The sequence below is a fragment of the Ammospiza nelsoni genome, chromosome 4 (assembly GCF_027579445.1).
Source record: "Ammospiza nelsoni isolate bAmmNel1 chromosome 4, bAmmNel1.pri, whole genome shotgun sequence".
In the NCBI taxonomy this organism is placed as follows: Eukaryota; Metazoa; Chordata; class Aves; order Passeriformes; family Passerellidae; genus Ammospiza; species Ammospiza nelsoni.
The window spans coordinates 3,432,421-4,347,621 of record NC_080636.1 but is presented as its reverse complement, the minus strand read 5'-3'; the positions used below and the strand labels follow the sequence as shown (position 1 = coordinate 4,347,621).

Genomic DNA, 915,201 nt, shown 5'->3' with positions numbered 1-915,201 from the left:
TTCTTTAAGGTAGGTGCTCAAATGCCTATTTTTGCCAATTGAGCTGTTCCAATTATGTCTTGGAAATCATTGATTGCTGCTCCAAATTTGTCATCAAACACCCTGATACAGTAGCATGACTTAAAGGAAATATACAGCTTGATCTAAACTTGCTAAATTTGTAACATTTTAACATTTTAAAATGTTTAAACATCTATGTTTTGAATTTTTAACTTGAAAGTCCAGTGCAAATGCAAGTGAAGGGAGGCAATAATCTTGATACACCGAAGATTTGCTGTCTGCTCTCTTGGTTGTCTGTCTGTCTGCATGGGCAAACTCCCACATTGACAAATGGGAGTAAAAAAGGGTTTAGAAGATCAGGCTCTGCCTCTGCCCCTTGTGTGATCCAGTGCAGCTTGATTATCACCATGGAATCACAGAATATCTGCAGTTGGAAGGGAATCCTTTAGGTTCATCCAATCCTGCCCAGGACACCTCAACAAGCCCACCCTGTGCCTGAGAGCATTGAGGTTTTTGTAGGGTATCCTATTTAATCCTACATGAAACCCATTAATCTTTGTATTCATAAATGACAGCACAGTGAGGAACAACCTGTGGAATTTTGTTCCTGTGGTTGTAAAATGCTCCCCCTGTGCCCTGTGCAGTCCAGGACAGAACAACTGGAAAGCAGAACCTCTGCAGCAGATCTTTGTCAAGCTCAGTGTTTATAGAACCCAGATAATCATTGTAGCATTCACATTCCTGGAAAAAATCCCGTCACCCAGGATTTTTCTTCTGGGAAGCTGAAAAGCCTCAGAGAAAAGGAAAACAATTCTTATCTCATTTGCTTCTCTGTGTTGTGCTCACGTGGAATGGAGATTGTTCACCCACAAGTGATTGTTCCATTGGATTCTGCTGGGAGTTGTTTTCACTCTTGGCCAATCAGGGCCAAGCTGTGTCGGGACTCTGGAAAGAGTCACGAGTTTTCATTATTATCTTTTTAGCATTCAGGAAGTATCTTTACTGTATTCTTTAGTATAGCATAATATAGCATAATATAGCATAATATAGCATAATATAATACAATGTAATATAATATAATATAATATAATATAATATAATATAATATAATATAATATAATATATATAATATAGCCTTCTGAGAACATGGAGTCAGATGCATCATTCCTCCCTGCCACGGGGGTTTCTGAAAATACAATAAATCATGCTGCTTTTCTTGTCCCAGTTGCAAAAAGATAATGGGAAATGGTTTGTGTCTTTGGCATTTACAGACTCCTGAGCTATAATAACAGATATTTTGGAGACATAGTCCTGTGACAGACCTTGTTCTGTGGGCAAGGCTCCCAGCACGAGGCTGTGGATGGTCACATGCAAATACATCAGGGGAACCTGTGCTCGGCTCCCAGCTGCTGTGTGGGACAGGGTCTGCATCACTCACACTGCAGCACATGCCAGGGTTTGGATCCATGTGAAATGAGAGCTGTCCAAGAGCAAATCTGATGCTTTGTTATCCCTAAGACAAAATCAGCAGAATCTGCAGCTCCATGGGAAGAATTAGGCATGGTGGGGGGTAGATGTTTTTTTAATGAAGACTTAAGGCAGAATTTTGATCCAATTTAAAAGACCCCTCCATAAAATATTAAACCAAACCCTGTTATTATTACAAAGTCTGAGCACAAATGCTACAGCTCTCCTTGGGGAGATTTGTGAGATTTTTCCTCACACAGGGCTGGGATATCTCTGAGCCTCTTTTCCTCAGTCTTCCCCAACCTTATTTCTGAAAAAGACAATCAGGAAGAGACAGAATTTGCAATATATAGCTCTTTCCACGTTTGACAGACAAATGCAAAAGAAAATTAATACCATTAGCTGCAATTAATAGTGCTTAAAGAACAATGCCCAGGAGACAGCCACTTAGGGATCTCAACACAAGCTGCTGATTTTAAAAAAAGACCATTTTCTGGTATTAGGTAATTATGTGTTGCTCTAGGTACTTTCTTTCCTTGCAGTGCAACACATACCACAAGGAGGAGGAAAGCCTTTCATTTTTTTCCCCATCTGGAGCTCTAATATTAAGGCTCAACCACTACTAATAAGCTAATGTTAAACTTTGGCAGTTTTCAATTATCCTCCTATTGAAGCTGAAAATTTCCTGTGCATACATCTTATTGCCTGACCAACTGCTTTTCATAGTTCCATTTTTTAGTTCAACAAAATTCAGCAAAAACCCCTCTGGCTTTTTTCGTATTGTTTTTCCCTCTGTTATTTTCCAAGTAATGTGAATGTGGATGTGACTAAAAGCACTGAATTATCACTCACTGGCAGCTCCCTGACAGCCACCAGTTGGGTTCTCAGCCCATCTCAGTTGCACAATAAAACACACTGGTTTGAACAGCTTTTGGGGTGGCTTTGCTGCATAATTCTGTTTGGCTAAGAATATTCCAGCTATTCATAAGAGGCTGGGAATTAAACCAGCATGGTATGCTGCTTGTTCAGGATGACTTTGTAGGACACATCCCTCTGAAAAGACTGGACTGCTTCATTTCTCTAATATTTCATGGTGTAAAATCCTTGCTGTTGAATCCAAACAGTCAGTGCCCCAAACTTTCTACCCTAAGTTTCAGTTTATAACTTCCACTGTCCCAGGGTGCTCCAAGCCCTGTCCAGCCTGGCCTTGGGCACTGCCAGGGATCCAGGGGCAGCCACAGCTACTCTGGGGCACCTGTGCCAGGGCCTGCCCACCCTCACAGGAAAGAGCTTTTTGCATTTATTTAATTGCTCTAAAGCACCCTGCTTTACATCAGTCAAGGTTCAGCTTTTCCTTCTTTTTAATCAATCCCTTCACTTTGAACTGCTCCTTCCCCCAGAGGGTGGTTGGGCGCTTGTTGGAATTCAGGACATCCCTCTGGCAGTCCTGGTTAGCTCAAACCCCTGCCAGGGGGCTCAGAGACCTTAACACAGAGCCCAGACACCTGTGACTCTGATTTTGACCCATGGAGCAAATCATCACCTTTATATAAAGAATTACAAGTCAAGAGAGTTTAAGTAGAATGTTAGTGAATTTATCACAGGAGGAAAAAGTAAAATTTTGGGTTTTTTAAAATGAGGGTTCAGGAGGCAAGATGGAGGAATCTGGGTGTGTCCAGCCTTTCTCCTTCTTCTTCTTGGCCTCTATCTTCTGCTGTGATGGTGGCACTTTTGGATTGGGTTAAGGTAGAAGCTCACTGTCTAACATAGGTGATAGGTATTGGGAAGTTATTGTAAATAAAGTACATGTAGTTTTTAGCATAAAAAGATAACACTGCCCTGAGGGCAATCAATGTGCCTCAACTGCTGCACAGATCTCAGCAGGTCAGAGAAAGAATTTTACAGATAAGAAACAATTAACAACCTTGAGAAGGAAAACAGAAGAATCCTGACTCCTTCTTTGACTGCCAGGCTGGGAAAAGGGACTTTATAACACATCTTGGGGTCACTCTGACCAGCAGAGATTCTGAGAGGCGCTGAACAGGCTCCCCATGGCAGTGATCACAGCACCAAGCCTGACAGAGATCAAGGAGCTCATTTGGACAATGCTCTAAGGCACAGGGTGGGATTGCTGGGATTGTCCTTTGCAGGACCAGGAGTCAGACTCAAGATCTTTGTGAGATCCTTCCAACTATGATTCTATGATTAAAATCATTATTCAGGCTTGTTTCTGGGCATGACTTGTTCTACCTCTTCCTAAGACAGGATTATTTATCTCCCTTCATTGTCATTCTGAATAAACAAACTTAACAGCTTTAACAGTTATTGGCAGTTTAAATTTGCCTAAACACAATCAGATCTCTAAAAAGTAGCCAAATACTGGTTTTTTCATGTCCCCAAATGTGTTTCTTATCTCTCTTAATTGTTTAAGGCCAGTTTGAAATAAATGTGTGCTTTGCTGCTGACTCCGAGAGCCTTCAGTTTGGCTGTGACTGCATCACATTTTCCAAGTGTAATGACATACACATGCCTTTACCACAGGGCTTATCACCCTTCTCTCTCTGTGCTTGTTGTGTAATAGGTTCTGCACCACTTCCAAAACCTAAAGAAAGATAAAAAGAGCAGGACTCAATCAACACAAAGAGCAGCTTTGTGACCGTGTTCACAGGGGTCTTATGTTGAAGGAAGAGACAAGGATTTGACTCCATGTTTCAGAAGGCTTGATTTATTATTTTATAATATATGTTACATTAAAACTATACTAAAAGAATAGAAGAAAAGGTTTCATCTCAGAAGGCTAGCTAATAATAGAAAGAAATGAATAACAAAGGTTTGTGGCTCAGGCTGAGAGTCTGAGCCAGCTGGGCTGTGATTGGCCGTTAATTATAAACATCCAAGATGGGCCAATCACAGATGCACCTGTTGCATTCCACAGCAGCAAATAATCAATGTTTACATTTTGTTCCTGAGGCCTCACTGCTTCTCAGGAGGAAGAAATCCTAAGGAAAGGATTTTCATTAAAAGATGTCTGCGACACAGCTCCCCACGACAGTGAGCTCCCGGGGGATGCAGAACCTGCAGCTCTGGGGAGGTGACTTGGTCCTTCTGCTGGCACACCCAGAGATTTTCACCTTGCCTTTTCACTGCCTTACTCTGGCTCCCACCACACAGCTTTGCTGCCTTTTTGCCAGGAATCTGCCCAATGAGGGTCACCCTGTACCAAGGACCTTCTTTTTCACTCTATACCAAGGACCCTTTTATTCCCTAAAGGCTCTCCCTTCTCCTTTTCTGTCTGACCTTCCCTTCTCCCTGTCCAACAGAATGAAAACTTGAGCATTTCCTTGCTGTATTTACAGTGTCATAAAAGAAATCTTGCTGAGGGACATCCATCCCCTGGTAGGGTTCTGTTTAGGGTAATGGGAATCTATTGTGCAAGAATACAACCCCCTGATTTTTATCTTGTGCCCTTGTCTTCCCTTTGTGTCTCACAGCACTTTAATTAAGCTGCAATTTGGAAGCTCTGCTAAGACAGGGATATATCTGTCTTTTGTCCCATAAAGTAGTTTATAGAATGTCATAAAGAGAGAAATTTTGCAAATCAATCTGCTGGCGTGTCACCAATAAGCTTGAGGTGAGGTAACAGGGAGTTCAGGAAATGCAGAGCTCAGTGAAATCTGCTTGGGTTTATTGGGATATGTTAGCATCTCTTAAACCCAGTTCACGCCCATCTGAAGGACTTTCTAGGACAGTGCTGGGCAGACTTTGAAAGCATATTTTCATTCCTTCCTTATTAATTCCATCAGTGGCATTGTGCTATTCTCAACAGCAGCCATGATTTAGTTTATCCCACATTAATCCAGAAAGGGGAAACTAGACATTTAAAATGTACTAACTTGAGATGATAAGGAAGGAATTACATAAGGCATAAGGCAGCTGGAGAGGGGAAAAATATAGGAAGGGATATTTTAGCCTAAGGAAGAGCTTTAGGAAATATTTAAGATTACATGGGTATAGTGATCTACTGGAAAAGGATAAAAGCAGAAAAAAACCAATCTAAATTAAGGAATTTAATTCAGACTAATGGTTTTTACATGACATTTGACAGCAGAACAAACAATTCTGATATGCAGATTTTTCTGGCATTCTTATAGGAAAATCACCAGAACTGAGCTTGAGACAGTTCAAGGGTGCAGCAAATCCAACCAACACCACCTCCAAAAAGCTGCTGAGAGGGGACAAAATGTTCCTCAACCTCTTTGATTTCCACCGAGACACAACCCCAGCAGTGTGACATTTTGCTTTGGAAAAGAGAAACAGAAAACAAACGCAGGAGGCAGGGAAAATCTGTGCATAATCACCACTGCACTGGACATTTAATTTATCACCTGACATATCTCTGCATAAAAGCCACCATGCTTCAACTCAACCCTACATGCTCTGAGAACAAATAAATCCTGCAAGGACAGAGAGCAGACCCAAAGCTACTGATGTCCTGAAGGCAAGATTTAAGTTCTGTTACAGAAAAGGGAAGGAAAAGTTGATTTTCTGATCATCTTTGGCTCCATAATACTTTTATAGTTTCCTTGTCACACAGACCAAAACTGTGTCATAGGGTTTCTTTTGCCTTATCTGTTAATATTGATATATTCTATCTGTTATCTTAGCCTTGACTCACAATATATCAATGGCAGAACATTTCTTGGCCTTTCTTGAATGACATTTAGCACAGCAGAGAAATAACATGAATTTTTAAAATTATAGTCACCTCTGTGTCCTCTGTTTTTTTTTTGGGATACTTTTCTCCAAAACCCTCTCTTTTCTTTCCAAAGCTCCCTGCCCCATTGGGTGCTACTGAATAGGCACTGATAGCAATTATAAAAAGTTTTATTAACTTTGCTGGGAAGAGTCAGAGGCAATGGTAGTGTGGGCAAAAGGGAGGGGAAATTCAGGTTGCAGAAGTGAGATTGGAGCAATTAAAAAGGAGGAGAGAGCACGAAGAAATGAATCTCCAAAGAAAGGGAGGAAGGGACACCTTTAAAATGAATTAGTAATTTACAAGTGCCTCCAACCCCTCTGGCAGAATTAAACATGTTTACTCATTTCCTCAGCATGTGCGTGTTCTGGGGAGTGACAAATTAATTAATATTAAATATCTAGCCCATGGTCTGCCTCAGCTTTCAAGGCACATTATAAATATTGGCAAGAAAGATCATTAAAAACAACACAGATCGAATGTTCAGCTTAATTTGTAGAAATTGCCTGGTAGCAAAGGTACTGTGAAGATGAATGAGTTTGTTAAAAGGGGATAAAATTTCAAATATCAATTTGTAAGGAAACAAATAGATCCTTTCTCCCTCTGCAATGTGGCCACAAACACACACAGAGCAGAGGGAAAAAACCCAAAGTTTCTCTCATTATATGAGAGGCTCACAGATTACTGAAAAACAAATTGTGTTTAGCTTTGCCTCGTAATAGGAATTCTTGAAGGGCTGGACCACAATTACCAGCAATTTCTCAGACTCCTCTATCATCCTTCCTCACCTGCTGCTCTCTGCTCCACCACACGCTGACCTGCTTCTACCTCTTGCCCCTCTCTGATGGGCAGCACAAAATCCAACAGTAGGATGCAGAAAACCTGCAATTTTCCTTCCCTGGGGCAATGTGTAATTAGAATCCTTTTGGTTTAGGATATTTTAAACCAGGTGGAAAAAGCATTTGAAACTTTGAAAAGGGAATTTTCAGACCAACTGGTCTTAGAAGAACTTGTACTTCTGGCAGATGGGGGGAATCTGTAAAGCCAGATGTTTTTACATCTCTGATCTTATTTTGAAGATCTTCAGTTTCATAAGGCTGAAAGTTATTTAGAGTCACAGAATTACTGCATCACAGAATCAGAAAGATTGACTTTGAAAGGTCTGGAGGTCTTGTCCAACTTCCCTCCTCAGACAAGGTCGCCTAGAGCCAGTTGTCCATGACTGGTTGGAATGAGATGGTTTTTATGTTCCCTTCCAACACAAACTATTCCATGACTCTTTAATTTTATGATTCTTTAGTTGTATTAGTCTTTATTCTATGATTCTCTGGTCATAAACTGCGAGGAATTATTTTGGTTTTAATTATTGTTAGAGATTTTACATAACAGACTCTCTAACATCTTGTAAGGCAACACTGACCAAAAATCTTGTCATTTTAAGACAGACAAAACTCCTGTTTAAGAAAAATATGAAAACCTCCACTCCCTTTTTTTTTTTCATTTATGTGTCATTGCTTACAAACCTCCATTCTTTTCTCCATAACTCTCTTCCTATCTTTCCAATAGGTTTTATGAGATGACCATAGTATGTAAAATATGGATTTTAGTACCATTTCGATGATGTTTCTCTTCTCTTCCAATTTTGGGACAGATATTTTACCAAGACAACATTAAAATAACACAGATCTTCAGATGACAGTCTGGCAATAGCTCAAAATCTGGGAAGACAGAGAATCCTTTGGGGAAATTGATGAAAATGCCAAGGATACAGAAGGAAAAATATAACAGCTTTATTGCTGGAACACCCTCACCAATTTTGCTGTGGGTGGAAATGATTGCACAGATGTTGGACATCACAGAGAAAACGGATGTGCCCACTCTGGAATCTCACTGCTTTTAAAAATCACGGAAGTTTTATCACAAACCGATCCAGGTTTTTGACACCAGTGCTAAAAATGCTGTTACAAACCCCACAATCAATCGGCTGGGAGGTGAACCAATCCTTCAGAGCAGCTCCTGCTGTCACAGTCATCACTGAGTGGCCACATCCCTGCTGCTGCAGTGTCAGAATTCAGGACATCCCTCTGGCTCTCCTGGGTTGCCCAAACCCCTGCCAGGGGGCTCAGAGACCTTGGCACAGAGCTCAAGACACCTGTGATTTTGATTATGACCTGTGGAAAAAATTACCCAACCTTATATGAGGATCTGCAAGTCACGAAAGTCTAAGTATAATAATAATTAGTTTGTCATGGGGTGAAAAATAGATTTTTGGGGTTTTTAGAATGGGGTTCCAGAGGCAAGATGGAGGGATCTGGGCGTGTCCAGCCTTTCTCCTTGTTCTTCTTCTTGGCCTTCATCTTCTGCTGTGATGGTGGCACTTTTGGATTGGTTTAAGGTAGAAGCTCAATGTCTAACATAGGTGATGGGTATTGGGAACTTACTGTAAATAATATACAGGTAGTTTTTAGTATAAAAAGATAACACTGCCTCTGAGGGCGGCCAGAGTGCCTCTGTCTGACCTGATGAGCAGACCTCAGCAGGCCAGAGAAAGAATGTTATAGATAAGAAACAATAAACAACCTTGAGACTGAGAAATGAAGAGTTCTGACTCCTTCTTTGACAGCCAGGCTGGGAAATGAGATTTTCTAACACATCTTGGAGTCACTCTGAGCCACAGAAATCCCGAGACTGCAGCTGCCAGGGATCCGTGCAGGAAACCTCCCTTTTGGAACACTGAGAAGTTCTGCATGGATGCAGGAGCCAGAACAGAGTCACTTATTTCCCTTGTGACAACATTTTTCAGGCTCTGAAACATGGAGATTCAGCAGCAGTGAACAGGGCTGTTCTGGAAATCAAAGCCACCTTTACTTTTACAGAGCCTCTGGAAGCCTCTTCAAAGTGTGGTGTAAATCATAAGTGCAATTACATCCAAATATTTGGGAAGCATTGTACTACTAATAGTAATTTTATTTTCCAAAAAGGTTGCAGAATCAAGGCTTTCATTATGTGCAACCACTTAAGATTCCAAGTTCCTCTTGCTAAAGAGGCAATGATAGCTTTGGTGTCTGGGCTAAGATCCAAATGAGTAATTACATTCTGCAAGCCTACATTCCTCCTCAAGTTTTATATGAGATAAAGTTCTTTTCACTTAGCAATGTTTCTTTTTAAAGACTGACGTTTTCCAAGCCAGAGGCAGCTGCATTTCACTGGTGGGTGAAATAATCCCTATGTAAACATAATTTGAATAAATCAAGTGCTTTGTGGTTTTCAAAATGCCACGTCCACTCCAATTCGTGGTTTTCATTTGTTGCATGCATGGGATAAAAACCTGTGATGCAAAAAATACAAAAGTCCATCAAATCTTTGATTTCAGGGAACAGCCTAATCACAGGCAATGGGGAAAAATGCTTCGGGCAATTCACATTTGCTTTCAAGTGTTTTGTTCATAAACAGCTTTTAATGAAATGGCATTTAAAGTGCAATACAGTGCATGTAAAAATGAAAGAGCTCCTCACCTGCTGAAACTTCCATTAACAAAAACCCCAATAAGATGAGCTGAAATAAAAAAAAATCTCTGAACTTCCTCAAGATATATTTTAGCAGTCTCCAGCTCAGTAAATAACTAATGGGTATGAGGTTTTGCTTGTGTTCAGAAACATAAACTCAGAAGCATAGATCCAAAGTGCTTTACTTACTAATGATTCTCAATGCATCAAATCTGAGAGGTGCTGAGGCACAGGAGCTGAAATGAATAAGAAAAAGGCAGCAGTGAAATTTCCAGGCATTTTAAGGTGTTTGCAAATCAGAGCTTGAACTTAAAATATAGTTCTGTTCAGAACGCACAGTGCAGAGAGCTGCTGTCTGCAATCTGTGGATCATTACTCAGTGGATGTTGCCATGTCCAATGTTTTATTTCAGATGAATAGTTATAGCCAAAGACAAGGCAAGTAGTTTCCTTTGGATGTTTTTCCCCTTAATTATCCTCTTTTAAAGAATAAAAGGAAAGCTGCTGCTCATACAGAATTCACAGAATGACCAGGTTGGAAGAAACCTTCAAGATCATCGAGTCCAACCCAGCCCCAACAGCACAACTCAACCCTGGCACCCAGTGCCACATCCAGGCTTTGTTGAACACACCCAGGGATGGGGACTGCACCACCTCCCTGGGCAGCCATTCCAGAACTTTATCACCTTTCTGTGAAAAACTTTTCCCTGCTATCCAGCCTGTATTTCCCTTGGTGCAGCTCGAGGCTGTGTGCTCTGGGTGTGTCAGTGCTGCTGCAGACAGAGCCCAGCCCCAGCTGAGCACAGGCACCTTCCAGCAGCTGTGCAGAGGAACAGGAAACCCCACTGTTGTTTGGGGTAGGAGCCATGCATAGATCCCACAAGGAAGAAAAGTGAAAAAACAAAAAAAGAGGATGGCAAACTTGTGCAAAGGGAATAACTCCTTTCTCAATGTGTGTTGTCTGCACTTTCTCTGTGGTTATGGGGATCTTGTTTTATCCCTGCTTATCTTGGATGTGCTGTCACCCTCCTCATTCCCTTTCAACCTCCAGCCAGGCCAAGAGCACGTTCCTTCCTTGTGACAAAATCCACAAGACTCAGCCCACCAGCACTCTGTTTAGTTCAAATACACAGGTTTGTTGGACTGAAAACTTGGAAGCTAAGCAGAATAAATCATAAGCAATGTTATTACTGCACAACAGTTCTTACCAAGCTCAACCTTGTTATTGCAAGGTATTGATCAGACTGGTCGAATCTCTCATAGCTTAAAGGATTTTACATCATTTACAGTAATTACAGTGTCTACCTAAGTGCCAAAGGTATCTCTGAACTCCCTGAAGGACGTTCTGAACAGGCAGAATTAAGTGATAATTTCCCAGTTACTTCTGTCAAGCCAGAATTCTGTATTTTTGGAGAACATTTTATATTTATGTGTCTTTTTCTGAGGGTTGTCCTCTCCCAGAGCATCTCAGTGCCACGGGGAGCAGCAGGTCGGGACATTGGCTGGCTGTCCCCACATCCCACATTGCATAACCTGGCACCATCTGCTCCCCAGCTGCAGGGAAATCCCACATGTGGCTCCAGTCACATTAAATCTGAAGCTGGAAAAGTGGAGACACTTCATGTTCCCTCTGAGCTGCCACTGAGATAAAAATACCACAGCTCCCTTCTGCTGTGCTTGTGGGCTCGCTGCTCGGGAATTTTGCGCTGGAATTTTGCCTCCCCAAATGCTGCCCTGCTCTGACTGTGAGCCCCACTTAGGAAATGTGGTACCTCTCAGGAAATGTGCTCATTTTCCCTTCAGTAAATAGGTGTTTTTCATTATACAATCATTATATAATAATTACACCCTTTTTTACAGCCCAGCCAAAGGCTGGCACTCCGGTAGTAAATAAGTTTATCAAAGCAGCAATCACAGCCAGTCGTTTCCATCCATCTCAACGACAGGCAGTGACTTTACAATCTACCTTGGGACTTTGTTTCACTATTATCAAGGCAATTGAGAGAAAAATGCCTTTCAAACACGGGCTTTGCGCTGTGGATGGCATTAATGGTTTTGTGTTGGTACCTGCAAGCCTGGGTTAATCGTTAGTGACAGGTCCCCACTGGCATCTTTGTGTTGGATGAGGGGCTGCGGGTGCAGCACCTCAAAATCCTCTCAGTGAGCACCTTCTGATGTGGTGGGAGGCACAGCAACTCTTCGCAACAGAAAAAGTGTGCAATACTGCAAATAATAGGAAAATATTGACATATAGTAAAATATTGACAATAGTTTCAACTTTAAAAGTTTGTCTTCAGTCAGAGGCATAATCCAAGTCAAATAAATAACTACAGCAACCCTGGAGAAGGAATCCTTGAATTCATCTCCTCATCCTAGCAGCGATTTGAGATATGACCTTGGGCAAGGTCAAGTTCAGAATTTTCTGTACCTCAGCTTCCCCATTTGCAGAAGGGTAATAATAATTCTTACTCCACAAGAAGACCATGGGGCTTAATTACCATCCATAAACCACCTTGAAACCCTTATATAAAAGGTTCTGCAAAAGGGCAAATGTAATTACTGTTATTACAGTGGTGCAGCTATAAAATATTCATGGTAAAATGGCAAGTCCAGTGAACACTCAGGAGCTTGTAAGATCAATTACTGTGCATGAATGCACAAGCACATTAGCAGGTTGTACAAAATGCCAGGTAATTTCCTCCCAACTCTTAGGTCCTGTCCTGCAGGGGGTCAAGAGCCTCAGTTTCCCACTGAACTCCATGAGAGGCCCTTGAAAATTGCAGGAAAGTTGGGTTTGAGTACTTTGCAGGCTTAGAATCTTAAAAGAGAAGTAGAAATCCTTGTCATGGAAAAAAACAAAAAAAAACCAAAAAAGGTTGTTTTTTTTTTTTTTTTTTTAATTGATCAAAACCTTCTAGTAAAGTTCAGCGATGGGTTGTGCTGGTACCAAGCACCCAAGAATGGAGGGTTGTATCCACAGCTGCTACAAATCAAATAAATCATGGCAGCATTTTTAAAGTCAGTGCAGCTACCCTGATTTATGATGGTGATGCTCTTAAGAACACAATGCGTTCTTGAGGGTTTTTTTTAGACATGAATGAGAGTGATTACACCAAAATAAACTAGTGCTGCACTGATAAAATAAAAGAAATAAGCAAATAACTAAATCCACTTCTTTTTTCCCAGAATCAGTGGTTACATATTTAAACAGAAAAGGTGTCAGGATTGGTTTGTCATTGAAATATACATTAAAAGTTAATACCTTAGGATTTAGAACAGCAACTGGATATATTGTGGATTTGAATTATTGCTGTTCCTCCTGCTCTTGTATTTGTTGTTACCTAGAGGGTCACAGAGCCAGCTGTTTGGGTTTGAAGCAAATTGTCATTAATGGCTTCCTAACCAATTACAAGATACACTTAATAAATGATGGTGCTGTTATGCAACGCAGTTGTTCCAGGACTCCTCTCTCAAGGACAACACTGAAATTTTTATGGCGTCTAATCCCTGCTGTCACATTGTGTGGCTGCATTTCCTCAGATTTGACACTCCACACAGCACAGCTATCACACCCCAGCCCTCCTTCCCAGCGCACCTGAGCTCATGTCCATTTGGCATTTCCTCAGGTTGGAACTGGCGACAAAGCAAGAATTCTTAAAATACGAATCCCAGTATTTCAAAGGTAATATCAAAATTGGCTCCTGCAACGTGCTATGGGATTTTAATGTAATTTATTTTGGAAGAGGAAAACATTTCTCTGCAGGTCTGTGGGTGTATCTCAGTGATGTAGAAAGGGGAAATTTCCCAGTGAAAAATAAGAAGTCAACATTTCCCTTTTTTCCCTGTAATTCCGGTGCTGGAATTCTGGATGTTGAGAGTTTTGGGCTTTCTGTGCTGAAAGGCACTGACCCCCAGAAGAACACTATATTTTACTTGAGGCTGTGGAGAAGGCTCCTAAAATTGAATAATGGAACTGAGATTATAAATTTGTAATTTGAATAGAAATGTGTAATATCACGCAGTAGAAAACTTGGAGTTTCAAGTTTTAGAATATAGTAGTATATACGAAGCTAAGATAAAAGTTTTGAGGTAGTGGTTATTTTTTCTTCACTTTCTTCATAGGTTTAAGTAGTATTTTGTAATTAGACAGAAAAATCTACATTGTAGGATATGAGTAATTAGTTATTAAGTTAAAAGTAAAAATAATTTAAGTATCATTTCTTAATTAGATAGTTTTCCTTAAAAGACTTTGTATAGATTTGAGGCCATTTTGTAACTTGTTAGTAAAATACTATAAAACTCAGACCTTGTGAGACTGTAATATAGATAAGAAACAGTAAACATCTGAGTTTGAACGTGAAATACCATCTCAAGCACTTTCAATCCCAGCCCTAACAGAAACAGGAAAAAATTAAAGAACCAACAGCCCAGTGGAAAAGCTGTGCCTTGGTGAGCAGCCCTGAAGCCCTGGAGGAACTTTGACTAAAATTAGGAGTTCTCAGAACAAAATGCTTCTCCATTAGTAATTGCAGAGCTGAAACTTCAGTTAGAGGATCTATTTTCAGTGAACACCAAGAAAATTGTGCCTACAAATAGTCATGAACTCGGGCTCCTTGACTGCTGGGTGGTTTTTGAGGAAGCTCTGAGTGTGGATTCTTCAGGATCAGATGCTCCCAGGCTTCCCAACACCACGAAAGTTAATCTGGCCTTTTTTCATGGGGAAGGCACACCAGAACTGCAAGTCCTTTGACTAAAACCCAAATTTCCCAGCCCATTTGGCAGCACAGCTGTCCAGGTTACAAGATCCCAGCTCCTGTCCAACTCATTTCCACACAGGAGAATGTGCAGATTCCCTTTGTCCTGAGGGCCAGTGGGAAGCACATTTGGATTTTGGAGAAACACAGGTAGCCTTGGTGCGATCAGACTACCTCAGTGAATTTGGAATGAAAAGTTGGAATATTTAAGTTCTGCAGGACAAAAATGCAGTAAGGAAAAAACAAAGCAATGCATCCACTTTGCCATTCAAGATTTAAAATTTTTCATGGCTTCAGGATCATTTATGAAACTCAAATTTTCCTTTCCAGGTGGCTTTTGCCTAAGGCTTAACAAGTAAGTGGCCTTAACAAAGCTCTCTTGGATTACAGGAGCCCAAATTCTTGCTGTAATTTAGGGCGAATATCTTGAATTTCTGTTCACGTCCAGCACCCCTGTTTCTTCTTACATCCTGGTGTTTGTTCCATTCCCATTATTACATAAATATACTTCGCCCATGAGAGAACTGAGAGAGAACAAATGCACAAAGTGATGAAAAAAAGGTATTTAACTATTTAGTGAAAAAAATAATAATCATAGAGGGATATTCAAAATAAGAAAATGGCAAACACTGTGTACATTAGCAGCTGATAAAATGACTGGTGAGGAAGATCTTCCACTGTCTGAAATATTCAACATCCACAGATTTTGATATTGAGTTCATTCATTAAATTTCCCATTTAAAAAAATGCAACGCATTTTTTTAAAATGGGAAATTTTGATACAATATTTCTTTAATTTCATATTTTTTATAAAGATATTCAGGGAATGTATTTGTGCCTTTTTTTGCAGTGTTGGGCTCTTCATCTCTGTTTCAATAACAGTGCAAGGTCAGAAACCCCCAATACATTAAAACTGCTGCAACCTCAAGAAATTGAAAAAGCTAAGATTTAAAATAATAATAATCCTTTCAGCAGCCAAGATGAGGTGAGTTCACAGCTGATAAGTAGAATTACCTAAAATTCCTTCCCAAAGAAAGTCCAGCCCCTGCAATGGTTCAGGCCAGTCCTTTTCCTCCTGCACCTCCCAATATGTGGGAGCACTGGCAATATTCAGATTAGATGTGCATAAACCTTTGTAAAATACCAGGTCTGACCAAATGAATGAGTTCAACACCTCCAAATAGAATGAGTTTTGCAAGAAAATCTTGCCCATTGCACTTCAAAGCCTTCTCATCCTGCTTGTATTTTGCTGTGCTTCTCAAACACTGGGGAGATTTCCTCCTGCAGCAACAATTCACAGAACGAGTGTTTGAACAATCAGACTTTGGGAACAATAACTTTATGCATATGCATTAGCTGTCCTAAAACTTCTGTTTAATGAATAATCATAAAGATAATGCTGCTGATTCCCTGACTCAGGCAGGATGTCATTTTGGGTCTCATACTTAAAAGATGAGAAAAATTAGGACGTTTCAGGCATGAGAGTGACACCAAAAGTGAGGACAATGGAAACATCAAGGCTGGAATGAGTGATGTGATAGATGAGAACCCTGAAGAAATTTAAGAAGGGTGGGAAAGAATAAGAAAGATGAAACTTATGATGGATTTAATGCCCAAGATATAATATAAGTATACTGGATGTGATACAGAGGGGAAAAAACAGCTTGCCTGAGAAAAATAGAAGGGTGAAGATAAGTTAAAGCACATTTCCCACAGCAGGCTCCAGAAGGATCATTCAAAGCAGTAGGGAATCATTTGGGAGCTGTAGTTTGTGCCAGGCAGAGGCAAGGATGGATGCTGTGACACTGGGATGCAGAACTGGGTGTTTAGGTCACCAACAAGATTTTTATCTTGTCTGGAAAATCCTGGCTCCTGAAGATGTACTGGATGCAGAGCCAAGCAGCCTTGCAGCTAACCTGGGTGACAGCAGGAAACAACGCCCAGTGCATCCTAAAGGAAGGGGCTTGGTGATAGAGGACAGAAATTCAAAATCCAGCCAGCTTACAATGGGAAAATGAGGATTTAATAGGGCTTTATTAAGCCATCCCAGAAGAGCTGTCAGAGAGCCAGTCTGATGCATGAGAGGCAGGCTGAGGGAGATACATCACAGGCTGAGAGCTGTGAGGCTCAGACAGGAGCTAGTAGCTCTCCATCTTTCATGTAGGCTGGGCATGGACTGAAGTTCCCTGCAAAAAACACGTTCCCTACAAGGGGAATTTCATCCCCCATCAAAACATAGCCACCTCTCTGGTGGGTTGGCCAGTTTCATCTTCCCTGCTAACACTACCAAATAGCTTTGAAGAGCTAGCAGAGAGTAATTTCCCCTCTTTGAAACTAATATAGTAATTTATGTGAGCAAAATGTAATTATCCAAGCTGAAATCCAGCCAGAGGATTGGTTCCACATTTCTGCTGAAGCAAAACCAGCAGAAATAGGCAGAATTCCTTCTTAAGCTGGAGCATGAACTGAATCCTGGCTCAAGTGGAATGAGAGGGCCCTGAAAAATGGCTTCTGAAAGGTGCTGAGTTAACCACAGCCCTCCCTCTCCTCAGGGTGACAAAGGTGCTCAACACCTTTTCTCATGGCCTGGTGCAGTACAAGGATGAGGGTAATTTGAAAAGCTGACCTTTGTGAGGGCAAAGGGAGATTTACTCACATCTCCTTACTGCTACAGGAATTGGCCAATAAACATTTCCTTTGTGCTGCCAAAAATAAGCTTTGTGTTGATCAATTCTGACCCTGCAAGGGAATCAGATTTAACAACATCATAGTCCCCAATGGCCTGGCTGGAAGATGGCCAGGGCACAATTCAGGGTAGAAAATCTATCAGGCTGGGCTCACAGAGTGTGCCTGAGCCCCTTGACACAGGTGGGGGTGACGATAGCTGTGGCATTCACATTCTCTGAACATGATATTTTCACCCAAGGTTTTTCTCCTGGGAAGCTGGAAGGCAGTGAGAGACCTCAGAGAAAAGGAAAACAATTCTTATCTCATTTGCTTCTCCTGTGTTGTGCTCATGTGGAATGTGTTTGGAGATTGTTTACCCACAGGTGATTGTTCCATTGGATTCTGCTGAGATGTTTTCACTCTTTGGCCAATCAGGGCCAAGCTGTGTTGAGACTCTGGAAAGAGTCAGGAGTTTTCATTATTATCTTTTTAGCCTTCTCTAAGTATCGTTTCTGCGTTCTTTAGTATAGTTTATTATAGTATAGTATAGTATAGTATAGTATAGTATAGTATAGTATAGTATAGTACTCTTTAATTGTCAGAACCCAGGTCATTCCTCTGGCTGCCCTGGAGGACTCGAGACCCTGGCAGGGGCTCAGAGACCTTGGCATGGAGTCACAAACACCTGTGCCTTTGATCTTAACCTGTGGAAAAAGTTTCCAACTTCGTGTGAAGAGTTACAAGCCACAAGAGTTTGAGTAGAATGACAGCTAATTTGTCACAGAGTGAAAAAGTAGAATTTTGGGGTTTTTAGAATGGAGGTTCAAGAAGCAAGATGGACAAATCTGGGCATGTCCTGTCCTTCTTCTTCTTGTTCTCCATCTTCTGCTGGAATGGTAGCGCTTCTGGATTGGTTTAGAGTAGAGACAAACTGTCAAACATAGGTGATAGGAATTGGAAAATTCCTGTAAATAAAGTACACATAGTTTTTAGTATAAAAAGCTAACACCACCCCAAGGGCAGAGACTGTGCTTCAAACCAACCTGCTGGACAGATCTCATCAGGTCCGAGAAAGAATGTATTAGATAAGGAAAAATAAACAGTCTTGAAAGCAGAGCCAAGGAATCTCGACTTCTTCTTTGGTTACAGGGCTGGGAAAGAAAAGACTTTCTAATACCTTGGGGGTCATCTCAACCATAAAAACCAAAGATTTATTATAATTTAGTAAATTAAAATAATAAATTAACCTTTTACTAAGTTAGAGTCCTCCTCATCATTCCTTCCTTTGTCGGTAGCCCTGCATTTACCATAGAGAGCCAAAATCCAGCCTCATATTGCCCCGACAAGAATTCCCTGGTGGGTCTGAGTGCCAGGTCAGAGGCTTTGCACCTCAGCCTGGCCTGAGGGGTGAGTGGGTGGAAACAGGAGCAGAGGAACTCAGGGCTGGGAGGCTTTAATGTGGCTGTTCTCTGCCATGGCAGCCCCTCCTCTGGCACAGAAGGGACAGTCTTGCCTTTGTGGTTAGAGATAAAGCAAGAGTCCCCTGAGCATCTGTGTCACTGCACATTTTGCTGTTTCACTTGTTCTCTGCAATGTGCCACTGAAAGAGGTGATTTCTGCTCACAGTGTTACATCACCTCTAGGATTATTTTTTGAAAATGTGTCTTATCTACCACGTCACAGTTGTTTCCTCTTCTAACAAGCTGATACCAATAAACCCACCTGTGGAATTACTCCAAAAATACAGACCATGAGAAAAAAAAAGAAACCCCCCAAAAAAATAAAACCAAACAAACCAAAAGGAAGAAGACGAAACTAAATATTTACTGGCATGTCTGCCTTACTGTCCTTTCCAGCTGTCTGCTTTAAAGTTCTTTAAGGATTAATTAATTGATGCTCATGGAATTGTCTGAAAATAAAATGAGCTGCACAGTTGGAATTCACCCATGCAATTCTGCTATCCATTAAGAATTCTGTCTCATTTAGCCACATATTAGTGACCTCTAAACTGGGCTATCACAAAACCCTTGTCCATTTATCCAGAATAACAGGATGGTTGGGGTTGGAAAACCATCCAAGAACTTCCACTGCATCCAGCTGCTCCAAGCCCCATTCAACCTCTGTCATATTCACATTCTCTGAAAAAATCCCTTTGCTCAGGATTCTTCTCCTGGGAAGCTGAGATGCCTCAGAGAAAAGGAAAACAATTCTTATCTCATTTGCTTCTCCTGTGTTGTGCTCATGTGGAATGTTTGGAGATTGTTCACCCACAGGTGATTGTTCCATTGGATTCTGCTGTGAGTTGTTTTCACTCTTTGGCCAATCAGGGCCAAGCTGTGTTGGGACTCTGGAAAGAGTCAGGAGTTTTCATTATTATCTTTTTAGCCTTCTGTAAGTATCCTTGCTGTATTCTTTAGTATAGTAAAGTACAGTATTCTTTAATATAATATAGTATCATAATTAATAATAAATTAGCCTTCTGAGAACATGGAGTCAGATTCATTGTTCCTTCCTGCAAATACAATAAACCTCACCTTAAACACTTTAAAATCCTTGAAGATTCCACTTATGTAGATGCTGCCTTGCTTACTGAACCTGGATGAAAAAGGGATTAGTCCCTTCAAAGTCATTCAGAAGACTCCTACCTGCTGGTTTGTGCATCACACAAGCTACAAACATCTTTAAGGCTGTCTTTAATTTGTGAGGCAACTTCCCTTAATCTAGTTTGATGTGAAAAAAAATGGTACTTATGAAGAATAGTGGTGCTTTCTTCCAACTTCATTGTGTTCATGTTCCCTTTGGAGTACTATCCCATTAAAGCAGATTATTTGATAGCAATCTCAGCTTTCCTTTAAAGCATAGGCTGGATCCAGCACAGGTGGTGATGGGAGGTCTCTTTTTTTTTTTATATCAGTAACACTTAATCTCTTTACTTTAAAAACACTTTAATATCTCCTGAAATCTTCCTAATAGCCACAACAAACTATGAAATCCATGAGGCAGAATCCCATCTGTTCTCAGAGCTGGAAATTATTTATGGTCAGACAATAAGTCTGTGGACTTACAACAACACAAAAGAAATTTTCCTAAGAGTAGGATGTGGCAATGTCTTTCCAAAGCCTGGCACATCTTGGCTTGCTCTTGCTTTCCAAAATTACCTACTCAACCTGCACATCAGTGTTTGCCTAGGGCTGCCTCTGCAGCCAGTGCTTTAAGCCATAAAAAATATTTACATTTGAGTGTGGAGTTCAGAACTCACCCAGTCAGAACTGTGATCCTGAGAAATGCATTGATTCTAAAAGGACTCCACAACACAGATTTCACTGCCTTATAGCAGCTGACTTTGTGAAACTGTCTATAAATAAATGGAGATGCTTTAGAGCTTTTTAAATTTTCTAGGGAATCTGCATCCTTAGACATCTTTCCACAGGTCTTAAAATAGCCTGAGTTCTCTTCCAAGGGTGTTGAGTGCTCTAATTTTGCATGTGGGGATTGTTTTATCCCCAAGATAGCACAGCACACAGACGCTGTGATGGTTTCCCTGACTGGGCCCATCAATCTCAGTTCTTCATTTGCCACTGAACAGTAGCTGAAGCACAACAGCTGCCATGGAATCATGGCACAGACCCACAGGGCAGTTTGGATTGGAAGGGAACTTCAAGAACTTTGAGCTCCAACCCCCTGCCATGAGCAGGGACATCTTCCACTATCCCAGGTTCCTCCAAGCCCATCCAACCTGGTCTTGAATATCAACAGGCAACTCCTCTCCTCAATATCTCATTCCTGTGGTGGTGTTCACAGGAGTCCCAAGACGAGGGAAGAGGTGAGAATCTTGACTCCATGTTTCAGAAGGCTGATTCATTATTTTATGATATATATTCTACTAAAATAAAATATTAAAACTGTACTAAAAGTATAGAAGAAAATATTTCATCAGAAGGCTAGAAAGGAAAGGAATGATAATAAAATCTTGTGACTGACCAGATTCCCAACACAGATGGACCTGTGATTGGTCATTAAGTGGAAACAACTCACATGGACCAATCAAAGATGTATCTGTTTTATTCCACTGCAGCAAATAACTATTGTTTTTCTTTTCCTCTGAGGCTTCTCAGCTTCTCAGGAGAAAAAATCCTAGCAAAAGATTTTTCAGAAAATAGGTCTGTGACAGATTTCAACCATCCTCTAATGTTTTTATTTTATATCATTGCCTGTTACTAAGTTCTCCATTTCTTGAAACCCCCCAGACAGCCCCTGCATTCTCCTTGGGACACATCCTAATACTTCGTGTTTTCAGGAATGTTCCCTCAGCCTACACACAACGTGCTTAATTTCATGGAGCAGTGATCCCTGTCTCATTGAGCTTCTAATCTAAGAAACAAATTGCACTTGGGTTTCATTTTATGGATACAAGTACTAAGGAACAGAATTAAAGGCAGTTTTTCTTTCTGAAATTTTCAAGTTTCAAAGGATGATGCACAAAAAGGACTTGCTGGTAACAATTGAAAGACTTCTGCTGTGATATTTGCAGCTCAGCCATTGTTTTCATTCTCAGTTGCTTGAAATAGATTCCTTCTTTCTTTCTTTCTTTCTTTTATTTGTTTTATTTCACTGCAATATCCAGAAAGCAGATGGCTAAAGTACTGTTGGAATGATTTTCAGTGTTTAATTGGAAAAATTTGTTTTTTTGTTAATAATAACATTGATTTGTAACAGCGTTTCTCTTATATACCTCTATTTAATTTAATTTTCAATTCAAAAAACCAGAAACTTTGGGTGAAAAAATGAAAGAAGGAAAAGATTTTGAGAACTTTTAATGAAACCCAGTGACTTTTCAAGTCTTCTTTGATGGAAAACTTTTTTTTCTTGAGGTAAACCTTCAACCAGCTGTACAGGCAAGCTTAACAAAGCAGCAGAATCTTTGTAAATCCATCATTTAAATGCAAGATCCACTGGGATGAAATGTGGCAACTGTTTAATAATGCACAGCAGCACTGTACAATAATTTAAGATGGGAAGGCAAGGACAATGACACATGGAATTGAAAATGCAGCCTGAGTGTAAGCAGGCAAAGTGTAATCATCTGAATGTGAATTTTGCCAGGGCAACAGAGCAGGAATTCCTGCACTCACAGCTATTGCCATGAAATCTTTAATGACAACTTGTCAAGGTGTCTTTCATGTCTTCTTCTTGGGAAATGACATCCCCAAACACAGAGACCCCAAGCATTGGTTCTCAACAACCTGGAGGAATGAGCTCCTTGTGGGGAATCCTTATTGTAATTTCTTCTGAATATTCAATGTATTTTTGGAGTTGCCTTTAATTGGATGTCATAAACATTGTTTTAGACTTTGGGGCACCTGAAAAGGTCAAAATTGAACCACAGTGATTCCCATTTGAATGTGTGAGGGTAGGGATGAAAAGTCATATTTTCATATTTATTTAGAATGTGTTTGTGTTTTTAAAAGATTGTGTGATTCCCTCCCTCCATCATGCCTCTAATGCTTTGCTATCAAGTCTCATTGGTTTCTTCTGATATGTGTGGACTTATTTTGCTGCTGGAATGACAGTTTATTGCCAAAAAAGAATGAATGACATCAGGCATTCTTTAATTTCTTCCCTTTCAATTCTTTGCAGAAAAAAATGTCCCTTTGTCCAGCAAGGAGCATCCACTCAGGCGATCAAACAGTATTTCAACTCATCATGTCTGGACCAAAAATGCAGCACCTTTTAGGCCTTAAAAAGTCAAAAAGAAGCACCAATCCAAAGACAATTCATTAAATAAACAATCTGGTCTGGCAGAAGGTGTCCCTTTCCTTTTCCCTTTCCCTTTCCCTTTCCCTTTCCCCTTTCCCTTTTCCCCTTTCCCTTTCCCCTTTCTCTTTTCCCCTTTCCTTTCCCCTTTCCCCTTTCCCCTTTCCCCTTTCCCCTTTCCCCTTTCTCCTTTCCCCTTTTCCCCTTTCCCCTTTCCCTTCCCCTTTCCCCTTTCCCTTTTTCCTTTCCCTTTCCCCTTCCTTTCCCATTTGTGCAGAGCATTCCTGCCCCACAAAAACCAACTTATCACCAGGCAGGGAAATAAGAGTTGAAGGTGGATAACAAAAGAAACATTCCCCTTCAGGAAGTCACTCTCAGTCACAGAAGAAGAAAGAGTGAGCACATTATGGACCTATTTTTGTATAATAATTCCTTTTGCTATGTGATATTGCCCAGGGTTCTACGAGTGAAGAGGTAAATCTCTCTCCATCTTCATTAGCAGGGAGCTGGGAGTCAGGGGAGTTGTTCATTAGACAGAGAGATCAGACAGTCATGTAAAAAATAACAGAGCTGGGGTAGGAAATCAGCAGTGATCAGGGAAAGGAGTGGAGCAGGCAGAGTGAGGAGTGAGCAGGAGGAATAACTGTGGTAAAGGCAGGAGTTCTGTCTGAAAAAGTCACGGTGAGAGGGAGTGAAGCAGATCAGTGGGATGGTGGGATACTGTGGTCAGGCCAGGGGGATGAAAAATGGGTAAAATATAAGCAAAAGTATTGGTAACCTTGGCTAAGGTGAGAAGATAAATACCACCCAGAAAAAAAACAGAAATATGGATTAATGCTTCTGATTTCCCACCCTTTTCCCTCTTGTTTGTTTTGCTTCTCTTTTCATCTGCTTGACAGCTCACCCTGAAAAGGATCACAACTTTGGTTGTCCCTCTGATGAGCTGAACATCTTGTTCTTACTGAACAGAGATATAGTGGTGATAAGAAAGGAAACAAAACAAACCCCTGATTTTCCTGAAATTCACAGTGATTTTTCAGTGATTGCCGAAGATTTCAACCATGAATTTTGTGAGATCTTCACTGTGAGTCTGTAGCTCAGTGTAGATATCTGCACTCCCCTCATAGTTAATGACCAGAAATGAGGCTTTCAGGGCTGTCTTTTGCCTCTTCAAGAGGGAAATGTATAGAAGAGGTAAAACCCTAAATAAAGCCTATTTCTTGCATAAATTCTCAGCCTGGGAGGACCTGGCTCTTGTGTGGATGTCTATAATGCACCGAGATGAATCCTGCTGTCTGTGCCTGAAGAAGAGCAGCGTGTGATAAAGCCATGAAATCAGACTTGTGAAGGAAAGGAATGTGTCAGGCTGGGGGGTCATTCCCTTCTCACTTCTTCATCAGGCTCCATTGCTTCCCTCTCCGCTTTCCTTCCCCAGATAAGCCTCTCTCAGGAGAAAAAAATGAGAATCCTCCAATCTGTGACTCATTTGAGTGCATAATATTGCCTGCAATGAGGGGTGGTGGAGACGCCTGAGGCAAGCCTTTCCATCAGCTCTGCTGGGACTGGGGAGTGATGGAGGTGTTGGATGGAGGAACTGGCTCGAGCTGAGCTGGTGGAGGGAAGCAGACACTGAATTACTCATCTGTCGTGATGAGGAGTAGAAGCTGAGCAGGTAAGTTATGGGGAGAAAAAAAACCAGCATGTATCATCCTTCAGACTCTCATTTCCATTTCCTAATCAAAAATGAACAGGCAGGCAACTGAAAAGTTTCAAAAACTTTAAAAGGCCATTCAAAACCTGACAGGAAACGAAATATCTGCGGCTCTTCAGAAAGTGCTGGGATTTCTAAGCAGATGGCGTGCTTGCTTTCCTGAAGTATAAAAATTAAATTGATGCTTCTAAAGTGGCACCCAGGCCTTTAAAGATAATAACCAGACACGATGTCATTTGCACTGAAGTGCAGAAAACTCTGGTAATGAACTGAGGGAGCAGAGTGCGTCCAGTCTACCTCCTGTGAACCAAAAGATGTGCAGGGCTCGAGGTACAGATGGCACAGGCACACTCAGCTGCTCCTATATGTCTTTTGTTTAGTAAATACTATATTTAATGGCCTGCCATTAACTGCTGAACACACCAAGTTAATTTTGCTTTTAAATAGTAAAACTTCAAGGAACTTCATAATTGCATATCTTTTTAGCAAATGACAAGCCATATGCTAGGAAATTTCAAGCCACTAATTAAACAAAACATGCCCAAGCATGTTTTTTAACAAATACTGTACATCGTTATTTAAATTCAGGGCAAATACTGTTCTGAGCACTACAAATAGCTGAAATGGTGTTTAATAAGATACACCATCTGCATTTCAAATTGATGCCACCCACATTTAAATCTCTTGAATAATCTCACTGAGCAGTTAGTGGGGAACAGAAATGCACTCATGGCTCGTTCCATGAATCTGATCCCACTCTTCTGGGCAATTCTCGTTGGGTTATTAAACTCACTAGGGTAAAACTGCCAAAGTGCTGCCTGCCAGCTCCCAGCTCACACTCGTCCAGAAGTGCACCAACCAAACCAAACTGTCCTTTCAGAGCCCTGGAAAGGGAGTAATTAAAAATAAATCAAAATAAATGTGGAGGTTTTTTTTTCTCTTTCACCCCCTGCCCCCATTCTATTTAGCTACTCAGAGCTACCAATATATGGAATCCTAAAAATTGTGTCATCTCCAGACAACTGCTGGGGGCCATCCCTCCATCAGCACATTGGAAGAGAATGCTCAGAATAAACCTCAAAAAGGGAAAATTATGGCATCCCATCATACAGACATTTTTGCACCTCTCTCCCCCCAGCCCCCCCCAAGAGAACAAGCCTGAAATGCAACATCTGTTTGGTTTGAGCATTCAAACATCCACCATGGAATGGGTTTGCAGGTGTTCAGAGTCCAAAGCATGTTGTCTTGTCTATGCCAAGACAGCTGGTGCAAAGTCACAGGCTAATTGTGACAATTCTCCTACCAAGGAGCTACAGGGCGTAGTTATGACAATTAACATGGCACAAATGGAGCCAGGGAAGGGAGGGGCTTCAGCAAAGACATCTGCTGGGAAAATGAAGTCAATATGTCCCTTTTCTAAAAGTTTTTTGGTTTTTTCCTGTGTTTTTTTTTGTGTTTTTTTTTTTTTTTTTTTTTGTTTTTTTTTTTTTTTTTGTGCTTTTGGTTGTTTGAGGGTTTTTTTTAAATTTTAGGGGGGATTTTCTTTTCTGGTCTGCAGCTGATGTTTTCCTGTGGACAATTACACTCTCCCTGAGATTATTAATCAGTACACTGCAAAAACTACTTGCAGCAAAAGCTGTGGGATTGTCTTAAAACCTCTGAGAGCCTGGAAATACAGCCAAAGTCTTCTGTTCTACCTGGTTGGGTCAGAAATATATTGAATGACACCCAGAAGATTAAGCCAGAGCTGGTCCTGACACTATAAATAGCAAAGCAAAGCAGCAGTTCAGGGCTTCTGTCTTTCAGCATTAACTGAATTTACTTTTTAGTGATTTAGAAGGGTGGCATAAAGATGAAATGTATCATTTATATCTGTGCTATGAAAGGCTCTAAAACTTGTGTGCAGAGCCCCATTAAACTGCCTCTCCTGCAGCCTCTGTGGTGGCAAAGGGACCGTATGTTTTCACAGGCATTGGGCCAGTTAGAGACACAGCCACCAGGTCAGTTCTGTCACTTTATGTCCTGTTCTCCATCTGATCCCTTCAGAAATGAGCCTCTGTATCGCATTTTGACTTTCCACCTGACAAGGATAAACAAAATGGGCCTCAAAAGTAAAAAATTTCAAGCTTGGCTTGAAACTTTGCCACACCAGCCTGATGTTTTGAATAAAGGGAAATTTTGGAATTTTAAGATGTTTTAAGACTTTGGTTGAAGTGTTTAGATTTAGAGCGAGTGTTAGGAAAAAAAGTTGTTTCCTGGGAGTGTGGGGAGGTATTGTATTTGCTGGGAATGTTCTGACAAAGGAAGGAATGATGAATCTGACTTCATGTTCTCAGAAGGCTAATTTATTACTTTATTATACCATATTATATTAAAAAATACTGTACTATACTAAAGAATACAGAAAAGATACTTACTGAATGCTAAAAAGATAGTAATGAAAACTTGTGACTCTCTCCAGAGTCCTGACACAGCTTGGCCCTGATTGGCCAAAGAGTAAAAACAACTCCCAGCAGAGTCCAATGGAACAATCACCTGTGGGTAAACAATCTCCAAACACATTCCACATGAGCACAACACAGGAGAAGCAAATGAGATAATAATTGTTTTCCTTTTCTCTGAGGTTTCTCAGCTTCCCAGGAGAAGAATCCTGGGTGAAGGGATTTTATCAGAGAATGTGAATGCCACAGGGAGGCCCTGGCACAGGGTGCCCAGAGCAGCTGTGGCTGCCCCTGGATCCCTGGAAGTGTCCAAGGCCAGGCTGGACAGGGCTTGGAGCCACCTGGCACAGTGGAAGGTGTCCCTGCCCATGGCATGGGGAGGAATGGGATGTGTTGATGTGTTTGAAGGTCTCTTCCAACCTAAACCATTGTGTTCTAAACCCTGATGCTGCAGGGTGGTTCCTCTCTCCCAGCTCTGCACCAGGACTCATCTGTTGTGTCTGGTTCTTTTTTGCTTTCTGGTTTTCACCAGAGGACAGAGGTGTTAAAACTATGACTGACCTTCAGAACTTGTGTCAGTTGCAAGTAATAAACACATTGAGACTTTCAAAATCCATTTCTGCCCCATTTATTTGTCTCATTTCAACTTTCAAACACTGCTACTTATGGTGTCTCCCAAATACCTTATGTGTGTTTTTAATGCCCTTTTCTGCGAGCCACTCCAAATTTCTGAACCTAGCCACAGCATCTCAAGAGTTAAAGTCAAAAAAACCTATTTGGGATGTAGATTTTAAACAGCTCAAACCAGTTTTAAGACAAAAAAAAAATTGAATTTCATGGAAAACACAATGCTGAACCCCTGGCAATGCTCTCAGAAATGATCCCTCACCACACTTCACTCTGAAAGGGGTTTCAGACATGCTCAGCTCTGCTCTGCTCTGTTCTCAATAGATTCTGGGAGAATTTTCAGCACTGACTTCATGAAAGAAGAGTTTGGTCAGCATTGAGTACTTCTGAAAATCTCATCCCTCTTCTATCAATCCATCTGTTTTTAATTAAGAACAAAGAGGGCTATAGTTGGTGTTATGGATTAATGGTCTGAAAAATTTCAGTTAAATTTACATAAGCCAAAGAAATTATAATAAAAGCAATAAATCTAACAGTACTGGTACATTTTGTTTCCTTTCTTTATCCCCTTTTTTCCCTTCTCTAACATTAGTCTCCTTGAAAAGCAGACAAATAGATATTCTTAATTCCCTTTTTAAAAAAGAATTGCTGTGTTCAGTATGGAGTCCATTTGACTGCTAAGTTAAGAATCTGGGGTTAATTCTAACAAGATTTTAAATGCAACAGAGCCTTTTTAGGCTCTTTAGTAGTGTGAGCCAAGGCTCATAGCTAAGAAAAAAAAAGAATTAATTATCTGCAATAAATAGAAATACTTTGAAAGGCAGAAAGGAAGAAGGCTAGGACACAAAAATATTTAACTTTATCAGCCCATACAGCAATATTTCCTTTCATCATCTATTTGGGATCCTCAGTTATAGAACAGAATGGTTTGAGTTGGAAGAGACCTTAAAAACCTTCTAGTTACAGCCCCACGCTATGGGCAGGGACACCTTCCATTAGTACAGGTTGTGCAAACACAATCCAAACTGGCCCATCCAACCATCCTTTCCAAATTTTTTTTTCTGGAAACTTTCTGATTCAGGCTGGGTTTTTTTGGTGAGCTGCCTTCTGAAAGCCAGGCTGCTGTTTGAAACTGCTCTTCTAAGGACCAGAGGGATGGAGTATGTCTCCAGAAGGAAAGGCTGTGACAATTGGGATTGTTCAGCCTGGAGAAGACTCCAGGGAGAGCTTCCAGCACCTTCAGTGCCTAAAGGGTACAGGAGACCTGGAGACGGACATTTGGAAAGGGTGTGGAGTTATATGACAAAGGAGAACACTTTTAAACTGAAAGAAGGAGGTTTAGATGGGATGTTGGGAAGGAATTGTTCCCTATGAGGGTGGGGATGTATTTGCTGGGAAATGCCCCAACGAAGGCAAGAATGATGAATCTGACTCCATGTTCTCAGAAGGCTAATTTATTACTTTATTATACTATATTAATTATAGAGTATTAAACTATACTAAAGAATACAGAAAAGATACTTACAGAAGGCTAAAAAGATAATGAAAACTCGTGACTCTCTCCAGAGTCCTGACACAGCTTGGCCTGATTGGCCAAAGAGTGAAAACAACTCACAGCAGAATCCAATGGAACAATCACCTGTGGGTGAACAATCTCCAAACACATTCTACACATGGGCACAACACGGGAGAAGCAAATGAGATAAGAATTGTTTTCCTTTTTTTCAGGTTTCTCAGCTTCCCAGGAGAAAAACCCTGGGTAAGGGGATTTTATCAGAGAATGTGAATGCCACAGGGAGGCCCTGGCACAGGGTGCCCTGAGAAGCTGTGGCTGCCCCTGGATCCCTGAAAGTGTCCATGGCCAGGCTGGACAGGGCTTGGAGCAACCTGGGATAGTGGAATTTGTTCATTTCCTTAGCAGGTGCACTGAAGGAGACCAAGCAGCCCAGAATACACAATATCAGGCAAAACCCACAAATCTTTGCTGTTCCCTGCAGTGCTGCCCCTGGGAATCAAACATTGATTGCCACACTGTCCCTGACAGCAGCCAGCCACCCACCCCCCTGTGAGGACAGATGTCAATCCACACCAGGACATCAAAGACAGAACCCTGGAAAACTGCAAAACAGGTCACGAAACTTATCCCTAGTGAGAACCCATCCACCACTTCTGGATGAAGCATGCAAACAAATAGATATTCCTGAATGCTTGGAGGAGCCTGATTCAAGCTGATTTTTCACCATGCTATTTGCCAGCACAACTCACATTTAGCCACTTGTCCGTGACATGATGTATTGTCCTGTCATTACTTTTTTATGCCACGTTCCAGCCACATTCTGAATGTCACACATTTTAATTAGCTACAAGCCCATTAAAATGATACCTTTTCACTCCATGTGCCCTGGGAGGGCTGGGCTGGTTTAAAGGAGTGATTGAAGCTTGCAAACACAAGCCAGTGATATGACAAAATTAACTGGACTCATTGTAAAAAGCAAAACTAACAATCCGTGAATAATTATTTTTTCCCATTAAATGGTAAGCTGGGATATCCTTCTGACAAGCCCCTCTCAGGAATTGTGTGTGTAAGTATTTTATGGTGTCACTCTTCCTAGGTAGTGTGACATTTTTTTAATAAGTCATCAAGTCACACCTCATGGTTTTCCTATTTAAAGATGAAATGAACCCCTGACACATCCAATAAATCACAGCTATCCATGCATGCATCCACAGACTCACTAAACTTCAGGTTTTAATATGGTTTCTGTTTGGGGTTTCAAAAACGGTGAATGCCAGATTTCTCCATGTTTTCCCAGAGCTGGATTTTTTTGCACTGACCTTGGAATAGGGAAGAGATGGAATGAAGGGAAAAAAATGAAACAGAGGGAAAGAAAGAAAGAAAAGAAGGAAAAGAAAACAGAACAGAAAAGAACAGAGAAAAGAAGAAGGAAGGAAGTGGCGGAAGTGGCGGAAGTGGCGGAAGGAAGTGGCGGAAGTGGCGGAAGTGGCGGAAGGAAGTGGCGGAAGTGGCGGAAGGAAGTGGCGGAAGGAAGTGGCGGAAGGAAGTGGCGGAAGGAAGGAAGGAAGGAAGGAAGGAAGGAAGGAAGGAAGGAAGGAAGGAAGGAAGGAAGGAAGGAAGGAAGGAAGGAAGGAAGGAAGGAAGGAAGGAAGGAAGGAAGTGGCTGAAGGAAGGAAGTGGCGGAAGGAAGGAAGGAAGTGGCGGAAGGAAGGAAGGAAGTGGCGGAAGTGGCGGAAGGAAGTGGCGGAAGGAAGTGGCGGAAGGAAGTGGCGGAAGGAAGGAAGGAAGTGTCGGAAGGAAGGAAGTGTCGGAAGGAAGGAAGGAAGGAAGGAAGGAAGGAAGGAAGGAAGGAAGGAAGGAAGGAAGGAAGGAAGGAAGGAAGGAAGGAAGGAAGGAAGGAAGTGGCGGAAGGAAGGAAGGAAGGAAGGAAGGAAGGAAGGAAGGAAGGAAGGAAGGAAGGAAGGAAGGAAGGAAGGAAGGAAGGAAGGAAGTGGCGGAAGGAAGGAAGTGGCGGAAGGAAGGAAGTGGCGGAAGGAAGGAAGTGGCGGAAGGAAGGAAGGAAGGAAGTGGCGGAAGGAAGTGTTGGAAGGAAGTGTCGGAAGGAAGTGTCGGAAGGAAGTGGCGGAAGGAAGTGGCGGAAGGAAGTGGCGGAAGGAAGTGGCGGAAGGAAGGAAGGAAGTGGCGGAAGGAAGGAAGGAAGTGGCGGAAGGAAGGAAGTGGCGGAAGGAAGGAAGTGGCGGAAGGAAGGAAGGAAGTGGCGGAGGAAGTGTCGGAAGGAAGTGGCGGAAGGAAGTGGCGGACGAGGAAGTGGCGGAAGGAAGTGGCGGAAGGAAGGAAAGAAGGAAGGAAGGAAGGAAGGAAGGAAGGAAGGAAGGAAGGGGCGGAAGGACGGAAGTGGCGGAAGGAAGGAAGTGGCGGAAGGAAGGAAGTGGCGGAAGGACGGAAGTGACGGAGGAAGGAAGTGTCGGAAGGAAGTGTCGGGAAGGAAGTGTCGGAAGGAAGTGTCGGAAGGAAATGTCGGAAGGAAGTCGTCGGAAGGAAGTAAGGAAGGAAGGAAGGAAGTGTCGGAAGGAAGTGTCGGAAGGAAGTGTCGGAAGGAAGTGTCGGAAGGAAGTGTCGGAAGGAAGTGTCGGAAGGACGGACGGAAGGAAGGAAGAAAGAAGAGAAGAAAGAAGAAAGAAAGAAGAAAGAAAGAAAGAAAGAAAGAAAGAAAGAAGAAAGAAAGAAAGAAAGAAGAAAGAAAGAAAGAAAGAAAGAAAGAAAGAAAGAAAGAGAGAGAGAAAGAGAGAGAGAAAGAGAGAAAGAAAGAAAGAAAGAAAGAAAGAAAGAAAGAAGAAAGAAAGAAAGAAAGAAAGAAGAAAGAAGAAAGAAAGAAAGAAGAAAAGAAAGAAAGAAAGAAAGAAAAGAAGAAGAAAGAAAGAAAGAAAGAAAAGAAAGAAAGAAGAAAGAAAGAAGAGAAAGAAAGAAAGAAAGAAAGAAAGAAAGAAAGAAAGAAAGAAAGAAAGAAAGAAAGAAAGAAGAAAAGAAAGAAAGAAAGAAGAAAGAAAGAAAGAAAGAAAGAAAGAAAGAAAGAAAGAAAGAAAGAAAGAAGGAGAAAGACCGCACTGTGGGCTGATTGCAGGGACAAATGAGACATAACTGAAATTCTCAGGAGACAAGGAGGTTCGTAGAGAAGAAATAGGTTAGATTTGTTCAGCTACCCTCTGTACTTTGAATCACAGAATTATTTGGGTTGGAAGGGATCTTAAATATTATTCAACAACAGGGACCCCTTCCACTCTCCCAAGGTTGCTCCAAGCCCCATCCAGCCTGGCCTTGGGCACTTCCAGGGATCCAGGGGCAGCCACAGCTTCTCTGGGCACCCTGTGCCAGGGCTCACCACCCTCAGGGAACAATTTCTTCCTAATATCTAATCCATATGTATTTTCCTTCACGAAGTCTCATTGACTAGGGTAATGTTTTTATTCTTAAACAAGCAAACAAAAGAACTCCACCCCTATAGATTTTCTCATGCCATAAAATGAAAGATTTAAGATGAAAGTGTTTAAGTTTGGGGGTTTGTTTGGAGTTTTTTTAAGCAGACATTGTGAATTCCCTACAGGAAGGAAATGCTTTTCATGAAAAAAAAAATTAAGTTTGGTTGACAATACAATTTTCCATCAGATTAATTTCTCTGGAAGTCCCTAATATGATCTCAGGGGACAGAACTGCTGCCACCAATGTAACTCACAAAAGCAAGTAATGGAAGGGGTACAGTAGAGGGAAAAGAGACCAGAATTCCAGGTAAGTGTTGAGGATTTTTCTGTGCCACAGATCGCAATGGATATTGCTAACAGCAAAAAGCCCTGTAAATGTCACAAAGGATGGCAAACAGACCTTTAACCTCAGGGACCAATACTGTTGGGGTTTTATACTGGTGTGGAACTGATCTGAGTAGAGGGAACCATCTAAAAATTTCCTTTTTTCCCTTTTAATAATAAATTTCTCTTTAGTTACTGCTGTCACTAAGCCCCACTGTCACCTTTTACCCCCTCCCTTTCAGGCTGATCATCAGCACTGGATGTATGATCTTATCCAACAGCTTAGCTCCAGCAAAGTACATTGTTAGTATTTCAAATACAAAAGGGAAATTGATTTCCCCCTTTAAAGAGCTGTATTTCTGTGTCCTGGTGATTAGGTGTGAATATTCCAACACCTTTCCCAGATAAAGGGAGCCTCCTGGGGGTGTTTCAAGGGAAGCATTGTACTAGAATTATTATTACATGAGTTCCTCCTCCTCAGTATGGAAGTGAGCAGCCTGCAGTGAGGCAGCTTGTTTACTAAAGTGTTGTTTTAAAATAAAAGAAAATTACTTTTACAATAACTTGGATGTTTCCTCCATGGAAGAAACTTGAGAACTGGATAAGAAATGGAAGGGTGAGAGGCTAATTTACCAACAGATAGCACCATATAGGTTTTCCCCAGAACTACTCAGGATTTTAGACAACTCACTAATATCTGCAGCATAAATAGAAAACAGAGGGGGAGAGGAGCATAAGCATTACAAAATAATCACAGCAGGTCATGCTAAACAATTGCCGAGGGCTTGTGGTGTTAGTCAATGAATATAAACCTAAATGCAATTCCATCTTCTGCTTGAGGAGATTTCAGCCCCTGCTTTCCTGGAGGAGGACCTGGTGTGGCTGCAATGTGGAATATTCCAAGGGAGAGGGAGCTTTCCATGCCTCCTGTGGATGCACTTCCATCTGGCATTGCTAATTACACTTTCACCTGACATGAGGCTTGATTATTAATTGTCCTGCTTGCTAAAACTCATTCTTCTCCCCTGCCTTAGTGAAATGAAGCAGAGATTTAGTGAGCCCAGCTCAGACTTGTCTCTACCACCATGTCAGTGTTCCCTGGAGCCTGGAGCCTTTGCTTTACATGGATGAGCTGCTTGTTTCAGAGATTGCAGCCTCAGGTGAGTTCTGTAGTGGTATTTTCTCCCTGAAATCCTCTTAGCAGAGGGGTCACATTCTGTGTTCAATAGTCCCTGAACCCAAGCACCTGGAGGGGCACTCACACACAGGAGGGGGGACTCCTGTCCCCAAACAGCTGCACCCAGAATGGACAAGCAAGCTGGGAAAGCAAAAGCAGAAATAATTATACCCCTTACAGCCAATAAGAAAAGGATTAAAGGATGTGGAGATTTGGCTTTTCTACACACTAAAGCAAAATCAGGGGTGAAATCTGTGCCTCCTACCCAGGGTCAGTGTTTTGGCAGCTGGGACGATGAAATACCTCCTTTTCTCTAGTTAGGGAGTATGGTCCTTTATTTCTTATTTGCTTTTCTCCTGGTGCTCTGAATTGCAAATATTTAATTTTTTTTATTCAGCAAGTCTTTTTTTTTTTTTTTTCACTTGGCATGAAGTGGGGTTCCTGTGGTCTCATTTATTTCATTTATTTCATTTATTTATTTCTGCCATTCCTCTCTCCACTCTGGTGGCTGAATCTCAGATCCCTTTGTATTCAGTCAAACGTACTCAGAAGCAGCTCAGACTCAACCTCTTGTGAAAGTCCAGCCACAATTTACAGAAAAAAAATAATCCTTGCCTTGGATGCAGTGTCAGAGCAGCAAGGAAACCTCACTTGTGATACTACACATCCAACAGAGAGCAAGGATCAGGCTCCACAGGACATTCAGGTTGTGATTTCACCTGGCTCATGCCTGGCAAGGTAAGAGACGCATTGGCATCAGCTCCTCCAGGGGAGGAAAGGCTTGTTTTGGGTTTGTTCCACAGTCATTTCTGGCTTGCCCACTGAGTGAACAAGATGGCACTAAATAGTTGATATTCCACAAATATGTCCTGGAGGAGATGTGGCTGCCAGTGCCTGTCACACACAGAGACAGGCTCAGTCTCACACAGTGTGTGAATGTACAAAGAGCCCAAACTTCTGACTGAAGTGCTACAAATCATCACATAAAGGAGCCCAGCCCCTCACTAAATATCCTGCTTTAGAAGCCACACAGTCCAGAGGATTTTGCAGAACGTGGATTGTCAGTGTTTGCTGTTCCTTGGGGTTTTCCCCCTTTCTCAGTGACACTGGTGTCACCTGCTCAGGACCAGTCTGTGGGCACAGCCCAGGCTGAGCTGAGCCCCCTTAGGGAGCTCTAAAATCTCCATTCTTGGCAGTGGTGTCACTCTTTGAGGTCCCATGGTGGTGGCAGAGGACAACTGTGATGATGGGAGCTCTGTGCATGCTGTGCCACTGAAGTCAAGGCACACCCAGGTCCTGTCCCTGCAGATGCAGAGTTGGAGGCAGATCTCCTGGCTTTGTGTCCCTGAAGACTTCACCCTTCTGTGCAGACACAGGGGGTTTGGTCAGAATCCCTCTCACCAGCTTGGGGATGTCTTTTCCTATTTACCAAGACAAGTGTGAACTCTTGCCTGGGTAAAATTCAACTCAAGCGAGGAAATTTTCCTTCTGTCGAAAGCAGGAGGAATTTTGCCCTTCATTTAAATGCAACTTCAGACTAAAATCCAGCTCTAATTTAGAGGGAAATGAAGCTTATGTCCTTCAAGGTTCAAGGACACTGCATTGAACTACAGATTAATTTTAACTGTGGGGAAAGGAGAATTTTGATGGCCAGGGGAACTTCCTTCTGCCCTCTTGCACCAACAGGATAGAGACTTTTCAGCTGATTGATTATGGTGAAGGATATCTGGCTTTTTAAACATGTGCAATATGCCACATGCCTTTGGAAAGTGACTGGGACAGATGGAAATCTGCACAGGGACAGGGAGTCATTTCTTTGGGACTAAGAATCATAAAAACATAGAAATATTCTGGGTTGGAAAGGACCTGTCAGGATCATCGAGTCCAACTGCTGGCCCTGTACAGGACACCCCAAGAATCTCACCCTGTGCCAGAAAGCATTGTCCAAACCCCTCTTGAGCTGTGTCTGGCTTGATGCTGTCACCATTGCCCTGGGAAGTTGTTCCAGGCTTAATTGGTCTCAGTCTTAATTTGTCTTGGTCTTAATTGGTCTCAGCCTCCTCTCAAGGAGGTTTTAGGGCTGAAGGATAGGGCAGGCACAGGAGGACACAGGCAGAGAGCTTAGCAAGGATCTGGGAAACCACAGGCCAAGACTGGGAGACTGCTGGAGAGAGCAAAGCAGCCTTTTAGAACTTGCTGAAACCCAGAAAACCACTGAGCTGACTGAAATCAAAAGGAGAAGCAAGGACACAGTGTCTTCTCTTTCTTCCTCTGCTTCACCAAATTGCTTTGAGTTGTCCTAATTAAAAATGTAATTGTTCTACTCTGTGTAAAACCCAGAGTTTTGAATTTAAAGGGCACTGTGGTCTTCAAGGGGATATTACTGAATTATCCAGGCACATCCTTGGGAAAGTTGTGCTTGATTTGTGGTCCCATCACAGTAATGAACAAAACCCTACAGCAGTGCTCTCTAAACTGAATCTGTTCTGTGGCCACCAGTAGGATTCAACCTCATTAATCCTGGCTCCAGGCAGGACATCTTTTCTCTAAGCCTCTCTTCCAAGAGATTTCACAGGCTGGATTTTGAAGAACACCAGATGAACAATGACAGGTAATCGTTGTGTCACCCCTTCCATGAGCTGCAGGACAGAGTGCATGGTTGTTCCTGTCAGCTGCAGTCTGGGACGTGAAAACGTTCCCCCAAGCATTCACCTTTCCCTGGGAACACAAGGAATCACTGCATCCATGGTGAAAATATTGCCACAAACAGGTCACAGTAACATTGGCTCAGGGGCTCAAAGGTGAATGAGGATTGGAGTTTCTCTCAGTGAAGAAAGGCTGAGAGACTTGAGACTGATTTGATTTTATTTGATTTATCTTTGTGAGGGATCTTTTCAAGGTGTTTAAATACCTGAGGGCTGAGTAAAGGAGAAGGACCAGGTGATGTCTAGTAACAGGACAAAAGACAATGCTCGCAAATGGAAATACAAGAAACAATTTAAATACAAGGTAAAAAACTGTCATGGACATATTCTATGAAAATTCCTTTTGTTAGGATTTTTTCTCCTGAGAAGCTGAGAGGCCTCAGAAACTAAATGTAAACAATGATTATCTACTGCTGTGGAATGCAACAGGTGCATCTGTGATTGGTCTCATGTGGTTATTTCTAATTAATGGCCAATCACAGTCCAGCTGTCTCAGACTATCTGGTGAGACACAAGATTTTTTTATCATTCCATTCCTTTCATTGCCAGCCTTCTGATGAAATCCTTTTTTCTATTCTTTTAGTACAGTTTTAATATATCATTTTCTTTTAATATAATATATATCATAAAATAATAAATCAGCCTTCTGAAACATGGAGTCAAGATTCTCATCTCTTCCCTCGTCCTGGGACCCCTGTGAACACCACCACAAAAAAAATTTTTCCTGTCAGGGCGATTGAACTGTGGAGTTTTCATTCTCAGAGATTTTCAAACCCAGCTTTCCTGGATGCTTGCCTGAGTTTTTGCTGTAGTTGGTGTTTCTGTGGTCATGGGTTTTTGAGCAGACAATCTCCAGAAGTTCCTTCTGAGCTCAGCTGTTCTGTGCCTTTGTGACACTGTGCTCAGCCCCTCCATGTCCCACCCCCAAAGAAATCAGCTGCATTTTGCTAATTACTCTAAATCCCACCTTCCCCTTCCCCCTAAAAAAACCCCTCAAAACAAAGAGAGGGGCTGTGACCTTCTAAGTAATTAAAATTGCTTCCTTAATGGAAGCACTTAAGATACTAAACCAGGAAACCTTGACCTCTCTTTCCACTGATAAAGATATTATGGATCTAAAGACCAATCTTTTCTGTCTGATGTTCCACCCTCCCCCATCCCTTCTGCTCATGGAAGAAGATGAATCTTTCCATCTGTGAATTACCCAATATGCATTATTCATGGAGCACTTTTATCAGCCCTATTAGCTGCACATGAATCCAGGTAAATGTCAAGTCATCTTTGTTAATCCTTCATTCGGGCTCTTGGAAGTGATCCTGCCCTGAGTGGAAATGCATTTGACCTCCCAGAGCATTCACTTTGCCACAGTCATATTTTGATGAGAAGGTCTAAGAGGTTCTCTGTGGCACAATCTGGACTCTTACCTTTCTGAATAATTGGTAGCAGGAGATGGCCTTGCTGTTAGCATGTTTCCTTCTGGGTCCATGTATAAGATGGAGGATAAAAATGACCTTTTAGCTCATCTCATGTCCATTTGTGTAATGCCTTGCCTGGTGCAGGTGCCCTGCTCTCTGATGAGCTTTAAGCGTTGCATGCTTTGCATTTCTCCTCTGCTCTAGGAAGTGGTTCACTGTCTCACTTCCTGAAGATTTTTCCCAGGAAGCACATACCCAGGGAAAATACCTTTTCACTCTAACCCTCAGACAAATTCCATGACTTTAACATGTTCAGTGCAGTGGGTTTAAAACATGCCACTTGCTGTCACCTGACACAACAGCTTCACTTCCACAAAGACCCGAATTCTTTGGAAAGGGATTTCAGCCAAAAAAAGAGAGATAATTCACAAACATTAGTGGGGGTTTTTCTGATATCTGTGCTAACCTTCAAGACAATAACCCCACAATTCCAAAGATTTTATATTTTTCAGCAGGTTTAGTCAAAAAAACTTTCCCTCCATCCCCGTGGATATTGAATTTCTGCCTGGATGCTGACACAGTTTCCAGAGGTGGACTGGAAGATCCTAGTGGTGAGGACACTGGCTGCATATGTGGGACACTGGGGACTGGGTGGCATCAGATCTGGGCCATGGAATGTGTGACTGCTCCATTCTGCACAGGGCTGGGCTGTAGAACTAATTTTCGTGATCATAACTTATGATCTAGGAACCTGTTTTCCATCCTCTGCTCTGTCTTGTGCCTTGCAAGGGAGTCTGATGTGGAAATATCCATGTTAATTTAAAGTAGCCAACTTTGAGAAGTCCATACCAGCTTTCACCCTGCCCAGTCACAAGTTGTCTCTGTATTGGTTTGTAGTGTCTGTGGAGACATCAAAACTCACCTGGTGGTCCCTCTCACTGAGCTTCTGTGCTTGGTGTGTTCACACCTGATGCCTCAGGTTTTGACTTTTCTATTTTTCACATTCTGTGCTGCTTTAGTGTGTGGGTCTGAGCTTCATATCAGGGCATGGTGAGCTCTGTGCACAGAGCAGGGAGACAAAACAATCCCTGCTCCAGCTGGGCACCAAGGACAAATGATCCAAATCTCAGGCACAAGAGTGCAAACACCGTGGGCTGGAGAGAGAAAAACAAGAAGGATGGGACTGCATGGGCTGGGGCTGGAATTGGACAATGAACTCCAATATGCAAATGGGGCAGAACTGATCAAAGTGAGAGACCCCATGACAGGCTGGGCATTTTGTGATCATTTTGGTTCATCTTGGGTGCAGCCCTGGCTGGGCTCTTGTGCTGCCCAAGGTGCATCCAGTGAGGCCTCCTAATAAATCCCTGCTTTATTCTTTAACTCTGTCTATTCTCTGTTGTAGGTCACCCTTCACAAGGCTGACCTTTCTACTCCAGACTGGCCATTAATACCTTGCCTAATGCCATGGGGAGTCTGTGGTGGAGCAGAAACACAAAAGCTGGGCAGTGCCCAAATCCTCAATCCAGCCTTCCCATGTGTACTGCAGTTGTCTTCCAGACTCACACTACACTGAATATAAAAGAATAAAAAGTGCCAGAAAATTTGCCTTCTACTTCCAGGCTTTCCTGGATTCTCTCTGTGCATCTCCCTTGTTGATCCCACATGTAAAGCGTAGAGCAAATGGAGGCTGATGCCAGCTGGAGAGGATTGCTGCAGTACAGACATGGAATGATGATCCCCTTGGTGTCCTTCTCTTTCATAATCCTTCCCTAATCTGCTGGCAAGGAAGGCAGGACCACGTTAGAGCTGCAGCTGCCCATCTTGGGCGGATGCAGAGACACAAGTCTGGACATACCTCACCCTGCTTCTGCCAGATCCACAGCAATCACAAAATTTACCATTTGAAATAAAAGTGGTGGAAGCACAACCCTTGGGGAATGTGGCAGTGCAAAATCTTGCAGAAATACAGTGGGCAGCAAAAGTGTCTGGAGTGGGTTTGAACTGCCCCTAGCAAGGAGGTTATGAAGCAGGCAAACAATCCAAGTATGAGAAATGAAATCTACTCCTTTCTACACTCTTGTCAGCTGGCATTTAAAACTCACCATCTCAGCTTCCAGACTGCAGGAGTCTGGATTTGCTTCTCTGTAAAGAAGCAGGGCTTTCTCAGGATGAAACAAAGCCTTTTTTAACAAATCTATATCCCCTGCACAGCAGAAAATCTCTACACGTGTTTAAATAAACATTTAAAAAGTTCTTGTGAAGTAGCCAGCCTGAGTGAGCACAGGACATAATGGGCCAACCCTAATTTACATCAGTGCAGAGAAAAACCAAACCCTTGGAGCAGAGTGCGTGGAAAATGGCCTGGAAGAAAAGGACATGGTGGGCTGGTTGGAAGTGGCTCAACATTCACCAGCTGTGACCAGGTGGCCAATGGCATCTTATTGTATTTGTGGGGTGCCCAGAGGAAGGAAGGAATGATGAATCTGACTCCAGGTTCTCAGAAGGCTAATTAATATTTTTATGATACTGTATTATATTAAATAATACTAAACTATACTATACTAAAGAATAGAGAAAGGATAATTAAAGAGGGTTAAAAAGATAATAATGAACACTGCTGACTCACTCCAGAGTCTCGACATAGCTTGGCCCTGATTGGCCAATGAGTGAAAACAACTCACAGCAGAATCCAATGGAACAATCACCTGTGGGTAAACAATCTCCAAACACATTCCACATGAGCACAACACAGGAGAAGCAAATGAGATAAGAATTGTTTTCCTTTTCTCTGAGGTTTCTCAGCTTCCCAGGAGAAGAATCCTGGGCAAAGGGATTTTTCAGAGAATGTGAATGCCACATCACCTGGCCTGTGCCAGCAGTGGTGCAGCCCCAGGACCCGGGCAGTGCTCATCCCCTGTGCTGGGCACTGCTGAGGTCACACTTTGAGTGCTTTGTCCAGTTTTGGGGCCTTCAGAACAAGAAGGAAATTGAGGAACTGGAGCATGTCCAGAGAAGGGAACAGAGATGGAAAAGGGTTTGGAACAGCTGAGGGTGCTGGGTTTGTTTAGCCTGCAGAAAAGGAAGCTCAGGGGAGACTTTACCACTCTCTACAAGTGCCTGAAATAAAGCCAGGTGAGGATCAGCCTCTTCTCCAGGCAGCCAGTGAGAGGAAAAGAAGAAAAGGCCTCAATCTGTACCAGGAGAGGTTTGGGTTGAACAAGAGATAGAATTTTTTCGCTGAAAGGGTGGTCAGGGAATGGGCTGATCAGGGCAGTGCATCCCTGGAGGTGTTGCTATAGGACACAAAAGAACACACCGCTGTTCTCAAGGTGAAGAAAAAAGGGAATTTTATTTTCTGACTCCGTCATTTAGAATTTTCCAAGAGTGACAGTGGATTGGAGGGTGACAGTGGCACCTCTCCAATGACACTGGACAACCAACAGTCCATCAACTCTCTCCTCCTCCATAAAGGAATGCAAAACAATTAGTTATTTACAGAAAGTGTGTGAGAAAGTTCACTACAAGAATGTCAACATCAGAAGGCTTAGAAAATCTTAAAAAACCAGGGTGGTGACACAGGAGGTGCTCAAGAAATGGCTGCACATGCTCTCAATGCTCTGGTCTGGGTGACAAGGTCAAAAGCTCTGGTTCTGTCAAAAGTTGGACTCAATGGTCATGGAGATCCTTTCCAAAGGTTCTCAAGAGATTCATAGGAAAAAGTTGAGAGCTAAATGTGAGAACACCAGCTGTCATTTAGTACAGCTCTAAGCCACCAGCTCACAGACTGAATGAACCCTCTGAGGAAGCAGGATGACGTGCACACCTGCTCCCAAGCTCTTCACAGGCATCCAGAGCTGATTGCTGTCTGAAAAAGGATGCTGGGCAGGGAGGACTCTCCATCTGATGCAGCACAGTCATTCTCACAGCCTCCTGCCACTGGCAAATTGGGCAGAAATGGCCAAAGAGCTGGAAAACCTCGATGGCAAGTTTGAGTTTGAGCAGTTGTAGGAAAAAGCACCAAGAGCAAAACCTTGTGACTCTGCTGCTTTGCCAAGCATGTCACCGACATGGCACGGCCCGGAGCTGGGGCAGCTGGTGTGGAGATTGGTGTTGTGCTGGAAGGGGTCCCTGCCCACTGCTAGGGCTTGGAATTAATGATGTGTAAGGTCCCTTTCAGCCCAAACCATTCTGTGATTGTGCGTTTCATGCATGGTGGAAATAGAAAGTATTATTAAACCTCTCTCTTGGAGAGCCTGGAAGTTCTTTGGTGAGAGCTAAAGTTACCTTCTCTCAGGAAAGAGGATTTGAGGTAGATTTTCTTACAAGCTCTGACAACTGTGTGAAACCCCAGAAAAAAAAAAAAAAACTAACAAAAAAAACCAAACAAACAAAAAACAAACAAAGAAAACCACCAAAAAATCCCAAAAAACCAAAAACCCCACAACAACAACAACATAAAAACCCTACCAAAAACAACAACAACAAAACAACAACAAAATAACCAAACAAAAAAAAAAAAACCCAAAACACAGCACTGGAGTCTCTGTCCTTTGTCCACTTAGAAAGGAATGAACATTTCTCCTGGCTTACCACTGCTCTCCTGGTCTTTCCTTCCTTTTGCTGGTTAAAACAATTTTACATTAAACACTTTATGGCTGAAGCTTTCCTCTTCCTTAAAACACATGGACCAAAAGGAAGGTATTGTAACACCCCTCTCACCTTCAATGGCCCACCAGGAATGTCAGTGCTACAGTGTTTGTGTTTTGCTGCCAGGAGTTTCAATTTCACACTACAGACAGCCCTGTTTTATTATCCATGCTTTATGGATGGGGAAATGAGAATTCTGATAACCAAAAGCCATGCAGGGAGGGGAGAAGGCAGGAAACCAAATCTCCTTTCCAAGAAAAATAAAATCCCCCCAGAATGAAGCAGCTGACTGTGGCTGGTAGGATACACAGACCACAAGCCAAAGATACACACATGCAATTTTTTAGCTCTGTCAGAATCTAGATAAGCCTATCTGGTAATAGCAGCAGCTGATCCAATGACATGTGCAAAACTCAAATCCACCAAATGTGAGATTACATTTTACATTCAGAAAGCATCTTTCCCTGAGGATAGCATAACATTTTGGAAACTATTAAATATTAACTTGATATTAAACTAGCCCACTGCATGTGTGATGTGTAATGGGGAAGTAACTATATTTTTTATGAGACACCTAAAAGCAAGGATGGAGTGATCCATGGCAGTGGATTATGCTTCCTGTACCTACTGAAAAGGCTAAAAACTATCAAATGTGGTTCTATTCTGTGTGTCAGCACATACCTGGGGTGACAGAATGTGAATGAACCCAATTGGAAAGTTGCAGAAAAATAGCAAAGAAATTGGGAAGGCTTGAATATCTCCCACCTGTGACCTTGCACCCCATGGTGTTCTGGGCAGATTGCTCAGTCTCTCCATGCCTGTCTTCCATCCCTGAAATGGGAATAAAAGTCTTTATTTTATTTACCTGTCTCACCTATTCATGCTGCAATCCCCCAGGAAGGGAAGTGGTTATTATTTTGAGTTTGCAAAGCAGACAGTATGAAAAAGCCCCAGGCCCCAAATGCTACACTGGTGTGAGCAATAATGAGACTCAGTTTTTTGCTTCTCACTGCACAGCACTGGCCACAACACAGGAAATAATGTCCTTTTGCTACCTCTGACAGGTGGGAAAGTCTCCCTCCTTTCCCAGAAGAGTTTATCAGTAATCAGGGTGGAAAGCTTTCCTGATGGAAGCCTTGTGTGCCTGGCAGAAAGACCTGATTATATCCAATCCTGGAGCCAAACCATCAATACCTGATGGATGAGCCTGTGTCCCTCGGGTGTGGGCAGCTCCAGGAGCTCACACACAGGTCAGCCCATGGAGCAGCCAGGGGATTATCCCAGGACAGCAAATCAAGGGAAGGAAATGCTTGTTGCAGGCTGGTGTTTCACTGAGATAACGAACGCTCGCTGCCTCCAGATTGGGAGGGTTTCAACCTGCTCCACAGAGAGGGAAAAGTCCATCTTTCAGCCTGTCAGCAGCCTGGAGACAGATGGTCTTTTGTGCACTAATCTTTTCCTACACCCCTAGCAAATCAAGGGATTTTGTCAGTGAGAAACTACGTGGGCAAACTCGCTTAGAAGGACGCATTGCGAAACGATTTGGGTCATTATGGATTAGGCAAGGTTCCCACTTCTCTGGGAAACCAAACATCCCTTTAAAAAAGAGCTGTGTCAGGCACAATCCTCTTTGATATGCTCTGTCCTGCCTGGGCACCTCACAGGGGGCTGTGTACAGAGACCCTGATCCTCCTCTCTCCCCCATAAGTGACCAGCAGGGTAAAGTTGTCATTGGGAAGACACATTGGAATCAGAGATCTCTGGTGGGATTGCTCTTCAGGAGCAAATACTACTCAAGGGATGTATGTTATGCAAAAACCTGGCCAGCAACCTTGAATTTTCCCGTTTTTCTTCTGCCTCCTCTTCCCTGCTGGGCTCTAAAAGACATTGGAAGTCAAATCTCCAAAGGTGAAAAGCTAAAGCACAAGAGTGTGTTGGCCAACTTGTCTTATTTTCCTTTCCCAGGTGCTCCCTCTTGTAACAGTTTCATTCATTCCACTTAAAATCCCATTGTTGTTAACTACATTCATAAAAGGAAAGGAAATATTAGAGTTGAGCAAGTAATTTAATGGTGACTGATATTATCCTGTGGATTCACTATATTTAACAGCCACCTTTTCTGAAATCGGATGGTAGAATCATAGAATTATTAGGGTTGGGAGAGACCTCAAACCTGATTTAGTTCCACTAGACCAGGTTGATCTCAACCCCATCGAGCCCAACTTTGCCACGACTTCTCTAGGCAGTGTCAGGTGTCATACACTGATCAGGAATATTAAAATGTAATCTCAGTTGTGTATTTATCGCTGGCTCTAAAAGTTGCATGTCCTTGATTCACATCTGGATGAACATGGCCAGCCAAACAGTCCATTTCTACCATCCACTGCCACAGGCCACATAGGAATTCACTTTATTCATCCTTTTTGATCTGTGTATTTTTAACAGCTTCACAGAATTTAAAGCCAGAGGGTCTTCTGGAGTCATCTAATTTAAGTTTTCCAAATTTCACCCGGTTTCTCCTGAGTAAATTCAGTAATTTTTGTGGAATGAAATGGATGTGGTTCCTGGGAGTGTAATGAAGCAAGGATGAAGGAAGTCATTCTGTGAGCAGAGGAGGTTAAAAGCCAGCTTTGTTACAGGTTTGTGCCCTCACAGCATCAATTCCAGCTCTCCCTCTGAGACTCTCAGTGTCTTGCTGGATGAGAAACAAGGTGTGTTATCCCAGTTTCAGAGGTGCCTGCCAGCCAGTGGGGCACTGCCTGTGAGGCTGGCCAGCTGCCATCAGATAAACTGTCTAATGTCAGCTCTTCCTGGCTTTTCAATTCAGAGAGTGCTAATTCCCTTCACCACCCCATGGATATTGAATTCTCTCTCTGACTCTCCTACCTCCTCCCCTTCAAATCACTTTTGGGATTGACTGAGTTGCAAAAGCCAGGAGAGGATGGAGGGAGGAGCAGAGCTGGGTTTGTAGACATAAGATCAGGTAGCTTTGTCTTCTTTTGAAGCTAATAATAAATACAAACATGACTGAAGAAGTCATTCCCATTCTTCCAGTTAATGGGAGAATATTTTTTCATTAAGATCTAGGGGGGAGAAAAAAAATCACACAAAGAAATAAAGCCCATCTCTATTACATTAATTTCTATTCTCAAGCAAGGACTTTGGGACTGATCCTCAGCCAGGGTCAGCTCCTGGCACTCCCTATATTAGATTTATATTTGTGTCTCAATACAATAAACAAAGAGGGAATCCTTGCTGAACCACAGATCAAAAAGACCACAGGTAGATATTTTAAATCTGTTTTATTTCTTTCTAGGTAAGTATTTGGGAATTCTGATTGTCCTAGTTTAAAGCCTTAGGTATTTAGTTTTATGTATTTTTGAGAGCTCTACACTGGCACCAGCTGTTGGAACCCTGGATGCTGAGAATATTAAACTTTCTGTGCTGAAAGGCACAGACCCACAGGAGAACACTGCATTGATCTGAGGCTGTGGAGAAGATTTCCCAAATTGATTGATAGCACTGGGATTATGGGTGTGGAGTTGGTTAGAAGTGTGTAATATCACAGGGTGGAAAACTTAGAGTTTGGCGTTTTAGAATATAGAAATAAATATGAAGCAAGATGGAGGTTTTAGGGTGGAGGCAAGTTGTTCTTCATTACCTTCTTCTTCCTCCTTCTTCTGGGTGACAAGGTGGTGTTCTGTCAAAAGCTGGACTCAATAATCATGGAGGTCCTTTCCAAAGCTGGTGATTCTCAAGAGATTCATATGAAAAAGTTGAGTTGGACTTAGGTGATGCTTTGTAATTGGGCAGAAAATCTGCATTGCAGGCTCTTTGGGATCAGTTATTGGGTTAAAAGGGAAAATAATCCAGGTGTCAGTTCTTAATTGGATATTTTAGTCTTAAAAGACCTTGCAACAAGAGATTGTTGGCCATTTTGTGCCTTGCTTATGAAAAGGTGCAGAACTCATTGTTACACTGATAAGAAATAATAAACACCTGAGTCTGAGCATGAAGTACCCTCTCAAGTGCCTCCAATCCTGACCTTGAGAACCCACAACCAGCCACTCCACACTTTCAGTGTTTCTTACAAGCCCTCCTTTAAGAGTTCAATATTTGCTGTGAATTCAGTCCTGTTTTGCCTTCCCCTGTGAAACACCAGCTTTTCTTCCCTGCAATAGCGTTGTCAGAAGCACGTGCACTTCACTGAGATGGAGGAAAGAACAGTGATTATCAAATAATTAACAGAATGTAATCATATTTTGCTGGCAGACCAAAGTCAAAATCATGGCAAGCCTTGTAGAACAGGTAGGGAGAAAGTTGGAAGAAGACACAAAAGTGAGTCATTATGCAAGTGTGGAAAACCAGCTCCAACCTCTCCATAAAGTGCTCTTTCTAGAAAAGGGAATGTTGGTGTTGTCTGACAGCATTGCCCAATGCCTGCATGGGAAATGGGGTGTGAATTGGAGGCAGCCTCTCATCTGAAATGGAGGCCCAGAATTTGGGGTTGTCAGGAGCTGCTCTGTGGTCCAACACACTCAATAGGGCAGCACCATTAAGGTCACAGAAAATTAGAAACTCCAAAATTGGAAGGGAACCACCAGGATCATTGATCCAGCTCCTGTCCCTGCACAGATGCCCCAACAATCCCACCCTGGGCATCTCTGGGAGTGGTGTCCAAACTCTCCTGGAGCTCTGGCAGCCTCAGGGCCGTTTCCATCCCCTGTGGAGCCTGGGCAGTGCGAGCACCCTCTGGGGGAAGAACCTTTCCTGATATCCAGCATAAATCCCCCTGACCCAGCTCCAGCTGTTCCCTGGGCTCCTCTCACTGGCCACCAGAGAAAAGCCTATTGGTGTGAGAGAAAGCAAACAGACATTTTTTTCAGCTGTATTTGTGGTACCTTGTCACTGTGATATTTTCTGGAAAAATCCCTTCGCCAGGATTTCTTCTCCTGGGAAGCTGAGAAGCCTCAGAGAAAAATGAAAACAATATTATCTGATTGCCTCTCCTGTGTTTTGCTGCTTTGGAATGTGGTTGGAGATTGTTTATCCGACATGTGAATTGTTTTTACTTAATGACTAATCACAGTCCAGCTGTGTTGGGACTCTGGAACAGGTCATGAGTTTTTCATTAGTATCTTTTTAAGCCTTCTGTAAGATCCTGTCTGTAGTCTTTAGTATAGTTTTAGTATAGCATAATGTAATGTAATGTAATATAATATAATATAATATAATATAATAATAAATTTGCCTTCTAAGAACTTGGAGTCAGATTCTCAATTCCTCCTTCGTCCTGGGGACCCTGAAAATACCACAGTACCTCTTTTTTCAGGATGTTTCAAGAGGAGTTAAACTCTAACCAGCATTGATTCTAACTCAGGATGTGTTTTACAGCATCCCTCTCTCTGAGGAACAATGACTTGCAGAGGTAAAGAGCTTTTCCTCTGCATTAGGTTGCTGCTTTGAGGTAACTCTGTTCACTGCATCTGTGCTGCATAAAGCATAAACCCACATTATAGGTTTGTGCTGCAGCAATGAGAAAGTGCCTGGATATCCCCAAGAAATGAGGCTTCTACTGCAACAGCCACACAGGAGTAACTGCATTTTTCTTGAAAAGCCAAATTTTTGGTAACCACCAATTTTGATCTCTGAAGGACCAAAACCAACTCATATGAAAAGACTAACTGCAGCTGTAGCAGTTCAAGCAGTTCAAGCAGTTCAACCCCAAGATTATTTCAATAAAATGGCAAGAAATTCTTTCAGGATATGATGGTCTGTAAGCACAGGAGCATAGATCAATTCACAGTCACTTAGCAAGAGGAAATTATTTTTTTGGTAATATTTGTTTAAAGCAAGCAAATATGCAATGTGTGATTTATATAACATGCCACCTGTCCAAATTATTGGTTTAATTTTTAAAGAGTGAGAATACATATCTTAGTTTCCAGCTGAGACCTGTTTAAAACAAACAAAAAAACAAAAGAAAAAAAAGAAAAAAGGACAGATAAAACCTTAATTCCTGCTTTCAGTTCAGAAATGAACCAGGATTTGATTTTTCAATCAGATTTGCTGCAAAATCAGAATAGCAGCAAATGCCCCATTGTGTGGTGTGCATTGACAGGAAAATCCTAGAGATAAAATCCTGCTTTGTGACTTATTCACAAAAGGGCGAAACTGTGGAATCACATGATTTTTAATTTTAAAGTGCTGGAGAATTTGAACAATAAGTGTTGGATTATAATGCATCTGAAAAGGTGTTGCTATAAATGAAGGCACTGTGGGAAAATTTCCCCTTACTGCTGGGGAAGGGAATCAGCACAGAACAAGGTCCACAATCTGCTTTAACTCTCTGATTTTCACTTCAACTATTCATTTAATAATTTTTTCTGCCTTAACAGCACTGAAGTTTCTCTTTTACCTTCAAATTGCCCTAGAAACTTTAATCATTGCAGAGATTACAATAACCATTTCAAATTAATGATGTAATTCAAAGCATCCAGGTTTTGCAGGAAACATTATCACTTCTCCTGAAATGAAAACTGCACAGCCTTAAGTGTAATGTTGTTACCTATTTTCTGTAACTAACTGATGAAAATTTGACTTAAATTTACCAAGACATCGATCAAGTTAATTGTTTTGTTGCTTAGCAAGAGACAAGGAGAACTCAATAGGGTTACTGGAGCAGCAGCTACCTATGGTTAATAAAGATTTTGAAATCCTGCTTTGTTGAGACCCATGCAGCTTCAGAAATATGATTTCCCACAGACTGCAGAGCTGCGGGAACAATGACTTATTTCCAAAACTTCTGCACATGAACAATGAAGTCTTGGTAATTAAGTCCAAAGGTGGGTAAAAGCAACAAAAAAAGCAACACAAAAAGCTCTGTAGGATGAAGATTTTAAGTCTGTAACTCTTTTATTTACTCAGAACAAGGTGCATAAACACCAGAGGAAGTTTGGTTTTGGGTTGGTTTGTTTTTTTTTTTTTTTAATAAAAGAGGAAATCACATGTTTTAAAATATAAGCTTATTTTCCAAAGGGATCAAGAGACAATCCCTAAATGGAGCATTATGAGTCAGACATCTAGTTAGTTTTAAGGATTTGGTTCCTGCTGATACAGATATTTTACTTCTTATAGTAGTTTAGCAATGTCAGTAAAAGAAATTAGGGTTTTTGGCTTGGCCTTAGTTTGGTATGGGTTTTTGTTTGATTGCTTGTTTTGGTTTTTGGGGTTTTTTTAGTACCTCTTTTTCAGGTTAGGCAAATTACTTTCCCACTCAGGCAGGAACAAGGATGTCAGTGTCACTGTCTTGGAGTGAATTCACAGACGTGACTTGAAGGGTTTAAGTTACCCTTTGTCAGGAGGTCCTTGGGGGTTTAGAGTTCTGCTCCCTGTGTCAGTGGAATTGAGGTTGCTTCAAGACAGATTTGGCAACATCTGTGAGAAAACACCTGAGCTGAAAAATCCTTTTAAATAATCAATGTAAGGACGCTCCATAAATCTGCATCTTGTCAGTCATGCAAAAGTGTCATAGAATGTGTCACAGGAAAGTGTCTGGACTACAGAATCACGGGATGGTTTGAGGAGGAGAGGATCTTAAAGCTCATCCAGTGCCACCCCCTACCATGGGCAGGGACACCTTCCACTGTCCCAGGTGGCTCCAAGCCCTGTCCAACCTGGCCTTGGATATTTCCAGGGATCCAGGGGCAGCCGCAGCTGCTCTGGGCACCCTGTGCTAGGGCCTGCCCACCCTCACAGGGAACAATTCCTGCTCAATATCCCATCCATCCCTGCCCTGTGGCAGTGGGAGCCATTCCCTGTGTCCTGTCCCTCCATCCCTTGTCCCCAGTCCCTCTCCAGCTCTCCTGGAGCCCCTTTAGCCCCTGCAAGGGCTCTGAGCTCTCCCTGGATCCTTCTCCTCTCCAGGTGAGCACCCCCAGCTCTCCCAGCCTGGCTCCAGCCCTGCAGCAGCTCCATGGCCTCCTCTGGGCTCTCTGCAGCAGCTCCGGCTCCTCCTGCTGTTGGCCCCAGGGCTGGGGTGACTCTGCAGGTGGGGTCTCACCTGAGGGGGCAGAGAGGCAGAATCCCCCTCCCATGGTGCCCACACTGGGGGATCAGCCCAAGGCAGAAGAAGGTAATTAGAGACGTGCCAATTAGCACCCCTGATTTGCACTGATCATCTTTACTGACGTAAAGAACAAATAAATTTACCTCCACACACAGAAAAATAAAGGAGCCAACCAAAGCTGTGAAACCCATTGCCCTACCAGACAAGTTATTTCTATGAGATTGTAGAAGAAAAGGAAAGAGGAGGATGCTGCTTTAGAAGCCTTTAAAACTGAGGAGGTATATTACCGCGCAGCTGGTGAGAGAGAGACGGTGAATCTTGTTTCTTGAATCAGAAGGCTGAATTTATTAATATATGATATAATACATTATAGTTACACTAAAAAGAATAAGGAGAGAGGTTTTTGCAGAGCAGCTAGGCTAGCTAGACATAGATAGAAAAGAATCCACAACAAAGCTGTGGCCAAGGATTCAGTCCCCTGGCTTGCACTGGTGATTGGCCCTTAATTATAAACATAAAACATGAACCAATCACCAATCAAAATAGGTGCCCCTGTTGCATTCCCCAGCAGCTGATAATAATTGTTTACCTTGTCTTCGGAGGCCTCTGGCCTCCCGAAGACACAGAAATCCGAAAGAAAGGATTTCTGTGGAAAAATGTCTGCGACAGAGGTACCTGACAAGCCAGAGGGAAAAGTCTGGAAACACCTGGAGTCCTTCTAATTCCTGTAAGCTAAACTCCAAGTGGGCTTTTGGCCCTCCAATAGCTTCTTCATGGAAAATAATATTTAAGTTACTAAAGCTGAAGGAAAAACTGGCTGGAAATGAGAACTGTATGAGCTGGATCAATTTTTCTGAAGAAAAATTATCCTCCTATCACAGACCTCTGCCTTAGGATGAGCAGCAAATCCTCCAGATGTGTTCCTGTCCCCACACCAGCTTTTGAGGGTCCAAATAACCACTTTGAAAGGTGCCAAATTTTTGGAGAGCTGCAACAGAATAAATTTGATCCCCTGAGTGATCCATGCCAAGCTTTTAATTTTCAGTGTTTTCTGTAGCCCCTTTGGCCACTTAGAGTGAATAACCCCAAATATTGGGGTTATCTGATATATTCAGGAGGACCATTTATCCATAATTTCCTTCTCCTGTTCCTAGTTTTCATCATGTTTCTGGAATACACACTGATGGTGTAGTTTTATATTACTTCCCCCTACCAGAAACTGGTAGCAAACAGATTTTTCTCTCTGTAATATAAGCAAATAAATTAGCATCCAAAAGAAATTTCTATCAAAGACTGCAAGCCTAGAGGCACAGGAAAATTTGTATTCCTGCAGAGGACAATTATTTGGCTTAAGAAGGATAAAGATTCTGCAGGGATTTGATACTAGCTTAGAATTTGCAGGAGTGTTATAGCTATAAATCAGGAGGAAAGTAAAAAGCCTCAGATGGTCCAATTTGCTGACAATTTTACCTCCACATTTATTTTAGAAAATACATCTAATGGCAAACAAGGTTTGTTACTGCTGGGCTTCTCTGTACTGCAGCAGCATCTAAAACACTGCTGGAAGCTTTCCAAGCTCAGCATAAGCTCCACTCTCACTCTGAAAATCGTGCATTTCCTCTCTCTCATGCACCTCAGAAGAGTGTGACACAAGAAAGAAATTTCATCAATAGACCAAATATTGCTCTTCTGACCCAGAGCAATTCCTGGAATCTGGGTCCTCCTCCAGATTTTGGAAAAGCAATTAATTATTGCAGGCGCTTCAGGTGCTCAGCTAGAGACACCTTGAAGAAGGCTGAATTTCAGGACATGCTATGCTCTGAATATAATTAGTGGCTTCCAGAAATCCTGGCATTCCTTGTGCTCTTTGACGAGGAAAGAATTTTAAATTCCCATGGATGGATTTATTTTATCAGTGGTTTGGGTTTTGTTTATTTATTGGACTGCTGTTGTTTGGGGTGGGTTTTATGGGGACCAGGACTGAAATATCATTCCTAAAAGACGGCATTATATGTTTTGTTTTAAGCATTTATTCTACTGAACAGTAATATTTACAGCATCCAAACATAGAGCATTTTGGTTAAAATGAAAGCTGAAATGACACTGATCACTTGAAAGGTGTTTGAGTGTGTTCCCTTTCCCTTTAAACCATTCATTTTACAGTCAAAACCAAAATATCTCTCACACATCTGTGATCTGTTCCACCAGGCTGGATCCATATAATTCTCATGTTGACATTAGAATTATAGTCCTCCCATAGAATTAACCATTCAATCACCAAACAATGCAGTGCAACACAATATCTCTGACATTTTTAATACCTATCCCTTTTATTCCAGATAAGCCTAATTGCACTCTGCTCTACCCTTTTAAGACACACAGTAGGGTTTTATTCTCCTAAGCACAGTGCTCTGAAAGAAGCCTGACCTGAGATCTGTGAAATCTCACCAGAATTTCAAAAGGCACAAAACTGCCTGCATTCACCCCTGATACTAATCTTAATTTTCTTGTACCATTTGTCATCGTTTCCCAGCAGGAAAAAAGAAAGAGAAATCCACTTGGGAATTTATATTAAAAAAAACATGGATTTGTTAGTCTAAAATTAATTTTCAGGCTGATTTCTATGCACAGATGGATGAAGCCAATTGGTGTTTCCTGTTGACTGTTGAAGTCAGTCCCTCCTGGAAGGCACCAGTCTGGTCAAGCACAGTTTGGTGATGCCCTCCTGGCTGTCTCAAATCACTTGTTTGTCTTGCACATGCCCAATATGGCATCCATGAGGATCTGCTCCATGATTTTCCCTGCACACAGGTGAGGCTCACCGGTCTGTAGTTCCCTGAGTTTTCCTTTCTACCTTTTAAAATAATTTGATTGTCATCTCTGGTAGCTGGTTTTGATACTTTAGCCCTTAGTAGACAGATTGGAGATTATAAAAGAGCCCTCAACCCTGCCTTGAAAGCCTCTGAGTCCCTTTCAGGTTATCTCAGGATTGACAACGACCCCTATTCAGAAATCCATGATCCATGCCTCAAAAATTGACGCTGAACTCTGCAAACATGAATAAACTTCTGCTCTGAAAGCAGCAAAAGAAGAAAAGTGCCTCTTCTTTTACAAGTATCTCCCTGTCTTTTGGGCTGTGGGATGGTCTTGTTAGGAAAATTAATCCACAAACATCAGAGGTTTATGTCCAAAAAGGAGACAGAAGAGTCCTTTAACTTTATTTGAATAAAAGAGCGATCATGGGGCATTCCCCTGGGATCTCTCCAATTTTTGGAGGACACAGCCTCCTTTTTATCCTAATTTCCCATCTGCATTTCCCTTCTCTCTTTCCCCATTTCTGAGGTACTTGAGAGGTTCAGACTTCCCAATACACCTGATACCAAAGATTTCCCTCTATTGTATAACCCTCCCTTTTAACTTTTAATTCTTACCAAATTTAGGAGTTTTCTTTCCCATTGTTTCTTTCATCTTTCAATGTCTAATTTAATTTTTCAGGAAACCTAAAATTTATTAGTAAAAGCAAATATCTTCTTCCATTCATCAATCAGTGGAATCCTTCCCATTGTTTCTTTTATCTCCCAGTGCTGGTTTTATCTTCCAGCAGATCATTTGTAAAGACAAATCTGCCATTCCTCTCAGTCTCCACCAGTTATAGAGGGATCCTCCATTTGGGATTCCTTGTGAAGTCTGGGAAGCTGAATCTGGGTCTCCCTCTATCAGCTCAACAGCAGTTGAGGATCTGGCTGCTACCCTGCAGTGTTGCAGTCCTGGGAACGTGGAAAAGGTGGAAAAGGTCACCCCTCACCTCAGTCCTTCTCTGCTTTTTTTGTTTCATCCTTTCTTACCTGTCTTTTTATCTTGGTTTCTTTTTATTCCATTTCTACTGCAAGACTGAGCTGCTCTGTTGGCTGCAGTCGGGGAAAATCCTTAGGATGACAGAGTCAAAGAGATTTGACACTGCAACCTTAAAGGCAGAGTGAGGCAGCACAGATCCTGGATGTCAGATAAAACTCACTAAAGGTAAAGTTTGACATCATTTCAGTATGTTTTTTGTCTTTCAAAGCAAGCTTTGCCCTGCACTTCAGCCTGTGTTTCATATGGTGACCAATCAGATCTATCTCTGCTTTCAAAGTTTCTATTTAACAAACTCTTGTGACTTTCTCTTTTCATTTCACTCTGGCCCCTGCTTTATCACCGTCCTTTAGACTAAAAAAAGTAGAGACAAAACTGTTGCTCAACTCTTGAGAGCTGTTGCCCTCTTTTCTCATTTGTAGTCATATATTAACTCCTACATTAATTAAGATAAGGATTTTAAAACAGGCAGACCTAATTGCACCTTCTTTCACAGTGAAGTGTCCAAGCCAGTGCATTTTCAGAATGATGAGCCTCTGAGAGTTTAGATCAAGCAGCTCCTTATCTTTGTCATTAAACCCCATTGTTTGGGGTGGTTTTAATCTTGGATTGCATTTTGCATTAGCAATTATGACCCGAGGCCAAACTTTACAACAGCGATGCACCAAGATTGGCACCACTCCTTTATTTAGCACGCAGATAAAATGATCCCTTTTTTCCATGCTGTTGAAGACCCTTAAATTCCAGTGCTGTTTCTGGGATCTCCATATGCTAATTGCACCGAAAATTCGCGCAGTGTTTAGATACACAGACTAAGGTACCTCATTTCTGTTGCCTAAATCCAAACCCAAACATTCATTTTTAAAAAATCCCTTTTTATTTTTTAAGTACCTTGCTAGTACGTAGTGAATAATTTGATGAAAATGGAGGCTTTTATTCAATTACATTCATACAATTTGCCCAGTTTGTATCTTTTTCAAGCCTCTGTATAATTGTCTACACTTTATTCCTTCCCTGCAGGTGTGTTCCTGAATGTATTTCATGGATTGTTGAAGTGTACTCCCAAAATGTCCTCTAAGGATGTTCAATCTTACTTAAGCAATGAATTAAATTTTTTTCACTGAGTCATGGTTATATTGGACAAGCAGGTATCTATTTGTCAAGATGTCTTGATTTCTTACCACTTTTGAGATTTTGGGTCTTCTATTTCGTCAGCTGTTGACATCTGGACTATACTAAACCCCAGAAAAAGGAAATTACAGTGATATTCACATCTGCTTAGGCCTTGTTAATGCTCTTGAGTACAGTCCTTCTTGCAAAGAGTGCACTTCTGAGGCACTTATTTATAAAGAATAATCAGTCCAAAAGCCCTCTTACTGCCATGACTTTCAAGATACTTACAATGCAGCACATTTATTGTCGAGAATCACAGAACTGTGGAATGGTGTGGGGTGGGTCTTAAAGATCCAGTCCCACCCCTGCCATGGCAGGGACACCTTCCACTGTCCCAGGTTGCTGCAGGACTTGTCCAGCCTGGCCTTGGGCACTTCCAGGGATCCAGGGGCAGCCACAGCTGCTCTGGGTACCTTGTGCCAGGGCCCCAGCACCCTCAGAAGTGGAGAATTATTTTTTAATATCTCATCTAAACCTACTCTCTGTCAGTGTGAGGCCATTCCCCAATGTCCAGTCACTCCAGACCCTTGTCAATGGTGTCTCTCCAAATTTCCTGTGGGGTCCCTTCAGGCACTGGAGGCCACAATGAGGTCACTCCAGAGCCTTCTCTTCTCCATCGCTCTGATCATCCTGGTGTCTCCTCTGGACTTGCTCCAGCATCTTCAGGTCCCTCCTGTGCTGGGTGCCAGGGCTGGGCAGCTCTGCAGGTGGGGTCTCACCTGAGCAGGGCAGAGGGGCAGAATCCCCCCGTTCCTGCCGGGGGATCAGAATCTCCCTTTTCCTTCTGGGCATCAGAATCTCACCTTTCATTCTCAGGATCAGAATCCCCCCGTTCCTGCCGGGGGATCAGAATCTCCCTTTTCCTTCTGGGCATCAGAATCTCACCTTTCATTCTCAGGATCAGAATCCCCCCGTTCCTGCTGGGGATCAGAATCCCCCCGTTCCTGCTAGGGATCAGAATCCCCCTTTTCCTGCTGGAAATCGGAATCCCTCCTTAACTACTGGGGATCAGAATCCCCCTTTTCCTGCTGGGGATCAGAATCCCCCCTTTCCTGCTGGGGGACCAGCCCAGGGCATGTCCATCCCCTTGTCCTGCTGTGGCATTTTTTGCTTTAACACACAGGAAAAAAAAAATTACCAGTTGTGCCTTTTGAGTTTAATCTTATTCAGATTTCTTAGCCATGAATTACAGACAGATGAAAGGCATTTCCACTTTTTCAAGGTTCTAATGCACTTACGGACTTACCTATAGTAAAATCAGGGTGCCCCTGATGAAGGAAATTATTGGCATCTGATTCCATTGATTCAGAAGACTGAACAATTGCTTTATTAAACTATATTATATTGCATTATACTACATTATATTAAAGAAATACTATACTACAAAGAATATTAAAGAAAACTCGTGACTGTGTCCCTGACAACTAGAACAGTGATTGGCTAAGGAAATAAAATAATATTTAGCAGAATCTAATTGACAAATCACTTCAGGTAAACAGTCTTCCTAATACATTCCACATGTGCAAAACCAACAGGAGTAGCAAGTAGAGATAACAATTATTTTCTCTTTCTTCTTTCTGTGCTTCTCCAGGAAAAAAAAAATCCCTGAGGGAGAAAATTATGTCTCTGTGTTCAGAGAATGTGAATGCTACACTTACCCAACTCAGTACCTGTATATCTGTTACTGGCTGCAGTTAAAACATCACTGGCTGAGCTCAAATGAGTAGATAGAAGCCACAATGAATATATTTAGATATTTTATTTAAGGGAAGGTAAAGGAACACTTAGCAAGCATTTAAACCCCCAGCAGCTCATTTTTAGCCTGACCAGAGCAGTAAATTAAAATCCTAAACCCCCTAAAAGTGTAAACACTTTTATATCAAAGCCTTTCTGTGGGATGTTTTGTTCTGAAGGCACTTATGTCTGTGACTTTCATAAATGCTCTTTTCCCCTTGGGACCAGTGACTGATATCAGCCAGCAGAGATCCTCGAGGAAGCATTTATCCAGCGAGCTCTGCCTGTGACCTTCTTATCTCCCACGGCTTCATGCATCTTCCTGCCACATCCAGCAGTTGAGGGCCATACATCATCCAGTATTGCAGCCAGCCACCAGCAGCAGCAGCTTTGTATCAGATGGAGACACTGGGCCAATATCCAGGATATTTGCAATGCACCCTCAGAGCCAAGGGACTGTATCAGCAGGGGAATCAGAACATTGTTATTGTTTAAAACAACCTGTAAATATTAGGACAGCTTGTTCACCAGCAGCACTGTGCCCCCATTCCAGTGACAGGTTTTGATCTGTTATCTTCAGATCCCAGCTGAGTTTGCAGAGCTGAGTGTTGACAGCATATTAACTTTGTTATGCTTTTCAAGTTAACTGCAGAAAGTTGACAAGGAGAATTTGGGGAGGGTTAATACAACTTTCTTTGCATTGTTACACTCACATTTATTTTATTATCAGCCTTAAAGAAAGGTTATTTTAGTGTACAGCAGTGGAGAGCAGGCTGGCAGACATAAGAGAGGATCACAGAAAACAGAAAACAAGTGTACTGGTGGGACAAAGGGGCTCAGAGGTGACTTGGGCAGATCTGAGCCAGGTTTATACACTAAAAGCACCTTAAAAACCTTTCATCCACTATTCCAACCAACCAGGCTGCAAAAATATTTTCTTCTCCACTCAGCAGCCTGGAAAGGATCTGATTGCTTCTGAAATGAGGTGCTCAAGGGCTTCCTCACACCCACCCGAGGCAGTGGATAAGGCTCCTGCTCTCCACAGCAGTGGGACCCCAGTCAGATTATTTTCTGTGATGTGCTTACAACGCTTTGTCTGAGTTTTACCCACACTCAGGGGAACTGTGGAAATCCTACAGCTCTACTGACATTTTAGGCACTACTCCAGGTGAGCGTAAAAGAGCCAGACAGAAGTGAAATCCAACCCACAAATCACATTTTCTTATCACAATCCTAACTTATTTTTTGACCACTAATGCAGAAATAAAAATAAGATCATATTTTTGCTGTCTGTGAGAATAACCATGAGTCTCTGAGTTCACATTATGCACCTTAATCATTCCAACAGCCTGTGTGATTTAAGAATTACCTGGAGCAGCACAGCATTTGAAAATGATGTCCCTGGAAACAGGGATGTTCATCCATACCAGAACCTGACAAATTTTTATCTCCACCGGGGGGGAGAGTTTAACTTTTCATCCCTCCCACATGACATGACAGGACATTCTACTGAGTGTTCCTGAACTTCATTTCCTCTCTGCTAAGATCTCGCTGCCTTACCTATTGCTGCTCGAGGGGAAGAAAAGCAAAGAGGACAACACTTACAGCCCCTCCTGCTGAATGCAGGAAAAACATTTATCATTTTTGTCTGTGAAGCAGTATGCAGGTTGATTCACAGGCTGTCCTGCTGAGAGTATCAGAGGAGGGGAAAGCTCTCCTTTGACTACTGAAAGCAGCAGAAAGCCTTGAGAATTTACAGCAAAGACTACTCATTTATGTAGATGCATCTAAAAGCTCAGTGCCTGACCTAAGGTCATTGTCTGGGTTCTCAGCAGTCGATGGAAAAGAATTTTGGCACCTGTGGAAGCACCATTGATCCCAGCCTTAGATATTGATTTCAAATAGGTGGGATGTTTTCTCATTGGCTGCAGATACAAAAAGTTATACAAAAAGCTACAGAAACGCTATTTCAGTACCTGTATTTCAGTATCCATGCATCCCTGTGTAGATTACACACTGATGGCCTGGCAGGGCAGTCCTACATGGTCTGTGAAGGTGGATTAAAAGAAAAGGCTGAAAATATTTTCCCCTACTGAATGACTTCTGCTGGCTTTGAGTCAAGCCTTGAGCCTAAATTGAACTATTTCCTTTTGGGAACAAAATAATTGTATGATTCAATCAGTGAAGGTGGCAGAACAGACATAGAGGGAAAGAGCAGCAACAAATCCTCAGCAATTCCTTTTACCACACTTGAGACAGATGAACAGAACAACCTGTGAAAAGAGAATCTCAGTGTTTCTCCTGATTATATGAATTTTGAGCTGAGGATGGTCAAGCTTCGTGGGAGGTGTTTCCTTTCTATTTTTTTTTAAGCCTATTTAATTTGATTTTGTGTAGCTCTCCTATTTCTGTAGAAGATGCTTGTTTTTGTTGGTTGAAGGTACTTGTGCTTTGGCAGCAACTTCCTAAGGAAGAGAGAGCAAAATTCACAGAAAACTGACTCAGCGCTGCTCAGTACCTGGCAGGATGAGGAAAATGAAAAGGTGAGTTTGCGATATCTGCAATTACCTTTGTGTGTTTGTACCCACACTCCTGTTGGGAATTTATCACCTCAGGAATAGCTTCAGGCCACACTCATTGCTCCAGTGCCATCACAGGTTTCCTCATGCTGGTAAGAACAGGGAGTGATCCATGTCCACACCTTCCACACCTTATGAGCTGTGCCTCACCTGTCATCTCTTTCTGCGGCACCTAAAAACTTCTTATTTCTCACTTGAAGGAAGCAGGGCAGATGGTGAAGGACAAAAAACAAAAGGCAAAGAGAAGCAATGGTTTCAAAATTCCTCTGGAGCCGTTTTTCCCATTGTGAAGACGTCACTGTGATATTTTATGAAAATGCTTTCACCAGGGTTTTTCTCCTGAAAAGCTGAGAAGCCTCAGAAAAGAAATGTAAACAATAATTATCTGATTGCTTGGAATGTGGTCTGGAAGTTGCTTACCAACAGGTGCATCTTTGATTGGTCTCATGTGAATTGTTTTTAATTAATGACAAATCCCAGTCCAGCCGTGTCAGACTCTCTGGTCAGTCACAAGATTTTATTATTCATTCTTGTTTAGCTTTCTGATGTACCCTTTCTCTTTCTTTAGTATAGTTTTACTATATAATTTTCTTTTAATATAATATATATCATAAAATAATAAATCAGCCTTCTGAACCATGGAGTCAGATCCTCATCTCTCTCTCCCCTCATCCTGGGGACCCTCAAACACCACCACCTGAAGATACATTGGAACAGATGGTTTCATTAGGAGCCTGATCCAAAGATGATGGAAGACTAGAAGCACTGCCCTTGATTTTGATTAACTTTTCACTGGTTCTGGAAGGCTGGACCTCAACCAGAAGACACATAGTGTGGGTTTCCAGTATGATGCAACATTTTTCCTGGGGAGGGGAAAGGTTTTCATGGATCTAGATGAGTCCCTGTATCCCATAGCCCTAAAGTTAAGGGTTAAATGTGTGCTGAAGTGAGGGGGCTTATAAAACTTTGTAAATAACTCCCCTGAAAGTGTGACTGTGGCCACAGCACTGGTGGCATCTCTGAGCTGGAGGGCAGCCCTTCTCACTCACTGCTGTTTGAATAATTGGAAAATCCCTCACCCGTTGCTATTTCATGGCCACAGCCACAATCCTCCCCTGAGCTGCAGCCTGGGCTGTGGATGCCTCATTTCCATTTAATAGGATGAGAACCATGTGGCTGTGAATCATCTGCTGCTGTCTGTGCTGCCCTCACCCCAGCACGTTCGCTGTGTTCCATCAGCCACGGCTCAAATTGATGACAGGGCTCACACCTCATTTCCACATGTGAAATTTTTCACGTTGGGAACGTTTCCCTTGCCAACCTCCTCTGCTCCAGAGGCCTGCTAATCTTTTAATTTATATCTTTTTTTTTCTTTGGCTGCAAGACAGACAAGGTACAGTCATTCCCTGAAGATTTTATAAACAGCACTTTTTCTGTCTGTGCAAGGTTTTCTGCCACATTTTTTTCCACACGTGCTTTTGGCCATGTGTGTGTGTGAGGATTCCTGAAAATCACTGTACAACCCTAAATGCAGTCCTATTGTATTTGCAGGGACCCTCATGGCAGGGAGGAATGATGAATCTGACTCCATGTTCTCAGAAGGCTAATTTATTAATTTATGATACTATAATATATTAAAGAATACTATAGTATAATAAAGAATACAGAAAGGATACTTACTAAATGTTAAAAACATAATAATCAAAACTCCTGACTCTTTCCAGAGCCCTGACACAGCTTGGCCCTGATTGGCCAAAGAGTGAAAAAGTGAAAACAACCCCCAGCAGAATCCAATGGAACAATCACCTGTGGGTGAACAATCTCCAAACACATTCCACATGAGCAAAACACAGGAGAAGCAAATGAGATAAGAATTGTTTTCCTTTTCTCTGAGGCTCCTCAGGTTCACAGGAGAAAAATCCTGGGTGAAGGGATTTTATCAGAGAATGTGACACAGTCCCATGGGGTTTTAGCTCAGCCAAAACAGAGTTACTGCAGCCACTCTGTCTCCTTCACCCCCAGCCTCATGTTTCTGCCTTTATTTCCAACTGGCATTACCAGATTTGTCAGAAACATTGATATTTTATGCAATATCATGTAGGGACACAGCTCAGGATGCTGATGCAGTTAGAAACCAGGCAGATTTTGACCACCATCTAGATTTTGGCCGGTCCATTTTCCTGAGACATGTCATAAGGATATGATCAGAATTAAGGCTATAAAGCTATAAAACCCAAAGGAAGGCCACAAAAATGGTGAAGGGTCTAGAGGAGAGCCCATAGGAGGTTTGTTCAAACTGGAGAAAAAGGAAACTGAAGGGAGACTCATTGTGGTCCTCAGCATCCTCATGAGGGGCAGCACCAATCTCTGCTCTCTGTGAAGAATGGCAGGACTCAGGGAAATGGCATGAAAAGAAGATTTAGGATGGATATTAGGAAAAGGTTCTTCCCCCAGAGGGTGATTGGGCACTGAACAGGTTCCCCAGAGAGGCAAAGCTCAGGAAATGCTTGGACAGACACAGGGTGGGATTGTTGGGGTGTCCTGTGCAGGGCCAGGAGCTGGATTGCTGGTCCTTGTGGCTCCCTTCCATCCCAGGATATCCTCTCCTGTCCTATCCTATCCTATCCTATCCTATCCTATCCTATCCTATCCTATCCTATCCTATCCTATCCTATCCTATCCTATCCTATCCTATCTGTGATTGCTCTGTATTGATAAAACAAGCCAGGAAAAGACACCACATGGAAAAGGATGGGATTGATGGCGGCAAAGCAAATTTCCAGTGACCTAAAGTGCCCAATGCCTCTCACCTGCATACATGGGTGTGTGCTTGTGTTTGTGGATGTTTATTTCTAAGTACACACAAATAAAAATCCATAGATCAAGCATTCCTAGACTGATAAGACTGGGAATATTAAAAAACCATACTAAAAATATGAAAAATGCCATTTGAGAGGCTTTTACAGGAGCTGCAAGTTGACAGATCTGTTATTAACCCTGATCTCCCTGGAGGTGGTGTTGGGTAAACACCTCCAGGCATTAATTAATCATTCAGTGATTAAGACTGCCCAGCTCATCAGGAGCAAGGAGCTGCCCCTGGCACAGATTCCCATTCCTTCCATCACCCCTGGGATGGACACAAGTGGGGCCAGCAGCTGTGTGTCCTGATGAGGTGTAAGTGCAAGGTCTGGGGCGAGTACAAAAAGGGATGGCGAGGAGGCTGCAGCTGCTGTAGGGCTGGGTTCTGTGCCTGTAAACTCCAAAACCACAAACTTACCGCTGGCCCGTGGAAACTGGGCTGCTGCTGTTCTGATCTACTTTTGTGAAACAGGAGACACTGCCCTTGCTGCCAGGTGGAGAATGTGGAGATAATGCCTTCACTTCTGCTCACTGGAATACAAATCACCTCCTCCTGCCTACAGTGCCAGTGGTTCCCTCAAGAGGAAAGCAGCAGTGGGACCACCTGACCAGGTAGAACCTTTTCCTCATTCATTTGTTCCTCTTTTTTCTCTGTATTTGCTGGGATTTCATTTTCCCCTTTCTCAAGTTTCCTACAACAGTAAAATCCAGCTTCTCTGCAAACAATCGCTGCTAATATTGTTTTATCTTTTTTTATAAATGCATTAGTTGTGCTGGTATTGCCTTTACTTAAGTTTTCATTCCTATCCCATGACCTAGAACTAAATTAACATTTTTTTCCTCTCTGCATTGGATGCTTTTTCCCTTTTCTAGCATTTATCCAACACCTCCTATATAACGATTTTTTCTTTGCTTGTTCTTAGGTTAGCAGTGCTTGTGAATGTGAAAACCAACTTCTATTCCCTACTTCTGACAGACAGGAAGTTTTGCCTTATAGGTTGGTAGTTTTTTATCCCAACTTCTGAGTTATTTAGCAATCAGTGTTTTATAAGTGGTGTTGATTGACAGCTGGAGAACAGTAATCACTGGTGTAATAGGCAGAAATATCATTATTTTGCAATTATATATTGTATTACAGTTTGACTAAATACTTAACAAATATACAAATATTGGATAGAAAAAATGCTTCTTAAAGGGTGAATTTAAACTTTCTAAATAATTAATTTCTTTTGCTTCCTTCTTTTGACTATGGAGAAAACCTAAGATCACTTAAGTCTTAATATAGTCCTCTCACTTAAATGCCTTTAAGTGGGATGGATCAGAAGAAAGATGTGACTCTCACTGAAAAATTTGATTCACACAAATTCTGGGTTGTGGATTTTTTAAGTTTTCTGTGTGAGAGGATTTTGCTCTCATTGTTCCTCAGGGAATAAATGATAAGAGCAGACCAATGCCAGGGAGTGCCCCTCCAGCTTCTTGAGCTGTTTGACATCAAATGCAGCAGGGAATTTGGTTAAAGTGCTAATCCATGGCTGCCCAAGCTGTTTAATCACTGACATGTCCATGGTGCGCTTTTATCATTACTGGTTGTTTAGGAGTTGTCTGGGAATGGGGCTGCTCCTGGGACATTGTATGGAGAACGTGTGAACTTATTTCCAACTTGTACAGTTTTTCAAAGCTGCCTCAGCAGGCTTTGTGTTCCAGAATACATTTAGGTGACCTCATATCAAACCTCAAAAAGGCAGTTCAGGTCTGCAGAACTGAACTCTCCCTTTTTCCCCTCCCCTTTTAATTTGGCAGTAGAGAAGCAGCCTCCAAGAATGAAAGCAAACACTTCACTCAACAGATGAATGTGTTTTTAATCTGAGCACCTTCTGCTTTCAAAGAACAAGGATTACACCATTTGGAAACCACCTGGATTTCCAGGAAGATTTCTCAATATCTTCCTGCTGGAGCTGCATCAGAGCACCTCTGAACCCCTCTGCAATGACAAAAAGAGATTACACCAGAGCAAGTTTACCTGTAGCCATGGTGTCATCAAGCAAGCCCAGAATTAAAAAATAATGAATTCAGACTCTTGTTTCCACCCTACCTCCTCCTCCTCCCATCTGGTAAATATTTTCTGTGTTTTATAAGGCCATTTTCCTTGGTCTTTTTTGATCTTGATCTGTCAATCACCTGTAGGTAAATCTCAGGAAAAATGTTCATCCTTTCTAAGCAGGAAGCTCAGAGATTGATCTCTCTACTCCAGTCTCCCTCCAGGCAAACTCACATCATCTTCTTTGTGATTATGTACCAATTCAAGCTCAGCAAGGTCAGAACTGAGTTTATAATCCTTCCCTGCGATCCCTCTGGGCTATCTTCATTCTCTTTAGCCATTCTTGTGCTCATCCACAAATTCAGACAGCCTGTGTCATCCTTCAGGCAAGGGATCATGGTTGAGGGCAGGGAAAAGTTTTCTTAGCATACCTTAAAATAAAACCAAGCTTTTTCTACCTGACTTTGAGGCTCTCATTCAAACTCCCATCACTTGGGATTCACCTTTCCTAGCTTTTGCTGTCTTAAGTGTGTTTAGACATGCCCAGCATCTGGTTTAAGCTAAAAACCTAAGCTCCATGAGCAGCTGGAAAAGAAGAACAGGGATGCTCCACAGGTTATGTTTTCCTACCCTTTAGACAGACAGGAAGGCTCGATGCTGTCAGGGCAAATGTAACTGTGACAGGTACATGTGTTCCCAGATGTGTTTCTGTTCTCTGAAAACTCCTCCTGAGGCTGTGTCCTGTGATACTGAACAGTTCTATCCCTTTCTTTTCCTCTGTTTCCCAGGGTAATTGTGTTCATTTGTTTTTCATCTCTTTTTACATTTAAATTCTTCAGGGAAGATCTTCCCTTTTCAGTGTGATTATCCAACTTCTGGCACTGCAGCTTCATGGTGCTAAGACAAATAGTAAGGAATTAGAAGAATAGAATCATTTATATTGAAAAATACCTTCATGATCAAGCCCAACCATTCCCCCAGCACTGCCAAGGCCACCACTAACCTGTGTCCCCAGGTGTCACATCCACACAGCTCTTAAATTCCCTCAGGGATGGGGACACCACCACTGCCTTGGACAACCTGTGCCATGGATGGATGACCTTTGGGTGAAGAAATTGTCCCCAATATCCAGTCTAAACCTTTTCTGGCCCAACTTGAGGCCATTTCCCCTTGTCCTGTCCCTTGTTGTTTGGGATCAGAGCCTGACCCCCCATTTGTTCCTGTGAGGGAGCTGTAGAAATGGATAATATCTCCCTTCAGCCACTTTTTCTCCAGGCTGAGCCCCCTCAGCTGCTTCTCACCAGACTTTTACTTCAGACTCTTTCCAGCCCATCTCTGAACATGTAAATGTGTTGGGTATGACAGGAGGATCAAGCATATGCAATTCCATGTAAGAAACTTTCCTTGGAAAGCCATTGACCTCAACAGAGCCAAGATGAATCCAGCTCATTATTCACTCCTAATTCTCTTGTAGTTCTCTTTGGACTATCAGCAGTTTGTAATTTGGTTCACTATAAGAAACAACTGTTACAATATTTTTTTTTAATTAAACTTGAGATGAACAGGTTATTTTGCTGTAACAGTTTAAAAACTACATTTTAAAATTGAATATAGATAGGCTTAGCTTCAAAGTCACTTGTTCCACCATAGTCCTTATAGGTTGTTGCCCACATCTGATTTAGTGCTTGCCTTGACTAACCTGACATTTATAAATTATTGCAGTTATCTATGATGACTTTAAAATATATTGAACATATTTTAATACAAGTTCACAGAGACTGTTTTGTCTAACTAGCTTGTAAGTCAGAAAACCAAGTCTGTGTCCATCAAATGTATTTGAATCCAGAATTTGTTGGTATTTGAGTGCTCCTGAAAATGTTAAGCAAGCACTTACCTCAATATTGAATCTGTAGATGGGCTGCATACAAAAATACCAAATTGTGTCCTCCTGACAGTAATTGCCTTTGATGGGACTCAGAGTTAAGCACATGATTAAATGCTTTTTGGCAGAAGTAGAAATTAAACATAATTTTATATACAGAGGAATTTGAGACTGATTGTCAGGTTATTTGACTTATCAGATATATTCCTTCCACTTTGGGAACTGCTCTAGAACTAGGAATGGCTAGGAATGTGTTGTGCTTACAATTTAATAATAAAATTTTTGCAGAGCCCTGGCATGGGAGGCCTGGTAGGACCAGATCTGAGAGGGTTAAGATAAGGGTCATAACTTTTTATTGAGGTTTTTGTGCATTAATAGATTCCCATTTTTGAGGAATCAGTTTGTTTGCTCACGTGAGGTCAAAGCTTGGATGCAGTAACAAACTGGTTGGTTTACTTTAGGCCATGGAAAACCTTACTGAATTCTTTGCTCATTGTTCATATATTTTACATTCTCCTGCTTCAAAATTCACCATAGACATAATTGGATGCAGAGGACAGAAATGTGTTGTTCACTTGGAGACAATGTGAAGTGAGGGAGAGGAAGCTGAAGAGGAGGAGGGGGATTTAGAAGCAGGCAGAATTTGATTGCATCTCTAGGAAATTAAACACTCAATTTGTCAGCCTAGCACTGAAAAAAACCTTCCACAGGCTCTTTACAAGGAGAAAACATAAGGACTTGTTTATTCACTTATACATGCACACACACACACAGAGGAGAGTGGAGGTAATTTATGGCATTCAAATGATTCCCGTATTTGTGTCTGAGCTCACCTTGCAGGAAATGTTAAGGTCATTCCCAATTTTGAAGATTAGTGCAAAGGCTAATCCTGGGCTGAACTCGAGGCAATTGAGAAAGTTCAACACAAATGTGCTTTGCTGACATTGAGAGAAATTCAAGCAGGGAATTGGCAGGCTTGGGTCTATGCCCTTATTAAAGCCCATTTCTCCCACATGGCTTAGCAAATTCAGCTTTTTTTTATTTTTTTCCCATCATAAACTATGTGCTTGAGCTGTAACTTCTTCCATCTTGGTAACACTGGAAAAAGGCTAATTCCATCATACTCCTAAGTGAAATCACAAATTTCGAAAAAGGAAATTAAAAACCAAAATCCTGGGGTTAAGTGGATAAACACACACAGGATGGTCAAGGAGACTGGGGAACGACTCATGAGTGATACTGGAGTCTGAGAATTCTTTTTCCAGTGTTTTTTCTGTGACAGGTTGACCCTGGTTGGATGTCAGGTGCTCACCAAAGCCACTGTGTCACTTCTCTCCTCCTCTGGACAGGGGAGAGAAAATCTGACTGGGGAAAGAGGTTTGATTTATTGCCAATCAGATCAGAGTGGGGATAATAAGATGGAAAGCCAAATCTTAAAACACCTTCCCTCCAACCCTCCCTTCTTCCCACACTCAACTTTACTCCAAACTCTGCTTTTTGGGGAGGAACAGTGTCTTGGAAGGAAGAAGGGCTGGGCAGTGAGATCAGGTACTTTTAGCTCCTGCACCCACTGCTGTGTCCTTCAACTGCTTTGGTTGTTCTTCATCATCAGTAACTCAGCCCTACAGACTGAATGATTGCCCAATCCCTACACCATGGTCTGTACATATGGGAACTTGGGCTCTGATTTTTGGTATTCTGCACTACACTTCACATAAACAGCTAAAATAGCCCAAAGTAAAAAAGGGGTTCCCCCACAACCCCCAGACTGTTTGACTGAGGGCATTTGCTAAAGTGACAATATTAGGAACTTCATCACCTAGTCAAGAAAAAAGAAGGATTTCTGCCAAAAATGGGCCATCACCTGGAGCAGCTTATGTCTGAAAATTCACAATTTTTGTTAATTGTGAGTTAATTTGGCACCTTTTAGGAAGAGGTAAGAAAAGTATGAGCAGAGGTAACAAAGAAACAGTTGTCTGGTTCATCTTATACAAAACAATGCAGCACCAAAACAAAACAGCATCTTAGGTCTTCCCAACAACACAAAAATCAGTGTTGCAGCAGCTATAGAAGTCCTATTTTTCAGCTGAATTCTGATTTAGCCATATTTCTTCCAGTTCACTGGAGAGAGCAGCTTCTGCTGGATCAGACAGACATGTACTCCTCTCCAGTCTGAGAGAAGATAAAGAGCTGTAGGAAACCAAGAATTAAAAACTGCTGGTCTGTGACAAAAGGTAAATGGATTACTGAAAGGAAAAGAAATGTCTAATGAATTTTGTATCTGTAAGGGATGGAGATTTGTCATGTCCTTCTGGAGAAGACACCTGTTCAAATACCCTTATTAGGATGACAAAGAGGATAAGGATGACTCTCATGACTGGGATGCTAATGAGCAAAGCCACACTTTTTGCTGTAAAGTGTTCCCATGGATAGCAAGGATAACAAGTGAGCTATTACTTGTCACCATAGGAATCAGAGAGTCCCTGACCATGGGAAAACAAAACTGAAATCCAGATATTTGGGTGTTTTCCTGTAAGTGCAAAAAGTTTTGGGACACTTTGGATGAGATCTGTCTGTGGAGTTCTTTGTGCCACACACCTCAGCTGATGATCTGCAAATATTTTATTTCTTACCAAAACAATTTTAGCCTAATAATTTTTCTTAAGAGGAAATTCTTGTTCTTGTTCCTCTTAAGAGTTTCTTAAGAGGAAATTCTTGTTCATTCACCTGACACAATTCTGCACTGGTGAGAGTAGGCTGTGATCCATGTCAGGTCTTCAGTCAAAGCCTGGTGTTTTCCTGGAAGGTGCAGTCAGTGCCAGGGGCTGAGTCTGCCTTCAGTTCCATGAGAAGCGCTGACTATCCCCAACAAAGTCAGTTGGAAATGAGATTGTGTCAGATGGGACATGACAACCACATTTAATAGATCATGGGAGAAATACTGTGAAATCTCCCTGGCTGATCTTGCCCTACATTCATCATAGGCAAATCCCCAGCAGTTTCTTTTTCAGAGCTGCCTTTTCAAGTTAACACTTTCATGAGCATTGCTTCAAACACAAGATTTCTTGTGAAACTCTTTGCATCCTTAGATGGAAGATGTAAACCAAAATATGCTTGTGATTTATTATTACATACACTCAGACTTTGTAGTGAAGCTGCAGTCTAGTTTCTTGTTTTAAATTAACTGAATGCTCCTTTTAAAGAGGGAGAAAGTGATTGTCTGACAGGGGTGGTTGGAAACACACAACAGAAACTATCACCTAAGTATTCCCAGTCCTGAAGTAGTGGCCATCTGGCAAGGCCTGAAACATTCCCTGCCATACCTTGTGAAGGAGAAGGCAGCCCTGTGTGAAACACTCAGGTGAGGTGATGACAGGAAAATGATCTTCTGAAAAAAATTCTGATGCAAGGTCTGCACTGACAGATGTGCAGGAAGCTTTGACTGCAGTAATTATGATTTTACAGTGATAAAGTGACTCCTCCTGGGTCACACCATGCCCTGTGTAGGATCACACTGCTGAGGTGCTGACACTTGATACCAGCAGGTGAAACCAAGGCATGGTAAATGTGGCATTGAGGAAAGGAGAAAAATCTCTGATAAGCAGGAGAACTTGCAAATGTAACCCAAATGCATCTTCAGGGCAGGAAAGTAAATGTCCAGTTTTAAGGCATTATTTATCAGCCAGCTTTGCTATATCTTTGAGACTTGCTCATGGCTTTTAAACACCATTTGTTGTCAACATTAAAAGTGTGATCTTCTGATGCAGGGATAATTATTTGGACCACCTGGAGCTCTGCCTCTGGTCAGCCCCCAGTGTCTCATTCTTGTGACCATTGGCAGATCATTATCCCATTGATGCCTTAAGAAGCTGGAACAGAGGCTAGAGGGAGTTAAGAGCAATAAAATGGATATTTATTAATATTTATTGAAGTGCCTTCAAAGGCCTCACCCTGGCAGTACCAGAGCCATAGCTGTGGTTCTGCCTGGATGGCTCCAAGGTGGAAGCAAAAGAGGGCTTGGTCATGAGATCTCACATTTTTATAAGTTTTAGTCCATTTGCATATAAGAGTTAACTCTCCAATTAATAGCTTCAAATTATGAAGTTTCATCCTCCTTGCTTGCCCATCCTCCTCTTTTCATGTTGTTTAAGCTTTGGGCCTGAAGTTTGAAGAGCTTGTCTTTGAGTCTCCAGCTGGAACAGGATTGTTTTGTCTTCACCTCCCTGTGAAAAGATCCCAGTGACACTTTATATAAAGCTAAAAGCTGTACACCAAAGAACAGAAAAACTGAAAACCTAAAGGTATCGCCATCAAATCCCAGTTCAAGGTGGACTATATTACAAATTACTCTTGTGCCTGTAAAGCATAGATCCAGGTAAAGGAGTGTCCATTACCTCTCCAGTTTGTAGGTGGAGGTGGCCTTTGCTCTCCTTTTCCCTTGTGCTGCAGCCCAGATAATCCACACAATAGGTAGATTATTCCTTGTTTATTGGTTGCCTTCAGATATCCTGTGTTAGTCTCAGGTGTTGCAGCAGACCTCTCGTTAGGGGTAGAAATGAGCCAAGACAGGCTCTCAAAGGGTCCTGGTTTATTCTTCTTTACAGTTCAGCCATCCTGACTCTGACTACAGCAAGTTCTTACTGTTGGCTTCTCTGACAGACTGACTGCTGACTATTCCTGCTGGAATATGACTGTGAGTATTTCCTTGCTGCCTTTGACCACAGGTTTTTTACCTAGCTCAACTGTGAACTGCAGGCTCCAACTCCATCAGATCCAGACTGATCTCACAGCAGATGTTCTACAGCAGCAACTCTCTTCCTTGTTTTGTTCTTCTTTATGTCTCTCAGGATTGTTCCTTCTTCAGAGCTCCTTCACCTCTTCTAGGTCCCCTTCCTCCAGGCTCTCCCTAACTGCCCAACCCACCCCTCTTATCACACTAATCTTTATTAGTCACAGCTGTCTCCCATTAAGGGCAAGGCTGTTCTTTGGTAATTAGTACAGCTGTGACTTGTGATCAGGGCTGAGGTCACTTGTGATCCCTTCTTCTACACCTACAAGCTTTGACTTCACGTGCTCAGACCCTTCTCTTTTCACAAATTCTTTTCAGACACAATCCCATACCTGGGGGTTAGTGCACAGCTTTCAGTTCTTTACCCTGCAGAACAGCCAAATTTCCCCCGACTTTTTATCTCATTGAAAAGATCAGAAAAAAAAAAAATTCTCACCTGTACACTGCTGTTCTGAGAAATGGGCATCTTCAGCTGACAGCTCATCTTGTTCAACCCCTGCCATGGCAGGGACACCTCCCACTGTCCCAGGGTGCTCCAAGCCCCGTCCAGCCTGGCCTTGGGCCCTTCCAGGGATCCAGGGGCAGCCACAGCTGCTCTGGGCACCCTGTGCCAGGGCCTCAGCACCCTCACAGGGAAGAATTTATTCCTGAAAGATCTAAAATTGTTATAAATAACCATAAGAGGTGTGCTTGTGTGAGTCAAGCAAAACTTGAGATGGTTTTGAATGTGACAAGACATCTACCCAAATTTCAAATATTTACAGCATCCTGGAAGACACAGGTCTAGGGACATATTTGCTAGAAACCCAGGTCTGAACATGTCCAGAGGTTCTGCTTTTCAGGATGTTTGGAAAGACACCAACTCTAAAAAATTCTAAGCAAAACTGTTTTCAACACTTATTTGCAATCACCTTATGCAGCAGACAAAAAAAAAGGAACTCTGAAAGTTGTATTTTGAATTCCCGTGAGAGCTCATCTTCACCATGGAACAAAAAATAAAAGACTTTTTTTTTTTAGGTCAAAACAACAATATATGCTGAATTTTCACTGGCACTTTGGGTATGTGGGAAGCAGAGAATTTGGGAATATGCAGGAGAACCATTTGTATTATAACTCTGCTAGGAGACAATGTACTCTAATTAGATGGCAGCAGGCTTGCAATATCCACAACCCTACTCATATTATCAATATGTCATCCTAACTGGGACCCATCGTGCATTTTTTAACATTCATTTTCTGCACTTCACAGATTTCAGGCTGGTCTTCACTTTTCATGCCTACATGAGAGTAAATCAAAGTCTTTGGCCAACAGTTTACAAAAGAAAATTGGAGTTTTTTGTTTTTACTTTATTTTTTTGCCAAAGATTGGTAAGGATTATCATTTACCCACTACTGGGACGTTTACTCCTACTGTGAATGATAGCAGAGATAGAAAATTGCCTTGAAAATGGCTTTGAATTATATAATTCCTATATTTTTCTATGTGGAGAGGGGGGCTACAATGCATTTATTTTACCTCTAGGTTTCTATGCATTCTGTCACACACAGGTTTAGCTGGGAAGGTCACTGAGTAGGATTCCTCACTTTAAATTCAAAGAAAAAATGCACCCAGCTACCCCTGGCCTATATTTCAGGAGAGTGTGCCCAGCTTTCCTTCAGCTGCTCTTTCAAGCTGGCATTTTTAAATGGATTTCAGTCTATTGCCAAGCAGCTGCTTGTGTGGGGTCACCACTGAAATGAGCTCTGCTGTGAGAATGCATTTCCTGCACGGATGCTGCTGTCTGGATTTCCTTGGCCAGGAATGGACCATGAGGCTTCATCATTTTGGTGAAGAATGGGAGGGGGGAAGTGAGGACAAAGCATTGATGGGAAAGACAGCTTTGAGTTAAAATCACAGAGCAGATCTGTCAAAAAACACCTGAAATTTCCATACCAGGTACTCCCATCAAGCTTCAAGGAACTAGAGAAGTGTCCCTTGAAAATAACATTCTGCTGTGTGGCCTTCTGAGCCTACAAATGCTCTTCCTTTCCTGTTAGTTCCCACTTGCTTTACATTTCTGTTTCTTAGTTTTCTGTTGAGTTAAAATTCCCTCAATCTTTCTCTCCATCTTTTATATTAAGTCTTATTGTTTCTCCCCTTTACTACTTTAGAACAAAATCATCTTGGACTTCTGTTTGGGTAGTGCTTTTTGATGTTAAAGATCATTTGCCTTTCATCTTTCATCTCCTTGAAAGGGGAGAATTTTCTTTCAAATATGGTCTTTCTTCAGCTTCTTATTTATCTTTTGAATTTTCTTCCTTTGCAGATTGATATTTTTTTTTGCTCAGATTTCTTTTTTCACTGCTGCGCAGTTAAATTGCTCTTTCTCTCTTAGGCCTCTGACCTCATAAATCTGTATCTCCTTTATCTATCAAAAAGATCAGAGGAAAAAGGAGAAAAGAAAGGGGAAGCTCACTTAGTGGGGGAAAAAATCAATACATTATATGCACGATACTCATTTGTGGGAACTGAGGTGATTCTGCACTAACTGAATTATTGAAGAATCCATGAACTTTACCAGGATTAAGGTCCCATTGTGCTTCACCAAAGATCATCCTAAAGGAGTTTAAGCAAACAGAGTGTACAACAAGTAGAGGAAAAGATAATTCTCCATCTGTGTGATGGAAAATTGAGATTCAAGACCAGGTTTTCCAAAGACCTCAATGACCATGTAGGAAAGAAGTTCAAATTCCTCTTGTTAAGGTTTTGTTTTCATCCTGATGCATCCTTTGGGCAGGCTTGGGGTCTGCAGGGATCTCAAACATATGGACTGGAGTGAAAATCATCAAGGAAAATGGCTTCAAATGCTTTGATTTTCCTCGGGACATTGGGCACGAGGTAGTGAACTAAGCTGGAAAATCTGGTCATAAATGTCACGGGAAGAATGGAGCACTTCTGAATTTGTGCTTTGCTGCTCAGAACAGTGGTCCCAGAGCCTCTCTGGGTGCTTTCACCAGGGGCTCATCCTTCCTTGGATCCTGGCTTGACTGGGGAGGCTGTGCCTTCTTGGGGAAGTGTGTCCTGCAGGATTTGTGTTTCTGCTGCTTTCCTGGGAGAAGTTTGTTTCTTATGCATTTACAGGGTTTAAGGGTGAGGAAGGGAAGTAGGAGGAAAGGACTATTGTATTTGCAGGGAAGCCTTGACAAAGGTAGGAATGATGCATCTGACTCCATGTTCTCAGAAGGCTGATTTATTATTTTATAATACTATATTATATTAAAGAATACTAAACTATACTAAAGAATACAGAAAGGATACTTACAGAATGCTCAAGAGATAATAATGAAAACTCCTGACTCTCTCCAGAGTCCTGACACAGCTTGGCCCTGACTGGCCAAAGAGTGAAAACAACTCCCAGCAGAATCCAATGGAACAATCACCTGTGGGTGAACAATCTCCAAACACATTCCACATGAGCACAACACAGGAGAAGCAAATGAGATAAGAATTGTTTTCCTTTTCTCTGAGGCTTTTCAGCTTCCCAGGAGAAAATCCTGGGTGAAGGGATTTTATCAGAGAATGTGAATGCCACAAAGGACAGTGGGCAGGAAGGAAGGTAGGTTTGCCCAGAGGCCCAAACAATGAAATGCAGCAGTGTTGAAATGATTCTTCTAAATATTCACAGCAGCAATCAAGAAAAATATAAACAAGTCTTATACAAAGGCTTCTTTTCTTCACACTTCTCTGTGCTGGCATTCTCAATTCTTACTCAATGCAATTTCATTGCATAAATGAAATTGGAAAAAATTATGAAGAAAGTCATAAGGATGAGAGTTTATTGGAGACAGAAGTAAAAAAAACTCCAAAAGCCAAAATCAAACTCGGGTTTTTCGATTTGAATCTTCTTTAAATAATTTGCTTTTTACAAGTTATGTTATAGAAGCTTAAGGCTCATAAAGTAGGCTTTGATACATGCAGAGTTTGACTTACAAGGTTCCTTGAAGAAATTGGTTTTTGTTGTCTTTATTCAAACAATGAAAGAGTTTCAGTCAGGAGGGGGAAAAGCCAATTTAACACAGGGTTTTGCAGCACATCACAACATGCTTCTGATTCAGAGCATTTATCACCACGTTTCACTTGAGTAAACACTGTTGATTAGAACCCAAGCCAAAATATCAGACAACATGCTCCATGTCTGCTTTTATGTTGAATTCACACCATAGTTTATTTAAAAACAAAAGCAATGCTATGGGATTTACCAGCAGCCTCTTCTTGTTGAATAAGAACTCCAAGCCTCAGCTTCCTTGCAACACTACAAGATGTTGATTTGTTTGGCAAAGCCACCCTTTAACAAACCAGATCTGTGCATCTATGGCTGTAGCTAACAACTCTCTGATGTTGAATCATTCCAGTCAAAAAGCAATTTGTTAGTGCTGCTGTGCAGCTTCCAAACCTATTTGGAGGGAATCTCTCCCTCGTTCTACCACGCTGCATTTCATTATTGTAAGGAATGAACATAACAGCAGGAAAGTTCATATAAAAAAAAAAAAAGGCAACAAACATTTTCAAATCTCCTCAGAAGCAGATTTTCAAAGATCTCCAGGCTCCTCCAGATGCAAACAGGCACTTTCTGGGATGTGCTGAGCATGCCTACACACATTAGGTGTTTGAAGTACTGTGGGGAAAAAATAAGTTATAATTGGGCCATTAATTATTTTTATAACCCACATTAAAGATGATTTGTGAGTGATGATGTCTGCAAAGGAGGAAAAGTGGTCTGATTTATCCATGTCTTCCTGTCTATGTGAATATTCCCTGTGATGTGGTTTCAGCCTGGCTTTTCAAAATGTTCACTTTGGTAGGATTTATCCCACAGCCGGACGTCAAATACCAACTAATTAAGTCATACTTCATTAAGTAACTCTTTCATTGGAAACAGGTAGGATCCAGGCTCCTGCTTTGGTTATCTATCTTGAGGTAAGATGAATAGCCTTGTAAAACTATTCCTTAATTTCCTGCTCCTACAGACAGACCACCGGAATCAAACATTTAACTCTTATGTGGTTAAAGTCCCATTAAACATCCCCAATGTAATGGTTTCTATTCGAGGTTAAAGCAATTATTTTCCCTCCCCTTTCAGATAATACAACCTCACAACTATTATTTGAGACATAACTTAAACCCTGATAGAAATACTTTATATAATCTCATTTCTCAGGGAAGCCAAGCAGAGGATTGACAAAGGATTGGCAGATTCTCCCTCTATTCCATTAAAGAACAAAGAAACATTAATGGGCTTGGATGTTTATGTTTTAATGTTTGTTTTTATTTAAGCATGATGAGAATACCATTTTTTGAAAATAGAGCCATATAAAAATAGGTATTGCATCATATAACCAAATTACTCCTTCCTTGAACATGATTTTAGACAAAAATAAACATTTTTCTCATCATTGTCAGAAAGGATCATTGTTGTAGCTCCTAGAAATCCAAACATAGGTTAAGAATCATTGCTGCAGCTCCTAGAAATTCAGAGGTTAGAGCAGAGTTTTGCAGATTACCAACTTGGAGACACCAGCTTCTCAAAGTCATAGAGCAAGATAAAATGGAAATCATTTATTTCCTACTAAAACTGAAGAATAAAGTCAGTTGCCGCATAAGTGTTGGACATTAAAAAGGTTGGGTAAGGTCATCACTTAATGAAGTGGATGATGTAATAACTTTGTAGGAAAAAACATTCATTTCAGACACAAGTTGGAGGAGGAGGAGTACAAAGGAGGTACAAAGGATGAACCATCTTCCCTTCCTGGTCCTCAATCAGAATATAAAATCATCTGTATTGCAGAATGAAATCTTATCCAGGGACTGCTGCTATCCATTGATGGAATGCTTCAAGCATTCTATGAATATTTTGAAAGAGATCTCTAATCTTCAATCTCCTCCACACTGAGATAACTGCCCTTGATTCCTTATCTTGGCCAAAGACTCGAGGAGCAGGTCTCTCAAACGAAGCAGCCACTCAGTCATTTCCATCTCACAGTGCACTGCTTTGAAATGCAGCTCCAGCTCCTGTGTTTATAGATGAGAAGTCACTAAATCTAATTTTTCTCCCTCTCTAATTGCATTTTGTGCCATCAGCTATGAAAACGTGACCCCATGGAAACTTAATGCTCCTGCCTGCATTACCTCACCTCCCCTGTGGATACACACTGCCTGCCAGCAGTCCCCTTGTCACATCCAGTGATAAACTGCCCCTGCTTGGGAACAATCTGCTGCCATTCCTTGATTTTCCCAGTTTCATTTACCAGGAGCTCTGTTGTAACCTCCCAGAGCAGCATTTATTTATTTCCAGGAGGAACAATTTGGCAGTGAGGACCTGAGCATCCTTTTCAGCCTGGGGATTTTTTTGAGGTGGAGGGTGGATCATGTGGTTATGGCAAAGGATTTGGATAAAAATCTGTGAGCAGGTATGAAGTTTTTGGTGTAGGAGTTTGTGCTGCTGTCACTGTTGTTATCAGTGGTAAGATTGTTAAGCAATCACCCAAAAATGTTGTTTTAAGCATCAAACAGAGGAAATAGGCATTCAGCTATAAGCTGGTCTAGGGGGAGGTGTCCCTGACCACATCAGGGGTGTGGAATGAGATGTTCTTTAAGGCTCCTTCCAACCAAAATCAGTTTATTATTCCAATTTTATACAGGATTATTCACCATGTGGCTAAAGAGCCCCTTACACTCCCCACAGCAACCACAACCTGCCTTGAGCCCTCCAGGCAGCTGGCCTGTAATTGTCTCTGGCACTTTCTCTTCTATGAAACCAGAAAGAAAACTGAATGAATCAGCATATGAAGAAAAATCCCTATTGTTTTAATAAAAAACAGATCCATAACCTGCCCACAGCACTTAAATCTCAAAAGGAAATTTATGCATCATTCCACAGTGCACGAGGTTGATGTTGGAATACTGATACTTGTGGTGATCTAAAAAGAAATAAAATAAATCTGGTTTTGGAGAGCCCCAAGGAACTGTTCTTAGCTGCTTTTACTGCAGCCAGAGTATTTTTTCATATCCCTGCAGCTGTGTCACCTCATGGACATGCAGGATGGGTGTAAAGCTTTATCAAACAGCCTTGAGAGACAGAATTGGTTATCCAGTTGTGAAGGGGCTCACTGAGGGCAGGGTAGGCAGCAGCTTTGCATTAATACAGAACATTTTCTGTAGCACTAAGCAGTGCATTAACCCTTGAATTCCTCAGCTAGGATGGAGCTGCTTTGGCTCTGGCCATTTTGGGACCATATTACCCAAAGTTTCTGCCACTGGGTGGGCAGGCAAAGAGGCTGCAACCAAAATAATCTGAGCCTGGTGAGGCTGTTTGATGCCAGGTCTTCTGCCCAGCCACTCACATTTAAATGCCAGCTTGAAGCAGGTTTGCTAAACCCACCAGCACTGGACATTGTTGATTTGTGGGAAAACTCCTGGAAAAGTTGAGGTGTTTGGGTTTTTTTTCCCTCTGTAGCCACAGCAACCTCCTTTGCTCTGCTGTTGCCTGGGTTTGTCTGGATCAGAGGTGCTCTCCCAGCCCCTGGGCTGCTGCTCCTGATTTACACCAGCCTGGGGCTGTCTCCTCAGGAAAGCTCTAATTTACAGTGGCAACCTGGGCTGGAGTGCCAAACTGCCTTGTCTGAGCCCGGGTTTTATCTCAAAGTAATGATGTCGAGTCAATTCAAGTTAAGAACAAGCCTTTTTATGGTTTTTTGTTCTTTCTTTTCTGGGAGAGTGAAAAGGAAAGTCAGCTCACAAAGATTACTTTTAAAGCAGAATTGTTTTCAAAGCAAGCTGAAAGTGAACTGTAGCCATCCATCAGCCAGAGTGTACTGCACAGTAAACTAATTTCCCATTTCCACTTCATTTTGTGTTTAGCTCTGTAATTTGTACATCTCAGAGCAGCTACTGTAAAACCTCAGACAACCAAAAAGAAAAAAAAAAAAAAGAAAAAAGGAGAAAAGATAATCTAAAGTAAACCATGAATAAAAAGCCACAACAAAAAAAAACCCTAGAAGTGTCTGGACTTACCTAGAATATCAATGTGTGCCTGACAAAGGCTCTTTGTGAGGAAACCCAATCTGCACTGCCAGCACTCCTAATTCTGTAAACTTTTCACATCTTCTTAATTGTTCTCTCTGTTAAATCTCCCTTTTATATTTTCAACCAAATATATATGTAATAAATTAATTATCTGCCATGTCCCTTGAAAGTGATCCATCAACATGCAAAGATGATGGCTCTTTCACAGAGGTAAAGAATTTGCATACACAAGCTTAGGAGTCCCTGACATGTTGTTCAAAAATTAAATCCCATGCATTCATCAGACAATGGACTCATCTTATACAGTAAGAGAATATTCAATCAGCTGAAACAGATGCTTGGAGGAAATTTCATTCTTCAGGCAACATCATGATACTGACAGGTGCATAAAGGAGTCTCAACTGTAGAGCAAAGATGAAAAATCAAATGAAATTTTTTTTTTAAATGGCAGTGAAAAGCAATTACTTTTTAATGGGCAGCTGTAGCCACTTTAGCAGCTGATGCCAGTTTGAATTGTTTCCATGTGTTATCCAAAAATCTGCTGTGAGGCAGCACTGCTGAGGAACCACTCACAATCTGTGGAGTGAGGCATTCCCACTCTCAGGGTGTCCTCTACCCACTCACATCATGAAAGGGGACCTCAAACATAATCATATATGGGAAGAATAATTAAAAAGAAAAGAAAATTTCCTGTGTGCTAATCCATGTAGGAAAAGTGCTGCTCTGCTCCCCATATTGCATATAAAGCTCACTTGCTAAGTGCTGCAGAGGAAAGATTTTAAATCTACCTATATTTCATAAGCTAAGGCAAAGGTTTTTGTGGATATGGATATATCTCTTTTTTGGTAGCTTTTGGAGGCAGAGAAAAATATCTGAGGGCTGAGGTATCTCTCTCCTTGCTAAGAGAACTCCTGTTAGTTACTTCTGAATTTTCCAGCTGAGTAATAACCTCCCAGAAGCAATTGGGCAAAATGCATTACTGATTTAAGTTGTTACTTTTAAAATATTTTATTGCATTGTATTATAAACGTAAAATATTACTACAGATCTTCTGCCTGTGCTGGCCTTCCCAAGCACCACACATTTCCAGGCCCCTTTCCCAGCCACACAATTAATTTTGCTGTTGTCTATAAGGTAAAACTCCAGACATTAAGAAATATGAATAAATCAGACAGATAAGCCTTCAGAAAGGAGATAGAAAACTTCCAGAAAAATAATTATTAGCAGGCAAAAAGCATTTTCAAACAGGAGAGCATTCTGTCAGAAAATATCCTTTTGCCAAGGGGCAGGGATGGGGAGAAGGCTGTTAGTGAAGTTCACTCACTTTCAAACTTTTTTTTCCCTAATTCCCTCCAGAATATCAAAGACTTTTTTTCCAGGTCATGAGGAAAGAAAAAAAAATTCTCACTTGTGTGTTCTCTGATTGCAAGAACTTTCCGTTGCAGGGAGTCGACTTTACTGTCTGTCTTCAGAGGGCTCCTTTGGCTTCACAACTGCAGAGTTTGGGTTTGGGGGAGGTTAGTGGGCTTTCTTTTTTCTTTTCTTCTCTTTTTTTCCCCCCTCCTTTCACACTGTGTCTTACATTTTATGAATTTCTTGGGTTTAGTCAAAAATGCCTGCTGGTGCTTTCAGTGCCTCTCAGTGTCTCCAGCAACAATTATCCCAGACCAGCTTCTTTCCAGAACCTCATAAAAATACGCTTTGAGATACAGAGACAGTCTCTCTCTCTCTCTCTCACACACAAGGGTTGCAACTGCCATTCTCTGTCAATTATTCTCTGTGGGAAATGAACTTGCTGCAGGAGATGGGGAGAGTCTCATTGAAGTCATCTGTGCTGAATGGTTTCTTGGGGTGGTTTTTATTTTAAGGTTCTTTTTGGTAACAGATTCAACAGATCAGTAGCCAAGACTGTATTGTCTTGATTTTTGCATGCCATTGGTGAGCTTAACACTGTGCCCTGGCACTTGGAGATGTGTGCCTTTCATATCCTTGGGCTGAGGATGTTGATGCAGATGTCTTTGCCATCTGAGCAGCTCCGAGCTCTTTTCAGGCTCTCATTTAAATGCAGTGCAGCTCCCACCACTCTCCTGGCACAGCTTTGCTCAGAGCTGAGGGGAACTCGTGCCAAATGTAAACCATTGCATGACCACATCCAGGAGCCTTATCCTCAGCTCTGCTGGGGCTGCTCTGCAGCTCGCTGCCAGCAGGGACAGCCCCAGGGTCACTGTGGCCACTGTGGCCGCAATCCTAAAAACCTGCACGGCCACAGTGATGGCTACACCCTGACCAGCGCAAGGGATGAGGATCAAAGGTTTTTGGTGGAAATCCACGTGCCCAGATTTGGCTTGCTGGTCCCCAGCTGCCAGAACAGGTTTTGGGGCAGTTGGCACTGGAGACAAAAAGGAGGTGAAGGCTGTTTTCCTCTCTCTGCTAAACTGGGTTATTCTCCCCTCTTTTAAACCTCTTTCAGTGTTACTCTTGCTGTTGTACATTTGAAATCTCTGTGCTGAAAAACAGTTATTTGTAATGAAGGTAAAGAATACTCTTACTCAGTTACAAGAGGCGAGTATTTGTTCTTGCAAGGAAAAATCTTCCAAACTATTCTGTGTCCAAAAGACAGCTGGAGGAGCACCTCTTTCTTGGTACTCCCTAAATACTCACATTTAAACAAAAAAGTAAGTGGGAAAAAATATGTTCTGTTGATAAAAGGCATAGCTTTGCAGCCTCCACCTGCTTTTCCTTATTAAAAAGTAAAACTTTACTCTTTAGTGCAGATAAATACCGAACTCCGGGGAGGTCTTGGCCTCTGGGTGGTTAAAAAGAGAGATGAAAATTATCAATCCTCTGGGCAGAACAGATGCCTGGGGCTGGCAGCCTGTCCCCTCTGTGAGTGTGAGCTGGTCAGCAGGGCCAGGGCATTTTGTCTGCAGTTCCCAAGCGCCAGGACCAGGGGGTTGTCACAGAGCTGCAGCTTGATGCACTCAGCTGGGTGAAAGCATTGAATCCATGCTTCTTTCATCCCTATTCAGCACAGTTTTGTGCTTGTTGTCTCCAGTTCTTTGAATCTGCTGGCTAAAGGAGAGCTCCAAGCAGTTCAAAAGCACTTAGAAATTCTTTTTTTTTTTTCGTGCTCCATGTCAGTACATCAATGTTCCTGTCACCTTGTTGCCTGGCTGGCGATGGCATCTGGGCGCCCGCTCAGGACGTGGCAGCTGCATCCTGCAAAAATCTGTTGCTTTGCTCTTTGAAAATGCCACTGACCTTATGAAAAGCAATCTCCTGACACAGGCTGGAGGAGTAAATTACAGCACAAAGCCTCTGTGTGATATCAGGAGTGGAAAGCGAGTGGCAGAGTCACAGGGCTGCTCCCTGTGGGCACCACCATGGGGACAGGAGACAAATCCTTCACCAGTGAATGCACTGGTGTGGTGAGAGTGCCAAGCAAACTGGGCAAAATGCTGGTGAGGGGGCCATGTAATGCCTGGCTGTATAGAACATTATAAATAAATACCTTTCCCACCTGCAGGGCTCCATTCTCCTGTTGTGGCACAGCCAAGCCCATGGGTGAAGGGCACAAACACCTCCAAGTGGTTTTGCTCTCCTAATGACTAAGCTGCTCCTTTCATTCCTTTTGTCTTTTGCTGACTCTGTTCCTGCTGCCTCCTTGCTGGCTGCCTGTGCCTTATCTCCAGCAGCCTGTGTAATAGTGCCATAACCACTAAATCCTCTCTCAGCCTCCTTGGTATTAACTGCTGTTGTCACCAGCTACTTCTTGTCAACATTACTTGATCCCCTTTGTGCACAGCCCTGTCTTAACTCATTCTACCTGAAATTCATCAGTACATTCAAGGAAAGGATATGTAGGGAAAGAGAACTCTGCCTTTCAATCCTCCTTTATTTGGGGAAAAAAAAAAAAGAAAATCTCTCCCTTCATGCAGAGCTGAAAAAGGATTTGATTTATGTTACCACAACTCTACTGATTCCACCTGAAGTTTCTCTAATTTCAACTGGTGTAAGGCAGATTAAAATCCATCTCAGAGTACAGTACCTTGCTGCTGTGGAATTACTTTTGACTGGGGAAAAGATAGGAAGCTTTTTTCCAGTCTGAAATACATTTTCATCATTATCTCTTGCACAGGGCTCAGTGAGAGACTGTTACTGGAATTCTCTGCAAATCACCTGAATTAAGGATAATCCTTTAGCAGCCCAGCAGCAATAAAAGACTGTATGGCATGGGAGGGAATGTTTCTGCATGCCTTGAGTGCAGTGGAAGCACAAAAACTGGCTGCCAGCTGCACGTCCAGTCTAGGGGTGGAAAGAGCTGCCTTGCCTTGCCCAAGGAGGGGTGAAGGTGACCCCAGCATTTCTAACAGGCTGCTCTGTGGTTACCTCAGTGATTTGCAGCCAGTCTGGCTTTGGGTTATCTTCTTGAAATGTTTCTTTTAGCAAAAAAAAAAAGTTTTATTTAAGGCTGGGAATACATTTGCAAAGCATTCTGTGGTGTCCTGGTTTGTCTTGCTGCATATCCTCCACATGGAATATTTTCTCTCTAATCTCCCCTTATCTCTGCAGACACTTTGCTGTTCACACACCTGGGTAGGGGCAACACTGTTTTTTTGTCTGCACCACTTCATTTAGTGGAGAGATAGGAAAAGTCCAACAGGTCCAACCCTCAATTCAGTGCTCCATGAACTCCACTTTGCACCAGCTAAAGATTCAGCCCAAATCCTACCGGTTTCCTGGAATATTCATTTATATCTCTCTCATCACAGATTCTCCAGCACTTCCCTCTTTGAGAGGAGTCCTAGTTTGGGCAAAGTTGTCCATCTGTTTCACTGCCTTGCCAGGAGGCTCTGCACCCCTGTCTTTTAACCAATTCATGGCCAAATATATCACACCAATCTCAGCCTTCATCTTACCTGAAACCACTTTTTTCCCTTCCTTTCCTACCTTTTCTCACCATTAAGGCACCAGCTAACCAGCAGCAAGTAATACTTAGTTGGAATATTTTCCTCACAAATCAGGGGAAAAAATATATATAGCGACATTCACATTGCAAAATAAATGTATGATATCCTTATAAGTGCAAGGATTGGTCTGTAATTAAGACAGCAGGATGCTTCAAGCAATATGTCAGTGCAGAAGTAATCACACATCCCAGGTGAGTGAATATATTATATTATATTATATTATATTATATTATATTATATTATATTATATTATATTATATTATATTATATTATTCATGGTTTCAGACATGCTGGAGGTCTGCAATCTCCTTTAGGTAATGTGTTGTCCCAGCTTCTGAGGAGTTTAGGAAGAACTGAACTTCTGGAAACTTCTGTGATTCCTTGCTAGGAGAGAAATGAGCCAGCAAGGAGTCTGGTTTTTGTATAATTGATTTCATCATCTATATTTATGTGAAAGGCAGCAGGCAGGTGAGTTCAGCTCAGTCCTGAGCTGCAGTTCTTTGTGCCCTAATAGACACGGTGATGGGATTTAATAACAACCCAAATAAGGTTGCATCAGGCCCAGACTCCAGGCCATTATCTGATTTTGTTGTTCATGGCTGCATTTATAATTCTTTACTATATAAAGTAATGTGTTAGCATTCAATTCTCTCATCACAACATTGCTCGCAGGGCTTTCCTTTTACACTGTAAATATTTCAGTGTTAAATGGTCTTACCAAGCACTTCAGACATCCATCCCTTAGACAAGCAGTGGATATGTTTCTCCTGCAGCTTTGGCCATCAATATTTGATAATTAAACCATGACATTTCTGCAATACACACAGATTCTTAGACTGGGAAGCACAAGGAAACCAGGAGTCCATCAGAAGGGTTGGTCAAGGCTGTGGGGGCCTGTGAAAGTGCACAAGTGTTTTGTGCTGAATTCTGTGCAGATTTCCAATGAAGGAATGCAAAAAATAAAAGGGAAAAGTGCCCTATCCCCTTAAATGATGAACTACAGGAACAGTCATTTCAGCTCTATTTGAAAAGGATTTACATGGATGAAGAAGAGGCTGTCAGGGGAAAGAGCAAATGAGGGTGTGAGATGAGAATGACCTGACCAAGAGAGTTCCTCAATGCTGAAGTCATCGCATCACCCAAAATTAAATATAGCTCAGATCTGGCTGTGCCAGGAGTGCTCAGAGATGAGTCAGAGTCAAGCCAAAGCCACCCAGCAGAGAGAAGCACACAAATTGCCTGTGTCTGAAGAACTAAAGTGAGTGGATTTTGGTGGGGAAAGGAATAAAAATTCAGTTTTGACTGCCCTGATTTTAGGTCTGCTAGGAACTTTCAGGCACACACTGCCACAGATTAAGATAGGAAATATTGAAGATGATGCCAAGGCTGACCCTAATGCAACACAGAGTCCAAGAGACCCTAAAGCTGCAGCTCAGGCATCCCCTTGGTGTTCCTGAGCTTTTCAGGCGCTTAAGCAAACCAGACCAAATTAGATTTATGCAGTTAAGCAAAAAGCTGAGGTTTAAATCCTGGTAAAGCTGCTTCATTCCCTGCTACTCTGTATTTTAAAGGGCAGACTGTCAGGCAGTGAAGCACTGGCCCCATCCCTGTGCAGCCTCCCCTTCCCCTCACAAACCCTGCTTGTGTTTGGTTTGAAAACCTGCAGCAGTAAATGTACAGGACTACGTGACCTGCATTATCCTGCAGCACAGCAAACTCAGAACCCCATAACTCACTGTTTACAAACACATTTACAAGTCTTTTAGCTGGTGATGGGAGTAAATGAGCAAACAGGCTCAGCAGGCACTTACCTGATTTCCCGAGCACAGTAAAGCCATTTAGTTTATTCCAAAAAAGCTATAGGGGATGAGATGGGAAGAGAAAGTCTTCCTGATTCTAATTTCTAAATATATTAGGTGCAAACACTTCATTTTCATGAGAAAGTTTAACATTTGGCTCTATGAATATGAATCTTTGTTATCGGCTCAGATGAAGATTGTCATCTTTCAAACCCATCACTTGTGCCACATCTATTAGATAAGGTTCTTCCCTGTCATTTTCCCATCCAGCTCAGTGTCTGATAATAGGAAATTAGCACAGGGCTATAAATTCTCCCTGCTGTCTGATTTTGTCCTCAGCAGATATATTTTTCTCATTCAATTCCATTTCTTATTTTATCTCTGCATTGTATTTCAGAAATAGCTTTGCTGGGTTGGTTTTTTTTGGTTTTTTTTGGTTTTTTTTTTTTTTTTTTGTTTTTTGTTTTTTTTTTTTTTTTTTTTTTTTTTGTTTTTTTTTTGGGATTTTTGTTGCTGTTCTTCAAGCAATTACCATGCTACAGCTACAAAAAGTCATTTGCTTTCATTCAGGAAGGCTTCTAGCTCAGTGCCAATATAGAATATTGTAATATGCTGCAAATCCTTCATTTCTATTTAGGTTTGGAGTGTGCCTGTTAGTTTCTAGGGAATAAATCATCACTGTCTGATGACTGAAATGACCTTAAGTCTCTACAGCAATTTTAAATGAAGCTGATTCTCATTAAGCACACGTAATTTTGCCAAGCATTTTAGTTATTTACTTTCTTTCTTGATGCTCTGTATAATTTCAAATCCTTTTCTGCAGCTAATTATCAAACTATATTTCATTCTAAGTCTGACTGATACTTCCATGCCTGTTCAGGAGCTGTAGATATGATAGCAAAATGTGCTCTCGTCAAAGCACCAAGAATTTTCTGGGAATTGAATTTCACCTTGAATCACTCCAGCTTAGCCACATTATCTTTTATTAGCTTTACCTTAAAGCCTCTTTCTCCAGAATTTCCTATGTGGTCATCTCTCAAAACACTTTCTGATATCATTGCTTGTGATATTTAACCTCACCCTGCTATCCAGACAATACATTGATTTACCACCTTCCTGATAGTGATTTCCCATCATCAATGCCCATTCAGGCTACTTTGAGCACATTCAGCAATAAGACACCTGAAATACCCACACTGTGGAAATTTTATGGTTTGAGAGCCAAGATTTTTTTATAACTCTTAAGTGCACCTTCAGATTCTTTATTGCGCTGAGTATGAAGTTAAATTTACCAAGCAGCATAAATCTCTTCCACCTCTGAGCCCTGTGGAAAAGAAATCATTAAAGGGACATTGCTGTATCATATGTTAAAGGTGGTGAAGGGAAGGAGAAAGACTGAAGCAAAATGTTCACAGGATGGTGCCTGGATTTTAGCATCCAGGACAAGATGTAACTTCAAATTTCAGACATCTGTGGTGCCAACACCCATCCCACACTCCTGGGAGAGGAATGTGCCCTTGGAGGGGAAGATTCATGTGACCAGGCTTAGAAAACTGCTCCAGGATCAGATGATTCATCCCTTCTTCTTCTCTCCATTGCCTGGAGGCAAAGTGGACATCCAAATCCAACAGAAATATCCACACTGGAGGCTTGGAGTTCAACAAGATGGATCCCACAAGAACATCTATGTTTAACAAGATGGATCCCACAAGTACATCTGTATTTAAAGATTTGACATTGAAGCCAACTCAAAATGTCCCATCTTGTCCTTTTACACTTACATGATCAAAATCTCTAAAATTCCTGTTTTTCAGGAGGTCTGAATGCTCATTCAAAACACACAGGAGCATGGAGCCTCTTTAAAGTATTTTATGTTAAAATCAATCTAATTCTGCTTTCACTCAGGACAGTTTTAAAATATGGTTTTAGCAGGAATATTTCCCTGACTCTGACACTTTAAATAGTCACTTATGTATGCTTTCCTAAACCCGTATTTTTAGGCATCAGCCTTAAAATGTCCCCACTTTCAAAAATTGCTGTTGGCATTAGTCAGAAGCCTTTGTAACAACTGCCTTTGGTTATGATGATTATGCTTCTTTTTTGTTCCTTCTCTCATTTTTCTCTGTTAACGAAATTAAATAGACCTGCCTCAATTATAAGCCTTCCTGAATTACCAGCCTTGTGGGCTTCTTTGGGATTCTAATATTGCAAAGAATGCTGAAAGTAACAAGAAAATCACAAAACCAGATGTATGTATTATAAATTGGCAAAATCTATTTTTTTTTTTTCCAGGCTCCGTTTTGGCAAAGTTCTTCTAATAGCTGAGTTATTTTATCCTCAGAGGAATTTTGAATTTTAGTACATGTCCATACATTTTGGCCAAAATGAGCCTGCAAAATTAACACTATTTTGGATAGCAGGGGGGGAAAAAAGTGGAATCATCATCTAAAGGCATTTGAAAATGTTCCAGGAACATCATTACATATGTATTTTTAGTCTTCTTACTGGCAGCAAGAGCAGTGTAAGACAAATTTGCATTTCAAGGCTGGAACCAACTGCATTTTGCATGGATCTGATAAAAACATCAGAAGAACAAGGCGATACTTTGGCACACACATACATTTCCTAAAACTACAAAAAAAAAAAATAGAATTTTGAGGGTGCATTTCTACACCTCCCACTTGAAAGTTTTGTCTACTTTGTCTCCCTTGAATGAGGTGCAAATAGGCCTGACCTCTTAGAAACCTCATTCATCTCTATGGGGTTTTTCATGTACATCCCACAAAAGGAACGTCTCAGTGAGTTTACAGATATTGCTCAGGAAGAGCAGAGACACCTCTAAATTTATCCCAGTGGTAACAAGTGGGATTTTTCATGGAATCTGTTCTTTCTGGAGCCCCAGAGTGTCTCCTTCTAAAAACCTGAGCACCTGATCTTTTGCTGGCTCCCAAAAGTGAAGGCAGATCAAGAAGTTACAACCTGGCCTTGCAGAGTCATCTCCGGAGTTTGTTTCACTGTAGGCTTCAGGAGCACTAATGGAAAAGTGTTTGAGGCAAAACAGGAGATGCAGAGATCAAAATGTACCACTGAATATTTCCACCACTGCTCTCTGGCAGCAGCAACAGCAGGGTACAGATAAAATCTGGGCTATTTGCACAGGATGCTGCTCAAAAATTCTGCTTTTTATTGCACTTCCTGACTTTGAAGAATCTCTAGCTGCATGTGATGGCAGAAGGCATTTTATTTTCCAAACTATGTTTGTACAGAAGAGGTGTGTAGGGACAACGAAATGTCTCTTGGAGACCTTTTACTCCTGCACACAGTTTTGTTTGATGCCAGGTAGGTGATGTTGGGTTGGAAGTACTCACTCTTCACTCTCTTGAAGCAGCATCTGCTCTTTCAGTGCTGCAAGCTGAAAAAGGAGTATCAGAAACAAGACATCCTTATTTCTCAGGGAAAATGTCAGAGAAAACAAAAGGCTTATCTGAGTATAAAGTAAATATCCACAATTACTAGGGAATGTAGCTCTTGCAGCTAGGGAGGAAGTAAAAAGCCTTGCTTGACACACGACCTTTCCTGCAAACAGAAATAGATTGGCAAAGTTTCCTGATCAAGCTGCTCTGCAACTTTTTCAAGTTCTGCTGTGTCAAATTTGGGTTTCAGCCCTGGCTCTCCCCCAGCACAGCTCCTGCTCCCCTGCATGCAGCCCTGCCTCTCCCCAGCCCCATCCTGCCCCTGCTGCTGCCTTGGGAGCTGGGCAGGAGGAAGGGAAGAGCCACCCTCACCAGTGGCACATTCCTGGCTCCAACACTGCCCAGCCTCAGTGCTCAGCCAAGCCTGGGAACACTCACAGCATCCTTTGCAATTCCCCAGGCCTGGTGGCATTCTGGGATCAGGCTCCTTAGAAGCTGCTCCAGGATGAAAATTGAACTGCAGCCTAGAGCAAATTACATTTCTCTAGGGACAAGCAGGGCTCTTTTATCCTCATTTCTTTTGATCTGATAACCTTTCTATCTCTTTCCCTTTTGAACATCTTTCTCAGTTTCAACCAGAGGAGTCTCTGAGCTGTCAAGCTCCACCAGCCTTTAGGAAGAAAGAAGAAAGAGGGAACGTTTTAACATGTTAATCTCATTCCTCAAAGAAATACTATTAACTCATCAGTGTGTGTGTCCTGCCTGGGACACAGGCCACCTCCTTAGTCCAGCAGGTGGGAGAGGTGGCAATGAGGCCAGGAAAGAGGACACAAACCCCAGGAATCCCAGGGTTTTGCCTGCTATTGAACAGCATCTTTAAGCTTTTATGATCACTACAATACCATGCAGCAATGCAGTCCAAAGGCTAATTATTATTTTACTGCAAGAATTACTCCTCTTTCCTGTTTAAAAAAAAAAAAAAAAAAAAAAGTTGCCTTTCTATTTCAGCAAATAGTATTTGTTCTAAAAACTTAAGAAACTGCTAAACAGAGCTCTGCAGCTACATCATCTCTATAGCTCATTTGTTTATACACTTATAATGGTGTGGATAATTTTTTCCTCTCTAAGATGAATGATCTCATTTTTGAATAGTTGTTGCTACAAATCACAGAATCAATTCCATTTCTCCTGTGTCCATTTTTGAGTTTAGGTGCCTGGAATTGCACATGGCATTCAAGGTGAAAGAGAATTTTGATTTACACAGGTTTGCATCATTTTCTTTATTATTCCCCATTTGGTTTTCATTGCACACTTACAATTCTGTTCCACTGACCTTGCCTCCACAGTAAACACTTTCATTAAGTTATTTATAATGACTCACAGATCTACTAGAGCTGAAACAATGTAGAATTTCCATAGCCAGCTGTATAAAATAAACATTTGAGTATTTCAAGATACTATGCATTATTTTTGCATCTCAACATTGAATTCCCTCTGTTGTTCATACAGCTTGGAAGGCTCCTTTTGTCAGAATTTCTCCTGCCTTGGAAACCACAGGAGTTACCTGCAAATTCCCCTTTTCCCCTGCTCTCTGTCTCTTGTAGATTATTAAAGCATCCTATAAACACCACCAAGTTTGGAGGGCACCTCTCAGCTTCCCCACTGACAGCTTTTCCTTGAGGAAAAATGAGCTTGTCCCTCTCTTCACTGAAATACTGAAGGGTTTCAGCAAATTGACATCTTTATGCCAGCACTCCTCTACTTGCAGCAGCACACCTGGAAGCAGGAATGTGCTCCCAGAGCAGGAACCAGCATTCTGTGCCTGCTTGGCTTTGCTCTGCTGATGCAGAGCAGATGGAAGCTCAAGGCAGGGCAGGAGAACAGTGGGATTGCTGTAGAGCTCATGTCTTTGAGAATCCAAACCAGCCCAGGACTGAGCTATGCCACAGCATGCAGCACATTTGGAGGTTGGAGCTAGTTGATTTTTAAGATCTCTTACAACCCAAGCTAAACTACAGTTCTGTGATTTAGGTATTACTGTTGTAATGTAAACTCTGGGTTTAAGCTAAATATTCATCCTGGTGTCATGACCAATTCATGCCTAATATTCTGAGCTGAGGTTTTATGCCAGCAAGAGGCTCCAGTGGTGGCCTGGATGATTTCACAGCATTTTTAAAAACCAATCACCATGCTCCCTAACCAGGTCCACCAAAATCCCACCCACAAAATAGCACCTACAATTATGCAACACCCATCCTAAGCTCCAGGCAGGACTGTAATGTGTTTATTCCCACCCTCCCCTCCAAACTCTCTCTGTGTTTGGAGCAGAGGGCTCTGCTGAGCCCATGGTGATGCTGCAGTGATTCAAGGGCTGCCCAGAGCTGGATTCAGGATTCACAGGGTCTTAGGTTGCAAATGCAAGGTGTGGCATGGGGAGTGTATTCCATTCCCATCTGTCGGAGGTGGGGCAGTTATCTGCTGTTCATTGGGCAGTTTTCTTTATCTCTGCCACAACCAATCCTCCCTCCAGGAGATCTCTGCTGTTCATGGACCATTAATTATTAATTATCTTCTGTCCATGGCCAGTGAGTGTCCCTGCATGGCTGATCCAATTCCACCATCCCATGGGGAGATGCTCCGCCCAGGGGAGGAGCCAAGCATTCCTACCTGGATCCAATCTGAGCTTTGGGACACCCCAGCAGCCTTTGCCCCCTGCATTGCCAGAGGAGCAGCTTTCTGCTGCCCTGCATGGCCAGAGGGAGCCCAGGCCCATCTGCAGCAGCCCTGGAGCTGCAGAGGAAAACTCCCCCCTTGTGCAGGATCCCTGCTGCAGCAGAGCCACAGCTGGCACTGCAGGAGGGCTGAGCCCCCATGGCATGGGGCTGGGACACCCCCTGACACACAGGGGGCAGGGACTGCTCTCACTCTGGCTGTGTTGGTTTGTATTACTGCATTTTTATTTTTATTTTATTTTTCTTAATAAAGAACTGTTATTCCTATTCACATATCTTTGCCTGAGAGCCCCTTAACTTCAGAATTATAATAATTCAGAGGAAGGGGGTTTACATTTTCCATTTCAAGGAAGGATCCTGCCTTCCTTAGCAGTGACCTCTCTTTTCAAACCAAGACACACAGATTCATTTATTTCCAGTTTCAAACCTTGTAGTTGTTGTTTTTTTCTTTAAAATTACTATCCAAGATAACCAAAAACCAGAAGAATGCACTGGCTGTTAGTCTGTGTAAAATAATGTCAAATTCAGCTACAACTGTGTTGGTATTTTGGGGGTATTTACTTAACTTAATGAGGAATGTGATCAGCACTAATGGGGAAAGCACCGTGTTTTCATATGTGTATGCAAATGTAAGTAATTAGAATGTGCAAATGAGGAGTAGGTGTCCAGGGGAAGGTTGCTGTTTGCTTTCTATTGCCTGTGCATGATAATTATCAAAATAATATTTGAAAATGGTCCTCTCTTCTTTTACTCCAAGGTTAATAACACAATTCAGTGGGCTTCATAAAAGGCCAGGCTTGCATTACAGCTCTGGCATGCTTCCCAAAGTGTTATACAAATTCATAAACTGATCTGGAGCTTTTAAATTCTTCCCTTGACAAGACATTGTCCTTTCCATGACATGGGCAGCTGATCTGGACATGTGTATGACTGATACAAATGTTATTATTATTATTGTCAAAAATAAGTTTAAATTTAGGTGTGAGTCAAATCAGCCCTGGTTTTCAAACAAGGAAAAGAATTGCAGAGATTTTATTGATTAATCTGATATTAACTGCCCATAAATCAGCAGCTTGTGAGTGAGGGATTTGTAGGGCATTTTTAGAGAAACAGCCCACACAGAGTCGTTGCTCTTGAAATCATCTCCTTGAATATTTGCACATAATGGCTTAAATAAAAATGCTCGGATTAGAAATTCTCAGTTATGGGAAGTAGGGAAATTTTATCTTTGAACAAGCATTTGCCTCCTCTGAAGTCTGATTCCATCAGTCCTGAGCAGACAGAAATTGGAACTATTAGGCAGGATTCAGCTTTGAGCCTGCAGCCTGCCATACACACTGGAGATGCAAGGTGAGTGTCAGTCACATGGAGACAGTTCAAATAGTGCAGTAAAATGCAAAAAAAAAATCCCACAAAATTCTGTTATTTCCTCTCTACAGTCTCCCTGTTTTGGGTTTTTTTGGGTTCTTTTTGTCCCTTTCAATTTATTTGTTTTTTTCTATTTACACATTAGCCTGAAAAATTATGACTAGATACAGTAAAACTTTTAGCAAGTAAGACTGAAATCTGGTCAGTGCTTTTAATTTTGACAAAACTTTGTTTTAAATGACAAATAGACCAAAAGACAAATGAAAAACAAAAGGCTGAAGCTGGATAGGGAAACATTAATAAATCTCTACCTGTTGACCAGCCCCAAGGAGCTGTTCCAAACCAAACCCTCTGATGGATTTTGAGGTGTTCAGCACAAGTTTGACATTATTATACCCAACATGGTGAGCCACCTCTGAGAGCAGCCCCTCATTTCGCACCTCAGCAGGTTGCAGATCCCCACACCAAGGCAGGGAATATATCCCTGTGCCTCCCAGAAGGCAGTGGGCAGAGAGCCAGGTTTGCACCTGAGTGAGGGATCTGATTAATGCCAGTTTAAGTGACCCCTCTATTCAGCTGTCCTAGTGACCCAACACTTCAAAAACAAGTAATAAACAGATTTCTCTTCATTCAGATTGAAGCTGTTTAAACATTTGCATCTTGCTGCTCTCTAAGCAAACACTGGCTCTTGGCTGGAACGCTGGGATTAGTGAAGGACTTTGAGATGAGGAAGGCTCTTGCAGAGACAAAAAACCCTCAGGGAGGCATAAACTGGACTTGCAGCTCCACTGAGCACTGTGTCCAGTCATGGACACCACAGCTGAAAGAAAATATGGTCCAGTTGGAGGGAATCCAGAAAGGAGGAGGGAGAGTGATCAAATTGTTGAGTGAGTGAGCTGTGGAGCTGAAGGCAGTGGAGGCTGAGACCAAGAGTGTCACCATGATATTTTCTGGAAAAATCCCTTCACCAGGATTTCTTCTCCTGGGAAGTTGAGAAGCCTCAGAGAAAAATATAAATAATAATTATCTGATTTGCTTCTCCTGTGTTTGGCTGCTTTGGAATGTGGTCTGGAGATTGTTTACCAACAGGTGATTGTCTGATTGGTTTCCTGTGAATTGTTTTAACTTAATGATCAATCACGATCAGCTGTGCCTGACTCTGAGGAGTCAGTCACAAGTTTTTATTATTTATTATTGTTAAGCCTTCTGTCTGTATCCTTTCTCTTTATATAATATAATATAATATAATATAATATAATATAATATAATATAATATAATATAATATAATATAATATAATATAATATAATATAATATAATATATATCAGCCTTCTGAGAACATGGAGTCAGATTCCTCATCTCTCACCTCATCCTGGGAATGCACAAACACCACACAAGAGTGTCTGTAGGACACCAGCATTGAGGGATAGAGTGAAAACACCACTGCAGGGTACTTTTGTAGAATGAAGGAGATCAAATCTGCCTGAAATTGTACGTAAATAATTTGTCCTTTCCTGGGGAAAGAAGAACAAGCCCTCCTGTGGAGACCCCTTCCCTCAGTCCCACTCTTGTCACGTGTTCCTGTGACATCCTACAGCCAGGTAAGCATTTTGTCTGCATTTCAACCTGTCTCTTCCATGGCTGAGGACAAACCTCCATGGGCTGCATTGTTGTAGACCTAAACAGCAGCAAACCATTTCAGTCACTTAATTCATGACTTTCTCCAGAAATTTTGACAAAGATAATTAATAGGATAAAGAAAAAGAGAGGAAAAGCAGAATGAAAATCCACCTGCCTTCCTTACCCCTTTCTAAACATCCCAGCTGTTGGAACCCAGGATATTCCTCCGGCTGCCCTGGAGGACTCCAGGCCATTAGCCCATGGGAAAAGTTGCCAACTTTGTGTGAAGAGTTACAAGCCACGAGGGTTTGAATAGAATGACAGTGAATTTGTCACAGGGTGAAATGTGGAATTTTGGGGTTTTTAGAATGGGGGTTCAAGAGGCAAGATGGAGGAATCTGGTCATGTCCTGTCTTTCTTCTTCCTCTTCTTCTTCTTGTCCTCCATCTTCTGCTGTGATGGTGGCACTTTTGGATTGGTTTACAGTAAAGACAGACTGTCTAACATAGATGATAGGTATTGGGAAATTATTGTAAATGAAGTACACGTCGTTCTTAGTATAAAAAGTTAACACCACCCTGAGGGTGGTCAGTGTGCCTCAACCCAACCTGCTGGACAGATCTCAGCAGGTCAGAAAGAATGTATTAGATGAGAGAAAATAAACAACCTTGAAAAGCAGAACTGACAAATCTCAACATCTTCTTTGGTCACAGGGCTGGGAAAAAAGAATTTTTAATACCTCAGAAGCCCTGTCAACCACAGAAACCCAAGACCCAGCCTGCAGGCTGCAATCCACAGCTCCCTCCACAGGAATCCAGCAACCCTTGCTGGCTGCACGGGGGCTCTGCTTGAGGACACTTCTCACTGAGGTCATCTGTGCAAGAAGTGCACATCAGCAGCCTTCCAAAGGCAGCAGGGCTGTGATCAATACCCCAGGAGACAGCTAACATAACTTTAATTTCCACCTCAGTCCAAGAAAATAAAAAGCTGTGTCTTTCCACTGTCAGGCTCTAAGTGCCAGTTTATCAGATATTTTGCAAGGAAGCAATTTCCTGCTTCCTGCTTGTGTTCATGCCAAGAGGATAAAGGGAGAATCTTTGAAGAAAGACTTTTTTTTTTTCCTGCTGCTTAGCACAGGTAGAAGAAGGGAAGGAAAAGAACTTGCCTCTGGTGAAGCAGAAATATGTCCTAAAGGCTAAACAGGAATGTTTGATATTTAAAGAAAATGGGAATCACCCTTTCCAGCTCAAAATTAGAAGTGTTGCACTGCATTGCATTGCATCAATCAAAGGTAACATAGGTTTTCCAGGCCTTGTGTGGCACCTCTGTGTGCCTCAGCTCCAGTTTAGTCAGTAAAAAGTAAGAGAAGTTAGTTCTGTGAAGAAGAGCTGGGCTTGGCTTTCATCATGAACAATTTAGGCACGTAATGGAAGCATAAAATTTGCACATTGTACCTAAGAAGGGACATATCCTTAAGAAGAGATCCAAACTCTCTGCAAAACGGGGATCACATCCCAAGAAAGTGATGTTCAGGCAAAGGAACTTCAGCCAAACATCTTCACCAGTGCCAGATCTTATTCCCCTTGAAGTGAGCGGACTTCTGCCATTGCCTTCAACAGAAAAAGGATTCAGGCAAAAAGCCTCTTTCCAGGCTGTTTGAATTTAAAACTGCAGCAGGGCTCAAGCCAGCAGAGGAATGGCCTGAAAATAATGCATTACATATGTAGAAAATGGGCTTGCTTAACTAAATTGACTTTCAACAATTGTTTCAACAATTAATATGTTGAAAAGGAATTCCAAAGCTACAGGAGTTGGGCTCAATGATCCCTGTGGGTCCCTTCCAACTCAGGATATTCTATAATTCCTTGGTCCTATGATTATATGGACAAATTCACATATTTTTTTTTTATGGATCTAAAGGAAGTTAAGGAATGTGACCCTGGCCATGCCATTATCAAGTCACTTCATGTGTGCAATTGAATGGGTTATGTAAATCACACTCAGAATTATTTCAGATAATCTGGTTTTACCTCAAAATATAAGTGACGCTAAGACAAAGCATGTTCAGCCACTCTGTCTCAGATAATAGGTGGAGATTTCTCAATGAACATTAGTTCTGGTGCTTTCAATCTTTCACATAATCTTCCAACATATCTTGAGTTTGTTAAAGTCAGCATTTTGTAATTTCAGCCAGACCTATTGTGGACTGTATTCAAATATCTCAGGGCATAAAACTGCTAAATACACCCTAGAAATTACAATTGTGGTGTTGGATACACTGAAGACCTTTATGGAAAAAACTGGGGAACTCATGAATAGAATCAGTGCAGTGACCAACACCTTCTAAAATCATCAGAATTATTTCATGTGCCCATATGCTCAGTATGGAAATCCAGGAGCTCCAGCTTGCTGCCATATATCCACCAATTTTAACTATGAAGCAGCTCCAAATGTGGGACCTTGCACAAAGTTTCTGGTTTTATCTAATATTTTCCCCATACAAATGGCCAGCAGCTTGAAAAATAATTTTAGGACTGTTAAATTATCAAAAATTACAGCTAAATTTTAAATGGCTTCCCATGCTGACCAATTTTTTTTTTCCAAGGATACATACCAGAAGTATGTAAAGTAGTCCTAAAATTAAACTCTTAGGGCTTTTACCATCTCATTCATAAATCAGTGAAGCTTGGAAGCCAAGTAGGATCTGAGCCATTTCTTCTCTTGGACACACAGCTGTGGACTTCTTGAATTTGGAAACTTCATTTTGATTTCCATCCTGGATTTTTCACCAGGTTTGGGTGACTGGCTCTGGTTTCCAGCCCATGATCTACAGGCACTGGGTGGTCCTCAGGGAGTTTCCAGAGCCCTCTTGGCCTGCACAGAGTCACCAGATGTGCATTAACCTTACAGATCCACAATTCCACCTGGAGGGCATTGAGTTGTCTACCAATGAGGTAAAGATGAAAATTGTTAATTCCTGTACCAGGCACTAACTTTGCCACAGCTCAGATTGCTGTTTGCACAGCCCACAGACAAGTGGGGTGCTGTGCAGTCATTTTGGGGCTGTGAAGATGTTTTGGTTCCCTGTTCTATGTCCCACTCTCCTCAGAGCCATCCCCTGGGTAATTCTGAGGTGTCAAACACCTCCGTGGTGAGGAGTTTCACCCTGGCTGGGTGTGATCGGACTGGTTGGATGCATGGGCAGAATCAAATGGGATGAAGTTCAATAAGTCCAAGTGCCGAGTACTGCACTTCGGCCACAATAACCCCTGCACCGATATAAGCTGGGGACGGTGTGGCTGGACAGTGCTCAGGTGGAAAGGGACCTGGGGGTGCTGGTTGACAGTCGGCTGAACATGAGCCAGCAGTGTGCCCAGGTGGCCAAGAGGGCCAATGCCATCCTGGCCAGTATCAGAAATGGAGTGGCCAGCAGGAGCAGGGAGGTCATTCTTCCCCTGTACTCGGCACTGGTGAGGCCTCACTTGAAGTATTGTATCCAGTTCTGGGCCCCTCACTTTAGGAGGGACGTTGAGATGCTTGAGAGTGTCCAAAGGAGAGCAACGAGGTTGGTGAGGGGCTTGGAGTACAAGCCATATGAAGAACGACTGAGGGAGCTGGGGTTGTTCAGCCTGGAGAAAAGGAGACTCAGGGGCGACCTCATCGCTCTCTACAACTTCCTGAAGGGTGGCTGTGGTGAGCTGGGGGTCGGCCTCTTTCTCCGGGCGACAACAGACAGAACAAGAGGACACAGTCTCAAGCTGCGTCAAGGGAGATGCAAGTTAGAATTAAGAAGGAAGTATTTTACAGAAAGAGTGGTCAGATACTGGAATCATCTATCCAGTGAGGTGGTGGAGTCATCATCCCTTGAAGAGTTCAAAAAAAGACTGGATGTGGCACTTGCTGCCATGATCTAGTTGAATTGTTAGAACATGGGTTGGACTTGATGATCTTATAGGTCTCTTCCAGCCTTGAATTTCTGTGATTCTGTGATTCTGTGATCCCAGCACTTCCAGCCAGGAATGAACTTTCCCTGGGGAACACAAAGCACCACTTGGATTCTTCAATCTTCTTCATAAATGTTGTTTATAGGGCACGAGCTGCATCAGGATGCAGTGAAGCATTTCAGGTCATATTGATATTTGGCTGCATCTTTTAATAATTATTGCTTGGGTGCACAGCAACCATTGCACACAATACAGGCAGATAATACTCTTCTCTCTCTCTGCAAAAACAAAAGGCCATAAAATGGTCATGTCTACCCATTCATTACTTTGACTTTGCAATGGTTTAGGGCAAAAAAGCCCAGTAGTATTTAGAACAAAAGCAAACAGGCTTAAGCCAGTGTTGTCAACACCATGTTAAAGCTCTTCACTCTGCTCTAAATGCAACCAGCAAAGTGCCTGGCAGTGTCCACCCAAAACTCTCACAAAATGGTTTGAAATTCTGATGTGTTGAAGGGCTCTTTTTTTTTTTTCTTTTTTTGAAAGCAATTTAAGTTTGTACTCTTAAATAAGAAGCCAAATCCACATCAAGAAACATGTTCAAATGTTCATTTTTAGAAGAATGTTTTGTAGAACTGGTCTAAACCAATTTTTCTAATGAGAATTTCTGTTGAAAAAAAAAACAGTTGCTTGAGTTTTATGTGTACTATCAGGCTGTTCCTTAGAGAAAAAAAAATAAGCCTCTGAAGTAAAATTTAATTGCTCAGAAGAACAAGGCATTTCAGGTGGGTTGAACAGCTCCTTTTGTCTCTCAAGATTGTATTCAAATGCTGATCTTGATAATGGTAACCAGTTTCAAAATATGGTACATGTCAGTGAGGATCTTAGAGCAGGTTTGGTGGCGATTTCTCCTCATGGGAAAATAAGTTTTTAAAAACCTTAACAGTAAAACAAACCTTAACAGGGAATTGATATTCTTTAAGACTACTCTTGATTTTATGTAAAAGCAGGATTTTCAGAAGGAAAGCTCACTATCTCTGAAGATTAAATTCATGAACCTGACTACTTTCAATGCATTAAGTTAAGCAGGTGATAACATCTCACAGATAAAGTCCTGTGTTGATAAAGTGCATCTACCTTGGTCCTCTAAAAGATTGGACAGGGGCATTTTAACAAAGCCAAACCTGCTGAATCACAGCAGGGATTTGGATGTTCTCTTATTTGCCTCCACATTTAATCCAAGCCTTCAGAAATTGTTGTTATGGATCTACCTATTGAAAAATATTTTAAAAGAATGTCTGAGGAATGTTTAGAAAGATAAACACTTTCTGAAGGTATTACCAGCCCAAAGCTTGGCCCCTACTGCAGGAAGTTTCTAGAACAGATAAATTTGATATTCCTTCTATGTATGTCTGAGAATTGATGTAATTGCCAGCTTATTTCTTCAGGCTTCTCTTCAGTTACTATGAGAACAGCAGTTCCTTCCTAGGTGGGAGCAGAGATTATTTCAAAAACTTCGTTATGTTACACAATTTGGTGTTCTAAGAAAAAGCAATAACCTGGGGTGGGACTCAAAGAACAACTCATAACTTGGTCTCAGTAAACCCTTTGAACCAATAAAGAAACTCCCAAGGTACCTGTGCTCTGGAACAAGAGTCTCTTGTTAACACAGTGTGAGGAACAGGCAAACTGCCACTAACAATTAATTCCCAGCACTTCTGAGCTTCTCTTTTTATAGGGACTTTCTTTTTCCTGACATGCCTTCCCAGAGGTAGTCAGGTGTGTTGGACAAAGCTAAATGGCTTCAAAATTTAAAAAAACTCAAGAGATTTATGATTAGTTCTATGTCTTGTTACCTTACCTGGTTATTTAAATTGCGTTTTATCTTCCTGGCTATGTTTTTACCGGCCTTTTATTGGAAATAAATAAATTTTAAAGTAGGTTTTATTTCTGCTGTCTCCATCTCTCTGGGATTTCGAGGTCTAGCTGAGATCTGGCTTAGTCATTGCCTAGAGAGAAAACTGCTCCAGCAGCCTCAGGAGGTGGAATCTGTAAGGACTCACTGATTTCATGATTTCATTGACTGTGAGGAATCCCAGATTGAGCATCCCATGACATGGACCTGCTGGAGTGAGACCAGAGGAGACCATGGAGCTGCTCTGAAAGCTGGAGCCAGACTGGGAGAGTTGGGAATGTTCACCTGGAGAAGGGAAGGCCCCAGGGAGAGCTCAGAGCCCCTTCCAGAGCCTAAAGGGGTTCCAGGAGAGCTGGGGAGGGACTGGGGACAAGGAGCAGCTGTGGCTGCCCCATCCCTGGAGGTGTCCAAGGCCAGGTTGGAGAGGCTTGGAGCAACCTGGGATGGTGCAAGGTGTGCCTGCCCATGGCAAGGGGTGGAACTGGATGGTCTCGAAGGTCCCTTCCAACCCAAACCATCCTGTGATCCTGTGATATCAGGATTTCCATCTGCTCAGAAGGTTGAATCTCATCCTTAAATTTCTTTTTCCTGAGTGAAAACGGCGATTCCTCGATGATCACAAGAGTCCTGGAGCTGTGGCATTACCAATGCTCATCCCTGAAAATAAATTCAGGACACAAAACAACACAAGGAGGACTCACTGCTCTTTCCAAGGTAAAAAGAGGCTTTTTAATTTCCAACATTTCCAAAATTTCCAAGATTTCCAAAAGTGACAGTGGATTGGAGGGTGACAGTGCCACCTCTCCAATGACACTGGCCAACCAACAGTCCATCAAATTCCTCCTCCTCCTTCAGAAAAGGATGCAAAACAATGTCATTTACAGAAAGTGTGTGAGAAAGTTCATTACAAGAATGTAAGCATCAAAAGGCTTAGAAAATCTTAAAAAATCAGGGAGACAATTCAGTGTCACACCTGATGAATAAACTGCTTCTGTTTTCCAGCAGCAATAATGGGTTATGAAATGTGTGACCCTGGGCTCCATCCTGCTCCCAAAGCCAACATAAAGAGATGTGTTGCTTTATTTTATTTCAGGAATGCCCCAGCTGCTGACATTCATTATCCCATACAGCAGCAAGGACAGTTGCACATTTAGGGGTGGATGTGGAATCTCCCAGAAAAGATGCAGGATGAGGGTGAGGTGGATCAATAACTGGATGCATCCAGCCACAATTATTGCTGAAAATTGACCCTCCCCATCTCTACAGTCTCTCTCTCAACTGGGCATTCTTTTGTAGATTTATGTTCTTTCTTAAGCTTTTCAGAACAGACTTCCCCTCCCACAGGCTATAAATCTTAATTAATCAAACACATTTTTTCCAGGGCTGGAATTTATAAACCCAAAAATAAAGTGAGAACAGAATCTATAAACAACTGTGTAGAGTGAGATAGAAAATTCATCAAAGCTAATTCCTTACCTCTGATACTATCCAGTGGCAGATCTTCAGGGAAGGTGGATAACTAAGAAGACATTTATAGGGAAATCTTTTCCCTATTAAATCCTTCAGGCAGACAGTGGCATAAGGACTTGCCACTGCAGTTAATGGTTCCAAACTTGTATGTACTCCTTGCAAAAGTCTTATCAGGTTTTGAGCACAATCATTTAAATTTCCACAGCTTTCTGGGGTAATTTAATTAGGCTCCATATGAAATGCTGTTTCGCTTTGTTTGTTTTGAGCTGCTTGCCTGATAATTGAATTGGATGTCCCCTATTCTCTGTATTTCAAGAAAGGAAGAGTAATGATTCCCTGCTCACTTTTTCAATGTCTCTCATTGTTTTCTGTGTGTCTGGTCATGTCCATCCTGATTGTTTCTAAGCTAAAGGAACAATTTTATAGGATTTTTCCTTATTGCAGAAGTTGTTGCACACCTCTGGCCATCTTTGCCACCTTTGTGTGGCTTTCCCCTTCTTTTTGAGGTGCATTATCCATTCTGAGATAACATAAGTCTCGGGAGGCACAAGAGATGAGGATTCAAACAGGGTTGTGGTGGTGGTTTGGATCTCTATTCTCATCCTAATGATTCCTAAGACCCCTTCTGGCTCCAGCACTTCCTAATTACTGCCCCTGCAAGGTCTCCAAATCCCTGCTCTGAGTGGCAATAATTAATGTAGAGCCTTTCACTGGGAATGGATATTCATGGTGGAGTCTTTCCACTTGGGTCCCTTTGTGTTTAGCAAAATCCCATCTGCCTTTCCCATTTCCAGCCACCCATATCAAAACTGCAATGAAAAACAAAATAAAAGGAGTTACTTTTGTTTTTTACACTGCTTCTCCCTGTCCACTGAGGTCAGCAGAGAGAAATAGATGGGTGTTCAGCTGGTCTCCTATGAATTAAACTGCCACAGACTTTACAAAGTTTTCAAAGCAAAAAAACCCCACTTCTGAAATGGAAATGTTTTCCAACTGTGTTCAGCAGCTGAGCTGCACATTCTGGAGATTAGAAAGGGACTGCTTTACCCACAGAAAGACTTGATGGCAACACCACAAGAAAAGAAAGTGGTACCATAGCATAGTTACTCAGACACATTTTAATTCAAATTGGATGGGATGGTGGGGGAGGAAATGCTGAAAGCCACAGAAATAGAATTTGTCCTCTCTCGCTTCAGTGTAATTTAAAACATCAAACCATTTTTAATGAGTTTTAGTAAACCAAGTCTTGCCTGCGACCTTCTCTGCCAAAATTTAGCCTGGAGAAACTTTTCAAAGCTGATTTATAAACCCTATAAAACAGGGAGGTTGATGGTGGAAACAGTGAGCTCTGGACACCAGTACTTTTGCTGCCTTATTTTTAACTTTTAGTCTAAATAGGGGCTCTGTAAGGTGTACTTAACTTGTATCCCGTTGCTGAAATTCTGCTGAGAATTTGTCCTTATAAAACTGTTGGTTTGATCTGTTCCACTTTGTTGGAATCAAGGAGAAAACCACGTTAGCAAAATAAAACATGCAGAGGGAAACACAAAACACCAAGCTCCTACCTTCAACAGCAGACCCTCATTCACAGCAATAAACAGCAAAAAGGCCACAAAACTGCCTGTTTTGTGGTGAAAACCTGGTTTCTTCAGCCAATTCTCATTCTGGTATCAGACTGAATAAAGTTTTCAAGGTACAGACCTTGTTTTTATCAACATGGACAGGGCCTGGCCTGTGGGTCCAGTATAGGGTCTCTGGGAGATAACTGTCATGCAGATAATTGGTTAATTAGTTTTTTTTTTTTTCCTTGAGAGTCAGTAATTACAGGATTTTGCCATCGTCATCATCATTTGCACTCCTGTGCAGTGCTGCCTTACTGATTTCCATTTTATATGCTTTGGACCCTCTGCACCAAAAGGAATTTTGAAATACACCAAGGTCTGAGACTTTATCTGATTTTTGGGACTGTCCTGTGCAGGGCCAGGACTTGGACCAGATGATCTTTTTATGTTCAATCTAACCCTTTTCTCTCCTCAGCCTTTATTTCTTGTCATTGCTTCTCCATCCAAATGTAAAGATGTGTAGAAATTACATAAACTCAGAGAAAGGAATATAATTTTAGGAAACCAAGAAATAAATCAGAGAATCACAGAACCCTTAAGGTTGGAAAAGATCTCCAAAAGCATTGACTCCAACCTTTGATCAAACACCACCATAACAACTAAACCACATCACTGATTGCCACATCCAGCTGTGCAGATGAAATAATTTCACTTGGAATTCACTTTCCTTCTAAATTTTGAGTTTAGGCAGGGCCAGTGTCCACATGTGAGTTGGCAATTTGTATGGCTCTGACAGGAATTCACAATGCAGACAATCACAGTGTGGATTTTAGGTGTCTGAGGGTGGTGAGATGAGTGATTTGTTGTAGGAGCGTTTCTTCCTCTCTTAAGGGATGCTCTAGAATTAACTCAGAGCCCTGTAAACACCTCAAATCAGAGGAGCTCCTCTCATTTCCTCTCCCCACAAGAACAGGACCTGATGCTGTGACTCCATCCTGCACTGACCTCGATTCAGGCAGATTTCTTGATTAACAACTGAAGTATTTACTAATTAGTTAATAACCACTTGCATTGATCAGCTTTCTTTGAGAGAATTTCACACAGAGTTCAAGCAAATGCTGTGAGCAGAAACTTGCTGCAAAGCACAGATTTTAGCCCCTCAAATACAGTTTAGAGCCACCACCATTGTGACTAACACTGAGAAAAACAGGAGAAAAGTTCAGCAAGGCTGATGACAAACAGCACTCCAGGGAGCAATAAGAAAAAAATGGTTTTATTCTGCACTGAGCAGGGCTGGCAGATGGAGCTGGTGGTGGTGGCTGGGATATTTTATGATTCTATTGTTTTCTTGTGCATTTTATGTTTTTTTTTTTTTTTTTTTACTTCATTTCCAGAATAAGTGCATGGGAGCCTGGAGATGTGAATATTCACTCCTAACTCCATTAGTTACTGCCCTAAATTAAGTGGTTTCTTAACCTCCCTGCACCTCAGACATCCCAGCTGTGAGACAGAGCTTGCCCTTTTATATCCATAAAGCACCTTGGGACTTAGGGAAGAGTTATCACCATGCTCAACATAAAACCAACAGCTCAAAACACACATCCTGATCCTGGTGGCCACATTGTAAACTGTGGGGACCATCCCTGCTCAGAAATCAGTTACAGACTGAAAAAACCTAAGTTAGGTTTTCTCTGGTTTTCCTGCCCACAAAAAGGAAAAGAAAAAATAGAGACAGAGAAGAGGGAAAAGAGGGGAAAAAAAGAAGCACTTCAAAAGGCAAAGCCCATTGCCCAAGAGCATGAGATCTTAGAGTCTGCTGTTCAATATGTGTGTGGCTCCCAAACTAGGGAGAGATCAAAACTGCAGCTCCACCACCTCTTCTTTACAATACCACTAATCACATTTGTCATTTCACAAGAAGAACTCACTTTGATTTTGCCTTTTCATTTCTTATCTTTAATGGGTAAAGGTTTGAAATAAAAATTTCAGGTTCAAGGGGGAAGAGCTGGTTGTAAAAGGATGAGACTGCAAGGTGGAGGCTCAGGAAAGGGTCACCACCTGCAGGGAAGGTTTAAAATTTGACCCAAGGGTGACTTAAGGATATGTATCAGCTTCTACAGTGTTCTGGCTTGGAGGTTTGGTTTTTTTTCCTTTCAAAGCTTTATTCTTCTTTTAGAGGGAAAAACAAAAAGGGCAATAAAAACAAAGCACAAGCAGGAAAATATTTCATTTTTCACTTCTATGAGTTTTGTCATTGCAGAGGAAGAAGTCTGGTCTGACATTGCCTGAACCCCTCAGCAAAGAGACAACAAACCAAGAAGTCAAAGAACCTCAAGGTGATATTCCATCCTTAACACCTCAATTCAGTTTGCTGTGCCAGGTTACAGACTGAGGCCTCTGAAGTTCTCCAGGAGAACCCAAAGGAGTTCAAATGTCTCCAAAGCAAGATCATCCACTGTTGGGGAAGATGAAACAAGAAAGCCTTACAAATATGATTGCCTGGCAAAAGATTTTGAAATATAGAAACTATAAGTGAGATTGAAATGAAAGCAAGCTTTGAGATCTCAGTTACTGAACAGCTGGAAAACAATGGTGTGGCTGGCTGAAGGTTCCCCTTTTGATGGAACAACACCCTCTGCTTGCAGACAGGCCCAAGGGGCAGAGCAGACCCCACTGGCTTGGCAGAAGGGCCCAAAGAGGAGTTTTTAGGGTTTAAAATGTAACACAGTGTGGTAATGTAATGATTCTTATAGGTTCTGTGTAAATGCTACAGGATTTGTATCTTCGACTAGATTGGTTAGTGAGAATTAGAATATTCAACACAGAAGAAGATTTATTGTATTGTAACGGGAACCTCACTCTCTTAGCTCTTGCCCCTCTTACTCTCTTACCCCTTTTACTCTCTTTTACTCTCTTACCCTCTCATCCTCCCTACCCCTCTCTTCCCTCAGGCCTGCTCTGAGCTGTGGCTGGCAGTTCCCAGCAGGGCCCTGCTCCCACTCCCAGGCCCTTTGCAATGAACCCCAAGTTCCTGACCCGGCTGCAGAGATCTCTGCTCTCCGTCTGTCCTGACCATCCTACCCCCCAACAATCCGACAATCCACTGCCTGAGCCTCCCCCTTGGTCCCTGACACCTCATTTGCAGTGCTTTGCCTAACTGAGTGTTCCTTTCTTTGTCTGTTGTACAGAATCAAGCCCCTGATTTCTGGTCAACTGACTGTGAAGAACAGATAAGGATAAATAGAAATATGCAGAGATGTTCTTGGAAAGATTTTCTCCTTCACATCAAAAATTTAATCATAGAATGACAGAACGGTTTGGGTTGGAAGGGACCTTAAAGACCACGCAGGTCACCCCCTGCCATGCTCAGGGACACCTTCCACTGTCCCAGGTTTTTCCAAGCCCCATCCAACTTGGATTTTACAAATATTACAGCACAAATTGCTTCAGCAGGCAGCACCTCAGTTTCCAAACCCCTGGATGAACTTGATTTCCTGACTAGGGGTGGGGGAGAAGAAGGATATGAAAATCACTCCAGATAAAGCAGCAATTGAATTCCCAAGCTCCACAAATATTTCAGCTTCTGGTACACCCAGTACATCAACCCAGTTTGTTGTCCCCTGAAGGAAGCTATTTTGTCATGACAATATTAATCAGTTTTTCCTTTTGTTTTCTTATTTTTCCCCTCCCAAAATCCTTCTTTCACTACCTCCTTCATTTCAAAGGCATTAAACAGCATTCAGGCCCAAACAGCCAAATTATGCCATCATTTTCTTACTGTAATCTCCTACAACTGAATACCTGAGAAAAATGGCACTTGATTTAAGAGGACTCACTCACTCTATAATCATTTAGCATGGGTAGATGTCTAATAAGCCTGCATTGAAAAGACAATGGTCTTTATTTTTCCTTTCTTTCTGGTTTTGTTTTGGAGTTTTCTTTGTTGCTGCAATTGTTTCTGCATCTGCAATTCCAGTCCAGGGCCAGAAACTTGATGTTCATGAAGAATTAGAATGTGCAGCTTGTTGTGGAAGGAGCTGAATTTTGCAGAGATGTGAAGACCTTTGTTAGAAACAAAAAGGTTTGGGGAAGTGTGTTCTGTTTGGATCCCTGGAACAAAGGATTTACAAAGCCCTTGTCACTGCCAGAAGTCAAGAGGTGATTTCAACAGGGACCATTAGGCTGGAAAAACCTGACCAGCAGAGATTTCATGGCTTGAGGGGAGCAGAAGGGGCTCCCAGCTGCATTTCAGCTGCACTAATCAAGGAAATTAGAAATTTCCTGGGTAAAATCAGAAATTAGAAATTTTCTTCTGGGTAAAACTAAAACCAGAACTGGCAGTGCAGGAGGAGTGGGCTTGGCTCAGGGTGCTGAGCCCTTCCTGAATGGGGAGGGAAGGCTCTGTGCTCTCCACACCCACCTCCAAAGGATATTGAGCCACAGATGGGGTTACATGAGTCTCCTCTCCTGCTTAAATACAAATTTGGCCTTTGCTTGGATGTCTCCAAACCCCTGCCATTAATATTTGTACTCTGCAAATGAGGAAACTGAGGCACAAAGCACTTAAGTGCTTTGAATCACTTTTGAGAGACAGTCAGATTCTTCTCATCATTTGGGATCTGCTCCATTTCCACCCTGTTTCCATCAGGAAAAAAAAAGGTTATATTAAATATTATTTAAAATTTGAAATTCCTAGTAAAAAGGGTCCTGGCCCATTGCAGGGAGAGAGACTATATGGTATTTAAGGTCGCTCCCAGCCCAAACAAATCTGTGATTGTGATTTTGATTTTGGTCATATTCGAACAAAAAAAAACCAAAAAAACAAAACAAAACAAAACAACAACAAAAAATAAACTAAAAAAAAAAAAAACCAAACTAAAAAAAACCCGAAAAAAACCAACAAAAAAAAAAAAAGCTTTCTTTCTTTACTTATTTCTAAAAACTAATTGAAAAAAAGCAAATGCTCTTGCATTCAAGTGTCTGAAAACGACTGGTAGTCATTAATAGGAACAATTTAAATGGGTCTATGCTCAGCATGGAAATGGGTCCAAAATGACATAAAAAACTGCAGGTAGTTCAAATTCCTAAGCATGTCGGAGCATTACTGTGCTCTACAATGTGGTCACATGTGTCCAAAAGTGTAAGAATAATAACAATTCTGTCAGCCTGGAGAAATGTGTGACTCAGGCATCAGGCAAAGGTTTGTGCTATGATATGATAGATCAGTCACCTTTTAATATGTGATGCCAACAAAAAAAAAAAAAAAAAATCATAGCTTTTCTCAGTCAATTTTAATCAGATTGGGGGCAGAGAACATTTTGGAGGGTGAGCCACCATATGCTGGGGTTATATGAACATAAGCAGACAAATTACCATTGCTATTTCAGTGTCTGGGTCTGTCTGCTGCCCTTTTTCCTTTATAGGGTTAATTGGAGATCACTGAATAAAAATAATAAAAAAAAAAAAAAAGAGCAAACAGTATCTCTATGACAAGTTCTGGACCAGCTGTCTTAACTGGAAATCTTGGACTTTTATCCAAAACATGCATTATTTTTAGCTAAGAGGTCCCTGCTCCTGCAAATGCAGGCAGGTTTGTTTAGCCTCCCACACACAAATAATTTAATGGATTTCAGGGGGCTGCCTTGACTGTGAGCAGTGAACATCTGCTTAATGCTTGAAGGAGCAGCACCCTAATTTTCCAAATAAACCTCTTGACGCATAAAGTAGTAACTGACAGACAATAACTGTGTAAAATTAATTCCCTCCATATGGGTTTGCAAGGCCAAGAAAGAAAACTAATGGAGAGAGAAATGTTGTTTTCAAAAATCTAAGAGAGGTAGTTTCACAAGAGGTTCATAAACTGTCTGATGAGAAGGGTAAGATGATTTCTCAGTGCATTTGTATCATGCCCATCCCTGGGGTAATCCCAGTGTTTGATGTTTGTGGATTCCCCATCCCTGGAAGTGTCCAAGGCCAGGTTGGACAGAGCTCTGCAAAACCTGGGAGAGAGGAAGCCTGTGGCTGGGGTTGGAAGTGTACAGTTACAATATTTTATGAAAAATTCTTTTATTAGGATTTTTCTCTTGAGAAGCTGAGAGGCTTCAGAAGAAAAGAAAAAGAATGATTATCTGCTGCTGTGGAATGCAACTGGTGGATCTGTGATTGGTCTATGTGGTTGTTTTTAATTAATGGCCAAGTCCAGCTGTCTTGGACTCTCTGAGAGTCACAAGCTTTTTTTATGATTCCATTCTTTTTCTTTCAAGATTTTTGATGAAATCCTTTCTTCTATTCTTTTAGTATAGTTTAAATATTATATATATATATATAATAAAATAATAAATCAGTCTTCTGAAACATAGTCAAGATTCTCATCCTGAGACCCCTGTGAGCACCACCACAGAAGTGGATTTTCCTTCAGCTCCCATCCAATACAAACCATTCCATGACTTTATGTTTCTATCATTCCACGCAGGAATGAAGAAGGGAAAATTGGCAGAATGTTCCTCCAGTTAAGGAGCTGGGCTGTGACTCAGTGGCTTGGTCCATTCCTGTCTCTCCCAGTGTCAGAAAGCCTTTGCAACCTCAGGAGATTTTTACCACAGCCTCCAGAGCAGCACCCACTGCTGGAGCTCTGAATCCCTCCCAGCAGCACCAGAACCCAGGAATCCAATGGAGATCACTGAGTTTTTTCCATTGAAGAACACTGCTTTTTTTCCAATGGAAAACACTCATTTTTTCCAATGGAGATAGAGAACACTGCTTTTTTTTCCAATGGAGAACCCTGCTTTTTTCCAATGAAGAACACTGTTTTTTACCCAATGGAGAACACTGTTTTTTCCCAATGGAGAACATTGCTTTCTTCCAATGGAAAACACTGACTTTTTTCCAATTGAGAACACTGTTTTTTTCAATGAAGAACCCTGTTTTTTCCAAAGGAAAACACTGCTTTTTTTCCAATGGAAAACCCTGCTTTTTTCCAACAGAAAACACTGTGTTTGTTCCAATGGAGATGGAGAACACTACTTTTTTCAGTGGAAAACACTGCTTTTTTCCAATGGAGATCACTACTTCTTTTTTCCAGAGGACCTGTGTACTAATATAAAGATTTCTACTGCCACCTTCCACTTAATTCCACACAGAGCTTTCTCACACAAGGGCCACATTGAAATCAGCAACACCCCTGAGCTCTCCTCATTTCACAGCAAAAGTAAAAATGCAAGGGGCACTTTATCCCTACTTCCATTGGTTGGTTGATTGATTTATTTAATTTTATTTCATTTTTTGGGGAAGGACAGAAGTTGAGAACTAGAGGGACCAGAAGGCTTGAGGACTCCAAGTGAAAATAAGCAGAGCTTTCTTGGAAATGTGATACTTCTTAGTGGGGGTAGAGAGAAGCAGAATAAAACAGCCTAATTGCAACATGTGCCTTTGGAAAATAAAATGCAATAACTGCAACCCAGAGCCCAGCCACAACAAAGTCAAGGTCAAGTTGCATGAACAGCTTAAAACTGTGGCATTTCCTGAGTTTTACTTATTTGGCTTTACAGCCTAAGCATTTTGTTCTTCTAGTTATTTTCTACTCCATATATGAAACACATTCAACCTGCCCATTATTCATTAGTAGCTGGTGTTTAAAAGGAAATGGAATAACACCATGGGGGCTCTATGAGTTTGTGTGGCAAAAAAAAAAAAAATCACTGTGGGACTTGTTGTAATATTTCCTTGGCCTTTTGTTTTGAGGAGCTGCAGAGTGAAATATTGCCCTCAGGACAGAAGGAAAAAAAAGTTGTCTCAGCGTTTCATGAAGAAATTTCAGCCCTTAGCTCCAGGCAATCACAGCCTCAGCAACCCCCTGTCCCATGGTGATATTTTTCCATGTTTTCCCTCCATGTCAGAGTTTATGGGCTGGGAAGGAGTGCAGACACTGTGGTGTGTTATGAGCACACAGTGGTTTGTTCTGGGTGTCTGTGAGGAGCTTGAGGTTTGTTCCCAGCAATTCAGGCCACTTTACTTTATGCTCTCTGAACATGTACACGCAGAAAGCTTTTTCGTAACAATTCTAGGCAGAGTAGTGAAAGGAGCTTTTCATGTAAAATTATAGTGTGGAAAATAGAAAAAAAAATTTAAAACTATGAACAAACCTCCTGTAAAAACAACAGCAGGTACTCAGACACTTTTCCTTTCTATCACATTCTCAGGTCTGCAAATAAGAAAGCATTTCTATCCAAAAACCCCCAGTGGAGGTCAATGAATTTTAACTGAGTCTTTATGGAGGAAGCTTTGCCTTTGGAGAACTGCCTTTCTCTCTGCTGGTGCTGTGGATGCCCTGGAGATCAGATAACATTTTTAGAAAGATGGTGTAAAATGATGTGTGGGATCATAGGGTGCTATGAAAATTCAGGTTGGAAGGACTATCAGGAGCCTCTGCTCAAAGCAAGATCAACTCTGAGGTCAGACCAAGTCACACAAGGCTTTGTCCAGCCTGGAGAAAGGCTGGAGACTGTGCAGCCCTTCTGGAAATCTGTTCTCATAGCCACGAATTGGAGCCCTCCTCCTTTCCTTGTCTCTCAAGTCTGATTCTCTTTTATCATGGAAGAAGTTCCTTTTGAAGAACCTCAGAGATAAGACATGTGTCATCCAACCTCGTCCTCAAAGCTGCCTTTCCAAGGGGATGGAGCTCTGTGTGGCACATGTCACCAGTTAGGGATCTTGATATCACAAAGGGAAAAGCATTTCCTTCTTTGTCACTGATATGGAAACGAGCTCTTTGTTGTCACAGACACTCATCTCCTGGAAACTGCTGGTTCAGATGTTAGATTAGCTCATTTGAATGTGAGTGAAATTTTTAATAAGTTGTTCCAGAGAAAGCTCAGTGGAAGAACAAGGGAGGAACTGTAGCTGCAAGGTAAGTAACAGGATGAGAGGCAGTAAGAGGATGTCAGTGGACTGGGCTGAAGAAGAAAAGTGATTTTCTGAGGATAATTACAAGTATTGGGTGCTGACAATGGTCTTGATAATGCTTTCACTGATAAACTTGGCAAAACCGAGAGTACACTAATTAAACTGATGACAAGAGGCATCACGACACAGAGGCACTCAGTCTGCTGAAATAACTGAATGGGAACTGGAATAACAGAAAGGAGATGAGATTTAACACTTTGAAGTGATAAGGTCACACATTTGGAGATTAGAAACTATTAATCTAGTAAAGCTTCAAGTTCTCCAGTGCAAACAGCTGAGAGGAAAACATGACAGGATGTGTTGGTCAGTCAGGGGATGGCTGTGAGGCACTGACATGGCAAAGCCATCAAAAAGACAAATGTGCTTCTGGAGGCTTCAGGCTGAATGCTTCAAGGAGCCATCAGGAAATGTTAATTGTGCCTTCCAAAGCAGCTGTTGTCTCATCTGGAGCTGTGCACACTCTTCTAGCCAGCCCTGTTCAACAAAGATATTAAACAGAAAATATTACATTATTGTTTGCTAGAAGAAAGAAATTAAAATGAGATGTGAGTGAAGAAAGAGAGATTCTACCTTGATTTGTGATATAAGGAAGAGCCAGTGTGGGTCAAACAGGGAACAGAAAGTAATTTTTCCTAATAGGATGTCACCTAATGAGCCATTTCATAGGGCAAGGTCAAATGTTCTCAAGTTCTGCCAAGGAGGGGTTTATGTTGGATATTAGAAAAAATTTCTTAATTAAAAGAGTGGCCAAGCACTGGCACAGGCTGCCCAGGGCAGTGGTGGAGTCACCATCCCTGGGGGTGGCTAAAAAGTGAGTTAAAAGTGTGGCACTTCACAATATGGTTTAGTGGGATGGGTGGTACTTGGTCAAAGTTTGGACTTGATGATCCTGAGGGTCTTTTCCAGCCTTAAGGATTCTGTGATATACCAAAAACTTATTGGTTGTCTATGGGAGACACATCCCATTATGCTGAAAATCTTCAGATTATCACAGCAACACAAACCATAAACCAGCAACATAAACCTGCTGAGACTCCTGTCTTATTTCCCAGTCAAACCAATTTATATTATTTTATAAAAATAAATAATATTATTTTTTCCTAACAAGATGAAATGATTTGTGAAATCTTGGAAATCAGCTTCTATTCTGCTTTTCCACAGAGTTTTATGTCCTTTCTGTCCCCTCAGTTAAATGATAACTGACAATACAAAAAAAATTCAGGAAAAGACCCTTTCTAAATGCTGGAGATGTCACTGTGCTCAAGATGAGGGCTGGACTGGTAGAATGAGGGTAAAAGTGTCATAATCCTTCTGCCTGAAACTGCATATCTTTAAACCAAATTTTGCACACAGAAGACTCCAGGTAGATAATAAGAAAGCTGAAGATGAAGGCAGGGACTGAAAGCATGTAAGTAACCTGATAAATTAAAGAATTTACAGCTACTCAGGGTTTTATTAGGCTTTGTTTAAACAGGGCTAAGAGCTGTGAAAAAATTTCTATCAAAGTGAAAATAAAACCAACCAGTTCCATGGATGTGGATGAAAATAATACTTTAATTTGCTTGGCGGGGGAGAAGGGAAGATAAATTTCTACTGAATGCTGCAGCAATTATCAATATCAGGTCAAGAATACCTTCTCAACAGCTGGAATCTGTGCTGATACACTGGGACTTTTATAAGTCAGGTCTCTCCTTGATCATTATCCACCACATCAGGTCCCACAGTATAATTTCTACTTTTTAAAACAGCTCATTCCAATGGAAGAGATAATTTAATTTATCAATGAGCCATTTTTAAATCTACTTATCTTGTTTAAATTTTAAGACATATACCAAGAATGTATTAGCAGATATCCATCAGGCTCCTCAAGTGTAAGTTTCTTGAGAAAAAAATCTAGAAGAGAGCCCAGGAAAAAGAGCCAAGGCTGAAGAACTGCAATTCCCTCTTCACTGTGGTTTTACAGAGGAGAAAATCACTGAATTCCTGACTCTGACCCCAAATGAAAGCTGTCTCAGCAAGCAGGAATTGAATGGTGCTATAATGTTGATATGAAACCTTGAGCTAAGGGGAGAGAATAGAAAAATAATAATTAAATTATACTGGAGCTCATATTTAAGATGGAAAATCACCAGAACTGCTTGCTGCGTTGCATAGTCCATCCTACACATCTCCTCATTTTCCTCACTGCTAAATTTTAAATGTGTTGCACAAAGAGCTTGTGGCATTGCAAAGTGTCTGGAGACCAAAACAATATTCCTTCCTGTCTCTTGAGGAGCAAAGCCTGTGTACAGAGCAGCGTGCAAGGGAATGCACGCACTTCAGAAAAAGGACAGAGAACAAAATCCCCAAACTCGCTGCTCCTGCACGTCAGGAAGGATTTCCCTGAAATCACAACTAAGTGGAACTGAATGCTCTCCACAGCCATCCAGGCATAGAGAAGAACAGCAGGGAGAAAATAAAAAAGATAGGAGCAGGCAGAAAAGTAGAAAATTGAGGATAACAGCACATGGTGCAATAATTGTAATGAGAGAGATTGGATTGCAACTCGAAAGGTCACTATTTTTGGGCCCTGTGTGGTGCTGGGTGTGTGAATTTGCACAAAAAGGCAGCAGGGAGGAGCCAGCCCCTCCACACACCCCCATCTCCATCCAGGCACTTTCCAAGGGCACTGTCACCAGCGTTATCCCAGATTCCCAGGGGAATCCCACCCCCAGCTGCAGCGCACGCAGCCCTTCCTGATGGAGCTGTGCCTCCACACACTGCCCTGCCTTCCATGAAATATACACCTGAGCCCCAAATCCAGATGTTTCTCTACTTAGTAAATCAGGAATTGCGTGAGGATTTATTGATGGAACACTTTGCAGCCAACTGATGTGAATTGCTGATGGAAATTGTTCAGAAGAAATGCAGCATTAATCGAGTTATGCTGAGGTCTGGGATGGATCACTGCATGGAAGAAACACAGGCCTGACAGAGATCTCACTTAACCAATGTGTAAAACGGGTTTTACACAGCATTTTCCACAGTGGATGCTTCTCTGTCCCTGAAATTCATAGCAAAAACTCAGCACAAATAAACACAGGTTTAGAGTCATAGGAACAAAAAAAATATATTAAAAGATCATTGGATTTCCTCCTCATTTTGATGTATTTTTGGAACAACAGTATTTAATCAAATGTTAATGGTAATAAAAAAAACCTGAATTCAGTGGCACATCAGAGCGCTGTGTCACATCTGTGTCCAGCAGCAAAAGTCACAAATGCCTGCCAAAATCTAAAGCTCAAAGTCACTTCACAGATATTTAGGGCAGGTGTTTAGTGAAAGCCAAGTACCTGTGCCCCTTCTGTAGCCAATGGACAGCATGAGCTAATTCCAGAGGTGCATTCATTTTACACTTAAAAGCACACAGCTTCCTAACATAAGGTGGCAAGTTTTGCAAAGGCAAAGATAGGCAATGATTTCCATCAGGACAACCACTTACCCAGGGACAAGGTGGTCACCTGGGAGCAGGTTGTGGCCCAGATCCACAGCATCAATTGATTTTTTGTCTCTGGATTTATCAAAAAATGTTTTTTTAACTGATGTGTTACCCTGACAAGTGAAAAAAACATAGAAAACATTAATTTGTGGAAATTACAGCAGTCTGTGCTCCTTTAATATCCTGGAATTAGGAGAATTCTCTTAATGATGAGTCATTATTTCCATTTGCATTTGGCTTCCCATGAAAGGACCTCTGAATTTTCAGAGGAGCTGAGGATACCCCTAAAAAAATGAACATGCAGAGAATATGAACCAAGGCAAGGGGATTTCAATGTCAGTGGTTGGGAGTGGGATAAAAAACAGGAATTCAGATTTCTCAGACTGAAGCATCTCAGGAGCTTTCTGGAAACCCCAGACAAAGGGAAACATCAATGTGTGAACACTGGAGGAGAAACTGAGGTGATGTCAACACACACCAGGGCCTGAGCTCCTCTCACTGCTCCCCACCAGAAGTTGCATAACCACATTAGTGCATCTGCAGGAGAGCAGCCATGCATGGCCTGGAGCTCTGTGGTTCCTGACAGGGCTGGCTCATGTCCAGCCAGCTGAGAGCTTGGGCAGGGCGGGCTGGGGCTGGCTCTGTTTGAATCTGCAGTGAAACATCTGCCCCCTCAAAGGAGGGGCAATAGACAGCCCTGGTGTTTGGCCAGGTTGTCAGAACAGCTGTAATTTATCCTCTAAAGAGAGTGAGGAGCAGCTGAGGGAGCTGGGAAAGGAGCTGAGCCTGGAGGAAAGGAGGACTGGGGAGCCTCTCATGGCTCTCTGCAACTCCCTGAGATCGTAACAAGGAGTCTCTTCTCCCAAGTAACAAGGAACAGGACAAGGCCTCAGATTTTGCCAGGGAAAATATTTGGAAAATTTCTTCACAGAAAGGGTTGTCCAGCCCCAGCACAGCTGCCCAGGGCAGTGGTGGATTTCCTATCCTTGGAGGTATTTAAAAGCCATGTGGATGTGGCACTTGGGAACAGGGGTTAGTGGTGGCTTTGGCAGTGCTAGTGAAAATTGGACTTTATGTTCTTAAAAGTATTTTCCAGTCTAAGTGAATCTGTGATTCTAAGGGAGTTGGCCAAGTTCCTGCTGTCCAGCAAACAATAAAATTCCCATGTGGGCTTTAAGCACCAGCTCCAGACAGGGAGCGTAGCTCAGAATGCAGGTTCTGTACCCAGGCACAGATTAAGGAAGGTGCTCAGATATGGAAGTAGGGTCAAAAATCCCAGCTTCTATTACAGTTAATAAACATCTCAAAGCAAAATGCCAAGAGGAGCTGAGCTGTTCCAGGCTGCAGAGCTGCTGCACAAATGTCCAGGATTCACAGGCATGAGGGGAATGGAGGAGCTGACTGGGACAGTGGCAGAGACCATCACCAAAAAATCTAAGATTTGAATTGCAGTTAAGGGGGGATTTTAAAATGCACCATTAATATGTTCAAAACTCAGTTCCATCATCTTTAAAACTGAGTCAGACTCTTGGTAATCCCCACATTGGCCCTCTATAAAGCAGTTTGTACTGCTGCCTTGAGAGGCTGATCTGGAAAAAAACTAGGCAGAGTTAAAGAATAAAGTAGGGATTTATTAAAAGGCCTCAATGGATGCACCTTGGGCAGCACAAGAGCCCAGCCAGGGCTGCACCCAAGATGGACCCAAAATGTTCAAGAAAATGGACAACTGGTCACGGGATCTCTCACTTTTATAAGTTCTGGTCCATTTACATATTGGAGTTAATTGCCCAATTACAGCTTCAGGTTATGAAGTCCCCTCCTCCCTGTCTGCTCTCTTCCATTCACAGTTGTTTGTGCTTTCTGGGCCTGAGGCTGTAATGGCTGTCCTTGTTTCTCAAGTTTGAAAAGCATAGTTTTGTCTAACAACCCTGTGGAGAGAACTTGCTAACTCTTATTATGAAGCTCAGAGCTCCACAACAAGGTGGCATAGCATCTGAAAAATATGAAAGCTGAAACTTCAGGCATCACTACCCATGACACTGAATGGACCTTATGAGGAGGGCATTACCCTCCACACGCTCCTGGGGGACTGAAGGCACACAGGCATGGGCATCCTTGGTGGCAGAATTAGAAATGAAACAGGAATTTTAGCCTTGCCTGTTCCACTTGTCCTTACATTTCTGCCAGTCCAGATACCAAACCCTGGCTGTCACACCTGCTACAACCTGCACTGAAACCTCCCCTGTGGTTGATATGCTCATTTTCTGTGTGTTAACCATACCCATTTCTCCAATATTAATTATAATTTAAAAGTATCTTATTTCTCTTACTGGTTCTACCGGTCTGTTGTTACAAGGCAAAGCATTTCTTTTTATGTTTTCCAATTCAGACTATGATATCAAAGTAATCCCTTCTGGCCTGAGAAAATGCAAGCTCATCAATGTTTCAGACTGGAAGAAATGCTGTCACTAAATATCAGCCAACGTCTCATTTCCTCCTCCCATTTTTCTCAATGTTTTTGTCTATCTGGATCCAGTAAAAACCTGGAATCTCAACTACAGCAACCAGTCCCAGCAATGAGGCTGCATTTCTGCTTGGGGGATGGTTGTGTTTTTTATTTCCAACCATGTGTCCTGGCTGTCAAATTCCATGGCATTTTTATTTAATCTGATTCTCTATCAAGCTGATTCCCTGTCTCCCAAGCCTTCCTGTCTTCCAGCTGGACATTTTTTAAAGCAGTGATTTGCAAACCATTAAAGAAGGCATATAAATAAATTACTGTCTGGAGAGTGAGTCATCATTATTTAATAGGACTGTCTCATAAAAAGTGGCTGTTTGTTGGCAAAGCAGGCCCATGCTGCCCCCAAATTTATCCTGCAGCTCTCTATCCTCCTGAGGGTTTGTCCTGCTCTGTCACTTCCTGATATTGTCCTTCCTGGCAAACAAGGTTTTGATGTTGCAGGAATTCAGGGGAGGACAGCAAAGCCACGCCAAGATCTGAGACACAAGAGCTGCCCTGTTGTGGTGTGGCTGCAGCATCGTGGAGTCATGGATTAAGGTTGGAAAAGACCTTTGAGATCATCAAATCTGATTGTTAAATGACAAGACTCTCTGCAAATCATATTTACATCTTCATTTCTGTGAATTTGGGGCCTAAATTCGGGGAATTTTTCGTGAGGAAAACCTGAGTGTGCTTTTACAGAGTGCAAAGGAGGGGAGAAATACAACAGGGATGGATTTGACCAAGTCTGAGATCCGTCCCTCTTCTGCCACCCCCACTCACTTGGGTCTCCCAACATTTCTATAGAGACTGAGCTTTCAAGTCCAATATTCTGCTAAACAGGGAGGATCCAATTAAAATAAATCTCAGGCACCATTCCTTCTTCTTCTGTCTCACTGTCACACTCATATTTTCTGGAAAAATCCCTTTGCCCAGGATTTTTGTCCTGGGAAGCTGAAAAGCCTCAGAGAAAAAGGAAAACAATAATTATCTGATTTGCTTCTCCTGTGTTTTGCTGCTTTGGAATGTGTTTGGAGATTGTTTACCCACAGATGATTGTTTCACTGGTTTCCTGTGAATTGTTTTGACTCTTTGGCCAATCACGGCCAAGCTGTGTCAAGGCTCTGGAAAGAGTCACAAGTTTTCATTATTATCTTTCTAATAATCAGTAAGTATCCTTTCTGTATTCTTTAGTATAGTTTAGTATAGTATTCTTTAATATAATATAGTATCATAAAATGATAAATTAGCCTTCTGAGAACATGGAATCAGATTCATCATTCTCTCCTTCATCTGGGCACCTCACAAATACAATATCCCACCTTACACCTGCTATGGCCTGGTTCCCATTTATATTCCATATACTTAATCCCCACACAAGAGCCATGCAATGACCCCACCTGACGCATTGCTTTAAGCTCTCCCTTGTCCCCATTTTGCTGCTGGCTCCCAGTCACTCAGCAGTACTGGTTTCCAGGTGTAGTAATCACATATCCTCTGAACAGAGAGCGACAGCTCACTCCCAGGATTTTCCTGGGAAGCTGTGAGAAAGCTCAGAGAAAAGAATGAGAAACAGTTATTATCTCCACTTGCTGCACCTGTTGTTGTGCACATGTAGAATGTGTTATGGAGATTGTTTACCAAAGAGTTGTTTCTTAATTAGACACTACCTAGTGTTTAGATAGATTAACCAATTAGGGCAAAACTGTATCAGCCTATCTATGTAAGAGTTGTGAACTTCATAATATGATATGATTATATGAATATAATATAATACAATATAATATAATATAATATAATATAATATAATATAATATAATATAATATAATATAATATAATATAATATAATATAATATAATATAATATAATATAATATAATATAATATAATATAATATAATATAATATAATATAATATACCTCCTGTAATCATAGACACAATACTAATTAATCCCCTTTCAGCTGACCATTACTACGCTATCCAGGCACCATCCTGCCAGTGGAAAAGCTCCAGGCAAGTGGAGGAGCTGCACCTTGCTACCTTTTAAAAATTATGCAGCAAATCATTCCAAAAACTCCAGTGATGAAGCCAAAATGTTGCCATTGATAATTTCCACTTCTTCATCCATGACTCGTCTGTAAGGACATGGCTTAGATAAACCCACATATGGTGAGGGGGTTTTTGAGGATTTTTTTGATTGTGATGCCCTGCTGACAGGCAGAGTTCCCACTGGTAGCCACCACAATAATGAGAAATTCCTTTTCGTTCCCATTGCCTTGAAGTTCCCACCCATTCCTCTCTGTGTGCAGAACAGATGTGACCTTGGTGCTTCTATTTTAGGCTCTCAGTAGCATTTGGACAGGTGTGAGAGACTTTGTGATGAGAATTCCAGCTAGAAAAAGGACCAGGTCTGTGTCTGGTGCCAAACAGTGCAATTCTTATGAAGCAAAAACCCAAGAAAAATGGAATATTTCAATAACTTCCACTGAGGACCAGATGAGTCTTTGTGACTTTACACAAGATCTAACACACCTAAAGGGCCCCCATACTATTAATAAAAAAAGGAGTAATGAATAGTAATATTCCACTTTGTAAACGGAAATTTTATTTTTATTTTCTCCTAAGACTATTTCGGAGCAGGAGGGAAGAACACCTGAGCTAAGGATCAGCCTCTCTCCACCACTTACTTGTGGAATGGAAACTAAACACTACATTTCTAAATAAAGGGTCTAAGAATAAAAGTGCTTTTCTTCTTTAAAAAGTGACTAAGAAGCACTAGAAAACAACCTATGAATCCCAAGTTATGGCACTTTGAGTAACAAAAGGAAACTGGGAGAAGTTCCAACATATGGAAAATTAAATTAATTAGGTTTGGACAGGAATCTTGTAGTTATTAATGAGAGCCAGCTAACAGCAGTGGTTGTACTGGATCTCTGTCACCAGGTGTGGCAATCCTGTTTCTTAGGAATGATTATTTTTCTTACCTGAGGAATGCAGAACAAAGGAATACATAATTATTATGCCTTTATGCAATGAAGGCTACAAATCAATGAGTAAGGTTCTCTCCTTCTTTACCCTCCATCTTCTTCCTTTTGCTGGCTAAATGCCAGGATAGAAAATATGTTTATCCTCAACAAAACCCTGGTAAAGTAAGCAGAAGAAAATTAAATAATTAGCTGCCTTAAAAAAAAGGAAACAAACCTAATTTAAGCCTAATTCTTTTCTACTTACAAAGATAATCATCCTAATAGGTATTTTGTGTTTGGTTGTGGTTTATCTAGAAATGGCAATTATTAGCATGCCTTGACAATGGAACAAGCCAAGTTTCTAACGAGGTGTAATTATAACACAAGATATATATAATTAAACATTATACATTGACAAGCCCTTGACAGCCTGCAGTGAGTTAATCTCGTGGTATTGCTCACAAAGGTTGGGAGTATTCTGTTCCCCTTCTGAGCTAAATGCATATTTGGATAATATATTTTCCTTTCCTCAGCTCTTCCTGCAATTAGATCACACATCCCTCATTTCCTGGTAATGTTTAAAGTGGAATTTTAAAAGATCCATTCAGACCTATTTGCACAATAGCCCAGAGTAATGACCATCACTGCAGAATGTGAGGGTCTATATTTGATATATTGGGAAGTGCCAGTATCCTGGTGCACTGAGCTGCTGTGAAGGCTGATGATGTTTTGCTGAAAAAGATGAGGAATATATGCAAAAAACCCACCTGGTGTTGATGTTCATGTAACAAACCTCATAAGCAGGTGATAAATTGCATTTTCATGCCCTCCTCACCTACATTTTAACTTTTAGGGTTTTTCTTTCCTTCTGACTACTGAAATCTGTGACTGGCTTCAAGCAGCCACTGTATTATTTTACACAAAATCATGTCAGGTTTTTGAGGCTTTTTCTCTATTTGGCCTAAAGAAGGAATTTTTCTTGCCTGAGATCTTGTTTTATTTGGAAGCACCATGAGCAGTAGTGTTTCCATGCAAGCCGAAAATCAAGTATCTAATGACACAAAGAGTTTGTAAGCAAGTGGAGGAATTTTGTCATTGCGAAGCAAAGATCTCCAGCTCCATTACAGAGCCAGTTTTTGCCTCTTGATCCCAGTCTGTGGGATCTCAGCACCTCAGGATGGAGGTGCAGAGTGGCCGAGACCACCCTTAGGGGGCTCGGGAGTCCTGGAATATTGCCAGAAGTGTCTGGTGGCTGGACTTTGATCCAACACAGGAGATGAGACCTGTATGAGGACTGGGAAGGTTTCACTGGGTGAATGGTGAAGGGATAAGTTAATTAGAGTGTAAAACACAGGGTTTAGGATTTTGGTACAGGGGGGGTCTAAAGAAGTAAGATGGAGGAATTGGGGCGTGTCCTGTCCTTCTTCTTCTTCTTGGCCTCCATCTTCTGTGGTGATGGTGGCACTTTGGGATTGGTTATTACTAGAAGTGCACCGGTTAATAAGGGTAGAAGGTATTGGGGAAAAATGATAAATATTGTACACGTAACTTCGGGTATAAAGATAAGTGACCGCCCCGGGGGCTTGGAGTGTGCCCATGGCTGACTTGCTGTGCAGACCTCTGTCGGGCTGAAAGAAAATCTTTTAGATAAACAATTAATAAACACCGAGACCGAGACAAGATCAGAAGTCTCTCCTCGTCCTTTGAAGCGTCGGCTCTTCAAGGCCATCCCTGGGCCTTTCCAGGCCACCTAGACAGCACAGAAAACGTACAAGTGGCGTCCCTGAGCTATGTCCGGACATAAATCAGCAAAGAGAAACATGAAAATTTACACCAAACTATGACACATAACCTGTGTTGTCCAATTACAGAAAACACTGGTGTAGCTTATCCTACATTCAAGGGTTTTCAAACATTAGCTTGGATTTCTCCTCTCTCCACATCCTTTCCAGCTGGACTAAGGGTGAGTGAAGCACGAGTGCACATATGGAATGAAAAGTGAGTCACCAAAGGCTCTGAGCCATGCTCAAACTGTTTCCCCTAATCAGGAGAAATGCAGCGTGGACACTCCTGCCTCCCTGTGCCACACAGGCATCCAAAGTTAAGACATTCTATGAATAGGACAATGTAGCTTTTTCTTTTTCTCTCTTTTTCTTTTACTTTCTTTATTCCTCTTTTTCTTCTTTTTTTGTCTTTTTCTTTTTCTTTCTTTATTCTTTTTTTCTTCTTCTTCTTCTTCTTCTTTTTCTTTTTCTTTTTTCTTTTTCTTTCTTTATTATTTTTTCTTCTTCCTTTTCTTTTTCTTTTTTTCTTTTTCTTTCTTTATTCTTCTTTTTCTTCTTCCTTTTCTTCTTTTTTTCTTTTTTCTTTTTCTTTCTTTCTTTGTTCTTTTTTTATCTTTTTCTTTTATTTTTCTTCTTCTTTACGCTCCTTTTCTTCTTCTTCTTCTTTTTCCACTTTTTCTTCTTCTTTTTCTTTTTATTTCTTTATTCTTCTTTTTCATATTTTTCTTCTTTATTGTCTTTTTCTTTCTGTATTCTTTTTTCTTCTTCCTTTTCTTCTTCTTTTTCTTTTTCTTCTTTTTCTTGTTCTTTCTCTTCTTTTTCTTTTTCTTTTTCTTTTTTTTTCTTTTTCTTTTTTTTTCTTTTTCTTTTTCTTTTTTTTTCTTTTTCTTTTTCTTTTTCTTTTTCTTTTTCTTTTTCTTTTTCTTTTTCTTTTTCTTTTTCTTTTCTTCTTTTCTTCTTCTTCTTCTTCTTCTTCTTCTTCTTCTTCTTCTTCTTCTTCTTCTTCTTCTTCTTCTTCTTCCTTCTTCTTTTTCTTCTTCCTCTTTCTTCTTCTTTCCTTTTTCTTCTTTTTCATCTTTTTCTTCTTTCTTCTTCTTCTTCTCATGAATAATTGATAGAGAGCTGTTACTGCTCCACTTGAATGCTCATTTCCTACTCACTGCCAGGAAAACACATCTGTGGTCAGGAGCTCAGCTGGTGCAAAGAGGTGAGTAATGGACAATGGATGGCTTCTGCCAGCTGATGAGCTGAAAGAAGATATTTCAGCACTGAGAGTTTTCCATTTCTGATCAGACAGAGAAGAGGAGCTCTGTGTGATGTGAGCAGCAGCTCCAGAAATCAGTGTTTTAAAGTTAAAAAGGGGAACAAGTGTTATCTGTGCTTCGCAAGTAGACTTGAAATTTTGGGACTAGTCCAAGATCACTTTTCTTCTGCTTTGGAGTCTTTTATATCAATGTCAAGATCATCTCCACAGCATCTGAACACTTTCCACACAGAGCATCATATCATCATTATTTATCTCATTTCTTCCTCTCCTGTCTCTGCACCAAGACAAATATGTGCAGTGAAGTGCTTCCCTTTAAAAGGGCTGTGAGGTTGCTTTTGTTTCTGTTTACAAGGATATTATTAATTAGAGGACATAAAGTCTACCTGTCTTTTTGTACATTTATATATTTTTATGGAGGTGTGAAAAATAGAAAAATAAGGCAGGTATCTGGCCCTTTACAGGAGGGAGGCAAAATTTATGAGGATACTGTCCTGGCCTCAGTAAATCTGCTGCACATTTGACCTTTCACTATATGGCAGAAAGTCACAGCGTGGCAAAGAAATGAACTTTTTGACCATGATATTTACTCTGGAGATTTACAAGGGCTTTTAGATATTCTGAGCTTACATCCCTTTGGAGAAAACAAGTGAGTTCATGAGTGGCAAAATAATATGCTTTATATTGAATTTTTAAAAATAGTAAAGTTGTGATGAATCTTTGTAAAAAGCATGGAAACACAGAACCAAAGAATGGTTTCTGTTGGAGAGGACCTTAGAGATCATCTTGTTTCACCTCCTGTTATAGGCAGGACATCTCCCACTACCCCAGGGTGCTCCAAGCCCTGTCCAGCCTGGCCTTGGACACTGCCAGGGATCCAGGGGCAGCCACAGCTGCTCTGGACACCTGTGCCAGGGCCTGCCCACCCTCACAGGGGAGAATTTCTGCCCAATATCCCACCTAAATCTACTCTTTCAGTTTGAAGTCATTCCTTGTTGTCCTGTCACCCCATGCCCTTATAGAATGTCTTCCTCCAGCTTTCTTGTTTGTTTAAAAAGAAAGACAGAACATGTGATATTTTTAATGGTGAAAATTGGAAAAAGAAAACCCTACAGCTCTAATATACTCTTATTTTACTCTTTAAATCTTACTCAAAGAAATCAGTAAGAGGAGCTAAAATGTCTGCAGAAAAGCAAAATGATAAAGAGATAAATACATTGTTTGAGAGAGAGATCCAGAATGAGAGTGGAGAGGCAGATGCGGAAGGTGGGTGGCAGATGCAGAAGCTGAGTGTGAAACCCTCAGGGCCTGATTTTCATTCAGGGGTTTGTCCACTCAGACCACCTTCACAAGTATAAATATTTTGTTCCCTTAAACTCCTGAGGGGAGAGGTGACAACAATGTTTTTAAAGTGTTTTCTAATGGAAAAGAGCCTTGTTTTTCCCCTTGGGATGACAACACTGGATGGGCAATGAGTGATGGATCCCCTCTGTGGTTCCTGCAGTGTTATCCCATGGAAATCCCTCTTTTTGGTATAAAGCCAGAATCTGGGCTGGCACTAAGGGCGAGCCAGACTAAGCACCCACCTGAGATCCTGTTTAAAGCTCTGGCCCTTTGTCACACCTGGCTTCCTCATGACACTTCTTTAAAGCATTTTATTTTGCTTTCTGACTCTCAGAAATAAAGTCAAACAGGTGAAGAGTCTTCCTGTGGATTTCTAGGAAAGGATAGAAACACCTGGACAAGGATTTAAGTGCAGAGGAAGATCAGCAGGTGCAATAACTCCTTTCCACTTTGTTAAAAAGAGTCACCAAGGCAGCAGAAATAGTTGTATTTCACTTAGAGCTTGGGCAAGGGATCAGAATGTGTGGAAAAGAAGGATTTGGTTTTTTTTGCCTGTCTGTGGCTGTGTTCACAGGGATCCGAGGATGAGGGAAGAGACGAGGATCTGACTCCATGTTTCAGAAGGCTGATTTATTATTTTATGATATATATTATATTAAAACTATACTAAAAGAATAGAAGAAAGGATTTCATCAGAAGGCTAGCTGAAAATAGAAAAAGAAAGAATGATAACAAAGGTTTGTGGCTCAGACAGACAGTCCAAGTCAGCTGGACTGTGACTGGCCATTAATTAGAAACAACCACATGAGACCAATCACAGATGCACCTGTTTCATTCTGTGCATTCCACAGCAGCAGATAATCATTGTTTACATTTTGTTCCTGAGGCCTCTCAGCTTCTGAGGAGGAAAAATCCTAAGGAAAGGCTTTTTCATCAAAGATGCCTGTGACACCTGTCTGTGTGTCCTCACTGCAAGGAGCTGCCTCCTGGCTTCCCTCAGCAGCTCAGCAAAGCCTTGCTGCCTAATCCAGCATGGTTTTATTCCTTCCTCAGACTTCCCTCCAACACAATTCCCTCCTGAAATTCTCAGAGCCAATCCTTCAATGCCAAAACACATCCTGCCCACCCTACTTTGGAGCCTTGGGAAGTGACCCCGAGGTGGAGGAGTGACAACCTTGAACAACAATAAATAACAAAGGTAGCACTGAGGGCTCCTAAGTGCTGGAATAAAGTTTTTAACTCAATCTTCTTGAAACAGAGGAGGTGGGGTGGATTAATCCAGACAACTAATTTTCAATCCACTCTCAGCATGAGCTGACATAACTCACATTGACATCTTTGGGACCCAAAGAGCACCAGCCATGTTAAACCCAGTCAGAATAAAAATAAAGAATGTTGCTATTTTCTTTCCATCCATTGATTCATGTCACCTTGGTTGATTTTGGCTTTCCTCTTGTTTAGTTATCTGAATTCCAGAAAAATACATGAAAGCTGTATTTATAGCAGAAGTGGGTTTTTTGCTTGTGTGTGTAGGTGGCAATTCCTACCCCAGTAAACCCCAATAAGAGCAAATATTAATTTCATTTTACAAATTTGATTTGTGTATATAGCCAGCTCAAACTATTGTACAAGAGTCAAAAATATGCCAAGCACTTCCAAACTTACAGAACTGTGACTAAACTTGGTTAGGATTCAACAAGCTCTGCAGAGGTTAATTAAATTTGTATAGATTTATTCTTCATTCAGTGCTGTAAAAGGCTCCTCTCTTTGACTGTCATTGCCAAGTTGGTGATGGGGGAAACTGAGAAGCCTGATCTACATCAATCTTCTGTGCTGCCAGATACTGAAATACTTTGCAGAATATTGGTCTGGCATAAATTGAGCAAAGAAGGAAGAAAACAGAACTGCAGCTAAAAGCTGTTTGGGTGCTCTGTGGGCTGCCATGAATGTTAGATTGCAGGCACAAGTGACACATTGAAACCTCCTCTCGTTGGGAATTAGCTACAGAAAAATGAACAGTTTCCATCCTGCTTCGAGGCAAAATGGATGGTCACTTTTCCAGCAGAGCTATGCAAGGCTGGAATGTGGGAATCTCAGTTCCATGAGGATATTCACAGAATGCCAGACAAGGAGACATCAGAGATCATCAACTTACAGGTCCTGCGCTGAGCAGGGACACCTTCCATTATCCCAGGGTACTCCAAGCCCCAGTGTCCAACCCGGCCTTGGACACTTCCAGGGATCCAGGGGCAGCCACAGCTTCTCTGTGCACCCTGTGCCAGGATCTCAACACCCTCCCAGGGAACAATTCCTTCCCAATATCCCATCCATCCCTGCCCTCTGGCAGTGGGAACTATTCCCTGTGTCCTCTCTATCTCTCCATCTCCTGTCCAAAGTCCCTCTCCAGCTCTTTTGAAATCTTTTTAGGTCCTGGAAAATCTCCCTGGAATATTCTCTTCTCCAGGCTGAACAGCCCCATCCCTCCCAGTCTGCCAATATTTGCCTTCACAGACAGCACCCAAGCACTCAGGAAAGTTCTCTGACATTCCAAACTACTGGTGTCTTGGTTTGGAAAGACAGGAGTCTGCTAAGGAAGGCAGGAGCCTCCCCTGAAATGGAGAATGTAAACCCTCCCCACCCCTCCGAATTGCTATAGATTTTAAATTAAGGGGCTCTCAGGCAAAAATATGGGAGCAGGAAATAATAGTTCTTTAATAGGGAAAAGGAAAAAATATAAAAGGATAAAATAAACAGTGTAGTACACTCGAACAACACTGACAGAGTCAGAACCCAACCTAACACCCTGTGGGTCAGGGTGTTGGTGGCAGTGCCATTGGAATTGTGGCTGCAGCCCTCCTGCAGTGTCAGGGGTGGTTCTGTTGGAGCAAGGGGATCCTGTAGAGAAGGATGGATTCTTCCTCTGAAGATCCAGGGGAAGAAGAGGCAGCTGCTGTTCCTCTGGGGAATCCCGTGGAGAAGCCGTGCTGGTGTCTCAAAACCTCTGGATTATATCTGGGTAGCAATGCTTGGCTCCTCCCTCTGGGCTCACATCTCCCAATGGGATGCTGTAGTTCTTATCAGCCATGCAGTGACATTCAATAGCTGTTATCAGCAGATGTGCCCTCCTGAGGGAGGAGTGATTGTGGTCACTCAAAGAGAGAGATAAGGCAAACTGCCCACTTGACAAAAGATAATCTGCCATACAGATGGTAATGGAAAACATCTTGTATTGTAATCTTCAACAACTGGAAAGGCTACTACTACTACACACATCTACAGCATTTCTTTAGGAAAACAAGTGCGGGTGGGTGTTTCCTTTTGCAAAGGGGCAGGCAGGTTACAAAGTGCTCAGCATCCCAGGAGTATTCCAATCCATGGATTACACACACAGCAGGTGGCTGGGATGAAAAAAAAAGATGAAGGCAGAAGGCTGAGAGATTAAGATAACATAATAAAGAATACTTTGGATGTCCAAGTCCCTGCTCAGCTTAATCTGCTCTGCAAATCACCTGTTCAGCAAAGCTGGAAACATGGTGAAATCCAGCTCTCCTCTGTCACAGTCATATTTTCTGGAAAAATCCCTTTGCCCAGGATTCTTCTCCTGGGAAGTTGAGAAGCCTCAGATGAAAAGGAAAAAAATAATTATCTGATTTGTTTCTCCTGTGTTTTTCTGCTTTAGAATGTGTTTGGAGATTGTTTACCAAGAATTGATTGTTTGGGAGATTGTGTCATTGGTTTCATGTGAATTGTTTTGACTTATTGGCCAATCAGGGCCAAGCTGTGTGGGACTCTGGAAAGAGTCAGGAGTTTTCATTATTATCTTTTTAGCCTTCTGTAAGTATCCTTTCTGTATTCTTTAGTATAGTGTATATGGTATTCTTTAATATAATATAGTATCATAAGATAATAAATTACTCTTCTATGAACATGAAATCAAATTCATCATTCCTTCCTTTGTCTAGGACCCCCACAAATACAATACTCCCCCACCAAACTCTGGGATGTGTGTTTAGTTTTTAGCTCGCGACAAAATGTTCTGCTCAATAGGGATTGACTGCTGGGTCTGAGCCTGAGGATGTTGGAAAAGGAGTGGTGAGAGGAGAAGCAGTTAACATTATTTATTAAAAAGCTTTTAACGGCATTCCTTTCACAAAGCTGCTTAAGAAAGTCATCTATCATGGGGTAAGGTTCTGCCTGGGGTTAAAAACTGGTAAAAAGATAAAAAAGAGTGAGGCTTGATAGTCACATTTCATGGATAATTGTCAAAGGAACCCACAAAAGAATGAAGCTCTGTAATGTTCCTACAGGGACACTGAGTAACCTTAAGTGTAACTATCAACAGTTGGGGATTTATTACAAAATGTCATCAAAAATTATGTAGTTATGCTTTAAAAAACTATTTTATTTTAGCAAATTGTAGTTAATGATCACCTTGAATATTTCAGTTATATTGTGGATCCCTTGCCTCAAAACTCAACTCCTTGGAGGATGGCTTCTATTTTCTTTTTGATATGAAAAGTATCTTGCAAAATCCAGGCAGCAGCTGAGACAAGTATCAAAAAATATCATAAATAATCTGGAACAAGGCCTTAAGCAACAATTTCTTAATTTTTTTTTTTTGTTCCAGGAAAAATGAATTTTATGTGTCATAATTTAGATTGGCCAAGACTAAATAAGACTTTGGAGAATTCTAGATGGCCAGACTGAACTCGCTGCACAACATTCATGACAGATGAAATTCACTGCAGAAAAATTTGAGGAGACACATGCTGGAAAGGACAATTCAGCTGCTCATATGCATACCTGAGTTATAAATTAACTGTAATTATTCAAAAAAAAAGATCTTGCAGTCACTGAAGACCACTCCATGAAAACATCTGCTGAGTGCACAGCAGGGATCAAGAAGAAAACAAAATGCCAAGATTTATTCAGAAAGGGGAAAGGTTTTAAGGCTGGGAATAGTATAAAGCCATGGCCTAAGTCAGAGGTGTGCAGACATCTTGAGCACTGTCATCTAATGTGAATTAATTTATTGTGAAGAGAAAGGATTCAGGAAAAAACTGTGAGGGCAACACTGAAATAAGCAATGAAATAGAGATAAATATAAAATCTAATTTTTCCCTCTCCTGCTGCATAAGTTATGGTATTGGCCACTGTCCAAAAGATGAACTGATAGAAGTCAAATTCTGAAATTTTTAAAAAAGAATAATTAACATATGCAACATATTCCTGCAAACTCTCAGCTCAAGTGCTTAAACACTATCAAAATAATTGTCAACATTCAAACTTAGAGATAGATTGATGCCCTAAGAAGTGACATAACCAAGCAAGTGACAGAAAAGGATGTTTGGAGGAAGCATCCCCTCTGGCCAGGTTATTGAATCTATTTCATAGTCATTAAAGACTTCTGAGGGTTTTACACTGTGGGTTCTCCAGTTTGCCTGCAATATTCCATCTCATATTGCAATACTCTAAGGATTTCTGGAATATTGCCAGATTTCTTTAATGTGTGCTGGACTGCTCAGCCTGTCTGAATCAAGGATTCAAACTTCCTGAGAGAGAAAGAATCGAGCCAAAATGTTCAAATAAAATGTTGAAATAAATGTTAAAGTACAGCAAACTCAAAAAATAGAAGGAAAAGTAAAATTTAGACCAAAAGACTTGATAAATGAGATTCCAGTTCATATCCTTCAGCAAGCCAAAAGTGTAAGAAAATAGACAATTGAAGGAAGAGAAATATTAGCCAGAAATAGCTTGGGGAATTATTTCCCAACAAAAAAACATTTTAAGGATGTGAAACAGAAAAATCTATTTTATGCTTCTCTGTGCAGTTGATCATGCATTCCTTCAGGCAGGCAAATCCCATTGACTAAACAAGATTTATGTGCAGGGAGCAACAATGGGATCAAACCTGAGGAACCAAGCACTTAATATCAGAGCAGGGCACGGAGCAGCTCTTCTGTCTTGGCAAAAAAAAAAAAAAGTGGGATTTGAAAAATAATATGTCTGTGTGTGGAGAAAAACCCAAAACAAACATTAATTGTGAGATAAAGTGAGGGAAAGAAGGGAGGAAAGGGAGAAAGAGAGAGGGAAAAGGAAGGAAGTGGCGGAAGAGAGGGAGGGAGGGAGGGAGGGAGGGAGGGAGGGAGGGAGGGAGGGAGGGAGGGAGGAAGGAAGGAAGGAAGGAAGGAAGGAAGGAAGGAAGGAAGGAAGGAAGGAAGGAAGGAAGGAAGGAAGGAAGGAAGGAAGGAAGGAAGGAAGGAAGGAAGGAAGGAAGGAAGGAAGGAAGGAAGGAAGGAAGGAAGGAAGGAAGGAAGGAAGGAAGGAAGGAAGGAAGGAAGGAAGGAAGGAAGGAAGGAAGGAAGGAAGGAAGGAAGGAAGGAAGGAAGGAAGGAAGGAAGGAAGGAAGGAAGGAAGGAAGGAAGGAAGGAAGGAAGGAAGGAAGGAAGGAAGTGTAGGAAGGAAGGAAGGAAGGAAGGAAGGAAGGAAGGAAGGAAGGAAGGAAGGAAGGAAGGAAGGAAGGAAGGAAGGAAGGAAGGAAGGAAGGAAGGAAGGAAGGAAGGAAGGAAGGAAGGAAGGAAGGAAGGAAGGAAGGAAGGAAGGAAGGAAGGAAGGAAGGAAGGAAGGAAGGAAGGAAGGAAGGAAGGAAGGAAGGAAGGAAGGAAGGAAGGAAGGAAGGAAGGAAGGAAGGAAGGAAGGAAGGAAGGAAGGAAGGAAGGAAGGAAGGAAGGAAGGAAGGAAGGAAGGAAGGAAGGAAGGAAGGAAGGAAGGAAGGAAGGAAGGAAGGAAGGAAGGAAGGAAGGAAGGAAGGAAGGTTCTAACATGTTTTGAAAAAAAATAATCCAAGAAATTTCCAAAACATTTCAGAATCTCAGCCCCTGAATGGTTCAGCCACTTTCTCAAGGGGACATGGTTGGAGCTCAGGTGCCTCGAGCTCCCTTTGCAAGCTGGTTCCAACAAAAACTGTGGAGCAAGGAAAGCAAGTGGTGGCACATGTTGCTTCCTCGTGGCACCTAGACCACTCCAATTTAGTTGTTTGTGTTGGGAATACAAAATTCAGAGCCTCCTGTCTCTTTGAAATAGGGGATGGTGGCTCTGTGTCCCTTATTCCCATCTTTTTTCAATTCTACAAGAAATCCTGTCTGCACCCAAATGCCTTTTCTGAGAAAACTGATATCTAGTTTGCTTCAAGAAAAATAATAAAAAAAAATATGTTTTGATGAAACTGCATTTCATCAAAGAAAAGGCAATTTCTTAGAAATGTCCCAAACACCCCTGGGTAATACTTTGTTTTCTTTCTTCAGAGAGACCTATCTTGCCTTGAAAATGTGCACACCGCAGAAATACACTGCTGCCAGCTCTGCTTGCAGAAATTTAATCCCTCCATGTCCACAGATGTAGCTGAGCAGTAGAGTTGTCCTTTGGTGCATCCAATGGTTACTAGACCATCTCCCTGCAGAAAAGGGACTGTGGCACCAATAAAACCTATTTTATACTATTTATGTGGTGAAAAAAATTAAAGCTACTCTGCTGTCATACTAAAATAGGACAAAATTAATTTGCAGGGAATAAGAACACTGCAAGAACCTCATTCTAACCTGTAGGATGCTCAATTATTTACTTCAATTATTGTGGTGCTCGTTTCCTATTTTTTCCAGTAGCATCTAGAGGCTGCAATCTGGGTCAGCAGCCTCTTCATTTAAATATTGTTTGTACAGGTAGGTCCCTGTGGAAATATTGCAGGCACTGACACTGCTGTGATTAAAGCAGAGCCATTTATCAGCTAAACTGCACTCACTGGTCTTTTGCATGCTCTTATTGCAAATACAGGTAAAAAAAGTAAACTGAAAGCAATTTATATGAACACATTTATTGCATTGGCAGGGAATTCCCTGACAAAGGCAGGAATGATGTATCTGACTTTATGTTCTTAGAAGATTAATTTATTATTTTATAATACTTTATTATAATAAATAATACTACACTATACTAACTAAAGAATACAGAAAGGAAACTTACTTAATGCTAAAAAGATAATAATGAAAACTTGTGACTTTCCAGAGTCTTGACACAGCCTGGCCCTGATTGGCCAAAGAGTGAAAACAACTCCCAGCAGAATCCAATGGAACAATCACCTGTGGGTAAACAATCTCCAAACACATTCCACATGAGCAAAACACAGGAGAAGCAAATCAGATAATTATTGTTTTCATTTTTCTCTGAAGTATCTCAGCTTCCCAGGAGAAAATCCTGGGCAAAAGAATTTTTTCAAAGAATGTGAATACCACACATATTTTATTTTGTGCATGCAAGAAACACAGAGCCTGGTTCTGAGTGAATATCATCCTTGAAAAGCTGAGGGGGTCAATAAAGCCTTGAGCCCTCTGGGCTGCCCTCTCAACTGCCCTTGCTCTTAGCAGAAAATTTGGCTTAGAATCTCCTGAGGTCTCTTCCAACCAAGGTGACTTTAAGGCCAGTGAGTGCTGTGGAAAGGAATTTCCATAACTCAGAGGAAATCACCTACAGGTGGATGTTTACCCAGGCCTCCAGTTCGATTTTTAGGGTAATTTTGTTATGCACCACTGAAGACTGCTACAGATCAACTGTCTCCAGGGTGAACATTTGCCCAGACAGTTCAAGAAGCTGATTAATTCAAATAAACTTAATTGCATGACAGCCAAACATTACTTTCCAAGAGGCTTAGTAAGGCACCGCTTTCCCTGTGGGCCTGGGTTTGCTGTTCACTTGTCAGTACGTGGCGTAAAAAACAACATTTGGCAGCTGGTATCATGTAAAAATAATTTTTAAAATAGTTTTTCTGATTTTTTCTGCTGAAATTTTGCATATTTCTTTTGCCTAACTTCCATCCATCCATCCTGTGTGATATTTTTGAGCTCAAGTATGGGTGAAGAAGTCACCAGCAAAATCCTGCACTCCAAGCAGGGTTTGCCTTATCCCTACACACCGTGGGTCCTTGAGAGGGAATAATTAATGAATTAAAGAGCACCAGGACACAGGAAGTCAGGGCTTTGCTCTGTTAGGACAATTTCAAAGTTTTATGGCTGGAAAACTCCTCTCCTCCTCCTATTTTGATAATGTATGAGCCAAAAAAAATACATATTTTAACCTCTGCACCCTTTCTCCTCTGGTCTCTGATGTCCTGGAGATGTTTCTGTGCCCTCTGGTTTATTAATGTGACAAATCAGAAAACTGCCATTAATTCTTCACATAACATCCCTCAACGCTGGCTTAGTGGGACTCATTTCCCATTTCCTTTTGCCTCACAGAAGGGAAAGGGAAGAAAGAAGGAAGGAAATAAGGGAGGCTGCAAATCAGTTTATGGCTGGAGATTTCTTTATTGTAATCACTTTTTTCCCCCCTAAACTCTTGGAAATCCTGATTGCTGCTGTAAGTACTTAAAAAAAGGGAACAGTAAATGTGAATGACATCCTTATATATTGTCCTATCCAGCTGTGATGTTTGTGGGTGGGGAAAATTATTTACTTTTGTTCATTAATCACTATACCTTAGTACTGTAACCTTGTTGTGCTGCCAAAATATAGTAAAAAATATTATATGTATATATTAATATATATTAAATTATATAAATATACATATAAATATTTTATAAATATAGAAATATACAAATATAGAAATATATACAAATATAGAAATATATATAAATATATAGGTTATGCAGGTTATAGTAAGAGTAAACATGTTCCTTAAACTCCTCAATGTAACCTTTTTTTATCTTCCTTCCTGATCAAGTGACCAATATAAATCCCATTGCTTTTGAAAACAATCTTCACACCTTTGGCTTTGATTTCAAGATGACAAACTTGGCCATCCATTTGTACATGCCTCAGTTCTCGCTTTTGAGAGGTGACATCCACTGAGCTGCCACAGCCATGAAGGGGTTGGGTGTAAGAGCCGAAATAAGGGATGTGGGACTCCAGGGGCTCTCCAAAATGCAATTTATTGTATCCAAGGTGTCACAGCAGTCCTGTGGGTGACAGAGCTGTGCCCACAGCTGTCAGCTCCAGCTGCAGGCAGCCCTGCAGACCCTGAGTTTAGGTTACAATGCATTATAGACTTTTCTTTTGGTTACATTGCATTATAGACTTTGCTGAGCATCTTCATACAGTAGAACCAATCTAGACCTTAACTTTTATCTCTAGCCTATCATAACTACTGTCATTACCATATTCATGTTACTGTTCTCCAATCACTAAAAGTCAGTACATCACAGTTTAAGCTAGAAGGTGTTTTTCAGTTTTCTTGCAGTGGAAAATTCTGAGACCTTTTTTCTGCTTGCAACATTTGCTGACTTGTTTGCCTGTGCTCTCTTTCTGCTTGGTAAAAACGTCTTCTTGTTTGGGGTGGGTTTATCCTTTGCTCTAAGCCATAAAAACCCCTTCTAACTAACACAGCCTTTGCCTCCTTGGTTATCCAGTGAGACTGGCTCAGCGATTCTTTTCTTCTGTATCAAAACTTGCTTCCATCTCTATTCCTCCATCAGATTCTACCTTCAAAAATCTTTCTGCTAAGCACACATATCTGTGAGACTTTCTTGTCAAACTTCCATCCTTCCCAACAGTTAGGGAAGCATTCCCTGCTCCAGGAGGCATCCAGAGCTGACACCTCAAAAGGGAATTATCCTTCACTGCCTGTCTTGGTTCAGCTTGAAAGCTCTGCTCCCTTCTCCATCTGAATCCACCTGCACCTCCCATCTCCTGAAATCCTGTCTGGTAAACCATAGATGGTTCTCGTTGTAGGATCCATCATGGAGGCAGAGGACAACTTTGCTTTGAGGACAATTTGAGGAAAATTTGAGGACAAATGGAGTGTGTTTTAATTGTCTCTGAAAATGACTGATTTAACCATGTCCTTAAAGTATATAGTGAGGAAGTGTCATCTTCTTCCCTGCTCTCATTCCAAATTATCTTTAGTTGGCAGATTTTTCTACTTCTAGACCTATTTTCTTCAGAGAACAGAGCTGATGATTATTATTAGCTGGAACTAGATGATCTTTAAGGTCCCTTCCAACCCAAGCTATGATTCTATGTTTCTATCCATGGTCTATCTGCGTAGGATGTGTCACCATTCTCACATGACATCTTTCTAAAATAAAAAATCCTTTCCCCCCCCCCTCTATTTCCATCTAAGTGGTGACTCAGGCATTATTTGCAAACTGAGCCACCCTCCAGGCTTTAAATGTACCCAGCCTGCAGCATGAGGAGCACAAATGAGCAATTCTGTGAGATCCTCCTCAAAGCACCATGATATTTCCATATTTCCCTCTGACCACCCCGTGATGCAGGCAGGGGACAGCTTCCACGTGTCCCCAGATCATTTCCACTGACCCACTAAATCAAATCAAATCAAATCACATGCAAGGGTGAGGCACGGCCACAACATGACACAATGCACCAGCAAAGAGATTTTTTTGAAAAGAGAGCTTTCCAAAATGTTTGTGAGAGCAGTCCCATTGAGACTGTTCTGGCATGCTTACAGCAGCCCTTTTGTTTTGTGCCCACATTGTGATAAACATCAGTGCATCCACCTGAACATTCTTGAACAAAACACAGAGATTTCAGCAACAAACTGCTCAGCCTTCCATTTGCGGGAATGTCCAAATTCTTTCTCCCCAATTTGTCCAACTCTGCTGCACAATGCTGCAATTAATTCTGCTCATTTCAAAGGGCTCCAATGGAACCACTTTAGGAAGTGTATATGGTCATTGTTTATATGCATTGTATATGGTCAGAAGGGTATATGGTCGTTGTTTATTCTGTATGCTTCTTGGAACCATTTTTCTGAGGCAAAAATCTTCTTTCTTACCTTCTAATTCTGAAACAAGGCATTATGTTGACTTGTATTTTCAGGGCACTGTTAAATTGATATTTTTTGAGCCTCATATAGTTGGAAAACAAATGAGAAAATGGGAACCTTTGCCCCTTGAAAGATAGAACATGATTAAGGCAAAGCAGTTTGGTGTTACATTGCAATCTGAGATAATGATATGCCAGCAGTGCCCTGGTGAATCTGACACAGAACAGTGTCTAAGGCAATGTGAGTTTCTCTCAGCAGAGGAAATGTTAAACAAATGGGCAGCAAAATCTACCAATCACTCAAACATGGCAAATGGGCAAAGTGATTGTGCTCCACACACTGCACAGAAGAGGAGGTGTAACACAAAATTTAAAAAATGGCCATGCCCACTGAAAAACATCTGGGGGTTATTGTCACAGACACATTTTCTGAAAAATCCTTTCCTTAGAATTTTTCCTCCTGAGAAGCTGGGAGGCCTCAGGAACAAAATGTAAACATTGATTATCTGCTGCTGTGGAATGCAACAGGTGCATCTATGATTGGTCTCATGTGGTTGTTTCTAATTAATGGCCAATCACAGTCAGCTGGCTCGGACTGTCTCAGGCACAAGCCTTTGTTTCCATTCTTTCTCTATTCTTACCTAATTTTCTGATGAAATCCTTTCTTCTATTCTTTTAGTATAGTTTTAATATAATATATGTAATAAAATAATAAATCAGCCTTCTGAAACATGGAGTCAACATTCTCATCTCTTCCCTCATCCTAAGACCCCTGCGAACACTGTCACAGGTTATTCCACACTGTTGGGATTGTTATAGAGCCTGTTTTACCCATTTTAAATGGGAGTTTGGTTCTCTCTAAACCCCATTCCATTGGTTATCTCACTGTGATGTTCTGGCTCTTCTGGCCAGTTCAGCCTTAGGGCCTCAGGACTATTCATAAAAAGTCAGAACAACCCATCCAGCACACCCAGCCCTTGCATGGAGACTGTACAAACATTTAACTTGTCCTTGCATAAAAGGATGCTCTGAAATTGCTTCCTTCTCTTTGAAAGCTGTGATTGGAGTTCACTGCTGTCTATTCAAAGTGACACTCAGCACCTTTCATGTCATTTGGTGGTGGCTGGAGAGCTCAGCATGAAAGCAGGAGGCTCAGCTTCCCCTCCTTTTTCATTCTGAAAGGGTTTCAGCCCACTTATTTCACCTTGCAGAAGAGAAATTTGAACTTTTGCCACTGTGGGATATTCTGGGTACTTTCTACTTCAATTCTTAATGCTACTATTTGATGCATGTGTACAGGAGGGAAAAATGGCATAAATATGTCTCTCTGTAGCCTGGTGCTTCAGCACAGGGAGGTCTCTGGTTTTCAGTTGCTTCCTGGGACAGTTCCTGTAATTTAGCAGTCATAGAATGTGCTTGAGCTGTCCAGGTAAGATGGAGAGAATGCAGAATTACCTTTTTCTCTTATCTGTCAGCAAAAATTGGCAGTAAACTGATTTTTTTAATATATATTATGGGGTTTCTTGGTGCCCTGATTTGTTCTTTGGCTGGAAAGAGCAGCAGCTTCAAAACAGCCCCCTGGCAAATACCTCATCTAAACAATTCAAATACCTCACCTAAACTATTCCTTCATGACCCTATAAATGATGCCTGTGTGTCAGGGGCTGAATATTTTCTTGTTCTCTTGGAAGAGATGATTGGAAGGATGGATTTCGGAGCAGCACTCTCACCTCAAGGATGAATGTACCATTCCCTAAGTCACTGCATTTCAAGGTGGAGAGCACAGTCTATCCTTGGGTGTCCTGTGAAGATGCTTATATTTGGGACCCCTTCACATCCCTTCACTCTATTCCAGCTTAAATCAAAGCCAGGTGTTAAAATTCTTGTTGCAGGACAGGTGGATCTGTAGCAGGAGAAGCATTTTTGAGCTGCTTTTAGGCAATTAATAACTGTATGCATTGTATGAATCATAATTTATCAGCTGTGTTCTTTAGATCCTGAGCTTCTATCCTTTTTAAGGACCTTCTCTCCATCATCTGCATCAGGGATCAGCAGCAGCAGCATCTCAACTCCTGTGCCAGACACTGAATATTGGATGTGGGCTTTGCCACAGTGAGCAATTAGCTGGAATGCCTGGAGTGGAGAGAGCTTCAATGCCATCCCTGTGGTGTGTCTGTGATTTTCCTCCTCCTGTGCATATTTACGAATCACAGATTTTCTTTTTATCGGCAAGTCACATCAAGCTCCAACTGATGCTTGTGGCTTTAAATACCTGTAAAAAAAGCATTTTATTTTGCCTTTTGTGTTCTGACAGCTGCCATAGGGGGTTTATTATTTCTTCCTGAATACACTTGTTCTTTTAACTTGTATACCCCAGGACTGTTAAAAATTAGCAAATCAGAAGTGTTGTTTCTATTTGGATAATTTTAATATTGTTCAAGTATCAGATTTTGTCTGACCTCAATTCCTTCCCTTCCTGCATTACATAACCTGGCAGCTCAGACTTCTGATTAATTCTTTGTAATTCCTCAAATGTGTCAGAACATATATGTTACAATCATTTGACATATCTAAGTGTAACAGGTGAAACCACAGGAAAACTATTCTCCTGAAAATTGAAATGGTTTCCATTTTGCTATGTGGAATAAATACGCCCTTTTTTTTTTTGACTTCTCACCTCCTCCAGTGTTTGCAGTGCCATGAAATTTGATGTAATAAAATAGCCTTGTATTTGCACTAAAAATATTTGCATTAAAAATATAGGCCACATTGCAAAAGTCAATAATTTCAAGGTTTATTTTTAGCCCCTCAGAAGAGTTTGTGGGTTTGTTTTAAACCAACCATTTTTCAACAAAGATGTTATATCCACAAGGAAATATAAAGAGATACAAACCCAGTCTGGTTTAAAGCTTTTGGGACATCTGAGCTTCTCTTAACATTTCATAACATCATTTTTTAGGAAGGAGAGTCAGTCTGGGTTTTTTGCCGTTTTTCCTTTTTTCCCTATGCTTTATTTCAGCTGGTTTTGGTCTTATTTTTCAGAGAGGGCTCACCATGCTGGGCAGAAGTGATAACAGGCTGATGAACATTGGACAGGCTCAGGGGAAACTGAGAAAAAAGGAAGTTCTTGAAGTCTGTGAGGTTTTGCCCTGGCTTTTTTTTTTTTGGTTTTTTTTTTTTTTTTTTTTTTTTTTTTTTTCATTCCGTGGAGAAGAGCTTTCAGATGAGAAAAACCAGCAGCGATCCAGAAACATGTAGCTGTGTCCCTCTGGAAACTGGGAACTGCTGATTGCTAAAAATCTGTTGAAGGCTGGAAAATCTGCAGCTGGCAGAGGCAGAGCTGGGCTCCCAGGGCAGCCCACGAGGCTCAAGGGGACAAAGGGAGCACATCCAGGTGTCACTCAGCCCCTCTCCCTCCCTGTGCTTTAGCCTGGAAATCAACCCCCTAAAATCAGCCCCATATGGAGATATGGGAATGAGAGCCTGAAAAAAAACCCCAAAATTTCATATTGCATACAAAGGGAGCTTGACACAACATGAAGACAAATAAATAGGAGTTGACTCAAATTCGTTTGCACAACCACACAAAATCCCATTTTTCATGATGACTGCCCATCCCCCTATTGTATTTGTGATCCCCCCAGACGAAGGAAGGAATTATGAACCTGACTCCATGTTCTCAGAAAGCTAATTTATTATTTTATAATACTATATCATATTAAAGAATACTATACTAAGCTGTACTGAAGAATACAGAAAGGATACTTACAATACAGAAAGGATACTTACAGAATGCTAAAAAGATAATAATGAAAACTCCTGACTCTCTCCAGAGTCCTGACACAGCTTGGCCTGATTGGCCAAAGAGTGAAAACAACTCCCAGCAGAATCCAATGGAACAATCACCTGTGGGTGAACAATCTCCAAACACATTCCACAACACAGGAGAAGCAAATGAGATAAGAATTGTTTTCCTTTTTTTCTGAGGCTTCTTGGCTTCCCAGGAGAAAAATCCTGGGTGAGGGGATTTTTTAGAAAATGTGAATGCCATACCCCCCAGTTCTCCAAACACTGCAAGGCTGAAGCAGGGAGGGTTTGGGGGAGATGAACAGCTTTCAGCTGCTGGTGGGCTACTGTATTGCTGGCGACACCCATGGCAGGAAGGAATGATGAATCTGACTCCATGTTCTCAGAAGGCTAATTTATTATTTTATAATACTATATTATATTAAAGAATACTATACTAAGCTATACTAAAGAATATAGAAAGGATACTTAAAGAAGGCTAAAAAGATAATAATGAAAACTCCTGACTCTTTCCAGAGTCCCAACATAGCGTGGCCCTGATTGGCCAAAGAGTGAAAACAACTCACAGCAGAATCCAATGGAACAATCACCTGTGGGTGAACAATCTCCAAACACATTCCACATGAGCACAACACAGGAGAAGCAAATGAGATAAGAATTGTTTTCCTTTTTTTCCTGAGGCTTCTCAGCTTCCCAGGAGAAAAATCCTGGGTGAGGGGATTTTTTAGAAAATGTGAATGCCATACACCCCAGTTCTCCAAACACTGCAAGGTTGAAGCATGGAGGGTTTGGGGGAGATGAACAGCTTTCAGCTGCTGGTGGGCGAGCTGCAGCCCAGACCCTCCCATGAGGAGATGATGTGAGGATAAACCAAGGAGAGGATAATAAAGCAAAAGGCACTGACCACAGGATGCTAATGTGAGCTGCTGCCATGGTGAGTGCTCCACACGGCCTGTTCCTGGGGCTGTCCTCACCACTGACTCTGAAGCTTTGGTGAGAAAAAAGCACTTTTAAAAAATTATTGTGCTTGCTCTGTGCGTAAAATGTTTGGAGTTTCAATGAATCAAAGGCAAAGAATTCAGCTTATCCCAGACATGGAGATCTCAATCCTTCAGAGAGATGAAACAGCACTAATGCTGAGTGGCTGTGTGCACTTCCAGTAATTACTAAAGAATAAAGTCTGATATCAGTGGTATAGAAATGTTAGGTTATGTAAAGCTTGCCTTGAATGAAGGGAATTTCAGGGAGAGAAGGATGTGCATTCATGGCTTCATTTTCATTTGAAAAGTATTACTACTGGTAATGTAAATATGCTGTCTCTTCATTAAATAAAGTAAAAAAAGTGCCATTTCCCTGGAAAGCTTTAACAAACCCCTACTTTTCCCTGTCAAACCTGGCCATTCTCCAGTTCTATGATTCTGAGTTTAAATCAGGAGACTTGGACTCTGGATTCTTTTTCTTGCCTTATATAAAACCCCTTCTATGTTTCCTTGACTGAATCATTAAATCTGTAAAAATCTAGAAAAACCTCCTGGCTCTGGATGCCATGAAACGCTGACAAGTCTGCCAGTTTCCAAAGGTGCTCAGTGCCAACAGACTGATTGAAATCAGTAAAGCCTGAAGATATTCATAACCCAGTAAAGACAACGTGTGCCCAAAACCTGAGGCAGTCACAGATAGCAGGGAAATGTGAAAATGGATTCCTACACATCCAATGCACCCTTGAGTAGAAGTGAACCAGGAGAGGTTTTGATTGGGTACTGGGGAACATTTCTTCACAGAAAGTGTTTTTAAGCCCTGGCACAGAGAGTCCAAGGGAGTGGTGGAGTTCCCATCCCTGGAAGGGTTTAAAAGCCATGTGGATGTGGCACTTGGGTGTCACTGTCACATTTTCTGAAAAATCCTCTTTGCCCAGGATTCTTCTCCTGGGAAGCTGAGAAACCTCAGAGAAAAAGGAAAACAATTCTTATCTCATTTGCTTCTCTTGTGTTTTGGTGCTTTGGAATGTGGCTCGGAGATTGTTTACCCAACAGGTGGTTGTTTGATTGGCTTAATGTGAATTGTTTTTACTTAATGACCAATCACACTCAGCTGTGTTGGGACTCTGGAAAGAGTCACAAGTTTTTCATTATTATCTTGTTAAACCTTCTGTAAGTATCCTTTCTGTATGATTAATATAATATCATATCATATCATATATTAGCCTTCTAAGACAACGGAGTCAGATTCATCATTTCTTTCCCTCATCTGGGGACCCAAAAAATACCACCCATGGGGACAGGAGTTAGGGGTGGTCTTAGCAGTGCTGGGGTAATGGTTGAGCTGGATGATCCTAAAGTGTTTTTCCAACCTTAATGATTCTGTGATTCTACAGAGAAGAAAGGGCTGAATGGGAAGAGTAATTCAGTATCCACCCAAAATGTCACCAATATTGTAGGTACCTTTTCATTACTGCAAATATTTGTCACTCTAGCAAGCTCCTTCCAAGCACTTTTAATTCTCTTTGCATCCTCTGGATCTGAGGATCACCTCCACCTTCTGCATGGAGAATCAAGGTTTTAAAAGGTGAGACTGTGAGCCAGAAATAGATTTGGGCTGTCTGACATCTGCCTTCCTCATGGGACTGGAATAATAGATCAGCATCAGGGAGGGATTCCTTGCTGCTGCTTTGTTTGTGCTTCTGCAGAGGTTTTTCTGCTGTCACTCAGCAGTGCTCAGGCATAAATTCCTCACTCTGCCTTTGCCAAGAGAGGAGCCTCTCGACACTTGGAGGTGTGAGAGTGGTGAGTGCAGTTTATTTGAGTGCATGGCAGGGGGCCAGGCAGGTGGGTGGTTTGGCTGGAGCCAGGAGCTGCCAAACACACAGGGTGAGATGCCTTGGGAGGAAAATAGCTCTGAATCCTTCCTGTGCCAGGCTGATCCTCTTGGTTAAAGGTGGAAGACGTCCCTGCTATGAGCAGGGACATAAAATTATATTTTAGGTCCATTCCACTCAAGCCATTCTGTGATTAAAGAGGAAATTTTAAACCATCCTTCTCCACCCCAACACACAGATGCAGAAAAATTGAGAACTTTTCCACAATTTGTAACAAGAAAGAGAAATCCTGTAGCAGGATGGAGTTTCCTTCTTTCTTTAATTCCTCTGATAGTCAGATTTAGTCATTTCCTTAGTACACCAGTACACTATGGACACCTGAAGATGCCCACAGCAGTCATTAAAGAGTTTATTATTTTCTCTTCTTCACTTTGCAAGAAGTAGAGAAGATGTCAAGAACCCAATAAAATCTCAGTGGTTTGAATTTTTTAAAAAGTAATATAAGAAAAATAGTGATTAAGAAACCCTACAAAAAAAAGAAAACCTGCCACAAAAGAACAAAAAAAGCAGAAAGCAGGGCTCCTGAATGAGTTACAAATTCAAAATGCCCAAAAGTGAGAGGGGAAATGACTCACCCCAAGGTCACCCAACAGCTTGGGAGCAACAGCAGTGAAAAAAATGCAAAAATCCCAGTTCGTTGCCTTAGAGAGAGGGAGCCCCAGCATCCCTGGGAATCTCTGGAAGCAGCTGGGCTATGAAAGTGACTCTCCCTGCCTGTTTCCTTGGAGATGGAGAGCAATGTTTGCAGCAGCAAGCCTGAGAGAAGTTTCCTCCTTGCAAAGGGAGCCAGGTATCATCCTGCCCCCAGCCTGCTGGGATCCATGTGAGCCAAAAACCTGTAGTGCACAAAAAGATCTTCTTAAAAATCAATGTGTGGGACATGGGGATGGGGGGAGGTTATTTTAGAGCAGGATGTAGGAAATCCAAATCTATTCCCTCAAAGCCTGTGCTTCCAAGCTGCAGGGAGTGAGGTACATTGAATATGCAGGAGTCTGGAAAGGGAAGGAGTTTGCCAAGTTACATAATGCAGTTGGATGTTCTTGCTCTGACTGCTGACCTGGATCAAATCTGCCGCCAACTTGCTCGTGCAGAAGTCAGCAGCTGGTTCCTATACTGGCCTGGGACACACTCTGTTCATAACATGCATTTTCCAGGGCAAAACTATCACTGTCATATTTTCTGAAAAAATCCCTTCGCCAGGATTTCTTCTCCTGGGAAGCTGAGAAGCCTCAGAGAAAAAGAAAATTAACATTATCGCATTGCTTCTCCCTGTTTTGCTGCTTTGGAATGTGATTTTTGGAGATTGTTTATCCAACAGGTGGTTGTTGCATTGGTTTCATGTGAATTGTTTTTACTTAATGACCAATCATGGTCCAGCTGTGTCAGGACTCTGGAGAGAGTCACGAGTTTTTCATTAGTATCTTGTTAAGCCTTCTGTAAGTATCCATTCTCTATTCTTTAGTACAGTTTTAGTATAGCATTCTTTAATATAATATATATTATAAAATAATAAATGAGCCTTCTAAGAACATGGAGTCAGATTCTCAATTCCTCCTTCATCCTGGGAACCCAGCAAATACCACAGAAAACCTACCAGAGATCTCAGAGGAAAAACATCCTTCTACAGATTATATATGCAGAGCTATCCACTAGAGCTAAAAATACTCCTTCGCATGCACCTCCGTGTAGTTTTGTGACTTTTGGCATTTTGTGCAAGTGTCTGTGCTTGTTCCAGGGTGTTCTGTGGAGGAGTTTGTGTCTCCTGAGGTGCAGGAGTGGCAGTGAGACTTTGCTGCCAGATGCCCGCGCTGGGACAGGGGATGCAGGCACAGACCCCTGTGCCAGCACCCCCCTCTGCAGAGATTCCTCCCCAGCTCCAGGGGGCTGTGCCCATGCACTCAGAAAAGCTTTTGAAAAGCTTTTTATATTGCCTGACAGATTTGTGTTGTGTGCTGGTATCACTTTGCACTAAGCCAGCTCAGATTTATGGCTCAGCCCGAGAGCAGCCTCCCGGTTTATCTGAGATGTTGAGAAACAGGACCTGACTCTTTTACAGGCAGCACCTTTTTGCTCTTTCATTCTGATCTAATTTTTATTTGTTTATTTTCTTTACCATAGAATCTTATCATTTTAAGGAATTATAAAATTGTTTGGCTTGGAAGCAGACACAAAGCTCGTCTCATTCCAACTCCCTGCTTTGGGTAGGGACACTTTCCACTATCCCTGGTTTCTCCAAGCCCCATCCAACCTGACCTTGGACACTTCCAAGGATGCAGGGGCAGCCACAGCTTCTCTGGGTGCCCTGTGCCAGGGCCTCCCCACCTTCACAGGGAAAGAATTTTTTCTAATATCCCACCTAATTCTGCCCTCTGTTAATTGGAAGCCACTCCCCCTTTGCCCCATCCCTCCATCCCTTGTCCCAAGTCCCTCTCCAACTCCCTTGAACCCTGTTTAGATACTGAAAGGCCAAATTAATTATTTTCTAGTAATTTTCATTTGCAAGAATAGCTGTTTGAGAAGTCACTATTCTGGCAGGCTGGTCTAATTCTTCTCTGGTGTGAAATATTCATGCTTTGAAATGCGGAAATCTGTGATTTCTTCACCTTCCCACCATCTCCACAACTCAATTTCTTTCAGTCACCTCAGCTGCAGCAGCAACACTATTCTAACATCTTTGCATTGAAGTCAAAGTCATTACTCATGCTTGCAGCCAGTCATAACAACCCCAAAGAATCATTGTTGTAGATCAAAGGGCAAATGAATTTATGACAGCCAATTAAGGCACAATTAATAATTGAATGGTGATGTGAATTCTGAACATGAATATTGTGTTTTTTTTTCTAGCAAGAATGCTGGCATCTGACTCCACATCTCAGTGGAGTCTGTGGCTGAGTATTAAATAACACAGCACACCAACAGAGTGGTGTCACTCCAACAGAGTTAATGAAATATTACACTGGAATCTGCTCCATGTTGCTCAGCTTCCAAATAAAGTGCAGAGATTTTAAGAGAATACATTAGATGTGAAAAATAAGTAACATATTTATGCCTTGCTTTCAGTTTTGCTGCAGGCCCTGTCTCTGCAGAGATCTCTCTGCTGAACCTCTGCTGGATGGTTTGCCATAAACTTGCCAAGGGATCATAAATTAAACAAAGAAAGAAAAAAGAGGCAAAGTAAGAAGCTACAATATGGTTAGGCTTCCATTCCTCAAGCTTTTAAGTGAGGAAGGGAGATCTGCCCCATCCTGGGTTGGATCATCCTTGGCTTGGAGCAACCTGGGATAGTGGAAGGTGTCCCTGCCCATGGCAAAGGCTGGAAAAAATTGGTTTTAAAGTCCTTCCTACCCAAACTATTTCCGTGATACATTCAAGACAGAAATTGCAGGCGGATTTCTGGCTCTCACAGGAGAGGGAGGAAGGAGATAAGCTGGGTTATAAAGCACAGCAAAGCTCCTGCAGCCCCAAGGGAAATGTGAACATTCCTGTTGCTGTGTTGGGTCCCTGAACACTAATGAGTACAGAAGGGCCCAAAAAGGGATTTGGGCAACATCCTGAGCTTTTTATTTATGGGAGATTTGGTGGTTGACCAGGCACCCACCAAAGCCACTTTGCCACTGCCCTGCAGAGCTGCACAGGGGAGACAAAATCTAAGAAAGGGTTCATGGGTCAAGATAAGCACAGAGGGAGATCCCCCACCAAACTCCATCACAAAGAAAGCAAATTCAACTCCTGCACTGGCACTAACCTGGGGGCTGCAGGGCTGCTCCTCCTGGATTTGGCTCCATGGATATTGCAGCAGATTCCCACTGCAGCAACCCCTGTATCTTCCTCACCACCAAAACCTGGCCACACAAAGCCCATCCAGCAGGGAAACATCCACCAGGGACAGAGGATTGGTTGTTTATTCTTCCCCAAAGCCTCACAGTTTAGAGGATGTGCTGTTATTTTATTATTCCTCTACACCCCCTGTTATTTCTTTAACAGCTTCCTCTTTAAAATTTTTTAAAATAACAGTTTCGCTTCATGCAACCAGTATGAAAAAACAGTTTCCTACCTCAATCCATGTGGTTGGGAAACTCTTATTTAAAATGCTCTCTATCCCTACCTCCTTCCTGTACAAAAACAACCCAAACAAATAAAAAAGGGATTTTTTTTTTCTTTTTGAAAGTTGGCAGCAGTTTTCAGAGTTCCCACTGTCATTTCTTTAAGATCTTCAACTTGTTTGTTTAAATGTTCATGTCTTTAGGCTTTTCTTCCTTCTTTTATTGCTGGAAACCATGAGAACTGCTATTTGTTCCAGAAAATAGATTTATTATTTCTTCTCTACCCTAACTATGACTTTCCTTCCATTTAAAGCAAAAAACTCTTAAAGCAAAAATTTACTCTTCCAATATGCACTTTATCTCCTGTGACTTAGAGCCCCAAGCTGTGAAACAGCACATCTTTGGTGGGTTGTGACAATTGAAAATCAAGAGTAGAAGGCATTCTATAAAATTTAGGTGATGCATGCCCCAACCAGCTGCAATCTCATCAGTTCCAGGGTATGGCCTGATGATGGGAGGCAATAAAAAATATTATAAAAACAAGGATAAATATGCATTTTGCATTACACCATATCAAACCCTATCAGAAGGGAGCTGGCTGGGGAATTTACAGATGCTAGCAGTTATGTGGTGGATATTTGAAATTTTAATGAGGTTTCTGAGGTTTGGGGATGCATTTTCTGGAAGCACAGAGTGGGTGGGTGTAGTCTTATATATTACAACAGTTCTATTATCATTATATGCAAGGATTCTGTAGCCTCAGAGTTGTGTGCCTCTTCAATGCTTGTTGCAGGTAGCTCCTCTAAGCACCGACTGTTCTTGGTCCTTGCAGCAGCCATCCAGCTTCCCCGAATCCACAGGGTTATGTGGTTTAGTCCCAAATCCATGGGTCATCCCAAATCCACAGAGCAATAAAGTTTAGTCCTGAATCCACAGGGTCAATATAGTTTAGTATTCAAGTCTTTTTTTTTTTTTTCAAATCACAAGGTCATTTCCTGAATCATGTTCTGAATCACTTCAGTCACGTAGTTTAGTATTTAAATCCACAGGTCCCAAATCACATCAGATCAATATAGTTTAGTAGTCAAGTCCTTTATCCTCCCGAATCACGTCAGGGTCGCCATTTGTTGTCTTATATATTACAACAGTTCTATTATCATTATATGCAAGGATTCTGTAGCCTCAGAGTTACATACCACCTCGATGTTTGTCGCAGGCAGCTCCTCGAAGCAGTGACTGTTCTTAGTCCTTGCAGCAGCCATCTCACTCCAGTTCCCATCATCCACTCTTTTATACCACTTGTTCTTATTTGCCACAGGTGCTGCCTGTTATCATCTGGCCTGCTCCTAATCTTTAGTAACAGGGTCCATCTGCAACTCATTGGGGAATAAGACTACATTCTACATTACCTTCATTTATCCATACTGTGTCCCCCTACAATTCCCCCTTTTTCTTTTAACCACAGAGTTGCAGCATTTCCAGAAGTACATATTTAACATTATGACATATTTATACATTTCATTTAGAACTATGAGTTATAGAAAGGTTCAAACGGCATATTATTGTACAGATATATATTTCTAAATGTCAGTTCAGTTCTATAGCTTTATAAAGCACTTTTCTTTAAGGTCCTTTACACTCATATTCAACAAACACCAATACATTTTGCCAATCATGTTTCCCCAAATCCACAGGGTTATATGGTTTAGTCCCAAATGCACAGGTCATCCCAAATCCACAGGGCAATAGAGTTTAGTCCCAATTCTATGGGGTCAATACAGCACAGTATTCAAGTCCTTTTTTTTTTCAAATCACAAGGTCACTTCCTGAATGACATCCTGAAACACATCAGTAATATAGTTTAGTATTTAAATCCACAGGTCCCATATCACATCCCAAACCACATCAGTCATATAGCTTAGTATTTAAATCCACAGGTCCCAAATCACATCAGATCAATATAGTTTAGTAGTCAAGTTTTTTATCCTCCCAAATCACGTTGGGATCACCATTTGTTGTCCTATATTACAACAGTTCTATTATCATTATATGCAAGGATTTTGTGGCCTCAGAGTTACATACCCCCTCAGTGTTTGTCACAGACAGCTCCTCTAAGCACTAGCTATTCTTAGTCCTTGCAGCAGCCATCACACACCTCTAACTCCCATTCCCATCATCCACTCTTTTATGCCACTTGTTCTTATTTGCTACAGGTGTTGCCTGTTATCATCCAGCCTGCTCCTAGTCTTTAGTACTAGGGTCCAGCTGCAATTCATTTGGGGGGATAAGATTACATTCTACATTACCTTCCTTTATCCATACTGTGTCCCCCTACAGGTGGGGGTTTGGGAGGCTGGCTGGGGAGTGTGAGAGGGGTCAGCCCTGCCACTGGCTGAGGCTGGAGGTGTCACTGTGCCAGCACAAGCCCAAAGTGACACCTTGGGTGAGCAGAGAGCAGAGGCTGTGCACAAAGAGGTTGGGAAAAGAGGCACCTTCACTCACAGATGTGCACAAGACCCAGGATCATTTGTCCAAATGAAAACTATACCCAAGGAGTACATTTATTTAGTGAAAAAATACTCCCATCAAATGCAATTTTTCTCACTTTTCCCCAAGAAAAGGCTCAATAAAGAGTAATGACAGAAAAATCCAGGAGACTCTGAGAAGGTGAATACCCAGGATTACTTCTTTCTCTGTCATTTCAACAGAGAAGCAGGAGGAATTTGAATCCAGCCTCCCCACACCTCACAACAGGGCTCCAGACTCTGTGTGTGTTCTAAGGAACGCAAAAGGTTCTTTTGTATTTGTCACCAAAAAATGCATTTAGAAAACTTAATTTCTGTTCTACATCAGCCTGGAAAACACATTTTGAAACCTGAATTTTCCACTGTACACAATTCTGGACTTTCTTGCTATTCTGCATCAGAGATCAGCATCTAAAATGGAGCAATGGACTTTTGACTACCTTCAGAGACCTGGTTCATCTGTATGTGTAAAAAGGTAATTCAGGTCATTCAGTTGTAAATAGAAAGATGATTTCTGGCAGGCACTGCAATGCATGTGGGAATTTATTTATTTTCCACACTGAAAGAAGTTCTCCCTGCTAACCAGTCCTGCCCTGAACACAATCACAGCTAGTGGCTGCCAACCATGCTGTTCCTTTGAGATGCAATAAAGAAGAGTACAAAGAAGGATTGGTGATAAGAAAACTTGAGTAAAAGAAAGGCATCTGTGCTGATTGCATTTAAAGATTTCTAAATTCAAAGCAAAACTGTTAAAAACTCACAATAAAAGAAATTCTGCTTCTAATGAAAGCTTAGTGGTGCACAGCGACTTTGACAAGGAGCATATGGCAGATAATCTGAAATATTTCAAGATCCCTATGAGTGTGTAGTACTAAAGATTGTGATCTCAGAGTTTTGAAAGTTACACTGGCTCCTGATAGTTGCCATGATTTTTCTTCTCTTTCTTTTCCATGTGAATTATTTTAAGATAAAACCTCACCTTAGAGGAATAAATTTATCTTTTCCACCTGTTGGTTCTGGGGCAGCCTGGGCACTGTTATAATTTATAATTTTACAGCGCTGTGATTCTTTTCCATGGCTAGAGGGGATCAGAGTGAAATTGATAGAATATGAGGACAGTTAAATTGGGCCTCTGCAGGAGAGTTTCAGGGAAATATCCTGGTCTGCCAGCATTTTCTCCACACATTGAACAGCAAAAAGGATGAATCAAACATCTTTACTACCTGTCAGAGATGTAGATAACTAGACATGAGGCAGCAGGAACTGAAGCAGAGATGTGAACCAAAAAATAAAAAAGTTATTCAGTCCAATCCATGACTCCAGACTCACTAGGATCTTTTGCATAAATAACTATGAGGTTGTTTTCATTTCTTTTTCTGGAGTTTGACTCCACTCCCACAGGCCTACATGTGTATTTCCCACAGTGTCTCAGTGGAAAAAAATCTGCTCTTAATGGGGAGCAAACTGGTAGATCCTAGCAGCCCCAGCTGTAATCAATTCAAGCTACCCAGTGAGGAGACAGTGATGCAAGGAACAGAATTCAGCCACTCCCTCCAGGAGAGCAGTGATACCTCAGCAGGGTCTGAATAGGGTGAGGAAGAAGAAGATATGTGTCTGCTTCTTTCTTTTTGTCTATTCATTTTCACTAGAAAAATATTGTGTTAATATTCTGTTTGCTTTGCCTGTACTCAAAGCACACGTGGGTAAGAGGCTGTTTTCTGTCTCATATTTGCTGCTATAAAATTTATAAATGACTCTACTATTTCAGCATTTTCTCACTCTGCATTTTGATCCCTGAATCTGAGGAAATTAGGACCTTATGGCCATAAATATCAGCAACTGCTGTTGATTTTTCTCCCTCTAAAAGATGTCTTAAACCTCATAACAGGCCACATGCAGTAGGCAAATAGAGTTTCAAAAGAGCCTGGCTGAGACAACCATTCAGTACTATCCTATAAGTGAATCCCTATCTTAAAAGTAAATAAAGCTGCATTAAGGCTGGGGAGAAGGAAGAAAAACTTAAGTTAAGAAGGATTTTAAAGCTGTTTCTTCTTCGAAGTAGTTTTATTGCAAATCATCTCACGGTGTAAAACTCAGCATTAAAACTCATGTCTTCTTCCCAGATCACCAGTGTGGGGTTCACCCAGACTTTATGGAATCCAAAAGCAGATCATCACTTTGTACATCACTGAAGTATTGCCACGGGGTGGGAAACTTCATAACCCATGGGTGGTATCAGCTGATTCTCTCAGGTCAGGCTGCAGGAGAGGTTTGGAAAATTATTAAATTTGGAGTGAGATGTGTCATATTGGTTCCCATCATGGAACTGGCTTTGGAGAAGCTGCTGCACTGTGTTTTTGAAGGACTGGTATTACTCCACTATGAAAATACCTAAAAAACACACAAAGTGGGCCAAATGCTTCACTCCATAGAACTGTTCTTACATTACTTAGTGTTTTAGGCTGGAAATGGGGGTATGTATTCTATTCCCATCTGTCAGAGGTGAGGCAGTTATCTGCTGTTCATTGAGCAGTTTTCTTTATCACTTCCACAACCAATCCTCCCTCCAGGAGATCTCTGCTGTTCATGGACCATTAATTATTAATTATCTTCTGTCCATGGACAGTGAGTGTCCCTGCATGGCTGATCCAATTCCAGCATCCCATGGGGAGATGCTCCGCCCAGGGGAGGAGCCAAGCATTCCTACCTGGATCCAATCTGAGCTTTGGGACACCCCAGCAGCCTTTGCCCCCTGCATTGCCAGAGGAGCAGCTTTCTGCTGCCCTGCATGGCCAGAGGGAGCCCAGGCCCATCTGCAGCAGCCCTGGAGCTGCAGAGGAAAACTCCCCCCTTGTGCAGGATCCCTGCTGCAGCAGAGCCACAGCTGGCACTGCAGGAGGGCTGAGCCCCCATGGGATGGGGCTGGGACACCCCCTGACACACAGGGGGCAGGGACTGCTCTCACTCTGGCAGTGGTTTGTTTCTGTTTGTACTATTGCATTTGTATTTTTAATTTCCCTAATAAAGAACGGTTATTCCTATTTCCATATCTTTGCCTGAGTGCCCCTTAATTTAAAATTTATAATAATTCAGAGGGAGAGGGTTTACATTTTCCATTTCAGGGGAGGTTCCTGCCTTCCTTAGCACACACCTGTCTTTTCAAACCAAGACACTTAGTAATGAAGCAGTGACCACAGAGCATCCCAGAAATCCCCAGCTGCAGAGGAACCAGGGAAAAATGGTCTTTCCATGACAAGGCCACCTTTAGAGGGCTGGCGGCAGTGCCAGGACCTGGGTGCTGAAATCCTGAGTGCCACTTCCTTTTCATTGCAACTGCAATGAATCCTCACCAATTCTTCATCAAAAGTGGAGCTTTAATTGAATTTCTCTGCTCATTCCCAGCAGGATGATGGTTTGCAATTGTCCTGTAGCTGCATGCCTGACTGCAGCTCTGCTTTATCTCACACACTGTAATTATGAAAACTGGCTGTACAGTGAATCATGCTGTGATTTACTTTGAAGAGGTCAGCTTAAAAAAATTCCCTGAGAGGAATTTTATTAGATGCAAACAGCACCAGGACTGAATTAAAATGCAGTCTCAGTAGTCTTATATCCATTTCATCAATATCATTATATTCCTCCCTCTGTTCTACCGTTATAAACTGATTGGAGGTGTTTTTTTCTTTAAAGTGGACGGGTCAAAATAAGTTGTCTACAAACATAAGGTCAACTGTGCTCCACTGAAAATTATAATAAATAGCTGCAAAGCCTCAGTTACACTCTGTGATGAGTGGATAGAGGGTGTAATGGAAGGGCAGATGTGGAAAGTATAATTTAGTAATCACTCAGCCCAGAGGTTTGCTGCATTTTTACCAACAGGCATGAAATGATGAGGCCATTGGATAATGAAATAACCATTTCCCTCTTCATCTGAGCCAGATCTTCCTAAAGCCTTTGTCTGTGCATGTCCTTCTTGGCTAAATAGAATAAATCATAAGCACTGATGTAACACACAGGACAGAATTAGTGCTCAGTGCTCCACAGGCCCCTGATTTCATCAACCACCTTCTGCTGGAGGACAAGGCCCTGAACTAGAACCCTTGGATCAATCCTGTGGAGTCTGTGTGGGCTGTGAGATCTTGTAGAGAAAGAAAATCTTCCCTGTGAGGATGATGAGGCCCTGGCACAGGTGCCCAGAGCAGCTGTGGCTGCCCCTGGATCCCTGGCAGTGCCCAAGGCCAGGTTGGATGGGGCTTGGAGCAACGTGGGACAGTGAAAGGTCTCCCTGGGAGTGGGACTGGATGATCTTAGGGGTCTCTTCCAACGCCAAACCAATATTCTGTGAATATTTGTGTTTAATTTTAATGCAGTAGAGGAATCCCACTCTCATGTCCAGAGTAGCCAGGAAAGATGATTATTTTTTCCTAATAATGCTACCTAATAAAAAAGGAATTAAGAATGCAAAAAAAAAAAAACAGTTCAGCAGGTTTGCCAATAAATTTGTTTTTCTGTGCCAGGAATGGATGCCTTTTACCAACCCACACATGCTCTTAATAACACAATTTCCTTTATTATTACTAAGGACACTGCAGAGCTATTAAATGACAAAAACTTTGCTGCAGTTTTGCCTGGATTGCCATCTTTAATCACATCACTCCAAAATAGTTTGTGGAAATCCAAGATTAGCTTGGAGCATGCATTTATCTCTCCTTCCCAAGGTGGAGATGAGCAGTGGAAATGCAACATTTATGGTGTGGCAGAGCACTCTGACAACCTGCCCATGGTTCTGGTGGGATGGGCATGGTCACACCTGGCAAGAGGGCAGGATTGGGGAGTATTTTGAGGATTGCTGCATTTCTGCTCTGGAAGAAGTAGTAGTAATATTGTATTCAGTGAGTAAATGTTGGAATTCAGGACATCCCTCTGGCTGTCCTGGATGGCTCAAACCCCTGTCAGGGGGCTCAGAGATCTTGGCACAGTGCCCAGGACACCTGTGACTTTGATTTTGACCATTGGAAAAAATTACCCAACCTTATATGAGGATCTGCAAGCCATGAAAGTCTAATTAGAATAATAATTATGTTGTCATGGGTTGAAAAATAGATTTTTGGGGTTTTTTGTATGGGGGTTCAGGAGGCAAGATGGAGGAATCTGGGCGTGTCCAGCCGTTCTCCTTCTTCTTCTTGGCCTCCATCTTCTGCTGTGATGGTGGCACTTTTGGATTGGTTTAGAGTAGAGACAGACTGTCTAACATAGGTGATAGGTATTGGAAAATTATTGTAAATAAATTTAGTATAAAAAGATAACACCACCCTGAGAGTGGTCGGTGTGCCTCAACCCAACCTGCTGGACAGATCTTGGCAGGCCAGAGAAAGAATTTTATAGATAAGAAACAATGAACAACCTTGAAGAGCTCTGACTCCTTCTTTGACCACCAGGCTGGGAAAAGAGACTTTCTAACACATCTCAGGGTCACTCTGAGCAGCAGAAGTCCCAAAAAGTAAATATTTCACACACAGGAATTTGGGCATAGCTCTACACATACATGACAAGGATTGTACATAGTCCTGGGCCACCAACATGCAGAAAATACTTGGGTATTTTCTAAAATGATAAAAAGAAATAAAGAAGTTTAAAAGAATATAAAAATAATTGTATTTGTTTTTAGTTCTACCTGTTCCTGTTTCTTGAATTATCCATGTTACAAGCTCTTCAGGAAACTATTTGTATCTGTAGCTTAATATTTTCTATGGCTCATTAGCCAACTTTTGATTGTAATGATTCTTTATTCAAAGAGCCAGTGGTGCTCAAAGACATCATGTTATACTTTTTAGATGACTGTGAGTTGCAAAATTAAGCTTCTAATGAGGTTGTTATAAATTTCTAAGTTGATTTTCAAAATTCTGCTGCTACAGTTGTCTGTGAGAATGGGAATTGTTGAAAAGAAAATATCATAGTGATTTAAAAGCACTTAAAATTAAAATATTCATGCAATCTTTTCCTGATACTGGCCCAATTTAGAATGAAGAGGCCCCAGCTCTCAATTTTTTTTCTTTTATAATGCCTAAGCCGATGTAATTCAAGGTATATGATTAATTGATTTTAGCTTTGTTAAAACCTGTAGTAAACCACAGCTTTATGTCAGAAATGCAGCACTAAAAGTCAGGGAAACATTGTCATTTGAATCCCTCTGAAGATATAATTGTATATCATCTGCATAAAATTAAAAGCAGGTGCACTCTCAGGCAACAAAGAGGTAACACTGAAAAATTCAGTAAAACAGAAGTCTGAGATACACAGAGCACTTCCAGAAGATAATTAATCATCCTGGGACACCATAAAGACAAATTAAATGGAGTTTCTGATCTAGCATGTTGGGAAAGTTCATTTGTAAATTTTCCTGAATGACTTTAAAAAACTGTGAACTGCCAGGAATGGAAGTGATGGATCAAAAAAGATGCTACAGCAAACTGGAGATGAGGAGAGGAATTGCCCCTGTTAGAATGTAAACCCAAAGGTCTGTGCTTCATTCTCTGGAAAACATCCATGCACCTGTTCCAGCTGTGGGGAAAAATTTGGGATTAATGCCTAAACAAAAAGGGTCCAAGTCTTGCCATCACACTTGCCCTGACAGTTCCTTACCACTCTATTGCTTCTTTTCATTTTCCAACTCATTATTCCCTTTCTTGACCCAAAGTCCATTCACATCAAGGGGAATTTTTCCAGCAATAAGTTTGAGTTTACGTCCTAATTTATCCCTTCCCCAGAAAGTGAGTCAGGACCTCTCTGACTGCTGTAAAATCAGCATTCAGAAATGTTCATTTACACTCAGAATGGTTGTTCAGCTCTTGTTTTGTACTGAACTCTGTAGAATCAGGTATTTGCCCAGTGTTCAGTTCTGCACCTATATTCTTACATACATAATATTATACTATTGTTATTTTCCATCTCTTATTCAACATCCTCCTATGAGACATCATTGATTTTTTTATTTCATTTTTTTAAGGGAACCATCATTTCTCAAGAAATCTTATTTTTCTCTTTGCCCAGCATTTTGCAGTCATTGGTTTTTCAAACAGAACAAAAAGCACACCAGTATTTTTTACTATTGTCTTCTTTATTTTTCCCCATCTTTCTTTTCCCCATGGCTTTTACTGTATAATGGGGAAGGAAAATGAAAACCTGAACACATATTATTTGTTCAATAAACAAAATGAGAGTTCCAAAAAAATTGTGATCATTTCTTTTTGAATCATCCCCACTTTGGTATTTCAGACATCTATTCAGGGAAGAATACCATGTCTCATTCAGAAAAAGAAAAAATACTCCTTAAATCTAAATAAATAGTGCATGAACACGTCATGAGCTGAAATGGGTTCACTTAAATTAGTATTGAACAATTCCAGACAAGAAATAAGCATGCAAGAAATTCAGTGTGATTTGCAAATTATTTGAGAACAGGAAAAGAGCAGCCAAATACATGGGATAACTGATTAATTGTAATTAGAATGTGGGTCCCTGGTCATGCATAGCAAATTTCCCACTGATTTGATTTCACTGAAAATAGGGTTTGGTCCCTTTTAATGAAATCTCTCCTCAAGTCAATTGATTTTTACTTCTCCTAAGGAAAATATTTGGTTCAGTTCAGCAATAAAAACAGTCCCCATTACCTAAAAAGCTTCATAAAAATGGCACATTGTTTCTGTAAAAAGTGAGAAAAAGAGATGTTTCTACAGGACTTGTTGCTGTCTCACAAAAGTATTTGTGTTTTTGTTAGCATAACACAAATGGGCATGGCAGAAGCAAATGCCCCAAATAAATTAATATTGATGGGAAATAAAAGTTTTGCATCAACATACTCAAGGGTGTGTATTTACAACAATCTCTTTCTCCATTACAGCAGCAAACCAGCAGCAGAAGTGGATTTTTCAAGAAAATCTGTATTTTTTCTACATGGCTTGATAGATGGATCAGCTGTCAGAGCAGGTGATCTTCAGTCTGGTAATTGTAAAGGAGTAGTAAAGAAAAGAATCTAACCTGAATGTACCAAAATGGCTTCAAAATTCAGATGTTTCCCTACAAATTATCTAATTCAGAGAAATTTCCACCTTATTTGCCTCATTGCTGAATAAGTCATGCAAGAGTTTTGCCAGGAATTTTGGGTTGCACAAGGTCAAATGAGACTCACAGGTTAGAGAGAACAAATATTGGAAATTGCTCATGTTAAATCTGAGATTAAAAATTACTTGCTGCTTCCTAACTGTGAGCAAACGGAAATTAAATAAGCAGAAACAAACCAAAGGAAATGCTGCTGGGTTGAAAGCAGTAAGTTACTCATTTTCCAGCTTTAAAAAGAAAATATTTTTTTTTAACAAATTGGAGGCAGAATATTTCCTCAATTTTGGATCAAGGAACTAACAACCTGAAGATATCTTAATTGTCTAAATGTTATGAGATAATTGTTGCATTATTCAGAAATCACCAAGGAATCATCATTAGGAGGCTGACACAGTTTAACCTGATGATTTGCAGAGGCAAAGAGGCAGAACCCAGATCTGGAGCACTTTGAGTTCTCACAAGAAGCACAAAAGGGGAAAAGTGCATTAAAAACCCAAATTTTCTCAGAGAATTTAGGAGAGGCAAAAGATTGTGTGGCTAAAAGTGAAGTGCACTGGAGCAATATAGTGCAAAGAACAATATTGATGAGTGTCACAGACAGTCAGGCTTGTAGTAAATAAATGTTATTAGGCTGCCACAATTACAGCATCTTCCTGTTTTCAGGCTGGTTGAGCCATCTGGCATGGGCATCCAGATAAAAGTTATGCAATTATTAAAACAAGCTAAATTAAATTAACTTAAATTAATCACAGTGTAGGAAAATAACTGGCCAGAAGCATTGAATCACAGTTGTTTTGAACATTATGACCTATTTTTCTGTTTTTCCTGGGCTTTCTCTAATTATGAGATAACATGTTCTCTTTGAAACCAGTGGCAGAAGTCCAGCTGAGTGAAAAGAAAGATGTGCACAGGGTAATATCTCCCTTGTACTCTACCAGTGTGACATGCACAATGAACAACAAGCACCTAATGAGGGGCACAAATAAGGTTTTTTATTTCTCTATTAAGGATGTGAAGATATCACATTGCAGCAAATTGTTTGCCAAGCTTTTTTTGGAAAATCCAAAAGACTTTTTTGTTTCCCTAAAGTTCTTCAAAGGGTTCATAACAAGGTAGTTTTTACTTAGATTTTTCCAAGATGATTGTTTAAATGCTTTATTTGCCACAAATTTAGGGGGTTTGTTACAAATTCAGCCAATGTTTTGGTGACAGATGTGCTTAAAAAACAGTGTAAAATATGACTAAGTGAAAATGGCTTGGCTTAAAGTCCTGAAGAAATTGGGAAAGCGTTCAGCTAACAGGCTCCCAGAGCTGCTGGGAATAAGAGCAGTTGAGAAGGAGAATCCCAAGAAGGAGAATCCTGAAGAATTTCTGTATTTACCAAACCTGCTTGCTGGTACAAGGAGGGAGAAGCCAGCATCTTGCTGCTGCTTTCTCAGGGGCAGCCTGGCTCCAGGTTTAGGGAGATGCTCATTTCCTGCTGATCCAGGTTTATGGACATGCTTGTATCCTGGTTCCAGATTTAGGGACATGTTTGTGTCCTGGCTCCAGGTTTAGGAACATGCTCGTGTCCTGGCTCCAGATTAGGGAGATGCTCCTGTCCTGCTGATCCAGGTTTAGGGAGATGTTTGTGTCCTGGCTCCAGGTTTAGGGACGTGCTCATGTCTTGGCTCCAGGTTTAGGAAGATGCTCAGGTCCTGTTGATCTAGGTTTAGTGAGATATTCGTGTCCTGCTGATCCAGGTTTAGTGAGATGCTCATGTCCTGGCTCCAGATTCAGGGAGATATTCATGTCCTGCTGATCCAGGTTTAGGGACATGCTCATGTCCTGGCTCCAGGTTTAGGAACATGCTCATGTCCTACTGATCCACTTTTAGGGAGATGCTCATGTCCTACTGATCCAGGTTAGGGACATGTTTGTGTCCTGGCTCCAGGTTTAGGGACATGCTTGTGTCCTGGCTCCAGGTTTAGGGACATGTTTGTGTCCTGGCTCCAGGTTTAGGGACATGCTTGTGTCCTGGCTCCAGGTTTAGGGACATGTTTATGTCCTGGCTCCAGGTTTAGGGACATGCTCATTTCCTGCTGATCCAGGTTTAGGGATGTGCTTATGTCCTGGCTCCAGGTTTAGGGACATGTTTGTGTCCTGGCTCCAGGTTAGGGACATGCTCGTGTCCTGGCTCCAGGTTTAGGGAGATGCTCATGTGGAAAGTTCTGTTTAAAAATCAAGCCTAAACTTGGTGTTCATCACCTGCATAACAAAATTAAATTGCAGAGGTGTAACAGTTGCAGAGAAACCCAGCTGTGATACGCGTGACTTGGACCACTGTGAAGTAAAATGTTAGAGGGGATTCTAGAGCTGTAATTAGATTTCAAGCATAAGGAGCTGCAATTTTACGAATTTCCTCCCCTTCCAAATTGCAGAAAAACCCTTTGGAGTAAAGCTGATTATCAACATACCAGTCTACAGAAATGAAAATGAATAAATTACTTGCCCAAAATGACAGAAACCTTTACAATAGGAATCCTATCTGTAATAGCATTGTTATTACCATCATAATTGCTACAATAATTTTTCTTTTACAATCTCATAAGTCTGTTTCTCATATGGGCATTTAATTCAGATTCTCTTTCAATTAAATATCATTCTTCTTATGTCTAGGCCTCAGTAGATTTGCCTGAAATATTTTCTTTTGTAAGTTAAGTTCTCCCTTTCTGAGCATGTAATTCTGAGCATGGCTATCTGCTAGGGAGAGGGATTAGGAGTCTGGAGGTGTGATCTTGGCCTTCTTGTTTGGGATTTGTGAAATTAAGAAAAGCACCACAAAAAAACACACACACACACAAAAAAGCAGTACAGTGGCCTTCACATTTCTTCTTTGAGTCACTGAGTTTTGCAAAAGGCATGGACTAAATGTAAACCTAACTCATTTTTTTTTCCACAAACAAAGTTTCAGATCTTCAGCTAGAAGTCCCTAGAAGTGCTAATTATTTTTATTCCAGCATTTCTGTATAAACAATCCTGCTGAACAATCAAACACTGCAGCCTTTTATAAATTTTTTTTAATCTGGTTAGCTCCACTAGGATTAAAGTTATTTTAAAATATACATGAAAGACAGCAGTTATTAGGAAAAGCCTTAGAGATTCCTCTTGACAGTGAGGAGCAGAGGGTTAAAATCAGCTATTTGGAAATGCCTGCCTAAAAAAAACCCACCAGACACTCAAGTGCCTGGGTGTGTGTACCAGGGTCAGCCACCTGCATTTGTCAGCTAATAAACCCCTGCACAAATTCCTGATTTATGTACATACCTCGAGGTTTGGACACACAAAAAGTGGCAAGGGCAAATCCCTGGGAACAATTTCATTTGCCTCGCTTGGAAAATGTGGATCTCTCAGTATATTTTGAGAAAGAGCCCATCTTCCTCTTTCCTCCTGAGTGATTAATGCTGCAATGACCAAGTTAGACAGGAAGCACAGGGAAAACAGGTGAACATTTAAAAGGGGGCAAGAGAGAGAGAGGAGTTCCCATCAGATGATTAATCAGACAAATGGGTTATTTGGAGAGAACTGTTTGCATGCAGCTGAGTTTTCTAAGATGTAATGAAGTAATTGCATTATGAAAATAATCAGCTGCTCTGCATTCTGATCATTAGATGCTGATGATATAATTGTGGTATAATGAAAAGCAGTCTGGTGATTATTCCATAGAGAAGTTCTCTGTAGATAATATTCAAATTTACTTTATTTTGGCATCTTTTCAAAGGAGCTGGAAGTACAATATAAACAGCTGGATGGTGAGGTAATGTTGTTAGAACTTCTGAAATATGTCCCCTTTTTAAACTACAATCTTGAAAAAGTTCTTTGAGCTTATCTGCATAATGCCAACTGAACTTGTTTGTGTTTTATGGCAGCTCATTAAATAACTTTGTTCTCTATTTCCATTGGGAAGCAGCACTTGTTTTTTGGGGTTTTTTTTTCTTCTGAATAATAATTAGAAAACATCCTGAAGTCATACAGAATCAATTCTCTTATATCCTGAATTATATTTTACCACTTTTTCTCTTCTACTGATACCCTGTGATAAATCCCAACATCATGTGTGACAGGTGACTGACATTTCTGGCCCTTTGCAGGGTACAGCACAAGTCTGATCTTCCTCCAGATGTAATTTCACTGCTGTTTGAAAGCCAGGACAATGGATTTTCTCAAGTTAATCATTGATCTCCAAATCAGGCACCTGGTATCTAAATTGGGATTGCCTTCCCAATTTTTTGACACGAGTCAAGCCATTGGGCTTTGATGGCACAAACAGCTCTAAGCAGAAATCTGATTTCCTCCTGAATATCTGGCAAGTTGTGAGGAAATTAATCTCCTGGCCAAATAGGAAATCCAAGTTATTTTGCTGTCTTGTTAAAAGTTGTGTATTTTTCTGCTATCACCACTGTATTTGAATGCACCTTGAACAGTAAAATGTAGTTTTATGCTCTGCTGGCTATATTGCTTGCAGGGAAACGTCTGGGCTACAACATGGGCTAATCTTTGACTGGTAACAAGCTCTTTGTTTTCTACTCACAGTTTCTTCATTATCCTTCCCCAGACAAATGTGTAACTGCAGCCCTGTGTGATGGGGAATAGTGGTGAGAAAGCAGAGTTGAACATTGTGCTACTCAGTAAGACCCATTAGCTTCCCTTTGTTATAAACAAGCATTTCCAACCCCAGAACTTCCCAGCTGATTTAAATCCCCTCCCTGCCTTTCTATCCATGATACACATGGCTGTTTTTTGAATTTGTTCTCTAATGCAAAGAGGAAAAAATTGCCAATTCAGTGTGGTGTGAAGCCAGCCAAGTCTAGTAGCAGGAATGGGTAGAGGGGGTGGAAAGGGAAACAGTGAGTGTTGAACAGGAGATACTGAGACCTTAACCTCAAATATCCTCCTGCTGTATTGAAAATATGCTAAACACAATGTTCTTGAGTTGATGTTATCTTGAGTTCTTAAATAATATTTTTTGGTAATTACAGCCTTGCATAGCCAAGCCTGCACTGTTTGGGAGGTCACTGTGCTCTCTGGGTCAGTTTGTGCTTGTTCCACTTAGACCTGTTGTAAAACCAGAGTAATCAAATGATTGTAGCTCTTAATGCACAAGAACAGCTCCATCTTCTCTCCTTCTCAGGGCTTCAAAAAATATGTTCACAACTTCACTGCCACACCTGTGATGCGCTGAATCAAGTGAAAAGTCTGGAATAAAATGCTCTGTTTCATTTGATGATGTTTTAACAGGGGAAGTAGTAGCCCACACCTCTCATTGACTCTAATTAGAACAGCATATAATTGGCAGGGCTGAAAGTAAAGCATTAAAAAAGCCCACAGATGTTTCTTGTTGTCTCAGAAATCTAAAAGAAGGGGGGGAAAAAGGCAGGACTAGAACTTGAAAGGGATCTGTAAGCTTTTGAAAGATGCTTAGTTGCTTAATTCTAAATTGATTTAGTAAAACTTAAGCACCTTTACCTTAAAGCTGTACATATGTATTTATTTCTCATATCTATATTGAGACAATAACTCAATTTTAGACCTTTAGAGCCAGAATTCCATTTCCTGCTTTAACTACTAAGTGTCACTGCCAGGTGGAAAGAGGTAGAAAAAGCCAACAGGACAGAAAAATATTGTTGTGCTCCAGCCTTTGCATTTCAGCCAACACAGGGAACTTTAGAGTCCAAATGCACTAAAGTTGGAGTTGATATATCTTGGTCTATTGGCCTGTGGAGTTGATTGCTGACTTGCTCTTCCTGGCTTTCCTGCAGCAAGGGTCTCCAAATGGCATTGTTACTCCAAAGTGCTGTAACGAGGAGTAACGACCGTGACTCCCTCCTCATTACCTTTCCTTACAGGGAGCTGGATTTTTCATGTAACTGCAAGGTAAGGTTCTCAGATGCTGCTTTTTCAGTGCTTTTTATTTTACTGCAGTAATCAAAGAGAAAAATCATTTCTTTGACATGTTATGTGAATCCAACGGAAAAATGCCTGAGGGAGACTTTGGGAATTTGCTGGCTGTGTATTCTGCTGGCAGCGGACGGGAAGGATGGGGATGATTCCTGCACTTTTGATGGGTTGTGCTGTCTCCAGATATTGCAGAATCGTTGAGGCTGTAGAACTTCCACCTGGAACTCGTAAAAATGTTGGGGGCAAGCAGCATTTCTGTCTAAAATTTACCACATTGAAGCATGCACTGAATTAACTTCTTTTGTTTCCTCTTTAAATGCTGCCAAGGAGAAAATTGCTGGATATACCTACAGGGGTTTTTTTTCCTCACTACCACCCTCCAGTCTATCTAGGACACAAATGGAAGCTCTGGATATGTGGGTCTTGTGGGTAAAAAGAATAATTTTTTTGTAGCTTTTCGCTGGTGTATAAATGGATTTATTAAATAGTGTGAAGTAAAAGAGAATTTCATCACTTTTACTTTGTATTGAGCAAACAGAAGGAAATCTGTGAATGTCCAAGTGGCACAGTCAGATGAATCATGGATACAAATGTGGTAGGGGAAAAGTCCTGGGAAATGTCAGAGCTGCTGACAGGATGTGATCAAGACAGGTTGTACCTCTGTCACTGATTACACCTATGAGAAATCCTCAGAGAAACTATAGCAGAACATCTCTATTTAAGTATTTTAAGACCAGAGCTCTGCTAACAGCTATGCTTGGCTATATTATTATTACATTTACTCCTGGGGCAGCACAGCTGATAATATTAAAAATAATAGTCAAAAATATTAAAAATTCAAACTCTACACATCAGCCAAGCTATTTTCTGCTTCCTCCCATGCCCACTGTGTTAAGCAAATCACAGGTATAGTTAAATAAAGAAGTCTTACCCATTCTTACTCCTAATTCTCACAGTTTAAACATTCTGCAGAGCAGGGTGTTGGTAACAGATGGATTGTTACAGCATGTGCTATGAATACCTAGGAAGAATGGAAAGTATTTTGTATCAATATTGTGATTGGGAAGTAAAAATCCTTGTGAAGACTCATTCCTGTGAGTAAGCAGAATAGTCTGGTGGTGTAAACTGGTGGAGTGGTGGGGAACAGCAAAATAATCATCCCATGTAATGGAATAACTACCTCCAACAAATCCATATCCATAGGCAGGCGATTCTGATTTGTAAATAGCACACCAGCTAAATTAAGGGAAATATTAATGGCTCACAGATCAAAACTTTAGAGATGAAATTTTTAGCACTTGGTGTACTTTTGCAGCCACTCTAAATAAGGTGTTGGGGGAAGTTTTGAATGACCTTAAATTAGGATAGTTTAAGGGAAGCCCTTGCAGTTCAGACTAATCTTTCTCATAATGCATTATGCATGTCCTTGGTCTCTGCCATAATGTTATCATTTCCTCTGATAATTATAACCAACTTCTGTGTAGTGAGACTCCCTGTCTACAAAGCCTCATGTTTCACACCTCATTTTATGCTCTCCTGCTGAAAGCAGTTTTTCTACTGCAGTTGGATTGTCATTGCATGTCCCACCCATGGTGAGTTATGGCCCATTTCCTCCTTTCCCCTGTCCTAATTGAAAAGCAACCAATTTTTACTGCTTCTAACACACACATTGCTCAGAGCTGAAACATTTTGGTCTTTGCTGACCACTTTCATTGAGCCCAAGAGTTGTGACCAGTGGCAGAGTGTGACGGTGTTCACAGGGATCTTAGGATGAGGGAAGAGACGAGGATCTGACTCCATGTTTCACAAGGCTTGATTTATTATTTTATTACATATATTATATTAAAACTATACCAAAAGAATAGAAGAAAGGATTTCATCAGAAGGCTGGCTAAGAATAGAAAAAAAAGGAATGATAACAAAGGTTTGTGGCTCGGCTCTCTGTCCGAGCCAGCTGGCTGTGATCGGCCATTAATTAGAAACAACCACATGAGACCAATCCCAGATGCACCTGTTGCATTGCACAGCAGCAGATAACCATTGGTTACATTTTGTTCCTGAGGCCTCTCAGCTTCTCAGGAGGAAAAATCCTAAGGAAAGGATTTTCCATAGAGATGTCTACGACAGCAGAGTCCAGCTGGAGGCCTGTAGGCAGTGGTGTGCCCCAGGGGCCAGTGCTGGGTTCAGTCCTGTTCTTATTATTCAGCAGGGAGCTGGATGAAGGGACAGTGTCCCCTGAAAAGGTTTGCTCATGATACAGAGCTGGAAGGAGTGGCTGATCCACCTGGAGGTTGTGGGGCCATTCAGCGGGACCTTGGACAGGTTGGAGAGTTGGGTAAAGAGAAAACACATGAATCTCAAGAAAGGCAAATGCAGAGTCCTGCACCTGGGGAAGAATAACTCTGAGCACCAGAAATCCTTCCCTGTGAGGATGGTGAGCCCTGGCACAGGGTGCACAGAGAAGCTGTGGCTGCCCCTGGATCCCTGGAAGTGTCCAAGGCCAGGTCAGACAGGGCCTGGAGCAGTTTGGGATAGTGGAAGATATCCCTGCCCATGGCAGGGGGATTGGAAGATCTTCAAGGCCTCTTCCAAGCCAAACCATTCTAGAATTCTGTGATATTTCAAGAACTAAGAAAATATCCAACAAACATCTGGTACTTTTTCATTTTTATTGCCAGTGGAAAGTTACCTGAAAAGTAATTGGTGCTTGATTCCTTTGTTAGAACAAAAAAAATGTCCTGAATTTTAGCCAAGTTCTGAAATGCAAATGCAGGGTCCTGCACCTTGCAGGGGAACAACCTCAGGCACCAGATCAGGCTGGGGGTGACCTGATGGAGCATCTCTGAGGAGAAGGATGTGGGGCTGTGGTGGACAAGAAGTGTCCATGACAAGCAATGCCAATAAGGCCAACAGGATCCTGGGATTTCTTAGAGAATTTCCAGGAGGCTAAGGGAGATGATCCTGTCCCTCTGCTCATTCCAGATTCCACATCTGAAGTGCTATGTACAATTCTGGCCTCGTCAGGACAGGAGGGACTTGGAGCTCCTGGAGATGGTCCAGTGAAGGCTACAATGATGAAGAGGGGACTGGAGCATCTCCCTTGCAGTGGAAGGCTGAGGGAGCTGGGGCTGTTCAGCCACAAGAAGAGACAACTGAGAGGGGATTTATCCATGCAGACAAATATCTTAATGGTGGGTGTCAAGAGGAAGGGACCAGACTCTTTTCTGTGGTGCTCGGCAAGGGGACCATGGGCAGTGGGCACGTTCCACCTAAATATGAGGAAAATCATTTTATCCTGTGAGAGTGACAGCACTGGAGGAGACAGCCTGGAGAGGTTGTGGAGTCTTCTTCTTTGGAGATATTCAAAACCTGTTTGAGTGGAGTGATTGGACTGAATGATCTTAGAGGTTCCTTCCAACCCCAACCATTCTGCAATTCTCTGAAAAATTCCATTCCCATCAATGAAGCCAGGATTTGTCTGCAGCTGTTTATTTGGAAAAGTGAGCTAGGTTTGTGCTTGGAGGCTTTGCTGTGTCCTTCCAAGAAGCTGATAACCTTTCCACAAATGCCTTCCCTGAAAGGAAACAATCAGCAGAATGAGAATTTAAATGAGTCGAAGCAGAAAATTAATCAACCAGGAGGTGTTAATGGATTAACTCCTTTCCAGGCAGTGTCCCTTCCAGCATCCCTCCACCTTTCCAAGGACAGGGTGAGCAGGAGAATCGTCCCCTAGCCTGGAGATGTGCCTAGCAAAGCCTGGCTCAGCTGGTCAGGGAAGCATGCCCAGTCTTCTGCACCATTTGCTGAACAAACAATCATTTAATCTCCAATTAATCAGGTCTCTAGGCAAATGCTAAACTGACCCCTAATGCTTCTTTCTCTGACTTCTGCAACAAAGTGCTGAGAAGCCTGAGGTACTTGGGGCTTTTCTTTTTTTATTATGCATATTATTTTATTTCATAATTTTTTATTATTTGATTTTCAAAGAAGGCCCATGATTCCATTATACAATAGAATATCTGACTCATCCTTAAAACTATCTTTAATGTTTTTGCAAACCCCAGGATTGCTAATGTTTAAATCAACAAGAAACAAAATTAGTTCCATCACTCTTTTTATCAGGAACTCAGCAATAAAAAAGAAAATCTCACAGTAAAATTGCTTCCCACTCCTAAATCCTGTGCTGTGTCACAATTTAAATATTTCAAAATTCCCTCCCACAAAGTCCCTCTGTTCCTGAAGGAGGTAATCTATCAGCTTTTTTCATCATGTTTGCAGGTTAAATATTCACTAATGGTTTATTAGCACATATATTGTAGATGATCAACTTTGATTAATGTCTAAATGCCACAAAGTTTCTCATATTTAATAAATATTTTCAGTGCTCCCTTATTGCTTTATCAACATAAATTACAATAACTGTCTAATAATTGTAAATCAATACAAACCCTGCAGTAATTCATTCTGAAGCAGAGAGCTGTTAAAAAGGGAAATCACAGAATCAATTAGGTTGGAAAAGCATTCTAAGATCACCAAGTCCAACAGCACTGCCCAGGCCAACACCAAACCACATCCCAAGTGCCACATATGTGGTTTTTAACCACCCCCAGGGATGTCTCAGTGCTGCCATAATTTTCCTGTTCATTTACTATCTAATGCAATGCCAATCTGAACTTCTCTTTCATTCCTTTTTTATACTTTCATTGCTAATTTTTACTTCTTTTTTCCCTTGAACCCTCAGCAACTGGGACAATATATTGGTTAATTCATCTCATTTGAACAGAATTTTTTACCTTGCCTCAATTCACCGAGATTAGGAATGTGGGGCATTTGGGGGTTTGTTGCTATGGGCTGAAGATGCCAGGTGTGATTCTTGAGGTTTTGTGGTTAATTTTACTTTGCTTAACTCCTGATTTCTCTTCTGTTTAGTTATTTTAATACACCTTGTGTACGCACTGAAACCAACACTCCTTTGTGCATACACCTTGGAGAGAGTGAATTACAGAGCCTTGGTTCCAGCAGAGTGGGACTGCTGAGAATCACAGGATGGTTTGGGTTGTAAGAGAGACCTTAAAAATCATCTCATTCCAACCCCCAACACCTTCCACTATCCCAGGTTGCTCCAAGCCCCATCCAGCCTGGCCTTGGACACTTCCAGGGATGGTACAGCCACAGCTTCTCTTGGCAATTTAGAGATAGAGCGATCCTAGATTAAGGTTGGAAGATGTTTTCTGCTGGCTGCTCCCCTGGGTATCCTCCATGGCAGTGGAGAGAGGGAAGTCTTCCTAAATAGCAGTTCCCAAAGTAGTTCTCTGAAGCAGGCAGGATACATCTTCCTCCACAAGTGACAGAAAAGGAGTGACTAACTTTGATTCCACACCTACCTTTTGGATGGCTGAAGTTAAGGAGGATGAATCATGCTGCTGCTGCTGCTGCTGCACTGGTTTCCCTCCTCTTTACAGAACAAGGGTTTTATTGTTGCTTCTATCTTTATGCAGTCCTTGCCCCAAAATCTCTCCTAGTTTTACAGTCTTGGAAAGACCTATTTTACAGAGTCATGCTGTTGAGTTGAAATCACAGGCTGGAGTCTTGGTATGAGGAAAGCAAAACCCACTGGACTGAACTGCAGGATATGTTATTTGGTGAGCTGCCTTTCAATAAATTTTCCTATGATTATTTTCTCTGGATTGGACAATCTGTTTAATGTTTCCTGCTCTTTCAAAGTGGGCCATTATATCTGGGATGATTTCAGGCTCCTAATGTGAGTGTAAGTACTTTTAACAACAAAGTCTTTGCTGTGCTGCAGTGAGTCACTCCCAGCCAGCAGAACTGTTTGTTAAAATTACTGCCAGTTCCTGCATTATTTGTCAAAAATCACTTCTCACCAATTCTATTTGCCAGGAGTGGTATGCCCTCCCTGAACATTTCTGCTAAAAAACCTCTGCTCAAGTGTTCCAGTGCTTGATGAGCACAACTTACAACACCCTCCACACACCCCCTTTATAGCTTGGTATCTATATTTACTTTGCTGTGTTAAATCAGCCCATCTTAATATTTTTTTTACTGAACAAACCAACTATAATTTACAGGTATTAGAAAATGCTGTCAAATCATTCCCGCTTGCTCAATAAACTAATCTGCCAATATATATATTTAGCAATATCCTGTTATATTCCCACAGAGATTGGTCCCACTTGAAACTTTTAAAATCAAATCCAAAACTTCAGCTGCAGTAATAGATGCAGAGACAACCCAGCACATCACAGAAATTAAGATTATAACAGTATTTAGGTGCTGCTGCTGTCTAGGAAGTTTTCTGGATTTCTTAAAAAATATCAGGGACAACCAAAAAAAACCCAAAAATACCAAGTGATGTGTGTGGGAGAATGATGGACACAAGACATTAATTCTTGGAATCTGTGAGCTGTGGTGTACAAAATGTAGCCCAGAGCCATATGTTTTGGAAGTGTTAAATAGCACCAACTCTCCTTTCCAACAGGCACAAACCAGCCAGCTAGACTGGGAGATGTCATTAAATGAAAAGAAAATAATAGAATTTTTAACTATCAACTTTATTTTTCCTCAAAGGATGATACAACTTATCTCAGAAGCTACAGACATGCATAACTATGGCCTAATATTGAAGATTTACAGGTTATAAACTCAGAAGACACCAACATGTTCACTTAATTTGAATTTGGTGCAGTTCATGCACTTTCACAGAACACTTCTTGCATCAAGGCTGTAACTTTTGACAACATTAGGACTCTTCCAGAAAAACCCCAAAGACTCAAAATGATGGGGAATCAATAAACTGGTGTAGTAATTCGTTATACAGAACCCCCATGGTTTCAAAATGTGTGCTTCATTTCCAAAATGATTTAAGTGATTTTGTCCATTGGCTTTTGCCATGCTTGTCAGACAGATCAAAGAGCTTTCCATTATCAGAAGTCTTCTCTCCATGTTCCTACTTACAGATTAGGAGGTGACTTAATCATAATCTTTCCTCAGATAAGCTAAACAAATCAATACTGTTCAGTCTTTGGCTGTTAAAATGGTTTTCCAGACATCTAGAAATCCAGCATTCTTTTGGACTCACTACTTTGCAAGGCGTGGTTTCGTATCTGAAATATCTGACATATTTTCTGCTCCTATTTGTATGATTTCCCTGGTTTTATTGAAGTTTCTGCAGCTTAAATCAGGCCACCTCACCAAGGGGTTCAGAACATTTTGTGAAATCAGATTTTCATTGATATTATTTTTTATCAGTGAAAGCTCTTGTTGATGAATGATGTAGGGGTGCAGTCTGGTCACTTACCCCATTTATAATCCAGATTTTATTTAGGTTTTACAGAGTTATGATGGATTTTGTTCACATTTTGTTTATAGACTCCTCTCAGAAAACCACTAAAATAGTCTTCCTCTATTATCTTAGATGTCTTTTCCACAAAATGATTCTATAATTTATTTTAATCAGAGTCTCACATGCTGCTTCAGCTTTACACTTCTGGATGGCTTTTTGATAGACAACATCTGATGAAAAAGCTTGGAAAACATTATGAATTGATTTATTTATTTTCTTTTAACTGAACAGGTTTGGAGGTCCTGGTCTGGCTTTAGTGAGGCAATATTTTCCTCTGAAATTTGCCAAAATAACTCATAGAGTTTACATCCTGATTGGGCAAAGGCTGCAAATACCATGGGATATTCTCTTTATTTGCAGGTACAAGAAGTGCTGACAGTATTTGTGACAGCTTGTGGGCTTGTTTCACATCATTGCTAAAATATTTCCAAATTTACATCATATGGTGGAGTAGCCAGAGATATTTTCATGTGGTTCTCCTCAAAATTGTACACCAGCAAAGTCTTTTGTACCTCTAAGCCTAAAGGGGACAATGTAAGGAAGAGTCTCATTATACAGCCAAATATTTCTATATATATACTTTTAAAGTTCTCATTTACATGTGTTTCAACAGTCTTACAGAAGGTGGTAGCAGCTACCCTAAAGAAAGCTTTGAGCCTCTTGCATGACTTCCTTTTCCAGGAAATACATCTCCTTTTCTTTTTCAGCTGGAGACTTCTTTGCTCTTTCATCCTATATAGGTTTTACAGAGGAAGCAGCTGAATCACTCTTTTCAAGCCAAAATATGTAAGGGAATAAGAAAATTTCATGCGTTGTTCATGTGTTTACGACCAAAAAGTCAAATTTAAATCAGAATCTCAGCACCATAATCTTTTAGCAAATGTTACCAGCTGTTCAGCTCCACACTTTCTTCCTTCTTGAAGTAAGTAGGAAAGTGAAAATCCATCATATCAGTCAGCTAGAGGTTCTCAGTCCTCTTTACCTTGACAGATGATACATCAGAGTGCCTGTCTTTCTGGAAATTTTAGTTTTAATGGGCTGGGATCCATCTTCCTGCAGATACTAAAATAAAAATATGCATCAAGTCATTTAGATGACTTAAGCCTATATATATAGGCTCGCTTTTGGATGTTCTTCTGAGAAATAGGACTTAATTTTTCTTCTATGTCTATTTATTATGTCACACACAGCCTATTTTTCTTCATTGAAATGGCCAATGAAAACAGCATGGCTGCTCTGCTATTATGATATCCTTCCAAATGCTAACAAGTGTGAAGTTATTAATAAAAAAAAAGAAGTAGAGTTGTGTAATAGGCAGAAAAATTAATCTCAGTGAAATTCTGAGAAATTTGCCAACAAAATTAATGTAAGGGAGGAAAAAGAAATCATGGAAGGACAATTGGAAAAAACCACCCCACCCACCAGGAGAAATATTTTCTGAGTGTTTCACAGTAAATTGGATATCAGGAAAATTCCTTCTTCAGGCACATATAATTCTTTATTGCATATAAACCTAAATTACATGTGTGAAATAGAAATATATTGTTTCCTGTGCAGTATAATACCTACTCTGCATTCTTGCCTCATAGCTGTGCAGAGCTCTGCATGACAGAGTGTGGATGCTAAACATCCTGTTAGATGATACTGTAATAAAGATCAATATACAAATTTACTGCAGTAAAGACAAGCAAATTATCCAGGGGTGAGCGTGGCTTCTGAACACTATAATCTTTGTCCACGCAGCAGCAAAACAAGGTCAAATATTGTATATCTGAAATAGAGGAAGTAAAACAGCCTCTTCAATGAGGATTTTTCCACATAGGTGCGGTAATGGGAAATAACAGACAGATCACACTGTAGATTTCAGGTAGCACAGAACCAATCCTGGAATTAAGGGTTTTAAACTTCTTCTCTGCTCTGGAAAATAAGAACTACTTTGAAAAGTGAGCTGAGACTTTGTGCCTCATGTACCACCCAGGGTGGTTTAATGCTTCTGGGGCTTTGGACAGTAATAAGGGATGAGAAAATGAGGAAAACAAATGAGGCATCTTTATATGCATGATATTTTGTATTGGTACTTCTCATATAGAATCACTAAAGTTGGAAAATCCCTCTAAGATCATGGAATCCAACCATTCCCCCAGCACTGCCAAGGCCACCACTGACCATGTCCCCAGGTGCCACATCCACGTGGCTTTGGATCCCTCCAGGGATGGGGACTCCAAACTGCCCTGGGCAGCTGTGCCAGGGCTGGAAAACCCTTTGGGTGAAGAGATTTTTCCCCAATATCCAAACTAAACCTCCCCTGGCACAATCTGAGGCCATTCTGTCACACTCTGGTTTTGAGAGGAGCCCAACCCTAAATTTGGGGGAAGTTGCCCAAACCAGGATGGCTCAGCTGAGCCTCCAGTGCACCTCTCCAGCAAGGAGCGGCTTCTTGGCTTTGTGCTCACAGCCCAGCAGTTCTCAGCTCCAGATTTTTGATCCATTAACCCATTAGGACTCCAGCCTTTCCCATCATTCTCAAACAATTTATCCTGGATCTCCACACTGTCCCTAGGACTGCTCATCAAATGTAAAAGTATCATATTAAAATTCAAACAACTTCTACTTTATCTTTCTTGAAATCCTGGTTTGCAGCTCTTTTTTTCTCATGTAACCTACTCACATTTTCCATTTGCTACTTGTTTACTTCCAACCTCTCCCCTGCATTAACAGCAACAAAAATACTAGAAATGCCTAATTACCTCATTTCATTTTTGTTATTGTCCGTGGACTGAAATATTTTCTTGTGATAATTCATTTTACTTTCATTTCTAGTCAGCCTGGCAAAAAATGAAAGGAAAGATTAAATGATTTTGACTTGAAAGAGTATTTGTTTGACCTTAAACAAAGTAATTAGAATTTTTTCTTAAACTCTATCTTTTACTATAAAGAAACTGACTTTTTAAACACTGCTTTTAGTTTGAAATGATCCTTTTCAGCATTCTCCTTTTTTTTTGAAACATTATGCATATATTTTGCTTGATATGATTCAGTTTTTTATTTTCATCAAAAAGATTTGATAGAAAAATTTCCTACACTCAGAGGCATAAATGAACCACAAAATGTTTTAATACTTTACTATGTTCATTTATGTGCAAATTCAGACTTTATGTCCAATTTGATGTGTTTTTGTTTGTATCTATAAGTTTTCTGGCCAATGATGCCTCCCTTTAATGTTTGTGCAACACCTGCCACAACAATGTTTGGACCTTAATGTGGATTTTTTATTCATAGTCCAAACCAAATGCCAGGAAAGGATGGAAATTTTCTACTTTTCCTGTCCTTTCCAGATTTAAACTTGGGTCAGGTATCTCTCAACAAATATGCTGAACAGAAATATTCACATGAATAAAAACCTTATTTATACAGCCAAGTGGGAGCACTTAAGGGTTGTTTAATGTCTAAGTACAAAACTATTAACAAGGACATAAATTTTGCCAAGAATGTTGGCAAGAGAAGATGTATTCCTTCAAGGATTTATCTGTGCCCATTAGTTCAGACCTTTAGCAAGATGTTAAACATCAGAAAAATTAGTTAAGGTGTCACTTCAAGGGCCTGAAAAATGTTGGAGAGGGTTTGGACAGGAAAAATTACCTTTTGGTATGTTTGGTGTGTTTTGAATAGCTCCCAAACCCTCAGTGTGCAATTACTTGAGGAATATTGAGTTGGCTGCACGTGGCTGCTGTTGGGAGATGAGGGTGGGAGAGAAAACCAAACAGAACTGGTCGTGGTTGTGCCACCAGAACAGGCAACTACAAAGGGCCACTTAATTTTGGGAGTTTTCAGTCCTGCATCAACAAAATGACAAGGATCCTGAATTTTAAGCTATGATGGACTCAAAGAATGGTTTGGGTTGGAAGGGAACTGAAAAATCATCTTGTTCCACCCCCTGCCATGGGCAGGGACACCTTCCACCAGCCCAGGTTGCTCCAAGCCCTGTCCAGCCTGGCCTTGGGCACTTCCAGGGGTGTTTGGCTTCCTCATGCCATCAGAGCCAAATTATTGAAGAAGCAAAAGATAATGGCACAGCATTAGCTGTGTCTCCAGTGCTTCTCAAATGAATTATATGACAATTTTTGGAGACTTAGGGCTTCCAGCTGTATGGAAATGTCCCATTCAGTGGCAGAAATGCTGGTCTCAAATTTCTGGTCTATTTTCAGTTGGGATCTGCAATGTTCTTCTCTTGTACCACACAAAGCACAGTGAGTTTCAGTATATCCTTAGGATATCATATAAAATAACTGCACTAATTATTCCTAGCTGAATGATCCAGTCCATTTTTTAAAAATATTTTTATTATCCCTTCCCCCTCTGATCCTGCAGCACTTTGCAGGTTTGGGACTATAACCAGCAAATCTGTGTGAAAACTTATCACCTGATTAAACACTGTTGGTTCAAGCTGATAGGAAGAATTGCCTAAAAATGAGGAAACAATTTTAAGCCAAGGGTTGTACTTTTAAAACCACTACTTAAAAGCGACACTGTAATGTAATTAGCCAGGGATGTAATTAGAAACATTTCAGTGATGGCTTGAGTGAGTGACATTTCTTGCTTTGCTGTGCATTTTGGAAATGTTAGACCTTGACTCAAGCTCTCAAAAGAACTTTTGTATTGAAGTTTGAACACAGTAGAATTGGAAAAAACAGCTGGCAATTGCTTTGAGGGGATACTCTTCTGAGGCTCCCCAAAATGCCTTTGCTACAACCTTGCCCTGTATCGTGGCCTATTTTCAGATTGAAAGGGAATTGCAAGCAACAATGTCAGCCTGAGCAAAGAGCAATCAGGCTTTGGGTCTTGAAGAGATTTAAGGCAGCAGCTTCTAGAGACACAGTGATATTTGGGCTAGGACTGACTTTTGGCTCATGTTCAAAGATTTGGCTCTGGGATAACTTAAAAGTGACACAGGGCAGGGTTAGATGGGATATTGGGAAGAAATTTTTGGCTGTGAGGGTGGGCAGGCCCTGGCACAGAGTGCCCAGAGAAGCTGTGGCTGCCCCTGGATCCCTGGAAGCGTCAATGGCCAGGTTGGATGGGGCTTGGAGCACCCTGGGATGATGGAAGTTGTCCCTGCCATGGCATGGGGTTGAATTTAGCTGGTCTTTATGGTCCCTTCCAAACTAAACCATTCCACAATTCTATGACAGCCTAAAATTCAGGATTGTTGTTATTTTGTGGATGAGACTGAAAACTCCTCAAATTAGGTGGCCCTTTGTAGGCGCCTGTTCTAGCAGGGGTTTTGTGGCCAGATGTTATCCTCTAATTGCTTTGGTAGAAACCCAGTGAAGAAAGGTGCTTTTTGAAGGGTTAATAAACATGAACAGAGCAATATGAAATGTATCAAGATAGAAAAAATTCATTGAGGGTCAGTGCTATTTGTTCTGCATTAACTTCAGGAAGGCAAAATAGTTTGGAATTGAAGTTGAGACCACAGCTCTAAAAACAGGTTTGAGTTTGGCAATGTGAAATCTCAAGCCTTTCATATGTAGGATCTGAATCTGCATTTATGTGTTTAATTAAACAATTTTCTTTTTAAAATAAAACACATTTCCTTGGTATATTTGAAAGCTCTTCATGGTAGGAGAACAACTGATATTTTTAATGACTAGCTGTTGAGAAACAGCCTTGTACACGCAAAAGAGCTGTACATATATTTCCTTCTGTGTACACAAAAGAAAAATTGAATATTTCCAAGGCTGTATAACCTGTTCTTTTTTTTCCCCCTCTGTAAAAGCTGAAGGGTTAAGCCTCTCTGTAATTTGCCAAATCAAATGTTCTTTCCCATAATCAGTGATGGATGGAATGTACAGATGTTTCATCATCATTTAACACTGAGCAAACCCCTCCAGAGTTCCTCCAGACCTCCTTATCTGTTATGTAGTACCTGTTTGGAACTATGACTGGTATTTTTTTTTTATGCATTAAATCCTTTCTTTAACAGGATGTCATTGATGTTTTTCTGTTTGATTTTTTTTTAATGTCTGGCCTTCCAGGTGTCGCAGACATTTTTTCGTAGAAATCCTTTCTTTGGGATTTGTGCATCTTCTGGGAAGCAAAGGCCCCAGAAGAAGAATGTAAACAATTGTTATCAGCTGCTGTGAAATGCAATAGGATGCACCTGTGATTGGTTCATGTTCCATGTTTTTAATTAAGGGACAATCACAGGAGCAAGCTGGGGACAGAGTCCCTGGACTATAGATTCTTTTCTATTCTATTCTTAGCTTAGCAAGCCTCTGCAACTTCTCTCCTTATTCTTTTTAGTATAGTTATAATGTATTATATATCATATATCAATAAATCCAGCCTTCTGATCATCAAACACGATTCTCCACTTCTCTCACCCCAGTGACCTCCTCAGGTCGCTGTAATATCCAGGTTTGTTTTTTTTACTGTTTGGAGGGGGTATGGGGTATTTTGGGATGAATCCATCTTTCACTGGAGGCAGTATCATTTAAAACCCCTTCTCTCTGCCCCAGTTTGGTATTTCTGGTGGCTCAGATGAATCCAGGGAAGGGTTAAAGCTGTATTATGGCAACTGCTTGGCACAGGGCAGCGAGTCCCCAGCTCAGATGACACTGCAGCCACTGTGGGAGAGGGACTGGTTAACCACCAGTGCCTCAGAGGAAAGCTTTGCCTTGCACCCTGTGAGTTGTTTTTCTTGCTTGTGACATGGTGCAGGCTTTTGTTTAAAATGTGCATAATTTTGTAGCTACAGTAGTTACAGACTTTAATCAGCAGTAAGATAAAACAGTGTCGCTTTTGTTCCCTTGCTAAAGCTCTTTTCATGTGGTGTCACTGGCTGCTCAACAGCCACATTGAGCCTGGATGTTTTGTCCAGCCTGGCCAGTCCACGGGAGCAAGAACATTCCTCATTTTTTTTTATTCCTACAGCAAACATTTTCCACACTTTTCCCCCCCAAATTTATGAACCACAGAATTCACAGAGTTCACAGAACGACCAGGTTGGAAGAGACCTTTAAGATCATCCAGTCCAATCAAGCCCCAACACCTCAACTAAACCCTGGCACCCAGTGCCACATCCAGGCTTTGTTAAACACACCCAGGGATGGGGACTGCACCACCTCCCCAGGCAGAAAATTCCAGAACTTTATCACCTTTCTGTGAAAAACTTTTTCCTATTATCCAACCTGTATTTCCCTTGGTGCAGCTTGAGCCATGATGACTTTGGGAGTATCATCCATCCTGGCTCATCTCCCAGCTGTGCATGACCCCCCAGAAATGTCACAGCACAATTCCCCCACTATTCCACAACCCTCTCACTTTGCTGATGGACCTGATCTGGCTAAAAACTCCCAAATATGAATGGTGGAGGAGGAGGAGGTCAATTTGATCTCTAACAAGATACTCATGACAAAATCAGGTAGGAGGATTTATTTTCCCTTCATTCAAGCAGATATGCAGACCAGAACCAGCAAGTGCCAGTTATAAATCTTACTTGAATGGAGTAACCCAGCTCTCTCCCATCTGATGATCTGGCCCTTCATTTCTCATTGGTAAGAAATAAATAATTCTTTTATTGATAGAAGAAAAAAAAATTGCTCTTAATACAGTTCATCAGTTGTATAACACCACTTAGATTAAGATGGGAAAACTTAAATGAAAACTACAAAATTTAAATTTCTCATCAGAGATTAAAAGCAACATACTTCCTTCTTTCCCTCTATGTGCCTGACCCTTTTTTAGTTATTTTTTTTTACTGTACTGGAGATTATTGAAACAAAACTGAGTCAGTGGACTCTGTTGCTGTTGCACTGTGCTGTTCAGGGGTAGTTTTGTGCTCTCCTCATAGCAAGGGACAGGGAAGAACCTGACATTTACCTCTGCTGTTTGCCAGGAGCCAGCTGGTCTGACAGCATATGTGTATTAGCAGGACAACTGGCAAAGCCAAGCTTTGTGTATCATGTGCTCATTTCTTGCAGTGAGGGGGTCAAAAACCTGGCACAATAAAAGCTGGAGATACTTTAAGATTTTGAGGAGAATGTATAGAAAATATAGGACAGAAATGCACAGAAAGGTGAGTCTTTTAATGCTATTCATAGACGAGCTTATTCTGTGCATAACTGAATATGGAGGTCTATTAAAATGAGCTTTCCCAGAAAAGCTGCAATACCTTTTCTGTTTTAGTCTCTCATACTTAAATAATTTTGAGTCTATTCTTGTTAGTATGGAAAAGTCTATAGCTGAAAGGTTTTTCTTGCCTCTCTTTAAATTTGTGGCGCAAAACATGATGTCTCATTCTCATTAGTATAGGGTTTTGTCTGGGAAAGGGTTTTGACCTTATAGGACCAAGATGAATTTGGCAATAGAAGAGGTAATAAAGAATTTGGGTTGATACCTGATTGAAAGACAGAGTTCCTGACAGAGGGATATTGCTATAGACTAACTCAAAGAGTGGAAATTAGGAACCTAATTTTATGGCATTTGCTGGAACCTTCTTGTTTGCTGAGCAGGAGGAAAGGATAAGCAGTGCCCAGATCTCCTGTTTGGCATAAGAAATGAAGGGCTTGGAAACCATTTATTGCCTGAAAATGTACTCTGCTGGTCTGCAATCCACTTTTCCCTTCAGCACTGGAAGATGGCATCTCTAATTTCCATTTTCCTGACACTGAAGTGGTTCTGGGATGAAATGGAAAGGCACAGAAGGCTCGGAAGGCACATCTGAGCCAGCATGCAGGAGGTCTGTGTGGCAGCCAGAGCCAGCACCTCCTCTGCTGTGCTGCAGTCCCACATCTAAGCACACATAATTTTCCAAGTCTCTGTCATGATGGTCATTTACTTCAGCAATTTAGATTGACTCATTAAAATGCTTCCCCTTTGTCTCCCCAGGTGAGGCACATTTAATGGGTGTTTTACACAACCTCACACCTACCAGGGCTGCTCTGAACTCACATGAAGGGCGGTTCAGCTCTGTTCCACCACATTTATATATCTGAGCATCCAAGTCCCATTTTGAAGGTGCCAAGTCTTCTGTCAATTACTATTCTGGTCACTTTTTTGAGTTTCATTACAATTTCTAATGATACAGTTTTCAGAGGGAATCTGGAGATAAAACATGGAAGAGATTAGGCAATTTTTCAAGAGATAACCACTGTCACCTTACAGAGAAAAAAAATGTCCTCAGTGTATTAGAATGTCTTGGAATACCCGAATATTTGCCTACTGAGGAAACACTCCAGAAACTTTGTGTTTGGAAATAACATTGCAAAAAATGTCCAAGAAGGGAGATGTAAGATGCATAACAGGGTATTGTTTAAGCTTATTTGCTCAATATCTTACTTTTATAGTTTCAACCTATATCTGATGTCCATGCAAGTGTAACTCATCAAATTACCTTCTAATTTACAGTTTTATAATTCCCTGCAACTTATAACAGGCACAAGAATTAAAGTCTTAACTGAGCAAGTGGAGGATCCTGTGGCAACTTGTGCTCACTCCTTCCCCTTTCACCCCTGTTAATCCCATTAGGTGCTTTGTAATGTCACATTCAGAGAATGTTATTCCTTTATTCTTACACCACCCTGTGCTGTGGGCAGTAACCTGGAGCCTCCCTCCTCTCACCTCCTCTTGCTATTTTAATGGGAAACAGGGAGTTTTTATCAGGAGGCAAAAAAAAAAAAAGAGCCAGTACACAAAATCATCAAATTATTGCACTTCTGCAGCACCAAAGAAAAATATTTCAAGATAATTTGCCATTAATATGTATTAGACCACATCCTGTGGCTGTTGCTCTGAGTTTAGGCAGACCAAGGTCAAAGAATATCACAAAATATAAAATTTGGACCCTTTTGCTGTGTTAGCTCCTTCTGTACCTTTGGGATTTTCCTCTTAGGAGGGACCCACGTTGGAAATGCAGACTACGTAAGCCTTGACCCACTTTTGGGGAAGAGATGTTATTATACATTACCTTAAAAGGCTCTTAAGATATTTTTGGCCACTCAATACATAATGAAAAAATATATTCAATACTTTAATGCAGCATATTTCTTAATAGTCTAAATGGGTCAAGGCACCACACCCACACTGACTTTAGATAATGCTCATTTTTTCTTCTTGTTTCCATGTCTTTTTCTTAAATCATTAGCAAGATTTTAAAAGCATTTACAGTATCAAATAAATCACAGGTTTGAACTACTCTGACAGCATTTTACTGTTGGGTAAGTTGAGATATTATCAGTAACAGAGCTGAGCACCTTTTTGGATGCTCTGTATTGGCCACTCACCTTCAGAAAATCAGACAACAAATGGTAAATTTTGCTTTTTTTGTTGATTCTTTCCACATCTTCTGAAACATCTTTGTTTTGTCATTTGCTCTTATGATTTCTATGACCCTGCTCCCTCACATGTGATCACACCTGGTGCAGCAGTTACTGATATTTATAGCACTCATGTCTTTTTTCCTGGTACATTTACACCTGTTGGGCCTTGAAAGGAGTTGTGCTACACAAGCTGACTCCCAGTTTTAAATGTATTTTCCATGTCTAGAACCCAGCTCATTGTCTGATAGCGTAGTGACAGCAGAAATCTGGGCACAGAATCAGTCTGTATACTACCAGGACATGCTGGCATTTAGAGAAAATAATATATAAATATAATAAATATATTTAATAAATAATAGATATAATAAATAATATATATAATATATATACATTATATAGAATATATCTATAATAAACATGTTATATATATATATATATATATATATATATATATATATATATATATATATATAAAATTAAAAATATAATAAAAAACACTTGATACATGTTGTTTTTCCACTCCCAGCAGAAAGCAGTGCAGTAACAGCCACACCTAAATTTGTGCTCCAGCAAGTACCCTGTCCTCGAGCCAAATATCCTTTAAGAGAGTCAGGGCTCCCCATAAAACACTTGTTTTCTCATCAGCTTTATATAAATAAGCAATTTCCCAGAAGCACTTTCCACTTTGCTCCCTATTACTCCAAACTCTCCCAAACCCATATGCATTTATAATCTGCTAAGGGGAAAAAATAACTGAAGCATTAAAATAAAAGCATAAAATATGTGTATCTCGGTCCTTCAACTCAATTGCCAAAGTTGTATTAATGTCAGCGTGTGTGGGTGGAAGGGAAGAGTGAAGTTAGCTAGAGCTTGAATATATAAAAAACCAACAAACCGGGAGTTTTTCCTAAAATTTCATGATTAGAATCACTTTTCACAGGGCTCTGTGACATCTCACCACGGTTCTGCTGAGCACCTTTCTCTTCCATTCCCAGATGCTTTATGTAACTGAGGCAGCTCCATGGCTTGGGCTAGAAAAGACCAAGAGAAAAGTCTGTGTTCTATTTCTTTGAGCGTAAAGCCTTTCACCATGTGCTGAAAAAATGTAGGTACCACTGGCTCCTGCAGTTCCTCCTCTCCTTGATCTTAAATCAGCTCTTTTCCAGATGCTTTTTCAGAATATTTTACCCTCTGTTGCTTTTATTTCAGTGTGGTTTCTGCTTGTTTCTCGCTTTGGGATGTTCGCTTTTCCTTTTTTCTCAGCAACTTCACATCACCAGAAAATAAACTGCCACTAATCAAATGATTTCTACTTTCCTGACAAAATTCAAGTATTTATTGATGCCATGTTGTAGTTCTTGAATCACTTTTTGAGAGACTACAGCAAAAGGAACACATTTCAGCCCCTCTGAGGAGATGCCATCAGTTGATATTCTGTGATTAAACCATTAACTCATGTATAGGACACATCTGGGTTAATTTAAGGGAGGAATATATATGAATTTAAATTTAAGAAATTGCTTGAATTGTAATTCAGCAGCTGAATTGCCTCACACAAATAAATTCTATCTTTGCCAACTCCTTTTCCAACTTAAACATCTTTTTTCTTGATGTAAAAAATCCTAAATCTGAAGATTCCCAGTCCTTTCAATACCTCTGAAGGAAAAGACTGAACTGCCAACTTGGTAAATATCCCCCATAAAAAGACACTTTTCTTACTTACAGTGGTCCACCTGCAGAAAATGAAATAAGTTCCTTATGTGAGGTTTCATCAATGATGTCTGCATGATAAATCTGTGCTATTTTTATGTCTTTTAGATTTCACCTGATTCTTATTTACAAAGGACAGATGAAATTCCCTGTATCCACTTAGATTTCACTACTGAAACAAACCCCAAAATCAGTAACATTTTTGCCAATGGCTGGTGCTTGTGGACTTCCAGTTCAGAAACCACTAGAAAAGGTTTCACCAATGTTAAATGACTTTTATTTTTCAATCACTGTTATACAGAGTAGCAAACAGAGTCAATTAAAATAAGAATACTGTATCTAATGACATTACTTATTTATAAGACTAAAGCTATGTCCTTGTGGGTTTATGGTTATGCAGATCTAAGTTACAGCATTTGAAATCAGTCTTCATCTTAACTGTGGCAAATAAAAAATATTTTTTAAAAGCCTGGAAAATTTTTATTTGAACAGAAATGGCTTCATTTTGATATATTTATAATACAAAACAAAGCTAAAAGATTTGTAGGAACTGTCACAGCAAAATGTTTTGCTCTAAATTGCCAAAATTCTGTTATGGAAATCACTCAGGTTTTATAAAATATTTTATGTGGTTTGCATGAAGAAATCATGAAGTGGAATGGATCCTAGTTTCCTGTCAGAGAAATTCCCCAATTAGGATATTGGTAGTTTTTTCTCTCCACATTAGTGCAAGTCCTGTGACCACACTGGTTTGCTGTGTCCCTTCAGTATTTCTGAGCAGGTTCACCAACTCAATAAAAAAGCCTTTTCTGCTTTCTTTCTTTAGGTTTTATGGGGCTTTTTTAAGGGGCAGTTCATTCAGATGTTACTTAAATAGGAAGAATGATTTGAAAATCTCAATATTCCAGCAGTGTCATTCCTGTTTTAGGTGTGTGCTCCAGATTGCAAAGCAAGATGTATTCGGTTACCATCTCTATGGCAGATTATCTTTTGTCAAGTGGGCAGTTTGCCTTATCTCTCTCTTTGAGTGACCACAATCACTCCTCCCTCGGGAGGAGACATCTGCTGATAACAGCCATTGAATGTCACTGCATGGCTGATAAGAACTACAGCATCCCATTGGGAGATGTGAGCCAAGGGGGAGGAGCCAAGCATTGCTACCCAGATACAATCTGGAGATTCTGGAACACCAGCACGGCTTCTCCACTGGATTCCCCAGAGGAACAGCAGCTGCCTCTGCCCCTGGATCTTCAGAGGAAGAGACTGCACCTTTCTACAGGATCCCTGCTCCAGCAGAACCACCCCTGACACTGCAGGAGGGCTGAGCCACAATTTAAATGGCACTGCTGCCAACACCCTGACCCACAGGGTGTTAGGTTGGGTTCTGACTCTGTCAGTGTTGTTCTAGTGTGCTGCACTGTTTATTTTATCCTTTTATTTTCTTCCCTATTAAAGAACTGTTATTCCTACTCCTATAACTTTTGCTGCCTGAGAGTCCCTTAATTTAAAATTTACAGCAATCTGGGGGGTGAGGGGTTCCTTTTCTCCATTCCAGGGGAAGCTCCTGCCTTCCTTAGCACACACCTGGCTTTCCAAGCCAAGACAGTGCGCTTTATGTAAGGCCAGTGAGCCCTTAGGTACCACTTGGCCTGACCAAGAGGTACAACCACTTTCAGAAGCAATAAAGCTGCATAATTCAATGAACATTTCAATGAACTGAAATGCTTACAGCATTTCTGATACTGAAATTGAGGTTTTTATCTAAATGTGGCACCCTTGTTTTACAAGGAGCATTATTCTCACACTTCTCTCACAATTCTTAGGTCCGTGTGGGTTCCTGGAATGTCATTTTCCTTTTGTGTGGAATTACCTCCATCTCCAGGCTCCAGTGGATGAGCCGGCTGCTGAATAATTGTAAAACCCTGGGATCACCCACATACACAAACACAAAAAGGAATTATTTAATGAGGACAGGGCAAAGGGGTGCGAAATACTCCATGCATATTGCTCATGATCCATTGATATGTTCAGAATGAAAAACACCTGAATTTTGTGTTTCTGTATTGTTCTGTAAATGAGAAAAGATTTCTTAGTTGAAGTACATGACCTTTACTGGAAAAAAGGGTTTGACCTTTCTAAAAAAGTTAATTAACAAGGAAGACTCTGTAAATTAGGTCAAAACATCCATTAAGATTCATGAAAATTCCAGCTTACAACACACTGGTCACCACCAGTAGTAGCTCTTGTCACCAAATGTCTGTATTTTAGGTTTTTCCTTGATTTTTTCCTCTTCTTTTACTCACAGAACCTGCTCCATTAGAAAAATTAGCTTTCTATCAATTTCATGACTCATCAAGGCCTGAAGGAAGAAACCAGAACCATCCACAGTCTTCTCATATGTGACACAGACTATTAACAACTTCATTAACTTTCTTCAGGCCATGTTTCTATTCAAGGTCTCTTGTGCATTTTTACAGGAGTTACTGGAAGGATGCATTGTCTTGGGCTTCTGTCAAGAGAAAAAAAAAAAGGAATTAGAAAGGTCTTTACATTCATTAAGACATGGGAAATAATTCCTGTAAATGTTATTGTAAGTAAAAAAATCTTGGTCACTGCTTTGTGCTCAAAAGATAGAAAATACATTTGATTGCATTTCTTCTCATTAGGAAACAATACGTCACAACCATCTGCTTTAACCCTTGATTAAGCACAGAGAACCATTAATGTAGAGCAAACAGAAACTATAAACAAGAGGAAAAGTTTTTAAACCCAAGTTTCTTGTTCTAGACTACCAACATGCAACATTATAAAAATCTAATTTATAGAGATTTATATAAATCTGTTGCCTCTATAAATCTCCTAAAGGCAACAGGAGGTTGTATAATAAAGCCTGAGAAAGGATCAAAATTTAGCCCAATAATCAGGACATGGAAAAACAGTACTGGGACTCTGAGGAATCCAGCAATTTTCACTGTGATAAGCAAGTACTGGACAGCTTTCCTTCTCAATAATGTGTAGAAAGCACAACAAGATGTAATCGTGGAAAAAGCAGAAGGTTTGAGGGCAGTAACTTCCCTGAAGTGAAGCAAATCTATCGGCTGATTTCTTCAAGAGCAGAACTGGACATCCTGACCTGGACGTGCAGCCATGGCAGCACAGAAACCCCTCTGCCCCTCGTACCGACAGTTCTGAAGTCAATCTTAATTTGTGATCTTAAAAATTGATACCCAGATCTTAAATTAAGATCTGGGTATCAATCCTTCTCCCTATGCTTTTCTTTGGCTGGGAAAAGAAAGGGATTCTAGGGACAGGGAAGTTCCAGAAGACAACTTTTAACTAGTTCTGCAAAGGCATGAGCCAAAAATCCATCCTGTAGTTCTTAATCTGTTCACCTTCTGCCTCGTTCCTCTGCCACCTCCTGTCCCTTCTCTCTCACACTCAGCCCAGCTCCCTCCTCCTCTGGTGTCTCCCTCTCCTTGCTCTTCCTCCTGGCCAGGACTCCCAGAACACAAATTCTGTGCACAGATGAACCACACTGAATTACAGCTAAATCATCACTGTTTACCTCTGACAAGTTTCCTTAATTGAGATCCCCAGCAAGAAAAAAAACCGATCCTGGCGTTGCGTGGGCTCCCCAGGCATGGACAGATTTCCTGTTGTTTTGATGCAGTGTGCAAACATAAGAAAATAGAAGTTGTTTTCCAAGGAGCTAACAACATCAGCAGCACAAGGCATGAAGTGTTTACAAACAACAGATGGGAGACAAACAGCTCCAAGGTGGGGGTCAATGTGGGAAACAGAACTCTCTGCTTAAGAGATGCTTGTCTGAACAAGGGGTTTGGAGGAAAGAAAATGATTTTTTTCAGATATTTGTACAATTAAGAAAGTTTGAGGTAAGAGAAATGGAGGCAGCTTTTAAGAAGTCAAGTTAGTTGTTGAAGAAGAGCAGAGAAGATACATTTTCCTGAGTCTCAGTCTTTGAGACAGAAATATATTCATTTTATAAATGTGAGAAAAAGGAGTTATGGCATTTGAACTGAATATTTCAAATTTTATATCACATTCTCTGAATATATGCAAAACTTCTAAATCCCTCTTTCTCTATCCTCCTTTGAAATACAGAGACCCAATGAATCTACTGCAAAGTGTCCTTGCAATTAAAGGTGACAGATGATCTCCACTAACACACAACCCCCTGCTCTGATAATTGGTGGCATCAACTGAAGTTCAAAGGAAAATTTCAACAAAATTTAAAGCCTGTTCCTATGGTTTTCAGAAGAAACTATTTAAGGAAAAGGCCTTTTAACAGCCAGCTATGGTGGGCATTGATCTAAGTCCAACACCAGCAAACAGCAGGTGTACTCTCTGTGTTTCTTCTGAACTTTTAAATCCAGCTTTCTGAAAGCAGTGAAGGTATCTGCCCCATCCTCTCTGGCATTAACAGACAGACCCCCTGTGGGTTTTTTTCCAAACAAAGTGCATCTGCTGCTTGCCTGCAAGTCCCTTCAGGGGTCTGAGGCAGGCTAAGCCCCAGGATGCTCTGCCTGGCAGGTGCTTTTGAGCCAGAGCAAGGGGTGGCAGAGGCCTCTGTGTCACAGCCCAACTGCAAGAGACTGTGGTGTTTTTGGGGTCCCCCATCGTGGGGAGGAAAGATGAATTTGACTTCATGTTCTTAGAAGGCTAATTTATTATTATATTATATTATACTGAAGAATAGAGAATGGATACTTACAGAAGGCTTAACAAGATAATAATAAAAACTTGTGACTCTCGCCAGAGCCCCAACACAGCTGGACTGTGATTGGTCATTAAGTCAAAACAATGCACATGTTGGATAAACAACCACATTTCAAAGCAGCAAAACACAGGAGAAGCAAATGAGATAATATTGTTTTCCTTTTTTTTCTGAGGCTTCTCAGGAGAGAAATCCTGGTGAAGGGATTTTTCCAGAAAATGAGACAGTGAAAAGTGACTCTCCATAAAATACCCAATTTAAATATCGTGCAGGCTGGGAAGGCTTCACTGTGCTGCTCATGGAACACCCAGCACAGTAGGAAATATTCAGTGCAGGAAATATTTTTGACACATTTACTTGAGCAATACATTGTCAAAAATGACACACCCAAACTGAAATTCAGATACTCAAATGTATTCAGGGACAGGGAGTGATGTTAGTCAATCCCTGGTTATTTATGCCCACTCAGTCAAGTCCAAAACAAAATGTTTTATTATACAAGGCACTGAAAGACCTATTGGGAGCTGCTGACAACCTCCCTTCAGCACAGGTAGCCAATTATCTAAATTAAAGCAACAAGTGAGTTTGTCATTAAACATCACTGGGCCTAAAAGAAGCTTCAAGTATTCCAAGTTCCACCTTCAAGTATTCCAAGTTCAGACAGCTTTCAGTCTGTCTGAATTGCCTGTGAGATAGATCCTCCTTAATTTCTCTCACTTAGATATCATTTAAATGATTATTTTCCTTCAAAGCCCTCACTAGTCTTGGTTTCCCTGTTCTCCAAAATTCTCTTTTCCACTAAAGCACAAATGCTGTACAAATAGGAAAATGCATTCAGGATCAGGTGGTTTAAAAAGCCCATTTAGACAGAGGTATTGAGATAATAACAGAAGATGTAAGAACTCAAAAAAGTTCTTGAAGCAAGCAATCAAAATGGTTTTCAGCAATGGTCTCTCTTGGTGCAGAAGAAAGTTCTACAGCAGAAAAGATGAGTAAAACTGTGGAGGGTTTTTTTGTGTGTACACAGACACAATGCTGAGACTTTGTGCTGGGGAAAGGGGGAAAATTCCTGCTATGGTCTACAAGAGTGAAATGTAGAGATAAAACCAGTTTGTAATACTTCAAGAAGCAGACTAAGCTATTGTAAGACTGAGAACATGTCAAATATTTAGTCTAACTGAAGAAGATGTATTTTCCTTGCATCTAAGTATTGTACAATACCAAGAAAACAGAGGGAAAAAAGAGATAAATTATGTGACAGATATTACAGCAAAAGCTAAATGTCCAGGTAAACAAATTGTGAGGGAAAAAAAGATACAAACTATTTTTACATTAAAAAAAAAGACAAAAAGCTAGAATCAGCATGAAGAAATAGTATTGTGATTATATTTATAAACATGCTTTAATTTTAGATCTATCCTCAATGTAAATTCTTCTGGCATGCTGGAAAAGATAAAAGTTTTGGGCTGTTGTCCTCACTATCAAAGTAACTTTGTCAGAGAACACGTCACATGTAATTTTATGGAGAAAATTTGTATTTGCTGGATTTTAACGGTAGGCAGAAGAAAATTATTTACACTACACTACATCATGTCAAGGTCCCTCCTTTCTAATGATGTTATTCAAGAAAAAAAATGGGAAAAAAAAGAAGTTCAGATCTGTCTGACATCAGCAAACTACAGATTAACATTTGAAAACCAGACTGCTGTGTGCTGAAATTTGCTGTGTGACAGATACCCTTGGAGCCTGTAAAGCCACAATTACCAAAGCAGTTCCTTGAGCAGAGAAATTAACCTTTCCTTGACTTCCTTTCCTTGTTATCCCAAGGACCAAACAGCTTTGAGTTCTTCCAAGAGGAATGCACTTAGAGAACCCCAATGTTTATCCTGTGAAGTGTCCCCAGAGCTCACAAGACAACAGGAATTCTCCTGTGCATCCTCCTTCTGGTTGGTCCCTCTGTCCTTACAGAGTTCCATCCATGATCCCACTCCTTCCCTGATGGCCTTTTCCATAGCTAAGGACTGATTCACCTACAGGAGGTCAATGGGCACAAGCAGAGGGTTCATCTTGCACAAAACCCACCTAATAATGGGTTCCAGATCCTGACAGGAAGTTCCACAGTTGACACAGAACTAAAAAAAAGGCAAAAAAAAAGCATCCATGCATATTTCCCTTAAGCAGAACGGTCCTTTTGTCTGTCTTGCTAGTCCAAGTCCCCAATATCTCCAATGGTTTGGTGATGTTTCTTCTCTCTCTGTACCTGGATGTTGGCAGTGGGAGATGCCATGGAGTTAAAAGCATTTGTTTGGAGCTGTCAGCTGCCTCCCCTGGCTGGTGTGAGCTACATTCACTCACTAAGCAGCTTAGCAGCTTACCTCAGTTTTTAGTAAACAAAGTTTTTAGTGGTATCAAATTCAGTTTTCTTCTTTTTCTTTGAGACAGTGATAAAAAGAAAGGTGATTTTAAAAGTCACTTAATAACCTTAAGGAAAGAAAGAAATGACAGAGCTTCCTTCAGGACCATGAAACAAGTAAGTTCATAGAGCGCTTCCAGATCTTCAGATTTCTTCATGGAATTCTGTGATATCTCTTAGCAACAGTCCAGCAATCCATGTCTTCTGTCTCACATAAAAGCGATCTGGACTAGGTAAGTAACCTCATTTATTTCTGAAATTGGCACACTTTAAACAAAAACATACGAAACCGGCTGAATGAGTCCTTAGGTTCAAATTTACAAGAGATGCATTTGAAGCCTTGCTACTGGTGAAGGGGAGAAATGCTATTTTTCATTATCATGCTTATTTATTATTTGTGGTCTTACATGTACACTATAGCTCCTGCTCATTTCAGTCAGATGCCTGGAGGAACATTTCGCTGACATTCAATTAGCAAAGTAATGCAGGGTGATAAAGCAGTAGGTAATTTACCATGTTCTGTTTGGGAACTTTCCTTGCTGCCATTAATATTCACAATGCATCAGCCAGATCCAAAGGAAGGCACTGCCCCTACCTAGAGGAACCAGCAATCCAAAACATTTGGATTACAAAAATATAGGCAAGAAACAGAAGGTCTGTAGGTAACAAGTTTCCTAATATCACACACCTCCCATTAACGGGGTGGGAAGGAAAGTAACAGCACCTAGAAAAATAATTTGGTGCCACTTGCAAACCTAGTAAAGCACAAACTAAGCCCCCAATTTGCCTTGCACCAAGAATTTGCATCTCTTCATAAAGGGGAGGTCAGCCTAGCATGGTCTCTGTTCACACCTGATATTGTTATAATAATTATATTAATTATATTAATTATATTAATTATAATTATATATTATACATAATATATATTATATAAAATATAACTTTATAATTATATATTATAATATATAATATATATTATAGAATTATATTATATATTAATTAATTATGTTAACTATAATAATTCCAAGTATTTCTGTACACTACTGACTGTGACTACTTCCAGCTACACGGCTGCACCAAGTATGTGCCATGCAGCATCTGGTCACATTTCAATTCATATTTAAATGATCCTGACTGTATTTTTATATGGGAAAAGACAAGAAAAAGACTTGAAACTGCTGCCTCTACTTGAGGCCCATCAGGCACCTGTGCCACTAGCATCATTCCCATACAGGCTGAGGCAGGGAAATTGTTTTGGCAAGATCCCTGCAAGCCTAAAGCTGTCAAGCAAAGGTATAAAAGCATGGGAGGACTCCTCCCCCTCCCCTCCTTGTTGCCTGTGAGTTTCTCTGTAGAAGCCAGAGAAGCAGATGAATGCCACAAGAGGTGCAAAGGATGCCTGGAACGACAGAATGTCAGTGGGATTCATATGGGAATGGCAAAATCCCCTGGTGACACCCACGCTCCACAGGGATCTTCCTCCACCACAGGGGTTTGGAGCAGGATGGTGGCAGCACGTTCTGGCCAAGAGAGACAGCAGAAGGTGCTGCCAGCGTAGCGAAAAAGAAAAAATAAGGTTGGTAGGATGAGCAAGGGAGAAATGAAAGTGCAAGGCTCTGCAGAGAGGACCAAACACTGGTATTTGGTGCACGGAATCAGCAAAACACAGAATCAATTAGGCTGGAAAAGACCTCTGAGATTATAGAGTCCAACCAATGACCCAACATCACCGAGTGCCACGTCCAGTCTTTTCTTAAACATCCCCAGGGATGAATGACTCCATCACCTCCCTGGACAGCCCTGACCCAACATCACCGACTGCCATTTCCAGTCTTTCCTTAAACACCTCCAGGGATGAATGACTCCATCACCTCTCTGGATAACCCATCCCAATGTCCAACCACCCTTTCTGTGAAGAAATCCCTCCTAAAGTCCAACCTGAACGTCCCTGGAGCAGCTTAAGGCTGTGACCTGTCATCCTGTCGGTGGCTCCCTGGGACCCTACACCCTCCTGTCAGGTAGAGCTGCCGAACACCCAAGGAAGAAAGACACACACAGAGTTTCTGTAGCTGAAGGGAACAGGAGAACCGAGGCTCCTGCGATCAGTCCTGACAGTCCATCCACACCCCACCGCTCCTCCTTGCCCCTGCCTGAGGCAGCGCTCGGGCCCATGACGGGGGCGCTCCCAGAGAGCGCTCCCAGCTCCCCGTCCCAGCCCTGCTGCCACAGCTCCCGGGGCTGTTCCCGGGCCACCCGGCTGTGCCCGGAGAGCCCCCGCTGCCGGCACTGCCTGCAGAGAATCGCGGCGTGGTTTGGGCTGGAAGGGCACCCCGGAGCCCATCTCGATCCTTGGGCAGGGACAGCTCCCACAGCGCCAGCTCGCTCCGAGCCGCTCCAACCCGGCCTTGGGCGCTTCCAGGGATGGCGCAACCACAGCTACCCTGGGCATCCTGTGCCAGGGCCTCACCGCCCTAATACAGAGGGATTTCTCCCTATTATCTAATCCAAACGCACTCTCATTCACTGTGAACCCATTCCCTTCGTGCGGTCACAGCCCGCTCTCGTAAACAGCCTCTCCATCCCTCCCGTGCCTCCCGCCGCCCCTGCGCCTCCCGCTCCGCACCGCCCGCCCCGGGGCCGCGTCCCCCGCTCCCGCAGCGCCCGTGCCCCGCTCTCAGCCCCCCACCTGCCGCAGCCGTGCCCGCTCCGTACTCACGGCCGGCCCCGGAGCCGGGAAAGCGGCGGGTCCATCCCTCCCTCCCTCGTCGGCAGCGCCCGGCGGCGCAGGCGCGCTGCCGCCTCCTCCCCCCGTGGCTGTGGCGGGGCGGCCGCGGCGGCAGCGCCCGGCTCCGCTCAGAGCCGAGCGAGCGCGGCTCGGGCCGGCGGCGGGAGGAGGGAGCGAGGCGAGCGGGGAGGCGGGGACCGGGCGAGGGAGCCGCGCCCCACACCCGGCCCGTCAGTGACCGGCGCTGCTGGGGAGGAGGAGGAGGTGGCGGAGGAGGAGGCGGCGGCGGCGGCGGCGGCGGCGGCGGCGGCGAGAGATTCTCCCACCCCCACCCACCGAGCTGAGGTGAGGCCAGGGCAAAGCATCCTCCTTTCTTCCCCTCATCCCTTCCTCCCTTTCATCCTTCCTCCCGACCTCCTTCCTTTCATCCTTCTTTCCTTATCCTCCTTCCCCCTTATCTCGCCTTCCCCTCATCATTCCCTGCGCTTCCTGGTCCTCCTTTCCTTTCTTCTCTCCTTAGCCACCTTTCTCTACTCCTCCCCATCCCCCAGGCTCCCTCTTCCCGTGCCCACATTTCGCACCCTCCAGATATAATAATCTTGCCTTCCCCCCCACCCCCCCTCCGGTTTTTCTTTTTTTTTTTTTTTTTTTTTTTTTTTTTTTTTAATGCAATTTCAATTCTCGCGCAGTGAAAGACCCGGAGAGGGAAAGAGACAGAGTCGGTCACAGAGATAATCCCCCCCTCCTGTAAAGAATAGATTTGAATTAATGGTCATTTTGTGGTGCGTGTGTTATGGGAAGAGAGGGATTATATTTAGGGAAGAAAAGAGAGGGTCAAAGGTGTGTTGTTCCACTTATTCATCTATTTACCCGCCATCACTTCGAGGTGAAACCTGGCTCCGTATTATCTTGTCTCTTTTTTTTTTTTTTGATGGGCATTGTTTGAAATTATTCTCCTTTCTTCAGGCGTTGGAGGCTCCTTCCTCCCTTTTATCCATCGCCCTGTGCGTCCCTGCGCTCTGCGGTCGCCGCTGCTCCGATTGTGTGCGGGGAAGGGTCGCGGGCAGCGGGGAGGGGGCTGCGGGCACCTCCTCCATCCCCATCCCCATCTCCATCCCCATCCCTTCCCTCCACGCCTCTCCCTGGCTCTGAGACCTTCCCGAGCCCCCGCTGCACATCCCGAGAGGTGCCAGCTCCCGGCAGAGGATCCGCTCCGCTGGCGAACGGCGAAAGTTTAAAGCGTGGCTTTGTCTTTGCGAGGAGCCCCGGGGATGCTGGCTGAAAAGCGACGGCAGCCCGAGTGTCTCCTTGTGGGGCTCCTTGGGGTGGGAGAAGTTTTTCTCGGCCGTGGTGGCGGTGGTGATGGGGAGTGCCAGGCTTGCCTGGCTGCCGTGCCCATCTGGGAGGTGGCGTTGGGGATGCTCGGCGGGATATCCGAGTGCCAGGGCATTGGGAAAGAAACTTTTATACATATTTACCGCGGGTTTTAGCAGGCACTCCCTTCTCTGGAGGTTGGAGGGGTGAGTGCCGTCCCTGGTGTCTCGCTGGCTGTGTGTGATGCCTGGGTTGTTCTTCTAAGGTTCTTTTTTCTCTGTCACTTGGTGGTTGTGGCTCTCTCCTGTCGAGCGTTGATTTGGTTGCAGGCGGTGCTTTGGACAATTCCAGCCTTTTCAAACTTCTGCTTGCTGAATTTGAAGTTAGTTCATTCTTCACCAGGATAGAAACGTTTCAGCTCCCCTGTTGTTTTAGAAATTGACAGATAGCACAGCAGCTGATGCTACAGCACAACTCTGTGAGCCTGGATATCTAACGTGTGTGTTGTCCATTACCTTGGCATGTATTCCTGAAAAAGGTTGGATTTGTCAAGACTGCTGTGAGTGCTGGTGTGTTTTGGAGTGCCAGGTGGATGAGGAGCATAAACACGGGCAGGCTTAAAGGATGCTGCTGATGTGAACACCAGATTTTCCTGGCTTTGTGGCTATTACAATGCTGCTGGTTTTCCTTTCTTACCTGTGATTGATACAGTGCATTGTATCAGCCTTTTCATACTCCAGGTCAGACGGGATTCTTTCTAGAGCAGGAAAAGTACTGGCATGAAGGGTGAAGTTCTGCGCTCAATTGTGTAAATGCTTGTTTACAGAAACACCACCTCAGCTGGGTGCAAGGGAGCTGTAATTCCATTAATAGGCTCTGCTGGTGACAGAAGCCTCAACAGGAAAGCTCCAGTGTCACTCGAGCCCTTACATGGAAATACAACTGTAATTCATGCAGATTTGCTGAGAGCTCTTTTAATATTAATGTTGAGCATGCATGGTACTACTGAAATGCCTTTGAAGCACTGAAAACCAGGAGTATTTGTAGACTGAGGCTTGGAAGCCAAAGGAAGCAATTAGATCTCCTGCTCTGACCCCTGACTGCTGTAGTCAGTTGGATTTCACCCAGTTACTCTTGAATGCAGTAACGTGCATTTGGCTGAAGCATGTTTTCCAGAAAAATTGGAATTTTGATTGGAAGACAGTGAGAGGTAGAGGATCTGCTGTTTATTAAGTTATTTGGCTTCAGCTTCCAGTGACTGGTTAATGATGTGCCTTTCTCCACTGTGCTGAAGAACTCAAAGTATTTTCTTACCATGGAAGTATTTATCTGCTGTAACTCAGTATTCCCTCTCTTTTCTACTTGAAAAACCAAGTGAGCTGAAATTCTTCAAATTTTTCACTGCATGCATTTTCCTCACAACTCAGTTTCTGGGGATTGTTTTTTTTCAAATCCACTTTTTCAGCATTTTTATGAAAACGTGAGCTGGATGCAGCACGCCAGAGCTTTGTCTCAGGAATGTTTTGTGTGTTTAAATATTACCTCTCTGGTGTTACTCTCCTGCCTCTGCATCACATTTACATGTTAAACCTTCATTTGCAGCCCTGCATTTTGATCTCCTTTTCTCTGGGTACTCTCACTGTGGCAAACCCTTTGCAGGATTGTTTCTTTCCACAACGAGTTCATCATTCCTTAGACTGGCATGAGTTTTCCTGATTGCAGCTTTACAACTTTGTACGTGGCTTTTTTAAATAACATTTTGTTTCTAGCATTGATTGATTATACCCAACACTCCTGATGGCTTTTTGGAACTGATTTATCTCATTTATGTAGCACTCTATCAATTTATACTTGTGCAAATTATGTCATGATTTATGGTGTGGACTTACAAATAATTGAAAAGGTGTTTTGTGGTAGTGGCTCTCCTTTGTGGATCTCCATGATAATCTGAGTTATGTTGTGATGAGTTCTTCTCACAAGCTGCTCTTTTTTCTTTTTGAGGTGTCACTTAACCAGTTCTTCACCAGTTTAATTGGTTCTGTTTGGTTGTCAGGCTCCCACAGAACACTGCACTAATGCCTGAGAAGTTTATACAGGCAGACAGATATTTCTGCCAATTGGAAGTAGCAATCATTTTAGAAAGTCAGCTTTCATTATTTTACTTCCTACTATTTGTTACAGAGTTCTGAGGTATCAGTTGAGCCCCCTATAATTTCTCTTAAATTACTGTTTTATTCAGAACTGCCATTGTTCTAACCTTACTATGGTTACAGCCACAGCATATTTGTAACCTAAATGTTTATTCAGACTGCTGGAATTACCCCAGGATTTTCAAAATTCCTAAAAATGTGTGCTGGAAGGACAGAGAACTCCTTGGACACTTCTGGGAGTGCTTCTCCATGGTGATCTTTGGTCCTGCTGACCAATAATATTTACTGCAGAGTAACGCTGTTTTAACATGGTATTTACACTGAGATGGAAAAAGAATTAATGTTCTCATGAGGTACCAGGGAATCATCAACTTCTTTGCACATGCAGAATTACTTTTTGAGTGCATCTGCCCTTTTGCACTATTGGTGTAGCTCAGAGTCCCTGTTTAGCACCACACCTGTGTGACAGCTGAGATTTCTTTTGTTCCTGCAGTTCCCCTTTGCTTTTTTTTTTTCCTACTGCCAAGAAATGTCTTCATCCTCACCTATTAGTTTTTTACACCTACTCTTTCAAAAAGTATGATTTTTTTCGTCCCTTAACACTTTTCCTCTTGTTACATATGAATTATAACCACAGTATTTATTGAAATCTGTTTTGTGGCCAAATTGTAGTAGTTATGACAATGCCTTGCAGGTATTACATGCTGTCTGAACACACCAGCATGAGATTGTTTTTTTTTTTTTGCCTTTCTAGAACAACAGAAAGATGTTTTGTTACGTTTTAGGTGAGTGGGCTTTGCTTTTAATACAGTTTATTCTAAGGCTTGGCTACAGAAAGCTGAACTCTTTGTCCACTTGTTCCACAGTTTGTTCACAGGTGTATAAAGCAAAGGAATATTTTGGATTTAGATATAATATCAAATGGCCATGGAAAGATGAAGGGCAGCTATACAGAAATAATAAAAAAAATATCACAGAATGGTTTGGGTTGAAAGAGACCTTAAAGCTCATCCAGTCCAATCCCTTGCCGTGGGCAGGGACCTTCACTATCCCAGCTGCTCCAAGATCCAGTGTCCAGCCTGGCCTTGGACACTTCCAGGGATCCAGGGGCAGCCACAGCTTCTCTGTGCCTCACTCACAGGGAAGCAGAAGTAAATAAATAACACAATATGCAGTTGGAAATGAGAAGGGCAATGTGCAGAAATGAAGAGTAGCAGCACTAACCTGTTAGTCTTTAGAGTGGCATGCTTAGGACATAACTTGATGGGAGGTTTTGTGGCTCAGGTCTGTAGGAATTGCTCCCTTAGAGCTGCTTTAGGTGAGATGCAAGGTGGAGATGTGAAAAAGACCAGAATGGGAAGATGAAAGTTACCAAAAGAAAGTTGTATTTCACAGGAGGGTGAGAGCGACTCCTGACTAAGGTAAACTTGTTGATTTCGTATAAACACTGCATTTGTTACATTTGTTGGGATTGAGTGCTGTGAAAGCATTGCCGGGGCACAGCTTTCCAAGGGAGCAGGGGCAGCTGAGGCTCTCATTCCTCTCTGGAGCTCCAGTACTGATGGGGGAGATCCTCCAGCTGGATCCACAGCACCTGAACCTGGCTGGGAGCGAACTGAGTCCAGCCTGCCCTGAGCAGCGCTAGGAAGGATAAAAGACAGGATTTTTTAAAGACTGTTGTAAAAAGAAAGGTTGAAGTGACAACAAAAAACCAGAAACCAGTTTTTTTTATATAAAAAAGTGGTTGGTATTGTAACCACTGGAAGTTCTGTTAAGCGCTGTTAACACCACTCTTAAGTTCTGGTGCCCCCAGTATAAGAAGGACATGGAATTGTTGGAGCAAGCCCAGAGGAGAGCCAAGAAGTTGCTAAGGGGACCAGAGAGCATCTTCCCCATGCAGACAGGCTGGGAAAGCTGGGATTGTTCAGTCTGGAGAGGAGAAGGTTGTGTGGAGACCTCACAGCACCTCCCAGTGTCTGAAGGGGCTGCAGGAAATCCAGAGTGGGATTCTTCATCAGGAACTGCAGTGACGGGATGAGTGATGTGTTCAAACTGAAAGAGGGGAAATTTAAGTAAGAAATACAGAGAAATTCATCCCTGTGAGGATGATGAGGCCCTGGCACAGGGTGCCCAGAGCAGCTGTGGCTGCCCCTGGATCCCTGGAATGGTCCAAGGCCAGGTTGGACAGGGCTTGGAGCCACCTGGGACAGTGGAAGGTGTCCCTGCCCATGGCAGGAGGTGGAACAAAATAGTCTTTAAATAAGTCCCTTCCAACCCAAACCATTCCATGATTCTGTTCTGATTTTAAGTTATTGCATTGCTTCTTACTGTCTTAGAGGGATCCATGGTACATCTAAATATATCCCAGAGTGATAACACTGTTGTATCAAGTCTTTGGTTGGGCAGGCTCAGCACTCTGCAGCTGTAAATGAATTTTGTATCAGGTTTCTGGATAAGAGCTCCACATCTCAGTTTTCCCATGGTTTCCTCAGCATCACACATGGAGTGAGCACTGATATCTGGTTCCAAGCGCTGGTTGGTTACAGAAAGGCTTTCCTGAATGTTTCCAAACACTAAGCATAGGTTCAAGTCATATTTATCCAACAAAAGATCAGCTGCTCTGGGGAAATAAACTGCTGTGACCATCAGTTACCAGTACAGTTGGTTGCAAGGCAGGATTTTTGTGTTCCTTGTGTTTTGAATAATTTTTTGTTTTGGCAATAAACAAACAGGTGAATTTTAAAATTGCCAGCAAAAGGAACAATCTTTCCCCTAGCAGGACTCCCCCCACCCCCCTACGCATTTTATTGTTTCAGACGTCTTGTGCTGTCATCAGACAAAGCATTTTGACTTTTTAAGGGGCAAGAGGAAAGCTTTTCTCTAGTTTTTCTTTGGTTGTATGGGCAAAGCACACCTTTCCTTGGAGTACTTCAACTCTGCTGAATCAGCATTTTCTGATAGCCAGGCTTTTTTTTTTTTTCTTCTTTTTTTTTTTTCCTTTGGAATATTTTTTGTCTAGCTGTGCTTTTCAGCCACATCAGCCCCTGCATTAGTATTCTGCTACAGAGAACAGTGGAGAGACATTTTCAACGTTGCAGCAGAGACTGCCCAAGTTTTCAGGCTTCTTAAGTAATGAGAATTGCTCAGTTAAGGGAAGCTGAATCCTGTAACATTAAAACCATCTCTCAGGGGTTGCATTTGAGAGGTAAGAAAACCAGTACATTTTGTAGTTACACAAAAGAATTTCTGTGTTCAGAGTATTTTAAAGATGTTTTTGTAGATACTCCACTCTGCTGTTTTTACTGGTGTTACAGTCATTATTATGTGACATTTCTTTCTCCTGTGGACTTGTCCTTTTCATTGAAGCTTTGTATTAAAAAAGCAACAAGCATATGTTACAATGTGCTTAATGCAGACAGGAATATTCAAATGGAAGGCAGTTTGAGTGTAAGTGGAACTTAAATTCTGAACACAAAAAGTGGAAGTGGTTTTGGTCAGGGGAGGCTCCCAGTTGCCCAGGTGACTTCTGTAAATGGGGCTTAAGCTTTTAAGTTACTTAAAGCTTCTAAATGGATTGTTCACTTTGCCCTTTTCTACAACTAATCAAGCTTAATTTTTAATATGCTGTTATTTACTAACAAAACCCACTCACTCCTGCATATTTCATTTTTGTGGCATTTCTCCATTAAAGCCCATTCAGCACAGCAGGAGCAGCTGAATCTCTCAGTTCTCTCAGTTGTTCTTGTAAGGAAAGCATCAATTGGAAATATTCCTTATGCTTTAAACACAGAAGCTGTGTCCATCCTGTGCAGAGCTGACAAAACCACTTTTATCAGCTCTCTATGTCTTTTCAAGCATCAAAAGAAACTCCAAAAGGCTTTTTCCTAGAGACTGAACTTTTAAGTTAGACTGTGGAGTAAAGCACTTAAAAAATGTTGTAAAATGTTGGTCAGCACTGGTTTTAGTTCTGTTGCAGTGCCATCATGTCAGTGGCAATGGTTGTGTCCTTTCCAGAGGATCCACACAAAGAAAAATGAATAAACTCTTTCAAAAGGAAACATAAGAATTATTTGCAAACAGATAATGTGAGGGACTTGTTCTTATGTAATTAGGTATTTTTTTTCTCCTTTGCTATTTCTAGAAAAACATTTAGTTGTACTTCTTGGGATAGTGAAATTTCTTCTTCAACACTTTTCTGTAACTTTAATTCAGAGGGTTCTGTAATTGAATATTTTAATGTAAATGAATGAACATAAATCAACAGAAAATAGGTGTGATATCCTCTGTCATTAAATACTAACTTTCTTGAATGTTGTTATCAGGCTTCCTTCCAGATATAAAATTACCAGCTGTGATAAGTTACTCGTGGTTAATTCTTCATGATATTTGTGGAGACACTTTGAATATAGAACCCAAATACTATTTTTTCTTCTGCATATCTGTAAAACAATCATACTATGAAAATGGTTATTTTATTTTTACAAGAAGAGAACAAGATTGATTCTAACTTTTTTTTATTGTGACGGAATATTTAAGTAAAATTGTGTCATCTGTGCTTGTTTTGATAGAGAATTTGTCAAAGTGCTTTATAAATTGTTATCCCATGGTTTCAAATGTTGACTGTTCAGATAAGAGACTGTAGAGACTTGTAAGGAAAGGTATAAAATGGATAAGTTCTAAAATATGAAAGGAGAAAAATCCAGGGTAATCAGGAGAATAGTAAAATATAAGGAAAATATATTGTAAAATACAGGAAAGCTGATTACTTTAATTCTTGCAATTAAAATCCACGGGTGACTCTTTAAAATGAAGTTAGAGAATAGCAAAGAAACAACTTCCGTAAAAGTGCCGTTTGTTATCTTTTTTATTTTTCCCCCTTAATGGGGTCAAAGTGAAAGAGATTCACATATTTTTATTGCAGCACATGAACTCCTTCCTAATTCTTGTGCAGATAGTCTTCAGTGCGTACTATAATCAAGTCAGAAATGCAAATTCAGAGTTACAGCTGCTTAGTCTAATTTTAAACGTCTCTATTATCTCCGTCATCTCCATTCCCAGGGCTTGGATGCTCCCAGAAATACTTCTAAGAACAAGAAATCCTCAGGAAGGCTGTGAGTGGAGGAGGACGAGGTGGAGCAGGGGGAGAGTCAGGATGAAAATGCTCTGACAAATGTCCTGCTCAGCAGGAGCGCTGCTGGGAGGCTGCAGGGTCTGCTGAGCTCTTCCTTGCCTTGCATGGGTGGCCCATGCTGCCCCTAAAATCTAAGCTGAATTTTATTCCGTGTGTTTTGGACTCTTGGCCTCGCTAAAGTGTTGTTTCTGGGTCACATCTGATACCCAGCAAGAACAGGAAGGTGAAGAAAAGGAAAGAGGAGAGCTGTTTTTTCTGTCCTGTGATTTAATTTTCCTCGCGTAGCTCAGGGAGAATTCTGTGTGTGGCTGAGGCAGCAAACTGAATCCCTCCATGCTCTCACACACTTTTGCATCCTTGAACAAAGTTGTTGTTTTTTTTTTTTTATTTCACACTCAAATTCCAATCCTTGCATTCAGGCCTGAGCCCAGGGGATGCAGGTGAGACTGGAGGAAGTGCTCAGGTGCTAAAGAGCAGTGGGGACACAAATCCTGGGCAGGATTGTCTTCTACTGATGCAGGGTTTGGATGTAGACCAGCATCAAATCTTACACACATTTTATCATTCTCTGTATGTTTTCCTTACCTTCTGAATAATCTAAGTGCATTTCCAAAGTATTTTCTGCAAGTACTTTTTGGTTTGCTTTGTTCTAATTCTGTGCTTACTACCGATTTTGTTTACAAATTCAGCCCAAGAACTAGAGAATGTCTATGTTCAGATATTCACTTTCACTTGGCTGGGTAAGAAACAACGTTTCATTATTGTTTTAAATTATATTTAATATATTTGATAATAATTTCCTTAATGTGATCAGTGAAACTGTCACCTTGCTGCTTGTGGAGTCTTCTTGGAGCACCAGCCAAAGGTATTGAATGGTCCCAGGTGATCTCAAACGCTGCAGCACAGCCTAATTTACATGACAGAGTAGTATGGAAGCATACATTTTGTGCAAACATAGCCAAAAAGCCTTCAGAATTAATGTCTTGAAGAAGTTGAGAAAGCTGAGTGACTGTAGTAGCCATGGTAACTTTTTTTCCCTTTTGCTTTTAAGTAGAAACCTCAGTGATTACAAGGCTCTGTGTGAGCCTTAAGCTGGGGATCTGCTCAGCAAGCTACAAATGTGGTGGCAGCAAAAGAAAAATCCCAGCTAGCTGGACAGATTGAACACAGGGAGAGCAGTGTGGATTGGAGGCAAAAATAGTAGGCTTGCAAACACAATTAGGTTGAGAGCTCTAATTGTGGCAGAGATGCTTTTTTGGAGGCTCCACACTCCGTGCTCTCCTTTTTTGCTGCTAGTTTTAGAACTGTTTTGGCTTGACATGTGCTGAAGCTGCACATCCCCTTTAGCTCAGATGCTGCCAGACACTGACTTTGGACTGACAGATCCTTGCAAACTTGGTTGCATCCTAAGGGTGGAGTCAGCTTAACTTTATTTTAATTTTTTTTATTGCTTTTGGGTTCACAAGAGTGATGCTGAGATGCACTGACAACATGAGTGTGTTCAGGTCTCTTGTCAGCTTAATGAGTTTATTTTTGCTGGGTGGTTGACAGTCAGCCAAAAGAAACAAAAAATTACTTAGCCCAAGAACAGCTTCTTGGCTGGTTTTTCATAAAAAGATCAGTCAGGAGGAAGAGGAAACACTAGAGATGGGTATTTTTAATATCCATAGTTTTCCATCATGGTGTAAAAATTTTGCTCTTTATTTTGCTCTCTCTGAACCATAAACACATTAAAGGTGGGGTGAGAGTCTGTTCTGTTGCCACAATCTCCAGAAAAAAAGTTTTGTGCCACCCTCGGGGTGCTGCAGGATTTGTGATGTCTAAAGCTTTTCCTGGTTAACCCTTGGCAGATAATCCACAGTAATTAAATATTTCTTGCACCAGAGTGAGATGGGCTGTGGAATGATGAGGACATGGGTGGATGAGGGAAATCAGTGTTTGATTACACAAAAGGAACCTTTAAGGAAGGACTGAAAACCACATTGCCCAGAGAAATGCCATAGGAAGTGTATCAAGGCCAAATCTTGGATGTGTGGACACATTGGGGAATGATATCCAGCTCAGGATATTCTGTGATTCTATAAAATAAGACACTGGAGTTGAAACACTTCAGGTGTGCTTGAAATTACTGCTGAGAATTGCACAGACTGATTGTGCCTCCAAAATTTTTGAGTGGCTTTCTACACTCTCCCCTTGGCTGGGCTGGTTTGGATGTTTCTCTTTCATTGCTGTTTTTCGTTAATAACTTGGTTTTCATTGGGGTGAAAGCAAGATCATGTAAATGAGGAAAGAATTTTGAAATCACTCTTTAAAGAAACGTGGTTTTAATAATTTCCACCTTGATTTAATTGGAAATTGGAATGGAAGTGCTGCAATGCTCAGGTATGGGAAATACAGCAAAGCACAGCTGCTGTGGGACAGGTACAGCACAGCAGCACTTTAACAGCTTCAGGTACTTAGAGGTCCTTTTATTAAGAGGAAAATAAATAAATACAAAAAAAGAAAGTCCTGTGTCTGAGCAGGTAAAACTCCTTTATGTATTAAAATAAAACTAAAGCACCCATGTTGAATTTAAACTCTGGTCTTCACTTAATCCTCTTTTTGCAGTAAATTCAGTACCTTGAATCTGAAATCCATTTCTCCAATTTCAAGAAATGTGCAAAACATGAGGAACACTTAACAAGGACTGAGTAGAAAGATTTATTTTACCAGGAGCCTCTTCCAGTGTTGCAGATGTTTTCTGGCTGTCTTGTTTAAGGGACTACTTCGGGTATTCAGATTAGGCAAGATTAAATCCTTCATCCTCTGAAATTAATTACAGAATTTTCATCAGTGTTGCAAAGCTCTTACCCAACATTTCTGGAGCTGGTTCTGCCTTTGGCTGGGGATTGTTTCTGTGTGTTTTAAGTGGAGCTGGAGCCAGTTCTGTGTGCTGTTACAGTGATGCATAAATTGCTTCTATCTCTGGAAAACTCAAATGTTTTTCTGTGTTACCTTGTAGAGCAGTCATGAGCACTGATTGTGTCTGTTACATGCTTTAGAAAGCAAATGATTTATGTGAGCAGGAGGTTTTTTTTCTATTTTAACAATAAAAAACATTAGCAATAAGTGTCTGGTACATCAGCTCTTCTTTGCATCTGATTTCTGAGCTGCTGCAAATACACAATACATACTGCTCAACCTTTCATTTTAATGAGTTATTTTTTGTGTTGTTGTTGAATCCAAAGCCTGCTTTTCCTCTGAAGTAAGAAGCTTCTGTTGTCATGTTGGGCCAGTAGTAGAAAACATTACAGGTGGATTTAATTCCCTAAATATGACAGAGAGACCTGGCAGTGCTCAGCTTTGCTCTTCGCTTAGGGCATGGGGCTCCTGCAGCTCTGATTCTGTTCAACATTCTGGGTTATAACTCAGTGCCAGAAATAATCCAAGCCTTACCAAAGCACTGAGTTACTTGATAAATTTCACTGCATTTCTCCCCAGAGGTGCTGATGTGGGTGGAAAGATGCCCTGGGAGGAACCACAACTCAGGGTCAGTCTTTAGTGGGGCAGGGTACATGAAATAACGGGGAAATTTCATGAGAGAACCAGCATTTTGCCAAAGTGAAAACAGAATTTAAAATTTTTTAAATTCTGGGTATTACAGACATGTGTATCTTATGTTCTGTGTGATTAATCTGAATTAACTCTGGGCATGTTTCTAAACACAGAGTTCTGTGGAAAACATCACAAGGAGATGCAAGATCTGTCAAGGGCATGATCACAGTCAGCATGTTAGAAAGGTTTCATTATTTGTTTCTCCAAGGAAATTTTGGTGTCGGGGAGAAACTGTTGTGTTTTCATTTTTGGATCCCACTAAATAAAACAGATGGATTTGGTGGAGATGTGTAATCACTTGGATTTCTTCTGTCCCAGCAGTGATACCATACCACCCCTGACAGTCCTTGCACATGTTTAATCACCATTAAAGAAGGTATTGGGTTTTTAATCTTATTTATCAAGGTCCTCGCATGAAAATGCAAAGCAAAAACTCACTTTTACTGAAAGGTGTCCCTGCCCATGGCAGGAGGTCTGGAACTAAATGATCTTTAAAGGCTCCTTCCAACCCCAACCACTGTGTGATCCTATTATTTTATTATTTTAGGAAATATTTTATGAAACATTTTAAGAAATGATTTTATTATTTTAAAGAAATAATTTTGTTGAGAGTCATTCCTTAACTTCAGACCAAAAAAGTAGATGTTTATATATTTCTAAATAATGGAGAGAAAATTATGTGCCAGTAATATTTTTAAAGCTAAAACCATTTGAATGGGTTAAAATTGAGTTCTGCACAATATTGTGAAAAAGCTAAAAAATATGAAATGCTGTTTTTTATTATGATAAATTATTGTGCTTCGGTGATTCCCAGATATCTTATGTGTCAAAGTAATGAGCACTTCCCATGCTGAATTAGTTTTTGCTAAGTTAGGCTCTTAAGCCAGAGGAAAAAAATAATTTTTAAGAGCTGCATTTCTGTGAAGGTTGTTACAAAATATGAACCACTGTAGTGAGGCCTCAGTAAAATGCAATCTGTTATTCCTTGTGTTTTATTTCAAGCCAGCGGAATGTTGGGAGATGCTTTTATGCTCCACTGTGGCTCAGAGTTGCTGCGGTCCAATGTTTTCTGTCCTGGTGCTATTTTTGTTGCTGCTGTTTGTGTTGAAGGCTTGTGATTTCATTAACAGTTATTTTAGAACCTGAACAACCTGACAGAGGGCTAAATAGAGCATAATTCTGTTTCCCATGTAGATAAGCTCAGCAACACACGAATAAAAATCAGGTTGGCCTCTCCTCCACGCTTCACAAGTCTCCCGTGTGGCTTTGGGGGCCTTTGGGAAATGGGCCATGTTATCTTTAATTTTTTAAATAATTAGCATTGCTTTAATCCAAAGTGTATTTCTGGATGAATTTGCAAATAATAAAAGACGTGGTTGTTAAGATTCTTTTATTCCTGGCTGTTTTTGTCTGTGTTTCTGGTATGGGGGAGTGGGATGGGTAGCCATGCATTGAATGAAGGAGTTAAACAATTTTCCCAGACTTTGAACCCATTTAAGGTTGTGATAACCCTTGAAATAACCCCAAACTTGTGTCTTCCACGTTAACTGCACCTGTAAAGTCATCCTGAGGGAGTCCTTGTCACTCAGGGTGTCACAGCACAGGCTGGTGGCTGTCCTCAGAATGAAATGACTTTGATTAAATTACACAGCCCCTCCTGATCCTTGATTTTCTGGCCCTAAGGATGGTGTGGTGACCTTTGGCTGACACTACACAGAATGGGGGCTTTGTGGATGAATTTGAGATCTGCCCCTGAAGTGCCAACCAGAGGTGCTTGTACTACACAAGTTCTGCACAAGTTCTACCAGTGTGGTATTTGCTGGGTCCCCTGATGAAGGAGGAATTGATGAATCTGACTCCATGTTCTTAGAAGGCTCATATATTATATTATATTATATTATATTATATTATATTATATTATATTATATTATATTATATTATATTATATTATATTATATTATATTATATTATATTATATTATATTATATTATATTATATTATATTATACTATATTTTATTATACTATATTATACTATATTTTACTATATTATATTATACTATATTATGCTATACTAAAACTATACTAAACAATACAGAGAGGATACAGACAGAAGGTTACAAAGAATGATAATGAAAACTCATGACCCTTGCCAGAGTCCTGACACAGCTGGCTGTGATTGGTCATTAAGTAAAAATAAAAACAATTCACACGAAACCAATGAAATGTGCACCTGTTGGATAAAACAATCTCCAACCACATTCCAAAGCAGCAAAACAGGAGAGAAAAATGAGATAATTATTATTTTCATTCTTCTCTGAGGCTTATCAGCTTCCCAGGAGAAAAATCCTGGGCAAAGAGGATTTTTCAGAAAATATAATGATGACACTACCAACTTTGTTTTTTGAGGTTATCTCTGTGACATTTGTCCTTTCTCCACATTAGGTTCCATGTTTTGATATTTGTATTCATTTCATGTGATTTGCTCAATATAAGAAAACAAGCCTGTGCTACGTTTGTTTTTAAGTGAAGAGAAAAAAAATGCCTTTCTCTGGGATGGTGACAATGAGCTGTTTATTACCACAAGCTGTGCATTTTATTTTCTTTTACTTAGAAAGCAGTGATTTGTCTGAATTTTTGGAGTGGTTTTTAAGTGAATAATGATATAAGAGCCTTCTTACTTGAGGCTTCTTATAAATGTAGTTATTTATATGAGGAAAAATTGTTCAAGCGTGGATTATTTATGTGGAGGAGAAAACTGGCTCTGGATTGATATAATTTTTCTTTCCCATCTGCTCTGAAGGGAATTTGTTTTCTCTGTGAGCAATGAGTGCTTGCTTGCAACTTTGTTTTAGATACTTAGGAACTCCTTTTAGTACCTCCCTTAATGAAGTGATCCAATTCCAGCCTCACCTTTTGTTCTTCAAGGCAAACTTTGTTCTCCCGTGGCTTCAAAGAGGTGTTGTGGCCTTTCCCCTTTCATTTTTAGCAGACCTGGTGTCATCAGGTGGTTAAAAAGTAGAACCAATTTTTTTTTTCTTCCTTTGGCCTGGTGATATTTTCATGTTTTTTCCTTATTTTTTTTTTTCTAACAGCAACTAAGAAGATTAATTGCACTTTGCCCCCACCCCCTTTTGATCTCACTTTTGGTGCCAGTCCCATCCTAAGATGCTCCAGTCCATGTCTGGAGCCTGGGCTCAGCCTCCTGAGGGAACTCTGATGTCAATTTGCCCACCAGATTGTTTCCAAATGGGTAATTCTGTCACTGGGAGTGTGCAGTTGTTGGTTAAAAGAGCATCCAAGCAGCCTTCCTAAAGCATTGTTAATTATTGACAGTGAAGAGAGACGTGGAGGGGTTTATATCAATAAAATCTCTCCTACCTACACCCAAGAATGACCTAATTTATTTCTTTTTTTTTTAGGTACACCAGCAGGATTTGTCTGTAAACAGTTTCTAAGCAACAGCTCCCTGTCCTCTAGAAAGAATGTCACATTTTATCCCTGACTCCTGGGTTTTGCAGCCCTTCTGCCCAAATCTACCCTGGTTTTAGGGGGAGCTTGGAGGAGCCTCTTCTGCAAGGATGATTCTCCTCTTTTGTAGTACCAGCACCCACCCAGGGCTCGCTGAGGTGCTGGAAATTAAATCACTGTCTCCCTTCGTGCTGCTTTGCCAACAGCTTTGCTGTCACAGGCCAGCACTGTGAATTATTTCTGTGCAGCTTCATAAACATTCTGTAATGATCAAAGAGCCCGTATTTCTACTTCCATTTAAATCCAGGAGGTGACAAACCAGAAACACCTCGGTAATTTTTTTTTTTTTCCTTTAAATGATTACATGGTTTGAGCTGGTTTTAAGGGAAAAAAGTGAGTTTTCCCCACAGCACAACAGTTCTCTATTTTCACCAAGACTTGTGTGGCATCTGTCTCAGACTGGGGGAAATTCAGAGGTAAAGAAAAAGAGCCCTTTGTCGTCAGTTTTTGATTAACCCTGTCCCTGGAAGTAAATGTTTAGTTTGTTGAAGATCTGGGAGGAAGAAGAGTCACAACCTCATCAGTTAGCAGAGGATGGTGGGACCTACAGAATTATTTTGTTCATTTTACTTGGTTATTTTTAATTTGCTCTGTTTTCTTGCTACTGTTGCACAGTATTTCAGTTTGAAAAATTGTCTTGCTGCTTTTATTAACAGAGGAGGCCTGTGGATGTTGGAACAGTTTGGATTTGAGTAATGGCTATGATTGATAATATAGACCTGTAGCCTATGGCCTGATTTAAAGGAATTGTAGAGTTTATTTCTTCTCTAGATGAGGTAAAATGATAGGTCTTGTGTTTGAGAAAAACAGAGCTCTCTGTATGTTTCCTCTGCTATTGTGAGGAGCTGTCTAGTTTCTTACAACTCTCTTTGATTTCAAATCAAACAAAGGAAATAGAGATATCTGCCATGCACAGAATGGGGAGTGGAGAAAAGCAGTGGAAGCACTTTTCTGCCTTGCATTGAGAAATAAAAATGAGTAGAAGGAATTCTGTGAGAGAGGTTAGGTGTTATGATGTGCAAGTGGAAAGCACAACAAGAAAAGAAGTTGAAAATACCTGTCTGTTTAAAACTTACCATCAAAGTCAAAAAATCTGGGGTTAGAAGATTGATGAAACATGAGCTTTTGAAGAACTTTTTTTATTAAAAGGGCAGTAAAACTAAGATTTGTGATGTTCTTACTCTTTAGGGGCTGCTAGGGTGGCTTCCTGTCAAATACCATACAAACAGGCTGATGAAAGAGTGAGAGTAAATTCTGCTTTTTACTCTTTTCAGCGTTCTCGCCTTCTCCATTACATTTTGACCAAGAGTAGTGTATCATCATAAAATTCAGACTGAAAGTGAGCTTTTGGGGCTTTGTGCCTTTCTGCTCATTTCTTAGGTAAAGAAATGGTAATCTCAGGCAATCCCTACCAATATTTGGCTGATAATTCCCTCCAGCTTTGGGCCAAATTTACCTGATTATTTGTCTTCCATGTAGAATAGTTCCCCATTATTATCATTAGTTCTCTGTTATTTCATTATTTCTGTCTTATTATGCATAAATAATGGATAAATCTCACTGAAAGAATGTCTCTGTTACTTAAATATTCTGCTGTATACTAAATATTCTTTTCTGTACAAGGCAGATTCTTGCATCTTTGCAAACTCTAGGTTTATAGAAAAACCTCCCTTTTCATAAGCAAACCATTGCAGCTTTGTGTCCTGCATATATTAACAAAATGTTTGAAGATTGAAGGGAGTGAACATGCAGTGAGTCATCTTGTGTGGAGAATAAAACCTGATAGATTTGTGAATGAAATCCAGCTTTGGGAAGTGGAGCATGTAGTTTATTATTGCTGCTTTTTGGGCTTGTTTGGGTTTTTTTTTGAGTTTATTTTTGCTTTTAACGGATGTGTGAGGAAGGTTTTAATTAAAGTTGGGAAGTGCTGTCTTATACATTTGTAAATCAGCAAATACTGGGATGAATTGAATTAAATATGGGTGGGAATATCTGTCTGAGATGTTTTGAAAAATTTTTGGGAGTGCCTCCTTTGGCTCTGTTTCAGGAGCTTTGATTCCTAAACCTAAACACAAACACGTGGATGCCTAAAAAGTTTGAAAGTGAACTGAAAACTGAAAGTTTGATGAAGTTCCTTGGCTTTTATGTGTTAGAGCAAGTGTAGGATTTTAGCAGAATTGTGGGTTAGTCTGATGACATCTCTGGAATGCCAAACTCTGCCCCGTGTTGTACAAAGATTTCTCCAACTCAGAAAATACTAAACATGCTGATCACAGGGGAAGTGAATAATGAAACCTGTCCTTCTTTCTGTGGTGGTGGTTGGATACCAGAGGATGTGTGTGGTGTGATGGATCCCTGGATATTCCATCCAGCTCCAAGAACCAGCTGCTCATGGACTCCCTGAGTCTCAGGGCTGCAACTGGACCAGAGTTTTTAATTAAGGACAGAAATGTTATTGTTTCATGGATTCCCTCCTTCATGTTCCCTTCACTTCTGAAACATCCTGCTGCAATTGGTTCCACCGATCTGAGGGGACAAATGTTGCCTGTTGGGTGGTTTGGAATCTGATGGGTGAAGAATTTGAGGTGCATTTGAGTTCTTGTGCCATAGGAGATGTTGTGAGCTCTGTGCCATCTGTCTTCACACAGAATCATGGAATGGTTTGGGTTGGAAGGGACCTTAAAATCACCCAGTCCCACCCCCTGCCGTGGGCAGGGACACCTTCCACTGTCCCAGGTTGTTCCAAACCTTTCTCCAAGGTTCTCTCATCCCAGGGATGTGAATGTCCAAGGCCAGGTTTGATGAGAGAAACTTGGAGGTAATCATATTTCTTCTCTGGGATTTATTTGGAAATTGAATAATCAAGTGTGTTTAGGGTCTCTTCATATGGAAAGCATTCCTGACGTGGAGACTCTACAGATCCATCTTCTGGTTCTGCCAGACCTTTGTGGAGGTGCAGGGACATGAGGCATTAAGAATGTAGATGTATAATAGATAGTGACATACCAGTATTTTGCATTTTTTTCCTGAACAAAGCTGTGCAGAGCTTTACTTTTTCAGAGGGCTCTGGGATCAGTTGCTATCTTCAAGCCAACCATTTAACATGTAAGGTAGAATTACTTTTCCCCATGTTATTCCCATGTTGTTCTTCATTTTATGTGCTGGTGAAAAATGCATTTTCATTACCCATTTTTGCCCCTGGTCACTGAGCTTGATAATATCAGCAATCTGACCAGGGAGATTTATGATGGAGTGTTCTGCTTTATTTATTTATTTCTATTAATCATTAGAAATGATTTACTTTTCTCTTTCACTTCACTCTTGGCCTCCTTTTCTTTTCCTAGAGTGGTGGCAGGAATTCCTTCTGGGGGCTGGTGATAGAGGGAAGTTATAGAGGGGAGATGTGAGGTTGTGCTTTACTTTCCAGAAAGCTCAGAATCCAGTTAGATAAAGGAGTTAATTTAACAGGCAGTATAATTATACTGCATGGACTGAAGTTCTGCAACGAAGTAGGAAAAGCTCAGAGAGGATGAGGCAGAATTTGTCTGAAGACAACTTCACTGAAGTGTAGTCAGGGATCACAGGAGAGGAAAAACTTGGTTCTGAACGAGTTTGGGACTAAAACTGATACTGTGGAAAACATCTGAAACAGTGATCACAGAAATTTGGGTTCAAAGCCTTGTAGGAGGTGGGGGGAAAAAGGCAAATTCACTATGGTAGTGTTTAATCTCCAAAGAGAACTACACATGCAGGGAGATATGATTAAAAGGCAATTAAAAAGAGCACTTTGGGATTTTGTTCTTGAGAAACTTCACAGTCATAGAATCATTTAGGTTGGAAGAGACCTGGGAAATCATAGAGCCCAACCATTTCAAGGAAGTAAGGAAAATAAATAATGCTCATTAAAATAGAAAATGAGGGAAAGGCAATGAGGACTCAGGACAGCAGCAAAAGCTGCTTTTAGATAAGACAAGTTTTTAAAAAAAGTATCATAATGTGCAAGTATTCAAAGCCCAGAACGTTACATGGGAGGCCAAAAATATTTCTGCAGAAACGTTCAAGATGTGAAAAGCAATTATGAATCTTTTTCAAGTGCTTTGGAAGCAAGAAGTGTTGCAGAGAGTTGGCAGCCAGTAGCAAAAGGAGGTAGGAAAGGTAAAATGCAAAGAGGTTGAGGCCCAGAAGGAAAAATAGGGAGAGTCTGAGCATCCTTGTTCTCAGGGAAGCTTCCAGAAAAGATGGCTGAGACTGAAATGTTGGTTAAAGGTGTTTTACAGGAAACAGATACAATGAGAGATAACATGTCACTAAAATTGAATTATTTTCTAGCTCACCATGCATTGTTGCCCTGCCTCAGGGGTCAGGTTTCATAGCACAGAGAGCATTGATGAGATCCTGCATTGACATTGCCACTGCCTGCCTTTTGCCAATTTGTAGCACTACTTAATATATTACTTCCTTTGAGAAGGTGCCAGTTTCTTTTGTTTTTTTTTTTCCTTTTTTTCCCTTTTTCCCCTTTTTTTCCCCCTTTTCCCCCCTTTTTTTCCCTTTTTTCTTTTTTCCCTTTTCCCCTTTTATCCTCTTAAATTCCTTTTTCCCTTTTTCTTTTTTCTTCTTTCCTTTTTTCCCTTTTTTTCATTTTTTCCCCTTTTTTCCCCCTTTTTCCCATTTTTCCCTTTTTATCCTTTTAAATTCCTTTTTCCCTTTTTTCTTTTTTAATTTTTTTCCTTTTCTTCCCTTTTTTCCTTTTTTCCCTTTTTTTCTCCTTTTTTCCTCTTTTCCCCCCCTTTTTTCCCTTTTTTCCATTTTTTCCTTTTTTTCTTTATTCCCTTTTTCCCCTTTTTATCCTCTTAAATTCCTTTTCCCCTTTTTCTTTTTTCTTTTTTCTTTTTTCCTTTTTTTCCCTTTTTTTCCTTTTTCCCCTTTTTCCCTTTTTTTCCCCTTTTTTCCCTTTTTTCCCGTTTTTCCCTTTTTATCCTTTTAAATTCCTTTTCCCCTTTTTTCTTTTTTCCTTTTTTTCCCTGTTTTCCTTTTCTTCCCTTTTTTCCTTTTTTTCCTTTTCCCCCTTTTTTCTCCTTTTTTTCCCCTTTTTCCCCCTTTTTTTCCCCTTTTTTCCATTTTTTCCTTTTTTTCTTTTTTCCCTTTTTCCCCTTTTTATCTTCTTAAATTCCTTTTTCCCTTTTTCTTTTTTCCTTTTTTCCCTTTTTTCCCTTTTTTCCTTTTTTCCTTTTTTCCTTTTTTTCCCTTTTTCCCTTTTTTCCCCCTTTTTCCCTGTTTTTCCCTTTTTATCCTTTTAAATTCCTTTTCCCCTTTTTTCTTTTTTCCTTTTTTTCCCTTTTTTTTCCTTTTCTTCCCTTTTTTCCTTTTTTTCCTTTTTTCCCTTTTTCCCCTTTTTTCCCTTTTTTGCTCTGTTTTCCCTTTTGTCCCCTTTTTTTTCCTTTATCCCCTTTTTTTCCTTTTTTCCCCCATTTTTCCCTTTTTCCTCCTTTTTCCCCCCCTTTTTTCCCCTTCTTTTCCCCTTTCTTTTCCTTTCTTTTCCTTTTTTTTCCTTTTTTTGTTTTGTTTTGTTTTGTTTTTAAACCCTATCATTTTCCATCCTAATCCGATATGAAAACTTTTTGTGTTCCACCAAGGAGCCTGTAATAATTTATTTACCTGATAGCCTTAAAGTTTCATTGCCTCTTTCGAGTTTATCTGGATTCCTTTGTTTTTCTTAATCTTCACAGAGATTATTTTTATTTCAGAGACACTGATCAAAGATTCACTATCAAGATGAAAACTGTATATGAAAAGTTCCCCTGTGGAAAAATTAATCTGATGTTAGGAAAATTGCTTTTTTTGAAGGACTGGCATTTCATTGTCACCTATTTACTTCTCATATTTCCTTTAGCCTGCAAATACTAATCACTTGTTAATTAATCCCATCAGAATGCAGCTTTTTATGTATTTATGCAAGAAGTTACTGCTAGTTTTAATGTTGGTAAAGAAGAAAATGCATTTTCTGTCTTTCTCCTTGACTTGGGGGATTTTCAGTTCCAGTAAGAGTCAGAGTGGAGAGGTTTTGTGAAGACTGAAAACCAGATTAGATGTGTTGGTTTCCTCTGTGGTCAGAGCAGAGAGTGATGGTAATTGTTTGGACAGGTTGCAAACAATTCAAAATACAACTCTGCAGTTACTGTACCATTTTGTCTTGGATTTTCTGTTAAATATCTCTCTCTCTATGTTTTTTTCTCTGTGTTGGTACTATTCCCTTCTGTATTGCTTCTTCAGATTCTTCTCAGATCCATTAGTGGTGAAATCAGTTTCCTTCTAAGAATAACACCATAGCACCAGTGAAAAAAAATACTTTAAAAGCTTTAAAATGCCCTGCACTGAACCTCATGCAATAAGTTAGAATTTTATTTTTTTTTTTGTATTTAAAATTTCAGTTATTTTTAGAACAGGTAATCTTTAAAATTTCCATATTAATTTTAAAAAGGGCCACTTAGAGGATGTGGCAGTGCAGAACCAGAGGAATCTCAGATTTATGTCATCTCACCATATGGGTCTGGCTGCTGCTTTTCCAGATGAGTGAATTTTGAGGATTCCCAGTGAAATTCCTGACACAGGCTCTCTCTCACTGGATCTGGATAGCCTGTAAATGTGTGGTTATAGGTGAAAAAGTACAGTTCTAGAATGATGGATATTTAAAGGATCAAACACTGTTCTTCAGACCTCATTATTTAAGAGATATAGAAAAATTCCACATTTAAATGCTATTTTTTTTTCCTGGTGTAGGGATTGTTCTAAGTTTTAGAGGTCAGCCAGGTTTCTTTCCTCTGTGGAGTTAGGACTAAACCAAGTAAGCTGAGTAACTTCTGTGTATTTGTCTCACACCCCGCTGCTCTCTCCTTCCCAAGAGCAGAGATTTGTATCTTGAAATCCAAATATTTTCCCTCTGCCATTTCCTAGAGTGCTTTCCCAAGACAACTGCTGGCCTGCTTTGGGTACAAATGGATGGGGTCAGGGCAGTTTCTAATCCATGACAGCTCCAGGTTTCTTTGAAGTCCATGGGTGTCCTGAGCATCCTCTTCCAGGCTCAGCAGAGGGGATGTTTGAACAGCTTTTTCAGCGTAGCAGACTTCCCACCAACTCCACAAAGCCTCTCAGCTGTTTAAAATTCATGTGCTCCCAGCTTATTAAGGCTGTTTTTCCTCTCTTTTCTCTGCGTTTGTGATTCTTTCACCTTCAGTATGTCATAGGAAATCCTGTGCAGATTGAAAAGGCTGCAGAACCCAGCTGTCAGTCATAATGCCTCAGTCTTCCTTCAAATCAGTTGTTTTCAAAGGACAAGAAAATTGTTCATTATACATATATTTAATGAAATCACACTGCTCATTGAGTTTATGCAGGTTTGCCTGGGGGTGGGAATAAAACCATGATCATTTTAAACATAGCATCAGTTCCTGTTCAGCCTTACTGTAAAAAGGATAATAAGGTTTTCATTACAGTCTTTGCTTTTCCAGAGGTTTATATCACCTACTCATTTACTCATTATAAGAACATTACATGGAAGGTTCGTGTACTAATCAAATCCCATTTGCAGAAAAATGCTCTCCAAACAGCATTTCCACCTGCTCCAGAACACAGGTGGTTTGTAAAAATTGCACTGAAACTTCCAGACACTTTCAGAGAGGAGGAAATGTCACATCAGTGTTCTCTGTGTCATGGTGCAGGAGCTCCCTGGTTTTTATTCCTCTGTTTCATCTCATCCCAGGAGTTTTGCCATGTGAGAAAACGCTCTGAGGCTGGAGCCCTTCTGCTCTGGAGCCAGGCTGGGAGAGCTGGGGGAGCTCAGCTGGAGAAGAGAAGGCTCCAAGGAAAACTCACAGCTCCCTTCCAGTGCCTGAAGGGGCTCCAGGAGAGCTGGAGAGGGACTGGGGACAAGGGATGGAGGGACAGGACCCAGGGAATGGCTCCCACTGCCACAGGGCAGGGATGGATGGGATTTTGGGCTGGAATTCTTCCCTGTGAGGGTGGGGAGGCCGTGGAACAGGTTTCTCCGAGAATCTGTGGAAGTGTCCAAGGCCAGGTTGGACGGGGCTTGGAGCACCCTGGGACAGTGGAAGATGTCCCTGCCCATGGTGGGGGGGGAGCTGGATGATCTTTAGGGTTCTTTCCAACCCAAACCAGCCTGGGATTTGATGAACATTATATCAGCACTTCCAGACTGATTTTCTGTTTCAAGAAAAGAGGGAGATGGAAAACAAGAGAACTTCACCTTGCTGTTGTCATGTGGGTAGTGATGGTTTCTGTAGTGGTGTTTATGACTCTTGGAGAGAGAAGGGGAGGCTGGGGTGTCACTTACTGCAGTACCTTTGGGTCGGAGTCTTTGATTCTGAGCATTCCCATTCTGTTTGTGCCAGGTGCAGTGCAAACACCTGGCAAAACCAGACTCAGCCCTTCTGTTCCAGGTGAAAGCTGGATTTTTGCAGATGGAGTGCAAACACAGAGTTAGAATTGGTCACCAAGGCAAAGCTTTGTGATACCAACCCATCCCAATCCCAGCCACTGCTGGGTTTCCTTTCATGGTGCAGCCAAGCCAAGCCCTGGGAGGAGGCTGAGAGGAAGCAATAAGGGAAAGGATTTTTGGAAGAGGTTCCTTGAAGGTGTCTGTGCCATTCACATTCTCTGAAAAAATCCCTTCACCCAGGATTCTTCTCCTGGGAAGCTGAGAAGCCTCAGAGAAAAGGAAAACAATTCTTATCTCATTTGCTTCTCCTGTGTTGTGCTCATGTGGAATGTGTTTGGAGATTGTTCACCCACAGGTGATTGTTCCATTGGATTCTGCTGGGAGTTGTTTTCACTCTTTGGCCAATCAGGGCCAAGCTGTGTCAGGACTCTGGAGAGAGTCAGGAGTTTTCATTATTATCTTTTTAGCCTTCTGTAAGTATCCTTTCTGTATTCTTTAGTATAGTTTAGTATAGTATTCTTGAATATAATATAGTATAATAAAGTAATAAATTAGCCTTCAGAGAACATGGAGTCAGATTTATTCCTGCCTTCATCAGGGCATCCCTGTGAATACAATGGGTGTCAAGCCCAGCCCTTGAGAGGGTGCAGTGTTACCTGTTTAACAGTTTGGTCAGCTGCTTTTTGGGATGTTTGGAGCTGAACTCAATGTCCTGTTGCAGAAAGCTTATTTTGAGTAATTCCTTAGCTCCAGGGCTAAGTCAAGCAGCTCCTGTTGACGATTCTCATCTTGTTCCAGCTCCTGAGCTGTGCTCTGTCATATGTGCACAGCTGATGTGCCCTAAATTAACTTTCATTTTAGAAATACTTACTCCAAACCTGGATATTTTTTTTTTTCTTGGTTTCACTCAGTTTGTTCTGCACCTGAACAAGTCCTTGTGTGAGCAGAACTGGGAGCAGAGCATGTGGATGGGAAGAGGTGGTGAGGAGCAGGTGGATGCTGCTGAAACCATCAGTGCTGCAGCAGGGAAGGCTCATTAAACTGCAGCCCAGTGGGTGTCTGAGTGAAGTTTTGAAAAGCTTTAAAAGTGAAGGTGAGCAGAGTGATGCAGAGAGGTGATTTACTTCTTGGGAGAAGTTTGAGAAAGCACTGACTTTACAAAAAGCTGAAGTGCCTTTGTAGTAGTTTTCTGAGTGCATGTGCTGGAAGAAGATTGCTGTTAGCAGAGTGCAGACAGGGAGGTGCAGGGTGATAACATCAAGAAGAGGAGGGGGAAGCAAAGCATTGCTCCAGGTATAGGATGAGTCACAATGTCACAAGAGCAGTATCTTGGAAGATTTAAGTGTAGGTTGGATTGAAGAACATAAGAGGAAATCCAAAAATAATACCTGTGTAACGGGACAGAGATAATTTCATTTTTGACTGGGAGTGTGATTCTCTAGATAGAAAGTTTAGAGGCCACATGGCTTCCTTCTGTACCTCTTGTTTCTTGGTAGCTGCTCTAAAAGCTGAGTATCCAAACTGAATGCACCACGGCAGTTCCGTTGCTTTCCATATGACCTTTAAAACCTTTTTTCTCTCCTTTCCACACTATTCCCACTCCCTTCAGAAGGAGTTAGTTTTGTTCTTTCTGTTTTGTTTTACTTCAGGTTTTTTTTTATATTGCGTTGGTTTTCATGAATAATCTCAATTTACCAAATAATCAGATTTTGTGGCTGAACTATTTTTGTGCTCCCTTTATCCTTGTGGTAACTGCAATTTCCATCACGTTACCTCTTTTTTTCCTTCTTTGTTTTTTAATTCTTTCTTCTGTAGGAAACAGAAATGCTTGGGGAAAATATTTTATTTCAAGTAATGGACTGCCAGCTTGAACAGTATGAAAATCTTTCTTCTGAGAAGTCTTAGGAACATTTAAGCTGATTTTCTGCAGGCAGGTGGATAATGGATTGTATCAGGGAGATTTTTGTGCTCGTAGCAGGCAGTTAAAGCATTGGATTTGCTCAGTGCTTGTTAGTATTGGTGAAAGAAAGGTAAAGCAATTAAACATTATTTGGAGTGGTTATTTTGGTCACCTGAATGTTGATGTAAGTCTTGGGCAGTTGTTCCACATTTGATTTAGGGGTGCAGATACTCTTATATCTCACTTCTGTTTTTTTTTGTAGCAGTGAACATAGTTCTGTTGATTTTGGGAGGCAAATATTGGCTGAATAAGCTCTGTATTGATACTTTGGAACCAGTGAAAATTTACTGAAGAGTTTTCTACAAGTTACCTGCAAGGCTAAACAGTCTTTCTGTGTGGATTAAGGCTGACGTCACAATAAAATCACAGTTTGAATGGAGATGTATTCAAACAGTATTTGATAATTTCAGTATTTTACTTCAGTTTTTTATTGCTGCATTCATTGTTAATCAAAAGCTGGACAAAAATATCAATCATCATTAAATCTATTAATTTCTGCCCTCATGCATGCTTTTGAAGAAACTCTAAATTATACATGGAAATTGGCACAGAAAATCATGAGGTGGAACATATTACATTAACATTTGATATTAAACCCTCCCCTCCCTTAGGCTGGGATGCCCTCGGTATAATTTCAGGAAAGATTTCAAGTAGAACATTTTTGTATGATGGAATTTAGACTCATTGCAGGGATTAAACAAAGGTAGAAGAATTCAAATGTTAAGCAGGACTGAAAATGCCTCTGTAGGCATTTTTTGTGTTTCTTAAAACACAAAAAAATTTTGTGTTTTAAGAAATTATCATATTTTAGAATAATGATATGAATTAGCGAATTTAAAAGAGTTAGTTTTCCATTTATAGGGCAATAAAAGTATAGTCAAGCTCTTCCATGGTGCAGTTGTGCTATTAAAAACTTTTCTCAAACACTTTAAAAGTCAACAGTTTGCTCATGATTTACAAAAAAAAATAAGCAAATGACCAAAAAACTAGAGAGACAATTTGCATAATATTGTTGTGAACTTCTCTGTTTATAAAAGAAATAATTACTGGGTTGAAAAGAACTGCTGATTTGCCTAAATGCTGAATTTCCTGTTTGTACAGCAAACTTTATGTGGCATGAAATCTTAAATGATTGAGAAATCTCAGCTGGGACCTGCAAATGCAAAGCTGGAATAAAAAGACCATTCTAGAGACAGTGATTTCTTGATTTCCTTTGTGGAATTGTTGAACTGCTGAGGTTGGTCAAGACCTCTGAGATCACTGAGCCCAACCATGGATTTAATGGCAAATTTGTGGTGAATTTGAACTGTGGGATTGACAGAGGAAAAGCCTGGGCCTGTTATTCCATACAAGAAATAATTGCATCAGATGTATTAAATTTTTTAAATTTGGAATTTAAAAAAAGGCTGGTTTTTTTCCCACCCCTTAATTGTTATTATAGATCCCTCTAAGCCTTTAGAGTAATAGCACTTCATGTAGCCAGGAATTCAAACCAGCAAGTTCATTAGATAAGTTCCAGTTCAGTGGCACCTGAAATTTCCTCCCAGCTCTTCCTCCTCCAGTTCAGTTCTGACTGAGGCTAATAACAGTTTGTTAATTTGTTCACACCAGAATAAAATAAGAAACCAGAGGCTGGAGTTTGCAGTTAACCTGTTTGGTGCCTGTGTTTCATTGCCACAGCTCAGGCACCGTTTGTGGTTCACGTGCTGCTGTCCTTGAGGTGAGCAATGGGAGCAGCTCAGGACATGCAGCTTTTGGGGTACCTCTAGGGTGAAGGGGTGTTCAGGGAAGTGGGGCAGGAGCAGAAGGCCTCCCACATCTACAGAACAGCAAAGCACTGTTTTTTGGAGCATTTCTTAGATGCAGGAAACGGAGATGTTGGAGTAGCACAGCACTGCAGTGAAGGAAGAAATGTTGATGGGTCATGGAATCATGGAATGGAATTTGGGTTGGAATGGACATGGAATCATGGAATGGTTTGGGTTGGAGAGGACATGGAATCATGGAATGGTTTGGGTTGGAGAGGACCTTGCAGAACATCCAGTTCCACCTCCTGCCATGGACAGGGACACTTCCCACCAGCCCAGGTTGCTCCAAGCCCCATCCAGCCTGGCCTTGGACACTTCCAGGGATCCAGGGGCAGCCACAGCTTCTCTGGGCTCTCTGGTCTAATGCCTCATGACCCATTTAGAAATTTGTTCCTAAAATAAAATCTAAACCTTCCCTCTTCCAGTTTGAAGCCATTCCCTGTGTCCTGTCCCTCCATCCCTTGTCCCCAGTCCCTCTCCAGCTCTTCTGGAGCCCCTTTAGGCTCTGGAAGGAGCTCCCTGGAGCCTTTTCTTCTCCAGATGAGCACCCCCAGCTCTCCCAGCCTGGCTCCACCAGCCCTGGAGCATCTTCTCATATGGCAAAAGTCCTGGGAATGGAGGAAATGGGGGACAAGATGAGCAGACAGGTTTTTACCATGATGTTACTGCTCATCATGGGATGCCAGTGTGTAGTAAACTTGGACTATCAACTAGAATAAAAGAAAATAATTTCAGTTGCAACTCTAATTAGATTTCTGAGCAACACATCCAACTGGGTCTGCTCTAAGAAAAAGAAATGGCTTTCAATGTGTTTTTTGGTTTTATTTCTTTGGATTAAGTTTTGGGCTATAGCCAAAATTGGTTGTGTTAAATTTTGTTATTTGACTGGATATGAAGGTGATGCTCTTGGAGAGTGTAGATCAGAAATCTGGATGTCAGAAATTCTGTTCTCTAAGAGAAATGGATGATAATCACGTGATCTTTATAAAGCTATATCACCATTTCCTGTCTAAAAAATATACAAATTTAAAGTATGTATTTTCATGAGACAGCTTTTCTAAATAAATTGCCTAATCTGCTCCTTTTTTTCTGTGTGTATAATTATCATCATACCATTGCCAGCATTATTTAATTTCTGTAATTATCAGTATTAAAATGAAAAGCCTTGGTTTTTTGTCAGGCACTTTAAGTGATTTATCCTCTGACAGATCTCTCTTTCCTCCGTTGGTCTGTTTATTGAAAAGATTGGCAGTTCTATAGAATATAAAGTTTTTAGATGCACATTGGCTTTCATGTATTAAGGAAAAAAATAATTATCACTCTTTTAGTGCTGATTATTCCAGATTTTCAGAAATGGGATATTGGGCATGTGGTTTATGTTACTGTGGCAACATAATGGTTAACAACCCATGCTTGATGGCTGCTGGGTTCAGATGCTCTGGAGTGCAACCTGCTCCAGAAATCCATGCTCTTTTCCAGCACATATTTGGAAAATACAGGGCATTTGTCATTTCTACAACATAGAAATGTAGCTTTGAGATGTTTTATTAAATTAGGAGATAAGGAAAATGGAGGTTTTGAGAAATCATATGTTTGTTTAATAAGAAGTGCTGAGTTGACAATCTCTGTCCCAGGAAGTGAAGGTGCTTAGGCTGAAAGTTGGTTGGAGAATTTTTCCATGAGGCAGAAATTGCATTTCCAACCACATTTGTGTGGCAGCAGCTCTCTGCCCACAGAGAGAAACAGACAACTTTCCCAGCCATCATTCTGGGAAAGGATGGGAGAAGATCAGAGAAAAGGATGAGAAACAATTCTTGCCTTAACTTGCACCTGGTATTGTGAACATGTAGAATGTGTTATGGAGATTTGTTTACCACACAAATGATAAAACAAACAAGTAGTTTCTTAATTAGCCAATGGTGATGGTGTTTGATTGGAGGACCAATAAGGTCAAGCTGTATTGCAACTCTCTGTTAAAGTATGGGTTTCTTTATAAGAAAATCTTACACATGGAGTCTATGTCAATTATTACCCAGTGGGACCTGCCTGTGCTGACACATTTGTCCCTCAAGGCCAGCTCAGTTTTCATATCCCAAAAAATGACTTCCCCCCTATCTGAATCTACTGACAAAGCTGCCTGAAGGACATCATCCCCACCCCCACCATTTTAGGCCAGAGGGGTTTTTCTGCTTCAGCCCTGGAGTTGTTGAATCTCTTACTGTTGGGAGTTGGATTGATCAGTCCTTTTCTCCTTCCCCCACATTCTGCTTTAGGAATTCACTGAATTATTCCTGTTAAAATCTGTCCCCTCCTTGCTCTGAAACATCAGTGACCAGGGCAGGGATTGTCCCCCTGTGCTGGGCATTGGTGAGGCCATACCTTGAGTGCTGTGTCCAGTTCTGGTCCCTCATGGAAGGAGAGACCTGGAGGGGCTGGAGCTGTCCAGGGAAGGGAATGGACATGGGGAAGGAGCTGGAGCCCCAGGAGAGGCTGAGGGAGCTGGGCAGGGGCTCAGCCTGGAGCAAAGGGGGATCAGGGGGGCCCTTGTGGCTCTGGGGGGACAGCCGGGGGGTCGGGCTCTGCTCCCAGGAACAGGGACAGGAGGAGAGGGAACGGCCTCAGGCTGGGCCAGGGGAGGGGCAGGTTGGGCATCAGGAATAATTCCCTCATGGAAAAGTTGTTAAGCATTGGAAAGGACTTCCCAGAGAAGTGCTGACATCCCCATCCGTGGAGGTTTGCAAGGAAGGCCTGGATGTGGCACTCAGGGCTTTGCTGGGGACTGGTCACAGGTTGGACTCCATGATCGTGGAAGTCTTTCCAACCTAAATAATTCTGTGATTTTTGTGATTCCCGTGCAGAGCAACCACAATCCACGGGAGGCAAAGCACAAATGTCACCCCAAGGAGCTAAACTCAAATTTCCAAGGACTGAAAGGCCAGCAGGGAGATAATTTATCCCACCTTTCCTCTGGAGGCATTGTACATGACAAAGATGCTGAACTGCCCAGTTGGAATATTTTGTTCATCTTTGTCTCAGCTCCCTCTTCCAAGAAATTCTGTTCCATTTAAGCTTGTTTAAATCCAGAATGGCTTCAAGTTACTGCTTTACAGCTACATTTTAGTGTTGTAAAGTTGTTTTTTTTTTTGAAAGAAAAATAAAGTTTGAAAATAGCTATAGACACTAGACTGCTGAATAATTTTTGGACAGAACAGAAATAAATTGTAAACATAATTCTTTTCCTTGAAAATCTCAAAGCTGCATTTAATAGAGATACTCTTAGGTAGTTAAAGAATAATAAAGAAGCCTTGCCCTGTCACTGAGTGGTTATAGAGTCATTATTATTTCACTGTATCTTTCTTTCTCACCCTGTATTTCCAGATAACACACAGTGGATAAAACTTTTTAATTTCACTTTGTTTAGATTAGTAATATTCTTCCAAACACAGACTATTTGTTCTGTATTTGATAAGGAACATGATAACCCATTTGTATGGAAAGGGAAGTAACTGATACCTCTGTGCTTTTATTTTTGATTATTAGGTAGTGTAGAAGGGCACAGGCAAATCTGTGTAACATAAACACACACTGCTTGCAGCCACAGCCTAAATTTGAAAGGCCATCAGCATTTCTCTGGGGTTTTTTTGCTGATGTTTTAGGCAGTGGAGCTGTGTCTTAAACACTCCTTGCTCTGCTTTGCTGTGGGGCAATGTGTGATTCACAAGGCCCAAAATTGAAGGAATTAGAGGGGGAAAAGACCCATCAGGTTTTATGGCTTATTTTTTTGACAATGCAGGATTCTTACCCCTTAAACAATGTTTTTAAATGTGTGTCTGTTGTAATCACAAATGATCTTTCCAAGAGTTTTTTTCCACAGTTTCTAAATGCAGATCACCATAGGAAAGGCATCCTGTGTCTCAGTTTTTGTGGTTTCCTTGTTGCATTTCTCATTCATATTAAAGAATTGTGATTAGAAAAAAAAATAAATTGAAGTTTGTTCCATTTTTTCCTCATCAGTTACTTTTCTAAAGGCAAATCATTCCTCTTGATCAGTGACCTCTAAAACTAGTTGATTTACATTTAAATACAATCTGTCATTTACATTCCTAATAAAAGGGGAATAAAAGGGCCACAATATTCAGGTTGAAACATTACTTTTCATCTATCACTGTAAAAACAATTTATTGTAAGCATCATATCTGTGGAAAATACTAACATTAAAATTAAAATTAGAAGTCAATACTTGACAGATTGACATAACATTATAGTCTACATTTCCTTTGTCTTCCCCTTTGTCTGCCTGCTTATGAGCTGTTTAAATCCCTTTCCTTAATTTTTAAATTTTTAGAATAATTTGCATTTAAAGAGTCCTGGATAATATTATTTGATAGACTTGATTTTTTTTTATGTTTAACTTTTGGATGGAAAATTTAATTACCGTAGAGAAAATTGACATTTAAATAGTTATTATTTTAGGACCATATATATGCAGGGTGGATGCATTCTTTTTCTTACTGTTTAAATCTGTGTAACAAATGTTATCTGTAGCTGTAAATGATTTTATTTATTTTTTGGGTATGAATGTATATTATCATATCCATTCAATTTTAGAAATGGGAGATTTCTGGTTATTATGCTGATTTTTTTTTTCTTTAAATGCTCAAATGAATAAAAGAAACAGAACTTTCCAGGATTTTCAAATATCATTTAGAGCCTGAACCTTGAATGAAGGTGTTGAATTAGACATGGCATAGATGTGATATAAATTCTAAAACTGGAACATAAATCCAACTGTGATTTAGAGTATATGCATAGCACTAAAAAATGCAGATGGAGTTCTGACCTCGAGAGCTCCTGCGGAGAATAAAGGACATTTTTACCCTGCCTCTCTCTGTAATAAATAAACTGAGAATTGGCTTAAAATTTCATCTATTACTTATTAAAAAACCAACCAAACAATAAAACATGATTTTGAAAAGTGTTGCTCCATAAGATTTCCAAAAGCTTGCAAAAAGGAAATCATAAAGAGGTTTTCTCTTCAGCTTCATTATGAATTGATGAGCCTTGCAATTTAAATCATTTTTGCTCATTAATTTTCATGTTGGTGAGCTGAAGTTCATTGTATTGATCAGAAGTTCTAAACCTGATGAGATTAAAACCCATAAGTGCTATAAGAGAACAAACACTGCTGTTGATCTCTGATGTGATTTTTTCTTCAAATTAACAGGATCTGGTTAATTTGCCGCAGTGGAACAGATCTGGGCAGGTTTAATAATTCATTTTATAGAACAGGTGTCAAGGACACTGAGTGACACATCCTGTCTCACTGATTCTGATTTTTGAGGCTCAATTTGAGATCATATTAGTAACTTACTAACAGAAATAAATTACCAAGATGATCTTAAATATTATTTTATATTATTTTGAAATAGCGTCTGAGGAATGTAAAGCCAGGTTTCACTCCAGAGCTGTGTTGTGCAAAAATGAGGAAGGTGGAGCAAATGCTCTTGCAGCTGCCACTTGCCCATGGGCAGATTTTTGGTTTTTTTGTGTGTAGATGTCTGAGTGAAAATGACAAAACCAGCCATATTTCAGTTACCCCTGGAGAAGTTTTGGAAGCTGGAGAAAAGCCCATTTTTAGGCAGATTTTTCTTTGGTCCTGCCTTTCCTCCCCACTCCTTTCAGGAGTCAATGTTTATTCCTGTTTTGTGTTATTTTTAAGTGACCTCTCTCCCTAGAGTAATCAACTGACTGCTTGATTAAAATTGGATGTTTTGCATAATTAAATGAGCTTTTTGGCCTTTCCTGCTTTGAGGTTTGGTTTTAGTGGAGACCTCAGTGGTGCTGCTGCTGCTCCAGGTATTGGGAGGATTTGGAAGTTCTAGTGAGTAGAATTTTGTTCAGTTTTGATGGGTATTAACACCTTCCTGTAATTGATAATTTTTGAGAGGTTATATGATTAAAAAGAACCTGAGTTGTGTTTTCTCTACTTAGGCTTTTCACATTCTGATGTTCCTTTTTTTTCTTGATGTCACCATTATTTATAGACCTTTCAGTGTGAATAATTTACAGGTAAAGGCCTTTTGACTTCAATAAATTGGGATATATTTGGTTTTCCTGCTTCTGTGATATTTAATTCTTTAGTCAGGGGTTGAAGAAGCAGAGGGACACCTTGGAGAATCCTCTTCTCAATGCCCTGATTTTCTCTCTGCTTTTTCTAAAGCTTCTGTACTCCCTTCAGTCAGTAATTTTGATTTTTCAATGACTTTGTGATCCATCTTAGATGAACATATTGCACCCTCCTTTTCCCCTTTCCACCACACCTTTTCTCTTGAAGCTTACAATGAATTTTCTGTTGTTTTTAACACATCCCCTTTAAATGTGTGTGAGCTTTCATAAGGATGAGCTGACCTAAATCAAAGGTTGAGCTCTTTGCCACCTGTCTGTCCTACCCAGTACCTGTGAGGATTATTTCTGTACCAGTAAACAGACTTTTCCGTGTGCTTTTAATCACTTAACAGATTCTGTGGCCATTCAGTTATACAAACACTCTTTGTCTTGCTTTTGATTGAAGATTTTCCTTTTGCCATTAACTGTTTCTCAGATGTTGCTGAAACATTGGCTGCTTTGAAGTCTCTGCATTTGAGTGCCATTATCTATTAATGAATTTAATAAAAAAACCTCATCCATCAATAACCTTTAGTGCCTTAAACCCAAGAATTTCTTAGTCTGGCTGTTATGGAATTGGAGGTAGCTTCAGTCACATTGTTTACATATCCTTAATTATTATTTTTTCAGATCTATCATCTGAAATCTTACAGAATAATGAGAAAATGGGCTTAAGATAGTGTCTGTTCTGTTTCCAGCCACTATTTCATGCGGCATTCTGCTCTGAGTGGGGCTAATTTGGAGCTCTGTTGGTAACAGATAAAAACACTGATAAATACAGGATAAATACTGATAAATACTTTACTGTGGGCTGCTTCGGCAAAGTTCAGTATTGCAGCAAAGAATGAATTTACCCAGGAATAATTAAGTTTTTGACACGATTCTGTTGGCTTCAACAGGAGGAGAAGTAGGTTGTGTAAAAACAGGCAAACAAAAAAATTGCTTGTGAAGTGTCTGCATTCTTCTGGTTCTCATCTCCACCCTGGGTTACCAATTTAGCCTGAATTTTCTTGTGTAAGGAAAATTATTCTGGGAATGAGCCTTTGTTTCTATATGGGGGAGTTCCCTGGTAGGAAGAGGCAATGAGATTTTGCACTGTTGGATAGGAATTTTCTCTTGAGAAGAGAGAAAATTTTCCCTTTTTCCTGTCAAGAAAAGCAATACCAATATATTTTGTAATAAGCAGGAATATAGCCAGGTGTATCTTAAGTAAATAATCTCACTTAAATGGGTTTATTCTGGAATATCATGCATCTTGTCATCTCTGATGTTACAAGATTAAATATTCCATATTTTGAGACTAAGATTATAGTAAAGATTTGCACAATAGAATCAAAATCTCTTCTGAAATGTTTGGAGCTGATAGTTTGTACTTGTTCATCCAAAAGAGTGATTATACCCTACACAGTGCACTCATAGTAATATCTTGTCATGAGAGAGCAAAATGTGCAAATCCCCAAAGATTTTATAAAATTAATCTACTCCGAACCTTAAAAAAAATCTAAATGGAAAAAGAAATTAAAAAACCCCATTGCACTCAACTATTCTTTGATTCTGCATCTTTTTGCTCTGGAAAATAATTTTTTGATTTAAAAATCTATGTAAATTCTATTTTTATGTGATCTCGCTGTAGATGTTTCAAATATTAAAACAAATTCTTGCTTGTAATGTCTTTAGAATACAGTTCCTCTAGGGATCATTCATCTGGTGAAGTTTAGTTTTTAATAATAAGTTCCTATGAAATTCTTCCTGCCTGATATTAATATTTCCATTTGAACATAGATTAAGCCAGTTTTCTAAAAAAAATAGATAAAGAAAAGCCTTGGTCAAAGTCCATAAAATTTTATGGTACAAATGACTGAATTGTGTTCCTTGGAATAGTTGCTATGGAAATTCCTTTTTTCTTTTCCCTCTGGGTTTTTGTTGTGTATGCAATGAGGCATTTAAATAACAGAAGAGATTACAGAGAAAAGTCTGAAAAATAGGAGTCAAATTTTTTTTAGTGCAAATACTTGGAATAATCATCCCATCCTGGGTCACTTAGCACTGTCCCATCCCTTTTGGCTTTAGGGATTCTGCTCACGAATTGTCTCTGTGCTTCAGAGTTTGTGGTATAATAGAAAAATAGGAAAATAGGAAAATTTGGCTGAAGAGAATAAGCAGGCCAGGTCGGATGTTGGCTTTATGGCCAGTGGTTTTATTTCTGACTGAGGATAAAGTTCAGTTCTGCTAAGTCTGTTACACTTCATTGGCTTGATATTATAAAGGGAACCAAAAGGAATCCAAATTCGCCTTCCCATTTTTTTTTTATCATTAATTTTATTTCCAAACATTTAAATGCACCGGGCCTCACTGTATGTTTGACCAGCAAAAATGCAATTATGATCATCAGAAAGTGTCAAGAGAAAGCAAAATGTCTTTGAAATGCTGTGTTGATGGGAAAAGGTAGTTGTAGAAAAGTTTGTGAAAACTACTTAGAGAAGAAAGAATTGGGACAAGATATCTGCTGCACCAAATTGAGAAGTATTCTCCAGAGGTTGTTAATAAAGCAATAATGTGTGCCTATAATAAAAAGGAAATGGGAAACTGGAAAAAAAATAGCTGCCTTTCAAAAAGACTGGGGGCTAAATCACATTTGAGAATTTTTGGTGCTTTTAAGCACCACGAAGTCATCATCAATCTCATATAATAGGAAGTCAAATCTTTTAGCAATTGAAGGCAATAGAGAAAATTACAGCTGCTTTCAATAAAGCAGGTTTGGAGCCTGTATCATGGTCTGTAAGGGCAGACAGAAATCTCTGCTCTTGTGAGATCCTCTCGTGTCTGACACTCCTGAATTGCCAAGCTCCTTGTGAATCCTATCTCAATCTGCAGCACTCAGGGTCATAATTGTAACTTAAATGTGCTGGATTGACTGCAGTACCCGTAAGTATAGCTTAAAAAGAAAACTAAAGTTATTTCAAGTAATCTGAAGAATGAGAATGTATGAACCTCGAGTATCAGGTTTTTCATAGGTTCATGATAAAAAGTCTGAAAAGAATCCAATTAGAATCTAGTTTGGCTTTGAAATTCATATAATGTTCAAGTAGTTTTTGAAATTTATTTTGGCAAGGTTTTTAATGAATCTGCTGAGATCGCACGACTCAAACAAATAATAAATTGTGTGAATTGTTTCAGTTACTGTAAATAACTTGGGCATTGAAAAACTCATGAATTCAGCAATGCCAAATGTAGGGTGCTGCACCTGGGTCAGAGGCACAGCCTCCACTTTTTCTGTGGAATAGTGCTGGTTCTTTAAAAAATCTGATGTATAATGAAAAGCAATGATAATAGAGTTCTCCTTTATTTTTTTAATTAATGAGCTGCCAGTCACTTCAGCAACCAAGTCCTCTTTGAGTACACCAAATTTTTATTCTAAATAAAAATTTATGCTCTCCTTTCTTGCATAACACAGTACCTGTATAGCTGAAATCATAGCATCTAATGTCTCACGAACCAAATTTATTTATTCTGCCCTTTGACAAGCTGGAAATGCTGTTTGTCTGTTGCAAAGAAAGAGGATGGCACAGATGAGGTGGCATCTTGAAATTATTATTAAAAATTAAGGCTGAGGAGAGGATTTGAAAGAAAATTCAGTGTCTTCTACTCCAGTGTAACACACCCCAGAAAGAAGATTATCTGTGGTAGGGCTGGCTCTTAAAAGGTTCCTGAGGAGAAGAGAAGGTGAGTGTGGGCTGTAGGGGTTGTTCTGATATGAACAGCTCCCTGCTGTCAAAGACATCTTTTCATTAAAAATTCTTCTTTAGGAATTTTTCTCCTGAGAAGCTGAGAGGCCTCAGAAACAAAATGTAAACATTGATTATCTGCTGCTGTGGGATGCAACAGGTGCATCTGTGATTGGGCTCATGTGGATATTTGGAATTAATGGCCAGTCATGGCAGAGCTGGCTCTCTCTCTCTCTGTCCGAGCCACAAGCCTTTGTTGATTCATTCTTTTCTATTCTTAGCCAGCCTTCTGATGAGAATTTTTTCTTCTATTCTCTTAGTGTAGTTTTAATGTAATATATATATATATCATAAAATAATAAATCTAGCCTTCTGTAACATGGACTCAACATCCTTGTCTCTTCCCTCATCTGAAAACCGCTGTGAACACCGTCACACCCTGCAAGCTTCTGGCCTTGGCTAGGATGAGGAATCCTGGGCTGCATCTTTCCACGTGGGCACTGCAGAGTTGTAAACTCTGCAATCACCACAATTTATTTAATTTCTGGCTGCCATGACTTCCATCCACGAGTAGGTTGGAGCCACCTTGTATTAGCAGGCTAAGCTAATGTTCTTTTGGCTGAGAAATTTGGGCACCTTTGAGCTGAAGAGTCATCAAAAAGTGGAGCTGCTTCCTTGGAGCAGTCACCACCATGATTGCAAGATTTCCTGTTAATCAACACAATTTAGTGAATTGCATCACTGGCATCCAGAACTGTCACTTCCTGCAGACAGCCAGGCTCGCTGGTGTGATCTGTGGGATAGATAATTTATGGGATTTATGATCCCTGAAGGATTTTATAAATAACTCCAGCTTCACTGGGAGGTGCTATCTGTGACTGGCATTAGTGGTGGAATTAAAAGCTGTGTATTGGTGTGGAGGTTCTGCACTGAAATAAATGTTCCTGAAAGGTCAAATGGAATGTATGCAGTCAGGTCTGGCCCTGTTCCCAGATTTTATGAATGAAAACATAATATTGGGCTTGTAAAATCATATTCTTTCTCTTTTAGTGGAAAGTAGTCCTTTTAGCATACTTCCTTTACAATTTGTAGCTGCTTGTGTGATGTGGTGTGAAAAATGAGGCGCTTTGCTGTTCTGTTTCCTTGGGTACAAGGTTGATTTCTGTGTGGTCCCTTCTTCAGATGATTGCTCCTTTTGTGTTACAGAGGGAATGCCATTTTCACATTTTGGCATGAGTAAACATCTGTGTATTCATGGCAGATACCGAAACTCTTTCTGTCCAAAACCTTGTTCAGATGTGTCCTTAATACCCAAGTGTTAGGTTTCCATACATGGTAAAGGAAAACAACAGGAGCAAAAACAAAAACCAAACCAAAAAACCCAACAACTTGGAAAATAAACCAAAAAACCCAAACCAAAATTAACCCCCCAAAACCCCCAGACCAACAAGAAAAACAATAAAACCCAATAACAGCCCCTGCAAAAACCCCCAAACCAAACAAAAGCAACCTCAGAAAAAAAATAAAAAGGGACAAATTAATGCATTTTTCTGCAGTACAAGAAAATGACTTGGAAGTTTCTGTGGGAGTTACACAGCATGAAGCAAAGCTGAAGTGCTTAATAATACCAGAGTCCTAAATGAAGTATATATATTTTACCTTGATTTGTTCTGCTTATTATTTTGTGAAATTTAGCTTTTCTTTTTTTTTCTCCCTCAACATCTTTCATGAAAAATCTTGATCATAATGTGGCTGTCAATGGGAACTTTGCTTTTTTAGTTTTTTGAGAATTGCTGGTGTATTTTAACTTTTCCCTTCCCATTTTACCTTCCAAAGTAAATATTCATTTGAGAACCTGGCTCTGTATTTTGCTTATAATCTAGTTGAGTATTTTATCGTGTACCAACTGCCTTAATTACCTGTGGAGTTTCTACCTAGGTTACAGGAAAAATTGCTGCTTTAAAAATCAAAGTGTGGCACTGGTAGGAAAAATAAATGTGTATTCTGTGCCCAGATAATTTCACTGTGAATGGTGGTGGAGTCATTAATCAAATATATTTCCTTATTTTCCTGATAAAGGAGGAAAGAATGGGAGTTCAGTAAATGGAGATTTCAGTGATTTGAGTGGGAGAAAGCTCTGCCTTTTTTTCTTTTTTTTTTGTTTTAATGAAATTGAAAATGTCATTCAGCCTTATCTGGAAGTTCCATCCAGCACTCTCTCAGGTTCATGAGTTTTAGTGGTGCACTGAGCAGGAGTAATGTTACATTTGAAACAGAATTATTGAGCCCTTCAGTTACTGTGTGTGAGCCTGGCTCACACTGGGAAGTGTTTCAGCTGAAGGAGACCTTGGTGACGCAAATGACAATTTAAATACTCGGTTAAATATCAGGAAACACAGATCTCTTCAAAGAACTAATAAAACCTTCCACAACATAAATGCTGTTTTCTGGAGGAGGCTGTGCAGACCAGAAGATATGCAAATATTGGATTTAAAGGTAATTTGTGTAAGCTAACACTGCTAATAATTGGAATTTACGTATGTGCTGGCATATGGGAAAAACTAATTAACCACTCATGCCTAATGTTGCATAATAGGAAATGGTAACTTGCAGGCAAATAAATGCATGAAAAACTCATCAGGTTCTTGTAAGCAGGAGCCATGATTCAGATTTTGGGATTCAGGCTGGATGCTGCAGCCTGCTGTGGGATCAGCAGCGTGCAGTGCTGGGCTGCCTCTGAGCTGCATTAAAAAACAGCCCTGGGACAAATCCCATTTCAGCCCTGGACTGTGGGAGGGGAAAACTCTGAGGGATCCTTGAGGTGAGGTTGGACATGGGCTGGGCACTCTCAGTCCTGGCTGGGAATCCTGTGGGGCTGGAATGTTGGGAGTGGGCACTGGGAAAGGCAGGTAATGCCTGGAACGTCCCAAACTATGGATTGAAATAGACTTTGGAACAGAACTGAAATGGCTTTGGAATTTCCTCATCCAGCAGTCGTAGGGAGTTTCTGATTTTGCATGCAAAATGCAGGATTATGCATGAATATGTATATATTCATATAATATATATATTATTTCAAACCAGTTATGTGCAATTTATTTAAACACTTCAGCAATTATCACTTGAGAGAAGGAGGTAGAAGGTGTATAAATGCTGATATACAAGTTAGGCTTTATTCCTGTTTAACCGTGAAAGTTGAATTGTCTCCTATGTTAGAAAACTGGCTTCTACACTTTGGTGTTCCTAATAATATTTATCCATATATTACGTTCTTTTGTGATGGATATGGGAATTTAGAGTAACTTGCCAAATGGTTCTTTTTAATTTCACGAAGAACTATAAATGCTTTTCTGTTCCTTTTAAGTAGAAGGAATAACTCTAATTTCCTACTTCACTTAAAAGTACCTGTACTTCTTTATATGTTTATTTTGCATTTGGGGATAGTAAGAATAAAGAAAAAAATTCAAAATTCCTAAATCAACAACAATTTTTCAGCCATATAAATATATTTAAATTATCTTCCAAGAAGGCAAATTAAATATTTAGTATATAAGTGTGGATTTCCATACGTTTTCAGCTGTAATTTGAAGCTGCAGTTTACAACAACAGTACAAAATTATACCGTTGAGACAGTGTAATTTATTAGATGTGTTTGTAGTTTTGCAGCTGATAAGGACAGGATATGAAAAGGAAAAATCACAGCCACAGTGCAGCGAAGTGACAAAGGAGACAATATCTGTGATTCAGACAGGACAGTGCAGAAGATTGTTTCAGGGAGCAAGGTCAACTGTGTACAAAGCTGCTCCTGAAAATGTTACATTTAAATTAATTAAGTTTATTTTAATGGAACTCAGAGCGGCTGGGTCCACACCGGGTCTGGCTTCTATCTGCCCAGGATAACTGAGCTACTTTGCATTCCTCTGGCTGGTAAAATGAAATATTATCTTGAGGCATTCTGAGAGAATGGAACAGTGGATGATGGATGGATAACTCTGAATAAGAGTAAGGAACAGCAGTGGTGATTAGAACACTGATTGTATCAAGAACATTTAAGAAATCATCATTTTTCCCCTCCTCTTATCCACTTGTCTCACTGATGGCAGGACCAAAATTAATTCCACAAAATAATCTCTTCTGATTTCATGCTTTCTTCTCGTGAATACCATGTTTTGAGAGGGAGTGCAGAGCATCAAAAATATTAATGGGGAGAGACAAGTTTGTGGCTCCCCATCTGAAGAGAGTTGTGTAGGAGGTGCAGATGTGAGTGAAGATGAATGCTGAAGATCTGCTCCCTTTGGGTTATCCCATCCTCAGAGTGCTGCCTTTGTCTTGAGATGGTTCCAAACAAAAGGCCCAGGACGTGGCATAAATGATGCCAAATAAGTGCTGCCAATGTGTCTGATAACCAGAAATATTTACAATAATGGCATTATTTGGTCTACTTGAATGTAGGCTTTGAGCGTGATAGCTCAGTGGCAATCGAAATAAAAAATTCAGCCCTTTATAAATTTTAATTTTCATTGTGATTTTTGTAAGGAAAATAATAAGCTGTGTTGTCTTAGTTAAAAATAATGCACACACATATTGCTGTGATATTCCTGGCAAAAGCCTCTGACCCATAAATCTGATTTCCAGGATTGCAATTTTTAGCAAACACTACCTTAATTTAAATGACCCCATTTAGTTGTAGTCTTCAAACCTGTGTTTGTGCAAACAAATTTTGCCACAAGAAGTAGGCAAGATAACAGTGAAATTCTGGGATTAGCATTTTGTGTAATTCAGTTATGGACTGTATGACATGGCTTGGATTTGGCATATATTAATAGGTGAGATTCATTTATGGATTTGATTAAATGTGCTCATTGTTGTGAAACATTTTGTTGCAAGATTACCTCAGGTATTATTTTAATTCACTTTGCTTACTTGCAATAGACTGGTGGAATTGTGTAGAACTAGATTTTTCTTCCCAAATTTTGTCATTTATTACCAATCCTTGCTCAAAAGTTTCCTCATGAGGCCAGGCCTGTGGTGATGGTCCCAAATTTCTATCTAACAAGGAAAATCAAAGTAATGGAAGTTCAGTACCTGGGGTTTCATACTATGACCTCCTACATAATTAATTTTTTACCCACTGTGAGAGTTTAGGGATGGGTTTTTGTGATGGTAGAAATAGAATAGTTATATTTTATTGATATATTTTTGATTATAGTGTATTTTATATGTTTGGAATTAAAGTTTCAGAAGGCAAGTATTTTCTTATTAATATCTGGTTTCAGTTGAGTTTGCTCTGATTATACTAAAAAAAATAATTGCTGGTAGGAATGTTTGATTTCCTTTCTGTGATCTGAGGAAGTAATTAAGTGCTGTTAAATGGAATTCTATTTCTTGAAATGAGTTCACTTTCCTTTGAATTTCCTCATTAGCTTCTATCTTACAATTAAGTAATTGTGCAAGATCATCATTGATTAAAAGTAGTGTAGGGGATTTAAATGTGTATTTCTGCTTTTGGGAATGTGGGAACTGTTGAGGGGCTGGGGAAGTGAAAAGGTGCAGAAAAAAATTGGGAATGCTTGATTTAATGTGATTTTTTATTTTCCTGTGAAATTAAAATGACAGTAAGGAGCTGATCAAACTGAAAGGGACTTAAAGGTGGTTTTTACAAGGGCAGAGAAGGGGACAGTGGGAAACAGCCTCAAGTTACACCAGGGGAGGTTCAGGTTGGATAGCAGGAGAAAATCCTTCACTGAAAGAGTGGCCAAGCATTGGAGGGGCTGCCCAGGGTGGTGGTGGGGTCACCATCCCTGGAAGTGTTCAAAAAAATGAATATATGTGGTGCTTAATGTGGTTTAGTGGGTGTGGGAAATGGAAAGATAGAAACTTCCACAGGCACAGGAGGGTTTGATCTGCAGCCTTGGGAGAAGCTTTGATTGATGTAAAAATAAAAGACACAGACATTAAGTAGAAAAATTATAAACTTATGTTTCTATAGTTGTAAGTAAGAATATGCCTTAAATAAGTGAGAAACTGTATTGATAAGATAGAGAAGGGTTTATAATGTAGGGGTGTGGTTGTATAGAGTAAGCTGAGATCTTAGAAGTTACAATATATATAACATATATTTCATCTGTGCATGTGAGATAGCAGCTCATTGGATAAAATATCCACAGTGCATTAGGAGTGAGTAAAAGTGATAGATCAGAAAAGCAAAATAAACCCTGTAGCTGCTGTCCATTGGGTTAGAAAGTTCTATATTGCCTTGTAATGAAGAACTTGTGGCTACTTTGAGCTGTGGCAAACTGTTTGCTCCTCTAAAATCTCACAGCCTCTGGGGCTGATGTTTATCTGAGCAATAAATCATTCTTAGCCCAGTGGTGGTCCCATCCCTTCATTAATAGTGGAGATAAAAATAAGTGGGAATGGTGATACTCAGAGGTTGGACTTGCTGATCTTGGGGGTCTTCTCCAGCCTTATTGATTCTGTGTTAGAAGACAAAAAAGGCTTCTCTTTCTGCCTGATAAATAGATCATATATAGTGTTTAGAATCTGGTTTTTTGCTGTGTTTTCTATTCCTTTTGGCACCAGCAGCCCATGGAGAGCGGTCTGAGCCTCCCTCTTGTCAGGATGTGAGAACACTGACAGCAGAACCACTGTGCCACTGCCGTGTAGATAGTGAAGGAAATGTCACCACCAGTTCAACCCTTGAGGTTTTTTCCATGCCTGCCCTTCTCAGTGGTGATTCCTCACTTCCAGGAACATCGTGGGTCTATGATAAAAAGTAATTTTCATGAGTGCCTCTATGTGAAGCTGAATGGTTCCTCCGTGTGCCTCTTTTAGTAAATGAAGCTGCTGATGCTCGAAAGGCAAACTGGAGCTGTCATCTCTGTGTTTCCCCTCAGATCCACCGAATTCCTTGGTTCCTGATCCTCCCTGTCAGGGCAAAGCCATTCCTGCTCTTAGAGCCTGGCACCACGTGCCCTGCTTGCTTTATCACAGGGGAAGTGGAAAACGAGTAGATTTGTCTCACTCCTAAGAGCTGGCCCAATCCTTTGTACCCTGGAGGTTTCCTTATCTGCTGGAGATTGTCTCCAAGTGATTTGTCTTGCTCTCCATCCCAGAGCAGGCAGCAGGCTGGGGTGACAACAGCTTTACACTCTGTTTAATGAGGGGATGAAGTGGTTGATGCCTCTGAGTAAAAGTGTAGGAAAGCACTCCCTGATTGGTGTCCTGGCCCTCTCTCAAGCCTCAGGCAGCCTGCAGCTCAGCACCTTCAGGGCAGTCTGTTAGGGGTTTTTGTTCTGTCAGTTTTTCCCCTTTCTCTTCCTTTTCATGAATGAATTAAAGCATTTTATGAGCTGATGTGTAAATTTCTCACATCTGTAGTGCACTATGACAGGGAGTTCCCAAACCTTTCTGGATAACGCCAAAAGGGTTTTATTATTTTTCTTCCCATTGGGAAAGACTAAAGCAAAACATTGCATAATTTTATCCATTACACAAAAGAAGAAGATTATTATTATTATTATTGTTATTGTTTAGGAAAAGGTTCTTCCCCCAGAGGGTGCTGGGCACTGCCCAGGCTCCCCAGGGAATGGGCACAGCCCCAAGGCTGCCAAAGCTCCAGGAGAGTTTGGACGACACTCCAGGGATGCCCAGGGTGGGATTGTTGGGATTGACCTGTGCTACACCAGCATTTGGACTTTGATGATCCTTGTGTGTCCCTCCCAGCTCAGGATATTTAATGTTTCTATGATTTTAGGTATTCTTTTGTTCTGCACTGTGAAGACTTTTTTAATCTCTGTAGTTTTTCCTTGAAGTCCTTGAGTGCCCTTGTTGCCACTGTATTCCTCTGTTCTGCAATGTTCTTTGCAGGAAAGTGATGGCTAAATTATATTAATGATGTGGATTTATATTGGCATAATGGTGTTTTCTGGTTTGTTCTTGTTCCCTTTTAGAATAATTCCTCACCTTATTTTTGTTGCTGCTCAGTGTTAAGCTGGCATTTACAGAAAGCTATTATAATTCACAGATTGCATTCCTGGGTTTAATAACCAATTCAGAGTCCATCTTTATGTATGCAGGCAGGATCCTGGTTCTTCCTGGTTTTTATCACTTTGCATCTATCAAACTTAAATTTAATCTGTCTTTTTTCACTGCCATTGTAAGAACTTCAAAGCAATCCTGCTGCATGGTTCTTGTTTGTTTGGAAGGAAAGAAGGGAGGAACAGGTAAATGATCAAATTGTGAGGGCTGGCATTTTGCATTTCAGTAATGTGCTCAGTCCTGAGATCAGTTAATTTATTGTCAGTAACTAGGTTTCCTTGAAACCTAAGAGGAGAGGGAAATGACATCAAAGTAAATGAAAATAATAAATGTTGGGCTATCTGTAGTTTGAGTTCTTTCTGTATAGTTTGAATTCTTTTTGTGTTTCTTTTTCTGTATTGAGATACAGAAGTGAGAATGGAACCTGTAGCATTCCCATAACCTGATGCCTTCTGAAGAGCCATGAATAGGTACCCAAACAGGTGCCCTGCCAATGTTATAACAGGGTGGAAATGGAATTTCTGAGGCTGCCAAAGACATGGCAAAATGTGATGCTACCCAGCAAACCTCCCCAAAGTGCTGGAGCTGAGAGCAAAGCCAAAGGAAGAGCTCAACCCTGAAAGGAAATTACATTTGTTCATAAATCCCTTTCATTGTGATTCTCTCTTCCTAAATTTTCTTTATTGTAATGGGCAAGCTGTGTTCTAATAAATTCTGGTTTTACTAATTCAAAGCTCTTGTAGTGTTTTTGGTTCACCTAGGTGAAAGAAAAGCTGTGAGTAGATGTGGCTCAAATTAGGGGTTGACACAGGGCCCAATTAAAGTCTCAGTGATCAATCTGAGAAATTCTTTCAGGTACCAGTTGCAGATGTAGTCCAGGCTGACACTCATTTATTGAACTGTCTTGTCTTCACTTGTGGTCACACCAGAAGCATCAGCAGCTAAATTAAAAAAAGAAAATTCCCAAAATTTCTAGAACAGTGACCATAGAAGTTCTAGCTGGTAGAATTAACACATCTTTGTGTATGACAGTTGACTGATAAACACTAAAAAAATCCAAATTTGGTTTGTCAGTAAGTTTTTTTCCTTGGGATTTGTGTTTTGGTTTGGTTTGGTTTTTTGTTTTTCTGGTTGGTTCTTTGGTTTGGTATTGTTTTTTTTTTTTTTTTTTTTTTTTTTACCCTCTCCCTATTTCAGATGTTGATTAACACAAATCTGAGGCATCTAAACATATCTTTTATAAGATACAATGCTGGGCCTTTGTAAAGCACAACATTATTGAAAAGTTATTTATGTTCTGAAGGTGTTGCAAGTCATGGTGGCTTGGACAGCAAATTAAAGCTAAGAGGACAACACAATTATATCTGGGATAAAAAAACCTCTCCCATGTCCTTGGGATGATGGATTTCTTTATGGAATAGGTGGGGAAAAAACATGTTTAGTTCTAAGTACTACACAGAAATCAAAAAATACAGGCTGATGTTGATAAATTAGATTTTCGGTTGCAAAGTGGAGCATTAATGGAATAGAGTGGATGAGAAACAGCCCCGTCAGTCTGCTCTCAGACAGCAGAAAGCTGGAGCCACAGTGATAAGAATTATTTTTGAAGAAATAGGATGGCACAGAGGAATTAGCGAGGACAAATGGGGAATTTAAGGAGTGGGATGTAAACATGTGGTTAAAACCAAGTGAACAACAACAAAACAGCCACGAGGGATAAGCTTAGAGTGCTTTGTACGTGGCAGCAGAGGGAGTGATAGGATGCCATGGATTAGTGAGGGCAGCAGAATCACCTATTGACTGCCTGGTGGGATGCAGGGGACAAAACAAAAAAGAACTCAGGCTTAAAGGCTGAACATCCCTTGATCAGGGACAAATGGTGATTTTGGATACTTTCCATGCCTGTGCAATGAAGAGAAACTGTGATGACACTTGTCACTATTGAATTATCTGCTTGGTTTTCTTTCATTCTGCTGCAAATACCCCACTAAAGCCCAGGAACATTCATGCATCGTTGTGGTGGCTGGCAGCATGCTCTGGAGTTATTAAAGACAGGGATGTGAGCCAAATCAAAGAAACTTACTGCCTTGAAAACTGGGTTTGTTCATAGGAAAACGTAAAAGAGGAAACTTTAAAATATTGGTGGTTAGGAAATTAACGACCGTGATGGGGAGTTTTTATTCTACTGCTGTGTATGTGTAATGGAAATACCAGCTGCCACTAGATTGGGATTTTTCTGTCTGGAAAGGTGTTCAAGGCCAGGTTGGAGGGGATTTTGAGCAACCTGGGCTAGTGGGAATGTCCCTGCCCATGGCAGAGGGTGGAAATGAACTTTAAGGACCCTTCCAACCCAAACCATTTTGTGATTCTGTGATTATATCACCTCTAGCTCTGAAAGTAATCCCTTTATTTGGAGAAATATTGCTTAAAATTCTATCACCATTCTATGACCAAACATTTCTTTGTGTTTTATGGGTAGTTTTAAAAAAATAGTGGATTGTACCAGGCAGTTCCAGTGCCTTTCCTGCTCCATGAATTGTGTTGCCATGGAGCATAAATCTCCCCATGTCACTGGCCTGTCTGACCCATTCCAGCACATTTATAATTAGTGGGAGCTCTTAAATCTATATGCTCCTTATCTTAATGGAAGGTAGTGCTGTAGATTGTGGGGTGTTCACTGCTGGAGTTCAAGGGGTCTGGAATTCAGCTGGATAAAAGCAGTTTAGTTCCTGCTTGGAGTGTGTGAATTGACTTTTCTGGAAACCTGGTTCTTTTTTGGGACTGCAAAATGACCTTCAGGGTGTTTGTGTGGCTGTACAGGACTTTTTGAAATGAAGCCAGATCCCATCCTTTGCCTTTTTTTTTTTTTTTGTTTTTTGTTGACAGTGTCCTGCAGGAAGGAAGAGATGTGATTAGTGTAATCACCTCCATATCATGCACTGTATCTTCTAATGAAGTCAGTTCTGCTTGAAGTATTCCTTATCTTGGAGACAGTAAAGTCCTGAATTTAAAATGAGCAGGGATGAAAAATCCATCTCAGGTCCCTGTTCCTCATACATATTTTTTCCCTATTTAAAAATATTTTAAAAGCTGATTATTTCTACGAAAAACCAGTGAAATTTCAGCTTTCATTCACTTTTCCTTTACTGGGGAATCTGTTACAATAATTGGTTATATTTTGTTTTTATGGTATTTAAAATTCTCATAAATACAAATCTGTAAGTCTGTGATACCAAGTTTAATATTGTTACCCCCCATGTAATACTTTGTTACATGTTCAAGTGTTTTGTAAGAGTTTAATGTTGAATTATCAGCCTTGCTCTCACATAATTCTCCTTCTTTTCTGGATTGTCTTCAGTACTCTGCACACTCAGGAAAAATAAGAGAGAGGTCAGGTGTTAGAAGCCTTATCTCTCTCTTTCCATGACATTTTTCCAAAGTTGTGCATAAGTTTTGGGAAAAACTTTATTTTATTTTTTTTCTCCTTTGGAAGTTACATTCTTTAAAGATGGCATCTTTTACATTAGAAATTGTGCATGTCCCCTGATTGTCTGCATACCTTCCTTTTGAATAAAGGACTTTTCTGAATAGGAAACATTTATTATTTTTAATTCAATGAATTCAGTTGAGAATATAATGTGATGCAGTTCTTATACCACATTGTATTTCAGGTTTTCCCAACTAACAGAACTACAGCAAATCCTGTGAATGCACAACTGGGGAAGATAAAACTTTTTGGATATTATCATGCATTGTGCCTTATTTAAAACATCCATCAGCATGAAAATAACATCAGGAAAGTTTTCAATAACAAGTGACCAAGCAGAATTAAGCAGTTTCAGTTCTTATTCTTGACATTTAGTTCTATTGATGCAGATTTTTACTTTGTCCTTATTTTGGATTGGTGATAATTATGGAGTGGTACCTGTGCCTTGTCTCAGAATGAGGCCTATTCTGAACAGATTTTTCTAAGGATAGAGCAACTTTCTGTAAAATGTTTTAAGGAAGAGCAGATTTAATGAACACAGGGTTAGATGATAAATTTCTCTGAGAATTTTAGGAGTTTCTCAGAGGCAGTTGATGAGCAGCTGGACGGATCAGATACAGGATGATGTGACAGCTGGAAGTTGGTGGGAATGTTCAGAGAGGTGGTTAATGACCCCAGATATTAATTGCTGAGGAAAATGTCAGCTGTGCCTCCAGTGGGCCTTGTTTGAAGCCAGTCCTGTTTAATGTGTTAATGATGGAGTTGGAAAATGGCACAGCTCCTTCTCCATAGTGTGGAGGCTTGTGGACTTTCCAAGGGCAAGGGGAGACTGCTCTCATCCAGTGAAATTGTGCAATCTTTGGGCTGGTTATGTCTGTAGTTCACATAAGCAAAGATTCTGCTCAGTGCAGGAAAACAGTGTTGCACTTGTAGGAACAACAGAAGAAAAAAACCCCTTAATTAAAATGATGAATAATTGGATAATTTAAAACTTAATGAAAGGGAAATGTGTGTAGAGATGCTGCTACGGCCTTGCCATTCTAGCGAAACCAGCAGGGAAACAGCCTCCTGAAAAAGCCAAGCACACTAAAAAAAGCTGAAACCCCCCTGAAGCTTTGACTCTCCATAGGAAAATCTGTCAGTTGTTTCATTTGGAGGCTGCAGTGGTTGATCTGCCTGGAATAAAGAATTCTCTCTCAGAGAAGTGAAGAGCAGCTGCAGGGTAATACTGAGGTAAGGTTAATTGTAGTTTCCAAGGATGAGGAATTGTAAATAGGATTCTTTTGGTGAAAGGATGACCCCTACATGCAGGAACAGAAGCTTGCAAAGTCATGGTTAGGATTAAGTTCAAGAACTCTTTTTGAAGCACTGTTGGAACTTGAGAGGCTAATTCTATTGTTGTAAGGGGAGCAAATATGTTAATTTAAACCAAAGATTCTCAGTACTTCTCTGCCTTTGTAAAATGTGAGCGGGTGTTACCAATGCCAAGTTCATACAATGAAGAAAAGTAGGAAGTGAAATAGAAGAAGTGAAGAAATGTTTGTTTGGATTTTTTTTTCTGCAAGGTAATGTTACCTTAAGTGAAAGCAGAAAAAAAGTTTCCAAACTTACAGTTTGATTACTAAAAAGGAAGGTAATTTCTCTAAATTTAGCATATCTACAGTAATTTATGTGTCTTTTACAGATATTACTTTGCTGTATGTAGAAATTTGCATCATTTGGGGGGAAATGTGATGGATAGAGAGGAGAGTGCAGGATCTGCACCGAGGACCTGATTTAAAATGATTTGGTTTTCCTGGGCTTGCAGCATGACCTGACATGAACCGGCCTCTCAGCAGCACTGAGCTCAGGGGCTTTGATCACGTCCAGAGCTGTGAGAGAACTTTTATTAGGAGGTGTTGAGGAGCTGTGTGAATACAGAGCGATCTGGGGGAAAATCTGTGGTTGTACAGAACAGACAGGACAGCCTTTTGCTGGTGCCTGGCTGCCTTGTGGTACAGATTCCTTAAAATCTTCTATTTCACTGAGCTTTTAGGGAAACTCCCCTACTTTGACTGTAAAAGTTGCTCAGTGGAAAAAAACCATGCTTGTATAAATAATGCAAGATGAATTATTTGAATATAGGAATTTTATGTATGGCTGTTCGAAGCAGATTTCAAGCACTTTGATTGCTTACTCTTATTGGAGTAAATTACTTTTCACGTGGTTCTACTTGGAATATTTATTAAAGCAAAGAAATGCCAACAATCCTATTTTTCATCCTTCCTAGGAATAGCACTCCCTAAATCACCAGGCTTCTCATGGAGAACCAACCATTAGAAATTTAGGTGTTTTAAGGATTTGATATTGGATATAACATCCCCCTGGAGTGAAGATCTTCTAAATAATAAACTTCACCTGAGTGCTGAATGATGGGAGAACCCAAATAGACACTCAGACTCAGCTGTAGCTGTGTGAGCCCTTAAAGTAGAATTGTTTTCCTAGGACAAAGAGTAGATAAAAGCTGTTTGGACACTGCATGCAGTTAAGGTTTGCACAGAATTTTGAGGTCCATTCTCACTTTCTGGTCAAAGCAGAGGCAGCAGAGGGTCAGGCAGGTGGGTGGGGATAGGACACCTTTGTTACTCCAACTCTTACACTGATGTTTGCACCTTCCCTGGGAGATTTTCAGGACCTCTTTGATTTCTCAATGCCTCACACCTGATGCAGGTCTGTTGTCTCCAAGACTGAGTTGGTTAATGTGACTGAAAAATGTCAATCCCTCCATCATTGCCTTTTTTAGCTTTTTTAGCCAGTTCTTGTGTTGGGGCTCTGCATTGTCTCTGTCCCACTGGCTCTGTTACTACAGTAATCCTCCCCTTGAAAAGTGTAGGGGGATAGAACATAAGTAAATAAAGGTAGTGTAGAAAGTAATCTTAACCCTAAAGAGTTGCAGCTGAGCCAATTATTAAGGATTAGGAGCAGGTCTGATGTTAACAGGCCACAGCTGTAACCAGTAAGAAGAGTCTTATAAAAGAGTGGATTTGTTGGTTGAGAGGATCTGGAGTCAGTTGGCTGCTGTGAGGACAAGGGAGAGTCAATGCCTGGAGGAGATGCCTACAAGAAACATCAAGGGGGTACAAAACTCCAGCAATGTGAAACCCTTGCAATGTAATGACAATGGAACTCTTGCAGTGTAATGGCCACAAATGGTGACCCCGATGTGACTGGGGTAAAGGACTCAAATACTAAACTGTATGACCCTGTGGATTTGGGGAAGCAGGACTTGAATACTAAACTATTGGTAAAATATATCAATTGTAGCTATTAATGTTTTCTAACTATGAGTATAAAAGATCTTGAAGATAAGTACTTTGTAAACTGAGGAAGCTGCAAAACTGAGCTAACATTTAGAAATATATATACATGTACTATAATATGTTGTCTGAACATCTGTATAACTATTAGTTCTGAATGAAATATATGCAAGTGTCACAATGTTAATTTATTTGAACATGTCCTTCTAGAAATGCTGCAATTCTGTAATTAAAAGGAAAAGTGAGAATTGTAGGGGCATAGAACATAAGTAAATAAAGGCAGTGTAGAATGTAATCTTACCCCATTAAGGAGTTGCAGCTGAGCCAATTATTAAGGATCAGGAGCAGGCCTGATGTTAACAGGCCACACCTGTAGCCAATCAGAAGAGTGTTATAAAAGAGTGGATTGGTTGGCTGAGGGGAACTGGAGTCAGTTGGCTGCTGTGAGGACAAGGGAGAGTCAGTGCCTGGAGGAGCTGCCCACAAGAAACATCAAGGAGGTACAAAACTCCAGCAATATGGAACCCTTAAAATGTAATGACAATAGAACTTTTGCTCTATAATAACAGCAGGTAAAGCCCTTTTCCCTCCTTCCTTGGTGGTTTATTGCTTAGAAATCTGAGTTTGTATCATGGGCTGCTTCCATTTAAGAATGTGGTGTTGTTGAGGCCAAAGCAGAATCTCGCCCTGCTGTGGAGGGTTAGCAGAAGGGGAGAGGGTTGTGAATCCAAAGGGAAGCTGAGAGCTCAGAAAAGCTCCAATTAAAAAAATTCTGTGTGATTAGGCTTGGGAGTGGGGCCTAAAGGTTTAGTTTGGCTTGTTTCTTCCCCACCTAAGTTGTGAAAGAAGAGAGGAGTCACATTCTTTAAAAAAAATAAATGAGTATGCGAAGAAGTTGTTGTTCAAGTGTGGAGACAGACACTCCTTACACTCCTCCAAACCATCCTGCTCTGTTTATTAGTTTTTTCCTTTCTCCACTTTGTTAAGCAAGGTGATGGGAAGTTCCCACTTGAGTTGTGATTGTTTCAGCCAGATCTGCTGGAGGCTGTGCTGGGCTGTCATTGACTAATGATAAGACCTTTTTATCTGCTGAAAGGCATGTTCTCCATTCCCTTTCCCACTGCACTTTTACTCCTTGTAGTAAGTCTCTGTCCTCTTAGCATTTCTGCTTTATTTCCTTTCCCTGTAGTTGTTATGTGCTGCTGCTTTTTGTCCTTCTGTCTCTATTTGTATTCTTGTCTGAATGGAGGCAGAGAATGAGCAAATGGATTGGGAATTGTGCTGGAAACCAGGCTCCCTTGAGGATCAGAGCTCTTGCAGCTTCACTTTCTGCTGCTCAGGTCAGAGCAGAGGTGCAGCTGCATTGCTCAGCACTGCAGATAAATGTCAGGGAACAGGATCTTGGCTATGGATATATAGGTTTATGTATATAAATATATCAGTGCAGCTCTCTGCCAGCCAGGTCAGCCAGGGCTGGGCTCTCCAGGGCTGTGTGTGTTTGTAGGATTTCTGATTTCTGAGCTGGTTTGTCCTGTGCTCCTGCCTGCCCTGTGCCTGAGCTAATCCAGAGCCAGCTCGTGCATCTCTAAACGCTGTTATTCTCTGTAGGCAGACTCAAGGGTATAACCATTCATGTGTTTAGATTTCCACCTCCCAGTGAAGCAAATGTCTGTGAAATCAGTCAGTTGTTTTTTTTTTTTTTTTTTTTCCTCTCTGTCTGTCTCAAGGGCTTGTGTATCCTGCTGGAAGGAATTCCATATTCCTGGCAGAAGTCTGTCTCTGTGCAGAGAGGTGTTTGTTTTGACGTGGTTCTCAATCTTCAGATGAGAACCAAGGAAGTGCAGGCTGTGTTTTTAACTCATCTTAAACCAGTTTGTGTCTGGAGAGGCTGCCCTGCCCTCCTCCTGTGCTGCTCTTCTCAGGGCTTTGGTTGTTCTCTGTGCTGCTGTGAGCATGGCAGGGTGAATTACTGTCCAGGCAGGTTCTGCTCCTGGTGGAATTCACCAAGGGAGGAGGTTGGAAACCTGCAGGAGGAGCTGAGCTGGGGGATCAGACGGGTTTAAAGCATTTGTGGAATTGCCCCATTGATCTGGACATGGGGAGTGGTGACTGATGGAGAATCAGATGTAATGCAGATTTTCTTCACTCCTCCATGTAAATGCCTTAAGCATTAGGTATTAAATATTGAGTATTATTATTGAGTAAAAAATTAGTCTTTTAACTTTACTATTTGGACAGATTATTACTATTTTGCTAAATTATTTCTATTTAGCCTTTTGACTCCTCTCACCTTACTGCTTCTCAACCTTGCTGGACATCTTTCTTCCACTAATAAATATAATTTTTTGCCTTGCAGTAGCAAGTAGTGTGTTGGAAGTACAGACTTGATCTGCCAGCATTGCCAATTTACTCCTGCCAGCTGATTAATCCTACAGCTTTGCTATGAGTCAGGTGGAAGGGGTTTTTACTTTATTCTGGATGAAATGTTTACCATCTGTCTTTCGTGTCTGCATTGCAGATGTGAGCTGGACTAACAGCTGGAGGTCTGCTCAAGACTGGCAATGTTTATATTTCTAAAAAAATTATCACTTTGCTTCAGCAAACGTTGCTTTTGCCGATGTAGATTTTAAATATTTTTACTCTTAAGTTGGAGCTGCAGTCACTCGTGAGCAGCTTTGACCCTCAGAAATCTCTGTGTGAGTCACAGGGAGAGTGGCTCTGTTGTGGAGGAAAACCAGGGAGTTGTAGAGTGACAGACAAACAATTCCACATGCTGAACATTTTGCGTTCGTAGGATGTTCCAAAAAGTAAAATTATGCTGTGTGAAGAGGCTGGTGGCAAGGGTGGTGTGGGGTTACAATTCTGGGGACTGGTATATAATGGAGAATTCTGCTGCTGGGTCTTGTATTTGCGGGGTTCCCAGATAAGGGCAGGAATGGTGAATCTGACTGTGTGTTCTTAGAAGGGTAATTTATTATTTTATGATACTATGTTACATAAAAGAATGCTATACTAAACTACACTAAAGAATACAGAAAGGATACTTACAGAAGGCTAAAAAGATAATAATGAAAACTTGTGACTCCTTCCAGAGTCCTGACACAGCTTGGCCCTGATTGGTCATTAAATCAAAACAATTCACATGAAACCAATGAAAGTCAGCTGTGGGTAAACAATCTCCAAACACATTCCACATGTGAGCACAACACAGGAGAAGCAAATGAGATAAGAACTGTTTTCATTTTTTCTCTGAGGCTTCTCAGCTTCCCAGGAGAAAAATCCTGGGCAAAGGGATTTTTCCAGAAAATGTGACGGTGACAGATGTGGATTTTGGCTCCGCTTGTTCCACTTGTCCAAGTAAATACTTGTTAGTATTTGCTAAAGTAAATACTGATTTTCTTTACAGATAGGCTTTGGAGACAGACTGGCTAAACAAATGCTCACACTGAACATTACTGAGCTGGATAGCAACATTTCTGTGCTGCTGTATTTAGGAAAAGCTAAAAGCTTAGAACAAGAGAGACATTTTGGCATATGCTCAAGGAAGAAGAAACACAGGCAAAAGAATTCCGAAAATATATTCTTGAAGGAAGTCTGGAGCTAGTTTCAGGATTAAGACTGCAATGTCTGTATACTTCTATGGCAGTAGTATTACAACACTATTAAATTATATTTCCTTTCAGTGGAGTACTTAAAGCTACTTCTGGGGAATATTTGGTCAAATAGTCATAAAATACTCTGAGCATCCTGTCCTTTATCCAACTGAGCAGTCCCTGTTTGCCTGTTTGTTGTAGGAAGTTCAGTGCAGAAATTGCAAGGAAGAAACACTCCATCTATTCTTACATAAACACTTGGGCAGGTAACTTCTCTTTAGTCTTGTCATTTAAAATTGCTGTTGTGACAGCAACTGAAGGATTGTTGAGAAAAATACATTAATTTTACTTTTTTCTTATTTGCTGTTGTGGTGTAGATTTGACTGCAAATGAAAAACTGCCGCAAGTTTTTAATAAGATTTTTTCTTGCGTGTTCCCTTTTTATATTTGAAAGCCGCTGTGGTGGATTTAGTGTTCGCTAATTGTTAGTCTATCTATTTTTTGTTGAGAGGCAGGATTAGGAAAAATAAAGTAGGTTTAACATTTTAAAAGGGTATAAAGAAAAATTTATTAATAATAAGTAAAAGAAAAAGTAATAAAAATTAGAATAGGATCACCCTTTGAGTTCTGAGGGATATTTGTTTTATTTTTTAGTAAAGGTTATATTCTGGCTGTAACAAGTGATCACCCAGGTTATTTTTAGTATCACCTGCATGACTGCCATCCACTGAAGTGAATTTGCTTTTGTAGGCTCCGGACTATGGCACAGCTTTGAATTTGTTTTTGAATTATGACAAGTTTGAGTACTCCTGTTAATAGTTAGTGAGGAGAAGTGTGCTTAGTGAAAAGACTGTGACACATTTGAAAATATCCTAACTCATAATTAATCAATTAGAATAATTGTCTACTTCAAGTTTATTTTTTTAATTCCAGGGACCAACTGGAGTGGCAACCAACTTTATATAAAAAAGGAACAGGATCTGAAAGATAATTGAATATTATCTGTTGGAAAAACAATAGCTCCCCCATCACCCATGTTTACAGCAACTAGAAACTGTCTCACAATTTGCTGTAATCACGCCTGGGTGTTTTCAGCACTGTAAAACATGAAACCTAATGGGCTTCTGTGGAAGACTGGAAACTGAATAATAGTGATTTTAGCACTCACTAGATATTATCTGATAATTCTGTTACCAAATGTTTGCAAGTGAGAAGAGGCTAATGATGGTTTTATATGTGATTTATAAATATATTGATCAGGGAGTTCAGATATGCCTCTCTTTTTGAGCAAGTATTTAAACCCAGTGAGAATCTTCTGCAGAGACTCACCAGCCTGTTTATATTGATTGATAGTGATTCCTCCAGACACTCTCCTGAGTAGAGCAGTAAAATTTATTTTGTATGTACTGGATAATGCTGCTAAATCCTGAGTAAGTGCCTTGCTGAATTCATGAAGTGGATTGTGATTCAAGGAGCAATAGATGAGTTTCTTTTGATTTTGTTCCCTTTATTATGGTGGTGATTAATTCATTTATTTATTTGTAAGTTTTAGTACTGAAATTAGCTTATTGATTAAAAATGCTAAGATAAAATGCCAAAGTTGCCAAGTTAAAAGTACTAAAATTGCTTTCTGAAGAAAACAATTTAAGACTTTTGGGATATTGTATGCAGAGGAGCCTGACTTGAATCTCACATGATATCCAGTATGATATTACTGGTTTGTCTTTACCTGTTAAGAGTTCTCATGGTTTACAGGATTTCTAATTTTTCATTTTAATTTTGAAATAAATATTTAAATCGGAATTATTTGAAGTGAACATTTTTTTTCATTTGATTTTTCTGTCTTCTTGGGTTTGGTGGACAGGTTAATTTACATGTGGCTTTGCTTGTCACCAAATACTTAAATCCCTTTGCAGCTCAGTGAGGTGCACTGGATGTCTCTTACAGCCTGACAGCTGGACTTCTCTGTGTCTGGAATTTCTAAAATGAATTCAACTGTTAAGAAAATTACACGAAAACCTGAAATGGTGAATAAAATGACAGCAATTTGCTGTTGTCTTCATTTTGGGCTTTGTTTAAGCTTTTAAGCCTAAGGTGGTCTGGAGAATCTGTTTTGTCTTTAAATGAGTACTCCTCTTCTTGATGAAGAATTAAGAAATGCTGAATACGGGGGGGAAGTTTGATTCAAAAATCTGAACAGAGTTGTTGAATTTGTTTTATTCCACTTCTGACTCTTCCAGTTCCTTGCCTCTCATGCTGGGGTGGTGCAGGGGAATATGGGGGTTGTAGTAAGTTCATAAAACTTCCTCACTCTTTTCCCCTGCTCCATTTTGGGGTCTCTTTGTGGGATACAGTCCTTCAGGATAAACCTGCTCCTGCTTGTGCCCTCCATGGGATGTGGTCCCTTCAGGACATACCCATCTGCTGTGGTTCTGGAGATACAGGAATAATTTGGAATATAAACCTCTAATAACACCCATAGGATATGGCAGTGATGCTCCTGGGAGTTCTTGGGAGCACAGGAACACCAGCAATACTATGGAGAAGTATTTAATATGTGGCTATGTATATTTATTCTTTAAATAAATGCTCTGCAGTGTGTGGATATTTAAGTAATAATTCTCATGCTGTGTGATTTTATCTGTTCCAGGGAGTATGACTTCTGCAACATCACCTATCATTCTGAAATGGGACCCCAAAAGTTTGGAAATCAGGACTCTCACAGTAGAGAGGCTATTGGAGCCACTTGTTACCCAGGCAAGTGTCTTTGGTTTGTTTTGTTTCTTCCTTCAGCCTGATGCTGTATTTACTCTCTTTACATAATTATCTTAATAGTATTTGATAATAAAAACATGAGTGGTTTTTGTTCGTGATCTCTGTTGGAAAGCTTTGCTCAAACATGTTTAGAGGCTCTTGTTCTAAATAATTTATAGTCTCAAAATGTGAGCAGGAATACAGTAGCAACAGCTATTTGCTTATGTCTGTCTTATAAAGCAATTTAGAAATTTAACAAACAGTCTGAGATAGGGGTCTGACTGAGACATGCTTCTGGCTTGTTATTTCACCATGAAAGACAGCCTCAAAATGAAAACAAACCAAAACCAACCATCCAAATTACAGAAACTATTAAAACTGGTTTTTATGGAGTGTTTGTAGAGGCCTGGTGCCTTTTTGTTTCTGAGTTGCTGTTAATAAGGGAAAGCTGCTTCTTTAATTCCCCCCAAATGATGTCTCTCTATGGTTTCTGCTCTTTCAGTGAGTCACTTTCCACTTTCCAAAGCTGGTTGTTTTTCTTTGTTTTTGAAAAAAAGTTGTTACTTCTCTACAAATTATTCTGGACATGAAAGTTTCTAACTCTAATGACTTTACAGATTCAAGGCAGAGAGTTTGTTCTTTCGTTCCACATGGTGATAACATGGTATTTAACTTCCATTATAAACCCTGATAATTTTGTTCTTGGTATGAAAGACAGACTAAAATTCTGAATTCACTGTGAAACCATGTGAAAATGAGGCAGCCAGTTCTTTGTTATTCTGCTACTGATCAGCATCAGCAACCAAACCCTGTTGTGAAACCCAAGTTGTTGTGTCCTCTGTGAGGAATTTCCTGTTCTCCTTTTGCTTTATTTTCCCCTGCTTTACCCAGAGAAGAGAAAGCATCAGCCTGGGAGTTCCATTGTAGATTCACATTTTCACCAGGGGCTGGGTTAACTTTGGGCTCAGCTACACCTCTGTTTCATAGCACACTTGAGCAAATGCAAATCAAGAAATTACAAGCTGAGCTCCAGGACTTGAATTTCTTCAATGATAAAAACTCATGTTCCCAAGATTGTATTTTGATGAGCAACTATGTGTTTCTATTTTAGCAGTGTGTCAAGGAGACTAGGGAAAATAAAATGCTGTCAAGAGAGGGTAGACAAATGTTAGGCTATTGTTTTATTCAACTTATATGAATATTTCCATTCTGATTTCTTGTTTTCATAGGCTTCTAGATAAAATGAATAAATAAAATAAAAACCTCCTTTTTGAACATGTGATTTGATTTTTTGTATTAGGGAAATAAGTAGATTTGCTTTTTTTCCCTCTACATTGATTCCAGTGGAGTATGTTTGGCTAAAACCTGTTTTATATGAGCCACACAAATGTAATCACGAAAGCTCCAAGTGATGAAAAATGTGTTACCTTCAGATTGCCTTTATCTGTTGCATTTCTAGCTGAGGCTTGTTCAGCTGCTCTTTCTGTTTTTTCTCAGATAAGTTAAGGATCATCCCAGTTTTAAAGGTGCTTTTTTTTTTTTCTTTTTTTTTCCTTTGCCTGAAATAGCATTTGCAGTCTGCTCAGGTCATGAATAATCTCTGGTTTGCCTGTGCCGTGGCAGCCTCCACAAGATGGCACGTGCAAATAGATTGGGATCTCCTTAAAAAGTTTCAAAGCAATTTCCTTCCTGAGAGAGAGAGAGAACATCTAATTTGAAACTTTATCTTGGCAAATAAATAAATAGATAAATGCATAGGTATTTAATCTCATTCAGTTTGAGCTCTGAAGAGCACTTGTGGATTCAAATGAGCTGCTTAACAAGGAGGTCTTGGAGGTGGGAAGTTCTTCCATAAGTCATTGGAACATGTCACTGGATAGAAGAGAGAGGTTTGATGGCCACAAAATGCAGCAGAACTTTCACAAAAGTTCCTGGGCAGCCTTTGGAGGCAGTCCTACTTCCATGGAATAATTCAGCTTGGAAAAGCCCTCCAAGATCATGGAGTCCAACCTGTGCCCTGTCCCCACCTTGTCCCCAGCCCAGAGCACTGAGTGTCACGTCCAGCCATTCCTTGGACACCTCCAGGGATGGGGACTCCAGACCTCCCTGGGCAGTTCCAATGCCTGACCACCCTTTCAGTGAGGAAACTCCTCCTGATTTCCCACCTGGCCAGAACTCCAGGCCATGTCCTCTCATTCTTTTGCTGCTTGTCTGGAGGAAGAGGCCAATCCCCACCTTGGCACAACCTCCTTTCAGGGAGGTGTAGAGGAATTTTGAACAGCAGTTTGGAGCAGATTAAATCTTGAGCCCCCTACAGCCACAGTTTTTCTGATCCTGTGATTTCCAGCACCAGCAGGACAAATTCATGTTTCGTTTTTGCATTTGAATAATCAGAGTACCTTCTTGTTCTCCGTGCTGTGTATGATTTTGGACAATGCTAGAAAAACTGGAAATTGTTGTACACAAGTTTTAGGGCTCCAAAAGTGCTAATTTAGTCCTTTGTATCTGTGAACTTAGACCCTGAACTCAGTGTATGTGTAGGCACATGACTGACAGATTTGCAGATCATGCACATCCACTGGTCTCTGTCAACGTTATATTTTCTGAAAAATCCTCTTTGCCCAGGATTTTCTCCTGGGAAGCTGAGAGGAATAAAAACAATAATTATTTGATTGCTGTTCTGTGTTTGCTGCTTTGGAATGTGGCTTGGACATTGCTTACCAATGGGTGAATGTTTGGTTCCATGTGAATTGTTTTTTCTTAATGGCCAATCAGAGCCAGCTGTGTCAGACTCTGAGTCAGTCATGGGTTTTTATTCTTCATTCTTGTGAAGCCTTCTGATGTCTCCTTTCTCTTCCTTTTAGTATAGTTTAGTATAGCATTCTTTGATATAATATTGATATAATAGTATAATAAATCAGCCTTCTGAGAATATGGAGTCAGATTCTCATCTCTCCCCTCATCCTGGGGACCCTCACAAACACCACAGGTCTCTCCTGATAGTTTGGAGAGTAATGCAGGAATGTGATTTGTGGGTTTGACAAAGAACACCTCAGTGAGTCAGGGTAGGAGAATGGTGCATTAAAAGTGAATTTTAGACAAGCTCATTAGTGTTCCAGATGAGAAAATATGGATAACCTAGGAACTGATTTAGAAGAAATTAGAAGACAAGAAGGTTGTCTGAGCTGCAGGCAAAAAAAAAAAAAAAAAAAAAAAAGAAATGAAAAAATCCATTAACTGATCATGAGAATGCATTAAAAATGACAGAACTGCATTTATCCTAGGAAGCCCTGAACTAGCAAACTAATTAAAAGTTTGTGTGGCTGTCAGAGATGTGAGAGGATTGGAACTGGCTGGGGTACCCCGTTCCCAGTGCTTGTTGTCATGGTGGAAGAGGAGCAGGCAGGGCCTGTCATGTCATTTATTAACTTGCCATTACTGGGATTTTCTAAGAAATATGTGCTGGAAAGAAATCATTAGAATTTCTGTTCTCCTCTGGGTTGAAATTACTAATTGAAATGTGTTTATTTCCTTTGGCTTTAGTGTCACAATTAGCTAAAAGCATAAGGTAGTTGTCTTTATAGCTAGCTTTGTTTTCTGACCTTTTGTTTTACTATGAGTCTAATAATTTTTAATTCCATTACATGTTTATACGGAAATATACAACTAAAATGTATTCTAAAGGGTTGCTGCCTATTACTCTCACCTTCCTGCAGAGTTACCAAGTGGGTTGCAATTTTATTTGTTAGACTGTGGGTGGTTTTCCTAAGAGAAAAGAATTACATTTTTAGGAAGGTTTTAACTGCAGTTATGTGATATTTTATGTGTAGCTGAAAAATAAGATTTTTGGAGGTTATCCATAAGGAGTCAGGGGATTTTTTTTTTTTGTTGCTGTTGATTTTGAGTGGTATTTAAATATGAATATGAATGCAATATATATATGTTAAGAAGAGAAAAGAAATAATTGCCAACTGTAAACCACCAACATCCATGCAATTGTTTGTTGAAAAATACCAAAAAATAATCATGTATGTACAAGCAGATGAAAAGATGAAGGAGCTGTGTCATGTTTTTAAAGATGAGATGATGAGATTTTCTCTGTTGCTAAGATTTAAATTTTCTAATGTCAATCTGTGGTTCTTTTCATTAGTTTTGCCTAGGAATTTTAAATATTCAGCCTATGTGGCTGTTTACAACTGTGCCTTTATTACCAGAACCATGCAGCAGTTGTGCCTTTGAGGATCTTTACATTTTTGGGCTGTTAGTTATTATTCCAGAGTTTTAACAACAGCACAAATAATGGTGAGTGTTCCTGTTGCAGATTGTTTGTGACTGATTCTGTTTTCCTTCAGTGTGACACACTTTGGTCCTTCTAGATTTGCTGGAGAGAGACAGTTCTGATTGCAGTGCATGTTTTGTGGGTTTTTCCCAGTAAATTTAAATGCCAGTTACAGCATCTTAAAGGAAGCAACAGTCTGTCATAAGACAGACTAAAATAAGTGATTAATGATTTTCCATTTTTAAAAATAATAGTATCACTCAGTAACATTAATTGCCTATACCTATGAAATAAGTAAGTCATTGGATTAAATCACAACTAGTTTCATTTTGTGTTGTTTATGTAGGAGATCAAAATAATAATGGCTGATGTTATTATTCATGAACTTAGGACTAATCCAATCTCTTGTACTCTATGTTTGGGAAATAGGTAAATTTCTATATTGCCTAAATATATAAACATAACTCTATTCCCAACAATTCCAATTAATTGGATATTACTTACATTTGGTGAACCTTGGTTTTATTGTATTTGAACCCTAAATCTGGTGTGCTTTTTTCCATGAGAAAGACGTTATTTATTAATCTTGTCAGCTGCATTTGAACAACAGCTTTACTTTTGTAGGGTGAATGTCTTTGCATATTTCAAACAAGTTGGGGAGAAGGTGGGTCATGGAACACTTCATGCCTGATACCTGTTGCACTTGTTTCAGTAATTGCACTGAGTTCTCCAGCAATTTATTTGATAGCTGGATTCAGCTGAAGTTGCCTTCAAGACAGACCTAAGGAAAAGTGAATTATAAAGGGTTATTTTTTCATTATTCATGCTCAATTCAGTTGTATAATAAGGTTAATATTAGGTCAGTATTCTTTTTTTTTTTTTTTTACCTGAACTTGACTGTTCTCCCAGTAGTAGAAATTAATTCTTGTTTAGGCTCTTTCTGTCAGATCAGTCCCAAATCTGTGGTGTTTCAGGAGGTGTGGGAGATTGGACTGTGCATGGATTGGCTGATGGCTGATCCGTGTTGGGGAGACAAAGTCAAATCATACCACAAGAGGAATATGGAACGTTTTTCTCTCTGAAGCTGAATTTCAAACATTTTTATGAAGTTATTATCTTGACTAGGAAGAGAATCCTCCTTTCTTTCTCCAGCATTATAGAAGCATACGATTGTTTAAGTGGAAAAAACCCTCTAAGATAATTGAGTCCAACTGTTCCTCAGCACTGCCAAGGCCACCACTGACCCTGTCCCCAAGTGCCACATCCACACAATTTTAAAATCATGCCAGGGATGGAGACTCCATCACTGCCCTGGGCATCCTGTTCTTGTGCTTGACCAACCTTCCAGTGAAGAAAATTTCCTTGATATCCAATCTAAACCTCCCAGGGCACAACTTGTGCCGTTTGCTCTTGTCCTGAGTCTCTACTATGTATTGCTTGAAATAATTCCTGAGCTGAGAACTGCCAGCTGCCTTTTTACTTCAGGATGTTTTTTTAACCATTAGAGAGGCATCTACTGCACTCTTCACATGCCTGTTTCTTGTTTGCCATTGTTTCAGTAACATTCGTGCCAGCTCTAGTTGGGATCCTCTCAGCGTGGAGTCTTTTTGTGCTGTCTAGGAGAACCTTTAGCTAAATTTTGTCATTTCTATTTTTACTCTCCCGTTCTTGAAAGCTGCAGGGTATTTTTGGTCTGCAGTGTCCTGTAAGATCTGGACCTTGTCAGTCTGTGCCTCTCATTTTACTCGCTGTTCAGAGGTGTTTGTGTTTGTACTTTGGATTTTGTGCATCTTGGCATTTGCAAGGGGGAGAACGAGGACTCAGAGGGATTTAGGTCTCATCCATCACTCCCATGTTCTCCTTTATGGAATGATGGTTCTTAACTCAGAGCAAGGCAATATGATGGCTGCTTTTTCTCTTCTCCTGCTGCACAAGCCAGCGTGGAAAGATGGTGAGAAAATTTGTCACTGGTGTGTCGTAGCTGGAAATGCAGATTGTGCTGGGAGCATCTTGGGTGTGCAATTAGCTGTGACTGAAAAAGCTCATGGCAAGAATGAACCTGCTCTAATTTGTAATTCTTTGTGTGAAATGCTGGATTCTCCATGCATTTGATAACTCCTCAATTTTCTTCATCATTAGGCAATTATTAGCAGCTCGGGGTTATCGGAAAGTGTTTTTGTCTTTATTGTGATACGGACAAAATAATTTTATTTGCAGAATGGTTTGGTTGGAAGGGACATGAAAGATCATCTTGTTCCAACCCCCTGCCATGGGCAGGGACACCTTCCCCTGTCCCAGGTTGCTCTGAGCCCTGTCCAGCCTGGCTGACTCTTCCCTGTAGTTGTAGGGAATAATTAGTGTGAGCAGCTTCATTGCTGGAGCCCAGGGAGGTCCCTGATCCTGTCTCCATCCTCTATCCTGAAATAGCATCTTTGGAACTTGTCTAGACAGCTCTCTAACCCAGTTCTATTCCTGCAGATGGTTTTCTGGCAGCTTTCATGGGAGGCTTTTCAGAAAATGTTCTTGCCTGGGATTTCCAAACTCTAATCAAGAGGATCAATGTAATTATTGAAGTGTTCTTCTTCTGCTTGTGTCCTTGAAGATGCGTAGAGAGGTCTAGTGAAACAGGGCTGAGTCTTTTTCATGTCCCCAAATCCACAACTCAGCAGGTTCTTAACAATCCTGTTGATTTAATTTGTGTCATCCCTGCAGAAGGGGAGCATCTAAAGGTTTTGAGGGAAAATTGGCTTTGGTTGCATTTCTAGATGATTTTTCCCAGTTTGCTTGAAAAGCAGTTCTATGTTTTGGGGTTTTTTTTCAAAACATCTTGTGAACTGCCTGCCACTTCCAAAATTTCTCAGGGTTAACAAATATATTAGCAAATTATATTAGTTTTCTTTTATGTTGAAAAAGCTGATTAAAGCAGGACAGGTATATCACCTTATGTTTTAAAAGTTGGTTGCATAACTGAAAGGCAGTGGCATTGATACAAAATCAGAAATGGATTTTCATTTTGGCTGATAAAGAAATCCTTGTTGATAACATAAAATTTACTCAAAGTCTTTGACACATTTTTTTTTCCCTGTGGTTAAATTAAAGACTTCAGAGTTACTCCAGCAGATACAAGTGCTAATATAATAATTTATATAACTGGAATGGTTCTAAGTCAAGGATATTTTTGTCATACCAATGTAGTGGTTTAACACAGGGGGAACTTTAAAAACATGTTTTTATTATTACTAAATGGGAATTAAATGTATTTAAAGAAAAACTTTAGTCACGTACTGGATGAGCAGGGTCTTGGTATGGTTTGTTAAGCAGCAACTTCAAAATGGATTTTCAAATATCCAGCTGAATGTGAGCTCATCATAACATGATAAAATGATCCTCAAGTGCATCAGTGCTGGGTATGAAGTAAATTTTATTTAAGCATTTTTATTGTTGTAACATAGTATTTGTTAATGAGATTATTATTGGAAGGATTTCCCCTTCTCAAAAAAGCTGTTGACAAATTGGAATGAGATCAGAGAAGAATTATGTGAATTATTTTGGTTTTGTCTTTTAATGGAAGCCTAAAGACTTTGGATGCATTTCATCTATGCAAAAGCTTATCAATTAAAAAGAAATTGTCTTAAATTTGCTGCCAGTATAGATTTTGAGACTATTTCTGGTACCACTTACTGTGCAAATAACATTTTATGATTCTGATCTAAACTAAACTAGAATATGGGATTCACACCCTGAAAATAGAACATCCAAACACGAAACAGCCTCATCAGGGATTTTGGAGTAGGATTTGCAGGACAAGTAGTAACTTAGTAAGTTAAGGGGTATTATGGCTTTACCAGTGTATATTTGTGTATCAGCAAGATGTTGTCTTGCAGTGAAGGTTTTTTATTAATCCTACAAAATCCTCTCCCTTGAGAACAAAATGATTAGTGAATATAAAATGTAAACAAAGGGTAAATTACATACAAGCCGGAAAGATGGGAAAACACAGAATCACAGAAACACAGAAGTTCAAGACTGGAAGAGACCTATAAGATCATCAAGTCCAGTCGATGTTCTAACTGTTCACTAGATCATGGCAGCAAGTGCCACATCCAGTCTTTTTTTGAATTCTTCAAGGGATGATGACTCCACCACCTCACTGGGTAGATGATTCCAGTATCTGACCACTCTTTCTGTAAAATACTTCCTTCTTAATTCTAACTTGCATCTCCCTTGACGCAGCTTGAGACTGTGTCCTCTTGTTCTGTCTGTTGTCGCCCGGAGAAAGAGGCCGACCCCCAGCTCAGCACAGCCACCCTTCAGGAAGTTGTAGAGAGCGATGAGGTCGCCCCTGAGTCTCCTTTTCTCCAGGCTGAACAACCCCAGCTCCCTCAGTCGCTCTTCATATGGCTTGTGCTCCAAGCCCCTTATTAGTCTCGTTGCCCTCCTCTGGACACGCTCAAGTAACTCGATGTCCCAGCGCTACCTGAATCTTTGGTGGAGAATTGGATGGATTTTTGAAGTGTGGCACTCATGAGGCATTTTAGATCCTGGGGTCAGTTTGGGCCCCTCATGGCAAGAGAGACTTGGAGGGTCTGGAGAGAGTCCAGGGAAGGGAACAGAGCTGGGGAAGGGTCTGGAGCACCAGGAGGGGCTGAGGGAGCTGGGAAGGGGCTCAGCCTGGAGCAAAGGGGGATCAGGGGGGACCTTGTGGCTCTGCACAGCTCCATGACAGGAGGGGACAGCCAGGGAACGGGGACAGGAGGAGAGGGAATGGCCAATCTAAACCAGGGGGGATTTAGAATGAATATTTGGGGAAATCTCTGCATGGAAAGAGTTGTGAAGGGAATGGAGTCGCCATCTCTGGAAGTGGTCAAAAAATGTGGGTGTGGCACTTGAGGCTGTGGTTTAGCTGCCCTCAGTTAATGGCTGGGCTTGTTGATCTTAAAGGTCTTTTCCAACCTTAATAACTCTGTGAGGTGCTTTAGGTCCACCAGGAGTCATAAAACTGGGAAAATAATTACTGGAAGAACAAAACCCTGCAGTAATGGGTCTTCTCTCTTTCTGAATCACGGAGGGAGCAATCCCTCCCTCCCTTAGTTTCTGTCATCGATCAGATTTGCTAGGGAAAAGAGAAACTAGAGCAGCACCTCTGTGATTAAATATGTATATTTCTAATGACTTGGGGAGCAATTTGGATATTGAAGTTTGCAATCCATCTTAGCTTCATTCTTCAGTGATCTGAAAACCTTACTCACTTTCTTCTTTTTCATTAACTTCATTAGCTGCGTGTGTCATCAGTCTGCAAAAGTTAGAACAGCTAGAAAATAATCCTAATTACAAAAATAATACCCTAATTACAAGATTTTGCTTTGAGGTGTTAATTAACCTAATTCTAATGATCCATGTTCTGAGAAGCAGTGGCAGTTTCTGTTCCATTGCCCTTCAATGTGTATTTCTGAACACTGAGTGATTTATTTGCAGTTCAAAAGACTCAGGCCATGGGTACATGGATATTTTGGATTTGATTTCTGTTTGTTTCCTTTGTTAATTTCTTTGGAATATTGATTCCATTGAATGTGCAATCTTTATTGGATCCAAGTAGACTTTCTGATAATTTTGACTGTTTTATGAAAAATTTTTTTTTTTTTGGTAACTAGAGAGATCTGAGCTTTTGATGTATTTTAAAGATGACCTTGATTTTCAACCAAAGAAATTTAGATGAAGTTTTGCCTTAAGAAAATGGTGTAACTGTGCCTTAAGCACATGGTGTAAATTACCATATTTATTTTCCTCTTTGGTAAATTAATTTTCAGGATCTTTTATCATAAACTTATCAGAGGCTGGTGTTCTTGAATATTATGTGTATGAGCAGCAAATACTCAGATTGAGAAGAAATATCCTCTTCTACTTGTCTCTTTCAGTGGGATGATTAATATTTTCCCCTTTATATATTGGAGTTTCTCTCTTATTTAGTCTATTTCTCTGTACTCCTGTAGTGCTTTGGTCCTCATTGATGAAACTTCAAATCTTGTACTAATTTATTATGAGGGTATTAAGGATATATAACTCTTGCTTAGCTTATCCAACACAGATTAATTCAATAATGTGCAGATGATCTTTGATGAATACACAAGGAATATTTCTCTGCTGAGTAGAAATTTTCCTTTTTGTAGATATCTGTTTTTTAAAATAAGTCTCTTTAATATCCTAAATGAAGTCAGCGCGAGAATTTCAATTCTCATTCTGTTTCTTGGGTCAGTGTGGAACAAAGCACAAATTTCCTCTCTTCCTTCATGACTAAAATGAAGATGGAAGCCAAAAAAAAATGCATAATCATCACAAAGTAACCTTGACATTTAATTTGTGTGTTGTTCTTTATAAACCTGTTTTCAGGATGAAAATAGACAAAATTGAGTATACATAACATTTTAAACTTATTAATTTTCGCTTAAGAATTTTTACTTCAGCTTAATTTTCACTTAAGAAACTGGTGGTGTAGAAAAGGATAAACCAAAATATTGGGTTTTTATGCCAGGTTTTGGTAGGGAGGGCATTACAGAATGTATGAGCCTAAATGAGGGGTGCAGGACTCCAGGGGCTCTCCAAAATGCAGTTTATTGTATCCAAGGTGTCACAGCAGTCCAGGGTCGTGGGCGACAGAGCTGTGCCCACAGCTGTCAGCTCCAGCTGCAGGCAGCCCTGCAGACCCTGAGTTTAGGTTACAATGCATTATAGACTTTTCTTTTGGTCACAATGCATTATAGACTTTTCTTTGCTGAGCATCTTCATACAGTAGAACCAATCTAGACCTTAACTTTTATCTCTAGCCTATCATAACTACTGTCATTACCATATTCATGTTACTGTTCTCCAATCACTAAAAGTCAGTGCATTACAGTTTAAGCTAGAAGTTGTTTTTCAGTTTTCTTGCAGTGGAAAATTCTGAGACCTTTTTTCTGCTTGCACCCTTTGCTGACTTGTTTGCCTGTGCTCTCTTTCTGCTTGGCAAAAACATCTTCTTGTTTGGGGTGGGTTTATCCTTTGCTCTAAGCCATAAAACCCCTTCTAACTAACACAGCCTTTGCCTCCTTGGTTATCCAGTGAGACTGGCTCAGCAATTCTTTTCTTCTGTATCAAAACTTGCTTCCAGCTCTATTCCTCCATCAGACTCTACATTCAAAAATCTTCCTGCCAAGCACACATATCTGTGAGACTTTCTTGTCAAACTTTCATCCTTCCCAACAGTGGGTTCAGTGAGAAGCTGCTGGAAGCTTTCCCATGCCCATTTAGCCAATTCCATCCAGCTCCAGGCTGGACTCACCACTGGACAAAGCTGACACCTCTGCACTTTCTTCCTCTAAATCCTTATCTCCTTGTACCAACAATTAATCTGTAAATTTTCAGAGAAGGGTTTTGGAGAAAGGAGATTTGCAACAGGAATTAATTTTTCTGATTCATTTCATCTTGCTCCCTGGTAATGAAAATGTATTGTATCTGCTTATGCTAATAATAAATACTTCCTTTGGAAGGTGTTCATGTAAAAACATAATGAACCCAGTGTGCTGAATGGCTTCTGGATGTGGAGTTGTTTCCAGGGAAGATGTATTAAAGTATTCAGCTTTTTCCCAGGGAATTACACACATCTACACCCTTAGTGTGGAGTGATTGAGCTTTTACTACTCTGCTTGAAATACTTTAATTGGCAGGCACATTTATACTTTCCTGGCAAGGATGGAAAAATGTGAGGGAAATGCATGCATATAAGGCGTAAGAAAGAGAAGATAGATATCTATCTATATCTACTATAATATCTGTATCTATAGATATTAAAATAGATATAGACAGATATCTATCTACTTTTTCTTCCTTTTCTGTCTTTTTGTTATATATTGTTTAAATCTGCTTCATTCCCATGTTCCACCTCGTAAGACCTTTATGAATGCTTCCATAGCCTGTAATATTTATATTTTTTGTTTCTTTTTAGGCTGAGTGACTCTGTTTTCATGTATGTGCAGTGTGATGTTGTTGACTGTTGGAATGTGGTGGATGAACATTTTGTGGCAGTGGTTTTACCCTTCTTGGAAAAGTAAATGGTTTTTATTTGAGTAGTTCCTGTCTGACACAACTGAAATTCTGGTTAGAGTAGCTGGAAACAGGCAGGTGTATCCTTGGTGTTGTGCTCACTGTGATCAGTGAGTTGATTTTGTAATGGTCCGTGCCCTGTTAAAATGAGCATTTCTTTTTGAGCCACTGATATGAGGATGAAATCCACTGGCAAAGAGTTATATTCATTTTGGAGTTTCTGAATTCACATGAACCCAGCTCATGTGTTCAGGATGTATCAGGGTCACATCATTTATTTCCAGCCAGGAATCACTGCCATGACTTTACACATGACCCTTCTCATCCAAAGAATATTTTTTAATGCTGTTACTGCAACTCTCAAGAGCTCCTGAAAGTCAATTTAATTTTGTGTTGGAATCTAAAGCTTAGAATTAAACTCAAGATTTGATCTGAGACCTTGCAAAAGTCTGCCAAACTTAGGTGCTAGAAGCAAGAATGTAGGTTGGTAGTTCAAAGCAGAGACAAGTTTAGCTAATTAAAAGAAAGTTTAGAGTTTAAGATATTAAAAAAATTAATAAAATAGGTACAAAAGTAAACAAAGAGATTAGAATGCAGTACTGTAAGTTTGTGTGCCACAACACGATTAACTAAAAAAGCTGACACTGTACCATAAGTCCATAAGACAAAGTATTTAAAGATTAAGTCAAAAACATAAATATCCTTGTTAGCAGTGTTTTATTAGTCAGTAAATCCTTAAAAATCATGTAACTAAAAGTCTTGTAACCTTCCAAAGTATACTATAACAATTTGAGCCAAACTCATCCTTCCTACTTGTGTAAAAATTAAGAAAATGAACTCAATTATCAAAAACAACTCAAAAGTCCCATCTCAAATTCCTTCCAAAATTCCCCACAAGTGAATTATCACAATTGTGCTTGTGTTTGAGTAGAGAAGAAGAAAATCCAGGCTGTGAGCTGCATCTGTCCCCATCCCTGAGTGGCAGACAGCTCTGGAGACAGAAGTTTGTATTTCCTTGCTGGTTTGCTTGGCCAACAAGAAGGAAGTACGAACATTATTTTCTATTTTCATATTCTAGAGATTTCAGTGTCTTTGTAAGGGGCTTTCCTGTGTTTCCACCTTGGTTGTCTGTCAGGTTTTGTTTTACCCTCTCTAAGGGCATTCTGTGAGTCCATCTCTCTCTTTACATTTTAGTTGTTTTGAATATTGGGTAGAAAGTAGCATTAGGTTTTCATTAAAAAAAAAGGTGGGGAGGATGGTTTTTGACACTGGTGAAAATTTCAGCAGTTGTACTGGACTTTAGGGGATTTGGTCTCTTAAAAAATTAATTTTCTTCTAGCAGTAGACAAGCTGCAAGAGTGGAAATGATCATTGTGATCATCATCCTAGAGCTTTTTCAGGTGTTTAAATTTTACTGAACCGAAGTTACTAAGCACTTTAAAACTGAAGTCTGAAATTTTGAGCTCAGTGTAGCAGATCACTGCATAATATTTTCTACATCTTTAATGAGAGGTTAGTAATGCATTTGTTCTGCACATTTCTCAGCCTTTTTTATTGAACTTAAAGTGTCCAAGAGTAAAATTGATACAATCAAGTTACAAAATTGTGTTCTTTTTTCAAGTGATTGGCCCTGCAGTTTTTGCAGTTTTCTCAGAAGACTTTACAGTCTGTGAGGGATGCTGGCTGTGGGCATTTTGTGGTTTTTGTGGGGTTTTTTTTTTTTTTTTGGTCTTTGGTTGTTTGATTTCAGCACTTTTTGTTTATTTTCTTTCTTTTGTGACTGTTTAGGTTTTACAACCCAGCACCAGCCCTGGATGAGCCAGCAAAGACATTAAACATCCATAGATCTTTTATTTTCCATCTCTCATGGAAATGAGATGGAAAGCCTGGAATATCAGTTTGTACTGATCTGTGGGAGTTTTGTGTATAATCAAATAATGGCTTTATACATATTTTTGTCAGCAGAGAAATTAGAAACCAATTTTGTCAAAAACTAGGAATAAATGAAGACGTTTATGAGCATTCCTTTTCATTAACAGTAATTTTGCTAAAGGTGATTTGCCTGAAGTGAGATAAATCCTTCCAAAATCTTGTGCAACCTTTGCTACAAAACTGCTGGGACGGGGAACCCAAAGGATCTTTAAGTTCCATCTTTAAGTTTACTTCTTTAAGTAACATCCTCATCCTCCTGAGCTCCCTCCAGCCCTTTGCTCTCAACAATCACTTGGGTTTGTCCCCAGGCCCCATCCTGTTCCAAAATACCTATAAAACTTAGGAATTTTCAAGAAAGTGCAATTAAATATTTTTGATCTGGAAAGAAAACGACAGAAAATATTAAAGGTCTCATTCTTTATGGAATGGAATTTTGTGAAGGAAAGCAGTTTTGGAACACTGGAGGTGAGGGTGTGAGAAGTTCAAATTCAGATTTTAGCTTCCTGTAGTGACTTTATGAAAGATTGTCTTACTGCTGCCATTTGACCATTTTTGTCTATTCTTTCAAATACCTCCCTTGGTCTCCCCCCAAAAATTAAATAATTCTAGTTATTAGATCATCAGTCTAAGACCTGTAATTTCTAGTTATTAGATCATCAGTCTAAGACCTATAATTTCTTCTCTTTTTTTTTTTTTTTTCTTCCTCCTTATTTTTCCTGGATATAAGACTTGGGTATTCTTAAATTATTCTCAGAATCTTTGCTTTAAAAAAGAAATTTAAAAAATCACTGCCTTTTTAATGCAGAGGTTGTTGTGCCTTTCTTGAGGCCATGCTCTGTGGTGGTCCTGGATTTTCTCTGCCAAGCTCCTTAAGCAGGTCCTTGCATTCACAGTTCTTGTGTCAGTGCTCCTTAAGGCTCCCGTGGTAACATCTGCTTCCAGGTTTTTCCTTACACTTGACTCCGACACAGCTTTTGAATTTGTGTGTTTTTCTTGCAGGAAAGGGCAGAAATCAGCAGGGTTGCATTTATGAGTTTGGAATTACCTGTTTTAGGGAAAATCGTTTCGGGTTAACAGCCTGTTGGGCCTGCACTCGTTGGACGCTTGCATATTGAGTTTCATGAGGCCTGTTTAAAGAAGTCTTCCTTGGAAAATCAGTCATGTTACAATTGTTCTGGGGAGCTGGCAGTCTGGGCTGCAGGTTTGGTTGCAGATTTCACACTGAAGTGCTGGCAGATACAAAGGTAAAGCACACTGGGGATGAGTCAACTCGGCTGCTGTGAGTCAGGAGCTCTTCTAATGCGTCTGTTACTGATGTGGCCGTCAGAATGCTGAGCCGTCAAAGGAAGGTGTAAAATTGAATGTAATAAATCATTTTTATATCCCTTTTCTCCATCTCACTGCCCAGAGCTGTACAGAACGTTTTCCTATTGATTTCCCCGTTGGTGGCTGCTCTAAACTTGCAGGAGGCTGTGCTGGGGTGGGGCTGTGGGGCTGTCACCGTGCACTCTGTGGGGTGATGGATTTGTCACCACAGCTCCTGAGCACTCTGCAAGGAGCTTAGTGAGCCAGAAAATGAGGGTGTGCAATCAGCATCTCATTTCACTGAAGTCCAGCAGGGAAGCCTGTGCTTGGTTTCCAGAATTTCCATTTCTGTAGGGTGGAACTATCAAAAACTTAATTGTGGCATCAAAATGTGCATTTTGCTGGAGTCATTAAGCCCCACTTTTGTCCACTGAGAATATGTGGGAAATTTGATATTCATAAAGCCGTTATTAAAATTTGTAATTTCATTTTATACTCCTGCACAACTCATTTTTACTTTTCATGAGATTTTTATGATGTTGCTTATCCTTGTGGATGTATTTATTGCAGTCTTACTTTAGTAAATCTCATAGAGGTTACTGAAGAACTTTACATAAAAAACATGATCTGAGGCATTTTTATTGTGTTTTATTCTGGTTTGACACATTTTCTTTTGAAGTAACTAAATATCTGTATTTCAGTTGTTTCTGAGACTTATCCCAGATTTAGGTTTAATAGATTTTGGATTTGGTTGAGATTCTGTCTCAATACAAGGTGCATATATATATATATATATAAAATTAGCATTTTGCATTACATTCTCCATATTGATCAGGTCAACACATTCTGTTGACCATATTGATCAAGTCTGATTAACCACCTTAGACCTGAATGCTCAATTATTTTCTGGCAACATTCACACATTACTCAAATATTTTTCCTTGTACAGGAGGTGTTTCAGAGGAGGGTGATCCATCCACACACACACCAAAAAAAAGATGGGGAAGGACGAAGGGAAAACAAATTTTACTGAATCAGATTCTTTGATGCTGCTTCTAAATAAGTTTGGAAAATATGTTTTGAATATTTTTCCCCCATGTAAGACTTTTGATTTTATTGTATCCCCCAGCACAGTTAATATTGTAAAATTGCTTCTGCTTGGAGATGCAAATGATGGTTCAGTGTTGATTTCTGTTTGCTATTTATTTATTTAGAACACACTTTTATTTTTTATATGTAAGTTATTCCACAGAGGAAAGCAGAAGGCAGCTATTCCCATGGATAGGGAGGACAGGGAGCCCTTCTGCAGCTGGAGAGATGGGAACTGGGTGTACTGGGGAGAAAATGATGGAAATCTGGGAAATCACAACCTTCAGGGGCTGAAATGCTCATGGAATGAGTGCTCACAGAACAGCCTTGTCTGACTTAGTGTGAGCATTTCATCCAAAACAAAGAAACTGCTTGCAGACTTCTCCTCCCAAGGTAAATTTTTATGACAACAACTCTGTCCCTGAGTCTCTTACCAGATGTGTGTAAAAGATCAGCAAAATGTGCTCATGATGAGAACCTGACCTGCCTTTGCCTTGCTTCTCAAGCAGCTGATTGGAATAAAACATTGCTGGATGAGACAGCTGAGCAGCTGTCTGACTTGATGAAAGAGGGAAAATAACAAAAACCTCAAGTATTTGGAGAGCGCCGCAGGCAATTGGAAAGTTTTGGAGCTCAGAAGAGAGATTGCTGTTTTGTGACACTTGTTTGAGGTGCTGTGGTACTGCAGGGATGATGCACCAGGATGCTTTGAAAGAAAATGTCTGTAAAACATTTTTGTTTGCTCCATAGGTTTTTTGCTTGTGTTTGTTTTTTTTCCTGGCATGGTTGCCCTGCAGTGGGAAATGATAAAAATACATTCTTTTTACCCAGCTTTACTTTTACTTTATCAGCTCATTTTTTTACCCAACTTTTACGTTATCAACTCATCCAAAATAGGAATATTTGTAAACAGAACTAAAATTGGAAGGTTTGCAGGCATTGTGTTGTTGTTTTTAGTGAGGCCCTGGCACAGGGTGCCCAGAGCAGCTGTGGCTGCCCCTGGATCCCTGGAATGCCCAAGGCTGGGCTGGACTTGGGGCACCCTGGGCTGATGGAAGGCGTCCCTGCCATGGAATGGGGTTGGAATTGGATGCCCTGCAAGGTCCTGTCCAACTCAAACCATTCTGTGGTTCTCTGATTCTTTAGTTGTACAAACACCGCTGATTTAAAATCTGCATTACTCAAAGCAATGGGGTTTTTTTTATAGTCTGGCATAGGAGAGTGAAATTATGATTTTTTTAAAAAATATGGGGGGAAAACTGAGATGTTGAGGAAAGATCCTGTGAGCTTTTGACTTGTTCCTTTTGAGCTTTCTGAAGGAGCGAGGTGTGGAAATCACCTGGCCATGTTTTGGAAAGGTTCACGGAGGAATGAGAAGCCAAAGCAGCCGATGCCACCTTGGGCAGCCTCTTCTCCCTCTGGTGCCTTCCTGGGCTGCAGCTCTGCCATGCAGGACATGGGGACACTGGGTCTGCTCAGCAAACAGCCTGCAGAACGCTGGCAAAAAAAAACATTTTTCCATGACACTGGCTGTTAATGAGCCTCTTCACAAAAATGTGGTGTAATATCAACAGCCAGAGTGTGAAACTGGAGCAAGAGGGGAGATCTAATTTCATGCAAATCCATAAATACTTGAAAGCAGAGTATTAACAGCAGATTGTCTCAAGTCTAATATTCTCTACTTATTTGTTTATGAGCTGAGAGGAATTAATTTTTTTACTTTCTCATCCTTACAAGTTTGTGCTGTGAGAAACACTGTGGCATTTATAGCATGGTATCTTCTAATTCTGCTGCATGACTCTGGAATTTACTGGTGCATTTTTATTCACTTGATTTATGAAAACAATTCAAACTCCTGCTAATTTTACTGCAAGTACTTGTTTAGTGCTAAGGATATATTTAAATGCTGTGCTGGGTTTTCCTTGAAATTCCTCCTTGGTAAGAACTGGAACTTTCAGTCCTCTGTTTCTTTTTAGCTGGTGCTTGTTATGAACAAGTAGCAGTTAAAAGAGAAATAAATAAAAAAGAAAAAAGAAAAACAAAACAAACCCCAAAACAAAGAAAAACAAAAACCCAGAAAAAAAAAAATAGGATCTTTTTTTTTTAACCTGTGCAATCAATGGGACTGTCATGGACTGATTTTTGTAGCTCTACTAAAGAGACATTTTTTCTTAAGTGACGCAATCTTAATTCTTTTTTTAGTTGAGTAAAAATATTTTAAACATTTATGTTAACTTTGCTGTTAATGTGTGACAGGAAATTGCCTGTAAAATACATTTTTAAAAGGCATTAGGGCTGATAAAAGTTTTACATTGTAGATTCCACAAGTATCCCTAGATTTATTTTAAATCACGTATGCTTTTAGATACAGATTCCTGCACATAAATGTAAAATCAAATTGTTCAAAGATTGAATAAACAGAAGTGCTTTTCTTTGTGAAGGAGCATTATAGATAAAACCTTTAAAAAAAATCTGTATTTTTGCTAAAGGAGATACTCAACATCTAAAATTCTGGTGCTTTTTTAGATGTTAGAATAAAAATTACACATCATGGCCTTAACTATGAAGAAGCTGCAAAAAGAAAATTAAAATGATTTGTGCCATACCCTGGCAGCGCACATGAGGAATGTTTTCTGTCACTCACTCAGCTGCCCTAACACATCTCTGCTTTCAGCATGGGGAGATCTGGGCAGATTTTGGGCCATATCCATGGACTTGAACAACCCAGTTTCTAGGCAATTCTTACACAGATGTTTTCAGGTGGGACTGAATATGTTTTTTAGTACTTGGTTAGCCAAGAAATAATCTTTGCATGGCTTAAATGGAAATTTTAAAATTTTGAAATTTCTGTTGAAATTTTCTTCCAGCCTTCCAAGAGGATAACCCATTAGGAATTATCAGCTGCTGCATCCAGGCAGCAGAGGCAAAAGTCCTGTTAATTCCTTTGCTTTTCAGAGGCAGAGTGTGACCGTGTTCACAGGGGTCTCAGGTTGAGGGAAGAGATGGAGATCTGACTGTATATTTCAGAAGGCTTGATTTATTATTTTATGATATATATTACATTAAAAATATACTAAAAAAATAGAAGAAAGGATTTCATCAGAAGGCCGGCTAAGAATAGAATAGAAAAGAATGAGAACAAAGGCTTGTGTCTTGGACGCTCTGTCCAAGCTGGCTGGGCTGTGCTTGGCCATTAATTACAAACATCCAACATGAGACCAATCACAGATGCACCTGTTGCATTCCACAGCAGCAGATAATCAATGTTTACATTTTGTTCTTGAGGCCTCTCAGCTTCTCAGGAAGAAAAATTCCTAAGGAAAGGATTTTTTTAATAGAAGTTGTCTGCCACAGCAGAGTCCTGTTAAAAAGCAGCAAAACCCCTGAAGGATGGGTGCTTTGCTGGGATCTGATGCTGGGAAGGGCTGCCTGGCTGAGCTGGGCCTTGCTCTGTTGGCTGTCTTTAGCAGTGTCCAGCAGCAGCAGGTGGCTGTTGGGATCTCTGGCTGCTCAGAGTGACCCCAAGAAAAGTTGGGAAGTCTCTTTTCCCAGCCCGGCACTTGAAGAAAGAGTCAGGGCTCTTCATTTCTTGGTCTCAAGGTTGTTCATTGTTTCTTATCTATCAAATTCTTTCTCCTGCCCTGCCCTGCCAAGGTCCATTCAGCAGGTCAGACAGAGGCACTCTGCCTGCCCCGGGGTGGTGTTATGTCTTTATACTAAAAACTAAATGTACAATATTTACAATGACTTCCCAGTACCTATCACCTGTGTTAGACAGTGAGCTGCTACTCTAAACCAATCCAAAATTGCCAGCATCACAGCAGAAGATGGAGGCCAAGAAGAAGAAGGAGAGAGGCTGGACATGCCCAGATCCCTCCATCTTAACCCCTGAACCCCATTCTAAAAACCCCAAAATCTACTTTTTCACCCTGTGATAAATTCACTATCATTCTACTTAATTTGTCATGGCTTGCAGATCTTCGTCTAAGGTTGGTAACTTGCTCCATGGGTCATAATCAAACCCACAGGGGCATTTTTGGGCTCTGTGCCAGGGTCTCTGAGCCCCCTGGCAGGGTCTGGGCTGCTCAGGACAGACAGAGGGATGTCCTGGGTCCTGACAGGTGGCTGTGGGAGATGGCTTGGCTTGGTAAATTTTCAGAGATCACTCTCCTTGAATCACTGATTGGCAAGAGCCAAGACTTCCTCAGGCTCAGATTTGGGCAAAAAAGGAGGTAGAACACAAAATTGGTGAATATTTCACAAAGGGGGTGTGCAGGGAGGGAGGTTTGCTCTCTCCAATCACTCCTCTCTCAGTTTTATGTTTCAGTTCCACTGCCTGTTTTTGAGGCAGTGATTTTATTCTCAGCTAATTCTCATCAGCACTTTCTGTGGTGTTTGTACAGGTTGTAAGAAATGTGGATTTTTGCAGTCACCTCCTGTATCAGGGATGAAACTTGACTAAATAAGGAGAGCCTGGTGTTGTGTGCCTTGACTTGTTTAAAACTTTTAATACTGCCTGAAGTGACATTGTCAGGGGGAAGCCATGGTTTAGGTGCAGCTGCTATGGACTGAGATTTACTGGTTTCACTGTCAATAAAAGTGTTTCAGCTCAATGGAATTCTGATTTTTTTCAGTGTTTTATCCAAAGGTCCAGATGATGGAAAGGAGAAATGCCTTCAACACCAAGCTTGAGCTGGGGCTGGAAGCCTGCTGGGAAACAGAATTGAGGAGTCAACATAACCTTGGCAAAGTGCAAGTGATAATCTGAAAATATAGAATCTAATTTAGTGCAGACAATTAGAAAGCCCTGCCTTTGGCCAAGTGTAATTAACTGCATAAATACACATCAGTGACCTGCCATCACAGAGGGGACAAGGAATTGTAGAATGCCTCATGGATGAGCATGGCAAGAGTGTTGTGATTTACTGAACAAGTTGCACTGAATCAGCTGTGCATCAGAGCTAATCCATCCTGAAGAATATTCCTGCCATGCTTTTCAGCCCTGGTGGGGCTGTGCTGGTCAAGTAAGGGGAAAGATTCAGGGAATATCCTGAGCATGAAGGGACACACAAGGATCATCCAGTCCAGCTCCTGGCCCTGCACAGACACCCCAGCAATCCCACCCTATCCCTGGGAATGTTGTCCAGACTCTCCTGGAGCTCTGGCAGCCTCAGGGCTGTGCCCATTCCCTGGGGAAGAACCTTCCCTGTTATCCCACAGAAATCCCCCTGACCCAGCTCCAGCCCTTCCCTGCGTCCTGTCCCTGTCACAGAGAGCAGAGCTCAGTGTCTGTCCCTCCAGGATTTGGTACAATGCCCAGTTTAAACCCTGCATTGAGCAAAGATTTGAGTTACAGGGTGTCTAGAAAAGAGTGATAACTAAGATTAGAAACCTTGAAAACATGACTTTCTGTGAAAGATGGGACAGAATGGAGCAGTTATTCTAAGGAAAGGTGAGTGAAGTGGAAAGTAGCAGTTCTCAAATACGCAAGGAGGCACTGGGACAATTTGTTCTCTGGGGCAGGAGTGGGTAGGAAGAGAAATAATGGAGTTAATTTCCAACTCAGAAGATTGCAAATTGATATTGGGAGAAGCTCTCTTGCAGCAAGACTGGGGAGGGATTGAAATAGATTTCCCAAGGAGGTCGTGCAGTGGATGGTGTTCACAGAATCACAGAACCATTAAAGCTGGGAAAGACCTCTGAGACAATCAAGCCCAACCATCAGCACAGCACCACCAGGTTCCCCACTAAGCTGTGTCCCCAAGTGCCACATCCACAGGTTTTCTGAGCACTCCCCGGCATGACAACTCCATCCCTGCCCTGCACAGTGTGTTGCAATGCTGGACAGCCCTTTCTGTGAGAGACATTTTCCTGATCCCTGACCTAAACCTGCCCTGGTGCAGCTTGGGGTCATTTCAAGGTCTGAAAAACCAGAGTTCTGCTGTGCCAGGAGGGACAGGGAGGTGCAGCTGGTTCTGTTTTGGTGTGAGATAGATCAAATATTTTTTCACCCTTTCCGTGTATATGGTGCCAGAATGATTTGGGTTTGTTTTTTTTTTTTTTTTGTTTTTTTTTTTTTGCCAGAATGTTTTGTCTTTTTGTTTTGCTAAATTTCATTCTTTGCCTTTCTGAACAGTGGCAATCACATCGCAGCATCCCTTTGGAATAACAATATCTTTATGTATATCCTTGTTTTTTCCTCTCTGTGCTAACTTTAAATTTTAGCACTGAAGTTTGTCTCCCATTTTATCCCTAAGAGCAGCAAGTGTCCTCCGTGCTGCTTTGTGGTCAGCTTTAGTTTGATTAATTTCATTAGCATAATAGTGGATTTTATGCATACTGTGCCATCTGTTTCCTTTCCACTTTATTCATATATCAAATGCCAGAACTGTTCTTGAGGTCTTGGGTCTCTTTCCTCTGTCCTTTTATTCCTATGTCCTTTTATTTATTATCCTTCAGCTGAATTTGAAGGCTGAAGTGTTTCACTTCCAAGATCTCTATCACAGGCTCAAGAGAAAGTAAAGAAACTGATGGAGACCTTTGATGGGCAGAGGTACCCTATGTGAGATCTTGAGTCCAGGGATCTTAGCTGTTACATTTTAATTACATTTATTATTGAGTTATATTATTCTGGGCTTTGGGAAAGGTTATGATTACAGTCTGAGCAATTTCCTGAAAAAAAAAAAAAAAAAAGTGAACAAACACAAGGCATAATACTAAGATTTTTTTTCATAGAGCAAGCAGGAAAGGTTATGATGCTTTTTTTTGACCTTTCTCTCATTTCAGTTCTCAAGACATTTTTTGTTAATAAAAAGATTGTCAGATTGTGCTAGTCTAAAAAAGATTGTCAGATTTTTATTAAGTTGTGGGATTGAGATCAAGGCCTGGGTCAAGAGTAAACAACCACACTGTTTTCACACACAGACTGATAATCAGAAACAATGAGAAATGCAACTTTAAATAAGTATTGGGGGAGTCTTTGTGGTGTTTTGGATTTTTCTGGGAGTTTTTTCTGCTATCTCTGAAAGGATGATTTTTTCCTGTGTGTTAAACAGAATGAGGGAATGTGCTCCTCTGGAGTGTGTGTATGTGTAGGTTTTCCTTTTTATTATTTTTAGAGACTGCATAGTTTCAGGTCAGCACTCAGACTTCTTATTCTCCTAACAAATCATTCCTTTCCACTTAGCCGAAATATTCTTGGTGAGGAAGTTCTGGCTTCCCCCTGAGCTGGCTGCTCAACTTTTGAGACTAATAAGCAGCCTAACACCTTCTTAAAAATCAGGGGACTGATCAGCTGGAGAGAAATCAGCTGCTTTTTTTGTGGCAGCAGGGTTTTCCATGGGGACTTTATCTGTGAGTGCAAGCTGTGCCCCAGGTCAGAGCAGGGCAGAGCTGGGATTCATTCCTCAGGCAGGAGCATCATGAGCTTAATGAATAATGGATTCGTTATTGATGGATTCAAGCCCCTCTTGGTGCTTCGGTCCCTTCCCAGCCTCTGCTGGGGCTGAAAGTTTATCAGGGATGTTGGACCAGCAGGGGAACCACGGCCTTCAGAGCCTCTGTGGCTAAGCAGGAAATATTTGGGGCTTTCGGGAAGTAACAGGTGTGAGAACCTTTGCTTGGGCATAAAATGAAATCATTTTCCCATTTCTAACAGATTGTATTTAAGAGAGCATAAATACTTAATGACTTGAATTCATCTGCTGGCCAAAAATATTTAACAGATGTGAGTGGGTTTCTGTGGTAATTGTCTGAGGTTGTCTCACTTAATGTCCTTTCTGTGACTCCTGTTTCATTTCTGAATGAAAGGGAATATTGAGGCCTCATGAACATATTACATCCACCTGCACTTGCCTGTGTGGGAAAACATCAGGTTATTTAGATCTCAAGTTTGCTTGGTGGTGACACATATGGGGAATATTGAAGGTGTTCTGTGTGTGAATTGTGTTTGTAAAACAACATCTGTCACTTAAAGGCAGATCCTGCCTCATTTAGAGACAAGGTTTGTTGTTTGCCCCTTGTTTTCATGCTGTATTATGATTTATTACCATTTAATTTAGTTTTGTCTCACCTACTCAATAGTCAGCATTATTTAAAAAAAAATCTAGAACATTTTCTATGAAATCTGAATTCCCAAGAAAGCCTTTGGGGGAGAATAAACATATCAATGGTAATTCCAGTACTGACCAGCTCCTAATTCTTCTGGAAATCTGAATATATTAATTGAAGCAATTTCTGCTTGTCTAATTCTGCATTAAATCATTTGGTGCTGACCTGGGTTAATTTAGTTGCTTAGGAATGGAAGCTTTCCTCCTGATTTTATTTTAATTAATTTGTATTCACAGTCATAGGTACAAATGTTTGAAATTATTAAAATAAACAATAACAACAATACATAGAGGAAGATTAGAAAAGAGAAAATGAAATCTAAGAAATGTAAATATTTCTAATTATTCTTGTGTGGCACAGTGATCTGTTTGTGTTCCTGAAAACAAACATTTCCTGCTATTCAATATGTGCAATCCTATCCTTAATTTCATATAACTACATCCAAAAAAGTCACTTGTTCTTTTTAGACTCATCCTTCTTAATTGCTGATATTTTCAAGATGTTTGTTAAGATAGTTTTTTAAGCTTTAGAGAGTTTCTTGTCAGGTAAAAGCAATTCCTTCACAAATTAATAATTTTGTAATTCTGTGGATGTGGTTTTGGGCACTGCCCCTCTGTTGCAGACCTGTGTGACTGCTGGGATGAGTGCAGGGATTGTTCATCCAAGTTTCTCTTGAAGTTGTGGATTAACATTGAACAATTCAGCATAAATCAATATATTTTTTTTCTGGAGATGGTGTTTTCCTGTTTCAGAAACAATCTGACTAACCAAATTTAATAAAAATTTATTTAGCAGTTTATAGCAAAAATGCAGATTCTTGGTTTCCACAGATTTGAGGAATCTCAAAATTAAATTTCAGAGTGCTGATGATTTTATTTATCCGAAATGTGTGCACTGAGCAGTCTCTTCTCTTCCTTGTATCATGTAAAACTGATGAAACTTTTAAAAAGGGTTTTCCACAGGATGTATTTCTTATTTTTTCCTTCCAGTGCAATATTAAAAGCAATCCAAAAAAACCTCAAACACCCCAACAACCTTTGTCAGGCATGTGCTGTTCTATATCCCACTCCCACACCTTCCTCTAAAGCATCTTCTCACTTTTCCAAGTTTGTCAGCACAACAAATCACATTTATTTGGCCTAAGATTTATTGCAAAACCAGTTTACTTAACAAAGGCCTTCAAAACTTAAAAATAGGCATTTGAAATACTTACTTGTTTACTTAATAAATAGTAACAAAAAAGTGTAATTTGTAAGAGTGACATTTATTTTTCAGTTCGTAGGAAACTCCTTTTAGTTAGCACTCTGTCATCAAAACTTGTGTCTATAGGAAAGGTTTGGCTGTTTATTTTTTAATGAGAATTAAAACATTTAGTTTTTAATGAGAATTAGAACTTGATGCAAAAAGTATTAGGAGAAAGTAAATAACTGGAACAAGAGAGCAAAACCAGCTTGCAGTACAATCCTGATGGAATTTTTAAATGGAGTGTTTCAATAAATAGAAATAGAGTCTGAATGTGCTGTCCTGCATTAATTAAGAAAGTTCATTTGCTCCTTCTGCCATTGTTTTGTTTTAAATGTCAGGAGTCCCAAAGAGAATTGCCTTGAGGGAGTCCAATATTTACATATTGAGTGGAAAAAGTGCAAGATCATAATTTTGATAGCTAAATCCTAAACAGCATCTAAACACTGAGGTGATGCAAACAACCTTCGCATAATGGCTCTTAGTTTTCTGCTAGCACTGTATTATCATGTGTATGAAATCATTTGAGCAGCTTGGTCTTGGTTTTAAATTCACAGTTATTGGCCATGGTGGGCTGTGCACAAGTTTGACTCCATCAGTTGGGTGAATGAGACAATTTATTTGAGCCAAGTGGAAATCTGGTGTGGCTGTGGCTGCAGGTGGAGCAGAACCAGCAGCTGCAAATCATCGACTGCTGTTCATGATGGGCCAGTGCTGCTGCCTAAAAAAGATCCTTGTTGTGGCTGCAGATCAGAAAAAACCCTGTTCTTGTGGGAGAGGAGATGCAGGGAATCTTTCCAGTACAGTTTTGTAATAATCAAATAAATAACTTTATTTTGTATCTCTCTTATCCTGGTGGCGCCTCCAAAACTTCGTACGTTTGCATTAAAGAAAGTATTGGTTTCAATTACTCATCATTCTGTCATCCTGGTGGATAATCCCCATAAATAACAAATTATAGAATTTGATATATAAATCTTAGTGAAGGTTTTGTTCAGTGATGTAGAATTATCTTCTAAAGTGATTTAACAGCAAGCTTCCTTCTTTTAACTCACTCCAAAACATACCTAGCTTAATCTTTTACTCTATAGAAATATAATTCCCTTTAAAATTACAATGGAATGTTTTCTCTAAGGACTCAGAATTGTATTCTTTATAATAAAACAAAAACAAAACAAAATAATAACACCAAAAAAAAAAAAAACCACCCCAAAAAACCCAAAAAGAAAAAAGAAAGGATGAAAGAAAATCAGGTATTTTCTTCCTTCCTTGATAATTATATTCATATAATTTACAGCTAATAGCCAAAAAGAGAATTTATCTAGAAACAGTGCAGGAGATGCATTCGTATTTAAATGAAACTTTAATCAATTGGCACGGTTAATAAAAAGAGGTTCATTATATCTAAGATGAAAGAACACAAACAATACCCAACCCAAGTATAAACACACTCCTTGAAGCAGCAGTAGGAGCAGTTCTTAGCCTAATGTGCAAGTTTTCAAGTGGCAGACTGGAAGAATTTTTATGTTTAGTTTGACTAAATGCTTGTTCTTTTAATCCATTTTTTCCTGTTTTTACTGTGATACATAACAAACCACTCGTAGATACTAATCTTAATTTTCCTATTCCCAGTCTCTGGAGTCTCCTAGGTTATAGTATGGATGATATTTTTACCAGCTGTTACATTCCCTGAGGTAACTCCCTAAAACTTCTCATACTGTACATTCAGCTGGATTTCTTTGCAAATTTTTGGACTTTTTGTGAGTTAATCCTTGCAGGGTTTTTTTTTTTTTTTTTTGCTACTTAAGAGATGTACAGATTTCTACTGATTTTATGCATTGCTCTAAAGGCAAAAAAATTAAACTGCATCCCCAAAGACTTAATGTTGGGTGGTTTTCAACATTTCTAAGTAGAATTTGTGAAGAACAACCATTCTTTGCCTGAGCAGTATTTTGTGGGAAAGGAAATTTGTGTTACAGGGCTTTGTGTACTCTTAACAGTTGTGTGGGAGAATTTTGGCATTTTTTAAAGACTTTCCTTTTAATAATTAAAGAAAACAGTTTAGATGTGCTTGTTAAGAAGCTGACTGAAAAGATCTGTTCTTTTCCTTTTTAATTTTTAGCAGTAATAGCCTACTGAGATAATTGTTTTTAAAATGTAATATGGAATTATATGCTGTTAAGGATGACATCTCTGTTAAATAGCTTATTCTTGTAAATACAGCCTGAAGTCCATATATTTAGTGTTAATTAATGCGTTTGGGTTTTAGTAAAAAGCTTATTTTGTGTCTCTTTGCTTTAGTCAGAATGAGCTGAAAACCAATTTAATGTCACTTTGTGTTTCAGACACACCAACTTCTCCTTGGCATCTGCTGTTCTGTTCTGCCAATTGCCACTTAGTGCTGGGAATATATATCAGATTCTTTTCTTTTACATTTCTAAGACTTTTCCTGGCGGTCACTGCCAGTTGAGGTTATAGCCCTTCAAATTTTGTGATTTTGTTGTTTCCCTCCCCGCAGGGTTAAGTTTAATCCAGAGTTTCTGGGATTGTGCTGCTGTTCAGAATATCAGTGCTGATGGTGGCAATGGCAAGGGACAGTGGGTTAGAAGGAGTATTTAATTTGCAGCAGGAGGGGAAAAACAACCTGAACTTTGCCATGGAGGAGAAAACCACAATCCCAAATCCAGGGATCAGGTAGGCATCCAAATGCCTGGTGCTGGGGTGATCAGGAAGGTTTAGGTGCCATATGCAGTGGCATAATTTCGTGTATTGCTCATGGCTCTGTTGAAACAAACAAAGGGGGAAAAAAAGGAAAGTTGATGTCTCCTCAACCAGATCTGTCTGTGGAGTGTGTGGGACAGAAGTGGCTGTTAGTTCTGCGTGGGATGATGTTGCTGCTCTCTGTTCTTCTGACAAAATATCTAGAACAGCAGGAGGAGGACAGAGATGGATCAGTTCCTGGGGAAGCCTGGGAGAGAGCCAGTGCTTACTTCAAGTTTGACCAAAGGAGGTTTCTGGAAATGTTCTCTTTTGCCATGTCTGGAATTCTGTCTCTGAACAACAGGCTGTTTGAATTAGCATCTGTTCTGCCTTGGCAGGTCGCCAGTGATGAAATTCCAAAATAAATGTGCATCCAAAGGATTGTGGCCAGCAGGTCGAGGGAGGTGATTGTCCCCCTTTGCTCTGCTCTTGTGAGACCCCACTGGCTGTGCTGGGTACATTTTGGGTGCCCTCAGTATGGGAAGGGCATGGAACTGTTGGAACAAGTCCAGAGCAGGCCACCAAGTTGAGAAGAGGACAAGAGGACCTCCTCTGTGAGGACATGGTGAGAGAATTGGGGCTGGAGAGGAGAAGATGGTGTGGAGACCTCACAGTACCTTCCAGTATCCAAGGGACTACAGGGAAGCCAGAGTGGGATTCTTCATCAGGAACTGCAGTGCTAGGACAAGAAGTAATGGGTTGGGCTGAAAAAGGTGAAATTTAGGTTAGATATTGGGAAGACATTATTTCCTGTGAGATCCTGGCACAGATTTCCCAGAGAAGCCCCTGGATCCGTGGAAGTGTCCCAGGCCAGGCTGGACAGGGCTTGGAGCAAACTGGGATAGTGGGAGGTGTTCCCTGCCCATGACAGGGGACTTGGAACCAGATGGTCTTTAAAGTGCCTTCCATCCCAAACCATTCCATGATTCTGTGACTCTGTGTTTGTGTGCCAGCTTAGCACCATACCCTTGGAATTCATGAACTATGCCGTACTGGAAAGTGATGTAAAACCCCCCCAGCCTAAGTGGATGAGGTGGTTGATCTCCAATGGCAGATACACCCTGTGGTTGATCTCCAATGGCAGATACATCCTGTGCATGACCATCAAAAGACAGCTTGGAGTCTCATTTTAGCTGTATAGTAATGACTTGAAAGCTCAGTCTGTTGTTATTAAGGAAAAAAGAAAAACAAACAAAAAAGATCCTAAGGAGCCTTTCCACAGACTCCATCAAATCTCTCAAACAAGTTGTTTGTAACAACAAAATTCTGTTCTTTTTCTGGTGGTTTTTTTTAGGATAGCTTTTTTTTTTCCTGTATTGCTGTGAAAAGGTACACAATAGAGAGAAACATAGATGAAATATAGGCTTTGCTTTCTGACTGTAGATGAAATACAGGCTCTGTCTTCTCAGTCTCTCTACAATGTTCAGGGGATATGGGGACTACAGAGGAGGTCAAAAATTGGCTGGATTTCTGGACTTCAGTGATAGGGGTAGGAAATTGATGGCCACCAATTGCAAGGGAATTCTGCAGGGCTTGGGGTCAAGCTGACCTTGTTTGATGTCTTGTCATTGGACTGGGCACTGGGGTGAAATACACTCTCAATAAATTTCCAGACAACACCAGTTTGGGAGGAAGGTTGATACACTCAAGAAGTAGGGCTGGTATGAGGAGTATCTCAGCTTGCAGAACCAAGGGAAGCTCAGCAAAAGCCAGTGCAGAGTCCTGCAGGGGATGGAGGCACCTGGTGCTGTGGTGTGGGCTGGGTGGAGGGTGACTGAGCACTGCCCTGCAGGGAGAATGTCAGAGTCTGGGGAAAATTCAGAACGTGGGACTGGAGAGCCACATCAACATGGACCTGTTCTGGTGGGTTTAACATAGAAATAATAGAGAGTGAAGGGATGCAAGAATTCCCCTCTCAGCAATTGTTCTAAGACCACATCAGCAGTGCTGAGTCCTTTTTGGGGCTCATGTCTTGTATTCACAGGGTTCCCAGATGAAGGAATTGTGAATCTGACTCCATGTTCTCAGAAGGCTAATTTATTACTTTATGATAATATATTAAAGAATACTGTACTATACTATACAATACAGAAAGGATACTTACAGAAAGCTACAAAGATATTAAAGAAAAACTTGTGACTCTTTCCGGAGTCCCAGCACAGCTTGGCCCTGATTGGCCAATAAGCCAAAACAATCCACATGAAACCAATGAAACAATCACCTGTTGGATGAACAATCTCCAGACACATTCCAAAGCAGCAAAACACAGGAGAAGCAAATGAGATAAGAATTGTTTTCCTTTTCCTCTGAGGCTTCTCAGCTTCCCAGGAGAAGAGTCCTGGGCAAGAGGATTTTTCAGAAAATATGGCAGTGACACTTGTGAATAAACCAGACTTTGCGGTACTGGAACAAATCCTTATCCTACTTTGAATGTGGCCCTGCTTAGTGGAGGAGCTGGGCTTGGTATCCAGAGTCCCTTCCAGCCTAAATGGAGTTCTGATGATGAGTGTAACAGCTGTGAAGATGTTGAAGGCTCTAGGGGGGCCATATGAGGAGTGACTGAGGTCATTGGGCTTGTTATGCTGGAGAAGAGTCAGGGTCTGCAGCTCCGATCTCTGCTCCCTGTGACAGTGACACAGCCCGAGGGAGTGGCTGGAGCTGCCCCAGGGAGGGTTTAGGGTGGGTTTCAGGGCAAGGTTCTTCCCCCAGAGGGTGCTGGCACTGCCCAGGCTCCCCAGGGAATGGGCACAGCCCCAAATCTGCCAGAGCTCCACGAGAGTTTGGACACCACTCCCAAGGATGCCCAGGGTGGGATTGTTGGGGTGGCTGTGCAGAGCCAGGAGCTGGCCTGGATGATCCTTGTGGGTCCCTTCCAGCTGAGGATATTCTGTGATTCTGTGCTAATTTGAGAATTTTACGTTGGCGATGGAGATTTTATACAGTGTGTGAAATGTGCAAAATAAACAACCTAAATAAAGCACCCTTCAGGGAATACTCTCTTCTGCTTTCCTGTGTGGGAATTCTTAGGTGCTCTGGATTTGCAGTCTCACCAGGACACTCTGTGCTGTTCATAACATAAGCCTGAGTGCAATGAAATGGCATGAAGAAGAAGTTAATTTCATTATTATTCTTAATATTCAGAATAGACTCCCTAGAAAATTAAGTAGTATCAGTTCTGGGGGAGTTTTGATTTAATCTATGTATATATAGAGTGGAAGTTTGCTTGCTTCTGTTTTCTGCTGTTCTTTATGGGCAAGGTTTACATTAAAAAAAGATATATTAGTTGTTACAGAGAAACCAGAGCACTAACTCACCACATATGTCTGAAATACTTTACTTCCCTCACTTACAGTGCTTTACATGAACTGAAACAGAAACTCCTGGGAATCGTTTGCCTTTGGTATTTAGTGATGTATGAGATTGTTTTCAGTGCTGTTTAGGGCAGTTCACAAGCAATAACATTGCCCTGAGGACGCAACTCCTGGTGGAGCAACTCCTCTCTCCAGCCTGGGGAGATCAGCTGCCTGTGAGAAGCTTCAATATTGTTCTACCTGCTTTTATAGTTACCTGCTATCTTATTTTGGTATCCAGTCCAGGATTTTTTAAATCCTTTTGTGTTATTTCTCCTCGTACAATGTCTGAGTCATTGGAGAAAAAACCTAAAGAAAGATAATATTGAAGTTTCTATTCCAGATAGAATAGGAAGGTGGTATCTAGGAAGGTAGGAAATAAAACTTTGCAGGTGTTTTAGTCCCTCCGTGTAATTCTAGAATGGTTTGAGTTGGAAGGAATATTGAAATAATCCCGTTCCACCCCTGCCAGGGGCAGGGACACCTTCCACTATCCCAGGTTGCTCCAAGCTCCCTCCAGCCTGGCCCTGGACACTTGAAGGGATGGAGAGTCCACAACCCCAGAATTAGTTATGAAAAGCTGTAGAACCTCGCTAAAGCAATTGCTATCTCACTTTTTCCTTTTCCTTCACTTTTTCCCCTAGCAGTACAACTTGCTGCCTGCTCTGTGGTTGAGTTCCTTTGATAACTACATCTTAAAATACTGCTGCTTTTAACATTGCTAGCAGATTTTTAAACCAACAAGAAGTGGCAAGAAAATAGTGCATTAAATACCAGCTAAGAATTTCCCTTTGTCAGGCGTGTGCTATTTACAGTGCCAAGGCTCGTGCTCTCCTGAAGATCCAATAAAACAACACAAGTACAATGAACCCCGGGATTTCACAGGAGTTTTTCTGTTACTCTAGTGTGGTGTGCCCTCATGTGGTTAAATGCAATATCTTCCTCGGATCAGTCTGAGACCCTTTGGATTTATTCTCTGTTCTGCTAAAGAACCAGGAGAAATAAGTGCTGCTGGTGGAATGGGAGGCAGTGTGATGCCACGTTGGATTTTGGCTTTTTTTTTTGATTTACAGCTCTTAAGTGATTTGGTACTTTGAGATGAGTGTAAATACACTTGCATTTGGTTCTAATTTTCTAATTCAACTATAGATGTATGAGTTTTCCTTGTCTTGGTGGTTTTTTCTTTTTTTTTTTTTTTTTTTTTTGAGATTTTGAAGATCCACTTAATAATATTTAGGCCAAGGTAGCTTTGTTTCTGATTGATAATGGTGATAACTGAGTATGGAAATGAAAACTTGCTTGTTGATTTTCTCCCACAATAATACATAATACAAATAATTTTGTCCCACATAATACAGGTTTTTTTTTTTATTTTTGATACCCTTTGAGACTTAATTTTGTGATATTAATGCATAGGTATTGCCTACATATCTCACATATTCCATGTGATGTGTTTGTAAGCTTGACTACCAGTGCTGTATTCAGTTTTGGAAGGAATTGGAGTTATTAGAGTTATGGGGTGTTGCTTTATACTTTGATTTGTACTTTTTATTTATCATTGACATAGATTGTGGGCAGGTTTTTTGGGGGGCTTCCTATCCTGACAGCAAACTGGAGATGATGATGGCTTTCCTTCTACATGCAAAAGTAGTGCAACAAAGTTTTTCCCAAAATTAAAAGTTGGTAAAACTGGAGAAAAACATGCACTTATGGATGGCATCAGTGACATTTACTGTTTTAATTAACAAGGAAAATAACAGATGTCAGCAGGGGCTTGCAGTAGTAATAACTTATGAACTATGAGAAATTAACTAAAGTTACTGAATGCAAAAAATTACTTCATCCTCAATTACTGCTCCGTGGTTGCCAAGATCATTTAACACAGCTCTGGAAGTTGACATTCCTGGCTGCTTTGAGGTCACTCTATTTAATGTGTATTTACTGATTATCAGGTAGATTCCAGTTTTCTGGTTTAGCTGGGGTAGGATAAACTTCATGTTTTACTGTTTCAGGGAATGTTTTGTGCATTGTGGTCTGTTAAACCCCTGCTGAGTCGCACAGAGATGATCATTTGGAGCCACAGAACTTTGCCTTTGGTGGTTTCAGCATTTTAAGTTCCCACGTGGATACGTGATGTTGTCTCGCTTAAACAATGAGAAACAGAAGGAAGATAGTGACAGGATCACAAGCAGGAAGGATTTGCCAAATGTTGCTCCAATTAAAATTCATTCTCTGCTATATAAAACCCAGAAGGATCCTTGATTTAGAGCTTTGGAAGACTGGAAGGTTTGGAGGTGCCAAGTCCGTTTAGGCACCCAGCTCTGGGAGTGATATCCATAAACAGAAGTTGCATGATCAGTTCTCCTTTTCAACACATGGAGAAGAGGAGAGAGAAGCTGAGGAGTGAGATTTGGAGGATGTTGTGGGAGAGATGTGAAAGGGAGCTTTCTGAAATCCCATCCCTTTCCAGAGTTTACGTGCTGGACTCTGAGCAGAGGGGAGTTTCCATCAAATGATGATTAATAGAGCACAAGTTTGCTTGGACTTAGCTTGAAATCTTCCTTCAGGGTTAAGAAATGGCTCATTCTTCTTCATTCCTCAATCCCAAGCATGCTGGTGTTGCAGCCAGCCTCCTTATAAACTATCCCAGGTGTAAATGTGCTCACCCCTGAAGGAAGAAGACCTGGTTCACTTCTCTCTGAGCCTGAGGAACTTCAAACCCACATTTCTTACCCCCAGGACAATGCTGTGCCCCCCAGTTCATGGCCCCCCAGGTGGTCACCTGCCACAATTAGGCCATTTTAAGGGGAGGAATTCTTGTTCCTCTTTTCATCTTAGTGGGATCATGAAATGCTCTTATGCATAATGAAGAAAGAGAAGAGAGAAAATTCATGTTTAACACAAGGCACAGATATGAATTTTTGAAATGGTACAGCCTGATGTGCTTTGGTGTAACATAAAAAATGAAATTATGGGAATCTGTGGATTCTGTGCTGTCTTTGGCTGTTGGACTTGCCTGGGACCAAGCCCTTTTGTGCAGGTAGAAAACCCACAGTGAATTACACATTGAGAGGAGCATCTTAAAATTTGACTTTCATCATTTTCTTGCATTTGAAAGCATTGAACAAACTTTTTAGGAGTCAAATTAAGCCAATGGTTTTGCCAGAGAATGTGCAGTTGCTCCAATTAAACACCCGCTTCAGCTTTTCTCTCGTGGCAAAAGCTGGAATTGCCCAAATCCTAACAAGATACTGGAAACATGTGCTCCGGAATGGGGTTATTTAGTTCTTAAAAGTGAGGTTCTGCAATCCTGCCAGCACAGAGAGGGGACAGTAATGGATGTTGCTGCTTGTGCTGCCAGTTCCAAGAGATGGTGAACTCCTGGAATTACCAGTTGACAGTGGGATGGTGTGAGGAACCTCAAGGTAATGTAAGGAGCAAGTGAATCCTTGGGAAACCTGAGGAATAGAAATCTTCTGTCCTTCATGACTGGAATATTAGCATAATCTCATTTTCCTGTCTAGCAGGTAATTCCTGGAATTCATATTTGTCTTCTAAATAGCATCACAGTCCTTTAGTGCCAATTAACAGGAGAAATTTGTCACAAAAGGAGAATTTAATAACCTTTGCATCTAATTTATTACAAATTAGAGACAAATTGTATTATGGGAGACATTTTATTAGCTTAATTTAAATTGATTCTTGTTTCAGTTATGGGAGAGTCAGTGAAAACATGCTGCAGGTTTTGGTGCCTTCATTTTTCATCAAGATTTGTAGGAGGAACATAACTATGATTCTTCATTGAATTGTGTTTTTGTAGTCTTCTTTTTCTTAACAATATGTTTTGTGAAAACATATTTCAGGCTTGTGTGTCTGTTGTAGACATTTTTGATGGTTTTTCGTGAAGATTTGTAGGAGGAAAGTAAGTGTGAGGTGGTTTATTTATGTTTTATTCTTTTTGATAGCATAACAAGTAGTCAGAAATTCCACTGAGAATTAATACTTGCTGAAGAACTTTCAAAGTGCCTTATATAATATTCAATCACATTGGCCAGGATGTAAACCTCTTCCCTTGGTGGGAGCACTGATAAGAAAAATAAAAATTAGCAGCAATGGTGTTGCTATCTCCAAATTACATCCTAAAGGTGCATCACGTGGGCAGAATATAAATATGCAGATTTGTTCAGGAATCAGTGTTTGGCAGCAGAAATGTGAATCAGGGCTGCTCGCTGCCCTCAAGCTACACTGAGGATTCAAATATAAAAAATCCTGGCTGTAATCATTGTTGCCTCAGTTATCTGGGTGCTTCCCAGCCAAAAGGGAGGTGTGGCACTGGCATTTTGTAGCACCCCAGCCAATAATTTCTGCATTAGGGAGAGAAGCCTGCTGACTCCTGAATGCCTCTCACCCCCAGGTGTTTGCAAACACTGAGGGGAGCTGGAAGGAGTGCAAAAAGCTGGGTTAAACCCCTGGAATTCAGCGTGGATGGGCAAAGTTCTGCTCATCAATGAGAATCCAAGTACCCACATAGAAGAGAAAGAGAATTTGAGTTCTATGAATTAGGTAGACAGCTGGTGCTAATCGTGCGGAGATAATTACAAGAGTTAATTATGTAAGCTGTTATGATTTATGGGGTAAGGACAGTGGCAAATTACTCAAGTTGATAGGGAAAATTGAAGAACAGTTATTATCAAAAAATGGAGTTATGTTACAGACTGAATTGTGCTCAGCAGAACATCTGTGTTCACACATATTGGTGTAATAGGGAAAAAATACCCTTCTTTTTATGTGGCACTAGAAAATAAGCACAAATATGGGAAAAAACCCCAGCAAGTTATCTTCTTCTCTGCAGAAATATGGAAAAAATCCAATTTAGCTGTTTTCTGTTTTGTATGTGAATGAAAAGTAGTTGTTGAAAGCATTTTCTCCTGTACTTTGCTCAATAACACCTTGCAGTTGGAGTGGGATCAGCTAATGAGCTGCTGCAGAGAGCCACACCATAACTTCAGTCTTTGGTGTGCAGAGCCAGGAATTTGTGTGGCAAAATCCCATCCCTGTTTGCTGTGCTGCTGGATGGTCCAAGGGAAGGTCACAAACACAGTGCTCAGGTCTGTTCTCCACATCGTTTGGAGCAGGGAATCAAATTAGATCTTCCCATGTAACCCCCAACACAATCTGCTTCTCTCTCCAGGTGTTCTGAAAGGTCTTTTCTGCCAAAGACAACAAACAACAGCAACAAAAAAAGCAAACACAACCATGAGACGGTTTGGAAAAAGAGGTTTTGTGTTTTCAGACAGTTGTAATGATTTTTTTTTTTTCCCTTGATGCAACAAACCTCTTTTGGAAGCAGCAGGATTTTGAGTGCTCAGGGGGTGACTTGTACAGCCAGTGAGGCAGTGAGAGGGTGCCGTGGAGTGGAAGGGCAGCTGATACCCAGAAAAGAAAAAGGCATTCCACTGAAATGTCAGGGCTGTCTTTGCTCAGGTCATTGAGTGTTTCCAGCACCTTGGTGACCTATGAGTGCATGAGAGGAGAGAAGTAACTCGTAGCTGTTCACATCCAAAAAATGCCACTAGGAAGATCAAATAATACTTACTTGAAAAAAGGGGCATAGGGGGGAAATAGTGAATTTTAATTTTTTTTTGTAAATAATTAGTCATCCTTCATAGAAACTCTTTTACATTGACTGCAACTGCCACAAGCAGAGCCAAGTATTTGCCTGAATTGCTTTCATGTTTGCAGAGCTGTATTTGATTTGCCTGCTTTGCTTTATTAAAAAACAAGGAAATGTATAAATGCTGTCCACTCTCAGAAAAAACTCCCAACAACCTCTGTCATTGATATTTAAATGTGTAGAATCACAGAATCATCAAATTATTTGTGCTGGAAGACACCTTTAAAGTTCACCTGGTCCAGTCCCTGTGCCATATGCCACCAGTGTCCTCGAGCCTTTCTCCAAAGGGCTGCTCTCAATCCTTTCATCACCCAATCTGTGCTGAAAACACAACACCAAGGCATCTGTCCTGTGGGATGGGACCAGAGAGAAACCATAAGGATTAGCAAGATAATTAAAAATTAAAAAAAAGGGGAAAAAAAGGTCTATAATATTTGCCTCAAGAGTTGTCAATATGTGCCTGTCTTTAACGTGGTTATGGAAAGTTTTGGGTAACTAATGAAATTCGAGCAGATACTGAGCAAAGAGAAGGCAAAGGGGCAGAATTACAACTCTGAAACTCGTGGCCCACCCCTTTCAGAAATCTGTAGGGAAGACAGTTGAATTCAGAGAGCCGGGAATGTCCTGGTGTGAGCTGGAGCTGCTGACAGGGGATTGTTTGATGAGTGTGTGATCCAGCTCTGTCCCCTCTCACTTCTGCCATCCCCTGCCCACACCTGACCTCTGCCATGGGGAAATCCATGCTAATAGAATTTTCTGCTTTTAGCAAAGACATCCTCACCTTCCTTTTGTGCTGCTGGGGCTGGGTAAGGAGGCCTTAATTCAGGATGGGGCTGAACTATTAATTAGTGAAGTTCTGTTAATTCCAGCAGAGATCTGTGCTAGGACTGTGTGAAGCTTCTTTAATAAAATAAGAGAGCAAGGTTCCCTAGTGTGATCACAAAGCCAGGATCATTACAAGGCTGCCAAATGAGCTTATGGTAATTATCAAGTGATATATTTGATAATTGTACAGAATTTTGCGTGACTTCTGCATTAATTAGTAACAGAAGCTGATACAGACATTCTTTCCTTTGTACCACTTTAGGTGGGGCAAGATATTTAAAATAAACAAGTTAGCTTGAAAGCCCTGCTGAAAAACCAAACTATTTTAATAAGATAAAAGGTTATTCTTATTTTTGCTTCATTTTTTTTCATGCAATTTATATAAATTCATAGGTTATTGGATTTTTAAAAATAGGAAGGAGGCTTGGATGCCATGGATTTTTCTGTCACTGGTATCAGAAGCCTTCCTTCCCCTTTGCTCTGTCCCAGTACAGCTGACTTTGTGAAACAGGAATTCTAATTTTGGAAGAGATTGCTTTTTTAGCCTGTTAACTTGTAATTTAATGTAATTTAAAGAAGCTGACACAAGGTGGGTAAAATGGCAATATTCCAGTTTTTATGAGTTGCTTTCTTCCTATGAGATCTCTGTATTACCCAGAACCCAACCTGTTGGTGCAGGGACTGGAATCCAGAAATTAATTTTCCAGGGGAACATCCTAGCCCCACATGGAGATTTCTCTCCTTGTTTCATCTGGATGCTGTTGATCAGAGGGTAGTAAGATGTTGCTTCTTTTTTTTTTTTTTTTTTATATTTCATGACAGTAGATTTTGTTTAAAATTTTAAAGCCTTTGCTTCAAGTTTACAAATCACAGAGCCAAACAAAGTCTCTAGCACTGTTTATGATCTTGTGTTCTCAAGCTAGCACTCTTCTGTGATTATATTTGAGTCTCACCTTTTGACATGATGGAAATTTATTTTTTAATGGTAGAAACAAAATAAATAAGAAAAAAAAAAGGGCAGCAAAACATTTATGAAGTGGGCTCAAACAGAATGCACCAGTATTTCTTTTTGACAAAGAGGATTGACTTTGGGGGTGCTGTATTCTAAATGTGGGTTATGAGAAGTGGTAGAAGAAATCTCCATCTTCTGTGGTAATTTGGATTTTCCTGTGGACTGTGTTAGTTGTGGGCTCAGCAGGTGAGAGCATTAGCAAAAGTTCCAGTGCTGGATCCTCTTCATCCCTAGGACCTGCACATGTTCATCTGCTCTACACAGAAGTTATAAACTGAGAAGATTTTGAGCACTTACACACAATTTAAGTGATTTTTATCTATTTCTGCGTATTAAGCAGCATAACAAAAAACAGTTATTTTATTTCAAAAAGGCCCTAAGGAAAATATTACTAAATATTTTGTCTCAATTTATAATTATTTCCACATTGGGAAGTTCTGATAAACTTTTCTTATGGTTTGGTGGCGAGTTAGAATTACTTGCATTTCTGTAGGTGTCCCGAGCTAGATGCCAATGACAATGATCAGCTATGAAAGGATCTTCAGGAAATTTCATGAGGAATATTTGTAAGGGAAAGCTAATAAAGAAAATATTATTTGTAGATATAAACAGTGGGAAAAAACCCCAAACCATATGATGGATGAATGTTGCATTCCAGTCGCCAAGCAGACTCCTTCCTGAAAGAAGACCCTGGATTACTTTTTTTTTTTCTCCCAATACATCCATGTATATGGTATTTTCAAGCCCTGATTATATATAGAGATGTAGGTACACATATTTATTCTTTCACAGTCTGTAGTTTTAGGATGTGATTTGGAAAAAAAAAAAAAACTGGCTGAAAGAAAATAAAGTAACGCAAAGAGCACGGTAAAAGGCTTTTTAGTCAAAACTGTACCACAGACCTTGTCACTCTTCTGGTAACAGGGATGAGAGGATAGTGAATTTTCATACTTGTTTTAGAATCTTTTGATTTTTAGTGAAATGTCTTTATTATTTACAAAGGCATTTATTTTCCTACAGCGAATTTGTGGCTTAGAACACTGGTACAACACTACAGGTGCCCTGGTTTGTATCCTGGTTAGGGAGAACTGCATCCCTGCTCATTTTTTTTGTGCATTTAACACCTGATGATACCAAATTCAATATTCCAGTTTTACACTGCAGCAGCCTGGTACTGCTGGAGTGATGCAGGATTCCCTCTTTGCCCAGCACTCAGCTGTGGGATGTACACACTGGGCTGTGATTTTAAGCTTTCTAATCAGTTTATTGACAGCCCAATAAAGAATTCCTTCAGGAGATTCTGCAAACATGGAAGCAGTTTCCCTCTGTTTAAATACTGGTAGGATCATTTCGCTGCCTGCTGTGGTTTTATAACAAAATATTGGGAATACAGTGAAACAGCACTAAGGCAAAGAGTTTTAACCTGTATAATCTTTGCAGGGGGAGCTCTTTGTACCTTTCATGTCTGGAAAATGGCCACAATGTTTTTGTCACCACTTGCATGTCACTGCCAGTACATTATCTCAAGGGACAATTGCTTTTTGAGTGGTTTCTGACCCTTGTGTGTTCAGATTCCATTTTATCAGTGTCTTCGTTTTTAAAAAATGAAAACAAGTAACAAAAACGATGCTTTGGCAGCACAGCCCTGCCATGCCCGGTTCTTATCTTTTTCTTTTTGCTGCTTGGCTTTGATTTGCTTAGCCCAGACTGAGGAGAGGTTAAAAGGAACACCCTCTTTTGGGGGACGTGCCGCTGGATTTTATACTTCCAATTTTATCTATTCAAAACATGTGGCCACTACATCCCTGCCAGGGCACAGAAAATAGTGTGAAGATTGAATTAGGTGTTCCTATAAATAGAGAATTGTTCAAACTGACAAAAGCTTGTTTTTCCTGCCCAAAGGTAACGACGCTGGTGAACACGAGCAATAAAGGACCGTCTGGCAAGAAGAAAGGGCGCTCGAAGAAAGCTCATGTTCTGGCTGCCTCAGTGGAGCAGGCCACTCAGAACTTCTTGGAAAAAGGAGACCAAATTGCTAAAGAGAGCCAGGATCTCAAGGAGGAGTTGGTTGCTGCTGTAGATGATGTTCGAAAACAAGGTATGTGGGAAAATGTGGATTTTTTTCTTCTTTTCTGCCAGGGTTGGGATTAAATGTGTGAGATGGTGTTTCTTGTTGGGACTCAGATCTTTATTAGTTCTTATCTATGTCACAGTCTCACAGAGTGTGAGTTCCACAGCACTTCATTAACAAGGTAAAAATGGAGCCCCATCTCTCTCTCTCTACAAGGTCTTTCAAGGATAAACTGTCCAATTAAGAAATGACACCTAAATTATTTTTACTTTTTTCCCAATAACCAACCACCCATGCCTGCAGTGTGGACTGTTTTATCCAATTTCACAAAACCACCTAAACCCATGGAGAAGAAGGTGAAGAAGAAGGTGAAGAAGTACCTAAAGAAGAAGGACCAGCCTCTGCCCTACAACCTCCATCTTGCTTTATATATATTGCTATATTCTAAAATCTTAAACTCTAAGTTTTCCACCATGTGATATCACACACTTCTATTCAAGCTCCACAATCCCAGTTCCATCATTCCATTTTGGAAGCTTCTCCACAGCCTCAGGTCAATGCAGTGTTCTCCTGGGGGTCAGTGCCTGTCACCACAGAAAGTCTGAAATTCTCAGCAACCAGGGTTCCAACAGGAAAAAATGCTTGGTGGGAGTAGATCTTTGCCCAGTGCCAAAGCTTACTGTTCCATTTTCAGCCTGGTTTTTATTCTGCTGTGTGATTGATGAAAATGATGTGATTTTTTTCACTTGGCTGAATCTGAGCAGTGGTTTAAAGCCTGTGGGTGCAAATGGAGCACTAGGATTATGGTACGTATATTTCTGAACAATCTAACAATTATCAACCAGATAAAAGAGCAGTATAGAAGTACTTGTGATTTCAAATATATAAAAAAATAGTATCAAAGCCTAAAAATACAAGTATAATAACAATATTAAGACAATTATTTTCTGGGTGTTGGTGATAAATGGATACTCACAAGGTCTGACAATTTTTTTTCGAAAGATAAAATGGGTATGAGGTGCTTCCAAATTTACCTGTGTGGTAGGGGAAAAATATGTTTTCAATATATGCCTATATATAGGCATATAACAAAATGTTTCAGTTTTATTGACTTTGTAATTATTTTTATTGCAGCAGAATTAAGTACCTTTCAGGTTTATTCCGTTGTAACTCCTACATCTAAAGACACCATCTGCCAGTATCATCAGCATTGGGTTTTAGAACAAGACTGAGAGATCTTCAACTGAGATTTTAAAATGAGTCTAAAGGATTTGGGTGTAAAATACTGATATTCAGTGAGTTACTACCCCAGAACTCATACTATGGTTTTTTTTTTTATCTTGCAAAAATTGGACTGAAGTGATCATAAGAGAATGCAGGGTTAAATTTTGTGTATATAAGCACTGATTAGTGAATATTCCAGTCTGTTCTCTCCTGAGGGTATTTTTTCCTCCTCTCCACTCTGTTTTCATGTTCTGTGTGGTTTGGGTTTTCTTAAACATTCAATTGTCAGTACATCAGAATAAGTTAAGTATTTGCTGTATGCTCTATGTACAATGATATTCCAGTATTCTAGTGGGGTTTTATTGGTTATTTTTTCTGCTGGGTGTTTGTTGTGATGGTTTTGGTTCGGTGGGGTTTTTTTAGATTTTTAATGCTGATGCTGACTGTTCTGGCATTAATTTTCATTTGTCAACTACTTTAGTTTCTGTTGCTTACATGACTTATTTTGTGTCATGTCAAGTTGTAGTTCAGCATCTTCAGTGGTGATATGAGTGCCCATGTGCTCTCTGAATTTATTAACATTTTCCTTTTGGTTTTTGATGCTGACTCAGCTTCTCCTCAGGAGCCTTCTCCTGAGTTAGAGACATCAAGCTAAACTTGCACACTCTTTATCTAGACTGAATTTCTGTCTTTTTACATGACAAAAAGACTTTTACTTCTCTTAACTTATATTTAGAAAAAACCAACCCAAACAACAATGAAGAAGCAGAGAGGAGGAAAAAGATCTTAAACAGAATTACACAGAATGACACACACATTCATCTCTTGTCAACACTCCAGGCTGGGAAAAAAGCCTGTCAGAAAAGTGGAGCAGCTTTTTTTGGGGCCTGTTCAACACGATCCCATAATGAGGAGAGCAGGAGACACCACACACCATTATTAGCACCCACAAGCCGTGTAAATGAGAGCAGCCCTGGTGTGATGTGAAATGATATGTTTAGCTGGGTGGCATAAAGAGCTGGATTAATGAACTGAGGCTGTGTTTTCCTGGCTGATTTCCTGGCAGGGTTCCAGCTGGGATAATTACATCGTCAACCTAAAAATGTCTGCGGCACTTACAGCTGGCTCTTGGTGTTCTCCTCATTTCCTGCCCTGCCTTGCTGGGTAGTGTTGTGTCCTACTGAAGGCAGCAATTCACTCCAGGGACGCCTGCTTTGCATTGATAGGTGTGGAAAAAATGCTCTGTATCAGTGCAAAATGCTTTGCAATGAATGAGAATGTCCATGGTGTTAAGATTCTCGTTCCTTCTGTAGTGTGGAAGGATAATTTCTTTTGGCTGTAGAAAACTTTGGTGATAAACTGGTTTGATTCATGAAACCTGTTCTAAAAACTCAAAGAGCAAAAACCAAAATGTAAGAACCTAAATGAGGGATGTGGGACTCCAGGGGCTCTCAAAAATGCAGTTTATTGTATCCAAGGTGTCACAGCAGTCCTGTGGGTGACAGAGCTGTGCCCACAGCTGTCAGCTCCAGCTGCAGGCAGGCCTGGAGACCCTGAGTTTAGGTTACAATGCATTATAGACTTTTCTTTTGGTTACATTGCATTATAGACTTTTCTTTTGGTTACAGTGCATTATATACTTTTCTTTTGGTTACAATGCATTATATACTTTTCTTTTGGTCACAATGCATTATAGACTTTTCTCTGCTGAGCATCTTCATACAGTAGAACCAATCTATACCTTAACTTTTATCTCTAGCCTATCATAACTACTGTAATTACCATATTCATGTCACTGTTCTCCAATCACTAAAAGTCAGTGCATTACAGTTTAAGCTAGAAGTTGTTTTTCAGTTTTCTTGCAGTGGAAAATTCTGAGACCTTTTTTCTACTTGCAACATTTGCTGCCTTGTTTCCTGTGCTCTCTTTCTGCTTGGCAAAAACATCTTCTTGTTTGGGGTGGGTTTATCCTTTGCTCTAAGCCATAAAAACCCCTTCTAACTAACACAGCCTTTGCCTCCTTGGTTATCCAGTGAGACTGGCTCAGCAATTCTTTTCTTCTGTATCAAAACTTGGTTCCATCTCTATTCCTTCATCAGACTCTACATTCAAAAATCTTTCTGCCAAGCACACATATCTGTGAGACTTTCTTGTCAAACTTTCATCCTTCCCAACACAAAAGAAATGATGCCTAAAGTTCATCCCTGTGTATCTCTGTATCCCATAATGATTCCATAATAGGAACACTTACACTTCAAAACCACCTAAGTGAGATGATCCAGTTGCTGGGCCATTAAATTCTTTGCTGTATGGGTGTTTATTCTGATACTGTCAGAGTTGTGTAAAAGATCTCCTGGATGAGGGACAAAGATAACCTGGGAAATGTGGAAGTTTATCATTCATGCCTTTTTATATTAAGGAATATAAATCAAGGAAAAGCAGACAGGTGTTGGAACCCGATGATCTGTAAGGTCCCTTCCAACCCAAACCATTCCATGATTCCATGACCATAAAGAGTGGAGCTACAAACCCTTGGAAGTGCAAAGAAGTGAAGATGAACTCACAGGAATTAAAATACAGCATATGTTGTAATTACATATGCATAGGTGTCTAAATGCAACTGGTCTTTTATTGGTCAGTAGTGAACAAGGAAATTCCCTGTGGAGGAGAAATTCAGGCCATGATTGACACAAAAATCTTTCACAAACTGCAGTTCCACTGGGCTCTGGTTTGATTTAATGTGTTAGGACACAGCCTGGGATGCTGCAGAAGCAACACAAGGAAATGGGCTGTACTCATGTAAATTTATTCTATCTGGTAAATGGCTTTGGCAATGTCTGTCTGTGGGTATGTGCTGGTGACTGCCTGATTTAATGTAATTTTCCTGGAAGTTTTCTGGCATGTAGCTGAAACTTGCATTAGAAACATGATTCAGTCCAGCTGCTGGTTGTTGTGTTTTAAATGTTTTTGCTTTTCAAGCATGGTAGATAAAATTTCACGCCATAATATGAAATTCATCAAGGGACAGAAAATACCTATTGATGTTTTTTGTGTTTGAAGACAGGGTAAAGTTGAGGTAGACTTAATTTTTTGTTCATGCAGATTTATGGACATTGTGAAAAAGAATGTGATCTGTGTACTCAGTGACTATCTTGGCATTATGGATGAACATCTCTGAGACATGAAAGTGACTTTAACTTTCTTGGCTTTTTTTTTTCTCTCTGACAGAACACACTAAAAGTCATACTTTTAGTGCTTTAATGCCTTTAACCATCTAGTTTTGAAATTTTTCTGAATGAAATTTTAAAACTAGAACTAAATTCAATGAAGGATGGTTTCTAGAGAAATCTAGATAATCTAGAATCTAGATAACCTGGTTTTTTAGACCAAAAACCCCCCCATATCTTTTAATTTAAACATATGCTCTCCCTATTCTTATTTATAACCTTTTCACTGAAGTATATGAGAACTTCTTTTTGCTTACAGCAGTTAGCATGTACTAGTTCTTGATACAGGAAAAAGTATCTGTGGAAAGAAATTACTGAAAACCAGGTTTTTTTAGACAAACTTGAATTCTTCTATTCATCCTGAAAGGTCAAGTGGGGAATGTGGGCAGTCCTGCTTGATGGGAGAATGAATCTTGTCTGCACTTCTGAAAGAACCTGTGTGTACAATAAACATATTCTCTTTTTTCCAATAATACCTGTCATGAGGTGCCCTGCAAGTTGCTTTTTGTCTGGCTGGTGGCTCATGCCTGGGCTGAAAGCTTTTAGCACAAAGATTTGAAGTTTTCTATTCAGCAAATCCCTGGAGCTGTGGCCTGAAAACTCTTACCTTGTTAATAAAAATTTTTTCTTTTCTATTTTGAATTGCTTGTTATGTAGGGAAGTGACTTCAATTGTTATTCATGTTTGCAATGTTCCTCTTGAGATATCTGGGCCCCTAAGTACCATTCCATGCTAATGCTGGCTCTTTCAGACTCTTTTCCATCCATTAATTATCTTTCAGCTCTCTGAGAATTGAGCTGCAGAAAGACATCAAAATTCCTACTCTGAAATGATTTAAAACACTTATGAGGAAAAAGCAGATGTTGTAGAGCATCTCCAAGAGTTGCTATGCAGGAAAGTAGGGTCAGGGGTTCCCAAAACCAGGAGTGAGGCTGCTGCAGCTCTGTGACCCCAACTTGAAGCAGGAACGAGACTGATGCTGTATTTCCAGTACATGCACACAAGCATGTCGCCACATTTCTCTTCACAGAGGAAATCAAGGCACAATTCTTCCCAAGAATATTTTTGGGTTTCCCATTCTCTGAACCTCAGAGAAAGAAAAAACAATTCTTATCTCATTTACTGCTTCTGTGTTTGTTCATAAGTGGAATGCATTGTGGAAGATTGTTCACCTGAAGGGAAACGATGATTGGATTCTGGTGTGTTTTGATTCACTGACCAATGGAATCCAGGTGTGTGTTGGGACTGTGGGCTGACAGTCACGAGATGTTGTGCAGTGGAATGCTTGGCAGATTCAGTTTAGATGTAATGTAGTGTAATGTAATATGGAATAATTTAGATGTAATGTAGTATAGAATAATATAGTATAATAAAGTAATTAATTACCCTTCTGATAAGATGGAGTTCTCCTCATCATTCCTTTCCTTTGTCGGGGGCAAAAATATCCACTATACAAGCACACACACACAGCTGATGTATATAATACATATATAATATACATGTATATACTTTATATTTATGGCTGACCACACATCAGCCTCTCAACACTCACTGTTCTATGATTCTGTGAGACACTGGAACTGTCTGCCCAAAGAGGTCGTGCTTTGTAGGGGGATTGAACATGAGTAAATAAAGGTAGTAGAGAAAGTAATCTTACCCCCTAAAGAGTTGCAGCTGAGCCAATTATTAAGGATCAGGAGCAGGCATGATTTTAACAAGCCACAGCTGTAGCCAATCATAAAAGTGTTATAAAAGAGTGGGTTGGTTGGTTGAGGGGAACTGGAGTCAGTGGCTGCTGTGAGGACAAGGGAGAGTCAGTGCCTGGAGGAGCTGCCTACAAGAAACATCAAGGGGGTACAAAACTCCAGCAATATGGAACCCTTGTAATGTAATAACAATGGAACTCTTGTGTTATATATGACAACAGTGCTCACTGCATCACTGGAAATATTCAAGGTCAGGTTGGATGGGGCTGTGAACAACCTTGTGTAGTTAAGATGACCTTGCTCATTGCAAGGGGTGGACTAGGTAACCTTCAAAATCCCTTCTAACTCAAACTATTTTATATTTCTGTGAAACAAACCCAACAGCACTAATGTCTTGTCCTCCTCCATTCTGTTCGTGATCAGGATTGATCTTTAAGAAGAAAACTAAAAGCGAAGAAAAAATGAAACACATACAGGGCATGGCAGGGGGGTTGGAACTAGACAGTCTTTTAAGGTCCCTTCCAACCCAAACCATTCCATCATTTTATGACTTTCTGTACACATTGGATTTAAGCTTTTGGGGAGAACTGCTGATGATACTAGTTCTTGGTAAAGCCAGCTGGCTGTCCAAGGATCTTCACTTCTTCTGTGTTCTCTGCACTATTTCCAAAAGATTTATTTCTGTTTAGTCTTGGCTGGAGTTCTTCTGATATTCATTTCACTTTTCAGTGTTTTGTTTAAGCTCATGCTAGTTTAAATTTATTAAAGTGACTTTCATCTCTTGGGTATGTTTGTTATAAAGGGTAGTTGGTTTTGATATATTGCCTGAACGTGACAGATTTTGCAAAAGCAGTGATATAAGTTTGAAAAGTAATATAAATTAATGCATTTGGCAATTTTCTTATACTATATTTATTTACATTGTCTTTCTAGAAGATTTTATACTATTGTGGCTTTATATCAGGATGAAATCAGAATAAAATTTCTTTAACATGCCAACTTCTGACAGTTGTCAAAAATAAAATTATGCTCAGAAACTAAAAGATAGGGAAGTAGTGTTTCCTCCAGAAATATTTCATTTGAGTATTAAAATCAAATCTTAAAATTACTGCTTGTTCTTTTAGAATAAATATTTCTGTTAGTAAAGGTTTTATTTGAGAAAGTATTACAGAAATTCAGCACAGTTAAAAGAAAAAAAAATCACTATCAAGGGACTATAACTAGGCCATGTTTTGCAGTAAATATTTAACTCCACCACCCATCAGTATGCATGAAATTTCAGGATTCAGGTCAAATTTGGAGAATAGCTTCACTAGGATTTAAATTAAGAAAATTATTACAAGAAAAAAGATCTTACAAACTGGGATGGGTACCATGGGCTGTTATCTTGCCTTGTTCTGTCTTCCAGCAGTAATTCCCAAACTGGATAGGCTTAATCCACACTGAGTAATCCTCAGCAGCATTTAATGTACAGCCTTTTCAATTAAGTTTTGAGATAACCATGAGCAATGTTCTGCAAGGAGATTTCCTCCATGCATGAAATTTGTATTTGTGTCCCCTCTGTAATTCAATGTGGAGATTGGAGCTGAAGTCCCTGACCCCTCAGAATGGTTCTGTGAAGCTGCAAAGCACCACAGGGTGAGCATCTCGACCTCTCTCTTTGAAGCTGTTCTGATCTATGTGTTACTGAAACTTCCTCTGAGTCCCAGCTGAGTGCTGGAAATGAAATCACTGTTGATTCATTAGGCAGAAATTCTGAGCTGGAATTTTTTTTTCTTCAGCATAAAAAAAAAGAAAAAAAAGGAGGAAATAAAAAAGGAGGAAATAAAAAAGGAAAGGTTTGAGTCATCTTTGAATGGGAAAATCAGTTATTTTAGTCTGTCAGATCAAAAGTATTTGGAAGGAAATTCCTTTTTGCCTGGCACAGGTGTGATCTCAGATGACTGTGTAGGCCAGTGATGGAAGTTTTGAGCTGGGCAAAGGAACTGAGAGTTTCACCAGCTGTCTGATGAAGGATAGGGAAACTGGTGGGAGATCAGGATGGTATAGAGGCTTTGTCTGGGATGTTTAAATTGGGAAGTGGCATACTGAAGGGAGAACGAGTCTAGGAGATGAGCTTAAGATTTGGTCATTGCTTTATGCTTCTGTCACTGAACAGCGAATTTTCAGTCTTTCAAAAACTAGCTGGAAAATTGCAAGAACAGCTTTGTGGTGATTACACATGCACATACAAAATAAAGAATTGCTAACAAACTTTTACAATAAAATTTCATTCTGTGGAGTAAATTGTGCAATGGAATTCAGTTTTTAAAAGTGATGTTTTCTGTGTTTAGAATGTAACTGTAAATACTGCTGTAATTCATCTAACGTGGGAGGAGGATCTTGAGTTTGGATCCATGCTACCCGGATTATTTCTGCTCAGTTAAAAGGGGGAATGAAATTAAACTGAACGAGGACATGTTTAGATTAGAAATGAGGAGAAAATCCTCCCTGTGAGGGTGGTGAGGCCCTGGCACAGGTTGCCTAGAGAAGCTGTGGGAGCAGAAGTCCTTCCTTTCATGGCAGCTTTTGTGAAGGCAGAAGCTTCTCTTTAGAGGTTCTTGTTTATGGTTTGCAACTGCAGCCACTGGTGAAGATGCATTTCACAATTAGAAACTGTTTAGAGGTGAATTTTACAAACTCTTGGGGCAGCAAGACAAGCCAGCAAGGTCCTGTGTGGGACCTCTGGACCTGAAAGAAGCAGAGAACAGAATGATCAAAACGATTCTTATCTCATTTGGTGTGCCTGTGTTGTGCCAAAATAGAATGCAATATGGAGATTGTTTACCCAGAGTGATGGTGTTTTGTTTCCTTGGCCTATGAGGGTCAAGTGTGTGTGTGTCAGGACTGTCGACTGATAGTCAGGAGATTCTGTCCACTGGAGTGCAGTTAAGTGCTTAGCAGATTCAGTTTAGATTTAATGTAATATAGTGTAATATAATATAGAAAAATATAGTATAATGAAGTAATTAATTAGCCTTCTGATAAGATGGAGTCCTCCTCATAATTTCTCTCCCCCTCGCTGGGGTTGCACTGTATTTACTGTAGTCCTGAGGGGAGGCTGCCATGTGCCTGTACAGACAGAGAACTCCTCTCATCCCCTCACGCCACAGCGGCCATGGCAGAGCCGGTAAAAATGGCGGGAACCAGCAGCGAGAGAAAAACAGACCCCCCGTGAGCTGGAAAATTTTTATCTGCCTCTAAAATTACTCTTGGGCTCCTGCCTTTTTGGTATAGGTTGCTGCCATCTTGTCTCTTTGTTCCTGGGGCCCGCAGTCACCCTTTTGGAAGGGACGGGTGTGGCGCCATTTTCCCTTTGTCCCTCAGGCACACGGCCGCCTCAGGCAGGCGCCGTTTTGGGAAGGCCCATTCCAACATTTTGGGTCTCTCTTTGTGTCTCTGAGGTTTGTGAGATTGGGTAGTTTTGTATCTAGCAGTTATTTACTAGTTATTTACAGTTGTTTTTTGTCTGTTGCTGCTCCATTTGTCAGTACACAGTTATTTTTTCACTTATATTTACTCATAATCTTTCCTTACTGGTGGCAAGGGATTAGTTGGAATTAAGCGGAGGTGGCTTCTTTTGGAGCGTCCAACTTTATAAATGGTCTTAAACCAAGACACTGCCCTATCTCTGGAAGCGTTCAAGGCCAAGCTGGATGGAGCTTGGAGCAACCTGGTCTAGTGGAAGGTGCCCCTGTCCATGGCAGGGGATGGAAAGATGAGCTGTAAGGTCTCTTCCAACCCAAATTATTCCATGATTCTGTGTTTACCCAGTGGCATTTAATGAGAAAGATACGAGCAGTCCTTGGGGCACTAAGGGTCTTCCTTTCCCCCCTGCTCAATCCTCCTATTTGCCTACAGTACATTTTGTTCTGTGTTCTTTATTTTTTGACTGCATTTTCCATGGCAGTCATCCAACTTCAAAAGTTGTATAAAAGCTTCTTTCTCCCATACAGATTAGGCTTTAATTTTGGATATGGTTTCAGAAAGCAGTATTCAATAAGAGAAGTATTAAAAATGACAGCTTGAAAATTTGAAATATACTTTCTAATATCTGAGTCCTAAAAGATGCTTAGTCAGTATATAAAAGGCTTTAATTTATTGCCTTTCCATTTACCATTTTGAACACGTCTTTTTCTGAAGTACATTTTTCACGTACTACAAAGGCCAGTAATACTTTACAGAGTGAGGGAATATAAAATGTTATAATCAAATAACAGGCTCTGATTTCCTCTGAGAAGTGTCAAATTATAGCATTCTGATCTCCAGCTATCTTGTTCTTTCTGTTTTAATCCCTTTATCAGAGACAAATTCTCTTTAGATCTTTGAGATATTTCAGCTGCTGTTTATATATGAACATGGGAAAAGGAGCCTGTTCTGTATAGCTGATGGAATTTAGAATTATTTTCATATCTACTAAAAATAAAATTGTAGGCTCTCCACTGATTTTGATTTTGGATGTTTGCAAATTTCATTCAGCTATAATTGTTTCAATTTACTTTGAGATCTGTGCTCTTTTTTTTGGTGTTTTAGTTGTAGATAAGTCACTTGTTAAGCTCTGTTCATACTATGTGATTTCTACAGTATGTGATGAAATATGTTTTTTCTTCAGAAAATGTCACCTCTATTTCCTTTCACCTGTTTGTGGTGGACTTTATGGTTTTAAATCTCTCCTTATTTTATTTATTCAACACTTACCTGTCTGAACAGAGAATTTGGGTGGGACTTGGGCAAAAAAGGAGTGTCAGTGACTTTTGTGAAAAGGGACAAGGGATGGGCAGCTCAGGAAAGCTACAGGGACATTTGGAGGTCATTCAGGGAGAATATGGCAATGACCAAAGCCCAGCTAGAACTGAAACCTGGCTGCTGCCATTGAAAACCAATAAAGAAGGATTCTACAAACTCATTAACAACAGGGGTAGAACCACTTTTGGAGGCTTCATTCTTTCATTCTGTTCCCATCTCTGCCCTTCAGCTCAGAGTGCTGGGTACCTGAAGGACAGCTCCTCTTACTGTGGGAGACTGAGGCAAAGAAGGAATTCAGTACCTCAGCATTTTCCTCATCCTTTGTGACTGAGTTTTGCTCTGCATCCAGTAATGGATGGACATCATGGAATCATGGAATGGTTTGGGATGAAAGGGACCTTAAAGCTCATTTAGTTCCAACTCTCTGCCGTGGCAGGGACACTGTCCACTAGCCCAGATTGCTCAGAGCCCTCTCCAGCCTTGAATCCCCTCAGCCTCCCTTCTGCCATGCCCGGGTATTTATAAAGGACAGTCCTAACACTCAACCATCTTTTTTTTTTCTATTACCTATACAGGCTCAGGCTGGTGATCCTTTCTTTCTGTTCTCATTACAAACCTAATGATAATCATGTCTTGTTTATGTGCATTTTCCTGTGCACAACAGCAATCTGCCTTTCTGGGTGTTGATGGAGGGCTAAAGATTAGTTTTGTGTTTTGATCTCTGCCCTGGAATGTAAATTCACACCATGAGGCTCAGTTATCTCATTATCTCTGCACAGAAGCTCTTGCAGTTTTTAAACATTCAGGCAATGAGTATAGTTATATAAAGGAGCTCTTGTATTAACACATAGGTGTCACTGCATGTATGTGAATTCCCATTGAACTGGCAGTAAATTCTTAGCTTACTAAAATGTTGCCAAGTCAAAATTGGTTTTTTTAGTCATCAAAAATTAATTTTTAAACATAGTTCTCAATTTTGGAAAGTAATCTTTATGTAAGCTGAGGCTTTGAGCATGATTTTAGAATCTTTGGTTTTATGGCAAGAAAAATAACTGCATCAAATCTCAAATATAGGTTATTATAAACAGTGTGTGCAGATTATGTGAACTAATAGAAGAACTGAAATAATTTTTTAAAATGTTTTTGTACTTTCAGTCTGTTTCTCTGTGTAAACCTGCAGATGCTCTCTGTATTTTATGTTGTCTTTTTTTATCATCTTTTTCTTACTGTAAGTCTATACTGTAGATTTTCCCTGTGCTGATGACTCTCCCATGTCTGCTTTTCTCATTTCTCATCCTCTCTCCTACAGGAGTATCTTTCTAAATTTTTGTATTTAAATTTTTCCTGTTATTTTTCTTTCTTGGCTGCAAACCCCTCAGCTGTCCAGCATTAACATGCCTGTCCTCCTAATTCCAGCTGGGGTTGTGGGAAGGTTTTTTTACTTTTAGCCATGTTTGTTCCCTAGATTAAGCACTGTTCCCTCTTTCTCTTACTGCTTCAAGACATTCAGGTGGGATCTAGTGTAAGGAAAAGCATGAATTAGCAGAAACACAAAAATGACCATCAAAGCTAACAGGGAGCTGATAATCCACCAGACTGATCAGTCTCATCATCACTCCTTCCCCCTCCTCACGGTGCTTCCCATGTGCTGACATTATCAACTTGCTGCTCCCTCTTTTTCGCAGATCACTGGGATTTTTTGATAAATTTTGGTATGAAAACACATCTTGCTGGAAAATATCAACCCTTTGAACTGAAGCTTATCTCAAAAAATATCAATTTCAAATAAACTCTTTATTGGGTATTTTCTTTTCATGTGATGATAGAGAGTGATGGAACTGATTCTAATTATGATTTTGAACTTGGTTCACGGTGCCTTGGGCACAGATAGAATTTGCCCTTGAACTTGCTTTCCTCTACAGTATTTGTGAGCCTCTTCAGGGCCCAGAATGAAAATAATATCCAGAATGGTTGAATCTGTGTGCCTAATGCTGAATGTTGTTTTCTTGATGTGCCTCCTTTTCCATGAATTTTGAGTGCTTTTCAAGTGTTGTTCTCTTCTATACCTGATATGTTAAATTTATTAATGACAATTCTATTTAAATTAATACATTGTTTTGCAGAAACCCATTAAATTATTAAACTCAAGATGTTAATCACTAGGACTTAAAGATTTTTCTTTGTCAGTTCCATTCATTTTAGTCCTTTTTTACAATAATGATTTTAATAAATGTACCATGCACAGTTCACCAGAAAGACAGCAACTTTTCCTAACATTTTCCACTGCAGTTTCTTGTTTAGGTGATGAACTATTCTCCTTATTTTGAATGTGCTTCTTGATGCAACCTTGCAGCATTTGGATAAAGAAGAAGATACTTATTTTAAATTAGAGATTTCAAATTTTTAGTATGAACATAGAAGTTGTGGGAAAATTGGTAGCTGAACTACTTGCTGATAGGACAAGGGAGAAGATATTTCAACTTAAGAGTTGAAATATGGGATATTGGGAGAAATTGTTCTCTCTCATGGTGAGGAGGCCCTGCACAGGTTGCCCAGAGAAGCTGTGGCTGCCCCTGGATCCCTGGAAGTGCCCAAGGAGAAGTTAAGATGGGGCCTGGAGCACCCTGGGATAGGGGAAGGTGTCCCTGCCCATGGCAGGGGATGGAACAAGATGGGCTTTATGGTCCCTTCCATCCCAAACCTCTCTGTTATTGGAAAAAAGGCTCCCAATATTACCAGTTAGATTGTGCCTGGGCCAGTCTGACCCTTGCTGCTGGGCCAAAGGCAGCAACTGCGGTGTATCACCCCAGAGATACCTTGGCCTGCTGGTGGTCGCAGCCGGGCACTGAACAAGTCCAGGCTTGTTGGAACCCCGTTTACCTCAGGAGGAATAGCTTCAGGCGATGGTGAAGAGAAAAAGGAGAGGATTCTGCTGGAGGGTTTAATGTCCAGAGGTTTATTCCATGGTTTCAGAGGTCTGAACATGAGCAACTGCTCCAACAGAATCTCGGCCGCATGGTCTGATCACCTTTTAAGCTCAGGCACGGGGGGGGGGGGGGGGGGGGGGGGGCGAGGTACAGGTGAGCCACCAACCAGGTGAGAGGGGCAGGGTCTCAGGGGAAGATGACACCCAGACAGGCCAATGACCTTTGGGCATAGGGGCATCCTTTGAACTTGACCAACCACACGACGCCTTGCTGGAATGTAAAGCCTGATTGACAGGACTCACTCAGCATGGGGGCAAGGGGGAAGGGAGAGAGACATAGGCACACCTGGGGAAGTGACCTGGAAGGCCAAAATGGGACATTACAGCACACCACAACATCTCCCCCTAGTTTTGTTTAAAAAGAAGAGGACTGTGTTTGTGGTGCGGAATGATTGTCAAACCATGGTTGGTAAATCATTTTTTTTCTCTACAGGAGGGTCAGTCTTTTCCACTGAGGCTTCTAGGTCATCCATTGGAGCACTGAGGGCTTCCAAATGGTAGACCTCAGGAGGGGGAGATGAGCTTGAAATTAATTTGAGAACCATGCGTTTGTTTAGTCCAAAAACAATGCTAACAACTACAAAACTATAGAAAAATAAACAGCACTAAAAAACAGTTTTCAGAATAGATCCCAGCCAGCCCGAGAGTCCCCAGCCTTTGAACAGTCTGTTCAGCCCGTTGTCAGTTTCTCTGTTGATGTCTGAGACCACAACACTCTGTGATTCCATGTTTTGTCAAACATTGTAGTTCAGCAGTGTAATTTTTACCAGTATACAAATAAAACAACATTTTAGTTCAGTTGAGCTTGAGTTTTGAAATTTGCCTCTGTATTTATTGATATCTCAATAAATGTCCAATGTGCTTTTGTGTTCCCAGACACAGTGCTGAGCATCTCAAATGTTCATGTCGATGTTCCCTGAGCTCTTCAGTTCAGTGAAGGCAGATCAGTTTTGTGTGTCCCTGAAGGATGTTAATCCTTGGAGTTACTGAGTTGCAGACAAAGAGGGATTAGAGATGCTAATGTATCCTCACATCCCAAATAATTTAGTTTTGAATTGAAATTTAATTGGGTTTTTATTGTATTTAAGTGTATCAGTGATGCTCCAAATGCACTATTAATCTGACTATTAATTAGAAAAGTTCTTTCTAAAACATAACATTAATGGATAAATTGTCTTGCATTGTCATAGATATTGGCTAAATACCTCAAAGTTCTGTATTCTTGCTATTTTCAGTCCCTCAGGAAAGATGTAGTTGGGTTAATTAAAATTACATATCTTAATGGTCCATGAAGTGAATGATGTGGTGTGTTCTTGGATCTAAGAGAGAACATTGAATCTAAAATACCTACTAGATTTAAGGATATCCATCCATTGTGCTTTAAAATTCAGAGTGATTCATCTTCCATCGCTCTGTCTAAATATCAAATGTAGAGCGAGTCAAATGCAAGTGAACTGGATTGTCTGTACAATCAGTTCCAGAGGGAGACAGCTCCAGGAGCTGAAATGTGACAGGAAAAGTTTGGGCTTGATCAGACATTGCCTGTTCTGGCCTTGAAATCTGTTAAAACGATGAGAACAGTGGTCATCCTCTCACAGATGGAGAACAAAGTCCCAGCTGCAAGTGGAAGAGGACATGAGTTTAGGGGACACAGTTGTAAAGATTTAGGAAAAAGGTTTTAAGGAAGACTAAACAGCCATTTGTGTAAGGCTTTTAGAATTCTGAATAGACTTTTTAATGCATGTTTGTATTTAATAAGTATGCAGGATTACTGTGGTCTCCAAAACATTTCCCACCCACATTCTGATAATATCGAAGGTTATCAGAGGTTAATACTGAAATTAACATTTTCGATTATGGAGAATGGTTTTTAAAATACTGTAAACAAAATACCATGTTTTAAGAGATGTGGTAAATAATAAATGTGATTAATAAGGTAGGAGGAATATAGACAGTGAGTAACCCACCATCCAGGACCAGATTAAGGTCATCATTCCTAAAATTTGACTGTTCATCTATATACTAGCATGGAAAGTGAGTGATCCTACTCTATTTGGTGAATTTCTAGACACATCCAAGGGGGATAAAATTGCAGATCTTTGCATCCTGAAGGGTTTGCTTTTGTTTCTTAAGACAACATCCATTTTGAAAGGATTAAAACCTGCTTACATGATTTAAATACACCTTATTAACAATTATAGGTTGTTCAAATTTATCATATTATCATTTAGTATAATTCTCACTCTTTTGTGTGGAATTTGCTACTCAGTTTCAATCTATATATTATTATAATTTATAATAGCTTCATAACAATGCATTTGCTCTAATTACAAGGAGAGCACTCTAAAATACTTCCATTATGTCATGGATCAGTTGTTCTGTCTTTTGAATCATGGACATGTAGAACAAAAGGAGAAATATGAAAGAAATGGATTAATTAGGCTGTAGCTTTATTAACTTCTTCCATTTGGGAACTGCTCAGGAGTGGTGCATCCAATCAATTTGTCATTGTTCTGGTAATTATTTCCAGGTGTTTGGTGTATTGTCAGCATCCCCTACTGATCACAGCTATTCTCTGCATTGCTACTCAGTGCCCATCTTCTGTCTCTTAATACACTTCAAGGCTTTGCAAAAAAATATTTCCTCTGTCTATTAACCATTGAAATCCTTGTTTAATGCTTTTCTCTCAGGTAGATGTTTTGCCTTAAGTCTGCTCATGAAATTCCAGTAGCTTTTTTTGGTGGCCTTTGCAATCATCTGTTGATAGATGTTTGCAGTTGTTAAGCTCTGGGGACATGGTGGGATTGTTGGGGTGTCCTGTGTAGGGCCAGGAGCTGCACTCAGTGATCCCTATAATTCCATCCCAGGATATTCTGGGATTCCATGAGTATTTCTCATAGCTGCAAGAGGTCCTAAAAATCTGCAATTCTTATCATCTGTACTCCAAAAGCAGAATTGTTTCATGGGGCTGCTGTAATGATGATAGAAATGATACTGTGTGCAATTAGACGGAACTGAAGTACTGCCTTTAGTCTGTCAGGACTCCTCACAAAAATGACAAAGCCAAAAAGGGACAGTAGGGACAAGAGTGGAAGAAGAACACAGTGAAACTGAAGGACACATGGGTCATGAGAAGAAATGGATTTACATTATCTACAAATACAGGCAGTGTGGCATTAAAGTGTCTCTAATGAAAGGAACCTGTCAGATCCTGGAGTTCATTTTGGAGTGAGTTTCTTCATATGGGATTAATTGGGGTTGAGTGTCTGAGCTGTTTCTAAGATGGAAGCTTGATAAATTTATGAGTGTAGCTATTATCATATTAAGATTATTATTAATTATATTATCACTTGACTGACTGCAGTGGCAAGGAAGCAGACCTGATGGCTTCAGATGTCTGTGTTTCTTGTGTCGACCCAATTTTCACTAAAAGTAATTTAATATAGATTACAGAACAACTTGAAATGCATTTGGAAAGAAATGGATAACTAAATGGAGGGTTGACTTTTTCCAGATAAAAATGTTTCTCTAAAGAATAATTGGCCTAGCTGAAGCTCCACTGATACCTTTAGCCTAAGAGTAGTTTGATACCAGTGCTGTAAAAGGATTAAAATATGTTAATTGGCACTGAGAGAGATGAGCCTTCCTCCCCATAACTGCTAGTTTCTTTAGTTATTAGTTTCTAAATTATGAACTATGAGATTTTGTTAAGTTTTAAACAACCTGCTGTGAACTTTTGTACTTTTTTGGTTTGCTTATTTGATTATGTCTATTTAACAATTTTTACTTCATTATTTTGGAGTTTTATTTCACCTAATGTGAGCTAAGACCATCTAATCCATGTTCTTCTAAGGTTTTTTGGTTTTGTTTGTTTCTATTTCCATTTGACCTTCTGTGCATTTTCCCTCTGCCATTGAGTGTTGATTTTTAAATCTTTTTGCAAGGGATATCTCCTTAGATATTCAAATCTAAGAAGAAAAATTTTCTTCTTGCTTTCCTGGTGCCACTGGCCAATTATCAAATATTACTTCTTTCTGTCATAGTCCAATATAAATATTTATCGGAAGCTGCACACTTCTAATTTGGCAGAAAACGATAAAATCTCTTCAGTACCAAAATGGAAGTTAAACAATTTTCAGGCTTCTGATTCAAAAATCAAAAGCTTGCTTTGGCTGCCACTTCAGCTTGGATTTCTCTAAAATTTCACTTAGAGGGGTTTTGTTGCTGGATGCTTGGAATCACTTCCATCTCATCTGAATCCTACTTAGAACTTAAATAAGGGAAAAACCTTGCTGGGATTTCCTGTGGTTGTGTCCCCTTGGGTTCAATCAGCTCAGTATGCTCCAAGAGTGCATTTTGGAGCAAACTCTTGATTTACTCTGGGATTGTTGGTTTCCCTCCATAAATAATTGGAGAGAAGATGGTGCCTTACAATGTTACTTGGGTTAGATGAAGCCAGTCCTGCACTGGGATCAAATTCCCAGTTAGGAAATTCACATCCAAGCCTTGCTCACATTCTGGGCTCTCAACTGTTCTGTGGTCACTCTCAATATCTCTTCTTATATGAAATATTTGAGTCACTCACTCATAATAATAACAATAACAGTGAAGTTTTATTCCCAATTTTTAGCACACTCTCAGCCAAAAGTTGTGAATAAATTTTCAAACAACTGTTTGAATTAAAGTATGTGTTAGAAAAAAATCTTTGTGGCATCAGAGTTCCTTGCTCCTTGTTTCAGTGATTTTTGGCACACAGGAAAAATGCATGGGAAAGTAGGAACAGCAAACTGTGGTCCTCCTTCGGATACTTTTTCTTTTTTACCTTGAATTTCAGCTCTGTGATGCTGAGCAATATAGCATTTAAGTATGTTTAGAAATTTAGTTTGTTCTCCTTTTATCTAGCAATGATTATTTGTTAATTGACTCTTAAGAAGTTTGTAGAGAGTTTTGCCAACCCTATGGAAAGCTAAGAGGAATATATAGCTTTAGAAATAAACTACTTGAATTGTATTTTAAAATTTTATATTATCAGCTTATCATCCAAGATACTCTGCTTGAAAATTATAATTTGAAAACACAGTCCTAGTGGTAAATATAATAAGGAAAATTGTGCTGATGGGAATTAATCACTGTGGCTGTCTCAAATCTCTCCCCCACTATTTGCATTGTCTTATGGGAAGTTTTGCCTTATGGGATTTTTTTTTAATTTTGTTGTAATAGTCTTAAAAGCAATGTAAATATGCTTTGATTTCACATTAGGACATTAGGAGTACTTTCTTTTTGAGATTCTGCACTAGAGACAAACTGGATTTTTTTTTTTTAACTACAGCAAATATTGGGTTAATATAAAATCTGTGAATCATAGCCAGGCTGGGAGAGGTGGGGAAAAGAGTCTGGAAAAGAGGAGGCTTGAGAGAGACCTTCCAGTGCCTAAAGGGACTCCAGGAGATCTGGAGAGGGACTTGAGACACAGCATGGAGTGGCAGGACAAGAGGGAATGGCTTCAACTGCCAGGTGCAGGGTTAGATGGGATATTGAGAAGGAATTCTTGCCTGTGAGGGTGGGGAGGTGTAGGGGGATACAATATAAGAAATCAAAGGTAGTATAGAAAGTAATCTTACCCTATTAAGGAGTTGCAGCTGAGTCAATTGTTAGAGACTGGGAACAGGCCTGATTTGAACAGGCCACAGCTGTAGCCAATCAGAAGAGTGGATTGGCTATAATAGGGTGCATTGGGTGGCTGAGGGGAACTGGAGTCAGTGGCTGCTGTGAGGATGAGGAGGAGTCAGTGCCTGGAGGAGCTGCCTGCAAGAAACATCAAGGAGGTGCAATATGGAACCCTTGCAATGTCATGACAATAGAACTCTTGCACTATAATGGCAACAGGGAGGCCCTGGAAAGGTTGCTCAGGGAAGCTGTGGCTGCCCCTGGATTCCTGGAAAAGTCCAAGGATAAGTTAGAGGGGCTTGGATTGCCCTGGGACAGCGGAAGGTCTCCCTGGAGTGGATCTGAATGGGCTTTAAGTCCCCTTCCAATCCAACGGTTTTGTGGTTCTCTGATTTTTTTTTTCCCAGCAGCACTTAGTTTATCTACTTTGTAGAAAAATAAAACCCACGAGGCTGAACACTAACCCGGGCACTGTCTGCGTTCCTCTCCCAGGAGAGACGATGCGCATCGCCTCGTCGGAGTTCGCGGACGACCCCTGCTCCTCGGTGAAGAGGGGCACCATGGTGCGCGCCGCCCGCGCCCTGCTCTCGGCCGTCACCCGCCTGCTCATCCTGGCTGACATGGCCGATGTCATGAGGCTCCTCTCGCACCTCAAAATCGTAGGTGTTTTTCACCTTCTCTCTTGGGTTTGTGTGCTTTGGGCATGGAAAAACGGGATAAATCACTTAGGAAGGTGATTGTCCATATTCCTTACTCTCTGCTTGGTTCTCTTGAAGTGCTGATCAGAGGTAGGAGTTAACACATTTCTGCATTAGTCTCATTCATTAATATTTGAACACTTAAAGCAAAATTTGTGAGCTGTTTTCAGTGACTGGACTTATTCTGCTGTTAAACAGCTCTCTGACCTGTACTGAAGCATTTGCTCCTCTCACATCTTATCCCACATACTTTCCCACTATTTTGACTTTCTGGCACAGTTTGGGTACTATAGTTATCTACTCTTCTTTTTTTCTCTTTGTAACTTCTGAATATATCTACAGATTGAATGTTTAATTTGGAGAGAGACAATAGTACAACTGTGTAATTAAGGATTAAAGAGGAATTAATGATTACCAGATTTATATTCTCTTTTGGCTGCTACCATTCACATTTTTATACAGGAGTATTAAAAAGGTTTTCAGTTGAAAGTAGGAAATGCATTTTTCCACCGTCCCTAGCTGTTGCACTGTTACATTTTTATTGCAGAAACAAATCATCAAAAACCTCTGAAACAAAATAAAATTGTTCAGAAAATCATATACAGAATATTTAAAGCCTGCAGAGTCCATGTGTGAGTTTAACAGAGGAGATGGAGGGTTGCTTCTTTTTAGCAATTGTTCAAAAAGTTGTTTTTTTCCTTTTTTTTTTTAATTTGTCTTTTTGACAGTTTAACTGTTCAACAATCTCATGTTCTGGAAAAACAGAACCCTTCAACTTGCAAAGTGTGCAGATAACCTGAATAGCTGGAAAACAGTTTTCATAAGGAAAGAGGCCGATTTTTCAGCACAAGTTCTAGTGAGCTCTGCTTTAGTGGATAAAATGCTGCTCTCAGAATTGTGAGCACATGGCTCTGCTTATGTGCAATGTAAGCAGTGTCTCTCTCCAGTATGCTTTAAATTTTTCCTCTCTATACTGCTCCATGTAACTGTAATTCAAATTGTCCTTTCCTAGCAAGACCAACACTTGAATATCATAAACAACAGGTTTTTTCTGAACATTATGATGAAAATTTGTATTCAAGCTCTTTCATGGGCAATTAGAAATTCTGTTCTCCCATCTGAGATTTCTTTTGCAGCAGAGTACTCTGTTGTGTAAAATACAAATGCCCAGTGCTGGTTTGTAAGTGGCTGTATTTACTTGCACAGTTTGCACCCCAGATTTACAAGGCCTTTTTCTGTCAGTGTGATTTGTAATCTCTGCATTTATCTAATAGTATTACAAATTCAGTTTTTGTAGAATCATCTCTGGTTCTTTTCACAAAATTCAACATTCAACCTTAATTGTCACTTTTATTTTCATGTTAAAAAGGATAATTTATTTCTGAGGATTGAACATGTAAATATCCCTATTTTACCACTTTAAAGTGCTAACTGCTTTTAGACAAATGAATTACTAGAGGAAAAAATGGTTATCCTATACAAAATTGATGGAGAAAAGCTATTCTATTGACTCAGAGGTAACCTTCAAAGACTTGTGTAAGTTACCCATAAAATTAATGAACTAAAATAATTCTGCATGTCAGAGTAATGAAGCCTGATTTATGCTGAATTGTGCTGTAATCAGTTTTTTCTGAAAGCATGTCAAAGGCTTCCCAGGAAAGGTGCATTTTAATTAGTTTTTTAGAGGGAATATATGCAGGTGCTTTCTGGAAGGACTCTTGGCCATTGCATATCTTTTATACTGCTAAAATTAGAAATAGTGGTTATTGCAGAAGCTTTTGTAACACATTAAAAAACCATGTACCATTATAGTATGTGGTCATGCACACAGAGGATTATAGATCTATTGTAATTAACTCCAGGCTAGTTAATCAGAGGAACAGATCAGTTGAAGTTGAGTGTTGTCTCAAGGATGGAGAATTTGCTCCAGTATGAATTTGTAAAAAAGAAATTGAAATAATAAAAATATCATTAAAAGGATCTTGTGCTCCTGTCCTTTCTAGTATTTCTCATAACTGATTTTTTCATTTTGGAATCTGTGGTCTGACTGATATGATGGAGTACAATCAGCATCCTTTGAGATCTGATTATCAGAGTAGAATCTCAGACAAAATGTTCAGGATTTCTATTTAATATGGATCAGGACTTAGAAAAATGTATTTCACTTTGTCATGCCTGTGCTTGGCATTACAAACATAATAAAGATGAAACTTTCAGGTATTTTAATGTAAATGTTTCCTGATAAAAATGGAAAATGGGTATATTTTGCAAGAAGTTCTGCAAGAGCAAGTTATTTAATACATTGATGCTTTTGCAATTTGTGTTAATGGTAAGGCAGTCAGTTCATTTTTTTAAAACTGTTCTCCTTACGAGTAAAAGAAGAGAGAACTTGGATTCCAAATAATATTGTAGCTTGTAAATTGGCAGAACTTGGTTTATAATTTCCAGCATAATAGCTATGAATTTATGTTCCTGAATGATGCATTTTCCAATAGAAATGTATGAGTTTGCTACTCTGCTGCCCTGTAACTTGTAAATCTGCAGTAAGTAGATAAAAGCTCAAAATGAAAATATACTCTCTCAGTGGTAGGAAAACACAGAGCAACTCAAGCAATAAAAAGACAGGTTCTGCACATAATTGTGTCTTTCTAAGCTGTTAGACACCAGCTACTGCTGAATTTATCAATTCCCAGCAGTGTCTGGAGGGCTTCAAACCCCTCTATTTCCCCATGCCAATAAGCCCTTGCCTTTTGAGGGGAAAACTTGTTATGCATGGTCTTATGAACTGCAGCTTTTAGCTGAACAAAAGCTTTTAGCAAAAAGCATCAGTAACATCTTTTCAGTTCTCAATGTTTTTGCTTGGAATTGCATTTTTATCTTGCAAGGAAGAGAAGTACAACTTTGAATTTCCATCTAGTCACAGTAATGCTTCCTTTACTTATTGCATGAAAAGAGCATTTTATCCCTTCAGATATTTTTCTTGCTTTGCATAAGATAAAGGTTCACAATACATTTGGTGGATCAACTTGTTGGTGTAACTAGGGTTTTATAATTTTGCCTGTTAGCTACAGCATGACTGCATGAGTGCAGGTGTGGGTTTTTGGGTAGATTCTTTTCTCAGTGTTAAATAACTAAAGAAAGCAAGCTCACAGCTGAGGAAAAAAGAAATAATGCAAATATTCTGGGTTGAAGCTATCATTTGATTCACAAAGATAGTGTTTTGGATTTATCAGGGTAAATTCAAACCTTAATGGTATGTTTGAATTTCCGTTTTAAATATTTCTTGTCCAGAAGTGATAACTTTCTTTGTTTTCCCACAATGCACATTAAGAACATACTCATGTATTTGTTTTGAACCCCACAGATATTAAATATTTGATCAGATAAGTGTGGGTGAGAAAATCAAACAGTGATATCTTTGGCATTATCTTTACATGATCCCAAAGCACAGTAAATGGACAGTAATGCAGAGTGACAGCTGCTCTATTAAAAACCTAATTAAAGTTCATGGGACTCTCATAAAGCTTCTGTACAGTGATGGATGTGAAACCTAAATTGGTGCATGTAAGACAGAGTATTGGGTGGAACAGTCACAGACTTTGTCAAAGAGTGGATTCAAATGCTGACAGAGCTGATTTATTGTGTTGTAGGTAGAGGAGGCACTAGAAGCTGTGAAAAATGCAACCAATGAGCAAGATTTAGCCAATCGCTTTAAGGAATTTGGGAAGGAAATGGTTAAACTGAACTATGTCGCTGCAAGGCGACAACAGGTGAGTACAGGAGTGGCTGGAAAAGTCCATCTTCGCTCTGAAGTTCTCCTGGTTTATGTCCAAGTCTGGTTTAAAATGTACAGTGAACCACTAATTGCTATGTCATGGCCTATAATTTAATTATACTGATTAGTTTTGAATGTGATGATGTTTTTTAGAAGTGCCATTTCTTTAAAAGTACCTTCCAAGAGGCCTCAATTAATAACAGATTGAAGGGTGAAAAGGGAAGTGATTCAGGAGGTTTAGGATAGTTTTAATTTGATGATTATTCCCATTTAATTCTAACCTATGCAGATTTCAGGTCACTCTTACAGCTGGTAAAGCACAAGCTCTTTGCTAGTTCAGTATAATTCAAGTTCAGGAGGAACAGAAATCTACTTTGTGCTTAAAACCATTATTAATAATTTCCAGATTTTTTAAAAAATTATTCATTTATCCATTTATTCATTGCTAAGGCAGCTGAAAAAGAGACCAGAAAGTCATGATAACATTTATTCAAGGCTGGTTATTGTACAACTTTGCAATAAAGATAGCTTTCCCCTGAACCCTGCTCTTTTCAAGACTCTGTAGAGTTGTATAAGGTCTTTCCAACTTCAATTATATTTGAATACCACCAGTAATTCAAGAATGTGCCATCTTTGTACTGCATTGAACGCTGGATTTGGAAAGCTGGCTTTCCATATTCATCCACCTATTTACCTTATTTTCTGAATTGCAGTAATGACAATTTTCTTCTGAATCATGATTGTGGGGCTTTTTTATGAAAAATAGTCTTTTTAGAGTTATACTGAAATTGAATCATTGAATATCTCAAGTTAGCAGAGACCTGTAAGGATCATCAAGCTCATCTCCCTGCTCCTTGCAGAACTGCAGAAAGCAAACCATCTGACTAAGCAAATAAATGAAAATGTGGAGAATGCTCTTCAGTACATTCAGACACTTCCCCTGTGGAAATAGAGCTGCAAATATGGGAAAAAGAGGAAAATGTGAAAGTTAATGGATGTCTGTGTCGCTTAAGTTCTCATTGAAGACCCAAGAATATGCCAACAATTCTCTCTGAAGACTGTTACCTGTCAGCTGCATGTGGTTGAAATTAATCAGTGGGTAGAACCTTTAAATCCAGAATATCTGGGTCCTTTTTCAGTGTTGGCAATGGATTCCATGTGTGGAGATAAATAAACTATTCAGCTCTCCAGACTGGTTTGTTCATAGTTTTAAAGTAGAAGTAATAATATTTTTTTTTGTTTCTAATGAATTAGGAGGACTGTCTTAATGTTTGTGAGGCTTTCAAGAACAACATGATATACACTATAACTGAAAAAAATCAGGGAATAATAATAATGATAACATATTGTGCGGTATCTGATTCTTGTTATCAGAGGCAACAAAAGAAAGTATCTGTCATATTCTAAATAAAAAAAAATTCTAAATTTTATGAGCAATAGAGCAAAATATGAAGGGAACCAAAATAGAAATATTGAGAGGCATATTTAGTAGGTTTTTAAGAAATAAAACCATATGGTATTAGGTCATAGGTGAGACTGGATGATCTTGAAGCTCTTTTCCATTTCTTGCGATTTACCTGTTAATTCCTATGATTCTGTGGTGTTCATTTATGTAATACTTCTAATTTGATTTTTTTTAAAGGTCTACCTTATGATAATTTTATAAAGGACATGGGTGTAGTAATTAGAAAAACAAGGCACTTGCTGCAACAGGAGTGCTGCCATTATGGAATCAGCAGAAAGAATCCAGTTTGGGAAGAGTAATTTTGAATGTTTTATGTACATTTCTAATGGGTTTTTGCAAAAGAGAAGTGACTCTTAGGTAAGATATTGAGAGCAGAATGTAACAGCTGTAGTGACACAGGAGGACTTCCTTGGGCAGGAGGAGAATTCTTTCAGTGATTTATGCTCAGTTCTGCCATGGATTCCATCTCTGCCAAACCGCTGCAAGGTGTCCATGTCCGGATGCTCAAGGCAATGCATTCTAACACAATTCCAACCTTTAATTTCCAACTCTAAAAGCTGTGTGCTCTCATGCAGGAGCTGAAGGATCCTCACTGCAGGGACGAGATGGCCGCGGCGCGCGGGGCTCTGAAGAAGAACGCCACCATGTTGTACACGGCCTCGCAGGCCTTCCTGCGCCACCCCGACGTGGCGGCCACGAGGGCCAACAGGGACTACGTCTTCAAGCAGGTGCAGGAGGCCATTGCTGGCATCTCCAACGCTGCCCAGGCCACCTCACCCACCGATGAAAACAAGGGCCACACTGGCATAGGAGAGCTTGCTGCTGCTTTGAATGAGTTTGATGTGAGTATCAGCTGGGTGTTATTGGAATAATTACCAAGATAGCTGGGTGGGACGTGCCTGAGCTTGTCTGGCCCTTGGTGCTGAGCCAAAAAGTGACAGATCTGGTGTTTTACCCCAGAGACACTTTTGGCTGGCTGGGTGTTACAGCTGAGCACTTGGAGGCAAGTACAGGCATGCAGGAGATCAGGTTTCCCTCTGTTGGAGAAGCTTTAAGGCGATGGTGAAGGAAAGGAGTTGGTTCTGCTGGACGGTTTCGATCCAGAGCTTTATTCTGGCCCACAGGCCTCTGAATCTAGCAGCAGCTTCAACAGAACTTTCTGAACCACATGATTTGCTTGCCCTTTTACCCAGGGAAGAGGGGGAGGGAAAAATTATGGGGATCACCCACAAGGTACAGAATGGGAGGTCTCAGAGGACAAAGGACACCTGGATGGCCCAACGTCCCCCAAGGGTGGAGGCATCTTTTGAATTCTGCCAATCACTCAATGCCCTTCTGGAATGCCAGGATTGACAGACAGTGCTGGGCAGGGGTCAGGATGTGGACAGGAGAGTGATTGACATGCCTGGGGAAGGAATCTTCAGGGAGAAACCCGGGGTATGAGGCAAACCATGACATCTCACTGTGACATCACACTGCAACAGGGTGTGGAGAATGAGGTGTTTCTCCACACAATCTATAGAACTTTTAACTAAGTTGTTCTTACACAGGACTCAAGTTCCCCTTTTCATTCACATCCATTTCCTCAGACTGCAGAGGCAGAGTAAAATCACGCCACGGATGCAGGGAGGAATGGCACATCTGACTTTATGGATATAAGAAGGCTAATTATACTTTATTATACTTATTACTATATTATTTTATACTATATTACACTACATTTAAACTGAATCTGCACAAGCACTTAACTGCCCAGAATCTTTGACTGTCTGCTGAATGACAGTTTGGACACGTGCTTGGCCCTGATATGCCAAGGAAACAAAACACCATTTCTTTGGGTAAACAGTCTCCATATTGCATTCCACTTTGGTACAACACAGGAGCAGTGAATTAGACAAGAATTGTTTTGATAGTTCTTTCCTCTGCTTCTCTCAGGTTCAGATAATGTGAATCCCACACAGAGGCAAAAGGCAGACATTGATTTGTGTTGGTTTTGGTCAGGAATAATTGTTTGCTGCTAATGAACTGGAATTACAAGGGGTTATTCATGCTCATATGCAGTGGTTGGGATAGTGAGAAAAATAACTTCTTGAAATCCTTAGGATCCTTGACAAATCTCACTACATGGCTACAGAAAATGCAAAGTCTGATTAATCTGGCGGTTCAGTTATGTGACCAAGATCTGAGGTTGCTTGAGTGGTAAAATCATGTTTGCCTAGCAAGTCAGGAAGACAAGACAAAAAAATGAAAATGGTGATGGAGCTCAGTGTCCTGGAAACATTAACATTCAACTTGAATCTTGAATTATGTTGGTCAAAGGCATGGAAAAAGCATCTTTCAAACAGAGTTGATAGCAGTCAGTTCAGCTGTGGGCAAAGTCCTGCAGCCTCCAGCAGTAGATACAGTTTCACTTAAGCAACTTTCCTGTCAGCTAATTGTTTAGCTGTTAATTTCATTAGCAGTCCTGTCTGATGCTTTCTCCCTATCTCACATGTGAGAATTGTACTTCAGGCAGTGAACAAAAAGGTTATTGCAGACAGTCTCTGACAATAATTTCATCTTTCATTTTGACTTAAGGCAAAGACTTGTTGAAGTTATTACTGGGGAATGGTGTCCTTTTCACTTTGATTAAGACACAAGGTTGCAATCCCAGCATCTGTCACATCAGGAGCTGCTCAGTCCTGCTGCATTTAGGGCTGGAAGTGGAGGTGCAGTGCAGGTGGTTCATCTCACAGCATGTTGCACTGGGCTTGTCTCCTCCATCTATTCTTACATCTGTGACTTTTCCTGCACAGTTACTGTGCATTAAGATTTAAGGAATTCCTCAGGGTTTTCAGGTCCCTGGTTGGTAAGATCCTGGCAATAATATCCTGTGTGGTCTGACTGTGCTCCAGGTTTTGTGTGGGACTTTGCACGTTATGGACAGCAAAGGTTTGACAAACAGGGACAGAAAACATGTGACTTCTCAGTCCCAAACTGATGATGCTGCTGCTGCCTTCTGGAAAAAAGGCTGTTGTTCAATGCAAAGAGAGTTGTTGTGCTTAGTGAAAATAAATGTAGTGAAGACTGTGCAAGACATCAGATATTGTCCCCTGCCTGTATAAGAATATTCATCCTTTTTCTCCTCAGGTAAAGTCTTTTCCACTTTCAGTGATGGTGCAGGAGCCGTGCATGTGTGTGGGAGATGTGTAGCCATAGTAGCGTGTTCTGTTCGTAATTATGTGTGGAAAAACAGCCTTTTTGGGGAATTCTCTCTTTCTTATTTTAGGAAACTAAATGAAAACTTTGACTTATGAGGACACAGAGCCTGAAACAATTGTATTACTCATTTTCTAAGTCACTGCTTAGCTGTTGAAGGAGATTTATTCACACCTAATGGTGCATTAAAGATGATATTCCCTAGCCTTCAGGGAAAAAGATGATATTCCCTAACCTCTAGAGAAAGTCAAAATTTATAGCTGGTGATGGTGGGATGATTGTGAATTTACCTTTATGTTTTACAAGCAATATTAGCAGACTAGTGAAACCATGTCATGAGTTAAAAGGTGGTGGAGAAAAAAAACATTGCTTTTTATGGTGGCACTGTATTACTTCTGCAAGGGAAAGGAACTTTGTATATTCTAATGAAAATAATTTTACAGAATATTTATTTTACAGTCTCAGTCATAATAATAATTTTGTATTTGGTGGGAAGTGCTTACTAAACCATGCATTATCTGCCAAGATGATGACTCTGTATTAAAAATAAGTTTACATTTTTTTCCATTATTTTAACACTTCTCAGCCCTCATTATTTCAGATTTTGGAATCAGTGTTCTGTGGCTTAGAGCTTCAAATAACTGCAGTGTGAATAATTTGAACATTTTCTCAGTCAAAATATCATCACATGGAATAGAAATAATTATTCTACCTATTTGAAGCACAGCCATTGTGTTTAACTAGGTCTTTTTGATAATTGTATGCCTCTATTCACTGGGGGGTTGTGTAGAGTCACCTGTGAGTTACTAGCAGCAAAGTTTTGAAGATAGTTGTCATTTATTGCTTCCCAGAGATAATTTATGTAGAAATAAGGAGAGCTCACAAATCTGTTCCTTAGTAGATTTTTCCTTTAAAGTCCTATTTGAAGTTGATTGATGACAAAAGAATGTGTTTAATGCCTTGTTGCTTTGTCCTTTCACTTCCATGTTTCTGCTTTACTCTTAGATAATTTAAAAATAGGTGTTCCTGGTCTTACTAGTAATTTATTATTAAAATTTGTCATATATTTTATGCTCATGAAGTATCTCTGAGTCCTTAATGAAAATGGGGGTGCACAGTTTATTTCCCCCTCATGATATTTAGCCAAATTTATGCAAATCGCATAGATAAATATTTGAAGAACTTACTTTGAACTCTGAAAAGGCTCTGTTTTCACTCAAGAAATGGCAGTTTTGATCTGGTAAGCTCTCATCTCCTCTGGTTATGGAGGGAGTGCTTTGCTGGCACGTGTTAAACTGTGGGATGGATTTATCTGGTGTCCTCCCCACAGCCCTCATGGTGTGCAGCAGAGACAGGACCTCCACATCAAACTGGAGTGTGGTGGGGAGGTAGATAAAAAGAGAATGAAACTATTGAGTGAGAAGAAATGCAATGAGAAAGACCAGGAAACTGTGCTGGAATAAAACTGAGATGAAGATAGATGACATCGATACTGGTGTGTGTTTGGTAACTGCAAAGGGGTAAAAATATTTGTAGATGTAAAAATATATATTTATATCTAGAAATAAAAAAAGGAATAATTTTGTTCAGGGAAGGGACTGAAGTTGGGGAAGGGTCTGGAGCACCAGGAGAGGCTGAGGGAGCTGGGAAGGGGCTCAGCCTGGAGCAAAGGAGGCTTGGGGGGACCTTGTGGCTCTGCACAGCTCCTGACAGGAGGGGACAGCCGGGGGGGTCGGGCTGTGCTCCAGGGAACAGGGGAAACAGCCTCAGCTGTGCCAGGGAAGTTTAGATTGGATATCAGAGATGTTTCCTTCACCCAGAGGCTTGTCCAGCCCTGGCACAGCTGCCCAGGGCAGTGTTGGATTCCCCAAGCCTGGGGGAATTTAAAAGCCGTGGGGATGTGGCACTTGGGGACAGGGGTTGTTGGTGGCCTTGGCAGGGCTGGAGTTGGACTGGATGACCCAAGAGAGCTTTTCCAATCCAAACAATTCTGCCATTCCATGATAGTCTGTAGCACAGCAGGGGCTGCACACAGGTTGTTGGGGAATGTGTTCTCCATCATGGAATAGAGAGGGGGCAGTGACAGGCAAAAATAGGATTTACTGGGCATTTGGGATCTCTGGTGAGTAGGAGGGTGCCTGCTCTCAGAATATGGACTGGAATTACAATTCCTGAGGAGTGGAGCTGTGTCAGTGGGATGTGCTGACAACACCTCGGAAGTGCTAATCACAGTGGAAATTCAGATTCTAGGGGGTTCAGACCTACAGTGGTTTACATTTTAAGCAATTCTAAATAATTTCCTTTAGATTTGGATATGAAAAATGAGGGCAATCATTCTTGTACAGTGCTGGGAGGGTGGGTGTAATGGTGTTGTAAATATAAAGCTGTTTACTATGCATGCACCATAACTCCATAAAGGGATTATTCCTGTGTTTGAAGCAGGGCTTGAATTATTTGCAATAAAATTAAATAGAATTTATAAATCATCTGATTTGGAGAGGGGAGGAGAAGATATCTAAAGGAAAAAAGGACCAAAACCCCTTTCCTCCACTGACGCCGAAAGCAGATATCTGTTGTTTTCTGTATTGCTCCAGAAAGAACTGATGAGACGGCTTAGCTGACTTTTCTCTGTCTTTTGTGTTTGTGTGTGCAAGTTCTGCCTCTAGCAATGGAATAAAATGATATTTTGTTTGTTAAAAGAAATATACAGTGCTTAGTTTTCATATATGTTAATCCAAACAGGCAAGCCCTGTGCTGATGTTGTTTTATCTGATGTTTTACAATTTTTTATCTTTTTTAATGTTGGATTTATTGTTTCTCTAAATTTTGTCTTTAAAGTTGCAGTGTTGGTCCTTGTTACATCTTCAGCTGCTGAGCCTGTGTGTCACTCCTTTACTCTCTGACTTCTGAGTATGAAAATAATTTGGTTTATAAAGGAATTTAAAGGAAAAGGAAGGGAAGTGGTCACAGAGTTCAGGTAGCATTTGGACAATGCTCTCAGGCACAGGGTGAGACTCCTGGTGTTGTCCTGGGAAGGGCCTGGACTTGGACTGGTTGATCCATGTGGGTCCCTTCCAACTCAGGCATGGTTCTATGATTTAATATGATTCAGAATTAAAAGAGGTGGTTAAAATGATTTTTAGTACTTGAGGTACTTATGTATTTGGGATAGGTCCCAGGGTACTGAAATAGTACTTTTTTTTTGTCATGAACAGCATTTGAACTGAGAAATTACAGGCAGAGTAACTCAATCTTTAATGAATTGTTGAACAGAGCAAGTCAACTATCTTGGAGATGACTACATGAGATGAGAAAGTCTCTGGTGACACTGGTCACTGTCCTCCAGGCTGTTAAATGCAGCTCATAATTAATAAATGGGCTATCATATTTTGTGAATACATTAATGCTCCTTAAGGAATATTTTGCATGGCTAGAGAATGCAGTGCACCTTAAATGGAGTGAAAGATCTAATAAGTGTGTAATGAGGGGAAAACATTACAGAGAGACTGAAAAGACAAAGTATCTGGGTATAGCAATGGCAAAGACTGCTTTTTTTTTTGGTAATAAAATCAGGAGCTGTCAAAATGTGGCAGGAATGTAGCAGACAGAAAAAATGCTGTGTCATTAAGTGACTACCTTTAAAATGTTCCTTTTTGGACAAATAACTGCTAGATGATCTGAGAATGGATTTTTGCAGAACATTTATGGAATTGCAATTTGTTTGTAAATGTGTTCTTCAGAGAAGTGATTTGTGATGCTGCAGAGAACAGGACAAAATGTCAGCTTTGAAAGGAGAATTGAAATGTGTTTGTTTTGCCACTCAAATTCATAAGAAACAATTGCAAAAATATTCCTGCACATATGACAGCAATTTGAAACCAGACTTGTTGAGCTTGAGTAGCTCTTGCCCAGGCAAATGTCAATTTCTGTATAATAGCAGCTCTGTATTGAATTTAACTAGGAATACACTGGGGAAAGTGTGCTGCAAATTCAGATAAACTCAGGTATGGATTTGGATGAAATATGGAAGAATCTCAGAATGGTTTGGGTAGGAATGGACATTAAAGATAAACCCCCTGCCATGAGCAGGAACACTTTCCACTGTCACAGGTTTCTCCAAGCCCTGTCCAACCTGACATTCTCCCTTGTCCCATCCCTCCATCACCCTTTCTATATTGGGAAGGAACAATTCCTTCCCAATATCCCATCCATCCCTGCCCTGTGGCAGTGGGAGCCATTCCCTGTGTCCTGTCCCTCCATCCCTTGTCCCCAGTCCCTCTCCAGCTCTCCTGGAGCCCCTTTAGGCCCTGCAAGGGGCTCTGAGCTCTCCCTGGAGCCTTCTCCAGGTGAGCACCCCCAGCTCTCCCAGCCTGGCTCCAGAACAGAGGGGCTCCAGCCCTCTCATCAACTTTGTGGGTCTCATCTAGACTCACTCTCCCAAATCCACAAATTTCTTGTGTCAGGAGCCCCAAAATACCATTGGATTTTTTTTTTTTTTTTTTTTTTTTTTTTTTTGTCCCTAGTGCAGCTGAAGTGGCTTTTACACTGCAAAAGTCTCAAGCCAACCATTTCCTGTGTGAAGGCAGCCAGGCTGTACCTCAATGTTTCTAAAACTTCTACGCAATTGTGAGATACTTTGGCACTTTCTGCACTCCTCAGGTCTCCTCTGAGTGGGGAAACATCACACTGGCCATGCTTTGGATATTAAGAAAACAATAACCAACAGCAAAATGTTGCATTTACACTAAACCCAAAAGCTTCACCTGTTTGCAGAGCTGTGTCTGAGGACGCTGAACTGATGTCTCAAATGAGGAACAATCAGAGTAAATTTTGGGGTCCTGATGATGCTGAGGGGCCAAACAAACTTTTCCTTTCAGTTATTGCTGCATGTCCCATTACAAGCCCTTCTGTGTATGTATGGGCTTGTTTATATATTACTGAAGAAAGGGTCAGCTCCAGAATACAAAGGATGGCACTGGAAATGTCAGGATTTTGGAAGCAAAAGCATGGCAAAAATGTGATCTCTGTGAAGGGAAGCACCCTGGGTAACTGGATTAGGATCTCATTGCTCTCATTCCCCTTTAGCAGTAGGAATGGTGCTGCTGAGCACTATTTGCTGTATAGGAGCACCATCTAGTGGGTTTATGGTTTATCTTTTCCATGTCTATAATTTTTTTTCCCTCTGAAATGCTCTTGGATAGTAAATAGTATTGTGGAAAGATTTAGCAATCAAACAGTCAAACCTACCTGTTTGGAGTTTATAACAGAATTTTGCTACCACTTTTGGTGGTCGAAAGAGCCTTTTGCCAACACACCAACTGCTGCCTGTGCTTCCCTATCAAAATACATGTAACCTGTTTGCAGCAGGCCACTTTATTTGCAAAGGAATTTTTGTAATCAACCCTCAAGCACAAATTTGTTAGACATACTAAAAACACAGAAAAGAAACACACTTTAAACACCTAATTGTCATTTCTTTAAGGAAATGTGTTTTTGTAGCAGTACAGTTTGTAGCCATGATATTTCCTGAAAAATCCTTTTCTTTAGGATTTTTGCTCCTGAGAAGCTGAGAGGCCTCAGGAAAAAAAAGTAAACACTGGTTATCTTCTGCTGTGGAATGCAACAGGTGCATCTGTGATTGGTCTCATGTGGTTGTTTCTAATTAATGGCCAATCACAGTCAGCTGGCTCCAACTCTCTGTCAGAGAACAAGCTTTTGTTATCATTCCTTCTTTTTCTATTCTTAGCCAGCCTTCTGATGAAATCCTTTCTTCTATTCTTTTAGTAGAGTTTTATTATAATATATATAATAAAATAATAAATCAAGCCTTCTGAAACATGGAGTCAGGTCCTTGTCTCTTCCCTCATCCTGAGATCCCTGTGAACACGGTCACAACAGTTATTGCATTATTATTCAAATTTTTGCATGTTTCTTAATTTCTTGTTAATGTAAGTATGAATATCTGAAGTGCTAAATCAAAAACATAATAAAGTTTCTTTCAGGTTACTTATAATAGCTCAAAAAGAGCACTTAGTGAAATGTTCTAATTAGACTGCACTTGCTACTATTTTGCCTGTGTTTATTTAGCACCTCTGAGATGCTTCTGTAGCTGAGGTATGTGAGAAGTGAACACCTGCACTATTTCAGAGAAGCAGCATCTCCAGTTACATTTGGAGAGCAGTCAGGAGAGGGGGCTGGGAAGGTGGGGCTGCTGCTTCTGCTGGTGCTTGTGCCCTCCTGCCTGAGGGGTGCTCGTGAAGCTGCTGCGGGTGCATCCAGCCTGGTGTGCCAGAGGGGAAGGTCAGAGAATCACAGCTGGTTTGGCTTGGAAAGGAACTGAAAGACCATCTTGTTCCACCCTCTGCCATGGCAGGGACACCTTTCAGTATCCCAGGTTACTCCAAGCCCTGTCCAACCTGGCCTTAGACTCTTCCAGGGACAGGGAAGCCACCAACACCCTCACAGTAAAGAATTTCTTCCCAATACCCCATCTAACCCAGCCATTCCCCCGTCCTGTAACTCCATGCCCTTGTCCAAATCCCTCTCCAGCTCTCCTGAAGCCCCTGTGAATTATTTCTGTGTTGTTTCATCACTCCAGAGCAGCTCATTGAAAGCTGCAGTTTAGCATTGCACTGTCACACTCTTCCAGCTGTATGGTGTGTCTGTGTAACACAGCATTGTGGCAGGTAGGAACATTTGATTTATTGCTAAAAAGGAGATCAGCAGCCTTATTAGCATTGCAGGAGACTGGACAAAAGTGCAGAAATCCAACCTGTGAGCACACAGCATTTATTTTTGCAGTAGCGCTGGTGCTTCTGACAAAGAAATTCATCAAACACTCTTATTTATATGGTCTTGTCTCCAAGTTACTCAGAAAAACTAGGTTCCTCAGTATATCATATGCTTCCTTCTACTCAAAGGCAGTTTTTCCTGCTGCCTTGTGGTTGTGGCATTGTTTATCTAAAACATCTATCACATTTTGCAGTGGAATTTTCCTTGAAAGTTGCATTTTCCTTGTGCTAAGGGCAGTTGTGTATTCACTGTCTCAGGAAGCAATAAAAACCCTGTGGATGTACATCCTGGGGTGACTTTATGATACTTGTATGTGGCCAGCAGGAGCAGGGAGGTCATTTTTCCCCTGTACTTGGCATTGGTGAGGTCACACCCTGAGTGCTGTGCCCAGTTCTGGCCCCTCAGTTTGGGGAGGACTTTGAGATGTTTGAGCCCATCCAGAGGAGGCAGCGAGGCTGGAGAGGGGCTGGGAACACAAACCCTGTGAGGAACAATGGGGGAGCTGGGGGTGCTCAGCCTGGAGAAAAGGAGGCTCAGGGGTGCCCCCATCACTCTGCACAGCTGCTGAAAGGTGCCTGTGCTCAGCTGGGGCTGGGTTCTGTCTGCAGCAGCACTGACACACCCAGAGCACACAGCCTCGAGCTGTGTCAAAGGAAATACAGGCTGGATAGCAGGGAAAAGTTTTTTACATAAGGAGTGGTGAAGTTCTGGAATGGCTGCCCAGGGAGGTGGTGCAGTCCCCATCCCTGGGTGTGTTTAACAAAGCCTGGATGTGGCACTGGGTGCCAGGGTTTAGTTGAGGTGCTGGGGCTGGGTTGGACTCGATGATCTTGAAGGTCTCTTCCAACCTGGTCATTCTGTGAATACTGTGAATTTTGTGTATCCCCCATTGTTCCGTTTATGCTGGCTATTAAGTTCTGCACCTTGAAGTGTGCAGTTTGTTTGCAGAAACTGCACCAGGTTCCCCTGCATTCCTTCTCATGAGCTCCATTGTCTGCAGCACAGACAGCAGGACATAGCTTTCCTTTGCTTTTAGTTAGTTTTTTTTAACTAGATGAAGCAAAAAGTTCCCCAGACTGTAGCTTTTCTTTTTCTTGAAACTGGTCAGCCTTGTCCTGAACTGAAAACCCAAAAAACCACCAAAAGTTCAAAGCTGTGGCCCACTGAGGCCCAGGGCATGACATTTTCCAGCACAGGAGGAAATAATAAGAGACTGAATGAGGCGAGCTACACCCCACAACAAGGACTCTCTCTGAATTTGCCACCTCTTCAGAACAATGAGAGATTCCATTGTTTAATGCTGTTCATTTTTCCATGTTTGTGGACACTTTGCTTGTTAAATAAACAGTTTTTTCCACTTTTCTTAAAGCAGATTTATGTCCTTGAACCCATGAGGAGAGAAGCTGCTTGAATTTGCTTTCTAGAGGGTCCCCTTTGGAGGCTTCCTCCCAAATTTGCCCTAAACCAGGACAATGTAGCTCTTGGTGAACATGGTGGTGGTGGCTTTATGGTTGATGGTCTTAGAGGTCATTCCCAACCTTGACCATTCTGTGATTCTGTGATTCTAAATCTTCAAGAACCATGTTAGCAAATGGTCTCTGCCCTGAAGGTTTCACATTCCAAGCAGATGAATTAATGTGTTTAACGAATAAATGAGGCAGAGGTTGCTGAAATTTCCTGAAGACTTTCTATGCGCAGAAACCAGAGGATGAGCAGATTTTTCATGAGCAATAAGGCAATTTCACATAATAATGAAGTCATTTAATTGGAAAATGCAGGCAATGATACAGTAATTCTAGGGTTTTTGGAGTTGTAAAATTGTTTTAAATTATTAATGTAACATTTTGCTTTTGCTTTCCATTATATTTCTAATATAGACTGTGAGAGGTTTTTTGGCATGGTTGAAAATGAGATTCTAATGCAGATTGATGTCACAAAGTTTCAATAATGATGTGCTCTCTGATTATACAATACATTTATGGAGGGTATATGGCTATTTTCAATTTTTTTAGTTGAAGTATGAAAAATTTTTCCATTATTTTACATTTCTGAAGTGGTGTCCTCTAGTTTATTAGTGTATGAGATAGTTTATTGCCTTCTGAACAAGAGAAAGTTGGTTTAGAGCAGTACTTAGTATGAAGAGGTTTATTTTCAAAAGTCTCTAATATTTATTACAACATGGCAACTTCTCTGTAAACACACCTTGGTATAATTTAAGGAAAAAAGAAGAGTTGAAGAGAAAATAGTTAACTATAAGAAGATTATATCACAAGTTCTGCCAGTTTTCAAACAAATCTTCAATCATGTTAAAATTAATTTTCTTGGATTTTGTTTCAGCAACTGCAGCCAAAAATGATGTATGTTTACAGTCATCTGAACATTTATAAAGAGGTTTGAAACACTTAATTATAAGGAGTGAATTATGGTATCAGTCCTTGATTTATGGCTCTAATCTTAGTTAACTAATTAGAAATGTAAAGTGTTCCAGTTCATTTACATTATCTTTCATTAAGTGGCTTTTAAGAAGTGATGGGAAATTGCAACTTTTAAAGAAATCTATTTAGCCTGCCAACTATTTTTTCTGCTTTTCCAAAGTACATTATTTCCTTGTTAATATATATGTAATAGTTTTATAGGTGTCAATACCATAGTCTGAAGTTGAATTTTGGCACCAGGTTCTCTTTGAAGAAGAATAATAGCTTTTGTAAGCAAGAAATTGCATTTCTTTGGTTACTGAAGATCAGGAGCTGTCATGGAGCTGGTTCTCATCCTGTCTCCTTTTTCCCAAAATTCCAAAACCTGTTTTCCTTGTGACATATTTGAGAAAGAGTTTAAAATAAACATCTAGACCGTCTTTTATTTATAACCACCCATCAGAAAGTAACTACATCATTATTTTTTATATTTTAAGCAAAACTGAGGTTCATAGTGTTGGGATGAGGTGCAACTGGCACAAGGTGATTCTGAGAAAATTCTGGATATTGGGAAGGATAAAAGTCACCCATGGGTGATCACCCTTGAAGTTGATCAGGCATTCAAACAGTAGACAGAGAGGTTTGGAAAATCTCCAAAATGGAATTCTGATCTTGACTGGATGAACCCTTGAGCAACCTGGCTTGATGTTAAAGTTGTCTGTGTTTTAAAGAAATGTTTGAAGTATAACTTCCAGGAGTTCATTCCAACCTAAATTACTCTGTAATTCTGAATTGTCATGAACGGATATCCCAAACAAATATTTAATAATATTTAAGCCTAAAAATGAATTATAAATAAAAAGTTTTATGGGATATGGATAAAAAAATATTGAGTACAACTGAGTGACTTTTATTTTTAATGAGCCAAATTTTGATCATCATAAATATTTCTCCTTATTTACAAATACCACAGAAGTATATTCCTGTTTTACAGTTCAAAGTGAGGAAAGCTGGCTTGAGTTAATTATGCATCCTCTGTGCTGCACAATTTATTATTTAAAATCTAAATACTATTTGTATGTAGTCTGTAAAGAAATTCTTGAATTTATTAATGGAGTACAACATATCTGCTTGTGAAAATGTTGAGTTGGGTTTCAGGATTTAGACATACTGGAGATATTTGATCTGTAGGTTGTTCATCTTCAAGGCTCGAAAAGTATGGAAGAATGCACAGAGTCCCAGATGGGTCAGGCTGGAAGGGACCACAGAGGTCACCTGGTCCCAGCTCCCTGCTCAGGCAGGGCCATCCACAGCACAGGGCACAGGGTTGTGTCCAGATATCTCTGGAATATCCCCACTGAGGAGACTCCACAGTCTCTCTGGACAATCTGTTCGGTGCTCTCAGTAAAGTTCTTCCTCAGGTTCAGGTGGAACTCCCCGGGCTCAGTCCCTGCCCCTTCCTCTGGTGCCATTGCTGGGCCCTGGAGCAGAGCCTGGGCCCTTTCCTGCCCTTCCCTGCACCCAGGGACAGCCAGGGACACTCAGGAACACCCAGGGACAGCCAGGGACAGCCAGGGACACCCAGGGACACCCAGGGACAGCCAGGGACAGCCAGGGACACCCAGGGACAGCCAGGGACAGACAGGGACACCCAGGGACACCCAGGGACAGCCAGGGACAGACAGGGACACCCAGGGACACCCAGGGACAGACAGGGACACCCAGGGACACCCAGGGACAGCCAGGGCTTAGTGCCCCTCTCAGCTGGGGCTCCTTTCCAGGCTGAACAGCCCCAGCTCCCTCAGCCTTCTCTGGGCCAGGAGATGCTTCAGTCCCTTCATCACCTTTGCAGATTCCACTTACTCTGCTCCAGAAGCTCCAGGTCTTTCCTGTTCTAAGGAGCCCAGAACTGGACAGGGTTCTCCAAATGTGACCTCACAAAGTTGAGCAGAGGGGCAGGATCCCCTCCCTGCACTGCTGGAAATGCTCTACCTAAAGCACCTCAGGATGCCATTGGTGTTCTTGGCTACCAGGATGCACTGCTGGCTCAGGGACAGCTTGTTGTCCATGGAGGCATCCAGGTCCTTCTCCCAGAGCTGCTCCATCAGGCCACCCCCAGGTCCCCCATGCCTGTGCAGGTCCATGGCATTTGCATATGCAAATAGATCTGCCCATGCATGTTTCCATGCCAGGTTGGTTTTGGATCTCACAGAAGAACTTGAGTGCAGGGTCTTCAAATATAAGGAGCTAAATGTGATTCATGACTTGCTGAGAGGTGTAAGATCTGTCTGAAAGTTTCTGTGTAGGTAGAGAACCTTACACCTATGGCTGTGAGGAAGAGGAGGGAAAGGGAGGCATTTCTGGGAGGACTGGTTAGGGATCTGAAACAAGCAGCTATTCTTTTCAATAGTTTTTTCTTGCTAATTCATAAGTGGCTTATATAGTTCATTTGGTGCAGTCATAGTCCTGCTACTGCCACGTGAAATATGAGGTTGTGAAAATGAATTTATACAGCTGATTTCTTAAATCCCAAGCATTACCCTTTGGCTCAAAAGCTCCATTACATAAATATGCACAGGCCTAACTCTTGGAGAAGTCATTTCTAATTTAGGTGCTTGTAAAACTGCTCTGCTTACTGCTGTGAAACACAGACCCCAGAAGATACATGTGAGACATTATTTCACATTCTGGCTAATGTAGCATTTTTTCTGCCAAGTCAGCAGTTTCTGGAGCTGGAACAATATGTTATCTGGTTAAAATTCTTCTATTTTTCCTTTTATTAAATAGTGGATTTTCATAAATTCCTTGTGTTTATTACTATTTAACTGCTGAGGATTCAGTGAAGTTAGAGATTTCTCAGAGGTTCCTTTCTCGGTATAATAGTGAGAGTTATGGGGTCTGTGTGTGAACTAGAAGTGCTATTGAGAAATAAGATCTTTTCTAAGAGCCTTGTACTGCTAAAATTAAGAAAGTATTCAAGTGGAGTTTGTCTTTAGGTTTGAATAAATCCATTTGAGCATTTTCTGATTAATAATAAACAGAAACAATTTTCAGTGCTAAAGGCACATGTTGATCATGTGTTCACGTTCCTAAATTTTAATGTACATTTTTGATACACTGTGCTGGTTTTGTTAGTTTTTTTTTTTTTATTTTTCAAATTACTTGCATTGTTTGGCTTGCACTTGCTGATTGCTCTTGGATATTAAAGAAATAGACTAATCATAAAGTTATCAGAACATTGTGAAAATTAAAATGGCTCATTAACAAATCATATGTGCTTTAAAATAGGTGTGATTATTAGAAATCAGAATGCTTTTACATTTTTCATTCCTATTTCATGATTATTTTCTTTTTTAAAGCTCAAATAACAAGTGCACAGCTTAAAGGGCATTTTTAGTCCATATGCAATTAGGAGACTTCTTTGCATGATTCCAACAAAAGGTTCCTGAATTACACGGTGTTGTAAATGTGCCTGAGAGCAAGAGCAGGTGATTATTGCTTTTGTATTTCTTACCTTGAACTGCAAAAAGAGAAAAGCAGGTCAAAATATAATCCAGAAGTGACTCAAAACTCATAACTTCACATGAAGTTTTACTGTGAGAAGAGTAGAATCAATGTGGTTTAAACCTATTTGATATTTAGTAATAAGTTTGATTGATACAGTACACAAGTATTTAGTAGTGATTGTAATTTGGAATTAACCTTTCTTTATTAGAAAAGAGTCTTTGAAAATCAGTTCTTTTTCTAGTAGAATAATGATATTTTGCTAACCGGATGACTATTTGACAAACTGAAGGTGTTTCCAGACTGTCTTCATATAGTGCTCCCTTTTTAGTTAACTAATCCAGCACTTTTTTCCTGGTGAAAAACCAAAAAAACCTGTTAAAAGATGCTCTACAGAATGGAAGTCAGAGATTTAGTAGTTTTGTGTGTCATTGTCTAGTAATGATTTCCTTACAGTTGTAACTTCCTCAATTTTTTAAATTCGTGTAATATTGAGGGAATATAGTAACATTTCAGCAGTGTAGGCTGCTTATTAAAATAATCAAAATGAAATTATTTACAGAGAACATCCCACTCTATCTTCAGGAATAAAAAAAATTATACCTTGCATATAAATGTCCTGAAGAGCCAAGAAACATTCAGAATATTTGTGGAGAAATAATAACTGCTTTAGCATGGAATGGTTTGGGTTGGAAGGGACCTTAAAGATCATCTTGTTCCAAGACTCTGAAATGGCCAGGGACACCTTCCACTATCTCAGGTTGCTCCAAGCCCTGTCCAGCCTGTCTTTGGAGACTTCCAGGGATCCAGGGGCAGCCACAGCTTCTCTGGGGACAATGGTTATGAATTTTTCTATAAATATATGTAAATATATATTTATATACATGCATACATACATATATATATATTAAAATAAAACATACTGATTTATTTTATTTTACTTTTTTTAATGTGTATGTATATTTCTCTAATATTTACTTTTTCAGGAATTTGGTAAATAATTGCTCCAAGAAAGTTTTGATAATCCTTGCGATCCCTTCCAACCTGGGATTCTGTGATAAATTATTTATAGGAAAGACTAAAAACTCTTCCACTATCGCAGGTTGCTTCAAACCCTGTCCAGCCTGGCCTTGGACTCTTCCAGGGATCCAGGGGCAGCCACAGCTTCTCTGGGTACCAGGGTTGTGAATATATATACACACACACACATATTTCCCTAATATTAGCTTTTTCAGGAATGTGGTAGGTAATTGCTCCAAGAAAGTTTTCATAATCCTTGTGACCTCGTCCAACCTGGTATTCTATGATAAATTTTTCTAGAAAAGACTAGAAAAACCTCTCCAAAGGCACTGAAAATGCCAAAAACACGCGACCGCTCACCATTTTCCCATTTTCCCATTTTCCTTTTTCCTTCCAGAACAAGATCATCCTGGACCCGATGACGTTCAGCGAGGCGCGGTTCCGGCCGTCGCTGGAGGAGCGGCTGGAGAGCATCATCAGCGGGGCGGCGCTCATGGCCGACTCCTCGTGCACGCGCGACGACCGCCGCGAGCGCATCGTGGCCGAGTGCAACGCCGTGCGCCAGGCCCTGCAGGACCTGCTCTCCGAGTACATGAACAACGTAAGTGACAAAGGGCACCTCAGCCCCCCTGAGGCTGCAGCTGCTTTAATGTATCTCACATGCTGTAAGGTGGCTTTGTGCCGAGCTGGTTGAGTTGTTGAAGTTTTGAATGCGTTGCCAACGTTTGACAAGAGTTGGGTATGATCAGAAGCTCATGGGAGGTCGTGTTGTACCTGCCAAGGAACTCAGTGCTCCCCATGAATTTGGCATTAAAGTTTCTTCTCATGTGATAACTAGCCTTTGGAAGTAGAATACTTTTTAAAATGAAAACAATAGTGAGTAATCTAAATGTGATCTCGGTGCTCCCCACGAATTTGGCATTAAAGCTTCTTCTTATGTGATAACTAGCAGTTCTTTTGGAAGTAGAATACTTTTTAAAACAAAAACAATGCTGAGTAATATAAATGTGAAATGGCCCAAGAATGATTTTCTTATTGAACAGGAATATGGGTAATTTTCAGCATGCTTGCCCCTTTGGGATGGTCATTGTGTTTGATTTTTAGGATGTTACCCATAGATATTTACAAGAGATTGAGTTTTTGGTGTGTGGATTAAACCACTGGAGGTTTCACTTTCTGGTGGAGCAATGAAATACTCAGTTGCCATGAGTTCAGCACTAGTGCTGTTCACACAATCTTAAAATCAACTCTCTGGGTAGGGTTTCCAGAGGTGTTGGATTGTTCAACGTGATGTGAACTGGCAGTTCACAAAGGTTAGTGCATAACCTTTGTTCTGCACAAACAGAACTTGTCCCAGGAAATGCTCTCCACCTAGTGTTAAATCTCAGATGTTCTATTGCCATGTCCTTTTGAGGATGTGGGAAAAAGACCAAAGCAACATCAAAAACCTGTTTTAAAATTACAGTATTTGCCAAGATGTGTCAAACTGAGCATCCTCTACTTTGCTGTTTCTTTGGTTGCTCTCAGAGTATCAGATGACACATTTTGATCCCATTTTGCTGGAATCATCATCAAAGTAATCCTGAAGAGGGTGTTCAAGGATAGACCTTTAACGTTGTTATTTTCATTGGTTCTGTAACAGTTGTGAGAGTGATGGAATTCTGTATCAGTAGTGCAAACTTCAGACCTTTATTCACTTCATTTTACAGTTCAGGCTTAAATGTTGCTTTTCAAAGATACTGTTCCATGTAATGGAGTCGCCTCAAGGAATAGCTGTTTGATTGAATTGAAAAGCATTATTTGCCTCTTAGATTTTTGAAATGATGGTTGACAGGTTCTTGTGAAAGCATGAATGAATGTGAAGTTTTGCTGCTGTGTTAGGGGTTAGAAGTTATAAAAGAGAACATTAAATATCAGATGTTGAGGCTGTGGTGGAAAAGAACTTGCTGAGTTTCTTCCTAGAAAATCTTGCTTTGTAGAAGCAATACTGGTCTAATCCTTAAAGGTCTTCTGAAAAAACTTTAAGAATTGATGAGTGGTGGCTTCTCATTTTATTGTGGTGCCTCTTTTTCAGTACACAGAGTTTTGGTAATGATGCAATTTGCCCTTGGACCAGATACATTCTTACTTTATTTCTGACTGCCTTTACAGAGGGAGGAAACCTTTAAATTCCTGCAGGCATTTATGACCACTCTGAAGGTTGCTAATATAATTTCATCATTTTTACTTAAACACATAATGGTGTGAGCAGCTGTTTTTATGGTTTCCACAGTATGGTTTTTATTTAGTTTTTTTCCCCCTTTTTGTGTCCTTCTTAGTCTGAGTTGCACAACCCCTGTAATTTATTTATTTTTCCACCTTATACTGAATGTAGTCAATGTATACTGAAATGTAGTCAACTTAAGTAAGATTTTTTTTATATCTATTGAGTAAACATTATAAAAACTGAATATATACTTAATTTATATAAAATGCAGAACTTCTGATTTAACTAGATCTGATGTGGTAGAATTTTACAATGATAACTTTCAAACTGATGTTAGCAGTTATAAGGGATGGGATTAAGATTAGATATTGCTATGCCTAAATTTAATTTTTTTGTACATAGGGACAGGTAAAGTAGGGGGTGTCAATTCAGTTCTTTAAGGGTGGATGCCATTTTAAGATACCAGGTTAAAAAATTCCAATGCTTCTTTGAGCATTGACTCCTCAATCTGCCCCTCCAAGGAATTTGAATCCTCCATGGGTCAGTTTGTAGCTGCCAGCCAACTTCCCTGCCATGTATGCTCTAGGAATGGACAGATTGCCAGAGTCCTTCCTTCATTGAATCATTTGAGCCTCTGTTGCTTAAGCTCCAGTTATACTTGTCAGAGACCAGATCAATACTGGAGATGAGATCAATAGAGCCAACAGAGCCTGAAGAGCCACTGAGATGACAACTGTTATAATCTAATATGGGCAGGGGTAAATTAAATATCTCTAGACTTCTGTGATAAATTAATTAAATCCCATAGCCAGGACAGAAAGTCAGATCCTGAGCTTGTAGGCAGCTCCTGTTTTCTAAGGGTTGAATTTCATCCATTCTGCCATGGCAGAATTTGCTTTGGTACAAAACTTATTTCCTGGAAACCTGTGGATTGTTTTTCTTGGGTTCTCAAAAGTATGTTCAGTATAACAAGAGATCTCACTTGGAAAGGGTTTTAAAGCTTTCATGAGTTTCAAAAGGGTAAAAGTGAATGGGACACAGCAAACATGGCACAGTCCTAAGTCAGATCAAGGTTGATTTTGCAGAGATGCACATATTTAACATCTTCTGCCTGTGTGGATTTAAACTACTGCAATCCTGCTCTTGCTTTAGAGATTGTGAAATTAATCAGTCATTCATGTTCTGGGGTTTCTTCTGTTAGATGATAGCTGAAAAATGATGACTTTTTTTGGGATGAGTGTTGATCAAATGAGCATACAGCAAAGTAAATACTTTGGTGATATTTAAAGGATGCAGATGAAGGGCAGGGTGTTGGAAATGTGCTGTTCAGTCAATGTTAGTTCAGTCCTTCTCCAGCTTAAAATAGTTCCTTTTCATTCATCTACTTCTATGATTTGGGTTCAGAGGAATGCTTCCTACAAACCTTCAAGAGCTCTTTCTATGAGTTGAAGAAAAAGTAGATGCTTTCAAAATTTTGGCATCCAAAGAAATATCTGAAATTAAAAGGTTGGTAGAAGGAAGGAGAGGGGATAATTTTACTTAGGTAAGGGAAAATGGTGCTGCTTCTGCAGCTGTATTATTTAGTGTTATAAAAGATGTGTTATGGTTTCTGCTTCCTTCTTCTCAGATAAATGTTGATTTGCTCCATTTCCTACCTGTCAATTAATGGTTTTAATTAGTCCCTAGGCTCTTTATGAGTTCTATGAATAATTATATATTTGTATAGCTACTGCATTGACCAGAGCCTCACAGTACCTAAACCCTGTGGAAGGGAGATCCCTGGGAGTTCTCTGCAAGAATTGCTGTGGAGATGAGCTATAAACTGCTTCATTATTCTTTGTATATCCAGAAATATGCATATTCTTCATTTGCCTTATCTGTAACTTTGACAAAATCTTTTCCCAGCTTGATATCTATTATTTCTCTCATGAACTCAACTGAACTTTAGAATCTGTTACTTTTGGGAAGCAAAGACAAGAGATTTCTCAGTTTGCTGTGTCATATGACTTTTTTTTGCCAGTATCTCAGAGAAAATTGATAGAGTATTTTTCAGCTTCTTATGTATGTGTGATAAATCCCATAATTTATTTCAAAATAAAATTACATTTCCAGACTTGTGTCCTACAGAGAAGACCTAAATGCAGCTCCGCAGAAGCTCTTAATGCAATTGTTTTCCATTTGCCTAAATGAAAGCCTTATTTAACGGATGGTTAGCTCTGATTGGGGTCTAGTTTCCTGCTGCTTTTCTCTCCTGGATCCTTCATGATTTATATTGCAGGCTGTCAGGGAGCAAAAATACCAGGAACCTGGGAGTCCCAGCTCTTAAACTCCTGGCTCAGAAATGCACTGCCAAACTCAACCCAGTGCTGGGCACCCTTTCCAGCAACACTCTGGGTGCTGCTGGGTTGATGTCTGATTAACATAAGAAAGGGAGGAAATTATATCTTTAGAAAAATATGCTTAAAAAAGAATGCTTTGAATTCCCTCTGACATCATGAGAACCAGTGCCAGAGACAGACTGAATGTTGTGTTGCTGGGGTGTATCAATGATAAATTTGGAAAGCAGTTGACAAGTGAGTAAGCCATGAGTGTTAAAGACCTCTGTAATCACTCCAGTACTGGCTTGGCATTAATTCAAATCTGCATTTGAAAAGGCATTTCCCAGCTGGTTCAAATATGATTTTCTCCTCTAAAGCCTTTGGGCTCTTTATTAAGCCAACTTGCATTCTCCTACCTTGCTTTGCCTCTTATCCAGTGTTCCTGCTCCCAGTCCTTGCTGACATTCCAGAGGAGCTTTTCTTTTTTTTATTATAATTGTTTTTTTGGGACAGATATTTCTGTGTCTGAGTGGTATGATCAATTCTTAATGGAGTCTTGTATTACTACTGATGAGTTAATGTTTAGATGTGAAGATCACATGTGAGAACTAGATTTCCCAGAGAGGCTGTGGAATGTCCCTCACTGGAAATATTCCAGAATAATCTGGACGCAATCCTATGTAATGTGCTCTAGGAAAACCCTACTTTACCATGGGGGTAATGTTTGCTCTTTGAAATCTTACTCTCTAAAGTTACTACCTGTCCTTGATACCTGCTTACTCCTAAGTTGCTATAGGTTCTAATTCGTGTTTCTTATAAAGAAGAAAATGTTATTTCTTCAAAAGAGGAAATAGCAGAAAAACAAATGAGAAAGCACAAAGCTGCTGGCAGCTTCTCTTCACAAATATACCAGTAAAAAATTGGAATGGCTCAAAGGAAAAACAGAGTGCTGCAGTACATGGAGATGAAATGTCCTTAGCAGACAGCTGGTTATTGTGCTTGATTGGAGAATGAAAAACATGATAGCAACTGAAAAATCTATAAACTCTCAAGATACTGCCAGCTGTCACATTTAACAGCTTCATCTCAATTCATATTTAAGATCAGAAATAATTGGTGTGTACATTTCAGCTCTGGAGGTTAATCTGGGTGACAGTGAGCAGTAAATTACAGTTACGAGACAGAGGAATGTCCACAGCTGTCCTGAGATGAGGAATCAGGGATGAGTGACAAGAGATTGACTGCTGGAGCAGCAGCATCGACTGATTCAGCCGTGACTGGCACAGCAGGGCACTTTTTCCATCCGTACCATTCTCAAATTCATGGCTGGCCAAATAATTTTTAGAGGACAGCAGCTTGTTTGGAGCTTTCCCCTGTATTTCAAGGTGGAGATGAGCTATTTTACTGTTCACTTGGCTCTTTTAGAGCAGTTTTGTGTTTGTGTACTTGAAAGAAAAAGCAGAAACATAGTAGTTGCTATTGGAGGAACAGGATAGGTTCCCAAATGTTCTCTGCATTGCTTCTTGGTCAGTTTAAGATTTTTGCACTTATGGATCCCTCCTGAGTGCCTTGACTGCTCACAATTGTGCATAAATCACTGTCTAAGTATGCAACCTGCAGTGTGACTTGAGACACCTTTCCAGGAACCTTCTGTCTCTTCTATTTTGATGATGTCAGGCCCTCATCATAAGGCATGTCCATTATTTTTCAGTAGATTTATAGAAATGCTGCATTATTTACAATTCCACAAGCTAGTTTTGATTTATTTATTCATTCCTGAATTTCCTGGTTTTGTAATTCCATATTCAGAGTTTGTTGTGTTTTTCTTATCAGATTCAGAGAACCACATTGGTGTTTACAATCAGAAATAAATAAAAAAGCTCTGAGAAAATGAAACTTCATTGCTTGGAAATGACAAATTTCCTTAAAAATTGTCATGAATTCAGGTTCTGCTGATTGCGGATTTACATATCCCTGTTGGGATGAGTAGATTTTTAGATTTATTGAAGTAATATGCTCTTTACAACTACCTGTTACAATCTAGTCTAAAAGGGGAAAGTAGCTCAGGTTCTTGTTAATAAATCTTTTGGGGTGGATTAGAGTGAAATGACCCTGAATGAGTGCTTTTTGTAAATATACACATGTAGGGTTCATTGTAGAATAATTTGCTTGCAAAGGAAAATAGATATGCAGGCATTTTGGCTGTTAGCTTTAGTAATATAAGAGCACAAATACCACCTAAGAACATGCACGAGAAAGAAAGGACAAGAATAAAACTATCTCATCACCCAAAGGCTTCACAACGAGACTTGTTCAGTGCAATTTTGACGGTAGTTGGTCAAAACAGACCCATCAAATGATGGAAGAAACCTCCAAACCACCACATTTATTTGGTTTCTATTCACACAGATTCAGGTAGGAACACCCAGGTACCCAGGTGAAGTTCCCCTGGGGTGGGGAACTTGAGCTGGGTGATGTTGTGTTGTGGATCAGGGACACCTGGAGGATGGAATGGTTTGAATCAGGGACACCTGGAGGATGGAATGGTTTGAATAAGGGGACACCTGGAGGATGGAATGGTTTGAATAAGGGGACACCTTGGTGATGGAATGTTGTGGATCAGGGACACCTGGAGGATGGAATGGTTTGAATCAGGGGACACCTTGGTGATGGAATGCTGTGGATCAGGGACACCTGGATGATTGAATGCTGTGGATCAGGGGACAGTTCAGGAGTCTTTGATGCCTTCTAATTCCATACAGCTGCCCATCATGGCCCATCATGGCCCCTCAGCAGAGTGAACACTATATGTGAATGTCCCAGGACCTCCTGGGCAGGGGAGTTATCGAAGTTAAGGTCTCAGATAAGGACAAGGAGACAGTTCCAGCCTCACAGGGCTCCCCTCTTTCTTTATCTCATCCATCACCAGCTGTCTCACTGCTTCTCTGACTCTGTGATTCTTATATTTGTGGGAGGAAATTGTGGTTTTAGACCACAGTGCTGGATGCTCCTTGGTGCTATCAACCAGAGAATGTTTTGCCTCCTTTTTGCTCCTTGTGTTTAAAGGCAGACCATGATATGTCATTATACAAGTGTTGTATGTCATGTTAAAATGTAAATAAAGCAGAGGAGGTTTATGGAGTGTAAGGCTGAATTGCTGTATTAGGTTGAGTGATGTTTCTAACAAGATACTTCCCTCCAAATTAGCATGGAATTTTTCTAGACTGACAGTAAAATCAAACCTGATTTTCTCAGTTCCTGTAGGGCTTAGTCTGCCTGGGCCTCTCCTACTCAACATTCAAATTGAGGTCATATCAGTCTCAATTCATTAAAGTTTGAGTGCCTTGCCATTTCCACATTAAAATTCTGCATTAATTGTATAATTGTAGTGTTTGCCTGTTTAACTGGAAGCTGGGAGAAAACACATGGCAGAATGAATGGCACAAAAGTCAAAATGGTGTGGGATATAATTTTGATGATTTTTCATTTTTTTTGACCAACAACCCAAACTGCCTTCCTATAAAATATTGTATTAATTTCTGATGTGCTATGGTTGCTATAGGGCAACTATGCTATAGTGCTATAGGGAATAAATTCTTCAGTAAGTGGACACAAATTTTATCAATAGTCAGGGAACTTGCTTTTCTTGAGAATTTTTTTTGTGTTTCCTCATTGTTTTATCTCATATATGTATGTATGCATACAGAAGGTCTGACTGTACTGTTGGTACCTTTTGAGAGTATTTGATAATTTTAAACTTAGTGTATTCAGAGAAGATGAAAATGTTTCTTAAAAAAAAAACAAAAAACCCAATCAAAGTCAAAGCACACCAATGCTCCAAAATTGTATTTTCATGTTCAACTAATTTAATGTTGCATTATTTAGTTGGTTGTTTTGTTTTTTCTAAAGTGTGTTCTTACAGAAGTGATGACTTCTGCACCAGTGCTTTTGATAAGCTGGAAAGCATTGCCTCAATTTCAGATGCAGTCTTTCTGAAAATGATCTTGTTAAAGCTGTTTGTCCCCCTGAAAAAAGTCCTCTATCAATCTTGTCTATATAGTGTGATTCATAACCTCTCTAATTTTATTTCTTCTGAAGTTAGCATTTATGGGCTATTAATTTGTTGTTTTTCCATGTCTGCAAGTCAATATAAATATGGGAGAAGTTTATAATGCATTTTATACTATACCTGTAATATGATTATTAGCTCTGTGTATCTGGTTTTTGGTATCCAAATCTTACTTTCAGTATTTACACAATCCAGATTAACATTGTTGGGTGTTATATTCTTTTGGATGCAAAAAAAATATTCCCAATGCATTTATGGAGCTACTGGGAATGAATCAAAATAAAAGAAGCATGGGCCTACTGCAGTTAGTGAGCTTTCAGAAAAACACATCAAAAATCTGTGTTTCCTTGGAGGCTACAAAACATCTTCTGTTGCACATTAAAAATCCTTCAGTGATTGTATAAATTAAGTGTTTGGCTGTTGAAAGGGGTGCAAAATGTATTTTCAAAGACATGGGATTTCTCTCTTTTTGATTTATTTTCTTTAAAAACTACCTTAATCTTCTCAGCAGTTGGACTGAATTTTTACTATAACTGGGCAAATTCTGAATGGCTTTGGTTTGTCTGTTGCACTGAAAACTCAGATAAAAATGACACATGATTAGATCAGCATTTTGATAGGATTCACTTCACCTCAGGAAAGGTCAAAGCTCTTCTCCTATCAGAAATGTCACTGCAGTATTTACAGTGCCATTAGCAATCCAAAGTACAGAAAATATGTCAGTTCTGTGTAAACCTGCAGTTTATCCTGCCCTTGTTGGGATTATTTTTATTTGTTTATACCAGAAATGCTTTTACAAATGCGAGGAACGCTCTGCAAGGCAGTGTTGGAGGAATTTGCTGTAATTTAGGGAATTTTCAGCTGAAATGATGGCGCTGGATATCCAGAAGAGGGCATGCTTGCACGTCAGAAATGTTTTGTGCATCACTAAAGATCTGCATGCTGATGTGGTACAGCTGTAATCCAAGAAAATGTAACAGTACACAAAGAAAAGATGTTTCCTTTCAAGTAGCTATGGGCTCTTCAGAAACAAATAGATTCAACAGGTTGTTTGGAGAAAAAAAAGTATTTTAATAGAATGAGTATTAAGTGGATGAGCTGTCAGATAGAAATCAGGTGTTAAGAAATGAGGTTCTACTTGCATTCTTTGGTAAATTATTTCAGCTATGGGTACATGAACACCATGAACACTTGAGAACATGTGGATTCTTATACAGAATCATTTCCAAGTTCTACAGCAATGAAATTCATGATAATATGAAACCACATATATCAGTGTTTGGTGGGGTCTGATATTTGATCTGGGAAATGATTTTACACTTCCAAAGTGCATAAGAAATGCAAGGGCATCGTGTTTTGTGACACAGTAACTTGTTGCTTTTTCCAGAGTTGTGTATTAGCCAGATGTTGGGAGCACATGAAGTTGGTTTTTATATTTTCACTTGAGGAATGAAAGACAAAAAAGGTCTCTGCAGTAATCAGTTCCCTGAAAACTTGCTTAGTAAGAGTAGGTGGATTGATGCTTTTTTTTTTTTTTTTTTTTAAGATGACTGAGCTGAAGGAATAAGCAATTTTCTTTTTGGATTGGATTATTTTTTGAATTTGAAGTATTGATTCAATCTTCATAGTATTTGGAAACTTTTTCAGAACTTTTTCTTTTAACAGGTATTGCAGCTGTTTACAATATTTTGGGTAAAACAGAATGAAAAGAAACATTTTATGAAACTAATTTGTCTATAATTTGTCAATTAATTTGTCTCCCTGTCCACATGAAGGAGTTGAAACTCTATGATCATTATTAATCCATCCAGCCCAAACTATTCTGTGGTTCTGTACCAAAGCTTTAAGCTTATCTGCTTTAGAAAGTAAATAGTGTTTAAGTTTTGGGTAACATACTGACCTCATATTTTCATGATACCTATATTTTATATATATATATATATATATATACACACCCTTATATTTTATATATTTGTTAGATCTTTGCTGCCTTGTCCAATTCTAGCATCTATTTAAAAAGAACAACCCAAAGAGAATGACACCACAGACAGATGCAACATGACTGTAATTATACATTAAAATTGCAATGAAATTTTTATATTTCTGTTTACTGAGATCCCTAAGATGCAGTTGTGTGGCTGTAAGTGGCCCGTGGCTGAGCTCTTTGGGATGTGCTCTGAAGTACGTGGTGTGGAATTGTTGCCCGATTGATAAATGACACAAAACTCGGATAAGTTTTGTGGGTGCTTTATTAAGGGCCCGGGGAACTGGGGGACTCACGTCCCAAAGTCCGAGCCCCCAAATTCACGTATGGGTGCTGTGGGATCTCAGCACCTCAGGATGGAGGTGCAGAGAGGCCGAGACCACCCTTGGGGGGCTCGGGAGTCCTGGAATGTTGCCAGAAGTGTCTGGTGGCTGGACTTTGATCCTACACAGGAGACGACGCCTGTATGAGGACTGGGAAGGTTTCACTGGGTGAATGGTGAAGGGATAAGTTAATTAGAGTGTAAAACACAAGGTTTAGGATTTTGGTACAGGGGGGTCTAAAGAAGTAAGATGGAGGAATTGGGGCGTGTCCTGTCCTTCTTCTTCTTCTTCTTGGCCTCCATCTTCTGTGGTGATGGTGGCACTTTGGGATTGGTTATTACTAGAAGTGCACCGGTTAATAAGAGTAGAAAGTATTGGAGAAAAATTATAAATATTGTACACGTAACTTCAAGTATAAAGATAAGTGACCGCCCAGGGGCTTGCAGAGTGTGCCCATGGCTGACTTGCTGTGCAGACCTCTGTCGGGCCGAAAGAAAATTTTTTAGATAAACAATTAATAAACACCAAGACCGAGACAAGATCAGAAGTCTCTCCTCGTCCTTTGAAGCGCCGGGCTCTTCAAGGCCATCCCTGGGCCTTTCCAGGCCACCTAAAACAGCAGCAGAAAACCTTACAAGCCTAAACAGCCGAGAAACCGAGCAAGTGGCATCCCTGAGCTATCGCCGGCCGAACATAAATCAGCAAAGAAAGAGAAACATTGAAAGTCTACAGGTGCTTCACTCTTATACATGCAATTCACAACAAAGTCTCTAAGAAACAGTTCCCCGTTCCCCTTGCCTGGTCACAGACCCCTTGTGATACATTCCTTCGTTCACAAACAAGATCATTAATCCTCTGCTTATCTTATTCTAAGAGCATTGTATGCTGCCTCTAGACAGGTTAGCATTCTTACTTTCCTGCACTAGTTTAATTATTTATTAAATCCCTAAGACTACCTGCTAGGTTACACACACAAAACTCAACACACTTTTCAACGGCTACAAAACTACTTCTTAACAAACCAGTTCACACACAACTCACTATAATTAAATATTTTGCTAAATTTCATTTCTTTTCCAACAGAATGATGTGGCTGCTGTGAGGCATTGCCAGGGATGCCCTCAATCCTGGGATCAGATGAATTACACTTTAATTGGGTTTTAAGGCTAAGCTGAGCAAGTAGATAAGGTAGAATTACCCAGAGACTGGTAATGCCATGAAACCTTTGGTGCTCTTGAGCTGTTGCACCAAGCCCTGGCTGAGCTCTCGCTGGGAAGAGACAGAATGGGTCATCATCACACCATGGCAGAACCCCACACCTGGAGCCCCTTGCACCCAGGATGCTGCAGAAAATCACATGGCTTGGCTTTTATTATGGCATTTAGGAGGGAAAGGAGACAAAATGCCCAAAGCTGAGTTTTCCCAAGCTGTGAGACCATTCACCCAGGGAATTTCCTAAGATTGTTGAGTTCTGGGTGGTTTGTTTCTGACAGAGCAGAACAGAAGCTGCTGTGATGTCAAATGGCCAAAGCATTTGCTTGTGTATTTCTTTTCTCTGTGAAATACCTTATAATGATTTTGCTGTGGAATTTTTATTTTTATTGGATGAATGACATTTTTTTTCTTGTAACTTCTTTTTGTCCTCCACAGGGATGCAATCAGATTATTAGAATTCTTTAACAGTTATAAAATTCAAGCACTTGAACTCATTTGTTATTCCATTATATTATTTTTAACACATTTTTCTTTGTTGCTTGAAGCTGAGCAATAGTCTAATGACTAAAGGCCTTGCAAGGCAAACTTTAATGTGAATAATTTGTTATCTAAGATGGAACACAGGTCAGTGTCATGGCTAGCACACCATATTAGTCCATAAGAGTAAACACCAACCTTTACTTTTTAAAAAAATTCCTATATAAATTAAAAAAAAAGGAAAAAATAAAGAAAGGAAGTGAGAGGAGGAATTTTTTGTTGTTGATGTCTGTCATAAATCCACTCATTCAGTAGAAAATTATGTCTTATTCTTCTGACTGGGTAGGTGAGCATGAAATCTTGTGCTTCATGCAGTATTTTTGATTTCTGCTTATAGGATGAGCCAAATCCCATGGATGTCAGGGACTGTTGTTCATTCTTACATGTATTTGTAAGGGATTCACTTGGGAATGTAGGGTGCCTGATTTCAGTACCTCAATACCCCCAGGAAAGGCAGTAAGGTTAACTCACAAGACTTAAAACTTCAATGTATTTGTTGTGAGAGTCAGGTCCTGGATTTTATGGGCTCTGATCCCTCCTGGTGTGTTCTGCCTGGGGAGTTGTCACTCTCCATCATCCTTCCAAATGCTCAATTTTTAATTATTCCAAATGTTCAATTATTTTGTCAGGGTGAATTCTTATTGAAATTATGAAATCCGATTTAAAAAGGAAACAACAACAACAAAAAAATCTCAACTATTTTAATATCAGGATTTAACTACTAACATACATGTTGGATCAGAAACACAAAGGCTTAAAAAAAAAATTTCTTTCTATTTTCTTTCCTGTCCTTTCACTGTAACTAAATAAAGAAGTGAGAGAATCAATTAAAGGTGTGCCTGATGTGTAAGGCCAGACTTCCCAAGCAGATTTACATCCACTTGTTTGTACAAAACAATAAAACTTGAAGGCTCATTAGCTTGGAATGACCCAGCTGTGTTTTATGTGAAGGGGTCATTTCTTTACTAATGAGCCTCTAAGCCAGATGGCCAAGCCCACAGTAGTCTAACTGCATTAGGGTGATTTAGACTTTTAGGTAAATAGCTTTGCTTTTCTGGGCTTTTACTTTGTGTCTTACAGACAGGAGCTAGAGGGACAGTTTCTTAGAGTTTCATATCAATTTCTAATGTTTTTCCTATTTTGTAGTGTATCTGTTGGATTTCATCCTCCCTAGAAGCTCTTGTGGGTAGAAAGTTATTGTGACAGTCTTTGCCTATTATTTGATTTTATTTCAGTAGATAATTAAACTCATTCTTATTGCCTCATCTCTGAGCATGTATAAAAATACACAGGAATGTGTATTTTACTACAATACACATTGTAGTAAAACTACAATGATTTTGCACAGGTGATAGTACAGGAATGATTTATCCCATTTCTGGAAGTGTCCAAGGCCAGACTGGACAGGGCTTGGAGCAACCTGGGCTAGTGCAAGGTGTCCCTGCCCATGGCAGGGGGTGGAATTGGATGGGCTTTAAGGTCTTCTCCAACCCAAAAGACTTTGTGATTCTATTATTTTCTTTCTAATATAATTTTTCTATCAACTTTTTGCTTGTGTTTATGAATTTAGGATGCTTCATGTGCTTAGGGTGAGATGTGGTTGCTCATTTGAGACTGGATTCATATCACTCAGGCATGTAAGTGAGGAACCAGGTCCTTGTGGATACCTCCAAGATTGCTACCCTCAAAATTGCTACCCTTGAATTTTAAGTGCCCTGGATTATTTTCTTGGAATGCTTTTCTCTTACCATGACTAGATCATACTCAAAAGAAGCTTGGAAATGACATAAAAACCTATGCAGACAGCAACCCAAAAGAGAACAGAATTTTAAAGGAGGGCAGCTTGTGAAGGGCAATATCATCAAGATGGTTTTGAAAGTGTTTCAAGCACATTGTGCCAATGAACGGCCACGGTCCTTTCAGCAGTCCCACATTTCAGAGGTGTGGATGTAGCAGATTGTCTGTTACTGTGAATTAAACAACTTCACATGGTGATTTGCTCATATCTTCTGGGAGTTTGTCTCAGTGGTGTTAGATAATTGTGTATAGGTTCTTAGCACTGAGAATTGGTCTTATCTTCAAAGAAGGCGGTTATATTTGGGGGAATAAGCACATAAAAGGGCTCAGAATAAAGCTTTATCTGGCCTAGTATCTTATCTCTGGTAATAGTCACGGGGGATGACTCAAGAAGAATATAAGAACCTGGCAAACATGCTGTGATTGTGATTCCTCTTTGCAAAATTTATTATCTTAGCCTCCAGCAATTTATGGTTCAGGGAGTTCCTGAACCAAAGGTGATATTTACTGTTTAAAAGCGAATAATCCAGATCCTTACTTAAACAGCCTGTAGAGCATTAAGATTTTAAGAGATTTACACAAGCCTCTGGAATAGCTATTTTTGCATCATTTTGACCCAGTCGTCCTTTTATTTTTAACTCTTGCTTTCCTCTCCTGAGTTTGGCAAGATGCTTAGTCCAGGAGGAGTTGGGAAGGGGAGAAATGGAGTCGGTTATTAAAGGAGAATTGTGAAAACTTCTGTACTTTGGTAAAACCTTTTTGAACCAAATTTTGTAGACATGATGCACTTTAACCTGCATTTACTTCTCAAATACTGAACCAAAAGAGAATGTGCTGCATCATTTTTAAATGTATCAAGCCTAATACATTGAGATATGATCACTTTATTTTCCACCTGCTACAATTTTCCTGCCATATTTGCCTCTCATTAGCACCAGTAGCTTCCAAAGCTGAGGGAATTCCTACTGGGGAAAATCTGCCTCAAATTAGCTGTGAAGATCTGGAGCAGGGATGGTCTGGAATCCTGTACTCTCCCTGTGTGCTTTTTAAACAAACCTGATAACAAAAGCCCCACACCTTGTGCAGCACCTTCAGGGTGGCTGCGCTGTGTGGTAGAAATGAAGATGCTGCCAATGCACTTTTCTTTCTCACAAAATATTATAAAATGTGCAGTAAAGCTTTACTTCAGTGAAAGAGTTTATCTCTAAGACGGGTCAGAATGAGTGCTAAAATACACTCCCTCCAGAGAGGAGGAATAAAAACAGTGTCAGATCATGAGCAGAGTAAATGAATTTTGGACGTGAAAGTGCACAGAAATGTTAACACTGTTGTGATTTGCCCATGCTCATAAATCTCCTGCCTGGAGAATTAGGACATGGGTGATATTCTGGTGGATACACTAATAATGGGGAAAAAGAAGTTTTTTCTCTTTTATCCTGTTTCTGTGCGTTCCCATTTAGCAATGTGTTGGCTAGAGGGTGTGCATGTCACATTTTCAGCTTCTGTCTCTATTAACCAAAGGCAAATGAGGTCTCTCCCTGAGTATTAGGTGGCAGGAAGAAAGTTATTCAAGTCCATCATTGCTTTTAAAATTTATTTGTGACGATGAAACTTCTGATTTATAATTGAGAATGGGAATCTGGTCTCCAAATCGCACCTTAATCTGCAGTCTGGGAAATGTAAGTGGTATTTTATCTCTTTGCTTAGTGTTGCCAGACTAACAGAATGACAATAATATAACTGGGTTTTGTCAAAGCATATAATTAAATGGCTATGAAAACTAAAGAGCATTCCATTCACTGAAGAGTGGTTACACTTGTACTGCCATGTAAGCAAAGTGGAAATAACAAAACGAGAGAGCATCGCACGCTGTGTACATTTGGATTTGTTAGTAACAAATTTAAAATGATGAATTCTTCTCCTACAGTAAAATTCTTACCGAATCCCTTGAGAATTCCACGGCGTCGTAAATGTAATTTGCAGTTCTTTACAATTATGGTTTAAATAGACCAAGTCTAAAGGGAGTCTGCCTATTTGATTTCCAAATTTGCATCACTTAAAATCCAATCAGACCAACTGTTCGGATTTTTATTAGATATGAAATACACGAATGGGTTCAAGGCCATGCTATGTTTAGCAAACACATACCTTGTGCAGCATGGGTTATCTAACTCATTCCTTAGCATGTGGTTCGACCTTCAGCCCACCCAGACTGCTCAGTGACTCCTTGAATTGTTACTGTAATAAACCCTTCGATTTTCAGTAACTGGTGTTTTACAGCCCAGCAGATTGCATTTGATTTTGTGGATTCGCTGTAACATATTGAGTTGCACAGATTTATGTAGGAATGTAAAACAAAAATAATACAGCAGGAGCTCTGAGTTTCTGAACACAAGGCATTAGGATTGCAGATGGCCGAGTCAGATAATGACATTGAATAATTTAGTGGGGAAGGTAATCTGGTTTTGACAGAATACATTAACATTTAGCTGATAGTACAGGTGTCTGGGTACTGAGATGCTTGCCCAGAGCTGAGGCACAGCAGAGTGATGCTGTGAGGTGCAGCTTTACAGCCTGACTGTGCTTAAAAAATAAGTATCTTTTCAAAACATCCTAAAATAGATTTAGAAGACCCTCGGCATTCCAGTCATTGCAATAACTTCTCACTGCCTGGTGTAATTTTTTTATTTTGTTGATGAAAGAAAAGGAGCAATACTTCTTTAATGGGCTTTGATTATAATTGTATGTTCGTCACAGGGTGGATCTTAGAAAACAAGGAGGAAGAAAGCACAGCAATTAAGAGGTTTCTCTGCTGTTCATGTCTTTTATGTCAAAACATGGCCTCTGCCTTTTCTCCCAAATTGACAGTGAGGCACACCAATCTTTTTTTCTATGACATTATTAAAATGTAGCAGACATGATATTAATATTGATAGGGAGAAACAAGGAGAGTAATAAGCTGGGACTGGTTGAGCTCTGCTGGCAGGAGCTCTTTGGCTTGGATTTGTCTGTGTGTGCATTCCAGTAATGCCTGGTGCCATGTCCCTGCAGTTCCCTCTCCCTGGCAGCAGCACAGAGTCAGACTCACATTCAATCCAAATGGTTTGGGATGGAAGGACCTTAAATGCCATCTCATTCCTCCCCCTGCCATGGGCAGGGACACCTTCCATTGTCCCATGTTGCTCCAAGCCCCCTCCAACCTGGCCTTGGACATTCCAGGGATCCGGGGGCAGCCACAGCTTCTCTGGGCACCCTGTGCCAGGGCCTCACCGTGCTTGCAGGCAAGAATTTCTTCCTAAAATCTAAACTTGCACTCTTTCATTTTAAAGCCATTTCCTCTTGTCCTGTCCTTCCAGGTCCATGTCCCAAGTTCCTCTCCAGCTCTCTTGGAGCCCCTTTAGGCACTGGAAGGTGCTGGATGGTTCTCCCTGGAGCCTTCTCTTCTCCAGGCTGTACAACCATGTTAGTTTGCTTCCTTCCAGCCTGAGGTCCGTTCACCATGGCTGTTTTCTTTGTTAACTTATAGTTCTGGAAGAGAAGAAGCAGTTCTGGTTCAGTGAAATACATTGCTCTAACATCTGCATTAATAGAGGTAGCAAGTACATGTACTTCAAGCAGTATTCTTGAGCTCATTGGATAATGAGTATGTGACTTCAATTATGCATATCATAGTTACTAATAATAGTTACTGACCTAAGGCTGCTATTTTTTCAGGCATATCTTGAATAATTTTTGCCTTGGCAGGGAAGAACCTGCCAGTTTACACATCTTGGAGCTTAAGAAGCAAAACATTTCCACTGTCTGTGTGTAAATGGGAACGTTTTTGCTGCCCAGCTGCAATGCTTGAGCTGGGCATCCTCTCTTCCAAGCTTTGACTGTGTCCCTGACTGTACTGCTTGATCATCAGCAGAGCTCAACTATTCCAGATTTCCAGCTTTGAGCATGGGGAGCTTGCTGAAGGAGACATTATGGCTTGGTTTCAGATGGAGCCTTGTGCAGGCTGGACCATTTTCAGGACCATTCAAGCACTGCTTGAGTCCCTGTTTGACTGGAAATATTGAACCCAAAGAAGAACCTAATGAAAGGAAGGGAGGGAGCTTTCAGCAATACAGAGCAGAGGGCTTAAATCAAGTTAAACTTGCTGTTTTCTGCATCTTTGGTCTTGCCTATTATAAAAGGCAGTAGCTGTAAAACTTTCTGTAAGGAGCTAGCGCTGGATAGAGCCAAATGTGGAGAATTTGTGTTGAGCGCTTGACGATTTTCAATATCATAGAAAATTGAAAACTAGAGGATGTAAGGAAAGAGACCTTAACACAGTTAGCACACGAGTTGTATAAAGTAACCCATAAGTCTTATGAATACCAAAATAGCCTGACCATGGTATTGATTTTATAATGTTGTTCCTGACTCTCGCCTTGCAGAGCAGTGACATTTCATTACACCCATTGGAGCCATAATAACTGAAGTGCAACACCAGCTGATGGAAATGAAATTAAATCTATCTTCAGTAATAAAGCAGTGATGTCCACCAAGAATAGAATACAAACCTGTTTTCTAGTTTTCTAATGTTCTATTACAAGGAGCTATAAATAAAAAGTAGGTATTTGTTGTGGCAATGCTTCTTGTATATCGGCTAACAACCAGATAACCAGATCTCTCCTGGATTCACAACAAGATGTTCTCTAAATAAGTACGTCTCCATTGTGAAATTTGTATTCTGCAAAATACTTAACGAAGTTTATGAAATAGCTTCACATTTGTGGTGAAAGACATCAAAAGAGAATCCCCAAAACACAAAACAACCCTTTGTTTGGAAAATATAAATCTGGACACAGACACAGTTTACCTGGATTTTTCAAGACTTGGAAATTTTTCACATTTTAGAATTACATTGGATAGGAAATTAATTATGTTAATTTCAATCACTGAAACATCACCAATCTGAGAGCTGGAGACATTTCTTGTCTTGTTTAATTGTTTTTTTAAATAATAATGGCTGTCTTTCCTCAGGTTCCTCATTGCTTTTCTTTGAAAAAGTATTTACCCTTGACCAAAAGCCATCTCTTTTGTGGTCAACGTGGGGAGGAGAGACCCTTGGCTTCCTTACTGACCTTTTTTCTGAATACCAGGTGAAAGTAGTTCATTATTTAAATCTGGACATCCAAATCCTCACTTGAGTTGCAAATTTTGCTTTCATCATTTTGCTGATACCAAAGGCTTTTGCAAAGGTATTAATTATGGCTCATTGGATTCATGGCATTTTGCTAAGGATTGTTATAACTGGCTGTTGTGAATCCAAAGGGGAAAAGTTCTATCATAGCCTAATGCAGAAGGAATACTTATTTACTCTGGGTTTACTAAAAGATTGGACTATCACACCAGATATATGAGTGGTTATGTGCTCAGTTCTTTGCTTCAGGTTCTCAGCATTTTTTTCCAACTTTCTGGGAGCTGCAAACCTTTATCAAAAGAGAGGCAAGACAGGATATTTCTCATGGTATTTTGAGTATGTTTTGGGAAAGTAAAGTACTAAAATTTACCCATTTTACTTCATTCATTTCTTCTTTGTGGAAGAAGGACCTAAAGCCAGAGCTGCTAAATAACCTTTTCAAAGAAGTTATTAAGAATTCAGAACAATTCTTACCATTTTCATTTCGATCTTGATGTCTGTATTACCCTTACTGGAGTAATTTTCATTTTCCTATCTCCTTTCCAAATTTCCTGACACATAACTGTCAAGATTTACCTGGATCATAATGCCTGAGGACCTCAGCTGGAAGGGAGCAGAAGGATCCTGACACTGGGATATGAAATGCAACCTTCACCTGTCACTTTATGATATTAAAGTGTGTCTGGCACCTGTGATCCCATTTCTCTGAGAGGGATGGTAAAAAACATTGTTGAAAAAAGTTATAAACCTGATCTGGTTTTGCTGTATGATGGTCTCAATTTTTGTTATTTTCCTTGTATCCTAATTATTTTGGGTTTTGAGGACTTCTAAATATTTTCAGTTCTCTTTAGCTTCTAGAACTAGTATTTCTTCCTATCATGGTATATTTATTTTGTTAAATAAATAAAGGTGCAGAAGTGGGTCATGCCTATTGGGAAAACATGGGTTCTTCCTGTCCTTTTTTAAACTTAAAAGAAATTGCAGTACCTAGAGGGGGCGTACAGGAAGGCTGGAGAGAGGAGAAATTATTTCCTGTGACAGTGGTGAGGCCCTGGCAGAGACAGAAGCTGTGGCTGCCCCTGGATCCCTGGAAGTGTCCAAGACCAGGTTGGACAGGGCTTGGAGCACCCTGGCTGGTGGAAGGTGTCCCTGCCCATGGCACGGGTGGGACTGGGTCATCCTTAAGGTTCCTTCAAACCCAAATTCTGGAATTCTGTGATTTTCAGTGAGTTCTTTTAAAATGCTTTACTGTGGAGGGAGAGAGAGTGGAACTCAGGATCTGATTTTCCTTGTTATTTTTGTTGTCTGAAGGACAGCTGTGAGTTTATTTGCCCGTAAACATTGTTTGCTTTGCTGTCCTGACAAAAGGGGCTGTTGTAGCTAAAGTGGCTTTGATTTCACTCATGAAATGGAGGAGGAGGATTCAGGACAGCCCCCAAGGAAATCTTTACATCTGTGGGAAGGGTCCATCTTCAGTTGGCGGTTTCCTTCCTGAGCTCCGAACTTACACTTGTAACTTCCAGGGAACTCCTAGCAGGGAAGTCTAAGGAAATATTGGAAACTTTGCTGCAGTGAAGGGATTGAGCGTTCAGCAAGGTTTTCAGTTCTCCTCCAAGAGCAGAGTCAGGCATTGGAACAGGTTCAGTCTCCATCTGGGGAGTTTTCAAGACCTTCCTGGATAAAGCTTTGAGCTCTGTTTTGGCCTCCCAGCTTGGAGCAGGTGCTTTGGCTTGGTGACCTCTGAAGTCCCTTGCACACTGAGTTATTTTATGATTCTATGATTTTTAAGAGAGTTCGGGCACAGTGACAGCCTGTCGGACATCCTGAGCAACTGTCCATTTCCAGCTGACAGAAGTTTGTATTCCTGGCATTTTGCAGAGTGGGATGGAACTGATACTCCTGCCAGGTAGTGGAGAAGCAGAAAACCAGAATATTAGTTAAAAATAGATAACGATTTCTTGTAGAAGGATAGGGTGAAGGGATGCATAACTCCCAATCAACCCCCATATGCCTGTGGAAATTCTTAAGCTAAAAGTTTGAAATTTTTAGCTGCTTAATATAATGGAGAAGTGGCACAGTGTCAGTATCTTGGTTTTTTTCTGGAATTAGGAAGATTTAAAATGGTCTTTACTACACTGGCTGTTAACTCTGTTCTAGAACTTTTTGAAGTAAATTCAGTAAAGAAACGTGCATTGGTTCTTTGGGAGAGCCCTAAATTTTGCAAGTAAAGTGTATATCAGGATAATATGCATAAGATTAATAAAAAAATCAATAAAATATCCTCTTTCTGTGGTTTTCACTTGAAAATCTTGTTTTTCTTCACCAAATTAAATTACTCTCTCTTTTTCCATATTATGACTGTATGTGTTTTATCAGAGAGATTTCAATTGCTGAAGCCAACCAGGAATTTCCAGGCAGAACTAGATGTGGTAGCTTGTCATTGTATTCTGTGCTCCTCAAAAATTTATTTGAATCTTTCTGTAGCATACCAATAATTAAAATGTAGTGTTAAAAATTGGTAATTAATATTTATAATGTGTTAACTCAAAGATAGCATAACTAGAAGTTATGTATTGGAGCTTAATGGTCTTACATTCACCTCCACTTGTATTGATCACCTACCTGGGAATTTATTTTTCTATTTTAAATAATTTACAAAGGAAAAGAACAAATATGGTCAAAATATGCAATAATAAATAATTTTTAATGTGCTTATTAGGCTTTTAAAGAATTTTTTAATTAGATTTTATATTTTAGATTTTTGGAGCTTTTTCAACCTAAGTTACATTTCTTCTGTAACTTCTTTTAAAAAAAAAATTGGGTTTGCATGTTAAGAAATAAAATATGTGTAAATTAATCTCAAGCACACTTCACTATGTCAATTTGTAATTACTTCTAAGTTATCAATAGATCTGTGTTCCTGCCCAAACACAGGATTGCAGTTTGCAAATAAATTAGCTAAAATTGAAGCTTGATGGCTCAAAGCCAAGAAAGTAGCATGTTATTAACTTCTGTTGCCTGTGTCATTATAACTTCAGGATGCTTGCCTTTATATAAATCCTTTGCCACTTCTCATTTCCAATAGTGAGGTTGATTTATGCATATTCTGCCTGAAATGATGTTCTGCAAATCTTTCATGAAGTAAAAGACTAATGAGGGGCCTCTGGTTTAGAGAATAAATGGAGACTCCCAGTGAATGCTGCAGATTTCTCAGTGCTGGTATTTGTTGAGCAAATATGTAAAACAGTGATTTGAATTTGTGGTTGTGCTGATTTATGAGTCAAGGACTCACCTTCAGGTTTCTGTTGCTTGTTTTTCTTGAATGTTCTTGGAATTCTGGCACAGCATCAGCACTTGTGAGCTGTGTTTTCAGTTAATCAAATTAAAACACATTTTGTGTCACATAAACTGTGTACAAACCATGAAAATATGATTTACAAGGCTTTTCTTTACCTATTCATTTTTGTGATATAAGCCTTTAAAAAAAATAAATGTTTTTTAATAGGATTCCAGTTTAAAATTAGTGGCTTTTAAAGAGCCTCATCTAGTCTGGGTATCTGGCTGTGATACTTAGGTGGCATTGGCAAGAGTGTCATTTTGGTGAAGAAACCAATTCACATTTGAGTATTTAAAATATTTTGCTGAAGCTAATTTCATGATACTTTACTATTCAGTCATGCATGTCATTAGACTGTCACCATTTTTATTTTCATAGAGAAAACCACAGTAATATAACTTTGTATTGTGGTGTTAGCATTTATAGACTTCTTTATTAATAGTGTGCATTTAATTAATAAAGGAAACACTCTTAGTAGTTAATAATTTAAATATTAGTATTGTGAAGTTTCATTTAGGAACAAAAAAAATCTTGAAACCTTCTTTAGCAGTTGATCCTCTATTGAAGATTCTGAGATGTCTCTTGTTCCATGCAAGGGTAAGAAGAATTTTGAATTTTAAACATTTTAAAATACGTGCAGAGATGTATAATGGAAATAATGCAGTTATGTGCTTTTGTCCTGTGTGACAAGCCACTCTGATAACATTCAACTGGAACCATGTTTGTAGAACATTTGCTTTTCAAATAATGCTTAGGAGTAAGAATTTTCTGTGTTCATAAAGTCTGTTTTCATTCCCAAAATAATTTTTTTGCCCCTCCAGGCCTTAAGCAGAGGCTCCTATGCTTCACTGTTCCACTCACTTTTCTTTTTTAAGAGGGTGAGGGTGTGGCTGATCAGAAGAATTGGGATTTCATTCCCCTCTGCCTCTCACCCCTGAAATGTGTGGTCAGGAGGGGGAAAAGTCAGAGAGGATCTGAATCCCACCCTCCCTGTGTGCAGTCCATCTGCTAACCAGGAACCCAGCTGTTTTAGGGGGTTTGAAAGTACCTTTCACTGGTGTGTTGAGACCAATTTAATCCAGTAAAATTTGTGTGTGTGTTTGGGGGTAGTTTCCAGTTCAATCTGCTTATTTGTTAAAATATTTTAGTCTTCTATTTTTTCTCTATGTGTTGAGTTCTTAATTGTTATTAAAAAAAATGAGTGTTCCACAGAGTTTTAAATACTCATAGAGATAAAATGAATATTATGCTCTAGATTCTGGGAGAACATTTTAAATCCATATTCAGTGAGATAAGAGAAATCTCCAAATCTCTGTTTGCTTCTTTTTTTCCTTGGGATTTGTGGAAAACCAAGTTTTCTTGCGTGGATCTCAGTGTCTCATGCTTCTCACTCTGTGTTAAGACACTAATTGTTATCCAGTCTTGTGAGCACTTCAGGTGAGTGTTGAAGCCATAATGATGCTGTTATTCAATAGATAAATTGAAATGATGGGAAGTCAGGGGAATTGTTCCTTTGTTCCCTGCCTTCACCGAGGGGAAGACTCAGAGGGTGACATTCAGGACATGACTGATCTCTTGCTCACAGTCTTGTCTTTATGCCACACAAATTTGGAAATATCTGCCTGCCCATTATAAATTTAGTGGGACATTTAGATTCTGCCTGTCTTTAAGGAGCCACTAACTCAATTTTTTTAATGGGTAAGTAATTTCTTCTTTAAAAATTAGAGATGAGTGCAGAGATTAAAATAAATACAAGCACTGAGGATTTTTTTTTCCTTCAGGGCTCTAGCATGGAAATGTAATCACCCGGGAAGAGATCTGGGCTCTCAGAAATGAGGTCACCTTGGCAACAAAATCTTCTGGTATTGTCTGAAAGTAGCTAATCAGTGATTTGGCAGAGCAAGAGAATGATAAAAGGGATCTCTGAGCCATTTTCTGTCTTTCTGGTCCTCTTCTGCTGTACAAGGTGATGGTGAGGTGTTTGTACCACAAGCTACAGGAGCCTCCTGCCTTTCTTCTGTTCTCCAAAGGGAATTACAGAACCCAGGAGGGACAGGATGTTGTTGTGGTTTATAACATCCCAAAGTTTATAACACCCCACTTCTCTCTAGTAGGATGAGGGACAGAATGGGAAAAAAAAGAAAAATTATGAGTTAAGATAAAGTTAGTTTAACAGGACAGAAATGGAAGGGATAATAATAGTGATAATAATGATAATGATGATAAAGAATTTACAAAAGCAGTGATGCTCAGTGGGGTGTTTCACAGCACTGATCAATGCCCAGCCAGTCCCTGAGCAGCAGTCACAGTGCCCTGGTTGACTTCCCCTGGTTTTCCTGCTCAGTGATGCCCTGGGGTCTGGAATTTCCCTTTGGATGCTTGGGGTCAGCCTGTCCTGCCTGGGTCCCCTCTTGTCCCCTTGTGCCCCCAGCCAGCTCTGGCAGGGCAGTGTGAGGAGCTGGAACATCCATCACTCAGTGCAAAAACTAAAACATCAGTTTGTTTCCAACATCATTCTCATCCCAATATCTTTGACCACTTTACCTGACCAGTCAAGCAGCAATGCTTAAAGTCTCTTCTATTTAAAGCATTTTTTTTTTTTCATTTTTGCATTTTTGCCTTTCTTCTATCAATTTAATTATGATTTTAAGGTGTCTGGAACACGAGTCTGATAAGGAGCAGCTGAGGGGCTCAGCCTGGAGAAAAAGAGACTCAGGGGGGATCTTGGTGCTCTCTGCAACTCACTGACAGGAGGGTGGATAGATTTATGTGGAATTTATTTATTTTTTTCATGTACCTATGAAAAATGACCTGTGTTGCTGACCATCTTAGCCTGCAGTTCTTTATTACAGTTGAGCTTGCAGATGAAATCTTGGCCTTCTGCAGTCATTAATGGGAAGATCTGGAGTTCACTGCCATAGAATGGAACTGTGGAAAAGGCAAACACATGCTGTAATTTGGGTGCTGTTCTCTACTGATAAGGATTTCCCACTGCTAGGCAAAGATAAAAGAAATGAATAATCAAACATTTGCATGTTTGTGTGAAAAACAAATTAAATAGAAGTCCTGTTTCTTCACACTTCTTTTTTATGTCAGTGTAATCAGCAGCACTTACTGAAAAATTAGGCTGATATTAGAGATGGAAAGAGCAACTCTTAAGCATAAAGTGGGCAGGGGATTCAGTGCTTATTTTCCTTGTTTTTCCCAGCTCCTCACTGCCTTAATCTTTTTCTGTCTTCAAAACATTGTATAGACATTTTTGGGCTATTTTCTGAACTTTTTAGATTCCTTAAGTTTAGCTTGTCAGTAGATGCTGCAGCTGATATGTCTTGTTTAGGAGACAACAACAGAAAGATTTAGAGGGGGAGTGGCTTGTCATTTACTAGTATGGAAAATTATTTGTTTTATTTTATGCTGATTTGCATGTATTTTTCAGGGAGAACACTTTACAAATAACACCATAAACCCAAGTAAACATGTAAACAGCACATTTTGGAAAACAAGATAGAAAATATTAGTTTCACTGTATTTATTTTTAAAAGTATGATGGGCCATGTAGATTGTTTGTACTTAGTGACAGAATCCACTGAATGCTGCAAATCAATAAACAGCAGCATCATGACTTTAAATGCCAATATTCAGACAGGCAGAGATCAATGGTATTAAGATAGACACAAGTTAATGCTTCCATAGTTATTAAATAACAAAATAAAAATCCGTGTGTGGAAAAGCACTGCTTAAACAGCAAAGGAGTGGAGATTAAAGAGGATTTGGGGAAGAAAAAAAAAAAGAGAGTGTGTCAGGTGAAAAGGCGAATTCAAAGCTTTGTGTTGCATTGGAGAAAGAAGAAAACCATTGCTCCACATCACAACAATAATTCAGCACTTACTTTAAAGTCTTATTTTTATTTTATTAGGAGACACAAACTGCCATATTTTAACGAAGAACACCTGTGGTTTAATTTTAAAGCTTTAATTAAAAATGCTTGTTGTGTTTATCTTTGAAATGTATGAAAAGTTGGACAGAATGGCTTTTTTTTCAATCTTAAACTGTTGAATTCAAGAACAAGGGAAAGTTGTTCTTATCAATTTCAGCAGAAAAATTGACCTGGACACTAAACTTCTAAATCTCCAAAATTGGTAACCAGGAAGGTTAGGTCTAATTTTCAAATGCTGGGGGATTTATATTTGAGAAACTTTGTTTTCTTGTCCTATAAAAATTTGATTTTTTTGTTCAGAGAGATTTTTGAATTCAGCTTGACTGTCCCAAAAATTGTTTTGTATTTTCTTGTGTTTTAACTCCTGCTGCATTCTGAAAAAAACAAGTGACTTTGTGAATATTAATAAAAAAGCTGGGGTGTGGCTCTGCTGCAGCAGGGATCCTGCACAAGGGGGGAGTTTTCCTCTGCAGCTCCAGGGCTGCTGCAGATGGGCCTGGGCTCCCTCTGGCCATGCAGGGCAGCAGAAAGCTGCTCCTCTGGCAATGCAGGGGGCAAAGGCTGCTGGGGTGTCCCAAAGCTCAGATTGGATCCAGGTAGGAATGCTTGGCTCCTCCCCTGGGCGGAGCATCTCCCCATGGGATGGTGGGATTGGATCAGCCATGCAGGGACACTCACTGGCCATGGACAGAAGATAATTAATAATTAATGGTCCATGAACAGCAGAGATCTCCTGGAGGGAGGATTGGCTGTGGAAGAGATAAAGAAAGCTGCCCAATGAACAGAAGATAACTGCCCCACCTCTGACAGATGATAACAAAATACACAAACCCACCCACATCTTACATTTCCAGCCCAAGACACATCATTAGGTGCCTCCCATCCCAAAGCAGTCTGGGATTCCCTGATTCCCAGTACACACAACCCTGTTATCCTGGTGGATTTTCAGCCCATTGCACCCTCCAGGGCAGCAGTGCTCACGTTGCACTGACAATGTGCATTTCTTGCAGGCACTCCAATAAATGCTCCTGTGATCCCCAGTGACAGACCTTTGACATTCTGTATTACTGCTGGATATTTTCTTAAATTTCACATTCGCTGCGGGCTGTCTTGTTTCTTTTGTCTTACAAATAACTTGAGTTCCATCTTTTTGACAGTGAGTACATGAGCATAAACTGGAAACTAAAGATTGTTTTTGCAAGGAAATCTAAAATTTCTGCATTTTTAGCAGAATTTCTTAAAAATACAAAGTAGTTTTCCTTCACATTGGGATGATTGTCTCTTGGAGGTGGAAGGAAAACAAGCCTGTCTCTATTTTATTGTCTAAAAAGAAAATACTTAAAATCATTTCTTTTAAATATGAACTACTCCCTTTTTCAAAATGGCAATAATGGATCAAATTGCTCATTGCAGAGTGTTAGAAAAAGCTGAAATAATATTTTATTGCACTTGTATTTCTGACCTATTCTCCAGTGAAAAATCAGTTTGTCTCTGAAAAAAAGACCTATTTTTAAAGTATTGTTATTCAGACAAAATCGCTTTTATAGAAGACATTCCTTCAGCTTGATTTTTTTGTTCCCACAGCATTATCTTGCACAATTTATTTATTGAAAATTCTCCTGAAAGCAGTATGAGATTGCTTTACATCTCTTGTTCTGTCCTGCCAAGCTGTAGGACCTAAGAAATTTCTGTACATAAAGATGGAAACTCTGACTCACTGAATCTCCAAGTCAAAATCGATTGAAGGATTGAGTGCAGGTAGCTGGATTTTTTCCTGATGATATTCAGATTAATATGATGAAAACAAAGGAAAATCTTCTGAATGTCTTACATTGCTTGTTAATATTAATTAGGCAGCATTTTTTCTTCTAGGCATGAAAGAATGAACATTTTAGGGACCTTCTGCTAAACAAACAGACTAACAGACATGATTCCCAACAGATCTCCCGAATCCATGGTAATCCTATGCTGATCTATGAAGTTATGGAAGGAATATTCATGAAATGAAGGAAACAAAGCCAAGGGGTCCAGAATGTGCATTGATTTCTTGCAAAATTAAAGAAAAAAAAAAAGCTGCCCAGGAAAAAATGCGAAGCAAACACAGAATTAGTGGTTATTACATTTATTTTATTCAATAGTGTAATGCCTAGAAAATAAAGGAGTGCTGTCAGCTTAGATATATAGGATCAAAATGAAATACGGATGTAGAATGTCTGTAGGAATAGAAAACAAAATTAGTAGGTGCTGGACATTATCCTTCCATCCCTGAGCTGTTTCAATAGCTGTCTGCAAGGGAAGTGTGCAATTCACTAAGGAAAATGGATCCACATTGAGACTTCTATCCAGGCTTCACTCCTTGCAATGTAATTCCACTCACTCTTTCCAGGTAGTCATTAAAGGGTATTTACACCTGCTCCTTTGTGAGGGGATGCTGGATGGAGCCTCCAAGAATTTATTATGGTTTTTTAAAAATCCTTTCCAGTGGTATCAAAGCAATAATTTTGTTCTGTGAGGCCCTGTTAATGAGGCACTAATGCACCAAGCTGATTAAAGAGGCAACAATTAGATCCAAGCACTTGTTTGTTAATGAGGAAGCTGCTTCTCTGAGCTAGACAATATAGTGGGCCTGTAACAGTTAACTAATACCTTCAGCTAATGATAAATTCTTAATTAAATATGATTGTGCCTATAGTGGCAGAAAGAGCTCTTACATGCTTTGGTCTGATTACATCACTTGCTACATTAGGTTCATTAGAAACATGAAGCAGCGAATAAAGGCCAAGGGAGATGAATAAATTTTAATGAATGTTGAGTTTTACTGAAACCACTCACTAAGGAGGAATAGTACTTACAAATAATGTTGTGCTTCCTCTGTGAACTACTAAAATATAGACATTCCTGCGGTTTTGTTTAGGTGGCTTTGCATTGATTGACTAAACTTAGCAAAATAGATAACCACAGCTTAAACTCATCTAACATTTTTTTAAATTTCCTTCAGGATTTTGTCAGTGCAAGGATAAACACTGATGTGAGCATTTCTGTGACAGTCATGTCATGAGAGAACAAAAGATTGCTTCTAAATCTATTGTTCTACTCTGAATTGTGTCTCTAGGCAAACCTGAGAGCAGAGGGAGAACACAGGGCTGTGAAACCAGGTGAGATCCTGGCTTTGCAAACCAAGAACTCCAGAAAATCCAGTGCTGGTGGTTCCTTTTAATGCATTGGAAAGGAGTCTACCATGAATGCTTAAGTGGATCTCAACAGCATAAAAATGAAGGATATCTCCTGAAACCCAGTTTTGAACAATTTTGGATTCTGGATGTGATTGTCAGTGTTCTCATTTCCAAAGAGCTCAATTTGGACCTCAGTGTTTCTCACATCAACTCAGGAAAAATATCTCCAAAACATCAAAGCTGCCTTTCTAGCATGAGTTGGATTAATTCTTCATTCTTCACTGCTGTCACAGAATTGTTGGGATTGGAAGGGCCCTTGGACATCCTGTAGTTCAAGCCCTCTGCTCAGAGCAGGACCGACAACTCCAGGTTTTCCTGGTCTATGTATGATAAATTTGGGATTTCTCCAGTATCTCTCCAAATGTTTCTTTCTAAATGCGTTTCTCTGTGAACTTTCTACTGCAAGCTAGGTAGAAATTGTTATTTCTTTGTGACACTGGGTTAACCCTGGTGTGTTATATGTGGTCTTTTACTGCCATTCTGCTTGACTCAGTCTTTTATAGGATTGTCCATTGCCGTTTTTGTTTAGATAATAATTTACTAATAATTTCCTCAATTCTCAGTAACATAGCCATGCCTACATCTGAGAGAGGGGACTGTGTTTTTAAAAATATAAGATTAACTATTTAATAATCCTTAAATATTTATTTCACAGTGATTAATAGTTCTTGAAATTGTTTCTCTTACCTCACATTATGCTTTGACTGTTGTTTCTAACTAATTTTATCCATTTAAGATTCCTAAGATTGATTATCTGGTTTTGCAGTATTAATCCTGATGAATAGCCCCAGAAGTAGCAGAGTTCTATGAGCAGGTTTAAAGAAGCCTGTGACTTTCTATGGGAGACTTTTCAAGACAGGGACTTGGGCTTTTGTATAAAAACATTTACCTTGTGCATCTTGGATACTGTCAAAAGTTAAATCAACACTACTTATAGTTGAAAACCATCAACATTGCAATTCTTTTATTTTTTTCCCCAGATTATTATGCTTTTTATCCCAGGTATATGAAGATGCTACTAAAATTCTAGCATTGTTAAAAGCCATTTAAATGAAATAAATGACCTTCCCTTAAATATATAGAAACCTTTCTAGTTAAGCAGCTGCCACATTGATCAAAGTTTATATTCGTAAGAATACCTAATGTTTCCTCTGCTAACTCAGGAATTTCTCCCCAGCATTAACATCAGTTTTCAGCCAAGCTTATATATAGAATTTTAAGTCTCAATAGATGGAAAATAGTTGAGAACATGTAACTGATAAATTTTCATTTCTATAGTGCATTGAGGAAAAGCTTGCTGTTTAACAAGTTGGAGTTTATTGTTTATGTACAGCTTGTGTGACTCAATATTGGGAAATGCCAGAAGATATATTTGCATATTTAAGGAGGAAGATTTTCAGTGACTTGATAAGTACATTTTCATTTGAAATTAATCGAGTGGGAAATGTGTAAATATATTGCATTCAGAAATATGCAGATTTTTGTAATGGCTGTATTGGTTTGTGTTGCTCACTTTTCTTTATATACCTCACTGCTTAATTAGTTTTCCCAATTGTTCCCGGACAAAATACTTTAGTGTTAGACAGTGGGATTTGTGGAGTTTTAGAGAGATTTCTGCATTTCTGCACTGGCATCTTCAGTGTTTGCACAATGGGAAGGCTGAGGCCTTTCTGAGATGACTTCTAAGGGCAAAAAAGTGAAATTACTTGAGATGATCAAGCCAAGAATCTCAAAGAAGCTGTAAGACTCATGACTTAAATTAAGGATAAAAAGGAAAAAAAAGAAATAGATTTGAAAGTTTTCATGGTGGAGTGGCATTTGCAGGATAAAACAAATCAAAGACTCTTTCTGCAAAGACTGCAAAGTCTTAGTTCTCTAAGACTCTTTCTCCAATTTTATGTGATTTTGAAGTCAAACCACTTCCAATAGATAAATAATATTGATTTGTGCATCAGATACTCCAATTATCTTCATGTGCAGGACTTTTTAACTACTTTATGCTCAAACTATTACAAGTTTTTATATTGATCACTAGGTATATCTCACAATCAGAAGTTCTGTTTTCCAGATGAGAAAGGTTTAAAAAAAGCTTAGAAATGTGTATATTTTTCCCCTCATAAAAATCCTTGGTGCCTTTTATTAAAAACTGCCTTGCAGTGACAGAACTCTGTTCTTTGTGTCCTTTCTCTGGCTGTCAGCTTTCCGTCCCCCTGAAGGTTGCAAAGCCAGAGTTATTACAGGCAAATACATCAAATGGCTTGTCAAATCATGCTGATTCCCTTTCTAATCTCAGAGTGAGCTTTCACCTCTTCAGAGGTCCAGGAAGGTTGTGAAATTAAATTCAGTAGTTAAAGGAAAATTCCTGCAAATGCAGAAAAGGGTCTGTGCTCCGCAGCCTGTTTGTGCTGCAGGATTTACCATTATCCCAAGGGAATGGAGAAGAATTATGGAATCACAGACTGGTTTGGGTTGGAAGGGATCTTAAAGACCATCACATTCCTTCCCCTTATAGTTGGAAACCATCAGCATTGCAATTGTTGTATTTTTTATTGTAATTCTTTTTTTTTTTTTAATTGTAATTATTTTATTTTATACCTTTCACTGTCCTAGGTGGCTCCAACCCGGCCTTAGACACTTCCAGGGATCCAGGGGCAGCCCCAGCTGCTCTGGGCACCCTGTGCCAGGGCCTGCCCACCCTCACAGGGAACAATTCCTTCCCAATATCCCACCCATCCCTGCCCTCTGGCAGTGGGAGCCATTCCCTGTGTCCTGTCCCTCCATCCCTTGTAAATCGTCTCTCTCCTTCCTTGCTTGCTCCCCTCAGGTACTGGGAGGCACCAATTGAGTCACCCCAAAGCCTTCTCTTCTCCAAATACTAAGTGGTACCAAATAAGATGATGTACATTTTTATACTTTCATTTTAATACAATTACTTCCTAAGAGTAGAATATAAAAGCTCTATTAAAAATTCGCAAATCACATTCATTTCTTTCTTTTGTATTTTTGATGTTTTGAAGGAAAAATAAAATCTAAAAGGATGTAAATCTCAGGCATTCACTAAATCATTTTCTTTTCTGAATAAATTCAGGCTAGGGAAGGTACTGACCTGCTAATTATAAAATCTGATGCTTCCTTCATTTATCTGATCCTTTACGTTTCTTCTTTTTCTTGCATTCAATTTAAATGAGTCTTGCCATCTAATTACATGTAAAAGGATTTGACTTTAATTACTTTCCACTGTAGGTGTGAAAATAAGCAAGCAGTTACCAGAGCCATTACACCAAATGGTGCAACATTAAATTTCTGACCCTACAACAACCAGACAGAGCTGTTCAATTTCAACAACATCTTAGTGTAGTTGAGTCTAATTATTGCCTTCTGTGAATGCTGTCTTTTGAACTTTGTGCCCTGGAATTGTCTCGTTCACAACTAAAAAATAACAAGTGCCTTCATCAAAGTGCAGTGAATTCTCTGGCATTTTAAAATAACTGCCAGAACCAGCTGGGGAATAGAAAATAATTGCCATTTAAATATACATTTTTTTGGGTTTTCCTTGTCTTCTGTGCAGCCATGTTCTTAAACCATAAGTAGTGAGAAACATTTGGGAGGAAATCAATTCAGTTTAATTAGTCCTTGTTGCAGGTAATGTCTCCCTGAAGTTTTCTTACCTGGAGAACTTTTTTAAAACAGCAGCTGTGGCTCCTTTATTAGAGAAAGGTGAGTTAAATCAGAGCAGACTGGATCTGTTATAGCCCCATTTTCCACGGGGCATGGGGGGAAATCTGGGCTCTCACCTGCTTTGGGAAGCGTCAGCCACAGCTCTTCCAAGGACATTTGTGGGTTGCAAACACAGGGACAAGATAACTGAAAATAAGTTGTGTTTTTCCATTTTCTGCAGGACAGGATTGGACAAAAAATATTCATTTCTTTAGATACATTTGTTGGTTGTTTCTGAAGTAAATTTGTCTGAATAATGTGTAAATAAGTAGAAACAAACATACACATAAATATTTGTCTCTTAATTTCCTGTATGAGAGATTATAATCTTTGTTCAAAACACAGAGTGGAATTTCATGCCTATTTTTTTAGGCTTGAACATCACAAAATGTGATCTAAATGCACATTCTGCTGTTGACATCTTTAAAGCTGTGAATAATTTCTAATGTGTACACCTGCTTTTCACTTAATTGTTCTTAATGAATTATAAAAGATTTTTCCCTGTTCAGTGGGAAATGGTAATTTTTGTCTTTATCTGTTTGTTGTAAGAATAGTGTATTTTCTCTTTAATCTTCATTACACCTCCTCTGCTTTAATGTAGGCTTCACCTATATTTCAATATAATTGCAGATTTGTTTAGTGCTCCTATACATAACTATGGTAGCAATCTCCAGTGATTCAGAAAATTCATGCTCAATTCCCCATACCTGTTATTTTGATTTAATCTCACTGATATTTATTAATATGAACACATTCTCAAAAGGAAACACAGACATACCAGCAGCTTTGTTCTGTAACCTGTCTCTGAGTTATTCTTTGTAATAGTTGGAAAGTTTTATGCACAGCATAAAAATTTGGAAAGACAGTAAATATTATCATTATTCTGCAAATGCTTTCACCACACTGACTTGCAGGCTTGCCTCCTGCATTAATTTTTTAGTGCATGTAGCCTGTCTTCTTTTTTAAGAGACAAAGATTGTCTTTTCTTGATGAAATTCTTCCCAAAAAGAGCATTTTCCCAACCTTTAAGCTCAGCATGTACAGAAGGCAAATGATTGTGCCTGTGTTTGATAGTCAGGAGTACACAGTTTAATTGCATTAATTTTTAATATTATTATTCCACTCTTTACAGTTGGAGTGCTTCTAATTTTCTGTGTTTGCCATATAGTCAGTGAGAGACCCTGTAGCTATTGCAATTGTTCAGCTTTGGCAAAGTCAAGGGAGGAAATGGCAACTTTCACAAAATACTTCTTTTTGTCTTTGCCAGAGATTGCGTTGCATCCTTGTTTTGGTGTGCCATGGAAATGACCCATTCCACAATGCAATCTGTGCTTCACTGCTGAGGGACACAGCCTCTCTCTCTGCTCTGTTTTTTTCTCTGTTTTAATATTTATGTTACAATGTGGCATTCACATTCTCTGAACAGGATTTCTTCACCCAGGGAAAGCTGAAAGGCAGCAAGAGAGGCCTCAGAGAAAAGGAAAACAATTCTTATCTCATTTGCTTCCCCTGTGTTGTGCTCATGTGGAATGTGTTTGGAGATTGTTCACCCACAGGTGATTGTTCCATTGGATTCTGCTGGGAGTTGTTTTCACTCTTTGGCCAATCAGGGCTAAGCTGTGTTGGGACTCTGGAAAGAGTCAGGAGTTTTCATTATTATCTTTTTAGCCTTCTGTAAGTATCCTTTCTGTATTCTTTAGTATAGTATAGTATTCTTTAATATAATAGAGTATTATAAAGTAATAAATTAGCCTTCTGAGAATGTGGAGACAGATGCATCGTTCTTCCCTGCCAAGGGGCTTGCTGTGCATTTCCAATATTAAAGCTGGACATGGTGGTGGGAGAGGCAGTAAAGGGGGATGGGAATGGGAGCCTCAACCATTGGTGCAGGAGGGGTAAGGAAGAGACTGACTTCAGCAGCCTGCAGAAACAGAGCTGAAAAATAACATAGATCTTAAAATATAGAACAGCAAAAAGTGGCGCAAGATACCTACATATTTCTTGTTCTTTCAGCTGTCTAGAAATTAAAATACAGTGTGCGTCTTTAATTTGATCCAGTCTTTGCTTAGTTATTCCACACTGGCTGTAGAGGTTGTAGAATCTAAAGGAACTTCAACATGGAAAGGGCTCTTATGTGTAGATGTGGCACATGGGGACATGGCTCAGGGGTGGCCTTGGCTGTGCTGGGTTAACTCCATGATCCTGAAGGGTTTTTCCACCTAAATGATTTTATGATTCTATTTAAATCCTCTTTTTGTGGGTAGCAAGGGCAAGCAAGACGCAGGCCAGAATGTGAACCTCACTTTTACTGCCCCTGCATGGCCCCAAGAAATCTGGCTGTAGGTCATTGCTGGGAGTTTGGGGTTTCTTTTAGATTTTTTCACCCATGTAAACATTCTTCTCCTGGAAACACACAGAAAGATGGTCACAAAGTTCCTCTGAGGTTTTGTGCCATCACTGATTCCTCTTGCCGAAGGGAAAACTTTGAAGAGAATTTGTGCTGGACATGGCTAAAGCAATAGTCCAGCTCACCTTTATTTTTATTAAAACTAGTAAAAAACATATGGCATTCTGTGATACACTGATATCTTGTTAATATTGAATAACAAAATCAGGATCTAATGATCCTTTTCAGTTTGATGAAAAAGCAAAACAATTAAACTTTATTGTCCTAGTTTTATACAAATAAATGATGAGATTGATGGCGAAATGAGAGGAGAATATAATGTAAAGAATCTCAGTAATAGTTTTGATCCTCTATGTGTTCTCCAAGCCATCAATTATGGGTAGAATATTTCTGACAAAGAAAGCAGGGATTTTTCTAGTGTGTGAAAAAGATACACGAGGAGCTGATAGTTCAAATTCGGATAAGGAAAAAACCAACAGTTTAATTTTAGTAGATATAAATATACTCTAAAAGTGTTCATTTTCATTTACCCTTGACCCTGTTAGGTTTCAAGCTACTCTTAGGTAAAAATAGAGTTTGAGCTTAGTGTTCAACAGGGTACTGTTCTGGAAAAATCAAATTGTTTTACAGACCATATTGGTATATTAATACAATGATTTATTTTTTACCCAATATGGCCATTCCATCTCTATTGTCTAAGATTGATTCCACATTAATGTTTTATCTATTTGACTTTTACAGAGAATTAACAAGGAAATCTATATTTAAGATTTTAGAATCTCTGTACATTTTAATAAGGCTTAAATATAACATTCTGCTAAACACTGTGGAGAAAAGGCCAACTGAAATCACTAATTGCCAGCCACTTTTTATAGAATGGCAGAATTATTTTTTCTTCACAATAATCCTCTGCAGTTTGGAACATGTTTGACTACCAGTTGTTAAATGAGCTTGTATCATTTAAGAGTAGGAGAAGAACATTTGAGAAAGTAATTGGAGTATATTTATTTTAAATAGGCAGATCAAGCTGTTACAAATATAATCAAGACTGATTTCTAATTGAAAACCTTCACATGGTTTTCAAAAATAGCTGTTTAAACCTGTGTGTAGTTTTGCATTATCAATTTCTTTCTGAATTATATGGGCTTCTCTAAATCTTTTCTTTTATTTAGTTTATTGATATATTTTCCCACCTGGTCTTTAGCTTTTTTTTTTGGTTGCTTTTGTTTTATTTTTACTTTTAGACCTTGGTTAAATGTGAGACTATGAGAGTTTACAATTATGGACAATATATTTGCAATTGTCTTTACATTAACCACATTTTATTGCACATTTTTTTCCCTATTTGGAAAATTCTGTGGGAAATCGGAATCATTGAGGTTGAAAAATACCAATCAATACCATCAAACCAGCCGTGGTTCAGGTCTTACAATAACCTAAGAAGGACCAAATGGATACTTTTCACTGCCAGAGTTTCCTCTCAGCATTTTGCTGACCTTTCTGGGTGAAATGATCCATCATGATTATCTTCCCATCCTCCCCATCACTGCTGCCACCCCGATGGCATTAGGTGGGAATTGCAGCCCTTAGAGCTTCCTGGCCTGAGCGCTGCTCTGGCTCTTCATGAGTATTTTCCCTTTTCTCCCGCCCAGCTGTTACTCCTTTTCTCAGGAAAATGGATTTCTGTGCCCTGCAGCTTTTTTGGGGAGTGGTCCCAGCAGCTGCAGCAGCCCTAAAAGATCTCTGTGCTGTTTGTCTCTTTGGAATTTGGTACAATGATGTGTTGGCAGGTGAGGAACAAAGTCACATTGTGGTGGAAAATAGGGTCTTAAAATTAACCTTTATATAAAAGAGAAGGGATGGACTTGGGTAAGTGAAAGACTGAGCAGCAAGGAAATGGAGAGAAATGAGTATCACAAACCTCTGAGTAACCAGATGGGTGAGGGATCTGTGTTGCAGGGGCTCTTGGGTGAAAAAAAGGAGATTTTGGGGACTAAACAGTCTTAGAGAAGTTAAGTTAATAAACAATACAGGAAAGGAAAGGAAAGGAAAGGAAAGGAAAGGAAAGGAAAGGAAAGGAAAGGAAAGGAAAGGAAAGGAAAGGAAAGGAAAGGAAAGGAAAGGAAAGGAAAGGAAAGGAAAGGAAAGGAAAGGAAAGGAAAGGAAAGGAAAGGAAAGGAAAGGAAAAAGGAAAGGAAAGGAAAAAGGAAAGGAAAGGAAAGGAAAGGAAAGGAAAGGAAAGGAAAGGAAAGGAAAGGAAAGGAAAGGAAAGGGAAAGGAAAGGAAAGGAAAGGAAAGGAAAGGAAAGGAAAGGAAAGGAAAGGAAAGGAAAGGAAAGGAAAGGAAAGGAAAGGAAAGGAAAGGAAAGGAAAGGAAAGGAAAGGAAAGGAAAGGAAAGGAAAATTTCTTCTTATTCTGAAGAAATACATCTTCTGAAGGGATGTGCTTTGTTTTGGGAATAAACAGCTTCTGGAGAAAACAGTTTTGTTTAGTGAACATTTATTCTGTCATATGTTTCTAGAGGAAAAAGGCTCCATCCAAACTCCTTATTGTATTTTGTAACAGTGAAGATTTCCAAATAGTGAGAGAAGGGTGTGGTTCCTTCTGCAGAAAGCTCACATAGAAGACCCAGGAGGCCTGAAAGCTTTCAAAATTAAGCTATCTGACTCTGTAAATTGCAATAACCTTCACAGACAATTAAAGTGAAGAAAAACCCCTCCAAATGTGAGAAGAAAGGATGATGTACTTTAGTGATGAAGAACAATACATGAAATCATGTATTACCTGCTGAAATAGAACTCACTATATCCTTAGATCATTTTTATCCCATATAAAAGTATGTATTGTCCCTTGGCTGATGATTTAATGGGAGAAAACATGAATTAATCACAAAATATTCTATCAAGATGGATTACTCAAATTATAGGAACTCTGTTTTGAACACAAAATAGGTGATTAGATAGGCAATAACAGGCCAGTGTGCTTATTTTTCTGGACACAAGTCAAGTAATACATCATATTAACTTCCAAACTCCTTGGCACACACATTCCAGATTTCTTATTAATAAGAGATCTTCATGTCAAAAGGTTAATTGTGTAAGCACTTGCAGACAGGGAATGGAAATCAGTTATAAGTAATGTCCACTTTTCCATCATTTGTTGCTTTCTTATAAAGAGCTGCTTTAAACATCTCATCTGAACTTCAGGACAGGAAAACTTTTCATTTTGGTCGTCATTTTTATAAACTCCCTGAGGTTCTAAGTGTAATTTAAGGGTTAATCATTGTCTGTAGAGACCCAAATATCTGAAAAAATGATGGTAAATTTGTGAGAATCTTGAAATTTCAAACACATCACACATGAACCTGTTGATCAATCTGATTTCAGAGTAAAGCTTTGGAGCATTTCACATTGCCTAAGGTGGTGATGGATCCTTTATGGACTGGAGGTAAAGAGGAAAAAATATCCCCAAAGATATTTGAACATTTTGAGTTAAGATCTATATTCTGAAAACAAATGAAAAAGCCAATTTTTGATACAATTTCCAACCCATCTGAATTTTTGAAGGATGGTTTAGATTCTTTTTGCGTGCAATATCTACATGACTAAGTTATCAGTGCTTCAGGGAATTATTTCATCTGACTCATGGAACTGGAATTTCTGGGGTTCACATCCTTGTAGATACTGCAGAGCCTTGTCATATATTCAGTACTTGAACTCCCTGGGAAATATAAATATCTCTTTCCTCTGAAAATAGAGCAGATCTCTAAATATCAGTAAACCAGCATTTAGCAGACTTTGAATACGAAAGCAAGAAATGAAAAGTCCTGCAGCAATTTCAGCTGTCTATAAAAGAGACCAAAGGATTTTAAAATGGATATCTAGAAGAAAAGCCTGAGGCAGAGTTCAATCAGCTTTGGTCTAAACCATTTTAAAATAAAATTAAAAAGGAACCACTGTAGTGATTTGGATGTTTGTGTTTATTGTAAGACTAAAAGCTGGATTGTGTTTAGAAGTTAAGTAATATCATATAAATTCCTAAAATTTTTTGGATAATCCAGTTAACCTTTCTTCGTTAAACATAACCTTGACACAACCATTTTAGAGTCAGCGTCCTAGTTTATGAAATTGTTTTCTCACAAAAAAAAAGTTGGAAAAAAACATCAGAACAATTTATTCACTTTTACCTAATTGACAAATACTTTGGATGTCTCCCAGCCTCCATTTTCAGAGGAAATACATTGACCAAAATGGAAGGGATGTGGGGCAGAAGGAGAGAAAAGCTCAGATTTCCTGAATCCCACAGCTGCAAGTACCAAAACATTGTATTTTGAGTTCCCCTAGTGGGGCATTCTCTCTTTAAACGACATTGGCACAGGCACCTCTGAGTATTTTTAAGGGTTGTACTGAACATCTGCAGGGTGTTTTGTTACCATGAAAGAGGTGGAAATGTCTGTTATTGATCCATGGGTGCTTCAGGAGAGTGCTTTAAAAATAGAATGAATTCTTCCTTGTTACATTTTAAAGTATTTCTACAAGAAATGGTCTCAGTTATGTTTTTAGTGTATCTGGCAGGTTTTTGAGATGTGAGGATTGCAGCTGAGTTGCAGAATTCTTCCTCCAACAAGTGAACTGTTAAAGGAGAGCCCTCTGCTTTGAGTAGGGTTAAAAAATGCAGCTGTTGCATAGGCTCCCCTACTTAACTTTAATTCCAGATGCAAAGATCCATTTATTCTGAACTGTAGATCTGCAACTTTTTGCCTTAGTATAAAGACTGCAAAATAGAAATGCAGAATAACTTTGGATGTTATGTGGAAAGTATCCAATAACCCTTAGCAGTTCTATTTAAAAACTTTAACTTTCATTCTCTATTGGATTATACTTTCTTACTTTCACTCCCTTTGTTTTTTAACAGATTGTCTTTAGAGCTGTTCTCAGTTTAAATGTATATGAAGATGAGCATACAAATAGCTGCTAATTGGTAAATCCTCGTGATTGCATAATGAGTTATTGGCCTGACTCTTCACTCTCTGAGGGATATGTGGTATTTCTTTCCCTTTGCCATCTTCCAAAATTTTGTGTAAAAAAAGAAAGAAATACACAAAGCATATTTAATCTTTTCTTTTGCTGTCATTGCCATGGAAACATTAAAAGTAATAGGAATTGTAGGAAGATATAAAGGTAGAGATAAGGAAGGAGATAGAGAGCAGTAAAGAAAAAAGGCAAGTGGCAGTGATTTACTTATGAGGCAATATTCATATATCAATTTATTCAGAAATTGTGTCTTCTTGGAAATGCTCTACTTTTTAGGCCTGAAATGCAGGTTAGTCTGTTCAATTTGTGTAAAAATAAGAATATTCTTTCCATTCAGTAGAAATACTGAAAAAACTCACTTCAGTTAATGTCTTTTCTGATGATTTCATGGTATTATAACTCTGGTAATGGTGGATATTTACAGCATTACAGTAGGTTCAATGTTTCTGGGCTAGCATGTGTTGTATTTGCTCTTATATCTTTTTTTGTGTGTCTTGGACTACTGCCCAAACCCTTTGGAAAATAAAAGAGTCCTTCCTGACAAGTGCAGAGAAGTCGCTGAAGTCGGGATCCTTAAATGTGATTTGGTCTGAAGGACTCTGAGAGTGCATTGATGCTCTTTTCTCGGGTGCGTGAATCTAATCCAGTTTTATCTGCATGCTCCCGCTATAAATACCACAATTTCCCCTGTTGTTTTTCTCCATCCAGCATCGCTAATTTTTTCTGGCTGTGCGCGGCCCGGTTCCAGCAGGTGGCAGCGCTGCCGCGCGGTTTGGGGCTCGGAGGGTGCCTAAACCCCGCACCGCAAATGGCTTCTTCTGCAAAACTCATCCCTACCGTGCCTGTGATTTACCTCTTGGACAGAATAATGCCCCCAAATCTCCGCTCTACGCCCGACTTATCCCATTGTGATGTCTGCTATCATATTCCACAGTAAAATACGTGGGTCGTTTTTGTCGTTGTTGCTGCGCTCCTCAATCCCATGGTGTGGTTTAACTCTAGCTGCAATTCCACTGCATTAAGCTGATAAAGGCAATACTTCGTACAAAATCCTGTTCCCTGTTGTGTTTTTAATAAATAGATCTTACATGACTCGCTGCCACTATTTTATTTTGAGAAACTGGTACCTTGTTTGCATGGTCCAGTGCTGTGTGGGAATGAAGTAGGATGTTGAGAGGATTAGGATGGAGTGAACATCTCTGTGTCACCTCTCCAGTCCCCTCTTCATTATCTGATACAGCAACAGAACTCCCACTGCATCTATTTTTTCCTATTTATTTTGTCTGTTAAACAAACCTTCAATTTATCCATTTTAAAAGATGTTCTGGTGTTTCATAAGCACAGGGCAGAACTTGGTAGTGTAGGAATTTCTTCTGCCAAAGAATAAAAAATAAGTTTAATGATAATTTATTTGTTAGGACTGTGGCTTTAAGCGTTTAGAAGCCAAAAGTGTGTGCTCTGTGTGACATTCTCTAAGTCTTCTACTTGCTTTGATCCTTTAAGTCATGTTTGGGCTCTGGAATGAGAACCTGCTCCTTGAGAGAGCAAGGACATAAAGCAGAAGAATGCAGCTTTTTGGATAAAGCACTGCTATGGATGTCTTGAAGCTGCTATTTTCTGGACCTACTCATACATATGTTATTGTCACAGCCCTTTAAATAGAGTCGGTGTTGCTAAGCAATATTCAAATCATGTAAAGTTCTTCTGAAAGCAGTGAATACCTGTTAACATTCCTTTGGGCTATACTCCCTGATTTACTACTAGTAAATCATGAGTACTGAGCCGAGTTCGTGCATTTTAACCTGTTTTCCTTTTCTTTGTTGTTTTGTTTTTACTCCAAGAGTTTAAATGCACTGCTGCAGAAATCGAACACAGTGATTTAGAGTAGGGAGCCAGTGGGGGGAATAGGGGAGCAAGGTACCCAAGTGGGAACGCTGGGCTCATTAATGCACGTTTTCTGCCGTTCTGCTCCTTGAATTTCAGAAATTTAGGAAGTGGAGATAAGAATTGCCAGACAGTGTTGTTGCCTGGCAGCCTGCAGAAACCATGGGATGCTACGTGAGGCTGCCTGACCCAAGTGAAACAGATATTTTAGCCCCTTTCTTCTTCCTGCTAATTCTTGAAAGAGCTGTTGGGATACTGCCTGGTTATAGTGCTAAAAATTCCTCCAGTGAAGGGACACATATAGATACCAGTATATTTTTAGAAGTGATGCAATTCATATTTTAGGTAGGGTAGTATATTTTTACATTCTTAGTTGGAGATGAAAGGAGATGTTCTCATGAAGAAAAGCTTTATTGCAATTTATGATGGGAGTGTAGGCTGCTACTAAGTTGTGAATAATATAAGTAACCTATGGATATTGAGCTGTGTGTTGCATAAATTCTATTTCTCTGTAGAACTGAGATTTGGTGTTAGTATTCTTGCTTTTATTTCAAAAGGCATTGTAGCCTTTTCCTTTCAATGAATTAAATCTTTGTGGTGAATCATCCTCTTTAAAGCTTAAGGAGGGTTTTTTTCCCTTAATTTTTATATCAAACACACACACACAAAGAGCAAAATGGAGGAATTCTTATTTTGATATGCTGCATATGAATCTCCTGTGTGTCAATGCAGCTTGTTAAAACAAGATTTAAAGAGATACCTTACTGGGTAAATATGAGTTTCTCTTTATATGAGCTAGTCCTACTGAGCAGAGAAAAACAACAGTTTTGAATTTGAGAAACTCATTTATTAACTTACTGAATTTCTTCTATCTTTTCTTTTTTCTTTTAATTGGATCTTGAAGAAATAATTTCCTAAAAAGATGGCAGTTTTAAAGGCTGGTGTTTTACCAGTGTGTTGTAAAACATCGGCAGTGGGTCGATGTTAGGAGTAATGATGATGACAGCAGTTTATTACAGAGGGAGGTGACAGCACCACAGTTCAGAGCTCCCTTCTGGTGGGTGCCTCACATTCTGATTGGCTCAGTGCTTTGAGCAGGTGATTAATGAGGTTTCTGACACACACTGCAAATATTGCAGTGCTTTAGCAAATAGCAAGTTAACAAACACTAGAGGAAATAGCTAGTGAGGAAAATATTCGAAAGCCTAAAATATGTATTAAGTATACAATTTCTCAACATTTGGATTGTTCCTTGGTGCATTTCGATGCAGTTTGTGTCCTGCTTTCTTCTACCAAAGAGAAATAGGCACAGGGTGCCCAGAGCAGCTGTGGCTGCCCCTGGATCCCTGGCAGTGCCCAAGGCCAGGCTGGACAGGGCTTGGAGCCACCTGGGACAGTGGAAAATGTCCCTGCCCATGGCAGGGGGTGGAACTGGATGAGCTTTGATTGTCCCTTCCCATCCAAACCATTCTGTCATTCTGTGAGATGATCAGCTCTTGTGTTCTTCATGAATACTCTGATATTATCTGATTTCCTCTTCTGTGTTTTGAAGTCAACGATGCTTTATAGCCAAAACAGCTCCACCTGAGAAATCTGAAAGGAATTTCTCTCTACTGCTGATCTCTGGTTCACTCTCCCTTCTCAGGGTGATTTTTTTCTAAAATTGGAAGCTTGTACTGCTCCTGCTTGGTTGCTGGTAGTCCTGTGGTTGCAGAGGCTTTATTTATGTGACCCTTTATTTAACTTCATTTCCTATTTCATTTGTCTTGTGGTATTTATAAAAAAAATTGTCACACTTCTGTTTCTTTCTTTTCCAAGTACATGTTTAGATGTCCTGGTCCTAGGCTTTTCATTTCACATATTTCAGCTGACAGCATTCTGAGATACAGTGTGTCACCTGGGAATTAAGAAATGCCAAATGATAGCTTGGAAATGCCAAGTTTTTATGTTGATAGACTTTGCCTTTTAGCACAAAAATCCTGCCTTGAGGTGTAGTGCTCATTCTTTCATAAGCCATTGAATTCACAAAATTATATTTTTGGCTACTATCTTTCATCATTGCTTTTGTAATTTTCTATCAAGTACACATTAGGTAACATCTTCAGCACTGTCCCTTCTTGGATGTGAGAAAAGAAGCCCAGAATCAATATCTAATTTTTCCCAGCATACAAATCCAAATCCAGCTTTGGAACGTGGATCTAAAATAGGATTTTCTGGTTTTTTTCAGGGCTTTGAAGGACTAGTTTGCCTTTTTAAGGACAGTTCTAAGCAATTTTTAGTAAGGTCTATAGATGTCCAACTCATAAGTAATAAGGTGCTGATAGTTCTTCTGATAATATTAATTATGAGCTTGCTGCTATATTTACTTTTATTTGGACAAATTTTAACTGCTCAAAAAAAAGTAGTTAGTATTTCGAATACCCTGTTTTATAATTCTTCTGACTCAGACCTAGACAAATCTTGTTTACTCGATTCAGGATTTCACAAGCCTTGTAAAATCTTACTTTTGTCTCAGTTTCTCCTGGTGCTCTGCTACTTTGCTGCTTACTAATGTTCATACAGCCAGCAGTGGGCAAAAACCACTGGAAAACCATCCCAAGAAAAACATGAATCTAATGCCTGATGGACAAACTCATTCTGTACCTGGAAGAGGTACTTTGTGTTCAGATGCAACATTTATATACCCATTATCACACTTAAAAGGTAATTGCAAAAATCAGTAGTCAATTGAGGTCAATTCACATCCTTAATCAGGGTCATTACAGGGAAATACAGCTGCCTCTCTGTAATTAGGCAACTACTTTAATAACAAACAAGATAATCTCTAAAGAGAAGGGTTTGGCTATGCTGGGAAGTAAATGCTGCTCCTGCAGTGACCTTGCTGCTTTTAGATTCAGGTGCTGCTATCCCAAGATTTGTCCCAAGCTGTTTAAATTCCGACCTTTTCCTGACCTGTGATCTCCCAAACTGTGCAGCCTCAGAGCTTAGTGCAGCAGGGGAAAGTATTTAAAGCTCCTTGGCAGTGAGTGAGTCCCCTCAGTGACTCAGCCTTTGATGTCAGTATTGTCAATGAATCCCTTCCTGGCTTTGAAGTGCAAAAAGTGCCCAGCACTGGGTGCTGATCTTATCCTGAGAATATTCCAGTGCTTATGTCACCCTACATTCAGAGTTTTCCTGCCAGGCCTGGCTGTTATTCCCTGCTGGCTGAGAGAGCAGTTACCTTCCCAATGCTTCAGGTTTTCTGAGAGCAGCACAGAAAACCGGAAGTATTTTAGTATTTCCTTTTATAACCTTACACCAACAAAAGAATCCTGACTCCTCACACTATTTTGGGATAAAAGAAGAGGATGTTGTCTTCTCCTTCCACAGAACTCCTATGTGTTTAAGTCAAGGAAAACACATATTGCAGTGTTTGTGATTCTCGGTGACAGAAACTTTCTGTAGTGTGTGTGTCTCTGTATCATGGATAGTAATGAGCCATGTAAACCCCACATTTGTTACTAACTTCACAGTGATTGATCATTTGCATCATGTGTGGATAATTACTTCCCCAAATAGAATGCCTAATATCACGACAACTCTCAGGGCCCCCTCAAACTGATTCACTTGTGTAACTGTGGCAACTTCTTGTTGTATTGTGCTGCAAAGATTGTCTGATTAGTAAGAAATTGTAATTTATTTGGATAGTGAAACTCAATGTATGTAACAAGGAAACTTAATGACCTCTTAGTAGTTCTCACTGTGAATTTTATTCTCAATGGCATCGTAGCATTTGAGTTTTTTTCCCAACATTAGCGCACAGAACTGAAGTTTAAGACTGCTGTTACCGTGCTAATGCAGAATCAGAGAATATCTTTTGATGGAAGGAACCTGGGGATGGCATCTGATCAAGTCTGCTCCAAGCAAAACTGCCTTCAGGGTATGATGGGGTTGCTCAAGGCCTTGTCCTCTCACTCTGTCACAAGGCGAACTCCAGGGTCTCTTTGGGCAACTTTAGTCCTCTCCAGGAGTGCTTCCCCCTGTCCATAATGGGAATCTGCAATAAATAAATCACTTTCTTTTGTGAATTTTCCATAAAACAACCCATCTCTTTTTTTTTTTTGGATGAAATGTATATAAAGCATACATTTCTATTAAAGCAATTTTTATTCTAAGTTATTCAGTAGAGAGATACTGCAGGGGTGGAATCCACGTGCCTAGAAGAGGTGAGAGGAGTTTTTTGGCACTGGGCTGACTGGATCAGTGAGGTGGACTTGACACTGTGGAAGAGGGTCCAAAGTGCTGGTGAAAAAGATGAGGGGTAGTGGATACATGTCACTGATTGGGGAGGTTCCAGCTAGACACAAGGGGAGAATTTTTTCCCATCAGGAACAGTCAGCCATTGGAATAATCTCCCCAGAGTGACAAATGGTACTCACTCACAAAAAAATTAAAAGGTTTATTAAAACCTTATCAAAAAATAGAGAAAATATTATTACAGTGCTGGGAGCAAAGGATTTTTCCCACTATGTGCTCATCCACACAATGGAGGTTTTGGCATCCTGGCCTGCATTAGGAATGGTGTGGCCAGCAGGAGCAGGGAGGTCATTCTTCCCCTGTACTGGTGCTGGTGAGATCACATCTTGAGCACTGTGTCCAGTTCTGGCCCCTCAGTTTAGGAAGGATGTTGTGATGCTTGAGCACGTCCAGAGGAGACAACGAGGCTGGTGAGGGGCTTGGAAAACAAACCCTATGAAGAAAGTTTGAAGGAGCTGGGGCTGTTTAGTCTGGAAAAGAGGAGGCTCAAAAGTGACCTTATGGCTCTCTACAACTCCCTGAAGGGAGGCTGTAAACATGTGGGGTTGGTCTCTGACAGAACCAGAGGACACAGCCTCAAGCTTTGTCAGGGAAGGTACAGGTTGGATATTAGGAAGAAATTTTTCACCAAAAGAATAATAAAGCACTGGAATGCCCTTACCAGGGAGGAGGTAGAATCACCATCCCTGGATGTGTTTAAAAAAAGCCTGGCCATGGCACTTGGTGCTGGTTGAGGTGTGAGGGCATGGGTTGGACTCGATGATCTTAGAGGTCTCTCCCAACCTCATCATTCTGTGATTCTGTTTTGCCTTTCAACCCTTTAGCCCCTCCCAAAGTTTTGTCCGTCAACTCCTTTGCTGTCCAGTGGTGGAGGTCACTTCCTTAAATCTTGGTTGGAGGTCCAGTACTGCTGTAGTAAAAGCTGACCCTCCCAAATGTCCCAAACCCAGGTCACCCCCTGCTAGCAATGCAAGGGAGGCAAAACACAACGATAAGTCTATAAAACTTCTCTAAACATCTATACATAATATTTGCCTTTTAATTGTGAGAGTCAAACGCTGCATTATTCATCTGTCACACCAGTGAAGTGGTAGATTCCCCAGTGCTGGACAAATTGAAGATACAGCTGCAGGTTTCTGGGCCATCTTGTCTAGACTGTGCTTTGGCCAAGAAAGGCGGGACCAGGTGATCCTTGAGGCCCCTTCCAACCTGGCATTCCATGATTCTGTGAAAATATTTGCACCTAGACTGAAGGAGGTATTTTGCCATGAGGTTGAACCAAGCCATGTGTAAATAGCAGACCCTGCTATTCCAGGCTGTTCTGTGTACCCAATATGGGTTAGCAGTAGTAAACTGATAATGTATTTGATTGCCATAATTAAAGGCATTTGATTACATCAGCTTGGAACGTTGTCTATAATAATGATTAAAATGGTGCTGGGGCGCATTCAGCAGTTTTACACTTCGATAATACACAATATGGAATGAAAACCTGGCAGCAGACTGAGGGATTCAATGTTGCATGCAGGAATACAGAGTAAGCACAATTACAGTGTTCAGGAGAAGACAAGTAATGCATTTCAACACATTCTGCTTTTGGCTTTGCTATGTCTTCAAAATGAAGCTTCAGATTTCACAAGAGCAGCTTGTATCTTGTTCAAGGTTTTTTTAATAGGTATTTTTGAAAGTGTTGAAAGAGCAGGATGCACATTCTATTGTTTGTATGTATTTCACATTCAAAATGAAAAGCTTAGCTATGTTCTTTTCTTCACTGAAACAACTTGTTTTGTTTAAGTTCATTCTTTTCTTTCTTGTTTTCAGAACCTGATGTTTATTACTTAAGTTGTGCTTTGACTATATTTTTTTTCCCCTTTTGTCTTTTAAATTGCCTGTTCTTCATCTTTTTTCATTCTTTGGTTTTCCCCAGTGTTGTTTTTTCAGCTTTTTTTTCTACTTCTGTTAAGGTCAGGATTGAAGTTCTTGAGATAATATTTCATGTTTAGACTTAGATGTTTATTATTTTCTATCTATAGCACAATCTTGCAAGGTGTGAGTTCTGTAGTGTTTCACTAACGAGGTACAAGATGGTCAACTAATTTTTTCTACAAGGTTTTTTAAAGCTAAACTATTTAATTAAGAAATGACACAAATTATTTTTAACTCAATAACTAAATACTTGTGTCTTGTAATGTAAACTTTCCTGTCTAATTACAAAAATATTACCTTAACTCATAAAGAAGGTGAAGAAGAACAATTAATGGCAGCCTTAAAATCTGTATTTTAGCTTCACATATTACTATATTCTAACACCTTAAACTCTAAGTTTTCTACCATGTGATATTACATACTTCTAATCAAACTACACATCAATAATCACAATTTTATCATTCAAAGCAAACAGCAGAATGGAGCAGAACTTAATAACAATTTTTGTCTCTACTTTCTTTATTCATCACCATTTTAAATATTGTAATATTTTTGAAGCAGTGTGAATGATTTATTGGTACTAATCACCATGCAATAATTTGTTGAGTTGAGCTGGCACTTGGGAAATCTCTTGCTCATATTATTGAGTTTTTGTCAGCTAAATTTTTATATATGGGATAAGAGCTAACTTCCCTCTGTAATTTTTCTAGTATACATCAAACTTACTGAGAGTGTCAAGTCTCAAAGTTGCCAGTCTCAAAATTGACTTGAAAAGTCATGTCAATCCTAAAGAATTTCCTTGTGCCTTTGAAGTGATAAAGTCCTGGCACCAAAGAAATGATAGAACAGGCTCAACATTACTGTGGCAAACTGACCACAAAATAAAAGTCATGTTATTCTTGGGTGTAAAACAAGACTCGTGTGTTAGAGCTGAGAAAAAGAAATGGTGGAAAGCTGTGTGAGAGGAGAGGACCTTGAGGAAAAAGAATGAGAAAGGAGTTCCCAAATTGTTGTTCTATGGAGTTTTACCTGTAAGGAAACACCTGGGAATGCGAATCTCTACCCCATCCCAGTTTTGGAGTCAAGTACCATAACTCTGTTCCTCTTGGTAAACATTTTTCTCTTCTCTGTCATGTTGTGACTGGTAGCTTCCACTTGATGCCTGGGAATCAAATCATTGTTATTTTCAAAAGAATTCACACATAATTTGAATTTCTAAGTGCCAGGTGTTGTTGTTATTATGTTCAAAGAACACAATTGCATTTAAACAAGCTGTCACTACAAAACTAAAATAAAATATGAAAATACTAAATAAAAACCCCCAAAGTCAGTGTTATTGCTTATAATTTGATTTACTGCATTTTATATCCCTTTTCTGGTAGGTGGTAATCTTCTCCAAAATTAAATGAAATACTGTACTTTGTCACAGGAGTATGCATGCAGAAAAAAGCACTTTGCTGGGCTTGATGAGTAATTATTTTGCCATCTTAACCAGGGAATTTAATCACACAGATAGAGTACTGAAATTTTACAATATTAAAAATTTACTTATAGTACATTGCATTTTGATTGTTATTGTCTTTTGGAAAAAAAACCTATTTCGTTCATATAATGGTTCAATTCCTTAAACAAATGTGTTTTTGTGAGAACTTTTATCAGCACCACCTGCAGATATTTTCCTGTCGGTTCCAACATTTAGAAATGTATTTCCATCTCAAATGATCTTGAGGTCTCTTACAATACAGCAGCACATGAGCCCAGAGTGTTCCATAGAGATAAACAAGGCTGTGCTTGAAAATTTTGGGGAAATACTGAAGTTTGTATCTACCTTTCAAGCTAAGCACAAAATACTTGCTTCTCTTCTATCTCCAGAGATAAAAACAGGCCAATTTAACTAGATATAAAATAGATAAAGATAGATATAAAATAGATCTATATTTAAATAGATAAAAAAGGACAATTTATTTTTAGGCAGATTTATTTTTAAGAGACTAATTCATGCAAGGAATGAGTAAGTCCAGGACACAGCTATCGGAGTGGGTCAGACCAGACCTTCAGCTCCCTGTCCAGTAAGAGTTGTTTAACAAAGAGTTCCAGGAGCATGGAAAGTGTGGAGTGAGCTTTTCCCTGCTGAACCTTCCAAGCTTCCACAGGCTGTGATTTAAAAACTTCCTGAGTTGAAATTAGCATGTGAATCGCTGCTTTAATAGCCATCTGTGGACCCATAATCCGCTCCTTTTGCTAAAGACTTATTGAACCCACTCATATGTTTGAGCTTCCCCGCAACAATGAGTTTCTGAATTTAATTAGATACTGTATGAAATAGTAATTATTGTTGTTCATTTTAAATGTCCAACCTGATTATCCTATTTTAGATCCCTTAATTTATTGATTGTTGGCCAAGCTTCCAAATAACCATCTCTTACTGACCATTTTCTTCATTTAGAACCTGAACTGCTGCATCTACTCATCTCTGAAGAGATGCTAAGCCCTCCAATATATATTTAGCTTTGTCATTTTGCTCTTAAAAAGAGAATACTCTGGTCCTACAATGTGTATATGATCATCCTTTTAACCTGTCGTTTTACATACAATGTTTAGAAACTTGGTGCAATTTAATAAGTTGATTAAAAGAATGTGGGGGCAGTGCTCATATTCAGCTGAATAATATATTTGAAGGCAGATGTTGTGATAAGTCATGCAGCACAGTGTGTTAAATTTAGGTGGACAGTTCCAGAACTGCTTTGCATCTTCTCAAAGCTGAAAAGAACAAGATCAGATTCAAATCCCTACAGAGTCCTTAAAGTTGGAAGAGACCTCCATGATCAAGTCCAGCCTTGACCAAATACCACCATGGCCACAAGTCATGTTGTGCAGTTCCAATTCTGCTTTTTTTTTTCTGAACGCTTCCAGAAATGATGATTCCACCCCTCCCATGGGCAACCTTCCCAGACCTTGTTTACAGCCAAGCATTTTGGTAATTAATTTTCTTTAAATTACGTTAAAATTAGAGAAAATGGTCCTAGACTGGAGTGTTAAGGGGATCTACTTTGTTACTGTTGTTAGTCACAGCCACCAGCAGCAGCACTGAAATACAACAGCAAAGTTTATGCTGATGTCACCCAGTTTGTAATGTTTGAGTGACCTTTGGCTGAGAGTTAGCTCCAGCTGAATAATTGTGACAAATGAGGGTGGGTCGGTTTTATTTGTTTTTAATACAACTTGATAATGACTCTTTAAATTAGATTTTCCAGAGGTTTCGTTGTAATGTTGGAAAAGAATGTCGAGGAAGGAATTGAAAACTTGCAGCGATAAACACAATGTCTTAATTTTAGGCTATTTCTATAAAACATTACTGCCATTTTAACAACAAACAGGGGATCAAAATAAGAAGTGGATGCTTGAGAAAAAAATGAGGAAGAGTAATAAAGTTACAGCCAGCAGTTTAATGGGATATGATGATGGGGAAAATAAGTTTGTGGGTTTGACATGCATTCCCTCAGTTTCTCCTACATTCATTTGCAGTGTGAGTTCCTTACATTTCCTTAATCTGTGTGTTCCTTTTTGAGAGGAGGAACCTTTAATGTGAGCAGTCACATGTTGATTTGTTATGTATTAAGGTAATTTGCTTTGGCTGGTGTTACAGAAATAATTATGGGTAGTGTAAAATGAGTTTCTGGTCTTTCCAAATTAATTGAAGAGTAATGAGATTAATCATGAGTAGGAGTGAGTCCAACAGAATTTTAATATGGAGGAGCAAAATGGGATTATGTGAAACAGACTATCTTTTATCCCCCTTTTGTTAAGAATGGAAATATTCTGTCATGGGTGTGGAATTCCCTGGGGTGTTCTGTGGTTGCTAAGCAGATGACATCAAGGGATGAGAGCTGTGCCACTGATTACATGATGTAGTGCCTTGAGTTTCAGGCATGCATGAAGATAAAAACGGAGACAACAAGGGGAAATTGCCTCAGGGTGATCCAGGAGAGGTGCAGGTTGGATTTTAGAAAAATTTCTTTGCTGAAAGGGTGGCTGAGCATTGGAACAGGCTCCCCAGGGAAGTGGCGGAGTCACCATCCCCGCAGTGTTCACCTCTGTGATGTGGAAGTGCAGAGAGCTGAGGGTGGAGGTGATCCTGGCTCCAGCCTGTCCCCAATCCAAATGGGACAGTAATCTCCTTCAACCCCTTTCCATAAACAGGGTCTGCACCACTCTTCACCACTCCTGGTGTTTTAACTTGGGCAAACTGGTGCAGAGCCATGGATTTGTCATTTTGTGTGATGAGAAGTGTTCAGGTGAAGAAGTACTCAGCTTTTCTCCACTTGCAGCAAATCAATGTGATGGAAAAGTACACGGTGATTTAACAATTTTGGAGACTTAATTTTATTTCAAATAATCAAACAAGCTAATTAGATAGCTGGATTTCACAGAAACACTGTCTAATCAAGGGCTTGGGCAACAGGGGATTTGCAGAAATGAGCAGATCTTGTTAAATGTTGTCAAACTATGAGACATCTCACCTTATGGTGTATTAGGGAAGACACTTGTCCAATCACAGACATCATTTTGCCATTTTAAGTAATGCAGATAGAAGTGTTGTAAAAGTGCAGAAATTCATTAGAGAGGCTATAAGTAAAAAGCAAGGAAAGTGGGAAGTTTGACTTTTCAATTAGTTGAACTTTTCCTGTTAATGAGGTAGAGCTAAAATCTGAAGAAAAGCCCTGTCATGGGCTGTTTGTTCTGGAGCAGGGTTTGTGTTAGACATAATTCTAGGCTTTTCCTTACATTCCTTTTTAAAGCATTATAATTTTCTTCTGAGAGCAGCACACAGTACAGGATGAAAATCTGAAGAGTGATCTGATGTTATTTTGTACTTTCAGGCTGTGCTTTGAAAAAGAAAAACAGTTTTGGACTAATGAATCAAGTTATTTTATTATAGTAGGTAAGACACAACATACTTGAATATTTGATTTTAAATCATATTACTTGTTGTGTCTTTAAATGGTTGATCAGCTTGGGTGGTGAGATGTGAAGCAGCTCAAGACATCCCACAATAATCCTGAAGTTCTCTTGTTAAAAAGTAAGTTTCAGAGTACTTCAGCAGCCTCAGAAATGAAACTGGGTAGTTCCTGAATTGTCAAAGGATGTCAGGGCTCTGAAAATATAATTTTTAATACTACTGAAAATATTATTTTTAGTACTACTTTGCTGGCCTGTCTCTTGCTTGAGCTCATTATGGAGCATTCCCAAGGTGGTTTGCATTTCCCAAGAAATGAAGTTGTGCCCTAGACAGCTGCAGCCTCTATCCCCACTTACAATATCACAAGACTTTATTTTTCTTCCACAAATGACTCTTGTTGGAGACATTGGGCACCACTGAACATCCCTTTTTGGGAGACATGTGATCAGCAATCCACTTGTGTGGGTTTGAGTCTCTTCTGCAGGTCCCTTGGCCAATTCCACCTTGGGAAAATTGGGAATTCTTTGTGTGTAGCCCATGAGGTGAGTAAGGAGGCTGAGGAAATGGAGATAAGGAGAGCTCTGACAGGCTCACCCAAATACACTGACTCCAGTGACATCAGAGTTGGGTGTATTTTGAATGATTTGGCTTTGCAGGGGATGCCACAAAAGCATTCTTTAAGTTAGCTCTGTGAGACAAAGTGTGTTGGGATCATGGGAGTATTTTTAGGATGCACAAATGGCTTTTGGTGTGTGTACAGCTTGGTTGCTGCTCTGGATGGAGCTCTTGGAAGCAGAAGAGTTGTCTGAGGTGAGATGAAATTTGAGTCTAACCTGCAAAGTGTAATAAATTACATACTGACTTTTTTTTTTTTTTTTTTTTTTAACATTAGTCCTAAAATTGAGGAGTAAGTTACCTTAAATCACTGGTCATTATTAGATGATGTAGCTAAATAGTCACAGCTAGGAGTTAGATATTAACTACCAGGCCAGACTGAAAGTGCAGATCAATATGTTCTTCTTCATGCACAAATTCTATTGACAACAGTGACCACAGGTTCCCTGTGATTCTTTCCCCCTCAGAAACATGTCCTAGAAATAATGGCAAAATCAGTTCTGAAAACACTGAATATTCTAGAACAGGAGGGCTGCGTGTGCTGCCTGGGGTGGTGTTTATTGTCCCACAAACACCATGGTTTGTGCTTTGCTGGAATTCCTTCCTCCTGTCCCTTCTCCTCTGCTACAAACAGCCCATCTGGGAAAGAGAGGGCACGGTGACAATGTTGGAATGTTTGCTGGGGGAAGGATTTTGTGTTTTCTGTAGAAATAGGAGGCTTTGTCAATCTGCAGAGTGCTGGTTCTCTGCAGTGAAGGGTGTGGCTTCTTCCCTGCCTGGGAGAGTTGAGAAAGCATCCATCAATATAAATAATGATGAGGAGATTGAACAGTAGCTATTGGCTTATTTCTGATTTTTCTTTTTTTTTTTTTTTTGAAATATACTGCAAAACCCATGTTAGGAACGATCATAAAGCATCAGCTCTTACCCAGGGGATGTTGATCTTTTTCACTTTGATTTTTTTTGTTGTGTGGGAGACAAATTAGATTTTTCTTGCTGTCTCAGTTGGCATTTTGGTCTCAGCCTAGACTGCAGATACCTACAGAGTGACTATTAGGTGTTAGGATGAAAACATCTCATTACTCTTCATAAAGGATGGTACTTGTTGCACAATTGTACTGTAAATTTGACCATAATAATTTAAAATTATTGTAACACGAGTAACTATTATTTATGGTTTTCAAGGTTTAGGTTTTTTTCTGCTTAACCACTGGGCTGCTGATTCACTAAAGTGGAATAAGGTAGATTTAGATTAGATATAAGGAAGAAATTATGGCCTGTGAGGTTGGTAAGGCCCTGGCACAGAGTGTCCAGAGGTGCTGTGGCTGCCCCTGGATCCCTGGCAGTGCCCCAGGCCAGGCTGGACAGGGCTTGGAGCACCCTGGGCTGGTGGAAGGTGTCCCTGCCCATGGCAGGGGTTACTGGATGTTCTTTGAGGGCCTTTCCAACCCAAACCATCCCACGGCTCCTTGCAGTGGGGTGATCCCACACTGGCTGGTCCCACTGAGGATTTTGGTTCCTGAGGCTGCTGTGAGAGCAGCTCCATGACAGCCCTAAGGGTGGCTGTGGGACACATTTGTGGGTTTGAAACCACTTCTCACCCACAATCCCTTCTCTGATATTGCTGGATTGAGGTAAAGCCTAATGGAACTAGGAATTTAAAATATTTGTGTTTCTTCTGATTCTTTCCAAATCTCTTTTATTTTTCCATCACTTACCAAATTTTCCCTCGAACAATTTGCTGTAGGTGCCTGGTCATGGTCAGTTTGACATCTGCCAGATGATGAATTAGGAGCAGGATGAATAGTTTTATCATGTTTTGATGATTGTCCTTTTTCTCCTTTCCCTTGTCATTGCACACTGATTCAGAACATCAGTGTTATAAAATAAGCAACATTATAAACTACCTGCAGTGGTCACCAAAGGATAATCTCACTGTTAAGGCATTTTTTGTATTCTTTAATTACCAAAGAGAATTTAAATTATGAAAGGGCAAGAAAATGCACAGTGAAAATCTGATTTTATATTTTGAATTTAATCAGGACAATTCGGTGCTGACCTTCAATGGCTCTCCTTAATATCCTGGATGAGTTCTATGACTGTGAGACTGCCAAGTCTTTTATGAAGGTCACAGCCATGAAGTTACCGAGGGACTAAAACCCACAGCAGTATTTAATATTTTAAAGATGGTTTTCTTTCCAATGTGAGTAAAAGACTGAACTGACAAGCTTCCTAGCACGGTGACTTTTCTTTGGCAGCTCTACATGATGCCATTTTGTAAAGCAAATTGAATGTCAAAGTGTGTGATAGATTAACAAAATATTTTAAAATTAATTCCTCCTCTAATAAGAATTTAAATATTTTGCATGGTCTTCTTTTTTATCTTTTTTTTTTTTTTTTTTAGTAGAAATTTCTCCCTTTACTTTTAGTTATGTATTGACAGTTCTCTGGAAGATCATGCAGATTTGCAGTCCAGTTATAATTATGGTAGGAAATTAAACCTCTAGATACAACAGTGCTGACTTAGAATCTGCAAAATATTGCAGGAAGCCTTGTAATTAATAAGGAATTGTGGAAATATTCAGATCAGAATAATTTAGAAAATTTTGAGTATGTAAGAGCAATATTATTATTATTGTTATTATTATTGCTATTAGTAGTAGTAGTATTTGCTGATAATATTATAGGAAAAACTATATATACATATATATATATATATATATATATATATATATAATCTATATATCTATATATATATCTTTAAAAGTGTCATGGGTTATGGGTTTTGGGGCTCTTCTTGTATTTTTTCCATGCATTGATATGTATACATTGAAAATTACCCCAGCTATTAAAGCATTTATTGTGTTGTTTATAAATTGTCATTTATTTGGCCGTAGATTACAACCCAAAGGGAGTTCTGCTTCCTGCTGTTCCCTTCCTCTTTGTCTCTGGAATTATTTTGGACCCTGCTAGTGCATTGTCACTGAGTTTACACATTTGCATAATTACAGCTCTGTCTGCAATTTTTTGTTAGCTCGTGCAGAAGTGTTTCAATGACAGCATCACAAGCTCTAAGAGTGCAAGACTCCTGTAACTCTGTCCAGAAAGTTTGTCCTGTTGCCCTGCACAGTAATCCAAGGGAAACAAAGCAAAATGAAGAGAAAATATTTAAGAAAAATGTTCAGGTATAACCATAAATTTCCTAAATTCTGTTTTGTGTTCAATCTGACTGTGATTTAGAAATACACAATCACTGCATTTAGCTATCGAAAGCTGGTCCATTTAAGGAGCTGACATTGTAAAATGTAAAAAAGATGTAGCTAACTGAAAAAGAAACCAGAAACCCATATAATGCAAATCTGTGTAGTGTGGCATATTTTACATCAATACTGCTGGTCTAAAAGCTGAGCATGGATAAATAAAAGCCATCAATAAAAAACATGTGTTGCTGGTTTAGAAGTTACAAGTATCAAAGGCTTAAGAATTACAATTTTATTAAAATAAAATTCCTAATTATGAGGCCCACAACAAACAGACTTCAAATTGCTTTTTGCTTAGCAATTAGGTTTTGATATTTGCAGCAGAGATATTCCTATTTGCCACAGAAACTCAGTACAAAATCTTCTCCAGTTTCAGGCTGCTTGAATATTAGGAAGTCTTTCAGTTTGCTTAGAAATGATCCAATAGTTCAGTTACACAATGGAAATTTATTTATTTGTTGATTGGGAAGCTTGGAGTGGTTTATCAACATCCTGTGGAAAACAGATTGAGCCATGATTCCAGATCCTGGTGATCTGGATGTTCAAAGATGAGCTGAGTGTGATGTTAACAGGGACAGCCAGGGTGAGCAGAGATGTGGGATGTTCTAAAGAAAATTCCCTGCTTAAAATGTAGATTTGACCAATGCTTGAAATTAATGAATGTCACCAAGTGAGTGAGTGATACCTAATAACATTTAATGGATCTTTGTCTGTTGAGACAAGCAGGGAAAATATTTTGGGATTTTGGTTTTCCCCCAACTCTCGATAGGCTGTGTGCACTGAACCCTGAGCTTGAGGCAAAATAGAATGAGGTGCCTCAGAATATTTACAGTTCCTGTGATGTGCTTTTTCTGTGATAGTTCTGAGCAGCATGACTAGGAAAGCCTTGTAAATTTATAAATATCAAACTTAAGGATTAGAAGTGCTCACTTTGATAGAGTTGTGTTTCAATCACTGTCCCTGCTGCTTTGAAGTTTAGGGTAGACGATAACAAAAGAGATTTTTTTGTTCTCCTCTAATCACTGTTTCTGACAAATTCAGAACTGATGGAATATGTCATTAAGACAGAAAGTAAAAAGAACAAGCAGAACCACTGCTTTGTGCCATTAAGATGTTGTTTTGTTTTCCTTTTACTTGGGTGACATTTTGGGGATAGGCTGTAATTATTTGTTGAATATTATGCTTTGGAGTTGAAGAAGAAAGAGATGTTCACTCATTCTTTTGTTCTCCAGTGTTGATGATAATATTCAGTACATGTTCCTTTATTTCCCTTTGATATCTCATTATTTCTATACTGCTACATCTCTATTTGATCAGCTGAAGTATTGCTGCTTATTTTACCTCCTTAACCTACTTTTTCTCTAGAAATTTCTAATTGCCCTCACAAGCTCCTGACTCCAGGCCACTCTTTGCCTTTTCCCACTTCTTTCCTCTTGGTTTTAGTTCTGGTGATCCACATAAACAGCTTTGGTAATATTTTCTATTACAAAGCTAAGACAAATTAGCCCACTGAGATCTACTTTTGTTTCTCTGTTTCTGTGGGACTTTTTTGGCTATTTAAGGTTGTAACACTTCTCTGCAGAGTTACAAAATAAATCTTACCCAGTTACCCTTCCCAACCCTTCAGCCAAAGGAATGCTGTAGAAATGGAAATGCAAAAAACAAAAGCAAAACATTATGCTATCAAATATATTAATTTCTGCCATAAGGTAATTTACTATTTATTATTACAAGCTGGGCAGCCAGTTAATAATCCTAACAAAGAATAGAAGTAAAAGTGCTTTGCTCTCCTTTAGTGTGTTGGTTATTTGTGAGAGAACATGAAAGGACCTTAAATATCATTGACTTCCACCCCCTATGGGCAGGGACACTTCCAGCATCCCAGGTTGCTCCAACCCCATCCAGCCTGGCCTGGAACACTTCCAGGGGTGGGACTTAAAGTAATGCACAGTCCTACATTAATGTATTGGTGCTTTACACTCAAAAGAAAATAGAAAAAATACTCAGAAGAGCATTAAAACATTCTTTCTTTTCACTCAGAGCTTTACAGAGGAATTGAAATCCAGTGAAACCACGGAATTACAAGATGCACATTTGAGAATAGAGGAGGTGCCTGGGGATCACTGAGATCTTGAGCTGTGTTTGTGATTTAGAATTAAATCACAGCTCTTTCATTGGACTGATCCCATTTCCAGTTGCTCCTGTCCAAGTCAGGAATAGGGATGAGATTCATGGCGCTTTGCCTTGCTTAAATCACTGAACCAAAGTTTTCTTTCAAGCAGGAGGCAGGCTTGAACCAAAATTGCTCCTTTCAGCCATCATTTATCACGATAAAGAGAAATATCACATAACAGAGAGCTTGAATTACCAGTACTGTACATACAAAGAAGCAAGGTGAGAGACAGAGTCTATTGAACTCCTTTAATCTCTGCTCAAAAAAAAAAAAAATCTATGCACCTTGCAAGTGCATTTTAGTTCATCTTTCTGCTCTCTGCTGTCCTGCTTCTCTGCTTGGAATTAATTGTACCATATATAATGACATAATTGTTTAATTTTGTGATAATTTTTATGCATTCAAAATTGTATTCAAGTTTCTGCAGGAACTGGTACTCTTGTAGCAATAGGAGGTTGTGGAAACATTTCAGAAAAAACCAGCAAAATTATTTTTGTTTTTATTGATGACTTTTGAAAGGTTTGGGTTTTTTTTTTTTTTTTTTCTTCTGCCCTTGAACTGGGTACTTTTGGTGGAATGGCAGAAAGATATAATTTAATCAAAAGGAACATGCTATGTTGAAAGTAACTTCAAAGCTGTGATTAAATGTACTTACAATAATTGGTTTCAAACCATTCTAATTCCTAGCAGTGTTTGAAGAATTCAGCATCTAATGAAGTAAAATAAATTACACACCACTTTGTTCATTGAATAACCAGTTTTCTTCTCCTAACCACCATTTATCAACAGAGTCTTTCACCAGAAAACTTCTCAGCCTTCCTTTCAATAAAGGCAGCCCCAAGCACACTCCTTGTGCCCCCTCCCACACACCCACACACAAAATCAGAATGTACAAACCCCAATGGTTACCTTTGGATTAGGAGTTGAATCAATAGAAAGGAAATGTTCTGTAATGCTTTGCTTTAAAGAACTCCTGATAATATCAATGGGAGAAGATAAATCACATTTCCTAAATTCTCTTTTCTGATATTCTCATGTAATTCTAAATTGAGATGTTCCCTGTGTTACATAATTTGAACTGTAATTTTTTGAGAAGGGAACAGGAAATTTGGTATTTGTCATTGTTGGTTCATACCAGATCAATAGGTCAGTGAGGCAAAAAATACAGTATTCATATATCCTCAAGTGATCTTCCTGGCAGTGAAAATAATCTTACTTTTTGACCAAAAATGTGAACTGTCATATGATTCCCCCCACCAGAAACACATTTCAGCAGCAACAAGAAACTATAGGGGAGAAATTGAGAAAAATGGAGATGTGTTCATGTTTGTGCAGCAGGAAAAGGGATTAGTTGGTGATCTCATAGCCTGGCTTGCTTGTATTTTATATATTTCAAGTATAATGAGAAAGTTAAATTAGCTTGAAATGGTTATGGAGTAGAGATGATTTTCAGTCCAAGTGGTGCAGCAGCTGTTCTGCCTCTTGTCCCTTGGAAATGCAAAAGACTGAGCTGGAACTGGACTTTTTGTAGAACTGGGAGAATTCAGCACATAGGAAATCCCTGATGCCAGTGGCACCTCAAAAACAGAATAAAAAAAGGAAAGATGCTTGGTTGTTCCCAGTGAGTCTGAAGTTAGTCATGTCCTTCATTTGGATTTAATTTCTTACTGTCTTTGGAGATCATGCTGGATTCCCAAAGTAGGAATATTGTACAATTAGAGTTATTAACTGCCCAGTAATTTAACAAGAAACCATTGTGCCCATTAGTCTTCCTGGTTTAGAATATAAAATCATTTATTAAGTTTATTCTACTGCAATTTGTAACATTTCTTAAAGATCTGTACAACTTGAAGACCTAGGATCAAAAAATGAAAATCCCACTTTCTTCTTTCCCTAGTTTGATATTTTTTTCTTTCTTGGAGGATTTGACCCAGCATTTACTCTTCCATTTAGTTAGTTATTTAGTTATATTATCATTTGTCTAGGTGTATTTGTGTCACAGTTCCTACAGGTGTTGTCTAAATGTGGAGTTTTCATATTCTCTGTGCACACACTTGTGAGCAATATTTGTAAAAATATCTGCCCTGTTAACTTGAATAGCAGAATTTTATCAGTGATATAGTTGAAGTATTGACTGTATTAGGCAGATGCTGTAGCAAAATTCAGAATACACCAGCAGTTTAATTTGTTAGCAGTTTTGAGAAACAGTATGACTTATTTATTGCTAAAGACCATAAGATACCAAAATTAATTTGCATTCACTTTCAAAATGTTAATTTCCAGTCTCTGGGAAATAGGAGGGAATATTTAAGCAACTTTCCTTGTTAATTTTCCATTTATAGTGAGTATAAATGTATAATGAGTATTATTCAGGGACATTTTAAACCCCCTGGGAATATTTTGTTACAGATTAATCTGTGACACAAGAGTTCAGTTAGGTCAAGTAATGAATAAGTAGTGTGTGTGTATATATATAGATATATCTATCTATCTCTCTATATATATATAATTGTGTGTGTGTTTGTATGTTATATATAATAATCTAAATAAACACATTGTAGTAATTGTTTTATTGCCAAATGTATGCAGAAAAGTTAAATGGAGGTAACAGAGAAATAATGGCCCAAATGAGTGAAATTTTGGAAATTAAAAATTGGAAGAAAAGGCTCTGTCAGTCATCTGGATTGCTGTCTATCATTTTGTGTTGATAATTCAGTGTGGATTAAATACTGAAGAAATCCCAGCAATAGAGTTTACCTGCTCTTTACTGAGGACATGAAGCACTAGAGTTTTATTTTTTTTTCTTATAAAATTGTAATGAATGGTCTTAGCAAAGCTCATTATTGTTGTGGTAATTGTTACTGTAACTCTGGACAAAGCATTGAATGCATGAGAAGAAAAATGCATAAGAAGAAAAAATGTAAAAGTTGTTCTTATTTGACTTTGAAAGCTTTGGTTCCTCTGTTGCTGTGCAGAAATTTTAGGACTATTCTTGGCTATTCCATACTTTTGTTTTGATTTTTTTTTACTTCCTATATAGAAAATACATTCTGTTCTGCTCATACTGAATTATCAATCCTAAAAATATATATATATACATATATATATGTATATGTACACCCATGGAAGCTGCTGCTTCTGTATTCCCAGCTCTGGAGCAAACCTGGTGAACTAGACTTTCTTTTATCCTACAATTCAATCTGCCCAGTGAATTGCACAGATTCCTTGGAAAACAGTTTCTAATAAGATTCCCACGACTTTCTGAAAACATAGAACAGCCCAGGCAACAGGAGGTGTCTAGGAGGAAAATTTATCCACGGCACAAGTGTGAAGTGATTTTTGCCTAGAATGCTTCCCCAGCCTGAGCTAAATCACGGCTTGTAAAGGAAGAGGAGACTGAAAATGCAAATGCATTTGTTAAAAGTCAGGGGACAAGTTTTATTTCCATATTTTTGTGCAGGTATGGAAAAGGCACATGATGGGCAGGGTTCTGCACTCTTGGGGATAACTGGGTACTGCTACTCTCTGTTAAGTTTTTGCTAACTAAATCCAAATTTTTTTCAGGATACATTAAAAATGCTTTCATTACTTAAGTTCCATATATGTGTTGTTAAAAACAGAGACATTTATGCTTCCTTAATATCATAATTGAAGCAAATTCAGTTTGTTGTTCCTGAAATTTTAACTTTACTGTTAAATCAACTTTTTTCCTGTAGAAAACACACCTTTATTGAAAGACATAAAAGTACAGGGATGTGCAATGAAAAATGTTTGCAGATGTATTTACTCCTTTGTTTCTTTTTTAATATGATTTTTTTCTCTAGTGAGTCAATGGGTTCCTTTCTTTGGGTTATTCCTTTCTTTGGGTTATTAAGCAGCATCACAAACAAATTATAAAGAGCTTAAAAAGTTCAAAGGAGATTTTTCAGTGTGTTTGAGCCCCCTTTATGTCCAGAAATGGTGTCCAAGGCTATGAGGAGTTTACAACACTGAACCTCTGGTTTTATATTGTGTTTGTGCTTCTTGGCATTAAAGCTGAGTTGTGCCATTTAATGCTCTCCTGGAAAGATCTAAATTGATATTTTGTGGTGATTAGGATTGGTCTAGACCATGGCCAGGAAAGGGAAGAACACATTCTTAGGTACCAGGAGCTCTGGGCTCCATGACCTCCTGTCAGATAATTTTCCACAAAGATTGGGAAAGAAATTGGTGAGATGAGACTCAGTCAATGTATCTTTGATCTGAACACAGGCCGTGTAAATCTGTATAAATCAGCACTCACAGAAAACCCAAGTCTTAGAGAAATAATGTTATTTTCTTGTTAGTCTTCACAAATGTAATAAACCCTTGTGTTTTTCTACTGAGCATATATAATATATATCTTAAGATAAATGATTTTGTGTCATAGGAATACAGAATTTTGGGCTCCTAGCTGTTCCCTTCCCTTCCCTTCCCTTCCCTTCCCTTCCCTTCCCTTCCCTTCCCTTCCCTTCCCTTCCCTTCCCTTCCCTTCCCTTCCCTTCCCTTCCCTTCCCTTCCCTTCCCTTCCCTTCCCTTCCCTTCCCTTCCCTTCCCTTCCCTTCCCTTCCCCCAAAATAATCTTTTGGGGTTTGGTTTGCTGTGTTTTATTTTTTCCAAAAGTATTTTCTTCTGTACTGATTTATGTAGCACTGACTTAAGCTTTAGAAAATTACGGGCACCTCTGCAGTAGCCCTTTAACCTGAAATTTCCTGGCTCTCAGTCACCTTGAGAACTCCAATATTTTCAATTTTGCTGTTCCTTCAATTCTTACAGCTGTTTCCCTATCCCCAGATCCACTTCCATGCTCCAGCTGTTCCCTTTGGAAATTGGAGGTGATGGTGGTGAGGCTCAGCCCTGTTCTTGGGGCTGCTTTTATTGGGGATTGGGATAAATTACTCCAAGATGCGAAAAAATAATTTAATTTTTGGTGTACAGCTGGGAAATTAGAACCGGAGGGAAGAGGTTTGTCCCATTTTATTTACAAAACAGTAAAAATCATAGGTAATGATTGAAAGGAATAGCTAATAGGTAATGAGTCCAAGAAAGATAAATAAATAACTCTTTGTTTAGTGGTTTTTCTTCTTACAACTCTATTTCTGTACAGAAAAAAGCAGATTGTCCTTGACTACTTCAGCAATGTTACAAAAGAAGTGAGTGTTTTAACATACATAAAAACAAATACAGAAATAAAGGCAAGCTAGATGAATGAGGGTAGTTTTATGGGATAATTTTTCCTTTTTTATGTCAAAGGCAAGCCCTGCCTGTCACTCTGATGTTGGATTTTACAGAAAGGAGATCACCGTTTCCAGATGACAGATTTAAAGCTTAACAACACTGGAGTTGTTCAAGGAAAACTTAGGAAAATTAATAGTCTGTGAAGGTTACAGGCCCTCTTGTTACTGAAAATCAGTGAGCTAACCTGTATTCCTCAAGTTATACTGTAGACCAAAGAAACAAAAATACAATTATTTCCAGAAGTCATCCTAAATTAGAAACAAATAAAAAAAAATAATGCATATATATATATATATATATATATATGCATGATAAATATTCTCATTGGTGTATGAGCCTATCTCCAGATTGTCTTGTGTAAATGACAGTGCTGCCCTCAGTTTGTTATTGAGCCTAACCTTGGATATTTGGATATAATCACCAAAACTCATTGTGCAGACACTCAGGACTATTGCAAGGTCTGGTGATAACTCTGAATGTCTTTGTATCTGGAATTCTTTGTTCTGGCTTCTGTAACTCCTTGAACAGGTAAGGTGAAAGATGTGGAAAATCTGAAAAACAATGGGGCATAAATGATAGAAGGACATTAATAATTAAATGCATTGCAAGTTTAAAAAAAAAAATCTGCTACAGCAATTCTTAATGACATCTTCCATGGACCATTTAAGTCGATGAATTTCAAGTGCAACCATTTGTGCCAAACAAGGTTAAAATGGCTAAAAGAGTGACTATATTTTAATGTGCTATAAAGGAATTAAAAGCAACCAGCAGTCCATAAAATATCCTCCTTCAGCTCAGAATGCTCTGGTCATTTCCAGGGAAAGGTTTAGTCAATCCCAGGGCAAAAACTTAACTCTGCAGCTGCAGTAAAGGTTGATGTAATTGTAGAACTGAGGCTTTCTCAGTTCAAATTCCAGTGCTGCCAATTCCTTTAGTCAGAAATGAAGTTTCTTCACTCTTTAAAGATGGATTGTATTTTAAACTTTAATATTTAATTTATTCACTTAATGTATAAATAATTTGTCTAATTCCTATATTTAGTTTATCGAAAGGGATATGTCACATCCATTTACTTTGTTTATCTACACATTTGCAAACAATTGACAATAAATGGTGATTAGTGTTATATGTTTCATTCTAGCATTGCAATTAACCCCTTGAATGGCAGGATTTTGGTGATGCACAGTATTTTTGTGTATTGCACTGCTTCAGTGCTCTGAGCTCACCAATACCTTTGTCCTCCCTGTAGTAATTGAATCAAATAAAACCCATTAAATTCAGCCCAGATATTTGATTACCTCTATGTTGAAAGAGAATGTGGCTTTTTTTTTTTTTTTTTAATAAATGGTTTTAGAATTTGATTTAAGTTTCAGATGAGCTACTGCTCTTGGAATGGGGCAGATTGTGTTATCACAGAGAAATTTACCCTTTGGTGTGCCAGCCATGGCATCCCTCACGGGCAGAGGGATTGCAGTGCCCTGTGTAGAGTTGGCACAAATGTGGTCCCATCCTTCAGGTTGGGGCCCTGCTAGGTCCTTGCAGCTGAAAAATCATGGATGGGGAAATGGGCTTCTCATGATTGGAGTCCCGAAAGGGAAAAAATAACTTTGCCAGAGAACAGTGAACATAGAGTGAAGCTGGGTGATCTGTCCTCCTTCACCTTCCCGCCTCTGATCCCATCTTTAGCTCTCCTCTCCTTTGTGCAGGACCCTGTACTTGTGTTTGGAGGAATATTTTTCAATTACAGTTCTTCCTAATTGTCTCTTTTTATCATCAAATCCTGCCAAATTTGACAAGCAGGGAAGACAGGAGTTTTCACACAAGTTTCTTTGGTGCAACACAAAGTGGAGGGGAGTCATTCTCAGAAAGTGAGAAAAGTTGCTTATGTGGCTTTTTTAAAAATCAATTTTAGGTTTTTGGTGTTTTTTGGTTTTTTGTTTTTTGGTTTTTTTTTTTTTTTTGGTTTTTTTTTGTTTTGTTTTGTTTTGTTTTGTTTTAATTTCACCATGGCTGCTCAGTGTCTTGTTCTGAGCAGCAGAAGAGGCACTGCATCTGTCAGGCTCAGTAGTCAGCTACAGCATTGATAATCTTGCTTTCATGTTTCAGCAGTTATCTTTGCAACTAGAAATGACAGAAGCTCTTTTAAATACCATTTAAAATAAAATCTACAATTCTGTAGACATTGATGACAGTCCTGTGGGAAGGATTGCTACTTACTGTGAAAATATGGCTTTGTTAAACTTCAGATAAGAAATGAATGAGATTATTAAAGACAAAAAAATGGGTTTATTCCTTTTTTTGTTATTAATGAGTGTGATTTGATAAATACATGGTAAGTTTGGGAATGACAGATCTGCTCCTGACACAGCAGGCTTTATACAAAACGAAGATGAACATCAAAAGTAAAAGAGAGAATCACAGAATCATGGAATAGTTTGGTCTGGAAAGGAAAGGAAAGGACTTGTAAAGATCACCCAGTTCCAACCCCTGGGCACCTTCCACTAAACCAAGCTGCTCCAAGCCCTGTGGACTTGAACATTTCTAGGGAAAAAAGAAAAAAATACCATTTCTTGGTATCAGGAGGATTGGGTGATGGGTGAGGTGTGCAGCACATGCGTTTTCTTAGTGTGGTGATGGTGGGAGCTGGGCCTTGGAACAGTTGGGAGAGGGCAAGTAGCAGTGATCCCTGTGCCAAAAACAGAGTTAGAGTTTTTCCAAGTGATGCTAAATTGAGAGGTAATGACCATAAGGACGTTTCAAAGGTGGGAAGCACAAAGAGAAACAGTCAAACTACACATTTTAGAATCATGGATAAGCAGAGGGACTTTTTGAGTGTACTCACCATTTATTAGTGCAAAAGGAATGAATGAAATGTGTGTTTATTACATGCATTACTTACATTACTATTGAGTAAGTAATGTGGAAGAATAAATTACAAATGCATGGAATCTAAACCAAATTTTTTCATAATGTGAAAATAAAACTACAGCTGAGTGCATCCTCCTGAATCTAAGAGCAGAAGGAGAGTGGGAACAGAAGAACATGATTAATCTTTAACAGTAAAGTTTTTTCTTGTCACTCTGAATCAAAGGCAACCATGCATCAGATGTTGAGTTTGAACTAAATAAATGATAAAAATGCATGATTTGATAGAGTCAGTGAAAATTACACCAAAAGCCTCTATTCAGTTTCTTTAACACTGGCTGGCTAATCCCTCCCTGATTCTCCTAGCTAAATTTTGAAAATTAGTAAAGAAAAAAATAAAAACCACTTGAATTAAAACAGTAGAGAAAGGAAGGGGGTATTTTGGAATGACCTGTAAAGAGTAGGGTAAACCCCACGAAGGAGGATTCTGCATTGCTGTAATTGGATTTAGGGTTTTGCCTTTGAGGAACTGACTTGGAGCAGCCCTCACTTTGTTCCTACCTGGATGCTGTAACCTCACTGTGCACTCACCTGTTAGCACAGATTGAAATCTTATTGCCATCAGAAAATGGAGCACAGCAAAAGCCACTGAAGGGATGAGAATCCATCCAGGCAGTGTCAAACAAATGTTGGGGCTTTGCTCCTGTATTGCAGTGATTTAGGAGGTGATTCTGTGATTCTATGAATGCCACCAGAAGTTAAAGAAGTTAAAGCTGAGACAAAAATTTGTGTTTCTAAAATAGTACCTGAAACCTGAAGATTTTAGATCCTTCTATCCACTCAACAAAAGCTGTGCTGTATTTTTATGCTGTATTTTTATGCTGTATTTTTATGTTATAAAGGTTTGTTTGGGGGAAAAAAAACCTTGTAACTGTCCCCCATAATACTTCTGTTTTCCTGTGAGCCAAGACAAATGAGAAAAGGACAAAAGCACCCACAAACAAAACCCATTCTTCAGTGTCTGTTTAACAAAAAGTGGAATGTAATTATATGTGTGGATTGAAAGCAACAGAACTTCATATCCCATCTATAGAGCTGGAGCCCATCTCTGGTGGTAGAGTAAATTAATTCCGGCATTCTCTCAATCTTTCCTTCCTGAATTGCTGAGCACTTCAGAGAGTTAGTGCTGTGAGCTATGTCGGCCCAGTAAAATATTTTTGTGCCAACACTAAATTATACTGCCTGTTTGTTGTCTACAAATTCATGGAGTTATACTTAGAAATACAGTTTTACCCAAGAGGTTAACTGAATTCTGTGAGAATCTATATTCTTCCTGAAATTGCTAGAGATTTGTTTGTAAGAAGATAATGTGCTGCCGCACATGCTCTGGTTTTTCTGACTTCTTAATCTGGAGATAGAGAGTGAAATCAGGATAAATCCTCTAGCTTGCTTATAAAGTTCCTTGTGGAGGAAAGACATAAAATTGTGGATACCCTATGGAGTAGAAAACAAGTTTAATGTACTACAGTAAAGGCCCTGACTGTGGTGTGTATTTCTTCTATTTTCTTCAATTGCTATTATAGGATATTCATTGTGACCTTAATAGCTTATTAAGCGAGAAAATTGGCTTAATGAATAACTGGTAGGGATCTGCCCTGGCTTTCTGGTGCAGCCTGAAGCCCAAGTCAAAGCCTTGTTTGTCACAAGACAAGCAGCATTAAAAAAACCTCTCCATTCAGGATCATTTATTCACATTCTGCCTCTCAGTAGTAGAGTTGTAACAGTCTTCTCTGCTTTTGTGATAGATGCCATCATTTCACTCAACAACAGCAGGAATGGGGTAAAAAAAAATACTGAAGTGTATGCACATATGTATCATGTGTCATCTGAATGTTTCATGCAAATTTCTTAACTAAATAAAACCACAACAAGCAATGTGAGAATGAGCTGGAGCTACAGCACTTATGCACTGGAGTGCACTTGTTTCTTTCTAGTTTTGAGATAACAGATAAATGATAGCATGGAGTCGCTGAATGCTTTGGGTTGGGAGGGACCTCAGAGATCATCTCCTTGCAGCCCCTCTGCCATGGGCAGGGACATTTTCCACTGGAGCAGGCTGCTCAATAATATCTGCATTTTAAAAATGAATTGGGGAAGCCACCAGATCCTTGTGAGATAGGTAAATCTCTTATCTCAAAATCTGGAATTTGAAAGTGTTTCTCTGAATTCTGTGTCATGTGAAGGGGAAAGGGAGCATTGTGGATGGAGTTGGAGTTGGTGTGCCAAGGCAGGGTCGTGTCCTGTAGCCACTAATTGCAATGAATAATTATGTAACCATTAACTGTGATTTCATGTTGGTAGCAGCTTTTAATTTGCTGTCAGCACCTCCCTCCTGGCAGCAGAGACTGTGCCTGATTGTGAGATAACAGATAAGTGATATCATGGAGTCGCTGAGTGCTTTGGGTTGGGAGGGACCTCAGAGATCATCTCCTTGCAGCCCCTCTGCCATGGGCAGGGACATTTTCCACTGGAGCAGGCTGCTCAATAATATCTGCATTTTAAAAATGAATTGGGGAAGCCACCAGATCCTTGTGAGATAGGTAAATCTCTTATCTCAAAATCTGGAATTGGAAGGTGTTCCTCCTGAATTCTGTGTCATGTGAAGGGGAAAGGGAGCATTGTGGATGGAGTTGGAATGTGTGTGCCAAGGCAGGGTCGTTTCCTGTAATCATTATTGTAATGAATAATTATGTGATCATTAATTGTGATTTCATGTTGGTAGCAGCTTTTAATTTGCTGTCAGCACCTCCCTCCTGGCAGCAGAGACTGTGCCTGGCCCACCAGGTGTGGAATCTCCTGGAATGTCAGGAATGGGATGGGTTAACACATCCAGCATGTCCTAATGTCTTCTTACAGGTGGTTTGCTCCCACTTCCCTATGGATGAGCAGCATCAACACCTGATGATGGTTGTGACTGCTGGGTTTGAACCTCACTGCTTTCCCTGTGTTGTGATCCCTCATGACATTGCTCAAGTTCTGTCTGATCCTCAGTTTCCTAATGTGAAAGTAAATAACAATATTTTTCTTATTAGCTGGCAGGTTCTTTTCCTTGCATACAAGAAGCTGTTGCTTTCTCCAGACTATGGAAATTTTTCCCTGTTCCTTTCAAAGCTGTGAGAATGTTGTCACACATGGTGGCTTCAGTCACAGCTGACTGAAGACACTTAGCATCTCTCTGGGAGATGATGGGGAGAAATGAGGCATTTTCTCCATCATATGTTAGAAAAAACCCATTAATGTCAAAAAGTGAAGCTGTGGTATTTGTGTGGTGTCTGCAGAGTGAGGGCTCTGCCATCAGCACTTGGGAAGCTGCCTCTGGGAAAGGGAAATGATGTTCTTTAAGAACAGTCATAGTATAAAAGGATGTGGGTGTGGAACTGGATTCCTTCAGCCCTCAAAACTGTGATATTGTTATTTTAGACAGACGTGTAGGTCACGATTTTGTTGTCCCAAATGTTGTGATGCTTCCTGAATTGTGGAATGATGAAGTGTAACATTCCCGCTCTTTAGCACACAGGGAAAAAAATTCGTGTTTGTTAGGATGGGAGTTAGAATTGTGAAATATAAACTCCTCCAAAGAAAAAAATATATGTGTATATAAGATATGTGAATGGGAAAGTAAAAGCAGGATGATAAATAACTCTACTTTTATCATTTAATTTTGTATCCACACTTAGCACACTTATTCTGATAACTATTAAAGTTTCCATATATTTATCAGTGAATGACGGTTGTTTTTTTTTTTAATGTGACTTTTAATTAGAGGTTGGGGGGGAAATTGAAAAAAAAAATCACACCTAAATTTCCCAAGTGTGGAATTATTTGGAAATAAAAAAGGCAAAGTCAGCCACTGTTAACTTTGTGATTCACATGTATATTTTCTCTTCATAAGCAAAATAATTTTAGTATTCTCTTGATTATCTTAACTTTTTTCTCCCCACAAGACAGAAAAAAAAAACAAACTGTTGAGTTGTTTGTTTTTTTTTTGGGGTATTTATCTGTTTTTAATATCTCTCAGCCAGCCTTTTTAAATCTCCAGGTATATTTATTTCTTGTAATTTGATCTCTTATAAAGTGAGGTGGTTGTTGGTGATGCCTGGGTGATGAAAACAGCTGTGCCCTGCAGATGAGCTGCAGTCAGGTGGAGCTGGGAAACTGAGGCAAAGTTTCAAATTTCATATGAATTTTTTCAAGTAACTCCTAATACAGGAATTGGGACAAATATGCCCAAAGTTGCTTAAAAACTCAACAGTGGAGAACTGGGAAAATAAATAAGAATTAGAAATTCTGAAATCACCTGGTAGATCCCCTCAGTGTTTTGGCAGAATTATGAATTCACTGAGAGACAATTCTGTGATTTTCAGGAGATAGGAATTCTCCATCCCAGATTTTCATCCTCTGTGTTTGAGTTGCTTATTCCTAAAATATTTATTGCTAGGTAGGCAAGGCTGGCCACCAAGGTATAAATGCATTGTGATCCCATAATAAATAGTTTTATCTGAGAGATCCCTGTGTCCCATTTGCAATCAGCAGGAGCAAGCCCTGCCATGTGTTTCGTGCACAGTGGCAGGGATGTCAGATTGTGAACAGCAGCTTGCACCCAGGAGCAGCAGAACAGGTGATTCATGGCTAAACTGAACTGCAGAGGAAGAAGAAAATGTCAGTATAAGTTGAATTTTCAGACAGGGAGTGTCAAAGCTCTAGATCACGGAGTGAAGGGTTGTTTTGAAAAGCTGACATCACTTAAATCATCTCCCCTGTTGTATTTTCCTACATCCTTTTGGTCCACTATGAAAAATGTTGGGACTTGTGTTTGTTAATTAGTTTGGAAAGTTCAAGGATTTAGTTTCCAACATTTATTCTTGCACAGGAGGATCTGCAGTTCTGTGAATCGCTGTGCTTTTGATCTTGGTGAGCATCATTATTCAACCTAAAACCAATGTATTCTACTTTTTGGTAAAGTGTGGTTATTTTTTCTGTCACTTAATTTTTTTTTCTCTTAATGTTCTTGATAAAATTGACCAAGAGGTTTGGTCCCTATATCTGCAGAATCCAAGCACCCACCTGCTGGGTGAGAGGAGAAAGCTGATGGAGAATGTCAAAGCAGTTTGCTAGAGGAAAAAGGGAGAAATAAAGGGGGGTAGATATATATAAGAAATATAGATGGTGCAATTAAACAAAGATAGAAAAAGAGAAATGATGCAGGAGACTGAAAGGAGGAGGTGAGATGTAGGTGAGAAGAATGTCACACATTGTTTGTAAATCTTCAGCTCTGGCAGCTTTTTGTTTCAAGTATGGGGGGTAAAAATTAAATACATGGGATATTGCTCAGAACTGGGCTTATTATCAGGCAGAGAAGAAAGATAGTTCTTGGCCCTCCTTGTCCATAAGAGACTGTAAAAATCTGTGAAAAATATTTTGGGGGCTTAGTGTAAAATGATCTCTTTATGAACCAGAAAGCAGCACTGAGAGCTGCACAGATGGAAACAGCTTTAAAACCAGTATTGCCCCAGCCAGGAAATTTTTGTATTTTATATGTCACATAACAGTGTTTGTTAATATTCCCTTGGCTATCACACTAAGTTCACTCTGCCCTTCATGATTTCAGCAGTTAAGGATTTCTAGTTTGTTAATTCTCATTTTTTGTTTGCCACTCATGGCTTTTTTGCCCAGAAGTGGAGCAGGACGGGAGCAGGGGGCTGGAGTGGTTGATAATTCCTGATGTCTGCAGATGCTTGTGGAGCCTTTCCCAGGGTCTGTATAGATCAGGAGAGAGAGCAGAGCACTTCCAGGCATTCCTTTGCAATGCAAGGCTGGAGAGATGAGTAAATACAATTCTGCTTTGTGGATATTTCCTTTTATCTGTCATTTTTAGGAGTGGGAAAAGGCATCACCTATCCAGAGATTCCTGTGTGATTGATATTTTCAATTCTTTCTAATGACAGTGTTTGACCAGCTTTCATCTTTTTTTGGTTCAGGTATCTTGAAGGCTGATTCCCTTCTCAGCTCATCTTCTGCTGTGTTTGACAAGCTGTACTTGTGTACTTGTGTTTGTTGCTGTACTTGGAACATGTCTAAATGATTCTGTTTCTTGGTACTGCTGGTGGAGGTTGTTCTGGAGTTTCTCTGTGTTTGTATCTCCAGCCAGGCTGGTTTGAGAGCAGTTCCAGCAGAGCAGAAAATTACAACCAAATAAAAATGGGCAAGAAGAAAGGAGCAAGGTGGTTGTGGAGTGCCAACTTCTACTCCTTTAATGGCAGGGAAAAAACAGGCCAGTTACACCAAAAAAACCCCACAAAAAAAACCCAAAAAAACACCCCCAAAAGAAACCAAAACCAAAAACCCAAAACATGACTTTGCTGGTATCACTGCTTATTGTATAAATTCAATTTTTTTTTTTTTTTCTGGAATGATTGCTACAGGCACTTATTGTGTATTTTATCATGTTGGGTTTTGCTGCAGGAAGTACTGATAGAGACCAAGGAGACACTGAGCCATGACCTGCCTGCCACAAGGGGCAGGACAGGTTTCTGCCCAGGGAAAATTTGAGATATAAGTGACAGAGAATGACAAGACCTCAGTCAAATTGCAATTTTAGGATTCCCAGGTTCCCAGGACTGGGAGTTAAGGCAAATGATGTGTGAAGATTTTGGAGAATCATTTATTTTGGCTTTTCCAAAGTGGGTTTGGGCAGCCTTGACCTACCTGCGCACTGAGGATTGTCCCACTTTGCTGTGTTTTGTTTTTTCTTTAAAAGTGGCACTTGAACACAATCTAGTTACTATTTTTAGGGAACAAACAAGCCATGAAATGTGTTAATGTTCTGTGGATCAATAATGAGGGATTTCAAGCCTAAAAAGATAAGTGTCTGCTTCTCTTTCAAGTTGGAATGGCGTGCAAAGGTGAGGTGACATTTCCTTTGCCACTCTGTGTCACAAGGGCTCCTTAAAGCTCACTCATAATGAAGTTTTATAAGCGACTGCATGCAGATGATCTTAAATTGCAATTATTCAGTTATTTTATAATTAAACAGAGAGTAAAAAATGTGATTTGAGTTCAGTAGGTCATTAGCTTTGCTAATGGATTTGACTGTAGGTTGTTATATGGCTTCTTTACATTAGGAATATAGGAGCTGCCACTTTGCATTAAACTGATGGTCTTACAGGTCCTCTCTACTCCTGCAACTTTCATTAATGATAACATTTTTTAAAGCATTTTTTCCCATACTTTATTCTGTAGTTGTTAGAAATGGCCTTTGAAAATGAAGGCCACTTCAAGGTTGTGTTTCAGAACTTTTATTAGTGTTTATTTGTGATCCAGAAGGGGAAGCATTCCCTAAAATTTCATTGCTTTTTACAAAGTCCTGTATAGCTGAAGGTTAAAAAATAACCAGATGATGCCTCAATACTTTTATGTGCTCCTCTCTTAATTGATCAGACAGCCTGATGATAGAAAATATGATTTATCTAATGTATTTCTCAATCTGCAAAAACATTTCAATAATTAGAGCAGTGGCGTGGTAAAGGCTCTGTTCCTGCATCTCACAGAGATGAACATAAATGGACAATGTGTTGCTGAAAGTCATCTGAAAGTAAACACTCACAATTAAAAGTTCAGACTGGTGTTGGATTGATTTAATTTTTTAAGGTAAAGATTCACAACTTGGCTAATATCTAGTTGCAGAAATATTTTTTCATCCAGAAAAGGATACACTGGCAACTAAACTCAGACAAGTTGTTTAATTCCCATGCACAAAGCCTTCAGTGCTTAAGTAGTCAATTTGTTTGGAATCAAGGCCCCTGGACTGTGTTCCCACTGTAATTTAGAGATTCATTTACTTAGATAAGGCACTTAATCTCCTTGGGTCTCTTTCCCAATAATAAAAGAGAAATAATAAACCTCAGAAGTCTTAATTATGGGTGTCTTGTTAGGTCTAATTAATTTGTAAGGGATGTTAATGTCACCATATGAAAACTGGCGTGTGGGTGAAGTGTGTGTGTGTATAATTACATTTAACTCACACACGCACATTGTTATCAGAGCTCTGTGAGGGCTGCAGGGCCAAGCAGGCAGGAGCAAATACGAGTTTTGCTTATGGACACTCCCTTGTTACCCCTCATTAAGGTAAATATTTAATTACACCATCCTCTGCCGTCATCCCAGCAGAAAGCCTGTGTCAGTAACTTCTCATCAGCTGCAGATTTTCACCTCCTTTAGCCAGGTCCATTCCCCTTCCCCATCTCCAAATGCCTTTGGGAAGCTCCTGAAGGAATAGCCATGCCCAGGTATTTTTTCTCATTTCAAGAACAGTTCCTTGGCCTTCAGCAGATGGATGTGTGTGTGAAAACAGTGGCCTTGTCTTCCCAATTGCAAATCCATTTCAGGAACCAGTTTCCAGCTTGCTGGCAGGAATCCAGCACGAGGTTGGCAGAAAGTTTTGCCCAGCTGGGTGTGAGTGGGGCTCTGCAGCTCCAGGTGCCTGCAGGTGAATGTTCAGCAGCAGCTACTGAACAGATGCACCTTGGCTTTGGAAAACATCATCAACTGACCCATTTTGTGTGGGTCAAAGAACAGTAAGGCTCCCATCTGTTACAACAATTCCTGTTAAATTTCAGGTCTGTGAACCAGGAATTTTGTGCCAATGATCATTTCTTTCTTATGGTTACTCGTTCCTCTTAAGAGAGAATAAAGGACTCTGTCTGTACATGAGGGGGGGACATCCATATTTCATGTTCCTAGGAATGACTCTTTTATATTCAAAAAAACTGATGAGTGAGACAATTGTTTTCTAAAATTAGAGGATAGGAGATCCATGGAAAAATCACCGAAGACAATAAAATGCAGTTACAGGATTTATTATTGCAGACTTTGTGTTGTATTTCCCCAAGCTCTCGGGGTTCACTGATCGTTTTGAAATACTCTTTCTAAAGGCTAATTTTGTTTTAAAGAGTATTTGTTACTGAGGACTGCTAGTACAGCTAATCTATTGTCCAGCACTAAGCTAAAATCCAGTATTTGCAATGTTAGGCTGTGCTGTACAGTGCTGAGCACCTTGTGGTGTTCAAATGTTTGATTTCAGTGAGGCTCACTGAATAAACCCTGCTTCATTCAGCTGGGAAGATGGGTTATGAAATTAGGAGAAGTGCCACCATTAATACCTATTATTCTTGTGCTTCAATGGAAGATAATCATGCTCATTGCTTTTCCAAAAATAGAGGTGTTTTTCCAGGACACAAATTGCAACTTTTTTCCCCCTTTTGTTTAAAACTATTCATTATTATGTAAATAGCAAGGAAAATACATTAGGACAAAATTGGTATTTCTGTTCCATAGATTGAACTTCTTCAAGAGGCAGAATTTTTAGAGAGGAAGAGAGCTGTTATATTAAATTAAAATATTGCTCATTTTACCTCGTGACTGGGACAACTCCCATAGGCTTTTTTTTAGCATTATTTAATTTCTAATTTAAATAGTAGCTTGTTCATAAGACACAGGCTGCATTTTAACTCCCCATCCAAGACACACTTTTTACTCTGGTGAAGCAAAAATAAATTATGGCAAAGACAGAAGAATTAAAAGAATATCTAAACAGAGGAGTCAGGATTGTTTTCATCCCTCAGATCCACATGCATGGAATGAATTTGGTCCCATGTAAAACCCTTTTCCCAATCCAAGGCATCTGGGCTGTGGAGCATGCCATGAACTCCCAGGATGAGCTGCTGCTGTCACACTCAGTTACAGTGGCTCTGTGCTGGTCATCTGAATTTATGTCACTCCCCTGGTTTGGAGCAGTGTCACCATCATTTCTGTCCTCCTCAGCTGAATTGCACATGTTCAGTAGAACTCAAACATGCCCTGATTTGGTAACCCCAGGTCTCTGTTTCCTGAACTGCTCCATACCAAAGCAGCTCCATATCTGCACTGTCATAGATCACATGGAGGTGATGCTGGCCTGCATCCTTCAGGCTTTAATTCTCCCCTAAAAGAGGATGTTAGGGTCTCTTCCTTAGAAAAATAACTTAAAAACCTCCAAAACAACAAATTAGGCAGCAGGATTTAATGCAGTTAACAGCTGATATGTCAGCTTAATGTTTGACTTTTCAGCCAGAGATTGCAGTGACTTCAAAGGCCTTGTAGCCAAGAATGGAGCTGTAAACTCTGCAATGTTGATGAAAGCTGTGGAAGTGTCTTTGAATGATGTGAAAGGTGAATTATACAGCACACATTGGCTAAAGTATTTAGAGTTGTCCCAATGCATTGTTTGTTTTTCTGCTCAAATAGCTCCAGGACTAAGATTTTGAATGATTACCAAAAAAAAAAAAAAATCTGAAATGCCAAAACCATAATGAGTGTTTTAGAACTGACCTTTAGAAGGTACTTTGTACACAGATTGTTTTGACCAATCAGACTCTGATTCTAAATTCTCAAACCAGTGTAATTAGGCATGCCCTGTGTTAATAAGGTGATAAACAGACAATAACCATAGGTACTCATTTTCAAAATCCCTGAAAACCTGCAGCATCTATGTGCTAACAGTCTATGAGTAATTTAAAAGTATAATCCTCCCAGGTGCTGAATAATTGCCAAGTAATAGGAATGTATTTCTGTGGCTCCAGGGAGCCTCTCTGTGATGCTGTGAGGTAATTGTGGGTGCACAGGATGTGGTTTGAGTGATGAGAGAAATTTGTCTGAGCCACTGAGCTGGATGCTCGCACGCAGCAAGGTCCACGAGGGATCATGTCTAATCTTGAATGTGCAGATGGTGAGGATTAGGTGTGAAAGGATGTAAAACCCAGCAGCAGCTGGGGACATGAAGTTCACTATAAATCTATTGAATATTTTGAATTGCTAGGTGAGAGCTGAGTAAAAAATGCAGCCAGAGGTGGCATTTTATTGATTCGGTGGATGTATTATTTAAATAAATCTTACTTAAAAACAAACAACTCTTTAATGAGCATCTGTGGCATCATAAAGCTGGAATATATTTATTAAACTGATTGGATTCACCATGTAACCACTCCTTGAGTTTCCTGGTTCTTAGAATTGAATATACACCTTAAAGGTTCAGTACTGGAACTCAGCATGCTGCCAAACCTTTTTACTTCCTCCTCTTCTACCAACAGGCTTGGAATGAAGAATGGACCCAAAATAAATTAAAACATCTGAGGGGTCAGTAATGAAAAGTAAACATAAAAAACAAAACAACCCAAAATCAAGAAACCCAACCCCCCAAAAAAAACAAACCAAACCAAAACAAAAAAAAACCCCACCCACATAAAAAACACACCAAAAAAAACCCCAAAAAACAAAACCCCACAAAAATAAAAAACACAAAATTGGGTGCCTGTGCCTGGAGTTGCATTCTGTGGATTGAGGAAAGAGAATCCAGGGTTTCCATGCAGGTGAGTTACCTGGAGCTGAGAGACAATGCAGCAACAGTTCCCTTGCTAAACTGGCTTTTCTCCAGAAGAATAAAAACATTTAAAATTCATTGCTCCAAGACTTTGGAAAAGTAAAAGAAACCAAGGGGGGCAGCATGGCCAGAGGGATATTCCTTATCACAGAACATCATCCCAGTTTATAAACTGGGGGAGTGTGCTGGGAGGGACTGGGCAGTGAGTGCGGAGCCACTGCATTGTGCACCGCTTGTGTTTCTGGGGGTTTGTGCCTCTCTCTGTTCATCACATCTTCACCATCAATTATTATTAGTAGGATCAATAATAACAACAATATTTTTATTTTATTTCAATTCTTCATCTGCTCCCGTCCCAAGCCTTGGGTTTTCCATTTTTGGGCTCCTCCTCCCCATCCCTGTGGGGCAGGGCACTCCCATGGTACTTTTTGCAGGCTGAGGTTAAACCACAAAATTTCCATAAAACCTCTCTTTAAAATAAAACTTCTTACAAAAGAAGTTTTCTTGACAAAAGAAACCTCTTTTTCCCCCCCCTCCTTTCAGCTAAATTGAGTTGATTCAGGGATGGAAATCAAAGATGCTTACAGCTTGTTAAATTTTGAAAAAAATACAACATTTTAAAGCTTTTGAAAATAATGCAAATACTTTGGCTAATGAGACTTACTGTTTAAAGCAATGCTTTGGTCACAGGAGATGCCGAATTGATGGTCGTGCTAAATAACAAGCTCCAACCACAGATGAAAGCAGTAGAAGCCATGGATTGTGATGCTAATTTCCATACTTTGAGTTTTAAAATTGTTTAGGACTTTCTGTTTAAGCACAAAAGAGTTCTTCAGACAGTTCTGCTGCTCTGAAAATTTTTATTCTTTCTCCCTTCAGCTTGAAATAGCAAGTTAAAAATCAGTTCTCCTGACTAACTTCTCTTTGTAGATGAATCTCTGCTGAGGGTTCATACTGTGATTCTCATACATTATCTAAAGACATTTGTTCTTCTTCTTTCCTCGTTTTATGTATTTTTATGTATAACTATTGACTTTAATGGAACTGCTCCCAGTCTTCCCTGCATGTCTGGCATTTATTTTATTTTTGCTTTTGCTTAGGCTGTGTTGTGAAATGAGAATAAAGCCACCAGTTTGTTCTTTGAAAATATCCAGTATTATTGCTATTTATTAGAGCCATTATGAAAACTATGGGCTAAATGGAGAGGATGTGAGGAGAATTCTAATTTTAGTGACACATAGAATAGAAGCATTTGGGAAATGGTGGCTCTCACCCTGGGGATCAGTTTGATTGTTCCTACAGATATGTATGCAAGCTGATTCAATTATTCTCATTTTAGTATGTTGATAAATATATTGTTTGTGGGTAAAACTGATTTTCTTCCTTCTTTCAAGAACGCCAGGATAAATTATGAACTTTGTATGTCTTCTTTATTAATATAAGAAAGAAGTGAGTTCTATTCCAGATCTTTCCTTTTTAGAGCAGAGTGGTTTTATCCATAGAAATCCTATGCTTTAGGAATTGTATGAAACCTCAGACTGTACATAAATCAGGAATAAAACCAGGAAAAAAGTTTGACTTGTTTCTTACATACAGGCACTGCACATCCTCTGTATCAAAGGTGAAGAGAGGCAATTTTTATTTTGGGAGTTGATCTGTGTTGCAAACCATGAGACCTTGGCTGTCCCAGAGCTTGTTCTCTATGAGGCCAACAGAGAGACCCCACAAATGAACTTGTTGGCAGCACCAAAGTGTGGCAGCACTCAGACAGAGCCCAGCTGCTGTTTTAATTGGCTGAGAGCTTTAATGAGCAAAGTGAGGTTAATGTAGAGCCCAGCTTTGCAGCCCATGAGATTGACAGCGTTTCATTTTACTGTCAGTTATCCAAACGTGGTTTTTCTTCCCCGTGATCCTCTCTCATTACAAGTTTTGCAGTAGTAGGGGGATGCAATTGATAAGCAGTCAAATCATTCCTGACAGAGAGATGTTAAAAGCTTTTGGATTGGATGTAAAGAAGAAAACCTTGTCTTTGCAGAGTCTGCTCAGCCCATCCATCTGCATTAAGCGCCGTAGAGTTGCGCTGAGCAGAACTGACACCTTAAAGAAGACTAAGTGCTGCTTAACTTTTTAGTGTCATCTTGGGAGGTCTGAAGTTGAGTATTTTTCTTTTCCTGGTTGTGGTATTACTCCATCATTTTATGAAAAATAAAACAGAACTTGTGTTTTTAATAGTGGACTTTTCTGTTGTTCCTTGTGCACCACAGAGAGGAGAGTTTGTGCCTCAGCTTAGGGAGTGAAAGCCCCACACTGGGAATCAATTCATCTGTCCTTAAATATAAATTTATGAGAGAAGAAATAAAGCCAAAAAGAAGTCTCTGACATTTCTCACCACCAGACCCCCAATACTGCAGCCTTGTCTTTTAATCCTGCTGGCAAATCCATGAAGATCGTCACTAAAATTAAAGGTTATTTTTGTCCTGACGCTTAATGATGGGCTGTTTCAGAACCCCAGTCTTGTTACTGTCAGAAATTTTATATTTTTGAGATTGCATTTATTCCTTGTCAATTCACACAGGAATAATTTTCTGCCAACCAGGTTTTTCATATTAAATCTTAGTCTGCACCATTCCATTCTGTATCTTTCATCAGAGCAGTTTTACAATGGCCCCTCCCAGCCTTCCTTTTGCTACAACTGCACAATCCCAGCTGGTTTAGCTTTTTTTTTGAAGCCCTCCTAACTCCTATTTTTTTCCTGCTTTGCTCATTCAGACTCCTCTTTTTGGAACATAAATGACAAGAAGTGTTCCAGATGAAAACTCTCTGCCTTACTCAATCCCATAAATTATTTCCATTCTGTGCTTGCCCAACACTCCTGGTATTGCACTTTGCCTTATTCACAGGTAGTTTAAACTTGTTTAGAGTAATAGATCTTCCCTCCAGTACCATTTGCACCTGATGATTGCCTGACTTAAAACAAATTCTTACCAGTGGTCCCTAGATTAAACAGCTGAGCTTCACACTCCTCATTTCTAACCTGTGTCTTGCATTTAAACCTCGTGGTTATCCAGTGGTAGTGAGAGACATTCAGATTTGTGCTTTAGATTCTGTCCAATTTTTTCTACGTAATCAAATTTCCTGACTGCCAGCATGGATGTGTGATTGTACTATCTTCTTAGTCTTGTCTGATTTTTCAGTTTCTCCCTTGCCCAAGCTCTGCCCTGCCATTTCTTCCTTGGACATTCTGCAGCATTCTGCAGACTGGAGCCAACAGTCTCCTTTTTCCTAACCCTGACATTACTATTTTGTGCTCAGAATTCCCATTTTTGCCTCATTCCTGACCCTGTTGCTTGCCTTTTTTTTTTTTTGCCTTTTTTCTTTTTTTAATATTCAATTTCAAAAACCATTTTAAACCACAGTCCAACTTGGACTCGGGATATAAGAACATGGGTATAACCTTCCTGTACACTCATCTTTAATGAAACATCTGCAAAATGGAACATAACTTAAAGTCTTTATTTGTATTTAACATTAGCTTCAAAAGTCTCATCTAATTTGACATTTCTGCCGCTGAGTTATACTTAAAAGAAGTACAGAAAAGGTCTATGATCACTTAATGTGCAGTGGAAATTACAGCTAAGAATAGTGCAACCAAGTTTTGCTTTGGAGAAAGATTTATTTGAGGGGGAGAGTACTTAGCTATTCACAAGTAGCTAGGTCATGCAAGTATTAAAGTTATTTTCAACACTGTATCAAATTCAAGGTTAAAAGCTCATTCAAGTCTTTTATATTAAAGGTAATATTTATAATATTGGTTACATTGGATTGTGCTGCTCAAGACATTTTAATATTAATAATGTAAATGCTACAACAGTGGTACCTCTGAGAAATATGTAATATATGTCTGTGCTGCTAATACAATTCTTACTGCCATTATCTACTTTATCTCATTTCCATTAAAGTGATGGATATTAAGCAATATGAAATAGAAATGGCCATTTTCTCTATTTTCTGCTTTTCTAGCTGGCAGTAGGTAACTGATGAAAATCTCATTTTATCAAGCACATTTTAGATTTCACAACTGAACTGTAATGGGTGAATAGCAGGAATAACACTGACAATGACTTTGGTCATTAGTACATAGAGATATTCAAGGGATTTTCTAAGGGTGTTCAGTAATTTGCTTGAGAAACATGGCAATTCTTGTAGCCTTGCATAATTTAAATACTTTGCTGTTTGTAGTCATGTAGCAAATAGATAGGAAACTTTGTTTTATGTAACCTGGAAATGAAAGCTGATTTGCTGTCATAGAACTTAAAAATCCAGATGAAATGGTTTAAGGCTTCCTTCAGTTCAGATTTACCCTTTCATCATCTTTTTAAAGAACCACAGAATTACCTACAGGACACCTAAAAATGACCTTATTCTTTATACTCATTTAATTGCAGTATTTCTTCCCCAAAAGTTGCTCTGCCTGCCTGCCAAGGTCCTCTCCAAACTGACATAACTCATGCTGTGCTTAATGCGTAATTACCCATCTTTTTCTCTAAATTATTTTGAAGAATAAACAAAGAATCTTCTCTCACAGGATGTTCCCCATATCACCAATGTGGTTGCAGTTCCCCTTTGTCCTTTCTCCAAGAAGTTTTCAGATATCCTGAAGAGACTCAATGCTTTATCTGAGGATCCCTTCCCCATCTCCTGTCACTTTGCCCCTAGTTTGTCTCTACTGTTGACTCTCCTAATTCTGCAAAATATTGGAATTGACTCCTCCAGTAATGGAAAACAGCAGATAATTCCCAAAAGTGTTTCCTCTGAAGGTGTGATGCAGGGGTGTACAGATGTGAGATTCTCCTAAAAGCAAGAAAACAATGATTCTTTTAAAAATTCATGTGTACTTTTGTCCAATAGCCACTAAAAAAAAAAAAAAAAAAAAAAAAAAAAAAAAAAAAAGCTGCAATTTATATAATTACCACATTGCAGAGGAAACTTCTAGGGGGAAAAGTGCAATGATTATGATCCATTAGTATGCAAAGCTGTAACTCAATACAGTAAAAAGAATTCATGGGCTTGTGATTGCCTTCGGTGCAGTTAATTGACTCTCACTTCTTTATTACTTATAAACTGTGAATAAGATTTGACAAAGGCTCATACAAACTCACACATATCGGTTTTATTAATCAGTAACTTTATTTTGTATTGCAATTAAGCCCTAAAACAACCCATCTGTGTCCTCATCTCTCTGTTGTTATCACCAGCATAACAAAAGCTTTGTGGGGTCAGGAGTCCTAAAACCACCCCAAATACTTTGTGAAGCTGAGACACAACTCTGTTCACTTCTGCTTACCTCCAAAATATTTACAACCCTTTTATTCTGAGTCATTTGGCTGCGGTGTTTCTTTGTTTGTAGATGATAAACAGGACTGAGAGGAGCTACAAGCCCAGAATGTCCAACATTGCTGAGCATAAAGCCTTAGGAAATAAGTAATTGAAAATTGTAATTGACTTCACATAATTATATCCTTAATTTTCAGAACATTTGTATGTTAATCCCCAGGCAAAAATTGAAATACACTCTTCTGGGTTGTTTGTTTGTTGCGAAGGCAGAATATTAAAAAAACTTTTGTGTTATTCCCTTGCCTGGCTGTGTTCTACAGGGTTGAAGTTGTACAAATATAATGTGCTGGGACAAATCAACACTGAGCGCAGCAGCCTTCCTGCTATTGAAATGCTGGAGAGCTGCCAAACAAACAAAAATAAATCATTCCATATGACATTATTTTGACTACTTTGACAAAAGGGAAAAGCAACAAGACATTAATTACAGGGCTCTGCCAAACTCTGCCACTGTTAGCAAAGTGCTCTAACTTCCTTTGCAAGAATTTGATATTGAAATGGTGCCAAAATCCATATGTACCTTTTGGGTGCAGGTCAGTGCCATCAATCTGGAAACTGCTTCAGGATCAGTAGTGACATACACAAAAAAAATCAAAATATTTTTCTTAGTTATGAATCCCACTGTGTTATAGTTCCACCACTTCCCAAGATTTGGGAAAGACTATGTGGGCAAATTCCCTGAAGGCTAAATTGAGGGATAAGGACAGAAAAGAATTTGCCTGGGTGAATTCTTCATCCTCAGCTTTTCCATCTCCTCTGTCCCCATTCAGCTGTCCTGGAAATGGATTTTAAACAGAAACCTTTTCAGGCTTTGCTTAATGTCTCCTTTGGGTTTTGTCTTGAATGCTTGGAATTGAAAGCTGCTTTTTGTTTATTTGTTAGTCTGGGGATTTGTATGTTTTTCCTTTTTTTTTCCTCTCTTCTTTCTACCTTAGCCTTTTCTGAAATTCAAGATTTAGTTGTTGGTCAAATGTGAACTCTTTCTTAACACTGTGTTTTAGCAAAATCTGGGCTAAAATTGGGACAGTTCAGTTCTTAAAAAAACTAATTCTGTCTCTCCCAGTTAGTGAAGAGGTTATTCTGGGAAAGCTGTCACAATTCCATGAAGTGCTTCAAACACTCCTTCACTCCGTCGGCTTTTGGCCAAGTTGTGCTCAGGAGTTCCGATGCTGAGGTGGGAGATAGGGTGTGCTTCTAAATCCAGACTCTAATTGAGGAAAAGGAGAGCTCTTCACCTGAGAAATACTCCCCGGCAAGGCTCTGAAAAGGATGTTAGGAACTCTTAAATGGTTTTTAACAACGAATTCCCAGGAGAACAGATCTCAGAGCACATTTATCCATTTCCTTTTCCTCTTGCTCGAGTGCCCTCCTGTGCCAGGGAGACAAAAGCCAGGCCAGGTTGTGTGGTGAGATTCAGACAGTGAAAGCATTTTGTCTGATTTTGTGCTTGTTGTCCTTTCTGCTTGGCTACTTCAGGCTGGTGGGGCTTGAGGCAAACAAGGATGGGAAGGATGTGTCACTCAGCTGTCCCAAAATCTTCTTTCAGTGACACCATTGCAATCACTGGGTCCAACCTTCCCAGCACCAACTGGCTTCAGGATGTCCAGGAATTTGGGTTGTGGTCTCCTTTGGGGCCATGGCAGGGTCTGAGGGAGGGGGAGCCCTTCCTCCAGCCCAGCTTGGTGTCCCTTCAGCTCTTGAACACAGATTGAGAACAGGCTGTTCAGTGGGTTTAGAGGAAACCTCTGCAGGTGGGTATAACCGCGCCTGAGTGGGCGCGGCTGGTGAGAGAGAGATGGTGAATCTTGTTTCTTGATTCAGAAGGCTTGATTTATTAAGATATTATATATAATACATTATTACTATACTAAAAAGAATATAGAGAGAGGTTTTTGCAGAGCAGCTAGGCTAGCTAGGAAGAGATAGAAAAGAATCCACAACAAAGCTGTGGCCAAGGACTCAGTCCCCTGGCTTGCACTGGTGATTGGCCCTTAATTATAAACATAAAACATGAACCAATCACCAATCAAAATAGGTGCCCCTGTTGCATTCCCCAGCAGCTGATAATAATTGTTTACCTTGTCTTCAGAGGCCTCTGGCCTCCCAAAGACACAGAAATCCGAAAGAAAGGATTTCTGTGGAGAAATGTCTGCGACAGGTGGGCATGGGAAATGTTTGAGCTCAGCAATCTCTGTGCACACTGAGCCAGAGAGGCTGCAGTTTCTAGCAGGACCAGCATCGACCTATGGGATGAAACCTCTTCTTTCACTTTTTTTTTTTTTTTTTTTGCCATTGGTGTGGAGGGGTTTAAACAGAGAGGAGTGAAAAGAGCCTTGCACTTGGGAGAGCCTCCCAAGCTTGAAAATATCTTGCTCAAGGACTGGAGTGGTCTGTGAGCAAATGTGAATGTTAAAGGAGCATCAGCTGAAAAAAATCTGGTGCATTTGAGCTGATTTTTTATTTCTTCTTGTAAGTTTTTAAGCTAGAGAGCTCCTGCAACTCCTCCTTCCTAGGCGGGCTCTATATTCAAAATAGGCATTCTGAACAAGCACTGAGGGACTCTGAAATCCAAACCCCTTTTTTTTTTTTTTTTAACCAGAAAAGAGGAAGGGACAAACCCCATTCAAATGTCAAGGAAAGAAAAAATTTTAGAGAAAATGAGTGGAATAAAATCCACAGGTGTGTTAGAAACTGCAAAATAACATGACACCCTCCTCAGGTGAAGCACAGGGAAATCTCTGCTGCTGATTTCTGCAGGTTAGACACACTGTGAAATGGAGAACTATGCAAAGAGTTATGCCATTGCCAAATAATTATGGAAGGGTATCTAACACCCTGAAAATTATGGTAGGACTCAGGTAATTTGGATCAAAATATGTAAGAAAATTCAACAAACAGTAGAAAAAAGGTTGTAGGATGAGCAAAGAATTGTGAAAAGTGATTAAGATGGCAGAAATACACCATGCTTTTAAGTGAGAATGAAGAGATGAGTAGAATGAAAGGAATTTGTTAAATATATTTGAATTATATAGATTGAAGCACAATAATTGATTTTTTTCTTGTAGTCTTGCATTGTGGAACAAAAGCAGAGACAAAGCACTTGAGCTTTGTGTAAAGACTTCATGATTTTTTTTCATATGTAAGACTTCAATCTCTTCTGTTCAAAGATCCTGATATTTACTTACAATCAAGACCCAAATTAAATCTGCAGAGAAAGTTCTGCTTTTCCATAATGGCAGATTAATTACATGATACATCTTAAGACTGACTGTAGTACCAAATCTTTATCTTAATTTTTTTTATATGTAAGGTAGAGAAAGAAGGCAATCCAGACTCAATTAATTCTGTTTAGATTTCCAAAGGAAAGGTAAACAGCAGTGTTGAGTTTAATTGGCAGTAGTGAAGTTGTCTATGTCAGTACATCCTGCTGTCCAGAAACTAAGAGCTGAACGACTCTCATAATCTTTCAGACTGTGAAAGTATCTTGATGGTAATAAATTGGCCACTCATCTTTTAATTAAGAAAAGGGGCATTAAAAAAAACCAAAAACCAAAAACAACAGGTATTCCTGTAGTGTCTCAGTGTGGGAGTCTTTGAGACTGGCATGTCTCTGCCTGCTCTCTCTGCCAGAGATCTGCAGAACCTTCTCCAGAGTCAGCTCCCTGCAGGGCCCCCTGGCAGCTCTGAACCTTCCAGCTCCTGTCCATCATGGAAAAGAATCCTTAAAAACGGAGGGAATCCCATTCAAAATGCTGAGTAAATGCTGTCCTGTTGTTTATTCACATTGGCAGAAAGTGTCACTCTGCAGTTCCATAATGGCTGAGGAGAACAGATCCCATGGTTGGGTCACCAAAAAGGGAGAAAGAGGGAAAAAAAAATCTTATAAAAGTAATTGCAACCACCTTAAACCTAAAGAGGGGAGTATAAGCCTAAAGAGGGGAGTATTTTCTTCCTTCCTGTTGGATAACCGGGGCCAAACTGTAAGAAATTCACCCAAACAAGGTATGAACTTGTGGCGTTCACATTCTCTGAACAGAGAGACATAATTCTCTCTCAGGATTTTTTCCTGAGAAGTACAGAGAGAAGAAGAGGAAAAACAATTCTTATCTCTACTTGCTGCGCCTGTTGTTTTGCACATGTGGAATGTGTTAGGAAAATTTTTTACCTGAAGTGATTTGTCAATTGGATTCTGCTGAGGGTTGTTTTGTTTCTTGGCCAGTTGGAAAAAGCCGTGTCCTGACTGTTGGGGACATCATGAGTTTTCTTTAGTATGTATCTTTATACAGTATAGTATTCTTTGTAGTATAGCTATAGTAGAGTATAACGCAATATAATATAGTTTAATAAAGCAATTTTTAATTTTTCATTAATTCTGAATTAATGGAGTCAGATGCTAATAATTTCTCTTCTTTGGGGATGCCCTATTTTACTGGATGAGCTAAACATTTTCTGTGTGCATAGAAACTCATCCATGTAAATACCTGAGATCCACCTGGCTGCCCCACTGTGCCATACAGGGATTCTGATAAATCATGGGCAAATATGTGGAGATCCCAATGATTTAACCTTAAACTCTTCTCATCCAGATGTGATAGGCTTGCTTTTTCATTTCCCTTCAATTACAGTCCTGCCCCAGGGCCTGCTTATTAATGAGAGAAGGGGATTCTGACTGATCTCATTCTGGGAATGTATTTCCTAGGTTTTAGACATTTTGTCTCACTGAGGATGGGAAAGGAGAAAGAGATCCAGAGAAAACAGATTTGGGAACCTGCTAAGGACACTGCCTTATCACCCAGGGTTCTGTTGTTATCAGAGAAACAGGACAGTGCCTCTGAGTTTCCTACCTGGGTGTGCAGAGCATTTACTGAAAGCCTTCTGTGTTGTTAAGGCATAACTTGAAACAGGAAACAAAATCTGACATCTAAGAGGAAGAAAACTTTGACATAGTTTAATAGAAATGATTAGAATTGTAATCTCCCTGAGACATGTTAATTAAAATAACACAACAAATGGTGCCTCAGTGCAATTTGACATCCAGTGTGGCTTTAAGTTGTTTTTAATAAACATAGTAGACAGTAATATCAATTTAGGAAAAAAGATAAGCAGGAATAAAATTCAAATTTAAATGCAAAGGTTAGAGTAGAACAGATGACTCATGCTTTATCTGTATTGAAGTAATTATACAGTGAGAATTCAGAACAGTGGCTTTGGACTTATAAAGAGCAAATCACCATAGTGAGATTTATCTTCTAGCTAATTTTATAGGCAATACAAAAGTTTCTAAAACCTGCTGCTTGAAGGATTGGTACAAAAGGTCATTGCTTCTTGATTTCTACCTGTTTTTTCCACTGAAGAACTTATCAATCATTCATGTTTACCAAATCATTTTACTTTTTCCCTGAGATTTCTTATTGAAGCTGTTGATTGCTTTTTCTGTGCATCTTTAAACTTTTCAAATGATATTCATGTCTGCTGGAAATGGTTGCCAGCACATTTGCAGTGTGAGTCTGCAGGCACGGTGATAAACAAACGTGTTCTCCGGGGAGATTTGGGAGATTACTGAGTTTTTCATTGTGCCTTAACTCACCTCTGAGCATCCGGAGTGCTTGCCGGGACTGGTGGCTCTGTTTTCAGAAATGTTTGATCATAAAACAGAACAAAGACGTTTTAGTTATGAGGATTATAGAGATCTTGATTGAAGCATTTTTAAAGTTTGACGTCAATAGATGTCAACCTGCAGCAAGGTAGAAAGTCAGATTAAAGTGAGGCTATGAGGTGGTTTGCAGATGGCTGAAATGCTGCACCAAAACATAAAAACACATGATTTGTAATGTTTATTTTCCTTTCAATCAGAATTTATCATTTTGAATGCGTTTATATTTTTCCCTTAATAATCAAGGTTAAAAAATTTATTGATGTCTAATCTGTTCTCTCTCTGTGTTCAGGAAAAGCAGATTATTACATGCTATAATTAAGTGCTTTGCAGATCAGATTCTGCCTCCTTGGACAAAAGGAAGAAAAGATTCCTTAACTCTGTGGAATGCAATAAGTTCTCAGTTTCAGGGAAAAATTCAGGGATGTTGGTGGGAAGATGACTTGTGGACAGATGCTAAAGAGCCCATCCTCCTTCCTTGTGGTTTCTTTCCCCCTCTCCTCTACATCCACTTGAAGTGGGAAGAAACTCAGTAATGGCAGATCAGGACATAAAGGGAACTGGGATGAGGTTTGGGCTTCAATATCTGAATACCTTGGTGCTGCAGAAAAAGTTTTTATGAAACCACTCAAAGTAGTTATGAGGCAAATAAAGTCTCTAACCTAATACCTGATTGTCGTATTTACTGGTTTGGAAATAACCGACTCCTTGGAACAGCACTCAGCATTTATCTGCTGCTGTCCATCTTCAGATTCCTCAGGAATATTTGTCAGTCTTTTAATCCACTAAACAGACTGTTTACTCCCTCCAGCCACTCATGGAATTGTTTCAGCTTTCTTGGGAAATCGCCTTTCATGTTAAATTTTCAATTCACTCCTCTGGTTTATATAAAGCTTTACAGAACTTGCTTTCCTCTGTGGTGTTGTTCATAAACAGTTTCCATTTTCCTTCTACCTGAAACCCCATTTATGCTGTCATGGTAGGAAGGTGTGGGGAGATCCCTCCCTCTGTGGGATTGCTGGTGATCCATGCACAGCTCTTTTCCTGCAGGGGGAAAAACACCAGGGAAAAGGAAGGTGGAATAAAGTTCTGCAGACGTGGATGTGCCAAAGAAATGGGATTATTTCTTCACCTTTTTGTGATATTACACTCAAATTATTCCTGACATTTCTCTCAGAGGCTGGTTTATATTTTTTTTGGCTTTACAAGAGGAATGTATGGTGAGACATTGTTTGAAAACGTGAGTTTTCAGCATGATTTCACATTCTTTTACATATCTATATATAGCTGTAGTTTATATATCCATATATATGTATATATATATGCATATATATAGAGATATATACAGACATAGATATATTTAGATATATACATACATATATAGATACGTACAGATATATATAGATAGATAAAATATAGATATATATATACATATATGTATAGATGTATATATATATATATATATATATATATAAATAGAGAATAGAGAATAAAGATATATTCAGACATAATATCCTACATAATAACTACATATATCCTTAGCATTTTAGCATTTTTACTGGATTATTAAATACTTCACCCATCATAATCAGAGTGTTGTTTTGATTTAATGAAAGAGTAACATTGGTTCCAATTACATTATAAAAAGGTTTTTTTTTGCTTTTTCTCCCCCAGGTACCTGTCTGTGTAATTTGGGATTATGCAGATGGACCTTACCAAAGGGTTCTTTTTTGGGTGTGAGTCAGGCAGGTAAAAAACAGGATTTATGCACCCAGGCAAAAGATCTGCACCTTTGTGTCCCTGTGTATTTCACAAAGATGCTCCAGCTTTCTTCCAGCCCAGATGTTGGGCTGGGATTTTATTCAGTGCAGAAACACAGAATGTGATATTTTACCTTATGCTGAGGTGCCACAGCTAAGCAAGTGAAGAGCTTTCCATTAGATATTTTGGCTACTGCCAGAAGTCTTTCTTGTCTGGAAGGTGGATAAAAGCAAGAAAAGAGTCTCTCATGACTTTTAGTCTAATGTCAGCAGGAAAGAAGTGATGAATTTTATGTCAGGTAATAAACCTTGCAATGAGAGAAAGGCCAGATAAAAGTCCTTTGAATACACTGTTTATTCCTGAAGTGAGAAGATATAAGCTCAACATTTCTTCCTCTTAGTATCACAAAATGCTGCTGTTTTAAACATCTTTCTAAAAATAAAAATTAATTTATTTAGCTAAAAAAACCCCAAAACCTCCTGCTATTAATATAAACAAAGCTGCAGTGCCAGAATATAAAACATTAGAGATGTTGAGATTCTTCTGAAGAATTTCTGGTTTAGCTTTTGGACTTTTAAGAGTAGAATTGTAGTAATAAACACCTTTATTAAAGTTCAAGGTGTTTTATTTTAGAAACAAATAGGTGAAAACGGAAGTGATTTTTTTTTCTTTCTGTACAATATAGTTTTGTCAGCTAATCAGTTAAGAAAAACTCCAGGCAATAAATAATTTTGCAAAACCTGAAGAATAATAGTCCTCAGAGAGCAAATGTTTTCAAGAATCCAGTGTGAAGGGATGCCAGGGCCCCAGTGCAGTCAGATGGCTGTAATTACTTGGGGCTTTGTAGTGTATGAAATAACCTTTGAGATCTAAGGGAGAAAGATAAAGACAAAAATAGAAATAGAATCAAATCAAGCCTGAATTGTGCTGTAGTATCAGGAGATTTTGGAAAGGAGTGGTTAACAGCATGTTAAACCACAATGATTGGGTGCATTTAAAAGGATTTACCTGTGAGAACCAGGATGAAAATATTTAGGCAGCTTGGAAGTTCTGTTCCACTTTCCTCATGACTTTGCCCAAACTGTTGCCATATGTATTAAAAAATGAGATTGTTAAATGGTACAACCTCTCACATTCAGTGTTGTTTTCTCTAAAGAGCCACTCAAACAATTTTAGATGGAGCTGTGGCAGGTGGGCTCCCAGGCAGAAGTTTCGGTAGTTCCTGTGACATCACGAGCCCTGAAATGGTGGGAGGATGGTTTTGGAGAACATACTTGGCATGCATGAGCTATCACCTGTACTGTGCCATGAACCGTCTTTTGGGAGATCTGACGGCAAAGTGGCAACTTGGGAAAGATACACATTCATTTTCTGAAAATACTCCTCATACCTGAACATTTGTGAAGGGCAGGCAGAGTAGTCTAAAACTTTTCCCTCTGTTGGTGTGTTCTGGGTTTCTGTCTTGAGCAAGGAAGGACACAGAAATAAAAACTAGTCCTGGACTTGACCTGTGATGGAGGTAGAAACCCTCTGGCTTTGCTCTGTTTTAAAGATTAGTTCTGAAAAGCAGCTGCTCAGGGATGGAAGAGCTCCATTACCCTGCTCTCCCTTCCCAGGAGAGCTCAAACAAAGACAAATCCTCTTTGGAAACCTGAAAGGGAACTCATTTAATGGTTCCGTGTTAAGTGTTTAACTGCTGGATCTTGGAAAAGATCCCCTCTGCCCCTTCAGGTGAGACCCCACCTGCAGAGTCACCCCAGCCCTGGGGCCAACAGCAGGAGGAGCTGGAGCTGCTGCAGAGAGCCCAGAGGAGGCCATGGAGCTGCTGCAGGGCTGGAGCCAGGCTGGGAGAGCTGGGGGTGCTCACCTGGAGAGGAGAAGGATCCAGGGAGAGCTCAGAGCCCCTTGCAGGGCCTAAAGGGGCTCCAGGAGAGCTGGAGAGGGACTGGGGACAAGGGATGGAGGGACAGGACACAGGGAATGGCTCCCACTGCCACAGGGCAGGGATGGATGGGATATTGGGCAGGAATTGTTCCCTGTGAAGGTGGGCAGGCCCTGGCACGGGTGCCCAGAGCAGCTGTGGCTGCCCCTGGATCCCTGGAAGTGTCCAAGGCCAGGTTGAATATTGGAACTCAGCACATCCCTTTGGATGTGCAGAGCTGCTGAAGACCCTGCCAGAGGGCTCAGAGACCCTGGCACACAGCCCAAAACACCTGGGGGTTTAATTTTGACCCCTAGAGCAAGTTGCCAGCTTTGTATTAAGACCTGAAAGTCACGGAGGTTTAAATGGTATAATAATAAAATTATCACAGAGCGAAAATGTAGATTTTAACATTTTTGGTATAGGAATTATGGGGACAAGATGGAAGATCTTGAGTGTGTCTAGCCTTTGTTCTTCTTCTTCTTGTTCTCCATTTTCTGCAGTGATGGTGGCACTTTGGGATTGGTTTAGAGTAGAAGTGCACTGTCTAACATAGGTGATGGGTATTGGGAATTAAGTGTAAATATGTTATACGTAGTTTGTAGTCAACACTGCCCCGGGGGCAGTCAGAGTGCCTGTGGCTGCCCTGCTGAGCAGATCTTGGCTGGGCAGAAAGAAAATTTTATACATAAGAAATAATAAACAACCTGAAGACTGAAAACTGAAAAGTCCAGACTCGTTCTTCAGCCACATGGGCTGAAACAGAGACATCCTACACATCTTGGAGCAGCAATTAACAGCCAGCTACCCGAGAGTTGGAGGGGGCTTGAAGCACCCTGGGACAGTGGAAGGTGTCCCTGCCCATGGCAGGATGATTTTTTAGATCCCTTCCACCCCAAACTGTGCTGTAATTCTGTGAAACAAACCTGGCAGGTCACAGAATATCCTGAGTTGGAAGGGACCTACAAGATGCTTCAAAATTCATGAAATTTCCATGACATAAAGGAATTGAAGTGGACTGGAAAAATCTATTAGTTATGCAAAATACTTGAAAACCTTTGGGATATCACAGTGCAGGGTATTTTTCTTGTGTCAGTGAAAGGACAGTTTTGGTAAGGTGCCCTCCATGTGACCCAGTGCTGTTCAGCAGGAGACGAGCAAAGTCACCTTCAAATGTGACACTGTCCGTGCTCTGTTGTGCCCCTTCTCTGAAGGTTGTTGCATCTTTAGTAGATTTGAGAGGGAAAAGATGTGAAAATTCCTTTGCACCAGGACAAATGTCAGCAGCAGTGCTTGAGGCTATAGGACAGACCCACTTCTGCCAAATTTCAGGGACAGTAAGGTCTGGCAGAGGGACAGAATGAGCAGCTGGAGAGCAGGAGCATCTTAAATCTCTACAGCTGCTTGCTTCTGTGCAGCTGAGCCAGAACTTCAGTCAATTCCCCATTAGCTGGAACTGTAACAAGATAAATGGAAATAAAGCAAGGTTGCATTCAACTAAATCAAATTGTGAATGGTTAAATTGAAACAGTGTTCTCATATAGATGAATCTTATGGTGCATTAGAAAAATAATTTAAAATAGAGTTAACTGCAGGAGGACTTCATTTAGGAGTCCAGATTAAGAAAAACAAGAATAATCTCTTTTTGAATGAGTTTGTATTATGCTGTATAAGACACACAGGAAAGTGTCTGGGTAGAAAAAAACAGCTTCATCCTAATTTAAACAACTTCAGGGGAAAACTGAGCCAGGAGGTTCGTCCTTTTCCCCCCACTCACCAGTGTCTGAACTGCCAACAGAATGTAAACTCTTGATACCAAGGTAGAATAAGGTTTTTATTTCAGTAAAGTCAGCCTGGAGTCTGGCTTTGGGCTTGGCATGAAGGGTTTGTGTGCCAAAGGGAAGGGCAGCAGTTCTGCCTGATGCACAGCAATGCCATGGAAATCCTGGATGCAGGAGAAAGGTCAGAACAGAAAAGCAGCCCAGGGGACAGTGACAAATTCAGCTCCAGCAGATTCACAGCCTGGCTCCCACCTCAGATCAGCTGCAATCATCTCCTGGTTTCTTTTCTTCCAGTAAGGCATTAAAAAAAAAAAATAAAAGTAAAAAGGAATGAAAAAATGAAAGTGATGGTGGGTTAGGTGAAGGAGCTGCTGGGAGATGTCAGGGCCTCATTCCAATAGCTGTGATTTGCTCCATCCAGATCCAGATTCAGATTCTTTTTTTCTCAAATTTGTAAACTGAAATTACTGTCTACTGCATGGCATAAGCATATATATTTTTTTCCAACCAGTTTCTTTTACTTTTGGCAGTTGTGGCTCCTTGTTGAAAATCAGGTGGGCTAGTTGACTTTGCTTTTTTAAAATTTATTTTCAAATTATAATTCTTTATGGATCTGTTATATTTGAGAATTTTGAAACCAACGCCCTCATGGATAACTATTTTTAATGTAAATTATACTCATAAAATCAAATTTGAAATATCATTTTTTTAAAAGGTCCAGCTGTTGAAATTCCTACATTTTCTTGCCCTCATCACCTTCTTCGTCCATTTCACTGCCACTGTAGTGAAGTATCTTCCAGTAATGCATATTTAGTGATACATCAAACAGCTGCTATGAACTATTTATCCTTCCTCTAATCTTTTTTCAGAGTAAAAATTCCTTTGTCTGCAAGACAGGCATTACATTATTAATGTTTCATTTCCTTGACACTCATCTCTGGATCTGCTTCCTCATCTTCCTGTATCTATAGCTTTATTCTGTTTGTGTTTGTCTATATCTTTATATATTCTTTAGTCATCTTTTTAATTGAACATAGGCATTTGTGTTATTTTCTGTGCTTGGTTCTTTCCTCTGGAGTTTGAAGCTGAGCAATAAAACCTCATTTATTTCCTGTAGTGAGGAGTTTTACCTCTGTCCCAGGGGTGGTGCTGTCCCTGCAGGTTCAGGCTGGGAAATCAATGCTGAGCTTCCAGGAAGGTGATGGTTTCCTGCCCAGCAGGATGGCACAAACTCACAGGTTTAGACAGAAAAAAATCACAGAAAAAAATCCAAGCTCCTCAGCTAAAATCTACCCATGAGTTTTAGGCTGTATAACTCACTGGAAAATTAATTCTGTTAAAGTTTACCCGCATAGATTTTTTGTTGTTGCTTTAAGATTTTTGTCTGGATCCAGTTACAGTGGTAGGCAATAATTGAAAGTCAGCCCTTGCTGGCTGCTGGGGAGGAGCTGGGAACAGTTTGAGGTGCTTCACTTGGTTAGCTCAGGCCTGAATCACACACTACTTTGTTTTATTTTGACCTAGAAAAGTGTCATTGTGGTAAAGGATCATTGCTTGCACCTGGAGCAGGACCAGCCCACGGGCACTGGGGGCTGTTTGCTGCTCTCAGATGAGCCTCAGAGGGAAGTTGTAAACATTATTAATCCTAAAGTAAAGCAGCTGTGGTAAGGATCATAATCAGGTGATTGAAATGAGCCCAGGGAGATGATTTGTTAGACCAGATGTAGGTTCCAGTACAGAATATTGTATTATTGCTGACTTTCACTGCTACACAGATATTTATTTACAGGCATGAACGTATGACATTTTATTGGGTAAGAGATTTCTCTTGTGGAGCAGGAACAACTTCAAAGGTAAAGTTATTATGCTTTACATTCTGGAGGAATGGTGTTTTTTTTTTATTTTTCTTTTTTTCTTATCTGGTTATAGAATATCTGGTTCACATTTGGGCAGATTTGAGACAGTTAATTATTAGTGAATTATTATTAAAACTTCAAAACAATCTCTACAGTCATGGATGAGGTCAATTCTTTACCCACTTTGAATGGAGAGTAGATGAGGGAAAAGAGAGATTAATTAAAGTGAAGTCTCCAGGTTCTATCACCTCTCTGTGGCAGACAGCTGCAGAACTTGAAAAATGACTTTGGGCTGCTTGGCCAAATTCTGGTTATTTGCTTGGCTGCATGATAAAACCATCCACAACCTTCATCACTGGAGAAGACTACAAATTTTTTGTGGTGGAGAAAAACCCCAAAGCAATAGGAGATCACTACAATTTCTGAAGTGGAAACTTTCAAATCTTCTTTTATACCTATGGGCAAGAATTGTGAAAATTTATTCTGTAGGGAGAACAAAAAAGCTATGGAAATTTCTATGGCCGTTGATGTATGAAGCATAGTTTTAAATTGTTTTATCATAATAATGTAACATTTGTGGTTATTAGTATTTTGATTTAGGCAGATAAATATATTTTTTACCTGTTGAAAAATATCCAGCAGTATATCACAAATATGAAAATAGGCAGTGGTGCAATCTATTACAGATAATTGGTCAAAGGCAGATAATAGGGACTGCAAAGCAACTAAAATTCATGAAAAAGCTGCGGAAGCTCAAAGCTGTGACTCCTCAGTAGCAAGGACTGGGTTTGATAGTTCTGTGATTCAGCTTTTCTGTTCCCATCTAATGGACAGATAATGGTTGCCAGGGCAAGTGATGTCAAAACCTCCTTGTGACTTGAAAATGAGATTGTGCCAATTACTGAGTGCTGTGTAAGCCCACAGAAAGATCCCAGTGTGGGCATCATTTTCCCTTGGCAATTGTCACTATTGTGTGTTTTCGGTAAAATTAATAAACACAGTGAGTAGTGCAGCTACATCTGTCCTTCCTTGTGAAAATAAACCTTCCAGTCTCTAACAAATGTGAATCTCTACAGATCACCTTTCTGATGGTGTTGGTGATGGAGATGAAGAACAAGGGCTCATAAATTTCCTTTATTTGGGTATTGCTGGCAGCAGCATTTGCCTATAGATTAAGTGCTGCTGGGCCCAAGGAAGGCTGGAAAATCAATGCTGCACTTGCAGCCAGAAATCTGTAGCTTGTCCTGGGCTGTGTGCATGGGGGAGCTGCCAGGGGGCTGAGGGGTGGGTATTGCACTGAACTCAGCCCTGAAATAGCAGAGAAACATTATTTCTGCTTCTGGAGAGAACCAGAGTGGTTTGGGTTGTAAGCTTAAAGCTCATTTTGTTCCACACCTGCCATGGGAAGGGACAACTTCCACTATCCTAAGTTGCTCCAAGCCCAATCCAGCCTGGCCTTGGACACTTCCAGGGATCCAGGGGCAGCCACAGCTGCTCTGGGCACCCTGTACCAGAGCCTCAGCACCTTGACAGGGAAGAATTCCTTCTCAATATCTCATCTAATTCTGCCCTCTGGCAGTGGGAGCCATTCCCTGTGTCCTGTCCCTCCATCCCTTGTCCCCAGTCCCTCTCCAGCTCTCCTGGAGCTCCCCTTAGGGCCTGGAAGGAGCTCTAAGGTCTCCCTGGAGCCTTCTCCAGGTGAACATTCCCAGCTCTCCCAGCCTGGCTCCAGCCCTGCAGCATCTCCACGGCCTCCTCTGGGCTCTCTGCAGCAGCTCCAGCTCCTCCTGCTGTTGGCCCCAGGGCTGGAGCAGCTCTGCAGGTGGGGTAGAGTGGCAGAATCCCCCTCCCATGGTGCCCACACTGGGGGATCAGCCTGGGGCGCGTTGAGGCTTTCTGGGCTCCAAGCTCACATTGCAAATTAATTCATGTTGTACATCATTCTTTACTTGCACATAAAGAGATACCTGCAGTGCTGCTATGTGCCATTTATTGCATTTCCTGTGTGATTTCAGCATCATTTCCTGTGTGATTTTAGCATTTAGGTCTGCTGTGTCTCGTTGTGTCCCCTTACAATTTATTGATTGTACATGACACTGAGTTACCCCACAGCTCTGAGATGGGATTGTTCCTGTTACTCTTTTGGGATTGGTATAATTAAAAAAATAGCAGGAAGAAGCCAGAGCTTTTCCAGATGCTCTTCTAGGCAAAGGAATGGATGAGGAAGTCAGGACCATCACCAAACAACCAATCCTGCTACACTTAACCTTGACTTGTCACCTCCTTGGTCCTTGTGTCGATGACTTGGCTGCACCTGGCAAATTAAGGCATTGATAGGCTCCTTCCAGCATCAAATAGCTTCAGCTTGGCCATTTTAATTCCAAATAATCAGTATTGTTTCCTGTAGCCTGTTATTATCAGCTGAATGCATCCTTTCAGATATAAGATAGAAAATATGATCAGAATATAAATGCAGAATTAATTTGAAATCCATTAGGTTTAATATAGCAATGTCTCTATAACAGCTCCAAATATTGTGGAGAAGAAAACAACACAAGCTCTTGCTGCAGAACAAATATTGGCTTTAGCTACTTTGGCAATATTAAAATGTCTTTCTTATTTTGAGTAGCTGAAGTGTATGGAGAAAACTATTTATATCAGCTTTTCAGCTCCAAAGGGGACATATCTAAGCTTGGGCAATTATGTATTTTTGTAACTGAGGGGAACAGTATGGTTTATTTATAAAGGAGCCTATATGCACATATTAGTGTGTAGGTTTTACATGCAGATAATTCTCTTGAACACTTTATTTTGTTTTTCTGAAGTGAGTTGGGGCTAAATAGTGAGGAAATTGCTATGAGTACTGGCTTATATGCAGCTGGATTAATTCAGATTTTAAAGTTTTAAAGAGAAGTCACAGAATCAGAATGGTTTGGGTTGGGAGAGACCTTGAAAACCATTCAGCTTCACCCCCTGTCATGGGCAGGGACACCTTCCACCATCCCAGGTTGCTCAGAACTTTATCCAGCCTGGTCTTGGACACTTCCAGGAATCCAGGGGCAGCCACAGCTTCTCTGAGCACCTTCTGTTCATCCCTCCCTACCCTCGCAGGGAATAATTCCTTCCAATATCCCATCCATCCCTGCCCGCTCGGTTCCTTGTCCCCAGTCCCTCTCCAGCTCTCCTGGAGCCCCTTTAGGCACTGGAACGTGCTGGATAGAAGTCCTAATGGTATAAATCAAAAAAGTGTGCTTTTGTTGAAGTTTTGTAAACTTAATTAAAAACATGAAGCAATGGGAATTTTTTAGTCAGTGTAAACTGAACTCATACATAATTACATCAATCTGACTTCTCATCCCTGATAATAAGGTGGTTGTCACATTGATTCCACAGAAATCCCTTGAGCAGTGGCTCAGTGATCACTAAATCCACCAGACAACTGGATGGAGGAATAACCCATAGCTAAGAGGAATAACCCATAGCTAAAGTAAAATTTTGGCAATAAATTCTTCAAATACACAGAGACTCTACCTTGTAACCTCCAGTGTGCTTTTTATACCCCTTCAGTTAAAAATATTATTTTTATATTTTGGTAAAAACAAAAAAATATGATTTTGTAGCACCAAATTTCACCTGTCTCTGTCATCACATTAATAGTTGTGCTCGTGTAGATAAGATGAATTCATCTGGGTTCTGATGTGTTCAGCTTCCAGCTTGCATACAAACACTACAGTTCCATAATTCACAACTCCAAAATTCAGTTTACATCCCAAATCCTGTTTTACTGTGTTTATAGGGTTCTTGCAGCTGTGGAAAAGTTTTGCACATAATGTAAGATAATCATCCTTCTTTAGTCAGTCAATGGAGAGACACACAGAGGAAAAAAAAGTCAGAAATTACTTAAGACACCTATTTGTGATGGGTTAAATTATCCTTTGGATCTGTCAAGTATAATGATCTATGCTTTCTTTTTCTAAAATAATATCACTTGGCATAATATAAAGTTGGATTTTGAAACTCCATGTAACTACTCAATTTTTTAAAAAGGCCATAAAAAGTATATGGATGAAGATAATTGCATTCATCACAAATAAAGAATTTAATATTACTTATCTGTCTTTGCCTTTTATCTAGAGATGTCAAAATACATGACAAAGGATAAAAAAGTATCACTTTTGAATTTTGCAGATAGGGAAAATAAGTACTGTCTGTTATTTTCCTCAAAGTCACAGAAGTCTATAGCAACGTATCCCAAGTTATTTCACCATGTCTAATGCCTTGTCCATTAAAAGCTGCTGCTTCCAATAACTTCTCAACCCAAATGGGATTTCCATTGCACTCACAACTTGATTTTGAAAAAGATATAAAATCTGTAGCACTATTTAAGATAAAAACCCAATTCGGAACAACTTTCTCATTCACAGGGTCACATTCAGACTGATGCTTTGCAGAATAACCATTTTGTGGTTTTTTTGGGGGGGGAAAGAAAGAAGAAATCAGCTTTTAGCTCCTCCTCTTCTTGCCAAGAATACTTTATCTTTTCTTTAAGCAAACACCTCTTGTGCTAAATTCCTGCACTTAACTTGATACTCTGCAGCTGCAGGGTGGCTACTGCAATGAGCAGTATTTTACAAAGGCACTTTGGCATTAAAAATGAGAAGGTGTTTTTAAAACAGAAAGAAAACAAAAGATGAATTTGTAGTTGTCTTAATGGCTGCCATTTGTTGTGGTCATCAAAACATTTATTAATAGTTTTATACTTGCCTTAGAAGCACAGAATCATGGTTGGAAAAGGTCTTTGAGATCATTGAGCCTGATAGGTGCCAAGGCCACCATTGACCACGTCCCCAAGTGCCACATCCACATGGTTTTTAAATTCCCCAGGGATGGGGACTCCAACACTGCTCTGGGCAGCTGTGCCAGTGCCTGACCATCCTGTGGGTGGAGAAATTTCCCCAAATATCCAATCTAAGCCTCCCCTGGCCCAGCCTGAGGCCGTTCCCTCTCCTCCTGTCCCTGTTCCCTGGGAGCAGAGCCCAACCCCCCGGCTGTGCCCTCAGAGCCACAAGGTCCCCCTGACCCCCCTTTGCTCCAGGCTGAGCCCCTGCCCAGCTCCCTCAGCCTCTCCTGGGGCTCCAGACCCTTCTGGAAACACAGATATCATAGACGTTGTCATGCTTTCCCCCCATTTATTCCTTTTTACCTCCAAGAATCTTCCAGGTTTTACTGCATCACCTTTACTGCATCGCCCTCTTCACTATAATCACTAGGAACTCTTGACCATTCTTCCAAAATGTATTGCTAAATATTCTCACAACAGCCCTGTGTTTTCATGTTTCACCTAACCCAGCTTTATTATGAAGGTTTAGTGTTCCGTATCTTTAGGGAAAGTCTTTTGCCATAAGATTCTTCAGTATTCCTGAGTCACAGCAGCTGTTCAGCACTTTGTGAATTGTTAGGAATTGTAAACTATCCGTGGAGTCCAAACCCTTCAAGCATTTCAGAGTTTTAAAAGTTCACTAGCATTGGTTTAGAGGGGAAAAAGAAAAGGTTTTCCAAATGCTAGGGAAAAATAACAGATTTTACAGGCTAATGGGGCTCAAGGATTTCACAACTGACCTGTCTTAGTTTTGGTGAGAACTCACTCAAAACTGCATCTAAAAAGCATCATTTGAAATGTGTAATTTTGTTTCATTTTGCATAATCAACTGCAGTGAGGGGTGACAGTCCCTGAAAATTCACAGCCAAGATCAAACTGAGTGACTGTATGAAAACTTTTCCCATCCTTAGGATTTACACAGGGGATGATATTCCAAAATTTAAGATCCTTTAATATCTTAACAAAATAGTATTTTCTCAAGTGTCTGTATTTTATAAGATAAATATTTCAAAGTTGGGTTGTTATCTTTCAACAGATATTTAAACATAGATGGATATAAATATCACTGTATGTGTGTGAGGAATCGATAGCTTCTTTAAAAATATATATAATAAGGTACAGAAATGTATATTAAAAAATAGGGAAATTAGCAGAAAATAGGAAGATTTAGCATAAAAGCTGTATATTTACTGCTTAAGTTAGCTTTCAGCATTATTAAAAAGCAGTGTAAATATTATATCTGTTGTCCTTGGAAAATACCGGAAAATATTCCTGATTTATTATGTGGGAGGAAGGACATGAAAAAAAAGATGTGGTGCTGAAAAATTGTACCTTGCAGGAGAAAGAATTGACTAACCAAGAGTTTGTAAAGCTTAACTTGCTCTGTGCAAACACTGATTCTGGTTTCTGGTGTATAGATCATCCATCTCTTCTCCATGTATGTGCTGAGCAGAATTTGGCTTTTTTTTGGGAAGGTTTTGTTGTATTTTGAATTCTTTTCCCAACAGAAAAGATGCACCTATGAAGCTGGTATTGCCTCCCCCTTAGATAAATGAATGTAAATCTAAAATTTGCTATTTTCACTTTAAATGCTGTATTTTATACATCCAGTCTTTGCCTTTGACCTAAAATAATATTTTTTTCTATTTTATTTTTTAGGTGAGTTTAGTAGTTTAATAGCAGTTTTCTCAGTTCTCCATAGTGTCTGATATTTCATTTGTTTCTTTTTTTTTTTTTTTGAAAGTTGCCTACTTAAGCTGAAAATACATACTGAACAGGATAAACCAAAAATCTTTAGTTTCTAATCAAATAGTTCTGCTTTTATGAATTTGAAGCAGTGCCATAATTCTTAGCATGATCATGTTAAATGATATTAATTAATTCAATAATTAAAAATATAAGCTAGGAAGATCTCAGGATTTTTTTAGTTCACTCCTCTGTAAGACTAAAGTTTTTGCTTGTGAAAAATGGGTGTGATGAAGGATGAAATGGAGGGAGGGGAACAGGGAGGACCCCAAAATTCAGACCTAGAAAACTCTGAAGTGAATGGCTGAAGATAAAGGATGCCTCAGCATAACTTGTCTTTTAATTAAAATTATTTCAGCCTTTGATTATAAGCACTGATCAGTGACTTATGTTCCAAGATAAATCCCTGTTATATAATGAGTGATTCTCCTTCTTTAGGCTCCTTATTTCATTAATTGCACGAGTTGAAAGCTGTAGTTGGAAACAGGAATAGGCAGCAGGAAAGGAAAAATACAAGAACTCTTCTGGGTGAGCTTCAGGGTCCTTTCTTCAGTTTTGATGCTAAATAATTTGCCTAAATTTTCTTTATGTGCCATTGTCAAGGTGTGCAGCCTTTTTTTGGTGTTCAGACTGATCTGAGCCCTGAGAATGCTCTGAGAATTTCCAGGTGTGTGCTGTGAGTTAGATCTGACGCTGGAGGAAACTCCATTTCTGGATGTCTCCTCTTTGCTCTGCAGTGTGGGCAGGCTCTCTGACAACAGGACAGCCCAAGCTGACTGGAATTTTCCTTTTATAACCCTTCCCATGGGCAGCATTGATATCCAAAATTTTGGCTAAATTTGGGTTATATCAGCCATCAAAGATCCCTGCTCACTTTTCTAGTGTTTGCTCATCATGAGAGTACTCCACATACCTCACGGACACTGAAAGTATTTGATAATTCAGTTGTAGCTTGATTTTCCTAAAAAAATGACATTTCTAAATGTCTACATGATGGCCAATGTGATATTTGTTCAGGATTGTTCTCTCCATATCCAGATTTCTTTATTATTTATTTATTTATTCAATTTTCTGAAGTGGGATTCCAGTTCCATACAATCCTTAGAGCATCCCTGGCTTCTAAGACGCTGCTTGTGTCTTAAAAATATATTTCTGCTTCCAGTTTGTTTAGTTTTGGGCCACCAGTAAGTATTTTGAAAAGCAAAGTCTAATCAAATCAAGTCAGTAGAAAATTACAGTCCTTGTGATAAATCTGAAAGGTTTTAGCAGCATGCTTCTGGCAAGCTCCTGCAGCAAAGGACTCAAATAATGATTTTCTGAAGCTCATCGTTTGGCCAAGTAAAACAGGTTAGCTTGAGGACATCTTGATGGCTGCTAATTCTTGGATAAATTTCAGAGTACCAGTGGATATTATAAAAGTGTTAGGGTTATTAAGAAAACAGTTGGCAAAATGAATATCAGGAGGGTGGGTAAATGACCTTAATAAAGGGATTGATACTGTTTCCTCATATCTTCTGACAAGTCTCAAGAGGACCTGGGGGAAAAATTAAAGTCAACATCATGCAAAACCGAGGTGGGGATATTAAGTTGTGAGGACATACTTTCCAAAACAAGAAAAGCTTGAGGTTTTTTCCACGGAAAAGGTAAAAAGAAACTGAGCAAAGGTAGTCTAGCAAAAAGTGAGTGAAGGTTATATTTCTTTTCCAAGTGATACTTGGAGATTCACATGTTTTCCTTCCACTTTCAGTCATCTCTTTGGTATTTATTTCATTTAACTTTCTCTTTGTTATTGTCTTTTTTTCCTTCCCCCTGTTTTTGTGCCTTTCCCTTTCTCTTTTCTTCTTCTTAGGTGTAAAACAGCAGCAGAAGAATATCTACATGTGCCTCCTAAGATACACTTTCTTTTTAAATAATGATGAGCTTATCCATCCCTTTTCTCTTCAAAGCAAACAAAATATTTCACCAGCACTGTTTTTTGGTTATTGCCACAGTGCGACCATCCTTTAAAAGGCTGTAGCAATTTCAAAAAGATACAACAACGCTTGGAAAATGTACAAGAACTGAAGAATATGAACTACATTAGGGCAAAAGTGTGGATTAAAAAATAATTAAGCAAATTAGAATGTGGTGAAAATAGGGATGTTAGCTGGAATTCTCAGAAATGCTTTGGAGGCGCATTGCAGTAGATATCACAAGATCCTAAAGGATGAATTCTGCTCTAAAGAACCCATGCTCTGAGCAACCCCTGAGTCAAGGGGGTTTATCAGTCTAATTAAGAAGAGCTGGGCTGCAGTAAAGAAGACTTTTTGCTGATGTCCCATTTAATAACTTTTTTGCTACTCAAGTAGCCCCATCAGATAGACAAGCAGTTTAATTGAGCAGCACTATCTTTGTTCCACAAGTCTGGTGCCATTTCCCAAGTCCAGCAAGTCGTCTGTTCATCAGCGGAGTGTCTTAATTACAACAGCACAACTTTGTCTTTTTCAATTTTTATTTTTTAAATTGCCAACTACATTGACCTCAAGCTGCTCAGATCTTGTCTTGTGCCATTTTAAGTCCTGCATTTTCAACTCTGCTCTTTTATTGTTTATTATTATTGCTGTTTACTCATTGCCAAGGAAGTCGGGGTGCTTCTTCTTCCTCACTAAGTATAGTTTGCTAAAATAAATTGTAGCATGTAAATTCTCTTTAAAAAGAGATTTCAGCCATTCCTAAGATGGTTGCTGTATTCAGCAAGTGCTGATGGACCATTTCACTCACAGGGAAGTGAAGTGAGGGATGAAATGGTGTGAAATGAGAGGAGATGTGGTAGAGGAACATTTGCTCCATCTCATGTTCAGCAGGATTGGCTGACTCAGGAAAACACCAGTAGTAGCTGGGTTTGTGAAGTCACAGAAGGAGATGAGAAAATAAAATATAAAGGAAATGCTGTTACATCAGTCAGCAGGAGGCTGAGCTTGTAAAAATCTTTTAGGCAAAAAAAAAAAAAAAAAAAAAAGGCAGACTAAAGCTGGAAAATTGAAGTAAAAGGGGAGGTAAAGCAGCTCTTGCCTTCTGTAGCCCCCGGGCAGAGTGTGTTTGTACAGATGCTGGGAAGGCTCTGTTTGATGGGGGCTTTTTCCTCCAGCAATGCAGAAAACAAAGTCATGTAATGTTATTTTTGATGTTCTTTCTTCAGGCCTGCCTTTACTCTCCAGAAAGGGTCTCTTAATTTGTCAGGATCAGAATATATGTGTCAGATAATTTCAAGTGTCCAAGAGCATATTGCAGAAGTGCAAGAACTGATGGAATCCTTTTATTTTTCTCTTGAGCCAAGCCTACCTCTGCTTCACTTCAGCAAATCACCCACTTGAACATTGTTTTTCTTTGTGTTTTTTTTTAAATAACCTGTCTGACTTTATGGTTGCATCTAAAGGGATGGAATTCTTTGAGTTATTATAATCAAAATCAACAGTTTTTGAACATTTTCTTCTGCAACTTGAAAGACTCAGCTGTAATTCCTACTATGCATCTGCTAAGTCATGGTGCTTTTTTTATTACTTACCATGAGAATGCTGTTTCGTTCCTCAAATGGAATAATGGACTTAAACAAGGAACACATTTTTTCTTTTAAAAGTTACTTTTTAAAGTACCATAACATACTTTTTTATATATAAAAAATAGTGCTGTAAAAACCAATTTGGGAACACTTTAGTCTGTGGACAGGGAAGACTTCTACCATATTTAGAAAGATTTGGGGTAAAGACAGGAAGGAGTTTTTCAAACCAGAATTTTATAGCAGGTATAGATAGGGTCAGGGAAGAAGGAACAGGAGTGGGAGGGATTCTATGAGCAAGGAAAGGATACAAAATTCCATTTTTCTACAGTTCTTGATGAGGGATATGTAGGCATAGTCTTAACATTGAAAAAAAAAACAAACCCTCGTATATATTTTCCATTAAAGTTCCAATTTTTTCCAAACTTTTCTAATCTTTCTAGTTATTGGTTATCTTTTAGGGAACTGGAACTTTTTTTTTTACATTTTCTGCTCAGTCTCCACAAATTCCAGAATGTGGGGTGCTACCAGCTCCAGACAATTTAAATACTCAATACCCCATGGCCTGTGAGTGGATGACTCTGGGAATTTCATTTCTCTGGGCAGATGTTCTGTGAAATACCCATGTGGATCAATTGTGGTGCCCATAAAATGGCATTTTTTGGTAACTGAATTGAGTTTCTCCTGTGATGGATCCATCATCTGAAAATGAAAACTTTTGAGTCAACCAGGGAATGTTCCTGTGGTGAAGGGACTCATGAGACCAATCTCTGAGGATTCTGCCTTTGCCATGTCATAAAGTCTTAGGAAAACCATGGAGAACAGAATCTGACTCTGAACTCAAATTGTCTCAAATGCAAGGGTCACCTCTGGTCTTGTGTTCAGCAGAACTATTTCCAAATCTAGGATATTTGCCTGGGGCTGTATCCTCTAAGGAAGCTGCCTTCCCTCCCATGTAAAGACAGCCTGGATAAATGCTTGGGCTGGATGTCTCATTTCTACATGGTTATATTTAAATGAAATTAAACCAACCCTTAATCTATCTGCATATATTTCATATGCAAATGAACATGTTAATGCTTCATTTTCCTCTTTTTTCCCATCAAAGCAATCATTAGGTATGACCCAGAGCTGATTGTGCTTGACCATACAAGCACATGGTACTTTGGGAATCGCAAAGAGGAGAAACAGGATAGGTATCTAGCACTGAAGGCAAAAGTGGATATGTGTAATCACATTTCATGTCACTCCTTCAAAGCTGTAAGGACCAAAACTACTCAGCAGAGCATCCATAACTTCCTAAAAGAAATGAATACAAGACTATCTGGTATTGAATTTTTTTTTTTTTTTTAAGGGAAGATTTCTAGATTTGTGTTTGTGGTTTACAGTTCCTCCTCCACCCTTCCCTTTGTCAGTCTTCTTTCTAGAAACCCTCAGCTGCCTCTTGTTAACATTGCTGGTACAGGAGGTCAGGCTGAAAATCTGGGGCTTGAATTAAGTTCTTTTTTATAAGACACTTGATGCTTATTAATTGGATGAGTCATAGACTTGATTCACCACAGAGTTTATATTTACAAATAGTCATGAAGGAATTACTCGAAGAGCATGAGCTAAATCTTTAAATGGAAGTTGTCTTCTAAACACATAATGCTAAAATTCCAGGAATTTTTGAAAAGGAATTATTAAAAACAGGAACAACAGCAACAAGAACCTGAAATGAATAAACCATGGAAAAATTCCATCACAATTAAGAGCAAGAAAGAACATGCCTCAGAAGTGTATAATAGCAATGGAAACATAAGGAAAATAAAAACATGAGTGCATGCAAGCTTTCCTATATAAAATTCCATAGATGCTGAGATTAATCATCAGTTACATGATAGATGTAAACAGATAATATCAGTTTTATGTCAGCAATACACAGAATTCTTAATATGTCTGAGAGTTCCTTTCAAACAATTATGTTTTTAAAATTATTAGAACAGCTGTAATGGGAACATTATAAAAATTGGAGGACTTTAAAGTCACCAGCATTAATAAATCATAGGATATTGTGCAGTTCTGCTGAATTAAGAGATTGTTTACATTTACTTAGAAAATATCATTGGATATCATATATCCAGAGAGTTAAAAAATAAGGATTATGTTTAACAAATATATTTTCTAGTAGAAAAAAAAGAAGCAAAAAGTGCTAATAACTGAATATTATACTGGAAAAATATGAGTTCCTTTTGCTTTTACCAACATGCATCTTCCCAGAGGAAAGGTAATTTTAAAATGGTATGTCTAGACCATAAATTGAGTGATCCTTGCGGATAGAAGCTGGGTCCTTCTAGAAGGAGTGACATAAATGGATTTATTATTACTTTGTAAGGCAGGGTGGGCTCTGTCTGAGGGAGGGCTCAGCCTGCCTCAGTGCTTGTGTACCTTTGAAAAACAGGAGGAGTTCTCATTGATTAATCCTCCAACCATTTTCACCATCAAGGTTGGGAATGGAACAGAATCCTTTTTCTGCAGACCTTGATTTATCCATCTTGGGACATTTATCACAATACCGTTGGCATTTGCTTTTTGCAGCTTGACAGGACTGAGCTTTTCAGAGCTGCTGGGAGGTGGCACAGCCAAGGCCAGCACGGGGGATGGCCACAACAGGAGCCAGGTGGAACAAAATGTTTCATTTCACGTAACTCAGACACAAACCAGATCCTTTTTTGTTCTTTTACATCTGCTCAGCATCAACAGAATTTGTTAATTCAAAAAGCACCTTGGGAAGGAGCATGGGGGGAGAGCTGCAATTCACAAAAGCTCCTTCTTGTCCTTGACCTTTCCATTCCAGCACTTGCACAGGCTGCTGGGCTTCGTTGGTAAATGCCAGCCTGGAGGTAGGAAGGGATGAAAAATTATCAATTATAAAAGGAATTGCCTTTTAAATGAAGATCAATACAAATCCTCCTGTTGAGGCAAGCAGGGCTGCATGCAGAAGCATTCAAATGTGGGAGCAGGAGGAGGGATTTGTATTCTGAGACCTTGTTAGACATAGCTACAGGCACCTTACACATCTATCAGAGGACATATCTCTATTGCAAATGTATTTCTATGCTCAGATCAAAATGTTGGGGGGTTTTGTTAAGAATTGCTACATTCCTCCTTTATTTGCTCACTCCTGGTTTCTGCTCTTCAAGCTGATGTTTACTGTGAGCAAAAAAAAACCAGTTGCATTAACAGACATAAAATTCAGGTGTAAATTTACTTGGGGGAGAAGAGAACTCAAGTGATGGTAACCTTAACACTCCTTAAAATTTCTAATGCACTGCCTGAGCCCCAGGTCCTGGGATGTACAGAGCCTTTGCAGTTGGAAATTGTATTTCCTGCTCCAAATGGAAATACAATAAATCCTGATCCACTTTGCTCTGGGAAGCTGCTTGAAGAATTCTGGGGTGTAGAAAATACTCCCTAAACTCTCTGAATTATCATAACTAGTAAGAAATATTACTTAAGGGTAATAAAGAGTTAGGAGATTTAGAAGAGGAAGGCATGAGATATTTTCACCAAGATGCTGATCTCATATCTGGTGAAAATCTTCATTTTAAAATTATATGAATCCAGTCCAAGTAATAATCTCAAATGTCTTTGCGGTTAGCTTGAAATTTGTTTTGTTTTGTTTTGTTTTTTTACTTTTGAGACTTTGCATTGTGCCAGTCAGGATCCTCCCCCTTTCCTGAGATTCTGCAATCAGTCTTGGATTGCAAATATCAGGCAAGGTGTAGGAGCCCCTACTAACTGCATGTATTCCACATATTTTCTGAATTTAAGAAAAAGAAAAATGTTTCCAGAGAAATCTCATTTATTCTGGGGACAGACACGTGCAAATACACTGAAAAAACAAATTCTGTTTGTGATTCTTCTAATTAAGCTTGTCAGCATAATCCCTTAATTGAAAAAAACCTGGCGCGTTAGTTTCTTTTTAGAATTGGTAAAATAATTAATATTCTAAAATAATTTTCTGAAGGTTTTCTATTGTTTTACAATGCTTACAAGAAAATTACATGACTCAGGATGGACTATCCATAAGTCATGAGTCTGAAACTTCATCTGTTTTAACTCTTTGATTCTCTATTCATCAAAGACATTCCATGCTGGAAAACAAAAATTAGAAGACAGTATCAAAGGCAGAAAAAGTTGCAACAATTGAAGAAATTCCCTCATTTTTTCTCTTCTGATCTGCACATTACTGCTTGTTATAAAATATGGCCAAAGAACAAAACACATGAGGACACTTAATTATCTTGAAAACCTTCAGAAATAAAGGTTCCTCTTCGATTCCTGCCTGGTATTATTTTTTTTAAGCACTTTGGAAAATTGTATCTGAGATGAGATAAATGCAGCAGCATATTTAAATTAAGATTATCTTTAGGCTAGTAATCTCATTTACTGCTCAGCAATTTGAATTCAAGTCAAGACAGTGCAATTAGTGTCATCATCCTGCTGGGACTTCTCATTGCTTTATGGTTGTATTTACTGTTAGGACCAGACAAGTCATATCAAGAATAAGTCAAGATAATACATTATTAGAGGCAGAATATGTCAGTAAATTTTGCTGCTGCAGCTTGATGAGCTGGACTTCCCTTCAGACATCGATTCTGTGTGAGCTCTAACAAGAAGGTCTCATTAAAACACTTGACAAACTTAATAAATTTCCATTTCAGCACAGAGATTAATTTATTTCAAATGACATTCTGGAAAGTGTTTGGGGTTTCTTTTCTTTTCTTTTTTTTTTTTTTCCCCCACTTCTTTTAATTGCTGGCTTAAAATGATGGGTGCTTTGAATATTTATATTACTGGTATTAAAATTTTAATGTGAATCGTAGCAGCCTAATTTAATTTTTTAAAATTAAAATGTTGTTTTTATGTGTGATTCTGTGTGTGATCTGTGTTAGTTTTAGTGTCAATGCAGTTCCTGAGCCCCTGTAGTGGTGTTCCCTTTGCAAAGGACTGTGAGTAGCCCATTCCAGGGAGGGTTGTGTTTTTTTTCCTGGGGTTTCTTTCCTGAATATGCTGCTGATAAATTCAATAATTCCATGGCAGTAAAGAGAAGATCTCCCCCCTGTCCAATCTATTAAATCAGAAAGAGTGCAGGCATGGGGGATGTTTTGACAAGGAAAATTTGTGAAGGAATGAATCAAAAGCAGAGGGAGGACACTTCAAACAAAGCAGGCAAGTTTAGGTTAGGTTTGAATTGCATGGTTAATGAATAGTTTAGTGTCAAACTTAGAGAATTGTTTAAAAATAAATATGTGTAGAGCTGGAGGGGCATGGCTGTGTATCATTAGTGAGCAATGTAGACTGTGCAAAAATGTGTAGTGCCAGGAGCATTTCCAGTTTCCTGCCATAGGGATGTTAAATGTGTACCTGGTTTTAAACTTTTAAACTGAGTAATGGGATTTATTTGAGAGGACTGTTCATATCTACCAACTGCCTTAATGTTTCATCAGGCAAAGCAGCTGGTGCTAGCACAACCTCCGAGTGGTTGTGTGTGATACCCTCACACCTCTCTCTCTGTCTTTATTTCTCTGTGTTTTCATAATTAAGGAAATATTTAGAAAAAACTTCCCTGCTTGTCTGCAAATCCTCCTCTTTGTGTATTTGTGAATCAACCCTGCATAAGGTGATTTTTGCCCTGGCTAATAAATGTGCTTCTCAAAAGATGATCCTTTTCTTATTTGCTGTTTCTTCGACATGGAATGTGCAGTAATTAATTGAGGGTGTCTGGGTATAAGCAGGGAATGATGAAGAGAAAATTCCATGGAGCCTCAAGGAGAATTCCACCACAGCAGAGTTGCTCAGGTCTCTTCTCTGTAGTTTTGAGTGTGTTATGCACCATTCATAAGATTTGTTATCTCAAATGGAATCATCCAGTTCTGAAGTAGCAGATAAATCATTGGGAAATGTCAGGATTTAGCAGATTGAGTAGAAAATCAAAGATAACACAGTTTCAAATTGCTTAGTTGGTGAGGTTCTAGCAAAACTGAGGTTCACCTGCCACTTGTTTTATTGTAATAAAACTTGTTGGTTTAATTCTTGATACCCTGGCTGTCCATCAGATCGTCCACCCAGTTCTGGGTTTTTCTTTATATAACTGAATGGGCTGAGCAACAACCCTTCAACGGGGAAAAACACCAGCAGAACTTAAGGTTGTTTGAGACTGATTCAAGATGTGCTCAATGAGCTTGGGACCAGCTGGAATTATCCAAGAAAAATTTTTAAAAAGTGATGAATTAATTTAAGAGCATCTTTTTGCTATAAAAATAAAATCATCAGGTAACAGCAGCGCTTGCCAGAGCCATTCAGAGTTATGAGCAAGGCCATGTTCTCACTGTGCTGCAAAACTGGAAAGAGGCAAGGGGAAAAACACTGAAGATACCTTAGTAGTATATTTTAAAAAAATCTTCCAGTATTATTTTTTTATCTAACCATTTTATTTAATGTCTCCAGTGAGAAACTGTAAGAGAAAAATAAAATTGCTGAAAAATACAGTGATTGCTGTAGAGCCAGCGAGGTGAGATTTGATCCTCATAAAGAAACCTAAATCGCGACATTTCAGTTGATATTGGCGTCTTGGGCAGACAAGATTCCATCCCCAAATGGAACAATATTTGCTAAATTGAATTTAGAAGATTTTTGCCATCTCAGCTTTTATAAGCTCCAGTTGTTCATGGGTTTATCTGCTCTTAAGCCTGGCCTAGACTTAAGGGAGCAGAAGCTTCCAGCAGAACTACGGCAGTTGTCTCTTAGGGGTGTGGGAGTTGTGAGTTGTTGAGTTGGGCTCCCCAGGGCATGGTGGAGGTTGGGTTGACATTGCAGACTTTTTGTGACAATTAGGATGTGTCCCCTGCACCTTCCTGAATGTGAATTTTCAGAATTATGTATTTTCAGAGCTGCTATCACCCTTCTATGAAGTGATTTAGCTCAGAGGGGTTTTTGTGGTCTGTTTTGAGTAGGATCACGTTCAAGCTCACATAGGTATGGAAAAGTGTGGAGAATGGTTCCCAGCCAGAAACCTCAGGCTGCAAACAGCACAGGACTCAGATTCAACAAATACAAACCTTCTGGCTTGATTCCCTTAATCTTAAAAGCCCTGTGTTTTAGATTTTAATTAGTAAATAAATATTTAGTTGTGATAAGCACGTTGATTAAAAGTGCTCAGATTTATTGGAAAAGACTTTTATTTGGCTAGACATGTTTATCAGCTAGATTTGAATCCTGTGATGCTAAATGCTCTATACTGAAAGAAAATTACATTTCCTGCCCCAAGGCAAAACCTTCATTTATGTGCTTTCCTAAACAGAATATTGGATGCAGTTTGCTGCCGCTGCATTTTTTTTTTGACTTCTTAATCAAATGTTGTTATTTATTTCACAGACATTTCTGCATTGAGATTATTTGAATTATAAAATGGCCAAGGCTGTGACTTTAGGCTTTGTGCATCTTGGAAGGGGTTGCTTGTGTAGGCACTGGGAAATTCTTTATTAGAACCTCCCTTGCAAAGCTGTGACAAGCACAGAGCATATGGAAATACCTGAATCACATTTCCAGGGAGTCTCTGCTCTTCTCAGAACGTGCTCTGGTTCATAAAACTGGCAGATATTTCTGGGAAAAAATGAATTAATACTACAGAAAAATCAGTTTGTACATTATGTATTATATTTTATATTTAATGTATGTATAGAGGATTTGCAGGGGGAAGTGATTCAACTGACTGTGTCATCTCCAAGGTTTGGGAACAGACATGTGAGCACCTGTTAATGCTGGAGCCACCAGTACAGAATTCTCTTCTTGATATTTTATTAGTTTTTCATGAGAAATATACTCTATATTTAGGGAGAGCTAAGCTATGCTGGTTTGCAGATAGTCCATTATGCACAATTTTGCATATGTAATACAATATTTTTTTCCTGCTTATAATTAAGAAAATAAAAGTTATTAAATCACAGGAAAATATTAGGTTACATGTGATACCAGTGCCCCATAATCATCTAGAAAAATTCTCTGTGTATTCTTAGATTATTAAAATTAATACAATTTATTCACTTATGCATTTGTAGCTTGACTACCAGAATGTGTTTCACCCAGACTTTGTCTCCAGGTGCAGTTCAAAAGTATCACAGAATCCCAGAATGGTTTGGGTTGGAAGGGACCTTAAAGACCTTCTGGTCCCACCCCTGCCATGGGCAGGGACACCTCCCACTGTTGTCACCATGATATTTTCTGAAAAATACTTTTGCCAGGATTTCTTCTCCTGGGAAGAGGAGAAGCCTCAGCTTCTCCGTGTTTTGCTGCTCTGGAATGTGGCCTGGAGATTGTTTATCCAAACGTGTGAATTGTTTTTACTTAAGAGCCAATCATGGGCAGCTGTGTCAGGACTCTGGAAGGAGTCAGGGGTTTTTATTACTCATTCTTGTTAAGCCTTCTGATGCATCCTTTCTCTTTCTTTAGTATAGCTTAGTATAGCATTCTTTTAATATAAAATAATATAATAATAAATCAGCCTTCTGAGACACAAAGTCAGATTCACCTCTTCCCTTGTCCTGGGGACCCTCACAAACACCACACACTATCCCAGGTTCCTCAGAGCCCCATCCAACCTGGCCTTTACAACTCCCAGGAATGGGGACATCCATGTTGGATTAAGCTCTTTTCTCACCCATAGATGGGGAAACTGAGAGGTGTTTTAAAAACTTTTATTCTCTTTTCAGTCTCATGTGAAGGGTGAGACAATGCAGATGGGCAGCAAATCAATTCCAAGGGATCACCTCATATATTTTTCATAATTCATTTACCACAATTCTCAACTTTCAGAGCAGGACATCCCCCAAAAAAAGAGCATTTTCTGTGTTACTTCAGGAGCAAGGTAGGGATTAAATTTATCTATGTTAGTCTATATATGCATGAAGAAAAGTCATGGAAATCTCTATGGAGCCCATTTTTCTTCATTTACCCCCCAGTGCTGATTCAGCCATGCTGAGCCCCTGCAGGTACAAAGTCAAGGCCTGCCCTTCCTGCACTTCACCCACTCTTTAGACAATTAAAATTAAGCATTTCTTTTCAATGTTCTCCATGTTGCCAGCAAAAGGAGGCAAGAGGATAATTTCATAGACTGTCCTAGGTGCTGTGTTAGCTTGGGAGGAATCTGAACATGCATTTCTCTCTGTCTGATGTAGTTTACAGGCACAACTTTGGGGTGGCTGAGATTGGGTAAAATCAATTTTGTGCTCCTTCAGGTCCTGATTGGATTCTCTTTTTTTTTGTGAATTTTCACCCCAAATTTACTTGACAACTTCATTTTCATTCACCCTTACTTGCTTCAGTGGAGCATTGCCAGTTTGGGCCATATAACCACAGACTGGTTTGGGGTGGAAAGGACCTTAAAGACCATCCAGTTCCAACCCCCTGCTCCACCTCTTGACAATGTTTTGCAAGATGAATAAAAATCCATTTCAGATAATTTATTCGGTTTTCCTAGAAAATCAGGTTTTTTTCTCCTACTGTGATCTTTTAAAATCTGCCAACTAAAGATGATCTGCCTTTTATCCTGGGAGCATATTCCACCTTCAAATAGGCATCACTTGGCACAGCTTGGAAGGTTTCAGGGTTTTTTTTGAATGGTTTTCAACCAGTAGCATGATTATAGTAATAACTTGTGTTAGAGTATTATAGTTATCTCCAGAGCATTCTTAATTGTATATGTGGAAAGCAGTATAATATTGCTCATTGAAATTTACGTTTTACTGTTATCTTTAATATGGTCACAATTCTTCCTGCAAAGTGTAAGTACACCTGGGATGATGATTCTCATCTTCCATGCTGTGCACACAGAGCCATAATTTTATTTTGTTAATTATATAATTTAGTTACATAAAATGTGCCCAGAAATCTTGTTTTACAAGTAATAAAATTAAAAATAGTAAACTGTTTTATTTACATCGTGAATATGCAAGTTCTATTAATGTAGCTGTATGAAATAGCTTTAGTTAATATTTATGCATTAATATTTATAGATAAATGACATTTGCAATGGAAATTTGCTTGCAGATTCTCCATTATGATATAAAACTGACTTCTGTGGCATATTTAATCAGCCTCACATATTGGCTTCTGACCTTTTCATCCCTACAATTTATGTTGTCTTCCTCATAAACCAAGTTCTTTATATTAGGGTTTGGGTTAAGTGAATTCTCACTCTGTTACATTTTCCAGAAATCAGTGTGCCAAGTATTACCAATGTTAGAAGTGGGAAGAGCCTTTTATTGCAAGTTATCTTCCTTCAAACTTCTGTAGAACTTTATGTCCAATATGTACAAGGCAAAAATGCTAGAATAATTTTAGGGTTTATAGATTTATAAATCTAGCAGTCACCCCTTTTTTCTGCCCATAAATGAATAAATAAATAAATAAATTAAATTAAATCAGCTGTAGATTTCCTTGATAATTTGCAACCATGTATTTTAAGAGAGGATTAAATTTTGCATAACTCACATCATAATTCTGTCACTATGTTAACCCTATATTTTTATGCCTGCCTCCTAAGAAATAATTAAAGCATCATGTCAAGCTCGCTGATGGAAAAACAAGATGGGTTTGGCATCTGAAGCAGGCACAAGAGTCTGAAAAACCTGGTAAACCTCCATGAGGGTGGAGAAGCACTGGTGCTGCTTTTAAAACTCTTTTTGGTGCTCACCTTGACACAGCTTGGGACAAATGCCCATCTTCAGAAAAGTTTTAACCCCACCACAAACCCACTCTGTTTAAAAGCTTGAAGCTGCAATAGGTGTTCTTTCGTTTTGATTTGTTTTGTTCTGTTTTGTTTTAGTTTTGCGCTACAGAACCTGTAGGCTCTGCCAAAACCTGTGAGGTTTGGGTTTCTCTCTCGCTTGATTTGACAGGAGATTTATTAGTTTACATTGCTGCTGCACTCTCAGAGAGCTCTGATCGAGACTTCTCTTGGGGAGTGGGTGTCCTTTGGCCACTGGGACAATGTGAACAGTCTCCAAGAGATATCACAGTCCCAGACTGCTCCAAATAATTTCAAGGGAGATGTTTGATATGCAATCACAGAACCACAGAGTGGTTTGGGGTGGAAGGGACATTTAAAGCTCATTTAGTCCAACCCCTGCCATGGGCACAGACACCTTTCACTAGGCCAGGCTGCTCAGAGCTCCTTCCAGCCTGGCCTTGGACACTTCCAGGGATGGACCATCTGAAATATGCACATCATCACAAACAATACCCACTTTTTTCTTCTGTTCGTGCTCCTCAAAGTTTGGGTAAAATGTGATAAAGCACAAAATTCTGCACCTACCTGAAAGGCATAGATGGGCTTAGCCCAAGTGCCCAATAAAGTGTGTTATTAGAACTGGGCCTAAACTGCAAGCCTTGATAGGAACCTGATTGCTTCTGCTTTCTCTGGAGATTTACAGCATTCCTTATTTGTGCTGTGCCTTGTTTTCCGTGAATTATAATAGCAGAGAGCTAATCAAAAACTGCAATAAATACTGATATCACTGACATTGGATCAGCAAGGGGCATTAATACTGGTTGCAAAAAAAAAAAAACCAAACCCCTGGAAGATAAATTATTGGAGGAAGGGTAGGCATTTCAGCTGATTTTATTGTGACACCAGAAATTAAAATCTAGTGCAATATTGACATTAAAGTATGTTTCCCTTTTTTTTTTTTTTTTTTCTCAGTAACTTTTCAGTGCATTTATCATACTTAGCATGTAATAGCTTTGGCCAAGTTAGAAACCAAAATAATAGTCCCCCTCCAAACCCAACCCAATTCTAATGCTTAAATCCTTATTTACAAATCCTATTCCACTGAAATATTTCTCCTTCTGTGTCTAGCAATTAAGCAGAGCATGATTTGGCATGCTGACGTTACTGATCAAGCTTTGAGTTGCTCTCAGGGTGCTGATACCCACTGAGTCTTTGCACAGGGCTCAGTTTGCTGCATTTACCAGCCAGGACACAGATCCTGCTGGGATCTGCATTAACTCAGCAGCTGAAAAATGTTTAACCTACATCTGAACAAACTTAATTTTTAGCCCAGAAGGAATTAGCAGACCTAGGGTAAGGTGAAAAAAAATGATTCTGTTTAAATTTGGGGGAAGGGAAAGAAGAAATGTTTGAGGACAGATATGGGCCTTGAGTTTCCTTCAGGTTGCTATCTGGAGCCTCCCAACATTTCTCTGTCCATGAGCCAAAATCTGGAGGGGATCTGTGGTCAAGGGGATTCCCTTGGGCTGTTATAATTTTTGGTGTATTTTATTCTGGAAGGAAGGAGCATTCTGTCTAGGAGACAGGGAAATGAAGCAAATCTCATTTAGAAAAGCTGTGCCAGTGCCTAATTTCTGTATTGTTAAAGCACAAAATTAAATTCTTGGTAGCTCTGCAGTTTTATGTAATTGCCACCATTTTTCACCGAGCAAGGAAAAAAAATAAACAATGCTGCTTACATTAAGGACCAGACAGTGATGCTGCAGGACCTTGTGGCCAATGCTTGGGTCCTCCAGAAGTACAAATATCGATGAGTTCACCCCCTCTTGCCCTTAATCTTTTATTCCTGCAGTCCTTCATCACCCTGACAACATTCCACTCTAAAATTCATGGTGTACAGCACCAAAAACATTCCAAGCCAACAACAGCACCTCAATTCTAACAGTTTTCAGAAAAAAAACCCAAAACAAACAACAATTTTCACATTCAAGATTCATGATCCTGGCTGACTCAACTTTTGTGAGGAAATGAGATTTTACTGCTTTTTCTTCTCTGATTAAAAAACCCCTCATGTTCTCGACCATAATATCTTGATAACTTTCTTGAAATGTGCTTACCACTTCTTCCCTGTGGCATTCACATTATCTGGAAAAATCCCTTTGCCCAGGGTTTTTCTCCTGGGAAGCTGAGAAGCCTCAGAGAAAAAGGAAAACAATTCTTATCTCATTTGCTTCTCCTGTGTTGTGCTCATGTGGAATGTGTTTGGAGATTGTTCACCCACAGGTGATTGTTCCATTGCATTCTGCTGGGAGTTGTTTTCACTCTTTGGCCAGTCAGGGCCAAGCTGTGTGGGGACTATGGAGAGAGTCAGGAGTTTTCATTATTATCTTTTTTAGCATTCTGTCTGTATCCTTTCTGTATTCTTTAGTATGATGTAGTTTAGTATTCTTTAATATAATATAGTATCATAAAATAATAAATTAGCCTTCTGAGAACATGGAGTCAGGTTCATCATTCCTTCCTTCATCTGGGCACCCCACAAATACAGTATTTTCCTGGCAAGTTTTGAAAGTGCAAAATACAAAGTCGCCAAAAATTACTTAACAAACATAATTTTGGATTAGGTTTTTTTTTTTGATCTGGTGATAGTTTATGTTTGTAGGTAAAGGTTTCCACCTTAAACCAAAACCATCAAAACATTTTTCTTTACCTACTCTAAGAAAATGCCTGAAGGAATAACAGTCCTGGTGATTTGGATACCTCTGGGTCTGGCTTCAGTAATGGGAGATAAAAATCAGATTTATCCCTAAAAGAGAAGTGTGAGCTCCACTGATAGATTATTTTTCAAATTATTGCATGGAATAAACAGATTCACTTTAATTAAAGTGTTATAAAGCTCTTTAAATGTTCAGAGCTGGAGAAAGGAGATGCAGGAGTTAAACAAGGAGCAGAAGAGGAGATGAAATTGTTACTTAAATACCAGTTTGTGAAGGGAAATATGTTTAGGGAGTGCATTTTGTCTTGTATGCATTGAAAAGGAGACAGCATCAGGAGGAGATTTTTATACCTAGTAGGACTTTTCTGTTGTTGTAGACAGGAATAGAAGAGCAGGATTGATGCTCTGAGTGTAGGAAGCACTTCCATTTCAAATTTTCCTTAGATTTAGCAGTGTAACCTGTTCTTCCCCCTTTAACATTTTAGAGCTTTATTTTTGTTGGAATTCATTACAGTGCCAGTATAAAAATACATTAAGCTATAATACAAACCTTGGGCTTGATCCAGGTATGATGAATTCAGTAGGATGCCTTTGGATGAGATCTCTGGTTGTTCTCCCAGCAATTATTTGTGCCTTCTGGAGAAGAAGCATTTTTAACACAAAACCCTAACCCATTGATAGGCTCGTGGTGGAGTTCTCAAGGGTTTTATTTAAGCCACTCTGAGATAAGATATGAGAGTACAGAAACCATTGAGTCTCACTTTGAATCTCAGTGTATTTTTTTTTTTTTTACTTTTAAAACTGACACAAAGGAAATAATTTTCTATTATATCCATTTTTAGACATTTGAATAAATTGCTTGATTGTTAAAGATAATAAGCATTCACACTCCAGAAGAGCACTTTGTGCTGGTAAATGATGCAGGATGCTTCCCCCCTCAAAAAAAAAAAAAAAAAAAAAAAAAAGAAAAAAGAGAATTGAGAAGAGAAGCAAATATTCTGAAAATCATTGACTGTGACCCATTCTGCCTGGAAACAAGAGATTCCTGGTGCTCTCCTTCATGCCCTCCTTTATGGCCTCTAGAATCATGTCAGTTTGTGAGAACAGCTTTGTGTCTGAGGGGTTTTGCTGGGTTTGATCCTTGTGAAGCAGCTGCAAGGGCTCTGCTTCTCCAGGGATAGTGAAACTTGTAGGAGAACTCAGCATCAGAGAGGAGCCAGCACTGGTAGCTGTCAGTGCACAGTCTGGAGCCTCATCAAACAGAACAGAAGGAGCTGTGACAGCCAAAAAGGTCTCTCTAGGTTAAGGGATGTGAGGAAGGAGTGTGGGAAGAGCTCAGGGTTGTGTTGTGAGGGTCCTCAGGACGAGGTGAGAGATGAGAATTTGACTCCATGTTCTCAGAAGGCTGAATTATTATTCTATTCTATTCTATCCTATTCTATTCTATTCTATTCTATTCTATTCTATTCTATTCTATTCTATTGATACAAAAGAAAGAGAAAAGATACATCAGAAGGCTAAACAAGAGTGATAATGAAAGCTCATGACTGACTCCTCAGAGTCTGACACAGTTGATGGTGATTGGTCATTAATTAAAAACAATTAACATGGAACCAATAAAACATTTACCTGTTGGTAAATGATCTCCAGACCACATTCCAAAGCAATCAGATGATCATTGTTTTGATTCTTTCCTGAGGCCTTTCAGGTTCCCAGGAGGAGAAATCCTGGTGAAGGGATTTTCAGAAAATATTATGGTGACACTCAGGGTTGTGTGAAAAGGTTTGGATGGATGGACCCCATCACAGAGTAAGAGAGTTGGATGGGAAGAGGTTTTATGGATGGCACAGAACAACCTGGATTAGTGGAAGTGTCCCTGCCCAGGACAGGGGCTGGAATTAGATGTTCTCCAAGGTGCCTTCCAACCAACACCATTCTGTGAGTCCAGGATTCTGTGCTTTGGAGTGATGGGTGCATTGTGGAGAGCAGCTGGAGATGTTGGGAAATGTGAGAGTGAAGTGAGGATGTTCACCACAAACTAAGGATGGAGTTGTACCTGCAGAGGTAGAGAGATCAAAGATCTCTAAGCTGCTTTTGAGAGTAGCTGGTAACAGCTCCTGAAGTCATCAATAAGTTCTGAGATATCCTTCTCTTATACATTCAAGGTATTCTGAGATAAAAGTTGCGTCTTTGACATTCTCGGGTAATAATTCTTGAATTTGTTAAACTGCTTTTGGAGTTCTTTAATATATGGCTCCAAGATATCTATGACAAATATTTGTGCGTTACAAAGTTTTTATTTTCCTCTGTCTAATCACTCAATGCAGTTCTCCCCAAGGTCTTGTATAATGAGAGCAATGAATAATTACCTTCTAGTCACCTTTTCCATTAAGTTTATAAATGTATGGGTCTGCCTTTTATTTTTTTTCTTCTTCTTTCTCCACATAGCTCATTTTGAATGGAAGAATTTTCCTACCTTTATTACTTTTGTCTGTATTTTCTGTTCTTTGGCTCAGCTCTGGCACTGCAGGCACAGGTGCCCCCCACACCTTAATGGGTCACGGTCTCTGTGTTGTTCTCTAAGCCTTTCAAAAGAATTCCTTCTGTTCATTTATAAATGTGCTTTTACAGAACAACTCAAACTAACACAAGATTTCCTGCCCGAGTGAATTGCTAAAATAGGAAATATTGTTGTAAATCTACTGTTAGGGTGATGCAACCCTTTAATACCTATCTAGTTTTAACTGTGCTGAATATTTTGGTATATAAGCAGATTTCACTCCTGCACCAGTTCTAGATCAATTAGAGACATAAAGATGAGCAAAGAACCAAAGCAGATCCCTGTGGGATTCTGCTCATAACTTCCCCTCATTGGCAAAATTGACTGTCTTTGCTCTTTTAACAGGATACAGATCTATGAGGGCTTTTTTCCTTGTTGCCAGATAGTTTCTTGAAGAGCTTCTGTTAATGAATCAATCACAAAATTTTACTGATGTGGTGGTAATGTTCAAGTCTTAAAAAGCTTAATTATATCTTGCTCATCTACCCTTGCCTGGTGATGTGTCTGGGTGCAGTAGGTGAATCTTAAAATTCCACATAGGGCAATTGTGGAGAGAAAAACAGGCAAAAAATCTTGTACAATTGATTAAGAAAATTTTGATAGGAAATGGAAGAGAAACAGAACCTAAATCTGAATAAATTTGATCAAAATTTCAAGAAAACTATAGTTATTTATTTACACATTTTCCTAGCAGTGGTTATGATGAAAAAGTAAGAAGACTTTTTATTTCCAGAAAACATTTATCTTGAAACTACAACCTTTGGCTATAACTAAGATTTGGAGTGTGTTTGTACAATATTCATCTCACAATCCAGGGCTTTTCATGATCATTAAGACTTTATTCCTCTTCCTGCTTTGGTTTCATTATTTCTCTGACGCTTTTTTCCTTGCTATGAATTATTGAGGAATCTCACCTAGAGATGTGTCATAGACAGGATGCTCCTTCTGAGATTAAGTTCACCTGCTTAAGGATGTTCAAGTCAGCAGATTTGGGGTGCAGTAAGAATTTTTTTCCTTGTCAGAAAGATTAACAAGGATTTTTGTCTGTTAAACATTTTGGAACTGCCTCATTCTCTATAACCCATTTGGTTAGGAGGAGCCAGCACAATATGGATGGTTGGAAGATGTTGTGTTCTCTTCCTGCTGTGGGTTTTACTTGTAACTTTTGCCCTAAGAATTTAGGCAATAACTTAATTGTAGGGTGGGTTTCTTTAAAGAAAGAACTTCTGTAACTTCTGCACTAAGAATTTAGGCCATAACTTAATTATAGGGTGGGTTTCTTTGAAATGTTCCATAATCCCTGAGCAAACTACTGCAGGCTGATGACTGGTCCAGTTTAATTTTAAGTTTAGAAATTCTTCTGAGAGTCCAAGTTGTTTTTAAAGTAAATTCTTGCTAGTCCTCAGGTAAGCAAATTACAGCGAAATGAAATTATATTAATGACACTTCAGATGAAGTTTTAGCTGTAACATCTGGCTTCTTTTACCCACTGTGCAATACTACCCATCTCAGCCATGCTAAATAATAATTTATCTGTTGCATTATTATTTTGTTTCTTTGTGTCAGTATATTAATAAAAATATCAGTATATGATTAAAGTACATAATTCTATTCTTTCAGTGGGAAACTGCCATTAAAAAATCAAATAATAAGGACAGAGGAGCTGTTTTATTGTTAGGAACGGGGAGAACAATCACAGAATCATAGAATTGTTTGGGCTGGAAGGGGCTTTAAAGACCAACCAGTTCTACCCCTGCCACTTTTCACTGTCCCAGGTTGCTCCAAGCCCTGCCCAGCCTGGCCTTGGACACTTCCAGGGATGTGGCAGCCACAGCAAGGCCATATTGAAATGAGAACCCTGAAGATGCCAAAATATGAAGGGTGTATAGTACACATTTTAGGAAAATATGTTCTTTGGTTCTATTGTGATAGATCTCTTTTGCCATTAAATTCTGGTCCTGTTCACAGTTATACCCCATTTTGCATATTTAGCTGCATACATCTGGCAAATCCCAGTGAAAACGTTGAAACTGAACAGGGTAGAAATTAAACCATGGTCAGACAATCTTTATTTAAAATTGTGTAAATCTGATGTTATTCACCTTTTGCCTATCACGCTCTTCTGAAGTTATTACATTTTATTAAAGTGCATTTTTTCCAGACAGAACTCAAACCACAATCTTCTATGCAGATAAAAAATACTGGTTTGTTGGGAAGTGGAAGAATTTCATATCTCTTGAGACAGTAGTAATATTTATTATGTAAAAAAGCCATTTTGTCTTAAAGATTCCAGCAAGCATAGGATAGCTTAGGGAAAATTCCTCTGTTGCAAGGTACAGCCCATGTTCTCAGCTTTATGTACCTGATAAATGTTGTTCAGGTTTTGTCAATGTCACAGGAGCCATTAGCAGATCGCTTCAAAAGTTCAGTCATTTAAAAATGAACTGAGCTTTCTTTATTGACATCCATTATTAAAAAGAAATATAACCAAGTTGTCATGAATGACTTTCATTTCACATCAGTTTCCCATCCATGTAACTGTGCTGCCTTCAAGGGACCTGCTCCTAATCTGTAACCATTATGGATTTTAAAGTCAAAAGGGCGATTCTGATTATGTGTAATCTGACCTTTGGCATAACATATGACATAAATTTCCACTTGCATTATGTCTGGTGATAAAGTCAGTGCTACTTTGAAAGGTGATGAATAATGTATCTCACCCAACTTCATCTCCCCAAAAAAAAAAAAACCCTGTCATAGCCTCAGCTCTCTTAAGTAAGTGGAAAAGAGACAAGAACCTTTCAAGTCATCCCATGTGTTCAGTGACTTAAAGTGTGACAAATTGAGCTGCAGCTGAGGGTCTTGTCTGTTCCCCTTGCCTTTGTTCTGGTTTACACTGGCTTTGTGTGTTAACCAGCTCAGACCAGTTGATGTAGAATCTTGGAATCACAGAATGGTTTGGGTTGAAAAAGATCTTAAAGAACATTTTCTTCCACCCCACTGCCATGGGCAGGGACATCTTCCACTCTCTTAGATTGCTCCAAGCCCCATCCAGCCTGGCCTTGGACACTTCCAGAGATCCAGGGGCACCTGTGCCAGGGCTCAGCACAGGGAACAATTCCTTCCCATCTCTCCCTGCTCTCTAGCAGTGGGAAGATATTCCCCCTTGTCCTGTCCCTCCATCCCTTATCCCCAGTCCCTCTCCAGCTCTCCTGGGGCCCTTTTAGGCTCTGCAAGGGGCTCTGAGCTCTCCCTGGAGCCCTCTCTTTTCCAGGTGAGCACCCCCAGCTCTCCCAGTTTGGCTCCAGCCCTTGCAGCGTCTCTGTGGCCTCCTCTGGACTCTCTGCAGGTCCTTCTAATGTTGTCCCCAAGGCTGGAGGCAGCTCTGCATGTTGGGTCTTACCTGAGTGAGGCAGAGGGGCAGAATCCCCCCTTCCCTGCTGCCCACGCTGGGGGATCAGCCCATGCTGAGGCTGGATTTTGGGGCTGCCCAAATCCAGTACCTCCAGCACATCTGTGCCTTTCCCCTGCAGCTCTGATGAGAACATTTCACTGAGCCTTGATCAGTTTTCCTCTGGGTTTATTATTCTCACTTAGGAGTTTATCGGTGTTCGGAATTTTTTCAGCTTCAATGCCCAAGTATTGAATCATGGAAATAAATCTCCATCCACCATCACAGGGAGAGTCAGAGTCTTTTCTTGCTGTAGAGAAGGGTAAAGCTTCAGATGAAACTGGGTCAGAAGGACACACTATTTGCAGTTCATCTGAAGTCTGCAAGACATATGGGATGAGTCTATCCATATGCAGGCTTTTGCTTTTGAGTCAATTCATCAAAATAAGCATCCAGAATGTTCCAACTGAACATATAAAATGACTCAGGGAATGCACTTGGGTTATCAGTGCCTCAAATCTGCTTAGAGCTATTCAGTAGGGCCCTTTTTGGTTTTCTCCTGTACGTAGATGTATGCTGATGTGTGTTTGTCAATGCTAACCTGCCTCCCCCCAGAGCTAATTTACCAGGAGTCATTCAAATAAATGAATTTTATTCAAGGAATTTGTTGCAGAGTTACTGTTTTCAATATCCTTGGGTGTTATCTTTTTGGTGTCAAATTGTGGTGGATTTTCTAAGTTGTGTTGATGTTAACAGGAGCAGGATGAAACTTTGGGAGTCAAGGAGTCCTTAGGTGCAGTTGTGCTACATAAGAGTCAGGCTGAAAACATGTTCAGAGCAGCTGTGATAACTGACAAGACCAGTAAATTGTTCTTAGTTATTGATTTCTGCTGGAGTAACAATGGATTCTTCTGTGTCACTGCATTTTAAGCCAATTAATTTAAATCAGTATTTAATTAATTTTTTTTGTTGTTTGTTTGTTTTTTTTCCCTCCCATTGAATATTGATGTGAAATTTTCTGCCCTTCATGACAGGACCAAGGGGAATGGGCTCAAGCTGTAGCAGGGAAAGTTTAGATTAGAAATTAGGAAAAATGTATTCATGGAAAGGGTGGTCAGGCATTGGAGCAGGCTGCCCAGGATAGGGGTGGAATTGCCATCCCTGGAAGTGTTCAAAAGGTGGAGGTGGGAAGTTGTTTTAGGGGTGAACACGGTGGTGATGGGTTAATGGCTGGACTCAGTGATCTTATTTTCTGACCTCAATGATTTATGATTTCACACCTGCTGGCCCCAACCAGATAAATTTAGACAACTTGCTATGAGAATGGCTTAATCCCAGCCTGGTCACAGGAAAGGACATTCACATTTGGGATGGTTCTTTTTGTTATTACTTTTAATTGCTCTGCTAAGAGATAATGAATGCAACTGAACGTGCTTATTAGGAAAACAAGGTGTAAACCACATAAACCTGGTATTTTTGAGATCTTCCCTATTTCTGCTCTTCCTGCAGAAGCAAGCCCTGGGAAAGCTGACCCCTCACATTCCTTTATTCTCTGATATTCCAGGGTGTAGTTTCTGGATGCTGAAAGGAGGTAGCTGACCTGCTGACCCAGCTACCCATTAATTCTTGGGAAGTTTGCAGGGCAGGGAAGGTGTAAGAAAGTTGAGAAGACAAACAAAACAGAAATATCCTTGATATACAGAATTTAACTGTGTCCATAATCCATCATATGCTTATTGAAGCAAAAAAAAAAAAAAGAAAAAGACCTTAACACAGAAGAGTCTGGCAGACTTACTTGGAAAGCTGTTAAAACAGAGCCGTGGATGAAGAGAGATACAGAAGTGCTGCAACTTGTTTGTTTCATTGATTATATCATACAGAGGCTTTTATTTATTAACTGGGAGTAAATTCTGTTGTCAGCTGAGTCAATACAATTTCTGTGCAAGAGTTCTGTGTGGAGGGTAAATTAGATCCAAGATTGTTTTTATCATTTGCATCATTAGCAGTCAAGAAAAAAGTCTGCTTTTCCAAATGTTGCCAAAAATTATCTTGTTGCTTGTTTTAAATTAGAAAAATTAGTAACATAGTCAGGAAGGAGGTTCTTGACATGCTTCTGAAAGGCTTTTGAGACACATCCCATCACCTGTGGAATCAGAATTTGTGAATAGTTGCTGAGGTATGATTTGTTTCTGTGAAAGAGCTCCATGAACTGCCTGGTTGACAGATACCAGCCCTGCTGGGTCCAACAGAATAGTCACACGGTGTCATTTAATCAGGTTCTTGAATACATTTCAAGATTTTCCAGTTGCTGTGTGGTTCCCCTGCACAAAAGTCTAAGCCAGAACATTTAAAAGTGTGCCTGGCAGTCGGCAATTCATCTTACAGGAGGCATTTCAGGCTCCCACAGATACCTCAGAGTTGTTCTGTGCTCCCGTGTCCCCTCTGATAGCGCAGCTCGAGATGGCTTTTCAGCCATTGGGCTCCATCACCTCCCAGCCCTCCTGCACATCCCTGCTGCACCCTTTGAACCACCTCCATTCAGCCAGCAGCAGATTATGGTATTAATAATGCCAGGCAAGTAGAATGACCTTATTACTGGATATCCAGGCTGTACAATTCCTTGTTAAATGCACAGACAGCGACGGATCGCCAAAGGACCAGATCCCGTTGTTAACGTCCTCCTGTGTTCTGCAATCAGAGCCTTTCCCTAAGAACCATTTGTGTCCTGCAGGACTGGTGAAGGGACAATCTCCTTTGTGAAGGCAGAAAGAGAACAAAGTGTCTTCAGGTGCTCGGTGCCCTGCGAAGCTGTTTAATGTAGCAGTGGTTTTAATGTGCTGCTTTATGTGTGCTCACGGCCAGCAGCCAGGCAATGCTGCCTACAGGTCACCTGTTAATTGAAGTTTCACAGCCTTCAGCTGATGAATGTTTTCTGGCAGCAGTTATATTGGAAATAAGATTTTTTTTATTTGGGAGATGTAGGTGAAATTTAAAGAGTCACATGGATATAATTGTGCTGTTCTTCACAGTGAGCCAGAAGCCTGCTCTGTGAGGGGAATAATGGAGGATAAAGAAAACCACAAAGGAAACTTTGTTTATTCGTTTGGACCTTAATAGGAAATGTCTGTATACTCAAAAAAGCCAAGCCCAGCCGCTTGGTATCTTTTAATGAGGAATTATATTTAATCAGCATTGCCTCAGAGTGGCTGCTCATGAGACTTTCAGTTCTTCTCTAGGAGGTATTAGTCCTTAACAATAAATGAGAAAGGACTCCTAATGACATCAGTTAATAGATGTGAGGGCCTTGTGCCGCTGTTTATGGTCTGATGGGTCAGTTAAAATGAGACAACAAAACATTCAAGTGCAGACGGGAACAATTTGGGCTCTTTGTGGAAAGATGAATGCCCGTGGCTTAACTAGCAGGAGGAAGGATGAGCTTGCACAGCCCGCCCAATTACAGTTCCTTTCTCCCAAGAAAATGAAGTAATTTGGAGACTTTGCAAAGGTTGCTGTGTATTTATGTACAAAGATAAAAGGGATATTTTCATGTGAGCAGGCACGCAGGGCTGTGATCCCTTTGTGCAACTCTGAGCATTTCCTGGACCAAATGTCCATTATCTCCTTATCATTACACAGACAAAAACCCTGAAGTAATGACTGTTTGAACTATTTATGCAACTGAAGCTGCCAGGTCTTTGAGGCCAGTAGTTACAATGCTGACACAGTGGTCTCTTCAGGGCAAGGCAGAAATTCTGCATTTACATCCCTGGCATTGGATATGGAAAATATTTATAAGAAAGCATAGAAGTGTAGAACCACAAAATGGTTTGTGTTGGGGTTTTTGTCATTTTTTTAACCTGTTCCTCAGGTATGGTCCAGTCTCAGCATTATCCATGAAGGATTTGGGTTCAAAAAGGAAGAAGGGAGTGCAAATAATTCTTGCACCTTGATCATTACCCTGGTAGACACTGTACAAAGTGTCTGAAAATTCACCCATGAGCAGGTCTTGGCCATGCAAGATCAATGTCTCATGTTGATCTGAAATCCTCCCTTCTGGTAAAGCTCCATCCTTTCTGCTCCACGTTAGAAAAGCACATTTGTGAACCCTTTGTGTGCCTGGTGATGCTTGTTAAAATACCATAAAACCTGGCTGACATGGAGTCGTAGAACATCCTGAGTTAGAAAGGACTCAAAAAGGATCATCCTGATGTAAGAGTTTGTGGAAACATTTCTTTATTAAAACCAGCTTTCAAGTCACACTTTCTCTCCCATTTCACAACCAATGTGTAGCATTTAGTGCTAGATATGCTTTTCTGGATTTTGCAAAAATACACAGTCTCAATTTTTGATATGATGTGAATTCTGCACTTAAAGGGCAGGGCATGGAAAACCAACCTGCCAAGAGTAAATCTTTGTTTGTATCTGGGAGCATTAGATTTATCTCATAATTTGAATTTTCAGCAGTTTGCTTGAGTTGGTTACAGATCTCTGTGTGCTCCTGCAGTCTCTTGGGAGACTGGGCTCTTCTCACATCCATTTTCCAAATGCCTCTTGAAGAGGGAGGAACTTGTGTTTTAGGGGTTTGACTGGGAAATAGCAAGGTATTTAGTAAGTTGGGAAATTTCTGTTAATGCAAACAGTGAATTAACTGAGTGAAAAAAGGCAGGATGAGAAAAGATCAGCTGTTAATTACAGGGGGGTTCCCTATCCTGAGGGGTTTGTGCAGAGATACTGTGGGAAAAAATGTCTTTTTTAGGACTGACTTGACTGCTCCTGCTGAAATCACAGGTGACAGTGTTATTGTTCAGAGCCTAACTACTGCATCTTTTATAAATCACTGCTTAGAAGGAAATATTGTAAATAAATGTACATGGGAGGTGAGGGAGGAAAAGTTTCCCATAACAGTGGGGATTTAGGCTGCTTCAGGTGCTCAGGGATCTGTGGGCTGGGTAAAGCTTTCCACTCAGTGCCTGTTGAGAGAAGCCAATTGCAAAGTCACCACATGGAACTGGAAATGATGTGACACTGCATTATTTGTCCAATACAACAACATTTTATGGTCATTGATATAAAGATTGGAATGAAGGAAGTCGTTAGGAAAGGTAAAGAGAAACTGTAGGAACAGAGGTACAGTAGAGACTCACATGGGGGAAGTGACCCAGGCTGCACCATCTTTGTTAATAATAAAGGAAACATTTTCTGTGGAGTTAAACATTGATTACATGGATGAAGTTACAAAAAACTACAAAATCTCTACAGAGAGAGCTTTCCTCTTTCATTTTTTTGTCAGATTTTTTGGTTTGTTTTTACCAGTTAACTCAGGTTAGTTTGCTAAATATGGTTCCCAAAAGTCACCTTGAAGTCAGAAACTCTGGGAAATTTTCCAGTCTAGCTCTTTTATGAACCCCCACAGAAAAAATGTAGAACCATAGAATCACAGAATGGCTTGGGCTGGAAGGACTTGAAAGCTCAACTCATTCCAACCCCTGCCACCCATGTCCAATGTGTAGCATGAACTCTGTGCAAAATAAAATAACTAATAATTCTGCAGTATTTTAAACCAGCATTTTAAAATTTCTAGCTATGGGCCTGAGCTTGGAAACATTTTAAGTGATGAGGTAAGAAGGAATGAAAGTTAGCACTTGGCCAGTGCTATCTGGTTCCTTATCAGAGATAAATATTTATTACATTATGATATGTTGTTTCTTTGAGGTAGAGAATAGTCTTGAGAGAGTAAAATGTTGAAGCATAATAAACTAAAATGTAAAATCAAATTTAATTTGTGATACATGTTCATTTTCAGGGTTACATTACAAAGTTAATTAAAAAATAATATTATCTCAGTTGCTTCGGAAAGCCTTTTTTTTTTATTTTATAACCTCTTCCAACAGGAATTGTATGATGTACGTTTGATAAGCAGAGAAGTGTCCACCTTAAAAACAGTTGTTCATACTCCCAACTGAGAAGTCATTTCATCAACCTTAGCCTTTTTAATGGTTATTTATCTTTTCTGCATTAACTGAAATTCATTGATTGTCACATCTAATTGCTCTTGGGCAGAATTGCTCTCTAACTCAGGTCAGTTTTTGCTGCTCTTTTCTTCTAGAGGTATTGGCTGTTGAAAATACTCCATCCTTCTGGTTTTATTTACTCTTGTAAACACAGCAAGTCTCTCTGGGTCCCATTCCTTGCACAGACAGCCCCGTACTGCTGAATGCACTGGTAGCAATTTTCTCTCAGTCCTTTTATTTGGGGTTTATCAGCCTTGAAAAGGAGTGATAGGAATTTTTTTGGTTTTTTACATTTCAGTATCAGTGTCTCAGACAGCAACCACGATACCTTTTTATACTGATGTTACATGAACTCCACTGTGCATTTGAAAACAGCATTTGTCTTGTTATTTTCTGGTTTGGAATCTCAGATGAATGTTTGATTTGCATTTATAATGATCAGAGTGTGAGAAATAGCTACTCACTTTTCATAGTTAAGGAAGGTGTATTAAACCTTATCAAAAATACAACAGAAGACTGAATAAAGAAAAAAGGTTACTGGGCTGGGAGCAAAAAAGATTTTCCCCACCATGTGCTCAGCCCTGTCACAATGGAGGTTTTCCCTTTTTTAACCCTTTAACTCCTCAGAAAGTTCTGTCCATCAGCCCCTTCTTTGCTGTCCAGTGGTGGAGATCTCTTCCTCAAATCCTGACTGAGGTCAGATGTTCCATAGTGACAAGCCAGCCCTCCCAGATGTCCCAACCCCAGCTGTCCCTTGATGTGTCAGTGTTCAAAGGGGTTCTTGGATGAGGGAAGAGATGAGGATCTGGCTCCATGTTTCAGAAGGCTGATTTATTATTTTATTATATATATTACATTAAAACTATACTAAAAGAATAGAAGAAAGGATTTCATCAGAAGGCTGGCTAAGAATATAATAGAAAAGAATGATAACAAAGGTTTGTGGCTCGGCTCTGTGTCCAAGCCAGCTGACGGTGATTGGCCATTAATTAGAAACAACCAACATGAGACCAATCCCAGATGCACCTGCTGCATTCCACAGCAGCAGATAATCAATGTTTGCATTTTGTTCCTGAGGCCTCCAGCTTCTCAGGAGAAAAATCCTAAGGAAAGGATTTTCCATAAAAGATGTCTCTGACACCTTGGGCGTACAACATAACTATAAATCTATAAGCTTTTCTTAACCTATATACATGATATTTGTCCATTAATTGTGTCAATCATTGCATTGCTCATTTATCACAAGAGGTAGATTTAAGTTGTACAGGATGGGTTGCAAAGAATGTCTTAAGAGAGTCAGATCTCTGGAATAGTTTGGGACAATTGTGGGTTTGGTACCACCCAACTTCTCCAGCTCTTCCCAAGGAATGCCAGCCTCTCAGCAATACAGGTTTGATGGTGCTCTGGGTATGTCCAGGATATTCATTGAGCTCTCAGAACCACTGGAGGTTTTTTATGACAGAATCATGGAATATCCTGAGCTGGAAGGGACCCACAAGGACTGTCCAGCTCCTGGCCCTGCACAGACACCCCAAAAACCCCACCCTGTCCCTGGGAGTGCTGTCCAAACTCTCCTGGAGCTCTGGCAGCCTCAGGGCTGTGCCCATTCCCTGGGGAGCTGGGCAGTGCCAGCACCCTCTGGGGGAAGAACCCCAACCCTCCCTGACACAACCTCATCTGGGTTCCTTGACTGATTGTTTCTGGCTTTATCTCAGAAATTGTGTGTTCATCCAAAAACAGCAGCATTCAGGCATAAGGGATGTCATGTAAAACAGGTTTTGTTTTCCTTTGGAATTAGTTTGATGATTTTTATTTCATTTTTCCTGAGGACGTGGCAGCTTTCCATGCCTGCCAGGAAGTATATTTTCTTAGAAAAGAAGCTTAATTAAGAGTAGTGACTGTGGCTGTAATAATAGGATACGTGCATAAGTAATATATAGAATAGAAATTTATAGATTCATCCAGGGAGCTGAACAGAAGGAAGGACTAATATATAGAAATATTAATGTGAGGTGTCTTCAGTGCCAGCGTTTTCATATTCCCAGTAGAAATACAGTGGTAGACGACACCTAGTGGAGTTTGGCACCAACTACTGCAGGAATGGACCTGAGCCTAAAAAACTGGTCATCCTTCGAGTTAAATTAAAAAAAAAATAATTCCTGGAGCTGTTGCATCTCACTGTTCCTCTTGTTGTATTTACAGATAGGAGAATTTTGTACCATTGCTGAATTATTCATCCTGTTAAAAAAGAATTAGTCACAATGGGAGAGTAAGAAGAGGAAGCAAAAGCCTTTTTTAGCCTTTAATTAATTATTTGCAAATATTTATTTTATGCTTTCTGAGGTTTTAGGATTTAGAACTATAAGTACATTATTATTGGTTATTAAAAATGTAGGTTTGTCTTTGCATGGCACATGGTGGGATTCTTGGGGTTTCCTGGGTAGGACCAGGAGTTGTGCTTGATGATTCTGAGGGGTCCCTTACAACTCAGCATGTTCTATCATTCTACATGAGAATTACTGAACCAACCTCTACTATGGAAAAATAAAAGCAATTTTTCCTGGAAAAAAAAAAAAAGAATATGTGTGGGGTTTTGTTGTTGTATTTAAAAAGAAAAAACAACCAGCACACTTTGTTAGGGTTTCTTTTGAGTCATGCATTTAATGAGAACCCAAAGCATTGATTTATTGGTGTATCAAAACACCTGGAAAGAAAAATATGAAAAATGTTTTTCTCCTTTCTGTAGGTAGCTCAGGGGTAATGAAAAAGGTGTTTTACAAACAAACTTGACTTCCTAGTAAAAATACAGTTCAGTACCTAATCTTATTGAATAAAATTAACATAATAAATCACTAAACCACCATTTTCAGCATCAGATTCTCACCAGCACAACGTGCTTAGCTTTGTGGACAATGCTGGTTTGTGTTTACAAGGTGATTTGGGTTCATATTGGAAATTAAACTCTCTGGGTTTGTTATTAATTTTTTTTTTAAGTACAGGTAGAAGTCAGCTCTCTGGTACTCACCTGTTCATGAGCCACACTGAAGAAATTGTCAGAAATTTATAATTTGGGTGTTAGTGCCAGGTGAGCAGGGATGAGCCAGGAAGTTCTGTTTTTCTTTAGTTATGTCTCCATTTGAGGACATGAGAGCCATGGGAGCCCTGTCACCTCAGAGAGCTGTGACACATCCAAGGCTGTTCCTGAGGATGGGATCAGGTGGGTTTGTCCCAGCAAGAGGCAGCTGCAGCTCTGCTGTGCCTTTCACACCTTCTCTGTCTCTGGAGAAACTCCATTTAATAACCCATCTCCCCTGAAAGCTCCAGTGGTTGATGTTGCTCCATGGCAGATGTGCTGAATTGGCCAGAATCCATTTTAATTTCTCATTTACTCGTTCTGATAATGAAGCCTTGACCTCCCAGCAGATGGGACTTGCAGAGCAGTTCTGCTCACTGCTGACAGGGATCTGTGCCCGGGCTTGAGGCTTTTCTGTCCAGTGGAGTGGCATTTATGGTCAGGGATTCAGGGTGATGGAGTCGCAGTGACTTGGAATTATTAGATAAACACATACACATGCACCAGAGCAAAGTGAGTGCTGCAGTGGTCTCTGCTTTGTGGTGGTCTCACCTCCTAAATACTGTGTTCAGTACAAACATGAGCTTCCAAAGCTGCTTAAAGCCATTCAGATCAGCAAGCAGTGCAAAAGAGCAGTTCAAGTTGCCATTTTCTCCATCCCTGGAAATGTTCCAGGCCAGGTTGGACGGCGCTTGAAGCAGCCTGGGATAGTGCAAGGTGTCCCTGCCCATGGCAGGGGATGGAAACTGGATGGGCTTTAATGTCCTTTCCAGCCCAAAGTGTTCTGGTTTGCATTCAGAGTCAGAGAAGTTGTGTTACACAAACTTTCATGGACAGAACTGAGGTGTTACAGATAAGAAAGGCTTTATAAAAGAGAGGCCTTGTGAAACCATGGCTCAGGCCTGACTTTGGCTAAGTAGAACAGAACTGTCAGAAAGAGACTCAGCTGAAGTAGGGATAGAAAAACAAATTATATAACCATTGTGTGTTCTCATCATGGTGTGTGGTGGTTGGTTGAATTATGTTTGTTGTGATTTAAAAACATGAGAATGGGCTAACTGCTTAAAAAGGCCTGGTTTTTACAGTAGAGCAGCTCTCTTTTGCACCTGCCTGGGAACTCTGTCACTACAGACCCTCACCAAGGGGCACTGATAGCAAGTTCAGTTCCTGACTTGGGAACACTCAGAGCACCTGTGGCAGCCAATAATTCCATCTCTGCCCTGAACGGCCTTGTTCATTAACTGCATGAGGGCCCAAACTACCTGATGGACTCTACTACATCAATTTGGAAATACCCATTTATATATTCCAGGTGAGGATTTGGTGTTCCAACCCTGTGTAATTAGCAATGATAGAATATGATAGCCTTTTTGAAGTCCTGCTGGGACCCCAGGGATAATTTCTGGAACTGTTCAGTTATCCCATCTCTCCCGAAGAAGAGGCAGCCATAAATATTTTCTTCATTAAAACGTGTCTGATTTTGAAGTTGCCATATACTTAAAGCAGCTGTGATGTGTGGAGTTCTGTGGACTGGCACAGAAAAGTCTGCATTTCTGTGTCCTTTGAGTGGGTGTATGTGAGTGTGCCATGCACCAGCTGCAGCAGGAGTGAGTTTGGTGTTTGACATCCAACAGAGAGAGGAATCTCCTTGTCCCACAAGCTGGCAAAATCTAAAACTAGGGGTTTGCATTCAGTCCTCTCAAGTCTTCCCAACTTCACTGACATTAGCATCATATTCCTGAGGGGTTTATGCAGCCTGGATGTCACATTGCTTGGTGGGAGACACATTTGCTGACCCTCCCCTGGCTGGGCTCAGGTGAGCTCATTTTGCTGGCCCTGAATCCCAGCCAAGTTAAATTCCAAATTCCTGGGACATGCTAACTCAGCTGTCACCCCTGCAAATAAATCTGAGCCCAGTGGTGAGATCCAAGTTTATTCAGTGTGTGCTGAGGACAGACCTTCCTCGAGTCAGTGCTTCAGGGCCCCTTGTGCAGTGAATAAGCAAAATCAAGAGATGGAAATACCACAAAAACGTTGATATTAAAAGAACAACCAGAGAACCAGCTTCCTGTGCTGATGCTGACCATGATTCCTAGAGTGAAAATAAATTAAAGACCTTTTTTGCACTGCCAAAGACTTTCAAATATTAATCTTACAGCAGCCCACATAGCACTGAGGGCTTAAATACTTTATTTACCAAATTGGCACTCAGAGTCTTCTGCGAAAGCTTGGAAGGACTTGAATCAATTTATCTTTACTTTCAGCTGTGCATCTTTAGGCAGGGCTGGCTCTTTGGGTGTTAATACCAAGCTGCTGGTGTGCACTTACTTTTGTTTGATACAGGCAAGATAAAAACCCTGTTGTGATGTTCTGTAAAACCCACAGGTGTTGAGAACTCTTGGTACAGTGGTCAGGAAATACCAGCAGCAATTTTGGATTGTGCTCCACTATTATAAATGCAGGCAAACCCAAAGAGGGGAGAGGATGATGAGGAGGACTCCATCTTATCAGAAGGCTAATTTATTACTTTATGATACTATATTATATTAAAGAATGCTATACTATACTATACTAAAGAATACAGAAGGGATACAGATAGAAGGCTAAAAAGATAATAATGAAAACTCCTGACTCTCTCCAGAGTCCTGACACAGCTTGGCCCTGATTGGGCAAAGAGTGAAAACAACTCCCAGCAGAATGCAATGGAACAATCACCTGTGGGTGAACAATCTCCAAACACATCCCACATGAGCACAACACAGGAGAAGCACATGAGATAAAAATTGTTTTCCTTTTATTTGAGGTCTCTCTTGCTGCCTTTCAGCTTCCATGGAGAAAAACCGTGGGTGATGGAATCCTGTGAATGCCACACTCAACATTTTGTAAAATAAACTGGATTTCAGAATTGGATGTAAGTGGGAAATGAGCCCCAGTCTGGAGCTGTATCTGAGGCCAGGGCTCCCTGTGCTCCCATCCCTTTCCAGCAGCAGTGATCCCATTAGATGGAGCAGGGGACCAGCCCTGCTGTAGAGGTTGGGGCTCAAGGGCAAAACCACTCAAATGTCTGTCAGGAAAAGGAAAAGAGAGGGGAGAGAATGGGATGAGAGGCTGAAGAGTGAAAAGTGGAATATGTGAGGAAGCAAGGAACACTTCAGGAGGACAGTTTTAAAAAAACAAAGCAGAGGGAACCTGTGGAATCACTTATCCTCTGAACAGAGAGAGACATGGTTCTCCCAGGAAAATCTTGGGAAGTTGAGTAGAAGCTGTGGGAAACTTAGAGAAAAGGATTCAAACAATCATTATCTCTCTTTCTGTAACCATTGTTTGTAGATATGGTTCTCCAGAGTGTGCTGTTCATAGTTTACCAAAAGTGTGAGAGAAGATTCCTAAAGGCCCATCAGGTCTTAGGTCCGCCATTGTTTCTATAAGAACTGTAGATTTCTAATAATAAAGTGTCTTTTCATGCCTTCTGATGATGGAGTCTCTGTGTCACCTTTGGCTGCCCCTGATACCCCTTTGGTGATAGGAACCTACATTTTGTAGTAATACCTATGTAGGAAAACAATGTGAAAACAGCTATTGAGTCTTATTTTTAAACCCTCAGTGTATTTACTCTTTCTTTAATCCATATTTCCTTGCATTTCTGTTTTCTCTATCTTTTCACCATAACTGAAAAAAAAATTTAGATTTCTTTTAATTGGTAAATTTTTATTTTTATGTTGAAAGTATTACTTAGAGATGAAATACCCTCAGGAATGCCCTCAATTCAGGGATATTTTAAAATCATCACTTTGATTGTGATTGTTTAATTTCAGTAGAGAAGATTTAACTTCACTTGACTATTCCAGAAATATTCTTAAACTAACTCATCAGGTTACTGAACTCTGCATTTATTACTCTGATTCTGTGCCATATGTTCTTGTTGATGCAAGGAAAAAGATGATGTTCACTGGTGATTTTTCCACTGTTGCTGTTAAATATTTTTGAAAAGAAATATTTTATTTATGACTTGTAACATGAACCCTACCTGTTAAAATATTTCTCAACAGTCAGGTACTGAAAGTAGCCAACTCTGTTACAGAGTTTGCATCCTTGATCATTTTTGGGTATTAGGAAGATGTTTGGAGAAAAAAGATCTGATGCAGTAAGTTGGGTTTATTTCTGAATGATCTCTATGAAATTAAAGTGGAATAAATCAGCAGAAAGCTGTAACTGAAGGTTTGGGGTTTTATTAATGGAAATTACCAAGATATGCTTTGAACTTATAAATGCAGAATAATGGAGAATATCTTCCAGCAACAAAGGAAGTTCTATTACAGTAAGAAATCATTCAAATCCTATAAAAATCAGTAAGACTCTTCTCAGACATAGGGAGGGTTTTGATCAGACCATCTGGTTCTGAGGTTGCGTCCTTTATAGCATCATACATCCTCCATACGTCCCTTTCAGCATCGTGACATCAATTTCAGCAGAGTTCTGGGTGATTCTAATTTCTGCAACTGCAGATCCATATTTTAATCCAAGAGCAGCTGGGGCCATGCTGGTAATCCACTCTGGTTTACATAAAATTTTCCTTTAGGGGAGAGCTTCACATTTCTCTTTCTATGGTAAAGAAAAGTGATTCAAGACTTTCAGTTAATCCTCATTTTCTCTGTGGTGCTGTGGGAAAGCTGCATTCCAGCTGTGCTTCTCAGTGGAATTATTTATAGGACTTCATTAAAAACTCTATTAATGAAGACCAATAAATTTAAAAAAAAAAAAAAAAAAAAAAAACAAAAACAAAAAAACAGCCAAACAAACAAAAAAAAAAGAGGGGTCTTATCAGAGAATTCCAGAATAGTTTGTATTGAAATGGAACTTTAAGACCAACCATTTCCAACCTCCTGACGTGGGCAAGGACACCTTCCACTAGACCAGGTTGCTCCAAACCCTGTCCAACCTCACCTTGAACACCTTCAGGGATGGGGCAACCACAGCCTCCCTGGACAGAACATCTCTGGTTTTCCCTAAAGACCAGACTTTTCCTTAATTCAAATACTCTGAAGTAAATATATTTGGGAATCTTGGCTCTCCAACGTTCCTTGTACAATCTTTTTACATCTGTAAATTTCTGCATTTACACTGGTGTCTCTTAAAGCTGGAGACATGGTCAGGTGTAGGAAATGAATGTTTGGAGGAGATAAGGGGAGGTCAGTCTTGAAGACAGCCTGCAGTTGCAGAATCTCTGCCAGTGCCCCAGCACGAAGCAAGAGTTTTTCTGTACCGGTACAGAGTCTCCTAAATGCTGTTACCTAAAACCAGCACTTCTCAGTGATCACTGCCTAGTGAATCCAAAATTTGGAATAAATTTCCATAGGTGCTGCAGCCAAAGTCACCATCCCACCTGTAGGGGGATAGATATAAGTAAATAAAGGTAGTGTAGAAAGTAATCTTACCCCCTAAAGAGTTGCAGCTGGGTTAATTACTAAGGATTGGGAACAGGTCTGATGTTAACAGGCCACAGCTGTAGTCAATCAGAAGAGTGTTATAAAAGAGTGGATTTGTTGGCTGAGGGGATCTGGAGTCAGTTGGCTGCTGTGAGGACAAGGGAGAGTCAGTGCCTGGAGGAGCTGCCTACAAGAAACATCAAGGAGGTACAAAACTCCAGCAATATGGAACCCTTGCAATGTAATGACAATAGAACTCTTGCTATATAACGATAACACCACCAGCATAAAAAAGCTGGGTTTATAGTGATAACAGAAATTGCAAGTTAGGAATTAAGAATTTCTAACCTTATTTTGAGGAGGAAATAGCTTAAGAAGTTATATAGGCACTAAGGTAAGGAGTTATGTGTGTTTTGATGATTCATGCCCTCAATGGATTGTGATCATTGTTCAAGAGCTCTCTACATTTTCTCTTGTATGGAATAAAAAATTGAAAGAGAAGACACTGCAGTGTTAGAGCTGTGGTATTTGGGAGTAGCCTTGAAAAAGTTAATGAATCTGTAATTAGTAGCAGGAGTAGTTCATGGGAATTGTGAATCGTTTGCTGAGAAAAGCAGATCTGAGCAAATGAAATAGTTCCAAATAGCAATGACAGAGGGCTGTTCATGGAATCTGGGTACAGGATTACTTCATCTCAGTACACATGAAGTAACAAAGGGTGTTGGTGGCAAAGGGGAGAAAAAAGTAAGAGTTCCATACAAAAGAAGGGAAGTCAAGAAAATACAGAGCAAAGTTTGGTAGATTTGATGGTGCTGTAAAGATTTCATGGGTAATACCCAGCATCAAGACAGAATGAACAATTCAGATCCTCCTTCCCATTTAGTTGTGAGACAAGCACAGAAAAGTTAGAGTGGAAAGGACCTGTGAAAGTCTCTGTTCCAAGCCTGTGGTCATCTTAGACCAGATTGCTCCCAGGTTTTAACTCGGGAAACTTGAATATCATCAAGGATGGGTATTCCAGAACAACAGAGAAACAGCAATATGAGAGTAACAGAAATGCAGAAAAGAGAAGCAATAAAAAGGAGACAGAACCTACTAAGAGCCTGTGAGGTTGTTTTGGCAGCCCAATACAGCAGAGGAGGCAAGAGATGGACAGTGGGTTGATGCTTCAGCCCTCAGAATGTTCTGGGCATTGGGAAAGAAGGAGGCTGAGGCTGTGATGGGTCAGACACCAAATGCAGCAACTCCAGGCCTCCAGCAGCAGGGCAGGTGTTAGTTGGAGTGGAGAACCAAGAAAGTAGAGCAGGATGGTGGTAAAAGGGGCCAATGTTAGAGCCAGGCAGGTGTAATAAAAGTTAGTGCAAGGAAAACAAGGGGTAGGCAATTCCAAGATGATCTAGGCTGCTTCCGGTGGAGAGAAGTCGTCAATGTGAAGTCAAGTCTCATCCAACCATGAAAAAAATAAACCAGAATTAACTCTATTTGAGAAGCACTCCACTGCTCTTGAAAGCAAATAAATTCAAATGTGATGGAAGCCAGCACCACGTCTTTGTGCTGATACCTCTGCCCCCACAGGTCAGGAAATGCAGGTGTGGGAGGAATATTAACAGTGCAAGTGGATAAACCAGGGTGCAGTGAGATACATAGAGCTGAGGGAAAGGAACATGAGTTGCAAGTGACTGCAATGTGAAAAAGAGGCAAGAAAAAGTTCTAATTGTATATATATGAATATATATATTATTTTTGTATTTTTTATTATTTTTATTCATAGATATGTTATATATTATTTTAGTTATTATTTTATTTATCCTTTTTATTATTTTAATATTATATATTGATATATTAATTTTTAATTTTATTTATATATATACACATATGCACACTGGGATACATATAATTGAAATTTAGAGTAGATACATCATCTCAGCATACACTGCATTGTATCCCAGCACTCTCTGTGCCAATATTTATGTCAGTAATGAACCAGTCTAGGTGTACAATCGAGAAGATACCCAGTGCAAGATGTATAGTGCTTAAATTATCAATAATACATATTTTAGAGTAAAGCTGGAAAGCAGGAATTTGCAGTTTATTGCTGTGAAATGTACATTTTGTGTCTGTCAAGGTGAAGGTGGTAAAGGCTTGATGTGAAATGACAAAAATGCCTATAGTATATTGAAGCACTCTATGGTTCATGGCCAGATACTTCCACTATCCATGGAAGTAAATAATTTCTCTTTATTTTTCCTTTTGTTTGTCCTTCTTTTTTTCCCCCTCTCTTTTCTCTTTTTTGACTTTCCAGTTTGAGACACCTTGTCACTTGGGAGCACTGAGGTGTTCTGCATTTTTAGAAATCCAAGGGACCTTACCTTAAGCTTTGCAGTGAGGATTTGAAGCTTTTTGGTATTTGTGTACTCCTTTGGCTGGTGTGAGCTTGGACAAAGGCACAGGGGAATCAGCAGTGGGATGTGGAGCTTCAGCATCTCATTTTGCTTCTCTGTGACTTTACCAAAAGGGGAATTATATCAGTGCCAGGAATCTGGCTGTTTTCTACAATTCAGATACCTGGAAATGCAAGCCCACTCCAGCTCCTGGGAAAATACATGAGAAACACAGAGCAAGAAAGAAAACAGGTTACTATCACCAGTAATCTAGTCTGTTTTCTTTTTGACATGTATTTGGGTATATTGCAAGCTTTTTCTCTTCCCATCTGAACAAAAGATATTCCACACCCCTTTAAAATGTTTTCTTTTTGAATTTATATTGTGAATTCGTTATCTGAGGAGATTTTTAGGTTTCAAAAACTGTCACATTCAATACAAAGAACAGCTGACACCTCCTCCTTCCCTTAACTCAGTGTGGATGTTGTGCACAAGATAGCTGACACAGAGTTGTGATATGATCAGCATCATTTCACTTCTTGCACTTAATTTACCTCATTACCATTTTTATTACTTTTTGTTACTATTTCATATTGAGAAAACAGAATTGTGAAGTCGCCCAGCTCAGGCTGAGCACCAGCACAAGGCTCAGGGGTGCCAATGTGCCTTAAACTGGATTAAAAGTGAAACTTCCCAGCTTGCCCAGACTGCTAGCAGTGGTGTGGGATAATTTATGGTTCAGGGTTTCCCAGTTTTCCAGGTCACATTCCTGCAGTCTGATCAAATGATAAGCTGGAAAGAAAAATGGTGCGTGGACCATGGGACCAGTGTTTGATTTCAAGCCTTGATGCACCAATAGCTCAGTGGGATGGGAGTTTGCAATCTGCTCTCAGCCACCATCAAGGCTGTAAATTCCCACACCTGTGCTCACCTTTCTTACTGATAATAGGTGGGAAATGTTTATTTCTGATATTTTAGTGGTTGAGTTACTGAAGGTCACAGATGTGTGAAAAAATGGGATGATTTTCTGCAGTGGTGTTTCAGATTTTAAAGAGCTTTGTAAAAGAATGTTGGTATTACACACAAGATTCTCATAAGGATGCTATATTATCATCCAAACTTTTAGATATCCAAGAATTTAGGGGATCAAATTCTTCTGGAATTCTTGTAAATGCTTTCAGTATTTTTTTTTCTTTTTTTGGTGAAATGTAAATGCAATCTGGAGCAGGTAATTTCACCTTAATTTCTGTTCAGTGGTAAAGAACTGAAGGTCATGTCATTTATTTCAAAATCTCTTTTCCTTTTAATTTTCAGAATGCTCTTTGTAGCTTAAGGACTGAATGTCATGACATTTTAATGATGATAGAAATTATATAGGCTGTTTTTTTTTTTTTTCCTCAGAGTTTATACCAGTCTGTAACCACAATAGAAAACTCAATTTAACCTTTAAAACTCAGTTCATTTGACATAGGTGGTCAAAGCAGTTTCTTAGATTGGTGATGTCTGATGATTTATTATAGAAATAATTTCCTCTAAGACCTAATCACATTCACTTTGGAAATATAAAAAAAAGTAAAAAGGCACTGTAGAATATCACTTTCTTAAGAGGCTTCTGAAGTGAAAAGGGTCTGAAGCTTTTATAAACCCTGAGCCTTTGCAGAAATTTTGCTAATGAATTTTCCTCCCAATTCTTCTGATTTGGAGGGGTTAATTTATTTAATTCCTTCCCCATTCAGTCAATGCTAATAGGTTAATTTGTTTTCAGCTGTTGTTTTTACTTGTTTGGCAATGAAACAAAGCTTGTACATCTGGTGATCTTCACCAGCCCCTCCAGTGATGGTTTCTGTGGTGGCACCAGGAAGCTCCTGGGAGTGGGGCTTCATATTGAATTTTGCTTCATATTGAATTTTCTGTTCCAATTGCTTTTGCTGCTGCGTAGCCTAAAAATAGCTGCTGGTGTCTGCTTGATCAGGGCTCAGGTAAACAATTTGGGTAGCCTGAGGATGGAGAGAAGACTTCCCTCTACAATCCTCAGGTTTTCACAATTCTTTTGAGAATGGCATTGATATCACTGATGCTTCACTGTCGAGGCTGAGCATCTTTCTCAGCAGCCTTCAGAGTGAAAATCCCGCGTTTAATTTTCCCTAGATCATTGTTTATTCGCACAGAGGGCTTGGATTTCTTTGAGGAATGCATCCCCATCTGGTTATCACTTCTGTGCTTAGAATTAGACTTCTCTCATCCTAAATCAATTACTTCTAGCAGGTGCAAAGCCATAATCCCTTTGGTACCTGGCAGCAGGCAGAGTTAAATGGATCGGGTGGGGAGTTTGAAAGGCTGTTAAGGGTCTTAAAAATCAATTGAGTCAGATTCTGGTTGGGTTACACATAATCTCAGCTCAGGTATATCATGTGAAGGCTTTAATATTTATGTCTAATGTCAAAATGTCTAGACTTCAAAATGTATATAACTTACTAAAAAAAAAGGGAAAAGGAAGTTTTTTGTTCATAACTGCATACAATTGTACAATTTTATGGCCTGGTTTGCTCAGAATTTCTTCTCCCCCTCTTCTCAAAATGTGTATTGTCAGCCTTGAGGAGAAAAACCCATGTCTGTGCATGATTTGCTGTCCCAGCTTCTCAGCCACAGGAGACCTCAGCCTCAATGGTCTGTGAGAGTTTATTGAGAGGATCCAAGAAGAGCCTGCTGCCTGATTAATCAAATAATTAAGCCTTGCAGTTTTTTAGCCTTAAATTAATATTAATAGAGTGCTGTCTCCAATAATAGAAATAATCTGTTTCAATCAAGTCATAATTCCACACGTTGCTCTGTGGCTTTCAGTTATGTCTTTTATTTCCCTGTTGCCCTGGTAGGCAAATTTGTGTTTATTTACACATGTGTGTGCTTTTGTGTTTATATACGAGAAAAAATTACTGAAAATGAGGGTTACAAAAGCAATTTCTTTTGCTATGAAGGTTTTTTGTGGCATGCAGAAGGTATTTGAAACACAGACCCACACCAGCCTTTTACCACACAATAGCAGGAGAACAGGAATTGATGCAGGAATTTGAACCTGGCAATCAAAACAATAAAAGTGTGGAATTAGTGTCTCCCACTGCAACTTTCACTTTGCATACACAGTTAGACATTCACTGGTTTGTAACAAGGGAAATAATTTATTCTGCCTTTTGTCTGTTGGAATTATTTTTTGTCTGTCTTCCTCGTTTCAGAAAGTGAGCTCAGGAAAGGGAAGTAAAATCTTGACAAAATTGCCCGATACTGATGAATCAGGATTTTCTTATTTCAAAAGAAAAAAAGCCCAAATATTGACTTTCTCTGGGGTATTTTATTTTCTGTTTGCTATTTATCTGCAGAGACAAAGAGCTTCCTTTTTCTGTTCTAGAGAATCACAGCACCTTTTAGGACAGGATTAGAAAAATATGCAGGTGGAAAAGTTATTGAGTTGTGTGATTTATGTAGGAGTTCCCGGTGCTGTTGTTTATGTGCTCTTTGAAGGAGAAGATTAGTGTGGAAAAAATGTGTGTCTGTGGATCAGTTTATCTTCCTGGAGGAGCTCTGTTGTCACCTGTGAGTTTGAGACACAGAGCAGCATGAACAGGTCTGGAAAAATTATGTAAGCAGCAGTGAGTAATGGGTTTATGGCAGAACTATTTCTCCCTTTTAATGAATGAATTCAAGTAATTCATTTATTCACGTTTCTGAAAGGTGTTTGCTTTGTGGCACTAACTGTGAAATTAGCTCAGGAACAGTTTGGAACTACAGAATATTCCATAGCACTGCAAAAAGGGTGAAGGAGGCACCTCTTTTTCCTGCCAGGTATGATTTCAGTTTATTTCCAAAGCTGTGGTTGGTACATTCAGGGGACTTTGGTGCTGTGTCCCTGCTGTGTTCACGCCAGGCTGATTTCAGCCATAAATGCAGATCTGTGTTACACTCATTTTCCAGCTTTGTTCTCATTTTATTTTGTAATTATTTCCCCCGCTCGTATTGGAGCTCTTTCTTCCATCCAAAGAAGTGGAAATATCTTTTTGACAGAAACAAACCTGAGGAGTGTGAAGGTTTGCAGGAGCTATGAGCACAGGGAAGCAGGAATGCAGACTGTTCTGCAGTCTCACAGAAAAATTTTGCAGTATTGGTAAGGATATTATTATTAGCTTGTATAAAATATTCTCCTTTAAACCACCATCAGACCCCAGGATCAGAAAGCAGGAGCTGGAAAGGGATCCTTGATTTAGAGAAACCCATCTCAATCTAACATCAGCTACCAGCTCACACAGACCCTTTCCTGAATTCTTATCCTGAACATCATCTATTCCAATCCCTCAGCAAAGATATTTCTTTTTTCCTTTGATATATCCACTTGTTGATGCATGCTGAAATATTCTGATATGTATATATGGAAAATCTATCCTTAGGAGAAAGAACTTGCTTTTATTGTGGAACAAAAGACAAAGAAAAATCTTTTTGAAAGAGCTGGATGACTTCATAACTCAAGTTATGAGATGAATTTATACAAAGCTGATGCATGTGTAAATTTGGCACTTGTTAATAGGTAATATTCCTGATTAACACTCTCTCCATATTGTTAGAGATTATCTGGATAAATTACCTCAGAAATTCTTTGATTCTATGAAATTCCATGCCGTTCCTTTTGCACTGATTTTTTGGTAGGCATTTTGAAGTCAAAGACCCAGAGACACAGAAAACTTTAGGCTTTTGATTATCAACAAGGGCTTTTTGATCTTAGAGTGACCCTCAGAACTGAAAACAAAAGTTTCTTTGCAAAATGTGAACAGAGACATCAAAGGTCTCTGAAATGCAGAGATAATAAGGTCCAATATGTAGAAATCCCACATTCAGCCAAAGGGAAGATGTGAGAAGAGTTACCTGGATGTGATTGTACAGAAATGCTTCATGTCCGCTGTGTTTTCTGTCAGGTTTAAATGGCTTTTGCCACTTTGATAAGCTTTTCCAATGGGAAAAAGTGGATTCTATGAATAAATAGCATTAGACCATGGCCATCAGGCTATGGCAGGGCATTTAGCAAGTGAGGGGTTCCTTTTTTACTTTTTCCACTGTTCATGTTTTGTCCTGAATTTAATCTATCCTCAGAGGAAGAACAACCCACAACCAAAACCGCTTTTTCTTGGCTGACTTCAAAACTATCCACAGGAGGAGAATTCATAGGCCACCTACTCAAAGATGTGTTTTTGAGCACCTTCTAAGAAATTTCATCTCCTTAGGAAAATACCAAACGCTCCAAGTGAAAAACAGACTATTAAAAATTGCTCCTGAATCCTGGCAATAACAGAGCGTTCGTTGAAAATTTCTCCAAACAAAAAGCAGGGAAAGGAACCAGGTGATCCATCTCCTAAAGTGGAGGGTTGTAAAACAGCCTGGCAGGATGGATTTTTTTGGGGTAGTGGCCAACTATTTGTGCCATGCTGTTTCCATTTGAATGAAAAATCAGCCACCTCACAGACTCTGATTGTCCTCCACGTGCAGTGCTGTGGCTGAAGCAGAAATGCTTCTCTCTTGAAGGTTCCAGCACAAAATGGAAGATAAAGCAGCATTCATAACATAAAATTGAATTGTTAGCCTGCATAAATACTTAGGAAGCTGCTGCAATATGCTGACAATGGCTGTGATTTTTCTTTGGAATGGTGAGATTTTGGCTGGGATTGGGTTGTTCTTGCAGTGATGTAAGATCAGGGGTCACCAGCTCTATCACTGGTAAAATCAGGAAAATTTAGCCCCGTGCATCCCTTTTTTTGGGCGCCTTTTGCTGAGTACAGGGAGTCTTTGCAAGTCCTATACCCACAGTGTAAGAGCACAGATCAAATATTTATTGGCTGCTACACACAGCAGATTTCTAAGCTAAATATTACTCAGCCAAGCATTAATAGAGCCTGCCCTGTGCTGCCTTGGAGGTTTTCAGCCAGGTGGGGAAAGGCTCTCCTTCAGTGCTCCTTGGAACAGGCTTCCAGCTCCTTGGTGTGATTTTTCTTTTCCTTGAGCTTTTTAGCAAGCTTTTCACAGAAATATTTGTCAATGCTCAAATCTTTGAGCTGGATCTTGGACTCCAGGGGAGGAGATGAAATCCTGCAAGAGTGCTGGGAAGAGGAGCAGGTAGGGAGGTTGAAGGGCAGAGCTGGTGGTGGAGATTTCAGTGGGGGAGAGAAGGGATGTGGGCTTGATAGCAGCAGGAATGGAAGCAGGAAGACAAAAATAGTCAATACAGAGCCAGATACTTGGTGGCTAGATGAAACCTCGTGAAACAGGGAAAAAATTCAAGGCTTCTTCAAGCAATTCCTTTTTTCCCCCAGCAAACTGGAGAGTGAGCCCAATGATCAATGGTTTCCCATGCCATCAGGATGCAAATCAAACAAAAACAAGATCAACCCCCCTGCAACATTGTTTAAATTAAATTTTATCTTTTGGAAGCTTTGACCATTATAAATTTTCAGTTAAAAGTTTCATTAAATGTGAATTTGGTTCTGTTACATGTCACAATATTCTTCTGTGGACTTCACCTCAGGCTTGTGAGGACTTCTCTGCTTATTTCTGAGCACAGCAACTCAGCTTGCAGCTCTGGACACTCACTCACTGTCCTAATTTTAATAATTGCTTTAATTGCATCCTAAAATTGTCCAATTTTAAAATTCTGATGACTTTTTGCAAAAGCTGTATGTACACTTCACTTCCCTGCAGTATCAGTGGATCAGGGAGATGGGGCTTGGATAATTTTTGGTTCTTTAGTATTTTTAAACTGCTGGTTCATCCCCTACAGCCGCCTTGCATTTTATAGGTGCACTAAATTTGTAGACCGTGAAGGGTTGTTAAACAATAGACTGTGATAAAAATAGTTCCCTTTGCTGACATTCTCTGTTTTTTCTAAACTAGCTCCGTAAATTACATCAACAAAACTACTTGCACTGATTTATTTTTTTTTCTAGCATTTGAGACAGGTAAACTGAATTCTCTCTGTATGACCAAGAGCAAAAAGAAGCACATACAAGTGATGGACTTGGTAGTTATTCAAATTAAATACCCTTTTTCTTGCAAATGGGGTTGTTTGAAGTCGTTGAATTTCCCACACCACTGTTCCTGGAGCATGTACCCAAGAAACTCTTACACAATATCCTTCCTACAAGGTTTCTGTAGAGCTTGACCCCTGAATGCAATTAATAAATTCCTGTATGAATTTCAGGCTGAATGAATTAATGTGATGTTTGATGAGTGAACTGGAAACATGAACTGACCCTTGTGTTTCTGTAGAAATTTCCTTCCCTGGCAGGGTTACGGAAACTTGTGTGTATCATATGTGGCGTGAAATATTCTTGAAATGAAACATTAAATGGTATCATTTAAAAACAAGAGGTAAGCATTCAATTACCTTGATCCAAGAGGTCAAAGAGGAAGCACAGTGAGAGATGTTGACAATTTCAGTGGAAGAAAAGGAAAGGAGAAAATGTATTCTCCTGAGTCACGGAAGAGATTACAATAGAGAGAGGAGTATTTAGAGAGCAGGCAGTGTAAGGAAGCTGATAATAATAAACTGTATCATAACAGGCAAGGTCATTTGGAGAAACAACTGCCTGATTATTCAGCTAATCAGGAGAATCAGCCAGGCTCTCCTACCTGCCTGTTCTGCAGCTCCATGCAAGGACAGACTTCCTGATAATAAAAGTGCCATAATTGCATGGCTACACTCTTGTCTTCCAAGCCTTATCCTTGGAATTGGAGGGGTGAGGGCAAAAAGATGATTGCAGTTGTAAAAGGGGAAGGACAGACAAGAAAAACTGGGTGATAAGTTTTATTTTGAGAAGTTTAAATGCTGGATTTTTTGAAATGTTTATATACTCAGTGAGGTTGTAAAAATTCCAGCCTCAAAATAACTATATATCTCCTTTTCTCCTTTTGTTTGAATTCTGAAATGCATTTTTATGGCCGTTTTTCTTTCTGTACTTTTTCCCCTTCCAGCCCAGAGCACTGACCATCTAGATCTGTTAATATTCTCTAACACAAACCAATTAAACATTCTGATTCAAATCTCCAGCTTCTTTTGGAGTTACTCTTTAATATCTTCTTAACTCTGGAAAGGGAAATATTCCATTATCAGCTAATCTTTTATAGATACCTAAATAGATACTCATTGGGCATTTCTCCTCTTTGGATGATATGTTAGATGAATTATTGCTCATCTTATTAATCATATTCTTAGCAGCAATGTGCTAATTAATGATCCAACAACTCACTTCTCAAGAAAGTCCTTCTATTAAAGTAGAATATGAGCAAATTATCAGGTTCCATCTAATAGAAAACCAACAACCAATAAATTAAATACATTTTTAAAAAGCTAAAAACCAAACTAAAATCCAAAACCCTGGGAAAAAAAGAGAAGCTGTTTGAGACATTCAGACTCTGATCATCTGCTGTTCTTCTAGCTTTGATTTCTGTTTATGTCCTTTCCTCAGAGTACTTGAGCTGTGGCATGCAGACAAAATCTGCTTAATTTCAAAAGGCAGTTATGGATATGCACAATTTAATAGTTTTTTCTTGAAATGCTGTCCTTTGTTCTGAGGATTAAAAACTGCCTCAGCTTGTGTACATAGTGTGGGAAGGGGGGAAAAGTTGACGAGAAGAGCTCATAAATCAGTGATGATGTGGAGAAATCTGTCATCAGCTCAGCTGAATTACAAACTGAAACCAGGAATTTCACAGTTGTCAAAAAGAATATTAATTATGCCAGATTTCCACTTCTGTGGCCTGGCTTGAATTTCTGTCATTATTTTCTTAAGATGTGTGTATATAAAGATGGTTTAGCAATATATTACAGTAATTAAAAAAAAAATTCAATTTTTTTTGCCATTTTGTTTCCCTGCTAGTGTAATACCATCTCTTTATGAGTCACCCACCTTAACAGTGGTTGTTGAAGTATGTTTGATTCAAAATTTAAAGACAATTTTGTATTTATTTTTTCAAGAGCCCATGAGAATTTCCTTTGAGCCGCACCATTGTCTCATTCCCATTACATTGTGAAAGAAAGGAGAGCAGACCACATATTATTTGTCAAGAGTGTCTTTGCTGTGCCTTGGCTTCACAGCTTTTTCTGCTCCAGTGATGAAAATTGAACTTAATTCTCATATGAGCCCTCAGAGCAATGAACTGTTTCACCCTTCAGAACAAAGAAACAGAAAGCAATGTTACAGAAAAAAGAGGTTAAAAAGCTGTTTTTGGAAAAGTAGGTAAGTGCAGCTGAATCAGCCCCTCCCTTCAATCAGCTCTCAACAGTTTGCTTGGGAAGATGCTGGAATATTTCATTTGGCAATCACTGCCTCTGTTTAAGGCTCAATAATGCTCGACATTGACATCTTGTCATGAAGAATTAGTTCAGACATTGGAGTTGGAGCAACTCAGGAGGATGTGATATGTATGTAGGTGTTTGAAAAGCATGGATATGGGGAAAAAAGAGAGAAATTGTTGAAGCTGATTATGTAACTCTTAGTTCCAGTGGTTTGTGAGAGATTGAAATGAGTACAAGGAGGATTAAAGCTGAAAATCCACAATGTCTTGACCAAGAGGGTCAAGACAAACGTGGACTTTCTCCAGCTCAGTGAACACAGCCAACAAAACTCCCTTGACCAGTTTGCTTTTAGATAAAAATAATGTCCTTGTACTGGAAGAAGTATATCTGATGTTTAAATCAGTGAGATATTGTTGCCTTCTCTGAGAGCTGTACAAGTACAAAATGACTTTGCAGATTTGGTTTGATTTTTTTATGCATCTGTGAAAATTAACTGCTTTAGTCAAGACTTCCTTACAGGAGGGCATCTCTTACCAAATTAAACTTCACCATTTTTTTGAGATAAACTTAGCAATAGAACAAAACTCACTTTGTTGAAAAGTCTGATATTGGAAAAAAAAAAGGTCATTCAGATGGCACAGGGTCATGACACAATGACACAGAGAAAGTGAAATATTAAATAGCCTCCAAAAGTCCCAGCTACACCTGTTCTCTCTGACTCTGTCATTGCATCAACTCATTAATGACACTTAAAATCTGAGGCATGTGTGGTGTTTCCAGACTCCACCTCTGAAAGGTAAAAACACACATAAGTAGTTTGTTCTGCTTAATTAGGGAAATAGCCTCTCAGGAATTTAAGGCAATATTGCTGTAGATCAGATTCTTATTGTATTCTGTGTATAACTTCTTTTTTTTCCCCAAAAGCCATCAAACAAAAAGACAAAAACACTGTGATGAAATGATATTTTTGAGATGCTTCTCCAAACTTTGAGATTGCCCTCACTTTCGTTGAAAGGTGATGTGTCTTTGTCCGGTCGTTCAGACATAAAAATGGAAACACTCCTAAAAACCAAGCTGGGATTCCTTTCTGGAGGGTTAAACAGATCATTTGTCACTGAAGTCTTGTTAGTTTGGCTGCTGGCAAGTCAGAAAGAGAAATGTTTTAGCAGAGCCATGTAAAGATCCCGATGAAGGGGCTTTCAGCAGCAGCATTATTATCTGATAGGGCTGAAATCTCTTTGGGATCTTTGCCACTCCTGACTGGGGATCACTGCTGGGCCTCCACCAAGGCTCTGTGTCTGCTAAAGGCAAAACAACAGCACAGTTACATTGAAATAGATAACTAATGAGGGACTAAAGGAAATGTTTTGTCTCTGTCCTTATAATAGAAATTTATTTTCTACTGAAGGCTCTCTCTTTTTACTGCATCTGTATTTTTAGTAGGGTGGGCACACTCTCTGCTCTTAAAATTAGTTCTAAGGGCTCCAGAAGATGCTGATAAGTATTAACTACCTGATGATATTAAATTATTGTAGATGTAATACAAGCAATTCAAGAAATTCTTAGGATTAGTCTTATCTCACTCATAGTGATAGCATGGCTGGAACAGAAATATAAGTCAGCATGAATATACATATCCATCTATTTATATAGTATTTATATTCTTATATATACACTTAAATATGGAGGGGGAGAGAGAGGTGCCAGGGGGAGATTATGTATGGGACTTCCCCTGCCTGCGCTAAATCAAACACTAAAGATTCAAGGCCAGGCAGTGAATTCATTAATTCAGCTGGGGCTTGCATTGGAATGAAGAGATGAACTGCTGCTTTTAACAGCGCTGGAGTGTCCATGTGAAATACAAGAATGGTTTATCCAAGTTACTCATGTAGACTCACAAAGAAATTGATTGCATTCAAACTCTTGGCAGTCCTTGCTCTGGAGTCTGAAAATGAGACAGTTAAAAAAGAATTTCATAAAAAAAGATATATTTAATCCTGAATGTACCAAATAAAGTTGCTAATGTGTTCTAATCAACATTTCTGTCTGCTTCCACATGAGAATAATTTTTGGGAATAAGTGTAATGCCAAAGTAGTAAAGTTCAGGACATATCAGGCTGTGGTTGCTCACACACATGTACAAAAAAAGTATCTCCAATCAGATAATCTTTAGCAATAAATCATATACATATATATATAAAAATGTTCTTGTTAATAATATGTCTCTAGATAATTTCTCTGGATCCATTTACGTCATGGAAAAGTTCCAGTGTTCACAGATCGAAGTATTACGTCAGTCTGGGTTTAGTCAGAGATTTCATTCAGTCCAGGCAATTTTTCCCTGATTTAGGACTGAACAGAAACCTCCTAAAGATTTTTCCAAATGCTAACTGTGATACAGCTTTAATGCTAAAGTCACAAGTGACAACAACAACAACAACAAAATTCACATTTTAAAAAAATAATTTATAAAATGTTGCATTCAGAATGCAAATGAAGACACAAAGCATGTCCCAGAGAGATTACAGCCCAAGCAGAAACTGGAGCAAATGTCTGAAAACCTGATATTACAGCTAAACTTAGAAATTCACTATATTTCGAAGGGATTCTAGCTTAATACGTGCTTTGAGTAAAAGTGAGCCTTGAGGATGCAGTGCACTTGCAGGAAATGTGTGCATGAAATTAGCAGGAAGAGAAGAAAAAAAACTTGTAATAGATAAAAATTAAAAAAAAAAGGATGTGGCTAGATATGGAGAAATTAATAATAAATTCAGGTCTGTAGCCACGGGCCATAGATATTGGGAGGCCCTTTGTGGACTGGTGCCATGAAGATGTTTTTTATTTGTGATAATGTGGAAGGGGATAAAGCTGGAGCTGAGAGAGAGAGAAGGAAGAGAAGCTGGTGCCAGGGCTGCAAACAGACAGGATAGGATGGAACAAAACAATTCAGGCAAGAAAGGTGTGGAGGAAGAAGCTGTTTGCATGGGAAGGTGCATAAGAAAGAACAGCCCAAAGCTGTGAGCCTTGGAGACAAGGAAAGGGAGATTGGTGTGCACGCAGCTGTTTAATGCAGAGGGCAAGGAAAACCACAGGGAGTTTGTGATAAAAATCAGAAATTTGTGTGAGAAACCTTTGTGTGCATTGACAATTAGGGGCTGATCCTTGGCTGGTGAATATCAGGTGTACAGCAAATCTTCTCTGGAGCCAGGCTGGGGGTGCTCACCTGGAGAAGGCTCCAGAAAGAGCTCAGAGCCCTTTCCAGAGCCTGAAGGGGCTCCAGGAGAGCTGGAGAGGGACTGGGGACAAGGGATGGAGGGACAGGACCCAGGGAATGGCTCCCACTGCCAGAGGGCAGGGATGGATGGGATATTGAGAAGAAATTCTTCCCTGTGAGAGTGGTGAGGTCCTGTATTACCGCGCCTGAGTGGGCGCAGCTGGTGAGAGAGAGACGGTGAATCTTGTTTCTTGAATCAGAAGGCTGAATTTATTAATATATGATATAATACATTATAGTTATACTAGAAAGAATAAGGAGAGAGGTTTTGCAGAGCAGCTAGGCTAGCTAGACATAGATAGAAAAGAATCCAAAACAAAGCTGTGGCCAAGGACTCAGTCCCCTGGCTTGCACTGGTGATTGGCCCTTAATTATAAACATAAAACATGAACCAATCACCAATCAAAATAGGTGCCCCTGTTGCATTCCCCAGCAGCTGATAATAATTGTTTACCTTGTCTTCTGAAGCCTCTGGCCTCCCGAAGACACAGAAATCCGAAAGAAAGGATTTCTGTGGAGAAATGTCTGCGACAGTCCTGGCCCAGGGTGCCCAGAGCAGCTGTGGCTGCCCCTGGATCCCTGGAATGCCCAAGGCCAGGCTGGGCAGGGCTTGGAGCCACCTGGGATGGTGGAAGATGTCCCTGCCCATAGCAGGGGGTGGGATGAGATGGGCTTGGTGGTCCCTTCCAGCCCAAACCGTTCTGTGATCTTGTGATATGTATAGTCTCTTTGTTTGCTTCAATGACCTTTGAATCAGGTCATTACAGAGCTTTAACTTTCACATCTCCCATCTGAATATTCATATTCTCATTAAAGCATTCTTCCTGATATGTTCTTTGTTGTATTTTTTTTTTACTAAAAATGTTTAATGACAACCTACAAGAACGATCAGAGCTTAAAATAATATTTGGGATGTAATTTAACCCTGTTTTACACAAAACGGAATGATTGATTTTGTTTGAGGTATTCTGAAGTCAGCTTTGGCTTTTCATAAAAGTTAATATAGTTCCTGTCACCTCTGTGATGTCTCTCAAATGTCAGCTTACTTGGGCCTCATCCAGAGGAAGCACTGCCAGGAGAGCTGCCATTCCCTGGGAGGGAGCAGAAAATGAAACCACTTCAAATGACAAAAAGACTCCCTCAAAATACTCATAAAATAGAATTGCTTAGTAGTGTCTTGCCCAATATGTAATTGTTCTGATGAGTAATTTATTTTTTGAAACAAAATTTCTTTCAAATAATTCCTAAAAGTGTTTTCCAATATGGTGCATTTCCAGACTGCAGGTTGTGAGAAGAAGGACTTATTATGTTATATTTAATGGCTTATTCCCAGTTTAGGTCACTTTAAAAACCTGGATTTCTGGATAAGGATATTTCTGGTTAAATGTCAGGCTGAAATAGGCATATAAATGAACAGCTCTGCTAGTGCAAAATGTATTTATGTGTGATCAACTTAGATGAATGAGCTGCTTCACCCAAAGATAAGTGGTGCCTTAAAAGAATGTGGTTTCATGTATACACAGTATTGCCAGAACTGAATTGTATGAATGCAACTGAGATATTAAACAAAACACAGATTACAGTGAGAAATTTTTTTTAATTACTGGTAAGTGTGGATATGCAGACCTTCAATATTTACTCATAAGAAAGCAAAATCATAAATCACAGAATTATTTGGTTTGAGTTGGAAAGACCACAAAGCTCAAATCATTCCAACCCCTGCCATGGCAGGGACACCTTCCTCTATCCCAGGTGCTCCAAGCCCCGTCCAACCTGGCCTTGGGCACTTCCAGGGATCCAGGGGCAGCCACAGCTTCTCTGGGAAAACTGGAAAACTGTGCCAGGGCTCCTCACCCTCACAGGGAAGAATTTCTCCCCAGTGTACCAAATAAACCACCCTGTGGCAGTGGGAGCCATTCCCTGTGTCCTGTCCCTCCATCCCTTGTCCCCAGTCCCTCTCAGCTCTCCTGGAGCCCCTCCAGGCCCTGCCAGGGCTCTGAGCTCTCCTTGGAATATTCTCTTCACCAGGTGAGCACCCCCATCCTCGTAGCAGAGCTGCTCATATCATCCTCTTATCATCCTTAAACATCTTACCTTGATCTTCTTCCCTCATTTTTTACCTACCAAAATAAGCATTTTATAAAAAGGGATGACAAATCCAGTGTGTAGGGATTCTTTGGGAATCAGTGAATTACAGTGCACCATAACCTGTTCCTGGGCCAGCCACTTTTTCTAAGGTTTTCTAAGATATTCTGAGCAGGAGACATCACCCCAGCACACTGGGAAGAGCACTGCTGAATGCTGTGTCAATCTGGGGTACAGACTTCAAGAAAGATAAGGTCTGATTGAAAAGGAACATAAAAATAATGATCAAAGACCTTGAAAAAAAATCAGATCTATGAGAGGAGATTGAGTGAACTGGTGTTTTGTCTGGAGAAGTGAAAATTGCACCCATTTTTCCTCCAGGTCCTGGATGACAAAAAATGCTGCTGCAAAGTGGAATAGAATAAACAGGTTTCATTTTGCTGCTGGATGGGAAAAACAGTTGTGGAATAACATTGCAGCAGGAAAGGTTTAGATTAGAATTAAGGACAGTGTAATAGGAGTAATGAGAGTAAAGCACAGAAGGATTTTGCCTGAGGATGCTGCAAAATCCTTATCAGTGGCGGGTGTTGATAATAGCCACATTTGTCAAGAATGATACAATTGATTTTGACTTTTTGCAGGCAAGTAAGCTAAAGAGATTCTTAAAATGCTTTCCATTATTCTATTCTGTCATTTTAGCTTCTGAATAACAATGTTTAATAGACTTGTATGCAATATTTTAGAAATGAAATTATAAAGACATTGCTGAATTAAGCTGTTCCTTATCCCTGCTGTCAAACCCATTTGGAATTGTTCAAATTTTAGTCCTGCTCTGAATATGAACAATCTGAGTTAGTGATGCCCATTCTTGCTTCTGGCAATCTTCTTTCTTTAAACTGAAATAACAAAAAATCTTGGAATGAAAGCAACTGAAAAAAAGCGGGGATCAAAAATAGTCCAATTTATAAACTAGGAGCTTAATAAAATAAACTCAGGGATTTACAGCTCTGCCCTACTCTACCTTTATGTTACATATAAAACAAGGAAATAGAATAAAGCTGACAGCATGTCCTTGTTTCAGTCTCCAATTACACTTTATTTTCAAAATCACTAAGCAATGGTCTGTCTGTGCTGTCAATCAACAGGAATTTCCATTACCTTGAAGAGCAGCAGTGTTCAGTCTATCCAAAGTGAATTAGTGACAATATATGGATGCACTTCCAAGGAAAAAATGTGAGTTTGTGCCCCTCTGAGTGACACCAACTCTTCCATCAAACCTTGCAGTGAGCATCTCCCTACAGCTGCCCACAGACCTGCAGGAATTTCACCCCTCAGAATCCCAGCACAGGGATTTCTACACACCAGCTTTATTGCCAAGGTTAGGTGTTCCCTGAAAATTCCCTTAATTCAATTTAATGATTTAATTATGTGGCAGTTTGTGTGCTGTCAGAAACTTGTGAATACACATGCATGCACATCTATATTTCACTCAAATATTTGTGTGTGCAGGTTTCTTTATATTAAGAAAATATTATGAGATTACATAAGAAGGTCTTAATTTTTCATAGCAGAATGCAAAATATTCCAAAAAGTTCCTAAAAAGCAAGATAATATTGACAGTTATTTGGAAGAGTCTTAATTCAGTTCAGTTGCAATAAAGGATTAAAATGCTGAAATTCTGGGCACAAACAGAACTTTCTCCATCTTCTGTGCTGAACTATATCTACAGTTAGCAAATGCTTTCTAATATGGAATACAAATCTCTTTTATTCCGAATTGAGCTGATTGCTTCTTATCTTACTCCACGTAGAAGATAAGATGATTGAACAGTTTCCCTTAAGAAAGACTTGAAAATCTTGTATTGTTTTTCAGAGCCACTCTTGCCTGGAATAGAGTTTCTTATCCTATGAATATCATCTGATGCAGTTCTAGGGGCTGGTGACACCAGCCTAGATTGAAAGTATTAAATTAGCTCTAATTCAGCCATTTGATATGCTGGTGGCAGTGCCTTATTACAAGGAGTTCTTTTTTTCTGACATCAGGCAAATCTCTATTTTCAAAAGGACATTACTTACCTACTTTAGGAAATTTCTCTGAAGTGGGGTGTGAATTTGGAGTGCAACAGTTGGTGAGCCTTGCTGGGGAAACTTGTATTGCACAATCAGAGCTAAAGGACCTTGCTGGAGGTGATTTCAGTTGTTTTAGTGGAATTCACTGCTGAAATTGTGGCTGCTTCTGGAGGTAGCTGCTCAAAGTCATAATCAGCAGGATGCTCCCTTTACTGGGTGTGTCCTCGTGTGGCTAAAGACTGTCGCAGACATCTTTTATGAAAAATCCTTTTCTTTAGGATTTTTCCTCCTGAGAATCTGAGAGGCCTCAGGAACAAAATGTAAGCAATGGTTATCTGCTGCTGTGGAATGCAACAGGTGCATCTGTGATTGGTCTCATGGGGTTGTTTCTAATTAATGGCCAATCACAGTCAGCTGGCTTGGACAGAGAGCTGAGCCTCAAACCTTTATCATTCCTTCTTTTTCTATTCTTAGCCAGCCTTCTGATGAAATCCTTTCTTCTATTCTTTTAGTATAGTTTTGATGTAATATATATCATAATAAATCAAGCCCACTAAAACACGGAGTCAGATCCTCGTCTCTTCCCTCATCCAAGAACCCCTGTGAACACCGTCACAAAAGACTCAGAAATGTGGGACCTCTCATTTTCTATCCATGCAAGGAAATGTGTCCAGAGCTCTGGCTTCACACTCCCAGGAATCCTCCAGATATCTGGGGGGAGCTGACACTCCCTTGCCAGCATAATTCTGGAGAATCTTCACTTATCTTTGAAAAATCTGAAGTCAGCCAGTTGAATACACAAATTTAGCAGAAACTTCCAGAAAAATGAAGGCTGTAACATCACTAGAGGAGTAGAAACCTTCTGGATGAACCAGACTGTGATCTGAGAATCACGTCTCTTAGTTACCATGGCAGAAGTAAAATAATTTTTTTTTTCCTTCTCTGATAGCATTGATATGTTTCAAATCTCTAACCTTTTTCACAGAGTTCTAAGGAAATGGTCTGATCACCAGTGTTTGTGTTTTATTAGCTGTCTAATAATCAAAGGTGGCCCTTGACAGTGAAAGAAGACAACAAGGTTATTCAGGAGCACTGCATTGATAGCTGGGAATTAGAGATTGGTGTGAGATCTAGCCAAGCCTTTGATGGAGTGATGTGTCTGAGGAAAAAACCCAAAAATCTGTCTCCAGATCTCTCCAGACGTGCTCCAGTTTAATCAGCATCAGCCATGCTGAGCTCCCATCTGTGGAATTAGGCAAAGGAAAAGCTCCATAACCAAAGAGGTTCTGGTTCCTCTGTGATCCTGGTGTCCTTGTCAGTCTTTTAGATTCCTGTGGTAAACTCAGACTTGGAAATTAACTGAGCTGAGCTACCAACTTCTAGACCTAGGAGAGGTCTAGAAATAATTTTTTGGCTGTGAAAGCCTACATGGAATGGGAAGATTGCAGTTTATGCTCAATTAGCTTGGCTTCCTCCAGGGCTTCTGTGGTGAGGGGTGAAATCAACTCACCTACAGATTTTGTGGGTTTAGACTTTATTGCCACAGCAGTTCTAGGCCAACCTCCATTCCATGGGAAAAACTTGATCCATGTTTGGATTGGGAGACATGCCATTGTTCACCTCGATGGGAACAGCAATGCCAGTGGCACCTTCTCCTCAGTGACCCTGGGTTTGTGCTCTGCTAAAAAGTGTCACATCTGAAAGAGCAGTGACAGAATCAGCCCAGCACTGTGAGCCACCAGTTTGTGAAAATCCATGCAAGCTTTGACACTAAGCACTGAATTCAGGTGTGGAGAGTTGGTGCTTTATTACCCACCTCTACTGTATTTAAAACTCTGGTGTCTAAAACTGGGATCCTTGCCTGTGGATCCTCCTACTCCTTGGCAAAGCTACAGAGTCAAGACTGTGCATCTTGATATAGGTTTGTGGCAAATGCCAAATGTGTTCCTGCCTGATTTTGTCATGTCAGCTGCCATTCTGCCTGAAGAACTGTTGAGGAAATGAGGCAGATTTTGACTGTAAAATGCTGAAGTATTAATTCAGTTATCATGCCAGCATAGGTATCCTTGTAAGATAAGATTAACATAATTAAGAGATTACTACTAATTAAGATAATTAAGATTATTAGAGATGTAACGACATTAAGAGACTGGTATTTATTTCAAAGGAGGCATGTGCTTGATGATACATTTATGTTTGTTCACTTACATTAGGATGGATTCAGTAACAGGCTGAGTTTGTACATAAACCTGCTTTACACAGCACAGGATCTTCCCATTACCCTTCCCTTGCTTCATAAATCAGTCCTGTAGTGATAAACTGAGTGCTGAAAATATGATCAGCTTTTTGCTGTCTCAAACACTCTGAAAGTTTTTTTGTAAAAATTGTTCATCTATTTTGCTACTGGCATTTTCTACCAGCTTTCCAGTGACCTTTCTGGCTTCTGCTGGCCCTGCTCAGAAAGTGCATGCATACATGATGATCTTCAAAGGTCTTTCCAGGGATGACAGACTTGTCTGTGACACGTTTTCCTGTCCCAGATTTCCTAGGAGGCATCATTTAATTGTTAGCCATCTTATTATGTCTCCAAGTACACAGCTGTCAGTATCTCTTTTCAATGGGAATTAAATATTTTAGGTCTTGCAATGTGAAGTTTCCTTAATTTTGTGAATGTCACAGCACTCTGGTGTGAGCTAAGAAACTTTGTTTGTTTTCTGGTAGGCACAGGAAGAACACAAAAGTGATTTAGGTAAAATCCTATTGCTCTGATCAATGGGCAACTTCTGAAGCTGAACATGGACTTTACCATTTCAGTTCATCTGAGCAAGTCTCCAATCCTGTGCTATAAATAGATGAGCAGATATTGCTTTAAAAAATATAGACTTACTAAAAAAATTAAAATGTTTCTTATGAAGAAAATCAGGGAAAAAGGAAGGATTTGAGGCAGGAATGCTGTTCTCTAAGAGGCTTAAAACCCTCTACATTATTCCTCATTGTCCTCCTTGCTAATGTCACTATGAAGAGAGTTTTCCTCAGTATCTTTGCTTCTGGTTGCTTCAGTGCTCTCTTTTTGCTGTGTAGGCTGTTCCTTTGTTGGCTCCCCAGGTTGTCCATATTTGAAATCACAAGCAGACCAATAGGCCAGGCTGAGAACTGCTGCTTCATATGTTTGGTGTCACAGCTATTTAGACACTTGCAATTTCTTTCAATTACCCAGTTTTATTGGAATCTGTTACTGTGGTCTGCTAGCCAAAACAAGGACTTCACTAAAAAAATAATAAATTGCTGGCTAATATTATTTGCATGGTAATTGCTTTGCAGTGCCTATTAAATCAATGTTTCTGGCACAGCTCTGTGATAGCAGTAGTACAGATATTAATATACTATGAGAAAAAGTGAGAAAAAGCTTTTCTCTCTCTCTTTTTTTTTTTTTTTTTTTTTTAATTAATTGCTATTTTCCCATGGGAGGGTTGGGTGGGAGATGGATCTGGTTTTGCCCTCAGTTTGGTGGGATTATGATGAGAATCACAACACAGGCTGGGAAATCAGTGATGTTTGCAGATGTTCAGGGAAATGTTTAATGGGACAGGGTCAGCTCTGTCACAGAGTTCTTGTACCTTTATGGCCCGGCTGATGGGCACAGGAGGAGACAATCCAGGCTTGAAAATACCTGCTGATATGTGCTGTTCATCAAATCCTGCTGTGCCTCCTCAGCACAGCTGATCTGCACGTGTGCTCCAAGCCAGGCTGGATTTACTCTGGATTTACAGCAGGCTGTGCCTTCTCTGTGTGTTCAGCACATTCCCAGTCATTGTGTCACCTCCTGATGAAATGGACTCCTGGCCATTCCATGCATGACAAAGGTTTCTGAATTTCCTTCTGGGATGCGCAGGCAAGAGATGAATGAGCCCCAGATAACTGCCAATGGAGTTAATGGATATCAAACCTCATGGTTTGATTTCAGTTTAATTTCTCCCTCCAGAGTGGGGTTATATTTAGCATGTGTTGTCTGGGATAGTCTTGAGAACCTGACTGCTCAGAAGCAGTTAGATCTGCTCACAAGCTCTGGTTGGTTAAGTAAGCCTTTGGAACAACTTTCAATCTTACCATGAAATCACAGAATGGTTTGGGCAGGAGGGGACCTTAAAGCCCATCTCGTTCCAGCCCTGTCTGTGGGCAGAGACACCTTCCACCATCCCAGGGTGCTCCAAGCCCCATCCAGCCTGGCCTTGGGCACTGCCAGGGATCCAGGGGCAGCCACAGGTGCCAGGGCCTCACCGGCTTCACAGGGAACAATTCCTTCCCAATATCCCATCCATCCCTGTCACCTGGCAGTGGGAGCCATTCCCTGTGTCCTGTCCCTCCATCCCTTGTCTCCAGTCCTCCTCCAGCTCTCCTGGAGCCCCTTTAGGCCCTGCAAGGGGCTCTGAGCTCTCCCTGGAGCCTTTTCTTCTCCAGGTGAGCACCCCCAGCTCTCCCAGCCTGGCTCCAGCCCTGGAGCATCTCTGTGGCCTCCTCTGGACTGGCTCCACCAGCTCCAGCTCCTTCTCCTGTTCGACCCCAGGGCTGGGGTGGTTCTGCAGGTGGGGTCTCACCTGAGCAGGGATGGGGCAGAATCCCCTTCCTCTGCTGCCCACAGGGGGTTCTGGGCTGGGGCACGTGCAGCTCTCATCCCCCAGCATGTCCTTCATGCTCTCATCCATTCTGCACCCGGCCTGGTGTTTGTGCCTGGGGTTGGCTCCTTCTGGGCCAGAACCCTGCACTTGGCCTCGCTGAACCTCCTGAGGTTCTCCCAGGTCCCTCTCTCAGCCCATGGATCTCTGTTATGCAAACTGTCCTCCTTTAGACATTTCTGAGGTGCTTCCTACCAAAGCTCCTTTGTCTGTAGTGCATCATTTCACACCAGTATTTTTATCTGCCACGATTTAAAAATGCTACTGGAAATCACATCTTTTCAATAGGATTTTTTTTTTAAATGCTCACAGGAGTCACTGTAATTTGTAGCTAGTTTAATTACTTATTAGGCATATATAACTGCCAATCAATAATTTAGATACTTTTGGCTCACAAGCTTTTGAAAGGAGCTTGGTTTACGAAGAGTGAACAAATATACCATTCCATCTGTTAGCCAAACCACCTGGCACAAAATCATTTGAGGCATAATTATGTAGTTGGCAAGAATTTAAAAAAAAAAAAAGTGATTTCTAGAGTTTTCATCCCAATTGATGCTTTACTTCGTAGTGATGGAAACCTGACTAATGCAGCAAGGACCAGTTCTTTTTTTTTTTTTTTTTAATTTTTTCACACCTCTGAATAAAATAACTTGTGTTCACCTTGCAAAAAAATGCCTAAGATGACAAATACAGGAACCAAGAGACAGGCATGGAATAATCCTGAGCCCAATCAGGGGAAGGGAATGGGAGCTGGCCTGTACCTGCAAGCAGTTGAAAGGAGTCACGTAGGAGGTGCATCATTGTCCTTTTAATCTCTGTAGGAAGAGACTTGGGACAATTTGGGAAATGATTTTTCCTTCTTGGTGCCATTGGAAATGTTTTTTCTGAGCTCAGGGTTTTATAAGATTGCTACATCGGCAAATCTGTTTTCCTATTCTTTCAGTGACAAAATTCCTTCTTTAATCCTCTGGAAGCACAGAGTACACACAGAAGAGACTTAGCAAATAATATCTGCCATGTACAGAAATTTGAATTAATTTGGTAATGGAGGAGCAAATTGCTTGCATCATTATATACAAATCTTTGGAATAATCTGTTGTCTGGCTATTTTTAACAAGCTCACATTATCAAGACTTGGGTTTGCTCTTCAGATTTAACATGTGAGAAGTCAAAATGTGCCTTGTTTGTGATTTTTATTCTTCAGTTTCAGTTAAACAAATTAATTATTCAAATTAAATTAAGGATGCTCTGAACTCCATCTGAGCCATAATAGGACACAAAAAGGCACCATCTCAGATAGTCAACAGGTAATTTCAGAATAATTTATAGAAGGGCAGCAGCCCTGCTTTAATTATTAAAATGCATACAAGAGTGTCTTACATGCCTTAATTAAAAATACATTCTTAGGCAATTTCTTAGCAAATCACCTTAGAAAGGGTTAATATTTCTCCCTATCAAATACATAAATTTACCTGCTGCATCCTTAAAATCACTGCTGAAGGTGGCATTTGAAGCAGGAATTGAGAAAATTGAAGTTATGGAAATATTTTTACAAGAGGCAAATACAACTCCTTGTGACTTCTCATCTGCCCTACAAGCCCAGCCTGGCACACTGGAATCAATTAGCTTACACTGGAATCAATTAGCTTACACTGGAATCAATTAGCTTGAGGGTGCAGTAGATGCAACTGAAGGATGTTCAGTTCTGCTCCGGGTTTCTTCTGTTTTCTTCTTCTTTTTTTGGGGTAGAATGTGCAATTTTAACAAAACACCCAGTTCTGACAAAGTGTTTGGTGTTACCTCAGCCAGAGACAGGGCTGAGCTCCTGCTCAGTGCTCCCAGCCCCTCTCTGCATCCAGCTCAGCATCTCCTCTCCTCTGTCCACAAAGTGTTCCAGGGTAGATGGTTACAGAACAGCAGCAGAAAATGGTCTGGTGTTGTAAATGCAGAGCCAGAGACAGGGGAAAGAATCCATCTGACTCCATCTTATCTGAAGGCTAATTTATTGCTGTCTTACACTATATGATATTAAAGAATGCTATGCTAAACTATACTAAAGAATGCAGAAAGGACACGTACAGAAGGCTAAAAAGATAATAATGAAAACTCCTGACTCTCTCCAGAGTCCTGACACAGCTTGGCCCTGATTGGCCAAAGAGTGAAAACAACTCCCAGCAGAATGCAATGGAACAATCACCTGTGGGTGAACAATCTCCAAACACATTCCACATGAGCACAACACAGGAGAAGCAAATGAGATAAGAATTGCTTTCCTTTTCTTTGAGGCTTTTCAGCTTCCCAGGAGAGAGATCCTGGGTGAAGGAATCGTGTTCACGGAATGTGAATGCCACAGTCTGTTATATTGAATTATTCTGAAAAAATTGTAAAAATGGTGATTCTTCCAGTTTTTTGCATGTCCTACATAAGACAGAGGTGGGAGTAAGTGACCAGGGCTAAGCTGTGTGTGTTCAGGATGTGGGGATGTGAAGGATTCACCCAGCCTCAGTTTCCCCAGGTGTGCAGGTTGGTTGAAAACACTGAAATTCAGTGACTGGTCCATGAGTAAGAAATTTAAAGAAAACCATTTCCACTGCATGATGTTCCCTGTCCCAGATGCTGTTCCTAAAATTGTATCTTTTTTAATCTATGAAGTTTAGGGATGTATGTACCAAATTAGTTCCATGTTCCCATTTCTGTACAACTGTTCCTTGTTTTTAATGCCTTTTTTTTTTTTTTTTTTGCATCAGTGATGTCGTGTACAGTGACTTCCAAATGTTATTTTTTAAATTTTATGATTGTTCCTGATGCCAGCGTGTGCGCGGCCCCTGTCACACTCTGCATCCTCTTCTTCCAAGCAGGCAGCAAAAAATAAAAAACCCATCTGCACAACAGCTTGTGCACTGAGTAACGACAAGAAACAACACAGGAGTGCAGCAGGCACTTTAATGAGGAGTAGAAAATAATAATATGCGGTGAAGTGACATCAGACGGAAGGGGGAAGAGAAAGGACGGGTGTGTTGCGGTTCCCCGGCCGCTGGTTCGCAGCGCTCGGCAGCAGCCGCTGGCACCGGCCGCTAGGGGGCGGTGCATCCACGTTTTGCTCTCGTGCCGCTCTGGCAGGTCCGGTTTGTTCACCTGGCAAACTTGCCCAAACCATCCATCCTCTCTCCTGGCAGGGATTTATCCTTATCCAGAGCCTTTCCTAGCTTAGCGTTAACAGAATTTTCTGAGTGTTTTATAATCACACTATTTAATTTCTTGAGAGCTGTTCCATTAGAGATGTTATTCCACTTTCCTTTTTTTTCCTCTTTTTTCCCCCCTCTCTGCACACTGGGCAGAGATTTTAATGCAATCCCCTGGAAGACAGTTGTCCAATTGTTGCCTCTAACTTACATCAGCGAGGCACAGATGAACAGTTCCCCTTATGTCTTGTCTTTTGCTTTGTATTTGACAATTCAGAATGTCATCCATCAAAGCTTATATAAGCTTCAGCCATTCACCCTTTGCACATCCACACCATTTCCATTCTTTTTCACAACATAAATAATCTGTCATTTGAAAAATGCCATCTATTTCCTGATCATAGCTGAGATGATTCAGCAGCCTCGACCCTGGGACCACACTGTGCTCCATTTTTTCCCTGTATGAATAAAAAGCCACTGTATTTTTGAGATCCTACCTAGTTTTCTATGACAATGGAGCTTGTCTTATTTATGGGAAACTGAATATCTTGTCAAAAGCTCTTCAAAAGTCCAAATATGATTTGTTGTTTTAAATTCCCTAGCGCTTTATACAGGCCTTCATTTCCCAATTTCTAGCATAGAAAAAATAGATCTGACACAGATTTTAGCTTGTTTGTTTCAAGTTTGATTTTCCAGGACTTGTTCATCAAATCCTCATTAAGAGTTTTCATTAATAGCCATAGCTTGACTCCTGTGCTAATGAAAAATGACAGATTGGGGCTGGAGCATCCTACATGGTGGGAAAAGAGAACCAGGGGGAAAAAAAGAGTTTTCAACTCTTATTAGGAAAGATACTCAGTGTAACTTCATAAAACTACTCAGGGAACTTTTTGGGAAGTTCTTCATTCTGCCAGCTAGGGAATTACCTAATGTAATTCCCAACAGTTGCTAGAATCAGAGAAATAGACACACAAAGCAATATGGGAAGATTTGCTTCAGTCTAGAAGTGCCACCCATTTAGAAAACAACTTTTGGCTGGGCATATTCCCCATGAGGCCAAAGCACAATCTCCATGGGGCATGACAGCAATAAAAAAAGCAAAAGTTTTAAAATCATTGATCAAAAAGCCGATCATGACAAAGCAAAGATGGACAGAGGAATAAGCCCTGGTTTCAGCTCCCTGGGACTTTGTGGATTTCTGTTTCCCACTGCAGATGTAGGTTTATATAGGTGTGGTTTTTTATCAGAAATCACCACAGAGCTTTGTCATCACCTGGTGAGGATCATCTGTGTTGGTTACCACCTAAATCTCTTTATGGTTCATCTCACAGGGGCACTGCCCCCTTTACAGGTTTCCCCGCTATTTTTTAGAGTGATTTCCTCTATCCCATGTAATCCCCCTTTTTTTCAGCTGGTGCTCTGTGCCCTCCACCTTCCCCAAGCCCTGTCCCTCACAGGGATTTTGTTTTGTGGGTTTTCCCCAGAGAGAGAACGTCAGCTGCATTCCTCCTGCTTGTTTGCTCTCTCCAGGATTTCTTCACCTCCCAGGCCATAGCATGCACATCCCATTTATTAGACTGCAGCAATTACATAAGGAATTCATGGCATCCAGTTGTTGTTTGGGCATTTGATCTGACAGGAGCAGAGGGTTCTGGGCTGTTTGGAAAGGGAGTTTTGGTGCAGGGGGAAGGTTTGTGAAGGTGGAGGCAGCTGAATTTGCTGGTAAAGAAACACAAAATGCCCAATATGGAGTGACATTTACATGGAATTAAGGTAAACATTTGACATCCAGCAGCCTCTTTAGCATGAGGACAGCAAACCTTGGAGCAGCAGCCACAAATTTGTTTGCTGTGGAAAAAAAAAGAATTGCATTGGGAAGTAATGTGGATCAGATAAGTAAATTTTCTGTCATGATAAGCTTTAATATGGAGCCAAGTTTAAAAAAAAAGAAAAAAGAAGAGTGGGTAAAAAATCCCTAGATGGTTTATCTCATTATTATTAACATTCTTTAATATTTACCAGGCTCTCTAAGCAAGCCAGGCTGTCAGAGAGGCACTGGACCACAAAGACAGATCCAGGTTTACCCTTAGGAGCTCGCTTTACCTCTCATCCTGCAAAGAGGGTTGATAGCAGACACGTTTCAAAGGGCTGACAGTTGTGAAAAGGCTCAAAACCTCAGGAATTCAAAAGCTGTGGACTGTTCTGGCAGCTTAGTTTGGGATTTTCAGAGCTCTCCTCTTCCTCCTCCCCCTCGTGTTTTTTGGTTCACCCTGCCTGTGAGGCTCTGGGAATGAAAAATGTGAGAAGGGGTAACAAAGGTTAAAAATTAGAGGAAAATATATATATTTTGGAAGGTATTCAGAAATCTGTTTTCAGGTTGCATCCCCCAGCTCTCAGAGGATGTTTGCTCATACCTGACAGTAACCACTAGGGTACAGAGGTGTGCTACTGCAGGAAGATCTGCTGTACATAAGCTGCATTTTTTTTTTCATTGAATCAGCCCTTAAATCAGTTTGATGTGTCCATGCATATTTTTATAAATCTTAGATTTTACCAAAAAACATTTTCAGCCCTCTCTCCAGCGCTGTGCTCTGTTTTGCTCTCAGGAGAAAGGCACATCAGCAAAAAGGGCAAAATTAAGTCGGTAATAAATGAATAACTGGGCTTAGTGTCTAATCACATCAGTCAAAGAAATCTGCTGTGCTAAAAGTGATAATTCAGTGATGAAGTAGATTTTTCTACTTACCTATTGCCTTTGAAATCTTGGATTTAGTCTTTGTTAGCTCAGAAATGGAAGGGAATTGGTCATGTTCCCATAGCACCCATGCTGAAAGACATTTTCTGGCAGAAGTGACTGTGTATGGTGAGGATGTGCAGAACATGAGAGCAGGGAAATCATTTAAAATAAAAGTGCCTTAGCAGAATAGTAGGTGCTGTTTGCCAAGCTCAGATGTGCACAGTATCAATGTATTAATCCTTTAGCACTGCCACCGATCCCTGATTTTTATCATATTTACGTATTTGGGTTTTTAGGAAAGGGAGAGATGGAGAGAAAGGTGAAAAGCTGGTGTTTATTTTCAACTGAATTTCTTCTCTTGTGACGCAAATCTGGAACTTGGAGCTCAAACTCCTTTCAGTGCAGCCTCTTCCCTTTGACTGTCCCCCCCAGCTATCACCCAGCAAAGGGAATAAGAACAGTAATTGCTTTAAAGCCTCAAGAATTGTGCCTGAATGCCAACAAGTGACGTGATCTTAATTAAAAAAAAAAAAAAAAAAACAAAAACAAAAACCAGAAAAAACCCAACAAGACAAATCTAAAAACCCCCAAAAATCCAATTGCCCTGTTCTCACAGAAATACAGATTTCATTGCAAGTGTGTTCACTTTAGAGCAGACAGGGTGCAATAAAATTACAGTGCTCTGCAGCATTCATCTCAGCTCTTCACAGCCACCCACCCACCCAATTACAAGCTGTGTCTTGCCAGCAGAAGACTGTTGCTTGGTTTCTGTATTATTTTTATAGCTTTGCTTTCCTCCCCATAACTTTAGAGGTAGGCTGTGCTTACTCCTTTCCTTTCACCAGGTTTTTCTTCTGCTGTTAAAAAAAAAAAAAAAAAATTAAAAAAAATTGGCTGGTATGGAAAGTCTTTCGCATGGCTCTAAATGTGATTTGGTTTTTAATGTAGAATATGCTCTGAATAGTTGTTTCTAATACCTTAATAGCTCTGGTTTATGTCAGTAATTATATGAAAGGTTAATCTTTAAATCACCAGCATTTCCTAACTTCCTAATCAACTTCATGCTTGGAAAGAAACTGGCATAAATGCTCAATTTGTTAATATTAGCCTGGGTTGGGCAGGTCAAGGAAAAGCATAACCTTGGTGCATAATGGTAAATTGAACACAGCAAAAATATCTCGGATCTGTTTGTCATTAGAGCTGTGAGTGTGAAAGCTGGTTCTGAGCGTGGATATAATTAGCAGGAGAATCCGCAGTAGCTCAAGATCACCCCATCCCTCTGGGTGAGGGCTTCTTAACAAAAAAAAAAAAAAAAAAAAAAAAAAAAAAAAAAAAGGTATTTTGGGTAGAAATGTCTGCTTTTGTAGTGGTGAACTGTGATTAGGATAGCTAAGAAACGCAGCCCTTACAGTGCGGGAGCGGGGCGGGCAGCGGTGGGTGGGTGAGGTGGGTGAGGGCACACGGCGCTCCCCGGGGACCGGAGGTGGCGCAGGAAGTGACGGCGCTGCGGGCCCGCGTGAGGGGCAGCGAGTGCGACCGCGCTCCCTCCTGCTCCGCTGGGAACGGCCAAGGGACGCGGACAGAGATGCTGGGCACCTTCCTGACATCAAACCCCTGCTGCTGTCCTCGCCACAGCCCCAACGTGGCAGGGCAAGGCACGGAAAAATCTCATTTCCCGTGCGTGCATAGTGCCCCCCTTGCCTTCTCAGCGGCTCTCCCCTTTCATGCTGTCCCTTCACCCCTCCTTTGCTCTCTCCTGCTGAATGGAGCTATTTAGTGGTGTACCCTCCTTTGCAGAAGCTGTTTCATCCCTGCTTGCACAGTTTTTTAAAACTGCTTTCTCCACCCACCCTCAGTCTTGGTTTTTCATCTGTGCTGCTTCTTTAGGTTAACCATCTTCACAAAAGGAAAAGGCAGAGGAATCCAGAAACACCCTGAGTTTGGTTGCCATTACTCCAGTCTTTCCTCTTATCTTTTGTCTCCTCTTAATTTCATTATTATCACTGCTATTATTATTATAATAGCACTAGAAATGAGCTTCCACATTAAACACTCCCTTTTTGCCATTCTGAATACCACTGTAGAAGCTGGAGGGGGGAGGAAGGGGGACTCAGAGAGTCCTTTTGCTGTTAATGCAGAATGAGACACACAAGGAACAAATGCAGTCCATCTCAAAAGCTAATGAGAGTTGTTTGGGGTTTTCTATCAGCACTGAACAAAATTATCGAATAGACTCGTTTCAACTACCCCTCAATGCCTTAGCCATGAAAACATACAGAATATATTAAAGCATACAAAAATACCCTTAGGGATGGTTCATGGACTTTCTGTGGCACAGGTAGGCAGGGAGCTGGATCAGCCTGTCCAGAGCATCCTTGCTGTGACCACAAGGAATGGCTCATCCCTTGGGCTCACCCCCTGCAGCACCCAGACATGGCAAAGGAGGGAATTGGCACCTTGAACAGAATTTCTTTGTATTTTATATTTTCAGCCCAGAAACAGAATGTGGTACATTAGCATCGATTCTGTGGTTTCATACCATTTTTTTTTAAAGTAATACAGAAAGGAAGGAAAAAAAGGCAGAAAGGAAAATAAATCATCCCTTATATACATTCAAAGCATACACAGCAACAGTTCCTTCAGCACTGGGTGCACTGTGAGTGGGTATTGATGTTAGCAGCAAGAAAATGCATATTAGAGATCTGTAACACTGGTACTGCTAACCAGCTCAGGAAAGGTAGTGCTTCTGCTTGCCTTTCACTCTGTTTTATGTGCAAAAAGACAGTTAAATATAAAAAAATAATGTTAATTACTTAATTATAAAAGGGAGATTAGTCCTATTAAGTGGAACATCAAAAAGGGAATGTTTAAAATATTTCCTTTCCTTTGATATTCCCCAAGCAGTTCATTGACAAAACACTGTTCACAACTCACCCCAAAAGCATCCTTTTTTTCTTTTTTTTTTTTTTTTTTTTGTCCTTTTGATTTTGGAGCCATTTAATAGGCCAGAATAAGGGCATCAAAGAGAGGGAATAACTTATCTCTGGGCAGTTGTTGAACATGAAATTTGGAAAAAAAGAATTGGGGAAAATCTGTCCCTGCAGTTGCTCTAAATGCAGTACAAATATAATAACTCTCATATACACCAATGCAAGTAGCCTGGAGCAGGATGAATAACTGGATTTGCAATAGCTGGATTGAAATGACATACAGGCTCTTTTATTTCTTTATTACCCACACATATTGTGTGTAAATTTTCAGCCTGGATGTGGGCACCCTGTGGAGTGTCTTCATGCCTCGTAACAGCAGTGACACCCTCTTTTCTCCAGTAAATATTCAGAGGGTGTCAAGATCTCCAGAAATCCTCTGGGGATCACCAGGAGCTTGTCTCTGGAAGGGATTACCCTTCTAGAGGAGATTTCTGCAGGAGGATTTTGAAATACATCCTTTAATAAGTGCTGTGCTCTCCATGGAGGGATCCATCCATCATCCTGCTCAGGGTGCCAAGCCTTTGGTGGCCATCACCTCTCTCCAGGAGAAGTGGCAACAGGCAAAGCCCAAATCTGCTCTCACTCAAGAAACCACTGCACCTTCAAAGGAAAATTCTCTGTTCCATTTACTTGGGCTGTCAGTGCCAGATGCATGGAGCACAGAGGTGAATAAATTCCAAAGGCTGAATTGCTCAAATCTTTGCAAACGTAGCTGGAGGTTGCTAACACCAATAAACAGCAGGGATGACTCCAGAGGGGTGCAGTCACTCGTGTGTTTCAAATACAACCCACAAAAATGCTAAAAATACACAGAAATACAACCACGGGATGATTGATTGTTGGTACCAGGCTTGTCTGAGGTTCACAGGGGCCAAACCATGACTGCACCAACACATTTCCTGATACCAACAAGGGGTCATTATCAAAATAAAGCCAGTTCATGTTTTGTTTTACCATATGCAGACAGTATTTTAACAACCTTGGTTGATTTTGGAAGCTTCCTGGCAAGTGGCTGTACCCAAGTGCTGCCTGGGGGCTTGGGGAACACACAGCCCAGTCCAAAGTTAGAGAGCCAATTTTTCACACTTAAATTCCCTATTGATTTCAGAGAAAGGTTTAATGGGGGAAATAAATATAGCTGGGCCCACAGTTAGCATGGCATAAAGTTCTTTTGCTTCAAGCATGGTCAGGAACCCAAAGAGAGGAGGGGTTCTGTACCTTCCCTCTGCCCCTCCTGTTGGGTTTGTACATGCACACTCAACCCCTCAGGTCACTTGGGAGTTTCAGGATAGATCAGGCCCTTGTGGGCTTGAGGCACAGAGAGAGAAATGTGCATTTGTTTAAAGAGAGAAAAGCCTGGGTTTAACAGTGCTTGCTTGTTTGAAAGCTGGGGGTGAATTTGCAGTGGCTTTAGGAAAAAAATAAGCAGTTGATTTTCATTAAATTTTCTGTGACACTGTCCTCTGCCAGTACATAGTCTCATTGCTTTCACAGATGATATTATAGTCTCATTGAGGAAAAATTTTGATTAATAGGTTATTTTCATGTTTTATAATACATGCTATGAAATGTACCAAATAGAGGAAAATAAGTTCTGACTCCTTAAAAATAGTTTCAGTCAGAAAAGAAACACAAAATTCACTCTTTACATTTTAAATTAATGGCTAAAACCTGCTGTGCAAGAAAACAAATTATTTCTTCTGTGCCTGTTTTTCTGCTTTATAAGCCTGCTGTACCCTTGTAAGATAGCACTTAATTGCAATGAAAAAGGAAAAAAAAAACAAAACAAACTGTGTTACATTAAAAGACATGTAAAATTTTGGAATTGCTCCTCTCTTGGTGGTAACCTGAGGATAGAGAAACATGTACAAAGCATAGAAATGTCACCCAGTTCATTATCCATCACATTTTATTCACATGTAATGCTGTAGGAAGAAAATTTCAAGATGCTCTGCCTGATGTTATAAAACTCCCTCATCGTCAATTAGTGCGAGAGGAGCTGCTGAAAAGATCAATCGTTTGCTTGTTCACATTCTGGAATGAAAAATCCAAAATACAAGGAAAGGAAGCCTTTATTTAAGGGCAGTCAGATAAAACAGCTGTGGGATTCTACATCATGAAATCACTGCTTAAATCCATCAATGCCATTTTTCAGTGCTTGGTGAGGAGGGTGCATCTGCCTCCAGCCTCTGCAGAGGTTTTGGGGTTGTTTTGTTAGGGGAAGGGAGGGACATGAGCTGGGCTTTGCCAGCACTTCACTACAGGACCCAGAGGGGTGCTCTGAAAACTCCCTGTCTTACCCTGACAGTGGTTTTGCTCTTGAGTTTCACCACTGAGACCCAAATAATTGCTTTTGCTCTTCACCATGGCACCACAGAGCACAATATGAGGGGGTATTTGCTCTTGGCATAGCTCAAAACAAGCATAGAAGTGGCAAATGCAAGTGAAAACCTTTAAATTTAGCTTTTTTTTTTGTTGGTTTTTAATATTAAAGAAAATTTGGATGAGCACATTTTGGCAGTGTTTCACTTGTTGGGGTTTTGTTGGTTGTTTTTTGTTAGAGAGTCCTCACAATATCATCTGTTTTGATACAAAATACTTTTAGGGGTTATAATGCAGTTTTTATGGACCTTACAGCAACTAACAAGAGAGCTGTACTTAAAAATCCTCAGAAATCCTGTCCTAGTGACACAGTCAAAACTTCAGCCTTTCTGAGGTGCTCTGGCTCCTTGTTGTACTGACATCCAGTTACAGGTAGCACATTAACAAAAATAGAATTCCAGTGTCATGCTTCATATCTTCAGCAACATGATGTACGTGAATGTGTGCTAATTACAATGGGAAGCCACCTGGGTCATTTTAAGCTTTCTATTTTACGTGGCTTCTTTGCTCCTCTACTTTTCATTTCAACACTCAGCATGAAGAGAGAGGTTAAACTGTTGCATTTTGTATACAGGGAACCATTCATGTAATATACACCAGTCTGTAAAAACTGTAAATGCTATTTTTTTTTATTTTAAACAGTTTTCTTAGTTTACAAAAGATCAATAATTGGTACCTTTTTTTTACACTCTCAGATATTCCTGAATATTGACAGATCTTCAAAGGGAGTATTAGCATATGAAACCTTAAGATTGGCTGTCCTGAAGGTTTTTAAGACACGATAAAGCTAAAATATCAAGTCTTTTGGACAGCCCCTCTTAAACAATTTGGGCAGGGGTGCACATCAGAAATCACCAGCACAGCCCAGCACCCCCCCTCCCACCCCGTGCCACTGTCTGCCTGCACGCTGTTATTTGGTTGCACACTGTTTAAATCCCAAAGGAAAATCACACCTCGCATTCCCTCGCTGGCTGCTGGTGACAGGAACAAGATCCGTACTCATTAATGATCACCAGGGCTCCCTCAATGTGGTTGGGTTTGTAATCAACATAATACTCCTGGGCTGACATGGCAGCCATTTGGTGCATGGTCTGTTTCTGCTTCTGCTTCCTGCGCTGTGTGACAAAGCACTGTCTTAGTTGCCTTAAGCCGGCCGGGAAGCACTTCCAGGAGACGTACAACACCAAAACCACGATGAGGAAGGAAAAAATCAGTGCCATGGTGCCCGTCACCACCTTGTGAATCTGCACGGCGTTCTCGGAGTTCTCGCCGGGCATGGTGATGGTGACGGCGTACGTGGTCCGGTCCTCGTCGCCGTCGGGCGCGTCGTAGGTGGCGGTGGCCGAGCCATAGCCCAGCGTCTGCTCGCTGTTGTTGGTCACCGGGGAGAAGGTGTTGACGCTCGTGGGGTCGGCGTCCTCGCACAAGTGGAAGGCGTACACGGCGTCCAAAACATCCTCTCCCTGGGCGTACTCGGGGGTGGCACAGAGCAGGTTGCTGTCGTAGCGACCCTGGAAGTTGCTGAGCCAGGAGGCCAGGGCGCAGACGTTCCGGCTGCAGTCCCAGGCGTTGGCGGAGAGGCTGATGCTCGTGAGGGACTTCCAGGAGTCAAGGACTCGGGAGTCGATGTAGGTCAGCCGGTTGGAGTCCAGCTGCAGGGATTTGAGATGAGGTACACTTTCGAAAACGTGAGGTTCGATGTATTCGATTTCGTTGCCGGAGAGATCCATCTTTTCGAGTTGCCATATCCAGTCCAAAGTGTTTACTACAATGGTAACTTTATTCCTTCGCAAGCAGAGGGAGTGCAGGGAGATGAGCCTGGGAAAATGGGCTAAATTCACTTTCACCAAGTCATTGTGCTCGAGGTGCAGCTCAGTGAGTTTGAACAAGCCAGCAAAAGAGTTTCGAGCCAGGCTCTTTAACTGATTGTATCCTATGTCTAGAAACTTCAGGCTGCGACAGTCCTGAAAAATTCTCACCGGCACGAACTTGATGGCGTTCGACCGCATGTGCAAAGTTGTCAGTTTTCTCAGCCCGTGGAACAGGTCAGGCTCCAAAGACTGCAGGTTGTTGTATGATAAATCCACACTGCGCAAGTTTGGCATGGGGCGGAAAGTGGTGTTGGGCAGTTGGGTTATTTTGTTGGAACTCAGGGTGAGCTCTTTAACTCGCCGCAATTTTTGAAAGGCATTCCCCTCCACTGAGCAAATGTGATTGTGATCCAGATAGAGCCACGTGAGCTGCATTAACCCTGTGAACTGTCCATCATGCAGCTCTGAAAGGCTGTTGTACCGCAGAGACAAGCCCATCATGCCCGACAGGTTGCGAGGCATCTCTGTGAGATTCAGTGATTCACAGTACAAAAGCCTGCCCTCACACCGACAGAGCTGTGGACACCCACTATTCACAGCTGGAAGCATTTTAGAAAAGATACCCAGCGTACACAATATCAACCCCGGGGGCTTCCTCAGCAGCCAGTTTAAACAGAGACCAATAAGAAGGAAATCCATTAGCAAGAATATTTCCAAATAGGCTTGAGAATGTCCATTGAGTCTTTTCAAATTCTACATCATATTTTATTTAAGGGAGAGAGAAAAAAAAAAAAGGCAAACCAACGAAACAAAGCCCGAAAACCAAAGCAAAACAGCAAACAGAACAAACACAGAGGCAAATATTTCACTTTATAGCATGCAGGAGCTGTGCAGCATTAAAGTTCACAGACATTCAAAGGTAAAATGATAGTGATTTTGTTCATTTTAAATGCTGCAGCAAAGGAAAAAAAAAAATCTTTCTTCATGAAAGAATTTAATTAAAAAGTGTCTTACCCACCCTTTTCCAGAGAGTGACAACCTCCATTCAGTTGCTTCCTTTGTGTTTGGACTAATTATATGCAGAGCTAAAAAAGACCCCTCTGTGCTACAAATTCAGTCCCTTTCAATGTTGTGCAAGGCTGGCAAGCTCACAATGTCTCACTTCGCTTCTGCTCAACGAGCGAAAGGCTTGTCCAGCTAGCTTTTGAGCTGCCTCCTAGGACCTGCAAGTTTCAGAACTATGTACATGAGCTTGATCTTCTCCTTCTCCCTCTGTCCTTTCCACTGCAGTTAACACTGTGGCGTGAAAAAAACTCCAAACTCTTTACTAACGACTCCACAGGATTTGTCAATCTGTTTAATGTCCATCATTTGCAACGACCATGGACCGGCACAACCTTTACTCCAGAGAGAGGTTACCATTCATTCACAGACCGGCTAAGGGTCGCTTTATTTCCCATTCTTTGTTCGCTTTGCTTGTTAGGTGATGCTTAGAGCAGAGAGAGACAGCAAGAATCCCTTCCCTTCAGCTGAGCAGTATGTTGCTAGAGCATGCAGAGGCACCCAGTGTTCACTGAGTGTCGTAAGCTGCTCATGATTGTACGCCTGCACTGTGCATCTCAGACATGGGCAGATTGAAAAGGGGTGGGCATAAAACCAACATCGGAGCGAACCAGGAAAGTAATATATGCTCTTTGATGAAATGGAAAATACTTTAAGCCTATCTCGCCATTTCTCAAACAGGCACGCACACACAGCCGCACAAATCATCAAAAGCGAGGCAGTGCTAAGTAGGAAGCTTGAGAATTAGGATTCTTTCTTCTGGTTTTTTTTCCTCGGATGCTTTTGTTTAAAGTCTGAATTTATAAGCTATTAGCCGGGAGAGAGAGAGAGACTCGATTACTTGGTTTGGGAAGGAATATGTAAACCAGTCTTTTTGGATTGCTTTTTCTCTCTAATTCCGATGATGAGATTTGCCTTTTGGTCTTTGGGTGGGGGATTGAGGGGTGTGTGGGGGGGAAATGTGTGTTTTTTTTCTTCTGACATTGTCTAAATAGAGCATGATTTGAAATTCTGTGCATTCTTTCTCATAGAAATGCAGCCAGAGCTCTGCAAATAGGAATGTCTCATTTCATATAAGCTTTAATTACATTTGGTCTCTTTCCATCCTGCATATTTTGTGTGTTCAGCACATGCCTTTCCTAAAGGCTTTTTTTTTTTTTTTTTTTTCTTTTTCTTTGCGGTGTATGCTACGGCACACAGAACTCAAATTCTAGCAGCATAAAGATTACTGTGCTTTTTGAATAAGATCAATGCATAGGTTGCTGTGAGTGTGTCAGCAGCATGCAAAGAGGGGGTTTCAAACCCCATTAGTTAATAAGTTTAGCAGATCGTGCTGATTTTTGTTCCATGTTCCAAGAAACAAAAAATCTTTGCTGGGTAATTTTCAGTCCTCGTTCTCTATGGGAAAGGCATCATCAATGAGCTCTGTAATTTTTACTGACTGAAAAATGCATGGTATTTCTGTCAGGAAAACGCTGGCCATCTTTTCCTATTATGAAATAGAATCTCAAGCCCCTGTGCTGGTGAGAGCAATCGGAGCTGACAGCTCCCAATTCTGCATCAATACCCAATGAAGAAGTTCCACACGGATTTCAGGATGCAAGGATTGCAGAGGATCGTGCTGATTTTAAGTGGACATCGGATGCAAAATGCTGGAGGGACAGGGCAAAACCACTGTGTTTGCTTTCTTTTTTCACAGCTGTGTTAATTTAAAAGCAATTCCTTGTTTTGGTGGTGTCTGTTGCAGAGCTAAACATTGTGTTTGAGTGTGGCTGCTGTGAGTGTGTGCTGGGAGAGATCAAGGAATGCAGTAATTTGATGCAGTAAAAGTTGCTTTGCAGAAGTCCTGGCAAACTTAAAGCTCTTGTGCATAAAAATAAAAATGTGTGAAGGAGATTGATTACTAATGGATTTGCCAGAAACAGTCTTAAATAAATTACAAATATAAACCATTTAAATTGTGGTATCAGAACCTGGGGATCAATGGATCAATGTGCTTTTATGCTCCCTGTTCGGTTTATTTACATTTTTCTGCTCTTCACAACATTTCAAAGTGGTCTCAAAGCAAAAATGTGATGTTTTAATAGTAAATGAACCTCATCTATGTTTTAGCATTTGGGCAGGAGAGCTGAAGGTGGTTTTCCTCTCCCCAGATCATGCAGTTTTATTCAAAGCAGGCTGTTTATGCAAGTGTCCACTGGTTGCAGTACACCTTAATTCTGTTTCTCGGTACACAAAAGCAGGAGGGAAAGCAGTGACAGAACTGACAGAAAAAGCATTGGAGCAGGAGAGACTAAAAAAACCCACCCAAGAATATATTCCAGATTGCCTTGATGAATATTTTGGTGCAATTAGCAATGGAAAAAAAAATTAAAGGATGGCTTGAACTTAACAGATACTGAAAAAAGCTTCAAAGCAATGAGGTTGTGTCCCTTAAAAATCTGCAACCCTACAAGTCTTTTTTTGGGTGAAGCCTTAATGCCTTCTCCCATGTAAAAATTTAGAGAGAGGTCTGCAACAGCAGCCCTGAAATTTTCAATTATATCTTCAAGGAAAGCTACCATTTTCTGCAAATCAGATGATGATAAGGATCACTTAGTTACCATTTAAATGCTATGTATAAAGACTTCTTCTAGTAGAGATGAAGCTCCCTGATACATCACTGAAGAGCTGAATATTTTTTTTTTTTTTTTTCACTGCTCCTCCTTGTTATCACCTGGGATACAGCTTGGATCCCAACCAATGTGCCTGTTCCCACTCTGGCATATAATCCATTATCATTTGGTTTTCAAAGGCAGGAATTGGAGCAGACAGTAGCAAACCTGTATGGCAGCAGCTGGAAGACTGACAACCAGAATTAGGGACCCAGAATTAATGGCCCTAAGTGCACTCTCTCAGAGCTCTAACGAAGGGCTGTTGAAGAAGAAACTCTGCTCTTATCCAAAATTTGGTTGTAAAAAAGAATCCAGGTAGTCTTAAGATGAGAGATCTCACAGTGTATGTTTGAGGCTCTGATGCTGAGGCACAGTAGTGACCAAATTCAAGAACTGGGGCATCTGAAATATCTTTTGTAAATTGGTGTCCTACTGTATTTTTGCAATGTACCCTTTTTGCAATCAAACCAGGAATTCACTTTGAAGATGATTGTAATGCAAAGGGCTTAATTTCCACTGTCTGAGCTGTTATCACAGCCAAACTGTTAAGTTTACACATTTTCTGAAGTTTCAAAGCCTCTGGCAAGTCTCTATAAATTAGCAGATTTAAATTAGCTTTATTAAATGTGCTATTATAAAACATTTTAAGAATGGCAAAACTGTATGTGTTTAAAGGAGCTTGATTAAATCAATGTGAAGTAGGTTACAGAAGAACAACATGAATAAAGTTTTAGAAAGTTTAGGTGGGAAGCCTCTTCATGTAGTCATGACAAGGATAATTCAGTGGCAGCAAGGTCAGAACTGTTCAATCTGGAAAGGAAAAACAATGTATTTCATTTCATTTCAATGCAGTTCAATGTATTTGCTCTACACATTTTTAATATTGTGTTCAGATTAATCATAGAATCATCAAGATTGGAAAAGACCTTTAAGATGATCCAGTCCAACCATTAAATGTCCCATATAATTTAACTCACCCCAGAATCATTTAATTTTTGCTAATTCCTTGGATATTCCTTTACTGTTTCTGCCTGGATATTTACCTTACTTTAATTTGCAATCCAGGACAGATGGGGTTGGGACAGAGTGCCCGAGATCAGAATGTGGCTGCTGATATCCAACTCTTCATACACACATCTTTTCATAAATTCTCCACCAAAATATGAAAAGGTAAAACAACCTATTAAATACTGAGTGTACTTCTTCCTTTTGGCATTTTCTGAGTGGTTTGTATCAGAATAATAAAAAGTGATGCTCTTAGTGATGATTTTAATTTCCTTTCATGAATGGAAGGACTCAAACCTTGATCTTTGGTAGTCTTTCTTTAATTTTCAAGTGTGCTGAACCATGACATTTTGCATAAAAGAAACATTTAAAAGCAAAAAAGGGGGAAAAAGATATGACCTAAGGTAAAGCAAACTACATCTGTTATTTCTCTTGAATTTCTGTCTTGGTCATCCTGAACATTTATTGGCTGCCCATTCTGTATAAAATTTCGGATTTCATCTGATAAGAAGTCCAATTCTATAACATGTCTGTTTTAGTAGATATAAAAATGAGTAACATTATACAAGATTTTGACCCAAATAATCCTGCTGGCTCCAGATGTCATTAAATTCTTACCGTACCTGACAGGCACATTGGATTTGTGGCTCCCTTTAAATCATAGACATTCTTATGTAAATGACCTTCTTGTTTTTGACAAGGTGATAAACATTTCTCTGTCTCATTGCAGTTATTCCATCCTCATCAACCACACTCACTTGCAGGTGGTCATGCATAGCTCTAGAAGGTCCATGACAGAAGAGACCCATGTGCAGAATTGTCAGAGCAGGGCAGAAATGTCAGGTTTTAGGACAACATATCCAGAGTATGAAAAAGTAACTCTGTTTTCCATCCATGACTGATAGACTACTTGAATAAGCTAAAAAAGGATTGACTTTCTTAAGTGTTTGTGAAAATAGCTTTGATGTCTGGTCGTGATGGCAAAACTCTTGACAGAGTGACTGGTTCCAGGGGTAAGGGGAAAAAGACAAGAAGTAAAATGATCCTTTTATGATTAATCAACACATGAAGATCATGCAACATCCTGGCTAGGCAAAGGCTGCTGTGCTACTGTCACGTTACCAGGCTGGTGGAACTCCTGGTTTGCAGGAAAAGTGAAAATTTAAACCTTGGGTTTTGAGTAACCCTTGCTAATTTATATCTCTAAAAATGTCTTAGGAAATAATGGAGGAAGCAGGTGTGGAGTGCAATGATTAGCAAGCACGGAGGTTTTAGTTGGTCATATTTGTTTGGAAATCAATTAATTCCACCTTCAGAAGTGCTAAGTGAGACACCACAAAGGTTGATCTCAAGACCTTCCCATCATTTCTGGAGGTACCAGCAAATGAACTGTAATTAATTTCCAATTCTCTTAGAAGCAGAGAGGGCCACAGCTTATCCACATTCCTGAGTACATCTACTGTCTCTTCTGCTACTGTTAATAGTTCATCTGTGAGGGTTATTTTTGATTAACTCTGGTGCTAAACAGTAATTTATTTGTGCTTTGAGACTCGTATTGACTGAAGGGTTCTGTTCTTCCATGGATGTTGCTTCTCCCAGCTGTTTCACCTGGGGCTGGTCAATTGGCTGGTTGGTTGGCTGGTTGGTTGGTTGGTTGGTTGGTTGGTTGGTTGGTTGGTTGGTGGTGTATTTACTCACACTTACCAAGAGGTTGGATGAAGTGACACAATAGAGGATTATTTAGGGCTGTGAAAAATCCTCCCTGTAGCCAAACTGGTTATGGTCCTAAACCCATCATGTTTTACCAATATTTTTTGTCCTTTTCCAGAATAACTTGTGTTGTTTGGGAAATTGTGAGGTCTCACCTGGGGATGCAGGTAGCACCATGCTGTAGAGAAGCCATTGGTCATACATTGGGATAACCTTCCTGATGCAAAATCCTTCCTTCTTTTCACCAATGGCAACACCTTGAGGGGCAGTGAACACTTTTTAGATTTCCAAAGTGCAGGACATGTGGAGAATAGAGAGGAATTTATGAAATCAGTTATTAAAAGCAAGGATGAACAAGTTAAAAGCTGTTTCTGGCAGTCTTCTGGAAAGTCTTTTTACAAGTGGATGAACTGCTCTTGGAAATTTTTCCTAGAACAGAAAATCTGTTCTCAGCATTAGACAACCAGTTGTTCTTAATCCATTTCTTGTACTCATTTCCAAATGTATTCTAAAGCAACATCAGAAAAGACAAAAGAACTTCATGCTGGCCTTTGTGGATACATTATTTCTAGAAACACAGGTTAGTTATGAAATTGCTGCTGGTATTTTGAAATTGAATAAGACTTGTTTTGAGTCCTCTCCCATTCCATAGAGCACCATTTGAACTGACTCCATAGAAAAATAGAATCATAAAATTGGAGAATAGCTTGGGCTGGAAAGGACCTCAAAGACCATCTCCTTCCATTCCCTGCTGTGGGCAGGGACACCTTCCACTATTCCACATCGCCCCAAGCCCTGTCCAATCAATGATTTCCATATTCTGAAGGGAAAACTCAGAACAAAATGCATTGAAATCCTGCATGTGTATTGCATCTTACAGGGAGATTAGAGGGCCTCTGGATCATTAGCTCATAGACAGAATTAATAATGCAGAAACCAGGTTGAAGACTCATATTTCAGAGAAAAGTCATTGTGATTTTTGCAAGGCTAAAGACGATGGTTTGTTGACTACCTGCAATATTTATGGTTTCATTACGTTTTATTTGCAACTGATGTAATGTCTAAGAGAAATAGTCATGGGTCAGGAGTCTCAGAAGGACATATTTAAAGGCATAACAAAAGATAGTCATGCCTTCTTAAAAAAGAGAGAATAACCTGACCTTTTTTTAAACCAACTTAAAAATACTCAAGGCATTACTGAAGAGTTTATGTGGTGGAGGAGGTTTGTGTGTGGTGTATGTGTAATCTTAGAAACTCAGCTTTGCTCAACAGCTAATTTAATTGTGTGAGTTCCAACGGCAATCTTTGAAATATGCATTTCTGACTCTTGTTTGGTTTTGTTTCAATGTATTTTGAAGACTTTTCGTGTCTTAGAATGAAGAAACATACAAAGTAATCAAAAGTCTGTGTTACTTCATTGCTTTAAATAAATATATAGAGGCATACCAAATTCTAGTAACAAATCCAAAGATCCTGAATTTTCCAAGGTTTTAAAAAGAATATGCTAAATACATTATCAAAATCTGCTTAGTAGCATGAATGTAAGTTACCCTGCCATGTTTTTAATGGTGAAACAGCAGATTTGGAGGGCAAACATTAACAAAGCTTTAGGGTTCACTTCAGCTGCGTTTCATAATCACATTCCCTCTCCTACTGCTGTACTTTTGAATCTTTAATATTCCTGTAAAATGAAGAGCTTGTTGTTTCCTAAAACTCAATTTATATTTTAAATGAGTGGAAAGATGCGTAATCAACTTGAAAAGGCAGGAAAATATCACCCTGTTTTTCAAGATATAGGACATTTTATGGAGTGTTTTGAATTCTAGAGACCAGTTTTAAAGAATGCTTGGCTTAGTTCTGCTCTTTTTTTTTGTAGTGCAAATTAATTATGATTTGACAAGAGTGTACTTGATTTTCTTCTTCAGATTTGGTGCAAAGCCAAGCTTTATTAGTTAGAGCCTCTAAATCAAAACCAAAGGTCAGTATCTGTAAAATGCTTATGGTTCAAGATATATTGTAGTTTTTTCCCCATTATTCAGGTGTTTTTGTCCATGAAAAGGTGTTTGTGTTTAAGTGGATGCTGTGTGATGCACACATGGCTGTGGACAAATACCCACTTTTCATGATTGTATCAGTAATATTCCTTGCAGCAATCCTAAAAGTTTGGGAAACTTTTGGTGTGAAACTCCTGACGGATTCCCCTTCATGCTTGGTGTGGTCTGTGAACGCTGGCTGGGGATGTTCTGTACCCATGGCAGGCAGGGGACAAAAGGTGATTCAGCAACGCACAATAGTGAGTGCCAGACCTGCTAAAAATCCATCCTGGAAGCAGGTCCAGACCCACACTTTGCTTCTTTTAATTGTACCTCACTTGTTTTACTTGTTTTGTGCCCTGTTTCTTCTTACATCTGCAGTTGTTGTTGATTTTGTTGGGTGTTACTGTTTCCAGTTCTTAATTTCAGGGATTGTCTCTTCCTATGCGTCCTTTGCTGTGTCAGAGAATCACAGGCATTTTGGGTTGAAAAGGACCTTAAAGAGCTCATCTCATTCCAACTTCCTGCCATGGGCAGGGACATCTTCCAGCATCCCAGGTTGCTCCCAGCCCTGTCCAACCTGGCCTTGGACACTTCCAGGGATGGAGCAGCCACAGCTTCCCTGGACAGCCTGTCCCTCATAGTCAAGGATTCATTCCCAATATCCCATCTAACCCTGCCCTCTGGCAGTGGGAAGCCACATCCCTTGGCCTGGCACTCCACACCTTGTCCCCAGTCCCTCTCCAGCTCTCCTGGAGCCCCTTTAGGTGAAGGAGCTCTGAGGTCAGCCTGGAGCCTTCTCTGCTCCAGGTGAACACCCCCAGCTCTCCCAGCCTGGCTCCACACCATGATGAATATCATAATGACACAGTTCTGGTGTTCAGGGCAACTGTTGGACAAGAATTCAGTGCATTGCTGCTCCCAGGTATGGGATTTGTACAATGAGGTTTCTGCAGCCCATAGTGCAGCTGAGCTTGGCCCATGCATTGACATCAGGTCAGCAGAGTTCACCTGAAGCTGTTCTCGTGAGGATTGTGAGAGCAATGAGCAGCAGAACACATTGAAAACTTAGTGGGAAGAAGCTTCCCTAGTGCCAGTGGGATGAAGTTGGGTGGTATTGGCTTCTTTACCTTCAGCCCAAAGAAAATCCCTTTATCCTTTGGTCTGTGCTGCTTTTCCTTGGTCCTCACCCTGCAGGAGCGTGGAGCCTGTTGGAAGCACCTGCAGCACTGCAAAGTAGTGCCGACCTTGGGATGCTTCCCTGAAACACGTTCAGAAGCTTCTGAGCTGTGTTCTCTGTCTGTCTGGATTTTCTGGCACCGTTGTATCCATTAAATACTGATTAGATTTAAGAAATCCAAGAGACCAAATAATGCTATCATCTCTTCCCTATTTATCTTAATAATATTGCCAGTAATATTCCTATATATCAATTCTAGCATATTCTATACCTAGTCTGGTGCAGGGAAACAGGGACAATGTGCTTTTTGTTTCAAAGGCAGAAGAAAGCCATTTTATTTATCGATTTGATTTTTCTATATTGCCTAAAGATGAGGGTAAAAAGTGAAAGCTGCTTTCAAGACTGTTAGAGAAATACATCATTTTTCATAATGTTTAATGAATTGCTTACAGTACTTGTTTTACTTAAATCTGCAATTAAAGATCACCCTCTAGTCAAAAGAAAACTGTGATAAGAACGTGACTTGAAACTGGGCAGAACATTTTCTAAAGCCCTTTGGGAGTAATTCCAGTAATTATTCAATCTGACGTTTTCCAGAGAAATAACCCTTTCTGTGTGAACTCCATTAATCATAATAACACAGTTCACATGTCAGATACTTCTCTGCAGTCACTTCATACTCTCCATTTATTAAGAGACTAATAAACATCCTCACTAAACATGAGAAAATATTAAACTGCTTGCAGAAAATCCTGGTGTATAGGTTTGGTGCTGTGAGGTGGGACGTGATCTGGTGATGTCTGCAAATACCTTGAATTTCTGGGCTGCAGCTGCTGTCAGCATCAAGTCTCCTCCTCTTTTGGTGTCATTTCAGTCATAGCACTTTCAGGACATTTCTGTTTTCTTTTCTCCTCTGAACTGCCCTGGAGAGGTCTGGTTTGTCTGTCTGTCCAGCTGTAAAGACTTCCTGTATATACTTTCCTAGCTAAATAATCGCTCTTTTGCAAGATCTAGATGTAGGAAACAAAAATTCTGCTTTAGATCACCTACAAGCACAAGAGTGAATACTTGAATACTTCTTTTTTTTTTTTTTTTTCTGATATGAACTTTCTACACTTTATTGGAACAGCAAAATTAATATGGACTGACTGTATGATGATAAGCAGCTCTAAGAAGATTTGTGTTATGTTTTTCTGTGTTTCATCAGCTGAAGACATTCCTAAATATTATCTTGCATTAAAAAGTGGTGGTTGAAAAATGCAGTGGTGATTAGATGCCCATACTTGAAGAATTTATAATTCTCTCCTTTTCAGATTCTGACATTCTTTTGTGCTTTTGAAGCTGGCAAGTGCAATTATCAGTGTTCTGATGAGGAGTGATAAATATAATCTATTGCTGAATGTGGATAAAGACACAGGCAAATAAAATTAGTCTGACACAGCCTCCTTGTGCATCTTCTGACTTCTCAAAAGCTGAGTGGAGAATAATTCTTTGTCTTTGGAGATTTACTTTATAATATTTGATCGGGGTTTTTTTGTGTGTATTTTTTTTTTGTCCTGGAGCCTTGCAGTACCTGGACTGTTCCTGTGACTAATGCTTGAAATTCAGGATTTTTGCATGGCAGTTGTCATTCGTTGCACATTCCAGTAGATGGCAACTCCAGTCTTCCTGACATTTCATCTCCATTCAAACCAGGAATATTTGCTGTGCCCCCACCCCTGCGTCTCGTTCCTATAAATAGCTGTGAGTTTCACAGAAACGTGAGGCAATATTACTTTTATTGAAATTACCACACAGTATCTGATTTCAACTCAAACAGTACCTAAAGGATGATTAAAAAAAAAACCTGTAAGTGCCAATTCTCCCGGATCATAAAGCAGGAGGATTGTGTTACACACTGATTCCCCTGTAACTTTAGAAAATATTTTAGGAATTTTCATAAAGAGGATTAGTACGCGGGACTTGTTTTTGTGTGAAATAAAGGAAGGGGTTGGCTGCAAGTACAGCACACCGGCTTGAGGTTTGACAGTCTGGCTGGGAATTGTATCTCCCCCTGATTAATGCCAAATTATTTATTTTTGCTGCTCATAGCAAAGCTTGATCAGACCTGTAAAACTTTGTAAATTTGTGAATTTCATAATGAAATACCTGGATACAGCTTGTTTTGGGTGAGGGCAGGAGCTGGCCCAGGGGTTCTCTGCATGGTTTATTCATGGGAATATTCTCCAGTTTCCCTCCTGCCCGAAGCACTGCCACACTCAGCCTCTCTTCGTTGTGCTCCTATTCCCTCCCATCAATTGTACCACCAAAGCACCAGGGCAGAGGAGCCTATTTCTGGTTTTTCCTCTGCTGACTTTCATAACTTCAATACTTGATTGTAAAATTTGAAGCCAAAAAACAAAGCATCTCTCTGTGAGTGAATGCCAGACATCAAGCACAGGCACAAAAGATTGTGCTTGCTGTGCCTGGGATGGAGGCTGAGGATCATAACAGTCACACAAAGGGTCCTTTCTCTATCTCTCTCTAGCAAGACTGTAGTTTAATTTTCAAATCACTTCCACTGTGTCTAGCAAGGTTTTATTTTGAGGTTGATGGTTAGAAAGGGACAGAGTGAAGGACAGTTTTTAAAAAAATAACCCTACAAATCTAACTTAAAACTAATGCATGCTACTTATCAAGGATTTTTTACCTACTTCATGCATAGAGAACTTTCAGTAATCCCATAAGAAACTCTCAATCTGCCAGAGTCTGTAGGAAAATTTGCTATTTTATATTAAGTCCTGCGGTCATAAATGCAAACATTTCTTGTTTAAAATAAACTGAAGAAAAGTTCTAAAGTAGAGCAATATTTAAGGCCAGATTTATATGTTCACACTTTTATTGGTTTAGTAAAAACCTTGATTTTCAACCCAGACTTGATTAGTCTATGGATATTTTTACTTCACAGAAACAGTATTAAAATAAATTACACTCATATAGGACAAGCAGAATATCGGTCCATTTAAGCCTGACTGATTTTTATGTAACAAATTAGTGTGCAAGGTAATTAGATCTCTTTTGGATGCCTGTTTCATCGCTGGAAGGAATCCCAAGAACCTCAGCAAACTGACTTTCAGGTTATATACAGGTCCTGGCTCTATTGGAGCTAAGTGGCTTGTTTCTCATTATCGCATTTAGTGCTGCAGAAACGACTCCACCAGTCTTTATTAAAACTTGCTTAAGGCCAGCATTTTCCCTTGGGTCAATAATGACTTTAGAGGAATGGATGTGGAAGCTGGATTTGTTCTGGAAGGAATTATGTCTCATCAGGGCCCCCAGGCTAGTATTTCAAATTCGCCACCAGGCATTTGATCAAAAATTCTGTTCCAGGATTGGGAAGACCTTGTTGCTCCTATTAGGGAGTGCAGAGCATACATCTGTGCATCTTTCCCTGCACCTGAACTGTATGATTCTGTTTTCTTCACTGCTAAAGCCCCTTTGAATGCCACCTGCATCAGTGAGGATGGGATTTAGGAACGTGTCCTGAAGATCTCGTGCACTGGGGAAGGTCATTACCAGTTATTTCTGATTAAAATACAGAGCACAGCAGAATTAAGTACTGGTAAAAGCCATTCAAATCCTACAGCTCCTGGTGTGAGCACAGTGTTTATGAGAGGGGTAGTAAATACCATTGCTTCCTGCGAGTCTTGCTCATGAACCATCCAGATATTGCACATCATGGAATCACAGAGTGGTTTGAGTTGGAAGGGACCTTAAAATGCATCTCATTCCAACCCCTGCCATGGGCAGGGACACCTTCCACCAGCCCAGGTTGCTCCAAGTCCCATCCAGTCTATCCTTGAACATTTCCAGGGATCCAGGGGCAGCCACAGCTTCTCTGGGCACCCTGTGCCAGGGCCTGCCCACCCCATCCTGCTCTCAATTTACTCCCCACCTGTATCTCAGCTGTTGGGAGTAAAAATCTCTTTACTCAGGAGAGAGGAGAAATGTTCACAACATTCACAGGCTGCCCCACATGACCAAGGAGAGGACATGAGGATGTGGAATGGAAAATCAACCTCGACCTGCAAAGGAAAAACAGTCCCCAAAGAGCTGTTGGGGTTTAACCCCAGCCAGAAACTGAGCACCACAAGCCACTCGCTGTCACCTTCCCCACTCCTGCTGGCTGGAATGGGAAAGAGAATTGGAGAAAAATATTAAACTTTGGGGGTTGAGGTAAAGACAGTTTATTAAGACAGTTAGGGTAGAAATAATAATAATAATAATAATAATAATAATAATAATAATAATAATAATAATAATAATAATAATAATAATAATAGTAGTAGTAGTAGTAGTAGTAGTAATGGACAAAACAATTTATGCACATTGCAATTGCTTGTCACCCACTGACCATCCCCAAGCAGTGATTGGCCCCTCCAGCCACCTCTCCCCAGTTTATTCCCTGGGATGGGAAATCCCATGGATGGCAAATCCCTTTGGCCACCTCAGGTCAGCTCTCCTGGCCCCGCTCAGTCCCAGGTTTTTATGTGTTTGCTCTCTGGCAGAGCATGGGACACTGGAAAGGTCTTGATTTAGAATAAACACTGCTGAGCAATAACTAAAACATAAGTGTATTATCAACACTATTCTCATCCTAAAACTCTAGAAACTCCAGAACTCTAGATCCAAATCCAAAACTCTGGAAAATTAGCTCTCTCCCAGCCAAAACCACCACACACCTTTGCAAAAAATTCCTTCCTTAAAATTTCTCTCTTACTCATATGGGCAAGTATTTCTGAAGTCAGTGACTCAATAAATTAAAAAAAAAAGGTGGGTTTTTTTGTTGTTTTTTTTGTGTTTTTTTTTTTTTTGTTTGTTTGTAAAATCTTCTCATGTTGATGAGCAGATATAATAAAATTTTGACTTAGACTAAGATCTTTAATTTATGAGCTCAAACCAAAATTGCATGTTTTCCCTTTGCTGGTCTGGTTTTAAAACATGATCATGTGGCATTTACAAATGCAGTAGTTTGGGAGTGTTTGTTCTCTTTCAGTGCTGTACAGACTGAGGTGTCCATTGAAATGCAAAGATGTTTGATATTAAAAGAGATTGCTAGTGGATAATAGGCAGACAGGTGTTTGGCTTTCCTTTGTGCTTGTCAAGGACAGTTCCTTGGATGGCTCACAAGCACATTCTCATCCTCATTGTTTCCTGCTGACTGGATTTTCCCTGAGTGCTGCGCTCAGAGATTGCAAATGTGACATTACCTAAGAGGGCCCATCATAATCTGGAGCAGTGGTGGGTGTTACAATGGATATTGCACTCTAACTGCTGTGTCTGTAGCACAATATTAAATATAAATAATTACTTTTATATATACAGGGAAATTTTCCCCATAGCCATTTCCATGGTTCATTTCTAGCCTAACAACTGCAGGAATTGAAAAAGAAAAATCTTCTTTTCTGTACGTACATCACACTCCTTAGTTTTCATTCTGAAGTCAGTTTTCCAGATGTTTCTCTACAAAACAGAATAGAGTAGTTTAGCAGCTACAGGAGACTGTAAAAATGTATTTACTTTCTTGCAATTTTCTTTTGCAAGATTTTCTATTGGAATTTTAGAGAATGCCAGTTTAGATAACATCAAGTCAAGGCTAACAGAGTAAAATCTGTGTGTAGTTAAGTTTTGCTTGACAGTTTATAAAGCTGAAACACTTCACAGAGTGGGAATTAAAAAACACCCTCATATGAAATGTGTAATCCACTCAGCTTAGTCAAAATATCAAGAAACAGAAAAATATTGATATGTGCACTAAGTGTAGGACCACAGAATCATTTAGGTTGGAAAAGCCCTTTAAGATGATGCACCAAGGCCACTACTAAACCAAATCCACAAGATTCATTTGTCCAATGTTGCACTTAATTCCTAAGGAAAAAAATAGAGTCTTAGTCAATATGTAGGACATCATCTTTTGCAGAAACTTCCAACATTTACCTTCCACTTTAACCAGAAGAGATAGAATACAACAGTGGAGCTATTCTAGGGGCTTATTTTATTTTAATTTTTAAAATATTTTACTTGAAATCTAAAGTTTGACTTCAGTGCTGAGTGGTTTTAGAATATGGAGAATAGACAGAGTTTAAGAATGTGTTCTGATCTGTGGATCCTCTGGAGCTGAGTTGGATTCTCACCAAAATGGTGGGATGGGGACTTCTGCATTGCCTTTAAAGCTTTGAGTCTCAGCCCTGACCCTATTTTGGAGCCTCCTTATAAAGAATGCTTTACTTGGAGGTTCCCATTTAACTCAGTCCCCCTAAAGAAATATAAACACCTCTGAATAAGAGTTAAAAGTTTTTCAGCTCCATTTTACTTGATTCTTTCTATCAGTTATAGCTGGGCAAGCTATATCCTTGCTTTATTGCTAGACTTCTTCGTCCATGGAAGTGCAATGGATTTAAAAAATCAGCTGGTCCATGTCTTTGCTCTAAGGGAATATTCATTTTGTCATCCCTGACACATCAGCTCCTCCTGAAGGCTCTGAAGACTTCTCAAAGAAAAGGTTCCTCCCCCAGAGGGTGCTGGCACTGCCCAGGCTCCCCAGGGAATGGGCACAGCCAGAGCTCCAGGAGGGTTTGGACGCCCCTTGGACATCCCTGCTCTCAGGGTGGGATTATTGGGGTGTCTGTGCAGGGCCAGGAGCTGGATTCAGCCATCCTTGTGGGTCTCTCCCTACTCAGGATAGCCTGTAATCTGTAATTCTGTGATTCGCTTCTCACATTCCAGGAGTTTACCCAGCCCATGCACCCAGGCTTCTCCTCTTGGTGCAGTCCTGTGCTGATCTTTGGTGCTGCTTTTGGATCCCTCCAAGACTTTCCACATTTTCTGAGTACACAGCACCAAAACAAAGGTATTGAAGCTGAGACCTTGCTGACAGGGGGGACAGGCTCTCCTGGCTGCTGCTGGCTTTTCCACAAAGGGCACCTGCCTTTGTGGCAGCTGGGTGACACTGGTGGCTCGTGATCCTCCCGTGGTGTGCAAGAGCCCGTGGAGCCTCTTCTGCAGATTTCCTATAGAGCTGCTCTGGTTTTTATAGCTGTTATTCCTGACTGAGTGAACATCTTGCACATGACCCTGTTGGAATTGCATCTCTTTTTTTTTTTTTCCCCCTTTTTGAGAACATAAGTGCAATTTGTCAGAATCACTTTGGAGGTTTTTTTCCTGCTCTCCTGAGCACTTTCAGTGCTTCTCAGCTCGGTGTCACCTCCAAATTTAATAAGCATATTCCATGTGCTATCACCCAGGTCATTAATGATGATATGAAACATAGACGGACCCAGGAAAAAACCTTTCTGTGTCATTTCCAAGTGAATTTCTGTAGGTTAAAAGCTCATTATATAGCATGGATAATTATATTATGTTAATGAAACTGTGTAAAGAAGGAAGTATCTGCCTCAAACAGTGGTGATGGAAGAACTTGCCTACTAAGATTTCCTTTTCTCCTCTCAATTTTTGCCTGAGTTGAAGTTACCTGACTGTGCCTTGGTGCCATCTGAGGCTCATGAGCAGGACACAGGAAGAACAAAATAAATTTTCTCAAAGAACAAAATAAATTTTCTCCTCCCCTAGAGCTGAGCTGAGTCCTGTAATGAGAAGGAAAGAATGTTTAGGTAACATGCATAAGCAGTGCAATGCATATTTCATTCCTCTGCCTGCCCAGAAAGTCTGCAGAGTATGAATAAACTCTGTAATTTAAATAAGGAAATTTGCAAGAACTCACAATAAAAGGGATTTTCTTCATCTTTGATCTGATCCCACAGGTGCCCACACAACTGCAGCTCCCATCTCCACCATTTCATTGTGTAACAGCCTTTCCCACAGAGCTTGGGAATTGTAAGCATTCACTTAAATGCACCAATCACTTTGTGCTGAATTATGGATTTTCCTAAATTTTATTTTAATATGAAATAAGATTCTGCTATTTTAAATAAATACACCTTCTCATGTCTGGCTGTAGAGCTTCTGTGAGACTTTCTACATGAATCTACATTAATCTATTCTGTCTCTATGAGCTCAGTGTAACATTTGAATTACTGATTACCTGCATTATGTGTCAAAATTGATGGAGCTGGACAGCTGTGCCCCTGAGGACTCTCAAAGGCATTAACTATTGCAGTGAAGGCCTGGAATATATTATGTGCATTAAGTTGGGTGTATTGCCTGCCTTTTTCATCCCTGTTAGTGGCCATTTCACATGCAGAATATATTCAATGAAGTGACCCTTTTGCACCTTCGGTTTTCTGAGCTGAAGTAAGACTCCTGTTATTTTTTTTCCATAGTGTTATTCTCCTGGAAATATACCCAAAGAGGTTTGCTTTGGTTTGGTTTGCTAGAATGGTTATTTACAAGCCCATACACACACAATAAATGGCAAACTGATAGGATTTTTTTTTTTTATTATCTAAACTGCATTTCCATGAAACTTTGGCTTATCTGGAATGATCTATTAAAATATTTCTTACAATTTATTTGACACCTGTCCAATACTCTAGGCACTTCCAGCTATATAAAGTATATCTGCAGATTCCAGGGCAATAGTATTTTTGCAATTCCAGTATTTTTCTTTGTGTCATTTATCTTCAAAACACCTGCATGAAATATTCCTGCTTATAAATAGACAAGGTAAACAGAGGCTAAAGAGAACAAACACCACACAGGGTTCCTGTGCTGAAGCAGAGATATTTGCTTCAGAAATCATAAACTGACACCATGGGCATCCAACCCTTTTCTTCTGTCTCTTGTTGCACAAAAAATCCTGCTCAGCTCAGTCCCACACAGAAATTTGGTTTTCATGCCCACCAGATTGTAATACCTTAGTGAGGCATGGAAAGAAAAATGAGCGAGTTTATCCAGAGCTGGCTTATTCTTTTCTATTTCTCATTCCTTGATCTGTATCTCAGGATTTGTTTTGTGTAACCTGCCCCTCTGAAGGGGTCACGGTCACACATGGGCTGGTGACACCCAGGCTCTCGGGTGCCTCCTGTCCCCAGCTCGTGGTGACCCAGATCAGTTGTGCTGTTTTCCAGGCAGATATTCCCTCTGTGGGCTCTGGAAAGGGCTGGCAGCAGGTGGATTCAGAGCTATTCTACTCCATCCTTTTGATGCCTTGAAATCTCTGTGGAAGCATTCTGCTGAATCATGTTACAGTGTCTAAATGTTCTTTATAATATGAAATTTCCCTCAGTGCAGCTTCAAATCTCACGTTCCTTATTAAATGCTGTGGGGATTTTTTTTCCCCAAGGTGGTAAAATCTATTCTCTCTGTTACTAATTATGATCTTCTCGTTTAATCTGGCTGCTACCCCTTCCTGCAGGACACGAGCCCTGCTTTGGTTTGGGGGTTGCAGCAGGACATGGCCACACAAGCTGATGTTGGTTTTTATCTGCACCTGAGCATCAGCTGTGCAGAAGCATTTGCAGAAAAATCCCAAAGGCAGATCCCAGTCCTAGTGCCTTTGGGATCTGTGTATCCCTTGAAACACTTAATGCAGAGCATTTCTCTTTTTGTCTCATGAATTAAAGGAGTGAATATTTTTAATATAACCTTTAGAAATATTTTGTTTGCCTGGACCCACCTGTGTCACAGACATGGGGAAAGCTTGGCTGGGACGAGGTTTTGGCACCATCACCCCCAAAGAGCCATTTTACCCTGTGGGTTAATATGGTTTTAGGACATGAGCTTCTTTCCTTATGAGTTCCCTCCTCAATATTTTCTCCCTATGATCTCTGTTCCTTGTCCCATATTTTGGTTCCCAAATCAGGCCAGATCATTTTGCCAGAATGGAATCTCAGAGCTGGCACTGGACAAGATTTTACTTGAAATTTGGACTTGCAATTTGAACTTGCAATTTTAAGGCAGGAACCTCTGACAGCTTTTGCAACCCTTTCTCCTCTCGTGTGAATCTCAGATATTTGTGTGGCCAGAAAAGCTGAGCTGGTCAAGGCTCTTTGTGAGGGGATGGGTTAAAGGATGGATTATAAATGGAAAGCTAAGAATTATATCTGGATTTGAAAGGCAGGGAAGTACTGGCTGGGAATTTATGAGGTTGAAATGGTGAGTAGAGAGAGAGGAGAGAAAATAGAGGCAGAACTGATTCAGAAGTAGTCAGTTAAAGCAGATATGGAAAAATACAATATTGGAAAAAAGCAGGGGAAAACCCCATAAATTTACATGTATTGATATTGTGAGGAAGTTTCAAGTATTTGATGGAACAGGTGGGAATGTTAGTTTTGAGACAGAAGTTATACAAATATATATGTCCAGTGATTTAATATTTAGAAAAATGTGCCCAGTACAAGTGGTGCTGGTTCCTCAAGGTCTGCTGAAGCTGTCAGCAGATCTGAACAGTTCTGCAGTCTGTTACAGGCATACAAAGAGCATATTCATTGGTTTTACTCACAGCAGAGAGGAATTTACCATATGGGTGATACAGTTTAACCTGCTTAGCATATGGAGAAAACACCATAATGCAAATTTGCCACTACCTTGGTACATTGCCTAATAATTTAGGGTAGTTGAGTGTGCAATTAAAATTAAAATCTGTGAACATAAAGATGCTCAGTAGCCCTGGAGTAAGGAAAAAAAATGAGGGTAGTAACAGTGACAAAGTTTAATAGTTGGAATTTAAAATTACATTTAAATTGAGTTCTTGCCTGTGTTTGTGAGTGTGGCAGTGGTTAATGGGGTTTTGATCAGTGCAGTATCAGCACTGACAGGAAATTTGTTGACAGAGCATCAGCAAAAGATTCCTGTGGGTGTTGGGGGTGTCCCTTCATCACCAGCACTGGATTTAAATGGGGTGGATGTGTTAAAGATGGGTCTGTAGACACAGAAAGCCAAAAGTCCATTCTGTTCCTCATGAGAAGCTTCCCAGAGCTGATTGAGGGAACACCCCAGAGCACTGGAGAGGCTCAGACAAGCGGAAAAGGTCACAAAATGCCCCAAAGAAATTGCTCTGCATCGTGTGATCTATAGGGGAAATCAGGAAGATTTCAGCTTTTTTTGTTGTTGTTCTTTTCTTCCCTCTCCAGAAATTTACCCTACATTTCTGCTTTGAACAGATGTCTTCAGAAAGTGTGTGGGAAATTTCCAGGAAAATCTCATGCACTTGAATTTTATTATGTTTTTCAAGTACGATAATGATTTCAGAGATGACTGATGCTATTATTTCATTTAGTTTGCAACGTTTTGTGTTTCAATTCCTTTTATTGAGTTTGCACAAATACAATTAGCTGTTGTACTTATCACTGTGCTAAGTCACTGGTAAAAAAAGAGAATATACAGAATTTCAATTTTTTATATTTTCCTAGGCTTGTGAAATATTCCCTTTTGTTGTTTCTTTTTTATTTTTTTTTTTTATCTTTTCCAGATTTGATATTCATGTGTCTCTGTGAGGGCACAACACTCCATCCCACTGTTCAAAATAAGTCTGTGTGTTGATCTTGTATGGCAGAAGAGAGTGAAGGCTGAAAAGTCAATTAGTACAAAAATTTGGGGCAGCATTGAAGTAGAGAAATGGAAGCAAAGGAGAAATGGAACGAGGCAGAGGAGAGAATTTAAGTGGGATATTTTGAGGGGCTGCACTTCCAGCTTAACAAACCAGGAGGTGTCTCCACGGGAGCCTCACGGGCTCTTCAGGTGTCTCAAATCCAGAAATTATTTCATGGGCGAATGAGGATGACTTGGATGAAGCAGCAGGCAAAGAAAATGTATTGAGCCGTGGGTACACCTCAGCCCAGGGAACAAAAGCACAGTTCTGGAAGCAGAGCAGATTCCTGAGCACACACAGGGGTTCTGCAGAGCGCTGACAGCCTGTCAGAGGAAAGCCAGGTTGTTTAGTGGGTGTACGGAAAGAGGGAAAAGAAAGGAACGCAAAAAGAATTGTGATTCTGTTGTGAGAAAACAACATGAGCCCAGGCAGTCCATTTGAGATTGTTTAAATGGACAGAAATTCAGCAATAAACATCAGAACTGCCACTTAGAGGAGAAAACCTTGAACCTGTGGTCAAGGGAAAAATTAGAAAATATTTCTAAAACTGGAGATACAAAGGACTGAACCCTACAGGCTGAAAGGATCCTCTGTGACCATATTATTCCAAATCTTCAGTGCCCATTCCAATCAGACTCCTTGGCTTGGGAGCAGCCAGTTTGAGGATGCTGACCTTGATGGAGGGAGCTGGGATTCATTCTGGAGGCATGTCTCTGTGCTCATACATATGCACAAGCATTTGCATGTGTTTGTGGAACATAAAAGAAATGTTGGGTGGTGTTTGCAGCCTTGCTCAAGTGATACAGAGGGAGTAGGTGGCAGCTGCCCCAGAACGGGGAAGGGCTTTGATGGTGAAGTAGGAGGATGGTAAATATTATTTATGTTTTGTGGTTGCTGTAGCTGTAGCTCTTCTGTTTCCACATCACCAAACATTTCAGTTTTAAGTTCTCATATGTTCGTTTCACACAAAGTGTTCCTGATTTTGTTTGAATAAAGGAAATTTCTAATGGAGATATTTGAAGCGCAGTAGCTTAATACACAAAAACCCCATAAAAATGCCTTAAAAATGTTTTATTTTAAAGCAGCATTCTTTTGGGTTTATGTGTCTATTTGAAACTCTTGATATTGCCATTATTGCATCTCTGGATTTTATCTTTATTAAGTTCAGTGCAGTGGGTTAATGCCACCTGAAAGGGATGTAAAGAGGGGAATCAGCCCACAAGGGCTCTCAAACAGGAATTTTGAAAATATAGTAAATATAAAAATTTGTTAAAATTGCTGTACTATATTTATAACATTCTAGGAATCACTAGAGGGTTTATTCCCCTTCCACTGGTTTGCTAGTTCAATGCAAGTCCTGCAAATGGATGGAATAAAAAGTATTTTATAGATAGTCTGTAGTGGTCATAGAACATTTATCAATGCAAGCTGGTTGAAGCATCATTTAGCTGTAGGAATGCTCTCTGGTGCTATAGTAATTGACATTTAAATAAAGACTTGGGCAGAAGAATGTTTAGGTTATTGCCTTTTGAAAATAAATATTTGCAGATCTTATTTACAAAACAGAGGATTTCACCCTCTGTAAGGAGATCTGTTCATTTTCCATGCATTCTTTTAAAAGGATTGTTGTATTTAAATGTTGGTTTTACAATGCTCAATTCAATACAAGGCATTAATGTAAAAAGTAATAGTTTTTACAGTGTGTATCAGTGCAGGAAATCACAAAGTACAGGTTTTATTTACAATTCAGGTGGAATCTGAACACAAAGGTGTTTGGAGGTGAGGGATCAGATCTGAGCCCAAATTCTCATTCCAATTCCCTGAACTCCCCAGCTGATCCAGCCACTTGTGCATCTTCTCCCAGCAGAGCTCAACCAGGATCTCAAATCCACTCCACAGAGTGGGAGAATGCAGAGAGAAAATCTGCGACATTTTCAGAAATCTAAATTTTGTTTCTTAGACTGGTGAATTAATTCTCATCCTGGTAATACCCAGGGCAGGTTTTGAGTAGCTTCAATTACTCTGCTTAGGAAAAAAAAAAAATCCCAAACTGAATCAAAAATACACTTCAGAATCCAAATGAATCATAAGAATGGACCTTTAAAGATCATCTGTTCCCATCCCTCTGCTGTGAGTCAGGAAATCTTTCACTACATCAAACCTCTGTCCAACCTTGAATGGGGCCTGCCCAGAGATGAGGCATCCAACCTCAAAATGTGACCTTTGAAATTCCCAAAATACTTGAGAAAAGAAAAAAAAATCTCTGAGTTTATGTATTTATTTCAGAATAACATTTGTGGAATAAAAAGGCCCAAAAATTCCATGTAGTGTAGAGCAACACAAAAAGCAATAGGAGAATTTGTTTTATATTCCTTCTACAAGGTGTTTTTTTGTTTGGTTGGGGTTTTTGGGATTTTCTTGGTGTTTTGTCGTTGTTTCATTTTGGTTTTGTTTTTTTTTTTCCCTAAAAACTGTGCTGTGTAAAATAGTTTGTGCTCTTTTCCAGTGACCTCCGAAGTCAGTGAGCTTTTCCACTAAACATCATAAACTTATTGTCAGGCACAGGAGATTAGACATGATCATGATTTCTAGTCCAGGAAACTGAAAATTGCTCTATATTCATGAATGTGCTGTATAACAGGCTGTTATAAATCCAGTTGGGTTATTAGGATTTATTACAGAAGGGAAGAATCATGGGCACATTTAACTCACTGGGTTCAAGGTTTACAGAAATAACCAATTCTAATAATGCTTGTCTTATAATAAAAAAAATATCAGCAGCCATACCAAAACTAGTTAAGTCAATATAATTCAAAAGTCAATTTAAGGCAGAAGTCATGAGGATACGAAGCCAAAAGTTTTTGTAAAATTCTGTATTCAGAAGAAAATACTTTTCCACATCAGTTTTTACTGCTCTGAATAATTTCTGTGGGTGCAGGGAGGGTGTTTTGAGATTTGATTTTATTTCTGATTGTCCTACTCTGATTTGCTTGGTAATAAATTAAACTAGTTCCTCCCAGTTGAGTCTCTTTTGCCCATGACAATAACTGGTGAGGGATGTCTCCCTGAATTTATCTTGACCTTATCCTGCCCAGCTGAGGAGGGCAGTGACATTAAATGAAAAATGGCAGTTGAATTAAGATATTTAACACAGTCCATAATATTGGGCCCTGTCTTTCTTAGCATTGAAAATATTAATGATACCAGTCAAGAAAAAACGATCATTTTGATTTATTTTAATGGTTTGATGGTAAAACATGGTGTATTGGAATTACAAAAGCATTACATACACACAAATGAATAAATATGTGTCACCCAGCTTTCTTTTTGTCTTGATAAAATTTGAAGTTATGTGGTATTTTGGAAATAGCTTTCAGAGGCAACAACTCATTCTTCTGCACGTTGTTGCAATTTGTTTCTGATGTCAAAACCACGTTTTTGTAGAGCAGAATGATATTAGAAGGAGAGAATTTTACTAGGAGATGCTATTTGTTGTAATAAAGGTCTCTTCCAACCTAGAAAATTCTGTAATAAAGTGCTCTGAAGTTCATCAGTCAAAGTGAATGCTGGCATAGGCAGTCGTTCTCCAGCCTCATTTTGTTTTTTAAAAAAGCACTCTTTACCAGAATTTAGCTATATTAAATGATTGATGGGCACTCTTCTCTTGATTTAGCAGTCTAAGAAAAGAAATCTCATTTTTGAGTTTAAAAATATCTGCAAATGTGTACACACAGTTGTGCACTTAAGGCAATTATTTTTTTAAAGACAGATCTCTGTGTAAAGAGAAGCTGATGAAATATTAACTTTGTAAACAAAACAAACTCATTCCTTTTGTTTTGCATGAGCATGCGAGATTAAATTTATGTCTGATTCAATTAAAATTAAATTTATCAGTCTGATGTGGCCATGGATTTGAGGATTTGGGGTTGTCCACTCCCTGTCCATGCCCAGCAGGAGTGCAGCCATCAGGGAATGTGGCAAAGTGGCCTTTCCTGATGACTTTGTGTCATTTTCCTGCATCACAGGGAAGCATCCAAAATGACTTGGCATTTTGCCTCTAAATGCAGGCTAACCCCACCGAACAATTGCTGTATTTGGAAGTATGCACATTTATAAAAATATTTAAAACATTAAATCATCGAATTATAAAATTTATTCTTGAACAAATTTAATAACAAATTATTAAAAATCAAAATTAATAACATATAATTCCCAAACTCTCTTAATACTCAAGTGTTTTGTCCATCCCCTCCTGATGCCAGAGAACAAGCCATGAACACACAGATATCTCAGCAGAGCCCACTTGCTCTGTTTGGAGTCCTGTTCTGCACCATTTGAACTGACTTGTTAAACACTTTGCTGTGGCCAGCCCCAGCCAAGCCATCTGTGTTCTGTGGAGTTCTGCTGAAGGTCACACCTCAAAGACAGTTCCAGGACTGATGCCAGAATGAGTTTTCACTCCGTGGATGCACTTTTGCTCTTTGTCTTGGGCAGTCACTGAATGGCTCTGAGTGTTCAGAAGTCATAGCCCTGCAAAGAAAAATTTGGATATCCATGTGATATTTAATTTCAGGAAATAACCCTTTCTGATCTTTTTGCAATGAATCTTTTAGGTGTATGAACAAAAGAAAGTAAAAGATTATATTGGATGTTGCTAAAACAGATGATTAAGGAAAAATATTAAGGACAAATAATCCTGCTTCTCAGCTATTAAATCTGAGCTAGGATTCTCTTATTTAATCTCTGCTATCTCTTGATTTTGATCTGGGACTGAATTTCACATGAATGCTGCATAAATATTTTAATGTCTGTGTAATTATTCTTTAAATAGACAGCAATATTTAGCCAGGTCATTACAACCAATTTGTGTCACCTTTTGTCTTGGGGAAAGCTCCTCTTTGATTTTTACATGTTTTCGCCCTTTCTTTTCCTCAATCCTTGGAACTTTTAATACTAGTTGTTAAAAAAACTTAAAAACAATAAAAACCCCAGCCTTTTCTTCTTGCAGCCTGTTGTTATGCATCTAGGTGTTAATTAATGGCAAGAATCCCCTCTGTTGTCTCAGAAGCAAGAAGGGTATTTTCCTACGCATATGCTGTGAGGTAAATTTTCAATTAAAATTACCTTCTTTACCACTGGTTTCAGGACTGAGGGACAAAATGAGTGTGTGGCACAACAGGATTGAAAGACAAACAATGCAAGCAGTGTCCTGCATTGTTCCAAAATCAAATCTTCCCTGAGGTGCATTTCTCAACACTCACAGAAATGCTGGTCTTTGACACAGATCACACTATCCTGAATTCCTTAAATGAGGAATACCACCCAAATATATTCATAATTTACTGAGTTTGTAGTGGTGAGCATGGCAGTGAACTGTTGGACTCGATTTTAGAGGTCTTTTCCAACCTTAACCATTCTGTGATTTCCTGACAGCTCATGAACCTCTAAAAATTCTCCTTCAAACTCTAGCACAATACAAATAGTGGAGCACAGCAGTTTCACAAGTTGAGTCTACACTTCTCTCCCACATACAAAATCATTAGAAAAGTAAAGTTTTCATTCCTGTGATTGCTCCTGCGAGATAAAGAAAAAAGGAGGAAAAAAAAAGACTGTTCACTTTATACTGGAGGTAATATGCATCATGGCACTACTTTGAGATGAGATACTTCCTACCCGTTTCACACTTTAGAAATAATTACTTAACACAGTGCAGCCCATTTTATTCACAGTAACTTTTTCTCAGTAATTTATTTGGTAGTTTTGAAGTGAAAAGCATCATGTGGTGTGGAAAGCCACAGAGCTTCTCCTGCTGAGCTTTAGTTTGTTTTTTTTTAAATTTCTTGTGGTGTTTGATCATCATGGAATTGACTCACCCTTAACACTAATTGCCATAGTGAGGAAAACTTCACTAAAATGTGGTCTGTTCGATACCAGGAGTGGGAATTAGAAGTAAAGTTCCCATAGACTGTGGATTCAGTTGTTCTCCTCTTGGTGCACATCACCAAGTGGAATATGCAGAAGTTCCTCAGTTTTTCTTGTTTGAGTGAAATAACTCATCAACTCATCTTTATAGTAGTCATTTACTCAATTATGATATCAAAGATAATGCCAGTGGGATTACAGGTTGTGGCATATAAGAATAGAGCAATAAACTGGGAGTGTGGAATCCTGCATTGTATTAATACAGAGATTGATATTGAAATCACAGAAGATTGAATTGAAAGCTGAATTAAGCTGAATTATTGGAATAACCCTAATTAAAATGCTTGATATCCTTATATATTAAAAATAAGTTTGGTTTGTTGTAACGGTGTTCACAGGGGTTTTGGATGAGGGAAGAGACGAGGATCTGACTCCATGTTTCAGAAGGCTTGATTTATTATTTTATCATATATATTACATCAAAACTATACTAAAAGAATAGAAGAAAAGATTTCATCAGAAGGCTGGCTAAGAATAGAATAGAATGGAATAATAACAGAGGTTTGTGGCTTGGGCTCTCTGTCTGAACCAGCTGGGCTGTGATTGGCCATTAATTACAAACATCCAACATGGGCCAATCCCAGATGCACCTGTTGCATTCCACAGCAGCAGATAACCATTGTTGACATTTTGTTCCTGAGGCCTCTCAGCTTCTCAGGAGGAAAAATCCTAAGGAAAGGATTTTCCATAAAAGATGTCTGTGACAATTTGTAACTTCAGGTTTTTTGGGAGGAAAAGGATCAAAACAGATGTAGTGGTCAGTCAGCACTTTTACCACGTGCAATTAGTTTTGCAAGCATTTGTCATTAAAAGGGGTTCCAAACAGCTGCAGATGGCTGTGGCAGTGCATGATTTGCACTGAGACTTGCAAACAACCCTGTTTGTCTTGATACAAACCATTACCCAATCCTCAGGGGAAAATCTCCTGCAGAGAACAGCTCAGTACAGCCCCACATCTGGAGTTCACCTCCACAGCCAATCTGATTGCTAATGGAAGGCACATCCAGCGTAATTTAGGAATTTCAATTCCACAGCCTTTCATTCCTTTTAAAAATGTACACATGTGTCTCATTGGATGAATTTTCAGAAGGATCTAGATGACTTGGAAGGATATAAATAACTTTGGAGCTGACAAACCAAATGCAAGCCTGTTTTAATGTTCTTTGGATGGCTGGTCTTCCTCTGGCACCTCTGAAGCCTCGTTTCATTTATGAGCATCAGAGTGAAGGTGGTGCCAATTAGCATCTGTTTCACATTTATTTCAGGTCTTGCACTGGAACCACAGGTTTCAGTCTGCTGTGATTTCATTTAACATTCCTTAACATTTTTTCCACTTCATTTCTTACAAGATGCCTTTGTGGCAATCTACCAAAAGAGCTAAATTCCTTTTGACCCCTTCTGAGGTATTTTCAGGGTTTTAGTAGTGCCAGAAGATGAAGGTGTGGCACGGAAACTTGGAAAAATAGGATAACATTTTAATTGTCACTATTTTAAAGGGCAGAGTATCAACTGTGCGGTGGTTTTGCATGTTGAATATTCACTTTCTTCCTTTCCCATTAGCTGTGAGATGGGCTCCAGTGGCACTTTCCTTGGGAATTTCAATGCCATCATTACCAAGGGGGCAGAGTTAACTTGTCACACTGCACAGTCATAGTAATAACTCTTTTTGAAGGCATTTATGTGCTGTGCAGAGCTATTCATTCAATTACCCTGTGGACCAGGCAGGGATGGTCAAATTAATTACTATCTCATGAATATAGAAGATAAAGGGCCAAATCCAATTAAAGACCTCAGAGTCTCTGAGCTCAGAATTACAAGATGATCATTTTAAGTGATTTTACCATAGGGGCACCTAGACCTGGGCTATGCATTGTGGCTCTTGAAAAAAGTGAAGTCACTTTATTCCAGGAGACTCACTGTGCTGAGTAAAGTCTGGGCCCCATCTCTTTTGGATCTTAAAAATCCAACTAGGTCTGGAAGGAGAAGGCTTTTTCCAGCTCTTTTTAATTCTGTCCTGAAGGCATGCATTGATAGGGGTTTTAAAATTAGAAAAAAAAAGGGGGGGGGGAAACCTAACACACATAGAGGTTATTCTACCTCCTATATTTTAATTTTAATGGTTGAGGATCATGTAGGGCTTCAGTCTACTTTCCTATCATGGGGATTCACAAATCCTTATTTTCTTTACACCTCTGAACTGAGCACCTTTTTACCTATTCTGGGGAAACTGAGCTGTCGTGCAGATTGGGGTGAAAGAGTCAGAGGGACTCCAGGGACAGTGCCCAGCCCAGCATATCCCACCTGGGGACTCCAGGCAGGGATTTCAGGGCAGGTTTGCATTTCTTTGTCCTTTGGAATCCACCAAATTTGCAGCCCTGCCTTCAGCAGGAGAAGGAGTCATGCCTACGCTTCCCTGCTCCCATTTCACCCACTTAATCCAAGTCATCTGCTTGAGGATTCCAAAAAAAATCTTTTATTCAATGGAAATTTGAAGTGTCCATGACAAATGAATGCTCCAGTCGTTCAGTGGAAATAATGGCAAAGCTCCTGCTGGCTTGGGAGAGAGCACAGAGAGGCTTTGTAAATGCACCAGTTATCACTTCAGTAAAGGTCTTTATGTATTTAATTTTATTCTAATAACAAAACAAAAGCCAAAAATATTTCTTATATCTACAAGAGGAAATAAGGCCTCTAATCAGTCTGTAGAAGTAAAGCATTATTTTATGCCTAATTAGTTTGTAATAGCATTTCCAAAAGGTTTCTTTTTCTGTAAAAAAGACTGTTGATGAAAATGTCACAGAGTTATTTTCAACAGGCTTTTGCTGCAGATATCCCACATGGACATTCTGTTATTTTGTGCTGGCTTTTCCACTAATGCCCTGTAATTGTGTTTCACTTCCTCTGATTAAACTGACAAGTAATTTGAATGGTATCACTTAACACATTGATCTGAGGCAGTGGCAGGAATAGACCACGGATTTGCTCTGCGAAAACAGAGCTGATCTTTGCTCTTGAACTCCTTTGGAAGTTAGGTTGGAGTTTAAAAAGTCTTTTTTTTCCCCTAGTTTTATTTTCTTTTATTTCATCCCTGTTGCTTCACAGTTGTGATGTCCTACAAAGGAGCACGTGGACACAAAGAAGCCTGCCCTCAAAGTGAAAGCTTAATTACCATAATGAGGATTGAGCTCCTTTCTTTGCTCTGTCTCCATTCATTCCAAACAGGAGCTGAAGTTAGGTACATTTGCAATTAAAACCCACACTCATTGTTTGCTTGAAGGTGAGGTTTTCGCAGGAGGGTGTCAGAGAGGAAAAACCCTTCTTGCCAAGCACACATCACTGACCTCAGAAAGTCTGAGACATCCCCAGGTAACTGTGGAGGTGCCAAGTGGGGTCCAGCACTGGAAAGCAGCAGTGGTTTCACTGGATCCAAGAAACATCACCCAAAATTATGCCAAATTTTGTCTCACTGTGTACTGTGATAAAGTGTTCAGAGGAAGTTGGATTATTAAAGAGAATGCACAGAGAAAAAACCCTCCCTGGGTGGTCTGGAGGAAACTGGCAAGATAAGGGGAAACCAAAAAAATAATTCATTGGATGATACATTCAGTCCTTTGTTATAAGCAGAAATATTGAGTTGACATTGACTTTCAGCTGCCTGCCTTGATGATCACATTTTTGATTGGACATAAACAACACTTTTTTCCTCATGGATCACCCAAGGAATATAAGCACAATGCAATTAAAAGGAAAGAAATGCAGATGTAATAGTCAATACACATCTCATCCAGAGGTCTGTTGCATAGTGACAGATGCAGCCAACCGGTTGAAATCCTATTTTTCAGTGATATTTGTTAATCAAAGCACTGGAAGTGCAGCCAAAAGAGTTCTGTGTTTCCAGGGCACAGACAGGAGACATTTGGGGGGGTTGAATTCTGTGTAAAACTTGTCTTTGTGCCCTGAACAGTAATTCTGCGCCTAAATAGAAAAGCAGAGTTGGAGCTTTAATATTTTCATGAGAAAAATTCATTTTATACCTGTAAATGTGAACGCTTTGATGAACCTCCAGTGGTCACTTCATTTGTCAGAGGTGCTGATTTGGTTAAAAAGCTTCTTTGCTAAAAAATAATGCATAAAGGTCCATGCTATGGAAGCCAAGATTGCAGACAAATGTTGTTACCAAATGGAGCCTTTTTCTTAAATACCTAAACAAACAAAAAATCCTTTGTTTTTAATCAAACTGTGTTATGTGAGTCTACTGTTCCTCCAAGAGAGAGCTGGAAAATACTGAAAGGATGATTTCAAGGAATGCTGAGGCATCTCAGGAAATTCTGCATTTAATTCCTGTGACTCCTAATGCACCCTTTAGTGTAAAACCAGCCAGGGAGAGAAGAGCTACAGGTGCTGTTTAAAAGAGAATAAAACATAAAACTGACAGAAATACCAGACATGGAGATCACCTCCTCTAAGAGCTCTGACAAGTATTTCCACTAATCTGTGACATACCAAAGATTTAGTCAATATATTTCAGAGTTTAGATGCATGAATTATTGTTCATCACATGTTGTAAGACGTTCTCTACTTCTCTACCCCTCCTCTTTTTTAGTTGCCTGTATTGCATCAACTTCTTCACTGACAGAATTTTAACAAAATGCATGACACAAGGTTTTGTTAATAACTGTATATGACTCAGGAACATTATTATGCTTAAAATAATAGAACAGACTTTTCTCAAAAGCCTGTGTTTAAGTAGGTAAATTTTGACATTTTTTATTTGCATAGTCTTTCACTAAGGGCTTTGATATCTGAATGGAAAGAAAAAATTGTGTACTATCTCCTTTTTCTCATTATTTTAGATTAAGAGGAGGCATCCAGGAGCAATTTAAAAGCAGATTGCAATTTACAGCTGCAAAGCAGTTGGTGGTTAAATGAGGAGTTTGTAGTGGACCCTTTGCAAGTAGAAGTCTGTGAAGAAATTAGAATAATTTTGAATTCTAGAGTAAACATTTCTGACCTTCTAAATGGAAACATCTGCAAGATTTTGCTTAAATGATGAGTGGGGAGATTCTCAGCTGGTGTAAATTAGTGTGGCTTCAGTGAGGCTGATGTTTTTATAACAGTTTACATCATTCACATTTCTTTCTTCAAAAATTCTATTTTTTGTAAGCATTTAAGCGTAACAGCATCAATTTTCTGTACCAGCATCTTCTGAATAGAAATGTGCAGTTTCTTCTATGAAAACCCTGATGTTTTCCTCTTTGAGTAGGCATTGCAAAGGAAAAGATGTTCTTTAAGTGCAAGAAATATTCTGCCCTATTAAAATTCTAGCACATATTGCTATAAAATCACCCCTGAAATGGGAAAGAGTGAGGGGAAGCTTCACAGACATCAGCTCCCAAGGACAGAGGGACAGAAAGGAGGATGAGAAGCTGATTTGCATGCCAACACTCCTGCATTCATTCCCAGGGACAGAAATCCCATTAAACACACACTGCCAGAGGTTTTTCCAGGACTGTGGTGTTGTGAGGGTACCCAGGATGAGGTGAGAGATGAGAATCTGACTCCATGTTCTCAGAAGGCTGATTTATTATTCTATTCTATTCTATTCTATTCTATTCTATTCTATTCTATTCTATTCTATTCTATTCTATTCTATTCTATTCTATTCTATTCTATTCTATTCCATTCCATTCCATTCCATTCCATTCCATTCCTGCTATACTGAAACTATACTAAAGAAAGTGAAAGGATACATCAGAAGGCTGGGCAAGAATAAATAATAAAAACTCGTGACTGACCACTCAGAGTCCGACACAGCTGATGGTGATTGGTCATTAATTAAAAACAATTCACATGTTTGGATAAACAATCTCTAGGCCACATTCCAGAGCAGCAAAACATGGAGAAGCTGAGGCTTCTCATCTTCTCAGGAGAAGAAATCCTGGCAAAGGGGTTTCTCAGAAAATATGGCAGTGACACAGGACGTATCAGAAATCCGCTCTCAGGGCATCAGTCTTGGCTCCTGCAGCTGCATTCCCTTGTTCCCCCCTTATCAGCAAACCTCAGCTCCAAATTAGGGTGATGTCACCATCTGTCTGTTACCTGATGAGAGAAATACAGATATAACTGGAGGGGTTTTTTGGTTTTCTTCATTAAGTTGAGATGTTTCTGTGACCCACTTCCCTCAGCCTTTCCTCTCATGGCATTCCCAGATCATCCTGGGCCCTTTCTGGACCTTTTCATCCCACCCACTTCTCTTTGGCCTATTTGAAAATATTAAACACTATTGAGCCCAGTATTGATCCCTGAGGATCAGTATTGTCTCACTTGGGACAGGCTGCCAGCTTGGAAAGGACCTGAAAGTGTTAAGATTCAATGTTGAAACTAAATTATGAAATTATTTTCTTTCACACAGTGGCAAAAGGGTGATTTTTATTTAAATATCGCATCCTTGGAGGACAAGAATGTATTGTGCAGAATTTTTAAAAACACACCTTTATAATGCTATATTTTTTTAATTCTCTGGAAGAAAATCATGCAAGTCACACGTTTATCCAAGATAAAATCTCCAGCCTGATCTTTAGGAGGGCTGGACACTCATTGCAGCTATAATACAGCAGTTTATCTCATGTAACTCAGTATTCTTCTAAGAATTAATCATCAAGTGCTTCAAGCTCCCCTCCACTGTCAATGGAGAGAAGCAATCCCCTGTGATGATAAGTACTCTGTATTAAAATAAATATGCAAGACAGATGGGTGCTCTAAAATTGCCTCTCACTATATCTTGAACGTAGAAGGAGCTAAAATAACTGGATTTGATTCAGTATTTCAGAATGGTAAAATTAAATTGGATGGTCCTACCCTGAGCACTATCACTGCTTTCTGGAATGACAGAGTGCTACATTATAATCTGAATTTAATTAAATGGCACACCTCTTAATGATGGCAGGATATTCTTGCCAGGGGGAAGAATTTCTTATTGCTGCATGGCTTTCACCCCCTGTCAAAAAACCCTCCAAACAATGCATGTATTTTATGAGATAAAAATCAATGAGATTTGGAAGTTACACAAGGTTTGTCACTTAGGAAGGTCTCACCAGATGCGTTTCATGAATTTTCAGTGCCTCAGAATATTATAAAATCCAGTATTGGCTAGAAAGAAGGAATAGAATGAATTCCAGCTAGAAAAGAAGGAATATGTCCTCACTACAGTGATGTTGGAAACCCTTGTTCAAAAATGCACAGAAATACAAAACTATTCAGTGTATCCTCTACAGCTGAAAAAAAAAATATCACCAAACCGAAAATGTTGCTGCCTTCATTCTCAAGAGTGAAAAAGTTCTCTTTTTTATTTTATGCAGCCTCTAATAATTTTAAATGTAAATTCTTCAGCCAGTTTGTTTTTGTTTTTTTTTTTTTAAGTTTAGATGGCAGTACATGATTATGAGTAAATATCAGTCAATAGTAGCAGCTGCCACCTGGGAACCAGGATGATCAAGCCCTAATCCTAACTGGAATTTCAAATCCAACTACTGCCATTGATGATGTTTTTGGAAATCTTTGGTTATTGCCAAAAGACAAGGAGTAGCTACAGAAGTGAATCATGCAAAACAAGATAAATAATGACACAGACCAAAGTAAAATACTCCCCTACACACAAGTTTTCCCACTTTGGGGAGGTTAAAAGAATAAACTGCACATGGCTGGTATTAAACCATAGTTAACTAATTCACCACTTGAAGGCATTCAGATATTGTGGTGATGTGGCCTGCATAAAAAAACATACATAAAATATAACAAGAGAATCTTCTTCAACCATTAATGGGTACAGTTTTTATTATTTCTTTATTTTATTACATACTTAGTTTTAATTATGAACAGACCTAGATAAAACTTGCTTGGATGCAGGCCAAGGATAAGATTTGCACACCTCAGGCACTGATACTGTGTCCAGCTCATGGTTCATTTTATTTTTATTGACTTTATTTACTATCTGAGATTGCAAGGATGTGGCTTCCCCAGCTTTCTGCATAGCTGTAATTATTCACACTCCCCTGGAACCAGATAAATTCACTGGTCACAAGGTAATTAAACACTGCTGAGAGCGATTGTTTTATTTAAAGAGAACTTATAGTCTGTATCATACATTTATGAGCAGCTTATTTAGTGAGTGGCATTTTAGAACTGAGCATTTCTGTGCAAGGAAGGGCTGTAATTCAGTGGCCATGATGGCATTTCTCTGCATCCACAGCAGGGTGGGCAGCAGGAAAGGGGGGATTCTGTGAGACCCCACCTGCAGAGCTGCCCCAGCGCCGGAGGGAGATGCTGGAGCAAGGCCAGAGGAGGCACCAGGGTGATCAGAGGGAGGGAAAGGCCAAGAGATTTGGGATTGTTCGCCCTGGAGAAGAGAAAGGTTTGGGGTGACCTCACTGTGGCCTTCCAGTGCCTGGAGGGATCCTGCTGGCAACAGGGAGAGAGAATATTTACAAGTAGTGGAGAGATAGGACAAGGGAAAATGGCCTCACACTGATAGAGAGGAGGTTTAGATCAGGTATTGGGATGAAATTGTTCAGAAGCTGTGGCTGCCCCTGGATCCCTGGAAGTGCCCAAGGCCAGGCTGGATGGTGTAGAGGGATAGAATATAAGAAAATAAAGACAGTGCAGAAAGTATCTCACCCTTAAGGAGTTGCAGCTGGGCCAATTATCAAAGATTAGGAATGGGCCTGACTTTAACAGGCCACAGCTGTAACCAGTGAGACGAAGATGCTATGAAAGAGTGAGGTGGCTGGGTGAGAGGGAACGTGGAGTCTGTTGGCTGCTTTGTGCAGGAGAAAGAGACAGTGCTCTGAGGAGATGCCCATGAGAAAACACCAAGAAGGTATGGAACTTTTGTGATAGGAGACAACAGCATAGAACCCCTGCAATGAGATGACAACAGGATGGGGCCTGGAACAACCTCGGCTAGTTGAGGGTGCCCCTGCCCGTGGCAGGGGGTGGAACTGGATGAGTTTTAATGTTCCTTCCCACCCAAACCATACTGTGATTCCATGATTTCTGTATTTTCCTTTCTCTGTGGTAACTCAGCCTTTCTCCTTTGCTACCACCTAAACAAAGTTCTAAAGACATTACTATGCAGCCTTTTCTGTACAAAATTACCTTTCTTTCTCTTACTCCTGATGAGATAAATGAATTATTAAGAGGACATGGGAATGCACAACTTTCAGTTCCACAGGAGGGGTTTCCATAGCAAAATTGAAGCTGGAAAATGGGTGACTGCAGAACCCCCAATGCACTTCCTTAGAAGAAATTCTAAAACCAAAATAATTTATACAAATAAAAATATAAAATCACTGAACTGAGTACAACAGTAAGTAATTCATGTTCATACCACATTCCCAAGAGACTTCTTAACACTCAATCTTTCCTTAAACTTACTATTTTAAGAAGTCTTCTTCAGCTCATCTCTAGAGGAACCACACAGATTTTGTAAACTTGTTTTCCTGACCCATCTCCTTAGAAAGTTTCTAGAATTTTTAACTTACAGTGAAATTTAGTCTCTACTACTCCTGGAATATATTGTTTAGCCTTTTCCTGACCCAAAATAAATTGTCTTTTATCAGAAGAGGACTATGTATTGGTATGTTTAAACCTAGATTTCTGCTTAAAAGCACTGATGCAGCAGCCTGTTGTTCAAAATATTTTTCCTTTTGGTACTAAGCTTCTCTTCATCACTTTTAAAAGGGCTGCTGAACATTGGCGTAGTTTTAAAGGAGTGATGTTCAACATTTAAAATAAAATATTAGGACAGATATCTTTTTGAGCAGCAATTTACACCTTAATAAAACATTGTGATATTGAAGTTCTGAATAACCTGTAAATAATGGAGCCCTCTACCTAGGGGATGATGAAAATATAAAAATAGATCAGTGTTTGGTAGCTTTTGGATCAATAGATAATCTTTCCAGCTGTCTCCTGGAGGCCAAATTACTTGAAACAATAGGTTGGACATGCAACACTCTTGATGTTTGAGGAGATTGACTCTCCCAGATATTTTGGCTTACATCTGAAGCAGCAGAGAAAAAAGAGGAATGTCTGAAAATGGTGGTTCCAAAACATCTTACATGGATGTATTGCTGTTAATATTGTTGCTGTTTAATTGAAACCCTGAGCTTCTAAATTGCAAACTTTAAAGGAAAATAATGTTCTCTAGCAATCACTCCTTTAGTTGTGATACACTTTGGAGTTTTGTCTGTGATATTTTTTTGTAGCCTGCAGTTGCCCCACTTTTTGTGTATTTCTTGGCATTGCATTCCCTTCTTTTATAGTTTACCATTGTCAGCCTTGTTCACCTGGGATTTTTTTGCGAATAACATGCTCAAAGGATTGGCTTTGCTTCTCCAACGTCTCTAGGTGATCCTAACTTTTCAATGCAAAGATATTCATTACAATAACATCTGTCCTTATCATAATAATTTTGGTAGTAGGAATTTCACCTATTTCATCCACTGAAATTTGAGCTCTGTGATTTCCTCATTAGTGGTATATCTGGAATTATGAAAAACCAACAACACAGTTCCAGTCTGGAGGACCTTCTTCCAAGGCTGAGCATATCTCATCTAAAATGCACTGAGGAGTCCCTGGGCTGATTGGCCTGACTGTCCTTGTCTTGGTTCTGTGAATTCTCTAGGGTTAGAAAAATGTCCTGTTAAGTACCTCATGCTGATAAAAAGAGTTCTGTAATGAGAAAATTGTGGGATGTAAATGTCCTTAATAGTTGTGATACGTATTTTGGGAGTTTAATACTTTATTCTAACAGGTTAAAGTGTAAAAAGGAAAAATGGAAGGAGAGGGAAAGGTCTTTGTAAAAAGGAAAACCAGTGCTGTACCTTAGCAGGGATTTTTCTAGCATTCAGTAGATACCGAAATTTCTCACTGTCCTTAAGTGCATTTTGCTCTTGTTTGATATAAATTTCTGTGTTCTTTCTTTGTTGTTCAGGTAATACTGTTGGCACTGGTTGAGACTATAGGCATTTTCTGGAGTAGCAGAACAGTCAGTACCTTAAATTCTTCCACTACCAGACATGTTTGTGTTGAGAAACTACACAACTTCTCATGCCAGGTGGCAAATCAGGCTTAAAAACTCTTGAATATTATATTCAGGGAGCTGGATCTGACATTGAGGGGCCTGCAGCCTCGGGGTAGAAATGCAGTGGAAGATCCTCTCCTCATCTGGGGCAATCTACAGCCAGCACAGCCCCTGGTCAGAGCCTGTGGGAATTGGCTCATCCTGAACTGAAAATAAATCAGATGGGCAGGGAAAAGCTCTAAGGAAATTGGAATGGAAGCAACTCAGACTGAGAAAATTGTTTGAAAATATCTCGAGTATGTAAATGCTGTCCATGGTCACAAGAAATCAAGGACTTGATTAATACATTCTCCTGTTGCAAAGTTCTCCTCATTACACCATGCATAGATGTAATTCTGTCCATAGGAACTTGAATACAGATATTTTGGCATTCAAGTAATTCTGTGTATTTCTCCTCCTTCTCCTTTTAACCCAATGCCAGCAGCAATTTTTACTTCCTTTTCATCCCAAAGTATCTTTCTTCTCTTTGCAGAGAAAGATTAACAGAGAAATGGCAAATGGCTCAATATCAAGCTTTTTCATTTTTTCAGGAAACCAATAAATTCCTTTCTATCCCTTCTAGGAATGAAGGCCAAAAATTTATCACAGAGCAACAATAAAATAAGAGTATTTAAGGACTTAAATAAATAAACTTTAATAAACTTATATTTTCAGCACAGAGCAGATGGTGTTTGACAGACCTGCCTGAAGCTATGTAGCATCACATGCCATGCTAGTTATTTTTCAGTAATGTGATTTACTAAACAAATTTCTTTGAAATCATATGCTGAAGAAGGGAGTTTGTATACAGACTAAAAGGCCATTTTATAAGTAACAGGTGAAGGTCAGTTAAAATCCCTGCATAAGTAAAAATGGTACAGAATGGGAGATTTCAGCCATATTTGTGTGAGTTTATAAAATACTGCCGTTGAGAGAGCTCAGCTGGATCTCTTGTTTTGGTTTAGTTTTCCAGCACATCCCATTTAGCATCTCAGGCAGCATTGAGGCACAATTTGGGCATTTGCACACAGAAATGTGGAACAAGCTTTGCTCTGCTTTGCAGGGACAAGGGACTGGCCAGATGGATGTGGACAGTTTGTGTTGTGTGGCCTAAGGGTCACAGAAGGGTTCCCAGTTGTTTTGTGTTTCACAATAGGATGGACCTTAAGGGCCACTGTTTATATAAACACTCTTTATTTAAAACTGGAGATGAAAAGTTATCAGATAAATTTGAAGGGAGCTTTAGGAGGGGTGCTGGATTTAGGCTGCCATGGGCTTGCTCTCATTCCCACCTATGAGACATACAAAACACCCAGATTAGGAATGAAATTACCAGCTTTGAGGTCCATCTCAAAATTTCTCCTTTTTTTTCCAATACCCAGGAGTCTTTTCCTCTAAATGGTGCAGTTTATCAAACGCTTAATTTATTTAGTGTCGCTGTATCCCATAGCTGACTACCCTGGAAGGATTCCCAAGCTCCTGCTCAAGGACAACTTTCTGACCCCCTAAGTGGGTGCCAAGCATTAATTCCTTGACCTCACCATGTTGGTGGTGAATACAAAATATATGTGCCCTGCATGAGGTCAGTGAAGGGGAATTGTGAACCACTTGTTTTAAAATACCATCCCTGTGTAGACTTAAGTGTCTTGGTGTTAGTTCTTATTGGGCTAATCTCACAGGAATTTTGGCCTGTTTACCAAATTATTCCCTGATTTTATTTAAAATAAGGTAAGAAAAAGTGCCAAACACAGGCACATCTTTGCCCTAAAAAAAAAAAAAATAAACAAATCTTAACACGTCTTCTGTGGTTATGGATCTTTCTAAGCCGGTCCATTAAAGCTTAAACAATGAGAAGGAAGAGAATAATTTAACGAATATTGGATAAATTGAATTATTTGACTGGGAAAATAGAGCATCCCAGAACATGAATGTCACCAAGGAAACTTGGTTCAGCACTGCACAGCACACAGCTGGAGTAATTTTCTTTTTTTTCTAAGTTTTCTTAGACTGTAACTCTGTAGTCTCACAAACCAGACCCTGGCTGAGGCTGGCTCATCTGGCAGTCCCTGCTGGCCCATTCCAGCATCAGGAGAGGCTTCCTGAACCAAACTTTTCTGCCTCAGCTTTATTGTGAAACTTCAGCTTGAAAAACAGGCTCAATTGTGTGCACATATGACACCTGCTATCTTGAACAAAATACCAGGGACTGAGTTTGGGACATCTAAAGCCAAAAGCCTGTGCTGGCATTGCTCAGGCTAAAGAGATGAGGTTCTTCAGCTGGGGACCAGAAGAACTCAGTCAAAGGATGAACACAAGAAAAGTGAGATAAAAATATCAGTGGGTGACACAGATGTGATAGCAAATGCTTTCTCTCCCTGTTTTCTGGTGTCAATTTGTGTGATTAATTCCAGAGTTTGTAATGGATCCTTTTTAGAAAGCTAAGAGGTAAATTTATGTTTTGTATTAAATTCTGGTGGCACTTGATATTGTTATGTTTGAATTTCTAAATAAAAGGAAGGGGATGGTTTTTACAGATTTTTAAATGATCATAAAAGCTTTGGCCTCGTGTCATAATTAGAATTACAGGCAGTAACAGAAAGCAGGCGTTCCCTGGATTGAATGCCTAAAGCAAAGACTGGAACAGAGGCCCCTTGCCAATGTAGGGCTGATAACTGTGCTGTACATGTGAGAGGGTATCATTGAAAGGTTGTCTTTAATCCCCATCCCACCCCAAAAGTGACTTCTCAATAGCTCCCAGAAACGTGTGCTATTAGGCTCAGCTGGAGGGAGAAAATCGCCCTTAATCATATGCAAGAACAATTCTAAATAGAAGCATTTGAAAACAGCCTCGGGAAGGAAAAGAGTAGTGCCAGAAAGAATGGAAGATCATTTTGATTCTTGATGAAAAGCTTTCAAACTGAGTTCAATGTGCAAAAGATGTGACAAATCTTTAGAGAAGTAGTTTTCTCTTAAGAGAAAGGTAATACAGCTAACAAAGTCACTTAATGCTTTTTGTGCCATTGAACCTGCAAGCCATATTTTTCCCCCATTGCTTATGAGACACAAAAGGCTTTTTTCCCCCTTTTTAATCTTGGTGAGGAGTTTTGCTTTGAGACTTCCTGCAGGAAAGTGTTTTAAGTGGAATTCTTCTTTATACTGAACCTAATGTCTGCCAATATGATTCCTGTTACAGGCGTAGGGACCATTTTCCTTCTGTCCTCAAGCTGTGTTGCTGCTTATTATCATGTTTAACATTCCCAGTGCTTGGCAGGATGGAGATTAGCAACTCTTAATATTCATTTTATAGTGAAAGGTCTTGCCAGATTTTTTTGAGTATTAGCTATAATATATGCACATAATTTATTGGTGGAAAAGTTCTGAACTCTCTGGTGAGTCACCTTAATCTTTGTTCTTATCACTTTAGGATTGTTCTAAAATAATCATCTGTGCCTCCTGCACATAAACGTGTTAAAAACATTTCTTTGGAAATAACAACTTGATGGTAGCAAACAAAACAGCTGCAATAATTTCCTTTGATGAATCCTTATCATTTTTTTTTAAGTTTATATTGCCTGGGGGATTTTTCTCTAACTCTAAAATTTTGTGTTTTTAACAGACTGGAAGGAAGGAGAAGGGAGACCCTCTCAACATTGCCATTGACAAGATGACCAAGAAAACACGAGACCTTCGGAGACAGGTGAGCCCTGCTTTTGATAATATTTCGTGATTTTTCCAAGGAAATCATTGCTTTCCAACTTCAGAGTGGTTTCGCCACATGAGGAGGTGTAAAGAATTGGTGTCCTCATTTAAATATGGCCCTACATTGCACATGACTTTAAGGAAAGTAGCAACATTTCCCATGACAAAAAAAAAGGGAGAAGGAAATGCATTCCAAGTGCCACCCCCAATGGTCTTTCCATGTGGGAGGGGAGGCAGATTGTCCAGACCTTCCCTGCCTTGGCAGCTCAAAACCCCAGTCATAAAAACACTGGCATATGTGCTTTTTTGTGTTTTATTTGAATACTCTCACTAGAGTAACAGGAAAGATGAGCAGAATATGAAAAATTGTAAGAGTAAAATATATTCAAAGAGAACTTCCAAGGTTCTGTATTAAATAAAGATCCTGTGAATATACAGAAAGTCATAATAAATAACAATTTTTCCAGAGAGGTGATGTCCCATCCCTGTAAACACTCAAGGCCAGATTGGATGGGTCTGAGCAGCCTGGTCTCATTGAGGATGGCCCTGCCCCTGGCACAGGGAAATAACCCAGGTGACCTTTAAATGCCCCGTCTAGCCCAAACCATCCAATGATTTTATGAATAACTGCAAAACCTAGTTTAAACCATACATTTTGGCTTTCTTCTCTTACATTTATCATTGTGTTTTGTGATAAGAAAGAAAGGTTAATTCAAAGAGCTTGAGATGGAAAAGAAGTGAAAGGAGATTGGCAACCAAAAGGGAGAGGTTTCTCTTTACACCTTCAAGTTGAGCCAGGACAGATTGCCTCTTCTTAGGTCTTTTTTCTCCTTTTGAGATGATGCCAGTTCTGCTTTTTTTTTGTAAAAATTTAATAATAATAATGATGATGATGAAAATTCTACCTGGCCTCTGTGAAAATAATCCCAAATCCAGAAAACTGCCAAACCAAGTGAAGATTTAAATGTATCTTCAGGTACCTATTTGCAGCATGATAATTTTGGAGAGAGTGGCCCCTGTAGGAATTTTGAAATCAGTGCTCTGCACTGCTGAAACTCAGCTCATTTCAGCTCTTCCTTCCTAACCTTTAGCAGACGTGTTTGAAGACCATCTTGTCAGAGCTTATTTTCCCAAATAAACCCATTGCAGTGGACCCGGAGACAATATGAATCACCGAGTCTCCTATATAGAGCCTGGCATCACATCTGCTGCTCAGCTAATGACAGAAGAGAGATCTCTGCTGTTCTGACCTCCAAATTTGTGGGATCCTCAGCTCTGCAGTGGAGCTGGGACCATGTGTTGCCTCCCACCTCTGTTCTCACTGCTTCAAGGAAGTAGCAGACTAACACATGAGTGAGTTCTGTGTGAGGCTCTCAGCAGTTGCCTGAATTACTCATCCCTAAAGCCAAATTTACTCTGAAACGTGATATAAAAATGGCACCTGTCTTAATAAGCTGTGTGCTTCTCATGTGTATTCGCCCTCATGGAATGTTCAGCCTCAGAGAGGTTGGAATTCTGGATGTGGGTAAAGTGAAGCACAGATATTGTATTTTCCTGCTTGGAGATGAAGCTTTTAGTGCAGTTTCTGATATTTATGGAAGTTAATCACGTAGGTATAATGTTTATTAAATTGTGGCAGTTGCTAGTAAACTAATCAAGATTAAATCATAATTGTGCTGGCTTTTGCACAAACATAGAGGAAGATAGAGCCTGCTTTCAACAATGTGCATCCTGACTGTGAATCATGATCAATGCTCTGCTTCATCACATGAATATAATAACCAGAGTACCTGAGTGTGGCTGCCCAGACCTGCCTGTGCACTCCCTGCTAAATTCCAGGATGTGAGGGTGTCACTGAGGGCTTGGTTTGATGGCTGAGGAGAGAGGCCTGAAGATTGAGAAGACATGAGCTGCAGTGGAGATTACAGTGTCCCACTGTTTCAGTCTTTCTATTCTGGGCAAAATCATTGCAGAGACAACCAACTTTGAATATCATCGTGCCTTTTGTCTTAATTAATCCCTTTTAAACCTTGCTTTTCAGACTTTGGATGTTTAAAGTTAACCCATAAAACTAGATAACATGTGACCATGTTCACAGGGTTAGGATGAGGGAAGAGACGAGGATCTGACTCCATGTTTCAGAAGGCTTGATTTATTTTTTTATGAGATATATTAAAACTGTACTAAAAGAATAGAACAAAAGATTTCATCACAAGGCTGGCTAAGAATAGAAAAAGAAGGAATGATAACACAGGCTTGTGTCTTGCACAGAGAGTCCGAGCCAGCTGACTGTGATTGGCCATTAATTGGAAACAACCACATGAGACCAATCACAGATCTATCTGTTGCATTCCACAGCAGCAGATAACCATTGTTTACATTTTGTTCCTGAGGCCTCTCAGCTTCTCACGAGAAAAAATCCTAAGGAAAGGATTTTTCAGAAAATATCATGGCTACAATAACCTACAAGAGGTGTTTTGATGATGAAAAATACAAATATAGATAAATAGTTTTTTGGTTTTTTTTTCCAATTCGTAGTCAGGCTCCCTTGCACATCTTCAGTATTCACCCATCTAAGACTGATTTTTCATTTTCTCCTCAGGTCACTTAGGTCTTTATCTGGGAGATTTGATTTCATTATCTGCATAACATGCAGACATGGGTAATGATTGTGGATGGAACACACAGTGCTAAAATTCCTCCTCACAATTCACAGTCACTTCAATATTTCTTTTTCTGATGGAATTACATCTTTTAAACTTATCATTTAAACTCTCCTGGGAATTGGGAAACTATTACAGAGATTTAATTATATGTCTTACTATAAACTGCCAGTAAGAACATCAAGCTGAGTCAGACTGAGCAGGTTCTTGGAAGCAGATACACCTCACCAGCCCATGGCTGCGCGAACGCGTATGCGGCTCAAAGTCCGGCTAGCTAGAGGGGAAACGGCCGACGCCTCCGCTGCATCTGAGATCAGCCCCCCTTGGCGTCGTGGCCTCGGGCTGGGCCGAATCGCGGACTGGATTATACGCGCTGGACGAGACGAGGAAAGGGAGTGACCACTTGCTGGGGGTTAACGTTGGTTTATTGAAGGATGGCAGCTACCAACGGAGGGAGGGCACCGACCAGCAAAATGGCCTCGGGCAAGGGGAGAGGCGAGGTTTTAAAGGCAAGGGGCGGAGAAAGGAGGGAAACCCCGCTAGCAAATAGGAAAACATATAGGGAGATGCGCAACATAACTGACATGCAAACATATCCAATAAACACAGTTAGAGAGGAGCCCCAGGACCACAGCCAATTACATCCCCCAAAGAGAAGAAGGTTCTCAAAAGCTGGGAGGAATGGGGGGTGATTGACTGAGCCCAGGGAGGAGGAAAAGCTTACTTATATGGTAAAATAAGGGAGGGGAAGTTACATAACTTGAGCGACTGACAACTGAAGGGGGCAGGGGTAACCATAGTAACATAACTGTCAGGAGAGCTGTGGCGGGAAAACTGGGGAGGGCAGAACCATTTTACACAAAATGGGGGGAGCAGATACATAAAATGGGGGAGGAATTAAATGAACTTAACGAACACACTACAACACATGGCTTCCTGCTGCCATTCCTTACTGGATTTTCATGAAATCACAGCCTGGTTTGGTTGGAAGGGACCCTAAAACCCATCCCTATCCAGCAGGGACGCCTCCCACTGTCCCAGGTTGTTCCAAGCCCATCCAGCCTGGCCTTGGACACTTCCAGGGATCCAGGGGCAGCCCCAGCTGCTCTGGGCACCCTGTGCCAGGGCCTGCCCACCCTCTCAGGATAGAATTTCTTCCTAAAATCTAACCCAGGCTCTTCAGTGCAATTTAAACAAGGAGCTACTGGAGAAGGTCTAGCAGAGGCCACAAAGATGATGAAGGGTCTGGAGCATCCCCCTTATGAGGAGATACCCTAGAAGTTGAACTTGTTTAGTCTGGAAAAGAGAATTAGAAGGATCTCATCAATCCATATAAATATTTCTGAGGCAGGTATCACAGGATGGTGCCAGACTTGTTTTAGTAGTGCCCAATGACAGAACAAGGATTAAAGGCCATAAACTAAAACACGAGAAGCTTCACCTCAACGTGAGGAAGAATTTCTTTATGCTGAGGGTGGCAGAGCACTGGAACAGCTGCCCAGGGAGGCCCTGGAGTCTCCCTCTCTGGACACATTCCAAACCCACCTGGACACATTCCAGTGTCACCTGCTCCATGTGACACTGCCTTGACAGGGGGTTGGACTGGATCATCTCCAGAGGACCCTTCCAACCCTGAAATTTCTGTGATTCTGTAACAGTGCCCTCTGGGAGTGTAAAGCCATTTACAAATGTCAAAGTCCTGTCACTCCATGCCCTTTCCACAAGTCCAGCTCTCTTGTAGCACCTTTAGGCAATGGAAGGTGCTAGAAGATCTGAAGCCTTCTCTTCTTCAGGCTGAATCAGCCTTTCATTTGAACAAGCTGAAGAAAGAACTGGATCTGATAAAAAGTTGTGCCTGTTGGCAAGATTAGGGATCTCTTTTTCCCACTGGTATGCAAGCCTGTAGTTAAAAAAATGAGACAAAACCCAAAAGGTAACAAAGGCAGGTGGTACAGCAAACCAGGCCAGCAGCAGGTGCTGGTTGATTCCAGTTCTTTTGGAATCCTTTTGCAATTCCACTTCTTTTTCCAATCCTTTTGTTAGTTTTTCCTGCATAGGAGGAAAGAGAAACACCAACCCAAGAGTTCAAATGCCACAGGTAACCCCAAAGCAGCAGGCACACCTGAAATTCAAACCTTGCAGCTCTGGGGTGACACTGAGAGAGGCAGGAAGGACACACCAGAGGGTTTGGTGACAGCCCTGGGAGCACAGCTCAGAACTCATGGTGGAAGAACCAAAATAATTTGTTTTGCCTTAAATACCACCCATCTGTGCTGCCATTACAGCCTGGATTATTCCATTTTTGCCCATTCAAGGTTTCCTGTGCCTCCAAGTGGAAGGAATTGGACAGAAATAAGATTTCTTTTTCACCACCACTGGAAATTATACTCTCATACAGCTGTTAAGGAGGATTCATCCAACTCTGACAGACAGGTTTATGTTATTACTAAAGCTGCTTAGAAATACTGCATGAAAAAAATTCTACGCAGAAAATTATCATTTTCTTAAAAACTGGAAAATGTCCAGAAATTATCCAGAAATTTATTTTTTAATTTTTTTTTTTAAAGAAGCCTGAGAGCTTTGAAAAGCCTAGTGTGGATTTTTTCCAGTAGCTTCCCATTTTAATTTTGAAAATTATTAATTTATTTTTAGCCTAGCATTGCAAATACAAATATTTACCTTTAAATAAATATTAAAAATTAAACCCTCATTTTTACAGTGGCCAAGGAGATTTTCCTTTGTTTCAAAGAATTTTGCTAAGTTTTAAATTTTCATATTTCATCTGAAAGTAGAAAAACTTAAAAAACAAAAAGTAATGTATTTTTTTAATGTTGGATTTCTGCTTCTCCTTGCAATTTTAGGCAACAAAACTTCATTTAAACATATATATTAATAGGAACTGTGCAGTAGAAAGTTCTGAAATATCTGCATTACCAGTTGCATTTTGATAAATACTTTTGAACATTTAGACTGACATCCTGAGCTTTCACTTTAATGGAATGGATGCCTAATAGAAATTAATCTTATTTTTAGATATCTAAGCTTCTGTGTGCAGTATCAAAAATGCAGGTTTTTTTGCCACCTGATTATAGTTTTGTGGCCTTTGTGTGTTGTTGGGTAAAATGCAGTTTAAGGTTTTGGACAGGGGCACAAAAAGCAGAGAAATACCAACATTCTTTTAGTAGCTACATACTGGTAATAGCTAAGGTGGTGATTTTGAATATGGAAAAAAGAATTCTTCACACCACTGTCTGAGGCAAAATGTTCCACTTTAGCACTTCTTTTTATCAAAATGTACTCTTCTCAGATTGTCTCTTTCCAGACAGCATCCTACAAACCTCTGAGGAATCCATGCTGTGTAGACATAGGACTGAAAACCAAAATAGTGAACACCTGAATTAATGAAATTCTGCTTTCTCTAGCATTGTACTGTCTCTGTTTAGGGCTTTCTACAGCAATAATCTCAGGTCCTCGATTCTCATGTTTCCTCTCATTTTCTCACCCCCATCATTCTCCCTGCTCATCATTCCTCCTCATCTGAGGCTGATTTGTGACTCCAGGTGAAATGCAGAGAGTGATGGGCTGCCTGTGGCTCCTGCCCAGCTGGTGCCTGTGTGGGCACTCTGGCCAGCTCTGGGGGTCCCAGGTGTTGGTTTCTCTGCATGTGGATTGAAGGCACTTGAGACTGTAATTCATGTTGGGACTCAGGTGTTTATTATTTCTGATCAGTGAAACAGTCTCACTGCTGTGAGTTCTGCAGCTTTTCATCAGAAGGCACAAAATGGCCAACAATCTCTTGTTCCAATGGCTTTTATGACTAAACTATCCAATTAAGAACTGACACCTGGATTATTTCCCTTTTAACCCAATAACTGATCCCGCAGAGCCCACAGTGCAGACTTTTCTGCCCAATTACAAAATGCCACCCAAACCCATGGAGAAGGAGGAAGAAGAATCATGGAGAAGAAACCCAGGATGACACCCTATGCCCTCCATCTTGCTGCCATCCACAGCACACTAAAAATCCCAAACCCTCAATTTCTCACCCAGTGACACACCTGCACGGCTCTCTATAACCTATTTCACACTTTTGTGGATTCCAGTCTAGCTTGAGGTCTGGGAAACTTTCTCCATGGATGAGGGTCAGAGTCAGTGCTGCCCTGGGGGTCAGGGCACCCCAGAGCAGACACAGAAATATTCCCTGTGTGCCCTGGGTTTGCACAGCCAGCCAGCTTCTGACTTCACAAAACAAATTTACTCCCCAGTACACTGATTTGGATCACTCTTCTCCTACCCAGAAAATTTTCCATCAAACTCCAGCTATTCACCATCTTAAAGAGATTTTCTCTCTGTCAGATGGTTTTAAAATTGGCCAACTGATTAATATGTGTTTGAAAAAAAAAAAGGGCAGATTTTCTGTGATGAGCATCATTCCATCAGAACACCAGTCCAGAATGTAAAGCCCAGAGTATGGTTCTGCTCTCCTGTGCTATCTGGTACTGCACTAACATTGGTGTTGTATAACCATGGCAGGTTGCTATTCATAAATAAACCCTTGGTGTGATTTCCACAGTGTCACAGAGCTTGTTTTTCTATATGATTTCCCACAAAGATTTTGGGTGAATCTGGGGTTTGTCCTTGTTACTGCTGATTTAATGAGAGCTCCTTGGTAGGCTGATAGCTTTAAGAGAGGTTTTTCCAAGATTTCTGATTTGGTTGAGATGAGTTTTCCCTCTTTTTGATGGGTTAGGATTTTGATTGCTTCTTTTCAGTCTTTGCTTTTCCCAACAGCCACTATCAGTGTCCTAGCAATGGGGACACACTTTGAGGTACTCAGGATCAGGTTTGGCCATTTAAGCATGAATTAATATTAATAGTGACCATGCTGTGCTGTCTTTCTACCAGGCACACACTCTGCAGAAGCCAAAATGAAAAAAAAAAAAAAAATCCAGGTCATATTTGCCCTTTTTACACCTCTAATGAATTCTTTATGTATAATGCAGTAAGTACATTCCTTCACATGACCCTTATCTATATTTGATCAGTCATTTACATTCCCCTGTGCTAAGATGGGCTCTTGCAAATTCCTTTGTAAGACACTTGGTGGACTCTGGGCATGATTTTCATCAGCCTGTTATCAGCCATATTCTCTAACATTCCTCCCTTCAATCTGCAATTATTATATTACCTTTTAGTCCCAGAATATCCTGAGTTTGAAGGCACCCACAGCGATCACTAAATCCTTGATAAACTGTTTCAGTAGCTGCATTAGGCTGCAAGTCAAGCTTGAAAAAGCCTAAAGTTTGATGAGACAAATACCTCCTGTAATTTATTTGTGCAAATTTGGTAAAACAAAGACCTTGGGGACAACCATACTTGACCATACTCAGCTTTTATCAATTTCATAGGTCTCTGAAAGGACTTGCAGTTTTCTGTCCTTTATTTAATATGGGTTACAAGTCTCCGAAAGGACTTGCAATTTTCTGTCCTTTATTTAATATGGGTTACTTCAGTTTGAACTAGATCCCAGGCTTCAGCATGTTCTTGGACTTATTTATCATCTCTCTCTGTTCCTTGAGCAGCAGTGTCTGAGTTTGCTCTTTCTGTTACTCACTTCCACGTAGATTAACTTGTATCACTGTTTATGAATGCTATTTAGGGTAAAAAAAAAGTTTAGCACGTTGAAGCCTGCCAAAAATTGGTGTAGACTCTAGGAGGACTCTCAGAATAAAAAGCATGAATATTAACTCATGGAATTAGACTGATGGGACACCTAAAACTGAAAGAATGTGTTCTGTTGGAACAGATTTTATCACAGCTAACCCATACAATGTCAATTATATTATAGATAGACACTTATATAAGTTTTCAGTCTGTGGATTAAATCTCTCTACTCAAAGATATACATAGGTTGCCTCTTTACAGAATATAAATGCTTTGAGGAAAACACAGAAGAGAAGAAATCTTATCATCCTGTTATTGCAGCAAAGCTGTCTCACACCCAGACCAGATGACTTTAAATACTGTAGGAAGGGCCAGCAGCACCTAGAAATTAAATCTTGGTGCTCTAAATCATGATTAACTGACTGTGAGGATAGCAATCCTGTGAGGATAAGCAAGACATGCTGTCCTGTTTTAGAAGAATGATCTGAAGCTCAGAAAATAAAGTTTCTTCTGAAGGTGAAGGTGTCTCACTTGAGGTATTCTGTGTTGTGCCAGCATTAGGAGGTGCACAGTATCTGAATATCAAGATACAAGCCCAAGGGAAGCATAATGGCTCAAAAAGAAAAAAAAAAACCCAAACTTTAGTGGAAAATGGGAACCCAATTCTAATCAAACTTAGTATACATTAAGTTTAAAACTTACATACACAAAAACAACAATTTGTTACAAATACAACAAACTTCCTTCAGCTTCCCAAAGACAATGAAGAGCACACCCAAAGAAATAAAACACTTGTACTTGAGGGGCCAGGGGGAAGAGGAAAGAGAGAACCCTGAACATTCTGACCAGCTGATGTCAGTTATAGAAATCAGCTGGAGATATAAAGAAGTGGTTTTCCTTCAGCCTCCCTGACAGTCACAGGAGATTTCATCTCTGGAGGGTGATTTGGGGATTCCAGGACGTGTCTTGTAAAAGCTCTTTAATGCATAGGGAGCCATGAACAATGTGATTTCATACTGAGAACCCTAAAGGGGGGTTTGTGTGAGGAGTGCTTTGGCTTTCCAGCTGTCCATAGAGCCCATGGTGCAGCAATCAGTGCATTTCTGGGGGGCTGGGGAACTGTGTTCTCCTTCTCTGATGTGCCCTTTGTTGCAAACAAAAGGACATTGGGTAAAGTTATAAATCCTGAAGGGGGCTTTTTTAAAAAAATTCAATATCTGTATAATTTAAATAAGGCAAGAAAACGGAGAATTAAATAGTCACAGACCTTCCCTAGCTCACATAACACTGAGAGTTTGTAAGAGTTGCTGCAGTGTTCTGAAAATGCAGAATTTCATGCAAGTGTGAAGTAGCAGCAGAATATCCAAGGAGGCTGTAACTTCAGAATTTAGTCTGGCAGGAATGTTTATTAAGATTTCTTTTGCAAAGGCAGGGTTGAAGCAAGGTCACACTTAACCAGATGATCCACAGGAGTCTGTGCTGTATTACCAAGGGGGAGTTTCTGGCTGTTCCCAAGGGGAAGTGCAGTGTTAATGCTGAGATTGCCCCATTCTGTTGCATGAAAATGCATCTTGACAAAATGCTGGCATTTTTTAAAGGGAGTCAGCCACAAATTAATCTAAACCTCTTTGAAGCTAAGGCCACCTGTGGCATCAGCTCTTGCTTGTGAGAAACTCAGCACCTTTCCCTTGTTGCTCAATAGGTTTGATTTTCACCTGCAGTGACTCCAGTGCTCTTGAATATGAAAATGTGGAAGCTGGCTTCCCAAATCTGTATTAAATGCTAATACAGATTTATTTCTGTGCCAGGGCTACATGTTTATGCCTTGTATTCATTTAATAGCGGTGCACTGCATTGTTTGTAGTACTTTTCTAGATTTGTAGTTGTTTTCTAGGCACAAAGGTGTTAGGCTGAACTCTGGGGTGATGCTGGCTTAGAAGGCAGAGGTAGCAATGCCCCAAGTCCTCTGCTCCTACAGCTTCCAGTGAATTTATGGCCCCAGGATTTGGGACACTCTGAATGTCACCAACATGGTCTGAAAGAGCTGGGAGCCCCTGGCATGCTGATCAATACTTCCACTTTTTGTCTGCTCCCATTTGGTAGAATAACTGGTGTACTTACTTCGGGAAAGGACTTTTAGTAAAATTTTCCAAAATCTGATCTAAAGAATTAAGGAAAATGCCCTGTTATTTGAATTACAATTAATAAGGATTTTGGTGTCTTTGTCTCCCTCAAAATGCACTTCTAGGTGTTTATCACTGTGACATTGAGGTTTTTATGGTGCTCTGAAGTGCTCCAGAGGAAATGGAGAGTGCTTTAATACTGCTGATTTACTCTTTCAGGTCTGCAGTAATTTCCTTACTGCCTAATTGTAAGGCTTGGTTTAATTTACTCTACACATAATGTTTACTGATGCACATATGGTGCCATATTTCAGGAAACCATGCCCATATCAGGCAGTTTTGGGTAAGGCTGCAGTGTGTAACAGTTTCATCAAACAAAGGAAATTTTGAGCTGCAACATAATATTCATGATGGATTATTTTTTTCATGCAAAAGCTTCAATGTAGTAACCATGGGTGCTGTTGCTTTTTGAAATAGGGACCTGATTTTATTATTTTATTTTATTTTTTTAACTGAAGTCACCTTAAGTGAGCAGAGGGTTGGCCTTTCAAAGTGCCTTGAGAAGAATTAGGAGGCAGAACTCAGTGACAGCTCTATTGCATTGGAAGAGATTACTGGACATAATTTGTGTATTATTCCTCAAATACTGAGCCCTCATAAAACCTCAGATATTCCATCAAATCTTTGTGTTTAGAAGATGCCTGCCTCTGTAATCACTGCAGAGGAATGAGTGTGGAGTTTTTAAAATACTATTTCATTAAAAACCACTGTAAATGTTGGAGAAGCTCAATGGAAGTGTGTAATGTTGCTACATTATAAATAAAAATATCCACGAGCTAGACCAAAAAAAAAGAAAAAAACCCACCAGAAATGTATTTCAAGAGACTTCTGTAGATAATAGTTTTGCATAAAGAAGCTTTCACTGTTCTGTAGTATCATCTCAAGAATGACCTGTAGTCACATCTGCTAAAGGCACTTACAGAAGTTTGGGTTCATAAAAATAGCTGCAAATGTTGGTGCAGTAGCATGAGGTAGGGAGCACTGTAAACATGGAGGAAAACATAATTCTTTTCCAAAGACTTCTCAAATTCCATCTTCCTAATGGCTTATGAGCAGTGGCAAAGTACATGGAGTTTAATTGCCAAGTGGGATTTCAATATTGCATTTGTTTCTTAATTGACATTAATTTTGTTCACTAACTCTGTTTCTAAGTGTTATGAAATATCTTTACTGTTATGTTCTACTTGTAATTAAGCAACCAGATACAAAAGGTTTGTTTGCAGTTCTTACTGTGTAAAAATTACTGCAAAGGAGAACAAAACAAAGGATAAGTGAAATGAGAAAAAAGACAAAAAAACCCAACCAAGAACAAACCCCAGACTGATCTCACTGCTGGAAGGGCTTTTTGAAAGGCATGGGTGATAATTGATAGTATCAGATATCAATCATCTCTGTCCATGGGGCAGGATCCACTGGTGATTTTGAGTGACTCTTGGACAGGATGATGAGAAATCCATTTTTGCAGCACACAATCAATTTTTAATCTTGTTTCAGCCATTGTCTGGCACTTGCACAGACAGGTCTACCCAAGAGCTGTCACCAGCTTCCACTGGGCTCAGTCTCCAGGTCTTGGAGGCGCTGAAGGCAATATTTACTATGCCAGCTGGGCTAGGTGCGACTGCAAGTGTGACGTGTGTGACATTTCTCGTATTAAACCCGTAAGGCTTCCTGGATCTGACTGCTCACAGTGTGGATAACTTCATTAAGAGTATTTGTAGAAAATTTCCTTCCCATCTTGACCAAATAGCTGTTTAATCTCCCCAAACCAGCTTTTCCGACATTTTATTTACTTATATAGTGTATTTGATTAAAAAAACCATAAAGCTCCAAAGCTCTACTTCATTTAAGTATCATTTCAACAGGGCCTGAGATTTGTAAATGAAACTACACAATAGATTGTGGTTTTTACTTTAATCTTTGCATTTTTAATCCATTATCTCTATTCTTCCTCATTGCCCTCTTCTTTGTCCCACCTCTTTTACATCAGACCCTTTAGATTTGCAGTTTTGGTGATGTTTTCGATACTTTTCAGTCCTCTTCAGTTTTCACAAGATTATTTTTTAAAGTCTTATCCCTTTTTTCTCTTCTGGCATAACCTATAGGGGTTTTTTCCCCTTTCTTTGTTCCTACATGCAATGTCCTGTTCTGCAATTTCATCCTCCCACATTCACTTTATCACAATTCTCCCCTCTCAGATCATAGAGAATGCAAAAGTTAATCACTGTCTTTTCACTTCTGGGTTATTTTGACTTCCCTAATGCTTTTCACTGTCTGCTCAGTTCCTACCTGTATCTCTGATTTTCCCACATTTTTGATGGGAACCTCTGTCCTGTCCTCTACCTGTTAATCCACTGTATAATTCTTTATTTTTAGAAATAATAAATATTTAATAGAATCCCAGCACTGCCATCAGAGTTGGGTCTTTGTTGTTCTATCCAGACATGAAAGACAGAGTTCATACCCTGATAATCCTCACATGTTTGGGGGGTATGTGGTTATCATTCCCCCAAGCATATTTTTTTTTCCTCTACTTTTATATAACTGCACTAATATTGCTAGCAAGCCTGAGGCTTGCCCTTGCTGAAAAATATTTTTTTGAAAAGGCACTATAAAATTTTTCTGTCATGAAAATTGATAAACCACCCACCTTAGGCCCTCAAAAAAACCCCAGCAAAGAAACAAATTTAAATAAATGGGGATGAAGTACCTCAGCACTTGGTAACTGGGTCCTTCCATGCTTTGGGCCATGAACCATTTTGAGGAATCCTTCGTAGTGGCCCATGACTAGGAGGAATGTTCGTTGTGTGTGCTTTTTATACTCTTCCAAATTTTTGGTCAAAAAATTGTCACTTCAACTTGCTTTCTGTTAGAAAATTCACCCCAAATCTTTTCCTTATTATGGCAGCTTCTCTATGGAGAAAGGAAAGCACACACATGGAAAATATATTAAAAAGTTGAAACGAAAAGAGAGCAGGATAAGATTAGATTAGATTAGATTAGATTAAATTTTAGGAAGAAATTGTTTCCTGTGAGGGTGGGCAGGCCCTGGCTCAGGGTGCCCAGAGAAGCTGTGGCTGCCCCTGGATCCCTGGAATGTCCAAGGCCAGGCTGGACAGGGCTGGGAGCAGCCTGGGACAGTGGAAGGTGTCCCTGCCCATGGCAGAGAGGTTGGAACTGGATGGTCTTTAAGATCCAGGCCATTTCATGATGCTAGTAAGAATTACCTGTCTTTATAACAGTGTTTCTTCCTGATTTATCTTTGTCTCAAATCTTACTTTTTTAATCTATTCCACAGATCTGTGATTTGAGTATCCAAGTGTGATACATATTCTAAATATCAGTCTTTTTGCTGTTTAATCTGCCAAGACAGAGCTGGTGGTGTTGCTGTCCCCATGCCCCAAGTTACCATTCTTTGGTCACATCCTTTGTGACACGCTCTGCAGAATTGACTGAGACTTTTCTCTTTAGCACCAAACTGCAGCAGCCTCTAATGGTCACTGCCATATTCTCCAGAACTCAATTTCACAGCATATTGGAGGTGACACACCTTAGCTGCAGTGGAGAAGGCTTTATTTTCATCCCTTTCAACTGAATTAATGCCTGTTCGGGAGCTCTCTGCAGGTGCAAACTGGAGCTGGGTTGCAACACCCATTAAATGGAAAATGGTGAATAAGGTGCTCCTTGGTAAACTTTTGTTACAGGCAGCTCTGCACTGCCAGGCTTTATAAAGTTTAACAATCTGTTGGAGTCATTAATCTCCTGCTGTGGCTTTACCTTCCAGTGGCAGGATTAGACATTTAATTCTCTACTAGACTGTAAGTAGCACTGAGACATTTTGGTTCTAAAATTGTTATATAGCCATGGTAAACATCGTTTTGGTGGGCATTTAACCTCTTTGAGCTCGATTATGGCTGTGAAGTGACAATGATAAAAGTGCCCTAAACAGTGCTTAGAACAGTAGAGCATGATGCTATCAAAAGCAGCAACTTTACTGTGCACCATAAACTGATGGAATTGACTGAACTGGAAAGGCATAAAATCTGCCTGTGCACCATTCATGCTTTCAGAAATATTTCCAGGTCTTGATGTTTTCCTTCTATATTTTTTGTTGGTGTGGCAAATTTATTTATCTGTTAGCTTTATGTACATCAATAAAGTTTTCTCTCTGACAAAATGAATTAAGCAAGACCTTAATTTAACATGCTTCCTCCTCTAATAAATGAAGTTTCACGTGGTGGAATCTGTGCTTTGAATTAATCTCTAAATTAAAAATCCTGTGGGGGGAAAGAACCTAAAGCGTTGTCTTACAAGTAATAGTGTGTGTCATAATATTTACATCAGAACTCAGCATAAATTAAGGCATTGCAGAGGCATTTGTTAATACAGGTGCATGAGCAAAGCCCTGGTGCTGGTTTTGGAATAAAACATGACAGGCTTTTGCTGCTTTCAGATTCAAGTCACAGCTTCTCCCTTTCCCTTCTGAGCTGGCATTGCCTGGGTGAAGCTGAAATCTCTGGGTGCACAGGGCATCACTTGGGCTGCACTTTGTTGCAGTATGCACAGGAACACACAGGATTGCTTTCCCAGCAGCTATTTGCCTTGATGAATAGCCCTAATTGGATCAAATAGACTGGCAATGGTGAGCCAGTACTTTTAAATGTCGGGTCTTGTGCCATTAATATTACCTTGTCATGTATCCATTTGAGCTCTAGGATGAATGTCTTGCCTTCATACTGCTGTCACATTTAACAAATGATTTTGTCAAGTCCTTCTTTACAGCTTGTGGTGAAGGATGGCAAAATTTGTGGTCTCCTACGTACAGAAAACCTGTTAACTCTACCTTTCAACTTCAATGCAAGGACGTCCTAAAACTCAGATAACAAATTCCTGAAGAAATTATAGTGCCTGGTTACAAGAGGGGCCAGAAATATTCTTCTGACATCTATGATTAACACAGCACAAGAAAAATAGAATGTATTAATTTTGTATTTATTAAACCTGTGACAGGCAGAATTCAGTTTCTTTTTTTTTCAGCTGCTGCAGTTATGAACCTCAGAGTACAGCACACAGTTACCATTAGAAACCAGATATCCATTTTATTAATTCCTTTTGATTCAGAAAGAGCTCTACTGTATATTTACTATGGTAAACCCCAAATTGCTGGTTAGCTGATGCTCTTGCTGTCCTTTTTATTGATTTCTGGTATGTGGTTGTAAGCTGAAGATATTTGACACTGATGAAAATAAGCTGCTTACTTGAACATCCTGAGACTGCTGTTACAATTCCATGGGGCATATTGTTATAACCTGATCCATAACAGCACATTACCTTGGATTAAAAATTGAATTCTTGTTCACTGAATAAATACAAGCCTTTGGAACAGATCCCTCCTTATGGCAGGACACAAACAGGAAAGGTTTGGTGTTCATTTAGCATTTAAAGTAAAGGTTTTTTAGTGCAGTGGACATTAGTTTTCACTGGCACATCCTGAACTTGAGCAAGTGGAAATTTTTAGGGATCTTTCACTGAGAATGAGCTGGAAGCCACCTTGGATTTTTAAAAGTTTGGTGTGTTTCTTTGGAAGTGCTACCATTTGGCCTTTTTTGATACAATGGGCATCAAAGTCTAACTGTGGGTACACAAATCAGGCATCTGATCTGGAGTTTGCCAGCAAGCCCTGGGAAATGGATGTCTGCAGAGGAGAATTATGCAAATTTATGATGCACCTTTTCTGGCAATATTTCTCCCTTAATGCTGGCTGTAGGTGAAACTACTGAATTAATAGGGAATCACAGAATATCCTGAGTTGGAAGGGACCCACAAAGATTACAGAATCCAACTTCTGGTTGTCCTTCACACAGCAACCCCAAGAATCCCACCATGTCTCTGAATTCTTAAGTTAAAAAATTTTTATAAATACTGACTGGAAATCTATCAACCATAGCATGCAGGGTGCTGTGCTCCTGCACTATTCTCTGACATTCAGCATCTCAGAACACATTTTCTTCTTTTTTCTTGCAATGTTTTGATGTATTTGGAACAATATTGTTATTTATATTGAGATGGTACCTATGAAAACTCTTCATGGATTGGGGTCCCATTGTGTGAGATGCTGTGCAAATAGACCCAAAGCATGGTCTGAAAGAGCTTTTAATGTAAGAATAAAATAAGAGTCAGCAAGTGGAGAGCAGCAGATTGATGGGAGAAAAAATAAAGAGTACAAGATGGAAATGTAATAGGTGGTAGCAAACACACACCAGCTTCCAAACTGTTGGCAGGTCTCTGATAGATGATTCTTTTCTTCTTTTTGTCTTCTTTCCTCCCCCTGTTTGTATGTGTTACTGAGTTTGCTATTCTGAGTGCCTTTAATCATTTTGAAAGTGAAAAAAAAAAATTTCCAGGTTGAATCTGAGTAGAATTAATTTTTAAGGAGAATTGAGAACTGCTTAATACGTTGACTGCTTCAGTTGTGATGGAAATAAAATGAATACCTCCTACAAGCACATATATGCTATTTTGCTTTGCTTGTTTTTACTGCACCACTCAGGGAATGAAAGAAAAATATTCAAAGTTAGCTTTCTCCTTATTCAAATAGAGCTGAGAATTGCTGTCATCAAACAGCAAATGCATCTTGGATTGTGTATTTGCAGTGTCTGACAATAGACCAGTTTTCAGTGTGATTGGGTGTTTTGATGGCACCTTGTCTAGCTAAGGCTTTCTTGTCTGGGCTCAGAATAGAGAAAATTACCTCTCTGGGTGCTTCATCCAACTAAAAATGCATGATTTAAGAAGACTAATGGGTACCCAAGGCTCCAGGCTGAATAGCTCCCAGCTTCTGTTGGAGTCCACAGTTTTTCATTCTTAACAACCCAAAAGCTGCAGAAAACATAATCAAGATGTTTCTGATCCACAATCCCGCAGAGCAATTAAGCTTCCAGGAAGAATTATTTAAGATTTCAGTCATTTTTCTGGCAGTCTTTCAAATTTTGGAGAAGTTTGACATTAATTAGTGGTCATTAGCAAGGTGGAAAAGAAGTTAGTGACATCATTCTTACAGTAATATTGCTTCAAATAAATGTTTATATGGACTAACAGGTGTTAAATCTTCAGTAACTTGTAAAGTGTTTCTTTCTTCCTTTAGAATAAATTGGAATATGTTTTCTAATCTGCCTGGAAAATGCTAAAAAGGTTTTCTGTTTATACTTTGGAGCTATTCAAATGGGAATACAAAGCACAAGGCATCTGCTACACAAAATATTAATTATTGCATGGAATACTATTCACTGGAGGAATTAGAGAAGGCTTAGAAATATTCAGGCTAATATTTTTTAATGGTTGCTTGGAGTTAAGCTCCTTAATCCATATTTGCCTTTTTAGTGAGCTGAACTGTTTTTTCAAGTAGTGTGGAGCTTTCAATTCTCATCAGTTTGCTGTGTCTTACATGAGTTATCACCATCATTCTGTACAGATCCATTCAGGCCAGTAGGATTAGGTGTATGTCAGCACAAATCCCAGGAGGGCTTTGCAGAGCCTGGGCCCTCAAGTTTTTAATTTTGCTTGCTGCAAATATTGAAGAAAAGAAAGCAAAAAAATCCAAATTCGCACATAACACCGCGAGACGAAGCACATCAGTGCTTCAACACGAAAAGTAGGAGGGTGTGCTGATAAATGTCATTTATTTACTGCTGTGCTGTCCTTTGTCCCAGCTCCGGAAGGCAGTGATGGATCACATCTCAGACTCATTCCTGGAGACCAACGTCCCTCTGCTGGTTCTCATCGAGGCCGCCAAAAGCGGCAACGAGAAGGAAGTGAAGGAATACGCTCAGGTCTTCCGTGAGCACGCCAACAAGCTGGTGGAGGTGAGTGCTTGGTGTCCTTGTGGTTTTGGCTGACCTTGAGATGTGCCAGAGAGTTTTTTTTCCCCAGCCTGGTAACTGAAGAAGGAGTTGGGATTATTTTTGTTTTGGTTTTCAAGTGTGGTGGTGTTCACTTCCCTCTTCCCCCAGAGTGAGGGAAGAGACGAGAATCTTGATTCCATGTTTCAGAAGGCTGGTTTATTATTTTATGATATGTGTACATAATATTAAAACTATACTAAAAGAATAGAAGAAAAGATTTCATCAGAAGGCCTGAAAGGAATAGAAAAGAATGATAACAAAAGTTTGTGATTCTCAGAGTGACTGTGATCGGCCATTAATTAGAAACAACCAACATGGACCAATCAAAGATGCACCTGTTGCATTCCGCAGCTGATCATTATTGTTTTTCTTTGCCTCTGAGGCTTCTCAGAAGAAAAAAATCCTAGCAAAGGGATTTTTCAGAAAACATCATAGCTACATTCAATGTTCTTTATTTTTCTGTTATCTAGAATATTTTTTTCTCTGACCTGCCAAGGTTTGTCTGGCAGGTTGGATTGAGATACTCTGCCTTCAGAGGCAGTGTTATTTTTTATACTAAGAACTACATGTATATAATTTACAATAATCTCTCAATACCTATCACTTATGTTAGACAGTGGATTCCTACTTTAAACTAATCCAAAAGTGCCATCATCACTTAGAAGATGGAGGCTAGGAAGGAGGGAGAAGGACAAAACACACCCAAATTTGTTTATCTTGGGACTTCGAGCCCCTATTCTAAAAACTCCAAAATTCTACTTTTCACCTTGTGACAAACTAACCATCATTCTGTTTAAACTTTTGTGCCTTGCAATTCTTCGTATAAGGTTGGTAATTTTTTCTATGCATCAAAATCAAAGGCACCGGGGTGTTGGACTCTGTGCCAGGGTCTCTGAGCCCCCTGGCAGGGGCTCGAGGCATCCAGGACAGCCAGAGGGATGTCCTGGGTTCCAACAGTAAGTGACCTTATTGACACAGCCAGGTTTCCTTCTGGCACCTCCAGGAGAGGCAGGAAAAGTTACAGACTGGGAGAAATGTTAGAGGTCTTATTTCAGGAGTTTTGGTCAACTTTACACCGGTGATGGCCCCAGAAATGTTTGGATGACGGGCAGAGGAATGGGCTGTTTTATAGTGGTTCATTAAGGCAATTGAGCATGTTAGAAATGGTGTTTGCAGCACTTTGTCAAAAGGCATGAGCAGCAAGAATTAAATTTCAGTTCAGCTTCACTAACAGTACAATTGAGCTGAATGTCCATTAAGTAAAAAGCCAAATCAGTGCTTCACAATCTGGTCCTGGCCCAGGACTGCTCTAGACCTAATTGTCAGTCTGAACTGAAATTGGGAAAAGGACCTACAGAGAAGGCACAGCCTTAAGAACATATATGGTCTTGAAAAATCTGTAGTTCATATATAAATATATATATATATATATATTTATAGTACCTTCTCTTTCTGAAGAGACACACTGTAAAGTCAACCAGTGATAATTACAAGTCTTCAGGGATGATATTGAAATAGCTTTATTCTACCACGAGGAGTATAAAGTATAATGATTGAAACCTTGAATACTCATGGAATGGACATTTAATAAAATTATTATGATGTTCATTTTGGCTTGCCCTCTGAGAATATGAAAAGTGCTTGTGTTTTTAAAGAAAAATATAACTCAGTGATTTGCTCCATAACATTGTGTGGCATTTTTCTGCACTAGCAATGTTTTGAAGGCTTTGTAGCCCCTTTGCAACATATTTTCTTGTCACAAAATCTGCTGTTTAACAAAGGGAAATGCAATTAGGGAACTACTGATCTGACAGGTACTGAGCTACATCTGAATGACTTCTGTTAAATCAGGACTCATCCTAATCTGTAGAGCCTGAGCTAAGGCAATGAATAAGGGTTCCTTGGTTAATGTTGACTAAATCTGGATAGTTCCCTGATAAAATAAGTGTCTGGATTTTTTTTTACAGTGGATGTGTGTTTTTGTGTTTTCACATGTTCTAGAGCATCTCATTCTTGCCACGTACCAAACAGGGAGTCAAGGTACCTCATTCTGCCCTGGAAATCAGGTGTTTCCTATAGTACTTAACTTGTAGGTGCCTAAAGGGAGGTCTTGGGGGTCTAAAATCTCTGTACAGTGCTTAATCCAGTAATTTTTATTGCTGTTGTCTGCAAGAGGATCACAGGGCTGTCAGCAACCTTCCCTCCCAGCCCCTGTGTAGATGCAAAGATTTATTGCTGCCTCCTTGTGACTGGAGCTGTGGCAATGAAAAAAAAGAAATAGCTGGTAGGTGTATAAAGAGAGGGAAAATAAACCCCAAACAAATGGAAAACCCCTCCACAATGTTTGTTCATCATTATATTATAGTGGCAGTGGAGTTGTAGGCTTATGTGCAGTGAACATATGTGGGGTTAGTGTTATAGCACTCACATCCTCCACAGATTTGCAGAAAAGTGCTGCAATGACAGGTTTAATAGCATTATTAAAAAAGTTAAAAATAACTAAGTGGATATTTTAAAAATATTATAAGAGGTAATGGCATAAAAGGAGGAAGAATACCTTTTAGGGGTGTAGTTAAAAAAAAAAAGAGCCAAAAACTCCCTGCCAGAAAAACCCACAACTTTAATGGGAAGAAGAAAGAACTGTAATGCTGTTAAACTGTCAGAGGGAGAATTTAGGTTTATTCTTAGGAGGAAATTCTTTACTGTGAGCATGGTGAGACCCTGCTGCCCCCATAAAAGCTGCCCCATCCCTGGAAATGTCAGTTTGGACATGGTTTGGAGCAACCTGGGCTAGTGGAAGGTGTCCCAGCCCATGGCAGGGGTGGAACTGGATGGAATTTAAAGTCCCTTTCAGCCCAGGGCATTCTGTGAATCTATGAAACAAAAAATGTTTCAATTATATTGGTTTTACAAGCCTAACATTACATTAGATTTGTATTTTAGACCAAACTGGAGGCTGGTTAATGATTTTTGGCATGTAGTTAGCTTGTACCCCACCAAAAAGGAACAATTTTGGTATCAATAGATGTCTCAGGGCTAACACCTAATATTTTTATTCCATTATGGCTGTTTCAGACTATTAAAAGCAGATTCTTAATTGAATTCTGTATATCTGTGACAGCTGGTACTGGCTTGTGGGTGCATTCTTACTTTTTTCCAAGGATGGGTTCTTTTAGGTGGATCTTGCCCTTTTAATAGTAAGAACTATTTCTGCTTCAGGTAAAAAGCATCTTGAAAAACAAATTTCTAGTGCAAGTGAAATTTTTAACCCCAAATTTCAAGTTCATCACTCTGCAGAAGCAAACATGTATTTGGAATATATTTATGTCCCTTTTATACTAGATTTTTGCACTTCAAATAGTTTCATCATTTTTACTTACTGATGCACAATGGAACCTTAGCAGATGGACTTCTCTGGTTTTGTGGGTCAAGTATCTTGCAAATAGTAAAGTGTGGTTTAAAGATGAGCCATAATCAAGTGACTGTGAAATGTAAGATGCTTTCCCAGGCACGGGGCCAGCATTGCTTGCTAAGATATGCAAACACAGCTCTGCTGAAACGCGTGGAGTTGCACTCGCTCACGGTAGAGGAATTTGGCACTGCCACTTCAATGCTGTGAAAATTCTGTAGTATTAATTATTAATTTTGAAATCTGAATCTGAATTTTTTGGATGTCCTACCAAGCTCAATAGACAGCCTGTCAAAAGGTCAGGAAAAAATTATACGTGTTTTAATGTTTCTTTACGTGAAACCTGCATTTTTCCATCCTGAGGGGAAAAAAATTGCACTTCTTGATATTTGTTGAATACAAATGGCAGAATTTTCTCTGCATAGCCAATACATTTTTAAAAATGTATTTTGTCAGCTTGAGCCTTAAGGAGGTTAAGTTTCTTTTATAGTCCATATTGCAGAATATTTAAATCTTCTCTCAAAAGCCATTTTCATTATATGATATTTTCCCTTCCCTACCTCTTACCATAACATTAATATCAACAAAGATGGATTGTCATTTTTTGAGACATTCACTGACAACTAGATTTGTCTATGGGTTTTGTTGGAAACACAGAGTGAGGTGTCACTTAACTACAATGTAAATCATACAAATAAATCAAATTGTCAGACAGATTCTAGGGGTAAATCATAATAATATAATAAAACAGAATTTAGATGGTACCAGTTCAGGCTTGGATGGGTAACTCTTTCCCTGCAATGTTTTTTCACAGCCATTTCTCAATTTTTTTTCTGCCTTCTGAAACTGAGGTTAGAGAAATGATGGTGCCTTTCCCGGTCATGATCTTTACCTCATGAATTCCTTTATGTTTTTTAAGAAATTGTTTCCAATGACTGAAAGTAAATTCCTGAGTTGTAATGCCAACTTCAGATGTGACCTTAGGAAGTCATTTTACTTTTCTACCCAAGCACCTTCATTAGTAGCATAAGGTTAATGACAGATAATTCTAATATCTACCACACAAAGGCACCTGACTGATAAATCAGCTCAGATTTATTCAATGCATCTATTAAAGCACTATATGGAGGCTAATAATTAATTTTCGTTGTTCTGTTTACTAGAGGTTCTATGGTTTAACTGTTGGTCCCCTGGACTATTTCTAGAAAAATTAAATTATTAAATCTAACAGGTTTTCCTGGTTGATGAAATTCAGCATCCAGTAAATTCTTAAGAGCCATGGTAGCAGTCTGTTCAGTTGGAATTCAAATTATAGTGGATTTGATCAGACTTTCCATTCTCAAAAAAAGGATGGGTATAAAAAGATATTTCTACTAGTTGTTTCACTTTGAGGAGTTTTAATGCTTTGATGGAAATACTTCAGCTTTTTGGTGGTCAGTGAACATTTACAAGAGTTAAACTCAGTTGCTTTATTCTTATTTCCAACAAAATCTGAATGAAGAGATGTTTTCTTCTTCAGTATGAACTGATGAAGCACCATATTTAAAGCACTTAAAGATCACCTTTTCAAAAGTCCCTTATTACTTTTGCATTAATTGATTTTTTTTATGAAGAATTTTGTGGAGCCCACATGGATCTGTCTGTTTCACCTCATACAAAATTAAAAGATTTCTGGAGACAAAACAAATAATCAAAGTTGCCTTTTAAGAACACCTGGCCAGTGGAAGAACTGAGTTAGGCAATGGTTTATGGTGATTTAAAGGGGATGTAATGAGAGAACATAAATAATATCATAAGGTTGGGTGGTAATTTGTAGCAGATGAAATCTAACAGCTCCATTCTGGTTTTGGTTTATAGTCTCTCTATCCATTAAGTTTTCAGGACCCTTTAATAATTTCCCCCATGTAATCGCCACTTTGAAGAGGGTAATGGGGTGGCTTTGGGGCAGTTAGGGGCTTGGGGTTTTTAATTTTACAAAAAAAAAAAAAAAAAAAAAAAAAAAAAAAAAGCAGAAAATAGTTTGAACTTCTTTATGAGACACAATTCAGGCTACCTTTCATTTTCTAAGAATTGAATTATTTGGAGCTCCCTAATTCAGACTGATTGAAATCTTTCCCATCATAAATGTGAGAACAGGTTTACATGCTGAAGACAGGAGAGGAGAAAAATCCATTTTAAGTGTCAGCAATGCACACAAAATAAGCAGCTGGGCCTGCTCAGTGACCCCTTCTTAGCTCAATTGGTAATGAGAGAAAAGGAGCAAAATTGTGAAAGGTTTTACTCTGGTGATCGACAATGGCTTTAATCTCAATTTACATCAGCATTAACAGAACTAATATCCAAACAGTGTTTTTTCTTTCCAGAAATAACTTTCAGAAAACCAAAAAGAACTCTCAGAAAACCAAAAAGTCTAATTTTGCATTTCTTATTTGCTTGATAAGAAATGCAAAACTAGACCTTCTCCTAGGGAGTGGGGATCTCTGTGTAACTCTGCAATGTACCTGAGGTCAGTGCAGTGCTGGGAGTTCCCCTTCCAGGTGGTGGCCTTCACAAGGAATGCTGACAGTGTTTTCTTTGTGCTTCTGTAAATATTGTATAAATCCATATACTGACAGATTTTAATTTAAGACAGAACCCAGAGGAAGAGGCCTAAACAAAAAAATTGGCTCATTTATTTCTGCAACTTCAGTTCAAGGAACAAAGACTGTTCCTGCTGGTATTTTCACACATACTTGACATGTTCTATTCTTTGTTTAAGTGCACACTGCTGCTTCATCAGAGTACACACCTAGCTGTTGGCTTCTGATGATGGAGAAAAAGTGTCAATATTCTGTCATAGCTTCTGCATCCAGCTTGCATCCTGAAAAATGTGCACATCCCTGGCTTTACTCTTACAGACAGATCAGTTTTTACTCTGCTTTTTTCTTTTAGCTGACATTTAAGCTAGATAAGAAGTACAATTTAGGAAGTGGTAATCCTTGCTTCTAATTAAGGAGTGTTAAGAAGGTCATAGATTAGTTTAATTCAAGCTCTTCATTCAAGTTGAGAGATTATATTTGAAATCACAAAGCTGTGAGCTACCTTTGTGTCCTAGTGTTTCATCTGCTCAGTTTTAATTTCCATCCCAGACCTTTCTTCCCTGTGTGTGCAGCAGATGTTCCTAATTCCTGGTAAACACCAGGAGTGCACTGACATAGCTAAAGCCACAATCCACTTATTTGCAGTGAGACAATGAGAAGTTTGGACTCTGAGAGTGAAGTTCCTGAGTCCCTCCTGCAGCCGGATCTCATGTCTGTTTGTCCTCCTTTGAGGCAAAATGAGCTCCAGTTCTTTCAGGATAAAACTTTCTGGTAATGGGTGAACTCTTTATCCTGCTTTTTTTACTGACTTTAACCACTGGATATTGGTATTCCACTGGGATCCATGCCAGCTTCATCTTCTGGTGTCTCAATTAATGCTGAAGTCGCTCTCTACAACTTCCTGAAGGGTGCCTGTGGTGAGCTGGGGGTTGGCCTCTTTCTCCGGGCGACAACAGACAGAACAAGAGGACACAGTCTCAAGCTGCGTCAAGGGAGATGCAAGTTAGAATTAAGAAGGAAATATTTCACAGAAGGAGTGGTCAGATACTGGAATCATCTACCCAGTGAGGTGGTGGAGTCATCATCCCTTGAAGAATTCAAAAAAAGACTGGATGTGGCACTTGCTGCCATGATCTAGTTGAACAGTTAGAACATCGGCTGGACTTGATGATCTTATAGGTCTCTTCCAGCCTTGAACTTCTGTGATTCTGTGATTCTGTGAAATGGAATCAAAGCCCCTTAGACAAGGTGAGACACAGAAACAGGTGCTGCTTTGTGGCTTTTAGAGCCTCTGCTGTTCCTGTCTCTGAAGAAGAGAGGTTATTAAAGGAGGTAAATACTCAGTGAGTATCGAAGGAGGTAAATACTCATGGTCAACACTGGTTTTGTGCAAAAGCCAGCAGTGCTTTCAGGATGTGAGGCTCCATCCCCAAGGCTTGGTGAGGGAGCAGTGGCAGAGCCTGTGATCTCTAAACTGCACTGCTGACACAGAAATAGGGGGAAATTAAACGACTGGACATGGAGAACTTGGCTACAGATGCTGATCCCTCCACATCTGCCCTTGGCAGATTTCCAGTGAAACCAAGGAACCAGGATGGCTGAAAGGGGCAGGAGCTTCCTTATCTCATGGCTACTTTGGCAATATAACTGTCCCCAAAATTTCTTCCTATCAACGCCTGAGTAAGCAATCAATCACACCAGAGGCAGTGAGACTATTGCCATTGCCTTGAATAATCATTTTCTATTCATTTGTCCCTTTTTTCTTAGACTGCTGCACTCTTACATTTCACAGCAACACCAAAAGGGTTGAAGGATAATTTTATTTGTTCACACATATTTCTGTAATGTAAATAAGAATCAAATGCTACATGAAGTTAAGAACTTGTGGGCAATGGTGATGGTTTTCTTCCTTCCCAGGAGAGTACAAGATTAAAAATTAAATTTGAAAAAATACTAACTGGGAAATTGCTGCAGAATCCCCCATGCCAACTTGAAAGCATTTTTAGCTTTGGGACTGTAAACATAAAGCCAGTGCTGGGCTGGTTCTGTTATCTGATTTCCTAGAGGTCATTATTTGTTAACAAATGACTTATCATGTGGTTTTATTCATTGGAAAAAATGCTGGAGGATTTCCTATCAACAAAAACGGGATGCAGCCACTTCTTCATATTTTTTTGTAATCCTCTTACATTTCTATCTGTTCTGTATTACTTATTTTCATGAGAAATACTTGGTTATCTCCTTGCAGCAAAATTTATTGGTAATAAGTTCCCAATATTTTCCAGTTAACTGATTTTTTTTTATAATTAACTTTTAACTGTGCTTATTTTATGCCTCTTTAAAATAGATAAAATCAAATTACTCAATTTTTAATCACTAATATTTTAAAAATATTCTTGTAGTGAATAACACCCTCTGAGCAGGGGACTCACTTCAGTCTGATCGTGCTCTGTGCTGTGTGATTCATATTTTCCCAAAATAACAGGACTCCTACAAGCTCCAGTATCCATTTATGCCTACAATCCCGTACAATCTGATCACACCCCAGTCTCTGTGATTTATAACTTGTTAATAATACAATCAAGAGCACTTGGTACTTTTGTTAATGAACTGATTATAAATAAGGATTTAGCATAAATTAGGGATTTAGCTCCTCCAAACCAGTTGTTTGAATTTGTAACCTTAGTTTACCATGGTGCAGTGCAACATCTGGCATGTTGGATGTTCTGAAAGGATTTTTTTCTATACAGCCCCACCTAACTGACCTCATTCTTTATTTTTTATTCTCATATCCTGTTTGGTACAGTGTTTTATTTGTGCCCTAACCAGAACTGATGTTTTTCTCTTGTGCTTCTTTAAATGGGTACCTCAATGTGTCTCCTCAAACCTGTGTGTTGGATAAATTTTTGCTACTGAAAACAGGTTAACATTTTATTACTCTATAAAAAGTTTAGCATCTTGGCCTTTGTTCTGTGATGTATTAGCAGGGTTATATTTCAATCATTAAATATTAGCCCTGTGCTTTTACATGAGCATCTTACAGTGCAAGAGCTTAATTAAATAGCCTGTCCTAGAGCACAAAGTGTAAGGGAAATAATGGGAATGGTGGGGAATGAAAGGATGACATACAGGAATCTAATCTGTTTTTCCAAAATCACAACAAAATAAGAAAATTAAAGAAATAGCTCTGATTACTGTAGAGCAAGGGAATTTGTCATTAACAATTGAGCCATTTCAGGGCAGAAATTGACGGGGAGAACTACATAAAAAGTCAGAAAGTTTAGTAAAAGCTGTAAATACTTCTGAGGAAACTGAAAAAAAATATTACAAGGAAATAGTGAGTCAGAAATATTGGAGAGCATTCAGACCTGCTCAAAAATGAGTAGATATCCAGAAAAAATGCATGTCAAAGATTTGAGCACAGAACAGCATGTTAAATGATGGAGTTTATGCAGAAGAAGAAATTGTAATCCTTTATCTAGAAATGTCATGATCTTGAACAAAAGTCGCAGCAGTTTTTATGTAGAAAGATTTTGCAAGCAAAATACACATGTCAAATATTCAAATACAGCCCACCGAGTAATAAAACTGATTTGTTAATTTATTAATCCAGAACAAAATATGCATCTAAATCCCAGTATCAAGGGACACTGGAATTGCACTGGAGTGTCTCTGTTGCTTCAGCTGATGCAATGTGTGGGTCACAGTGGATTTTACCCTGGTTTTTCCCCTCTGTCCCATTAGGTGGATGCTAACAAGCAATGTGGTTATGGTAAACCAGTCCTAGGCATTTCCCACATTGCTTCTTTTGTGTGCTTTCCTAGAATTCCAGGTGTTTTCAGGAAAAAAAAGCACCTTTTGCCATTTTGGATTGGTTCAGTAACTGATGTTGTTGTGTTTCGACACCAATATTCTCAGCCTGGAGAGGCCTGGGCAGCTTTAAACTCTTTTTCTGTCAAAGCAGATCCTGAAGATAAGCAGTGGAGTCAGATAAACCATGTCTTTGTTTCCCCCAGGACAATTGTTATTTGGACAAAATATTCATCTCTTGCTGGAAGCTTTTGCTACAGAATTGCATGAGGGAAATTTTAGGAGAAATCAGGATGATGATATGGATGGACACAGATCAGGCTGTGAGAAATAGTGATCTGGGAGAGCTCCTGGGGCAAGAACAGGTTTGAGGGTGAATTTTCAGTGAATTTATTCATACCTGCTTGCAATGCTGCTGCTGGATGTCAAGCACATATGGGGCTAGATATTTTTTTCTCATATTTTTTGTTTTAACTTATTGACAACCCATGGATTCAAGAAGAAAATTCATCATGTCATGTAGATATGGATCCAGAAAGAAAGTATTCTTAGTCAGAATTATCCTAGGTGAAAAGTTGAGCTCGGTTATGAAGGAGAAGACATTTTGGAAAGCCTCATGAAATAAAAGAGCAGCAAGCTCATTTAGAAAATACCTAGATATTACTGAGTAAAATGCCATAAACCTAATAACAAATCTCTCTATTGCTTAAAAATTATTTTTTACAATAATTAAATTTTCAAAGATAAAACAAACCACCTCACTATTCTTCTAGAATAACATTTGAACAAGTGTGTGGATCAGACTTCACTAGAAAATATTTTATGAAATATTGATGGTAATAAAGGAGGACTGACTCCATCACTTAGCCTGAAAAAAATCATTGCTTTCATTGGTTGCTTTATTTCCAGGCTTGGCCTTCTGAAAATCAAATAAAACAATTAAGTGGATTTTCTTCAAAGTCCCAGAAAGTTTTTCTTATGGCCTCAGAGCAGGCAGCAGCAACTTCAGCCTGAGGACAACTTCTTAAGGAACTTTTAAGTAGCTTTAAAAAGGATTTTAGCATGAAAGCATAATCTCAACAGTAAGTTTAGTTTCCCAGTACACAGGTTATAAAACTCCTGTTTTCATGATCCTGAAGTGCTCCCAAGACTTCAAAAGTTGAGGAGAAGTGGTTCTGTAAGCCTTAATCTCCTTACAATATGTTATGCTTGAAAAAGCACGAGATAGAGAAGGGAGGGCAAGTCCAGATTTTATCAAGAGCTGCACTTGCTGCAGCCCAAAGGTTTGGAGGCTTCAGGTCTTGCTTGTGAAGGATGAGTGACTGAATCACCCTAATCTGGGGTCATTGTATCTGGGTGACAGTCACTGCTTTGCAGTGAGAACCTCTTATCACAGAGCCAGACATGGAGGTGCTGCTGTCTCCTCCTACTCTGTAATTTCATATTCCTGCCCTTTGGGGCACCAATCAATGGGCTCCAGGTTTTCTTTTAGTTGTAATGAAATAAGGACAGTTTTTGATTGTGTCTATGCAGAGCGTGCAGCACATGAGCTGTTGCCTTCCCAAAACAATTTGTACTGTTCAGATCTTCAGGGCATTTGGAAATATCAAGATTTGGATTTATCATGGCCAAGGAAACAGCTAAGAGCAGCCATGAGGTCTGAAACCACATTTGTGACATGACTGAAAGTGCCATGGGTACTTTATTGTTACAGGAATTGTTCCTGCTGCAGTGTCAGAAGGAGCATGGAGGCATTCAGCATTGTGTATTAACAATGAAACAAAGATTTTTAAATAGGAAAAGGGGAAATGAAAAAGAAGCAATAATGATATTTTATTTGACTCAGTCCTCACTGGGATTATTATTCTTATTGGGATCCTAATATAGTTGTGGAGTTTATTCAGGAGAGGAAAATCACTGAGGCTTTGTGGGACCCCTCTCAGGTAACAAAAGTGTCAAAGGACATCCCTTTGAACAAAAGTGTTTGTTGATTTTGTTGGTTTATATTCTAAAAATTGAAGTGTAGATAGGAATAGCTGCTACTGACCACAGTTCTTACAATATTGTATTATATTAATTATAATACAGTATTATATATATTATATATATAACCATACATACATACATACATGTTTTATATACAATATTATATATTGTAATACAATCACTATTAATATTAAACCTCTAATCATGCATGGTATTCCAGCTAATCACTGAATTATCATAACACCCACTGGTTTAAAGAAAGTAAAACACTTAAATAACACAAACAGGAAGCTGCAACGCTTCACATTCCCAGTCTGTGCAAGAGCAGATGAAATTTTGTACCTTGGCTTGCACAAAAATACCTCAGTATTTCTGTAGTCTCTGCCCATTTCAGTGGATCCTGGTAAATAAATAAATAGGAGGAACAGATCACTGGCAGCATTATACAGAAGGTTCTACATCAATGTAGGTATTAATTACACTCATTTCTGACAGATGATTTTCAAAAGCCTAACAGATAAAAGCATTAAGACCATAAATCATTAATTTAATCTGATTATTTCCAGCCAGTCCTTTATTTACTGTCTGCTCAATTAAAAATTGAGGTTAATGAATCTTTCAAATGTACTATAATATTCTAGTATTCATTATGTCCCCTTCCACCCCAGGTAAAAACCTGTCTTTTTTTTCCCCTTTTCCATCCCTTTTTGCATTGGAGAGGCAGTCCTGAGTCACACCATATATTTTCATTTCTGAAAGTCGTTGATAGCAGTTTTCCCATCTGAAATGTGCACAGAGAATGAGATGGCAAAAAGCCAGGCAGCAGCAGGAGCTCTGGAGAGCAAATGTGCAAGAGCAGTTTTACCTTGGTCTTACCTTACAGCTTTCTGTCTTTGCCTTTTGCTGCAGAAGTTACCTTCTTTCTCATCCCTATCATGGCCATAAACCATCTTTTTTTTGAGTTTTATTTCTAATAAAACTCAGAATTCTGCTGAGAAACTTGCATTTCTGTCCCCATTTTTGAAATTTCCTGATTTGCAAAGGAATGAGGTGTTACCCAAACATACCCAAAATTGGTAGCAATCATCAGAATGATTCATCATTTTTATGCATCACAGTTAGAAACACAAAAAAATCCTTCCCCAGTGGTTTTGCTGAGTCCAATCCCATTCTTTGTTGTTACCTGCTTTCATAAAGTCTTTTCTCTTGTAGAGGAGAATTCTTTCCAACAGCTTCAAAGCAGAATAGCAATTTTTATTCTTTCCTTTTTTTTAATATTTGACACAAATAATTTTGGCATTTTGCATGCTGTAGGTGAACATGTAAAACAAAATGTTTAGTTGGGATAAAATGATAAATCTTCATCCATCTTCACAGACACAATGTCACTGTTCATCAACCAGGACTAAATCCAGGCCTTGACTGAAGTTAGAACAACAACAGCTCAGGTTCTCTTTGGGTGATGCTTCTTGTCTAAAACACTTTTTAGTGCTCAAGAGCACCAAATGTCTGTCTTGAATCAGTTTTGGGGGTTTGGAGTGTTTTCTTCTGGGTTTTTTGGGTTTTTTTTTTTTTTTTTTTTGGTTTTTTCGTTGGGCTTTTTTGTTTGGTTAATTGTTTGGGGTTTTGTTTGGTTGGTTTGGTTTGTTTTTTGGGTTTTGTTTTTGTTTTGTTGGTCTGTTGTTTTTGTTGTTGGTTTTTTTTAAACTCAGAATGCTTTTTTAATTTAATCATTAATATGATCTCCACTTTGTAAGCAATATCCTATTAGTGAACCTGTGGCAGATAGGTAAAAAGGATCTGATATTGTGATTTCTATCAGTGAAATTTTCAGACTCCTTGTTCCAATTTCTGCATTTTATCCATAATATCTTTTGACTTTTGGTTGACTTGTTATTTGCATGTCACTTAAAATAGTAGTCTAGATACAAGTGAGCACAAAACTTTAAGCATTTAGAAACCATTAGATGCAGCCTACTCTTTACTATATTTAAGCCAGTAAAAGTAAACATAGTAGACTTCCAGGATTAATTTTAAATAGCTAACACACAAGACAAAGTTAATTTTGCCCAAATTTTGCCTGTAACCTTTTAGATGGCTATTGTCTGTACCCTCTGGGACAGCACAGTGAGGAGATGGAATTTTAGAAGGTGTTTATTGTCATCCCAAAGTAGAGGAATCAGGCAAAGTACATGGGATGCATTGACTGAAGATCCCCTTCTCCCTTGGGCATCTTTGTAGGGATCTGCCCTCTTTGCAGCTCTCCCTTGGATGCTTTCTGTTATTTAAGGTAGAAAGCTGTTAGAAATCATCCAGGGGAAGAGCTGTGGAGGTGGAGAAGACTCTGGAAGAGAAGCTGGATGAGGAACAGTTGCTATCACCTGGTCTGTTGTGTCTGGAGGAGATGGGTCAGACCCCATCAGGGTCTGCAGCTCCAATCTCTGCTCTCTGTGACAGGGACAGGACCCAGGGAAGGGCTGGAGCATCAGGGGGATTTATGTGGGATATCAGGAAAGGTTCTTCCCCCAGAGGGTGCTGGCACTGCCCAGGCTCCCCAGGGAATGGGCACAGCCCCAAATCTGCCAGAGCTCCAGGAGGGTTTGGACACCACTCCCAGGGATGCCCAGGCTGGGATTGTTGGGGTGGCTGTGCAGAGCCAGGGGTTGGGTTTGATGATCCTTGTGGGTCCCTTCCAACTCTGGATGTGTGGGTCCTAGACAATTATCGGCAAAAAAATCTCTTTCAGACAGCTCATGATGTGTTGCATATGGTGAAACCTCTGGAATAACGAAATTCATGTCTGTGGCAAAAGCTTTTCCCACAGAGGATGCTGCTCTTTCCTGTGGTGTTCTTCGAAATCTGCCTTCAGTTTCTTGCAGAGGGGATGTTGTGTGCATGTAATTGCCTTCTGGTGAGAGCTTGAAATGCTTCATTTACATCAAATCCTTCCCTTGTAATAACACCAACATATCAAGTCTCTTTGCAAGTGAGTCAACCAGTGGCTCGTGTGCCTTAGGGGAGCATCAGCATTTCCCACCTCATGCAGGCTGAAGTTTTGTTATCTGATATTTTCTTTAAAGCTGCAGCAAAAGAATAACATCCTGGAGCCACTGCCCGTGGTCAGCTGGATCTTCACCTGCTTGAGCTCCCCAAGCTTATTTTAGTTTGCAGTGTCTGTCAGAGATGCTCCTGTTTCCATCTTGTCTGCGTGGAAAGCTCTGTTGGCATGGAGCTGTAACACAACAGATGGGACATGCTGCATCTTGGCTGACCTCTACTTGCAGCATTTAAATAGCTAAACTGGTTTTATTACCATAAAATAAACTTCCAAGAACTTCTTATGCTCTAGACCAAGCTAACAAGTGCCAGCTGCAATTGGAATAGCTGAGGAGGGAAGTTTTTATAGAGGTTTTGTGGGATTGGAAGAGATTTCCATTGATTTTAGTGAGAACCAGAGGGATGAAATGCTTGGAAAACTTAGATTTTCTTCCAACCCAGAGGAGGAAGTGAAAACAACATTGTTAGGAGTGCACGTGGATTTTATTATTAAGAGATTCTAAAGTTGTGTTTTCACTGTCATTGGAAAGAGACTGGGGACAACCAGGGCTTGGAACATTGGCACCTGAAAATTGTTGCTGCCATTTCAAGCAGGTTTTCTCTTTGGTCTCACTGTTCTGTTGTTTTCAGTTCCTGATGCCCCCAATTTCTTTGGGATTTACCCTCCTTTTTTAGGCTGATTGTAAGACCAATAGCTACCAGCTCTAAATCTTTATTTTCTAACAGAGAATTCCAGGAGGAACTCAGATACTCCACTGCAAAACTGAGGGATGCAATCCCCTCCAGAAAAATAAACACTAAAAGTGTATATATCTAGTAAAATGTAAAAGGCAGGAGTTACTAAAAGCAGTTAAAAAGTACCCTTGGCTTCTGAGGGAGGGACAAAGTTCTCATTAACATTTTCTTACCCTTTTTCAACACTTCTTTGTCTTTAGAGATGATTATTAGTACACCTTTCCACGTCCTAGATTCATTTTTCATACATGAATTTAGGCTCCATCCTTTTGGCTCCTGTCCCATTTGTTGGGTGGGAGTGTGAATGCACTCAGCTAACACTGATTGGGAGCTTGAATATTAAATATAGATATATAGAGATATAGATATAGATATATATATAATCACTGAATCATATTTTTAAAAATGTTTGACACATTCTTTAAAGTTGAGCAAAATCTGTTGTATTTTAAATGCTTGTATTTTAAAATACTTTTATTTTAAAAAAACAAACTGAGGTAGCACAGCAACATTTTTGAATGCTTGCTTCCTTTGGGCTGCTAGGAAATTATCATGTGCTTTGTACAAGGGCTTTTATTCTAATTTCTTCAATTATACCAACTACAAATGTTACACACACAGTTACAGATACAAGCAAATAGCATGATCTGATTACAAAGACCTTGGAAAACAGATTTTCCTTTGTCAGATGTAAGCACACTATTAAGTCTAGTTTAGATGGCATCTTTGCTTTTCAGTCTTCAAAAGAAGGACAAAAACAACTTTATGCAACTAAATAATACAGATGCTTTCAATTGAAGTTATTATAGTAGGGGTGCAGAAATCTATTTTTTTTACTCACTGATCCTTTTCACTACAGCTTTTTCTGCACTGGTTTTTATACTTGTTTTCATTCTTCCTGTGTGAATTTTTCTTCAGTAATATAAGAAATAAAACCAAGCTCTTGTGTGTTATTCTCCATGTCTTGTCTAAGCGTGACATTTTTTGTTGTAATACAGATTTGAAAATAAAAAAAGCCCAGCTATATTTGTGTGCATAAAGAAATGGAAATCTGAATCTTACAAGACTTATTTAGTCTTTATTGAGATGATTCATAGAAGGCGTGGAGGAGAGAGAAATAAAGGAACTGTTCTGTGACTTGAAACTCCACTTTTATTTCATAAGCAACTTTATTACAAAGTGAAGAATACATCTTTGTTATATAAATAATCATCTTCAAGAAGTTCTTCTGGTTAAATTAAATTTCATGTTTGTGCCTCATTCTGGAACTCTGTCATGCTTATGATAATTATCATTATTATTTTTTCATCTTGATGTCTAAGAGAGCCTTGTGGTAGAAGACAGGGCAGAATTAAAATTTGAAATAATTAAATTTTTCTCATAGGATATATGAGATGCTGCACTTAGCAGCAGAGCAGAATCCTTGCTAGGAGGGTGGAAGAGGCTGCCTGTAGAGACAAACAAGACTGAGACAGCTAACAAACAAACAAAAATCCTAAACAGGAGGCAATTAAAACCCTGATTATAATAGGCTGAATGTCAGGCAAACGAAGTGTGACAAAGTAAATAATCATTCAAATTCTCTAAATATTCAATAATCTAATTTCTAATTCCATGCCAGTTTCTAATCTGTGAAATCCAGAAAATTTCAAGCTCGACATCAAAGAGCAATTGGAAAGCCATTCCAGAATTTTATTCCCAAAATGACCATGAATCTTTTAAATTTTGTTTTGAAAATCCTACCAGAATGTGAGGTTCTTTTTTCCTCCCAAGCACTTACCTTGGATGCATTTATAAAATATTTATAATGTTCTATTTCCTCAAACTTCCTGGGAACTCTTTGTGCCTCTCAGTTTCTGCTCCTCTTTTTACACATACTGAAGTTTTTCAATGGTTTGCATTAACAATTCATTATATCTTCTTAAATTATCACTATTTCTTCAACATCTTTATCTACTCCTGTCTTGATGCTTTAGTTCTGATCTGGTTTATTTAGGTTTTAAAGCTGCTCCCACAAATATGAGTTCTACAATAGATTATTATCTGTGCTTGTAACCTGTCAGGATTGTTATAATTCCTTCTGATTGATCAGGCAATAGAATTTCTATTTCTGCTTAATCTTTTCCCTGCTCTGCAGTCACTTGATCTGATGGGCATCGAGGAAATCCAGGTTTCTTTGGAAGTTCCTCAGTGAATTAAGTCCAAGCCTTTTGGCCTTGCAGATATATCTGTAATTCTGAATAAAGGAGGATCAGAGAGCTCATGCAAGAGCTGAGATAATTCAATGGAATTCTCTTATTTAACAATGCAGGTATAGGATAATATCTCTTTCTAAAGCAGTTTTTTTACATCCCTTGTTACAGGAGTGAGTTACACTTTAAGGGAAGATCTACTGGGAGCCCATGGATGATTTATCTGAAGGGATAGTGTTTAATCATTTGTGGAAATCACTTTGTGCCTGGAGACTCTTGTGATTCTGCCCTTGAAAAGAAAAGTTCCTTCCCAGAAAACTGTTTGTTGAAATGTGCACAGGCAGAATGATCATGATAAGGGCACTAGCAGGTGGTATTTAATCTGATTTTTTCCCCCCCCACCTCATTTTTTGGTTATGCTGTTTTAACCATTTTACAACATACTGCCATGTATTTTGTCATGTCAGTGAAAATTTCAGGAATTCATAAAACTCAGAAGCTGGAGCTCTCAGGTAATTGATGATAATGGTTTGATAAATATACCTGCATTTACAGCATGAGATTATATGGGGCTGAAAACTGGCAGGATGGTGCACCAGAATGTCAGTTCCATGAAAAATAGGCTGAAATTTTCAATGAAAATAGCACTGAAAAATAAGACAGCTCATTAAATGTTTGGGTTGATGTTAGATGCTAACCTAAACACTAAGAAAAGAGCCTTGATAATAAAGGGTAAAGCTGGCAGGTAAAAGCAGTGGGTTTATGGAAAAATAACAGAGGGAGCAACTCAGAAGCTGCTGAATGAATCCATAAAACTGCACAAAAAATCTCCTGACACCTCTAAACAAATCTACATTGGGAATGTTAAATACAGAAATGCATATTGTATAAATATAGATTTGAATTATTCTGGAACCTGGGACTTGAGAGAAGCTGTGTGAAATATCTCCTATGAATGTTTTCCTGGTAAGAAATACACTTTTATGTCAATATATTTGTAACATATTGGAATTGGCCAATAGGAATTTACTTGATATCAACCTGACACAATTTTTTGGTGATTATTTTTCTTTGCAACCACCAGACAGAAAACAAAAATTATTTAAATAGCTATATTTTTGGCACATATTTCATATACAGATCATATGTCTGGCACAATTTCTTTGTTTTTATTCTCTTGTCATGAAAAAATTTTCCTGAATTTGTCATATATGTTTATAATCAATTGCAACCCTCAGCCATATATATTTTCTACCTCAATTACAATAATGATCTGGAGGAAAAACACAGGATAAATTACTGTATTAGTAACATCTTTTGAAATTGTGTGGGAATTCTTGCATATTTTAGAAACTTGGTCGTGTTTCCTGCAGTAGTGTGTAATATCAAACATAATGCCCTGACTAATTGCTGTTGGAACTGTTTTACTCATCCCCCTCAGTTTTGTTTAGCTGATATATTCTTCACTTCCTTCCCTAAGCTGAAATGTGGAAATGTCAGGGTTCTTCTGTAAACAGCTCATAAACTCTGGTATAAAAACCACCAGACTGTTCTGGGTAAAAAAAAATTAATTAATTGAGAGTTTGATAAAAAAAAAGCCTATGAATAATAGAGAAAATAAAGTTGATCCTGATAAGTATTTAATGCATGCATTAGGGGGAAAATGCAATAGCAGGTTGGCATTATGATCTTGGTTATTTCTTTATGTAATTTTTTTTTTTTTTTTTTTTTTTGTGTGTGTGTGCTTAGAGAGCGACATTTGCCCAGGAGTGAAGGAAAAAAATTTTCATTTTTAGTTTTCTGTGCTTATCTTCCCTGTGAGGGTGTTGATGCCCTGGCACAGGTGCCCAGAGCAGCTGTGGCTGCCCCTGGATCCCTGGCAGTGCCCATGGCCAGGCTGGGCAGGGCTTGGGAGAGTGGAAATTGTCCCTGCCCATGGCAGGGGATGATCTTTAAGGTCCCTTCCAACCCAAACAATTCTGTCATTCTTTCCACCTGGAAGTCAACAGACTGAGACATGTGATCTATGATTTCAGATAGAAAGGAAATCCTGTGTTTTATGTAGGTTGAAGAAACATAGAGTTACTTTATTTTTTTACAAAAATAAGCTAATGCTATTAGAAAAAGTAGATATGGTAGAATTTCTGAACTCTATAGCAGTTTAAAGCAGGATCATATACTATCAGCATAAAGGATTGTGTGTAATTACTCTCTTTAAATAAATTTTGCTCACTGTTGAAGAAATACACCATTTAGCAAATGCTGACACATTCTCCTTTTTAAGACATAAATGGTTAGATAGGATTGCTTTGATTTTCAGGAACTAGAATTCCCTTGCTTTAGCACTTTTATCTGCTTTAGCCTGAGTTTTGCCAAAGGAATGACTGTTTTATTTCAAACACGCTTTGAAGGAGGTTCAGAATTATGTGCAATTGATTGTGTTTGGATTTGGAACAAAACCTTTGCTGATTTTCATTAAATTTCAAAGGTTTTTCTGCATAGTGTTTAAACTTTGCTACAAAAGGCAGTGGGGAGAATTGAAAAGTGCTCTGGAGCCTGTCTGCAGAGGTTAAAGCTGTTTGTGCAGGCAAAGCATGGGAATAGTTCAAGATGTTTAAAAATTAGGTTGTACAAGGATGGATAAATACTAACTCTTCTTCCCACCAAATTCCAAAATCAAGGAGACACCACTGCTATTGGGGAGGTGGAATGGGAGAGAACAAAGACTTTTACCTGCTGGAAAATGTCACCAGCTGAGACCCTTTGGTACAGAGGTTTTTCCCTTGGCTCTCTCGTTTGTGCTGTGAGAGAAAACCAGATTGAGACTCTGTGAATTTGGTTTCCTACAAATTGCTCTGATCTGCTGGAGCCAGATTTTACTGCTAAGGCAGAGTGAAAAACCCAAGTGTTCCTTTGGCTGCAGAAAGCATTAGTAACCCGAGAGCCTGAGTAAAAATAATTGTAGGGGTTTTGTTGACTGGATGAAGTTGCAGAAAAATGAATGCATTTTGGGCACACAATTTTTTAATCACTTAGAGGAACTGAGTTTCAAATTTATAGTATTACAGACAGAAGATGAGCCTCTCTTTTGGAATTACATTGCCCTTCATTACCTCCTGTAATGTGGAATTAGCTTGGAAAAAATTGTGCAGCAGCAGGAAAAATATTCCAATTCTTATTGTCTCTGGTTCATCATAGTGAGATTTTTTTTTGTTTGTTTTATTTTGTTAACAGACTAATGCAGATAGAGACATCACTGCCAAGTTAAAATGCTCTCCCAGTTCAGACCAGGCAGATTATTATCTACCTTTTTACAGGGGACATGAGGTTTTAACTTGTTAAAAGCAGAAAACTGCTTGATAGCAGCAGCTGGGCTATCAGTAAATATTAAAGAGGATTATTCTCCTAGTTTGAAAACAGCCTGCAGTCCAGAAAAGAAACTTCAACTCCAAAATCCTCATGAATTGGATAGGATACTTCTTACTGGGCTTGGGTGGGAATTCTTTTCTAATTGGCTTATCCAGTGTATAAAGGAAAGTTTTTCCCTCAGAGCAAACAAAATGAGAGAGTTTATTTAGCTGTTTAATAAATGTTTAGTTATTTAATTTAATAAATTTACTTCCTGTTCTGCAAGTAAGGATTAGACAGCTTATAAAAAACTCTCAGGGAGCTGCTTGAAGCTCGTGGTGTTGGCATTTGTTCTGTTTTCACCCTTATTTAGGGAGTTTTATGGAAATCTGTGGTATCATATACAGACTTTGGTCAGCAAAGCAATATCATCACTATGAGTGCAGGAAAGAGCACAAGATTGTCACATTTTGCCCTTACACACTCACCTTGCATATTCTGATGTGAACATATAGAGAACTGGGCAGTAGAGGCTACAATGCCTCGAGGAAAAGAGCCATTTATTGAAGGAAAAATGGAATTTTGGTTAATACACGAGTGCACTTCTAACATGAGGAACAGCTCGCTAAAGCCAATGAGTGATTCTGGAAATGGATAAAAATGCTTCAAAATACCTGAGAAGCTTTCACCAGCATATTTGGGCATCTAAATTCCAATTTGAACAGCATTTCTTAGGAGAAAGAGCTTCCACTTGAGCCCTCTCAGCAGCATATTTGGCATTTGACTGAGGACTGAGGATGGGCTTCAATTGCAGTGTGTAAATCCAGGGTAAGAGCATGAGTTCAGTCCTGTATGTCTAATTATATATATATATTATTCATCTGTATGGAGATGAATGCAGTACCTGCCCTATTTCATATTTAGGATTTCACAAAGGCAGATTTATTCCTGGCTGGAATGTTTGTTTGAATGCCAGTGTGGAATCTCAGCTGGAGTGTTAAATGTAACTTTGAGTGTCAAATGTTACTTTGAGTGTCTGCAGTTTGAATTTGGGTTCCTCTAGCCCGTGTAGATGAAACCAGCATTTCTCAGGCTGTTGAAACACTGCAGGGTTTTTATTTTCCCCTGCCATAAATCATGTGAATTCAAGTAGAACATTAAGACTTTCAACTTGACCGTGTTTGCGTTTAAGCCTTTCTCTTGAAATGAGATCGAGATATTAAATTTAAATCACCTCTGTGCTCCCTTCTCAAATTGAATGCTTGTCTAAACTGGGAATAACAGAATGTGAAAATCAGCTGTTCCTCTGTGAACTTCTGAAATGAGTAATGCTGATCTTAAATACACCAGTGTTTTCTCAGCATCAGATTTCAAATGTTCAAATATCCTCAGCACAAGCCCATTTGCCTTTATTTATACTGGGTTTTGACAGCTAGGAAACAAAAATTGAGGAATTTTTGACCTCAATTGATAAACTGGAAAATATTTTGTGTTTTTAAGTTTTAATATTTAAATACTCGTGAATGGCTGCATAACTATTGGTATATGTGTTAGGATATTTTTCGGATATCACTTTTGTGTCACCACTCAGTTCTGGTGATTTTACCTCATTTCTTGATGAGCTTCTTAAGACTGCAGTGTAATGTTGGTGTTAATATCCTGCAGACAATTTGTCTGTCAATCCCTCAGAAAAGGTGGTTTCTCAGGTGGGACTTGCCTAGGGTAAGTTCTATTTCCATTGCCTCAGAAATGGAATTGATTTCCTTGAGCTTCCACAAATAAACATTTTCCACAGCTGTTACCCCAAAGCCACTGAGCTCATTTCTCCTGTCACTCACACCAGCATAAATCAGGATTCATTCTCTTGTGGCAGGTGATCCTGTAATACAAAACACACAGAAAGAATCAATAATTTGATATATCAGAAACATATTTTTGGAGAAAGACAGAGGAAAAAGTTAGGATTAAAGCTTTTAGCAGTGAGAGGTTGGAGCACCTGCTGCCTTTTGGGACCTGTAGTTACTGGGAGGAACCCCTGATGCACAGCAGCTGTCAAGGGCTTTAAAGAGCTAAACAAAATATAATGGCAAGAAAGTAAAGAATTTATATACACACACTCATATATATATATGAGTGTGTGTATATAAATATATATATATATATATGTATATAAATATATATATATAAAAATATATTATATATATATATATATAATTAGCTTCCTGACAGTAAGGAAAAAAAGTGTATTTAAGAGCTGAAGCAAAAAATACTCACCTGACTCTTTGGCTGATTGTTATTCTGACTTCATTCTAATGCAGTTCCTCCTGTTCAATATCAGTTTATAAAGCTGTGTTCACTGACCCCCAATAACTAACAAATCCCTCTATGCTGCTAGATGAATAAATTCCAGTTTGTGGTAGTGCAAATGTGTGCTGATGGCTGTTCAGTGAATACATGGCACATTAACCATTAAAAGAGTTGAGGTTTAGAAGAATAAAAGGACGTAGGATTGATGCATTTCTGTAATACATTACCCATTATTTATGGTGGCAAGGGTATATACATTTTTATACAGACTATGACATACTCTTTGGCCAGCAAATCATACCCTGTTCATGCCAGTGAAAGAAAAGCTTTGGTGATCAATTGTCACATTTAGAAAATATTATTTTACTATTCGTTTCAATACATGGAGTGGCACTACAGAGACACTTTACATAGAGTGTCTTGAACATTCTGGAATGCCATTGTGCAGATGGAGAAGTGAAAGCACAGAAACCATTTGTGTTGTTGGTGGATTGATTGTGGAATTCATTTCATTCAAAGCTGCAATTCACAGACCAGAGTGTGTTCTAGGAGCCAGGGCTGAGGTAAATCACTGCAGTTTTTCTGTTCCACCTGAGCTGAGGATCTCCAGCTTTGTCCCAGGGGATGGATTGAGTGAAGAGGCTCCATCGTTTTGTGCGAGGCTGGATGGGGTTTGTGTCTGGATTGAGAATTATTGAGTGAGACAATGAATAGAACCTTTACTGTGGAAGTGCTGAATTGTTTATTTCTAGTTGCATTTGACCTCCCTTTATCTCTTGCTCCCACACACGTAACCTATAAATTCATATTTAAAATTTGCTAACTCTTTTAATGTGTTCAGGGCTTCTATTGCTGTTCCTCACTCTAAGAACAGAGATTGGTTTTCAGAATTGAGTTGACTGCAATCCACTTTAGATAACATGAGTAGAGATCAAACTTTCATCATTATTTTTGCATTGTCTGGGGAGTCTGAGCTATTACAGGCATCTGAGTGGAGACAGCAATAACACATCAAACACATCAGAGCATGTCACCTGTTCTGATGATACAAAGATGTTCTCTGAGAGAAAGAAAAATCCTTCAAAGATATGTTTCATTTTTTCTTTGATCTTCCAAGTGCATAAAGATACTGTAAGAACCTGGGTAACGTAGCAATTTAATTTAAAAGATTAATTTTTAGACTCAACCAATAATCCTTTGGGTCATGTTCCAAGCACAGAAATGCGCATGCAAAAAAGAAAGTATGAAGAGGTTTCAAAACTTTTTTTAGCTTAAAATGTGATCTCCACTGGTGGTATCTTCTTGGTATATTCCATTTTAAGGGTTTTTTGGATTTTTGGGGTTTTTTTAAGGTCCTAAAGTTGCGTGAATTTACTATAAGCAAAAATAGTCCTAATAGATACAAATATACTGTACAGTAGGTAAATGGGATTTTTCCTTGTTCTCTTCACTCACAAATTTGAACAGACCAGATTTAGTTTAGCTCACAGAGAGTCTGCAAAGGAGAAATGTGCAGAGATGTTTATTGAGCTGAGTTTTTTTTATTTTCCTGTCGTTGTCATTACTGAATCTCTTCATACCCATTTGAATGGGCCCTGAGCACAGAGTGGAGCACACTCCTTGCAGTTGGTGCAGTAAATCTGACCTCATCACACACTGCTGCTGTTTGTTTTCCCTAGTTAAATGTTCCATGTACAGAAATCCCTACAACTGCTATCAGTGCAGGCTGTAAGTGAGGCAAACACCTGCCAGCAGTGGTTCAGGCACTGCTGATGCTGCTCTCAGACAGGAGCATCATCTGCCAGCTTTCCTTTCAGCTCCAATTTCCATAACTTGTGGTAGGATTATATTAATGTCAGTGCAGAGACGTGGATGTTCTGTGGTTTCCGTAAAAACTGATCAGACTTAGCCACAGTGTTCCCAACATTGAAATAAATTGATTTGCCTGCTCCAAAAGAAGGACAGAGGGTTTTTCCTCACTTGCTTCACAGATGGGCAACCTGTGGGTTAAAAAAAAAATTAATACAGGTAGCATCCATCACCTAACCTGGACATATTATTGAGTGAAATTATCAATTATCAAAGCAGAACGAGAGAAGATTTAATAATGCTCCATTTTATTGTATATGTCCTTGCATTTTCTTTTTTTTTCCCCTTCATTTTTTTTTCCTCTTCCAGGTTGACATCTTAGAAATCATTTAATCTAAAAACTGTTCCTGGAAAACTGAATAATGACCTGTAATGTGATGAAAGATAACTTCCCTATAACACAGGGGGGAAATGTACTCTCATCGTTCCTTCACCTGGGGCTAATTTTAGAGGTGATTTACTAAAAGGTTCTTGCAGAAACCTGAAACCAAAGTGCTGGAGCTACTCCTTGGCCCAGTGAAGGGTTCCAGATATCCAGGCTCATGTTAAAAATATAAATTTCAGATCATCCCAATGGTCAGGAGGCCCTGTGGAAGCAAACTGGAACATCTTCCAGCTCCGAGTCTGTCCTCATGTTCCCAAACTCTCCTTTGGTTTCCCAGCCAGAGGTTCTTCAGGTGTGCGGTTCTTGCTGTGGGTTTTTGGAAAAAGGATTTTCTTCTCTCAGAGAGGCAGCTCGGTAAACACCAGTCGGGATGAATCATGGTTTCTCAGAGATTTGTAGTTTGTGGTCAAGTGTCACATCCAAGTGAAGCTTTTCCCACAGATTTTAAGAAATTTCTCAGCTCCTCAGATTCCCCAGTGTGGGCCATGAGTTAAAAACTCTGTCCTCAGTGAGGCAGCATGAGGATAATAAGGTTTGTGTCCTCAAAACAGTTGCCTGTTCTCAATGAAATTTAATTTTGTTAAATTTTAATTTTTCTTTGAATTTAATTTTCACTGAGGCTTCTCTGTTCCTTTGAATTAAATTATTCAAAACCTTAAAAAAATTACTAAGGAGGACTGTTGTAGAAACTCTCTGCAACTTCATCATGGACCTGCTGGCCCTTGAATTTCAAATGGCAATTGCCAAAAGTCCCAAATTCGCAGTGCTATTGCCTTTAAAACTACCAGCAGAGACAATTGACTTATTATTGTCATCTCTGCATGCCAGGAGAATATTAATCAAAGCGCAGTGAATTAAAGGTGTCTGCAGTTCTGGTTAGAATTTTGATATCAGTATTGATTTCTTAAATATATGTTTGTTTCCATTCTTTGTTTAGTGCTGAAAGTCACATGAGGAGCTCTTGATATAAAATCTCATTATTAAAAACTAGTTGTTTGTTAGCTGCATTCACATGACTTTTTTTTTTTTTTTTTTGAGGAGCCACAAAAAAAGTAAAAAACCATCACTGTAATACACAATAAATAATCTGGGTTTTTTTGAAATGGATTTGGATGTTTTTCAGCTAATGATGATCTTTTGCAAAGGTAATCAGCTTTCATACACATAACTGCAAACATGTGACAACTGGGACAAAAATGTAAGACTGGCTCAGACAGGTTTTAGTCAAATAAACATGATTGAATTCACAAGTAAGATGAAAATTTCCATGTTTACTATACAAAACCAAAATTCTATGCAAAACTCCTTAAGAATACGTTCTTAAATTAGGAGAAATTATAATTTGAGGATATGTATCCCAGTACATTGAATAATTATTACTGTGGGGATTTTTTTATGTATTCCCCATTTCAGATGAAGAGAGAGACCTTAATACAAAAGCAGTTTTTCTCAGCCCATTGTCATATCTTTAAGAACACATCAAGGTTTCTCAGTGCCATCTTTTTGACCAAAATCTTTTTAATAGATATGAGAGAGACCATGTGTGATATAGAAGAGGTAATTTAGGGTAAAACTCTGCCTAAGATTATATTTTTAGTTGAAAAAAGAGGGATGAGTGTGTGCAGGTTCTCAGGTCTGTGCTTACCTTACTGGTATAAATGCTGCTGCTGGTAAATAACTATATTTAAGAAATCTGTTTTTCTGGTTATACCAAAAGGATGGACATGACATGACAAAAAGTCAGGAATAATGGATTGATGAATTTTTTATAGTACAAAACTTGGAAAATAGCTCATATCAACATACAGCTTTTCTGCAAAGTATCCTGGGTGTTTGTTTTTTGGTGTCAGACATTCTTATTGTAAGGATTATTAGCATAAATATCACTTTTCCAAAAGAAAAAGCAATTTATTAGCAGAAAAAAGGGCTGCTAAGCAGGCAAGTAAACTAACTGATGCTTTGAGCCAATATGAGCTCTCTCCATGCCAGGGTTAAAGCTGACAGGAGGAATGGGAAAGGGAACATCCAGTTCTGTTGCCTTGTCTACACATTTTGGCTCTGGGCAGATGACTTAGGTTTGCATTCCTGTTGAGCCATTACTAAATGATCGTAAAAACATTTCGCAAATTATTCATGGACAAAAATTGGATTAATATAAAATCATTCTTTCTCTGAATGGGATTTTGTGAGCCTTTAAAATACCACTTTTTAAAGATGGGAGTAGTGTTTCCCTTTTTCCTGGGCAACAACCTGGGACTTGCCCTGACTGCCATGAACTCGTTGAATATGATGGGAAGTGCCTTGGGAACTGCATCAGCCAATTCTCTCAGCACTCCGGGGTGTTGTGGTGTTGTGAGGGTGCCCAGGATGAGGTGAGAGATGAAAATTTGACTCCAAATTCTCAAAAAGCTGATATTATTATATTATATTATATTATATTATATTATATTATATCATATCATATCATATATCATATCATATCATATCATGGAAGTTATTCACTAAAACTACACTAAAGAAAAAGATGCATCAGAAGGTTAGACAGGAATGAATAATAAAACCCCATGACTGACCAGAGAGTCCAACACAGGTGGACAGGGATTGGTAATTCATAAAAAACAATTCACAATGAACCAATCAAAGATTCACCTGTTGGTGAGCAGCCTCCAGACCACATTCCAAGCAATCAGATAATTGTTGTTTACGTTTTCTGAGGTTTCTCAGCCTCTCAGGAGAACAATCCTGGTGAAGGGATTTTTCCTAAAATATCATGGTGACACTGGGCTGCATCTCCTTGGATCCCGTGGACTTGTGCTCATTTGGGTTCCTCAGCTGGTCTCCAGCCTCATTTCTCTGTCAGCAGGAGGGACTTTGCTCCCCCAGTCCCTCCTCTGGGAAGAGAGGTTGCTATTGAACATCGAGGCAAAAAAGTTGTTGAGTACCTCAATTTCTTCTGTTCAACCTGTTGCCAGTCCTGCTTCTCAGGGGGGATGCACTTTCTGTGACCTTCCTTTTCTGGCTGATGCACCTCTACAAGCCCTTCTTGTTCTTTGCATCCCCTGCCAAGTTCAGCTCCATCCGCACTGGTCAGCTCGATAAAGTTGGTTCTATCCAACCTGCAAGTTATGTTTCTGTAGGGATCAGTGATTATAATTTGTGCTTTGTTTATACCCTGGGGTATCTGATATCACACTGTTAATGCCTTCAGATCTTCTGTTAATGTCTTGAACTTTTCTGAGTTCCAACACAGTCCCCTCTTTGTCTTCAACAGCTGTCAAAATACAGCTCCCTGATAATATAACTAACATTTAATTATCACAGCCTAGTCAGGCATGCGTCCATGTCCCAGGGTCACTGAGCACTTTGCCAAAATAGTGGACTGTTATTAGACAGATGGATTGCTTTGGTAACTGCTTGCTATTAATATCTATTAATTACAGCACTGCCAGGGGTATGTTGTCAAAATTGCTTTATGGGATCGACTCACACACATTGCAGAGTTGTAAATCTTCTTTCCGTAGGACACCAGCTGCCCTCTTGCTCCTTGGATATTTCAGGATCCATTGCTCATAATTCATGATGAGTTTTAGTAGCAGAGGCCTTGGCTGCAAATTGACCAGAAAGGATTAATACACAAAACTTCCTGAGTTTTGTTGATGTACCAGACTAAGAAATTGTTTTGGCCATTTTTCGCACTTTGGAACTTAACACTTACTGTTGCAGAAAGGTTCTGTTGTGTGTGACAATGTGTCCCTGACATTTCAGAGCCAGTGCTGTCATTTTTGTTGTGTTCCTCTGCATTCTTTATTCACTGGTGTTTCACTGTGAATAGACCAGTAATGGTGGAATAGTGTCTGAAATCCTTTACCTGTTATCAAATTAAATAGAAAAGGAACCCAGTCCTGCTAACAGAGGTGAAAAAGCACTGAGATGGGTCTCTGGTCTCTGACCTCTGCAGAAGGAATTGTTGTAGTTGGGCATTTTACCTTTGCTTTCGTTGAAAGGAAACAAAGGTGTACCAATGTGATGTAAAATGCAGTTTTACCTGTAACTCACAAAGTCAGTATGTGAAATTAATCACTTTTAGCTAGACTATCTAGACTCAGCAGTCATGTGACTGACACAGTTTAGAGCAGGTTATCTACTCCATGATCCACCGGGATAGATGAACAGCAGCGAGCAGATCCCCTGCATCTTTACAAGCTGCTTTCTTGCAGGAGAAAGACTCGCTGCATTCTATCAATCTGCAATGCTACACTGCTCAAGGCCAGTTAAAATTAAAATACAAATCTGGTCTTAACTAAGTCCTGCTCTTCTTCTTGGCTTACTCCAGCTGTTTGCTGTTTATCTCTTCAGCAGTGGGCGCACATGAATAGTGAGAAAATTCAGAAATTATGTCAAGGCAGTGAGCAAATCATTGAAGGGAGGATGCTGAGTGTCCTGCTGCCTTCCCAGCTCCTGGGGGAGTGAACCTCAGGAGGGAACCCCTTTCCTGCTGCCCTCATCTCTGGGCTCCCCACTGCTTCTATCATTTAGTTCTATTCCAGCTGAATGGCTCACAAACACACCCTTAAGCAAACAAGGGAGGATCATCCATAATTCCTGAGGGAGTTTTCAGTCAGAGCACTGTGGTATTTTCTGAGACCCCCATCGAAGGGAGGAAATGATGAATCTGACTCCATGTTCTTAGAAGGCTAATTTATTATTTTATGCTACTATATTACATGAAAGAATGCTACACTAAAGCAATACTAAAGAATACAGAAAGGATGCAGACAGAAGGCTAAAAGATACTACTCAAAAATTTGTGACTCTCTCTTCAGAGTCCAACAAAACTTGAACCCTGATTGGCCAATAAGCAAAAACAATTCACATGTTGGATAAACAATCTCCAACCACATTCCAAAGCAGCAAAACACAAGAGAGGCAAATGAGATAATATTGTTTTCCTTTTTCTCTGAGGCTTCCCAGCTTCCCAGGAGAGAAATCCTGGGAAAGGAGATTTTTCAGAAAATATGACAGTGACATAGCACAAAGAATTTCCACTGGTTTCAGCTCTGGGGATTAACACCCACACCCACTTCTTTAAAGTCCCTGAATTTCAAGCTATTTGGAGATTCAGTGGGACAGAGAATTCCTGACAGATGTGGGCCTGGATTTTTAATTGTGAGAGTGGATCTTCAGGTAGGAGCAGGGGCAGTTGCTGTCAGGGCCATTGGTTCCAGCTGAGGATGCAGCTGATAGTTCTGGGCAGTGTCCGCTGCAAGTGTCCAACAGCATTGCTTGAATAATTTTGCAAATTAAAATAAAGTGAAACTGAAACCCTGAATGAAATGGAAAAAGAAATTAACCACAAACAAAACGTGAAACTGAAACTGAAGTAACTTCCAGAATGATTTTCCTCAGGTTTAAATTGGAGAAATGCCCTGAGAAAATCACCTGATTATTTTCTTTAATCAATTTGCTTTCTCCTGTTTTCCATAGAGAATTTACAATGAGAAATCACAATGACCTGGAAAGATTGTTTAAAATCAGAGATTGTCCCATCTTCTTCTATAAGGTCTTTAGACACAGTAAGGAGTTTGCAATCAGGCACATTTATCACACTTGAGGCTCACCAATATGGTGTAAAAACTTGCCCTGTTTCAAGAAGACAGAGTTTTGTACTCAAATTCCATATATTGAAGAAAAAAGAAAGAAAATAAGAGATGGTATTTACTTCTATGATTTTTTTTTTATATCTGAAATCATTATTATTGTCTGATATGAAAAGTAAAAGATCAAACATAATATGATACCTTTTTCTTCTGTTCTTCACTGGCAGCTCTATAATTGAACATGAGCCAATGTTGGTTTCTTTTCAGTTATGAAAATAGTTAAGTGGAAGGACTTTTCAAGGTACTTGATTTTAGATCTCCCTTTTATTCCATCCTATGGGTCATAACTGTGGCACGCACAAGAAAGGTCCTGGAAAATGAAGGAAATTCAGAATGATTTAACAGCACTTCATTGAAATAGTCTAAAATTAGGAACTTTTCATTTAGAGTTGAGTTTTCTGTACACATGAGGCTTCCAACCCTCTTAGGTTTCCTTCAGAAATCTCAGACGAAGACCTGCTGAATTCATTGAAGTCTGAGGTACTTGGATTATTTCCAAAAGCAGAAACCTTTTAAAGCTCTTCCAACTAAATCTGATACAGAGCAAGTCTGAAAGGAGTTGGAGTGTGTGGAAAAGCCTCATTCCTGTAGTAAGTACAGAGAGAAAATGCTTTTGACCTTTTGAGAGTGAAAAGAGGTTTTCATAGGTTCAGTGGGCAGCACATAAGACATGAAATAAATTCAGCTGTTGTGCTTGACGTGCTCTGTAGCTTTCTAACACCCTGCTGGTGCCAATCTCCTTAGATACACATTGTAAATGGCTGAGCAGTTCATGGTAAATATGTTCAGGGTTTGGTGCTAGAAATTTTCAAAGCAAACATCAAACTTGTTAAATCGGGTCATTATTAATTTATAAAGGAAATGCCTTTTTTTACTGCTTTGCATGCAGTTAGATTATTTAACAGATGTGGAATATATGTACAGCTGAACTTAAAAATCCATCTCTTATTTAGAGAAGTGACTGGTTGATATAAAAGAGGGGAAATTGGCCATATTATCCAGTATGGTTCCCCCCATGCCATATGGAATAGGCTGGGAGGGAGAAGCCACAGTCTAATATTTCCATGGCAGTACAAGCTGGCACTGCAGAGCATGGTGAGGAACAGGAATCTGCTGCAATGTGTACTGTCAGTGGCATTTTGATTTTTTTGGCACTCGCTTGTGTATGGGCAAAAACATCCTGTCCAGTGGTAAATAGAGTTTTGCTCATCATAGAATGCTTGAGTGAGTGCAGCGAGGATAAATAAGGTGAAGATCTTGGGTAACTTGGCTTCAACTCTGCTCTCCTTTAGAAAAAAAATCTCTTATTTGTGGCTCCATGAATATCACTGGGCTGCCTACAGCAGTACCACCATTAATATATGTCAGAATTTTTAAGGATTCAGAGATTGAAGCAATATCTGGATAAATTACTAAGTGAATGGATAAATAATTACAAATAGTTGAGATACCACAGCTCAGCAAATTACGTCTCATCAGCTGAACATGGTAATTGATTATTTGCTTGGCTTTAGTCCCCTGTGAGTGCTGCAGAAGTCTCTGCCTTAAACCACCTTCAACTCAAGCTGAATCACTCAAAAAGTTTCAGCTTCTCAAATGTGGGGTAGGCATATCAGTTTAGCAGTGGCTTGGGTTTGTGGAAATTACTCTGCATTTTCCTAAATAAAGAATAATTTCTTGCATTTTTTTTTGTCATATTACATCCACTAGTTAATTATAGTGAAAACATAAATTACATAAATATAAAAATGTGAATAAAAGTATTTAACAAGAAATCTTAAATGTTTACAAAAATATGGAAAACGAAGAAACTGAGATAGAAATAGATTCCATTTTCTACCTTTGAATGGTTAAATGGTTGGGGAAGCTGAACAGAGCCTTTTCCGTATTATTTCCTCGAAGCAATTTATGGTGAGAAAAAAAGAATAAAAGGAAAATGCTAAGAAATAGGATATTTGGCAGCTTTTGTGTTGCTTTTGCTCTTTTGCTGTAGCTTATACTGCTCCCTTTTTTATATTTTTGCTCAAAGCTATAGATTTTTCTTTTGGACCTTTTCACTTAGGCTGAATTCCAAATGGCCATGTTAAATCTTTGAATTTAATTTTGAAACAGAAGACAATGGGTTTTGGTAGTCAGAAGAGCACAATATATCTTGATAGTCATGGTTACTTTTAATAATACAAAGTCAAGACTTGACTACTCAAGTCAAAAATGGAAATAGTCTCATTTAAAGCCACAATAAAAGGTAGCTACACCTGTTTTTATTCAGTGTAAAAATGAAGTAAATTGATATGAAAGATCCTTGATTGCTTTTGTAGTTTGAAGTGCAATTTTGTGGCAGAAATTAAATTTTCCTGTCCTGAGATCATCACAAAGAGTAATAAAAAATTTCATTAGAAACAAAATCATTCCCCACCCTAATCTGTTATCCAGCAGGAAACTGAGGCTGAAATACAAAAATAATACAAACAGATAAATTTTATAGGAACTGGTCCTGTGTGTATTTTAAATAACTGAAACTAATGGAACTCCTTGCATGATTTAAGACAGATAATGGCACAGTGCAGAAATGCATCTTGAGCTGTCAGTGCCACTGACAGAAATTCATATGGAGGAGTTGGTTCCTGCTTTTTCACATCCCCAGTTTGAGGAGTGGTTCAGTGGATTTGGTGATTTCATAAAAATACAGCATCACTGGAGCTGGCTGCTTATCTTCTTGCTCATTACCTCTCTGTGCTCTTGCAGGGCAGGTTTAAGGTGTTCAGCAATTGTTTTTGTGGTAAAAGAGCAGCTTAGCAGACCTGAAATTCTGGACAATAATGTTCATCTACACAGCAGTTTCACTGTTATTAAGTTCTCCATGTGTTTTTGAGAATGATTCACAGTTCATTGATTTTGGTGTTTAAAATGTGTTCCTTGATATAAATACTCTTCAGCCAGTTCACACTGATCTCAATACAATCCTAAATTCTGTTTAGGCACTCACTGAGTTCTCAAGGAACTTAGTAAACAGTAAAAGAAAAGAAAAATAAATTAACTACCTGGTTGCTTCCATAGCCTCTCAGGAAACTTCCCCTTCAATGCTTTGGGTGGAGTCAGAGCATTTGAGGTGCAAAGGTAAAGGCTTCAAATCAAAGTTCTGCTAAATTGGCAGCTGCACTAATACACAGCTTTTTTATTTTCCTTTCCCAGCTCTCTGCTCCATCCAGCCCAGGAGTGCCACATTAATAAAATTCCCGTGCTCAAAAGTGTCTCTGTTCTTCACAAAACCTGTTCTATTAAATACACCCATGCCAATCAAGTTATAATTCACCAGTAGAACACCTTTTATTTCGCTAATACCTTTTTCAACAACCACCAGGGGCAGCTGTAACAAACCAGACACATCCAGAGGATGAGCCAAGCAGGCACCTGGAACAGCCCCTGGAAGGGTTTTCCCTTTTTTTATCCATTGTCCAAAGGGATCAGTTTGGGAATTAATCCAGATATCTCAGCTAAGTGGGGTGCAATTGTATATTAATTTTTTATTCATAGTTTTAGGTAGGAAAAATATCTGAAGTTGCTGAATTTATAATCAGCTTAAGCAAAGGGAATTACCTTGTAGTTTCTGTCATGTAAGAGCATGCATGTGGACCTTGCTGTGGCAAGAATAATAATTGATGGTGACTGTTTATTTGATAACAAAGTCAATCAAAGTAATTAAAAAGTGAGGTGTCTGGTGATTGAGTACCTAAAGCTTGTGTTATTTCACAGATCCATGCTTATGCAGTGAAACTCAGGCTGGAGCAAGTAAAGGCTATTTCTTGCCATCTTTTAAAAATTAAGTTTTAGGTAAAGTCATAGGTTTGTAGTGCTGAATTCAATTTTATCCAGATTGCATCTGCCATTGTGGAAATTGCTTATCTCTGTGTTTATTTGACATAATCAGATCATGCTGTGGTGCAGGCTGGCACACTCCCTGCTGGATTGTGCAATAGAATTGCTGCCTGACTGCTGATGATGCAGGGCTGGGTTTATGCAAGGCTTGAAAAATACCACAGAAACTATCAAACTTAGGATTGTACATGATGTGTAGCATTATTTATTTTAAACAGATAACTGTAATGCTCTTTGATATATATTTAGTGGAGCAATAATTACATTTGTACTCTTGTGTTGATAGTAACACCAAAAACAATGTACTGAAGTCTATTTTACAAAAAAGGGAAAAATATATCTCTGATTGTGTCTGTATCTTTCTTGGAAAAACAGAGCACTTTGCAAGATCCAAATATTGTCTATCAGATTCTATTTAAAGAGCAATTAACAGACACAGAGAAGACATAAGTTTTATTTTTGCTGATTATATCTGCATTGCTCCCTTCCAGAGGAACTCAAAACCTGCTTTATAGTTTGATGGCCATTTCATGACACCCAGGAACCTTCATCACATATTTCTATCTGCAAAAATGTAAATGTTACATCTGAAGCCTTGGGACAAATTCTCATTGTGTTAATCACAAAATGTGAGGGCAGTCTGAAAAGCCACTTAGATCTAATACAGGAAGGGGGCTCTTGCTAAACTTAATATCATTTACTAGTTTTTAAAGTCTGTAATTTCCACTCATGTTAATGAATTCTAAATATTATCCTGCTTAGTTCTTGTTTCTGGTGAAGATGAAAGGGTTTTGTTTGATGTGTGCAAAGAAGTGACTACAGAAAATGGTAAATTAATTGGAAGATGTCATCTCAGGAGAAGGTTTTTGACAGGAGGGCTGTAAGGCTGTTAACAAACAGACCAACTCATTTGTCTCATCATGAAATGAAAATAAAAATCACAACATTATGATAAAATCTTGACTAGGAAATGCCTGCAAGACTCTTTGAAGCCTTGGGTTCTTTCCTTGCCTGGGCTTTGGCACTCTGATTTATGCAAACCACGGAAGTGAAATGGGATCTGTGCAGAACAGATGGATCAGGGCTAAGGCAGGGTGTGCACTGCAGATGAGAACAGATTAATACCACAAGGGGAGACTGGAGGAAAATTGGGAAGATGGGGGCATTTGAACTAATTCATTAATCATTTCCAACTGATAGCTATGCCTTCAGGCACAGTGAATAATATCAAGGAAGCATATTTAAAGTTTTATAGGTTTGTTTTAATGCAGGTTAGAATAAAGAGCTATAATTTTGGATGATTAAAAAATATCCTGTGTTCCCCCATCCCAAAATGTACCTTGGTGATTTAAATATTACAGTGTGCACTGGGACATGAACTTCTGTTTGGAAAATCCAGGGCACATTCACGGAGTTGGCACAAAGATTTGGGAATGGATTTTTTGGAAAATCTGGGGGAACATGCCCCTCCACTTGAATCCAAGCCACAGAGATGCAGCTCTGCTGTGTCTGGAGACATGGTCTGATTTCTAGGTCTCATTCAGATGTCTCTCCAAGTCTTTATCTTATCCAAATAGCCTTCAGTCTTACAGCTTCACAGATCCCATTTCACTTCCCAAAGCTGTGCCAGGGCAAGTAAATATGGATTTAAAGATCTTTGAATGAGATCTTCAGATGTATATTACAGAACAAGGTTTCAACAGAGTTATTTCACATCTCTAAGTTACTTTACTGTTACTAATGGATATTCTACTGCAGGGCAGAAAAACACATAGAAATAAAGAAGTCCACATGAAAATTAAAATTATTTTAATATGCATAGAAACAATGAAGATATTTGAGAGATATGTAACTTTCCACTCTCAGTGAAGGTATAAGTTTTGATTATGGGTTGAAAAGTATGATTCTATGTGTTAGGACATCAAAACCCCCTCCTTTTGCCAAGCTCAGAGTGTATGGATGAGCCTGATTGCCTGTATTAATAATGAATATAGTTCATAAGAGGAAAAAGAAATTGAGAAGAGAAAATTTACAGATAAATATCTGGATATTCTGTATTCCTATATAACTTCTCAGCAAATAATTTTTGAGCTATAGAGGAGGATTTGAAACACTTGACAGTGAAGGAAGATTCTGAGAACAATCTAAAGAAGATGGGTAGTTCAGTTTGCTAGTAAGGAAATAATCTACAAGGGTTTCTGTTCACCAGCACAGAAGATGTATTATTCCTCTTGTAGAAAACCCTTTCATTTCAGGCAAAGCTTAATAAGAACAGAGAAAGGTATAAAATGGCTCACTTGCCTAAAACTTGGTTCTCATCCTGATGGTTTCGTGATTTCATTGCAGGTTGCAAATCTGGCCTGTTCAATCTCCAATAATGAGGAAGGAGTGAAGTTAGTCCGTATGGCAGCCACACAGATTGATAGTCTGTGCCCACAGGTGAGTGAAGATTCCTGCTAAAACCTACTTGAGGAGTCCTTGAGGACTTAAAAGTATTAGAAGAGCATAGCCTTGTCTTTGTCATGAGATTGTTGCCTGATTTCCATGAACTGTGAATAACACACCCATATCTTGAGACCCTTCATACCAAATGGGTGGCATGCTGTATTTTTAACAAAGCCCATAATCTATTTGCTCTTTCCTGTGGAAAAAAAAGATAAAAATTACCACTCCTCCTCTAACAAATGGCTTTGATTAACAGGTAATTAATGCTGCACTGACATTGGCTGCCAGACCCCAGAGCAAAGTAGCCCAGGACAACATGGACGTGTTCAAGGACCAGTGGGAGAAACAGGTGCGAGTTCTCACTGAGGCCGTCGACGACATCACTTCAGTGGATGATTTCCTCTCTGTTTCAGGTACTTTTCCAAAAATATACTGCTAAATGAAAGCATTGGGTCAGAGCAGATAAAAGCTATAATTACTAAAGCATCATTAGTCCATTACTCTGTGTGTATTGGAATGCTGAACCTCTGTACTCGGTAGGACCAACCACGCCGTGTTAATTAATCCCTGGTAGCAATCCTTCTTCACCTCCCAGAAACTTGCACCTATTTGTGTTTCTATTCCTAGAGAATATTTGTTCCAAATCAGGCACAAGGTAGGGTTTTGCCCACCTTCTAAAAATGTGTTCCAGACCTGTTACAGGCTGAGAGTATTTGTAGAAATCGTTGGAATCCTTGTGGAGTTGTGTGAAAGGTGAACTTTCCAGAATCACAGGATGGTCTGGGTGGGGAGGGTAAAGAAGGGATGGAGAAGAGAAGGATACTGACCCTGGGTCACAGTCTTTCCTCCATCCTCCTGGTAAAGTGCTCCAGCTTGTGGCAGAGTGGGTTGTTATAGTGTGATCATACCCAGTGAATGCTGTAGTGGCAAAGTGGTGCATGGTTTGGGTTAATTTCTGCTGCAAAAAATTCATTTTCCTATTTTGCTTAGAAGTGTGAATTTCAGTGTTGTGAGTAAGGACATAGAGTGTGCCAAGAGGGCTTTGCTTACTCAAATGTCTCAGAAGAGCCAAACTTCATGAGACAGTCTGGCCAAAATGTTATTTTCCTTGGTATTTCTTAAATTTTCTAAAAGACGTTTATGAGGAAAAAATATTGAAAGAAAAGCAATATTTATAATTTAAAATAATCCTTTCTTTTCTTGCCCTCTTTATCTTGTTTGGTTGTATCCTGTTACCCTTATTAACAGAGAAATTATTTGGTTTAGTTAATTACACTCCTCTGTTCAACAGCCCTGCAAGTGTTTCCTGCAAGCCATTGCAAGAAAATGAAAATGAGCTCTCTGAACAGTAGGGCACTTCAGAATATGGGAGCACATTGATTTTTTTTTTTGAGATTTAAAGCTGACAAACTCTGTCTGGCAGAACTAGTTCTGAGAGAAAGGGATGACCAGGCTGTAAACTGCAGATCCAGCCCATGTGCCAGAGTTGGAAATTTGACTCAAATGTCCATGTTCTTCTTTGTTTGTGGACTTTGCTTATTCCAAGTGCTTGTATCCATAAACTAGAAGTAATTTGGATGGATGATGGGGTTTTTCTCTTCTTTTTCTCAAATCTTAATTCCTTCAAACAGAGTTTTGCCTTAGATCCAAACTTTCCAAGGCAGCTGAGAATTATTATTTCTGTAAAGTTCAGATTCCTTTTTCCTAAATCTCTGCACAGACATCTCTGTTAAACATGAGGAAGTAGAAATCCTGTTGCTCTTGCTGTAAAGCTTGGAAGCCTCAGCTTACACAGAGTATTTTTTATTTCTGGATGTTAAACCAGTGAGGCATTCAAAATGCCACTATCTGGTTAAATGTACCTCCTAAAATGGCACCTCTTCCTCTTCATATTGACTGTCACATTTGATGGTATATTTTAATAATCTGGAGGCTTCCTGAAGAAAGCTGACCATAATTTCAAGAAGTTATTTCATATTCCAAATGCACTGTACTAATTCATGTATTGCTTCTTGTTGGGCAAAATTTGTTTGTGCCATGGTAAGAGCAAATTGGTGATGGTGAAATGGAAACAGCAAAGAAAAATTTTAACAAGGCACTGCTTCTTTATTCTGAGTAGGGAATGTTTTAAACAAAGAATTTTGCCTTGCAAGTTATTCAAATTCTCAGCTCAGGGGACTTTGAGTTTCCATCCAAAGTTGTTGCAGTGTAAAATGCGACATCATGTAAAACACTTCTGAAACCCTCAAATGATCCAACCTCAGAATTTATAACTGTGAAGATTAGTGAGTCATTCTTTCTAGTGGCAAAGGATAATTAACAAAAAACAGTTGGTGAACTGATTAATCCTGTTTTACTACTACTACAAAGAACAGCATTTCCTTTTTGTGTCAGATGTGTCTCTAGCAGAAAATCAAGTTGCTGTTTAGAGTCACTGAGTTTCTCAGATTGGGTTTGGTCAAATATGAAATTCAGTCATTGTCTTAGTAAAATTATTTTTGACTCTACTGACTGCAGAGAATAATATCTGACCTAGTCAGAGTCTTCTTTGTGCTTTCATATAATTTGTATGTGAGAAAACTACATAAATTCTGATGCTGTTGCACATGAGAGGAGATGGCCTGATCTAGAGCCAGAAAAATAACAATGCATCTCCCAAGAATCCAATTAAGGTGCTTGGTATCACCTCCTCTGAGCAGAGTCACTGTTGTCATCTCTTGCTTCAGATTATGCAAAGTCACACATAAGTACAAGGGTGTGTTATTAGAAATTCCCAGTTTATTCTCTGGCATAGATGGAGTGAGGGAGGTGAACTGCTCATGCCCAGGTTTTGTGCTATCTACAAAGGATATTTTCTGTTGTCTTTTCATTGTGATTTTTTTTTCCTGACTTACTTAGGCAAAAATGAGCCAAATGTAATAAACATTTATGAGAGAGTGTAAATTCACCTTCAGAAAATTGCCCAAGTGCTTATTAGAGAATCTACAGAAGATTTGACTGCTTTCCCTTTTGCATTCATTTTAATCACAATTTCATTATGATAACATTCAGTGTGATGTTTGAAATTAATGTGAGCGGTTTTTAAGGAATTGCAGGTTGGGACACACAGCCCAGTCCCTACTAAAGATAAATATCACGTAGATTTTTACTGTTATGTGACAATATCACAGAAGAGCTTTTGTTTTACAGCCCGGATAAAGGTAGATACCCATTTTTTAATATACTGACATTTGCCCAAATGAGTAAGCTTTGCCGTGAGGAAGAGTGCAATTGAACCAGGCGTATTTTTAACCTGAATTGCAGAGAACCACATCCTGGAGGATGTGAACAAGTGTGTGATTGCCCTGCAAGAGGGGGACGTGGACACGCTGGACAGGACCGCGGGCGCCATCCGGGGCCGCGCAGCCAGAGTCATCCACATCATCAACGCTGAGATGGAGAACTACGAGACCGGGGTGTACACTGAGAAGGTGCTGGAAGCTACAAAACTGCTCTCTGAAACTGGTGAGTGTGTGTAAGAGCTCAAATGAGGGATAGGGGACTCCAGGCAGCTCTCCAAAATGCAGTTCATTACATTTTAGATGTCACAGCAGTCCAGGATCATGGGTGACAGAGCTGTGCCCACAGCTGTCAGCTCCAGCTGCAGGCAGCCCTGCAGAGCCTGAGTTTAGGTTACAGTGCATTATATACTTTTATTTTGGTTACAATGCATTATAGACTTTTATTTTGGTTACAATGCATTATAGACTTTTCTTTTGGTCACAATGCATTATAGACTTTTCTCTGCTGAGCATCTTCATACAGTAGAACCAATCTAGACCTTAACTTTTATCTCTAGCCTATCATAACTACTGTCATTACCATATTCATGTTACTGTTCTCCAATCACTGAAAGTCAGTACATTACAGTTTAAGCTAGAAGTTGTTTTTCAGTTTTCTTGCAGTGGAAAATTCTGAGACCTTTTTTCTACTCGCAACATTTGCTGACTTGTTTGCCTGTGCTCTCTTTCTGCTTGGCAAAAACATCTTCTTGTTTGGGGTGGGTTTATCCTTTGCTCTAAGCCATAAAAACCCCTTCTAACTAACACAGCCTTTGCCTCCTTGGTTATCCAGTGAGACTGGCTCAGCAATTCTTTTCTTCTGTATCAAAACTTGCTTCCATCTCTATTCCTTCATCAGACTCTACATTTAAAAATCTTTCTGCTAAGCGCACATATCTGTGACACTTTTTTGTGAAACTTTCATCCTTCTCAACAAGTGTCACCCTATTTTTTTACATTTTTCTAAGCTTTCTAATGTTTACATTCTTGTAACAAACTTTCTCACACACTTTAAGTAAATAACTTATTGTTTTACATTCTTTTAAGGAAGAAGAGAAATTTAATAGACTGTTAGTTTTTCCAGTGTCATTGGAGAGGTGGCACTTTCACCCTCCAATCCACTGTCACTTTTAAAAATCTATAAATGTTAGAGTCAAAAATTAAAAACTCTTTTTTTTACTTTGAGAAAGCTGCATGTTGATATTGTTTTATTTTGTGTCCTATAGTGACAGGGGAGTTTGGTGCAATGCCGAAAGAATTATTGAAATACTCTTATTTGGTCATTTAAAACTTTCAGGTGGTTCTTTGAGATCTGTTCTTGAAAAGAAGATACAAACAAATAAGTTCATGGCTGGGAATGTGTTTTTTATTCTCCACTCAGTGCTGTTGCAGAAGTCACACTGACAGGAGCCATATAAGAGAAGAAATTCAGTAACACATCAAGACTAGGCCACTACATCAAAGTTTCAATGATTTGAATAAATAATACACAGCCTTTTCTTCTGAGCTGATTGATTATGCATTATACATCTGCAGAAAATCACTGCAAGCATTACTCTTTGGTCTGTGCAGGTGAATGTACTTGCTGATGACTGGAGTGTTGCTAAACAAAACAACTTTTCATTGAAAAATACATATAAGCAACTGAAAATGCACCACCTGATTGAAAAAATATAAAATTCTGCTAGATTGTATAAAAATACATAGATTATATAAAAGTAGAAAAGTGTGCAAGATTGATAGAGCGAGAAGTAATATTCTTTTTTCTTTTTTTCAATCTGTTTTTGCCTTGCCAGAGCAGGGATTGGATTCATCTGAGAGTGGGTGATTAGGTCTGTGCTGGTCATTTTAAAGCCCTTCATATCAGTGCTGTCAGTAATTCAGTGCAGGCAGGGCTGTTCTCGTCTGAAGCAGCAGGTTTGGCTGGGTTGGGGTGAATCACGCTCCAGATTTCATTGACTTCACAGACTGGGTCTCCTCACGCTGATCGGGTGCCCTGGTGGGATAAAGGGGCACAAATTGTGGCTGTCTGGAGGTGTCTGAGCTGATCCTCCCCTGCCTCTTTGCACTTGTTCATCTGAGGTTGATTTTTTTAGATTATTTTAGAAGGAACAAATGAAAATTACACCAGTTCAGGACTCTTCAAATGTGACTTTTGAACCAAAAGCCCAAGAATTGCCCTCTGAGATGGAAAAGCAAAACTGTTCTAGCTCTGCAGTCTCTGTGTTCACTTTGAGAACAGGAATCAACAAAATAAGCTAAAAACTGATTTGGGGATGATTAAATATTACTCGTGGTATTGTAGCCCCCAGCTTAATGTCAGCCTATTTTTACTACCCAACAAGAGATCAGTGGAATAAGTACTGTAAATTTAGCTCCTTTTTAAAAGTTTATGAGCTGGTTTTATGAATTCACAGAAGGAAAATAATCTTGCCAGTTTGACATGGTAAAATATTTTGTTGCACTCTTCTGTTAAAGCTATTTTTTGGTTGAAGAGGAGCTATGAAGAATTCTTCCTACCATTAAGATTTCTATATTAAACAAAACAAAATGTATGTCTGAGCTTTATATTTAGCTAAAATTTGTGACCAAACATTCTATAAATTTTATTATTAATTGTTTTTCACAGACAGGTATAAAGTGCCATTATATAGATCAGTAATATGCACAGAAAATACTTATGTTCCATATTTAATTCACTTTTTGATATAATTTGAATTATAACTAAGTGCTATAAACTCTGGACTGAGTGCATCTTGACAACATCAATGTGTTAATGTTGGTCTTCAATAATTATTAACAAGTCCCTCTTCCTCCAAGTCAAAGTTTTTTACTTATTTTTTATTTTATAAAGTGTAAATAAACTTGTGAGTATTAAAAAAAATTAAAATATTATGTTTACAATATTAAGAGCTTTGCATCATGAACAAATTGTGTAGCAGTAGTTCAGGGGACATAATGGGCCCAAATTCAATGAAGCTGATGAAGCTTAAACAATTTCTGCCAGTTGTGAATGTGGATCATTAATATTAGAGCACAGTATCTATCTGCAGCTTTTCAGGCCATTTACAAAGGCATTGATTATGATTTCTGTATGATTAAAAGTAGAATTAACTGACTCATTTCATTGCCTTAGAATAAAGTGGTTAAAATTGAATTTAGTCCCCCTGTGCCATTCTGGAATCCCCATCCTTGGAAGTGTTCAGAACCCCATGGCTGTGGCACTTGGGGACAGGAACAGGGAGCACAGTGGTGCTGGCTTGGACTCCGTGGTCTGAGAGGTGTTTTCCAATCTCAGTGATTCCCTGATCTGGGTATTTATGGATCCATGCATTTATTTCAATATTCTTTCAGTTCCTCACCTCGAGTTCCTGCCCAGATTTTATCGAACGCTCAGGAATGATGGCAGGGATTTATCAGATTTACCAGGATCCCTCAAGGCAGGGAAGAATGATGCACAAAACTCCATCATATCAGAAGGCTAATTAATTACTTTATTATACAAAATTATGATATACTACAAATAATGCTAAAAGAAAACTCGTGACTGTCTCCCAACAGGACACAGCTTGGACTTGATTGGCTAATTAACATAAACAATTCCACCAGAATCCAATCAAGCAACCCTTGGGTAAACAATCTCCAGAACACATTCCACATGAGCACAAGCACAGGAGCAGCAAATGAGATAAGAATTGTTTGGATCATTCTTTTCTCTGCTTCTCTCACAGCTTCTCTCTGTTCAGAGGGCATGTGAATACCACAGTGATTGATTTGGATTGGTTTGGATTCAGGTTCCACCCACACATGTGCACATCAAAATCTTTATGAGAAGCACAATCATGGACATCTCACTGTTTTCATCTTTATTCCTTCTTTCTTTTTGTTTGTTTGGTTTTTCTTTTTTTAGCTGACCTTAATTTAATTTTAATTTAAGTGCCTTTGGAAGCTGGGAAAAATTTAGTTAAATGATGATGGAAAAGAAATAAGAAGATTACCTTTTTCTAAAAATTATTATTTGCTTTTAATTGTCCACTCAGAAAAGGAAAACCTCTGTTAAACCTGTTCTTCCACAGATTTCTGTGAGTATTGGGTTGGATCCACAGTGGAGAAATATGGATGCAGTGTTTTGGAAAGACAAGCACATTGCTAATGGTTTAGTTTGGTTTGGTTTGGTTTTATTTAGAGGGGAGAAAATTAATCTCTCATGAAAATGATGTTGATAGTTTATGAGAAATGGAAACTGCAAACATTGCTTCAAAGCCAGTCTCACCTCCAAGGTTTATTAGTTTGTTGTTTTAATTTACAGCCATTGGAATATACAGGGTGGAGTTTTTAGTGTTTCAGTGCTTTGCTGCCTGTGCCTCTCTAACAAAATGCCTTTAAAGCCAAGTACTTGATAGAGGCTGTATTCTTTTCTCTGGCAGCAGTTTTAGGCAGTGACAGACTGGTTAAAGTCCTTTTAAAATAGAGGTCTTTTATTTTCCTTTAAAAACCATAACAAAAACTTAGGTTTTGCTTGCTGATTTTCTTACAAATCCACGATGAAACCTATAAAACCACAGAGCTGATGGGGCTTGCTGGGAACAAACACCAAAGTCATAGATTTTAGTTGATGTTACTCATGCAGGTGTAAACCAGAACTTCAAGGTTGACTTTGTTTTCGTTGATTGGTTGGCTTTGCAATGGTTTTTAGTTGTTTCTTTGTGGGTTTTTGGTTTGTTGGTTTTTGTTTTTTTTTTTTTTTTTGTTTGGTTGAGTTATTTTAGGGTGCCTCTGTTAAGTGTTATATTCCTATTCAGATTTGTGGAAAGCTGTGAAATCATCCTGTTACAAGTTGTCCATGGAGGGGAAAAAGGAGAGAAGGGTGGAAGGGAAAAGAGAAGAAAGAAAAAGTTAAACACAAGGATAAAGGCAAAAAGAAAGGGAAGGAAGTAAGAGGAAACAGAGCAGAATTATAATTATGTAATTCTGCTCAGAATTAGTTTGAATAGTGAGGTTCCTCATCCTGCTCAGTACCCAAAGTGACCAAGGCCAGCTGAGACTTTCCCATTGCCTTCAGCAAGGAGGAGACTGAAGTGTACTCAGAAGTTACTTCAAAATCTGTAAAAACTGAAGGCAAGAAGCCTGTGCTTCTACACAAATAAAATTAATTGTCTCAAGAAAGAAATCAAGGAACAGGCAATGAGGCCAGATCCTATTCTCCAAGATTTTTCAGGGTCAGGAAGGAGAAAAAGCCGTGACATTATTTAAAGGCCAAGAGCTGGATTTAAGCTGGGAAAACTGGAGAAGAAATTGCAGGGTTGTGATGAAAGTAAGTGAACGGGAAATGAAAGGGATAAGAGCAGAACAAGTAAGACCAGAATTGCCTGGGAAAGGCAGTGAAAACTTCCCAACAAATTTTTTTGTTGTTGTTTTGCTCCAGTTTGCACTGGGCTGTCTGGAAACCATCCTGGAACAGCAAGTACCATACTACTTGGGTTACTCCTGTGAAGGACACTGGAAATTTCAAATCTTCTGATTCACACCAGAAATTGTAGTTTCAGCTATTTAGCATGTTTTAAAAATATCCCAGTAACTTTGTAACTCACTGGTTTGAAGTAGGTCACTCCGACTTCTGTTTTGACACAATTTTGTTTTATTTTGTCTTTATCAGAATGGGCTGAAGTTGAAAATCAGCACTACTGGCAATTCAGCAATAAGCCTTGTGAGAGTTTTATCAGTGTGAGTAGGGCAAACTTCAAAGATATTTATCACTAGCAAAAGGCAGCTCAGTGATGTTATCAAACCTAATACTAAAATGTGGAAAAGATGGATTTTTCAGCAGTGATATGAAGGGAAACAAAATGTAGGAGCAAGAAGATGAATTTAAGCATAGCTGTAATAAAAAAAAAAAAAATCCCATATTGAATCTGAGGGAGAGCTAAAAGATGTGAAATGGAGCCTATTTAAAAAATAAATGATGCTAAATTCATGTTTTATGGGAGTTCAGGTAGTTAAAGTAAAACTTATGGGTACCATCATCCTGAGTACATGAAATCATTTATCCAGGAGTTCTGATCAAATTATGACTTTTATTCTGCAAAGTACTGTAGCATTTTCTTTAAAGTTTTGCTAAACTGAAATGCAAAGGTCAAGGTGCCACCAACAAAAGAAAAATATAATGCATTATTAAAGAAAAGATATTTTACAAAAGGACCAGAGAACATCCAAGATTGTTGGTTTGATCCAAAGAATTTCTAACTAGAGAAACTCTGATCAATATACAGAGGCATGCACTAAGAAATCATATAAAATGCATTATAAAGCAATTAAATGAGACATTAGAGATGAATAAATCACCATGTAGCTCAAAGCTGAAATGCTAGTTCTTTTTCTCTCCACTTTTAAAAATGGAATAGAGTGCTAAAGGAGAATATAACATAATTGATGTAGATTTTCAAAGGCTTTCCCTAACATGCTGCACCCACAGGTGTTTGGCACCCAGGTAACCGTGGGGTGAGTGTTAAAGCCTTTGATGGATTAAGAGCTGGTGACAGGGCAGAGCACAAGTGATCATTTCTCAGCAAGCAGAAAGGGAAATCTTGTGTCACTTCAGGGCCAGCAACGTGGTTGGTGTACATTCATTACCAGGGGAATAGGCAGCAGCAAAATTTTCCAAAAGGAAAATGCTGGTTGGGATGGTTGGGAGAAAAAGACAAGACTAAAATATATTTTATTTAATTTCTCTGGGTAAATGGAACACTTACATCTATATTATCTGCATGGACGGAAAGGTTCTGAGCAAATTCATTGTCTCAGAAAAACAGTGGCATTGTAATGGGCAGCTGAGAAATTATATTTCTTTCCATGCTCAACAGCCTCACATCAGTGCTAGAGATGTTGGGCTGTGCTTACAGGAGGATATTCACTGAAAACCCCAAGGAGATATTTCCACTTTGTTCTCCACAACCTAAAGATCTTCCAGAAATGGAAGAAAGTCAAGATAAGGATTACATAATCAAAGAAAATTCAAGATTTAGCTGTGAATCAACGCAATGAGAGCTTAAAAAACACAGGGTTATCTATTTTGGATGTGCCAGACACCTTCTGTGATGACCAGTGGGTTAATATAATAGAAATGCCCATTTTCATAAACCAGTATTATTTAGTCACTCTTCAAATCTGTTCTCAAAAACATTTCGTGCTCTTAAAAGCCATTTTTTAAAATAAGGAGGGTGGTGGTAGAAGTAGGAAGAAATTTACCAGGTCTACAAAATATAGGCAGAGAAATGGAGTCAATATCATTCCACCAACCCCAACAGAATGTTTTGTGAATACAAGTGTGAACTGTACAATAATGTTTTAAAATAAAAGCACTGGTATTCCTTGCATCCCCTTGCCTACACACACCTACATATTGATACACAAACTTCTAGCTGAGCCAGGAAGGGTGGTTTGCTTTTTACATCATCTACTTGGTGTCCAACAGCACGAAACTGCTTTCTTGAGGGAATTTTCTGAAGAGCTTGCTTTCATTTGAAATATTACCTTGAAGGGTTCTGTTTGGCAGGAATAATATTTTGGAGATGGTCACTGTGTGTAGTCTCGCACAGGGAGAGGGGAGAGTGAGACTGAAACTGGTGAGACACAAATGACATTTGTTACCCTCCTTTGTCCACTCTGGGATGGATCTGTCCTTAATTAGTGGTGGCCAGGATGAAACAGCACCTACCTGCCCCTGCCCTGACATTTATCTTTCTGTCAATGCAGTTCAGTCAGAACAAAGTTTGAAGATGAGTTTTCCCCTTTAGTTTGTGTCCCCCTGTCTCCCAACACATGGTAACAGAGCTCCAGACGTGCCATTGATTTCTGTAGTGTCCATCTCACCTGGGCTGCACATGGGAAAATCCATTTCTTCCATTCCCACATGAATCTGCTGGGTTGCATAAACTCACAGATGAAGTTGGAGCTTTCTGGGAAGTGCCAGAAGACTTAGGTGGGCCAGAGGGTCAGGATTTGGCTATAAATTCAAGGAAGCCTGAGAATTTTGTTTTTATTGGCCATGGCTAGATCATTGTTTGGCAGTGAAGGCTGATTCTTCCTGAAACTCTTGTGTTCACTGCAAACTGCTATAGATGTGGATATTCATTATTCATTATTTTACAGCTGGCTTTTAACCATTTCACCAGAGTGAGACACAGGGTTTGTTACCCAAAACAGAGCTGGGGAAGGGTCTGGAGCCCCAGGAGAGGCTGAGGGAGCTGGGAAGGGGCTCAGCCTGGAGCAAAGGGGGATCAGGGGGGCCCTTGTGGCTCTGAGGGGACAGCCGGGGGGTCGGGCTCTGCTCCCAGGAACAGGGACAGGAGGAGAGGGAACGGCCTCAGGCTGGGCCAGGGGAGGGTCAGATTGGATATTGGGAAAATTCCATCATGGAAAGGGTTATCAAACCCTGGCACAGCTGCCCAGGGCAGTGTTGGAGTCCCCATCCCTGGAGGGATTTAGAAGCCATGTGGCTGTGGCACTTGGGGACATGGGCAGTGGTGGCCTTGGCAGGGCTGGGTTAAGGGTTGGACTCCATGAGCTGAGGGATCTTTTCCAACCCAAACGTTTCTGATGATGATATGTTATGTAATGTTTCAGTAGACTTTTATAAAGCTTTTTCTTTTCAATTAGCAATATAACAGTCATGACTGAAATGTGAGTTATATGAGATCAGGACTTAAAAACATTCTGTGAAGTATTTGGAATCTTCTGATAAGGAATGTGCAGTTCTTTTAGAAACAGACTTTGACAAACACTTTGAGCTAAATAAGGTATCATATTTCATTCCTTATTCATCTGTCAAATGGAACAGAGAAACTGTGCTGTCTTTGACAGAGGATGTCAGATATCCCTTAGGAATGATCTTTAAAATACCTAGTTTAAATACCTGATGTTCCCAGTAGACTGCATTCTTTCTTCAGTTAAGTAAATTAAAAAATTTAAACAAAACAAAAAGAAAACAAGAAACAAGCCACACAAACACAAAAACTAACAGAAGAAATTTCATCCAGTGGCCTGAAATGTTTAAGCTGTAACTTTGTGAATGTTTAATACTAAAACCTCTTAAATCTGGATAATGGCTGAGCTTTTTTTCTCAGAGCATTTTTTTTTTTTAGTATAATGGATCATTCTTAGTTTTTCTTTCTTTTTAGTCTCCCCTGATAATTTTAAGTTTAAAATCCTGCCTGTCATTCCAGATAATTTTCTTGATTTATGTGACACAAACAACTATGATGTTTAGGAGAAGCACAGACATTTTCAGGGATCCTGAAACTTTTAGCAAACCTTTAGACTGCCGTGTCATTCTTGAATAATCTTACCCACAACTGACCGGATTTTTAAAGCCATTTAAGGGCTACATATATAAGGTGATTTGCACCTTAAATGATGTATCTCTATCAACATGGCATAGGGAAAATCAGTTTTCTTAAGGATGGATAGAAATGCCTAAGCAAATAGAAAGGTTTGAGGGCACAGTTGGTGCAGTGGGTACAGGAGAGCAGTCACTTCTCTGCTGCTCAAATATCTAATTTGTCTGAGGACAGTCTGGCTCTGAGGAGCAACCCCTGGACTTTGAGAAGGGCTCTTCCCTTGGATCCAAATCCTTGGATTCCAAAAAGACTCAAGTAGGTGTTTGTCTTTTCAAAATGAAGCTCTAAGAAATAGCTCTGCTGGTGCTTTTCAAAAATTGTCTTCTGGCCAAAAATTGAGGTGATATTGCAGGGAACCCTTCAGTTCCAGTGAGATTGGGATGGAAAGGAGCCACGTTGTGCTCAGCCTGATTCAGAGCCAAAAGTGTGCCAGGATTTGGTGCAAATGGGGTTGGTTTGTGCCTAAACTTGGTTGTCTAAAGCAGAAATCTGGTCTAAGCCAAATGTTGCTATAGGACACAAAAGAACACAAGCTCACATCGCTGTTCTTAAGGTGAAGAAAAAAAGGGAAGTTTATTTTCTGACTCCAACATTTATAGTTTTCCAAAAGTGACAGTGGATTGGAGGGAGACAGTGCCACCTCTCCAATGACACTGGACAAGCCAACAGTCCATCAACTCTCTCCTCCTCCATAAAGGAGTGCAAAACAATGAGTTATTTACAGAAAGTGTGTGAGAAAGTTCGCTAAAAGGATGTCAACATCAGAAGGCTTAGAAAATCTTAAAAAATCAGGGCGACAGCCAAACACCTCCCTCTCTGTTCAATGACAGAGGAAAATCAGAATTTTATCCTGCTGAACCTGAGTCTTTAAGGAAGGATTGGTGTGATTAATTTTCTCATGGAAGCATCTACTATTCTCTGTCTGGTATAAGGAAAGATTTAAAACTTTGAGTTGTGTGATGTGAGACAAAACCAGACAAATTTCCTCACTCCCATTGATGCTACTAAGAATTAGAAACTGTGCACCTGAAGGGTCCTTGACCTTTATTGCTTTTTTTGCGTCTTAATTATCCCTTTCCACATTTCTGAACATTCACATCTACTTAAGATTCTGAGGAATTCAAGTTCCTAAATAATAAGGCCATAAAAGTACAATAAATCAGCAAGGCATTCATTTAATCTTGCATATTAATGAAACTTTTTGTTCTAATGCTATGAACAAGAACGCCCAAACATTTTTTTAATTTCTATCTCAATAATTTTATTATGTAACCTAGTATTTCTCTGTCTATCAGGGATCTTATTGTTCCCATATCACTAAACAAAGCTTGCAGTGATGTTTCTAAGTACAAAAATCACAGTACAAACTGATTGCCGTAGGAGAAAAAGTCAGCAGGAAATATATTTTTAGGAAACAGGTAATTACTTGATAACTTTAATATGTAGGAGATATGTGTGGGTGGGAGAAAAACAAGAGCTTTAGAGAAAATATTTTCTTTGTGGGACAGAGGGGTTCACAAAAAAAAAAATACAAGTTTGATCGAGGCATGAATTCACACATGGTGATATGTTGGGTTTCTATTAAACATCAGCCAAAAGAAAAAAAAAAGTATAGTTTAAAAGAATTGATCAGTTGATAAAATGGAAATAATTTCAACTTTTCTGATTCCAAATTTTTCTCCAGCAGCCTTTCAACCTAGATTTTGTTGGCATTGGTCTTGCTTTCAGTGCCATTGGAAACTCATCTACAGAAAGGCTTTCAAATCTTTATTTTGTTGGAATGACAAAGTCAGTGAATTAGAAGTATTGTTATTAACTTGGGACCTGATTGTGTCAACATTTATGCAGGTGCCTAATTAATTCATGTAGTTAGGCTGAGAGATTTTAATGGACCACATTTTTCAATCTGAGCATATGTGTGGCTGTTTTCAAGGCCACAGCTCAAACTAAGAAACCAATGTTTAATTTTGCCCCAGAAGTATTGATTTGCTTCTGAATCTAAAATTTATAGCCAATTTCTCTGTGCATAATAAATGAATCGTTCTCTGTCTGATACATTTGCAAGTTTTAGATTCTAATGAACTCGTTTGCCTGAATTTTACTTGTGGTTCTTTCACCTTTGACACAGGAATATCTTTCTTTGTGTGGTAGATAATAGAGAAGAAAGCCTGGAGTTTTTTGGTTTTTTTTTTTTCATGGAGCTCAATAAGCTTAACTGGAGAATAGTAAATTTCTCAATTTTCGAAAACTTCCTGCATTGAATGGTAACATATGCCTAAAGAAGCAATAAGTAATAGCCCCCTGTTAAAGGTGGTTTTTCCTTGCTTGCCCAATCAAAAGTGAGCACTGATGTAATAATATCATTGGCAAGCAAGCAGTCATAAAGTATTTTAATATCTATTCACATTTTGAAACAGCAGATAATGTTTACATGTCATATTTTAAATTAGGGGCTAAATTATAGCCAGGTCGGCAAAATCAGAACAGATCAGAGAAGCCAGTGGAGGTAATAAATGTGGTCAGGCATTAATACTTCGTGTTCAGGAATATGAATAAAGTGTAACTTTCCACCTTACAACCATTTTAATTTAAATTTCCCTTGTTTTGTTCTGAGAATGTCACATGTGGCCATGACAAACCCAGCTGTGTTGTACCTGCTCCCCCATCTCTGCCCTGTCAAGGGAAATATTCTAAACGCTTGGTGCAGCTTATTGCCACAAATCTGTTGCCTGTCCAGCATCTGCTGATTATTTACAGATAATTAAACATTAATTGCTCCATGTCAAGTTTGATTTTATTTCTGGGTACTAAAACTATGTTGAATATAGTATAAATCTTCCTTCTTCTCTTCTCTACCTTTACAGGAATGTTTATATTAAGATTATATACCTGCATCTAAAATAGACATGCTTCTTTTTTATTTTTTTTTCCCAAATTCCTGGAATTTCCACCACTAATGTTTTTCCTGAGGTCACTGAAAAAGGTTCAGAAATTGCTTTCATTTTTTTCTTAAAAACTATAGGGTAAATTTTACTATACTCTGATAACTTGAACACAGAGGTAAAAGATAAATTTCCTTATGCTTATGTAGATGTTCTTCAAACTGCCCATTCCTAATTCAGGCCTGTTGCACCTACTATCAGTTATATCAAATACCTGACCACCCCTGCTAGTTAAGAAATTATAATCTGAAATTTAAGGTTAAATTTAATTTAACCCTAAATATTCGGGTTGTTTACCTCCTTTTTTAAAATTGTTTTCATTATTGCATCTCTAGTGTTACTTGTTTTATCGCAACAACTCTGAATAAATTCTCTTTTATTCTTTAGGTTTACTTGTTTAGATTGTATTTTTAATGATTGCTTTTTGATATTCAGGCTTGAGACTTCCTTATGCAATCATATTAGTCTCCTACTACACTTTCAAGTGTTCTATTAATTAAGGTAATTTGATATATGCATTTATTAAATACGCTTTCCAAAACTTTCATCTCTCTTAAACTCCTTTCTAATTAAAATGTTTCCCCTCTGCCTGGCAATGTTTTGTTAATGTTTACTTTTTTAAAGTCTTTTGTTGCTCTCAGTTTTTCCTGTTTCTCCAGTGTATCCCAGGAACTTACTGAACATTATCTGCATGGAAAACACAAATCTGTTCTTTCATCTGTCTGTATGAACAGATATATATACACATATATATTTAGTGATGTATAAACTATATTTGAATCCCTGTATCCCTTCAAAGGTTTCCTCATTTGCATCCAATGCGTAATATTAAAATGCCAGAAACAGAAAGTTTGAGCTCATGGTTGCTGCCACTTCTTCAGAATGTAAACTGTTCTTAACTCATGTGTTTTTGTGGTTTTACTTTAAGTCAGATTCTGTAAGATAAATTTAAGAACATTTAGTTAAGAAGAAAATATCGTTTCCTATCACAGTAGAAGTTCCTGGGAAAGAATGTCCCTGCTCTTGATGAAAAAACCACTGAAAATTCCCCTTTGTATTCATCAGCTGGGTTCAGGTTACCAATAAGTGTACTAAAAATAGGGTTTAGGGAAAAGATGGGCAAAAAAGGTAATATTTTAACAAACAAAAAGGGCAATAACTGTTGTGGGAATCATAATTTCCTGTTCTTCTAATTATATTGCCAAAATAATAAAGTCAGTCATACATGATCTGGATACCTAAATGCTAGAATAAAAGTAATATGAATATGTTGAAAAGATGGCTCTCTGTAAATCCTAAACTTGACCCTAGTTCCCTAAATTCTTAAGAATTAATTCAACTGCATCTTTTTATCTAGGTTTCTAATGAAACATTGATTATGTTTGTCCTCTATGAGCATAGTCCTTCAATATTATTGTTAAATTTTTAAGATGAGTAAACAAGTCCAGGAATGCAGTATAATCAGTGGGACCTGATGTTCAGGTTTGTAGGATCTGGATTTGAGTTATTGGAGGACTGATTTAGGGAAGAATTATTTTCCTGCAAACACAAGGTGCAGAAAGTGATTATGCCTTCAAAGGAATCTTCTATGAAATTTGAAGAAAAGTCTCTTGCTACTTCCAGCAATGCTCTGAAACCATTTACCAAAGTAAATAATAGCTTTTGATTGTATATTAAATAAGTTCATACCACAGTTTATAATATTTTAGTCAATATCTATGGTTTTGTCTTGTGTTATAAACATGGTGATAGTGAAGAAACAGAAGGTTCATTTAGGTGTCTTCACAAAAGTATATCCTTGATTTTCCATTTCATCTCTTATAAAATTATTATTAGTATGAGCTAGAGTGTAAATTATGTAAATTAGCAGGCATAATGGCTACAGTTTGTTTTGATCACTTGATACAAATATTTGCTGTGCTCTTTACAGGTTGTAAAGCTATTAAATGAACTTTACTGCCTGCTCAGGTATCTTGCAGCCTTTTAAAAGTTAGTAAATCACAGGTTTGGAAGGGAGTTTTCTAATTTTTGTTGCACAGTTGGAGGAGAGAATATAGGGATGGATACAGGGATGGTTATTTCCATGCTGTCAGATAAAATGCCAGAGCTGCCCACGTGCAGGGTGGGTACAAACCCATCCATGAACTCCCTGTGGAATTTCCAGCACAGCGTGTGCCGTGCCTCCTGGAAACTATCCATGCCCCAGAGCAAATTGTTCATGAGAGAACACAAATCTGACCCTGCTGCCTCTCCTTGTGTCCAACCCAGTGATGCCACGCTTTGCTGAGCAAGTGGAGGTGGCCATCGAAGCCCTGAGTGCCAACGTGCCCCAGCCCTTCGAGGAGAACGAGTTCATCGACGCCTCCCGCCTGGTCTACGACGGCGTCCGGGACATCAGGAAAGCTGTCCTCATGATCAGGGTATGCCTAACACCTGGGGACTGAAAAGTTTCGGGGTTTACAGGGAGGGCTCCTGCATAACAGGAATGCAGAAGCTCCTTGGAATCAGCCTCGTGTTGTAGTAAGGCAGAAAAGATTGACATTGAAACATGCACCAGGTTGGCATTGAAAAGCTTGACATTGAAACATTCATGAAACAGAAGTATATATCCAACAACAAAAGAATTAGTAAATAAAGAGGTTATTCGGTGGATGAATCACAATTAGTATGTTAATCAGCTGGAAGATTTGATCACAACTGCCAATAGATGCAAACTCCATTACTGTTTCCATAGTAATAGGATTAATTTGCCAAGCTCTTCGAAGTTTGTGGGGATGTTTTGTTTATTTGGGTTTTTTTTCCCAGTGTATGTGTGCTGCCTGGGATGTGAGGTAGGTCTGGTTAAAATCTAAATGAATAAATTATCTTGCTGCTGCAGGGATGGTTTTGAATGTTTACCAAGGTAAAAAACATGTCATTTCAGTGTTGACTAACCAGTTGATTCAATTTTTTTAGACATCTTTTAATAAAATAAATAAACAAATAAAAAACACCACATAACAACATCATTATTGTGATAGTAGGTGTGTGTTACTTTTCACTTTAGTCAGCAGACAAAGATTTAAAAAAGAAAAACAGCCAACCAAACCTGGTTTGGACATCTCTTCAGCAACTGAAACTGTTATTTGAAACCCAAATTGCCTTGAATCTGCGCTAATAAAAGCCATGTACATGTAAAGCTGTGGAGAAAATCACAGAGGAATCTGTTGAGGCAAATAACAGGGCTGAAATGTCAACTGATCCCTTTGAGCAAACAGGTAGTGTGCACTTGTGCTTGTGAGTGTATTATGGCCCTGATGTAAGACTTCAGGCAGTTGGAGCACTCCAAAATAGCTCCATTTTAGTCATCTGCCACTATGTATTAACATTTACAGAAAAAGCTTTTGACAGGCTTAATTTTATAACTGCCAAACATAAATTCCATTCTCATACCCAGTGCTTATCCCAGGTGGTGTGAAATATTGTCCTGGCTTGTGGTGGGGGCAAAGCCATCCTGTTCTCTGGGTGTGCAGTGTCAGAGGATTGGCAGGCAAGGGAAAGGGAAGGGGAGGGAAATCTTTACTTGAATTACTTCCCTGTGAGGGTGCTGAGCCCTGGCACAGGGTGCCCAGAACAAGCGTGGCTGCCCCTGGGTCCCTGGCAGTGCCCAAGGCCAGGCTGGACAGGGCTTGGAGCAGCCTGGGATGGTGGAAGGTGTCCCTGAACAGGGCAGGGGGTGGCACTGGATGAACTTTAAGGTCCCTTACAACCCAAACCATTCCAGCATTCTACAGTTCTGGGAAATGAAAGATCTGCATCTGTTTTCCCTTTGATTTTCGAGTTCCTTAGTAACAACAATTTCCAAATTTTCTTAGGACAAGAACAACTGCCTAGCACACTTTAATCTTTTCTAGTCATTTCAAACTGTGATTGTGGCACAGACTCAGTCATCAGGTGGGATCTCCTACAAACCCAGGATTTTCCGTCCTCTACAGAGCTCCATCTTCCAGCAGCTCTCTACACATCAAAGTTATCCCCAAGAGTTTGCCATGAGATGTCCATCCTGGTGAGAGGTTTTTAAGATTAAATTTTGAATTTTGAAGGTCTGATCACTTCCTTTGTCACTGCCTGACAGTTCTCTGTACCTGGAGAGCTGATCAGCATTCAGGCTTCTCAGTCTCCTTAGGAAAATCCCAAGTTACTTTTGCCATTATATCACTATGACTTTCCACCTGTTGTATGATCTGAGTTAATGAATTCTGTTTGCCCAGATTAGGAAGATTTATTTTTGCCTTCAGACAATTAACTTATTTATGGAGCTCAGTGTAATACTCCTTACCCAGGCAGAGAACTAAAGCACATAAATGGACTCATTATCCATGTGAGTTAACTGGAAAAATCCACATATATAAGCTTACACAGACCAGAGTTTGCTGAATCAGAACCTTATTTGCTGTAGAAAACAAAATTAGTTTCACTTTGAGATACTCTTTAATGTTTCCATGTGAACATCTCACACTGAAATGGGATGTATAATTAAAGGGTGAGGCTATAAAAGCCTTTAGAATATTTTCATCTAATAATCTGTCAAATATTATGCACCCTTTAATTCAGGTGATAAAACTTTTTCAGAATTGCAAAAAAAGGAAAAAAATCCAATCTTGCAAACTTTTTAGAGCATCTGACACAATTATTTTCAGGCAGTGATTGATTGAGTGCAAGTTGTGAAAGATTGAATTTATCTGAGTCCCCTCATTCCAGAGAGTAAATAAAACCACTTTTGAAATTAATTTTCATTAGTGTTATTACTTTTAGTAAGCTGAAAGAAAGGGTGGATAGTCTCTGTTCTTCTCTTTTTCCCTCAAAAGGGGAGAATTTATTGTCCCTCTGGAGGAGAAAGAGGACTCAGTTTTTCATTGAAGATAATTATTATTATCTATACAGAAGAAAAACATCTCTTTCACAAGTTAAGAAGTAGTATAAATGAATTTAAGAGTATAATTATAGAACCTAGAAATAAAATAGAAAATAATAACTTCATTCCAACACCTTCCCTATTACTGTGTAGGGATGAAATTGCACTTTGTGTTTTCAAAGCTGCCTATGAAATTCCCTCAGTTATTGGCCAGAAACCCTCTCTACAGTCAGAAGGACTCACAATGGCAACTTTTCTCATTCTTATCAATCTCCAAGGCCAATTTACTCTTATTTACTGGTATTAAACATGGCCTTTGCCATTAGCAACCTCTTATTTAGAGGCATCTACATCAACTGAGCATTACATTTGTTTGGATCAGGAGTGCACTGTTGGAGCCAACGTCCAGGTGTTCCCTCTTGCCGTGTTTAGTTCATGTTACAGAGTAGACTTTAAACATCTGTGAACTTGATTCTCTGGGGGGATGCCTGGAGATGCCCTCTGGGAGCATCTTAGGAATGAGGGAATGGCTGGAGCTCTGTCAGGAGAGGTTGAGGTTGGATATCAGGGAAAGGTTCCTCACCCAGAGGGTGGTTGGACACTGGATTAGGGTCCCCAGGGAAGTGGTCACTGCACCAGGTGTTGAGTTCTGGTTATTAAAATTGTTAGAGAGATGCCTCTGCCTGTGTTAAGGTGCAAACAAGACCATATGCTGAAGCTGGATTTTATTTAACAGTAGTGTGAGGTAGAGAGAGAGAGGAAGAAAAAGAAGGGCAGGGTGGGAGAGAAAAAGAGTGACAGACAGATTAAGTTGGCTTAACTCACAGCCCAGTTCCCCTCAGGAGGCACATTTGAACAGGGCTTTGGTGCTCACAGCTTCTTTATATAATTTTGCCATAATGGCCAAGTCCTTTTTTAACAGTGTTTAAGCCATTAACCATTTCAGTCTCTCACACCAAGCCTGACAGAATTCAGGATAATTCAGAATTCAGCATTTGGATAATGCTCTCAGGAAGAAGTTGTGACTCTTGGGGATGTCCTGTGCAGGACCAGGAGCTGGTCTTTGATGGTCCTTGTGAGCTCCTTCCAATTCAGGATATTTCATTCTATTATTACCTCCATTTCTACTCTACTATGTCATTAAGGGATTTTCAGTCTTTTGGAGAAAACGTCAGCAAAAATGACTGTGGAGTGTATTAATGCTCAGCTGTTGGGTGTATTAATGCTCTTCTCCTCTACCAGACTCGTCAGGTTTAGCCACCATCACCTCTGGGGCAGCCATTGGTGTAAAATCCAAATTGCTGCAGCATTTTGTGTCCTCTGTAAAACCAGATTTGGTGCAGAATCCCATCATCTTTTGAAACATCCCATCTCCAAAGGGTGTTGTGAGGTCTAGTGTTTCCACTGAGTGCCTGCTGCTCCTCAGATTGGATTTGAAGTGTTAGATTTTACTGTAAATCACCAAACAACTGAAGACCTGCAGTGAGAGAGGGTCTCTGATTGAGGCACTCAGGTGCTGCTTGCAGTGGTACAAAAAAAATGTACAGAATAGTGTGGAGTTGGATTTAAAAGCACCTTGTAAAGTCTGGGGTTTTTTTTCTCCTTGTCTTTTAGAATTAGAAGGAATTTTCATTGTAAAAAATAGAGGAGTATCTTTTCATCTCTCCAGTGTTTGCTCTCATTACAAGGTTAGCTTGACTTGGTGTTCACAGTGCTGAAGTTCTTGTAATTGCATCTTACAATTTTTAATTGCATAGCAAAGTGGGGTTTCTATCTTCATCAAGTACATTTGAGTTGGTGAAATATGAAACAAATAGCATTTATAAATCTGCATATATATGCCATTTTATTCCTTATACTTGTATAATTCACATATTCATACTGCAGTCACAAAAGATTTAAAAAATTACATAGATGGAAGATATTTTGTTCACAGCAAGCTCTTCAATCAAACAGCCAGAGAGATATTAAATGTATATATATATATATATATATATATATATATATATATTCCAATGTTCCAATGCCTGGAAGTTGAAAGTCACCACATTCATATTAGAAATAAAACATGCATCTCAAAAGAGGAAAGCACATATTTATTGTGTGATTTTTCTGGGATTGTGAAAGATTCTTCTTCACTGGAAAACTTCCTCTGAGTTAGATGAATGTTGTGTGTAGTAGAGATACTGTATTTGAAAAAAATCTTGGGAACTCTTATGGCTTGTGCTACAAAACAGATTAAAAATGATGAAAATGGTCCATTTTCCTGCTGAAATCAATCAGTGCATAAAATCCATTAGTTTTGAATATTACTTGAGCTTCCTCTGCCACTGGTGGCTGTCAGCTCTGTTTGGAAGCTGTCTCCAACCTCAGATCTGTGATTGCTATGTTTGTGTGACCATAAATCCAGGTGTCTGCAAGACAGAATCCGTCTTTCTGTCTTCCAGCTCAGAGAAATGGAATCTCAGACTCTGTTGTCTTGGAAACAAGGTTTTAAATATCAAGGTCCTGTTAGTTGTGCACAAAAATTAGAGTCATTCTGGTGTATTAGAAGGCCTTGCTAAGAGTTGTCCTTTAAGTCAAATTCAATATAATTTTTTTTTTTGGTACCTTTGTGTCTAAACAAAAGGGAGACTTTATTTTATACGGGCTGCATCTCCAGGGGATCAGCTGAGACAAAGCAAAGGTGCAGTGGTGAAAAGCATGAAAATGCTCAAAATGGCAGAAAACAGATAAAAGGTAACCCCACTTCTTCACCCTAATGCAAAATGCAGCTGTTTTGGGGAAGAAAATGAGAGTTTAAAATTCACCACACTTGAAAACATGAAAAGAGTGAATCTGAAAGATCACTTTGAATTAGATCTCACTTGTACAGAGGGGAATAGGAAGATGTCTTATGCTTGTAGTATATTGCTAACAGTTGCATTACTTGCCCTTTTGGTTTGCACTACATTTTCTCCAAGCTCAACATTTATACCCATTAAATTTCAGTGTTTTAAAGGCCACAGATTTCAAGATCATGAATGTCAGTAAAAGCAATACATTTTTTTCTGGCTATTTCTTCAAGAATAAGTCCTTGCATCGAATTTTCAGAATATTTTTTTCTTTTTAAGAGGCAGCCTCATGTCCTTACTGGTTACCATGTTGAGATGTAATATTTTGAATATTACATCTTTACTTCAAGTTTGACTATGAAAGGACTTGGAAAGGATTGCACATTATGTTTTATAATCTTATTTATAAAAGTGGAGACAGAAGAAACTAAGAGGAGTATATTTGGGGTGTGAAAGGCTACTGGCTTTGCAATGACCAGTGAAACTCGTTGAGTGGACTTGGAGGATGGGGAAGAGCCAGCTGGTTTATTGAAGCTCTGCACCCTGTTCTTGTTCTGAACAGCAAAGCCTAGGCAGATGAAAAGCTGAGCCTTGTGATAGAGAGCACTCTTTGCTCAGGAGTTGTAGGATTCTCTTTGTACCTTGCCTGTTTATGACAGATTTGAAGGTCTCATCCTGCCCTCGGGCAGCTGAGCAGAGAAAACAAAGAGATTAAAGGTGACTGGAAAACAAGACCATTGGATGGGTACCAATCCTTCTATTTTACCTGTTTCAGTAGAGAGAAGGTAAATTCATTTTTCATCTGAACTTCTCCTGCCTGTCTGTAGAAAGCGAAGGGAGACGACCCATCCTCTGATCAGCATCCAACTCCGATTTATTCATCCATCATGCACATTTTATAACAGTGTTAATTAAGCTCATACATATTGCAAAACCCGAGCTCATCATAGGTTACAGATTACACATTAATCCCTCCTTTTGTTTTCAATACCTGTGGCTTGTTATTGAAACCAAGATTTGTTTTCTCACCCTGATATGAATGGTTCTCAAGGCCTCCATGTTTGTCACTTTTGCTTTCCCATAACTTATCCAAGGACAAGATATTTACTTGTTATTAAAAAACAGCCTGAGAACTTCTGCTGTTTACATAAACGTGCCTGAGAATTTTGTTGTTTACAGGAACAGGCTTTGAGAATTTGCTCCTCACAGCTGCCTTTTACTTTTCCATCAGCTGTATATGATTATGGCATGTCTGAACAAAACTCTATAAACCATTTCTGAGCAAAATTCTCCAACACCTGTCCTGTTAGACACTCTCTCTGTGCACGCCTCTCTTCAGAGGTGCAAGTTCATTACCACACTGTCACACCTGGTTATTTCTTCCTCCAGCTCAGCACCAAAGCCCATATTTAATTCATGCTCTCACAGTCCCACCAAGATGTCTGTGTTTTACCCTCCCCATCCTGTGCACTTCACTGTGCAGCTACAAACAGGGATGTGCACTTGGTGTTGGGAGCCAGGCTGGAACAGAAATACCACCAGAAGATTCCTCTGGGTTCTGTTAGGGGGTTTGGAGCCGTTCCTGGTGAGTGAGCAGCCCCAGACAGAGCTGCAATGACAACTGGCAGTGATTAGCACCTCTGCTGGGAAACTTGACATTGCCTCCAAGCACCAAATGCCAGCCTGGATGATTTCTTCTGTCGTGCCTTGGCCTTCCAGGCTCTCACTGGGGGTGAAGGGTGTCCAGGAAAGTGAGGATTTCTCCACATTACTGTGGTTTTCTTTTTCTTTTTTTTTTTCTTCATACCTTCGTCATGACTGGTACCCACAGAACTTAGGCTATTTTACCAGATGCTATTCAACCATAAAATGGAATATAATCTTCTTTCTAAAGATTCCACTTTTTTGTACCCTCTACATTAAATATCATACTAATACTGATTTTAAGGAGACTGTCTCTCTGAATATAAATAAGGACTTTTTTTTCTCAAAACTTTTTGCTAGATGGTGAAAAACCCCAAATGAACAGATCCATCAATTTTTTTTTTCTCCCTCCTTCCAACATTTTAAACAATCTAAAGCCTGAAAATACGTAACTTGATTTAGTAAATCTTCCAAGAAACTTTCTCTTCATCTGTAGCATCAGCATTGAAGACATCAGTGTCTCAGCAGGAGTATGAGTCAAATTCCAAAGCTCTGTATATGAAAAGGACCATGTGAACCAACATTACACAGATTATAAATTTCATGTTTGTTTCAAAACCACTTGACATAATTTACAATTTCTTTCAATGGGAAATCTTTTATTTGCTTTGATAAATTTTTCTTCTACGATGTTAGTTGCTTTTTCCCAGGTATTTACTTTCTCTTTTGAAGATTACATGTAGTTTCCAGTAATATAATAGTGTTAGCGACCATTTATATATGAAATATATACTGCATTCCAGTTGTTAGTGTTTCCAAAGGATATTTGTTCCTGGAACTGCATTCATCATGTTAACAGAGTTAAGAGATATTGCAGCAAGAAAAGTTGTGGCAGGGTAATGACAAATGCCATTTGTAAAGAAAACTAGGGTTGAAACAATTTAATTTTTAAGACAATTCAGTTTCACTCCCTGACTGCCGGGGCAGACAAATTCATTTCCGAGGTGAACAGAACAGCATTTCCTGGGCTGGTAGTCAATGAAATAAGAGCTCACTGTGCAGGGGACTTGCTCTGCGTCCTTTTTCAGCTGGTCATCTCCTCTCTGTGGCCTTTGTGTGTCCCTGCAGACCCCTGAGGAGCTGGAGGACGACTCAGACTTCGAGCAGGAGGATTACGACGTGCGCAGCCGGACGAGCGTCCAGACTGAGGATGACCAGCTCATTGCCGGCCAGAGCGCGAGGGTGAGTACAAACCCCGCCTGTGTGACCAATAAAACCTCTGCCTCAGAAAGTGATTCACAGCCCTCAGGGTTGTTTAAGAAAGGATGGGACCAAACTGACAGAGCTGTTGAAGGTTTTTCTCATGTCAAACCTGTCCGAGTAGCATTTATTGAATGGTCGTGAGGCTTTTGTGCTGCCTACTATCAGCTGCTTGCTCCAGCTAGTGCTGTAAGAGGAGCTTTTGCAGGTTTGGAATGTGGTGAAAATGTGGGAGTAGTCAGCAAATTAAAAAAAAAAAAATTTAAAAAATCCCATCAGTGCACCATGTGCTGTATCCAGAGAAATCTTACATTAGTCATGTTTCCCAGTGTGCAAACCTGTCAAGAAGATCTGTTTAAGCTACTGAGTAGTCCCTGTAATTTAATTGTAATTGAAGACATTTGCTACTGAGTCAATGTAATTTTACCAGGGTAATTACATCATGATAAACTCCAGTCACTGTGATTTGCGACCTCAGCCTGTGCATGGGGATTGCAAATTAAGCTGATGAGTGCTTCAGGGGTCACAGGTGCTGGGGAAGTGCAGTCTGTTAACACTCAGGAATATTCCTGTTAACACTCAGGATTATGCCACCCTCTGATGAATGTTTGCTTTTTACTGAATAGTCTTCTCAGCTCAGATTATTAAAAAAAAAAAAATCAGACTATAATTTTATGCGTCATGACAATATATTTGATTTGAAAAAAGAGCTTTTTTAAAGAAAAGCATTTTAACATTTTCCAGGAGAGAACCAGCAGCAAACTGGGAATAATCTGAATTATTTTCATTGGTGTTTCCCACAAGTCTGATTTGTTCTGTTGTGCTAGAAGTGAAGCTATGGACTAAATAAGAAGCATCCTCCCCACACACTCAAACACCAGCAAAAGTTGATAACTGGAATGGGGATTTCTTACCTTGGAGTCTGGAAGAGGATTTGTAGGGCTGAGAACCTAAAGAGCAGCAGGCAAAGATGCTGTGAAAGCTCAGAGGACCAGGACAGAATTTTCAGCTGCTGTGGGTTGGGGCTTGACACATGGGTTTTACACTCTGAAAAGAGACAGTGGAGTAACAAAAATCTGAAAGGAGCTTACTCAGAGGTGTGGGAGAAATGCAAGGCATGGATCCAGTAAAATGGGCAGAGATTTCTTTTTGTCTTAAAATTATTTCCCTGAATATTGAATATAGATGGTAAATTAACCACACCATTAGAAAAACGGGAGTTTTATCATGACATCCCTAAGGCAAAAGATACCTGAATTCCTTACTGTGAGACTGGTGGCAGAACTGTTCTGGATGTAGTTGAGTATCTTTTGTGATTTTGATATTTTAAAGGGCATAAACTCCTTTTGAGATATTCAAAGTATTGACTATTAAAGCAAATCTCAGGTATAACAGAAATGAGATACAGTACAGAAATTTTGTCAGATTTCACAGCCTTTCTCATCTTTTTGGTTACATTTAGGACTGGGTAGCATGTCATCCTTTCTTGATCTAAAACCCAAGTAAAGACTGCAGTAATTTTTCTTACTAAGAATCGAGTTCACCTGGGGATTTAGGATTCTTAAATTCTACTGCATTTATTGTGGTTATTATTACTGCTGTGCTTAAATCCTTCTGCTTTGATCAGCTACACGCTGTATAAATATAATATATCATAAAGACAGATCCTGAATAACACAGATTGCAATATGGCACAGGAAACAACAAATCATAAAAACCTAAAAGGGAAACAATGCTAAGCAGAAGCTGCCCAGTCCCCAGTCTGGAGTTCTGAGCAGAATAGAATTTTGTCTGAACCTTTCCTGTGGAAAAGATGCAAAATACTTTTGTTCATGCCATGTAATGGATTTGTTTAATATGCTTACTCCATAAGGCTGGTAGTGTTTTAGCAGAAATTCTTGCGTTGGTCTTCAGTAGAAATAAAAGTGGAATTTACAGGCTGCATTTGCTGTAGGATATGGCTGCTTTGAAAGCACATCAGCAGCTGGAACAGAATTATTAAAGCACTGTTTACCAGTTTAAAGAGTGTGCAGGTGAAGCAGCCACTTGAAGAACCCACAGGCAAGTCAGATAAACTTCCCAAATTTCACTACTCCTGTCATATTCTCCTAATTTCAATTAATTCCTCAGTTCTGTTGTTTTATGTGCATTTTATATATTTATTTATTAGCTTGACTTACACTGCATTTTTTTGTAAAAAGACTATTATGCTCACATTTGAAACTGCTGAGTTACATTGATAAGACCTAATTAAAACTCATCTTGAATTTTAATTTGATTAACTGCAAATTTCTCATTTTCTGATCTACTGTTTATAACCCTTTTTAATTTCAGTTTGGGAAAAGGTCAATTACGAATTTTTAAAAGCCAAGAGCATTTTACGAATATGTAGAAAAAGACTTCAGCTGATTGAAAGTGACATAAACAAGAAAAAAATGTAATGAAACTTAAATATGTGTCACACCCCATTAAATGCATAATGTGGTCTTCAGATCCCCTAGAGCCAAATAAAAGCTTAACTTGGAAATCATTATTCAAAGTGTCCATTTGATCCTCAGAAGTAATTATTATAATTTTTAGGGTGTTTTTGGAGGGGAGCAGGAACTTTGTGCTTTGTTCATGCTGAGGCAGATCAGTACCAACCTGTCCAGTGCCTTTTTGCATTTCTTCCAAGAGAAAATTGGAACACTAAATATCTTTAAAGATACACTTCTTACAATTCACTTCAAATGTATTGTCTTGTGTGTCATAGCTCATTTTAGTGTTGTGTAAATCTGAAATCCTCTGTTTCTGACAGAGGATGAGACTAGGGGTGACACAGCAATTCAGTCTGCCTTTTCCCATAAATGTCACTTGTTTTATTCTTCCCCAAAATTGGGATTTAGTTCTCCTTTGTCAACTGGTGAATAATCACGACATCATAAATAGAAATTTTATCATCTTGAAAGTGCAAGAAGAGGCATAAACGTGCTGTGAATGTGCTTTTACATGTCCTGACAGAAATCAAATGCCTACAGGATTTTACTTGGTATCTTCAGCTCCCATAAAAAGTAACTCAAGCTGTTGGGTGGGACCGCTGGAAAGATCCATTTTGTACCTTCCTTCTTTTCATGCCCAACTCCTGTATTTTCTCCAGGCTATCATGGCCCAGCTGCCCCAGGAGGAGAAGGCAAAGATTGCTGAGCAGGTGGAGATATTCCACCAAGAGAAGAGCAAGCTGGATGCAGAGGTGGCCAAGTGGGACGACAGTGGCAATGACATCATTGTGCTGGCCAAGCAGATGTGCATGATCATGATGGAAATGACAGACTTCACCAGGTAAGGACAAAACAGCCCCAGCTGAGCAGCTCACATGGGCCACGTCTTCCATTTTCTGCTTTGCTTTGTACCCTTTTGAGATGATTTGCTGTGGTTTTGGGGGTGGAGCACCAAGGAATGCTCATCATACACACTGCCCTGGGTGTTTGTCCAAGTGGGATTAATGACATGAAGATTTTGTGCTATTTGCAAGTCTCTTTTATTTGCAGATCATTTTGTAAAGTTAGTCTGTGACCTTACAGACGCTCCAGTGACATTTCCTTTAGTACCCATCTAAGTGCATGTGCCTCTCTGAACTTTCAACATTTCAGCACAATTTGTGTCAATCAAAAATAATGGCAAAACTATTTATATCATTTAAACATTGAGCTTCCTTAAAAAAAAAATCCCAAATGAAATGAAACTGGTTTGATCTAATGCTTTGTGGGAGTCTGTCAGTAATGATTTCTTTTTTTTGCTTTCATTTCTTTTCTCTATTGATGCCTTATTCTTCTCTAATTGCAGAGGCCATTCATTAACGATACAATATAAACAGAATTATTGTCCTTTATTATGGTCATGTTATTAATCACACCAGGGAGACAGGTTTACAAGATTCTTTGAATTCCAGATCACTGTAGTAAATTAAATTTTGTTCAGTGTTTATTTTTTGAGTGGGTTCAAAAGTTTAAATGGTATTTATCAAAATGTGATTGCACAAAACAGGATGAAAATCTTCCTGTTTTGTTTTTTTTTTTTCAGGATTAAAATCAAACATTCATTTATTCATCTCTTTGTGTTGCCCCATCCCTGGAAGTGCTCAAGCTCAGTTGGTTGGGGCTTGCAGCAACCTGGGGTAGTGGCAAGAGGTGGAAATGGATGCAGAGGATATTTTACAGAATTCTGTGTTACTTTTCTGTTTGTATTGTCTTGTGTCTCTGATCCTTCTGTCAACAAAACACAGGGTGAAAACTGCCCAAACATTGTCATTGTATCATGGAAGGAAGAAATTATGTTTTGAAGCAACAGCCCAGAATGTGCACAATTTCTGCAACCTCCTGGACAACCTTTGATACATTGAGCATGAAATTGGCAGTTTGATAATGGTATTTTCTAGCATCAAAAGAACAAAACTAATTTGAGACTGAGATAAAGATTACTGACACATTTGAAGTAAATAAAAAAAAATCAAAGTGCCTCTCTCTCTGCATCAGATTCAACAACAAGTTGTTTAATATATTCCATTAAAACAGAAACAAGCCTTTCACACCTTTTTAGTTGGCTGTAACCTCAGCAGTGTTAGAACAAAATAATTTTTCAAATGCATGGAGTTTGTGACAGTCAGAGCTGCTCATGTAATTAATGTAGAAGCACATGAGGTCACCAAGAAGTACTTTTGCTGCAGTTTAAGTTCATCAGAAGTGGGATACTTGTATTTCATCTGTTTAAAGTGGTAATGAAAGTCTGAAAAGAAGATTAAAATGGAAATATGTTTCAGCATGTAATTCTTGCCATTATAGATTTTTTAAAAATTCCAAAAATAATGCAGTGTTGTGCTTAGAAAAAATGCTTTCTCTTCAATAAAAAAAAAGTTTGACCATATTGTCATTTTCCACATTAAAAAAAATGGAAAATGAACTCACTTCCTGAGAAAGTTGAGACTTTCTCAGGAGCAGCAGCAATTTTACTGGTACAACCAGGTTTAAAGTTTTGAGTCTGATGAAAACTCACAGAAGTCTGTAAAGACCTTCTGTCTTAATACATTTTGGTAGCTTTAATGACTAAAACCAGAATTTTGTACATCATCTTAAAAATATGGTGAAAGATCAGGCCTAAAGCTAATTATACATGTTTTAAGTATAACATTCAATGTAACACAATGATTATGCTTCACCTCTCTTTATTTTCCAACAAAAAATCTTCTAAAAAGAAGTTTTCTAAAATGTGACATTCTTGCCTTAGACATGATGGGCTGAACATTTAGCACTGGCTTGGGAATCACATAATTTTGAAATGGTTTTGTATTCCAGGATCAACATCGGCTTAATGAGTCCTTAAAAATGCATATACTATTAAGTACAGCTCATGTGCTTGAAGGCACCATCAGACTAAATTGCCAGTGAGGCATTTTGTAAGGGAGAGGAAATACAGCAGAAAGATTTCTTAATCAAGCTGTACTATAAAGTACTTAAAAGGCAAATTTGTAATAAATTAAGAAGACGTTTGTGTTACTATTTTAAAAATGAGCAGTAAACAGGGTCAGTAAAAGTGTTGCTTTTCATGATTTGTTGAGATTGTGGGTAATTGTCTTGTGTTCCACAGAGGGAAAGGCCCCCTGAAGAACACATCTGATGTCATTAATGCAGCCAAGAAGATTGCAGAGGCAGGATCCAGGATGGACAAACTGGCACGGGCAGTAGCTGATCAGGTACCCCAAAACGAGCTGGAACACGATGGAACCTCTATGGATGAGTTGCCTTTTGCAGGAAAAGTCTTTTTTTTTTTTTTACCAGAAAATTACCCATTGAGAGTCTTGGATCCTGCTCTTCCCATTGGTTCTTCTAGACCCATCAGCATTTTGCAGAGCAGGAAATTCATAAATGAATTTCTCCAAATTTCAGAAATGGCCTCAATTCTGGGCCTGATAGAATTAGATAGAGACTCCTTCAGGCTGGAAAAGACCTGTGAGATCATCACCTCCACAATGGCTTTGCTGTTCAAAAAGCAGTAAGGATTTGGATGCTCCGTTTCCCTTGCTAAGTGTTTAGGAATGTTTGGATTCTTTTCAGCTCTTTCTTCCAGCATTTTTCCCTTGATTTGGCTCTTTACTCCTCCAAGATTCTCTGACTCCCTATTTTCTGGTTTGCCTCAGTGTGTTGTGCATGTTGTGGGGTCTGTGTCCTCACTCCTTTACCAAATTCATGTCACAGCTGGACAGAGGACCTTGCTGTATGTATATTTTCAGATTTATCTATTCATCTGGAGAGCAAGAGGAAGCAATGTATTAAAAGCCAAGAGCCAAATTTAAATCCAGGCCTTACAAAGCTAGCTTTAGATTTAGACAAATTAAACTTCACTGTTTTCTCCCTTTGAACATTACCTATACTTTGTTTCATTTCACTGTCATCAAGAGAAAATTTGCTGGAAGTAACAACAGGTAACTTCCTTGCCTCTAGTATTTATCTTCAAAATAAGAATGTCATTTTCTTCTTCAAGTAAGAATCTTTGGATTCTTTTCAGCTCATTCTTCCAGCGATTTTCCCTTGATCTGGCTCTTTACTCCTCCAAGATTCTCTGACTCCATGTTTTCTGGTTTGCCTCAGTGTGTTGTGCATGTTGTGGGGTCTGTGTCCTCAGTTCTTTTTCCAAATTCATGTCACAGCTGGACAGAGGACCTTGCTGTATGTATATTTTCAGATTTATTTATTTATTCATCTGGAAAGCAAGAGGGAGCAATGTATTAAAAGTAAAGAGCTGAATTCAAATCCAGGTCATACATAGCTAATTTAGGATTCAGACAAATTAAACTTCAATGTTTTTCCCTTTGTAACTTTCCTATCGTTTCTTTCATTTCATTGTCATCAAGAGAAAATTTGCTGGAAGTGGGAACTGATAACTTCCTTGCCTCTAATCTTTCTCTTCAAAATAAGAATGTCATTTTCTTCTTCAAGTGAGAGTGTGATAGTGTGAAACACCTTGCCATGGAATATGGGCCAGAGTGGCAAAAAACCCCCAAAGCTTCCATTTTTCTGTAGCCTCAGAAATGTTGGGTTTAGGTCTTCAGCAGCAGCAAGCATTTTTCCTGTAGTTAACCCATTCCAGTCCTTCAAATGTAGCATCTGTTCATTTTAACACCAGGAAGAAGAAATCCATCTGTCAGCTGATGAAATTCCTGGTCTGCAGTGTTTGCAGAGGTGGAATATTTTAAAGAAAGAAACAGAAGGAGACTTGTTATGCTAAGAGTGCCTTGACTTGAGTCATATTTTAAATTTCAGAGGACTGTAACCCTAATAATAACCAGTTAAATTATTTTGAGAATGAAGTATTTTTTTTAATGCTTGCACTTTAATGATATTTCACAGAACTCTGGGGACCCTTGAGCAATATAAACTTTTTGTGGACAGCTGCATTTTTAATTATTGTTCCAATTAAAGAGCCCTTAGATTTTTTTCACTCCAAGGTATTTATATTTAAAGCCTTGACTACTCTTTAGAAGTATTGCTTTAAATTCACTCCTTTCAGTTCAGAGACTTCAAGAACTGAGTAAATATTTTTATATTCAATTGGCATCGTAGGGAGAAGAGTTCTTTTAGGGATTAATGCCTGAAAGGTGTGGCAACTGTCTGAGGAGGAGAGACTCTATAGTGAAGCTCCAGCTTTGTTTATTATTAGTTTTAAAGGGCAAGAAAAAAGCCAAGTGACTCCATTTGAGGTTATAGACAACAATATTTCCAACATCTTCACCATGAGCACATTCCCTGCCAGCTGCTGGGGCCAGAGCAGTGATCTCAAGGTTGGAGCTGTGATGTTGTTGACTCATGTGCATTTAATTCTATCAGTTTTTCTTGGAATGCTCTGATAATATTTATTTTTTTAATTGAGCATAAAACTCTGTAAGGTGATAAAAAGGCATACTTGGAATCTTTGTCCCCAAGCTATGCAGGAGGATTGTCAGTCAGACTTTGCTGGGTAGCCCCAAAGAGTGTTTATTGGAGACATGCTGCTAGCAGTGGGCCCTTTTAGCTCTGTTTCATCAGAGTGAATTACTGAGGTCTGCTCTCCTGAGGCAAGACTTGGAATATTAACTACAAGGCTGTTGCTTGTTATGCTGTTGATATTGTGAGGGACGATGCAGTTTCTATTAAGAGTCCCAGAGACTATGAATAAATTGTACTGGGGCCCTTTCTAGTTCTATTGATTGTGAAACCCTCACAGCATCCAGCACACCTGATCTAATCCTCTGGATGTCTGCACAAATGCCAGGGGAGCTGCCAGGCACACAGGAGTTGGCACTGGGGGTAACCACTCAGAACTGGGTTTATTTGGACATTAACTGGTCCATACTGGATGTTAACTTGGATATCCAACAGGCAACCTGGAGTTTCAAGTTAAATCTGACCTTTTGGGTGTTCAGTACAACTCCATAAATAATTGCAGAGCATAATTTAAAATTATTATTTTCATAATGATGATAAAGAGGTTTCTCATTTTTCAGAAAGGTAGAGTGCATCTTTAGGTTACAATTCATAAATCTTGAGTTAAATGAAAGGTAGAATTTGAGTTTTCACATTTTATCTAGTACCTCATGTAAAGGCAAAGTGGAATAGGTCCGCCTAATACACACACACTGCCACTGTCTGATTACCTGTCTCTAATCTCATGAACCCAGCTCCATCTGATCAGTATTTGTGTTGTCTGCAGTGCCCAGACTCAGCCTGCAAGCAGGATCTGCTGGCCTACCTGCAGCGCATTGCCCTGTACTGCCACCAGCTCAATATCTGCAGCAAAGTGAAGGCAGAAGTTCAGAACCTGGGAGGAGAGCTCATTGTGTCAGGGGTAAGCTGGGATTTGTGTTTAGCCACTTGTTTCCCATGTAGCACTTGAAAGGGAGAAGTTTTGATTGCAATAATGTACAAAACAAAAATCCACTGAATCATAAACAAGTTTTGGTTTTTTGGGTTTTTTTTGTTTTGTTTTGTTTTTTTTTTTTTTTTTTAATTCTATCACCATTATTCCAGGCCTTACAATAACTTGTGTAGAGCAATTTGATTTTCCAATTACCCTTTGTTTATACTAACCTTGTAGAATCTTCATTCCTCCAAAAGAAAAGTAATTTCATAGCCTAGAAAGTCATTGCCAAGCTGTGAATATTAGAATTATTTGGAGCTTTTGTATATTTGCTCGTTATAAATCTTCTTTCCTTTGTTAGTACTGGTAATTTCCTTCCTCTGTGCAGAAGCCAACTCTCTATGATGTGCATATTGTTAAGATGGTGATGACTAATGGGATTCATTCACTCAGGTTCCAATGCACACTAGGTTTAGCAAACAACTCTGGAAGGCCAGCAAAATACTTTAAATTTTGATATATATGCTGTTTTCAAGTCCTATTGGAAGCACAGTGATTATATACTCTAATACCACCCAGTTATGAACACTTTAACCTTCTTACATACAACCTTTTGCAGAAATAAAGACAGGCAGCAGTAATATGGTAAGCAGTGAGTTTTTTACATTTTTAAAATATGTTTTTCCTCCTCCTGTGTTGGCCTTTGAGCCTCTGGGAGTATGCTAGAACCACAAAGAAGCAATGACTGCTCTTTGTGATTTTTTATTTTTTCTTTGACACTAGTTTAGCCCCATGACACTTTTGTTATCCTCTAACTCAAGTACAGATCATATGAATGTAAATTTGTAACATATTCCACTCTCCTGAGTGGTTTCAAAACAATAGTGATTTGTGAGACCCAAGATGCTCAAAACAAATTGTTTCCAAACATGGTTTTGAAAAAGCACCCTTTCATTGTTTAAGCCCAATCAAGTACGAAGATTATTAGAACAAACTTGTGCCCTTCATTCCATCCATGAGATTCCCCAGTGGCATCACTGGCCTTCCTCAAACATATCAGAAGTCACAGAAAGTGTTCTCAGTCACATAACTTTATTTTTTTTTTTCTTTGCAAAGCACTATAGAAGGTCTTAAACAATTGCCAGGCTTTCTTGGATCAGACATTTTGAAGTCATATACACAATCCTAAAAGGAGCTGCTTAAAGGTTCCTGTATCTGTCCTGCAATTGGTCTTCACTTCTTGACGTATGTACGTATGTAATTTTAATGCCTTGATCTTCCCACAGCAATGAAAAATCCTCTTCCATTTTCCTGACAGCAGCGGCGTGATCTGTCCTTGTATCACTGACAGCTATGCTGCACCATAATTGCCATGATCTTTTCTTACCTCCTTCCATCTGGGTCCAGCCTTTCATTCCCATTGAGTTGTCATGTTCATCTCTCTAAAACAACCCCCCGAATCAGTGCTTCTCCTGGCTTGGCTTTTGTGGTTGTGTGTGTTTCTTTTTTGGAGTCTCTTTATTCAGTGTTTGTGGATGCTGAATAAGCCATTGTGAGCCTTGCGCATCTCCTCGTTCCTGGAACATCCCCATCCGTTGTGGAATTATCAGTGGCCAAACTGCTTGAGTTCATCATTCCAGTCTGGCATTGTTGGCTGCTTCCCAGGCTCCATCACCATTGTGTTTCTGTTTGGTGGGGTTTTCACAGTCAGTCTCAAAGGCAAAATGAGCTTCAACCACGGAAATTATTTGGGTCTGTTCCAAAGACTCGGTAAAACTGAAAATGTGAAGATTGCCCAGCTTGCTTCTTCTGCTGGTGCTCTGAGCAGGAGGAGGTGTAGTGAGCTGAACTCCTGTGCATCCCTTTGTGAGAGCATTATCTTGTGATCTGACGTGCCCCAGTCAGTGCAGAGCTTTCCTGGCAGTGTTTTCTGAGCTGTTGGTCCTCAGGGTGCTGGGTACTGTATGCTCCTTTGCTATCCAGAGGTCTGGTATCCAAGTGCACATCCACATCTGCTTGTCTACTTGCTGCTTCTGCTTCCATCTTCTTCTTCATTCTCTCTTGGATAGCCAATTACAAATAAGCAGTATTTTATTTGTACTAAAATGAAATACCATTATTTGGCAACTTGCATACAGTACAATGTTAGAAGTACTAGAGAATCCAGAACTCAAGCTTCCCGACCTATGAGTGCAGAAGTAAATTTCTGTGATTGTGCTATATTGAAGTGTTTTGATGTAAATATCAAGCACCATGACAATTATTTCAATATTGTAACTTACTACAGTGTTTACAAAGACAATTCAGAGCAATCCAAAAGATGACTTGCGATTCAGAACTATTATGGGGAGTAGGATCTCTGCTTGATTTTTTTCATTATTAAGAATATTAATCAATATTTATAAATGGAATGAATGTATGCATATGTACGTTTGAATCTTTGTGTGGGTGTATGCATAGTTATGTATAAAGGAAAGAGACATAAAACCAATTAAAAGCTAAAAGACAGATGAAAGCCACCCCACAGTTCTTACAGTTTTGTTAGAGAAAAATATGTTGCAACAACTTCAAAAATACTGTGTACATAACATTTAATGTGCCGTATGTCTTTTGATGAAACTTCTATTTCCTTTTTTCCCCCCCAAGATTCAGTAGTTCAGTATGGTTTACCTCTGAAAATAAGCATAAAGCTGATCTTGTTTGCTTTTTTCCTCTATAGATTGGTATGATTCTAGCATAGCATATGAAGGGTCCTTTTTGGCATCAGTGACTTTGCTGCAAATAGGAAAACAGATCAAAAAGTAAGAAAATGTCACAGTCCTGAATTGTGAATTATTTCAGTAAAGAACCCACTGTTGTTTTCCCTTTTCTTCCTCCCATTCCTTTTCTCCTCTGCTTTTTTCTCCTTTGATCTTTCCCATCAGACTCCCTCCATGCAGATAGCAGAGTTATTTTTACCAGTTAAATAAGACCTGGCAATAGGGAGTTAGCACACATCAGTTAATCCCACATTAATATTTAGAGTACAAGGACAATTTAGACCTTCTGTTGACTTGGCCTTTTATGTTCCAAAATGAGACTCTTAATTCCTGATTCCAATGGAGTTTTGAAAAGTAAAATAAGGAAAAACCTTGATATGAGTTCTTAGGTGAGGAGTCCTGGAAACCCAAAAAAATATTGCAGGGGAGAAAATAAGCAAAAGTGGTGAGGAGGATGTTAGATAAAAGCAAAAAGAAATTAATACCAAAAATTTAAAAATATTTTAAAATATTTATAACTGTGTAGATGATAGCCTTGTTCATAATAGAACTCTCTTTGACCTTGGTCCATAAACAGATTTACATTTCTGTAATTTTAGATTTCAATACTCAATTTCTAGCTCCCCTCTGAGAATGAACAACCTCCTTTAATGAAGTTACAGAGTAAAAGCACTTCAAAATAATTTGCTTTGTCTCTTGCTTTGGTTTATTTAAGGTAATGCATATTTGCTTCATAATCACTTGCAGTATTGTATTGGAATGATTCCTCTGAGGTGCTGAGAGTACACTGCTCTCAGTGAAGTAAATCCCATTTACATATACTTAACTCTTGCTGATGGCCTTGCCTTTTTGTGGGAGCTACTTTTGCTCAGTTGCTTTTAATGATGTTTCTTATTTAGATAAAAAAATTAGACTTCTAACTCTAGGGCTGCTTTATTTTTCTAGCATTTCTGTCTGTCTCTTGTTAGCAAGAGAATGACAATAAAACAACTCTATGTATTCATTTCCTGTCCTATAGTAAATATCCACTTGTTCTCTTTACTGTCGCTCAGAAGCTGATCAGCTCATTTACCAACTATCCATTTAGGCTGTGAGCTTGCATTTTTTAAAGTTCTTGTTTATGTTAGTAGATTTGCCACAGTTTTTCCTGTAGGATTAAATTGAGCAGAATTTAAGAAAATCCCTTATCCAAGGCAGCTCCTTATCATGTTCAGGTTTGATTTAGAGCCCTACAGATAAAATCAGCTGTATTATCAGAAAATTTGCCAGAGTCTTAAACTTCTGAACCAGACAGATGTGCAGCGTCATCCAGAGTAGCAGCCACGTGCCTTTGAACACTGTCCAAAAGTGTGGAATCAACAGCTAAAGCACACCCCAAACATACACTTCAGCTGGATCCAGTTCCCACTTATTTTCCAAGTCCTGTTTATCTTAATAGGCTCAACTGTGATACCCAGAGAAGGATTCCTATATTCTGCTGAAGATACAAGACAGTGTAGGTGAGATTGTGAGTTTATCAAGGAGTTCTTGCTTGGTGAATTGAAATGAGGAATTGAAAGGAGGAATTTAGCAGGAACAGGAAGGGGAAGGGGCTGGAGCCATCCCATTAGTTTTGAGTGGGACATGATGAAAACTGACAAAACACCTGCACTGGGAGGGCGGATACATAAAAGGATGAACAAATACTGCATATACTGCAAAATAATTACATGTTCATTTGTGATCAGTGATAAGAGTAAGATAACCAGAAAGAGTCAGTCCTCATCAGATATGAATGAGCCTCATTATTTATAAGAGAATAACAGTGAGCATCCAGCAGTTCAGATGAGCTCACCAGCAGTTTTCGTATCAATTCTTACATCCAATAAAAATGGCTTAAATATCCTACTTTTAATTAAGGCTGAATCACTCTAAACTACCTCATACTGTAAAAGCAAGTTGGTATCATGCGGGCAGTAAAATATCAAGTTACTCCATATTAATTCTATAGACTCAAAGAAAAATCAGGTCGTTTGAAGTTCACCTGTTATTAAAAGTGAGCAAGGCCATCTCTCATTGAATTTGGATTAAGAGCACTTATTTAAGAGCCACTGATGGGGTGTTTCAATTCCCTGAAACAGAAAGCTATTCTGGGGTGTTTTCCTTTGTTTTAAAGTTGGCAATCAGAGACAACCTTTGCATTTAAAATGCTTAAGAGAATAGGAAAAGTGTTGATTAGGAGTTTGGTAAGCAGACCAATTTAATACTCCTGAACCAGGCAAGAATTGAAGATTATATGAAAGGAAGGTTCCTGAAGGGAGAGTTGGTAAATTGACAAAACTCTTGGGTTCCTTCTCGTCAAGATTATCAGGAGTGCAGAAAGGTTACTCAGCTAGTGACAAAATGAGATTTGCTATCAATTTATCATAGAAATGGAACAGCTGGCTCACATATCCTTGTCTCTAAACTGTAGAGAAGTGGATAAGGAGCTGGATGATTGGTCACACTCCAAGAGTTGTAGTGAAGGGCTCGCTGTCCAAGTGGACACCAGGATGAGTGTGTTCCTCAGGGCTGGTGGTGGGACTGGTCCTGTTTAACATCTTTGTCACTGACATCGACTCTGGGATCAGGGGCACCCTCAGCACTTGTTTTGTGACAACACTGAGCTGTGTGGTGCCACTGGCACGCTGGAGGGAGGGATGCCATCAGAGGGGCCTGGACAGGCTGGAGAGGGGGGTCTGCAAGGAGCTCATGATGTTCAGCAAGGCCAGGTGAAGGGTCCTGCAGCTGGGTCAGGGCAATCCCTGACATAAACACAGGCTGGGAGGAGAATGGGCTGAGAGCAGACCTGAGAAGAGCTTGGAGGTGTTGGTTGATGAAAAGCTCCACATGACCCAGCAATGTGCACTGGCAGCCCAGAAACCACACATTCCACGAGCTGCATCCAGAGCACCATGGGCAGCAGGGGAGGGAGGGGATTGTCTTCACCTCCCAGGCAACCAGCCACAGTATGAGGACAAAGCCTTAAACTGTGCCAGAGGAGGTTTAGGTTGGACATTAAGAAAAGGTGATTAGACACTGGAATGGGCTGCTCAGGGAGGTGGTGGAGTCACAGTCCCTGGAGGTGTTTAAGGAAAGACTGGACAAGGCACTCAGTGCCATGGTGGTGCTGGGCCATGGGATGGACTCAATGAGCTCAGAGGTCTTTTCCAACCTAGTTGATCCTGTGATTCTGTGGGAGCAGAGGGTAAAGAACAGCACTTAGGAAATAATAAGGAAGTAAGCCAAAGAAATAGGAGATATGAAACATTCAGGGGAAGAAAGCCAACCCAAAAGTAAGATAAGAGTATGAAATCAAAGAATTGCAGTGTTGGGAAAGGACTGAGATAAAGTCAGGACCATAGAGTGTGTTAATTCCACAATAATTTCTACTTCCCTAATAGAAGAAGCAAGTAGAGGAAATAAAAAACTCAGGGTCTTTATTTTGGCATTATGAAAAGACAGCTTCCAGGACAGGAAGGCTGGGGCTGGCTTGTGAAAGTGAGACCTTGATCTATAGGGTATATTCAAGTAGCTCATGTCATCTGGTTTAGGAGATATAACAAACATGAAAAATACAGAAATATGTTTTAGCTGGACAGTTTGGGTTGGGGACATATTTAAGTAACCTCTGCATAAGTGTTTGAATGTATGCAGACAGACTGATGTGTGTGAGGGTGAAATGCAGCCATAGGAAGTGCATTCAGTTCCAAAATAGATGGCTATGTGAAGCATATATACTTATACAGCTTTGGATAAACCTTTATCTGGAACAAATTTGTTTGAGCTGACTAATTTAGGAGTCTACAACTCCTGCTGGCACAGAATGTCCCTCAGTACACTGTCCATGAAGGGACTACCTGATGATGTGGTAACATAAAAAATTTATCATCCTGACACTGAATCTATTTACTACTCCTAAAGGACAAAGGCACCAGTGAGTTATGCAGGTTAATCAAAATGAGTGCTGATAAAATCCCTCATGGTCATCTATTCATTACATATGATGTATTTTACAGAAGCTCGTCTTAGGGCTTTCTCAAAGTTAAAACAGTGAAGAATTCCTAATTATACTATGAAACATCTTAAAGATGAATAAAAAAAATAAAAGAGACAAATAGATGTACCTGTAGTGACTTTAAAGCTGTGTGCAATGCCTCTCCCAAATATTTGACAATAATAGGAATTTAGTTCATTATATGTAGCTTACCTGTTGCATCCCAGTAAAGGGAACATGGACCAGGAGCTCAGAGGGTTTATGCTTGGATTCCTTGGAGGGATCCAAGCCTGGAGCAGACAGTGTAGCAGCTGATAAGATCTAATGTTGATAATCAGCTCATTTCAAGTTAAAAGTTATACAAGAGTCCTCCAGAGTTCTCTTTTAAGTGACAATTTTACTGAGTTTTGATTCAGCCATGTAAAAGATCCTGCAGGATCTTGCTCCTGAGTCGGGGAGTTCACAGGGTTTGCCTTTGCCAAAGGTGCTGGATTGGATGATAGTGCACACCCTGAGCTTTGGGCATCAGGGGGATCATAACTATGATCCACAGGAAAAGCTGTGCAGAAGCCTCTGGAAAGGTTAATCTGTTTTTCTTAGTGTATGGCCGTTCCTTCAAAGAAGGTGGATGGTGGCAGACAGAGTTTATGTCAGGAAAAGCAGGTGAACAAAGCTCAAGACACAACTGAAAAATCCAACAAGAAAATATTTGTTGTGCAATAATCCCACTTCTTTTGAAGCTCCAATTTTTATATTTAGGGCTATGTTTAGGGCTATGAAAATACCTCCGTTTGTATGAATGCATGTGTAAACACACATAAATATGGAACGATATATCCTGCATAAATGGAAAGATGTTATCTAGAATTTAATTTGCAAAGCAAAATTACACTGCACTTGTCTTCATTATAATATATTCATGGAGACAAGAAGCACACACACCATCTATATGTCTGCATTCAGTATGTTTAAATTTAGACAGGTCAGACTTTTATCCTTGTTGAGAAGCATTTTGGCTCTGGGGAACATGCTCTTGTGCTTTATCAAGTGACTAATAGTCATGCTTTTGTGTAGATTAAATTTACTGAAATTTCTTATTAGAAAAATTTTCTGCAAAGAAAAGCATTTCTCACCCCAAACAATATGAAGCCATTTAATTCCTTGAAAACAATGTCAAATGTTACAGAGTCAAGACTGAGACTTGAACCAAATATGACCATTGAAAAAGGTTAGAGAATTGAAGGAAATGCTATTGTATGTGCTTCATTACATACAGCATTTGCTTTAAAAGTAGTAGCCACTTAAAAATTCAAGGCTCACCTGCTACAGTGGTTACAGCTTCACTTCAGCCTGTTTTCCTATTCCAGGCCATGCTGAATGTGCTGGGAAGAAAATGGGAATTTAATGGCTTTGTGATACACAAATTACAGCAGCCCTACAGTAATTAGCAGGGCTCAAAGACCATTCTAACACACCCTAAGATATGGTCCCAAAGGACTATTCCTGTAAGAATTACTATAAAGAACGAGAGGGCTTTGGTGCTATTTTATGTTCTCTTGTTTTCCCATCTTATTGCCTTTACAGAGATGGTTTGGGACCAAGCATCACCATTTTGTATTAAATAAGAATTCCTTTCCCCTGGGGCATTCTCAGTTCCTAATGCACAGCATAGATTTGCTAATAGGTTCATCCCAAAGCCATAAATGAAAATGAGGTTTGTTTCTTGCACATGGAATTACAGGGGACTGAATTTCCATAATGACAGATTTAACTCACAATAGGAGATTTTGTGTTGTGTTTCTTATACAGAAGTACATTTTGTAGCTCTTGCAATTATTTAACTCCTTGAGTTGGAAAGTGGTGACACTAAATCCCACTTTAAAAAGTGCTATCAGATGGTGCTTTTGCAGATATTAAAAAAATAACAGCTAAAGTTCAGACTCATCACTGACTTTGACTGTAATTGTGTTTCTTGACAACCAGAGTTGCAGACAGGTAACACATACAAAGAACTATTCACCGACAAGAAGATGTGCACTCAAGGGAAAACATCAGCAGGTTTTTCCAACCTGAGCAAAATCAACTGCAAATACGGAACAGAACAGCTTACAACAAAGTTTTTCATAAAATCCACAAAAGAGATGTGTTTCCATTAAATGAGGGAGGTCATAATGGCCTTTAGGAAGAGAGTTAACTGAGTGAGGGGGGTTAAAAGTAGCCCCCTGTCTTTAACCTCTGAAATATTTTCTTCCACACTTGGGTGATATTATTATTACATTTATTATTTATGTACCTCATAGAAGCACAGGAAGAATAGTTCTGTTATCACATCTAATCTTACATGGCTGATAAGCAGCTGCTTCAACAAAAAGGGTTTGTTTTTTATAATGTAATTAAGACATTGATATGAAATCAAAGTATAAGAAACTATCCAGTACCAGAAAAATCAATCCTAACCTCTTACTGTTAGATATTCCCAAAAAGCTTTCCTTTAACATCAGTTCTTTCTGATTCTGACTAATACCTCATCAAAACCTTGTGAACTGGGTTCCCAGGTAGGTGATAGTGTGTCTGGAAACTGAGATGAAATATACAAGTAATGTGTGCTAAATCTCATCAAAGACCAAATTAGAATGCTGTAAAACAGGATTAGAGCATCAATATCTGAACCAAAAGACTGCAGAAACGTTTTCATCCCCTTTTTATACCTGCAACTGGATTCAACATTTCCGTTGTCAAAAAGTTAGAGAAGTTACAGCTTTACTCAGTGTCAGGTGGGATGTTCCATATTTCATCATTCCTTTACTCTGACAGATAATGTACAAAAAGGATTTTCCCCCTTATCCATCATGCTGATGCCCCAGAGCAGCTGGCCCTCTTTGGGTCAGAGGTGTGTCTGTGTAAAGCTCTCAGACTTTTATGATATGTGTCACTTTGGCATTTTTACATGGCCTTTTCCAGCTTTCTTTTCAATTCCTTACAATCCATCCTTTTTTACCTTCTGTGTCTGTGCCAGTCTGGGTGATGCTTCTGCAGGGTTGATTTTCTCAAACTCCCCAGACAGCACCCAGAGGTACTTTTGTGGTGCCTGCCTTTCCCACCACGTGTTCATCCTTTTGAGCAAGAAAGAAAGAACATTGGGATTTTTTCCATCAGTCTTTGACGTCAGGCTAAACATGGACCCCTACTTTAAGCTGATTTCGGGTGCTGGGTGCAAGTGATTAAATCAATTACTTGACCAGCATTTATATATTTTTCTTATGTTGCTAGGCTTAACTTACATCCCTTAAGAAAATATTTGATATTAAAATTTTCATTTACTGTCTCTTTGCATTTCCATGCATTCATTTAATAATCTTGTGTTCCTTGAAACATTTGGAAGATATATGCACTTTCTTGAATATATATACTTTTTAAAATAATTTCATGAGGTGTATTCTTTCTCTGCTTTTATTCAGTAATGTGTTTAGGTCTATGTGCACAGCTCTTAACTTTGTTCTTCACTTTATATTCTCTTTATCAGCCACAGATATCTCACTAAGTAGGTCAAAACAAGATTTCAGATTTAAGTAGTATTAGCCCCAAAATACCATCTGGGGTATAATCTGCCACCCAATCTATTGAACTGTTCATATCACATTATTGGAATTTTCCATATTTCTCCATATTTCTTCTCTTTTTACTGGAGAATGTCCTTTGCCATACTCAGTCTTCCAGGATTTAATTCTGCTTTTTCCATATGTTTCATCCCAATAAAAGACAATTTACATCTCTATCTCTCTAAAAACTCTCTTTTTACAAGATCTTAGAACTGCTGTTACATGTGTAATTTTTCTGATATTTAAGGTTATATCCTCTAAACCTCCTTCTCTTTATCAGATGGAGCAACCTCACATAGACTCCATCAGGACTGGTGGCCATAGGAGTTTGAAATATGTTCCTACTTTATTTGGCAAAAACAACTGTGGTGCAGTAGTCAAGCCGTAGGTTACCTAAGTTATGAATTCACTGAATACTACTTGGTACTTTTTACCATAAAAGCCTTTAAAAATTGGATTTTTCTTTTCTCTTTATCAGGCCATTAAACATAAATATTAATAAGGAGTCAATGCAATACAGGGGACCAGAGGAGGTTTTCCTCCTGTCTTCAAAACATGCAAATAGTTTGTAATCAAAAGATGATGTACAGAGAAAACAGTTAAATTATGAACAGCACTGTCACATTTAGCATTCCTCAGCTGCAGCCTAGTTTTGCATTGTGTTCCTGCAGTTACATCTCATCTCTAACAGCCACAATAACTCTTCATTTCGCCCACTGGGCACCCATTTTTGTTGAGTTTTTAATCCCACAAATGCACTGCTTTAAAGCAACATGTGCAGATACTGCAGGATAACCACGATGATAAAATTTTGAAGGTTAAGAAGGAAAATGCTTGACTCTGTTGTCAGGTGGAGTGACTGGTACTAGACATGAGTCACACACTTCCTTTTTTCAGTGAAGGAAAGGAGGGAAAAACAAAGAACACACTGACAGAGCAGAGAATGCACATTAATCATTATTAAGACAGAAATACTAATCATTATTAGATTATAATTCACATGAACCTTGTAGCACCAAAAAGCCTGAGGGAAAGCATCAATATTAACTCTATGTGCTTATAATACATACCCTCCAAAGACATTTAGGGAGTATTTATTTTTCCTCTTCCAAAAGGCAGGCTCTTACACTAGCAGTCTTTACTGGCACTGAATAAGTCCCCCATTCTCTAACCAGTTTTATTTAATGGAGTTAGGTGTAGCAGCAGTAAAAAAATACACTATTTTTCAATTTTAGTCTACAGCTAAGTTATTAAGAAAATCCCAGTGGATAATATAAGCAATTATATTTACTCCCAAATCTGCTTTTCAAGAATTTGGATGATAAAAATATCATTTACAATAAAGTAGACTGAATATCCCATTTTAAGTCCTCCAGTATCAGTCCTTGGGATGTTGTTTGAAAAAAAAAAAAAAGTGTGTCTCAGCCTGTACAGCTGTCATTGTCTAAAAATGTGTATTTTTAAAAACATCACCTCTTTGCAATTTTATTGCTATTTTCTGGAACTTGAAAGTGTGCTCCGTAAATAAATATATGCCCAGAAATTTTATACTTCCCTCACTTGTTCTTTCAGCACAGTTTGTCAGTTCTCATTTTCAGTGCAAGAAAACCATACTTCTGTTCCTGCCCTCCCTCATGCATTGGTGTAGGAGGCCCAACCTCTGGATTACTCTACTCGAGGGTCAGTCCACAGGTGTGAATTGGATGTTTATCCCACATGGGGCAACACAAGTATAATTCCTGTTGCAATCACTGAAATTTTAGCTGCTTGCACTGGTGTGGATGTTTTTGTGCAGTTTGGCTGTACAAAACCACACATGAAATAAGGAATCTATCGACCAAATTCATGCCCGATCTGATGTCAGCCAGCATTTAATTGGGATAGAGCTTTCTGTCCTCACTGGTTGTCATCAAAAGGTGCCAAAAAAGTCCCCCTTTTGAATGAGCAAGGCCTGTGCTGTGGGAAGGAGTGAGAGGAACCCCAGCCAGTGGGGTTGCTCATCGTGGAGGAGGCCCTGTGTCCTTGGCCAAGCATAGCTCCTTCAGCACACGTTCCCTCTCTCCTCGCTCTACGCTACGGCACAATATTTCTCTTGCTCTCTCTCTCACTATCTCTTTTCTGTATCTCTCGGAAATCAGACTGGAGTTCAGAGCACTTTCACTACCTTTTATGAGGTAGAGTGTGATGTCATAGATGGGGGCAGGGCTAGTCAACTTTCCACCCACCCACCCACCTGTGCTGAGGGAGCTACGCTTGAGACTGGAAGCGGTGACTCCTCAACGGTGAGTAACCTCCTGTCTCATCTTTGTCTTTGCAGCTCTGGGGGTGGAGGGAAGACACATGAGAATGGGGGATTTGTTTGATAGTTTCTCTTTTTTTTATTATTTTAATTAACCACAGGACTCACAGAGTTAATTGCATGTGTTGTCTCAGCCACCTGTGGAGAAGCGTTTCCTCCCTGTCCAGAAGTCCCAGAGTTAAATTCACCTGCAAAGCAATTTCCCTGCACAGGTTGTCCATTGGCTGATGGTTAAACTGATCCTTCAATGTTTTTCTTGCCCTGTGCAAAGGCAGCCTCTGGTCCCCTTGAACTCAGTTGCTGAACTTCCATTAATTTCATTACAGTATTTAATTATGGTGCTGGGCCATAATTTTCCTGAAGTTCTTTATGATTAAAGATAGATGGTGTTATTTATATATTTATCATTATTAACTGTGGATAATGGCTGTTTATATGGGACAGGATTTCTTTTTTTTTTTTAATATTCTCTATTACTGTTTTTATTCACTTTATCTGGAATATATATGAAGCTGTGTATTGACAATAAGCCAATTATAAAACTTTTTTCATAGATGAAATAAAATTCAAAGGTAAATTAAGCAGAAAACCCAGAAGAGATGTAACTCAGGCTTAGCCTTTGAAATTATAAATCAAAGCATTTGATTTTTTTTTTCTTTGATAAGAACTTGAGATGGGCAGGGATGCTGCTGACTGAATTTCTTGGTGTGTTTCTTGTCTCACTACCTAAATGTTACAATTTTACTTTAAAGCATTGTCTTGTTACCCATTTCCCTCAGCCCCAAGTATTACTGCTTCACTGTTTTAATATCCCTCAGCATATTAAAAAAGACAAGATGGACTACGAAAATCTTCCTTTCTTGTTCTGCCTCCTGGGTTTCTATTAAAGCTGTCAAGATGTCAGAGCTCTCATACTAAAGGGCAGAAGAAGGATCATATGAAGATTCTGGGCCCTAGGGACACTGCAGATCTTGCTGTTCTTGTTCATTTAAAGCTCTTTACCAGCTTTGTGTGGGGTCTGGTCATACCCCAGTGAGAGGCACTAAAAGGCAGCACCATGTCCTGGATAAATCACAGGAGGAGAGTGCAGCCCCAGCATTTTCAGCAGAGGGGGTTCATAGGCTGATTGGTGAAATACTTTTATTTTCAGGTGACTGGGTGGCTGTGAGCCATTGGGTGGGGGTGCAGACCATTTCATCTTCTGGTCAGTGGCATTGCTGGGAATTGGTCCATAGTGATGCACAGATATTCCTCCCTGATGACTCAGGGATGCTCTTTGTATCCAAGGACAGGACAGCTAAATGGAGTTCAGGGAGGGTAAGAGTCTTGTTTATAAAGCTACCTACCAAAACTTTCACAAATGGTTGTTTCCCTCCCTGTCAAAGAGAAAAAATAATGACAAGGAATATAAAAATGTCTCCCTGACAGGCTTTTCTAGCTTTGAATAATGTGCACAAGGTGTTTTATTACTACTGCTTATTCCTTTAGCAAACCAGACACTGAAATCTTCAAATCTTCCTTTGCAAAGCCATGAACTTGCCTGGCAAATTTAGCTTCCCCAGCAAACTTTAATCTTTTCAGGAAAGTAAAAGGAAAGAACAGGTTGGTCAATCTCTAATGTTTCACTGGGAAAACTTCATGGGAATTGCTGCTCTTAAAGATGATTTGAAGTTTGTTCTTTTCAGAGGCAAATGCTTGGAGGTAAAATTTAATTTAGATCCTAAGCACATCCTTTGCTGATGAGTTAATCAAATTGCCTTCTCACATAATTATTCTTGCATAATGCAGGAGGCTTCAGTTTTTGCACAGAATTGATAAAACACAAAGAGCAGCTGTAAGTGCCCTAATCTCACTTGAATGATACAAAAGCATTTTGGTGGCATGGAGAAGCTCTTTTTAAGACCGGTGTAATTATTGGGAAAAGAGAGTCAGAATTGGTGTCATTCAGTAAGGATGGTGAATTAGAGACAGCGATCAGCTCTGAGGGGATATCAGTGGAATAGAGATGTCACTGGATTACTTTGAATCCAGAGAAATTTGCATTCTAAAGTTGTCTTGTAAGATGAGCAAATTAGCAGTTGGCTGACTTCTGTATAGTGGGGAGTTTGTAGAGGGGAAGATATTCCAAATTACATGAACTGTTGCAATAATTAACCTGAAATCTGTCTGTGCCAATTCTAGTAACAAATTTTGGTCCAGGTAACCCCAGGCTGTGAGTTTGGCTGAATAGCTTAACTTTGGGAGAATAAATAATAAACTCATGTTACATTTACTGAGCTAATTCCCCTGTTCAATTATTTTACCGGCAGCTATGATTTAAAAAAAAAAAAAAATTAAAATGTCCAAAGTGCACAGATTCCTACATTTACAGCCTTGGCTTAAATGTGTGCTCACTAAATTATGAAGTTTGTTTAATATTATTTGCATGTACATTACATTAAATTAAAATGTTATAAGGCCTAGATTTCAGCTGATTTTATTTAGTGTTTAATATGAAAACTTTTAAATCAAATATCTGAGAAATTTCTTCCAATTCATGCTAATTCGAGTGAGTTCAATCTTCATAAATTATTAGCAAACTGAAAGTTAATTTTTGATGCATCATTCTTAAAAAATTTATACTTGCAAGCACGTTGTGTAAAATCATCTCAAAACAAACCCAATATAATAACTAGGCTATTTACACCTATATATTTAAGGAGATCAGCATTTAGATGAAAGATATATTCCTCAGTCAGAATGGCAAAAGGTGAGCAATAGTTTAATGATGTGAGATCATCTACAGGGGTCAAGCATTTTTTTCAGTATGATTAAAGCAGCTATTTGAAATTCCCAATTTTTCTCTGTTTGCCAGGCTTGGTTTATCTTACAAGCTGAATTAAAACTTTGTGGGTCGGTTCTTACCTTCTTTTTCTCTGTGAGAAGTGAGGGAGAGCTGTGAAATGCTCCATCTGTTCCCAAACCCTGTCAGCTGGCACAGAGATGCTGCTCCCCCTGCCCTCTCTTCCTGCAGCTTTGGGCTGGTTTAGCACCATTGCCTCAACACAAATTGTGTGGATTTAATCTTGTTTCAGCAGAAGTCACAATGACAGCGCGCAGCATTCTAGAGGACTCTTCGTGTTGAGTCCTTTTAAACCTCAACCTCATCTGGTTTGAATTTACAACACAAATTTACACACATTTACACTTGAATTGGGTGTGGTGATGGAGGAAACCAGGACTGCCTCAACACCCTGGAATAATTGCACTCAAAGACAATAAATAATGATTCTCTTTAATCAATAATCCCTTGGATTTTTATCAGTCCCATCTAAATGTCTCAAAGCAAACACATTGTGTACCCTGGTAAAACCAAAAACAGAAATAAATACTGTCATTATTTCCCTTCTACAAATAATGCTGAGCCACGCTCAAGGCAGAAAGGATCTATAGAATCATGATAGGTTTCAAACAATACATACTCCTTCATGATGTAATGGTTTTGGTTTGTTAATTTAAGGTTTTTTGAATTTGGAGATCTCTTAATTAATGTCTTGATGAGTGTGGTGGGCTTTAGTGTTGGTTAATTACTTATGTACTTATTTCTGTTTGAGAGATAGCTAAAGTAGGTTTAAAATTTTAAAATCATATAAAGAAAATTTTATTAAGAGCAAATAAAAGAAAAAAAGTAGTGAGAATTAAAATATTTTTTAGAATACTTCTTTTTTCTTTATAACTTTTTTTGTATTTAAAATGTAAAAAAACCCAAAACTTAAAACTTTTAGTTAGTTTACTATTTTTAAAATAGTATACTACTAAAATACTTAGTTAACGTTCAAGACCAGTGTTTCTCTGCCTTGCATTTGATATTCCAATTTCCACTTTGGATGGCCAAATTAAAATAACACCAAAACCAACAAAACAACCCCCAAAAAACAAGTGAACCACAAATACTGCCATCCTCCCCCAAGAAAACAACAGGAGAAAGACTTCACCCAAGTTAAGTATGTTTTGAAAAAGATGGAATTAGAAAGAAATCCTGCAGTGACAGTGGGAGGCTGCCCCACTCAAGCTGTGCATAAAGATGAGAGGAGGTCTCTGGTGTAATGGAAACTGATTATTTTATTATTCAGAAAGATTTTAATTGAATTATGAAGAGGTTTTTGCTCTCATCTCTATTGCTGTGTGGATAGTGACTCATCTAGCCAAGTGTAAACATCTGCATCTGAGATTTTCTCTCCAGCCTTCCTTAGTGTGGAACTCAAGAGCCATTTCCAGAGGGCAGAGATTCTTATTCCACGTAGACACTGACAACTGCCTGGATTGGTAATACCTTAAAAAATAAGCAGGTGAATAAACTGTGTGTACAGAGTAAGAAAGTTTAGCCTTGGGCTTCTTTTGAGGGTTTATATTGATATGGAAGTAAATTCAACTTTCTGTGAACTGAGCTGATGCCTAATTTTTTCCTGAACAGAAATGTTCAAATTACTTATTAAGGAGCATTTTTCTATGTAAATTTTCTGTCTTGGTCCCCTGATCTCTTTGAGTTCTGGATGTTGGAAATATTTGTATGTCTTGCAGTTTGTGGTTTTTGCCCATTTGACACTTTTGGGGACCAAAAGAGAATTAAGAAAAACAGTCACAAAAACATTCATTAAATTGTTTGAATTCCTGGACCACTAGGCCAAATCAAAGGACAGCTATTTTTTCTTTGCAGATGTTGAGCACCTGCCTAGATTCACTGTATTATTTTTAGGATTCTAATGCAATTTAAGTTCTCTAAACTGAGTTTTAAAGGCGAGGTGCTCTGGCCCATCTCTGTAAAGAAAGAACCCATGAAAGATCTCGAGTGTTCCATGGTCTTCTTCACCAAAGGAATCTGAAACCTTTTGGTCCAGAACCTGGAATTAGGTAGATTAGGTGCAAGACTCAATTTGTGGAAATGAGAACTCTGAACACTTTGTCACCAAACGCACCAAATCAATGGATTTTAGGAACAGCCCTGTTTTTCCTGCTTTCTTTCCAAGGGAAATTGCTCAGTGAGAGGCATCTGAAAAAATTCTGGGGCTTCAAGTGACACCAGCCATTACTAATATTTAAAGACACTCAGTTTGAATTTTTCTAATGCCAACTAAGTGCATCAGTCAAGTGTGTGGCTAATCATGATTAATGTACACTGTTTAAATAAGAAATTTATATGAAAAAAGCCTCTGCAAATGCCTTTTCATTTCACCATACTTCTGAAGTCTATACCTTCATCTCCTTTACGTAAATTCTGGATTGTCTGGAGATGTGGTTGAATTAATTTGTTTTGTGGAGGGATGGTTGTCCTGAGGTGCAAAGCACAGGAATCATTTGGATTATTTGAGCCATTGAGAATATAAGTACCTCTGCATTTGTTACTCAGGGAAAATGCTGCCTGAAATACAGAACTGCAAAGGAAAAGAAACTCCAGGAAAATTTGTAATCCCTAACACAAGTATTTTCTGAAGAGAGTCATACTGGACTTCAGCAATTTCAGTGAGCTATTAAAAATTTGTCAAAAAAAGATTTTTTCCCTCCTTTTCTACAATTACTCTTTTTCCCCCCATTTGGATAGGACACCTGCTCTTTTAGCAGTGAAAATGAGATTGCCAACATCATCTGCACAGATCATAGATACATTTGTATGTGTACAAAGAAGGCTCAGAGGAAATATTGCTGCCTGCCATTGCCTCTGAGGAGGGTTTGGAAGAACCAGATCCAGACCTGGCAGAGTTGCATGGACATCAGGACAGGAAAAACAGTAAAAAAAAGTTTTCACATGGGAAATACTAATTAGAGATAAGGTAAAAATGTTTTAACCGGAGGCTGGTGAAATTCAAGTGCAGGGTGGAGTTATGTAGCCCAGAGATGTGAAATTATCCATCCTTGGACATACCTGAATTTCAGCAAAGTCCAGAACAACCTCATGTAATTCAAATTTTCAACAGGACATTGCACTAGATGACCTCAAAAGGTTCTTTTCATCCTTAAAGTACATTTGCATAATGAAACATGAGTAATAAAAATGAGCTCTTAGAATTCAGAGCAAGATTTTATTCATTCCAATTTATTCTCAATTTGCTGTCATCTTTACTTGTTCTTTCCCTGTGAATTGCAATGGCCTTTACAAATGTTTTTGTTCTGTTCTGGTTTCATTTGCTTGCACTAAGAACAGGTAATTACTACCTGTTTTAATGGTTTTTAATGACATTTAGTGTTAGCTAAAGTTAAAAATGTAATAACAGATTCATTTACAAATTGTTTGTTCAGTAATTGACCAGGGGAAAAAAATCCTTCTAGTGGGGAACTCACATTACTTACTGAATGTTGTTTAACCATTGATTGACTTGGCCAAATAAATAGAACAATTAACAATAATTTATTTGGTATAAAATTGTAGAATTTCCATTTAAATGTTTTGTTATATATGATTAAGCCATCTCTGTCTGACTGAAATAGAGATTCCCCTTGAAGACTTTGGTGGAGCTTTGATTTTTTTTTCTTTTATTTTTTTAAATTTCTTTGCACACTGTTGTAAAGTCCTAGAGAGTGCCCAGGGAACCAAAGAGAGAAAGGAATGTTTTCACTGATTGAGTTGATCAACACTGGAAGGACCTTCAGCTCCAAGGGAGTAAAATCCTTTTAGCACCTCAAAAATGGTCAATATCTTGAATGGCTGAAACCTTTGTCTGCTTCTACAAGACGTAAAATACAAATGAAAAACAACAGGCAAACTTTAGTAAGGAAGCAGTAGTTGTCCTGGTATCATCTTCCATTCTACAACTAGATTTTATTTTATTTTATTTATTCTGATGTCTTTGATGCATTGTTTCCAAGCTTTTTCCTGAGAAAAAACAGCTGTGCACTTATCTTCAAAGTGTCCCTGTGCTGACCTGGCAATCATGATTTTAGAGATAGAAAAGGAGCTGGAGGAGCAGATTTGCCTCAAAAACTGGCAGATCCTCACAGCTGAAGATGTGGAGATAAATCACACACAGATATCAGTCTGACACTGGTACAAATTAAAAAAGAATTTGGGGAAATGGCACATTTCTCAGCATTGTAGTCTTAAGTCCTGCTTTGTGCTGCGTTTCATTTTGTTTTCTTTGAGACAGAATCAGGAGGAATAGCAGGAGATAACACATTTACTCATGTAAAGCATAGAGTGTTTCTGTGCTTTATTGATTTCTTTTGTATCCAAAGTCTCCTGCATTTTATCACTGAGTACAATTTCCAGGCAACCAGACTTGATTTGGACTCATTTCAGGTAAGAGTGTTAGAAAGAAAGGGTTTTTTTCTTTTTATTGTACCTGTTCTGTAGATAAAGAACAAAAAGATTTGCTCCTTAAACTCAGATTGAAAGAGCATTAGATTATTTTGGGCTTTTAAAATATATTTCTATCTTCAAATTACAAGTCAGAACTCCAGTTGGGAGCAGGGAGATCTAGCACAGATTAGTCAGAGATCATTTATTTCCTCTTTTTGTTCAGATTTAGCTGCAATTGGATATGTAATGGAAATGTGTACTGATGTTTTTGACAGAGACCTGCCCTTGCTTTTCTGTGACCTCAGGTTCACACCATGTTGTGTCTTGGGTAGACTTCAAGCATGAGAATCCCTGTGTAAATTGGTGTAAATTGCTTTGTTGTTGGGCTTGATACTGAGTTTTAACAGACTTCCTACTCTTAATTTTCTTCAGGAATCCTCAAGGCAATATAAAAAATTCAGTTATAGCTGGAGTTTGCCTCTCCCATCAGATAGAGTTTGGACTTCATCTTGGTGCAGACTTTTTATCTTGTTGAACATTAGGTTTAAATCAGTCATACAAAATTCTATTTCCTGTTAATCATCCAAAGACTCAGAGAAAATTCCATGGGGCAGAATTTTGAGGTTGTAAATGTGGTTGTGCCAAGTTTGCTTCGGGGAGCATTGGAATTGTGATGGTCATTGGACACTCCTGCTCTTTGTCCAGGACATTCCACCCTTGCCATCTTCCTCCAGACATTCCTTCTCTGCAGAATGAGGAAGATTTGGAAGAAAAATGTTATAAATCATCCTGGCAGGAGACTCATTCCCTTGTTTCTCAGTTGTGAGTTGATGTAGAAAGTGTTTCATCCTCCACATTCATCCTTAGCAAAGAGAACGTGTGGTATAAACAACCAAATTTTCTGTCCCCATCTACAAAACTCCTTTAGCTTTATTCACTGAGGATTTCTTCCTTGTCCTCTAGAGTTTTTCCAGATATTTTGGCACGCAGATTGCTGTGAAATACTTTAATTCAGCAGCAGACTCTGAAAGCTCTGAGACAGTGCTGTAGCAGGAAAAAGACTGCTAAAGCAATTGAATTTTAAAAATTCAATGCTGTATAGGATTGCTTGTCCTTACAGAGGTTCTGGTGAGTGGTAAGAATTGTGGTACTGGTTTGGCAGCTTTTTTCTCCTGTGAAATGGTAAATAATGAGTAGAAAAAGAAAATTAAATGTTTCTGAGAGATTTTGTTATGGGTCAAAATAATTTTCCCCATTAAATTCTGAAATGAATGCAGTAAGATATTAATTAAATGTTAAATGCTGAGGAAATAACCTATGTTATATTTGGTAACTAGATGAATTATTGTAATTTCTTTTTCATAACAATAGTATTGGAGAAATAATTTGTTCACTGTAAATGCATTTGTTAAAAAAAAATAGTGTCTATCAAAATTTCAATAATGTGTTTTCCACCTTTGGGACCTGCAGGCTAGAGAGACACTAGCAATAATTATTTTCCAGAAAAATAATTAGCTAATTAGATAATTAGTTAACTTTCAGGTGTTTCCTATTGTCTTTTTGTCATTTCACCATTTCAGTTGTTAAAATATGAGCTTTCCCATTAAGTGTTCTTCTCAAAGCAAGTGAATTAGGATATCATTTTGCCATTTATCCTTTTGCTTCTGAAATACTAAAATATTTACTTGGAATAAGTAAAGCAAATGTAGAAATGCATTTCTATTATGGCTGTTTACCTTTTACTGAGAATGCCAGTTCTGGAAGTATTTTTATTTGCTTTTGCTTTTGCAAATTAGCGTACAGCAGTTGATAATGTGTTTTAAAGTGAGTATAGTCCATAGAAGACAGAAGATATCCACAGTTATTGCTGTATTATTGTGCTTTCTGCTGTCCTTGGATGTGGCAGCCTTTGTTTAATACAACCAAATGGGCTTGGGAATCCCCTGGGTTTTTTACCTGTAATTGAAAAAATGCAGATGAGGGTGGTTATTCAGTGGATTGGGCACCTATAAAACACAACTATCCCCAGAATGAATTAAATATTCATCATGTATAAAGGAGTAAGTTAATTGCAGTCAAATGTGAAAACAAATAGCTAGGAAAGGACAAGTACAATACAATTTTCTCTGTGTGGCTACAGATCCATTTTTAACATTATTAAGAGCACATTGCTTTCCAGACAAAGACTTCTTTTGAGAGAGAGGGAGATTTTCAAGTATTTAGGATAGTTTTCTCCAAATGGACTGCAGCTAGCAAGAGCCCTGTGAGACTGAAGCGCCCGACTGAAACAGCCCCTCATGGTGCTGATGAAGAGCAGATGTCTCCTTCCAAAGGGAAGGGAGCATCTCAACGGCAAACAGGCCATTCTTGCATTGGCTCTCTCTAACAGGTCGTGTTTTATGCATGAAATGTGCCACAGAAATGTAAGATGTAATTTTATAAATAAGATCTTTTTCTGGCATACCTCTCGCAGGTATGGATTTACTGTTAAGCGCAGCCGAGAGGAAAATGTTCTGTTGCACAAGAATGCAAGCTGAGAAATCCATACTCCTGATTTACCATCCAGGTTCATAATTGCATAATTGTAGCCTTATTTTCTCTGAAGACTGTTGGTTGACCTTTGGGGTGGGATAAGAGCAACTGTACCTTGTCCAGAAAAGTGTGAATTTCATTTGGAAAGAAGAAAGAAGGAATTCGCCCAGAATTCACAGAATCCTTAAGGGCTTGGCAGTGCATCAGTCACTTGCTAAAGGTGTACAAATCAAGTCTTATCCAAGAGTATTTGAGAAGCTACAGGTTTTATTTCAAAGAGTAAAATAAATTATATTTTCTCCTCCCAATCTGTACGAAGTGAATCAGACAAACTTTATTTATCAGCAGCTCCTCATGCTAATTTTTTATTTTCCTACCTTTCAAGGTCAGTAGGGGCTGTTATCAGCCTTCCTGCATAACTGATGCCCAGGCTCCCTGAATTGATGTGCACTAAAAATGTCCACTAGTTAATACATATTAAGCAAAACCATCCAATATTGATTTTACAATTTCAAGAAATAGAATCATTCTTTCATGAGTTCTTTTGATTAATTAATATAACTGCTAAATAAATAATTTCAGGTAATTAATAACTAAAATGACCTGCTTCGCTTCTCAGCCTTTAAGTTTTGTTTTATTTTTGTCTCACTTTTGGAACTTGAGATATAATCAGCTTTGTTACCATGTACTTGCTGATTTCAGTCAGTGAAAACTCATTTTTTTAGTCATTCACTTGAAAGTGGGAAAAAACAGAGCTGGCTGAGTCTTTCCCATTAAAGATGTTTTTTGTTGCTGAGTTTTTTCAAGTTTTTACCCAGTTCCTCAGTATTACTCTTGCATTGAGAAGAGGACTCAGTATCCCAGGACTGTGGACAGACAATAAACTGAATGTGATAATTGAACCTATTTAATCATTCTCCTCCTTTTTGTGTACTCAAGGAGTGATTGCCTGGGATCCTGCAGAGAATAAAGTCCTTTATTGTGTAATTAGGTATCATCTGGTGTAGATCTGGCCAGAATTAAATCTACATTTGTGGCTTTTAGCAGCTAATTAGATATCAATCTAATGACTTGACACTTTCCCAGTTGTTATCTGCAAATTTCATCAAATGATTGACTTCCTTTCCAAGATTTTAGTAGTAATATTAATATTGTGAAGCATCCAAATGGTTTCTCCAAGACCCCACTGTGAAATTCACTGCTGATCACTGATATTTTAATTTTTGTGTGTGTATGTGTGAATATCTACTTCTGGAGACAGCTGCTGGAGAATCTGGAATCCTTCTGTGTACGTGTCTTGTTAGTTTTGTGTCAACTGAGTTTTTAATCAAACTGTCATGTATTACTAAGCAAAAGACCTTTCAAAGATCCAATTATACCCACAGCACTATTTTAAGCAACTCAAAGTTTAATCATACCAAAATATGATGTAGGTCACTTTGAAAATATTTTAGCCCACACAACCCTTTGTTTACCACTAACTGCATTTCTTTCCTCTGTTTTTGGAGTCTGCCACAGACATTGCATCGTTTCATTTGGGAGTGCTGTCAGCTGAGCTGGCCTGTAATTTCACAGGTCATTTTATTTTCCTTGCTCAAATTTTTGGAGACTGGAAACTATCTACAATTCTTTTGATGTCTTCATCCTCTTTTCAAGGTTTATTAAAGTCAGCAGTAATAACATAAAATATTCTTAAACAACCAGCACTTACCCATTCTGTAGTTTTAAAGACTTACTCTTTGGAGTAAGTCTTACTTACTTATTGGAAGTACAGATTCCAATAAGTAATCTGTACTTACTCATTGGAAATACAGATTGGTTTGGGGTTTTTTCTCAATTTCCCTTAATTTTTATGGATATTTATTATTATAAGTATGAAGACATCTCTGGAAGTTAGATTTTCTCCTTTCTAAAACATAAATTATAATTCTTCCCCATTACAAGAGTGTAACAATGCAGGGAGAACATCTCTTTTCATTGCTTTACAGTTAAGGACAAAAATTTCCAGCTTTATTCCCTCCAATTTCTTCAGCTATTTTGTTAGTGCAATTGCTGGTTATTTTACTTAGATTATGCGTAAAAGAAGTGAGAAATCTTGATTATCTCAAGATTCTGGAAAATTCTTCAAATAGCACAGGAAAATTGCAGAACAGCTGATAAGCAGCTCAAAAACTCCTCAAAACCTGAAGGATCTTTTCTAGGGGGAAGAAAACCCTGGAATTATATTCTTGGCAGATCTTTTCCAACCTTAATAATTCTAAGTTACCAGGTGCAGTGCAGTTATTCTTACGTTCTTTATGAAATTTGAATTTTCCTCAGCATTTACTGAGTTTTGTGGGACAGTCACCTAAGTTTATCATTTATGGTAGAGAGAATTTTTTTTCCTAAAATCAGGCAAACATATTTTTAAAGAGGTCTAAGTAGCAGAACACCATTACTTCTTGCAGCAAGTCAAAGACTCTGTTGGCTGTTAGGGCCAAAATCCATCATTATATCTATAATTCTTTGGGTATTGCAGGGAGTAAAGGTTGCCTTCTGTACTGTGAAGTAATTTTCCTAGTGGTGCTTTTATTTGAGATGGTAATTTTCCTTCTTGTGATTTTTTTTTTAAATTAACATAACATTTGGAAAAGTGCACAGGTTTCTGTGCCCAGATTTTGTAAGGAATTAACTGAGGCCTTGATTCACTGCTGCCTCATTCCAGCTTTGTGTGGCAAAGCACAGCTTCAAGCTGGAGCAGCACAGCGGTGTGGGAAGATCTAAATGTTAATTGGGATGATGCTCATTCAGTTTAATTCTTCTTTGCTGAGCCATAACACAAGCAAGGAGCTGGAGGCTGTAAGAAAATCATGGGAAGTGCTTAGGTGGCCAAATTGGATGCATGGAATGACCACCAGCAGATTTTGGAGAACACTCACAGCCTCTGGTGGGGTTTTATGTCTCTTTTCTGGTTCCAGGATTTGGAAGTGTTTTGCAGGATAAGTGGATGTTAGGATTAAAGACTGAGTATCTGCATCTTAAAATGTGATTATTAATGGTGAAAACAGGGAATTTTTATCTACTCTAACAGCATATTGAAACTGAAGAGAGTTAAAATGGCATCAAAATACAAAACCTGGTTTCCAAAAAGGTGTCATTGCAGCCTGCATCTGATTGTGAAGAATGGAAGATTCTGCATGCCCTCATGACTACAGTCCATAAAATTGCTGATTGCTGTGTTCAAAGGTGTAGCTTGAACTGTGTATGGGTTTAAACATCTAATTTTGGTGCCCCCTCATTTTAAAATGCTTTCTTTAATTATTCTGTTTCTTAATATATGTAAAAAAGCTACTTGTAGTGTAAAATGTGAAGCTGTTGGAAACCTTCAGCAACCAGAATTCATTCAGGACTGTGCAATAGAGGCTCAATCCAGTCCGTTTATCCACACTGATTATGAAGTAAACACTATTGCATGGTATCACTTTATATTCAATATCAATCCACCAGTGTTTCAAAAAGAATCATTTAACAATGAATAATGCTTGATTGTAGATCTCTGTAGTAAATTAGAATATCCTAATTTAATAGAGTGTGATCTGGTATTTGCCAACAAACATTCAGATTGCCTTATAAATCATGCAGCAGTGTGGTTATAGAATAACACTAGACTGGATTATATTTCATTACTCCCTATTGAACAGTCATGTTTCTGCCATGTAATGTAATTTTCCATCTTTTAACTTCGTTTCTTTTACTAACAGAAATACAAATTAGTCCCAGGGAAAAATATTTACTTGGGGCAGGCAATTAACTGTGCATTTCAGGGAATGGCACCACGTGCGTGAATGTCATAAAAATGCTTTTTCTTTGTTTTCACCTCACTGTATGTAGCTGTTTATGTGTTTGATGAACTATAATGAGTTTAAGGCCAGAGCAGAGGAAATAAAACACCCCAGGTAAGTATAGATTAATGTGGTTTCAAGTACAGGATTTTTGTAATGTCTATTTTTGTTCACATCAGTCACTGACCCTTCAGAAGGAGATTTCTCCTGAACTCTTCTGTTAATGATGCAAAATGCTTGAGGTGAAGTATGGTGTGGCTTTTGTTATTGCCCTGTGACTGTCCTGCTTACCTTGCTTAGCATTTATATTACACAGCCATGTGCTCCCAAAATAGGGAGCAGGAAAGGTTTGGAGTGACACAGGCCATTTGTACTAATTAAAAATAGCTAAAAATTTACTGAACATGTGGGGTGGAATCAAAGAGGTAAATAAAGGTAATACTATATCCCATATCATTCCTACAGTCTGGGAAAGGCTTGAGTAAGCTTCCATGGTATATCTTTATCACAAAAAATATGTATTCCACTCTTGAGTATTTTAGGAAAGGGATAATTTAACATCATAAGTAGTAACCTGGCTTGCTACAGTCCTTAGGAGCATATTTTTAGGATTTATTACTTTCAGAATATCCACTTGGATCTGGCAAGTACCTGATTCACGTTGTGGATCATTGAGGCATTGCCTTGGAAGTCCCCATTATATGTTGAAATCCTTTTGAACATTTTGGCCAGGGGTGTGTGCTTCACTTCAGTGTGTGATGGAAGCTTGCTGACTGGAAGTGCCAGTGTTTTGAAGCTCAGCAAGTCCTTGAGGGCCCTTACATCCCGAGGACACCCAGGAACCTCAGGCACGTTCGTGCATGGGAGGAGCACAAAGGCACAAAAAGCCTGGTAACCACAAAGTAACGTTCCTTGAGACCAGGAGTAACTCACACATTGCAGGAGCTGCCAAAACCTGCAGCTAACTGTCTCATCTTTTCATTTCTGTAGGGGTTTCAGAAGCTCCTTTCATCTTTTCAGATGGGATTCTTTAACAAGCTCAGTGCTGGCCTCACACTGTTGCTGTAGACATCACTGGGGTTGTTATCCTGGGCTAACAGGAATAATTAGAACAAACTGGAACACTTGGGAAAAATCCCCGTTGACCTGTTTTGCAGCTGACGTGTAACAGTAAATTTTTAAAGGTTTAAGTAAGAAGTAAAGGGGGGTTTGTGAGAAAACAGAAAACTTCTTAAACTGTAGAAAAAGAATCAACAACCAAAAAACTCACAAACAGACAAAAAAAGAAAACCCAGACAAGACAAGGTTTTCCTTTAGCTTATTAAAATTTTAATGTGAGGTACCACAGTCTTACCTTTACTGTTCAGTGCATGATGTTGCCAGTGCTGGATACTCCCGGGTACCCTGAGGAAGTGGATTTGTTCCATCTTTAATGAGATCTGGGAGGATCCAGGCTCCAGTGAGGAAATGCCCCAGTGATCCAGCCGTGGAATGACCTTGCTGTATTTTGTTTTGGAGTAACCTTGCTATATTTCATTTTGTTTTCTGTTTTTGCAGCTGGACAGTGCCACTTCTCTCATCCAGGCAGCTAAAAACCTGATGAACGCTGTGGTCCTTACAGTGAAAGCATCATATGTGGCTTCTACTAAATACCAGAAGGTCTATGGCACTGCTGCAGTGAACTCTCCAGTTGTATCTTGGAAGATGAAGGCCCCCGAGAAGAAACCTCTAGTAAAGAGAGAAAAACCAGAAGAATATCAGACAAGAGTGAGGAGAGGGTCCCAGAAGAAACATATTTCCCCTGTACAGGCCTTAAGTGAATTTAAAGCTATGGATTCATTCTAAACCACTGAGCTTTACCAGGAGGGTTTTATATTCTTTTTTGTATGCGTACCTGCCGACTTGTGTGCGTCTGGCATGGGGTGGGGGGGACAAAGTGACAATTTGCATGTGACCTGAGACTCTATTCCAGTAAATAACTCTCTGCAGTGCCCAAAATTCAGGGCATTGCCTTCTGATGTTAAGTGGACTTAACTCCAAGCTTCCTTTTTAAACTAAATTATAGCATTAAATTGGCCAAAGAATTTGCGTCACGGGGGTATACGTGTGGAATAAATGATAAATTCAAGTCTAAACCCCGAAATTTTTATGCATGCAAGAAACATTAGGTTGGCAGGTATATTAAGTGAAAAATAAAAAAAAAAAAAAAGGAATTGTAATGGTAGACCATAAAGCTTGTATTGCTTCTGTTGCAGTGCAAAAATGTACTAGCCAATATGCTTCAATGTGTGGCCCAATAATTAAATGATATAACTTTTAAGTCATCTTCATTATAGTATGTGAATTTTTAAAACAGATTCAAACTAATTCATCTTAAAAATGCTTCTTTTGAACCAGATTTTGTTCTTTATATTCTAGTAGTGTTATGACTGCTCACATTTCAATTAATCCCATTAATATGACCAGAGGTTTACTTTTGCCAATTGAATTCCTTATGGTGGAGTATGAAGCACAATATGGTGATTGACATTGCCTTTTATATTATGATTATTATTCTGATTATTATTATTATTATTATAATATTAGTAATAGAAGACCTGGTGGTGGAATGTTTAGAGACACGGAAACTGACAGTGTGAGAATTTAGAGGCAAATATGTAGGTGTAGCTTGGATTACAGGTATCTGACATACCATTGTAACCACTAACTCAATAAACTCATTTAGCCTTGGAATCCTCACTCTGGCTCGTCTCCTTTAATGCACAGGAATGATGGTGGTCACAGGGGTCTTAGGATGAGGGAAGAGACGAGGATCTGACTCCATGTTTCAGAAGGCTTGATTTATTATTTTATGATATGTATTACATTAAAACTACACTAAAAGAATAGAAGAAAGGATTTCATCAGAAGTCTGGCTTAGAATAAGCAAGAATGATAAGAAAGGTTTGTGTCTCGGACTCTCTGTCCGAGCCAGCTGACTGTGATTGGCCATTAATTGGAAACAACCACATGAGACCAATCCCAGATGCACCTGTTGCATTCCACAGCAGCAGATAATCATTGGTTACATTTTGTTCCTGAGGCCTTTCAGCTTCTCAGGAGAAAAAATCCTAAGGAAAGGATTTTTCTTAAAAGATGTCTGTGACTCACAGGTATCTCCTGAATCATAGTTGATGTATAGAGTTACTAATTCTGCTTTGTGCTTCATTTCTATTCTTAATTTTTGTGAATTTTCTCATTTTTTAATAACCAGAATAAGCCAAACATGGTCAGTGAGACAAAACCAGAGTTTAAATCTGAGACAGATTTAACCCTCAATACATATGAGACATATGTGTCATGTGCCATGAAATTATTTTTTTAAATGCAACACCACAGAACAATCATAAAGAGAATTCAATTTATTCACCTGTAAGTTTGGCACTTCACAACCTTGGAATCACCTATTTTGCCATGCTTTACAGACCTGTACAAAGTCCACTGCACAAATATCTACTTTTATTCCCTTTTGACACCAACAGTTACTTAATTACAGAGCCTGTTATTATCATTATCAAAAAGTCTGGGTGTATATATCAAAGAAAACAATGAGCATCTATTAATTTTCCTTGTAATTAGATAATCAAGTTAAGGGAACATTTGTGGATTTGAAACACTGTGATAAACACTGAGCTCCAGCAACAGTGACAAGTGTAGCCCTTGCAGAGTTTTTGAGAGATGTTTGGATGTTGTCTCAGATACGCTGATTATTCCTCAGAATAGCAAAGCACCAAATTTTGTTCTATTGCCCTCCTACACAGTCTATGTAAAGAAATGTACTCTCAGAGGTCTTTTAGGAAATTACTATTTTTGCTTTCTTTAGTTGTGCTGTGTAATAAAAGCAGCTCCCCAATCAGAGCTGGAGAGTGTAGGCATGACCAAAATATTTGAGATGTGGGGAAGTCCTTGCAGAGCTTTCCCTACAAAGCCCTGGAGTCTGACATAGGCTGACATTGCTTGTGGTAACAATTAACCCTCTAAAAGTAATTGGGATCTTTACAAATGAGGCTACAGAGACAAAAGGCAGATACAGAGTCTAAAGACAAAAATAGCAAATAACAGACAAGTAAAAATGTCCTGGCAGGCTGTATGAAAAAGGAAAATAGGCAATGTACCATGAAGGAAAGTAATAGCTCTTCTTCAGAAGTGTTTCCTCTGAAATTCTGATGGATTAACTCAATGGTTGCTTTAAAATGGTGCTGTTGCTCTAAAAGGCATCTCAAATTTGGAAAAGTTTAGAGGAAAGCACGGAGTCTAATGGAACCTGTGAACAGGTGGACTCTGCAGTTCTGGGGGCTCCATGGATAAAGAAAAGAGTGAAAGGAGTCTGGGACCAGCCACTCACTCAGAAAAGTCACTGTGTCTGTGAAATGCTCCAGGAAAATCAGTCAGTGAAGGAAAAATCCAGAGTGATTTTGGGCAAATTGTCCATGGCCATTAGAGTCCTACTTTGGGATGGATTGTTTGCCTTTTGTCCATTTATTCTCTAAATACCTTCATGGTCACACAGTAATAGTGTTGATAAATGATAAAGTAATGCACATGAAAAAATGGGCCAGGACCCAGCCAGGATGTGCCAGTTCAGTGCCCAGCTCTTGCAGTAAAGTCAACAGGATGGGGACAGGTTTGACAGAGGAAAATATTGGATGCCTGTGCTTGAATTTTTCATGCAATTTTTATCCACTCATCTGAAACAAGGGGTGGAAAAGTACATGGAAACATGAGAATCATGACAAAATCTGGAATTGCTGTCATGCAGGGAGAGACTAAATCAGGTAAGGCACCAACAGTTTTGAACTATATGTTCTTTAAGGTGCCTTCCAACCCAAACCATTCCATGATTCTATGAACCTAAATAAGCAAAAATAAGCACTAAATCTAAATAAATAAGCAAAAAGTAATCACTGGCCCTTAGAACTCGAAAATCCAGTGTTACAAAGTGAACTGTCAAACATCAAGTTCAATATTTAAAAAAAAAATCTTAAAAAAAATAAATTGTGAAATTCTTTTTAACAATGTCATAATTGCCACAATGATAATTCCATTAACTGCACCAATCAAGAATTCATCCCACAGACTTTCCATCTTGAAATCTTGCAAATCTTACAGATCTATAAGAATTTTGAGTGTAGTATAAAGGGTAGGCATAAAAAAATAATGTAGATTTTGGAGATGTTCTCTAGAGACATTCCTCCATTGAAAAAAGGGAACTCCACACCTTTGCTCAGAAATCTGCAGCCCTTTCTCATGACTCTCACCTTGGTTCTCAACCAGAATGTGTGGGTGTCACACATCTTCCTGTGTACCGACAACCTAGAAAATATTCAAGTTGTACCTGAAATGCAAGAGAAGTGAATATATTTATATATTTCTTAATGACAGAACTTAGTTATTTTTAAATAATTTGCTTCCAGCTGGTAAATATACAGCAAATGTCTTGTTTTGAAGACAAACATGAAGGTCAGAGAGGCCTCCCTGAGCTGGGGACAGTTTCTGGTGTGGTTTTAAATTCTGTGGTCACTCTTCCTGTTATTCATATGCCAGGCATTGTATTTTCTCTGTGAGAATTGGACACCCAAGGTACCAAAGTCAGTCAGAAATGTCTGTAGCTTTTCACCTGTGGCCATAAGAAGGCTAGAGAAAATTTTTGGCTTTCCATTTTGATAAACTTCCCATTTTTATAAACCATGAGAAAATTACCATGAAGGTATTTCAATTTATATTGCACATCTTCAGCAAGGAGACAGTTCCTGAATTAAAAAGTCAGAGAACACAGAAAGCCTGTAGATCACTTTCAAAATAATTTTACTAAGTTTTTTTTCCCCTTACTTGTTTATTTATTAAAATGAGAATCTGAAAGTGAAGAGTTATCATAGCTAAATCTGTATTTTAGGTCAAGGAGCTACTGAGCAGGTCGTTAATAGAAAGGAATAAAGGTTTGAGGTGTAGCAAAATAACTTAGTCCATTATTCAGACATTGCACTTTTTAATCCTTCATTCCCACTGATCTCAATCTCATTATTGAACTCACTTAAATAAACTCAGTTAAATAAATTTAAGTGCCTGGCTCCATAGGAAGGATAGTTTTCATATGTTTAAATCTGAACAAATGAAATGCTTAGACAATAAGGGAGTGGGGAATAAAGCATCTGCAGAGATTCACTTTGATCCAGTAATTTCCTGCTACACTGCCCTCAGAGTCCGAAATGCTGATCTATAGTTCGGTTCTTTTACACCTTAGAAAGAGGTGGACCAAGGTGTGGAAACCCAGAAGGAAACAGTCCCATGAAAACAAAAATACAATGTGGATATTTTTATATCTGGTGCTTTGTTCTGTATCTCAAAGACAGCTGGCCAAAGCAAGGTTCCTGTGTCTGTCTCAATTTTAATACAGAGGATGGATATTTATAGACCTAAAATGACATTTCTCTATATAAAAATGCAGATTTCAGTCAGATTTTCAAGCAAAAATTTAGTAGGTTTGGGGTTTTTTTTTTTTTAAATGAACCCCCTGGTATGAATCTGAATTAAAGGCTTGTGATGGAAATAAGTCAATGTAACTCCTTTTACTCATTTTATAAATACACTCAGTTGTTTTTATAAACAACTCCTCAGACAACACTGGGCTGTTCATTTAATTTTTCAGATGATGAATTATGTGTGTGGAGAAGGAAGGAAGCTGGAAGAGACACAAAGGATAAATTTTTTGGTTGAAACTTCGTCAGGAGCTTGCCCAGAAGGGAAAGGTCAGGTCTGAATCTGTGTCCAAGGGCAGGAGCATTATCCCACATCATCCTGGCAGGAATTCAGGCACCTCTTTGGAAGCTGAGCACACCCTGATTTGCTGCTGAGCTGCACCTGCAGAAATCAGGAATAACCAAGATTTTATTTCTGTTGCTCACTGAATGACCAAGTGCATCCTCAAGCAAGGGTTCACACATTTCTCCTGCTTTAGATATTTTTCCCTTTATGACTCAGTTAACACCAAGTTATGGAGAACTTGACAGCTTGATAAAAGCTGTGGGAGGTAGAAATGTATTTTCGTGCTCTAGTTATACCTTTAAAGGAATAAATTTTTAATTACTTGAGGAATGTTTCCTCCTTTTGATAATGTTAGGTGAGGTGTCATAGGTGAGTAGCTGGTACCCAATCTTATCTTCCCCCTTTGGGCAAAATTTGAAAGTTCCAGTGTTGTTTGGTAAGTCCTGAATAATAATGGGCTTGAAAAGAGTGGAATCACTGCAGAATGTGAAATGTTTATACTTACCTGTTTCATCCCTGCTCACTAAAAATTAAACACAAGGAAGAGAGATAAAGTAGGGTTTCCAAAGCCTCCTAGAATATTCAGAGGTAATGACTCTGCTTGGGGGATGTGTTTGATCTATTATTTTTTTTTCCTGAAATATTTCATGCAGAAATTATTTTAAAAAAAAGGTTCTTTGGCCTGCATTTTGAGGAGTTCATATTAAATTATCTTTATGGTTCCGTTTCCTCAGTGAACCATAGAATTGGATGCTTAGCAGGAGGATAAATGAAAACAAAAATCCACTTTTAAATCTTAATCTCTCATAACCTGTTTGACTATTTTTTTTATAACTGTGACTGTTTTTAATTATGTGTACCCTAGGTGTGCCTGCACAAAAAATTTCCAGGATACAGAGAAATGACCAAAAATCTGACAAGCAGAAATCTACACCCCAGGAAGAAACTGTTGCATTTATTTAGCTGGAATGTTGCATGAATGTCACACAAGACCTTTGGATGGGATGGGATGAGTTTTTTGAGATCTCTGCAGATCCCAATGCCTTGATTTATATATATATATATATATATATGTCTGTGTATGTGCATTTATGTATAAATACATAAAATTGGTTCCTTCGTTCCAAGGCAGACACTGAGGAGCTGGAGCGTGTGCAGACAAGGGAGTGTGTGGGATCTCAGCACCTCAGGATGGAGGTGCAGAGTGGCCGAGACCACCCTTGGGGGGCTCAGGAATCCTGGAATGTTGCCAGAAGTGTCTGGTGGCTGGACTTTGATCCTACACGGGAGACGACGCCTGTATGAGGACTGGGAAGGTTTCACTGGGTGAATGGTGAAGGGATAAGTTAATTAGAGTGTAAAACACAGGGTTTAGGATTTTGGTACAGGGGGGTCTAAAGAAGTAAGATGGAGGAATTGGGGCGTGTCCTGTCCTTCTTCTTCTTCTTCTTGGCCTCCATCTTCTGTGGTGATGGTGGCACTTTGGGATTGGTTATTACTAGAAGTGCACCGGTTAATAAGGGTAGAAGGTATTGGGGAAAAATGATAAATATTGTACACGTAACTTCGGGTATAAAGATAAGTGACCGCCCCGAGGGCTTGCAGAGTGTGCCCATGGCTGACTTGCTGTGCAGACCTCTGTCGGGCTGAAAGAAAATCTTTTAGATAAACAATTAATAAACACCGAGACCGAGACAAGATCAGAAGTCTCTCCTCGTCCTTTGAAGCGTCGGCTCTTCAAGGCCATCCCTGGGCCTTTCCAGGCCACCTAGACAGCACAGAAAACGTACAAGTGGCGTCCCTGAGCTATCTCCGGTCATAAATCAGCAAAGAGAAACCTGAAAGTTACAGAAGTGGAGTTGGGAAGGGTGTGGAGGAGCTGAGGGAGCTGGGCAGGGGCTCAGCCTGGAGCAAAGGGGGCTCAGGGGGCCCTTGTGGCTCTGCACAGCTCCTGCCAGGAGGGCACAGCCGGGGGGATTTGGGATCTTATCCCAGGGAACAGGGACAGGAGCAGAGGGAACGGCCTCAGGCTGGGCCAGGGGAGGGTCAGGTTTGATATTGGGGAAAAAATATTCATTGAAAGAGTTGTCAGGAATTAGAAGGGGCTGCTCAGGGAAGTGGTGGGCTCACCATGCTTGGAAAAGTTCAAAAACTGTGTGCATGTTGGCATCTGGGGATGTGGGTTAGTGGTGGCCTTGGCTGTGCTGGGGGAATGGTTGGACTCGATGATCTTTGCCAACCTAAATAAATCTATTATTTTACCTATATATAAATATATATATATATGAACCCAGACACAGTTTTTAATGGGTTAATATTTGGTTTTGGTTGGGTTTTGGCTGTGTGGAAGCCCAGTCTGGCTCTGTTGAACACTAGGCCCTGGTTTCCTCAGCTTGCACTGAGTTTTACTCAGCCTGGAACCTGCAGGATCTCCCAGGCCCCCTCTGCTGCTTGTCATACACAAATTCCATCATTAGTTAGGCCCTGGAAGATCCATTATTTGTTCCGTAATTGTGGAATAAATTCGGGTCACTGGATTTTGTCACAGAGTTAGGTGAAGCCCACGTGCATCTGAGGTTCATCTGTTCCTTCAGATAAAGCTGTGGGTCTGCACAGGGCACAGCTGGGGGCTCAAACACCTCTGGGGTTTTTACTGAGTCATTTATTTATCCTGGGAAGAAAAGCTACTCCAGCTTTCCCCAGTGCCCTCATCTAACCTGGCTTGGCTGCTCACACAATTTTCTGTATTTGAGGAGCAAAGGGCAAAGATTTATGATCTCCCTTTGCTGGAAGTGATGCCTCAAAAATCCCCCACACACTGTGGAGCTGCCTGTCACTGGGAGCAGTTTAAAGCACAGGTTTGTGTTGTGTGGATCAGTGGGAAAATTCCCTGCCTGAGGGCACAGGGTGAGCTGCAGGTATCTCACACATCAGCTTTATTGTGCACTGAACGTGAGCCACAGTCCACAGGAAGAGATTTTAGCTTTTCTCAGGGTGTGCATCTTCAAGAGCTTCTGCTGCTCCTAGAAATAATCTTTCTTTTTCCTTTTACCTACAACAGTGACTTTGTAAAGTGATTGTGGGGAAAAACCAGTTTATATCTGAGCTCCTGTTTTGCATGGACACATGAAAGACTTGTCTGTGGGAAGGAGTGATAGAAGTTCATAAATCACAGCTATTTCCTGGAGTCACAAAAACTGCATTGGATAAGCCCTTCCAGATTGCCTTTTCTTTTTCTTTACTTCTTTATATCCTATTTTCTGTTTTGAATTATCCACTTCTACCTTTTCTTTCTCTTTTTGGAGTAAACTTCCATCACCTCAGCCTGGAGGAAGAATCTCTCCTGATTGAAGGGGACTTGCATTGCTATTTCACTAAAATTCTAGGGCTGGGGGTTGATTTTTTTGCACAAATCAATCCTTTAAAAAACTTTTTGCTTTTAAAAAAATCATGAAAATGTGTTATAGTCTATATCTCTGTGACAGAATTTGTGTGAAAGCAATTACACTTTGTACCTTGAAAATTTTCAAATTAGGATCTTTGGGAGGAGGAGAAAAAGACTTTTGCACTGGAAAACATTCTGGAAAGGAATTTCAAAAAAAAATCCTCAAATAAAACAAGGCATGGTCAGGTATTGTCATCTTGAAGTTCTATGACTAATTCCTTGGAAATATGTGAAGAAATAGATTAAAATAACTTTGATATGTATTTATTTCAACAAAAATTATTTGATGTGAAATTTTAGAGAGATGTAAAGGTGTATGGAGACTTTATAATTTAAATTTTAATAGATTTTATGGAAGAATGGAGGAAACATGGGGGTTTGATATTCAATGTCTCTCTTCAACCCTTTTTATCATCCTAAGGACTTTTCATGGTGAAATTGCAGTCAGATGAGCATATTGTGCTTATCCAGCACAAGGATGAAGGGTTGTCCATCCCAGTTTGTGTTAATATATGCTGTAAATAAAAGAAGAAAATAATTTTTAAAAAAAATTTACATGTCTGTAAAAGTTTTATATAAATTTTCAGACTTAAAGAGACCTAAACCACTGTGGCCACTGTGTCCCCTGAATAAAACACAAATATTGGAGACTCTCACTGAACCTCCTCAAGCAGGCTGATGGTTAGAAAAATAAAACTGAATTAGTCTAAGTCTACATCCACACAGATACTCACATGTAAACTAATAATCTCTGTTACTTTTCTAGAGATATTTCATCAGGAAAAGTATTGTTTGAACTGTTCTGGATTACATTTTGAGACATATCTTGTTACTGCATCCTCCTTAACACCATCAATTTCCTCAGTTAATTTTTATTGTGTGATTCCTAAGATTTGATTTGATTTGATTTTAATTTTATGAAAAAAATGAATGATCTGTAGTGTTTGTGGTTTTGTTTTTTTTTTTTTTTTTTTCCAGTAAAGCAGAAGTCAATAGAAACCACTCAGAAAGATTAAAAAAAGAAAAAAAAAAAAAAAAGAGCACCCTGATATATATTTAGTTGTCACGTGATATTTCCAGATATCAAATCTACAAATATTGTACCAAAATACCTGCAACTCCCCTCCTGAAAGGGCTGGACTCTGTGGTCACCATCCTTCACAGAGAAACTGTTACATCTTTCAGATTTTGGGAAATTTTCAAGTCTCAGTCTGAAATTAAACAGTATATGTATCCTGATTGAAATGCTATACGATTTCATGGATAAAGGTTTTCACACTGGGATTGTATTGGCCAGACTGAATCTGGGAGGATTTATAAATTAGTTTGACTCCTGTCCCGAGTCATTTAATTGTGCACAGCCAGGCACAAGGATCTTTTAGTCCCTTCCCTCACTGTGGGAAGACGGAGCACAAATCTGCTTTCAGACTCAAATATAACTGTAAAAGGTTGGTGTTTGTTTCCATTTCAGAAACTACTGCCGTGTTTTTATAAAAATGTGAAGAAAAACTCCTTAAATTACCTTTTTTCCCCCTAGTCTCCTTCTCAAATGCCTTCCAAACTCTTGGTGGGGGGGGGGGGCAGAGAAAGAGACAGAAAATTACCAGGGCAGCTCTAAAACCTGTAATTTATAATTTATCCTGGTTTTACTCCCAAAAACCTCTGCCTGAGAATATGGTTTGTTCATTGACCTGTAGAGCATCATGTGTTGGGCGTTCTAACTTGTGTCCTGGCAATGCCCTCCCCATCACGGCTTATTGCTCTGGTGCAGCTGATTATAAAAGAGGGAATCAATGAAACGTCAAAGGAGCCACGGCAAGGCTGCAGCTGATGCGGGAATGTCCCAGTGCAGAGGGCACGCTGGCCTTGGCTGCCCTGGGCCTCGGCTCAGAAAATACAGAGATTTATGGCGAGCTGAGCCTCCCATTCAGTTTAATTGTTCCCCTGGGGCTTCCGCACATGAGAGGAGGGAGGTTCCTGGCTGTGAGGATGTGGGCAAGGTAAGGGTCTTTCCGAGGGAGGGATTCACATTCATCTGTTTTATTTCATTTTATTTTATTTTATTTTATTTTATTTTATTTTATTTTATTTTATTTTATTTTATTTTATTTTATTTTATTTTATTTTATTTTATTTTTTTATTTTTTCTATTTTTGAATTTTTAAAAGTTTTTACTTTTTTTATTTTTTTTTACTTTTTATTTTTTCTATTTTTGAATTTTTAAAAGTTTTTACTTATTTTTTAATTTTTTTAATTTAATTTTATTTAATTTAATTTTTTTTTATTTAATTTTTTTAAATTTAATTTTATTTAATTTTATTCTTTTATTTTTTATTTTACTTTGGTTTTTTAATTCGATTTTATTATTTTATTTTTATTTTATTTTTATTTTATTTTTTATTTTATGCTTTATTTATTTTATTTTTTTTATTTATTTATTTATTTATTTATTTATAATTTTTTAATGGTTTGTATTTTTTATTTTATTTTTTAATTTACTTTATTTGATATTTTTTATTTTATTAGTTTCTTTTTCTACAATTTTTTATTTTTAGTTTTTTAATTTTTAAATTGCTTTATTTTATATTAATTTTTATTTTATTTGTTTTATTTATTTTTTATATTTTTACATTTTCTTTTTTTAATTTATTTTATTTTATTATTTTTTATTATTATATTTTATTTTTCATTTTATATTTTTATTTTTAGTTTAATTTTTTTATATTTTATATTATTTTTTGATATTTTTTGTGATTTTTAATTTAATTTTATTTTATTTTATTCTATTTTATTTTATTCTATTTTATTTTATTTTACTTTGGGGCTCAGGGGTGATGGCAGGAGCTGCAGAGGCCCCTCAGATTGTTGGAGCTGAGCAGCAGAATCTCTCTCTAGTGTGTGACAAGGGCAGCTTGCAGGAGGTAACCTGCATTTACAGCACTTCTACAGCAAAAAAAAACGAGCCAACAGACCTCATTCAGAGTCAATTGCATCTATTATTGATGAAGTATTTTAGATTGCAGTGACATTTTATTTTTCCTTTCAGGATTGGCGTTTCTTACTTGGGAGGTTTTCTACATTATTAATTCAATCCTACAGAGCACCTCGCTCTTTTATTTTCTGCTTTCACTGTCTTCTTATTCCTTCCAAAGCTGTGGGATTTTAGATTTGCAGCCAAGATATTGAAAGCTCTGTTCTTGCTTAAAGAAATAATTCAGTACTGATTACTTTATGATTTTTTTTTCTTACACCTCCTCAGCATTTTGTGTTCAGGAGGAAGCATCATTATTTATATTAACCTCATTGGGCGGGCATCTTATAATTCCCCACTGTGATGGCATCAGGAATGTTTTTAGTGTCCTGGAAGAGAGGAAATGTTGTCAAACAGCTTTATCCTTTATCACACATTTCTGCCAGAGAAAGTTTGGGCTGAGTGCATCCATCTCACAAAGCTTTTGATGGTTTCAGAGTTCTCATTGATCCTCACCTCAGACTGTTCAGATGGGTCCAGGCCTCTGCATTGCCTGTGTTGGTTTTTGAGATGATATCTGTCCTGTGCCACAGAACATGACTGGGAGATGACCAAACTGGCGGTGCCTGAGCTGCAGCTGAAACCAGGAGCTGTAAAATGGCCCCACAGAATTTTTCTGAGCAGGTAAATCCCTGATAAGCAGCATTTTACAATGGCTGGAAAAGTTATCCGGGGTTTCAACACACAAAACACATTACTTTTCTCTACTGTAATCTTTTATAAGGAGATTAAAAGAACTGTAAAAGTCAAGATTCATTATGTCATAATATTTCTGAACTAAAATGCACAAATGTCGTGAGAAAACAGGATTGTGACGGTGGTCACAAGGGTCTTTGGATGAGGGAAGAGACGAGGATTTGACTCCATATTTCAGAAGGCTGATTTATTATTTATGATATATATTACATTAAAACTATACTAAAAGAATAGAAGAAAAGATTCTCAGAAGGCTGGCTAAGCTAAGAATAGAAAGGAATGAATAACAAAGGTTTGTGTCTTGGACAGAGAGCCGAGCTAGCAGGGCTGTGATTGGCCATTAATTACAAACATCTAAGATGGGCTAATCAAAAATCCACCTGTTGCATTACACAGCAGCAGATAATCAATGTTTACATTTTGTCCCTGAGGCCTCTCAGCTTCTCAGGAGGAAAAAATCCTAAAGAACGGATTTTCATAAAAAGATATCTGCGACACAGGATAGTCATAAAAACCCCAGTAAGTGCAGTGGACAAAGGTAGCTGTTCAATCACAGCTGGTTCCTTGAACCCAGGCTTGTTTTCCATCCATCACTGATGGCTTTCTGACTGGAAACTCTCCTCAGAGAAGCTCCCTTCCCATTTGCTTCACTGCCTGCACCTCTCAGATTCCCTTCCCTGCACTCTGTGCTCCCTCCCTTGTGTTTCCCCATCATGGCTCTGTTCTGGAGCCCAATTTCCCTTTCCCCAGGGATCATCTCCTTTTCCACCACTTTTCCCAGGCAATTCCAAGCTGGCTGGGGAGCCTCTGCCCCAGGTGCTGTAGGGTGGGGCTGTGCAGCTCTCTCTATGTCTCAGCTGGGTGGATTAGGACTGTCCAAAAGCAGGGCCATCCCAGACCATCTCCAAGGCATTATTTGTCAGAAGCAAAATGTTCCTTCTGGATGACCCACTCTGTGGGGATTTTCCTTTGAGGGGAATGGCAAATTTGGCTTTACAAACAAGCTGTGGGTCTGCTGGTAGATAAAACCTGCACTGGGAGATAAAAGGAACAATGGGAAGGATTCCACTGATTGATGAATGGAAGAAGATATTTGCTTTTGCAAATAAACTTTAGGTTTGCTGATAAATGAAATTAGACATTGAGAGATGAAAGAAACAATGGGGGAAGAAAAACCCTTAAATTCTATAAGAATTAAAAATTAAAAGGGAGAGTTATACATTAGAGGAAAATCTTCAGTATCAGGTGTTCTGATCAGTCTGTACCTCTCTAGGACCTCAGCTAATGGGGAAAGAGAGAAGGGAAATGCAGATGGGATATTGGGATAAAAAGGAGGCTGTGTCCTCCAAAAATTGGAGAGATCCCAGAGCAATGCCCCACGGCCTCTCCTTTATTCAAATAAAGCCGCAAAGGACTCCTCTCTGTCTTTTTTGGACATAAACCTCTGGTGTTTGTGGATTTTCTTAACACCTGAGAGAAGGGCTGACAGCTGGCTCTGCTTTATCCTGTCAGGCTGCACCCAGCAGTGACCTGAGACCTTTGTTAAACCCCTGAGCTCAGTTTGCTGCCTGGCTGCAGGGAGAAATTGGGCTGGGAGAGCCCAGGAAAACACCTCAGGGGCTCCATACTGTGGGCCAGCAATGGACAGTAGGAGGAAATAAAATTCCATACACTTTGGGGACACTTTTCCCAGCTGCTTCAAGTTTGAAACAGGACTGTTGCCCTCCCTCACTTTGGCTCTGTTGGGCTTGGGGGCAGGGGGAAAATTTAGATTTATTTACTTCTGTCAAAGTGTGATTTCTCAGAGTAGGCTTTGATGAGAGAGATTAATTTCCATGTTTTATGTTATGGGGACTTGTGTGTTGTCTGAACTGAAATTGTGCCATGCGTGGCACGAGTGTTACTGTGGGAACCGAGCACTCAGCATTGCCCTCTTAACAACAGCTTCCTTTGCCTGGAAATCCTTTTTTTCCCTGGGCTTTCAATTCTCATAGACAGACCCTGAAGTGCTGGTGTGTTCGTTACAGGCACTTGAATTTCTCCACTTACAGATTTGTGCCTTTGTGAGACTCCCAAAACTTGCTTGCAGACCACAGTGCAAAGTGTGTGTGCTGTGTAGGATAAAACTGGATTGTTTTATGGGTTGTTTGATTGGGTTGTTTCCTGCAACTAGCGCATAAAAGGGAATATTTGGGAATTTAGCATAATTCCATGGGTCAGGTTGCATTTGGAGGTACAAGTAATCTTTTCCCAAAATGCTTAAAAAATAAACAGAAGTGTGGCAGATGTGGAGAAGGAAACTAGACCATGGCTGCAAAGGAAATGAGGGAGTTGAGTTTATCTGACCTCTTCAAAACACCCAGAACTTCTCCACTGAATGGGGGAGTTTTGGGGTGGTATTTTGCGATCAAGTAGGGGGATGAGTTTATTTTGTAAGAATATCATGCATTTAGTGAATACAACATGTCTGACCTCTACAAAATACTCAGAAATGCTCCACTGACTGGTTTACTCAGGAATTTTCTACAAAATACTCAGGAATTCTACAAAATACTCAAGACCTCTACAAAATACTCAGGAATTCTGCACTGAGTTTTGGGGTTGATTTTTGGGATCAAGTGGGGGGGGATGAGTTTATCTTGTACGAATATCATGCATTTGCTGCAATACAACATATCTGACGTCTACGAATTACCCAGAAATTCTGCACTCAATGGGGGAATTTTGGGATTGATTTTTGGGATCAAGTAATGGAGCTGAGTTTACCTGATCTCTTCCAAAAACAGAAATTCTCCACTGAATGGAGGTGTTTGGGGGCTGATTTTTGGGATCAAGTGGGGAAGATGAGTTTACCTGACCTCTCGGATAAACACAGAGAAATTACTCAGATTCTCAGAAATTCTGCACTGAATGGGGGAGTTTTTTTGGGATCAAGTGGAGGAGATGAGTTTGTCTTGTAAGAATATCATGCATTTAGTGCAATGCAACATATCTGACCTCTACAAAATACCCAGACATTCTCCACTGAATGGAGATGTTTGGGGGTTGATTTTTGGGATCAGGTGGGGGAGCTGAGTTTATCTGACCTCTTCAAAATTCTCAGAAATTCTCTACTGAATGGTTTACTCAGCAATTCTCTACAAAATACTCAAGACCTCTACAAAATACTCAGGAATTCTACACTGGGTTTTGGTGTTGATTTTTGGGATCAAGTGGAGGAGATGAGTTTATCTTGTAAGAATATCATGCATTTGCTGCAATACAACATATCTGACCTCTACAAAATACCCAGAAATTCTGCACTCAATGGGGGAGTTTTGGGATTGACTTTTGGGATCAAGTGGGGGAGATGAGTTTACCTGATCTCTCAGATACACTGAGAGAAATTACTCAGATACTCAGAAATTCTGCACTGAATGAGGGATTTTTGGGGTTGATTTCCATGATCAGATGTAGAAGTTTTCCTGCTGCCTGATTGAGATGAAATCTCTGCCTGCAGTGCCCCGAGGGCTGGGGCTGGGGAGGGCCCAGGAGCAGCACAGGGCTCAGTGAGGGTTTGTTAACCTGTTTGCTCTGCCTTTATTCTCTTTATTCTCACTGCTGGCTGCCTGTCTCATTAACCTGCCTGATCTGGCACCGTGTCTGTAGGAGGCCACTTGAGCACAGAAGCTCTCTCCCCATGGAAGCTTCAGAAACCAATTTAACTCGACAAAAAGTGGTGCAGGAATTGCAGGAGTTTCACTCCTGAGGTCATAAATGTATATCAATGAATAGGAACTTCATAAGTATGCTATGCAAAATCTTCTATCTGCAGTTAATTTTATATTAAAATCCATATATTGGCAGATTAGACACCAGTAAAATATGGATAATACTGAAGCAGTGAGTCATATCACCAGTGGTAAGGCCCCTTGTGAAGAATTTTATCAGGAGTTTAAATTAATTTTTTTTTTTAAATTGTCCCAAATATGTTTTATTGTAATTATCTTTGTCTGAGGTTCTGGTAAGAAAACATGTATCATTTTGTAATACCAATGCCTCAGAACTGTGGATTCTTGCCCTGTGCAGTAATATTAAAGTGACTTTATATTCCTGATGTGCAGAAATGAAACAGGAGACAATTCAGAATATCCTCTCTTATAATTGATTATAATTATTTTGCCAAAACAACCCTTCAGTCATAAGTTAGCTTAGCTTAGAATGCACTGATATTGAATAAATATTTTGTTCTTGCACATCTCTTTTCTGCAGCAGTAGTGATTTGATCCCAGTTGAAGTTTGTACTAGTAAGAACATGCTTTCCACAGGGTCTTTTTGTTTTGCTTTGTTTAAAAGAAGGGAAGGAAAATCTTTCTTTACCTCAACCAATCTAAAAATGAATTAGTGCCAGATGATTACCTCTTTGGAATGCTGTTGTTGTTGGTTTTGGGGTTGGTTTTGGGGTGGTTTTTAAATTTGTTGTTGTTTTTGGTTTTGGGGGGTTTTTTGTTTCTTTTTGGTTTTTTGTTTTGTTTTGTTGTTGTTTTTGTTTTTGTTTTGGTTTTTTTTTTGTTGTTGTTGTTTTTTTTTTGGGGGGGGGGGTTGGGTTTTTTGTTTTTTTTATCTTTTTGGTGTAAAATTGAAAATGCCAGCCCAGATTTTCTTCAGCACCATGGACAGGGGGCCCTGGGGATGCCCGGCCCCTGGAATGGCTGGCTGCCGAAGGAGCTGCGGCGCCCTGGTGACTCTCAGAGATGATGCCAAGGGAGCCCTGCAGTGAGGGGGTGGGAGCTGTTGGGTGGGAGAAGCTGAAGGACTCCGTGGCAGAGATCCCTGGCGTGCAGAGCAGGTTCCAAGTGCTTGCTCTGCCTTTTTCACTGGCAGTGAGTGTTCAATGAGTGCCTTTAAAGCATCGCTGGCTCCGTGAGCCTGCTGCCTTTTGGGTTCTTCAAATGTGGAACTGCTTGAGAAGTGACTCAGGCCCGTTGTTGTGCTCCTTTTCAGAGGAAAGGGGAAATCACTGGAATTTAACTGGAGTAATGCAGAATCTGGGCCAGATTAATCCATAATTTTGTCAGTGTGTGTATATATATTTACATATTTATTAATTTTTTTACAATTTTTAGGCTTGTACACGCCAATTTGTGAGATTATCTTTTGAAGCAAAGAAGAAGGGGAAGAGAAGGTTCTGGGAAGAGCTTCCAGCAGCTTCCAGTGCCCAAAGGGGCTCTGAGAGAGCTGGAGAGGGACTTTGGGCAAGGGCATGGAGTGACAGGGAAAGAGGGAATGGCTTTGGCTGAAACAGGGTGTATTTAGATTGGATATTCTGTGGAAACTCTTGACTGGGAGTGTGGTGAGACAGAGATTGCCCAGAGCAGCTGTGGCTGCCCCTGGATCCCTGGAAGTGTCCAAGGCCAGGCTGGACAGGGCTTGGAGCAGCCTGGGATGGTGGAGAATGTCCCTGCCCATGGCAGGGGTAAAACAAAGTGATCTTTAAGGTCCCTTCCAACCCAAACCATTCCATGATTTGTTGGTTCTGTGAATATGGTCCTGTATTCACAGCTTAGGCTGTGATTATTTGAGTCAGTGAGTTTGGATAACCAAAAAAAATACCCAAACATTAAACAAGCTAAAGCTTCTGAAGCACACAGACTGCAGGAAGGTGGATTTATTTGACAAAGCCTTACTAAGATCCTAAAAGGCATTCTCATGCAGGCACAAGGAGCAGATTTCATCAATAATGGATGGCTGAATGTTTAATATTGGCTACAACTGTTCCGGTGTGTATCTTTTTATTATTTCACTGTGGCTCCACCAAGACTCCTGATTCCACTCTGAGGCCTTGCTGCAGGCATTTAAACTTTCTCAAGCATGCCACAAGTACAAGGCACAGGGCTGATGGCTCTGAGCATAAAAATAAGAAGGAAATCAGAGATCTGTGTTACCAATGAGCTCCTGTCTGTGCTCAAGTTGGAACATTTAAGAATAACTCCTGAAACACAGAGCACCTTGACATCAACACTGTTAAATGTCAAACAGGGGGGAAATGCAGACAGGTGGAGAAAATGAAGCCTGGCAACCATCAGGTTTCTGTGTTTTAAAACACTTCAGAGCAAATTGAGGAGGCTCCAGTGTTCCCAGCACAGTTAGAGATGACTTGTGATGCTCCATGCCCAAAACAGCCCCTGGCAGCTCTGGCCTCTGTCTGACAAGCTCTGGCCCTGCTGGACAGAGCCTGGATGATAATTTTTCTGAAGAAGGACAAGATATTATTCAAATGATGCGCCATGTGAACACCTCTGTCATAGAAATGAAGAATAAATTCGCCATAATATTTTAAGGGCTAGAGGTGAAGGGTTCAGTTTATAGAATATATCCAAGGCTGGAAATATTTCTGTGCTCCACATTTTTCTATTATATCTCTCTATACCTGACAGCAAAATTCTTTATTTTGATGCTGTGTCCTTAAATAAAATCCTCCCTCTCTCCTGTCAGTTACACCTTAAATAAATACAAGACAAATGTTTTTAAAACAGTACCTGCTTTGAATTAGAACATTTTCAAGCAGACTTGGCTAGGAAATTGTCAGTATTTACTTTGAGAGGAAAAGTATTTGTTACAATATTTCATAAATATTTTCTTAGCAAATAATTTAGGGAGGAAAGTCCAATAACTAGAGTTTCTCAAAATGTTATATTTATATCCACTCACAATAAGAAAAATATATACTGAGGCTTTCATGGGTTACACTGAGTAACTGATCTTCCTGTTGTCAAACTTTAAATCAAACAAATCTTTCTTTGGAAAACAAACAAACATTTTTTCTGCGAGGAAAAACAATTAACAAAATATTGTTCCAGCCAGGTGTGTTTTGAAGAGAATCAGAGACTTCTCCACAAAGGACATCATCATCTGATTTAAGCCAGAATAGCTACACTGTCATCAGTAGTCAATCTTTTTAAGGTCTTTTAAGTTATTGCCTGGCAGGATTTTTAAAACAGGATGGTTTCTGCATTCTTCACTCAGTATTTTAGGCAGGACTCACCAGGTTTTGAATACTAGAACACCTTGTATTGTATTTTCTGGGACCCCTGTGGCAGGGAGGAATGATGAATCTGACTCCATGTTCTCAGAAGGCTAATTTTATTATTTTCTGATAATATATTATGTTAAAGAATACTATAGTAAACTATACTGAAGAATGCAGCAAGGATACGTACAGACGGCTAAAAAAACAATAATGAAAACTCCTGACTCTCTCCAGAGTCCCAACACAGCTTGGCCCTGATTGGCCAAAGAGTGCAAACAACTCCCAGCAGAATGCAATGGAACAATCACCTGTGGGTGAACAATCTCCAAACACATTGCACATGAGCACAACACAGGAGAAGCAAATGAGATAAGAATTGTTTTCCTTTTCTCTGAGGCTCCTCAGCTCCCAGGAGAGACACCCTGAGCAAAGGGATTTTTCCAGAGAACGTGAATGCGACACACCTGCCCAAGGTACCGGTTTAAAAAGGCCTCTTTTTTGGACGCTGGCCTTTCTGCCAAAGTACATCCTTTCAAGAATAACATTTTCTATGCTGTGTGTTTCTGAACCAGCTGAGAAAAAAAAGTCTGAACTAATTCTGTCCCATTTGAACCACAAGGTGATAGAATTCTTGAGGTTGGAAAAGCTCTGTGAGATCATCAACTCCAACCATTCCCCAGCCTGCCGAGGTCACCACTGACCCCTGTCCCCAAGTGCCACATCCCCACATCCACACAACTTTAAATCCCTCCAGGGATGGGGACTCCAGCTCTGCCCTGGGCAGCTGTGCCAATGCCAACCCTTTTTGTGAAGGATTTTTCCCAAATATCCAACATAAACCTATTTTTTCCCAAATATCCAACCTCTGGCAGAAGCTGATGCTGTTTCCCCTTGTTCTATTTCTTTTTATGTATTCTTACTGTGAGTTAGAGATTATTCTGATTTTATTTTTTTTTTGTTTTAGCCCAAATGGTGTGTGATGGCACGAAAAATGCCTTGTAGCAATCTCAGTTTGCAAAAGTGACACCATACACTTTAATAATGTACAATTTCCTGAAAGGAGGCAGTAAATTAGCTTGATAGGATCACTTTCAAAAGAAAATGTGATTTATAGCATCTTGTTTTAGGTCTTTATCTGCTATATCTTGTGTCAACCATTATTTTCCTCATAACCACTGTCAGGCTGATGTGCCTGTAGTTACTTGGTTTATCTAAATATTGGTTTATCTAAATACCACCACTCTCTCCATTTGAAGGATGCGGATGCAGGGACACAGGGGATTGCTGTGTTTTCAGATTTTTTTTTTCCCAGGATTGCAAATCACCCACATTCATCTGGGCTAATGGGGACACGTAAATCTTGCAGTCAAAGATGACACTGCTGGGTGCAGCTGAGCTCCAGTTCATTACATCCTCACACATAATCATGAAATATGTGAGATTAACTGAGCCCAGGGAAATGCCTCTTTCTCACTGGTGGTGATGAAGGCAGTTTAGGATGATTTGCTCATAGGTGTCCACACTCTGCCAACTCCTCAAATTAAATATTGTTCAAAGAAAAGTAAATAGGACAATGGAAGGATGGCAGAGCCTGTCAGCTGAGCAATATTTCTGGGGGAAATGGAGTGTGATGAGTGACTGCCAAGGAGGAAATCACAGGGCAGACAGAGCATTACTGACAGCCCATCTTTACCATGGCAAAATCAGGCAAAACGTGTAGTTAAAATATCTGACTCTCTGCTACCTGCACAGCCAAATTTCTGTTATCATGTTAGTCTAAACTATGGGAAAATTTTTAATTATTTAAGGACATAATTTTTTTTCCAGCAATATTCTGTTTTAATCCACAAGTATGATGGAATTCTGGGAATACCCCATGGCTGTGTTCAGAGGAGATTGCCTTCAGACTTTATCCTCTCTTTCTGTCAGCAGCTGGGCTGAGCGAGCCCATGGACAGCAGGAAGGGGGCACATCCTCATGGTGAGGCAGGGAATAAATGAGATTTCTTTCTCTGCCTTCAATTAGGTGATGCCCAGCAAGTTCATTTAAACCAAACTTCGCACAGATGTTCATCAATTGAGCATCCCTCACCTCCAGGTCTCTCACCTTCACATCCCACGTGGCGACTGGCAGGAGTCTGAGCTCCTGTAGTAGCAGCCAAAGCCACTGAGTCTGTGCTTGCAAAAAAAACTATCCAAGATATAGGGATAAATACCCTAAAAAAATATTCTAGGTGTTTCAGGTCGGATAATCCTTATTATATGTATTTACTCAATTTTAATCCCTTTGTGTTTCAGCTCCCCCTTGGTAGAACGGATACCTGTTGCCTCCCAGAAAAGCTAATTTAATTAATATTTAAGAAGTAGTTGGTTTTTGAAGTGATGAGCACACTAGAAGGTTCAGGAAGAAATTAATATTTTGTTTTTGAAGCTGGAGTTGGCTAGGGCAGAGTAAATACAGGACAGGCCACTAAACTGAAAGATGAGTGTTAAATGGCAGCTGATTAAGTGAGCACTGTCCTTCCTGCTCTGTGGATGAGGTGTGAAACACAAGCAATTATCTTTCTGTTTGTCCTGAACCCCAAGAAATCAGATAACTGTGAAATTGGACCACCTTTTCCACGAAATGTTATGGTGAAAGCTTGCTCTAGAGAATTGTGTTACCTTGGGAAAAGAAATTACTTTCTCTTACTAAAATGGTTTGAACGTTATTCAGAATTTCTTCTTTCAACTGGAAAGAAAGAGGAAAAAAAATTGAACAAAGCATTTTACTCAAGAAAACACAATTTCCAACATTTTGAACCCTGGAAGGAGACACTGACCGAACTCCAAGTCTTTGTCTGTTTTAGTGTGCAGGTTTCCATGAAATCCCAGGGCAAAACATCAATGCAGACACAAAGTTTATGTATTAACAACTTCTGTGTAAAGCTGAGCCCCTGGCTTTGTGTCCCTAAGAAATGCAAGTTTCTGTCTCAGGTCATTCTTCACAGAACCATGGAATGGGTTGGGTTGGAAGGGACCTTAAAGATCGTCCAGTTCCCACCCCTTGCCATGAGCAGGGACAGCTTCCACATTCTTGTGGTGTGAAAAGGAACAAATCTGAGTGTGGTAGTGATGGAGGCAGAAACTTTATCCTGTGATCAACTACTGGAACTTATGTTGAGGTGTTTTTGTGAAGGAAGGTGTACTTCACATCCCTGCTATTTTGTGTATCCAACATGATTGTGAAAATAATCCTGTCCTGGAATAATTGCAAACAATCATGGTGATATTTTCATAATTAAAATGCAAATGTACAGAAAATTCTCTAACAGTGATTCCTATATAACACTCTCATCAGTGTTATATATCACTCTATTACTTTTTAGAAAAAGGAAAAAAGAAGCAGAACCATTCTTTTTGTTTTACAGATAAATAAATTGAGGTCAGATACATTACAAACAATACAGATGGCAGAAATTGAAATACCATAAAATGCCATTTCTACAGTATCATGCATCATAAAAGTAGAATAAAGAAATTAATGTTCACTGCTCAATTTAATAAACTAGGAATTATTAAAACTTAGAATAGATTAGACATTCTCTTTATGCCAATTAAGTCATCATTCTTGTGTGCAATGTCTACCTGCTAAAAAAGATTGAATTACATGTTACTATCAGACTTCATAGTGCTGTTTTAAAATGTTCTATTGAACAGTTCGTTTAAAAAAAAATATTTTGCTTTCAAGAATCTGACAAAAAGAGGGTTTGGGGATGGGGTTTTTTGGCACTTAGAATTAGCAAGGGATTTTTTTCAGCATTCAGAAGAAATGCAGCATATTGGTAACAGCCTCATCTAAATTAGTTAAAGTAGAAAAGTACTAATTTCTTATTTCCCTTTCCCTGAAAATATATTATTTCTCTAAGTGTTATAAACAAAGATGTTTGTTTCATCTGTCAAAAATTAGATTGGTGGATAATTTGCCCATTTTCTCTGACGAGTATCACCTACAGGACCAATCTTTTTTGAAATTGACCCCAACACTAAGCAAATTGCTTGTGCATGGTGAAATGTCGAAGGCAGATCCAAGCAGCTTTACCCTGGGAAGCACCAGGCCTTGTTTTAGGAGGTCAAAGCTTTGCTGAGGATGAGCAAAGGCTGAAGGCTCTGCTCACTAGCAGAGATACCCGTGAAGTGTCGTGACTAATTGGACAAGCGGCTCTGAAATTCGCATTTGCTGAATGGTTTAATAGTAATCAGCGTGGAACCAAAAAAAAAAATAAAAATAACAGCAATTACTGAGTTGCATAACTCTCAGGAAACATCTATCAGACATCACAGACTGGCTGAAGATGGATAATTTAGCATTCCCCTTCCTCAGAACTGCCTGTTCTTGCTCAAGATGGTCTCTCTCCACCATATCCCCCATCTGCTCCACCCCCGCTTCCTATCCTGTCTCGTTGCTTGTACACTTTTTTTTTATATTTTATTTTTTTATTGCTGGTATTCATTTTAAGGAATCAATATCAGTCCTCCAGTTCAATCTTCAGGCTGCTGAGGGCCTCTGCCAGTTAAGCAGTGACTCCAAGTCCCATTAGCTTCAAGCCACTGGTTTCCATTTAATGTCAGTTTATCTAGCCAGGCCATGGCACTGCTGCCTACCAGTGCTATCAGTGTTTGGGTTGCAGTTGTGAGTTGGCAGAGAAATTTCACAGAGGAATCTCTTCTCAGCAGAGCTGCTTTTAACATCCTGTGCACGGTGCTGATTCTTAATTTATTTGTGAATGAGGGAGTAAAATGTCACAGTCCAGAGATGCTGAAGGAGGGTGGCTGGGAGACATCAGCGTGTCCTCAGGTGAAATACACCCTGTGTAACAGCAATAATATTATTGCTGTTATTGTTGTTTTTTTCTGTTATTTTTATATTTCTTGGGCTGTGATAGTTTAAACTGGGGATGTTTATCACCAGGATCTTGAGGACAATTTATGGAGACCTGGCCAAGGCTTTGGGTCATAACTCACCAGTGGTGTCAGGGGGTCTGGAGGAGCTCCCTGAGGTGCAGCTCATGCAGGTGGAGTTTTCGAGAGGATGAGCAGTGTAAAATTCCTGATTGAACACTGCTGCAGGGACATGTGGGCAGGTGGTGTGAAAAGCAGGATGCAGTGGTCAAATCTCCCCCTCCCAGCAATGTTTCCCTTCTCTCCAACAGCCCCAGGGACTCTTGATACCCCTTAGCCTTTCACACTCTTCCAAAAGATCTACACCTCACAGCTCCTGTCTCTGAATTGTGCAAATCACTTGACCATGCAAACTATTTGATATTTAATTTCTAGGAATTGTGCCTATAAAGATGTTTAAATCACCTAAGATAGGGCTTCAGTTTGGGTTGAAAAATCTAATAATACCTTTGCTGGCTCAAAGATTAGAATGGGTCTTTTAGATGAGATCCTGAAGGGATTATCCGCTGAATTTAGATACTTTTAGATATAACAAAATCTTTTTGTAATGGAAGCTGACATTCTATGGGCACATAAACTCCTGCATGTCTTCAGAGGTCTCAGTTACCAACATTTCCAATTTGGAAGCACATACCTCCCAGACAACACAAGCTCCTCTTTAAATGTCATCAGCTTCCCAGTTTTCAGCCCTCACAGGGAAAAACACCTTTTGCAGTGTGGATACAGCATGTGATAAATTAGACAGAAGCTTGTAGCTACCTGTTTGTGTTTTATTGGCATTTCTGACATGTGTAAAATTACTGTAATATAAAGAGGGTTAACCACAGTGTTTAGCTGAGAGACTGCTCAAACAGTGACTGGAAACAAGTGCTTCTCTAATAATCACAGGCAACTCAAAGAAAAAAAAGTTAAGGGAGAGGAATCTTGTTTATCTAATAAATAGGTCACTAGAGAGAAGCTGATAAGTGGGGAAGAAAAATAATCAATGACTGACATGAGTGGAAAAGCAAAAACCACTAAATTTTCTGTCCTGCTGCGACCACACCACTTGTCCTGACAGTGTCATAATTGTTTAGGCAATTTTGTGTGACAACAAAATTCTAGTTATGCTGGAAGAAGTTTTGTGACCTGCTATTACAGCTTCAAATCTCCATTGAACAGTCACTCTTTGCATTCCCCTGCAATTTGTGGCTCCAACTTTTGACCACAGAAAGAACTCCTATGTTTGCTTTGTGTTCTGCATAATAATGAAAATCCTACCCTTGTGCTGCAGCAATGGAACAGGACTAAGCCTTGAGGACAGCAGACTGTTCTGCTCAGCTTTTTGTTGCATACAAGGAGTACACAGGGAGGAAAAAAATTGAAATAAACTCCCAAATTCTTACAGCCAGGCTTTTAAACATGAGACACATCCAATCATAGATTCATTTAGGCTGGAAAAGTCCTCTAAAGGAATTAAATCCAACCATTAACCTGAGTCCTCCACAAACCCATGTCTCCAAGTGCCACCTGAGGGTTTGTTTTGGTGGAAAGAAGTGGAGATAGGAGGAAATAAATTAAATGTCTGTGTAAAACAAATTGAGGGAGCTACATCCTCCAAGTGAGCTGCTGTAAAATGAGGAGTAATAAATAACACTGGGGAAAAGAGGAGGCTCTGAAGAGAATTCCCTCCCTGTGCTGTGCTGGGGGCTGGTTTGTTGGTTTGTCCTCTGGTGGAAGGTTCTGGATATTCCTGTGCACTGTGGGCAGGTGGGGGCTGCTGTTGTCTCGTGTTCCTGGGGGAGGTGAACAATTGCTGGCGTCACTGGGGTCGGTTCTGCAGGGATTTGGTCCTCCTCAAAAATAAACCTAGGGTATTTTGGGAAAAGGAAGCTATTGATATAATCAGATATTCCCCAATTTTTTGTTGAATGACCTGAGCATTGTCCAAGCCTGATGTCAGGGATGAGGTTGCCTGACCAAACTCTACAGTGCAGATATTTAAATTATCACAGTGAGTCACTGAAGGCTCCTCTTTTAGTACAAGGAAAGAAGCAAGTGACTGTAGGGTGCTGCTGGTTGCATCCTAAATCAGAAAACTACCTTTGGACAAGAAGATCAAACTCTAAAATAGTTATTTTTGCCTTTGGCAGAAAAAATAAAAAGGCCCCTGAGGTGTCTTGCTCAGGGTGTGAAGGTTTACAGAGTTAGGAGATGTGAGTCCTAATCTGCATGCATTAGGACAGAGAATATTAGGGAATGCAAAAGCAAGCGAGGAACTAACATTTAAATAAAATAAGGAGTTAAAGTATGATGACAAAATCATCAAAATGTTTTATCTTAGATGAGAAGCAGGAAAATTAAAAAAAAAAATTGTGATTTTTCCTGCCTGTCAAGATTGTTTTGAGATGAAAGTGAACTTTGCATCAACTCTTCCACTGAAGGATAAATTAAGCTTGATGAGCAAATAGATGAGTAAAGCATGTTCCATCTTGTGAGAAGAGTTTTGCTTTTTCCAGCCTTTCTGCAGCTAAGGAGGCCAGGATTAGCACTACTGCAATGTTTTTTTAAGTAAGTCCAGCATTTCCTAGTGCAATATTTTCTAAAAGATGAGAGGAGTGTGAAAATTAAAAAGAAGAGAGCTTTGTGCCAGCATTTTAAGAGCTGCTTACTTTCCCCTTTGGAAACAACGTTTGGCTCCCTGTGTGTTTTCTTCTGTTTTTTATAGGACAAATATCTCCCAGTCTGCAGCCTGAGTTGATGCATCTCCTTCCTGATTTCATCTGTTTTTCATTAATCTTTAAAGGATAAAAATGTCAATATTTGATGTTATATGTAACAAATACATATTAAAATATATTCCTGTTCACCTCATTATTAAGTACCACAACAGTCTCTCAATAGGAAATCAGATAATGCTGAGGTGCTTTTTGAAAATTGGTTGCTGGTTAAGGATATTGTGGCTGGAAAATTATTCTGGTAATATGAAGGAGAAGAAGAGCACATATCTAAAAACATGTAACAGAATATTTGTAGACAGATATTCTAAATTAGGGATATCAGGAAGGATAAGATTTGGCTTTATAGTGTGGTTGGGGCTGAATTTAGCCATATTTCATAAAAAAATACAGTAGACGTGTGAGAAAAAGTCTGAGGATTTAAATTAGAATAAATTTTTCTTATTCTCTTTATATTTATCTCTATGCTGTATAAAATAGAGTAACATTCCTTGGAGCAGAAAACACAAATCAGAATTTTCCCAGATGAAGTCATGAACCACCTAGGCTAGAGATTTAAACTCACCCTCACTCTCTTCCCCCCTCTCCCTCCAGTCTAATCTTTAATTGCATTATATGAAATGAAACAAACCCAAAAGGAAGAGGTCAGGGATATCCTTTGCACATTTTACCCTGGCAAATTCATAATATGTTGCAGTGCATTCTCCTGGAGAAAGAGAAGGTTTTGAATCCTCTCAAGGAAAACCAGGCATTTATTCTGCGTCCTGGCAGTGTGCATTAAGTTCTAAGCTAGAAAAAAAAATTGGAGAGAATTTTATTTTCTGAGTAAGAGCAGGAGCAGAAGAATAAATTCAGCATCCAAGAGTCCAAGTCACTCAGGCTGGGAGAGACCACTGGAGGTCACCAAGATTTGCCTTCTGCCATGGACAGGCCACGGAAGTTACACCTAACTTATAAGCTAGACCTATAAGTCTATTCAGAAGAGAAATTAACATTCATGCATGATATCCAGGGTCCTCCTTTTTTTCTAAGAAATAGCATCATTAAGATTGATTAAAAAATTTCATCCTTCTGGTGATAGAATCTTTTTCAGATCGTTCATTACCACAGTATGCAACATGTGTCTTTTTGAACACATATCCAAAGAGTTTTAGGCTAACCAAAAGTACTTCTGAAAAATCTGAAGAAACATTTAATTTATGTACATAACACCTAAAACATTTAATATTCTTCCATGATGAAGAAAATCTGTGAAGAATGACTTCACAATCATGTATTTTATTAGCTTGGCAGAGTTTTACAGAGTAGTTGAAAGGAGTAAATATTTTCTTATCACAAAATTTAGTTATTTTTTCTATGTATAACTAATGTTTTTTATTCCTACAATGGCTCCAAATATGCAAAGAACCAGGTTTCATCTCTGCCAGTGATCTCACAATCTGCAGAAGACATTTTCAAATCGGTGTATGGACAATAATACAGTAAAAAAAAACACGAACAGAGCATGACCAGAAAATTCAGAAGAGCTGAGACACATTCACAGATTTCCAGAAATGCCTTTTTGTCTTTCTGCTGCATTTTCTGTGCCTTTGTTTTTGAATTGGAGAGCTGTGGGGATGTTTCACAACCTGTGCTCTGCCTGTCATCACCACTCCCATGGTCTTGATTGAGGACTCCAGGTGCACCTGCAAGAGAATTAATAACAGAAAAACAACATCAGGAAAGGGCAAAAGAAGCAGAGAGAAGGTGGGACAAAACCAGGAACTGATTTTATACTGTTCAAAGTACAAGCAAAGAGAGGAAAAAAAATAAAAATGGAAAAAAGGAAAAAAAAAAGTTACTTGGAAGGAAATGCAATAATCTTGTTTAATCCTGAATCGTTGTTGCAATCAATCCAATTTCGTAGGTAAGCTCCCATGACACATCTATTCCAAGAACTAACAAGAGACAGAGCTGAAATCTCAACAACCCCAACAGGAGCCCAAATTTTCTGTTATGATGAAAATCTCTGCTTGGAGAGGCTTCAGATCTGTGTGATCAGTGTGAAATTGAAATTACTCCAGGTGATTTTCATGAGCCACTGTCTTTGCAGACAAACTGTTTGATGTTAATTCAAGACAAGAAACAGAGTCATGAGACCAAATTAAAGCTTTGGGCACAGGGAGTAAGATTATTTTTTTAATACTCACTATAAATACATGTGATAGAATTAAAAAAAAAAACAAAACCAAACAAACATAAAACCCAAATAAACAAAAAATCCTCCAAAAAAAAAAAAAAAAAAGCCAAAAACCCCCTAAAACAAAAAAAAAAAACCCAAAACCAGAACAAACAAACGAAAAGAAAGCAACAAAAATTCAAACAAAAAAAAGAAGACTATAAAGATGAGCAGGGTTGAGCAGATATACAGGATTTATTCTTTCCACAACAAAAGAAGAAATGAGCATCAGCAGAAGATAATGTTCAACAGCACATCAAAAGCTGAACTGTGTGTGTATCAACCAAATCCTTCATTTTGAATTAACAGAGTATTATATTAAAATGAAAGGGATCTCATGTGCTTTCTGTAACTCATAATAACAAAGTTCCTGCCTTTAGTGGGGATGAGATCTTTTAATCTTACGAGGCATTCATGCTGACAAACAAGCCAGCCCTTTAACAGCAGCCAACTCATTCATCTCCTTATTAATTTGCGTCACCAGCAGCTCTGACTGAAATTGAGCCATTCTGGGATCAGGAGCTGCTGTTGGGCAAGGTGATGCTTGGTCCTACTTTCCTCCTGCTGGGGATACTGATATTTATTGAGCTGCACTTAACTCTTCCTTCTCTGCCTTGATTTTAACGGAGTTTCTCAACATTTCAGTGCAAAACTCGAAGTGTTTGGTGTCGACATCTCGACATTTGGGGAATGTCTCACCCTCTGAATGTAGATTCAAGTGTATGTGAGGGTTTCCTTTTTTAAGATCAGACTTGAGCTTTCCTAAGACTGATTTTTCAGTTTTCAGAGTTATTATTTACCAGCTAGCACAGAGAGCTGTCTGTATTCTTCACAGTGCAATGTCACAGAGTGTTGGGAATGTGCAATAAAACCAGTGGGTTTGTATGAATTTCATCTCAATTTGACAAGAAGATATATATTTTTTAAGTTTGTAAAAGACCTTTAAATAGCACTAATCTTTACAAAAGACCCTTTAAATACCACTAATCAAACCATGGGGACAGTTGATGGAAGTGGTTTTAAATATTTTTGAGGGGCCAAGCAAAGTTTTTCTGCCCAGCAAGCAGAGTTGCAGCACAACTGGAAACTTGAGGAGTTCAAAAACTTGTTTAATTCCTGCTCTGGAGGGTAGAAAACTGTGCCAGCTACTACTTGGCATGGCTTAGCTCTTACATGCTTACTCAGGTTGGAAGAGCTCTACCAGCTGATATATTGGAAAGATGGAATCAACACTTTGTAGTTTGCCCTTTTAAGGGATTTTCATATGGTCCAGCATCTGTAAAAGAAAATACAAAAGTGACTTTTTACTGTTAATATAGATCCAACAGTATCTGAAGTCACGGAAATAGGAATTTCACAGCTATTTGTTTTGGAAAAGGATGGCCAGGAAAATCTGAAATTGTTCTTGCCTGCAAGAAGAGCCCTGGCTCTGGTTCGTAAGGCTGTGGCTCTTTAATGACTCGTGCCAAAGCAGTTTTTCTTCAGCATTATTTGCATTTTGCACGACATACTATATAATTGCAAATCGGCAATGTTTTTATCTACTTTTAAGATACTTTTGAAGCTTCGTTTGCTTTGCTTTGGGTTTTTTTGCTGTGGTTTTTTTGTCATGATAATATTTTTTATCTTTTTTTATCTTCTTCTTTGGGCCAGAAACTGTATTTCTGCTTCCCAGATAAACAGCCCAGCAGGGTTTGTGCCATGCAATTTATGTTATGGTTGGTCTGGGTGACCTAAACTTGAGGATTAATGGAATTTAGGTCTGTGCCTGTGTCTTTGTAGTTACAGCACACAGAGATATTCTCAATTATTGTTGTTTTCTATTTGCAATTGCAAATGACCTGAAATATCAACAGTTTTGGGTGCCTGGAGATAGAAATAGGGATCTAGAAAGATGTAAAAAAGCAGGGAGATATCCATGTTTGTCAGGTATTTTAATGTTACTCCTTCTGTCATACAGCAAGATGCAGATACTCCTGACAAATCTCTTCAGCTGTGCCCCACTGGACAGATACCCACAAAGATCTAGTCAGAATTCCTGTGATTCAATAAAGAATCCCAGGAGCCTGAAGGTACCATGCAATGGGAAGTATGATTTGATAGAGAGCTCTGCGAAGTTGGATATGGCAGGATTGATTTTCACATGTCCTCAGCACACTCAGCTCTCCTCCTCTTGGAAGAAGCCATGGTTGCTCTTTGATTTGGATTCCCCTTTTCAACTTGTTGAAGGAATTAATGTCATTACTTACTAATATTTGTTATATTACACTTTCCCACCAAGAACATTGCCAAGTGTTCTCTAGGGCCAGGGTCTCTTCCAAGGTAGATTTCAGTTATGAAGCAAATGCAGAAAGTGAACCCAAGGGAAATGTGTGCCATTCAAAGGACTGAACATCTATAATCTAGATCAACTAATCCTGTGGCTGAATAATCTAATATAGTTCTCACTGGTTTTAATTTTTTTGTTAAGAAATAAGCAGAATTAATTTGAAAGAAAAATAATTTCTTCTTTAAAAATAAGTTATGTTTATGTGGTTCCTTTTATTCTAATGGGTATCATAATCTTTAATAAATTGACTGAGTACAGAAGTCATTGATTCAAAGAATTCACAGAATGACCAGGCTGGAAGAGACCTTCAAGATCATTGAGTCCAACCCAGCCCCAACAGCTCAACTCAACCCTGGCACCCAGTGCCACATCCAGGCTTTGTTAAACACACCCAGGGATGGGGACTGCACCACCTCCCTGGGCAGCCATTCCAGAACTTTATCACCTTTCTGTGAAAAACTTTTCCCTGCTATCCAGCCTTTATTTCCCTTGGTGCAGCTCGAGGCTGTGTGCTCTGGGTGTGTCAGTGCTGCTGCAGACAGAGCCCAGCCCCAGCTGAGCACAGGCACCTTTCAGCAGCTGTGCAGAGTGATGGGGGCAGCCCTGAGCCTCCTTTTCTCCAGGCTGAGCACCCCCAGCTCCCTCAGGGCTTCCTATATAAGGTTTCAGCTTAAAATGAAAGAAGGTAGATTGGGAAGAAATCTTTACTGTCAGGTTGCTCAGCCCTGGCACAGGGTGCCCAGAGCAGCTGTGGCTGCCCCTGGATCCCTGGAAGTGTCCAAGGCCAGGTTGGACAGGGCTTGGAGCAACCTGGGATGGTGGAAGGTGTCCCTGCCATGGCAGGGGTGGAACTGGGTGAGCTTTAAGGACTCTTCCAACCCAAACCATTCTGTGATTATTCCATGATGCAGAGCTGTGGGCTGCAGCATCCAAATGTTAAGACTGGAAGCCATCCTGTGCATGAATAGAAAGTTTAATGTGCTTTTCTCTCTTTGGCTTCATGTGCCAAGCAAACCAGCAGCCAACTGATCTTCCTGAAGTATTTTGGTGTAAAGAAAAGTGTATGAATGCGTAAGCTCTCTTTAGAAAGTGTCTTTGAATCAAGGCTTACCTGTTTATCATGCAGTAACTTTCAGAGAATCTTTATCTCCAGGACAATACTCATAAATACTGATGGATTTTACAATAAGGCTGAATGGCATGAGCTGAATAAATCCTTGGTTTCTACTTAGGGATTCCTGCAGACTAGTGGAATCAAGAGGTTACTGAAAGAAATTACTGGGTCAGAACACACCAAATCAGAACACACCAAATCAGAACACACAATCAGTGACTGGGTTTTTTCACCTGGGGTGAATCAAATAACCCTTCTGTAGGCTGCAGTATCACAGCACTTGCAAGAAATGATGCATCACACTTGTCATTCTCTTAGATGTACTCACAGGGCCACCTAGCTTTACTTGTGAGTGGCAGGGACAGCCTGTGAGGATTTGGCTGTGTGCACCTTCTCAGCCTCTGTGGGACAATTATGTTCATCAGAAGAGAATCCTGTTGCTAAAAGCCCAATCCAAATCACTTTGAGAAAACTGGAAAAGCTGCCATAGGTTTTTGGATCAAACCCCCTAGTACAAGCTGGATGTAAGAAAAGCTGCTAAATTCAGATGGAATTCTTTTCATCCAGATGAAAGATAAGCTCTTAGTCAAACTGTGAACCCCCAAGGGGAGGAAAATGAATAGAAACGTTGTTCAGACACGAGGGGCTCAGTTGTGCCCGACCCTCTGTGGGTGCTGGGGGTTGGGAGACGAGGATTTCCAAGCCAACAGGATTTCCAAGCTCCCCAGGGGAACCAGCTCCAGGCCAGACACATTTGTGGTCCCTGAGATGAGGGAGCCCAAGAACTGGCACAGAAGAAAAGCCTGGAAGAGGGAAGGGATGTCAGGATGCAGAGTGGTTTACCCCCACTGGCAGATCCTGAATCCTTTAAAGCAGGGCAGCTGCTGTCACACACACTGGGCAGGATGCTGGCATCAATAAATCAGCTCAATTTAGCACATGCTTAGAGTTGCACATAAACTGATTTGCCTAAGAAGATTGGTTTCTGTGCTCCCAGGAAGCCTGGCTGGGATGGAACAGGGCTTTCTGCACTGGACTAGCACTGGAGAGAGACCAAAAAGCTGGATGTGAAAGGAAACTACCGATAAAAGCTCTACAACATATATTTAAAAATATACAGTCTTAGATGGGCTACCAGCATGTGTGTGCTGCTGCTCTGTGAGATGGGCTGCCTGCTTCAGTGGGGAACAGGGAAGCCCAATTAATTTATCTCAGTGTACCAGAAGGACAATGAACAGTTCATAGTTATGTGAGAGGACAAGGGGCAAGGGCTTTAAGAAGAGGAGGGTAGATTTAGATTGGATGTAAGGAAGGAATTTGCATTTGTGAGGGTAGGGAGGCCCAGAGAAGCTGTGGCTGCCCCTGGATCCCTGGAAGTGCCCAAGGCCAGGATGGACAGGGCTTGGAAGAACCTGGGATAGTGGAAGGAGTACCTGCCATGGCAGGGTGTGGGAATGAGATGAGATGAGATTTAGGGTCCCTTCCAACCCAAACCATTCTGTGACTCTACGTACCCTCCACAGCAGTTAATCCCAGCTTGTCAGACTGGGAAATGCCTCCTGCCCCTGCACCTCTGCCCTGGTGTATGGAAATGAGCTGTGGGTGTTTTATTGATCCAAAGGATCAGAATGAGGCTCTCAAGAATTGTATTTGTAGCCAGAGTGAGCTCCATTGTTACATTTTTATGGGTATGGGGTGAATAAGGCTGGAGGGGTGGTCAGTGAATCTCACTGAGGGTGTCAATGCAAATGAAACAAAACATTTGGTGCCACTGGCAGTTCATGGGCTCTTCAGCCAAGATAGTTTTTCTCTGTCCAGTTGCTGTATTTTTCCTTCAGCCTTTTGACCTTCATAATCAACAAGAAAAGGCCATCAATTCTGCCTTTTACTGAAAGAACATTTCCCTTTGTCACTGAGAGGGAGAAGTCAATGGGCCATTTTTTCCTGAGCTGGCACAGCTCCACTAACCAATATTTTTTTCAGTGAATTCAGGATCTGTGATGATTGATTTACCCCTTCAATGACAAAGGACAAAGCAGGCAAGTACTGTATAGACAATGGCACTGAAAGCTTCAGTGTATTTAGGAATGATCTGGAAGGAACTTGATCAGAAAGTCATTTCCTTCCTTCCTTCCTTCCTTCCTTCCTTCCTTCCTTCCTTCCTTCCTTCCTTCCTTCCTTCCTTCCTTCCTTCCTTCCTTCCTGAAATTCCTGAAATTCCTGAAATTCCTGAAATTCCTGAAATTCCTGAAATTCCTTCCTGAAATTCCTTCCTTCCTGAAATTCCTTTCCTTCCTTTCCTTCCTTTCCTTCCTTTCCTTCCTTTCCTTCCTCTCCTTCCTTTCTTCTCCATTTTTAACTTCTTTCTCCTGCTGAACATGCTGCTCAGTGTCAGCTGAATGAGCAGCCCATGCATGGAGATGTGCAAAAAACCCAAACTGTTCCTCTTTCAGTTGACCCCTCCAAAAATCTGGTTGTGTGTATAGCCTCTTTTAAACTGATTCATGCTGATTGTGGGTGTAGTGGAAAGGGATATCATCTCACCATGCAAAAGTGAGGAAGTTTGCTCTGAGTATGTCAAAGAAAAATGTTTTGGCCTTTCTGATGTGCACAGTTTTTTCCTTAGTGAAATTATTTGAGAAATGTGATGTATCTTTTCATGCCTCTGGGGTCAAACATAGTCAGGAATTTTTTAAGATCATACCATTGAACCCAAAACTTATATAAGAGAAATCATTTTAAGCCATTTAAACAATTTTAAACCATTAAAATAAATCAATAGAAAAATTCCAGTGTGCTTCAATGAGCTTAAACCTGTTTCCTAAAATGAATATTTTTACCAATGGACCCACTCCTTTCTCTGCCTAAGGTATAATGTTCTGAAGGATTTGCAAATTCTATCAGTGTTTCTTTCTCTTTTCCCTCGAGCCAGGGCTAAGTCAGAAGCCTCAGCCATTTGTCTTCAGCCCTAACTTGAAAATGCAAGGAATAAAACTTAAATACTGCAAAATTCGTTCTGACTCCACCACAGCCACATTTTCTCTCTGAGATGTTGGATCTTTACACAAGCAGAAGAAGCAGTGACATTTTGCTGTGTCACTAAATCCATGCAAGCAGAAGTAGCTTTTGCCAAAGTGAAGAATATGAAGTTGTTACACACAGTTAAGCTTTAAGGGTTATGCCAGAACAATTCTTTGAGTCTTTCTAAATCCAGCTTAAGATGGCATCGAATTTATCTTCCTAGGACTTATGCAGGAGGATAAGACTAAAATATCAAATCTGTCTCTGAACTAAATCTCTATTTAGCAACCAGTATTCTATCTATATGATATCTTTTATACACATATTTACATGTATATCTACATATTTTCATTGAAGTTGGAATTTGGTGATTTATTCAACCATGTTTGGATGGATTATATATCACAGGCTATTGAACAGAAGAGTCAGCATACATCTGTAATTTCCTACAAAATATTTAATAGCTATACACACAGATTAGATGTTTTAAAACAAAGCATTGTAGCTTCAGCAGTCACATCTCTGGGAAGAATTTAGGCTACAGTAACATAATTTGGTAACAGGAAGATTGTATTTTCTGCTACTTATTATAAGTTGTCCCAGATAAATACTATTTTAAAGGTGGTTTATTTGTCACTCCCCCTTTAGAATATTCTGTCAGAAAAGCATTGAAGTTATTTGAGGAACTCACTTTATGTGCTGTACGCCCAATATTTTTGCAAAAAATAGCAACATTTGGATTAGCTGTATTTTAGAATTTCCTCTTATAGCTCTTGCTTTCCCAGTTATTGCACTGTTTGTGTGATTTTTGCTGTATCTTTAGGAAAAAAACCCCAAACCCTTCCTATGTTTACTTATACTTAGCTCTCAACATGCATTCATTATGTTCACAGTGAATATAATTTTTCTGTGTGGGAATGGCACAAAGTAGAAGTAGAACAAGTGAAGTGAAGTCTTGGAAGATGAACACAACCCACTGGGTGTTTCTCTCGTGACACCGGTGGGTTCTCCCTCCCCTTCCTGCCCCCTCTCTCACCTTCCCCTCCTCTCTGTCCCTTTGATGCCTTAAGGGGCTGGAACAGAGGGAGTTAAGAGGAATAAAGTGGATATTTATTGATATTTATTGATATTTATTGATATTTATTGATATTTATTGATATTTATTGATATTTATTGATATTTATTGATATTTATTGATATTTATTGATATTTATTGAAGGGCCTTCAAAGGCCACACCTCAGCAGTACCAGAGCCACAATTGTGGCTCTGCCAGGATGGCTCCAATATGAAAACACTAGAGGGTTTAGTCAGGAGATCTCACATTTTTATAGGTTTTAGTCCATTTGCATAGGGCTAGAGGGAGTTCAGAGGAATAAAGTGGATATTTATTGATATTTATTGATATTTGTTGCTGGGCCTTCAAAGGCCACACCCCAGCAGTACCAGAGCCACAGTCATGGCTCTGCCCGGATGGCTCCAAAATGGAAGCAAAAGGGGTTTAGTCATGAGTCCCTGGATCACATTTTTATAGGTTTTAGTACAATTGCATAGGGCTAGAGAGATTTAAGAGGAATAAAGTGGATATTTATTGATATTTATTGAAATGCTTTCAAAGGCCTCACCCTGGCAGTACCAGAGCCACAGTCATGGCTCTGCCTGGATGGCTCCAAAATGGAAGCAAAGGAGTGCTTGGTCATGAGATCTCACATTTTTAAAGGTTTTAGTCCATTTGCATAGGGCTAGAGGGAGTTCAGAGGAATAAAGTGGATATTTATTGATATTTATTGAAATGCTTTCAAAGGCCATACCCTGGCCATACAAGAGCCACAGCTGTGGCTCTGCCCAGATGGCTCCCAGGTGGAAGCAAAAGGGGTTTAGTCATGAGCCCCTGGATCACATTTTTATGGGTTTTAGTCCACTTGCACAGGGCTAGAGGGAGTTAAGAGCAATAAAGTGGATATTTATAGATATTTATTGATATTTATTGCTGGGCCTTCAAAGGCCACACCCCAGCAGAACCAGAGCCACAGTTGTGGCTCTGCCCAGATGGCTGCAAGATGGAAGTAAAGGAGAGCTTGGTCACAATTTCTCACATTTTTAAAGGCTTTAGTCCATTTGCATAGGGCTAGAGGGAGTTCAGAGGAATAAAGTGGGTATTTATTGATATTTATTGAAGTGCCTTCAAAGGCCCCACCCCAGCACTACAGCCACAGTCATTGCTCTGCCTCAATGGCTCCAAGATGGAAACAAAAGAGAACTTGGTGACAAGCTCTCACATTCGTATAAGTTTTAGTCCATTTGCATATAGGAGTTAACTGCCCAATTAATAGCTTCAAATTATGAAGTTTCATCATCCTTGCTTGCTTGCCCACCCTCCTCTTTTCATGTTGTTTGTGCTTTGGGCCTGAAGTTTGAAGAGCTGTCCTTGAGTGTCCAGCTGGAACAGGATTGTTTTGTCTTCACCCCCGCTTTGAAAAGATCCCAGTGACACTTAATATAAAAAAAAGCAGAACAGAGAAACTTAAAACTCAAGGTATCACCTTTGAGCCCAGCCCTGTGGACAGTTCCCTGCACTCAGGGTCCTGTGGGGGCAGGATTGCAGATGGACATTCCTCACCTGCAAACCCTCAGGGAATCCTGGCTCTTATGGGTGGTGCAAGAGGCACAGCTGCTCCTTGGCTCTCACTTGGGGCCATGAGTGGTGTCAGGTTCTGAAATGATCCAGCAGCCCGGCTGCTGAGGGGTAGAATTAAAATTTAAAATTAAATTTAAAATTCTCAGCATCCAGGGTTCCAGCATGTACAGAGAGATGTTATTTAAACCCTGAAAAACAGAGAGATGTCATTTAAACCCTGAAAAACAATTGCCTGAGTGTGTCTTCTTAGATCAGTACAGAGAGAATTTTGAAATGCAGCATGTGAGAGAGATTCCTCCTTCTGCTGTCCCTGTTCCATGGAGTAAGAGCATCCCCTCAAGCTGCTCTCACCCATGTAGAAGGTCTGGACTCCCCGTGTCAGCTGCAATTTGTCATTTGGAGGTCCCTGCCTTTCCCACTGCCTGCATGGCACCAAATTTACCCCATCTCTGGAAATGCCAGCTGGGTATGGAAGATCAGCAGCTTGGTCCAGTGGGTGCCATCCCTGCCCATGGCAGGGGGATGGAACCAGATGATCCTTAAGACCCCTTCCAACCCCAAAGCATTTTATGATTCTGCTATATTTGCTTTAGAAAAACCCACAAGAATTTATTAGGAATATGATTAGGTGGGGTTTTTTTGACTTCATTTGTTTTGCCTTAATGAATATTACAGATAGGCTAAAACTGAAGTCATTTTGAGTCCAGATCGAAAAGTACTTGAAACCAAGTACTTTTAAATAAGTTTATAAAAGTCTGTAAAAAATACCTAATTGGCATAAAAATCAAAACAAATTTATATTAATAATTAACAGTTAATTTTAAGAGAATGTTTAACATATGGAAAGTGGTAAAAAAAAATTAATTTTAGTTACATGGCCACAAAATAAATCAATCCTTTTCAGTTCCCAAGTGGTTTAGTCACACCACTGGAAAATAGTTTGTTTACTAATCTAGTCTAGATTTTGTGTCTTTATTTGTGGAGTTTCCTTCTAATTTATAACGGATTGCTGCCATTCTCAGAACTCCAATTTCACTCCATCTCTACACAAAAATAACTTCTAATGTCATATAATTATTTCTGGAATAGATAACTTTGATTTAGCAAGTGTGTTTGTGTATCTTACAATCATGGAATTTGGTAAAATGTATTAGGTTTGCATGTGAGACTTGAAAACTTTTGCTCTGTTCAGATAGTCAAGGATTCTGACTGAGGTGGCAAAAATGCCAGGTTTTGACCAATTTGCAGTGAAGAATTCAGGAGTTTTCCAAGTGGTTCTCTATGGTACAAAAACTCACTGGCAAGGTCTGCAAGTGTGCAGACAATGGCAGTAAAAACTTCAGGAATGATCTGAAAGGACCATGATGAGAAAGCCAATATTTAGTTCTCCACTTTAATTTCTTTCCCCTGCTGAAACAACCCCTTGTTATTTCTTACTTGGGGTGGCAATCTCCCTTATTAGCTGGTTTCAGATGGAATTTGGTGTTCCCCACCCAGCAGAGGAGGTTACACCTGGTGGTGCCTCCAGGTCTCTCTGTTTCCTGTGGTTCAGCTGGAATGCAAACCCTAATTTGAGTGGCAGAGGTTATGTGTGAGTGGTGCCCATGCCCAAGTCACTCAGAAGTGTCACATTCACTCCGTGGTTTGAAACAGACATTTTCATAAAAATCACCCTTGGGATTGTTTTGTTGGGTTTGAACTCATCAGCTCCCAGTGCAGACTTTCAAATAAATAAAACATAGCCTGGTATCACTTAATATCATTTCATACAATTGGTGAAAATTAATTTGATGAGCTTGTAGAGGGATTTGTTATTTCCCAAAAGAGCCAACAGATGACATCTATCTAATTTGCCAGTTAAAATTTGTACGTGCAGGTTCTGTGAGAAAGTTGATTGGAACTCACTTGACTATGGAATGAGATACACATCAGAAATATACTGACTGCATTAGTATTGCCTAAACTTTCAAACCACAAAATACATTTTGCCTCATTTTATTTGTAGAAGAATGGCACAATAATTTTGTGAATAAGCAACTCTTCAATTTTGCTGCATTTACATCCTCTTATAATAATTAAAATTGTACCCTTCTATTCAGATTACTTGAATGGAATAATAATTTCTCAGCTCAAGATATAAGTAGATCTTTCTTCTTTAATCCCAAACTTCAGAAAATAGGATTATTTTATAACCCTATGTGGGTTCTATACTTCTCTTCAGTCTTCACCTGGTTGAGACCACAATGTTAAAATATGGGTACTTGAATACCTGTGACTAAAATTCAAGGACTGTATTATTTAAATTGCTCTTTATGGAACACACCTTTCCATCAGACTATTCATTGAAAAGCAGGAATTCTCATCAGTCTGCAACTGAAGTTTCATTTCCTTCAGCATCTTGTGCTTGTTGGTGGCTGGCAGATAATGCAGAATATTGTACAGTAGGCAGTTATTTTATGCATGGCATCAAGGAAAGCTCCTTAGGAAATGTGGAGGATTTATATATACATTCCCTAATACTTATCTATTTACTATTTAAAGCTCTTAAGTCTAAAGACTTAAATATTTCCTTTTCCTTCCTGAGTGCACTTTGATCTGCTTATGGCTCTTGATACCAAATTGCTGTGCTGGTCCTACACCCAATATTCCAGCAGCAAGAGGGGTCTCTGGGATATCTGCTCAGCTGCAGACTCCAGGAGAGACACTGCCCTGTGTCCCCAGCCTGAAGGAGAAGCTTTTCTTGGTAATCCTTTTCCTCCATCCATTTTCTGTGCAGCAACTAAGCAGGGCAAAACACAGAAATGACACACATATATCTTGTCTCCTCCACTTTGGGAAATTTCCTTCCTTTTTTCTCTGCCCATGAGTGCTCCTGTTCTCTGCCAAGCAGCAGAGCTGATACTTCACCTCTCCAAGTGCAAACCAAGAGGAGGATCTCTGCCAAGCCCAATCCATTACAAAACTTCAGCAGATCTGACACATATGGGTTGATGAATCTTCTGATGTCTCCTACTCTCACTTCTCACAACAGCAACAGGAGGAGATGATTGTCTCAACCTCCCCAGTTTCAGCTCACACAGCTATGAGCCTGCTCTAAAATACTGTGGTGGTTAAACTGATATTATACTGAGATTTATTTGGGAATTTTCAGTACACGAAGTTGTCGCAGACATCTTTTCATTAAAAATCTTTCCTTAGGATTTTTCCTCCTGACAAGCTGAGAGGCCTCAGAAACAAAATGTAAACATTGATTATCTGCTGCTGTGGAATGCAACAGGTGCATCTGGGATTGGTCTTGTGTGGATATTTGGAATTAATGGCCAATCACAGCAGAGCTGGCTCTCTCTCTGTCCAAGCCACAAGCCTTTGTTGATTCATTCTTTTCTATTCTTAGCTGGCCTTCTGATGAGAACTTTTTCTTCTATTCTTTTTAGTATAGTTTTAATGCAATATATATCATAAAGTAATAAATCAAGCCTTCTGAAACATGGAGTCAAATCTACTTCCCTCATCCTCAGATCCCTGTGAACACGGTCACATGAAGTAGCTAAAAGGAGACCTGGAAGATCTCAGCAGTGCAAATAACCTGAATAAACTCCTATCCTGCGCTTTGGACTCAGCTGTGGCCACCACACAAAACCCTAAATGGGAGTAGTAGTTTGTTATTTGTACCAGAGCTGTGAACAGATTTTATATAAGGACAAAACACTGTTGCAGATGGCAGGAATGCCCTGCACCTGGTGACATGCTGCTGGACCATAAAACAATAGATCTACCTTGAGAAAATGCTGCTTTCTGCATCAGTAATCTCAGTGCCTCTCCAGGTACAATTCAGAGCTAAGTAATAAAAAAGCTGCAGGGTACATTAATATTCTATGATGCCACAGAGTTCTTTTTCACAGTCATATATATTCTATTTCTGCATATATGTTTGCACAATTAAATAAATTATAATGGCACATTAGAGGAGAAAGAAAAATCTCTTTTTATCCTTAGCTTCGCTATATGAAAAACTGCACAAAAACTTTCATAATAGGTAAGATATTAAATATTCTTATGAAGTTCTCCACACCTGGTCATCTGTTTTATGAAAGATATGAAACCTGGTGTATCCAAGCATCTGTAGCACATTAAAAGCAACATCCACAGTAGTTTATAATCAATTAATATTTTATAAAAAAGGTTCATGTCTAGCAATTTGTACTGGAAGCACAATTTTGTGTTTGGAACAGTAGGAATGTGTCAATTTTTGACCTTACTGCAGATTTTTAAAATTATGTCAGACCCTTCTTTCTGTATCTTAATCCTCCTTATAAAATGGGAATAATAAAGTTAGCCTGTCTCCAAAGGGTTTTCTAGAATGTAATCATAGAACACATACATGACATCAAGATGGTACAAACACATTATCTTGATTCACTTGATTAATTTCAATTTTTAATCTGTGGAAGCTACACTCACTTTCTTTGCAATTTCTGAAAATTTTTGCCTTTTTAAAGTTTTGAGCCTCAAGCCTTTGCAGTGTCCCATATTTCTATGAGATTTCAAGAAAGTAAACAGGCTTAGCCTGGGTTTAACTCTAATTTGGCACAGAAAAAGAAAAAAGATTTTTTATCATCATGGCTAATGTGAAAAAAAAGAAAAACAAAAGGGGAATCCTACTTCAAATATTTATTTCTGTCCTAATTAATGTATAAAATTCCATGCTGAATTTCTTTTCAAGATTGGAAAAGCCTGAAGACTTTTCTTTTAGGACTGTTCTTACTTTCAAACCTGACATACACACCCCTTTTATGGCTTGTGTATTTGTTGTAATTGCCACTAAATGCATGGTAACTGGAGCTGAATATTGGGCAAACCCAGAGACACCCACAAAACTTGCACTGAGGAATTTTCACCTAAATAGGAATAATGAGCAGGGTGTGAGTAGAGAAGGGCTGGTTATGGTTAAGAGCAAAGGCTGAAGGTGCAAAAATGACATTTTTGGCAGAGGAATAACTTCAAGGAAAATGAATTAACATGAACTGAGCAGCATTCCCTGAGGAGTGTGAGACAGACACGGGGCGGCCTCAATGAAAAAGGAATGAGAACATGGGAGAAAGAAAAGCCAGCCAACAGTGCATGCTCCACTCTGCAAAGGAATCAGATATTTACCTCCTTTAATGCTGATTTTCGCTGCACCCCTTTTCATGTTTTTGTTCACCTGTGACAATGCAGGAAGAAAAGGTGCCAGAGGGACTCTCCTGCACATGTTCCACACAGTTTGAGCTAAAACAACCCAAAGATAGAATTTTACTCTGTATTTCTCTCCTCCTACTGCAACCACATCTACTCCACTTGGTCCTGCTTCTGAGATTCCCCTCAAATTTAACTAATCTGCTGGCACTATTACTAAAAATTGCATTTTGAGACAGTATTGAGGATCTTCTCAGCTGTGTCTGCTACAGCTGCTGAATTCTACCAGGTTGTTTGCACAGACATTGCCTGCCTGCCTCAGCTGAGAGCAGCACCTGAAGAGAAGTGTTCAAGTAGCTGAAATTGCCCTTCAGCTCCCAGTGAAGTTGGCAAACCTGCTGGAAGCTGACATTGGTTGTAACCAAGGAATAGTGTTGGATAATCACCAGGAAGTTTATGGAAAGTTCAAGAAATAAAAATAAATCTTTAAGCAGGAGAAAATTCAACTTTTGCTCTCTGTTACTTTTGTATTTTCAGTCTGGCACCAGCATAATTTTTGAAAAACCCACTAGTGTGCCTGCTAGGCTCCCAAGTACATGATTATTTGGCTATTGTTGTTGATATAAATAACAAAATTAGAAGTTTGTGATAGCTGGTCTCTGATATTTCTGAGGGTTTGTTTTATGATTTGCACTCAGTGGGGCTGATTTGCTGTGTTTGCTGCCTGCCAAAAGACTGCAGTTGAATGGCACTGAGACCCAGCTACCTGCAAAGCTCTTCCTAGCTGGAAAAAGCCAGCCCAGCACTGGAACTTGCTTTGCACAGGGTTTGCTGCTGGATTTGTGGCTCCCACCCTTGGCTGGAGGCTTTTTCCAGGCAGAATCTACTGAAATCCCTGAATTTCTTGGTGTAATACCAGCTGGGTTTATTTCAGCTGGATGTCAGGCGTTGCCCCCCCGTTCTTCTAAGTTCCTCTAAGTTCTTCTAAGTCCTTCTAGCCTTCTGATGTTTGTGTTCTTGTAATGAAGTTTCTCACGCACTTTTATGTAAATAAATACTGGTTTACATTCTTCTCTGGAGGAGAAGAAATTTGATGGATTGTTGGTTTGTCCAGTGTCATTGGAGAGGTGGCACTTTCATCCTCCAATCCACTGTCACTTTTGAATATCTAAAAATGTTGGAGTCAGAAAATAAACTTCCCTTCTTTTTTACCTTGCAGGTTCCAGTGTGTGTGTCATTTTATTTCATGTCCTATTGTGACAGTCAGGCAAGAAAAAGTTCCTAAAGCCCCTAAAATTCCAGGTAGAGAATCCAAGCTCTAGGCAAAAACTCAAAACCCCAAAGCCTCTCTTTACCTTCAAAGCTCAGCTGGTACAAAATCTCCTCCTAATTTAGAGTCAGCTAAACCTAAATGTGGAAAAGACTGCTCTGAGGCTGCGGAGTTAAATGCCTGGTGAATTAAACTTCTTATGTCTGCATGAGACTCAATCATTTCCTGACTGTCCTTGTTGTAAATCTCTCTGTTCAGGTTTTTGTAAATTTACAAGATTCAGTCTGGTTTTGAGCTGGTTTATATTCTTGTTGAATTCTCTGAGCCAAATATTTTGGGGCAGGTTTTGGAGAAGGAAGGACAGCCACAGAAGAGTCTGTCTCCCCTCCCTACACTAAATACAAATGTAGGCATGTTAATTTAGGGAAAACTATCTTGTGAAAGCAGCTTGATAGGTTCATAGCTTGAGGTTTGGAGATCAACAAATAAAGATGATCCTGATCATGAGAAAGCAGAAGAGAAAAATAAAAGATCTGGGACTGATTGATCCTGAAGTGCTGGTTCAGTACTGGGCTCTCAGTTATTTGATATTCAAGGAAAACTCTGTATCTCATCCGCAAAAACACTAAACTAAAGATGGGAAGAGCTTTTCTTTGAAGAGACAAATGCGAATATGCCTAAAATATTATACAAATGTGTTTTGAAAGGGAGATGCAGAAAAAAGCAATCTTAATAGCCCTCTACCTCTTCTCCCTTTCAATAAAATGAGGACAATGTTATTTTTCACAAAATCTCAGCATGGCTGAGGTTGGAAGAGACCTCTGGAGATTGTCTGGTCCAACCACCTGCTCAACAAAGGCCCCCTTAAAACATTTGTCCAGGACCATGTCCAGTTGGATTTCATTTTCCACAGAGATATTTTGAAAATTAATTAATGTTTTTGAAGCATTTGGTTACTATAGTAATAAGCACTGAAGGATTCAGAAGGAGATTGAGAATTCTCCTCTCTTTGGAAAGAAACAGAAGAGAATTAACATAAACTTCTATAATTAGAAAATATAGTGTACACTGGAGCCCATTGTCTGATTGTTGTGACCTTGGTAATTCTTTCAATTTATATGGTTTTTGTTTTATAAATGGTCTAGTGTCAAACTGGCTATCCAAACAATAAAATATTTTCTTTATTATTTTTGTGCTTAAGTTACATTAAGGCTTTGTGAGAACTCTTGCACTGCTTATGCATGACTAGCAGGAAATAATGTGCTGCTTTCCCTGATATCTTATTTGTTTTGAGTGTAACATAATTCTTGGTCAAGTGAATCAATAAACACTGAATTCCTTTGCTGTTGTATGAAGAACATGAATCTCACAATCACTCCTGCTGTATTAGCTGAGATTTCAGCCATTTAGGTTCCTTCCTTTTCTCTTTTGTCTGGCAGTATTTCTGTCAAACCAGATGAACTTTGCCCTCAGTGTGAGATTGGAAAGTGTTTAATTAGGACCAAAAATGAATGCTGTACCCTACTTCTTCTCAGTTTCCATAGCTTCTGTTCATTCAGTGCTAAAAAATAATCCTCTCTTCTATTTTAGCTGTGTTCTGTGCATGAACAGAAGGGAAGGAATAACACTTCCTAATCCCTCTTCATGTTAAAATGGGGAGTATAAAACCTGGACTTCTAGCACCTTGCCCTCTCTGATTTGTTCTTGTTTGCTGCTTCTTGCCATATTTATTGATTTCCAAGTACAGATTTTTGCATCCCTACCCTCCACTTGATCTGTTTAGGAAACACTGATCTGGATTCTGCTTTCTGAATCCTTTCTCAGCCACAATAGCTCTCTAATTCTAAAGAGATTTTTTTTTTGTTGTTGATTTTATCTTGCATCAGACATGTTTTGAATTTGGTAGGTTGTATTGCTAGACTTGCTTTAACATTTTGAAACGCAGTGAAAAGGCTAAACCAAGGAGGACCATATCCATCTCCATTTTGTCACAAGTTTATTCCATTTGTCTGCATTTGCAGTGGTCTTTGCTGCAATGTCTTGATGCATCAGGTGGATGGGATGGAAGAAAAGAGAGAATTTCTCTTGAAATGTGTTTTTTGTATCTCTTAAGGAACTGAGAGGCAAAGGCATGAGACTGTCACTGACATATGAAGAGTGACACTTTAATGTGTAAGTGACACAGCTCTCTCCTGGGTGGGATTGTCAGTCTTTTATAGACCTGGAATGTCACCAAATTGCACTTGGGGTTCTGGTCTCAGCCATCACATCAGGGCAAGGTACATGACTCTGTTAAGAGGATGACACTTCTTTCCTTTTAACCAATATTGCAAGAGGGCATTGGCCAGTGCAGGAGTCTGGTCACTTATTGGGACCCCAAAATGAGGCAGGAAATTGAGCAGGTTTGGGTCAATCCATAGGGTTTTTTTACTGAGCACTGAGGCAATCAAAACAGGAGACACAGAATCTCAAGGTCACATTTTCTTTATGCAGCTCTCCCCTGTGTGAGGACCAGAATAATAAATCTCTCTGAGATTCTGGAAACTGAGGGTTTGGCTTCCACTCAGCAGCCATCCATCTCAGGGCTGTACAGTTCCCATCACCTCCATATCTGAATGTCTTGCATCCTTAATGTATTGATCCTCCCAGAAATCCTGGGAAGCAGAAAAATACCCCATTTCCCCTATTTTAGAAACTGGGAATTAAGAGACAGAGGGCATAAGGCCTGAAAGTCATAGATCAAAACCTGTTGAGGTGCACAGAACCTAACCTGACCTCAAAGTTTCAAGCCTAAGCCCAACCCATCCTCCACTTATCCTAAAAGAAATTAAAACCTCTGCTATGTTAAAGACTCAGTTGTGCTTTTAAACACTCGCTATTAAAAAAAACCCAAAAAACATTGATTTTAACTTGTAAACCATCACACCTTTTTGCTTTTCTATCAGCTGTATAAATATATTCTTGTTTTTTCTCTGCTTCAAAAACAGACCTGAAAAATCTTTCATCTTCTTTGAAGGCTTTTGGGGTTTTTTTGTGCATATTATTTCAGAGCTCCTTCACAAATTATCTTTTCAGTGATATAGTTTAACTGCTTGCCATTTCCAAAGCAGACAAAATCTTGATCACATAGAATGCAATCAAAATATTTTTCTCTTAATTTGGTAATCTGTCTTGAGACTGTATTCAGTCAAAATAAGATGTAACAGTTTTTACATCGTTCTAATCTCTTCATTACACCCCATTATTTGGACACCCATGTAAATTACTATCAATTTATTACAGTCTTAGTAGTTATAGAGATAAGCCAGTCAGCTGTGTTTAGCTGAGAAGGTTTAAAATTAAGTTCTTCATGTGAGTTGAAGATTTTATGGAATTACCATGAGTCTTTTTGTTCAAGACAGACCAACCAGCCTGGGGGTGGAAGCTCCTGTCCATGGGGGTCTTAGTAACAATAATTATCGTCCCTTAATTTTTGCATAAAGTTAGAGGAATTTAAAACTGATCAGGAATAACTGATGAAGACTGAGATTTTCTTCAGACTTCTGCTTTTGCTCAGATTCTGGAGAGACCAGGGCATGTGCAGGTTGACGACTGATCAGAAAGATCAAAGCCAAATGCAGGAGTTGCTGTGGGGTCTGGGAGTCCAGTAAGACTCGTTTGCAGATGAGAGAAGGGAGAGGGGGGATCAAGGGGCAGCTGCTGAATAAACCATTTAAATCCTGCTGCAGGGGAGACCTGTGTGTGTGTACGACCAGCAGTCCAAATGCAGTGTGAATATCTACAAATTTTACATGATGCTCTTAACTTGGAATCTGCTTTTTCATTGCTCCCCCTTTGACAGTGCCTGGGAATTTGGCCATTTTATATGATTCTCAGTTTTTAAGCCCTCTATAACAGGTTTATCAGTGAAGTTATTCATGCCAAGTGTTTCTCTCTCTGTCCTATATCACAGGCTCCTAAATTATGAACATATGCTTCTGTATTAGATTAGAGAGGAAATATTCAGGCTGAACACCTTTATATTCCAATCCTCACTCAAAAAAGCATTGCTATTCTGGAATATACTCAAGGCTGGCTAACTTCAGTGGGACTGCCAGATTAAAAGTAAACAAATAATGTTCTTTATTGAGTTAGGACCATTATCTGATTTGCCACTAATGCAATTCCAGCAAATTAAACTCATTTCTGACAATTGAAGGGAGAGAAGGATCAGTGTCAAGGTCCCACGTTGTTCTCCAAAGCCAGCAATTTACAGGGGAGTGGGAATACTGACAACAAATCTCCCAATGCTGATAAATCCTTTTAAGATCATGGTCTGAAAGTGAGATGGGAGCTTCCATGGATGAGAAATGTGTAGGGCTTATGGAATTAAACCTGGTGATGGTGACAAAGGATTTTTTATGAGCAGATTTTCATTGTTTGGGCAACCCTGACCTGCAGTGGGCTGCCCTGAGAAAGATAGAGTAAGGCTGTGTGATTTTCCTGTTATGTTTTCAAAATTACTTGTGATTAGGGGTAAATGCAGGGAGTTTTGCTTGTTTGGTTTCGTTTTATTTTTGTTTTGCTTTTGTTTTGTTTTGTTTTTTGTTTGTTTGTTTGTTTGTTTGTTTGTTTGTTTTTAATGGAAAGAAACTGAAGCTGAGTTCTCCTCATCTTACGAATTTCCAGACAAGGTCTTTAAAGGACTTCCAGGAGGCAAGAATGTAACCCCAAAACAGAAGAATAAGCCACTTGCATCTACAGAAAGGAGAGTTGGAAGAGATAGGGAGCATTTCTGAAGGAAATTTACACTGATAGAAGGGAAAATTTGAAAGGCAATGAACTTTGTAGGAAAGTTCAGTTACAGAAACAAAGATAGGCGGATACCCTGTAGATAAGAACAAGGTGTCATAAAAGAAATTCACTAGTGATGAAACACTTCCCTCAATATAAAAAATAACAAAATATTTAATTGATTTTAACTGTTTAGAGAGGGTTTTGCTAAGAAAAGGACTGGCTACAGCCCAATAATTTCTACTGACTATTTGGTGTCAGTATTTACCCAAATATTTCTCCAAGAGGTTGATTTTCTCTGCCTCTTCCTTAATTAGGTTGAGGAGGCTAAAATTTTCCTGCAATTGGATGAGTTTTGTCCTGGTTTTCCTGGAAAGTTCAGCTAAATTTGGTTGAGATCAAAGCAATGTGTGCAGCATGACTGGTAAAACAGGAGTTGAGATCTGAAGATGCCATTCCTTACATTCCCTGAGTTCAAAGATGGCAAAGTCAAGACACTGATTGTGACGTGAATTACTTTAAAAGAACTTTAAAAAAAAATCCTCTTCCACAGCTATACAAACCTAAAAACAAATCTGCAAATTTAGATTTTATCATTTCACAAATGCTATAAAATTCTTTTTTATGTTCTTGCTCTGCTGGGTGTTTTCAAACCCCTCTAAGTTTGGTATATTTCAGCAGAATTTATAAGATAATTTTTTCCCTTTTTTTCTTTCAAGATTATGTAGTGAATATATTTAACAAAGCTGACTAAAGAGAAAAGGAAAAAAAAATCACACCTAGTTTAAAAATATTTGTTTACCCTCCACCTTCTTTCTGAAATTTGAAAGCCATGTGAAAGATCTAAAAGTAGCTGTAAACAACACAAGGAAGAAACTTTTATGAAAATTTCCCTGGTCCCTGCCAGTTGAAAAGAATGAATTCTAGCAGGGAAATTTCATTAGCACTTGAAAACCTTGAGTAGTTCTAAGATGCAGTGTGACCCAGGTTCTCAGAGCTATTAGAGGCCTCACTGCTCCTCCTGCTGCACTCCTGTTTAATAATTTTTTTTCTATTTTCCCTCTTTTCTCAGATTACATGGCATAGATATACCTGCTGGTGTGTAAATACAATTTCATGAGGTATTACATCGAATGTTTGGCAGATTCCAGTGGAGCTGTGAGATACAAAACAGAAAGATCTGAATCTCTCTCTCATCATTAGCAGAACTTAATTTGTCTATGATTTTTTTATGAGTTCAATAATATTTCACTAATGATCATGTGGAAAAATATAAATAAATTGCTTCTAGAGAGGAGAGGCTGTAATCAACATTTGTTGTACAGAAGGATATCAATTCCAGACTTCACTGGGTTAATTCCTGTGCAAATCCAAAGCAAAAAAAGATGTTCCTTTTGCTTAATTTGATTATTAATTAAAGGAATATATAAAAATAAAACCAATGTTACCAAATGTTTGAATCTCAGAGGACAAGGTAGTTTTTCACTATTTCAGCCGAGAAGACTCCATTTATTCTTGGTTTATTTATGTCCTTCCTATAAACCCCAAGGAACTGTTGGTGTGGATTTGTCCTCTGCCCTGGTCACTTTTGCACTCTTTATTACAGTGGCCACAAAGTGTCACAGTGAAGGGAGGGATTGATGGAGACATAATAAGTTTTTAGAGAACTGTCATAGAGGTTAGCAAGAGAGAGGCTCAAGACAGATGAGATGAGGGCAAAAAGTCACCAAAGAAACTTCATAGAAAAGGAAAAAGAATTCTGAAGTGTTAGGGTTTGATTTGCTCTAGAAATGGAGGAAAGTGGGGCATGGATCATGGAATCATGGAGTGGCCTGTGTTGGAAGGGAGCTTTAGGATCATCCACCCATACCATGGGCAGGGACACCTTCCACTATCCCAGGGTGCTCCAAGCCCTGTCCAATCTGGCCTTGGGCACTTCCAGGGATCCAGGAACAGCCACAGCTGCTCTGGGCAACCTCTGCCAGGACTCCCCACCCTCACAGGGAACAGTTTTTTTCCTAACATCCAATCTAACTCCATTCCCTTTCAGTCTGAATCCATTCCCTCTTGTTCTGTCACTCCAGGCCCTTGTAAGTCCTCTCCCCATTTTCCTGTGCGTTCCCTTCAGGCCTCACTGAAGGCCACAGTGAGGTCACCCCAAAGCTTTCTCTCCTCCAGGGTGAACAATCCCAATTGTCCCAGCCTTTCCTCCCAACAGAGCTGCTCCATCCCCCTGGTGCCCTTGGTGGGTTCCTCTGGACTCACTCCAGGGAGGGGGGAGAACTTGTGGGGACTGAGACATCAACAAATCAAACCCCAACCATGAGGAGGAGGCTGGGGATGAAGGTGCCCACAACACAGGGAGCCAGGAGGAGACTCCTCTGCTACAACTGCAGCACAGCTCTATGTGAAACACATCCTCACATCCCTGAGTAAAATCTCTAAATGCTTAATTAAGGCAGTAATTTAAGGATTATTGCCAGCAGGAAAAGCTTTCTGCCCTTTCCACAACCACTGGAGAATTTCTGTCTCGGTTGCTCCTGAGGACCTGACGTCCTTCAGTGCTTTGATTTTTATTTTCTGATGTGAACCTGTGACGGTGTTCACAGGGGTCTGAGGATGAGGGAAGAGACGAGGATCTGACTCCATGTTTCAGAAGGATTGATTTATTATTTTATGATATATATTATATTAAAAATATACTAAAAGAATAGAAGAAAGGATTTCATCAGAAGACTAGGTAAGAATAGAAAAAGAAGGAATGATAACAAAAGCTTGTGGCTCAGACAGAGACACAGCTGACTGTGATTGGCCATTAATTAGAAACAACCACATGAGACCAATCACAGATGCACCTGTTGCATTCCCCAGCAGCAGATAATCATTGTTTACATTTTGTTCCTGAGGCCTCTCAGCTTCTCAGGAGGAAAAATCCTAAGGAAAGGATTTTTCATAAAAGATGTCTGTGACATGAACCTATCACCCTATGGGGAGAAGGCAGAAGAGGTTGTGCAAATTTGCCCAAAGGATGGAAAGTTGGTTTGTTTATTGCAACAGGTTTAATTTATTGCACATAACTGCAGTATGTAACAACCATGTTACAGCCAGGGCAAAATAAACACAGGGCAAAATAAACATGGACAGGCCTGTAAAATAAAAATAAATTAAAAATTGCCCATTCTATTCCCTGGTTAAAGGAAGGGGAAGAGAAGATTGGATGGTGGGTGTTGTGCTGGCAAAGGTCTATACAAGGAAAAACAGGAAAGAGGAAGGTTTTGTTATCCAGCTATTAAATCAAATATATATAATTAAACTTTCATATTTTTTTAACTTGAACTTGTTGAAATGAATTTTGATGTTTGCAGTTAAGCTGTAAATTGTTTTGCCTATAATTAAGACTATAGATGAGAGGTTGGACCTCGTAACTTTCAGAAAATGCATTCATGTCAGGGATAAAAATATGTGTAGTGAGGGGAAGGTCTAATTGCAGAGAAGTTTGAGTTCCTCCTTCCCTCAGATGTCCTTGCACGTGCTCCAGTTACTTTTAACTTGCTGTGTGCTCTTCCCCGAGGTTCACTCTCTGTGCAGGTGTTTCTGTGAAGACAGTAAATATAACATCAGCTTTCTTTTTAAATGCTTTGTGTGGGACCATGACTTGAAGTAGGGAATATGCTTTTTCAGGCGATGATTATTAGAGTGTTGTGGGTTTTGGGGTTTTTTTGCTTGTTTGTTTGTTTGTCTTTTGGTTTTGGTTTTTTTTTTTTTTTTTTTTTGTTTTTTTTTTTTTGTGGTGCTTCCCACTTTGATTGCCCACACTGTCATTGCCAGGGTTCCTTAATTCCCTGTAATCAGCCTTTGGAAAACACACAGGATGTGCGCTTATATGCTGATGGTGCTCCCCTAAGCTTTGTTGCCCTTGTACATGTGGAAAATTGTTATTTGGACCCCTCCTCTGAGGGCAACAGCTTAAAAGGTTTTGAAAGTGTGGTTCCCACCAAGGAACCATTTATGTTTCATTTTTGTGAAATGAAATTCCAGATTTTTTCTCAAATGCCCCCATGACTGCTTGGCCCTAAAATCCAGGGAGGGCAATTACCTGAATTTCTGAGCTTGAACTCTCAGAAGGGACATCCCAGTGACCAGGATCAGTTTAGGAGAAATTGTATTTTGTACCTAGAGTCGTGTCAGATGTGAAGAGGGAGTTGGAGGGGTGGGTGGGGAAGCTGCAGCACCAATATATCACTGTAATATCACTGTAGTGCTGGTGACAGAGCCCCATTCTGAAGGCACTGAGGAAAGCAATACATCATGAGGCGACTCCTGAATTTTCTCCGTGTCTCTTGTGTTATATTGCCTGACCCTCAGCACTGCTGATGCATGCTCTCCTGAGGTGCTGCTTTCATCCCCACTTGACCTCTTTTCATCTCAGTACATTTGGTGTAGTCACTCCATTTAGAAGTTGTTTTTTTTTATTGCATTTGATTTTATCCTATATCCTTTCCAGAGTGTTTTCCCACTTTGTTCTCTGATTTCAAATTCTTCCTTTCAGGAAAGGAAATAAAATTTTGTGATTTCAATGAAGATTAATTGCGTGAAGTTTTGTCCATTTCTGTGCATTTCATGTCATCCCATTCACTTTTCTTTTTTGACTTTGTTCCAAAATTTTCTCTCTTTCTTTTGTTGCATTTAATTCCTCCAATTTCTCCTCCTGTCTCTTTATTTATCTTTCTTTTCTGATTTTGGGATTTCATGTGAATAATTTTGACAAGTTGCTGTCCTTTTCACTGCACTTCATTTCATCTCAGTTAATTTAGTTGTAGTCACTTCATTTGCAAATTATATTAATTTTTTTTCAATTTTGATTAATTTGATCATATCTTCTTTCCTGAGTCTTTGTTACACATATTCCACCAGTATTTTTGAAACTGGGGAGTTTTTCAGATTTAATCAGATCTTGAAATTCAAGCAGAATTATCTAGAAATGTGTGTTATCACTACTACAATCTATTCCCTCTAAACTTTAGTCTGAAGGTTGATGGGGTAACAGCATAGGTGACAAAGAAAAATATTATATAAAGCTCATTCAAATAGACTTAAATTTCAGTATCAAAAATAATTCTACATGTTACAGTACGATCTAGCTCAAATGGTAATGCTAAAAACTAAATATAAAAAAAATTGAAGATCATTTGATACATTTTGAAATAATTTGATTATCAGGAAAAAAGTAGGATATATATTTCCAGGAGGCTTTTAAAAGAAAAATAATTACTGTTGTGAGATAAAAAAAAGGAGGGATATAAATATTAAGGAGAAAAACAATGCCAGAAATTGTCAGGGGTTCAAAAAAAGCTTTGAACTCAAGGAAGGTGGGAATGTCTGCAACACTGAGATTTACGAAGCCACAAATATCAGCACTGCAAAATCAGTCCAGAGGCAGAATCTCACTCTCTTAAATCTGTCACCTATTCCTGTCATTAGTAGCAGGACTGGAAATGTTAATGGACATGCCCTGATAGAGCAGCCCTGGGAATTGCTGCCATGACTGAATTAAAGGTGTAGAACAGGAGGCAGAGAGCCCTGTGTCCTGTGGCTTTGTGCAGCCACTCCAACCCTGTCATCCAGCTGGCACCCAGGGCTCTGGTGACACAGCAGCCCCGGCACAGGGCAATTCAATTTTCCTCTGCTGCCTTCCCAGAGCCATTGGGAAGCTCCACTATCAGCTCGTTTTCAATGAATCCCCACTTTAAGTGATGCTTTCAAGGACGTGTCAACCTTTGATGGCTCTTTGGGGGATTGAATGCAAATTTGTTCCTTATGCAACTCAGGCGAGCGCATCATTTTTCAGGATAGTGCCATAGATATCAGGAAATTCCTGCACCAACCTGAGAAAGCCACTGAGGGTTTCGATGGAAATGAGGTGGGACGATGCAAAGCATCTGACTCTGTTTACACAGGCTCTCAAGACCTTGTAATTCACATGGTGAATGAATTTTGCAATCTTTTTTATAAATTAAGCTTTTTTTTAGTTCAATTTGGGAAAAAAAAATTCCATCTCTACAATAAATACATTTTCTGATTTGCTTTCAAAACCCTCTCAAACTGTTATTTTTCTCTTTCATTTGGTTCCACCAATTCAAATAAATAAAGAAATTGCTAGTCTTCTGCAATCATAAATCTCTTTGAACAATATAAATATTTCTTAACATATACAATCCTGCTAGTGACAACTTTGTGTCCAGTTTATTATGGGACATAAAATGCTTCAAACACTGACCTGGTCTGGTCAGCATCAGGAGCTGTTTTCTGATACAGTCCTCTCTCTGCTGGGAACCTTTGCTCTCTGTCATAATTAATCAAAGCTTTTAAAAGTCAATGTAATTAAGATCAAGGCACTTCTAATGGACCCACTGAAAGCTGTCTGCACTACATCTAAATAAAGCCACCAGTCAGTGTAATCATTTCCTTGGCACAAAGGAAGTTGTCTGACCCTTTTCTTGTCTCTCATCTCCCAAAATTTCTGTGTTCCTGTGTTCCTGCTATGCTAGGCGTTGTTTGCCCCATTTCAGAGAGAAAATGAGATGCCAAAGTGCTGATTCACTAGGGAAAATGACCTTGCTGGAAAGATGAAATCTAAAAACTAACCACCCTGCCACCAGTGAGTGTCAAGAATAAAACCTGCTATTTGTGAACCTCTCAGGATGAGATGTACTTCAGCAGGAATGGATTTCTGCAGTGCTCCTTTCGGAGAGAGGAAAAATCATTGTTCTGTTGTGATCATTTGTTTGTCTACTGCAGTAATGCATTCAACAGCCAGTCTTACATCCATAAACTCAGTGCAAGTGAAATTTGCTCTTGAAGTGTTTCTGGGGTGAGCTGGTAGGTGGATCTGTATGAGGATCCATGACACATATTTGACATCGTGTCCTCCACCTGGTGGCAAGTCAACTATTAACCACATGATGGTTTCTGCAGGATCTGGGGACTCAAGTGGGGCAAAATGACACATGAAGGGAAAAGCTAATTGATTGAAAGCTAGTAATGAAACTTCATTGAATTTGGCAGGAAATATTTGATAATATGAATGATTCAAGATGCTTTTAGATGATAATATCCTAGAGTCATAGGATGGCTGAGCTTGGGAGGGATCTTGAAGACCATCTTCTCTATGGGCAGGCACACCTTCCACTAGCCCAGGTGGCTTCAGGCCCCATCCAACCTGGCCTTGGACACTTCCAGAGGTGGGGCAGCCACAGCCTCTCTGGGCAACCTCTGCCAGGGCCTCACTACCTTCAAAACAAATAATTTATTTCCAATATCGAATCTAAATCCTTCCTCTTTGACTTTAAAGCCAATCCCCCTAGTCCTACCTTATTTTTTTGTTCTTTAAAATTGGTTTGACTTGTTTATCTCCCCTTCTTGAGCTTACTTTAGGTGATTGGCTGTATCTTTGATCCAAATCACCTCCTGGAAGTGTCCACATCCTACTCTAGCCAGCACAGCATCTTGTGACATTCACATTCTCTGAAAAAATCCCTTTGCCCAGGGTTTTTCTCCTGAGAAGCTGAGAAGCCTCAAAGAAAAGGAAAACAATTCTTATCTCATTTGCTTCTCCTGTGTTGTGCTCATGTGGAATGTGTTTGGAGATTGTTTACCCACAGGTGATTGTTCCATTGCATTCTGCTGGGAGTTGTTTTCACTCTTTGGCCACTCAGGGCCAAGCTGTGTTGGGACTCTGGAAAGAGTCAGGAGTTTTCATTATTATCTTTTTAGCCTTCTGCAAGTATCCTTTCTGTATTCTTTAGTATAGTTTAGTACCGTATTCTTTATTATAATAGAGTATAATAAAGTAATAAATCAGCCTTCTGAGAACACGGAGTCAGATTCATTATTCCTGCCTTGTCAGGGCATCCCTGCAAACACAATAACATCTCATGCCAGACAATGTGCTCTGTGTCTGATGGAATGGCCGTGCTCCAAAGCTTCCATCAGGATCTGCTGTGCTGCAGGGCTGTGGTTCATGGCAGCCAGGCATGACAGGAACTCGCCGGAGGATCCTGCACAATTTCCATCCCCTGTTCTCCCTGTTTTCCCTGAGGTGGCTCTAACCAAACCTGAGTTAGGTAGAGCTGATTCAGCCCAGGGAAATAACAGGGCACTCTTAGGAATTTTATGCTTCTCAGAATCCCTGTTATTTACAATATGTGTTTATATACGGGCTCTCAATAAAATTGACAAAAACAGATCATTCCAAACTATTCTAAAGCCTGAATAGATTTGGAATATGTTTAAGATCTGTATCTCCTCTGCACTGGAGGTAATGCAATAATCTTCCTAAGCCTTCCTAAACTTTGATTTTTGGCTACTTTATTCCTCCTGCTGATAGTGCTTTTTGCAACTGGCATAGCTGCACACAGGAAAACTGTTTAGTAATATCTTATTTCTATTTTTCATTATCTTATCAATGCACTCATACACAGACAGGAACAAAAATATTTGAAATACAAAGTTACATTCTATGCTACAAAGTGATCACAGAGCCATTTTTTTGAAGAACAGCAAGAACTTATATTTTTAATGCCTTTGGCATTTATTTCCCTTATGCTGTGTGGCACAAGTCTGATAAAACTTCATGGGATGCACTACAGCTTAAAGATATTGCTGTGGGATGTTAGGTTCACTCAGAAACCCAAACAAATCCTCACACTTGGTTTATTTGCTCTGTATTGGCAACAATAATTAGCAGTAAATATTAATGTGAATGCAGAGGTGTGTGAATCCATTAGACACAGCACCAGTGAAGCCTTTGTGCTGCCTGAAGCTCCAGAATGTGACAATTGTCACCTACAGACAGAGCCACAGGAAGGACACTCGTGGTATGGATGCAGCTTGGATGGTTTCTGACAGATGAAGATAAATTGCTGATGATTATGTACCAGTTTTCACAGAAATCCCCTCAGGAGCACATGACCAGGCTGAAGCAGGAATAGGATACCTTAAATCACAGAATGGGTCAATATTTAAGTTGGAGTAACTACCTTTTTTTTTTTTCTTCTTTTTTTAATCTCTGCCCCATTTTTTATTTCCTCCTTTTAAAATAAACCCAGAGATTACCTCTTCATTTAAAATTGAATGTCTTGGATGCAGAATTTGTTGCCTGGGAGTTTCTGACTGAGAGCTTGAGGGTGTAGTCTCAGTTATACAATTCTTTCTCAAATGCTGTCTCTTCTCCCTCTTCACACCCTCCACCCCTCCAAAAGAAACAAAACCACCACAGATGAAAAAACAACACGTGATAGCCTCAATATAGACATTGTATGATCTGAAAGATATTATGGGAAATTGCTGCTTCTTTACTGATTAAAGTAAAAATGTTTTAAGCTCCTGGGAAATAAATAAGCAATGAATGTGGAAGCGCACCAACAATATGATATTATAGACTGTGTTCTCTTTCTAGCTCACCAATGAGAATAAAATTCTGATTATAGCTATGAATTCCATTTTCTTAGTACAAAGGGTCTGTTTTAATACCATTGCTGTTATAAAAAAAAAAAATAATTAAAAACTTAAATTTAACAGACCACAGCACAGCCCAGTTCTTTTGTTCATTAGCACAAGTTCATTAGATGGAGCTCAGATTACTCTGCTTGCCTTCCCAGAGCATCAGCAGTGACACACAGGTTTAAAAAAGAGAAAATACCCAACAGATAAATAACAATGCAATGCAGATTTTCCCACCCAAACCAGTAATTGTTCCTGATGTCACCAAAGTGCTCCTGCCTTGCACCATTGGCCATTGGCAGCTGGGGCAGTGTGAGGTCAGGAGAGCTGTGCCAGCAGCTGCTGGGGCTGCTCTGCTCTCCTCATGGCATTGAAGGTGCCTGTTGATATCAGAGGGCTCAGAATTTATTTCCTGAGCATTGCCATCTTCACTGTCAGCTGTAAAACATGGCACTTTTACAGTCCAGAGCTGCAGGGTTGGGCAGGAGGGCACAGCATGGAATAACAGGGAGTTGTACAAGAGGTGTGGAGGTGATGCCAGGAGAAAGCCAGGGACTCAGGCTGTGGCAGGACAGCAGCTGCCTTTCCAAGGAAAATGGCATTTAAATATGTTGAAGATTGCAATGCAAGATGTTTTCCATTGCCATCTGTATGGCAGATTACCTTTGTCAAGTGGGCAGTTTGCCTTATCTCTCTCTTTGAGTGATCACAATCACTCCTCCCTTGGGAGGGGACATCTGCTGATAACAGCTATTGAATGTCACTGCATGGCTGATAAGAACTACAGCATCCCATTGGGAGATGTGAGCCCAGGGGGAGGAGCCAAGCATTGCTACCCAGATATAATCCAGAGGTTTTGAGACACCAGTGCGGCTTCTCCACTGGATTCCCCACAGGAAAAGCAGCTGCCTCTTCTTCCACTGGATCTTCAGAGGAAGAATCCATCCTTCTCTACAGGATCCCTGCTCCAACAGAACCACCCCTGACACTGCAGGAGGGCTGCAGCCACAATTCCAATGGCACTGCCACCAACACCCTGACCCACAGGGTGTCAGATTGGGCTCTGACTCTGTTCTAGTGTACTGCATTGTTTATTTTATCCTTTTATTTTTTTTCCTTTCCCTATTAAAGAACTGTTATTTCCTGCTCCCATATTTTTGCCTGAGAACTCCTTAATTTAAAATTTATAGCAATTCAGAGGGGTGGGGAGGGTTTACATTCTCCATTTCAGGGGAGGCTCCTGCCTTCCTTGGCAGACTCCTGTCTTTCCAAACCAAGACAAAATAGTAAGCAATAATTATTGCGAGTCCTCTTCCCTAGCAGACCCCACCTCTTTTCCTGCTTTTTCCAGGTGAGTTGGACTGGATGGTTTTTAACGCCTCTTCCATCCCAAACTATTCTGTGATTCTCCATAAAAAATGCATAATCTGCAAGCACAAAGTGTTTGATCTCCTCAGAAAGTGCAGGCAAGATATTATTGCCATATAATTTGTGTTCTTAAGCTGGCAGAGTACTACTTCCAACAGTCTTGGAAGAATATAAGGACAATCTTTATTCCACACTAATGAAAGCTCTTTGTTGGTGCCTTTCCAGATTATTGTTTTTTCTTAACAGCAAAGGAAAATTTGCCTGGGGAGATAAGAATCAGTTAAGTGAGTACTTGGCTTCCAAAGTCAAAGAATATCTTAATCTCTTGGAGCACTTGATAGAAGCAGATCACTTGCACATCCTTTGTAGGGGGAGAAAGAGAAGTTTAGGCAAGTGGAAAATAATTGCCCAAGGCCACCCTGCAAAGCAAAAAGTAAAACCTGAGGCATTTGGGGGCTGACTAACCAGCCATGTCACTGGCAAAGCAGCTGTTTTGTGAGGAGAGAATATTATCTGCACAGGGTGGGATTCTGGGAGTGACCCTGTGCAGGGCCAGGAGCTGGACTTTGATGATCCTTGATGGTTCTTTACAACTCAGAATTTTCTGTAATTCCATCTCCAGCAGCCTCATCCAATTGGCTTTGGTACAATACAGTTAATATTGGTGCTGTGATATGTCTGAACCCTTATTTGACCACAGGAACAGAATGAATGTGCAGGGATGGGGTAGAATTCAGTTTCCCTTGGTTTAGCCAGGAAAAGGACAGGAGAAAGTATTGCATCATGAGCACAACAACATTATGTGTGTGAAAGAAGGCTGCACATTGCTCACTTTCCATCCTCACCCCGCCATTCCATGGAACTTTGACACAAGGGATCTGCAGCTACCCAGGAAATTGCTCAGCATGGGCAGAGCAGGCAGCTTCTAGCAATTATTAATTGTGTTAATGATGCCAAGGGGCGAGCTGGAAAAGGCATTTTCTAAATGAAAGTGGGCAAAGTTACACATCCATTTAATAGCTGTGGTGGCTGAGCACTTCTGTCACCATTGTATTTTCTGAAAAATCCCTTTGCCAGGATTTCTTCTCCTGGGAAGATGACAAGCTTCAGAGAAAGGAAAAAAGAATATTATTTCATTTGCTTCTCCTTGTTTTGCTGCTTGGGAATGTGGTTGGAGATTGTTTATCCAACATGTGAATTGTTTTTACTTAATGACCAATCACAGCCAGCTGTGTTGGGACTCTGGACAGTCACAAGTTCTTCATTAGTATCTTGTTAAACCTTCTGTAAGTATCCATTCTCTATTCTTTAGTATAGTTTAGTATAGTATTCTTTAATATAATATCATATCATAAAATAATAAATTAGCCTTCTAAGGACATGGAGTCAGATTCATCAATTCCTCCTGGGAACCCAGCAAACACCACACGCCTCCCCAGCAGCATCCAGTCCCTTGCAGCTCTCCTGAGTGCCTTCCCTCTCCCCAGACTGAAATAGAAAACTCAAATTTATATTAATGTCACCTGTTCATCACTGCTGCAATGATTTTCAGGATTCTTTCACAAGCCAAATCTCTTGTGGGGACTGTGAGACTTTGTGTTCTCCATTCCTCCCTCTCTGTCTGTGTGTTTGGGGTGGGGAATTTGGTCCTCACTCATGAATGCCCAGGGCAGCCTCTCAGAAGCAGCAGAGCATCAAGATCTACTTGGACAATCTGAGACCAACTGACCCTGGATTTGAGACCAACTCTTCCCATATCTCATTTTAAGAAGTATTTTGAAAGTTTCTGATTCTTCCCTCCTCTATATTGGGATTATATTATGGGTTTTAAAATAAACCTTGGTAGCAAAATATTTACAAATAATTCTTAGAACATCTGTAAGTATAAAATATATCTTTGGCTGTGTGTCATACAGGCTTATTGATTAAGAGTGTGTTCTCTTGAATCACCAAGGTCTGTGTGAAAATTGGCTGCTTTAGAATTGCCCTGCCTGGTAATTTTGATGTCCAACTTGCAATTTATTTCCTGTGTCCCGGTCCATTTTTTTTCAATTTCATTTTCCAATATTGTTTCTTCAAACAAGCATTAGACATAACACAACAGAAAAGATTAATACTGAACAACTGCAGTAATCTGGAATATGACCAGAGCCCCTGAAATTTGCTCCAGGCTGAATTTTGAAGATTTTTGCCTCTGTTCAGATCTCTTACCATCACCAGTCCCTTTTCTTAGAGGATCCTTTGGATTATTTAGCATCATTTGAATAAAACTTGCAAAACTTTACTTTCAGTATTCTTCCAATTCTTTAGCATCATTTGAACAAATCTTCCCTTTACTTCCAGGAAACACAGATCATTGGGATTCAATGCAGGCAGTAATTTAGATTTTGGTAAGGGTTAGTGGTGTATTTTCTAAAGATTTTGAACATAGCAGCTGTCGCTAAAATCACCTGTTTCCATACAGTAGAACCTTAATTATTATTTTTACTCTTTATTTGAGAAAATGTGTGAGGTAATCAGTATTGAAATACTTTGAAATTTTAAAAAAAGTATCCAAGGACTTGGGTGTGTTTGTGTGGGATTTCATACACAAACATACATCCTATTGAAGGATTTTAGGATTGTTTTAATCTCTTGCAGTAATAAAGTAACTGCATTTTGTTTTCCCTCTCTTTGAAACTCATCCTTTCTCACTGCCACACACTTTATGGCTTGCACACAAATTGTGTTACCTTCTCTTCCCTTTTATATTTTTTTCTCCTTGTTCCAAAGTGTAAATTCTTTCATGCCACTCTACAGGGTTTTTCTCCCTTAATGATATGGAGGGAGATAACTCCTGGAGCTGACAGGGGTAAGAGTAGCAGGATAAGTAATACCTCAGCTGCAGAATGATATACTGCTAGTGGGAGTAAACTCCAGATTCATATCCCAAAACACTAGTTAGTCTATCAGCACTTCTGCCATTATCTCCTCAGCCACAAATCCAAAGTTTCAAGGTCAGCTGTAACTATATTGAAAATCTGGAGCTCTAAGAAAAGCCCAGTGAATTAACAGCCTTTTTCTGCCTGGATTTTGTTTCTGATCTGAGGCCACTCAGACGCCTCCATTTGGCTGGATCAGTGCAATAGGATAAGGGTAAATATAAAGCCTACAAAGATAATATCACATTTTTGGAGGGGAGAAGTAATTTTTGAAAAAAAAATCAGGTATTTTAGACCAAAGTGCAAGGTCAGAAAGCATTTTGTGTTGAGGCTTCAGTAATTACCCATGTAAATAAACATATACCATTAATATTGGCACCATGATAACTGGTTCAGAACAAAGACTGATTGAATCAATTCATTTAAACCTGGATTTGATTGTTCCAAAGTCTTAAGAAAAAAGGATTAAGGGGAAAAAAAGGACATACTTAGGTTCAAAATTCTATGTTTAGGTATAAATAATCAACTTCAATATGAAAGTTGGAGATGATTATTTATACCTAAACCTAGAAGGAAACAGGAAGTGTGATGAGAGATCAAGAAATGTTGGCTCTGAAGAAAACTGGAGAGATCTGGGTTATCTCTTGTAGAAAATAGGAGACATTATATGTAATGTAAGAGCTACTGCAGAAGGGGAAGAATAGGAAAATGGACGGGAGGCTGGTGACAAACTCAAGGTTACAACTGATTTGTTGGCCAAACTTTCCTAGTGAGCTAGCATCCACACAATCTTGCAAACTCAGTGCTTTATTTACTGCATGGTGTAAACTTGTCTGAAGTAAATTTCCCACTGGTATCAAACTCTGAGTCTCTCAGCAACACAGATCATCTTTTGCTTTGTTCTTGTTTCCCAGCAATCTATTAGCATGAGGTTGGCACTAATGCCTTTCCCTACACATGAGATCAGGGTCTGTAAAACCATTGTATGAGTAAACTGTTCTTCCATTCACATCCATCAATAAATTTGGAGCTGAAGTGTACATGCTCAAAGCAGGCTTTAACCTTCATCTTAACTTTTTGAGTAGCTTTTTACATTAACATGCTATGGCTGTCTCATAGCCTCACATCACTATCTGAATTTAAGACTGAAAGTACATCCAGCTTCAGCAATTGCTTGTCACTCACCTGTTGAAATCTGCATTTATATTGCTAATTAATCTGAGTGATTTCTCTTTCCTAACACTGTGCCCACTACTGTACTGCCCTTACCTGAACTGGCAGAAACCACTTTCCATAACAGGTCAAGAGAACTCCTTTAAAAATCCTTTCAGCTAATGCAAGAAAGGTTTGTGGTTTTTTTCTTCTTTAATATTGCAACGCTTTCAACACTTTCTCCTTTTTGTGTTTGCTCAACCTGGAACTTGGTTTTAGATGAAATGGAAGCATGCTGGATGGATGCCTTTTTCCTTATGACCTGAAATTGGCTTTAAGCAGCCATTTAGGAGCATTTCTGATGAAACTTTAAAGACTGTGTGTGATTCTGTGCTCATGTCACTTCTCAGACCAGTTATTTGTACCAGGGTAGGGCATCAGCAGCCCTGGGAGGTGCTGATGGGTGAGAGCTGGACATGACCCATCTCTGAAATCCTTCATGTCCTGGGCTGGTCCCCCAGCAGGAACGGGGGGATTCTGCCCCTCTGCTCAGGTGAGACCCCACCTGCAGGGCTGCTCCAGCCCTGGCACCCAGCACAGGAGGGACCTGGAGCTGCTGGAGCAAGTCCAAAGGTGTAGGGGTATAGAATATAAGAGAATACAAGAAAATAAAGATAGTGTAGAAAGTAATCTTACCCCTAAGGAGCTGCAGCTGGGCCAATTATCAAAGATTAGGAGCAGGCCTGACTTTAACAGGCCACAGCTGTAAGCAATGAGACGAAGATGTTATAAAAAAGTGGGGTGGGTGGGTGAGAAGGAAGAGAGTCAGTGCTGTGAGGAGATGCCCATGAGAAACACCAAGAAGGTATGGAGCTCTTTGTGATAAGGAGACAACAGTATGGAACCCCTGCAATGAGATGACAATGCAAAGGAGGCATCAGGGTGGTCAGAGGGATGGAGCAGCTCTGCTGGTGAGAAAGGCTGGGAGAGCTGGGATTGCTCAGCCTGGAGAAGAAAAGGCTCTGGGCTGGCCTCACTGCAGCTAGAGAGATAATCCTATCCCTAAAGAGCTTAATAAAAACAGAGAGAGACACAAGGCATCTAGAGATTGGACAAGGGGAATGGATTCAAACTGAGAGGGGGTTTAGACTGGATATTAGGAAAAAATTGTTCCATGTGAGGATGGTGAGGCCCTGGCACAGGGTGCCCAGAGCAGCTGTGGCTGTCCCTGGATCCCTGGAAGTGCCCAAGGCCAGGTTGGATGGGGCTTGGAGCACCCTGGGACAGTGGAAGGTGTCCCTGCCCATGGCAGGGAGTTGAACTGGAGGGACTTAAAGGTCCCTTCCACCTAAACCATTCTGTGGTTGTACCTTCTGAACTTAATTAGAGCCTCAATAGTCACCCAGAATCTTTTCTGACAGATTTTCCCACAGTGCCACTTTGTGTAAGAGTCTGTATTGTTCCTTCTCATTTCTTATTTTTAGCTTTTTAGCACCGCATATTGACACTATGGAACAGCTTGGTACCCCTCCAAAGAGACAGTCATATTTAGCATTTATATGAAATGGGAGAATCTTTATCCCAGTCTTGAGCTCTCTATTTTAGATGAGCTTTGAGTGACTGAAACAATGCCGGGGAAAGGTGCAGGTTTGCTATTTGCTACAAGGCTGAGGCTGGAATCCTCCTGTGCTTGGACAATCTTTGCAGGCAGTAGAGTGGTCTTAAAGTTATGGATCAAGCTGGACATTTAGCACACATTGCAGTGTCTGGGATTTTCTTTGAGCACTTGAAGATCAGAGACTAGAGAAAATAGTAATTTTAATTTTCTTTCCACTTAATTCTAAATAGTGTATTTTGATAGCAGCTGACATATGGAAAGCTGGGGGATAAAAAGTGCTTTGAAATGTAAGTAATGTTTGTCAGAAATAGAAGGCATGTAATGATATGACAATATCCCAAACAGTTTGTATGGTACCTTAACCATATTATTTGTTTTGATTTGACTGTGATAGGAAACACCCATCCACAGACTCTGCCTGGCTTGTCAGTTATGTAAAATCACAAACCCTAAATCAAAGCCGTCAGCTCCTTTCTTCTGCTAAATATCAGCACAACCAAACAGTACCACCTGCAGACACTGTCCTGTATCTCAGCCCACCTCCCCTGAGGCCAGGGGGCAGGAATGGTCCACAGAGTGAACTACAGGTCTAAATAGGCTGTTGACTATGTTTGTGGATTTAATCTGCACATATTTAATCCCACTTTTGCTTCACAATTTTTTTATAGCCTACGTACTGCAATCATACAAAAATTGGGTTGTGAGGGCATATATAAGGTCTGTAGTGAAGGCTCCTAAAAAAAAGGATTAACCTCAGAGCATATTATTCAGGATTTTGTCAGCTGAACATTGAAACTTTCCAATGATGAAGGTTTAAACCTTTGAACCTCTGTTCTGGCACTTAACCAGTTAGTGGTGGCCTTAGCAGCATTAGGTTAACAGTTGAACTAAATGTTCATAAATGTCTTTTCCAACCTAAATGATCATCTGTTTCTAATACTACCTCCTCAGTTTTATTTTGTCTCGGTGTTTGCTAACACACAATCACTCCCTTCCTGCTCCTCTATTCTGAGGAAAGATAGGAAATTGGAAAAAACCAAATTTCTATACCTGCAATTACAACAAAAGACCCATGTTGGAGTTTTGGGGTCTAAGAAAAAAAATGTTTGTGCTCACACATCCTGTTGGTGTCAGGCTGTTAGTGAATGCCATGCATACCAAGGCAAAGATAGAATTCAAATGTCCTGCACAGATAACTGCATGGCTCAAAAGCTGTCTGGAGGTGATGCCTGTGGAAAAGATTAGAAAAACACCTATGAAGAAAAAGTAGCAAATTTGGAATAGAATTCCTACTCATAGTCCTCATCTTCTGGTAAATCTGATCATGATTATCCCTGCTTCAGATCCAGGGCTCTACATCTGAGATACAACAGAAGCTGCATTTACTTGGAGAGAGGGAGGTGTATTTTTTTAAAAAAATCAAATGTGTTTTTTATGGGATATATATTTGGAATGAATTTTCTGCAGAAGCTGAGACAGCAGCAGCTTTGCCTGATAGATCCTCCCAAGGGAGCTGTGGCTCAGAGCAGGATCACACTTGTGCTCCTCTCCACAATGGAGCAATCCTGGGAGCAGATAAAGCGCACGGAGTGAACACCTAGAAGAAAGGCTTAAGTTTGCCAGTGATAAAGAGCATTCATCCAAAGCTAGAGAGAGTTGTTTCTGCTTTATTTTGTTAAACTTCATTCTGATCACCACTCGAGCTCAGCAGAGGTTTAAAAGCTCTGAGAGCACAAAACCAGCCATCCCATCATCCAGCTTATGTCAGCTTATTTTGATTCAATAGGGGCAGTGCAGACAGACCTGCTCCTGCTCTAAGCTCTTTGTGGGTTCAGTTTAGTGCTCAGCCCTCCTTTACAATGCCCAGACTTAAGAACTAAAGGGAAGGGAAAAAAAAAAAAACTCAAAACCTTTTCACTTGCTCTGTGAATCCATATGGTTTCTGAGGAAAAAAGATGCAGTGTTCATGATGGTGCATTTGGATTCCTTAAGAAAAGCATCTCCCTCTTGGATTGATCCCATGGTGGAAATAAGGCACTGAACTTATTTTTAGATACAAAGCAAGTGGTTCACAGCCGCCTCATTTAATGAGTTTCTGTGATATACTGTAGCAGGGGCAAAAATCTCAAGTGCAGGGCTGTAAATGAAGTCTCCCGGCTGAGGAAGTAATTCTGTCACTGCAGTGCCCATGTAGGTTAATTCCTAAACCCAAAGCACTGAGGTGTTTTCAGAAGTGGATGTCTGTAGGAGGGCAGGCTTTCAATAGCAACTCATGTACTCAAACCTGTAAGGAACTCCCTGTTCACTTCCCAATTCACTATAAAAGATTTCCTAATTACTGTTAAACAATTAAACATTACCTGCCCCCTCTTTGCTACCCTCAGGGCCTGGAGAACAGGGGTACATCCACACATCAACCTGAACCTGGGCCCTTAACCTGGTAAATAACTTCCTGTGAAACAAATTCTGAGCACAATTTGGGAATTGTGACATTGCTGAGATAATTCCCAGCAGTTTGCAATCAGCTACAGCCACACATCCTTCCCAGAACCCTTAACTTTTGGGGCTGTAAATGCCAGCTATGATACTGGATTTAGCATGGAACTGTAACCTCAGTCTGTGTGGATGTGTCTGGGGCTCATGAGAGAGGCCTGTAATTATTTGTAGATGTTTTTGGTCCAGGATTCAGACTGTAGCTGCTCTCTGCGCATTTCATCTTGCTGGATGTTTGTTGACTAAGCCTCTTAAAACATTTGAAACATCAGATGGATGGTTGTGAAGTCTAAAATTTATGAATACCTGGTTGTTTGAAGCCACAGAATAATGAACAGAATTCTGAGAGAAGCAGAAGGTCAGAAAATGCTGGTATCTGATGTTTTATACATGCAAAACCATGGGCATAGCAGAATTAATTTCTTTGGGCAGCAAGGCAAGGAACAAAGGAAAGAGCAGCATAGATGGGAGAAGGATGAACTGTGAAATAAGCAAGCTTAAAAAAATAAAATAAATATTAATGGGAAAGATGTTACTTCTAACATTTAAAAAAAAAAAAAAGATCTAATTTAATATGTTGTAGGGATGACTGTACTGCTACAGAACAAAACACCTTTCTGAGGAAAAGGTGACTCTTAAGGTCCAAATCCTCCAAAATAAATAATAATAATAAAAATAGCACATTTAACTTATTTATGCTGCAGAAGCTACATAAATAATGGTCAACAACACACTGCCTGCAGCTGCCTGCAGAATTTTAACTCTGTCCCCCTGCACACACATTAAAATGGAAACTTAACTGGCAATTCCTCTTGAGCCCAGGTTACAGGAGTATTTCTTTCTTATTTCATACAAAAGACGTAAGAGCTTTGTGTTCAGCAGGGAGCAGAGGATTACAGATGCAGCCTGTATAATGCTCTCCTCTATTTTGATCATACCTTAAATTCTGTAGGTGCTAAATGAAGGGATAAAACAAAGGCTCTGTATGTCCCCAGCTGTTGGAATCCATGATCAATGGGATCTCTCATATCATATTCAGCAGCACAATGTTAATCAAGGTCACTGTCTCTCTCTTTTATTTTTGCAGTGATTAAGGGTCATGTCAGAGAAGACATATTTCTTTGATTGTTTATGTTATTCACATCTGATAGGGCCTAAAATCACTCATTCCCAGCTAGATGTTCCTGCCTGAGGGAGTTTAAATGGATGCTGTGACTTCAGCAATGTTTTTAGTTCAACTTTTGCTGTATGCACACATTGTGTGGGATTTTCTGTGAGGCACACTGGAGTTTTAAGGATTATATGTTGCCAGTGGGCACATTTCCTTGATTTGTGTGTTTTGATCTTCCTTGTCTCCAACAGTCCAAAATCAGTTTGAGGGTGATAAACAGAATTTTCCAGGTGTCCTTTTCTTCACCTGGCCTTAGAGGAAAGTCTCTGCTCCACAGAATTTCTGAGAGGAGGGAAAAATTGTTGTTGTTAGTTGCATAAAAAGTTCATTATTCAAAATTCACAGCTAATTCACAGCAGCACACCAAAGCTAGTTGGCTATTTTAGCTACTGAGGAGGCTATAGAAAATCTTTGGAGTCCTCCAAAAAATGAGAAATCTGTGTGAGTACAACAGAGAGGGCTGGAGGCAGGAGCACAGGAATGAGAGAAGCTGCAAGGGGAATTAGAGCGAGCTTCCTTCCACTGCCTGCGGCGACACGGAGAGAAGACAGAGGAGAGCCTTGGGGTTGCACAAGGAAAGGTCAAGAGGCAAAGGCCACAGGTTCCTGCAGTGGAAATTCACCCTGGAGTTTTGGGAATTCATTTTCCCTTCAGCACAGGAGCAGAGGCTCAGCAGGTAAGGAGCAGAATCACAGAACCTGCAGATTTTTCAGACTTCAGAATTGCCCAAGAAAGAGGCAGGACTAAAGGAAATGGCTTCAGACTGGAAGATAATGGGTTTAAATGAGATATTAGGAAAAAAATTCTTCCTAATGAAGGTGATGAGGCCCTGGCACTGGTTGCCTAGAGAAGCTGTGGCTGCCCCATCCCTGGAAATGTTCAAGCCCAAGTTGGTGGGGCTTGGAGCAACCTGGATAGTGGAAGATGTCTGTACCCATGGCAGGGGCTGGAATGAGATGATTTATGAGATCTCCTCCCACCCAAACCGTTCTGTGGTTCTGTGACTCTATGGAATCTGATTTATCCTGGAGGCTGCTCCTGCTTTGAGCAGAAGTTTGCAGAGCAGACCTCCAGAGGTTGCTCCTGGCTCTTGGGTTTCTGTGGTTGAAATATCTCCTGAGGTATCAAAAGTCTTTTTTCCCAGCCCTGTGACAGAAGTAGTCAGGATTCCTCAGCTCTGGTTTTCAAGGTTGTTTATTTTCTCTTATGCCTCACATTCTTTCTCTGACCTGCTGAGATCTGTTTGACAGGTTGGTTTGAGGCACTCTGACCATCCTTGGGGTGGTGTTAGTTTTTTATACTAAGAGCCACATGTACTTTATTTGCAATAATTTTCCAATACCTATCACCTATTTTAGGCAGCTTGTCTCTACTCTAAACCAATCCAAAAGTGCCACCATCACAGCAGAAGATGGAGAACAAGAAGAAGGACAGGACATGCCCAGATTCCTCCATCTTGCCTCCTGAACCCCTATTCTAAATCCCCAAAATTCTACTTTTTCACCCTGTGACAAATTAACTATAATTCTACTCAAACTCTTGTGGCTTGTAACTCTTCACACAAAGTTGGTGATTGTTTCCATGGGTTAAAATCAAAGGCACAGGTGTTTGTCACTCCATGCCAAGACCTCTGAGCCCCCTGCCAGGGTCTGGAGTCCTCCAGGGCAGCCAGAGGAATGTCCTGGGTTCCAACATCTGCTCACAACTGTTGCCTGATTCTGTGATTCTGTTTGTGTGCAATCTCTCTTAGGGAAATGGAAATCCTGTCTGAAATAAGAGACGTTGGAGAAGCAGCAAATGCAATGGGTTTTAATTAATAGGATGAGATCAAAGGGCTTTCATCAGCTCAGTTCGGAATAGTTACGTATGACACAGTTCAAAAGTCAAGACAACAAAAGTTGCAGGGATCTATAAGCACCTTGGAAATCACCAGGAGCTTTCCAAAGCATATATCTTGTGTTAATAAACTGAGCATTTCTAATTAGTGTAAGTGACCACAAAACCCCAACCAAGGAGCACAAATTAGAGAAAGCACACAGCCTAATTTAATGACTCTGGAAGTTATTACCTGCCTACACGAAGCCTGACATGAGGAGAGTATTGAGTGAATTATGTGGATTGAATGAGAAATGCGGTGGGTTTGTGCCAAGTGGAGGAATCAGAGGGGAGGAGGGGGGAGTAGCTCATTTACCCCAGATCAGAAATCCATATGCTTGTTAACCAGGCACTGGCTACATCCCAACATGAAAAATGAAGTTTACATTGTGTGTGTGAACCAGTAATTTGCATTGATTTGCACATGATTTGTGTCTAATTTGCTAATCGTTAAACTCCATGTGATATGTAAATAGGTAGAAAGTTAAAACCTCGGCTTTAAATTCATTCACTCTGACAATTTAATCTGGTTGGCAGGAGTTGCCTTCCCTCACACAGCCTGGGTACGCTGAAGGTCACACTCCATGAAAGAATTGCAAAAAGGCTTTTCTCCCATTGGTTCCTTCTGTTGTTCCTGTCCAAAGACAGACAAACTTTTCCAGCAGTTATCTATTTTTTAGGATTTTTTGACACGCTTAGATTATTCCACAGCCATTTATGTGACTTGTGGGCCACCTGTGTGTAAGGCTGACCACTACAGCTAATTGTGTCTTTGAGATCCCTGAAATATGAATGGGATGCAGAGCAGAAACTGTAGGAATGACAGAAGTAAAAATAGTAAAAAAGTCCCTGCAAGACTGATGTTAATGTGAGCAGGACAAGGATAAAAATCTAAAACCAGACCTTCTAATATTTCAGAAGAACACAAATTGGTTTATTTAAAATGTGTTTAAATGCAAAAGGACAATCACTGTACAGCACCATTAAACAAAAAAAGGCAGCCATTTGGTAGGGGTTTTTTTCTGATATAGAAATAAGAGGTGACTAAACTGGGATGTTTGATATTATCAGTATCTCAGCTATGTTGGGTGATTTCAGGTTCATGAGAAATGTTGATATCAAAAGTGGAACAAAAAAAGTATGAAAAGGTTTCAAAGATCAAATGGGGTTTGACCTCCAGCTGAAGAAAGGCTTGCCAGCAATGTATGCAGTGTTAATACATTTCGTTGGCTTTAGGAATATATTAAAGTTTCCTGATGTCCTAGGAGACAAAAATGGTAATTAAATGAAGTTGTTTCATGTGTGGGTTATTTGGTATTTTTTCTTTAAAAAAAATAAATTCGATCACAAATATTTTAATAACACAAAAAATCATGAAGTGCAACTCAGTGAATGGAGCCCAGGATTATGAAATAAAATAATAGTTTTATTCACACTTGTTTGTTATGAGTCTATAACTCCTCAAACTGAACAATAGGAGTAATTTTGTATGACAGAGGAGGGAGAAGAGGTTTCAAAGTGGACTCTGCAGAGCTAATGAACACCAGCCAACTGATAATTGATCAATGGACCTAATCCTGCAGCAGTGAAGCCATTGGAAATATTTGTCTTCACTGGGTGCAAAACCAGACCTTTGAGGGTGAGGTCAGCTTGAATTCTGCCAGCAATGCCTTGGCTGTCCTTCCATCCCACTGCCCTGAGCCCTGCAGCCTCTGCATATTGGACTATCCATTGATTTAACACTATTTTGATGGTTTTGCAATGCAAAAGCTGACCTTGATAGGGGAAGGTTTTCACTTTCTGACTTTTTGTGTTGCAGTTGCCAGCATAGCAATTAATGCCTACTTAGTGGAATCCAAAATTAGTCACTCCTGAAAGTAATTATGTGCTAATTATGCAATTATTTTATTTTATATAGGCAGCAAAAGATTTCAAAGTACTTCAATTATAGTTTCTTCAAAAAATCAAGTCAACTACTACTTGACTTAAATAGTAATTTATAAAATAATTTGTCACTTGACATTTTAAGATTTATGAGATTTTACAGCATTTTTATTGTGTCTAACATTTTTATTGTTATCTAACAAAACCACTTTTCTTTATGTGCCTTTCTCCCCCCCCTAGTATTAGATATTTGATGTGGCTTCACCTTACCAGTCTGTCTGAAATTAGCAGATTATACGTTTATATCAATTACTTATCAGATTAGTATGTTTGCCTTACTCCTAGCAGTTTTGATGGAGTTAGAAATGAACAAATTTGAAGAAGTGGGGGGCAGAATAATTTTATGTGTAAGTGAGGCTGATCAGACCAAGTGCTTTATGTACCTGATGCCTCATTTCCTCTTTATGCTTTTTGAATCTGCTGACTGTTGTTGCTCCATTTGTCAGAAGTGGCAAATGGAGAGAGACAAAGGTCAACATTTTTTGTGAGAATTCTGAACAGGCAAATAACCCAAACCAGTGCTTCCAACCGAAGCAAACCAAATAAGCTCAACCTGATTTGGTTGGGCAGCCAGTGTTTCCAGCAGCACATCCTGACTGATGTATGGGCAGCCTTAAACCAGGCTCAGCTCCCCAGGGAATGGTCCAGATCCGTGACAAGGGAGCTGCAGCACCACAGTGGCTTTCCCTGTACTGCATATCGCAAGAAGGAAAAGATTTTGGGAACATGATAAGGGAAAGCAGTAGGAGATGTAGCAGTAGGACTCCAATACAGAGGAACACAAGATTTTCTAGTTCAGCTCCTTATGAATGACTTTAATTCTCCTTTAAAAGATGCTTTATCTCCATAAAAATATTGTTCCAGACAGTATCTGCTGTGCTCAGAGGGAAACTCTCATTTGTGTGAAGGAAACAAATAGCATCAATCAAATCACACTTATGACCGTTTCTGCATAATAATATAATAATAGGGGTTGAATTTGGAGTTACTCAGGCTACACTGGTAGAGTTCAAGTGAATTTCAGTCTTATTATTGTAAACAATATGGAAAGACATTCACAGAAAAATTACAAAATAATGTTGTGCTGTTTGATAGCTGGGAATTTAAGGGCAGAGAGGGGTGAATTATAAACCCAGATTTTAAGTGCTTGTTGACTCTAGCACTGAGTGAGTCATTGTTGATATTAAATGAATTTTTATCAGTATCAAAAATCAAGCAATATTAAGTTGTTCATGTTTACTAAAAAGGATTTTGCTGTAGATCCTGTACAGAAAAGCCCATCTTTACAAGAAAGATGCCCTCTCTCTCCCCAAAGTAAGATTTTTGATCACCCTCTTGAAATATTGCCAATTGCTTGCATCTATTTGCTCTGGATACGGTCACTTTTTGAAAATTTTATGCCATTCTTGTCAGTAAAAGTACAGCTGGGGAGAAGAGTGAGATGTTCTGGAGTCCTTGATGCCGCCCAGCAGCTGTCAGTGCAGACAGTGCTCCCTGAGGGGCTGTCCCCTGTGACCCTGCACTGCTTCTTGCTCTCCCCTGAAGGAGGTTGTGGTGGGGCAGTGGGGATGTCTGTGTGTGTCTCATCCGAGCTTTAAATTGAAGCAGGCTGTAGGGATTGAATCTTTATCAGCTGCTGCAGGAAGTTGTAGGGAGCCTGCTGATACTGAAATATGAAGATATTTAGAATTTATGTCCTCCTTCAATGCCTTCTGTGATCAGCTCCCTCATTCTGTTTTTGCCTCTCTGACTCGTGCTGCTGTCATTGACTGGCGGGCAGAGACCACAGCATTGCCAATTTACATTTGCAATCAATAGAGCACTTTGGTTTTCAATTAAGTTATTAACATGCTTTTGATAAACAACAAAGTTAACTTTCAGCTGGCATTTATGGCTATGCACTGAAGCAGAAACACTTAGAATCTGATCACACACAGCTCTTCCTGGATGCATCTGTCGTATACACCTTTCCTTTCCACTCTCCTCCTTGAACACCATTCAGGGCTCCTCCCCTGCTGACAAACTCTAAAATGGTTTGATTTCTGATATCAGTAATAATATGCACACAATTTTAATTTAAAGCTAGTTAGCCAAAAAAGCAAGGAGCTTGGACACACCCAAACAGAAGGATGGGATGCAATTTCCTTAGTGTGTATTGTCTGGAAACTTTGTAATTTTAATGTTTGCCTTTCAAAGTCTGTTTTGGTGATTGCCACCCAGATTTGAGCAGCAGGTTAATCAGGCCTGTCCTTCAGAAACTACACCATTGTCTTGGTTTGGAAAGACAGGTGTATGCTAAGGAAGGCAGGAGCCTCCCCTGAAATGGAGAATGTAAACCCCATCCCTGTGAATTGCTATAAAATTTAAATTAAAGGGCTCTCAGGCAAAAATATGGGAGCAGGAAATAACAGTTCTTGATTAGGGAAGAAAATAAAGAGATGAAATAAACAATGAAGTAAACTAAAACTAAGACTGACAGAGTCAGAACGCAACCTGACACCCTGTGGGTCAGGGTGTTGGTGGCAGTCTCATTGGAATTGTGTCTGCAGCTCTCCTGCAGTGTCAGGGGTGGTTCTGCTGGAGCAGGGATCCTGGAGAAAGGTGCAGTCTCTTCCTCTGAAGATCCAGGGGCAGAGGCAGCTGCTGTTCCTCTGGGGAATCCAGTGGAGAAGCCGTGCTGGTGTTCCAGAATCTCCAGATTGTATCTGGGTAGCAATGCTTGGCTCCTCCCCCTGGGCTCACATCTCCCAATGGGATGCTGTAGTTCCTATCAGCCATGCAGTGACATTCAATAGCTGTTATCAGCAGATGTTCCCCCCTGGAGGGAGGATTGGCTGTGGAAGAGATGAGGAAAACTGCCCAGTTAATAGAAGACAAGTTCCATACAGATGGCAAACAGAATACAATTTGTTTAGCAATCCAGGACAACCCTGAAGATGATGCACAAGGAACCTGGCCCTCTCTCTGTGCTAAGGCACAATATGGGTGTGGGCCTCTTTCTCCAGTCTGCTGGTCCAAAAGGGAGGGAAGAGCTGCAATCCAAGTTGAACTGAGACAAAACATCTTTTTCTGATGTTTTGGTTTGTGCCAGCCTGAAAAGAGATGGAGCAGGAGACAATGTGCCTGCTCACGAGAGTGCAAGGGAAAAATGGAAGTAAACAACTGTGGAGCTGTCAGTGCAAGGGGATAATTTCCCCTCATTTCAGAGTGGGTAATTCTATGGCTTTGAACTCCAACAAGCTGTCCCAAATTCAAGTCTCTAGCCGAGGAAACTGTGAAAGCACAAATTCAGGCTAAAGGCTGTGCTTGGTCAAGGGAGAGACCAAAAACAAGAAATTAAGCTCTTGCAGTGAAAACAGCTTTACTTTCACAGCAGAGGAACAGAGGGTGGGGGAAAGAGGAAAATAAAAGCCAACAGGTAGAAGATCACAGGATCAGCCCTCCTTTGTCCCAGGCTGCAGAAGTTGTGAGAAATGGGTTGTATTGGGATTGTGTGGCCAGGATTTGGGAGCAGGGGTGATAGAGGCTCTTGGAAACTTCCCCCATTTCCAAAGGGTGAATTCCAGACCCACTGCTGTCCAAGGCTGAGCCCATCAGTGATGGTGGTGGTGCCTCTGGGATAAGAGACTTAAAAAGTGAAAAAAGCCCCAAACCCCAAATCCTCACTTGGAGAGAGGAGTGAGAATAAGAGAAACAAATCTGCAAATACCTGGGGAATAAGAAAAATCTGGTTTTGTATATAATATTTCTTTTGCTGTGGCTTTTTTTTTTTTTTTTCAGATGGAGAAGAAAAATTTCACAGGAAAATTGTTTAAAACTTAGAGGCTTTGTCCAATGGGATGGCACAACTGGGATTCCCTGTGAGGGATATTAGAAGCAAGCTTAGGATGCAATATGCTTATGACCACCTGATCAAGTGTGAGCAAACAAACAATTAGATATTTACATCACTATATTTTGGAAGGTTCAGCATCTATTGTAAACCGTAGAATCCCAGAATTATAGAAATTGAAAGAGGCCAGCAATGGAGACCCTAAAATGTCTCTGGGCAACCTATTTTAGCATTCAATTTTCTCCACAATAAATTTGATTTTTCTCATGTTTAAATGGAATTTCCTGTATTTCCATAAGTACCCATTGCCTCTTGTCCATTCAGTGACCACCACTGCAAACTTAAATATTAGTCCTGGAAAGAAAAAAGTCTGTTTTTGTGGCAGATGGAGGATTTCAAAGTTGTCAGCTTTTGGGATGCTCTTATGTATTTACATATTTAAACTTCTTCTTCTAATGATAAAAGAAATAATAGTGAAGGAGAATGAGAATCCTACCTAAGATTGTGAAACTTTTTTATGAAGCATTGGAATAAAACACTAAATCAGGAAAAAAGTAATCCAGAGGACAAGAAAACCAAGCAAATTTGGTGACATATGTTTTAAAACTTTTTACAGCAGCGAAAATATAAAACTAGACTGTTTGAATTCATTTTGAAATTTGGTGTTTTGAGGTTGTGAGATACTCTCTGCTGAATAAGTACTCAAACAATTATGGATGTATGTTGGAAATATTAAACCATTTTCAATACTAAATAGATTTCAATAAAGAACAAAATAGAATATCCATCCTGTTAATTCCTTCTGGTATTATTTTCTCTCTATAATTTTTTTGAGTACTGAGTAGACCAGGATTTGAATTATGTCACAGTGGAAAGAAGTTACTATGCTGTTCACTGAAATAGATTTGTTTAATTTGCTGAGATTTATCATTCAGATGTGAAATCAAACATTCAACCTGCAGTTCTTGTTAAGATATTTGGCTTTTCTCTGCTGTTAAACTTTTGGGTCTTGCATCTTCTTATCATAATAGTAATTAAAAGTTTAAAGAGGTGCATTCCTAGATGCAAATTGATTCTGTTAACATACAGCAGAGGGGAAAATGGCTTTTGTGATACAGATCATTTTGTATTTGGAAATTATGGGCTGATTTACATAGAAGGAGTTTATGACAGGTCCTAAGCCTTGGCCAGCTGAGTGGGAAGGATGCACACTATCACTATTGACATTTTGGAGTCAGGGATGGCTTTATGGAGTAATTAAATTGGTCAAAGGTCTCTGAAGATATTGGCAATAACCTCACGTTTGCTGAATGTTCATTTCCCGGCTGCATGATCATCTTTCATCTCAGAAATGAATTGTCTTTTTTTTCATAGAAAAACAAAGACATATTTAAATGTGTTAGTGAAAATAAGCTCCTTTTTGTACAAAACTAGATTTTCTCCCCATGATCAGATGATATCTGAACTTTTTTTTTTCCCCACTGTATTTTAAATTAAAATATGGAGATTTAAAATTTGTTGTGCTACAGGGGTTGTACCTAAAGTGAAAGAAGAGACAGGGTCTTGTCCTTAGAAATTGTTCTCTCCTCAGAGCTAGAAAGACCCCACGCTTTCCTGATCAATGATAATCTTTAAGATATATATCTGTTCTGCTGAGTAACTTCTGATTTCTTTAGCTTGGTCTCTTAATCTGTTTTTTACTGGATATTGATTTCAGTTCACTTCTTTTCTGGGAGTACTGTACCAAAGATTATCTTTCAATAGACTTCAAGCATGAGTAGCTTAGTAAAAGTCTCTCATCTTATTAGGGGTTTATATTCTTACAGCAAGTTCTGTTTCTCTTGTAACACAGAGGCTGTTACTGCAGACAGAGAAATCTGTAAAGCCTCTCTTAACTCTTTAGGTAACTGCTTGCAATGACATTGAAATCTCCACATTATTTCAATAAGAAATGCAGATATTATCTTCATGCTCATATTTTGCTTCAAAATTTGTATCAAGTTTCATTAAGATGATTTCTTACAGGAAAAAAAATGCAATTCTTGTTTGCAATCTGCTGGGAAAGGCTTGCCTTTTTCACAATAATATGGAGTGGTGGACAGTGGAAAATTAATTAGGAGCATTCAATTATAATCAGGCAGACTGATGTGTGATTAAACAGGTAGTGTCCGGGAAAGCATTCTAATTGCAACATAGGATTTCCTTGATCTGAGGTAAATTAATTAATTTCAGGTGTGTGTTAGGGTGACTGTTTGATGACCAGTGACAGAAAGGGACTCAACATCTCCATCTCAAATGACCAGAGATAACCATTTGCCTTAGGGGTGAGGAGCAAAATTCATGAAAGCACAAATGGGCTTGGTGTGCATTTTGCTGCCCAGTTGTGATCCTCCAAACTCACAACCAGTTTAGAAGGTTTTTCTACGTGGTTCTTGTGGGATTTCCCTTCTGCTCAGGTCAGCTGTGAGATCCTGTCCCTCCAAGCCTGCCAAATCCACAGCTGGAGTGAGCACTGCACACCTGACCCCATTGGAACTTCAGCCACTTCAGCTTAGACTGAACAGGTTAAAAATGCCATGAAATCCAAGCAAAGCTGAGCAGTGTCACTGTGCAAAAGAGATTTTAAGGTTCTTTGGAGGAATCAAGCCATGAGCTTGCAACAGAGGGGGGAAACATGAGTTCATGCTCTCTCTTCTGGGAATGTTTTCTCTGTGTAATAGAAAAAGTCATCACTGGATTTTCTGTGAGGTGTTTTAGTGCAATGATGCCTCTCTCTGGCTCCCAGACAGTCTGGGCAATCCTGCAGCTTGCCTGTACTCACAGGAAGGTTTGGGTCCATGGGGTTTGATATTTCTTGTTTTGAACTCTCAAAACTCCAGGAAGCAGCAGCAGCCCTGGGGTGAGGCTGGGTGTCATTGTGGGGCAGCATTGCCAGAGAACTTCACCTGGATTTTGTGTCTCCAATTTGCCACGTGGGCACCTGAGTCCCAGAGACAGACAAATGATGCCTATCAATTGTCACATCTCTCTGCTAAACCTGGGAGTTATAAAAAAATCACTTTACAATTAGGACATAGTGGGAGTCTGATAAAGGTGTATTAGCCTGAGTGAGCAGTTTTCATGCCTGGATGTGCACTAAGTCTTTACACAACTCTTATTTACATTTAGAAAAAAAAAATAAATAAAGCAAATGTGACGATCTCCTGTCTTGGACTGAAATATTTGGAATTCTGAGAGTCTTAACTGGCAAGGGCCGGAGCTCAACTGTGGGACAATTGTGTATCAAGGATATCAATTGTCATGGTTAGTAAATGTGATAAGGAGGAGAAAAGCCTCTGTGAAGCTGTGAAGAAGGCTGGACATCAAACACATGCTCTGGATGATGTTCTTGGGCAAGTGTTTCTCTTCTAGAAATCCCAGGAGCAGTCTGGGTTCTTTGCTCTGATTTAACAGTTGCATAAGCTGAAAAGATCCCAAATGTCTGTGCTGTGATGTGTCTGCTGAAAGGCCCTGGAGGATGATAAGTTGGATTAAATTGATTTAGTTTTGCCTATAGGTATTTCCTTGGAGTCAGAGACTGAATTCTAGTAACAATAAAAGTGCAGAGAAATAAGCCCCCATTGCAATGCAACCCCCTTGAAATCCTGTTGATAATGGCTTATTAAGAAATAAGAATATGAATTTCTGGAGAAGGAATAAAATACAGTTTACCCACTTGAAAACCCAACTGATTAAAAAAAAAAAAAAAAAAAAAGAAAAAAAACCCACCCCGAACACCTAGGGGTTTATTCAGAATTCATGCAGAATCCTAAATTGGTTTGATCAAAGAAATAGCAGTTATTCTTCCTTCTCAATTCCTCCTCCCCCACAGAATCAAGACAAACAGTGGATAGGAAAATACTCATCTTTAATTTGAACTTTATAAAGCCCTGACAGATCCATCTGCTTCATTCTTTGTAGGGGAAAAAAACCCCCACATACTAATGATTTTGACTTCATTAATCATTAAAAAACAAATTATCTGAATTCTGCCACATCACAGAATGTAATACACAGAAGATTTTTACATGTGGTGTCTTGCTCATAATTAATACTCCTGTCTTTTGTGGAATTACATCAATCAAGAATATTTCCCTTTGCCAGCTTAGGTCATGTTTCTTTATAATTTTTTTTTGTTTATTGGATTTTGGGGGGAATTGGTTTTTGTTTTGTTTTTTTATATTTTTGTGTTTTCAGCAGAAGCTTTAATTGTCTTGTAACACTCAGTTTTTAATGAAACTGCAGCAAAATCAGACAAGTAAGTGATGCCTGATGAAATATTCCTGTTGCATTAAGAACCAACTTTGCTCTTAAACTTATTAACTAAACTGCTAGTTTTTTAGTCAAAATTCTTAAAGATTATTGAACTCTTCCTATGTATAACAAAAAATTCGATGTGGGAGTGTTTGATCTGGGGATTTAGAAAGAGACTAACTGAGATTAAACTGAGATTCTCACTCTGTCTCACTGTGGAAACACCTTGATAAGAAAGAAAACAATGGGTGCCACTGTTCTGATTTCAAATTTGCTAATTTCTCATCTTGAGACTTCAGCCATAAAACAGTTGGTTTTGGGTTTGTTTGTAGTTTTCTGGTTGGGGAAGTGAACTCCACAGAAAGGAAAACAAGCACACGACCTCTTATCTCTTACCTGCTAAGTGTATTACAATATATACTAAGGGAAAAATACAGTTATAACACCACAGGGGTGTTAGGGTTCAAAGGGATCTTAAAAACCTTCTGGTTCCAACCTCTCCTGCACTTTTAACTATCCCAAGTTCCTCCAAGCCCCATCCAGCCTGGTCTTGAACATTTCTAGGGATGGGGCAGCCACAAGTCAGCCAAACTTCACTGTGTTTATTTTCCAAACACAGGAGCCCACAAGTCTGCCTTTGTTCTTTTAGGAAGAATAATATTTTTTGAACATGCAGAGGACCAAAGAGCTGTATTTACTGACAAGCTCTTCAAGTTTAGGAAGGATTTGAACTGTGAAAAGTAAACTATCACCACACCTTAGTAGAGGAAAAAGCACCTCATGACATTTGCACTAGAGCTGATTGAAAATTGCAAGTAATATTCACAAGGTTCATGATCTGGAATATTCATTGTCTGGAATATTCACTACCACATCCTCTTCTTCTCATGCCCTGGACAAAGTTTGTTTTACTCTACAATTTACATCTGAGGCTCCCAGTAAGAAGGCTTCCTACCTCATTCCTCTGATCCTAATATACATTTTTACCACATGTCTGTGAGCTCTTCTTTTCCACATCAAACCTGATAAAATTTTTTGGTTTTAGGTCCTTTCTGATCTGGCTTCTATTGAGCTTCTTAATTTCTTTAATACAATGCAAAGTAGTAATTCTAGCCTAATTAATTTTCATTTTTTTCTTTTTTAGTTCTCATTCACAGGCAGTTTGCACACAGAAGCCAAATCAGCAGGGAATATGTACTCTGGACTGTGCACTGAACTCTAAATCATTTCCAGACTAATCCACGCAGAGTTCATACCTGTTCATTTTTTTGTCAACTAAGTCTTATTTAGTGAACATAATGTTCTAAAAGTTCAATATTTTAAAGGAGTTCAGGAGTTTTATGGTCTTGATCATGTTCCATATCCTGTGTCCTCTGGATTGCTCATAAATCCGGGCAGTTTGGTTGCCATTTTTGCAGTGTTTCACTCCAGTGAAAGTGCAGCCTTTGAGGGACAGAACTCATCACATTTCCAGTCCATTGGAATGTAACATCTGTCACTGAACATAGGACTGTTTATTGTCCTCAGCTGAATAAGACACTCATAATGGGGGAAAATGAAATATTTTCTTGAAGTTGAAGGAGTTTTCCTCTTTTTTTAATTGGTCGCATTAATCATAGACTCGGTTTTGATTTCCTGATGGGCTGAGCCTGCCTTGGGAGCAGGAGCATCAGCAATTTCCCCCTTACTTCTGGTTTTTGGAGGGAGGAGAAATGAGAGGAGGGGGAAGTACCAGCATTAACTCATGCCTGTCTCTAACAACAGTCTGAGGATGAGAAAACACCAGTGAAGTCTTTTGCTACCCTTGATAAAGAGAGCAGCATTTACTGAAATGCTATTTCAGCTCTTATCCTGCTGCCCAGCAGTACATGGGGATAAAAGTGCTCCATCCAAGAAGATTATTTTGAGCTTGCATTCCTTTTGAGGCTCCAGTTGTGAACATTTTTTTTCCATTTAATACGCTCATGGGTTGTAGGGTAGGTAGGTATTTCCTGGGATGTTGCACTAAGTCCTCTTCTTAAGCAGGCCAACATAAAATTAGCAAACTCCATTTTGAAATTAGTGAAACTCTTTATCCATACCTTGTCAAACTATTCAGATCTTTCTCTCCATGCTCAAATCTATGATCTTGAAGATTTCACTTCAACATAGTTTTTATGCCATTTATTTTGCATGAGGGAATTTTTCTTACACTCCAGTATAGTTATAGAGCCTGCTAGCACAGTTAATAGATAATATAACTTGGTGGTCACAGCTGCTATTTAAACTCTGCTTTAAGTATTTTTATTTCTAAACCAGTTATTTTTAAATGGTATCAAAACTGTGCTTGAAGAAGCCTGAGTTTCAGAGATTTGTATGCCAGGAAAATGGAATTATGGTCTTGGACTGTGATGTTTTTCATCTCAGAGGCTGTGGATCTCCACATGGTAAGAGCTAAACCACATCCATATGAGAGTACCAGGAGGAATTATCATTCTCACTGCCCAGAGTTTGACCTTTCTCCTGGCACAGCTGTCCATTTTGTCTATGATGCATCCAGGCAATCTGATTTCCATATTCAAGAAATAATTCTTTGGGTTCTTTTAATATACTTTTTATCATTGTGCTTTCAGTAGTCAAACTCATGGAGATTTCACAATCACTTTGAAGAATTTAGTTTGCAGACAAATTGCCATTTGATATCGAGTCCAAAATTACCTTCAGTGAATTTCCAGCTGTGGTTTCCTTTTTTTGATTTTTTTGTTTTGTTTTGTTTTATTAATGAAGTCTGTCCCATCTCTGCCACCTTAAAATTAAAGATCCTTTCTTTTCTTAATGCTCAGTTTTCAAATGCAGAGAGATAGTTATCATCTCTGGCCCCACAGCCATCATTCAACCACACTGTACATAATTACTTCTTTTAATCTTTGCTAATAATGCATCATTTCATTAAAAGCCGGCAAGACACTTATTATAAAATGTACTCTCATTCATTTCAGCAGAACTATGTCATGTCCTAGAAAAGCAGATGTCAGAGCAGCCTTAAGTGTTGTCCTTGCCAATTTTAAAGTGGGCAGTAGGTCCTGCAGGTAATGGAAGAGGTTTTGCATGAGGACAGTTCAGCTGGAATCACTGATTAGTTCAGTTAGATTTAGTTCAGTTAGATTTCCTCCCTGCTTGGTCTGTAGCTTGACAAACAATCTGGTCAGAGAGAATGAGAACAAATAAAGTGCTTGTTCTCCTTTCTTTTGGAGAAAGCAAACATATAACACCAGGCTTGGTGGTATTTATGGTATGAACTGTAGGCCTGCCTGAGCTGGTCTTTGCCCTAGTCATTTCCTCGTGCCTCTTGGCAGAAACACTCTCTGTACCACATTACATCACTTTTCATGGAAATTTAATGTGTAAATGCAAGACTGATGTGCTGTATTTTTCTGCATATACACAGGATGTTCATGTCAGAAAGAAAATAAAATATTCTTATGTTTAGAATCCACTGTGCTTATATGCAAGAGCAAGACTAGGAAGCATCACAGAGACAGATTAACTCTTACTTTTGCAAGTGGGCAAAAAGATAATTCTCCTTAGTCTCAAAATACTTGCCTGCATTCTTAATTCAGGGGGTTTTTTTTCTGTTCAAGATCAGGATAGAAACAACCTCTGGGATTCGGTGAAATCATAAAACAATCCATCAGACAGATTGGAAGGGAGCTTGAAAGATCACCTGGTCCAGCATTTGGAACCTACATGGGATTATTGAGCACCCTGCTCAGTCACCTCTGAGAGGTGCCAGTGATGGGGAGCACTACAACATTCCAGGTGAGGTTGTTCCAGTGTAAAGAATTTCTTTTTTATACCTGGATGAATCCTCTTCTGGCACAACTCATGCCTGTTGTCCCTGGCCTTCTCCATGGGCTCCCTGAGAGCTTCCACCCTCTTTGTAGTCACCCTATAAGTGCTGGAATTCTGTGGTGAGGGTCCACAGAGCCGCCTTCTCTCCAGGGTGAAAAGACCCAACTTTGTGTTTCTAGCCCTTTGAAAATTTTTGTGCCTTTTTTCAGATCATCTCCAGCCTGTCCACAACATTCTTGAGTTGTGGGGACCAGAACTGAATGCCATAATCCAGCTGTGGGCAGTCACATTAAAAACCAGTTTGTGTTTCTTTAGGAAAAGAATATACGGGGTGACATTATTGCAGCTCTAATAGGATGGATTTGCTCACAAGGCTTTTAAGTTTTAGTGGGTTTTTTAATGCCACATCATTAATCCATAATTTTCTTGACTAGTGTGTTTAGGGATTTTAAAGCTTCTCTCCTGTCTTCCTTAAACTTTTTAGGTCCTCAGGGAACTATTTTGTTTCTGTGTTTTTCTAGCCTGTTGCTGAGTGGAATTTAGGACTATAGTGTCTCTGTCGAAATTTTATTCATTATTCATTACCCTTGTCACTATTGATGGTGACAAATGTCATTACTTTAATGGCCATCATTACCCATTGTCATAATTAAGGGAGATCATTTGATGGCACCAAATATAACATTCCTTGATGCATCAAATTAGGAAAAGATGTAATGACTAGGTACACAACTTCACCCATAATTTTTAAAGATGAATTAATAAATTAAACACTTTCTCCTCATTAATATGACAATATCATAATTTTAAAAGTTCACAGGGGCAAAGAGGAAATAGGGTGCCAGATGTTGGTTGTTTCTTATTTCTTTCCAGTTTGGTGATGACATGGGAAGCTGGATGGGGGCTTATCCCCACTTTTGGGGGCCAACCAGAATGTTTCATGATTGCCAGTTATGCCTGGCTTTTGTGGCTGCACTTCTCTAAAGAGTCCATTAGTCAAGTCATCTTCACCTCAGTGCAGCTCAATCATTGTTATAGCTGAAAAAAATATCCTTAATTTAAGTGATGAGGATCTGGGTCTCTGCAACAGATGGTTATGAACCATGGGCTACTGTGGATGGTCTGGAAGATATTTCAGAAGACTTAAGTAGTCTCTGGACCACTTGGTGTCAGAAACCATGCTGCGTAAAGTAGCAGTGCTCCACAATAGAAATTGAAATAATCCTGCATAACACAGAAAGCTAATAAAGGTCTGCTCATGGTGTCAAATTCTTCCATTTCAACAGCTGGGGTCCACAACTGAGAAAGGTTCTCTACCTTTGTTGGGCAGGTTTGTGGTGGTGTTCACAGGGATCCCAGAATGAGGGAAGAGGTGAGAATCCTGACTCCCGGTTTCAGAAGGCTGAATTATTATTTTATGATATATATTATATTAAAAGAAAATTATATATTAAAACTACACTAAAGAATAGAAGAAAGGATTTCATCAGAAGGCTAGCAAGGGACAGAAAGGAATGATAATAAAATCTTGTGACTAACCAAAGTCTGAGACAGCTGAACTGTGATTGTCCATTAATTAGAAACAACCACGTGAGACCAATCAAAGATGCACCTGTTGCGTTCCACAGCAGCAGATAATTATTATTTACATTTGGTTTCTGAGGCATCTAAGCTTCTCAGGAGAAAAATCATGGGAAAAGGATTTTTCAAAAAGTATCATGGCGACACATTTACTGGATGGACAGTTATCTGGGCTGTGAGCTGAGGTCTTGATGTTCTTTGAGATCCTGTAGACCATCAATGATTAGATACAAGAAGGAATTTTTCTACAATGAGGGTGGTAAAATAGGTTGTCTGTGGAGGTGTTAGATGGCCCATCCCTGGAGACATCCAAGGGCAGGTTGGACGGGGCTATGAGCAAATCAATCTAGTTGAGGCTCATGGAATCATGGAATGGTTTGGGTTGGAAGGGACATCAAAGACCTTCTGGTTCCATCCCCTGCCATGTTCAGGGACACCTTCCACTCTACCAGGTTGCTCCAAGCCCCATCCAACCTGGCCTTGGACTCTGCCAGGGATGGGGCAGCCACAGCTTCTCTGGGCAATGTGTGCCAGGGCCTCACCACCCTCACAGGGAAGAATTTTTCCCTAATGTCCAATTTAAACCTATTGTCCTCTAGTTTGAAGGTGTTCCCAAGGTCCCTTGGAGGTGCCCTTGCAGGGTGTTGGAGTTGCTGACAGGTCCCTTCCAACCCAAACCCTCCTGTGGTTCTGTGGGCTGTGCTGACACAGCAAAGAGGATGCTCTGATCATGGGAGTCTGGATTTCTGTTTGATGGCAGGATCAGGAAGAACACACCATATGGTAAGTGGGCACAGAGGAAGAGAAATTCAGAGACAGAACAGGAAACGAAAATAAAAGATTGAAAGATGGGAAATGAGAAGATCCATAGAGCGTGGGTCAGCATGTGAGGAGAAACATTTGGCAGGCGTGTGGAAGGAGGTTTAGCCATGGACTGTGTTGGCTTTGTGACAGATTGAGGACCTCTAGAGTCACTTACACAGTCTACAATTTGTCTAAGCAGTGGAGACCAGGTCAGCTCATCTCTTTGCATAAAGAGAAGACCTTCCTTCTCAAAGGGTGTGAGGTTCCCCTGGCAGTGAGGATGGGACACACAGATCTTGTTATCCCTGACTGAGAAAGAGCAGGAGAATGGATGATAAGCAGCAATTAAGAAGAGGATGTAGCTCAGTACATCTTGAGAGAGGAACCCCTTCCCTCAGAATGAAAATAATTGTTGAAACATTAATGTTGTCTGCAACTCGTGTGGCTGTGTGTGTATTAACAAGATGGAAGATTTCTGTCTTAATATTAACAGTTTGTTTTTTTTTAACTGGGTTTTTTAGCTTGTAAATCCAATGAAATCAGTGCAGTGGCACAGCTGCAAACTAATTGGCTACCTCTTATACTTATTGATACAAGAGCAAAAATGTCTGTAGGTGTGCAGTTCTGATTTAACACTGAGCCTTACTGCAGATAGTATGGACTGCTCTAGATTTTAAAATATTAAAAATCATGCCCTTCAGGACTGAAAAATTCTGAAAAGTTTGGGGCTTTTTTTTTCAGGACATGCGATTTTTAAAATATTTATTATGGCTTGTCAGTAGATCAATGGACAGTTAGACCTGCTGATTTGGATTCATAAACTGTAAAAAGTGTTGCACTTTCTACTGATTTTTTTCTCTTTGAGTAACAGGAAGAACTCTTTGAGAACACTTTCAGCCTCAAGGACAGAATACATAATTGCGTTCATGAGATAAATCTATCACAATAGGGGAAGAATTCCCTTGTAAGTATTAAATGCGAGATATAGAGAAAGAAATTTTTTAAAAAAGGAAAGATTAAAGCACATTCTACCTCTCCATATCACCCTTTAGCTCTCAGCTTTCACCATAACTTAAATCAGAAATGTGCATAGTGGATAATCTGTGCCCAGCAATTTTACACATCTCACTGATTCCCAGTCCATGCTAAGACATGACAAACTGCATTCCTGGTGTCCCATAAAAACAAGAATCTCACATGGAAAAGGAAACGAACAAACAAAAAAAGGCAAATAATCTCACAAAGTATTTCCTTCCCAAAACCCCCTCATTTTCACCCTCTTTGTTTTGGAGCTGAGAACTGGATTAAAGCCCAGCTGTGTACTTTGGAATGAGCCTGAGAGGATGTTGAGTTCTGCACTGTTCACACCTAAAGTAGCACAGGAAGCCAAGAAGCTCTAGATCAAAAACCCCCATTTTTCTTCACTGTCATTCAATTCATGAATATCTAATCTTTGTCAAACTAATTTATCTGCCCAAATAGCAGCTTAAGGAATAGAAAGCCACCAAACCACCAAAAAAAAAAAAACCCACAAAAAACAAACAAACAAACAAAAAAAATCCCAGAGTAAATCCAGAGTAAATTTAAAAAGCCAAAAAACAAAACCACCACTGCCAATCATTGAAAGATTCTCTTTGTGGGCTATAGAGAGTGCCTGTTTGAATGCTTTTTTAGCATTTTAACTATAATTGAGGGTGAGATCTGTATTTAATGCTAGAGATTCAGTCAGAGACATGGATATCTGGGCTGTGCACCTGCAGAATGCAGGAAGAGGATGTCCCTCTCCTAAAGAATTAATGTCCATTAAACGAAACAGGGTGATGACAATGAACAAATTAGGTCCAATATTTCTTTATGTTTCCATCAATTTGTAGTCAGCATCCAGAAAGCCAGAATTAACTCATTGTTGCCTGAAGTGTAGCATAATAATAATAATAATAATAATAATAATAATAATAATAATAATAATAATAATAATAATAATAATAATAATAATAATAATTATTATTATTATTATTATTATTATTATTATTATTATTATTATTATTATTATTATTATTATTATTATTATTATTATTATTATTGGAATAAATAATAATAATTCCATCTCTCAGTGGAATTCTTCCTTTTTAGGTTTCACTTCTCAGTACCAAGTTAATGCAGGGCTGTCGGCCAAATACCCTGCCACTGCACTGAGACAATTCAAAGGAGCTACATTAGTGGAAATATTTTGCAGTTATCCCAGTTTCATTCCATATCAATAAACTTATTAATTTAATAGATTTTAAGCATTATTTCTGTGAACATCTTTGACAAAATATCACTGTGTGACACTGAAAATTCACTAAACCTAAGGAAATGGTCACACCTTGCACCAGGCAAGGTTTAGATTAGAAATTAGAATTTATTTTTTTTCCACAGGAAGAGTTGTGAAGCTTGGGTACAGACTGACAAGGGCAGCGGTGGTGTCACAATTCCTGGAAGTGTTCAAAAATACCATGTGCAAATGGCACTCAAGGGTGTGGTTTAGTGGGGAACTTGGTGGTGGTGCTGGGTTGAAGGTTGGATCTGATTATCTTACAGATCATCCAAATTTAACAATTCTACAGCATAATGATCATAACCTCTGTACTGAAAAAAAAAAAAAAAGAGTGGGAATTGATTAGATATGGAAGCTCACATTAGTATCTCTTGAGACATAAATATTTCTGGATACTTGTTTTTCAGGAAGATTCTCAGGATTATCCGAATTTACCTTCCCAGCAAACTCTCTGACTGTTTCTGTGAATCTGTATTGAAAAGTCCTGTTTAATACAAAATATTTGGTGAGATGAGTCTCTACCTGCTCAGTTCTGAGAACTGTAACACTTCACCGACTGCTTAGAAGGGATGGCAAGAAAGAAAATCAATTAATGCAAAACATCTATTTTTGCAATTTAATAGAATTTAATATAAATGTGTCTCTCAGAGCTGCCAGGGTGTCTCTGAGTACTTGTTATAGGCAGTTTAAGACATTTTTATTCAGGACTGAAGGGAAGATGTTAGATGTGTGAAATTCTTTCCCTAGCTCTGGTGCTGTGCTGAGCTGTTTGTTAATTTCAGTGTATCAGTCTGTAAAGTGGCAAGTCATGATAATTTACTTCTCAGGGGTTCTGCAAGATTTCATAAATATTTTTAAGAGTTTTGAGATGCTTGGATGAAGTGTATGATAAAGTGAAAAATGAAAAGATATACAGAGTTCAGGTGTGCTTGTTTGTTGGTATTGGATGTTGTGACTGCTGTGTTTGGCCTAGGTTGTCCAATGTTCTGCCTGGTTTGTGTGCTGGAACCCACAGAAACTCTGATGCCCACTTCAGTTTAGTGCCCAGTGTCTGTGTGCTTCCCTTTCCTAGATAATGCAGAGTGTGTACAGAAATTGCATTTTCTTCTTCACGAGCAGAATCCTTGTATGACTGAGGACAACAGGGAATGATGGGAACAGCTGGGAATTGAATGCTGGTCATGAGTAAAAGTGCAAAATTTCTGACCTCCTGCATTACAAATAGCCTTGGGAATATTCATGATGTTGCCTTTCAATTCTTTGTACATTAAATGAAAATCAGCTTTATTGAGCGTTTTTGTTTGTGTTGGTTTGTGGTGTTTTTACATTTAGATGTCCCAGCTTTATATTTTTCCTAAATGATGTTTTCCATGGTGAGGCAGAGGTCCTCTTGTATACTTCAGGATGCTGCCTCAAGATGGAAAAATTATTCTTGTTTTTCCAAGTTCCATCATAAAAATGGAGCAAAAGGAATCTACCTGAGAAGGCAGTGCCAATATTTGTGCCTTGTACCTGCAGACTTGTGGGTATTCTGCCTTGAACTTTTTTTTCCAACCTCTTTTCCCTGCTTGAACAATTTAACTTGATTCCAGCTTTGTAATATAATTCATCTTCTAGCTCCAGATAGATTTATTCTTGAGTGCTCAGAGTGTGATCTTTAAGCACTCTGAATGACAGACCTGAGAAATGCAGTTAGAGTGGTTCTGTCAGTAAAAGTGAAATTGTGAATAATAGGTTGCTCTTGGCACACAAAAGTAAGACCCATGTCCAGTGATATTTGTGTTTGAAGTATTACTGTGAGCTGATGACTGGAATGCTGGTCTGCTCTAGGAGGTGCTTCACATTTGTAACCTAATATTCTCTTTCTAAGGGCTTCATATTTTAAGAGTTTTGAGCTGTATTAAATGAAATATTTTTTGGAGGCTGCCAGCCTTGTTGTGATTCCATCCCTATAAAGTGCTCTGCAACTTCTTTCTCATTTTATGCTGCTGTTTAGTCATTTTTCAGACAGTAACACACTGAATATTTTTAAGTTGATGGCCTAATTAGAGCAATTAAGTTTAGCATGGCATAAAGCATCTTAAAAATTGGCTCGACATTGGACCTCAAAGGTAGTTTTAAAAAATTGCTGTATTGCCATATATTGGTGATTGTCTGTTCATTGCAGTCCTCTTGTGGCTATAAATTTAATTCTACCCATCTATTTTATGATAATTTTGTTTGTTTTGGCATTTTTTTCCCGGTCGCTGGTGTGGGCTTTGCTTTATTAAACTGTCTTTATCTCAACCCAAGAGTTTTGTAGCTTTTATCTCCTGCTTCTCTCCCCTGTCCCCATAAGACAAAATATTTAAAGATTAATATTTTAAGATTAGGTCAAAATCATAAATATCCATATGAGCAGTGTTTTATTAGTCAATAACTCATTAAAAAGTCTTGTAACTAAAGCCTTGTGTCCTTCTGAACCATGCTGTAATGATGTGAGCTGAACTCTCGCTTCTGTGAAAATAAGAAAATAAGAAAACCTACCTATGTAGAAAATAAGGAAACCTTCCTATGTAGAAAATAAGAAAATAAACCACATCATCAAAACCAACTCAGAGCTCCCATCTCTAACTCATTCAAAACTCCTTCAAAATCCCCATTGTGGGGGAATGAGTGAGGGGCTGTGAGGGGCTTGGGGTTAAACCGTGGCAATAATATAACCTGAAATTGCAAATTTTGTAGTGCTCAAATGCAAGTGCAAGTCTGAAGATTTCATGGAGTGCCAGAAATTGCTCAAAATCTTGGAGAGTTTTATAATATCAGTGCAATTAGCTGTATAAGACTTAGATCAAGTGAGAAAATATCTGACACTGGAAGGGTCTTTGAAACAAGAGAAGCATCTTGATATCTTAATACTCAGTAGTAGGAACTGGATAAGTTATGAGAAGGATAACACAGCTTTTGAACAGTCCAAGAAAAAGAACAAATGCTTTCCATTTAGGATTATTGTGAATCAAGAGCATGAGATTTTCTTAAGAGATTTCACCATTCAACTATAAGATATTGAGGCTGATGCTGAATTTGGACAGGCTCTGAGGCCTATACTAATCACTAATTAATAATTCACTGTCTGCTTGGAAGTCCTGCTTAAAAAGAAGACCAAAAAGATTATGCAGTATGTTCATAAACTGAATCAACTTAATTTTTCATAGGGTTATCTCAACATATCTTCTTCGAAGATTACACTCGGATTTGAACCACTTCAAGACTGAAATTGCTACTTCTTTAATTTTAACCAATTTCACTAAGAAACGTTGCCTATTGGAAAGTTTTTGAATTCAGGACAGAAGCTTCCATATTGAGCAATTTCAAAGCAGGTAACAATGATTCTTCAGGGTTTTTATTAAACCCAGCACTCAACTTTAAAATTACAGCGAAGCAGACACAGCACACAAAGTGTTTTTACTGTTAATTAAAAACTTCATAACGTACTGTAGATCTTAGTTTTTGCATATTTTGTAAACGAACCAGTTTCAGGTATGAAGTGCAGCACTTTTGCTTCGGAGTAGCCATCTGCTATGGTGTGGCCATGGGGCCAGTGGCTCATTCTGGGTGGATGAATTTTGGGAGCCCTGGGATTCCTGTGATCTTTCATCTGCACAACATTTCATTCTTTCATGGAACCCTACCAAGTGTCTGGAGCACAGCAGTACTTGGATGCCTGTATTGTTTTCGAAAAGACACTCACACATTTGCAGAACCTTGGGCACATTTTACAATCCTGCTTTCCCTCTGGGTTTGTGGGAGGGCTGAGAAAAATGTTGAAACTATCCCTTTTTCACACAGAATCCCACTCTCCTGTTTCTGCAGAGCAAACCTCTTGCATATGTTTCCTAAATTATTTCCTTCTTCACCCATGATCCACTTTTTAAAAAAACTCTACATTCCTTTTTACCCTGGTGCTAAATTTCATCCAGGATTCCAACGTTTTAAACTGTGGGACTGATAAATGGAGCTGAACATGGGGGCTAATTCTGATGTCCTAAACTGGTTTTGTGGTCTGTGAGTAATTATATACCTTGTTGAAACCAGTAAGCTTGAAAATAAACTGTCAGGAGCTCTGTGCCCTGACACATTTTACCATTCCAGCCTTCTGATTATCACCAAATCAATGTTTTGCCCACTGTGGCTTACACTACTTGATGAACGTTTGAACCTGATAAGCTACTATAAGGTGCAGCCCTGCTGTGGGGTACAGAGGAGCTCACAGAAGGCCAGGTTACACTTTTCTGGTCACTTAATGCTCAGTGTCTGAATGAAAAATAATGTCTATCAGGTGTTGGACCCATGGTTTCTGGAGTATTGTAAAAAAAGCAATTGAAGGTAATTTTTCTATTGCTAGACAGGCAGGCAGGCACAAAAATACCACAGAGTAAAATTTTCAAGCTGGGCTTAGTTAGTTAACTATGATAAAAATCCAATCTTTTTCTTTTCCCCTTCAGATTTTCATAATTATAACATTTTCCTAATTAAAGAACAGTTTAAAAATACAAAAGAATTTCAGTTCTCTCAATTCGCTCTGATAAGAATAGCTCTAGGATTTAAAGGAGAACAGTTTAAAGGAGAACAGTGTCACTTGCCTTGGAACTCTTTCTTACGCATTGTGCACAAAATGGAAAAGGTAAAGTTAAAAGGGAAAGTTTGTCTGCAAGTTTTAGCTTGGGACATAAATACTTGGTAGATTATACCCAAATCTGAAACAGCAGTGTTTTGTAACAAGCACAAGGCAATGCCACCTAAAAAGATTTGTGTAACTTCCAAGGAAAAATTAGGGCAGCAGGTCCTTAAATTACAATAGCAAAAACACCACAAGGCAGGAAAAAAAAAAGCTGCATTAATGTCTACTCATTCAAACACCGTTTTATTTGGTTATTTTCCATAGCAACGCAAGAGGGAAAGGTCTCTTTTTTCTACCTTGTAATTTAGCTGGTTTAAAAAGGGTTCATCTTCAAGATTAGACACCTAAACCAGTGGCCAGTGTGGGCACATCTGCCAGTTTAGTTTATTTTGTGTTATTGTAGCAGGAGATCAATCAGCAGCATCAGTGCAGGACTTCAGTTCTTTCACAAGAGATTTTGTGAGCTCTGGAGCTTTTTAGATTCCACTGACTGATCTTTGGTGTTCTGTGATGGGATCTGAGGGAATGGCTGGAGCTGTCCTAGCAGAGGTTGATGTGGAAAGTCAGGAAAAAACCGAAAATCTTCTTTCCCCAGAGGGTGGTTGGCACTGCCCAGGGAATGGGCACAGCCCTGAGGCTGCCAGAGCTCCAGGAGAGTTTGGACAGCGCTGCCAGGGATGCCCAGGCTGGGATTGTTGGGGTGTCTGTGCAGGGACAGGAGCTGGACTGGATGGTCCTTGTGTGTCCCAGCTCAGGATATTCCATGATTCTGTGCAATAATTCAGTTTCCCACATACACATTCCCCAGGAAAAGCCCTAAGATGTCCAAAGGGCCACGAGTCTTTTCCAGATGCTGCATTTTGTCTGCCAACCCCAGCACCCAGCAAAGGTTTGAGCATGTTGGTCTGTGAGTGAATCTCACTCTTTGTTTCCTTAATTCCATGTTTACGTAAATATTTTTGTTGCTTTACATTAGGGAGCTTTGAAACTTCAGAAAACATTCCAAATTGTGATGTGAACCAGACAAAAGTGGGCTAAACTCAAGATGTATGTTCTTTCAAAATACTTCTTGTCTTTGTATGAGATAAGCAATAATGTTTAGTGGATGAGGTCCTCATTAAAATAGCAAATACAATGCTCTGTGCAAAACCAAGGCAGTACTGACTAAAAATAAAAAATTGTTATTGCTTATAGATAAAGTAGTAAAGAATGAGCATTGCTGAATGAAAAAGATTCAGAAAATGAAAAAGCTGTAGTTGTTCTGGGAAAGCAGTCTTACATTAATAAATTAATAAATACATAAAACATCCAAGCATTTAACTCAGCAAATGAAGGTTAAGAGAGGACTTGCTGATGTTCTATGTTAATTCATCCTCTGAGACTTCTAAAAGTGAAGAGCACTTTAGTCCATCAGAAGAAAAAAGAAGTGTAAGAAACTGTAAACCACACAAATTTAAAAATTAGCATAATTAGTCACCTGAACAACAACTCTATCATTTATCTTTGGATTGAAAATTAATGACTTCGTAAAAGACATTCTAGGTCAAGTACGAGTTTTTAATTTTGGTGTAGCAATAGCTTGGAGAAAATTTTCTAGTAAAATATTCAAAACATGGAGTTAATGAAGTGGCTAAACTGTGATCATTTACAGATAAAAGATACTTTTATTGTCAAATAATCAGATGATCTCCTCTGCCTGCATCAACACATGACAGAAATATGCATTAGTTAGATTTTTAGGAACTAGATAAGATTTTACTTATTGCCAAGAGTTATTTTCTGAGTTCATTTTCTAAAATTATTTTTTGATCAAAATCTCTGTTTTCTACATAAGATGTGTATTTGCTTGAAAACATCTAAATGGTAGAACAACCATCTAGTATTTCAGTTTAAGGCCAATTGCAAAAAAAAAGATAAGCAGTGATGTACCTACTTATCAGACCTAGAATTGTAAGTATTGTCAATTATATATATTTCTGTCTTTGAAATGATTTTGGACTAAAAGTAGGTGAGAATATAGTAATATATAGTGTATGTTACTACAATACAGTATTTTTGCTAATTGCATATGCACATTGACGACCAATGCATTACTATGGTTATTAACATTTACTCTTACTTTGGTTATTTGCCAATTTACTTTTTTAATGTATTATTTCATAAAACCACAGTCAATTTGTACTTTAAGAAATTGGGTGGCTGGCACCAAATTTTTATGTATTGCAAGGCCATTCTTATCAATTTTCACCTTCTACTCTGCAATTCAGTGCAGGAAAATTCAAGAAGGTAAGAATTAGGTAGTGCACTTTATCTATTCTTTAATTCCTGTGTACAATAAATCACAGATAGTGAAGCCTCTTCCTAAAGAGATAATTAAAATTGGAATTAAGAAGTATGAAGTGCCTCTTTGGAGAAGAAATGGAATATCTGGAAAAATAGTGATTCATTAGTGTGATCCACAAGGGAAATGGAAAAAGAAGGGGGAGAAAGTCTCAACACTCTTTTCTGATAAGAGACTTATAAAAAAAATCTACTGACTAATGGTGGTTTGCAGGACAGATGGATGGAATTCACTTACTATATTCCTCACAATTATTTAATGTCACAGGCATATATAAATAATATGTATTTATTTTCCCTCCTGCTCTCTTTCCCTCATTCATAAGTTCCAACCCACCTCCGGTTTTGACTATCTGAAACCAAAACTGCAATCCTCAAGTTCAGCTGCCACTTTACCCCAGATGCTCTTAAACTCTGTTTTTCAATGGTTATTTTCCCAAGCCTCTGAAGTTCTGCTTCTTGTCATGACCAGACACTCAAAGCTCTTGTGTTCCTAATTATTCTTTTCTTTAAAAGAAAGGCCAATCTGCTGTTGTGATATTGAAAGGTAGATCACAAAGATCTTAATTTAGTAAATGCTTTGCGCTATGTGTGCCTAATGACAAAAAAAAAAAAAAAAATTCTTATATTTCAATACTAAAGTCTTGGAGAGTGATTGGATTTAAAAGATAAACTATTTCCAGTCTAGGACCTAAAGTAAACCAGGTGTAGGCAAAGACTCCTGGCAGGCAAAGAACTAGGCAGAAAAACTTAAAATTCAAAAACCTATAAGTTTTTGCTTGCACTCTAATAAAGAGTAACTTGAATTGTCTAACTACTTTTACATAGCCAGAGAATGGTTCTCTGGAAACTGAGGGCGAAAAAAAACCCCAAACAAATAACAAAACTACAAACAACTGAAGAAAAAAGAGCAAGGGATATGATAGTCCAAACCACAAGTGAGAAATAAAGGTTGACAAAGGTGAATTAGAAAGTGTGTCTATTTCCACAGAGAAATTCTTTCCACAGTTATAACTAGGAGTCTATAAAAAATCAGTAATTAGAAAAGAAACTCAAGAAGAAAACCAAAGGAAGCAGGTTCTGACCTCATAACATCAAGAAGCAGCACAAGGACTCACCCTGTGGTGAGACAATGTTTGAAGTATCTCTCTTAATTATAGCTCTGCTAATTTGCAGTAGTTGTTAAATAAATTTACTGTATCCTGTAGTTTTTGATAATGAAACAGTGGTGAAATGGCATGAGGCTTTAGTTTTGCTTCAGAGTGTCACAGTGAGCCAGAGGAGGCATTTGCCCACGCGGCTGAGGATGCTCTGCTTGCTTTTGTTCAAGCTCTCCTTGGTGAGCGCATCAAAAGGGTTTTCTCAACTGGCAGCCCAAGCAGATTCCTCATGTGGCTAATGAAGGTGAACTCCCCTAAAATTGGGGCTTCTAATATTGAGCATGGCAGTACATAAATCCTCATACCTCAGATTTTATCCTCCAAGACAGGAACTGTTTTGCAGTAGTTGTGCACTAATTTTGGAGTCACTTTGGGTACACCCTGCAGTCACACTCGACAGCAGCATTTGATTGCCATTAACACAGACTTAACTGTAGGAATTGTGAATGGGGAAGTGCAATTAGGTCGTGGACAGGAACTGTTCCCCCTGGTATCTCCTCATTTTAAACCAGATTCGTTTAAGATGCAGCTATGCCTCATTGTTCTTTAGGCAGTCCCCAGGGCTTCTGGCAGCTGGACTAAGCAGAAATTCATCCTGATGGCTACACAGTGATCAAAGCACTCTGGAATGGCTGCATGCTTACCAAATGTATTTTTACAAAAGCATTATGTATGTATTTTATAACCAGAATAAACGTGCTGGCAACTGAAAGCTGGAAGCATGTTACTGGAAATTATTTTTGCAAACTGTACTTATCCAGCAGCAATAACACATTTTAACATCTGCTGCTACCTTCCTGGAGCTATGGATGTAGCTATTACTAGAAACTTAACAAGCCCAGTGCCTTGATCAGCTGCTTTCCAAATCACTTTATCATAGGAGGAATTCTTCAGGGAATTGCAGCCATGGTGTGTCACAATGCATTTAGCAAATGACAAATGCAAACGTTGAAATGCATATGCAGAGAAGGAAAAATGCATTTCCTGAGCTGGATACTCCTTGGGTTGGGAAAACAGCCTAAAATCAAATAAAGACCTAGAAAGTATTTTGAATAAAACCCCACCAAAATAACTGTGGAAGCAGATGAAGATGATGATATTTATAAAATATGTGCAGAAATGGGTGGGGTTCATCAATATCCTCCAGCTGTTTTACTCTGAGGGTGAGAAGCAACACTCCCGGTTAAATCAATCTCATGGCTGATTTTCGTTGTTTGACTGAGACAAAACTTCTCAAGCAGCACAGAATTCTTTAACAGTTGCATCTGTGCAGTGCCCTGATCCTTGTTTTGTGTTGTCCCTCACACAAGTCCCAGTTTTGCTCTTTCATAAATTATTCTCAAAACCAATGAAAAAAGGCAAAAAAAAAATCCACTAAAATGTTAAGCTGGTCATTGTAGCTCTTATCTAAGAAAAACTTTCTGGGATTTTGGACTTAGATGCTCTTCAGTGATGACTAGGACCACATTAAGATGACTCTTAGAAGACCTATTTTGTTGTAAATGAGTCTTGGTTCTCATGTTCTTGCATCCTATTCCTGTCCCTTGTTGTGTTGTTTCTCATGTTTTTTTAGACCTATCTGTTTTCCTTTTTAGACCTGTTTTCCTCACCTCTCCTATGCCTTATCAGCCATTTTTACTATCTATATTAGTAACAAGCAGAGCTAATTTAATCTAGAGAATTTATCTGTGGAATATTGGCTCATTTTATATTTCATCCACTTGCTGCAGACTTTAATATAATTTACATTATCACTGAGTTACTGAAATGCAGATAAAAACATTCTGCATTATAAAGTCATCATCTCCTCATGTCCTTGCTTGGCAGTTCTTTTGGGATGGACATTGGCAAAGGCTCCTCCCTCTGATTGCACAAAGAGTGTCTGCAATGCTTTTGAGGAATCTCTTCTGTGATAATTTTCACAAAGAATTAGTGTTCAAGGCATACATTTTCACATTCTGTCTTCCACTGCTGTCTGTATCCTACAAAATTCCAACTTCAGCTTCCAAATCTTGAAAACCTACTGCAGTCTTAGGGCAGAGATTCTGCTCTGTTTTCTGCAAGGCCCTGAATGTACCTTGTGTTGGAACTCTTAGCATTTCCTGCGCGTTGCAGTGGTTCTGGCACCCAGCAGCTACAATGAGAACACTGTGGAGGCATTTCCAAAAGTTAAGGAAGGAGCGCTGCCCTCCAAACCTTGACCAGTCCAGCTCCTGTTTTCATGACCAGCCCAGCTGGCTTGGGAAAGTCATCAGAGGAATAGATTGTTCAAAAAGGATGAAAAAGGTTGGCACCAACCTGCTCAGTTTTCTCAGTGTGGTTGGGCTTGATTCTGGGAGAAAAGTCAATGATTTGTATGACTGTGCTGAAGTATCGATCAGGCAAGGCAGAGCAAATGGATTTCATTATAAAAACTCCTAAAAAGTAACAGGATACAGGTCTGCCTATGAATTATTAAGTAATGACATATGTAATAATAAAAGTTTACTGCAGTACTGCAAGGATAACTGTGAAACAACAGCTGTAACATCTTATGAACATCTTATGTACACTCATAGGAGAAAAGTGAGGCTGTGGCTCTAACTACAAGCTGAAATAACTCCCAAATATTTACCCATAGGTCTATAGCAGCATTTCTTTAAAATAATATTGTGTTGTCCTCAGTAGAACGTGGAATTGTCATTTCATTTCCCTAAACAGCTGCAGTTGCTGCTGATTTATGAAGACTGACTTGATTTCTTTTGTATAAGTAATTAGCAATCTGTTCTTAGATTGCTGGATTTATACTTCATAGAATTTGTGTTTCCAAATCACTTTTCCCCTGGAAGATGCCAATGGATTATATCTCTTTTAGCTGACTGTAACTGTGGTGTTTGACTTTTTGCCCTTCCAATTCTCTCCCTCACTGATGAGGAATGAGTGCTGTGTGATGCTGCTGCTGGCTGGGGGTTAATCACAATACAGATTTAGGACATGTAGCAGGAAAAAGTCAAACGTTTCAAGAGGCAGGTGCAAGGCAAAGCTCTCTGTGCAATGTGTTAAGTGCTCTAAAAAACTTGAATCTACATTAATCCACTCTAGCTTTCAAGTTCAAAAAAGAAAATGAATGTGAAATCACCTGAAATCAGGTTTTGAATGCCCTTTTTTCACCACTGTAATTTTGCAGGTCATAGGTTTTAGCAAAGGAAATTGAATCCCATAAAGCATTAAAACAAAAGGCAGACAAAGAAAAGAATTTTAATGAAACTATTAGGAAGTTGTGATAAGTATAAAATCAAAATTATTTATCTATCAGCCCTCAAAGACAGCAGGGAGGCAAAAAATTATAAAGAGCCTATGTCTTAGATAGAGTGGTAGATTTAATTTAATTAGGAACAGACATTCTCAGCTGGGCAGTAGGAATTATTCTGAGTGCAAAGAATCATGTTGGGCAACAGACCTTTACATGAATGAGTAACTGAGGATTAGTCCATGACTTTGTGCATTGCTGAAAAAAAGGAATTTGGGGACACCCTTTATTTTAGAGAAGCTCAGGAAGCCAAATCCTTTGAAAATATGTGCACATATTAACCTGTTAGGGGGCATCAGTAGTCATCAATTCAAAGCCCACAATCACACAGACCTGATTGCCTTGTCCATGCTGAAGGTCATTCTCTGCAGGATCATCAGGTCAGGTGCTGATTGGGAATGTCTCTGTTTCATGGTTAATTGCTGCATTTCATGTCTGCATGTTTGGCTCTGGGCTTGAGTGCTGATGTCTGTCAATGCTGTTGTAGGAGGAGATCACCTCATTTTGCACCTGGAGGGTTTAGGTTGGATATTAGGAAAAAGTTTCTTCGCTGAAAGGGGGGTCAGGTTTTGGAACAGGTGGCCTAGGAAAATGCTGGAGTCCCCAACCCTGGAGGGATTTCAAAGCCCTGTAGTTGTGGTACCTGATGCCATGTTTAATGGTGTGTTTGGCACTATTGGTTTAAGGGTTGAACTCAGTGATCTCGGAGAGCCCTTCCAACCTCAGATTGCAACTGAAGGCTTTAGGCTGAGTATTAGGAAAAATTTATTCACTGAAAAGGTGGAAAAGCCCTGGAACAGGTGGCCCAGGAAAGTTCTGGAGTCCCCATCCCTGGAGGAATTTAAAAGCTCTGCTGTAGATGTGGCACCTGGGGACAGGATAAAGTGATGTGTTTGGCACTATTGGCTTAAGGGTTGAACTCAGTGATCTTTGGAGGGCCCTTCCAACCTCAGGTTGCACCTGGGGGGTTTAGGTTGAATATTAGGAAAAGTTTCTTCACTGAAAGGGCTTCTTTCACTGAAAGTTGTCTTCACTGACAAGCCCAGAACAGGTGGCCCAGGGCAGTGATGGTATCCCCAACCCTGGAGGAATTTAAAAGCTGTGTAGATGGGGCACCTGGGGACAGGGTTAAGTGGTGTCTTAGAGGATCCTTCCAGCCTAAACATTTTAATGAATCTGTGATTGTCTCACACTTCCATGGTTTCTCTGGGAAATCCTCACTCCAGACGTCCCCATCATTGTCTCTGTTTCCATGCACCAGTGCCCATTTCACTCAGTAGAGTTAAACTTGAAAATGCTGTGACAGCTCTTCCTGTGATATTGGACCCAAAACTTGGATCTCCATAGCAGCATAACTGAGGGAAAGTCAGAATTAATTAGCTCCAAGTAAACCAGGGTTGCAGGTTTACCCAGCTGATATAAAATAAGTTGTGATCCTTTGTCTAAGATCATGAATCTGTTAATAATTTGCTATGTCTTCAGGTATGCTTATTAAGAGTGACAAGTGGCTATTGTGAGCAGAATGACTCAGTACACTTAAAAATAATCTAAACCTAATAACAAAAAATAAACCTTACTATAATCTAAAAATAATCTAAACCTTATTTCTTTATGCAGGAAAGAAAATAATAATCTAAACCTTATTTCCTTATGCAGGAAAAATCTATATTTGAAATATACTTTAGTTCATGATACAGTTTGATCATTTGGTGAAAACATTGAATTTTAAAGAGGTTGAAATCAAACTAGGAGCTAAAATACTTCAGTTTCCTAAATACCAATGGTACAAAGGGATTACCACAGCACTAGGACACTGGGCTCCATAAAATAACTTTTTGCCAGGAGGGAGAAACCCAACTCTGCCACCACCACCTGTGGTGGAGCCCAGTGTTCCTGGGGATGGCTGAACTCCTGCCTGCCCACAGGGAGCAGGGAATTAATCCCTCACTTTGCTATTCCTGAAATATAAAAATAGATATGGTGGAATACATCTGTATTGATTTTTACATATGTTGTGCTCCTGTTCAGCCAGAAAATGTAGCAATTGGAACCTCTATTGACATTTACATGTTGAAAATGTTTTTCTTGTCAAATTTCTCGTGTCAGTGCTACATTCACGTGGATCTCGCAGGGACTGCATCCCAACACATTTTGACATTTAAATCAGTTGCAGAACCAATGTAGATGACCCCATCCCTTCTTAAATACCTTGAAAATTATCCTGATTGTGTGTGTAATAAAAAGGAGATTTCTCCAAAAAATATTTTCTCCTATCCAACATGATAAAAATAATGAAATAAATACAGTATAATATTTCATTTCTGACTGTTGACTATGCTGAAAATTCCCTCCTTCACAGATAAGCTTGTTTATCTTTTGTCAGTGGCTCTTGGAACTTTGGAATGGAATGGAATGGAATGGAATGGAATGGAATGGAATGGAATGGAATGGAATGGTTGTGAGTAGGCAGATTTTACATTTGGTGTGCAGAAAATCAGGCACTGAACTGACGAGGGAAGAAGGGTGTGTATTTACCTTGATTAACAACTGGAACATACTGTCTCCACTTTCTGCTTTGTCTCAACTTTAGTGTGACTTTTGTACAGTTTTTTCTGTCTGTGCTTTCCATACTCCATCCTCAAAACTGGACAGAGTGTGGCTTGATTTCTTTCACTCTTTTGCTATTTAAAGTGTGATGCCTTTTCATAACATTTGCTGCAATGAAGCTCCAGTTTTAGTTTCTGTCACTAAAAATCACTGTAAATCCCAAATACCATTGTCTGATGTGGGAAATATGGCATAAAGTGGTGAATTATGTTCCACTTCAGACCACAGCACTGTAACTACTTTTCTCTGACTTCATCTTTAGTCCCTCTCCAAAATGCTTAAAAAGATTTACCTTGGAAGCTGGCAGGAGGAGTAATATGAAAAATGGACTATTAGAGCTTCAAATTAGGGATAGCATTAAGCTTACTAAATTCTTTTCTTTCATAGCATCACATTAGTAAAGAGTCAATTATTAACACTGCTACTTGATTTATTCCAACATTTTGAATGCATTAGAGGTCAATGTATTTAAGATTTTTTTTTTAATTATTATTTCAAGTGGAAATTAGGTTCTCAGAGGTTAAGTAGATTATAATAGATCCCAGCTCCTGGGCCCATGCACTGCTATGTCAGTAGGATTTATTGTAACTCATACCTTCAGAGAATAAGAATTAAGTGTAATTTTCCCTTTTAGTTAATGAGATTATGTGCTGTGCAATAGGTATTTTGAGTGTGATTTGATAGTGAATTCTTAGTGAGAGATTCAGGCTTTGGCTTTATCAGTGTGGCTTCTTAATTTCTGATCACTTCTTATTGTGCCTTTCCAATGTGAACTCACATTTCCATTTTGATATGCAAATTTATCACCAGATACAGTCTTAGTGCTTCACTTTTAGGGATATTAAGTGGTGTAGGCTCAGTGAAAGCTCACTGAACAGCTGAATAAAGGCAGGGAAGTTTGTAAAATATGTTTTATTTAAGAGTTAAACAGGTGAATTATGTATTATCCCTGGAAATGTAAAATAAATGTACAAATGTGGTGATTAGAGAAATAAATTAGCAGTGGACTTGGCAGTGTTGGGTTGATGGTTGGATTTGATGCTCTCAGAGATCTTTTCCAGCCTAAACAATTCCATGGTTCTGAGACACCATGACTCTATATGTCCTAAAAGGGAGTGGAATGAGACACCACAACTTGCAATGCTGGGGCAAAATTTCAATACATAAATGATCCTGAGAGTACTGAGAACATGGCAGAATTCATTGTTTATTAAATTAAACTTTTGTAACCGTGTAGGAATTTTATTGTCCGATTTCATTACAATGTAATGATGCAGGAAGGTTGAATTAATTCAATTTATTAACTGATTTACTGTTTACTCAGAAACCGAATTCACATGCTTATTTATTGAACTATCTGGATTGTTCTTTTTTTTTTTTTTTTTAATTCAAGCAAATGCAAACCAAAGCAGTTGTGGAATTTGTGATATCAGAACATGATATCACTATTTAGGCAGAAAAATGAACCAGATTGCTCCTGTGTCTATTTCAGGTATGAAGTGGGGAGAACACAGCAGCAAAGGAAAATCAGAGTTTTTTCATCTGTAAGCTCTGAACCAATCTTGCTTTGCCTTTGCCATCAGTGTGAAATTATTGTCCTTACTGCCACTGAGGACCAAACAAATTTGCTTTGTAATTTAGGTGCAAATAATTTTTGATAACTATTGCCCCTCTCTCTGTAAGAGGTAAACTGAATTCTGGTTATTTTTAGAAAGAAAAGGTTTGTAAAAGATTTCTGGGTTCCTACTTTTGCTGATCATTTGAGTGAGGGGTACAGAGAGAAGTGGAAAAGTTCTGATAATGATCCCTGTTCTTCAAGAGACCTCAGTTAGAAACACTTATGAGCTGCTGAGTGTTTGTGTGAGGATGGATTTTTTGGGGAAAAGATGCAAATATTGAGGACATGGGTAGAATCATTTGATTTTAATTTTTTTTTCACTTTGACTGATGATTCCCCATGAAGGCTTTGGTATTGTGACATTTATGACTTTTGAATCACTCTCTGAAATACTTTTTAAAAATTTGTCTATACTTTCAAGCAGACACTTTCCCTGATAGCTTTCCCAGATACAGCTATATTATTAGAAAAATAGTCCATAAATTCCTGCAGATGTGTGTAGAGTCCAACAGTCAGAAAAATGTTAGAACTTGAAATATCTTCCCACTGTTTTTTTGTCCTAATAACTGTTTGGTCAGTGTCTCACAATCTTAGTGGTCCATGAAACTACAATAAAGAAAGAGTTAAAAATCTTCTACCTGTTAATTGATTGCAATGTATAAAGGAGAGATTGAATTTTCCTCACAGTTATAAAGGATTTTCAGAAAACTGAAAAGGCTATTTTGAGAATCAGTGTGAAATATTCTAACAATCTATAAGTTGGGGGGTTTTATAAGTAAATACAAACCTGCCAAATTATGGGGGTTCTTTGTCTTCAATTACGATAAAAGTTCCAGCATTGAAGTAAGAATCAGACTTATCTATTTTCCTGACTCAGAATCTGAATTAAAGAGAAAAATAAGTCAATTACTGCAAATATACAGTAGAAAGTCATTTCCTCACGATAGATTTAATTGAACTTGGTTTCTGGCGACAGCAGTATGATATTGTCTCAATTTAGGAAGAAATGAGATCTTGCTTTGCTTGGGAATTTCAGATCCTGTCTTTGCAATTTAACTTTGGCCCTAGTATAGAATTCCACAAAATCTTGGAATTTCAAAAAATCCACCTTCATTATCACTGAAGCTACCATTATCCTACAGAATTTCACTTTTGTGTACTATGGATTCATGGAAGGGAAGAAGGAAATCTTTAGATTCTGATACAACAGGAAGGTTTCTCATTGTTGGGTTTGAGCCCTACTAATTCTGTAGGCTAGATCCTCATCTGATGTTATCTAAAATTGACTCCAAAGGAGAAAGAAATCTTAGAGTGCATCAGGTAAGGACCTCCCTTCAGGGTAAGAGCAGCATCTTACAAGCATCCAGAACACTCCAAATTAAATATTTCATTGTGTTGCAAATGGAAATTCCATCACATCAGTGGCAGCTGCAGAGGAAAAAGCAGGTTGCTGCTTGACAATTTTACAAATTATTTAGATAATTATTTGTTGCTGGGGAAGTTAATGTCAGGACTGTTTGGTGAATAAAGTGGTTTCTTATGTTGTTGGTGGTTTGTGTCACAGTTGTTAGATCAAGAAAAGAGCTGGGGTAATGGTGGTGTTCTTATTATCAATACTTATTATTTAGTAAGGCTGTCACTGTTAGTGGTGCATAAAAAATACAAGGCAGTGCAGGTTTTCCTGGTAAGACTTGGATGAACTCAATAAATAATTCCTGTCTGAGCCAGAAATTGAAAATAAGAAAGGGAGATGGAAAAAGAGAGGTCACGCATAGTCAATGAAATTGTTTATTCAGAGTCTATGTTGTAAATATGGACAGGTGAAGAAGCTTTACCTGGGCCTGAATGGGAGTTGGTAAATCCCATGTGATGAAGAGGAAAAAGGAAAAAACAGAGATGCTAAACCAGGGTAGAGATGTTTCTTTACTGTGTTCTGAATTTGCTGATGTGTGATGATTTGTGATGATTTCCTTATTAGCCATAAACAACAACAAAAATGTTGGTTAAGCTTACAGGAACAGAAAAAAATCAAAAATGCTTTCACTGGAGTCTGATGGAAAAAAGAATTAGAGCCATAATTCATTTGTCTATTGCTGGTGTTTTAGCTTTTTTACTGCTGTATTTCCTACAGATAATATTCAGGCTGAACTCTTGGATTCATCAGCTGAAAGCTTTTGGGGACCAGGTTTCCCAGAAGTATTGTTTGGAGTAATCATCAGACTCCATTAACAGAACTCTTTCATAATAAATTCCTGTGCCCCATATAATTTTGAGTTGATTTTCATGGAGAAATTTTTCTGGAAAAAGGCTGTGAAATGAAAATCTTATTGTTATTCTGAAGCAATTTCTGAATGATTATAGCTTTATTAAATAGGTTTAATGCAAATTAACTGAAATCAAGTATTCTTGAACTTGTGTGCCTGTATAAAGCCATGTATGTGCAATTCTGAAATAACATCAATTGTCACATTCCTTATGAAGATAAATCTTGTGCATAGAAGTATGACAGGGCATCAGAACTATTATAATTATTTGACTATCTTTTCTATTGTCCTGGAAAAAAAAAAGGTCAGTAATTTAGAATATAATAATTACTTGTAACTGCAGAGTGGTCTGAAAATTTTGACTGTTGGGCTCCACTCCCCTCCCAGAAGTTGTCACCATGATATTTTCTGAAAAATCCCTTTGCCAGGATTTCTTCTCATAGGAAGTTGAGAAACCTCAGAGAAAAATGTAAATAATAATAATTATCTGATTAGCTTCTCCTGTGTTTGGCTATTTTAGAATGTAGTCTGAACATTGTTTACCAACAGGTGCATGTTCAATTAATTTCATGTGAATTGTTTTTATTTAATGACCAATCGCCATCACCTGTGTTGGACTCTGAGGAGTCGGTCACCAGTTTTTATTATTCATTCTTGTTAAACCTTCTGTGTCCTTTATATTTAATATAATTTTAGTATAGCATTCTTTAATGTAATATAATGTCATAAAATAATAAATTAGCATTCTAAACACATAGAGTCAGATTGTCATCTCTCACCTTGCTCTGAAGACCCTCACAAACCCCACAAGAGGTGGGAAGATGCTGCCAGAATTCAGGGTGTTTAGAGAAAGCAGATTTAGCAGAGAGGGCTGGCCAGAGCATGTTTGAAGGTGAGTTCCTTTTGAAAAGGCCCCAGGGAAACTCGTGAAGGACTTTAAATAATTCACATGGCAAAAAATGCATCCGGAGAGCTCGGAGTCAATAAAGCCTCCAGCTCTTTATATACTTTATGGCTGAGCCCTGGTGGATTAATTGAAGCTCTCAGAGGCAAAGACACCTCATTTTCCATGTGCTGGGGTGCAAATGTGAGATACCATATGAGACTCAGCCCCAGAGGGAGGACACAATAAACCCACAGGCAGAAAGCTGAAATAAGAAGTGGGATTGGTTCCTTTAGCATAAATAACATTTTTGCTGCCCTGCATTTCATGGGCTCGCATTTCTGATGTGAATAATTCTGAGTAGGAAAATTGGGATAGAGTAGAAATCTGTGTGGGATGGAAGATAAATTTAGGTCTGTAATGAGGGACAGTTTGAATTATGAGCCCAGTGTATCAGCTGTTAAAGACATTTTTCTTTGCTGCATAAAATGCAGAAGTTTCAAAATGTTTTCCAGCCAACAGTATTTCTTTCACTTTCTGTGGATGTTATGGGTTTCTTAACAGGAAAAATTTTGCAAATAATGTAAAAAGCTTTAAGCAGAACACATGACTGGTTTCCCAAAGCCTGTACTCAAGGGAAATGAAGCCCAGCTCTGACCAAGCAGTTATTTTATATTAAAGATATAACACTTCAGCAGATGCAAGGAATGTACAAGATACATCTGTTGACATAATTGAAAACTATTTCTCTTCTTTGGGTTAAAGTTAACTTACAATCTTTTCATTTTAACAAGTTTGTCTAAATTTGCTAAGAAAATATGCAAATTTGTGACTTATTAAAAATCTAATCAGAAGATATGGAGCCTGTTTATCCATGGTTTCACCATTTCATCTGCACAGTGTAGCCCAGTTAGAAACACCAGATGTTTGAACATGGATAAAATTTTTTGCTACCACTGGTTGTGTCAGTCATCCAGTGAGCTCCAAATTTTGGGAGGAAAGAACAAACCTCAAGACAGCATCATGAATTAGGGTATGGAAAATGTGATCATTGCTTGTCACTTTGCTATGCTCTGATAGAGAACTTCTTAAGAGATTGTCCTGGTTTGAAGTGGAGATGGAACAAGGGTACAAGGTGTGGTTATCTGAAAAAAAAAAAAAAAGAAAACCAACAAAAAAACCCCAAAAAGCCAAACAAAAGAACATATACAAAAAAGACCCCGAAGACAAACAATAAAGTAAAAAAAGCAAAAAAACCAAAAAATCTCAGTGATTTGACCCCTGCCCTTTTTGCTTTTTGCCCTGGTCCCCCAAAAGGTGGCATCTTCTAGGAAGAAATTACAGAGAAATTCCATTTTCAAGGAATTATGGCTATGGAGAAATGCCCTTTAAAGCCTGACAGTGCTGTTTGTCATACAGCTGGGAAGATTTATGGTCAAGTTAACAAAGAAATAAATACTCAAACCTAAGATGTCCAGTACAGAACCAGGGTCCTGCAGAACATAGGATTAGATATTCCATGAAAAGATACAAGAATTTCACACTGGGCAGAAGTGTAATGATCTGTTCTTTACATTGTGTCTTCTGCTAATCTCTAATGTTCAAAATTATATTAAAACTAAAGGATGGTGCTCAATTTCTGTCACCATGATATTTTCTAGGAAAATCCTCTTTGCCCAGGATTCTTCTCCTGGGAAGCTGAGAAGCCTCAGAAAAAAATGAAAACAATAATTATCTGATTGCTTCTCCCTGTTTTGATGCTTTTGAATGTGGTCTGGAGATTTTTTACCAACAGGTGAATGTTTGATTGAGTTTCATGTGAATTGTTTTAATTCAATGACCAATCACCATCAGCTGTGTTGGACTCTGAGGAGTCAGTCACGAGTTTTTCATTATCATTCTTGTTAAACCTTCTGTCAGTATTCATCTTAATATAATATAATATAATATAATATAATATAATATAATATAATATAATATAATATAATATAATATAATATAATATAATATAATATAATATAATATAATATAATATAATATAATATAATATAATATAATCAGCCTTCTGAGAACATGGAGTCAGATTCCTCATCTCTCACCTCATCCTGGGGACCTCACAAACACCACAAATAACTTCTTAGAACTTTTTACATTAAGTGCTGTAATTCTACATAATTTTGTAGTCTTGCTGATGTTCAGTCTTACCAATGCCCAGTCTTTATTTCAGCCTGTTTAACTGGAAGAGGTTGTTTTTTTTGGCTGTCAGTAATGCTCTGACACTGATGCTCTGTGTGGGTTAAAGCTGAGGTGGGCTTCTCTTCTCCTTGTAGAAAGCCCCACACTTTATACTTCAAGTGACTCTTATCCATCATAACTCCTTTCAAAAATTAAATAGGAGTCACTTTTAATATTAGGATTTTTTTTTTTCAGTAGCTTTTACTATCCTCGTGTCTTGCATGCTGGTTCACACTCCTGACAGGGTAGAGAAGAGAAAGTGTGAGAACAAGGAATGAAATTTCATTTAAATTCATTTTCATGTAAGTTAATTTAATTTTATTTTCACTGCTCATTCCCACTGAGCAGTGCCAGGAAGAGGCTGGAAGTGAAAGAGTCACGACTGTGAGAATCCCCACAATCTTCTTCTGTCCTGAAACTTGAGTGTGAGTGCAACATATTGATGGGTCAGAGCTGGGAGATGGCATGCTCAGGAGCTGTCACTGGGACTGAGAGACTCCTCTGTCTGTTTGGCTCCATCCATCATCCATCCATCATCCATCCATCCATCCATCATCCATCCATCCATCCATCCATCCATCCATCCATCCATCCATCCATCATCCATCCATCCATCCATCCATCCATCATCCATCCATCCATCCATCCATCCATCCATCCATCCATCATCCATCCATCATCCATCCATCCATCCATCCATCCATCCATCCATCCATCATCCATCCATCATCCATCCATCCATCCATCCATCCATCATCCATTCATCCATCCATCATCCATCCATCCATCCATCCATCCATCCATCCATCATCCATCCATCATCCATCCATCCATCCATCCATCCATCCATCATCCATCCATCCATCCATCCATCCATCCATCATCCATCCATCAATCCATCCATCCATCCATCCATCCATCCATCCATCATCCATCCATCCATCCATCCATCCATCCATCCATCCATCATCCATCCATCATCCATCCATCCATCCATCCATCCATCCATCATCCATCCATCCATCCATCCATCCATCCATCCATCCATCCATCAATCCATCCATCCATCCATCATCCATCCATCCATCCATCCATCCATCATCCATCCATCATCCATCCATCCTTCCATCCATCCATCCTTCCATCATCCATCCATCCATCATCCATCCATCATCCATCCATCCATCCATCCATCAATCCATCCATCCATCATCCATCATCCATCCAATCATCCATCCATCCATCATCCATCCATCCATCCATCCATCCATCCATCCATCCATCCATCCAATCATCCATCCATCCATCCATCATCCATCCATCCATCATCCATCCATCCATCCATCCATCATCCATCCATCCATCCATCATCCATCCATCCATCATCCATCCATCCTTCCATCATCCATCCATCCATCCATCCATCCATCCATCCTTCCATCCATCATCCATCCATCCATCCATCCATCCATCCATCCATCCATCCATCCATCATCCATCATCCATCCATCATCCATACATCCATCCATCATCCATCCATTCCCAGCCCTTCTGGTGCCAGCAGATGCTGGAGTGACTCACAGCCTGTTTCCCCCTCTGAAGGCACAGCTCTGTTAATGAGGGGATGTGGGGAGTGCTCTTGGCACAGAGGTCTTTCTTTGGTGGCTGATGGAGGCAAAACCCGGCTCAAAGCAGAATAAAGTGCAGACATCACTAACAGAGCATCCAAAGTGGCACTTGCCACAGAAAAGGGGGTGCTGGGGGAAGAGGAAGGGATTTGGTGTAAAGCTGGGAGGATATCAAGATTATTCATTCCCTTTTGGGAGTGACAGCAAACACCGTGACTCAGGGGCTGGCAGGAGTGTGGGACTGAAACAAGGCTACCTTTGGCTCCATTTGTGCTGGACTCTGACACAGCATCTGGCACCGCTCCTCACAATCTGCAAAGCTTGACTGATCTGGGTAGAAAGATGAAAGTTAAAAATATCCAGGCTATCCATGAATTTCCCAGAAAACCTATCCTGGGAGAGGTTTTCCTGAAGTATAGAGAGGAAAGGGCTCAGGAGATATAAAAACCAGAGTATTTAAATGGCACCAGATGCAGAGTTTTGATCAAGGGATATTAGGTCAAGTATAGGGAAAGCAGATTGTATTAATGTGGTAATTTAAATCTCTCCCAAGTCAAGAGACCTGTAAACAAACAAGACAGAGAAGGCTAAAACAGGTCAGTCATGTTTGAATTCTCAGACATGAAATCCAAGCTGAAAATCCTTTATGTGTGAAAAGTAACCCCAAATTACCTGTCAAGAACAAGCCTGTGTGCATTGTTGCCGACACCATACCCAGAAAGGAAATCTGATGGAGCTGGTGATTGTTAAAAATCAGAATGCAAGGAAATTGCTGGGTCAGTACTAGATGTTCATAAATCACAGACCACTGAGAGTTACAGGACTCTAAATACTAATACATTAAAGTTGCGTGTAATGAAATTGCTGGGGAGGAATTTATTGTGGACTTCTTATTCTCAATAAAGAATGACCTCAACTACATCAAAAATTGTGTCACATGGAGCAATTTTAGCTGAGGAGTTTTAATTTGACATAGTGACAAAACCAACTCAGATTTTAAAACATCAGAAACACAGCAAAGTCCATATCAGGGAAAAGTTTTATATTGTCAGTAAAAATTTAATCACTAATTTAAAATATAGCAGCTCTGCAGCTAACCCATGATTATTGCCTGGTCAGGTTTGTTTTTGTGCAAAGAATTTGTGGCCAGCAAAAAATGTAGGAATGTTACAAATGAAATCAAAAGAAGTGGGGAACTACAACAGGAATTAGCATTAAAAAAATTATGATACAGGACATTTTAAAAGCAGATTTGCCTTTCTCTAAGTCTGGAGTCCACAGGAAAGGGAGTTTGTGAAGAAAATTAAGACAACTGAAGGGGCAGCAGCTTCTGTCAGATGCAAATGAACTGAAAATGTTGATGGCAAGGGCAGGGTTTGGGATGTGGTAGAAGCTGCTCAGGCAAAGTTTGAGAACTGGAAGAGGGAAAACAGCTGGCACTACTCATGTAGGGAGAATGGATGCTCACTAAGGGCAGGCACCCACTGATATCACCTTAAGGAGTGTCAGAATGAGAAACAGGCTGCAGGTTCCTCATCCTGTGCCAGCCCCAGGCTGCCTGTCCCTGCTGGGAAAGGTGATTGAGCTTTCCTGGCCCTCAGGATGGAAAGAAAACTTGCAAATCCTAATAAATTTTCTCGGGGCCTCTCGGTGCTCAGAGCGACCCCAAGAAATGTTAGAAAGTCTCTTTTCCCAGCCCAATGCTCAAAGAAGGAGTCAGGGCTCTTCAGGTCTCAGTCTCAAGGTTGATTATTGTTCCTTATCTACAAAATATTTTCTCCTGTCCAGCTGAGGTCTGCTCAGCAAGACAGTTCCAGGCACTCTGCCTGCCCCCTGGGCAGTGTTATGTCTGTATACTAAAAGCTACGTGTACAATGTTTACAATTACTCTCCAATACCTATCACCTATGTTAGACAGTGAGCTTCTACTCTAAACCAATCTAAAAGTGCCACCATCACAGCAGAAGATGGAGGCCAAGAAGGAGAAGGAAAGACTGGACATGCCCAGATCCCTCCATCTTGCCTCCTGAATTTTCATTCTAGAAACGCCAAAATAAATCCACCCCGTGATAAATTCACTGTCATTCTCCTTAAACTTTCGTGGCTTGCAGATCTGCATCTAAGGTTGGTTACTTGCTCCATGGGTCATAATCAAACCCACAGGGGCATCTTGGGCTCTGTGCCAGGGTCTCTGAGCCCCCTGGCAGGGGTCTGGGCTGCTCAGGACAGACAGAGGGCTGTCCTGGGTTCTGACATAAATCAGCAAACCAAGGCAATGTGTCATAAGCATTGAGGGAGTTACCCAAAGGGCCCTCTGGACCATGAGTGTTAGTAATCATGTCTCAATTCCAGAGTTTGGAAAATTACTAATTTCAGTATGGAAAAGGGCTAAAATGAATGATATGGGGAAATAAACTGCATCAATCCGTTGATTTATTCTAGATGAAGTAGCATAACTACTAAAATATGGAGGCAGACACCAGCAGCAAAGGACTAGAAGAAAAGAACCGTAAGATTAATGTCAGCATAGCTTCAAAGAAGTTTTTTTTAAAACAAGAGCATGTTTTATTTGACAAAATTTCAGGTCTAGCCGAAAAGGTCTGTTTGTGATAGAGAAACTATGGCTTTCTCAGAGCATTTGATGTATGACTGGCTGTCACTTCAATAAAAGAAACTTTCCATACATAGAATGAACAAAGAACATTAGGTGGATTAATAACTTTATAACAGGCAGATCTCACATTAAGTTCTTAATCAGGAGATGTCATTAAAGAAATTATTCCTCATGAGCTCCTGCCCTTTATCCAATAACTTAGATCTTGTCAAACCATGAGTACAGCAGACAGACTGCTGGGGTGTAAACAATGCTGGCATGATCTGAGATGCTTTGGAAAATGGTCACAGAATATATTCTGATAATGGTCACAGAATATATTCACCAGAATATATTCTCATATATTTTGGATGCAGAGGTACATTTGGAAATACACAACTCAGTTCTTCCTGCAGGATAGGGAAGTCTCCTGGAGAGCAGGGATGTAGAGAAGATTTAAGAATTGCCTCAAACTGTCTTCTCATTTTTCATTTCAACAGCAGACTGCAGCAATTGATTTTTCAACAACAGACTGCAATATCTCTCCTTTTGGGTTTTGTTTTGATTTTGTTTTGGTTTTGCGCTCAGGAGAAATTTTCAAATATCAATGAATTCTTGAGACCTTGGGGTTAACTATCCAGACACCATTTCAAACAGCTTTTTTGCATTGGATCTTTAGATTGTCTTAGCATTGAAAATTCTCAAAAGAAAGTTATTTTCAAAATTAGTTCCCCCCATTCTTTGTTGTGCTTTTCGGTATTTTATTAAATTATTATTTGTGTGTAAGAGAGAGGAATGGAGGACTGAATTGAGAACATTTACAGCTAAGGAGAAGTGAATTATTTTCCTGTGTTGCTCTATGCAAAATGGGGCTGATGAAGGAACAGCAATTTGCCAGCCTCTTGCAGCAGTTTATTCCAACCATATTGAAGTCATGATCAGTCAAATTGCATGAATTGTGCTTTTCTATCCATGGATAGATAACTATTCCTTACAATGCATAAAAAATAACCTATATGCTAAGGGAAAGGGGAAAGGGGAAACGGGAAAGGGAGGAGAGGAGAGGGGAGGGGAGGGGAGGGGAGGGAAGGGAAGGGAAGGGAAGGGAAGGGAAGGGAAGGGAAGGGAAGGGAAGGGAAGGGAAGGGAAGGGAAGGGAAGGGAAGGGAAGGGAAGGGAAGGGAAGGGAAGGGAAGGGAAGGGAAGGGAAGGGAAGGGAAGGGAAGGGAAGGGAAGGGAAGGGAAGGGAAGGGAAGGGAAGGGAAGGGAAGGGAAGGGAAGGGAAGGGAAGGGAAGGGAAGGGAAGGGAAGGGAAGGGAAGGGAAGGGAAGGGAAGGGAAGGGAAGGGAAGGGAAGAAAAAGAAAAGAAAAGAAAAGAAAAGAAAAGAAAAGAAAAGAAAAGAAAAGAAAAGAAAAGAAAAGAAAAGAAAAGAAAAGAAAAGAAAAGAAAAGAAAAGAAAAGAAAAGAAAAGAAAAGAGAAACCTGCATATTGTGCAAAGAGAAATGAACCTGACTTTCAGGAAAATCAAACAGGAAGCCCCAAGCACAGCTACATCCCAGGCTGATGTGTGAGAGCTTTTTGGCTGGCAGGTGAGCTTGACTCGTACCTACATCCTAATGGAAATGGTATTTATACTCCATCAGTCCCTTCAGGTGTTCTGATAGACTTATTCCAATAATTCTACCATTATAATAAATTTGGTGAAATCTTATTGAGTTCCATAGTTCCCACTGAGAGATGCAGAATGGGGTGGGTATTGCTGAATTGTGAGCTACCAACCAGATCTCTGTTATACTTTATACTTAGAAGGAAATTTTTTCTCTTTTCCTCTATTTTCACATTAAGGCTGACAGGTATTCAGCTTGCAAACCTGTGGGAGTGAAATGGGATTGTTTATGCCTTTAATCCACCGAGGATGTCTAAATGGAAATCCCAATGGGAAAACTACTACAAAATATCCTAAAAAGACAAAAACTTCTGAAGGTGTTTTACAGTTATAACCTGCCACTACCACTTTTAATGGCTTCTGTTCAGCTCTGTGTGGAAGCTCCTCCAGTGAAACCACAGCAGGACCCATGGATATGGCAATTCTAAAATTCTATGCTCATATCACAAAGCAATGCTGCTCTCACGTGGGCACAAATCTGAAGCACCTTTATTGATTGCAAGTGCTCCAAATTTAAACTTGGACACCTGATCCTCATTTCACTACTGCTGGAACACCACAGGCCATTTCTCTTTCTAATTTCTTTCTGTTTGAGGGATGTGGGTTTTTAGCTGGCTGATTTCAGTAGCAGTGATTTCCCTCACGTGTCATGTGAGAGGTATCAATACCAGAACAAAACCAATAAAAATCAGTGGAGATTTGATCTCAAAGCAGATCTGTCAACACAGAAGCAGTAACACAATAAAAAGAGAGAAAGAGAGAGACGAACAGAGAAAGAAAGTAATAGAAAAATAAAAAGGGGAAGAGAGAGAGAGAAGGAAAAAGAAAGAACAAGAAAGGGAAGTGGCGGAAGGAAGTGGCAGAAGGAAGTGGCGGAAGGAAGGAAGTGGCGGAAGGAAGGAAGTGGCGAAAGGAAGGAAGGAAGGAAGGAAGGAAGGAAGGAAGGAAGGAAGGAAGGAAGGAAGGAAGGAAGGAAGGAAGGAAGGAAGGAAGGAAGGAAGGAAGGAAGGAAGGAAGGAAGGAAGGAAGGAAGGAAGGAAGGAAGGAAGGAAGGAAGGAAGGAAGGAAGGAAGGAAGGAAGGAAGGAAGGAAGGAAGGAAGGAAGGAAGGAAGGAAGGAAGGAAGGAAGGAAGGAAGGAAGGAAGGAAGGAAGGAAGGAAAAGAAAGCCTTGAATATTTGTTGTTATTTACAAAAAACTGGAGAGGGTAATGCTTCAAAAAATAGCATGGTGTACTATTTCACACTATTTTGAAAATATCTTTGAGCTTAATTCAGTGCTTAACTCTATCTCTTTGACAGTACAATCCTATAGGAAATAATGAGGTTCCAACAGGTAAAATTGGATGTTCAGAGCAAGGTGGTTTTATTCTGTTCCTGTTCCAATATGAACAGAGTCAACCCACTGCACTTGTCTTTGCTACTCATTGTAGAGGGCTAATTAGGGATGCTGACTTATCTTTTCCTAATTATTCCTTTATTCAAAAATTGAAACCACTGTTAATTAGTCTGGCTATATAAAAACAATAGTTTCCAACTGCTTTGCTTATAGCTCCATTTGCTCCTTATACAGAGAGCTCTTTCTTGCCTTGATTTTAGCATGTGCATAAATGTGGCTTTGCTTCCAAATAATTGTTCTAATGGCAAAAATCTTCAGTAATTCTCAGAAATTACCTTGTGTGCAGAGTTCTGTATGTTCTGTCCAAACTTGGAGATGTGGCTGTAGAAACATTTAAGGGGATGTTTAGCTTGTTGGTTTTTTTTTCAATACTCAAACCATGCTTAGGGAGACTGTGCTGGTTCCATTTTTTTATTCAGCTTCTTGCCAGAGGCTGATCAAGGCTGGAAGCTGTTTTTAAATATTTCCCCTGAGCATCCTGTTTTCAACAGGGTGAAGATTGAACATGCTGAGGAAAACTTCCTTCCTCCCTTCTCCTTATCCTGTAATTCTGGGGGCTATATCAAGAGTCCTTTTTTTATTTATTCCTTAGAAAATTAAGTGGTGGTCATGCCTGGTTGATGGGTTTAATAATCTGAGAGGTGAAGCTTCTCTCTCAGACTGTTGCTGCAGCTCTCCTGGTGTGAAAGTTAGGCTGGGCTACAAATGGGGAAGGGGAGGTGGAGATTAGAGCAAACCAAGAGCAGAAGGTGCACAAAGGAGAGAGAGAAACCATGAAAAGCAGGGGGAATTGATCTTCCCATAACCTCATTCAGCCTCTGGAGGTGACTCTGCACTGATGTCTCCATTGACATCTCCGCTGGAGGTCAAGCCCCCAGGCTGGACTGTTCAAGTTGTCACCTCAGGAAGGTGAACTCCATCCCAACAGTCTCCCAAGGAGGAGCTGCCCTTCCCTCCCTGAAATGATGCCTTGAGAAGGCTTACCAAAACAGAGACTAGGCAGAACTAAAGTAGGGATTTATTAGAAGGCCTCAATGGATGCACCTTGGGCAGCACAAGAGCACAGCCAGGGCTGCGCCCAAGATGAACCCAAATGGTCACAAAAATGGACACCTGGTCATAAGGTCCCTCACTTTGATAAGTTCTGCTCCATTTGCATATTGGGGTTAATTGTCCAGTTCCAGCTTTAGCCCATGCAGTCCCATCCTGCTTGTTTTTTTCTCTTCAGCCCACGGTGTTTGTGCTCTTGTGCCTGAGATTTGGATCATTTGTCTTTGGTGCCCAGCTGGAGCAGGAATTGTTTTGTCTCCCTGCTCTGTGCACAGAGCTCACCATCCCTTCATGTGAAATCCAGACCCACACACTAAAGCAGCGCAGAATGTGAAAAATAGAAAAGCCAAAACCTGAGGCATCAGCACAAGGGAGAAGTGAAGGTGCAGCAGCACAAAGGGCACGGTGGGGTCAGTTGGGATTCCAGGCCAACCACCCCACATTTCCACTGGCAGCTGCCTAAAGGCCATGCTGGATTTTAAGGATCAGAGTATCCTTTGAGGATGCTGATGATAAATGCAAGAGGGTTGGGAAAGTGGTTACATGACTCATACCTTTCCCCACCTCCTTCCCGTCTCCTCAATGAGAGTCCTTATCACAACCACTTAACATTTTAGGGTTATTTTCTGTGAGGTTTGGCAGTCAGTATGGGTCATCCTCAAGCCTTTCATTATTAACTGCTCTTTTGTACTACTGGGTGTGTTTTTAAAGCATCAGATCTGACACTTTTTCATTTTTTCCTCTAGGTTTGTTGCCTGAACTTCACTTTTTTTTTTTAACCTTTGCTTTTCTTACTCCAATTCTCCCTACAAGTAAATGACTTCAGAACATGTTTAATGTTATTATTATTCACTGGATACCAGGTACCTTATAAACTCCAGCTTCTGGCACTATCCTGCTTTTACAGAGCCCTTTTCATCACCTATCTAACATTACAATTTAATTGGTTTCCAGCTCACTGCACATCCCTCTCCCTCAGAAGCACACACACAAGGCACTGACACACACACACACTCATTTATTTCCCTCCCTGCTCAGGCTGAAGACTAAATTTAAGAAATCCAAGCCTGCTGCAAAGCTCAGCCTGTTAGAGCCAGTGGACCTGCTACTGATGGGGATATTGATTTTCTACAGCTTCCAGGGAGGCAGCAACAAACATTTTATCATTGACTGGACTGTATGTTCTTCTTAAATCCCTGCTGCACGCTGCAGTTCAGATAGGGCTCTGTGCTCAGCGTGGGGCTGCAGACTGCCTCTTCATTTTTGGACTTCGGGCTCTTACCTGGAGTCTGAGGAATAATGTCTGCTTTTTGTGGGAAATGCAACAGAGAGTTTGAAAAATACATTTTGTCAAAATTCTTATTAGGAATCCACTGTTGTAGTACATGATTTTATTTGTAATCTTTAGTGTGGTTATCCTCAGAATTTGTGTGACATGGGACATCACCTTTTTCCTCTAGTTTACAATTAAAAATTACCTTCAAAGTTACAGAAGCATCTTATTCCAGTGAGGAGCTCCATTTATGTTTAAGCCTTAAAATCTGGGATTAAATTATATGTTTGTGCATGGGTTTGAATCCTTTCCTGCTCTACCTCAAAGTGATGACCAAAGTCTTTGGATCAGGCACCTTTCTTTGCATGTTGGCAGAATATCAGATTATTAGGATTTGGTTTGCTTGTTGTTCTTCTTCATCTGTAATACTGGATATTGATTGGGAAAATAGAATCATTAAGGCTGGAAAAAAACTTTAAGATCAAGTCCAAGATGGGCTAGGTGGACCAGAAGCTGCAGGACAAGTAGGTTTTTTCTTCTTGTACCTTTCCTGCACAGATGAATGGAATTTCTGCCTCCTGATTCTATCTTTGCCTTAGCAAATTCAGAACATAAATATAATCCCTCACTTTCTCAGTCATTGAGATGGGTTCTTCATCAATCATAACTGTTTTAATTGGGCAGCTGAATCAAGCATGGATGATCTGAAATGAGCAGCAAGAGATCTTCTAGGTATTGTAATGAATACCTGAAATGGATACTCAAAGACATAGAGAAAAAAATGACCAGGATTTCTTGCTTGTGTCCAATTTTATTTCTGCTGGAGGATAAGGAATTCCTTATGTATGTAGAGAAGAAGGAGGCACCATACATATAACAAATAATTAATTTTCATCCTTCGAGAGAGCAGACTGGGGCACTCAGAGGATGTGTGGGTTAAAGGAAGAGAGTTTCTGCCAAGTATTTGATCAGGAGACAATGACAATTAGAAAGGAATGCTTTGCTTTTTCAAGCCAAATATTAGCACATTTATTGCTTTCCAAAATTATTATGCAGAGGTTGCAACACTTGCTAGTAATAAATACATTAAAATTAGTGGGGCATGATGCCTTTTACCTTAATAATAATTTTTGGTGTCATAGACTCCATCTATGCTGCTTTTATGCATTGAAGTCCACATCCTTGTTTAGTGAAAGTCTAAACTGGAAATGAAATCTTTTGCCAGGAGATGAATTTACTCTGAGGCATGACTGCATTAGGCCTGATTTATTTTAGTAAACACATGGAACAATAGGTGAGAACAAACTTTTTTTTTTTTGTAGCAAAAGTAATTACCCAGCAGAGTTTGTCATGGAGAGAAACTGCCTTTCATTTAAGGCAAAGTGAGAACACTGAGGAAATTTTCATGATGGATTTTTTTTTTTAAGTCAGCTGTGTTTTCCCAGCTGTGTGTGTAAATACAGAGAATCCAGAAAAGGTGGCCAGTACATTGTGTTCAGACACCCAATTCCTTCTCTGTGCCATGGAATGGGGACACTCCTGGCTTCTCTTTGCCTCAATCATTTCTTCATCCATAAATCCAGGGAATGTGGAGATTGTATGAGGTGTAGTTCATTAACACTCATTAGTGAGTTCACAATCACTGATTTGGAGAAAGGAGCATATAAAATGTAGACAGACCATTCTGCAGAGCTGTTATTTATTTGAAATCCAATTTTTCCTCTATACAGCTCTTGAAGAACACAATTTCCTCCCCTTTAAATGTTTCCAGGGAAATTCAGCTCCACAGTCACTTGCTGTCTACTGTGACGCATCTGAAGTTTTCTGATGGATCTTAGAGGTTGTTTAAAGGGCTATTTCTGGGGTTAGAAGTGCTATTAAATGGATGACTGACATTAAACCAGGTGATACATGAGAGAGAGTCTTTCATAACCACGATAGGATGTAATTAAGATTTCTGACAGAACATGCAAACCTGCAGATGTTACTGTTCTCTCATGAGCTCTTTCTTAGGATAATGGATTTATGCCTTGTGAGGCAGAGTCTGAGCAGATACCTCAGCCAGATAAATGCTAGCATTGCAGTTTTAACAGATTTTTTTTTTAGCAATTGCAATTGTAACAGCTTTCTTTTTGCAATTGCAATTGTAACAGCTTTCCTTTTGTACAGATCCTGATGCAAATAACTGAGACCTGGCTTATTTCATTTTCCTTAGAAGACTGTTCAGTCAACTTTACTTAGACCTATTTTATATTTTTGCTTTCACTTCTGTCTCAACCAACAGCCACTAATGAGCTACAAGCATCAATTCTGTAGATGTATCATTAGGACTTTCCACATTAATATGAGATACAAGGTTCAGTGTACAGAAAAGGCTTCCCAAATGAGATTTACTCCTTGCCTTCCCAAGTGGGGGAGAGATGTTAATATTTTTCTAATGCCTACTCAAGTGCAAGAGATAGCACCTATTTTTTTCTAAAGGGCCATTATCATTTCCAAGGCAGTAAGAGCAGTCAATATCTGGAAGAAGGAGTGCTGAAACTGCCTCCTAAATAAATTAAGGATCAATACTGTTTGGTGGGAGAAAGGAGGATTTTAATCTAAATGGAACCCCAGGGAGATTTAAGAAAAGGATTGGACATAAAAACCAGAACAATTTGCCAAGGAAAGAATGTTTCCTGATGCAACAACCTGGGCACATGGAATGGGCAGGGGAACAGGTTACTGGCCACAGAAATAAAGGAAATGTTGACAACATGTCAGACAGACACAAGGAGAGAAATAGAGATGTTTGGAATTTAATCTGATGATAATTAGATTATTCATAATTAATTATTTTCTTTTTCTTCTGCCCCCTCCCCACATACCTCTTACCTTTGTCATCATAAATCTTTGTTTCTGCCTCATTGTGTTGATGCTGGAGGTAAATTTTCATTGTTTTCACCAAAAGTGGCTCCAGGTAAGTTCCAAGTAGAGATTTTGGTGGTCAGGAAAGGGATGGATCTCCTGCCTCACACAAAGCCCAGGGGACTGAAGGGGGACAGAGGGAGGCCTGGAGGAGGAGCTGGAGGAGGATGAGATTTCCTAAACACAGAATTATACCCCAAAAAAGCTTCCTGGGTTTGAAGACACATCAGAGAATGGAGCTGTGACCCCCAGATCCCAGCTGAGCCTGGAACATCTCGTGGGAAATCTCTGCACAGGGAAAGGTCTCAGAGTTGAAATCCTTTGTGTTACAGGGCTTGCAAGGGTCTTCAGGGTGAAAAGAGAGAGACGAGAATGTCGACTTCATGTTCAGAAGGCTTGATTTATTATTTTATTATATATATTACATTATTACTATGCTAATAGGAATAGAAGGAAAGTTCTCAGAAGCTAGCTAAGTTAAGAAAAGAAAAGGAATGAATAAACAAAGGGCTGAGTCTCAGCCCAGAGTGAGACCCAGCTCTGCCGTGAGTGGTCAGTAAATCCAAACATCCACCCAAGACCAATCACGGACCCACCTGTTGCATTCCACAGCAGCAGATAACCATTGTTTACATCTTGTTCCTGAGGCCACAGCTTCTCAGAAGGGGGAAAAATCCTAAAGAAGGAATTTTTCACAAAAGATGTCTGTGACACCTTTGTTTCAATCTTCCTTGTGGATAAAGCAGCCAAAATCAAAGTTTTCATCCTGAAATGGATGAAAACATCACAGATACAAACAAGTAACTAAAGCAAAACTGACCTTCCTGTGTTTAGAGCCCATACTCTGATGTGGGATCTCAGCACCTCAGGATGGAGGTGCAGAGTGGCCGAGACCACCCTTGGGGGGCTCGGGAGTCCTGGAATGCTGCCAGAAGTGTCTGGTGGCAGGGCTTTGATCCTACACAGGAGACGACGCCTGTATGAGGACTGGGAAGGTTTCACTGGGTGAATGGTGAAGGGATAAGTTAATTAGAGTGTAAAACACAGGGTTTAGGATTTCTGTACAGGGGGGTCTAAAGAAGTAAGATGGAGGAATTGGGGCGTGTCCTGTTCTTCTTCTTCTTCTTCTTGGCCTCCATCTTCTGTGGTGATGGTGGCACTTTGAGATTGGTTATTACTAGAAGTGCACCGGTTAATAAGGGTAGAAGGTATTGGGGAAAAATGATAAATATTGTACACGTAACTTCGGGTATAAAGATGAGTGACCGCCCCGGGGGCTCGCAGTGTGCCCATGGCTGACTTGCTGTGCAGACCTCTGTCGGGCTGAAAGAAAATCTTTTAGATAAACAATTAATAAACACCGAGACCGAGACAAGATCAGAAGTCTCTCCTCGTCCTTTGAAGCGCCGGGCTCTTCAAGGCCATCCCTGGGCCTTTCCAGGCCACCTAGACAGCACAGAAAACTTACACTCTGAATTGCGAAATCTGCCTGTCCCAGGAAGCTGTTGGATTAATGAAAGGATTTACAGAGATCCCTGGCTAACTATAATCTAATTTAAAATTAGAGGGTAAATTTCACCAGTATCCAGACCAAATTTGAGCATGTACATGTTTTAATGAACTTTCATTATGCATACATACTTTCCTGAATTTGACATGTCAAATTACATCTATTAAAGTGAAAATTTAAGACAATTATTTTTAACTTAAATTCACAATCACTTTTCTTGCACAGCTTCTGTCACATCATTTAATCTTTACACATTTTGATGTGTCTAAATTAAGAAAATACAATCTTGATCTTTTAGGTTTTTCTTCTTTTCTAAAGAAAAAGAAAGTTTAATTTGAAACTTTTTTCCATATTTTAGAGTTATAAAGTAACTTTTTACTGAGTTGCAGCTGGGACTGTGTTGGCAACAGATTATTATAATGATAATTTAAATGTCACATCATGGCTCTGTGGTTTCCTTTGGTTTTGCAATTTTAGAAAGAAATTAACATAATACGTGGTAATATATAATAATATAAATTAAAAATATTTAGGTGGAATAATATGCTTTAAATAAACATTTTCTTAGATAATTAAAAAAATTCTCCTACTTTTTACTCATTAAAAACTGAGACAAAAATATGTGAAGGTAAAGAAATTGCTCCATTGGATTAAAAACTCTGAATTCAACTTCTCAAAGACAATGAAGAGGTGATTTTAATTAAGCAGTTCATCAGGAATTCATATTATAATTCATATTATAATATTTTTATTTTTCTAGCCTTCAAAATTCTTCTTAGAGCCTTGACCAGAAATTTATACTTAACTTTATCAGACCTTTCTCTTAACTGGCTTTCTTTTTTTTTCAATTTATACTTTATTGTGTGTCCTAAGCAAAACAAATGTGTTACAACAAAATAATCTTTGCAGTTGCAGAAAGACAAATCACTTCTTGCAAATGTGTTATTTGAACGACCATCCATCCTCTCCCATCAAGAAAATGAATACTAAATTGTGCATTTCATGAGGCTATTAAGTAAAATCTCTTGATTGATTTTCCCCCTTTTACACTAGTAAAAATTCAATTGTCCCTTTTGTGAAGCCTCTGAGAAAAGATGAGCCCTCAGCATCTATGTCTGGGTAACAGGAGGGTATCTCCTTTTTCACAGTTCTCTGTAGCACAAAAATCATTCACTCAAAAGTAGTCACACTCCTGAGTTCACAGTGACAAATATTCTGACAGGATGTTAATGTTTTTAACAAATATTTTCTTACCAGATTTTAAAAGTGTTGCCAAAAGTATTAGAAATGAGAAATTTCTTGTTGTGTTACAATATCAGACACCTTTTTTTGCCAGAACATCCCCATCTCACACAAAACTAATACAAAAATTGCCTTCAATCTTTTCTTCTTCCAGCTCCCAGTTATACATCAAGCTGTTCTTCAGTTTGAAAAATTAGAGAATGAAGATATTATTTCTGCAATCTGAAACTGTCAATTTTGGCAGTTCATGATGAATTAGTACAGTAAAATACAATGAAGTAAAATACTTATTTTTAGCAAGGCGTATGATTTCTTTTTACCTGATCTTTTACCTTGATCTTGCAAAAAAGCTGTGAGGGATCTCCTCAAAGGAAGCCAGGTATTTTAAGGTATAAAATTAAATATATTTAGGCATTGTGTAAATGTGATTTTTTGTGCCTTCATATATGACAAGTTGGGTGATTTATTCCCACTGAAAGTAATGGGAGAATAGCTGAAAATTCTGTCGTTTTTTAAGTGTTTCCTGTTTTCAACAGTGTTTGTCTGTACTTGCCAAGGAAATCACAAAAAAGAGCAGAGTGTAACGTGTCTGCACAGCTCAGTGGATAATGCAGGATGGATATACAAGATTTCACAACATTTTGTACATAGTTAGATGAGTAACTGATGTATAAAATGAACTGACAGCTTATGGACTTATGGACTGCGAACTGCAACAATGAAATCTTCTGTGCACAGGCAAATCTACAATTGTAGAATTAAAGATTCTGGATCACATTTTCATACAGTTAGGTTTTCTTTTCCTTCCTTCTTTCTTTTTTTTTTTTTTATTTTTGGCCTAGGCATTGTACCTATCATATTAAAAATACATTATTCTACCTCCCTTATTCCACTTCTTAATGCAATGTAGAGTAGATAGCATCTACTCTAAGTATTGGAAATGTGACCTTGTGAATATCCCAAGTGAAATAAAAAATACAGAACTAAAAATTGATTGATTTTGAATTGAAGAGTCAGATATAATAGAACTTCTAATGGCATATCTGCCTTTCCCTTTAGAAATGGTTTATGACAAATAAAATAAGCTAGGAGTAATCACTTCATTAATATTAAAATAATCTAATGATCATAATTAACTCAACTTCAAATTCAAAAATAGTTAATAAAAAGGCATTTAAAGTAAAATGGAGGTTACTATTGATGGGTCAACTCTTAATTATGCATCATGAGGGGAGAATTAAGCTTTTAATACCATGGCCTGGTTTTCCAATGAGGAAAACCAATTCCCAATTGTCTACTATATAAAAAAACACAGTGTGACCAAGAAGAAAGAGTGAGTAATACAAACAATAAACCCTTTTATCTGGAGAAAAGAGTATGATACAGGGCAAGCCTTGGTCTCTGAAGTACAAGGCCTTTCAGAGGTTAAGTCATTTTACCTCTACTTCTGTAATTCTGATTCTTACTCACTGTGGGTCAGTGAGGGGACAAAGTAAATTTTGGCTGTTTTGTAGCTTTCCATAGAAAGGCTCAGAATTTAATACAGATTCTAGTGACAAACTCTCTGTACTTCAAGGCAGCACAATCAGGGTGACAGGGATAGCATTAATTTCTACCAAAAATCTCCTTTGCCAGGGTATAGCAGATTCTTGAAGATATCTTCATCTTTTCCTGTTAATTCCTCTCATTTAGACCTGCCCAGGCCAAGCTGTATCAACCGATTGACCAGCTTTGTTCCTTGAATCTTCTGGTGCTTTTTACACCTTATTCTTTCCATTTAATAAAGGAAAATGAACTGTCCTCGTGATACAACCTGCTCAGTTTGCTTTAATCATTACTCAAGGCTCAATAACCTCCATTCTGGGCAAAACCAGAACTAAAACCTCGCCGTGGATCTCGCCCTATAAATCTTTACTGTGATTTCAAACCCCTTCTACTTCAATAGGCACCAGCTGCACGAGAAAGCTCGATTGCCATGGCTGAGGATTTGCAGATTCCCTGCTCTTTGGAGGTTCCCTGCTCTCCTCCTGCTGCTGAGCTGGTATTGATTTCCCTCCCCAGTCACTCCAGTGTGCAGCTAATGAGGGTTCTGACGAGCCTGTGTGCCTCTGACATGCCTGCCAGTCGATCATCCCCTACCAATGGAGTGTTAAACACCACTCAGGTGGCACAAATACATGATGTAATTTGTACTTCCTGTCCCACTGTGTTAATTTGTGGCAGTCCACTTTGGATTACGCATGCTTTTATTTTTGTGCTGATGTGCTGGGCTCATATTAATGCCATGAAATGAGAGATGCATTGTATATTTGCATTTATATAATTTCTGGGGGAGTGTTAGCTTTGTTAGTGCAGTGCACTTCAGCATCTAAATGAAGAATTAGTGTGAGGTGATTGAAAAAACACTCAGGTTCTGCTTCTGCCCCTTATTTGTGGCGTGCCCCGATGAAGGAAGGAATGATGAATCTGACTCCATGTTCTCAGAAGGCTAATTTATTATTTTATTATACTATATTATATTAAAGAATACTAAACTAAACTATACTAAAGAATGCAGAAAGGATACTTGCAGAAGGCTAAAAAGACAATAATTAAAACTCCTGACTCTCTCCAGAGTCCCAACACAGCTTGGCCCTGATTGGCCAAAGAGTGAAAACAACTCCCAGCAGAATGCAATGGAACAATCACCTGTGGGTGAACAATCTCCAAACACATTCCACATGAGCACAACACAGGAGAAGCAAATGAGATAAGAATTGTTTTCCTTTTCTCTGAGGCTTTTCAGCTTCCCAGGAGAAAAACCCTGGGCAAAGGGATTTTCCCAGAGAATTTGGATGCCGCAAACCCTGTCAATCATTCACAAACCAAACCAGCTTTGATTACACTTTGATGACATACTCTTCCTGCAGTATTCATTAGCATGGAAAAGTGGGAATGGCATTATTGAAATCTAGAAGCAATTAATTATTTCCCAATTAAGAATCAGGCTTTTGCAAAATTTTAAGAATTCAGAACTTTCAGTTTTATTGTGATGTGGTATATTTTTGTACTCCAGGTTAAACAAATAGGTTTTTTAATTCCTTCTCCATCAACGTGATAAATTGTTTTTCTGCTAAGGAAACAAAATTATAGCAGTAATTAGAAATAACTGTTTTGAGTCCTCTCTACCTTTGTAATAAAAGAAATACAAATTATTTTCTATAACTAAAAATGGCATCTAACAATGTTGTCTTTTCTTTTAAATGCATAAAAATCAAAGAACTTGAATTAAAAGGACATTTTACCTTGAATTTGCTCTGTAACAGTACATTAGGGAAAGGTGGAGAATGAAAAGAAACTTTGCTCTGTTTCTTCAGAAAGGTGATGTGCTTTGCCACCTACGTTTTCTATTCCTGTTCCTGCCACAACTTGCCCTGTAACCTTGGACAAGTAATTCCTTTCTATATTTCAGTTTCCTGAGCTGTGAAGCTGAAATGTCCCAGATAACAGGAACATAGAGAAACCAGCTGGGACTTGAGGTGTTGTTGCATTGACATGAAAATGGATTTCCCAGAGCTTCTGACAATGGAAACAAGGTTCAGCAGGCCATCTATCCCAAATCAAGATGCTGGTGGTTTATCAGTCAATTTTACTAACAGAAAGAAAAATGCTCCCTGAGGAATAATGCAGCATCTATTCTCCCTAAAGAGAAGTTAGTCATCTTTTACCATTTTTATTGTAGAAACTAGTATTTAGTGTGCTGGGATCATGATCCATCCCTAGAATTTCAGGGCACTGTGATAGCCACAAATATTAACAGCAATAAAAACGACATATTGTGTGGCTTTTAATGTCCAGAGTCCCTTAAGATTATAATTTGTTCCCTTATTCTCTCCCTAGACCTTGGTGCTCTGCCAGATTTGGAACCAGCACTACTAGAAAGCAACTAGGATTAAATGCTAAATTATTTCGCAGCCAGGTGAAATGGAGTCAACTTCTTCAGCTCTAAACACAGCAAAGGGGCTGTGTTAGAGGGGCTGAAGAAATCCACACACGCAACTCTTCCTAGATAAATCCTCTAGAATCTTTGGGGGAAAGAAAATGGAAATTCTTGCATTGCTATATTCTTTCCTTAACTTGCATTCCTTTTGGGGGATTGAGAGAAGTGCCTGGTCCTTGAGAAAACCTGATTCCATGTGAACTTGCTGCTGTTTTCTTGCTTTACCTTCATCTTCTGCAGGCAGAAGACAAAGAACTCTTGCTGTCTAATGGTCAATTTTATATTATAGGAAGAAAATCTCAAAATCTTCTTGGGCTGAGTGGGAAATAATTTTTTGCTGGGAAGGGGTTTACCATGAAAGAATCCATGGTTTTCACATCTGCTTTCCAGGAACAGCAATCTTTGTAACTAATTCAGAATTCCACACTCTGAGCCAAACTGAATGACTTGTCCTGCTTGCCATGATCTGAAAGAGTTCTTTGGCTATCTGTAGAAGTCTCTGACATCTGATGAAAGTCTTAATGTTTGTGAATAAGTGTGTTATTTTCTGGGCCCCCCATCAGAGGGGGAAATGAATGAATCTGACTCCATGTTCTTAGAAGGCTAATTTATTATTTTATGATATTATATTAAAGAATACTATACTAAACTATACTAAAGAATACAGAAAAGATACAGACTGAAGGCTGAAAGATAATAAAGAAAATCTTGTGACTCCTTCCAGAGTCCCGACACAGCTGGATGGTGATTGGTAATTAAGAAAAAACAATTCACATGAAACCAATGAAACAATCACCTGTTGGTAAACAATATCCAAACCACATTCCAAAGCAGCAAAACACAGGAGAAGACAAATGAGATAATATTGTTTTCCTTTTTCTCTGAGGCTTCTCACTTCCCAGGAGAAGAATCCTGGGCAAGGGGATTTTTGCAGAAAATATGATGGTGACAGATAAGAGTCTGTATTTGCACTATTTTAGCTGATGGTATGGCTGGGGGTGTCATTTTTTTGGTGAGAGAGTAGAAATTATGAATGATACCGTCATGTACCACCCTCCTTTGTATTCTGGAGGCCTTTATCTTCTAATCACCCATTTTTGGAGTTTGGAAGAGTGGAGATCACAGAAAACATTTTATCAGCCCCTGTATATGGCAGGCTGAGGGGGGGATGGTTTTGTTCCAGACTCTGTCTTGTTATGGTAACCAAGGGGACTTTGGTATAACTGAAGGTTTTTGAGAAACGGGCATCAAGTGAGACTAAATAAAAAGCTACAGACTTCCATGTTATGCCAAGAATACCAACAAATCCCTCAAGAAGAGATTTCACATTCTGGTGACACACAGACAATAAGACACCTATCTGAACTTGTTACCCTGAACCCACCTCTGATAAGTTTAATTTGATGCTCCAAGTCTTCCAGATCAACCATGGCCAAGTAGTGGCTGCAGGAGAATATTTAAATATTTTCTGTGTTTCAATGAGCAGGAACTGCTTTAACCGTTCAGACAAATCCAGGCCAATTGGCTGGTCTGTTCTGTTGGTTCTTGTCATGCTGATCCAGCATTTCTAATAAATTGTGCACCTTTGTGGTGTGGTTTGCCACCCCACAGCTCTGCAGTAGAATGTGATGAATAGCTGAAAAGCTTTTTTTGTCAAAAAAATCAATGGGGTTTCAGAATCAGTGAAACTAATCACAAATTCACAGTGAATTAATATAATTGTTTCAGCTTGGTAGCAGGAGAAGGGGAGGAGATGAAGAAATCAAAGGGATTCATGTCACCACTTCTGAAATAAAAGATTTTGAAGCACAACACTTGTGTCTGGAACTTTATCTGGATTTAATTAAAATAATTCATTAGTATGCATGAAAAATATGAAAAATAGTAATTTCTTTCTTTGCCACTCCTGCCCTTCTCTGCTGGTATTTTAAAGGCAATCAGCTCTCAGAATAATCCTAAACTGAACTGAATGCTGCACTGTGGAGTTACCACAAGGCCTCATGCAGAATTTTAGAGTGGAACCAGCCTGGGCAGGGACTCAGAACGTGGCAGTGGCCAAATTTCTGCTCAGCACCCACCTGTGGGGGCTCCCAGGAAAGGGGAAATGTCCTGCTGGGCTCCTGCTGCCGGGTGAGAGCAGGAGAGCATCCCTCAGCCACAGAGCAACACTGATGGGAATGGATCCAGGATCCATGTGCTGGGATCTTCTTTCAGGTAACACACAGAAATAGAGCCATGGAATATTTTTGTCCCATCCTACTGCTTGTGCCAGGCATCTGCTGTGAAAATCAGCATAACCACATGTTTCCAGTGGTCAGTTCCATGAAAACAGTGATCATGCCTTGCCCAAGGCTACACAACTTCAACTTTGAGCCCAGTGAAATTATTTGTTGGAGCTTGTCCTGCTTGGCTGCTGAGATCTCATTTAATCTCTGCTTGAATTACTGCTAGCTGTTTGGTGTTCCACACACCCAAAAATGTGACTGTGTGTATGTGTATGCATATATATTCATGTGAGTATATATGGACATCTTTTCTCTCAAAAAAGACCTTTGGTAGGGTTTCCTTTCATATCAGCAGTTATCCCATTGTATGTGACATTTCTGGACCTGACTGCTGTTAAAAAATCTCCTAAGGAAGTTTCCTTACTTTTATTGAGATCTGCTATAGCAGGTAAAAAGTGTGAGATATCAGGAAGATCAAGGAAGAAAATTGACCTGAATTTCTGAATGTTCTGATTCCCAGTTTGCATAATAATACTGAAGTTTTATTAAATAAGGATATTTTGTGTGTTTTTTTAATACAAGGGAAATAATTCCCTGTAGACTGAGTTACCCTTTTCCTCCACTTGTTGTTACTAAAAAAAAAAATGTAGTTTGGTTCTATTCTCTATTTATCTACTTAAACAATAAATTAGAGACATGCATGCACAGAAGTAAAACAATCCTTCAATAAATCACTGTTAAAGTCGTCTCTAGAATAGATGAACAGTTCTTCAGTTTGCTGCATGTGAGGCTGTCAATAATTATCAATGGGGTAGAACACAGTGCAAGCTTTTCTAAATCTTTTTTTTTTGTCTTGAAGTCACCATCTATCACTCCTCAGACACATAAAATTTAATCTGTATTTGGCAGAAAATGAAACAATTAATGTCAGGAGAAAGGAGAGGGAATTGAGCAAGTGAATATCCATCCTATAATGGAGTCATGGTCTGTCCAGGAAATATTTCAACAGTCCTTGCTATTCCAAAAGGGTCCTCTGGCCTTGCCCAGTCAAAAATATTTTTTTCTTCTGGAATTAAGAATGCAAAAAGGAATTCCGCAGCAAGATATTTACCCAGTACTGCATATGGTTGATTATCTCAGTTTCATGCAGTCCTAAAGAGCTTCAGAGCCAGTGTCCTACATGGATTTGGGAGACTCCTACCACTGCAGGACTGCAAAATCAGATTATCAAAGAAGGCAATTGGATGTGTGAACCAATTTGTGAGCTTTTGGCTTCTTCTGTGGCCTTGATAATCTTCCCACTCAAATACACAAACACCAAATACACAATCCAGTGGTCAAAACCCAGATATGGCAACGAGACATTCTGCAATCTGTTCCTGCTTTAATGTTTTATACATTATTTGACCATGCATAAACAATTTACTGCCTGTAAACTATTTTGTCTGTCTGTAAATTCAGAAATATGATGCTACAGACTCCACAAAAGTTGCTCTGAAAGAACACAACTGCTTTTATTTGGTGCTACAGAATTAATGAACTACCCACATACAGAAGCCATTTCACAGGTCTCTGTCCAGTGGTAATTTATGATTTTATGTTAACATTGATCATTTTCATATGATCATTTTTTTCTCCTTTTCTAGAGGAGAAGAAAAAAGGAGTCCTTACAATCAGATGGCAACTTCCTTACCACCAGAGCCATAGCATATGAATTTTCCTGAAATCCCCTTTGACAGGGGCAAGCTGGACTTAAAAAAATCACAGAATTATTGAGCCACAGAAGCATAATTACTGCCCTTAATTAATTCCCCCTGAAGGATAATTATTTAACACAGCTGGTTTCTTTGTCTGTACATTGAATTGCAGCAAAATAAGCATATGAAATTAAACACATGCATTCTTTAGGTGATGTCCAGGCAAAGGAAAACTGAGAATGGTTTGGACCATAAGTTTGATAATGAGCAGAGGGAAGTAAAAAAAAAAAGAAAAGCTTTTTTAGGGAGGTGTATTGCTTAGTTTATTCCACCAAACCTATTGTTTATCAATAGGATAACATTTTTTTTCCTCTTATCATATGGGACACAGCTCCTGGTTTGTATGGGAAAAACATTTAGGGTTATTCGGTGCTTTATCAGTGGACTTTGCTGATTTGGTATTCAAACTTCTTTTGAAACTAACAATACATTTCCATTAGTATTTATTTGATGTGTCTTATAGCACAAGCAGTGAAGTAGAAATTTTGACAAAAGACATTTTAGAACAATAAGTGTCCAAAAGACTCTAAATTTCCAAATTTAGAACACTAAATATCCAAAGTTAATTCTCACTGCTTCCTTCTTCTCCTCAGTTCTCACCATGTCATCTCCAATTTTCCCTTTATTTGCAATTAAGGAAAACTTCACTCTCACTACTGTTTGAAATTTTTACTACTTTTCCTCATGTCTTGTTTCATGTTAAATAAAAATAAAGCAGCTCATAAGCAACATTACCAAAAAAAGTCTGAAAATCTAAAGAGGTAACTGTGGTATTTCTCTCTTACAGTATGTCTTTTTTTCTGCCTGCAGATGCAAAATGTTTTACTTGTTTTTCAAGGGCTAAGCAGCCATAAATGTGATAGCATAACTGAGAACAAACAGGACTCATTCTCACCTTGTTATCTCTGCATGAGTTTCAATATTGGATGGGATTTATGATGTGCTGTGATTTCTCACTCACAAGGCTGTTGCAGGAGAAGCCCATAAGGCCAGAGCTGTGATTTTCACTTGCATGCAGGGCAGTGTTTATTATTCAAATGGAAAATCTCAATTCAACACATGTGTTCTACTAGGTCTATAATTATTTTTTTAAAAAAGTGAAACCAGGATAATTCTTTAAAGTGGGTGCAGAGTGGCAAATGTTGCTCTTGCTGGCTTGTCTGTGCTTTTGCAGAGCAAGGTGATAGTAAAAATGGTTCATTCAAACTGCTTTGAGAACAACTAATCAGCCACAAATCATCTTTCGTGCTCTGTCTTCCCAAGGAAAGTGGAAGGGATCCAATTAAGAGTGGGGCGACGTTCTGCTGAGATTTCTTTAATAACTTTATAGTAGAAGGAAGCAGCATATAGAGTCAGAGTGTAATGCCAAAGAAGAAAAATAGAAGAAAAGAAGAAAATGTGGTTTCTGGAAGATTTTGGAAAACACATCAAAACACTGCCTTCAGGAGCTTATTTTGTGGGTTAGGAAATGTGGGCAGACTCAGGACAGGAGCCTGCCTTAGGAAAGAGAGGATTAACCTGATGTTCAAGGAACAGGGGTCAGTTCAGCTGTAACTTTTCCCTGGTCTCCAGTGCTCAGGCCAGTGGTGATCAGCTGCAGGAAATAAGGAAATAAACGCTCCATTGCCACATGGTGCTTCAATGGCTTCACTGACATGTTCCTGATGAGGATAAAAGGATCTGGAGCATCTCCTTGCCCCCAGCCTGTATGAGCCACAATCAGGTAGGGATAGATCAGTGGGAGGCAAGGAAGGATGGGAAGTGGGAGGGTATGAATATTTCAATTGAAATTCTAGAAAATAAAATAAATTTTTCAATATTCATAAATATTTCAATTTCAATTTAAATAAGCATTTGAATTATCTGGGTCATCTGTTTTATCACCCAGACTGAACCCAGCATTTAAACCAGTTGTAAAGCAAGGGGCAAACCATATAACCTCTGCCTCAGTTTTTATCTCTGTAAGGTAAGGATAAAATTATTTTCTTAAGCATCCTTTTCTCAGAAAATTAACTTTCAAATGTGTTGTTAAAAAACATAGCAAAACAAACAGCCTACCAGTAAACCTAGGCTGCACAGATTTATTATCTGTCTAAAGAATTTGATGGGTAAAATTGAAAAAAAAACCCTCAGCCTAACAAATAATAGTGTTATTAATGGGGCTTCTCAAAGTATATTTTCTTGGCGATACAGGCATGCCAATAAAGGTTAATTAAAATGGCAGACAATTGTGATCAAATTAAATGGGGTGTGTACTAATCTCCTGCACTTGCAGGAGAACCTAAAAAGCATATGACTTGGGGATGACAACTGAAAGCACAGTATTTTTAGCTGGATTCAATAGAATTTTCTTACACTCAATTAATTTCTGCATGATAGGGAGATGAAACATTTGCTTTTCTTCCCATCATCTCTATAGGAGGAGTGAGGTATAATAGCAATATTTCTGGTAGGAAAATACGCCTGTGAAAATCTGAGAGTATTTCAGGAAGGAGAAATGCACCTATAGAAGAAGCAGGATTTTTTCTCATTTTCTTTCTAGTGACAGGAGCTGAGGGAATGGCCTGAAGTTGTGTCCAGGGGAGGTTTAGGTTGGAAGTTCGGGAAAACGTTTTTCCCCCAGGGGGAATGGGCACAGCCCCAATGCGGCATCCAAATTCTCTAATGAAATCCCTTCACCCAGGATTTCTCTCCTGGGAAGCTGAGATGCCTCAGAGAAAAGGAAAACAATTCTTATCTCATTTGCTTCTCCTGTGTTGTGCCCATGTGGAATGTGTTTGGAGATTGTTCACCCACAGGTGATTGTTCCATTGCATTCTGCTGGGAGTTGTTTTCACTCTTTGGCCAATCAGGGCCAAGCTGTGTCAGGACTCTGGAGAGAGTCAGGAGTTTTCATTATTGTCTTTTTAGCATTCTGTAAGTGTCCTTTCTGTATTCTTTAATATAATATAGTATAATAAAGTAATGAATTAGCCTTCTGAGAACATGTAGTCAGATTCATCATTCCTCCCTGCCACGGGGGTCACTGCAAATACAACACCCCAAGGCTGCCAGAGCTCCAGGAGCATTTGGACAGCACTCAGGAATGGGATGGGATTGTTGGGGTGTCTGTGCAGGGCCAGGAGCTGGACTGGATCATCCTTGTGAGTCCCTTCCAGCTCAGGGTATTCCATGATCCCATATATAACATTATTGGAAACTCCCCTGGAGTTGAGAACAATTTCCAACAGCAGAAGGCACAGGATGGTTCCTTCTCCCTCTGCCATCGCTGTAGCTTAACCACTAATATCATTCTGTTTAGGGCATCACTCAGACAGTTGGATGACACCACACATTTTGGGGGTGAAGGGCTCTATGTGGCACCTTTCACTGAACAACTTCTGGTGAGGCTTTTGTCACCTGCAGCTATCTCTTTTGGAAAGGAATTGCTCAGGCCCTAAGGAGAGTGAAGGCAGGTGCAGAATGAAAGCTTAGATCCACAGGTTGGTGTGAAAGGCTGGTCCTGGTCACTCATAAAACAAACAAACTAAAGACGTAAAAGAAAATCTTTCTGCCCACATCCTTGACCCAGAGGGTACAAACACCTCTGGAGAAGAGGGAAAAGTATATTTTTAAAATTTTTTCTTACCAGATGATTCTCTTTGAAAATTTTTTATAATGACCCACTGAGAGAAGCACATTGTTGTCATGAATGTAAAATTATAACTTTTAACATCTGAGGCTCAAAATACTGTAATTCCATGAACAAGGACCCAAACCCAGGGCTTTTCTTCATAATCCAACTGTCTTGATAATCAATAATGAGCAGGCTGCAGACAGATTCAGAGTCCCCATCTCCACCTGTTGGCAAAACTGTATCTGAATGACACAAAATAGATGTCCCTGTCCATATCATTCATGGGGTTAAAACAAGATTATATTTAAGGTCATTTTTAACCCAAACTTCTCTATGATTTTATGAGTCTATGGAAATTACTTGAAGGGAAATTATTGAGATGAGAACTTAGAGCTTGTTGTTATTACTTTTTTTTTTTTTTGGTTAGGTTAATTTGGTTTTGTTTTAATTTTCCATTTACTGTAGTGGTTTCCAGAAGCAAAGTACTGATATCTCAAAATACCTGTGAAACTGCAGGGCTGGAAATGCAAATGAGCTACCATGAAAACTGTAGTTTGCTCACATTAAGTTAACACATAGTAAAGATGTAGTAGTATTACCATAAACACAGTTTGGCTTAATTTATGGACTTTACATGCACACTCCTGTATCCCTGAGGGCCATAAAACAAAACCTGAAGAGAAAATAGAAAATGAATAAAATATATCTTGTCTTCATTTGTGTCAAAATCACAATAAAAGGAGGAAATATAATCAACTTAGATGTTGCTTTCTTTTTATTTATAAAGCTTACTGTTTCACTCTGTTTTAATTACCATCATAGGGATATTAAAGTGTGGAAGCACAGAAAAGGCTGCATCCCACCTTGGCAGCCAGATTGGTATGTAGTTCTACATGAAGGACACTTAATTTAAAACTAGTTCTATAAATAATTTCTCAAGTCTCTTTGTTTTGGGGCCTTGCTCCTTTTTTTTTTTTTTTTTTTTTTTTTTTTTGTCAAGCGCATTTCCTTCTAATCTTATGATCCTTAATGGGCAATTTTTTGAGCTGGATGAAAGGAATTGAATATTTCACATACAAAGCTGTGTAAGGCCAACCAGTGTTGTTTCTAGATGAATGGTATATCGAGCTATGTCTTCCCCAGGGCAGAGGAGAATATGTTGAACTAGATACAATTGCTGAAAAACAATAACATCAGTTTTTTATCCCAAAAATGGATGCCAAACAGGAAAATGGAGAGGGAATATCAGAACACACCCAAAACAATGCCAATATTTTTGTTTTATCACTGCAGCACGTCTAAACCTTTCAGATTTTTTTTCTTTAGATCAGAGCAACAAACAGACTAAAGCCTTTTCATATTGGAATTTCTCTTTGTAAAACTCTCTGAAGGGCCATACAGATCTTGTTATGGTTTGAATGAATGGCCATAGCTGGGTGCATTGCAATCTGCTCATGGGTTTGGAGTTTATTGCTGTGTTCCTGTGCAACAAAACATAATACACCTCATCTTAAGAAATTCCCTCTAAAGAAACAGCACACTGAGACCTTCTGCTACACACCCTGCTTTGTGATCAGGGCAGAGCTGCACTGTTTCGATTAAAGAATTAAAAAAAAAAAGTTTAAAAAGCCCTTTGCTGCTTTTAATTAACAGAGCAACCTTTGTTGTTTGCAAGGGTTGTGGTGGAAAAACTTTTATCATTGGTTAGCACTGCTTGGCTGGATTAATTGTAGATACATTAATAATATATAGTGCAATTTTATATTGCCTAATGATTTTGATCTTTCATGGTATAAACCTATTGAGGTTATTAAAGCTGGGGTGTTTTTTCTATTTTTGTTCATTGGGTTATCTTTAAATTATTATAGGTAAATTAATTGCAAAAGAAAGGAGGGCATAAAAGCAGAGAGAAGGGTAACAAGTTATGGAACTCCTTGTTTTAGAGCAATTCACCATAACATTCAGCAGGTAAAAACACAGAAATATAGGGATCCTTTTTTAATAGGATAGATTTTTTTTTCTTTTATTTGCAATCCTGTTGTGTAAAAAACAATGCTAATTATATGACAATAGAACAGAGCCCTGGCATTATTTTTTCAGGCACTGTTCAAATTCCATACATATAGAGTAGCTGACATTTGAAGCAAGTAGAATGTCCTCCATCTACAAAAGCCCTCCTTCCTCTAAGAACTTAATAAAAATAAACCTTCAACACCAAAGTTAAGGCCTTCTTCAAGCAAACCCCTCTCTCAACTTGCTGGCCAGGCTTCTTTCCACAGTACAAGTGGATTTCTGGGCTGCTCATGCCCAGTTCTCCATCTACCAACATCCCCAACTCCTTCTCCACAGGGCTGCTCCCAATCCCTTCATCATCCAATCCATCTGGACACCTGGAGCTGCCTCGGTGCAGGTGCAGGACCTTGTCTTTGGACTGGTTGAATTTCAGGGTGTTCACCCTCTCCACCCCTCCAGCCCATCCATGTCCCTTTGGATGGCAGCAATTCCCTCTGCAGAACCAACTGCACTGCCCAGCCTGGTGCCACCACAAGCTGGCTGCAATTAGCTCTCACTGGCCCTGTCATTAATGAAGATATTGGACAGATCTGGTCTCAGGAATGACCCTCAGAGTCTCCATTTGCCACTTGTAGCAGCCACTGACTGCAGCTCCTTGGGTGTCACCATCCAGCCCACTCCTTATCCATCAGTCCATCTGTTGAAGTGAAGGGAGAACGACCATCCTATAATGCATCGAACTCCTTTATTGATCGATCAGCCAGTTTAAATAATAGTGCTAATGAACTTCATGCATATTCCAAAATCCAGGTATATGATAGGCTAACAGAGAAAACTCTAACCACTCCTTTTGTTTTACAATACCGTTGATTGTTTACACAAAACAAAACCAGTGTTCCCACTGTGATATGAACGGTTCCCAAAACTTCCACATCTGTTCCCAGGGTGCCATCTTTTCCCAGAGAGGGTGTTTCACTTGTTATGGGAAGACTGCCTGAGAACCTTATTGTTTATACAATGATGCCTGAGAGAGTCTAATTGTTTATAGAAGTCAGGCTGGGAACTGCTTTGGAATTGCTTCACAGCTACCTGTTACTTTTCTCTCAATTGCATGGCTTCATGGCCTTTTTCCTCAAGCCATGCCTGAACTAAACTCTCCACATCCATCCCTCAAATACAGATAACAGATCCATCCCTGTATCTTTCCAATTTAAAGCAAGGATGTTGTGTGGGACCATGCCAAAGCTCTTGGAAGAGGCTCAGGGTTTCAAATAAGCACCCTAGGACATTTAGGATTAGGGATTAAATTTGGGAATCAGCTGGGTTTGGATACATACCTGAATTAAGAATACCTGTAGTTGCTTTAGTGCACAAATCTTGCACAGCTTTCCCAGCATTAATGATATCATCCTTGCCCAGGGCTGATGTATATTTTCTTATCTTTATCTTACAAATAAGGACAGCCTGTGGTTTTGAATTAAACCCAGTTATCCTCAACTGATTTCAAAAGAGAAGAATGAGAAACTGAGCTTGAAGAATCAAAGTTACAAAAGACCTCTAGGCTGGGGGATTTTTGTCTGTTTATAGCCTGCCATTTTTGAAGCACTTTTGAGTGTCTGTCCTCAGTTGTTGATAATAAAACACTTTTAGAAAGTCTCATTTAAAGGATTTGCCTACAGGAAGAAGGCCAGATTGTAGTAAAGGGGGAAATGAAACCAGTTCTCTCAGGAGCTTCCTGTGCTCTCAGCCAGAATAGAATCCCTTTTATGGTTTCTTTTTTTTCTGCCTCACCAAGTCAGACCTTCTGTATGACCCTAGAAAAATGCCCATGGAGAGGTGATCAAAGAATAACAGCATGTGGGTTTTTTTAATTCCACGTCTGCATGCTGATTTCAAAACAACTTGAAATATGTTTCAACAGAATCTGTTTGATGGGAGAACTGAGCAGCCAACAATGGATGGAGAATATTTATCATGAGGCTGATGAGGAGAATTTTTTTTTTGTTTCCACAGGGGAAACTTTAATCTCTAAAACTGAAGATAAAGGAGAGGGAGATGTTATTGATGGAGATTGCAAATCTGCCTTTAATTGATTGAATGTTCTCCGTGATTTTGCAGATATGAATTTTACTAGCCCTAAGAGACACTGAAAACTAAAATATTTGTCTAATACTTAAATATAGCACTTGGCTGCATTTATTTAATGCTGTCTAAATGAAGATTTCAGACTGTCTGTACTTTAAGCCTCACTGTTCTCCAGCATTATGGAGCCAGTAAATCAAATACCTTTAGATCTCTAACTTTACCTCAAACCTTGTGCATTAATTTGTGAATTGGTGGAATAATTCTGTGGTTTATATGAAATTTTCACCTTCTTTTTGTCTTCTGTCTGTTCAGTGTGTATTGCCCAGGATGATGGATTAGTTTTAAATATCAAATATCACCATCTATCATGATGCTCCTGAGAAGTGGCTGGGGTCAGTTGCCCCCCACGTGTTTCTGACAAGGTCTTGGCTTCACTCTTGGAGAGCGTGGTTTAACTGGTGTTTAATGGATCCCAAGGAGAAATCTAACAGGGGAACATGTTGCTTGCAGTAATTAGTTTGGTTACTCACACTGGCATCAAACACCTCAACAGCTTTCCCTGCTGTGGTGCCTCCTGTGAGAATGAACATTGGTAGCACAAGACAGGTTCATCCCTGACAGTGCAGGAACCTCTCACACAGAAAAGAATCCTGTGATATTTTTAAATAGCTTTGCAACTCTGTCTTGCCAAATTTTAGCTTACCTTCAAATTTTTGTTTAGCTTTTTTTTTTTTTTTTTAATTTTGTTCTGCTTTGCTTTGTTATTTTATTCGTTTTTCTTCATTTAGAAAGTTATCTCATTTATTTCTATTTAAATAATCCTTTTTTTCCTTGTTTTTTTTTCCATTACCTGTTTTCCTTTTATTTCATAAAGCCACACACTGAAGTAAATTTTCTGTAAAAATTCACGTACTTTATAAAATAAAATGTACCTTAAGAGAAGAGGCTCCAAATGTAAATATGTATGTACTTTACAAAATATTATTTACCTTAAGAGACGTTCTTGACCGTTGATTGAAAATAGAAAATAATAACGAATAATAGGAAGGAGAAAATAAAAGGCATGAGTGTAAGTGGAAGGGGTCAAAGTTTGCCAAGAAGGCCATTAATATTACTCAAGAGTAGAGAAAGAAATTTTTTTTCTTTTTCATGACAATTAGTGGTAAATTTATCCCTTCTGCACTGAGAAGGGATAATTCGCTCAATGCAGAAGGGATAATTTTACTACTAAAATTAGAAGTATTTTAGCTAATACTACTAGTATTTAGTAGCATTAGCATGATAGTAGTAGTTTGCCATGAATAAATAAATTTTTTTAAAAGTCAGCAGTCAAGATTAACTTATCTCTATCCTGGATATTTGTCCTAGAATAGACAGGTCTGATATAAAGAAGTTTTGAAATGCAATTTTCATAGCCCATGACACTATTATGCAAAATAGTTCAGTTTCTTTTCTTCTTTTTGCTCTTTATTTATGTAAATATATGTTGACATACATATATATATATTATATAAAGATGAAATAAGTACACTTACATCTATATATATTTATGTATTATATATTTATATATTATATTTTATATTATGTAAATTGGTTATGTAATCAATTTACATTTTGAAAAAATAGAATATATGTCAGTCTGAAACACTTTTCTTAAACCATGTTCCACAGAAACTTCCATTTTCTTTTGAAACATTCTCTTCTTAAAAGAATTGCAAAGACTTGTAATATAAGCCTTTTTACCAACTTTATCTGAAAGAAATGACCTAACTTCATAAAAATGAGAAGAACACACAGGCAGGACGCAAATGTGCACAAAAAATAATGAGGAAATTTTCCTTGTGTGCACAGACCTATTAATGAGCAGCGAGAAAGAAAAAAAAAATCTGGTTGTAAACCAAATTATCTTGCATTCCCAATGATCTGATTACATGGAATAGAAAAGCACACGCCTCTCCTGGAGGAAAAAGTATTGCAATATTTTTATTAGAAGCCCTGCAATATTTCTGGCAGCTTGGGGTGGGATTAATCAGGACCCAGATGCCAATGGTCTGACAACGCTGCCACAGGATGCAGAATCACAGAGGCACCTGGCAGACAGGGAGATGTTCAAGTGTTTTGTCATTTAAGGCATGTGTTCAGTAAAGACAGTCAGTGAGGACATAGATCTTAACTGTTCACTGAAGATTTGGACACTTCTCTTTTTCTGGATTTTTTTTTTGGCCATCCCTTGTGAAAACTGTCGTATCTGGTCTTTCTCCCATTTTCATGCCAGCAAGACTTCCTTGTGCATGGGTCAGCAGAGAAGGGGAGAAGAGATTTTCAGCACTGTTCATTTTGGAGGGCTTAGGGAGATGTTAACAGTTGTTCATGCAGACATATCAAATTCAGCTCATCCTCATTGGGTACTAATGCCATTTTGCCTATTACAAAATATAATTATCTCATCTTTTGTCACAAAGCACCTCAGTGCGACTCTGACAAGTGAAACCTTCCTGAGTGTTTGTTTATCAATAACTAAAAATGTAAATATTTGAAGAGTGCCGGGGATTTGTCTTAATCAGCCTCTTTGTTCCCTACTCTTATTCTTATGTTTGGCTACAATATATATGACAATCCTATCCAAATTCTTCTTCTTAGCTATAGGAATTTTTTATTCTGGTTTTATTCTGACACAACTTAAGAATGTCAGACCTAAATTCCTGGGATCTAAATTCCTGGAGCATGGTTGCAGCCAGTGAATGCATTCTGTTAGCAACACAGTTTTCCTCTCCTAGGTACACTCAGAGTGCCTCTGACAGGGATTTGTTCTCTTGATATTTTAAGATGAAAAGTTCATGACTGCCAGTACCTGTTCTGTATGCAGACAAGCCAGATGGAGCCATGAATCACTCTAAATATTTCTTTTGAGGTTAGCATAAGTGAATTGCTTTTCAGGTGGAATCCGTCAGGTCCCCAAAATGTGTTCTTGTCTACAAATTTGTCCTGCTGCATTATATTGCTCTTCTTCAAAATGTTAAATGTCTTGATTTGCATTTGCAGGAGTTGATGGAGCCCTTGTTCTTACTTCCATGCATAAGGATTGCATTTTATCCCTTTTTTTTTCACTGTAATTTTCAGTTCATGTTTCTTTCCGAGCCACTGTTATATTGGCTTAATTTTCAAGTCATTTTACAAATATATATTTTTCTATTGTCACTGTGAATTTTGATTAAAATGTTGGCTTTTTCTTCTCTTCTCATTTATTTGTTTGCTCACCTTCTGAAATCCCCAGATGCATCTTCTGATGGAGATTGAATGAAATTCTGTCTTCATTTAGAAAATTATTCAATGTGATAGCTGTGTTAGATTGTTTTTTCCAGGAAAAAGAAAGAAATAAAATAAAGAAACTCTCATTTTTACTAAATCATGCTCTAAGCAAAATTTTCAGCAGTTCTATTACACTGATCTGTGAGGGAGATTTCAGAATAAAGTCCTCATTTTCAGTAAAAGACCAAAACTTGTGATGACTAAAATCCTAATTCCCTACACTTAGGGGTGAAGGGAATTCAGGACCATGAGCAGTAGGATCATGTTCCAGTGGAAGGAGTCCCTGCGATGGCAGGGAAGCTGGAACTGGATGGTCTTCAGATCCCCTCAAACCCAAACCATTCCGTGATTTTTGTGTTTCTATGACAACCTGACACCATTTTGTGTTTCTGTGACAAACCCGAACTCGGAATCATTTTGCAGAGATGACCAAGGTGGCTCATCCTGACTTAGATGTAGTCTGTAACAATATAATCACATTCAGGTGATGCCAAACATATCTCTGGTTTGGGACAAGCCTTGAGTGTTGCCAACATTTGTGATTCACCCCTGAATGAATTCTGAATGCAAAAGTCAGTGTTAAAACTGGCAACTCACCCTAAAACTCCATCTCTTACCTGTTACCTCTCTGTCCCACCTTACCTTACTCTACCTTTCCTTCCCTTCAGTAAGACTGGAAAGCAAGAGGGAAGATAAATTATCTTCATTGGCTTATACATCTAAGATACAGGGCTTTAAATAAAAATTATGGTGGATGTAGAAGTGATTGATTGGAGCATGTTGTTTGCATTGTATTTGGAAATGAAAATGTAGGAAGGAGGGAATTTCAATAGCAAAGTGGAAATGGTTGTCATCAGGATTAATGTTAAATGATCATTCATGTCTGCCTTATCTCACACTAAGTTTTCTCCAGTAGAATTTTAATAGTGTAGACTTGATTGTGCATTATGGTGATAAGATCCTGCCAATGTTTATTTGAGCTGGTTAATTTACAGGAGCTAATTTAAAAGGTAGCTCTTGTGTTAGGGAATCTGTCCTGTTGGATTGATAACCCAGCTTTTAGGATATTATTTCCATGGAAGCAGATCTTCATCTTTTCTCTCCATCTATGCCCTTCTAATTATTTAAGTGTGAAGGGAATTTCTTTAATTTTTAGACACAAACATGCTCACCACATGATTTATAAGGTTGTCTCTGAAGTGAACTGATTATTTAGGCTTGTAACTGTTTCTATAGAATTTTGTGATATGTTAAGTTTGTGCCTAGGGATAAATATAAACTCTATCTAATTTAATCCCAGCTTAGAGAGAAATTTTTCTTCTGAAAACATTTTTATGTATTTACTCACAAGTTTTATCATCAAATGTAACCATTTAGCATACAACTCGTGTGTGCTTATAACACTTCACAGGCACTTTTCTCACCACTGAAATTGAGCCACCGATGCTGAATGTGGCAGCTCTTTAACAATTCTCATCTGTGCAATGTGAGAGTTTAAACAGAAAATGGCCTTACTACTTTCCCAGCTTTAATGCATATTCAAACATTTTCTGTCAGCTGTCATTTAGTTCCCTCAATTCCTTTTGTGTGTGTGCACTGGCTGCCATTTGTGTTGTCACTCTGAACTGAATCCCAGGATCTTGAAAGATTTTTCTTCTCTACTGGCCTTCCTAAAATACTCAGCACTCTAGGCTTTAGAGAAATTTCAGCTAATCCATTGAAAAATATGACTGGCAAAATTAAATTCTCTGCCTGGTTCTTGCAGCCAACCCTCATCTCTTCCCCAGCCACAGTAAAAGATGTAAAAGAGATTTAACAGCAAAGGATTTCAAATTCTCACATCTTTTCTGCTCACTTTCTGCACACATCCAGACAATCAAGTTTTACTGGCACAAATGTTCGCAGCAAATGAAAATCAAATCCTCATAAGAGCATCTCTAGAAGGTGAGATTTAAATCTGAAAGGCATCCTGTGGGAAGCTCTTCTGTGTTCACCCATTCAAAGAGCAGGAAGATGGAAAACATGGCATATTTTCTAAATGAAAGTGATAAGCAACACATGCTGAATCTCAAATATTTGCACTCAGTCCCCAGGGAGAAATACTGGGAGATGACAATGGTGAAATGAATTCACACAGCATCCAATCTAATATTCATTAAAATGAAAGAAAAGACAGTTTGAAATTGGACTAGGCCTGTAGGTCCCAGCCTAGTAAGGTACCCAAGCATGTGAGAAGTCATTGTCTTTAAGCTTGTGTTCAAAGTTATGTATATGTTTAAATGCCAAGTTCCTTTTGGGCCAGAATATATTAAATAAAGAACCAGTGATTTGCCCTGCAGGGGAAACAAACAAACAAACAAACAAACAACAACAACAAGGTTAAATTTGTTTGCTATATTTTTAATATTGAACAAAACATATCCACCAGCTAAACAGATATTCAAAGAAAGTTTTCCACAGACTTTGCATTGGCAGAATGCTAAATGATTCACCTTTTGCAAGTGGCAGTACAGCAGATGCCACCAGATAATTTCTCCAAATCCTTTGAGGTTGGGGTTATTTTTTTTGCAGATGATTGTTCTGTATTATTCAAGTATGTTTTGGTGATGAGAATTATAAACCTTGTGTTTTGTCTTTTCCCTTACAAACACAGAGTAAAGCACTTCACCAAAAGTCTACCCAAACCAAGGATGCTTAAAAGTTCATTTTTCCTGACTCTCTGCTCCACACTGGATTCTAAAGGTAAAACTTATTCAGAATATGTCCTCCATTTTTTTCCCCAGACTTGTGTTTTCCTTTGAAACAATTAACTTTAATTAATTTATTAATAATTAATTCATTTTAATTTAATTTTAATTTGAAAAAATATTTTTTATTAAAATATTGACCAGACCTGATCACCACAAGTTAATCAAAGCTATGTCTTATATCTGTAGTTAAGTTTTTCTGTCTTTCTTAAACCAAACAGAGTTTTCCTCTGGATACAATTTGAGTACTGCTGGGAGTAACTACTGGCACAGCCAACACCAGGAGAAGGGATTTTGTATGTGCCTAATTTAGAGAGAAAGATTATTCAAAAACATTTCAGAGGAGTTCTGCATCTGAGGAATACCAAAGCTAGGTTGTGTCTGGAATACATTGCTGAACTCACATTTTAAACTACTTGAACATGAACAAAAACCGCATAAACTAAACCAAAAGAGAATGGAACTTTGTAGGTAATAACATAAGGAACAGGCAGAGGCAATGGACCATATTAATAATGTAATTTTAATTTGAAGTTCTAGTTGATTGCAAATCTAGTCTGATTGCAAATCACTGCTTACTTTAATACTTTAATGTCTCTGTATATGAAATGTGACAATTTCCAGGCTGTTCAACAAAGAAATAATATTTATTCTCAGAAATATGGGATGTACATTATTGGAATGTTTCATTTTGCTTTGTTATCAACTTTGTCATAGAATGAAAGAAATTCAATTTCAGATTGCATTCAAAACAGAAATTATTGATACTTTATCTGCTGTTGTTATGACAGTTAGAGATCTTTCTATATTTCAATTCTGAAACCTTAAATTTGATACACTGCCTCTCAGGCATTTAATAAGAAACAAATCTTTAACAAACTGTAAGTTGAAAAATAACATCATAATTCTCATCTCATTACCTTTCCTCTAATGTGCTTCCTTTGTAACTTATCACTTTGTGGATGTGCACATCCAAACATCATAAATCAAATTTCATACCTGCATAAAGAACTGAAATAAATGGCTTTGTGCTGGTGTAAAAAATCCAGTGATGAACTGGGCTCTGATCCTGCTTATTTTGTTCTCCTGGGAAATAAGAAAGGAAGACAAAGACAAGTAAAACATCCAGAAAAAGATCAAATGTGAGACAACATAAATGGCCTGAAATTGATTCCTTTTACTCTGGTGACATTTCATTAACTTCAGGGAAGTTTTGGAGGGTTTTTATAGAGAGGCAAGTGAGAAGAAAATAGGGAGAAAGGAAAGAAAGACTTTTCTCCCAGACCCCAATAGCCTGATTTGCTGAACTGTGATTTTATATAGGGAAGAGCAATACACTACTTTCAACTCTCCAAAATAACCTTGTCTCTTATCTCTTTATTCACAGGTGACTTTGAAGCTCATTTATATCAAGACTTTCTGGGGAAAACCCCAGCCATGCAGCAGCCTGGAAAAAAGGCTCATGCAAAAAAAATCCCAATCACAATCCCGGTATTTTTAAGTGTAAATTCTTTTAACCTTTTTTACTAGTCACAATAAAATTGAGATTATTCAGAAATGTCCCAGGAAAATGGGTCATTTACGGAAACCAAATATGTTGTGTTTTCTATCTAGTGGTGACTACTTTTTAGTTACTCCAACCAGAAGAAATGTGCAAACACATTGCCACTGGGAAGTGGAGCTTTTAATTAAGCAATGAACAGTCATCTGTATTTGGAATATTCCCTGTTCCACATATTCAGTGGGGAAATATGAACACTAAAACACTTTTTGACTCAAAAATCAGGCTATAACCAGAATTAGGCCCAAAGTTCCTGCTATTTTTATCACTGTACAGTTTAGTGCTTCTCTTGATTTAGGTGAAACACTCAAGTTTTGGAATGGGCCTCAGCTTGCAGATTCTGCTACATCTAAAAGCGGATGTCTGTGAGAGTCTGGAGGCAGTTGTTGCAAACCAGGGATCTGGAGCCCGTCCAAGCACAGCAGCAGAGCTGGGGCATCTCCTCAGGTTTAGACAGGGTGGAGGAAAAGCCACACATCCTCTGGACTAATGTGGCTGCAAGCCACACTCAGTGTCCTGGAGTGTCCCAAATGACACCAGGTGGGTTTGGCGTTCATAGACCCCATGGTAACCATAAAGAAGTGAAAAAAAAAATAACATTATAAAGAGCTGGTGACAGCCACCTCCAGCAAACAGCTCTTAGGGCTCTGCTGAGATCACAGCCAGGGCAGATCTAATCTGTGTCGTAATTACAGAAACAAATTCAGGCTCAGTCTGATGGACCCCAATTTTGCTGGACAAATCAATGCCATGGCAGTCAAGAGAGCCACTCTGCTGTAGCAAATGTAAAATTACTCTGTGACTGTAGAACAACTGATAATAAAATATGAATAAATGTCCCAGAGCAGCTGGGGCTGCCCCTGGATCTCTGGAGTGTCCAAGGCCGGGTTGGACAGGGCTTGGAGCAACCTGGGATGGTGGAACATGTCCTTGCCCATGGCACATGGTTGGATTTGGATGAGCTTTAAGTTGCCTTTCAACCCAAACCATCGTGTTGTGTGACGGTGTTCACAGGGGTCTCAGGATGAGGGAAGAGACGAGGATCTGACTCCATGTTTCAGAAGGCTTGATTTATTATTTTATGATAAATATTACATTAAAACTATACTAAAAGAATAGAAGAAAGGATTTCATCAGAAGGCTGGCTAAGAATAGAATAGGAAAGAATGATAACAAAGGTTTGTGGCTCGGCTCCCTGTCTGAGCCAGCTGACTGTGATTGGCCATTAATTAGAAACAACCACATGAGACCAATCCCAGATGCACCTGCTGCATTCCACAATAGCAGATAATCAATGTTTACATTTTGTTCCTGAGGCCTCCCAGCTTCTCAGCAGGAAAAATCCTAAAAAAAAGGTTTTTCATAAAAAATGTCTGCGACACTGTTCTGTGAATTTATCACTTTGCCTAGAAAATAAATAATGAAATATCCTATAATTCAGGCTGTGCACTGAATTCAAGAAATTCAAGAAGTTGCCTGATTTCAATACTTGCATACAGCTGGTGTTCTTTTTCTTTGAAATCTGTCAATTTTATTCTCTATTTTAAAATATGTTTAAAAAACTTCATGACAGTCAGGCAGTGCCAGTATGAAAGTGAGTTTTACAGCCAAGTAAAATCCATGAAAATCTGTATTCCTTATAGAGAGATTGATGCAGCTGCTGGTGCAAACAGCAGTGCCCCAAGGTGTGCTTATATCATTTTGTGAATGATACCTGCTGCGAAGGGTGGTTGAGCACAAAGCTGCCAGATGCTCTCTGTGACTTGCAGATCTGTAAGGTCCTTTGTGTGTTCTGATGACTGAGGTGCAAATGATAAAATTATGGAACAAAGAAAAAAAAATCTTTACCGGGCCTGATTGCAATGATACAGCAATGATGGACTTTTAATGGAAGTAAATTTAATTCAGGAGAAACATAACTGAGTCATGATTCCACCTGTTTGCAGCTGCTGCTGATGGGGTGTTCTCTCTCAAGCTTTTAAGAGTTCCAACGGTGAAGAAAATGTTCTTCTGGGTGTTTATTGATGTCACACATTTCTTCATCCGGGAGAGTTCTTGATGGGTTTGGTTCGTCAGAGCAGTGCCAAGTGGAAATGACAAAATTCATCCTAATCGTTACAAAAATGCAAATGTGAAGTTATCCATCATTTTGGTGTTATCTAAAGACCTCAACAAATGTTTCATCCCTTGTGCTGTTCTCCTGTCAGACTGGGGAGGAACTCCTGGAGGTCTTCTAGGTTAAATTCACAGTCAAAAAGATTGAGGTGAAAGAAAACACTGAGATGGAGATGGGGAAATACTCCTGAGTGACGGGGAATTTGCCATTCAGTCACCCAGAGACAAATCTGAATTTACTCCTGGTGGAACCTGGAGATGACCCAAGGATTTGTGTACAATTAAATAGAAAAGGGAGGCACCAGTCACACAAAGAGCTTTGTTTTACTTGATAATTTTGGATCTCTCAAACAAATCCCGTGTCAGCACAGCTGAAAAAAAGTATTAGAGACCATGGAGCAATTAAAGTCAGTTATGGAGAGTGAGTGCTGGAGATTTAAGGAACTATAAGGATCTAAGAGTTCTGCAGTCAAGAAAATCAAGCTTTCTGTGCAATGGTGTGACTGTGATTCCTGATGTACAAAGCAGGGATTAATTCATTAAAAATGAAGGTTAACAGTGATATCTGTGAGCCCAGCATTGGAATACTGTGTTCTCAGTGAGAATGCTCAGTGATTTTAGAAGGATATTAAAAAGAAGAAGAAATGAGCAGAGAGCAGGCACAAAGAAAGGCTTTTGAAGACATAAGAAATGCCATAGAGTGATAAATATTTGGATTTTCCTAAGGAGATTGAGAACTGACTTCATTAGAGCACATAAATACTCTCTCTGAAGAAAATGCCAAGTGCTAAAGGACCTTTAATCACGCATAATTGTTGAAATTTAGAAATGGATTGATATAAATTCAAAACAAAGCACAAATCCTTAACATGGAAAATAATTACAGTGAACTACAAAAACTGTGACAACTCCTCAGCCTCCTGAAATCCTCAAAGTCATTCAAGAGCATGAATAAAAAGTGATTGCTGTCTGTCAGGAGATAATTTGATGACATTTAGTGGTCTGTGATGTATCAGAATCTGACTGGACCATCTAATAAATTGAAACGTTTAAAACTCTGAAAACAGTTCGTGTGGCGTATTCAAAAATACCAAGAAGCAGAGGAACCAGGCAGTTTGAGCAAGGAATTTCTGTTTTGCTGAGAAAGATGGATGAAGGCAGGATGAACCACAGAGAAGATTGGCAGCACAACCAAAGCTCAAGGCAGGCTGAAACAAACCTGTGGATCCCCGAGAACACAAAAGCAGCTGGAAACTCAATTCCAAAGCCAAAGCGCTGCTTTGTGAGTGCCTGAAATTGTTGCTGAAAGCTCACACACAGTTCTGTGGACAAGGCTATCCAACCTTTGTTTTCTTTGTTCATATCACTTCTATCAATCTTAATTTGTCATTCTTTCAGGAGAAAAGATAGCTGCAGAATCCAGAGTAGATGGTCCTTTGGGATTCAGATGACATTTCTTTATCTTTGTGTCATGCATCTGGAACAACAGAAGGAAAGATAAAACTTCCATGTCCAAACACACTGATCTGTTAGTGTGTATATAAAAAAAAATATTCTCCCAAAGGATGAAGTTCAAAAAGAAAACGAATTAAAGATATTAAGCATGGAAATTATATTAAATAGGCCATTGAAAAATATATGAGGAAACTGAAATCTGAAACTCTCCTGGGAAAGCTTGTTTATCAAGTTTCCAACCCAGATTATGGATCAGATAGTTATGGGCAGGTTCAACGAGGCTCAAATGTTTTTGCATCTTTGCATCACTAGACCTTCAAACCTCCTCAAATTCACTGATATTTTTAATCACACTTATTGATAAGCAAACATGAAAAGATAGAGCCCTCTAATTCTGAGTGTATTCAGATATGGATTCAGATTAATTTTTGGTTAATTTATCCATATTTCCATAGTTTATGGGTCCTTATTTATGAATTGTAGAAGACAGCACAGTGAGGAAATGTTAAGCAGTCTATCCAAAGAACACACACCTCTTAGGTAAAGATTTGGCAAGAGCTACAAAGCATTTTATGTTTGCAAATAACTTTGGGGTCATTTTCTTTAAGAGCAGGGCTCTGGTTTGTCAAAGCATCCACTATCATTAAGCCATTTTTTTTGCATTTACAGAATCTAAATCTAATCTAGAATTCACAGCTCATAGAATTTATTCAGCGCTGCCTATATTAATTCCCTAAAACCTTCTGGTTAAACCTGCTAATATCACTTTAAAACCTTCTAATCTTGGAGACTTTAGCTCATGGAACTGATCATGTTCTTGGATAAACTTTTGAAATGCTGAATTAACCTTCGTTTTACACTGTAGGACTCATTTCTTATGTAAATTTGTCTGTCTTTGGACCCCAGAGATAACATTTTGTTTGTTCAGTGGTTTCTTTTGTCAATATAGACATTTCCCCTCCATCCATATGGTGCATATCCATAAAACGTGCCCAGACTCAGATCCCTTGGCTTCCCTGTAGGATATTTATGAGTAGATGATAATCTTGCATTTGACAGGGAAATTGCAAGGCTTGGGTCTTTTCTTTAGGGAAATTTATTTGGTTTTTTATATAGTTGCTTCTGCAGTAATACTGTTCACTATGGCAGCCAAGGTAATGATGATTTCTGATGATGCTTAGATTTTGCATAAAATATTCCTTGTTTCCAAAGATTTCCTGCACAGTTGATGGCATTTCTTATCAGTCATACAGTGAAAAAAGAGCTCAATTTTCAGGCTTTACCCATTCTTTTCTCTTGACAGAACATTTTAGAGTAAAGCTGTCTGAAGCAGACACTGCTTTAAATATGATACCATATTCCGATGCCACCTAAATTTATAATTAACCCTGTTTATCTATCTATCTATCTATCTATCTATCTATCTATCTATCTATCTATCTATCTATCTATCATCTATCTATCTATCTATCTATCTATCTATCTAGATATATAGATATATAGATATATAGTTATATAATATTTTTTTAATTTATTCTTTTTTCAGATTTACCCCAAACTACCAGCAGAAAGATCACAATCTATTAATGTTGAGCCTCTAATCAATTAGTTTTGTATGGAATAGGCTTTGGATACAACAAGCTGAGTATTTTCTTTCTTAATATTCCTAATATTTTTTTGGCAAACACATTCTAAATTTTTAGGTAAACTGGTCAAAGTTAGTAGCACTCTATGATTTTTGTGGGCACTTTACATGTTCACAGGATTGTGGATAAATATAATTTTGAACTTGCATTCGTATTTGTAAAGACAGGTACAGCTGGAATACACACTGTGAAATTGTGAGGAATTTAGGTGATATTTTCACTACAGGGCTTTAATTATAGGAGGTCAACAAACAAAACAGGACAAAAAAAAATATTCAAAGTATCAAATATTGCAGACCAGAAGAAATCTTTGGGATTAAGTTTGTGGATTCCCCAAGTTAAAGAAACCAAAAGGTGAATAAGTCAAAAGGGAAAACCTTAAGTTTGTTTTATTTGTGATCCTGAAATATTTTTTTTCCTAGATGTCCTTGTTCCTTTAGCTGCAAAAAATGACTCCACTTGCAGAGTGAATAGCTAATATCGCAAATTATAAAAAATTATCTGCATGATGATGGAAGTTTTACAAGCATAGGAAGTATCAAAAATTTCTGCTGTATAGGCCTTTTATTATCAGTTTATTGATTTTGATTATTTTTACTCATAAACTAGTTAATAATTAATCCACTACCTATTTCCATGCAGAAATATTAGTCCAGTAACTCCTAAATGCAAGATATATTCAATTCTAGGGTTAAAAATCAAGTTTGTGAACAATTTATGGAAGTATAAAATGAATTTGTGTTGTTGCATTGATTCCTTTCCTACCAAAACAGAAAGAAGGAATAAAACAGAACAAATAAAAATAAACAACAGCATATACTTCCCTTGACGGCTTTTTACAAATTGCAGGAAAAATTATTGTTTTTTTTAATGGAAAAAAAAACTATTGTTCTTTTTCTAATTCAAGATTTCATGGAAAAACTATTGTTCTTTTTCAAATTGAAGATTTTAGTTTTAAATATGTTTCTCCCGCTTTTCTTTTTTATGCTTTTGCCAACAGAACAATCAACTGTGCAGAGCTGTGATCCAGCAGGATCAAGGAAAATTATTTGGGGCTTTTTTAGGACTCACGTAAAAATTATTGGTCTTCCCAATGGGAAGAGATTTGAAAGGACCAGTTGAATCTGGAAAATGGTCACAGCACTGGTGAGCAACAGCAGAACTCACAGTTCTGCAAATTAAATGAAATAATTATCCACAGTTTCAGACTGTAAGATGTAGGTATCCTCCTGTGATTATTGCCACTGCTTCACCATGCTCCTGGTTTCCATACTTAGACAGTTATTTTAGCATATCAGGCATTTTGACATTTTTATTTAGTATATCAGGCATTTGGATATTTTTATGGTGAAATGTTAAAACTTGAGGTGTTATCAGCAATAGATTCTGTTGAAATTTCCAACACCAGTCTGGCAAACAAACTTAAAAGGTAAAGTTGAAATTGTGGTTTTCAAACATGACCCACATTTATTTCTATCACCTGAGATGCTGTTTCCTGAAGTTCCTCCTAAATAAATATACTATTGTTTATTCTTATTCTTATTCTTATTCTTATTCTTATTCTTATTCTTATTCTTATTCTATTAACTTTGTTTCAACTTCTTTGTACATCAACAAAGCTTAGCATCACCTCAGAAGTAGGAGGTAAATAACCACCCCAATTACAAATTGAAGGTGATTTTATATGAAATTAATTGATCAGTTCTGATCCAAATCCCCAAGAGGCAGACTGAATGCAGGCAGAAAACCTCCCCTGAGCAGATCAAATGCCCAGTGATGAGGACAAACTTGCACTTTTGCAGTCTCAGCACCCTTTTCACAGACAAATCCTTCAGAACTGTCAATTCAAGCTCCAACCAGAATCTACCTCACTCCGAAGAAAAACACATTACTCATTTTTAATTCATTATCCCTCACTCCAGCTATAAGCTTTTGACTGCTTCACTGTGGTTGGATTGCTTCTTTTTTTCTTTCTAATATCTCACTTCCCCAGCCATTCACCCACTGCCTGTTTCATTTCTCTGTAATGCCATAGGTGAGCTGTTCTCATCTCCAGTGTTCTTAAGAACATTAGTTTGCAAAAGGCTCCTTGCAAGACAGAATTATGCAGAGAAAAAAGAAGTCAGAAGCACTCACAGGAAAAAGAGATTACACTAGATGTCTTCATCCTGACACTCAAATAGAGCATGACACTTAAAATATGAGTAGAACATGGGACATCAAGAATTCAGTAAAATATTTGTGTTCTATTAACAAAAAAAAAAGGGATGTGTAGGTGCACAAAGGGAGATTAAAAGCCAGGAATGACAGGGTGGGTTAGAAAAAAAAAAAAAAGATCTGGTAAGGCAGTAATGCTATCATGTGGAGAAAACAGTATTGTACTTTATAACAGATGAAAGCTTCTGTCTGTGGCATGAAAGAGATAAAAAAGAAACGCAATAAATTCTGCATAATCCAAACTCATTGTTCAAACCATGCACTGCTCATTCCCTGTCAGCAGCCAAAGGATAAACATCAGGGCTATGTATGTAAAGGCTGCTTTCATAAATATTTAAAAAGCACTACACTGAGTCAGTGCAGTAAATAATACCATACATTAAAATGGATGGAATATGTGAATTAAGGTCACTTGCTGGCACAAAGAATGGAGGCATCAATCTAAGCCTGCTCAGCCCTGGGATCAGCAGATTCAGGTTTTTCCCACTCAAAGGAACATGAACTGAAATATGTAAAGAGAAAGCAGTTCAAGCCTGTGACCCTCTCAAATGCTGCTGCTGGTTCAAGAACAGCTTACAGGAGCAAGGAAGAAAAAAAGTGAAATAAAAAGTTCTCCCCAGAATAAGCAGTTCCACTTTTGGCTCTCATTTGTCTCCTGTCATGTTTAGGGAATATTAATCCCTCTTTTTCTTCATGACATGTGAATTTCTGATCAGATATACAAGTAAATCGAGGATGATGTATTGTTTCTCTTTCCTGGCACTCAATCTGAGTGAAGCCAATTTCAATTTTTTTCATGTAAATATAGACAGCCTTGTACATGGGGAAATCGACTACAGATCGGGTTAAATTGTCCTTTTATTTTTGAGAAATTTCTTTAGTGTTGGCCAGTATTTCAAAATTAGAGAGAATGTCAGAAGGAATAAAAATTAAAATAAATATTTTATTTGTTACACATTAATTTTCTTCCATGTGTAACTTCACAGGCTGCAAATGAAAGTGTTGCATGCTGAGATTATTCAAATGCTCAACAGGAACAGAGGCAGAGGGTCTTCAGTGGAAGAGAATTTCACCACTAAATCATTCTTTGAGGAAGAAATCCAACTTTTGGAAGTGATTCTGCTAGAATGATATCCTTAATTTTAACTACTGCAGATGTTGTTTACCATTTCTCTACCTCCCAAGCCCATCGTACAAAATAGTTACTGCTCTGTCTTGGAAACAAAAATTACGTCCTCTGAGGTTTGTGTATCATCATCCCCAGTACTAAATGAAAGTTGCTATTTTTGGTGTCATGGAAAAGTAACCCCACAAAAAAATCCTGTACCCCTTACCATATCTCCTTCATTGAGGAGGAAATATCTTCAGCAGAGTTAACAATTATTCTGTTGCTCTAGGTAAGGAGTAATGGAAAAAACCCAAACCAAAAACATGGGCAGTTGTCATGACTATAAGGAGGAAAATGTACAAGGAAAAAAAACGGGATCATTATAGAATAGAATAAATATATTATATATGTATATATGTATATATACTATAATTATACTATAATTATAATACTATAATTATATATTATATTATATTATATATATTATATTATATATATTATATTATATATATTATATTATATTATATTATATTATATTATATTATATTATATTATATTATATTATATTATATTGCATTTATGAACAGATATCTAACCAATACTCTACACCTGCCTATTTATTTTCCTCCTTACCCGGTGATTCCTGTATCAATCTCATAACAATTTGTAAATGTGTCAATGTATTTCTTTTAGAAAATTACTGATTTAAGAATGCCAAGGAATGAAATATTCACTGTCCACCCAGGGATAATGTTCCAATGGTTAATTTCACTCATCCTTAAAATGTTTCCCTTGTTTCTGATCTGAATATATCTCCCTCCAGCTTCCACCTATAGTGTCTCATTATACTTTTGTCTTTTAGATCAAAGGGGTCTCTTCCCTCAGAAATCTTTTTATGTTAATACTGATCATCCATAATTCTATAAGTTGAATTTTGATGTTATTGAAGCTGATTTGAGTTTTCATAACTTTTTCCTTTATTTTTTTTTTATTCTTGCACTTAATGAATGCAAGAATGTTAGGTTGCAATGCCTGACATATTTCATATTGCTTTATTTTAATCTCTGTGCCTGTTGGACAACCTGATGAACTATTGATAGTTTGGGGGGATTTCCAAATATCCCTGTCAGTAAATTTGTTTTTCTAAAATGTTTTCCAAAGCTTGCAAGACCCTGGAAAATCTCTTTTTATTGCCATAGCCAATGACCTTGTCATGGGATAATGTTTCAAATCCTCCTTTTTCGCCTGAAGTGATATTATACTTTTAAAAAGGGATGCACTTTAGAAACAAAAAAAAAGTCAGTCCTTGAGACCTGGTATGTAACAGGACATGGAAAATAGTTTGAAGTTAAATCACATTATGAAATTCAGCTAGTCAGTACAATTTTAATTTTGAAGAAACTGCTTGAAGGCAACCTCACACTGACCCACTTTTCTTGCTGTCACTCCCTCAATAAAAATTGATAACGCATTCTCACCCTTGCAGAATTTCCATATTGACGGAGGAAATTTAACTCCCTGCATGATTAATGGCCCAGGCAGGGCTCTATCAGACATGCAGCATGCTCTGGGATATTCAGTGGCTCTGACAGCCCAGGAGTGATGGTTTTTGGGAGGGGAGGAAAGCAGAGCGTGACAGAACTGCAGCTGCTGCTGCCTCCTGCCGCGTCGATAAAATGGCAGCGCACAACAAATGGGGCTCCTGACCTCATCACTTACCGTGGGGCAGATCATTTGTATAAACAAGTTATTTAGGTGCTTTAATGTACTTTGTGCTTGATTAATAGGGCCTCCCTTCACCTTTTGCACATCAGATTCTAGAGTGTTTGGGAAGGGAGAGAAGCAAGGCCTGGGCCTGGGGGCGAAGCAGCATGCTTATTACCGCGCCTGAGTGGGCGCAGCTGGTGAGAGAGAGACGGTGAATCTTGTTTCTTGAATCAGAAGGCTTGATTTATTAATATATTATATATAATACATTATTACTATACTAATAGAATATAGAGAGGTTTTGCAGAGCAGCTAGGCTAGCTAGGAAGAGATAGAAAAGAATCCACAACAAAGCTGTGGCCAAGGACTCAGTCCCCTGGCTTGCACTGGTGATTGGCCCTTAATTATAAACATAAAACATGAACCAATCACCAATCAAAATAGGTGCCCCTGTTGCATTCCCCAGCAGCTGATTATAATTGTTTACCTTGTCTTCGGAGGCCTCTGGCCTCCCAAAGACACAGAAATCCGAAAGAAAGGATTTCTGAGGAGAAATGTCTGCGACACATGCTGGAAATTTCAATTCTGCGCAGAGCTTTGCTGCACATCTTCAGTTCTAAATTGGGCAAAGGACATATTTGCTAAGGCTTCACCTTAAGAAAGTATCATTCATGAATATTGCCTGTAGGTGCTACAGAAATACTCCAGAAATGCCAATTTCATGGCAGACTTCTTGCATGTGATAATGTAGACTTGTGCCAAGCAGCGCAGCAACCTAATTTTTAAACCAGCTCAGTTGGTATTTGATCTTCTGACTACAGATATCTGTTCTCCTAGCAAACCATTAAATAGCTTTCATCGTGCTTTGGGTAATTTTTCTCTTTTCTTCATCTTATTTGGGAATTTGAAAACATGGGAGAAAACAGAGCAGTTCCTGTTAAAGCCAGAGCTGATCTGGAACATTGTGCTGTGTATATTCATAGCAAACCAGGATTTGCAATAAAGGCAATGTTTTATTGAAGCAATGATTTAAACTAATGTTTTCCAAAACAGCAAAGTGTTCTGTGCCCATCTGTTTGACTTGCAAGGAATGAATTTTCAAAGGTCATTCCAGGTATCCCAGGATTTCAAGCTGTCATCAGTTTCTGAAGCATGAGGCAGGGAAATGATTCAAAGGCAGGGCTGTCTGGTTTCTGGGTAATTCCCATTATGCAGGGAAGTTTTTCACTCCAAAGAACTCTACCTAAGCCAGTTAAAGAGCTACCATGCACCAGGCAGACTGTTCCCCTTCCTAAAAATAACAAATGCTTGCACTAATTTTAATTTTTTGAAAAATCTTTTAGGGTTTTTTTTGCCTTGGGTTTGTTTTATGTGCTTTTGTTTTTTAGAAATTTTGAGATTCTGTTTCAATTTAGATCAAAGCTATTTAAATCATTTCTGATTTTTGTCTACTGGAAAAAAATATAGCATTAATGAGGTAGACAAGATTCTATATTCACTTTGCAGTCTTTATTTCTGTCCTTCTCTTTAGACCTAGATTTTGGAAAGTCTGGTTAATTCTCTTGCTTTTGTCTTTCTTATGGTTTCTTCTTTCTTATGTTCAAAGTCAAAAGAGGATATTGCTGAACAAGACAGTAAAATCTGTTCGTAAGTTCTACTTCCAGCTAGAGAGAGAAAGAGCTTAGACAAGTGTCAGGAATACCTGTTCTTGTCCATTATCAATTATAAATCTTGTACAATACAATTGTAAAATTAATTTTAAAATCAGATTTCTTACCTATACAGTCCGAGGCATTTAGGGGGGCTCTTTGGATCCACATCTCTTAAAACAGCTGCAAGAACAAGTAGACTGCATTATGCAATCATGTGAAGCATTATTTTATATATTTTCATATTTTGCTTAATTTTTGGTGCTGTTGTTATTTAATTTTTTTGCCCTTACATTAAAGCAAGAGCAAAACATTTTGTATTTTTGCCTACTTCACAATAGTTGGATTATATGCAAAGAAACACTGGCCTGCAATTTAAGTTACTCTAACTTATTCAGGCCTTCATATTCTCCTTAGTAGTTTACCTTTCCTTCCACAACCCATGCAATGTACTATTTAACCCCCAGCAAAATTCTCACTCCACTCCCCCAGTGTGTAATTTCCCTATCTCCTCACTTGATGGAAGCCTTAAATTAACCAATGAACCACATTAACTGGAATGTGTTCAGCTTTTCAAAGAAATGCAGGAGGAGAAAAAAAACCCAATGATGTTCTTGGTTGAAGGAAGAAAAATGACTTCTGGGAAAGGCTGTCCATTCAATGCTCTGTTGGTCTGTCCTGTTCCTGATACCTCAGGTTATATCTTTTCTATTTTTCACATTCTGTGCTGCTTTAGTGTGTGGGTCTGGGTTCACATCAGGGCATGGTGAGCTCTGTGCACAGAGCAGGGAGACAAAACAATTCCTGCTCCAGCTGGGCACCAAGGACAAATGATCCAAATCTCAGCCCAGGAGCACAAACACCGTGGGCTGGAGAGAGAAAAACAAGAAGGATGGGGCTTCATAACCAGGAACTATAACTGGACAATGAACTCCAATATGCAAATGGGGCAGAACTGATCAAAGTGAGAGACCCCGTGACCAGTTGTGCATTTTGTGACCATTTTGGTTCATCTTGGGTGCAGCCCTGGCTGGGCTCTTGTGCTGTCCAAGGTGCATCCATTGAGGCCTTTTAATAAATCCCTGCTTTAGCCTTTAACTCTGTGAAGTCTCTGTTCTAGGCCAGCCTTCACAAAGCATAATTCCCTCTCTGGAACAAAGCAAAACCCACCTTTCTCCTAAGTCCATAAAGTTTCTTGTATCTGCAGATAATGGGCCCACCAGGATTTTACTAATTCTGGTGGTTGGCAGGGCTCTGAAAATCAGCAGCTTTGCCTTTCAGTCTTTTGCTGCATCTCTGGATGCCAGGGAAGCTGAGCAAGAGGAACCAAGCAGAGCTGGGCTGCTCAGTGCTGCTCTGAATTGCTGCTGCCTTTCCTGCCTTCTTCCTTTCCTTGCTGTCACCATCACAGTTTATGAAAAATCCCCTTTGCCCAGGATGCCTCTCCTGGGATGCTGAGAAGCCTCAGGGAAAAAGGAAAACCATACTTTCTCATTTGCTTCTCCTGTGTTTTGATGCTTTGGAATGTGGTTGGAGATTGTTTATCCAACATGTGAATTGTTTTTACTTAACGACCAACCACAGCCAGTTGTGTTGAGGCTCTGGAGAGAGTAATGAGGTTTTCATTAGTATCTTGTTAAGCCTTCTGTTTGTATCCTTTTTCTATTATTTAGTTAATATAATATAATATAATATAATATAATATAATATAATATAATATAATATAATATAATATAATATAATATAATATAATATAATATAATATAATATAATATAATATAATAATAAATTAGCCTTCTGAGAACATGGAGTCAGATTCATTCCTCCTCCATCTGGGGACCCCAAAAATACCACACCTTTCCTCCTTCTATCTTTGCAGGAGGCCACTGGGTGCTGTGTGTGTGGTGAGCTCTGGGCAGAAAACTGACCCACACTGTTTTCCTGCTCCTGGATTTTTCCTGGGTGGTGTTTGCACAAGCTGTGCCTGTCTCTGGGCTGAAGAGCACTGACCTTTAGTGTTCACATAAATACCCAGCTGTGTACTAAGCCTTCTGAGAGTCCTGTATTGATCCTCACATCATCCCAAGTGTTTTATCAGGCAGTAACATCACCTGCTTGGGAAAGCTCTTTGTGTTCTCTGGTGCTCACCTCTCCTCACTGCATGGTGCCTAAATCATGACAGAACCTAAACCTCCTGGTTGCTGTTTGTGTGATCAATATTCATTTGCACAGCCAATATTCCTGGTGCTGCTGGAGTCAGGGGTCAGGGCCTGGTGCAGCTTTCAGCACAGGAGGGGCAGTTCTTTCCTGGAATTGTCATTATTCTGCTCTGTGATCTTCTCATCGGGAAGCTGCTGTGTTTCACATGTTCCTGGCAGTGTAAGCAGAGAGGAGCTCAGACCAATACCTAGATGAAAACACAGCTTGATTTTGCAGTTAATAATGTGACTGGGACTGAAAGCAGAAGCTTGTATTCTCTTTTAACCCTCAGCTCTGCTTTTAGGTAGTTCTTCCTGTTACACTGTGAGAGGATCTGTTAATTCAGTTGCTACCGAGAGCAGGAGATATCTGTCAACACAGATGCTTTACTGCAGCACCATCCATTTTAACTAAGCATGTATGAATTAATATTTCTGATTCAGTTATGCAATCTTTGCTGAGAAGTGCTGCCTCCTGCTCTGACACCTCCCTTAGAAAAGGAGTACCTGGCTGAGCAGGAATGTAGTGAACACAGTCCTGCTGCCTGTATTTTAAAGAGATTTACTGTGGCTGCAGGTAACGGAGAGAGAACTTTCAGTATTACACTAAAAGTATTTGCATCTAAAGTATGTTCTTCTCATCCTGCTCACAGCCAGGAGAACAATTAGTTTATAATGTAGTCATAAAGATTTGCTGGCAGTATATCAGGTGCTTTGGGACAGCTGCACTGGAAGCACTTGCACAGTCTTGTACAGAAGCTTCTGTAGGTTTTTCCTGTTGGAAAAGGAAGAGGGAAAAATTCCAACAGTCTTTCAAAATCTTGAAAGGGAATTTCAGTCAGGTTTGTCACTGCATTGGTGTTGTGCTGTTTAAAGAAACTTCTTGTTGAAATCATTCCTGAAGGTGGAGTGAAATGTCCTTTATTTCCCATCCTTTATACCCAGCTCTGGCCCTGGGGAATCTGCAGCTGCTCCTGGGCTGTGCAGCAATGATTGATCCATGAACCAGCATGAGATGTCATGACCATGGCACCCCAATCCCACAGATCAAGTGATAAATCTTGCTTCTCCAGCATGACCCTGCATTTGTGACGATTTCCTCTTGCTGTACCTTCATTTTTCCCAGAGCTGAGTCACTCTGTGTTTTTGCGAGGTTGTGACCACCAGCCTGGATAATTGTTTTTTCTCCCTGGCCTATTCCTGCAGTTTTCCCACTCAATTTCATTTACCTGGTAATGAGGGGAGGAGGCAGGACAGGTTTTAGTGTACACCAGCAAGTTTCAGAGTAAGGCTGACATTTCTATTTCTACCTCAGCCCTGCAAGTAACATCTTGCACTGCAGAGCTCATGTGATTTGAGTTACATGGGGGAGTTTATTATGCCATATCCAATTCTTTGCAGCACTGTAGATGAGGAGTTAGAAAGGTAAATAAAGCAAAACAAAAACAAACTTAGACAAAACAAAAACAAACTGAAGAAAAGAATTGGAACAAAACTGAAAGCATTATTCTTTCAGCATTTGCAACTCTACTCACTTTTACAGGAGCTGTGAGCAAACAAAATTCTAATTTGAAAATAAAGGGGGAGAAATCCAAGCACTAGGGGTGAATGCACACATTGGCATTTTAATCTGTATTCACACAGAAATTGTACACCCTCTGAGACCTCACAGCCCTGCAGGAACCAGCAGCAACAGGGCAGGAGAGATTTGGCATAAGATAAGATGGAAAATATTAAACTCAGAGGGAGAAATAAATTGAAAGTCGTCGTAACATCATAAAAACCAAGGGAGCAGACAGGTGAGAATCATGTACAATTTTTTTTTTTCTGTTGACTGAGGCACATCTTAGGACATCAGTTTTAACACCTGAATAGCAAAAATGCAAATAAAATTATTGCTCAAATATGCAGAGGAAAAAAAAAAGAATAAAAGGGAATTGCCCTGGTCTCTGGTCTGATATTATCTTTTAGATGTTTGCAGGACTTATTCACAGCCCAGTGTTTCTTACAGAACACAGCTTTACAGACCCCATCCTGAAGATAATTCAGCAGAGAGAAGCAATTATCACTTCTCTATCTCCTTGAAGGGTCGGACAAGAGCAGATTGCTTTATTTCTAGCACGGAAAATTTGGTCAAATATCAGGAGCAAAAAGACTGTCAGGGCTACACTGGGATATATTGACCAGGCAAGCTGGGGAGCTCCAACATGGGAGATCATCATGAAAAGATTATACAAAAACCAAACTGAACCTACTTTAAAGAATACAAAAACCTGCTTTTTTTGGCCCTTACAACTGTATAGTTCCATATTTCTGTCTGATCTGGGATAAAATAGGAAACCATCTGAAAATTTAACTAAACAAAATCAAAACAAGGCCGGCAAGTGCAATGTAATTTATTCTCAAGTACTTTGCTTTCCTTCTCAGCATCTTCTTTAACAGTCCATCTCCATGAAAAGCCTCTCTCTGCCTCATTTCCTCCTGAGGAGGAAAACATTAAAAGAGAGAGATTCTGTTCTGAGTGTTCCTATGTTGTATTTTCAGAGATTCCCAGTGATGGAAGGAATGTTGAATCTGACTCCATGTTCTCAGAAGGCTAATTTATTATTTTATTATACTATATTATAAAAAAAAATACTAAACTAAACTATACTAAAGAATACAGAAAGGATACTTACAGAATGCTAAAAAGATAATAATGAAAACTTCTGACTCTCTCCAGAGTCCCGACACAGCTTGGCCCTGATTGGCCAAAGAGTGAAAACAACTCCCAGCAGAATCCAATGGAACAATCACCTGTGGGTGAACAATCTCCAAACACATTCCACATGAGCACAACACAGGAGAAGCAAATGAGATAAGAATTGTTTTCCTTTTTCTCTGAGGCTTATCAGCTTCTCAGGAGAAAATCCTGGGCAAAGGGATTTTTCAGAAAATATGATGGTGACATTCCTATAAAAAAGAACACACAATCCACTCAATTATGAGGCTTCTGGCATCTTCTTTTTTGTCTTGAGTTTTTGCCATTGCCATTTTTCACAGTATAGAGATATGCCACAATTTTTTTGTTTTGGTTTTTTTTTGTTCCTGTTCAAAGTTCAAAAGATACAGCACCTGGATATGGTGTTCATTTACCAGTCATTTCCCTGTAGTGCTATATCTTCATTTTTTGCCTGTGCAACAGCAGATTGTTCTTTCCAAAGGATCTTTTTGAATTTCGGTCACTCTACTGCTTCACATTAGCAAATCTTAGGTGTTCTGCATTGCAGCATTCCCTTGTAAGATCTCTCTCTTGATTAGCTGCATAGGGAATGTGGATCTAAACTTTTACTTTGCAATACATTTAAATTAATTATCTATAGTAGATGGTGGGATCAGCAGTCTGGGTATGTTTGTATTAGAGAATTAGCGTAGAATTGGCATAGTCATGGTGGGGGGTTTTAAGGGTTTTAGTTATTAATTTAAGCTGCCACTATGAAAGTACTTTAAAAAATAGGTATTGGGCACGCAGTTCTACATTTGCCAGATCAATATATTTATGTCCCCCAAAAAACTCCTGCTGTAATGTTATTTTCTCCCATGAGACTACATGAATGAATAACAAATTTTTCATAAAATCATAGAATATTTTAGGGAAAGATCTCTAGGATCTTTGACTCCAACCATCAACTTAGCACTGCCAGGTCCAGCCCTCAACCCTGTCCCCAGGCACCTCATCTGCCCATTTCTTGGACATTCCAGGGCCATTCTGTTCAATGCTTCCCCAATCCTTGCTCACATGAGAAAGTTCTTTGTTCCAGGTGATGTCCAACAATACCTGCAGCCTTCACAGCTTTCAGATTGTTCCTTTGCTGGACTCCACAATTTGCATTGCATCTTTTCCAGGGGAAAAACAGTGGGGCTGTGATTTGGCAGTTCCCAATTTTCTAAACATCTCTTCCCTGCTCTCCTCTGGCTTCAGAAAAGATTTTCTCCTGGGTTTCTGCCTTTAAACAACAATTACAGTAGATTGATACAGAAGAGTTCTATGGTACAAATACATCTATAAAATATTTCTCAGTCTTAGGATGGCAAAACCAAGATCAAGCCTACGTCACTAATTATAGATAAAGTGGAAGGGAAAGATTAATTTCATGTAAGTTGTTTGTTTATTAAAATTCACACTGTGCTTTGGATGTATGAGAGAAGGAATGCAAGAGAGTTTCCACCAGGAAATGTGAAAAAAAAATGGGCTTTTTTTTTTCCCCCCAAAAAACATGGAGGGTTTCTGATCCAGATTTACTGTATTGATCCAGATTTACTGCTATGGTGTGAAGCAGTGCACAATCCTTAGAACACACTGAGTGTTCACTGAGTGCAGGGCACACCACTTGCACCCCTTTACTGCAGTGCTCTGAGGCCAGCACCCACCTGTATTTCAGAGGAGTAAAAAAGGGCTTGGAATTCCATCACTCCAAGGTGATGTGGTGGCACTGGAATACTCACTGGAGGGATATTGACTCAGGGCTCACTGGTGTTCATCCCTAAATCACCACCTGTGGGACTGAGAAGGGGCCAACACCTCTGGGCTGCTCTACAGAGAGCTGCCATGCTTGGCTGCGCATCATTAAATGCATGGATTCAATTAATCCAGGCTGGAGACTTCATCGCTAATTCAGAAAGAAAACAATCCACAGAAGGAGCTCAGGCTTGAAGCTGGGCAGTTGCCTGATCAATTTGTGAGATCACAAAGAGGAGAAGAGAATACTACTTTTGTTTTCAGGTTGTTTTGTTTGGATGTATTCTCTTTTTACCTACTCAGATCTTTTCTGATTGCATTCTCTCTGTGCAGCTATTCCTCCCTGCAAACTCTCTCAGATTACTTACACTTGCAGACTTTTTGTGACCACTTTACAAGGGGAAATATTTCAAATGACAGTGACCTTGCAGGTAAAGCCCTGTAAAAGTCAGCAGGTTTTGTTAGCTGGGATGTGTGGACATGTTGCATTTTGGGTTTGGTTTGCACGGATTCATGCCAGCTGAGCTACAGGCTCACACAAGACATCAAAACCCACTCCAGATCTCCCCTTTTATTCTGGCTTCACTGTGAAACCACCATAAACACTTGGCTCCTCTATTTGAAAATCAGTCATGACTCACCACTACTTTCTCCAGCTTTATGCCATTTCTAACTCCACTGATTTCAGAGAAGTAAATGGACATAAACTTAAAATGATACAACATAAAATCAGATCCCTCAGGCTTAAAAGATGCAGTGCAAAGATGTCTGTTCGTTGACATTTGTGAAATGAACATGGAGATTTTGGCTGAGTCTCTAATTGCAGCACAGTCAGCACTGAAGCCACCATCACTAAGGCACCTCTGTGCAGAGCAGGGGCTCAGCAGAAATAAACTCCTTTACTCCACCAGGACGAGTTTAAGGGACACTGTCATCTATCTTAGGAGAAGAGGCCACCTCTGGGGGTCATCAAGCACTGCATTCTGCATCCATATCACACACAAAAAAAATACCTTTTATGCGTTGAAAACCTTTCCCTTAAAGAAGATTTTTATTGTTGTTTCTTTGCTTTGCAATAACCCTCTCCAGGCATCACATGGGTCAGTAAAAAAGCTCTGGCAAGGACCTTAGGGAATGGCTTTAGTTTGTTTTTCACCTTTCAATTCCTTGACATGAACAATACAATATTCAGACTTTGAACAAAGAAACTTTGAAATTTCACATCTTGCAAGATAAACCTGCCACAAGAATTGTCCATGCATTGGAGCTACATGAATATCAAGAATCATGGAATTGTTTGGGTTGGAAGGGACCTTAAAGATCATCTCATTCTAGCCCTGTACCATGGGCAGGGACACCTTCCACTATCCCAGGCTGCTCCAAGCTCTGTCCAGCCTGGCCTTGGACACTTCCAGGGATGGGGCAGCCACAGCTGCTCTGGGCAAATAAGAACTGAAATGATTTTGCCTCCTCAAGGAGGAGTTTTATCCCATTCTTACCCATGAGACCTGATTGCGGCCATTCTTTGTCCCCTCTAAGCAGTTTTGTGACAGGTCCTCTGTCACCAAGATATTTTCTGAAAAATCTTCTTTGCCCAGGATCTTCTCCTGGGAAACTGAGAGTCCTCAGAAAAGAATGAAAACAATAATTATCTGATTGCTTCAGAATGTGGTCTGGAGATCGTTTACCAACAGGAGCATCTTTGTTTGGTTCCATGTGAATTGTTTTTAATTAATGACCAATCACAGCCAGCTGTGTCAGACTCTGAGGAGTCAGTCACGAGCTTTCATTATCATTCTTGTTTAGACTTCTGATGTATCCTTTCTCTTTCTTTAGTATAGTTTTATAATATAATATCATATCATATCATATCATATCATATCATATATCATATAATATCAGCCTTATGGAGTCAAATTCTCATCTCTCACCTCATCCTGGGGACCTCACAACATCACAGTCCTCCAAACTTTCCCTACATCAATGACTGAGATGTGAAAAGTGAACCTGTAAAGCCCCTATCCACACCCATGTCCTGGTTGATTAAAAATCAGTTTATTTCCTTACAGTCTTGCTGGATCAACAACAGTTTTAAAGGAGTGAACAAATTGCAAATTCCTTCTCAGACAATGCTTCAGGCAGTTGTGGTGCCTGTGTTACACCATAAAAACCTGGGGTGAAGTTTGTACTTTATGTGAAAAACTTACCTGCTGCCTTGGAAAGCTGGTGGAAATCAAGTTCTTTTGGTTTTCCTCCTTAGGCAAAACCTGATCAAAATTTGTTTTAGCTGGATTTTTCCCAAATATCCCTAAATATTATCTGCTTTGAAAAGTGCTTTGAAGTTTCCTGATGAAAAGCACACCAGGTAGTAGCTGAACACTGTTATAAACACATCAGACAGGAGATCTGTAAAACTTTTGTTATTTCCTGCCTTATTCTATGGTGCAGAACACCATATATTTCTGTTTTCATTTATCTTCTATTGCTTGAAAACATCAAATCACTGGTAATAGGGAAAATATGCAGTTTAATACTTTTCTTACCTATGTACTTGTCTTGGTGGACCACAGAGAACCTTGATTATTTTCAGTCTCCAGCCAATGAAAATTGTCACCTTTTTTCCTTGATTTACACCCAGAGCTCTAATCATAAACAATCTTAAAAGGAAAATGTGTGAGGCTGTCTGCCAGAGCTTTCAGAAAGAGCCTGTCATAACTCAGCAGCCATTCCAAAAGCAATTTCCAAAAACTTAATTTTGTTGGCCTTAAAGTTATTTGTGCTTTAAAACTTAACTATTAATTCCACATCTGTGTTCTTGAAGGGGAGAAATGCAGAGAATATGTTTTCTGTAACAAGAAAATAAAGGGAAAAGATTTTTTTAGTATTTCTTTCACATGGAAATTCCAATTAAAAGTTGGAATACCTAACTCCAATTTAGTTGAGCAGAAAACTATGGGATGTTACAGTTCACATTTTATTCTGTAAGGGGAATAAGTGTGAATGGGATAACCTACTGCAAATAAGATTGTGGAAGGGAAATGCTATTGTGTTTTTCTTACCCAAGATTTTTTTTTATCAATATATATTGTCTATATTTTTATATATTTATATATGCACACAATTACACACACCTATATGTATATATGCATATATATATATATATATATATAGTGTGTATTTAGATGGATAGAGATGTATCTACAAAATTAAAACTGAGATGAAATAAGCCAGAAAATTGTTGCTAGAATTATGCCATTGAATAATACAAATGGGATTGAAGTATTCCCTTTTTCCTATAAGTTGTGGTAGGAGTAATTAAATATTAACAAGGGAAAAGGAGCACATGCAGCTGCAAAACTTGAATTTACAAATTAATTTATTGTTCTTGACAATTATAGGAATAAAGGGAGACAACACAAACAAGTGGGATAGGATCTGTTCAAATTCCCCAAATAACCACATGTCCTAAGAGCTGGACCACACATGTTTGTGGAAAATTCATAAGGCCTGGACAGTCAAGAGTGAGTCTAAACTCTTCAACTCACAGAATAATTTGTGGTGGAAAGGATTGCTCTTCTTCCCATCTATATATGGATTCCAGGATTTCTTATTTCAAAAGAAATATTTTACTTTTTTATAGATGTCAAGCTTCTTTATACATAGCATTACCTCAGCTTGGTTAAATGGCATCATTTCAGTGTGGGCGATCCAGTCTCTGTGTCCAAGTCCAGATGTTAGGTAGGATTTAAAAATATCTATAAAGAAGTTTGCCAGTTCTACTGGACATTTTTCACGCCCCCACACCTGCCCACCTATCACACACATTTAGGATGGGTGCCTGTCCTTGAGTCACCTGTCTGCAGTGATTTTCCACAGGGAGTTCCTGTACCTTAAACGAAACCCTTGACATTTGGGAAACACAAAGCTGAGTGTCAGTGCCCTCCTTTTTGCAGAAATTTCCAGTGTTTTAATAAAACCTCATTTGGAAATCCCAGAGAACATTCATTACCTCCAACATTTTATGAATGGGTTGTTCACTGAGCTTTAGCAAACCAGAATCCTGGTTGTGCCACAGCTTTAAACTGGGGACGGGCTACCCAAACATTCTGCTGCTTATGGAACAACCAGCTCTTACAAGAAACCTGAGCAATGACATGTCCAAACCAAAAAATACTTCAGAGAGGGCGCACCAGATGGAAACACACGTGGAAGGAGCTCATCTGACTGCTGACAACACAGAGCTGCTGTCACCCATGCAGTGCACTGCAATGTTCAATGGTCACAATGCTTGTCCTGCCTTGGATTAAGGTTTTGTTCAGCCTCAGGCCAGGGATTGTATTTGAAATAATTTCAAACCTTTTGTCCTCACAAAAGGTTGTTTTTGTGACTCCTTTTGAAGCAGGCCAGGCTATTTTTTTTTCTCCTTGGTGATTTTGATATTTTTTTCCTCAGCAGATGAGCCTCGAGTACAGCAGCTAAGCAGATCACAGAGCACATCCCATTCTGAACATGGACACTCTAATCTCTGAAGGCAGCAATATTTCATAGCCTTTGTCACAGGAATCCTAAGTCTTTGCAGATTTCTTACACTTCCATGCTGTTCTAATTAATACTCCCTCCTTACAAAAAAAAAAAAAAAGAAAAATCCATTCAGTGTAAGTGGGCTAAGTGCTATTTATCTAAAAGCCCTTGGCAGCTGAAGTTGGGATTAATCTTCTAACCCAAATCAAATCATGTCAGCTCAGATCAGCTTCCTTTTATAGTCTGATTTTTTCAGGAAAGTCAGCTTCTCCTGCTGTGTGTGACCTGTGGCAGCAACGTGGCGATTGAAACTTGGCATCTCTGTGTGAGGAGGATCCTGAGACACTGGAATTCAGCAAAGATTTCTTCCTTTCCTTAGAACTTTACCAGTTTAAATCACCTGAAGATATGGCTTGAACTCTTTAATACATTTAATGGACCATAAATTTAAAAAGTAATAAGCCCAAAACCTTATTTTCCTATTTCATTGCTTTCTCTTGTGGTAAAGTTTCCCTGTGTCTATTCACCAATCTTAGCCCTGCATAATTTTTTAGAATAGCAACATAAATTCTCATACTTGTTCTGCATATGTATATCCTTATATTTAGCTGTCCTGTGAGCTTCTATGATGCTTTGCAGCATTTACTTCACAATTTTTATGCAGAAGAAAACCTATGCAAGCCTCCATTTAAAAATGAAAATCTGTAAGAGGCCTGTGGAAATTGCAGTAAACAGCAAATGTTCCTGCAGACAGATATTGACTTTACAGTGTGATTAAATTATATCCATCTCTTCTCTCTCTGTCACACATCTGATCTAGACTTCACTCACTTTGGCTTAAATTCACAGTTCCAGAGCAATTCTTTTCAGCAGTGATTGTTGTTGATGATTATTTTATATTCTGAGCAGATTAATCTAATGGGTTTTTTGTTAAGCATGTTGCCAAGTATGGTGCATCCCTTGGCAAGTTAAGTTCTCATTCTACTTTGGCTTTTGTGAGTCTGATTTAACATTAATCATATTCATATTCTGAATGCAGAGTTGCTTATCTGATCTACATTTTGGTCTACAGACTCAAGGTCAGTGATACTGTAATATCATAGAGTAAATTGGAGCCACAAAAAACAAGCAAATGAACAAACTCCCCCCAAACAAACAAAAAAAAAAATCAATTAACCAAACAAAAATTCCCCCCTTCCAGGAAAAAAAAAATTAAAAACAGTGTAAGAAATAAAACAGGTCTCAGAAATATTAATATTTCTCAAAAATATAAAAAAAATCACCAATACAGGACTGGAGGGAGGGAGAACTGCAGATAGGGGAAAATTTGGTTCACAGTTTTCTGTGTTCTGGGTCTTGTTTGGTTTTGTTTTGGTCTATTTTTTTTTTTTTTTTAATTCTGAAGGACAGAGCTAATTCTAAATCAGTCATAAACCGACTGGAAGTTACTTTTTTGCTGGCATTAATTTCATGTCATATGTTATGGCCTTTCTGGCAGGAAGTTAAATTAGATTTTTCATTATAAGTGAACATTTTCTCTCTCTGTGTGCCTCTTTTTTTTATTAATGTGTTCAGCATCTTTGACAAGGAGACACAGTCCCATCTGTAGATTACTACCTGCATGTGATGTCAAATTTGCTGCTTTGCAACAAGACTCCTGCGAGCAGCACAGCCTAATCATGAAAGGAAGCTATTTAGGGTTGGATCCATAAAGGAAATTAAAGTGCCAAGTCTGACTCCTGCATTGAGGACATGAACTCCCAGCCACATCTCCCTGGGACATTTCCCCCCTGTGTCTCCTAAACTCAAGATCTCCAGGCAATGTGTCTCGAGATGCAGAGGTTCCCCAGGAGTCTCAGATTTCCTTAGGAGTGTTTCCAAACCCATCTTGTTCTTGATAAAACTGATTTTTTCCGTCTGCCAGATGCTTATTTCCCCTCCAAAAGACAAACTTGGGTTTGTTATAGCTGTCACCAGTGCCAGGAGTGATGGAAACAAAACGCAGGATGTGGACTTAATGATTTTTGACTGCCCAGAGACTTGAATGTCATAACTCCTACTTGCTTCAGGTTTCTTCTAATCACAGCAAATGAGCTATTCCTGTGTGTCAGGAGGTAAATACCTTTGGATTTCCCTGAATTAACTACTTTAATTTCATGCAGAATAACTGGTTGGGACATTTCCCCCCTGTGTCTCCTAAACTCAAGATCTCCAGGCAATGTGTCTCGAGATGCAGAGGTTCCCCAGGAGTCTCAGATTTCCTTAGGAGTGTTTCCAAACCCATCTTGTTCTTGATAAAACTGATTTTTCCATCTGCCAGATGCTTATTTCCCCTCTAAATCACAAATTGGGGTTTGTTATGGCTGTCACTAGAGCCAGGAGTGCTGGAGAAAAATGCAGGGTGTGCATTTAATGATTTTTGACTGCCCAGAGACTTGAATGCCATACCTCCTACTTGCTTCAGGTTTCTTCTAATCACAGCAAATGAGCTATTCCTGTGTGTCAGGACGTAAATATCTTTGGATTTCCCTGAATTAACTACTTTAATTTCATGCAGAATAGCTGAAGTTTCTTTATGTTAACAAGCAATCAGTCTTATTACACCAGTGTAGCCTGATGGTTGTTGTATCTTGTTTAGAAAGGATGACTAAAGAATGAACTTTGCTGCAGTGCCCTTTAAATTATTTTATCCAATGTGTAGTGGCAGAATTGCTATAAAATAAAGTTTAAAATTCTATTGCTGTGATAAAGATGAGGCTTTAGGACAAATATACTGTCTGGAAGCACCTGTTGACTGAGAAATTATCTATGTATTCTTCAACAACAGCAAATTATTCTGCATGAGATCTTCATGATCTCTTTTAAATGTTGGTTATGCAAATAAGATTTAAAATTTCTAGAATAACAGAGTGATGTCTATTCATTTTCTGCAGAGACATCTGCCTGTGGAGCTTATGTTACTTGTCAACAAAATTGAAGAATAGTTGTCAATAATGCTGTCCTTAAACACTTTATCTGTCCTCTACAATGCTAAAGTGCTCTTCAAACAGACATAGCTTTTCCTCTGTCTTTATAAAATATATAAATACATGTAAGGATCTCTTAAAGATGCCAGATAGTAGAGTGTAGCACCAAAATATTTAGATTATTCTGCTGTGACACAGGTGAGCTGGCAAAGCTGATAATTGCACCAACACAAGCCACTGAAATCCCAGTGCAAGCATCTAAGCTCTTCTGCTCTGGCTCACCTGTCCTTTGGGAAATTTTATCTGGAGCTGTGAACCTGTGAAAATAATGTCCCCACCTCAGAGAACAGCCTGTGCACACTCAGTTTAGCCATTAGTTTCCCTGGAAACTCAGCAGAGACACCGACCAGAGCAATATACCTCCTCTGGGGAGTGCTGCTCGGGGGCCGCGATCCTGCTGCCTGCACAGCTCCCACCGCCTGCAGGTTGTGCTGGGGCTCCTTTGGAAGCTCAGTCTGCTGTTACTGACTTCAGTCACTCATGGCTACACAATGCTCTGCGTTTTTAACACATCAGGGTTTCCAGCTGGAGATCACTGAGTGAAGCAAAAAGAAAAAGCCTGGTGGCACCCATGGATGATGAAGACATTGCTGTTCTACGAGAACACCCACGGCGCAGAACTGATGAGCTGCTTGAGGAAGAAGAGCAACCACTGTTTCCTTAAACACGTCTGTTCTGGCATCACTCCCAATTTGTCTATCTGCTTACCATTTCTTTCAATTCTTACCATTTCTTACAATTCTTTCTCAAGCAATTGGTAGCTACTTTTCCCCTTCCAGAAGGACTTCTGGCTTTTCACATTACATTTATTTTACAACAGACACAATTTCAGGGTCCCCTCATGCAATGAACTTCTATTATAATATCTTTTCTAGGCTTTGATTTGTTAACCTAGACAGCTTTAATTTTGATCTTACTTTGATACAACCAGATTGATATCAGGAAAATTCCAGGGGAATGATGAGATCATAGCAAGAAGACTGGTACAGCTGATCCAAAATGAATCTACTAGGGCTACTGTTCTTCCAATTTTAACAATAAAAAATACCAACAGACTTACATGGGTATCTAAACCAGAGACATGTAGCCCATAGGCCCATGACAAATCTCTGGCTGATTTGATTTTTTTCTTGTACATCTGTAAAAAGAGGAATAGTTCCCACTGAAAACCAAGAGTGAAGGTTTTCAATACTAACAATAATACTGACAATAATTTTTAAAAATCACAAGAAAATGAGGTAACTTTAATAGCTCAACCTTCTCCAAGTTTCCATCACAATGTGGTAGTTTTGCATGGGAGGCATTCGTGGAAATGATGCAAAACTTCTGTTTATTTCAATTCTATGCTTATTTCTATTCTATATTTATTTCTATTCTATTTACAGGAGGAAACAATTTGATCCCCTCTTTAGCCTTTAAAATGATTCTCCTCTTCAAACCCAGTGGAGTCTCTGAGGAAGCAGCCCATATTCTGTACAAATGTGAAGTGACCACTGTGAAGAGATGTGGCTGGAAGCTGATGAGAAATGTAATCCCAGAAAAACCCTCCGTTCTGTAAAAATTAAGGCAATTAAGGCTCATTGAGCACTCCTCTGGACCCACTGTCAAAGCAAATAAACAACCAGCCAGCAGTGCATGAATGTGTAATCAGATAGAGTCTGGTGTTCACTGAGACGTGTGCTTATGCTTTGGACACAATGTCAAATTCATTATTTTGCCTTGGAATCTTCTGTTTCTTATACCTCTGCCTCCAGCTCAATAATTTATCTATAATACATTTTAAAAGAACACAAGATAAACAATAAAAAAAAAATAGCTCGTAGAAACTAGCACAGCTGTACACAATGGGAATTTAAACACCAAAGTAAAATAATCTGTATTTAAAAGCTGGCAGGAAATACAACTGTGATTCACTTAGACAGATATTATTAACTTAATGGAATATTAATAGGAAATTCCATTTATATCTCCTGTTCTGTCCCAAAGTCTCCTGAGATATTTTTCAATGAGATTTTAATGATAATATAAAATTCAGCTACTCCTGAGATAAACATCTATTAGAAATTAGTAACAAATGCATAATTTAAGAGCTGGGTAAGAAGAATTTGCCTACTAATTCTATAAATTGCAATGTAGGAAGAACACTGGGCACGTTTTCTAAACCTGGCTCATGCAGCTATTCAAAATTCACACAATATGGTAGGAGCACAAAATCTAAGGTTTTATTATGGAAAAATAGAATCATTTATGTCACCCTGTTCTTCTAAATTTCTTTACATTTACATTTTTGTAATGGCGTTTCCCACACACTTTTCACGTAAATAATGATTTTTTTGCGGTCCTTTCTGAAGGAGGAGAGAATTGATGGACTGATGGTTTGACCAGTGTGGTTGGAGAGGTGGCAATTTCATCCTCCAATCCACGGCCACTTTTGAAAGCCTATAAATATTGAGGTCCAGAAATAAACGCGCATTTTTTGCCTTGGACATCTCAGCGCGTGAGTGTCGCTTATTTCATGTCCTGTTGTGACAAATTTAGGTTGGAAAAGCCCTCTGAGACCATAAGATCCAATTGACCCCCCAGCCCTTCCAGGGCCATCATTAAACCATGTCCCAAGTGCCACATCCACACAGAATTTACAGCCCTCCAGGGATGGGGACTCCACAGCTTCCACAGGCAGCCTGTCCCAGAGCTGATGGCCATTTTGGTGAAGAATTTTCTCCCTGATAACCAACCTAAACCTCCTGTCCCTGTTCCCTGGGAGCAGAGCCCGAACCCCCTGGCTGTCAGGAGTTGTGCAGAGCCACAAGGTGCCCCCTAAGCCACCTTTTCCTCACCCTGGTTTCTGAAGCCCCAAAACAGATGGCCTTCAAGAAATAATGAGTTAAAACATAGAATGTGAGGCATTTGAAGAAAGCATAGCATTTAAGAAACACATAGAGCAATTAATCAGCTAAAGCATGGAACACAATGACAGAAAAGAGAGATAGGGATAGGGGAACTGATGGGCTAAGCATGTTCAGAGCCAACAATGTTAAACTGACCCTAAGAACTCTGCCAAGCCATAGAGACCAAGCCAAGTACACCGGGAATTGGCCAAATTAGGAAAGAAGTTCAAAGGTTCAAGGAGGAAGACTCATCAGGAGACCCCAGCCCATGATGAAGGCAACCGGAACGACCACCAAGATGATCCTCAAAAGAGGTGTCCCCGCCCACGCTCCGCCTACACCACGCCCCTTATGAATATTCATGCGAAGATATGATTATGTATATGATCTGATGTAATCTTATATCCAAAATTTGTATAAAAGGCCTGCCTTTGTTACGGGAAACTCAGAAATCCATTTTGTGATTTCTCCAACGCGTCGCAATAAAACACCTCCTGCTTATTAGACTTAAGCTGAGTCTCTCAGGCAGTTATTCTCGCCTTTTGGGGCAAAATTTGGCATCATTTCCATTTCATCTTGTCTCCTCAGTGTTATTATTTTTCTCATTATTATTTTTCTCATAATTCTGCTCATACAGAGCAGAAACTCCCATACCCTGTAGCGGTGTAGCACAACTGGAAAGTTTTCCCTTCCCTTCTGCTCACCCTTTACCTGTCTAGACTGATTTTTTTTTTTCACTAATTGACCACCTTCTTTGAGGTAACAGAGTAGAAAAATATAGGTGACAGGGCAGGGAAGAGGATTTTTCAGATTTTTTTGACACATTGAAAGAGGTAAATCCTTTTTTTCTCTCTTGCATCCCTTTGAACATGCTTTTAACCTACATTACTAAGAAGCCTTGTTGCTTGTTTTTTAGAAATGCTAGTGAAAACTCAAATTTCTGAAGGGTTAAACTGACAGGCTCCAGGAACTTCAAGGTGGTCTATTGAATGTAGGACATGAATCCAAACTTGTTTTTGCTTTTTTAAAGCAAGCAGATTTGAGCTGACTGGATGGAGTACATTGTATTACGTCCTTGCATTTAGCTGGTAAAACAATGTGTCTTCTAAGGATTGAAAACTATTCTCATAACTTAGGGTAAAAACATATTTATGTCATGTTGGTCCAAATCAGATCAGCAGCTAAGTTTTGACTTGAAATCTTGGGTTTCTATTGCAGTTCTCTCCCTAAAATTCTTGATATTATGAAAGGTTGGTGCAAAAGAATAAAGTTTTATCTAGTTATGTGCAAGTATCAGAAAAATTCCTTACCTATTATTATTATGGTTAATTTATTGAGATAAATCAAGGATGTTTCAGCTATCCTATTTTTCTATATAATTTTGAAACCCATAAAAGGAGACAACCATGGATCTGAAACTCTTACAGCAAAGCATCAGAACGAATTTGCCTTCTGGAGCCAGCATTGTCCTTTTTACAATAAATATCTGTCTGCATTTTAGCAGAAAAATGACTGCAAGATGTCACTGAGGACAGGTCTTTTTAAGGTCATGCTCTACTTCATTATTTCATAGTTTATTTTAAAAAATCTGGCATTTTTCTATTTAAAAGGACACTGCTGTCTAACATTAACTGAAAAGTCCTCTTCCCTTTTATATAATACTGTACCATAATAAATTAGGTTATATTTATAATGTACCTGCAGAATAATGAATATCAAGAGATAATTGGCTGAGGCTGTTTCAATTCTCTCAGACCTGAAGAGACCAAATTGTGAAAATTAGGAATCACAGCTCAATCTGATCCAGCTGTTGGCCTGCCTGATGCTGCTCTTTAATTAAAACATTCATTACAAAGCTAGCAAAGGTCTACAATGGCATATCATCTTAAAGCATGACTCTTCAGTCACCCTTATCTTCCTGGCTCTGTGCCAGGTAATTTTAAAGGGAGACACACGTGAATAATGTATATTTAAAACAGAATTCTTCTCATACCAGATGCCATTTCTCAGAGTTATCACTGGACTGCTGAGAATTAGTATAATAATAACAATAATTGTCCAGCCCTAAAGAAAAAAAAAATTAATATTATAATTTCCTGCTCCTAGGGTAAATTGCCATATTTAAAGTCAAACTAATTCTATTTGTGAGGAGAAAGTTGAAAAAACAAGGTCATATATGATAAAGAATAGGATATATAAGAGGCCAGTTGCAAAGATAGGGGATATGTGTTGTTTGCCCAGGTGTTTTTTGTCTTCTTATATGTTATAACTCTGAGTGTCCTTGTTGTGGATGAAAACAATGAAAGAAACAAAAGGAAATCTCAATGAAGATTTACATTATACATACATTAATATCCTAAATACAAGAAGAAAAAAATCATACATGTTTTTCTGAATGACAGGATATCAGACAATCAAAGACATGAGAAGGGCAAAAACTACTTGTTCTTTCATGTAGACCCTGAAAAATTGCTTTCTAATGCACATTCCTGACTATTTTCAGAAACAAATTTTTGAAGTCTCATGAATTATTTTCTGTCATGATTTCTCCCTGTAGTCTGCAGTATCCTGTCACTGTACTTCCCTCAGTTAGTGCAGCACTGAGATCCGAGTGCCATGGAATGGGGACCTGGCTCTTAGCAGAGCTATTTGGCTCAAATAATTCAGCTTTTTCTGAATCTGTGGCACAGACCCACCAAAGGCTTCAATTCTGCTTTCAAAGAGATTGATGCAGGAATCTGGAAATATGGCAACAGTGAATACTGCAATAGCAACACTGTTCTCAGAAGGAGCCACTGTTTGTTGGACACTTATGTTTTCATTAAATAACAACAGGAAACATTAATCAAGAAATTTAAGTTTTCAGAAAGTTTGGTATGTTTGAATTAGACACAAGATTTTTAGTTTTTGCTCCCAAGGCCATTGGTCTTTTGGGAACTGTATGACTACAAGCATTGTTCAGACCCTGACATCTGTGTGCCCTCATTTTCAGCCAAGGGGTAATGTGCAATACTCATTTCAGATGCACTCAGGAATTTGATGTTAGGAAAAATATAACTGTGGAAATATACACTATCCATTATTTAAGTCATCAATAGGAAGCAAAACTTTGTCTCCTTGAAATCTCACACTGAAGAAAATTACATCTTCTCTCACTGAATTCAGGAATCAAATGCTAATTTAATAGCAATGCCAAACCCGAAAGTTCCCAGAGTTGAAAATGCAGATTTATGTTAGCATTGGAAGTTCTCTAAAAATAAATAACGCTTTGGAGATGCAGATTCATATATCATTTGCTCTGGTGTAAGTTAGGAGTAAATTATTGAAATCTCCATTAGACAAGAGGCCAGGTTATGACCCTGGTCCAACAGGGACCAAGTTTGATCCCACCACCAGCTTTGGGATCAGTGCCCCAAAGGACATCAGTGTTTAAGGAGCATTTAAGAAAATGCATTTGGAAATGCTTGACAACATTGACTTTTGGTCAGCCCTGAGCTGGTCAGGCCATTGGACCAGATGATCAGGACAGTGTGGTGTTGTGAGGGTCCCCAGGACGAGGTGAGAGATGAGAATCTGACTCCATTTTCTCAGAAGGCAGATTTATTATTCTATTCTATTCTATTCTATTCTATTCTATTCTATTCTATTCTATTCTATTCTATTCTATTCTATTCTATTCTATTCTATAGAAAGAAAGAGAAAGGATACATCAGAAGGCTAAACAAGAACAGCAATGAAAACTCGTGACTGACCTCAGAGTTTGACACAGCTGGCTGGGATTGGTCATTAAGTTAAAATAATTCACATGGAACCAATCAAAGATGCACCTGTTGGTAAACAATCTCCAGACCACATTCTGAAACAATCAGATAATTATTGTTTTCATTCTTTTCTTAGGTCTCTCAGCTTCCTAGGAGAAAATCCAGGGTAAAGAGGATTTTTCAGAAAATATCATGGTGACAGGACAGGACCCTCCAAATGGAATATTCTGTTCTATAACTTCATTCCCCCTGGGCTTCAGGGGTTGAAGTGGGAAGGGAGATGACTGCTGAAATCAGTGATGAACACATTTCTCCCAACAAGGCTGTATCCCTGCACAAAATATTGTATAAGAGTGAGAATTCCTGTTGGTTCCTATGGAATGGCATCTCCTCAACTGCTCACCATACCTCTGACAGAACAGATTTATTAATCACATTAAAAGCAATTTGGCATATGAGTGAGATCAAGTCATCTATCATAGGATGTCATCTGTCAAAGGACCCAAAAAATTCAAGGGTGCTGTTGATCATTAAGAAAACCCTGAAGGTGAACAGTTTGTTACGAGGTTAATACCCTTTTTTTGCTTTATACCCTTTATACAAACCCTTTATACAAACAAACAAATACCAGAGAAAGAACTCACCTTCTATTCAGAAAATACAAAACCAACAGAGCTTAATCTGTCCTGCATCTAGATATTTTAGTGGTGTCAAGGGAAGAGTGTTTGTGTTCAGCTTTGCTGAAGAGGGAGAAATGATAAATGTTAAACAGACACTCAGTGCTTCATGCAAGGAGATTTGGACAGAGAATGCTAATGTTGGAGTTCACAGCACTCTGGAATTCCCATCAGTGGAAGATGACAGATAAAACATGGGTAGCACTAATTTAAACCCATTAAACAGAGTCATAAACCCGTGTCATCATCTGGGAAGTTGATTGCGAAATGTGCTCAGCTTTGCAGCAGGTTAAGGATGATTGGAACTCAAAATTCAGAAGTCTCGGCTCTCTAGGTGTCTGTGAGAACTCTGCATGTATCAAAAAGTGACAATTCAGTTAATATTCAAAAATTGGTGGCACTTTTTGTGCCCAGGATGAGCCCTTTGTATTCCTGTTACATTTCCCCTGATTATCTTCTGAGACATTCTGGGTTTGCCCCTGGCCAAAATGACACAGAACATGCCTGGCTGTACCTCTGTGTTCCTTTTCCTGCCTGCTAACAGCCATGGGCAAACTGATTCTTTCACTTTAATGAGAAAATATCTCAGTTCTTAAGATATGAAGACAAGACATGGAGTGATTGTTTCTATGCTGACTTGTTTGAAATCTTTGTTTTTACAGAAGTGCTGCGCTGTGAGTGTAAAATGCACTTGACTCCACTTTAAACATTGTGTAAGCTTAAAGCACAAAGTAAAAGGGTTTTATGGAAAAAATGGGAAAGATTACAGCTTTGTTTAGAAAGTCAGAAACACATTTACATAAGAAACATAAAACCAACTATAGTGTGCATACTGATATGGTACTCTACTTATAGCTGCAAATTCAGATATTTTCTGATGTGTCTAGCAGAAACTTAAAGCTCCTGCTTGGTAGGGATTTACTACCAAATAAAAAACCAGGTTTTTTCAGGGTAATTTTCAATCTCTGAATTTCTATCCCTCAGTTTTGTTTCATAGCTTTACTTTTATCTTGTCTGCTGCAGAACATAAATTAAATTTCAGAGCATGTCCCTCATTTTTTCTATTAGTGTCAGAGACCTTTCTTACTGTATTCTGCTTTTCTGTTTTGGTTGTGCAGCATCCAACAGAATAATAATTGCAAACTCTAGAACTTATCCATAGGAGAGTCTCTTTGAGAAGTAAAGAGAGCTTAGAGCATTTCCTGTACACTCCATTTAATTCTACTTTCAAAACAAGAAGCTGACTTGTACTTTTCCACTGTAATTCAGCATTTTCTGTGCAAATCAGTTGGTTTTGCACACTTTTCTTGCTAAGATTTTTTGGTATCATGCAAGAGTTTGTCTTTTGGATCAACAGAATCCTATATGTGATTTTACAGGTCACTTAACTCGCCTTTCTCACTTGCTTTTCACGTGTAAGGTTTTATTCATTCAGAGAGTGACACTGGGACCATCTCACCCCAGCAGAGACAAATATTCTCCATCAGTTATTTTGCCTCTGCTGCAGGACACTCATGTACACACCTGAGCTTGGCACACTGCAGAGGAGCCTTCAGGCTGTTGTAGCTGATGTTTGTGAGCAGATGGATGCTTGGATGGGACCAAAATTAAATTAGTACACTACAGGTGGTGACAGCACAAATTATACCGAGCGTTATTAGCGCAGAAATCCACCGAGCACCGAAGGCAATTCAAATGGAACCCATTTTCCCAGCAATGGTATGTGTAAATAACCCACAATTTGCTAAACACAGTGACTAAAGGTTGAATTTAGCACTTTTGTCACCAGATATTGCTTGGACATATATTTCAGGGCTTGCACCATAGATAACTCCCCATTCATTTTTAGAGAATCTTGTAAATCTCAGTCAAGGTCATTATGAGCTGTCCTTTATCAGTGTTTCTTCTTCCACGGTTGGGACACACTGGCCACGAGTACCTGCTGAAGGAGGAGGTCCAGAGAGGGGCACAGGTGCCTAAACCTTCATTTAAATGTCTCTATGGACAAGAAATCTGCATGGAGCTGGCTGGTGAGATGCCACAGTGTCGTTATAGGACACAAAATAAAACAACACTGGAACATCCAAGGTAAAAGAGAAGGGAAGTTTATTTTCTGACTCCAACATTTATAGATTTTCAAAAGTAACAGTGGATTGGAGAATGAAAGTGTCACCTCTCCAATGACACTGGACAAGACAACAGTCCATCAAATTTCTCCTCCTCCAGAGAAGAATGTAAACAATAGTTATTTACATAAAGGTACGTGAGAAAGTTCATTACAAGAATGTAAACATCAGAAGGCTTAGAAGAACTTAGAAGATCAGGGCAACACCAAAGGAGCTGTAGGAGAACTGAACCACCTGGGTTTTTAACTCCATGTTGTAGTGCTGTAGTGTTGATATCGAGGTTTTAGTGAGGAATGGCTCAAATGTGGTGTCTTGGTTTGGAAAGCCAGGAGTCTGCTAAGGAAGGCAGGAGTTTCCCCTGAAATGGAGAATGTAAACCCTCCCCACCCCTCTGAATTGCTATAAATTTTAAATTAAGGAACTCTCAGGCAAAACATATGAGAATGGGAAATAATACTTCTTTAATAGGGAAGAAAATAAAAGGATAAAATAAACAATGCAGTACACTAGAACAACACTGACAGAGTCAGAACCCAACCTGACACCCTGTGGGTCAGGGTGTTGGCAGCAGTTCCATTGGAAATGTGGCTGCAGCCCTCCTGCAGTGCCAGCTGTGGTTCTGTTGGAGCAGGGATCTGTAGAAAGGTGCAGTCTCTTCCTCTGAAGATCCAGGGGAAGAGGCAGCTGCTGTTCCTCTGGGGAATCTAGAGGAGAAAGCTCTGATGGTGTCCCAGGATCTCCAGATTATATCCAGGTAGGAATGCTTGGCTCCTCCCCCTGGGCTCACATCTCCCAATGGGATGCTGTAGTTCTTATCAGCCATGCAGTGACATTCAATAGCTGTTATCAGCAATGTCCCCTCCCAGGGGAGGAGTGATTGTGATCACTCAAAGAGAGAGATAAGGCAAACTGCCCACTTGACAAAAGATAATCTGCCATATAGACAGTAATAGAAAACGTTAATATATCTAGCCATGAATGAAGAGAACTGGCACCAGGAAGGTGAGACTGAGGGACAAACGGATGGAAATACACTGGAGCTTCCTGCTGGGATATATTGCTCTGAGGGAAGCAGGGCACAATTTGTCTGAGGGGTTGCGCTGTGAACTCGCTGGGGATAAGACATCAAAACTGAATTCACATAATTTTTCTCCCACTGAACCCTTTCTATGTGGTAGAGGTGAGGCAAATTTGTATTTTTCATTAGTTCAAGTCACGTAGGATCACGTACATAGGAATGACCTTCAGGTAAAATATTCTCTTTCCAGTCATGAGGGAACACGATCTGCTAAGATGAAAAACACTGCAGGAAGAAAACCTGAGCAGGATAAATTTTGAGCGCTGTGTCTTTTTTATCCAAGAACATTTGTTCCTGCTTTTGGAGCTTCTGCGCTGAGGGCATATGCAGAAGACCCCTCATCAAGTCAGGAACTCTGATAAAGTGATTTTCCTCTACATGGGCCATCCCTGCACAACTTTTAGATAAATTTATTCAATAAATGTTATTTAGATCCACACATTTAAGAGAATATAGCAGTAAAAAGACCTAGGAAGAGGGGTCTCTGTGTCTGTGCCTGCTGAGGTTGGGCAGGCAAGAAGTTGAATACTTGATGAAACACTGTCCTAGTCCAAAATTAGGTTTTCTGTTTGGTTGGTTGTTTTGTTATTTTTCTTTGGGTGTCTTTGGTGGTTTTTCTTGCTGCTGTTTGTCGGTAATTTCTTAATTTTTTAAAATTTTGTTTGTTTGTTTGTTTTCTTTATTGTTTTTTTTTTCTTTAAGTATTTTTGTGTTTCTTTTGTTTGTTGTTTTTTGTTTGGTGGTGGTTTTTATTGGTTTGGTTTGGTTTGGTTTTGGTTGGTTTTTGTTTTTTGGTTTGGTTTGGTTTTTTCTAATTCAATGAACCATAGCCTGTATAAATTCTTGTATAATCATTCCTGTGTGGAAGTAACCTCTTGGTTTGGTGAAACACCAAAAAATGGATGAGGCTCAAAATGGTTAAGTTGGCTGTGGTATCATTTTATGCTTCATGTTTCTTAGGGAGGGACTTCCAGCTGTGAAAGACTGATTTACGCAAGGATAAAATTCTGATTTAGGACGAACCTGCTTGGGCAGGGAGGTTGGATCAGATGGGTCTCTGTGGTCCCTTCCATCCTGACCCATCCTGTGATCCTGTGGAATTCTGTAACTTAAAATTAGGGGGGGAATGTGAACCAGTATAAATATTTTACAAACTCACTTTCAAATTGTTTTTATTCACTCCCTCTCAACCCTTTTAATTTTAAAACCATATCTTTAAAAGCATTTTAGACAGGAAATAAAACCTGCAGCAAACATCTCCTCATATCATCACTTAGAAATTCTTCCTGATAAACAACAATTGTGGTGCCATATTTTAATATCAAAATAGCTTCATAGGAATATTATCACTGTCTTTTATCATCTAAATAATTTAGCCGCATCCCATGCAGATAATCCTTTAGTAATTTGAAATGTTCTCTTCCAATGTGTTTTTCCTCTGTGAATTTTTATTTGTATGTTTGGTTTTGGTGGGTTTTTTGTTCCCTTTAAGGGTTTCATGGCATTTTAAATGCAAGATTTTCATTGAAATCTTTCTAATAGCTTCTGCTGAAGAGTGAGGACAGCTGCATTAGGCTGATGGGAGCTCCATTCCTTTCAATGGAAGCTCTTGCTTCCATTTTAAAGTCAAAGTTACTATTTCAAGTCCAGTCTTTCTGACCACTACATTTGACCAGAATGGGATTTTGGTGAAGGCCTGAAAGAAACCATGGGCACAGAGAATTTAGGAGATCATTATAATCCTACCAAAACTAGAATTTTACATTAGTTACCCGGCATATTCCTCCACTCCTTTGTATCTGGCTTTTTCATTCCGTAGGTGACTGGGCAGAGGGAAAATCTCCTTAAGGCCAGGTTGCTACTAAAATTTGCTGTTTCCAAGAAGGTCCATAAAATAAAGCCGAAAACTGCTCTGTGCACCACCAAAGAAGGAATGTGGGATTGAGAATGATTCCCTGGGTTATCAAATACAATCCTTTCCTTTCAAACTCAATTAACCATGTCTCTAAAGACCTTTTATCAAAATACAGGTTGAGAGAAAAGAACTTGGTGATCAGAGAAAGAGACAGCATTGCTGGTAACAGTAATTTCTATATTTTTTAAGTGTTAGTTATTGGCAGCTGACAACATTTGGTGGTGGTGGCTCTGGCCATCAGACTGGGGATACCTTGTTGCCCAGTACAAAGGTTCAAACCAAATGAGACCAACCAGACCCTGAGCATGTTAGATATAAAACCACCACCAAAAACGTCTCATGTGTATCATAACAAAATCAACTGTCAAGCTGCCTCATTCAACTTTTAATAGGCAGAACAGAGCTTAGCAATTAATGTCACTATCTGTTATTTTCTTTGTAAATTATGTGTGGTTTTTTTTCTCCAAATAATATCCCTCCTATGCACTAATCTATTTCAGTAATAAGTAAATCCCTTCCTATTGGGATAAAGTTCAATTCAATTCCTTTGAGTGTGAAGAAATGCTATGAATGTGCCATAGTTGGGCTTGTAAATGGAACTGGTGCCCTTCATGAAAAAGACATGAGAGGCTCTGACAAGGGACATGTTCACCTGGATTGAATTAGTTCACCGAAGTGTAGTTCGATTTCTTACTTTAAGCTGTCTCTACTATCAATATGCATCTCCCAATGGAAAGCTACCTTTTTTTCTCTTCCTGATGAAATAAATAGAAATTTTGCTGCTCTATTCCATAATACAAATGTGGTTTTTATTTGTCTATGGAATGCCTTGCTATGTGGAGACAGGGCAGAGCTCAGCTAAGAAGTCATCATGTACAAAGGTACAGAGTGCACTGCACTCAATGAAAATGTTTCAAATTCAGTATTTGCAGTTTTAAGATTTAAAAATACCTCCTTACTGTTTTGTCCCTCCTTGCTTTTCCTTCATCCTTCAAAAAGGATGTGTTCTAACGACCCTGTCTCTTGAGAGGCCAGATTTTCATTTGGATAAGTGAGCATGCATGGTTTAAGACACAGCCAATTGCCTCTAGATTGGCTTGTTCAAAATCTGTCAAGATCAAGTTCCTGATTAACATGGGATGTAAATCTAAAAATGGATAATTTTAACCCATGATGATTTGGCTTAAGAACATAATCAGAACATGTTCTGTGCCTATTTCATCTCAGTACAGGGTGGAATCTGAATTGAATGGCTGTTAAATTTTTAGAGAAAGTGGAAAAAGTGCAGCAAATCAGAAGGAACAATCAAAGTGAGGATTTAATTTATTTCTGAACAAAAGTAGGAATACCTATTATCTCCCACTTGTATTTAAATTCCATCTATATTAGATCTTCACCGAGCTGCCAGAGGATCACTGTATTTTATACTTTAAAACTGGCAGATTTTGACAATGTTCCTATACTTGAAAGGCACTGTGCAGTTTTGCTCTGCATACACTGCCTCAGACCTCAGATGATTTTAGAAAGTGAAACTGCAGCAAACTGCATGTCAGTTTTCTCCATAAATGTCTCACAGGGCCTGCCTATTTCAGAAAACCCATCTCTCTGTGGGATAATTTGGCAATCAGCTCGTTATGAAACCTCTCGTGGTTTTGAGCACAAGGAGTTAAATGGTGAGACAGAATGCACATCTCTGCAGCAATCCAAGAGCTCTTATTTCAGCTTATTGGCACTCAGATTTTTGTCTGAGGAACAGGAGGGGTTTGGCTTTTGAAAACTGAATGTGTGGTCACAATAGGTGTATCCTCTCAGCATTCTATCAGGATGGTCCTTTCTTCCTGCCTTTGTCAATTTTCTGCAGGTTTGGACGTGGATCATGCACTGAAAGTCTCTGGCAGGCATTTTTGTAGTTTGCCCTGATTATTTTCTCATATTCTCTTAGATTTCTCAGATCAGCAAGCCTTGTGATAATTATTAAAGCTCACATTGTGTGTAGGACTGATTTTTCCACGCAGTTATTCTAGTGCTAAGATTATATAAAAAAAATGCTTGCAAAATGAAGTAATTGTGTTCTTGTGCTGAGGAGCCCAGAAGTGGACTGTGTGACCTGAGCCATGCAAATGCTGTCCCTGTGATGTGTGGTCACAGTAGGTGTATCCTCTCAGCATTCTCTCAGGATGGTCCTTTCTTATTGACTTCATCAATTTTCTGCAGGTTTGGATGTAGATCATGCACTGAAAGCCTCTGGCAGGCATTTCCTTAGTGTTCTATTCAGATCAGCAAGCCTTGTGATCATTATTAAAGCTCACGTTGTGTCCACCACTGGATTTTGCACACAGTTATTCTAGTGCTAAGATTATATATAAAAATACTTGCAAAATGAAGTAATTTTTCTTTGTGCTGAGTAGCCCAGAAGTGGATTGTGTGACCTGAGGCATACAAATGCTGTCCAGCCCAAAGGAGGAGCAGAACCACAGAATGGTTTGCATTGGAAGGGACCTCAAAGACCACCTTGTTCCAACCCCCTGCTCTGAGCAGGGACACCTCCCACTATCCCAGCTTGCTCCAGGTGCTTTATTCTGCTGCCCAGGCTGGTCTAATCTGCTGCTCTGAAAGTGGGAGATGGGACCAGAGGGGATGTATTGTATTTGTGGGGTGCCCTGACGAAGGTAGGAATGATGAGTCTGACTCCATGTTCTCAGAAGGCTAATTTATTATTTTATTATATATCATATTATTATATTATATTACTTATATTATATTATATTATATTACTTTATTACACATTATATTATTATTATTACTTTATTATATATTATATAAAAGGATACTATACTATACTATGCTAAAGAATACAGAAAGGATACTTACTGAATGCTAAAAACATAACAATGAAAACTCCTGATTCTTTCCAGAGTCCTGACACAGCTTGGCCCCAATTGGCCAAAGAGTAAAAACAACTCCCAGCAGAATCCAATGGAACAATCACATGTGGGTAAACAATCTCCAAACACATTCCACATGAGCACAACACAGGAGAAGCAAATGAGATAAGAATTGTTTTCCTTTTCTCTGAGGATTCTCAGCTTCCCAGAAGAAAAATCTTGGGCGAAGGAATTTTTTCAGATAATGTGAATGCCACAGGCATGGCTAAAACCAGCATTACTGCACTCTAAATTCATGGCAAAAATCTCAGTTAAACCTCCTCACACATTTCTCCCTCTCTTCAAGCACAGCCCCAGTTGTAACCCAGTTCAACTCAACAGTTCACAGGTGTTCAGTGGAACTGATTATACACAAACCCACTTTTCACTTCTGGCTTCCTTAGTATTTTCATTGCTATTTAAGTTTCATGCAGTATGAAATAACATTTAAAAAAAAATAGAAAAAAATCCCATGGACTAAAGGCTGAAGTGCAAATGAACAAACAACTCCAGATAGAGCTTGGGGTTAATTTTAAGGCATCTCTGCATATTACCCTGTAATTCCTGCTGCACTATCCTACAACTCTTAACATTTAAAAAATCTCATATTATTTATCCAGCTTGAAGATTGACTTAAGAAGAACATGTATTTAGCAAAAGACCCACAAAATTTGCTGAAATTATAAATAAATATATATACACTTTCTGGTAATTCAAAATATTTGTTTGTCAAACAGTAGCTTTGTCCTGATCTGGCTGTGCCAGAGTCATGGCAGGGGCTCCAGTCCCTTTCCTGTCATTCCACTCTCCCATTCTCTTACTTATTGAAGGAAACCCAAATGTTCTGTGGATGCCTCTTTACTTGAAGCTTTTATTGCTCAGCTGGCTGCATGCATTTATCAGAGAGCTGCTTGCTCCCTGAATATTTAACTTCATACATTGTATTTTCCCCCTCACATGGATGTGGAATAGGTTTTTTTTCAATCTCCATATTATCCTGGAGAACTTTTCCCTCCACCTTATCTTAGGAGCCAATACACTTGGGCATTCATTATCCTGTTCCAGTCAGTGGAAGGAGATAATCAATTACCCTGCTGTGGATACAGAGGATGAAAGCTAAATATTAATTTTTAAAAATATGTTTTTAAAAATCCATTTTCAGGGATGCCCATCACCTCATTTTAGACTTTAGAAATTTTGTTATCTAGAAAAATATTTACTTCTTGGATGATTTTTTCCATGTAGCCTAGGCATTTGTTTCCAAATGACTGAATTTCCCTGTTTGTAAGAAGGAGCCCATAATTGTGTGGTTTGTACTAGATGTCTTTTTGACAGATCTAGATGGAACCCAGGACTTTGAGATAATATTTTCTCATTTAACCTCGAGTTTTTGGAGTCATTACAGGATTCTCTCTCTGGGAGAAATGATTCAGTCAATGCAGAAAGGTCACTCTAGATGATCATGAGAGCACAGTTACCTTCTTTATTTTTAAATTTTATGAAGATATAGAATTTTCTGCCCTTTGCCTCTCAATAGCCATTGAATCACTGATTGTAATTATAAAAGTAAAGAGAATTTATGGACTTTATCATCCAAGTTATTTTTTTGTACATTAAGAGTTTAGATACTCCACAGTGAGAACCTTGATGTGGTAGCAGAACACAAAATAAGCACAGATGACAGCAGATGAAGAATACAAAACTTCCAGCATTTTGTTTCTGTATATAATTTTGATGCAGGTTTGTAAATCAAATGTTTTCATGTCGACTCTGGCTCTACTTTCATTTCTTACTGTTCCCATTGTCACATTGAGTGCTGTGCTATTTATCTTCCTTCCTTTCCTTCCAAAGAATGAAAATTGTGCTTTTGAATTTCTGAAAAGATGCACTTTTATTGCACAAATATGTTAGGCTCACTGGGAAGAGAAGGGGGGAAGGAGAGTAACAAATTAGGACAACATTTTAGAATAGATTTTCAGATCTAGGTGCTGGTTTTTGGCAGCATAGACATTTGACAAGGATCTTTCTTTTGAAGGAAACAGTGCTTTTTGTTGTTGATGTGCGCCTAGATAACAAACCAGAACTGGTTATAAATTCTACATTCATAAGAATCCCAAAAAATAACACAAAGCCTTTTTAAAAATTGATGCATTCACTTCAGACAGAGCATTCCCAGCAGGTGATGGGAGGGGATTCTTGGATGGATGGGGAGGTGCACCTGGATTTCCGTGTCCGTGCTGGACTTCCCAGTACAAGAGAGACAAAACATACTGGAGTGAATCCAAGGAAGATCCTCAGGGATGATTAAAGGATGGTTAAATCTCACCACACAGAAAAACCTACCAAAACTTTCATTGGGGAATAATCTAAAAGACTGAAACATCATGCTCAGATTTGTTTCTCATGATGAATAAATGTTCTACTGCCTTTGCAGGACTTCCAAACAAACCCATTCTTTCATCAGATGCATAGCTGCCACTGGATTTGGAACGAAAATACCCATTTTTGTACAAAATATATCAGTCCTTGCAAGTTTACTTGCTGCAGGGGAGGGAAGCAGCCCTGCTCAGTAGCTGAAGGCATGGCCAGCAGGCATCACTGTTTAAATAATTGTAGCCTTGAGCCTCGTTTTGCATCAGCTGAGCAATTACCCTTCCTTCTGCTTTCTGCAGGCTCAAAGGAGCCTAAACAGTGGTGACAGATTTTTTTGCAAGGTGATCCTGTTGTTTTTTGGTTGGTTTCCTTTTTTTTTTTTTTAATAACATTGTGTGGAGGGCAGAAGTTATAGCTCTGCAAACTCCCTCCATAAAGGCCAGATGTTGGATCTATAACTTGTGCTAAATACTTAAAATCTATTTGGATTTTGTTCTCCAGGTAAAAATAAAACAGCAACAAATTTGATCATGGAACTGATGCAGAAATTTCCATTGAGGATAGGAGTTTAGCAACCATAAAGATGAGCATAATCAAGAAATTCAGTGATGAGGGTCACTGATGCAGAGGAGCAGGGAAATTCTCAGGTATCAATTTGAAAAGGAGTTTTTCCTTATTTTCATCTAAGTTCAACCCCTTCGTGATGGATGTAAATCAGTTAATGGACCAAGATGGACATGCTGGATTTGTAAAATCCCTCCCTGTAGAACTTCAATTGCTCCCTTTGGAATTCTGCAACTCATTCTGATCTCTCACACAGACACTTTGGCCATTTGCTTCTTTCCTTTTAATACACTTTTTTCAGTTTTACTGCATGGTTTTTGATGTAAAAAGGGGTGGTACTCAAGATGTGACCACTCTCAGAAGATACACCAAGGTTTTAAGTATTTCCCCTTTGGTTTTCTATTTCTCTCCCAATAACCCAGCATTATTTTGCTTTTTGGCTTACTTCTACTTATTAATACTTTTTCAGAGTTATATCAAGAGATTCTGAGATGTTTCTCCAATGCTCCTGTCAACATCTAACATAATTTTTTATTTTCTTGTCACTAATACCCGCAACCTCCTTCAGCTGGTGTTACAGCCAAGTCTCTCTTTACTTCTTTGGGTAAATTTGAAAAATCACTAACATTTCTCAGCTCACTCTCTGTATCTTTTCTATATTACATATGTTGGCAACTTTCCTTCTTTGTAAAAGTTTTAATTATTTCCTACCTTTCCCCTACTTGTTAATCACTAGTTAATCCATAGGACAACTTCTCTTTTTATCCTATGACAACGAAATTTCTTTTGAAGAGAAGTGCTTTCAAAAGCTCTTTGAAAATCCAGGTTTAGTATTTATATATGAGTTTAAGAAGTGTACTCTTAAAGGACATGTTTTTCATATGAAAAAGTGACTTTAGTGTATTTTTTTTTGTGTCTGTGATTACTTCTTTATTCTTTGTTCGACTTTTTGATAATATTTCTATGAATCTTCATGAAAATTATAATGTCTGAGGAATAAGATTTCATTAATATTCTACGCAATACAGCAAAGTAATTAATTATATTTCAAGAGAGTTTCATGGGAACCATTCTTGTGATCTTAATCATATATTTATTAAACCAATGGTTAGACTACTTTCTCTAATTTTTATGTAATATTCCATCAAAATTTAAGAAGACAATTCCTGAGTGTTTAATGAACTACTTCATAATTATTTTTATGGTTTTTTTTAAACTCCACAGAAGTTCACTGCTATGTTTATATAGAAATATACCTTTACAACATGCCTTATTTGAAGCACTCATAAGAACATAACTGATCACATTTCAGTAAAAGTCCTAATCTTTAATATAAATTACTCTCCACCCCTCAATCTTTATCTTTACCACAGATTCACAGAATAGTTTGGGTTTGAAGGGATCTGAATGTGGTTTCCAATCTTGCTTACCTGCTTGTGTTGCTGGCCTGAGGTGTATCCAGGGATGGAGAGCAGACACCTATGGGTTGATTTCCAAAAGGCAAACTCTCTCCATCCCTCAGCTGAATTCTCAGCAGCTCTGTTGCCAGATGCTGCCTGGGGATGTTGGGCTTCGGAGGGAAAAGATTATCAAGAAAATCAAAGAATAAAAATGTGAACATTTTTCTCCATTGGTTCTGAAACAGCACTTTTGTGGCTTTTTTCCCACTGGGAACTGGGCAGAATGGGGTTGGGAAAATGCTTTGCATACTGAGTGTTAAATTGGCTTTCTGGGGCAATGGCAGCTGGGACCTGCAGAGGAAAAGTAAAGCTGTCTAGACTTCTTTTTTTATGGTGGCAGAGCAAATCCCTGATCAGTGGGACCAAAGATAAAGATTTTTTTTCTTTTTTTTCTTTCTTTCTTTTTTTTTTTTTTTTAATGAATCTTGATAGATGACAAGAAGTTGCTTTGTCTGCCAGTTACCAAAATGGTCCCCAATGAGATCTTACCAGGATATAGCTCATCTATTTGATGATCTTGGAGGTCTTTTCCAAGCTTAACGATTCTATGATTCTATGCTGGAAAAACAACCAAGGAACAATTTTTTTCTTCATCTCTCCCACAGACAAATATATGAAATAAATGCTGTCAGCAGCAGAGAGGTTAGTGGCGTCCTCAGGTTCCTCCCTCATTTGTGCTCTGTTGAATTCCTGTAATTTCACTTGTGTTCAAGCCTTCCCTCTGAAATATTTCCCCTGAAGAGTTTTACCTGCTGCTAAAAGGCCAAGCTTTGTGTTGGATGAAATGTCTACATAAATGACCTCAAAACACACACATTGAATGGTGTGATAAAATGCTATAAAATACAACCCACACAGGGACATGATGCAGCAGCCTGAAATACACTTTATCCCATGCAAAGATAAAATCCCATGGATGACATCTCACACAGTTCAGTGATGCTTTGAACAGCATTTCAAAGAGAAATTTCATGAAACCTCAAGAAAAAAATACTGATCAAATGACAAGGGATATTAATTTGGTGTCTGGTTTTTGCAGTATTGCAGTAGGAGTGTTGCTGGCTAAATTTTAGCACTGGAATTTGCAGGGACAGTGGGGGACTGGGCAGCAGAACCACAGAATGGTCTGGATGGGAAAGGACCTTTTTTTTCCCCACATTTTATCACAGCAAAGATTTCTTAGCATAAGATAGATTTTTAGCTGAAGCCATTGAAGCTAGGTTCTGGTCTTATGAGTTTTGAGAACCATTGTTTCCATAAATCCACCCATACAGATTGAAGTATAATGAAGAACAAAAATTCTATTTTTCTTCTTCTCCAGGACTCTAACAGAGCCTTATTCCTGAAGGCAATGAAGCTTTGTTCATTAACAACTTCTCATATCCCACCTAACAGCCTGAGAAAGCACCTGAGGAAGTCTAAGAAATATCACATGAACACTGATCAAATGACAAGGGATGTTAATTTGGATGGTCTCTGGTTTTTGCAGTATTGCAACAGGAGAGTTTCTGGTTAAATTTAATCTGGGATTTGCAGGGACAGTGGGGGACTGGGCAGCAGAACCACAGAATGGTCTGGATGGGAAGGGACCTTTTTTCCCACATTTTATCACAGCAAGGTTTACTTAGCATAAGGCAAATTTTAACTGAAGCCATTGAAGCTAGATTCTGGTCCTATGAGTTTTGAGAACCATTGTTTCCATAAATCCACCCATACAGATTGAAGTATAATGAAGAACAAAAATTCCATTTTTCTTCCTCTCTAGGACTCTAACAGAGCCTTATTCCAGAAGGCAATGAAGTTTTGTTCATTAACAACTTCTCATATCCCACCTAACAGCCTGAGAAAGCACCTGAGGAAGTCTAGGAAATATCACATGGTGCTTGAAGCTGATATTTCCACTATGCTATTGAGCTCCTGGCTGACTTACCCACTGACAAGAGGAACTCTTCAGACTGAATGAACATCAGAATCGACTTCAGGGTGATCTGAAGAGCTCTCTAACCCCCTCTGAGAGCACTTCCAGGAGACACTGCATGTAGTAGTCACCCAGCCCACACATTGCTCCCACACAGACATTCCTGGATTCAGGCATTTCAAACAGCAAGTTGGAATCCTGCTACTAAATTTCATAAAGCTGTCAAACAACTCTGCTGCCTGAAAAGAGGTTTCATTCCAGAGAGACACTGTGCCCATCTAAGAGGAGTTGGCAAATATGACACTGGCGTTTTGTAGGACTTTTCTCAGCATTTGATTGAAATTCCTAAAGATTAAAGAGTAATCCTTGTGCCAAATTCTGTTGCCCACTGAAGACTTTGTAGGGAGTCTGAGGTTTCCAAGTGGAGCTGAGAGTATTCCTCTGTCTTTCTGGAGTGGTACCTGATGCTACTAAGCACTTTAATTTAAATTGCTGTTTACTGAACCATTGTGACACTTTGTTGAGCTAAGTTTAGCTTTTAATAATCCCAAATCCTGATTTCTGAAAATTTCATGCAGATCCAGGGAAAACAAGGTATTGAGAGCGTGTCTAGAGCAACGAGACAATCACTGTCACTTTCATAGTATTCACAGAATGCATACACCTTGCTAAACAATGTAGTTATTACTCCCATTTTTTAAGTAGTAATATATAAAGTCTACCTATAGCTATTGCTTTTTGAATGAAGAGTTTTTTGAAGTAGAATACGTTTTTTTTCCCCTTAAGTTACTCAAAACAGACAAGGGTGAAAATAAAATAAAAAAAAAAAAAATCCACACCTCCTGAGGTCTAGACAGCAGGAATTTATAAAACATGAACATGCCATCCATTGTGAAGCTAAGAGGGAGAGGTGTGTTTAATCTTGGAACTGATTATTAACTCAGTGTCTTTCCTTTTTGCTAGTCATACCTAATCAAAAATAGCTCCCTAGCCCCCAATTCGTGCACTGACAGCTCACACCACTGTATTTTAGCACATGCTACTGTGGTTTTTTACATGAAAGATTCCCAAGATGTGTTTAAGGTGAAGCATCTTAGTTTCTGTGTCAGGATGTCACAGCAGCAGTGGCTGCTCAGATCTGCTCCTGTTTAGCTTTCATTACCCACCATCCCAGACTCTCTCCTTCAACACGAGCAGCAGAATTTAATTTGAAGCAGACTGGTGAGACAGATTCTGGCATTTTTGGAATGAATATTTATAGCCTTCCACTGGGCTGTGAGTCACCCCTGCAAAACAGAGATCTCTGGCTTGGAATAACAGTCCCTCAGCAGAGGGAGGGAAGTGCCAGATTTGGGGAGAGGGATGGGATGGGATGGGATAGGATGGATGGGATGGGATGGGATGGGATGGGATGGGATGGGATGGGATGGGTTGGGATGGGATGGATGGGATGGGATGGGATGGGATGGGATGGGATGGGATGGGATGGGTTGGGATGGGATGGGATGGGATGGGATGGGATGGGATGGGTTGGGATGGGATGGGATGGGATGGGATGGGTGGGATGGGATGGGATGGGATGGGATGGGATGGGATGGGTTGGGATGGGATGGGATGGATGAGATGGGATGGGATGGGATGGGATGGGATGGGATGGGATGGGATGGGATGGGATGGGATGGGATGGGTTGGGATGGGATGGGATGGATGGGATGGGTTGGGATGGGTTGGGATGGATGGGATGGGATGGGATGGGATGGGATGGGATGAGATGGGATGGATGGGATGGGATAATGGGATGGATGGGATGGGATGGGATGGGATGGGATGGGATGGGATGGGATGGGATGGATGGGATGGATGGGATGGATGGGATGGGATGCTGTCATCTCATGTCTCATGGGCCAGTGCTGCTCACAGTCACAGGGCTGGCAGGGATTCTGCATTTAAGGAAAAGAAAAGCCACTGAGAGGCATTAAAATACTTCTTTCAGGACAGATTTGCTTACTATCAGTGCCCATAAGCCCATGGAAGTTGGGTGTTGTTTCCAGAGGGTGTCCTGGAGGCTGAGGAAACTTGATCAACTTCATGGAAGTGTCCCTATTTGTAAAGGTTTTAATGGGTTTCAAAGCCAATTCATCCTGGTTGTGTTTAAAATTCATCATAAATGTCCTTCTTATTCCTCCTCATGCCTCTGACAAGGACTCCTCTGCCTTAGTGCTCTTCTCAATGGGATGTTTGAAGTATTTCTTATATTTTATCATGGAAACTTGATGTTTTATCATGAAACTTGATGAAGCTCCATTCCTGTTAGTTATAAAAACCTACACTTTGTCTCCTGCTTATAGGGTCTGGGAAGAGGAGGAATCATCAGCCTGGTAGTCATGAAGTTGGAATAGAACCATATTTCAAATTCTCTACCAGAGAATTTCCCCAGAGACTGTGGCCTGGGGGTACAGAGAAACGCAGCTGGGGTGACCTATGTGCTGTGTCTTGGTAAAGGAACTTTCCTGCATCTCCCCAGTGTCTGACACTCAATCATGTAACTGCAAAATTCCCCAGCTTGAAGCTCAATTTTGGCCTGAGTCCTTCCAGAAATTTCACAAATTCCTCTGGCAGAGGCAGGAACATGATTATGAACTTGGAGAAAAAGCTTTCTTCAGCTTCCAGATGAAAATCTGCCTTCTAAATTGAGATCACCACATCACCTAAATGGAGTCAGGATCACAGAGTGAAATGTAGCAAAAAACCAGATCACTAATCAATATACATTCCTCTCAGGTAAGACCTTTTATTGTGTAGTTTATTTTCTGCATGCAGAAAATGTAAATACACAAAATAATAAAATGTTCAAAGAATATATTTCTTTTGTACTATTCTTCAAAAAACCCAGAAGTCATTAAAATAATACTAATACTAATACTAATACTACTAATAATTATTAGTATTAGTATTATTAGTATATATAGTCTCTCAAATTAATGTCTAGAAAAATAAATCTGATAAAAGAGTAAGCCACATGCTATCTAAACAATTGCAGTGCAACAGTTAAAGAACAAGGAACATAAGCAGTGTTTTCTTCTTTCTTTCATAGCTATGGAACAGAAAAAAAACCCACCATAAATGTAACTTGAATTTAATAAGCTCTTGCTTAATTTATTGGATTAATTTAAAAATACACCTCATAATGACTTTAGCCTCTGAGAAGTTTCAGAAGCTTTTAATGCTTCAAAGGCCAGATGCTGCAGTGTGTGCTGTATGTTCAGGCATAGTGGGTCTCACCAGATGAAGAAATAACATCCTTAAAAGGGTTTTGTGCCTCAGAAATGCTCACACGGGTAATTTGCCTGACATTTTAAAAATTTAATTTAGGGTTTTTAAGAAAGAGACATAATCATCAAAAGCAGCTCACTTTCCATCCACAGAAATTCCTTAATGGTTCGAAATATGTGCATGCTCTGAAAAATTACTTGACTCACAACCATGAACTTTTAACACAATTAATTTAATTTGTAAATTGAACAATATGCATCATTAATGACTCACAATTTCCAATTTGCTGAACGGTTTCTGCCTCATCTCTCAGGCATTTCGGTCAAGCCATTTTCTGCAGCTTTATGTTGCCTTTAGGTTGTGTGCAGCTTTCCCACCTTAACTCTGTTCTGTCCAGTTTGGAATTTGATTCTGAACACGGTTGGTGAAGAGAAGGGACTTTTTAAGAGCTGTTCACACAGCATGAGGAGTTCTGCCTTCTTCTCCCTCCTTGCAGATGATGGGTGGAGTAAGATCTTAACTGGAAAATTGTTCCTGGGATTCAGCATCCAACTGTTTAAACGTATTTGTAAGCAAAGTAGGTACCTACATAAAGCACACCAAATTTTAACCAAAATCTTCATGTTTGTATAATGCATACAGATTGGTGGCCTGCTCCATCACTGATTTATCATGTTTGAATGACACCTTACAATCAGAGAACCACAGAATCACTGAGTGTGACAGTGGCCACAGGGGTCTTAGGATGAGGGAAGAGACGAAGATCTGGCTCCATGTTTCAGAAGGCTTGATTTATTACTTTATGATATATATTACATTAAAACTATACTAAAAGAATAGAAGAAAAGGTTTCATCTCAGAAGGCTGGCTAAGAATAGAATAGAAAGGAATGAATAACAAAGGTTTGTGGCTCGGGCAAAAAGTCTGAGCCAGCTGACTGTGATTGGCCATTAATTAGAAACACCCACATGAGACCAATCCCAGATGCACCTGTTGCATCCCACAGCAGCAGATAATCATTGGTTACATTTTGTTCCTGAGGCCTTCCAGCTTCTCAGGAGTAAAAATCCTAAGGAAAGGATTTTCATAAAAAGATGCCTGTGACAACTGAGGTTGGAAATACAGCTCCAGGATCAATAATTCCAACCATTCCCCCAGCACTGCCAATCCCACCACTGTCCCATGTCCCCAAATGCCACTTCCACATGGCTTTCAAATCCCTCCAGGGATGCTGACTCCATTTCTTCCCTGGGCAACCTTTCCCAGTGCTTGACAAGCATTTCTGTGAAGACTTTTTCCCCCAATATCCAATCTAAACCTCTCCTGGAGTAGTTTAAAGCAGTTTCCTCTTGTTACTTGTTACCTGGGAGAAAAGCCCTACTTGGCTACAACCTCCTTTCAGGGAACTGTAAAGAGCAATAAAGTCTCCTCTGAGCCTCCTTTTATTCAGGCTACACAACTCCAGCTCCCTCAGCAGGAAGTAAAAGAGAGCAGTGAGATTTTAACAGCCTGATAGTACAAAGAGTCCATGAAAACAAGGGGATTTCTAAGAAGAATTTCATCTCAAGAATGATTTCTAAGGCATTAGTCAATATTTCCTAAATCTGTCAGGCATTTCTGTCAGGTAGGAAAGGCAGGTGGAGGAGTTTTTGGTATGATCATGCTGTAATGAACTTCTTTGGGGATTTTCTTCCTCAAGGGTTGTGCCACATAATGAGAATAATAAAACTGCCTCTTGGAAAAACGAAATAGCACTACGACAATCAATTCTTGCTACTTTCCATTTGAAGTTTTGGCTGGGAGGGGATGTTCTTTGAACGTACCATGGTTTGGGATGTTTCAACAAGCTGAGGCAGGTGGTTTGATGTGCCTGGGAGACTGTGATAGCTGAGATCCCTTATTTATGAGGCAGCTTGTGTTGAAAGCCATGTGGCCACCCTGAAACCCAGGAGAAGGTGAACAGAAGAGGTTTCCATTCAACATTGATGCAAAGAATACCGGATCAAATAATTCAGCTCTTCAACATTTCAGGATGATGGACCAACATGATAAATTATTTCCCCAGAGTTTTAACAACTTTATTTTTCTTTCCATAGGTCTCTGAACTAATACACATAAATAGTGTAGCTATCAGTAGAGTGATATTTATTTTCATAGTCATATACCCTTAATATCACTAGACACAACCCAAAAAATGGTAATTTCTGTCTCAACTTGAAAATCATTAAGCACTTTATTGGATGGAGTGATGTGGTGGCACTGATCTGTGTGCTTAGCCACTGTGGCCATTTTCCTTTTACTATTTTACGTAACACAAAAAGACATGATAAGGAGAAATTCAGAGAATTTAAAAGGCAGCAGGATTTGCTGAAAACTATGCACAGCTGAAGATAAATGCCTGGTAAATCAACCCATCTCCTCATAAAGAGCCCACATATAAAAGTGGAATGCGCCTGAAGAGGAAACCCATGTAGAGATTGAGGATTTGTATTGTTTAGATGTGTGTGACCCACAGGTAAGTGACAGTAATAACATCAGGGAAAGAATGTGGAAATTAAAAATAACCTTTATGTGGACAAGCTGTTTTTCAATAAATCACATATTTTAAATTACAAAACAATTGTTAGATATTTACCGTAGTAAGAAACTCAGTTACAGTTATATTTAAACACATATTTCAAAATTTTAAAAAAATGAAATGAGCAACAAGTTTTGAACTAAGAAAAAAGAAAAACAAAAAAAAAAAACCTATGCTATTTTTAAAAATTTAAATGGTGTAACAGTTCATGACCATCGCAGCTTTCTTCACTGTGAAAGTCTAGAGTTGCTTTGTGCTGTTTAACTTTTCAAAGAAATTATTTTCCATGCAGGAATCTACAGAGAAATTCTGTAGAGAAACAAATTGGGGTGTTGGTGCAATATTATTATCTTCAACAAAACAGTAAAAAGTATTTTGAGTCGCAGTTAAATTTGATTTAATGATCAGATAAAGTATTTTTATTTTGAATTATATTAATTTCAGCATTTTATACAGAAATTGCATAAGGTGGGTATGCTGTGAAAAAAAATGGAAGTATATTGATTTTGAAATAAAATATGTTTGAAGTAATTGCCTATAATAAACTTTACTCAATGTAAATCAGACGTCAATTGACTGGGCTAAATAACTTGGATCACTGCATACTATTTCAAGAAAAAAGGATTATGAAGGGAAAATGTAGGAAACTAATCCACCTGTGGCTCCCACGTTTTTGTCTGCGTGTTCACTGTGGTGATAACAAAAGGGAAAATGGCTTCAAATTGAAAGGCGGGGGGGTAGAAGGGAAATTGGGAAGGAATTGTTCCCTGTGAGGGTGCTGAGCCCTGGCACAGGTGCCCAGAGCAGCTGTGGCCGCCCCTGGATCCCTGGCAGTGCCCAAGGCCGGGTTGGATGGGGCTTGGAGCAGCCTGGGATGGTGGAAGGGGTCCCTGCCATGGCAGGATGAGCTTTGAGGTCCCTTCCAGACCAAACCATTCCATGATTTCCCAGTTACACAGAAATAAATCACCACTGCTCTTGATATGACCTTACTGTAGGAAGGTTGAGCCATTGTGAAGTTCTTTTATCTCACTGGAGTTATTCGCCCTGAGCCTCTCAAGCAAAGCTAAGGACACAATAGGGGGTAGAGCTCCTATTTCATTCAGCTTATCTATGATTTTTCTGTGGATAAAACCTTCTCGTGGAAGGTGACAGAACTTCTCAGTCCTCCAAAATGTGAAATCTTCACATTTCAAGTTTAACCCAAATGAAGGTACTGATGTACATTCTCTGAAACTTTTGCCCAAATTCTTTGGGGAAAGTTCTGATTTTGCTGGGTTTTTTGGTTTTGTTTTTTTTTTTTGGTTTTGTTTGTTTGTTTGTTTGTTTGTTTGTTTGTTTTTTCAATGTATCATATTACCTCTTCCATCTGTGTGGAGGAATATGGTCCCAGGTTTGCAAATAGGAAGAGAATATGATAGACTTAACAATTCAACAGAAGAAATCTGTGTGTATTTTTCCCATTTCCTCATGGCTGTATGATAATTTGGGAGCACTGAAACTAATTGCCTATCTTCTTTCATGTGAAAACATGTTATGTTTGTGTCTTCACTCAAGACAGGATACTTCCCTGTCAGTCTCTGTCTCTGCAATTCTGAAAAAAGCTCTCTTGCGTTGCCTAAATCAATTTAAGGTTGTTCCTACTTGTAAAAAATCCACTTAATTTTCTAATTATCCTACCCTGATGTGTCAAAATGATAATGTCATTTTGTGAAAAGGTCAGAGGAAAAATATAATTGCATCTAGTATTATACTTGGTGCTGGCACAAGGCTGTAAGTGGTTTAAATTACATGGAAACCAAGGTTTGGTGGTTTTTGTAATTTTTTTTTTTTCTGTAGAGAAGTCCACATTCTAGTTTTTACATTATACAATAATCTGTGTCTTGCTGTCTGTCTTTTACTGATGACAGCAGGACCTCAATGAGGAAAAAAATAACTGGCCTTTTTCAAAATGCAGTAAGGCTTTTGAAAATGTACCCAAAACCCCCAAGTGTAATGTTCTTAAAAAAAAAAAAGGCAAAAACTTTCAGAATTCTAGAGCAGAGCTACAATTCCCATTAGCATATTTTATAGAGAAGTCAGGGTGAGAGAAATAATCTGAATTATTCCATTCAGATTGACTTCACTATATATATATATAACATATGCATCTATGGAGAGAGAGAGAGAAGTGCATTTGTGTGTGCATCAATATATTTTAAGTTAAAATTTGGGTTCCTTCAGTATCTGACATACCTTGACAGCTCACAGATATTCTACTTTGCTTCTCTACAGCTTTGAAATCCTTCTTTTTTATGAATTCCATGCACAGTGCCCTGCTGGAAGCTCAGTCCAGAATACTTCTGTTAAGTTTGGAATAGCTTAAACAACAGCAAGGCAAAGCAGATTGTATTATTTATTCTCACTACTTATTGTTGTTCCAGTCCATTAAAGAAATATTCCCCATGTCCCATAGGGCATATGAATTCTGTTGGAAACATATTTTATTTTAAAATACAAGACAATGTACTGAACTTCTAGTGTAGGTTCATGCTAATGAGAAAAGAGAGATTGGTAAATAGAATATAGAAATAGAAAATTGTGCAACTCAGAAATAAATTTTACATTTAAAATGCATGTTAAAAATATAAAATTATGTGAAAAACAGAGGTGTTGTTCTCCTTTTGTCATATGTAAATAAGAACTACGTACTTAATTTATACAGGACTTCTCTTAAATTATTACCACAATGTGTATATGAGATTTTAGGTCTTTATTAATTCAGCAACTGTTAATACATCTGCACTTTCAAGACTGTGGGCAAAGAAAGCTTTTGCCTCACACTTGCATGAAATTGGAATTGAATAGACTCTGCTAAAATTAAATCAAGGAGAGAAATAAAAAAAAAAGCATGGAGTCACATTGAAATCTGCTATGTCTCACTTGACTTATTATAAAATATAAATGCCATAAAAATATAGCAGAGAGTCATTCCCAGGCCATGTTATCATCAAGTTTTTATTTCCCTTCCATGACTTTTTAATACTCTTTATCAAACCTGGTCTAAATTTCAGCTGAGGAGTTGCATTTACTGTAATTTCAGCTTCTTGTTGAGAGTTTCCACATTTCAACAGAGAAAGATGAAAAACGGCTCTTCCTTTCTTTCAGCACCTGCAAAAAGGAACAATGAGTTCTGAGAGAAATTTGCAGCCTAGACCTGGCTTAAATTCTGGGGGCACCAACTGGACACAGGTAAGGAAGGAACATCACCCATTTTTTAGTCAATAATCCACTGTTTTAGGCACTCAAAGAACAGATAGGGCAAGGAAATTCAATTTTCCTCTCTACCTGTGGCGATTGAATCACAGATCTCTCGTTACTCAAGTGTATCCCAGTTAACCTGTGGGATGTGATTGTGCCTTTCTCTGGAGTTATCCCAAGGACAGTGTTCCACTTTCATATTCAGTGGAATTAGATCTCAAATCCTGGCACTCCAGATTAGTTCCTAATCCCTAATTTATGGAGTTATTTTCCCTTGTTCTCTCACACTGGCTAAATAAATGGCATTGACTGGGAAGGCTGCGAGTGCCCTAAAATAAAATATGCTCCACTATATGAACAGAGCACTCTCAGCATGATGAGAATATTAAACCTCGATCTCCCTTCCCACGTGAGAGCCTGAATGATGGGGCTCTGCAGCACAAGGTAGTGAGACAGAATTATTTCATTTTCCATGGTGGGACAAGTGCCTGCATTGTTCTACTGGAGAGCTACAAACATCCAAGCATAAAACAAACCTCTAAAATTTAATGTGAAAATAATTAACCACTGAAAGAATCTGCCTGGGGATATGGCTGATTTTTTCTTTGTCATGTGAGGCTTTGAAATAATGCTTCAACAGACATTGAAAATAAATTATTTTCATTTTACCTATTTATGTTTTATTTGAGCAACTAGTTTTAGGTTTTATGCAAGAGTCATTAGGTGAAATTTGAAGTCTCGTAAACTGCAAGGGAACAGATGATATTTATTGACATCTGTTGCCTTTGATTTTTGTATATTGCTATTTATTGTCCACTCTTTTTGTCCCTTGCTTTATAATTCTGAAAAAAAAATCCCTACATTTAATTTAGTGAAATATATATTAAGGTCGCCTAATTTATTCTTGTAATTAACATTTCAATGTTTGTTAACATAATGGTACTTAGAGCATTGGAAATTAATCTTGACACAAGTTTCTGTATTTGATTAAATATTCTGCAAAGCACTTTGGCATAACACTAACCAAGAGAATGAAAAGGTGAAAAATTATTTTACTGGTTGGATTTTTAGAAAGCTGGAGCAATAAGTTAAAATTAGGAGTCCTTCAAAAGACTTGGAGGGAAATCAAATTTCTATAAAGCTGCTTTGCCATTAATAGATCAATTCATTTTAACTCAATCACATGTTAATGGGAAACACAAACAGATTATATTTTACATTTATATTTTTAAGTAATATGCTGCATGAAGTAAATATGCCCCATTATGTGCTGGCCCACTAAAGGTGGGGTAAACTCAGCACTCTCCACAACAGCAGCTACAGAGGTGTTTTTTATTTTATCCATATTCTCCTTCCAGACAGCTCAGGACAGCAATATGATATCTTTAATTGCTGAGGCAAAAGAAACCAAATTCTCTCAACCTCTTCTACTCTGTCCTCCACAGCAAAATGTATTTTTTACAGGGCTAAAGGTCTTACATCTCCAAATCACTGCAGATGTGAAGCTGGGACAAGTTTTACACGAGAATGAGAATGGCTGCTCTTCTGGAAGAATCTTTAGATATATTCACCCAAGCACATGCCACAGAACAAGGGAGAAAATTTGCATTTCTGCCCCACCATGATGGATTGAGTGCTCTGAATGCACATTAATGAGTTCTGGTCAGCCTTCTGAGGCTGTTAATAAGGGCCTGTTGCAGTCTTGGATACATCTATGGGAGCACGAGCCAAATACTGCAGGTAATGGCTGTGCTAAGTTACTGTCAAACAAGTGGTAATAGCTGGTCACTAAATCTTAACTGGGCTTTTACTGCAGCTGAAACAAGCCAGGAATGCTGATTTTTTTCTTCCTGACTGAGAAATAAAAAGGGTCTTGAGATCCAGAAATACTTCAAGTAGGACAGAGGGACCAAGGTGATATGTGAAGAGTTTAATGGTTCAGAGAAGGGTTTTAAAAAAGGAAAAAAAAAATCCAAAGACACTACAGGGGTCTCTAGTAAGGAGGTATAAAGGCACAGTCTTTTGTATTGGAAAGACTGCTCTGGTGACAGGACCATGTGAGATTAGGAAAAATACAGTAGAAAAACTCCTTGGTGCAAAAAGAAACTGCAGCCTTGGAGCATTGCTCCTTTTTACTGTGTCATACAGGAATAAAGAATTCCAGAGCACAAGGCTCCCTTAAATAAGGACCTCCCACATCCTTATGGGAATTATCTGGCAGTAGAAACATCAGTAGATCTGTTCCACATATCCTGCCATCCCTAATGGGCAAAACCCAATGGCTGTGAAGAGAGGGAAAGGGAACTGAACCATGTCTGTTCCTCCACTGCTCCTCAGTCCACCAGGAAAAGGGAAATCAGGACTCAGTGGGTGAGAACTGGATCACAGAATGGTTTGGGTTGGAAGGGACCTTAAAGCTCATCTCATTCCACCTCTTGCCATCCGCAGGGAAACCTTCTACTATCCCAGGTTCCTGAAAGCCCCAACATCCAACCTGGCCTTGGACATTTCCAGGGATCCACAGCTCCTCTGGCACCCTGTGCCAGGGCCTCCCCACCCTCACAGGGAAGAATTCATTAAATTCTCTTCTAATTTAATTTTTTAATTGATGTTTCCCTTGATTTTTATGAGACACAATTTCACCAGCTTTCTGCAGAACCTTATTCCTGGAAGTGCTGGGCTGATTTTTATCACAAGCAGAAAGTGATGATGAAATTAGAGGAAAACATATCCTCACCAAATCAAATTACTTTGCTGTTGAATGCTTGGAGCTTTAAAATAAATAGTGCTTAGTAATAGAGGGATTGGAAGGAAAGTCACAAAGTAGAAAAGATTATTTTGTGAAACAAGCCAGAAAAGAGACACATAAATCTGAATGAACTGCAAACTAGAAAGGTATTTGTTCCATTAACAGATTTTACATAGGTTTTAAATAAAATCCTGTGGTTTTATTTAAAAAGGCTATTTCAATTCATGTCAAGATACTGCTATTCCATGTTTCCTGAACACCATCTTTATAAATATTTATTGATTTCAGGTGATGGTTTATTAAATTAAAAGCAGTAAAAATACACCAAATGTCCTGTTGGGTAGAACTCATATCATAAAGCTTAGTCGGTTAATTTGCCTCAAATATGACTCCATCAAACTATGTAAACCTGATTTCAGAAGCCAACACTTTTTAATCATGTGGAAGAAGCACCTTTTTAGGACATAATCCCTTTTTATCTTTTTTTTTTCCCTCTGTGTGTGGATATTTAGAATAAACATGCAAGTAAGAAGTTAGAAAGAAAGAATGCTTTAAAATTTTACTGTGGATGCTGTTTCACCACAATTTTGGGAAGCCTCAAACTGACCTGAAATCAAAGATTTATTTTCTGGTTCAGAATAAATGATCCTATATACATGTCACTTCATAACAGGCCACAACAGGGCTTTAATTGTTTTCTATGATGCTGCTGTTCTTTCAGCTGAAAAGAATATAAAAGATGCATGCCAGCATAATCTGAACTTCTGGTATATCTTCTAATAGTTAAAAATTTATGTTTACACAGAAAATATAACTGGAGAGTACCATTAGAGACAAATAACCAATATAGTAAAAATAGGAAACTACATTAAATGCCAAAGAAATTCAATTTTGGTGCCTTACATAATCACACAGAAAGTGGGTTTCTAAGTTCCTTGATGGGTTTTTTTGATGGTTTTTTTCGCCTCATTTAATTCTGTCTTCAGTGATATCCAACACATGAAAAGAAAGGTCATGACCAATTTTCAGCACTGAATCTCACATGTACTATCAGGCCCTTTGAACGACTACTATGACTCCCACTTCTGTACAGTGTTAAAAATTAATGTTGGAGCTCTTGGTGTCACAAGCACAAGTCTTGAAAAAATGGTCCAGACTATCAGTGCCTGACTTTTCCTTTGTTGCCACCTGTCTGACAAGCCAGCACAGATAAAATAGTATTAAACCATTGTTTTGAGGGCCTTTTTGCTCTGTTTCAAAGCACAGAGCAGAAAGCTGATGACAGGTTTGCACATAAACAGGTCTCTTGGCCAGTTTTGTCTGTGAGCTCAACCCAATGAAAGGGTTACTTTCTCATGGTTTGAAATAACTTTTGAGATAGAGTTGATAAAAACAAAATCTTTAGTGAATTCATTATCCATCCAGCCTTCTGCTTTCCTCCAGCCTTTAGCATATCCATGCATTTCCCCAGGGTTAGGCTAATGTGTTTCTCAATTCCTGGATTGCTTTAACAACATGAATAAAAGAAGATAACAAAATGAATTCCCAAACTCATCCATGGGTTTTGAATTTTAAGTATTTTGTTGTTTCAAGGCAAGCCCTATAAACAGAATATTTTCAATCAGATAGAAAAGATTTGTGAAACAGGTCCATGGTGTCTTACTTCCCACTAACCAAATAATTTCATACCTGTGTCATGAAGAGCAAATCAACAGTGGAACCTTCTGGAAAATTAATTAAGAGCAAAGAACTCTTAATGATCACAGGCTATTTTAGATAGGACTTAATATTAGGGGGTTCCCAATAATAAAATGTAAAAAAACCCCGAACAACCCTTTAAAGAAAACCAATGAGAATATGTATGTATGCTTCCTGCTGTCAAGTATTTTGGATTCTTGTCAAGTCTTTCTGTGATATTTTATAAATACAAAAATTGAAACATAAATAGTAGTAGAAGGCTGACTCATATTTCAGAATAATGACACTAGGACTCAGTGTCCTGGCAATATAGATGGCATTACACTTTTTCAGATTTTGTCCTGTTAAACATTTCCCAAGGAAGTTGTAGTGCCTAGTATGACTTTACAGACATGGGCCTTGATTTTCTTCTTAACCTGTCACAGACCCTGAAAAAGCTTCACAGGTGTTTCACAAGTGATGAAGTAAAAGTGTCTGATTTGCTCTAAAAAATACATGAATTGAAATAACCAGTCTGCCTTGGGTGACCTCTTGAATTCCTCTGAACTTTAGGTAGATAAATTTTACAATCTACTATAATATAGGTTTCTTCAAGTACCAAGAAAGGGATATCTCAAGATATTTGATATTTTAAGGTATTAAAGCCTTGAACTGCTCTAAATCCAATGGTATCACAAAGCAAAAAAACAAATTTCCTGGGTTCTGCTTCAGATGCTTTCCTGTTGGGAATTCTTTGGTTTAAAGAAAGTTCTCATAGTGCACTGTGAGTGAAAAAAACAGGTTTTTCATAGGTGCACAAAGAATCACAGAATTGTGAAGGTTGGAAAAGACCTTCAAGATCACCCAGTCCAACTGATAGCTTGAGAAGGCTGACCTAGAACAGAGACTGGACAGGGCTAAAGAATAAAGCAGGGATTTATTAAAAGGCCTCAATGGATGTACCTTGGGCAGCACAAGGGCCCAGCCAGGGCTGCACCCAAGATGAACCAAAATGGCCACAAAATGCACAAGATGTCATGGGGTCTCTTTCTTTTTTTTAAGTTCTGCTCCATTTTCATCTTGGAGTTAATTGTCCAATTATAGCTTCAGGTTATGAAGTCCCATCCTTCTTGTTTTTCTCTCTTCATTCTGCCGTTGTTTCTGCTCTTGGGGCTGAGATTTGGATCATTTGTCCTTGGTGTCCAGCTGGAGAAGGAATTGTTTTGTCTTCGTACTCTGTGAAGAGATCTTACCACACTTAACATGAAGCTCAGACCCACACACTAAAAGCAGCACAGAATCTGAAAATTAGAAAAGTTAAACTTAAGGCATCACAACCATCAACCAAGGTACATCCACAAGCCCTTCCCTCATCCATTATGTGCCACTTTTTCACAGAGGGAAATTAAGTTGGTTAAACAGGACCATCCTGCTTCTCATAAATCCAGGTTGGGTGGACTTGATCTCTTGGGTGTCCTCCATGTGTATTGGCACTCAGGATGATCTCTTCCCTAACCTTGCCTGGAACAGAGGTGTAAAGCCCTGGTCCCAGCAAGTTTATTTAAAAGTTTATTTAATGTAAGATACTACATTTCCTCAGCAGAAGTTCCCAAGAGGTTAAAAACCAAACTTTACTGGTAAACTTTAGAAGATCAGGAATTGGGCAAAACTTAAGGCAAGAATTCAATCAAAATAAAGCATTTCATAAAGCACTGATTTAGCAAACTCCAACCCATCCAACCCTAAGTTGCCCAGATTTCAAGAAGATAAAATTAGGAGTAGGAAAGGAGAGAAAGAGAAAAAAAACAGGAAAGCACCCATACTACTGAGATCACATTAAAAGGGTAATGAAAATCTCAGTAATTATTTTGTGTGCTTTTATAGACTACCTGTGCCACTCTTTATTTGTAGGGAATAATCTCTTGTTAGCCAGAACAATCCCTGCTAGCAAGACTTGCGCTTTCATTTTTTTTGTTGGTTTTTCTTACTGCAAGATGCCAGTTATCACATCTGTCCTCTTGACCACATTAAACACTTTCAGTTCATAGGATATATAAATCTATTTTTCTGCACTGGGTCTAACTCCCCTTTGTTTCTCTTGTGTCTATCCTTTAACAAGGTAATAAATATCAGTTTGTCACGCAGAGAAAGGCCAGCTGTGGAAGTCAAGCTGAGATTCACTGTCCAAAAGGGGAGGAAAGATAACTTGGAGTCAGAGAGGGTCAGACTCATGTGGGGTCTGCTGCTTGACCTCCCTGAACAGGCACTTGGGCTCTGCATTTGCTTTGGTTTCCCTTTTCAGCAGCACAGAGAACCAGGGCAGCTACAGGAGCAGCAGCAGGGGAGGTGGAGAGATCACAGGTAGCAACAACATGAGGGATAAAACGTCCGAGTGAGAAAGGAAATGCATAAATCTGTTTAAAATTGCCATTTGCAGAAAGTTGCTTCTGTTTTAATTTTTAAAAAATATAACCTTGTCATAGTAATTTATGGATTTTTTAAATGCTTTCCAGAACATGAAATTTAATAGATCATTTGTTTGAACACCAGCTATGAAATTTTGCAGAATTTAGGAAAGAGGGGAGCAACTTGTGTTCCTGACCCTGTTTGTCATCATCATAGACTGAAATGTGAGGAATGAGGGACAGCTGTTCTACAGCATCAGTATTCTCCTTTAAAAATGAGAAAGGATTCACCACCAACTGAGCAACATAACTGCATAAATCAAATTCATCTCAACCATGAGCTATATATTTGCTTACACTGTCTTTGCAAACCACTATAATACATTTTCTGGGGCAGTTTTTCTTTTTAATGTATTCAGTAAACTGGAAAAAACTTCACTTGGGTGTCTTAGACTTACTCATTAGGCCACAGAAACTCAATCACTTGCAATTATTTCTCCTTATCCACACTGAATGATCTGTGAGACACCTAAGAGACCACAGGAATAAAAGAAGAAAACAAAGAGTGCAAATAATGTGAAACAACGATGAGTGAAAATAATGTGAAAAAATCTTAAGTGAAACAATCTCAATAAGAATGAAAGTTTTAAAGGTGAGTAAAACTTAGGAAAAATGAATGGTGTTTTTATTGTTGTTCAGGCACTAAGTCCACACAGTTAGTGATGAGTTAAAAAAAAAAGCATTAGAATCATAAAATGTTTAAGTTGGAACAGACTTTTATGATCACTTTTTAAGTCCAGCCCTTAACCCAGCACTAAAACTAGGCCACCACTAAACTCTGTTCCCAAGGGCCACATGTCTTTTAAGTCCCTGCAGGGATGGTGACTCCACCACTGGCCTTCCAGATCTTGAAAGCCCTTTCTGAGAACAAGATTTTCCTAAAATCCAAACTAAACCTCCCCTGGTACAACCTGAGTCCATTTCCTCTAGTTCTATTTCTTCTCACTGAGAGAAGACACTGTTCCCCACCTGGCTCCACCTTCCTTTCAGGGATTTGTAGAAAATGGTAAATTTCCCTCTGAGCCTCCTTTTCTCCAGGCTGAGTCCCTTTCCCAGCTCCCTCAGCCTCTCCTGGTTCTCCAGACCCTTCCCCAGCTCTGTTCCCTTCTCTGGATCTGCTCCAGCCCCTCAATATCTTTTAACATTTCACCTCACTGTCACAATCCATGCCATGAATTCCTTACAGCTTTTGAGCTAATAGAAGTGTCTTGTGAGAAAAATGGAATTTTTGCTGGGAGGCTCCCATGGTGTGAGCACTCCAAGCAGGTCACAAAGGCAGCTGTCAGTTCTGACATTCAGTGAACTTCAAGTGCTTGGATTTACAGCCTTTGGGAATATCTTGTGGAAGAGTTTTTCATAATTAAACACCTGAAGGGGTTTTGGTGTGTGGTATTGCATCACAAGGCATCAGAAAGGTTCCAGTTTGGGCCATTGGACAGACAGACTGGGGACATCAAATCTACAGAAGCAAACATCTGTCACTTCAGCTGCCTCAGTGACAGCTGTAGGAGGTGGTTTTCTCTCACGTGGCCAATGACTGGAAAAAGAATAATAATATGACTTGATGGTAGCATTTACTGATATTAACTGACAAAGAAAGAAGGCCAAGAGGAATAATTCTGGAGTTTCTCCCAGCGCATCATTTCCTAACACTCTCTGCGTTCATACTTTTCCCTGGTCATGACAATATATTTTTCCCCTTCCATTCCCTCCCCTTCAAATACCTTTTTCAGGGTACATCTGTTCTTATTCTAATTATACCTTTTTCTTAATCACTCTGCATGCCTTTGTAATATTTGGTTACCTTTCTCACTGCTTTCTGCCTTAGCTTTACTCTTTTTTTGGTACTTCTATATGATTAGACTGTAAACACCTTTAAAAAAATCTTTCACTCCTCTGAATCCTGTTATTGGAGAAGGTTCAGCTGTATTAATTGAAACTTAAAAAATCACATGTACTGTGAAGCAGATGTCTGAAGGAGGATACTTTATCCTGAACAGTTTAAGTTCTAGAAAATAATAAGCCTGCTTTAAAGTCCCACGAGTGGAAGTATTAAACTTCATTGTGTAGTTGTTCTCACAGAGGAACCTCCTGACAAACTTCTGTATGGGTTTTTTCTCCTGCAATATCCATCCCTAAGGAATGCAGACAATGCATGACGAACAATAGCCTGAGTCCAAGAAGTTTAAACAATCTCAACAGAACATATTCCTGTTTGTTTCCTTGTGGATAAACCATTCAAATGCTTCAGTACCTAAGGCAGACCAAATGACACTTGTTTTGTTCCATATTAGAAACCTAGGTTGTTGTTTTTAGTCACATTTTTATGCCCCATCCTTTAACCATTCTTTAATAAACCTTGTGAAACCAGTCAGCTCCTGTGCACCAAAGAAACCATTCATCTTCCACACAACCATGAATGGAGCCTCCAAAAATCCTACTTGGAGGCTGCAATGAGTCAAGTCACGCTTTTTAAGGGAGAATATGATTTAGGTTCTGTTCATTGCACAGACAAACTGTTTTTAGGACTTGTTCTTCCTGAATAGAGCTGCTGGAAATTTCCATGTACAATTCTCACCACGCTCACAAAGAGAGCACAGCCAATAAACTCTGCTTGGGACTCCCCACAGTTGTGATGATGCCTGGTAGATTAATGAACAAGCAGAGCAAGATCTCCTCTCCAGAGCACACAGGCTACAGATTTATCTTTTAGAAAACAGAGCTGTATTTTCTCTCATCTTTTCTCCAGGAGATGAGAGAAAAATATTTGTAGCCACGACTGTGTTAACAAGAATGTACAAACCTACAACACCAGAAACAACAGCCCTTATCCCTCAGAAGAAAAGCCTGTGTTTCACCACAAACTCAGCTCAGGAGCAATATATTTTTTTTTGATCTGAAATAATTCTGATATATCAGAATATATCTGATTTCTCTACACAAGCCATGAGATTTCTTTCTTGGCATCGCAAAGTGTATTTGGATCAGGTTTGTAGGTATGGATAAAGGTGAAATCCTTAACGAAGGAATCTGCAACTCCCATCAACCTCTCACCCACTGGCAGTTAGCAATAATTAGTAGAATTTAGTTATCTTTTTTATTTGGTGTCCATGGCAAGGTGTTGGCAGCAGGGCCTGCAGGGAATCCTCTGTCAGGAGAGCTTGGGGGCTGCCCCATCCAGCTCCAGATGGAAATATTTAATATATGTAATGTATTAAATATTATTATGTAATATATGTAATATATTACATATAAATATGTAATATATATTAATATATAATGCATATATAGAAGAATATATATATTCATTTATACATAAAATAACTGTAGTATCACAGTAAGACCTTATCTAATCTTACTATGAGTCAAAAATGTCACATCTCATGGAGCAGCAGGAAGGTGACCCACACTTTTCATTGCTTAATATGAGTACATTGCAAAATTAAAGACTCTAACAAGTGAGGAGCAGTGGTTGTGCAGTATCTTTTTCAGCCCAAAAATGGCATCTCTTTTGCTGTGTCAAAGCTATTAAACTCCAAACCCTATTTAGATCTAGACAGAATTGCTAACTTTTCACAGACATGATTGATTGGCCGTTGCAAATTGTTGAAAACCAACTGATTAGGCTTTTAGACAATCAATTGCACAATGATGGGCAGCAAATGAGGAGGAACCAAGAAAATGCATATGCTTAGAAACTAATGACTTAAAGACTCTAACTCACACATACCAGGCAATTTAATCATAAGGAGTAAAAGCTGTGACCTCTGAGTGAGATGTGGTAACTTGGCAATGAGGGAGGTAGCATGGCAGGATGCATTGGTCTTTCTTTGCCAGACCACTAAGAAATGATGAAATTATTCGTGTAACTTGCAGAAGCTTGAACTTGTGGTGGTTTGACCAGGAAGAAGTGGGAATTCTGTGATGTTCTGGTCAAACCAATGGGTGCTTGGATTTTGATATTGGCACCTGGGCTAGCCAGTGGGTTTTAGGACACACCTCCGAGAACACCCAGGGGTTAAAAGCTGAGCTTCGGCGCTGGGAGCCTCTCTTGGGACTTCGAGGGACCGAGGTCGGAGCTCTCCCCCGTCCAGCCATGCGGTAGGCCTGGGCCTGGACAGAGATGGGAGTGAGGAGGCCCTGGAGGATGGAAGGGTGGAGGAAGAGCCCCAAGAGACATCGGACAGCCTTTCCCCCCCCCCCCCCCCCCCCCCCCGGAGACAGATAGAGAGAGAGAGAGAGAGAGTGCAGCCTGTGTCGTTACCTTGAAATTCAGTAAATATGTGCGGGCGGCAGGCAGCCCAGCTGAGGAGATGCGGGGGGTGCAGCCAGGAGTCCAGCCGCCTGGAGGAGTTTTTAACCCCTTTTGGACAATGAAAACCCTACAGAACATTAACCCTTCCTAGACGTGTGATAAGAGTGGAGGAGGACGAAGGAAATGAACCAGTGATGGGGGTCTGGACCAGAGAGAGAGAGAGTGAGAGATGTTGAAAGAAGGGAGAAGATGGAGTGGCATTTTATGCTGGACTCTTTTGTGTAGCCATGGACAGAGCTATGTTTCCGTGAGATACAGAGACTGAGTCCAGGGGGAGAAATGTCCCAGTGCCAGAGAAGATTCAGTGTGGGTACCCCTCGGCCCCAGGGGGTATATAAAATATGGGGGGGACGGATGTCCCAAAGGTGAGAAGTTGAGATACTGTGTTTTTCTGGAACTGGACAAAGCATCCTTAAAAAAAGACAACCCTGGAAGCAGCCCTGATCCCTGTTCGGTGGTGAGAGCACCGGAACAAGGACGGAAGAGGCCACCACGACACACGGAAGGACTCCCTCTCCTCTTGAGGAGCTGAAAGTCTGAGCAATCTGAAGGGTGGTGTTGGACCTAGAATTGGTGATTTTGGAGGATGTATTGTATTGGGAATTTAGGGGGGAGGAGAAGGAGAGTGTTTTTGTGAGGTTTTCATTTTCCTTGTTTTTTTTTTTTTTTTCTTTTTTTCTTTTGTGTGTAGTTTAGTAATTGTTTGTGTGTAGCTTAGTTAATAAAATTTTCTTTATGTTTGAGTTTGGAGCCGGCTTTGCTTATTCCTGGTCACATCTCACAGCAGACACCGGGGAGAAGGTGTACCCATGGGGGCTCTGGCTTTGCCAGACCCAAACCATAACATAACTGACCTAACTATTTTTTTGTTTCAGATTTCAGCAAATCCCTCTCTTGTATGCTTACAGCCCTAAGACATGTGTAGGATTTAGAAACCTACATGCCCTGTTACAGCATAGTACCCCATAAAGGCAGTTGAGTTTTCTCTCATCCACTCTTCCTATTCCTCCTGTTTCTTCTTCAAAAGATGTGCCTGAACCTGTACCAGAAAGTAAGAAATATTTCAATTCTTAAACGTTTTGGTTGATACCGTTTTGGTTGATTTGAAACGGTTTGAATGATTAGGAAAGGCCTTTGTTCTCTCACCATTAAGATCCCCACCATATCTGATGGCTGAGTTGAGTACTCCACAAGACTCATTTGTGACACATGCAGGAGGCCGATTTTGGATGAAGTTTCCAAGAAATAGTGAACAAGATTTTTGGCATTAAACTTGCCCAAAAGGACAGATTTGGAGATTTCCAAGTGAGAAAACTCTGGCACTTCTATATGTGCGTATATATGTATATATCTATATAAAAGAGAGGGAGAGTTTATAGCTCACACATACATGTATAAATTTAATAAGATTATATAGTAAATAAGATTTATATTTCCTACTTGTTCTGCTCATTTCTGGTCAGTAGCTGCTAGACCTGCCTACTAAAATTAACCAATACAAGACAGCAGATGAACATAAAATTAATGACACACATTGACCCTTATATTTTGTGGCCTTTTACTTTTTATTAGAGTATTTCACAGTCATAATATTTAACACTCTTTTTCATTACAGATCTATTTTGCCAGTTTTTTTTTTTTTAGCTACAATAAATAAGATTTTGTGAATTGATATGTTGAATAGCAACTACATCAAGACATATCTGGGCTTAAATTATCTCAACTTCTGCTGGAAAAGGGAAATCTGAACACTACAAAGAGACTTACTATGAAAATCAATCAAATAAAATGTACAGCTAAGAGTGTCAGTTCCTTACAGTGGGCATCCTTTCTCTAATAATTTGGAAACTGAGTGGTTCAGACTCCTCTGAAATAAACACTTTTTGTTCCTCTCTAATGTGTCAGTCCTGGGTTAGTTAACGCATTCAGCCAGAGTCTAACAGCAATGCAGAACTGAGGAGAATCAATGTCTTAGTGTACACAGTGATTGGACAAGTTAATTGCTCTTTATAGATGAAATATATTTCTTGAAATATATTTCTTTACAGTAAATATATTCCTTTACAGTAGACACAGTGGAAAACAAGGATTATTAAATAGCTACTTTTATAAATATAACTTTGGTTACTACTGATTCCTTCACATCACCAGTGCATATAAAATAAATAAAAAATATTTGCTTTCCCTTTTCTTTAAAAAAAAAACGAATATAAAAAGTGAGAATGAGACTACAAGTGAGTACAAAGCATGTATGAAACATTAACTCTTTTAAGAAGCCACTCCTACTTGTTAAATGGAAATATCCTGTACTCTATTGCTCCTGGACACCCAACCAAATTTTAAATTATTTTATTTTTTTTTGCTGTGAAAAGGACCAAATGAAGCGTTAACCTGGTCACTTATTTGGCAAGCAGGTGAGGAGGTGATCATCAAAAGTTGTTTAAAAGGTGCCAGATCTTTTGCCAGTAAAACAAATGACCATCACATTGGAAACAAAAGGCTTAATCAATTTTTTGCAGTTGTTGTAGGTTGTGGTATATGTTGGGTAAGATGAAACAGGAAAGCCTTATAAATATGATTGCCTGGCAAAAGATTTTGAGAATATGGAAACTATGAGCAAGATTGAAATGAAAGCAAGCTTTGAGATACCTCAGTTACTGAACAACTGGGAAACAACGGTGTGGCCGGCTGAAGGTTCCTCTTTTGATGGAACAACACCCTCTGCTTGCAGACAGGCCCAAGGGGCAGAGCAGACCCCATTGGCTTGGCAGAAGGGGCCTAAAGAGGAGTTTTTAGGGTTTAAAATGTAACCCAGTGTGGTAATGTAATGATTCTTACAGGCTGTATGTATGTACAGGCTGTATGTAAACGCTATAGGATTTGTATATTGTACTAGATTGGCTAGTGAGAATTAGAATATTCAAAACAGAAGAAGATTTATTGTATTGCAACAGGAACCTCGCTCTCTGATTCTCTTTACCACTCTCTCTTCCCTCAGGCCTGCTCTGAGCTGTGGCTGGCAGCTCCCAGCAGGGCCCTGCTCCCACTCCCAGGCCCTTTGCAATGAACCCCAAGTTCCTGACCCGGCTGCACAGATCTCTGCTCTCTGTCCATCCTGACGGTCCTACCCCCGACACTGCTACAGGTATGGAGCTTTTATATAGTGAACCCCACCTTTGAAACACTCCAAGGGAAGATCTGCACAGCCATGCCACTTCAGTCCAGGACAAAGCTTAGAACAATACCGCACATCCCTCCTAACTGTACACCTGTGGTGTTTGCTTAGGATTTATTTCCTCACAAGGCAGCCGAGGTTTACAGAGTTTTGCATACAGGAAATGGAGCAAGGCAAATGAGGTGCCTTGCCTCAGGCTAGGTGAAAAGGCTGGAATAGTGAGGTGTCCTGCCTTGAGGCACTGTTGCTGCCTGCCTTCTGGGGGGGATGTTTGATTTACAGCAACTGGACCCATCCAATTTCCTGTCCCTGTGCTGAAGGTTTCAAAAGGCACTGGCTGCTTTGCATTCTTTCAGTTATGAAAAGTGAATTAAATATTTACCTGGGTTAGCAACTGGTTCATAATAATTGTTGTGGGTTTGGGCAGCCAGAATATACAGAATGAGGTGTTTCTAAGCTCTTCCATCATTTTCATGAGCATTTAATCACAATTGGCATAGAAAAAGTTCACTCAAGCCATAAAAATGTGTACATTGGGTACATGTAGTATATGTAGCTCCATACTGAGTATGGTAGAAGTCTAACTCTACCGTAGAGTAAACCGGGCCTTGGGGAAGCACAAAGTGAAAATACAAACCCACATGAGCCTCAAACCTTCCCAATCTGACTCTCCCCCAGTTAAACTTGGGGAGCTGGCTGCTGCCTACCCTGGGATCAGCCTGTGCTGCCTTCCTGCACGGCCAAAACCATCTCAGAGCAGCTCTGCTCCTCAGAGGGGCCTCCAAAACATCTCAGAGCAGCTCTGCTCCTTGGAGGGACTTCCAAAACCATCTCAGAGCAGCTCTGCTCCTCAGAGGGGCCTCCAAAACATCTCAGAGCAGCTCTGCTCCTCAGAGGGGCTTCAAAACCATCTCAGGGCAGCTCTGCTCCTCAGAGGGGCTGCTCATGAGGAGCAGGAGTATCATCAGGCACCACTGAAGCAAACACAGCCAGGCTGAACACAGCCAGGTTTGCACCCAGCTGGAGATTGGCTTCAGGTGTGAGCAGGAGCCTGTGCAGAGGGTTTCTAGGAGCAGTGAGCTCTGATCCTCAGGCAGCTCATCGGCCCAGTAGTGGAGAAAATAAGGAAAAAACTCATCCCATCAGATGCTCCAGCACCACAGGGATGTCAAAGCACCTCTCTGAGTGCTGCTCCAGGATGGAGGAGTGACCAGGGGGTGGCTGCAGCAACATGACCAGCTGGTAGAAGATTCAATTCTTGTGGATTCTGCAAAATCTAATAAATATCGACAATCAGCAGAGACACTGACTTGCCTGTTATCTTTATTACTAAGGCCAAGTTTCCTAGAACAAGGAAAGATTTTGTGCAAGAGATAAGACAATGTATTATTGTATCACAAAGTATTAGTGGTGCTGTGGGATGCGGATGAGATGTCCAGCCCTGCCTTGAGCTCCAAGACTGAAGTTTGGCTGACACCTGAAGAGGTCAGTGACACACCCTGACTGTCCTGAGGGGACACAGCAGGCCCACACAAAGTCTGGTGAATCTCAATTGTTCTGGCCAGGTGTACAATAGAGTTTACAGACAAATGTCAGGGGTTTCTGTGGTCCCACAGAGATGGGATTAGTAGAAATTTCTATTTTTACTGATTGTGTTTAGCCAGAAAGAAGTAGCTCACACAGAGACGCACATGCAGGTGACAGTGAATGTATCAGCCTGGAGATAACAAAATTTAGTAGAGGCATCACAGCTCAGGGACAGGGGATGTGACCTGAGTACAGTTTGTGATTTACAGCTGAAGGGTCCTCTGCAGATACAAAATCTTTGCTAATATAATAAAAATCCATTCAGTTTGACAGAGCTGGGATGTTTCATGTCAGCACCCAGGGCACAGCAAATAAAGCAGCTCTGGAAGTGCTGCTGCCATGGCCAGGAGGACTGGAGGCCTCTGCTATGGGAGGTTTTGCTTTGCTTTCAGAACACAGCCAGGGATGCACAGGAAATGAGATTCCCTCTGCCCAACACTGACCCTGTAAATCCAGCTCTGCAGCTCACTGGGAACAACATGCAGAGAAGTTGCTCAGTCTGCCCAGTCTGCACTGGGCATGTGTGGGATCTCAGCACCTCAGGACTGATGTGCAGAGTGACCGAGACCACCCTTGGGGGGCTCGGGAGTCCTGGAATGTTGCCAGAAGTGTCTGGTGGCTGGACTTTGATCCTACACGGGAGACGACGCCTGTATGAGGATGGGAGGATTTCACTGGGGTGAATGGTGAAGGGATAAGTTAATTAGTGTGAAACACAGGGTTTAAGATTTCTGTACAGGGGGGTCTAAAGAAGTAAGATGGAGGAATTGGGGTGTGTCCTGTTCTTCTTCTTCTTCTTCTTCTTGGCCTCCATCTTCTGTGGTGATGTTGGCACTTTGGGATTGGTTATTACTAAAAGTGCACTGGTTAATACGGGTAAAAGGTATTGGGGAAAATTGATAAATATTGTATACGTAATTTTGAGTATAAAGATAGGTGACCGCCCCAGGGGCTCTCAGTGTGCTCATGGCTGGCTTGCTGTGCAGACCTCTGTCGGGCCGAGAGAAAATCTTTTAGATAAACAATTAATAAACACTGAGACCGAGAAAAACCCTGAAGCCTCTTCTCGTCCTTTGGAGCGCGGGCTGTACAAGGCCACCCCGGGCCTTTCCAGGTCTTTGAAACAGCTGAGAAACCGACAGGCATGTTTTGAGGAGTCACACAATCCACTAGCTCTGCTCTAGCCCTGCTTTGCCCCAGTGGGGTTATAAACAGACCATCACAAGTGATCAAGCTGATTCTTCTCACATGAACAGTGGCACAAATATTCTGGGCATGTCATCCCACTGCAAACGTAGAGTAAAATCTGCCAGCCCCTTGTCTGGACTTGGAAAAACAGTTGTGGAAAGAGAATTCAAATGGCCCACCAGGAAATCTCAGCATCTAGATCCCACAGCTGCTGAGCTTGAGCAAATCTGCTGAATTGTGATGTTAAACCATGAGAGCTTGTTTATTTATGACTGTCTAGATGTAGTTCTCCTGAGGAAAGTTGCTTCTATGCTCTGAAATGTGCTGCTTATTCACAACTCTCAGGGCTGAATTGGTGCATGGCTGCTGGCACAGGTCCTCCCTTTTGACTTGGAGTCAAGTTTGAAGTCTGATATTCCAGCTAATATTAAGCTGAGACTTGGGGCATTCTCTGTCCACTTCCCCATACTGTAAGATGTCTGAGGTCTGATTTCATATATTTTTATTTGGGGAGAGTAGTTCACCTTTTCCATTAATCTGTCAAAACTCTACTTACAGAAATAATTTAATCTCACTTTTCCTCATGCACTGAATTAACCCAGGGGCCTAGCAACCCTGCAAACACCTGTCAGACCTCAGTGAGATGGCTGCTGGTGGAAACAGGAGCCAGAGAAATCTCAATTTGAACTAAAAATTTTATTTTCAAATGCAGCTCACACTGGTTTTGTGACAAGGCTTTCTTGGGTTTGTTTTTTTTTTTTTTAAACCCACTGCCTCTGTCTTTTAAAAAGCAATGGCTGCTTCTTAATGCAATGAGATTTTTCTTAATAATGACACAGCATATAATTCTGAAAGCCTGGGGGTGCAGTTTGGCCATTTGGAAAAATGACCTTTGTACTATTACTGCAACTAGCTAGCAGGCTTTGGCGCTTGAATTTTGTTCTCTCTCTACCATAGAAAATAGTTCAAAACTTGTTTCTCAGTGCACTGGTTTGGACTGGGGTTGAGTTAATTTTCTTTAGTGACCAGAGTGGGGCTGTGTTGGGATTTCTGCTGAAAAGGGTCTTGATTATACAGGGATGTTTTTCTTATTGCTCAGCAGTGCTTGCACAGCATCAAGGCCTTTTCTGCTTCTCACACTGCCATGCTGCTGAGGGGGCTGGGGATGGCCTGGTTTGTCTGGGATAGACTTAAATTCTTCTCAGTAGCTGGTACAGTGCTGTGGTTTTGATTTAGAAGGAGAAAAATGTTGACAAAATACTGATGGTTTTGGTTTTGCTAAGCCCTATTTATCCTAAGTCAAGGATGTTTTGGTTTATTTTTTTTCTTTTGGGTCTCATACTCTGTCAGTGGGAAGGCACAGAAAAGGAACTGGGAGGGAGCACAGCCAGGACAGATGACCTGAACTGGCCAAAGGGACATTCCACACCAGAGAATGGCATGCCCAGCATATGAACTGGGGGAGTTATCTGGAAAGGGCCTGATTTGGTTCAGAAAGGCAGCTCTGGCATTGCTGATCAATAGGCAGTGAGCGCTTGTATTGTGCATCACATGTTTTTGAGGTTTTTTTTCTTTTCAGTTTTATCATCAATACTATTATTATTTTTACCACTAGCACGGCGTTTGATTTTGTTTTCTGTTACTGAGCTTCTCAAAATGATTAATTTTTAAACTTCTCTAAACCTACAAGTTTTACTTGAGATTCTCCTCCCCACTCCACCAGGGTGGGGGGGAAGAGAAGGGCATTGAGCAAGGGCTGTGTGGTGTTAATTTCTGGCTGGGGCTGGAGCACAGGAGGGTGCTTGGGTAGTTGGGAGTAGACACAAACAGCACAGCTGAGCCCAAGGTCAGGGTTAGGGCACCCCAGAGGGATGTTCTGTACCATATTCCATCAGAATCTGTTCATAAAGAGGGAGAAAGAAGGAAGAAGGAGGAAACTGCTGGATGCCTGCTGGAAACTCAGCCCAGCAGGGGCAGCCTGGGGGGCCCTGGAGTGGCTGGGTGAGAACTTCACTTCCTGGCACAGCTGGGAGCCCAGCAGGGGAACCAGCTCTGGAAAAGGGGCAGCAGCTCAGGAAGTGTTTATGGATGCCTTTAGGTCATGTAGGAAGAAAACAGAGAGGCAAAAGCTCAGGACTTATTTGGCCACTTTTGTCAAGGATAATGAAAAGTTGTTTTATGAATACATTAATGGCAATAGGAGGGCCAAGGGAAACCTGCATTCCTTACTGGACCCAGGAGGGAGTAGAGTCACCAAAAGTAAGGAAAAGGCTGAGGCATTTAACACTCTCCCTGGAGGTGTTAAGGAAAGACTGGACATGACACTTAGTGCCATGTGGGTGTTGTGTCATAAGATGGACTCCAGGACCTCAGAGATCTTTTCCAACTTGAGTGACTCTGTGATTCTGAGATGTTTGGAGTTGTGGCATTTGTCTGCCCATGGGCTGGGAACGATGGGCTCCATCACCTGTTACGGTGACTTGGGAAGATAATGCCTTAACTCCAAACGTGTCCCATTCCTCTTCCTTCTCCCTCCCCTTTCAATATTGCGATCCCATGTTCGGCAGATCCCTTTGGGCAGCTGAGCTCAGCTGTCTGTCTGTCTGTCTGTGTCTACTCCCAGTCCCCACCCAGCCCCAGCCCAAAGCAGCCCTGGGGACGCTGCCACCCCTACTGAAGGATGAGGAAGGTGCCTGGGCTGCCCTGCTCCACGGCAAACACCAGCACAGCACAGAGCTGCATGTCGGAGGGGCCGCTCAGCAGCAGCCGGCAGGAGTGGGAGCTGGGCAGCACCGTCAGCTGCCAGTCCTGCCACTGGGCCAGGTGCTCCCAGGCTGTCTGCACCAGGTTCTGCACCCAGCAGGCGATCTCCTCCACGTCCAAGTAGGAGCCTGTGCAGAGGTTCTGCAGCAGGGGTGAGTGGTGGGAATCATTGCTCTTGCAGGGGTGGGCAAAACATGGAATATTCCCCTTTTGCCTCATGCAGGTGCACTCCGGCACCACGCGGATGTTGGAGCACCTCTCTGGCAGATATGTCTCATAGTAGAGCTCCAGCTTGAAAGAGTGCCTGGGGGGTGGCTGCAGGTACACGAGCAGCTGGTACAAGATTCTGTCCTCAAAGATACTCCAGGATTCATGGATGCCGTTCTTCCCTGTGGCTGGGTACATCTCCGGCATGAAAGAGTCCTTGGAAAGCACCCGGCACACATGGAGGATGTCATGCATCATCTTCTTCACATCCTTGCATATTTCAGACAGCTCCTGCATGGGCAATAGGTTGGGCACAGAAAACAGCCTGACCCTTTGGCATGGTCCTTTGAGCTTCTCATCCTCATTGCCATTTCCTTCCTCGCTGCCAGAGCTGTCCTGCACACGGCAGCTGCAGGGGGCAAGCTTAATTTGCCAGCACAGCCAGCAGAACTCCACGAGCAGGGTTACTGCAGCAGCCCACAAGAAGCAGAGCTGCAACCCAGAGAGGAGTGGAGCTTCTTGTGGGGGTGACCTGATCCACTCAAGCTCCTGCTGCAGCCTCATCACCTCCTGCTTCAGAAACTGCTCGTGCTGCTGGATCTGCTGCACCACGGCCATATCAATCTGTGGATCTTGTATCTGCCCAGGCAGGACGGCCAGCACAACCAGGAGAAGGATCATTGTCATAGCCATGGCCTGGAGGAGGTTGGAGAAAGGTTTATCCAACAGAGATAACGGGCTTGAAGGGACCACAGGCCCTGGCTGGAGACAGCACAGGGCCCATCCTGCCCAGGCCACCCTGATGGTCATCCCCGGCTGGGCTGTGCCCCATGAAAGGGCAAAAGACCCCTGAGCACTGTCCTGAAGCCCCATCCCTGCCATGCTGGAGTGTTCCATGGAGCCAGGGGCACCTGGCACATCCCCAAAGCCTCCCTGGCACCACTGGGAACCCTGAGCCCTTCTGTCCCCCAGCCCAGAGAGTGGCACCCTGCCCTGCCCTGCCCTGCCCTGCCCTGAGGGGCCCAGGGTTCACTCTGAGTTAGAAACCCCCCCTGGGCATCTGTCCCATTGCCCATCCATCCCAGCCTTGCCTGTGCACCGGCACTCACCAATTGCCCAAGTCCAGCTGCAGGGGGATTGCCTGGTGCTGTCCCTGGGGATGGCTCCCACTGTCACCTGTCCCTGTAGTGTCACAGCCACCAGAGCTGACAAGTCCCAGACTTCAACCCTACCCCCTGCTCAGTGGGTTCTGGGCATCTGCACCGAGTCCAAACCCACTGCAGGAGGTGCCAGGGGGTCTCTTGGCAAAGCAGGGACAGCCCCGAAAGCCAGCACAGAGAGCCCCAGCTCCCACTGTCCCCAGCCCCAGGGCAGAGCCCTGCCCTGCTCTGAAGGGCTCGGCCCTCACTCAGGGTTGGGAACCCCCCTGGGCATCTGCCCAGTGCCCATCCAGCCCAGCCTTCCCCGTGCACGGGCACACACGGATGAGCCCAGTCCAGCTGCAGTGGGGCTGCCTGGTGCTGTCCTTAGGGACAGACCCCACTGTGACCCACCCTCTGTGATGTCACAGACCCCCATCACCCAGCTGATGAGTCCCAGAGCCCACCCCACCCTCTCAGGGAGCTCTGGACATCATCACCCCAAGTACCAACCACTGGGCAGGAGTTCCTGGGGCTCTCCTGACAAAGTGGGCAGCCTAAGCCACCCTGATGGTCATTCCCTGGCTGGGCTGTGCCCCATGGAAGGAGAGGAGACACCCAAGACACCAAGAGACACCCAAGGCCCCATCCCAGCAAGAGTGTGCCATAAAACCCTGGGCACCTGGAACATCCCCAAAGCCTCTCTGGGCACCTGGAACATCCCCAAAGCCTCTCTGGGCACCTGGAACATCCCCAAAGCCTCTCTGGGCACCTGGAACGTCCCCAAAACCTCTCTGGGCACCTGGAACATCCCCAAAGCCTCTCTGGGCACCTGGAACAACCACAAAGCCTCTCTGGGCAGCTGGCAGCCCCCAGGAGCCCTGAGCCCTCCGTCCCTAGCCCCAAGGGTGGTCCTAGCACTGACTGACTGACCCTGGGATGGACAGACTGACCCTGGGATGGACTGACTGATGCTGGGATGGACAGACTGATGCTGGGATGGACTGACTGACCCTGGGCACCAGGAATACACACGCTCCATGATCCCAACCCAATGGACAGAGCTGTGGCCTTTGAACTGATGGTTGCCCCACCTAAAGAAGCATCACATGGAATCTCTCTCTGACCATATCTTTAAAATTTTGACGTTTGCTGTGGTTGGGTCAGTTATTTCAATGGATTCCATAAATCCAGTTGGGGTCTTACAGAAGTCTGACTTGGATTTACTCAGTGAATTCACAAGGAGTTCTAGTGAGGATTTCTGGGGACAATATCATATCCCTGAAGAATTTCAGTTCCAAATACAAGTTTCTAGACACCTCAGAGGCTTTCCTTACCCTTGCTGCACATGTGCCAGGACTGGCAAGGCTGAAGTTTGTGTCACTCACCACGTGCAGAGCTGTACATCGCATGGGCCTCCTGTCCTCAGCCTTCTCCAGACAACAGGAGCATGGGGGATGTCAGCAGGATGGATGCACACCCTGTGCTCAGGATCTCTTGTCAAGGTGTTGGGGACCTGAGCTCCCAAGTGGACGGAACACAGAGTCCTACAATCACGTAGGTTAGAAAAAACCCTTGAGATGAAGTCCAGCACTGCCAAGGCCACCACTAAACCGTGTCCCGAAGTGGCACATCTGCATGTCCTTTAAATCCCTCCAGGGATGGTGACTCCTCTGCCCAGGGCAGCCTGTTTCAGCACCTGAGCAACCTTTTGGTGAAGAAATATCTCCTAATGACCAGAACTGGTGGCAGCTGGTGCCTCCACACCATGCAAACCTGGTTTCTGCTTTTTACACAGATCAGGTTCACATACTTTTAACAGGCTTATGCACAAATTCTTGCCAAGCCAGTGTCACTACCTGGAAAAATGGGGGTTTTTAATAAATAATAAATAAATAATAAATACATGCCTAATGAAAAAAAGCCAGAAAACAACTTATCACAAGCAGAGGGTTCCTGTGGACTTACCTGAGTCATCAGTGGGAATCAGTGTCCCTTGTATCTTGCTCTCTGAGGTACCTCAGTGCCTGAGACTGCGCTTATCTCTTCCACGTGGATGTGATAAGATCCAGCTAAGTTTTTATAGCTCCTTGTGTAGTCTCATTTTTGCTGCTATAGGCTTTGGCACTGCTTTTCCAGAGGCACAGTTTCCCAAAGGTCAATAACAGCACAAGTCACTGCTTTCCTTACAACATCCCTGGCTGGCTGCTGGTGCTCAAGGCAATCCTGTCCCTGAGGAACTTGTGCCGAGGGAAGGAGAAGAAGGGATCCCCACTGACACATTATCCCAGTTGTGCTGGAGTAATATCTACTGAATGGAGAAAAACACAGCCTGTTGTGGATATGGTAGAAATTACTTAGAATTTCCATGGCTTTATTAACAACAGGACTGGGAAAACACAGAAATTCATTCCTGTGAAATAAAAGTCTAAAATCCTGATCTTCTGCCTTTTCTGCCTTTCAAGCTACCACCTTCCATATGAGAAAACTGGAAAAGATTGGATTATCAGAGTAATAAGAAAATAATGGCAGGAATGTGCAGTTTGCAGGTGTTGTATGGTCACTTAGGGAACCACAGCCTGTGGCATAATTTAGACCACATCCAAAGGCTGCAATGATCATTTCCTCAGTTCCAGAGGTTGATCAAAACACCATTCTGAAAATGAATGATTTATAGTTGGCTCCTTGTCAGCCTTCCACCTCTCTGCCTGCAAGTAAAAGAAAGAAAAGGAAGAAATCCAGCAAAAAAAAAAAACATGTCCCAGTTGAGTAATACGCTTACAGATTGGAAAGCTGTGATTTTTTTCAAAGAAATAATGGGCTAAGAATTTTGTTAGGGAATATGACATTAGGGAGTAATTGTAGCAAAGTATTAATCATCTTATTTTTCCAGTAAAAATGTATTATAATGGGATTAAATAGTAGCAAAGTATTAATCATCTTATTTTTCCAGTAAAAATGTATTATAATGGGATTAAATACAGATCAGAAATGGGTTAAAGAGCTAAAATATTATACTTTCTGTGGGATTTTTTTCTGTTAAAGGTAGAAAGAACTGCAGATGGAGAAGTGTGTGCTTACACCAAGTATTATACATCACATTCCTTATGTAACTATATATTCTGTGCATATAAGGAATTATTTAGCAGAACATATGTTAACATATGACTTTTAAAAATGCCAGCTATGAAGCTAATAACAAATAACACCATTTAAAAAAACAGCCCCAAGGAGCAGAATATACTCGGTACAGAAGCCAAACTATCAGGTTAAGAATATGCTGCTCCTTAACATTAAATGTTTACTTCTAATTTGAAGCAGGAGGTGTCATACCAGAGAATTAATCTCTAGTGATAGAAACCTTTATGAGTCTATGCCCACTTTTGCCAGCAAGTGCATCCAGTTTGCTCCTAAAAGACAGAGCTATAATCACCATGGGGCACATTAGCTCATGGTAAATGTAATTCTTACCAGCGCCTTGGAGAGCCTTGTCCATTTGTGTGTGTTCATCTCGTGGAGAGCTGCTACAGATGAGAGCCCTGGAGGAAAGCAGGGTTCTGCTGGGGAGGGCACGGGCCCATCTGCATGAGGAGCAGAGACTTGTGTTGAAGAGAATCTCTTGTCCTTGAAACAGCTGAAAGATCATTTCCACAACTCAGCATCTTTCCTCACTGTGGATTTGCAGAAGAGTGTGAAATATATATATATATATATATATATAGATATAAAATCTATGTGAATATGTGTGGTATTTTCTGAGACCCCCATCAAGGGAAGGAAAGATGAATCTGACTCCATGCTTTTAGAAGGCTGATTTCTTATTTTATTATCTATATTATCTTAAAGAATGCTATACTAAAACTATACTAAAGAATAGAGAAAGGATACAGCAGAAGGCTAAAAGATAATAATGAAAAACTCATGACTCTCCTCAGAGTCCCAACACAGCCTGACCGTGATTGGTCATTAAGTTAAAACAATTCACATGTTGGATAAACAATCTCCAACCCCATTCCAAAGCAGCAAAACACAGGAGAAGCAAATGAGATAATATTGTTTTCCTTTTTCTCTGAGGCTTCTCAGCTTGCCCAGGAGAAAATCCCGGGCAAACAGATTTTTCAGAAAATATGACGGTGACAAATATGTTATTTTTTTTTTTCCAGTGGAAGTTGCTGGAAATTTTAGAATAAGATTAAAACACATGTAATATGTGTTCATCACACAAAAATGAAAAAAACCCAGTAAGTTTTAAACTTGTTCAAGCACTTGGAAAAAGGAGTTTTAAAACCTGAACTTCCACTAACATGGAACAGGTTGTCCAGAGAAGCTGTGGCTGCCCCATGCCTGGAAGTGTTCAGGTGTTGGGTGGGGCTTGGAGCATCCTGGTCTGGTTTAAGGTGTCCCTGCCCATGGCAGTGGGGTGGAACTGGGTGATCTTTGAGGTCCCCTCCAACCTAGGCCATTCTATGGTTCTGTGATCCTATTATTTCACTTAACATGTTGAAATATCATGTTTCTGCTCTGCCTGTTTAAATAGCTTTGTGGCCGAGTCTGAAATGAGCCACTTCAGTTGCAATTATTGATAAGTAAAATCTACTTGCATGCAAATAAATACAAGAGAATTCTGCTTCTAATATTGGAACATGTACAGGAACCCAGGAAGGGTCTGGCCTAGCACCAGAATTATCAAAGGAGCACCAAACCCAGCTGAACCTCAGATTGTCTCTGGGCACTTTCAGGGATGATAGCTTTATTAATTTAATTAAAAAATAGGTAGTAAATGTGATAGCAGAATATAAACAAATGGCAGATACATGAGAAATAAATTATAGAAGGCAAATAAAGGATAAGATAATGGAAGATGCAATTCCAGAAGTCAAATCCTTTGGTGTAGAAAGAACAACAACTCACTCTGCATTTCAGCCACCAAACACCTGGATTTTATTAGGCTTTGTGATCAACAATACATCATTTCACACTTATTGCCAGGGAAGTAATGGATTCTGTGTAATGAATCCAACACAGAGTAAAGTTCTGTGTCTCAGCAAGACACAGGGAATGAGCAACCAGAAGAGATGAAGTCAGAAACAGAGTTTAGAGCAGATAATTATGGTTAACAGAGAAACAGCTACATGAAACAATAGGAGTGAACTCCTGGAATGGCATCTGTGGCTATTCAGGGAGAAATACCCAGGGAAACAAAAGACAGGCCTGGGAGGTTTGTTAGTTACTCCTTCTTTATGACTGCAGTTCATAGAATCACAAAGTTTGGTTTGGGTTGGATAAGAACTTAAAGCTTTTCATGTTAATCTTGTTGTCAGTGGCCACATTTAATTCCATCAGGGCTTTACCTTCCTGCCCCAGTCCCTGGATGCTCAAATAATTTCTCTGTGCTCCTCCCATCTGACTGCCATGAAGAGAAAGGTGAATCAATGGGGGATAACATGTGCATAATTACAACTGAACTGAGTAATTAGGGCATTTACTGAAAGAAGATGGAGAATAAAGACACTGTGTCAGCACAATTTTTAAAAAAGGTAATGATATCATGTCTAAAGCAGGCACTGGGATGGGAAAAGTTAAACGTTTCCACACGAGCAGAACAATTTCCACAGTCAGGCTTTTCTTACAGAACCTATAATTCTATAATTTTTTAATTAGGCTGGTTTAATTTATTCATGATTGTTATTAAATTTACAATACTTTTCAGTTCTTAAATAATTCCTGTATTTTATCCTGAGGCAAAATCTCTTTAGCCTCTGGCACTTAAACTCAAAGCCTTCCCACTCATCTGCAATAACTCCACTATCTGACTTGAAACAGAAGAATAAGAACATGTTGCCACACGGGGCAGATATCCAGCACTGCTATAATTTAATACTGGGAATAATTTGTGCCGTTCATCAGTGTGGAAGCTTTCCTTCACCTTGTCACTGGGGCATCTCTGTGTTACCCAGTGATACCCAGCTCAGTCATGTTCAGGGAGCAGCTCCTCCTGCTCCTGCCCGTTGATACAGGCTCTGTTACAGGGCAGTTCAAGCAAAAATCTGCTGTTTGTGCTTTGAACCATGCACCTAAAGAGCCTCTCTTTGTTCTGTGATCAGAGCAGAAGCCTTAAAGAAGTTTGTAACAAGTCATTCAGTAAGAAAGAGCCTTGAATTGGGTGACTAACACTTTTCACCTCTCTTTTTCTTTCTTTTTTTTTTTCTTTTTTTCTTTCTTCAGTAGCATAAGTCTAGATGAATCCATGGATTAAGACTCACGAATTAGCAACATGAATAAAACACAGCACTTGCAGCTCATTTCTATTCTTCTTCCTCCTCAGGAAAAATTGTGTGTGAATTGATGAATGCTTTGATTTCTAAGGTTCTGTTTGAAGGAATTACCATTTTTCATTTTCTTTTCTCTTACAAAATATTTAGTCTGCTGTGTTGGTGAAATCAGTGCAAGGCATTAACTTGATATAAAACACAAGGTGACAATGAATTTGATGACCCTCAGATTGCAGACAAATCTTTGCCTCCTTCTTATACGAAGGTATTTCGTGTGAGAGAAAAGATTATTTTATTGCGAGAAAAAAGTTAAAAATCCCAAATCTTCCAGAGCTTTAGGTGTTCGCTTCATTTTTGCAGATGTAACTCACCCATGCTGAAATAATACTCCTTGATTCTTCATAGGGAACCCCTGAAGGAGCAAAAAAAGGACATTTTTTCATTATGAGAATTTAAATGTGGGGGAAGAGCAGCTAGAGCTTGTAGCTGCTCAAAGTGTTAATGGCAGTGTAGTCCATTCACTACAATGCCCACATCACATTTGACTTTTGCCCTCAAGTGTTTTTTTTTGCTGAAGCTCAGTTTTAGTTCTTTTTCCAATCAAACACAAATAATAATGTGAGATCTGTGCCCCAGTCTGCCAAACTGAGGATTCAAGACCTTCCAGGACAGTAATGCAATTTTTGTCAGTGCAGCAGAGCTCCCGAGTGCTCTTCCTGAGAACTGCACTCAGCTTTCATTTCATAAAAAGCTGGTTGGCTCAGTGTAAAAGAAATTACAGTCCCAAAATAAAATATATTTTGTGTCAGGGGACTTAGCAGTGGACATTTATGCTACCTGTGATAAGGCAGGCAATGACTTTTCAGGAAAACAAGCAAGAGGAAGAATTGTTAGGCATATTTCTATTAATTATTCTGCTTCATCTGTCTTCTGGACTTATCCTTCTGTATGTAAAACTTTCTTTTTCCTATACCATTTTCACTAATATTTAATTTGCACAAAGATTTTTTATCTTTAAGGACAGACTCAAAAAAGTAGAAGTAAATTTTCTCTTTTAAGAGGAAATGTTGCTTCATTTCTCAGAAAAAGTACCCTGAATTCCTGAAAATGTCCTTTCTGCAAAATATCATATCTTACTGATTAAGAAAGGAACATTCTATTCCTTTTTTTTCTCAGGTACTGTTTCATTTCATGTTTTCCATGAAAGCAAAAGTATTTTACTACGCCATTGTTTTATTTACTTATTTGGAAATGTCAAATTATTTATATTAATGAACCTTGGGACAATTAGGTTCCTTTGTGTAAGAATTAATTTCATCTACAACCCCAAGCTTCAGGATCAGGTGAGAACCCATAAGTGTAAAATCTCCTGTCATATTTCAGCTCTAAGACACTCTTTTAGACAAAAATAACTAATTCAGTTTTGGGGGTTTCTTTAACATAAGCACAAGTCAGTTATCATTTAGAGACTGGATTATGAGTCCAGGAACTGAAGGTATTTGTTTCAGCCTGTCTGAAGTTGCAGAGCTTTCAGATGTCCAGCTTCATCTCTCCACAGAAGAACTCTTGTGAGAAGACTTGTGCTACTTTCACCATTCATTTAATCCAGAATTATCTGGAAGAAACTTTCCTCTCCTGGGAAATTTCACCAAAAAAAAAAACCCATGAGATTTTAAAATTTTAATAAATTATAATGCCATTTTGTAGTGTAAAACATTATTTCCAAGCTGTCCTACTGAT

General features: G+C 39.6%; 2 protein-coding genes and 2 long non-coding RNA genes across 8 annotated transcripts; 1 reads left to right on the top strand and 3 right to left on the bottom strand.

Annotated features, from left to right (window-relative positions):
- Positions 1-69,721: 69,721 nt before the first annotated feature.
- On the bottom strand, positions 69,722-72,005 carry LOC132072600 (uncharacterized). The gene is made up of 2 exons (XR_009418354.1): positions 71,522-72,005; positions 69,722-71,350 (listed from the first exon to the last, which is right to left on the bottom strand). It is a non-coding gene; the product is annotated as an uncharacterized LOC132072600 (long non-coding RNA).
- A 113,845-nt stretch (positions 72,006-185,850) lies between these two features.
- LOC132072278 (uncharacterized) lies at positions 185,851-195,506 on the bottom strand. Its single transcript, XR_009418301.1, has 2 exons — positions 195,431-195,506; positions 185,851-188,105 (listed from the first exon to the last, which is right to left on the bottom strand). It is a non-coding gene; the product is annotated as an uncharacterized LOC132072278 (long non-coding RNA).
- Positions 195,507-195,780: 274 nt separating this feature from the next.
- Positions 195,781-680,254, top strand: CTNNA2 (catenin alpha 2). 5 transcript variants are annotated; one of them, XM_059470196.1, is made up of 18 exons: positions 195,781-195,814; positions 254,364-254,470; positions 296,023-296,218; positions 316,279-316,449; positions 320,139-320,254; positions 322,300-322,566; positions 339,050-339,253; positions 559,921-560,001; positions 578,220-578,372; positions 615,968-616,060; positions 616,323-616,479; positions 619,370-619,570; positions 633,992-634,143; positions 642,224-642,337; positions 645,492-645,673; positions 647,975-648,080; positions 651,074-651,208; positions 679,073-680,254. In XM_059470196.1, the coding sequence occupies exons 2-18, from the start codon at positions 254,369-254,371 to the stop codon at positions 679,358-679,360; spliced, it is 2,718 nt and encodes a 905-aa protein (XP_059326179.1). In that variant the 5' UTR covers positions 195,781-195,814; positions 254,364-254,368; the 3' UTR covers positions 679,361-680,254. The 5 variants fall into 5 exon arrangements, with proteins under 5 accessions (XP_059326179.1, XP_059326184.1, XP_059326183.1 ...); XM_059470197.1 differs by lacking the exons at positions 195,781-195,814; positions 254,364-254,470; positions 296,023-296,218; ... (2 more) ...; positions 322,300-322,566; positions 339,050-339,253 and adding an exon at positions 517,784-517,890; XM_059470199.1 differs by lacking the exons at positions 195,781-195,814; positions 254,364-254,470; positions 296,023-296,218; ... (2 more) ...; positions 322,300-322,566; positions 339,050-339,253 and adding an exon at positions 519,729-519,819.
- Positions 516,893-519,567, bottom strand: LRRTM1 (leucine rich repeat transmembrane neuronal 1). The gene has a single exon (XM_059470202.1). It carries the CDS (start codon positions 518,726-518,728, stop codon positions 517,166-517,168), a length of 1,563 nt encoding a protein of 520 aa, XP_059326185.1. The 5' UTR covers positions 518,729-519,567; the 3' UTR covers positions 516,893-517,165.
- Positions 680,255-915,201: the final 234,947 nt, after the last annotated feature.

Bases quoted from the DNA above. Each gene is read 5' to 3' on its own strand.
- LRRTM1 (XM_059470202.1), bottom strand. From the start codon at position 518,728: ATGGATTTCCTTCTTATTGGTCTCTGTTTAAACTGGCTGCTGAGGAAG.
- CTNNA2 (XM_059470196.1), top strand. From the start codon at position 254,369: ATGACTTCTGCAACATCACCTATCATTCTGAAATGGGACCCCAAAAGT. The intron at 296,219-316,278 runs GTATGTGGGAAA...TTCCTCTCCCAG, and splicing joins AGATGATGTTCGAAAACAAG to GAGAGACGATGCGCATCGCC. The intron at 578,373-615,967 runs GTGAGTGCTTGG...ATTTCATTGCAG, and splicing joins ACGCCAACAAGCTGGTGGAG to GTTGCAAATCTGGCCTGTTC.